The 1,153,433-nt window shown below is 43.0% G+C and overlaps 4 protein-coding genes, 1 long non-coding RNA gene, 2 other non-coding genes and 1 pseudogene across 38 annotated transcripts; 4 read left to right on the top strand and 4 right to left on the bottom strand.

Annotated features, from left to right (window-relative positions):
• Positions 1-3,972: 3,972 nt before the first annotated feature.
• On the top strand, positions 3,973-120,003 carry LRIG1 (leucine rich repeats and immunoglobulin like domains 1). The gene is made up of 19 exons (XM_045493458.1): positions 3,973-4,898; positions 42,958-43,029; positions 52,919-52,993; positions 83,731-83,868; positions 86,225-86,368; positions 88,137-88,280; positions 90,498-90,641; positions 92,576-92,719; positions 94,663-94,743; positions 100,392-100,463; positions 101,299-101,370; positions 105,461-105,624; positions 113,245-113,565; positions 114,874-115,155; positions 115,707-116,126; positions 116,499-116,624; positions 117,234-117,356; positions 117,940-118,224; positions 118,323-120,003. Exons 1-19 carry the CDS (start codon positions 4,678-4,680, stop codon positions 118,580-118,582), a joined length of 3,288 nt encoding a protein of 1,095 aa, XP_045349414.1. The 5' UTR covers positions 3,973-4,677; the 3' UTR covers positions 118,583-120,003.
• Positions 119,874-257,909, bottom strand: SLC25A26 (solute carrier family 25 member 26). 13 transcript variants are annotated; one of them, XR_006715920.1, is made up of 12 exons: positions 257,508-257,853; positions 243,405-243,561; positions 239,094-239,203; positions 219,718-219,822; positions 217,879-217,926; positions 153,941-153,985; positions 132,591-132,629; positions 132,401-132,470; positions 126,374-126,438; positions 125,299-125,372; positions 120,815-121,148; positions 119,874-120,459 (listed from the first exon to the last, which is right to left on the bottom strand). XR_006715920.1 is itself a non-coding variant. In XM_045493460.1 (12 exons), exons 1-12 carry the CDS (start codon positions 257,604-257,606, stop codon positions 121,077-121,079), a joined length of 978 nt encoding a protein of 325 aa, XP_045349416.1. In that variant the 5' UTR covers positions 257,607-257,874; the 3' UTR covers positions 121,014-121,076. The 13 variants fall into 13 exon arrangements, 10 of the variants coding, with proteins under 10 accessions (XP_045349417.1, XP_045349418.1, XP_045349419.1 ...); XR_006715922.1 differs by lacking the exons at positions 119,874-120,459; positions 132,591-132,629 and adding exons at positions 123,714-123,807; positions 151,280-151,391 and having other exon boundaries at positions 121,014-121,148; positions 257,508-257,878; XM_045493460.1 differs by lacking the exon at positions 119,874-120,459 and adding an exon at positions 123,714-123,807 and having other exon boundaries at positions 121,014-121,148; positions 257,508-257,874.
• A 2,702-nt stretch (positions 257,910-260,611) lies between these two features.
• LOC123607205 lies at positions 260,612-305,177 on the bottom strand. Its single transcript, XM_045496369.1, is given in 5 exon segments — positions 260,612-260,748; positions 260,751-261,168; positions 295,868-296,071; positions 299,712-299,894; positions 305,148-305,177. Coding segments are annotated over 5 exon segments (972 nt in total).
• Positions 261,196-261,269, bottom strand: LOC123607782. Its single transcript, XR_006716921.1, has one exon. It is a non-coding gene; the product is annotated as a small nucleolar RNA SNORA64/SNORA10 family (small nucleolar RNA).
• A 13,986-nt stretch (positions 305,178-319,163) lies between the features above and the next one.
• Positions 319,164-319,777, bottom strand: LOC123607204 (annotated as a pseudogene).
• An 18,647-nt stretch (positions 319,778-338,424) lies between these two features.
• Positions 338,425-352,423, top strand: LOC123607592. Its single transcript, XR_006716791.1, has 4 exons — positions 338,425-339,060; positions 339,227-339,315; positions 342,319-342,458; positions 351,836-352,423. It is a non-coding gene; the product is annotated as an uncharacterized LOC123607592 (long non-coding RNA).
• A 65,562-nt stretch (positions 352,424-417,985) lies between these two features.
• MAGI1 (membrane associated guanylate kinase, WW and PDZ domain containing 1) lies at positions 417,986-1,074,481 on the top strand. 20 transcript variants are annotated; one of them, XM_045493456.1, is made up of 25 exons: positions 418,021-418,959; positions 799,501-799,617; positions 925,382-925,501; positions 939,978-940,184; positions 948,601-948,802; positions 957,735-957,817; positions 962,149-962,184; positions 967,590-967,647; positions 969,756-969,856; positions 972,596-972,688; positions 977,885-978,067; positions 978,854-979,474; positions 1,029,787-1,029,818; positions 1,040,301-1,040,517; positions 1,044,201-1,044,284; positions 1,047,148-1,047,239; positions 1,048,700-1,048,892; positions 1,051,251-1,051,544; positions 1,054,523-1,054,723; positions 1,062,634-1,062,727; positions 1,062,873-1,062,933; positions 1,063,850-1,063,993; positions 1,066,680-1,066,818; positions 1,068,885-1,068,973; positions 1,070,869-1,071,037. In XM_045493456.1, the coding sequence occupies exons 1-25, from the start codon at positions 418,647-418,649 to the stop codon at positions 1,070,926-1,070,928; spliced, it is 3,834 nt and encodes a 1,277-aa protein (XP_045349412.1). In that variant the 5' UTR covers positions 418,021-418,646; the 3' UTR covers positions 1,070,929-1,071,037. The 20 variants fall into 20 exon arrangements, with proteins under 20 accessions (XP_045349404.1, XP_045349412.1, XP_045349410.1 ...); XM_045493454.1 differs by having other exon boundaries at positions 1,054,520-1,054,723; XM_045493455.1 differs by having other exon boundaries at positions 962,146-962,184.
• TRNAK-CUU lies at positions 1,055,127-1,055,199 on the top strand. The gene has a single exon. It is a non-coding gene; the product is annotated as a tRNA-Lys (tRNA).
• Positions 1,074,482-1,153,433: the final 78,952 nt, after the last annotated feature.

Below are 1,153,433 nucleotides of genomic sequence, written 5' to 3'. Positions count from 1 at the left end.
TGGGCAGAGAGACAGAGGGAGAGACAGAATCCCAAGCAGGCTCCACATTGTCAGTTCAGAGCCCCATGTGGGGCTCGATCCCATGCACCGTGAGATCATGACCTGAGCTGAAACCAAGAGTCAGGCGCTCAGCCGACTGAGCCATCCAGGTGCCCCAAGTTGAGCATTCTTTTTATAATGAAAGCTTGGCACCATTTGGGCATGAACCAGTATTCCAATAGCCAGAGGTTGCTCAACAGAACATAACCTCTTCCCACCTCTGCCAAAGAAAAATGTTGGAATGGGGGACAGAGGAATCTCAAGATTGACTCTTCTCATATTCCATCCCTGAACTCACTAGCTTCTTCTCTTACCTTCTCTGGCTGATCTACCTCCTTGACAAGATTATTGCCAGGAAGGAGTTAATGAGTATACAGCTTTCTTTTCCTTGGGAGAGAGATACAAAACAGGCTCAGAGCTGGGCTGTCATCACACAGCAAGTCTTCAGGGGTTTTCAAGGTAATTATTAACCCTTTGTGGCATTCCTGGGGTGGGGGGCGGGGAGAACACTCTATGCTGAAAACACCTACTACAAATTTCCGTCTATGATATGTATATGGAATCTCAATTTCTTCAGTGTAAAAATTCAATAACCTTGAAGATCAGCCTTGGATGTAGGTAGCCCTAAGCAGTTTATACAGGCCCTTGTGTCCTCTTTCAAAGCAGACCCTTCCTTAACTGTCTTAGCGCTCAAGTCAGAAGTACCATTATCCTTGTTCTCCATTTGAAAAAACCGAGGTTTAAGGAAAGGCTTCATGGTAATGAGGCCTGGCTAGAGGCCATGTCTTCTGACTGCTGCCCTGTGCTCTTCTGAGGTACTGAACATGATATAAAGCCTCTTCTAACAGTGAGACAGCACTTCTGAATCTCAGCGTTCCATAAAACCGCCAATTATCACCACCTAGAACTGTAACAAACTGCCATGATTCGGTCCTACGGAATTTGTGTTTAAAAAGAAATTCCCATGATTAACCTGCTTTGTTTTGATTTTATCATTTGCTTCTCTCCCCACTTGGTGATTTTAGGCTATTTAGATTTTGGGTTCCTCTTTTTCAATGGGTTGAAAATGATCAATTACTAGGGCTTCTGTATTCAAGAGAGACCTGCGGGGCGCCTGGGTGGCTCAGTCAGCTAAGTATCCGACTTTGGCCCAGGTCATGATCCCGTGCTTTGTGGGTTCGAGCCCCGTGTCAGACTCTGTGCTGCCAGGTCGCAGCCTGAAGCTTCCTTTGGATTCTGTGTCTCCCTCTCTCTCTGCCCCTCCCCTCCTTGTGCTCTCTCTGTCTCCCAAAAATAAATAATAAAAAACAATTAAAAAAAAAAAAGAGACCTGCTGTGATTCTCATGGGGGATTTATGCCTGGAGTTTGCTCTTCGGTGAATTAAAATGAACTAGAAAACCGAAAAGCCTGGATGTCCCCTTCAAGGAATAAATAATTATTTAAACTTGTGAAAAGGGCAGTGGAGGAAAACGAGGACCCAGAGTATCCAAATCAACTGTTGCTCCGTGCTGAGTGCGCCAAGACTTGCTCTTTGAGGAGCAGGGACATGGACTCCCTTAGAAATTTGCCATTGTTGTTGCCATTCAGGTCTCCCAATCCTAGGTTGCGGCCGCAGATGAATTCTCTCCTGAGCCCGACATCGCTGCTCTCCAAGCCCACACTCTCCTTTCAATCACAAGCAGGTTGCTAGTATGTGGGCAAACTTCCATACATGGTATGGGGAGCAGACATGACTTCATGCTCTGCTGTAGACGAGAGGAATTGCCAAGGCTCAGGCGCCCAGTCCCCCCAAGTGTTCCCTGGTGTTGGAATCCTTCTCTCTGGCTGCATGGTAACTAGACCACAGGGGATGCTTTAGATTTGTGGGCACACCCTTCCCTTGTAGATTCTCAAACCCAGCCTTCAGAATTTTGGTGTCCCAAAACAGCATGGCACAGGTACACCCACAAGCATTTGGAAAAAATCTGATAAGAAATATCCATTTTACAGTACTTCTAATGGAACAGCCCTGAAAGATAAGTCTAGGTCAGCAGCTCAAGAGGTTCAATGAGTTCAATTTCTTTTTGCTGTGTATATTGTTTCCTTTTGAGGTGGGGGCCAGGCTAGGAGGATCTGACGGTTTTCCTGAAGGAAGTGTTCATGGGTATTCTGCATTAAATTACTGTTTTGTGTTCCTTGGTCTTGAAAAGTTTAAGAAACATTGACATACAGGACCTCTTATATTTGGGGGTCCTTCAAATTCCATTCCTTGGCTTATTACTATTACTATTACTAAGGCATTATAACAAAGAGATACATTTCTTCTTGTCCAAATGGAAGGTGTGTGTTTATGTGAATTACAAATGAAATATAAAAGCTGGTGAAAGCCCTGGGTAGAAGGGTCAGGTGCAGCATTTTTCTGATAATGTTTCTTGGGAATCATATTTGGATTGATTTACACACATTGCTTTGGGCATCATTGCTGAGATCATGCAAAGAGAGAGACAGAGAGAGAGAGAGAGAGAGAGAGAGAGAAGTGAGCACCATTATCTGATATCATACTTAATCAGATGAAGGGAGAGGAGAAAAAAGGGGGGGGGGGAGGAGGGAATAAGAAGGAAACCAGCAACCATCAGACAACCAAGCCCAAACCCAATATCACTTAAAGAAAAGCTCTTCTGGTTGAGGAAAAGTTTAACATCTCAATTCAAACAACCCCCTTAGAATACATCAAACATGGAACAAAACCCTTTAAAACTGTTTTTGCTTTTTTTCCCTGAGAAATGTCTCCTCTCCTCCGGTTCCATAAAACACAAGTCAGATTTCATTTGCTAGAGCAAATGTTTTTCAACAGACTTGACTTGCTTAATTTTCCTGACAATGTGTGCAGTCAAGTTAGAAACTTGCATACATTTGGCAAGGGACATGAGACACCAGCAAACCAAAACGCCCAGAGGGGCAGCTATATATTACCGGGCTAATCTTTTCCCTTTCTGTGTGTGTGTGTGTGTGTGTGTGTGTGTGCGCGCGCGCGCGCGCACCCGTCCGCTCTTACGTTTTGGATGCGCTGTCGTAACACATGGCTACTATGTTCGGACTTGTAAGGGCTAAAGTTAGAAGATTTGTAACAACTACTATTTTTCTCATTGTCTCCTAGGAGTACTTGAAAACTGGCTTAAAAGGACCTGATTTAAACAAAGGAGCAAACAAAGCAACCCGTTTTTCGAAGGCTGGATCATTTTCAGAAGTACCCTTTAACCAGGGTGGGGTTGGGGGTGGAAGTGTGTGCACCTTTGAGACTTGGTTTCTGCAGCACACATTCATTTTGGTAATCCAGGACATCTTGCTGGGTGTAAGAGGTCAAGAACAAGTCAGGAGCAGAAAGGAGCTTCAAGTTGTGAGATGAGGAAGGCGGCTACCCCCTAATGAAATAACTAAAGATGCCTCAATAGGTAGGAAATTTGCGGAGTTTTAAATCTGTGTCTATGCTCCTAGAGGGCACCTGGAAAATGAGTGTAGATTTGCTCTATATCCTTGGCCCTATTTACAGCCAGGGAAGAAGAGAAGAAACTTTTTGGTCAGACTACTGCAAAGTGGAGGCGTTACCCTCTTTATCAATTTTCTCTCCTCCCCTAGCCCCAGAGGGCATGTCTTTCCTCTTCTCTCCAGTCTGCATCCCGCTTTTCCACTACCAGACTGCAAGTCCCCTTTAAGACTCGGAGGACGCCTCATCCTTTCTCCTCCCAGTCCCCCGCCCTTCACACCTTGGGTGGGAAAAGAGAGTGGGGCGGGGTGGTCGGAGGGGCGGGATCATGGTGAGCGCACCAATGGCTCTCCAGGCTGGTCGTCCTGGTCTCCAGCAGCCAATGAGCAGCAGGCAGGGGGCGTGGCGGGGCGCTGTTGCAAAGCATCCAACGTGGGCCCGAAGAAGGCCGCGGGGCGCGGAGCCCAGGGGGTGTGTGAGGGCGAGCGGCCGTGGGTGGAGCCTCGGGGACCCGTCGGGGCTGGGCCGCGGGGAGGCGAGAGGCAAGCGACTGATTGTTCCGCCGCGAGGTCGGCTGGGCTCTCGCCTCGCTGAGGAGCCGCGCACAGCCCGGAACTGCGCGCGCGCGCTCTGCCTAAGGCGTTAGGACAGCCAGGCGCACGGGGCCCTCGAAGCAGTGCGGGGGTGACCGTGCCGTCCAGCCCGGAGTCGGCTGCCGGGCACTCCGAGCCGAGAGGAAGATGCATTCGGGCTCACAGCTCAGGCTGCGAGGCTGAGCGCTTTCTGTGCAGCAGAGACAGCCGCACTGCCCTCGGCCGGCGGCGGCGGCAGTTGGCGTGCGCGGGGGCTCAAGATCCGGCCAGGAGCGCGGCGGGAGGACGAGGAGAGCCGGCCGAGCAGCTCTTGCCCGGATCCGTGGGCTTCGCAGCGAGCACAGCCGGGTCGGCCCGGATGGGCGCGGGGCTCGCGGCCCCAGCCGGGCGCTGCGGAGCGGTCCGGGCACCGGGGGCCCGCTGAGCGCCGAAGCCGCGGCAGCGGGGGAAACTTGTGCGGGCGGCCATGCCCCGGCGCGGAGCCTAGTGCCGAGCGGAGCCCCAGCGGACCAGCCGGTGCCTGCGGTCGTCCGGGACCTCGCAGCCCCCGCGCCCCGAGTTCGCCGCGCGTTCCAGACAAGATGGCGCGGCCGGTCCGGGGAGCTTTCGGGGCCCCGCGCCGCTCGCCCTGTCCTCTCCTGTGGCTGCTGCTGTTGCTGCTTCGGCTGGGGCCGGCGACGGCTGCGGCCGGCCCGCGACCGCCCTGCGCCGCCGCCTGCACTTGCGCGGGGGACTCGCTGGACTGCGGCGGGCGCGGGCTAGCAGCGATGCCTCCGGACCTGCCCGCCTGGACGCGGAGCCTGTAAGTGCCGCCCTTCCCCTGAGCCCCGGGGCGCTGTCACTTGGGGACGGGGAGGCTGGGGTGCTTACCCGGGAAGGGCGTGCGGATTGAGGGGCGTGCCTGTGTGTGTGTCGCGGTGGTGAGATCGTACATGGGGGTCCGGAGGGGAAGAGTGTGCCTGATGGGGGTGTGGAAGTGAGAACGTGGGTGGTGAGGGTCCCGGGTAGAAAAGTGTGTGCCTCGTGGCGTTTGGAGGTGAGTGAGCATAGGTTTTGGGGTGTAGAGGTGAGAACGTGGGTGATGCGGCTCCATGGGAGAAAAGGCTGTTCCTCGTGGGGTCTGGAGGTGAGCGAGCATAGGTTTTAGGGTGTGGAGGTGATTGCGCCCCGGGGCCTGAGGGCGATCTGGGAGGTAGAGTCTGAAGGTGAGGGAGTGTGAGCGAAGAGTGTGGAGGCGAGGGTGTTTGTGCGTATGTGTGTGGGTGGAGTGGGAAACATCTGGAGGCGAGAGTGTGAGGAAGTCTGTCTGGGGTCTGCGGGTGTGTGTTTCTTTTTTTCCTCTCCTGTAACCCAACTCTTTGGTGTCTGAGCTCCTTGGCCTTCCAGTGGGTAATGAATGAAGGTGACTCTTGGCTCCAGTCTTCCATTTACATTATTTATTAGCGAGAGTGCGCGTGTAGCAGCCTTCTCCTCCCCCAGGACCCCGTGGCCTGACTTGGCTGTGGCCACGGTGGAAGGTTGCCTTCCCCGGAGCAGCCCTGCGTTAGGGGACTTGGAGAGTTCCTGGATCTGTGATTGCTGGGGGTGCTGGTCTCTTTCCACCTGATGGGCATTAGGGAGCTGTGTTTCCAGACCCTTCCTTTTGGGCTTGATGGTTCAGTAGGGTGGAGCCCACACTTGAGCATTTCTCCCCTGTAAAGGGTGCAAATTAGTTTTGGAGTTGTGTTACTTCAGGAGAGGGTGCCAGGGACTTGCTTGATTTAAGCTGTTTGTTTCACCTGAAAGACGTTCTTTTCTGTGTTGTCACAGTTTTGGCCTATCGGGACTTAGTGGGACCCTTCTTGCAGGAGAGTTGGCAGGAAAAAGCTGCATTAGACTTCACTAAATATGGTAGAGTATAATAGCCTTTTTTCTGCTTTTAAGAAACATGGTCCTGAGTCAAATCCTATCGAGTTATAGGTAATTAGCATCTATGCAGAACTATGAGTACCTTCCAGAAAAGGCCTAGCTTGAGTCATCTGCTTTTTAGTTGGATAATTGGACGTCTTTCCTAGAATGTAGAGGGGCACAGGAGTGTCCTCAGACATGACATTCAGTGTTTGAAGAAGGGACAACTGATGACATAACTTTTAACCAACACCTGTGGTTTGAGCTAAGAAAAAGTGGTCTGGGTATCTGGCTGCTGTGAAGGGGAAAGAAGAAAAGTTGGTTCCTTTCTCACGTGAAGAGCCGGTGCCTCTGAAAACGGGGTGCAGATCTTTAACTCGCATCAGGCTACATATTGCCTAAGGATCAAGTTCTTCAGAGTCCTGAAGCTGGACTTTCGTTATGGTTAGGTTTTCCCCTGCAATTTTCTGCTTTTTCTATGTGATTCACTGACTTAGTGAAGACCAGTGGTCATAGTGGGGGGTTTAATAGAGGCAGTGGCTGTTAAGTAGTAGGAGGGAGATAGAGCCCAGCCTTGCCAGTAGGTAGTATTTCATTTACTTGGGGCAGTCTGAGGTATTGTGGTTTTTCCTTTACGTTTTCTTAGGATAGTTTTTCAAATAAAATCACGCGGGCAGAATCAGAATAACTTCTTGAGTGTTCACCTGTTGGAAGAATGACTACCAATGCCATATGTTCATGGCATTGTGGGGAAGACACTTAGCTCAGAAGTAGTGACTTTGCAGACAGCATAGGGTGTCCTGCTATTGGCACTTTCCTGTGGTCACAAGATCCACTGTGCCTTGTCCTTTAATTTTTGGAGCAAAACTACTGGCCATTTTTTTGGCTTCCTGTTGCTTGGGAGTGACGTTTCACATGACATAAATACCTTTTAAATTGCAGTCTTGTCTCTTTTACTCACACATTTGATGACCAGTAAATACCTAAGTGGGTATTTTGAGCCTCAGTCGATGTGATTATACTGATTATGGTGTTAACTGATTAGATTTTGAGATGTGAATAGTGATTTCTGATTAGTATGTGTTAATACCATGTTCACTACAAAATGGGTATCTTTTGGAAAATATTTGTAAAGTCATTTTTCTGGTTATAGAAAAATGAAGTGTGTTGTAGTGTGTGTGTGTGTGTGTGTGTGTGTGTGTGTGTGTGTTTTCTAGACCAGATTTCTCCATTTAAATCATTAGTCTTATTCTGAGTTTTCTATCAGGATAGTCACATGGTTTATATTCCTGGCTGTGATTCAGCAAGACTTTAGGAGAGAAAGTCTCTGTATATAATAAAATAAAATATCTTGTAGTTTCACCAAGTTTATACCCTTAATCCATTGTGTCTAGAAAATTGCTTTGAGCTCATTTATAACCCCATGAACTAGATTTACTGCAGCTAGTTCAAACAATTGCAGGCTGTGGGTTTGAGATAGAAGGGCACCTGTGGTTTTATGGAAGTTTTTGTTGTTTTGTTTTTTGCTTTTGGAAACAGTGCATCTAATTTTGGAGTTGCTCCTAGGCTTAGCGTAGGCAAAGTAAAATTTCTTACTAGTGAACGTAAATGCAGTTTGAATAGAAAAAATGGAATGGCACTGGTAGAAGGGAAAATACATTCATTCCTGGGGCCTCAGGATAACTTATTCAGCACAATAACTTATGGTTGTAGTAGTTGAGCCATAACCGAGTCTGCCATCCCATGACGTAGGTGAGATTGGCATAGCCCGACCAGCACATTCATAAATAGCACCAAGCCCTGCCAAGCCTTATTCCAACTTCCCAGAACTTTAGAAGAAGTTGAACTTCTTAGAACTTAGATGTTTGCTTTCTTTGAAATTATTTTTGAGAGCATGGCTTCAGAAGCTGTTTAAGCAGTATTAAATACAACTTACCTTAGACTCTTACCTGTGCCATGAAGTTGAGCACAGTAGGTTGCTAGTTTCACTGTTCTGGGGGCTGCATGGTGGCTCATGGCATTGGGATAGGAAGGAGGGCAGACCCTGGAGGAACAAATCTGGGTTTTTCGTGGTCTTTTTTGTGGAGGGAAGACAAGACAGAGCTTTTTAAAGTAAGGACTTTCACTCAAGGACTCCGAGTGTGGTTATCCTGAGCCACGTTAAGATGAGTGTATTGATTTGGGTCTCTTTGTGTTAGGTCTCCTTATGCCAGGGCAGGACCAAGCCAGGGGCTTAAATCTAACCTTGTGGGTTTTGGCTCCAAAGTGGTGCTCAGGATTGCATTAGAAAATAAGCACCAGCCCAGGTTGCCATTGTAGTTGTGAAGCAAAGAGGGCCTTTGTCTTTCAAATTTTACAGCTGTGCTGGAAGGGCCAGGTGTGCAGAGTGTTGTGAATTAAGGACTTGGAAAATACTTCCCATCCTGTTTATGCAAATTAGATTTAAAGTAACGATGACCAAATTGTTCCAGAACCTCAGCTAAGATTCGCGTATGTGTGTGTGTATGAGTGTGTGTGTTTTGACAAGTTGATTATTGTCAGGGTTGCCCTGAGGTCTTCCCTTCTGCCCGTTTTCCTTTTTGTGGCTCTATGTAAAACGGAAGAACTCAGCAGACCTTCGCCATCTTGTGATTTATGAAGATGGGCAGCGGTTGTTTGGAATAGGGAACCTCAGAAACACAGGTTAATGGCAGAACATCTGAAAGGTGCAAGTGCTCTCAGAGTTTGAGGAATAACTACTTTGGGCTCAGGGTCCTTGTCTTTGCAACAAGTGTCAGAAGCCTGGCCTGGCCTCACTTCCCCTCCGTGGTGAAGCACTTGTCTGTTACTAGATCTCCGATACCTGTTTTGAGTAAGGGAATCTGGCAAATAAAATTGGGTGCCTTGAGAGAAAGGCACACTATTTAAGTCCCTCTGATGTGGAATTATAAGCATCAAATGTAATTTTTGAATACTGTTAAATTACGAATTGTACAGAGACTCCCACGTCCCCATAGAAGTGAACTGTGTTGGCACACAGTTGCCCCTTGCCTTTAGGATATGTCAGAACTGTTCGTGGCCTCTTTCCCAGGGAGTATTTTAAAAAGAGATGTGCTCCTCTCTTTCCATAATCACATTTGGTCACTAGATTTCACAGGGTTTGGGCTTTGGAATGTGTTGTCAGGAATAATTCATCATCTCCAAAAGAGAAGACGATTCAGTGCAATGTAATAAGAGCTGGTTCCTCCTGGATGTCCTGATGCCCCGGTCCTCTAGCTCCGATCGTTCAGTTAAGGGTTTCTCTCCCTGCAGTGTTCATTTCTTTGCCTGGGTTCCCCACGCAGCCTTCCCTGAGTACGTTGGGATGGCCTCTGGCTGACCTTTTCTCCCTGAGACACCGTGCTCACAATGAAAGGGCCTCTCCCCCATTCTGTAGAAGTGTCTCCTTGGTGCAAAGGCTTTTCAGCATCCTCCCTTTCAGGGCGGACAGGAATGCGAGAGAGCCACTAGGGTTTTTTTGTTTTTTTTTTTTTTTTTTGTCACTTAACAATGCACCTGGCCCAGTTCTGTGCACCTGCTAAAGCCCTGAAGGCCTATGAGCCAAGGACGGGGAAGTTGTTTAACATAGCCTATGGTTATTTTAAAAGTGACATCCAAAGGAGAGAGAAGTCTGGAAAAGGGATTCATTGAATTCAAAGTCTATAAGTAATAATGGATGTTGGTTGTACCAGGGTCTTGTCTTTTCTTTTTTTCTCATTTGTTTAAAACTCAAAAGGATTCTTCTGACTTACCCCATGGGTTGAAGACTGTAAGTTTCATGAGCAAGCCTAATTTTCAACTCCTTTTGAATGAGCTTGGTGACATGTGTTCTCTGGGGACCTTCCCCCTCCTCAGCAACTGCAATTTGAAACCCTGGGGGTCTTTTAAAAGCCAACAGGACTCTGGGCTGTGTTAATATTCAGAGCTGTTTACAATGGATGCAGTTTCAAAGGCTGAAGGCATTGTCTTGAGACAGGAGGGAGGAGGGGGGGAAGAAAAATTCCCAGGCAGAGGAGGGGAAATATCTAAAAATCCCCAATGTTCCTTGGCCTGTGGGAAATTCAGGGACTGTTAGTAGTGTTTGGTGGTTTGTTTTTTGTTTTAATAACTTAAGCATGGCATTGAGTCTATGGGGTCTAGTCCATCTGCCTCATGGTTTCAGTTCATGTTGTGTGTCAGTGATGTGATTGTGTTCTGCTTTTGTATCAAGTTGAAGTGTGAGAATGAACAAGAAGCTCAGATCTGTTTGTATCTCCCCATGCAAAGAAGTAGGACTTTAAAGACCAGAGGTTAAAATTTTCACAACCATTTACCCTCTTGGAACCTGCACTATCTATCTATCTATCTATCTATCTATCTATCTATGTATATCTATCTATCTATCTATTTATAGAGTTTAATAGTACAGACTCACCAGTTGGCCAATTCTGTGACTGTGGCTAAGAAAGTTTCTACTGAAAAACTTTATACGTGACCATTGTTGTCATGAAGCGAAATGAATAGATAAATCAGGATTCTCAAAAAAAAAAAAAAAAAAAAAAAAAGAAAGAACATTGTGATTTGTGTATGGTATAATTGGAAGTTGCCAATTTGTATCCTAGTTTTTGTTTGTTTTTGGAGGGGGGTATGCTTATGAATTTTTCTTATCCAAAGGGTTTTTGCCTTATGTATTTCTATATTATATAATCTAATTTTTAATATGTGGTTCTTATCCAAGTATGTTATGCGTAGTCTTCTGAGACACAAGCCATAAGCCTAACTGCTTACAAAAGTTATTCGGTTTCTTAAAAAGCTGTTCCCCTAGGGGCGCCTGGGGGGGGGCTCAGTCGGTTAAGCGCTAGACTTCGGCTCAGGTCATGATCTCACAGTTCCTGGGTTTGAGCCCTGGGTCAGGCTCTGTGCTGACAGCTCAGAGCCTGGAGCCTGCTCAGATTCTGGGTCTCCGTCTCTCTCTGCCCCTCCCCTGATACTGCTCTCTCTAAAACGTAAATAAATAAACATTAAAAAAAAAAAAAAAAAAGCTGTTGCTCCATTTCCCTGGGTTTCATGCGCATGCTTTCTGTGTCCTGCCTTTAGTTGTTCTCTTTGTCCTCAAAATGAGTGTTCCCCACTCAGCTGGACCCTGGGTCTTGGGGTGGGTTATTGGTGAGGAAGAGATTGGGCGAGGGTGAAGCTTTCTTCTCTTTCGCTCTGTTAGATACGTGGATGCCCTCATCCCTGGTGATCACACCCAGCACATACCCTTCTCTAGGGAATAGCGTTAAGCTTGAAATTATTTGTAGGGGCCATCCCTGGGTCCACCACCCCAGAGCTAACATGTGATTTGGGGCAAAGCCTTGGTAGTAACTCAAATTTTGCATCTTCTCATGGCCAGGCCCTCCACGTCAGATTTCCTGGTGACAGAGGCTTCCTAGGAAAAGTTCCCTTTTCCTCTCTGAAGGGCTTGTTTTGGAGTGGGCAGGTGGCAGGGCTCACATCCCACTTGGCCTTCTCTCATGAAGTTTTTGGTGATTTGTAGAACGTGAAACAAGTAAAACTTCATGTGCCCTTGGGAATCGCGGAGCAACCTGGCGGGAAGCTGTGAACAGTTGCAGCAAATTAACAAATTATGCAATTAGCAAAAATTATTGAGGTGGTTTATAAATGTATTCCAGTTGTGCAAATACTTCTGTCAGTTTAGCATTATCCTTTGGGAGGTGGGTGTGCGAAGGAGAAAGAGAACTGAGAGGCCCTTAAACTAATAATTTTATCCTATTATTTCCCCGGTTTCATTGAAACTGAGCCCTACTGAGACGCAGGTCGCGCCTCTTAGTCAATGGCTCGGAAAAATGCAGGTGCACTCCTCCAGACAGGGGTTAGGTTACAGATTTTGGGGCCAGCTGAATCCTGCGCTGTACCCATTTCTCTTTGGAAATGTCTGAGGGTGGAGGAGGGGCAAGGGGAGGTGATTGTTGGGTTGCCTGCAGAGCGCTGGAGAACACTGACATTTTTCATGTGTTTGGGTTTGTCTGCAGTTGTATTGTACGGGGACATGGGTGGTGAGCACAGGGTCATTTGAGGAATCTGGCAAGGATGCTGTCTGAAAAGACATTTGCTGTTGGTCCTTGTGCACCTGTACCTGCGTCCCTTCCCCAGTGAATGGCCACAATTCACAGCCTTGCCCACATGAACGGCTGCGATTGTTGGCGTCTTTATTACTATTGAATCTAGCATAACCGGTAAAGCCCATTGTGTGAACAACCAATCCGTTCATGTCTGCAAGTCCTAATACATCTTGGTTTCCTTATGAACCAGGATGCAGGTTCCAATCACCGCTTGTTCAGTTTGTTTTGGCAAAAGGTGGCATTCAGAGAGTTTAAAGAAAGCATGGCCTGTCTCTTTTTAAGCATTGATTTTTCTTTCAACTTTTGTGGTGCATAGATCTCCAATCTAAGATCTGCAGGGTTTTGTTTTGTTTTGTTTTGTTTCCTCAAGGTCTCATTACTAGGAAGAAATGAGGGAGGGTCTGTCCAGCAAGCAGAATTATCTAGATGTTGAGAAATGAGGTGGAGATACTGGGGGCAAGTGCTCCCCCTACCCTTCCCACTACCTGTCCTTTGCTCCTTCTACCAATTTATAATCTGTCATTCAAATAACTTGCCTCTTATTTTAGGGCGGTTTTTAAGAAACGTGAATTTGAACAATATTTGAAAGAAATCATTTAAGTGTTCTTCTGAAAGGAATTGTGGTTAAGCTATATTTACAGAATGTTTATTGAGCACATACTGTGTGTGCTCTGTATGTATATGTTCTTGGAATAGAGGTGGGTTTTTTTTTTTTTTTCCTTCTTGTGGGAGGTGCTTAGAAAGTTCTTTTGTCCTAGCGTCCTTTGCCGGAGGTGTGCAATTCTGATGAACTCTGCTCACTCCCCACGTAGCTCTTTATTGGGATGTTTCAACTGTGCTATTAATTGCTGATTGGAAGCCATTAGTGAACAAACATGATTTCAAAAGTGTAATTTAAAAAGTGATATTTCAGATATTGTTGGTTAACAGAGGGGTAATTAACTGTTGGTTGTAGTTAAGTCTTGAGTCAGAATTGAGTTAACTGTTGTTTACTTTGCAAGGCCTGACCCTCCAGCTGTGGCTACTTGAGGCTGCTTTAAATAGAGTTAGAGGCACCCTATAAGAAAATCCTCCAGAAGCGAAGAACTGGGTTCCTGGAACCTCTGTGCTTGATTTCAGCTTCACACAGACTTGAAAATGCTTTTCTTCAAGTAGCTGCAGAATGGTTTTGTTTTGTTTTGTTTTGTTTTGTTTAAGTCCATAGTTTAATTTCTCCTTAGCCTTCGCCGCCGTTTTTATTTGGGAGACCCTTTCAGGTTTTAACGCTGAGCATCACTTACTTAGGAATCTGAATGAGAGTTATGTTGTTCCCCAAGTTCTGTTCGCTTATCGTGGTTTATGGAATTATTTCCATATTTGTGAAAATTGAATTCAATTTCGATTATGGAGTGGTCCGTGGTTTTTAAAGCTGTCCAGTGTGGTCCGGTTAAACTCATGGATATATTAGGCTTAATTAAATTTATATGATATTTGATTAGATACCATCTTACAGCGAATTCTACTTTTAGAAAAGTGGAAGCACATGCCAAAGGGTTTAAGAAACATCTATGGGTGGTGGAAAACTGACAATTGAGAAATTTCGATTATACATTTAATTTCTGTTTTGCAAATTGGAATAATTACATTCTTTCATCCGATTTCAGCAGTGCGGTACCTTGGTCCATGACCATGCGTCTTGCCTAGGTTTTAGTTTGCGTTTTGCTTTTAATTTGGGGGCTGCTCAGTGATTTCTTCTCTCCACCTGGGCTGGTGTGAGTTTCTGGCACACGGGCTCCCAGTGCTTGCAAAACTTATAAACAGCCAGAGGAACTCATTGCTTCCAGGAAGTTGGTTGATGATGCAGAAGCTGCAGCTTGGAGGGGATGGGGTTGCCTTCTGCCTTGGGAGGACAGGAGGTCCAGAAAGCAAACTGAAATGTTCTGTAGCTGTGAAAGCCTGCCTCATCCCAAATTCCTCCGAACATTTCCTCAGAGATGGTGTCTGTGTAGGACTGTTGGCCACGGGCATGTGACCTCACCGAGGGCTGTGCTTTGCCCAGGAGAAAAATCCAGAACCCTTCTGTGGACATTTTTGGGTGCTTTCACAAGTTCCTTTGAAACCGTACTTAGAAACGATTAAATTATATTGAATTCCAGACTGTCCTAAAATAAGACTGGCTGACCTCAAATATTATTTGCTGGGGGGAGGGGTAGGGAAATTCAGTATATGTGAAATCTTGGAATTCAGTACATCTTTCTGGACAGAAAGGAGGCTACATTTTCATGAAGCTTCATAAAGGGGTTCCTTACCAAAGAGGGATACAAATTATTGAACTGAAAGGAAACATTAATTTTCTTAAACTCTGAAGGCAGAAATGTAATAGGCTGAAAAATAGCCCATGGCTGCGTATCAGGAGACCTTGGGGTTTTGTTCCAGCCCTGCCCCTGATTCACAGTGTGACCTTGGGCTAAATAATTAATTTCCTTCCTATAAAGGGATGTACGACTTCTATGACTCCTTATTTTCAGGTTTATGATTCCATCCTAATTGAAGCAAAGAGGGAATAAATAAGCTTACTGTTCATCCGATGGCAAGTATTAGGAAATGGATGTGTGTGTATAACGTACTTACTTACAAGTAATCTTTGCCTGTTTGGGGATTCTGAGTGGAATCCTCAGATGCATACACAGGGCCGCAAAGGCTGTGTGCGTGGAGACACTGCAATGAGTAAGACTTTAGGTTTTATCGAAGCAGAGCAAATATTCCACGGTATTTCTTTCTTTGACCATTGCCTCTTTTTTCCCTTTGGAAAACCCCAAGAAAACTATGGAAGCTAATGCAGACCTATTTTACATCTTTGATTGAGCTTTTTGAGATTTAGATCAAAAAAGGCACAGAAATTAATGGTACGGTTTTCCGAAGAGTTGCTTATCTCTGCTTTTCTTGGGGCCGCAGCATCTCAAGCAGGCCTTCCGTGCATACTTGGGATGAGTGAAGTTGTAAGTGAGGGTAATTGCCTTAAATTTCTAGATGGGCCATCTGTGACAGATTTAAGTAGTAATCGGCAAAGGAAAGGCAGTGAAACACCACCTTGTCTGTCTTTTCTGAGCCGGTTCGTTGTGGTGGGAACATGGTAGATACCAGAGCAGCTTTTAACTCTTACCAAGAGAGATGGTTTGTGTGTATCTTTCAGGGTAGAAACCCAATGGCCTAATATCTAGAGTCCCGTGGCTTGGTTTCCCCAATTTCAAAGTCTGTCTCTCACTCTTTTTTTTGGTTGGGTTAATACCAAAGCCACCCGTCTGCCTGTGTCATCAGTTTCCTCTTGGTCAGATGCTGTTCTTGAAAATTGTGAGCCTGTCACCATTGGACTCCTTAAAAGACTTTATGTATCGTGCAGAATCTAAAAGTTTTTATCTTCTGTCTTGTGACCATCTCCCTTTCTTCCACATGGAGTTTATTACTGCTTTCAGTGAACCGTCTTGGGCTTTTCTCTTCCTTCCACTCATTCTTTGTCATGTAAATTGTCATGAGACGGAACCTTTGGATTTTTTTCTTTTTTTTTTTTTTTTTAGAACAAATCCTTGGAATGTGGAACCTTGTTTGGGGATACAGCTAAAATGCAGTGAAGTTGGGAGGCACAATTAGTGGTTTGGAACTTCTTGACAGGAAGTTTAACAGGAATTAGGGGACTACTTTAGGACTAAAGGAAATAATCCAAAGAACTAGAATTTTTTTTTAAAGCATTCCCCTTTTAAGACTTAAAAATGGCCTTTTTTCATGTGCTTTCTGTGATCAAAATAGACCAAATAATCTTCCCATCCTTCTGAGCCTCTTTTGTTAATGTCAGACATTCTCTGTTTTTCACTTGACCTCATTCACTCATTATTTATATATCTAGTTCTCTCTCAGGATTCTCAGAGTCTCTCAGGTTAGTAAGTTTTCACACATCGCTGTCTTCTTCCTCCAGTTAGATTTGAAAGCCTCGGGGATTGTTGAGTTTCATGTACCAAGGGGCTCCTGGTAATTATTTGTTCATTGACATGTGACTTTCCTTCTTGGGGCTTGGCGCATCTTTTCTGGGCAGAAAGGATCCCATGTTATCATTGTTTGGTAAAGGGCTTCTGATGTTTACCTCCAAAGTTGATTCCTCCTGATTGACCTGTGTGGAGGACTTAACAGAAGTGTTTTTAGATTTTAGATGCAAGGAGTCAAAGGCCATTTTCTTTGTGTTGAGGATCTGTTTTCCTATCCAGCATTAGCTGACGTGTAAAGGGATAGTTTCAGCGGCGAGTGCTCCTTGCAGGCCTTCTGTGAAAAGTCATAGCTTGGGTTTTGTCTGAATTTTTAAAAACTGTTTATTTTGAGAGAGAGCGTGTGAGTGGAGGAGGGGCAGAGAGAGAGGGAGAGAGAGACTCCCAGGCAGGCTCCACGGTGTCAGTGCAGAGCCGGACGTGGGACTCATTCTCAGGAACCCTGAGATCATGACCTGAGCTGAAATCAAGAGTCGGACGCTTCACTGACTGAGCCACCCAGGCACCCCTGGTTTGTCTGATTTTCTGTGGCAGGGTGAACTTTTGGAGAAAATGTTGACCTAGAACAAAAATTATGGATGGTCCTCCCTTCCTTTCCCCTTATTTTCTCCTTTCTGCTTGAGAACCACTTCAAAGCATCAGATGTGTTGGTGCCAGACGCCATGCAGTTATTGTTAAAAGAATTTGGAAATATAATTGAAAACAAACTTTGTTGAGCCGAGTAGATCCAGGCGAGTTCTTATTTTGAGGGAGAAGGGAATTCCAAGTTTTTCCTCTATTTGGAGCTGATGTCTCCGAACACTTGTTCCGCGAGATGAATCATCTGTGAATTCTACATCTGGGAGTTATATATTGGGAAATGGCATTCTTTTTAAATGCAGAAGAAACACAAAAGCTTAAAGTTGCAGTGTAGTTGGAAAATCCTAGTCAGAGTTAAAAAAAAAAAAAAAAAAGAGCATGGAGGTGAAATTGGCAGAATCGCTGGACATGAGCTTGTGATACCTGAAATAGACATGCCCATGTATGGAAAGCAACATGACAGCCACGCTTATTTGTGGGGACCCCTCCTCTTTGTTTTGAGACCCATGAGATTTAAAAAAAAAAAATTGTGTCAACATCAGCTAATTAGAATCCTTAGTTAAGGCAAATGGGACTTGAGTCTGAATTTATTGATGCATTTGTCTTGAACACTTCAAGTAAGCTCGAGCCACGTTCAGCAGCACAAGGCCCAGAACAGTGCAGCGTTCCAGGGTCTGCTGGGGAAGATAACGACGCGTCCTCTTTGTCTACAAAGCCCCCTTTGTTCCACACGCGTGGTTGTAGTGGGGATGAAGCAGCCATGTTGTTAGGGGACACAGTGGTCAGAGGGGTGGCTCTGGAGTCCAAGCTGCCTGGGTGATCTTGGACAGTTAGCTTCCCTCTGACTCGACTTCCTCTTGTGTTAAATGAGGATAATTGTAGCGCTAACCTTGCTCTGAGGGCGAAATTGAAATGACGTATAACTTTCAGAGGAGAGTCTGACACATCGCAAAAGCTTAAGAAAGGAGAGCTGTCACTGTCACAACCACTGCAGTAATTACGGTTCACATTTTTGCAGCAGGAATCGTGTCCTGTAACGTAATTATCATGTTAGGTCTGTGAAATGCGTTCCCCTCTGCATGGTACACGAGGCCGGGAGGGGCTGGGTGACTAGCCCAGGGTCTAGCGATTGCCAAAGCTAGGACTCAAACCTGCCTCTGCGTGCTGGTGTTTCGAAAGAATACGGTAAGGACTGGTACTGTTGGTTTTCTTGTGTTTGCCCTTGCTTCCCTTTCTGTGAATTCTTTGAGGCCAGGGATCGGTCCTGCCACTCTTGGGGCCTACAGCGCCTAGCCCAGTTCCGGCCAGTGCGGCCTAAATGGTGTCTTGACCGTGATCTTGAAGAGCGTGCTTCTTCATTGGCAGACTTGTGTGTCAGAATCCATTTTTGGTGTGCCCCTTTGGTGAAGGGGGTGGTAGCAGGCACATATGTCTCACCATCTGTTGTTTATTGTTTTTGTTAGGTTGTGGTTTGTGTTCCCGTTCCGTGTTTCTTTGGTTTCTGGAGCAACTGCGAATATTATATGCTCGGGGATCAAAAAAGTAAACTATTTATAAACAGTAAAGTATCCTTGGGTTTGGAAAGTGTTTTTCTCAAATGCATGTATATTTGGTGGCTTTATGATAATCTCACTGATGTATCGTGAGACAATTTGTAGACTGAGGCACATGTAAAAGTCGGGCGAGTCATAGGCTGGCCTTGTGTAACCAGCTTACAAACAGCCTTGGTGATAAGGCCCTGGTGTTAACGCTGACCTGAGTGGTGTATTTTTAACTCAAGAACATATAAACAGTTTAGCCTGCCGTTGGAGTTTATACTCCGCCTGAAATCCTTGGCATGCCTTGAGTCCTGCAGCCCTGGGAGATACATATGTGGTCCTGGGAGAGTGTGGTAGCCACCAGTGGTCCACTGGCCCCCACCCTTCACCTTAAAAAAAAAAAAAAAAAAAGACCCAGCAGAGAGCTGGAAAGAAGAAAGGGAGAATTCCTCAGTGGTTTTGTCTGATAAATTTTATATTCAGCTGTTCTTCTCTATTGTTTCATTGAGGCATACGGATTTTAGGGGGCATGGGGGAGGTTTTTCTCCTACCTGTTTTGCCAACCACTCCCCGAACCCCCGCCAGCTACAGGGTCTCTGCAGAACCACAGACTGGAACACATGACTCCTACCGCCTAAAGCTTTGGCTGTCCACCCACATCTCCAACGTTCATTGTTTCTTCCTCCGTGGATCCCTATGCCCCGGCCACCATGTGGGACTTTTTCCATGCCCTTATAATACTGCCTGTGTCACATCCCTCACATCCTCTTCCCTCTGCCTGGAGAAATATTCTTCCCTCCTACTCATCACCCCTTAGCCATCCCTTCTCTTGGAAACCATTCCCAACCTTCCCTGCTGGGTTAGAAGTCTGCCTTGAGAACTCTGCTCGTTGCGGAAGTGATGAGTCGACCGCTCTCTGACTCCCGCATTCGTCTGTAAGCTCCCTGAAAGCAGGGATTGGTTTTGTGTCTAACCATACCATTGTACATCAAGAATCTGGCCCACATTCTATCGATGTCGATGTAGATAGAGCCATTGGTGTTCATTCTGTGTGGTCCTATTAATTCAATAGAAAGACATTTTCTAAGTACTTAGGATAATTTAGGTCTCCCGGGGGCTCATCTGTCTGTACATTTTCTTTTTTTTTTTTTTTTAATTTTTTTTTTTTTTTCAACGTTTATTTATTTTTGGGACAGAGAGAGACAGAGCATGAACGGGGGAGGGGCAGAGAGAGAGGGAGACACAGAATCAGAAACAGGCTCCAGGCTCTGAGCCATCAGCCCAGAGCCCGACGCGGGGCTCGAACTCACGGACCGCGAGATCGTGACCTGGCTGAAGTCGGACGCTTAACCGACTGCGCCACCCAGGCGCCCCGTGTCTGTACATTTTCTAAACGTACCTTGTCTGTTTGATAGTTTCCTCTGTTTCCCACCAAATATTAGTGTTGAGAGACTTAGAAGAATGGAAAGGAATAAGAAACAAATAGTTGGATTTGCAAGAGGATAGGCAATTTCCCAGCCACATAAAGAGCTGACCGTGTTGTTTGTCCCTCTGTTGTGGGAAGGTGGCTCTTAAATCCCATATCCAAGTGTTGTTACTGAAACTCTTGTTCATTGTAAGCACTGTGTGTGACCTGTCTCCCACATGGGGTCCCTCGTGTCGCTTCCCTCGTGGATCTCCGGTGGCTCTCCTTGGCAGCTGGGCCGGACCCGGCTGCTCTCCTTCATGTTGTGTTTGGTGAGGGAGCCCACAGTGCATTTCCCAACTCTCATCTGCTCTGTTGCTGGAGCTGGTGTTCGGAGTCTGTTTTATTGAGGGTTGACCCTGCAGGGAAGAGTTGTTTCTTACCTAGACTGAGGCTGTCTAGACACCTTTCCCCTTGTGGTTATTCTGCTCAGTTTATGCTGAGCCCTGGCCAGGCAGCTGGTCTGGGTTGCTTGGCTCTTCTTTACTTTCCTAAGGCCTCTACTTTCACAAAAAGGATGGTCAGGCCAACGTCGTTTTTCTCCGTCTCTGCTGGCAGAGGAAAAGGCTGCTCTCCTTGACCGGAGCAAGTTGTAAGAACACTAAAGGCAGGTTACCTTGTCCTCAGTGGTTCAGTCCAAACTAGCAACTTAGGTTTATAGAAACTTCCGTGGCAGGAGACTTTGGACAGATAGATTTCTAAATCTGGCCCCTCTCTGCTTGGATCGCAGGTGTGGGCAGTGTCCTAGAGATGGCAACAAGAGGTAGTGGGAGAGCTCTGTTCAGCCCGGTGAGCTCTGCCTCAAATGTTTATCCTGGGGGTATCGAGATCTTAGGCTGTGCATCTGCAGGAAGGCCCTTTTATACCCAGTAAGTTGTGATACGTCAAGGACCATGATTTCATGTTAATGGGGTTCTGTGCTGTTGACCTGTAGTGTAGTTACTGTGCATATATTTTAATTAATTTTAATTTTCTGGTGACACATGGTAGTCATGTTTATTGAATAAAGAGGAAACTACAAAATAAAAAAAAGAGTAATTGATTTCATTATCCAGTGCTAAATATTATTACTGTGGTGTATGAATATGATGTCTGTGGTTGAATACCTACCGTGAGTCCTGTTTTTTAATACAAAATTCAGGCCACTATACATTTGTAACTCTGCTTTTTTTTTTTTTTTTACTCGATACCATATTTTCTCCAACTTAAAACATTTTTATTTTATTTATTTTATTTTTTTTTTCAACGTTTATTTATTTTTGGGACAGAGAGAGACAGAGCATGAACGGGGGAGGGGCAGAGAGAGAGGGAGACACAGAATCGGAAACAGGCTCCAGGCTCTGAGCCATCAGCCCAGAGCCTGACGCGGGGCTCGAACTCACGGAGTGCGAGATCGTGACCTGGCTGAAGTCGGACGCTCAACCGACTGCGCCACCCAGGCGCCCCTAAAACATTTTTAAAAATAGAGTTTAAGGGGTGCCTGGGGGCTCCATTGGTTAAGCATCTGACTCTTGATATCAGCCCAGGTCATGATCTCACTGTTAGTGAGATTGAGCCCTGCCCCAGGCTTTGCACTGACAGCACGAAGCCTGCTTGGGATTCTGTTTCTCCCTCTCTCCCTCTCTGCCCTTCTCTTGCACTCTCTCCCTTTCTCAAAATAAATAAATAAAAATTTAAAAACTACAGTTTAAGTCATAATTCAACCTTCTCTGATATTGGGCATCTAAGTTTTTTCCTAAACTGAAGTAAACATCCTTATAAATATATGTTTATACATTCATGTTTCCTTAGGCTGAGTTATTAAATTCAGATTGCTCTGGATACACAACTTCTTAAGATTTTTGGTGCTGCTACTTCCGAGAGGCCACCAATTTACATACGAAATTTTCCCCACACCCTCACGAACGTTAGATGTTCCTTTTTGTTTTTTCTGTAACCATATACCAGTTTAATACATGGCAATGGCATTGGATTATTTTAATGCATATTTCTTTGGATAATGAGGGTGAAGATCTTTATATGTGTTACTCATAGACGTTTCCTTTTTTAACTTCCTTCTTGTTCTGATGCTTAGTTAGCCAAATAAATTATCTTCATGCCCCCGGCTGTAAACTTTGGGCTTGAACGCAGATACATAGCCCTGATAACTAGAGGTGATGTGATTCTGAGAGTCTGAAAAGCCTCTTTCTCCCAAGTGTTGCTGCATAGAAAACCGAGCTCTGTGCGGGCACGTCACGGATTTTTGACTCTGAACTAGGAAATGTCTTTGTGTTCTTCTTAAGCCAAAGTCCGATTATGTGTTGTCGAGGGGAACTTTGCGTGGCTCTGCTGATGCCCAGAAGCAGCCCTGGACTGCCATAGCCCCCGCACAGCCAGCCTGCCTGGCTGTGCCCAAGCCGCCCTGTCTGTGGCTGGCGTGCCTGGTACCTACAGCTGGTAGGAATCAGAGCAGATTAGCGTGGCGGAGAACCCTTCAGGAACAGCTTCCAGCAAATGGAAATTATTTTAAAACAAATTGATGTGGTTTTTCTGTCAAACCTCCTTGGAGCATAAACAAGGTTGGACTGTAAGCTGCCTCCCCTCTGCAGACGAGGCCGTGTTTAGAATGTGGCTTTCAGCAAAGTAAACACGGTCTTGAAAGTGAGTTGTCATTGCGAGTGTCGGATCTGAAAAGTAAAAGCGCGCTAACCAGTGTTCTCACAGCCTGTCTAATGGGCGTGTGACCCTACGCTTCTCACTCACCGGTCTTTGTTGCCACAGCTATCACTACTTCCTGGGAGGGGTTTAAAGGTAAGAAGCAAGTTGGTGTTGAAAGGACTGAAGGAAAGAAGTGCCAGGTCAATCTCTGTGGTAAGATAAACATTTTATTCTTATCCCTTTGCCATGTGGGAATACCAAAAACATCTTGTGAAATAACCGTGTCTGTGTGTGTGGATATACATGTATATATCTTCCAGTCTGTGCCTCTTTGAATTCTCTGCCCGTTGCAAGGTGGTTCCCCCGTGCTGGGCACAATGTCAGCTTTATTAAATTGGCCATAGACTCCCTAGAAGGTGAAACAATGCTTTTAATGTTCTGATTATATATTAATGAACAACCGGGCCAAGGGGCACTTGCCAAAAAAGCTACAAAGTGAGAAAGCCACCAATATCAGGGTGAACTTTGCACTTTCGAAGTGTGAATGATGTTGGGTGAAAGAAGTTTATTGCACAAGGGGAGCAACTGGAATCTCTTTGATGTTGGTTAGCATCCAGGCCCCATTAGACTTTCGGACTTCCCAGTTAACTGCCTCTTTGCTGGCGAGGACAGCATTTGGAGGGCTAGGGCACACGCTCTTGGCCAAGAACGACCAGCATACCTGTGCAGGGGTGGAGCGTGGGAGGCGTTGGGCATTTATATCTGCTTTCAGTGAACTGAAACGAATTTTAATCTAAAATGGAAATGTGGCTCAGTCAGTTAAGCGTCTGACTTCAGCTCAGGTCATGATCTCACAGTTTGTGGGTTCGAGTCTCTTGTTAGGCTCCGTGCTGACAGCTCAGAGCCTGGAGCCTGTTTCGGATTCTGTGTCTCCCTCTCTCTCTCTGCCCCTCCCTGGCTTGCACCCTGTCTCTCTCTGTCTCTCAAAAATAAATAAACGTAAAAAAAAATTGTAAAATGGAAATGTATAGTCTCTAGCCTTCCAGAAATAGCACATTGATTCTAAAATCTGCCTGGACGTAGATCATAATCAATTAGATCTTCATCTTAATCTGACTAATTTATTTTCTCCCCGCTGTGGTGACATTTCTCCTGCGTTCTGGCATGTTCCTAATTTTTGAATCGCTGGCATTGGGAACCCTGCTTTCCACAGCCTCGTCAAATAATTACTCAAAAGAAGAGAAAAATGCACTTTCGAAATCCCGAGAATTTGTTTTCTGTGGGAAGGTATGCTCCAACTGAGGTTTTCCACTTGCGATGTCTTCACGAGCAGAGCTGTGGCAGTGAGTGTAGGACACAGGAAGGACTGACTGGGAAGAGGGACTTTGGAAGGAGGGGTCATGACTTTGCCACTCAGAATCTGGGTATTTTGCCTGCTCTCCATTTGTTTACTAGCGTTTGGAAAAGTATTCTTGCATGTTTGTGGTACAGAAGTAGATAGTTGGCATTTTCAGTTTAGAATTTTGAGAGCCTGGTAAGGCAGCAGTTTTTTTTTTTTCCCTTAAAAAAAACAAGAGCTTTATTGGGACATAATTCAAATGCCATAAAAAAAAATCATCCTTTTAAAGAAATCCAGGGTTTTCAGTATATTCACAGAGTTGTACAGCCATCGTCACTAATTCCAGAACATGTTCATCACCCCAGAATTAAATCCCGAACCCACTAGCTGCCCTCCCTGCTTTCTCCCTCCCCTCCCTTGGCCACATCGACTTCCTCTTTCTATGGATTTGCCTATTCTGGATATTTCATGTAAATCCTATCATATAATACCAGCCTTTTGGGTCTGGCTTCTTTTACTGAGCAAAATATTTTCACAGTCCTTGCATGTTGTAGCATGTATCAGTGCTTTTCCTTTCTATGGCTGCCTAATATTCCATTGTGTGGATATACCACATTGTGTGTATCTGTTGATGAGTTAGTGAACTTCGGGTTGTTTCCACTTTTGGCTCTTCTGTGTAATGCTGCTGTGATGTTGGTGTGCAAATTTTTCTGCAAATGTATGCTTTCCTTTGTCTTGGGGTATGCATATGCCTAAGGTGGATGTGCTGGGTCATAGGGTAAATGTGTTGAGCTTTTTGAGGAGCTGTTAGACTGTCTTCCAGCAGGCATATGAAGTTTCCTCTCTGTCCCCAGTGTCACCCGTAGTTGTTATTGTCTGTTCTTTTCAGTGGTAACCATCCTAGTGGGATGGAGTGGTATCTCCTTGTGGTTTGGGTTTGTATCTTCCTAATGACTGCTGAGGCAGAGCATTTTTTCATGTGCTTATTGGCCATTTTTAGATCTTCTTTGGAGGAATGTCAGTTCTTTGCCCAGTTTTTACCTGAGTCATTAAAAAAAGAGATAGGTTGGACAGTTTTGAATGGTTTGGGGTTTTCCCCAGGTAGACATGCTTTTGTCTGTTTTACTTAGGGAGAGAAAAACTTCATTTTGAAGGTTTTGGGTATTTTTCTTTTTTTAAAGAAGAGATCTTCAGGTAGAAATAGAATGGGCAGTGCTTACCAGGCTTATTTGGTTTACTTACCACCCCCCGCCCCCCGCCCCCCTACCAGTTTGTAATCCCAGGCAGAGGAGGAAATGTTAGAGAACAGAGCAGTGATTATTCTTGCCACGAATCCAGATTCAAGGGTCTGTGTGGGAGCTCATTACACAGTGTTCTCTACCAGGAGAATGGGGGGATTTGCCCACCTGTAACCTCAGGAAACTTGGTGTGCATATACATTTATAGCCAGGTCTGACTATTTTCTCTGCATTTCCTCTGCTCCAGGGCAAGCCTGCCTTTGCTGACAGAGCTTTGCAGCTATAAATTAGGCAGAAATGCAGTACTGAGGCTGTCCAAAGGCAGGCAGGGTAATTGCTCTGGACGGGTTTACAATAGGGAGGTGTGAAGTGCTTGGTGGCAACCGGAAGCTGGGGGAGGGAAGACAAATTGAACTTGGACGGCTTCGGCCGGTGGGCTGACACAGCTAATTGAAAACGCTGGCCCTGGTGGCTTTTAATGGGAAAGGAAGCTGAGGCCTTGCAACGGTTTCCTTTACAACAAGAAATGAGAGGGAGAGGGGCTCATTGAGTTATTCAGGGGCTGGTGCTGAATCTCTGTAAGCATTTAGAGCCTTAGGCTTGGATGTAGAGGATAGGATTCTCTGTGTTTTTGTTTGGAATTTCCTACTCTTGAGTCCCGTTCTAGATGAGCCGAGTACATAGGTAGAGGTGGGGATTCCAGGTGGTTGAAGGGACCCTGAGAGAAGGCCTACAGGTACAGCTTGTGAACATACAGCCCCACCTTCGGCGATCCACCGATGTAGGTAGACAGGCCCGTGGGCCATCTCTCAACAAGTGAAATAGGGATTATATGGTGGCCCCCTGTTAGTCCTCTAGTTAGCCAATAGGTATTTTCTAACTCCTCCATTGACCTTAGACTCTGAATTTGTGGCACGAGGCCTGGGACTCTGCATTTTAATACTGAAGGGGACTTGGCTTTGGAGTCTTAGTGTGAGAGCCATTAGCCTGGACTGTGGGCTCTTTGAGGCTCAGCTACACGTCCCTTTGACTCCAAGCCCCAGAACCCTTTCCTCCTGCCCACCTCTGGTCACTCGGTACCCGGGGCTTTCTGAGCTCTGGCCCAGATAGGACGAGGTAGTTCCTTCCCCAGCTGAGCCTTTTCCTCCCTGGAAGCCTTTGCCTGTGGTCTCATCCTCCCTGACTCATCTTTCTCTTCCGGTCTGAGGTTAAACATTTCCTCAGAGGGCTTTCCTAGAACACGCAGGCAAGAGTGGCTGCTGTCTTATTCTGGGATAGTCTTGAGAGTACATCTCTGGTTACCTCCTCAGCGTCTGTCTTCCCCTCCTGACTGTGAACTTTTTGTGGGTAGAGGCCAGCTTCTGCAGCATGGTCTTAGAACCCAGAGCCATTCCTGGCATACAGCTGGTGCTTAATAAGCATACGTGTGTTTGTTAATTTCCAGACCAAGTGTGAGTGACCACCGGCTTTTCTGCTGTGTGAATTATCCCAGGCACTGTTCCTCTGTGTCCCTGAAACATCTGTCTACACACACTTGTAGAAATAACCACCGGTTGGCCGTCCTACACGTCTTTTGGGTGTGGTGTTACTTTCTGCCTCCTGGGGGTTCACTTGATGCCTTTGAGGGATCATCTGTACCTGCTGAAAGGAGCCGTTTCTTAAAAACAAAAATTAGAAAATGGACCTGTATGCATTTATTTTAAACTTCGTGGTAGCAATTTCCAGAAAGCCCTTTCAAAGGTGGGATATCACAGGTGTGGAGATGGTGGAGGTGATAGGATCTTCCTTGAGATGTGGGGTAGTTAATGTGTAACCTCTTTTACAAGGTTCATGGGTGTGCGTATGGCTGTGCAGCTATCGTGGATTCATAGACTGCCCTGTGGGTCGTGTGTTTGTAGAGGGTTCACAGCTTTGCCACTCACACCTCCAAGGTTGAACTTCCTGTGGTTGAAAAACTAACATAACCAACAACTGAGAATCCTTCTATCCTGCACAGGATGGAGACACTCAAATAGTGGTTGGCAAAGGCTCCTTAGGTTCCTTCTCCCTGCCCCTATTCTCAACACACATAGGCAGGATTTTAGAGAGAGTGAAACCAAGTGAGATCAAAGAAGAGAGGATTATGTGTCAACTAGTAAAAAAAAAAAAAAAAAAAAAAGAAAAAAAAATTCTCCCTGAAATCGTTGTGCTATATGCTAATTTGGATGTACATTAAAAAAATAATTAAAAAAATTAGAATTAAAAAAAATTCGCAGTATCATATGAAGTAAAAAAAAATCAAGAGTATGGCTACAAGAATGTCTCATTATTACCCAAATAAATAAAATGCATTATTTCATGACTTCTCAAACTGTTAAATTATGTTTAGAACTGTATTTTCCAAAAAGAGGGAAAAAATTGTGCCTAAATTTGTTTCTCTCTTTGTAATGTCAATCTCACTTGGTAATTTTCATGCCTGTAAGAATAAACTGATACTTTCACACACACACACACACACACACACACACAGAAAAAAGAGAAAAGAAAGAGAGGTGGGGAGCATAAGGTCTGAGGGCAGAGGGAATCAGGCCCTCGGTTTTAGAGGGCAGCTGCGGCAGAGAGGCATGCCTTATGTAGAAAAGGTCGTCTGGTCTGAGATCTAGAGCCTTCCTCTAAGATGAGCGGTGTTCCATCCATACCTACTGCTGCAGCATTGTTTTGGCATCTTTGGGGATTGTCCATTAGGAGGGACCAGATTAGAAATGAGGGAGCACGATTGCCATAAAGTGTTACCAGCAAAGTGGGATAACTTTGTGCTCTCTCTTTGCCTTACTATCACTGTCTACCTGTTCCCTCTGAGGGGAAAATGATTACTGGAGTTTAGATACCGTGAAACTCAGAGGCTAAGTGACCTGGGTAGTGTATAACTGCCTTCACAAATAACATTTTGAGGTACTACCTGCCCCTAAGGGCAACAGAAGCCATCAGTTGAATAAACCAGCTGTTAAGTAAGAGCAGGAACATGAGTGTTTGCACAAACCACCCTTAAATTTTCTGATCCTTGATGAATGTCAGTTGGTTTGTGAATTATTAACTTAAGTGTATGTGAGGAAATACTGGCTGCTTAAGTGTCGTGTATATTTTTATGTAAGAAAAAAATAAAACTGACCACACCCTCAGCTGCTACCATTTTGGGCTCAGTGCTTGCCTGCTTTCACTCCACGGGCGTATTTAAAGCAGAGGTAGGAATGTTGGCCCCTCACAGGCCACACGTGGATCATATATCATAGCTCATCACTTGCCATCGTAATTTTGCTTAGGAAGGAACTGAAGTGATTTGCAACCTGTTGGCAGCTATCAGTATGACCATCTTTATTGGGCTACATGGAGTATACAGAGCCCTGGTGAGGGGGTTGGTAGGGATACCTGTCTACTTGGGAAGAATTGTTTATATTGTATCAGAAAAGTAGATTTAGTGCATCACAGGTAGCTGGCTTCAGAAGTCTGTCACTTCCCAGCTGCTTTGCAAGAGAGCTTTCAGGTTCTTTAATTTTTCTCTGGAGAGAGAGCCACCTTTGTCCCGTGCCTCAGTTTCCTTGGCGTGAAAACCTGAAGTTGCCACCCCCCCGTCGCTCCTGCCATGGGAGCACAGCAGTGCATGTCCTTGGAAGAAGCCAGCATAGCTGATGGAGGGAGCTTCAATTAGCATCCATGGCAGAGAGGAGATTTGAGGACTTTGATGGGGGAGAGATTGGAGGAATCCACGTGTGAACCTCGTTTCTACAATGCACAGCTATTTTCAGAGTTCTGAAGGTCACATTAGTAAAACTAGTTATCCCTTCTGACCTTTACCTAGCAAGGGGCATTGTATATAGACCTTTATTTGCAGGTGAAGGGAAGAAGACTCCATAAAGGATTGAAGAGGAGAGAGATTGGAACTGACCAGACAGGGCTGTTGAATAAATAGCACATATCTTCCTTTGAGCATTACATACCTTTGGATATTGGTTGCTGGATTAAGCCTGCAGTGTAAGTCACACTTAGAAATGCCTGGGTGTGGTTCTAGGGGTTTGGTTACTTCAAGGCCTAGGCTTTGCTCATTTGCAGTGCAGAAAACATGCATGCCAAGGGAGGGAAGAGAGCTGGCGCTTTGTTTCCCTTTTCCCTCTCTTTATTGTCCTTAGGTGCAATGACATTTGATACGGGCCGTTCTCAAATACATTGAGAATACTTATTCTCAAACTGCCGGGATTCTGCTGACATAGACCATGGGCCCCCACAGCCAGCCTCCTTGTATGGAAAGGGAAGAAAAGAAATTCAAGCTGTAAATGCATCTCTGTTTTGGGGCTTTGTAGTGGTAAATTACGTGAATGAATAAGTTGAAAAAGTGCCTGGTTTATACCATCATGAATACCTAGGCCTTAGATAAATATTGACACCAGCAGTGTGGCAGGCCGACCATTGGTCTCATGGCCCTAGGAATAAAAGATCTTTTCTGAGGCGCTTGTGACCTTATAAACCACCCTGACAGGTTTGTGCAGGTGCTTTCTGCAGTAGCTCTCTGGGTTTGAGAGTGGGTGGTTTTCTCTTTGTGCTTGTGCAAGCTTAAATCTAACCGAATCCAAACCCGCTCTGGTTTATCGATCCCCATCGAGTGCGCGGCAGGCAAAGTAAGTTGCCAGCACAGTTTTGCAGAGTCATGCTTGTGTGGCCATGTGGGGCAGACCTGGGCCCGGAGGGTCTTTTAGAAGGGGTGCGGGGGGGGGGGGGGGGGGGGGGAGGGGGCCGGGCGGGGGGGGGGAGTGAGGAGAAGGGAGTCGTCTGGAGGAGTCTTAGCTGGAAGACAGGTTGGCCATCGAAGCTCCGTGCCTTACGGAGCCGACTGTGCCACACCTCCAGCCATCCTTTATTTGATCTCCTGTATCTCGTGGCGAGGAACCAGACTGCCCTCTAACCGAAGAGGCATAGCGATGCCAGTTTTGTTAGTGTGCCCTATGCAGGGAGCCTCAACCCCTCCTCTGAGATTCCCCCTCCCCCGTTGAGAAAAGGTAGTGAGCTTATTAGAAGGAGGCCAAGCTGTAGTTATTTGACTAAGGGAAGCTGAACAGATACTTGTAACCAAGTCCGCTTTGATTATATCATCTTTAAAAAGGAGCGATTGTGGAAGCAGGGGTGGGGGGGTGGGGGCTGTGGGTTCATTGGATAACCAGCGTTGTAACTCAAAGATGTCCCAGCTGGTCATAGGGCAGCTGCCTTAGGTGGCTGCTGTCTGGGTTTGGTGGGGCCTGTGGGCCTTGATGTCCTGCTGAGGTGGGAACTGAATGGCTCTTACTTCTCCCTAGCACACGGAGAGGATACAGAGTATCCACACGGAATATCCACACCTGGTGTTACTGAGGTTTCCCCAGCCTGAACCCGGGGCTCCAAAGGGAGTCCCTTATGGTTGGTTACCCGTAGGGCTTTCATCAACTTTGGTGGTGATTTACTTGAAAAACACACTCCCATCCCATAGGTGCCAGTATTTGTTATTTGGTTAATGTATAGCTTAGCAAGCGGAATTTACCGTTAGGACCCACCCTTTAAGACACACCTTTGGGAGTCAGTGACCTGGAACTGCAGACTGGCCTGGGACAGGGAGGAGGGGAGAAGGGCACCTACATGAAGGTCTCTGCGTGTGATGATGCACTGGGCCTCACTGAATGTAACTGGCCCATGTGGAAGAGGTGAGGCATCTTTTTAGAGGCCTTGGTGGATGATTTTAAAAAAAGCAGCAGAAATGGAAGTATATTATGACTCCGTCATTTTCACAGCCAGCTTGCCATTTGCCATAGTAAAACTTTTTATATGTTCAAGGATGGAAGTCCCATGCATCTGATTCTTTGTGCTTGTAATTTCAGTGAAAAGGAAGTGCCGTATTTTATTAGCAGAAAGCAGTCCGTGTAAGATAATGCATGTTGCAATACTGTGTGGTTGTTGCACTTTGACCTTGTGTCTTCTCAGCCATTCAGCAACCAGGGCCAGAGAAATTTTCGCAGCCCCAGGAAAACCGTGTAGATGGGCTTTTAAGTTTACTGCGTTTCATGACATCTTTGTATCGTTGAAAGAGAAACTTTGCCTTTTGGCTTTGGCCAGGCATTTCATGACACACATAAACTTTAAAAAGCCCAACGGAAAAATTGACAGAATGAGAACCCAAGTTGATAAGCTGGCTAATAAAGTCAGCGACTTAACTGTTACTCACGAGGCTGACCTATTAAAACTGCATTTTCTTTAAAATACTTAGCTAGAGACACTCTCATGCCTCCCTGTAATAACAACGGGATGTATTCTTGAAAAGTTGTGGGTAATTTGAGTTTTTGACTTTGGCTGACTTAATACCAGGGATCTGTTCTCTGTATCTAAGGGATCTTCATTTTTAAGTTTTGAGGTAGCTGGGAAAGGAAGGGAGGATAAACCCAGAAGGTAACTTTTGAATATTTGAAATCTAGAAGATGATGTTGAAAGCTTAGAGGATGAAGAAACTTTGCACTTAAGCTGTTGATAATGTTGAGTGTCGTGATAAGTACAAGTACCCCTAGATTTCTTATTTGGTTTATAGATTTTGGATGCTCTGGCTTCACACGGGCCTGAAGAGATGTCAGACGTTAGTGAGTAGTGGGTGTGATTTCAGTTGGAAAAATGAAACATGCACGTCCATCCCAGGGGAAGCTGATTGAGGACTCCAGTGCATACCCTTGGGAATGTCTTGCTTCCCAGAAGGATTTTCTTTATGAGTAGCTCAGCCTGGGAAGGTAGTTACACTCGCTTATGTCATTTGTCCCTTAAGTTTTCTGTGTGTGTGTGGGCAGGGGAGGAAAGAGATGCTGATAACAGTAAGGTAAGCTGTTGTTTGGACAGATGTATTTGCTTAAAACAGAAAGCTTTCATTTCCTTTTTCCTCTGCTTTAAGGGAGACAGTTAGGCAACTTACTATATATTGCTCTTTTGTAACCCCAGAGTATATTTGCCTAAAATCACCCTTCTAAATACGGTTGACCCTTGAACAGTGGAGGAGGGGGTAAGGGGTACCACCTCCCCCACCACGACCGCACAGTTGAAAAATCTGTGTATAATTTTTGACTCCCCCAAAACTTAACTACTAATAGCTGACTGTTGACCAGAACCCTTACCGATCACATAAACAGTTGATGAACACATATTTTGTGTGTCATGTGCATATCACGTGCCCCATTTTTACAATAAAGTCAACTAGAGAAAAAATGTTATGAAGAAAATCATAAGGAAGGGGAAATCTGTGTATAAGATCTGCAAAAAAAATCTGTGTATAAGTGGATCGGCACAGTTCAAATCCATGTTGTTCGGTGATCAGCTGTACTCTCGTTAACAGCAACAAACCCCGGTCATTTCATGTCCAGAGGTGAGTTACTACAGTTTTATTTTTTATTTTTGGCATGTGCTTCTGTAACATGAGGTTTGTGTACTATTATTTTCATCGACTGGCTTCATGTTAGAGAGTACGTCGTCAGAAATGGGGGTTCAGAAAGCCGCCAAATGCCTCGACGCTTTTCTGGTTCTGGGAAACTCCTAAACAAGACGGTTGAGAGGGTGTGTAATGACTCAGATGGAGGGAAGGAGTTTTTTTTTGTTTGTTTTGAATATTTTAATGTGTGTCTGTAGTGCTCGGGAAGTAATATGTTATTGGAGTATTAGAGGTTTCATTTCTGAAGAATCCAGAGTCACTGGTATAGAATTTCCTGATCCCTTTATCCCGGTGAAATCCTCGGCTGTACCTTCTGCCAGAAAGACAGGCTTGGAATTTGACCACCCTGTTCTTGTGACCAAGAGTGCTATTTTATGGGGCTGTGTTAAAACAGTTATTTTCCTCTCCGAGAGCCCTTGAGTGAGGGCACGAAGTGTGTGAAATCACTCAGTGTTAAGTGGAGAATCATTTCAGTGTGTTGGGAAAGGAAATCGATCACAGTGTCACTTAGAGTTGGTGGTTGGGCCAACGTTTACACAATTCTGTTGCAGTGACGCATTCAATCAAAGGAGGGTTTATAGGACATGGCTAGTTTGCATCTTTCGTACGTGAAACCAAAGTCCATGAATTTTAAAGCCGCGTCATGCTTTTAGTAAACACCTTACGTTTTGCAGCGGTGGTTCTACAGGAAGCTAATCTTCCTGCAGATGTGTGTCAGAGCCGAGGGCTTCAGGTGGAGGTGTTAGGAAAGGAAAACCGTAATCCATGACCAGAGGGCACTGGTCGACTTCCCAGAGCGCTTGGTGAAGCAAGGAGTCCCCATTTATCCCCTAGATTCATGTGTCCCTCACTTCCTGTCCCTTTAACTGTACAGAAGCAGAAGTCTCTGTTTCCTGCTTCAGTAGAGCAAGGTTTTCATTGAGGAGAGCCCCCCTCCGTCCTTTCACTGCGTGAGCTCCGGCCCCTAAGTGTGCTGCCAGAGGTGACTACGGCTGTTGCTTCATTTCCTTCTCCTCTAGTTCCTGACTGATGAGCCGACTGCTCGCACTGGACCGCCTGGTGCCTCAGGACCTGAGGGCCACGTTGGACAAGAGATTGATGAGGCAAGGGCGCACCGGTCCTATCGTGGGCGCGATGAGTTTCGTGGAAAGTCCTGTAGAGCTGAAGGACTCTCTGAGAGGGCAAATTTGTGACCCCTTTTCAGAGACAATAAAATATAAAGTAGGTGACCAGACTCTTGACCTCTCTCCTCGCCTCCTCGCCATTTCCAAGTCTCTGCAAAGCCACTTCTGTAATAGCAAAACCAAATGGTGGCTGTAGCCACCTCTTCCCTGCTGGGGTGGTCATGGGTGGCGTTCCCTACGTGACGGGTTTGTGGGAGGGTCAGCCTGTGGCCAGCAGCTATTTCCTGCTCAAATTCCCTTTGTTTGTGAAATACCCACCAACTGCAGAGCTGGTGAGGCCAGAGTACCTCCTCTTAATTAAATTAATTAATCTTTAGGGATTAATGATGCACATACCAAATGTACCAAGAGAGCGTTACGGGCTGTTAGTGGGCTTCCCCTCCAGGACCACCGCCACAACCAAGCATGAGACGAAATACACTCAATTATTTTGTCTCTTCAGCCAAACCAAGATTTGGGTAGGAAAAATAGATCCTCAGATCTGCTGCTTTAAGGGATGTTATAGAAAGCTAATGCTGATTACTTTCAGAGGAGGTGGGGCTCTTGATTCTTTTGATCAAAACTTTTGAGTAGGTGAGCACCTACTCTGGAAATCAACTTTAAATGGCCCTGTAGATTAATGGTCACGAGGGGCCTGGCTCTGGGCTTTGTTTAGGTTTATGTAACCCTTGACATAACTGGTGGGTTGTGATCCGACGACATGGGCTACTTTTCGCTACTTTGCCCTGAAACTGTTCACGTTTTGCCCTTCTCCTTTCTAGGAGGTTCTGACTTTTTGGCCTTTTGTTCATCTAGTTTCATACTTACCACAGCTTATTTTACTTTGCGGGCCTTATTTCCCAGTATTCTTCCTCGAAAACCATGCTCCTTTTCTAGTCTTTTTCCCGGGTTCGCTAAGGCCTTTCATTTCCTGATGAACCTTCCTCCTCACAGCTAATCTTCCCTGCTTTGAGCACCATCTGGACTTGGTGGTGTCCATACCGAAGATCACGTTACTCCCCCGGGAACAGGCAGATAGTGTAAACGAGTCAAGAGGTCTTGGGTGAGACAATAAGAGTGGTGAGGTCTGCGGTCATTTGGAGTACCTGCAAAATAAAGGTAGCTGATAGCTATCAGGCATGCTGGCCCAGGAATTATTTTCAAGAGAAACTGCCATTGTAATTTTTTTGATGAAACTTTTTCTCCAAATACCCTTCAGTCAGAAACCAACAAATTTCCCTGCAGATCTGCCTTGGCCCAAGAGCCACCAATTGGCATCATTCCCAAGATGCTTGTCCTATTAGAGCCTTTGGCCGTAATTATTTGGTTCACAGTCTTATCTGACCCCTCGGCTGTAAATTCCATAAGGTCACGAACTAGATCTTATCCCAGTTGGTATCAGAACTTAGCACAGTGCAGTGTACATTATACACAGACATTCAGTGAATACTTGTTGAACTTGACATCTGTTGGGTGCTACAGGACCAAGACTTAGACCTGTATTCGAATTATCCACGGGTAAGATGTATGGACCTTTAAGATAGAGAAGGTCACATAAGTCCTGTGGGATAACAGAAGCAGGCAGAGGTGACTTCTCTCAGGTAATGTCTTAAGCATTAGAATTCAGAGGTTCACACTGGTTTCTGTTACTGATTTTAAGGAGTAAAAGCAGTCACTCATTGCGGGGTCCTTAGGTGGCTAGAGTGTATTATCTCTTCTTTTCAGTTGCGTGCAAGCCTCATGTGCATAGAGAATTATCAGTGTAACATTTTCAGAAATTGAAGTGATTCATTACTGATTCATTCTTGACCAAAAGCTTACAAAACGAGCGTATGTCGGGGCACCTGGGTGGCTCAGTTGGTTAAATGTCTGGCTTCAGCTCAGGTCATGATCTCATGGTTCATGAGATCAAGCCCCACGTCGGGCTCTGTGCTGACAGCTCAGAGCCTGGAGCCTGCTTCCAATCCTGTGTCTCCCTCTCTCTCTGCCCCTCCCCCACTCATGCTCTGTCTCTCTTAAACATAAACATTAAAAAAAAAAAAAAAAAAAAGAACCAAAAAACCAAAATGAGCATATGTAGTGAGTTGATAGCTGAATGATAGTGCATTTGATTGTGTGCAGAATGTGTTTCTTTTTCCAGACCTCAGTTTAGGGACTGTGGGGCTACTTAGCTTACTGAAGAGAGACAATTCTTGGGTGAGGATGCCAGAGGAAAAAATTCTAATTTGAGATGCAATTTTAATTATTATTCTCAGTATAAGCCTTTAATGCATATAATCAGCCTATTCAGTTGTGGCTTTTGGAAGCATCATAACAGAAAGCATCATAACAGAAAAAAAAGCAGAAGCATCATAACAGAAAAAAAAGATAGAATGAGCATTCAACATTGCAGATTGAAAAAGAAATCACTTAGTCTCATAAAACCTTATAACGTGGGTCTAGGGAACATAATGTGATCTCATTGGAACTTGATGTGTACCACACGGAATTTCTCAGAAGGTAAAAATGCAGCAGACATGGCCTTAAAAGCTTAAGGGATTAAGTAACTTTCACAAGTTGTATGTTCTTCCTCACTCACACCCCTTGAAATTTGAAAGGACCCATCAGTTTTTCCCAGGGAGTTCTAAGTAGGCGACTCTCTCTCTTATTTTTTTTTTAAGTTTATTTTTTTATTTTGAAAGAGAGTGTGAGCACCAGTGGGGGAAGGGCAGAGGGAGGGAGGGCGAGAATCACAAGCAGGCTACGCGCTGTCAGGAAGGAGCCCAACATGGGGCTCGAACCCACGAGCCAGGAGATCATGACCCGAACTGAAATCCAGAGTTGGCTGCTTAACTGAATGAGCCACCCAGGCGCCCCAGGTGACTAATAGGTAGCAAGCAGTGCAGTTTTTGAGGTGAGCAGAGATGTACCACTGGGGCCCAGGTTTCCGGACAAACAAGGGGTTTCCAGGCGAGTCCTGGGCGCCCCCGAGGTGCGCCCTTAGATGGCTCATTGGATCGTTTCACACTTGTCTTCCAGGCTGTGTTATTTGGTTTAGCAAACATCTGAAGGCTCAAAATACGCAAAGTACCGCGACGTTCAGGAGGCCAGACGGGGTTGAGTAATGGCAAATAGGCTGGCCTGACAACCAAACTGAACAGGAAAACCTCACTCCCCAGGGAGTGCTTGTCCCAGACTTAGGACCAGTTCCTTCTACTGTGAGTTACGACTCGCGTTAATGTTGAAGAATACAGCCGTGCGCTGGCTGTGCTGCCCTTCCGAGCTGGAGGTTGTGTGTGTGTGTGTTGTCAGTGGCCGGTGAGCAGCGCCTGTATTTGACCATGAAGTGCTAGCAATGTCGTTGGGCTTAGGTCTCACCATGGCTCCTTCACAAGCAAACGGAACTTTTAATCGCTCAACTTCCAACAAGTCAATGAATTATTGTTCTCCAGCTTTGAATAGGGTTTGCCACGTTTGTAATACGTGGCTCTGGTTGTAATCCAGGAAGATGCTGGCCAGATTATGTAAATACTGATTAAGCCTATAGAATTACACTCAAGGGGCATTTTTATTAAGAGTGTCTTCCTCGTGAATTGAATTTTCAAAGGCCCTGTCCTCTGTTGGGATGGTTAAGAACTTGGTGTGCCCAAAAGGTGTCTGCTAACATCCGTGTCCATCCCCCCACTGCAATTTTTTTTTTTTTAACGTAGGCTTTGTGCCCAACGCGGAACCCTATGCAAAGCCCAACACGAGACTTGAACTCATGACCTTGATCAGGATTAAGACCTGAGCTGAGATCAAGAGTCAGACGCTTAACTGACTGAACCACCCAGGCGCACCGCCCCCTTCCCCGCCCCACCCAAGCTCTTGAATTATTGGGAAATTCAAGTTTGTTTTTGAAATCCAAGTTTCTTCTGTCAGTGCCAGTTCACTTGAAATATGTATTAATTCCTGCCGTGATTTCAGTGCAGCGCAGTTTAACGGAAATCTCAGCCATGATGGAAATGCCCTCTGTGTGCGTTGTGCCTTTCAGTAGCCAGTAGCCACACGTGGTGGTTGCACACTTGGAGTATAGGTAGCGTGACTGAGGAACTGAATTCTTCATTTTGTGTGCTTTTAATCACTTTCAGTGTAAATGTCAGTAGCCGCGTGGCTGGTGGCTCCCGAACTGGACTGCACAGGCTTCCATAATGGTGGGGATTGCTCAGCTGTTTAAAGACTTAGTGCTTCTAAATCAGTGGGGTCGGGGGGGTGGGGGTCCTTTGTCAGGAGAAATGTTCCTCAAGCAGATTGTTGCCGGGCACTGTTAAAACAGTTTGCTTCTCAGACCCAGATAAAACCGGGCTACAACTTGAGCTGTTCTTTGCAGAGGTGCCTCTTGTGTGTTCTCCAGACGGTGGGCTGGACGGTCATCTTTCAGCGGATTAGCTGAAGAATATCTACGGCTCGGCTCGATTGTTGGTAGATCTGCGCACCCTTTGTACCAGAACAGGGAACATTTCTGTTATGACAGTGGCTGACAAAATGTTTAGTGAAAGCTGCAATTGGCAGTAACTAAATTCCCTGAGGTTTCTTTCCAGTCCTCTTTGCTACTGAAAGGTGCAGAAATGCTTTTGACAGCATCTGTCCTGCTGACAGATGAATTGTTTTGACAGGAGAATCTGAAACCTTCAACTGAAGACACATTCACATGCCGGGCCTGGTAAGGGGCGATCGTGTTTGGAGAAATAAGTGAGATGCTTTAGATTTGTGTGCCTGTCAGCTGCCACCTGAAAGAAAGACCTCATGAAAGATCCCCCCCCCCCGCCATTAACCCTTTGATTGTTCTTCTGACCCGAGTTGAGAATTCAGACCCTTCTCTGCACAATCCTTGGGCTGAATAAGTACATTTCTTCAATTGTTGAGAAATGAGTGATGTTAATGAACATAGCAGTCAAAGGGTTAAAAAAACTCTATTTAAATATTATGCTGAGATATCAAATCATTATGTTGTGTACCTGAAACTAATGTAATGGTACATGTCGATGATGTCTCAATAAAAAATTATAGTGGGAGGGGGGAAAAAAAACCAACCCAGTGCCGATAGCAGCATTCTTGATAATAGCCCAAGTAGCCCATCTGAAACAACTCAGATGTCCATTAGCTGTTGAACGGATAAACAAAATACAGGCTATGTGTCTGTAGATACACACAAAATAGAATAATATTCAGCCCTAAAAAGGAAGGAAATTCTGACACATGCTACAACACGGACAAACCTTCAGGACCTTATGCTAAGTGAAGTGAGCCAGACACAAAAGGACAAATACTGTAGAGTTCCACTTACGTGTATCCAGAGTTGTCCGATTCAGAGAGACAGAAAGTAGAAGCGAGGTGCCAGCGTCGGGGGGAGGGGAGCATGGGGAGTCCGTTGTTTACGAGGTGCTGAGTTGCAGTTGGAGATGCCAAGGTTCTGGAGACAGATGCTGGTGATGGTTCTACAACAGTGTGACTACACTTCATGCCCCTGAGCCGCACACTTAAAAGTGGTTAAGATGGTAACATTTTGTGTATTTTACCACAGTCAAAACAAAACAAAACAAAACATGTTGAGAGTTTGTCGGGCTGAGACGAGCAAACCAGAAAATGTCTCTGAAGATTTTGTTGCAGATGATGTTGGTCAAGGAGGCTCCAGTAAACACTTTGCCCGTTTCCTGGTAAAGCAGGTGAAGATCAACAGCCTGTCGCAGGTTTCAGGACCCGTCACTTCTCAGACCTCAGAACTAGGCAGCTCTGTGTCCAAAAGGGGAAGCCGTTCCAGGGGACCTGAGCTTCAACCTGTCTTCTCTTTGTAACTGCTCATAGGCCCTCTGAGAGAATTCCCCTTGAGAACCAGTCTGCTGACTCTCACTTGTTGATAACATGGCTTTTCTAGTTCAGTGAAAGTCAAAAAAGTGGCCTCATCCAGGCTGACCCAAGTGAGAGCTTAAATTTCCACTTACAGGCGTCTTCATCTTCCCTGCTGTTTACCAGAATCTCAACACGAGGTCCCGACACCGTTCAGCTTCTTCACAAGGCTAGCTTACAGAAGACCCTTTTGCAAGTAGCCTTGTCTAAAAAGCAGAATTTACACATTATTGAAGTTTAAATAAGTGTTGTCTGCTCTTTAGAAGAATGATGGACCAAGCGGTGTCATGCTTTAAAAATGGTTTTATTCTGGGGCTCCTGGGTGCCTCAGTCAGTTAAGCGTCTGACCCTTGATTTCGGCTTGGGTTACGATCTCACGGTTTCTGAGGTAGAACCCCACATCGGGCTCTGCACTGACAGTGTGGTGCTTGCGTGGGATTCTCTCCCTCCCCACCTCTCCTTCTCTCTCTGCCCCCTGTGCGCACGCTCTCTCTGTCTCAAAATAAACATTATAAAAATGGCTTTCTTCTAATACCAAGTTGGTGAAGAATGTGGACATAAGGGAAGTAATTTCATTCCAGATAGTTTACCAGTTGATTGCCTGAGACTGGTTTCCCCCCTGGTCATGTATATAAGCCAGAAGCAAGACATTCCTTTTGAACCTAATTGCCTGAAGAGTCAATGGCCCAGATGTGAGGTTAACAACTGTGGTCGTTAGTCCAGATATGGCCTGCAGGTACGTTATGTTTGGCCCATCCCGAGTTAGTTTCTTTTTTCTGTTTTGTAAGAATTAAAAAGATTTCACCTAACAATTCAGAATTTAAGCTTCTCTTGGAAACGGAGAAGACTGGTCTGCATTGCCCTGTGTCTGGAGACCCGGAGCAAATGCCTCCCGTTGATGGGCAAGCTGGCACTGTTGTGTCAAGCTTCTTTGCACACCTGGCAGGGTGGCCGTCCTTGTGACTTACTTGCCTTCCAGGCCTCTGGCCTTTGTGATTTCTGAGTCTTCCCTTGATGTCTCCTCCAGCTCAGATGATACAAACGTTGTGGACATTGTAAACTCACGTTATCTCCAAACCCAGAAAAAGTATTTCCACCCCCCTTGTTGATGATAATGTGCTCAAAATAGAATAAAATTTCAGTCTGTCCCCCTCTGATGGGGGGGGGGGTTCTCTCCATTTGTGGATTTTCTCTTTCAAGTCTAACCTGTTGATTTCTGTGAACCCGATCATAAATACCCCCAAGCACAGACAAGCTCACGCTTGACTTCAATATGTGGTTTAAAAAATTACCACCTTCAGTTTTTATAGTAACGTAATCTCTGGACAAATTGCTTTTAATTCAGGCTGTGCCCTGAACACAGACGTACCATTAATTTCAAGTGTCGTCTGATTTTTATTTAGATGAATGTCTTGAGTTGTCAGAGAAATGGCCATCAGCTCTAGGTTAGCATTGGTTGGAATGTCTCTGGAGGGAGTGAGTTTAAAAGCCAGTTGCCACTTACGTGCCGTGTAGATGATAGACCGGAAACTCATGATTCTCAGTACTGTTAATTGGCAGTGATGCCAGTGGAATTAATAGATGAAAAACGTTGACCTGCTCGGCATACGTGCGACTGGGCGTATTTCGGTGGCAGGGAGCAGGCGTAACGTGCACCAAGTTCCCATTTGGACCACGTCTCTGTGGATCTCTGCTTCTGAAAGATCAGGCTGGTGTGGGCTGAGGGCTGACCCGAGAGCTCTGCTGAGCCAACACAGGTCAGCTTGCTCCGTGTGCACCTCTCAGGGTAGAGCTGGGGGATGAGAGCGGAGAGATGCATTTCCTGAATGATCGTGGCAGATGCCGTCTTCTCCAGAAAGCTGCTCGCGTGCGAGGTTTTCACTGCCTTTTGTTCAAACTGGCCATGAATCTCCTGTGTGACTGTCCCTCGCAGTATTTACTCATTGATGATAGGCATGTCGTGTGTTCATGGATAGTCTTGTGATTAGGGACTTGAAAGGTGTCCACTTTCAAAACAGGTCCTTCAACTTGGAGTATGCATCATAACAATTTTTAGTTGCAAGCTCTTACTTAGACCAGGGGTTTCTCAACCCGTGAATAATTACCATGAACACTTAGAGCTGGATAATTGTTGTCAGGGGCTGCCCTGTCCATCGTAGGATGTTGAGCAGCGTCCTTGGTTTCCACGCACTGGATGTGTGTAGCAAGCCTCCCGCCCCCCTTTTTCCTGCAGTTGTGACAACTAAAAATGTCTCCAGATATTGCCAAACGTCATCCCTGGTTGAGAGCCACTGATTGTAGACAGTAAAGGGTCAGTTCCTGACCCCTCTTTTTTTTTTCTTTACTATTGCTTGATATTTGATGCTTGAGTAAAATATTAATTTATAAAATGCCATTTAGAATAGCCTTGGATCTGATCCAGCCTTGGACTTTAGGATCGGCACACTCTAATGTAGGTAGAGGTCTGGCTTACTTTAGAATTTCTTTAAAAGTTGCCAAACAGAGGGGCGCCTAGGTGGATCAGTTGGTTAAGCGTCAGACTCTTGGTTTTGGCTCAGGTGATGATCTTGCAGTTTGTGAGTTGGGCTTTGTGCTGATGGTGTGGAGCCTATGTGGGATTCATTCTCTCTCTCTCTCTCTCTCTCTCCCCTCCCTACTCCCCCCCCCCCCTTTCTGTCTCTCTGTTTCTCTCTCTCAAATAAATAAACTTAAAAAAAAACAGTTGCCTAGTGGAGGGGTGCTGGGATGGCTCACTTGGTTAAGCATCTGGCTTCGGCTCAGGTCATGATCTCACAGTTGGTGAGTTTGAGCCCCACATTGGGCTTTCTGCTCTCAGCACAGAGCCCACTCTGGATCCTCTGTCCTCTACTCTCTCTACCTCCCCCCCCCCACTTGTTCTCTCTCAAAATAAATAAATAAACTTAAGAAAAAGAGAGTAAGAGGTAAGGTGATCAAAAAAAATTTTTAAAGGGCAAATGTCCAAGTCATTTAAAAAAAATCAAAAAATCATGGGGCACCTTGGTGGCTCAGTCGGTTAAGCGTCCGACTTCGGCTCAGGTCACGATCTCACAGTCCGCGAGTTCGAGCCCCGTGTCAGGCTCTGGGCTGATGGCTCGGAGCCTGGAGCCTGCTTCCAGTTCTGTGTCTCTCTCTCTCTCTGCCCCTCCCCCGTTCATGCTCTGTCTCTCTCTGTCTCAAAAATAAATAAACGTTAAAAAAAATTTTTTTTAAAAAATAAAAAATTAAAAAAATTAAAAAATCAAAAAAGTTGCCAGATGGTGAAATGATATGGATTGAAATTCATTTGGGTTTAGCCAGCCTCATTGATTGAGATTTTCACAGTGACTTGATGGTTGCAAGTGAGGAGAAGCAAGGTCTGTCAGTGTCACTACTGATAAGGTGACTTACAGTCATGTACGGGATAGGAGCAATTCTAAGGGAGAGGGCCTGTGGGCGCGGAGTAGAAAGATTGCTGAATTTGGGGTGTAATGCTGCATGCTGATTTAACTTTCTTTCTTTCTTTCTTTTTTTTTTTTTAATGCTCTTCCTTGACCAGAAACCTGAGTTACAACAGACTTTCTGAGATTGATCCTGCGGGCTTTGAGGACTTGCCGAATCTACAGGAAGTGTGAGTATTTTCTCCTAAACCTGCGGTTGGGGGTGGGGGACTCAGAGCTCCTTGGGAAACCCTCTCCTGTTGCCACGTTGCTCACTTCCTGGGATCAGCGGTCTAACCTTGTTGGAAAGAACGTTTGCGTACCGGCTGTTGGTGACAGATTGTACGGCTTACTGAGCTCCTTGGCTGCAGCCTCTCTCTCTTCCTAGGCAGTCGGCGATGGGTGTGCTACAGTCCATGAGCAATCGCGGAGCATGGTGGGTGTCTAGGAGGGTCCCCTCCCTTGTGGGAAACCTTGTGGCCCAGCTGTGTTGGCACACCTCACTGGTACTTCCCTGCATTTGCCAGGGAGGTAGAGCAGCCCGCTCAGCAGGTGCATACGGGCCAGCCCACCCCTTCTGCATCCCAGGAAACAGGTAGAGAAGAGTGGACAACGGAGGCTTCCTCTTCCCCTCCCATCTCCAAACAGAGCCAGGCATTGCTACTGCCTTTGTAGCTCTCAGCCCCCGGCCTCCGTGCAGTGCCCTTTAAATCAGCCATCACTCTTTCCTTCTTCTCGACTAAAGAATTCTGCTTGTAAAGTAGATGTCAGTGTTATCAGGAATTTCAGTTCCACGGGGACTTTTGAGAAACTTCTACATAAGTCATGCATAACTACTGCAGAAAATTTAGAAACTAGCACAATGTGTAAAGACTTACGCTTACCTTTGTGACTACTTCATCATGTACGTTAAAATATTAAAACTGTCTCATTTTACTTTTTATGTAAAACTACTACGCATGGATAGTCCGTAAATTATTCACCCGGTGCTTTTATTGTCAGGTATTTTCAGTAGATCTTACTAGATAAGTGCTTTACACGCTTTGGTCATTATGTGTGAGTGATAAAAGCCCTTGTTTATTATTCTTTGATTCCATTGCTGGGTGATTTGTCTAGAGGAAATTTAATTTCATTAGCTGGTGCAGCTACCCCCTACCCCCGTGTCCACATTGTCCAAATCGTGTTTATGACTTCTATGTCTCTTTAAAGAAAATGTTTAAACTTCCAAAGTAAAAGAACTTCATAGTTGGAAGGAGCCCTTGGGAATACTCTGTCCAGGACCTTAATTTTCCTATAAGGTCAACAGCCGTTGGAGGGAGCAAAGAAGTCTGAGGTAGGTCACTGCACTAATTTACCGTAATTAAATACAACAGACTACTGTTATATAAGCAACAGAAACTTATTTTCTCCCAGTTGTGGAGGCTGGAGGACCAAGACCAAGATCCTGGCAGGTTGGTTTCCTGCGAGGCTCTTTCCTGGGCTTGTGATGGCCCCCTCCTCGCCGCCTCTCCTTGTGGCATTTCCTTCAGATGGGTGTGTCCCTGGTGCCTCTTTTGTGTGTCCAAATGTCCTCTTCTTAAAAGGACACACAATCGTATTGGGTCAGGGCCCATCCATATGACCTCATTTTACCTTAGCAAGTTCTTTAAAGGCTCCGTCTCCCAATAGAGTCACATTCTGAGGTGTTGAGGGCTAGGACTTCAAAATAGGGATTTTAAGGAGACACACTTGAGCCCATCACAGTCGCCCAGTGTGATTAACCGAGTCCATCAAGGAGCCGGTGCCTTTTCTGGACCTAGGCTGTCTTTACCATTCGTGGTTAGGATATTCGACTCTGTGTGTTAAGTCTCAAAGCGTAGAGATTTTCTTTTAGAATTGGACAAAATTGAAATTGGGGTATTTCTCTTGGCATCATTTAAGCTTTCATTTAACATTGACTTGAGTACTTCCTGTGTGCCAGGCACTTCTCTGGGCACTGGGGATGCAGGAACGAGTAGGGCAGACAGATGGGGGCTCTGTCTAGGGTGAGGCCAGTGAGGTGTTGATGTCAGGTGCTCACGGTTAAGGGGATGCCACAAACTCCGCATCCGAGATGAAGAATGTTTTAATACGGTATTTAAAATACCAATACGTGGTCAGTTAAGCGTCCCACTCTTGATTCCAGCTCAGGTCATGATCTCACAGTGCGAGAGTTTGGGCCTGGAGTTGGGCTCCGTGCCGACAACACAGAGCTTGCTTGGGATTCTCTCTCTCCCTCTCTCTGCCCCTCCCCCACTGACACACAAGCGCTCTCAAAAAGAAACATTCAAAGAAAATAAGCAAATAAATAAAAATTTCAACACAAAGGCAAGACAAAATCTTTGGTGAATAAAACACACGGTTTAAGTAAAGTCGGGATCAGCATTCCAGATCTTTCCTTTGGCTCCAGTCTCTAGCATGAATTGACACAGCACTGTCGATGATATGACCCTGTCTTGATGTGAAAACCTTGATATTTTGTTTGTCGTGGATTTTTTTTTGCATTCATTTTGATGTTTTAAGAACACTGCGTTAAAATATCTTTGATCCTGGCCACTGAGGTTTTGGGCGTGCCCCGCTGTGTGTCCTGCCCCACTTGACCCAGTCCCAGCCCTACTGACAGATGTCTCCTCTCACAGAGCTTACGTTGAGGTGGGGGAAGACATATGCTGGACAAGGAAATAGTAAGATGTACCGGTGGTAAGTGTTAAGGGGGGAATAGGACAGGGTCATAGGAGGCTCTTTTCTTTTAAAATTACGGAGGTGTGGTAATGGAGCGCGGGTGGTCAGGAGGGTCACAACTGAACTGATGTGAATGATGCAGGCTAGAGGAAATATAAATTCAGGGCTCCAGGAAGGAACAGGACCAGAGACTGTGCCTGGCATGCATGACAGGAGGGGCCGTGACCAGGGCTTGGGTCCTGGAGGGCTGTATTGGGTTATAGTTGGAACCATCACTGACCGCCATCAACTGGACTTGTGCCGGATGCTCCGGCGAACATTTTCCATGTTGTTCTCTCTCCAGCTCTCTTGTTACATTTCTTCCTTCCCCACGTGGGCTTTCCGCTTTTGCTTTGGATCCCTTGACCTCTGGCTTTTCATTCCCTTCTGCTTGGTGCTTTTTGGAACTTACACCCCACCCAGATCGGGAACTGAGAGCATCGGACTTCCACCTGTTTTCCTTCACTGGGGGTGCCGGTTATGAGTCTTAAAATAATTTTCTTGCCTGGCAACAGTCCAGCCATTGTAGCAGCGCCTGAGACGAACCCCTGGGTGAGTGCTACCTCACGCAGTCCCTGTACCACCTCTGTGACACAAATTACTTTCTTCACAGTGACTTCCTCCTCTTAATAGAGGAGGAAACAGAAGCTCAGAGAGGCTAAATAAACCTGCACAGTGTTGGAAGGGTGGTGAAGCTGAGAGTTGAACTCCAGTCCGTTTGAGCCCCAGACCTGTGCTTAAGTGGAACGCTGGAGCGTGCTGCCCTAGCTTCCCGCACGCCTCGCTAACCTGCAGCCTTCACCTGAAGTTTTGAAAGACCGAAAATCCAGTGTTTATCTCCTGGTATCACTCTTTCTTTGCCAGTCTTCTCTTCCTAGGTCCAGACTGTTTCCTCTTACTCCTCCGGACCCCTTGTCCCCCGTGCACTGTCCTCCTTGTCCAGCCTCTTCTCCCTCCGGCTGCACTTTTCTCCCTCCTCAGAACGGCTGTCGCCATTTGTGAGCAGCGTGAGGCTCCTACCCGCGTCCTGTGCTGTTTGTCATCTGTGTGACTGTCCTCCTCCGTCCCGCGAATGCGCTCGTGAGGGTAGACCTTTGCTAGCCATCGGCTTAAGCGCTGCTCTGCTCCTTGCTGTCACTGCCACCTTTGCAGGACTTGAGTTGAAGGAACCGAAGTGTGGGGGCTTGGCTGGAATTGCACAGCAAGTGGTAAGCAGGGCCTGCGCTCCCCCAGGTAGACGCCTGTCCCGTGCTTTGTGTGGCAACACTACCTCCTGCGTGTAGTCGCAAAGACAGACCGCATCTCTCGGATACCATGTGACCTAGTGGGAAAGACACACATTTTAGTAGCAGACAGACCTGGGTTTGAGTTCTGGCTTTGCCCCTCACCGGTCTGTGTCCCTCGACAAGTTACCTAGCAGCTCATTGCTGCTTTTCCCTTTCTGCAGCATGGATGTATGTGAGCACGTTATCGATTGGAAGTGAGGTCCAAGGCCTCGCACATGGGGAGGTACTGTGTTGTTTCCCTTCTGCTACTTTGGGAGCCACACAACCCCCAAGCTTGGTGCATTATTAAGAACCAGACCCTGAAGGGCCAGTTGGTTGAGCCTTCTACCACCGTGACCACCTGCTGTCCCTGGTGTCACACTGGGATGGACTAGTAGGCGGGTTCCCTGGAGCCCAGAGCAGTGGAACTTGTCGCTGATAAGGATCCAGGCGTTTGCCGGAGGGAGTTCTAATCCATCCTGGAAGCAGACAGTCAAGGGGCTGTGAGGAGGGGAGGGGTGGGGAGGTGGGAGACGACTTGGAAGTAAAGCAAAAAGCTCTAGTTGGACTACAATTGCTTCTAAACTAACTGGGTTTGAGGCTTTCCCGGGAGCTGTCAGCTCTCCTAACCCCTGCACAGCCCTCTGAGTCTGGAAACCTCAGCGAGAGGGGAACCACAGGCTGGCCAAGCAAGCAGGCGGTGGTTTAGCAGTGGTTTTATTTTGGAGGCCCGGAACCACAGTCCATCGCTGGCCGCTTGGAGCGAGAAAGCAAGCCTGTTGGAGGCCCCTAGAGGCCGCAGGGACACTCGAGCAGCTGCTGCCAAGCCACACAGCCTTCACTGCCCACAGCTCTGAGGAAAACCCACCCGGAGGGCCTCCAGCCAGGGGGCCTGGGCGGCCAGGCTTCTCTATTAATAAGAGGGGCTATTTATACCGTCCTCTTTAAGAACTGCATGCGGGTCACGTGACCGCCGCCTGGCCCGCCAGTGCTCCCCGTGGGCGCTGCTGTGTGCTTTCCAGGGCCGTCGACCTGAAGTGTTCCTCAGGGCGGCCAGGGAGCCTGAGCGTGCCCTGCCTTTGGGTACTTAGGGCTCACCCTCTGATGTGTCACCCCTCAGCGTGTGGGAGGGAGGAGGGAAATAACGAGGGCTAGCTTTTTGAGGCGCTGCTACTTGGCTGTGAATTACCACCACCTGTTAAGCATTCACTCTATTTCTGGCTCTGTCCGAAGCCGCTAGGTTTAATTATTTCAGCCAGGTCCTGCCACAACCCTATGAAGTTGATACTTGTGCTGTTGACATTTTTTCAAAGAGGAAACTAAGGCACAGTTAGGTTAAGGAGCATGCTGGAGGCCATTCAGTTGCTAAAGGGTAGGACTGAGGTTGAATAAACCCAGGGCTGTCCGATTTGAAAATCTGAGCTGTAGGGGCGCCTGGGTGACTCAGTCGGTTAAGGGTCCAACTCTCTTGATTTTGGCTAGGGGTTCATGAGTTCGAGTCCCGCGTCGGGCTCTGCGGGGACAGTGTAGAACTTGCCTGGGATTCTCTCTCCCTCGCTCTCGCTCTCTCTCTCTCTCTCTCTTTCTCTTTCTCTTTCCCTTCCCACTGGAGTGCACACACATGCTCCCTCTCTCTCTAGATAAATGCATAAGTATTAAAAAAGAAAATCTTAGCTGTAAAATTCCCTCCTAATTATCCACACTTGGCTGCTCTGTAACTGTGCCTCAGTTTCATCTTTTAAGGTAGGGTGATCATTTAGTACCTTCCTTAAAGGATTGACATGTTACTCGGTGAGATAGTGCTTGTAAAGCATTCAGCAGAGAGCCCGGTGCACAGAGTTCACCCTTATTGCTTATAATTGTTAACGTACAGTGATTATATCCTCAAGCACTATACAAAAAAAAAAAAAAAAACCGAAAAAAAAATATCTGGCCATCTGAGATAGAAACTCTACATCATAAAGTCTTGGTGGAGTCATAATTTAGTGGACCTAATTCTCAAGTAGCTAAAAGCCCTGATAATAGTTATTGATGAAGTGGTCTGCCTCCAAAGCCTGTACTCCTACCTGCTAGGGAGGACTTCTTCCCTTTGAAGAAGCAAGGCTAACTGAAATTTCAGCCTCCTGCCCAACTTTGTTATTAATTGCAGCTCTCTTTGTGTTTGGAAACAGCCAATAGTGGATTGGCTAAATAAATGATAGTTCGTTGATGCCGACAGAGGAGTTCTCAGCAGGTGGCAAAGAATGATGGAGGTCTGCAAGATACATGACTCAGGAAAAGGGTAGTGCAGACCAGTCCGTATAGTTCACGCGTATCTATGTAAAAGAAAAACACGTGCACGGTCTTTAGGAGCTAGCGGCGGGCGCTTCCTCTTGGAGGCAGACCAGGGGACTGAATTGCAAGGAAGCTTCATTTTTTACGGGATATCCCTGGTGTTTTGTTTGTTTTTTTTTTTTTGAAACAGTTTGAAACTTTCTCTGTGTGTGTATATTAGCGATTCAATAAGTAATACAGCAATACACAAAGGCCAAAAAGCACTGTAATCCACAGTCATCTCTTGGCTTTGTTTTTCATTGTTTGTTGAAGCCTCATTTGAATGAGTTAATAATAATAATTAAAGTACTCTGTAACGAATGCCCTCTTTAACGTTTTGCATCTTTCAGCAAGCCCAGTAACTGGAAGTTTCAGTAAGAGCCCAGAAGGCCTCTTCGGACCTTATGATGGCTGAGGTGGCAAAGGCCCACCTCCAGGTTCTGCCCAGGGTCAGGCAGTCCTTGTAGCCCCATTTACCTTCTTTACACCTGTTCCAACTCCAGGCTTGGGCCACGATTCGTGGTCCAAAAGCACCTGAGTGAGGGACTTCTTGGTCCCTGGATCATCAGGAAAAGGCAGTTCAAGAAGCCAGACTTTTGAGGATTTTTAGGGCCTTGGCTGGGAGCAAATGTGGGGGGAGTGTGCAGGGTAGCGAACTACACAACCCTACATACCCAGAAGACTTCATCAAGCCCTGTCCTAAATTCCTCCAGTTTGCTTATTCGTGGAGACTGTGCTAAACTTTCCATCTGAGCTCTGGCCATGCTATTTTTGACCAGTCTCTATTTCCGTCTGGCAAGTCGGTCGTGTCTCAGAGTGAGTGCAGTCTTCGCTGCCTTCTGAGGATACTGTCGTCATGCCTACAGGGCATGAGCGCACAGAGAGAAAGCCAGCACCGGTGACGCCGATGGGCTTCCATCCAGCTCGCAGTTCTTAGGACTGATGGAGGGGCACACGTGCCATGCCATTCCTCTCCTTGGGCACGTGTAAATGGCACGACCCTGTTGAGAGACAGCCCATGATCTCTGCCTAAATCTGTTCACTCGGGGCTGCCACTCTAGATCTACAGGGCCCCCTTTATCTGTAGCACTGGTCCACTGTCCCTCTGCACTCCACTTTCAGCAGTTGAGTCAATGCTGCCTCTTTTCCTCATTCATTTATTTCTGTGAAATTGGGCGGAGCAGTCTGTCGTGTGCAGTGGGGCTGGCCTAGACGGATCTCGTTGAGCACACGTTCTCCTGCAGAGAGGTCCCTGCTGTTTGTTCCAGCAGAGTGAAGCACAACCACATGTCACCTGAGGGCTTAGGAGCCTCGTGTCGTGTCGGCGTTTCCACTCGTTGCTCTCCTCTGGTTTGTAGTCATTCCTGGGTTCAGCTCTTCTCTGCGCCCCTGTCTATTTGTGTGGCCTTAGCCTCGTGATGGCAACCGGAACCTGACTTACAGCATGTAGCTGTAGGGGAGGGATCAGTCGTGGAACCTGGTACCTAACTCAGAGTTGTAATGATGAAGTTGCATCATACACGGGGAGTTGCTATTGTAATTGCAAAGACGTAAAGGGTAGTGAGTGGTTAAGGACCTAAACTTGACGGCTACACTTCCTGGGCCCCTCCACTTAATGCAGATGACCGTCAAATTATTCGACATTTCAGCATTTCCATTTCCCCTTTGGTGCAACAGGAATGTGCATGGACTTACCCCCTCAGGGTCTAAAGATGAGTTAATACACTGAAGAGCTCTTAGAGCCATGCCTGGCACATAAGAGCCCCTCTGTGGGTTAGCTGCTACCAACATTAGTATTATTATGCCCCATCACCTGGGTTGTAGAACAGACCTCTAGGCACTGAAGAGGTCTTATGCATGCTACCTTATTGGCAGCAGGCCCTGACCTTAGTTTTTCTTGCTCTGTGAAGATCTGAGGGTCTCCTCTAGTAATAAGTGTGTGGATGATACCGTGAAAAGGTATCAGGAGAGATTAAAAGCAATGGAGAGTGTTCATCATCCCTGCATCAAGCTAGGAAATGGATCGCTGCATCCTTGGAGGAGCAAAGAGGTGAAGCAGAAACCATCTGATTCCGGGGGCAGTCAGATAAGAGGCTGTTAAAGTAATTAATTGTCTACTTCAATACACAGACAAGGGCCCTTTAAGTGAAGAAGGGATTTGCCACATGATACGGATCTGCTTTCTCTCTGCCAGATGCTTCAGTCATGAAGCTATTGAAACAGACATTCTGTGTCCCACGGCCCAGTAATTGCCAAGCCTCATCTCTGACCGGCTCTGGCACTGCAGAAAGCAAATGGGATGATTCAAGGCCTTTTCCTTTTTTTTTTTCTTTCCCCCTTCCCATTCATATCTATAGAAGATGGCAGAAAACCAGACTATTCTATTCAAGCAAAGGCTAGCTGTATACTTGTATGAGTGCAGCTGCCGTTTCAGTGGCCTTGTCTTCAAATGGTAACAAGATGGTCCATGTAAGACACACCCTTAAACAAAATAGAAGATAACTCAGCCTTACCCGTTTGATTCTGCATCTCAGATACAGTTTCTTTCCAGCCTGTCACCCGGCAGAAAGCTGGATCACCGTGCTCTGGCTTCCTTAAGGATTTTTGGGCTCACTTTGCAAGTCTGATTTTGGGTCTTCCCAGATTTGGAAATACATGTCCACGTAAGGAGGCTGGATTGCAAAGCCTCTGGTGGGGGGGGGGGGGGGGGGACCGACCCAGCGAACTGTGTTTTGGGTTTGCGGGCTTTGCCGTTCATTAAGAGGTAAGAACTCTGGAAACACAGATTTACCCTTTTGGAGCCGGAAAGGGCCTTGGAGAGCACGTCTGGTCTGTGGAGGATTTTCAAAACGTCTTCGTGAAGCAGTGTGTGTCTGTATGCATTCCTGGAAAACGTGCTTGGAGGCTTCATCAGAGTTCAGGGAGGCTGGAATCACAAGTAGATGAGACTGCACGAGTCCAGCTTCCTTGTTATTTATTGCACAGCCGAGGCACTGGGATAACTGGCCCGCGTGTCCCAGGCTCCTGGGAACTCCAAACATGGGTGAGGAGGCAGCTCTGGGTGCGAGGTGTCTGCCCTTGGCTGAGGGAAGAGCTGAAATTCGCAGAGCTCCATGTCACAGACATGTAAAAACAACCAGGGAGGGATGATCTTTCTCTCCAAGGCCTTTGCCGACTGAGCCCACAAGGAGCATTCTCGTCGACGGTCTCTGTGCTCTTGTCCTGCATCCTTGTTTGCTAGTGCCGATTTCTGCGCTAGATGAGAATATGGAAGACAGGTAACTTCCCCTGAGTGTTTATCGCTAAACCGTGGGTGTGACACGTAGTTAGGTTTTGTGACCTCACGGGACTTCTCTACCTTTCAAAAGTCCTTTTAAAATTCTTTATCTTGTATCGAACATTGCAATATCGTCTCACAGTAGCCAACTTGGCACTGGTTTTTTTTTTTTTTTTTTTTTAATTTCTTTTTTTTTTTTTTCCTCAACGTTTTATTTATTTTTGGGACAGAGAGAGACAGAGCATGAATGGGGGAGGGGCAGAGAGAGAGGGAGACACAGAATCGGAAACAGGCTCCAGGCTCTGAGTCATCAGCCCAGAGCCCGACGCGGGGCTCGAACTCACGGACCGCGAGATCGTGACCTGGCTGAAGTCGGACGCTTAACCGACTGCGCCACCCAGGCGCCCCAGCACTGTTTTTTTATTTACTTTGCATGTAGGAAATTTCCGGCTAATTTAAATGATGAATTTCTTATTGTTTTCACAGGTACCTCAATAACAACGAGCTGACAGCCATACCGTCCCTGGGTGCTGCTTCATCCCACGTCGTCTCTCTCTTTCTGTAAGTGGTGCCACACGGGGAGCCCTGGGCTCGTGAGGCCGTGGTGTTCTCTTGCTGACGTTTGGTGGCAGGAACACTTGGGTCCCCGTGCTCACTGGTGGAGAACAGCCTTTCTTCACATAGCCCTAATGCTCGTGACAAATGCCTTGCATGCTCTTGTGGGGTTTGCAGAAACCTGGAGGATTTGCCTCACCAAATGTGGGGACGGGGGTGGGAAATTGGTCTTACCCATGGCCAGAGGTACCTAGAATTAGGAAATTTCTTGGTCCTGGTGGTTAAACTGTAACTTAGAGTGAACGAACTATGATTAAAGGAAGCCATGTGAATTGCAAGACAGTGAGCTTCTGTTTGTGGCACAAAATCCGGGAACGTGACCCAGTTCACTTGTACCGCTTTCAAAAAGAGAATCCCCCCAGGCGTCTGAAATCAGCCTGGAAGTACGGAAGTAGTCGACGTGGTCAAGCGTTAGACGACACACTGGAACAGAGAAAGGCTGTAAAGGGACTGGAATGGAAGAGAAAGGAGGGATGCTGTGGGGGCGTGTTACCGTGTGAGCCGCTAGGAGCCTTTGCCCGGGAGGTACGCCCACTCTGGCCCTCCGCTACAGGTGCTTGCTTGCTTGACGCCTGACCAGGGGTCTTTCCAGATGAACCCATTGTGAGTCCAGCAATTTTTCCGCCAGATTCTGTGGGCAGCTTCCTCAGCAGAGCACTGCTGTCTTCACACTGAATTTCCTTCTTCTGTTCCAGCCCTGTTTTCCTTTGGTTTTGATTTTGCTGGTATTATATACAACTTGTTCACTCATCTGCAAGTACCTTTTCTCGACACCAAGGTTTGACAGGCGGAGCAGAGGGACTTGGGAAGACATCATCCTTATGATGGCTGTTGGAGCTCACAGGTGTCAGGTTTCTGCTCGCAGCAGGCCCTGTGATCAGGAGGTGCTCTGTCCTCACGAGATGTGGTCTTGGGCTTACCCCTATTCAAGGCCTTGCAGGGTTGGGAGAGCAAGGGGTTAGAATTGTGGCCCCAGCTCCATGTCCTGCCGACCCGCTCTCTCCCTCCAGACCTCATGTTCTTCGTTTGCAGAAAATTTCCTTAACCCATTGTACACATGAGGAAAGTGAGCCAGAGGTTGGGGAGAAGCGCAGTGTAGTATACACGACTCAGGCGTCACGCACAAACATAGCAGGTGTTAGACAGATGGGGGCTGCTGCTTCTGGCTTGTGGCTACTTGTCACATAGCCCCTTGGGTGTTGGCATGATCTTACCTGTAGGGCCACAGGATGTGTGAGTCAGTCCTCATTTCTGTGACGTGATAGAAAGAAGATTGTGGCCTTCTGGCCCAAGACGGACGGGCAAGGGTCTAACTCTGTCTTTGGACCCATTCGCCTGTGTGTCCAGCATCTGGAAAGTGTTCACCTGTGGGCTAAATTCCCTAAGTTACCCATACCTGAGGCGAATTAAGGGTGTGATGCTCGCTTGTATATTCGTAGAGCAAAGCACTAGACGGTGCTTTTAACTTCTTGCTACTTAAAGTGTGGTTCCTGGGCCAGCAATGTGCTATCGGCACTGAGCTCGTTAGAAATGCAGAATCTCACGCCCCATCCTAGCCCTGCCCTGCTGCAATCCTGGCCCTTTGCACACTCATCCAAGTGTGAGACACACTGCCTTCAGGCCCCTTGCTCTTCGCTTGGTGAGGAAACCAGGGACACAGAACATCTTCCTGTCACCGACAGGAGACCGAGGCTCCCTGAGTTCCTGTAAGTTGCACAGTCGAGAGGTGGGACTGAGACTGGACACCGATGCCCGAGCCCGTGCTCTTTTCCTTCATCTGCCCCCGTGCGCTGGGTGCCGGCGTGTGGCAGGTGACTCTGTGCCTCCCTGTGCCAGAGACGGGCAGGGCCCCCAGCGTGCCCCGAGGGCCTGGTGCACTTTGAATCACGCTTTGCTCTGCTGACTAAAAATACATTTCTGTTCCTTGGCCCAAGTGCCTGGAGCCAGTGGGGCCGGTTGGCCTCGTTCCTGCTATTCCAATTAGACAGCGTTAAACTTTGTAAAGCAGGGGAAAAAAATAAAGACTCCCTCCTGGTTTCAATGGAGTTTGGAAAATGCCGGTTAGTATTGGCAGCCGCTTCTTTGGCCTGAAGCTGGTCTCCATCTGACTTGGTCAATGATTTCTCTGGAACTACAGAAACTGAAGGGTCTTTATCTTCCTTTTCTCTGGGGGGGGGCCTGTGTTCCCTGGGTTTAGTGCCTGCAAAGCTAGGTTCACAGCATGCCATCTGTGTAGATAGTTTTGCTTCCGTCCTTCATGCCTTGCTGTTTGTCAAGGGGACCAAGCAAAGGACAGGGGAGAAAGTAAGCAGCGAGCACCTGGCCCGTGAAGCCCTTAGCACCTCTGTTCACATGATAATTCCAGTCTGTCAGGCCTTGAAGAGCCTGTTTTGCTGGTGTGTCTGTGGCTCTTTAGAAACACTGAATTAAAAAGTGTCATACGTTCAGCAAGCGTAGTAGGTACCTTCTGTGCCCCAACATTGGGGCCCAGATGCCATCAGAGAGGGACCTCACAAGGATTCAATGCTGTCCTGTCTGGGAAGCCCCTGACATAGTGTGTGAAAATGGCGCAGGTCACGGAGGTCAGTAAGTTTCTCATTTAATATCCCCGGTCCCCAGATTCTTATTTCCATCTCGCCTTCCCTTTGCGGGCAGGCACAGGATCTGAAAAATAATAAAACTGTACGAAGGGACCAGATGGCCGAGGCCACCCGAGGTAGAGAAGCCAGCACAGCTTTCTTGGGACACACTCATACGTAGGTGCATCAGAGAAAGGACGGACCAGGCATATGCCGAGCTCCGGCTGATGTTGTGACCTGGGACAGGTCGCTTCTGTTGGTGTGTTGAATGAAGGGGCTGAGACAGATGGTACAAGGACCCCTTGCAGCTTCCGTAGTCCGTCTGTGACCCGGAAACTGGGAGCGGGGGCAGTAACGCCACAAGAGAAACGACCAGGACTGGCATCCTATAACCACTCGTGCAGCCCTCTGGCTTTCCGCAGAAGTCTGGGTTTGGGGTTTGCAGCTCCGATGCCTGTGATTACTTTTGCCTCCGGATTTTGTTTGCCTCTGCAAACGAGCTCATCATCTCCATGCTTGGTTTCCAGTGTCTCGCGTCCACGCCCGCAACCCGGCTCCTCGCTCACACGACAGTGCTTGGCGGCCCCCGACTTCGGGGCCTCCTTCCCAGGGGTCACAGTTGGGAGGGCGTCACGGGAAAAGGTTTGTTTTCATCTGGCTTTACTATCGGAGCCTCGAAACAAACTTTTGCGGAGTTTTGGGAACTGAAGTCGCTGAGTATAATTTCAATTGGTTAATACTTTCTGATTCAAGGAATCTAATTCAATTAAAGTATTTGTCAGAGAGCAGATTTATTTGTGTTGCGTTCTGAGGGTAATGCCAAAGCCATTTGTTCTTAATAACAAAAAAGCATGAAACTCAAGAAAAGCTGTTAATAGGATTGGGTTGGGGAGTGAGGGAGCTAATTTGATAAAACAGTTTTCAGAAAAAGAAACAGGGTTTTGTTAGACGGGGGCAAAATCTGCTGGTAGATTTTTATGTGTCTGTTTTTTGGATTTTTTTTTTTTTTAATTTGAGGTCCAGGAAACTCATGTTACGATTCCCACGGCAACAGTAATTTTGTCTGATGCATAAGTGACATTTCTGGTGAAGAAAAATTTCCGCTTTTCCTGTGGTGTTACTGCACTTGTATCATTGAGAAGATTGGTTACAGTCGAAGCAGTTGGACTTTTTTCAGTCCTGGGAGTAAAAAGCTTGCTGTGAAATCGACATTAGCTTTAAAGCAGGGCAGCTCTTTGTCTCATGCGTGTCAGCTGTAACATGTTTCCCATTCAGCCCTGGGCTTTGTCCAGGTGACTTCTTTTCCAGTTGGAGTGTGTGTGTGTGTGTGTGTGTGTGTGTGTGTGTGTGTGTGTAGTTGTTTTTTGTTTGCTTTTTTAACTAGTCTCTCTCCCCAACATGGGGCTCGAGCTCACATGGGGCTCGAACTCACAACCTTGAGACTGAGAGTCGCATCCTCTGCCGACTGAGCCAGCTAAGTGTCCCCCAGTTGATGTATATTTTAGACCTTGTCCCTTAACCATGTGTTTTCATTCATTTTCCTCCACCTTTGGCCTAGGTCAGACCGGAGAGCTAGGTGGAGATTAGTTGCACACGATTGCTTGGGACTCTGTAATAGAACTTTTTTTTTTTTTTTAATGTATATTTATTATCAAGAGAGAGTGTGTAAACGGGCAAGGGGCAGAAAGAGAGGGAGACGCAGAATCCAAAGCAGGCTTCAGGCTCTGAGCTGTCTGCACAGAGCTCAATGACACGGGGCTCGAACTCACGAACCGTGAGATCATGACCTGAGCCAAAGTCACAGGCTCAACCGATTGAGCCACCCAGGCGGCCCTGTAATAGTACTTTTAAAATCCCTTAGGTTTCTGTTGTATTTGAAAACACATCGAAACACCTTTTACTTCTAGTCTTGAAAAAAATTTTTGTGAAAACAATTTTTTTATTGAGATAAAATTATCATAATGTAAAACCCGCTGCTTTAAGCACTTTAGAGCAGCTTTTTAGTACATTCTCAGTGTTAGCTATCACCAGTTTCTTTTTTTTTTTTTTTTAATTTTTAATGCTTATTTTGAGAGAGAGAGAGAGAGAGAGAGAGAGCAGGGGAGGAGCAGAGAGAGAGGGAGACACAGAATCTGAAGCAGGCTCCAGGCTCTGAGCTCTCAGCAGAGCCCTACATGGGGCTTGAACCTAGGAACTGCGAATTCATGACCTGAGCCGAAGTCAGACACTTAACCGGCACCCCAACCAATTTCTAATTCCAGAACATTCTCATTACCTTGAAAACAAACCTCATGCCCTTTAGGCAGTGATTTCCCTCATCTCCTTAGATGGCAGTCACTAATCTAAAAACTAACTTGTTTTTGAGAAAAGTATTTTTCTCTCATGTTAGCAGGTGTATCTGGAAGACTTTGAATGTGAATAAATAAAAATACCGGAGGTGGGTGTAAATCTCCACAGTTACGCGTTTTGTTGCGACCTCTTCTTAGCTAAAGAAGAATTGATTAAATAACAGGGATGGTGTATTTAACATTTCTTTATTGTAACTCACGGAGAATAGAACCTGGCACAGAAGAAACCTGGTGTCCTATCTGTGACCCCACTCAGAGCCAGTTAAGTGGTAGGAGCCCTGGGTGGAGCTGAGTGAGCCCGAGGCTGTGAAGGATGGAGGGCTGGCTCTTCTCTGCTGATTCTTCTGGGGAAGTCAAATCAATAGTAGTACTTAACTCTCCACGTGCCTGCCTGGTAAACCTCTAGGAAAAAAGAGGCCCCAGATCAATCTTCTTTACAGGCTCATTAAAGCAAAGATCAATTCACATTAAAGTGTAATTAAAGAGCAGGCCTCCCTGGGGAGGCGGTGATGAGGATTCGGAGGCCACGGTCGCTCAGGGCGGAGGGGAGGAATTACTCTCTCAGAGGGCTCAGAAGCCATGGAGAAAGGGAATCAGAACTCAGCTTCAGAAGTGAGGCTCCTCTTGGAGATTTGAGCCAGGTTGTTAGTGATCAGGGGTACAGTACAAGTGACATTACGCTGCATAATACATAGCTGGCTGGGGTTCCTAGCAATGTGTGTGTGTGTGTGTGTGTGTGAGAGAGAGAGAGAGAGAGAGAGAGAGCGAGCCTCCATCTAGTGAGTTGGGATGAGGCCTCTTGTCTTTCTCTTCAATTAGCTGCCTTTAAAACTTTCTCTTGGGGTGTGTGGGTGGCTCAGTTGATTAAGTGTCTGACTTCAGCTCAGGTCATGATCTCACCACGGTTCGTGGGTTCAAGCCCCGCGTCGGACTCTGTGCTGACAGCTCGGAGCCTGGAGCCTGCTTCGAATTCTGTGTCTCCCTCTCTCTCCTCCCCTCCCCTGCTCATGCTCTGTCTCTCTCTCTCAAAAATAAATAAACATTAAAAAAAATTTATTAAAAAAAAAAGTGGAAACCCTTGGGCACCTGGGTGGTTCCGTCGGTTGAGCATCCGACTTTGGCTCAGGTCATGATCTCATGGTTCATGAGTTCAGGCCCCTCGTTGGGCTCTGTGCTGACAGCTCAGAGCCTGGAGCCTGTTTCAGATTCTGTGTCTCCCTCTCACTCTCTGCCCCTGCCCCACTCACACTGTCTCTCTCTCTCTCAAAAAGAAACATTAAAAAAATTTTTTTAAACTTTTCCATATTGCCTCATCTTGAGGAAGGTCATCATCATCTGCAGACATAACAGAATTGACGTTAAAAGGTTTTCTTTTTTACGTACCATGTTTATCACCAGAAGTCAGAAATAATAGTTGATCTAGAAATGTTGAGTGGTAATCTAGGACTGTGAAACTCTTTGTGTACTGATCGTAGCTGGACCCATGGGGACGGGGGACTGCAGGTGTGTGTGCGTGAGGTGAGGTGGGGGGTAGCTGTTCTCCTGAAGGGGAGGGATCATCACCCTTCCTGTAGAGGAATTTGCTGAAGTGTCCACAAATCATGAGGTTAGGAGCGGACTTAATCAGGTTTCTTAGAAACTGTAGAATTGGGTCGCTCTTTCCCCATTCTGCTTCAGAGATGCGCCCTCCACCTGAGAATACCCTTCAGCCAGGCTGGTGAAGGAAGGCCAGTCGGTTTTGGTGTAAAAGGATACCCTGTCTGGGTCATTGGCGTCTTTTCATGCATTCTCATCAGGAGTGTGGAGTTGACAGTGACTGAGACACTTTCGGCAAGAACTGAGCAAAGTTGTGTGTAAAAGTCCCAAGTCGACGGGGCATCTGGGTGGCTCAGTCGGTTGAGCATTCGACGCTTGATTTGGGCTCTGGTCATGATCTCACGGTTCGTGAGATTGAGCCCCCTGTTGGGCTCTGTGTTGATAGTGCCGAGCCTGCGGGGGATTCTCTCTCCCGCTCTCTCTGCCCCGCCCCGTTCATGTTCTATCACATGTGCGTGCTCACTCTCTCTCATTCTGTCTCTCAAAAAAAAAAAAAAAAAAAGTCCCAAGTTGAGTTTAAGTGACTGTCCTTGTTCCTTGAGCAGTCTACAGCCTGTTCATTTCCCAGATACTAAAGGGAAGCTATAGCCCTAGTCAGAAAACACATTATGTATAAAAAGGGGGCTGTGCTTCCTCCCCTGTGTCTTCAGAGACATGCTCACTTTCTGCCTTGTTTGCTCCGAGATTGTTGGCGTGAACTGAATCTTTGCTCTGGATGAAACGTCGCAGCCATTCCCCTGGGAGATGGTGGCTTCCCCATCACCTGTGTGATTCTCAAACTGAGCCACCTGTCAGAATCACCTAGAAGGCCTGGGCTCACACAAGGATGGCGCGGGGGGGGGGGGGGGGGGGGGGAGCGGCCCTCCAAGACTCACCTGTGGAGTCGTTACAAAGCTGAACTTTTGGAGGACAGTAGGCTACTTAGACAACTTCCTCATGTTGCAGGTGTGGCAAAGGCATTTGTTTGGAACAGTGGGACTCACAATCCTGGTTAGGCATTTACTTCTGACCACGGTGCTGGGGGCGGTGGACAATGACTGAGCAGCTCTGAACGGCTCTGGCTGTTAGAAGTCTGTCACTTAATTCGCTATGTATTGGTGATGGCTGTGGTCTCCCAGCCAACCTTCCCCAGTTACCACAGAGGCACGCAGTGCTGAGTGAGCAGCCTGGTGGGAGACCTGTTCCTGTGCGCAGGTACGAACGGCTCGGCTCAGCGTAGCACCCCGCCGCCCTGGGCAGGAAGAGCCGGTGCCGGCAGGTGCTCTTAGCACTGACCTTCCTGCCGCTTCAGGCACTGCCTCCAGATGAATCTTGGCCCCCGCCTAAGTCAGGAATGGTTCCAGGTGGAAGTGAGAGGGAGGGTCCGAGAGGTGGGCAGTCGTCCGCTGACCTAGGGGGGGATCAAAACCCAGGACCCACAGCTGCCCCACACCCCACCCCCCTCCCCGGTTACTCACCTCCTGGTTTCCCTGCCTTCTGCTATGGCCAGGCCGTCATCCTGCTCATCACCGAGCAAAAGACATGACTGGGGAGGAGGCTTAGGGGGTTCAGGATGGAGAGAGACCAGAGGCTCACGTGCAGTGCGGCAGGGGCTCCCGTGAGGTGAAGCCCAGTGTGACCACACATGTCTCCCAGGCTGGGGCTTCTGCCCTCGAGGAACCCGCAGGCCAGCTGCAGAGAAAGCTGGGGGCACAGCCATAATGCAAGCGAGGGCTGGGGAGGCCCGTAAGGAGGGCTTTTCCCCGCTGACACAGACACGGTTGGTGTAAGAGGGGGAAGTTTCCCAGACATTTTAGCTGAGGCTCCTCCTTATGTGGATCTCCTTTCTCTCCCCCCACAAGAGAGTGTAAGTTACAGGCGTCAGATGGAGCACCTGGCAAGCTGGACCGACGCCCAACGTGTGGGGTGCTTGGGGGAGGACGAACGGGACATGGCTAGTTCCATTTTAAGGCCAGTCCGCCCCGTTCCCGTGTTTGCCTTTGTCAGCAGGCAGGCTGGTGTGAAGGGCCAGCGCGCTTCTGTTGGAAGGCAGAGCAGGACCCTCGGTTCTTAGAACCGCAGACCCTGCAGCGGCTGGAAACCACCAGTGAGCCTCCGGATAGAAAATTAAACACGCACTTTACAAGGGAGAGCAGCCCTCTGTCCCGGAAACTTCCCAGGGGTTCTGTTGTGCAGGCTGCCTCTTGCCCCCAGTCCAAGGGAGCCTTTCTCTGGGAAAGGAGCTCCGGCTCCCCCCCCTCCCCGCACGCCTGCCAAATTACACACAGTCATGACTTGTCATTTTCCTTCTGTCTTTTCTTCCCTTTTTTTTTTTTTTTTTTGATTTCTTTGTGAGTGGGGGTAGTGAGTCAGCCAGATGAGCGGTCATCTGCAAGTCATTTGCTGAGAAAGTGAAGCGAACACCAGCTGTGGGTCTGGGGAGCCGAGGAAGGGGAGGCCGGTGAAATAGGAGTGTGGCCATGGAGGTCACTTCTTTTTTGGGAACTCAGTAGCGTAGGTTCTGTTGTTCAGAGCTGGCTTTTATTGTGTGTTTGGCTCCGCTCTCCTTTCTCATTTTCTCTCATGACCAGTAAGCTCTCGGTAGGGCGTGAGATCCAGGGAGCACAGGGAAGCTGGGGAGGTGTGCAGGCTCTTGCAGGGAAGTGCCTGTCCTCGCCTCGGTGGGTGCTGAACGCCCTCCAGGGCTCCGTGAGCCCCAGCCTGGAGGCGAGCCGCTTTCCGGGGTTGCACGAGAGTCCCCCCTCTCTCCCGTGTGAAAGGAGCGGGCCGTATCAACAGTCTGTTTCCAACTGGGACCATTTCCTCCTCCTCCTCCTCCTCCCTCTCGCCCACTTCCTGCAGGTGGCTTCTGTAATCCACTTACCGCTGGGGAAGCCTCATGAGCGTGTGCAGTTAATCCGAAAATGACTGGCTTGACTTTGACCCGCGTGGTGACCTTGCAGAGAAGGCAGGGCCTATTGTGTCTGCTCACACCTGGGAGCCATTTTCAGCTTTTATAGCCCAAGTGGAAGAAATGTGTTTGCGTTTACGCTGGGCCTTCCTTTCATAAGGTCTGTCATTGTTGGGCGTTATGGAGGGAATATTAGATTCACCCTGCTTATCCAAAGGCAGGGGTTCTTCAAGGTAGAAGAGTTTTTACTGATTACATGGAGTCCTACAAAATCGCCGTTTCTTTGCCATTCGGAAGTGATCAAAAAACGTCAGCCATCTCTTAGGGTTCCACCTTCCGAGATGAAACTCAGTCCGTGTGGTTCCCTGACGGAGGGCCCTGCTCCAGGTGACTTCACAGGCCTCCTCCCATTATATTGCCTCTGCAGTCCCTGGAGACGGCATAGGGTCTGTTCTAAGCACATTTTACCCACGAGGCACCTGAGGCACAGAGGGGGCAAGAAAGTTGCCTTGAGGTCACACAGTAATTGGCACAGGTGGGTCTTGAGTTCTCTTCTGTCCACCTGTGGGTTTTGCACTCCCTGTATACATGGAAGTATGTGGTCTGGGAGCCCGGTAGGGTGTTGTAATGTCACGTGTCGACCTATCAAATTGTGTCAGGAGGGAGAGGCCTGGGGACTGCAGCCAGGCTGCTCAGCAGTGCAGATGAGATGCTCGACCCAGGGCAGAGGCATCTCTTAAAGCCGAGTGCAGGCCTCTGCCACATTGCTGTCAGGTGATCCGACTCTCAGCAGCCCCTCCCCTGTCGGACGGCGGCCACCTGCCTGGAACACACAGCTTCCAGGCAAATTCCCGCACCGTTTCCTCACTTCCTGGATGCCTTTCAAGCCCAAACAGCTGAGATAAAGGTGCCAATCTGTGGTGCTTTCTCCTCAACTCCTGGTGCTTTCTCCTCAACTCCTTCAACCCGGAGCTCGAACAGCGTGTGTGAGGGCTGGTAGCAGGCAGCTCTATGGCATGCATGAGATGTCCTCCCTCGAGGCCACTGGTCTCTGCCCAGCTGTGTGGGTGGAGAGTCTCTTTGGGGGCTAAGAGACATTTTATTGTTGGGGAAGGACATGGCTGGGCTGCTGTCAGATAAGCTTGTAGAGTCCAAGGCTCCCTCCCCCAAGTAACTGAAGCAAAAGGTAGGTGCAGTGGGTGTCATCAGCTTCCATCAATGACTGCATCATAGGGCATTATGGGGAGGGGCTGCTCTGCACGGTGGTTAAAGAAGCCTCTGGCTCAAAAGGATCTCCGCTTAAGCCTGTCTTCATCCTCGCCTTTGCTGTGTTCTCTGGGCCTCAGTTTACTTCCCCAGACAGAGGTAGTTTCCGATACAGCAGGCTGTGAGGATTCACTGAATACCACGTGCTGGATACAGTGTGTGGTGTATAATGAACGTGTACCAAGTGCTGGATGCTATTTTAAATTTTTAACGTTTATTTATTTCCGAGAGGGACAGAGAGAGGGGGTATGGACACAGAATCGGAAGCAGGCTCCAGGCTCCGAGCTGTCAGCACAGAGCCCGAAGCGGGGCTCAAACTCGCGCACTGAGAGATCATGACTTGGGCTGAAGTTGGACGCTTAACCGACTGAGCCGCCGAGGCGCCCCCTGCTAGATACTTTTTTAGACGGACCCTCTCTACTGAGCTCCCTCCGGTGTAGGTGGAGCTGGCCCGATCTTGCTGCTGTGTTCCGAGGGGGTTGGTGCCAGACTGGCGCAGAGGCTGTTTGCATCCCTAAGAAAGGGACCTCACTTGCAGATACCCATTATGGCTCCCTCTCTTGCGACCTAGTTGAAGTTTATAGATCATCCCCATATTTGTGTGGTGGTGGGGGGGGGGGGTCCTTAGCTTTCTCATAGGTGAATTCCTATTACAAGAGCTCAGTGGTGAATCGGTAGCATTGGTTTTTTTCCTCTTGTTGGCTGTTTCTTTACCTGGGCTGGGTGCAGCAAGCCCGTGAAACACTAAGCAAACACCTAAGCAGTGGCTGTCATCCTTGGCTGAACAGTAGAATGACCAGGGGAGCTTGAAAACCAAAAACAGACAAAAACCCTAGATGCCCAGGCTCCGTCCCAGATGGTGTAAATCAAAACGTTAGACTGGGGGGCTGCGGAGGAAGGGACCCTGGGCACAGGCACTGATAGTTTCTTAAAGCTTTCTAGAGGTCGTTTCGACGCGCTGCCCAAGTTTTGATGAGCCCAAGCTGGGTCATCGCAAGTGAAAGGTATTGTCTTCCCCTTCTGCTTCCCTCTCATACCTGTCCTTGAGAGTAGCCAGGTTCCCCCACCTTCCCGTCCTCTCCTTTTTCTTTTTCTGTTCCAGGCGGAGGGGAAGTAAGTGGTAAGGCTGACCTTCAGATTAGCCCTCAGGATCCTGGGGGCCCCGTCTGAGGTTGTTACTACTGATTTATTTGGAAGACACTGTGAAGTGATCCACTTACTAGGAAACTGCCTTGCCTTTGGGGTGCGCAGGGGCGGGCCTTGGGGTCCGTTGGACATGCCTACCTCATTTTGTGATCACGGAGCTTGACTGTGGGTCGCTGCCTAATCCAGGTCATTTCTTCGCCCTGAGAGCTGGTTTACTATACCATCTCTCAGGTGGATTCCACCTGTAAGTCAGAGAAGAACCTTCCTGAGGATGGGGGGAAAACCCTCTTCGTGGTAAAATGACAGGCAAAACTTAATTCATTCTTTTCAAAAACCTTGTTCTTCATAATTCCAAAAGTAAGACTGTTCTTTTTTTTTTTTTTTTTTTTTTTTTTAAATACTTGTTGGGATACAGCAGGAGTCTAGCGCTAACATTGATTTTTGATGATCACGTGATGTATGTGTTGGGGCTTTGTGAGGGCTGGGTTTGGAATCAGGCCCTTCCGTAGGTTGGAAAGAGTAACTAGAATTTTGGAAATGATGGGAAAAGATTGCCTGAGACTTCTTAGAATATGGTGTTTGTTCCAAATCTGGCGTGTTCTTTTTTATAAGGAGAAAAACAGTGGTTATCGGCACACATAGTGAGGTTTTTCTGCCTCATAATTTTTATTGGGTTCTGGGAGTCAGAGTGAGGACCGGCCGTCCCAGGAGCCCCCGCTCCTCCTGCCCTCGCAGGCAGTAGCGTGATCCCCCCCCTTTAGCCCCTGAGGGCTCCTCACAGACCAGGCTGGCCCTGCCCCCTCCCTCATTCTCCAGTGTGTGTTAACAGTTCTCCAGCCATTGTGCGGTTCCACGTAAGAGTCCAGTGCCTGTCTTCGCTGTGCCCCGATCCCTGAAGAAGAGCTCCAGCTTCTGAGAGACTCAGTAAATCATCCCAGCAGATGGATTCAGAAAGCAGAGTACAGTGCAGTGTGGACGTAATCAGGTCGGTTTCCTGAGTGAGACCAAGGTGCATCCTCTCCCTGCCCTGGTGGCTTCCTGGGTCATCTCCGGGAAGAGAACGCAGGCTGGCGAGGACCCCACCTGCCTCTCTCATCTGGACATCACCCATCAGAGCACATCCTACCTCTGGACCCCAGAATGCAAGCCATCCTGCAGTGAGAGGTGCTTGACTCTGAGGGGCGGGGAGGAAGCATCCTTTCTCCTGGTGCACATGGCCTCCCCCTTGTCAGCACCGGTACCCTTCAGAGAGGAACCAGTGTCCAGCCTCTTGGCTTCCAGCCCTGACTCTGCCCAGAGACCCTGCTGCAAGGTCTTCCACAAGTCACTGCGCCTTTCTTGAGCTGCTGTTCCCTCATCAGTAAGGAAAGGAGCTGGTGCTGTATCAGCCACGTTTGAGCAGTGTCCAGAATGCACATGGCTGCGTCCTCTCCTGTCAGCCTGTGGGACCTGGCTGTGGGACCCTGGGGTCCTCGTAGGGGCTCGGATGGTGCTGAGATCTGTCCGGTGGGCCCGCTGGGCACGGTGTTGAGAAGTCTGGTTAAATGACGCAGGGGGTAGCACCGTAGCCAGTTTTTGCGGTCTGCCCCGTCTCTCCAGGGGCTCCTCCTGGCCTCGGTCCCAAAGGTGCTCGGGCTCAGCTGTTCCCTCCCCATGAGACACCCAGGGAGCCCCAGCCTCAGTCCACTTTCCACGCTTACCACCCAGGGAACTGCCTGCTTTGTGGTTGCCCTGCAGTCTGTATTTGTTGAGGAAAAGAGCGAAGGATCCCTTTGTGGCTTGGCTTCCCCGTTACCTGCGAGATCAGGTCTCAGCTCTTGGCGCGTTTGTCCCGATTCCGTTTCTTTCTCCCTGTCGCCACTTCCTGCCCTGATCTTTGCTCGAAACTGCATGTGGGGAAAGCCGTGTCTTGGATTCTGTGTCTCGTTTGTGGTGTCTCCGTGGTCCGATATGGCTGTTCTCCTCCCAGCCTGCTCCCCCACACCCTCGAGTCCCCATCTGTCAACGCACCTGTCACATGTGTGTTTTCCTCCTCGACTCCACCGTGCATGTTTGGGGCATGAGGGGTGGGGTAAGGAGGACGACGGTGTTGCCGTCAAATATGCCTTTTTTTATTTTTATTTTTTACGGCAGCTGCACATAGTAGGCATGTTCGAAAAATCAAAGCACTAAATCGGTCAGTAGAAAAGTAAGCAATCGTGGAACACGGGGCAGATACTGGGTGGTTCCAGACCTTTATCATCGAGATGACGGGACCACCTCGGGACAAGTGATAGCAGAAATGGTCTGTTGGGACCTCCAGCAGGCATGGCTCTTTCCAGCCCAGAGATAGGACTAGCTTTTCCCCGATGTGTTGGCAGGCTGGGCCGAGGATTACGGGAGAGAAGGATGTAGTGGAAACTACTGCGTGGCAGGCCATGTGGCTTCGAGGGAGGAGTGTGGGCCCTGTAGGCCCTGGTGTAGGTTTGAATCTTTACCTGGCTGCTTTTTAGGTAAGAAATTGCCCTTACCCTGGCTTGCGGGCATCTGCTCACCCGTGAGGGGCCACCAGATGGTTTGGGGAAAGACTTTCTCCAGAGTGAAGCTGGAGAATCACAGCCGGTCCGTGCGTGCGTCCAGCCCGTCCTGACTACTTGTCTAAGAAACTTGAGAAAACCCGAGTTACAGATAAGCGGTTTTCTTGGCTGCGGGATGTGTCAGAGCCTTTACTAATGAGGGGATGGAGCTTGGTGTTTCCCACCTTCAGCGAGCCTGTGTTGTGTGGGATGAGTGGCGCCACGTAAATTTACAAACTGCAGAATCAAGCAGAACGAAAGGTATCTTTATCGGAGTCCTCGTCAGTACCTTCCTGTGGCTGGCCTGCTTTGGGGGGTCAGCAAGGACCCACGGGGCGGATGTGTGCAGACATTCCACAGCCATTTGATGGAACCCCTCCAAAGCTAGTGTTTCAGGAATGGTGCTTTGGGAATCTCCGGTGTGGCTGTCCAAGTCTGACCCGGGTCAAGGTGTGGCCACCTAGCTAGCCCTCCTGCCCGGCCAGGCAGTGCTGGGGCCTCGGCTGAAGTAGAGGGCACAGGACCGGGTGGTCACTCCTGATGCGCCCCCCCCAAGGGCCATGCAGTCTTCTAACAGGCGTTGTCAACATCTCCCTTCTCACCAGGAGACCAGGCCCCCTTGTCCTTTCCTGAACAGTGGGAAATAATTAAACATTTCATGCTTACCCATATGAAATGTTTCAGAAATCCCGCAGTGCCCAGCAGTGTTAGGCTTTCTGAATGGAGTCATAGGAAGTAAGTTTCTGCTGGTTTGTAGGAATAGCTACCCAGTGAGGTAGCAGATTGGCTCTCTGATTCCACCGTGAATTCTGCCGAGGCCTCTATCTGATTCCACAAGGCAGATTGTGACGTGTTTCTTTGGTGTTTTAAACCTTTTACTTTTGAGATAATTACAGATTCACATGCAGTTGTAACAAAAAATAGTGTAGAAAGATCCTCTTATATCCTAACCCAGTTACCCCCAGTGGTAACATTGTAGAAAGCTTTTTATAACTAGGATATTGACCTTGATACAGTCAAGATACAGAACACCTCCATCCCCAGAATGATCCCTCATTTTGCCTTTGGAAGCTTCCCCATTTCCCTTCTGCCCCCACGCCCTTGGCAGTGTCTCATTTGTTCTCTGTATATGACTCTCATTTAAAGAATGGGATACGAGTGGGTTTATACAGCCTGTACCCTTTTGGGACTGACTTCTTGTCTGGAAGCACAGTTCCCTGGAGACCCATCTAGGTTGTCGCATGTATCAATAGGTGACTTCTGTTATCACAGAATAGTACCCCATGATACGGATGCACCGCACTTCGTTGACCCATTCACCTGTCAAGGGACATCTGGGGTGTTTCCACATTTGGGCTGTTCAGAATAAAGCCGGTGTGAGCATTCATGTACAGGTTTTGAGTGCATGTAAATTTTCACTTTCCTGGGACCCATGCTGTAGAGCCTAATTGCTGCGTTGTGTGATATTTGTATGTGTAGTTCTTTAAGAAACCACCACACTTCTCCAGCACGAATGTACCATCTTAAATTCCCATCAGTGAGGAACGAATGATTGGGTTCTCTGCATCGTGGCCAGCATTTGGTGGTGTCGCTTTTTTTTTTTTTTTTTAACTTTTATTTATTTGAGAGAGAGACCGCGTGAGTGGAGCGGGGGCAGAGAGAGAGAAAGAGAGAGAAAATCCTCACTCACAGCGAGGAGCCCAGCACGGGGGCTCGATCCCACGAACCTCGAGATCACCACCTGAGCTGATCAAGAGTCAAATGCTTAACCAATTGAACCACCCAGGCACCCCTACCTAGCTTTAGATCCCAAAGATTTTCTGCTGTGTTTTCTCTAAAAGTTTGTAGTTTACATCTCACATTTGGGTCTGTGATGATAAATTAAAAAAAAACAAAACAAAAAAACAACCTGAAGCAAAGAAGAAACTGGAAGCCTGTGGTTTCAAGAAAGACACAGCAAGCGCAGGCTCCTGCAGGAAGCTGTAACAGGCAAGACGAGGGGATGGCATGGTTGTAGGTGCAGAGCAGGACCACCGGAGAGGGGGCTGCGTGGATGCTGTAGCGGGGCTCACCATCTTCAGGGTAGATGAGGACTGACCTACAAAGGCCAACTCTAATCGCACGCGTACCCGTCCTGAACCCTCCCCAAGTACAGTCGGATCCTACGCTGAAGGCCTGGGGAATTGCGTGGTTAAGAGATACCCTAAGTCATATGACTGGGAGATCAAAAGGCTTCCAGATGGGGCAGGAAGCGGGCCTGGCTTTATTTTTAAAGGCACATCAGTGGTATCACTCCCAGAGGGGAGAGGGACTTGTCTTGGAAAGTGCAGCCAAGTGCAGAAGGCACTTCCTCCTCTTCTGGAACCCCCGAGCCGCCGGGAAGCTGGCATGGGAAGGAAGCGCCTGGGAGGCTCCTTCTGTGCTCCCCACCCTCCCAGGGATTGCAGGACCATCCTGGCACCCACACACCCGTCTTCTGTCCTCTTAACCTCAGGCTGGCTGATAAAACTTGTGTGCTTCTCCTCTTGAGACAGCCACACAGCCTGGAGTCAGAAGAGACCCGTGCTTGCCTGCTGGTGAGCTGGGTGGCCCCAGACCCAGAGCCTGACATCTCGGAACCTGGTTTAACTGGTGCCTTCTGTGGCCTGGTAGAGAGCAGGGGGTGAACAAGTTTCTGCTTCTTGGAGAAGGCCCAGCGTTGTCCTGTCATACTGTCAAGAGCTCGGCTCACCCATTTAGGGACCACTCCAGTCTTCTTGAGTATAAGTAGGAGAGGGCTGGCTAGGCCCGGCAGCGGCCGTGTGCTGACATGTGCCTGTGGAGGGGCAGGGGCGCGAGCCCCCTCTGAGCGCGCAGAGTTGGGTCTGCCTCCGATGGAATCACAGATGTGGGGTTGTAGTGTGCCGAGAGGAGGTGAGTGGCCCGGGGGACTGTCCAGGGAAGCCCTCTTCCACCTGCTTCCATTATGAGGCAGTACCACATAAGGAGGAGGAGTGCGGGACAAGGACTCACGACTGGGCTCCCATCCTAGCTGTGCTGCTTCCTGCCGTCTTCCCATGCCTCAGCGTCCCCGTCTGTGAAATGGGGACCGTAGCAGGATCCATTCTTTGGTTTGTCGTGAGGATTAAATGAGCTAGCCAGAGCCTGCTCCTGGTAAGCTCTCACACGCTGTTACATCTGAGACCCCTCTTCCTGCTGTTTTGGCCCCTGCTACTGCTCCGTTTGCACAAAGAAGTGTGGTGTGCCTTCTTGGTGGGTGAACGGCAGCCCAGTCGAGCGTTGGAACCGTTTCCGGGAGGCTGCAGGGGCCCCAGGGCACCATTCCAGGCTTCAACTACAAAGGCCCTTTGAAGTTTTTACCACCTGGAGCAGGCTCTGTGCCCCGAGACTGTCAGGATTCACGGGGTCCGAGAGGAGACTCTGGAACCCAGCACCATCCCGGCCTGGAGATGAATGGGTGGGGCTCCCGCCCTGCTGGCCTGCAGGGAAGAAAGGCCTCTACCGCTGAGGCCGGCCCCTCCGCGTGTTCACCCCTGAAGGCCCTCTGCCTCGGACAGTCAGGCAGGCCCAGCGTTTCTACACTTAAGGACCAAGTCCCAGAGTCCGGTGTCTAAGGTTGTGTTCACAGCTTTGTCAAATAGCAGTTTAATTTACTTACATAAAAAGCACATGAAAATGATATGCAAAAGAGAGGATGGGAAAAATTCCGTGGTCATCCTGCTATGTCCAAGAGAAACGTTCTAGGGTATTTCCCATCCTTTTTCTGCTGGCTTCTTTGGGAGAGTGGCTGTCATGGGAATCACTTACCAGTGCACCCTGCCTTTTGCTCTAGATTACGGTATGGGCAGAATCCTGAGGGTCCAGGGCTGACGTGGGAGGGCAGCCACGAGAACATTAAGTTTTGTTTGGAAATTCTGAGGACGGTGGGGTTCACAGGTTTCCCCTGCTGTCTGGAAGAAGAGTGTTCCCGTGAAACCTTTTGTAAGCCAAAATGGTATAAAGCAAAAAAGCACTTCTCCTTGCGTTGAAGCAGAAGTCCTCTTTGGGTTTCTGTCAGTTTGCAAAAGCAGGTGCTAAGGTCTGTCCGTCTTTCCTCAAAACGAACCTGTGTTCAAGTCCTGGTTGGTGAGGACTCCCAGGGACAGAAACCGCTGTAGCCGAAGACAAAGGCTGTTGCTGGTTGTAGATTTCCAGGTGACCCCTGTGTCCACACCCCCTTCCCTGCTGCTCCCCGGCATTGAGTGTGGGGAGAGGTGCTTGCTCTGTGTGGTGTAGCAGCTGTACCCTGTCACAGGGCAGGGACTGGGCGATGTTTCCACCCCACCCTCTTGGTGTTGAGACTCAGTTTGAGGAGATTCACCCCTTGCGGCTTCTTTACACCGTCCACGAGGAGCTAGGGGGACTCCCCTTGGCGAGAGTTTCTGGGATCTGAGCCTGGCCTTAGGGGGTTCTCTGACCACGTGCTCCTCACTGCCACCATCTCTCCGCCTTGCCCACCTTTCTTGGCCAGCCCCTCCTTTCTGGAACAGTCTGTGCCAGGAGCCCCTTGTGAGGGGCACTGGTTTCCCTCCCTACTGCCCTTGAGGGACAGAGCCAGGTGCACACAGGCCCAGACACATGGGCCTTGACAGTGGTGATGAGAGTAACTCAGGTGAGCCCAGAACGTTCCTGCGGCCCCCACAGGCTCCCTGCTGTGCCAGGGTGTGTGCTTCCACGGAACAGGGACCCACAGCCTGACGCTCTGTGCACTTGCAGGCAGGGCGCCTCCTCCGTGAGGGCTCCAGGGTGCCGGAGAGGAACACCAGCTACACGTGTACAGGGCGGCAGGCTGCCAAGGCAAGGGGGAAAAGGAGAAGAAATCAAGGGACGTGTGGGTTGGTTTAGGTGAGAAGAAAGCTGAAAGAATTGAGCAGCCATGTTGGCCTTGACCCGGAAAGAACCCCTCCTTGAGTTCCTCATCACCCTTCCCCCTGTGGCCCAGGGACGATGGGGAATGTGGGTAGAGTTGCTCCTCACTGCTGCCGGATGCGGGAAGGACGGACGGATGGACGGACCGTTGGCCGCTGCACCATCAGTAGAGCTGTTCCCCCTTTACCAGCCCTGGCTAATCAGCGAATGTCTGTGCTTGGGGTTAAACCGGGGGAAGTGCACTTAACCCCAAAGTCCATTTTATTAGGCATTTTCTTTTTAAATATGACGGCTTTTCTATCTAATAAAGGTAATTCCGGGTTACACGTTTAATTTCTTGAAAAAATTTTCTTAATTGGATAGTTGGTCTTGCCTCAGTGTTTTTTTCCTAATAACTTTTTTTTTGTTCAGGTCTGTGATGGTGAATGTAGGAGACTGAACTAAAGCTGTAATTCATTTTTTTATTCAATAAGTATTTCTTGAGCACCATTTATGTTCCAAGCATGGGACTGGGTGCAAAGGATATAGCACTAAAGAAGTTGGGCTAAAAATTCTAATTCCTTTCTAATGATGTGTTGACCATGGGACTACTTAATACCTTAGGAAGCTTTGTTTTAATCTGTTTATAATTAGTAGACTCTTAGAACACTTTTAGGTTTATAGAAAAATTGAATCGAGAGTATGGAGACTTCCTATATACCTCCTCCTCTGGTTTCTGCTGCTAACATTCTGCCTTAGTGTGGTAAATTTGTTAGAATGGATGGGCCAGTATTGATACATGATGAAGTAAACCTCTGGTTGACATTAGGGCCCGCTGTTCTACGTTCTGTGGGCTTCCGTAAATGTTTCACGGCCTGTATTCACCATTTACACGTTTATTCAGAGTAGTTTCACTGCCCTGAAAATCCCCTGTGTTTCCACCTGTCCATCCTTCTCTCTCCATAACCTGTGGCAAGTCCTGATCTTTTTATTGGCCCCACAGTTTTGCCTTTTCCAGAATATCCTATACTGGAATCGTAAATTCCAAGATAGCCTTTTTTGATTAGCTCCATCCGCTCAACCATGTCCATTTCCTTAGGAGGTTTTCTTGTGTTTGTTTGCACATGTAAAAATGGAAGGCAGAAGTAGTTGGGATGGGGATCCTCATGACTTATAGTCATTTATGGAGTGGGTCACTCTAGACTCTACAGGACTGTGGTTGCTGACTCTTGGCCGTGCCTAACTTACCTCCTTCCAGATCTTAGACTTCCAGCTTGATGTGTGTCAGGGTGGGGGGACCAAGTGGGGTCTCCTGCATCGAAGTGCCTGGGGCCACCCACTCCCATGGGGATGGGACATCAGGTTTCCTTTGCGAGGAGTTAAAACAGTTCGTTGAAGACCCTAAGGGGACAGTGACCCTAAAGGAAGTGAAGGGGTCAGGAGGATAGTTGACACAGCCTAGTCCTGCCTTCGGAAGGGTTGACCCCGCCTGGCGGAGGCTGTTTATCCCGCCACTGGGCCACTCTTGTTTTTTATCCGATCTCCACCTGAATAAACAGATCGGGAACGTCATCTCCAGCCAGGCTGAGAATCTGCCAGAATTCCCCAGGGAACTGATGATTCACCAGCAGCGGCGGCGGGGGTAGTGAGAAGAAGAGAGAGAGAGAGAGAGGGAGAGAGAGAGGGAGAGAGAGAGAGAGAAAGAAAGAAACCTGCTTATTCTGACTCTCATTTCCTGTCCAGCAAACACCCTAGGCTGGGCCGTTTCTTAGGCGTCGCTCATTTCTTAGAGCAAATGGTCAGTAGATTTATGCAGTAGATTTATTATGCAGATGGTTTGGTTTTCATTCTTAAGGTGAATGTAAAGCAGGCTGGTGAGAGGGCGATGCTTTGGACCGTCATTCCGAGAGGAGAAACTTCTCCACACTGGCCTAGGAAACCTCTTCTGCACCCACTTGTTCTTTTTGGAACCTCCTTACCCTCTTATTTCAAGTGGCTTGTGGTGTTCTTCCCAGTACTTCGCATAACATTACTTCTTGCCAACTTGGGACTTAGAATTATTTTCTCTTCTTTGCTTTTTTGGTGCTCATTAGGTGCCCACTTAAAATCATTCTGACACCTGAACAAGATTCGATTGGGCTTGGCCCTGCTCTGTGGCCCCAGGCTGTATTCTTGAGGCTTTTTGTGGGGGACAGGTGCAGTCAGGGGGGCACGTGAGGGTGGTTGCCTTCTGACAGTGTGGCTGAATGAAGCAGCATGCAACAGGGCATTTGGGTGAAATGACTTTTCGGACACATTTCAACTCTGGAGGATTTGGTTTAAAAGAAAACTACCGAAAAAGGGGGGGAGGGTGGTAAAGAAAAGAAAACTGCCAGTGTTTGATAAGGGGGAACAACGTTTGCATGCCCTGTGACTGTGCCACAGCGCCACTCCTGGACATTGATGCTTGCCAGAAACGCATGCCAGTGTGCACCAAAGATACATGCAAAAGACGTGTGTTCACAGCTGGGACTTTTGCAGTAGCCCACCCTGGAAATCACTCAGTGCCCACCAACGGTAGAAGAAAATATAAATCGCTGTGTACTCTCTCTATAAACATATCACACAGTGACGAAAAGGAATTTCCTACTAAGGCAAGGACGGATCCCATGAACATAATGTTGAGTGAAGGCTGGACACTGAAGAACATATCTGGAATGATTCCATGCGTATAAAGCCCCAAAGTAGGCAAAATTAGTCCCCGGTGGTAGAACAGAGGTGTTCCCTCTGGGAAGAATAGCCACTAGGAGAGTGACAGGAAGGAGGCCGCACACATTCTGTATCTCGATGTGAGTGGTTGGCACACGGGTGAACGCCCTGGTAAAAACGCATCGAGCTCTGCGCTTGGAATTTACGCACTTCTCCGCATGCCCGTGCGGTTGCCATAAAAACGTTTACAAACAAATAGGACAGCTGCCACCACTGGGCCATATGGTCTGTTGGGTAGTGCTGTAGTTTTCAACAAAGGAGAAATTACCATCTTCATCCACGTTCCTGAAATGATTAGCATCTTCTGGTGCTTGCCATAGCGCGGCCAACCCCCACAGGCAGGCATCAGGGCCTCTCTGGCCCGTGCTGGGTTGTACACTAAATTGGTGATGAGGTCACTAACTGTCTCGTCTTCTGTGGGTTCCATGTATGGGCTGTAAAATACTATGGCAGCCCCCCACCCCAGCAGCACCGAGGGTATGTGCCTGTGCGGGGGCCGGAGGTACGGTGGTGCAGAGCCAGAGCATGAGTTCTGTGGCACCACGGGGTGGGCCGGGTGCAGGGTGCTTCTTGTGCTCAGAGCCTGCAGGGTGTGGAGTGGGAGCATCCAGCCGGGATCCTGGTGGCGAGTGCGGGGTGGGGGCAGTGCTGGCAGGTGCGGGACTCTGACCCCCCCCATTTCGGGGCTAGATTGTGTGAAACTATTTCTTAGCCAGAAGTTCAAACGGAGAGAGATCTGGAATTTGAATTTTGCTGATTCTGTTAAGTAAGACGTACGGAGAGTTTGATGACTGAGATAACACGGAAGATGTGTTGTCACCAGTGAGAATTCATACTCTGGGAGTTGTCAGTGTGGATTTCTGGGAGTCACCATCATTCTCTGGAAGAGCAGAAGGGTGTGCCTGCTTAAATGTGAGGACTTTGCATTGGCCAGCTTCAATGTGTCTGCCTAATTGGAAGAGTTAAAGAGAGTAAGGATAAACTGAGGATCGCCGTTCTCTCTCAGATCACCCTTTGCACCTATTTGTCTCCACTGGCTCCAGGCAGGATCCCGGGTTGTCTTTGGAGGAATATAATAGTGATGAAGACTCAGGTCCCACTCAACTTCCTGAAGAGGTAGAAAAGACATCAGTGGGAAAGATTCTAATTAGTGATGTCTGACATGAGCCCTGGAGGAACAATAGGAGGGTTCTTCGCTGTAGGGAGGCATTTACTGCCATTTTGTAGGCAGTTAAACCAGATGCCGACAGCGATTTACCAAAACGAGTTGCTAAGCTGCCTCGGAGCTGGAAATGGAATCTGGGGGACTCCCCACACCGAGGCACAGTAGTTGCTATAGTGTCGACCAGGGGACAGTAAACTATAGGTAGTGGGCCACATGTGGCCCTCAGCTTATTTTTGTAAATAAAGTTTTCCTGGAACAGTCACACTCATTCATTTACCCATTGTCCTATTACACTCTAGCATCAGAGTTGAGCACTTGTGACAGAGCATACATGATGCACAGGCCTAAAATATTTACCATCAGGTCTATTCTAGAAGATGTTTGGTGACCCGTGGTGTAGACAATAGGTGCATAACTTCAGGAACCAGCTGCAATCCATTTGCCCCACCTTGACCCTGCCTCCTTTGATCTCCTTGCCCTTTCTTGTGGCTGTTGTTAGTGACACGAGATCTTTTCCACCACCAAGGGGAATACCTTATAAACCAGGCTTTCACAGAACCATAGTGGAGCAGTCACTTATGATAAAAAGTTTAAATGTTGGTTTCAAATGCCTCTGTCTGTTTTACCGTCCAATTTAACATCAGCTCTGAAAACGTAGCCAAGTGGAGAGGGCTTATCTTGCCTGCTCTCTGCCTTTGAAGACTGATTTTATTTTGAAGCCTTTAACAGGTGTTGGTTTAATAGACTTCTGCTGTATTAAGTTCTCCTCGCCCCAGAGGGCAGCCCGAGGGGTAAACCGCCACAGGGTGGAGGCGAATGTTGGGCCCTTCACCCTTCGCCGGCCGCACAACCTCAGATCCGTCCTAATTTGGTTTAGTGGCAGAGACAGGCTGGGCATCCCTCCCCAGCTCTCCATTCCCTAAGAATAAAGGTAGCCATTCGCACATACAGGTCCCTAAAGACATGGTCTCAAAGCAACTGTTCTCTTCTTTCTTACGCAGAATGTCCTGAGTAAGTGCTTTCCCTTCCTGTGTGTTGTGCGCGGAGATGGGGCCCCCCGCACAAAGCCCTCTGCAGATTTGCTGCTCACGCAGGACTCCGGGAAGCTGGTACAAAAGCTGGGCCTCGCCGCGGCCAGTTAATTACCCAGAGCAGTCTGAGGTGACCAGGAAGTAGCCGGCTAGCATTCAGATCTAGCCAAGCTTTGCCGAAGGTTTATGGATCGAATCCAGGATGAGGTTCTTAAAATTCTGCTGGGAGAGCCTCTCAGATGGCATGCCGGAGGGTCCTCCTCCCCTGAGTTTGCGTTCTGGTTCTCCTTGTCTCTCAGCTGTGTGAGACCTCAGGAGAATCCCAGCAGGATCTCCAAGCCTCAGTTTCTTCCACTGTAATGCACAGAAAATAACAGTACCTTCGTCTTTAGATCGCTGTGTGATTTCCCTGAGGCTTTCGCCCAGGGCCTGCTGCCTATAGGTGTTGAGGTATTGGCCAGCCCTTGCTAAAAGGAACTTGAACAGGGACCCAGAAATGAGATGAGTGTGGACTTACTTGGGAACTGGGCAGTTAGGTAAAGGAGTCACCTGGTGACAGCTTCCATGTTTGCACGTGGCATTAAAAAGCACGGACAGTTGCTTGAAAGTAGACCGCCTGATGGGATCAGGGCAGCAACCACATTTTCCCAACTGTCTACGCTCAAGGAGGTAGGAGGGCTTCCCCTGAATACTGGCTGTTGGCTCGAGCCTTTACGGATGGGTGCGTGGAGGGGGGTGGCTTGGACAGGCCAACTTCCCCCGGGATAGGGGGCGGGCAGGGTAGAGTTTGGTGGGCTGGGGTCAGGGGTGTGCACATAAGCTATGCTTTTGCTGCAGGAGCGAGGAGGGGGTGTGATGCAGCTGGTTGGGGATCCATCGGGGTTCTAGCCATGGAGTCCTGCAGAAGCTTTCGTCTGGGATTTACTTTGAGGCACAGCTCCCCAAGACGGCCCGGTCTCCCTGTGGCTGGGTGTGATGCTCTCCAGCCGGAGCACGCTCGTTTCATGCACACAGCCAAGAGGCAGAGCTCTGAGTCAACGCTTCGCTGCCGAGAGAGGAGTCAGGCCTGCCTCCTCGCACCGAAAGGGCAGAGGAGTAGACAGGATCCAGTCATTCATTCATTTTATTCATTCTCTTGCCAGAGCACCTCCCGCTAACTAGGTCCTGAGCCTGGCTCTGAGGATACAAATATGACTAATAAAAACAAGAACCGGTTTTATTGAGCAACTGCTGTGTGTCAGGTCACATCACCCATGGGGCATAGGAACTTCACACGTTGCTTTATAGATGAGGCTCCTCTTGAAGTTCACGCCTGGAAGTTGTGTAACTGGGGTTTGAACTCAGGCAGGGCAGTGCTCACGGCATGTTCTGTGCTGTGCCAAGTCCCAGCCCAGGAAGAACTCCTGGCCGTGGGTGGAGTTGCCACGGTCCACGGAGACCTCTCACCCGCTGGGATTCTTGTTTTGAGAAGGAGGGGAGGCAGAGTCCACAGGAACGCAGAACTGTGTGGTCAGTTTTGCAGAGTACACGGAGTTCAGGAAGGATGTGATCAGGGCTCTGGGCTAGAGTGTGGAGCAGAGAGGGGCGCCTGGGTGACTCAGTCGGTTGAGCATCCAGCCTTTGGTTTCGGCTCAGGTCATGATCTCACGGTTTGTGAGTTTGAGCCCCACATCGGGCTCTGTGCTGACAGTTCAGAGCCTGGAGCCTGTTTCGGATTCTGTGTCTCCCTCTCTTTCTGCCCCTCCCCCGCTCTCTCTCTCTCTCTCTCAAAATGAGTAAGTGAAAATTAAAAACAAAAAAGAGTGTGGAGCAGAGAGCCTAGTCCAGCCGGGAGAGGGCAGTGCATCTTTGGCAGCTGGGAACAGGGGTGTTTAAGCCCTGAGGACCCCTGGAGCTGCTGCGGGCCACGTCTCTTGTGTTGTCTGGGCCGTGCTCCCACAGGCCAGTTGACACCCTTTCTTTCCTTCATTTTCCCTAACTGAACTCATCATCTGCTTGCAGGCTTTTCTTCTGTTGAAATGCCGGCGAGCCCCAGATCTGTGGGATTCAGAAATTTAACCTGCATTCATTTTTTTTCACCACATATTTATTGAGCACCTGTTATGTGCCTCATGCCATTCCAGTGGTCGGAGACACATTGGTGGACAAAACCGACTGATAGCTCTGCCTTCTTTGAGCCACATCCTGGTGGGAGGGAAGATGTTAAACTGGAAATAAGCATATTGCTGGATATATTAGGTGATAATTAGAGCTTTTGGGAAAAATACCGTAGGAAGTGTAGTGGAAAGTGTGTGTGTGTTTTTGAGAGAGAGATGGGGTGAAGGAGCCTGTGGGTTTAGAGAACATGGCCAAGGACATTTGAATAAGATGGGAAAGGGTTAAGGGGATACCATCTGTGGGGTCTCGGCGGGGGGGGGGGGTGCGGGGAGGAGCATTCTATGCAGCGAGAAGGGCAAGTGCAAAGGTCCTGAGACAGGTGTGTGCCTGCGTGGGAGAGGGTCCATGCGGGGCAGTGTGTGAGCAACAGGGCGCTGTGTGGCAGTCACGTGGGCTTTGGAGTCCGTTGTGAGGACTTAGTCCTAAATGAGATGCAAGAGCCACCTTTTGAGTTGTAGGCAGTGGATTCTTGCGAGCTGACCTTGTTTTTCGGTTTGGTTTTTATATCGTGATAATATTTACCATCGGAATCCTCTTTTAAGCTCAGTAATGCGAAGTACGCTCGTTTTGTGCAACTAGTTTCCAGGGCTTTTTCCCTCTTGCAACACTAAACCCCTGTACCCGTTGAACACCTCCCCTTTCCTGCCTCCTCCAGCCCGGGCAAGAACTACTCTATTTTCTGCTCCAGTGAATCTGACTCCGCCAGGAAACTCACATATGTGGAACCAAACAGCATTTGTCTTTCTGTGATTGGCTTTTTTTGGTTTCACTTGACAGTGCCCTCCGGATTCATCCATGTTGTAGCTCAGGTCAGAATTTCCCTTTTAAGGCTGAAGAGTAGTCCGTGGTCCATGTATGGGGCCCGGTGTTCATCCACTCATCCCTCCAGGCACATTTGGGCTGCTTCCCCTTCTGGGTATTGTGTGTAATGTTGCTCTGAACATGGCTGTGTGTGTAAGTCTTTCATTTTTTTCAATTTTTTTAAATGTTTGTTTACTTTTGAGAGAGAGAACACATGAGCATGGGGGAGGGGCAGAGAGAGAGAGAGGGAGACACAGAATCTGAAACAGGCTCCAGGCTCTGAGCTGTCAGCACAGAGCCCGACGCGGGGCTCGAACCCACGAACCACGAGATCATGACCTGAGCTGAAGTTGGTCGCTTAACCGACTGAGCCCCCCAGGAGCCCCTGCATGTGTCTTTGAGATGTGCTTTCAGTTCTTTGGGATATATAACCAGAAGTAACACTGCTCGATCATGTAATAGTTCTTTAATGTTTTGAGGCTCCACCCTGGCATTTTCTTCAGCACTTTGTTGTGGTTCCTCTTTCCCTACATGCTTGTAGCCATCGTATGGGTGTGAGGTGGTTTCTCATTGCGTTGCCCTAATGATTAGTGCTATTGAGCGTCTTTTCCTGTGCTCAGTGGCCATGCACTCGTCCATCTTCGGAGAAATATCTGTTCAAGTCCTTCGCCCATTTTTTAATCAGGTTGTTGGGATTTTTTGGTTGTTGAATTGTAGGAGTTCTTTGTATATTCTTGATACTAATCCCTTGTCAGATATATGATTTTCAAATGTTTTCCCCCCATTTCTTGGGATGCCTTAAAGGATCTCTGTGGTTACTGGGTTGGGAGTGGTCCATTATGTGGACAAGGATGGAAGGCATAGCCACTAGCCTAACCAGGGTATTTTAATATTTGCAAAACAGAATATTTAGTATCACTGATGCAGCCTCCAGCTGTCATCTCCAGCTCCCGCGGGCCCCTCTCGTCCTCTTCTCTTGCATCTGTGTCTGTGTTGCTGCCCCGTCTCTCCTCGACCATGGGCAGGTGGAGTCCCTGCTCCCCAGGGTGGCCTGGGGGCCCTCGCCTGGTGTGCTCTGTCTGTCCCCAGTGTCCGGTCCTGCCCCCAGAGCTGGACCCCGCATGCTGGTCTGGCAGAATTCAGCACGGCTCCTGGCACACTTCGTCCACCTTGCCTCCGACACCCTCACTCCCACGCTGTGTTGTGTCTCATCCGCATGGCTGCCCCTTGGGCCAACTGGGGAGCTGTCTACAGCGTGTGAAAGAGCCCCATCCTCATTACAGTAGCCTTCCTCCAGAGTGGGGCTGGTGCCCCACAGAACGTGCTGGAGTCGCTAAATAAACAGACTGGCAAGAAAGACAAAGACAGGTGTAAGATGAAAGGCAGAGACTGAGAGACGAGGCGCAGTGAGAGAAATGTCGGGGGGCTCGCAGCTGTCCCCTGGGCCCTTGCTGTGTGCACGGTCCCTTTCTGCCCCACTTCGGGGCCACACTGGGGCTCCTTGCCTGCTTTCACATCATCTCTTCCTGGCTCCTTGGTCCTGCATTCACAGTTTCTGGACGAGGCTCAGCTCTGCTGCCTTTATTTCTTGTTCTTTCTTTCCCATACTTAACATAATAAAGGTTTTCTTTTCTTTTTTTCTTTTTCTTTTGGAGTCAGAAAACTGAAGAGACCATCTCTATTAGACACATTGTAAAGAACTCAAAGGAAATAGCTTCTGGGGGGTGGGGAGGAGACACGAAGGAAAAGCGGCCTTTCATTCTGGGGAGACTTCCCCGTGTCTGGAGTTGTGCCCCTATAAATGGGTGTTGGGTTCAGGGCCTGGGAGAGTTGTGAAAACACAAAGGAGCGGACAAGAAGCCCCAGGGCTTCTGGGAGAGAGAGCCTCGTTTATGCCTGTTGGAACTGATTTGGCCAAGCGTGTGTTTAAAAGAGATGCCACTGGGTACGCGACGCCTGGCTTACTCGTGTTGTGTTCAAGAATGCTTTGATTGGCCGGGGCCCCGGACACTGTTCACTCAGAAACTGGCCCGAGTGAGGGCCTGGAACCCGCACAACCCCAGCAGATTCTGAAGTATCTGAATATTGGGATGAGGGCTGCTGGGGTTTGAATCTGCCCCACGGAGCCAAATCCACGGTGGGGGCCACCCGGGTCCTGCAGCCGTTGTCCGTGTTTCTTGTCTTTCTCCTGATTAACCGGTACTGGCCGGTTGGTTGGACTGTGGGTTTTTCAGGAGGACGACACGTGCGAGTAAATCACGGTGGTAGACTGCCTTCCTTGGGCAGGGGTTAAACACTCCGAACGCTTGGGTTAACGTCTGCTTTACTGGGTCTGCCGTGTGCCTGAAATAAGGGGTGGTGGCCCCATCTTGCATGCGAGGAAACCGAGGAACAAAACCGTCAAGGGGGTCGAGTCGGAAAGATCGGAGGATTCAATTCCAGCTAGACTGAGCACCCAGTTCCTGTTGCCCTTAGGTTGTCAGAATCGTGTCATTAAAAAAAAAGAAAAAATCCCTCGTGTCTGTCTTCACACCTGGCAAAAGGTGTGGGGCATGGCGATGGATTAAGTTAGATGAGATCTGAACTCGGTCCTCGGAGCCCGCAGCCTCCTAAGTGATGGGGCTGGGGAGCTGGCTGGTTCCACCGGGCACATTCCTTATGGGAAGGCACCCTGGTCAGTTCTGAGTTGCGGTCTCGCTGCTCTTTGCATGGCGGCCTTCCACATTACTCCTGCGGGCTTCTCCTTGGGGAGAACCTAGGCTTTGAGTTTGGGTGGACAGACTTGTCATCGACAGAGAATTCAATACCATAGCAGCCAGCCAGCAGGTGGTAAGCTCACAGCAAGAAGAATGGGAGAGCTCATTTTAAGAATGCTACCACCGGGGTGCCTGGGTGGCGTAGTCGGTTAAGCATCCGACTTCAGCCAGGTCACGATCTCGTGGTCCGTGAGTTCGAGCCCCGCGTCGGGCTCTGGGCTGATAGCTCAGAGCCTGGAGCCTGTTTCCGATTCTGTGTCTCCCTCTCTCGCTGCCCCTCCCCCGTTCATGCTCTGTCTCTCTCTGTCCCAAAAATAAATAAACGTTGAAAAAAAAATTAAAAAAAAAAAAAAAAGAAGAATGCTACCACCATTAAAAAAAAAATTTTTTTTTAAAGGAGGGCAGGTGCACCACCTGGGTGGCTCAGTCGGTTAAGCATCCGACTCTGGCTCAGGCCGTGATCTCGCGGTTTGTGGGTCCAAGCCCCACATCGGGCTCTGTGCTGACAGCTCAGAACTTGGAGCCTGCTTCAGATTCTGGATCTCCCTCTCTCCCCCCTTTCCTGCTCATGCTCTTCCTCTCTGTCTCAAAAATAAATAAACGCTAAGAAAACGTGACACCACTTTTATAATTTTCTGGATGAGCAAAGCAGGGAGGAAGACGTGTGAAAAGGGGCGGCGGGGGGGGCGGGTAGGGGGAATAATGGTTCCCTTGCAGAAAGACACGCTCAGGTCCCCTTGTCCGTTTGTGTGTTTTAGGCAACACAATAAGATTCGCAGCGTGGAGGGGAGTCAGCTGAAGGCTTACCTTTCCTTGGAAGTGCTGGACCTGAGCTCGAACAACATCACGGAGATCCGGAGCGCCTGCTTTCCGCAGGGGCTGCACATCAGGGAGCTGTAAGTGCCCGTGCCCCGCCGTCAGCACCCGTGTGCACGCGGGGTGCGCGTGTCCTTCTCCCCCGCGTGGCCTGCCTGAGACTCCGGGCGTGGGCGCACCCCTCTGGCTTCCCTCGGCAGGGCGCCCGGGTTCCTTATCGCCCGTGGGCACAGGTGTAGAGCATTTCCTAAGGAGCGGCGTTTCTCTGACAGCAGGGGTGGAGGTGGGTCCAGGGAGAGCTTGGCAAGGGGCCTCTCACACCCACCAGCTGAGGGGAGGGTCTGGCCCTCAGACACAGGTCTGTCTTGATAGAGGGCCTGTGTTCTTTGTCCTTTCCCGGGCTGCCTCCCCGGAGAGCTTGGGGAGAAGGTTGGGGGGCACTTAGAAAACAGCACTGCGGGGAGACCTCCCTGCCGAGGCTGAAGCAGTGGGTGCTGGCCTCTGCGGCACTGACCCCCGAAGCCTGGCGTGCGGTCTCTTCGAGCAGGCACTGACTCCCTTCTGCGGCTTCCCCGGCCCTGTCCTCTTTGCTGGTCTGTGTCTCGTCCGCCCATCGTCCTAGCCCTTCTCACACCCAGTGGATGGTAGAAGGGAGGAAAAACCGTGAAAGCCTGTTGAGCTTGCTGCTTGTTGGTAGAAAAATGGTGCTTCGGGGAAGAAACGAAAAACCCAGGCTCCGGAGAGGCCTTCAAATGACACGAGTTTTCATTTCCTGTGCTCTTTTACTGATCCTGAGTCGTTTTGGAGATCGTCCATGAGGCTGGTTTAGGGGTCGTTATGACCCCTAAGCTCAGGGAGGCCAGGGCTTGGCACAGGGATTTTCCAAGACCCCCAGGAGGGGGCGTGATTTCTTTCTAAGGCTGCCTCAAGGCACCAGATTTGGAAACGGGGCGGGGGGGGCCTGGCCTCTGTTAAGCCCGTGTGACCGTGCTCAGCCCGCACTCAGGGCTTTGCGAAAATGTCCAGCCACCGCCTGGCATTCCCTCGCTTGGGGCGAAGGAACCAGCAACTGCTCAACTGAATCACATTGACCTCCGTCTGCACAAAAGCAGGAGGGACTATTTTGGTAGCTACTGGCCGGTGTGTATCTTCATCCCACAGACTGTTCTTCTGTAATGGGGAGTGTTAAGAACACACAGTCCAGCCCCATTTGCACAGAATCCTCTTGTGCCATGGCCTGGGCCACGGCCGGGTGGAGAGGCAAGAAATGCCTGCTTCTCTTCCCTTCTCTGGTGGAGCAGACTCTCTCTGGTCTTTTTCCTTGCGCTACCAAAAGCAGCATTTGTCCAGGGAAGGCGGAAGGAGAGGTAGTAACAGTAACTTTAAAAAAAAAAATTTTTTTTTAATTTTTATTTATTTTTGACAGAGAGAGACAGACAGAACATGAGCGGGGGAGGGGCAGAGAAAGACACACACACAGAATCTGAAGCAGTCCAGGCTATCAGCACAGAGCCCGATGCGGGGCTCGAACTCACAAACCGCAAGATCGTGACCTGAGCCGAAGTCAGATGCTTAACCGACTGAGCCACCCTGGTGCCCCAATGGCAGTGACTTCTGATAGGAATAGTGTATCATTCTTTCCCTTTCTGTTTTTTCTTTTTTTTTTTTTTATTGATAGAATTTGTGCACCATGGAAAGCCCAGATGCAACCTAGTATATTGTAGTGTGGTGTGAGGGGAGGTGCCCTTTACATACATAATCCACTAAGTGGACGTCCCGTTGCAGAATTGAAGGGATCCTGTGCAGGTCTCCTTCACTAGTGTTTCTCTGGATACCATTTCAAACGATTAAAATGAATCAGTTAAGACACATTTGTAAGTGTGTGTGCGTGGGTGTGTATATAAACGTATAAATGTATCTGTATACATATCAAGTTGTGTGGTGAGACCCACTTTAACATTTAAGACTATTTGTCTAAATTAGTAAATCCATTCTGCCCTTCGCCTGGAAGTTGACATTCTGATTCCTAGGGCTTTTCTCACTAACCTTGAACCCCAACTCTTGGTTGGGGGGTGTTGAGGGACTCCTGCAGGTAGCTCTGGAGACGGCCGGTGCTCGGCCAGGCTGGGGTGCAAGGGTGCTGGGGTGGAGGTGACTGACGTTGACCCCCCGGCCCTCCAGCGGAAGGCCCTGGCCACAAGCACAGCGCGTTGGGGGGCTGAAATGACACTTCCACCAGGGCCTGAAGTGGAGGGTGCTGACACCCAAGTCTCCTGGCTCCCCCATCCGGGAGTTTAGGTGACCGATGTGTCCCTGGAAACCCACCCCTCTGGGTGTTGCTTTGGCTTCTCCCCACCCCAGGCAACTGCAGTGTCTGTAACGGGGTGAGGGAAGCCCCCTTCTGACCATTTCATTTTCTGTCCTCTGTCCTTCCAGCAACCTGGCAAGCAATCGCATTGGCAGCCTGGAGTCGGGAGCATTTGATGGCCTGTCCCGGTCGCTGGTAATGCTTCGCTTGAGCAAAAACAGGATCACCCAGCTTCCTGTGAAAGCATTCAAGTTACCCAGGCTGACGCAACTGTGAGTATAGAAACCTGCACTTTAATTAAGGTTAGCCAAACTCTGTGGAGGCCAGCGTTCCCCATGGACCTCATTCCAAATGCGACCCCTTCCTCACTCCCTGTCAGGCTTTACATACGCCGTCATTAATGGCCTTGTGGCGACACCTAATAAAAGCAAATTAGAAGCCGGGTCTGGTGCCTGTGGGCTGCCTCAGGTTGCTGAGAAAAAGATCCACTGAGGATATATATGCTTGTCCTCATTGGCACTTTGCAAAATGAAATGAGGAGTCCTGCTGGTGAGCTGATCCTGGCTAATGCTTAGGCTGTGTGGCTTGGGTTATTTATCTTGGGGTTTTCTGTGTTGGTTTTTTTAAAAGTACCCATAAAATCTGTACCGTGGTGGCTCAGTCGGTTGAGTGTCTGACTCCTGATTTCAGATCAGGGCATGATCTCACGGTCTTGGGATCAAGCCCCGCATTGGGTTTCACACTGACTGTGGGGTCTACTTGGGATTCACTCTCTGTCCCCTTCTGTCCCTCTTCCTCGCTTGCACACGTGCGCTCTCTCTCAAATTAAAAAACCTGTACCGTGGACGTTATGGTGTCCCACACTTTTTGAGCAGTCTGAGAGGAAGTTAGTGTAGACGGAGATGGACCGTCTCCATCTGCTACATCTTATGAGGTAGTTGATTTTTTTTTTTTTTTTGGAAGAAAGCATTTATTTAGTTCTTTGATATCTGAGGCCGAATGCTCTCCTAAGATGGCACAGGGTTGGATTCAAGAAAACCTGTTTTCCAGAGCCCGGTGGACCGTTTGTTCCCTGGTTTTTCGTTTTCCTGTATTATCTTTGTATTAGAAGAGACCGTTTCAGGAAAAGAAGCTGATATTGGAGACTGGGTTTAAACAGAACGCACCGATTGTTCGGGGCCAGATTTGGTAGCAAGACGGTGTGCCCACCCCCCCCCCCAAGCTCTCACTGCCTGTGTTGTGCACGCATGTGCACGCACACACACACACACACACACCCCTCATTAGATCCAGGCTCTGACTCTGCTCTCTTCAGCTCTGGAGAAGGTCTCTTGATGCTCGGGAGGTTGTGTGGGGGACAGAGTCATGAGACACTGCAGAAGTATTTGGGGAAAACCAAGGGCTTTCTGGTTAGCTCTGTGTTCTCCCCTCCCCTTCCCCCAGTGTTACTAATGGATCCAGCCCACCCAGATTCCTGAAATCTTTCGGGCAACTGAGGTTTTGTCACACTGGCGTCGGAAGCCGAATGTGTGGGCTTCACTGGTGCCTCAGCCCCCTCCTCGCTCAAGGGCACTGCCTTCTCTCCATCAGTAGGGACCCCGTTCGTGCCTTCAGTGGGAAGCGTCCTTGCCACTTGGCCCCCAGTGGATCGGTTTTTCCCGGGGTGAGGCGTCCGGTACGGATTTCTGTTGCTGAGCTGAGAGACACCTCACCTCAGACGCTCACATCCTGAGTCACACGCACCTCCTCACTACAGAGCCACGGAGAGTCGGGGAGGAAGTGGAGCATTTGCTCACGTGGGGGCGCGGTGGGGCCAGCATCCGGGGAGCCCCGCGCGCTCCTTCCTCCACCAGCTGTGGCCCAGTCAGCGTCCGCGCCTGCGTGGCAGGCAGGAGTGTCCGTGAGACACGTCTTGGCCCCGCTGGTCCATCCTTGCCGCGATTCTCCCGGCTGGGCTTCTGGGCCTGCGTGGGAACGGTGGGAGGCGTCGGCAGGGTGCGTGCCGCGAGGCCTCTGAACCCGTGGTCTTCATCTCCTCAGGGACCTCAACAGGAACCGGATCCGGCTCATCGAGGGCCTGACGTTCCAGGGGCTCGAGAGTTTGGAGGTGCTGAAGCTGCAGCGAAACAACATCAGCAAGCTCACGGACGGGGCCTTCTGGGGCCTGTCCAGGATACACGTGCTGTAAGCGCGACGCCGGGTTCCGGGCGCCGCGGGCCTGTGTGTGTTCCTTCGGCCCCCTGCCCGGAGGGGTCACGTCGGACTTCAGCCGGCCCCGGGCCCCGGCCGTGTGGCCTCTGGCCGGGCACGGCTCCTTGTCTTCGGGGACTCTGCCCCAGCTGAGCGTCGTCTTCTCCCAGGGTTTGGTCAGGGAAGCAGCTTGGTGAAGGTGGGAGAGGGAGCCGTTTTGCTGGGCTCCCCTCCCCCCCCACCCCGCATCCTCCGTGAGCAGCGGGGTGCAGAGTGGGCCCCCACCCCACACCGTCCCCTCTCCCCCATGCTACAGGAAGTTCCCTGTCTCCCTGTTGGGGATTTGACCGTCTGTCTTGATGTGCAGGTGGGCCTAAAATGTATAGTTCATCTGGGAGATTTATTTATGTTTCGTGAGCTAATCAAGTCGCTCGGTGCAGATGTTCCGCTTTTATCCAGGGAGCGCACTCTCCAGACAGATGCGCGGCCCCAGAGCTCGCCTGTGCGCCGAGTCACGTAAAACCACGGCAGGAAGACATATGGAGAAGGGCAGGAAAGGCGGCTCTGATCTTCCATTTTTAAACATTTAAATTAGTTTATTTTCAACGGGAAGTAACATACACTCGTAACCGAGTAAAATGAGGGTAAAAAAGCAGCCGAGGGTCCCCTTCCCCTGTCCTCTTCCCCCCAGTTCTGCTCCCAAGGGGCGGTCACTTACAGTCCTTTCCCGGTTGGTTTTTCTTTTCTCTTTTTTTTATTATTTTACGTTTAACTAATCTCTGCAGACAACATGGGGCTTGAACTTAGAACTGTGAGATTAAGAGTGGCACGCTCCACCGACTGAGCCAGCCAGGGACACCCCTCCTTGTTGGTCTTCCTGTGTGGAGTTTTGTTCGTGGTTATTTCCACGTTCCGGGACGTATCCCACTGTGTCTACGTTTGTCAACGGGAGATTTCTTGGGTTGTGGTCAGCGATGTAATTTGCTCAGGACCCCGCCCCCTGCCCCCTCCTTTCCAGTCTTACCAGTTACATCACTGTGTTCACGTCCTTTGTTATCTTTGCAGCTGAGACAGAGAACAAAAACCCCACATCCGGTTTCATCAGCTCTGCACCCTGCTCGTTTATCCGAAGCGTCTCTGATGAGCGCCTCTTCCCGCCCACCCCCAGACCCACACACTTTGTGGGGTGGGGGCATTCGCATTAGCGGTGCCGTCTTGCTGGTCCCCTTCTTCCCGGTCCTTTGGCCTCAGCTCTGTATCTGTTCAGAAACACTTGCCCTTGACGTGCTTACAACTGTCGTTTTGAACTTGGAATCCCAGGTGCTTATGTGCTGGGTATGCCGACGTTCAAACAGAAGTCTCAGAAGAAAATGGAGTTAGCACATCCCATTTGGTTTTTAGTTTGAGCAGATTCATCCCGTGCAGGGGGACGAGTTGCCCGAGAGGTTATTTATAAACGTGCTCACCTTTTGGGCAGTGGTGGAAAGTGAGATAGACAGGGTGGAACCCGGTTGCCCAAAGACCTTGTGATACTGAACGTGGGGCAACATTGGAATTAGTATGTTTTATGCAAGAGGCCAGTCCAGGACGGTCGTCCTGGGCTAGGGTGTGCAGGGTGGAGAAGCAGGGTAAGAATGTCCTCACCTGACCGACCCGGTGGGGCCTAAGTGCCGGGCACTGTGCTGAAATTGTGACGCGCGTTCTCCTCTGTGCTTCTCGTATCAGCCCTGTGAAGTTGCCACCTCGGGTCTCTTCGTATTATATAGATGTTCCCGCCTCATTCAGCCAGCAAAGTGGCAAAACTAGGATATCGATCCAAGTAGCCTGACCCCAGAGCGAAGGTGTCTCTGGGCACCAGACCTGAGTTCGAATTCTGGCCCCCTCGCTGCCCGCTGAGCTGGGGACTGAATCTTGGAAGTCATACCTCGCTCCTCCCTGCCTCAGTGTCATGTTACCTGTCAGATGGGGATAAGAGGTCCCTCCCCCCCACCATTGTCTTCTTCTCTTCCTTTAATGGGCTCGGCTGCTGCCGGGCGCTGTGTGCCCGCGTGTGCACCTGGGTCCCTTGGAGTCGGCTAACAGGGTCCCCTTGACCTCTGAACCCCGAGTCCACCTGGACGCTGGCGGCTCCCCGTCGGGTTTGCCCGTCGTCTCCCGCGCCCGTGTCTGAGGCCGAGGGGCCGCCCTCACCCCCGTGCCCTGTCATTGCAGGCACCTGGAGTCCAACAGCCTGGTGGAGGTGAACAGCGGCTCGCTCTACGGCCTGTCGGCCCTGCAGCAGCTCCACCTGAGCGGCAACTCCATCGCCCGAATCAGCCGTGACGGCTGGAGCTTCTGCCAGAGGCTGCAGGAGTTGTAAGTGTCCCGCCTTGGCCCTGTGCATGGCGACTCTGGGAGCCCGAGCCTGTGGGCGACCCTCCGGAGCGGGCGGCCCCGGGCCCGAGGCACGGCGGCTTCCAGGGGCCCGGCCGGCGCGGGCTCTCGGAGCCTGGGCCTTGTGCCGCGTCACTGGGTCATTGACCACGACAGTGGCACCGCCGGCCCCCCGCTGGACGTGCCGGTGTCCCCCTGTTTCTCAACATGTGCAGAAGACAGGTGGTCTTAGAGGGAAAAAGTCGATCCTCACCATGTGGGCTCCTTCCCTTTAACACGCTCCAGGTTTCTCAGTTCCAGTTTACTCCACTGTGGGTGTGGGCTTTTTTTTTTTTTAAGAGGATCTGGGTGGATTTTCTTTTTTTCTAGGCTTGACTGTAGGCAAAGAGTCACCCACGGAAATGACCGGCTGTTAAAAGTGCCAAGCTTGTGTCTTGTGTCTGTCTTGACTTCACCCAGCCAGCAAGGGGGTGCTTTAAGTTCAGTGTTGAGTCTTTTGCAGGTGGTGTTTTTGTCTGTCTTTCCCTCTTCTCCCCCTTCCTCCTCCCCACACCCACTGCACACTGACCTGGAGTTTGTATTTCACCGAACCCGTGATTATCTCAGGCAAAAACCCATAGTCCTGTCTCTTTCCTTGAACGTACCCTCCTTGGATTTTGTGAGTGTGTGCGTTAGCGTTAACCCTTGAGATTTAGCTTCCAGACCTTCGGGGCAGTGCGGCTTGCTCTTCTCAAGTGGTATTGAATGAACGGCTTCTGACCGTCTCCTGCCTCAGGCCATGCGCCCGCCCTCCGCAGCCCCCCTACCTCCCCCACCCCCACCAACTCCCAGGACTGATCTCAGCTGGTTGCTGCCCGGGGCCTGAGCCAGGCCAGTGGCTAAGCGAGGAGGCTGTGTGCACCCCAGGTTTTGAGGCATTCGGTGAGGGAGTGTTCCCAGTGCCCCTCTCTGGCAGGTGGCCCATGTGGAGCTGTCTTTCCCCTTCACAAGGGGCAGAGAGGTCATGGAAATGCCTTGCCCAGCCTGTCAGTTTTCCCGACGTCTGGTAACCTCGGAGCCAGATTTAGGATTGATTTCCAGCGTTTCTGGCCCTTCCTTTAAGCTAAATGCTTTAATTGCAGGTGAGGATGTAATTTTGATCACTTGCCAGGTCTTTGCGACTGGTAGACACCAGGACTGACTTCTCCAGGAGGGAAAGAATGTTACTTCCTGCTGCCTTTAAAAACTCATAAATCTTCTCCGAGTTTATTTGGCTTCTTCCTGTCCCAACCCAAACTTCCCATTTTTCAACGGTGGAGGACTACTAAGTAACAACCCAGGGCCGTGTGGTGTCAAGGTGCATGAGGGCGTGCTGGGAGGAAGGTCTGATTCTGATGCTCGGGGAAGATGTGTGATTGGGGTGTGTGTGACTGGGGGGTGTGTTCCCTGTCCTGCTTACAGGATGTCACGCTTATAGGCTGGCCTGGATGGGGGCAAGGGGACCGGAGACTGCCGCCCAGGTCGGGCGCACTGTTGTGGGAGGAAGGCTTGTTCCACGCAGCGGCTGGTGGCGCCCTCTGCTGGCCGATGTCGGGACTCTCGCTGGGCTCCCTTGCTCACCGTCAGAACCTCCTGGGCTCCCCGTCCAGGGTCTCGGGCCACTGTCGAGAGTGGTCTTTGATGGCCTGAGTCAGGACCCCCGCACGGACCCCAGCATGAGAGACTGGAACCCTAGGGTTCTGGTGTTGTATGACCTTGCGTCGTCCTCACAGCCTGATCTGCTGTCCGGTCTCCGTGGCTGGCACGAGTATTCCAGGAGCCTAACTGTGTGGGTGTGGGGCCCTGCTGGGTTTCTGGCTGCACGACCACTCTGGCCCTTGGGCCTCGCATGAGCCTGTGCCGCGTTGGTGACGTTTGCTTCCCCCTCCCTTCCCCAGGGTTTTGTCCTTCAATAATCTCACCCGGCTGGACGAGGAGAGCCTGGCAGACCTGAGTAGCTTGAGCATCCTGCGCCTCAGCCACAACTCCATCAGCCACATCGCAGAAGGCGCCTTCAAGGGACTCAAAAACCTGCGTGTCTTGTACGTCGTCCATCGTGGGGTCGACAGAACGAAGGGGTTCCCTGCTGGGAAGGCGGGATAGAGCAAATATGCCACCTTGCCGAGTTCCCTTCTTGTTGCTGTGCAGTCAGATTTGTGCAGAGGGTCAAGCAAAGAACTAGTGGGGCGGAGAAACGTCTCTCAGTCCCCCCGAGGGTGGTGCCGATAGAGGCGACGACTCAAAACCCTGCCGTTACCAAGCGGTAATTCTGCCATGCCCTTGCTGGGATGCCGGGGTCCCCTTGTTGGGAGCAGCCGTGTGGTCCGTCTGTCTAGTCTCGAATCTTCCCCATGTGCTTTCACAACCCGTGTCCAGGAGGCCCAATTTCAAGAGAGGTATCTAGGGCCTCCTCTGTCTTCCCTTGAACCTCAGTAGGGCCATTGAAAGAATAGAGGCACTCACGTCATTTTCTTTCAAATTCCTTATTAGGTGGGGTTGCCAGAGTTGCTTCAGGATGTTTTCCTGGGAGTTAAGATTTGTCTTTTGTTGGCTCTGGAGAACTTCCAGGCCCCCAGAGAGGGGTGTATGGCTTTCCACGGACAGTCGTAGTAGATCTGAAGCTGCCTTCCCAACGTGCCCCGCTGCCCGGAGGGCCTGTTCCAGTGTGACAGGAGGCCCTGTGCACTTGCACCTGGCGGGGAGGGCAGAGCGGGCTTCAGTGCTGGGCCGTTGTTGGGGAGTGTGAAACAGCCCGGATGCCAGGCTATTGAAGCCGAGGTCAGCCAGCCTTCGCGCTTGCATGGCCTGAATAACGAGGCCGGGGACATTCAGATGGAGCCAGAAAGAAGAGAAAAGCTTTGGCAGCCAGGGTGAGGAGCTGGGAGACAGGCACACAGAGCGGCAGCCCTGGGTCCCGGCTTTCAGTGTGAAGATAATAAGGAGAGACCCGCTGAAAGGAGAGGTCCCTTCCAGCAGCAGAATCTCGAGGCTCCGAGCCTTCTGCTGTAAGATCAAGGTCAGAAGGAGCACTGTGCCTCTCAGCCGGGGGCCCCCCTCCCTCCTGGCAGTGCTCATTCCTTGTGAAGGCTCCCACGGGGCCAAGAGCAGTGTCCCTTTCTCTTCCTGGCCTGCCTCAGCCAGGGTTTGGCAGAGGAAGGGGTAGGAGCCAAGAACCGTTGGCGGGGGGGTGGGGGGGGAAGTTGGAGGGGCTGCTGGTGGGGGCAGAGAGGGGGGCTTGGTCGCCAGGTGGGAGCATCGCCTGGCGCTGTCTTCTGCCCTGGAAGCCGGGGGGAGGGAGCTGAGTCATCCGCCTTGTGATCTGCATTGTTGGAGGAGACTGGGCTGAAAAGTTGGCCTCATCCGCCAACCCTGGCAAGTGGGTCACAAGTCTGACTCAGCGCCCAGATGTCGTCCCTGGCTCCGAGTCCGCGCCTGTGCAGGCCCTGTGAGGAGGGGCGACTCGGGCCTCCGAACCCACTTGCCAGCATGGAGTGGCCCCAGGGAGGACCCCGTGTGGGGACCTCTTCTTCGCTCTTTCCTCCACGTGCCTTCGGCAGTTTCTCAGTCAAGCCTAGGAAAGGGACTCTGGCTGGTGTGAGAGCAGACAGGAGCCTCAAAAAACCTGTCCGGCTCATTCCCAGTGCCAGTGGTCAGATGCCTGCTCTTGGGGGGTTTCCCATGTGCTGTCCGCACCCTGTCCTTACCCCAGGGCCCTGCCCTACCCAACTGGGGAGCAGCCCACGGAGCTGGGGTGACTGTGAGTTTGAGCTGTGCCTTGGCTTTGCAGGAAGGCTGAGAAGGCCAGGCTACACCGCAAGGCGTGCAGAACGGGGTTCCTGTGGCACAGTGGCCACACTCGTGTTGGCCGTACGTTACAGCTGGGCATCGGGTGACAGAGCGGGTGTCTGTCTATTTTCCCGCTTTGTGTTAAAGAGAGTCGAGAACTCAGGCTGGATGGTGAGCCTTCTCTCTGTCTCCTCCCTAGGGATCTGGACCATAACGAGATTTCGGGTACAATAGAGGACACGAGTGGCGCCTTTACCGGGCTTGACAGTCTCAGCAAGCTGTGAGTATCTCGGCGTTGGCTCTTCTGTGGAGGGGGTGCACAGTGCTTCTCAGGCTCCCCCGTGCCGCCTCTTTCGTGGGCTCAGCTGGAGAAGGGCTGGCTCCCATTTATCTTCCTTTGTTTGGGAAGCAAAGTCTGAATAAGAGAGTCAAGACGTCCCAGCTTCTCTGTGGCCAGTGGTCTCATCACTGCCCTGGGCGTTGGTTCCTTTGGGGCCGAAGATCCGGTGTTCAGAGGCCTGTTGGATTTTCTGTCCTGCTGAATTTGTGACTGACCGGGAAACGGCTGAGTTTTTTGTCCTGCTTTGCACAAAGGAGTCTCGCCCTGTTACTCGATTCCTAGAAATTGTGTGAGATGTCTAAAGCCAAGCGCCATCGACGGTTTTGAGTCTTTGGTCAGTACTTCTGTGGTCAGTCATAACGTCACACAGAAACAGTCATTACGACAGGTAATGTAATGACTCGTTTTTTTTTTTGTTTTTTTTTTTTTTAACGTTTATTTATTTTTGGGACAGAGAGAGACAGAGCATGAACGGGGGAGGGACAGAGAGAGAGTGGGAGACACAGAATCGAAAACAGGCTCCAGGCTCTGAGCCATCAGCCCAGAGCCTGACGCGGGGCTCGAACTCACGGACCGCGAGATCGTGACCTGGCTGAAGTCGGACGCTCAACCGACTGCGCCACCCAGGCACCCCTAATGACTCGTTTTTATTCCCGGTTTCTGATGTTTTCATTTTTTTTAGGCTCCTGGAGTTGTCAGTTACTGTGCAAGGCATGTGTGTACATGTGTTGTATCTAACAACCAACAGCCTCGTGAGTTAGGCTCTGTTATGCAACCTTTTTTGTCGTTGAGGAAACGCGGGTGCAGGGCCTTTGCCCAAGACCACACGCTGTGGAGGGTCGGGACCGGCCGGTCTGGCTCTGGAGCCCACACTGTTCCCCCTGAGTCGGCCACCGCAGGAGCCTCTGGGACGGGGCAGGGGAGTCCGAGGGAGGGTCCGGGGCAGACAGAAAGAGGCAGTCACCGCTCAACCTCCCCGGGCCTGCTCGGGTGACCTCGAGCTGAGCACAGTACGAGTGTCAAGCAGATACTCTGAAAGCAGCCGAGGGGCGGAAGGTTCCGGAACAGCCTGTCGGGGGTGGGGTGGATGTCTTTCTGTAGAGGTGGTTTTGAAAAGTGTGGTTTTTCACACCATTTATACTCAGAGTTCAGAGTAAGATGAGCTCTCTTGGCTGTCTCAGGATTCTCACTCTTCTCCAGCATGTCTCTGTCTTCCTTTCTCTTCCCTAAAAAAACGCCCTCTCCTCCCCGCCTCCTAGTCAGTTTGCCCTGCAAGCGCTGGGACAGGACAGCGGCTGTGCCCCTGGGGCGGAGTCCTTGCTCTCCGGGGCCTGCCTGGCCAGGTGTGAGTGCACAGGGCGCTGGGGCGGGGCGGGGGGGGGGGGGAGGGGGGTGGACGTGTCTCCAGAGGCTCTGCCCTGCAGGGGCAGGGGTGCCTGTGCCGGGACTCCTGGTTCTGCAGAGTCCAGCCTGATGCTGCCGCCTGTTCCTCTGTGTTCTCTCGTCCTTTTACCCGCTGGACCAGGGTCAGCAGCTCTGCCTGAGATCCCAAAAGTCCGCGGGCCTCCCTTGCTCTGTGCTGTTTGACACAGGCTCCCGGAAGGCAGCGTGGGTTCCGCACCAACCCGGTCCTGAGACTCCAGGGACCTTGTTGAAATACGATACCTCCAGCCTCCTCCCCCCAGCCTCACTGACCAAAATTGTGGGGCTGGCAGGTTCCAAAATAAAGGGAGGACACACACAGTTGGGGGAACGGGGATAGTAGTTGCTTAATCTGATTAAATATATATAGTTGTTTAGGCGGAACGGTACTGTGGTTACGTCGCAAGAGAAAAAAAGAATCCTCTTCCCAGATGGAAAAACAAATGCTGTGATGCCCATGACTTGGGTTCCCGTTCAGCCCGTGGGGCTGGGGAAGGGGCAGCGGACAGAGGTGAAGTAGTACCAGCACCCCTGGGTGACGAAGCAGGCACCCGTGGGGGTCGCAATGCTCCCCCACCTGCCTGTGGTGTGCGGTGTCCTCCCCAGGAAAGGGGAGGAAAGGAAAGCCCACGCTTCGCCGTGATCGTGGCGCGTAGCTTGGGTAAAAACCACTCCCCGGGTGTATGGAAGGTGTTGAGTAAACGGTTAATGGCAGAGCGAAGGAAGGGACCGGTGCTGCTTGGCTCTCCTCCCCGCCCACCTCCCCCACGCGCTGCCCGGACGCTCTCTTGCGTGGCCGTGGCTGGGAAATGTGGCCCTCACACCTCCCTGCCTTACTGAGCGGCCCGGTGGCAAGCGTGTCGGGATCCATTAGAAAAGGGCAGCATGTGAGCACAGGGAAGGGCTGCCTCTCGAGAGCGGTCACGTCACGTGGACTCATTCACGCGGTGGGGCTGCGGTCGGTGCTGGGCCCCTTGGACCTGGTGGGCCCCGCCTTTGAAGCCCTTGGGGTCAGGTCTTCAGGGACCTGAGAATGGGAAGGGAGAAAGTCTTGCCTTGACCCATTCGAGGACCCGGGGTCCTTCCTGTCACGGAATAGGCCAGACCTAAATTAAAATCTTTTCCGAGAAGGGAACACAGGAGCAGCAGAGCCTTAAAAGGCTTCCCTGGGCAGCTGTGGTGGGTGCTGTCCTGCCCGTAATGTTTCCACCTGCTGAACACGGCCATGTGGACAGCTCTTCAAACCGGAGCTTCCTGGCAGGGCAGGTGTTCCCTGCTCACCTGTGGTCAGTATGCTCACCTCCCACTGGGGCTCCCGTCATCATGTTGGTGGAAGACCTCCTGGGAAGTGTGTACAGCGTCCTAGTATGTGAGCAGGGACGGAGGCTTTCTGGAACACAGATTAGCAGAGAGAGGAGCAGTTAATCACGTGTGTATGAGGGGTGGTGTGAGTGCCTGCCCCGTGGTTCCAGCTCTTTCCATGGCTTTCTTCGGGGCGGGGCCGTGACGTGCGTGAAGGGAAGCGTTAGAGGAAACCTGGAATTGGACCACGAGGCCAAGCCTGTCCCGTGAGGTGGGCCTGGGTGGGTGCTGCCCCCCAGGCTGGGCAAGATCGCCCTCCCCCGTGTGTTCGCAGAGCGATGGCAGGGCCCACGGAGTGCTGTTCAGTGTCTCAGGTGGAGGAGAGGTGGGGAGGTGAACGTGAGCTGGACCAGGCCTCCCCTGGCGTCTGCTGGGCGGTGTTAGCAAGAGCTGAAAGGCCTTGGGGAGCACTAGAGATGCACGAGGGAGTGGACGGCTGACTTCCAGGGTCGCTGTCCACACCGAGGCAGGGGTGTGAGGCACATCAGCCCTGCGGTCCCTTCTCTGGGAGCCCCTGATCTGGGACAGTGGAGTCTCAGCTGCCCGCTGTCGTGTGGACAGAATGAGCACCACCCGGCCCGCGGCCCCAGCCATCCGTTCTGCGCACGGCTGCCTTTATTGAAACTGTCCCAGTCTGCCAGCTTGAGCCCCAGCCCCCAGATGTCCGCCTAGAGAAAGTAAGGGGCTATTTTAATCCCACAGCAGGATGATTAGCCCCTACGTAATTGAGAATTTGTTTTATTGCTATTGTTACCATTAGAAATAACAGTCTGCCCTCATTGTAAAAGAGGTCAGTGTGACTAATACGTAATGCATGAAATAAAGCACAGCTTTTTCCTGGATCTGGTTTACGGGAGATTTCACTAAACAGTTAATACGTTTTACTAGGGCCTGGAGCACAGTGACCCGGCCTGGGGGATCTGAGTAAGTGAGAAGTTGGCAGGCTCTTGCAGATACTTGGGTTTGGTGCCGTGTGCTGGTGTTTGCTGGGCTAGTTGTGTGGTTAGGGGAAGAGAGTTAGTGTGGCCACCAGACTTCTGCGTGTTTGGGCTGTGTGTTTGAGAATCAAAGCTTCAGATGGAGAGAGAGTGGAAATACGCAGATTGCCTCCGAGAGAAGGAGCAGTCAGAGGGGTCTCGGACCGCTCCATCCTCCCCGAGGCAGGAGGTGCTGGCTTTTTCCGAAGGCTGCAGGCTCCGAGAGGAGGGGTCTGTTCATGGTCAAGTGGGGGTACCCGGAAGCTCCTGTGGTTGCCCTGCAGGTTCCCCTCAGGCTTTCAGTGCCTTGGAGGGCAGTGGGGCGGGGTGGGGAGCACCTCCTGTGGTTTGTGGCACTGGCCCGGTCTGTCTGCATGTGACCCCATCTTCCCGAAGGCGGCATCCTAGGGTTTGTGTAGGTGGTGCCGGGAGCCCTATGCAGGGGGGGGTGACGCTCGGGGCCCATGTGGCAGGTGCCGCCTGGGCCACCCTGCCATCTTTGGTTTTCTTCGAGGCTCCTGTTGCTTTCCTGGCCCTTTTCAGGGAGGGGCTGGTACTTGATGTTTTCCCTCGGGGGACCCCATCTTAACACGGGTCTCGGTGGGATCCCAGATGAGACCGCTGCTCTCCGGAGGCTGTCTGCAGTGCCCCCTTACGAAGCCCCCTCCCAGAGCCGGTGAGATGTGGCAGGAGTTGGCTCCCAGCATTCCCCGTTCCTGACTAGCCCTTTAGGTAGTCTGGCTGGACGTCACGTTGAAGAGCCCACGTGTCTGTCAGCATGACTCTCAGGGGCTCACGGCTGCCCACACCTACAGGAGGTAGAGGGAGTGCCCCAGTCGGCTGTTGTCAGAGGAGGGAAAACTGGAACACGGATGCTTTTCATTCCCAGTGTCCAGGCATTCTGGGTGCCCCCCCAACCCCTCATCCCCCAAACAGACTGGAGAGTCCGTTGGCTTATGTAGCCCATTGGAGGAAGCCTTCATTTCTTCCATGTGCACTGCAGGGGACGAGAATTTGGTTTCTGAGAAAACTCTTAGGAGTTGCCGTTGAAGTTGTGATTGCAAGTGTCGGGAAGTAGGAGCCCTTTCTCATGGGTAGGCAGTCCACGGGTCTGGGTATTAAATAACCTCGGAGGTTGACCTTTTAGGACGCGTCTGCGATTTAAAGAACCTTGGGCCCATGGGCATCATTTAAGTTCTGGGGTCTTGCTAAGAGGCCACGGCGCCAGGGCATGCCCTGCACACCTCTAGTGGCCTTCCCAGAGGCGGGGGCGCAGCTCCCTGTGGCCACGTCCTGGCTGCTCGGGTATGTCTCAGTGCAAATCGCTGTGGAGCCGTCTTGATGGAGGCCGGTTTTCCTGCCCGTTTCTTGCCTGCTCGGGGAACCTTCACCCCCACTTTTCAGAAGAGGGTGGCGGATTTTAGTTCCAGTTTTCATTACGTTCCATGACTCTGCTTCCTCTCATGGGAACAGTGATGAGTCCCTTCCTTCTCACGAGGCCCTTGGGTCCTTGGGCACAGCCCAGGCTGGATGAGGGGATTTCCACAAACATCGCAAGGAGCCTTTTCAGGCGAGATGGTGCATCCTGTCATCACGTTAGATTCTAATAAAGATCAAAGCATTTCATTTCAGAAGGGCAAGGCCTGCATACTTCGGACCCGTAGTCTCCACGTAGGTCAGATTTCCACCTGCCCCTCACTGGACAGACTTATCAGATGGCACTGGCCTAACTGTGTGTTCTCTTTCTCCCGTTCCTCCCTTGTCTCTTCCCCTCCGGTTCTGCGTTTTGTTTTTTCCCTGTCTCTGGATGATGTTTGGAAATGGCAGAACTCTGTTTGGAAACAAGATCAAGTCCGTGGCTAAGAGAGCCTTCTCGGGGCTGGAGGGCCTGGAGCACCTGTGAGTATCTCACCAGACCTTCCCTGACCCACAGGCCTGCCAAATGCGGCTGCCGGGGAAGTCTGCTAGCAATTTAATCACATCTTTGTAAACTGAGAAACAGCCTATTTGGAAACGCCAGCTGCTTCCTTCTCGTTATAAGTCAGCTTCAACTTTGGCCTTTATTTTGCCTATGCCAGGAACAGTTAGAGAACACATGGCCGGTCGGTGAGTTCCTAACGAATGCGGCTGCCGACTGGATACCCTCCCCCGTCCTCCAACCCTGTCCCCCCCTGGCGCTGGCTCCTCGACAGGCCCCGGCCTCCCCTTCACCTCTGTGAGAGCGCGTGTTCCTGGCGCAGGCTCCCGGCCCCACTGAAGCAGCTTCACGGGGCCGAGCACACGCTGGGCTCAGCCGGGAGGTGTTCTGGCCTGGTTGTCCCTGAGAGCCCGGGAGGACGAGGGTGATGCCAGCCCAGACACATTTGTGTGGTCACCATCGAGGGCAGATGCCTCTAGTGTGTGATTCTTAGCCTCTTTGGCCTTGGAGTCAAGGTGGACCTGAATTCTGTTGGTAAAGCTTTGCTTGTTGACTTGCTGAGCCGGCCTCACCGTTAGCTTTGATGCTGCCCTTCAGGCTGGCTTGGTTCCAAGGTTGTTGCGTGTGCTTGTGCCAGTGTCTGGGAGGTGACAGCCACTTAAGTGGACTTGGGACACGGGGTCTGGGTGGTACGGCCAGCACACTGGGGAAACCGGGACTCTCCCGGAAGCCACCTGAGCCTCTTGGCTCAAACAGGTGGCTGACCTGAAGGGCGCCCGGAGTGTGTGTCCGTACGTGAAGAGTGTTCTTTTGCAGGAACCTGGGAGAGAATGCAGTCAGATCTGTCCAGTCTGATGCCTTTGTGAAGATGAAGAATCTGAAAGAGCTGTAAGTACCCGGGGTTCCAGGGTCCTGGTTAATATGACTACAGAATTTGGAGTCAGAAACGCCTTGATTCCGTGATGTGTCAATATATGTAACAGATGGGGCTGTTAGCATTTGTGTGTAAGCTGTCTTTTAGAAAAGCAATGCCCCCTGGGGGCTTATTCTGGCTCAGGGTCAGCACACCTTTTCTTCTTTCTTTTTTTTTTTTTACGTTTATTTATTTTTGAGACAGAGAGAGACAGAGCATGAACGGGGGAGGGTTAGAGAGACGGAGACACAGAATCTGAAACGGGCTCCCTCAGAGCCCGATGTAGGGCTCAAACTCACAGACTGCGAGATCATGACCTGAGCCGAAGTCGGCCGCTCAACCGACTGAGCCACCCAGGCGCCCCTCAGCACACCTTTTCTTAAAGGGTCACATGGAATTTTCAACTTTGTGGGCCATAGGGTTTGTGTCATTAGCAAGTAGACTCCCTTGTTGTAGCAGAAAGGGGCCATAAATAATACACAAATAGGCGGGCACGGCTGCGTGCCAGTCAGTTATTTATTAAAAAACAGGCTGGCAGGGCAGGCTGTAGCTTACTGACTGCTGCTCTAGGGGACATGAACTTTCTAGAAAATGGGCGATCATTCCTGAAATGATGTCAGGGCAAGTTTTCATCATTTAGGTCTGCCTAAAATGGAGGACCTATACTGAGAGTGGCTTCTTTGCCGCGTTTGGTGGCCTGTGAGCGAGGCAGAGATATCTGGGGGGTGGTCACAGGCGACTGTGGACTAGTGATGTGGCACCCAGCCCACATCTGTTCCGAGGCCCCCACAGCGGTTCATAGGTGGTGGTGCCGCCACCATAGATGTTCACCACGGGCCCCCGGGTCACGGGGTTGGAAGAGCTCGCCTGTGCCCTAGTCTCTGGCAGAGGAGCTCGTCAGGGTGTGCAGGTAGCAACACCCAAGCTTCCTTTCTTCTTCCTGTGCATTAATCTGATTCTGCTGCCGCAAAGTCTAGCTGTAATACTAGTCCCTGAAAGATGTGGCTTTTGGTTCTCAGAAGTGCTGACGGAGGGTAGACGACAGAGGACAGCCATCTGTGCATCCTGAACTCATCCTCATTCCTGAGGCCACTCTTGGTGGCCTTCGGGAGAAATGGGGGAGTAGGGAGGCGCAGTCCCCATACTTTAAAAGCAAAGCAGGCCCCCTGGTGATAATCCTCTGGGTGAGGAGAGGAGGTCTTTTAGGCACCTGCCTCATGGCATTTACTTAGCTGTGAGATTCAGGCCTGTTGAGTAGAACTGCTTTCTCCAAAGGGTCACGGTCTTAGAATGGTTAAGTGTTCACTGTGCATTTCTTGCAACTTTTCTGTGTTTGCAACTTGTCAAATATAATGTTGGAAGTAATCTCATTAGATGGGAAGAGGGTATAAGAGAAAGAGGGAAGGACAGGGAGAGAAGACTGCTTCTCCTTAACAATTGAGGTTTTCTGAGATACTTTCCTAGTTGGGAAGGACTGGACCCTTCTAGGCAACCGGGACCCTCCACCACACCCCACGCCCAAAATCTGCTTCTGCGTGGTTCTGGAGGCTCAGCCTTGGCCCCTGCCTGGGTTTCCCGTCGCTCGCTGCACTTACCCAGCCGTGGCTGGCCCTGGGCCCAGTCCTCTGCTGGGAGAAACGGTTAATTCCACTTGGTCATTTTCTTCCTCCATCTGATCAAGGCAGGTTGTACCGTGCACTTAGTCATGCTCTGGGTAAATTTCCACAAGCGATGATTAGAAACACACTTTGAGTTGGAATCATGAAAATGCACTGTAAGCCAGCGGAGTGATGGGACGGCCGGAGGCGGGAGTCATGGAGAGCCGCACCCCTGAGCAGCTGACCAGCAGGAAGAGTAGCGGAAATCTGCAAAGCCCCGGGGTTGCTGGCAATTCCTGGTCCAGCCTTTCAACCTCACCTTTGTCCTTAAAGCCATGTGTGCATGTGGAGGGAGGTCAGGGGGTCAGTGTCCTCACTGTCTGTCTTGTTGGTCCTGACTCGCTCTTCAGAAAAGCTATCTCTACACCCTTAGTACCCCTTTCTGAGGTCTGGTCTCCTCTGTGTGAGGTGGGCCTCGTTGTGGGAGAGGTAAGACATCTTTAAGCCAGCCAGGCCTACACTCGTGGTGTAAGGAGTAACCCTTCCCACACACATCTGTGACCAAGGATCACTGTCAACTTGGCCTTCCTTAGTTTGCTCCTGTGACTGTCCTCCACACAAGTGCCTGAAGCCTCACAGCGATAGCCCAGCGTCTTCCTCTAGACTCTACTCAGGCTTTCCTGCTGCCGACCCAGAAAGGGGCAGTCGTGCCCAACACTGGCTTGATGGGGAGCTCGTGACAGCGGTTCTGACAGAATTCCTGTCCCTCTGTCACTGAAGCTCAGTGTGTGGTACCTGGCGGCAGCCGGTCCACCCGCCACCACAGCCTACCCGGAGTAGCCCCCCAGGTACTGGGCCGGAACCAGCCACTTCTCAGGCTCAGCTGGGGGAGCCCTCATGCTACCTGGGTAACTCCACAGTACTACAGCCCTCCGGGAGATAGCTCTAAGCACACAGCTACCTGCCTGTCAAATAAAAATACAAAAATTAAAAAATTAAGAGAAGACAAATGCTGACCTTTAAAGGTCTGATGTGGGCAGACATCCCAGTTAGCATGGCTTTGAGATCAATTATTTCAGTCTTTGAAAAAGCACTTTCCAAAAGTAATTTTAATAAGATGGCTAATCTGGTAACCATGAGGAACAGGAAGGAAGAGCAGATTTCTGAGGGAAATGGTGGGTGGTGGAGGCTATTGCTAGGATCCTGGCCCATGCGATGCTTGTGGAATTTTTTTTTTTAACATATTTTTTTTGAGAGAGAGACAGAGTGTGAGTGGGGGAGGGGCAGAGAGAGAGGGAGACACAATCAGAAGCAGGCTCCAGGCTCTGAGCTGTCAGCACAGAGCCCGACGCGGGGCTCGAACTCACGGACCGTGAGATCATGACCTGAGCCGAAGTCAAACACTTAACCAGCTGAGCCACCCGGGTGCCCCTTGTGGAATATCTAAGTACACTTCAGCATCCCTTCTGTCACCGTGTACTTTGTACCTTGTACCAGAGGCGATTCGTGACAGGGGAGCCCGTGTTCCTTCACCCTTGCCATGCGCTGACCTCTGTTAGCTCACAGCCTTGAGGTCTCTTCCAGGAACAGGGCAGCTAGACTCTTTGGTTGACTTATCTTCGAGTGACTCCTCAGGAAGGAATGTCCGCTGAGATGGTGATTCCGATTTCTGTTTAAAAAGCTGATCCTCAGTTGCTGAGAAATGAAAAAGAAAATATTCTCTGTTTTGGTTGGAGCCTCACAAAACCAGTGTTGCATTCTCATGCTCCCTGGGCAGTGGCAATTAACTAACAAGCACTATTTAGGGAGCGGAGCCGAATTCTGCCGGCCTCCTGAGCGGTGCTGTAGAGATCCACAAACAAGAGGGGGCCGCGTTGGCAGGGCTTACGTCTGGACGTAAGAAAACATGGAGCTTGGCCAAATGAAAACTAACAGCAATATAGAAAAACAGCCCTCCTCAGGACCTGAGAGTCGAGAGCTAAGTTGCAGATGAATCTGGAAGCTCCACGTAGCTTATCAGGAGGGTGGGAAAAAGCAGAGAGGGCACAGTGCTCCTCAGCTCTGTCAGGTGGACAGAGTCTGGAGGAGGTCAGATGGTGCCCCCAGGGTCACACAGGAGCAGTGTGTGCCCGTCTTGGGACGCGTGTGAACTGTGGGCTGTTGGTATGCCGCGGCGTTGTTGAGGCTGGCGGTGTCCACATCACCCGGGAGCTTGTCAGAAGCGCCGCATCTTGGGTTCCACCCCGAGCCTTCTGAGCCAGAGCATCGTTTTATCAAAATCTCCAGGTAGATTATATGTGCTGCTCTGGGTCACTGAAGAGGAATGGAGAAAAATCTCTTCCCTTCCCAGATGGCTGGTGTTGAGGACAGAAGCCGATCAGCGGTGACTGGGGGAGGAGCCTGTGTGCCGAGGGAATATCCCTTTTTGGAGGTCACACCTCACATGTCCCTCTTGTTTCCCTTTCAGCCACATCAGCAGTGATAGCTTCCTGTGCGACTGCCAGCTGAAGTGGCTGCCCCCGTGGTTACTGGGCCGGATGCTGCAGCCCTTCGTGACAGCCACCTGTGCCCACCCGGAATCCCTGAAGGGCCAGAGCATTTTCTCTGTGCCGCCGGAGAGTTTCGTGTGTGGTAAGGCCGTCCCTGTGATTTTCTTTCCTGAAGGGCAGGGAGGCCAGGAGGAAGTCTTCATAATGGGAGTGATTTCTGTGATCAGAGTCAACCCCAATCCGTGGTTCCCAATCAGCTGCTGGATGCAAGTTCTTTCCCGCTGAAACCACACGTAGTACTTACTGTGGAGTCGCCTCATTATGTGGTTCCTGGAGTGCATGCATTTAATGAGAAGGGAGCAGGACTTGGTTCGGTTACAAATCAGGAGAACCGGTTACTGGACGAAAGTTGTGTCATCTCAAGACGGCTCTGGTGCCTGGGTTTAGCTGTGAATTTACTCCGTGTCTGAGGCTGGGGTTTTGATGTGTGTTTCTTTCCAGCCCCAAGAATGGAAGGTTAAACACAGGAAGAACAAGTCTCAGGAGAACAGTTAGTGTCGTAAAAATAATTCCTTGTTGTTGACTTGCACTCTCGCTGTTTCTCCAAACCACTGAAATCTGCACTTGTAGCTATGAGCTCTCTTCTCCTTCTGACTGTTGGAGCGTGGGTCTTGCCATCTTTTGGACCGGGGGTGGTCGCGATCCGGGTTTGGTTGCAAACGGTACAGAAGATGCTGAATGACTGGAGGCTGTGCACACGCTGCGTGCCATACGCCGCACTCACGTGGAAATGCACAGCCTCGTGGTCAGTAAGACGTGGTCAGAGAACGAGACGAATCTTGGAGGGTTTCCGGTCTCTGCTTTAAGCAGGAGCGAGGGTGGGCTTCCCAGGCGTGACTGGAGCTCCTGTGAGTGCCTCCTGCCTTCTGTCCTCCCGGTCTGCCCCTGTGCCCTGAGTGTGACTGATGATCCTCACCAGGAGCACCCGGAGCAGTGCGGGCAACCCTTGGTCCACTTCTCCAGCCTCCTCCTTGGGCACGGCAAGAGCCAGTGTGCCTGCTGACCTCAGGATACAAGTGCCCCCTTCCATCATCCACCCACCACCACCTCTGCCAGCAGGCTCGCCCTCCTTTGTGCTGATCCAGTCCAGCGAGAAGCCTTAAAAGCATCTGGTGTTTTCTTAGTGGTCAGTCTTCTGAGAACGTCCGTGCACAATGTCGGGCTGTGCACGCCCCGTGTTCCAAGTAGCACACGATGACTGTGCCGTCCATTGTTTGTCACGTACCTGGGCCCTGACCATTAATTTGTTAACTAGCTGCCCTGAAGTGGGGCTTCCTGCGCCTTCGTCCCTTTTCCTGTCACAGGGCGTAATCTTGCCCTTTGGATGAGCCAGGGTCGGACTTGTGACCTGCTGTGCCCAGCCTCCGGCCGGTGGCCCTGGCACGTCCCGCGGCAGTTCACACTCGTTAGCCCACCTCCACATGGCAGCGCAGGATGCCAAACCCATCGTCACGTAAGAATGGGCGTCAGGAAAACACCTGGCAGGAGATCAATGTTTTAAGCTGTGTGGGAGTCTCCATCTCCTTTTTTATAAAAGGAAAATATAACCGCTTCGCACCCACCAGCATCGCTAGAATCAAAAAGTCAGGCAACAACAAGTGTCGGTGAGGAGGGTGGAGTCTGAACCCTCCTACAGTGCTGGTGGGAGTGCACTGTGGTGCAGCCCCTTTGGAAAAGTTGGGAACTTTCTCAGACAATTAAACATAGTTAAGCAGTGACCCACTCCCAGCTATATGCTGGGGAGAAACAAAAATATATCTACATCAAACCTGGCCACAAATGCTCGTGGCAGCATTACTCGTAACAGCCAAAGAGTGGAAATAACCCGAATGCTCACCACTCCAGGAGTGGATAAATAAAACGTGGTAGAGCCAGGCGCTGGGATATCATCAGGCCATAAACAGCAACTGTTCACACAACAGACGAAACTTGAAACACTTGAAGTGAAAGAAGCTCGTCACACAGGACCATACACTGTATGATTCCATCCACGTGACATGTCCAGAATGAATGAATGTAATGTCCAGAATAGGATCCCATCTAAGGGCCACTCCAGGGGTGGTAGGAGGGTGAGTGATTGCTGGTGGCTTAGAGTGGAGGGAGAAAGGATGATAGCTGAAAGGTAGGGAGTTTCTTTTTAGGGAGATTAAATTACTTTCAGGGACTGTGATGATGGTTGTATCATTTAGTCACTGTAACATTCACCTGTTTCAGGTGTACCAGTCAGTAGTGTTTAGAGTATTGGGAAGCCGTGTGACCCTCACTACCACCTAATTTTAGAACATTTTCATCATCCGTAAAACAAACTCCATGTTCACAGCAGTCACTGCACTGTCCCCTGTCCCTGAGGACCTTCATATAAATGGAATCCTATAATAATGGTCTTTTGTCACTAGGTTTTTTTTTTAACCTAGCAGAATGTGTTACTACGTATTCATTTTTTTTTTAATGCAATATGACGTTGTATGGATATACATGTATTTAGCTGTTCGTTAGGTGATGGACATTTCGGTTGTTTGGATTTCTTGGTAATTCTAAGTAATTCTGTGAACGTTTGTATATAAGTTTTTGTGAATTCTCTTGCGTGGTTCTTAGGAATGTCATTGTGGGTCATACAGGAACTGTTCAACTTTTTGAACACCTGCCAGGCGGTCTTCATCAGTAGCCGCACCACTGCGTATTCCCAGTAACAGTGAATGAGTGCATCCTGCATCTGTATTGAAATCATTTATTAATTCTAGTAGTTTTTCACTGAATTGCTTAGGATTTTTATATTTGATCGTTATGTTATTTGCAAAAAGACACTTGTACTTCGTCCTTTCCAGTCTCGATAGCTTCTTTGTTTTTTCTTTTTTTCTTGCCTAATTGCCCTGGGTAGAGCCTCCAGTGTTGGCTAGAAGTGGTAAGGGCAGACTTCCTTGTCTTTCCTGATTTGGGCAAAAGCATTCAGTCCTTCACTGTTGGATATGGTATTAGTTGTAAGTTTTCCGTAGATGACCTTTACCTGGTTGAGGAATTTCCCTTCTATTTCTAACTTGTTGTGTATTTCTTTCATGATAGGGTGTTGAATTTTGTCAAATGCTTTTTTCTGCATCTGTTGATGCAGACCTTTATTGATATGGTACATCGATTTTTGGGTGTTAAACCAACCTTGCATTCCTGGGATAAATCCAACTTGGTCGTGGTGTATAATCCTTTTTATACGTTGTGGGATTTGCTTTGCTGGTATATCAGTAGAAGATTTTTGCATCTGTACTCAGGTGTATAGTTGGGTTTCTGTCTGATTTTGTTGTCTGGGAATATTTGACTCCTACAATGGAGTGAGATGTTCACTCATCTGTTTTTTGCAAGAATTTCTGAAGGATTAGTGATAATTATTCTTTAAATTTGGGGGAAAATTTATCAGTGTAGCCATTTGGGTCTGGCTTTTTGTTGGTGGGAAGTTTTTAAATTATTTAAAAAAATTTTTTTTAATGTTTATTTTTGAGAGAGAGAAAGAGAGACAGAGTGCAAACAGGGGAGGGCAGAGAGAGAGGGAGACACAGAATCCGAAGCAGGCTCCAGGCTCTGAGCTGTCAGCATAGAGCCCGATGCAGGACTTGAAATCACAAACCATGAGATCATGACCTGAGCCGAAGTCAGATGCTTAACCAACTGAGCCAGCCAGGCACACCAAAATTATCCTATTTCTTTACTTGTTAACATCTATTCAGATTTTGTTTCTTCTTGAGTCATTGTTGGTAATTTTTCTTTTTTAGAATTTGTGCATCTATCAGCTTATCTGATTTGTTGCCATACAAATTATTCATAGTATTTCCGTTTGCTGCTGTGAGGTTAGTTGGTAAGTTTTGTTCCTAATTTTAGTATTTGGTGTCTTCTCCCCACCTCCCCATTCTGCTAGTCTACAGATTTTTCAATTTCATTAGTATTTTCAAAGAACTAACTTTTCATTGATTTTTCCCCCTTTTTTCTCTTATTTCTGCCCTATAATTATTTCTTCTGCTTGGTTTGGGGATAGCTTGTTTTTCCAATTTCTTAATGAGGAAGGTGAGGTTATTAATTTGAGGTCTTCCTTAATGTAGACAGCTCTCCATCTCTCCTATAAGCACTGTTTTAGCTGCAACATTTAAGTTTTTGTATCTTTGTTTTCATTTTCACTCATTTCAAAGTATTTTCTAATTTCCTTTATGAGTTCTTCTTTGACTTACAGAAGTTCAGTTTGATTTCCACAAATTAGACTCCCAGTGTTCCTTTTGATAGTGATTTCTGGCTTCATTCCATTGTCATTGAAGACACTGGGTAGGATTTCTCTTTTTTCATGTACTGAAATTTGTTTTTCAGCATAACATATGGTCTCTGTTCGAGGGTATTCCATGTGTGCTTGAAATTAATGTTTATTCTGCTCTTGTGGGGGTGGAAAGTTCTATAGATGTCTGCTAGGTCTATTTGGCTTATAGTGTTATTCAAGTCTTGTACTTTTTTGTTGATCATCTGCCTAGTGGTTCTAACCATCATTGAACACGGAGTATTGAATTCTACAAACTTATTGTTGCACTGTCAATTTCTTCAGTTTTGTTAGTTTTTGCTTCATGTTTTGTGGAGCTCTGTTAGGTTCATATATGTTTATGATGTTTATGTCTTCCTGATGGATTGTTTTACATTATAAAAAGCTACTTTGTCTCTAGTAACCGTTTCTTTTTTTTTTTTTTTTTAACACATTTATTTATTTTTGAGACAGAGCACATGAACAGGGGAGGGTCAGAGAAAGAGGGAGACACAGAATCTGAAACAGGCTCCAGGCTCTGAGCCTTCAGCACAGAGCCCAACGCGGGGCTCGAACCCACGGACTGGAAGATCATGACCTGAGCCGAAGTCGGCCGCTTAACCGACTGAGCCACCCAGGCGCCCCACCATTTCTGCCTTAAAGTCTTTTTTATCTGACATCAGTGTGGACACTGTAGCTCTCTTTTGATATATGTGACTTTGAATCTAAAGTGTGTCTCTTAGAGTGAATGGCTGGGCCATGGGTTTTTATCCATTTTGGTGTAATCCCTGCCTTTTTTGATTTTTTTTTTTAATTTTTTTTTTCAACGTTTATTTTTGGGACAGAGAGAGACAGAGCATGAACGGGGGGGGGGGGGGGGGGCAGAGAGAGAGGGAGACACAGAATCGGAAACAGGCTCCAGGCTCTGAGCCATCAGCCCAGAGCCCGACGCGGGGCTCGAACTCACGGACCCCGAGATCGTGACCTGGCTGAAGTCGGACGCTTAACCGACTGCGCCACCCAGGCGCCCCTGATTTTTTTTTTTTAATGGTTGCTGTGGGGATTATAATTAACACCTTAAAACAATCTAGTTCAGATTAATAACTTTAGTAGTATGCAAAATTTTGCTCCTACTAAGCTCCATTTGTGGAACTCCTCCTTTGTGTTACTGTTGTCATATAAATTACATCTTTATGCATCATAAGCCTGATCAACACTTTTTGATTATTGCTCTTTGTAGTTGCCTTCTAAATCAGGAAGAGAAGAATGTTACAAAAATACACTTAGACTGTCCTTGCATACTGACCTGTGTGTTTACTTTTAATGGTGTGTTTTATTTCTTTGTGTGGATTTCAGTTACTGTTGTGTCTTTTCATTTCAGCCTGAAGGATTCCCTTTAGTATTTCTTGTAGGACAGGTCTGATAGCAGTGATTTCCATTGGGTGATTTGTCTGTAAATCTGAGAGTGATTTAATTTCTCCCTCACTTGGGAAGGTTAGTTTTGCTGGATACAGAATTCTTAGTTGACAGTCTGTTTCAGGACTTTGAGTATGCCTTCCTACTGCCTTCCATGGTTTCTGATGACAAATCAGCTGTCATGTCATTGAGGATTCCTTCTGTGCGATGGGTTGCAGCTGTTGTGTTTCTTTCAAGATTCATTTGTCTTTGACTTCTGAAAGTGTGACTGTGAAGCTTCCAGGTGAGGGCTTTGAGTTTATTTGGGTTCTTTGAGCTTCTTGGATGTGTAGATGCCTATTCATCAAGTTTGGGAAGTCCGGGGCTATTATTTCTAGAAATGCCTTGTTTTTGTTTCTTCTCCTTCTTAGATTCCCATTATTTTTACATTGTTACACTTGACTCTGTGAATGTTCATTATCCTTCATTTTTTTTTGTTTGTTTGTTTCTTAGATTGGATAGTGTCAGTTTCACCAATTCTGCCTGCTCACTTGGGCTACTGAGCCCCTCGAGTGCATTTTTCATTTTAGTTATACTTTTAACCTCCAAAATTTAATTTTGTTTACTTCTGTAATTTCTAGTTGTTTATTGGTGTTCTTTGGTGGGAAAGTATTCACATACTGTCCTTTAATTCTTTTCGACATGATTTCCTTTTGTTCTTTGAACATATTTATAAAGCCACTTTAAGGTCTTTAAAAGTCCAAGATCTGGGCTTCCTTCAGTTTCCACTGACTGCTTTTTTTTTCCTGTGTATCTAGTTTTATAGTTTTTTGTTGGAAACTGAGTCTTTAAAATAATGTGGCAACTCTGGGCATCAGATTCCCTCTCTGTCTTCCCCTTGGTTTGTTGTTGTTCTCTGTGTTACTACAATTTCTGGACAAATACTTTAAAGTCTGTTGGATGTCGCCAGTAACCAGTAGTCCTGGTTAGCTACTACCTGGACAGACAGTCCTTAGATCACTTCAGAAAGTCTCCCATCCTTTGTCCAGCATCCACGTTGTGTGCTGGGGGTGTGCCACCACTTCCTGTTTGCGCTGATCCCTAATCACAGGTAAGAAATTAGGATCCTCTCAGGCCTTTCTTGGGCAAGCATACGGTGCTGCACATGCATGTGGCCTTCTACCTCCTCAGGAACACGGTAGACCTTTTCAAAGCCCACCATCAACATTTCACACACTGCTTTTCCTTTTTAGTTTTTCGGCCAGTGTCTTGTTGGCTCCAGCTGAAAGTGCTTCATCGGTGCCTGCTGACTGTTTTCATCAAATGGAAGCCCAGGGGGAGGGCTTCCCTGCTCAGCAAACTACATCAGATCCAATCATGCCAGCCCAGAGGATGGGGCTTTTGGGCGGGGGGTGGAGGGGGCTCCAAACCTACTTTGCCCCTCTCATTGGTTGCTACGCTGCTGGGTTTTAAGGCTAGGGGAGAGAGGGATGGGACTTAAGTTAGAATGCCACAAAGCTCACTTTTCTTCCTGAGATTCAGACGTGTTCTTGAGTCCGTCCTTCATGGGCTGTTACAGCCTTTGGTTATTTTCCAGAATTCTGAAACCATTGATTACAACCATTTTTGCTAGTGTTCTCCCTATATTAAAGAAGTGCAGTTTTGGAAGAGTTCTTCTCACATTCTGGAAGTGCTTTCTCCCCCATTCCTTTGGAGTAAAGTTTATGGTAAGGTCTGTGCAGTCATGGCGGGTGGTTCCTGTCTGTTAGTGTGTTTTGTGTTAAGGTAAGCAAGTGAAGCCAAGTGTAGTATTCTCGTGGAAACTCCTAAAATCGATGCTTTTGGTACATGAGTAATAGCAGATGCGTTGTAATCAAGGAATGTGGTCACAGAAGTGATCACTGCTCATGGGTTTATAACTGGATAAAGCCAGATATCCATGGATTTTCCTGGCCTTTCCAGTGTGGGAGGCTGTGCAGGGACACTGAAAGATGAGGTCCCCGTGTGTCCTGAGAGCCTTAAATTTGGTTCTTCTCTCCCCAGACGACCTACCGAAGCCACAGATCATCACCCAGCCAGAGCCCACCATGGCCGTGGTCGGCAAGGACATCCGCTTCACGTGCTCGGCAGCCAGCAGCAGCAGCTCCCCAATGACCTTTGCCTGGAAGAAGGACAACGAGGTCCTGGCCAATGCCGACATGGAGAACTTTGCCCACGTGCGCGCGCAGGATGGGGTGGTGATGGAGTACACCACGATCCTGCACCTGCGCCGTGTCACTTTTGGGCACGAGGGCCGCTATCAGTGTGTCATCACCAACCACTTCGGCTCCACCTACTCGCACAAGGCCAGGCTCATTGTGAATGGTGAGGAAGTGCTCTTTGCCCGGGTGTAAGAGTCCTGCACATCCACACAGGACGGATGCAGATGGGAGACGCCTAAGCTTCACTGGGATATTACTGTCCAGTCGGCCCCAGAGCATGTTTTCTAGATTGAAGTTATTCTCAGTGAATTGTCTGTTTTGGTTTTGGTGACTTTTTTATCCAGTTGCTAAGTGACACGAAGGGCCCCATCCTTGCATTTTTATACATTTGTTGTCCACCACCCATGATGTTTGGTGTCCAGGTTCCAAGCATGTGCCCTGATTGTGGGCAAGCTCCTGCCCTCTGAGTAGATGGCCACGGAGCCTGTGGACTGCCAGCCCGATAGGATGGCCCTGGGGTGTTTGATGAGTTTTTACTCTGTAACCAGCTTTAGAGCCTATCAAGCTGGCTTTTTTCAGGGCTTATTTCAGGGCTATTGTTGCAGTGAGTTTAGGGCAGAAGAAGAGAAGTTAATAGGTGGAGTAGTTAAGCACTGCCCACCCAAAGTAACCTGGTAAGATTTTCCTGATTATTAAGCCTCCAGTTAAAAAGTGCTGGAACCACTGTCTTTAAGCCCTCACAGACCACAGGAAAACACTTTCTTTACCCCACTGTGGCCTGTTGTCTTGGCTTATTCTGAAGGAGTCTTCTTTATCAAAAACTCAGTGAACTGTTAGACTTTTCCACCAAAGTAACCTCGATGGGAACGGCAGCGATGCCTGGCTTGTGGCTGGATGTTTCCCTGTGTCAGGGAAGTCTTGGCCGAAATAAGCTGGTGTATACTTGAGCTCGCGTGGGTGCAGTACTGTGGCCCCAACACCAAGTCTCCACCACAGGTGTCTTTGGGAGGGACATGCCGTCCCATCGCTCTGCCCAGGGTGAGGGCATGTCACTCTCCCTGCTGTAATCGTGTCTTGCTGGAGCAGATCATTTGTATTTCCCAGGCTCTGTTCTGGTGCTTGATTAAGGCAGTCATGTGTCAGACCCTAGTATTTACTGAGTGTCCCCGCATCGACAGCCATGTGAGAAACAAAAGGCCAATCGCTTCATGAAGTCTTCATTTGAGGGGACGACAGCCAGGCTCAGGTGAACAAGGGCGGCCCAGGGAAGGGAGAGGCGGGCAGTTTGGGGAAGCCTGCTGCTCTTCGCTCAAAGATGGCGCAAGTGGTTCTAAGCAGACGTTGGCACGAAGGGTGCCCAGGGGACATGCGGACACAGAGCAGGAGGTCTTCTTGGCAGAGGGTCGTCCTGGCCTTTGCATCCGGCTTTCCCATGACGCGAGCCTGACCGTACATCATATGTATTTCGCAGTGTTGCCATCATTCACCAAAATACCCCACGACATTGCCATCCGGACGGGCACGATGGCCCGCCTTGAGTGTGCTGCCACCGGCCACCCCAACCCCCAGATCGCTTGGCAGAAGGACGGAGGCACAGATTTCCCCGCTGCTCGCGAACGACGCATGCACGTCATGCCCGATGACGACGTGTTTTTCATCACGGACGTGAAAATAGATGACATGGGGGTTTACAGCTGCACCGCCCAGAACTCGGCCGGCACCGTTTCAGCCAATGCGACTCTGACAGTCTTAGGTCCGACCGCTCATACGCTGAGTACATAAGGGCACGTGGGTGTGGGTGTGGAAGAGGGGCCTCAGGTGCCAGACACCTAGAGGCCAGGTTATCCGAGGGTGGAGCCTACGGTGTGGAGCGGAGTGTGGTGTGCTGGTTCTGTTGGTTTCAAATTTTGAGCTGCTTTCTAGTATTCTCAAGTGGTTTTGTTTTCTTTTTGTTTTTTTTGTTTAAGATCCACAGTGAATTGGAGTATAGGGCTTTGGTATGGAACATTCTAGAACTGCCCTCTGACTTATGCTGGCTGGGTGTGGCCTGCTTTAGAAGCAGAAGTGTGGCACAGGGCAGGTGGGGGACAGTAAGGGCTCCTGTGGCTCAAGGTTACTTCCCCTCCTTGTGGGAGCCACCCCCCACAATGGGAAAGATTTAGTTACTGTGGTAGGTCTTCTGAAAAGCTTGCCAGTCTGATAACGATCTCATAGGGCATTTCATTGACATGCTGGACTGTTCTTTGCCCAGAAGACAAGGCAGGCCCGTAGAATAACCAGAAGGCTTCCTCTAACTTCCTGCAGAAACCCCGTCCTTGGTGGTGCCTCTGGAAGACCGTGTGGTGTCCATGGGAGAAACGGTGGCTCTCCAGTGCAAGGCGACCGGGAGCCCTGCACCCCGCATCACCTGGTTCAAGGGGAACCGCCCTCTGAGCCTCTCTGAACGCCACCACTTCACCCCTGGCAACCAGCTGCTGGTGGTTCAGAACGTGGTGGTGGAGGACGCGGGCCAGTACACCTGCGAGATGTCCAATGCCCTGGGCACGGAGCGCGCCCACAGCCAGCTGAGCATCTTGCCCACTCCTGGCTGCAGGAAGGATGGGACCACCGTGGGCATCTTCACCATCGCTGTGGTGTGCAGTATTGTCCTGACGTCCCTGGTCTGGGTGTGCATCATCTACCAGACCAGGAAGAAGAGTGAGGAATACAGTGTCACCAACACAGGTTAGCCACTGCTGACTGAGTTTATTTTGAGGGCAGGAGAAAAGCAGGGATTGCTGTGGAGGAGGCCGGGTCCAGAGGCACCCCATTGCGTGGTGGCCACGTGGTGGCTTGTTGCTGCAGTGACCTGATGGTGTTGTGGTTCTCTTGGCATCATTGCTCTCTCTGGTGGCCTCAGGCCTCCGACTGCCACACTGTTTTTACACCCAGGTGGAAAGGAAGGCCAAGCTGGGCCCTGCAGACAGTCTCTCTGTACAGCCTGGGCGGCTGCTGGTGGCTATGCTGTGTCTGGGCTTGATACTGAACAAGTGTTTCATTTCTTATCACCACAAAGGATTGGGACACCTAGTATCTGACTGTCCTGTCTCCTCGCAGATGAAACCATTGTGCCACCAGATGTTCCGAGCTACCTGTCTTCTCAGGGGACTCTTTCTGACCGACAGGAAACTGTGATCAGGACTGAGGGTGGCCATCAGGCCAATGGGCACATCGAGAGCAACGGTAAGGGCTCCAAGCCTGATGTGATCTTGTCCTCAGGAGCTGGAGGTGGCCTCTGGCCCCTTCCCGGGGCAGGTGTGTGGCCTTAGGTTGAGCACAGCTGACCTAGAAGCCTGGCAGACTCCAGCCTTCTCTTACATCTTTGTTGGCTCTTCCCTGTACAAGTTTTGCAGGGTTTTAAAAGTCCAGACCGCAGGAGGTTGCTTTATAAGGGGCTCAGGATCTGCTAGTCGGGATAGGGTAGGATTGAAAGAAGAGGTCCAACAGGACATTACAGGGCCTGAAACCAACCCATAGGGGAAGGGCCCAGGTCTGCGCTGTAGTCCGGTCCCTGCTACTAGAATGCTCTGCCAGGAGAGCCTCCTCCACAGGGGAGACTGTTTATTGGGGACAAGTTTATTCTTAGAATTGCTCACCACCATGGCTGTGCACACTGGAAGGCCTGACTGCTGGGAAGCCTGTTACAAAATGTTTCTTGCTGGTCTGCCCAGGCATCTACCTCTGTCAACAACATTGTAAGAAGGACTATTCTGGTAGCCTTGCCCATTATTCTCCTAAAGCTTACTGTGAAAAGGTGAGTCCGGCATTTCTAACTGTGGGAATCTACTACAGGTGTCTGTCCAAGAGACACAAGCCTCTTTTCAGAGGTGGACACTCATGGCATGACGTGCAGGCAGCCCAAGCCCTGGGCCGTGACCGAGAAAGCCCAGCGGAGACCTGGCCCACAGAAGATAGGTAAGAGATGCTTTTATCCGGAATAGTCTTTGCTTCTTAAAATTTGGGTTGACTTGTTCATTAAATGAAAGGGAAAGAGGAATTAATGGTCTCAGAATTTGGTATTCATGTGTAAACAGGAAGCTGTGGTCTGGCTCTCATAATTCTGGAGTAGGAGGTGTCTTACATCAGTCTGTGGTATGGTGATCCTGGGCTTGAAGTTTCCAGATGTATGAGCAATTTAACTAAAGGGCATGGCCCGAACTGAAGAACCTTTTCACCAGGGTATTTCTGATCAAGGTGCCTCCTGCCCCTACATGGTATGTCATTCCATGGGGTTTCTCTGAGCAGAACAGTAGGGCCACTCGCTCTGATACAGAAATTAATCTGAAATGTTGAAACGTGGAGGACCCCACTCTTTGTCAATGGCTTCCTGTTTGCCCAGGCCTTTTTCTGTGACCATAATTGGGAGAGAGGGGACTTCCACAGCGTTGGTCTAAGCAGGGCTGCAGCCTCACAGCAGGGGACTTCAGCTCCCTCTCCTGTGTGGGGATGCACACTTCGGTGGCCATGGCTCTAATCCCGCTCTGGCTTGGCCCTGCAGAGCACAGCAGCCCGGTTGTGTGCGGTGACTACACCACTGACCCGGACAGCAGTTGCAAGGAACAAGCGTCCCGTCCTCAGCCTGTGCCCAGAGACCATACACAGGCAGGTACGCTAAGCGGCCCGGAGCCCAGTCAGAGTGACCGAGAACATTCTCCGCACCATCTGACCGGTGGGACTGTTGATGGGTCCTGCGCCGACTGCAGGGGGTCCCTCTACCCCAGTAACCATGACAGAATGCCAGCCTCCTTGAAGAAAAAGCCCACAGCACCTCTGGATGGAAAAGGTAGATGTTCAGGGTCTTCCAGGGAGTTCCCGGCAGGTGGGTGGGGGCAGGGCAGCAGCCAGACTGGAGGCTCTGACGCGTCCTCGCCTTTCTCACAGGGGCGGCGTCTTGGACTTTAGCAAGGTTGTGTGAGTCAGACTCCGTGGACCTCCAGCCTCCCTTGACATTAACTCCAGGCAGTCCTGAGCTCACAGAAGCCTCCTCGGGCTGTCCCGACATCCCCGGCGAAGGCCAGCACTTGCTTCTTTACAATGGACACCTCCCCAAAGCATGTGACTCCAGTCCCGAGTACCCACCACTGACAGGACAGCCACCCGGGAAACGGGGCGTGCCCCTGCTCTTTGCACCGAAAATCTAGGCTTTGTCTACCTCAGCTCTTGTGTCCGTCTCTACAAGAAAGAGGTAGGAGAGGCTGTGAGGAAGCTTGGGTTCAAGCGTCACTGATGTGTACATAGGTTTTAAACTTCCATGTGGAGTATCCGTAGTGTAAAGGACTTGCAGCCACAGCACAGAACTGCCAGAGGCTGTTGTGTACAAAACAGAAAAGTATTTGATACCATTGTACATAAGAGTTTTCAGAGATTTCATATATATCTTTTGCAGAGGCTATTTTAATCTTTAGTGCATGGTTAACAAAGAAATCATACAATTTTGACAATATTATTTTTCCTATCAGGTTGCTGTTTAATTTGGGGAGGGGGGATGGTTCTGGTGCCTTAATGCATGGATGGAATTTCTAGAAGCTAAAAACCACATTTGCTCCCAGGAGTTTCTGGTGGGTGGGAAGGATGGAAAGTCCTTGGATTCGTATTGCACTTCACAGGACAGACCCCCTAGCCTGCTTTCCCGCCACAGCCGTCGTCTGCGTGGGAATGAGCTTCCTGTCAGTATTGCTCCTATGTGGAGGCTGTTGGAGGCTCACCCCCCCCCCCCCCCGCAGAGTCCCGAGACGCCCGCGTCACGTACCTTTGCCATATGTGACTTTTTTCTTGTAAGTTCCTCGCCAAGCAGAAGGGGGGTGAACCCACCACAAGCGTTTGTTCCAAACAACTGAGCACCGCCTTTCTTCCTTCCGTGAGAAAAGCAAATGTGGTGGTTGTATCACTCGATTGTCATTTGAGGCTTTTTAATAAGATAGAGGCTGCTGGTGTTGGTACCTGTGGATTTTTTCAATAGTGCTGTTTTAGTTCTGCCAATATCCTTAATACTGTGTTGACCGCGGGGGAGGAAAAGGATCGAGTCCTTACTTTCAGGGCTAGCTTCTCTCTACTGAGGATCCGGGGCATGTCTGTCCACACCCTTCCCGCCCATAGCCGACCCAGGCTGGGACTGTACGAGGTTAGGCCCCGCACCTGGGTATACTTGCACTTTTGAGACCCGAAGCTAACCATCTTGTGAGTGCCAATGTGTAGTTCAGGAAAACGGACATTGAAACAAGGTCCTTAAGATCTCGGAAAGCAAGTTCCTTTAGCGAAAAAGCTGAAGGCAGAGATAGACAAAAGGATTGTTAAATTTCACTGTCTGATGTCATCACTGTTGCAAAAGGTAAGCACATTTAGAATTGTGTTCTCAACAGTCAACTGATTCATGTTACTTCCACAAAATATGTGAATTTGCTGCTTCTGAGAGGCAATGTGAAAGAGGAAGTATTACTTTTATGTACAAAGTTATTTATTTATAGAAATTTTGGTACAATGTACATTGAAAAACATGTAAAATATTGAAGTGTCTAACAAACGGTGTTGCAGTGTCTTTAATAAAGGTTCATTTATAAACGTTCATTGGGTGGCTGGGGTCATTTGTCTAGTGACACTGTAAGCAGTATGTTCCATTCCAGAAACTCACAAACCAAATGCACGTATTCTGCCTTTAATTATCTTTTTTTTCCCCCAGAAAGGGGGAAATTTTTTTACGCGAAGCAAAATCCTATACTTTAGCCCCAGGGAGGATACACCACCACTAGATTCCTGAGATTTCTCTCTGAATGTTTCTAACACCTGGAGCTTATTAGTCAAGCTCTGAAATGGTGACCTCCCCTTCTAACTGCAGACAATAAACCTTCCCGATTAGGAACGAAGAAACCCTGCTCTGTTCCCCAGCCAGCCCAGGCCCCTGGCGGGGGGGGGGGCTCAGCACCCTCCTCGGACGCACCGGGCCCACCTCGTCCCTGGAGCTGCAACTACCGGCTTGCTTTCACACACACCACGCCGGCCGGTGGATCCTTCTCTGTAAACTCTGTAAAATAATACAACTGTGTGTTTTCGGGGGAAATCTGAGGGTAATTAAGAGCAGCAGCCCAGTTGCCTAATAGAATGCCGGCTATGCACCTGCAGTTCATGCTTTTTAAACAAAGCCCTAAGCTCTCACAATAGAGAGAAACCCACCCACGTGCACTTCTCCTGAGTCTCCTTCCTGTTCCCGGACTAGCCATCCTTTCTGAAGGAGAACCCTCTCTGCCTTCCGCTGCGTCCACTGGCAGGTGGCAGGAAGCTCAAGATCAGATACAGATCAAATGACGGCTCTGAGCAGCCTGGACTCGGCATCACCAAACTTATTTATTCACGGGTTCTGAGAAAATGGTCGCAAGTACCGCTGTGGACACGGTCCTCTTGGCGATCTGGCAGACAGGCGGCAGTCGACGTTCCAGCCAGCCTGGAGCAGGCAAGACATCCTCAAGGTCCTATCCTCACACACAGGGGCGCGGTGCAGGCGGTTCAGATGGGCGAGCAGCTGCTCGCCGGAAGGGAACCCGTGGCACAGCAGCCCCCTTTCTGGACAGAAGTGCAGAAGTGGGGCCGTCCTGAATTCAGGGGCTCCCTCTGCCAAGTTCCAATAACAAGCTGCGGGTTCGGTCATAAGCACCAAGAAAGATGAAGCCTCCCAGACTGATGGCTGCCGTTCGAGGGAAGACACCTGCAAATAATCTAGGGAAGGGAAAAAGCAGGAAAGATTTTTTTTAAATTGGTGTGTGTTAGAAAGGTTAAATTCCAACACCCACAGCTTGCTCAACTCAACACACCAGGATCATTAAACCCCACACAGCACTTAAAACGTGTGCTTTTTCCTTTCAGAATGGCACTAAATTACATTCCCAAGTAGACTTGTTGAAGTCTGGGCCCAGCTGTTTGCTGGCTAACGTGGCTCAGTACCAAACAGCTTATTTGGGAGCCTCGCAATTAGGTCCAGTAATTAGCCAAGAAACCAGAACTCTGTCCCCACAGCAGTCCTGCGGAAAACTTCCAGACTGGCTCTTTGAGAGACGGAGAAACAGACTTTTGTAAAGGAGTCAAAGGCCTGACTCCTCGGATGGGCATGGCCAGCCACAGGGATGGAAGGCGGGCTCGGGTGTTGGAGGTCTTCCCCACGACTCTGCCCGCCCCCCTCCCAGTGACTCAGTTGCATTTGGTCCTTAGAGGCCCACGGATGTGACACCAGAACAGGGAGGCCAATCTCCATGGAGTCCCTCTTTGTCTTCTCCTCTGAGGAAGGACAAGAAAGGTGAACGGGCTAGGCAGAATGCACGCCCCCCAGGTTCTGTCCCCACGCACACGAGGCCAGTCGGTGGCATGACTTTGGAACTAAGAAAGGCCAAGTCAAAGAATGTTGCTGGGGTAAAGTGGAGCTTCACTCCTTAAGGGCCATCCTGTAGCTGTACCCAGGTAGCCGTTCAGAGGTGTTCATCCTGGCATTGCTGGTACCAAAGAAACTGCAAACCCCCGCTGGTTACACAAATTCTGGTGCCATGTCCACACGGGGGGACACTACGCAGCCGGTAAAAATGAGGTAGGCCCCGGGATCCACGACCAAAAATCCAACAGGTTCTGACAAAAGTCCCAAAGCTGTGTGTGTCATCTGATTCTGCGGCAGGGATGGGCCCTAAACTCTCTCCCGGGGGCAGGATTAGAGGAAACACCCCCTATCTTTCTCGAATGACTGAGTCTTCTTACCAAAAGCATTTACTTTTGTAAGCAGAAAAAATCAGAACTAGCGGACTTCTAGTGAGAAGACTTTGGCTCGGGCCCAGGACAGGGCCCGAACATACAGGTCAGGTTATGTGAAAAGGACATAACCTTTTAAACAGGAAAAAATGTCCGCAATGGTGGACAATGGTGACTGGCCAAGACGGTGGACAGGAGACAAAGCCCCCACCGCCTGGTTTCTGCACACCTGCTGGGAGAGGTCAGCTGGCCTGCCCTCTGAATGGCGTGCTTAGCACTTCTGAGGAAATGGGGCCCTTACTTTTGTTAGCTGAGTTAAGGATTTAAATCATGAAGTAAAATCGCACAGACGAAATGAGAACCTCTTCTCTAGAAGCAACCATGAAAACTATACAAGGAAAAAAGTTGTCTGCCTCAGCATGATGCAGATCGTTCTTGCAGAAGGTGGTAGGTGAAGACAAAACTCCTCCATTACCACACGGAGGAGGCCACTGGGACCTTGTGGCCCCAAACAGGGATTACTCCTGTCGCCCCACCTACAAAGAGAAGGGTGCCGGGAGGGAGGTCAGCAGAAGCTGAGATAGGAGACCACTTAGGCCACGATATCCTCCCTCACGATCTGACTTCTGAAACCCGTGTCTTGGTGCAGCTTTTGCTGCTAATGAACTCAGCTGCTTCTGGCAAGAGGCAGATGGAAGCAGTTTATGGTCTCACCAGATGACAATTGAATCCATTAACATAATTATAGCCTTAAAGCAGAGTAATTTGTACAGTGAGTGCCCCAACCAGACGAGGAGGCAGAGACTTGAGTGGAGCGCGGCTGTGTTCGGGGGACCACAGATCCAACGAGGTAACAAACGTACTGGGCAGAGCACGGGACTCGGAGGGGGTGCACACGGGGCAGCAGTGGTTAAGACATAAAGGGCACAGTCAGGAAACACGAAAAGCCGGCTGCTTAACAGGACGAGTAGGAATGAACGATGCGGCACAAACGGACGTCCCGTCTACTTTCCAGCTGTTGGACTGAATGAGCATGTGGTGTTTTTATTTTGGAGAAACCAGTTTGCCCTAGAGCCTATATTCCAAGTCTCTGCCAGAACACAGCCTTCCCCTGTGTGAACCGACACAGAGATCAAAAAGCGCCCCCACTTCACCCTGAGAGGCCAGCAGGGCCTCACGGCCGCCAGGGAAGCTACCTGCCAGGATCCAGAACACTCAGGAACGCAGCAGGTGTGTTCAGAGGCAGCAGGAAGGGCCCGCAGGGCTGTGTCGGAGCCGGACAGAAGAGGCAGGCCGAGACCCCGTCGGGGCTGAAGATGCCCAGGGCCGCTGGGAGGGCAGCCGCCCACGTGGGCAGGGATTTGCTTTGTTTGCGTTCAGTTAAAATCTTTTGTCTAATTATTCGTTGCCTCCTATCGTCTTACTAGGAAGCTAATAAAACTATCATTGCTTAAATGACGAGCGTGGCTGCTTGAAACAGGCTGCCAAGGACCACAGTGTGTATGCTAATGAGAGCCCAAGGCTTAAGAAGTAAGCAAAATTCCAAATTACCTTTCCAGGGCCCTGGAAAGGAAGGCTCGGGACACCCATCCTCTGCTGGAATTCTGGCGCTGCCGGGTCACATGACAGCAAGTAGACACCAGCACTGGGACAGGGAGGGATTCGTTTCAGTCATCTGCTCAAGGGAGCTCCTGCCTCTCAGGCTCCCGGTGGCCAGGGTTTTGCCGACCACACCACACCCACATGTCACCGCTTTCTCAAGAAAGGCGGACGCACCTGCGGCTAGATACCAACTCCACAGAGCAGAGGTGTGACCAGCGGTTGTCACAGAATCCAGTGTGAGCCACATGGGAAACAAAGCGGGGCAGTGAAATCGAGCACTGTGACTTTAGATTCAACAGAGCCATTGCGAGCACCATCTCTGTGTGGCCCACAACTACCTGGAACCCTGAGAATCCTTCACCCGTTAACTGAAAGGCTGCTCCAGAGCTTTCTCCTCCCACGCCGCTTGGGTGTCTGTGTGAGATGTGTGTCGGGACCGGCGTGTCTGCGCCGCGAGCAATCGCGTTCTCCCCTCCTCACGCCACGTTAGCTGTAAACGGCTGGCCTGTGGCGCACAAGCCACCGCTCTGCCATGCCCTTGGTCGCCCTCAAGCGTTCCTTTCTGGTAAACCCAGTCCTCCTCTCAGAACCCGGAAGTCTGTCAGGCAACCAGCATCGGTCCCTCAGGGCCGCCGCAGCCAAAAAACCACCCAACAGGACCTACTTTTGCAACTAACGGTTGCAAATTTTGAAGAGAATGGGGCCGTTCTCCTGCAAAAACCTTACCTGGGGCCTGACCTATGTGCCCCACGTTCCCCAGCTATCAACTAGCCGAAAGAAAAGCCTGTCGAATGCACACAACACGGCGATCAGATCGAGTCACCCACACGGCACTACGATGAGGAGGTGGCGCTGCCACGGATGGGCTGTCCCCACCGGCCACACCCTGTCAACAGGCTCACTCCTGGCCCTGCAAGAGGCGGCCGCAAGCTGTGCTCTCTCAGGAAAACCCCTCGTAGGTCATTCCAAAGAGAACATGGTAATTTCACAGACTACAGATCCCAACGTTTAGACATGTTTATAGACTACAAAAGCAAGGTGAACGCAAGCTTTGCAAGGGAAGCATCTTAGGACGTGATGCTTGCAGGGTGAGGCGCTGAGGGGAAAAGAGAGAGGGTTGCAAGTGAGGAGCCACACACTGGGGCACTGAAAGTAATTTGTGACTGACGGCAGTTAAAAGTAGCCCCAACCCCAACTGCTTTCTTCTAAATGTTACGCTGGCTCACGTGCATTCCTGCATCGCCTAACTGAGCCCGTCTGCTCAGAGCTGCAGCCCAGAACCGAGAGGGGGCCGAGCCTGCTGAGGCGCTCCAGTATCAAGACAGCCAAGGCCAGCAATCACTTGCTAGATGCCGCATCGACTCAAGGGCGCACTGTCATCTCACACAGGCACCATCAAACGGGTTTTGTGCAATGTGAACAGAGACCCAACCAGGACGGGCAGAAGGACGCAAAGCGGTTCCTGCTCAGGCTAAAGGAGGAAGAGCTGGGAAGAGAGGCAGGAAGGCAGTCGAACATTCCATCTTGCACTTACCCCGCCAGCCCCTGTGTCCGCCAGACCCCGTGCAGGGCAGAGAGCACATTCCCACTAGCGGTGCTGGAACCAACCTGCACGGCAGGACAACAGGCCATTATCGTATGAAATCCCCCAAATGACGTCCTCAGATGCCTGGCCCCCAACCAGTGTCTTCTAGGACAGTTTGAAGTAGACTGGGGAGCTTCTTTGCAATCAGGATCCCAGGACCTCACCAGACCAGAAGCCCCTCCACTCAAGCCCACAGGTAGGCACTGACTGACAGGAAGCTGCATTTCTAGGTTGGAGCCAGGCCTCATCTAGATAACTCACCAACAACTGTTTGACAGGAAAAAGACAGAAAGCAACAGTAACTGATCTGAGAAGAGAGGGGAGTATCAGTATAAGTGGCCCAATTATGAACTTATCGGAGCAGCTAATGACCACATTTAACGAAGAGTACTAGCAAGTTCAATTTAAAACAGGACCGATACTCAGGTTTGGCCTTGTCAACCTCCATACTAGATTTCCGCCCTTATGGCTGCACTTTTCCCTAAGGGTATGTGTGCCTCTTTCTTTTCTATTGTTTGGCCCCAGATAGGTTATGTGCATGGCATTCCATGAACCTCGGTCCAGACTGCTTTCTAACAATGTTTCTTTTCAATGAAAACTTTTCAAACAATTCTGAAGCTGTCCTGATTCAGACGGTTAAGGCCAAGCATCATCTGAGTTCAGAGCCTCTAGCTTACCTGCGGCATTGGCGTGAAGCCAGTCAACTCTGGGAACCTCAGGTCTGTTGCCCGTAAAAATAGAGGTCACTGGAAAGCAGTATTACCAGGCAGAGGCCCAGCTCTGATGCTTCTCACAGAACATCAGTGAGAATGTTTTCCTAAAGGTCAAAAGCTGTGGCGACACCGGTCATAGTGACGACTACGGACACTGTGCCGTCAACGTCAGTCATTCGTGCCTCGGCAGGGCAGCGTAAGGCTGCTGTTCTAGATCAGCATTACCCTGCCCTTGGCCACTTATATACATGTGAGCCCTGGTGCTAATACACACAAACATCTGCTGTGTCTACGTTACATTTTACACTCACCTTTGCCAACATGATCCTTGTTTTTGCCACATCCAGAGGCGTGGTGACCACAGCTGCAAATCCACCTGTGTGTATAAAAATACCCGGCACGCAAAGGAGGTATTGTTAACTGTGTTACGTGGATGGCAGAACTTGTACTTTCTAATCCCTCGAAGCTCTGCCCAAATCACTTCCTTGTCATTGTGTCCACCTGACTGATTCCAGAAGAGGATGCACGCGTGCAAACTGCACACGCTCCACTGCTTTGGCATTGACGCTGAACCACACGTAAGAGAGGTGACAGGAGAACGCTCTACGCGCTCAGGGATAAAAACAAAAACAAGGCCCCGTAATTCACCTTGCTCGTGGGTGCAGCAGCAGACCTACGTGTGCACACGGTTGTGTGCCTGTGTTCACACACCCGCCGTCAGTATGAGAGGCTCGCCGCTCGCTGCGCTTCTCACTGGGCCCCCACCTTCTACGGAACACTCTTGTTTAATGGGACTCCGAAACGCCTCTATCTTTTCTGGTCTCAGACAAAATGGGCAAACAGAGGTATGCAGATTGCCGTAGGGACTCTCGGTATTAATGGCTAAATTCTTGTGAGTTATAAGAGTAAAGCTTTCTGTATCTCCAGGCTTCAGATAACGGGCCAAGCAGAGTAACGACATTTCTAGCCCTTTCTGCATCCTGTCAGTCGGTGCTGATTCAACAGGCAATCCTCCTACGGCTTCCTTCCCACCTTCTCTTCCACGGAATACCATGACTGCCAAACTGATTATTTTAATATCCATATCTGTGGACAGAGGAATTGGAGGATTTTTTTTTAAACAGAAACCACAGTAGATGATATCGATATTTTATTAAGAGAAATACAAAGATGTATTTTAAACCTGAAGAGGCCCTAAGGAGACAGAAGTAATAAACACAAAAGGGTTTTCTAAAGATTCAGCTTGCGTGAGCTAGATGAACAGAGCACATGCATGAAGGATGCTCCAGAAATAGCACCTCCCCCTCTGAATTTTGGGGCATGGGGACAATTGTGAAGGTCATTTGATCTGTGCCAAATATCTTTCCAAACATGTTGCTGAAATAGGATCCTCACGGAACCTCCTCCCTTTGGTAGCATGTATTAGGACAATGACTTTTTCAAAGACGTATCCATTTGTGCTTTTATGTTCCGTATGTGATTATCCACAAAGGACACATATCTGAGGACTGAATATTACCAATTACACGAATATTAGAGTCCCCTTTTGCTGTAGCCACTTCTGTGTTACAAACAGGTGAAACACTTTTTTCCAGAGTGAAAAGCTGCCTGAAATTTAGGTAGTACTTTATTAAACTTCAGGCGACCTGTACTGTCCAAACCCCCCACCCCAAATCGACTTCGTTTCCCTCTCTGGCTGCAAGAGTTAGCAGGGCCCAGTCTGAAAGACTCTTTCAGAGTCAGAAAGACCAAGCCTTAAACTAAATCCCTACTCTACTAGCGGACTGGCCTTAGGGACTGCACTTACTCTCTAGGTCAAGCACCGTAGGAGACAGGTACTTCTGTCACTGCGACCTCCCGCTATGGGTGGGGAAACTGAAGCTCAGAGAGGTTCTAGAACTCACAGAAGGTTTTACTTAGTGTAGAGCTAAGACCTGAACTTTACTGACTCCAGAATGTGAGCTCACAGCCACTGGGGGCGTGGTGGCCTCGGTTTGCTCGTCTCTAAGATGTAGACAGCAGCAGGATCTAGGACTACGTGGGTCTGTGCGAAGTGTCTGGGACAGTGCCTGGTGCACACCAGAGCTCAAAGGAACTGGCTAGGAACTGGGTCTTTTCTGCATGGGAAGAGATAATCTGCGATTTTCCTTCATGTCTCTAGCCCCCCCCACACACACACAGCAGACACTCACAAACGCTTGCTGGGTACCCTGGACAAGGGTCTTATAAACCCAAGATTCCAACCCGTCCTCTGAAAGAGAGGAGGGAGGGGAAGCTCGGAGCGAATATTTGTGCTTACTCTGTACCTGGCATGCTGGGCCTGTACTAGGTATGGCCACTAATTGTTTCATTTGCGTGGGTCTTACTATCCCATTTCACAGACAGCTTGCTCAGGGCCACACAGTAGTATGGAGCTGGGACTCAGAGTCACGTGCATCTCAGCTCCACAAGTAGGGCTCTTTCACTAGTAATCAGTCTCATGTGTGGTAAGACACTAAATCGCATCCGAGTGTTAAAACTCTGAAGTGCATACACCATTATCCTATTTGAAAATGTTCACAAAGTTTCCTAAACCAACTTCAAAGACCTAAAAGTTGGCAAGGACCTCGCCCGCCCCGTCTGACGACTCAAGCTCTCCTGAGTCACTTACGCTGAAAACTCCTTGCCTTCTAGTATATGCAGGTACTGTGTGTTAAGCTTATCTTGGCTGTGAGAAGGTCCCTGCCCCTCGAGTTTGGGTGCTTGGTGACATATTCTCAGAGACTGCTGCTTGATACACGTAATACGAAGAGAAGTCAAAGACAAAAACCGACAATATGCTTAAACGGGTTCTAATTTTACAGCCATGATGGTAGCTATATTTTATGCAAATTATTAAGAAACCAATTTTAATGTCTTCAAATGTCAACGACTGCTGTGATACACAGCCCTCACAATATTTCTTATGAGGCTGCAAAGAAGGCCCTGTGAAGATCGCGTAATGGAATGACGGGTCACAACAGGGAGGGCACTGGGGACCTATGCTTTTAGTTAAAATGTAGTTATTTTCTACATTTTACTTAAGGGAACTGTAAACTGCTGGTAATAAATACAAGGAACACGCTAACGTATTAGACAGGAAATAATTACTTGGTGCAGCACATCACGCATGAAACCATTTTCTACGGGCTCCACTAGAGTTAGACTTTCACAGGATGTCGGGCTAACTGCTTTCAGGCATCAGGTTCGGGGGAAACGGGACGTTTACAGTGAAATGACATGTCATGTGTCCTTGAACAACTGCAGATTCTTTAGCACTCTGGACAAAGGGGCCACCTTCCTCACAACAAGCTGTGAAAGCGGTGGTGGGGACAGGACTGCGCAGGGCCGCCATGCGCTGTCCCTTCCCAGCCGGCCTCCCATCTCCTGATGAGGCTCACAGCAAGAACAGCACGTCCACGCACCTCCTTTGCATATGCTCTCCAAACAAGTGGCCAGACACAGAGGGCTTCGACAACAACAGAAGGGTGTTTCTGTTTAAAGCTGGCGTCATGCCTTCCCATGTCTCACCCAGACAAATCCTTCACCCTATTCTGGGATTTCAAGCCATGGGAAGCTCTCTCTTTCCTTCCCTCCGACCCTGTCTTTCAGTCTCACTCCTTCTCTCTTAGAAAATGTAAGTAGATGTTAATTATGAGAAACTGACCAAAGAACACTAGATTATCAAAGCACGTATCACTAGAGTAGCAAATGTCATAATTAGTTAGACTGAATTATGGCTGTATGTTTAGAAGTTAACTTGAAGGGAGGAAGTTGGCAAAGTCCTTTTTTTTCCCCTCGTTTAACCCCTGACCACAAGCCAAGGGAATTTCTGGCATGACAAGCCATCAACACCTCCAATCTCAAGGGACATTTTTGGATATTTGTGCCAAGTAGTTTATACAGCAAGCACGGGCACAGAGGAGCGCCAAACATGGGCCAGAGTGGTTCATCCGTGATGATTTAACCAGTTTAAAACCAGAAACGTGCCCAAGGAGGAGTAATCTAATTTCTGACTTACGGGCAAGTCTCACATCACTGCCTTTGTGGCCGCGTGAGGCTGGGGAGGCTGGGGAGTCTGAGCGCGCAGGCCTGCAAGGGGCGGCCCCGGGCGACCAGGCGTTATTCATTCCTCTGTGGTGTGCAATGCACCCTGTCACAACAGACTCCTACGGGGGATCGCTTCTTCGCAAGTTACGGTACTTTTTAAATGATGTTTATCTTTCACAAAGTTTTTAAAATAGTAACTGTATCTGTCACAGCACACCAACTGAAATTTCAAAACAAAAGAGATATAAACAAAAATACACTCATTTTACCTTCTGGGAAGAAACGCACGTGGATCTACCCTCGGTGGATTTTTGCAGAACCTGACAAACTCCTTCACTTACAGAACCTCAGCAGAAGAAATAAGGCAACTGAATTGGAGGAGTTTTTAAATCCACATGCTATTAGAGATAATTATGTATAGAAACTCTATCAACATATTATTCTCTCAATGCAGTGGTGAATAGGAATCGATGTGATGACAGCTTTTCATTTTCTGGGTATTGGGTGTTTCTACTGCAGTAGAAATAATACCTCTCATCCATCAGCTCGGTGTCATAGATCACAAGTACTAATACCCACGTGATCTCACCTAGCCCTGCCGTAATCCCCCCGCTAAGGCCGGGAGGGGCGCGTCTGTAACAGGAAGGGAACAGGGGGCAGAGCTGAGACCTGACAATTCTCTTAAGTCCAGCAAGCTGGCCCACACAGGTGTGTTGCTCCGGCCAAGTCCCTTCCCTGCTTCACAATGAAGCGTCCATCAGTCACCGGAGCACAGGACTGCTGGACCACACTCCGCCGGGGAGCCCCCAGACTGAAAGGGCCCGGCCGAAAGGATCCTACCGCACAGCGGATGGCTGATAACTAGTTCTTCCCTCCCCGCTTCTGACTAATCTAACTGCTTAGCACTCATTACAAAGCATTATTTGGAAAAAGGCATTGTAGTGAATGTAAATTTCCTTACTAGAAACAGTGCATTTGTAAGCAAATCTTTGAATGAGCTACTTCGGAAATGGGACCGGAGAATATACCCTTCTTACTTCAACACGTGGAGGTTTTATAAGAAGTGCCCTTCCTTATCCAGGATGACCAAAGTTCCGTAATGCTTACTTTGTCCCCTGGAGGGAGTAAAAAAAAAAAAACCCACACATTTCACTTAAGGACTGGGGAGTAAAGACTCTTGACCTCCGGAAAGTGAATCAAGACCACCTAGTCATTTAACACAGCTAATGACGAAGGGTCATGTGGAAACAATTACCCATCATAATCCATTTGAGGCGGTTTCATGTCTAGAGGTAAGATTCTTATTTTTGATTATCAATTCTACACGTCAAATGGGTCCAATTATTAATAAAGAATCCTATGAAATACATGCTTTCTGTTTTCCTAATCACCACAACCAAAACCCAATCCAACAACCATTACACAAATGGCAAAAGAATCATTTCCTAATAAAGCTGACATCCTAAAACTACTTATCTCTTTACTGGCTACACATCAAAACTAGCAGTTTACGTTTTCTGGTGCATCTCACTTTGCTTTATTTCAACCGTAATTCTAATTCACCTTTATATGCAACAGCAAGATGCACTTCTCTCTTAAGACTGCTAAGCCTATCACTTCTTCAATTTTGTAAAGCACCCGAGTCCTCATTACACCCTCACTGGAAAATGCACATGACTTAGTGATGGATAACACACTATTATTGCACACTGTCACTTTGCTCTTGGTTTAATGCCTGGAAAATGGCCAGATGTTTAGATCTCCGTATTTTCTCCACAGAGCAGTTGAGCCTTCGGTAAGTTTGCTGAGCAGCCTCGGCCCTCCTGACACTAGTTAATCTGTGGTGCTGTCAAACATGTCACACGAACCGTGAATCATTGCCTTCTGCAGGAATCACTGAAACCCCCAAAGCACTGCTCAAGGCAGACAGCTGCACACTTAGCCCTGCACCCACGGCAAGTCTCTTCCCAGAGAGGACTTTATAAATCATCTTTGAGATAATCCAAGGGCCTGAGTGAAGGCTTTAATAAAGATAAAAAGAGAAAGAAAAATTTGTCAAAAACAAATTGGTTGTCTTTCAAGCAGACACCTTTTTAGCAGGGTTTGTTTCCACCCCACCCCCGAAGTCACTCTCTTTTCTCAAACAACTAGTGGAACTCTCTTCATCTAAACAATCTGGAATTTCTAAAGAATGTTGTTTTTGCATAGTTAATATTTTCACATTTTTCTCCCCCCTTTGGTCTTTCCCAGTATAATATAATCCCTTGCACCTGCAAAAGCTCCACAGACTGCTGACTGCCAACAATCCACCACGTGATCCTGCCTCCAGGACCAGAGGGCCTGTGTTTAAGGAGAAAGAAAAAGACAAGTTATTAAATATTTGAATTTATCGGACCCTCCCGTGGGTTAGCTCTGGGGATGGGAACTTAAGTGAGAAGCTATTTTGGTGACATTCCTTACTGATGACATAAGCGATTTTCCCAAGGACTTAACTGCATTCTAAAAAAAAAAAAGTCAAAGAAAAAGGGTGACAGCTACACTTGAGTGCTCAAAGGAAACAATTTTCAGGAAATGTGCATGATCTACACACATTTGTGTATACGAGTACAAATAAAAATAAAGCTAGATCTCTAAGACAAGGTAACATTTTAAATATTTCCCCTCTGATTCTAAACATATAAATAACATAATTCACAAATGAGTCCACAGCAGTGTCTGTCTGCCATATTCCTCCGGGTTTTTTTCTCAGTCTTTATCCATATTGCCCATGTCTGAAGGATGTGAATTCTGTTACTTATGCAGGGATTTTAAATTCATCAAAACATTTTTTGCACTTTTCATGAAATAAATTGAAGATTATACAAATAAACACTCATTCCAAGTTTCAAACTAGGCCAAATGATGGCAGAGACATGGTGCCTTGCTCACCAAGAGCTGATGATCCAGTAGAGACAAGATGCAGTCACATCGGATGGAGAACACACATCGGATGAATCAGGCACTGGTCTCGTCTCTGAACATGTGTTAATACTCCTCACAACAACCTTAACAGTTGGGCCCTGTTACTTACTACCCGCCTTTTACTTAGGCTTTCTAACAGCACAGCCTGCATTCTGTTCTTTCTTTTGGCTTTTGTTTTACTTTACTGAGTTTTAAGTAGGTATCCAACAAGCTACACATATTTACAGTATGCAACTTGTTTTCTTTCTCTGACACGCACGTGCGCGCACACACACACTGCCATAGATAGTATGTCCATCACCCCCAAAAGCTTTCTCTGCCATTCCTCTTTCCTGACTTTCCTCGCCACCCCCCTACACAATGTGATGTCGTTCTAGATTAGTTTGCTTTTTCTAGAATTTTATGTAAAGGTAATTGGACATTCATTTTTTTTTTTAACCTGGATTCTTATCTTCAGAATTTTTGTAAGATTCATCCATGTTATTGTGTACGTCAATACTTCGTTCCCGTTTAACTCCTAAATAATATTGCATTATATAGCTACAATAGGTTTCTGCTTACTGAAGCACATTTGGGATTTTTGCAACTGTTACCTATTATAAAGACAGCCATTATGATGGCTAAAATAAAAGCCATACCTTTATATGTATGGCTCTATACAGACACATGCCTTCATTTCTCCTGGGGAAATACTTAGGGGTACAATAGCTGGATCTCATTCTAAGAGTACGTTTAACATGCTAAGAAACTACAAAATCACTTTCCAAGTTGCTTGTACCATTTTACATTCTGACCAGTTCCAATTTCTCCACATCCTTACCCACAGTATTACTGGTACTTTAAAATTTTAACCATTCTAATAGGTGTGTAGAAGTATGTCACTGTAGTCTTAATTCATATTTTCCCAATGACTAATGATGTTGAGCTTCTTTTCATGTACATTTATGCCACCCCTCAATCTCCTTCCGTGAAGTGTCTGTTCAAATGTTTTGCACATTTTCAGTGAATTGTCTGGGTTTTTTAATTACTGAGTTTTGAGAGTTCTTTATACATTCCAGATAAAAGTCATTTGCAAATATTTTCTCCTAGACCTAGATCACGCTTTGGTGACACATATAAGAAATCTTTGTCTAACTCAGGCCACAAAGATACTTCACCTATGTTTTCTCCTAGAAACGTTTGGTCTTTAGGTTTTACGTTTAGATCTACCATTCATTTTGAGTTAGTTTTTATGTATGCTGCAAGGTAAGGATTGAGGTTCCTTTGTTATGTTTTTAACCTATGAGTATTTAATTGTTCCATAAGAAGACTATCCTTTCTCCAATTAACTAATTTCCCACTTTTTTCAAAAATCTGTTGTCCATTTATGTGTGAGTCTACTTCTAGACTGTATTCTGCTCCAATCTATAGATCTATTTTAACACCAACTGGATACTACCTTTACTACTACAGGTGTTCAGTAAATCTTGAGATCATGGAATACTCTCCAGTATTGTTCTTATTATTCCAGGTTCTTTACATTTCCATATGAATTTGAGAATCAGCTTACCAATTTCTACAAAACAGTCTGCTGAGATTTGGACCTGAATTGCATTAAATATACAGATCATTTTGGAGAATGGAGGTATTGGTAAAAGTGAGTTTCTGACCCATAAATATTTATGGTATATCTCTCCATTTACTTAGGTCTCCATTATTTTCTCTCAAAAGTGTTTTTATAATTTTCAGTATATATGTTTTGGACTTATATTTTGAGGTTTATCCCCAAGTATCCATAAGTATTTCATATTTTGACACTCTTATAAATGGTACTGCCTTAGGAACTTCAGCTTCTGATTGCTAACATGTAGAAATATAATTGATTTTTATGTAGTGATTTTGTTTGTATACTGCCACCTTGCTAAATTTATCCATTCTAATAGCTTCTCTCTAGATTTCCTCAAATTTTCTATATCCATTATTATATCATCTATGAATAAACATAATTTCACTTCTTCTTCCCAGTATGGATTAGTGCCTTCTATTTCTTTTTCTTGCCTTGTCTCACTGGGTAGGACCTCTAACCTACTGGTATGCAATTCAGTAATGATGACAAATATTAGAAAAAAGATTTCTTGAATATATTTATTAAAATAATTAGAATAATATAAATGACCAAGTGATGGTGGCATGACATTTTTAGAGACAATCAAATATATCACAATTGAAAGAAAAACACCAAAGTTGGTACTAATTTCCTACTCTCCATATTTCCACAGTGATGTTATATCTAGAATATTGAGAAGGCTGCTACAGAAATGGGGAAGATGCCAAATAAATAAATAAAGACATATATAGCCCTATTTGGTCAATTTCAACAATTTTTATGTGTGATTTATGCTCTTTTTCTTTTATGCTCTGGATCCCTTTCATTCAGTAATCCCCCACCCCTACCAACCATCCAGCCGTTCACTGTACCTATGAATATATATATATGTTTTTTGGACTCCACATGAAAGAGATCATACATACAAGGATGCCTGGGTGGCTCAGTCACTTATGCATCTGACTTTGGCTGAGGTCATGATCTTGCAGTTCGTGAATTCAAGCCCCACGTTGGGGTCTCTGTGGACAGCTCAGGGCCTGGAGCCTGCTTCAGATTCTGTCTCTCCCTCTCTCTCTGCCCCTCCCCTGCTCGCTCGCTCTCTCTCTCTCTCTCTCTCTCTCTCAAAAATAAACATTAAAAAGAGAGAGACAGATCATGCAGTATTTGTCTTTCTCGTATTTATTTCACTTAGCATACTTCCCTGAAGGTCCATACATGTTGTCACAAATGGCAAGATTTCATACTTCTGGATGGCTGAGTGATACTCCCTTGTGTGTATGTATATCCTAATTTCTTTATCCATTCACCTGTCAATGGATGCTTAGAGTGTTTCCTATCTTTACTACAATACACAATGCTGCACTGAACACAGGGATGTAGATATCTTTTCAAGTTGGTGTTTTTACTTCCTTAACGTAAGTACCCAGAAGTGGGATTGCTGGATGACATGGCAGTTCTATTTTTAATTTTTTGAGACCTCTCCATACAGTTTTCTACAGGAGCTGCACCAATTTACGTTCCCAGCAACAGTGCACAAGGGCTCCCTTTTTTCCACATCCTTGCCAACACTTGTTATTTCTTATCTTTTTGATGACAGCCACTCTGACAGGTGTAAGGTGATATCTCATTGTGGTTCTTTCATTTGCATGAAGATTAGTATTAGTGATGCTGAACACCTTTTCATGTACCTGTTGGTCATGTATGTCTTCTTTGGAAAAATGTCTATTCAGATCTTTCACCCATTTTTAAATCAAATGGTTTGTTTGCTGTTGAGCTTTATGAATTATTTATGTATTTTGATACTAGCCCCTTAACAGATATGATTTGCAAATAATTTCTCCTATTCAGTAGGTTGCCTATGTCCTCTGCTTGCAGAATCTTTTTAGTTTGATGTAATCCCGCTTGTTTACATTTGCCTTTATTGCTTTTGCTTTTGGGGTCAGATTCAAAAAACCACTGCTAAGATCTATGTTAAAGGAGCTTACATTTTCTTCTAGGAGTCTTATGGTTTCAGGCCTTATGTTCAAGTCCTTAATCCATTTTGAGTTCATTTTTGTGTATGATTTAAGAAAGTGGTCCAGTTTCATTCTTGTGCATGTGGCTAACCAGTTTTCCCAGCACCATTTATTGAAGACACTGTCCTTGCCCCATTGTATATTCTTGCCTTCTTTGTCATAAATTACACACACACACACACACAGGTTTTATACCAATACCTTGCTGTTTTAATTATTATAGCTTTGTAATATAGTCTGAAATCAGGTAACAACTTTTCTTAAGTCACATGCTCAAGTATGCATATTACTTAATTAAATATATAACAATGTGTGGTATCGGAGGGCTCCCAACATTTCCTTCCGCTTAATGAGAATGATTACTTAAAAAGTGTATTTATTAAATTCACTAGCCTAAGGGCACAGCTGCCAAAGAGATTTTTGTAAACTTCTCATGGAAACAGAGACGCTAAAAAATATTTTATCACACGTAGCTTTCTGAAGATAGCCTTGCCACTGAGTGTAATACTTGGTACTTTTCCAGTAAATGCTTTAATGTTTGTGAATATCTGTGCTTCTGTGGAAAGCATTATTTTCTCCATAATTCATACAAGCACTGGTGGCAGCAGAAGAAACAAAAAAAGATTATATTTTTTTTTTTTTAATTTTTAATGTTTACTTATTTTTGAGACAGAGACAGACCGTGAGCAGGGGAGGGGCAGAGAGAGAGAGAGACAACAGAATCCAAAGCAGGCTCCAGGCTCTGAGCTGTCAGAGCACAGCCCGACACAGGAGTCGACCTCACGAACTGCGAGATCATGACCTGAGCCGAAGTCAGACGCTTAACCGAATGAGCCAGCCAGGCGCCCCTATTATCTTTTTACTTTATTTTTTTTTTCAACGCTTATTTATTTTTTTTGGGACAGAGAGAGACAGAGCATGAACGGGGGAGGGGCAGAGAGAGAGGGAGACACAGAATCAGAAACAGGCTCCAGGCTCTGAGCCATCAGCCCAGAGCCCGACGCGGGGCTCGAACTCACGGACAGCGAGATCGTGACCTGGCTGAAGTCGGACGCTTAACCGACTACGCCACCCAGGCACCCCTCTTTTTACTTTAGAGGTGGAAGAATGAGCATTTTATCAGGCAAAAGCCAGTTTTAACACCATGATTTAATTTGCTGACTTTTTAGAACAGGAAAATTAAACATAAACTGGACTTTAGTGATGACTGAAGGTCATCCTCAATTAATCTACTGGTATCTTCAAGAGCTCCAAAGAGCAGAAGTTTACTCAAAACAAACCGAAAATACACAAATAATGCTGACTTTATAACCAATAATAAAGGACAAATAATAAGATGTGAATTACAGGTCATACAGAAGAAGGAAAAAAACCAAAAATGTTATGTAATTCATAAATTCAACATTTACGGAGTAGCAACTGGCTATCAGGCACTTTTTTCAAAGGAAAACAGAAGAGCGGTCCCTAGGTCTAATATTTGACAGGGGCACAGTGTGGGCAGAAAAGGGTTGTAAGAGAGAGAAGGCAGGTGATGGAGAAGGCTTCACAGAATTGTCTGCTCTAATCTAGGAGGAAAAAAATTGTGTTGGGGCAGCAGCGGGGGGGGGGGGGGGGGGGCACTTGCCCAAAATAGACTCAGATGGCTGAAGACACAATTTAAAAATAGAATCTCCACAGATAAGCATAACTTTCCATTATCACCTGGCCAGAATAATTTAGTCTAAGAACATATAAAGAAATCATTTTGTATTTGAAAAAAAAAAAAAAAAAATCTCTAGAACCAGAGGGTTTAGAATCCAGTGAGAAGTTTCAGTGGCAGACACGGAACAGGACAGAAAGAACAATTACAAACACTTGCATGGAACTTGTTTACGCTCCACGCACTGAGAACTTTACATACATGAACTCTCGTTACCTCTAACTCTTCTGAGGGATGTGCCTTTTTATCCTCATTTTACAGACAAGGAAGTTGAGGCTCAGAGAAGTTAAGTAACTAGCCAACGTTCAAACAGACAACAGCAGAACTGGAACGGGTGAGACATTCTGGTACAGAATAGAAAGAAGAGGCCTTGAACCTGCAAGTTAGAGCTGTCTGGACAACAGAAGGGTATTTGTAAGACACCTTACTTCCACATACAGACCATAATTTTTTCCGGAATGCTATTCAAATACCCAAGCGAATGAACAAACTCTGTCACTGCCCAAAACAACTTGCTTTACATAAGAGGAGTGCATTTTTTTTTTCATGAGGAATTGTCTCAAAAGAAAAAAAAAACAACAACAAAACTTTGGAAAATATTGAGACCAAGCTAAAAAGATCAATTTATGTACAAATGTTTCACTTGGGAACTCCTTTAAAATTCCTAAGCACCACCACCACTAGTAACAACAAAAACCTGACTGGTAGAAAGTACTGCATATGAGTTACCAAAGTACTGTGAAATGACAAATTTGTTCATCAATGTGCAGGGACGACAAGGTTGAGATCCACAAAAAACTGGCTGGGAAGACGGGAAAGGTTAGTCAGTGGAAACGTAAATATTATTGCTAGTGACTTCTCAGTAATTTGAGTAGACTGGAAAATGGAATAAAAACACAGTGCAGGCAACAGTAGGAATGATTACTGGTGACAAGAGTAGTTGCCACTTGCTGAGCACCTAGCTTGTTCCAGGAGCTATGCTAAAGATTTTATATTTCTTATTTAGTTTTAGAAAATGTTATGATCTGCAAACACAGGTACGGGGGCGGTGCTAAATCACTGTAAGGAATTGGCCAAAGGTCAGAGAGACAGTAAGCAAGACAGCTGAAGCTGGTTGGTGGCTCCCCGCAAAGCCATGTGTCTTGTAGACAAGATAATATATATGCATCATTGTAAGATTCCTCACTACCATACACAGCTCACCTTCTAATACAGCTACATTACAATATGTAAGTTATTAAAATATTGTGATGTCTGTACAAGTTGTTCAAATAACGTGGGTTTGTAATGGAGGATTTTTTTTAAGGACGTATCTGAACACCAAAACATTTAAATTGCCATAATTTTTCAACCTAAGTACTTCCACCTCCGTGGAGGTCTAATGGTTACTGTGCAGGCAGATAAATGACTAGTGAGTGTAGGGATGAGGGCAGAAAGTGAGCCCAAATGTGAAAAACCATAGTATTGGGAATCTCAACTCCTATGATAGAGGATGCGAACGAAAATAAGTAAAACTAAAAAAGCAGACGGCATCCTTTACCTAATATTGGTTCATTTATCCCAATTCAATGTCCTGTTTCTTTTTCAAATAAAAACTGAAATTTTCAGAAGAACCCATGCATATTTGTTACCATTTCAGGTCAATGAGAAATTTCAAGTGGAAGTAATGAGACAGGCAGAAATTACTCTTCATGTTGCTTACATGGTTGTTTCCTGATTAGGAAGGTAAGTGACAACAAGTAGGCATGTTCATGGCAGAACTACAAGATTCTACATAAGAGCAAAACATCTCCTTTGCTCACTATTATCCTCACAGCTGCCTGGAGTCTGGTTCACAGCTTAGTGTCTATAACTTTTATTAAGTTTCCATAACATAGCTTGATTACAAAATATTTCCAAGAGCTTAGATACTTCACTTCGAAGAAATTTTACGCTTACAGAAAAGTTGCAAAAATAATATGGTTCCCATATACCGTTCACCCAGCTTCCCCTAATGTTGACATCTTAAATGACTATAGTACAACGAAATACAGGAGATTAAAGTAGGTACAATACTACTCACATACAGACTTCGAATTTCATCATTCATACTGTTTATAAAGATATGCAATTTTTAACATGAGCTTTTTTATTTTTTATTATTTTATTTTTTTATTTTTGAAGGGGAGAGAGAGAGAGAGAGAGAGGGAGAGAAAGAAAGAGAGAGAGAGTGAGCACGAGCAGAGGAGGAGCAGAGAGAGAGGGAGACAGAATCCGAAGCAGGATCCAGGCTCTGAGCTGTCACCACAGAGCCTGATGCAGGGCTCGAACTCACTAACTGTGAAATCATGACCTGAGCTGAAATCAGAGGCTTAACCGACTGAGCCACCCAGGCGCCCCTAACATGAGCTTTTTTAAAATTAACATTATTTCTATCATCCATTAGGATATCACGAGGAATCCTGAATACCTATTGGTAGCACAAGAAAACAAGTAGGTCGTCTTACTTTCCCAAGCAATTCTTCACTCACGGCTGAAGGCCTATGAGAGGAAGAGCAGCATGACGTAATTTGGCTTTCCCAAGCATTCCCCACCCCCCACCCTCCCACCCCCGCCCGCCACTAACCCCAGAGTAACAGCTACTAGCCTGAGTATTCATTCAAAGGATAGAAAGCAAACACCAAGTTCAGTGCTATTAAACGGCTAGGAGGGCAGGCCTGGGTCAGGGGTTTTCTATTAGAGCATAATAGTATGAAACATGAAGAGAAGGCTTTGTTTTTCACTTCAAAAGACCCACCCGAATGTACACTATTGTCCTATAAATGAGTAACAAATCGAAAAAAAGTGTTCTGGCTTTAGTGCAGGAAAACTCCCAGTTTGGGACCTCAGCTATCATACTCAAAAGTAGTTACGCAGCTTCCAGTACTGCAGGCGTATGAAACTTTACCAATGCTTTTGGGGGTACAAGGATAGGCACGCGTACAGGAGCATCTCCTTGAGTCCACATTAATAACCTCAGGTGACAATTTATTTAGACGAAACAAAAGACAATCCTCTGTGCAGGCCTTAGTGTTGTGAGTCCACCACCAGAATGTTGTGGAGACAGTAGAGATGCGCTAACGCTCTCCAGACTGTAGCTGATAGGGCCACTGTGGAACATACACTTTATTTTTTTTTTTTTCCAACGTTTATTTATTTTTTTTTTGGGACAGAGAGAGACAGAGCATGAACGGGGGAGGGGCAGAGAGAGAGGGAGACACAGAATCGGAAACAGGCTCCAGGCTCTGAGCCATCAGCCCAGAGCCCGACGCGGGGCTCGAACTCACGGACCGCGAGATCGTGACCTGGCTGAAGTCGGACGCTTAACCGACTGCGCCACCCAGGCGCCCCGGAACATACACTTTAAAAAACAAAGCAACAGCTGCTCAAAATGTTATTATCCAATTAAAATTTTTTTAACATTTATTTATTTTTGAGAGACAGAGCATGAGCGGGGGAGGGTCAGAGAGAGAGAAGGAGACACAGAATTTGAAGCAGGCTCCAGGCTCTGAGCTGTCAGCACAGAGCCTGATGCGGGGCTCAAACCCACAAACTGGGAGATCATGACCTGAGCCGAAGTCGGATGCTCAACCGACTGAGCCACCCAGGCACCCTGTTATTATCCAATTAAATGAATCATCTCTCTGTAAGTAGTCATATACCAACATGTCTTCAAAAGAGATCTCCAAAGCAAAGTTTTAAACCGAAAACATTACTAAATACAATTGAGACCACAGTCAAGCTCTCACTTCTGCCATACTATGGCTCTGGCAACATCATCAAATGGCTACAGTAGTTTTCCTAACTGAAGGTGGATGTACCTAACTGATGATTAGGAATCATTTATAATACACAGGCTAATTATAGCTATAATGGCGGCTGCATGGAAACCATTCACAGATGTGTCAAAGCACCAACTTTGTGTGGGCTGGTATGTAAACTCGTTTTTGGTGAAACTGTATTTGGTTCGTTGGGATACTGAGATACTTGACTTCTAGACAAGTTAAGGTGGTGAAGATACAAAGAATTTGTAACGAAGTCTTTAATGAATGACTGTGGTGGTAACTAAAGGTAATAAATAACTCATTTATTATTCTTGAGCAAAATCAAGATGGGCTCAAATGCTGAGTTGCTTATTAATATTGAGGTTTTATAGTTAAAAAGTATTAATTTGGGGTAAATGTGGCTAAGTTTTACTAGAGAGGTATTTCTTCTGATTGGGTGCTCTCGGAGTTTTCTGGCTCTGGATGTCTTGTCAGTTTTGGGTAGGGAAAAGGGGTCCTGTTCTGTTAACAGTATCTAGACATATCACTGAGTAACAGTTAAAATAAAACAAATTATGGTAACTCATGCTCGTGATATTGACTGGGAGTCAACAAAAACAGGTATGATTATTTTTAATAATTCTGCCTGCAAACGCACACCTGGCTTACTATATTTAAGGAACAATATTTTTGAAAGATTTTTATGGGTGAAATGAAAGAACGGAGGGACTGCACTGCTAAGCCCTATGTAGCTGGAAACAAATATACTGGCAAGCCTCCTTCCTCAACAGCACCAGAAAAATATACACAGTAAGGAGTCACTGTTTTCACTGACCTTCATGAGCAGTCTCATCTCACCCCTAACTCTCTAGGAGAGAGACCTCACTGCCTTCCCCACAGGCCCTGCCCTGTTCCTTACAGAAGGCTGGCAAATGCCTGCTCCCTAGATGAAGAGCGACAACCTAGTGTTTGGTAACTTCACCTCTGTGTAAAGAGCAGGGGAAGACAAGAACTGGCCAAACATCACAATCCCAAGTTTTCATTCTCGGCCCAGCAGAGAACCACATTGACCGGGCGGGAATGGCGAACAGTTTCCACCTCCAGGACTCCCAAGTGACGGAGGTGGATGAGGCTTTCCGGCGCGCTGTTATGTGGGTCAAAGGTTCTGTTTAGGGTCAGCTGGACGCAGGGCTCTGATCAACGGGGCACAGCCACCGAGAGAGACACCAGAGCAGCAGCAACGCCATCCCAGTGCGTACTGAAGCCAGACAGACTAAACAAGCACCAAAAATGCTCACAAATAACCAGAGAGCAAATTTAAAAAACAAAAACAAAGCTCCCTCCTTTTTTCTCATTTTTCAAAGGAGGCTTCATGTGAACCTAGACATGGGTCCTCTGAAGTCAACTACTGGCAAGGTATATAAACTCCCAAGAAACTGGAATCATTATAGGCATTTAAAAAAAAAATTTTTTTTTTAATGTTTATTTATGAGAGACAGAGACAGCTCATGAGCAGGGAGAGAGGGCAGGTAGAGAGAGAGAGGGAGACACAGAATCTGAAGCAGGCTCCAGGCTCCAAGCTGTCAGCACAAAGCTCCATGTGGGGCTCGGGCTCACAGAACTGCAAGATCAGGACCTTAACAGAAGCCGGATGCATGACCCTAGGCATTTTTAAAGTACTATGTTTGATAATCTGATGAAACTAAAGCATGGTCAACTCGCCTCTTTTCTCACACTTTGTCTCAGCAAAAAAGGCAACGTGACTCAACATAGTCATCTTCTAAGGGACTGGTTCTCTTTATCTCCTTACAGTCACTAACTTGCCCAGGGAGGAGATAAATGTAAAAAAGAAAGAAGACAAAGGAAGAATCCTGCCGTGGTTTTTACTGTTTTTGACCAAGGACCCTAACCCCCTACCCTCTAAGATGTTGCACTGATGAGGCAGGTTTAAATCTGACCTTCAGGAACGGAACTGCGTGGTGTCGTCATCACTGTGGCCTCTCGCTGTAGCTACCATGGATGGGCAGCTGGGTGCCCAGGTCACAGGAGGGCTGGGGGAGGAAGTCAGAGCTCCAGAAGCCACGACCTTGCCAGCTACCGTCTCAGGGCCCCTGCTAAAGAGGCCAGTCCTCCACCCTACTTAGTGTTCCTGGACATCTCTTTTTCACTCTCTGCCTTGCCCAAACCACACAAAACAACAACTTACAAAACATTTTGCTTACAAACGGAATCCCACCTGAAAGTAGGAGGAAGTTTTTATTTTCCTAACTCCCATATTACGGGATCTCTCTCTCTCTCTCTCTACCTGAGTGGCCCTAGAAACAAGAAAATGTCACCTATTACTTTCATAAATTGAATGAAAGGGCACTAAGATTTTTTTTTTTTTTGCACAAAGTGTCTCTTATCTTCCAGGATGCGAATTAAGAATTCAGATGTTCTTGTAGTTTTTGAATTGTTCAAAGATGCCTGCTTCATTCTGCGATTTTGCTAAAATCCTTATCAGCTGCTTACATTCTGACTCAACTGGTGGTCTGGACATACAACAAATACTTTGGTCTTATTTTCAGGTGTTTTCTTCCACACTGATATATTTAATTTAATATAAATCTCTCTCTCTCTCTCTCTCACACACACACACACACACACGTAAAACAGAGCAAAATCTGTTATCCTTCCCTTCTCAATCTTTAGCATGCCTTTATTAGCAATCTATGTTTTGACCAAACATGTCCATTACGACACTAGAAATTAAAGTGTGTACATGAGGACAATGAGCACTGAGCATCTTCTAAACTACTATTTTTTAAAATTTTTTAAATGTTTATTTTTGAGAGAGAGAGAGAGAGACAGAGACAGAGACAGAGCCCGAGCGGGGTAGGGGCACAGAGAGAGGGAAACACAGAATCTGAAGCAGGCTCCAGGCTCTGAGCTGTCAGCACAGAACCTGACATGGGGCTCGAACTCACGAACTGTGAGATCATGACCTCAGCCAAAGTTGTACACTTAACCGAATGAGCCACCCAGGCTCCCCTAAACCATTACTCAGATTGTTAAAAGGTGTAGAATTTTGTCGTGGGTTGGAATATGGTGATAGACATTTTAAGTGTTATCAAAATAAGAATCAAGAATAAACAAGCTATTTACTCTTCCATTTGAATAAAACCAGGTTTTTCTAAAGTACTAACTTCTAAAAACAAAGTATACAACAAAAATCTAAGTGACGACTTTATACATTGTACTTATAACTCAAAGAATAATCCCCTGACCTGATTTCTAATACAAAGCTAAGATTTCAGCTTCCAAAATCATCAGCATGGTGTCACAGTCTTACATAACCAAAATTATTTTATTTTCATTTTACTTCAACAGTTGCATCTGAACTTAAAGCTTGCATTTCTTCTAGTTAGTGCTTTGCAACTTTGTAACACCTTGTGGCTAGAAGCTTGTTTAGACCAGACCACATTCTTAAACAATCCTCTAAACTACACTGCTACTTCTGTTAAATACTCAGTTAATACAAAAAATGTGACATTCTTACAGGGAATTTTATCATATCCTTCCAAAATATGCTTATTGTTGACCTAAAGCTCAGTAAGAGTAAACCCGTATGCTATAGTGGTGGACATACTTCTAAAAGAAACTCATTATAAATGAAACAGTTAATATATATTATCCAAGTCTGCACTGAATTTGAAAAAGAAAGAATGCCAAACTTCAATTAGTAAATCGTTACAGACACCTGCTGTGTAAAAGAACTATTAACAACATAAACATATATATAAACAATCAGAAGACAAAATTCCTTCCTCCAATAAGCGAAGAACTACAAGAAATTAAACACAAACACACAGAAAAATGTGGTCTGGCTTTTCTCATTACCATAAACTACCTGTGCTCACCCTTGGCCGGTCACAGGGCTGACTCCTGAAGCGAACACTGTTGAATCCCTGCCCAAGGACAGGAGAACCACAGATGCTTGGGAGAGTCGATCTAAGAAATATGCCAGCCAGTGTTTTTAATCTTTATACTATCAAGTTAAGGAATCAATGCAATTTGAATAGGAGATAATCCGTGAAAAGTGGTTATCATGGCTCCTGGTGCACTGTAACTTAGAGAAATGTTGGGTATTATGGTGTTACTACAGTTACTATCATTAACAATGTTAACACAGTAAAAGGGTGCTGGACAGGAAACTGAGACTTGGATTAGAGATGAAGACAACCTCTCTGAGCCCCTTTCCTTGTCTTAATGCAGACGACAAGGCCTCCCACCCCAGGTTGTGGGTGATGTGAATCAGATGCTAATGAACGTGTAGTGCTTACTTAGCCTAGTGCCTGGCACTTAGTATCTGCTCAACACACAACAGATATGTTTTTTAAGTATTCAGGTGATACAAGGTCCTAACTGAACAAATTTTATTAAAGTGCTAGGAAGGGAATGAAGAGGGGCTATGGTTCCTGAGGAGGGAAGATGAGAAGGTCTTCCTCCAAAGAGGGGTGGAAAGGGAAGTCCTCTCTCTGGTGACATATGGCCTAAGGCCTGGGGAAGGAGAAGGAGCTGGCCAGGAGAAAAGCCTAAGGAAAGACCTAGAATGGAAGTTCAGTTAGGAAAAGGGACTGTCATCTGTCCTCTTTACCATGCTATCCCCAAGCCGAGAAGTTCCTGACATGCAGCAGGCTCACTACTACTGAGTAGTGCTCAGTGACGATGTTAGAAGAGCGTTTATGGCAGAGGGCACAACAAATGTAAGGGTCCTGGGTTAAGCAACACCCCAGTTGAGCAGCCCACAAAGAACCGAAGGAAGGCCAGCAGTAAGTGGAGACACTGTGGCTGCAGTGTGGTTAGTGGGTGGGTGGCAGGAGGTGGGTGACACAGGAGGGGGCCAGAGGACACAGGAACAGTGTCAGCCATAGCTTCAACTCTAGATCTTATTCTTCTTTCAAAGAGATGCCACCGATGGGTTTAAGGGACAGTGGTATGACTTGATTGATTTCTTTAAAAGATCACCCTGGCTGCTGTGAAAAGAACACATTTTAGAGAAGCAAGAATGGAATCAGGGGGACCTTCTGAGGAGCCAAAGTGCCAAATGAGACAAAAGGCGAGTCCGAGGCCTCAATGAGAGCAGTGGACTTGTTGACGGGCTGGGTTATCGGGATGGGAGGAACGGAGAACTAAGGAGTAACTTCCAGCTTTTTACTTTAGCTAGCAGCAGATACTTGTGCCATTTACTGAGAGGGGGTCAACACAGGAAGACCGGCTAGAGACAAGCAGAATGAAAGCCAAAAGTTCTGTTCTAAACTGGTTCGCCTGAGAGGATCCTGGGAAGATGGCGGCGTAGGAGGACGCTGGGCTCACCACGCGTCCTGCTGATCACTTAGAATCCACCTACACCTGCCTAACTAACCCAGAAAACCGCAAGACTAGCAGAACGGAGTCTCCGGAGCCAAGCGCAGAGGAGAGGCCCATGGAAGAGGGTAGGAAGGGCAGAGAGGCGGTGCGCGCTCCACGGACAGGCGGGAGGGAGCTGGGGCGGAGGGGCGGCCCGCCGGTCAAACAGAGCCCCCGAGTCTGGCTGGCAAAAGCCGAGGGGCCGGATGGAGTGTGTTCCGACAGCAAGCGGGACTTGACATCTGGAAGGTTATAAGCTAACAGCTCTGCTCGGAGAACGGGAGGACAACGGGAGGGAGAGTTGTTGAGCCCCGGACGACAGAGCTCAGCTTGGTGGGGAACAAAGGTGCTCGCCAGCGCCATCTCCCTCGCCCATCCCCCAGCCAAAATCCCAAAGGGAGCCGGTTCCTGCCAGGGAACTTGCTTGCACCACGCAAACACCCAAAGCTGTGCTTGTGCGGATCCATCCCTCCGGCGGGTCTGACTCCCTCCCGGTGCTGCAGGGCCCCTCCCGAAGCAGATCTCTGAAGGAAAAGCAAGCTGAGCCTGCCCCTCCCACCCCTGTGCACCTTGCCGATCCACCCCGGCTAATACACCAGACCCCCAGCACCACAAGCCTGGCAGTGTGCAAGTAGCCCAGACGGCCACGCCACCCCACAGTGAGTCCCGCCCCTAGGAAAGGGGAAGAGAAGGCACACACCAGTCTGACTGTGGCCCTGGCGGTGGGCTGGGGGCAGACATCAGGTCTGACTGCGACCCCGCCCACCAACGCGAGTTATTCAAGACAGAACAGGGGAAGTGCCCCGCAGTCCCGCACCACTCCAGAGACTAGCCAAAATGATGAAACGGAAGAATTCCCCTCAGAAAAATGTCCAGGAAATAACAACAGCTAACGAACTGATCAAAAATGATTTAAATATAACAGAAAGTGAATTTAGAATAATGGTCATAAAATGAATCGCTGGGCTTGAAAACAGTATAAAGGACAGCAGAGAATCTCTTGCTACAGAGATCAAGGGACTAAGGAACAGCCAGGAGGAGCTAAAAAATGCTATCAACGAGTTGCAAAATAAAATGGAGACAACCACGGCTCGGATTGAAGAGGCAGAGGAGAGAATAGGTGAACTAGAAGATAAAATTATGGAAAAAGAAGCTGAGAAACAGAGAGATTAAAAAACACAGGAGTATGAGGGGAAAATTAGAGAACTAAGTGATGCACTAAAGAGAAATAATATATGCATAATTGGTATTCCAGAGGAGGAAGAGAGAGGGAAAGGTGCTGAAGGTGTACTTGAAGAAATAATAGCTGAGAACTTCCCTGATCTGGGGAAGGAAAAAGGCATTGAAGTCCAAGAGGCACAGAGAACTCCCTTCAGATGTAACTCGAATCGATCTTCTGCATGACGTATCATAGTGAAACTGGCAAAATACAAGGATAAAGAGAAAATTCTGAAAGCAGCTAGAGATAAACGTGCTCTAACATATAAAGGGAGACCTATAAGACTCGTGACCGATCTCTCTACTGAAACTTGGCAGACCAGAAAGGAATGGCAGGAGATCTTCAATGTGATGAACAGAAAAAATATGCAGCCGAGAATCCTTTATCCAGCAAGTCTGTCATTTAGAATAGAAGGAGAGATTGGGGCGCCTGGGTGGCGCAGTCGGTTGAGCGTCCGATTTCAGCCAGGTCACGATCTCGCGGTCCGTGAGTTCGAGCCCCGCGTCGGGCTCTGGGCTGATGGCTCAGAGCCTGGAGCCTGTTTCTGATTCTGTGTCTCCCTCTCTTTCTGCCCCTCCCCTGTTCATGCTCTGCCTCTCTCTGTCCCAAAAATAAATAAACATTGAAAAAAAAAAAAAAAAAGAAGGCGAGATAAAGGTCTTCCCAAACAAACAAAAACTGAAGGAATTCATCACCACTAAACCAGCCCTACAAGAGATCCTAAGGGGGATCCTGTGAGACAAAGTACCAGAGACATCACTACAAGCATGAAACCTAGAGACATCACAATGACTCTAAACCCGTATCTTTCTATAATAACACTGAATGTGAATGGATTAAATGCGCCAACCAAAAGACAAAGGGTATCAGAATGGATAAAAAAACAAGACCCATCTATTTGCTGTCTACAAGAGACTCATTTTAGACCTGAGGACACCTTTAGATTGAGAGTGAGGGGATGGAGAACTATTTATCACGCTACTGGAAGCCAAAAGAAAGCTGGAGTAGCCATACTTATATCAGACAAACTAGACTTTAAGGGCTGTAACAAGAGATGAAGAAGGGCATTATATAATAATCACAGGGTCTATTCATCAGGAAGAGCTAACAATTATAAATGTCTATGCGCCGAACACAGGAGCCCCCAAATATATGAACTGGTTCGCCTGAGACATCTTGAGTGAGGACGTCAACTAGGAATCTGGTCACAAGAGGCCGTACATGAGAGGAGGTGGTCCATGACAGAGCTGTAAGGACAGCAGTCAAAGCCAAGGGACAAGGTGAAATAATAAGGGATGGGTCTTTGTCAGGTAATAACAACCACATCATCTATCATGTTTCACTTCTGGTTGGGTTGCCAGAAAGTTCCAAACACAACATAAATCTTAAAGGAAAATTTTCTTCTTAGGAATTCTGGACATGATAATCTACCCCTTTTACTTTTCCTCTTCTTTACGGTGTCAGTCTTCTTTCTTGCAAACATAAACAAAATTTATTTATTTACAAAATTGTAAAAATTTTATTTTATGTACAATGAGAAAGGGAAAACAGAAGAAATGAGGCAGCGTAGTGACATCCCTGGGGGAGTCAGGAGGACTGGCCCCCACATCTCCTTGCAGAGTGTACAATTACAGACACATCAGCTGAACGTTATGTGGGGGTGTTGTGCTTCTCCGATCGACCCCAAGCTCCTCAAAGGCATTAACCCTCTTATTCATCTTTGCATTGCTGTGAAATGGGCCAACGTCCAGCTCAGAGCACACAGACAATACATGTACCCTCACACCATCTGTCACCCATTTGTAAATGCAAGGGACTGAGGCCTTGCTCCAGTACTCTAAAGCTCAGTTCTCAGTTGTTTTAAACAAAGGACAGTGTGTGATTAAATACCAGTAAGGAATGCACACAAACGTGAGGTAAGTTTGGATGAATCTTCAAGGCCTGGGTTGGAAGACTTCAAGGAGGGGAAAAAACAAAACTCAACTGGTCTTGGAAGATGCACAGTGTCTGGAGATGTGGAAGCATATTTCAGAAAGCAGCCAAAAACCAGAAGCAGGAAGGAGTCTATTCTGGCTGGAGGGAAAGGATTTTGAACAACGAAGTACAGGGAGAAGGGAGCTGGAAAAAACTGTGAAGACACAGAGCGGACATCCACGAGTGCCAACAACTTTAGGTTTTAGAGTTTCAGAAAGTTACAAACCGCTGAGAACTTCAAAGAGAAGTTGAATGAAGATCACATAAATTCAATGTGTAGAATGGATAAGAGAGAAGACAAAGTGTCACGACTGCGTCTTTTAAGTTAATAAGAATCTGAGAAGAAGGAGGCCACAGGGTCCACAAAGTCAGAGTCCACCCAGACTTGCTGAGTGATGTGCTACAGACAGAGAAAGAGACCATGAAATTATAACCCAGGGTTTGAGACCAATGGGTCAGGAGACGAGCAGTATGCTCAAGAGAAATGAAGGCAGCAGGAGGAAGTGATTCGACAAAAAGGTGGTACCTTTAACTGCAGGCAGAAGAGGCTTCAGATGACAGTGGCCACTCTCTGTTTCCAGACCGCTCCCCCACCGCCCCGCCCTTGCAGCATAACACATACGAGGTCTGCTCAAGTCCTTGTGGGGAAGAATTTTCCTTAGTATTCTCACATGAACACCATAAAAAAGTTCTTGCACATATTTTAATCTATGGGTACAAAAGCAAATGTGAATGGATTTGCTTTTACAAAATAAAATTTATTTACAAAATTTAAAAATTTTAAATTTATTTACAAAATTGTAAAAATTTTATTTACAAAAATAAAAGAAGTGGCCAAAACGGTCTCCTACGAAGCACTGTGAGTTCACATTTGGACATTTAAACAAAATAATATTGTTACGGAAAAAGATATTCTATATTGTCTAGCCACGAGAGAAGTGCAAATTAAAACCACAAGGAGATACCAACATACTATGAGAATAGCTAAAAAAACATGTTTTTAATCTATCTAATGATTTAACAAGAAGTGACACAGGTGCAGAGCAACCGGGACTCTCATTACACACTGCTGCAAAATGGGGCAACCTCTACCTTGGACAGTGTCTTACCAAATTAAACTTGTATTTTCCTTATGACCTCACTCCTAGGGACCTACCCAAGAGAAACAAAAACGTATGTCCCCATACAAGTACCTGCATGCAAATTCATAGCAGCTTTACTCGTAATCACAAACCTGGAAACGGAAATGTGTATCACCCAGTGCACAGGTAAACAAACCCTACTGCAGACCTCCATACAACGGGATACTACTCAGTGACGCAAAGGAAGTAACTTCTGGTACAGCAAAAATATGAACGCGCCTCAAAAGCATATCCAGTGAAATAAGACAAGGCACAAAAGGCTACATAGTACGACTGTATTTATAAAATATTCTGGAAAAGGGAAAACTACAAATATTCTGAATTTGGGTTACGGTGGTAGTCACAAGTCATTTGTCAAAATGCATAAAAATGTACATTCACAATGGGTGAATTTTCCGGTATCAAAATTACTCAGTAAACCAAACTTTAAAAGAAAAAAGAAAAAGATAGCATTTTAACATTTGCTCAAAGACAACTGTTAAGGTGTAACTTTATTATCTATGATTACTCTGAAAAATTCTAGACATTTCTTAACTAGCTAGAATACTACAAATGTCCTTAATACTGAAAAGAAATAAACCTCATGCTTTTTCCCCTCTTTGGGCCTCAAAACATTCCTATGCAAAGATAGGGCTGTATGAGTGTGAGTGTGCTGTGTGAATGCTGGTTATTGAGGCGCTAATAAAGTGAGTCTTGTTTCCCGGACAGCTGTCGGCTCCACTGCTCTACTGCTCTTCCGTCAGAAACAGAAGAGGAGAGCTCTTATGCTCATGGAATGTGGCCTTCTAATTGGACAGCTGTTACGTCATGCCCAGAAACACTGCCCAAGAACCCATTCTCAGCACGCACCACGCAGAAAACGGTAAAAACAAAAATGACAACAAAAGACCCAAGAAACGATTATACAAAGTACATAGACATAAACTAAGCTGTGCTATTTAAAAGCAGATCACTCCTAAGAAATATTTCTCAATATTTAATATTCCAGATTGTCTTTTTTACGAGTCATGTTTTACCTCATCTTATTATCCTTAGCATACAACCTCAGAGTTCAAATATATCTATTTTTTACTTTTCAAAACACATTTTGTATGAGCATGCTTTGATTACTAATTCCATACAATTATGACAGTAATGATTTTACCCTTTGTATTATCAAATGCCCACCTAGAGAGTTTGCCATTTTACAGTTTGGTCTGCTATAAGCCATTTTCAGTTGAACAAGGGCTTTCAAATTCTTTTGACCGTTATGCACATTTTCCGTCGCAACCCGAGAGAGAGAGGTGTGTGTGCGTGTGCAAGCAACACTGAGGTTGTACGAAATAAGACTTACGCTTACCACGAGATGTTCTCTAATATTTCCTTTCACATTAGAGTCCTTAAAATGCTGTCAAATAGCCACACAATCCATATCATGACACACAATTTTCAAAATCATCGCCCCAGAAGATGAGGGAAAAAAACCCTCATTAACATTTTTGCCTGTTTTAAACACAGGCTTTTAAAAATTCACCTATTTGTCTTTAAACACATGAGTGACCTTCCCTGAAGCTGACTCACAACTCACCACACTCTGTTCTCCCTCGGGGTCCCCAGCTGGCTGGGGTGAACGGCAGAGTTGGAACGGACCTTCAGAATCCAGGCCTCTGCTGCTCCCGGCCTGCAAATACTCGGGACCTTTATTTCTGTCCATTTACCCACCTTGTTATTCCTCGGCCTCGACACACATGCACACACACACGGAATGAAACAGAATTCCACCAGGTAGAAAAAGGGTTGCAGTAGAGAAGGAAGTAAAGCCAAGTCTTTTCTTAACATCCATGCATTTCAGTCATGCCTGCTGTGCTGATTTTCCAGTATCACAGAGAGAACAAGTTTAAAAGGCTGAACTGGCATATAAATCACACGCAAAAAGTATTTTCAACTATCAACAATTTTGAGTTTTTAAACTGCCAGTCAATATTCTATTCTACTATTCCACACTGAAAATGGTGGGCATGTGTGTGAATCAGGCAGAAATTTTATACGAAGATTGGAAAACTTACTTTTAAGGACTCCCACAAGGGAAACTGGACCAATGAGAAAGGAATCTGAAGAGAAAAAAAAAAAAAAATCAAATAAATTAGGTGGGAAAGATCAGAGTTTGCCTAGCCCTACTATATGAACCTATAATTATTATTTATAAGCCTTAGTTCATTTTAACTTTATGTGTATAACAAAACTAACATTAAATTTATAGGTGCAATATATACAGTTTTCAGAAAAAGAGTTAAGCTGTAACTGCCTGTAGAGTTCTACTAACTTTTTGAACCCAAGGGACATAAAATGATGGTGTGAAACCCTTTTGAAACAAAAAGAGAAACACAGTACAGAGATCTGGCTACTGAACTGACAAAGCAAATATTTCCTATCACAAGCAATAAGGACTTTAAAGACTTGACATTTTTCTGAAGAACCAGAGCTGTCTACTCCTTAGCAGGCCAAATGTTGGGGTTTAAAATAGAAACAGGGAGGTGCGCCTGGGTGGCTCAGTCAGTTGAGTGTCCGATCAGGTCACGATCTCACAGTTCATAAGTTCAAGCCCCACGCTGGGCTCTAGGCTGACAGCTGGGAGCCTGGAGCCTGCTTCAGATTCCCTCTCTCTCTACCCCTCCCCCCCACCACCTCTCTCACTCTGTCAAAATTAAATAAAAACATTTAAAAACTTAAAAAAACAGACAAACAGGGAGAGGGAGCAAGACTGGGGGAGGAGGAGACGGGGGGGGGGGGCGCAGAGCAGGATGGGAGAGAAAAGGAAGGGAAGGGAAGAAAAGAAGGGAAGAGGAGAAGAGAGGTGAAAAGGGAGAGAAGGAGAGGCCCAGAGGGAGAGGAGAAGAAAGGAAGAGAGGGAGAGGGAAGGGGAGGAGGAGCAGGAGAGTACAAAGGGGTAGAGAGGGGAGGCAGGCGGAGGGAAAGAGCAGGCAGGAAACCAGAGAGGAGGCCACAGAGCCACTTACAGGAGGAAGTAGAGAAACAGGGAAGGAGGAACAGGCCAGTGTGGCAGTGGGAAAGCACAGCATGTCAGCAGTGCAGGGGCCCAAGAGCACAACTGGGCCTGAGGACCGGCCAGTCCCCACGGGAGGCAGGGAGAGGAGTCATCTGCAGTAGCCAAGCGTGACACTGAAGACAACCAGCGCACTCACAGTGAGTGTTTGCAGTCATGTGGACAGCAATACGCGCTAGAATGACCAAGCACTTCTCATGTATCAGGCACTGTGCTAATAAGCACTTCCTAAGCTTTATTTCACACATCACAACAACCCTGTGAGACGGGTAGGTATTATTACTCTCCCCATGTTACAGGTGAAGAGGACGTTCGGGGATGCTGTATAACTTGACTGAAGACACCCTAAGAAGCCAAGACAATCTGACTCCACAGCCCTGTCTGCTACTCTGCCTGAAACACCTCTCAGGGCATTTACTGCACATAAATTCACCCACAGCACAACCTGTTTGCTTTCAATGACATTTTCTAAAATTGGAAAACAGAACCACACCTCCCTATTTCCTAAGACAAAAATACCTCAATTCCAGTGAACACCACCCACTAGTCTTGATGACATCCCATCACTGGCCAAAAAGGCATGGCCCCAGTACTGTTTTCTGTACTCACTTGAAAGGAGAGAGTAAAATGTGGACTTTGGACAGTGTCAATATGCATATGGGCGTGTAAGTCCGTGAAGGGTGTGTGTGGTAGAGACCACGATTTTGAAGGCATTAACGGACAGTTACCTTCACACGAATCGAGGGCATTAAATTACTTCTGAAGTATTTCCATTTAATCACAAATTACAAGTCTAGTATCATTTGCCTTTACTCTGCTGGAGTAAATGATGGCCCTGAGTTTCAGAGTGGACACAGAAAAAAAGATCTATCTTCTGCTCAGGCAGGAAATGGCAGTAAGAAAAAAAAAAAAAAAATGACGGCAACAGTCTAGTTTAGGCTGACAGAGTAGAATCTCAGAGAAGTTGGCTGTCTTCAGAGTAAGCAGCACCCCACCCTGGATGTCAAAATTCCACAACAGGGGTGACATTTAGTTTAGTTTTTGTTGTCACCAAAATGTGAAAGCACCTGACAAAATGTCCATTCTGAAACTAAAGTGCTGTATTTTCAATTAACTATCAAGCCCCCCACCCAAACTGACTACATATTAGTTTTCTAAAAGGTTTTCTAAATTTCAAAAAAATTTATAGTGCGTAATAAAACACGCAAGAGGGCTGTAACAGGTACTAGGATGATAATGACTTTAATTTTCTTCTTTGTACTCCCCCCTCCCTAATGTAAATATTTCACATTTTAATAAGAATGTAAATATTCCACATTAATAAGAAGAAAAAAAGGCCTTACAACTTATTGTAATGGTCCATGGTAGCATTCTTTACTTCTTGATTAAAATAACCTGTAAAACTTCATTGTATGTTACCGGCACTTTTTTGGTACTTAAAAAAATAATAATAGATTTTGAATCCTGTTGATGTACATTTTGCCCATTTTCCTCTATTAAATGTTATTCATTAAATTGTTCCTTCAAATTTAAAGAAGTAATGTAAAAGTCATACAGTTGGAATGGCCAAACTATTCCACTGGGTATTTACCTTAAAAAGTGAGCTGACAGTAAACCCCAATTTACTCTCTAAAACAAGATTAACTGACAGCCTAAGGTGATTAAATGTGCTGTAAACGCTTAAATAATTAAATTTATTTCTGGTTTCTGGTAGTGAAATATCCTTTGTAAGATCAACTCCTGACGTGTAAAAATTTTTCAAATATTCTTCAAGTCAAGATCCTATCGAATGCTTTCGGTCGTTTACGAGAGGAACAAACAACAATGAAAATGTGCTGCATGCATGCGGAAGGAGGGCCGCCAGCAAACAGTGCTCCACGGCTAAAACAAACACTTCTCCAGGCTGCCCGAGAACACGGGCCTGTCAAAGAGCTCACTCCCTCCCCGAATCTGGTTTGGAGTTACATAACAGTGATGTTTCTTCAAAACGTGGAATTTTAAACCCCAAACAGATGTAAGCTGTTATTCCGAAACGTTTTATAGATGTAGAAAATGAATAGCTGCACTCAGAGGTCTTATATTCCAAAACACAACATACTCATTTTATTGCTCTGAAAGTTACAAAATGCCTCACTGTTGTGACCTTTTTAATGCCTCCATTTAAGATGTTTTGTTTGAATAAGGTTGTTACGACCCAGGGCACTAATAAGTGAGCGCAGTAAACTCAGCTCCCATCAAAGAGGCAGATGCAGAGAGAGAGAAACCTGCTAAAATTCGACATGGACTCCACTCAGTAATAAACATAGTAATAATTCTATACAAGAGAGCATGTGAGGATTCCAGGTGAAGTAGACAAAATCAAATACAGGTGTGGTGAGCAGGGGAAGAAGTGTTGGCCATTACTAATGAAATAGAGAATGTACAAAATTACATTACGAACACGCTTCACCTCTGATTAAGTAGTGGACTAGAATCATCACTGAAGCCAATCAATGCTTTGAGCCTTGTGATCTTAAAACAAGTGTCCCTCATCTTATGGTCCTTAAAAAGTAATGAAGTGATTTATAACAAACCAAGGTGATACAAAGATAATGATATCTAAGGTATTATTTACCACCAAAATTCTATTTTTCCGTGGAAAAGTCGTATCAGCATAACACTTTCTTAAAAATAAGACTTGATTATAAGCTACAATGAATACACTACTATTATGAATGATCTAGGAATCATAAGAATAAAAAAGTATGTTTTAAAAGCTGTGAAAACTATTGTACCTTGGCAGAAATAATCCCAAATTCTCTAGCAATAAAACAAACAAAAAAATTAAACTTTTTGCTAAGATCTCAAATTAGAAAGATTCATACAGCATGGGATTGGTAGGCCTGCTATGGATATCACAATGGGTCCAAGAACTGGCCCATTCCGATTTTCAAGGGACCCTCCAAGTGACCCAAACAGATTCTCCTTTTGGCTGTGTGACAACGTCCAAATTTTTGTGATTGATTTAGGGTTTTCCACTTCAGTGTTGCATTGCTAACGAAGCCATTCTCCTCTTAAATAGGCTGTGCCTTTTACCATTCATCCCAAGGGTAACAAAGGACAAATCAAGCTGAAGAAACCTTGTGCCTCAAAGTAACTATTGTTCCAAATTTTTAAATTAAAAAAAGTGACAGACATTTAAAGCTGGTCTAGTGCTAGCTAGCATTTGACAGCAACGAATTCTAACAGTAAACACACATTGATTTTTCAACTGAACAGCCATTATCCACTTATGTGCACTGTATATAGAGAATAGAACATCTACCTAATAAAGGAAATTAACCTAAAATTAGGAAAAATCTTAAGTGAATTATTCCCGAGGTTTATAAGAGATCCTAGAAGTCCTAAAACATCTTTCCAAAAAAGCACAAAGTGGACAAAAGGGCATCAAAATCTAATAAAGAAAAGGAGATGCATGTGAGCAGTTTGATTCTTAAGTAAATCTTTTAGAACTCAGCCAGGAGCTTTGAGGATATCACCAATCATTAACTCCATGTGCTAGGCACAGCATATCCTTAGTGAATTTTGGCACTAAAGGTAGTGATTATGTGTTCTTTCTCTGCTTTTTACAGAATCCTCCTATACATATATATATATACACACATATGTATATATACACGTGTATATATACATACATATATATACATATGTATGTATACACATATATATACATATATATGTATATATACACGTGTATATATATATGTATACATACACACACAAACACCGTTCTTTGTGGTGAAAGACTGAATGCTTTCCTCTTAAGATCATGAACACAACAAAGATGTCTGTTCTCACTTCTGTTCAACACTACACTGGAGGTTCTAGTCAGTATAACTGGCAAGAAAAAGAAAAAAAAGCAGAAAATTTGGAAGGAAGCTGTCACTATCAAAATGACATGATTAGGCATGCTGAAATTTCTGAAGAATCTTAAGGAATCAATATACAAAAAAAAAAAAAAAAAAAGAAGAAGAAGAAGAAGAAGAAGAAAGAAAATAAAGCAACAAAATCCCTAAATGCTAGCAGCAAATTAGTGAAAAACAAATGTTAAAAAAAAAAAAAATCTGTTTAAAGGTGAATTAAAATTCAACTGGGGAAAAAAGTTAACACAAGACTTGTAGGACCTATGTATTTAAGTGACCAAATATTTTTATGAGAAATTAAAGAAAAATAAAAAAATACAGAATACATTGTCAATGGACTAGGGGACTCGATATTGCTAAAATATCTATCATCTGCCAAATAATCTATAATTTCAATGAAATCCCAAATATAATCCCAGCAGGTTTTCTTTAAAAAAACAACAACAATAACAACAACACACAAGCTGATTCTAAAAGTTACCTGACAATGCCAAAGACCAAGAATAGCTAAAATAATATTGAAAAATCACACCAAATCCTAGGAGACCAACACAATTTGATTTCAAGAAGTACTATAAAGACAAAGTTATCAGGATAATCTTCAGGACAACAGGCTTAAGCACAGACCAAACAAAAGAAAACAGTTCAAAAACAGTATTTTCAGTAAATAATTCTGGAACAGCTAGATATCTGTATGCATAAAAATGAAACGTGACCCCCAACCTCATAACCATATACACAAATTAATGCAGGATGAACCAGTGACTTAAAAATAAAAGCTAAACCTATAAAACTTTTAAAAGAAAACAGACCAGAATATCTTGACGACCTGGAAGTTAGAGGAGATTTCTTAGAACATAAGAAGCAATAATCATAAAATTTCTCAAAACTGAAAAATCAGATTACATCAAATTTTAAAACTTTTGCTTATCAAAAGGTGCTACTAAGAAAAATCCCAATGACATCTGTAGCATCAATAAAATTCATCCTAAAATTCATATGAATTGTCAAGAGACTCCAAGTAGCCAAAAGTCATTGTCTTTAAAAAAGAAGGAAGTTAAAGTCTCATATTTCATGATTTCATAGTACAAAGCCACAGTAAGCAAAACGATGTGGCAGTGGCATCAAGACATACAAATCAATGGAACAGAGAGCCAAGAAATGACCCCTAGCATATAGATAATCAAATGGTCTTTGACGAGGGTGCCAGGACAGTGGGAGGGTATTCTCTTCAACAAATAGTGCTGGAGCACCTGGGTGGCTCAGTCAGTTAAGCGTCCGACTTCAGCTCAGGTCATGATCTCACACTTGGTGAGTCTGAGCCCTGTATGGGGCTCTGTGCTGAGAGCTCAGAGCCTGGAGCCTGCTTCGGATTTTGTGTCTCCCTCTCTCCGCCATCCCTGCCCTCGCTCTCTCTCTCTCTCAAAAACAAACATTAAAAAAAAATTATCTTTAAAACATAGTGCTAAGAAAACTAGATATACACATGCAAAAGAATAAAGTTGGACCGTTACATTACACCATATAAAAAATTAACTCAAAATGGATCAAACATCCAAATGCAAGACATAAAACTATAAAACTGGTTAAAGAAAACATAGGGGAGAACTTTCGTGACAGTGTATTTGGCAGTGCTTTCTGGGATAGGACACTAAAAGTACAGGCAACAAAAGTAAAACTAGACAAACGCGACTACGCCAAAATTTAAAACTTTTGTACATCAGAGTACACAAACACTAGATTAAAAGGCAACCTACGGAATGACAAAAAAAGATCTGTATATCAGGTATTTGATAAGAGATTAAGATTCAGAATATAAGGTTAAGATTGAGGAGTTAAAAAACTCCTACAGCTCAACAACAACAAAAACCTAATTTCTAAATGGGCAAAGATTTCAATAGACATTTCTCTTGAAAAGTTTTACAAACAGCCCAAAATCGTGTGAAAAGATGTTCAACAGTACTAATCATTACAGAAATGCAAATCAAAACCACAGTGAAATATCACCTCACACCCATTAGGAAACTACCATCAAAGAAAAAAAAAGAAAAAGAAAAGAAAGGAACAAGTATGGGCAAGGATATGGAGAAACTGAGCCCTCTGCACACGGTTGGTGGGAATGTACAATGACAGAGCCATTTGGAAAACAATAGGGCAAAATAGAATTTCATATGATCCAGCAATTCCATTTCTGGGTATACACCCAAAAGGACTGAAAGCAAGGTCTCAGAGAGGTATTTGAACACTTATGTTCAAAGCAGCCTATGTGATTCCACCACAACCCAAAGGTGGAAGCAACCTAAGTGTCCACCTGTCCATCAATAAATAAACAAAATATGGTATGTGTGTACACACGCACACAATGGAATATGAGCCTTAAAAAGAAGGAAATTCTAACAAATACTACAGAATGGATGAATCCCGGGCACCTTATAACCAGTAAAATAAGCCAGTAACAAAAAGACAAATACTGCATAGGGGCGTGTGGGTGGCTCAGTCGGCTAAGCATCCAACTCTTGCTTTTGCCCCAAGTCATCATCTCATGGTTCGTGGGTTTGTCATGTCAGGCTCCCTTGCTGAGAGTGCATAACCTGCTTGAGATTCCCTCTGCCTCTTAGGGGCACACGTACCCCAATGTTTATACCGCTGCTTTCAACAATAGTCAAGTTATGGAAAGAGCCCAAATGTCCATCAACTGATGAATGGATAAAGATGTGGTTTATATATACAATGGAATACTGCTTGGCAATGAGAAGGAATGAAATCCTGCCATTTACAGCAACGTGGATGGAAGTGGAGGGTATTATGCTAAGTGAAATAAGGCAGTCAGAGAGAAAGACAGATACTGTAAGTTTTCACTCATATGTGGAACTTGAGAAACTTAACAGAAGACCATGGGGGAAGGGAAGGGGGAAAAATAGTTACAAACACAGAAGGAGGGAAGCAAACCATAAGAGACTCTTTTTTTTTTTTTTAATGTTTATTTATTTTTGAAGGAGAGAGAGACAGAGTGTGAATGGGGGAGGGGCAGAGAGAGAGGGAGACACAGAATCGGAAGCAGGCTCCCGGCTCTGAGCTGTCAGCACAGAGCCGGACGCGGGGCTCGCACCCATGAATTGTGAGATCATGACCTGAGCCGAAGTCGGATGCTCAACCGACTGAGCCACCCAGACGCCCCAATAAGAGACTCTTAAATACAGAGAACAAACAGAGGGTTGATGGGGTGGGGGGGGGGGGATGGGTGATGGGCAGTGAGGAGGGCACCTGTTGGGATGAGCAATGGATGTGGTATGTAAGCAATGAATCATGGGAATCTACCCCCAAAGCCAAGAGCACACTGTATACACTGTATGTTAGCCCACTTGACAATAAATTACATTAAAAAAAATATTCAGGTCTATCAAAATGCAAAGAAATCATCTTTTAGGTATCAAGTTTAATTTACCATATCATTCAAAATGAAAAAAAATCACAAAATCACACCGGCTTTTACGCCACAAGTAACTGATTCTAACACACCATTCAACACTAACTCCTAGCAAATGTTCAACACTTGCATTAAGATTTAATCCTGCTTCCAGGGCTCTGCACACAGTACTTACATGGGGTAATTATGGTATCGAGGATAACCAATGCATGTATGACTGAGCAGAATATAACTGTGAGGTCCCAAGTAGATAGAAGTTGTGCCCTACCTAAAATGATGAACTATTTTTGTCAGTTGGGATTCTTAAAAAATAAAGTTGCAAATACTTTTAAAAGTTTGCATTTTGTGTAATAAAGTTTAAGAAAATCTATCTTTATATAAAGACACACACATATGCGCGCGCACACACACACACATACATACTGATGCATTTATTTTCATTGGCTTCTTTAATGAACTGTGGATCACCCCAAAATTCCTACAATAGTCACTCAGCAATGAGTGTGATACTTGTTAACAAAACCTGAGATTTTCTTCCGCTGTGTAAGAAGCAAATGAAGAAGTTCATTTTCAGTTCTTCAGTGTCGTTTCCAATATGTTAGGTTGTGTTGACTTAAGCCTTCTAAGAAAACAGCCAGAGAGTATGTATATAGCTGAGGGAGGTGCTTGAGAAATTTCACAACCAGAATTCCTGTCAAGATGTTAGAACTCTGGCACAGGGTCAGGAAACAGATGTTTTCAGTTGGAATCTCAAGCAACGGGAATCCCTTACAAAACATAACCAGGTTGTTCTTCAGATTTTTGTGTACGAGCGAGAGCGGGCGTTTGCACGTAGAGTCACTCGGCTTTCTCACCTAGGATTACATTCAGCCCATTCAGCCAGCACGCTTAGCACTTTCCTCAGCAAGCGTAAGAGAGGGGAAGGAAAAAGGAGTAACCAACCCCTCAAGAAGTCCTACAAGAGAAAGTAGATGATTTTTCTTATTATTCTACCAAATGTCCTTGTTCACGGAGGTACACGCTTATCTACCCAGGTTCTCCCCATTTCTGAAGCAATCCATTTTTCGGTAATAAAGATGTTCTAATTAATGGTCTCCCAAACTCTAAGGAATACAAATAAAATAAATAAAATTTAAAAGACCAGCCAGGAGCAATAATCTCACCAAATATCCAAATCATCTGTATAGCTACATTCTTTGGGCATTAATGCAGAATTACAACTTGAAAAGAATCATAAAAAAAATAAAAATAGGTCTGGATAGGGGTTGGGCCACATGGGTGGCTCACTTGCTCCCTGACCGCCTCCCCCACTCACCTACCTTCCTCTCTCAGGACTGCTCCCCCCAACCCCAGCCTCAGCGGAATGATGCAGTGGGACTAAAAGCATAAGCGAAGATGCCCCACGAACATAAAATGACAAGGAGGCTGAGCAGCAGTGTGGCGCTGACCAGTTCACAGCACGGTCAGAAGAAAGAAGAAGGGGCTGAGGAGCCAAAGACAAAAGAGCAGCGGCTTGCTAAGGGCACGAAGAGAGAGGGGTCTGGCTTACTCCTCACTGCACCCCAGGGCTTGGCAGCACAGAGGGCTCACTAACGATCACACAAGTGAATGAGGCAAAGCGAAGGAACGGAGGAAGGGAAGGCAGGTACTAGGGCGGGTGGCAGAATTAGAGGAGAATCCAGGTCTTTTGGCTCAGAGCTCATTGAATGCTCTTTCCGTTTATGAACTAGTGATTTACAAATATTTCTTAGAACGATGTTCTGAGAGCTGATTAATAAGGGGGAAAATATCAATCATATGCAAAGGGAATAAAATACAAAAACATATCCCATTCATTTCATTTGTTAGTTAAGTCAAAAGTCAGATGAAAATGCACATACCGTCTCCACATCCCAGGAAATAAAAGCTTTGGACAGCCACGTTATAAATATTATCTCCAATGAACGCTTATTTACTTCTAACAGAAAACAGCTTTAAAACCCAGGTGGCAAGAACCATAAACAACCTACTTTGTACCATCAAAGAGAAGCCATGCTTTCAGAAGAGTAACCTGTATGGAGTTTAGGGCATTAGATAAATGAGTGTAATCAACTGCCACGAGACAGCACCCGCAGTTTTCTGGTTTCTTTATCCTCAGTTGTGCTGCATGGGTTGGGTCCTATTATTTAATTGTGAACACTCTCCACAGCTGACGTTTGACCACAACCATGATACTACTGTATGCATGTGAGCCAGTAAGAGAATAGCTGGAGAGACAGGAAATAAACTTTAGGATCTGATACAGATTTTTTTTTAATGATGTGTAAAAATAAATATTATCTAATAAAAGGAGGAACAAGAAATTAAGCCAGATTTTATCAGTTAGCTTTGATGCATGACCAAAAAACCCTCAAATCTTAGGGGCATCAACAAACTTGTTCTTCCCATTCACACTGCAGGTCAGCTGTAGGCTGGCCATGGCTGCCTTGAGCCAGTGGCTTTTGTTCCAGGTGTTCTCTGATTCCAAGGCCCAATCAGAAGCAACAGACCGTGTCTGAGACATACCATTCTCCAGGGAAAAGGTAGAACCTGAGAGTAAGCTGCTATACCTCTTAGGGCTCTTTCCAGAAGTAGAGAGAACACTCTGGTTTCCACATACCTTCCACAGACCAAAACAAATCATAGTGCCAAGGCTGACTACAGGACAGGGAGACAGTGCGAATCACTTAACCACAGGCAGGGAAGTATAATTGATCCTCTTACAAGGAAAGAAGCAAAGAAAGGAGAATTATAATATAATTTTCCCACAGATCTTCCAACTTCCGTGTCCGATACTTTTCTCCTCACCGTTGGTTAACTCTAGGCCAAATTACATCCACAACCATTAGGAGAAAGATAAAATGAAATATCCAGGGCCAAAGAAGATTCCAGGAAGATGATGACAAGAGCCTAACACCTCCACCTCCCTCATGTGACCCCTACTACTATTTTCAATCCATCTGCTGCAACAGATAAACAGGCCTGATGTCTGTAGAATAGTAAATGGCATTGAAGGCTTAGGCCCTTTGGACTGCAGAACAGAAGACTGGGATGTGTACTTCTAATTTTTTTCTAGGAGCTGGACAAGTGCTCAGAGACTAGCCTCTTGGAACCCAGAAACAATGACTGTAAACTAAGGATTCTAGAAAAAGCATGGACTGTGGAGATCTGAAGACCCTTGGGGAGGGGGGCAGATCTCCCTAAATCATTCGAGGCCAAGGTGGGAACTGGACCCTTATGAGCTGACAAGGAAAATACGACAACACATAACAAGGTTGAGCATCTAGAAAGACAGTTACCAGTCAGGGCAAAGGAAGCAAACCCACAAGTGAAGAGAGCTATTTGAAGAGTAAGAGGCCCTTATGGATCAGAAAAATAATAAGCAAACTTAGTGAGATTTAACTACAGCAGAGAGAAATCTTCCTGCATCTAAAAACACAATTTTCCAAATAAGCCATACAGCAGATTAAAAGGAAGGAAGGAATGGATCATGGCAAAGGTCCAAATTTGTGGTCTGAAAGATCAAATGGAAAAAATGGCTCAAAGCAGCAAAAGAGAAATCACGATAGAAGAGATAAGAGACTTGGAGGACAGAACTAATGAGATGAACAGCAGTTCCAGCAGAAGAAAGATGAACAGATAGTAGTGAGGCAATAACAAAACACATAACAGAAGAGAATTTACTTGGGCCAAAGAAGGACTTCAATCTGTAGACTAACAGAGCTTACTTTATTCTAGACACAGACCTAGGCATAACCTAGTAAATGCCTCAATTCTGTAAGAAAAAAACTTACAAGCGTGCAGGTGGAAAGAACATATTCCTTACAGAGGGGAAAGCTCAGAGGGCTACCAGACTTCTCACTTGCAATGTCAGAAGCTAGAGCAATGGTCCTAACAACTACTGGGAGAAAAGCAGATGCTCAAACTCTACACCTGGCACATAGAGGGGAAAGGTGTATGGATACTCAAATATACAGAGAAATGGAGAAAGGGAAAGAAAAGGTAATAATTAATGGAATGGAAAGGCACGGTAAAAACTCCAAAGTAACAAAAGTTAAAAAAAAAAACAAAAATAACCTAAACCAGCAAAATTAAGAAAAGGGACAAGAAACCACAAGTTAAAACATGTAACAGAGGTGCCTGGGTGGCTCAGTTGGTTGAGCTTCTGACTCTTGATTTTGGTTCAGATCATGATCCCAGGGTCATGGGATCGAGCCCCACGTTGGGCTCCATGCTAAGCATGGAGTCTGCTTAAGATTCTCTCCTTGTCTCTCTCTCCCTCGACCCCTCTCCCCTGCTTGTGTGTGCCTGAAAGAAATTAAGTTATAGTTTCTCTCTTTCTCTTTCTATGTAAAAAAGAAAGAATGTTATCATCTAGAAACCTCTATCTTACAAACATTATCTTTAGATACAGAAAACCCACTCTAAGGAATTTATAGTGGCTGATGCCTAGAGACAAAATATATGGGTGTCATTAATACAGAAATCATTGGGTACATTAAAACAACGTCTACCATAGATAAGTCATTTATACAAATGAATCAGAACTGTAACAGGTGACATGAAGAGACCTCTATAGGTACTAAGACAGAAAAACAAAATGCAGAAAACTATGTATCAAATCAGCCATGTTTTACAAAGCATAAAACGAAAATTATTTGGATATGATTATCATACTGTGAAATCAACAGCAAAATGATATGCAAACACAATATTTATTGTTATTGATATGCGTTATGGAGGGCAAAAAGGGGGAGGGGGAGCAGAGAAAAAGGCAAAACAAAAAAAATTTTTTTAACACAACACAGAGCAGGGAGGACATAATCATTCTTAGGCACTGTTATTTATTTATATGAATATGTGAAAAAAAGAAACATTATAAAATTTAAAAAGAAAACAGAAAGCTAGAAAGATACACCAGGACAGAATTTTAGAAAGTCTGAGATGTCAGAAAAACAGTATGGAATTTATCCTCTGTCACCCTAGAGCCACAATGCCTACCACCAGTGGCAAGCATATAATGTACATTCAAAATGTCCTCATACAGAATGAGAGGGGCAAAAAAGCAGAGGGAAGGAGAACCTGTGCTTCTTGTACAAAGGGCTGATTCTAGAAAGAGGGCAGGCAATTTAGAAGATGAGCCTCTTGTACAGCCAATAATTAAGGCAACACTCAAAATCAAACAAACAGAAACAAAACCAACACTCACATCGATGGGGGTTATGTCCAAGGGACACAAGAGCCAACTGAAAGATATCCAATGACCCAAATGGAACAATTCAAGCAACCAAATAAAGTAGTACTGAATGATAATCCAAAGTATAAAATAAATATCCATGAATCACACTAATTTAATGATTGAATAAATGATTAAATCAGGGAGAAGTGACAAAGCTCTACAAAAGAATTCCAAATAATTCATGCAGATAAGATAAAGCACACCTGTCCACTCCTTAAATGTGGGCTGCACACAGTGATTTCCTTGCAAATAGGAGAGTATGGAAAGGGGGAAAGAGTAACTCTATGGTATAGACACCTGACAAGCACTACCTCAGCCAGGTGATCAAGACCGATATTAATAGTGATAACTAGTATTGATAGTATGAACCCTAATATCAGTCTATTCATGAGATAGACACCAGATACATTCCAACAAAAAAACATTCTACAACCAGAGGTGATGACCGGAACTCCCAACCTGTCAAGGTCATCAAAAACAAAGTCTGGGAAACAATCTAGAAGAGCCTACGGACGCATGATAACCAAGTATGTGATATCCTAGATGGGATCCCAGAAAAGAAAAAAGACATTAAAACCAAGGAAATCTGAGTAAACTAAAGACTTTGGTTTATTACAATGTATCAATATTGGCTCCTTAATTGTAAAAGATGTATCATACTGAGTAAGATATTAATAACGGGGGAATAGGGTATAGAGAATATGGTAACTCTGTATTATCTTGTATTATAATACTCTAAACTGAAAACAGTTCTAAAAAACAAAGTTTATTAAAAAACAAAGAAGCACTCAAGTTTTTAAAGATATTTTACAAGTTTAACAAGAGAATTTATATGAAATTATTACAATATATAATATAAATTGTACATAAATATTTCGTGTTTTTTACTTTGCTTATAATTTAAAAGAAGAAAAAAATGAAACCCAAACTAGAAGTTGGGTGGTATGTTTGAAAAGCTGAAAAAATATGTATACCTTTGCTCCAGATTTTTATACTTTAAAAAGATACTCTGAAAATATACTTGAAATTTCTTAACAAGGAGGATTAGCTACAAGATTAAAATGCTAATTAAAATAATTTAACAATTTAAATAGTTAAAAATTAAAATAATTTAATTAATTTAAATTAAATTAAATTTTAAATTAAAATTAATTAAGGGGCCCCTGGGTGGCTCAGTTGATTAAGACCTCCAACTACTGGTTTCAGCTCAGGTCATGATCTCATGGTTTTTGAGTTTGAGCCCCACATCAGGCTCTGTGCTGATAGTGCAGAGCCTGTTTGGGATTGCCTCTCTCCCTCTCTCTCTCTGCCCCACCCCTGCTTGCTTGCTCTCGCTCTCTCTCTCTCAAAACTAAACATAAAAAAATAAATTACAATATTAATTGAAATATTCATAATAAAGAAATAACAAATTTTTAATAATTTAGAATATGTTAAACAAGAACTTACATATTTAGCCATTAAACTATGTGCTAAATGGACACCTTTTTTGGAGGGGGGGAGAATTTGTAGTTTGTGTTTTTTTTAATGGTTTCAAAAGTAGAACTTAGTGATTCATCCTTTACATATAACAGCCAGTGCTCATCCCAACAAGTGCCCTCCTTACTACCCATCACCTATTTAGCCCGTCCACCTACCCAACACCCCTCCAGCAGCCCTCAGTTTGTTCTTGTATTTAAGAGTCTCTTATGGTTTGCTTCCCTCTGTTTTTATCTTATTTTTCCTTCCCTTCCCCTATGTTCACCTGTTGTTTCTTAAATTTCCCATGAGTGAAATTATATGATATTTATCTTTCTCTGACTGACTGAATTTGCTTAGCCTGATACACTCTAGTTCCACCCATGTTGTTGCAAATGGCAAGATTTCATGCTTTCTGATCACTGAGTAGTATTCTACTGTGTGTGTGTGTGTGTGTATACACACACACACACACACACACACACACCACATCTTCTTTATCCATTCATCAGTCAATGGACATTTGGGCTCTTTGCATAATTTGGCTGTTGTTGATAGCGCTGCTATAAACATCGAGATGCATGCGCACCTTCAAATAAGCATTTTTAGATCCTTTGGATAATTTCCTAGTAGTGCAATCGCCGGGTTGTAGGGTAGCTCTATTTTTAATTTCTTGAAGAACTTTCATACTGTTTTCCAGAGTGGTTGCACCAACTTGCATTCCCACCAGCATTGCAAAAGTGTTCCCCCTTCTCCACATCCTTGCCAACATCTGTTGTTTCCTGAGTGAATTTTAGCTACTGAAGCTGGTGTGAGATGGTATCCCACTGTGGTTATGATTTGTATTTCCCTGATGATGAGTGATGTTGAGCATCTTTTCATGTGTCAGCCATTTGGATTTCTTCTTTCAAAAAGGGTTCATGCCTTTTGCCCATTTCTTCAATGGATTGTTTGTTTTTTGGGTGTTCAGTTTGATAAGTTCTTTTTAGATTTTGGATACTAACCTTTTATCCGATATGTCATTTGCAAGTATCTTCTCCCATTCCATCAGTTGCCTTTTAGTTTTGTGGACTGCTTCCTTCGCTGTGCAGAAGCTATTTATCTTGATGAGATCCCAATAGTTCATTTTTGCTTTTGTTTCCCTTACCTCCGGAGACGTATCGAGTAAGACGTTGCTACGGCCAAAGTCAAAAAGGCTGTTGCCTGTTTTCTCCTCTAAGATTTTCACGGTTTCCTGTCTTACATTTAGGTCTTTCATCCATTTTGCGTTTATTTTCGTGTATGGTGTAAGAAAGTGGTCCAGGTTCATTCTTCTGCGTGTCACTGTCCAGTTTTCCCAACACCATTTGCTGAAGAGACTTTTTTCCATTGGATATTCTTTTCTGCTTTGCGCAAGATTAGTGGGCCATACGTTGGTGGGTCCATTTCTGGGTTCTCTATTCTGTTCGATTGATCTATGGGTCTGTTTTTATGTCAGCACCATACTGTCTTGATGATTACAGCTTTGTAAATTATCACTTGAAATCTGGAAATGTAATACCTCCAGCTTCGCTTTTCTTTGTCAATATTACTTTGGCTATTTGAGGTCTTTTCTGGTTCTATACAAATTTTAGAATTACTTGTTCTAGCTCTGTGAAGAAGGCTGGTGTTATTTTGATAGGGATTGCACTGAATATGTACATTGCTTTGGGTATGCAGATTTGCATTTTAACAGTATTTGTTCTTCTAATCCAAGAGCATGGAAGTTTTTCCATTTCTTTGGGTCTTCTTCAATTTCTTTCATAAGCTTTCTACAGTTTTCAGCATACAGATCTTTTACGTCTTTGGTTAGGTGTATGCCTAGGTATTTTATGGGTTTTGGTGCAATTGTAAATGGGATCTATTCCTCGGTTTCTCCTTCTGCTGCTTCATTTCTACACACCAAACACTTGTGTGTAGAAATGCAACTAAACGCGTTGATTTTATATCCTGCGACTTTACCTAATTCATGTATCAGTTCTAGCGGTTTTTTGGTGGAGTCTTTTGGGTTTACCACATACAGTATCATGTCATTTGCGAAGAGTCAAAGTTCGACTTCTTCCTTGCTGATTTGGATGCCTTTTATTTCTTTATGCTGTCTGACTGCTGAGGCTAGGAATTCCAAGACTTTGGAAGAAATAACAGTGATGAGGGTGGGACATCCCTGTCATGGTTCCTGACCTTAAGGGTAAAGTTCTCACTTTTTCCCCACTGAGGATGACATTAGCTACGAGTCTTTCATATATGCCTTTATGATCTTGAGGTATGCCGCCTCTATCCCTACTTTCTTTTAAAATACGTGTTTTGTTTTGTTTTTTTAATAAGTAAATAAATCAAATTGGGGCACCTGGGTGGATCACTTGGTTAAACGTCTGACTTCAGCTCAGGTCATGATCTCACGGCTCCACATCAGGTTCTGTGCTGACAGCTCAGAGCCTGGAGCCTGCTTCAGATTCTGTGTCTCCCTCTCTCTCTCTCTCTCTCTCTCTCTCTCTCTCTCTCTCTCTCTACGCCCTCCCCAGCTCGTACACACACACACACACTCTCTCTCTCTCTCAAAAATAAATAAACATTTTTTACCCTCCCCTGTTCATGCTCTGTCTCTCTCTGTCCCAAAAATAAATAAACGTTGAAAAAAAAAAAATAAAAATAAAAAATAAAAAAAAAAAAAAAAAGAGGGGCGCCTGGGTGGCGCAGTCGGTTAAGCGTCCGACTTCAGCCAGGTCACGGTCTCGCGGTCCGTGCGTTCGAGCCCCGCGTCGGGCTCTGGGCTGATGGCTCAGAGCCTGGAGCCTGTTTCCGATTCTGTGTCTCCCTCTCTCTCTGCCCCTCCCCTGTTCATGCTCTGTCTCTCTCTGTCCCAAAAATAAATAAACGTTGAAAAAAAAAAAAAAACAAAAAAAAACAAAAAAAAACAAAAATAAATAAACATTTTTTAAAAATTAAAAAAAAAATTATCCCAGGAGAGCACCATAAATGCACATAATTTGGGAGTGACAAGAATTAGATTGTTTTATAAATTACAACTCTGTAATTACACTAAAAATCATTGCTTTGTATACTTAAAATGAGGAGTCATAATGGTATACAAATTATACTTTGAAAAATATCCTTGCATAAAAAGAGAAAGGTTGAAGATTATGAATATATAAAGGTTGTTACAATTTTATTTGCTTTCTGGAGAACAATCATAACCAGAGGGGGGGAAAAATCTACATTTTCTCTTCTCAAATAATAAAGATGAAGCCCCTCAAACATATGCTAAAAGCTATAAGTCTAGGAGTCATCATTTTATTGCCCCCTGTGGAAAACATCCCTAAATGAGAAGTATATTATTTGATAATTCTATTTCATATTGTAATTATGATAACATTTTTATCAAGTAGTTTCCTATATAAAATAGGGACATATGTTGAACCTACACAGCTACAAAATGAGTGAAAAAAATGACTAACAGTTAAACATGTAAAAGCTGCTTCTAATAGTGCTCAAAATGAAAACCCTTATGACAATAAAGTTACAGAATAGTAAAATACCACTGAATTATCTATAAGTACAAAAACTGAAACAATAAAAGCATATTAAAGGAGACTTTTCCCCTTAATATGTTCCATATACTGAAACTCTAGATTATAATACAGTAAATTTAAAATATTGACTGAGATACAAACATTCTCACAAAAACTCTCAGAAAATTGGACTACTCCTTCTTCCCTAACAAACCACATCCTGTCTTTCAGGCCAACCTACTGGAAACTCCTCAAGTCTGGAGTGGAGAAGACTGGGAGACGGGTGGGTTGGGGTGGGGTACACTGTCTTAATGAATCAAAGCTCCTAGATCATTTGGCATATAACGGGTTCTTATTAAATATTTCTTAAATAAGTTAGTACATCTCAGAAAAAAACATATGAAACAGAAGAATAAAATGTCTTATTCTAGAAGCTATTAATTCTAGGAGCTGACTTATCACCATCTAAATCAATATTAAAGTGGAGAAAAAAGATGAACAACCTGCCACAAAATATTAAAACTGACTGTCTTTTAGTGGTTTTCTTCTTTCATTTCACTTATATTTCAAAACGTAAATATCCAATTTTTAAAATGAAAAATTCCTTCAAAAGCCTTAATGGAAACTCACTTCAATTTTGCCTAACATTTACATTCATCCTTAGGAGTAGGGGTAAATGGAAAAAACAGGGAGATTTTTTTTTTAAAGCAAATTTACTGTGAAGTTCTGCCTTATTAGAACAGCATACAAAATGGCTTGTTCCTACAGAAAACAATCCTTTGCTTTGCAGTCACTACCACTGAGATTCACAGAATTTGAATGCTTTCAAAATGGTTTGGTTAACAGAAGCATGCAGAATTTTTTAAAAATGAAGAGGTTCTTAAATATGATATGTATTTTTAAAAACTACAGAAAAACTGGGGCACCTGCGTGACTCAGTCACATGAGCACCTGACTCTGGATGTGGGCTCAAGTCATGATCTCATGGTTCCATTAGTTCCAGCCCCATTTCAGACTCTGAGCTGGCAGCGTGGAGCCTGCTTGGGATTCTCCCCCTCTCTATCTGTCCCTCCTATGCTCACACTCTCTCCTTCAAAATAAAATAAACTTAAAAAAAAAAAAAAAAACTATAGAAAAACTCCAAAGGAGGAAATGTGTACAAACAAATTAAATACAAATTAAATTTGAAGATAGAAAATCTTTGACAACTTGCATATACTATAAATTTATCAGAATGAACTATGGCAATATGGAATTTCAATGCAAAATCAAAAAAAGGCATTTCACTTCTTTTTCATCTTTAAAATCAAGAATAATAAGGCAAACTCTTAGTGCTCTCACTATGTGCCAGGCACCGTTTGAAGCACTTTACATTACAAACAGGTTATAATATGTAACTAATTCTAATTCAACTCAAAAATAACCAGCATATATTCTGGATTTCAACAGAAATTAGCCAAAACTACTACTGTAAATCACCTGTTTACAGGGTAATTTTTCCTTAAAGATAGTCTTTTCTCATAATCTAATAAGGAAATGATAATGTTTTCTTAAAACATTTTAAAATGGTGCCATTTAGACAAAAGGAAAATTAAGGATACAAATATAAATGCAAACAATTACAAAAGAATACCTTGAAAGGAGAAACCTAAAGAAAACATAATTGTGTGTGTTTTACTGACACACAATTTTTACTTATTAAGAGAATGTGTCATACTCTTAATAAAATACACTTTAAGCTATTTCTTGAACACCAAGCTTTCTTTCAAGTAAAACTTTTATAATACAGTAGATGACTTTAGGAGGTCTAGAAGAATGAAGGATTGTTAAACAGGAGACAGACGTGGGTCAGATGGCAAAGTTTTAAGAATGCCATTGTTAATGGTAACAGGGTAACAACCAAACATCTGAAAATATGGGAGCTCTTCAGAAATACATAAGCCACAGCTGAACTCCTACTTCTTGGCAGGTAATGCCTTAGACCACACGCACCAAGTTTAAGACCATGAGGGCCTAACACTGATTCACACAAGGAGTGCCTCACAGAAGCAGTTTTTCCTATCAAATAAAATTTCAGAGGAAAAGGCATTGAGGTCCAACTAAAAAGAAATACTTTTTTAATGAAGTAATCCATTTTTTTGAATTTGCATCTCAATAGGACTTTTCATTCTATTCTATTAATTGTGTGGAAAGAATACAAAATCATCACAATACTAAGAAAGATCAGCATAATTAAAAGAAACAGTGAAATCATATGTCTTAGTTTAATTCAGTCTCGACTGAAGGCCCATTAAGCATCCAGAACGAATACAGACCCTGGGAATACAAGGATGATCAATAAAAGGTCTTTGGCCTCAAGGAGACGACAATCTACCGGTCTTAAAAATGTTTTAAGAACTAACTATACCAGGGGTGCCTGGGTGGCTCAGCTGCTTGAGGCTCCGACTCTTGGTTTCGGTTCAGGTTAAGAACATGGTTCGTGGGTTCAAGCCCCGTGTCAGGCTCTGTGATGACTGTGTGGAGCCTGCTTGAGATTCTGTCTCTCCCTTTCTCTTCACCCCCTCCCTGATGCTTCTCTGTATCTGTCTCTCTCTCTCTCCATATATATATATGTATATATATTTATTTTAAAAAAAGAAAGAGCTAACTATACCAAATGTTACTCTCCTGAATATAAGTGACAGGCTCCACATCCCACGAATATCACAGGGCCTGACCACTAAGGCAGTTGAACTGAATTAGAGCCTAGATGGAAGTGGCAAGAAAAGGCACAAAGCATACAGGTGGGGGCCAGCTGACTTTCCTTCTTACAAGCTGACCCTTCTCAAATTCCAGGGCTGAAAAAAACAGGAAGATGGATAGATACTGAAGTTCTGTGGATACCCGCCCCCAGACACAGCTGCAGAAGCAACTCCTTATTTCAAGAAGGTTCTTCTCGGGGGACCAGTTCTGTGGTACCCCTTGATAAGAAGAGTCATAATCTGAATCAGAGGAAGGATAACCAGCCTCTTTCAGCTACTAGCTAATAACAAGGAGGAGAACTGGTTTGGCCTGCACATCTGCAATTACCTCTGTACTAGGTAAAAAAGAAATTGGGTCATTAGCACTGAAGGGTTTAGTAACTCCATTCAACCTTGATCCAAAAAATATGAGAATTCACAAACAAGTAACATTGAAAACAGTTTACAGAAAGAGGAAAAGGGGACAGGTAGGGACAAGAGATATACATATTAGCTGGTGTGTGTATATATACCCTTATGTATATACCATATACATATATACCAAAGTCATAATTACTTATGTGAGAATAATACTGTCAATTGCCAAAAATTCAAAACCCTTTAAGACATATTGCTGTGATACAGACAGGATGCAATATCCATTTTTTACTTGTATAAGCTACAAAGCTGGGCTGAACATGCAAAACTAACCAAGAATTTGTTTTGTTTTGAATGTTTATTTTGAAAGACAGAGAGAGAGAAGGCACATGCATGAGCAGAGGGTGAGGGATGCAGACAGACAGAAGAAAGAATCCCAAGCAGGCTCAGTGCTGTCATCAGTCAGTGAGGAGCCTGCATGGGACTTGATCCCAGCAACTGTGAGATCGTGACCTGAGCCGAAATCAAGAGTAGGACACTCAACCAATTGAGCCACCCAGGTGCCCCTGTATTATTTTTTTAATGAGGAAAATATTTAGTGGAACCCTATTTCAAATGATCTTTTCAGTGTAAATGATTTTTAAAAATCAGTGATAGTGTAATAAATGCACAGCTATATAACATGTCAATCAATGTAAAAATTCATTCCCAACTAAGAGAAAAATAAACCCAAAAAAGAGGGACATAAACACAGTGGTGCTTGAGACAAAGACCAGTTAGGAGGTTCCTGCGACAGGGTGGAAGTAAACAGGGCATGGGGGACTAAACCAGGCTAGAAGGAGTAGAAATTAGGAGATAGAAGCAAGGATGAGCAGTGTTGAAGAAGAACAGATGATGAAGCTTTGGCAATTGAATGTGAGGGCTGACAGAAGTCAAAGAGAACAGCAGGGTCTGCTAGTGAAGAGGGAACACAGAGTGTGATGTCTGTGCTATAGTCTGCCTTTCCCATTAACAGGATTTGTGACCCAGACGTCTATGTTTCCTGACCTATAAAGCAAGCCTATTAGATTCTAAGATCTCTCAAGTCCCTGCCCATATTACAGTTTTAGCACCCTAAGGTTCCAAGATATTAAGTTTGGATGGCTGAGAGAGCTCTACTACAAGAGACAAACAGGGAAGTTAAGAGGATGCTATGCAAATAGAAGGCATTCCACCTATCAGTGGGACCACAGATGCTTCAAAAAATGAGTTTAAAATTGACTGAAGATTATTTTAATTGTGTTCTGGGTTGCAACAAGGTTAGTGTAAAGAGAAAAAGCTATAAAGTCAAACAGTCTTGTTTGAATCCAGATCTGCCAAATGACCTTGAGCAAGTCACTCAGTGTCTCTCGACCTCAATACTGAAGCCATCAAAGAGAAGCACTAACTGGGAAGATGAGAGATGGAAGAGCTGGGTATCACATTTGGCTGCCAGTGGGTATTCAATGAATGGTAGCTTCCCTACAGGTGGTTCTACAGTCAACCTAATTTCAAGGTTTTTTAATCTCGCTACTTTACCTCACTGCTGCTGTCTTTAAGATATTTTTTTAAGGAGAAAAGATTTTATTAAAATAATCTGTGGCATTTGCTAATTTCTGTAATAGTGGACATTCCAATAACACTTACGGGACTCACAAAGTTGTTGGTCAACAAACATGTTTTCTTCAAAAACCCATCTGAAATTTCTCTCGCTGGCCCAGACAGGTCCTCTAGCTCCTGATCCATATGTTCAGCTACCCTCTCAGCATCTCCACTTGACTATCACACAGGCAACTCACTTAAACTCAGTAACTCTTGTGATCTAGTGTTTCAACCTTCAAAGCCCATCCTCCCGAGTTCCCTATCTTGGTGAACATGGACACTATATATCCAGGTGACTGTGTTAGGGACCCATGGGTTGCACTTGGCACCATCACTGCATTCACAAGCTAGGAGCCAATCCTATCCTGTCAATTTGCTCTCCTAAATATCTCCCCAACCTGCCTATCTCCTTCCATTGCAACCCTAGTCCAAACTACCATTACCTTTCACCTGAACAAGGTGCTCTCTCTCTCTCAAAAATAAACATTAAAAAACAAACAAACAAACAAACAGAAGAGAACAAGCAAAGTTTGGATTCATGGTAAGGAACCAGGGACAGCTACAGCATCTGTGTTATGGGCCAGTGGATGTGCAGGCACTGTGAAGCAGGAACAGTTTGCTCCTTCTTGCTATTCTTGCCACCTCACTTGGTAAGGAGTCAGTGCCAGCATGTCCAAGAGTGAGAAAGGGGAACATGAGAAATTCCCACACAGAATGTCTTTATGAATAGAGGGACAAATGCACAGAAACCACTGAGCAAAATGGAGGCCTGGGGAAGGAGACCCCTGGTGGGGCTAACTTGTCTACGGAGTCTGAACCAGCATGATAACAATCCCAAGTGAGTAAGTACTAGAGACAGTGGTCCCATCTTTGGAGAATCCTAGGCTCCATGTGATATCTGAATGTTTTCTAAGGACTTCAACCATTCTGTAAGTGATAACAGCCAAACCTCTTTCCCTGTGACACAGATTTTCTAATCATACCATTTCACTTATCAAGCCAAGTACACATGATGTGAACATAGGAAGAGCTTTCTTTTTACAGGAGGTCAGTAGAAAACTCAAACAGCCTTGAGGGTCTCAAATACATTAAGAATGAGATTTCCAGATTTCCAAGCCAAAGAGGAACTTAGGGACAAGAGACTCTCCTACATCCTTAAAGAAAGAATAAACCATTTTTGTTTGTTTTCATTTAAATATAATCAATTAAATAACATTCACAAAAAGTCTCCTCTACACCAGGACACTTAAATAAAACCACAACAAAATTTTGCCAAACACCGTCTATCCCACCTAAAGAATTTACGTGAGCTAACACAATGTTGTTCAAGGTATGTATTGACTTTGAAAAGGAGTAAGTGCTTTTCCTAAACAACGGTTTTTTATGAATACTTAGATATGCTAGGGGTCCTAGGCCTGACCTATTGTCATGTTTCACAGAGCTGTTTTTTGTCACTCAATTATATAAACAGTATTTCTCACAGTGCATGTTACAGTTTGAAGAGGAACTAAAAATAGAATTTTCACTAGAAACATGTAAAATAAAAAGAATCTTTCCAACAAGAGAAGAATAATGGCTAAATTACTTTTCTGGGAGTTGCAAAATGGTTGAACCACTTTGGCTAAGAGTTTGGCAGCATCCATGAAGCTAAATCTATATTTTACCCTGTGACACAGCAGTTCTCCCCCTATGTATATACCCAAGAGAAATGAGTACCTAAACTCACAAGAGTCACGTTCTAGAGTGTTCGTGACAGCTCTATTCATGATACCAAAACCTGCTGACAACCCAAATATCTATCAACAGAACAAGTGGCATACAAATGGTGGTATATACTGTAAAAAATAAAATAAAAATAAAAATAAAAATTATTATACATAGAACATGCCTGAATCTCAACAAAGGAAGGCTGACACAAAACACACAGCATGTGATTCTATTCACACGAAGGCCAGGAACAGATAAAACATCTTTAATGAGGAAAGTCGCAACAGTGGTTAACTCTAGGGGAGAGAGGATGTAAACACGAAATGGGAAGACCCCAAGAGCTTCTGGGTGAGGAATAAGTTTTTTATCTTCACCTGGGTGGTGGTTATGGAGACACATACTATGCACAACACACTGAGCTATACATTGAAGACCTATCCACTTGAAAATATATGAATTATGCCTCGGGAAAATAAACCAATACAGGCCTTTTCCTAAAAGCAAAGGAAGAAATAATGATGGAAGGGGATACAAAGTGTCTACATAATAATATAAAACTTCCATATGGAACACAAAAGATAAAAGCCTTGGAGAAAAATAAAAGACAACCGACATAGCTGGGCATATATTTACAATGTACGTGACCAAAGATTGATATCCCAAATATGCACCTCACAATTTTTTTATTTATTTATTTATTTATTTATTTATTTATTTATTTATTTTTGAGACAGAGAGAGACAGAACATGAACGGGGGAGGGTCAGAGAGAGGGAGACACAGAATCTGAAGCAGACACCAGGCTCTGAGCTGTCAGCACAAGAGCCCGACACGGGGCTCGAACTCATGGACTGTGAGATCATGACCTGAGCCGAAGTCGGACGCTCAACCGACTGAGCCACCCAGGCACCCCTGTACTTCACAGTTTAAGTACATCTAAGTACATCTGAGTACACAGAAGATTAAGTACATCTCAAACATGAAATTATCAAAGGATGTCGACCAGAAATTCTCAAAAGAAACACCAGCAGTAATCTCAAGCTGAGTAAGTGCGCCAGGGAGACACGTCCTGCAACGAGGCCCCCCATCAGTCAGTCAGAAGCCCACCAGCTATTCTACATGCATTCAGTCACTTCCTCAAAACAAGGTGCAGAAATACGATACTTCCGCTTTATTTTCCACACTCTCCTAGTGGCAGATGGCACTTTCGTGGTATAATTACCAAACCGAGAAAGGATTTCTATCTTTCCTCCACTAGCCACAGCCAACCTTGGCCTGGAATACAGGTGAGCTTTGTGCCTGTTCTCCTGATCAACACCTCGTACTCACGTAGGGTCCAAAGCACAGACAGGCTTTTCTGGGTACTCCTGCTCCATCCTGGGATTCTACACCCCAAGGGGACTCTGTCAGGTCTTCGACCCCACCCCCAAAATCCTTCTTGCAGAGTAACGTAAGAAATGAGCTAAATGGGTGCAGATACTCCTGGTCCCTGAGACTTGAAGGAATTTTAAGCTCTCACAACAGACCACACTGAGCCTTCCAAAGGATGTTAGCATTTCAGCTATGTCCTTGTTACACCCTCTTTGGCTACACCTCTTCCCATCTACCAAAGGTGAAAACAGTTGTGTGCCCTGTCTCTTCTTGGAGACAAGGGCTTGTGACCCTCCGTAATTCAGTTTCCTTGGGTGCCTTGCAATCTCAGCTCTACGATGGGCTCAAGAAAAATACTGTTATTTTATATATTATCTCCTTGTGACACTATACATCCCGAGGAAAATACTGTCACTTCTATTCAGAAAATATTGTGAAATAAACAAACACAGAAAGAGACTCATAAAAACAGAGAGCAAACTGATGGATGCCAGATGGTAGGGGTGGGGGGGGGGAGGTACAGAAATAGGTGAAAGGGATTAAGAGGTACAAACTTCCCCGTAAGTCACTGGGATGGACAGTACAGCAAAAAGGAAAGGTAATCAATAATACTGTAATGACTCTATGTGCTGTATGCTAACAGTAACTACACTTATCACAGTAAGCATAGCATAAGGTACAGAATTGTTGAATCACTGTTGTACCCCTGGAATTAATTTAACACTGGATGTCATCAACTACACTTTAATTTTTAAAAAAGAAAGAAAACATTACGCTATGAATGGAAATGAAAACACAACATATCCTAATTTGGGAGATTCAGCTAATCTGGCACTTAGAGGAAAATTTATAAATTTAAATGTTTACATGAGGAAAAAAAAACACCTAAGCTTCTAACTTATAAAACTGGAAAGAGAAGAGCAAAATAAACCAAAGTAATCGGAGAAAGAAAATAATAAAAATAAAAGCAGAAAGCAGGGACATAGAAATAACAAAATTGAATCAAATCAATTTTAAAAAATTGATTTCTTTGAGGGTGCCTAGGTGGCTCAGTTGGTTGAGTGTCCAACTCTTGGTTTCAGCTCAGGTCATGATCTCACGGTTCGTGGGTTCAAGCCCCACATCGGGCTTCCCGCTAATAAGAGCCTGCTTGGGATTCTCTCTCTCTCTGCCCCTCCCCTGCTTGCTTGCTCTCTCAAAATAAATAAACTTAAAAAAATTTTTTAATGGCTCTTTGAATAGGATCAATAAATTTACAAATCTCCAGTTATACTGACCAAGAAGAAAAAAGACACAAATTACCAATACTGGGAATGAAGGAGGTGACATCACAGTAAAAGGACAAGACAAACTTAGATGAAATGGACAAATTCCTTGAAAAGCTGGCACAAAAATAAAGCTGACACAAAATAGAATACCTTAACAGCTCTGTATCTGTCCAACATAGTACATTTATTAAAAGCCTTCTCACAAAGAAAACCTCGTAGGCCCAGATGGTTTCACTGTTCAGTTCTACCAAACAATAAGGGGGAATACCAATGTTACATCCACACTTTTAGAAAGTAAAAGAGAGTATTTCCTAACACATTTTAAGAGGCTTGAATTACCTTGACACCAAAACCAAAGATATTTCAAGACAAATCTACAGATCAATATTCCTCATGAAGGAATCCTTAACAAAGTATTAGTAAGGTGAATCCAGAAATACATAAAAATGATAATAATGCAACATAAGTGAGCTCTATTTCAGGAATACAAGGTTGTTTTACCATTCTAAAATCAATATAATTTGCTACTTTAATAGAATAAAGAAGAAAACTCATGATCATCTCAAGGGATTCAGGAAAAACTTTTGAAAAATTAAACACCAGTTATAAAACAAAAACAAAAACAAACTAGCAACAGGAGGCAACTTTTCCAACCTGTGGCAGAGCAGCTATAAACAGCGTAGAGCCGACACCCTACTCACTGGCAAAAGACAGCATGCTTCCCCCTGCCTGAGGCTGGGAAAACAGCAAGGGGGTCCACAGCTGCCACTTCTATCTAACATTTTATTCCAAGGTCTATCCAGTACGAAAGGTAAGGAAACAAGAAGAATGCATATTGGAACAGGTGAGTAAAAAAGTAAGACGACTGACAGTACCAAGTGTTGGCAAGGAGACAGAGCAAATGTGACTCTCAGAGATGGGAGAAATGTAACACGGTACAAGCCCTCTGGAAAACGATTTGGCAGTTTCTTTAAAAGTTAAAATACATATCATATGGCCCGTCTATTCCACTTGCAGGTATCTGCCCAAAATAAGTTAAAACAAATACCCCCACAAAGACATGCATAAGAATGCTCCAGGTGATCGTTTTTTAATAGTCCCAAACTGACAAACCACATGTCGATCTACAGGAGAACAGATAAACTCATCATGATGTATTTACACAACTGAATACCACGCAACAACAAAAAAGAACGAACCCTGATACATGCTGCAACATGGATGAACTTCAAAAACATTCTGTGAAGCAAAGGAAGCTAGACGCCAGAGTCCATACTGCATGGTTTCATTTATTTTAAGATCTTTAAAACATACACTGGCTCTAAAGTGCTGGGGAGCTGATTAGCAGCAGTTGCACAGGGCTGAGGCTGAGGACGGAGATTTGACTGAAAAGGACACAAAGGCACTTTTCTGGGGTGAGGAAAGCGTTCTACATCAGGGACGGGCTAACTACAATGTGCAGGCTGGCTGCCTCTTTTGGTAAATCAAGTTTTACTGGAACACAGCCGTGCCCATTAATTATGTGTTGTCTCTGACTGCTTTTACGCTATAAGGGCAGAGTTGAGTAGTTGCAACACAGATTTTATGGCCCACAAAGTCTAAGATATTTACTATCTAACGCTTTACACAAAAAATTTGCTGCCACCTGCTCCTTATCTCTACCTTACTTGGGATGATAGGTTACAAGGTTATAGGAGTATGTCAAAACATACTCAACTGTGTGCTTAAAAATGGACATATTATAGGCAAATGGTGGCTCTATAAAAGTGACCTGAAAGGAACAACTGCTTTGAAGAGACTGAGTCATTAGGTAAAAATAAAGTATTAGTCCCAGAATTTACCAAAAAAAGATACAAAATGTAAAGCAAAAGAAACAAAACTGAGCTATAAACGAACTTTAAAAACTGAAAACATCTTTTTAAATATAATGCATTATTTATTTTGAGACCAGAATATCATTTTCATTACAGTAAAGCAGATTGGAAAATTAGTTGTAGATATGCCAAAAACTTGTTAAAGGCAAGAGACTCAATTCCGTGTGCCTTGTGTTAATTCTCTTTGTCCTGCCACCCTTCTGTGCCCCTCACTCCCAGCTCATGGCCCAGCTAAAGGAACAGACACGCTTACACGGACTCTACTTCATGCTGTTCCACCAGAGGGGGGAGAAAGAAGGAACCTCCACTCACACCTGATCCTGATGCTTAAAGCAGCTACTAGTGTAAATGCCTACTTAGAAAGCTTCATTTATCAAAAGGAACTTTTGTAAAGAAGTGCGTTTTATAATATGAAATTGTATCTGAAATGGTCATTTTTATGCAATATAAACCACAATAATTAACAATCAAGAAGGTAAAAAAAGAGCTCAGGAGGAAATTTATCCCATCCCATGTAACCATAAAACTTGACTAGAAATATACTATGAAAAACTTGCAGAAAATTTCTTACTAAAAAATGTGTAATTTTCTATCATCAACAGACAGTCCAAACAATTGATGCATGGGATGAAAAATTTCAAATACTAACTGATAAATTACTTCACACTAAGAACTGGGCTGTAAACTGACTTAGAAGTTAAAGTCATGGTATACATATAAAACTTCCAATTCTAATGCAACATTCATTTGCCCGTGCTTTTTTGTTATTAAAACCACATGTTGGCACTGAACCATTTTATGGTTCATTTGAGACAAACATGCAGAAAATTGTGGGAAACAAACAGAGCCCTACAAGTCTGTTAAAGGCAAGACACTCAACTTCAACGCAAGATCAGTTAGGAGGCTTTGTGAAGCCTAAGCTAAAAAGCCCATCCATGAGTGAAAACAGGTTTGTCTTAATAAGGAAACTCTACTGCAGCTGTAGTGAAAGCGAGGCTGAAGCCACTGTCCAAGTTAATCATTTTTAACCCAGAAGGCGGAAAACACAGATCCCAGTATTTAGTGAGAGAATGCATGCCAGAAATTTGAATGATGTCTTCACCTAGTCGTGTATTCAAATTCTGCCGGGTAAAAACGTCCTTTAAAAAACAAACAAACAAAAAATCTAAAGGATGTTATCGAACTAGTAAAATAATACTAATAAAAAGAACTTCCTTAAAAGACACTTTGCCGTATACTAAAGACAAAAACAGGGGTGCCTGGGTGGCTCAGTCGGTTAAGCGTCTGATTTTTTATTTCAGCTCAGGTCATGATCCCAGGGTCGTGGGATCGAGCCCCGTGTCAGTGCAGAGCCTGCCTGGGATTCTCTCTATCCCCGCCTCTGCCTCTCTCCACCACTCATGCTCTAAAATAAAAATTAAAAAAAAAAACAAAAAAAAACACACAATCATCTCAGGATCCGCTTCCTCATATAACTCCTTTCAAAACTCATTTCAGACAGCCACGTGTATTTTAACGCAAGTTCCTCCTGATAATTCTAAACTCTAAACAGCGTACCGCTGCTAAAAGAAGGCAAAGTTGGTTGAGCGTCCAACTTCGGCTCAGGTCATGATCTCACAATTCATGCGTTGGAGCCTCACGTCAAGGCTTTGTGCTGACAGCTCAGAGACTTCTTCAGATGTTCTGTCTCCCTCTCTCTCTGCCTCTCCCCCACTTGTTCTGTCCCAAAAGTAAATAAACATTCAAAAAACTTTTTTTAAATAAGGCAAAAGGCAATGAGGTAAAGGAATCTAAGAAAGCTAAGCAACAAGGAAGTATAATAAAACCCCACAAGGAATAATTTAAAAAAAACTTAAATCCATATTTTGTCATGCTTTCCACTACCCCCTCAGTCAAATATTCCCGGTAATCCCTACAGACCTGTGTTGGGCACACAATTCAAATGAAGAAAGCTTTAAAGAGCCTCGACAATTTGCTAGGCATTATAATAGGTAAACAACTCAAAGAGATACAAATCCTTACAGTAAAGGGCTTCCTAAACTGGAAGGGATACCCCACAAACTATGAGAATTCACAGCAGAGCACTCTGGAAACCCAGAGCCAGCAGTGGCTGGGTTGAGAAGCAAAGTCTTCGCAGGAGATGCACAGACTCTTTACATGCTATAAAGGACAGGGGGAGTGACACAATGTAGCATGCATCATAATCATCTGCAGGCCTTGTTAAAAGCACATTCTCTGAGCCCTATTGCCAGGTTTCTGATTTAGGCAGGGCCTGAGAATTTGCATTTATATCCAATTCCCAAGAGATGCTGATCGTCAGTGGACCACACTTTGAGAACCACTGGTATAAGCAGATGTACCTGGTCGGTTTACCGACTCCCAACTAGTTCCCTGTGGTTGGAATACAGTTTGCATTAATGTGTAATGAATTCCTTTTTCTCCACAAAGAATGTTTACATTTCATTAGTTTCCTTTTCTTTTCCTTTTTAGTTAGGCTAAAAACACTTTAAAGATCTTGACAACTGGAATAAAAATGAGATCTAACAAATTTTTTGATTATGTAAAATATTTTAGAATACAATTTCTTTAAAATATTTAAATTTAGGGTATTTTTTTTAATGTTTATTTTTGAGAGAGAGAGACAGAGCATGAGTGGGGGAGGGGCAGAGAGAGAGGAAGACACAGGATCCAAAGCAGGTTCCAGGCTCTGAGCTGTCAGCACAGAGCCCGACATAGGGCTCAAACTCACAAGCCACAAGATCATGACCTGAGCTGAAGTCTATGCTCAACCGACTGAGCCACCCAGGCGCCCCTCAAGGTATTTTTAAACAAAGTTTCAAACTGTCGTAAATAAATTATCATAAATTTACTTCAAAACACTCAAGTGGCTTAAACCACTTCATACTTACCAGGATGCGTATAATCAAAAATGGAAAATAGTAAGTGTTGCAGAGAAATAGAAGCCCTCATATGTTGAGAATATAAAATGATGCACCCACTGTGGAAAGCTGGCAGTTGATCAAAAAGCTAAACAGAATTACTAACATCACCCAATAATTCCACTCTTAGGTATAAACCCAAAAGAAGAGAAAGCAGGGACTCAGAAACTTGTACACCAATGTTCACTGCATGTTCCATTTACATGTTTGTGTTCCCTCAAGATTCCTATGTTGGAATCCTAATGCCCAACGTGATGGGTGTTAGAAGGTGGGGCCTATGGAAGGTGATGAGGTAGTGAGAATGGGGCCCTCATGAATGGGATTAGTGCTCTTATAAGAGTCAGTCCACAGTACTCCCTACCCCTTCTTCCAGGTGAGGATAAGAAGTCTGCTACCCAGAAGGAAGCTCTCACCTGACCAGGCTGGTACTCTGCTCTTGGATTTCCAGCCTCCAGAGCTGCGAGCAATACATTTCTGCTGCTGACGAGCCACCAGTCTGTGATATTTGTTACGACAGCCCTAATGGACTAAGACACAGCAGCATTGTTCGCACCAGCCAAAAGGTGGAAGCAACCTACATGTTCATTAACAGGGAAAGGGATGAACAAAATATGCTAATCCATAAAATGGAATATTATTCAGCCTCAAAAAGAAGTTTTGAGGGGCGCTTGGGCAGCTCAGTTGGTTGAGCATCCAACTTCGGCTCAGGTCACGATCTTGCGGTTTGTGAGTTTGAGCCCTGCGTTGAGGTCTGTGCTGACAGCTCGGAGCCTGGAGCCTGCTTCGGATTCTGTGTTTCCCTCTCTCTCTGCCCCTTCCCCACTCACACTCTGTCTCTCTCTGTCTCTCAAAAATGAATAAACGTTAAAAAAAAATTTTTTTTTAAAGTTTTGATATACAAACCACATCTGAATAAAGCTTGAAAACACTGTGTTAAGTGAAATAAATCAAACACATAAGACAAATATTTTATAATGCACTTATGTGAGATATCTAAGATAAGCAAATACATAGACACAAAAAGTAGACTAGAGCTTACTAAAGATTAGGGGTGGGCGGGGGGCACCTAAGTGGCTCAGTTGGTTGAGCATCTGACTTCAGCTCAGGTCATGATCTCCCTGTCTGTGAGTTCAAGCCCCACGGCCGGGCTCTGTGCTGACAGCTCGGAGCCTGGAGCCTGTTCAGATTCTGTGTCTCCCTCTGTCTCTACCACTCTCCCACTCATGCTCTCTCTGTCAAAAATAAATAAACATTAAAAAAAAAATTTAAAGATTGGGGGAGGGAATGAGGAGTTATTGCTTAATGGTCATAGAGTTCATGTTTGGGATGATGACAAAGTTTTGGAAATAGACAGGAGTAACAGTTGCATAACACTATGAAAGTAATTTATGCTACTGAATTGTACACTTAAAAATGGTTACAATGGCCAAGTTTGTTACATATACTTTTTACTACCAAAAAAAAGTTCAAAGGTCAAGTACTGTCCTAAAAACCCAATGGAAATTAAATTGCTGGCATCAGTACTTTGATTTCGGTTTAGCTGAGCACTTAAGTTATAAAGACATGCCATTACTGGCTTCATTTTGTCTACAGTACTTACATGCTAAGAAAACTTACTTATGGAAAACCAGACACCAGTTTTAATGAAATTTAGTCAAGTAAGCTGTGAAAGACAGTAACAGTTACTAAGAACTAGCTCACAAATCGGAGGCCAGGAAGGTACAAGAATGCCGTTGACTCTCATTTCATATAAAAATTACCTAATTTCAGGGACTGAGCCTTGGGTGGCTCAGTCGGTTAACTGTCTGACTTTGGCTCAGGTCATGATCTCATGGTTCGTGAGTTCAAGATGCCTGTCATGCTCTGTGCTGACAGCTCAGAGCCTGGAGCCTGCTTTGGATTCTGTGTTTCCCTCTCTCTGCCCCTCCCCCATTCATTCTCTCTCTCTCTCCCTCTCTCTCTAATAAATCAGAAAACATTTTTAAAAAATTATCTAATTTCGTTTTCCCAAAATCCTATGAAAAATGAACTGCCTAGTGAAAACACATAAAGTGTTTCGATAAATATGCAGCAGGATGCATTATGTATCAGAATGTTATCTGTGACCGTAATTTTTACTTGCTTAGCCATAAGACAAATTTGCAGTTGTATATAGTCTCACTTGCTTCTGGCATCCCTCACTTATTTCTTTCACTACTTTTGGTACTTAAAAAAAAAAAGATAAATAATTTCATTAGATTCAAACTGATGTAATATGGCTTCTGCTATATAGGAAATTTCTAATAAGCTGTATACTTAATACACGCTCGTACTTCACTAACTTTGATTCTACAACTTCTGTTTAAATTTTTTTTTTTTTCAACGTTTATTTATTTTTGGGACAGAGAGAGACAGAGCATGAACGGGGGAGGGGCAGAGAGAGAGGGAGACACAGAATCGGAAACAGGCTCCAGGCTCTGAGCCATCAGGCCAGAGCCTGATGCGGGGCTCGAACTCACGGACCGTGAGATCGTGACCTGGCTGAAGTCGGACGCTTAACCGACTGCGCCACCCAGGCGCCCCTGTTTAAATGATATTCTGTGAGCTCCTTGAGCATGGCTGTGACTCTGCCTTCTTATATTCACAGCCTTTGGCGTAAGATAATATATCTGTATTGTGTGAAAGTTTATAAGCACGTAGAGTGTGCATCACAACGGGTGGGGAATGGTGAGGATCACTCGAATTTATGAATCTAAACATCCTAACCTTAAGCTATAAACTTGGTGTCTGTTAACATCATCTTAAAATCCTAACCAGGACTCCCTGTTGTTATACCACTGGCTAAATTATTCAGTCACGTTACTCTCAGAGAACCATCCGAGGAGAAAAATACTCAGATCTACCTGAGAAAAAAGCTATGTTCTCCTCTGTCTGTAAATTACAGCAATACAGTTAATAATGGAAAAGAACTCCATCCCCCATATCTAGACACTGCTTCTCCAAACTTCTCACATTCGTGAGAACCCAAGAAACTTAACAAGCTTGTGAATTATTATTCTGGGGGAAGGGGATAAAGATCATTTGGGAATAGCTTTGGCTTTTGACAGCTGCAAGTGTAAAATTTACGTCCCAGAATATTGTTAGTTGCTTAATAAAAAATTCCAGGATTCTAACAACTGACACCACTGTTAACAAAAACAAGATGTACTTTATAGGGTTGCCTGGGTGGCTCAGCCAGTTAGGTGTCCAACTTCAACTCAGGTCATGAGCTTGCAGTTCCTGAGTTCGAGTCTCATGCTCGGCTCTGTGCCGACAGCTCAGGGCCTGGAGCCTGCTTCACATTCCGTGTCTCCCTCTCTCTCTGCCCGTCCTCTGCTCTCTCCCCTCTCTCTCTGCGTGTCCTCTGCTCACACTCTCTCTCTCTCTCTCTGTCAAAAATAAACATTTTCTAAAAATTTAAAAACAAAAACAAGATACACTTTTTAGTGACAAAACTTCTCAAGTTTAACATTATGGAGTAAAATGTTGGTGAGTCTACCAGGTCTTTTTAACTCTAAAAAATCCTAATACATGTCATGATCAACTTTCTGATCCTAATGTATCAAGAGAGCCAGGAGGAAAGAAATCTGCCAATGGCCATGTGAGCTTGGGAGACGCCCCACGGCGTCAGATGAGATCACAGCCCTAGCTGACACCTTGGCTGCTGCTCTGTGAGATCCTAAGCAGAGAACCCAGCCACACTGCCAGGATGCTCTAAGGAATGGTTAAGTGTGTGTTGTTTTAAGCCACTAAGTTTGAGCTGATTTATTACAGCTATAGAAAACCAACACAGTCCTCTAAAGCACCTCCAATGTTCCCCCAAGTCATTTTGATGGGACATGACCTCTTACTGAAGACCTTTATTTTAACAGAGTCAAACCTGGGGGATATTCTGGCTCAATGATCTTGACTATTAATGTCTGACCTCAGATGAGGGAATAGCTAAAATATATACATACACACATATACACTTCAGGTGTCAGAAATCTTATAGTTTTTTCTGACTTGCAGTCTAAATTTTATCCAGAAGGCATCTTGATCACTATCTGATACAACCACCTCATTTACAGACTAGCTACATAAAGCGAGGGCATGGACTTCCCCAGGCTCACTGAGCTCCTGGGCAGGGGAGAAGGGCGAGAGCCCCAATCTTCAACACACAAAGGTATTCCCTCAGAAGTCTACCAGGTGGCCTCCTGTTTAAGATTAGTCGTGGGCCTGACTGTAGAGGGTGGAGAGACCAAGAATTATCTCCTCTCTCTATTACATTTAAATGCCTGCAGAATAAACACTGCATGCTTTAGAAAGATTTTAAAGCAGATACTAGAAGATTCAAAGACTAAAAGCAGCACCAGAGATGTCAAAGGTAACCAGAGAACAGTAACTACTGGGTTATAATGTCTCCTGTAACTTTAAAGCAGTGGTTCTCAAACACAAACAATTCTGCCCCCAGGGGACATATGGTTGTCACTACTAGGGGATGAGTGGAGGTGCTTCTGGTATCTAGTGGGTGGAGGCCAGGGATGCTGCTAAACCTCCTGTACTGCACAGAACAGCCCCTGCAGCAAATAATTTATGAGGCTCAAAATGTCAACTGTGCACAGGCTGAGAAGGCCTGCTTTAAGGCATCACAGTTGTTCCTTTTACTCCTGTTGACCCCGTGGCACTGTGACTTATATCAACTGTGCCCCCTTACACACTCAGGGCAAAATTCTTCCATATCTCGATTTTCTGTGGCTTGGCCCTCAGTCACTTTTTCTTTGGCTTGAGCTTAACACATGCTGTATTTCTCATCTCTTTTTTTCAGCAAGTTGTACCCTGTTCAAGCACAGACCCACGTGCACAGCACAACGTTCCTTCCATCTGACAGACAAAATCAAAATACTATCGCGTACACCTGATTTTAACAAATTCATGTTTTACACACTGATCAAAATTTGGCAACCTATACCAGTGAAGGGTCAGTGAAACTGAGGGTGTCTATACTACCGGCAGCAAATAAATATTACGTAGCCCAAGCAAATGATACAAATGGCTGCAGTGAGGAAAAGTGTCAGAGATACCAGGGAGGGGTAAAGGTTCTGGTGACCTGGGGGCACAGCTTCTGTCTAAGGACGCGGCTGCTACTGAGCTCAAGCCAAGTGCTGCCACTGTGTAGGTATGTAGACTAGATGCTGCCAGATATTCTGATTTTTCCAAGAAAAGTTGGATATCTAGAATTGTGTTTAAAACCAATTTTAAGATGTTGGCTTATAGTTTAAAAAAAAAACTTCATGGCTCCAACATTTTGGACCACCTCTTTGAAATTTATGGTCTAGAAATTATAATGAGGGCAACTGAAGGGGCTCCAAAAAGATCAAATCCAGGGTATACTCAGTACCTCACATGGACTACTAGCCACACTCAGGATGAAGCTCAATGATAATGAGCTGGGAAGAGGCCCGTAAGTTTCAGGACGGCCCTAATAATGATGACAACATCACGAGGACAGCAGTAACAAAAACATCGCAGCTCTATAGGGTGTGTTTCAGACACTCTCCTAAGCACCTTAAAGGTACAAACACATAATCTCAACAATCAATGAGGAGGTATTATTATTACCCTCATCTTGGCAGATGGAGAAAATGAGGTGAGATTAAATAAAGTGCCGAAGGACACAGAAGTGGTAGGCACTGGAGCTGAGAGCTGAACCCAGACAGGCGACCTGCAGAGGCGACGCTCTCACCGATCTCCTCTATCGGGATTCCCGTGTTTATGTCTGTAGGCACTAAACACTGTATCTGTCACCATCTGTACCTGTAGATAAATAGATTTCATCAATCTAAGTGCTTAATGGCAACACTTAGATAAGGCCAAAACAATGCGCAGTGTACTGTCTAAACACGTATAGAAGGAGAAACACTTTTTCTAAAAATGAAAATGTTAAACCCCTACTCTCTAGAGATTACGTAGGTCTAGCAAGACTGAGTCCTTGTTAGTTGGAAGCTGTACTTTCCTAATGACAGTGTGGGCTTCCGTTTACATAAGAATACGGACAAACACATGTACATGTCCCACTCTCCGGCACTCAAATCAAAAGGCGTGCGAGAAGTGGCCATGCTCTCTGACCAGACTGAGAACTATGGCAGACAACTCTAAAACCCACCAAAGATTTATGCAGTGAACTTGTCCTACACACGGCAACTGCACAGATGCCACAAATGACAGCATCATTACTAAAATTCCTGTAAATTTAAGTATCGGAAATCCGTAACAACTTAGGAAGCAAAATTATACTTCAAAGCAGTTAGGATGCAAATTAACCTCACATTTCACTTCATTAAAAAACACTAGCACTTGTGATAACAAAGTCTGGGAAACTGGTAATTCTGAGATGAATTTTAAAACAGAAAATTCCATCTTCATCTTTAACAGGAGGAATTCTACAATTTGCTCTTCTTGATGAACCCAATTTCCCATTTCGGAATCAAAAGCTTGCAAGAGTGAGTTCTGTCATTTTACTCTTACAGATCATAAACTGGTCCAACATTATAAAAATGTATAGATTTTATTTCGAGACGAAAAGGGACTTAAAGGATCTTCAATGTCATTACTCCCAAATCTGCTTGCAAATCCAAATAAAATCTAATTTAAAAATAGAAATTTAAACTGTAGAGAAAAAGAACTCTGCACATTCAGCAGTGTGTAAATACAAAGTAACAAGTGAATTTAACAAGATGCTAAAATACAATAGGCATGTGTTAGCAATCATTGTGAAGAAGGCACTAAAGAAATCATTACTAGTCTACCTCCCTTGAATATATACTTCAGTCTCACTCATACGAGTCTTCACTCATTCATATTTCCTACTTGCTCTCTAGTAAATAATACTGCTCAAACTTTTCTAATGAAACAAAAAAAAAATAAAAAAAAAACAATCTCTGGGGAACACCAGGCAAATATGTAGAAATCATGGCCGGGGGTGGGGGGCGGGGAGGGGGCGGGAGGATAACTCCCAGGAGGATATAATTAAATCCTCAGTCATGGATATTTGAAACAAACAAAAAACAAGCATCAGCAACAACAAAACGGCAGAATCTTTAAGAAAGCAGTTTTTAGATTACAATTGCTTGAACTGTTAAAGACCAACAAGAAGAGATCACCGGAAATACACACAAAGCAAGAGAAATTTTTCTTGAGACTAATTCACTATTTCCTTTAGAAAATAATAAAGCTCAAATCCTATCACCAATGTCAACAGAACAAAATTCTCGGCTTTACAAAAGGTGGCCCAAACTACAGTCAACAGCCCATTCCAAGTGATGCTGGTAATGGCCAACTACAGTGTGACAAACAAACAAAAAATTTAACCTAAGCTAAGAGTCTACTGGAGTTCACTGTAACAGGATTTGAGCTATAATTAAATTTGATTAGTTTGGTTGAAACTTCAAGTTCAAAAGAATTATCAGCATGAATGGATGAAAAGCCCTTTTACACGGGCATTTTGAAAATATGAAAAGGGCTGACACAGCAAGCATCAAAGACTTTAAAAGCAATTGACCCTTCCCAGAGCAAAGGAGAAATGCTAACAGCTGAAACTCAGATGCTGCGTGCAAAGAAAATAAAGTTCCAGATGGTTCGAAAAGCCTGGTAGTTTATTAAATATTAAATGCTATTATTTTTTAACTAGATTTTGCCCAGGGACAGCCAAATGTGTCATCTATAAAACGTGAAAAAGAAGTCTGATTCCACCCCCTTGAAAAACTGAAGCAAATAAATATTCCCCTCATCAAAAACTGCTACCAAGAGAAAGGCGCTCAAGGAGTTATAAGACATTCAAACAAGGACAATTTTAATAAAAGAACAAAAACAAAAAACACCTGTAACCTAACAAACCAAATCTTTATGTGAAGAAAAGAAGATTTCACAGAATTTACCATTTTACAATTTGGAGATATTTTACTCTATTAACAAAGGATGGCTGAATATGTACGTACACACACACACACACACCCCTTCTGTCCATCCCAATTACTTCGTATTTTTGGTGCACTTAAAAAGGAGAAAAGTAAAAGTAACCAGCACAGTAAATTCAGCCTATATAAGTGTATCAGTGTCCAAGGGTTGAGAGATTTTAGAAGTTAAAAAATAATATTAAAGGATTATATATGTGAAATCTGTCGTATGCATGGTTTTAAATATATATACATAACAAATGTGTTTCTATGTAATTACACACATACCAAATAAATTGTCTATAAGTGTATAAATATATATAGCATGCATGTCTGTATGTTGCACACGTGCATACACACACATACACACACACAGAAGACCACAGGTCTCTTTTCAACAAAATGAAGTTAGTTTAGACGAAGTTCAGCTATATTCCCTGAAATTTTAGATAGGACCTTTAAGTGAGTTTTTACATTAAAAGTTGTGTCTTTTACCATGCTTTATCTAAGTACTTTGGGATTGGGGGCAGGGGGAGGAAAAAGGCTGTTTTTCATGAGACGGAACATTCTGTGCCAAATGAGGCAGGTGTGAGATATCTCAAAGATGAAAGCCATTCTCCAAATAACAGCGTCATCCTGTAATGCTTTCTTGACATGTGCAATTTTGCTACTCCTCTCTTTGAGATTTAATACAAAGCACTATGTTTGTGATCTTTCCTAACGTAGATGAGTATCTGATTGGTGCTCATTTTTAGTGCTTTTTCTCAATGAGGAAAAAGTCAATTTAACAATGATCTCACTTAAAATGAGTAAGAAAGGCAGCCAGAGCAGACAGGCTACTATACCCCCTAGATCCGCTTTTTTTGAAGTGTTAACTTACAAACAAAACAACTGTTGATGGATTTCTTTTATTCTGCAAACTGTTTATTTCAAAACATTACTTTTAAAATACCTCAATCCCCCACCTAAAAGAGAAAATCCCATAAAGAAATCAATGACATTGTTTACTTTATCATGTCAAAAAATCATGCTGAACGTGACCTATTATGACCTATCTTTAATACATTTTTCATTATATTAAAAATTTCTACACAATTTATGACAAAAGGTTTTACTGGAGGAAAATAAATATTAGCCATTGGTTTCTGTAGTAATATCCAACATTTCATTCTTCTCCTGACTTACCAATCAGCTACAGAATTTAAGTTTTTCTTCACTTCAAAACAGATCAAGAAAATCTTTTAAGCCAAGTTGGTATCACCCAGTCCAGTGTTCTCACACCTCAGTGAGCATCCGAATCACCTAGAGGCCCAAACGCCTGAAATTCAGTTCTTAGAATTTGTATTTCATTTTTTATTTTTTTTATTTTTGAAAGAGAGGGAGAGGAGGGAAGGGGCAGAGAGAGAGGGGGACAAAGATCCAAAGCAGGCTCCATGCTGACAGCAGAGAGCCTGATGCAGGGCTGGAACTCACAAACCGTGAGATCATGACCTGAGCCGAAGCTGACTCAACTGAACAGTGAGCCAAAGACACTCAACCGACTGAGCTTCCCAGGCACCCCTAGAATTTGCATTTCTAAACATCTCCCAGGTAATGTTGTTGCTGCTGCCAGGACAGGAATCCCTACTCTGAGAACCAAGGATACAGCCAGTATTTTCTACCTTGAGAATTAGCTAAGTGGGTGAAGGGGAAAAACATCCTGGAAAATGGTATATAGTATACTGTATCTTTAATAGAAAAGACTTTCAGGGGCAGCTGGGTGGCTCAGTCGGTTGGGCACCTGATTTGGGCTCAGGTCATGGTCTCGTGGTTCATGGGTTCGAGCCCCACGTCGAGCTCTGTGCTGACAGTTCAGAGCCTGGAGGTGCTTTGGATTCTGTGTCTCCCTCTCTCTCCGCCCCTCTCCCACTTGTGCTCTCTCTCTCTCAAAAATAAACATTTAAAAAATTAAAAAAAAAAAAAGACAAGACTGTTAGTCCTTAGGATCAAAAAGAAGTTGGCATAAAGAAAATGTAAGCCAGGCAGATTACAGATGATCCAGTTCAAGATCCTGTGAAGAGCCAGATAATTAATACCTTAGGCTTTGTGGACCATACAAACTCTGTCAGAATACTCAACCCTGCCATTATAGTGTGAAAGCAGCCGCAGATGCGACATACATGAACGAGAATGGCTGTGTGCCAATGAAACGTTATTACAAAAACAGGCTGTGGTCCAGACTTGGCCTACAACTTTCCCAACCATTTTAAAAATGAGAAAACCAAAGCCCAGGGAGGTTACACAACTTCAAAAGGCACAAGATGGTAAGTGGCACAACCACAACCAGAACTTGGGTATCCTAATGCTTGATACAGTAAAGAAGCCGTTATGGTATTATTTTGGCAAAAGCCACAAATAAAATGTCTTGTAAAACTTTATGCTGTTTAATGACCAAAAAGGAAAACAAAAATGACTTTACTAAACAAAAGAATGTATTTAATACTATCTGATTAATACAAGACATTATCATTTACTATTTCTAATACCTTTTCTAAACAAGAGGCTTACACAGTGGAGGGCACTCCCTGGACCGGTCACATCGCGCCCCTGCGTCTTACACCGGGCAACAGCGGGGCCTGCGAGCCAGCCCTCCGGTCAGGGACTGTGGGAAATGGGGACACCAGGCTCTCTCAAGTCTCACCATCTCAGTCTTTCACATTTCTCATCCCATCCTCCATTCAGTGAATGCCATTATACCTCTCAAAAACTGTCCCCAATGATATTAAAATTTTCTCATATAAAAGCCAAAAAAGAAGGAGTAAGTTATGAAACCTAAGTTAAAAACGATGTTTTGCGCAGACTATTAGGCTTGCTCAATTCTAGTTGTTAGTTATTAAGGTTAAACAGAATTATTTAGCTAACAAAATAGAGCAAACATGCTTATCTTTACCAAAGATGACTCAGCATATCTCATTATGTGTATATACATATATACACAAATAAGCAATATACTTTACCGTAAGCACACGCTTTATTGTGTATGCACACACACATATACATACTTTTTATGCTTTCGTAACTGTCAAGCTTTTACTCCTAAAAGTGACATCTGAGTAAGGGAATCTATGTTAGCAACAACGTAAGTTTTATGCATTGTCTTATTACTACTTACGCCAGTTTAAAAAAAACAGTAAAGTCTGTGCATACGTATTATGAAAAATAAAATATTTTAGCTTTAACTATCAAACACAAAGTCAAAAAAAGCTTTTCTAAAGTTGCCGTACACTTACAAGTATGTATATCCAATTCAGGATAAGAACGATGAGTCTTAAATCTGAGACAAAGTTTCAGACATGTTTGATGTATCCTGAACCATGCGTGAAAAAGCATCTGTTATTTACAGATCAAAGCAACCCTGAGTATCCTAAAACAACTAGAGTGAAAAATGCCCAAATCTAATTTCATCCCTGTCCACATGCTTCTTTGAACTAATAATTCAGAAAAATTGGTCAGTATGTTGAACTAATTAGCATGCTTAATGCTTGCCAACTTTGATGCCTCCAATTCTTTAAGAACCAGAATATTAAAACTAGTTTTAAAAAAAACGCACAACAAGCAGATTTGGGAAAATGCAAAGCCTAGTCCAAGCTAACAAAGTCACATAAGGTTGAATAATGCCTCAAAAAGTCCCAAATATGAGTGACACTTATTTAATTCTAAGCTATCAAATGGGCTGTAAATGATTTTTGGGTTTTGATTTGCATGAAATGAATTCCACAACATTTTTTTCTGTATCCAGTCATGTTTTAAGAGATTCAGCATACATCTAACTTTACTTCCACATAAGGAATCATAGTGAAGTGTTCCTGGTAAGAGATTAGCGTTCTATTTTTTTTTAACCACAATGAGAGATGTATTCAAGATCTTTCCAGTGAAATCCCACACCTAACAGCCAAGAGCAAAGCATATGTCTTTACTATTCACACACTTGAGCCTCGTGGAGACATTTGCTACCACAATTTGCCACCCATTTTCCTAACATTTACTTCGGATAATCAATGAAAAACCCATAGTAAATAGGGTACTAAGTATTAAATGGAGACGGTTAATTAGCTAATACCTCCATGGTTGTTTTCTTTTCTTTTCCTTTTTTTTTTTTTTTTTTGGTCTACCACCAGACTGATATTTTTTAATTCTTCTATTCAACAATGTTGATGCTCCAAGAAGATCCATTCCTGGAATTTACATGAGAACGGTACACAGAGCCTTTCGTGTGAATTCCACCTTGGCTTGCACTTTTATTTTTTGCCTTCTAACTTAAGCAAGAGTTAGGCACGAAGGAAAAAAAAGGGGGGGGGAGGGGGAAAATGAACAAAGATCCCAACCCCAAACAGGGTTCACCACATGTGATTACAAGTCCAAACTCACTGTTTTTATACCACTTGGGTAAAAGATAAAAAAGTATTCTTTACAAGGCAGTTAGCACACTTTTTATTAAAATGCTTCCCCATACTGACCTATCAATTCCATTACTCTCCTCTTCCTTTTCCTAAGTTTTATAAAAGGATTATCCAAAACTGAACTCATCCAGAGAGAGGGATCCACTCCCTGACTATTCATTTATTTCTACACTTGTTAGTACTTAAGCAATTTCAGTAATTTTCAACTACTCATGAACTGCTTCACAAATACATATACATGCCCTTGTATAATAACCGGAGTTCTCTGAGGGCACAATCTTTGATCTCCTCTGTCTTATCCACACACTGCTACCTCCATAGCTCTGTACCTCACACTCACTCTATAAATGTTTTCAGGTGAGCTAAAAAACACTGGGTCACCACCTCAGTCACAGTATTTTTCTCACAACACAATGAACTTCTTTTGAGCTAAAGGGTACAAAGAAAATTTACATGATGTCTTTTGCACTAAAAGTTTCACATTAGGGGAGTTTGAGGTGGCGTGGTCAGTTAAGCATCAGACTCTTGATTTTGGCTCATCATGATCTCACAGTTCATGAGTTCGAGCCTTGCATCAGGCTCCTCGCTGACAGTGTAGAGCCTGCTTGGGATTCTCTCTCCCTCTCTCTTTCTCTGTACCTCCCCATGCTTACTCTCTTTCTTTCTCTTTCTCTCTCAAAATAAATAAACATTAAAAAAAAAAAAAAGTTTCACATTAACTCTGAAGTTTGCAGACCTGCCATTCCAGGAAGGCACTGCTAGATTAAGAGTCACATAATCCAATTCTGGGTTTTATCTTCAAATGAGCAGAATGATCTTAGTAAGTCATTTGAGGTCTTGCATTTTACAGGACATTGTGAAAAGAGCAACTCTCTCTTTTTTTTAATATTTATTTTGAGGGGCGCCTGGGTGGCTCAGTCGGTTGAGCGTCCGACTTCGGCTCAGGTCACGATCTCACGGTTCGTGAGTTCGAGCCCCGCGTCAGGCTCTGGGCTGATGGCTCAGAGCCTGGATCCTGCTTCCAATTCTGTGTCTCCCTCTCTCTCTGCCTCTCCCCCATTCATGCTGTGTTTCTCTCTGTCTCAAAAATAAATAAACATTTAAAAAAAAATTTATTTTGAGAGAGAGAGAGAGCGAGCACGCACAAGAGCACTACTCATGAGCAGGGGAAGGGCAGAGAGACAGGGAGAGAAAGAATCCCAAGCAGGCCCCGGGCTGCCAGGGCAGAGCCCAATACGGGGCTAGAGATCATGACCCAAGCTGAAATCAAAAGTCGGACAGTTAATTGACTGAGCCACCCAGGTGCCCCAAGAGGACAGCTCTCAAAGAAAGATGCTTCATGCTGGGATAAAATAAATACACAACACCTCTGCCTTCTTCAAGTCATAAATGTCATGATTATTTATACTACCTGGCAATGTAACAGCAATTAACAACAACAACAAAAAAAACAAAAACAAGTGACCCAATCTATAAAAGGAAGTGACATGAACTTCACGCTGAGTCAAAGTTAAAGAAACTTCCATTCCACTGATGCGTACATATTAAAGGTAGAGTAATTCCACAGAAAGTAGGTCGTTCTTAGAAAAACGGAAGAAAAAGGTAAAAGACTCCTACGCTTGAGAATGTTCTTAGACCTTCTGAACAGTTCTTTTTTCTTTTTTAAGAGATGTTTTAGGAAGAAAAAAAACACAGTGGAAAGCAAGTCATGTAGTTTTGGGGGGGTTTTCTTAGCTCTTCCTCTCAGTTAAAGAAAGAAACAGAGAGAAATCAAAACACCATCTTTTAAGACTGATGGTCAAAAATATGAACACAAATCCCTGAGTAGGGAAAGAAAACCAAACAGTTTGCTGACACATCGCAAGGAACAAATACAAATTTGTCCCACATACAGACCCACACAAATATGGCCAATGGATTTTTCACAAAGGTGCAAAAGCATTCAGTGGAGAAAAGGATAATATTTTCAACACGTGCTGCCAGAACAGGACATCCATATGCAGAATAACAAACACTGCCCTAAACCTCACCCCTTAAAAATCGCCTCAAAATGGATCATAGATGTCAATGTCAAATATAAAACTACAAAACTTGTAAAAGAAAACACAAGGAGAAACCTTCATGACTTGGAGTTTGGGGAAAGTTCCCAGACCTGACATCCAAAGTACAATTCGTGAAAGAAAAGTTAATAAATTGGACTTTGCCAAAACGTAAAGCTTTTATTTTATGAATAATACTGCTCAGGGAAGGAAAATTCAAGCTACAAATAACCTAAGTGACAAACGACAAGCATCCCAAACATAAAGTACTTTCAAACACTACATTAAGAAACAACCCAATTTAAAAAATGGGCAAAACACCTGAAAAGGTACTTCACCAAAGAATGCACAAGGACAGGGGCGTCTGGGTGCCTCAGGCAGTTAAGCGTCCCACTCTTGGTTTCAGCTCAGGTCATGATCTCACGGTTCCTGAGTTCGAGCCCCGCACTGAGCTCTGCACTGGCAGCAGGGTCCACTTTGTTCGGATCCTCTGTACCCACCTCTCTCTGCCCCTCCCCTGTTCAAGCCGTCACCGCCTCTTTCAAAATGAATAAACTTAAAAAAAAAAATACGTAAGGACAGCAAATATGCACATGAAAAGATGTTTGTCATGACTACCCAGTAGGGAAAGGAAAATTAAAACCATCATATGAGATACCATTGCACACCTAATGGAATGGCTCAAATCGTGCCCGGAACAAGGGCAGGTGATGCAGAGCATGTATGACTAGTGGGAATGCAAAATCATACAGCCACTAAAGAGTTGGGCAGTTTCTTATAAAGTTACCCCCCAAAATACCATACATTGCATTCCCATCTGCCCTAGAGAAAGGAAACTTATGTACAAACAAAAACCTACACAAGAATACTTGCAATACTTCTTTTCATAATGACTCCAAACTGGAAACAATTCAAGCGTCCTTGGATGGGTCAATGGAAAAACTGTGGTAGAGCCAAACAATGAAATAATTAAAATGAACAAACGATCGATACATGCGATGACTGGGTTGAACCTCAAGCCCATCATGCTGAGTGACAGAAACTAGTCTCAAATGTTGTATATCGTATGATTCCATTTAAATAACATTCTCACCAAGAAAAAACTACAGTGATGGAAAAGAGGTCATTGACAGCAGTCACAAGCAGGGACATGGATAGAACCACCAAAAAGGAATAAGATAAGGGACTTTTAGGGATTATGGAAATGCTCTGCACCCTGATTGTGCTGGTGGTTATACAAATGGACAAATGTTTTCAAATTCATAGCTCTGTACACCAAAAAAAGCCAATTTTAACAATATGGTAATTTTAAAAATAAAATAAACAGTAACTATTTGTCGTTCTTGCCTGAAATAAATAAATATAAGGCAGTGGGAATGAAGTATAAAAACAATGTATTTCAGAGAGTCTGGGTGGCTCGGTCAGTTAAGAGTCCAGCTCTTGATTTAGGCTCAGGTCATGATCTCACAGTTCATGAGAATGAGCCCCACATGGGGCTCTGTACTGCCAGCTTGGAATTCTCTCTCTCTCCCTCTTTCTCTGCCCCTCCCTCACGCTCTCTCGCCCCCCCTCTCTCTAAATAAACATTAATAAAAACATATTTCATTAAAAAAAAAACTTTCACAAAAAATTAAAAAAAAAAAAAAGGGCGCCCGGGTGGCTCAGCCGGTTGAGTGTCTGACTTCAGCTCAGGTCATGATCTCACGGTTTGTGAGTTCAAGCCCCGCGTTGGGCTCTGCGCTGACAGCTCAGAGCCTGGAGCCTGCTTCAGATTCTGTCTCTCTCCCCCTCTCTGCCCCTTCCATGCTCATGCTGTTTCTCTGTCTCTCAATAATAAATAAATGTTAAAAAAAAAAATTAAAAAAAAAAAAACTTTCAGTACAATCAATGAGCCTAGAGACAGTGATATACCTCAAGTCAACATCTCCGTTTCTAAATATCACTCTCTACCAAAAACAATCAAGGGCTCCTTGGAGAAGGGCTGATTACAGGACCAGGATATCCTGTTAAAACAATAAGGAAGTTCTTCAAGATTAATGGGGAAAATGTCCTGCAAATAGAGCAGTAGGCTCAAAGAGGCTCCCCGTGGCCAAATTTGAGACAGTTTGAGCATCAGGAAGAATAATGCTAATGGCTTCTAGTTATTGAATAAGAAAGAACCCACGACTGTAATGATGGTTTGTTTCACTTTAAATGAGTGACTTAAATGGTACACGTAACATCTCAATCAAACTGTTTAAAAAAAAACAAAACCAAAAAAAATGACTCCATGAGTCCATATGGCTATTTTAAACAGGTGATGGAGCTGGAGTGGGAGGTAACAGAGTAGAAGAGGAAAGCTTCATTACAGAAGACCGCCAGTTAACAAATTCAGAGAGAAATGACAGTATGAGGAAAATCATCATTTTGCAATCACCAATGTAATGAATGCTTCAGGCAAGAAGCATCTACAGATGTTCCAACTATTGGGTAAAAGATTACTGGGCAACAGGATAATCACATAGTCTCAAAATATCACCCCAGAGATTACTTCTTAGTAACAAAAGAGAACTGATGGGGTGCCTGGGTGGCTCAAGCGCTCGACTTCAGCTCGGGTTGGTTAAGCGCTCGACTTCAGCTCGGGTCATGATCTCACAGCTCCCTGAGTTCGAACCCCGCATCTGGCTTTGTGCTGACAGCTCAGAGCCTGGAGCCTCCTTCGGTTTGTGTGTCCTCCTCTCCCTCTCTGCCCCCCGCCCCCCATTCATGCTCTGTCTCTCAAAAAGAAATAAACATTAAAAAAAAGAGAGAGAGAAAGAGAGAATTGAGTAAAGAAATATGGAAAACACCAACTTCATCAAATGACTAAACTTAGGCTTTGTCAACAGGGGGACATTGTATGTCTTTTCGTGTAATGCAAGATGAAGTACCCAATGTCACCCATGTAGTATCCATGTACATACGTACACATCTTCAACCAGAGTCTCATCACGAGGAAATAAGACACTGCAAATTATGGGACTGTTTTTAAGCAAATACAAGAACATCAAGGTCAGGCGGGGGGGGGGGGGGGGGGGAAGGTTGGGGAAACCTAACAACCAAATCAGTGTATGATTCTTTATAGGATACTGGAGAGAGGAAAAAAAGTTATAAAGCTTTTATTATTGGGATAATAGCGAAAATTACAAAAATGACCATACATTAGGTAACAAATTAGATAATAACTAACATATTAACGTTAAATGTCTTGGGTATGATAAGGTATGGTAATTACGAAAAGCATGACTCCATTATTAGAGGAGACATATAAATATTTAATATTAAGTATCAAATATCTGCTACCTAGTTAAAATGTTTCAGGAAAAAATAGAGAAAAAGAAGGATAAAGCAGACAAGGCAAAATGTTCATCACTGAATCTTGGGAAAATAATACATATTTTATCTTTTCTGTAAAATTAGTTTTTCAAAGGAAAAAGTGGGAGACAAAGAAGAAAAAGAAGGTGCTACTATTCACTTCAAAACCTACTCACTCATAGCCCCCAGAAAGCAAAAAATGTATGTACATTGTTATGAAAAGAACATAAGAGTTCGAAGAATTCAGAGTCCAACTCTGCCCTCTATGAACTGTATTGTTTTATAGAAATCAAGTTACTTACACCACAGTCAGTTTTCTCAGTGGTTTTAAATAGGAAAATATCTGTTATTTCATAAAATGGTTTACAAGATAGTGCAACTTACCACACACCAAGAGCTTACTATATATATGCCAGGCCCTGCGATGTTTTTACTTGATCAAAACTAGCTCAAAACTTAATGGTTGAGATGTATCATGTACGTAACAATTTTTTTTTAAATTCATATTAAATTTATTTAAGGATGAAGAAAAGAACTTTTGTAAACAATTGTGTAAACCAACAGATAAATGGCACAGAGTGTAACTTTCATAAGATCTTGGTTGCTCAACAGAAGACATACCAGTCTCCTCGAAGCACAGGCATTATTGATATCTTCTACCAGGCCAAAGATATACTTAGTTTAGCCTCTAAAGAACAATAAACTTCATTCCCAAGTGATTTTTAACTTGGTCATCACTCTATTCTCCCAAAGAGAGGTGGGGAATAATTCATGGATAAACAACAGAGAAGACTCATAACATGTGGACCAAGGTCAAAGGGAGCTTTATCAGAAAACTTGGTTATCAGTTTAAAAGACTCCTGCACACAAATGTAATCATTTATTTCTCAAATACAATTAGGAGGCACACTAAACTGATAAGATCAAAACGCTTCTCTAAGAATCATAATTCATTGATATAATTCCTGCTTACCTAAAAAATCAAGGAAACACACTTGAGGTCGAAGAATCCTTATGAACAGTTATCATCAAATGCTGTTAGTAAGAACCTTTATAAAATTTCATTATGCACTAGACACAGACTGTCACATGACAAAAAAAAAAAAAATCAGGATACAAAAAAAGCCTTAAATAAATGAGCTATATCCTTAATTTATTGTGCCTAAAAACGTTTTCACTAGATGAGGACAGTATGGCATCAGAGATGTAACCGTGTCAAAGGCAGAGCTGTGATAAAAACAGAAGAACAGAATCCATGCAGTCTGGCTGCAAAGCCCAAGCCCCAAACCACTATGCTCTAAGACCTCCAGGAAGCAGCAAATCCAACCCAAAGAAGGCAGTGCAACATCCAGACACAGCGAGTGACCACACCAGATGAGAACAGAATGATGGAAGATTCCAAGATTGCCAAGGGAAAAACACAGTACAAAAAAACAAAAAGGTTCTGAGGTTGTCACGCTCAAATATGTGAAAAAAGGTAAATAATGCACCCCCCCCCAAAGAGCAATTAGAAACTTGAAGAAGAAAAATAACAAAGTTCATGCCTCAAATGTTCAGCAAATTAAAATATGAGATCAGCTTTAGCAACTAATGGAATGCAAGAAGAAAGTCTATTTGAAACCCCTCTTTCAGGGTGACAGAGGGCGCATACAAAAGGAAATGCAGCTGACCCTGGAACACAGGTCTAAAGTGCGTCATTGGGGGGGGGGCGCCTGGGTGGGTCAGTCGGTTAGGCTTCCGACTTCGGCTCAGGTCACCATCTCATGGCTCGTGAGTTCGAGCCCTGCGTCGGGCTCTGTGCTGACAGCTCGGAGCCTGGAGCCTACTTCGGATTCTGTGTTTCCCTCTCTCTCTGTCCCTCCCCTGCTCATGTTCTGTTTCTCTGTGTCTCTCATAAATAAACATTAAAAAAAATTTTTTAAGTGCATCATTGGTCCCACTTATGCGCAGATTTTTTTTCAATATGGTACTTTAAATGTATCTGCTCACTCTTAAAATTTTCTTAATAACATTTTCTTTTCTCTAGCTTACTTTATCATAAAAATATAGTGTATAAAACACATAAAATATATGTGTTAATCGGCTGTTTATGTCATCAGTAAGGCTCCTGGTCAACTACAGGCTACTAGTAGTTGAACTTGGAGGGGAGACAAAATGCATTTTCCATTGCACAGTGCAACAGCACTCTTAACACCCACGTACATCTGAAGGTCAACTGTAAAACCCTAGCACACTACTTGTCCGGCTGATCATTTGTGAAGACTCAATACAAACACTAGTTCACAGTTCTCAACTTTTAAAATCAATCCAGAAAAAGACATGCAAGAAGTGACTGTGGATGATGGACAGGGTGAAACTGACAGGCAACTAGACAAACTGGAGTGACGTGCACCTGAGAGTCACTCCAGACAGTGGGATTTGAAAGTCAAAGAGTGTAAGGTGGCAAAAAGAAGTAACAGCCTCAACTCATGAAGAGAAAGTTACAAGATGCAAGTTTGTAGGATAAAAAACCAAGACACAAATACATGACTTAAAATTTCCAGAATAACCAAAGGAATAAAATTTATGTAACTGGAATGCTAGGGTGAGGTATGCTTGGGAGGAGCATAAAGTGAGCTAAACCACTTATTTCATTCCAAAGCTTCAGCAGATTGTATCTAAGGTTGACAAATTAAGAAACAGATGTTAAAATATATTATCCAGAAATATGGACGTAATAAGATGAACTAAATGCAGAAACAGTTAGAAGACATTATCTCCAGAGAGTGAGAATGGAATGGAGAAAGAACACAGGACACTGTTGCTTCTCATCATATGTTCTATACCATATGACATGTCGACAGATCCATGAAGCTTTACTTTGATAAAATTAAAAATAAAGTAATAAGTTTTAAGTTTAACTTATCATTATTTTAGATGGTCATTTAAAAATAAAGTATTTCATCCAAAGGCTTCTAGCATTCTTGGTTTTTCAGCTTTCTATTTTTTAAATAATTTATAGACTTTCATAAAAGTTACTAACATGGTACACCTGTTATATACCTGCTACACCCAGCTTTCCCTCATGTTAACAACTTAAATAACCAGACTCATCATCAAAACCAGCTACTAAGTATTAGCAGCAACACGAGTAGGTAACCTACACACCTTCCTTGAATTTCACCGGTTCTTCTCCCTAATACCCTTTCTCCTCCAGAATCCAGTTCACCATTTCACATTGCACTTGCTTGTTGGGTCTCCTCAGTCTCCTGCTGGATGTGACAGTTCTTTCACCTTTCTTTCTGTTTCATGATCTTGACAATTGTGTACAAAGTCTCTCAATTTCAGTTTGTCTGGTGTTTTCTCATGATCAGACTGAGATGATGCATTTTTTGGCAAGAAGACCAAAAAAGTGATATTGTGTTCTTCTTGGTGCATCCCATTGGGGGTACAGGGTGTCAACACATCTTATTACTGGTGATGTGAACCTTGGTCACTTGAATAAGGTAGCATCTGTCAGTTTTTCCAACTGTGAAGTTATTATTTTTTCCTTTGCAGCTGGTAGATACCTTGGGAGAAACACTTTGAGACAGACTTTAATTTTTGCTAAGTTAAATGTACCTACCAGTCTACCAGTACTTTTTTTTTTTTCTTTTTTTTTGAGATGCACAATGAGGTATTTTGGGATCAAGTAAGATAATGTGTAACATTCGCTTCAAAATAATTTAAGCAAGGGGTGCCAGTCTGAGTACAGATCAAATAATATTGGCCAAGAGTTGATAACTGTTGAAGCTGAGTGATGGGCTCAAAGAGATTCATTTTACTAACTTATTTTTGTGTATCTTTAAATGTTTCCATGATAGAAATTTTAAAAATTAGAACCCAAGTAAAACCTGTGCATACGTAGATCAAAAGATAAAACAACTGTATTTATTTAGGAATTTCGGATTGGAAAACAGTACTTATGCTTATATTTTCATTTATTGATTTGAATCATTTCAAAGGTATCAAAGCAATCACCTCAAGAGCTCCCAGGTTAATGTGACTAAGTTACTGCCATCAATATTTAAAACACAGGCATTGTGCGCCCTCTAGTGGACTATTCTATGACAAGACTTCTGTATCGACAAACTGAATTTAAAAAGCAGAGTATTTTCACAAAAGAAAAGTAACAGCCAGATTCTCCCTCACCTCTTTCTGCTTCTCTACTAGTCAATATAATATCTGTTAATTACTTAGCTAAATACAAAAACATTTCAATGCCAAAAACACTCAATTTTTTCCTACTATTGTGTTGTCTCTCCGAACACATGTTGAAGCCCAGAGAAGAAAAGAGGACAAAGTCCAAAGTCAGTCAAAACATTTTCCAGCCATCTTAACAGAGGCTGGACAGAGGATGTTGAAATCAAATTAATGTCTAATTTAAAAGCACCTGGTTGTGTTCTGCCTGTATATACGGTCCCAATTCTACCTTTCAGAATGCTAATCCTCAGAAATTGTGCTCTGCTTCAAGTCAACAGATTTGATCTGATTTACTGAAAAATTCCAAGAAGAATGAACAGTGAATTCCACTGCAAGACAGGAGCAGGAAGCAAAGTGTAACAAACACAGGCTTTGGATCACACAGGCCCAGCCTGGGCTTCTAGTCCTGCCACATACTACCCGTGCTGCTTACCTTTCCCAAGCCTCAGCCTGATGATCTGTAAGACAAGGTTAACATCTTACAGTTTTATCTGAAGCTTAGAAAAATACATGTGAATGATCAAAATTCAAACTGTCACTAGTACCATTATATGATCCCAAGATAAGAGACAACCAGGTAGCCCAATGCCCATTTTCAAGAGGTTCTTTAAACGATTCCCTTCAACCACAATACTTGAATTACACGTAAAAATTCCAGATTTTCTTTAAACCTGGGTTTCTATATTAATTCTACATTAACAATAATTATTATTAATTCTAATACTAATAATTAGTAATAATAACTAATAATATTAATACTAATAATTCTATATTAAACTATATTAATAGTTTCTTAATACTCCTTACAAGATAATGTTTGTTCCGGCAGTAAGATATTGTACAGTACTCAGAATCTCAAGAGTAATTTTTGACCCCTTGTGTTCAGGATATATTATTTGCCTGTAACTAATGGAAGGATTTTCTTCATGAATAAGTCATTTACTGTTTTCTTATGTCATTTCGAAAAGTGTTTTAAATACATGACAGATTCGTAGCAAGAGCCCTTAACTAGAAATGACAAAATTAAAATAAAGGCTATTTGTGGAAGGCACAGGAATACCAGGAAATATGGTAAAAGACAAGGAGAAAACCTCATTTTCAGTGCATAAAGTTTCTATGGCACAAAACCACTACCCTCCCTGGGAATTAAGTGAGGATTCCATCATTCTTGCCAAATGCGTCTTAGCTAAGCACCTGCTGGAGATTACAAATATCTAAGTACTTTAAAACTGGTCTAAGAAGCAAGTACGATGAAGTCACTGATTTGTCCATTAAACATTTTCTGAGTCTGCTACCTGTGAAGCCCTCTTCTAGGTACAGAGTAAACAGAGGGAACAAAACAACCAACAGGAACTTGCCCTCACAGTGCATATATTTTTGTTGGGAGAGGGTGGCAGGTAATAAGTTTATAAACAAGAAGATTATTTCAGATAATGGTGCAAACTAGGGTAACAACTGAGTGCTCGGGGCTGGGGTAGGTGTATTTTAGGTAGAGTGGTCACAGTAGGCCCCTCGGAGAAGGGACATGACAACTAACACCTGCTAGGTAAGAGCAAGTCACACGGACATACAGGATTATATGTATAATCCAGACTTGCAAACCACCAACCCTCACGAACATCCCTATCAAAGCAAATGCTCTAGGCTTAAGTCCTCTAACTGTTCTTTTAAAGTCAGTTGCTGAGAACATATTTTCCCCAAACTCCTAGCACTAGAGCCTACTTAAAGGTGTACGAATCAAAGAATGTACTATTAATTTGAAATCTTTATTTTCCTTCCTAGAAAAATGTATCTGCCTATAAAATGCAAAATATACAGCTGACCACAAGGTTAAGATCATGGGTTCTGAAGTCCACAGTTGTCTCCCCTACTGGATCAAAGACTCTTGAGTGAACCACAACCTTACAAAAGCTCAGTTTCTATAAAGCAGGGGTGTTTCAGGTTACTGGGAAGATTATACGAAACACTGCACATAAAAAACTTAGTACTGCAAATGGAACAGCGTTGAGTACTTAGCAAGCATTAGCTAGTATTTCAATTGTGATTTATATACATTTTTAAGGAAAGTTGTCTACATATGAATGTACCAACAGGGGTATTCTGAGATCTTAATTTTCAAATCAAAACTGTATAAAAAATAAGTAACTTCGAAGTCAACTCTTGTTTTCAGAATAATTACAATTCAGAATTAAAAGAGAGTGCCAAATGATTTTTAAAGAAAGGCTTCCCAACTGATGCCCAAAAAACCAAAGGTAACAAAGAAAGATTAAGAACAGACATCCCAGTTTACAGAGTAGAACTAAATGTCCAAAACTGTGGTCCAGATAAGTGCTCTGGATGCTCTTAACATCCCAAGTACCCACGTATGGGATGAAGTGAGAGATGGATGAAATGGGGTTTCCTTTCTGCAGAAATGGAACTTGAGCTAGAAAAACATGAAGAGACAGAACACAGCAGACACTGTAGGGCAACTCAGTAACATCAGATCCAACCCCCTCTTTGCCTGGCTTCACCTCCTACACTGAAAAGCTACATACTCAACTCCCCACTCCCCATTCAACTCAAGAAGGCACTAAGATACCTGGTCCAAAAAAGCTCTGTTTTCTGTACACAGAGTGACGGGCTCGTACTGCCTCTGGCCCTCCCCATTCGTCATGCTTAGAAGGGGGCTGTGAGGCCTAAAATGGTGAAGCCATTTTGTGACCATGAGTAAATCATGCCGAGTATTAAGTAAGGTTAACCACGTAGAATTAAAGTGCCTAGATCCTGTATGCTTTCATTTAGCTAGAACACCAGCCTCAGACTGTCTATCTATAGGCTTCTTGTTACTGGGTGGGGGTGGGGGGCGGTGAGTGACCCTTATCTGCTACAGCCGATATAGTCAGATTTTCTGTTATGTGCCGCCTAAACGCAGTCTACCCTGACACACAAAGATGAAGGAAGACAATACTTCGCATGGGATGAAAAGCACAAACAACAAAGAGAAAGGTACTTCAACCTGACGGTTTCTGATGTTAACTGAAATGAAGAATTAAGAGACCTTTTCCACCTTCAACCAGCAGCTTTCTGGTGTGTGTGCATGGCAGAGCCAGGACACTGCACTTACATGCCGCTCAACTCTGTGCACAGGAACTGGTGTCCCTTCAGGAAAGCCTGGCCACCATGCGACAATGGAAACAGGCAGCATTTTCAAAACTGCAGAGAGCAAATGAAACGTGTCCAGAGAATGAGAAAAGTAAATAGCAGCTGGTTTCTTGTAAACAAAACATGAGGGAATGTGCACTGGAGGGCTAAAGTAATTTTTCTATATGAAGATTATTTTACTAAATCTTTCTTTCTAAAAACGCTTGTTTATTTAAGAGATGATGAAAAACTGCAGGCTAAAATCTGTATTTGAGGAGTAATAATTTTAGGTTCTCCAATTAAAGGATGAACTATCACTCATTTTTCATAGAACATCTCTACAGTATGAAGTTATCATAATGTAAATGCAATTAAGTGACTCATTTTATAAACCTCTGTGATTAAAGGGGATAGTTCATTTTCATTTGTTTAATACTCCCATTAATAAGAATGTCCCGTTACACATTTACTGAAAGCCTGGACAATAAAACAATGGAAAAATTCCAAAAGCAAACACATTTTTTTTTCTTTTCCCATGAAGCTAACATTATGGAATTTTAACAGATGTTCTATTTGGTCACAGTTAATAAAATGAATTATGGAGGATTAAAACAGGGTTCAATATGTTTGCATTGGGAGTTTAAGCGAGAAATAGTTTCACATTAAAAGTTTGGAAAGGTTTATAATCACCTTTTTCCTTTTCAGTGGAATTACTAGGAGGGGGAAAATAAGGGAATTATTACAGCAATTAGCACTTTTCTGATGAAACCAGGCTTACAGAAACTATCTTTTCAAGGTTTAAGAATGAAATCTTAGAAAATCATATACTCCTTGGTGCTTCATCAGCTGTCTAAAATGCAAAGGTCTTGGAGTGGAGTGGAGCCCAAGGCTGAGCCACCCCCCGGCCTAATTCCCAGTCCCGCTCAAGCTCCCTCAGCATTCTGAAGGGGACGCTGTGTCTAGCAGCATCTGAACAAAAATTAATCAGACTTAAAGGAATAAAAAAACCGATAAATATTTTGTGAGTGCTAACTCTGGGGAAGGCATTATGCTAGAGTCTGCACATGCTATGGAGAGGGAAAAATCCAAGAGCTGTTTTGAAGGCAAATCATATGGTGTCTGACTCTTTAGTCAGCATCATTACATGTAGCTGAATAGAACTGAAAGGTAAGGACAAACCACAAGAGAAAGAAGCAAATCGAAGAAAATCATTTCATAGAACATAAAGATATACAGCAGTGACACCAGGAGAAAAAAATCCTTTCTCATCAGCACAGTTTTTTCTCTTTCTACTCTCACAAATGCAGGAGAGATGGCAAACAAGTAACAGAGGTTCTAGCTACAGTTGCTCTAAAATATCTGTCAAAGAAAAACATTCAAGGGTCGCAATCTCAGTAAGAAAAGCCTTCCTCTAAATGGGTAATCTTACTTGGGAAATAAATTCCAGTAAACTATCAATGGGACCCAAAAGAAAATCATCAAAAATTTTTTCTAACATATTTACATTACGATTTTTGACCAACTCAACCAGCAATTATTGGGGCAAGTCTGACATCTTTACCACCAGTATGTGGTTTCTCCTACAGAAGTAGCCAGTGAATACAAAATCAGTTGCAGGTGGCAGTATGTTAAGCGGATACAAAATTCCTCTCTACAAGACATTCAGATAACACACCCTCCAATTGTAGCTGAGACACTTTATAAGTAATACCAACAGCTGGCCTGTAATTCAAACACAATTGTTACTCATCATCATGAAATGGCATTCAGATGCTTAAACACAGACCAATCAAGGTTGTACGGCAGTTCAAGGACCCCAACCTAGAGGGAGGCTTCTTCATTTCTGAGTCCCCTGGCAGACCACACTGCTCTAATCCTTCTCTCTTAAGACTGCCGTGAGATTTCAAGGACAACGGTCTATGCAAAGTTCCTAGCACAGATGGGCCAATGTGGGCTCAGAGAGGTTAAGTAACTTGCCAAGAGCAGACAGCTGGTACGGGGCAGAGTTGCGATTCACACTTAGGTGTTATTTCCTGTCAAAACCTTTGCAGTTCTGCGCATACTAAACACATCCCACATGGCGGGCTCAGCCCTTCACACGATCTCCCCATGCCATTCTCACAAGAACTTTAACACAGCACAAAGTTTAACACAGCACAGTTCACAGCAAAGGGAATCAAAGAGTTCTGAGATGTATGTTCTTATGCCCAGTGTCAGAATGAAAACGACAGTGAGATCACCGCTGGTAAAGTCGGTGAGGCAGAGGAAAAGAAGGCCTGCAATGCTGGCACAGGGGTCGACTGGTATTTCCACGAAGGGCACTTTGGCCGGATGTACCAAATTACAAATGCTAGGGCGCCTGGGGGCTCAATCTGGTAAGCGACTTCAGCTAAGGTCATGATCTCACGATTCATGGGTTCGAGCCCCGCGTGGGGCTCTGTGCTGACAGCTGACAGCCTGGAGCCTGCTTCGGATTCTGTCTCCCTCTCTCTCTGCCCTTCCCCCACTCTCCCTCAAAAAGAAACATTAAAAAAAAATCAAAATGATAAATGCCATACTCCTTTAGCCAAGCAATCTCACTTTTGTTATTAACCCTACAAACATCCTCAACCATGTACAAAAGGACCTAAGAGCAGTAATATCCACTGCAGCACGTTTGTAATGTCCACCAACAAGGAACTGGTTAAATAATGAATGGGTCGTGTCTACCATGGAGTACTATGCCATCATAAAAATGAAAGGAAGATCTTTATGAAGAGATAAAAAAAAAATTGGGGCTGAAGAAACAAACAAGAGGCCAAACACCTAAGACAGGGTATCTCTGGAAAAACACACAAGAGAGTTATACAACCTAAGGAGTTGCAGGGGCACAGGAACTGAGGGGACAGACAACAGAGCTGAAGGACATCCCTAAGGCTTGATTCCTAAAAGGTCTCACCTGCAGCCACTGCATCGGCGGGGGGGGGGGGGGGGGGGGGGGGGGTGTCTCTATGGTCTAAAACAGACAATAAGGGGAACTAAGTTTGAAAGGCTGCCATGCCTACCTGCGAGTGAACTTTTCAATCAGTGAGGATTTGGGGCCCTAAAAGGAGAGATCCAAGGCTTCGATGAACTTACAGACAGGCTGAGGGACTTGTCTGCCCTGCTTGACTTTGACAGCATGTGTGACAGAATTTGGTGGGAGGACTGCTTTCGGTGAACTGGTGGCAGAGCTGTGGAGACAGGGAGACATCATCCTCACCCATCTCACATCTCTCATCAACCAAAAAGAAGCCGGAGTTATCCCTGACCACAATGGCAACGTCCGTCCACTGAGGCAGAGCCAACCACCATCTTGCCATCAGATTTATGCAGAGAAGAGTCAGATGCCAGTCATCTATCCTCCAAATACCAGGGAACGCATGCCTGGCTCTTCAAAGGCCTTCTCCCATGTGCTGTCCCCCAGTCTCCTGGCAAGCACCCAGCCGGGGGGGGGAGGTTCAACGTCTCCTCCTGGCAAACACTCCACTTGACTGAACACCTGCCTGCAGCATCCCCACTTGGCCTGACAGAGAGGGAAATCACTCTTGCCTCTTCTCTACGCATAAAAATTCCAATTCTGCTGAGCTAATAAGTGAGGTACACGCGTGCTTTTACAGCCTTGTGCCTTTGCTCCTGATGTTACAACTCCTGTCTCCTTGGTTATTTCTAACTACCACTCCTTCGAGAATTAAGTCAACATTTCATGTTTTTTAATGCAACAAATGCTAATTGAGTACCACCCAAGCACTGCTTCCCCTACCATCTCAGCCGCATCTAGTACCTACATATCGTTACAGCACTGTGAAATGCCTACTCCCGCCTGTTTTCCTGTAAGAACACGAATCCTTGAGAATCTGTGCAGAAACGTTTCACGTGGTGCCCAACACACAGGAGGCACTCTTAAAATGACTGTGAAGAAGAATCTGTGGATAAAGCCTGTTTGCTGAGCTTAACTTATTCTTACTTCTTTTGCAACAAAATGCCTTTCTCAGCTTTCGTCCTCTTTAGAAGTCCTTCTAACCTACGTAGAAGATCATGAGGCTGCTCTCCACAGAACTTTCAGGACAATGGACGCTGGGAAATTGGCCTGGCTGGGAGGGCAGCTGTGAACTCGCTCCCCATTTCCATCTTACAATAACAGCACTGCACCACAATGTTTGGTCCAGAGCAAAAGAAAAATGAATATGGAAGGGGTGAGGCATACAGTATAATCTGTTGACCCTGCTTACACTCAGTCTAAAGTTGAGAGCAACTAAAATAATTGCAGAGAACATAAGGGATAAGACACAATCTCCACAAACATCAAACGCAGCGGAAAACACGGGATGGCATTCACCAAATCTAAAGAACACACATAATCTCCTATACTGCATGGATTCAAACTCCAATCTCATTCTAATGGGCCAGGGAGATAAAACTTGTTTTAAAGAAAAAATTGTACACAGAATAAACATGTAAGTTTCCTGGTGATTCTCACTAAGGCTTCAATGTATTTTCTTATTGAAATAAACAAGCTCTTGGCAAAAAGATTCGATATTGGTGTCAGAATAATGTAAGAACTTGAAACTATTTATAATGCAAAAATTTTGTTTAAAGCAGACATATCACTACTTATTTTTCTCATTTTGAAAAGAAGCGGTTTCATTCAGCAGTAATTCTTCTCTCGTTCTCTCAGAGAATCTGTACAAAAGCAATATTTCAACTAAAATCAGATCTGAAGGATCTTTTATGAAAACGTATAATGCAGAAGACCCCAATTAAATTTCCAACAAAGCACTGCCATTTTGAGTAAACAAAGTCATCTCAGTAGGGTCACATGATGTGCAAAAACTGCAGCCCAGAAATTAATTACTAGTGTGACATATGTCAAAACAAATTTTTACAAGAATAGAAAGCAGGTGTAACCATGTGTTTTCTCTGTTTGTATGCAAAACCAGTATTGTCGGGCATGTAAATATATTCATTTATTCAGCATCTCTCAGAAAAATAAAGGAGGTTCACTGCCCCCACCCCTCCCCACCGACCCTGGGTTTGCTGCACCCAGGTGAAAGCTGACTAAATCACACGTGTTTAGTGAGTCAGAAAATAAGTAAGAACCAAGAGACAGCGTGGGTGATATTTTTGAAAGACAGAAGTCATCATCACACAAACAAACTCACTTTACAACATTCAGTTTTCCTTCAAAAGAAGTTTTTTCAAAGATCTACATCAACTACACCACACTACATTAAGGTTGTTATCTTGCAGAAATCAAAGCTTTATAAAACATGTGACGGTGCTTGTATTTCATAAAGAAGATTGTAATCTATAGTAAAAACAAAACATAATCAAAAACTACCTGGAAATAAAATTAGAGATTTCAAATCATTTCAAAGTTTTGCTAGTTAATGACAACATTTATTAAATTAAAAACATTTTTGTAAATGCAAACATGTTACTGACCAAGGAACTTCAAATAGAAAAAAGGATAGAGAGCACAGGTATGCATGCAGATTCTCCTGTTTTCTTTAATAGAAAATTATGTCCCAACCCCTTTCACAAGGGATATATAGACCAAATTATCACAACGTACACTTTAAATACCTTACAATTGTACCTGTCAACAATATCTCAATACAGCTGAAAAAAATCCTAGGAATTAAACTCTTAAAAAGAAAAAAAAAAAGGAAGAAAGAAAATTATGATTACGTCCCAAACCAAAGACTGGTCTTAAATCTTATGTAAATCACCCTTTGAACTTCAAAATATTGTCCTCTATGTGAGGCAAAAATTGGAAACATACTTCCTACAAGCAATATACTGAAATCACTTTGCTTTTTCAACCAAAAGAAGAAGAAAAATACTGAATCCCAGAATTTTCGAGTCAGAAGTCTCAGAAGGCAAAGCGGCTGCCTGGGGGCCACTGCACAGCCAGCCACCCGCAGGGCCAGCGGTCCGGGGCTCACCGTACCTTGCGATCGCCATCAGGAAGACAACAGCGCACCGCATGATACAGACTTTGGAGACACTTGTCTCTTAGCACGTTGCTTTCATTACCAATTTCTCATTAACTCTGTGTCTTCTGGTAATTAACTTGGTATCTTAACCTCAGTGGTTGCTTCTTACGATTTCAGCCAAAACGGACATTTAAACAACCTAGCACCAGTGAAGCCAAAGCGTGGGTGCCATTCTGACCAGTGGGATTGCTCTTTTAGCGAACCTATTTGGCCATTCGTTAGCTATAAGAACCAGGATAAGACTAAACGGTGTTTCAAAGGTGATAAAAGTATCCCTTTTTAATTTTTTCAACCAGTTTCTCTGAGTGAATTTGCTGAACAAAGCACATCATTCTTTTGCACTTCAGTACTGGGAATTAAGTGAGTTACCTCTCTTAAAACTGTGCTTGTGTAGCCTCGATACAATCCTCGGATGCCCTGAAACAAACAAAAGGCCGAGAGCTCAGTAAGTTAGAACAGCACAGAGATCTGAATGATACTGAGTAAGGCAGAGTCGCTGAAGTCTGAGTTTTAAAGCTTGCCCAATGACCACACTCTATAAGAGGTTAAAGGTTATAAACTGGCCTAAAATATATATAGCTCGGGTCAGCTCTCTTTAAAATGGGAACATGTCGGGGCGCCTGGGTGGCGCAGTTGGTTAAGCGTCCGACTTCAGCCAGGTCACGATCTCGCGGTCCGTGAGTTCGAGCCCCGCGTCGGGCTCTGGGCTGATGGCTCAGAGCCTGGAGCCTGTTTCCGATTCTGTGTCTCCCTCTCTCTGCCCCTCCCCCGTTCATGCTCTGTCTCTCTCTGTCCCAAAAATAAATAAACGTTGAAAAAAAATAAATAAATAAAATAAAATAAAATGGGAACATGTCTAAAATAATCAAACTGACTACTTCAGTCGCTTTCAAAATTTCTGCTCCTGAAAACAATACTTGAGATGATTTCAGTATGTATTTCCAAATTCAAAGGCACACAAAACGCCAACCATCCTTTCCTATAAAAACAGAATTATATTTCATAGTTTCAAACAGAAGATAACAGAAATTCATTAATAATCCTCCAAGGTGATAAATATCTCTGGACAAGCCTTGATTTATTCAACTGTCCACATGATTCACAATAGGGTCTCTTTACTGGATTGATCTCATGATCCTGTGATCAAATACTCAGTTATTTCCTCACCTAAGTGACAAAAAAACTATTAAGAGTAACTTTTCTAAAACCTAGACCCATTGAAATTTCCATGTGACTGAATACTGTTTTTAAAACACGGGAGGAGGGGGCTTCTGCAAAAAAATACAAAGAAAAGCAGCTTGATGGTCCCTAGTGACTTGGCCAGCAAGAATGACCTCTGATCCACAGTGGAACATTAACAAGTAAAAAAGAAATTAATTTTTTTTAACATTTATTTCTTTTTGATAGAGAGAGCATGTGGTTGGGGGAGGGACAGAGAGAGACAGAGACAGGATCCGAAGCAGGTGAACAGCCCAATGTGGGGCTCGAATTCATGAACCATAAGATCATGACCTGAGCCAAAGGTGAACACTTAACTGACTGAGCCACCCAGGCGCCCCCGGAATTAATTTTAATATAAACATAATGATGCTGGTCACTATGCCCATTACTGTACTCCTCTTCCATGGGTCCCCAAATTCTATGGTAACAATTTAACATGGTATCTTTATTCACTTCACATTTTTATGGTTTATTCCATGTCTGATTCTGAAACTACTACAGGACAATGACAATGTAGGACATGTACACAGTGGGGGCACTCAGTACGTGTTGTTTAGAAATTTGGAGAAAAAATATTAAAATTAAAATTTGAAAACAAATAAAAAAGCAAAGATAATCTTGGCATAAAAAGCTGCTGTGATTGAGCATTAAATTTATCTTCATGGTCTCTTCTAAGGCCCCTGGGATGAGAACCACAGTGTTCATATTAGCTATTATAAAATCTCTCTCGGGGCACCTGGGTGGCTCAGTCAGTTGGCATCCAACTTCAGCTCAGGTCACGATCTCGCGGTTCATGAGTTCGAGCCCCATGTCAGGCTCTGTGCTGACAGCTCTGAGCCTGAAGACAGCTTCAGATTCTGTGTCTCCCTCTCTCTGCTCCTCCCCTGCTCACACTCTGTCTCTGTCTCTCTCAAAAAGAAACATTAAAACAAAAATTTTTAAATAAAATCTTTCTCAATAAAGAAAGAGTTTAGAAACATATCTCACCTCTTGATATAAGACGTTAGAGAAAATCTGAAATGTTCTTGAAGAGGAAGACACTTGTGCCCTCTGCTTAACCACTTCCGAAGGAACACGAATCAGACAGGCAACCTAAAATATATAATTTAATTAATTACATCTTAAAAAAGAAGTAACTGCTATGAAAATTGAAATTATTCTCATAATCAAAAAAATACAGTCAAAAAGGAATAATATAAAGGGTCACTGCAACATGTCCAAAGGCATTCTTTCAACCTAAAAGCCTCAGACCCTTAATGGACATGCATTGTTTTGTCAGCCCAGAAACTTATCTCCCTTGTGCTTATAGATATCCTCACATCTCCTGCCATCTTGTTCCAGACCCATCTGTCTAGAAGTCCCTCAATGGCAAGAAACACACTGACTTATTCTGAACCCCCAGCAACTAGAACAGCATCACCTAGTGTTCACATGCCAGTCATTTCAAACAGGCTGAAAGAATGAACCAAAAGGGCTTTTGCTCTCCTGTAAATAATGCATACATCAACAGAAGCAAGACTGATCAGCAGCTGGCTACACCTAGTCATCTGTCCCACTCCCCACCCCAGCCTCAACTAGCTCCCAATCCCAGCACCCTAGACCCTATCACCACACCACCATGCAACAACGGAGGAGAAACTCCAGGTACTCTTGGGTCCTGCTCCAGCATTCAAGTTGACACAGGTCCTAAACAGACCGTAATCACATCTGACAGGTCAACAACCAATACTCCAGAATTTTTAAGATATTTTTTTTCTTTGTACTTAACATTAGATTACCTATATTAAAGATTTGAAAAAACAAAGTGGGATTACAAGTAATGTTTCTCCTTTTCTGCCTACCAGCATGTCTAAATTCTCTATCAAGAACAGGTATTATTACTTGGTAAGTTTCATTAACATAATATCAAAGAGCACAAATATGTTATGGACCAAAGATTTTAATTGAGGGAGAAAATAAAATGAAAGGGCCAATTTAAAATGTGCTTTTTTGGGGCACCTGGATGGCTCAGTCGGTTAGGCGTCCGACTTCAGCTCAGGTCATGATCTCGTGGTCCATGAGTTCAAGCCCTGCGTCGGGCTCTGTGCTGACGGCTCACAGCCTGGAGCCTGCTTCGGATTCTGTGTCTCCCTCTCTCTGCCCTCCCCTGCTCACGCTCTGTCTCTCTCAAAAATAAACAAACATTAAAAACAAATTTTTTTTAATGTGCTTTTCAATGCAACCCTACTTATTATTAACGTTGACAAATACCAATTTTTACAGATAAGGACACACACACAAAACAGATTAAACACCTGATAATCACTAAGGCCTAAAATTGGGTATAAATCGTGTTACTCTTCATAAGTGTGCAAACTTTTAAATCCATACTTATAAGCCAGGACAGAAAACAAGGTCCGCTGAAACTTACATGCACCTAAAAGGATAGCCCCCAGCCTCTAAAACTCATTAAAGAAATGAAAATAAATAAATAAGGAAAGAGAAAAGAAAGAAAAGGTTCACTAACTCCTTGTATTTTTCAATTCAAGAGGTCAAGAGTGAAATATGACCTCAATATGTCAAGAAAATAGGAATGGTCTACTTTTGCGACTTGGCATAAATATTTATGGAACTTCATGCTTCATAACCCTTCATGTTCTTACATTATGTTTTTATTTCTTAAAAATACGGAAGCAAAACAAAAACTTTGAAAAGGTCCTTAGATGAAAAACAATCTCACTAACGGAAGAGGTACAAAGCGCCCAGCAAGGCTTCTTGACTTCCGTGGCGTGGCAATTTTGGCATGAGAGAGAGGCCACAAAGGAACGCCTCTATTTCCTCCAGTAACTCCAATGCCTTCAATTTGGTTTTCTATTAACTCTGATCTTTCTTAGATTTGAATCTGAGCTACAACAGAGTATTTCACTGCACAAGAACAAAAACACGTTACAGTATTGTGATTCCATGAAAGGGGATCAAGATAATGTCATCCATGGTCTCTTGGTAAATCCGTTCTCTAGAGAATTCCTTCCTCATAAATCTGGGGTTCAGTATGAATCCATGACACAGAAATGGTGGCATTTTCATCATATCCAAGAGCGTCTTATATGTTGAGGGTCTACCAAAAAAACTGATAAAAATAAAACATAAAGATAATATACGTCCCCATCTTTAAGCCACATTAAAATACAATACTGGCTTCATTAGAATTAAACATGCCAAAAATAAAAGTTTAGATTAAAAATTGATAATAATAATAAAGCTGCTGCCAAGATTTTTCTTTAACATTAAAAAAAACAACCTACCCTGATATGTTTTTTTAAATTTATTTTTGCAATGGAAACTGAGATGTCTCCTTTTAGTATTTATTAAACACCAAGACACAAACACTACAAGTTCTAAGACCAAGTGTGTAAAAGGGAGAAAACTACTGTCAACTTCAACCTCCCATTTGGTAAATGAGTGAAGGCAGAGAAGTGGAACCTCTGGTCCTTTCACTGCCACAGCCACGTCCCACACCTCCACACCTCGCTGCCAGCCTGTTATGGCCTCACCTCTGTCCTGTCACTCTTGAAATGCTCTTTGGGGCCACTGGGCACCACCGAAAGTACCTTCCATTAACATTACATTATTTCCCCAATTGTTTTAACACAGCTCACGATCATTTACCTGATTTTCATTTTTCTAAAGGAAACTTCATCAATGACCCATAAATGTGCCTCTGATATCAGAAGCCAATTGTCAGCACGTTAAATACATACCACCCTGAGACAGAAGCTACTGAAGGTCAGAGCACTACCTGGCTTAGGAAGTTAGGATGAAATCCACATCTTTTGATTACTGTCTCCAGAATTATTTCCCATCAAAGATATATCAACACGCATCTAATGAACTTAAAGTTTCAAAGTTTAGTTCGGCTGATTCTTCATGTTTAGACAAGTAAATCTTTGTCAGTTCAACAGAAACCTAAATAAACTGAATACAGCCAAAGTTTAATCATATTCAGAGCAAGGGCTGCTTTGGACTTTGCAGAGTAAACTCCAGTGTGGCAAATTAGTAAGAGGGAGAAAAACCTTATGACACTCTGAAAAATTTTGCAACATGCAAGTTACTTACTTGTATTTTATTTCACATTCTTTGTGTAATTCTCAAAATTCTTTCTGGAACACAGGTTTCCAAATCTAACATATCTTTCTGAACCATCGTTTAAAATCAAAAACTTTTTAACTGTAAGTTCATCTGTGTGTCAATTCTGCCATCTTCTGGTTACAAATGGAATCACAGCTATTGATAAAACCATCCTAGCAGCAATTTCTAACTCCTAATTTATCATCCTTGGGATTTAAATTTTATCCACTGATATAGGGACACAAGTTCGTCATACCTTTCTTACTTATTAGATTCCTTCCACCTACATAAACAGTTGAAAGTCATTAGAAGAAAATATTTAATTTTTGTAGATATTAGTCTTCTCCTGCCTGACAAAATTCCTGTTCTTGATAATTCAGACTCCAACAGAAACTTAATAGTCCTCTCAACAAAAATTGTATCATTTTTTAGGCTTTGTTTCTAAAGGCTGTTCACAGAATGTTACATAAGACTTAAGCTGTAAATGGCTTTTTCACTTTTGTTCCTTTCTGTAACAGAAAGGGGCCATGATTTCCCAGGAGGTGACAAAGCCCTGTGGACAGATGCATACATACCAACTCATAGAAAATCTGAAAGTGGAGGAGACTGTAATGTCAAGGTAACTGTATCAGTTTCTTATGGCTGCTCTAACAAAGTACCACATACTCAGTGGCTTAAACTAACACAAATTAATCTCTCAGAATTCTGGATGTCAGAATTCCACACTAAGTCTTACTGAGTTGTCAGCCTGTTGGTATTCCTTCTGGAGTTTCTAAAGGAGCATCTATTTCCTTGTTTTTATAGCCCACTGCATTCTGTGGTTTGTGGTCCCTTCTTCTCTCTTCAAGACGGAGCACAGCATCATAAAACCTCTGACACTCCTGCATTCCACTTATAAGGACCTTGTGCTCACCTAGATAATCCCAGAAAATCTTGTCCTCAAGATCCTTAACTTTACCTTATCTGCAAAGCCCCTTTTGCCATGTTAGGTAACACAGTCACAGGTTTTAGGGACTAGGAAATCTTTAAAGGGCCATTATTCTGCCTACCATTGTAACCAACAGCATATTTTAGAACTCCAACCTTTTCTTATTTTAAGAAACGCACAGCAATCAGAGTTCATAATATTACCCAAGTAATACACCTCTCATCTCCACTTTTGCACCACTTCTGCCATTTTTAAAATATTACATCAAAAGTAAAAACTACACAGAGAAATGTTCGTCTTAACTATTCATTCTCCAATGGTGTTTTAACTGTCCACAGCAGCTGTGGAACCTTGAACAAGTCACTGAAACTCTGTCAATTTCAATGTCTTCTTCTGAAATGATTTTCTCCAAAAAATATGTAATTCTGAAAATGTGCTACATAAAGCACTTTGTGTGACATGCACTGGAAAATTGGACTTTACAGATCAGATGCTAGGCTGAGCACTTTTTAAGTGATGTACTACTTCTTTTTAAAAATTTTTTTAAATGTTTTTATTTATTTTTGAGACAGAGAGAGACAGAGCATGAGCAGGAGAGGGGCAGAGAGAGGGAGACACAGAATCCGAAGCAGGCTCCAGGCTCTGAGCTGTCAGCACAGAGCCCGACGCGGGACTCGAACTCACGAACTGTGAGATCATGACCTGAGCTGAAGTTGGACGTTTAACCGACTAAGCCACCCAGGCGCCCCTACTTAATTCTTACAAGAACTGTGAGTTGGGTAGCATTAACCCTGTTTTTCAAGATGAGGAAAATAGCAGCTCAGTGAAGTTAGGTATATGGCCTACGGACACACATAGCAAACAGGGTGCGTAACAAGTCAGAGTTCCAAGCCTGATCTATGTTACTGGACAGGTATGACCCTTATGCTGTCTCCTTACAGAGGCAGTCAATATATTCTCCAGCTACTTAATAAATTTATCCAATTTATTATTCATACACTCCTCAAGGACAGGGATAAAAATGTGTTACTCTATGTTTTTTAGCATCAATCACAGTGTTAGAGAATAGGCATTCAAATGTTGAAAAGTATACAATTACAAATTAGAGCAATTCTATGACAGTGGGATTTAATTCATTATGCTAGTAAGAACCCTAATCTTAACCAAAGAGCATGTGAGAAAGTAAAGGTTTATCACTGACAAGGTGCAGACTTACGGAGAAGTGGCTAATCTGACCTTCAGTAGTTTGGTCCTTGGAGACAAGTGTTTGGCTTTTCCATTTAAAATGTAATGGCACTAACTGACCAAATATGCCTGTGGCTTGAAACGATTTCAACTTCAACATCTTACATGAAAATCTTGTTCACCGTTTCTATAAAATTGAACTTAACTGTGTTCCAAAACCTGATAGTGCTCTTAAATAAAAAGCCAACACAGAGCTTCCCTTCCCTCTTGTCCAGTAAGTAAACAAGATAGTCAATGAAACGCACTGTCCTAGATCAAGAATCAATACGGTCTGAATTAATGCTGCATACTACACTAGGGAGAGACAAGCAAATCCATAAAACAGAAAATAATCTGAAATGTGTTAAAGGAGGAAATCATCAAGAAATTGGAGGGGTGGTGGGGCAAACTGGTCCTTTACAAAAAGCCTCCCTGAAAAACCTCTCTGCATATCCATGCTTGTACTCAAAGTGGGGTCATCAGCAGACATCGGTCGTGCCAAGCCCAGAGGGTCTCCCTGGCCCTTCTGCACATTCGCTCAGGCTCAGGTGGCTGGGACAACTGCGAAACAGGACGTGCTTGCTGACTTAGCTCAAAAGACTCCACTGCACAGTTTAAGCTTATGCACCCCCTCACCCCCACCCCCACCCCATACTAACAAAGGTATCCATGAAGCAATATGCATTGGAGGAATGCTGTTGGAAGTGCTTTTGAAAGAACGACCATCTTGGGGTGCCTGGGTGACTCAGTCGGTTAAGTGTCCAATTCATGGTTTTGACTCAGGTTACGATTCCACAGTTTTGTCAGTTCAAGTCCTGCATCTGGCTCTGTGCTAGCAGCACAGAGCCTGCTTGGGATTCTCTCTCTCTCTCTGTGTCCCTCCCCAACTCATGCTGTCTCTGTCTCTCTCAAAATGAATAAACTTTTTTTAAAAATGAAAGAATTACCATCCTTATGCCAATTCTCTTATCACTCAAATTCACCTTCTCCCTCTGAACCCCATGCCTCTGCCTTAGTTGAGGCTCTGCTCATCTCTCTCTCTCTCTGGGGGGTTCTGGAGTAGTCTCCTGTGTTCCGTTCAAACACCACATCCACCCCCACACAGCTATGAGGGCAGGTTCCTAAAACCCCACCACTGGTGCCCTCCTACACAGCCGTTCAAAAGATAACAGCCAAAGTCCTTCCCACAGCAGGCAAGGCCCTCCAGCACTCCCTGCCCCGCTGCATTTCATGATGGCCCAGTCATGCCTATGCTCCATCTAGAACTTGAAAATGTCTAATAAGGACTTTCCACAAACTCAATACCCGTGCTGGCACCCTCCCACCTAAAAATCATACCCTAAAATGTGGCTCAAGGGTTAGTTGTTCTATCAGGCCTTTCCTGAATCAACACCATCGAGACAAAACCATTCCTTTTCTTATCAGGCTCTCAGTGTACCTTGTACTCACTTTACTTAAAATACCTGTAACCCTTCAGTGTACTTACACCTTAAACATCCACCTTAGATGGCAAGACTTTCCAAGGCAGTGTATCATCTTGTCGTTTTATCCCCAATGCCTAGAACCTAGTAACGACTTTCCATCTAAATCTGCACCAGCAGGGTAAATGGAGGAGCTGAAGGAAAGCAGCCTACGTACCAGGAATCAAAGATGCCCAAGTGAGGAACGGACACGAAAAGGACAGGGTTTAAAGGATGACGGTGGAAAGCAAGTTATTTCTACATTCTTGAGATAATTTTTTGTGTAATTCTTATACTTTAGGATTCTTGGGAAGCTATTAAAAAGTCTGGGTTCCGGGGCACCTGGGTGGCTCAGTCAGTTGAGCGTCCGACTTCGGCTCAGGTCATGATCTCACGGTTCGTGAGTTCGAGCCCCGCGTCAGGCTCTGGGCTGATGGCTCAGAGCCTGGAGCCTGCTTCCGATTCTGTGTCTCCCTCTCTCTCTGCCCCTCCCCCATTCATGCTCTGTCTCTCTCTGTCTCAAAAATAAATAAACATTAAAAAATTTAAAAAAAAAAATTAAAAAAAAAAAAGTCTGGGTTCCTTGGGGTGCCTGGGTGGCTCAGTGGGTCGAGCACCTGACTCTTTGCTTTTGGCTCAGGTCATGATCCCAGAGTCATGGGATGGAGCCCCTGGATCAGGGCTCTACTCACTGTGGAGCCTGCTTGGGATTCTCTCTCCTTCTGCCCCTCCCCCTGCTTGTGCATGCCTCTCTCTCTCTCTTAAATGAAAAAAAGAAAAAAGAAAAAAAGTCTGTTCCTCATGTACTTAAGGCCCTAAAGTGAAAAAAGGTTCCCAGGGATACCTGACTGGCTCACTTGGTAGAACATGTGACTCCTGATCGTGGGGTCCTGAGTGTGAACCCCACGCTGGGCGTAGAGATTACTTAAAAATGTAAAATTTTTAGGGGCACCTGGGTGGCTCAGTTGGTTCAGCATCTGACTCTTGATTTAGGCTCCGGTCATGACCTCACAGTTTGTGGGCTCGAGCCCCACATCAGGCTCCACATGCACAGCCTGTTTGGGATTCTCTCTCTCTCTCTCTCTCTCTCTCTCTCTGCCCCTCCTCCACTCATACGTGAGCGCAGGCACTCACACTCACTCTCTCTCAAAAACAAACACTCAAAAAAAGGAAAAAGAAAAGGTTCCCAGAAACACTACCTAATAAACAGAATAGGGTAAAAGGCTGCCTTAGCACATCCCCATGATGCGGGTGCTTAAAAGCATCAAAAACAGAAGCCCTTGTTTGAGAGTAGCGAAGCATGTGACAGTCGAGTTTCAGCTTCTAATTGTCCAACAAATCTCCAAGCAACACCTGTACATGCCAGGCGCCCCTAAACAGACATTTTAAAAGCTACTCACAACACCATCAAAAATAGCTTAAATCTCCCCCAGGGAAAACACAATGGTGACCAACACGCGTGCTGTGCTTTGCTCCTGACAGACGCTAGACTGCTTCAAGGTCTGTGAATCCTCCAAGGAGCCAATTCAGTGGGGAAGCCGAAGAAAGAGGATGTACTAACAACTCGCCTAATCCATATGCTGCTAACCCATAAGCCCCGAATGGACGACAGCACAACAAAGATGTGGTAGATGAGCTACACAACAGCATAAACTGTCTTCGTTTTCAAGGGTCTGGGATGGCACAGGCCTTGAAGAAAATGTCAGATGTAGCTGCAAACCTCACTCTATCTTCCAAATCTGAATCAACATGTCCAAGTAAGCTGCCACCCTCAGAACCAGTCAGTTGTCACTAAACGAGATCCCTCAGTGGGTCTGCGAATTTGCAATTCTGAGGCAGACGAAAGGGATGGCACTTCTGGTCAGCATGTGGCACTCCTCGTGTTCAGCACCCACTGACATATTCGTAAGGATGGGACTGCTGAACCAATACAGTATAAAAATTGAGTAGTGGGATAGACATTTAAATTTTTTTAATATTTATTTTTCAGAAAGTGCAAGCAGGGGAACGACAGAGAGAAGGGGACAGAGGATCTCAAGTGAGCTCTGTGCCGACAGACTGACAGCAGCAAGTCTGACACAGGGCTCAAACTCACCAACCTCAAGATCATGCCCTGAGCTGAAGTCAGACACTCAACTGACTGAGCCGCCAAGGTGCCCCTTAAATTTTTGATAACTCTAAATCAGTGGTGTTTAAATATCACTGAGCACCAGAACCACCCAGGAATTGTGTTTAAAAAGCAGGGCTCCTGGTGCCATGTCCAAAAATCTTCATCTGTAACCAGCGGCCCGGGCAACGGAGTCTAGGTGCCCTTTGGACTACGCCTGGAGAATTACTGTTAGAGGTTCTCAGAAAAGCAACTACAAAATATGATAAAATTTATTTCCTAGCTTTCTCAATTCCAAATTAGAATGGGACCAAAAGGATAATCAACCAGCACCTACGTGTATAAGGACACCCACACATCACCCATGCATACATTAAATTCAGAGTGGCTGCCTTAGGCTACAAAGAAATTTCAAGGATCTTTCGTTTCTGAAAACAACATGAATCTAAGCCAACAGTAGAATAAGACCCAGGAAAAGTTAAATCTTAAACACTAAAAACAAACCACTATTACTGTGATGTTACAGCATCTGTTGTATTAAAGTAAACCTGCCCAACCCTTGTGATCTAATTACAGATTCTACTTCTCACAGGACTTCTTCTGTGACTGATCAAAGCTGAGCTGTAAAATAATTGAGGTAGGGATTTAGAGATTTGGTACAGCCACCTTCCTAATAAAAGTGGCACAAACAAGACTCTAACTGTTGTTACATATTAAATCTTATTTGATCGATTTTACTGTATTCCAAATTACAAACATAAGGTAGAAGGTGGTAATTATGGTTCTATTGATTCATCATTAAGTTTTAATCAAGGCGCAGCTACAGGGAATGGTTATTATGGCAGCATGCTTCTGTCTCTTTCATACACTTATAGTTGCTACGATAAAGTAATTGTGGACACACTGGATACCAACAAAATATGTTATTGTTTCTAAGGAATCTGTCTGCAACCTAACAATCTTCTATCAAAATAAACGTTACAGAAAATCACCAAACTATTTCTTATTTTCTCTAGATCTCTATTCCTTTCTGACCAATGACAGCTATAACTGTTTTTGTTTTCCATTTCTTTTTACCTTACCAATGAAAATTTGCTTCTCCTACATTCACCCCTTTCTTTCTGTCACTTTTGGAAACCACAGCTGTATGAATCTGAAACCAAAAGTTTATGCTCTATGAAACTGATATAAGTTACTAAAAAAAAAAGGCGGGATGGGGCGCCTGGGTGGCTCAGCCGGTTAAGCGGCCGACTTCGGCTCAGGTCATGATCTCACGGTCCGTGAGTTCGAGCCCCGAGTCGGGCTCTGGGCTGACAGCTCAGAGCCTGGAGCCTGTTTCAGATACTGTGTCTCCCTCTCTCTGACCCTCCCCCGTTCACGCTCTGTCTCTCTCTGTCTCAAAAATAAATAAACGTTAAAAAAAAAAAAAAAGGCGGTATATACATTTCTCAGGCATTTATTGAGAAAATGGATACTGAATGGCTTTGGAAAGCTGGTTTAATAAAGTGCCAAGATAGCAATCTCTATCAAAATAACACCAGCATTCTTCACAGAGCTGGAACAAACAATCCTCAAATTTCTATGGAACCAGAAAAGACCCCGAACAGCCAAAGCAATCCTGAAAAAGAAAACCAAAGCTGTAGGCATCACAATCCCAGACTTCAAGATGTATTACAAAGCTGTAATCATCAAGACAGAATGGTCCTGGCACAAAAACAGACACTCAGATCAATGGAACAGAATAGAAAACCCAGAAATGGACCCACAAACGCATGGCCAACTAATCTTTGACAAAGCAGGAAAGAATATTCAATGAACTAAAGACAGTCTCTTCAGCAAATGGTGCTGGGAAAACTGGACAGCGACATGCAGAAAAATGAACCTAGACCACTTTCTTTCACCATACACAAAAGAAACTCAAAATAGATGGAAGACCTACACGTAAGACAGGAAGGCATCAAAATCCTAAAGGAGAAAGCAGGCAAAAAACCTCTTTGACCTCAGTCACAGCAACTTCTTATTCAACATGTCTCCAGAGGCAAGGGAAACAAAAGCAAAAATGAACTATTGGGACCTCATCAAAATCAAAAAGGAAACAATCAGCAAAACTAAAAGGCAACCGACAGAATGGGACAAGATATTTGCAAAAGACATATCAGATAAAGGGTTAGTATCCAAAATCTATAAAGAACTTATCAAACTCAACACCCAAAACAAAATAATCCAGTGAAGAAATGGGCAAAAGACAGGAATAGACACTTCTCCAAAGAAGACATCCAGAGGGCCAACCGACACATGAAAAGATGCTCAACATCACTCATCATCAGGGAAATACAAATCAAAACCACAATGGGATACCACCTCACACCTGTCAGAATGGCAAACATGAACAACTCAGGCAACAACAGATGGTGAGGATGTGGAGAAAGAGGATGGCCCTCTTTTGCTTTGCTGGTGGGAATGCAAAGTGGTGCAGCCACTCTGGAGAACAGTATGGAGGTTCCTCAACAAATGAAAGATAGAACTACCCTACAATTGTACTACTAAGTATTTATCAAAGGGATACAGATGTGCTGTTTCAAAGGGGCACGTGCACCCCAATGTTTATAGCAGTGGTATCGATAAAAGCCAAAGTGTGGAAAGAGCCCACATGTCCATCGACAGATGAATGGATAAAGATGGATACAACGGAATACTACTCAGCAATCAAAAAGAATGAAATCTTACCATGTGCAACTATGTGGACAGAACTAGAGGGTATTATGCTAAGTGAAATTAGTCAGAGAAAGACGACTATCATATGACTTCACTCATATGAGGAATTTAAGATACAAAACAGATGAACATAAGGAAAGGGAAGCAAAAATAATATAAAAACAGGGAGAGGGACAACACATAAGAGACTATTAAATATGGAGAACAAACAGAGGGTTACTGGAGGGTTGTGGGAGGGGTGATGTGCTAAATGGGTAAGAGGCATTAAGGAACCTACCCCTGAAATCAGTATTGCACTATATGCTAACTTGGATGTAAATTTAGAAATTAATTAAAAATAAAATAAAAAAGTCCTAGCTAAAAAAAATTAAAAAAATACATGAACAAGATTTCCATAACTGTAACAAATTTAACATTATTTCTTTGTCTCCTTGAAGTTGGTCCATTTTCCTACATATTAATTTTTATGCTTAAAAATCTTGTGATGTTCACTCTTTCATCAATGTTTGCAATAAAAATATGTACGCAAACTTTTAAAAAAAAAAAAAAAAAAGAAAAGAAAAGAAAGAAAGTGCCAAGATATCTGGAGTGTCAAAACCAGCATTTCCACACACCCTAAAAATCTCTTCAACATATGAAACTGTAACCAAATTTAAAACCAATCAAAGATCAACATCAAGCTATGTTTCACCTGTGAGGTCAATCTCTATACCCACTACTGATCAATTCTCCTTCCAAAGTTCTCCAAGCATCACAAGAAATATAAAAAGACACCTGACACTTAAGGGACCATGGAAATCCTAAGAGACACAATAAAGGTATGACTGTCCCAGAATTGTTTATCTCCTGTGTTATGGACACTTGTTTCCTAACTAACATCCACCTATACCACCTCCCACGTGCAAGAGTTCACATGGGATACAACAACAAAGGCTCCAATATTTTTTAAATGTCAGTTACAGAGTGTATTAAAATATGAAGTATTTTTTAGATATGAAAAGATAGGCCATTAACATGATTAATCTAGCAACTATCATTTGCCCTAATTACGTCTTACTTTACATATGCCTGCTAAGTTTAAGAGACAGAAAATTCTTAAATTGAAGAAAACCTGTCCTTCAACATGGCAAATTAGCTTTCAGGCAAGAGATCCCTGTGTGGCCAAGTTCTTTTTGCTGCTTGTTCTCAACAACATACTATAAAATATAAAATATAAACCAAATACTGAGTTTATGAGAATATTTAAGGTTAAAGCAATACACAATTCTAAAATAGTGTGAGGCAAGGGCTGTCATAAGAACAAACTCTCACAACCTGAGACAACAGAACTCTCACACACAACTTGTTATTCTTTAGTATATATATTCAAAAATTACTGCATGTAAAGAGGTTCTAAAGCCAGAACATAATCACAAAAAACAATCTGAACCTTGGGTAACAGCTTAAATTTTTTTTGTTTTTAAATGAAGTATAAATTGGTTTTAAATTGCAGTTTAAACTAATTTTCCAGTACAATTCAAGCACCGGAATTCTTACTTTGGGTAACAGCAGAGGGAACAAAAATGCCCAGAAATTCTATGCAAAATGTCCTCATGTTCATTTCCTGGAGAGACGTTCACAGGTTTCATTAGAGCCCTAAAGGGGTCTGCAGCTCATAAAGGAGTTACTACTTTGTGTTGCTTCCTACTGAGAAAATAATACACTGCTAGTCTCATCACTTTTCTAACTTCGGTAAATCATGAAGGCCATTTTTCTTTTAAAAAATTCCAGAGTTAACTTGGGACTTGGGTCCTGCAAAATCATTTTTAAAACAATACCAAAGCAAGTTTTATAAAATCAACTTTAGTGAATTTAGTGTTTCTTAGGCTAATTTCAACATTCTCTTCAAGGAACCATACAACAGATTTCTCACATCAAGAAATTCATTGATGTCAGATCTTGCCATTTGCAACAACCTGGATGGTTAAGCCAGTCAGAGAAAGACAAATACCATACGATTTTATTCACATGTAAAATTTAAGAAACAACAGACATGAACAAAGTTAAAAAAAGAAAAATAAGCAAACAAACAAAAACCACAGAGAGACAAACCAAAAAATAGACTCCTAACTACAGAGTACAAATGGACGGTTACCAGAGGGCAGCTGGGTGGGGGTGGGGGTGGGATAGGTGACATGGATGATGAGCACAGAGTAATATATACAATTGTTGAATCACTATACTGTACACCTGAAACTAATATGACACTGTATGTTAACTATACTAAAATAAAATTTTTTTAAAGAAATTCATTTTATAGAAATGGAAAAGTATAGTTTCATATATCCCAGATATACAAAATAAATTTTCAAGATGCAAAAATACCAAAGAAGACCAAAGATCATCTTTGTCCCTATCAAATATCATAACCTCAACAATTCAAATTATCACACAGAGTGACACTTGCTTTTCTATAAAATAGACTATCTCCTCCATAATTCCTTTTCTCTTGGATTTCCCAGATATAATCTGGTATGTGTTCATCAACTAAAATGATGTAATTAATTTGACTACATTCCCTTAAAAATAACTTTCTTTCAAATTGTCCTAATACTTCCCAACTCGTTCTATGAGACCAGTTTTATCTTGATACCAAAACCAGAAAGGCACAAAAAAAGTTAACTACAGAGTTGTATCTCTTATGAACAGAGTCCTCAACAAAATACTAGTAAACAAACCTAGCACTAAATAAAAAATACTATATACCATGATCAAATGAGGTTTGTCCCAGTAATGCAAGAGTGATCTGAAAATGTCTCAAAACCAGTTAATGTAATACAACATATCAGCAAAATAAAAAACAAAAACCTTACGATTATCTCAATGGATGAACAGAATGACGGACAAAATTTAGCCCTTCAAAAATTAAAAAAATAGGAATAGAAGGCAACTTCTTCAACTTGATCAAGAACATTTATGAAAACCTCACAGTTAACATCATAGTTAATAGTGGCACACTAACTTTCTTCCTGAGTTCAGAAAAAAGGTAAGGATGTCCACTCTTGTCACTCCTATTCTACACTGTACTAAAGCTTCAAGCGAGGTCAATTAACGCAAGAAAATGAAATAGAAAAGAAAGACATAGAACAACCTCTATTTGCACATACAAATAGGGTGTACAGATTTTATGTACAGAAAATCCTAAGGGATCCACTAAACCACTTTAGAACTGATTGAGTTCCATAAAGTTGCACAATACAAGATCAATATATGAAAATGAATGTATTTCTATAATTAGCAATGAACTAACTGAAAATGAAATTTTTAAAAATTTCCATTTAGAATAGCATCAAAAAGAATAAATTACTTAAGAAAAAACGGGGTGCCTGGGTGGCTCAGTCAGTTAAGCATCCAACTCCGGCTCAGGTCACAATCTTGTGGTTCACGAGTTCAAGCCCCATGTCAGGCTCTGTGCTGATAGCTCAGAGCCTGGAACCCGCTTCAGATTTTCTGTCTCCCTCTCTCTCTGCTCCTCCCCAACTTGTTCTTTCTCTCTCTCTCTCTTTCTCTATCTCTCCCTCCCTCCAAAATAAATAAAACAAAAAAAAAAATTTTTTTTAAAGAATTACCGAGACAGGCGCAAAACTTATACTCTGAAACTGTAAGACACTGTTGAAAGAAAATAAGACCTAAATAAATGGAAAGACATCACATATTTATAGATCACAAAGTTTAATATTTTTAAGATAGCAACAGTCTCCAAATTGATTTGCAGAGTTGGTGCAATCCCTATCAAAATCTAAGTTGCCTTCTTCCAGAAGTTGAGCAGCTGATTCTAAACTTCATGTGAAAATGCAAGAGACGCAGAATAGGCAAAACAATCTTGACAGAGAAGAACTAAGTTGGAGGACTTGTAGTTACTGATTTCAAAACTTACCACAAAGCTACACTTAATCAAGTCTGTGTGATACCAGCACAAGGACAGATACAGAGATCAACAGAACAGAACTGAGAATCTACAAACAAACCCTCACATTTACAATCTATTATGTTTTGACAAGGGTGCCAAAGCCCTTTAATGGATGGAGAATAGTCTTTTAACAAATGGGGCTGGGTCAACTGGATATCCACATGAGAAATTCTGAAGTTTGACTACCTCACAGCAGATACAAAATTACTCAAAATGGATCAAAGACCTAAAAGTAAGAGTTAAAACTACAATTCTGGAAAGAAAGCACAGGTATAAATCTTCATGATCTCAAATCAGGCAATGGTTTCAAAGATGTAACACCAAACCATAAGCATTAAGTAAAATAAAACAGGTAAAATAAAAAATTTTAAATTTATGCTTCAAAGTGAAGAAAATGGCAAGTTACTAAGAAAGTGGAAAGACAAAGCAGAATATAGTAAAAAATTTTACAAATCATAGGCCTCATAATGGACTTGTATCTAGAATATATAAAGAATTTCCACAACTCAGTAACAAGACAACCCAATTAAAAAACAAAGGATGTGAATAGATATGTCTCCAAAGAAGATAAGCAAATAACTCCTAAGTACATGAAAAGATGCTCAAAATCATTAGTTATCAGAGAAATATAAATCAAAATCACAGTTAGATGCCACCAAACATCTATTTGTGGACTATAATTTATAAGACTGATATCAAGTCGTGGTAAGAATGTGCAGAAACTAGAACCCTTATGCACTGCTACTGGGAATGTAAAATTGCACAGCCACTTTGACCAATAATTCCACTCCTACGTGTACATCCAAGAGAAATGAACACATACATCAACAAAAAGACTTGCACAAAAATGTTCATGAAAGGAACATTAGCATAACAGACCCAAAGTGCAAACAACCTAAATGTCCATAAAATAACGCAAATATTCAAGCCACATGGAATATTACTTGGCAATTAAAGGAATGAAGCCCTGACAATGCTACAACATGGATAAAACCTTGAAAATATCATGCTAAGCCAAAGAAGCCAGTCATAAAAGATCACATGTTGAGGCTTCCATTTATACAAAATGTCCAGCATAGGAAAATCTATAAAGACAAAAAGTAGATTCGTGGTGGGAAGGTTGAGGGAACGTGGAGTAACTGCTAACAGGTATGATCTCTCTTTCTGAAGAGATGACAATGTCCTAAAATTGCCCATGGTGATGGTTGCACAACTCTGAACATACTAAAAAAAAAAAAAACCTTTGATTATACCTCCAAATGAGTTATATAGGTTGTGAATTACATTACAATAAATCTGTTATTTTTAATTGTCTTCTTAAAGTTAATCTGTACTTTTACTTTTCTATCATGATCTCTGCTTTCCCCATTCGCTGTATTTTCAAGTAAAAAATTAGATTACAAAATAGTTTATAGATTCTCATCCAACTTTTCTAAAAAAAAAAAAAAATACTGCATAGAATAGAAAACCACAATGTATCACATATTTAATGTAAATCTTATGAAGCCTGATTCACTTTTCAAATTTCCTCATGTAAACATATACCACTACTTTTCTAAACAGAAAAATCATATAAATGGATGAAATGATAACAGGCTTATATACTAAGACCCTCCTCTTCACTTTGTCGTCCATTCTTGTTAATGTGCCCTGCCCATAACAAGGTTCTGGGTTTAGTAAGACTGCATAAACACCAGACCATGCAATTTGAAAATAACAACAGTAAAGAACAGACAACTTCTGGATGGATACACGAAAATATTTTATTACAGGATGTCTGTTAGTACTGAGTAGGAGGGGTTAGAAGAAAGCTGAGTGGGTGAGGGCAGTGGGGAACTTTTATTGGTATTGTAACTTTCTCTGTGTTAGTTTGGGTGGAAAAAATATCTGTATTATTTTTTAATTACAAATAGTTTATCACCTACATCATGATTTCACTTTGGTAATGAATTATTTACAGGAGACAAATAATTGTTTAAAACACATGGTAGAGATGGACTGCCTATCTTGTCACTGCTTTCCAATTTTACTCCATCAGATACCAAATGATCTGTATGACACTGCCTCTTTACTACTTGTTGAAATTTGCATTGTTGTACTACTGGGTCATACATTTTTATTAGTGTTTCAAGTATGTTTAAAAAAAAAAAAAAAACCTGAATAGGGGCGCCTGGGTGGCTCAATAGGTTGGGCATCTGATTTCGGCTCAGGTCATGATCTCACGGTTCATGGGTTCAAGCCCCACGTCAGGCTCTGTGCTGACAGCTCAGAGCCTGAAGCCTGCTTCGGATTCTGTGCCTCCCTATCTCTCTGCCCCTTCCCTGCTCATGCTCTGTCTCTCCCTCTCTCTCAGAAATAAAAAACATTAAAAAAGTTAAAAAAAAAAAAAAAAAAAGACCTGAATCATCTTTAAGTCTCAGTTGCAGAGCTCAATATATATCCATTAGCCCAATCTTGCCATTTTCATTTTTAAATCTTCTATGGTCTCAATAAACGGTCATGTCTGCCTAGTCTTAAGACTTTTACAAATAGAAGTTAGTATCTTCAACAAAGATTATATGTCTGGTGGGTAGGGGGAATGAGTGAAAGAGGTGATGGGGATTAGAGAGTACACTTACGAAAAAAAAAGTTAAATTTTTAAAGATTACGGTTCTATTCATTTCTCCTTATAATTCTGCCCATCTCTGCTTTATTTTGACACTGTATTATTTACGCCAGGTCCAGGTTTATTACATCTCCCAAGATAACTGTTCACTGTATCACTGTACAACGGTCTCTTTTTTTACTTTCAGTCTTTTTTGCCTGATATTGACATTATTCTATCAGCTCTTTTTCAGTTTGTATTTCTGTATCAGAGTTGATCAGAGAAGTAGAACCACTATAAACGATAAAAATGAAGTGTTATTGGGGTGCCTAGGTGGCTTAGTTAAGTATTCAACTCTTTATTTTGGGTCAGGTCACGATCTCACAGTTAGTGGGATCAAGCCCCACGTTGGGCTCTGTGCCAATAGCACAAAACTTGCTTCAGATTCTCTTTCCCTCTCTCTCTGCCATTCCCCAGCTTGCACTCTCACTCTCTCAAAATAAATAAACTTAAAAAAAAAAAAGAATAAAGAGTTATTAAAGGTGTGAACAGTATTTACGGGAGTTGATTAAGCAGGTTACATAGAATTGTTGCTTCCACATCCAGCATTCAATGGGGTGGATGAAATGGTGTGAAATGGGGAAGAGCAAGGATAAACCGCCACAATGGTTTCTCATCAACCTTCATGATACAGGTTACCTGCAGTATAAGCTGGCATCCTTCACTGCAGAGACAACACATTTGACTCAGAATCTAGAGAAGCTGACAGAGAAGATCCAGTAGGAACTGGAGAGGCTGGAGACCAGAGAGGAGGTTCATAAACTGCAACAGTGCCTGACTCTAACACCAACCTTCTGAGCACCGACACAAATGTTGCTTCACGTCCACCTTATGACTGTTGTACAAGTTTCTCTCGTAGCCAGCCTAACCTGGACCCATCCTGGAAAGGGAGTTCTAAGAAATGGAGTTCCAGCTCATTTATGTTGACACAACACAAAGCCACCACAATTCCATGGATATCTTCTTCCATCTCTTTAATTTTATTCTTTGTGCAATTACATTTTAGGCATGTCTTTTGAAAACAGCACATCACTGGATTTTTCTTTCCTCCGACCTAGACTCTATGTTTTAACTATCGTGTTTAATCCATTTACATTTATTGGAGTTTATGACTTTCATAACTTAAAAATGAACTGTCTTTTAAAAATGAAATGAAGTATTATCTGTATCAAAGATATAAGCACGGTTTGCATTCCTTAAGTATTTTATACGCATAACTTGTTACTTACCACTTCTCCAGCAGAGGCAGCCAACATATGCTTCACGGGCATCAAATATGAAGATGAATCAGTATGTAAAAACCATTTCACATATTCATAGGTGATAAAAAAAGCAGCAGCTGAAATTTAAAACAAGCCAGTCTTTCACAAAGTTTAAATATATATTCAAACTGTTAAGAAATAAGTTTCTCAAAAAAAATTAAACTCTAATTATTAAATTACGAGGTAACAGATAAAGGTAATAATTTAACATGTATTCTTCCTTCCTGCCCCACTCTTGCAGAATCTACTGAGCCCATGTTATAAAGCCAATCCCGGACTTAGGAAAATGTACAAGACATGATCCCAGCCCTGAGGGAGCCTGACAGCTAACCCAGCATTCACCATTCTGTATCAAGTCACTTGACATTTTTTAGTAAGCTTTCTAGAATGAGATACGAATTTCTGTGATCCAAAATATCTTTACTTATAGTAATAAAATAATGAGCTACATTGATTTATAGACAGGTTAAGATTGGAAACATACACATTAAATAAAACATCTATTTGGTAAGTTTTATTTCTGTTCACTCAAAATAACCATGGCTACCTTTTACTACATCAACTTACCTTTACATCAAGGAAACAATCAACTATTTAATTCCAACTGTAAATCAAAATCTCAAAAAAGCTACCTATCACCAGGAACTAATCTTAGCTATGTAAGAGGGCTTTAAAACCTGCCATGTACTGTTAATCAAAAGATGTCTATCACTTCCATAAAAGATAAGGCCTGAAAGATAAATGAATGACAAATTCATCTTCTGAAGGACATCTGAACACAATCACATTCAAGTCTAAAACACTCAAAAAAGAGCTTGATAATGAAAACCAGTTCTCCACAGTTAAAATCAACAGGCTTTTAAACTCTCCTCAGGCTGCTAACAAATAAACACGAGGCCAAATGAGGAGGCACACTGTCCCAATGCAAACAGTTCTATATAAATAACCTAGGTCCCTATTCCCACAGTGGTTCTCAATAAGGCTTTTTCTACTTTAGCACACTACACATACAGCTAGAATATCTGCAACCGCATTCACCTGTAAGTTGCACCTGCTACACATTTCACCCTCCACCCCCCTTCTGCTTTCACCTCCAGGCAAAGGAGAAAGTGCCACAGTTTCTAAGTTTACCTGGTTAACCACCTCAACCTAGTCAGACTGTATCGCTACTTTTGTGATAGACAAAATTCTTTAGAAATGTAAATCCAAAAAAGAAATATAAATCCCAAAACTCTCCTGTGTGACACCCAAGAAAGCCCCACTAATTGCAAATGATGTCACAAGGTTCCAAGTGAGGCTATGGACAAGTTACAACAAAGAACAGAGGTTGGGCTAATACCTACAGAGTCTGCTAGCCCTTTAAAAACAAAAACCGGGACACCTGGGTGGCTTGGTCAGTTAAGCGTCCGACTTTGGCTCAGGTCATGATCTCTAGGTCGGTGAGTTCGGCCCGCGTTGGGCTCTTTGCTGACAGCTCAGAGCCTGGAGCCTATTTCAGATTCTGTGTCTCCCTCTCTCTCTGCTCCTCCCCTGTTCATGCTCTGTCTCTCTCTGTCTCAAAAATAAATAAACGTTAAAAAAAAAAATTAAAAACAAAAACCTATGGTTTTGTGTTCCCTTTTAATTTTTTTTTTTTTTTTTTGAAAGAGAGAGAGAGAGAGAAAATGAGAACGAACAAGGGGGAGAGGGGCAGAAGGAGGCTCCAGGCCCAGCACAGAGCCCAACTCAAAGCTCCAACTCACGAACCATGAGATCATGGCCGGAGCCAAAATCAAGAGTTGGACGCTTAACCGACTGAGCCACCCAGGCGTGTCCCCTAAGTTCCCCTCTAAATAAGAGTAAGGATCCTGAAGAGGGGTCTTCTGCCTCTTCTTTCAACCCTCAGTTCTCTTCATCCCTAACTCCTGACCCCTGCAGAATATTACGGTCCTCCCTTATCCACAGGGAATTTCTTCCAAGCCCCACAGTGTGTGCCTGAAATGATGGATAGTACCAGACCCTATATATATTTTTTTCCTGTACATACCTATCTGTGCTAAGGTGTAACCTATTAATTAGGCACAGTAAGCGATGATAATAATAAACAATAATACAATAGACAATACAACAATAATAAAATAGAACTGTAACAATACGCTGTAATAAAAGTTATGTGAATGTGGGCTCTCTCTCAAAAATACCTATACTGGGGGCATTTGGGTGGCTCAGTCGGTTGAGTGGCTGACTCTTGATTTTGGCTCAGGTCATGATCTCGCGGTTTGTGGGTCTGAGCCCCACTTTGGGCACTGGGCTCGTGGCATGGAGCCTGCTTGGGATTCTCGCTCTCTGTCCCTCGCCTGCGTGTGCTCCCTCTTAAAATAAATAAACTTTAAAAAAAATACCTATATTGTACTCACCTCTCTTCTTGTCATAATGTAACATGATAAAAATGCCTACACGATGAGATCAAGTAAGATGAATGGCGTACACCCTGTGACATAGCATTACACTACTAATGACCTTCTGATGATGCATCAGGAGGAGGATCATCTCCTTCTGGAGCACGGTTCACTACAGGTAAATGAACCACTGAAAGCAAAACTACGGATAAGGAGGACCACTGTATGTTCTCAGAAAAGTCTACAAACACTGACTATTACATTGGTGAATGGTACTCAGATTACAACCTAAACTATAACCTTAACTTAAATAGTACAAGAAAAAAAAAAAAAAAAAGATGCCAGATAGAAAACTTCAAGTCACCAAAAACTCCCAGAAGAACAAAAAGGCCATTTCTGAAACACAGGCACTATCTACCCAGCATCACTCATCCACTGCTGTTCAGTAGATGGTGAAAAAACAAAAAAAGTACGGCAAGAAAAACATTTTCTCACACGTGCAAAAGTTCAAAACCACATGTAGCTAAAGTCCTGCCGGCAAGAATTTAAAATAAGTCCCATGAGCCTAAAACACCATGGACTCCTTGGACTACTGGTAATACTACCAATACTAATTCCTTGGTGCAATATGTATGAGAAAAAAAAACTTTAGAACAATGAATACTATAAAAACAGACGTTAAGCATCAATGCCAAGGCCACACCTGAGCCCAATGCAATCGCATCTCTGGAAGTGAGACACCAGTGTCCGTACTTTTTTAATGTCTTCAGGTGATTGTACTGTGGTCACATTTAGGAACCACTGTCTCTCTTCCACATATAGAACTGGACTTGGCAGGGAGTGGGTGCTAATGACTTGCTACAGTCAATTACTAAAAGTAGTAAGACAAATAAAATTCAAGGATAACCTCAAAAACAGTTGGCTGTTCTAAGGGCTGCTGGGGGAAGAAACCAAAGGACCAAAACAGTAATTGCTCTCTGCACTACCAATCTTTATGTGAATACCGTGCTCCAGATGAACACAGATGGACATTTAAATGCCAGGTTACCAGGAAAGAACTGCTCATGAATTATCCTGAGAAAAAAGAAACCAGACTCCAGAGGTTAGGAATCTCCTAGAGCTGAGGTTCTATAACCAGGGATTGGGGGATGGGGGAGGGTTTTGTTTGCTTGGTTTGCTTGAGTACCACTGAAACCATCAGTAAACAATTAAAATAGTAAGTATACTAACAAGTGGATTAAATAAAACAGATTATATTGATTACAAAATAAGGCCATAAATCACATAATGTGACTCCAAAGCTACAACAAAAGCAAAGACATTTGAAGGGGAGTATCCAGGAGAAGGTTAGTGGGAAATGGTTGCATCATACAAGCGGAATTTAGTTAAGACAGAAAAGGTTTAAGGCCTCTTAGGTTCACCTGCTCCAAAAGAATCTCCAAGGCAGTAGTTATTAAACTCAGCTTCACATTGGAATCACCTAGGAAGCTACTAAACCTCCTGATACCCAGGCAAAACCCAGACCAATTAAATTTACCGGGGTGACATAGGCATCAGTATTTTTTAAAGCTTCCCAAGAGATTCCAATATGCAGGCAAGGTTGAGAACCACTACTCTACGGTATGACAACCAATATTAGAGTAACATTTTCAAGCTTCTAACTGGGGATTTTAACAGGAAAAACCATTTAAAAACCATTGTACTTCTATTACAAGTAGAGTGGAACAAGATCTCACACTAGCGATTCAAAAGCAATGGGTTAATGAATAGAAAACAAATTCAGAAGATAAGCTACAACACATGAGCGATTCTACACGGGGTGACACCACATACCATCCGGAAAATAAATCTCATTATGTTGGCTTTCTAGCAGGGACAAGAATATCAACATAAATTTTACCATTAGGAAAAGATCCAATAGCAGCAGAGGGAACGCCAGCATATATTCCACGAAAACCACCAGCCTTATTAAATCCTTGTGGACTCTGCAGCCTGGTTTTAATGGTATCCAGAGGGTATAATATCAAGTCAACAGAGACACCTGCTACCCCACCAGCCTTTAAAAAAAGAGAGAGAGAGAGAAAGGAAAATAAGGTTACAATCAAAGGTTACCCTGCCATTTGGGGGGTAGGGATAAGAAAAAGGTAATCTTTAAAGCACATTTTTCATACCTATTGATCCACAACTTATTTGGTATAGTCAAACAAAAGACCTTCTACCTGAATTTATAAATTTTCCTGGGGAAATAATGATTATTGTGCTATATTCTTAACTTGGAATTTTTCAATAATTTTTTATTTTTAAAATCAAATTTAAATTCATTTTTAATACTCTCACACGGTTCAAAAAGTAAACAAGCAAACAATCTCAGAAAGGTTAAGAGTCCAAAGCCTCCTTCCCTTGTCTAATAACTCAGATACCCACTTCTGCTGTTTGCTTATTGGATCCTTCTGAAGTTACTTTAGGTATATACAAGCAAACACGAATATGTATTTTCCTTTTTTTTGAAAAAGGTATATACAATATGCAATGCACCACACCTTACTTTTATCACTTAATTTATCCTGCTGATCTTTCCATATCAGACCAAATTTATATTTTTGCCTTTTTAATAAATGAGCAGTAAACCCGAAGTAAGACTTTTGGGGGGAGACTGTCATTTTAAAATAGGTAATGGGGAGGTGCCTGGGTGGCTCAGTCGGTTGAGCATTGGACTCTTGATTTAGGCTCAGGATGGGATCGAGCCCTGCATCGGGCTATGCACCAAGCGTGGAGAGCCTGCTTTTCTTTTTCTCTCCCTGTCTGCCCCTCTGCCCTGCTCGCTCGCTCTCGCTGTCTAATAAATAAATAAATAGGTAATGGTCCTTGGGAATCTAGATCTGTTATTTTAAGATTCATACATCTAAGGATTCCCGTAGTATTCTCTCTCCTTTATATTTAAAAATTCCTTGATAATTTTTTAATTAAGTAAATAAAAGCAGGGAAGGGGGAGCTAAATTCCTAGAAAATATTAAAACCAGGTCCCAACTAGTCATCTCCCAAGAGACATCATGTTGCTTTAGAATGGTGCACTTTAAAAACTAAGTTTTCACCTAATGATTACAGTGGAGTATATGTAGAATTTTTTTTTTTAAACTGGTTACAACTTAGTCAAAGCAAAAAGAAATTCAGGAAAACAATTTTAGGTAAAAATACCAATTCAAGGACAGAGTCAAAGGTCAATACACAAAGTCTTAGGGCATCATTTAAAAATGTGAATCAGGGGCATCTGGGTGGCTCAGTTGGTGAAGCGCCCGACTCTTGATTTTGGCTCAGGTCCTGATCCCAGGGTGATTGGGTCAAGCCCTACATCGAGCTATGCACTGACAGTACAGAGCCTGTTTAGGATTCTCTCTCTCCTCCCCCTCCCCCCCCCATCCCTGCCCCACTCACACTCTTTGTCTCAAAATAAACAAACATTTTTTTTAAATGTGAATCGAAACCTGTTTCCCATGGGCAGACAGAAGAATTACAAGGAGGAAAAAAAGACTTTCAATATGGTTGCTACATAGTAATTTTTAAAACGAATCATTAACTTTTCTTATCCTCCAGATTTTGAACCACATGGATATATTACCTATCAGAAGGTAGAAATATACTTTTAAAAAAACTATATATTAAAAACTAAGATGCAGAAAAAGAAAAATTAGTATTATTCAAACATACAGGCAAAATTCAAAATGATGAGTTTTTCCATCCTTTGGGTATACGAAATGCTCAGATGGTACAAACCTCAGTACATAATAAACACTGTCTGCTCTACTTACCAGTCACCATAAAACCAATAAAGAGTTCACTGCAAAAATGAAATTACTCTCATGAGAAATCCAGTCATTAACTAGCATAGGTAAATTATTAAAAATTATTTTAAGAGAAATAGATAAGCTCATTACCATAAACATTAATACTGTACTATATGATCAGCCTGAGAAACATGACTGAATCTCGTAGATCATGAAGGTCTACTCTGCAAATGACCTACAATGAGGTCACTAAAACATTACAGAGATGTGCCAGAAGAAAACCACAAGAGGCAGTAAAAGAATGACAAAAAGCTGGGCTTTCTTTCTGGAAATAAAAGTGGCCTTTTCTAAGTCATAGGAGTATGTTCATAAGTAATGTAGGCCAGTAAAAAAAGGAGCCAGTCTCTTCCAACATTCTTCTCAATTATTTTTAAAGGGTTTTTTAAGATTCAGTACATAAATAAAATATTTTGCATGTTCTTCATTTTCTTAAAACACAAGGAAAACGAAAATCCTGGTGGAAATGTCTGCTCAGACTAGATTCTTTAAAAACATTCTCTACTTCATTCTGATTTTCTCTTTAATCCTAGGAGAGGGTTCAGAGAGATGCTTGCCATCTACTGCTAAGTTTTAATCAGTAAGTTAATTAGTCTTTCAATCTATTTGGCTACTTTGCATGCATTGATTCTCTAATGCTTCTTTCATCAGAATTCTTATCTTCAGAGAATAAAATAACCAGATTCAATCTGTTTAGCTAGTAAAACATGAATCAAAAGTTACTAATTGCTTCTGGAGATTTCAAACTTCTATAAGTCAAATGTCATTTAAATTCATGAGACTGAAAAAAAACAAAATAGCTAACAGAGAATAGAAAAAAAGAATAAAAATACCTATGTATTTAGCCACACAGCAACAGATTTAAAATTTAAATAAAAACTTTAGGGAGTGCTTATAACTTTACATTAATACTGTTTTGTACATAATTATGTACAAGGGGTGCCTGGGTGAATCAGCTGGTTAGGCATCCAAATCTTGGTTTCAGCTCAGGTCATGATCTCATGGTTTCACAAGTTCAAGTCTCCTATCACAAGTTCAAGCCTCTGATAGCACAGAGCCTGTTTGGGATTCTTCCTCTCTCCCCCTCCTCCACTCACACTGTCTCTCTCTCAAAAATAAATAAAACTAAAAAAAAAAAAAAATTATGTACAAAATGCCCATGCCAATATCAGTTGAATATAAAGAACTCTATTAAATTCTGTCATTCTTTAGTCAGAGACATTGTTTTATTTATGATCATTTATCAAAAAGGTTATCAGGCAAACGATTAGTTTCAAGATCTGTGGTAGCTGACACTGAAAACTTCAAGTTAAGAACTAGACAAAATTCGGGGCACCTGTGTGGTTCACTCATGATGTCACAGTTCATGGCATCAAGCCCTGTGTCGGGCTTTGTGCTGACAGAGCAGAGCCTGCTTGGGATTCTCTCTGCCCCTCCCCTGCTTACGCTCATGTGTGCACACTCTATCAAATAAATAAAAACACTGAAAGAAAAAAGAACCTGACAAAATCCAAATAGACACAACATAACCCAGGTAACCAGTAAGCCTCACTACAACATACCAATGTATTGAGAACTTAACATAAAATAGGCCTCTAACTTAATAAAGTGTGACAGCCTGTAGAGAAGAAGTATCTAATGAGCACTTGGAAATTACACTGAGAGTTGAAAAAAATTCAAGATCACGTGCTATAAAACCTTTATTTCTCACAATTTCTGGCACAATACCAGAAAAATGTCACTGCTGCTCAACTACGGGACAAAACCAAACCACCTGTCTAATTTAAGCAGAATCATCACTGGCCGCAGGACTATACCACAGCTAGGAGGAACCAATCACACCATGTACATGGCTCTCCTAGAGAACACTCCTCCTCAGGTTTCTCCACAACAAAGGAGCCACTGCCGACTTCACCCTCCTGGGATACCAGTTCTCTTCCCCACCACCACTCCTCCTCCCTGCTGAGCTCCTGGGCTGTCTACACTCATGGCAGCAGCATCTCTGTGAAATGCAAATTTCAATCTCATCTTGCCACTCTTCAGCCTGTAAGTCTCCCAACCTTTCCAAGAGCCCTTAGGATGAAGAACAAAATCACCACACGGCCTACAACTCTGGAAGTTCTGGTCCCCAACTCCCCCTTGGCTCCACCACCACTGCCCACTGCTGCCCATTGCTTGGCACCTTCCTGCCCCCTTGCTCTCTCTTTTCCTCCATGTCATCTGATTCTCTTTTCCTCCATGTCACCTGACCCTCACGTCTAGGACTGTGTACACATGCTCCCCAATCTCCAGTCTAGGTTTAGACCCTCTTGTTTGCACATGCTGATCACAGTTTTAGTTCTATAGTTGAGCATCTGACCTTTGATGTGATGTCTGTGTATCCCACCAGACTGTAAGGTCCAGACCTGTTCCATTTACCAGTAAGTTCCCAGCACCAGCACATGAGGCACTCAATAACCATCTGAAGAATGAATGAATCAATGGCCCTAATAAAAAGTTACCACCCATATGTTAGAAGGTACTACAAATCAACCTTAAAAAGGTACACTGATTTAAAAACAAACTACAAAAAAATAAATAAAAATAAAAACAAACTACAAAACAAAGGACCATGCAATGTCCAAAAGAAAAATATAAACAGCCAACCAAAATATGAATGTGTGCTTCCCTATCATTAATAGATCAAATAAAACAAATCAAAACAATTTCCCCATTAATTAAAAAGGTTAAAAATATTTAGAATGATTATGGGCACTACTAGGGGAAACAAATTATTATAATCTTGTGAAGGACAATTTGGCAAAATGAAAATTTTCATTTATAAAGCCCTTGACTGTGATTTTATTTCCAAACATTTCTTCCACAGAAATAAGTGCATAAATATACAAGACGGTTTACTACAGCAATTATTTATAACAGTAAAAAACTGGCAGTAGTCTAAAGGTCCATCCTTGGGATCTTGTTAAATAAATTCTATCTGAGTAACAGACTGCTACACAGCTTTTAAAAGAAGTCAATCTGAACTCACTGGCACAGAAATATATTATATTCATAAATTAATTAAATAAGCTATAGAAGCATATATGCCATATAATCTCACCTTACAAAGAAATGTGTATGGATCTATACATATGCCTAACTTGAACTTTGGAAGCATACACACTGAATTCCTCCAAGTTATTACCTCTGTCACAAGAGATTGGGAATGAGTAGTATTTTTACCATCTTGCTAATTTTTGTATTGTTCCAGTTTTATAATGAGCATTATAAACTTATAAAAGTAAAGATTTCAAATAATACTGCTCCACCAAAAAAAAAAAATCCTAATTCACTGATTGCATGTGGTATTGAGTTGGCACTTAGTAAGAGGTAACTAAGAACCCTGACCCATGTTCATACCTACCCAGCTTCATTTTGCATACTCTTATGGTCGGTGAGTCTCAGGAACCTGTTTCCCGAACATGACCTACAACTTCTCACTTCTGCCCTCCTGCTTTAGTTTTCAGTGTGGAATGTCCTCTCTTTGCCCTCTGTCTCCCGTTTACAGAAGGCTACCTACTCCCCTGCCACCATACATACATACATACACACACACACACACACACACACACACACACACACACACACCCCTGCCAAAATCCTATCCACTGTTAAGGCTGTGACCAAATGCCATGAGCTTCCTAAAGTCCTTCCCAAGCTCCCGGTGAGAATTAAATGCTACTTCCTTGACTCCCCGACATAACCCCATTTAGATTTCACTTTCAGTACTAAGAAATCATTACATCTGACCTGACATTATGATCCTTCAGAACAGAAGCCAGGTCAGTCACCTTTGCTCTCCTAAGTATCTAACCCAGAGCCTCATATGTAGCAGGGCTTCAGCACTAGTTTGCTGGTCTGAATCAAACGGATATGGGAGATGATGAGAAAACACTTTATAAAAAGATTAAATGTTCGGAATAAAAAAAGTCACTCTTTGTCCCAATTGTGGTTTGCCAGAGGACTTGTGATAGCTGAAAGCCAGTGCCATCTGTCTGCTACTATACTTCTTAGCATTCCATTTAAACAGATAGCTTTGTGATCTATTTAGGGTGACTTCTCCAGAAATTCTGCTGATCATCACTTCCCAAAGGAAAAGGCCACATAGGTTGTTTTGTTTAGTGAGGCTATTCTCAAGAACACAGTAATGTTCTTGAGTACCCTTCGACTTCTCCAGAAATTCTTTCAGATTAACTATCGCCTAAGAACACAGCTTTGACATCAGACAGACAGACCTGGCTTCAATCTCAACTGGGTCTCCTTAGGAAAGCTATTTAACCCTCTCTAAGCTTCTATTTCTTCATACATGAAATGGGGAAAATAATAGTACCTTACTTCACGGAGTTTTTCAAAATTGAGATTATATTTTTTAACAGTTAATTGTCAAGTTAGCTAACGTATGCACAGTGTAGTCTTGGCTTCGGGGTAGATTCCCGTGATTCATCATTTACATACAACAGCCAGTGCTCATCCCAACAAGTGCCCTCCTCAATGCCCATCACTCATTTTCCCCCGCACCCAACCCCATTGGTTCTCTCATTTTTTCTCAGTATTTGAGTCTCTTATGCTTTCCCTCCCTCTGTTTTTATCTTACCTTTCCTTCCCTTTCCCTATGGTCTTCTGCTAAGTTTCTCAAATTCCACATGAGTGAAAATATATCTATGTCTTTTTCTGACTCACTTATTTCACTTAGCATAATACTCTCCAGTTCCATCCACATTGTTGTACATGGCAAGATTTCATTGTTTTTTCATTGCCAAGTAGTATTTCATTGTATATACAGACCACATCTTCTTTATCCATTCATTAGGTGATGGACATTTGATCTCTCTCCATAGTTTGGCTATTGTCAACAGTGCTGCTATAAACATTGGGGTACATGCGCCCCTACAAATCAGCACTCCTGTTTCCTTGGGATAAATTCCTAGTTGTTCTATTGCTAGGTCATAGGGTAATTCTATTTTTAATTTTTGAGAAACGTCCACATTGTTTTCCAGAGCGGCTGCACCAGTGTGCATTCCCACCAACAGTGCAAAAGTGTTCCCCTTTCTCCACACCATCTCCAATAGAAGTTGTTTCCTGAGTTGCTAATTTTAGCCACTCTGACCACTGTGAAGTGATATCTCAACATGGTTTTGATTTGTATTTCCCTGATGATGAGCAATGTGGAGCATTTTTTCATCTGTCTGTTAGCCATCTGGATGTCTTCTCTGGGAAAGTGTCTATTCATGTCTTCTGCCCATTTCTACACTGGATTATTTGTTTTTCAGGTGTTGAGTTTGGTAAATTCTTCACAGATTTTGGATACTAACCCTGTCATGTCTGACATGTCATTTGCAAATATCTTCTCACATTCTGTTGGTTACCTTTTGGTTTTACTGAGTGCTCCCTTTGCTGTGCAGAAGCTTTTTATCTTAATGAGGTCCCAATAGTTCATTTTTGCTTTTATTTTCCTTGCCTTCAGAGACATGTCAAGTAAGAAGTCACTGCAGCCGAGGAGAATGGAGATTAAATGAGAATTAAATACAATTACGTGAGCCTGTTACACGCTTGTATATAATAAAAAGCTGGAAACGCCAGTAAAAAACTGCAAAATGCCAGCCTTTATCACTTATCAATAAATAAAAATTATTATTTTTAGTATGTTACTATAAATATCCTTCAAAGTTTCTTGGATGCAGTATTTCTGACATGACTATTAAAGGCCATGAAAAGACTTAGGTGATAAAGATTGAAGATTACATTCATATATTAAATTTAATAAATTCATATATAAAATACATAAATTCAAATCTTTTATTAGTAATAATGAATTTAAATTTCTCCTCAAATTCTGCCTCCTGGACAAGAATCACCTATGGACACACTCCACACAAAGCCAAATCATGTGATGCATGGCAGGAACAATTCAGCATCAACTAAAAAACTTGAGAAATACATACGTTCAAATTTCTTTATAACCGTTAGATTTGAATTTAGGGGTTAATTTTTTAGAAGCAGAATACAAAGGGCACCTGGGTGGCTCAGTTAAGGGTCCAACTCTCATTTTTTGGCTCAGGTCATGATCTCACGGTTAGTGAGTTTGAGCCCACATCAGGCTCCATGTTGGCAATAGGAAGCCTGCTTAGATTCTCTCTCCCTCTCTCTCTGCCCCTTCCCTGCTCACTCGCTCTCTCTCTCAAAATAAATAAACTTAAAAAAAATAGAAAACTGTAACTATAAGACTTGCTGTGAAAAATGTGCACAGGCACGTGTTAAAGTGCTCAGTAAATGGCTACTTTTCATCACTATTTGCTACTGCATGGCTAATTTTTGTTTCATTTTCTTTTTAACATCTGTCTCCTACTGGACTATAAAGCACGAGGGCAGGCGCCTTACGTTTGAAGCACTCTTATCCACTACCAGAGCAAAGGCTAACATATATGTCTCGTTGAACAGGTAAAAGATGCCTGATTTGTGGAGGTGAAAAAGGCCTGGGTGCAGTTTTTTCCTTTTCTCTATTTGACATTTCATTAGTGCTACTCAAATTCTGTATCATATAAATTTTCACTACTAAATTTTTATTTCAACAGGTAGCATTTCTTTCAGAAGTGGTAACAAAACATCACATTAACAAGTCTTTTGCAATTATCAAATACTAAAACATTCCTCCAACCCCCTCTTATGCCTAAAGAAAAATGAGAAAGGAAAAGCGGTCCCATCTCCCAGTACGTGAGACACAGAAAAAAGGCGTCCACCAACACTGGTTCTCAACTGTGGTCCTAGATGACCGAGGGTCTCTGAGGGGACCTTGCAGGCTCCAGTGACTGATCAAAATTCAGAATACACTTGTGTCCAGGGTACAGCTCAACATCAAAACAAGCAAAAACGATCTGCTCACTCTGACTTAAAATGCCAAAAGAGAAAAAGTCACACGAAGCAACCTAGAGAATGTGGAAGCATCATTCCCAACTCCTTATAGATCTGGAGATAGTATTTCATCCTAAGATACTAACATCCCTTTACACCAGATTGAAAACTAGGAGGCAACCTTCGAGGAAAGAAAAATACATGGCAAAGAACATGGAAAACTTCCCTTCAATGTCCAGTACTTCATCCTCTCTTTTCACTCTGTTTGCTCACCCACCGAAGAAGCCATAGCAACACAACCCCTGTCATTCCCCTCAAGTCACATTCTGCCAGTGGTTCTCAGCCAAAGGTCAGGCCCAGGGAGAAGACACCAGTATTATGAAAGAACTTTTTCAGAACCACCTAAGAAACAGTTTAAAAATAAAAGAACAGTCAAGGAAACAGCCTGTGCCTTACACAGGAAGAGGAGGCATGAATTCCAAGTACAAGTAACACAAGACATCCAACACCATGGTTCATATTACAGTAAACAGAGTGACATTTTCCAAAAGTAGAAAATCAATAGAGGGAGCTGGCCAACAAAGATCAAACTGCAGCAAATAACTGAAAAGTGGGAACACTGAAATCTAAATATGCAGACAGGCAATTAGCAAAGGCCAACTTATCAACCTAAGTGAGGAAAGCGGCTATCACCAAAAGGATGAAGTGTCCCAGAGGAAAGGATGCCAGCAAAAGTCTTCCCATCAAAGAATTCTGACATACTTTCTAACACGGAAAGCACAGGATAAAACGCTGGAAGTTGACCCGAAGCTGTGTGACACTTTGCCGAGGCATAACAAAGATGCTAGTTCTATGTAAGTTATGTGACTAGAAGATAAGCACTGTTTGGGGCACCTGCGGGGCTCAGTGCATTAAGTCTCCAACTTCCGCCTAGGTCACAATCTCGCCGTTCCCAGTTGGAGCCCTGTATCCGGCTCTGTCTGTGCTGACAGCCCAGAGCCTGGAGCCTGCTTCAGATTCTGTGTCTCCTCCCCCCACTCACACTGTCTCTCTCAAAGATAAATAAATGCTAAAAAAAATTTAAAAGAAGATAAGCACTGTTCAAATTCCTTCTGACACACTTTCACAAAGAAACTGTGTCTCTCATGTTGTAAATTACAGTTAAATATCAGCCTTACTATTTTTTTCATTTCCTTACACATTTACATCAACAGCAAGAGTCTGTCATTTAACACTGACAAGAGTTTTTAGAGGTCATTAATCATACCTTTTCTCATCAGTTCTCAAGGCTACTTTGATAACCCAGGCAACCACCCAAAGGACCGCCTTTACTTCACACTGCACAGTGCCCACACTTGTCAAGCTTCTTTTCCCTGAACCCAGGACTGGTTCACAGTAATGACAGCAGGATGTTTTGGGTGTCTCATACAAGTAACAAGCCAGATGAATTCATGAACTACAAGGACCGTGAAATCGTTAAGTACTTAAGGGGAGAGAAGAGGCAGGCAGGAAAAGAGACGTAATACAGGGTGCGGTATTTATTTAAAAAAAAAAAAAAAAAAAAAAGTACTTTTGTATCTTAAAAAAAACCTAGAGAAAAAGTAATGCTATTATCAAAATTATTTTGTATTATCTTGGGAAATTTCAATAGTCCTTTTTTCATGAACAGATCATATTTTTATAGTTTTAATCAGGCATGAGCAGATATATCTACGTGCAGTCTTGTATTTTTTTTCTTTTACAGGTATTTTCCATGTTATAGCATACACTCTTCACCAGCACTGTTGTTAATGGCCCATGAATTGCTCATGAAATGCATCTATTACCGTTTACCTAACCACTTCTCTCTTGTGTCATGTTTAAGTGGCTTTCTATTGTCTTCACTGAATTAAATGTTATGAACATCTTTAGGTTGCTAACACTTGGTTCCAACTGCTTTCCTAAAAGTATGAATCGGTCACTGTGCTCTCAGGTTTTTTTCCTTCTCAACAGCCTACTCTGCTCCAAATGAACACTAACATCCCAGGGGCTCTTCCCTTGTACTCTACGACCCTTCAATCCTCCTCATGAAGCTTTAGGAAGCAAGTATTTAAATGACTGCTACATGTCAGGCTCTGTACTGTGTATCTAACATTCTCTCATTCAATACTTAGAACCTGAGCTTCAAGACCGGCAATCATTTAGACCTATCTCTCATTCATTCTTTCAGTAAGTAAGACTGAGTACCTACAAAATGCCAGGCCCTGGCAGCACAGCGACAAGCAAAACACAACTCCCCCAGGAGCACCTAGCCTACCTCAAAGATACTCCCAACCTGAGCGGGGGTGGGGGGTGGGGGGAGGCCATTCCATTGCTGAACTACTTTGATAATAGAACTTTCTAATGACTTCCATTATGCTTCAAATGAAATCCAAAGTCCTGGGGCACCTGGGTGGCTCAGACAGTTAAGCATCTGACTCTTGATTTGAGCTCATGGTTCCAGAGTTTGAGCCCCACAGTGGACTCCCAGCCCATGACTCAGAGCCAGCATGGGATCCTCTCTCTCCCTCTCTTTCTGCCTCTCTCATGCTCGTGCTCTTTCTCTCAAAATAAATAAATAAACATTTAAAAAAAGAAAAGAAAAATCCAAATTCCTTTCCATGGCCCACAAAGACTCACCTCTGATACACGACCCCCTGCCACACTACCCTTACCCACTAGGCCTTAGCCACCACTTTACCATCCTCAATACCTTCCACCTGAGGGTTTTCGTTCACACTGCTCCCTTTCAATTTTCTCCTCTGCTCCTGGAAATGTCTTTCCCTTTCCTACCTTTCATGTCTTAGCTTGATGTTACCTTCTCGGGGGCTTTCTTGGTCATTCCAAGAATCTCAAGAAGGTTCTCCAATATTGTTCTATCTCCAGCCCACCTCAGTTCATTTTTTAAACGGTACTTATGAGTTTGGTTGGTTCACCACCATACCTCCAAGGGCTATCAGAGTGCCTGGTGGACAGAACACATGGCCAATAAACTGTGTGTGCTTAACAAATAAAATCATTCCTCTTTAGCTGGAATGAAATCTAACCTCCTCGAAACTTCTACTTACTGATCCTAATTATGCCTTCTGTAACTGCGGTGAAAAAAAAAGTATCTTTTGGCCTTTGTATCCTATTTTAATAAATTTTAAAACTACCATTCATTTGTTAACTCTGGCACTCACCTGTTTTTAGCAATGGCTAGCTACTGCTGCTGACTTCAGGGAGAGTATCAAGGAGCGTTTATGAGCATGAAATCCCATGTTACGCTGCCTGGTTGGAATCTGAGCTCTGACACTTACACACATGAAACAGATATCACTTGTGTGACTCTGGAGAAGTTACCTAACCCCTACTGTACCTCAGTTCCTCATTTGCAAAACTAAGATGAGACTTAACTGATTGTCATGGGAATGCAACCTGAAGCAGGCACTCTGGAAAACAGTATGGAGGTTCCTCAAAAAGCTAAAAATAGAACTACCCTACAACCCAGCAATCGCACTACTAGGTATTATCCAAGGGATACAGGTGTGCTGTTTCGAAGGGACACGTGCACCCCAATGTTTATAGCAGTGTTACCAACAATAGCCAAAGTATGGAAAGAGCCCACGTGTCCATCAATGGATGAATGGATAAAGAAGATGTGGTATATATAGACAATGGAGTATTACTTGGCAATCAAAAAGAATGAAACCTTGCCATTTGCAACTAAGTGGATGGAACTGGAGAGTATTATGCTAACTGAAATTAGTCACTCAGAGAAAGACAAATATCATATGACTTCACTCATATGAGGACTTTAAGAGACAAAAGAGATGAACATGAGGGAAGGGAAACAAAAATAATATAAAAACAGGGAGGGGGACAAAACATAAGAGACTCATAAATATGGAGAACAAACTGAGGGTTACTGGAGGGGGTGTGGGAGGGGGATGGGCTAAATGGGTAAGGGGCACTAAGGAATCTACTCCTGAAATCATTGTTGCACTATATGCTAATTTGGGTGTAAATTAAAAAAAATTAAAAATAATTTTTAAAAATAAAAATAAATAAATAAATAAAAAAGACTTAACTGATTGTCAGAACTTGAAAAAAAAAATGTATGTAAAGAGCTTACCCCAGTTCCCAGCAAAGGAATCTTAATTGTCAAAGCTACTACTTCTGTCTCACTGGAGTGGAAAACTTCAAAATGGTGTATTTCTTTGTATCCTTAAAACCTAGTTTACACAATCTCAATAGACCTAGATTTAAAACATGATCCCACAAGCGAGGCTAAGGCACTCCCTTGCACATCCTCCGTAACACTATGAAACCAGCCCTCAGATCATTGCCGTTTTTCCTAACAGTCATTTTACTATTCTGTCTCCACCACCTGACCCACGTGAGGTCTGTCTTGTTCATCATATTATCCCTAACACCTGCAACAACAAACAATAATTAAATGAAATTCTACTGAGCCTCCATTACCCCAGTGGAAGCTTTTTCAAATGTTGTGTTTTGTGTTTGTTTTTTGTTTTTTACTGTTTCTTCCTACTCTTCCACAATGAAAACACACACAAGCAGCCAATCTGTCTTGTTCACTGCTGTATCCGGTATCCCTACTGGACCTGCCGTAACAGAGACTTCAAAATATTACAGACGTTTTGGTTCTTGGGTTGTTTTTGATGCTCAAACCTGTTAATTCTGGTAGGTTTCTGCACACTACTATCTTATTGGCTCCGTAATTATTTACACTTATCAATATACCCAAAGCCTACAAGAACATTTTAAATAAACAGATTAATTATATATTGAATGAACAGGTCATTTTATGAGAGTGAAAACAATACAGCTAAATAAAAAACATAGTCCTGGACAGGAAGAATCTGAGCGAGGCAAGCGTTTTTGTTTCGTTGTGGGTTTTTTTGGCAGGGGGGCGGCGGGGAGGGGGGAGTTGTTGTTACATATACTTAATTCCCAAGTTCTCCAGAATGTGGTCACACTATATAATTGCAACTTTTTTTTTCTTTCCATTTTGAGGAAAACTGTCAAGCACCCCACCCCCGTGTCCTTCTGTTCTCCAGGTAGGAAAGGCACAGCCTTGACACGAGGCCCGGCGGTGGCCCAGGAAACCGGCGTTCCCTCCGGGACCTGCCAGGTGACCACTGACCTGAAGACGGGTCAACGCGCGAAACCGGAAGTGCCAGGGGACAGAAACTACTACGGGCTCCACTGCGCGACTCTGGCACCCCGAGCGCCCCACCCTACCGTCCAGCACTCACCACCAGCGAAGCCATGAACCCAGGCCACTCCATGGCCCCGCAGACACCGCAAAGGCTATACTTCGAGACTAAGCAGAAGCGGATCGCGACCCCATTCATTGGGTGCCGCCATCTTGGGGGCGGACTTGTAGCGCCGGCACTTCCGCGGCCACGTGAGATTGAGCCAAAACAACTACACGTGCAACCGAGAAAACTGGGCCAGAAGGTGCGCCGGGAGGGAGGGGAGGGGTCTGGGGAGGCAAGCGGTCTAGCCAAGTCTCGCGACTCTTCTCTGCTTCCGTTTCCTGCAGCAGCCTTGTGATTCGGCTAGATGAAGAAACTCTCGCGAGCAAATGAAGCTGGGCGGGATCCTGGAACTGAGAGTCACCGGGTGAAGGCTGGGGAAAGCTACTGTTAGCTCCAGAGAGGCGCGACTTGGTGGAAGGCGGGGCAGTGAAGGGGCGGGACTAGTTTAAGGGACGAGGCTTTTGGTTTCCAGTTCTTTTTAATTTTTGTCTTAGCTCAGTTTGAACCAATTTTGTCTGAGTTTCTATAAAACAGACTCAACATCAGACGATTATTAAAGATATAGAAAAAGGCTTTAAAAGGTTCCTTACTCCAGGTAAAAATTAGCATCCTCCACCTCTTAAAGTTACTGCATCTAATAGTATTTACTTTTTAAATTATCTATTTGCAGAATTGCTCATCTTGTTCGCTGTGGTACGAGTGCGCACATCCAGAAGTCCCAACCAAAAGCTACAGGGAACATAGCAGAGCCAGGCTTGAAATTTTTCTTAGTGCGCATCTTCCCTCAAAACCTTTGCAGTAGCCTTAGCACGCTCCTTGTCTGCCTTTCTTTAATCGATGTTCATACCATTCTTTATTCTCATCTAGATGTGTGATCTAGAAATAATTAGCCAGCATACCTTTAAGGTTTCACATTCCAAGCTTTGCCTACTAGGTTTGCGCATAACTTCTCCAAGATGGAGTTTCCTCCCTTGTGAACTTGGGATACTGAGAGTAACTTCTTTTGGTACTCTTACAGATTCAGTGAGGTAACGCATGCACGTTTTCAAATTAGTTCTTGGTGCACGGGAAGTATTCTCTATAGATGATGGTTACATCACTTTCCTGATTTAAATTACTCTCTTTTGCTGCGCATGTGAAATAGTCCAGCTCCTTATCATGGTACTCACCTCCCAGATGGTGTCTTCTGTCACTCTTCCCACTGGCTAGACTACTCACAGACTATACACTTTCAAGCTCTCCCATCTTACCCGTGTTGTTCCCTCTACCAATACCTTTCCCTATGCTGCCTGCAGAACATTGGTCCTCTCCTGTTTGCCACATGTCACAATCCATAGGCCATCTCAAAATATGCTGGTTCACTACCCGCCGCCCCATCCCCACCCCGGGGCCAGCAGGAGGACCTCTTATGCTGTTGTTTGTCTCTTTTAAGGGCTTATACGATGAGGTCAGCCCTACCCACCCCTACCCTCCATAATCTCTCTTTTGATTAATTCAAATGATTAGGGACCTTAATTACATATGCAAAATCTTTTTTTGCAACATAATCATGGAAGTTATATTTCATCACGCTAGCAGGTTCTAATCACACTCAAGGGATGTGATTGTACAAAACGTATGATTTAACAGGGCAGGAATGTTTAGAACCATCTTAGAATTATGCCAACCACATTTACCCATAAGCCCTTGCTGGCAGACTCCTCCAAGGCCATCAAGGTTTGATCAGTAGGCTTCCACTAATGCTGTCCTCAAAGTCCTTCCATTTTTTAATCTACTGCCTGGTGACAAAGCCACTCCTAGAGTTTGAATGTTTGATACAGCAGCAGCCCATTTTTAAGTAGCAAAACCTCATTTAAAAAAAAAATTTTTTTTTTAAAGGGGCGCCTGGGTGGCTCAATCGGTTAAGCTTCTGACTTCGGCTCAGGTCATGATCTGGAGGTTCATGAGTGCGATTCCCGTGTCAGGCTCTGTGCTGGCAGCTCAGAGCCTGGAGCCTGCTTCAGATTCTGTGTCTCCTCCTCTCTCTGCCCCTCCCATGCTCATGTTCTGTCTCTCTCTGTCTCTTAATAATAAATAAACGTTTAAAAAAAATTTTTTTTAGGTACCAAAATCTGTACTGGTTGTCTATTGGTGAGTAACAAACTATCCCAAAACTTAGAACAGTAAACCTTTATTACCTCACACAATTTCTGTAGGACAGGTATCCAAGAATGCCTCAGCTGAGGGGTTTGGTCTCAGGGTGTCCCTCATAGGTCTACAGTCAAGTTATCAGCTAGGGATATAGCTGAAGCTTTGGCTGGAACTGGAGGATCCACTTACAAAATGGCTCACTCCCATGACTGGCAAATTAGTGCCAGCTCTTGGCAAGTGGCCCAGTTCCTTGTGACAGAAACTTCTCCATAGGGTTGCTTGAGTGTCGTGATAATATGGCAGCTGGTTTTCCCCAGAGTGAGTGATCTAAGGGAGAACAACAAAGAAACTAAAATGTTTTCCATGATCAGAGAAGTCACTCAGTGGTCATACCTGCAATAGCCTATTTGTGTGTGTGTGTGTGTGTGTGTGTGTGTGTGTGTGTGTGTTTTAATGTTTATTTATTTTTGAGAGAGAGAGAGAGACAGAGAGTGGGAGACACAGAAACCAAAGCAGGCTCCAGGCTCAAGTTGTCAGCACAGAGAACAAAGCAGGGCTCGAACTCACAACCTGCAAGATCACGACCTGAGCTGAAGTCAGACACTTAACCGACTGAGCCACCCAGACGCCCCTGCAATAGCTATTTGTTACCACAGGCCATCCCTACTTTTTATGGGATTGTACTAAACAGAGACATGAATGAATACCAGCAGGTGAGAATCATGGAGTGTCACGATGGAAGCTGAATACCGCATCAGAGACATGCAAGTGAAGATTCTACTGAGATCCAGGGACCTACTCACTACAGTGACAACAATCAGAAAGCCCCAAAAGGCCAAGTATTGTGGCAAGAATGAAGAGCATCTCATACATGCTAGGAATGTAATATGGTACAACCACTACAGAAACCAATGCCCCTCTTATTGTTTTGTATATGTTTTTGTTGCATTTTTTTTTCCCCACAAGCTCTAATTCACTTCATTTTTCTTGTATAAAACTAGGTGGTGGCCGTACCCCTGCCTGGAGACCGGGGTGTGGATCTTTACAAGACGGTCGGTGGATTCCTGATAGAGAGACTTGGTGAACTTAGTCTCTTTCCAGAGGTGGGAGGGAGATAGATGTAGGTCTTGGGAATGGCACCAAAAGTGACTGTGGTGAAGTTGCCCAGCGTGGCAATGCTGCTCCTGGCTGAGGTGTAGCAGTCTTCAGTGCCAGCCATCAGCATCAGCTTCTTGGGCATAGGGGCTGAGATAATGCCAGGGCCTCTGGGGATGAGGATGAGGGGAACTAGCACAGAGCCACAGCGGCCGGTCACCTTGCATGGGACAGTGTGGGGCTTGCCAGTCTTGTTCCCCCAGGAGCCTCGCCACACGGGGACAACAGAAAACATGGCCAGGATGATGGCCCCATGGATGGCAGTGGCTACCTCCTTAGAGCAGTTAACATCCAGACTGATACGTTCATTGTAATCTCCGATGGCAGCAAATGCCTGCGAACAGCCCGAGAAGGTTGGTGGTCCCCTGACCTACACGGTAGCAGTAACCCACCCAGGACCTGTTGCATGACTCCAGGAAAGAGTGGCTTCTGTGAGGCCAGTCTGAGGTCCTGAGGAGATCCTTTCTCTCTCTTCCCATTTTTTTTTTTTTAATTTCCACCTATAATTTTCTACCTCCCCAAATGCTTTTGTCCCCCACCCCCTAGCTTTCCAATGTGCCTCTTAGGTATTTACACAAGAGAAATGAAAACATGTGTCCATCACAGAAATTCCAGAAGAGACAAAATTATAGCAACAAAACAGACTAGAGGTTTCAAGGCCCTGGAGTGGAGGCAAGGAACGGGTTCCAAAGGAGACACCAAAGAGTACTTTTTGGTGATAAAGATATTCTGTATCATTATTGTGGTGGCCACTGCTTGGGTATATGTTTTATATATGCAATACATTTACAAAAATGCATTGAATTGCACAATTTATTGTTTTTAATTACATGAGTTAAATGGATGCGTTTTACTGTATGTAGGTTATACCTCAATAACATTGACTAAAATAACATATTTGTCTACCTGGATGGAGATTTTTTAATAATATATTCGTGGAAAGGACTGAGTCCACTGCCTGGCTTGTAGAAAAAATTAAATTTATTCAGTATTTTCCCATTAATGTGATAGAGTCTGAATGTTATGAATGAGAGATGGATAAATTGTTGAGGTGCACATGCACTTTGTGATACACGCTATCATCCCTCCCTAAGAGAAAACAGATGTTCTTTCCAGTTACTAATGATTTTGGAAGTCTTAGATGCAACTGTTCCCCTAAGAAAGAATTTAACCCAGACTGTTGATTTTAATTTTGAGACAGTACTTCTTTGGTTCTAAAATTGAGGAGAAACTCTTTTCCTCTTCAATGTGATGACTGTCTTCAACTATGTAGGAAGAAATTATGTTGATGCCATTTTCTGGTAACTTGGAAGGTAATACAATTCATTGGATGTCTTCTAGAATCAAGAAGAAATGTGACATTCTCTCCTTTCGTACAAAGGTAAAAGCTTCGCCAAGTATTTCATGATGCCACTAGAAGCCCTCTTGGAGACACGGATCTTACAACACGACCCGGGACCTCCTTTTCATAAAATGCTAGCAGAAAAATATGTCACCAGAGTGCCCAGGTAGCTCAGTTGATAGAACATCTGACCCTTGATTTTATCTTAGGTCATGATCCCAGGGTCATGGGCCCTGCACTGGGCATGGAGCCCGCTTGAAATTATTCTCCCTCTCCTTCTGCCCCTACCTGCTCACATGCAAGCACATGGGTGCTCTCTCTCTAAAAATAAAATTAAAAAAAAAGAAAGAAATATCTGTCACCCCTTGAACATACCTTTTTTTTTTTCAACTTTTATTTATTTTTGGGACAGAGAGAGACAGAGCATGAACAGGGGAGGGGCAGAGAGAGAGGGAGACACAGAATCGGAAACAGGCTCCAGGCTCTGAGCCATCAGCCCAGAGCCCGACGCGGGGCTCGAACTCACGAGGACCGCGAGATCGTGACCTGGCTGAAGTCGGACACCCAACCGACTGCGCCACCCAGGCACCCCTTGAACATACCTTTTAAATGGAGTATTTCAATGCATCATCATTGTCACCACACTGCAGGTATGATATGTCCTCAAATCTTCAGTGTGAAGAGACACTGGAAATTAGGTAAGCGCTGATTTGCATTAAGCATGAGAAATTACATGATAACACTGTCTTCTTTAATTAAATCTACCACCGTAAGCCAAGTTTACTTTTAAACAACTTCTCAAATCTCAATAGCATTTATAAGAATTTGCAGTAAGTCAAAAAACATACCTCAAAAAACACATTAGGCCTAACTTGGGAGACGAAGGACATAATGTTCAGGCAGCACTAGGCCCAATCTCCAGGCCACTGTTGCGGATCTTTATTAAAAAATGAGGTCAGGGGCGCCTGGGTAGCTCAGTCAGTTAAGTGGCCGACTTCGGCTCAGGTCATGATCTCGCGGTCCATGAGTTCGAGCCCCGCGTTGGGCTCTGTGCTCACAGCTCAGATCCTGGAGCCTGTTTCAGATTCTGTGTCTCCCTCTCTCCGACCCTCCCCCGTTCATGCTCTGTCTCTCTGTCTCAAAAATAAATAAACATTAAAAATACAATTTTTTTTTAAATGAGGTCATAGAATCACGTTCAGTAAAAGTATCCATGGAGGTATTTTAACCCATCTGCAAAGGATAGCAAATATATGTAATGGAAAGGAAGTCCAATGAAAAATGCAAAAAGGCTCATTTTAAAAGCCTGTTTTCCTTTAAGTAGTAGAATCAAGAGTATACTACTGGGTGCTGTATGTAAACCGATTTGACAATAAATTTAATATATTGAAAAAAAAAAAGAGTATACTTGCCATGTGGCTTTGTCTTTCCATTTCAAATCAGTGAGAAAAAAAAAAAAGATGGTCCTCTCAATAAACGGTGTGGGGACAGTCAAGCACGCATTTAGAAGAAAATAATTTTTCATCCTTGCTTCATGCTTTACCTCCAAATACTGTTCCAAATGGCTTAAAACTTTTACTTGACATAATTAAACTATTGAAATAGGTTTTAAAAAGGTAAACATTTTAATATTATTAAATTAAATATTTAATATTATTTAGGTAAAGAAATAGGTTCTATGCATGACTTTGTTTTATACTAAGGAAAATATTTACAGTATATATGACAACAATGAATCCTTAACATTAAATACCTCCTATAAATCAATAAGAGAAAGACTAATACAAATGGAAAAAATGGGCAAAGTTCATAAAGAAAGAAATACAAGTAGCTGATGAACATGAGGAAAGTATTTTAAATTTACTAGTAGAGCCAAAATGAAAATTAAAAAACAATAAAGCATTTTTTGGGTAAAGATTTATTTTTATTCTTTTAATGTTTATTTATTTATTTTGAGAGAGAGAGAGAGAGCACAAGCAGGGGAGGAGGAGAGAGAGAGAGAGGGAGAGAGAGACTCCCAAGCAGGCTCCATGCCATCAGCGCAGAGCCTGACTCAGAGCTCGATCCCATGAACCATGAGATCATGACCTGAGCCAAAATCAAGAATTCGAAGTTTAGTCGACTGAGCCACCCAGGTGCCCCAAGATTTTTTTTTTTATAAGTAATCTTTACACCCAACGTGGGGCTTGAACTTACAACCCTGAGATCAAGAGTCACATGTTCTACCTACTAAAACAACCAGACTGCCCAATAAAGCCTATTTTTAAAATCTTATCAAATAGGCAAAGATTTTTTTCCCAGAGGGAGAGTATAATAGATTTTATGGTGAGTAATATGGCAAGATGTATCAAAATCCTTTTAAAAGTTCTTTGTCCTTAATTATTTCTACTTCTTGCATTGTGCTCGAAGGAACTTTTTTTTAAATCCATAGAAATAGAACTATAAGGATATTCACTTCGCTGCTTACCATAGCAAAAGGAGAATTTTTTTATACATCTAAAAATGTTCATCCGTATGTGGCTGAGATAATTTGTAATAGGTCCCATGTGTAGCTATTTAAAAGCATGACGTAGGGGCACCAGGGTGGCTCAGTGGGTTGGGCGTCTGACTTCAGCTCGGGTCATGATCTCATAGTTTGTGAGTTCAAGCCCCATGTCAGGCTCTGTGCTGACAGCTCAGAGCCTGGAGCCTGCTTCGGATTCTGTGTCTCCCTCTCTCTGTGCTCCTCCCCTGCTTGTGCTCTGTCTCTCTCTCTCTCTCAAAAATAAATAAACATTAAAAAGAAAAAAAATTTAAAAAAATAAAACCATAATGGAGACGAATCGTTAATGATACAGAAAGATGATAAACATAAAAATAATTGCACAAGAGCATGGGCATATGCTGGTTTTTCTCTTTATGCCTCAGCAGACCTATTCTCTGCCTTCTCTGCCTTGTTTTCTGTCCTAGGGCGCTGACCCCTAGGAACTGCCCTCTGGTTTCCAGCTGGGTTTGGCCAGTAACAGTCATGGGCAATCTGAGGATGGCAAAAGAACGATGCCAGGGTATTTCTTCTCTGCTTGCTCCCTGCCTTGACCCAACTCTGACAGGTGGTGTGTCCCTGGACAAATCTCCTGTAAGACAACTTTCCCTCTGTGGCTCCCCTTTTTTTGGCCTCTTCTAACACGGTTTCTTTCCCTTCCTTCTTCAGGTCTATGGATGATAATGGATTTTTCATAATGTTATAAGCCCTGGCTGCTTCTTTCATACCTAACTGATATTCTTAACATGGTGCACAGTTCTGTTCAAAAATCCCAACTGGGTGCCCTCTTTTTGCTGATAAAACTCTGGCTGATGAAAGACAATGTGATCCAATTTTTTTTCCTGCTTATTTTTGAGAGAGAGAGAAGGAGAGAGAGAGAACATGTGTCCACACTCGCACACACATATGTGGGAGAGGAGCAGAGGGAAGGGATGGCAGAGGGTCCAAAGCAGACTCTGTGTTGGCAGCAGAGAGCCTAATGTGGGGCTCAAACTCTCAAACCATGAGATCATGACCTGAGCCAAAAGCAAGAATCAGATGCTTAATCAACTGAGCCACCCAGGTGCCCCAATCCAATTTTTGTAAACTTACATGTATTAATTATCTATTGCTACATAACAAACTACCCCAACCCTTGGCAGCTTAAAACAACAAACATTTACGATCTCAGAATTTCTTTGGGTCCAATATCTGAATATTACCCAGCTACACATAGGCTGGTTCAAAGTCTCTCATGAGACTGCTGTCATTCTGCCACCAGGGCTGCAATTCCATCCCATGGCTCAAGTGGGGGAAGCTCACTCACATGGGTGTTGGCAGGAGCCAGTTCCCTGCAGGATATGGGATTGAAGGGCTCAAGTCTTCACTGTCTACCGGCTGGAGGCCTTCCTTAGTTCCTTGCCACATTTGTGTTTCCATATAGGAGCTTGCAACATGGCCCCTGGCTCTCATCAGAGGGAGCAAGCAAGCAAGACTGAAAGAGAACACCCAGGCTAGAAGCCGCAAACTTGGTCATCTGACCTCTGAGTTGACATCCCATAAACTTTACCAGCCCACACTCAGGGGGAGGGGATTACACAAGGAAATGAACAGAGGCAGGAGGAATCATTGGCGGCAATCTTAGAGGCAAAATATAATTTGCAAATGCACATGAAAAAATCTGCATGATCGTTGATTATCTTTGGGTACATTAAAAATGATCTTTCTGTTTTCTCTTTGCATTACTGTTCATGTTTAATGAATAATTACTACTGCTGTGACTACTATCATCATTTGAATCTCTTGTTGCTAACCTATCTCTAACTGTGACAGCCCCTCACTTGACAGTGCTTAATTTCTTTACCTTTTTCCATGAGCAAGTTGATATAAACCTGTCTAGACTTTAGAAAGAGTGAATAGGGGCGCCTGGGTGGCGCAGGCGGTTAAGCGTCCGACTTCAGCCAGGTCACGATCTCGCGGTCCGTGAGTTTGAGCCCCGCGTCAGGCTCTGGACTGATGGCTCAGAGCCTGGAGCCTGTTTCCGATTCTGTGTCTCCCTCTCTCTCTGCCCCTCCCCCGTTCATGCTCTGTCTCTCTCTGTCCCCAAAAAAATAAATAAACGTTGAAAAAAAAAAAAAAAGAAAGAGTGAATAAATTATCTGCCATAATTGGATTTTGTTCCATATTTGACCCAACGGGAAGCTATAGCTAGGTTTCCAAGATATGTACAAAAATAATCAGGATGAAATTTGTTCAGCTAATTTTTGCATTCTCTGACAAAGAGCTCCACCCTATCAGACGTGGAAATTATCTTCAAACCTTATGCCTTGTGCATTTACTGCCCATCAGTTTGGCAAGCCTGTCACACTGAAATATAATACAGAAGTGCCCTTGGTGTAATCACTCCCCTCTGTTGAAGTGGCAACAAATAGTTACAGGTCACCCTTGTGACACAGATGGGGACAGCAAATGATTTTTCTCAGTCACTCACTATTGTTATATTCAAGGGCAAATTGAGCTGTTTTTTCTTTACAGTAGAGGATAATGGGAAAACATAAATGGGGTTCATGATCTTCCCATTATAGGAAACTTAAAGAGAAATGTCACCATTAAACCACATAATAAGCACAACTTTATTATTCCTCAAATTAATTCAATCAGCAAGTGCTAAATAAGCACCTACTGGGTGTCCATAATCCCCTTTTTCTCATATAAATATCTTACCCTACCAGTTTCATTTTTTTTATCAAGGTTCCATGATTCTTACAATATGCTAGTTTAAGAAGCTTGCCTCTTAATTTCTCATTTATCTTTGAAGCAAACCATTACCTTCAAAACACCCCTCCTCTCCCTTCCTCTCCTTTATCTCTGCAAAACATCTTCAAAATTATATCTTGGCTAATGAATGGCTGAACCAGTCATATAAACCTCCTGCTGACTCCATAACCCCCTGTCCAGTTCACCCCCAGCTCTGCATGAGTAAAAGAAATTGCAATCGCTTTATATCAGGCCCTATGAGATGACTGGCCGTTTCCCCACTTACTTTCCCACTTAATCCAAACTGTCACCTGTGATGTAGGTATTATAATTGAGCCTGGACTCCTGGTTTCTTAAAGAAAAACAACAAAACCCAAAAGGAATTCATGGCCACCTCAGAAAACAGTTTGGCCGTCTCTTACAAAGCTAAACATAGTGTTAACATTTGATCTGGTAATTACACTGCTTCATATTTACTGAAATTAGTTGAAAACTCGTGTTCACACAAAAACCTGCACATGAATGTTTACATCAGCTTTATTCACAAGTGCCAAAACTTGGAAAAACCAAGATGTCCTTTAGTAGGTGAACGGATAAATAACCTGTGGTCTATCCAGACAATGGAATACTATTCAGCAGTAAAAATAAATGAGTTGTTAAGCCATGAAAAGACATGCAGAAACCTTAAATGACTATTAAGTGAGTGAAGTCAATCCAAGAAGGCTACATACTATATGATTCCAACTACTATACAAAATTCTGCAAAAGGCAAAACTATAGAGCAGTAAAAGATCGGTGGTTACCAGAGGTTAGGAAGAGGGAGGAATGAATGGGCTGAGTGCAGAGGATTTTTAGGGCCGTGAAATAAATTAGTATGATAATGTAATGATGGATGCAAATCATAATACATTTTTTCAAACCCAGAGAATATACAATGACAAGAGGGATTGACCCTATATAGACTATGGATTTGGGATGATCGTAATGTTTCAGTGAAGGTTCATCAATTTTAGCAATTTTACCACTCCAGTGGGGATGGGCTGGGGAGAGGTATGGGGAATATATGGGAACTCTGTACTTTTTGCTCAATTTTCCTACGAACCTAAACTCGTCTAAAAAAAAGTCTACTATAGGGGCACCTGAGTGGCTCAGTCGGTTAAGCGGCCGACTTCGGCTCAGGTCATGATCTCGCGGTCTGTGAGTTCGAGCCCCGCATCAGGCTCTGTGCTGACAGCTCAGAGCCTGGAGCATGTTTCAGATTCTGTGTCTCCCTCTCTCTGACCCTCCCCTGTTCATGCTCTGTCTCTCTCTGTCTCAAAAATAAATAAACGTTAAAAAAATTAAAAAATAAAATAAAAAAAGTCTACTATAATAATAATTTTTTTAAAAAGGTGGCTCAGTCAGTTAAGCATCTGTCTCTTGATTTCAGTTGAGGTCATGGTCTCATGGTTCATGAGATTGAGCCCTACATTGGGCTCTGGGCTGACAGCATGGAGCCTGCTTGGGATTCTCTCTCTCTCCCTTTCTCTGCCCCTCCCCTGCTCTCTGTTTCTAAAAATAAATAAATAAACTTAAAAAATAAAATAAAAAAGGAATTCACTGTACTAGTCTTTGAGATTCCCGATGATAATAACCTTTAGTCACATTCTATCTTCCTTATAGCCAAGGAGAGAGACAGGGAGGAAAGGAAAGGAAAAAGGAAGGGAAGGGAAGGCAAGAGAAGGCAAGGGAAAGGTCAGAGAAAGGAAAAGAAGAAAAGTGAGATAATGTAAGAAAAAAAATCATGTTGATATTAAGACACTTTTTCTCCAACCCAAATGTCGACAATTGTGGATAAACAATATGTGGTGTAAACATACAATGATATTTTATTTAGCCTTAAACAGGAAGGAAATTCTGACACATGGCACAGCATAGATGGCCTTGAAGATGTTATGTTAAATGAAATAAGCCAGTTACAAAAGGACAAATACTATATTCTTCTGCTTACAAGAGGTGCCTAGAATAGTCAAATTGATAGACCGAAAGTAGAATGTTGGTTGCCAAGAGCCAGGAGGGGGCAGAGGGCGATGGTTAGTTAGTGTTTAATGGGAACATAATTTCAGTTGGGGAAGATGAAAAAGTTCTAGAGATGGATGGCAGTGATGGTTGCACAACTGTGTGGATGTACTTACTGCCAGTGGAAGTATTCACTTAAAATGGTTAAAAGGGTCATTTTTATGTTACGTATATATAACCACCATAAGCAAGACACCTTTTCTTCATAGGAGATAGAATATCTTTAATATATTCCATTTCAAAGGTAAAATGCATCTCAGTCTCACAAAAAAAAACCTGAGGCACCACTTTTTTTAATCAACCAATCACCAAAGTTCTCCCTATCCCTTCAATGCCATTTTGGCTCATAGGTCAGAGTTGCTAGAAGGAAGGAGACAGGGAGACAGCCATGAGGGGATCCCTCCATTACACAACACAGAGCCCCTGAGCATTCACTGGGAAATTTTTAAAGAATACTATTGGGGCACCACTCACCTGGGTGGGTCAGTAGGTTAAGTGTCCGACTTCCACTCAGGTCATGAAATCACGATTTGTGAGTTTGAGCCCCCTGTCGGGCTCTGTGCTGACAGCTCAGAGCCTGGAGCCTGCTTTGAATTCTGTGGCTCCCTCTCTCTCTGCCCCTCCCCCACTCGCTCTTTCTCTCTCTCTCTCTCTCTCTCTCTCTCAAGAACAAATAAACATTAAAAAAATTTTAAAGAATATTTATTGTTTCAAATTTCCATTCACCAACTCTCTCCTCACATACCTATCTTGACTCAGTTTACCATTTTATACCTTCCTCATTGCAAGCTTTCCAAACAGCTCTGTGGCACCGTGGTCTTTTTCTTTGTTACCTTCTGCCAAACAAACAACAGTCCTGTGTTCAAAAGGGCACAACCTTTTATTCTTTGGAGCTAGCAGCATGTGTCCTAAAGGAACATTCTAGGCTTAATGCTACAGGCCAAACAGCAATCTTTTTGATCTTTCTCAGGTGAACCTGCTTAGAGTTCAAAGGATCTTGAAAAAAGGGAGCTTATACCTTTGTCATTCATTTCTCAAGTTCAATGCTGCTAACATTGCAAAACGGCCACAGTTCCCCTAAATAATTACAAAAGAACACAGTACTACCTGCAGAGTAATGTGTCGCTCAAATGAAGTCCCACATCCTTTGTTAATGTTTACTTTTTTCCTCTTCCAAGTTGTATTTCTCGGCATTTTCTATTTTTCCCTTTAACCTGTATGATCTGGCCTCTAGCTACTGCTTCAACTTCATGGCCTGCCAGTCCATTTTCTTTGCTAATGAAGCTTTAGCAACACTGAGGGCTTTTGGTGCCTCAGATGAGTTGATCCTGTTTGTATCTTCAGTCTCAGGGCCTTCGCACATGCCTAACCCCCATGCCTACATTTCTCCTTCTCATGTGACCTTCAATGAGGGCTCAGTTAATGAGGTTTCCTTAGAGGCTATCTTCTCTTCACGTCACCCAGCTCCCACCAGTTTTCTCCCAGAGTGTCATACTTTTTCCCCAGCACTTGTCATAACTTGTAATCCTATATTTGTGTGCTCACTTAACACCTTTCTCCCACACGAGATTATAAAATCCATTAACATGAGGACAATGTTTATCAAGTTCACAACTGTGTACTCAGTGCCAGATACACAGTTGAGCTCAAACGTTGGAATGAAGGGAAGAAAGGAGAGAGAAATGAGGGAAGGGAATTAAGGAAATGTCTGACACAAGTGCATCTTCAGTTCTGTAACAAGGCTAATGTGCATTAAGACGGGGCAGTAGGCACCAAACGGTCCTGGAGACCAATACTAGAGGGTTAGTAACTCTATTGAAATCTTCAGGATCCCCTTCTCCTCTTGCCCTGCCCCCGAGAACTATTCTTCGTGGAAGATAGTAGGAAAATGAAGGATGTCAATTTGGAGTATGTGTTCCTGGCAAGAAGAGAGCATGTAGAACCCACGGAGCAATCTTTATCCTGATTTCCCTGATCCCTGCTTCTCCCAGAGTTCACTACCAATGGCCTGCCATGATTTCTTTTCAAGAAATGAGTTCACTCAAAAACACAGGTGAATCCAATCAGGGGGATGAGAAACTAGTTCTGTAGTGTCATTGTGGACAATAGATTGGCCATTTCACAACAGCAGACGAGCACCTCTCTTTTAAAAGCCATGACGGTCAGGATGCCTCAGGGGCTTAGTTGGTTAAGTGCCCAACTCTTGATTTTTGCTCAGGTCATGATCTCCGTTTGTTGAGTTCAAGCTCCCTATTTCTGCCCCTCCTCTACTCATTTCCCGCCCCCCTCAAAATAAATAAAATAAACATTAAAAAAAAACTTTAAAAGACATGATGGTCAGGGGCGCCTGGGTGGCGCAGTCGGTTAAGCGTCCGACTTCAGCCAGGTCACGATCTCGCGGTCCGGGAGTTCGAGCCCCGCGTCGGGCTCTGGGCTGATGGCTCAGAGCCTGGAGCCTGTTTCCGATTCTGTGTCTCCCTCTCTCTCTGCCCCTCCCCCGTTCATGCTCTGTCTCTCTCTGTCCCAAAAATAAATAAACGTTGAAAAAAAAAAAAAAAGACATGATGGTCATCCATGACATCATATGTTGCTTGCAGAAATGAGAAGATCAAAGAAAAACCTAGGTTTTTGTCATAGTAAATCTGGGGAAAGAGTGATTTAAAACAATTTTTTTAATGTTTATTTATTCTGAGAGAGAGGCAGACAGAGCATGAGTGGGGGAGGGGCAGAGAGAGAGGGAGACACAGAATCTGAAGCAGGTTCCAGGCTCTGAGATGTCAGCACAGAGCCGGACTCGGGGCATGAATGCACGAACCAAGAAATCATGACCTGAGCTGAAGTTGGATGCTCAACCAGCTGAGCCACCCAGGCGCCCCTGGGGAAAGAATGATTTAAAATAACTCTCAAAAATGTAAGAATACCATTAACTAATCCCTTAGAAGTAATGTTTCCATAGTGTTTCAATTATAGTCTTTTCCCATTCGATATGTAAGTTATCCTCAGTAAGTGCTCAGAGAATCCTGTGCTACCAAACACCCATAGTATGCTTACTTCACGCCTACAAAGAATGAATTTTTAGTTCATGAAAACCAGGTAGAACTACTTCTGTCGTGGAACAACTGATCAATGGCAGTAGTAGGTGATCTATTGTGCCCTTCTTTTCTGCCTCTGTTCCTACTCAACTTCTAAAATAGTCCTCTAGGGGCGCCTGGGTGACTCAGTAGGTTAAACATCTGACTCTTGGTTTCGACTCAGGTCATGACCTCATGTTTCAGGGGTGTAGGGCTCTGCACTGGCATCTCAGAGCCTGCTTGGGATTCTCTCTCTCCCTCTTCTGCCTCTCACCCACTCATGCTGTCTCTGTCTCTCTCAAAATAAATAAATACACCTTTTTTAAATAAAATAAAATAAAATAAAATAAAATAAAATAGTCCAAAAGACAGCTTAGGTGGACAAGAAAATTGGGACAGGACTTGTGATCAAGATTTAAGATTAAGTTGAGAAATATATTTCTAAAATCCATATTGTGTGTTTATCTTCTTTCCGAATACTCTATAATTAACAATGAGACTTGTTTGTAATTTTTTTTACAACTTGGTCTTAACTATGGATTTATTTACATGGAAATTCACAACATATGCCAATTGCTTTGGGCAAGAATTTAGAGATGAGAGGAATTGTTGTGTATGCACTGTGTTCTCATTCATCAAAGAATCATGGAGAGTATTTCGAGTGAAATGTCAACATCAGGCCCTGGGCTGAACCCAGATGTGCCTTTAAAACAAATTCAGAGACTATTTTCCGATAGAACTGTCTCATTACAAACGACAAATTAAGAGACAATAGGGAAGGTTATATCTGCCTCGTTTACAGTAAAACCTCTAACTGTGGGGACCACAGTGCGAATGGAAGAGCCTTGAACTAGACTAGCGTGGTCTCAGGGAGTGGTGGGAAACTGAGGCTGCAGCCCCTCTGTGCTAAGGGGACACACTCATATCTTGTACGTGTGGCAGCTGTACATGTCCTGTGTAGGTGAGGAAGGTCACAGCTGCTCTGCATGTGGTCCTATATCCGTCCACCTAAACAACTAGGCAAACGGTGTTAATTTAAAGCCTACGGGGTCTCTGGAGCCTAACTGCCATTTAGAACCTGTAACTACTGCTGGGCTGCTGCAAATATGTTAACTGAAGTCTATTTTATTCAGAAATGCTTAAAACAAACAAATAAACAAACAAAAAACAGAAATGCTTTATACTAATTTTTTTTTAATTTTTTTTAACATTTATTTATTTTTGAGAGAGAGAGAGAGAGACAGAGCATGAACGGGGGAGGGGCAGAGAGAGAGGGAGACAGAGAATCGGAAGCAGGCTCCAGGCTCTGAGCCATCAGCCCAGAGCCCGACACGGGGCTCGAACTCACGGACGTGAGATCGTGACCTGAGCTGAAGTCGGACGCTCAACCGACTGAGCCACCCAGGCGCCCCTCTACTAATTTTTTCGATCTCAAAAATAATATCTACCCTTCACAGGAAGATGTTCTTATAAGAGAAACCGCGTGCACGGCTTTCCAGATTGTGCACTACAGGTTCCAAGGGATACCAGTTACACTGTAATTCATGTGAATGTCTTACAGAGTTTTTTCATTGCCCAGCTCTGGGGGACAAAAGTTACGCTGCATTCTATATGAGTGACAACCCCTGGAGTTGTACAGTGCACATCCTACACAACCACATATGGTGGCACTGACCTATACCGCAGTCTTAAGTTTGTTAGTTCCAAAATGAACCTAGTAGAGAAGGCAAGGATTCGGTAGTCAGTGCTAGTGATGCACTGCCCCATATGTCCTTGGCTCCTCTAAGTTCGACAGTGCCTGACAATACACCAACTCAGGAATCACAGTCTCTTATCCCCTCCCCGAGTCTTCTCTTTGGCACCACAGGAGATTTGCAGGCACGATCAAGATAAATGGATAAAGAAATGCCCCAGCCTTCGCTCGGATGTTTCCCGGAGGTTCCCCAGGAGAATTCGGCCCCACTGCCTACAGCTATTTTATGTCAACCTTGTAACTTTTTGTCCTTTCCTGTCTCACTTTTTCCTCTTCTTTGTGTTTCCAGGAAGTGTCTCTCCCAAAAACCTACCTGAACCCAAGTCTCTGGGTCAGGGTCTATTTTACAAGAAACCCAGACTGAGACAGATGCTTTTAGAAACAAATGCCATTAGCTGATTTTGTAACTTGAGTGCTGACCCAGGGCTAAATATTTGTTGAGTGAATGAACGAATGATTCTTGCATGAGGCCGTGGGCTGCCTCCATTGATCAGGAAGGTGGGAAGGAAGAACAAGTGAAGCACTGAGTTCTCGTACCTCAGACGGCACGTGTGGCAATGTGACAAAAAACTGCCCTTCACGAATGCAACAAAGCATACCCCATTCCAGATGCAAATTCGTGGGGTTTTAGACAGCAGTGATAACATTCGTATTGTAACTTTGAGTGAGGAGAAGTATAAGAACCTTTGTGTTTATGCCATACAATGTCTCCTCTACCCCTCAAATTCTCTTCAAGCTCTTAATTAAAAAAAAAAAAAACCCTGCAAATATCCCCATTCTGATTTTGTACACAAAGCGTTGAGATAATCTGGCTTTAGAAAAATTATGACAGCACCTGCTTCCTAACCAGAGAAAGATATGAGGTTCTGAGGACAGGGAATTATAAATCCGTTTCTTTGTTCTTTAACATCACTCCTTTATCTCTGAGCCTCGACAAGGCATTTTCTGTCTCTCTCTAATGCAAGGAGGAATATATTCACAAAGAGTGTGAAATTAACACAGGGCATGCACAATCTCAGTAAATAAATGTGAAGACCTTGTGGTTGTGCATCACTGCCTTCATTCAATTACTAAAATGTTAAAACACTATTTGCATTGTACAACCTACCCTTCTAATTTGTGGGAGAACTAAAACAAACAAACAAAAAACTGGCAAATAAGAAAAGCTTGAAATTCTCCCTTTCCACCAAGGTAGTCAGCCAATATAGAAGCTGCAGAATCTGTTCTCCAGGATTCTCGTTTCCATCTCAGAGCCCTTTTAGTCCTGCTCGTCAATACACTTTCCCACCTTCTAGTACCATAGTCTTCCTCTTTGCTGCCAACTGTCTAAAGTGTTAGCTGACAGCTAAGGTAGGAAGAAAATGTTACAAAAGCCCTGACTTTGCCTGACTGTGCAGGTGGTCACTGCTAATCTAGTGCTGAAACACCATCAGGCCCTTTAAAGCAACAGCCAGCAGAGACCAGAGCTGGTACAAGAAAGTCATTTCTTCAACGCAACTATCCTGAACTCCTACTGCATTCTAAGCACTGGTCTGACCAGGAATATAAAATGAAAAGCAATGTCTTTGATGACATGGTACGATGATGAACACAACAGACAATATCCTAGGTCGTCCTGGGCTATCGGCATTTTAGTAAGTTCTCGTAAAAACAGAAAACTCTGGAAATCCAAAAAGATGAACCTTCAGGAAAAAACAGTATGGGTATTTTTGGCCGCAAGCACCATCAAATAACTCTTCTTGATATTTTCATGTAAGCTTCCAGCTGTAAGGCCAGGAATTCTAGCATTGCATCATTAGGTCAACTTTTTTTTTTTTTTTTTCAGAGAGAGAGTGAGAATTGGGGAGAGGCAGAGACATGTGGCTCTGTGTTGACAGTGGTGAGCCTGATACAGGGCTCAAACTCATGAACCCATGAGCTCATGACCTGAGCCAAAGTCAGACGTTCAATGAACTGAGCCACCCGGGTGCCCCCAAATTATCTCATTTTTGATAAAAATTCAGAGAGAGGGGAACAAGGGAAATAAACTAGGTAGAGTGTTCCTTTCTCCTCTTCTTTCCAACATGCTGCATGATTATTTTGTGCTAGGTTCTAAATTAGATATGGGGATACACGTATGATTGGGTTTCATTCTCTGCCATTGTAATGCTCCTGGCACAACGAGGGGTACAGAAACATATATAGATGAACTCAGAGTAGTGCTGTGAACCACCAGGGCCCGAGCTCACTATATTAGCAAACCAAGCCCACCCTTGAGTGTAATTGATCCACTGTGGAACTGTTGCACCAAATGCTCTCAAAATAGTCAACTACTTGTATCAACACCACCACACACCAAACAATGCCATCTTTAAAGTAATTGACATTTTCTTTTCTCTAGATCTAAGAAACACCCAGAAGACAGAAAGTTAAAACCTGTCCTGGTCCCTGAATTCAAACTAAATTACAAAGCTATAGTAACAAAAACAATGTGAGATTGGCATCAAAACATGTAGATCAATGGAACAGAATAGAGGGCCCAGAAATAAATCCATGCTTACATGGGTCAGTTAATTTACAACAAGGGAATCAAGAATATACAATGAGGGAAAGAAGGACAGCCTCTGCAACAAATAGTGTTGTGAAAACTGGATAGCCACATGCAAAAAAAAAAAAAAAAGAAACTGGACCCCTCCTTTACACCATACCCCAAAATTAACTCAAAATGGATTAAAGACTTAAATGGAAATCCTGAAACCATGAAACTCCTAGAAGAAAACACAGGTGGTAAGCTCCTTGACATAGGTCTTGGCAATGATTTTTTAAAATCTGATCCCAAAAGCAAAAATAAGTAAGTAGAACTACCTCAAACTAAAAGCCTTCTTCATAGCAAAGAAAACCATCAACAAAATGGAAAAACAATCTACTGAATCAAAATATGTGATAAGGGACTGGTATCCAAAATATATAAAGACCTCATATAACTCAATAGAAAAAAAAAAAAAAACCTGGTTAAACAATGGGCAGAAGATCTGAACAAACTTTTTTTTAAAGGGACTACCCATGGGGCGCCTGGGTGGCTCAGTTGGGTGAACATCCAACTTTGGCTCAGGTCATGATCTTACAGTTCATGAGTTTGAGCCCCCCATCAGGATCTCTGCTCTCAGCACAGAGCCCACTTCAGATCCTCTGTCTCCCTCGCTCTGCCCCTCCTCTACTTGCGCTCTCTCTAAAATAAATAAAACATTAAAAAAGAAGAAGACTACAGATATCCAACAGGTATGTGAAAAGATGCTCTAAATCATTAATCATCAGCAAAAATGGATTTCAAAACCAAATGAGGTATCACCTCACACCTATCAGAATGGCTAGTATCAAAAAGACTAAAACTGTGGGGCGCCTGGGTGGCTCAGTTGGTTGAACGTCCGACTTTGGCTCTGGTCATGATCTCACGGTTTGTGAGTTCGAGTTCCGCATCAAGCTCTGTGCTGACAGCTCAGAGCCTGGAGCCTGCTTCAGATTCTGTGTCTCCCTCTCTCTGCTCTTCCCCCAATCACTCTCTGCCTCTCTCTCCTTAAAAAATAAATAAACATTTAAAAAATGTTAAAAATAAAAAAGACTAAAAATAAGTGTTGGTGAGGATATGGAGAAAAGGGTACCCTCATACATTGTTGGTGGGAATATAAATTGGTGCACCCACTATGGACAACAGTATGGAGTTTCCTCAAAAAAATTCAAAATAGAACCACTCTATGATCAAGGAATTCTGCTTCTGGGTACTTATCTGAAGAAAATAAAACACTAATATGAAAAGATATATGCACCCACAGGAGGAGGGAGGAAGAAAAAGATATATGCACTCCCATATTCATGGCAGCATTATTTATAATAGCCAAGATATCTGAACAACATAAATTTCCACTGATGGATGAATGGATAAAGAATTTATAGTATATATATATATATATATATATATATATATATATACACACATATACACACACTTATAGTATATATATATATATATACATATATATATATATATACACATATACACATAAAGGAATATTATAGTATATTATAGTATACTATACTATAATATACTATATTATAGTATAATATAATATATAATATAATAATATAGTATACTATATAATATAATAATATAGTATATTATATAATATAATACTATAGTATAGTATAGTATATATTAGTATACTAATATAATATATATTATACTAATTATATATATATATATTAGTATATATATATATTACTATAATATATATACACTAATATATATTATATAGTATTATATATATATACTAATATATAATATACTAATATATATAGTATAGTATATATTATAGTATACTATATAATATAATAATATAGTATACTATATAATATAATAATATAGTATACTATATAATATAATAATATAGTATACTATATAATATAATAATATAGTATACTATATAATATTATAGTATACTATATAATATAATAATATAGTATACTATATAATATAATAATATAGTATACTATATAATATAATAATATAGTATACTATAGTGTAGTATAGTATAGTATACTATAGTATAGTATATATAGTATATATATACTATAAATGGAATTTATAGTATATGTATATATATACACATATACACACGCATATAGTGTGTATATATATATATATATATATATTTACATATACATATACACATAATGGAATATTATTTAGCCATAAAAAATGAAATCTTGCCATTTGTGACAATAAGGATGGACCTTGAGGGCATTATGCTAAGTGAAATAAGTCAAACAAAGAAAGACAAATACAGTATGACCTTTCTTATATATGGGATCTTAATATATATAAAAATAGAAATAAATACATAATCTCATGTATATAGAGAACAAGTCAGTTGTTGCCAGAGGTGGGGGATTGGGGTGATGGAAGAAATAGATGGATTGTTTTTGTTTTCTTTCTTTTTTTTTAATGTTTATTTTATTTTTGAGAGAGAGAGAGAGAGAGAGATTGGGGGGTGGGTGGAAGGGAAGGGGCAGAGAGAGGGAGATAGAGAAACCGAGGCAGGCTCCAGGCTCCAAGCTGTCAGCACAGAGCCTGATGTGGGACTCAAACCCACAAACCATGAGATCATGACCTGAGCCAAAGTCAGACACTTAACCAACTAAGCCACCTAGGCACCCATTGTTTTCTTTAGTTTAAATACACTGAATTTTAAAAATCCTGGTAACTTTGTATGAGCACTTATCTCCTACTATTTAAAAATTTTAAAAAGGCAAAACCAATTATATGTATTATCATCTAAAAGCATTTTCATATTTTATTAATCTAGTGACATTTTAAGAAATAAAGGGAAATTAAAATTCTATTTAGTTAGCAGTTTTTGCATTTCTCCTTTAGAAATTACATGCATTTAGGGGCGCCTGGGTGGCGCAGTCGGTTAAGTGTCCGACTTCAGCCAGGTCACGATCTCGCGGTCTGTGAGTTCGAGCCCCGCGTCAGGCTCTGGGCTGATGGCTCAGAGCCTGGAGCCTGTTTCCGATTCTGTGTCTCCCTCTCTCTCTGCCCCTCCCCCGTTCATGCTCTGTCTCTCTCTGTCCCAAAAATAAATAATAAAAAACGTTGAAAAAAAAAAAAGAAATTACATGCATTTAAAAATTAATTAAATATTATCAAATTACTTATTTATTAATTAAGCTTTTAAAGTTAGTTAAGAATCAGAAATCACAGTTGAGTTGACATATTGTATTTTTATGAGTTGCACTATAAAAATTTTATAAAACTAAATCATTTAAGGAAACATCCACTATTACGTTAGCTAAATACAATTTAATATAGATATTATTTTTTTAATTTTTTAAAACTTTATTTATTTATTTTGTGACAGAGAGTATGCACGAGTTGGATAGGGGCAGAAGGAGAGGGAGAGAGAATTCCAAGAAGGCTCTGTGCTGCCAGCGTGGGGCTAGAACTTGCACACCGTGAGATCATGACCTGAGCCAAGATCATGAGTTGGTTGTTGAGCTGATTGAACCACCCAAGTGCCCCAATATATATATATTTTTAATTGTCAATTTAACCTTGGTCTTGAGCAAAGCAAAATATCACACTAACGTTTTGTGTTTTTTTATGGGCAACAAACTGTTAGAAACTGAACGATGTAGAAGTTTCAGGATTGCCACTCAAATACTTACCAATAAAATTATTTAAATAGGAAAGCCCGCTAATTTAGCAGAATTCTGTCTTTCGTTTGTGCCTTTTCTCTTCTCAAGATAATGGTTTTTCTGAAGCCTGGTGATACGTACAATCCCATGGGCTGAAATTAGAACTTTAGGAGGAAGGAGCATAGGAGTCCTAACTGGTGAAGATGCTTCTGGGGTCATTCTCAGGGTGCCACAAGTTTGGGACACTCCAGTACCTTTACTAAAGTAAACTTGGCCACTAATTTTTTTTCTTCCTTAAATAAGCTTTTATAGGAAGGTAATAGCTTTAGAGCAGTTACTTTTACTCTCCTGCAGTGTAAAATATGGGCTGTGTTTCTTAAGTTTTGATTGTTTAATAGCATAGCCATCTGCCTTGTCCATTCAGGGAGATGGTGTCTGTGGTTATATAAGAAATATTCATCATGATGTTGATGATGCGGCTTACAAACCAAGTTAGAAGTGACATGACAAGATCAGTTCTTCATCTGCAACATGGAGGTACTGGGTTTATAGTGAAGGATTAAAAACAATGAACTGCTTGGCAAGTTGAAAAAAGATTCTGTTTGATCAAGAAAATGCTCTATTTTTTAAAGTAAGCCGTGGCCATTTTTCCCTTTTCTCCCTAATATCTGGACTTTTGCTTTACTTCTCTAATTTTCTTCTGGTAAGAAAGAAGAGTGTAGTCAGAAAAATATTCAGTTGTCATTCTTCTGCCTGGACTGGTGGCTGCTCCAGTGAACTGCCAGGTTATTGGCTACAAAGTAGTAATATCAGAGTCTTTTTAAATTAATGATTATACTAGACTAACCCCTTTGTGGTCATAGCACCCTGGGCTATGTCCGGCACATAGGAAGTATTCTGTACTGTTTTTTTTGTATAAAATTTTTTAATGTTTATTTTTGAAAGAGAGAGAGAGAGAGAGAAGGGGAGGGGCAGAGAGAGAGGAAGACAGAGGATCCGAAGTGAGCTCTGTCCTGACAGCAGAGAGCCCGATGCAGGACTTGAACCCATGAACCATGAGATCATGACTTGAGCCCAGAAGGCTGATGCTTAACCAGCTGAGCCACCCAGACATCCCAGAAGTATTCTGTAGTCTTAAGATATTTTCTCCCACACTATGTTCACTGACATTTTCTTACTGGAAAGTTCTCAATGGAAACTTTATCCAATAGGAACTCTCAAAGGTTTGTGCACCTCTAAAAGTAATCTCTGGCTGTATTTTATAAGATACATAGTTCTGTAACCTATAAAGGCAATTAACTTTGATAAAAATAGCTCCTAAAAACATAAGCATAGGTTGATTTGTCTTTTCCCTTGGAAAAGGTTATGAAAGTACACTGATCATTGATCTCCTTGGTCTTGTTAGGCATGACTGATGTGTGTATTATCATTCTCTATGGAAGTGTGTTTGCAGAGTGTAATAAATAGGATCCTAAAAGATCCATTGCAATGGTCATAGCATTTAGGTTCATAGATGCTAACTGTGACCCAGAAACTAAGTTCTTTTTTTTTAAGTTTATTTATTTATTTTGACAGAGAGAGCAGGAGAGGGGCAGAGATAGAAGGAGGAGAGAGAGAATCCAAAGCAGGCTCCATGCTGACAGCTCAGAGCCTGGAGCCTGCTTCGTATTCAGTGTCTCCCTTTCTCTCTGCCCCTCCCCCATTCACACTCTGTCTCTCTCAAAATAAATAAACATTTAAAAAAATTTTTTTAAAGGATACAGGTAAGGGTTGGAATCAGTACCAAGATGAACATCAGGGGGAGAGTCATTCTCACATGAGAATGAAATTCAGATGATGGTGAACGTCAGAGTTGAGTGCAGGGTAAAGGCAATGGTCTGGTTGAAGGATGAGAGCCATGGGGAGAGTGAGGGTCAATATCAGGTTCCTGGTGACAGATAAGGTGAGTATGAGGTTGAAGTTCAGAGTTAAGTGTCCAATGAATAGTCATTTTGAGATGGGGGCCAGTTCTGGGTCAGTGTAGATGTGTGGGTAAAGATCAAGTTTGTAAAAAAAAAAAAAAAAAAAAAAAAGATAAAGGTTGTAAACACGGTGAGAGTAGAGGGTAAGGATGGGGATGAAGTTCAGAAGGTCAAGGTCAAATTCAGCTTGAGTGTCACGGTAAGTGTGATGGACAGAGTCAGAATCTGAGAGAAATGATGGTCAGTATCAGGGTAAGTGTGGGTGTACATTTCAAGGAAAGGGTTAAGTTGATGGTCAGGCTGATTGTCAGGTTGCAAGGTAAGAGTCAGGGTCATGCCGAAGGTGAGGGGGAAGTTTAGATTTGGGTAAGTTTCAGTGTCAAGTTCAAGATCAGAATCAATGTAATGGTAGTCTACAGTGTAAATCACATTCAGAGCAGGGTGGCTGCTGGGTACAGGCCAGGTTTAGGGTGAGGATAAGAATCAGGGTTAGGGTAAAGGTCTGGTTCAGGGTGAAAGTCAAGGAGATTCAACCTGAGGTGAAGATCAGGGTTACATTCAGATGAGGGTCAGGGTGAATTTCAGATTCAGATTCAGCGTAAGGTTTAGGGTGAGAGATCAGATTAAGGGAAAGGGTGAGGATCCAGGTGCAGGTCAGCATTGTTTGAGGGTAAAGACTAGGTGAAGATTAGGATGAAGCTCTGTGCAGGGTAAGTTTCAGGACAGGGTCAAAGACAAAGAAGTATAAAGGTTAAGAACACTTCAAAGCCAAGTTTAGGATGTCAACCAGGGATTAAATCAGGGCCAGTACTGGGATTAGGTTGAAGGTCAATTTCAGGGTAACTTCTCATGGGTGGGGAGATCAGAGAGTGTCAGGATGACAGAGGCATTTTGAAGGGTGGGGTCTTTTAAAGGGTGAATAAGAGGGTCACAGACAAGGTAAGGTCAGTTTCAGAATCTGATTCAGGCCAGGATCAGAATGATAGTGAGGGTCAGAGTCAGTTTGAGAGTAGGGGCAGGGTCAAGTTCGGCATCAGGTTCAAAGCCAGAGTCATCACAAAGGTCTGCACGAATGCCAGGGTAAGTGTAAAGATCATAGGTAGGACCATTGTGAGGAAAGAAGTGAGGATTAGGACCTAGTGAGATTCAGGGTCAATGTCATAGCTAAGGTGAAGGTCGGAGTGAGGACATGTTCAGGGTAAGGACCATGATAAGGATAAAGTTGAGTGTCAAGTTCAGTGTCAGGGTGAAAGTAAGGTCAGGTGGAGTTCTAGATCTATTTCATGAAATGGGTCAGTGTGAGAGGAAGAATCAGAGTCAAGATAAATGTGAGCATTAGGGACAGTCAGAGTGTCAGGATCAGAGTCAGGGTCAAGGTAGGGGAAGAGTAACATTCAGGCTCTGTATTGTGTGAATGTGAGGATGAAGGTCTAACGCGCACTTAGTATCGTGGTCAGTTGAATGTTGGAGTCAGGTTTACAGTCAGTGTGAATGTATCCGTTAGTTGGGGATCAGGATAAGGGTCAGGGTCATGGTGAGAGTCAGCATGATGATCATCATGGAGTGAAGGTAAGGGTTAGAGAGAGGGTGAGGTGTAGAGTAACAAGTCAGAGAAAGTGTGAGAGTGAGCGTCAGATTCAAGGTCGGGTCAGGATAAGTGTTGGAGAGTAGGTGAGGGTGATAGTGTCTGGTGAAGGTCAAAGTCAGGTTAAGGGTCAGGTTGAGGTTAAACTTCAGATGTGGGGTCAGGATGAGGGTTAAGGCAAGGTCAGGGTAAAAGTCACATCAGGATTAGTTTCAGGATGAGGGTCATATCAGGGTGAGAGTAAGATCAAAGGGGAGTCTAAAAGTTCATGGTCAAGGTAAGAGTAAATGTGAATTTGAGAGTCGGTGTGAATTTACAGTGCCTTGATAAGGATGAGAGTCACAATCAGGTGAGAATCTTATTCATAGACATGGTAAAGGTCAGACTGAGTGTTGGGTTCAGTGTGAAGATTAGCCTGACCCTGACCATGCCCTAAGTTTGATTATCACCCTATGCTGAAAACACCCTGATGTTGACCCTGATCCTAAACTTGACTCTAAACCTTACTTGACCCTAACTCTCACTCTGACTTTCACTGTAACATTAGCTCTGACCTTGACCCTCAACCACATACTGACCATGACTCTCAAGCTCTTTTCCTGAAATATATACTCACCCTTATCCTGACACTGACGATCACCCTCTATCTGAACGTAACCCTATCCATGTCCATCACCTGACCTTGACCTTTATTCTGACCCTCATGCTTAGACCTGACCTTCATCATGAATCTGACTCTGATCTCCCTGAATTTCAGTCTCAAACTCACCATTTCTATAACCTTAACCCTTACCCTCACAGAAACACTAATGCAGAATCCCCCCTTTATCTCACAATAACCCCATCCTGTACTTGACACTGACCCTGATCTTCAACCTCACACTGACCTTATCTCTGAATAATGAAATGACATTGACACTCACCCTGACTCTGGCCTTCCTTTCCCTAACTCAGACACTTACCTTCACCCTACATCTGACTTTGGCCCTCATCCAAGTCTGAAACCTACCCTCACGTTGACCTTGATTATATTGCTCATTCTGACAATGATTTCAGCTATTCTCCTTAACCTGAAACTAACCCTAACCCTGATCCTCCCTGATACTGCACCTGGTATTGATCTGACCCTGAAGCTAACCCTGAGACTTATCCTAATCCTGACCCCTTTATACTGACCCTTACAATGACTCACAATGACCCTGACTGTTACAATATCTCAGCTTGATGGTGACCATTATACTAAACCTGACCCTGAAATTCACCAAGGCCTAACCATAACATCCTCACCTTTATCCTGACCTTATTCCTCACTGTGTCCCTGATGCCTACCCTTACACTAACCTTTACTCTGAATCTGAATCTGATACGCGCTGTGTACCAGACCTTCCCAGTGCTCCTCACAATTATCTCAATTACCTCACATGACCTTGATCCTAACCTAGAACTTTACTATCGCGTTCATTCTGGCCTGACACTTGGCCTTAAAACTCACTTGACCCTCACTCTCACGTTGATTCTATTCCTTTCCATTTTCCTGACACTGACCACCGCATACACCCTCAACTTCATTCTTACCCTTATTAGTCCCTGACTCTGCATTTGACCCTGAACCTCAAACTCAACTTGATCCTTTACTTATTCTAGTCCTTTTCCTTGAACTTCATCTTAATCATGACCCTCACTTTTGCCCAGTTGCTAATCCTGAAGCTGAAACTGACTCTCACCCTTACCCTGATGCTAACACTCTTGTTTTTACAACAGCACATTTTGACACTGACCCTTGCCTTCATTCTCCCTTCACTCTGACCCTCATTGAACCTCTTCCTGATTGTGATTCCTACTTTGACCGTCATCTGAACCTGATTGTCACCCTAACCTTGACACTCATCCTGAACTAACTTGACACTGACTCTCAACGTAACCCTTTGCATGACCTGACCATGACCCTGCATCAGACCCTCACCCTGACCCTCACCTTTACCCTCTCCAATACCTCAGGCTCAGTCTGACTCTGATCCTGACACTGCCCTGACACTGTCTCTGACCTCTTCATCCCTTGGACCTTACTTGACTGATATTCAACCTGACCCTGACCCTAACCAACACCAGATCTTGGTCCTGATTTTGATGCTTACTCTGCATCTGACCCTCACCTTACCTTGACTCTGACCCTGACTCTGATTATACCTTGACCCTTATCTCACATTGATACTGAGAAGGACTGTGACTCTCACCTTGACTCTCTCCTAAACATTGACTCTACATTTTCACCTTGATCTTAATACTCACCTTGATACTGAAAATGACTGTGACTCTCATCTTGACTCTCCTAGCCACTGACTCCATATTTTCACCTTGATCTTAATACTCCCCTTGTTTCTGAAACCGAAGTCATCTTTACCCATAATTTGGCCCTCACTTGGCCCTCACTCTGACCCCAACTCTTACAATGACACTAAGAATAACCTTGATTCTTAATGTGACTCTATCACTTGGACACCTGCCATAACAGTATACACACCCTTACCCTGCCTCTGACATTACCTTCACTCTAATACTAACTCTGACATTGTACCTGACTATCCCTTGACCCTCACTCTGACAATATACCCTTCACTGACTGTGACCCTTATTTTGATCCTGACACACACTTTTACCCTGATTCTGACCCTTACTGTGACCATGAAGCTCATGTTCAACATGACACCGACCCTTGATGATCATCCTCCACCTGTCCATTACTTTCTCCCTGACACAAAGCTTGGCTCTTACCTTCACCAACATCCTCACCCTGACTTGAACCCTACCCTATCCAGTTTGACACTCCCTATCGTCACAGAATACTGGATCAATATCCTGACCCTGACCACAGCCTAACACAGACCCTGATACTGACCCTGACCTCTGGCTCTGACATGAGCCTCGCCATCACCAAGATGAGTCTGAATATGAAATCTCATACCCTTATACTCTAGTTTCATCTAGATTCTTTAGTAACTCGTGATAGGAAAGTACTGCTGAGAACTGTGAATACTTCTGAACTTACACTTGTCCTGTATGTTTTTAAATATGCTGCTCTGATTTGTGTTCATGTGGTCCACCTCAAAGTCCGAAAGTACAGTTGAGACAAACGTGTGGTTCCCATTGATTTGCCTCAGGTAAAGCATAGGTTCAACACTAACAGTTAATTTTAACTACCTGGGTGGCTCAGTCAGTTAAGCATCCAACTTTGGCTCAGGTCATGATCTCACGGTTCATGGGTTTGGTCCCCGTTTCAGGCTCTGTGTTGACAGCTCAGAGCCTGGAGCCGGCTTTGGATTCTGTCTCTCCCTTTCTCTCTTTCCCTTTCCCACTCGTGTTCTTTCTCTCTCTTTCTCTCAAAAATAAACATTAAGAAAAAAAGAATTCTCCTTAGGAGTGACTGGCTGGCTCAGTCAGTAGAGCATGCAACTCTTGATTTTGAGGTTCGAATGTTCAGTTCTGAGCTTGGTTTCTTCTTTACTGCTTGTCTGTAACACATACATACAATTTTTCAACTGTTTTGGCTTTAATTGGCAATGAGTAAGAAAAACGTGTAACTATGAGCACATTTTCATATACACAGAGTAGATTACCCTCACCTTGTTGAAACTCCTAGGAAGACAGAGAACTTGAGAGGAAGTGTGTTTGTGAGTTTGGGGGTTTTTCTCCTCACAGAAATCATGCATATGTCTCAGTTTACACAAACAAGAAGTAGCATTGCAAACAATTCACATTCGTCCAAACTGGCTCAGCTTCTGACATCCCTTTCGTAAGAAAGTCTTTATTGATCCTTAAACTGAAATAAGCCTAAAGACAGCAAAACACGTTCATTTCAAAGGCACATTCTTGCTTGCAGAAAAAAAGAGGACATAAAACTCTGTTTACCAACTGTAATTTTAATTGACCCCCTTCTTTCTTAAAATATCAGTGAATTAAAATCTGCAAATGTCTCTGGATGACACTACATATATGTTTGTACTTACCTCCTCAAAACGTTTAATTAATATGAGATAGTGCTCACAAAAAAATTACCTGGATGGTTTTTAGCTTTCTGTCCTCTAGGTGTCACTTATGTCTACAGAAAAAGAAAGAATGATTTCTTCAATTAAAGATAATTAACACAGACAGTTGATTATAGTGGGTACAAAAATTAGGGAGAGCTTCTCCTTGATTTTCTGCTTCTTTATTTTAGAAAGTTGCTGGAGTGTGTTCACATTGTAAATTTAAAATGATATATATTGTTTTATTTAATATACTCACAAACTATACTTTAAAGCTTTATACTTAAAAACTATTTATTTTATTAATTTTAGAGAAAGAGAGGGAGAGTGTGTGAGCAGGGGAGAGGGACAGAGGGAAAGAGAATCTTAAGCAGGCTCCACGCTGAGCGTGGGGCCCAACCCGGGGTTCGATCCCAAGATCCTGAGATCATGACCCGAGTCAAAAGGAAGAGTCAGATGCTCAACTGACTGAGTCACCCAGATGCCCCCAAAACTTTAAATTATTAGGTATGTGTTGGTGTATACACAAAGTACTCCATCACAGAATTGGCCTCACTTTCTAACAACTCTCAGTCTAGAGCAAACACTCATTTCCTTAGGCCTTCTTAAAGTTACCCAATTAAAGACCAAATTTTATAATAAGTACTTTCTAACACCCTCTTGATGTGACACCCTTTGGTTCCCAGTGGGTGCATTCTCCCCCAATGCAACCAGTCACAAGCCCAATGTATTCAATCACAGGTATGTTCCCAGAGTCTGGCTCAAAGGCACTGACAAGTCAAATGCACACATGGGCACAGAACCTGTGGAGTCAGCTTGGCCAGGCTTAGAATACCTTGTTTTTACCTTTTCAAAATTTTAAAGTAATAAAACATTGGATGGTTTTAAAAATTTCTCTTCTCTAGGTGGCTTTTATGTCTATAGGGGGAACAAAAGGAGGGTTGATTAATTAAAGGTCCTAATTAATATAAATGTTATTCATAGTAGCTATAAGGATTGCAGAGATACACAGGCCTATGTATAGGATTATTGTATTTTAATTTTATTTAATGTTAATTTATTTTTGAGAGAGAGAGAGAGAGAGAGAGAGAGAGAGCCTGAGCGGGGAAGGGGCAGAGAGAGGAGACACAAAATTTGAAGCTGGCTCCAGGCTCCCAGCACAGAGCCTGATGCGGGGCTCAAACTCACCAACTGTGAGATCATGACCTAAGCCAAAGTCAGAAGCCCAACTGAGTGAGCCACCCAGGCACCTGAGGATAATTGTATTTTTTAAATTAATAAATCAATTTATTTTTTAATTTACATCCAAGTTAGTTAGCATATAGTGCAATAATGATTTCAGGAGTAGATTCCTTAATGCCCCTTACCCATTTAGCCCATCCCCCACTCCCACAACCCCTCCAGCAACCCTATGTTTGTTCTCTGCATTTAAGAATCTTTTATATTTTGTCCTCCTTCCTGTTTTTACATTATTTTTGCTTCCCTTATGTTCATCTGTTTTGTATCTTAAATTCCTCATATGAGTGAAGTCATGTGATATTTGTCTTTCTCTGACTAATTTCACATAGCATAACACCCTCTAGTTCCATCCATGTAGTTGCACATGGCAAGATTTCATTCTTTTTGATTGCCAAGTAATACTCCATTGTGTGTGTGTATGTGTGTGTGTGTGTGTGTGTGTGTGTGTGTGTGTGTGTATACACCACATCTTCTTCTTTATCCATTCATCCATCAATAGACATTTGGGCTTTTTCCATACTTTGGCTATTGTAGATAGCACTGCTATGAACATGGGGTTGCCTGTGCCCCTCCGAAACAGCACACCTATATCCCTTGGATAAATACCTAGTAGTGCAATTGCTGGGTCGTAGGGTAGGTCTATCTTTAATTTGTTGAGGAACCTCCATACTGTTCTCCAGAGTGGCTGCACCACTTTGCATTCCCACCAGCAACGCAAAAGAGGGCTGTCCTCTTTCTCCACATCCTCACCATCTGTTGTTGCCTGAGTTGTTCATGTTTGCCATTCTGACAGGTGTGAGGTGGTATCCCATTGTGGTTTTGATTTGTATTTCCCTGATGATGAGTGATGTTGAGCATCTTTTCATGTGTCGGTTGGCCCTCTGGATGTCTTCTTTGGAGAAGTGTCTATTCCTGTCTTTTGCCCATTTCTTCACTGGATTATTTGTTTCTGGGTGCTGAATTTGATAAGTTCTTCACAGATTTTGGATACTAACCCATTATCTGATATGTCTTTTGCAAATATCTTGTCCCATTCTGTCAGTTGCCTTTTAGTTTTGCTGATTGTTTCCTTCACTGTGCAGAAGCTTTTTCTTTTGATGAGGTCCCAATAGTTCATTTTCGCTTTTGTTTCCCTTGCCTCTGGAGACACGTTGAATAAGAAGTTGCTGCGATTGAGGTCAAAGAGGTTTTTTGCCTGCTTTCTCCTCTAGGATTTTGATGGCTTCCTGTCTTACGTGCAGGTCTTTCATCCATTTTGAGTTTATTTTTGTGTATGGTATAGGAAAGTGGTCCAGGTTCATTTTTCTGCATGTTGCTGTCCAGTTTTCCCAGCACCATTTGCTGAAGAGACTGTCTTTAGTCCATTGAATATTCTTTCCTACTTTGTCAAAGATTAGTTGGCCATACGTTTGTGGGTCCATTTCTGGGTTTTCTATTCTGTTCCATTGATCTGAGTGTCTGTTTTTTGTGTCAGGACCATTCTGTCTTGATGATTACAGCTTTGTAATACATCTTGAAGTCCGGGATTGTGATGTCTCCAGCTTTGGTTTTCTTTTTCAAGACTGCTTTGGCTATTCGGGGTCTTTTCTGGTTCCATAGAAATTTGAGGATTGTCTGTTCCAGCTCCGTGAAGAATGCTGGTGTTATTTTGATAGAGATTTCAGGATAAATGTATTTTAAAGTCAAAATAAGAAACTAAATTATCACCTATTTATGTTTGTATATGAATGAATTCCTAAATTCATACAAACAAATGCATATCAATAGATCATCTCCTAAAATTTGTTACATAAATAATGTGCCAAAAGAATAAATTAGGATTTAGGTTTTTCATGTAAAAATTACTGAGTTATTTTATGCCCAGATCAATAGAAGTTCCTTTTGTCACCGATTGATCATGCTGTTTACATACCTTTTAACTATTCTTTTACGACTCCCTGGGATAGCCCTGACCTAGTTTTATTTGTTCCTAACCTAAAATGCCATCAGAGACATCAGTTCACCCTGAAATACGGACCACATCACCAGCAGGTGGAGACTCCGAGCCGGCGCTCCGGGCCCGCTGCCCTTGGTTTCAGCGTGTGCCTAGGGGCCTGCCCAGCGCAAGCGCACTTTCTTGAAGGAGCAAGTGGAATCCGATGTTTATCTGAGTCCCGCCACTGCCTCCTGTGTCGTTCTTCCTTTTGAGGAAAGAGGGGGATGCAACAGACCTCCCCACTAACCCCTGTGCTCCCCCCCCCCCCGCCCCCGGCCGACGCAGCAGGCGTTCCTGGCGGGTGCTGACGGCTCTCCCTAGCTCTCCCTCTTCCAGAACAGCAATCTGGCAGCCAAAGCACCCGGAGTAGTCGGAGCATACTTGATAGTCAGCCAGGCGGCTTTTCCCCAAAGGTCAGTAATTGGCAGGGTCAAGGGGATTGCCGCGCGCGTTCCCTAGCAACAGTGAGTGCTGACCGCCCGGGGTTCTGGGGAGCGTGCAGGGGCTGCTGCTCCTCTCTGCAAACTTTGCCAACAGTGGTACTTCCTGCCAGCGAGCATGCGCGGAGGCCCACAAAAATTAAACTGCAAAAGGACGTTGGATGGTGTAAAACTTGCAATCTGTCACTGGGCCACAGGTAAAGAAGTGGGAAAGAAGCAAGCAGAGATCTGTTGCTGCTTGCTCCCTTCCACCCAAGAGAGGAATGGGCCCAACCACTTGACCCTTTGAGGAAGTTTCGCCCCTGCAGAATAAGGAGAAAATGTGTGGGTCCTGGAAGGGGTTGATCTCACAGATTGGAACGCTCATGGGAGTTGGGGTGGTGGGATTTTGAGGATTTCTGAGAGCTTTGTTGATTTTACTTTAAAATTCTGTTCTCTCTATAATTCTTGAGAACTTGGAGATACCAGGGACAGTGAAGTTTCTATGTAAAAAGTACTTAATCAGGGCACCTGGGTGGCTCAGTCGGTTAAGCGTCAGATTTCGGCTTAGGTCATGATCTCATGGTTTGTGAGTTTGAGCCCGGCACCGGGCTTTGTGCTGACAACTCAGAGCCTGGAGCCTGCTTCGGAATCTGTGTCTCCCTCTCTCTCTGCCCCTCCCCTGTGAGTGAGAATTTGCCAGGTGAGAAAGCAAAAGCAAGCCATCCCCTACACCCCTCACCCCATGTATGGGTGTAGCTTTCCAGCAAGGTAAAACTTCATTGCGCGCTGAGAATAAATACACAATAAATGGAACAATTTCTAATACACTGCAAAAAGTATTTGTATGAAGTCCATTTGGAAGTGTTCATAAGACCATAGGGCCCTTGGTTCCTGTCCATGACCCACCCTGACTATTTTATCAGGACTGTGCAGTTGCCAGGTAAGACTTGCTTTGGAAACATCTTTGGCATCTACACCTAAAACGAGGCCACCAGTGTTAGCTGAATATTGTTGCTGATTTACCTTTGTTTTAGGAGTAACATCATGAAGAATTTTTGTTAAACTCCATTTTCAAGTGTCTTGGTATAATCAGCCACCCTGAGATGCAATGAGTACCTGAAACTGAGTTGGAGACTTCTTTCTGACAGTTAGTAACAGCCTCTTTGAATTTCTCCAAGACTTGTCTTGTCCATTTGTTTATAAGGTATCTATCTGGGTTAACGCTATTTAACGTAGTGGTCAGACAAAGAATTACTGTGAGAATATTGGTCTTTAGCTTTGACCTTTTATTTTTATTACAGCTCTTTTCTTAGGTCATAGCAAATTTTCTAAAAGTTCTTTAATGCCCAATTTATATCGGATTTCTGAATTTGTGGACTACCTCAAAAGCACATTTTCAATCAGTATAAATATTTGTACTTTTATTTTTTGTAACCTGGCAACCCCCAGTAAGGGGATTTGTGCTAGTCACCTGAAGTGACTTAATTTCTGGAATTTGTCTATGTCCAAAGGATGAACTTAACTATGGGATAACATTTTCAACTTTAAAAACATAAAATTAGGGATGCCTGGGTCACTCAATCAGTTAAGTGTCAGACGTCAGCTCAGGTCATGATCTCATGGTTTGTGGGTTTGAGCCCTGCCCTGGGCTCTGTGTTGACAGCTCAGGAGCCTGGAGCCTGCTTCCGATTCTGTGTCTCCCTCTCTCTCTCTGCCCCTCCACCCCTCGTGCTCTGTCTCTGTCTCTCAAAAATAATAAATATTAAAAAAAATCTTTTTAATAAATAAAATTTGATTAAGAGTATCTGAATCACTAAGAAAATGATTAAAGAGTATGCAAAAAGCACGAGCATTAATATTAACCAATAATTAATAGCTGGTGACAAAAAGGAACTTCTGATCTGGGCATAAAATAAGTCATTTTACACAAAAGCCTCAAATCCTAATTTTACTCTTTTGGTACATTACTTATGTAACAAATTGTCTGCCTCCAGACATATATAGATATGTGGGGTACTTGGCTGGTTCAGTCAGTAGAGCATGCAGTGCTTGACCTTGAGGTTGTGAGTTTAAGCCCCACAGTGGGTAAAGAGCTTACCTAAAAAAAGACATATATAGATATAAGACATATAGATAATTTAAACTATAGCTTTATTTTTTTTAAGATTTAATTGTTTTTTAAATTTTTTTTAATGTTTATTTATTTTTGAGACAGAGAGAGACAGAGCATGAACGGGGGAGGATCAGAGAGAGGGAGACACAGAATCTGAAATAGGATCCAGGCTCTGAGCTGTCAGCACAGAGCCCGACACGGGGCTCGAACACACGGACCGCTAGATCGTGACCTGAGCCGAAGTTGGCCGCTCAACCGACTGAGCCACCCAGGCGCCCCTAAGATTTTATTTTTAAGCAACCTCCACACCCAACATGGGGCTCAAACCCACAACCCCAAGATCAAGAGTTGCATGCCCATGGACTGAGCCAGCCAGGTGCCCCTTAAACTATAGCTTTAAAATACAGTTGTCAGTCTCATAAATAAAGCAGTATATCATCTGAAATTTATTATGTGGGTGAACTGCATAACTGTTAAAAAGAAACAGAAAATCAAATCCTGTACTTAGACCTGTATCTCTCTGTAGTGTTTGTACCCAGAATAATCAACCACATACAGCAAACACGTTTTTTAACCATTTTTTTCTCTAGACACAAGAGACACCTAGAGTACAAAAAGTTAAAAACCACCAGGTAATTTTTATGAGCATTTATTTCACATTAATCACAAGCTTTGAAGGGCTGGCTTAGTCGGCAGAGTGTTTAACTCTTGATCTTGGCGTTGTGAGTTCAAGCCCCACATTGGGTGTAAAGATTATTTAAATAAATAATAAAGCTTTGAGAAGGCAAATACAACTTCATATGTATTACTACCCAAAGTCATTTGCATATTTTGCCAATCCACAGATATTTTAAGAACAAAGAGTCAATTAAAACTATGTTTTTATCTATTTTTCTCTTTTTAAGAATAATGTGTTTTGAAATGTGTTTTCTGTCCTTGTGTTTATCTTGCTTTACTCCGAGATGCAATAAGGGTTTATTTTTGAGAGGAAAGTCTGACACTGAGGTTGTCTATATCAGTACAGATTCTTTTCACTACCACTCCTGGACTCTTCCTTGCTTGCTGTAACCTCACAGTAAGAATGTGCCTTGGAGATGAAAGGCACACATTCATCTATGCCTGTGTTCATCTCCATGTACTCTAAGAAGCACTAAGGACTTTATTTTGAGAGAAATATCTTGAGATGAAGGCTCTTTGCTCTAACACACATTTTTTTCAGTTCCACTTCTGTTTGCCTACACAGAGATGTGTGTATGGCACGACCCGAGAAACCTCAGACACTCACATTTATCTGCATTCATCTGCACATTCACTGCATTTTCTTCCTGTGAGTTAGAACAAGAGGAACTCAAGCCATATATGTGAAAAGGAGGCCAGATTTACACGTTATTCTTCATACAGTAACTTCTAATTGTGAGTTAAAGCAAATATCATTGAAAATCATATTTGCATGAACAGACTAACAGTAAAGAAGAAATCAGACATTAGTCTCTCCAGAAACTTTTTATTGATGGCTAAAATTAACCCATGCTTTATCTGAGGCAGATCAATGAGGCAGATCAATGAGAACCACATGTTCTCAGACACTTTCTTACTTTGAGGTAGACCATATGAAGACCAGTCAACACAGCATGTTTAAAAACATGCTGTACAAGTATAAACAAGTTCAGAATTATACATAGATTTCAAAAGTATAGCAATACACTAGTTGTAAGAAATCTAGTTGAAACCAGCATGTAAATGTACAAAATTTCATGTTCAAACTCAATGTGGTAATGCTTAGGTCATTTTTAATGTCAGAACCATGATAAGAACCATTATGAGGGTCAGAATCATATTGAAGGTCAGAGAGATAGTCATAGGGTGAGATTGAGGGTCAGGGTTATGACGATAGTTGAGTTCTAGGATCATGGAGGGGTCAGGATCAGTGTTAGAATCAAGATCTGGGTCAGAGTGAGGGGCACCTGTCTGGCTCAGTTAGTGGAGCATGCGACTTTCAATCTTCGGGTTGTGGATTTCAGCTCCATGTTGGGTGTAGAGATTACTTAAAAATAAAATCTTAAAAAAAAGATCTGGGTCAGATTGTATGTTGGGACCAACTTGAGGGTCATGGTCAGGGAAGGGATTAGTGTTAGGATGAGGGAGAAGAGAAGGTCTGATATAGGGCCAAGTGACGGCGAGTGTAGATTTAAGGATCAGTGTCAAGGTGATGGTCAGGGTGAGGGTCAGGTTGAGGATCAAGGTCACTGTCAGAGTCAGGGTGAGATTCCATGTATGAGTCATGTCAAGAGTGAGGACAAACATCTGAAAGAAGTTCCGGGTCCGGTGAAAGTTAGGATCAGGGTCAAGGTGAAAGTAAAGATGAGGCTCAGGGTAATAGTCATTGTTTAGGGGAGTGATGGCATGGGGATCTCGGTCAGGGTGAGGATTCTAATCAGATTCGCTCTCAGGGTAAAAGTAATGTAAGGGCCAAAGTCAGGGTGTTGGTTAGTTTCAGAATGATGAACAGACTCAGGGTCAGGTTGATCATTGAGGACAGTGTAATATTCAAGGAATAAGGAAGTCAGATACAGTGTCAGGGTAACATCAAAGTTAATGTCACATTGAGGATAAGTGTTGTGAAGAAGGTAAATAATGAGCAGAAGGATCAGAGTGAGGGTCAGATTCAAAGTCTGATGCAGAGTCATAGTCACAGTTAAAGACAGCCATGGTGAAGGTCAGCATCATGTCAGCTTCATAGGGTCAAGAACAAGATGACAGTCTGTGTCAAGGTATGGATCAAAGTAGAAGTCAGAGTCAGAGTGTCATGGTATTAACGGTCATGGTCAACCTCAGGGACAGGGCAGAAGTGAAGGTCACTATCTGGGAAGTGTCAAGGTAGGAGTAAGAATCAGATTTCGTGTCAAGGTGAGCATCAAAATCAGAATAAGGATGATGGTCATGTTGAGACCGAGGTTCAAGTTCCCAGTGAAAATCAAGGTCAAGTGCAGGATCAGGGACACGGTGAGGATCAGAATAAGGTTTAAGGGAGCAGGTGAGAGTCACATCAAGATTACGGTGAAGGATAGGATCAGGCTAATACTGAAAGTTGGGGTCATATGAGTTTCAGGCTCAAATTCAGTCATGAAAGTAAAGTTCTAGGTCAAGGTCAAAGTCATGGTAATAGTGAGGGTCAGAGACAGCATAAGGGTCTGGGTCATTGTTAGGGCCACAGCATCAGGCATATGGTGAGGGATAGGTTCAGGATGAAGGTGAGAGTTGGGTCATGGTGATGTTCACAGTCAGGTTCAGCTAAAGTCCAGTCAGTGTCAAGATGACAGTCACATTTAGGGTGAGGGTCAATGTAAGGGTCATGGGCAGGATAAGTCTCAGGGACAGGTTAACATAATCAAGGTGACAGTCAAGGAAAGAGTCAATTTCAGGGTCAAGGTCAATCAGGGTTGGTTAGCATTATGTGAGGGTCAGGATAATGATCAGTGTCGAGGTGACAGTCATGGTCAGGTTAATCTTCAGAATTAGAGTGAGGTTTAATCAAGGATTAAAGTGAGATTGAAAAAAAAAAGATAAAAGTGAGGTTGGAATCAATGTCAGGCAAGGTGTTAGGGTCAGAGTCAGGTGATTGTATGGATGAGATTCACTCTTAAGTGAGGGTCAAAGTCAAGTGCATGCTTAGAGTGAGGGTCTGGAACAGGGTAAATGTCAATATTAGGGTCAGAGTCAGGGTCAGATCAGAATGAGGGAAGGTCAGGGTCAAGTAGACATTTAGTGTCTGTTTAATGAAGGGAAGGTTCTGTGTACATGTGTGGGTAAAGGACAAGGATATAAACATGGTGAGAATAAGAATTCAGGGAGAGGGTCAGGGTTAAGTGTTAAGTCAGAGTAAGGGCTAAGGGCAAATTACAGAAGTAACTGGTCAGAGTAAGGGCGAGTTTGATGGTCATAATCACTGTCAGATTGAAAACATAGTGAAAATCAGGGTAAAGTTTAGAATAAGGTAAGGCTTAGGGTCAAGTTCAGGATCTGAGTCAGTGTGAGAGTAGTGTCTTGGTCAGGGTCTGCTTCAGGATTATTGGTTCAGGGCTTTCAATGTAGGGTGATAATTGGGGTCATATTAAAGGTAGAAGCCAGTTGAAAATCAAGTTCAAGTAAAGGTCAGGGGTGAGAAAGTCAAAACCAGTGTTAGGGTGACATCAGAGTCAGTTTGGGGAGATGATCATGGAGAGTTTGAGATGAGGTTCACGGTGATGGTCAGGTTGAGGGTCATTGTCAGGTAAGCTTTTGGGACAAGGTAATTGTGAGACTTAGGATTAAGATCAGGGTAAGGATAATGTTTAGTATAAGTTCATAAAAGTATAAAGGTGACCAGTCAGGGTACCAAGAATAGGAAGTAAGGACCACAGTAAAGGTCAGGTTCAGAATGTGTATGAGTGTGAGGGTTATGGTCAGAGTCAAGTTATATGAAAGAATGAAGGTCAGTGACATTGCCATTGTTATAATTAGGGTCACAGCAATTGCACTACTAGGTATTTATCCAAGGGATACAGGTATGCTGTTTTGAAGGGGGCACATGCACCCCATTGTTTATAGCAGCACTATCAACAATAGCCAAAGTATGGAAAGAGCCCAAATGTCCATCGACAGATGAATGCTGTAAAGAAGATGTGGTATATATATACAATAGAGTGTTACTTGGCAATGAAAAAGAATGAAATCTTGCCATTTGCAACTACGTAGATGGAACTAGAGAGTATTTGCTAAGCAAAATTAGTCAGAGAAAGACAAAAATCATACGACTTCACTCATATGGGGAATTTAAGATACAAAGTAGATGAACATAAGGGAAGGGAAGCAAAAATAATATAAAAACAGGGAGAGGGACAAAACATAAGAGACTCTTAAACATGGAGAACAAACAGAGGGTTATTGGAGGAGTGGTGGGAGGGGGGATGGGCTAAATGAGTAAGGGGCATTAAGGAATCTACTCCTGAAATCATTGTTGCACTATATGCTAAGTAACTTGGATGTAAATTTAAATAAATAAATAAATAAATAAATAAATAAATAGGGTCAAAGGTTAGAGAGAGATTCAGAATTTTTCGGAGTAAAGATTAGGGTGATGGTCAGAGTTAGGATCAATATTAGGGTGAAAATGAGGGTAAGATTCAGGGTCAAGTTCAAGATCACTGTGAAATGTAGAGTAAGGATCATGGTAAGGGTATAGGTCAAAATCAGGGTCAAAGTGAAAATGAAGGTCAGTGTCAGAGTTAGAGTGAGTTTAAGGATATGAATCAAGATAAGAGTCTTAATAGGGTGTAGGTAAGAGTCACGGTCAAAATGAAGCCTGTGATCAAGGTTAGATCAGTGTCAGGTTCAAAGTAAGGTTCAAAGACAGGGTGAGGATGAAGGTCAAGATGAAAGTAGGGTCAGGGTGAGAGCCGGGTTTAAGGTCAGGAGCTTATTCAGAATCAGGTGCAGGGGTCAGACTTGGAGTTATGATAAGAGTCAATGTGACATTCAAGTTAAGGGTCAGAGTTCAGTCATGAAAAGAGTTTGGTTGAGTATCTGGGAGTATCAAGGTTAGGGTTAGGATCTTGGTGAGGATCAGGTTCAGAATCTGAGTCTTTGTGAGCATCAGAGTGAAGATTAGGATAAGATTCAGAGGGAATATGAGGAAATATTTAGAATCATCACCAGGTTAAGGATCAGTGTCAGTGTGAGGGCTATAGTCAGGTGCAGAAATATGGTGAGGGTCAGGGAGAAAGTTGGGGGTCAGGTCATTTGTGGGATCAAGATTAGGCTCAGCCTCAGTATCAGAGTCAGTATAGAGGACAATTTTAATATGAGGGTAAAGATGAGAGTCAGTCCATGTCAATGTCAGTTAGAGCCAAAGTCTGGGCAAGCATCAGGCTAAGACGCAAGGTAGTGTCAGGACAGGGTGAAGGACCGGGTCATGTTCTGTCAGAGTGAAAACCAGAGTCAAAGTCAGGTTGAGGATCTCATTCAATGTGAGGCTCATAATCAGGGTCATGTTCTCGATGAGGGTCAGCGTGTCAGGCTCAGAGACATGGTAAAGATCAGAGGCAGGTTTAGGGTCAGGGCCAAAGAAAGGATGAGGTTCAGCTTCAGGCTAAAGGTCAGGGTGTGGGTCAGAGATGACAGAAGTGTGAGAATGAAGGTTACCATCACTGTTGGTGTGTTTTATTGTGTAGGATCGATAAAAACTCTATTCCCTAGAGGGGGGTTGTTTTATTTGCACGGAAGCCAACAGCTGCTTTGGGATTCCCCACATCCCTTCCTGTCTAACCCACTACTTCAGGTCTTTGGAAGGACCTACTTGAGGAACCACACAGAAGCCACAAAGAACAGCAGGAGGAATCTGCTTTTGTGTTCCTTGTAGCCTTCCCTGTCTCTTCCTTCAAGCCTGTTGAGCCAGCACCCTGGGGTTGGTCCCAGCCTCCTAAAGGCAAGTTTTAGTTCTCTATTAGAATTAGAAGATGATTTCTCGGAGAGTGCCTGATCTTTCGTTATATCCCCCCACCTTCAAGGCAAAGCAAGTGCTGGGTATGGCACTATTAGCCCTCATGCCAGTGACTTCTCTCTGTGCCTCAGCTGCCTTGTCTGTAAAACAGAAGGGTTGGATTTGATGGTCTTTTTAAACTCTATGGGAACCTTTTGGGCACTGACTCCTTCCAACTGCCTGGCCCTACTTCTCTTCTGAAGACTCTGCATTAAAGCATTTCTCTGCTTTTAGAATTCATGTCTCAAATGGCCAAAACTGCAGGGTAATGATCTCACCTCAGAATTCAGAGCCCACCTCCTGTCCCACTGGGACCTGCTACAACTCTACACAGCTCCAGAGGTCAAGATTCTGCAGAGTTGCAATTTCAGTCATTTGTACTGTGAGAATAAGAGATTTTGCCCCCCCGCCCCCCGCCAAATATAAGAATTGTAATATGGGGAGCACCCTTCTGTTTGTTAGATGGGATGCCGCCCAATTCATGAATCACTGAATAAAACCAATTAGATTTTTTAATTAAAAAAAATGTAACATGGAGTCTGCTGTTGGAAACAATGCCTGCCCCCGCCCCCTCCCTGGGAGAGCCCAGCAGGCTTTCTCAGGCTGTCATTTTCAGGTCTCTCCCCACCTCCCCTTTGGGAATCTCTGCTCTCATATCACTTAAAGATATTGATTATCTGCTCCACCACTGACCCTGTTGCCTTTCTTTTTGTCCTGGTTGCCTGTGCTTGGTGTCAGTTTTCAGATAAGGAAGGAGAGTTGGCTGTTAAGGCTCTATTTATAATATGCCCTTGAAGGCTGAGTGCTGACTTCTTTGAGCTGAAAAAACTGGCAGGTAAGGAGAAGAGACACAAGGCAGAGGGTCATCCCCAGTGAGAATGACAGCCCAGGACGCAGGATTGTGGGCACGCAGGCGCACTCCCGCACACAGCCATGCAGGGACACACACACATAGCATCCAGGTCGAAATGAATAAAGAGAAAAGCAACACAGGAATCCTGGGGAAGAAGGGGAAATGCCTAGAACATGCTAGAAACTTGATGAGTGTTTGGTAAAGGGAAAAGAAGATAAGAAGAAAGGGAACTGGGGGGAAGGGAGGAGTTGAGAGAGACAGGAAATTGAGTGAGGAAAGCACTGAATGGAGAGTCAGGGGACCTTCATTTGAAGGCTAGCTCTCCTTGACTTATTAGATTTATTAGGAACTTGAGCTTGGGCAAGTTTCTTGGCCTCTCTGAATTTGGGTTTCCTCTTCCCTCAAGTGGGTGTAATGTTTCCTTCCCAACGAATCTCCTAAGATTGCTGTAAAAATCAAATGTAATGATGGTGATGTAAGTACTTTGCAAGTGGAACATACTATGCACAAGTGAGGCCCCCAGCACCAGGGTGAGAGCTAGCATTCTGCAGAGTGCTGGCTGCCAGCCGCTATGGCACGCTCTACGTGCATGGAAGGACTTAACCTCACGACAATCTTGCAGTGGAAGATATTATTCCTCTTCTACACGTGAAGAAACCTACTGAGGGCCAGTCATTTGCTAGAGGTCACACACCTAGTAATGGGATTTGAACAAGGCCTGCTGGAGTACAACAGCCAATTCTCTCTCTCTCCTCTCTCCTCTTTCTCTCTCTCTTAATTTAAGTAGGCTTCACGCCCAGTGCAGGGCTCAACACGGAGCTTGAACTCACGACCCTGAGATCATGACCTGAGCTGAGATCAAACGTCAGACTCTTCACCCTCTGAGCCACCCAAGCCCCCCAACAGCCAATTCTCTTAAGCACTCTGCTCCCGCTCAGACCTTGATATGTATCCAGTGACTTTCATAGATGGAAACGAAATGAAATCTGCCTCCCCGTGTTAAGCAACATTGTCTGCCATGACTGAAAACCACAGACTGGATGGCTTAAATAGCAGAAATGTCTTTTCTCACAGTTCTGAGGCTAGAAGTCCCAGATTAAGGTCCTGGTAGGGTTAGTGTCTGGGGCGGCCTCCCTTCCCACTGCCTTCTTGCTGTGTCTTCACATGGCCTTTTCCCTGTGCTTGAGGTAAGAGAGCGCGATCTCTGCTGTCTCTTCTTCTTATAAGAACCTCACCCTTAGAAGCTCTTTTAACACTAATTCACCTCCTTTAAAGCCCTATCTCACATTGCTGGGGGGGTGGCGCGGGGAATAGAGTATCAATATATGAACTGGGGGAGGGGCATAATTCAGTCACTAACACGCATGTCATTGACAAATACTCCCCAAAATAAAAAAAGTTGTTTACTTTTTCTCCCTCAAAGAAGGGTTTTTAAAAATCCCATCAGGTCAACAGCAGCCACTGCAGCAAAATTTCTCTGCTCTGAATCCTGCTCAGACGATTCCTCTCCCATAAGGCCAAGCAGCTCTCCCATAAAGGAATGAGGTGGGTTTTGTACAAAATATTTAAAATGTTCCCACTCTCTCCCTCCTGCTCGAGAGCATTCTGAAGAAATGAAAGTTCTGTCCCTTCTTCCCCTCTTGCCAAGCATTCCTATTTATAGTTTCTGGCCCTGGAGGGTCTGAAAGAGTCAAGAGTTTTCAAATCACTTCCCTACCCTTGCCGGGTGCTCCCCACCATCTCCGCTCAGGCATTAGAAACTATTATTCCTGGTTCCCTGGTCAGGGTCTGGGGAGAGGAGAAACAAAGAGAAAGATTTGCAGCACGCAAAGGCGTAAGTCTCCTTAAAAAGCCTCAGAGGAAAATGAATTGTGGTTTGATTCCTCTGCTGTTTTGTGTTTAGGGCTGTTCATAACCGAGTCCTTGGTCTGTTCCTGAAAACTTAGAGGAAAAGTTTCATACTGACTTCATCCCTGAATCCTCCTACACAGAGATACTGATGAGTCTGAGGGCACAGACGGAAAGGCCAGAAAGGTTTGTGGCCTGGATGCCAGAAGCCATTAAAGGGTTTTACAATTCATCCCTCTGCTTCTAACAGTACATGATAAATTACCAGCATCAATCTCTCTAACAGTATCAGGCGTCAGAACTTGTGAGCCATATGTTCACATTATTGCTTTGTGCAAATAGATGGTCTAAATATGCATCGATCTGGCACATTTCATGAGTATTTATCAAAATGTTCTCTTGTCTCCCAACACATGTATTAATAAAAATAATACTAAATAATACCAAGTGGCAGCCATGCACGAGATTCTGTAGGTTTGGTTTGCAAATTTAGTGGAGGCTATTTGTAATCATAAAAAGACAAAAAAACCAGCCCAGGAACCGGAAGTTCTTCTGGAAGACAGAATAAAGCTTGTATGGAATTGTTTTTATAGATGGGTGGCAGAGGAAAGATAGAAATAGGGATGAACTTGATTTATTCCTGATAAAAATTCTGGATTGGTATTCAGCCATGTGGGGCAAAAACAAACATTCTTTACACTGGGAACCTTCTCTGTGTGACCGTGAAATGTCACATCCCATAGGGCTGTGACATTTAATCTCATAGGGCTAATCTCATATTTTTTGGGAAAGAAATTAATAAATTTTTAAAATTCCTCTGTTATCAATGCTTTCTCCCTGGTCACCATAGTCAGCAATAGAAGGTCTGAGCTTCTGAGGACAACAAGACTAAAAGTTGCATTTTAAGTCAATGATATTAACTTAGGAAAAAAAATAAAACACCTGGAGGAATATATTTCAAATTGGCAATACCTGTTATGGTTTGGGATCGAGTTTGTATGGTCATCTTTGTTCTTTTCCAAGGGTTTGCATTCACTGAATTTCATTAGAAAATTTAAAACTGCCTTAACTTTTGAATTTGGGAAAAATTTTAAATGTGCGATAGAGAAAAATATAACAAACGCTTGTGTACTTTCCAACCCAAGTGAACAAATATTAACATTTTGTAAACTTCTCTTCAACTATTTTCTTTAAAATATATGACAGGGGCGCCTGGCCTGCTCGGTCGGATGAGCACGTGACTCTTGATCTCGGGGTTGTGATTTCGAGCCCCACGTTGGGTGTAGAGATTACTTTTAAAAAAATCTTCAAAAATAAGTAAATAAAAAAATAAAACATATGACAAAAGTAACAGAGTTGAAATCCTCTGTGTACTCCTTGGAAGCCCCATTCTCTGGTTAACTTCCTACCACCAGAAATTGGAATGTGTCCTTCAGCCACAAATATAAGTAGCCATCAATTACATAAGATAGTACTTTGTATGACTTTAAACAGTTATGTAAGAATCTTAACGAATCATTCTTCAACTTAATTTTTCATCTCATCATGCTTTCTTGAAGGCTTTCCTCCTGTGTTACTTGCTGGCATTTAAAAAATATTTATTGCTTCTTTAAAAATTTACATTTTTGACTTTAATCAGCAGGATAAGACATATCATAACCCTAATTACGTTCAAGTATTTGAGGGATATCTACAGTCCCAACACTGCACAGAATATTATTAGAAAATGCCACTCCCCTGATTTCTTTCTTGGGGAACCCCTAAGACAAGGACTTGAGTGTAATTAATCTATTGGGAGAAAACCAGGAAGCAAAGAGTAACGAAGTGTGGGGGTCGGAAAGCCAGCATAACTGTGCATTAGAGAAACTGCCGTTGGTGGGGAGGAAGCAACAGGGGCTCTGTTCCACCAGGATGTCTTGAAAAGCACAGGAAATGCTGCCCAGAACTGTCTACCTAAAAGGAAGGCAGGCTGGAAGATTCATCTATAAGCTCCACTGCCCCATTGGATGGAGATGGCCCCCAGGGCATTAGTCTCACCCACAATTTTGGGCTATACCATCCGCGGGCCATGAGGGCATCAGAAAAGGATCCGAAGCAGAAAAGAAGGGTCCACAGTGTGCACTTGAGTGGGACGTGGCCAGCTGGGGTGGATCTGAGCTTACCCGGACCTGTTGGCCTCCAGCTGGGGCCATATTGGCTACACAAGAGCTATTGGCAGGCCTCTTTCTTTCTTACAAATGAATCCAATCTGACTACACAGAATGGGTTTGGCCTGCTTCCTCAAATTCAGCAAATGACAGGAAAGGCAGGTTTGCCAGTCCTCAAGAGTTGTCTCCGTCAGAAAATTCCACAGGAGCAGTCACCATCACTGAAGTCACCCATGTCCTATAGCCTAAAGGCAACCCGAAACATCAACTGTCTACACCACCCGTCTTCACCACTTTCCTCCCCATGCTTAGAATGAGAAAATGCTGCCCTGTAGTGTGACAAAGTCAACCACAGTTTCCTCACTGGCCTGTACCAGACTACAGTGAAAAAGAATGGGCCACCACTATCTGTGAAACTCCAGCACACAGCAGATACTCAGTAAATGACTGGGAACTGTGGACCTCACCTTGTGCCTAAAATTCCAGCTTTCCTTAGCATTACTCTTCAAGGGATGAGTCCATAATCTGAGGGGCTTTTAGACACCATCCAGTTCTCCAAGTGACCCTACTCATTCATGTCCCCTGGGCAGTCCTAGGAGAGAGGTTGGACACATCTGAGAAAGAAGGGGCCATAGTATAGGTTCCTCATAGAGCAAAAGGCAAGAGTAGGGATTCAGGGTGAGTTGGAGGGAAGAAGAGATGCTTGCAAGGGAAGAGAGTAGCTCAAAAGGAAAGAGGGTGAAACTAAGAAAGTTGTAAATTGTGGCTGGACAGAATTTTCTGTGTCTTCACAATTTTGCTAGGCACCCACTATGTTTCTCCTTACGTGCAAAGGAAATGTATTCCAGTGGCTTTTGGAATAACTTCTTTCTTCAGAACCTTCTTGTTACTTTCCATTATCATTAAGATTGCCCAAACCTCTAAGACTCTCTACTGTGTTCAGTCCAGCTACATGAGCACTTTGCAAATTCTGCGGGGCAGAGACCATATCAGCTAACATTTGCTGTGGTACCCAGGGTATCTGCAGTTCTCAGTGAGCCCAACTAACCATCCAGTTGGTCACTCAAGAGGGCCTGGCTTGGCTTTGCTTGCCCTTCCTTCCTTCCTTCCTTCCTTCCTTCCTTCCTTCCTTCCTTCCTTCCTTCCTTCCTTCCTTTCTTTTCTTCTCATTTATTTACTATTTTGAGAGGGAGAGAGAGAGACAATCCCAAGCAGATTCGGCACTATCAGCACAGAGCCCGATGTAGGACTCAAACTCACAAAATGTGAGATCCCGACCTGAGCTGAAACCAAGAGTCAGACGCTCCACGGCTGAGCCCCCCAGGCACCCGAGGGCCTTTCTTTCAATTAAACATACCAGGCTGCCAATGACAAAAGGAAGCAGAGGATTATGATAAGTATCTGGATCACTCTGGCCATAATCTCACTTTTGCCTGAGTGTCACGCTTACCTTAATTGCCTTGATAGCTAAAGAGAGACTTTATTCTTGGAATTACAAAATTAGAGGGCTAGAAAGAAATCTCGGGTCATTAATCATAAGAATGAGAGGGGCAAGTGTGTGGTATAAAAAGAGACCAGACACCTCTTCCCTCTCATACTTCGTGGGTAAGGGGGATAGATCTCTTACCATCTTCCCTTTCAGCCCATCTCATCACCTTTTACTCCTCCCCAATTAAGGCAACCAAAAATGAAATGCTCGTCAGATCCTCCAAAACTATGAGGGGTCCTTAAGAAAAAGGACAGTGTCAGGTATCCTTTGATTCCTGTCCCCCCAGTGATAACACTTACTTTGTTGGTTAGGTTAATGTGATGTTAGACTTTGAAAAGGTGAGTCAAGTAAATACAAAAGTCTACTACTTTCTAAATTCTAACACCGTGTTTTTAGTTGGCATTTTTTCCCTCAGTGGCCTCAAAATTCAGGTAATAGCCTGTAACTGCAAATAGGTTTCAGGAGAAGACTGATTTGATTTTTTTATTTAATCAATAAGGTTCAAATGTACTTTTGATTTACTAGGCTCCGAGACGTCCTCTGAATTTATATTACAGCGGCATAGTGTAGGAAACCAGGACTGTCACTTGTAAAGGACGCCACCATCCACAAACTCCCTCTGTTTTTCCCCTTCTGGCTGTAACAGCGTCCATCATCCTTAGTCCTTTATGCTTATATAACACCTCAACACTTCTCTCAGTTTCCATGGAAGATGCCAGAATATTTGCTCCAGTTTTTTTCTTAAAGAACTCTGCACTGTATGTATACGTAGACGGATTTCAAAACAGTTACTTAGAGGCATAACTTACTCTTCTACTGCAGACTAAATATACAACGAAACACTCCTTTTGCAGCATGATAGGGTATGTCTTTCAAGATTAAAAACAATTCAGGGCACCTGGGTGGCTCAGTCGGTGAAGGGTCCGACTACGGCTCAAGTCATGATATCACAGTTCGTGGGTTTGAGCCTCGCGTCGGGCTCTCTGCTGACGGCACGGAGCCTGGAGCCTGCTTCGGACTCTGTGTCTCCCTCTCTGTCTACCCCTCCCTCACTCACAGTTTCTCTCTCTCTCTCTCTCTCTCAAAAATAAATAAATATTAAAAAAAATAAAAATAAAATAAAATTAACCCACATGCAATTCTAGCCACTTTCTGGATTAACTAAAGTGTGTTTCTAGGTAGACTGGAATGTACTGACTCTATCTTTTTTTTTTTTTAATGTTTATTTATTTTCAGCGAGAGAGTGCACAAGTGGGGGGAGGGGCAGAGAGAGGGGAGAGAGAATTCTCATCAGGCTCCTTGCTGTCAGCGCAGATGGGTGAGATCATGATCTGAGCTGAAATCAAGAGTCGGACACTTTACCAACTGAGCCACGCTGGCACCCCAGTGCTGAGTATATCTTTAAAGCTTTAGGCGGCGTCCTCTGCATAGCAATATTTGGTGACTTTTCATAATGCATTTTTATAAGCCTGACAACATCATCTCATTTTGGTCTTCATTTAGAAATAATGATGAATATTAATAAGCGCTCAAGGCACAGTGTCTTTTCTTGTGAGAGCCTTGTCACATGAGTGAGTGAGTTTCCAGAAAGTTTGGTTCAAAATGGAAATGTGGATATAAATGCTAGAGTGGGGAGGCGTGAGTGCTCTGGGCTCCGTAACTTAGGTGCATCTTCGGGAACTATTGCTTATTTCTAATGAGGAGACTAAGGAGACCCTGTTTTCTGAGGAGAGCCGTTCATCAGCCAGGAACCTTCTATCATGCAAGAATTAAATAAGTCTCATTTTGTGGAATACTGAATGGGGGCATACTGTCTGTTTTCTGCTACTTAATATTTTAAGCAGGTTCATTTCAAGGAATGCCAAAGATGGCCAGCAAACCACCAGAAGCTAGGAGAGAGGCATGGAACACATTCTCTCTCACCGACTCAGAGGGCAACAACCCAACCCTGCCCACACCTTCATCCAGAACTTCTAGCCTCCAAAACACAGACAATATCAGTACAGAGTCACTGACCAGCCTGAACTTAATTCACCCTGGAATTTTCAGTTTCCTGAACCAATGTGTGTGTGTGTGTGTGTGTGTGTGTGTGTGTGTGTGTGTGTGTATTTTTTTTTTTCCTTAATCCAATTTGATTGAGTTTCTGGCACTTGCTACGGAAGGTTCCTCACAAATACTCCGTCAACTTACAGAGCATGAGGGATGGGGACCAGGATGGTGATAGAACTAAAACTTGTTACCTAGGAAAGATTGAAGGAGGGTGGGGCTATTTTACCAGCAGAATGACCACTTGCAGAAAGGAAGGAAAGGAGGAGTAAGGCTATTTTCACAGAAGCTCCTAGAGAGCAGGAAAGTTTCTATGTGCTTCTCGCTGTGCCCAGTGCCTGTCAGATAGTAGTAGCTCTATAAATGTTTGATGAACAGGGGCGCCTGGGTGGCTCAGTCAGTTAAGCGTCCAACTTCAGCTCAGGTCACGATCTCGCGGTCCGTGAGTTCAAGCCCCGCATCGGGCTCTGGGCTGATGGCTCAGAGCCTGGAGCCTGCTTCCGATTCTGTGTCTCCCTCTCTTTCTGCCCCTCCCCCATTCATGCTCTGTCTCTCTCTCTGTCTCAAAAATAAATAAACGTTAAAAAAAAATTTTTTTAAATGTTTGATGAACAAATGCAATGAAAATCTCAAGCATCCTGAGTGATAAGCAATAGAACACGGTTGACAAAAATAAGTTGGTGCAAAGGTTATTCCAAGAATATTACATAAACCAAGTGATTGCAGGGCTTCCCAGAGAACCTGACTGAAACAAGCAGCCAGACCATAATCGAAACCCTGCGCACAACCAGATGTGAGAGGATTCTGCAGCCACTGCCCTGAATACTGCGCATCACACTCTGGGCTACAGGTGTCACTTGTCACCAAGGACAGAGAAGTGTTCTACAGACACTTCGCAACTCACGCTGGGTTTGCCCATACACTGTGGTCCACAAAAGCAAATATTCACAATGTCTTCAGGGACTGGGCTACATGTGGGGTACTTCTGCTGCCAGTGATTCCAACAAGGAGGATGGCTTTCAAGGAAACAGTAACATCGATTACATGCTTGCTTTGTGCTGGGCTCCATGTAAGACATTCCTCTTCCCATTTAGTCATTCCAGCAACTCCAGAGACGCTATGATATGCGCACAATGTGTCAGGCACTGTGGGATCGTATGTGTATGGGACGTTTAATAGCTGTGTGTCTTTGGTCAAGTTCCTTACCTCCTCTGTGCCTCAGTCTCCCAGTCTATAAAGTGGCAATGATTTTTAAATGACCTACTTTACAGATTCTTAGGAGGATTTCTTATCTTATCTTGCGGAATTAATGTATATAAAGTAGCTAGAAAGATGCTAGGCATATAATACCCCCATCCCAATTCTACAAGGCTGATGTGCCATTTTGTGATGCGGAAACCAAAGTGTAACCTGTGCGTGATGACACACAGTGGTTGAGTCCGCATTGGAACAGAAGTACATCTGACTCCAGAGCCTGAAATCCTAGACATTCACAAGATTGACAGTAGAAGCAAACTATGTTGAAGTGCTTCAGTTATACCTATGGTATAAAAGCACAGAGAGTTGGGGGCAACAAAGAAATTATCAGAGTTTTCAAAACATATTTTCTGCTTGGTTTTGCACATCTGTTCACCAAGTTCTTAGGAGCTTCAGTAGTATTTTTAAATTTTTTTTTAAAGTTCATTTATTTATTTTGAGAAAGAGAGAAAGAGAGTCAGAGAGGGAGATAGAGAATCCCAAGCAGGTTCAGTGGAATCAGTTCGGAGTCCAGTGGAGGGCTAGACTCATGAACCGTGGAATCATGATCCCAGCCGAAATCAAGAGTGGGACACTTGACCGACTGAGTCACTCAGGTACCCCTGGAACTTCAGTAGTTTTAAGTATTTCTTTCATATACCATCAATTTTTAAAAGCCCATAAAGGCAGGGGCACCTGAGTGGTTCAGTCCGTTAAGCATCTGATTCTTCGTTTTAGCTCAGGTCATGATATCGTGGTTTCCTGAGTTCCAGCCCCCCTCACTCCACCCTCTGACTTGGGCTCGAACTGGCGACACAGAGCCTGCTTGGGATTCTCTCTCTTCTCCCTCTCTCTCTGCCCCTCCCCCGCTCTGCTGTCTCTGTCTCTCTCTAAATAAATAAACTCAAAATTGTTTTAGGGGCACGTGGGTGGCTCAGTTAAGCCTCCAACTTCGGCCCAGGTCATGATCTCATGGTTTGTGGGTTCGGGCCCCGCATCGGGCTCTGTGCTGACAGCTCAGAACCTGGAACCTGCTTTGGATTCTGTGTCTCCCTCTCTCTCTGCCCCTCCTGTCCCAATCAAAAATAAATAAACCTTTAAAAATTTTAAAAAGTTTTAAAGCTCATAAAGGTCAATAAAAGTAATCAATTTGCAAGTTCCTTGGAGGCTGAACGCAGAATGTCTGAGCTGGAGAGGCAGAAATGCTCTTCACACAGGTATGTGCTTTGGTGCAGCAGAATCGCGTTGGACCCTGTCTAGATTAGTGACGAGTCAGCTTCGGCCAGTGCTGCCCATCCCACTGGGAACATGAAGAACATTATTGCCTTTCTTCCCAGAAAAAATGCGTATAAAATTTCAGAGGGTTCATAGGCCACTAGACCCCATTTCTGAATTCCAGGTGAAGAACCCTTCTTGATCAGTGGCGCCAAACCTTTTAAAAAGCCTGCAGTCGGGGTGCCTGGCTGGCCTTAGTCAGTGGAGCATGATCTTGGGGTTGTGAATTCAAGCCCCACCTTGGGTGTAGAAATTAAATAAATAGTCTGCTGTCATTTTTTTAGTAAAAAAACACCATAATCCATCCGTACCACCTCCCAGTGGTCCAGAAGGAATCGAATATCTGCTTGCTACTATGCAAACTTGCGTGGACACCACATTGTTTCATTCAGCAAATACTTATGGAGTGTCCACCACGCATTTGGGCATCGTTTCTAGAAGCTGGTGATATAGATGTGAACAAGAAGAGCAAGGCCCTTGTTCTCAGGGAGATTCCAGGGATGAGACTGACAATGAACATAAAAGGCAAGGTATGATACGAAATAGGATAAGGTGACCAGGAGTGACTGGTGGGTGGCTATTTTAATCAGGTGAGCAGGGAAGATATCCCTGAGGAGTCATTGGGGCTGATACCTGAGGGCCCACACAGAGCCAACTGTGTGGAAAATTAAGAAGCTGCATTCCAAGGCAGAGGAAATAACAAGTGCAAAGGCCCAAAGTAGGTCATGAAGTTGGTCTTACTGGAATAAGGAGGAATAGAGACAGGATGGGAGTAGCTGGCACATAGTCAGTTAACACTGAATTTGAGGCCTCAGTAACTGTGACAGTGCACTAAGTCTAGATTCTGGGTGTCAAATGTGAATAAGCATCAATAATTACTTAGTAACTAAGGGGTTTTTAGGAAGAGACTCTCTGTGTAATCATGAAAATCTAGAAAACCAGCACTTTTTTTTTTCAGTTATTAAATACCGTAACAGGAAGACCTATGGGCTACAGATCAAGTTTTAGGAATTGCTGAGCTAGATGGCTTCTGGTGGGCTCAAAACCACCCCTGTTGGGGGGAAGCTCAGACCCGTCAACCCCTGAGACCCCCCACTTCAATGCCTACTTTTACTTCAACCCTCAAATATTCAACATGTCTGAATGATTTCCAAATATGTACCTACCTACTTTGGGAGAAAAGGCCAAGTCCCATGTGTCCAGCAGAGATCATTCCAGTTTGGGAGCAAAAATAAAAGTAATTACAGTTCTGACTATAAGTCAAAGCTCCAAAAGGACTTCCTACAAGTACTTTAGAAAGGTGAAGGTTTTTCTTTTCTTCTTTTTAATTTTTTTTAATGTTTATTTATTTTTGAGAGGCAGAGCATGAGCAGGGGAGGGGCAGAGAGACACACACACACACACACACAGAATCTGAAGCAGGCTCCAGGCTCTGAGCTGTTAGCACAGAATCTGACATGAGGCTTGAACTCATGAACCATAAGATCATGACCTGAGCCGAGGTTGGACGGTTAACTGGCTAAACCACCCAGGTGTCCCAAGGTTAAGGTTTTTCTAAAGAGATTGTGCCCCCCACAGGAGAGAGAGAGAGAGAGAGAGAGAGAGAGAGAGAGAGAGAGATAGGAACTTAACTGGAGAAAACATCTGCCGAAGTTTTTGCCCTGCCTCAGAATTTCAGGAATGTCACTGTGATGGATTCCTCTTAGCACAGACGAAATCAAGGGCAGTGGATGGTGGAGAATTCTATCACCCAGAGCAGCAGCCATTTCACTGCAATTTAAGCAAAACATCAAGGGAGCAGTGAGTCCCTGAAGATTCTTGTTATAAAGTAATACCAAAAGCTGGTTGCACTTAACTTTGAGTAGCTCTGCATTTTTAACCTGTATTGAAAGAACACAGAGATCTTTTCAGGTTATTATTTAGTTCATGGAGAAATTTAATAAATGAAACACATTAGCTTGATATCAAAAGAAGAAGAATTGAAGATCTGCCCCATCGTCACTGCATCAAGGCTGCAGGACGGAACTGAATGGAATAGTATCTATTATGCATTTGGAAACATATGGCGAGATTAAAGGGTTAGCTCCAGAGAACGTTACTGCAGTTTTTATATTTTGTGTTTGACAAAGGGCTTTCAAACATTTTACTTGATCCTCATAATAATGCTTATAATCAGCATGTTAGGATTCTTGTAGGCTATAAATGAAAGACACATATCTTAAATACGCATAAGCATGAAAGAGAATGTATTGGCTTATGTAAAATGTGCTACGTTCAGGCCTGTCTAGGTCCAGAGACCAAACAACCTCTCTCTACCTCTCTCATTAGTCTCTTTCATTCTCTCTTGCCCCTTCCCTCTCTGTATCTTGGCTTCATTTTTCCAACATGTCAGCAGCATCTTCTCTTATTGTAGATGGCTTCATACAAACAGCTAAAGCTTACATCATCCTTGTAGGTTGCAATTCCAGATGAAGCAGAAATCAGACCATGTGTAGAGATTTTTAGTGGCCCTGCTTAGGCCATGTACCCATCCCTTGAACCAATCTCTATGAAGAATGGAGCTAAGGCTACTCCAGTGGCCAGCCAGTGGTTTTGATTGAAAGCCCAGCCACAGCCACATGGAATCAGGGTTGGGGCTCCTATCTCAGCAGTGGAATGAAGAGGAGTGCTAAGCTGAAAAAAGATGCAAATAGTCAGTGTCAATATTGTTAGCTCCATTTTGCAGATTAAGGAATTTTAACCGTGGACTTGACCAAATTAAAAAAGTCTGCCAATGATGGCCTCAAATTTCTTTACCAGAAGATTAAATCTTCCATTCCATGAGATAGATGAGGTTTAAAGTGCACAGTAACACAGTGAGTTAAACCCACATGAAAGCAAAAATGTTATAAGATCGTTCTCTGAGAGTCGGTCTTATTTAAGGAGATGAGCACAGTGTATATATAAAGGAGGAAGGAGAAATGCAGAAAGGAGAGTTATTTGAGTCCTTGTCATTTCCCCTCTAGACTGCAGACTTCTTGAAGAAAGAATCTGTGACTTCCCTCCTTTATCCCCTGCAGGGCTTGGCAAATGATAGCAAATAGCAGTAAATGTGAGCTGAATAAAGAGAAATAAATTAACACCCTTTGCTTGTCCTCATTTCCTCGGTAAATTGATGTGAGTTCAATATATCACCTTTAATGCTATGTCCATCTGAGAGACAAGACTGACCTTCTGCATTGGCAGCAACTGAGCAGAGGATTTGACAGGGATTTGAAAGCAGTGCACATAACCTGGAATCATGAATTTACAGATTAGAGCTGAGTTTTAAATAGCATATGATTCAACTCTTCTAATTTTATATATCAAAGAATGGATGCCATAAAATGCATAGCAAGCCCTAAGTGTTCTGTGGGGGGAAGCAGTAGAGCTATGTAGGCTACTGTCCTTGGTTCTGAACCACTACTCCCCGCAGAGTCTCTTTTCGTGATGTTGGACACTTGCAATCCTGCCCACTCTCTCCTGCTGCAGTGGGTTTTCCTGTATGTTTATTTTCAAGATGGATGGGGGAAAAGATATGTTATTTACTACCTCAGAGAAAACAGAAGTGAGCCTTGCATCAAAAACTTTTGATCGTTCTCTCATATGTCTGACATTTACCCTTTCCTCCCCAGGATTTGCTTATGCTGTCCAAAGAAGTGAATCGATTTGCCCCGAGTTCCCAAATGAACCAGAGGTCCCAGGTTTCCTAAATCCTCGTCTGGTGCATCCTTCCCTCCTCTGCCCTCCCTCACACACCTTACTGTGTCACCGATATTTGAAAATTCCATTCTAAGAGTCTTAAGGCCAAGGCATGGCCACCCCTCTTAGATGCCTGTGTATTTGTTGTCTGCATCTGCATAATAAATCAGCCCCAAACTAAGGGACCTAAAACCAATATGTACTATTTAACAGTTCCTGTGAGTTGGGAATTCAGAAGGAGATGAGCTGAGAAGTTCTGGCTCAGCCTCTCTCATGCGGTTGCAGTAAAGGTATCAGCCCAAGCTTCAGTCAACTGGAGGATTGTTTGGGGCCAGGACCGTTGGCAAGGTGGTTCATCACATGGCAGGCGAGCTGGTGCTGCTGGTGGGTGGAAAGCCTCAGCTCACTATGTAGGCCTCTCAACAGTCGAGTATCTTAAAATGTAGCAGCTGACTTCCCCCGGAATGGCCACTCCAAGAGACTAAGGTTAGAAATGACAATGTCTTTTATGACTTAGCCTCTAAAGTCATACACTATCACTTGCATCAGCCCAGCAAACTAAGCTGGCACAAGAGTGTGAATACCAGGAGGCACGGACCATTGAGAGCCATCTTTGAGGCTGGCTCCCATAGCCTCTTGTGTGCATTCTCACAGCACTTGAACCACTGTATTCTAATTACATTTTAGGGGCGCCTGGGTGGCTCAGTCGATTAAGCGTCCGACTTTGGCTCAGGTCACAATCTCATGATTCGTGGGTTCAAGCCCTGCATCTGGCTCTGTACTGATAGCTCAGAGCCTGGCGCCTGCTTCAGATTCTGTGTCTCCCTCTTTCTCTGCTCCTCCCCTGCTCTCATACTCTCTCTCTCTCAAAAAATAAACATTTAGGGAAATTACATTTTATTCGCACTATGCTGTGGCAGATACAGTTATCTGCCTACCAACAGCCATTATCCCCATTCTCCTTGCTAATAGAATCCTGATTTTGTGCAGGTATTGGAAAGCACTTTTTCCAGGCATCAGCAAACTGTGGTCCATGGCCTGTTTTGTGCAACCCTGAGCTCAGAATAGTTTTAACATTTTTAAAGGTTATAAAAATTAAAAGAAGAATGTACAACATAGATCATATTGTACACAAAGCCTAAAATACTTGCTACATGGTACTTTACCAAAAATGTATGCTAAGCCCTGGTCTAAGTTACCCATGGTAACCCCATTCCCAACGTTCTCTGCAGAGTTTAAATCAGGCAGGTCCCAATTTTGACATGAAGGGTACAAAAAAAAGGTACTGGACATTGGGGGGCTTCTGGAAAGAATTTTGCTCCCTCATAAGAATGGATACATGAGAGGAGATATCCCTTACACCTTTCATCCATCCTGCCTTGAGGGCTATCTGGTGAGAATGGCTGTGTGACAGCCATTTTGCCCCCATGAGGAGTAAGCCAAAAGTGTTCTGGAGAAGCTGACCCAGACACCTGACATTGTTGAACTGTTCACTTGACTAATCCCAAAACAGTCTACTCCCAGAGTTTTGTTACATGAGAAACGTGCAACTATCTTTAAGGCCTTCTTTGGGAATTTTGTCACTTGTAACTGAGAACATTCTAAATTATATATACCCCCCTCTAGACTGAGGTGTTTTTTTAATGTTAATTTTTGAGAGAGAGAGAGAGAGAGAGAGAGAGAGAGAGAGAGAGAGAGAATGAGCAGGGAGAAGCAGAGAGAGAGGGAGACACAATCTTTAGCAGGCTCCAGGCTGTGAGCTCTCAGCACAGAGGCCCAATGCGGGGATTGAACCCATGAGCCGTGAGATTATGACCTGAGCTGAAGTCAGCTGCTTAACTGACTGAGCCACCCAGGTGCCCCTCTAGACTGAGTTTTGAGGGGTCAAAAATCTATGATTCTCACAGAATCCCTATTTCTACTCTCAGATCTGCCACAGAATAAAGCCTTAAGTATTGGTGGTTGTCTATGTCATAGTTTCTCTACTCCAGCACTATTGACATTTGGGGCCAGATAACTTCTTGTCTTAGGGGGCCTGTCCTGTGCATTGTAGGGGGATGTTCAGCAGCATCCCTTGCCTTCACCCACTAGATGTTGCTTACACGCCTTCCTCCACGTTGCGATAAACAAAAATGTTCCCAAACATTTTCAAATGTTCCCTGAGGGACAAAAATCACTTCTGGGTTAAGAACCACTAGTCTAATTCTTATATCCTGATTCTTAGGATATTAATTTCTAGTGCAGATTACTTATTATGCAAAACTTCAGGTTCATCATGGGGTCCAGTCAAACTGTAGTCAAGGCAGAGAGGCCTTGAGGACAGTGAGACCCTGAGAAGGCTACATGGGATCCCAAGGACAAAGGAAGAGGAGGAAGGTGGCCACCCTAGAAATCTCAGCTGGGTCTGAAGCTGGCAGGGATAAACATGACCACCCTCCTCTTCTGGTCCTTTTTGGTATGGAGAAGTTATTGGAGCATAATGAGAAAAGTCTCTTTGACTGTGTCTTAGGCAAAGCATTCCTGGGGACCACAGAGAGCCAGATGACAATGAAGAAAAGAAAGAAATGTGATCTTGCCAGTGGTACCCAGAGAGCTCAGGGAGGCTGTAGCTTTTTGGGGCAAAGAGTTTGATAAAGGATAGGGTGGGATGAGAAGATAGCACATAAAGGTTGGAAACCCACAACCCAATGCTGAGAAAACTGTATGAATGTATCAGGGTGGTTCTCTGTACCGTGCCTGTCTCTTTTGAAAATACAACAGAAAAGTTTCCATCAAACTGTTTTCTGTCAAATGCTGGCCCCTGACAGATTGTGGCATATGGTGGTTTGCCTTTTAAGTCACTGGGGTTTTCTCGCTCAACTTCACCAAACGGTGGCTGTAATTATGGCAGTAAATGCCTCTCAAATGACAGCTTTTTTCCCTCCTTAGAAGAGTGAGCGTTTTAACAAGGATGTCAAGTAGACCACAAAGAACTATGTGCTGCAGGGCTTTTCTTGGAAGAGAGGCTAGAGAATGCCGTTCATCACTCAGAAAGGACGCTGATTTCCTCAAAAGGGCTGCAGCAAAGACGTGAAAGGCTGGAGCTCCGATCCAGACTCGCCCCGTGCTAAGCTCTGTGACCTTCCTCAGGCAGCGCCCTTCGCCTCTCTGAGCCCTCATTTTCCCAGCTTGGAGTTGGCAGGATCACAAAAGGTCATCTACAAGAAAGAACTTCCTTAACTGCACCAGGATCCGCAAGGATGGTTATCCTCATGACCTCCACAACTCCCGTCTCTCTGTGAGGGGTCAACAGTCTACTTCTGGCTTATGGAGGGCTTGTGCTATGTGTTCATGCGCCCATCAGGGGCCTTTAGGTATTGGGTTAATGCACATCCGATCCTCAATCTCTTGCTTAAAGTTCTTCCAAGAGCCCCCTTGTCCCAGCCATAACTTGGATGGCAGGGACCGCGACAATCCAGCCCTCCTCATACTCAGCCTCCAATCATGGTGCTTTGCATGTTCCGTCTAGGCTGGGGCCATCCCACAGTGCCTGCCGTGTGCTGCATACGTGACTTACTCTGGCTTCCAAGACCTGAGGCATGAGCACCTTTGGCGCAGAAAATTCTCCCTCTTCCCCAGCTCCTGAGTTGACTAAATCCTACTTTTTCTTCAAGTCCCAGTTTGAAATTCACTTCCCTTGTGTTGTGGGCTAAATTGTGTCCCCTTTCAGATCCGTACATATAAGCCCTAACCCCCAGTACCTCAGAATGTGTTTGGAGACAGGGCTTTGAAATGGATAATTCAAGGGGCGCCTGGGCGGCTCAGTCGGTTAAGTGCGTCTAACTTCGGCTCAGGTCATGATCTCACAGTTTGTGAGTTCGAGCCCCGCATCAGGCTCTGTGCTGACAGCTCAGAGCCTGGAGCCCGCTGCAGATTTTGTGTCTCCCTCTCTTCCTGCCCCTCCCACGCTCGTCCTCTGTCTCTCTGTCAAAAAATAAATCGACATTTGAAAAAAACACTTATCATATGGACTTATCTCCTTTTTACATTCTAGCTCCCCCCCCCCTTTTTTGTGTGTGAGGGGAGAGAAACAAGAACGTTACTTTAATTCAACATCAACAATGACCTTGTGTAACAGCACAGGAAAGAGGTAGTGGAGACAAGACACTCAGGCTTCCTGTTCCCTAACCAGCCTTGACTTGAACGGCAGGGCCCCAGCAACCTGGTGGCACCGCACCTAGCCTCTCGATGGAGGGGGAAGGGGCAGGGAAGTGGAAATCTGAGGCTCAAAACTTAGAGAAGGGCTGATGGTAAGCCTGAGGAGAGGCTGCATGGCTGTGGGCAGGGCCCTCACACAGGTCTTTGGCCGTGAACATGCCCGTGGCCCTGCAGAGCATGGAGTCCTTGGCAGTGTCATAGGGGTGCCCCTCGGACAGGATGCCCAGAACAGCTGGAATGATGCACTGGCAGGCGTCCAGCACGTTACCACACCATCTCTGGGAGGTACTGGTGGATGAACATGAGGCCATGTTGTCATCCCAGTTAGAAACTGCTGGCAAGCGTCTTTGATCTCACTGATGCTTGTGTCCTTCTCCACCACCAGGGAGTTAGGATGAGGGCTCTTGTTAAGCTCCTCTGTGCCGCCCAGCAGGAGGCCAATCACCATGTCCTCCCCGCCACTCACTGCAATTAGCTTCCTCCTACTTGCCACACTCGCAGGTGGGTAGAGCTCAGCTGCTACAGCCTCTATGTTCTGTCGTCCTTTTAAGGTGGGTGGGTTTCTGTTGGTTGATGAAATGTCTTGAGGAGTAGATAGATGACTGAAGGTCTTGAGGTCAGGGATCACGTGTCTCTGCATCATCAAGACCGACCGAATTGCCCAGATGCATATAGGAGACATGGAGTATGTTTTCCATAGGTGGATGGAAATGAATGAAAAAATATCCTGTCAGTTTTCCAGATGATTTAGACAAATGAAAATGCTCATTGAAGACTAGGCACGGATTTAGAGCTGCGTTTTTCTTGGCGGTTTACCTAAATTCCCTAACTTCTAATCAAAGTATCTACACCTCACTGGACCTATGACGTCATAGTCCTAGAACTGTTAGTAGTGAAAGGAAATTTTCTGGCGGGTTTTCCATTACGTATCTTGGTTCTGTGTCTCACCATTTCTGTATCACACTCCCCACAGGAGTCAGGATGGGGAAGATAGAAGAGATAAGAAAGATTCTTTGAGTAATTAGGAATCCAAAATTAGGAAACTGTCAAGTAACTAAAGTTGGTACCTCCTACAAGCTCAATCCATTTATACTAATTCCATAGGAAAGCAGCTCGTCACCATTTTCCATGTAACCATCAATCATAGCGCACATTGACAGAGTTTAAAGGCATAAGTCCGAGATTAGAGAAGTTCTTTTAAAAGGTGGAATACCAGGGGCGCCTGGATGGCTCAGTCGGCTCAGCATCCGATTTCAGCTCAGGTCATGATCTCACGGCGCGCGCATTTGAGCCCCGCGTCAGGCTCTGTGCTGACAGCTCAGAGCCAGGATCCTGCTTCAGATTCTGCCTCTCTCTTTGCCCCTCCCCTGTTTGCACTCTGTCTCTCTCAAAAATAAGTTAAAAAAAAATTTTTTCCAGTGGAATACCAATTCGTGTTTTTAGTAATTGAAATTACCCAGTAATACCCAGGCTAGCTCAGTTTTTTTTTGGTATTTGGATAGCAAACAACTGAAAGCCATGACAGCTAGAGGGAACAATTAAAGGGGAAAAGAAAATTAAGAGCTCACAAATACATTCAGTTTTCTCAACTTTGTCAGCTAAGTGTTTCCTTTAATTACTATTGATTTTCATAATAGTTTATTAACCCAATATGCCAATTCAAGTTTGTCACAGATTATTGTGCATGTAGGAGAATCCATTGTATGGCACTGGAGGGGAGGAGAGGCCAAGTGTTTTGGGAAATAAACGCATCTCCTTAAACATTTGTATCTGATTTTTAAAATTGTTTTGCTGGGGCAGAACTTTATTTTATTTTAACTGAATACATCAGTCATCCTGACAGCGTTTTAGCTCCAAGCATTAACTTCTGAAGTATTATACCCAGAGAAATGGAAGACAGAACTGATTTGATAAATCAAGTCAATAAAACCAGCTTATAAGTTTCATTATTAAAACTTTATAAATGCAGCACAGGACTTGTATAGAGCTGAGAGAATCAAGATTCTTTTTTTGCCATTTAGGACCATTCTCAAACCTCAGTTTCCTCATGCATTAAAATGGGGCTTTGTGATCTCTACCTCATTCTACCGTCCAGAATTGGCATGGGGCCCAAGTGAGATCGTAGAAGGGCTTCTTAAAGTTTAATGTACACCACAAGTTAAGGCATTACAGGCTTCTGTGTGTACCAGAAAGTATCTGTGAAGAACATAGAAGCCTCTTAGAGTAAATGCCTGGAACCAGAGCTTCCCAAGATTTACCAATCCTGGTTAATAAAATAGAAATTAAACACCAATTACCATGGGAGGGAAAGTGGATTCATGTGGCGGCACTTTACCTGAATATTAATTATGAGTTGGGAGATTCCATTACCAGGCTCAGGCAGGTCATGCTTTATTGGTTCGTCAATAAGAAGCTCACGCTAATGGGCTGGCATAAAACATCCTCTGAGGAATCAACCCTGGCTTTCCAGCCAGAGACCATAAACTCAAAATAATTTACATGGCACAAAATCTATTTCCTTCCAGTCTGTAAAATGGTAATGAGAAACACCAGGCTGGGCAGAAAAATGAGGATTTAAAAGGTCATGGATGTTTCTGTCTTCCTTTTCTTTGTTAGGGTCAAAGCTACTGATACCTGTCAGGCCTAGAATTCCCTAGAAGGCAAAAAAGTAAAAAGGTGTGGGTTTGCATAGGGCCTTTGAGGCAGGGCAGTAGGTACATGGTACCCGAGTTTGCCAGCCTGTGACTCAGTTTCACTCCCAGGTCATGTTGACTCTGACCTTCTAAGGCAGGACTTGACTCACCATGTCACGGTATGTTTTTGTACCCTGGCCTCCTCATGGAAGCCACTGCCATCAGCTGTGTGAGGATGGCTTTCAGGCCCTGCTTCCTCCTCAGCGCCCTTAGTGAACATTGACCACTGTGCCAACAATGGGCTCGTGTCCCTCAGCACCCCCGCCCCTGTGCTGTCCCACATTCCAGCATCAGTCAATGGGGAAAAGTCCCTACACTCACGAACCTGGTCCCTGGGTCCCAAAATATCCTGCTGGTGCGCAGAGTCTTAGAAGCTCTTTCAGGAACTTCTTGGGCTCTGAGTTGTCTCCTCTCTTCCCTGAGTCTCAAGATAAATTCACTAGACAAGGTTGGGTGACAAAACTCTCTATTGTGCATGTCTCCCCATTTTCCCCTGCCTCTCCACACACAAATACATAAATAAATCCTCACTTTCCTTCAGCCAGTACAACCAAAGCCACCTGGGGGTGCCTGGGTGGCTCAGCTGATTAAGCCCCTGACTCTTGATTTTGGCCCAGGTCATGATCTCCTGGTCGTGAGATCGAGCCTTGTTTTGGGCTCCAGGCTGGATGTTGAGCCTGCTTAAGACTCTCTCTCCCTCCCCCCTTCCCCACTGTCTCTTTCCCTCTCTCAATAAATAAATAAATAAATAAATAAATAAATAAATAAATAAAAATTTAAAAAACAAAAAGCAAAAAAACAAAGTCACCTAATAGAACCATTTATGAACCAAATATCTACAAGAATCTCCAGACTATAACCAAAAAGAGGGATGGCCACAAGTGTTGGTGAGGTTGTGGGGAAACTGGAACCCTCACACACTACTGTAAATGTAAAATGGTACAGCCACTTTGGGAAAGAGTTTGGCATTTCCTAAAATATTAAACACGGAGTTACCACATGACCCAGCAATTCCATCCTAGGTATGTACTTGAGAGAATTAAATAACTAAATTAAAATAATAATAAAAATAATTAAAAATCCACACAAAACCTAGTACAGTCATGTTGATAGCAACATTATTCATAATACTCAAGTAATAAAAGCAACCCAAATGCCCATCAAATGATGAATGGATACATAAAATAAGGTATAGCTATACAAGAGAATTTTATTAACCTATAAAAAGCAATGAAGTACATACAGAAACACGCTACAACATGGATGAACCATAAACATACTGTGTTCAGTGAGAGAAGCACAAAGACACATATTGTCTGATTCCATTCACTTGAAATGTCCAGAATAGGTAAGTTCATAGAGCCAGAAAGTAGATTGGTAGTCACCAGGGATTAAGGGAAGGGGGAATAGGGAGTGACTGATAGGTATGGGTATCTTTCTGGGGTGAAGAGAATGTTCTGGAATTAGAGAGTGGTGATGGTTGGTAAAACGTTGTGAATACTCTATGCTCTGAAACGTTCATTTTATAGTATGTGAGTGACATCTCAATTTGAAAAGATTTTTTAAAGCTGAGGAATCGGAAAAAAGAGTCACCAGCTCCCCAATTCCTTCTAGCAAAATCGGACCTGGGCTGAGCTGATACATTCCACTATCCTTACTGAGGACTGCAGTTAAAAGCTTCAAAAAGCTGGCCTGCCCCCACATACTTCCCCCACCTGCTTGCTGATGCCTGAAACAATTCCGTGGAGCTTCTTTTCATCTGAGTATCTTAATACTTTCCTGCTCTCCACATTTGTGAAGCCATCTGTGGGACCAATCTTGTCTCTAAACGAAGATAAGCAGAAAACAGTACTTACCCCCTCACTGGGTATCCAACGATAATGGTTTGATGGAAAGGTTGCAAAAACAAAACCAAAGAAAACACGCCTACACAAATCATTCTACGTTTGACCTAAAATCCCAGATTTTTCGCTCTCCTATTGTACATTTGAATAGGAGCTTTGAAAGATCTCAGATATGCATGTGGCTCTTATTTAGTAGAAAATTCGCTGAAAATAGTGAGCATGACGTAGTCACTTAGTTGATTTAATACTTACTTTGAGAGAAGCCAGAGACAAGGATCTGAGTTGGCTAGGACCACGCATTGTTCATAAAAACCATGAATTTGGGGAGCCAGAATGCCACGACTTGAAGTCTAGTTCTACCACGTGACTTGAAGCAAGTTCTATAAACTTTCTGGCCTTGATGTCCTCACCTGGAATATAGGGATACTAGCAGTACCTACCTCACAGGATCACTGTAGAAATTCAGTAAGTGAACACCCATAGAGCTTTTAGAACATGTCTAGCATATGCTACGTGTTCAATAAGCCTCAGCTTGTTGTTATTTCTAAAACTGGGTAGAGAACAGCCCTACCTTTTGCTGTATCCTTTCTGTGGAAGACTATTGGGGAAAGTCCAAGAGGCTTGACATTGAGGTAATGAGGTGACTTTGCTCTCCCACTACATTCCCTGTACTCCCCCTGAAGCCTGTTTTGGGCAAGCCCCCAACTCAAGCAGAGGCAGGTGGCTCTTGGAATGTGGCATGTCCTGAGCCTCTCAGGGCTGCATTAGTAAGTTCCAAAAGAGGGTTAGAGAGGGTGACTCCAGGGCCTGGCTGTCCCTAATCCAGCCCAAGCTAGATGCCGTGTCCCCATTCGTCCCCCACAACATGACAAGCAGAGAGAGAACTGCAAAGAACATCCTGAACTCTATTTCACTTCCTCCTTTACAAACAGAACAACTAGATCTGGGCACTATTTTTGGTATTTTTGGCCAGTATGACAGAATAGGACACTCTAAATGGCAATTGAAAATAACTTTCCCGCCATTTGACCCATCCCCGTGTATCGAATTGCCAATTTCTCTGCGCACTTACCACTATCTGAAGTTCTCTTGCTCGTGTTCTTGTTTGCTGGGACATAGAATTTTTGTATGTAGAACGAGGCTTCCAGGAGGGCATGGTTCTTGTCCTTCTTGTCACTGCTGTATCCTCAGCACCTGGAACAGTGCCTGGCACAAAAAAATAGGCATCCAGTGAATAGTTCTGGAATAAGTAAACGGTGTTCACCCTAGCACTCGGCACAGTGCCTCTGTACTCGACAGGCCTCTACCGGTGATAATCTCAGTCTCCATTCTCCCCTTCTGGGGGAACCTGTCCATGCCCCTGCCATCAGCACCTGCTTCTGAGGCCCCTGCACAATGCGGGACGAGCTGGAAGGTCTCTCTCTCTGACACCACCTCACGATATCGTAGCTGACCGCAACTGGAGTAGACTCCGTCCCTAACTAAGACACTCATCATTTCTTTCTTGGAAATTTGGGTTTGGCACTCAGAGACTCTTTTTAATAAGAGTTGGTGCTTACAATGAGAGGCTGGAGTGTTCTGGTCTCAAGTCTGATCAAAGCAGAAGGAGCCGGTATGCAGCAAAGAGGATAAAACTACCCGCAGAGAGGAAGTGAGGAGATGAGAGAGGATGGCAGTAGAGACAGAAAGAGACAGAGTCCGGGCAGGTGGACTGGCTGATCCGAATGTGCTGACTTTTCAGTGTTCACCTAGTCCCTGGAGACCTGGCTGTACTTCCTCAGTTACAGCCTTGGTTATTTCTTTCAGTTCACAGCTAGTTTGGCTGGGGTTCTATTTCTTGCACACAAACCATTCCTGACTGCAAAGTCCTAGCATATAGGAGGCATCCTCAAACCCTCCGTTGACATAAATTCATTTTCCACTTATTCATTTACTCACTTACTCGACACGTATTTATTGAGCCAGGTACTGGGCTAGAAGACAGAGGCAAACAGGTGTGCAAAAAGTAGACACCGCCCCTGCCCTTGTGGGATTCTGGCAAGGAGACAGCAATTAATAGAATTAAGACAAGGAGAGGAACAGTGAGTTCAACTTGGCATCAGACCCTGCCTGGTATATATCAGGAATGGCGCTGGGTTATGCAGACACCTAAGTCATCGTTGATATTAAGGGGACCACAGTCCACTCAGAAGGAAGAACCCTCATATTGTCCTTTAGCAAAAAGGGACACATACTCTATCTGATTGGACCCTCAGGCTGCTTCCATGAGATTCGTCTTAGAAGATGCCTGTCTTACAGGCAAGTCTCTACAACTGAGCCCCAAAAGGGTTAAGTGACTTAAAGTCAGGGAGACTAGTCAGAGGCAGAGGCAGATTATTAACTGCTGTCTTCTGTCCCCACAACTCTGTGTTTTTCCTTTTTGCCCTCCTACAAAATGTTGCCTCTTCTGTGAGACGGCAAGTGTGCAAGAACCAAACACACTGTATAGCCCTGCAGAAACTCAGGGCACAAGGCCTCCGGGCGGGGCTCAGCGGTGCTATTTTTAGGATAAACTCTGCCAAAACAATGCAAGCAGCAAAGAGAAGAGGCAAAGAGAGAAGTCAGCTCTCTCTGCTGAAGCTGCTACAATGGGGATCTTAGTGGGTCTGCTTGCAGCGCCAGACCCGATAGAGCCCCGGGGGGCCCCCTAGGCTCAAGTTTTTGAGGCAGTCCCTTCCCCAAACCTCTCAGGGTCTGGGAGCCCGGCTGCGTGTTTAGGCACCACAGGGAGACGACGATACGCACTGAAACTCCAACAAGGCTCATCACAATTACATTCAAGGACTCAACTAAACTGTCCCCCCCCACCCCACCGTGAGGGTCTCATTTTCCTCCCTTCTTACCTCACATTACTCACAGGTCACAGCCTTTCATGAGGCTGTTTCTACACTCAGCCTGGGCTCCCGGCTGAGAGCACAACATTAAGTGTGCATTCTGTGACTGTGTTTCTCAAAGCATGGTCTGTGAAACACCTGCATTCAAATCAACTTTATCAAAATAATTGTTAAGACGACTAGGCCCCACTCCAAACCGGATGAATCAATATTTCAGGTAGACTACCGGGTGTTTACCCAAGGGATACGAAAACACTAATTCAAGGGGATACATGCACTCCTATGTTTATTGCAGCATTATTTACAATAGCAAAGATATGGAAGCTGCCCGAGTGTCCAACAAATGATGAATGGATAAAGAAGATGTGGTATAGGGTCGCCTGGTTGGCTCATTCAGTTAAGCATCCGACTCCTGGTTTTGGCTCAGGTCATGATCTCACAGTTTGTGAATTCAAGCCCTGCATGGAGCTCTGCACTGGCAGCAGGGGACCTGCTTGGGATTCCCTCTCTCTCTCTCTCTCTCTCTCTCTCTGCCCTTCCCCACTTGCACTGTCTCTGTCTCTCTCAAAATAAATAAACTTAAGAAAAAAGATGTAGTATACACACACACACACAGACACACACACACACACACACACACACACACACACACACACACTGGAATATTATTCAGCCACAAAAAAGAATGAAATCTTGCCATGTGAAACGACATCATGAAGTTAGAGTATATTATGCTAAGTAAAACAAATCAGTCAGAGAAAGACAAATACCACAGGATTTCACTCATGTGTGGAATTTAAGAAACCAAACAAATGAGCAAAGGAAAAAAAAAAAAGAGAGACAATCCAAGAAAAAGATTCTTAAGCAGGGTGCTTGCATGGCTTAGTCAATTAAGTGTCTGACTCTCATTTTCAGCTCAGGTCATGATCTCACGGTTCGTGGGATCGAGCCCCACATCAGGCTCTACGCTAAGGGTGGAGCCTGCTTGGAACTCTCTCTCTCTCCTTCTCTCTTTGATCCTACCCCAGCCTTTCATGCTCTCAATCTCTCTCTCAAAATAAAATAAAATAAAATAAAATAAAAATAAATAAATAAATCACTGGCTTAGATAACTGATCTCCAAAGCACTGGGCAAGGTGATAGACAATGAAAAGCAAAAAACAAGCAAGGTTACTGGGCTTCTCAGAGTAGGTTAGATGCCCTGTTTTATACTACTCAACACCTCAACTTCATTGATTCATTCATCCTTTTATCCAATCAACAAATATTTATTTAGCACCATGTCTAGAAATTTAGCAAAAATATAAAAAAGTGAGCAAAGAAGAGAGAGGAGGCAGTCTCTGCCCTTAAGCAACTCATCTATTTGAGAACACAGATATTACCTAATCATACAAAAGATGATAAGGTGCCAGTTATGTAAGTACTACCCTGGAGAGGTACATGGGGGAGATTTGATCTGATCATGTGATGTGGCAAGGATGCCCTAAAGACATCTGAAGAGTGAGTTGAGAAGGAGGGACGGGTAAAGCGAATACCCAAAACAAAAGGAAAGGACGATGCATAAGCCAGTCCATGTGGGAAGAAGCAGGGTGAACTCAATGAGCTGCCAGAGGATAGAAATCCCAGGAAAGAGAGCTGCTGCGAACAGAGAGGTTCATAGTGAGCATGGAGAGGTGGCCAATGGCCAGGCCATATAACAGTTTAAAACCCATGTTGGGGAGTTTTCCCCCTCAATCCTCAAGTAACAGAAAGCCACTAATACATTTTACTTTATTTTAAATTGTGTTTTATCTTAGTGAATAAATTTTTTTAGTGTACAATTTGTTATCGTTGACTGTATGTTGACGATATTATACAGCAGATCTCTAGAGTGTATTCATCTTCTTTAACTGACACTTTATGCCCCTTGATTAGTACCTCCCCTTTTCCCTCTCCCTCTAGCTCCTGGCAGCCGCTATTCCACTCTTTATTTGATTTGAATCTGACTATTTTAGATACCTCATATAAGCAGAATCATGTAGTATTTGTCTTCCTGTGACGGGCTTATTTCACTACAGTAATGTCCTCAAGCTCCATCCACATCGTGGCATGTTGCAGGATTTAGTTCTTGCGTAAGGTTGTTTAGTATTCCATTGTGTACATCTACCACATTTTCTTTATTCGTTCATCTGTCAGCGGACATTCAGATTGTTGTCACAACTTGGCTATAGTGAATAATCCCACAATGAACATGGGAACACTAATATCTCTTCCACATCCTCACTGCAATTCTTTTGGATACGTACCCAGAAGCGGGACTGCTGGATCACAGGGCAGCTTTATTTTTAATCTTTTGAGGAACCTCCACACCATTTTCCATTAACAATGCACAAAGGTTCCAATGTTTCCACGTCTTCACTTCCCCTTGTTGTCTTTTCTGATACCAGCCATCTTGACAAGCGTGAGGTAGTATCTTATTGCGGTCTTGATTAGCATGTTGCTAATAAATAGTAAGGCTGAGCATTTTTCATACAGTTCTCGGCCCTTTGTCTGTCCTCTTTGAAGAAAGGTCTTTTTAAGACCTTTATGCATTTAATCAGGTTATTAGTTGGTTTTTTTTTGTTTTTTTTTTTTTTTTGTTTTTTGCCATTGAGTTCTAGGAGTTCCCTATATATTTAGAGATTAAACTCTCAATGGATATATGGTTTGCAATACTTTTTCCCATTCCATAGAATACTTTTTCGATCTGTTGGTGGTTTCCTTGCTCCGCAGATGGTCACTGACACTTCTTCAATATAGCACTTTCCAGCATGGCACAGCTCATTGGTTGAGAATGATCTACAATCTTCTCCCAACACCTTTTGCTCATCTTTTTTTCTCTTTCCTCATAGCCCAGCAGAGTAGACCACCACAGCGCGGCATGTTCACACCACGCTTATTAAGTGGGACTGACAGGCAGAAAGGAGCAATGGGTCGGCTGGCTTGGATTAAACCAGTTTCCACATCTTCTTGGCTTTGCGTGCCACAATGGCAGTGACCACGCTGTCATCAGGACTCCAGCACTCTACTGGACACCCTGGCCCAGAGAAGGGAGTAATAAATACCTGTTGGATGAATGGCCCCGCTCAGGTAAAATGGGATGATAAAAACAGCTTCCAAGGGATTTGTGAGAGAGGTGACCCTGTAAGTACAGTGCAAAACACATGCCAGGTTTCCCCCACCTGGCCCACACGCATGCACGTGCACACATACGTCTCTCCCACACACACACACAAACATACACACACACCCAAAAGGGATTCGACAGTGTGAGCTGCTGGTTCCCACCACCGGCTATCACAATTTAAAACAAAGGGTCTGGGGACACCAGGCTGGCTCAGCCAGAAGACTATGAGACTCTTGACCTTGGGGTCTTGAGTTCGAACCCCATGTTGGGTGTAGAGATTACTTAAAATAAATAAAGAAATGAACTTTTAAAATAAATAAATAAATAAATAAATAAATAAATAAACAAACAAACAAAACAAGGGGTCTATTAAATATTAAATAACTACTGAACAATCCAGGTGGTGTTGTAAGTGATGGAGAAAAGGAGATGTCCTTATTTACTACTATCTCAAAGTTTCTGAGACAGTCTCAAATTCAACCTGTTAATTGTTACTCTTCTAGGTGCCATATCATATATTTTTTAAAGTTCATACCTTTGGTGTTCAAGCAACTCAGTACCTACTATTTAAACAAATTCACCTTTGTACTTCAAGTTCCTCTGCTTTAGAGACACGCCTTGGTCAAAGGCTGAACTTTGGTCTCCTGTCCCTTTGTACTGATGTGTGAATGAGGTGGCTATGGACCTTGGAAAGCCTCGTGGTGGGGGAGAGGGGTCACAGCCTAGTCACAGTTGTGGCTGATTGTCACCTTCCCTAATCCTTCTCCTCCCCACCCCAGAGCTCTAACATGTGCTAGTATGTGACCTTGGATAAATTACTTAACCAGTCTACATGTCAGTTTCCTCAGCGGTCCAGCAGGGATCAGAAGAGTCATGGTAGAAAGGTAAGGAAGTAGGTGCCCCGGTTTGCCTGGGACAGTCCTCGTTTTCTGTTGATTATTCTAGTGTCACTATAAAAATGCCCTGACACAGCTAATAAATTACATAGTTGTTTCATTAAGAACATGGGTTTTGCAGGATGCCTGGCTGGCTCAATCCATACAGCATGAGACTCGTGATCTCAGGTTTGTGAGTTCGAGCCCTGTGTTGGGTAAAGAAATTACTTAAAAAAAATAAATCTTAAACAAACAAACAAACAAACATGGGTTTTGCGGTTAAACCAACTAGGATTTGAATGACAATTTAGTCCCTGAGTGTTGTTAGCAAGTTACTCAACCTCTCTGTACCTCTGTTTAAGCAGAAAATGGCAATGATAATATTTTCCTCAAAGAGTCATTATAGGAATAAATGAAAATATAGGCAAGAACACAATGAACAGGAGCTGTTATCCACCCCCCCCCCCATCTTCGTCATTGGAGACTATTTTCCAGGCTATGTTTGAGTTTCAAGTGTGGGAAATACACCTCAAAGTAAAATAAGCTGAAAAGAAAAGCTAAACATAAAGCTGAGCTGTCTGGGGGGTTCCTAGCTTCAGGTGCTGCAGGGGTTCAGGTACTTTTGTGTGTGTGTGTGTAATATTTATTTATTTTCAAGAGAGAGAGAAAGACAGAGAATGAGGGAGGGAGGGACAGACAGAGAGGGAGACAGAGAATCCAAAGCAGGCTCTAGGCTCCAAGCTGTCATCACAGAACCTGATGCAAGGCTCGAACTCACGAACCATGATATCATGACCTGAGCTGAAGTCGGACACTTAACTGACTGAGCCACCCAGGCACCCCTGGAGTTTTTGATTTGAGAAGGAGAAAGATCTTCTGTCTCCCCGTGTTCACACCAGTCTTTGGAAAAGGAATCTGAGCGGCCCCAACAGGGGGCCCACTTATCCCCACGTCCAGGGACAGGGAGCATGCCTAATGGCCTGCCCGGGGTCACATGTCCACCACACAGCAAGGGAAACAGGTGCCCTTGATTCATGGCTCCATCATGGCCTCTGACAGAGACACACAAAATTTATTTCCATTCCATGAAGAGCCAAGGAGAAGAAAATAATGGCTAAAAAGAAAAATAACTTTTTTTCCACCATGGTGGAAACCTCCAGGAGCTACAGCCGCTTCCCCCCTTTGCTGCAGCACACCCATTATCCTCTGCTCTGAGAGCTGCTCTGGGTCTTGAGACCCATCTCTTAGGAGTGCCTCACCTGGGCTCCACTGGGCTCAGACTGAGTGGGGGAAGAAAGCAAGGTTAAGGTAACTGTCTCCCCTACAGTCTGCCTTGCCAAAGTCCTGTGAGTCTCAAGCTCTCTCCAGGCTCCGGAATCATGTTCACATCCCTTTGGCCTTTTGTAAGACTGCTAACAGCTTCCCACTGTGCTAGTGTGTGCGTGCTTCCCAGGCCCTGTTGGTTCAGTAACCCCGCCCAACTCCTCTCCACAAAGTGACTCAACTTGATTCAACTCTTGGGCATGCCATCTGTTTACAGCCAAGAGTCTCATAGTTTGCCTTCATTTGTCCTCTCTCACCCCTCCCATATTATTATACAAATATAGGGGCGTCTGGGTGGCTCAGTCGGTTAAGCGTCCGACTTCGGCTCAGGTCACGATCTCGTGGTCCGTGAGTTCGAGCCCCGCGTCGGGCTCTGGGCTGATGGCCCAGAGCCTGGAGTCTGCTTCCTATTCTGTGTCTCCCTCTCTCTCGGCCCCTCCCCCATTCATGCTCTGTCTCTCTCTGTCTCAAAAATAAAATAAAACGTTAAAAAAAAAAAAGGAAACAAATATATGTCATTGCAGAATATGAAAATACAAAAAAGAAAAGAAAATTTATACCTAATCTTACCCCTAGATGTGACAATTACATTTTGGGATGTACCCTTTCATATTTTATTCTTTGCATCTTAAATACAGATTTTTTTTTTTAACAGAAGTGCAGTGATGGTTAGATGTTTAAATGAAAAAAATCTCAAAAGCAAAAAAGAGTGTAAAATAGCTTCCTTTCCTGTTAAAACAGGTAATTAGGAAGGTAATGTTTTCAGATTCAACTTCAATCATTTAAAAATTAACTTAATGGCTGTAGAATTTTATGGTGATGATTATAATTTCACCTTTTTCAAAACAACTGTATTTTGAGAGTTCTCTCTCATAAAGAAGTGCCTGAACTTTCAAATTTTACTCAGGCCGGGAAAATTCAATGTGGGGAATATTTTTTGACTTGACTAGCTTTCTGTGAATTTCTCATGCTATCATAGTAGAGAAAAAAAAGGAAGAATTGAAAGGAAATGGGACATTTTCTAATTTCTATTTCCATCCGTAGTTGTTATATTTAGCTTTAAATAGAGTATAACATTCTCCCTAGATATTTCACTTTGAAAGAATAAAAAAATTTTCCCAGTAATGATGAGTATTTATTTTATTTTATTTTATTTTATTTGATTTTATTTTATTTCATTTTAAGAGAGAGAGAGCAGGGGAAGGGCAGAGAGAGAGAGAGAGAGAGAGAGAGGGAGAAAAAGAATTCAAAGCAGGCTCCATGCTGTCAGCACAGAGCCCGGTGTGGGGCTTGAACCCACAAACAGTGAGATCACGAGCCAAAATCAAGAGTTGAACACTTAACCAACTGAGCCACCCAGGCACCCCATGATGATGAGTAATTTTAAAAACACAAAAGTTACATACTGCACGATCTGAATGGAATGCTGATTCGGCAATGCCTATTAAACAGGAAGGATTTCGGCTTCTGTACCCTGCCAAAATCTGTCCTATAGCTGGCCCCCAGGCATGGCTGATACCACTCACAAATGTCCTCACCAACTGGTAGTTCCTCAAATGCAATGAAGAGGAAGGCCACATCAGAACCCGACACGGGCTGCAGTGGAATGGATGTTTGCGACCCCCAAGATGCATATGTTGAAATCCTAACCCTCAACGTGATGGTATTAGGTGGGGGGCTTTGAGAGGTAATTGGTTCAAGAGAGTGGAGCCCTGGGGAAGGGGATTCATGCCCTTATAAAAGGGACCCCTGAGATCTCTCTTGCTGTCTCTTTGCCATGTGAGGGTACAATGAGAAGCTGGTTGTCTGCAGCCTGGAAAAGGGTCTGCACCAGAACCAACCATGCTGGTACCCTGGTCGAGAACTCCAGAACTGTGAGAAATAAATATTCGTCATTTAAGCTGCCCCATCTGTGGCAGTTCATTACAGCAGCCCCAAATGACTAAGATAATGTCCTTTAAAAGGAATATGACCACATTTGTGGGAAACATTTATTCATACAAACCTTCTGGAGCATTCAAATTCACACTCAACCATTTCCATGATCTGGTATCTTCACCTTCTTCTTTAAGGTGAAATGGATTGCCCATCTCTCATAGTTTCTAATACTGCTTAGGGAAGACATGGAAAATATAGATTTTTCTCCCTTGCTAAGAGGCAGTTGTCTCCATGCTCATTAATTCAGTTTTCTAAATCGTTGACTTTATAGTAATTCCTAGGGGATTCCTTCCAGACTGCATCATCCCTGTCAGTCACCTCATGGCTCCAGACAAGTTGTTGGCATGTTGTAAACCCTCCTTCTTGGCGTTGGCCTTTCCCGGCTGCAAACAGAACTGCTAGGTCAGCCAGATGTCTGACTCTTGAATCTCCACAGTCTTTGTGAACGCTGGCTGGAGCAGGGTCGTCCACAGTTTTTCCGGTTGCCAGAACTTGCAGGATATTAGAGCTCTTGAAGACTTTCTTAAAGTGATGAAAAGATGCTGGAACAGTTAGCAGTGAGGACAGCGCAGAGTCCACTCCAGTTGGACACTCTCTGGTGGTATCCATGAGAGTGTGCACAAAAATCCTTCTATCCTCCTGGCCTCACGTCAGCCCCCTTTACTTCCGGGACTTTGCTCTCAGAAACCCACATTCTCCGCAGATCCCAGAAGACAGCCTTTGGCACTGTGTTGACATGATGGTATGCTTCTTATCATTTGTTAGCATCGAACTGCCCTCCACAGACACCACATCCGGCCATCCTGCAGCTCAGCATTGCTACAGATACTCTTCATATTCCTATTTCTACTACACTGTTCCCACGGGTATGTTCTCCATCGAAGCAGAATAAATTGTACATGTTAGGCATATCTGGGGCCCACCTGAGAAGTACCTGGAGAACCCCAGCATGCCATGTCCTGCTCGCTGAGAACCATGGGTCCAGAGCCTGAAGTTACCAAGACAGTTTTACCAGCTTCATTCCAAAGAACACACCGAAATTCATACTGATTAGCGGTGTAAAAACTTGGTGCCTTCTGTTAGAACGTTAGAATGGATAACTAGGCTCCCGCCACACTAGCTTGGTTTCACTGTTTTTGTTTCTCAACCACACCAAGTGCGTTCACGTCTCAGAGGCTTTGCTCAAACTGTCCATGCTACTTGGATACCCTCCCTATAGATCTTGATATCGCTGTTTCTCTTGTATCATCCAGGTCTGAGTTTGAACATGACCTTCCCAACCACCTATCCGAAGTACCTCATGCATTTCCAGTTGCTCTCTGGCATGTTGCCCCATTTTGTGTATTTGTGGGTGCTTGACAAGTTACCATATTTATATGCTTACTGTTAAGGTTGGTTTCAGGGTGAGTAACATGTGTAGTCTCTCACAGCTCCACACTTTGAAGCACACTCCATGGGGTTTAATGCTCTCCTGTTGCCATCATGAAATTTTTAATGGTTTTTATCTTACCCCGGAGACCTGCATTTTCATTTTGCATCTTAGGTACAAAATGCTTTTTTTTCCCCACTGTTTCTTTGCTAATAGAGTATACGCCCTAGGAGAACAGGGATCTTCTCTCTTTGCTTCCATATTGTGTTACCAGCACTGTAGGGAATATTACAGGTGCCCAATAAATATGTGTTAAAAAGTTAACCATGCGATTATCATATGACCCAGCTATTTTATTCCCAGGCATATAACCAAGAGAATTGAAAACAGGTGCTCAAACACTTGTACACAAGTCTTATAGTGGCACTATTTACCATAACCCAAAGGTAGAAACAACATGAATGTCCATCAACTGATGAGGGGACAAACAAAATGTGGTATGTCCATATAATGGAATATTATTCAGCCATGAAAAGGAATGAAGTGCTGATACATGCTACAACACAGATGAACATTTGCCTTAGTTAAAATATTACGTTAAATAAGTCAGACACAAAAGGTGACATGTTATATATAATTCTGCTTTTATGAAATAACCAGCACAGGCAAAATTCCTAAAGATAGGAATCAAACTGGTTGCTGCCACAGGCTGGGAGGGGCAAAAGAAGAAGAAGAGGCTGCTTAATGTATATGGAATTTTATTTTGGGGTGCTACTGCTGCTTGGAACTGGATAGCGATGGTGGTTGCACAATAGTGGGAATATATTAAATGCTGCTGAATCATTCACTCTAAAATGGTTAATTATGGAGCGCCTAGCTGGCTCAGTCGGGGGAACAAGTGACTCTTGATCTTGGGGTTATGAGTTCGAGTCCCATGTTGGATGTAGAGATTACTTAAATAAATAAAACTTTGAAAAATAAAATAAAATGGCTCATTATGTGTTTAAAAATGATTAATTTTATGTTGTATAAATTTTACCTCAATTTAAAAAAAGAAGACTGAAAAAGAAAGTTACAAAACTACAAAACCTGTTTCAGAACTCTTTCCATGACTAAGCCCAGAGTATTCTTAACCTAGTCTGGGGCTTCAACAATTTCAGTTCAAAGCTTTGAGTCTGTATGAAGATAAGAACACATTTACACCATTATTTGGAAAAACATTTGAAACATTTGCTTCCCACAAGGTGACACAGGACATTATCATCATAACGCTAACCCTATGACTACTTCTTTGGGTATTGTTTTCGTTTGTTGGTCTCATGCTATTTTTATTAAAAAAAATATTTTTGAGATAGTTGTAGATGCATGTGCCATTGTAAAAAAGTATACAGAGAGATCCCGTGTTCCTTTCTCCCCAGTTTCCTCCAATGGTACCATCTTGCAAAGCTAGAGGATAGCATCACAACCAGGAAACTGACATTGAAAATAATCCATCTAACTCCATCAGATTTCAGTGGTTTTACATGGACTCATTTGTGTGTGTGTGTGTGTGTGTGTGTGTGTGTGTGTGTGTGTCCTGCTTTCATATTGAAGTAGAACAATAGTTCCTTTTAGTACTGTAGTCTGTTATCTAGTAAGAAATTCCAGAGAGATTGTGGCACCACCAGAGTAACCACAAGTAAATGGTTCCAAATACAAGTTAAAAGAAAGAAGTATTTCTAAAGTAGTGGCAGGGGCTTAGCAGTCTGGAACCTGTTAGTTCAACCATGCCTTTTATATACACTTGACCCTTTCAGCACCATGGTTCTTAGGAGGGCTGCAGTACATTCTGTTCAGTTCAACAATCTGAGGGACGCGGTACAGTAAGACTTTATTCTGTCATTTGGGAAAACGGGCAACATAAAAGTTGACAAACATTGAGTGGTAGCCTAAAAAAGATGCCAGTTAGTTTTCAGTTACGAATAACACTTGTTAGTTCAGCCTGCTAATATGTCATTGGAACTAGAACCTCAGGAGAATTAATAGACATAAAGACACTTTCAGTGCTTACTGTAGGGTCTTTTGTGTGTTAATTATGAGTTCATTTGAAGATTCTAGTGAATACTCTTTTCTAAATGGTATTGGTTGAAGGATTAGACATCTCATTTTTGCCTACTTGGCATCCATCCCACCATCTTCTACTATTGGCATGTACATTTCCCTTTGGGGGGCTGCTCATCTCCTCTCCTGATCTAGTTGCTTTGGTGGCGCTATCCACAAGCCCCCCACCTCCCCCCAACCCAACACACACTCATGGCTCACAGGATGAGCCCATGACTCAATCAACACATTCCATCCCTGTGGACAAAACAATTAGTTCAGAAAATACACACACTCAAAACTGGTCACAGAGATGTAATCCCTGATCTCTTGCCAGAATGATTAGGACAAAGAGTACTTTTCCAATGGACTTGAAAGTACTCATCTGAAGACAGAGAGCACCAGTGAACACCAGCAGGGCAAGCATGCTGTATATGAAGCCAACATGGAAGAGAGAAGACCTGACAGTTCTACATGAGCATCTTGAACCAGCTATACCTGAAGCTCTGAACTTACCAATCACATGAACTAATGAGAGGATAAACTACTTTTTGTGTGTACCTAAATGAACCTGAGTTTGTTTATTTATTTATGCATGGCTTGTCACTTGGACCTCAGTGAGAAGGATCAGTGGCAAATAACATTTACTAGGTTACACGTGGGGCCATAAATCCTTAAGCGAATTTATTATTTGTCCTCTCATCATTCAGCAATTTTCTTATCTTCTCGTTCATCTGAATTACCGCCTGCAATAATTTGCCTGACCCACGGCTCTGATGCTTAGCATAAAAGAAGTATCTCAAGTAGAGTAAATGAACGGCACTGCGAGTACATTAATGCCTCTGACCCTGTAACGTGCTCTTTTCAAGAGGTTATGCATGTGCCGTGCTGCAGCTGACGGTCTGTACTGCTTATTTAAGTTCCGTAATAAAAAGGCGGGGGCCCTCATTGTTTATTTATATGATGCAGGCAGCCTCTCTCTAAATCCTAATTCAATCTTCAGTCACTGTTTTGTAGGCTAGGAGCTCTAATGACTGCACGAGAAATGTTTGCTGCCTCAGATGGTGCTATTAAAAGAAAACTGTTCCCAAAGAAATTCTTACCTCCTGATGGGGGGTGGGGGGGGAGCTAAATCACTATAAATTATGGAAGAGGAAATTGCCAATGCGTCTTGCTTTCTCTTTATTGGAGGCATTGTTTTATCACAACCGTCAAGCAGAGCATACACCTATTTTGAAAAGCTTTTTACAGCTTTGAATTAAGCACAAATGAAGAAGTAAGAGGCTGCATAATCAGTGGCGCTAACAGAGCACTGCTCTGCAAGGCAAAGGCAGGGTTTTACCATTATGCTTTCATTCATGAACGGCACCAGCAAGGCACAGACTGTGAGCAAGGAGAGAAAGCCACCGCAAGATACAGTTCAGGGAAACAACCAAGGAGATCACCAGAGACCTGGAAGGAGAATAAGAAGGATCTTGCAAAGAACAGCTGAGACCTTTAGAATTTCATTCTCCTGGAGCAAGAAAAACAACGCGACAGGGGCGGGGAAGGCTGATTTGTTTCAACTGAGTAAGCATGACCAACCAATCACTCTGGCAATGTTGATGTAAACTTTGGTCTTCTAAAAATCGCAGAAAGGGTGCTGCGTCTCTTTTCTGTCCGTCTCAGGTGATGTCAATGGGCTCGGCTCCTCTGTAGCCACTGTCCACGTTAATCATGCCGTGGATGTGTTTCCGGCAAAGCCAGCAGAGGGAGTTCGAGATTAATGGGTGGGTTCCAGGATCTACCAAGAGAACCATCCTCCGTGTTCAGGACCTCCCAATCCGGTGCGTGAAGGTGACTATCCCCATTGCCTCTCTCCCTACCCACCTCCCTTCATCTGCTTCTCTTTTCCTATCTGCCCCTGCACAGCCCTGCTCCTCCTACCCAAATTGTCTGGTCATTTGGAAACATTTTACTGGAGAGTTTACAGGCTGACATTCTTGTTGGCAGATTCCATGAGGGAAGAGGCATGCCCCAAAGTGGGTCAAACATTAAAAACCATGCTGAATGAAAGAATTTTGAATGCTTCAGATCTAATGGTAAGTGAAAACACCAAGTTACACAACTGCACATGTAGTCGTATCTGGGGTATATAAAGCTTATTTTTCCAGACTTTATTTTTTCTGAAGTTTATTTTATTTATTTTGAGAGAGAGAGAGAGTGAGTGAGTGGGGAGAAGCAGAGAGAAAAGGAGAGAGAGAGAGAATCCCAACCAGGCTCCTGGCTGTCAGTGCAGAGCCGGACGTGGGACTCATTCTCAGGAACCATGAGATCATGACCTGAGCCAAAACCAAGAGTCAGACGCTTAACAGACTAAGCCACCAAGGGGCCACCCCCGAGTTTTCTGTTTTGTTTTGTTTTTTGACATTTTTTTTTTACATTTATTTCTTTTTGAGACACAGAGAGACACAGAACACAAGCGGGGGAGGTGCAAAGAGAGGGAGACACAGAACCCTAAGCAGACTTCAGGCTCTGAGCTGTCAGCACAGAGCCTAACGCGGGGCTCGAATTCACAAACCGCGAGATCATGACCTGAGCCGAAGTTGGACGCTTGACCGACTGAGCCACCCAGGCGCCGCGTTTTTTTTTATTTTTAAATAAACTGTATCCCTGAAAATGGGATTGCATGCTCTAGTGACTTAGCCAGCCAGGTGCCCCAGAGCTTTTTTTTTTTTTTTTTTTAATCATAGGAAAAAAAGAAGCTGTTAAAATTAACAATGGTTGAACTTGAGGTGTGATGTGTGTGCCTGGGGATGTGGGATGTGAGGGATGATTTTGTTTCTTGCCATTTTTTTTTTAAGTAAGCTGTACACCCAACATGGGTCTTGAACTCACCACCCCAAAGCCAAGAGTCACCTGACCTACCGACCGCCATGTTTTATGCTTTATCATATATTTCTATATTTCAAATGTAATATGCTGTATGCAGTATATAATTGAATATATACAGCTTTATAGTCACAGTGAAAAATAAAAGGTTGTAAATGCTTATGTATACTTTCTGTGCTTGTGTAGAATACTCTCTTCTTTATAATCCCATGGGAAATGTTCATGTGACCACACTAAGTAGCACCCCAGAAGGAAAGAAGAAAGTGAGTTCTTATTGAATCCTATGTGCTAAGGACTATGTGAGAAGCTGAAAGAGAAGAGAGAAGCTATATGGCTAGCTATTATTCCATGACCTCAGGAAGCTTATAGTCACTTATACCATCTTATTTCTTTATTGTCTGTCCAATGACTTGTATTGTTCATATGACCCTGAGACAGACAGTATTCTCTTGAGTTTGACAGGTAAGTTCCCATAGGTAAGTGACCCCAGGCCACTTAACTATTACATAGCTGACTGGAATTGCCCTGGATTTTCACTTCCAAAGATTCTCCTCCTTCCCAAATTTGAGTCATCAATAAGAGTCATAATTTTTGCCATCTGCTAGCTCATAACTATTATGTGAGTTATTTAATCTTTTCTTTATATCAACATATCTTAAACTGAAATTTATCTTTCTTTTAAGTTTATTATTATTTTTTTTTTTCGTAATCTCTATACCCAACATGGGGCTCGAACTCATGACCCCAAGGTCAAGAGTTGCATACTCTTCCAACTAAGCCAGCCAGGAATCCCAACTGAAATTTATCTTAAAAGAAGCTTTATACCACTAATGTAAATGCAAATTGGAATTATTATCCATAAATAAAAGATAAGCACAGTAAAAACAAAAATTATTTGCTGACTTTGCTGGGAAGGCTCTGAAGCTCTCTCTTTGTTATAAAAAGCAGAGCAGCAAGTATGAGAGATATGTTAAAGACACACTAGCACCTCACTGAGGTCCTCTGCACGTAATCAGAAGGTCTGCACCAGGACTCAAAGGAAAGGAGGACCTATGTATGCAATTTAATGAATACCTTACATGACACCAATCAGGGCTTTCAGAAATATGATTACATGATTCAAAACAAGAAGAATACTCCAGCCAAAGTAGAACAGAGAAACCTAGCAGTTAGAAGACAAGACCAAGGTCAAAGATGATATAAATCTAATTTTGCAAACATGAATCTCAAGATTATGGGAATATGTTTTTTTATTTTTGTTTTTGTTTTTTGGATAACAAATCATTACTTTGCAACATCAGTAACAACTGCAACATGAAGAAGAAATTTTTTTTTTTGAGAGAGAGAGTGTGCGAGCAGGGGAGGGGCAGAGGAGAGAGAGAGAGAGAGAGAGAGAGAGAGAGAGAATCTTAAGCAGGCTGCACACTTAGCACAGAGCCTGATGTGGGACTTGGTCTCATGACTGTGAGTTCATGACCTGAGCTGAAATCAAGAGTCAGCCATTTAATCCACTGAGCCACACAGATGCCCCCAAAGAGAAAACTTTTAGGGGCTCCTGGGTGACTCAGTCGGTTAAGCATCTGACTCTTGATTTTGGCTCAGGTCATGATTTCACTGTTTGTGAGCTCGAGCTCTACATCGGGCTCCACAAAGATAGAGCAGAGCCTGCTTGGGATTTTCTCTCTGCCTTTCTTTCTGCCCCTCCCCCTCTCACTCTCTCTGTCAAAATAGGTAAATAAACTTTAAAATGTAAGTAAATAAAAATAAAAAAATAAAATAAATTATCACCAGCGTTCCAGTAATGATCTCATTCATGGCAAAGACGGAACAGAGAAGGTCGTAAGTCTTTTGACATTTCCCTGCTGCCCCCAAATTAGTTGGTTCTTACTGTCAGTAGAGGGGCAGTTCTCAGCGACAGCTCAACAACTGAGTGTTTGTCTCTTCGCTATTTAAACCACCCAAACCCTCAAATAAATTTAGTGAACAAAGCAAAGGAATCCCAACGACATTTCCTTCTATTCACAAAAACTTCAACTTTTATGTTCAGTAATTAATGGCACTGGTTAACCAGAATGACATTACAAAACGGGGCAGTTGTTATTTACCATAGCCATGTAATAAGTGTCAAAGGTTATCACAACAGGATATCTGTGTTTAAATGGAAAGAGATAAAGAGACAAAGTCAAGCCAGCTATCCCTGTTTTGTTTTCCAGCTGGAGGGAAGTCTGCTGAAATAGACTTCTAAATGTCTAAAGCTGCAATCTCAGCACAGACAGTCCATTTAATGTCCGGATTCCTTCTTTCCTTCCATTTCTGAGGGACAGAGGCCAACACGAGAGCGTAACTATTTTATGTGAGTACCTGCAATGTGTAATATTTTACTGGCATCTTCTCCTGATCCATCTTTGGCACGCATTTTCACTCCCAACTTAGAGAAAGAGGGTACTGAGGCTCTAGAAGCTCCTGGAAACAGGGCTGATGAGCCTGTGTTGATGGCTGTTTGGGGAACATGTCTGTCAGCAAGGCTTCACTTTGACCATCTCTACGCCTCTCATCTCATGATCTGCTTTCTCACAGATTCCCCCATTGTCTATGGTGATTCCAATTACCATCATTTCTTTTAAAAAAAAAAAAAAAAGATTTTATTTTTAAGTAATCTCTACACCCAACATGGGGCTTGAACCCACAACCCTGAGATCAAGAGTTGCATGCTGTACTGACTGAGCCAGCCAGGTGCCCCTAACAACGCTTCAGCTATATTTTGAAAGTGGCATGTCTTTGGAGAACCACGCATCCCTCTCTGTCTCTTTCACTTACAGATGAAAGACACTGGACCTTAGAGAGGTTTAGGCTGCATATGTAATAAACGGTCAGTTGGATTGGAACCCACATCGATTCTGTTCCTAAGCTGATGTTCTTTCTCCCTTGTGCCTTGCCTTCTAACTGAAAAATAATTTTGTATTCCTTTTAAGATTGATTTTACAGGTTCATTCTCAAAATTATTCAAACTATATGGTAAAATGCAAAATAAGAAAGTAAAAATTATTCAAATGCCCACCATATAGCAGTTAATTTTTAGATACAGTGTTTTACAGTTTTTTTTAATGCAATTTAACAAAGTTGGAATCATCCAGGAATTACATGTTTCTGTATCTTTCTTATTTTTATTCAACATATTAATGTCATTTCTTTTTTTTTTTTTTAATTATTTATTTATTTTTGAGAGACACAGAGTGCGAGTAGGGAAGGGCAGAGAGAGAGAGAGAATCCCAAGTAGGCTCTACCTGCATTGTCAACGCACAGAGCCCAAGGCAGGGCTTGGACTCAAGAAACTGCGAGATCGTGACCTGAGCCAAAGTCTGATGCTTAACTGACTGAGCTACCCAGGCACCCCGATGACAATTTCTTATTAACCGTTTTAAGAATATGGCTGCTGACACCTGGATGGCTCCGTCTGTTAAGTGTCTGACTTGGGCTCAGGTCATGGCCTCACGGTTCGTGATTCCGAGCCCAGCTTCGGGCTCTGGGGACAGCTCAGAACCTGGAGCCTGCTTCAGATTCTGTGGCCCTCTCTCTCTGCCTTTGCCCCGCTCATACTCTGTCTCTCTCAAAAATAAATAAACATTAAAAAAAAATTTAACAACATGGCTGCTGATCATTGCAAATGAGTCCTTTATATTGATGTACCAGTTAATTTAAACTCTTCGAGTAACATTTTAATACAATTTTGGTTATCAAAATCTTTCATCTTAGATGCTTATTCCATAAGTGGAATTATTACAGAAACAAGTGATAGAATTCAAAAATTAAGAACATAGGTTTTTTTTACCAGCAGTTGCAAGGGCAACAGAGTAGGCAGCAGGGACTACCTACATAGAGAAGATCATTACCAAAAAATGTATGTGTAATGAAGACAGTCAGTGTCGGGCTCGAACTCAAGAACTGTAAGATCATGACCTGGCCCAAAGTCAGTTGCTTATGGGGGTATAGCTCAGTGGTAGAGCATCTGACTGCAAAGTTGGATGCTTATCTGACTAAGCCACCCAGGCATCCTTAGAGTACTCTCTTTTTTTTTTTTTTTTTTAATGTTTATTTATTTTTGAGACAGAGAGAGACAGACCATGAATGGGGGAGGGTCAAAGAGAGAGGAAGACACAGAATCTGAAACAGATTCCAGCTGAGCTGTCAGCACAGAGCCCAATGTGGGGCTTGAACTCACGGACCGCGAGATCATGACCTGAGCCGAAGTCAGAGGCTTAACTGACTGAGCCACCCAGGCGCCCCTGAGTACTCTATCTTTAAAATAAAAGGAGGAAAACCATAAAACAACACAACCTAAAAATGACATGTGCCAGAAGATGTTTTAACCATTTCTACCTGGAACATGAAAAGTTACTTGTAAATGGAACGTAAGATAGTACGTTATATCCAGGTTGTATCCACAATGTTCACTGACATTTTCCCAACCTCCTCCCTTGATTTTCTTGAAAGTGGACTTGAATACAGCTGCTGTATGAGTCTAGCCAGGATTTTTTGGAGCCTGTAGTTGTCAACTTGTATCAATGTCTTTCCTCTGTAGCACATAGTAGATAAAGTAGATAAAGTAGATAATTTTAGCATAAAGGTACTGGGGGGAAAAAAACTGGCAGCAAGAGACCATGTACCAGCAGAGTCTCAAGAAAAAACAAATCCAATGACATCTGAATCCCTTACTGAGACAAGCAAACCTCCTAGATGTAAAAAAATCACATTTGTACTTAATAACCGACTTACAACATGGGAGCAGATGGGAACCCTTCTAAGGTTGTGTGTGAAGTAGAATGTAATGTACAGAGTTTGGCCCAACACCACAGTTGGCTTCTTAAAGACAAAGCATGGAACTCTCAAAATGCATCTTCTTTGGGGTGCCTGGGTGGCTCAGCTGGTTAAGCAGCCGACTGGTGAGTTCAAGCCCCTCATCAGGCTTTGTGCTCAGAGCCTGGAGCCAGCTTCAGAATCTGTGTCTCCCTCTCTCTCTCCGCCCCTCCCCTGCTAGTGTTCTCTCTCTCTCTCTCTCTCTCTCTCTCTCTCTCTCTCTCAAAATAAATAAATAAATTAATTAATTAATTAAGAAAACACATTTAAAAAATGCATCTTCTTTAATAACACCGACATTCAACAGACTGGCTTATGGGTTGGAGAGAATTTCTCTAGAATTATTTCCCCTCTCATAAATTGCCCACATCTGGCTTATTTTGCTGAAAAAACTTTTTTCTGCCATTCAGCTTTGCCAGGCTTAAAAAAAAACCCAAACTCCCTCCCACCGCTCCATCCCATGATCATTTACCCTTAAAGCCAAGGAACCATGTCAACTTTTGCCATGCGTGAGGGAGAGGAGAGGACAGAAGGAGAAAAAAAAAAACAACAAAAACAAAAACAAACAAACAAACAAAAAAAACCCAGAAGTCTCAGAAGAAGGAAAGGCCCTCATCACAGCTTGGAGAGAATGTTTAGGAAAAATAAGATTTATCCCACATCTTGAAAACTGGATGTTATAGAACTGGGTAGACATGATTATACTGCTTTCTTGTCCTGGATTAAATTATAACCAACAAAGGATCAGTAAAATTTCAATTGATCTTGACAAGACTGCTTCTGTTTTGTCATTCAGAGTTTAGCTTCTCAGGAGAGTTGCTTCCCTGACTTCTAGGTATAATACAGAATCTGCATCACTAACTCGTCCTCTTCTTTTTTTTAACTTTTTTTTTTTTTTTTTTTTTTTTTGAGAGACAGAGACCGAGCATGAGTGGGGGAGGAGCAGAGAGAGGGGGAGACACAGAATCCAAAGCAGGCTCCGGGCTCCGAGCTGTCAGCACAGAGCCCCACGCGGGGCTCAAACCCATGAAACCGTGAGATGGTGACATGAGCCAAAGTCGGAGCTTAACCGACTGAACCACCCAGGTGCCCCTAACTCCTCCCCTTCTTTTGCTACTTTGCACAGCACTCTTGGTTATTTGTCATTTTTTGCAAGTGGGGATGTGCGCATAGTGAGTGGGTGTGCGTTTGCTTTCTATTTGCACAGACAACAGTGACACTCCGAGAGCACAGTCCTTTTGAGTCTCAGGGCAGCAGGTATCCTGCGTTGCTTACTCAAGGGATGCATTTCATTGTGCCCTTCTTCCTAATTTTGTTTTACGGAAGCAAGAGGCACACCCAAGAAAACAAATAAACAAAAACCGTTCCATTTCTTAGCTCCCTTGCTGCTAGGCAGCCAAGACACCGTGGGGACAGAGAGACAGGAATTGCTGAGTGGAGCTTTTCAGCAAAGCATGGTCATCGGGTGAGGAGTCCTCTGGAACACACATTTTTCCTTTTGTCATTCCCCCCTTCCTGCCTGGAATGCAGACACTGCTTGAGAGGGAGCAGCAAGCTTGGGACCACAAAGGTAGAAGCAGACAGGGTCCCTGATGGCCTCTTGGAGCCACTGTATGAGCAATGCACTGCCTATGTCTAGACTTCTAATTATGTGAGAAAAATAAAACCCTTACTTGGTGTAAGCCATCGCGTTTGATGTTTCGGTCACTTCCTGCCAAAAGTCATTCCTAGTGATATACAATAGTGCTCCCAGTATACTTTGAACAGTGCCTGGCACATGGTAGACGTTCAAGCTTTATGAAAGGAAGAGAAGGTGGGCCATTTAAAGCCATTCCTCTCAGGTCCTAACACGACTGTGTTTGCCTTTGTAGATGCCAATTAATCGTATTTTTCAACCCTGAGGATTGTTAAGTCAATTGACAAACAGACACAGAAGATAGAGACTTTTTTTTTTAATGACCCTTCATGAAGCAAAAATAATATAAAAACTGGGAGAGGGACAAAACATAAGAGACTCTTAAATATGGAGAATAAACAGAGGGTTGCTGGAGGAGTTGTGGGGAGGGGGGATGGGCTAAATGGGTAAGGAGCATTAAGGAATCTACTCCTGAAATCATTGTTGCACTATATGCTAACTAACTTGGATGTAGATTTAAAAATAAATAAATTTTAAAAAGGAAATAAAATAAAATGACCCTTCATGTATTCACTCAGTATTTCTTGAGCTCCTACTATGTGCTAGACATCATGCTGGGAATTGGGGATAAAGCAACAAACAGAACCAAATCCCTGCCCTTCTGGTGCCTCTATTTGGTCAGGGAAGAAAGGCAATAAACAAGATAGGTATCCATGTTAGAAGTTGGGGAGCAATTTAAAGAAAGTGATCAGAGGGGCTCCTGGGTGGCTCAGTCAGTTAAGTATCCGACTTCGACTCAGCTCACCATTTCATGGTTTGTGAGTTCAAGCCCCGCATGGACTGTCTGCTGTCAGTGTAGAGCCTCATTCAGGTTCTCTGTCTCCCTCTCTGTCTGCCCCTCCCCTGCGCGCTCTCTCGCGCTCTCTCAAAAATAAATAAACATCTTTTTAAAAACGTAAAAAAAAAAAATAAAAATAATAAAGAAGGTGATCAGAAAAGGCCTCCCTGAGGCGTCATCTGAGCATAGACCTAAAAGAGTCACACGCGAATATCAGAGGGAGTCGAGTCCCAGGCAGGGGAACCGGCAAATGCACGGGCCTGGAGTGGACACGTACGTGCGCCTCGGGCTTCACCATCTCAGTGCCAGCCTGACGTCAGATGTCAATTACCAGCATCCACATCTTTTTTGCCAGAGGGTTTTCTCTGGGCACTGAAGCCTGCTCTGCCTACGCATACAGCTGGCTGGTAGTGTTAAGATTAACGCTGAGTGGAGACAGGAGTTGCTGGTGTATCAACACCCCAGGCCCCGGGCCTCTCTGGAGGGCGAACGCCGAGGTGCACGTTGTCCACTGGCTCCCCGAGTTTGGCTCCCAGAATTGGTCTCAGGGGCCCAGAGTGGTAGCTGGTGTGATAGCACACCTTTATTAGGAGCCTCCCCCTTCCTGTTTCCCTTCCCAATGACCCAGGGGTATTTCCTTCACTTTCCAGACAAATGATTGACATTCAAAATCCTCTTCTCCAAGTCTATTCCTGGGGGGGGGGGGGGGGGAGGGGGACACGAACTGAGAGGGGCGTGTCAAGAGGCCAGCATTGCTGTAGCTGAGGGCGGGAAAGAGGGGGAGGGGAGTGGGAAGGCAGGAAGTCACAGAGTGACATGAGGTCACGGAGCAAAAAGCCCGTGGGATGCTGGAGATTTCATCTCTCACCCCAAGTGAGATGTGCCGCCAACGGAGGGGAGGGTTTGCGGTGGAGTGACGCGCTCTGACTTACGTTTTGAATGCTCGCTCCAGCTGCTGTGTTGAGAACAGATTGTAGGGGGATAATGTTGAAGCAGGAAGACTTAGGAAATTCTTCCAACGGATGCAGGTAATAGATGATGAGAGCTTGCATCGGAACAGTAGCTTTTGTCAAAGCTGGAGCGAAGAACACTGCCTAGACACAGTGCCAAAATTATCTTCTTGTCCCTGTTCACCTCGAATGAATTTATCCTCCTAGTAGAGAGCTGGAAAACCTCACAGCGCCCAGCCCTGGGCAGACTCAGCACTCAGGAAGTTACCCACACCTGGGTCTGAGTCCCAGCTCCCCCTGCTTACTGCTAATGTAGCTTTGCACAAGGTGCCTCATTTCTCCAGGGCTAAAAATATTACCTCCCGGGTAGAGCTGCCATGAAGACCAAATTAAATGAAAGAATGTTTGTAAATTGCCGAGTGCAATGCTTGGACCAATAAATTACAGCTGTAATATTATCATTCTAATTACCATATTTCATCAAATGGAAGACTCTTGTGTTAGTAATCCATTGTTATTTATCTCCCTCCAAGGAAAAATTTTAAAAAAATGCAATTGAAGTAGGACACTAGGCCTTAATGACAGTCCTGCATGACGCATGAATAAGACATATCAGTGTCTCGCTTTTCTGAAATCTCTTTCATCTGTTTCAAGGCATTTGGCTATTTCTCCCTCCTTCAGCTGCATGGCTTGATGTTGTGATCAGAAGTACTTTTGTGCATATCTGAGAAACAGTGTGAAGTCAAGAATAATTGGCAGCTTCATTTCCTTGAGGATGCCTCGTCTTCTGAGGTTCCCTCCACAAACGTTTAGAATTGATGTGTTCCTCCCTCGACGAATATCTGTTTCAATAATATCATTTGCACCCTGCTACTCTGTTTCTGCATCCACAAAAAGTGTGGATATAATGACTTTTCAGTTTAATGCTGAATCATTGTGTACTCTTTCATAAAGTATATTAAATGTCACTTAAATCCCACACGTATAACTCCAACAAAGTGCAAAATGTTCTGGAAACAACAATGTTGAACAGGTATGACCAAGTTAACAGATTCACGGGTGAGAACAGCTCATGACCTAACAGAAAGGAATACACGTGTGCACCAACACTCATGTGCTAGAATGTTCATAGTTGAGAGGCACCTGGTTGACCCAGTCCGTTGAGTATCTGACTTCAGCTTAGGTCACGATCTCACTGTTTGTGAGTTCGAGCCCCACATCGGGCTCATTGCTGTCAGCACAGAGCCCACTTTGGATCCTCTGTCTCCCTCTCTCTCTGTCTGCCTCTCTCTCTCTCTCAAAGATGAACATTAAAAAAAACAAACACACAATGTTAATAGTTTTAAAAAAAAAGAATAAAGGAGTGTCTGGGTGGCTCAGGTGGGTAGGGTCCGACTCTTGATCTCAGCTCAGGTCTCGATCTCAGGGTTGTGAGTTCAAGCCCTGTGTTGGGCTCCACACTGACCATGAAGCCTACTTAAAAAAAAAAAAAAAAAAAAAAAAAGAATAGAACGTGCATAGTAACCCTATCCCCAAGAGCCTCAAACTGGAAACTTCCCAAATACCCATCAATAGTAGAATGGATACATTTTGGCAGGCACATACCATGGAGTACACAGCAATGAAAATGAATAAGCCAGCACAAGCAACAACATATATAAATCTCACTGACACATCATGGAGAAAAAGAAGCCACAATCAAAATATAATTCTCTTTATAGGAAGTTCAAGAATAAGCAAAACCCATCTATGCTGTTAGAAGTCAGGAGAGTTACGACTTGGGGAAGGGATGGATAATAACTGGGTCTGGGCAAGAGAAGAACATCCAGGTGTCGGCAATGTTCTGTTTCTGGAGCTAGGTGCTGAGCACCTGGGTGTGAGCATTTATGAAAATGACGATTTATCGAACAGCCCACTTCTGAGTTGTGCACTTTTCTGTAAGGATATTATAGATCAAAAAATTTCAAATACTGGGGCGCCTGGATAGCTCAGTCAGTTGAGTCTCTGACTCTTGATTTCAGCAGAGGTCTTGATCCCAGGGTTGGGGATTGAGCCCTGCTTTGGGCTCCATGCTGTCAGTTTGGGATTCTCTCTCACCCTCTCTCTCTGCTCTTTCCCCCACTCATGCTGTCTCTCTCAAAATAAATAAATAAACATTAAAAAAAGTTTTAAATACTAGGGCACCTGGTTGGCTCAGTCGGTTAAGTGTCCGGCTTCACCTCAGGTCATGATCTCATAGTTCGTGAGTTCAAGCCCTGCACAGGGCTCCGTACATCCTGCTTGGGGTTCTCTCTCTCTCTCTCTCTCTCTCTCTCTCTCTCGCTCTCTCTCATTCTGTCCCTTCCCCACTTGTGTGCGTGTGCTCTCTCTCTCTCTCTAAAAATAAATAAACTTAAAAGAGTTTTAAATACTGAAAGAATATTTTACATGCTGAAGCTTCAGAACATTATACATACATACACACAACAGGTATGTATATATAAATGAAAAAAACAGATCTTTTTTAAAAAGTTTATTTAGGGGCGCCTGGGTGGCGCAGTCGGTTAAGCGTCCGACTTCAGCCAGGTCACGATCTCGCCGTCCGTGAGTTCGAGCCCCGCGTCAGGCTCTGGGCTGATGGCTCAGAGCCTGGAGCCTGTTTCCGATTCTGTGTCTCCCTCTCTCTCTGCGCCTCCCCCGTTCATGCTCTGTCTCTCTCTGTCCCAAAAATAAATAAACGTTGAAAAAAAAATTTAAAAAAAAAGTTTATTTATTTATTTTGACAGAGAGAGAGAGAGAGAGAGAGAGCGTGAGCATGAGTGGAGGAGGGGCAGAGAAGAGGGAGAGAGAGAGAGAGAGAGAGAGAGAGAGAGAGAGAGAGAGAATCTCAAGCAGGCTCCACATTCAGCACAGAGCCCAATGCAGGGCTCAACCCCATGAACCATGAGCTCATGACCTGAGCCAAAAACAAGAGTTGGATGCCCAACTGACTAAGCCACCCAAGCACCCCAGATCTTTTTTCATTAGGCCAAAGAAGTGATGCCTGAGTAAAACGATTCCTTCTCATGCTGTTTATCATAAAGTTTTGTTTATTTATTAAGCTTTATGCCAAACCAAACAATAAACACTTGGTTCATTCCTTGCCTCTTGCGTGTAGTTGCAATAGTAACATTCTCTTGAATAAGAAATGATTTCTTTTTATGATTTTTTTTTTTTTAAAAAAATTTTTTTTCAACGTTTACTTATTTTTGGGACAGAGAGAGACAGACCATGAACAAGGGAGGGGCAGAGAGAGAGGGAGACACAGAATCAGAAACAGGCTCTAGGCTCTGAGCCATCAGCCCAGAGCCCGACGCGGGGCTCGAACTCACGGACCGGGAGATCACGACCTGGCTGAAGTCGGACGCTTAACCGACTGCGCCACCCAGGCACCCCTTTTTTATGATTTTATAATGTTTTCATTTTCTGCCAAGGTCATTTCTTGCTCCAAACACACATCCACCCTATGCACCGAGGTTGCTCCTTGTTTCCGGCCTTTATCCAGTGCCAGTTTTCCTCAGATGGTGAGGACCTCCCGCGGGTGCAAACCACGGCAAGAACACAGCCGACGACACGAGCATTTGTGCCTGGAGAAGTCTGGAAAGCATTCCCGGAGACGTGTGTAGAACAGCAGCTTCCAGCACAAAGATCCGTCACTCATGAGGTCAAGGCTCAAGTCTTAGATGAAATGAGAGCCATGAGCTAGAGGAAAGCTCACGCTCTGATGGGATTCTGTTTTCTCTGTACACTAGTAAAGTTGTCGCTTCTTATTTACTCTGCAATTTACCAAACTCCTCGCCTCTTCCCCTCAACTTATGCAATAGCCTGGGGGGCTGAGAAGGCTGAAGGCTGCTCCCCAGGAATACCCAACCCTCTCTTCCTGTGCAACACAGTGTAACTTCTCCCACCTGCTCTTAGACCCTTGGCTACAAGATTCAGTTCACATCTCTCCTCACTGAATATACAGTTAACCCTAGAACAACCCGGGTTTGCATTACACGGGTCCACCTACACATGGGTTATTTTCAATAAATACACTGCAGTAATATGTGTATTTTCCTTACGATTTCCTTAACATGTTCTTTTCTCTGCCTTACTTTATCGTAACAATACAGTGTATATAATACATGTAAAAAACAAAATATGTGTTAATCGACTGTTTCTGTGTCAGTAAGGATTCTGGTCAACAGCAAGCAATTAATGGGTAAGTTTCAGGGGAGACAAAAATTTATACATGGATTTTTGACTAACTCCTAACCCCCATGTTGTTCAAGAAGCAACTGTATTAGTACATCCAGCAGCTGAATACCACTGCTAAACTTCCAGTTATTCCAAATGGGTCTGAAGGATCACACAGCCCAGCCCACACTCTGTACCCACAAATCAGGAGATATCATATAATGTTGGTATTTTATGGCATGGTGTTTCAGTGAAGTTTGTTATGCAAATGGAGAAGTGGAACAGTAACAATTTGATTCAAATGATGAATAATTAAAAGGAAATCCACTGAATTTGTAGGTTTGGGGAAAGACCGGGAAACTTATTACCCCCCGAGGATCACAGAATTAGGCAATGTAAATGAATCTTAAAAAACCATTAGACCAGCTTTTTGCTTTCAAGTTTGGTGGTTCTAGGGCTCAGTCCTTGGTCCTCTGCTCTCCGCTAAATGCTCTCTGCCCTGGTAATTATTATTATTATTATTATTATTATTATTTTTTAGGTAAGCCGTACACCCAACATGGGACTTGAACTCATTACCCTGAGATCAAGAGTTGCACGTTCTACTGACTGAGTCAGCCAGGCACCCCTCCCTCCCCCGGCAATTACTTCGGTTCCATGTCCTTAAAAATCGTCCATACACCGATCACTCCCAAATGCTCTCTCTAGCCCAGACTTTTGTCTACTCATTCAACCACTTACTCAATTTGGGGACATCTGGGGGAAATGTTGGCATTAATGTGGCTACACTTCACTCGTGTCCTTCCACGCCTGCACGGCTTGTTCTATAGGCAGTCTCCTGTAGCCCACCAAGTGTCAACTCCCTCCGTTCAGTTGCTCTCGCCAAAAACCCTAGATTCATCCTCGCCTTCTCTCTTTGTTTCACTTTCCATACCCTATCCACCAGGAAATCCTGTTGGCTGTACCATCAGAATGTATCCATGATCTGTGTTCTTTTATGTGATGGGCAGTCAGGGGTGGCCGCCAGAAGAGACACAGGAAAAGCTCAGAAAAACAAGGTTTATTATACTCAGAGATCCTAGAAGCAGGAAGTGTGACAGGCCACACAGGGCCATATGAGGAACACCAGGTTTTGGTCAGGGGAAGGAGACAGGAAGATGGGGGGAAACCTAGGCCAGAGCTTTTACACTGCTTTCTGCAGGGAAAGCAGGGCAGGGCAGGGTAAATAGTTTAGGATTGCCAAATTTGAATAATTTCTTAGGGTTTGAGCTATAAGGGTGGTCCCTAGTTGTATATTTGTGTGTGTGTGGTTTTAATTGCATTTATTTATTTTTTTAAGTAATCTTCATGCCCAATATGGGACTTGAACTCGAGATCAAGAGTTACATGCCTTTACTGACTGAGCCAGCCAGGCGCCCCGGCCCCAGTTGTACATTTGTATATGTGTGTGTGTGTGTGTGTGTGTGTGTGTGTGTGCGCGCGCGTAACATTTCTTCCTTTTCTGTCTTTCTCTAAATGGTGAAGGGACTGGCCTAGACAACCGTCTTTTCTTCTTTTTTCATTTACCTATTTCTCCAGCTGATCTCACCTTGTCCCATGGCTTTAAAATCTACCTCTTTATGGACAACTCTTGGAAAAAGCAAAAGAAAAAAACAGCAAGGGAATTGCTTAGTACTGTGCAATGGCAGTGAAGGAGGGTACTAGTTCAGACTTCACTTGGGGGCACAATCTTTACAGCACTCTTTGGTGAACTTAGAGCAGAAATTAAACAGCCTTTATCCAAAGTAAAGACTCTACGTAGAATAAGTGGCCCAGAGTGTGAAATTGATTATCCTATCTTTTTCTACTACGTAGAGATATTTCCCACTGGAAGAATTTTAGAATGCAAATGTGCTCTGCTGGCCCACATGTAAGAGCAGGCTGTCCAGCCCAGCTGGATTTCTGGGAAGTAACAGAACCTCTAAAGAAGGTTAGGGCCATTGTTCTCAGCTAGGGCTCTTTTGTCTCCAGGGACATTTGGCAATGTCTGGACACATTCTTGATTGTCACAACTCGGGGTGGGGGGTGCGAGCAGTGTTTAGTGGGTAGAGGCCAGGGACGCTGCTAAACATGCTATAATACAAAGAACGGCCCCCACGACAAAGAATCATCTGGCCCCAAATGTCAAGGGTGCTGAGAGTGAAAAATCCTGGGCCAGGGGTAAGTACCTTCTTTCCCTATCTCCACCCCTCAACCGCATCCCATGTGGATCTCTCTTCGCTGCAATGATCTGAATTAAATAGTTACGGCTCTAGCAACTTAGACAACTAGCTTTCACAGTCCGGGTGTGGGTTTCTGAAGCAGCTAATCTGCGAAGATTGCCACCCATGAGGCACACCTCCTGGTATTCACACCCTCATGCAGTCCTCCACTCTCGAATCTCAACGGCGCTGTGACTCACTCTAACCCGTGGAATGTCACCAACGTGACGCTCTGCCTGAGGAGAGCCTGGGGGCTTCTGCTTGGGTGCGTTGGACAGCTCTGAGGTGCCGTGTAAGACAAGAAGTCAACTACCTGGCTAAGGAGACCAAATAGAGAGGCTACGTGGAAAGGACATATGGACAAGGAGAGGCTCTGAAATTACAGAGAGACAGACAGACAATCAGAGAGACAGGGCGGTAGGGAGAGACAGAGATGGAGAGAGGGACAGAAAGAGAGAGAGAGAGAGAGAGAGAGAGAGAGAGAGAGAGAGAGAAAGGCCAAGTATGCCAGCCCAGCCCAGCCTTCCAGCTGTTCCTTCCAGGCATTAGGCAAGAGAACCTGTTGAGCCTGCAGATACCTGCAGCACCAGGGGAGACCACAGGGGACAGAAGTCCTGCCCGTCTGAGCCCAGGCCACTCACAGAACTGGAAGAGATAACAAAAAGGCTATTGTTTTAAGCCACTGTGTTTTGAGGTAGTTATTTACACAGCAATAGACAATTACAACTGCTTCTATTTTCGGGCACCTGGGTGTCTCCGTCAGCGACGTATCCCTGGATTTCAGGTCAGGTCATGATCTCAGGGTTCGGTAGATCAAGCCCCACGTCAGACTCTGTGCTGACAGCACGGAGCCTGCTTGGGATTCTGTCTCTCCCGCTCTCTCTGCCCCTCCCCCATTTGCACATACGCATGCTCACCCTCTCTCTCAAAATAAATAAGTATTTTTTAAAACCTTTTTATTTTCTTGAAAATGAGATGATGGGACAAGATCATGATATCACAAATTCTTTTTATTTATTTATTTTTGTTTTTTTATGCTTATTTATTGATTTTGAGAGAGAGTCCATGTGCGTACTTGTGCGCACACAAGTGAGGGAGGGGCAGAGAGAGAGAGAGACGGACAGCATCCCGAGCAGGATCCACGCCCTTGGTCCAGAGCCCCAAACAGGGCTCAATCTCACAAACTGTGAGATGATGACCTGAGCCAATATCAAGAGTCAGACACCTAACTGACTGAGCCACTCAGGTGCCCCTCACAAATTCTTCTTAGCCTCAAAATCCTCGATCTAAACAAAATCTTATCTAGAAGCATAATATGTACGTATCTGCTAAGAATGCTTTTTTTTGGATGCAAGTGACAAAAACCCAATTGAAGTAGTTTAAGCAATAGTAGTTTCCTTTCCATATGTGGCAAGAATTCTGGGGCTCGATGGTTGCTAGATTTGGTTCAGTGGCTCCTCGAGGTCTGATCCAATGTTTCCAATGATTTCAGACATTCCCATCATGCTCATGGTCGCAAGGTTACTGACATGACACCGGCATTGAAGGGAGGAAGAAAGGGAAGGTCAGTACCAGCCACGTAAGCGTGTTTTTAATAAGGGAATCAAAGTTTCACAAAACTTTGAGCATCAGGGACTTCTCATGTGTCATGGGACAACAATGGGTCATATGCCAAGCCACAACTGCCAACAAGACTGGGAAATTGAGGGACAGGGTTGTCGTGAATGACTTTGATCATAGGCCACAGCTTGGAGTGGGGCCCGTTGCCACTGCACACAAAATCAGGATGCAGGAAGGAAGAAATGGGATGACTACGGAGCAACAGATAACTAGCTTCTGAAACAATATGGAAAGCACAAGATGGAGATGATCTGACTAATTTAGAGGAGGAGGGTCTTGATTCCTGTCAATTCAGCCTCGCTTTCCTCGCTATTGTCCTCTACCACCGTGAAATTCCAAGGGGGCCTCCAAGAAAACCCCGGGACTCCAGAAAGCCAAGACAAAAAATCAAAAAAACCCCAAAAACCCCACTTGACTCTATCTTACATTTCTTTCTGCTCTGACCTTCTAGAATCTTGGAAGAACTTGCATATTGGAGGAATCGTTAAGATCAGCGTGGATGGACTGGAAGGGGGCGGGGCGGGGTGGGGGGAGGAACTGCATGAGCCAAGAGAAGCAAAAGCATGTTCATTTGTCCGTAGCTGCCTCCTTCTCTGACCTCATCTTCCCCAGGATCCTTTTCAAGGACTCGCTCTGGTTTCACTTTTGTTTTCTTTGAGGGTTGAGAGCTAGAAAGGCCAGATCCAAAGGCTTGTTGAAGAGATGATAAGAGAGAGTTTATGGATGAATCTTCCTAATGCTCTTTCTTTTCTTCCTTCTCATTTGGAGGTTGGCATTGACCAGATGAAGTACTTTCTTTGCAGCTAAGAATTGCTGAGCCAAGAAAATATGACACTTTGCGTTATGGGACATACACTCCACCGGTAATACATCTATTGTGGAATGGAGGGGTTGCGGAGCCACCGTGCTGATATATGCTCTAAAATATGAAGGGAGAACCCTAATGTTCTTAGTTCCACAGCTGCCGGATTTTTGGGATAAGCTCTTGGTTTCTATTAGAAACCAATGAATAGACTTTATAAGTGCCAAATCACAGTAAGCCAAGTGTAAACGAATTGATTAACGATGCTTGCTAGCAATTAGAAAGTCCACAGGATTATTACCCTAACAAACTCTGTTAACGTGAGGTAGGAGTTTTTTGTTTTATTTGTTTTTTTCGGTACGACAAAGGATGGAATTTGAATGATACATGTGATCCTTTAGAACCAGAGCATCAGAAACCTTCCATCAAGGGCCACCTGGCGGGCTTCGTGGGTGGAGCATGTGACTCTTGACCTCGGGGTCATGAGCACAAGCCCCACGATGGGGGTAGAGATTATTTTTAAAAATTAAAAAAAAATTTTAAAGAGCTTCCATCGACAAGGAAAACCTTTCCATGTGCAGGTGAGATGGGGACTCTCCACAGGGTTTTCAACTATCCCAAGCACTATTTGTAAGGCTTCCTATGAAGACAATGGGAGATAAATGAGGTAGATACACTTGCCCTTTAATGTGAGAGTTAAAACGACTTTAAAAGGAAGTTTAACACGATGGCTGTATAATCTGTAACAAACCAACAATTCAAGGAGAGACACTCAAGCACCACCCTTACTTGGCTTCATGCCTTATGACAACTGTCATTAACCCTTTACTGAAATGGAGGGTCACTAAAAACCCTTATATGTCGGGGCACCTGGGTGGCTCAGTCAGTTAAGCGTCCGACTTCAACTCAGGTCACGATCTCGCGGTCCGTGAGTTTGAGCCCTGCGTCGGGCTCTGGGCTGATGGCTCAGAGCCTGGAGCCTGCTTCCGATTCTGTGTCTCCCTCTCTCTCTGCCCCTCCCCCGTTCATGCTCTGTCTCTGTCTCAAAAATAAATAAACGTTAAAAAAATTTTTTAAATAAAAAAAATTTAAAAACCCTTATATGTCATCAATATAGGACAATTTGTCAACAAATGGAGCATCATCATACAATACAATGATGATGATGATGATGATGAAGATGCCAGTGATGACGTGACAGCTTCTGCCACTTATTGAGAGCACATTATGTGCCAGGAGCTTGACAGGTTTTATCTCATTTGGTTATGATGATATCCCTGTGAGGTAGATAGTAGTATACGAATAGACACTGTTAGGATACTAGATGATCCCCATTGTACAGAAAATAAAACTAAGAGTCTAAGAATTCTAAGTATGTCCGAGGTCACCAAGATACTTAATTATAAATCTTCTGATTCTAGAGGAAGTGAACGTAAGCACTATGTCTGTTAAAGAGCATTTGTGCCAATAGGATCAGACTCCTGGTTTTAAAGATCCTCTAAAGACAAGAGTTAGGTGTTTCAAAATCCACCGAGCCTGCTTCTTACTGGAGAAGGGGTTCTTTCAATTATGTTTCGATTAGGTTGTATTTCTAAATTCACAGATTCACAGTAAACAAACATGTCAAGCTCAAAGACAACCTAAAGTATATACTAATTTGGCTGGCTAATTGTTCATGTTTCATGCCATTTGAATTTTACTGTTTGGTTTGTTTTTTTTTTTTTTTTTTTTCAGGAGAAAAGCCAGGATGGAATTTAAACTTCTTAACAAAACAAAGATAATCATAATAAATCTCCCTTCTGGAAGGAAGGAAAGAAGAAAGGAAGGAGGGAAGGCCGGAAGGGGGGAAGGGAGGAAAGAAGAAAGGAAGGAAAGAAGGAAGGAAGAGGGAAGGGAGGAGCGAGGGAAGGAAGGAAGGGAGAGGAAAGGAAGGGAAAGACTCTCACAGTGTCCTAATCAACATCCCTGGGGTGGGGGGAAGCATCGAGAGGAAATCCTCCATCAGGTTTCTGAGATGCCTGTGAAAAACATCGTTATATTAGAATTCTGGTCAAAGATGAAGAGAAACTCCCTTCTCCCTACCAGTCTCTGACCAATGAGCTCATTTTGTAAGGTACTGACCAACAGGCTCAGAACTTCAAGAGAGTTCAGTTAGAGCTAAATTTTCAAAAAAGCCCCTATTACTTTCCACTCAAAATCCCAGTAAGTAATGTGTTGGGACACAGATCTTGTACACGCTGTCAGATTCTCCTGACTGAGACTTCCTCTCTGGTCAGCGCCTCACTCCCATGGGGTCAGCCTTCTACTTCTGGGGCAGGGGATCTGCTTCTTGTGCAAATGCCAAGGGGTTGGATTATATAACATAAAGAGAAGAGAATTATGCCACCCTCAGCCCTGGCAGGGTAAGCTTTCACCAATGGGAACAGGAGCTGGGAGGGAGCGGGAAAGACAAATTTCCCTTCCTTTCCCTCTTCCATGGGCTACTTCTAGGGACACTTCTTCCTTGCAATCCTAGCGGAAAAGTACCGCGTACAAAGCAAACAAGCCTGGTGTGCAGTCCACATGTCTCTTTCTGACCGGCACAAAAGATAAAGCATCGCATGATTTCCCATCTTTCTTTGCCTGGCTTCCTTTTCCCTCACCATCACCTCCCTGGGTTTGAACCTCCCAAATCAGAGTTTCAGTGCCTTACACATGGGTGTACAGCTAAAGACCAAACCCTTGGAGCTGGGTGTGGCCATCTGTTTTTCCCAACGGAATGTGAGTGGAAGTGGTATATACCCGAAATACCATACTTGCCCTTAAAACAACTGAGTACATACTTCCCTTCCTCCCCTCTTCCTCTCTCTGTTTCCCATCATCCTTCCTCCCTCCCCCCACATTGGGTGGGAAGTAGCAATAATTGGGGTAATTTTGGAGGCTACAAATCAATGACCTACCATGTCAGTATAGAACCATCTATCACTGAATTTTCAAGGGAGAGAGGAATAAACTTCTACATAAAGTTAAAATGCATTAGATGCTTCCATCTTTGCCTCAAGCTTTACTTTCTCAACGTTTATTTATTTTTGGGACAGAGAGAGACAGAGCATGAACGGGGGAGGGGCAGAGAGAGAGGGAGACACAGAATCGGAAACAGGCTCCAGGCTCTGAGCCATCAGCCCAGAGCCCGACGCGGGGCTCGAACTCACGGACCGCGAGATCATGACCTGGCTGAAGTCAGACGCTCAACCGACTGCGCCACCCAGGCACCCCATCAAGCTTTACTTTCTAAAGAACTTAAGCTGAGACCAATAATAATCAGGTATTATCTGCATTTAGTTTGCCAGGTATGTTCTGGCCTTGCCTTGAATTATATTAAATGTCCTGGCTGAACTGTAAAGGTGCTACTCAGACTTAGCAAGGCATTTACATCTGAAATTAAATGCTTCCACGGCCATCACAGCCAAAACTTGGAGCCGGGTTTTCCCCTTGCAGGGTGACCATCTTTTATGTTCTAAGATGATTGACAGATGACATCCAAATGCAGGCATCGATCTTTGGAGCAGTGAGCGCTGGTTTCCTTTATTCTCAAATAAAGATACGACAAAGATAAAAAGCATGCTCAAATTATCAGGGTATAGAGAAAGACAAAAAGGCTTAAGAAGCTCTCAGGCTTCCACTCACTTCCCCTAGGAAAAATTAGTAAATTAACCCTTAGGGATGTAATAGCCTGTGCCAGGCATTGCCATGGCCTTTTCTGTTCAAAGCCCTTTAACATGAAAGACAGAGCACTACAAGGCAAATGGCTAAGGTCTTGCCCTGCTGAGGCAGGATCAACCCAAAGTCCTCCGGCAAAATACCTAAACCTAAGGACAATGTGTCTGGAAGTAAAGATTAGAAGGATTGTGAACATGTTATGAGAAGGGAAAAAATCCAGACATCTCCCTTTGATCAGCAATTGTACTTCTAGGAATTTACCTTGAGGACATTACTAAATGGTTAGTCAGGCTTACCATAAAGTGCTGTTTATGGCAGGATTGTTTGTGTTAATGTGATATTACAAAACCCCCAAATACCCGATGGTTAGTAATGTGGCTTTGCAAATCCTGGTGTATATTTGTGATACAATACTAGGTAGTCACTTGAAATGATGAAAAAAGATTTGCATTTCTTTTTAAAATTTTTTTTTTTCAACGTTTATTTCTTTTTGGGACAGAGAGAGACAGAGCATGAACGGGGGAGGGACAGAGAGAGAGGGAGACACAGAATTGGAAACAGGCTCCAGGCTCTGAGCCATCAGCCCAGAGCCTGACGCGGGGCTCGAACTCCCGGACCGCGAGATCGTGACCTGGCTGAAGTCGGACGCTTAACCGACAGACGCTTAACCGACTGCGCCACCCAGGCGCCCCAAGATTTGCATTTCTTAACATGAGAAAGGAGTCCCTGAAAGATGTAAGCTTTTTATTTTTATTTTATGTTAGAGAGAGAGAGAGAGGGAGGGAAAGGGGCAGATAGAGACAGAGAGAATCTTAAGCAGGCTCCATGCCCAATGCACAGTCTGATGTGGGGCTTGATCTCACGACTGTGAGATCATGACCTGAGCCGAGATGAAGCGTCAGACTCTCAACCAACTGAGCCCCCAGGCTCCCCAAGATGTGAGCTTTTTATTTTTATTTTTTTAAAGCAAGGATTTTTTTTTTTAATTTTTAATGTTTATTTCTTTTTGAGAGAAAGGGGAGGAGGGGCAGAGAGAGACACACACAGAATCCAAAGCAGGCTCCAGACTCTGAGCTGTCAGCACAGAGTCCAACGTAGACCTCAAACTCACAAACCGTGAGATCATGACCTGAGCCGAAGTCAGACACTTAACCGACTGAGCCACCCAGGCGCCCCAAGATGTGAACTTTTTATTTAAAAAAAAATTGTTTAAAAATTTTTTTTTAACATTTATTTATTTTTGAGACAGAGAGAGACAGAGCATGAACGGGGGAGGGTCAGAGAGAGGGAGACACAGAATCTGAAACAGGCTCCAGGCTCCGAGCTGTCAGCACAGAGCCCGACGCGGGGCTCAAACTCACGGACCACGAGATCATGACCTGAGGTGAAGTCGGCCGCCCAACCGACTGAGCCACCCAGGCGCCCCATGTGAGCTTTTTAAAAGTGTGTTTCTGGAGACACTAAGATGGTACCTATATTCTAGGACAGTGGTGTTCTCAAAGTGGCCAGCAACATCAGCATCACTTGGGAAAATGGAGATTCCTGACTCCACCCCAAGGCTGCTGAATCAGACACTTTTTTAGTGGATCCCAGCAGCCCATTTTAATGAGTCCTCCAGGTGATCCTAATGTACTCTAAAGACTGAGAACCACTGGTCTAGAAAAAAAGAGGAGGTTGTTATACATAAGGGATGAATAACAGCTCGGTTTCCCCTTTGTTACCTGAACACAGTCCAATATCAGGATTATTAGTTACAGTGGTCAGTAACCGAAAAACCCAGCCCAAATGGTCTTAAGCAATAAATGAATTAAAAAAAATTTTTTTTAATGTGTATTTATTTTTGAGACACAGAGAGACAGAGCATGAATGGGGGAGGGGCAGAGAGAGAGGGAGACACAGAATCCGAAGCAGGCTCCAGGCTCTGAGCTGTCAGCACAGAGCCTGATGCGGGGCTCGAACCCATGGACCGTGAGATCACGACCTGAGCTGAGGTCGGACGCTCAACCGACTGAGCCACCCAGGTGCCCCAACAATCAATGAAAGTATGGCTTTACATAAACTTAGAGCAGGTTCCAGAATACAGACTCCATCTCCATTTTCTGTAATTCTTTCGTGTGAATGCTTCATCTTCAGCCTGGCAGTCAGGGAGCTAGCTGGTACAGTTCCATATCCATCCAGATATACCACATCCAAAAGCAAAAAGGGACCATTTCTTCTGGAATCTCCTTGACAGTAAGAAAACCTGTCCTAAGAGCTGTCCTCTTACCAATGTCTCATTGGCTAGACCCGGCTCACATGTCCAGTCTTTAGCTAATTACTCGATGAGAGGTATAGAGAAACCGTGATTAGCTTAGACTGATCAATCAGAATTCCCTCTTGAGCTGGAAATAGGTTCACCTTCCCTGAAGGATGGGTGCTGAGCAACACTGAAGCCCTGTTGGTGTGGAGGAAGAGAGAACATGCTCATTTATTTATTTAGGGAGAGAAAGCAAGAGAGAGCATGTGAGCGGGGTGGGGAGGGGTGGGCAGAGAGAGAGAGAGGGAGGGAGAGAGAATCCCAACTCCGTGCAGTTAGTGCAGAGCCCCACATGGTGCTTGATCTCATGAGCCCTTGAGATCATGTCCTGAGCTGAAATCAAGAGCTGAACTCTTGGGGCGCCTGGGTGGCTCAGTGGGTTAAGTGTCCAACTCTTGATTTCCCCTGAGGTCATGATTACAGCGTCATGGGATGGAGCCCCAGCTGACAGCACAGAGCCTGCTTGGGATTCTCTTTCTCTCTCTCTCTGCCCCTCCCCTGCTCATGTGCACACACGTGCGCTCTTTCTCTCGAAGTAAACGTAAAAAAAAAAAAAGAGTTGGACACTTAACTGACTGAGCCACTCAGGTGCCCCGGAACATGGCTTTTGAGTAGGCAACTGTCAGCTACACTGAATCTAGACTAGTAATTGCTTTTTTAGATGTTTCTATCCAAATGAATCATTCATCACCGCTATGAATAAGTTGTTAGGTATGTTGGAAAATGGAACTTCTTTTTTCCTTCTTTCTTTTCCTTCTTTTCTTCTTCCTTTCTTTATTCTCCCTATTCTTTTGTTTTCTTTTTTTTCCTTTTCCTTTGCCTTTCCCTTCCTTTGGAAGTTGCTCCTGAGACTCAAGAAGAAGAACTTATGTCATGCCAGGTTTTTCTTTTTTCCTTTCTTTACTTTTAAGGCAGCTTAAAAGACAGACAGGATCAAATGCTGTCAGGCTGTGGAACGACTGGCAGTCTCATACATGACTGGTAGGAGTGTAAACGGGTACAAACACTTGGAGACTCTGATAGGCTCTACGGAAGCAAAACTTCTCCTGTGACCTCAGAGTTTTGCTCCTGGGAATTCCAAGAGAGATGTGTGCATGCACATGCAAGAGAAGGACCAACGCAACCTTCCTCACAACCAGCCCAAACTGGAAAACCAGGTAGAAACTGCAATGCCAGCATTTCAAAGCCATGTGTGTCTACTACTGAGCCCAGGACCGCCTCAAATAGGACGATTTGGACTTGTAGTTTTAAAAAAATGAATTCTAAGTCATTTTGTAGTTATCGTTGTTAAAGCCTGTAGGTGGTCACGATTTTTAGCTGTATTCAATCAAATTAAAAAAAAAAAAGCCTAATTAAAGAAAAGTTTGGCCTCTTAACTGTTCATGAAGAAATGTGACTTCAGAGGTTTGGAAGAGATCCTTTGAGTTGAGCTTTTTATCCGTTGATTCGTTTTTCTCCTTTTGCTAACTTTTGGACTTCATTAACTTTCCCTTGAATTTAAGTTGAATGCCTTTCACTAATCATAATAAAATAATAGAACAAGTTCAGACAGACTCACGGTCAAGGCAACGGACAATGACTAATTAATTCCTTCGTGAAGTGCTTTTTTTGTATCTCTCTGCCACACGTATTAGAGATGGGTCTACGGCACCTCAGACTTGTCTTATTCCAATTAGTCCCGGAAGCCTGAGATCATCTCAAAATATACACGGGGTTAGCTCACTCCTCTGTGACCAATAGGATCTGGTGCTTAAGGCTACAAACCTTCAAATCTGATACACCAGGGTCGGATCCTGGCTCTGTCATTTTCAGTGACATGACCTTGGGCAACTTATTTAACTTCCTTGAAATCTGGTTTCCTTATCATTAAAATGAGACGACTACCACCATCATACCACCACCTAATACCTTGGGTTTTAAGGAGGTAAATGGGGTAAAGCCTGAAAAACATTTTGCATATTCTTCAGCATGCAACCATAGTTAATGCTTATTATTGTCTGGCACACATCCAAGCTGACTGATATTCTATTTATTGTTCAAGTGTTCACTCCAGGTATTTCTGCAGAGGACCTGCTATGCACAAAGCACTCTGAGGGATACAAAGATTAATCCTTTCGGCGTGTCCAGATGAAACCATTTTACTCTGGAATTCATTCTAAAGATACTCGATGTACATCTACAACGTGCCAGCCATTGTATCAGGTGTGGGGGAAACAGTGGCAAATAAAACTAAGTCCCCAAACTCCTGAGGTTTATATTCTATTGGGAGGAAACAGACAATAAACAACCATGACACAAAGACACAAGATGTTTAGAGTTAGTGGAGAAAGGAAAGGAGGTTTATGTGATCCAGAGGACCTGAGGAAGCCGCGATTGATTTTGCAAAGCCTCCTGCTCCTTGCCCTTTCTGCCCTGACCTTTCTGACTGCTGAACTCCTGACAGGGCCAGAGTAGCCACATTGGATAATAGCACAGAAGCCAGGGGCACAAGCTGGAAGGGGCCTGGATCGTAGGGGCTACTCAGCACCAGCTGGTCCCGCATAAGCCACTGTTATTTTGTGTTTTTGTGCCACTGATAGCCAATTTTCTTTTTATTTTTTTTTAACGTTTTTTTTTTTTTTTTTTTTTTTTTTTTTGAGACAGAGAGAGACAGAGCGTGAACGGGGGAGGGGCAGAGACAGAGGGAGACACAGAATCGGAAGCAGGCTCCAGGCTCTGAGCCATCAGCCCAGAGCCCGACGCGGGGCTCAAACTCACGGACTGCGAGATCGTGACCTGAGCTTAAGTCGGACGCTTAACCGACTGAGCCACCCAGGCGCCCCTAGCCAATTTTCATAGGAACCAACACCATTACTTACTCTCTTGTGACAACATTTCTGCTTTCAGCCTTATTAACATGGAAGTCTGGAAGAAATTCAGGATTTGATTCATGAAAGAGAGAACGAATAGAGACTACAGACAAAATGGCAGAGACGACAAACCTGTAAAAATGTGTGTATTTTATATATTTTTTATTTAATTTTTTAAAATGTTTGTTTTTGAGAGAGAGAGACAGACAGACAGACAGAGTGCGACTGGGGAGGGGCAGAGAGAGACACACAGAATCCGAAGGATGCTCCAGGCTCTGAGCTGTCAGCACAGAGCCCATCACAGGGCTCAAACCCACGAACCGCGAGATCATGACCTGAGCCAAAATTGGATACTTGACTGAGCCACCCAGGCGCCCCTATAAATATTTTTTAAAAGTACTTATTGTGGGGCGCCTGGGTGGCTCAGTCGGTTGAGCTTCCGACTTCGGCTCAGGTCATGATCTCATGGTCTGTGAGTTCAAGCCCCGCATCGGGCTCTGGGCTGACGGCTCAGAGCCTGGAGCCTGCTTCTGATCCTGTGTCTCCTGCTCTCTCTGACCCTCCCCCGTTCATGCTCTGTCTCTCTCTGTCTCAAAAATAAATAAACACTAAAAAAAAAAAAAATTAAAAAAAAAAGTACTTATTGTGTTCTAATTTGTGAAGCTTCCTTTATACTCATTTATAAACATTACAGTAACTTTATGGATTATCTACTTCAACTCTCATTCAAAAGACAAACAAACAAACCCAGTAGTCAAGTACCTGCTCAAAAACATGATAGCCAAGATTTAAACCCAGCTATGAGCAAGCCACTAGCCCAAATCCTCAACCCCTTCCTCAAACTGTCTTTAAGGTCAGTGGGAAAGTAGGGAAAGTAAACAGAAAAGACAGAGACACATATGACAGGAAGCCCTGTTAAGTAAATGGTTTATGAATAAATAGAGACAAGAACAAGAAGAATGATGAAAATAAAGAATTGGTAGAAGATCCATCTCCATGGCCCTCTTGGTAGTGTCTATTTCTATTCTGGGGGCTGGAGGCAATCATATTTACACATTTTTATAACCTGAAAGCACTGCCCAGAGTGGGATTCCCTAGTTAGGGAAGAAAGCACTAATGCTTTGCTCTATGGCAAACTTAGGTATGGCTCTAGGGCCAAGTCCTGCCCACTGTCTGCTTTTTTTTTTTTAATAAAGTTTTATTGGCACACAGCCACTCCTTTCATTTATGTGTTACTATGGCTGCTTCTGCACTTCAATGGCAAAGGTGAGTAGCCTTAAGTATTTGGGGCACCTTGGGTGGCTTAGTCACTTGAGTGTTTGACTCTTGATTTCAGTTCAGGTCATGATCCTAGGGTTGTGGGATCAAGCCCTGCATAGGTGTCCACCCTGAGCCTGCTTGAGATTCTCTCTTTCTCTGTCTGCCCCTCTCACCTGCTCATGCTGTCTCTTTCTCTAAAATAAAATTCTAGGGGCACCTGAGTGGCTCAGTCGGTTAAATGTCCAACTTCTGCTCAGGTCATGATCTCACGGTTCATGGATTCAGGCACCGGGTTGGGCTCTGTGCTGACAGCTCAGAGCCTGGAGCCTGCTTCGGATTCTGTGTCTCCTTCCCTCTCTGCCCCTCCCCCACTTGCGCTCTGTCTCTCAACAATAAATAAATGCTAAAAACAAAATTTTTTAAATAAAATAAAATTCTAAAAACTTAAAAAAAATTCCTTAAGGGGCGCCTGGGTGGCGCAGTCGGTTAAGCGTCCGACTTCAGCCAGGTCACGATCTCGCAGTCCGGGAGTTCGAGCCCCGCGTCGGGCTCTGGGCTGATGGCTCAGAGCCTGGAGCCTGTTTCCGATTCTGTGTCTCCCTCTCTCTCTGCCCCTCCCCCGTTCATGCTCTGTCTCTCTCTGTCCCAAAAATAAATAAACGTTGAAAAAAAAATTAAAAAAAAAATGCCTTAAGTATTTACTACCTGGTTCTCTATGGAAAAGTTGGCCAAACTCTGCTCTATGGTGTAGCTACCATTCACAGATCTCCTAGTTACATGGTACCAGCTCTCCTACGACAGTAAAGCCAGTGATTACCTGGCTTGAAAACATCAGTAAGAACACACAAAAAATCCATTTCCAGGATTTTTTTTCTACTTGTGAACATACACATTCAAGGCAAATGCTAGACCTCTGTATCCTAATGAAAACTTGAATCAAATACTCAGCAAAACCACATAATGTACAAACCTGTTGAATCGCTACGTTTTACACCTGAAACGAACGTAACATTGTGTGCCAAGTATACTCAAATTTAAAACAGAAGAAAAAAAAAATGCTTAGCACAAACAAAGCCACTTGGACCCCCTGCCGTGCACGAATGAGCAGTCTATGTACCAGGAGGCACCTCCTGAGCCATGTTAGTGCCCGCCCTCCCCTCGTGCATGCCTGCTACTTGGCTTAAAAACATGACTGTAGCTTTAATTAAGTTTAAATTCACTGGATTCACGTTCTATCAAGTCACAATAAACTAAAGTGAACGAGCATGGGGAAACTTGCCGTGAGGAAGATGGTTTTTAGAATGCAATTGGTAAATAGAGTGAAAAAGAGCATCTTGGCTATATTCTTGAACTGGCAGGAAACTGCAGTGATTACATTATTCAACGAGTAATGTGATGTCCTCACACACATATTCTCCGAGGGGAGAGCCCAGGGTTTTAATCATTTGGTAATGTGCTTTCAGTGAATCTTGCAGATTTGTCAAATGCCATAAATGAACCACAGTTTTATCTTTTTTTTTTTTTTTTCTTCTCTTGGGGCCAGCTCTATTGTTCGTCCATAGTCCCAGCAACTTTAAACAGAGAGGACAGGTGGGAAGGGAAATTGTCTTTCTCGAGAAGTCCTGAGCTCCCGGCTCTGGCCCAGCTGTTTGAGAAAGAACTAGGCAAGGGGCTTCAGACACAGCCTATAACCCAAGATTCCCTGAAGCCTCTCTCTCTCTAGCCCTCCCCCACTTGTGCTCACTCTCTCTCCCTCTCTCTCTCAAAAATAAATAAATAAACATTAAAAAAATTTTTTTTCTGGATTCCTAATGGAAAGCCATTCTTGGTAAAGTTAGTTTTGCATTCGTGGGTCACAGTGGCCACACATACTCTTTGATGTCTAACTCAGTGCAATCCTTTTCCTGGGTAATTTCAGCCACTTTTTCCTGGTTCCTCTTGGCTTCAGACGCATCATGGCAAGGCTTTGTGGGAAGGCGGGGAGGGTGGCGTACAATCAATCTCCCTGCGGATTATTCACTGGGGGGATTGATACAGGGCATGTATCTAATCCCAGCTGGGCTTTCACATCCCACCCAGGATGATCTCAGCAAAACCCTCCTCTGTCATCTTGTGTTCCTGGGAAATGAAAGTCCATTTAAATTGACTGACTGGTCTCTGCCTAAGAAAAATAGTCATACTGTGTAATGAAGAGGAAAGACTTGAGCAGTAAGACAAACTTGGATCTCAACATCACTTTGCTTCTTACTGGCTGTACAGCCTGCAGTCAGTTACTTAACAATTCTGAACCTCAGTTTCCTCATTTTGAAAATGAGGTGGCAACACCCAGCTCCCAGGCTTGCTGTAAGGATTAAATAAGTGTGTCTATAAAGAAGACTTAGCTCAGATCATTAGAATACATGTTCGTGAATAGAAATAAAGTTTCCACCCGGAAATTGTGGGGAAAAATATCAACAGTGCAATAGAAATGTGAACAAGAAACATTAACAGATAGGTCACAGAAAAATAAATGTAAATGGTTCTTACCCATATGAAAAGAAGTTTGACCTCACTTGTAATAAGAAAAATGCAAGTCAAAACTGCACAAGGACGTCATTTTTCACCTATCAAGTTGGCAAAGGTCCAATTCAAAAATTTTACAACGTGCTCTGTAATAAATAGTGGAATTAGGCACTCTCCTACATTGCTGGCAAGAGCACAAAATGGTACAACCCTTTGGGGAGCTCATTGGCAATCCCTATCAAAATTATAAATGCATTTACTTTTTTACTCGGCAATTTCACTCCTGAGAATTATTTTTACAGCTACACTTAAGCCAGCGTGAAGTAAAGTGACAGATAAACTCCATTATTGATTGCAGCGCTCTGCGCATGCATGAGCAAGAGGCTGGAAATACCCAAGTGTCCGTCTTGAGAGGAACGGATAAATAAACCATGGCACTTCCACACAATATTACACAGCTGTGAAAAAGAGAATGGCGTTCTCCATGCGCTGTGGAAAAACCTCAGGGAATCTCTTAAGTGAAAAAGTTAGAATGCAAAATCATCTATATAGTATCCCAATTTCTCTGTAAGAATGGGGGAAATAAGATTATATTTATTGTTGTTTATATTTGCCTGAAAGTAAACAACAGTGGGTGATATAAGAAATTAACAATAAACTACACATAGAAGGGTAAAGGTACGAGAGTGGGTAGGTGGGGTTAGGAATGAGAACAAGACTTTTTTAAATTTTATTTTTATTTTTGAGCCATGTGAACCAATGACCAATTCAAATAATACACTCAGAATAAAGAAAATAATTAACATCTTTTAAAACGAATAAGCACTTCCAAAATCGGTTAGAACCCATACTTGGATTCTCTGTCATCTTGAATATATTTATGGCCCCATGCTGGGTTGTGAACCTTGAGGACAGGACACGTCTTAGGCAGCACTGTAACCTACGTGGCTGTGTATCATACCTCAGACAGGGAGTTAAATGCATGATTTTTAACTGAACCCATCAATAAATGAATGAGCTTGCTGCTTTCAAGTATGGAAAGAATGATCATTAGCTGACTCCACCAAAAACTATCCAAGAACCAAGGGATGACAGGAAAACAATGAAATTTTCATTGTAAGAATAGGAAACAGAGAGACCACTGAAATAAGAGCTCAGTGACCTAAAAAAGGGGGGGAGGCGGGGAAGAGAACTATAAATGTATTTCTTCTCTGAACTCCATGGAATACTTTGATCCAGCTTCCTTTGGGGGATTTACATTTGAAACTGAAAGCCAAATACAACACCAAAGTTTGCTCAACAGGCTGGGAAAGAGGCAGTTAGCTACCCCAACATGTCAAACCTGTTAGCTCAAAGAACACGTTTCTCCCCAGAACTTTGAACCCTTTCCTTCGCCAACTCCCTAGGCAGAATGGGGGTGGGGGTTGATCACCCCAGACAGATGACTGATAAAATGACTTGTATGCCAAGAAACCAATAAAAATTTGTTCATCCACACTTTTTACTTCCTGGATCCACAATAATTTATACAAAAATGCCATCTCCCTACTCCAGGGTGCCTGATTTATAGATTGGGCATCTGTTTCATATAAAGGACCCTGTATGAAACAACAATCCATATTCTAACAAAACAGAGGACTCATTTCATAAATCACTTCCAACCTATCATATATCTCACACTGAATGTCTTTTAAATCCAGCCCTACTTTTCTTTTCCTCAGAGGTTGACCCGCATGTTGTTGTCAAGACCAAAAACACACACATACACTTCGAGCTCTTAAAAGACTCCAAGACAGCAATAGCAAACCTAGTAATCATTCGATTTCTCTTTTGTTTTCTTATAATAAGATCTTTTTAGAAATGTTTTCAGGAGGAAATATTTAAAATTGTCAATATCCTCAGAGAGCCACTAGCTAAGGAATTTGCAGACAAAGGGAACTTACTCGGCCTCTGCCTGATCCCTCACCCATAGCAGACATGACCAATTGACCAACTCTTTCCCACTGAGCTTGCTTGAGGTCTTGCTGTACTTTTCAGCCCAAAGTTCTAGGCAACTTCTAGTAAGGAGCAGCAATGAACGTGTGGGATAGAATAGTTCCATCCAGTCACTTTTCAGAGAACAGGACTGAATCACAGAAGGGGAAGGAGATTGCCATGGTCCCACAGTGAAGGGGCTATGGACCTCAAACACATTCCTAAGTCCTGAACCCCAGGACTGACCTCTATCTAGAGCCACGTGACTTGCACTCAGAAAGTCAAGTACGAGCTTGTTTTGTGTGTGTGCGTGTGCATATGTGGTTCTGTTCTGTTTCTCACCAGAGTCGTTCTTCTTTTCTTCAAAAGAAACCCGTACACACCAAAATGATCCTAATTAGCTCTGTTTTTCAAATAAAGAATTTACTAATCATTCCAATACAAATGATTCAGAAGCTCCTGGCAGCCTGCCACTCTAAATATCATTTTGTTTTAGCAAGAATCTTCTTTTCCCATCAAATATGCTTCCTCTTCAGTGAAGAAGGGATAATTGTTATTAAACAGGAAATTACTTTTCGTGTGGGCTAGCACAAAGGACTGTGTGACAAGCTTAGATGCATGGACGATACCCTCCATCACTGTTACACAACAACATGGAAAGGCAGCAGTGGCTCTTTAATCAACGTATTACAACGTTTATTACATTTCAACGGGGTTTTATTTTTTTTCTTTGGCTTCAACTGAAAATTCTCGGAATTACAGACTGTCAGAGCCAGATGGGACCTTACAATACATCTGATCAAACAACTATGAGAAAGCAGGAGAGTGCTAGAAATGATATGCCCAGGGTAAAGGAGCTAGGGCCCGGTCTCATAATTCTAAGCTCCTTCTAACTCATTATCCCACAACCCTGAGATCAAAATGAGCAATTCCCTGTCTAGCAGATAATCCAAAACATACTGAGCCCTCTAATCAATGCTTCTCAAACTGTAAATGTGCATATGAATCACCTGGGGATCTTGTTAAAGACAGATTCCTATTACCTGTGTCTGAGATGGAGCCTGCATTTCTGCATTTCTAACTGCTCCCAGGTGGCATTAATGCTGCTGATCCGTGGATCAGTCCTCTGTTTAGTCAAAAGAGAACCATCTGGTTCCAGTGGAGAATCTTCACCGGAGCCCCTACTAACAAGTCACATATGACCCTTGTGTCAATCAGGTTATCTCGGGTTGTTAAAAACTGAGACACAGTTCATACAGGAGTGAAGATTTAGGGGGAAAACCATCTAAGGAAATAAATTGGATTTGGTAAGATACAGAGGGAAGCAAATTCATTTCTCCCACTGCTATCTTCCCGTTTTCTCCATCTTTTTTTTTTTTTCTTTCTCCCCTACTTCAAGGCATTACCTAGGGCAGATTCCATGGCTTGTTTAGGAATCTTCAGGTATGAACAATCTCATTTTTACGTATTAAATGTCCAATGTAGTTTTAATATCAAAACTTCAGTTTCTCATCCAGTTCAAACTTTTCTCACCAGCAGCTCAGACCTCACTTCAGGTGGGACAGCAGAATGGTTTCTTGTTTCTCTGTGCTGCCTCCCATTGTCACTCCTTTGGGCTACTTCTGAACCCCATAGGGCTGGGGCAGGGACAGAGAGAAGAACTTAGGGAAGGAAACAATATGGTCTTATAGAACTGGTGACATAAAATCCCAAACACCGGCTTCTTCTCTTATGGGGCTGTTTTATGTTCTTTAGAGACTCCCTTCCTCCTTTCCTGCCCCAAAACTAGGGACTTGTGACAGTATCCTATTTCCTTGGTCCGCCCACAGCTTATGTGATTCCCCCTCCCCCCCACACACCCCCCACGACCTGTTATGGTGGTACAGCCCATACTGCCACTCGCCCACACTCTTCTTCAGAATGGGATCCTTTAAAGAGATTCAAACAGGGGCGCCTGGGTGGCTCAGTGGGCTAAGTGTCTGACTCGATCTCAGCTCAGGTCATGATCTTGTGGTTTGTGAAACTGAGCCCTGTATCGGGCTCTACACTGACTGTGCGGAGCCTGCTTGGGACTCTTTCTCTCCCTCTCTCTCTCTGCCCCTCCCCTGCTCACTTACTCTTTCTCTCTCTCTGTCAAAATAATAAACTTAAAAAAATTTTAAATAAAAATAGTTAACACCCTAAAACTGCTATGAATTAATAATAAAAGTACTATTAGAGTTCTAGTAGATGATGCTAATTTTTTTCCCATAAAAAAATGTATCATATTGAACATTAATCTTGTGGTACATTCACAGGGCGAAATATCTACCTATATATTATTATGTAAAGAAGTCCATCATAGAGTAAGTGAAAAAATGTTTACAGAACAGACTAAATACAGTTTGTAAGGGTATAAGATATAATGTTAACAAAAATGATGATTCAGACTAATTCTTTTCTGTATATCTGACTCTCTTAAAAACTATATTATTCTGTATATATGCATATTCTGTATATCTGATTCTCTTAAAAACTGTATTATGACCCCAATGTTCATAGCAGCACTCTCAACAATAGCCAAATTATGGAAAGAGCCTAAATGTCCATCAACTGATGAATGGATAAAGAAATTGTGGTTTATATACACAATGGAATACTACGTGGCAATGAGAAAAAATGAAATATGGCCTTTTGTAGCAACGTGGATGGAACTGGAGAGTGTGATGCTAAGTGAAATAAGCCATACAGAGAAAGACAGATACCATATGGTTTCACTCTTATGTGGATCCTGAGAAACTTAACAGGAATCCATGGGGGAGGGGGAGGAAAAAAGAAAAAAAAAAAAAAAAAGAGGTTAGAGTGGGAGAGAGCCAAAGCATAAGAGACTGTTAAAAACTGAGAACAAACTGAGGGTGATGGGGGGTGGGAGGGAGGAGAGGGTGGGTGATGGGTATTGAGGAGGGCACCTTTTGGGATGAGCACTGGGTGTTTTATGGAAACCAATTTGACAATAAATTTCATATATTATAAAAATAAATAAATAAATAAATAAAAATAAAAATAAAAAAAATAATAAACATTAAAAAAAATTTTTTTAAAGGAAACAAAACAGATGAACATAGAGAAAGGAAAAGAAAAATAAGATAAAAACAGAGAGGGAAGCAAACTATAAGAGTCTCTTAAATACAGAAAACAAACTGAGGGTTGCTAGAGGGGAAGTGTGGGGGGGGATGTGTTAAAAGGGTGATGGGCATTCAGGAGGGTACTTGTTGGGATGAGCACTCAGTGTTATATGTAAGTGCTGAATCACTAAATTCTACTCCTGAAAATATTATTGTACTATATATTTACTAACTTGGATTGAAATAAATAAATAATTTTTTAAAGAAAAAAAAAACTGTATTATGGTGCCTTTATACTCAGAAAAAAAAGATTATTAGGAAACAAATGGGGGCACCTTGGCTGGCATGTGACTCTTGATCTCGGGGTCATGAGTTTGGGCTCCAAGTTCGGTACAGAGATTACTTACAAATAAATAAACTTAAAAAAATAAAAAGAAACAAATACTGATGCCATGGGATTAAATCTGCAGTCTTTTCCTTTATAGGTAAATTTGTGAGAAGCTATAATGTGCTAGATTAGCCTATCCAAAGGAATAGAATATGAACCAAAGATAAAATTTTATTCTAGTGTTTTACCGTACTCAAACAAAATAAGGGAAAAATTATTCTAGTAAAAATACATTTTACTTAACCCAATATATCCAAAAGATTCTAATTTTAACATATAATCAATATAATACCGCTGTGATATTTACATTCACTTTTTTTTTCTCTTTGAAATCCTCTGTATATTTTACATAGCACATTTCAATATGGCTTGTGACTAACTGTATTGGACAGCATGGTTTCAGATACCCATGTGCATCTTTCTGCATAATAATAGGGTAGCCAATTCTGTTTTGGGGTAACTTTCCACTTACTTTAAAAAAAATTTTTTTTTTCAACGTTTATTTATTTTGGGGACAGAGAGAGACAGAGCATGAACGGGGAAGGGGCAGCGAGAGAGGGAGACACAGAATTGGAAACAGGCTCCAGGCTCTGAGCCATCAACCCAGAGCCTGACGCGGGGCTCGAACTCACAGACCGCGAGATCGTGACCTGGCTGAAGTCGGACGCTTAACCGACTGCGCCACCCAGGCGCCCCTCCACTTACTTTTTTAGTTCAGACAGATCCTTAAATCATTTAACAGCAAGCAGCAACAAAAAACAAAAAGCAAAGGAAAGACATGGCCGAAAGTTAACAGTGGTTATTTTTAGGAAGAGAGTGTTTAATTTACAGGTTTTTAATTTCGAAAGTTGTTTCATTCTCTTACAATGATTGTGTATTCTATCAGTAATCTTTAAAAGACTGTTGTTGTTGGGGGTTTTGTTTCAAGAAATCACTGCTCTAAGGGATGCCTTTTTGGGGTGCCTGGTTAGCTAAGTCAATAGAGCATATGATTCTTGATCTCAGGGTCATGAGTTCAAGCCCCACATTGGGCATGGAGCCTACTTAGAAAATAAAATAAAAAATCAAATAAAATACTATTAAAAAAGATGCCTTTTTCTGAACAAGCACACCTTGAGTGAACCCTTATCTCTCGTCCTTATGTCTTTCATTCTCCACGGTTGACAGAAGAGGTCAAGAGTCAGAACCTCCAATAGTTCTGACTTTTGCTCGTCCCTGGAAGAAGGACTGGCAGTGAGATGGCCTTAAAAGCACACACTTGTCAGAGACCAGTGACTGGAATTATCATCAAGCTTCTCTGAATAATCAACATGACACATCTCAAAGGTGTGACTGATTCTAAAGAATTACTTCTCCTCTCCCCACCCCCCTTTTGTGGCAGTGCCAACAAGGGGATATTTTCATTGCCTGCTCGTCAACGAGGACAGGCTGCAGTGTAGACATCGTAGCACAGGGTAATCAGGTGGGCCTGGATATGTGTGTCTCTGGGCTTCCATTTCCTCACCCGTAAAGTAGAAATCATAATATACAACTTACTTCATAAGACTGTATTATAATCTCGTGAATATTTCATAATACTGAGTTGATAATTTTGTATCAAGCATCCTATACAAGAGAAAAAGTGCAGGAGCATCTGGGTTGCTCAGTCAGTTAAGCATCCGACTTCGGCTCAGGTCACGATCTCGTGGTCTGTGAGTTTGAGCCCCGGGTCGGGCTCTGTGCTGACAGCTCAGAGCCTGGAGCCTGTTTCGGATTCTGTGTCTCCCTCTTTCTCTCTCCTCCCCCACTAATGCTCTGTCTCTCTCTTCTCAAAAATAAATAAACTTAAAAAAATTTTTCTTTTTAAAAAGAGAAAAAGTGCATATATCCTAAGTGTAAAGGACAGTGAATCTTTACAAATTAAAAATATAGCATCGCCGGGATGTTTGGGTGGCTCAGTTGGTTAGGTGTCTTGACTCTTGGGCTCTGGTCATGATCTCATGGTTCATGGGATTGAGCCTTTCATCAGGCTCTGCGCTGACAGCATGGTGCCTGCTTGGGATTCTCTGTGTCCCTCTCTGTCCTCCCCTCCTGCTTCCTCTCTATAGATAGATAGATAGATAGATAGATAGATAGATAGATAGATAGATAGATAGATAAGATATAGAGATAGAGATGATAGAGATAGAGATAGAGATAGAGATAGAGATAGAGATAGAGATAGAGATAGAGATAGAGATAGAGATAGAGATATAAATGTAGCATCACCTAGATCAGGTGTCTCAGTAGTTTCCTTGTAGTCCCTACTGATGGGGTTCTTGAGCAAAAGGCTAAGAAAGAATTCTTGAAACATCTTTGGTGCAAAGGTTGATTTTATTAAAGCACAGGGACAGGACCTGTGGGCAGAGAGAGCTGCACTGGGGTCATAAGGAGTGACTGATTATATACTTGTAAGTTAGTGGGGGGGTTAGGGATAGCATAAGTCTCTAAGGAATTTGAAAGCAAGGCTTGTAGGACCTTGAGGGGCTAGCTGCTGTTAAGATAAAGTTACTTTAAGTCTTTAATAAAATAAAAAATGAAGGAAGTAAGGCAGCCATGAGTTCCTTGAACAAGGTCACGCTCTTTTTGTTTCAGGCGTCTAGCAGTGGGCTGCAAGCTGTAAGGATATTTAATTTCCGTTACATTTCTCTTGCCTTTGTTTCCCTCATCACCTACCATCTGCATGCCTCACACAAACTTAGTGGATTAAAACAATACAGATTTATTGTCTCGGCTTCCATAGGTCGGGAGTCTGAGCATAGCTCGGCTAGATTCTCTGCTCAGATCTCACAAGGTGGCCATCAAGGTGTCAGCTAAGACTCAGGTCTCATCCGAGGCTTAAGCTCATTCAGTTCCTTATGGCCGTGCAGCTGAGGTCCCCAGTTTTTGCTACTTGTCGGCCAGACCCCACTCTCAGCTCCTATAGGCTCCCCATGGTTCTGGCCACATGGCCTCCATGGGCAGTTCACACTACTGCGTCCTTCTAGCCCAGCCATAGCTTGGGCTCTCTGACTTCTGTCTCTTGACCTCTAAATGCTCTTTCAAGAGCTCATCTGATGAGGTCAGGCACATCCAGCACAATCTAAGTGATCAGAGCCCCTAATTACAGGAGTAATATTCCATCCAGTCACAGGCTCCACTTGTATTCAGGGGGCAGCAATCATACGAGGGAGAGACACCACTGGCAGAAATGACGTGGCTACCTTAGGATTCTGCCCACCATACCCTCCTCTGCAGGAAACCACTGTCTGACGTCCATCAGAGGAGTTTTCCCTAAGTTTGAACTTTATAAAAATAGAATCACACAGTATGTCTCTTGTGTCTGCCTTCTTTGGCTCAACTTTGTTCGTAAAATACACTCATTCTTCTGCATGTAGTTGCAGATGGTTCATTTGCACGGTGTCAGGTGTGAATACAGCACAATTAATTTACTCAGTGAGAAGTTGATGGGCATTTGGGTAGTTCCTACCTCGGGACTATTATTAACAGTGCCACTGTGAACATTCTAGGTAAGCACACGTACACACTTGTGTTGGGTACACACTGAGAAGCACAATCGTTGGGTCATAGGGTTTACACATGTGCAGCTTGGGAGATACTGCCAGAGAGCTTTCCAAAGTGGCTTTACCAAGCTGTATACCCACCAGCAGCGTTAGAATATTCCATCAGACTGTTTTGAGGGTAAAATACAGTCATGATAAAGAACATAGGACAGGGCCTGGGACACAGTAATGATAAAATACAAGTCAGTATTCTCCATAGAAATTAATGTTGAGTGTTATTTCCTGTTTACACTAGTGAAGTGTTTTTTTTTTTAATTTTTAATGTTTTTATTTATTTTTGAGACAGAGAGCGCAAGCAGGAGAAGGGCAGAGAGAGACAGACAGACACAGAATCTAAAGCAGGCTCCAGGCTCTGAGTTGTTAGCACAGAGCCTGATGCGGGGCGTAAAGCCATGATCGCAAGGTCATGACCTGAGCCGAAGCTGGATGCCCAACCGAGTCACCCAGACGCTCCCCCTAGTGAAGTCTTTAAGGTACATGTGTTCCAGCTTATTGATATTCCCCTAGTGCCCAGCCCAATTGTGGTAAATAGCCCAGGATACGCATCGCTATTGAGTAGTTTCCCGATCAAGAACCAATTCCTCAGACTTGCACTTTACTTTCCTTTTCCCTGGCTCCTACACCAAGGCACAGAATCAGAGGATACGGAGGGGTCTGTCCATTGCTCAGAACTGAGATTAGCGGGATAGGCCTCCCTGAGCAGGTAGCTTCTTTGAACAGCAAGCCAGGTAGCAAGATTTAAACAAAGCACTACGATGTTCTTGCACACCAGCAGCTTTCCTTAGAACAAGGAACACTCAGGTTGCATCTTCCTGAGACAAGATTTAAAGAAAGGTAGTTGAGTTGGTGAGATCATCAAACCACAAGAAATCTTGGTTTAAAACCTTGCCTAGGGAAAGATTTTGTTTCCTTTTGCAGGGGATTAAGAGAGGGAAACTCAGACCATTCACCAGCCAGGAAATGCTAATCTTCTGCACTTGGCTTTTTTTTTTTTTTTTTTTTTAATCCAAGGGCTCAGGCAAACTCATCAACACTTCCTAATTGTTTGTTTGTCATTACTCCTAATAGGAGCGATGAGTCACCAAGTTCAGCTCCTTGCCACAAGGCCTTAGAAGGCCAGATGATATCAAAGGGAGTAGTAATGTGGAGCTTTGCAAAACTATCTGTAAAGTCAAAGCTCTCGCCTAGCCCAAAAGCTCTTCACAAAGTGGCCTGACTTTAATCGATGATCATTGAGCTCCTCTAAACTTTCAGTCCCTCATTTGTAAAATAAGGCAAGCAAAGGCGTCTATTTTATAGGGACTCAATCGTTTACTGATTCAACAGACATATAATTTTAATTATATGCCAGGCAACTAGTAAGCATTTATTAAAAGCCAATCATGTGTTGGCTATTGTTATAATCCACGCTTAATGATTTGCATACCAACTATCCATCTTGTGGGAAGTGTCTGAAAAGTTTGGAGTTTTAGGCTGGCTTATACTCCCCTCTCAAACCCACACCCACCCACACGCACCACCATAAGCCCGCTACCACTGGTGGGAATCCAACTCCTCAAGCCTGTATCCTTAATTACTGTGGTTGGAAAATGCAAACTAATTTCATTATCAGCCTAAGTGCTTCATAATTAAAAAGGCAATATGCCACATTTCAAAGTCACCCAGGAAACTTTTAGGGATTGGCCGTTATTTTGATTATCTGCCCACATTTCCCCTTCCATTAGCTAAGAACATCAGGGGGCAGATCACTAGATATGTCTGAAAGTGGACAGATTTTTTTTCTTCTTGATGTTTATTTCTTTTTAGAGAGAGAAAGAGAGAGAGCAAATGGGGGAGAGACAGAGAGGGAGACAGAATCCAAAGGGGGCTCCAGGCTCTGAGCTGTCCACTCAGAGCCTGATGTGGGGCTCCAACTCATGAACTGCAAGATCATGATCTGAGCTGAAGCCAGATGCTTAACTGACCCAGCCAGGTGCCTCTGGACAGATTCATTTTTACAGCAGATTCTCATTCCCTCTTATTCTCCTGCACCTCCCCCTTCTGTCTCTGCCCACCTTTATTCGCCACCCCCATCCCCTCCGTTCCTAGGACTCTAGCAAAACTACCAGAAAAATAACATTTCTAGAATGCTGTTATTTGTTAGAGAAGTCTTCGAATTTATTATCATTATTATCATAGCCTTATTCATATGGCTAAGGAGAAAAAAATGAACACTGGCAGAGTAACAGCAGAAAGTCACAGAAGCAGGAGATTGGCATGAATAGAATACTCCTCTCTGGAGCCAGAGGAGTTGGGTTCAAATCCTGACTGCTCCATTTTAGGGTGGCCAGATAAAACACAGGACACCTAGTTACATTTAAATTTCAGATGCATCACAAATACATTTTGAGCAAAAATATGTTCCAAATCTGCGTATTGGATATATTTATTCTAAAAACTATGTGTATGTCTGAAATTCAAATTTAACTGAGCATCCTGTATTTTTCTTTGCTAAACATGGCATCCCTACTCCATTGACTAGTTTTGTGACATAGGGCAATTTATGTAACCTCTCTGTGTTTTGGTTTTCTCACCCATAAAATAGGAATTGTAAACGCACATTCTTCAGAGGACAGTTGCAACTGTCATTTTAAACAAGCATTTATTTATTTTTCAATTTTTACTTATTGACTTTTTTTAAATGCTTATTTATTTTTGAGAGGCGGGGGGGGAGGGCGGAGAGAGAGAGAGAGAGCAGGGGTGGGGCAGAAAGACAGGGAGACAGAAGATCCAAGGCTGACTCCACGCTGACAGCAGAGAGCCCGATGTGGGACTTGAACTCATGAACTGTGAGATCATGAGTTGAACTCAAGTCAAGAGTTGAACACTTAAGTGACTGAGCCACCCCGGTGCCCCTATTTATTTACTTTTTAAGTAGGCTCCATGACCAACATGGGGCTTGAACTCACAGTCCTGAGATCAAGAATCGCACGCTTCACTGACTGAGCCAGCCCGGTGGCCTGCAGTAGCCATTTTGTTGTTGTTGTTCAAGAACTAAGTCTGCTTCTCTTCCTTCCAGAAACGTGAAAGGATAACAGGATAACACTTCTTTGTCCTCAAGCTAGGTGAGGCCTACCCTTGATGTAGCCACCGAAAAGTGAGCAGAAGGAATGTACCGCTTCCAAGTAGAAGTCTTTAAGAACTGGTGCCTAATACTAAAATTGAGACGATCGGGGACATTTTACAAATTACAAAACAAAAACGGATGAGTTGCGCCTAGTTTGCTGACCTCCGTTCCCCTGCCGCAGTGGCTTGCTATTTTCGAGGTGTGGTCACGGCTCCTGAGAGCGGACTACGGGGAGCAGAGCCCTCAGGACAGACACACACCCACCCAAGGAAGACCTAAGTGTGAGGGAGAAATAAACACCTGCAGTTGTAAATGCTGAGATCTGAGAGCTGTTTATTACTGCGGCATAACTTAGCTTGCCCTGATCCACAGTTGTAACAAAGTTTCATGAGTTAACAACTGTTAAGCATGGAGGACATACATGCCTGGCACACAGGAGGCACTACATCAGTATTTATTAGGTGAAGGAGATGGGCACTGCACTCTTCTAGTGCTAAAAAGGGATTGACATGGGCTTCGCTTGCTGGCCAAGTTTTGGTAATAAACATTTATTGCTCAGTTTTCTTTCTCTAAGCCTAAGGAATCAAATCTACCCCTTCTCTACAGTCTTTGGTCATAAATTCTGTAAAGTCAGCAGCATTCAGCTCAGGGAGTTTCTTTAATCATTAGACTGAATTTTTATGTCTATGAGACTCCTGATATGGGTCCACTCAAATTGCAGTGTGGGTTGTAACAGAGCAGCGGACTCGATTGCAGATGACCGGGGCCGAGCAATCTGCAGAAGCCAGCCATGTGCGCAGTCATTCAGAGAGGGCAGGGCGGCCAGATCCAGGGGGGAAATCACGGGCAGTTAATGAGAATCAGATGCAGTGTAATTCCAACTGCAGTGCTCGTCCTGATCTCTGGGCACAGGGAATTACATCCATAAACAGACCAGACTTGATTTTATGCAGCACTTTCATCCCCTAAAGAATTCCGAAAGCATGCTCTTGTTACTGGTAGCTCAGTAATGTGGAAGACAAACAGGGAAAATGTATTTGTAACTCAGGCTCAGAACCATCATTAGAATCTATGCCATCCAGAAGGGATGCCAGGTGACCCTCTGCCGTTATGAAAATACACACACACACACACACACACACACACACACTTTCACATGTAAATGGGCTCATAAAAGAAATCTAAGGGGGAGCCTGGGTGGCTCAGTCAGTTAGGCGATGACTTCAGCTCAGGGCATGATCTCACTGTTTGTGAGTTCGAGTCCCACGTCGGGCTCTGCGCTGACAGCTCAGAGCCTGGAGCCTGCTTTGGATTCTGTCTCCCTCTCTCTCTGACCCTCCCCCATTCATGCTTTGTTTCTGTCTCAAAAATAAACAAACATTAAAAAAATAGAGAAAGGAAGAAAAAATAAAAAGAAATCTAAGCATGCAGTAAAGAGGCTTTCAAACTGACCAAGAACCACGCAGTAAACGTACACAGTTCATGTCAGACTCTCTACCCTGATTTTATGTATATGTGGATATATATTTATTGCTATATGCAACTGAGATAGAACTTCACAAAGTATTATCTGTCCTTCTTATATGTGACATGTTCTGATGTTATTATTCTATTTCATTTATTTTAAAAAGCTGACCTCGGGATGCCTGGGTGGCTCAGTCGGTTAAGTGTCTGACTTCAGCTCATGTCCTCATGGGTTCCAGCTCTGTGTCAGGCTCTCTGCTGACAGCTCAGAGCCTGGAGCCTGCTTCAGATTCTGTGTCTCCCTCTCTCCCTGCCCTTCCTTCTCATGCTCTCTCTCTCTCTCTCTCAAAACTGAATAAACATTAAAAAAAAATTTTTTTAAATAGCTGACGCTTGGGGCGCCTGGGTGGCGCAGTCGGTTAAGCGTCCGACTTCAGCCAGGTCACGATCTCGCGGTCCGTGAGTTCGAGCCCCGCGTCAGGCTCTGGGCTGATGGCTCAGAGCCTGGAGCCTGTTTCCGATTCTGTGTCTCCCACTCTCTCTCTGTCCCTCCCCCGTTCATGCTCTGTCTCTCTCTGTCCCAAAAATAAATAAACGTTAAAAAAAAATTTTTTTAAATAGCTGACCCTTACCCAGTAAACTGATATTATTACATCCACTTATGTGTAAGATCTTATATTTTGCGATTCATTTCACTAAAAGGTAACGAAAGAGACTGAAAGACTCAGACACCATGGCACTTCAACTGTACTACAACATATGGCCTGGGATGGTCACTTCACCTCCTTTAGGTCACAAACATTCCAGGTTTCTTCCAGTCTTAACTTGCTGAGATTTTCATGGACGGCACCTGTATAAAGATAAAGCAATATATGCCCAAACCATCATGTGCTGAGACTATTTTCAAATTTCTATGTTGATTCAGAGTTGGGTTAAAGGGAGAAAAATCCACAGCCTTGGGTGGCCCCTAAATCAATCAGAACAATTCTTTTGATCGCATGCAGCAAAATCCTCCTTCCACCCAGAGACACACAAAAGAAACTAATGGTTCAAGTGAGTGGATTCAGCTGGGGTCCGTATAGCTTGCAGGGTAGCCAGCTCTGGGTGCTGAGACGATGCTATGATAACTTGTCTTCCTCCATTTCTGGGTTCAACTTTCCTCTCTGTTGACTTCATTCTCTTCTGTTGTAGACAGGAACCCTCTTTGCAGCCAGAGAAGAGATTAATTCAGCAGCACCTGTAGACCCAAATTCTCCTAGCCTAACAACCCAGAGGAAAGAGGGCACCTCTTTCCTGATCGTTTCAGCAAAAGTACCAGGCTTCTCATTATCCCTGCTTGGGTCACATGCCCATTCCTGAGCCAATCACTGTGACCAGGGGTAAGCACTGCTCCACTGGGCAAGTTTGGATCATGTGCCTACCCCCCTGGAAAAGAGACATAGATGGTGTCAGATCAACCAAACTACATGAACCTGAGAATGACATTATTTCACAAAGGAAAATATAGGGGTCATTTCCAAAAGTTAGGGGCAAGAATGTTGAGTAGACAAGGGGAAAAATGGCCACTTATGACCTCTGTCCAGATATACCATCAATCCCTATTTTCTACTCAATCTCTCTTTTAAAAAAAAATTTTTTTTAAGTGTTTGTTTATTTTTGAGAGAGAGAATGAGACAGAGCAAGAGCAGGGGAGGGTCAGAGAGAGAGGGAGACACAGAACCCGAAGCAGGCTCCAGGCTCTGAGCTGTCAGCACAGAGCCTGACGTGGGGCTCGAACTCACGAACTGTGAGATCATGACCTGAGCTGAAGTCGGATGTTCAACCGACTGAGCCATCCAGGTGCCCCACCTCCTACTCAGACTTAAGGTACAGAGAGAGAGCTGGTGTTCTATCACACTTGGAGAATACTTTCATCAGGAGAAATCCTGACATTTTCTCCCTCTGATCGCTTTTAGAAGTTAGAAGCTGTGGCAAGGGATTTTCTTAGCTTTCAAATGGAAAACTTAATGTGCCATGAACTTCTGGTCATAAGCCTAAGAAGTAAAAACTCTCTTTGGGCCTTTTAGAAATCATCTCTCCAACTTTTTTGTAATGTCATAATTGCCTCCCTGGTTCTACGGCAGCTGCCTTTGCAAACAAAGTTGAAACCAGCAGGTCACCTTGGATTAACCGATGTGTCCTGTGTTCTGATTGGCCGAACTGCTGGAGTCATGAATACTGGCTCTGTCTTGCACCGAAAAGCACACAGCCCGGGAAAACACACACTCACTCAAAAACAACTTTGACTAAATCTGACAAAAAAGGAAGAAAGAATATTGGAGAAATATGGCTCGGGTATGATTATTTTCCTGCATTTTGCTGAACACCATTTGTCTTCTGGGAAGCGGTGCAAACAGAGCCGTGACTTTCAGGCTTTGCAAATATTAGTGCTGTGCATGTGAAGAGATTAAGTAGCTGAAACATCGAAAAGGACAGAATGTAAGGAATAGCAAAAATACATTGTTTTGGCATATGCCCTTCTCATATTACCAGATTATCAGAGCCAGAGTTTGGCTCTTTGCATTTTTGCTTGCTTTGTTTTGTTTTTAGTTAGGGTGTTTTCTTTGTTTGGTGCATGTATATGTAAGAGAGAGAGAGAGAGAGAGAGACAGAGACAGAGACAGAGGGAGAAAGAGAGAGAGAAAGAGAGAGAGGGGGAGAGAGAGAGGGAGAGAGAGAGGGAGGGAGATAGTTTTCTTATAGTTCAATTCAAACTAAGAAAGGATTAGGGCACCTGGCTGTCTTGGTTGATAGAGCATGTGACTCTTGATCTTGGGGTTGAGAGTTCGAGCCCCACATTGGTGCGGCAGAGGGGGGGCAGACTGTACCAGATTGTACTTAAAATAAATGTCTAAAATCTTAAAAAAAAAAACTGAGAAAAGGCAACTTTGCCATGATGCAGGCACATTTATTACCTTCAAGAAACTGACAGTTTCCCCCTTGGGTTTAAGATACAAAGAACAATAATTGTTACCTTATAGGTACCACATATTGAACAAAGAAATTAGTGCTTTTCCCCACTGCCTATAACACTGTCCCTTCCCTCTCCTTTGGCTCTTTCTTTTTTCAGCCATCTGAGCTTGGCTTAAACGTCAGGCCATAGTTTCTTGAAAATTAAGCATAAGCAAAATTAAATAAACTTACCATACAACGGAGCAATTACATTTCCAGGCATGTGACCAAGGCAAATGAAAACATATGTCTACACAAAACCTTGTACATGAATGTTCATACCAACGTTATTCATAAGAGCAAAAAAGCAGAAAACAGCCAAAGATTTATCAACTGGTAAGTGGATAAACGCAATGTAGTATAGACCTATAGTGGAATATTATTCAGCTGTAAAAAGGCAAGACGTACTGATGAATGCTGCACCGTGGATAAAGCTAAAGAAACATTATGCTACAAGAAAGCCAACACAAAAGATGATATGTTGTGTGATTCCATTTATGTGAAATTTCCAGAAAAAAGCAAACCTATAAAGACAGAAGGTAGACTAGTGGTTGTCCATGGCTGAGGGCAGAAATGGAAATTAACCGTAAATGGGAATGGGAGATCTTAGCGGGGTGACGAGAATGTTCTAGATTGCATTTTGGTGCTAATTATACAACTTAGTAAATTTAATAAAAATTATTAAATTTTATAATAAAAAATAATAATAGCAGGCTTTTCTCAGCCTGAGATTTAATAAAATGTCCTTGCGATACCTTGTCTTGACATTTACTTTAGAAAGCCTCATCACAATTCCAACTACTTGGATTTAGTCTCAGACACACATGGATTCCAGTCTGAACTGCCATTTATTAGTATGACCTTAAACAAGTCACTTGCTCTCCTTAAGTTCTTTAGACTTCAGGGGACAAGTGAATTTGTATTGAATTCTTTGTCACAGTCTCAAGAGGTTGCCTGTGCCTTTTCTACCCAACTAGAACATGAATTCAGGGCCTATTCTTTCATCCCTCTAGTATCTTGCCCAGTGACGTGGGCCAGATCCTGGACAGTCAGGAATTTTGCTATTTTCATTGATGTGTGATTGGGAGTCAATGAAAAGCATCAGCTTATTGTGCAAACACATGCTCAGAGAATTGCCTCAGGGCCTCACTGCCCCAAACCAACTCCTACCCTGAGTTCCCCCAGCTTAGAAAATTTGGAGCTGTCATCAAAACATCCATCTTTGCTCATTGACTTATTTAAGTCACTACAGTAGTGCATTTATAAAATACAGATCCACTAGTTGTCCTGAATCTCTCTGAATCAGAATCTCCAAGGATAGAGCCCAGGCATCTCTATGTTTAACAACTTTCCTGAGACTCAGATTACCCGCTTTTGAGAACCAGTGCACTAAGTCCTGGGTGGCAGGGAGGGGGGATGGGTTAAACTAAAGGTGAAAAGATCAGCTCGATGCTAAGAGATGAGGACACAGATGAGGTAGGAGGGTGTGATGGACTGAAAGCTTCCTAAGATTTGCATGTTCTAATCCCTGAACCTTTGAGTGTTACCCAAAGTGGTCGAAAGGACTCTGCAGGTGTGATTAAGGATGTTGACGGGGGCGGGGGGGGGGGGGGGGGGGGGGATGAACTTGGTTTATCTGGTTTATCTGGGTGTGTCCTAAATGTAATCACAGTATACCTTCACTAGGGAAGGGGAAGGAGATTTAACTTTAGAACAGGGAGGAAGACAACATGACTATGGAGGTCGGAGGAGAAAGGTAATGGCCTTGGAGGAAGCAGCCATAAGCCAAGTAATGCAGGGGTCTTCCTGAAACTAGACAAGACAGGGAATGGATTCTATCCTAGAACCTCCCAAAGCAACCACTGGCAACTTGATTTTATTTTTTAATTTTGTTTAAAAGATTTTATTTTTGGGGCGCCTGGGTGGCGCAGTCGGTTAAGCGACCGACTTCAGCCAGGTCACGATCTCGCCGTCCGTGAGTTCGAGCCCCGCGTCAGGCTCTGGGCTGATGGCTCAGAGCCTGGAGCCTGTTTCCGATTCTGTGTCTCCCTCTCTCTCTGCCCCTCCCCCGTTCATGCTCTGTCTCTCTCTGTCCCAAAAATAAACAAAACGTTGAAAAAAAAAATTTAAAAAAAAAATTAAAAAAATAAAAGATTTTATTTTTAAGTAATCTCTACACCCAACGTGAGACTTGAACTCAACCCCAAGATCAAGAGTCACATGCTCCACCAAATGAGCTGGCACCCTGGCACCTTGATTTTAGACCTAGAAGCCTCATTTCAGATTTCTGATCTCCAGAATGATAAGAGAATACTTTTGTGTTGTTTTAAGCCACTAATTTTTTTATTTGTTGTTATCTGCTACAGCAGGTAAGAAACTAATACAGAGGTGCCTGGCTGGCTCAGCCAGTAGAGCATGTAACTCTTGATTGAGGGGTTGTAAGTTTGAGCCCCTCTTGGGGTATAGAGCTACTTAAAAATAATAAAAAGAAAATCTTATTAAAAAAACGAATACAGAAATATGTAGATGTGAAAACATTAGGATTTGGTAAGTGACAGGATATACAAGGTAAAATAAAAAAAGGGAGAGAGAAGGAGGAATCAAGATGAGTCCAAATTTCTTTTAAAAAAAATTTTTTTTTAGGGGCGCCTGGGTGGCTAGTTGGTTAAGTGCTCCAACTTTGGCTCAGGTCATGATCTCACAGTTCATGAGTTTGAGCCCCACATCTGGCTCTGTGCTGACAGCTCAGAGCCAGGAGCCTGCTTTGGATTCTCTGTCTGTCTGTCTGTCTCTCTCTCAAAAATAAATGTTAACAAAAAATAAATAAATAAAAATAGCAAAAAAAAATTTTTTAAGTTTATTTATTTTTGAGGGACAGAGCATGAGCAGGGGAGGGGCAGAGAGAGAGGGAGACACAGAATCCCAAGCAGGTTCCAGGCTCTGAGCTGTCAGCACAGAGCCCAACACGGGGCTCAAGCCCAGAAACCATGAGATCATGACCTTGAGCTGAAGTCGGATGCTTAACCGACTGAGCCACCCAGGCACCCCAAGATGAGTCTAGATTTCTAATCATAGATGGATAGCATTGATACCAATTACAATTTTTTTTAATGTTTATTTATTTTTGAGAGAGAGAGAGACAGCATGAGTCAGGGAGGGGCAGAGAAAGAGGTAGACAGGAATTTGAAGCAGGCTCCAGCTCTGAGCTGTCAGCACAGCACCCCAGGCAGGGCTCCAAAGCTCTAGTCCTGAGATCCTGACCTGAGCGGAAGTCGGTTGCTCAACCGACTGAGCCACCCAGGTGCCCCCTATCGATACCAATAAAAGGAGCAGGTGGGGAAAAGAATGAGTTGTTTGGGTAGTTACTCCTGGGATATATGGATATCCCAGGATGTGGATATATGGATATATGGCCGCAGGCTGTTGGATGTAAAGTTTTGGTTCTGTCATTTGCGAAATGGACAGAATAAAATATTCCATGTCTGGTAGTTGTGAGGACTAAAGAAGACGGTGTATGTAGAAGCCTGGCATGCGTAGGTATTCAAAAGAGATTAGAGAAAAAGCGTTCCACCACTACCTAGTTCCATGATCTGGCATTTGGTTCCCAGGCAAGTCCTGCTAGGAGACCCTGCACCTTATCCCCCACCTCAGCCCTTATCGGTCAGTTTGGCAGAATGCAAAATGCTAACTGAAGCAGTCGTTAAAATAATCTCTAACACCAGCCAGCTAAGGCTTAAGCGCTTCGTGTAAAGTGCCTCTAATGACCACAGAGGAAGACACAGGCTAATGCAGCAGGTCAATATTTCCTAATTGAGTAAAGCATCATTAATTGGGACAGAGGCTCAAGAGAAGTTTGTGTTTTCCTCTTTTTAAACAGAAAGAGTTTGGAAAGCAAATGAAGAGTTTAACAAGATTTCCAGAGGGAATATTTAAACTACTTAGAAAAACAAACTGCTTTTAATCACCTTCAAACACTTGAGCAGCACCACTTGCAGCCCAACCAATTTGTGAATCACAAACTATTTCTATTTATTTATTAAACAAGTGCTTGCAGCGGACAAGGGAAAAATTCTAAAGCCTCGTTCTACTTCCTGAAAACACTGAATCTGTTTCCTTTAAAATATTTCATCATTCTGACCTTCCACTAATTCTGACTGGCTTTCCTCTGACAAGGAGTCAGATGACTAGGGTTTGATGGATCTTTTCCTCCAGAGTTGCTCCTAGACCACCTATAATTGCCATGTATTTTTGACTTCCTGGACCAATTCCAATGTATGGGTGTGTGTTTAGAGAGGAGGGTCCCCCATACTACCAAGCATTTCCTGGACACCAGCTGGGTGCCTTAAAATTCAACCCAATTCTGGGGCACCTGGGTGGCTCAGTCAGTTGAGCTTCCGGCTTCCACTCAGGTCATGATCTTGCCTTTCGTGGGTTTGAGCCCCGTGTCAGGCTCCGTGCAGACAGCTCAGAGCCTGGAGCCTGCTTCAGATTCTGTGTCTCTGCCTCTCTCTCCCCTTCCCTGCTCATGCTCTCTCTCTCTCTCTCAAAAAATAAACATTAAACAAATTTTTTTAAAAACTGCAACTCAATTCTGACAGTATCTATCAGGAGATAGCATTGGTTCCACAAGGTAAGGGTTCAGTCCCCCAGGACTGCCCACCTCTCCTCCACTTCAGATGCCAGACACAAACCTGTGCTTCTTACTGGCCAGAATGGAGGTTCTAATGATGCCCTCCAGTTCAGGATGCCAAAGTCCAGGTTGTTACCTGTACTATGGACCAACTGGCCTAAGTCAGAGATTCCCATGATCTCTTCCTTGAATTAGATTAATTTGCTAGAGATGGCCACAGAACCCAGAGAAACATTTTACTTACGAGAATACAGGCTTATTTTAACAGGATATAACTCAGGAACAGCCAGATGGAAGATATGCACAGGGCAAGGCCTGGGGAAAGCATGGGGAGTTTCCAGGCCTTCTCTAGGCACACCACTTTCTCAGCACCTCCCATGTGTTCACTAATCCAGAAGCTTTCTGAACACCATCCTTTTGGGGTGTCATGATAGTCATGATCGACTAAAATCACTGGCCATTGGCAATGGATTCAGCCTCTTCCATCCCTAGAGGTCAGGGGATGGGACTAAAAGTTCCAACTCTCTAATCACATGGTTGGCTCCCCTAGCAACTAGACCTCATCCTTAGGTGGGTCCAAAAATCATCTCTTAAATATAAACAAGACACCTTTGTTTGTTCTCATCACTTAGGAAATACTGAAAGTTTTAGAAGCTCTGAGCCAGAAACAGGGGAAAAGTCCAAATATATAGTTCACACCATGCCAGGGAAAAATTCAGGGTTTATTTTCAATACTGCCCTCTCCTGCATGTACCTAACAAATCCACTAAGACCTGACCATCTCCATCCACCTTCTTCTATTTTCACCCTCAAAATTCTAGTCCCTAACATCCACTTATGATAAAAACCTTCCACAAAGTGCATACAGAAGGAACATAATTCAACATAATAAAGGCCTCATATGAATGACAAACCCACATCTAACATCAAACTCAATGGTGACAAAAATGAAAGCTTTTCCTCTAAGATCCAGAACAAGACAACAATGCCTACTCTCACTTTTATTCAATTTAGTGTTGGGAGTCTTAGCCAGAGCAATTGGGCAAGAAAAAGAAATAAAAAGCATCCAAATTGGAAAGAAAAAAGTAAAACCATCACTATTTGCAGATGACGTCACTATGTATAGAAAACTGTAAAGATTCCATTAAAAAAAAAACCTGTTAGAATAAATGAATTCAGTAAAGTTGCAGGATACAAAACCAATATGCAAAATCAGTTGTGTTTCTATACCCTAATAATGAACTATCAGAAAGAGAAGTTAAGAAAACAATCCCATTTAAAATTGCATCATGAATAGGAATAGGAATAAATTTAACAAAGGAGGTAAAAATCTATATATTGAAAACTATAAGACATTCATGAAAGAAATTTAAGAAGACACAAATTAATAAAAAGATATTCTGTGCTCACTGGTTGAAAGAATATTGCTAAAATCTCCATACTGCCCAAAGCAATCTCCAGATTCATTGTAATCCCTATCAAAAATCCAATGGCATTTGTCAAAGAAATAGAACAAATAATCCTAAAATTCCTGTGGAGCCACAAAAGACCCCAAATAGCCAAAGCAATCTTGAAAAAAGAACAAAACATGGTCTTGTGATCCTTGAGTTCGAGGCCTGCATCAGGCTCTATGCTGACAGCTGGTAACCTGGAGCTTGTTTCGGATTCTGTGTCTCCCTCTCTCTCTCTCTGGCCCTCTGCTGCTCACACTCTGTGTCTCTCTCAAAAATAAATAAACATTAAAAAAATTAAAAATAATGGCTAGTATCAAAGAGGCAAGAAATAACAAGTGTTGGTGAGGATGTGGAGAAAAGGCAACCCCTGCTCGCTGTTGGTGGGAATGCAAAAAACTTTTGCAGCCACTCTGGAAACCAGTATGGAGGTTCCCCTCAAAATTAAAAATAGAACTACCATATGATCCAGCAATTTCACTTCTGGGTATTAATCTGAAGAAATCAAAAACACTAAAAAAAATATGCATCCCCCTGTTCATTGCAGGATTATGATATAAAACATTCCTATCTCGTTGCAGTGTCAAGATATAGAAACAGCCTAAGTGTCCATTGTAGGATGAATGAATAGAGAAGACATGGTATATTTATACAATGGAATATTATGCATCCATAAAGAAGAATGAAGCCTTGACATTTGCAATGACATGCATGGACCTCGAGGGCATCATGGCAAGTGAAATAAGTCTGGCAGAGAAAGACAAATACCATATTATCTCTTTTATATATGGAGTCTAACACACACACACACACACACACACACACACACACACACACACACCAGGCTCATAAATACAAAGAACAAAATGGTGGTTGTGAGAGGTAAGGGGCGGAGGGTGGGAAAAATGGATTAAGAAAAAGAAAAAAGAAACTTAAAAATTCTAGTTCCATTAAGCATCCGACTTCAGCTCAGGTCATGATCTCATAGTTCGTGAGTTTGAGTCCTGCATCGGACTCCCTGTTGCCAGCACGGAGCCCGCTTCAGATGTTCTGTATCCCCCCTCTCTATGCCCCTTCCCCACTCATGCTCTCAATCTCTCTCAAAAATAAATAAACATTCAAAAAAACTAAAAAAAAAAAAGTCTAGCACCAACTACCGTTACCTCTTACCTGGACCATTCCTTCTCTAGTTTGCTGAATCCATTCTATGCCCTTCCACTTCCCCCTGCTGACAACTGCCAGTGAGATCTGTCCACAGCCAAGTGCGGCCTCTAGAGTCACATTGAAGGGGATCATTAGCTGTGGAGCTTTCAATCATTCTCAGCCTTTCTGAGGCTCACTGTCTTCGTCTATAAAACTGATCACAGCAGGGATGCCTGGCTGGCTCGCTCAGTAGAGCATGTGACTCCTGATCTCAGGGTCGTACATTTACGCCCCATACTGGGCAAAGACTTTACTCAAAAAGAGTAAATAAAATATTTTTTAAAAACCTGATCATAATAGTCACTGCCTGGGAGGTTTCAGGTGAGGATTAAGTGAAAGTGAATTGCTTCCCTCTGTGCCCACAAATAGCAACCGTGCAGTACATATTAGCTGTACTTACTAATACCACTTGCCCCGTCCACCAGGCAGCCACTTAGCACAACTTCATGCCAGTTATTGCAAACACGCACGTTTGTTATACCACACTCATCCGTTTATATAAAGCGCAAAAGGAGTTTGACGTCTTCTTTTCTTTTCTTTCCCATAAGTTTTGAGTCCAGGACAATTGGGTGAAAATGCATGTAACTTAAATGAAACCAGTTGTACTTATGAACACTTAAATCACACATGTGAAAGGAATATTTAAAATACGAGCGGCTTGGTGCCTGGGTGGCTCAGTCACTTAAGCGTCGGACTTCAGCTCAGGTCATGATATCCCAGTCCGTGAGTTCAAGCCCCGCATCGGGCTCCGTGGTGACAGCCCAGAGCCTGGAGCCTGCTTCGGATTCTGTGTCTCCCTCTCTCTCTGACCCTCCCCCCACTCATGCTCTGTTTCCCTCTCTCTCTCAAAAATAAACAAACACTTTTTAAAGATTTAAAAAAAAATAAAATATGAGTGGCTGGACAATTTCATGATTCTTCCTTGAAGCAAGTTAATACAATTCCTTTCATACTCTTAACAGACCCTTCCCAAAACTATCATCCCTCTATGGACCCCAATATAAAACAAAACATAAAAAAGTATTTAAGGAAATAAAAATCAACTGTAAGTAGAGTGGGCTATTAAGTGTTCAGATGGGCACTTTATCAGGATATGAAGAAAGAATTTAATCCTTAGCTGACCAAAGAAAAACAATGACACATCAGAAAGGGATGCTACCCTACAATCTCCATTGTAACTTTCTCATAACAGAAACGTGTGTATTTTCTATTAGGCAATTCCTTTTATCTTAGGAATGTACATACATTCAGTATGTGCTCTGAGTTGGGTAATTCTAAAGCAAATTCTCTCACAACTGTATTTTGCAGGAAAAGTTCATTAACTCAGCATGAGGGAAGTTTTCTCTAAAAGAATAAAAAGTGGGGTGAGCTGAGTGTCTAACTTCAGCACAGGTCAGGATCTCACTGTTCGTGGGTTTGAGCCCCGCATCTGGCTCTGCCCTGACAGTACAGATCCGGCTGGGCATTCTCTCTCTCGCTCACTCTCTTTCTGCCCTTCCCCAATTGTGCTTTCTCTCTCAAAATAAACAAACTTTTAAAAAGTTTAAAATAATAAAAAGAATACTTTTAAATGAAATGATGTTTTCTTACCTTTAAAGGACTCAGGGCTGGATTTAGAATTTTAAGAGGCTTCGAGGATAGGAAAGATTATGAAGGCTCCATCCCACACCCCATCTAGTATTTCAAAATAAAAACAACCTTAAAAGGCAAGTGAAAAGAAGTCCAAAGTTCTACTTTCCCCACAAATATTGCATTGCTGATTTCCTTGAAATAGCATTTTTTTTAATCATAAAGATTTTTTTTAGAGAAGTTGATTTGCTTGGGTCTGACTACGTTTATTTTGCCTACCAGAAATTCAGCACTGTAAGGACGCATACCATGCAAACCGGTCTGGCACACGGTAGCCTAGTCAAGGTGAAACTTAGAGACAGATTCAAATCCCTGCTGCGCCACTTAATAAGCTGTGTGACTGGGGGCTAATTCCTTCTCCATGAGCATCAGTCATCTTGTCTGCAGCTGAAACGTGATTGTGTGGGGATAACAACAAGTAAACAGAAACACAATCCCCTACATTTAACTAAATAACTAAATAGTATGCAGCTATTTGCAATGAACCCATCCCTTGTATATAAATAGTGCGTAAGCAAGGTACTATTGATTTCCTTAAGTAAGGTAAATGGGCACCCTTACAACTATCTAGTTTTTAAAAATTTGCTTAGTGCATTGAGATGACAGAGAACATTTCAAAAACGTCACAAATTTCAATTTAGCAGAATTTAAGTTAATGAGTTTTCAGTATCCTATATTGTGGAGAGAAGGAATGAACGAAGAAAATAGTAAGAACTGCAAAAGCTACATTGCTCAAAAAACTTTTTCTATGTAATATATTTTAAAATGGACCTGTGTTGGGGTGCCTGGGTGGCTCAGTCGGTTAAGTGTCCAACTTCGGCTCAGGTCATGATCTCGCTGTTTGTGGGTTCGAGCCCTGAATCTGGCTCTGTGCTGACAGCTCAGAGCGTGGAGCCTACTTCAGATTGTGTGTCTCCCTCTCTCTCTGCCCCTCCCCAGCTCACACTCTATTTCTCAAAGATAAATAAACATTAATAAAAAATGGACCTGTGTTCTTCAAAAATGTCATTGTCACGAAAGACAAGAAAGGCCGAAGAACTGATCAAAATTAAACGAGACATAATAACAAAATGTAATATGCAATTTTGGTCTGAATACTGCACTGGAGGAAAAAAAATGCAATAAAGATTCGTATATTGGACCAGTCAACAAAATATAGACAGTGGATTAAATAAAAGTATTGATCAATATTTAATTACATGAAGTACATAGCTGTAGTGGGTTATGTAAGAGAATGTCCTTGTTCTAGAAAACACATACTGAAGAATTTAAGGGTAAGAGAACATGATGAATGCAACTTACTTGCAAATGGCGAGGGAGAAAATTATAGAAATGAAAATGACCAAATGGTCAAAACATGAACAATTAGTGAATCTAGGGAAGGGATGTGTGAAGTTTTTAGTATATCCTTAAGACTTTTTCTTGACAGTTGTATTTCTTTGCAAATAAAATTTAAAATTTTACAAATCTAAATCGTAGGGTCTGTCACAGCACAAAGGTAAGGATGAAAATTCCAAGCACATACTCTCGGCAGCTGGGTATCATTAAGAATGATGTCCTGTTGTGACCAGATATTAAAAGTTTGATCCGCCATGGTGAATTTCTCTGGATTTGGGCAAGAAAATGGCACATTCTCCCAGTCTAGGATTTTATTATCATTCCTTTGAGAATGTATACTTGGTCAGATATTCTTTATGTTGGCTCCAGGTCACCCACAATTTCAGAATGTGTTTTGAAGTCCATTCATCTCTTAGGCCATCCAAATATTGAAAACGTCATTAAAATATGAAGAACTAAAACGATTTTTGCCTTGAAATTCTGCCAGTCCATTCCCATTTCCACTAAGCACTGGGAATTTTTACTTGAAATCTAAAATCCCTAATGAGCTTAGTCTCTTGATAGTGCAAACATTAGCTTTGCCCTGATTTAAAGTTTTCTTTAACAATGTGATTTATGGGCTAACTTACACATATCTCAGGAGGTAAAGGATTCAAAGAACCGTCATGACTTGGGCGTCTGGGAGAAATAATTTTATGTAGCTCAGTTATAAATGGGGAAAATAACTCTTACCTCAGAGGGGATGATGTAAGAGATAATTATCATTTGCAAAATACCTCAAGGTCTTTAGATGAAAGGAGCCATTTTGGTGTATCAGACTGTCATTTTTATTACGGGCTCTCTTAGATTTCTTTTATACGATGTAGAACACAATCATTTTAAATGTATTGTTTCCACAGAAGTCTGTGAAGGTGGCTGCCTTACTTCAACTGATTAAACAAACCAAATAATTTGCCCTTGACCACAGGTAGTATTCCTATCAACAGAATGAATAAAGAAATTCCTCGGGGTGCCTGGGTGGCTCAGTCGGTTAAGCAGCTGACTTAAGCTCAGGTCATGATCTCGTGGTCCGTGAGTTTGAGCCCTGCATCGGGCTCTGTGCTGACAGCTCAGAGCCTGGAGCCTGTTTCAGATTCTGTGTCTCCCTCTCTCTGACCCTCCCCCGTTCATGCTCTGTCTCTCTCTGTCTGAAAAATGAATAAACATTAAAAAAAAAAAATTAAAAAAAAAAAAGAAATTCCTTGCCATGTTGCTTCTCCTTCGTTTTCATTGGATTACTAAATCCAATCATTACTAAATGATCTTTTTAATTTTCTTAAAAAAATTTTTTTAATATTTATTTTGGGGGGTGGGGGTGGGGGAGGGGGCAGAGAGGGGGACACAGAATCCAAAGCAGGCTCCAGGCTCTGAGCTGTCAGCACAGAGTCTGACACAGAGCTTGAACTCACAAACTGTGAGATTGTGACCTGAGCTGAAGTTGGACGCTTAACCGACTGAGCCACCCAGGAGCCTCTAATTTTCAATTTATTAATTTAGTTTAATTATTTTCATGTCATTGTTTTACTACTTTGCTATTCCTGCCTTAGTACATTTTCATAATAGATATATGGCTGGATGAATTCAATTCCAGTCTTAGTCTTGCTTGGGCTGCTGAAAAGAAAGTACCATAACCGGGTGGCTTATAAACAACAGAAATTTATTTCTCAGAGTCTTGGAAGCTGGCGTCCAAGCCCAGAGTGCCAGCAAGGTTGGGTTCTGGTGAGTGCCCCCTTCTAGGTTATAGACTGCTCTCTTCTCACGGTATTTTCACATGGTAAAAAGTAGGCATGGGAGCAATCTGGCCTCTTATAAGGACACTAATTCCACTCATGGGGGCTCTACCACATGACCTAATTACCTCCCAAAGTTTTCACCTCTGAATTCCATGACATTGGGAGTTAGGATTTTGAGAGAACACAAACACTGAGTCCATAACATCTACCAATATTTATTGTATACCTGTCATGTGTTTGAGGCACTGAGAAAAAAACCTGACAGACAAATGGACCTTTTTGCTGATCTCATGAAGTTCCAAGCCCAGGGGAGGGAAAAATACAAGAAATAATCATAAAATAAGTATTTCCTTTCATTTAAAAAAATTTTTTTTTGACTTCATTTATTTGAGAGAGACAGAGACAGCATAAGTGGAGGAGGGGCAGAGAGAGAGGGAGAGAGAGAATCCCCAGCAGGCTCCATACTCTCAGCACAGAGCCCAATGTGGGGCTCGAACCCACAAAGCTGTGAGATCATGACCTGAGCCAAAACCAAGAGTCAGATGCCTAACCAACTGAGCCATCCCAGTGCCCCTAAATATTCCCCTTTCAAGTTTGACAAAAAATATACACAGAAAGTAAATGATGATACCTGGGATCATAAGGATGAGGCCTGATATCAACTAACTTCTGATAAATCTTCCTCCTACTGTTTGTAATAAATGTGATCTCAGATTTCCTCATAGGTAAGATATTTTAATAACATACTTATTGTCAGAAACAGTGTATCTAGGTCTCATTTTGAATTCATTTTGAAGAATTCAGAGTCATTTTGTTATCATTGCTTCTTATTTTCTCCGAGTTTTAATATTTTCTGAGGATATGATGGAATGGAACATTGCACGTGTAGAGAAAATTGCAAATGGTGAGACAAAATTGCTTCTTATGTACTTGATGGTAAGAATCAAGAGGAAATTAAACATTTTTAAAAAGAAAAGTACAAAATAAATAACAGTGCAATAATGAATTTAGAGGCAAAATATAGGACTCATTGCGATTCCTGAGAGAACATTTAGTTATCATTTATGGAATGATTTCTATGTGTACAGCGTTAGGACTCAATAAATGATAACTGTTACTATATTCTAGGTGTTCAGCTCATATCGTGGTAAGGATTCACTCATATTAGCTCAGATAATGTGGAGATGTTTTAAGGACCTGCAAAAAAAATAAGGCAATCAGGAGTTTCAGCTCTGTGGGACAATGATATAACAGAAATCCAGAGCATGGAATGCTCTGGCCTAGCGGTAAGAACAGGACCCATATACTTTACAGAGACTTAAACGGATGGAAGTTTTTCTATGGAGCAGTGGTTCTCAGAGTGTGGTCCTTGGATCACCAGCATCAGCACCAACCAGGAATTTGGTGGAAATGTAAATTCTCGGCATCAACCCCTAGATCCACTGAATGAGAAATTTCGGTGGTGGAACTATCATGTGTTTTAACAGGCCCTCAGGCGAGGACAGAAAATTGTTTCTGGATTTCCATCAACCTTACCACACTGGATGATTTGGCTACCAGCCACAAGTTTCCATTGAAACAATAAACAGAATACACGGGCTTACTTAATGGAATAGTCCGGACTCAAGGCTGACCTGCTCAAGTGTGAGAACTATTGCCCTAGAATTAAGGCAGACACCTGCTCTGGCTAGTTTTGGGCAACGACTGGGTTTGAAAACCTTGACTACAGGACCTCAACAGTTACCTGATCGGTCACTACTCTCTTCGGGGTTTTGCTTCCTTAGCTAAACATTTATTCTGTTTTCTCCGTAGCTCAACTCAAAAGAGAGAATCTTATTGGTGCAATGTTGTTACCACCATTCCTATTGGACAAAGCTCTAGAGCCGGGCCGGCTCAAGGGCCACCAGCCAACCTATAAAGTGGCTGTCCTTAGGTCCTGTGCTTTCCCCTGATCCAATCAGCCTTGGCCAGAGAGCTAGAGCTACAGAGAAGCCTCAAGGGCATTCAAGCTTAATGAATGGCCTGGAGCTGTTTTTTGCAGGGAGGGATCACGTGGAAGGCTCTGTTTAGAAAGGCACTGCTGCTTCTTTGCCTTTTTTCTTAGAAATACTGAATAATCTAGCACAGAAATGACGCCTTCTGATGCAGGTCCAAGAATGAGTTGGTTTGTACTGAAGTAAGTGTGAAGCCGTTAACGACCCAAATCCCTTAGATATTATTATGTCTCAATAACCACAGAGGATTGTATATTCATTGCTCCTTCCACCTTCTTCTCAAATGAACATGTTATGTTAGGGCTTTGAGGTGAGGACCCAAAATATTCCCGGGCAAATAGCGAGTGCTTACTAAGTATTTGTTGAATAAACGAACGGATGAGCCAATGAATGAGAAAGAGGAGGTCATCTATGGGGGGCGGGGGGAGGGTTAAATGCCAAAAATAAAAGAAAGAAAGAGGGAAAAAAGCCCACGACAACCAGATTTTGAATTCTTTTGCTCAGGGTCCCAAATTTAAAACTTTTGGTTCAACAGCCTAGATTTATGTAGCCTGTCGTTGAGAACATTTTACACAGCTTTCAAACAAAGGAGCATACATAGCAAAATTTGTTGCAGCTTTGTGTAAGACAGCTAAAGGTCACAGCCTAAATAACTCTCTGTAGGAGCTTGGTTAAATAAATTAGAGAACCAAAAACATGGAATAGTTTGGAGCTGTTTAGTAATTGTAAATGGTTTTCCTCAGAAGCCTGTGAAGGTTTGCTGCTGTCGCTTTACGACACTGACTAAACAAACCTAATTACTCCCCCGTTTGCAGGTAGCAATGAAATGAAAAAAAAAAAAAAAAAAAAAAAAAAATCCTAGCCATGTTGCCATATTTAAGAAGCAGCTGAAATATTTTCCTGATATGGAACAAACCCTGAGATATATTTCCAAGCAAGAGTATGACAGCACGCAACAGCATTTTGTACACAAAAAGGGAGATCTATGTACAGAATCTCTAAGGAAATATACACAATAAGTTAAAGTGTGTAGTTAAAATGTTGCCTTGGGGCGCCTGGGTGGTTCAGCCAATGGGGGTCGGACTCTTTTTTTTTTTTTTAATGTTTATTTATTGGGGGGGAGGGGCAGAGAGAGAGGAGGACAGAGGACTCGTAGAGAGTTCTGTGCTGACAGTAGAGAGCCCCTCGCAGGGCTGAAACTCGCAAACTGCAAGATCATGACTTGAGCCTAAGTCAGACACGCCGAGGGTCAGACTCTTGATTTCGGCTCAGGTCCCGATCCCAAGGTGCAAGGGATCGAATTCTGCCTTGGGCTCTCTACTAACACAATGTGGAGCTTGTTTGGGATTTCCCCCCAACCTCCGGCCTCCCGCACCAACCCCCCCATGCTCTCTCTGTCTCAAAATAAAGTTAATAAAATAAAATAAAATAAAATAAAATATTGCCTTTGGGGAGGGGAGCTGAGAAGAGGGGATGGAGACTTCCTTTCCTGTATACCCTTCATACTGTTGGCATTTTTAAGACACGCGCATTTTTACTTATTCAGAATTACACATATTTAAGGCATTAACTTCTGGAAGATTTCACTTAAAAAAATTAAGAGAAGATGGGTCTTGTAGAAGTTCCATCACATTCTGATTTGCGACATGCAGCTGTACATTTAGAGGACAGAAAATTGTTTCTGGATTTTCATCACCCTTATTATCTACGGCGGTGCCGCCAACGGTTACAGAAGTCTCAGTTGAAACAAGAAATGGCACGTATGGACTTACTTAATGGAAGAGTCCAGAAACAGGGTAGCATTCAGGTAAGATTTGATTCTGAGAGCCACAGTGTTTGGGGGGCTCCACTGCTCTTTCCTCAACTCCGGCCTCCTCTGCATTGGCGCTGGCCCCAGGGTGCTGTGACCTTTTGGTGGCCAAAATGGCCATCGCTGTTCCGGCCTCTGTATCTGCAACACCAGCGCACAGCCCAGAAGGAAGGGAGCGTCTTTCCCAGCATTCCATGTGCGAGGCCTGCGGTCACGTGCGCAGCCCTGCACCTGCGACTGCGGCCAGGTGAACCGAGTGGGGCTATCTCCCAGCACTGGGGAGGGTGGCGTTCACTTCCCCTGAACCACAGCTCTCCCCAAATGGAACATGAGGGCTGCTGGGAAGGGGGAGAAAGGCAAGTGGAGGCTGAGGACGCAAGTATGAGGAAGGGTCTCCGAAAGGTTAATCTGCAGGCTTACACCATGAAGACTGGCTAAATCTTTGCACTTTGTCCCAGAGTTTTTATTCTCTCCCCCCACCCCCCCACCCCCCACAGTGAAGACGCCCTGGCAGTCAGTCTGCTGGGTGGGCTCCGGGGGTCTTAAGTAATACCACGCACGTTCCCGAAATAAAAAAATAAGATTGCCTTCGTATCTGACGGCTCTACTCTGTAATGCTGTGCAAGGGAGCATACGTCCCAAGAAGGGCAGGATGGCCAGGTCGAGCTGAGAGCCCTGCCCATCTCAGTATGGCTAAGGCAGAAAAGTGGCACTTCTCAGGGGGAGGAGTTCTCCACTGTCCTGGTCAGCTTTTATCCATAATTTTGAAACAGAAATCACAGCTTTGAATGCTGCCGAGTCTGTTTGGTTTTTTCTAAACCCCGAATCTGGCTGAGCCAACTGTGCACAAAACATAAGCAGCAGTTTCACTATTGAGGCTTTCAGATGGTTGTTAGATGGCTGGAGATGTCGGCCAGCCAGGCAGCCGGCCAGCCAGTCGGTAAGGACAAACTGTGCCCCTGCTGCGGCCGCAACCTAGGGCCCCGGGGGAGCTGGGGACGTGGGAGTGAACAAGACAGGGTCCTAGCCCCCTGGAACTTGCTGCACAGAGAAGGCAGACAGTAAGTGTATTTACTTCAACAGTTGAGTGATTACAAACTGTAGAGACCCTGGTTGATTTGTCCCCTGCTCAGATCTTCCAGCTTATCAGGGATTCTTTCCTCTTCATTCTCTGCAAGGCAGATGCCTGGATTTTTTTTGTTTCTCAGAATAAGCCCTGTTCCCTTCCACCCCTTTGAACACACTCTGCTCCCTGTGCGGGAAATATCCCCCTAATACCCCACAGTCTTAGTCCTCTTCACCAAGCTACCCTCTCCTTCTTGTGTTGATTTCAGTTTAAAGGACAGTCCCCACAAGAATCCTTCCCTCAGGGGCGCCTGGGTGGCGCAGTCGGTTAAGCGTCCGACTTCAGCCAGGTCATGATCTCGCGGTCCGTGAGTTCGAGCCCCGCATCGGGCTCTGGGCTGATGGCTCAGAGCCTGGAGCCTGTTTCCGATTCTGTGTCTCCCTCTCTCTAACCCCTCCCCCGTTCAGACTCTGTCTCTCTCTGTCCCAAAACTAAATAAACGTTGAAAAAAAAAATTTAAAAAAAAAAAAAAAAAAAAGAATCCTTCCCTCAGATTTGATCAGGTGTCTTTATAGGAACTTCCAGCCCCATCTGTGTTTCCCTCTTGGCATATAGGCCCTTCGGATTTAGACATCCATCTGGGAGGTATTTGATTGCTGTCTCCATAACCATGGAACGCTATATTCCATGAGGGTAAAAACACTCTGTATTGTTTTCGCCTTTGTATTTCCCAGTCACACCAAGCACACTCCCACCTTGCGGCCTTTTTCCCTGCTGTCCCCTCTGCCTGGAACGCTGTCTCCAAGACAGCCACTTAGTCTGCTCTCTCACTTCCATCAGGTTTCTGCCTATATATGAACTTAGCCAAGAGGTCTCCCTGACCTCATTGTGCCTAACAGCAATCCCAAATCTGAGCCTGACGATTGCCTTTGCCCCCAGTGCCTAGCACCTAGGCTATTCAAAGACTCTATATTCTCATTTTTGTATCGCCCCGCTAAAATGTAAGCTCCATAAGAATGGAGACTTTGTCGGGGCGCCTGGGTGGCACAGTCGGTTGGGCGTCCGACTTCAGCCAGGTCACGATCTCGCTGTCCGTGGGTTCGAGCCCCGCATCAGGCTCTGGGCTGATGGCTCAGAGCCTGGAGCCTGTTTCCGATTCTGTGTCTCCCTCTCTCTCTGCCCCTCCCCCGTTCATGCTCTGTCTCTCTCTGTCCCCCCAAAAATAAATAAAAAACGTTAAAAAAAAAAAAAAAAGAATGGAGACTTTGTCTACTTCCTTGCCTCCTTTTTCCTCAGTAGCACAAATCCCTGACATGTATTAAGTGCTCATTAAATATATTTATTGAAATGTAAGGCTGAATCAGTACCCAGTGATTAGCAAGCTGTTGGTACATAGTAGGCACTCTGTAAATATTTTGGGATGAGTTAATGCCTGAATGAAGAAGCATAGGTGCCACTAAAACAAATACGGGGCATTTAACCTAGCTGGAGGAGTCAAGTAATAAGGGGTTTTCAGCCATTTTGATTGTTTTAATCCAATAGGGCAGTCGAACTTGCTTGCTGTTGTTGGTAAGACTAGAGTGTACGAACGGGGCTGGGAAATTTGTTCAATCCTTCCCTCCTCAGATATCCATCTGACTCCCTCCTCCTCTACCAACCTTGGACCAGTGTTGAGTCAGCTGGCAAGTTTTGTTGTGCTGTAGTTTCACGCCAAGAATGGAAATCGAAAATGTCCCGTAGAGAAACGAGCACCAGGGTTGACCAACCGAAAGCCAAGCCCCGAGGCTATTTCCCAGCATTCCTCAACTCCCTGGAGAGCCAGAGAGGAAAAGGAGCAGAGGCTAGAGGGCAGGGTTCTAGAAGTGTCACTGTCTTTTTTTTTTTTTTTTTTTAATTTTTTTTTTAAACGTTTATTTATTTTTGAGACAGAGAGAGACAGAACATGAACGGGGGAGGGTCAGAGAGAGAGAAGGAGACACAGAATCGGAAACAGGCTCCAGGCTCTGAGCTGTCAGCACAGAGCCTGACGCAGGGCTTGAACTCACGAACCACAAGATCATGACCTGAGCCGAAGTTGGACGCCTTAACCGACTGAGCCACCCAGGCGCCCCTGGAAGTGTCACTGTCTTACTTAGGGAGGCTGAGTTGTGTGGGTGGAAGACTTAGGTATGGTATAAAGGCAGAGAGTCTTGTGTTTGAACCGTCTGAGAGATGAATTCCCTCTGCCTCGTTAAATGTTTTGGCCTTTCTGTTACTAATGACAGTAGAGGAGTTATATGCTTACTTCAGGAGCTTTGTCAGGATTTGCTCCATAAATTACCTGGGAGGACGCCATATGCAAATATAAGAAGAAATAGCAGTCTTGATATTCATAGTGACAGCTTAGTTATCCTTAAAAGGGAAGGAAAAGAGAAGCAGACATCTTTTTTCTTAATAAAGTCTTTTCTATCCACTCCTAGATTACATGGTTATTCTTACTTAATAATAGGTTGGGACCATCCTAGAAATTTTAGTAATAGCAATTTAGCCTAATTTCAACATAATCCCACATAATAGTTATAGAGGATTGCTAATTCTCCTTTGGAAACCACTTTAAAGACCTGTTCACAGGACATTTATCCTAGAATGTAGAAAGCCGCATATGGATATAAAAATATGATTGTTATCTCCCCCAACCAAATCATTTTGCGTTTAATATAATGATCACTAGGTACTTGGGCAACCCTCAGTTCCAATACAAAGGAAAAAGTGAAGGAAGTATATGTTAATCATCAACATCAATTTAAGGCTAAGTGACAACTTCTATAAAAATCATTTCACCATAAGTAACAGTAATAATACACAGTTTATGAATGAGGACAGTGAATCTCAGCTTATAAAACACGCCTAAGGATTTCTAACCATTATGCGACAGCACAGGCTTTGGTTCTACAGTTGCCCGTTATGAAAGTCCAGGCTCCACAGCAAGATGCTGTACTCAACACTGGTTTTTATGTAATATTTACATTTTTTATTTTGTACATTATATTGTCTACTCCGGCACATTCTATATAATTTTAGTATATCACAGCTTTGTAATGCTATCAGAGTATTTTTTTTTAACTTGGGTAAAATTCACCATTTCAATAATTTTATTTATTTACTTATTCACTTATTTTTTATTAAAAATTTTTTTCAGTGTTTATTTTTGAGACAGAGAGAGAGAGAGAGAGAGAGAGAGTGGGGGAGGGGCCGAGAGAGAGGGAGACACAGAATCTGAAGCGGGCCCTAAGCCGTCAGCACAGAGCCGAACATGAAGCTTGAACCCAGGAACTGTGAGACCACGACCCAAGCTGAAGTTGGGTGTTCAACCAACTGAGCCACCCAGGCGCCCCCACCATTTTAATATTTCTCAAGTATGTAACTTGGTGGCATTTAGTACATTCACAATGTTGTACAACTATCCCCACTATTTAGCTCTAGACCATTTTCAGCACCCCCAAAGGAAATCCCATAACCACTACACAGCCCTTTTCCTCCCGCTCCCCTCACCTCCTTGCCTCCTGATAACCACTAATTCATATCCTCTTTCTATGGGTCTGCCTCTTCTGGACACTTCATGTACACGGAATCATACAATATGTGGTCTTTTGTCTTCGGCCTCTCTCATCTGACACCATGTTTTCAAGTTTCTTCCATGGCATGGCATGGACCAGTACTTCGTTTCTTTTTATAGCTGAATAATATTCCATTGTATGGATATCCATATTATGTTCTGCATCCCTCAGTAGATGGACATTTGGGTTGTTTTGACCTTTGGCTATTGTGAGTGTTGCTATGAATATTCACGTACAAGTTTTTGTTTATACTCATTTTCAGTTCTTTTGGGTTATGTACACAAACCCAGGAGTGGGATTGTTGGGTCATATATCATTCTGTGTTTAGCTTATGGAGGGACTGCTAACCTGTTTTGCACAGTGTCTACACCATTTATAGTCCTACCAGCAACGCGTAAGTACTTCAATTTCTGCACATCTTCACCATTTGTTATTTTCCGTTACAAAAAATATCATACCCATCCTAGTGGGTGTAGAGTAGCTCCTTATTGTGGTTTTGGTTTGCATTTGCCTAATGGCCAATTAAACATTGCTCATGCGCTTCAGTGTCTTTTTAAATAAACTGTTAATTTTAGACTAGTTTTAGGGGTGCTTGGGTGGCTCAGTAGGCTGAGCATCTGACATCGGTTCAGGTCATGATCTCACGGTTCATGAGTTCAAGCCCTGCGTTGGGCTCTGTGCTGACAGCTTGGAGCCTGCTTCAGATTCTGTGTCTCCCTCTCTTGTGGCACCTCCCCTGCTCATGCTCTGTCTCTCTCAAAAATAAATAAACATTAAAATATTTAGAATAGTTTTAGATTTGCGGAAAATTGGCAAAGGTTAGACGACAACATGTTAATAATAGTCTTCATACCAAATATACTGCAAGACACTTCTATACTTCATCTATGTCTTCCACCTTAGGTTTTGAACTTCTTCATAGAGAAATAGGGTTTTTTTTTAATGTTTGTTTATTTATTTTGAAAGAGAGAGAGAGTGTATGTGCAGGAGCAAGACAGGGGCAGAGAGGGAGAGAGAGAATCCCAAGCAGGCTTCATGCCCAGGGTACAGCTTGAAGTGGACCTCGATCTTATAACTGGACATCATGACCTGAGCTAAAATCAAGACTTGGAGGTTTAACTGAGTGACCCAGGTACTCCAATAAGTAGATTTTTTAAAAAAAGAAGTTAATATGGGGCGCCTGGGTGGCTCAGTCGGTTGAGTGTCCGACTTCGGCTCAGGTCACGATGTCGCAGTCGGTGAGTTTGAGCCCCGCGTCGGGCTCTGTGCTGACAGCTCAGAGCCTGGAGCCTGCTTCGGATTCTGTGTCTCCCTCTCTCTCTGACCCTCCCCCATTCATGCTCTGTCTCTCTCTGTCTCAAAAATAAATAAACATTAAAAGAAAATTAAAAAAAAAGAAGTTAATAAATGGAGGTACATGGCATAGTGATTAAATATATGATGTTAGTGGGGTGCTTGGGTGACTCACTTGGTTAAGCATCTGACGCTCGATTTTGGCTTCGGTCGTGATCTCACGGTTCGTAAGATGGAGCCCTGTGATAGGCTCTGGGCTGACAGTGTGGAGCCTGATTGGGATTCTCCCTCTCCTTCTCTCTTTGCCCCTACTGTGCTCGTGTCGTCTCTCTCTCTGAGTAAATAAATACACTTAAAAAAATATGACGTTATTCATACCAGGTCTGAATATCAGTTGTGTCATCCTAGGCAAGGTACTTAACCTCTCTGAACCTCAGTCTCTTCTTCTGTAAAATAGGGATAGCATCTGCCTCATTGTGTCCTTATGAGGGTCAAATGAGAAAAAGTATTGAAGGCACTTACATGCAGTTTTGGGCACTCAATAAATGAGACATTTACTTTGCTTGCTTTTGAAAGCACAGAGCAATCACCTAATTTGTCTGTGTTCCCATAGTTGGTCAAAATCATAAGAGACCACCATTGTACTCTGTATCCTTCCTTCATTCATGCATGTATTCATTCATTTTGCAAATATGCACTGGCCCATGCTATGTGTCCAGTTGTGGTCAAGAAGCTGCAAACACCAATGGCAGTAAAAATCACAGATCTGGAAGCAGAGAAGCCTAAGATCAAATCCCAACTGACACTTCCTAGGTGTGTGTTCCTGTGCAAGTTACCTAACCTTGTTAAGCCTCTGTTTTTTCATCTGTAAAGTGGGAATACTAATACTTCCTGCCTCATCGAGTAGAGAGGATTAAATAAATGCATCATCTAAAGTATTTACCAAAATGCCCAGCACACTCAAGAATGGTTACCCAATTTCTATTATGTTAACCACTTCTGTTATGGTCATGAATTTGATTAAGAGAAAGACAAATAGTGTAAAGATTTAATGAGATAATAAATGCAAACATTTAGAGGCATACACAACGTTTTGTAAATATGTCTCAATATAAATGTTACTCTCCTTTTGATGTGTTTTTCAATCATTATTTTAAATGTTTATTTATTTTGAGAGAGACAGTGCCAGTGGGGGGAGGGACAGAGAGAGGGAGAGAGAAAGAATCCCAAACCAGGCTCTGGGCTGATGAGCCAAACATGGGGCTTGATCCCATGAAATGTGAGATCGTGACCTGAGCTGAAACCAAGAGTCAGATGCTTAACCAACTGAACCACCCGGGCGCCCCTCAATCATTTAAAAATATAAAACCTTTTTTAGCTCATTGGTTACACAGAGAAAGGTTAAGGAGTAGATTTGACTGTGGGCCATATTCCCTGACATAGTGCATTCTATGCAGAAAGGATAAATATGTTTTCATGAGACTTTGTCTCATATATATGTGTACATGTGTTGGGTAGTGAAACAAAATGCATTTATTATTCTGAACAGCATTGAAAAAAGTTTGGAAACACAAGCCTAGAGAAAGTTCTCAGCTATCTGGAAAGCAGCTTTAGGAAATAAATGCCAACTTGCCTTAGCAAGTGGATCATATAGCTTTAATAGTTTTGGGCTTCAGTGGTGTCAATTAAAAAATAAAGTCAGATCGAGATGATGTGTTAAAATAAAATTAATACAGAAGGGGAAGTTGGGTCTACTGTGGAACAGGATAATGGAGGATGTAAGTGAAAAGAAAAAAAAAAAGAAAAAAAAAGAATTTCTGTCTAGTTTCTGCTCCCATCACTCAGCTGTGAGTGTTCCCAGAACTCTCAGGATTCTGGAGGAAAGGTCACAAGATCAAGGTCAAACATCTGAAAAATGCAGATGCTGTGAGTTTGGAAGGAGAAACATTCCCAAGCATATGCCAGCTTGTGCATTCACTAAAGCAGAGGGCTAACTTAATAATTAAAACGGCAGTGTCTTCCAACACTTAGCTTAATTCAGCAGTTCCCTGCTGCATGTAAAATCCTTGGGGTACCAAACTCAGGCATGCTGAATTTCTCAGCCAGTTAGAGCCAAGAATGTTCTGGATACACGGACTCCAAATTTGGGCACTGACTCCCTTTGGAGGGGGCGGGGCAGGGGGGAGAGTGTTGCTTATAACCACTCTGGGTTTGGCTAAGGCTCCCCTCACCTGGGCAACAGTCCATAAAAATGAGTTTAAAATTCTAGGAATGTGCTAAATTTGGAAAGCGAATAATACATTTTTTGGGTCCTCATTCATCTGGCTACAAGATTTTCTGGGGAACAATTTTCCAAAGATGGCACAGTTCAAGGAGCAAGGTTGTCCAGATTCCAGATTGCTTCATTATCCTGAGTCATCTTCTAAAACCCCACCTAGCATTTGCTGGATCAGCTTTGTGGCAAGACAGAGTTGTGCTTTATGGAACTATATATTCGCATTGTGGGCGACTGAAACCATCTGAGAACTCTATGAATGGCTCCATAAAACACGTCTTCAAGGACCATAATGTGATCATAAAACTGGACTTTGTCTCTCAGTTCTTAAAATACCATTAAAATAAATTAAAGGGGAGGAGGCAAGTTCTCCTAACAACGGCACCTTTAATTTCTGCAGCCAGGTTTACAAATTACAATCCTCCCTTCTAACATGTCCTTCGGGACCACCCTGGGCTCCCTGTCACTCAATTTACCAAACACTATTGAACTGGTCTTTGTGGTTTTTTTTTTTTTTTTAATTTTTTTCCTTCCTTCCTTCCCTCCTTCCTTCCTTCCTTCCTTCCTTTCTTTTTTCTTTTTTTTAAGTAAACTCTATGCCCGACATGGGGCTTAAACTCACAACCCCTGAGGTCAAGAGGTACATGATCTACCTACTGAGCCAGAGGGTGCCTCTGGTCTGTTTTCTTGTTCCACTATCCAGTTAGGTGGCAAGGTTCATCCAGGAAAACAACAACAACAACAACAGTGTGTCACTTAGTTCTGTACCATCAGTGCCTAGAAGGATTGATGAAATAAGGATTTAATCAACATTTGTTGAATGAATGAACGAATGGAAACAATCTACCGACTGTCATGGCCATCTTGGAGTATTTAATTCTCTTTTTCAGCTTTGCCCCAGAAAAACTCATTTCAGAACATTTGAAATTGATGTTAGGTAGTTTAACAACCCATCTGTATTAAACAAGTCTAACATCTGACTGACTTCCTTTGTAAAGGGTTCAACCCTGCACTGTTGCCAGCTTCAGGATATCTTCAAACTACCCAAATGTGTGCCAACCATTGCAGCTTTGGTTGGAATCAAATTCCTACAACTATTTGAGTTCTTGGAACTCTGAGGTCACCGTAGAAAAGGGGATCGTGATAAGAGCCTGCAGAGGAATCTACCTTCATGAGGTTTCTGTAGTCCCAAGTTCACACGCACCTTGTCAGTCTTCATCAGGTAGCTAATGGTGTTTGTGACTCACTTGTGTTTATTGTCAAAGCCGCTGAAAGGTAGGCAGACTCTACCTCTACTCTGAACAATTGAAACTGAAAGCTTTCATAAAGACTGAAATTTCTTGGGTTGCTTTTTCCATGTGTTAGTAAAAATCTCCTTTCTTCTGGGATCGCTAAACCTGGATGGTGTAAGCTGCTTCCTGGCTGTCTGGAGAAGGCCAATCTGTGTGTCGTAGGAGAGGACGAGGGCAACGGGGGAAGCAAAGCCAAGAGACAGAGAAGGAGAAATCCAAGAGCCTTGCTTTGAGCCTCTTCATCTAGCTGTGCTGAAAATTCGCTTCACCTCTGTCTTTCCAGTTATATGGGCTAATCCATTTCCTTTTTTTTTAAGTTTTAAAATTCATTTTGAGAGAGAGAGAGAGAGAACATGAACAGGGGAGGGAGGGAGGGAGAGAGAGAGAGAGAGAGAGAGAGAGAGAGAGAGAGAGAGAGAGAGAGAGAGAGAATCCCACAGACTCCTTGCTGTCAGCACAGAGCCTGATGCAGGGCTTGATCTCACAAAACCCAAGGTCATGACCTGAGGTGAAATCAAGAGTCAGACACTCAACCAACTGAGCGACCCAGGTGCCCCCATTTACTTTTTTGCTTAAGCTAGTTCAGCTGGGTTTCTATCACTGGCAACCAAAACATCCTAATACAAATGATTAGTTTAGTTCCATTCAGAATCTTAAAGGATCATTAACAGGGCATCGGTTAGATACCTCTTGGAACATTGAAAGATTCAACATTGTTGGAGAAATAAACTACAGTTGAGCTACTGAAAGTGATAAATAAATATAGGTTTATGTTTACAAATAGGAAATTGATAGAATGTTAGCAAGTGAAAAAGCACTAAGAGTATTATTTTATTCCATAAATTAACTATAACTCCCAAATGGACACAGAAAGAACTTTAAAGAGGGTAGACTCTATATGTGTGTGTTCATGTGTGTGTTTGTATTGGCCAAAGTTCAGGAGAACATACACTCAAATGTAAAAAGTTATCTCTTGGTAATGGAATTTTAAATAATTTAATGCTGCCTTTTTATTATCTATTTTTTAAAATTATTCTGCCAAAATGAGTATTACTAGGGTATTTTTAAAAATTTGGGCATCCCACCCTTGGCTTCAAAGTGTATTTTCCTCTTCTCTCATTCAGTTCTGTTTCAGTGCAGTAAATTGTTAATGATCTAAAAGAAAGAAGGAGGGGCACCTGGGTGGCTCAGTCGGTTAAGCGTCCAGCTTCTGCTCAGGTCATGATCTTTCGGTTTGTGAGTTCGAGTCCTGAGATGGTCTCTGTGCTGACAGCTCAGAGCCTGGAGCCTGCTTTAGATTCTGTGTTTCCTTCTCTCTCTGCACGCTCTCTCTCTCTCTCTCTCTCAAAAATAAATAAACATTAAAAAAATAAAACAAAGAAGTAATACAGAGCATGAACTTCAATAATAAAATCCTGTATTTTTTAAGCATCTACCATATTCAAATGACTGTGTTTTCAGAGTTGATGGGAAATGGAAAAGAAATAAAATGTTATCAAACAATGCAAATATCCTATTCTCAAGGAAATTAACAATATCATCAGGTGTATTTCCAGTGGAATTATCCAGGATGATATTTAGTGTTTTATATACCTGAACCATTCGCCAAATTTTAGGAGAGATTCCCATGATAAATTCTTGGGTTTCTCTTGGTTCCTCAAACCCAAAATCAAGTTTCAAATCCTGCAGTTATCAATATTTATTTTTCACATGGAAGTGAACCACAACATTATCCAGGATTAAACCCTTTTCCTGGAGTTACTCTTCTGGGTATGAAAAGAATAGCTCACTTGTGATGTTTTGAAAGACACCCTAAGAATTAACTTTTTATTTATACTTGCCTATCTAGAAGTACTGAAGGGAGGGATACTGTGGTTAGAGAAACCCCCCCATCTGCCTCCCTGTTTAAGAAAGAACAAGTTATCAAGTAAATCATAAAAGTGCCTCCCACAGATGACTAGGAGAATGGCCCTCGTGGACGTTTTCCTTCTTTCTCAACTAAAGGCTTCAATCTCCTCTGCTGGTCTTCTGCTTCAAATCACCTGTATGGAGTCAGTTACCTTATTAAATACAGAGTACTTATCCTGATACCTATAATTCATGTGCTTTGAAGGCATTCTCCAGGAATTAAAAGGTAATCAATTTATATGTCTTCCTCTGCCGCACAGCTGACCAACTCATTTTCTCTCCTCACGTTTTCAGAAAAATGAAGTGAAATGCCACTTTACACTGCAGTGATACATTTCTTTAATCACAACCGGGAAACTTTGGGAAGAAATGCATTTGGGAGAGAGAAAAGAAATGCACATTTTATATTTGTGGGATTTTTTTGTTCTCTTCCCTTTAGTGGAATTGGTTATATGAAAATAAGACCTTAATTTGGATAGAGTTTATTGTGTTACAGTTTACTTCTCATCCGAATGCACCATGTTTATTAACAGTTCATTGTTGAAACGCTTATGCAATAACAGTAAAAGTATGTTTGGCACATCACCTGTACCACAGCCCACAGACCTCCAAACAATTTAGAAATGCTTGCAAATTACTCCTGTGTACATTCCAGTATGGTATTCACGTTGAGTCAATGGATGGGGGGGACAGGAGATTGGATTCCAAAGAGGAACACCGTATTCCATCAGATTAAAGGGAAGAGAGAGCAGGGTGACTTAATTAGCGTGCACACACTTTGTGACAGATTGAGGAACCCCCAAAATGCTATTATCCGAATAGGCTAAATGACAGATGACCACATCCTACATTCTCACAGCGCCGTGGTTCTGAGCATGGACTTTGGGTCACGCCTCTGGGTTCATATCCTAGCTTTGTCACTGCCATGCCTGGGAGCAAGTTTCTTTACTTGCTTCACGTTCCTCACTTGAAAATCAAGGTCATTCATGTAAAATCAAGGTCATGTTCCTCAGTTGTGAAATCGAGCTCACTCTTGTAAAATCGAAGTCATACCTGCCTCACACCATTGTTATGATGATTAAATAAAGTGATGCACATAATGATCCTGGCACATTTAGTAAGTCTCAAAGTTAGATATTTTGTGGTCTTATTTTCTCCATTGGAATGTATTGCCAAAGTCAAAGTCCATAGCATAAATGAAAGAAGCCAAAACACTAGGCTCTCACTTTACATCTATCCAAGAAAAATCTACCTCAAGATGAGCTAACTTTGAGTTCTTTCAAGAAAACGATCTATGAATACCTTAATTCTAGCCACCAAATCTAAATGGGTTTTGTGTTAGAAATCACATACAGTTTAATGTCTCAATTTTTTTTTTTTTTTTTTTTTTTTTTTTTAGTAATCTCTACACCAGTGTGGGGCTTGACCTCACAACCCTGAGATCAAGAGTCACATGGTCTACTGACTGAGCGAGGCAGGTACCCCAGTTTAATGTCACATTTTATCCATGCATTCATGTACTCATTCAGCAAGTAGGTATGGTACACAATCCAAGCAAGGCATGGATTTAGGTGCTGAGGACTCAAAAGTTTGGATAGGATATAGATATGATTTCTGCCCCGAATTTACTTCCGCACAGGGACACAGGAACTGGACTGGGTGTAACAGAGTAGATAGGGTCAGACGAGGCACATAAAGCTTGGGAACATCAGAAACTTAGTACCTGGAAACTGGTGGTTTTAGCTGCTTTGGAGGTTTGAATTATTTCTTTTATGCTGCTGCATTTATAATGTGTCTCTCTCTTCCTCTCTCCATTCTGCCCTCTGTAGCCTCAGGTATCCCTTCTTTTCCTGGGGGTATTCCACATCTGAAATCTGAATTGTGCCAAATTTCCAGTCCTTTTTCTTCTCAACTGCAGGGACACCTGGAATCCTCGAGAGGGAAGATGGTACCACTGCAGGGACAGGACCTGTAGGACACTTGGTCTCACCCTTCCTGTAGACTGCTCCAGATGCCAGTGAGAGTTGCATGGGGTGGTAGGGAACTAGGCAGGTGGGGAAATTCTTGGCAAGCAAGCAGACTACTAGAAGATGGAGAGGGGAACAGGGGAAACACACAAGGTCCGGCTTACTAGTGATTTGTAGGGGCATCTGTGACTCCACTTTCTGGTGGTATGCAAAAATGTGCATTTTTGTGGGGAGATTCATTCAACAAATACTTGAGCATTAATTAGGTACAAGGCATTGTTCTGGGAACTGAAGGCATTGGGAACTACAAGGCATTGTTCTGGGACAGATCAGTAAACCAAACTGCCGAAGTTCCCTGTCCTCCTGGAGCTTACACTCTAGAGGAAGATGTGGACCTTAGGTTGTTCTCCAAAAGGTTCTGTGCTGTAAAAAATGCTCAGGAAATCAAGGTGCTGGACCTGTGGCCCTCACTGTTGTATACCAACACCACTTAACCTTACAAGTTCAGAGGACACAGCTCATCCTCTGAGATTCTGATTGGATGGATCTGTGTTTGGGCTTGGGAATAAAGTTTTGAAGCTCCCACTCATTTTGATCCCGTTAAGTTTAAGACAAACAGATTGCTTCTTTGAAAAGAGGCTGGAGATGAAGTTTCCCTCACCAAGAAGAGCCAAGAAAAATTGGCTGCTTCCCTCTTTCACAAATGCTAGGCAATGGGATTTTCAGTTCTGGATGTCTCAGGAAAGAAGCATCAACATTCTTCTCTTATTTTTATTAGCTTAGAATAGCACTCTACAAACTACTTTAAAAATATTTAAATGTGTGCCCATATATCTTAAGCTTTAGAGGAAAGAGAAGGAATTATCATCAACATCTAACTGGAGACCCCAAATGATTTCCTAATTGTTTTTCCAAATACAACTACTACTAATATAAGTTTTTATTATAAGCCTCTTTACAAGTATTCAGTTTACAAGCTAGGCACTTAACAAGTGTTCTCTCATGTAATACTCCCAAGAACCTTGTAAGTTATTGTTATACTTACGTGACAGGGGAGAAAGGAAGGCTCTGAGGGGTCAGGGAGCTTGCTCAAAGTCACACAGAGATTGGATGGGTGGGAATCTAAACACCATAGGCTGGTTCTCAACCCCAACCACTGCGGCATCCCAGCCTTTCTGTGTCTCATCTACTCCCCTCCCTTGTTTAACACTTGGTATCTCTTCTGTGACCAAAGACGAACATGTATGTCCTAAATCAGCGAGGAAAAGAGATGGCTTGGGAGACTCTCCGTGGGGGGGTGGGGGTGGGGTGGGGGTGGTATTTGGGGAGGGCAGCGTTCCCGGTGCAGGGTATTCTGTCTGCAGCCTCCGAGATCATTCCGAAACCTAGCGGAGGCAAGGCACTCGCTCTGTCCCCACCCCAGGGCGGCACCGATCCCCGGGTTGTGAATTCCGAGAGACGGCTGTGCAGCCCCCGCCCCCGCAGGCGTCTGGGCGCGGGTGCAGATCGCAGATCCGGGGGTGATCCTAATCTCCTGGCCCCAGGGCGGGTCCGAAGGATTCTCGGCTCAGCCAGGAACCTGAGCCTGGAACAGATGACTGGCTCCAGAAGTCTTTGCTGAAAAGGCAGTTAAAAAGCTAGACCCCTTTTAGGTTGAAGACCTGAAGCCCCTCCAGCCAGTTGGCTCCATTCCCTTGCCTATAGTTTTCCCCGTGGCTTAAAAAGTTGGCTCCAAAGTTTAAGGGGATCCTAAAGTTCACAGGGATCCCAGGTGGGCGGCCAGGGGACCCAGGGCCGCAGACACACTGGCAGTCCCAGCTCCAGGACCCGAACCGGCGGGCGCAGGCAGGCAGGGAGCAGACGCGCGACTCCGGGTCTCGTCGGGCTCTGGGGTACTGAACTGCCTCGGGGCGGTGGGGAGGGGCGGGGGTGGACGAGCCCGGCGGGGTGACCGACAGCGTGGCCAGCCACTGGCCGAGGGCGGCGAGGAGGCTTAGGCAGGCGTGAGTGCGTGCGTGTGTGCGTGAGTGTGAGCGCGAGGGTGAGTGTGTGAGCCTCCCCAACCCCCACCTGTTTGAAATGGGTTTAGAATGCCAAAGCCAGGTTGCCCGTACTTGAAAAGTTGCAAACAGTCGGAGTAAAACACGTGCGCGTCCCCCTAGCCCCAAGTGATTGGCTGACTCTAGGGCAAGGCAAGGAAAGGAGGAATAAGAAGGGTGCGTGGAGGGGGGTGAGTTGCCGTGTGCAAGATCGGTTTTAGGACCCAACGGGAAGCACACTGGAATCTCTCCCTTCGGGAAGGAGAGGTGGGGCGGGCCGGCCGGCAGGCGGCCGCGGGGCGCATGCGCGCGCGTCTCCTCTCGCCGGCCGCTGCGCTCGGCGGCGCGGAATAGAATGAACTGTAACAAAACAAGCCGAGCCTTTGTATCTGCTTAAAGGGGCCGCAGGCACTTCCCTCCTGTCCCCCCCAACCCCCGCTCGGCTACCGCGTCTCCAGGGCTCCCAGCAACTGTCTGGAAGGGCTTCCCTCACCCTCAGGAACAGCCCGCCAGCGAGGGAAGGCGAGCCAGGCGGGAGGAGAAGAGAAGACACCGCGTTTCTAAGAGGCAAGAAAGGAAGGAAGGAAGGAAAAAAAATAACCCGAGCGGCGCAGAGTGGACTCTGGTCCCGGAGAGAACGGTCGGGCGCCGGAACGTGGACCGAGAAGCACCGGAATGCAAACAAAGCTCGCGGGCGCCTGTGCAGGGCTCGCGGGGAAGACCAGAAAGTTTGTTTTATGATGGCTTGAGTGAGCGAGTGTGTGCAGGGGAGCAAGGCTGCCAAGTTTCTCCCTCCCGTTGCGTTATTTGGGGGGAGATGTCCCTCCCATGAACCAGCGGGGGGGCCTGGGGGCTTGTGCTGTGGGGGGCACCTGTCTCTCATTTATTATTTTTTTGTGGGGGGGAGGAGGGGTGTAACAGCCCATCATGTCGAGAGTGATCCAGAAGAAGAACCACTGGACTAGCAAGGTTCACGAATGCACCGTGAGACGGGGACCCCAGGGCGAGCTGGGGGTGACGGTGCTGGGGGGCGCGGAGAACGGGGAGTTTCCGTATGTCGGAGCGGTGGCCGCGGCCGAGGCGGCGGGGCTTCCCGGCGGCGGCGAGGGCCCTTGGCTGGGCGAGGGGGAGCTGCTTCTGGAGGTGCAGGGGATCCGGGTGTCCGGCTTGCCCCGCTATGACGTGCTGGGAGTCATCGACAGCTGCAAGGAGGCCGTCACCTTCAAAGCCGTCAGACAAGGTAAGACGGGACGCGCCTCCCGGAGGCGCCCGCAAAACGGGGAGCGGCCTGCGGAGAGCCCCCCGCCGCATCTCGATTTCCCGCGTTCCTCCTCCGAGCGCAGCTTAGAGGGGAAGTTGGGGTCGTGCGCCCTGTCGTGGTGAAATGAGCAAAGTTGTTGAGAGGTTGTGGATTGTTTGCCCACCTGCGTTGGAAAGAGGGGGCTGGGTTTCCTCCGGGCAGCGGAGAGACTTTTCCCAGGCCCGGTTTGCCAACCTGTTATCTCAGCCACCGAGTACAGCGCGGCTTGTTTGCGCGAGGAGGCTTGGGAAACCGAGTCAGGGGCAAAGTGGACGGTCTCCAGGCTTCTCGGAGGAGTGATGCAGCAGGCGCTGCCGCTGCGTTCTTTTGCTACTTATCTGTTGCCAGACCCGGAGAATGGGTACGAACGAGAAGAGGGGTCTGTGGTTACTGACCTCCTCCGTCGGGAAATCTTCCCCAGGGCATCCCTCCAGGTGGGCTGGGGCGTGACCGCCCTGCGGTTCCTATGCCCGCCTCCTGAAGATCCTGCATTCACCCCAGAGCTGGATGACGCATGTGTCTCCACCGTGTGGCCCAGCCCCAGGCGTGGGGGGTGGAGGGGGGGGGGGAAGAAGGAGTATTTCTGTCTGCGCGAATCTGGCCCAAGTTTATGCTGCCTTCTCCGCCACCACCATCATCGTTGATGATGATAATGGTGGCTACTATTCACTGTTAGCTTACTACGTGCCAGGCTCTGTGTTGAATGCTTTCCTTGGGCTATTTTGCTCTGACTGACAATTCTGTGATCGGGTTGTTTTTATAAACCCCATGTTACAGATAAGGAAACTGGGACTGATACTGCATAAGTTATTTGCCCAAGGTCACACAGATACCAGAAGTGAGGGTTTCAGTCAATGAAAGCCTTAAGCACTAGGAGAAAGAGGTGGGGTCGCGGGGTGGGGGGTGGATATGACCCTCCTGGACTGGGGGGCTTGTTTTCTGGGGAGGGAATGAAGGCAGATTCCTCTCTCAGAAGCCAACTTTTTTGATGGTTGCTGGTGGTGGGGAATCCCTCCTGCCTGAGTTTAGTGCTGGCAAGGGGTTATCCTTGCATCAGTCCAACAGAGAAGGACTTGATTCCCTTAAAGTATCCCTTGCACCACCGAGTGCCATGACATAGGTTCTCCCGCATGAGAGCACCAGAGGAGGTGGCAAAGTTGAGCGTGGTGAAAAGTTCCCATATGTGCTGCGGGCCTGGAAGGGCACGTGGCAGCTGGAGGAATGTGTTAAAGGAAAGGAAGGCTGGGCTGGGCTGAGCTGAGCAGATCCTTGGAAGCAGGCCCGTTCCAGATGAAACAGAGGAGGGGGACAGAAGGAATTGTCAGGCCTTTTGGTAGTTTGGGGAGCGATAGACTGACATTTATAGAAAGCTCCCTCCATTTATGTCTTCATCTTCCACTTGGACACCTCCTCCAAGAAGCCCTCCAGCATCCTGCCAAGCTGAACAAACCCTTCTTCCTGTGGACTCCTCTAAATGTGTACTTCGTAGTTTTTTACTTACTCTGATCTATGAGTTAGGCCCCTCCTCATTTCCATACTAGGTGGCAAGCTTACTGGAGAGAGACTGTGTCTTATTCATTGTGCATCTCCCCAGGCTTTGCTTGAGGTCTAACACCTCCTTCCCCTGAGAGTGTGTCCTCATCTGTAAACTGGCGTTTGTTTGGGTATTACATAAGATGATAAGTGGAAAGTGTGCAGAGCAGTGCCTGGCACATAGTAAGTGCCCAATAAAGAAGATATATTATGTTTAATTCACTTTGACCAGTTATTTCTCAGTTTAGCTTTTAGCGCTAGGAACCTGGATTATGAACTTAACGCCTGTACCTGGATTGTTAGGACTTGATAGAACTATAGAGAAAACACTGTGTCAAAGCAGTTGGTGGGAACAGCTACAGGTGTCAGCATTTTGGAGAAAGGGTTGGAGGAAAGGCAGGGGTACCTACCCATCTATTATCTGCCTAGTGGGTCCTATGTAGGGCCTTGTTTTTAATGTGCAAGATGATGCATGTGGCTGACCCTCCGTCCACCAGTCATCAAAGATCAAGAGACATAATGCCAGGCTGTCTCACCATGGAACTAAGGAAGGATTGGTCAGATAATCAATTGTGTTTGAAATCAGACACCTCTGGATTGAAAGGAAACTGGACTGTCACCAAATATTATTTCCCTTCATCTAGAACCATTCTATGTGCTGCACAGTACTGTTCATAGCAGGTGTGTGTGTGTGTGTGTGTGTGTGTGTGTGTGTGTGTAAATCTACTTGTTCTACTCAAGATAGCATTAAGATGTGGATGGAATCCATTGCAGTGTGAAAGCTAGTTTATGTAATAATTACATGGGTACAGTTCTTTCAACATCTTCATTACAGAAACATGGCACTGGAGAACATTTCACTAATCTTCTGTTCCCCTTCATGGCGAGAATATGATTTAAATTCTGCGACAGAATTGCTCTTACTATGTCTTCATTACTGTGTTTGAATCATATTAGGTAGGCTCATCCTTGGTACGTGGTAAAGGAAAATGTTACTTTTTTCCACACCCTGAGCTAGCCACTCCCAGGGACACAGGGCACTTTGGGTGCCATCTGTATGGAAATGTCACGGTCTTCCTGTGGGAGAAAATTCTGTTTCTATTTCATGGCAGCTCCCTGGAAAGATGCACAGACTAAAATAGTCTGTAGCAAATGGTATTTTATGAAGCAGGACTGAATTGTGAAGGAACCAAGCTCCATGGGTCTACCAGCTTGGACTTGGTTCATTTTAGATGGAGGAGATAGTCTTTTGTTACAAGGTGCTTAAAAAAATGTATGGATACCTGTCTGTTATATACAGTGTGTTATTTTGTATCTATAATATAGCATGTATATACTTGTTATGCTTTGTAAGTATATATTATGTTCATCTGTAGTGAAATGCACAGATCTTCACTATGTAGTTCGGTGAGTTTTGACAAATGTATATGTTTATTTTATGTTCACTCAAATCAAGATCTAGAATATTCCCATTACCTCACAAATTTCCCTCTTGCCCCTTTCCAGTCCATTCCCCACACTTCCTCCAGAGGCAAAGGCTGTCCTATTTCTTTTACCATGGATAAGTTTTTTTTATTATTATTGAAGTTCCTATCAATGAACTAAAGCTCTACACACTCTTTGGTGTTGGGCTTTTTTTTTTTTTTTTTTTTTTTTTGCTGAACAAAATATTTTGCAGATTTCATATTGTATCATTCTTCTTTTCCTCCTCCTCCTCCTTCTTCCTCTTTTTAAAGATTTTAAGTAATCTCTTCACCTAATGTGGGGCTCGAACTCACAACCCCAGATCAAGAGTTAAATGTTCTACTGACTGAGCCAGTCCAGTGCCCCTCATTGTTCTTTTTTTATTGTTGAGTAGTATTCCATTGTAGGTATGTGTATATACAGGTTTTTTTTTCATATATATACATATATATATATATATATATATATATACACACACACACACACACATACACATATGTATATACACACACACACATATGTATATATATACATATACATATATATGTGTGTGTGTGTGTGTATATATATATATATATATATATATATATATATATATATATATATAATCTCAATCAGGTTCTGCACTTTCAGTGTGGGAGCCTGACACGGGGCTTGAACCCACAAAGTGTGAAATCATGACCTGAGCTGAAATGAAGAGTCGGACACTTAACTCACTGAGCCACCCAGGAGTTCCTGTACATACCTGTTTTTAAAATATTTTTGCTTGTCAGTAAACATTTGGGCTATTGATCCCTTTTGGCTATTATGAATTGAGATGCCAGAAATATTCCAGTTGCTCCACATTTTTGCCAGTCTTTAATCATCCCTGTCTTTTGAATTCTAGTGTATGTGGAAAAAGAAAATAAGGTAATTAAGGATACTTTGCTATCGGATACAAGCTAAGCACTTGCTTTAGAGTGTGCCTGGTCCTTGGCTAAGCTAGTACTCTGTGGACATTTTGTCTTTTATTCCTCACAACTGGAATCAGATGTCAGAAACTGAGGTCCAGAGTTTGGGTAGCCTTTCCGAGGGTCATACAAGTAGCCGAAGTAGAGCTGGAACTCAACCGTGTTGGATTCCAAAAGCCCATGCTTCTAACTGCTCCATTGGTGGGCCAGTAGGGCCTCCAGACCAGTGGCCGTGGCATCACTTGGGAACTGGTTAGATGTGCTAATTTCCTACTGATTCTGAACCTCAGGAGGCGGGGCCAATGGGGCAGTTGTTAACAAGCCCTCAGGTGATTCTGAGGCTCACTTTTGGGACTCAATGCCCTAAGGTACAGACTAACCCTGAGCATATGGTGCAGGACACAGGTGTCCTGGGCTCCCAGAACAGGCTCTGCCAGCTTGTGTTACCCTCTCTGGCAAATCACCTTCTTTGGGTATAAGTTTCTTCATGTTTTCTTTTCCTTTTTTTTTTTTTTTTTTTTGTAAGTCTGTTTATTTTGAGAGAGAGAGAGAGAGAGGAGCAGAAAGAGAGGAGAGAGAAAGAATCCCAAGCAGGCTCTGCACTGTCATTGTGGAGCCCTGTGAGTGCGGAGCCCGATGTGGGGCTCGAACTCACAAACCATGAGATCATGACCTGGGCTGAAACCAAGAGTCAGATGCTTAACGGACTGAGCCACCCGGGTGCCCCTCTTCATTTCTTTTGTGCCCAAAATAAACGGGTGAACCGTGGATGTCCTTTGCACTCATAAAATGCTGCAGTCCCATGAATAACCCAGACTCCAAAAGTTGAAAATGGTGTGATTGTAGTTTCCCAAACTGGTCACATTATAGGTCATGCTTACATATTTTCGTAGGTGAAGTTTGTGGCTTTGCAAATTACCCAGAAGCCGAAACTGTCCACAATTTAGACAGAATGGAGACAATAAATAAGACACAACTTAAAAACCACACCACCGCCACCGGCCCCTTTCCCTCACTGTCATGAGGGAATTATGACCACATGGCGATTGAAAATAGTTCTTTGTGCCTTTTTGTGTTTTGTTTTGATGTTGTGTGTTTATTTTGACCAATTGGGATATACTACAACAGCTCGGTAACGAAATGATTCTCATTTTGAGACAGTGGCCTGCCTGTCTTGGTGTCCTGTGAATTCTGCTCCAGGGTCCCTGGGTTTGCTTTTTCTTCCCCCCCAGATGGTCACAAGATTGATTCTTTTCCTTTGTGTCAGGTCGTGTGCTGCTAAATGTTTAATAACCGGCTGCTGTGGAGACAAGCCCCAGATCTGTGGCCTGAGTTCGGAAGAGGTGCATGTAATTGGTTCTCCAGGGTCGGTGTGAGCTGGTCCTAGCACATCACTGACCCTGTATAAGATGGCTCTGGAGTCTCATGCCATCCCCTCATCCTGTTTTGTGACTTCATGGCCTTGTCACAGGTTCGCATTATCTTCTGTTTCTTCTTTTGTTAACATTTTTATTTATGTTAAAGTGATCTCTGTGCCCAGCAGGCGGTTGGTTGAGCTCCTGATCCCGAGATCAAGAGTCACAGATATTACCAGCTGAGCCAGCCAGGCTCCCCTTGTGTCTTTTTTATTGTCTGCCTCGCCTCCCCTTAGGATGTAAAACACGGTTGCCTCACTTGTTCACCCTGCTGTTTCTCAGGGCCTAAAATAGTACCTGGGCAAATCCTAGGTGCTCACTAAAATTTGTTGGACGCATGAATGGATTTTCCTTTGTTGCTTGTTATTTGTATGGCAAGACTAGGTGGTCTTTTATGTAGACTAGGCCATCTACATCTTTCCCCTTTTATTCTCTATTCATCTTTTATTTCTTCTGATTTAAGACCCTGATACGTTTTTTTTCCCCCCATTACCAGATCTTCCAATCAGCTGATTCCCTGTGTCTCATAATTTGTATTGACCCACAAGTTTAATGAATTACCCTGAAGTGTTCCTGCCTATTGACTTTCACTGGAGTTTAAGAAGTGAAATTTCAGATACTGAGCAGACAGGATGATGGGGGGCTTTTCAGTTTTCTGTTGATGTGGGATCTGTTGTGTGTCAGCATCCATAAGAATGACACCTTACTTCTGTTTTCTTGTTGCATTGTCCCTGTGTACAATTTTTCCAGCCAACAGCAAATCAGATCATTGCTGCAGAAAACAGTCTGATTTTTGTCCTCTCTTGCTCTTAAATTGTGCTTTGTGTTTATATGTCTTTTTTTTTTTTAACTTAAACTTTCAAAATCAATCTTTTTATTCTCCGTGCTAAAAGACCACTCTCTGAAGGATATTTTTAGGTTACACTGTGGAACATTCCACAGCTTTTATGAAAAAATAAGGCAAGGACAGGCGACCCAACTCGTCCATTGTTTCCAGTGGCCATCCTTTGCCAATGGCTATGTTATTTAAAAATAGATTAACTTGACCTTATGAGGCAATGGCATACAGTTGGCTCACTGCATTTGTTGGCCTTCATTACCCAGCTGGTTTCAGATGGCAGAATTGATGATATCCACCAAGGGGAATTAAGTGGTTTATAAGAGAAAACATTCTGACATCTCCTTACCACAAGGGTTTACATGAAGGATGTTGCTTTATAAACGATGGTTATTTAATGCAAAACACCGGTCTCTGATGTTAGTGGTCCCTTCCTTGAGTTTGTATATATGTGTAACAGGATATACTGATTTTTGTATACACTGAGAATAAAGGCTGTCAAATTGGTTAAGGGCTGACATTCATATCCTAAAAAAGTGGGTTATGGCATTTTTGCCTATCTTTATGCAGCTTCTGTGTGAGATCAATAACCTTGAAAAATCCCTCGCAAGCACTGGAGCTTTGCTATACTGCACCCCTATGGATGTCTGCATTGATATCGTATTTCTTGTGAATTTGTTTTGGTGTTTCCACAAACAAACCCCCGTGATATCAAGGACATGCCTATCATATTGATGTCTGCTTTATCATCAAGTGTCCTGTGTTGAGTCTATCGTGTTCTGGATGCTAACCTTTCTGAAGGCATGTAGCAACATTAGGAGATGGAATTTGAACATTTTATGATTAAATAATCATCTTCTCTTTTTATGGCTGAGTAATTGAAGAACGGAGTAATCCATTACTTATAATCATTTCTGCCATCCTTATCTCAGAGTGAGAACCGACGTCCTCACAGTGACTCACAAGGTCCCCCGTGATCTGGCCTATGCCATTTCTTGTCTCTCCCCATCCATGGCCTCCTAGTCCCCACCTTGACATCTAGAAGGCTTGCTCCCTCATGAATTTCAAGTTTTTACCACATATCACCTTCTCAGTGACACCTCCTTTGCCCACATTATTGAAAGCCTTAACTCCATGCTACTTGTCACTCCCCATAACCTTTTTCTGCTTTATTCCACTCCATTTTACATAGATCATTTCAAGATAAGTAAAATCCTGATTTTGTCTCTCCTAGAATAGAAGTTCTCAGAGGGCAGGGATGTTCTCAATTTGTTCACTGCTATATTCCTAGTACCGAAAATAGTGCCTGGTACGTAGTAGGTGCTCAAGTATTTGTTGAACATCCACTGGCAAATTGAGAACTAGAATCAATCTCTCCTGAGCTCGGTTGCGTCTGAAAATTCCCATATTTGATAGTCTCTGACCATGTGGGTAATTCGTGATGGGTCACATCAACCTTGATCAAGGTTTGTCATTTGCAGTCTGTGGATGTGGCCAAGTAGAGCTTAGATGATTGATCCAGGATTCTTTTTAAAAATTTTTTATCTATCTGTCTATCTATGTATCCACCTATCTATCATCTATCTACTTATTTTTTTTTTTCAATGTTTATTTATTTTTGGGACAGAGAGAGACAGAGCATGAACAGGGGAGGGGCAGAGAGAGAGGGAGACACAGAATCGGAAACAGGCTCCAGGCTCTGAGCCATCAGCCCAGAGCCCGACGCGGGGCTCGAACTCATGGACCGCGAGATCGTGACCTGGCTGAAGTCGGACGCTTAACCGACTGCGCCACCCAGGCGCCCTCTATCTACTTATTTTTTGAGAGAGAGAGTGCATGTGCACAAGCAGGGGACGGGCAGAGAGAGAGGGAGAGAGAGAATCCCGAGCAGGCTCCATGCTGTCAGCACAGTGCCCAATGTGAGGCTCTGTCTCCTGAGCTGTGAGATCATGACCTGAGTTGAAATCAAGAGTTGGATACTTAACTAAGCCACCCAGGTGCCACCAGGAATATTCTTGAAGATGGCATTGATGACCATTTTCAGTTGGTCTTCATGTCAAGGGTTTCCGGCAGCACCATATTGAGTATGTCTGGGAACTTTGCAAACTCTCTCATCCTCAAATGGACTGTGAGAGGTTCTTCCCGGCACGGTTAGCTATGTGTTACCACGTCCATTGTCAAGAGAAAGAAGTACATGGGAGAATTATTTTCTCCATGCTAAGGTGTCAGCCCTACCATTATTGCCATCCGAGGCCTTTGTGTGCTCTTTAATGGGGCACAGTTATGTTTTCCACAATAAGGCCAATCTTTCAGCCTATCGTGAGACAAGACTTGAAGCCCTCTTTATGGACGGTGGCGTGATGGTGCAACTAAAAGGCAATTATGCGCTGGTTATAAGCCACGTTTCATAATTATTGCTAGATACAGTGGTAACAGGACACCAATGCTGCTTGTAATAAAACCCAGGCATATCAATTTATTGACGTATTGTAGCTGTGTAGATTTTGGATTTAAGCTGGCCTGGATTAGAAGCCACATTATTAAATTTACTAGCTAGGTGAATCAGGGCAAGGTGTTTCATCTCTTTGCGCCAGGATTTTCCCATCTGAAAATGGGGACCATAATGATACCTACTTCCTAGAGTTGATGGAAGAATAAAATGAGGAGGTTTAAGGAATCCACATGGCATAGGCCCTGGCACATAGTGTGTGCTCTGTAAATGTTGGCTTCTGTTACTGTTTGAATATTCCTCCTTTGAAAACAGTCCAGAGAGAAGAAAGAATCTCTTGAGAGATAGTTGTGGTATAGTTTCCTGGAGAGCTTTTTAAAGTCTAGAAAAAAAACCCTTATTTTTTCTGCATGATTCAGATGCCACTTTTTGGAAAGGGCTGTGGTTGGATTAGTTCAGACAAGTAAGAAGGAAACCCTGGACCTCACCAGTGACAAGTTGATTTAATTACTGTCATTAGGTCCCTGGTTGCGTATAGGTATAGAGGAAGAAGTCCTTTCTCTATTTCCTGGGGGTCCCAGGGAGAATGGTCTTTGAGAACTTGACCCTGAGGTCCTCTGATCTTCCTGGCACTGTATCTGGGTTCTCACATCAGGAATGCGAGGGCAGCAGTGGGACTTGGGGTTATAAGGGTTTAGAGTCAGACTGGTTGGGTTCAAATCCAGGTTCTGCCACTTCCCAGCTGAGCAACCTTGGGCATGTTAACCTCCCAGAACCTCAGTACTCCCAGTCGAAAAATGAGAATAATAGCTGCCTTATCGGCTGTTTTTGAGGATTAAATGGGTAGACGTACGCAGAACACTTAGTCCTCTGCTTGGCATACAGGCAGTGTTTACCAGAATTATCTACAAAATAGCAACCATGATGCTTTTCAGTTGAGAAATGGACACCCTTCAGTGAGTTCCTCTAAAGCAGTGGTTTAAAACTGGGGGTGGTTTTGCTTCTCAGGGGACATTTGGCAATGCCTGGAAACATACTTGGTTGTTATAACTCGAGATGTGGGATTGCTGCTGGCAGTTAGGGAGGAGAGGCCAGGGAGCCTGCTGAACATCCCACAGTGTGCAATTCAGCCCTCCTCCCACTCTCCCCAAGAGAGAATTATCCAGCCCCAAATGGCCATAAGGCTGAAGTTGAGAAACGCTGCTCTAATGTATGACTTCAGGGTTGAGTCTGGGAATCGGAATTGTGAGCAGTAAACTAATCATAACTATTAATTTATTGACCTTCTGATAGGTTGCTGAGACCCAGGTAAGGGTTTTGCTGAGGGAGATGATGCCATTCTCATTTTAGCCTCGAGGAAATGAGCTGGAGAGGTCAAGTAACTTATCTCGCCCCCCCCCCCCCCCCCCCCCAACGCCACTGACACAGCTAAGATTCAAGCTCAGATCTACCCGTTTCCAAAATTCTCATCCTGGGTTTACACACTAGGAATGTGTTGACTTCGTAGCCAGGAGCCCTTGTGTCTTTCTACTGTGGGGGTCATTGTGTATGCGCCTCTTTCGGGTTGTGCCCTTGCCACCTGAGGGCGTTACAGCACATCTGTTGACCCCACCGAGGATAGTCCTAGAAATGAAAATGGATTCCCAAAGTGTTTGTGGGCCGGGACACCGAGTGTGCCGCTCCATATGGTCAAGTTCTTCTACTTGCCTGCCTGTTCTCCCTCACCAACACTGCTGATTCCTTCCTCCTCTGAGCTCTCTTTTTCTCCCTCCACATACATCTTGATTTCAAGACCATAGTGTCTTGTTAATTGCAGATTTGCCTGTCGGTCTGCCATGCTGGATTGTGTTTCTTGAATTCCTGAAGGCAGCATCCCTGTTTTCTGTCTGTTTGTAATCTCTGCCCTCTGTAGGTGGGTGAAATATCTGTTCAGTTGCATTCTTTTGAGGGTAACGAGTGGGCATAACTTTTAAATAAATAAAGATTCTTGCCTGAGATCTTGTTGGCTAGAAAATCCGTGGCTTATTTTTAAGGCATATTAAATATACTTAGCCATATGTCTGACTTTTCCATGATGATTTAAGATGGTTCCCTGCCAGTTGTTGTAGCATTTTGAACTGTAGAGAAAATATTGAATTAATTGTGTTGAAGGTCTTAGAGGGCCTTGATTCTGACCAGATGTGTGCAGTGATGGAGCCTGTGGCTTATGTAATGTGGCCACGGAAGGCATCGCTTTGGCTTGATTTAAATAGAGTCAGGATTTTACCACCTGGATTCTTGGCTGAGCGTTAGAATTTACATCTGATAGGGAGCGCAGGCTCCTTTCCTCCTCCAACTATCAGCCTGTTTAAGTCTGTGTGGCTTGGTTAAGAATTCAAAACTCCGGATCAGGTTGTTAAAAAAGAACTTTCCTTGGTGTTAGAGCGTGTGGATTTTTTCTCAACCCAAGCATAGGCATCCAGGTTTTGGTTTCTAATCTTATAAATACTCAAATATTATTGTGACCTAGTATGACTGTCAATCACTGTTCATAGTTGGTTTGTGCTTCCACAGCTTATGTTTCTTTTCTCTGTGAAATTTATTTTTTTCCTCACTTAAACAGTGTGTACAATACAGAAAGATGTGAATATGAAAGGAAAACATATCTACATTGTCTGTAATTACACTCAGAAATATGTGTTAATACTCTATTTTTATACACACACACACACACACACACACACACACTTTTTTCTGGTATTTTTTTTGAGAGGTTCTTTTTCTTATGAAAATCGGATAATACAACACATGCTGTGTTATGAATTTTTTTTTTTTGGTGCCTAAATATCATAGATGTTTTTTCTATATACTACACGTATATGTATTTTGTCATTTCAGTGGCTGTAGAACCATTTCAGGCTGTGCTATATTAAACCATGCTTGGAGGATGAACATTGAAATTTAGGTAGTTTTCTCTTTGTATTTTACACAGCACATTGGTGAATATCGTTATACTTACATTAAAAAATGTAAAAAATGTAGACTTCAGATTTTTTCTTGGTACAGATGTTTAGAACTCTTGGCTCACATGAATTTTATCTTACTACTTTTAAACTCTTTTTAAGATGTTTATTTTTGAGAGAGAGAGAGAGAGAGCGAGCGAGCATACACAGGGGAGGGGCAGAGAGAGAGGGAGACACAGGAATCTGACACGGATTCCAGGCTCTGGGCTGTCAGCACAGAGCCCGACGTGGGGCTTGAACCCACAGACTGTGAGATCTTGACCTGAGCGGAAGTGGTACGTTTACCGCACCCACCTGGTGCCCCTATCTTCTTATGACTTAATACCCACCATCTTGTTGCTCTTGAGACAGCATATCAACTTCTGTCCTTGGTGCCTGTATGGGAAAGTCCTGTATTTCCTCGCTTACCTCAGTTATGACACATACTGCCTAGTTCTAGATTTTTTTCTATTTAATACTAGTCATCACAGACGCAAATGCTGAGTAGGTATTTCAAAGGGCTTTCGGGACTGGTGGGGACCTGGGGTAAACTGGAAGGACACGCTTGGTTCCGAGGGAGCAGTTACTACTTAGCTTCAGCCTGTTGCTGACAATGTGGCATTGTTGGCCCAGCGTTGCCAGATTTTTCATTTTCAAGAGCATCTAAAAGCTTGAATTGTTAAAAAAAGAACTTTGACAATTTAAAAACGTTGGTCCAAAAGCATGGATGAAGCAAACAAAACACATCTGGGAACCATATTTGGTCCTGGTGACAAGTTTGCAGCCCCTTGGTTGTGTATTTGTGTCTCTTTCACTTGAAGAGCCATCATCTCATTTCTTGTTCCTGTCTGTATTTTCAGGGCCCCAGATAGTGACCAAATCACAGTGAGGGTCAATAAATGTGTGTTGAAGTGAGTACTAAGTTCCAGAAGTGGTCCAGTTTGTCACTCTAGTCTGCTTATGTTTATTGGAGGCCCAGCTGGGGACAGCTCCCCCGTTCTAGTTATGACGAGCTGGGGAGAGGGTATATTTTGACAGCTGATCATAATTGGTGGCATATTTTGTCTTAGAGTCCTGGTCTACCACGCCTTTGAACGGGGTGCAAAATGGCATCTCGACGATGACATTTATATGGATGTATACTGGGAATGGGATACGCTCTCTGCTCTGAGGGGATTTTACTGTGATATGTGTGGCCTTACAAATAAAAAGAAATAAATGAATTTTATGTGTACCGCATAGGTTTTAAAGATAGCAGGATCGTCCCCAATGACACACTTCTCTTGGACATTCTGCAGAGAAATCAGGACCCTGACCTTTACCCCAAGGGTAGATGCTTTCAGAACATGATTAAGCTCTAAGACCAGCGGGCATCTGTTCTGCAGGGCCAGGGCTATATGGTAGAATTTTGGGTTTTGAAAATGAAGGCAGCCTTTCAGTTGCTTTTCTGCCGGCGCAGTGGATTGTCCTGCATTGCATAATTCATGTCACATCAGGCTTGCTGTGTGAGGATGGGGAAAGGGACTTAGGTAATTCAGATTGCAAGTTTAGTCAATGCGGTTTTTCTGTCAAGGAGCCAAGGAAGAAAAGACCTCTATGAAACGAAAACTGAAGTGGGCAGCAAAAGCCCAACATGGAATTCACATTTTGCTAGGTTCCGACTTGGAGTATTGTTTCTTTTCTCTCCTTCCCTCATCCCCTTCCCTCTCTTCATACCTGATTCAGAATAAGAACATTCTAATAGACTGTGTAGGAATTCAAATCTTAGGTAGGAGATTGTCTGTGTAATCCAGGGCTTGAGAGGCGAGACGGAACTAGGAGAGGGGCTGGGTGGCTTAGCCGGTTAAGTGTCTCTTTTTTTTTTTTTTTTTTAATTTTTAAAAAATGTTTATTTTTGAGACAGAGGTGAGTGGGGGAGGGCAGAGAGAGGGAGACACAGAATCGGAAGCAGGCTCCAGGCTCTGAGCTGTCAGCACACAGCCCATTTCCGGGCTGAAACCCACGAACCATGGGATCACGACCTGAGCTGAAGGCAGACACTTAACCGACCAAGCAACCAGGCCCCCCAGTGTCTGTCTGACTCTTGATTTTGGCTCAGGTCATGATTGCATGGCTCAAGTCTTGAGTTAGGCTGTGCTGATAGAACAGAGCCTGCTTGGGATTCTCTCTCTCCCTCCCTCTGCCCCTCCCCGCCTCCAAACTAAATAAATACACTTAAAAAAAAAAAAAAAAAAAGTAAGGAGAATTTTCGTCTTGAGGCTGCTATATGCCCTGATCCAATTCCTTGGTTATGATAACAGCTTTTGGGGCACCCAGAATTCCCCCAAGTTGGCATGAAATTTGGATTCCTTTCTACTTTAAAATGCTCAAATTAGGGCTGCCTGGGTCGCTCAGCTGGTTAAGTGTGTGCTTCAGCTCAGTCATGATCTCACAGCTCTTGAGTTCGAGCCCTGCGTCAGGCTCTGTGCTGACAGCTCTGAGCCTGGAGCCTGCTTCGGATTCTGTGTCTCCCTCTCTGTCTGCCTCTCCCCTGCTTGTGCTCTGTCTTTCTCTCTCTCTCTTTGAAAATAATAAATAAACATTAAAAAAAATTTTTTTAAAAGCTCAAGATTAAGATGTAGCTGGAAAAGCTTATATTCCATGGTGTTTTAGGCCAGGTGATCCTTGATACAATTCCTGAGCTTTGGTCTTTGGTAAAGGGAAGAAGAGTCTCTAGCCATGCTGAATGAGACCATAGTGCACAGACATAGTTAGGCACCTCCACAGTGTATATGAAAAGTACAGAGTGTTATCTCAACATCTATGTGTTATCTATGTTTATATCGTTATTTATAAGAGTATTCTCTCAGAGAGATCGGATGCCCAGCAAAGGAAATATTCATATAGGTATTGCCTATTTCTGTCTCTCTGAAGTGTGGGAGAATACTGCCCTAAGGAAGAAAGGCCTAGCTTTCTTAAGCAATGTGAATGAGTTTCTGATACATTTTACCAAAAAATGTAAGCTCAAGGGGCGCCTGGCCGGCTCGTTCAGTAGAGCATGCAACTCTGTCTTGGGTCATGAGTTTGAGCCCCACGTTGCGGGTAGAGGTTACTTAAGAAAAAATAAATAACATAAGCTCAAACTATTCTATGTGAAATAATTATCTCTAAGGAAGATGATTGTGGGAAGAAGGCATTAATGGGAATGATAGTTGTTTTTTACTATTGGAGTCTTTTTTGGTGGAAGGAGCCTATCGTGGGGGTTTAATAAAATCTGGTGAGTCACCCTTTTGCCTGAATTCCTGAGGAACAGAGGCATCCAGAAAAGCCTGTGGGGGGTGGGGGTGGAGTTTATAGCCCTGTGCACCTGTTACCAGGCACTTATATTCACCTGATGGCTGCTAACAGCTTGTGGGCAGAGCTGCTTGGAGAAAATGATCAGCTTTGGAAACAGCGGCCCACAAATTGGGTTTGGGTGAATAGAAGATGCATCAGAATTACCTGGGAGAGTTTTCAGGCTTTGAGCATCTGGGGTTGACTTCCTGAGTGGTTCAGAGTCATGTCTTCCTGCCTAGTAGAGTTTGGATGCCCCAACTCTGAAGAATGGTCCACAGAACTGCCAACTGATTTCGAATCACCCAGGGTGCTTATTCAATGTGGGGATTACTAGGCCTCAGTCCAGACCTATGCAGTCAGAGTTCTGGGGGGTGGGCCCTGTGAGTCCACAGTGTTTAAGAAAGTTCTGGCTGGTTGTGGGAAGTCCAAAGTCTGAGGCTCCTGGCTCTTTATAAAACGCCAGGCTTTTCAATTCCAGTTACCTAATAAATGACGGTCACGGACCCCATTCTGCATTCGAATGCGCATTGGTTGGGGAAGGGAGTCAAGAATACAAGGCCTAATGGAGTTATTTGAGCTCAAAGTTCTTCTAGGGGCAGACCCTGGGTGTGTGTGTATGTATTGGGCAAAGGTCGTTTTCTTGCTTTGGGAATCCCGCATTAGCCTGATAATTTAGAGAGACCTCTTCCGCAGCACTGTACTTGCTGTTTCATTTTTAAATTTTGTTTATTAAAAAAGTTTTTTAATGTTTATTTTTTTTTGGGGGGGGGAGAGAGAGAGAGAGAGAGAATGAGAGAATGAGTAGGGGAGGAGCAGAGAGAAAGGGAGACACAAACTCCAAAGCAGGCTCTAGGCTCCAAGCTGTCAGCCCAGAACCTGAGCCCGAGGTGGGGCTCGAACTCATGAACCGTGAGATCATGGCCGGAACCGAAGTCGGACGCTTAACCGACTGAGCCAGCCAGGCGCCCCTACACGTGCTATAATTAATTTAAATCTACCTCTCAGCAGCCTCATATGGCTAGTGTCTACCAGACTGAACAGCACGGGAGACAGTGCCATTACAAATGCTGAGGACAGTCATCGTTCTTTGGTGTCACAACCAGCTGCTCCTAGAGGAAGAGGCTGGAGTGTCACTTTGGGTGGATGCTTGTTAAATGTGGAAGTTCGGGATAAGTAGTTTTTTAAGTGCTTTTTGACCATTTTTGTCCATGTGTTTACTGATCACATTTCTCTTAAAGAACCTCAGTGTATGGAGACGTGCTGATTCTCCCAAAGTACTTTATGTGGAACAGCTATGTTCCATGAGCTGGGATGATGCTTTTTCCGTGGACTGCTCTGTCTCCAGCACCTTACGTGTTAGATGGTGGAATCAATCATTTCAGGCTGAGTATTTTATCCAGAGAGGGAGACTTTGGGTGACCTTGGGGTGACAGAAACCTTTTTATCACCTTATTGCATTTGGGTACAAGTAATAAAAAGTAACTCAAGTGGCTTTAACAACAAAGAGGATTAGCCGATGCATGTAACAAACAGTTGCAGAAGAAGGAAGGTGCCTCATGAAGGGTTTGATCAGCATCAGACCCTTTTCCCAGGGCACGTGGGTCATGTTTCCCTCATTTGCTTCAGAGTTGCCCCTACCCCGTCTGGTGACTCTGTTCAAATTAGAAAATGTGTCTCTCCTGGGGAAACACCATCCCAGCAAGGCCTGGAGAGCTGTTAGGGGACAGCCTTGATCCCTTCAGGGCTGCTCTCTTTGTTGTGCTGGCTCTGACCTCAGGACGACTTGTGTCGTTTGCAGATGGGTGACTGTGGCAAAAGGGGGTGGTGTGCCTGCATATTTATAGCCGAGCACAGAGAGGCCCAGAGGAATGCCTCATGCTGTGTGCTGAGTGGCTGAGGTCTGCGATCCCTAAGCCAATCACTGACGCTTGAGCCCTCACCTCCTCACCTGTTCATGTGCTCTGCCTGTGGGGCTTCAAGTATGGGAGTGGAACCCAGGGGAAGAAGACTAAAACCCACGATGCCAACAACAGCAGAATAGTGCTTGACCCTCTTTGCTCTGAAGGCCGCCTGTGCCTGATCTTTAATCCTCAGCCAGAGCTCTGAAGTGTGTTACCATCTTCCCATTTTTTGGGTGAGGACACCGATGCTTGAGAAGCTGTTGCTGGTGCCGGGTCACCCGGCTGATGAAGCGACAGTGATGGGCTTCCTCCGGCTTGGAAAGGTTCCAGGCCCTCACTAGGGTGCTGGGGTTGTGTCTTGTGATGGGATTCCCTTCAGACTGCACTGCATCATTGTGTGAATTTGCAGTATGGAACCTTCTGGAGCATGGTCTGGGGAAGGCTGGAAGCTGGGTGCTCTTCCTGGCACTCTGGCAGGCCCCAGTCTTTGTGCCCTGGGGGAGGGGGCTTGCGGCAGTCCTGGCCTATTGCAGCTCAGAGTTCCTCTGTTTGTCCTTCTGTGTCCTCCAGACCTAAGCGTCTGTACCTTCCAGCACTGACGAACACAACGTGCTCCTCACACGTGGTTCGGGGTGATACGACTCGCACCGGGGACCTGGCAAGGTTCTAGTCAACTTTCGAAGAATTGTGGTAAAATACATAACATAAAAGTTATCGTTTTAGCCTTTAAGTGTGTGTTCAGTGGCGTCAGATACTCACCATGTTGTGCAGTCACCATCCGTGTCCAGAACTTCTTCGCCCTCTGCAACTGGAGCTTTGTTCCCATTGAATAGTACCTGCCTGCCCACTCCGCTCTCTCCCAGCCCCTGGCAGCCGCCATTCTGCTTTCTGTCTTGATAAATCTGGCCCCGTGTGGGTGGAACAATTTAGTATTTGTCCTTTTGTGGCAGGCTTATTTCGCTCAACACTGAGCCCTCAAGCTTCATCCATGTTGTAGTGTGTGTGCCAGAACCTCCTTCCTCTTAAAAGCTGCGTAATATCCCACTGTGTGGCTAGGCCACGTTGATCCCTTCTTCTGTCCGCGAATGCTTCGAGGTGGTTTCCACCCTTTTCTATTGGGCTTTTGTCTTCCTACTGCCCTCAGAAGCAGGTGCAGTTAGGTTTTCTTGGTGTCTTTGCCCTCCTCCCTCTGCATTCTTCTTTTCTCATAGCTTAGCTTGACACTTCCCAGGGCTTTCAAGACTGCCACCTGCCCAGTGTCTCCTCCAGCTCTGAAGATGGGGACTAGATTGCCCAGGGGGATCGTTGCCACAGTGTCTCCTCCTCACCTCTGTGGCACTTAGAGCAGTTTGCAAAGGGTATGCGTGTTGGTCATCTGGTCTTGAGGGCTTCAATCCCCCCATCAGCTCTGCTCCGGCCAGCCTTCTGCCTTTCTGGGTTGGAGGCCATACGCTACAGGCTCACAGGCTTTGCATTTCAGAAGGGCCGGTTCAAATCCAGTCTCTCTGCTTACTTGCCAGGTGACCTTGGGTACACGATTTCACCTCTGTGACTTAGTGATTGTAAGCACACACATCTCGTGTGGTTGTTGCAGAGATCGTGGGCAATGTCGCGGTGAAGCTCCCAGCATAAGCATGGAGCAAAGGCAGCGTTGAACAAACGGTAGTTATTATTACATTAAGTTTGTCAGTTTTCCTCTTTTGAATCTGATAACTTTTGATTTTAGGTTCGTGGAGGCGCCGAATTGACTGCGTAATTGACTCAAAACACTTCTGTTTAACACTCTGGGTTTTAATCTTCTTTCTTGGCACTGCCACCTCCTGTTAGATGTTATGGAGCTGAATTTGTTGGACCAAATTATGTAGAGCAGCTTTGATGGAAACACATTCTATACTATCTTTATGTCTTCATGTCATTTCCCTTAAATTTCTTGCTGGAAGTAGAAGTTAGTCACCACCCTGTAGGAAGCTACAAACTATTACCGAGCAATGAAATGATTCCTGGATCTTTAGAATTGTGGAATGATTGGTATAAAGATAGAAGGAGAGCAAATGCATACGGGCATTTTCCAATAAACTTCATGCCGGGGTAACTGTCTGGTTTGGTTAAGTTTTCTTTTCTGGTGATTATTCCAGCTGTGAATGGTATCAAAGTAGAGCCCCTAGACACTTAATTGCTTATAGAAATTTTGGTGGGGGCAGCTGGGTGGCCCCGTCGGTTAAGCGTCGGACTCTTGTTTTTGGCTCAGGTCATGATCTTGTGGTTTGTGGGATCGAGCCCCGTGTTGGGGTCTGTGCTTAACAGCACAGAGCCTGCCTGGGATTCATTCATTCATTCATTCATTCATTCATTCATTCATTCTCTCTCTCTCCCTCTCTCTCCCTCCCTCTCCCCCTCCCCCTCTCTCTCTGCCCTCACCCTCTCTCCCCCTCTCTGCCCTCACCCACTCGTGCACACACACACACACACACACACACACACTCTCTCTCTCTCATAATAAATAAAATAAAACTTAAAAAAAATTTTTTTTTGTATACTTTTATCTCAGTCCATAAAAGCCCTTATTGTGTGCTTTGCTGTAAGTGCTGTATGTTAGGTCATTTACTCCTCAACCAACTCTAGGAAACGTAGGTAGGGAATTATAATCATTCCCATTTTACAGAAGAAGAAACTGAGGTTCAGAGAAGTTGAGATGTTCTCTGCCACTGCTGTTAATGGCAGCGCCAGGATATATACCAGGTCCTCACGTCCAGGAATGATGGATGCTCTTATCAGCTCTGGGAGGTGCATTTATTAATGAGGAGAGGGAAGCTTTACAGGGTTTAAGGTCAGCTGAGTCAGTGCTTTATAAAAAAAGTTTTTTAATGTTTATTTGTTTGAGAGAGAGAGAGAGAGAAAGAGCACTAGCAGGGAAGGGGTAGAGAGAGAGAGAGGGAAAACCAGAATTCGAAATGGGTTCTAGGCTCTGTGCTGTCAGCACAGAGCCGGCCGGATGCGGGGCTCGAACTCACGAACTGTGAGATCATGCCCTGAGCCGAAGCGGATGCTCAACCGACTGAGCCACCCAGGCGCCCCTGAGCCAGTGCTTTATGTCTAGGTTTTTTTTTTTTTTTTAATTTTTTTTTTTCAACGTTTATTTATTTTTGGGACAGAGAGAGACACAGCATGAACGGGGGAAGGGCAGAGAGAGAGGGAGACACAGAATTGGAAACAGGCTCCAGGCTCTGAGCCATCAGCCCAGAGCCCGACGCGGGGCTCGAACTCCCGGACCGCGAGATCGTGACCTGGCTGAAGTCGGACGCTTAACCGACTGCGCCACCCAGGCGCCCCTATGTCTAGGTTTTTGATGCTCCATCCTGAGCTGATTTTGATTGAGCACAGCTCTCCCCATTTATCAGTTAGTACACATACATTATGTCTTTCCATTTACATTTTTCCAAATCAAGAAAGACTGTGGTCGCCTGACGGGGCCACGGAGGGGAAGCCCAGCGAATGATGCAACAAATCAGTGTGGCTCTGTGGGAAAACCTGGTACTTCCTGGCTGTCTCACTTTATTTCTTCTTTCAGGCGATCCGGGACTCTGCTACTTTATAATGCTTGTGCCTCAGTATCTTTGTCTGTAGAAAGAGTAGAGTGCTGTATTTATACGCATGAAGGCAAACTCCTAGAATTCAGTGAACATTTAGTAGTTGTCTGTCCACCAAGCCCACGCAGGCTGTCGCGAAGACGTGGTCTTTCTGCTCCTTGGGTACCAGCAGTGGCCCTGCGGGCCGGGGACTTGCGGTAATCCCCTGTGAGGTACGCAGTTCCTGACCTGGTGCTTGGGTACAAGGCCCACTTGTGAATTATTTCCCAAACTGCCACGTTGCCTGGTCATGTTTCCTGTTCGGGGCAGCACACTGCAGTAGGACTGTATGAATATGTGCTTGGATCTGAAGGTTTCCGTGTGGGTCAGGTCTAGGATCCACGGGACTAGAAGAAACCTTCACTGGGCCTTGCCTTGGAGACGTGGCATTTCTCCTCCGTTAGACTCTTTTATCTGTTTCTGCCCTCTGTACTCATTTTATTATTTTTTTTAATTTCTTTTTTTTATTTTGAGAGAGAGAGAAAAAGGAGGAGGGGCAGAGAGAGGGACAGAGAGAATCCCAAGCAGGCTCCACACTGTCAGCACAGAGCCCGACATGGGGCTTTAGCTCACGAACCATGAGATCATGACCTGAGCTGAAATCAAGAGTCAGATGCTTAACTGACTGAATCACACAGGCGGCTCAGTGCTCTTTTAATTTTTAAAGTAAAGATTTAATTTTATTGGAGGAGACATCTGGGGGGGGGGGCTGGATGAGTCAAGGATAGGGATACCCTGGTAGTGATTGTACTAAGTGGCAGTTTTTCCCCTTTGAAAATCCAGGCCCACCGCTATCAAGGCATTTATATTCTATGAAAGAATTTGTACGTGAGACTGGGAGATCTTGGGAGTCTGTAACTACTTCTCTAGTTAACACGATATTTGATCATTGTGGGGTACAGCCAAAGGGCACAGATTCTGGAGCGGGTTAAGGGCTGTTGGTCTGAATCTCCTATCCCCTCTGGCCTAATATTATAAAAAATATTATAAAAATGGAGGTATGTGGGGGAGGTACTATTTTATTTCTGTGTTTTCAATGTGTATTTGTTTTTCAGAGAGGGGAGGAGCAGAGAGAAAGATGCGGGGTGGGGGGAATAGAGGATCCAAAGTGAGCTCTATGCTGACAGCAGACTGCCTGATGTAGGGCTTGAGTTCACCAATTGCAAGGTCATGACCTCAGCTGAAGTCAGTCGCCTGACTGAGCCCCCCAGGCACCCCTGGGGTAGGTACTATTTTTAAATCTCCGTTTTACAGTTAAGGAAACTGAGGCCTGGAAATTGGGGCAGGTTTTGTCTGTGTGACTTTGTGTCTGTGCATGCCTGTAACCACTTGTGTCTGAGTCCTCATGATTTGTCCTCATGATTTAGGGGTGACTGTGGACTCTGATTCAGATTACGGGGTGGGTGTGCAGCAAGGGGAATAAACAGTGTTGTGGGCATCCCCAGGAGAAAGAGATGATGTGAAGACAGTTTGTAGCCAGTCAGGCTTGGGACAGGCCTGTGGAGGAGGTTGTATTTGTCATTAGTAGGATATTTATAGCGATGGCGTGGAATGTTATTGTAAGTGGAGGGAACGGCAGGAGCAAAGGCCTAAAGCAGGAAAATTCCAAGTACGCCCACGGCCCAGACTGTCTGGAGTTAGGACAACATGGAAGGCAGGAATGGAATGAGCTAGCATCCTCCCTTTATCAGACTTGGCAGGAATTCAAAAGTGCTCATTAACTGTTGGTCTTGATGTGACTCGATTAAGCCTTTGCGGAGAGTGTTTGGGAAGAACCCATCAAATATGGCAACATTTGGGGGCGCGTGGGTGGCTCAGTCAGTGAAGTGTCCGACTCTTGATTTTGGCTCAGGTCACGATCTCACGGTTCTTGAGTTTGATCCCCACATCGGGCTCCGTCCTGACAGTGCCTGATAATGCAGAGCTTGCTGGTATTCTCTCTCTCTCCCTCTCTGACTGCCCCTCTCCCACTCATGCTCGAATTCTCTCTCTCTCTCTTTCTCTCAAAAGTAAATAAATAAATTAAAAAAAAAAAAAAGGCAACATTTGACCTAGCATTCCCACCACTAGAAGCCCATTCTCTGGAAATACTCAAACCCATAGAAGTTATATGCCTTCTTTGACGCTGCTCATAATGACAAAAATCTGACATTCACTTTTAAGTGTTGTGGGTGATTGAGAAATTATGGCACCACCCTAAAGTGGTGTATCCTGTAGTTGACTGGAAAAAATGGGGGGCGCCCGTCTGGCTTAGTCAGTAGAGCATGTGGCTCTTGATCTCCGGGTTGGGAGTTTGAACCCCACGCTTGGTGTAGAGATTGCTTAAATGAATAAACTTAAAAAAAAAGAAAAGAAAAAAATGAAGTGGCTGTCTGTGCCTTGACATGTAAACATATCATAATCTATTAAATAAAAAATGCAAGAGATAGGACAACGTCTGTAGGATCACCCCATTTGTAAAACTTGTTTATAGCCCACCTAGGTGGGTGTGTGGGTGTGAGCCTTAAAAATAAAAATGTCTATGGGCACCTGGGTGGCTCAGTCGGTTAAGTGTCCGACTTCGGCTCAGGTCATGATCTCGCGGTCTGTGGGTTCGAGCCCCGCGTCGGGCTCTGTGCTGACCGCTCAGAGCCTGGAGCCTGTTTCGGATTCTGTGTCTCCCTCTCTCTCCGACCCTCCCCTGTTCATGCTCTCTCTCTGTCTCAAAAATAAATAAATGTTAAAAAAAATTAAAAAAAAAAATAAATAAAAATGTCTGGCACAACATGGAACTGTTGCCCCTGGCTAGGTACCTGAGTGGTGGTCATACGTCCCAGCGTGCTTGACAAATACCTGGTTTGCACCTGTTGTCCTTGTGTAATTATTCAGTGGTGCCGCCTTTCAATCTTCAGTATCCTGGCGTGCGCCATGAATTATAGGGTTACCCTACCCTTCCTCTGAGGATTTGGAAGAGCAATGAGAAGCCGGCTGTTACACAGGTGACTTGGCATAGTTTACAGCAGGCTGGTATTATTTTTACAAGGTAAATGCAGGATTATGGCCCTAATACATTAGCTCGTGGTTTACAGCTGAGCCACCAAACGTGGTCCTTACTAAGGAAGACGTTATCTTTTTTTCTTTTTGTCAGATCCCTGAGCATTTACTTTGGTTTACTTAAATAGGTCTTCAGTTAACTCAGTGAAGATATTCATTGTCTGAGAACAGTGCTTTTTACCATGTGCCACTACCAAGTGTTTCAAAGACCTAGGGGGGATTTTCGCGTTTCCTTCTTTCATTTGGCTCCTAGGCCATGAATTGAAATTCTCCTTTGGAAAAACAACACACCTTTAAAAAAAAAATGTAAAAAGTGTGGCCTTCCCCACCCCCAGGTTCCTCAAACATAAATTTAGACACAATAGAAGTCACAATTATTAAAGGAACTACATGTAAACTATTGACCTAGAGTGGGCTTTCGAGTTGGCCGGACTCCTCTTTTCTTTGCTTCCCAGTAAAATCCTAGAGGAAATGGGGGTGGGTGGGAAATAACTACAGTTGAAAAATAGCTATGATTCACATTTACCAGACATCACAGTTACCTTTGATGTGCCAGGCACTGTGCTAGGTCATTTCAAAACTGTCATCTCATTTGCTTGTTACCTAAGCTCTTAAAGAATATTATCAGCCCATTTTAGACAGCTGGAAACCAACGCTGAGAAAAGGTAGTAAGTTAAGTACCTGACCAAGGTACTCGGGATTCACAGTGGGATTCCAACCTTTGTTTTGCAATGTTCCTGCACACGCCGCTCCATGGGAGATTCTTAACCCTGGCACTGTTGACATCTTGCGCTGGATAATTCTTTGCCATTGGGTGCTGTGGTGGGCGTTGTTAAGATGTTTAGCCTCGTCCTTGGCCTCTCTCCTCATTTACATGATAGTAACCCCCGACCCCCTATTGTAATAACCAAAGAATGTCTTTTAGACATTGCTAAAATCCGTTGGGGGCAGAATAGATCCAGGTTGAGAATGAGTGCACTACACCCAAATTGAAGAACATCGATAGATTCCCAACCGATCAAAAGTTAAGAAGTAGCAAGCAAAGGTAGAGGTTCTTACCCGTGGCAGATTGTATACCCTTCCAGTTGGCACTTTCTTTGCCTGCCATTTTTGTTTATTACTTGGGGAACCGGGAAGAGGTAGTAGAAAATCATACTAGTTAACAATACCTCTAGTCAAAATGCTGAAAACTTGGAAAATATTGAACTAGAAGACCTTTCTTAGTTTATTACTCTCATGCATCCTCTGTTCCTTTTTGCCTGCTCAATCAGGGATGTGCTCAGACCATGAAGGTGCTTATTCACGGATTCTGTATGACTCCATTCTGAGTTAGAGTAAGAGGTTTTTACAAAGTGCTACTTAGAGCGTTCCGTGAAATTATTCGGGGACATTTGGCTTTTATGCCATGCATTTCTCCTTAAAGACTGTACAAGTCCATTGCTCAGCCTGTTAATGGCTCATTCTTGGGAAATCCCCTTAAAGTGAGTTAACAGGGTCCCACCATGACTGTTATTTCTTATCCATTTACACCTCTGCTTTTTGTAATTATCTGCCTATCGCCGGACCTCAGGATCTCTGCTTTGTGTTTCCAGGCAAGGCTGGCGATGGGGACCTTTTTTTTTTTCCAAAAAATTTTTTTTAATGTTTATTTATTTTTGACAGAGAGAGACAGCATGGATGGGGGAGGGGCAGAGAGAGAGGGAGACACAGAATCTGAAACAGGCTCCAGGCTCTGAGCTGTCGTCACAGAGCCTGATGCGGGGCTCAAACTCACAGGCGGCGAGATCGTGACCTGAGCCAAAGTTGGACACTCAACCGACTGAGCCACTCAGGCGCCCCTGATGGGGAACCTTTAATAACTGTCTTTTCTCATATTTATATTCATAAGAAAAACTTGGAATGAATGCTTGCTAGATGAAGTGTAGTTTGTATTATTTAACTTTAAGGGATCATGGCATAATTTCTTCTGTTTTGCCCTCTGCTAAAAAAAATAATTTCTAAGCTATTACTTGATTACTTGTCCATGAGAAGTTTTGACAGATTAAAGCCTGTATACATTTTAAGGGTTACCATTTCAGGTTAGCTGACTATAGATTGTGTCAGTACCTGTCACTTGTTTTTAATCGAAAGGGTATAACTTTCTAATACCCACTTTGCTGTTCATCCTAATGAAAACAAGGGCAAATCTGATGTAGACCAGTTCGTGTGATACAGGAGTTGTTAGGATGAAGGCAAAAGGAAACGTTGCTTGCCTGTTGGTTATCATATCAGCCTTTTCGAAACATTACCTTTAGAAAAGTCTTTTTTCAGATATGCATTTCACTTAACCTTGTCAAGATGACAAATCAAATAGCATAGTATTGTGAACTGGTCATAGCTCGCTGTCTGTCCTTCTAGTTGGATGGAAATTACCACATAGGACTTGTGTTGGATGGCCTTGGGGTCCACCTCTCTGTTGGGATGGGCCGGAAGAGAAGTTAGGTTGTGAGTCGTTCTCATTGAACACCCCAGCTGACCCACAGGAAACTCTTGGTGGAGACAATCCATAGCATTGTCCTGAATCAGAGGAAGAGGTTTAGGCTCTTCTCTCTACCTACCACCCCCATGTCAAGTAGCCTTTGGGAGCAGCTCTTCTGGAAAGGGGATGTGACTTTGGGGAAGGTGGCTCTCTGTAGTCAAGACAAGAACTGTAGGGGGGCGGGGTGCCTGGGTGGCTCAGTCGTTGAGCCTCCAACTTCAGCTCAGGTCATGATGTCTCAGTTGGTAAGTTAGAGCCCCACGTCGGGCTCTGTGCTGACTGCTCGGAGCCTGGAGCCTGCTTCAGATTCTGTCTCTCCCTCTCTCTCTGCCCCTCCCCCATTTGTGTTCTCTCTCTCTCTCTCTCTCTTTCTTTCGCTCTCTCTCAAAAATGTATAAACTTAAGAAAAAAAGAGAACTGCTGGGGGATTCTGCAGGGAGGCTTAGAACAGCGTGCACTTCATTTGAGGACGGAATGCAGGCGAGTGTGTGAGTGTGTATGAGTTTAGTAAGTGCCACTTTATTCAGTAACTTGACCAACGGCACACATCTGGAAAGTGGATGTGTTTGGATTTGAACTCAGGTTTGACGAGTTCCCAAACCTATATGACAGTTACAATGTTAGTTGCCACAGAGAAGAATACCTTTGGCAGTCCCTTTCATTTTCTGTGTGGCTTTACGTCTGCTGCAGTGTGGGGACACCCTTGAAGTCTGCTGAATTGGCTTTCTCCAGCATACCTTTTGTCACAGGGGGTTGAAAGGAAAGGTAGAATCATTTGTCCTAAATGAATCATCAGCCAGAACAGAAGCCTGAACTCTAGCCCTCTATTATGTTCCCAGTCAGGGGTGAATTTGAGCAAATTGGTGTCTCTCCAATTCCCCTGGGGAAGCATTTGACTCAACAGGCCCCTTACCATTTAAATACCACAGGTAACACTTGGCTTCCCCTGAGAAAGCTTTCAAGCCCTGGACCTTTGCTTACAGCTGGCTGGCATTCCGCACACCCCCTGCAGCACTAGAATAGGACCAGCCATAAAATATTTCCTCTGTGCTTTTATCACTGCCTGGAAATCCTGAGGGCAAAGGTGCTTTGTAAATACCAAGCTGGTAGTGACTGTGGTGTGCAAAAATTGGAAAATAAAGGCAGTTCACTTCACGGTTGAAATAAAGCAGGGATTATGCAATTCCTCCAAATATCCCAAACAGGAAATTCCGAAGAGGAAGTTACATTTTAAGGCAAAGCTTCGTCCTTAGGGATTTTCAGGTAGTTGTTCTACTAAGGACATTGGAGTCCAGCCAAGCCCGATGGAAGCCTCTCTTTACCAGAAAGGTGTAACTCCTAGGAAGTACACCTGTTTCAGCCTTTCTTACCATTCACCTGAGTCCGAGGGCCAGATTCTTTTAGGGGACGGCTTCCTTCACTCACGCTTTTATTTGGCAAGAATGTGAGTGCTACCGGCTTTGCTGAGCATCCGTAAGTACCATGCTAGGAGTCCCATGCTTCAAAGCAGCTTCACAGTGAGTGGCAGAGCCCTTTGCGAATTGAATTGCACGTGGGGTTATTCCCAGTTGGGAGCCCTGAGGAGTCGTGAGGCCTGCCTCGAACCTGGACTCACCCTTAATGCCTGATAAGCTGTGTATCCTCTCTGCACTTTACTGTAAAATGGGGTTGGTAGCAGCACCCACTCCATGGAGTTATTGTGATGACCTAAAGAAATACTAAATGTGAAATGAGGACTTAGTATTGTATCTTAAGCAATTGCTACATGTCAATGATTATTATTATTATTACTATTATTTTTTTAAATCAAAGAAACCCTTCCTTTAGCTTTAAGAGTTAAAGTGCACATAAGGGCAGGTGGAGAACCACAGTGGTGTATACAAAGAATATATCTTTCATTGAACACCTATGCATTCAGTGCCACACTTGGGGCTTTGCAGAGTCTGCTTTGTTTAATCCAATCAGTATCCTTGTGATGTAGGCATCATTATGCTCTTTGAGTAGAAGACTCAGAGGGGTTACCTTGTCTAGGTACTGGTAGAACCAGGTCTGAATTCAGATATTCCTAACTTCTAACAGCCTTTTTTTTTTTTTTTTTAAAGAACATGTTTTTTTTTTTTTTTTAATATGAAATTTATTGTCACATTGGTTTCCATACGACACCCAGTGCTCATCCCAACAGGTGCCCTCCTCAATGTTAATAAAATGTTTTAAACGTTCGTTTACTTTTTGAGAGGCAGAGGGAGAGCGTGAGAGGGGGAGGGCCAGAGAGAGACGGAGACACAGAATCCAAAGCAGGCTCCGAGCTCCGAGCTGTCAGCACAGACCCCGACGCGGGGCTTGAACCCACAAACTGTGAGATCGTGACCTGAGCCCAAGTCAGACGCTTGATCGACTGAGCCACCCAGGCGCCCCTAACAGTCTTTTGTAAAAAAATATTTTATTTATTTTTGAGAGATAGCGTATAAGCAGGGAAGGGACGGAGGGAGGACCTGAAGCAGACTCCTTGCTTCCAGCAGTGAGCCAGATGTGGGGCTTGAATTCACGAACTGTGAGATCATGACCTGAGCCGAAGTTGGATGCTCAACCAACTGAGCTACCTAGGCACCCTCCCCCCACAACTTCTAAGACTCTTAAGTGTGGCTCAACGCTGTCAATATCCTTGGGCAGTCATCCATGCTTCTTCTCTAGCTGTGTGCCTATGTTCTTTTGCTTTAATTTTGGGGTACTTATTGCCTATTTCTTTGGTAAAAGAGGGGCTTAGTTTGCCTTGTGGTTTGGCGAGAGGCAAGATGTAGTCTAGGGTCACAAGTGAGGGAAGTTGCATTGTATAAACATGGTTGTCTGGGGTCTGATTCTTGCTTCCTTAGTAAAATCCCTGAATCTGTCCACTTCTCTTCCGATCCCCTCTCCCCATTTTTTCCCCTAACCTTATGTGACTGGCTTAAAACCTGTCAAGGTGCTTCCCTCTGTTCTTAGAATCAAATCCTTCATGGAACTACAAGAGCCTGCGTAGCCTGGCCACTGCCTCCCTTGCCAGTCCCGTTTTGCACATGCCATTCCCTATGTCCTTGAATGTGTGGGGCTCTTTGTTGCCACAGGGCCTTTGTATATACCTTTCCTCTCTGCCTGGATACTATTCCTTTCCCTTCATACCTTGTCTGCTAATAGGATGTCTCCTCATCCTGCAGACTCAATTCTGTCATCACTTTGTCTGACTCCCTTGTTTTATGCTCTCTTAAGACCAGAAGTTTCCCTTTTGCCTCAGTCATCACATGGTGATACTTTCATGTGTATTTGTGCTGATATGGATCTTGTCTGTCCCCTCAGTGCTCAAGTGTAAGCCCCGTGAGGGCCAGCAGGATCACTGTTCCCCCCTCTGTATCCCTAGTGCTTGCTGGGACGGTGCCTGCACATAGTGGGTGCTCACATTTTGGAGACAAACTGAAGGAAGAGACGAAGACGAGGCAGAGTCATCTGGGTTCACCAGGCAGTGAAAAGACCAGCACGCAAATCCCAATCCATGGCTTGAAGGGACCCGGGAGCTGGCTGGGGATGAAGATTCTGCTTTGGGAAGGCCTGGCCGGGCATCCTAAACAAGTTCCTGGGTGGTGCTGACGCTGGGACCGCACTCTGAATAGTCAGAGTCTCAGGGGCCAGAGAACAAGTATGGCTGCCTTGACCGGCCTCCCACCGCCATTTTGTATCTTTTATTCTCTGCTCCTGAGGAAAGGGCAGCAGACACAGCACTTCCCGCCACACCGTGGCTTGTCGCATTTGGTCCTTCACTCTTTTCCTTCCAGTCTTTCCTTCTGCAGTTTGCTTTCTCTTTTGTATGGAGCTCATCCATATCAGCATCCCAGCACCCTTGCTAAATGGTCCCGAAATGGTCTCTTTGAAACACAGCACCAGCAGACCTTCCTGACAACAGCTTCTTTGGGTGCAGTTACGAATTTCTCCTTAGGGCGTGCCTGGTGGCTCAGTTAAGTGTCCGACTCTTCATTTCAACTCAGGTCATGATCTCAGGGTTCTGGACTGACAGCGTGGAGCCTGCTTGGGATTTTCTCTCTCTGCTCCTCCCCTCCTGTGCGCACGGGGATTCCCCCCCGCCCCCCGTCAAAATTAATAACTAAACTTAAAAAAAAAAAACAGAATTTCTCCTCAGGATTTGCACTGTTGTTCTTACCCCTGCACATTTCTGCACTTGAATTGCTCCTGCTTTCCTCCTCCCCTTCAGAGTTGGACTGTGTTGGTGACGTGCTCTGTCACCTTGTGATTTCTCAGGCACTGGTCAGTCCTCACCAGCAATTGATGATAAGGGACTAAATGCATCTATAGATTTCTGTGTACCTGGCAGCGTGATGTAGTGGTCAGTCACAAGCTTTGGTGACAGGCAGAATTGAGTTGTTGCTTTACCAATTACTGACCTCTCTGAGCCTCATTTTTCTCAGCTGCATGGAACCCAAGGAAATCCAGGTATCCTAAGTGATGGAGTCTTGGAGCTCATTCGAGGAAAAGGAGTCCAGGAGCCAACAGTAGAATTGATTCCCATCTTTTGTCTCTTGAGGAACATTTAGAGGAAGTCAGGGGATTCTCTTCTGCCACACTTACATTCTTGCCTTTTTTTTTTATCTGGAATCTAGTTCTAGGTACCTGGGAGACGCCTTGAAGATGTCGTCATCACGTGCTTCTTGTTCTTTACCAGATCTCTCCCTGACAGCACACTAACCTTCCTCTTGCCCTCTTGTTTATCTTTTAGTTAATATTTTCTTGTCTCCTCTGCTGTCCTGCCTTCCGCTCATGGACACAGATTGTCTCACTATGCCTAGTAAGACACAAGGGGATGGGGTAGAAGATTTAGGGATGGGCTTAGCACTTGAGGGGTTAGCACAATGGGCTTAGCATTGAGTGGAGAAATGCCAAAGATTTTCTTAGCAGGTGAGGAGAGAAGAGAGGCTGTGAGTAGTGATTACTGAACAGCTGAGGCCGGACTGTTACAGAATAAGAATGTTATTAGCTTAATACCTGAGAGCGACGGCGGTCCCAGCGAGTGATGGAACTAGAAACCCAGAAGGTGGGCCTCTTACGTCCTGAAAACAGAAGAAGAGGGGGGAGTATGGTTTGCAGGTTTAAGAATGGGAAGTAAAAGATACTGAAAGTGAAGGTATGTGATATTCACTGCCAGTCATCTCCTCTGCCCCCATCCCCTGCTGTCCCAGGGAACAGGACTGCTCTGAGATGCTTCATTAGGGAAGGCTGAGGTCTCCCTTGCAACATGTCCAAAGATCCATAGGTCACATCGGCTCTGAATTAAACCCATCCCACGGCTTTGCATATGTGGCCGCTTTATAAACAGCTGCTCTTTGCATTCCATTAAAAATAAAAAAAACCTGTTTAACATGGTGAATTCATAGTTTCATGGATTTCATCTCAATGTCATCTGAACTTTGGAATTATGATTCAGCAGATGTTTTAATACTTTTGAACATTTAAATCAAATGTCAATGGGGTACAGAAGGGACCAAGCTGTAATGAGACAGCAAAGGTATATAATATGCCTTGAGGAAACTTCTAATTGTTATCCGGACAAGTGTTTGTAGCCCTGGCTTTAAAGGTAGCTTGGGGGGCTTCTGTGGCTAAAATCCCATTCCTCTAGCTCTTGGCTATGCTTCTTTGACTATCAAAGTGTTTGCTTTAAAATCTCCAATGGTCGGGGTGCTTGGGTGGCTCAGTTGGTTGAGCGTCTGACTTTTGATTTCAGCTCAGGTCATGAGCTCACGGTCCATAGGTTTGAGCCCTGCTTGGGGTTCTGTGCTAACAGCGTGGAGCCTGCTTGGGATTCTCTCTCTTTCTGCCCCTCCCCTGCTCGCTGGCTCTCTCTCTCTCTCTCAAAATGAATAAATAAATAAACATTAAAAAAAAAAAGTAAAGCTGCAAATGGTCAAAGATGCCTGAGGCCCAGCTTTTTGCACTTACCTTGTTTGTGGGATTTTTTCTGTCAGCCTGGCAGATTGTGCTGTCCACAGATGGCTGCAAATCTCTCTCCCACCCCATATATTCATTTTATATGACCCTGACTGTCTTCTCCACAGGGTGGGGAAGATGTGTCTGTATCCCCTCCTCTTGAACCTGGGTAGACCCTTGTGACTCAACCAACAGAGCATGCCAGAAGCCACACTGTGTGACTTTTGAGGCAAAACCATAAAAATGTGCCTCTGCCTTGCTCTCTTGGGATGTTTGCTCTTGGAACCCAGCCAGCATACTGTGAGGAACCCCAAACTAGCCTATGCAGAGAGACTACAGGAGAGGCCTTGTGTAGGTGTTCCTGCTAAAAGCCAGGGCCAGCCTTCAACGTGTGAGTGAAGATGCCTCCAGATATCCAGCCCCAGCCGGCCGGTCACCTCCAGCTGAGGCCCCAGACATTGCAGAGCCCAGCCAGTCCTACTGTGTCGCATCCAAATTCCTGCACCTCCGAATCTGTGGGCATAATAAAATGGCTGTTTTATACCTCAAAGTTCAGGAGCATTAGTAACCAGAGAGAGGAGCCTGGGAAAAGGCATTCCCTTCAAATGGTCTGTGGGCGGGATTTTTTTCCTCCCCTACATTTATTTTTTTGGGAGCATAAAGCATTGCCTTATAAATTGTTTTAGCTTGCCTCCCAATTAAAAAGCCCGGTCAGATTTCACAGAAGGTTGAGGTAGAGAAATGTGATGCACTCACCTTCTCTTGATACGGTTCTATTATTAGAAACAAACAAAAAAGTGAGAATTTGCTCCAGGCAGTTGCCAGGTTAGCCTTAAAAACAGTCGAGTCTTCTCCCTAACTTGTAGCTTGAAAGCATTTGGTTTCCTGACATCCCATAGGACATGTTGTGTTCCTGGATTTGAGTTACTATCTTCCTTTGTATCTTCCTATGAAAACAGGTTTTCTTTCTTTTTTTAAAAGTTTTTTTTTTTTTATTTTTGAGAGAGAGAGAGAGAGAGAGAGAGACAGTGCAAGTGGGGAAGGAGCAGAGAGAGAGGGAGCTAGAGAATCCCAAGCAGGCTCTGTACTGTCAGCACAGAGCCCGATGTGGGGCTCGAACTCACAAAACCGTGAGATCATGACCTGAGCCGAAACCAAGAGTCAGATGCTTAACTGACTGAGCCCACCAGGTGCCAATGAAAACAATTTTTCTAACTCAGATTTGACAAATATTTGGTAGAAGACCATTTTCTGGTAAATAGTCTTGGGGCTACGAGGGACCTAAGTGCTCACCTCATCTGTCACTTTTCTGTGACAGAAGGAAACCCATGCATCCAGATAAGTGACTTACCGGAGGTCGCATAGCTAAGATGCCTTAGAGCTAAGATTCTCTTTCAGGTGGGAGTGGCCTTAGCTGGGCTTTGGGCCAATGAAGCCTCTTTACATTCACAGGAGATGCATGGAAATGAATACCTTCCTTTCCTAGTACCTGAATGAATAAACACGTGTAGAAAATTGTGTCCGTCTGTAAGCAAGAGTAACAAATATGACCGTTGATTTCCCTCCTTTTCTAATGTAGTAGTTTTCTTTCCTGTCTATCCCCTTTCATCCTTAGGAATGGACAGGCAAGTCTACACTTTCCATTACACTGGGGCTGATTGCCCTTGCCGCTTCTGTCCTTGTCTTTATGCACAGTGTGAATGGCTAGTGAGAAAAGAGAGAAAGGGAGGACGGGAAGAGTTCAGATTAGTCCTTCTGGCCCTTGTGTGATGCTGCTGTTCAAGGGGAAAAGGGCTTTACAGTTTGCCACCGACTGTCTTGTTCGTCTTTACGGTTTTGCACATGTCAGAGTTACCCCGTCTTCTGCCCTATGTTTATGGTGGAGAGCTCAAAGGAGCTCAAGGGGACGTTTTGCCTGATACACGAATATAGATCCAGTAAGTACCGTCTGTGTGTGTGTTTCCTGTTAATTCCAGCCCTGTACTAATTCTCCTGTTAGTGTCAGTCATTAGATGTAATTTACCTTCCTTGGCAAGTGTGCCTTCCCATGCCTGCTGTACCTGAAAATATGAGAGGCTGACTTTGAAGTGTGGTGAATGAGAAACACTACTTTTGAAAAGTAGTCCACATGGGATAGGTGAGTTGTCAGTAGCACTGACCTACTTAGGAGAAGACACACATCTTCCTTCCTCCAGAATGTCTTCAGCACAGGCTCTTATTCTTGCCTACAACCTGTGTCCTTACAAAAAACAAAAAAAATTGGAGATATAGTGTTGTCTCATGTAAGCTCGCATTAAGAGGAAACAAAATGTCAAGTGTTGAAAATGGGTAGCTTAGGGAATTCTTTATTAGAGACATAGAACGTCGTGAGTTCTTACTTCCTCATCCAGACATATTTGTTCTCTTCTGCAGATTTGCCTGTCTCCAAAAATGCTAATTAAGAATGCTTTATTTCTCAGCTACGTATTGAAGTTCATGGTTTGTGTGAGGAGAACTAATGTGAGTCCCTTCCCTGGCAAGAGACTTCTGTGCCAGCCATTTGTTTTTGTTTAGGAGACACGCTCTACAAAGCAGAGCAGCAGTGGCTTCGGAGGCTCTGACACAGTGGGGCCTGTAAGACTTGAGGCAGGAGACGGTTGATCAAACCTGAGCTTTCTTTTGGGAACGAGTTCAGAGGCCAGGGGAGGATTCAGACCTTGACAGTCATCAGACAGGCAGCCTTTTGTACATGAAAGCTTTCAATGTCCAGCTTTCTCTAAGGGCTTCCACAGTTTGGCCTGTGGGCAAGCAATTATTTTATTAAAATTGGCACAGATGTCCAGAATTTTCCATTTTTCTCCAGACTGTTTTTGATTAGGCAGATGCATTTTTATGAACTGGATGGGAAGTAAATTCTGAGGGGCAGGTAGGATCAATCTTTAAGAGTCCTGATTATGTAAGTTTCTATATTCTATACAAAATGAGGTCTAATTGCTGACTTGCCATGTTATTCTGAGCCTCCATTTCCCTCTCTGTAAAGTAGGAAAAATTAGAGGACCTATGTCCTTCCATTGTGGGGATTAAAACAGATTGTACCTGTCAAGCACTTACGACAATGTCTGGCACGTAACAATCACAACAATATTTAGATGTTATGTATCTTTTTTGAATATTTAAAGTTTATTTCAAAATTTGCTTTTTGAAAGCCCCATTGAGGTGATTTCTTTCTTCCTGGAAGGTCTTTATCCACCCTTGCCCCACATCCCAATCAAACCAACCCCTTCATTGTCCTTCAAGGCTGAGCTCAAATACTGAGCCTTAGGAACCTCTACCTCCAATGCCAGCCTAGGGACCTCCTCTGGATGTGCTGGACTTGATTTTCAGGCCTTACAACATTCATTTGTTGTCTCAAAACTTTTCTGTGTCCTCTGTATGATAGGACCTTGAAGAAAATGATCCTGTTTTCTTCCTTCTGTCATCTCTGGCATCAGGACAAGGCATCTTTATAATGTTTCACTATGTGCTGACTGCAACTCTTGGACACTCAATTTCTTTCTTGCTCACTGGATCTTTGGGATGGTTGAATTAAATAATGGGTGTGAAGTATTTTAGATAGGGCTTAGCATACATTGGATTCTTCTTAAGGTTGGTAAATAGTTGCTGTCTTAAAAAATTTTTTTTAATTAGTTTATTTATTTATTTTGAGAGAGAGGGAAAGAGAGAGCAGAAGAGGGCAGAGAGATAGAAGGAGAGAGAGAATCGCAAGCAGGCTTCATGCTATCAGCACAGAGCCCAACGCAGGGCTCGAACTCATCAACCGTGAGATCATGACCTGAGCTGAAATCAAGAGTCAGCTGCTTAACTGACTGAGCCACCCAGGCGCCCCAATAGTTGCTGTCTTTTTATAAAAACCTGCTGTAGAAGATGTAGCCTATGATGCAGGACATTGCCCTGCTGCTGACAGGGAGTAAACCTTCATTAAGGGCCTGCTTTGGGCTCAGTTTCTTGGTGAAGTCCTGCTTCTCCAGAGGAGGCATGAGGGTTAAGACATGTTCTCAGCCCACCTGCATCATTATTGAAATACTCTAGTTTGGAACACTTTTCATCTTGTCTGGTGCTTTAAAACAGTTTTCTTTTTATGTTTATTTATTTATTTTTTTGAGAGGGAGCACAAGCCAGGGAAGTGCAGAGAGAGAGGGAGACAGAGAATCCGAAGCAGGCTCCTAGCTCTCCGTGCAGAGCCCAACACGGGGCTCAAACCCATGAGGCATGAGATCATAACCTGAGTCGAAGTCTGATGCTCAGGTGGCTGAGCATCCCCTCCCACCCCACCCCAACCCCCACCTCGACGCCCCTTGTCTCGTGCTTTTAAATTTTTTTTTTTTCAACGTTTTATTTATTTTTGGGACAGAGAGAGACAGAGCATGAACAGGGAGGGGCAGAGAGAGAGGGAGACACAGAATCGGAAGCAGGCTCCAGGCTCTGAGCCATCAGCCCAAAGCCTGCGCGGGGCTCGAACTCACGGGCCGCGAGATCGTGACCTGGCTGAAGTCGGACGCTCAACCGACTGCGCCACCCAGGCGCCCCATGTCTCGTGCTTTTAGATGGTCTTAGGTTACATCCCCACAAGGCCCATCCTGTGCCATTATTGACTCTTGGTGAATAACTAGGTTAGAAGCATCGCAATATGTGTACTGGGAGTATTTTTGCCTCAGTCTTACTGTTTTTTCTCTAAACCTACTTTTGCTTCAATAAGGAAATTTAATTGGGATTGGAAGAAAGAGAAGGGGAAATAAGGATTAAAACTCAACATTGAATCCCAACCTGGTATCTTAAGTCCCTTTGAAGTCCTTAAAAGGCCTTTGAGGAGAGAATCTCGAGTTTTTTTGATTATGATAAGAGAACAAAACCTACTGGACAAGAGTACATTTTCTAAAGATATGGTTACCCAGAGTAACTAAAATGTCAAAGTGTCTTTGCTTTTAGATGGAATTATCTCAACTCTGTTGGTTATACTGGCTATTTTGGGGGCAGGTAAGTTACTCATTAGTTCATATGTGCAGTAGGGGAGGAAAGACTTCTTATAATTGGGCTGTATTTGTGAAACATGATGCATGTAGGTTTTGACAGCAAAAGGATTGTGGACCACTGGTATATCCTATCATCGCTTAAATAAGCAAATTAGAAAGTTGATCATACAGAAGGGAGTAAACCAACTATTAACCACCATGTATCAAAAAGTGATTTGAGCTTTCTGACCTAGAAACAATGGTGGACTTCCCAAAGGGGCTTGGGATGTGCTTTGAATTTATCTGAATTTTAGGTCATTAAAATATGTTAAAAATAGACTTGTTTTTTTCACTGAATATTTCACCATATATTCACCATAAGGCCTGGATACTCTGTTAGGTACTTCTCCCATATTTTTTTCGCACTTGGAGGGGGGGGTGGAAGGCATTGATAGATTATAACCATCTGCACATATGAAATTTTGTCATTTCATATGCTTGGCACATACAGATTAAGCATATCAATACCATAGATGGGAAACATATTGGTTTCAGATTTTATTGGTCCTATCTCTTGTCTTTCTATTCTCTACCCCTTTAAAATTGTAATTTCATTAAAAAGGGATTCTTTTATAGCCATTGCCTTGAGTGGTAAAGGGTCAGAATGAAAAGGTACTTACAAAATGTAACATGATTTTACCCTCATCTAGATGTGATTCTTTTCTCTGTTAAGAAATGAAGTAATTGTAGATACAATATTTAAGTGAATTGTAAAACTACTTACATTAAACGTTGAAAGTAGTGGAAATACATCAGTAGTAATCCGATGAAGCTATATGCCTTAAAAGTGCATAGCCTCGATTTTATGAGCTTCAAGGCTTTTTGCGCTAGATGAAAGGAGTACTGCCCTATAAAAATTGGTGTCTTATGAGCTTGAAGCTTTCACCACCATCTCTGGACAGGAGAGGGTAAAAAAATCCCATCGGTGGTTTCAGAGTACAATCTACAAATGGAAACTTCATTATCTTTTGACTCTACTTAAATAAGGATGGCCTAACACATCAGTCTTGGTCTCTTAAGCCCCAGTATCTGAAAATGTACTCTTTTATTACATAGAGGAGTATAGTTCGAAGGAAAAACCAGGCTTCAAACCTGATGTCTTGCAGAATTGTCACAATTCATGGATTTTTGGAAGCACCAAGTATAGTGAAACTTTTTCATTTGATGATTTAACAAAAATATATCGATAGCCTTGCTGTATCAGTCATCTCTTGGCCCAAGAATGCTGCATAACAAATCACCTAAAACTTCGGCTTTCAACGTGAAGTATTTATTCTCACACTCTCAGGTCTGTAGATTGGCGGGGGAGCTCTGTTCTATATGTCTCATGCTGGGGCCCAGGCTGAAATGGGCTGTGGTGATCTGGGGGCAGGTTCCTTTATGGCAAAAATCAAAGTTCCTAGGGGGGCAAGCAGGAACAGGCGTAGACGAGCCTGGTTTTGGAACAGACGAGACGCTCTCATTTCAGCACATACCCAAAGCACGTTAATGATGCACCTTCCTCCCACATAGGTTGGAGGAGAAGAAGGGAGATAATATTTGCCAAAAAATAATCGAATCCACCACACTACTCTTTGCTATGCTTTGTGAGACTAGAGTTTACTATAGTGAACAAGATTGATGAAGCCCTGGCTCTCATGGGTCTTACATTCTTGTTTTGGGAGTGCGCTAGAGGGAAAGATTGTAAACACAGAGAGCTGGATACGCTAATTTCAGATAGCGGGCAGGGTGATGTGGTAGAACATGACTCTTTGAAATGTGGCATATGTATTATATTTGGTCATTTTTACTGAGTTCTTTAGGGCCGATACTCTTTTCTTGCTAGTATGACATTGCTATAGTTTTGCAAATCTTGGCACATCTGAACTTTGGTCTGTGGATAAGTTGGTGGAGGTTTTAGTGGTTTGGACCTTGAATGAAGTTTCACATATGCTGGTGAGTGTAAGTGAGGAAGTCTGCTGGCAGACCGTGTCCATCAACGCAGAGGTGCGTACAAATACACGCTTCTAAGTACTCCTTAGATCAGAAACTATTCTAGGGAGTGGAAAGTGCTGGTGGCAATATAACCTGAAGAAGAAAATCTAAAGGACCGTATCTGTCGCAATTAAATTTCCGCTTCCACTAACCAAATGGACTCAGCGGGGTAGTTCCTTTTCAGGTGCGAGAAATTGGGAGCAGAACACCTAAACAAGGTGTGTTTTGGAGAAGATGTTATTTGATCCTGTGCGTAGCAAAACAGGAGTTGCCTAAGACGCACGCGTACTAATCATTTGGTGGTTGAACCTCTTACCCTGTCTGGCTGGGGCCCTCTCCCAGTTCAGGGCGCTGATATCATCAGAAAAACGGAGAAGGAATGGTAGGAAGCCGTCTGAGTTCCCAGCGCTATGACTGTCCCAGCTGTCCAGCATGAGCCGGAGTGTCTCTTTACCTGGCAGAGAGTTCCTGGCTCAGAACAGGAAATGTTGGACTTTCCACCCAACTCTGATGACAGGCGGGAGTGGGAAGGAGCAAAGCTACAGGAAGTTGAACTTCGTTTTTGGTTTTCAGACTGTCAGACTGGGAGGGTGATGTGAATTTGGGATTTTTTTTTTTCTTAGTTTTTCATTTATAGTTATCACTAAATATATTCCAATGATGGAAAATTACGGCTTTTTACTTGCCATTTGGCAGCTGTGTCTGTATCTCTTTTTTAGTTTTTGGTGTATATTTTAAATTCAGTTAGACTTGAATGGGGTGGAATTATGGGACTTAAAAAAAATCAAGTGTCTCACTGTTAATTTAGGGTTAGGTGCGGTATAAAAAGACAAGCTATAATAGTAGCCATCAATTATTGAGAGCTGATGAGGTGTGACGTCCAGGGCAAAGTGCTTGGCTGACATGATAACATTTTTCTTTTTAATTCTTAAAAGAATTAAAGAATACCAGATGGCTGGTATTATTGTTCCCATATTATAGGTGAAGAAACTGAGGCTCAGAGAGTGCAATAGTTTCCCAAGGTACCTAGCTGATGAGTGGTGGGTCCTGGATTCCCATCCATGCTTGCATGCTCTGGGGCCCAGATTCTTTATTTGGGCTGTTTTATTTTTGTTTTTTGTTTTTTAAGAAAGCGGAAAGAGAGCCTTTGGAACCGATGCACAAACTTTTGTCGGAAAGAATCTCTTCCCAGGACTCCGAGAGCGTGCATTCAGAAAGACATTGAGTACTATGGAAACAACCGCACCTGAATAATTACAAGTGGGAATAAAGGTCAGCAGAGCTGTGCGCTCTCAGCTGGAAGAGATTATGGGAGGTTGTTAAATTGGCCGTTTTAGGAATGTGCTTGCTGGTTCCTTCATTTCCCTTCCTCCCCTGACTGTAGCTGGAGTAGGATTTGAATTCATTGTTTGGAGCCCGGCGACTCGTTTTGGATCTGACCCCTACCTGGAATAAACCTTTAAGGGAGCTGTGAATCTCTACAGGGAAAACGGGTGCAAAGAAAGCATGTGTCCTCTTGCTTCTATCGGCGGGACTGTTTAAAAAACATTTTCAATTTCTAATTAACTTGAGCTTGCAGCGGGGCCAAATCTGTCTTTTATTATTTCTGGGCTCCCCTGTGTTGGGACAACACGAGCCACTTACTTCCTAACGACTTGGCGTAATTATTGGCTGTGGCTGAACCCCTCTGGACAGGCACCGCCTGTCCGGTAGCAAATCCATCCCGAGACGGTATTGCATTTGTTATTTATGTCGCTGCTTATCTCATTGCCTTTATGGAAATGTGTTTCTTGTTGTCTGTCTGCACCAGAGAGACGTCCAAACTAAGTGACTCATCAGAGGGTCACGATTCCTTCCGTGTTTGTCTGGGGACTGCAGTGTGTGAGCTTGGGCGGGGGGGAGTCACTGAGGAACGAGATGATCTTCTTGCCCCCAAGACACTTATACGTTGGTGAAGGAGCTTCTCATCTAGGGACTCTTGGGCCCTCACATTTACCACCGGAGTACTTAACCCTTTGTAAGCATGTCGACCCAGCCTCAGGGGTTTCCGCCATTTAAGCTGGGACCCCAGACAGGTGAGTGTAGGAGGCATTTTGGTTACTGCAGCCTCGGCAGATAACACAGGGAGCCGTGATCCTGCTGTTTGTTGTCTCAATTCTGAGTTGACAGACTGGTGAGAAGTAATGAAACGGTTGTTTCTTTTTTAAACATTTTAATGTTTATTTTTGAGAGAGAAAGAGAGGGAGAGAAAGGCAGAGAGAGGGAGACAGAGGATCCTAAGCTGATAGCGCAGACCCCAGTGCGGAGCTTGAACTTGGGAACCCTGAGATCATGGCCTGAGCTGAAGTTGGACGCTTAGCCCACTGAGCCACCCAGGTACCCCTTTTGTTTCTCCTAAGCCACTAAGCTTTGGGTAGCTTGGTATGAAAGAGGTAATTGAAACAAACGCATTCGGGAGATACTTAGCGCCAACTGTGAGTCCATCACTGGGATGGTCAATGTCAAGGAGCTTAGTCTATGGGTTGGAAGAAAGATACTTAGTACATTTTTCCAAGTGAAAAATTTGGAATGGGCAGTGAGCTTCACTGCATGCTGAGTTGTAGAGCGTTTACTTACGCTTACCACTGACCCTTTTATGTTTGTTTAACTGCCTCCCAGCTGTGGGTTGTTTTCTCTTTTTTAAGAGATGATAAACTTGAGGGCAGGCAGGGAGTTGCTTTTCTCTTATGAGGAAGGAACACAGGCTAAAGATTAAGAGCGTGGATTTTGTGGAGTGCCTGGGTGGCTCAGTCGGTTGAGTGTCTGACTTCGGCTAACAGTCACGATTTCACTGTTGATGGATTCGAGCCCCGCGTCGGGCTCTGTGCTGACAGCTCAGAGCCTGGAGCCTGCTTCGGATTCTGTGTCTCCTTCTCTCTCAGCCCCTCTGCCACCTGTGCTCTGTCTCTCAAAAATAGATAAATAAATACAATTTAAAAAGAGCGTGGATCTTGCAATCAGGTAGGATTTTGTTCCATTTCCAAAGTATTGGCATTTACTAGTTGTGTTACTTGGGAGAAGTTTACTTAACTACCAGAGGAGATGTGTGTGTGTGTGTGTGTGTGTGTGTGTGTGTGTGTGTGTGTGATTGAGAGAGAGAGAGAGAGAGAGAGATCTTAACTACACACGTTTACCTCATGGAGTGTGACAATTATCTAAGATGATGTCGCACAGGATCTGATGAGATAATATTTCAACTGCTTAAGTCACAGTCTTGTTGCGATCAAATTTCATTCCATTCGATTGAAAAGAAATGATGTCTCTCAAGAGTGTAAAGGCTGCCGTGGTGTACAAGTTTTTGGGTTCAGTCCATGGAATCTAGAACAGTGCTTGGCAGATACTGCCTCGCAAACATTTGTTGAATGATGAAGTGTGAAGTCTATTTGGATGTAAGGTACTCTTGGTCTTTAGGTGTTCAGTAAGGGCTTGTGGGTTCCCCTCACTGCCTGTGGATTCCGACAGCTAGTCACTAGCCTCCAGCCACGTGGGTTCTTGTTCTGCCCAGGAAGGGCCACACCTTGCAGGTTAATGGCAGAACTGACAGTTTGAAGCGTCAGTGGAGCAACTGACATCAGAGGGGTTGCCGGTAAAATCAGGCGAAGTAAGCGAATTAGTCATGTGTCATTATAACCAAATCTGTAAAGCCTGTCGCCGTGGTTCCCTCTTAAATGAGGTGTTCTGTTAGACATTTCATTCCCTGCCTGGAACATCGGGAACTAAAGCTGAAATGATGGCCGGACTCTTGGAGAGAGAATGGAATTTGTGAAACCCAGATACAGTCTATGCCCTTCCTTCCCTCGTTCTCCTCGCTGGGTCCGGAAGGTGTTGGAGTTGTGTAGGGTTTTGCCACTTGAAATGTGGTCCGTGGACCAAACAGCAGCTTCGGCATCTCCTGAGAGCTTATTAAGTACAGAGTCTCAGTTCCTTTCCCAGACCTATTAGATGAGAATCTGCATTTTTAACAGGATCCCCAGGTGGTGTCTGGGCTCATTAATCCTGTACTTGGGGCGGGGGGTGGTAATTGGAAAGTTTTGGTTAGGTGGTCCCCGTCTTAAAGGGAAGGCAAAGCCGGGAGCCTGTTAGGGAAAGGACCTTCTTTGGACAGGAAGACACAACTACTGTTGTACGATGAACTTGGATCACTCACAAAGGCGTTCCCTGTTTCTGCTCAGGTTTTCTTCAGTACAAACTAGACTCAGCCCATGTTACTTGACTACAGAGGATGAAGGATAGTACTCAGGACCCAGGGAAGGAGAGCAAATGCTTGTCCTAAGTTATTAATGGAATGAATGTCTTTGTCACGATATTGGTGAGGTACTGTGTCCTTATCTGTGTCACTGGCTGTGCTCTTCAAGAGAGGGAATGAGAGCCGACATTATGAAGTGCCTATTTACCATCAGTTAGAGTACAAGGCGCCTTCTGCACATGACTCCATTTACTCCTCTTAGAACTTTTTGAGGCATCGGAGGTTTTGTGAGGTTAATTAACTTGCCCATGATCAAACTCCACATTCTCTGGCATCTAAAGCCTTGTAATGCCTTCTTCCTGCCCTGTGCTTTCTCATGGCATTGGGATCTGTTTTTCAAACTGATACCAAACTACCGTTTAGGGAAGAATCTGAGCAAGAAAGAGTCTATTTCAAGACTCATGTTGGGTCCCTCAGGACGATGTCTTAAATGCAGTCATGGTTGGTAAACTTTTGAATTTCATTGCATCACAAGCAGGCCAGGAGGCCATCGGCTAGGATTGGCTCATCCAAGTTACCTCTTTATTTTCCTGGGGACAAGGAAAAGTGCTGTCTAGTTCTGTATTTCTGGCACCTACATTTGGTAAATACATGGACGCTATAAACACTTCTTATAATACCATTGAAGAAGAACCCTGAAACACAGCATCTAAGGCAGAAGGTCCTCAGACATGCGTCACTTGAAAACTGTCTTCATGCTTTTTGCCATACACATGTGTTAGTACTGTACTACTGACCTATTCTCCAGTAATGATTTCACTTTTAGACAATTAAGTGTATTTTAAGAGCAAACTTCCTATCACAATAAATGGAAACCTGAACTGTTTGCCATAAATAGTAAATATAAGCTTCTGAACCTGAGTCCTGTTGTCTCTTCATTAACAGTGCAATGAACTGTTAGGGAAAACCCCCCCCAACAGTTTGATACTGAGATCCAGAATCTGAAGAGTTGAAAGAGAATAAGAAAGGAAATCATTTTCTCAAAATGTGACTCACTATTATTTCTGTTTCTGTGTACCTTCTAAATTCTTCTTTCTCACCTTGGTAAATATGACTGAAGATAAATATGTTTTTTTTTTTAACGTTTAACAGAGCATGAGTAGGGAAGGGGCGTAGAGAGAGGGAGACACAGAATCTGAAGCAGGCTCCAGGCACCAAGCCATCAACACAGAGCCCGATGTGGGGCTCGAACTCACGGCCAGTGAGATCATGACCGGAGCCGAAATTGGACGCTCAACCGACTGAGCCCCCCAGGCGCCCCAAGAGAAATAGGTTTTTATAGTTGGAATTCTCTTTTTAGAGCAAGTATAGTGCAGTTTACCACACTTGGGCTTCAGGTTTATATTGAGTTCATGTTAATTGGTTAGGAAGCAAACTGGCCCAAAGAACATAGGGCCATGGCAGGAACTGAATTTGAAGAATAAAATTTGAAGCTTGTGCTGGAGAATGGCCTGACAGCTACGTTCCTATGGTTTTCGAAGCACTGGCTTAAGGATCGTTTCCCTTACCGCGGGGCTACTGCTTGGCAGGCAGCCATGGTAGGTGCTACCCTCCTTGAGGAACTCGTAGAACTTTCTAAGGGAAGAAGTTGGAGCTCTTGATTTAAATGCTAGTCTTCCATTAATAACTTCCTTGTCTTGACCTTGTTCCGTTTCTGACCATGGTGGAATGTTTACTCAACACCTGTCAGGTGTTTATGGTGCTTGGAGCAAGATAGAGAACTTGACTTGATTCTCTTACACTTTGTCATGGTTGACTCCTGTTAACGCTTGTCTTCTTCCTGCCTCAGATCACCTGCCAGTTCTTCCTCCTGTGTCTACCCCTTCCTCCCCACTCCCCTGTCAAGAACCACCCCCTGCAGCTTTCATCATCAGACACTTAGACTTTATAATATCTTCCTATATGTCTACCACCTGTGCTGTGTTTTATTTATATGTTTTTTTTGAATCAAATGCTTTAATAAAAATATGTAAAATCATCAAGTTTATATGACGGCTAAGTTTTTCCAAATACTCATTTAAATGAACATACAACTGGGGGGCGCCTGGGTGGCTTTGTTGGTTGAGCATCTGACTTTGGCTCAGGTCATGATCTCATGGTGCATGGGTTCAAGCCCCGTGTCGGGCTGTGTGCAGACAGCTCGGAGCCTGGAACCTGCTTCAGATTCTGTGTCTCCCTCTTTCTCTGCCCCTCCCACCCCCTCAAAAATAAAGAAACATTAAATAAATTTTTAAAAATGAACATAGAACTGTTAACTTAAAAACATTGTGTATGTCATCATGGTGTCATTTCACATACCATTCCTTGCCTGTGTATTATCAATACCTTTGACCTATAGTAGTGGTTCTTAGCTGAAGCATTACATTAGATTCATGTAGGAAGGCCATTTTAAAAAAGCAGTGTTCCAAGATTCACCAATTAGGCCAAAATGTTTAGGGATGGAAGGACAGGTATAGAGAGTTTTTCTGAAAAGTTTTTCAGGTGTGTCTAATGTGTAGTCCAAACTGGAAAACACAGAGCCTAGAATATAGTAAAAAAAATTTGCTATCTTTAGTTTCTACTTGTTTTAACCAATGCTTTACATTATTTCTGCATTAATCCTCTTAAAAATGCCCTTTTTGGGACTTATCGGTTATACAGAAATAATTACGATGCTCTGAATAGTGTCAGCGTAAGGAACATTTTATTTTATTTATTTTAAAATGTTTGTTTATTTATTTTGAGAGAAAGAGAGCAGGCAAGTGGAGGAGGGGCAGAGAGAGAGAGATGGGGAGAGAGAATCCCAAGCAGGCTTCATGCCGTCAGCCTAGAGCCTGACATGAGGCTCGATCTCGTGAACTGTGAGATCATGACCTGAGCCGAAGTCGGACACAACTGACTGAGCCACCCAGGTCCCAGCATAACGAACACTCTAAATTTATGGTTTTGTGGTACAGCTTTGGAATGAAGGTGAGTTCAGGTTCTAGGTTCTATTCTGTTGCCCGTTCAGTTGGAGACTGTAGGCAATTGATGACGTTTTTCTGAGACTCAGTTAAGTCAGCTGTCAAGTGGAGAGACTAATCCCTGCCATGCATATATCCCCGAGTTATGTGAGAATCCCACTAGAAAATGTGTTTTTCAAATCCCCTATCAACTTTCTTAAGAGTAGCATTCATATAACTATTATCAATTAGTAAGTTGTAGGGGGAGATGAATAGTAGGGTAGGAAGAATTTGAGGAAAATGTATTTTCACATTACTGGAGGCGATTAAAAAATGACTTCTTGGTAATTACAATTATAGAATCTATTCCATATTTTCAGTCTTGGACTGCTCATAATTCTCAGAATGGGACAGCTGGGCTCGTCTTAATGCTTGAACTGAACAATGGTTGCTAATTAAAGCTAAAACACAAAACACAAGCTGGTTCGATTGTGTCTAGAGGTTAGACTCCTTTTCGCTGTGTCTCAGTGTGTTTGTTTTGTTTTGTCCAGAGTGGGTTTGCTCTGGATTTGCCCTCATTTATGGGTGGAGTCCTTGGAAGTTGTACATTTCCACATTATTGGTAGAAATCTTGCTTTGTGGTAGATGGTGATGGTTCACATGGAGTTAGGTGGCTAAAGAGAGACTTCCACCCTCCCCATCTCCCACTGGATTTAGGGGTGCTCTCTGGATTTCTCTGTTACTGCAATTATCAGCTGGCGTTGGCAAGAACACAATTACGCCTGATAGAAACTTCAACTCAAAAATAGCTGGCCATTCTCGCTTCTGGGAACTCTGGGCTGAAAAAAGGGATCTCCTAGATGTAAGTAAATACCTTGAATTTGAGGACAAGTGTAGATTTGAGTGATTTGGAGAGTTTCCTGAATGTTTCCATTACTGACTTAGGTTTCTTGTTTGACCGGAATGTCCTAAGTCCCCACTAATAAGCTGAAAAGTTGAGAGGTTTTTGGTTTTGGTTTTCAAACGTGAAACAATGCAGATAATAAGTTACACCTGTCTTATATCTTCAGTGCATTTTCAGATCCATGATCTCATTTTATCCTTCTAACACTGTGAGGTAAATGGGAAAGGAATTTTCTTTCTTTGACACAAGTAAATGGTGCTGGCAAGTGAAGGTCCAGCTTTAAAGAACGGAGTCAGAAGGTGAGGGTTGAGAATCCTGGCTCCACTTATTAACTGTGTCACATGGGCAAATGACTTCGCCTCTCTGAGCCACGTTTTCCTGGATTATAATAATGGAAGACATGGGTAAATGAAGATTAGTAGGGTAACATGTGGAAAACTTTGTGAATTAGCACAGAGTTGCTAATTTGTAGCTGAGGTTCAGACTGGTTAAATGATGGGTTGTGGGTCAGAAAACTAGTTAGTCCACAGGACTCCTCATGTTTGATCATGTGGAAAAAGCTCCGACCTAGGTGGCACTGAGTGCTCATTTATTAGTGCCAGACCTGCTATGGACCATCCATGGTCTCTAGAGCTTACCCTGCCCGTGTTTATGCTATTTAAATGTAACTAATTACAATGAAATGAATTAGAATAAAATAAAAATACCATTTAACTTCCATAGTCACAGTAGCCACATTTGAAGAGCTCAGGGGGCACCTGGGTGGCTCAGTCAGTTAAGCATCCGACTTTGGCTCAGGTTATGATCTCGCGGTTTGTGAGTTTGAGCCCTGCTTCGGGCTCTGTGCTGACACTTGCTCAGAGCCTGGAGCCTGCTTCTGATTCTCTGTCTCCCCCTCTCTCTGCTCCTCCCATGCTCATGCTCTTTCTCTTTCTCTGTGTCTCAGTAATAAAAAAATGTTAAAAAAAGAAAAAGAGCTCAGTAGCCACATGTGGCTGCTGGCTACCATATTGGATAGCTTGGCCATGGAACATTTCAGTCATGCCTGAAAGTACTAGTGGACAGCGTTGCTCCAGCAGGTGGGTGAACCTTAAAGCCCACAGTTTACCTTTTGGGGGTTGGTAAAATTAGGGCCATTCAGAGGATGATCTTAGACTTACTCTAACTTCCTCTTCTAATACTGGCTTCTCTAATTTTCTGACTGACCTTTGACAAACTACTTAGCCTCTTTGAGCTTTGTTTTGATCATCTGTCAAATCAGTATCATGAAAGCCTCTTTACATACTTGCAAATATTACATGAGATATGGTATGTACTATGTTACTCCAAAGAGGGTCTATATGTGTTTTACGAATAACTTAACCCTTGCCCCTGGACCCATAAGTGGGGGCCACTGTCTGTCTTCAGAGCCCCAGGTCTTCAGGCACCACTGCAGTGTGGGCCTGCCTGTCCTTGGACGAGTGGCGACCTTAATTATGAAATTAAAATATGCCAATACAGGGATATTTTTCCTGTAATACAGTTTTGGCTTGAGGTGGATTTAATCTGAAGACAAGTGCCTGCATCTCTTGGCCCCGTCCCCTGGACATTTGGCCCTTTCTCTAGAGGATTTGGGAAAAGGCCTTGACTTAGGGAGAGGGTTTCCATGACCACTTCAGCTTTGGATAGGCCTGGGGTCAAATTCTCACCATCTACTTTTGTCTAGGGCTAAGTGTGGGTGAGCTTCTGCCTCCTTGTCTTTTACTAGCTCTTCATATGCACAGTGTGTCTTCAAAGAGAACTTCCCTGTTGCGTTAACCTTTCTCCTTCCCACCAATGACATGCTCCATGCCTAGTCCCGCGCAGAAGCGAAGAGACACTTGGGCAGCTTCCATGGTCCATTCATAAAGGGAAGAAATGCCAAAACATGGCTATAAAAATGATGGTATATTTTAAATATTTATGCCTAATCAATTAGTGCCTTTAATGCGTATGTAATATGCTGTATAGAGTGACCACCATTATTACATAATTATGGTTTCCAAAAAAATATTATCAGTGTCCTGGAGGATGTGTGGTCTGGTAATGGGGCTCATGTGTAAAGTTGTAATGATTGCACAGTAATTTCAATCCAATCATTAGATCATAGTTACTGTATATCTAAGCTCAGTAAGAGCCAATGTCGGAAATCTCCATCGGCAGTCCTCTGTGCCTCAGAGGCCCCAGGACTGAAGGCTCTCAGAAGTCCTCATGATAGGCCTGAGAGTTCAAGTTTGATCTCAGAAGAACTAAAAAAAAAATTTTAACAGCAAGGAACTTGGTTATTATTTTCACGCATGTCTCTTAGAAAAAGCAAAAAAATCCGGGTTAAATCCTAAAGAAAACCTCATTTGCTTTCTGGCATAAATATTTGCTCTTTTCTTTATTATGTGGACTTATTTCCCCCATCTTGCTTTCTGCTTCAGTAGTTACTGATTTATGAATGATGTTTACTTGTACTCCCCTTTGAAGTTGTGAAAATTACACAGAGTCCTGGTCTCCAAATAATGTTGAGGGCAAGTGCGGCTCTCTGAGGTCTCTGTGAAATGCCTTCAAAACCACTGGTGAGCGTTGCTGTTCTGGATTTTCTGTCTTTTAAAATCGGTTCACAGGGGCGCCTGGGTGGCGCAGTCGGTTAAGCGTCCGACTTCAGCCAGGTCACGATCTCGCGGTCCGTGAGTTCGAGCCCCGCGTCGGGCTCTGGGCTGATGGCTCAGAGCCTGGAGCCTGTTTCCGATTCTGTGTCTCCCTCTCTCTCTGCCCCTCCCCCGTTCATGCTCTGTCTCTCTCTGTCCCAAAAATAAATAAACGTTGAAAAAAAATTAAAAAAAAAAAAAATAAAATCGGTTCACATCATTGGGATTAAAAGAGTTTGAACGGACCACAAGATTGAGACAGAGTGATTCCAGATTTGAATGCTTTTCTGTAAATATCTTTTCTTTTTAGATTAAATGTGTATTAAATAAAATTGAAGGGTTTGGCGACCAGTGTTTTAAATGAATCCTTTCTCTGTCCCTCCTTCTTCTCCTCTTCCCCTGGACTATCTTCTTCTTCACTTATGCCTGTACGCATATCCTCGCTCCCACTCCTAGAGTGGATGAAACCTTAGTTGGGAGCATTTCCTATATAGGTAACTTTGCCAGATCACGTAACCTCTATCTGTCTTGGTTTTCTGGGTTGGTAAAAGGGGAGTCGTGATGGTTCTCTAGCCCCAGAAGGTAAGTGCCATAGGTACCATTTGTAAGTTGGTGGGAGGGTTAAATAAGATAATACATAAAAGTGCTTTGAGTAGCACCTGGCACCCAGGGTGTGCTCCATACATTGTCATTATTGTTTTCTTATTAGTTTTATCATCCTTTTATTTATCAAATACTCATTGAATGCCTTAAAAAATTTTTTTTAATGTATATTTATTTTTGAGAGACAGAGAGCATGAGTGGAGGAGGGTCAGAAAGAGGGAGACACAGAATCGGAAGCAGGCTACAGGCTTTGAGCTTTCAGCACAGAGCTCGATGTGGGGCTCTAACACCCGAACTGTGAGATCATAACCTGAGCTGAAGTCAGATGCTTAACTGACTAACCCACACACGCACCCCGTTGAATGCCTTTTTAAAAAGTTTATTTATTTTGACAGAGAGAGAGAGAGAGAGAGAGAGAGAGAGAGAATATGAATCCCAAGTAGGTTCCATGCCTAGCATGGAGCCCAGTGTGGGGCTTGATCCCATGAACTGTGAGATGATGACCTGAGCCAAAATCAGTAGTCAGATGCTTAACTGACTGAGCCATCCAGGCGCCCCTATTTGCAAAGTTACTCTTTTTTAAAAAAATTTTTAAAAATTATTTTTATTTCTTTCTGAGAGAGAGAGAGAGAGAGAGAAAGAGAGAGAACACAAGAGGGGGAGGAGCAGAAGAGAGGGAGACACGGAATCCAAAGCAGGCTCCAGGCTCTGAGCTGTCAGCACAGAGCCTGATGCAAGGCTCAAACTCACGAACTGCGAAATTATGACCTGAGCCGAAGTCGGACGCTTAACCACCTGAGCCACCCAGGCACCCCAAAGTTATTCTTAATGTATTGGAATTGGCACATGAAATGAAACCTGTATACTATTCATCTTACAGGACGTTGTTTTTTTTTTTTTTTCCTATTGATGTGTTCCAGATTCTACCCATATTTAATTAACTTAAAAACAAATGATTGCCTTATCTTAGTAGAAGAGTTCATATTTGCAGAGATCCTTAGGTTCAGCTGAAGAAATAGATTATATAAATACATTTACAACTTACACTATTTTTATCCATAGATGAGTTGGGGGCGTGCACCTGAAGTTGTCACTTGCATCTGAATCAGGGCCATACTTAGCAGAAGTATGTAATTAAGGTAAAAGGATTGGAACAGGCCAGCCATTCCTAAAATTAGCACTTGCTTTGATGTTCCCCAGGTGCAAGTGCACACATCCCTGGTCCTTTCACCTTTACTGCACTTGATTTCTTTTTCTAGGCTGTCTGTGCGCTTTACCGGGATTGCAACAATCCTGGCTCAGATTGGGGAACTGAGATTGTTTTCTCCTGTGGCTCATTAATCACATTTGAAACTTCATTTGGAACCTTAGAAGCTTGTTAAAATACGCTTTTAAGGATAAGCGTTACGTTACTTATGTTTAACTATGAGAGTCCAAAAAGCTATTTCTTCTTTTAAGCTGTTTTTGGGTGGATGCTTGGAGAATTATGTTGTATTCGTTGGCTGCCCTTTCTTTTACGTGAAGGTAGGCAGTGCCATCCAGGAAGGGCTTTTAAGCTGACCTGTCAAGAAGTACCAGCACAGCTACCGATTCCACCGTGGCTACCTAAAACTTAAAAACAAGCGATTGCGTTATCTTAGTGGGAGAGTTAATACTTACAGAGATCCTTAGGTTCAACTGAAGAAATAGGTTCTATAAGTACGTTTACAACCTATGCTAATTTTATCCGCTTTGGGGGGTGAAGTCCTTGGTCTTTCTGCTCTTACTGGTGTGCACCTTGGGCAAGTTTGACAAGGTGTCTTGTGCTTTAGTATCCTGAGTAAAATGGAGACCAGAGCACTGCTTCTCTCATAAGGTTGTTATGAGGATTAAATTGAATGACACAGCAGAGATGAGTAAGTCAATTGGCACAGGAAGCTTCAGATGTAAGCAATTATTCCCCAGAGAAGGGATTTCAGGGCAGGGAGTAGACACTTGCCTTGGGTGCAAAATTTAAGGGGCACCAATGACCTCAATATTTTTTCAAAATACCCACTTTTTCATTAGCTCAGGAGCCAACCCCGCACGTATACGGCCCCAGCTCAGTCCTATCACGCTGTTCCTAGTCCTGGCTGTCACTCAGGTCACCCAGGGCCACGGGCTTGGTGGCTTTTTCAGGAATGGCCATCAGTTTGTGCTGACCGGTTCCTCTCGAGTCACCAACACATACTTTCAGAATGACTCTCTGGGGCCAAGGGTGCAGCTGAATGCTGGAATATTGCTGAGCTCACAGTCTGTAAGGAGACTAATTGTGCATCCTTGGTCTTATGGCCTGGTGCTAGAACCATCTGAGCTATGCAGCTCCAGGCTGTGGAGTAAGTGTCCTAGTAACACGTAAGGTATTCACTTATTAAGAACTCCTTTGGACCTGATATCAAATTTATCAAAGTAGCTATTTAGACAGGTGAGGTTATGGTTCCCAATTCCTAATGTTGACTTGCTTTCTGAAAACACAACAAAACGAGGAATAGGGAAAGAGAAAGAGTGTTCCAGAAGAGCCCTCACTTGGGTGTTTTAAGGCTGTAGTGAAACAGAGGTGTGCCATTACAGTTCCCTGAGGTGAAGAAAGCCATGACTTGTACCAGCACATCCTCACAGAAGTTAATCAGGTTTCCTTTGGGTTGCTGGGCTACTTTGCTTTGAGGAAAAATAACGCTACCCTGAAGAGTAAAAATAGCTGAAACCACATGTCCCAGGGAGCTTTCAGCCAATTGCTCCTGAAGGAAAGTGAATCTGACCGCTGGAAAGGTTTTTGTTGGATGGTGTTTTGATTAAGCAACATACTTCCCAGACCTAGGAATGTGATCTCTTAGAGATAGAAATACTGTGGCCTGAATAGAAGCTGGAGTAGCAGGAAGGGCTTGTAGGCTGAGGTTTGCCTTGTTGGAAAGATTAGTTTAGAAAATTGGATTAGGCTTACTGTTCAATTTTTACTCTTCCACAGATCTTGAGATCTCTGAGTGTTGCTGTGGCAAAAAACTGATGTTCTCTCTAACTTGAGTTCTTCTTCTGGAGTTAAAAAAGGCGGGGGTGGGGTGGGGATTGAGTGAGTCAAGTGGATATTTGGGTTCTGTGAATGAAGAAGGAGATGTTTTCTGGATCCTTAAAACCATTGCCATGTGAATGAAGGAATGTAGAGTGAGTCACCTGTGGTGTTGGATTTTACATTACACTTGAAGAAGTTGAGTACACTGGTGGGGTGGAGGGTGGGATCCCTAAGTTGGAAGGATTTGGGGGTGAGTAGAGAAGGCAGGCGACCTGGGGTTGTGGATGAGTGAGCTTCCTTCCTGTTGTAGCCCTCTCTTTTAAGCATTCTAGGCTCTGGGAGATTGAGCCCTGGCTGGAACACAGAGGGTCCCTGATCTGATGGGAAGGCAGCAGGATGTGATGATTAAGAGCATGGATTCTGGAGCCACACACTTAGAGGTTTGAATCCTAGTTTTACCATTGAGTAGTTCTGTGTCTTGGGTGGATTACTTAACCTCTTTGTGCTTCATTCATTTGCACGCTGAGGATAACTGTTACCTGCCAAGTTGGGTTATTGTGAGAAGTAAGATACTTAGATGTATACTTGGCCCCTAGTAAGTCTAATATACAATATAAACCCTAGCTTTTGTGAACTATTACTGTAGACCTTATACGCTTATGTGTACCTGTATGTCTGGTGATAGGCATGTTAATGAATGAATGCAGACAAAAATAACCAGATGTGCAACAGGGGATAATGGGATGCAATATCAGATAGGCTGGTCAGGAAGGCCTCCTGGGGAATGTGATCTTTGAGATGGGACCTGGATTCCTAGGAGTCTACCTCATGATGATCTCTGGGAGCAGAGGGAGCCAACAAAGCCACTGAGGGGAAAAGACCTCTAGTGAGTTTGAGGAAGAGCTAGGAGACCATGGTGGCTCCAGTGGCACACTCAGGGACAATGGCTTGAACACAAGGCAGCAGCCAGATTGAGTAGGGTTTTGTAGACCTTGGAGGTGAACTTGGATTTTATAGTAAGGATAGTGGGACTTCAACTGAACAGTGACATGGTCTGGTTTTTGAAAAAGCTACTCTGGAACCCCTCTGCCTGAGTGTGCCCTCAGGATGAAGTCACGTGGAGTGCCCGCACATTGAGGGTGACTGTGACCCTGGAACTAATATTGACAGCCTTCTAAGTATGCCATTTGTGGGGGTGGCATTTGGGGGGGTCACAGGGTTAGACTCTATGAAGAACCTCTGGTCTATCTCTTCCCCTGCTGAGATGCACAAATTAAATGGAAGGAAACCCTATAATGCCACCATCACTGATAAATAGGGATTGAACATCACTATGAGGCCCAAGGTTAAGTGCTTTAATTGACATATTGGTTTCCTGGAATTAGAGAATTTGAAAGGTTGCCTCCTGGAGTGGTTTCCCTTTCTTGTTACCTTAAAATAGTCAAAGCATTTCTGTTTCAAAATACCTGTGAGAGATACCACTGAGAATGAAGGTGGTGTTTGAGGATGCCTCCTGCCTTGGTTTCTTTCGAACAAAGCAAGTGCAAAGTGCATGATTTGAATTAGGGCAGGGAATAAAGCTTCTACTAATTTAGGATCTCGCTGCACAACTTGTAATGCATCTTCATGGTTTACGTATCCTCTAAGCTAAGTATGTTTTGATCCATTTTTATATGTAATTGAGTTTGGTTCAAAAAAGTAGCAAAGTCAAATGCAAGAATAATTAACTCTAGAATGCGATCAAAAAAAAATTTTTTTTTTTACCAGCAATAAACTCACTGATGAGAAAGGTCTTCTACATAAATTTTGCACGACCTGCATTTTAACACCCCTCCTCCCCGCCCCGACTCTTGAAAAAGTCTTGTACAATAAATTGCATCATTTGAAGGTGTTGGCGATGATTTAATTGTGAGTATCTTATGACTGGACAGCTCTTAGAATATCACCTAGTGTCCCATATGGGCTGGCCAGGGAGGGGCAGCTAGGGGTGACAGCCCACACAGAGAGACACTGTTGAGTTTACCAGATGCTTCTGGCTTCATAGCAATGGGAGTAGAGCTATGATGAAGTGCTTGCCAAGGGCAATGTTGAAGGCACCAGGATCGGAAGCAGCCATGAATACAGACGCTCCTCAGGATAGAGACCCTCTCCATCACTGCAATTTGTTTCTCCTTAGTTCCAGCTTAAAAATACGATTTGAAGTTCTTTGTATTAGTATATGCTGGCCACTGCCACTATCCACCGGAAACATTTAAAACAAGGGTACCAACTAAGGGTATCCAGGGGCTAGATTGAGTCACGGAAATGCTCAGACTAAGGAGCGTCAACATCTGTCAGTTATGACTTCGTTTTAATTCAGGTCTGAGTGACATCTGATGACAGATGCAGAAACACAGAGAAATCAATGCAGAGCTTTTGGTGATGTAAAAAACCATCTTCCAATTCAGACTTGGGTAATAAGGCATGCTAGGGAAGTGTTTGATTCTATTTGATGCTGTGTGTGAAATGTAATGTGTTTATATGAGGGCTGGAGACAAGAGGCCATTTTGTGGTCTGCGCTCCTTTTTCGTTTACCACCAGCCTCTGCTACAGACGGAGATGTGACTTTGGAAATTTGCCTTTTGGGCACCGATGTGTTTGCTGAGTCAAGTACTGAATTTTTAGAATGAAAATCATGAGTGCCGTGAGTTGAAAGTTAGGCAGCGGGAGCATTTCAATCATTTTTGGATAAAGAAGAAAATCAACTTTGACATTTCTCATAGTTACCTTTTCTTGTTTATAGATACATCCATTTTTACCTTAGCAACATAACACAAATGATTTGTAGAAGGTTTTGCAACTATGCAAAAATCACTGCCTATGATGCTGTGTTAATTTGTCACTGTCCGAGCATGGCTTTAGGCCTGGGAAGATTTGGTGATTTCAAAGTTTACAGTCTCCATGAATGAATGATTCCCAGTGATTCCTGGCATCTATACAGTTATCTTCTTCCACACTGTCGGGGTTCATCTTTGTGGCCAGTAGCATAGTAGAGGTGATGGTATGTCACTTCCAAGATGATGTTATAAAAGTTTGCCTTCTATCCTGGGCATTCTTTATCTTTCCCTCTCTCGTGGATCCCTCATTCTGGGGAAATCCACTTGTGAGTAGACCTATGGAGAGGCCCATGTGGTAAGGAACTGAAGTCTCCTACCAGTAGCCATGTGTGTGGGCTTGGAAGAATATCCTACAGACCTAGTCATGCTGTGCTTGACTGCAGTCATCTAGCTAACTAACCCATAGTTAGTGGGTCACTAACCGTGAGATAATAAGTGTTGTTTGAAGTCAACAAGTTTGGGGCAATTAGTTATATAATAGTAGGTAACTAATACAAATTGATAACATTAAATTGGGTAGCTTATGTACCATTCATCCATCCATCCATGTGTCCACCCACCCAAGGCCTATCTACCCACTCCATCCATCCATCCATCCATCCATCCATCCATCCATCTTACTCTTCATGCTTTCAACAAATGTTTGAGGACCTACTCTGTCCTAAGCACTTTGCTGGTTATGAGGATGCTAAAGTGAATGCCATGTTTTTATTTTTGAAGGCGAGAGAGAGAGAGAGAGAGAGAGAGAGACAGAGTGTGAGTGGGGGAGGGAGGGAGGGAGGGAGGGAGAGAGAGAGAGAGAGAGAGAGAGAGAGACAGAATCCGAAGTAGGCTCCAGGCTCTGAGCTGTCAGCACAGAGCCCCACGCGAGGCTTGAACTCACGAACCGTGAGATCATGGCCTGAGCTGAAGTGGGATGCTTAACCAACTGAGCCAGCCAGGCACCCCTTTAATCCATGTTTTCAAGGAGCAAAATACCTACTTTTCTCTAACAAAACTGTAGTTGAATGCTACCTTGCCACTTTCCTAGGATTAAATTTGAATTTTAAAAGTAAGTAAACATACAAAGTTTTTATTTTTCTGTATCTCTCCTGTTTTAGTGTTCTTTATGGCTAATTCAGAGCAGAGAACAATGCATAATAATTGAAATCACATGTGGTATACACTATGAAAATGGATTTTTAGGTGAGCTTAATGCAAGATGTATTTTTTGTCTCTAAGCAATCTGAGAAAGAAAAACTGATTTGAGCCAAATCAATACATAATAGTAAATATTAATATTGATAGAGTACCTTCTCTATGCAGCTTCCGTAATAAGCAGTTTATGTATTTCTTCCGTTAATCTTCACAAGGAATTATAATTATTATCCCTACTTTATTGGTAATGAAACTAAGGTTTAGAACAGTTAATTAGCCCAAAATCCAAAAGTCAATAAGAGTGGCAGGTGAGTTTCAAAGCCTTATCTTAAGATCGGTCTCTGCCATACATAAATATATCTATGTTTGTGTGCTGATAGAAAATACCTTGCTACATGTTTGAGGAGTTGATAGTTTTTCCAGGATACACCCAGTTGTAATGTTTGCTCTGTGTCATTGGAACCCTTTAAAGCATGGTTTGGCCAAATTTGCATCAAAATATGGGGACTGCAACAGTCAGAACTGTCTGTGTATCCATCTATATTTATTTGCTTTCTTATTTACTTTGAGTCAGAACTTTAAATGGGGTATCTTATCACATCCTGCGCAACCCAAAAGAACTTTCTGGCACTGCCTTTATAAAGGTGCTGAAATACTGGCTTGACTTTATCTCATTAAATTTCCATCACTCTTAGGAGGAGGAGCAGAGAGGAGTGGGCTAAGGTTTCTCCAGGTAGAGGAAAAGCCCTCTTACCTTCTTTCTTCAGGAAGCTGTATTCACATACTTAATAAATGCTGATTGTCAATAGTTGAGTGTAGGGTCACTTTTCTTCCTTTTGTTTTTCCTTCCTCTTCATTATCACTGTCATCAGCTGCAGCCTGTCTCAACCAATCCTAACCTTTCAGAGGAGGTCATAATGATTTTAACAGGACAACAAGAGATTTCAGGCTGAACAGAAACTTCAAATAAAATTTAGGGAACAAAATGGTTCTAGCCAAGTGAAGGTCACATGGTGCTGACTGCCCGGGAAGTTACATAATAGAAACTGAGTTAAAAGGAATACCTACTTTACTAATTCATTTACAAGTGAAATAGAAGAAGCAACAAATGTGTGTATCAAGTGCATGTGACCTATACATAGGCTAGTGGAATGTTAGTGCGTCAGAAAATGTTTAAAATTGCCAGCAAGATTTCAGCTTTTGGTGACTATCTTTCTAAGGTATTTATATTCCCTGCTTCTTCTTGCGATAGTTAACAATTTGAATTTAAACCAATGGCATTGTGTCATAAATCTTTTACTGATCGCTCTTACACTTCTTTCTCTGCTGCTGGTGTGTGTGCTCTTTGTATCTGCTACCTTATGTCCCTGTCAGTTTCCCAAATGAGGGACAGGAACTGCTTTGCCGTGTGATGTGGCAGAATTAGGGAGTGATTTAACTGCATGGGTAGAGCACATGAGCCTTAGAAAGTCTGAAATACCTTCCCTTTCTTCCTCTAGAATCGGCCTTTTCCTGGCTCTTATCCTGCTCATCTCCTGGTTAGAGTCTTTTCCCATTTGCCCTTGGATTTCCTTCTCCTTCTTGCTGGGTGTAGCACGATAATTGAATGTGCCTAGAGAAAACTTTATTGAGCTGGGAGCATAGCTGGGTAAGAAACCATTCCTTGTCCTTGGTCATTTGGTCATTTGGTATAAGGATGAAAGGAAGCTAGAGTAGGGCATACAGCTGCTCAAAGCCCAAGGAAACATATCCGGCAAGAAGCTGGGATGGTTTCCTTCCAGGAGGATGCACGAAGGCATTTGTGTCTCATAGAAGAGACTGTATGCCTGAGACTCTCGTTCATGAATCTTTGTGGATGATGACAGGGCTTCGGTGAGTGGTCTGATTGTTCGTGGTTTGGTTTCTTTGAATTGCATAAAAACATGTGCTTAACTTGGATACACGTTTTATTTTCTCCCTGGGTAAAGGGTGTCAGATAGTGACTTGGTTGGCTGCTAGCTCAGAATGACTGCCCGGGACTACCGAAAGAAATTTTAGAAGGAGAATGCTGAGTGAGGCCCCAAGTGCCTCAGGGAACATTTCAAGTTGGATCCTTTTGAAATGAGATGGTCTCCTGAAATGATGATGAGTTAGGAGAAGTGCTAAGATCTGTATTCCTCAGGTTCTACATCATTTAAAAGCATAAGCCACAGACAGGCCTTTAAGGAATGAAGCACAATTCTACATTGGACTCCACCTTCTTCGAGGCTCTGAGGCCTAGTGGGCCTTCTAAATAATGCTTCATAACAGTTCATAGTTGAGGGCATTATATTTAACAGAACTGATATCTGTAATTCTAGAATGCAACTGATCTTGAAGCACTTTTGTGGCAGGTATTCATTATATTTTGATGATTCTCTTGGTGGCAAAGCCATGACCATTGGAACTCATTGTGTCTGGTAGCTCTTGTTATCAATATGCTGTGTAACAAATTGCCCCCCAAAACTCACGGCCTACAAGGATGTCCTTCCCTCAGTCACAAGTTTGCTGGGTGGCTTTATGTCAGCCGTGGGTTGTTTGGTCTTGACTCCAGAGTATGAGGTTAGAGTGGGGTTGAGGTTGAGTTTGTTCTATTTCCTCTTTCTTCTCTGAGTAGCGGCTCCTCTGACGTACTCTTCTCATGGTGCATCACCAGAGCATAAGAGGCCAAGCCACACTGCAGAAGTCTCTGCTTGTGTCGTGTTATGCCTGGTAACATTCTATTGGCCAAAGCAGATTGCGTGGCAAAAACTGACATTAATGGTGCAGGCAAGTGTACTCTGTCTATATTGGAAAAAAACTGCAGAGTTCCATGACAAAGAGCACGGGCATATAATTTTAAAACAGAGACAACATGGATCAGGAGCCGTGGTTTGGTCTACCATACTGTATGAAGCTTTCCTGGTTCTTCCCTCCTCCCCTCTTCCTTCCTCCCTCTGTTTTCTTTCCTTCTCTTCTCTCTTCTCTCCTCTCTCCTCTTCTCTTCTTCCCTTTCCTTCCCATCCCTCCCCTTCCCTTCCCTTCCCATCCCTCCTCATCCCATCCCATCCCATCCCATCCCATCCCATCCCATCCCATCCCATCCCATCCCATCCCATCCCTCCTCATCCCGTCCCATCCCATCCCATCCCATCCCATCCCATCCCATCCCATCCCATCCCATCCCATCCACATAATGTAAAAAATGCCATTTCTACCATTTCTAAATGTACAGCTCCTTCTTTGGCACTAACTACATGCTCATGGTGGTGCAACCATCACCATTGTCCATCCCCAGAACTTTTTCAGCTTTCTAAACTGAAACTCTGTACTCACTAAACACTAACTCCCTATTCCCCCTCCCCGAGCCCCTGGTAACCCTCATTGTAATCAGTGTGTCTATGAACTTGACTATCCTAGGTACCTCTTTGAGTAGAATTGTACAATAGTTATCCTCTTGTAACTGGTTAATTTCACTTAGCATGTCTTCAGGATTCATCCTTGTTGTAGCATGGGTCAATTGCTTTCATTTTAAGGTTTATATATATATTCCGTTATATGTATATACTACATTTCATTTATCTGTTCATCCATTGATGGATACTTGGGTTATTTCTACTGTCCTGATTTTTCACCTTCCCTATTGGCTGGGACAATCTGACTTTTAATAATCTTTTCCATCCCTGCTCCTGGGTCTAACCTTGTCCATTTATTTATTCATTAATTTAACAAGTACTTGTTAAGCATCTACTGTGTGCCAGCAGCTGTTGTAAAGGACCCTGAAGTCACTCAGTACTTGGAATTGTGCTGTCCTATTTGTAGCCAATGGTTACATGTGGCTATTGAAATAGAACTTAATTAAAGTGAAATAAAAATTAAAAATGCAGTTCCTCAATCGCAGTGGCTGTATTTCAGGTGATGAATAGTGACATGTGGCTGCTGGCTATTGTATTAGTGCTGACTTAGTATAGGGAAAGCCACGTAGCTGTGATTCAGTGAAAACCCTTTCTGGAAAATCCTCTTAAACCACAAGACTATGAAGGGGTCACCTTGCGAGTGCAAGCTTGCCATAGTTAATTTGACCAGGTTTGAACAAGCCAGCCAATGAGAGCTATTTCTCAACACTTAGGGAGGGTAAATCGAACAAGTGACTGAGCTTTTCTAGGTCATTGACAATTTGACCCTCCAGGAGGCATTTGGCACTGCCTGGAGGTAGTTCTGATTGTCACAGCTTGGGCGACAGGGAGGTGTTACTGGCATCTCGACTGGGTAGAGGCCAGGGGTGCTACTAAACACTCTGCATTGCACAGCATCGTCCTTCTGACCCCAAATAAAGACCCGTATGGTCCCAAATGCTAATTATTTGAAGCTTGCGATTCTTCCTGCTCCTGGTAAAGTGATGATAGATAAGGGCTGGGAACGGAGAGCTGTGGCCTCCAGTATTCAGAAGAAGCCAGTGGACAGTGAGAGAAAATAAGGTACAGAGATGGAGAGATTCCTGGTGGGCTTCCAGTCTCCAGTTCCCTTGTCCCAGAGACCTGCCTCTTTGCTTCCCGGGGGTTTTAAGAAGGACCTCAGTATTGGAAAACTTTACTCTTTCGCTTGCAATATTTTGAATTGGGATTAGCCTTTTGCTAAATATTCCTAGTACAACAAGGTATTTAGCAATTCCTTCTTTTAGTTAGGGGCTGTGTCGAGTGGGTATTACATTCAAGGCAGTCCTATGACATGTCTGACACATGTGAGTCATGTTTTGGCAGCAAGCTCACTGAGATGTTAGGACTGAAATCCAAATAAACCATTACATTCCCTGTGAATCAAACACACGAGCATTGGGGCCTCATCATATTTTACTGGTGGCCTCTTGGCTGGTGCTGATCTTAGTCCTACATGGTTTTAGTGGAAACCAAAGGGCTTCAGTAAAATGCCTTTTCAAAATCTTACCACAGCATGCAGAGGCAGCATGTGAGGGCTCTCTGTACTACATCACCGGTATGGGCGGATAGCCCTAAATTTATGTGCTGTCACTCTTAAAGAAGAGTGAATTTTAATCAGTTGGAAACTGTATGAATTACATGGGATTCTCTCTCTCTCAAAACTAAATAAACATTAAAAAAAAAAAAAGGAAGAAAGCTCTTGAAATTCTTTCTAGACATCTCATAAAAAAAAGAAAGAAAACGTTTTTCTTCAAACGAGGATAACCATATTTATTTATTTTTATTTGAAGTGAAAAAGGAATAGAGATGAGTAAAAAAAAATCAAACAGTTGAAAGGGGATAGAGTGAAAAGCCTCTGATGCCCTGACTTCTCCCGTTTTCCCAGCTGCAACCATGGTTGCATGGCTTCTTATTCTAGAAATTGTTTATACTCTATAAGCATATTCCTTTTCCTCTTCCATTGTCCTCCCTCCTTTAAAAAATATGTACAAGAAAATACATAGAACAGAATGTGTACATGTTATATTGTATATTTGTATATTGTATATTTACATATACACACTGCATGTATTTTTTGATGGTATGTGTGTGTCAGTTTCTGCTCCTTATGATTTACAACTAATAGCTGCAACCCTATTTTGGAGTTCTTTTTATATTAGTGCTGAGATTGGCTTCATGATTCTCAGCGACTTGGAGCTTGCCTTCTTGTCAGTGTTCCATACATAATTTATTTAACTGGTCCCCTGCTGATGAACATTAAGGTTTTTTCCAGCCTTTTGTTTTTACAAATCATGCTGCAGTGAGTAAGATATCCTTGTACCTTGATCTTTATGTGCCTATAATTGTATTTATAAAATAAAATCCCAATAGTTTTCTGGTTCAGAAGGTAGACACCTTTTACGTTTTTGTTCTATATTGCCAGATTGCCCTTCTGAAAAGATGTGCCATTTTCTACTTTGACCAACTGCGTATGGACATCCCTAAAATATTATCCCTTTATTTCCTTCCCAGTTCTCTCTCCAACTTCCCTTCCTTCCCCCAGACCCAGACTAGCAGTTGGGACCCCTTCAAAACTTTTTTTTTTAACGTTTATTTATTTTTTGGGGGGACAGAGAGAGACAGAGCATGAACGGGGGAGGGGCAGAGAGAGAGGGAGACACAGAATCGGAAACAGGCTCCAGGCTCTGAGCCATCAGCCCAGAGCCTGACGCGGGGCTCGAACTCACGGACCGCGAGATCGTGACCTGGCTGAAGTCGGACGTTTAACCGACTGCGCCACCCAGGTGCCCCAGTTGGGACCCCTTCAGATGAAGGGTTTACATTGAGTGAAGTATGTAGAATACATATTGCGGTAGCATTCTTGAAGGACACAAACCTGTCCCCTGTGTGAGCACTGAGAATTTCCTCCCGGGTATGGGTTTGGTCCCCCTTTAGGTGGTGTCGCAGCCTCATCCCTGTGAATTCCCCTTCGTCATCCTTTTTCCTCCCTTCATTCCCTGGGAGGCTTTTAAGAGCTGGTCCTCAATATCTGTTCACTTGTCTTGGGTGCTTGCCAGCACTTAAAGATAGGCAAGGTTGGACCCCTGCATTCTTGCCATTTCAGAAGAAGTGGTATCTGTTTGCATGTCAAGCGATGGTTTCCAGATGACTGCTTCAGTCTGGCATTTCCATTAACGCTTTCAATCGGGAGATGGTTTCTCTAGCTAAACTGGCAGGGGACCCAGGTTTCCATCCCATGTGCTCCTGTAACTTTCCCAGCCTTTGACCCCAATTGGGGTAACCTGTAACTTGATTCCGTGTTCTGTGGAGTTTAACTGGGATGCTTAAAGAAAAAGCTTTCGCCATGACATTGCTGGCAAACCCTGTCTCGTCCCCTTCTATTTTTGAGCAGGAAATGATCTTCTGGGCCCTTCCTTGCTCTCTCTTCCCAACACTTTATAATAATCTTAAACCCACAGCACAGTTGAAAGAATTTTATCATGAACACCCGTATGCCCGCTGATAGGTTCTGCCATAAACATTTTACTCTACTTGATTTCTTGTGTAGCTGCCCCTCTGTTCATCATATGGGGCTCTTTTAGTGATTCCTTTCTAGTACTTGAGAGGCATCGCAGAAAGGCTTTTTTAGGAGTGGGAGTTACAGGGCCGACTGCTTGGGTTGCAATCCTGGCCTTGCTTTTTCCTAACCCTGAGACAGACCTTGGGCAAGCTACTAAACCTCTCTGTGCCTCAGTGTACTCCACCATGAGATGGAAATAATATAGTAATGCTGACTTCACGAATTTTTGTTGAGATTAATTGAATCCGTACATGTACAGCATTTAGGACAGAGGCTACAGCATATTAAGCCCTTACTACCTGCCATAAAGTGCCAAATCCGTTTCAATGTCACGGATCTTTAAAAATACTTTTAAAAGTAACAGATTGCATGGATTTTAGGGAGAAGCAACTGTGTGTCTGGTATGTGCCAGTTGATGTATATTGCCTCATTTAATACTCAAAACAACCTAAGCTGATTATCCCCATTTGCCGAAGAGTAAACGGAGGCCGCGTGTGTGCCAACAGTGGGACTTCATCACAGATCTCTCCTAGCTCGGTGGTCATAACCTCCTGCCTTGCCCTTTCTCTTTTAACCACAAGACGGAGAAATTCCAGGGTTGTGTCAGGTGGTAGAGATTTCTGTGGTTGGCAGAAAACCTTCATCGGAACTCTGGGAAACAGGTGTCAGCACCCAGCCTTTTATCCCTTTGGTGTGACCTTGAGCTGTTGAAGGTCAGTCTTGCAGAAGAAAGAACACTCTATTTTTTTTTTTTTTTTTTAATATCTTGTTAAAATACTTTCCTTGACATAGGCGTTGCCAATTCCGGGTCCTCTTGCTGTCTGGAGTTTTGGCTGACCTCAGTGCACGGGAATCACCTTGGGGTTTTCTGGCATTGCCGTCATATGTCAACTCTTAAACATCTCCGATGCTAGAAATTTCTCCTAGTCTGCTGTCCAGAATCGTTTGTGGAAATCAACATGACTACCGACTTTCTCACAGGCCTGGGTGTTTTGAGGAGAAGCCTTGTCCCAGTTGGTCACTTTCGCTTGGAAGTTGTGGCCGTGATAGCATCTGTGTCTCTGAGAAATAGTCCTCAGTGAGCTGTGTTTTGCACATACCTCAGAAATCAAATAAGAGGTTGAAATAAATCCCTCAGCTTTTCTTTTCTCCCTGGAGCTCCTGCCTCAACTCAGATTCAGCCCTTTCCCCTTTTGCATGAATTCCGGGGTGCCTATGTGTCTTTAACTGCCCTGCACATTTGCTAATTTGCCTTTCCAATTGAGAGGCGGTAGTTTTTAATGACATCATTTTGCTTTATTGTATTTGCTTTTGGAGTTACCTTATTCTTCTGTCAGCTGATTCTATACGTCTATTTACAGAGGTGATGTAAAGTTTCCATTGAAAAGACATTTGATTACATACAGAAAAACTGCTTTTTAATTTTTTTTAATGTTTATTTTTGAAAGAGAGCAATAGCACATGAGTGGGGGAGGGGCAGAGAGAGAAAGAGAGAGAGAGAGAGAGAGACAGAGAGACAGAATCCGAAGCAGGTTCCAGGCTCTGAGGTGTCAGCACAGAGACCGACTTGGGGCTCGAACTCAGACCACGAGATCATGACCGCAGCAGAAGTCAGACGCTTAACTGACTGAGCCAATCAGGCACCCCTGCCTTTTTTTTTTTTTTTAAAGCTAAAATGGAATTGTAGAACGAATGGTTCTCCGATGTGGCAAAAGTCACATGCGATGGAAATAATCAAGCCTTTTTTAAAACACTAAAGGATCCTTGGGGCTTTCTGTCAAGTTTCTACTGACAGTGGATGGTCTGGGCAGAGGGAACGTTTTCAGGTAGTTGCTTCTGTGTTGAAGAGGCTTGAAAAGTCATTTACACCCTGCATCTGTTTCTCAGCTAAGAAAAATGGATGCAGTAGGTTCTGGCCTCTTTGCAAGGTTTTAGAGCAAGGCTAATTATACCTTGGGGCTTTGGCCAAACATGTTTGCTTTCATGAAACTGTCCTTGGTATGTATCATCAGTACCCCGAAGAGGTGAGTCAAATGCACACGTTTCCAACTTCTCATTGAAAGTCTTTGCTTTTTTTTTTTTTTTTTTTTTAATGTGGCTGCACATTCAAGAAATGGTACTGTATGTCTTTTAGACTTTGTGGGGGTGCCTTCAGAAGTCAGGATCGTCAAAAAGGGGCATTCTTAGGGAGTGCCTCCAGGATAAGCCTGAGGATCTGCATGATTCTAAGGGGTTCTGTCTAGGGAGATACAGGTGTGTGTCTGCTCAAAAAACTCTGAGCTGAGTTAGTACTACATAGCTTCAAGTTTGGAAAGGAGGGAAGGTAAGGGCAAGATCCTTACCTTGGAAGGAGAGCCAGTTACATACACATTGGTAAGTAGTTGGCAATTCATGGAGCCCTGAGAATGGATGGGAGCAAATGATTGAGTGGGGTGGGGGAGACCGAGAGATTTGTAGAAGTCTAAAAAGCAACTCCTTTCCTTGTGTCTCTTGGTAAGAAAGGAGCCAGTGATTCCTGCTCCTCTGAGGAGTTCTCTTTGATTCACTCCCCGACACAGGGATATGAGGCCCTTTTGGCCTCATGTCAAGATGAGCCTCTCCTCTCTTCCCTTTTCCTTTCCTTTGTTCCTGCTTCTAACATCTGATTCTGATAACAGTTATGGAAGTGACTTCCCTCAACAGGGGCTGAGGTATCAGCAAGTGAATGGTGTGTCTTCTCCCAAGTCCTGATGGTTTTTAGGTTTCCCTGTGGGTTTGTGACCCTAAGGTGATGACTGAGGGCAGAGATAACCCTGTAGTGAAAGCCCACCCACACGGGCGGGGTGGTTATTGGGTTAATGGGGAAGATGGCATTTGTTTCTCAGTCTGCAGGATGGTATGTCATGGCTGCCTTGCAGAGATGTGATGTGCTAAGGTCCTTCTCTTAGAAGGACCAGACTCAAGGAGTGCTCATGTGTCAGCATTCAGGAATCTCACTGCCTTTTACTGGAAGCCTGGCTTAGCCACTTTACCAGCCTGTGGTCTCAGACCAGGTGCTTAAGTTTTATGGGCTACGTTTATCTAATATATAAAAAAATCTTGACCTTTGTCAAGAGATTTTCCTAAATACTTACCGTATGCCTGGTGCTGTGCCCGATCTTGAGATAAACAGGTGAAAAAAGCAGGCAGAGCTCTCTGCCTTTAAGGAATATTTCCCCTCTCTCTTTTAGGATGGTTGTGAGATTTAAATAAAGTCGTACATGCAAGAAGGCTTGGTGCAGGCTCTTCTCACAAGATAATAATTATGGAAAAGTTAGGAAATGCCCATTCATTGGGCATACATTGGATTGTCATTATTTAACTCTCAGAACAAACTACTTCATTGTTTCATACATAGTATTTTCAAAAAATAACCATAATAGTCTTTTAAAACTGTTTTTAAGCCTGCTCATGAGATGAAACCTGATTTCTCTGCTCATTGTGGTATGACTTTTTAATCGACATTTTGATGTAACAGAGCTCATCTTCCTCAACAACTGAGCTGGAAAGTATATTTGGGGTGTGTGTGTGTGTGTGTGTGTGTGTGTGTGTGTGTGTGTATTTGTAAAGCTCCTGGAAGAACTTGAAGATACTTGACTGATAGAGTTCACTGTCCATGAGAACAAACAAGCTAAAAATGCTTACTTCTTATACTGAAACTACTGATAGGAGAAAGTTAATAGAAGAAAAACAACCTCTTGATGAGTATCATGCCAAGGCAAATCATGGAAACCATCCCAGTTGGAAAAATAATCTTTTCCAAATAATTCAGCTGATGGCTCAGGTGGTTCCCAAGCTTTTAGCTCCAACCCACTAATTTGATGTAAGCTTCTTTCTTCTCAGCACAATAGAACATTCATGGTGTTTATCAGGCAGAAACTTTATTAAGGGAAGCCTGACAGGAAGGTCTGGAGCAGGAGGAACGGAGTCTGTCTTTATAGGAAAGCGTGTTTTTTGAAACAACGTTAAATGATACGAATGGATATAGTTCTGTACTATCGGTTTCATTCCTCGCTGTATTGGAAATGAGGATACCTGTTCTCCAGAGTGCCTTTTGAGACACTGTCTGTACATGAGTCCTTCCTTATCTCGTTGGTATCTACAAAAGGGTTGGTTCCATCTTAATACTATTTCCCAAGATAGCTAGGATCGCTTGTATGCGGAGGTATTTCTGCCGTGTTAGCCAGACGTGTAGAATGCACAAATTATTTTCACAGGGCTCTTTTTGTCTTACATATATATATTTTGTTAATTGACAGAAGGAATCTTCAAGATCCAAGTCATCCACTCAGTGCTGACAGTTCACTTATGCATGTTCACTGTTGCTTAAGGAACGTGAGGTAAAATTAACAATAGCAGAATGGATGCGGTGGGATGAATACCTGAATGAATTCAAAGAGGAGAGGGTAGATATGCGCTGGGTAAGCAGTACCGAGCTCAAGATGACTTTTATTTCTATAGGTTTGTGTGGAATATTTTTTTTTTGACTGTACAGAGACCAGTTTCCTGTTTGTTTGTCCTACTTCTGATTCATCTCAGCAAGTGGAAATAGCCTGATGCAGGGATGTACCGGAGAGAAACAGAGATATCCCCACCCCTCCTTGTCTCAAAGCATGGTGTCATGGAGTTTCAAAAGGTTATTCTGGGGTTTCATTTATTTCAAAGCATAAGAGGAACCTGATTCACCTATTCATCCATGTAGCTTATCATTACTTGTGTGCGTGCAGTGTCAGACTGGCCTATGCTCTGTGGTTCCTTTAGCATGGAAAGCACCGATGAATCCCTGCCTGCCCAGAGCTTATAGCTAAGAGACAAGGTAGGGAAAGTCAGTAAAAGCGGTGGGTTATTCATAGACAAGGAAAGAATGCATGTAACTGGCAGATTTGAACTTCTCAGAATATTTTTCCTTGCAGCCACATAGGAGGAAGGATGGAAAATGAAATGGAAACCAAGGTGGCAAAATTGTATTGAGAAGTGGGAGAATGGAAATGGGCGAAGCTACCAAAAATCCATCTCTGCACCTTTCTCCTCAAGGGCAATCTTGTGTATATTTGTGTGGACCATGGAGACCCATAATTCTGGCTTCAGACCTGGGTGATTTTCTCCTCTGTGATTTCAGCGTAAAATATTGTAATCGAATCATGGTTAGGTACTTTTTCGTTCCTTTGGAGTCATTCCATAGGGCAGACCTCCTTTGTGTTTGGTGACCACAGGGACCAGCAACATCCTCATCTTCGTAGAATTGTTTGTACTTACCGGTTTGTTAGAAACCACTGGAAAGACAGATGTCTGCCCACCCTACCCCCTAGCTCTCCTCTCCAAAGATATCAGAACCCTCATGAGGAATCTGGGAAATGCGAACTATGGCTTGGTTAGATGAAGTTCAGTGAAAAAGCTGGAGGTTTTCCCAGCAGAAGGCTGAAGCAGAATTGTGTAGACATCACTTTGTCTGTATCTAGGCAAGCCTCTCTGGGAGCTTTTCCACATGGGGAGTCCGGGCTAAAAGAAAAACTAGCTTGCCTGTCTAAAAACTCATCAGGGGTGAATTTAGATCACTCCTAAAACGTACCAGGTTGATGTTGATGGTTTGAGAAGAACACAAAGATATTTGCCTATGTTGTTATTGGTATTTATACGTTGGTCTATTAAGACTTTATTAAGCATCTACTATGCACAGATGTTGTAGTTTGCCCTGGGGAATTGAAGATGGGCAGAAAAATGATATTCTTTGTGGTGAATGAAATAATTGTGCAGATAAAGGGTATAATGACAGTTTGAATAAACTGTTAGCGGAAAAGAAATAGCATTGTATATTTTTTAAGTTGATTTATAATGTATTTTTGAGAGAGAGAGAGAGAGAGGGAGAGAATGTGTGCAGGGGACGGGCAGAGGGAGCAGGAGAGAGAGAATTTTAAGCAGCTCTGCGCTGTCATCACAGAGCTCGATGCACGGCTCAAACCCACAAGCTGTGAGATCATGGCCAGGCCTGAAACCATGAGTTGGACACCTAACTGGCTGAGCCACCCAAGTGTCCCAAGAAATAGCATTCTAAGGGCAGAAGATGAAGGGACCCAACACAGGGGCAGTAGATGTCAGGGGAAGCTTAGAAGTTGTGCGCTGGACGTGAGTCTGAAATATTTTTTAAGAATTAACCCAAAAGAAGGATCTGGTTGTGTGTCTCACTAGCTCCTGTACCCTCAGAGGCTTCTGGAGAGTTTGAACCTTATCTGTGCTTTGGCAGATGTGAGAAGCACCAGCATTCTTTGTATGCTGGCCAAGAGAGAAAAATGGGTATTTTTGCTCGGTAGGGCCGTGGGCCTTGGCTTTTTACGTCACATGTAAGCATCATATTATGTAGAGCCCTGTTGTCTTCTGCAGGATTGTCAGAAGTCAGTCTTCCCCACGCTGAGGAAGATGTTTGAGATGAGGGTAGCCCTTGTGTCCCTTAGTAGCCGCTGCAGAGAATACTTAGTTTTTGCCCTGCTCAGAGTAGTTTGTGCCAAAATACTGAATGACCTCATCGTTGCCACAAGAGCGTTCTACTCTCAAACCCTAAGCAGTGTACATCTATGCCTCTTCTTGAAATGGGATGCACATGAATCTCTGTGATGCCACAATGAGCACTTCTTCATCGAATGTAAACATAGTTTAAAATATTGCTGAGGTGATTTCCCTGCAGTGTTGTTCCTGCATGGGTAAGAATATTGAGTTCGGTTTAGAATGTCTTCTATTGTACCTGTTTGTTTGTTTGTTTGTTTCTTGTGCATGTCTTAAAAACCTGGTTTAGATTTCAGGGTTTTATGAATTTTTTTGTGTTTTGGAGGGAAGGGAGAGGGAGCTAATCTGAAAGAATTACGTAAATTAGAAGTGTACAATAAATGAGATATCAAAAAGTCAACCCGTTTCAGTAACAACAGCCCAGTTTGGATCTAGAACATGTTGGCAACCGAGGTGCCCCCTTTTAGGCTCACTCTCTCCTCCCCAAAGGGAACTTCAGTATTGTGACCTCTGTCCCCACTGATGAGTTTTGCTTGTTTGGGGACTTTGTATAAATAGGTTTGTTCAGCATTTATTCTTTGCACCTGGCCTCTTCTCCTCCAAGTTATGCTTGAGCTTCATTCGTTGTGCATATAGTGGTAGTTCATTCATTTGCATTTTTTGTATAGCATTATAGCATGAAGAACATGTACCCATGTGTTCTACTTTTTTTTTTTAAGTTTATTTATTTTCAGAGAGTGAAAAGAGAGCTCATGTGCAGGAGGGGCAGAGAGAGAGAGAGAGAGAGAGAGAGCGAGAAAGAGAATCTTAAGCAGACTCAGCACTGTCAGCACAGAGCCCACCATGGGGCTTGAGCTTACGAACTGTGAGATCATGACCTGAGCCAAAATCAAGAGTGAGATGCTTAAGCGACTGAGCCACCCAGGTGCCCCCTCGTGTGTTCCTCTTTTGATGACAGTTGTGTTGATTTTAGTTTGTGATTATTATTAATAGTATTACTCTCATTACGGCCATACATGTCTTTTGGTACACATGGAATGTCCTTGGATTTCTTTGGGGTGTAGCCAGAGTGGAAATGCAGGTTTGGGTCATAGAGTATGTATTTATGTAGTTCCACTCGATAATGCCAAGTAGCATTCCAAGGTGCTTGCTCTAGTATATAAATTTCTGTTGCTTAACGTTCTCAGCAGCGCTTGATATTGGCAATCTTTTAATTTCAGCCATTTACAGTATGCCTACTTTAAAGGTTTTAAGTTGATCATTATGGTGTCTGGGTGTTTTTTTGAAACGCCACATGAGCTTAGCTTAAACCGTGTGAATGAAAGGCTATTGGGCGACTGTGTGAAGCCTCAACGGAATGTGGGGCTGTCCTCTTAGATCTCGGCCTCCAGATCCTGACAGACCAAGGTCCCAAAGCCAGTGGCAAACTATGTGAACTTACACAGTTATTCAACCTCTGTGAGTCTCAGTCCCCTCATCTGCAAAATGGGAATGAGTTTAAATTCCTCACAGAACTGCTATAAACAGTACGTGAGTCAGTTCACCAAAAAGCACATAGTTCCTGGCCCATCGTTACCATAAAAAAAGAAGTTATGAGGTCGCTGTGAGTCATAGGAAGAAGTGGCTGGCTACACTGCTTTGGAACACACCTATATTTATTTTAGTTTATCTTTTTTTAGGGGAAACAAAGTTATTTCACTCGGAGCGCTAGACGTCAAAACCCAGTATATCCTTTCTGGAACTACCTTGTTGGTTTGATGGTCAGGTGGCTCTGGGTGTTGTTTTGAAGGATGGGTCAGCAGGACCATAAACACTCTGCCAGCCCAGGGATGCTCTGGATTTGTGAGCAGTTGACATGAGGGCAGTGGAGAAGGAAATCATCCTCAGCTTGTGTTTTGACACAGAGGAGTTTTGGTTTTCCTTTGTCAGCTCCCTGCATCCTCCACCGAAAACAAACAAAACACTCTAGCAATGGTAAACACTGTGAAGGCAGCCAGAGATGTTTCCTTTTCTGCCACGCAGGGTGACTGAGGGTGGCATTTTAAAAGACAAGCGGTTGTCATTCTGATATTTGAAGGAGCACCGTAGCAGTCCCCAAAATGAAAAAGCGATGTGCAGAAAATGAAGAACCACAACACCAGTGTTTCTTTTGAGGGAAATTGGGAGGTGTTTCAAGGAGGAAGAAATGGAGGAGAGTGACGGGGGCTGTTTGCATTTCCTCCCCTTGGGCACCCACGTTTCTCATGCAGCCTCTCCTGAGCCTTGGGACAGACCCCTAAAGACTGTGGAGCTTCATTTCAGGTGGCTTCAGTGGCATCTTCGCTCTGAGCATGGCTGGCTCTGCCTCATGTGCTCTGGCCTGGCCAGACGACTCTAGAACTGGGGGACAAGCCAGGCCAGGAGGTTAGGAGAGGAAGAGGCCCTCAGCTCGCGGCTTCCTGGAGTTTGACTTAAATTTTATTGGTCATTAGTCAAGGTTACATCCATTCATTTAAAGAAGTGCATACATGTTTTCTTTATTTTCCCTGCCTCTTTTCTTTTGAAAGAAAGAAGAGACAGACCAGAGAGGGAGGGCAGGTTAATGTGGCTGAGCTCTGAGTTCACAGACAGGTGTGCATCCCTCAACGTGGTTTCTTCTTATTTTTTTTCCTTTTTATCTACTTATTTTAAAATCTTTTTATTTGGGGCCACCAGGGTGGCTAATCGGTTAAGTATCTCACTTTGGCTCAGGTCATGATCTCACGGTTTGTGGGTTCAAGTCCCATATTGGGCTCCCTGCTGTCAGCACAGAGCCTGCTTTGGGATCCTCTGTTCCCTTCTCTCTCTGCTCTCTGTCTCTCAAAGATAAACAGACATTAAAAAACATATATTATTATTATTTTTTTTAAAGTAATCTCTCTGTCCAGCATGGGGCTCGAACTCATGACCCTGAGATCAAGAGTCACACACTCCGCCAACTGAGCCAGCCAGCCACCTCCATGATTTCTTTTTAGTTGTACAGTTTGGGGCAAGTTTCTTAATTTCTCCAGGACTCCATTCTTTCATCTCACCATGGAGACAGGAATCCTACCATCGATTACGAGAGAGTTATGTCAATAGTGACAAATGTCATGAAATAAAACGTGAGAATTACGCTCACCTTTTAATTACGCTTGGCACATGCCCATCTTTAGTCCTTACAGCAGCAGCCTGTGGGCCGTGTGCTCTAATTTACAGATGAGGAAACCGAGGCAGAGAGTGTCTGAGTAACTTCGCTAATGTAGGTGACCTCGGTAATAAGTGGCAGAGCTGGGGTTTGGATGGGAGACTGTTGAGTTCCAGAATGTGTGTCCTTAAGTGACAGCATTGCCATTTTCCCACTGTTCCTCCAAAGAGTTATCCTGCCCCTCCTTCTTCTCTCTGTGGATAACTAATAACCATTTCCCAGTTTGGTATATAACTTGCCCTATGTGATTTGAAGCAACAGAACTGGGATCCTGCAACCCACTCTCTGCGTGTGTCCTGCTTGTCACAGGATAGGTTGTGTCATAAACATTTCCCCCTGTCCATACCCATGGCTCCACTTAGGTAAAAAGTTAACCACCTCGTCGAGAGCTGGCCCTTCAGCCCAGCCTTGGGGGGGGCTGGCTTTCTTTCAGAGCAACCCGGTTTGAGCTGGCTTCCTGCCTAGGAACTGGCTTTCTTTCCCACAAAGTAGCTTCTGAGAAAAACTGTGGGAAACAAATGACTTCAGAAGTTTTTAGAAACAAAAGTGCAAACTCTAACAAATTTCAGCTGGCCCAAAAATGTTACTACCCCAGATCTTGAAAATATTTTCTTATAGGATTATTCCCCCAAGGTTGTTAATCTGAGAACGATCCAGGCCTATTAGGCCTGACTTTTTGCCCCCTGATATTGGAGTCCTGTGTATTTGAGCGCCAGAGTGTGGGGGCTGAGGTAAAAATATTTCTCTGGAGGAAATGAAGTCATTTTATTTCATATTATAGCGACCACTGGGACTCTATCATTTCAAAAAGGGGATGGTGGTTCACACAGCCAAGATGAAGCTTTCCGAATCAGTCCAAGAGACCTTTTCAAAAGGTAGCAGTAGGTTTCTGTAGCCACAAATATTTATTGATGGTATCTGCCCTAGCGATTCTTGCTGTAGCGAAGTTTCACCAAACAAGCATTGTTTTTCCAGATAAAACGTTACTGTAATGTTAGCTGCCTCTTTCTTTAACTGGTTGGCTTTCAGAGCCATTTTATTTTAGGTGTTCCAGAGCGGCAGCTAGCTGACAAGTTTCTGTGTGGAGATGATTGTGTGAGGGAGGCTTATCTGGCCCTGTGAGCCTAGCACAGCGTGGAGACAATCCTTCGTTTGTTCAGGGAAGGAAAGAATGCGGCAGTGTAAACCCGCCTCCCTGGATACACCTGTAAGGCTGGTTTCGCTGCCCAGCTCCTGACACAGGCAGGGAGTTTACTCAGCTCTGGCAACAGTGACTGGACCCTGAGGAGCCTAGGTTTCTGTGGCCTTCTGTTGCGGTGAGGGCTCCAGTATGGGTGGAATCGCTCTTCAGCCGGTGTGGTAAAGTCGAAACTTGGCTTATCGCTAGGCCTAGATTCTCCCGGAACATAAGTTTAGATAAGAGCAGAAAAAAACGCCCAGCCTGGTAGCATTTGCTTCCCCAAGATACTGAGGACCTTTATTTTATCTCACAAAAAACACCGTTGGGTTTAATTTTGAAAACTGCTTGTGAATAGGCCAGAAGATACAAAACAGTCTTCCTTACATCCTCTGGCTTTAGTGTTTCAGGGAGCGATTTAGAAGCAGGGAGCACAGGTGGTAAGGCGATAATCTTCGCTCACTTGTAATGACTAGAGTCTTGAGGTTCCATTGCTTTGTCCTTGAAAACAGTATAGGTAGTCTCTGTTGGAAACTCAGCTGTGTGACCTTGGGTGAGTTACTTAACTTCTCCCTGAGGGCTCAGTTTTCTTGCCTATAGAAAGGTTATAATACTAATAGCACTCAACTCACAGGCTTGTCTTAAGGACTAAGGAGTTAATATTTGTAGTCTTTCAAATGGTGCCTAGGACACAGTGTTTTAGAAGTGTCTGTAAATGAAAATAGGCTGGGAGATGGGAAGTACATTTGTCTGAAGTGCCCCTGACATTTAATGTGGTTCTTCTGGTTGCTGAACATTGTGACACACAGAAATTAATCATTAAACCTAAAGAATTGATTTTCTTGGTGCATAGTTAAGATTCCCGCCCCACCCCCACCCCCTTTATATATTCCTTTAATGCTTTTCCTGTTCCCTTTGGAGAGCAAAAGTATCAGGAAAAAACCAGTGCAGGCGCTTCCTTATAATATTGGTTTGGTTGTCGTCAAAACAGGAATTGTGAGTCATGAGCTTCAAATTAACAGGAATGAGCCAAGGTGAACCGACATCCTAAGGATGGGGGTCATCTTTGGCAAACAGACTCTGGAATTTATGAGGTGTTAAAACAGTGTTCTTAACCTGGAGTCTCTGGATAGAGATCACGGGGTGTGTACCTTTGGGTGAACTAAAAATGACGTCTACATTTTTCCCCTCGCTGCTAACAGAAAGTGAGCCTTTCCTTCAGTTATCAACGTGGGCAACAACACACGGCAGCGTCACAACACCCATGACTTTGTCATCAGTAGGAATCCCAGATGTGTTTTGTCATTACGGTTTTATTTATGTGTATCGTTACTGAGAAATTACAGTAGTTATTAGACTCACCACTCTTTATTTGGTATTCAGTGCCTTAACTAAGAAAAACAATCATGATTATAAACGTGTTTTTAAATTATCGTGTTAAATATATTTCAGTAGAATTGGTTTTCGCCATACCCTTTACACATTTTATTTTACTTGTTTGTAAGCAACATTCCATCATTCTGAGAAGGGCTTGTAGATTACATCTGTCGGCCAGAGGAGGCCAGGCACAAAAAAGACGAAGAAGGAGGTTTAGAGCTGAATGTATAGGGGCCCCTGGTGGCTCAGTGGGTTAAGCGTCTGCTTCTTGATTTCTGCTCAGGTCATCATCTCACAGTTTGTGAGTTCGAGCCCCATGTCGGGCTCTGTGCTGGCAGTGCTGAGTCTGCTTGGGATTCATTATCTCTCTCTCTCTTCCTCTTTCTCGGCCCCTCTCCCCTTGCACTGTCTCTGTCTCTCAAGTTAATAAAAACTTAAAAAAAATATTTGTGTATATATATATAAATAAAGCTGAATGTATAAACTGATTTGAATCTCCAGAGCTGTTGAGTATAAATGTAATGTGAACCACACGTGATTAAAAATTTTTAACTATGAAAGGAATAAAATGGGACAGGCTTAATGCATATCAATAACGCCATCTTAGGGGCACCTGGGTGGCTCAGTTGGTTGGACACCTGACTTTGGCTCAGGTCATGATCTTAAGAAAGATTCGTGGGTTTGAACCCCGTGTCAGGCTCTGTGCTGATAGCTTGGAGCTTGGAGCTTGCTTCGGATTCTGTCTCCGTCTCTCTCTGCCCCTACCCTGATCTTACTCTATTTCTCTCTTTCAAAAATAAACATAAAAAAAATTTTTAAAATACCATCTTATTTTAATAAATAAAAATTAATTTGTTAATTCATTTACAACTAACTGAACTAATTTTAGTCTATTTAATGAAATTGATTCAAAATGTTATCATTTTAACAGGTAGTCAATATTGAGTTACTAAGGAGATATTTTACAGTTTTTTCTTCATACCACGTCTTTGAAATTAGGTGTGTATTTTGCCCTTAGAGTAGCTTCTCGCTTTGGATGCTACAGTCTCATTGGAAACACTTGGTCTGTATATACATTTAACAGAATTTATTGCAAAGTAGATGCAGGCCCAAATGCAGTGATACTCTTTGCACGAACTACAATGCCATTTACATCTAAGTCAGTGAAGGAGAGACAAAATGTCAAATTCTGTTCTCAGTCACACTGCCACCACCTTGTCCGACAGCCCAGCTCCAGTCTGTGTGGACACAGAACCTTTGGAATGAGATGCATGGGCAGGGCACTGGGGGAAGTTTCTTGAAGGTAGCACATGCTCTTCTGTTACTCTATTGAGTGAATAAGATCCTGGTTGAGACCCTCTTTCCTTGGGCTTCCCCTCAGCCCTCTGCTTGTCCCTGTGTAGACCATCACTGTAGTAGTGACAACCCAGAACACTGAGCTCCGGCTGGGGCTGTGTGTGACTTCAAGGAGGCATTTCCTTTTAAGTGGTGACCTGCAAGTCCCTCGGGGTGGAATGTGGTAATTTCCATTCCAGCCCATTGAGGAGGGATTTACAAATTCTTGGAGAGGAAAGATTCTAATTTTTCCCCCCTCGAGCAATTCTTTGGCATAACAATGGAATTTAATTTACATCTGAATTTTCATAGTCGTTTGTATTTTTCCCCCCCTCCGTGTGTCTTGCAAGGCTCGATTTAATCTTTTATCCTAGCCCCGACTTCCTGGATCCACCTGGTGTCTTCTCAGGCTGTCGTCCCCTGCTAGGCCAGGTGCAACCCTATTTTAGTCTTTGGGGACCTCGGAGAAGGTGGGTACCCTTGTGTAGCCCTTACCACTTCAGCGAGGCTGGATGTTTCCCGCTGCTGGCTACAGTTGTTAGAAAAGTCTTTTCCCTTCCAGGAGTGGATCTCTGCAGTTAAACTAGGTCGTTTCAGCCCACACTGAGCTACCTACTTGGGCGGTCTCACTGTCTTTCATATCCTAACTTGTGTGTCTAAATTTATTTATTTATTTATTTTGAGTGAGACAGCATGAGAAGGGTAGAGGTAGAGAGAGAGAAAGAGAGAGAGAGAAGTGGGGCTCGAACCCACGAACCGTGAGATCATGACCTGAGCCGAAACCAAGTGTCGGATGCTTAACGTGCCTGAGCCACCCAGGTGCCCATGTGTCTAGTTTTTGATACTGGATGTGGCCTTTTCATTTCTTTTGCTGGAAATTGGTAAGTTCTGACAAAAATCGTGAACCAATGCAGTGACCAGGCCCAATTCAGTTTCCTGTTTTCTAGAGCAATGTTGAAATACTCTGGGGCTTAGATATGGAAGGGCCATAAGATACTGTCAGTAAGTGAATTCTGCAAATGAGGGACTCATGTGTTTGACACTTGGGATAGAAGGTTAAACTGTTTTGGGTCTTAGAAACCTGACCCCTGGGCCTGATGTTGAATATTACACTGTACTCATCCTTCTGAAGGAGCGTAAAAGGCACATTTCCTGCTCTTGAGGAGTTATAGTCTTGGTAAAATGAAGCCATAAACTTGGACAGATCTCAAGGGTGATTGGGACAGAAAGTACATTTGTCAGTGGATTCTGTTTTGTTTTTTAAAATTCTATACCTAACAGACATGTAGCACCTTCCTGCCAAGTCATAGCCACAACAACAGAAATAGCAGTTGGCATTTATTGATTCATTCAGCAGACGTTTAGTGGGTGCTTACTATGGGTCAAGCACTCTGCTAAAATACAGCAAGCAACACAACGGGCACCAAGTCTGCTTGGGTTTAGTATGCAGCCATGGAGAATGTATCTGATATGACCCGTGCACGCTTGCCTTTTAATGAGTGTAGTGAATAAATTGTAGTGAATCAACATTTACAGCCACATTGTCATCATGGCTGCAGTGGAAGTGTCCACATGCAGGCTGTGAAGAATACCGAATGATGGGTCTGGTGAGAACCCAGTGGAAGGAGTGACAGTTGCTTCCTTGCATATCCTTTCTGTGCTTCTTTCAGCCCTTGTCATCTTCTTAGGTTGTTCGTGGGCAGTTGGAGGAATCTGAATGGTTCAGTGCAGTCATTTTGCTTGGAGCCACGGGATCATGGACCCTGTAGCTGTAGTATTATCCTCATCCTGTGTAGGATACGTTTTCTCAGTGACTACTAAGAGAGTCTCTGATGCTAAAGTCAAAACAGAGAGCAAAGGGTTAAAGCACAATTTCAAGCCGTTTACGTTTTTTTTTTTTTTTTTAATTTTTTTCTTCAACGTTTATTTATTTTTGGGACAGAGAGAGACAGAGCATGAACGGGGGAGGGGCAGAGAGAGAGGGAGACACAGAATCGGAAACAGGCTCCAGGCTCTGAGCCATCAGCCCAGAGCCTGATGCGGGGCTCGAACTCACGGACCGCGAGATCGTGACCTGGCTGAAGTCGGACGCTTAACCGACTGCGCCACCCAGGCGCCCCTGAAGCCGTTTACGTTTTAAGTAATTTAAACCATTGCTTTAATGTTAGTTCTTGCCATCTATGGCTCTTTAAATGTGTGGGTTGAAGATTGATGTCTTCGAGGTGACACAGTGATTTGCTTTACAAATACACTGAATACATTACAAATCCACGTAAATACAAACACACTGAATAAACTGAGCCGCTTTGAATTGGGCCCTTATCGTTTACAGGAAAGTTTTCTAAAATTTGAATGTGGATTTTGGTGTTTTTGAGTTTGCCCTACTAAACCTGGCAAGAATTTTCAGGCTGTTGGGTCTAACACAAACTAGAGTTTAGGGAGGCTGACCAGATGACTTTGAATCTCATCTCAACGTTTCTGTGAACTCCACTTGAGCAGGTTGGACTGTGTTAAAATGAAAGAGCCAATGCATCTGGCATTTTATTCAGACTTGAAATAAGAAGAACTTGCATAATGAGGAAAGTCTTAAAGTAGAGAGAGAAAACCGGGTTTTATAAAACAAGGGATTCATTGAGGAAAATGGGAGGTGAGTGAGTCTTATTCTAGAATATTCCAGGACAGAGTGGTCCTTTGCATGGAGTCCTTTCTCTGAGCCCTAAAGGGTCACAAAAAGGAGGGGGCATGTCTCGAACAGGGTTCTTTCCCTAGAGCACAGGGCTCAGATCAAGTTCAACATTGTTAAGGGCACACATTGGGAAGTATTTTTAAAAGGGTATTGCTGATTAAAGCTTTCACTTGAAAGCTTCAGCAGTTAATCAGAAATGTGCAATTTATAATTAGTGTAATTTGAGCATCGTGATTTCATGATAACTATCTTAGTGTAGTCATTTCATTTTAAGATAGAAACATGGGGTTTTAATCCTCACAAGTTATTTTTTGCCAGAATTAAGAGAAATGCTGTTGTTGATCTCCCCAGTCCCCTTCTTAGGCTGATGATTTTTCTGAATTCTTAATTATTGTGGGGGATATTTATGCCTTGGTGGGTTCTGTTTGGGGTTTTACAGATTTGAATCCCAGAGTTAGTACAAAGGAAGTGAGAAATATAAAAGGACATAGGCCTGTTATCTTAGCATTTTGTTGGTCTCCTTTCAGGAACTGTTTGCTAGGGCTCCTAGATCTAATTCTCTTGCAACATTAGGATGCAGGTTTCTTTAGGGAATGCAGGAAGCATAAACAGGGGGAAGTATTTTACATAACAATCAGGATAAAATGTTATTTATTTATAAGTTACTGAGGGCCAAAAGCCCTTAGGGCACCAAACAGTAACACAATATAGAAAACAAACCTATTTTCCTTGACATTTAGCTGTAAATTGAAATTAATTCATATAGAATACCTGAGATGAAACACTTCAGCAGTGGAATTTTGGGCACTGCTTAGCTCTCATGGTTTTGTCCTTTTAGATTTAACTTCACAAGTGTGTCGTATAAACTCATTTGCTAGATAAAATTCCCTGGCTATCCACTTTTTATTGTACTTTCTTAGTCTGTAGGTAAACAAATATTTTAATATTTAAAATTCTTACATGTTTTTTTTTTTTCCTATATGGATTGTATCTTTTCTGTTTTTCATTGCTTTGTACATGGCCCTACTTATTCTGCAGCCAGAGCTGGCTGGGGTGTGCAGTGCCCTGCTGAGTGTGTGTGTGTGTGTGTGTGTGGTCAGGATAGCATTTTTGGGAAATGGATGACCGTAGAACAGCAAGGCCTGCCCACTTGTGGGCAAATGACATAACCAACAGCTTACTGAATGCCTTGCCAAGACAAATAGGATTGGCTTGCCCCCATTGGTGGCTGTCCCCACCCATGCTGAATTTCATTCCACCCTTGGCTCTGCCTTCCTGTAACCTGGAGAAACTTGCTGAAATTTGTACCCAGTGTGGGGTGGAAGGGGGGGTGGTGGGAAAAAGACCAAAACAGGGTGTACTGAAGTTTAAGTATTCGAAATGAGGAAATAAATGATAAAATGCAGAAAAGGCAGAGAGCGCATTCTATCTGACACAGAGTTCAGAGGTCAGACGTCGAAATCCAGAAGGAGGCAGAGAAGGACTTGCAAGTTATGAAAGTTCCTGAATTTGTGTTGCTTGTGAAATGAGGTGACATATTCTTTGGTTCCCTCCTAGCACCATTTCTGCTTTCCAGTCGTCACCCTTAATCCCCTGGGAAGGGCCTACAGGAATGGCAGGAAATGCTGGGGCCTCGTTTGCAGAGCCCTCCCCAGGTGGCTGCTAGCCTTGTGTGGCCGCCTAATACCACTCCCTTCCACTGTCCATGCTGTAGGCTGACCCACAGGCCAGAGCTGTCTCATGTAAAAAATAAATTAGATGGGGAGGTTTTGGCTGTTGAACTGTTTTTTCAAATCCATTTGAGAAATAGTATTTTAAATTGAAAGAATTACCAAAAAATTACTACCACTCCAATGGTTGTTTCTCAAGTGTGGCTTTCTTTACTGCTCTGATTCAGCACCTAGAGCAGGACTTGGCATGTACTAGGTAGCCAGTAAATTTTCATTGAACGAACAGGCGGTCTGTAGACCACAGACCTCTCTTGGGTGTTCGGTCATTACAAATACAAGCTCTCAGGCACCCCCTAAGCCTTCAGAATCAAAATGTCTAGGAGACAGGCAGGAGAATCTGCCTTAAAAAAAAAATTTTTTTTTTACATTTATTTTATTTTTGAGAGGCAGAGAGAGTCAGAGCACAAGTTGGGGAGGGGCAGAGAGCAGGGGAGACACAGAATCCGAAACAGGCTCCAGGCTCTGAGCTGTCAGCACAGAGCCCGATGCGGGGCTCGAACTCACGGACCGTGTGATCATGACCTGAGCCGAAGTCGGCCACTCAACCGACTGAGCCACCCAGGTGCCCTGAGAATCTGCATTTTAAAGTAGGCTTCTCCAGGGGTGCCTGGGTGGCTCAGTCCCTTAAGCCTCAGCTCAGGTCATGATCTTGTGGTTTGTGAGCTCAAGGCCTGTATTGTGCTCTGCACGGACAGCATGGAGTCTTCTTGGGATTCTCTGTCTCCCGCTCTCTCTCTGCCCCTGTCCTGCTCACTGTCTATCTCTCTCCCTCAAAAATAAATAAATACACATTAAAAAAATTGCTTTTTATTTGTAATACTTTATTAAAAAATTTGTAACTATGGCATTGGATGTTAACTTATTGTAGTGATCATTTCACGATATGTACATACATGAAATCATTATGTTGTACATCTTAAACTAATACAATTTTATGTCAATGATATTTAAAAAAATTTTTCTAACGTTTATTATTATTATTATTATTATTATTTTTTTTTTTAAATTTTCTTTTTTTCCAACGTTTATTTATTTTTGGGACAGAGAGAGACAGAGTATGAACGGGGGAGGGGCAGAGAGAGAGGGAGACACAGAATCGGAAACAGGCTCCAGGCTCTGAGCCATCAGCCCAGAGCCTGATGCGGGGCTCGAACTCACGGACCGCGAGATCGTGACCTGGCTGAAGTCGGACACTTAACCGACTGCGCCACCCAGGCGCCCCTATTTTTTTTTTTTTTGAGAGAGAGACCGAGCATGAGGCGGGGAGGGGTAGAGAGAGAGGGAGACACAGAATCTGAAGCAGGCTCCAGGCTCTGAGCTGTTAGCATAGAGCCGGATGTGGGGCTCCAACTCACAGACTGTGAGATCATGACCTGAGTCAAAGTTGGATGCTTAACTGACTGAGCCACCCAGGCATCCCTGTCAATGATATTTTAATAAAACGGGAGAAAATGCCATCCCCCCCAAATATTTCTGGACTCTTAGTGCAGTGTCTGGCATGAAGTAGATGGTCAATAAATATTTAATGGGTGACTGAATAAGTGGGTGACTAAGTCAAAAAATAAAAAGACTTTTGGAAGCTATTAGCATTTCTATAGTACTTTCAATCTCTGCTGTGTTGCTTGCTTACATAATACATTCCTTTTTAAGGGAAAAATCATTCCAGGTCACATTTCATTAAGTATTGCTAAGAAATTGCAAAACTACTTACTGGTGATGACCACTGATTCCTAGCTACTTCCCTTGAGTATGGCACGAGGGCCAGGTAATGTTTCTCCCTGGGACCTTTTCCCCCCGTTCTTTTGAGAAATATAAAAATTAGCTGTGATTCCTCAAGCCCGTGTGATACTAATCTTTTACAAGGGAAGAATGTTTTAATGTTGATATACTTTTGAGAGAGAGAAACAGAGAGAGAGAGAGAATATGTGAGTGGGGGAGGGGCAGAGAGAGAGGGAGACACAGAATCCGAAGCAGGCTCCAGGCTCCAAGCTGTCAGCACAGAGCCTGACACGGGGCTCAAACTCATGAACTGTGAGATCGTGACGTGAGTTGAAGTCGGACGTTTAACCGATGGAGCCACCCAGGCGCCCCTGGAAGTAACACCTGTTACGAACTGGGCTGTGTACATTGAGACATGCTGAGTGGTCATGCTCCCAGCCACAGGTGAGGAAGGTGATGGCGTTCAGGACACATTACCCCAAAATATCACACCTTTAAGGAGTTTGAAAAATGGCAGGTGTAGGCGGGACTTTGTGACCTTCCCCCAACCCAGTTGATAAGACCTTCATGTGACTTATGGCCCTCGTACACCCGGAAGAAAGGAGGACCCTTATCTTCTAAGACTGAGGGACATTAGGAGGAATTCACCTGAACAGGTTTTGCCAAGTTTCCACGTTTACCACCCTTAGCTCATATCCTGTCATGTTTGCCCACAACTTTCCTCTCTTCATCAAACCTAGCTTAAGTAATGCTCAGGCTTAGCTGCTTCTTGGGTCTTATTTCCTTATGAAGACTTCTGGGTCATGCAAAACTTGTAATAAGTAAGTTTGACTGTGTTTCTCTTGTTTATCTTTTGTTACAGAGCCCCAGCCAAGAACCAAGAGGGGCAGAAGGAAAAATTTCTTTCTGCTCCCCTGTAAAGTGGCATTTTCTAGGAAAGTTAATGGTCTCCTTTTAATTCCCCCAAGCCATTGGGAAGCACTTTTTACTTCTGAAGAGGTTTATTTTATTCACTTCTGAGAGAAGCCACACCCAAGGGTTTGACTTGAGAGCTATGGTTCTCATTTCGGTGGTATTAGCGTGAGCAGTGGTTCTCACTGGGGTCAGTGTTGTCCCCAGGGGACATCTGGCAATGTCTGGGCACATTTTTGGTTGTCACAACTGGGAGGGTGCCATTCACCCTCTAGAGGAGAGGGGCCAGGGATGCTGCTTAAACATCCTACAATATACAGCACACTTGCCCTCTGCCAAGAATTACCGTGCCACAAATGTAAACCATGCCAAGGTTGAAAAACTCTGCATGGGAGTGATCGGGTGCAGTTCTCTGTTGGTGAGCCATCTTGGTTTGAGCTAAGGGCAGTAAGCACCCCAATTCTTTGTTCCTTGATTCCATTAAAATTATTTCTCTTGGATCTCTTCTTGTGACCAGCTGCAAATGTTTCGTGTTTTGTGGTGGACAGAAGAGGCAGAAGATGGTGTTGGTTGCCAGAAAAATTGTGGTACTTCAGTTTTTTCTGATCATTAAATTTGGAGTAAGTGGCCGGGGCGGGGGATGGGGGGGGCTAAATCATGGTTACTGTGTCTCAGGTTGTGTCTGGGTTGGGCAGCGTGATACGTGGTTTGCGTGTATTGTGTTTATTCATGACACCCAGTAAAATGCAAAATGTCACTGATTTGAAGATGTGGAAACAATCTCAGAAGCACTGTAATTGTGTACTTCTTTAATTGCTTGTTGAAGCATGGCATAAATAGTAAATTCTTTGAGTGGCCGTTCCTAGGGTTGCTTTCTTTCTTTTTTTTTTTTTTAACGTTTATTTATTTTTGAGACAGAGAGAGACAGAGCATGAACGGGGGAGGGTCAGAGAGAGGGAGACACAGAATCTGAAACAGGCTCCAGGCTCTGAGCTGTCAGCAGAGAGCCCGACGCGGGGCTCGAACTCACGGAACGTGAGATCATGACCTGAGCCGAAGTCGGCCACTCAACCGACTGAGCCACCCAGGCGCCCCTAGGGTTGTTTTCTTTGTGAGCTCTGTTTGCTTGGGATAAAGAGAAGTTTGGAGACCTTCTCGAATGTACTCTGGTGTTTTAAGACATCCTGTCGCTGCTGGCCGCCTCTCCTGCGTCCTGGCATCAGTTTGCCAGTGATGTGGAAGGTTTGTTACTCAGGGACACAGGGGTGGGATACACAGCAGACACTTGGTGCCTCGTCCATCCTGATACTTGAAGATTCTCCTTTGATCTTTTCCTTTTAGTCACTTCTGTCTCATCTTACTCTTCCTTTCCCTCCAGAGACTGTAAAATGATCCAGAAACTTACGAATACTATATACTATGGACGACCATTTATCAAGCGGCCACAATGTGCTTACTAATGTTCAAGGAATATGAGACATGCCAGTTTTGTTTACAAATCCTCATCATCCCCAAACCGCTTGATATCATGACTGCTTAAGTCTTTTTACTCCCTGAATCAATCACCCTTTTTATTTCTTGTAGGGTGTTAGGTGCAGAGGACACATTTCAGGGAAGATCGGACACTGGTTTGAGTGATGGGGATGTAGGAGATGGTATTTTATGTAGCTCGTGTCTCCCCTACTGAATAATTCAGATGGGGTCATAATTTAACATTCATCATTGAAATACTTTCTATGAAGTTCGAAAGTGAACCATCTTTATGACCATTTGACAATGTTTTCTTGGGATACTTTTTTGTTACCAGTCTGTCTGTGGGTTAATTTAAGATCATTTGTAGCTGTCTACATTCAGCAATTTGTAGTTTGTCCAGAATTAGCGCTGGTGATCTGTCTGATTATTGATACCTTTCCCCCAACAGTATAAACATGAAAGAGTATGAAATAAGGATCTTGGCGGTAAATGCAGTTTGTGTGTTTTTTAATAATAAAGAACGTACATTTTGCTATTAGATTGTTCCTCCTGCCCATAATAATAGACATACGGAAATCTGCAGGACTTGACTTACAAAACGCCATTAAAAAAAAGGAAATAAATAAAAAGACTCTTCTTGTCCTGCTGTGGTCTACAGGTTCAAAAGAGTGTATGTCATTGATGATCTGAGTATGCCCCTGGATGTGGGATCTGTGTTAGTTTAAAGTATTAGCAGACTGGTTTATGTTTTCCTCTTTAGCTACGTAGCCATCATGAAATGATTTGAAGGGCAATCACAAAAGAGTTACTAATGCTAATGTTTACTCTAGTGGCTTAGGGTCTCTTAAATTAATGAGTCGAACAGGACAGGATATAACATCAGAAGAGAGTTCTTGCTGTTTACCTACATGATTGCATCCTCAGTGAAAAACATGCTCTGCCCTCTGCTGCAAAGACAACAGGCAAAACCTTGTTCTTGCCTTTGAAGACTGGTTCCGCCCCCTGCCCCCCTGCCCATGCCCGCCCTCCCTTCCTACCATGGTAAAATGATTTCAGTGACGTGGTCTCATTTCAGGAAATGTTTAACGAGTCTCAGGAAAACCATAAATAAATCTATGTCACTGTTACCATCAAGGAACAAATACATCTTCAGGCCCTAGATCATTAGGATGGGCACCTACGTTCATTAGTAGCCATCTGCACTTAAAGGGATACATGCTTGTGATGTGCATTTCTTTCTTTCTGGGCTCTGAATTGTCCTGTCTGAATTCCGAAAAGGAAAAAGTCTCACTGAATGTGACAGGCAGAGAGATTGTCATTTGAACAGTGTCATCAAAAGACCGAAGGGGACTTTCAGAGCCTGATCATCCTGTCTCTTCCCAGCCTCTGTGTAGTTAGTACCTGAGTCATTGAGAACAGAGCCTTTGTTAAAGAAGCATGTTTCAGAATTTCCCCTCTGAGTCACTGTTAGGTTAACTAAGCTAAATTGAAATAAATGGTTCATTTCCACTGATCAAGTTCTTTATTTCTCATGGTAACTCCAGTTTTATTTGTAACTTGCATAATTGAAAAAATTCTCAATAGCCTGAAGTTGGTTTTCTTTGTATGCATTTGAACTTGAGAAGAAGGATGATGATACTGACATTTAGAAGAATATACTATATTCTACTAGAATACTAGAATTCTATTACTAGAAGTATAGAATATACTTCTTTTTATTATTATGGGATATACTTAAGTCAGTGTGTGTGGTTAAATATTTCATTCTTAGAAGAATATTATTTTGTCCATATTCTTTAGCTTCTGACAACTGGTCTTTTTATAAAAAACAAAACGAAACAACCAAAACATTGAATATGTTAAATAAAATTAAATAAAACATAGAAGAATTGCAATATTTTGTGTTTCACTGAATTGCCTGATAGCCTGACTGTACCCATATATAACTCTTGGGGCTAAAGTAATCAGAAGAATGTCCTTTAGGTAAAAATATTATTTAATTTTGATATAGTTTAATTATCTGCCTCTTCTTCCTTCCTTTTTTTTTATTAGTTTATTTTAAGAGGGAGAGAGAGGGAGAACTGTTGAGCAGAGGAAGGGCAGAGAGAGAAGGAGAGAGAGAGAGAATCCCAAGGAGCCTCTGTACTGTCAGCGCTGAGCCCAAGGTGGGACTTGAACTCATGAAACGTGAGATCATGACCGGGGCTGAAGTTGAACGCTTAACTGACTGAGTCACCCAGGTGCCCCTCTTCCCCCTTCTTTGAATAAAATACCACCCTTTGCAGTAGTCCTCCCATTTGTCAGAAGTTATGTTTAGAAGTAAATAATCAAATAAATAATCAAGTAAATAATCAAAAAGTGTGGCCTAAAAATACTGTTTAGCAGGCGAGGGAGAGCGAGCTGTGGCTTGTGTTTGTCCAAAGCAAGCCACATCGCCAGCGCACGATGTATGCAGGTGCCCGTCGCTACAAAGGCTGCCTGTGGCCATGTGGTCAGACCACATGAGTTCCACGTGAATTGGCATGAATTGGGCGGCCAGGGGAGTGTTCTCAGTGGCAGAGACTCCCTCTGTCTCTCCCTGTGGGCAGTGGCTACCTCCAGGAAAAAGCTGACTTCCAAACAATTTCCTGGTGAGCCAGCTGGGGAAAGAGGGGATTTCCTTAGCTGAACACTGTGCCCTGCCATTGAAAACAGATAAAGGCAGCGAGTCTTGGAACTTTGAGGGAAAAGGACGAGGGAGATGTGACAAGGAGGAGCAGGCTAGGGTCTACAAATTGGTTGGAAGCATTTTCAGGGTATTTGTCTGGCTTGCCATTCTTTTGGCAGCTCTTGGGTATCTCGAACAGTAATAACTGCCTATTGGAATTTAGATTCCAGAATACGAGTCTTCCTCTCCTTTGCTAGTTTACTTTCCTGATGAGATTCTCTTGCTCCTAAAGCCACGCTGGTATAGGCTTTGAGTTTTGGAAAGCTGTATAAACTTGCTCATCATCAGGATGAAAGACACTCTCTAGAGACAATTAGGTAGAGACCCTTTTTAAAAAAAAAAAGGTAGTGTGACTCAAGTTTTGCTGGATTTTCTTTATTTTTGGCTTGCAAGGAAAATATAAGTTCTTGGCTGCATTGACGAATCAGTGCATTGGTGCGGTGAGACTTTTTGTCTGTTTTCTTGCTACTCCTTTTTTTGTTGTTTTTTTAATAGCAGTTTTTAAAAGTGTCTTTCTCTTTTTAGTGAGCTTTTTTTTTTTTTTTAATTTGAATCCAAGTTAGTGGGGCATCTGGGTGGTTCAGGCAGTTAAGCTTCCAACTTCGGCTCAGGTCATGATCTCTTGGTTTATGAGTTTGAGCCCCACATTGGGCTCTCCGCTGGCAGTGTAGATCCGGTTCAGATCCTCTGTCTCCCTCTCTCTCTGCCCCTTCTCCCCCCAAATAAACAAACATTTAAATTAAAAAAAAATTAAAGTTAACATAAAGTGTAATAATGATTTTAGGAATAGAATTTAGTGATTCATCACTTACGTACCACATCTAGTGCTCATTACAAGTGCCCTCCTTAATGCCCATCAGCCATTTAACCCATCCTCCCACCCACTTCCCTCCTACCAGTCCTGTTTTTCTCTGTATTTAAGTGTCTTTCATGGTTTGCCTTCATCTTTGTTTTTATCTTATTTTATTTTTCTTCCCTTCCCCCATATTCATCTGTTATGTTTCTTAAATTCCACATATGAGTGAGATGATAGGATATTTGTCTTTCTCTGGCTTATTTCACTGAGCATAATACACTCTAGTTCCATCCATTTGCAAGTGGCAAGATTTCATTCTTTTTGCTTGCCGAGTAATATTCCATTTTATACATGCGTGCACACACACACACACACACACACAATCTTCTTTATCCATTCATCATTCGATGGACATTTGGGCTCTTTTCATACGTTGGCTGTTGTTGATGGTGCTGCAATAAACATTGGGGTGCATGTGCCAGTTCGAATCTGTTTCTTGCTGGTCACTTCTGAGCTCTTCTCTCTGTTTCCATCTTTGCCTTTTAAGTATGTTTGTTTGTTTATTTTTAACATTTATTCTGAGAGACCCTGCGTGCATGTGGGGGAGGGGCAGAGGGAGTGAGAGCAGGTTCCCCTTGCAGTGTGGAGCCTGACGTGGGGCTCAATCCTATGATCCTGGAATCATGACTTGAGCCAAAATCAAGAATCGGAGGCTCAACTGACTGAGCTACCCAGGCGCCCCGTCTCCAGTGTCTTTTAATCCGGGTGTCCTTCTTTGCCCATATTCCAGATTTCAGGAAATACCATTTCTCCTCTGTGATCTAATAGTTCTATTTGCTTTCCTTGCCATGGGAGCATTCATCATTCCTCTCTTGGAATTATTCTCCCCACCCCGCCCCTTTCTGATACACTGAAAAACCGTAGGCAGCAGGACTGGTAACTGTCTTGTTCTCACTGTGTGTCTAGTACCCAGCCCAGTAACTACCCTTTAATAGCCGAGGTTCAATAAATACTTGCAGAACGCAGATCAATTTGGTGAGTCTCCTTTTTGGTGTTTGCTCACAAGATGATTTTGGTGTTCTCCTCTGGAATGCCGCCTGACTTCCTTTTTAAAAAAATCTTTCCTATCAGTCCAACAATCCAACATTAATAAGACAGTAGCCCCCAAAAAGAGACACCTGGTTGTACAATTAGGTTGCAAACCTTTTTCTTAGACTTACTGAGACAGAAGACCCAGTAAATGATTTAACATCAAGTGAATGTTTGGAAGAAGTCCTACCTGTAGTATATAAAATAGGTGGTTAAGATGCTAACTTAAGCTAAGCCTTTGCTTGTAAAGAGTGGAGAAGGACATTCTCCTAACTCATCCACCGTACTACTTCTTCTTTTTCTGAACCTGAATTGCATTTAGAATCAGATTGTCACCCTAATTGCTTTCTAATTATTCCATGTGCATGTCTTAGCTTCTTGGCTAGACTCAGCTCTTGGGAGGAATAGGATCATATTTTATACCCCATTGATTTTCTTCACCAACATAAATAACTAATAAACATTGGCTCATCCAAGATGTCTTCCTTCTTTCTTCTTTTATTCCAAGCACAATATTTGGTGTTAATTTAAGAGCTTCAGAGTGTATATTCTGATCTAGCCTGTTACTGTAGCCCGCCTCCAGGACACCCTTCCTACTTCAACCATTATCACCTCCTTGTATTCAAACCCTTGTAATAGTGCCCTCTCACAGCAAGTAGGACAGACATTTGAGCCAGTACATTTTGTCTAAGTGACAGTGAGTCACTACCAGAGGTAGGTCTTAAAAGACATGGAGCTTCTGCATTGCTTTTTTTTTTTTTTTTTTTCCTGATTACTTGCTTTGGGGTAAGCCAGCTGCCATACTGGGATATGCAAGCAGCCTTCTGGAATGGTCCATATGGTGGGGAACGTAGGTCTCTTGCCAACAGCCACAGGAGGAAGCGTCTTAGAAATCTATAAGCCATTTTGCTTTCTCTTTGGACTCCAAGAAATGAACATGACCTTTGTCTGCAACTACATTGACTGAGTTTAGCCCGGGAAGACACCCTCCTGGCCGTACATATTTACACAATATAACTAGTATTGAAAGACGTGTGACGATAACCTTTTCTGCATGTCCAGTTTTTAGTGGACTTTTTGGTGAGGTGCTACTTAGAGGCAGATGGAATTTTATCATCTTTTGTGTCATTCATATCTCATAAGGTTAAAATTTTGAAAAGATAGAAATGTTAAGGGGTGCTGGGGTGACTCAGTTGGTTAAGCCTCTGACTCTTGATTTCCAGCTCGGGTCATGATCCCATGGTTGGAGAGTTGGAGCCCCGTGCAGGGCTCCAAGCTGACAGTGCGGGGCCTGTTTGGGATTCTCTCTCTTTCCCTCTCTTCTCTGCTCCTTTCCTGCTCTCTCTCTCTCTCTCTCTCTCTCTCTCAAAAATAATAAACTTAAAAAGAAATGTTAAGGAAATGATGTCTGGCATAGAATAATATAATCCAGTGCTTATGTAAAATTAATTTTGGATCGGGTTACTTGGTTGCAAGTAACAGGTAGCATAGCAGGAAGGAGAATTTATTCTATAGAAAAAGGAATGTCTCCTGGAACCTCGGGATAGGGAGGGAATAGGACCTCAGGAAGGGTCTCCAAATGGAATAGAAGGTTGTGAGGACTGGCACTTGATCTCTTCTTTGCTCTGAGTGTCTTTATCTCCAGATAATCTTTCTCTGATTTTCAACTGACAAGGTAGAATTTGGAAGCCTTGCAGCTCCCTAATAGATCACGCACAGTTTTAGTCACACAGAGGCTCTGTGTTGTAGTTTCTCCCAAAGAGAGAATTTAATTGGTAGAGCTTCACTCAGATGTCCATTCCTGAGCCAATCAGCCATTGCCATTGGGTGGGGGTCAGGGGGACTATAGGGCTTCCAGGAGCACATTCCAAATAGTTTAAAGACTTCTGTTACCACAGAAGAGAACCAGTTTTAGAAAACATAATGTATTATCGAAACTTTATGAGGCAGCAAATTCTCAAAGCAGCATTTGATGATAAAACCATGAATATAATTTTCCTGCTCTCCCTTATTCCCGCTCAGATCCTGGGTTATCAGTTTTACTATCAAGAGGTTTAGTATTTTAGAGTAAAACAGTACCTTATTACATATCCTGGAAGTCAAAATGACATGCTATATTGGTAATGTACTGTCAGAGGGCAAGAATAATTTTGTCCCCTTGTGGTCCTTGTAGCTGGACTAAGAATCAAATTGACATGAGACAGTTGAACAGGAGAAAATAAAGTTTAATAGTGTGTGTGTGTGTGTATGGGGAACCTGCACAGACTTGGAAACTCCAAAGGTTTCCAAAGGCACAGTGAGGTATAAATGCCATCCTGACATAAGGAGAAAGGGGTAGTGGTCTGGGACTGAAAGGGAAGGAATGCAAGCAAGTCACCGGAAGATGAAAACAAGTAAATGTTTGGTAAATAAATGTTTGCTGAGTCACTCAGAAACAATGGGACCTGGAGAACTTTGATCAGACAGGTCTCCCTGTCTACCATACCTAGTTCATAGTAAACTGTAGTTATCTATGGTGATAGCTCTCATCCTGGAGAAGATTCTCTACCTAAATTCTTCTTAGGCAGTTGGAGGAGGAGGTAAAGAGCTTTTCCTGAATCTGCTGGGTTTTGATTGCTTTTTAACTCAAAATAATCTTCATGCCAAAGGGGCCCATCTTGGGGCAGCCTGCCCTTGGCCCCGACAGTATTTTTATGGCATCTATAAAGAGAGTCATTGTTCATGGCTATTACAAGTCATCACCTGTAAATATGCATTTGAAAGACCGAGGGAGTAAATAAATGTCCTTCTTCTGGTCAGTTTAAACTCCAGCACTGTATTGGGATTTGGGCTGAATACAAGTGGCAATTCTGATGTCCTTATTTGACACATACTTAGGGTCAGGATGTCTGAAATACTTCCTCCTTGAACAATATAATGAAGTAATTTGAATAGAGCATAATCCACAGGTATCCAACAAGACTTGCATTGTTTTAAGAAAAAAGGCAGAGAATACGAGCAAAAAAAAAAAAAAAAAAATGATGTACCAATCAGATTAAAAAGTGCAAGTTTGAGGCATTCTTTGCTACAAAAAGTTTAGTGAAATCTTTTGAGAAGTTTATAAGCGTTTGTGTCAACAAAAAGATAAATTTAATGAGGTTTCTTTTTATTCCAAAATGCTTGGCTTCTCAATCTCTTGATTTATCTCTGGTTTATTTTCTGGAATATTCGGCCACTTCAAGTGTTAATGAAGTATTTTTACATGTGATGGTCTTCCAATGAGAATGCGGTATTTTCTTTTTTTTTTTTTTTTTTAAAGTTTATTTATTTTGAGAGAGAGAAAGACCAAGCACAAGTGGGGGAGGGAGGGAGAGAGGGAGAGAACATCCCAAGCAGATGCCAAGCTGTCAGCACACAGCCATTGCCAGGCCCAAACTCACAAACTGTGAGATCATGACCTGAGCTGAAATCAAGAGTTGGAAGCTTAACCTATTGAGCCACACAGATGCCCCGAGAGTGGGCTGTTTTAAAATATAGTTTAATTACTGTCATAAGGCTTTTCCATGAGTATACGTACATACTTAAGTTAAAGTGCAATAAAAAGTCAATTGTAAGAAGATGTAAGTAGGGGGGACGCCTGGGTGGTTCAGTTGGTTGAACGTGGTGCTCTTGACTTCAGCTCGGGTCCTGATCTCTCCATCCTTGGACTGAGCCCGCAGTCGGACCCTGTGCTGTACATGAAGAGATTCTCTTCATTTGAGAGAGAGACATTCTGTCTCTCCCTCTTTCTCTGCCCCTCCTGCTTGCTCACATGTGCGTGCATGCAAGTGCCAAAGTGTGTATGTGTGTGAAAGCATGTGCGTGCACCCTCTCTCACTCTCAAATGAAAAAAAAATTGGGGGGCACCTGGGTGGCTCAGTTAGTTAAGCGTCCGACTTTGGCTCAGATCATGATCTCACAGCTCTTGAGTTCGAGCAGCTCGGAGCCTGGAGCCTGTTTTGGATTCTGTGTTTCCCTCTCTCTGCCCCTCCCCTGCTCAGGCTCTTGTCTCTCTCTCTCTCTCTCTCAAAAATAAATAAACATTAAAATTAAAAAAAAAATGTAGGTAGGGATTTTCACTGTGTCATAGGCAGAACTCGGTTCAAATCCACACTTAATGGCAGATTTTTGTGTGCCCTGGGGAAAAATGCAGAACCTGGCTTTGACCCTGTAATATAACTTGAAAAGAAGTTGAAGAGAACACGAGAACACAAGCGGTCTCTGATAAATAATTGGAGTCCGCATGACTTCACAGTGACTAACAGTGATGACCAAAATGCAGTTGGAAGAGCCTGATGTTTGTTTTAGATACAAGTACTGTATACGCTTTTGTTATTCAGCGTTTGTTTTAGAGAACTTACATTGTCATATTTTAAGTGATTTACTCTTCTAGGATAGGTGTGAAATACACAAGGGAAGTGTGTTTCCCTTTTGTTGAATGAAAGAAACTACAACTTGTCTCATTGCCTGCCCAAAGTTACGAGCTATTAATTAGTTTGTCAAGAACAGACGAGAACCCAGGATTTCTGACCCAGCCGTCTTCCCCTTCTGCAGCCTTTTGGTGTGTTCAACTTCTCACCCTGCATTCTTATCCTGAGGTGGTTTGCCCTGAGGGCCCCCCTGGTTTGTGGTTTGTGGTTTGTGGTTTGTGCTACGTTGTTTGTGGGGATTTGTTTTAGTTTTTCACCTTCATGGCTTTTGCAGCGTGGAAGGGCCTCAGTTACTAGATGTGGAATTATGCAGTACCCTCTGTGGATTACCTTGAATTCTTGATATAAATATTATGATTCCATCCATGTTTCTCTGTGTGATGGCTGGGTTTTTGTCAGTTTGGGAGAGGATTCTGTATGAAATGAATTGTTGGTTAGATTGAGGAGAAAGAATGAACAAAGTATTGATAGTCTGGAGGATGATGCCCTACAAACAGGTTCACTGTCAGAGCCTTTTTTTCCTTGAATACCTTGAAAGGCATCAATGATAACCCGTGTCCCACCCACCCGTTATCTTGGTATCTCCAAAAACTCATGCTAATTACATCATTAATTAGAGCTGTTTCAGTCATTTTGAGGATCCCTTTGAAGAAGAAAATGATTTCATTGTTTTGCCTGGAGGCTGGAATGATACAAACACACTGCAAAGCATGGTTTCCCTTATGTTATAGCTCCCATTGTTGCATTTTTATCTGAAAGGTAGATTTTAAAAAAAAAAATTTTTTTTAATGTTTATTTATTTTTGAGACAGAGAGAGACAGAGCATGAGCAGGGGAGGGGCAGAGAGAGAGGGAGAAACAGAATCTGAAACAGGCTTCAGGCTCTGAGCGGTCAGCACAGAGCCCGACGCGGGGCTCGAACTCACGGACTGAGAGATCATGACCTGAGCCGAAGTCGGACGCTTAACTGACCGAGCCACCCAGGCGCCCCTGAAAGGTAGATTTTAGAAAGAGAAACTACACCTTTCATATTTGAAAGAAGGCATTGACCCATATTCTCTTGAGATGAGAATTAGGAAATTAGGCCTAATGTAGTTTGGTGCGTGTTATAGAGTTTAAGAGTCTTGAGGTGGAGGAGAACAATTCAGTACAGTCACATACGAAGCATGCTTGCTACCATGGCTGGTTGGGGGATGGGAGATGCGGGTAGTTCAGATTCCTGCTCCCACAGCTGAGTCCAGTGAGGAAAAAAAGTGCATTGACTACATGTCATGGGCTCCGGACCGATAATGTTGCTTGGTTTCTCTTTAAACATGTTTTGGTTCCATTGCGAAGAGCTGTCTCACCTGTAAGTTTGGCCTTGTCGTGCTGTGGCCCCTAATTTTGTTCTCAAGTGTCATCTGAGTTTCGCTGGTTAATGGTTAATGTGCTCTGGGCAGGGAACCTTAATTTGTAGCTTGCCAGTTTCCCGTGTGCAAATACTCCCGCCAAGGCCAGTGATAAGTGACTGGTGTAACGCACTGACCACAGATTTGGGAGACGTCGCACACAGGTGGCTCTTTGGCGTTCCTTCCTACCGGTGGCTCCTGCCATCTCTGAGTTCCATAGGCAGTACAGTGTCAAGACTGATAATATAATTACCATAAGTGAGGATGGATAATGGTTCATTGACATCAGGAGTTTTAACAGCTCTTTTGTACACATTATCTTACTTCAGCACTACAGTAATCCTGGGAAATAAGTGTTGTTACTCGCCCCTTTTAATATAATGTCTTTTCTGAAATGACTGGGTTCCCAGTCTCTTTAGGCATCTCTTTGAACACTGAGGCCGTCCACGTGCTCAGAGCGTAGCTGCTTAGAAGTGGCGGGTCTGAGATTCAAACCTGTGTCTTTCTTTCCAGAGTCTGCACTTGCCGTCACTTGTAAGATATAAATAATTATTCGAGTGGTTAAAAAGTGTGTTGCACGTCATCTAAGCTTTTTCCTTTCCGGCTGTGAGCATCCACTGTTCCTTTGAAATAATTCAGTAATTTGTTCAGCTTACTTAGCATCTGTCACGTGTTAGGCACTGTTCTATGCAGCTGGGCTGCATCAGTGATCAAAGTAGTCAAACATCGGGGCGCCTGGGTGGCCCAGTTGGTTGAGTGTCCGACTCTTGATTTCGGCTCCGGTCGCGATCTCGCCAGTTCGTGGGTTCAGGACACACATCCGGAGCCTGCTTGGGATTTTCTCACCCCCGTGCCTCCTCTGCTTACTCGCATACTCTCTCTCCCTTCCTCAAAATAAATAAATAAAATTAAAAAAGGAACATAATTCTAAATAAAAAAAAAAGTAAAATGTCTTCATTCTTATAGAGATAGACGATGAATTCATGTAAAAGCAATGAGTGTTGCATGTTAGGAGGTGAAAATGCTATGAATAAAAGGTAGAACAGAAGAGAGGGTGTTATGTGTACTGGAGAGACTTGGTTACAGTTTTAGGTAGGGTAATAATTTGAGGGTATTCCTCAAATGGCTTAATTTTCAGACTTCCCACCATTGCCTACTGTGGAAAGGACATGCTGTGTTAAGTAGTCGTGTTTCCTGAGCACCAGGTGTGGTCTTGCAGGCTCATGGTGTAGACAGGGCTCCCTTTCTTCTCTTGATTTGGTCCCTCATAAGTCAGAATTGGAGCCTAGGGCCCGTCCCTCTTCTTGGACCCATGTCACATTCTTGGCGAGGGCTGATCTTGTGGTCATGCCTAAACCACAAGTCACTTTCAGAGGAACACCTGCCAGCCAAGCCAGGTTTCCCTCAGCATATCATTTTACCATTGATTGATTGAATCTAGAAGCAGTATTTAACCTTTATCTCTGTGGTTTTTCATTATGTAGAAAACTTAACAGGGGCAACCTGATTTATTGGCAAATAAATCTGTATTTGTGACACCTCTTATTCGTAATGCTTTTTGAAGCAGTGTTTTCCAAAGCTTGGGAACACCCATGATGCAAGAAGGGATCAGCAGGAACTGGCCTTGAACATCGAGGTAAGATGGTCACTCCCCCTTGCAGTTCCCTCTCAGCGGGTGTGATTATGTTGAGAGGCAGGCTCACTTTGGTGCCAGTGAGTCTTTACTGTCTTTTAGCAGATGCTGATCTATCTTTTCAGAAAAGAGAAAGAGAGAACTTAAGTCTTGGACCCTCTGCACATGACATTGTTTAGCTGGAAATTGGTAACATTCTTTTATTGACATTATATTTACCTTTTTTTAAAAATCTTTATTTTTAAGAGAGAGAGAGAGAGAGACAGAAACTGAAGCAGGCTCCAGTCTCTGCACTATCAGCACAGAGTCTTGATGTGGGGCTCGAACTCAAGAACTGCAAGATCATCACCTGAGCCACAGTCAGACTCCTCACTGACTGAGCTACCCAGGTGCCCCGACATTATATTTATCTTTAGGGCTCCCTTCTACTTAGGGTAGATGATACTGCTTTTCCTCTTAAAATAATGAAACAAAATTGACTTTCACATTAAATCTATTCATGTTAAAAAATGTGTTCGTTTAGGGGCACCTGGGTGGCTCAGTTAGTGAAGCATCTGACTTTGGCTCCGGTCTTGATCTCAAAGTTCGTGAATTTGAGCCCCGCATCAGGCTCTGTGCTGACAGCTCAGAGTCTGGAGCCTGCTTGGGATTCTGTGTCTCCCTCTCTCTCTGCCCCTCCCCTACTCATTCTCTCTCTCTCTCTCTCTCAAAAATAAATAAACATTAAAAAAATTTTTTTCAAAGATAATGTTCTTTTAAAGAACCATGAAATAAACAGCGGGTGGTTTTCAAGTATGACACATTAGGTAGCTCTTTAGTGTCTGGAGTTTGGCTAATATTTATCTAAATAATTTTGCAGCATCAGAAGTAGACCTAAATCCTTTTAAGAATCCAGGTCATAGGGGCGCCTGGGTGGCGCAGTCGGTTAAGCATCCGACTTCAGCCAGGTCACGATCTCGCGGTCCGTGAGTTCGAGCCCCGCGTCAGGCTCTGGGCTGATGGCTCAGAGCCTGGAGCCTGTTTCCGATTCTGTGTCTCCCTCTCTCTCTGCCCCTCCCCCGTTCATGCTCTGTCTCTCTCTGTCCCAAAAATAAATAAACGTTGAAAAAAAAAAATTAAAGAATCCAGGTCATAAAATAATTTTAAAACATATAAATACCTCATCATAGTTATGTTTGTGAATTAAGAGCGTGGCCTCTGGAGCCACACTCTTGATTTGAATCCCTCTGTCTGTGATCCTGGGTAAGGTACTCCATGCATGGTGTCTCAGTGTTCTCATCTAAAAAACAGGTGTGAGAGTACTTACCTTGGGGCGCCTGGCTGGCTCAGACTGTAGAGCATGCGACTCTGAATCTCCAGGTTGTGAGTTTGAGCCCCGTGTTGGGTGTAGAGATAACTTGAAAAAGAACAAAAACAGAAACAAACATTTCCCTCAAAGGGTAACAGTAAAGATTAATGAGTTAATGCATGAAGGATAGTTATGACTCTACGGGTGTGAGTTCGTATTTTTTTAAGATGCCGAGTTTCTTCATTCCTGTCAGCCTCACCAACATGTTCTAGTTGGGAAAGGAGTGTTTCTTAATGTTCTGGGTTATGTCACCAGAAAAAGGACTAAGCCGTACTGTGGTAATTTTATGAACAAAGTTCCTGCTGTTTTTCTCCCAGCTCTGCATTGAGACATTCTGTTTTCACTGCCTGTGCTGTTTATAATTGTCCTTGTCTGGTCAAGGTGGGCTTTTTGGCCCCGAGTCCGGGCAAGGTGCCCTTTATTGTCATCTCACTTGACCTTTCGGCCAATTTCTTATGTGTCAACAACACACGAAAACACCACCTGGACTGAGGCCTTTTATGAACTTTGGAATTCAATTCCAAAGGAAGTATCAGGGACAATTCCGTAGTTGAGAAACCAGAAATTTAAAGGTAGCTTCCACATAGCTCTGCCTTTACTACTTCTGCCATCTCATGGTTAAAGTGTAAATAAAGTCTCCTTCTGGATTACTGGATAAGCGGTGAAAGTAAACAAGGCAGAGACACATGGCTCAGAGCACGATGTCCCCTGGCGAACCCTGTAGGACTTGGGTTCTCCTAGTGATAGAAAATGCTTTAGGGGGAGATAAAGCCAGTGGCCAGACAAATTTGGGAAAGATCTAATACATAGAGCTCAACAGATTTATCTACCTGCATGTCTTAGTGGGTCTTATGTACGGAAATCTATTACGATGCTCTAAGAATGAAAATAATACTAACAGGAAACTTTGATGTAGCTCTTACTCTGTGCCTGGCATGGTTCTGCGGGCTTTACATGTACTAACTTATAAATCCTCGCGTTGGCCCCCATTCTCTTCTGTTCATTCTCATTTGATATGGGAGGAAATCGAAGCTTGGAGTGTAGTTTGTGGAGTTTCATAAACTCCTCTGACCAGAGACCGGTTTTGAGCTGCGCCTTGCGTGGGTCCGGTTGGAGGAAGCCTGTTCTGTGCTCTGAGCAAACGGACCCTTGTGGGTCATTTGGATGTAGGATGGCCTCGCTCTGGTTTCTCTTCGGGAAACGATGGCTTCTCGGAGTATAGATTTGCCTCCCCGTGATATTCTTGCTTGATTTGATACCAGAAATTCTTGAAGCGGGACGCGTATCTCTTAAAGTGACAGGCTTAATTTTCCAACTCCACAGTGTCCTGGATGGGGAGAACAGAGCCCCTTTCTGTAGACAGATCCTTCTTCACGTGAGCATTGTACTAGCTTCTCTTGAAGGCAGGAACTTGGTGTGCGGAATGGGAAGACGGCCTCGAATAGGGCCTGGGATCCTGCTTTAGTCCAGTGAAAGAGCATCTGATTAATAAACCAGTGAAATCCTCCTCAAGTTAAAAGAATGAAAAGAGCTGCATTTTTCATCAAGGTCTTAAATGCACATCAGTTGGGAAGGAGCCAAAATGGCATTTTTACAGATGGTCTTAGCTTCAATTATTTATACATTTCTTTGAATTATTTCCGTATTACACAAGTGATGAAATCATGTTGGGTAAATTACTGCCTCTGCTTCCCTAGACAGCTGATTCTACTACTTGAAAAATTCTACAATTATTTCCCATTCCCCTTAATATAAAATACAAATTCACTAATACCGCCTCCAAGATCTGGCCCTTGTCCTTTATAGCTTCAGGGCAATGCTAGTTCAGATGGCCTTTTTGTGCTAATAAGATAACAACAGTCTTCTGGTTAGGCTATACAAATGGAGAAGGCTGTATTTTTAGCTCCTGCATATTCCTTGGCCAGGTACCCTTGGGTAGTGCACAACCTGTACAGCTGCACATGACTGACCAGCCTCATCTCCTATTCGCTGTAACATCCTTCATGTCTTCTTGGTCGTTGTCATCACACTTAAGATGACTTATGGAATGTTTCCCATTCTTGCTAAAGGATAAACTCCCTAAGGGATGGGCCTCCATTTGCCATATTTACTACAGTATGTCTAAGAATGAACAAAATGCCAAGTTACCTAGTAGGCTCTTTATCATGTTTGTTGGTCGTGATGTTTATTGAATGCAGACTTGACGATTGGCGTGCATGGGTATGTGGATGACTACAAATGGAAGGAAAAGCAAGCTTAGATCTTACATGGAAGAGTTAGAAATCCTTTGCCTAGGGTACATCACCCTGGGATCTTAGAATCAAACATAGAGGTTCGTGTGGAATAATCAAGTTTTGTATAAGCAATTCTCAGCCCTTAGGGAGGCGATATTTTGCAGATCTCTTCTGTTGTGAATCTCTTATGTTCAGATAACCAGATGTTCATGCTATCAAGAAAAAATGTTATGTTTTCCCATTATGTGCAGTGCTCTCAGAGCTCACCAGAGACATAGCTGCAAGCTGAGGCTTCCAATGACTGTTGGGAGGGGCGAGGAATACACCAGCAGTTGCTATTTGATACTAACCTCATGGTCTTCTGACATGCTGGTTCCCATTACTGTCTCTCTGTTCACAGAATTTCTTTGGGATGCGATACTACATTGAATCGTCACATTCTCTTCCCAGCTGTATTGGTTTCCAAGGGCTACCATAACAAAGTACCACAAAGTGGGAGGCTTAAAACAAGAGGCATGCGTTGTCTCAGAATGCCAGAAGCTAGAAGTCTCAGATCCGTCTGCGGAGCCCTGCTTCCTTTGCAGGCTCTGGGGAGGAACCCTCTTCCTCACTTGTGGTTGCTGGCATTCCTTGGCGTTCCTTGGTTTGTACCCATACCATCCACTTTCTGCCTCCCTCTTCATAGGGTTGTCTTCACTCTGTATATCTGAGTTTCCCCTGGCTTCTTGGTGGCTCAGTCAGTTAAGTGTCGACTTCGGCTCAGGTCAGGATCTCAAGGTCCGTGAGTTCGAGCCCCACGTCGGACTCTGGGCTGCCAGCTCAGAGCCTGCAGCCTGCTTCGGATTCTGTGTCTCCCTCCCTCTCTGCCCTCCCTTGCTCATGCTCTGTCTCTCTCTCAAAAATAAATCTAAAAATTAAAACAATGAATAATAGTACTTGCTAATATTGTATCTCTAAATGAGGTCACCTGAGGCTCAGGTAGATGTGAATTTTGGGGGAATGGGGACACACCAGAGTTCAACTCTTTTCGGCTGCCGGTCTGTGAGTTAGGTCTATGCTCCACTGTTTTTTGTGTGACCTTGTTCATGTCATGTCATCTCGTAGAGTCTCATTCTCTGTAAGGAGGAGGTTTTCAGGATTAAATGAGTTGGTACAGATAAACCACATAAAACAGAGCCTGCACATGGTAAAAGCATTTAATACCCTCCTTATTATAATAATTTCTTTCCTTCATACCTAACCTGGGCCTAAGGATGTTTTCTAAATTTCTTTTCACTGATATTCCAAATCAATTCAGATTTTCTTTGGTGCTTTATTTTTTTTTGGTATTTCTTTGATTTTCAAAAAAATTTTTTAAAAATGTTTATTTTATTTTTGAGAGAGAAGGACAAAGTGTGGCCTGGGGAGGGGCAGAGAGAGAGCGGGAGACACAGAATCTGAAGCAGGCTCCAGGCTCTGAGCTGTCAGCAGAGAGCCCAATGCGGGGCTCAAATTTGTGAACCGTGAGATCATGACCTGAGCCAAAGTCGGATGCTTAACCCCCTGAGCCACCCAGGCGCCCCTGTACTTCTTTAATTTTTATTAGTAATCTGCAGCCAATGAGCAATCATTTTGATTGATTCTTCTTTGGGTAGGGTGGTCACTCCTTGAGAAGGAATGGATTATAGGAGAGGTAAGAGCTTTTGCACTAGCTTGTGATTACTCCAATATAGTGGTAAAGTTCTCAAGAAACATGTAAGAGAATGCTAAAACAGAATGAATTCAAAAAATTCTTTTCAAATCAGATTATTATTATTTCTTTGGTTGTACATTGGCTTGAACAAATACTATGTGGTAGGGTTCTTCCAATTTGGCAAAACCATGTTAAATTTCTGTAGTGGGATGAAATGGTAATAAAAGTCAAAATCATATGTTTACATCTTCTATGCAAGTATAATTTGAGCTGAACTTAGTTTGGCAGTGGGGTAGATTATAAGTATAAAATTGCAGCCTAGTCCCATTTTGCACTTAGCAAATGTAAATGGTGTAATATAAATTAAAACCCATGTATAAATAATCATGAGGGATAATTCAATTTAGTTAATTTTCATTTTCTTTGGAAATGTAGAACTGAATTAATGTTAAGAATCTCTTGGAGAAGGGACAAAATGGGCTAAATTTAATTATACTGTAATTGTTTAAAAAAAATACTTTTTAAGTCCCAGGAAAGAATGAAGTTTATAAATACGGAATACCTTGAGGTGATTGATTGTAGAAGAGGGAGATCAGGTTTTACCCTATCTTTACCATGTGTTGTAGCCTTAAAAAGACATGGTTTAGGATTAGAAATTCATACAGTGTTTGTATGTGACAGAATTTGATTGAAGATCCAATATGTTTTGTTCCACACTACTTAAAACCAAAAGGAAGGTAATTTAAAAGCCACTTGTTCTTGGGGCGCCTGGGTGGCGCAGTCGGTTAAGCGTCCGACTTCAGCCAGGTCACGATCTCACGGTCCGGGAGTTCGAGCCCCGCGTCGGGCTCTGGGCTGATGGCTCAGAGCCTGGAGCCTGTTTCCGATTCTGTGTCTCCCTCTCTCTCTGCCCCTGCCCCGTTCATGCTCTGTCTCTCTCTGTCCCAAAAATAAATAAACATTGAAAAAAAAAATTAAAAAAAAAAAGCCACTTGTTCTTGAATACCATTGTCTCTTTAATGACAGTCGCAGAGGTCTCAGAGAAGAAGGTACAGTCTGGGGGATTTAGTTGGAATAAAACAGCAGGATGGATGTGGAGACCAACACTTTAAATGGGTGGAGGGCTCATGTGTGGAGATGAAGTTCCCTTTGTTCTCTGTGGCTCTGAGAGATGAGCAGAACTATGGGAGTTAACTGGTGACTTGTGCCAGTCCCTAAAATTAGCTGTGGCCACCTAGAAAGGTGTTCCATCCATTGACATCTGTGTTCTCTCTAAGCCCAGGGTTGGCTGTTCTAAGCAGAAGCTGTGAGTTGACTCATGTTGGATGAGAGGTTGGACCTTAGATCTCGTTCATTGTTGAGTCTGCAGGATTTTTGAGTTGATGACCAATAGGCTATGATTGAAAAAAGTTCGATGGGCAGGGTGATGGAGGGTCTGGGATATTTGCATAAAAAGTAGAGTTTCGATATACAAAGTAGTAGCTGGATATCAGGGAGAGGCTAAGAGTGTGTGTGTGTGAGGAAAAGGAGTAGTACTTGGTGGTCATTGTTAAGGAAGCCTCAGATGGAAGATGAAGGCCATTTTCTAATTTGGCATAATGACAGAGAGGGTTGGGGAACTGAGTCTGAAAGGAGACTGAGATGCCAGGGAAGAGAGAGTATGAATGAGAATATATCCAGGTTCCCTCCTGGATGCCTTCTCTTGTGTAAGCATTCTGAGGGTTAAGAAATGGAAAATCAAGTTTTTCTTTTCTTTTAAAAAAATTTTTTTTAATGTTTATTTTATTTATTTTTGAGCGACAGAGAGAGACAACATGAGCGGGAGAGGGCAGAGAGAGAGAGAGTGGGAGACCCAGAATATGAAGATTCCAGGCTCCGAGCTGTCAGCACAGAGCCCGATGCGGGGCTCAAACTCACGAGCCGTGAGATCATGACCTGAGCCGAAGTCGGATGCTCAACCGACTGAGCCACCCAGGCGCCCCAAGTTTTTCTTACATACATAATTTCAGATTGAGAAGTCAGCATTTTGTCTCCTGAGTGGAAAAGAAAATCTCAGATTCAGTGACGTTAATCCACTCTTCTCCAAAGGAAGAGTTGACAACATTCTGTGAGCAGTGGTCATGAAAGCTGATAGTCTCCTTAAATCAGTGTGTACCATATTCCCTGATTTCGGGTGTAGTGTGTGCCCCAGTAGGCCCCCTACTGTTGTCTGCCAGAATAACAAGGGACTCAAAGTTTATACCTGTAGCTAGTTTTCATTCTGTTTTGGTTGTTTTATTTGTTTATTTATTTTTAAAGAAAATGAAGATCATTACCCTCCTTGAATAAAAATAGTTCTCTCTGGGATACGGTTTAACTCTTAGACACTTTTTATAAGTATTCTCCTTATCTTGCATTTGTTTGTCAGTGGGACAATTTGAAAAGAAGACTAATATTTTAAACATTCTGATTTTAAGCTAACATTAAATTTTTTTAAAGTTTATTTATTTATTTTTGAGAGAGACAGAGACAGCATGAACAGGGGAAGGGAAGAGAGAGAGCGAGCCAGAAAGAATCCCAAGCAGGCTCCATGCTGTCAGCACAGAGCCCGATGCAGGGCTCGAACCCACGAAACCATGAGATGGTGACCCGAGCTGAAACAAAGAGTCAGACACTTAATTAGTCGAGCCACACAGGCACCCCTAAGCTAACATTAATTTTAAGCTGATGTGTTTAGCCCCTAAGCCATAGGATGAAAACAACTCATTTGCTACTAAAAGAGATCCTTTGAAGAATGTTGTGGAGCTAGATTTTTCTATAGATCCTGAAAAGAGTGCAGGGTGCAGGTGAACATTTTCAACCCCAGATTTTTTTTAAAAAGATTTTATTTTTAAGTAATCTGTGCCCCCAGCCTGGGGTTTGAACTCACAACTCCAAGGTCACAAGTCATGTGCTCCACCAACTGAGCCAGCCAGGTGCTACTCCGTTCCAAATTTTTAATCAAGATAAACAAAGCTAAAGAGTGCACATGGGACGCCTGGGTAACTTGGTCCATTAAGCCTCTGACTCTTGATTTCTGCTCAGGTCACGATCTCACAGTTCATGGAATCGAGCCTTGCGTTGAGCTCAATGCTCTCAGCTTGGGATTCTCTCCTTCTCTCTCTCTCCCTCTTCCTCTGGCCTCCCTGCTCATGCTTGGTCTCTGCCTCTCAAAATTAATAAACATTAAAAAAAAAAATAATGTGCCGAAATAAAAGCACAGAAAGTTAACTAGATACAATTATTTAAGTTCTTTTAAAAATTATAAGTGCCCTTATGGGCATTTAATAAAAACCCTTAATAAGTGCCCTTAAGGGTGGGCATTTATTTGAAATGATTCTGACCCTGCCTCTGTAGGCAGCCATTCTCTTTGTCACCATAAAAATAATTTAGTCTCATTCTGACATTTTTCTGTGTAGCTTTTTTTTTTGAAGTAGATTTTTTTTTTTAATTTTTTTTTTCAACGTTTATTTATTTTTGGGACAGAGAGAGACAGAGCATGAACGGGGGAGGGGCAGAGAGAGAGGGAGACACAGAATCGGAAACAGGCTCCAGGCTCTGAGCCATCAGCCCAGAGCCTGACGCGGGGCTGGAACTCACGGACCGCGAGATCGTGACCTGGCTGAAGTCGGATGCTTAACCGACTGTGCCACCCAGGCGCCCCGAAGTAGATTTTTTTTTAAAGCAGTTTTAGGTTCACAGCAAAACCGTGAGTAAGTATAGAGGTTTCTTTCATAGCCCTTGGCCCCAGTGCATACACAGCCTCCTCACTTATCAATATCCCCCACCAGGGTGGTGCACTGGTTACAATTGATGAGCCTACATTGACACGTCATTATCACCCAGAGTCTATGGTTTACGTTAGGGGTCACTCTTGATATTGTACATTCTATGGGTTTGGATGCATGTGTGACACGAATCCATCATTACAGTATCATGCAGAGTATTTTCACTAACCTAAACATTCCTTGTTCTTCCTATTCATCCCTCCCACTCCCCAGCCCCTGGCAACCACAGATCTTTTTACTTTCTTCATAGTTTCTCCTTTTCCAGAATGTTTCAAAGTTGGAATGATATAGTATGTAGTCTTTTCAGATTGGCTTCTTTTATTTAGTCCTGTGCATTTAAGGTTCCTCCATGGTTTTTCATGGCTTGATAGCTCATTCCTTTTTAGTGCTGAATAATACTCCCTTGTCTGAATGTGCCACAGTTAATCCATTTTCGTACTGGTCACTTCTCAGTTTTTGCAGTTGTGAATAAAGCACTCTAAACATCCGTGTGCAGGTTTTTGTGTGGTTGTTAAGTTTTTCAACTCTTTTGGGAAATACCAGGGAGTGTGATTGTATGGTAAGACTATGTTTAATTTTGTACGGAACTTGTCAACTGTCTTCCAAAGTGGTTGTATGTTTTCCTTTCCTCCCAGAAGGAGTGAGAGCTCCCTTTGTTCCCCATCCTTGCGGGCTTTTGGTGTTGTCAGTGTTCTGGATTTTGACCATTCTTACTAATAAGCGGTACTATCTCCGTGTTGTCTTTGTAGCTTTTTATTTTATTTTTTAATTTGAAAAGCAGTAGTATTACAGAAGTTTAGAGAAAAAAGCAGAACCTCTAGCCCTGGGTAACTCATCCTTAGAGTTAATGGTCTGTTGTAGATTTTTTTTTCAGTTTATATATAAAAAAACAAAACATGGGGCACTTGGGTGGCTCAGTCGGTTAAGCGTCCGACTTCGACTCAGGTCCTGAGCCCCGCATCAGGCTCTGTGCTGACAGCCCAGCCCAGCTCTCTCTGTCAAGAATAAATAAACATTAAAAAAAAAAATGAAATATCCCTGGATAAGCTTAAGAAATAAAAACAGATTAACTTAAACACTTGGGACATCAGTAATTTGAAATATAAGAAAACACCTTGCAGTCCAGATAAATTTAAAAAGCCAGAGATAAATTTTTAGGACCATTAATGTACTCATCAGGTGCATAATTTTCCCAAGATAAAAAGGGTAGACAATGAAGGGCTGCCTTCCCTTTACCTCCATCTGTGTCCTTTCCTAGAGGCTGACAGGCGCGCGCGCGCGCGTGTGTGTGTGTGTGTATCTGTGTGTGTCTGTGAAATAGATATATGTACACAGAGGACACAAATGGTAACATATTGGACACAGTTATGCCTGTAGCTTTTTTTTTTTTCTACTGACAGTATGCTTTGATTCAGTATAAATTCAAGCTTGATTTACTAAGCTTTGAGCCTCTTGCTTCAAGGTTGCTTAATTATTTTTAGAATTAAGGAAACACAAATGGACTGGGATGTCCATAGGGAGGAAAAGCCAGGAAACAGAAAATACCATTAGTTACCTGATAGTCATCATTTTACCAAGCTAAAAGCAGGCAGTTTTCAGGAAAGCATATGGAATATGGCTCTTGATGGAGTTACGTGCCACTTGAAGGATACACGTGGATAACCCACAGGGATGATTCACTACCAGTGCAGCTATAAACTTCTCTTTTAATTAGGTAGGAAGCACCTGCATGTTATTACTTCATCATTTTCCCCCTTCCCGGTCCAATTTCTTCAGGGATTACAAAAAAAAAAAAAAAAAAAAAAAAAAAAGTGAACCAACAAGTTGGAATTTTAAGTTTTTTTGTGGGGGAGAGCATTCAGTGCCTAAAAAAGGGCAAGTATGAAGATCATCTGCTGGAAGAGGAGGTGAAAATAGTAACATTAATGGGTGTGAATTATGGAGAGCAAACGACCGTGTGCAAGGTGTTTGGCAGGCAGCTGTCAGCATCCTGTGTGTTTGGATTTGCTCTTTTGAGTGTTTAAAAATATTGAACAGAATTAATGCTAAATGTGTACAAGCTGTTGTTCAAATTTGAATGATATCAGTATTTGTAAAATTTTGTGTGCGTGCGTGTCCTCTGGGCTCTGAGCATTTTCATGAGATGGCACCACGATCTTTTTCTGGCTTCTGGAAAGTGGCTGAGATTGGTTACACAATTAGGAGTGTCTTCCAAGGCTTGATCAGCATCATTTACCTATTGACTGTTACAAAAATTCACTTTGTGAAATCGTTCGAAATACCGCTTACGATCGTAACCAAAATATGCACCGTAATAACAGTTAACTACCATTTAATCGAGCATCTACTATATGCTAAGAGTGTTATGAATGTATTCCTGTAGAAGCTTTACTCCTACTCAAAGGGGCTGGTATTCCCATCTTCCTTTTACAGATGAGGGAAACTGAGGCCCAGAGAGGTGGCATATTTTGCCCAACTTTACGCAACAGGTTACTTACTGGAAGATCTTCACCTCAGTTGTACTGTGTTGGAAGCATATTACATTTGTACATACACCTGCGAATATTCATCCACTGTAAGCACATTTATTTGATGCATCTGGGTTGACATTATTCGTAACTTGGTGATTTATAAATTTAATGTGCTCATCAGGCATTTGTAGAGGACTAGGTTCAGATCTTCTTACGGATGGTAGCTTTCCCAGAGGTCTCAAACTGGCAGCCTGGGAGCTGAATTTGGACTGCACCTGTTTTGTTTTGTTTTGTTGGGGGGAGGGGAGAGGGGAAGTCAGCACGGTGTCTTAATTGAACTGATCACGAATGCCTGGAGGTTTGGTCGTACTCTCAGATTTCCCCCTAGTCTCCACAATTCCCTAGTTTCTTAGGCCCTGCATGCTTCACTCGTTCAAGTTATCTGCACGGCCCGTGGTGGCGTTTGAATTTGTGCTTCCAGAAACCATTAAACCAGGAAGTATTCCAGTTAGGTTATGTTCTTTGGGGGGTTCAGATTAGTTAGCATTAATGAATCGATTTCTGCCCTGAAGTAAACATTGTTGGTATTTCCATTGCTCAATATAAAACAGTGAGTTGACTTGATTACCAGTTCGCTTTTAACGTTTTTCACAAAAGGGCCTTTGTTGGTAGAATTCTGTCTGCTGACCTGTGGATAGAGTCATAGGGTGCATCTTTTGAAGACTGATGTTTGTTTGCGTTTAAGAATATACCCTGAGGCGATCTCATATCATAAGGTGAAATCTATTGAAGAAAAAAAAATGAAAGCAAGTTAGTTGTTCCTCAGCCTTAATTGAAAAGGGAGACATCAGTGATTCTTTCCCTGTTCTTCTCTTCTTCCCTGCCCTCCTTCCTCCTCCCGTACTTGATCCTCCAGCTTTAGACAAATAACATTCTGTTCCCTGCTGAGTGTCCTCTGGATTATCAAGAACGTTCAAGAGTCTTAGGACTCCTTGTCTAGAATGCAGAGACCCTGAGGCATTGGGTCCACAGTGTAATTCCCGCGTGCAACTATCGGTGTGCATTGCTTTCTCAAAGTACATGACGTTCGGAAGGAATTCCTAGGACCTGTGTTTCTGTCTCTTTATGGCTTCGTCCACATTTTCAGTGTGTTTCCCGTGGAACACTTGCCTACAGGGTACTCTGTACAAATAAGCTTGGGAAATGCTTTGTGTTCTAATACCCATGTGTAGAGCTCTGAAACACACAACCTGTTAAAGGTTCTGAGCAGTACTGTATTCAAGGAATATATTTTGTGTCGCCTCACACAGCGTTTCCCAAACTTAGTTGACTTCAGAACCCCCTCTCGAACCTGCCATTTCTGTACACCGCCTGTGGATCCTCCAAAACCCTTTAGCTATCTACCGAGCCCACTCTGAATTTGCTAGGCTGTAGAAATTGCATCAAAGTGTGGAAACTTGTTTTTGATGATTTGTGTTATTTGTGTTGGGGGGCAGGTAATCCCAGTTCCGCGGAAAGGGCTCTATTTTGTGAAATGCAAGTTTGTCAGATATGAAACAATGGTTAATGGAGAATTGAATTTCATGGCTTGGTAGTGTTTAAAATGAGCAGAAGAAGTAAAAGTTGACATCATTCTTCATGTCTTGTGGGTTGCTTGAAAATAGTCATTCTTCATGATGTCTGGTGGATTGCTTAAAGATTACAGGCACCATGTTTCTTTCTATTTGGTGACTTGTAGCTGATGCTAAAATTAATACCTGGTTGGACAGACGTGTCTAACTTTAGACCCAGATGGGCCCGCTCTGCCTCCTCTGGGCATATTTGTTACTCTCCTGTCATGGTGGCAACCCTTTCCCACATAAATGCTCTTTTCTGGCTCTCCTAATGATCTTGTGAGCTAAATACAAAAAAAAATGTACTTCCCTGTTTTATTAAGGAGTAAGTCCTTTAATAGCTTAAAACAACCCCACAGTTTGAGGACTTGTTGCCTATGATTTAGGCAGCAGAACTCTTTTTTTCAGAGGACGAGGTTGTGTTTATTCTGTGTCACTGAAGTAATGGATTGTTCCGTTCAACTCTAAATAGTTTTCAAGACTGGGTTCATGGGTGTTTAAAAGGGCAGAATTTGATGCACAAACCCACGAGAAGGTACGGGTTTGGTGTTCAGTAGCCAGTTAACTAAAGTTTCCAAGATGTAATTATTTTCATACCCATCTGTAACCACTCTGTGGCACCCCACCCCCCCAAGTATTATCTTCCTCAGTGGTTGGGAATTTAGGTTTTTGTGGGTACACTTGGATTTAAATCCAAGTTTGGTGATTTAATAGGTGTATATGTACACCTCTTGGCAAGTTAATCTCTTTTAATCTTAGTGTGCTTGTCTGTGAAACGGGATAACACCATCCAGTATTCCCCCTTATAGGCAGGGAATGCATTCCAGGACCCCAGGTGGATGTCTGGAACCATGGGTGGTACCAAGCCCTATGTTTTTACTATACATATGTAACTACGATAAAGTTTAATTTATAAATTAGGCCCCGTAAGAGATTAACAACAATAAGTAATAATAAAATAGAGCAATTATGATTATATACTGTAATAAAAGTTGTATGATGTGGTCTCTTTTTTTTTATGTTTATTTTTGAGAGAGAGAGAGAGATACAGAGCACAGGCAGGGAGGGGCAGAGAGAGAGGCAGACACAGAATCTGAAGCAGGCTCCAGGCTCTGAGCTGTGAGCACAGAGCCTGATGTGGGGATCCAACCCACTAACTGCGAGATCATGAACTGAACCGAAGTCGGGAGCTCAACCGACTGAGCCACCCAGGTGCCCCCCCCTTTCAACTTCTCTGTATTGTACTTACCCTTCATGTGACAATGTGAGAAGATAAAATGATTTGATGAAGTGAGATTAATGGTGTAGGCATTGTGATGTAGCAGGAAACTCCTATTGAACTTGTCACGATTCAACAGGGGGAGGAGAATCATCTACTTTTGGACCTTGGTTGACTACAGGCAACGGAAACTGTGGGAAGTGAAGCCACAGATAAGGGGAACTGCTGTATTTTGTGGGGACTAAATGCAATGATGGACGGGAGGCCACTTAGCACAGTGCCATACACATAGTGAGCACTTAGTAATGGTAGGTAACAACTGTATCACCTTTCAGGTGGCACATTTGATGCTGGAAAATCACAAGCAGTGGGGCTATAACATTATGCTTTTGTATTTTATTAAGAGAAGCATAGTACCTGAAAAATAAGAGTATATGACAGGACTTAGAAAATATTGAGAAGACAGCATCGTAGTGTTGGGAGGGATGGTTTGGAGGGGCTTGAAAATAATCACTGAGTGGTTTTGCTGCCAGGGTACAAGCAGAAAATCTACCCTGAATCCACCTTAAGTAGAAAGTACATTTATGAAAAACGATGGATAGAGATGCGGAGTAGCTTATAGAATCTGAGGGACACCTGAAAAACGGGGTCAGGGAGGAGGACCATGGACAGCCCGAGGACTGTTGGATAGAGGGTACTGATGAACTATCTATGTGGGGTGCCCCATGGAGGAGGAATCACCCATGTTCAGTCTTGTTCTTCTTGAATCTTCTTGAATCATTGAATCTTGATTCAGATGTCCAGATGGCCCAGTTTTGGGGTGCCTGGCTGGTTTAGTTGGTAGAGCAGGCAGCTCTTGATCTCAGGGTTGTGAGTTCAATCTCTACGTTGGGTGTAGAGATTACTTAAGAAACAAAAACGAAAACCCTCAACAAACAAATGACCCAGTTTGAATAAAATGCCCACACAGAGTGCCTTGACTGGTGGTACCGATAAATCATAGCCAGTGGAGAATGAATACTTTTCTTCAACACAATTGGATTGCTTCTTCCAGGAGCAATAGATGCTGGGTGGCAGAAGTCCACCATGTATGAGGAACCTGGATGTAGAAATCCATCCTCTATATTTTTAGACCATAAACTTACCAGCACATCCAGAGTGTTGGATAGATGATAAGCAGAGATTTGGCTAGATCAAGACCTATGTGTCAGGAGGATGTTGGGAAGTTAAATTGGGGAGAATAGCTTGAGATTATGTCCTAAGGGTACTGGGAAGCAGTTGTAGGACTGTGATGGAGGTTGAGGGTTATTTCTTGTTTTTACGGCAAGATATTCTAAATATTTATTTATTTGTTTGTTTGTTTATGAGAGAGACAGAGTGTGAGTGGGGAGGGGCAGAGACAGATGGAGACACAGAATTTGAAACAGGCTCCAGGCTCTGACCTGTCAGCACAGAGCCTGACACGGGGCTTGAACTCAAAAGCGGTGAGATCATGACCTGAGCCGAAGTCAGACGCTTAGGCGACTGAGCCACCCAGGCGCCCCAACAGTATTGTTTTATATTGAGTTACTCAGTGCCATTGTATCCAAACACAGACATGGTTAAGAGCCAGCATTATGTAGAGACCCTCTGGGTTTGCTTATCTTGCTTGGGATCCCCACATCTCTGAAATAAAGCTGACAGCAGCTACCCTGACAAGAGGTGGGCTGTTGGAAATAATTTTGACACCAGCCCTTCATTGATGGGGTTGGTGCAGGAAGAGAGATTTTACACATGTGAATACAATTTGAAAGTATGCTCAGGGGGAGAGGCACCCGTAATAAGAATTGATACACTCTCCTTGGAAATAGTAACACTTTAACTTGATTCCCAGTTGTGCTTGCTGTTGGCATTATAAAAGGCTTAGAAAATGGGCTATTTTATCATAGCTGGAAGTCATCCTCTGTATTTTTAGCTCACAAACTTACCACTTTTATTAAAAAAGTGTTCCGCATCAGCATAACATGCTGGGAATGAGCCGACTTCCGAGTTCCAGCCGCACTGGGTTGCAGAGGGAAATGAAGGACTCGTGATTGTTTTTATGGTTAATGACCAAGAGGATCCTGCCGTGGCAAGGCCCCTGGAGAGTGGCCCAGACGGATCTGTTGCAAAGACTGATCCCAGCTTTCCAGAGGGGGAAGTTGGCCAGGGAGTCCTAATATATTTTCTGTTGGACAGCTTAGCTATCAGTTTTTCCTTAGGTGATTTTTATAAACTAACTGATTCCGAGAGGGAAGAGTACAGGTGATAATTTGTAGCCACAGTTAAAAAAAATTGTTCATCGTAGAAACATGAAGGATCATTGTGGACAGTATTGGCCGAGGGAGGAGTGTTAAATAGCAGGAAGAAGAGGTTGATGTTTTGTTGTTTGCTGGACATTTTCTGTGTATATCATGTTTGAGTGTTTGTTACTGCGTGCTATACGTGAACTAGCAAAACAGTCAATATTTAGTCTTGTTATTTTGAATGTGTTTACACGGCATTTTCCCTCAGGGTGTGTTTGTTTATGATATGTGTGGCAACTGGTTTATTTTTGCTGTGTTAACTTTGTTTTTCTCTTTTTTGAGCTGTGCTCATGTAGAGTTTGCATCTCCAGTGAATCAGGATCTCAGGTAGTGAAGAGTGCTAGCAAGAATGGGAAACCAGGAGCCCATAGAGAGAGATAGGGTAATAATATGTGACAGTCCTCTTGGAGGAGGTGGTCTTTGAGTTGAGACCCAAATACAGGGTCAAGCGGGCGTAAGGATGTTGGAGAACGAGTATTCCCTACGGAAAGAATGGCAGGTGTCAAGGCCCTGAGGCAGGAACAAGCTTGAAAAGGCCATGGAGGTTTGAGGAAGGTAATTGGGGTGGATAAGGAATAGCTTTAAAGAGGCTCAAAAGACATTAAAGTGACCCAGAAGGATTAATTAATTAATTAATACCCAGAAGGATGAATGGTGATTCTCAATGAGGCTCCAGGGCTGGGCAATGTGAAATACCAGGTACGCTGAAGTCTCCAACCTGAAAAATGTCAAAACTTTTGACTGGCCCCTTCCAAAGAGCAGAATATTCTAGATTTTAAAATAATAGATGCTTGTGCTTTTCATGTGTCCTCTTTGCTTTCAAATTTGCGTAGATTTTGCTAGCCAAAGCTTGTCTGGCTGAGCTCTTACAGAATCTAGAAAGGCAGCAGGAGTGAAAGCACTTTGCAAGTGGTGAGCTGCAAAGGGCTTGGCACCAGAGATGTGAGTTTGGGCCTTGGTTTTGTTACTGACAACCTGTAGGACTTTGGACAAGACATGTCACCTCATTAGGCCTCAGTCTGTCACAAAATGGTGATACCCACCCACTAGCCTCATCTGGAGGATCAATGAGAATAACCTATCTAGAGTGTTTATTGTTAATAATATTACATATCGAGTCATATTTGCAACTAGAGGGAGCTAAGAAGTTACATTCTTATCAACTTGAAAAATCTAATTAAGGACTCTCATTAGGCAGCAGAGGAGCCCTAATTTTATTTTTGTAATTGAGGGATTTCTTTTTAAAAAATCCTTAACTTTTCACCAAGAGAAGCGTCTTTTAGTGTGTGTGTGTGTGTGTGTGTGTGTGTGTGTGTGTGTGTGTGTGGTTGTTAAAGTAAACGAGGCAAGATTATTCTGAGTTTGTGCATCAGTGCTAGAGGCAGTAAGGAAATGTCATCTTTTTCACCATGCTTCAGGTACAGAAGTGCATTATCAAGTTGTTGGTAACTTTTTAAAAGTATATATTTTGGAGAGAGGGTGTATGGTGGAGAGAGAGAGAGGGAGAGAGGGAGGGAGAGAGACTGTCAAGCAGGTGCCACACTCAGAGTGGAGCCTGATGTGGGGCTCTATCCCACAATGCTGGGATCATGACCTGCACCAAAATCAAGAGTCACTCTACCAACTGAGCCCCCCAGGCGCTCCTGTCAAGTTCTTTTTAAAAACTTACTAGAAAGACTGTGGACTGTGGTTTAGAACCTATTGAAGCTTGTTCTTTGTCTTTGGTATTTCCCTTGAGAATTTTGTGGAAGCATTGACCCCGAGGAGGATGGGAATGGACCTTATGCTACACCTGGCCATCTTCGTGCTGAAATCCCTCCTTGCCCCAGTCTCCCTGTCTGACCCTCAAGCCCCTTAAGTTCCACCCTTAGGCCTCTTTCCATCTGAAGTGTTCGTTAGCTCTTCTGACCCACCTGGGTCTCGCCCCTCCTTCAATTACTTGTAGGAAGGAATCTCCCCTTCCTAGTTGAGTCTTCCTCCTAGTAATATATTCTGTTTATTGTTAGATGCTCTCATTTTCAACATGTGCCCCCATCATAACGGTATGTCTGCAAAGAGAAGAACGACATATCTTTACATTATCAGGTAGTGTAAAACACATGTTCAAATATAGAAAATTAAAAATAAACAAACAAGTGGCCAAAAGCAAGGTTATAGTTTTAAAAGGGGGATGTTTTAATTGTGTGTAATACATCCCAGAAAGTCCACTATTGCAGCATTCTGTCAACACCGAGGGGACTCCTTTCCTTGTGCCCGGAAGCAGCCCAAAAATCTGTCTGATGGGAGCTTTACCCTGACCTTTATGGCTGCTCCCTTGTTTGGATATGTAATTGTTTACTGCTGTGTAGTATAATTTCAGTGCTGTGCAATCCTCAACTAAGTTCTTAGACTACATTTTGTCCTTTGTGTGTACCCTCCGGGCATCGCTACCCTAAACGTCCTCTGCAGACCCATGCTGGGGTGCAAACTGTTTTTGTTACCAGTGCATGTCGGTATAAATACAGAAATTGAGAGTCAGCATTTAGAAAGTGAATAATAATTTCACAGAGTAGTTGTGCATCTGTTGAGTTTAATAACGAAACGAAATTTGAGGCGCATGTCTTGTATGCATTTTCTCTTTATATTTTTCTGGTAATTTATTTTTATTGTATTTTGATACTTTTGGAAGTAACAAACTTTTGGAAACAACTGGTGCTTCCCGGCGAAGAGTCTGAGGAGCAGTGCTCCAACGAAGTGGTTTTCAACCCTGGTTGCACAAGAGACTGACCTGGAGAAGTTTTTGTTTTTGTTTTTGTTTTTGTTTTTTAACATTTATTTATTTTTAAGAGACAGAGAGTGTGTGAGCAGGGCAGGGGCAGAGAGAGAGGGAGACACAGAATTCGGAGCAGGCTCCAGGCTCTGAGCTGTCAGCACAGAGCCTGATGGAGGGCTCGAACTCACGAATCGTGAGATCATGACCTGAGCCGAAGTTGGATGCTTAACCGACTGAGCCACCCAGGCACCCCTGACCTGGAGGAGTTTTTAAAAGAGAGGCCCATGTCAGGGATCCGACCGCATGGCTGTTACGTCAGAATTGTGGGTATATGACCCAGGCATCAGTATTTTCTTTTCTCTTTTAAAAGTATTTTTTAGAGTTCCTATGCTTATAGTAATGAGTGGTTAAGGTTGGGAATCCCCCGCGTGGAGTACCTGACATTTTGTTGAGATGTTTGTGAATGCTTGATTTCCAAGGAAGTTGAGAAGCATCCAAGATGAGGCCGTTGAGTCTCCTTTTATCTGCTCAAGTTTGGTCTCAAAATGCTGTTGGTAGAGGAGGTGGTCACCACCTTACTGCTTTCTCTAGAAAGGCAGGTGCTTTTTCACCCAGGTGTTTTCTCTAGGTGGGGTCCAGCACATGGCCCTGTCCTCACTGAGCTTCCGGTCTAGTAAGGGTGGGGTGACCGGCTGTAAAACAGGCTGTGAACTGAATGGGCAGGTGGTCTAAGCCTGGGAGACTGAGAAGGAGCTAGAGATGGGAATCACAGAGAAAGGACATTCTGGGCTTGAGGAATGGTGGAAATGAACTCCTAGAAGTGGAGAGGACTTGGAGGGTCGGATGGGAGTGGGCCCCCCGGAGAGTGGTAGGAAGTGGTTTGGGAGACCCATCTGGGGCCAGGCCACAGGGCCCAGAAGGCCATGCTAAGGGGTTTGGGTTTGGTACGGAGGCCAGCCGTTGTGGGGTTTTAAGCAGGCAGTGAGCTCCCCATCACCCACTTTGACATTTCAGAGGCTGCATAACCCTTGGGAGATGTGGCAGGTGAGAAGGGCCTTGAGATTGGATGGCCTTATCCCCCCTTCTAGTCCTGAGAATCTGATTTTGGGTCAAGCAGGCAAAATAGAAAATAAAGCAGAGTTGGTCAGTGCCGGCCACTCTGGCCCGTGTCAGCTCTCTTTTGTGTCGGCTGCCTGTTTTGCAACACTATCAGCCATCAGTGTGGTGGTGTTGCTGTACTGTCTGGGATTAGTTGGAAAGGTAAGACTTGAATCAGAAAGTTGTAATGACTTCCCAAAAGACTACGTGTTCAGTGCTCCTTTCTAGTTCAGGAAATTTACATGGTTTCAAGGAACTGAAAATGGGTTTTCTTTGCTTGATTTTAGGCAAATTGAAAATTGGGCCATCTATAAAAAGCACTTAGCAACTTTGATTAAAGCAAACCAACTGGCAAGAAATAAAAACAAAAACTTTGCAGGAAAGACCTTCTTTCCTCTCTCTTAAGGAAACTGACCTCTGGGGAAAGGGTGTATATTTGCCTGTGTAGACTGTCTTGATGATGACATTTCATACGCGCTTGCTGTGTTCTAGGAAGTTAGTGCGTACTCCGCCCTATAGTAGGGGCACTACTCTGATCCCTGGTACGTAGATGAGGAAACTGCTCCCTAGAGAGGAGAAATGACTTGCCCGTGGTCACACCCAACTAGGAAATGGCATAGTTGATGTGCAAACCCACGTCCCATCGCTTAGCTCTCGTTCACTGCCTCTGCACCATCTTAAGACTTCAAGCTAAGGACCCCTTGCTAAATGTGGATAAACTTAATTAACTTTTTTTTTTTTTAAACCCACTTGGCCCCGTGGCCTTGTTCCAGCCATTTAGTAACAACCACGGCCCTTTTGTTCTCTTCCTTTGATCTTTAATTTCTGATTCTGTTGTTGAAGCTCCTTGGGGCAATGTTAATTTTCTCTCCTGCTTCCTGAGGTTAATAGTAATGTTGGAAGGTCATTGCTGCTGGTCTGGTCTTACTCTGTAGCCCAGCGCTTCTCCCTGGTGGGGAGCATGCGCACTTTCCTGCTCTCAGGTGCCAGCAGAAACTCGGGCAGCCCCGCCCCATTTGCAGAGTTGCTGGAGGAACCCTGGCTATCTCTCCCAAATTGGAATAAGGGGGAGGGAGCCGCAGGCTGGTACAGGTAAGAGAGCCCAAGCTGTGTTTCTTCACAGCTAAAACTCAGCCTTTCTGCTTGTGACTTCAGCAGGAACGTGGGTGCTTCCTGCAAGAGTGAATGCCTCCACTTGGGAGTTACCTTGCACATATATAGGGGGCCAGAGCTCTCCCTGCTCTCTGAAGCCTCTGTGGGCTGCTCTCTCCTTGTGTTGCTTGGAATTTCATTGTAAGGGAGCCATCTTGACTCTCTTCCTTTTATCCACTCTTTGAAGCTGGGCTTCCATTTAGACGTGTGGCAGCCTAGGGCTTCTCTCCTTCCCGGAGACTGGAGGTAGCAGTGGTGTTCCAGAGTCTCTACGAAGACAGGGCTCAGAGATGGGGGGAGAGTTCTTTCTGCTTCAGCTTTGCTTGTGTGCCTGCCTTCTGTTTGTACAGTACTAATGTACCAACCTGCAAAATTGTTCAACAAGCAGAAGTGAATCCAGATACTTACTGTCTGTCGTGTGATATTAAAACTCATCATTAATTCATATCGGAGAACTCTCACAAAGAGATTTTATTGTCGTATTCTTTAGTGTTTCAGTATCATGAGGCAAAATGAAGACGTGTGTTGTCCTTTTGGGGAGAATAGTCTTGGCAGTTCTTTTTGTATGGTGAAAGTGGTGTTTTTTAATAATCATGAATTTTGAGACCTGGTGGGTATCTTCTGAAGCAGAATGAGAATGTACTAGTAGAAGTGATAATTATTGGAACTCTGTGGGATAGCAGGCATTGGTGGGAATTTTTAGGCATTCTTGGAGATACAAATGCAAATTCGTGGAGGTCGCTTAGGAAATGAGAACAGTAGAATTAGTCTATACGAAATTTGCTGTTTTCCCAGAAACTAGGGATTGGACCAGAGCCCTGGTATAGCTTGAACAGAAGTTATTTGTGTCTGTCGATAAACGATTTGCACCATTCTGAAGCTTAACAGAAATATTTTTCAATAGGAAAAAACCTCTTGCCTTTGCAGCTCTTTATTTTCCACGGCGGTGACAAGCAGCGAGAGAATGTTTTTAATTGAAATCCCAGAACTTGATCTCAGCCAACTTTCAGTTGCTTCCCCTGTGCAGCATTTTGCCAGAGTTTCAAACAAGCCTGTACAAGAAAGGAAAAGAATGTGGTATGCACAGATACTAAAACACTGTGGAAACAACGCTGATATGTCTAGCTAATTTAGTCACTGTGTTTCTCTCCCCATTCCACAGAGGCTGAACAGAAGTGTAATTCAGGCGCTTTCCGTCCGCTCCCACATCTCCGATCTGGCCCTGTGCTGTGGGTTCTTCATCTGTGCAAGGGCCGCCCTGGCTCACTTGCGCTACTCTGTCTGTGGCCTCAACTTTTTCTTTCTTGTCTTGCTGATTGTTTTTGTTAGAGAGTCTTTTGTGTACGACTCTTGAGTTGCAAGTAGTACAATGCTCATGAACCAAAAAAAAAAAAAAAAAAAAAAAGGAAGAAAGAAAGAAAGAAAGAAAAGGTGTCTATCTAAGGGCATAAGGGTACCTGAGAGGTACCCAAGGTAAGGTATTTTGTCAAGCCTCAGAAACACCCTGGGACTCATGACTTGGAACTTCATCAGGTTTCTCTGTAGGTGTCTCCTTTACCCCTTAATATACTCTTGCTTCATTTTTCTGTTCTTCTCTTCAATTAGACTGATCTACCTTCCTGAGCAGAGACTGGCTATCTACAACGGTCAGCATACATTTCTTCCTCTCCCAGGCTCAGCCAGGCAGAGGCTGGAATCTGTTAGTCCTTGTTGTGAATTGCAGGGAGAAGGACTGTGATTGGTTCCTAAGGGTCTGGGCCAGTAAACTGTGGCCACTGCAATGGGGTCCCATGCAGATATGGTGGCTGGAGGTGTGTCTTTTTTAATCAATTGATGGGAGTGAGACAATGTCTAGATAAGCGGAGGGGTTGCGGTATTTGCCAGGCAACCGAGTGGTGTTCTCCACAGTTGGATTTTTTTTTTTTTTTTATTGATTTTTTTTTTTTTTTTAAAGAGCCGGGGACGCGCGGCCCGGCCCTCGATGGGGAGGGCGGGCTTCGTCCCGGAGGCCCCTCTCACAGTTGGATTTTATGCTTGTTTATTGAACTTCTTATTAATTGTCCCCCCCCCCCGCCCCGCCCGCATCACAACTACGGCTCCATCAGAACCAGAACTGAGTCAAAATGTGGTGAATATTTATATGCATGGTGTTGGACAGCCAAATATGGCCAAGCATTTGTGTCCAGTATACTTGTAGTGAATATTTGAGTGCCTACCGTATGCTAAGCCCTATTTCCAGTCCAATAGGAGACAACTAATACATGCCCCATTTTCATCCACACTTTCATTACCTCTTCCCAATTATAACCCCCCCCCCTTTTTTTTGTCTCACACTCACCCATTGTGTTCATTATAGTTGAGTGAGAAGTTATTTTGGAAGTCGGTTAGTGATGTTTGATTTATGCCTATCGTGTCCTGTGGGGTGTGATTTAAAGAGTTAATGAGTTCAAAGAAACCTGACATAGGAAAGATTAGAGTAAGAAATGGCAAGCGTCTTTGCAGTAATATCCAAGGCATAATGCCTGGGTATAAACTGCCCATCACTTGTCCCAAAGGCATGCAGAGCAAAATTTCCCTGTAAGATGGAAAGCCTAGTATAGTTTTGGACCAGGTGATTGTAATCATGGGGCACATGATAATGTGCATGCAAGCTGATCTGAAATTCTTCTTGGAACTTTAATTACTCTTTTTGATCTAGGTGTACTAGTGATCAACTCCCAAGATATGTGATAAACATTCCTTGGCTTTTTGCTTTGGAAAACATGATGTGGATTTCCATGGATATAAGACCATTTTTATACTTTCATTTTGGACTTGACGAAGACTTCTATGGTATCTGGAAAAATTAATGCATCTGGGAGGGTTTGTTTTAATTTGCATTCCTAATCCATTTTTAACTTTAATCCCCCTTTTCAAGTCTAATTCAAAATGTAAGCATGTTAGCTGAAGTCTATTAGAAATCGTATTAAAAATCTCTATGGGGTCTTTGGTGTATGTATGCTGAATTAACATTGATGCCAAGGTCCTTGCTATAAATTAATTTCCCAGCACAAAAAATGAGGACAGCTTGTAATTGTTCCTTCTGTTTCCAGCCCTCTTCATGTTATTCCTCTAGTATTGTTGACTGTAAGGGGTTTTTAACCCAGTCCTGTCAAAAGGGATTGTAGCTTTGGACGTGGGTGGTATTTCCACTATCCATTGGCGCTCCTGAAAGGATCTTGTTTTTTCCTGAGGTTGACATTCGTCTGTGTTGCTGTGATCTGTTTTCTTTCTTTTTTTTTTTTTTTTTAAGATTTTTTTTTTTAATGTTTTATTTATCTTTAAGACAGAAAGTGACAGAGCATGAGTGGGGATGGGGCAGAGAGAGAGGGAGACATAGAATCAGAAGTAGGCTCCAGGCTCCGAGCCGTCAGCACAGAGCCCGACGCAGGGCTCGAACCCACAAACCGTGAGATCGTGACCTGAGCTGAAGTCGGACGCTCAACCGACTGAGCCACCCAGGCGCCCCTGTGTGATCTGTTTTCATTTCATGGTAAGCCTGATTTCTTCAGATGACTGACCATAAAGGTACATGTTACCAGTAGGAATTAGAGAAAAATGGGACTCCCTAATTATGGACTTCCTACCTCTCATGGCTATTTTTGTGGAGCCGGATCCCCTTGGTGTGGATTTCACACAGTCAGTATACTTTCTGTTTCTGAAAAAGGCACCATCTTACCTCAAGCATTTATTCTTAAGTATTCTACAGAGAGAAAGAACTATTTATGGCGACATCTTGAGTTAACTATTTGGATTTAGGCTAAAAGTTAATTTAAGGAGCAAATATTTGTCTTTTCTGAAAACAGCATGCCTTTACAGTGTGGTAGAATGTTGGGGAAATACTTCAGTGCTCTTCATTAATTTTCTAATGCAAGGAGAATACATGTTTATCACAGAAATCTTAGAATGAATAGACCCTCTCAAATTGCCTGCAATCCCACCAGTCAAATGTAACCCGTCTTATTCTTTTGGGATATGTTATTCTAGATATACATGTGTGCGTAAAGTTAAAATTTATATTGAAGTGTATACAATTTGCTCCTAGAATTTTCACTTCCTAATAAATCATGCATGTTGCCTTGTCTTGAAAACAAAAACCCCACTTGATTTTACACTGTCATTTTAAAGGTTTGCTTAGTATTTCGTTATAGGACATTATTTATGTAACTGTTTCCTTATTTGTGGTTATCTTGGGTGTTTCCAGTTTTTCACGTTTCAAACAACTCTGTGATGAACATCCTTATAGCTAACTCTTTGCCCACATGATTAATGATTTTTCTAGAAGTGCTTCCTAGATTTGAAATTGCTGAATCCAAGGTTTTTCTTGTTTTAAGTCACATTTAACCAAATTTTCCTCTGTTAAGAACTTGCCATCAGCTCTGGGCATGGTTGTGCTTTTACTCTTGTGACTACAGCTGCTGCTGTTATTATTATGATTATTATTTAACATTCTGGTGGTTTCAGTTTTGACCGTGACTCTGTTTTCTTTCCTACCCACTTCTGTTGCGCCTGATTTGGGCCTTTGGCCATTGCCTTTAGGGAAAAAAAAAATAACACAGCTGGTAGATATGTCATCTATCTGAGTCTTCCTCAGCTGGGCCCCTGGGTGTGACTGATCTGATCCTCTTTGAGTATCCCTTCTGAGTGTTGTAAGTGTGCAGTGGTAATGAGTCATAGTGCCTCTCCGCACAGGAGGAGTGCTAAGTAAGTGTTTCCCTTGCAGACCAACCAGGCATCTCTGGGCTTCTAAGGCAGCTAGGCAATGCTGAATAATTAATTGGTGTCCAGGGAGATATTAATTGCTATGGTTGTATATTTTTTTGGGCTCAATGCCAATTACAGTTTGATTATTGAGAAATCCTTACCAAGGATAAAAATGTTTAGAAGTAAATGTATTGATGGCATAGATAGGCATTGGTTCTCAATATTAATATGGAGGGTAATTTGGCTTAATTTTGGGTGAGGCTTCACCATCTAGATGACTTTAATTTTAGGCATTAACCATGCACTTGTTGGCACTGCAAACTGTAATTAATTTAGCTTAAGTTATTCCTTTTGATATAAAAAGCTGCAGGATAGATGGTCATTAATCACATCAAGATTCCTTGTAGGGGTTTGGAAAGAACATTTGATTACTGTGTGTAGACAGAAGAAGTAACTGCTGTGCCTTGCCTTCTGGAATGAATGATACTAATTTTTAGAATTCTGGCCTCTGACTCTGAGGTGGCAGCTTGATTCTGAACCCTCAAGATGCCATTTACACAAACCTAGACCAGCAAAATGCTTTGTGTATATCACATGGTTTTTTTTTCTTTTTTGTTTGTTTTGTTTTGTTTTTAAAGTAAGCTCTTTGCCCAACATGAGGCTTGAACTCATGACCCAGAGATCAAGAGTCCCATGCTGTCCTGATTGAGTCAGCCCCCTGCCTTCCCCTTTTAAAAGTAAACTCCCCCTTTTAAAAGTAAACTCTACCCCTAACCTGGGGCTTGGGGTTTGGGGCTCGGGGCTCAAACTCATGACCCCGAGATCAAGAGTTGCGTGCTCTACCGACCGAGCCAGCCAGGCACTCCAACATGTCGTGTTCTTTAATGTCTCAGTCACAGCATTGGGTGAAGAAAAAAGGGATTGACAAAAAGGTGCTGAACTTTAAAATAAGGCATTCTGTCTATTGTACCAGCTAGGAACCCATCTGGAGCAGGTGCTGGCACTGCCCACTTATACTGGTCACGCTTATGCCTGGTATTTTCCTCCACCTCCTCGTGAAATGAAGGACTCATGGATTTATTGCCAGGTTTTGTAAGATACTGCTAAGCCTCCCATGATGATACATGTATCTGAAAGAGAGCTGTCTTGATTTGTTCCAATTAATAACATTATTAAGTATCACCATTTCGGATGCGTGTTACTGTTCATTCCTATTTGGAAATGTCACAATGATGGGTGTGTGTTATTTTGACCTCATGTGAAGGTTCCATGACAACAGTAAACATTCGCATTGCAGGTTTTCATACGGCAGTAAATCTGGATGATGCAAGCAGCCTCAGCCTGCAAATAAAGATGTGTTGTGAAACGTCTCATGCCAGAAGAGACACTCATAGCTGGGATTGGCACGTTCAAGGCCACTGATGGTGATGACAGAACTCTCCTTTTAGACTTGACATCAGATGGAGTTTGTGGCTCACTGGGTTCTTTGTGTTGCTTGGGTATGTCTTATTTCGGCCTCATTAGATTGGTTTGTACCACTGGTCCTAGGTGGTTCCTCTTCTTTTCAAGGAATGTTTTTGCAGAATACTCTTGTTTTTGTTTTTTTTTTCTTTTCCCCTCTTACACTAATCCTCAGTTGAAAAACAGAGAACAAATGCTGGCATTCAACATCATTGGTAAGGCTGAAAATACTTTATAATATGATTTCCAGTCAAGGTTGTTACCTTTTCAAAATCTGATAATTCTATTTAGATACTTTTTTGCCCTAATTTTCATGGGATGATTTACTTTTCTTTCTTTCTTTTTTAAAATGTTAATTTATTTATTTTTGAGAGAGATAGTGTGGGGAAAGGCAGAGAGAGAATCCCAAGCAGGCTCCCAGCTGTCAGCACAGAGCCCCACTTGGGGCTCGATCACATGAACCTTGAGATCATGAGACATCATGACCTGAGCCAAAATCAAGAGTCAGAGGCTTAACTGACTGAACCACCTAGGCACCCCTCTTTATTTCTTAAAAAAAAATACATGGGGTCACTTGGCTGGCTCCGTTGGAAGAACATGCGATCTTGGTCTCTGTGTCCTAAGCTCAGACACTTAACTGACTGAACCACCTAGGCGCCCCTCTATTTCTTAAAAAAAATACGTGGGGTCACCTGGCTGGCTCAGTTGGAAGAATATGCGATCTTGGTCTCAGCGTCCTAAGCTCAAATTTCATGTTGGGTGTAGAGATTACTAAAAAATAATAAACAAACAAACAAACTTAAAATGGGTCTCAGCTTTCACCAAAGTACAGCACAGTGTCAATGGCATGCTTTACGGGTATGGTGTCATGGAAATCATACATGATTTGGAGCCACCTGGGCCTGTTTAACATCTTAGTATCATTGTTTATTAATTGACCTTGGGCTGTTCTCATCACCTCTGTAAATCTCCACTTTTTTCACTGTTAGAAATCGTAAATTTTTTTCTAATGTTTACTTATTTTTTAGCAAGAGAGACAGAATGCCAGAGAGGGAGGGGCATAGAGAAAGTGAAACAGAATCCAAAGCAGGCTCCAGGCTCTGAGCTGTCAGCACAGACCTGGATGCTGGTCTTGAACTCCTGAGCTGCGGGATCATGACCGCAGCCTAAGTTGGATGCTTAACCGATTGAGCCACTCAGGCTCCCTCCCGTTCACTGTTAGAAATCTTTTATTCATCTGTATTAGGGATTGTGGCAGAAATTGCAGTGTTATTCCCATTCTCCTCCCATTTCCTTAACTCCAAATGGGACCAAACTCACCTCCCTCTAGACTTCTTATGAGAAATAGTGATTTAATACTTGTGAGATACTCAGTAAATGTTAGTTATCATCATTTTCTGTTAACCTCTATAGTTGGAAATTAAGACTGTATGGAGAGATTTATGTTAGTTATATTAGGCTTTTTAAATGAATAAATGAAATAAATTTTGAAGTGTATTTCTCTAGGCAAGAAACTGGTAGGATTTTTGGATATCAAAGTGTGAATGTAATTTTCATGAAATGAATAAAACAAAAGAAAAAATTTAAGTAAATCTGTTATCTACTAACTGCCAGACATTTATTTTATATATTTTACTAATATTATATATGTCCAGGAAACTTTGGCTTCAGTTGATAGAAGGAGGCACAAATGCTCCAATATAAGACCTCAATGGGAGAAGGGTTGAAGAATGGGAGGTAGGAAGGAAGTCTTACTTTATTCATATTATGTACCAGGAGCTGCACTATAGGTGTTTACCAGTGTCTTCTACTTAGGATACTCTAAGGCTGACATTAAGAAACGAATGGTGTGTTACTCTTTCCTGTCCCTGAAATGGGTTTTGTGAGTATCCTTCTCTTTGCAGAAGGAGGGAGGAGGAACTTGGCTAAGGCAGTTTTACTTCCAAGCTGCAAGGGACTGGTCTGAGCTCACACAGTGGTGTTTGTTTCTGCCTCTGACCCTTAAGTAGCTTTGTGACCTCTCTAAGCCTTGGTTTCTTCACTTGTCCGTGGGTGGTTCCTTCTTCCTCCGGTCCTTAGGATTTCCTGGGATAACCCACTATTTCCCAAACTTGCCTGATCGAAAGAGTCACCCTAATGTATTTATTAAAATACTGGGCCCCATTCCAGAGTGACAGAATCAGAATTTCCAGGGATTCTGTGATTTTCTTTTATGGGGGGGGGGGGAGTCGGGGGGGGGCAAAAGGGAGAGAGAGAGAATTTTTTTTGGTCAAATTCACTAACATGCAGTGTATACAGGGTGCTCTTGTCTTTAGGAGTAGATTCCCGTCATTCATCACTTAAATACAACAGCCAGTGCTCATCCCAACAAGTGTCCTCCTCAATGCCCTTCACCCATTTTTCCCACTCACCACCCCCCCCCCCCCCCCCGGCCTGAATCCCTCACCCTTATCAACCCTCAGTTTGTTCTTTGTATTTAAGAGTCTTACGGCTTGCTTCTCTCTCTCTGTATCTTATTTTTTCCTTCCCTTTCCTTATGGTGGTCATCTGTTAAGTTTTTCATATTCCACATAATGAGTGAAATCATACGATATCTGTCTTTTTCTGATTTATTTCACTTAGCATAATGCCCTCCAGTTGCATTCATGTCATTGTAAATGTCAGGATTTCATTCGTTTTCATTGCCAAGTAGTTTGCCATTGTGTATATATACCCCATCTTCTTTATCCATTCATCCGTTGATGGACATTTGGGCTCTTTCCATAATTTGGCTATTGTTGATAGTGCTGTATAAACATTAGGGTGCATGTGCCCCTTTGAATCAGTATTCTGTATCCTTTGGGATAAATTCCTTGTAGTATAATTGCTGGGTTGCGGGGTAATTCTATTTTTAATTTTTTGAGGAACCTCCATACTATTTTCCAGGGTGGCTGCTGCACCAGTGTGCATTTCCACCAGCAGTGCAAAAGAGATCCTCTTTCTCTTCATCCTCATCAACATCTGTTGTTGCCTGAGTAGTTAATGTTAGCCATTCTGACAGGTGTGTGGTGTTATCTCATTGAGGCTTTGATTTGTATTTCCCTGATAAGCGATGTTGAGCATGTTTTCATGTGTCTGTTGGCCATCTGGATGTCTTCTTTGGAGAAGTGTCTATTCATGTCTTTTGCCCATTTTTTCACTGGATTATGTGTTTTTCGGGTGCTGAGTTTGGTAAGCTCTTTATAGATTTTTGATGCCTAACCCTTTATCTGATATGTCATTTGCAAATATCATGTCCCATTCCATCAGTTTCCTTTTAGCTTTGTTGATTGCTTCCTTTGCAGTGCAGAAGCTTTTTATCTTGATGAGGTCCCAATAGTTCATTTTTGCTTTTAATTCCCTTGCCTTTGGAGACGTGTTGAGTAAGAAGTTGCTGTGTTCGAGGTCAAAGAGGTAGCTGCTTGTGTTCTCCTGTAGGATTTTGATGGTTTTCTGTGTAACATTTAGGTCTTTCATCCATTTTGAATTTATTTTTGTCTATGGTATAAGAAAGGTCCAGTTTCATTCTTAGGCATGTTGCCATCCAGTTCTCCCAGCACCATTTGCTAAAGAGACTGTCTTTTTTCCGTTGGATACTCTTTCCTGCTTTGTTGAGAGACAGAGAGTTTTAAGCAGGCTCCACGCTCCGTGCTGACCCCGATGCAGGGCCCGATCCCGTGACCCTGGGGTGATGATCCGAGCCAAAATCAAGACTTGGACGCTCAACCAACTGAGCCACCCAGTTGCCCCAGGGGATCTTGTGATTATTAAGTACGCCGGGTATGTCTTGTGATTATTCTTCCTGGGAGACAACAAGAAAAGAGACATGTAAACCCCATTAGTTAAGACTTACAAAAAAAGTTAGCTGGTATAGTCATTATATTTATTGTAATGTTTTAGGTATGTTCTTTTAAGTTATGTTCTGTAAATTGTGTCTGTAGTCCTTGACCAACTCCTGAAAAAGAAACTAGAGAATGTGTCCAAATGTTGATAAACCAGTGAACTAAAATCTCTTACTGCTATTATTTTATTCTTGTTACTTTTCATTAAAAAGGTATGCTTTTTCCTTGCTTTTCTGGAGTATGGGCTATAATAACCAAGTTAATGAGTTTCTTCTCAACTACCCAAGCCTTTTGAGGTTTGAGAGCACCATGGATCGAGACTTTTTTTCCTGTAAGATAATTAAAGAAAAATAGCTTTGTAGTTAGGGTCACTGAATCCGGAGGGAGTTTACCCACTGGCTGCCCATCTGGCTGTGGCTGCAAATCTTCCTGTTATATGTTACATGATAATTAGATTGAGAATAACTATGTTAGTGACTCTAATTAAAGACAGTGTTTTCTATATAATGAGTAACTGTAATGAGTTTTCTATATAAAGAGTCTGTTTAGAATAGTGTGTGTGTGTGTGTGTATCTTGTTGTCTGTCATAATCTTGTTATAACTGGTTACTGGTTACTGCTCACAAATTGAAACTGGAACAACATGGGTTTATATCAAAGTCTCAGCCTCCTGGGACTGTGCACATGGTTGCTGAATACTTTGAAGTTTGGTTGCCTTTGTCATCATTGGTTATGTTGTGTGTCGTGCGTCACATCTTCTGCTACATACTGGGAAAAAGTAACTCTGATGTTAAATATGTCGTATATACACGTATATGTCTGTAGAAAGCAAGGAGTACTTCCTGTCTCTTTACTTAACATTTTAATTTACTGGTTTTCAATGCTCTAGTGGTCTCGGCTTGTCTTATGTTTATTTTACTTCATCTTTATATCGTTTTAAAATTTGTTTTAATGATGCTATTGATTGTTCTTCCCTAAGGCCTAGTTCAATGCTTGGCTGATGGTGGATGCTAGGGCCTGTCATATTGCCAGACTTAGAGCAGGAACTCAATAAATTATTTTTTGTCATGAAAATTGTTTGCCTTACTTTTTAAAGAACAAATCACTGTTTAAAAAATTTAAATGCCGGGGTGCCTGGCTGGCTCAGTCAACTAGGGTTTGGGTTGGAAATAGTGTTAAGGTTGGAATGTTCCAGCAAGTGCTTTGGTCTTTTGGGAAGTTGGTTCTCAAATATTGGTCCTTGGATATGTGTTGGGTCTTATTCAGATGTCATTTTGTTGAAGTCGAGAGGCACAGGCTGTACTTCTGGTGTGAGTGCGTGTGTGTGTGTGTGTGTGTCCATGTTTGTGTGTCTCAGAGGGCATATAGTGAGTTTTAAATGTCATTGGGAGCTGGGGACTGACCTAACATTGCCAACATTGCCAACTTTTATTTTTTTATGTTTCCATGAACAGCACGAGATGGGTATTGGGATTATAACCTGTTGAAGACTAGAAAACTGTGTAAGGAACACTGCAGTGAACATCCGTATACACATATGAACATCCTCGTACATACCCCTTGCGGACATACATCCTGCTCGTGCCTGTGGCGTCAGGTCAGCTGGTACCTCCTCTAGGAAGCCTTACCCGGCAGCTTGTTCCACATCCCCCTGCATCCCCTCCCCCCAGGTTAGGGGCCTGTTTTGTGCTTCATTATGCACGACACATATCTTTATTAAAGTGTATCTGCTTCCTCTTCTCCCACCCCCCTGGCCTAAGCCCATGAGCCCTATCAGAGTAGACATGGCTTCCCTCATACTTAATCCCCTATGACACATCATAGATGGATGGATTTAAGGAATGTTAACTAAAAGCTAATCTCCACCTCTGACTTTCCTTCTATTCCTTCACTTACATATTTTGGAATCTATTCATCACATGGGTATTTCATCTTGAGGTTACCATTTTTCTGGTTTTTCTTTTTCTCAGCTTGTTGTTTGAAATTCAGGGAGGTATTTCTCATACTGTTCCACTGAGTTAAGAAATGCAAATGGGATCGTTTGAATTATTCAGAATGGTATTGTTTTATTGACAGTGTTTTACTAGGAAAGTGGGTAATAAAAGATTCTTTCATGCCAATGTGAGTTTATTAACTCTTCACACATTTTTGTTCTTTCTTCTCATAAAGTTTTATTGCAAGTTAGACATTAATCAGTCTGTTTTGTATGATGATTCAGAAGTTTTTGTAGTCAGTAAAAAATAATATGTCTTATTTTTCTTATTACAAAAGTGATACAAGCTGATTGACAAAACTATAGTTATCTCATATGTTACTACCCAGTAAGGATCAGTGTGGACACATTGTTTCAGCATTTAAGAAAGTATACTCTTTATTATTATCCTATCAAGATGTTCCTCAGAAGAATTCCGTTGGTAAACAGTTTTTGAAAAAAGCTGCATATGTTCTAGATAGCCTAAATACGCATTAGCTAGCGTCTGACTGGGGAACTTGAAGTCCTGTCTCTCTTGTCCACCTTAGCCTTTATTAAAGTGCCAGGGAACCTAGTATTCCCTGGAGTCGACTTTGGGAAACGCTGGTGTGGCAGTCTATTTCTTTTGAGTGTGTTTTAAACTATATGTAACGAGTACCCATAAGCATACTGTTACTTACTTTTAAGCAAAAATGGGTTTATTCCTCAGGTACTGTTACCCAGCTTGCTTTTTTATTTTGTAATTCATCACCTCCTTTCTTGTCAGTATATAATCTCCTACAATATAGTTTTTCATAGTGATGTAGGACTTTATTCTCTGGATTATTTCGTATGTTACTCAAACTGCCCTCCATTGTTGAAAATACAGGTTTTCAAAAATGTGTGTGGACAACTCTGTAGCACAAATCTTTATTGTTTTCTTATTTCCAGCAATTGAAGTTGTCCCCTTGTTTTACATGGATGCTAGCATGGATAGCTTGTTCTTCTTTCGTCCCTAAAGATAGATTTCTCGGTTTCATATTTTAAATCCTAACTCACTGGTAATTTTGTTACTGATACTTGGCTCACCCCTTTGTTAGATTATTCGTAACAGTGTTGCAGTTCCAGCCTGACTTTTCTGGGCATTCAGTGTTCCGTTTAGCCGTTTCTGACCTTGTTTTGGTATGCACACAAGGATTGTAAATTCAGTATAATTAAAAAAAATTTTTTTTTAATGTGTCTTTATTTCTGAGAGAGAGAGAGAGAGAGAGAGAGAGAGAGAGGGAGAGGGAGAGGGAGAGACAGAGCACAGGCTGGGGAGGAGCAGAGAGAAGGGGAGACAGAGAATCCGAAGCCGGCTCCAGGCTCTGAGCTGTCAGCAGAGTGTCCTATGTGGGGCTCGAACTCATGAACTGAGAGATTGTGACCTGAGTCGAAGTTGGATGCTTGACCGACTGAGCCACCCAGGCGCCCGAAGGGACTCTTAGTTCATTTTAATACTACCTTCATATGCAAGATGAAATTCAGACAAATGGTATTCCAGTATTTGCCGTGGAGTGACTTTGGTATACTACATACCTTTGTTGTATGGGAGATAGCGTTTGCCTATTCTGTCAATTCCGGGGCAAGCATTAACAAAATGGAGAGTCCGTCGGTGGTTTTTCTTGGCCCATGGTGCTACTCCTCTGTATCACGTGTGTTTGAAAGTTGTTTGGCATTAGTTTAGAATTTGTTGAAAGTCACTAGTGGTGTGCAAAAGTAGTTATCACTACAGCTCTTGGGGTAGCTGAATAGCCAAGGAGACCGAGAATTGTGGCCCTTGCCTGAAAGTATTGAGTATATTGCCAAGGCCAGAAGTGGAGGGTCTGTGCTGATCCCAAACCCCCAGCACCAACTGGACCTCTAAAAACACTAGCAACAAAGAGAGTTTTTGCCTTTTTGAACGGATGGGTCTTTCTCTTCTCCTTTCACACGTTTTCTGGTAGGTATTAGATGATGTCATTTCTTAGTTAATTCTGCCAACTTACTCTGACCTAGTGCTAATTTAATCACTGCCTTGTATTATGTAGGTCAGGTGATAAGGGTGGTGGTTCCCAGTCTTTAAGAGTCTGTATTTCACAAAAATTTTAGACACTCAGTATTAGCTAATACTACCTGTATTTTCCTGATCTGTTAGTTTTGGGAAACTACTATGAATCTAGTAATGCCTTTTCTGTGTTACATATGGGTATGTGTATGTAAATGTGTATATCTATATATAATACTTACATTTTAATTACACTATTTAGTATACGAATAATTCTTGGTGTGCAAATAGAATGTCACACCCCTTGGAATAACTCTTTTCTATCAGATTTGGTGACCCACAGTTTATGGAAGCGTTGGGTTAGCATATCTCAAGCACTTTGGACAATCTTTATGCTTTCATGTTTCTTTTAGAATGGGGTGATTAAAGGCTTTTAGTTCTTTATAACTAGTATTTAATTTTTGAGGTTTTTAAATCATCAAGAATATTATTTTAGCATTTTAAACTTTATTATCTGCATGTGTGTGTATGGGTTGAAGACTGTTGTGAATCAGTTTTCTGGTTTGTGGGTTCTAAAACTGATTTCGTTGATTTTAGAAAGTTCGTTTTCCCATTGCTACTTGAAAAACTTTATTTTCTTAACTTCTGTTTGTGGTAACTTACAGTATACACCCCATTTTTTTTCTTCTCAACTTAGCCACGTAGGGGTTCATTTGGACCTTAAGGGTGATGGTGGATCTGTTGAATACTTTCATTGCCTGCCTTAGACATTTGCTTAGTTCCCGCTGCTTGCTCAACACTTCCTTGGTTCGAGCTCTGGAGATGAAGAACACTGTTTTTCCTTTCTTCCCCCTCTATTTGAATACCTGGGGCTTTTGTAAAATTGTGGAGATGGCTTCTAGATGCTTAATATAGCTCCTTAGACTGTAAGTCCCTTAAAGATTAGGAGCACTTTTTCCTAAGAAAACTGAAAGTTGACTCTTTCACATACAGTCAGGTGGCTGTCCTTTTTACCTTGAGCCTGGGTAGTGGGACTTGTTTTCACAGTAATGAGAATGTGACTTCTCTAATCAACTGGGCACCTTTTATAAAAATTGGATGTTGCTGATCTTAACAAGTGCTAGTCTGATGGCATGTTCTTCAAAAGATACAACATGTTATATTGGCCTGAATGGTATAGTCCGTTGTTGGTAGTGTATTATACAGGCTCTAATAATACATGCTAATGTTCAGTGTATGTGATGTTAATGTGTGATGTGCATTATCTTGTATTCAGTGTAGCGTAGCTATGCTTTTCTTAGGTAGGAGTAGGTACTTGGCAGTGAATAATGTATCATTGCCTGAGTTTCATAACAGGCTACCCACCACCACGTCCTTTGGAGGTCTCGATAGCCTTCAGACATTAGATGGAAGCTCAAGAATGAACTCACTTAACATCCATTTGGAAAATGTTGTGTCTTCGATGCCAGTGGTAGCCTGTGGTTAGGAGTTTTTAAATATCTTAACCAGACATAGAATGTTTATTTTTCTATCTTTTAAATTTTTCTTAAATTTCCTTTTTTTTTTCTGTTTACTGTTTCTCGGAGAAATTGTGTGATCCTTTAAAGGCAAGGAAGTTAAAGAAATAGATTTAAGTTTCATGGTGTGCTGTAGTTTTTTATATGTAGGAGAAGTTAAAAGTTTATGCATTTATTTCATTGAATTCAGAAGGCTGCGGTTTTATTTGTAGATGGTGATTTCATTGCCTCCCCCTGGCCCTGCCTCTGCCTTTTTTTTTTTCCTGATGTAACCTACAGAGTTCTAATATATGCTTTATTTTTATAATATTTTATGTTATTAAAGTAATACATGTTTTTTTTTTGCAAAACCTCTTAATAAATCATAGGTATATAAAGAAGAAAACTGCATTTGATCTGTTATCTTCCTTTGTCCTTAACCTAAAATTCTGATTCCCCAGAGATAACCAATTTGACATGTTTTTTTTCCATTTTTTCTACAAAAATTTTGCATTAAAATTTTGCATTAATTTTGCATTAAAATTTTTCTACATAAATAAAATATGCATACGATCTTTGGAGTTTTTTTGTTGTTGTTAATCTAGATGGCAGATACGCTTATTTTATTCTTGTCTGAAAATCTTGCATCCAACTTAGACTGTCCTTAATCAATATTTTGTCGTAAGTACACCTAGTATTTTATGTGTTTATACAGAAGCCTTTGACATTAACTAGTTACTCTGTTTTCTCCAATGATTAAGAAGTGACAAGTGGCATATTTCCCATTCTGAAATGTTTTGGGAGGAAGGGATGCAGAAGATCAGGTTGGAAACATTAAATAGCTGACTGGTTCCAGTGTGTTCAAGTTTTCTGTGTATCATCCAAAATATAGTTGGGTGCCGCCAAATCACAGTGGCATCACTATCATACAAGTTCATTTCTGTCTTATATAACGATCCGGCCCTAGAATAGTCCAGGGCTACTGTGGTTCTGTGGGAATGGGAACTTGGGTTCCACCCTATTTATTGCTTGGCCATTATGCTATTTTTCTTGGCATTCCTGTTAGTGGGGAAGGGATGAGGGGAGGGCAGGTCTCTTGTCTTCACACACACGTCTTGGAAATTACACCCTTCACTTCTGCTCACATCTCATTCGCCAGACCTCGTTCATGTGGCCATAACCAGATGCAGTGCTTTTATCAGGGCCACCAGATGCTCAGCTGAGAACTTGGAGATAGGGGAGGATGCATTTTAGAAGGCACTTGAGGCTTTGCTGAAGAGTATGACTATCATTTTGCCTAAAAGGAAGCTTGAGACATAAACGCTTGTTTGAGATGAAGTGAAAATCCTATTGATGTACCAAATTCAAGTTGGAATAGTTTTCCATTTAAATATTTTCCTTGGTTTTGTTGATTTATGTAGTTTGGCAAAAAAAAAAAAAAAAAGTGACATGTGATTTCGCTAATAATGGGATCTTTGCATATGAATATTAGCTGCAGAATAGGGGTGAAGCAAGATTTTCTTAGGTAATGGAACTTCATAATATAGGGAGATTTGGAGTATAATAGTTCATTTCTCAGTCTAATGAAAGGTGGGCCCATTACAGTTCTAACCTTTATGTAAGTATAGCACATTATCCTTATTAAGTTATTTTTGCATTAATTTATAGTTAGAAAATCTAAACAAACTATATTACCATACATTTGATTTTAGATAGTATTATATATGAATGCACATATATATTCATTTACATACACACATCTACATTTACCACCTGTAGTTGTGTGAACGTTTGTCCCATAGATTTAAACTATTTCATAGCCTGAATTTGCTTCCGACATGATCTATATTTGTTATAGAATGATGTTTCCAATACCTGTGAAATACATAAGTTAATGAGATCTGTTGTTGAATATTTAGGTTGTGTCTGAACTTCTGCTTTTACAAAGAATACTATAATAAGTATCTTTGTGTGTATATAACATTACCTATTTGAATATTTCCTGAGACAGTACTGTTGCATGCAGAATTGCTTGGCGAAGGGATTCACACTTTTTTAAGGTTTTTGTTACACTGCATGTTAATACAAATTTCCTTATATTCTGCCTCCCCAATGGAGTTTTATCTTTTACTTAAGTATTTGTTAATTGAATAGCAAGACTACTTGCTTGATAGTTCAGTATTTTATCAGTCAGGAGATTGATTCAAATTGTCTTCAGTTTTTCTGTTTTTAAATTTTATCCCTTGGGGCGCCTGGGTGGCTCAGTCTGAGTGTCTGACTCTTTGATTTTGGCTCAGGTCATGATCCCAGGGTCATAGGATTGAGCCCCATGTTGGGCTCCACACTGTGCATGGAGCCTGCTTAAGAATTCTTTATCTCCGTCTCCCACTTTCCCCCACGGGCGTGCTCACTTGGTTTCTCTCTAAAGTAAACAAGATCTATAGTAAAAAAATTTTTATCCCGAACTTTGGAGCTATGTCCTTTCGTATTTGAAGGAAGTACTTTTTACTGTTCACCCATTTTGTGTGTTATTATGTGATGGTATAGACAGATTCTCTCTTTATTCTTCCACTCCAAGTGGTACAACTTACTTGTTCATATTGGTAATGAGTTTGCACTTACATACCTCGTACTCTGTGTTCTTGCATTAGCTCCCTGTTATATCTAGGGATAGGCAGCAGATGGCCCGGCGGTGGGGAGAGGTGGATGGTAGGCTTTACTTGGGCCTGTATTCCTTTCTGTCATATTGTGACTTCAGGGTGTTAGTTGACCATCACCTTTAGATCCCTTTAATTTTTTTTTAAAGTTTATTTATTTTTGAGAGAGAAAGAGAGAGCACGAGCAGGGGAGGGGCAGAGAGAAGGAGACACAGAATCTGAAGCAGGCTCCAGGCTCTGAGCTGTCAGCACAGAGGCTGATGCGGAGCTTGAACCCACGGACCGTGAGATCATGACCTGAGCCAAAGTCGGATGCTTAATCCACTGAGCCACCCAGGCTCCCCTAGATCGCTTTAATGTAATGTTTGGTTGGTGTCTTTTCTTTGTTTATCCTCCTCTTTTCATTCTTGTTCTTTTCCATATCTTTTCTACTAGAATCTCTCCCTCTCCCTCTCTCTCTCTCCCCCTTTCTCTTTTCTCTCACTCTTTTCCAGATTAGGAAACAATTCTGAAAGAATTCTTTTCTTCTTTCTTTCCGTAGACTGGGGAATTAAGACTGAAAAGCTTATTTCTTCCTGCTGAACAGGAAATATACTGGCCCCACTGGTTTATTTGGGGAGTCACATTTTACCAGATGCCCGTGGGCAATTCATGTATACACACAACCCAACATAAACCTTTGTTATTGTTGTGGGCGTCCTTTCCGCTTCTGTCTGAGGGTGCGAGACAGGGAGAGGGTTAGAAGAGTCCTGGAATGTATCATTTGTCTCACAACTGGATATTCTGGTGCTAGTGGTTAAAGCAACAACTCTCAAAGAAGATCTTTTGAAAAGTGTGAATACTAGTAGTTCCGTAATTGACACATTCTGCTTAAATGGGGTGGTCTTTCAGCAATAGAATCTTAGAGCAAATTTGCCAGCTTCCGTGGAATTCCAAATTTAAGTCTTTGTTATAATTGTTGCCAAGAATTACTTGTCTAGCAAGTGTTAAGTTCTTCCTTGCTATGACCCAACCCACTGGTAAAAGAGATACTCTGCATTCTTGAAGACCATGTTTCACAATTCCTGGATTTTACCTCTTTTAGGCGAGAGGTTGCTAGTGCATCTCCTGCAGGAGTGGGTTTTTGGAAACACCATCTACTACTTGTTTAGGCAACACAAAATCCAAGTACAATAAAGATGATTTAATGAAATCCTTGAAATCTTTTTTTTTAATGGCTTTTGTGGACTTTTGGGCTTATTAAAAAAAAACAGTTTTATTTGTTTAAGTAATTCTACACCCCATGGGGGGCTCGGACTCACGACCCTGAGATCAGGAGTCCTTGGCTCTTCAGAATGAGCCAGCCAGCCGTCCAATGAGCTCATTTTTTTTTTTAATTTTTTTTTCATGTTTTTATATTTGAAGGAGAGAAAGACACAGAGTGTGAGTGGGGGAGGGGCAGAGAGAGAGAGGGAGACACAGAATCGGAAGCAGGCTCCGGGCTCTGAGCTGTCAGCACAGATCCCGATGCGGGACTCGAACCCACGAACTGTGAGATCATGACCTGAGCCGAAGTTGGACGCTCAACCAACTGAGCCACCCAGGCGCCCCTAATCAGCTCATTTTTAATGGCTGCATTTTAACTATGCTCTTCTCATGAGTGTCCACTTCTAGACCTGGACTTCAACCTTTTTAGTGGAGCTCGAGCCACCAGATGCCTGGGTAGGGGTTCCTGAAGGATGAACGGTGTCGGCGAAAAAGTGAAAATAAAACAAAACAAAAATAAAAATGGACACAGACAACAGCAGTGTGTTGAACTGGCCGACTTGTTGTAGCAAGCGTGGCATTATATTTGCTAGTGATTTCCTTGTAACGTACGTCATCTATGTTTTTCTAACATTACCCAATTCTAAAATTGTTCCTTTGTATCGTCACTCAATAAGGAATAACATGATTGTTTTCTCATAACATTCCCTCCTGCCCTTTGCTTATTGATGAATTTCTTTTATTGTTTTTATTATGTATCTATGTTTATCTATAATTTATAAAGTATTTGCTTTGTTGTTTTCACGAAAGGTCATTTATCTCTCAACGCCTCAAGTGGAACAGTTACAGGGACACGACCTCTTAGTTGTTTCCCTGAACAATTCGTGGTTTTGAAGAACAAAAGTGTTCGCCTGGGTCCGAGGTGCCAGGAAGGGGGCCAAGAGGGCCTTAGAAACCCACGCCTTATACATTCTCAGAGAGACCATGCACCTAGGAACCAACGAACCATTCTGTACTTTAACCGACTAGGTTCAATCATCATCTGGAATGCCTCCGGGGGGCCAGGTGGGCCTAGGGATCAGAGTGACCTGTGTCCATAGCTACCCTCCTTAGTTACCGGAGTGGGGCTTTCGGATCCATATGTCTCTCCTTCGTTGGCCGCCTTTGCTGGCAAATGCATGAGGCTGTCCTTCCTGCAAGTAGAGGAGTCTCCATGGGGAATGGCAAGGGCTAAACGTAAGGCCGCACAATTTCTTGCGGAACCTTATTTCCTTCCCTAATGGTTCCTTTCCCAGGGGGCCTGCTGAGGGCCATTCCCCAACAGACAATATCCCAGGTACTTTTAAGGCCAAATTGCCTAAAAGAGGAAGTCCAAGAAGCTTCACTGTCGGGTGGCCGCCTTGCCGTCACCAATCCGTCCACAGCCCGGGCTTTGCCACTCAGGCTGGGTAGCTCGGCTTCCAGCAACTGGGATGTCAAATTGGGAAGAGAAACAGTTCTGTAATTTGCTGTCGTGGACAAGCAGATTGCTTGTGAGATGCACTTGTATGTTATCTGCCTGGAGTGGCTCAGTGCACATTTTTCTTTTCTTGTTTTTTCTGTCACTTTTTTTCCCTCCCTTCTTTGCCTCATCCCCAGTTTTTTTTCCCCAATTGGGGAAAATCTCTCAGTCTTTTTTTTTTTTTAATTTTTTTTTTTAACGTTTTATTTATTTTTGAGACAGGGAGAGACAGAGCATGAATGGGGGAGGGTCAGAGAGAGGGAGACACAGAATCTGAAACAGGCTCCAGGCTCTGAGCTGTCAGCACAGAGCCCGATGCGGGGCTGGAACTCACGGACCGTGAGATCATGACCTGAGCCGAAGTTGGATGCTCAACTGACTGAGCCACCCAGGCGCCCCTCAGTCTTTTTTTTTAAATTGAGATATAATTGTTTCACAATACTCTATTAGTTTCAGGTATATATCATAGTGATTTGATATATTTCTACATTTCAAAATGATCCCCATAAAAGTCTAGTTACCATCTGTCACCACACAAAATTATTACAATATTTTTGGCTATATTTCCTGTGCTGTACATTATATCTCTATAACTTATTTTATTTTATTTTTTCAAAAAAACTTTTTTTACATTTATTTATTTTTGATAGGCAGAGAGAGAGCACAAGTGGGGGAGGGGCAGAGAGAGAAGGAGACACAGAATCCAAAGCAGGCTCCAGGCTCTGAGCTGTCAGCACAGAGCCCAACGTGGGGCCGGAACTCACAAACTGCCAGATCACGACCTGAGCCGAAGTCGGATGCTCAACCGACTGAGCCACCCAGGTGCCCCAATAACTTATTTATCTTAAAGCTGTAAGTATGTATCTCTCCATCGTCTACCATTTTTGCTCAACCCAAACCCCTCCCCTCTGTTCTCTGTATTTATGAGTTTTGTTTGTTCATTTTTAGATTCCACATATAAGTGAAATCATATGGCATTTATCTTTCTCTGACATATTTCACAAAGCATAATACCATCTGGGTCCATCCACATTGTCACAAATGGCAAGATTTCATTCCTTTTTATGGCTGAGTAATACTCCATTGCATATATATTCCATATCTTCTTTATCCATTCATCTATTGTTGGACTTCGGCTGCTTCCATATCTTGGCTATTATAAATAATATTGCAATGAGCTAAACAAATGGGACTGCAATAAACTGGAAAGCTTTTGTGTGGTGAAGGAAATCATCAACAAATCAAAAAGGCAACCCTACTGAGGGGGAGAAGATGTTTGTAAAGCTTACATCCATGAAGGAGTTAATATCCAAAATATATAATGAACTTACACAGTTTAATATCTTTCAATGTTTTTAAAAATTTTTAGACTTTTTTATAACATCACCTGTAAAAAATGTTTTATTTATTTTTGAGAGAGAGAGAGAGAGGGAGGGAGAGGGAGGGAGAGGGAGAGAGACAGGCTGCACTAGCAGGGGAGAGACAGAGAGAGAGGCAGACAGAGGACCCAAAGCGGGTTCTGTGCTGACAGCAGGGGGCCCTATGTGACGCTCGAACTCATAAACTGTGAAATCATGTTCTGAGCAGGAGTTGGATGCTCCACTGACTGAGCCAGCAAGGTGCCTCAGTATCATTCAGTCTTAATGGGATGGTCAACCAGGGTTCTGTGTCTAGCAAAAGAACATGAAATTTAAGCCAATCAGACAAACTCTTCCTGAAGTTGAATATGGAACTGAGTATTGTCAAAACTATTCACCAACACGTAAGAAAAAACGACTAGCTCCTGGTACCTTGATCTTTTTGTTTTTGTTTCTGTTTTTTTATTTATTTTTGAGAGAGAGTGTGAACAGGGGAGGGACAGAGAGAGGGAGACAGAGGATCTGAAGCAGGCTCTGTGCTGATAGCAACCAGCCCACTGAGGGGCTCAAGCTCATGAACCACAAAATCATGACCTGAGCTGAAGTCTGATGCTCATTCGAGCCACCTAGGTGTCCGTCGTGCATTGATCTTTAAGGTTATTTTGGTTCCCATCCTTTCTAAGGCTGTTTCTTCAGCTTTTTCTTTTATTTGTGGGCACATAATAAACATCTTTTTCTGTTTTAAGTTAGCTGGAATTGGTTTCTGTTGCTAACAAAAAGCCTATCTGAAATGTTCGTGGTGGTTCAAGAGAAGCTTGTACCCAAGGGTATTTTCTCCAAGGACCAGGATCAAGCTCACATTAATTCACCTCACAGAGAATGACACACAAATTAGAATGATCATCTATGGATTTATTAAAAAAAAAACAAACAAACAAACCCTCAACCATCAGGATAGAATGCCTGTTGTAGCATTTTAATGTGTTCATTTTTTGTTGGCAAGCCAGCGTAGGCAGTCAGGATTTTCTCAAACAGAAGATGAGTTGGTGAGTTAGTTGTATGATCCATGAGTGAAACAGGATCTTCTCTTGACAGTGCTTGGCTGGGTGCTGCTAACCTATGGTACTTTGTTTTGCTTGGTTTCCATAGGTCCTCATGACTTTGTGACCACTATCTACTTAGGTGAGGGCAAGAATTTTGAGTTTCCTCTGTCACCTAGGTCACTTACTAGAAAAAGTACTCAGATAAATTCGGACACCAGGAGGTGAGGTCCTCTGCCGTAAGTTTGAGAAAGTGTTCTCTTGCATACATAGACTTAAGGCTAAATACAGTCATTTAATGAGTTTACAACACATGTGAAATGGGCTACTTATATGCTGGTCCTAACTTCCTGGGGTTGCAACCAGACCACCTGGATTAGAATTTAGGTGCTTCTGAATTTTTCAGTACACATTAGAGACAACCTCATGTTCATACTGTAAAATGGCCTATCACAGCCATTGACCAAGAGGAACAGCTTTATTCCTTGTCTCCTTTCCCCACTTCTCCTTAGTTCTTGGAGGAAGCCTGATAATAGAACACTCTAGATTACAGGTTGGTCAGAGGACCCAGCTTTCCCAGAAAATAGCTAGTCTTGGATTTCCCCAGATGTTTTATATTATGTGTCTGAATCTGTTGGGTCTAAGGAAAAGTTGATACTACTCATGTTTATTTTCTTTGCTGTTACCTTCCCTTTCCTGTGGATTTCTCTATTGGGTTTACCTGGTTTGTCTGATTTTAGTCTCCCCTTTCAAGTAGTTTTGTTAATAGGATCCGAATAGTTTCCCCAAGGAGTTACTTTGATTATAGTTGTCCCACGCCCAAGAATACAGAGTGACTTACTTTTTCTACAGAGGGGCATCATACCATAGTGGTTAAGAGCACAGGCTCTGGACCTTGACTACCTGAGTTGACCAGATGTTCCTTCAGGGAACTGACCCTCTCAGTAACTTTTTCATCTATGAAATGAGAAATAATAACCGGCTATTGAAAGAATTCAGTGAGGGTTTTGAATCTTATTCTTCGTCTTGACTCCTGTTCCTGGATGGCGTAATGAGATCTATGCATATGGTCGGTGTTCAATCGGTAGTCATAGGTTCTCAAGGTAGCCAGCTTCCTTTCATCTCTAAGGTTATGTCAGTTACCACTTGTTGACCATCTGGGATGTACCATGTACTGTGGTAAGTTTTGTTACCGTATCAAGAAATTGTCTGCAACCGCTATCAGCTGTGGCACTGTTAGGCTCCATTTTCTCCATGGGGAAGATGTGTCTTCAAAGGTTAAGGCCCAAAGTCAAACTGGTTAGCGGGTAAAGTAGTAGAGAACAGATCCCCAGTGTGACCTGCCATTTCCAAGACAGAGCTCTCTGCTTCTCTTGTTACTCCTGGACTCTGAAGTTCTGAAGCATAAGGTTGTGATCGTTGGGCTAGTAGTGTGTCTTTTTTTGAGTTTTCAGTTTTTGGTTGGCTTGTTGCATGCATGTGTTATTTTTCCAATTAATGTAAATGCTTTCGCAGAGATTTCCAGCTACTTAGGAAAAAAAAAAAGACATGATCTCATGGAATAACTTCTTCTCCATTAACAGCACAAACAACTTTTAAGTACTTTTAAATAATTTTTTAAATTGACTATTATTACTGAATCATTTTCAAGCAGCATCACTGGTACATCCTGGCAGATCTCATAACATTCCAGTGTCTTTAAAAAAACAGGATCATTCTGGATAATCGTTTTGTAGATAGAGAAGTGAAGACAGAAGGTTGTTTATCGGCTTGCCAAAGGCCACCTGGTAAATTAACAACAAAACTGGAATTAAAACCCAACCTCCCCAAATCCTTCTGTGCAGTTTCCGCGCTGAGATCATCTTGTCCTTTAAGACAAGAAAGTGATTTCAAATTTATGTGTGTTGCTTCCCGGGGGACTGTTGGGAATGGTATTTGGGAGGAATGGACACATCTGCCAGGCAGTATCAGACTGTTGTATGTGGAGGGTAGTGGTGGAAAAAAGAAGGTTGAAGGAAACGAAAAATTGGTTTCTTCCACAACTACTAGATACTTGGGTGTGCTTGGTATTTGTAATCTTGACTTAAGGTTTGAGAGGAACCTGCTGTTCTTTTCTGCTGCTGTACCTTTCCTGGCTCACATCTGCCTGAACCTTCCTGCCTGAGTCCTAGCCATAGTTGTGATCTCAGTGTGTCAGACTCTTCCTTGGGGAATGCGTAGTCACTACTCTGATCCTTGGTCATTTGACTTCGATTATGTTCTTTAGAAATTTCCTCCAAAATCTCATTCCAGTTTCTCCCTCCCTGTTTTGGTCACCAAAAGGTCAAAGGTTGACTTTTAATCTTTGCTGTTGACTCGGCTGCCTCAGACATACTTTCCTTGTTGGTGGAGTCTCGGTCATCAAAATCTTTGGATTGAATACATTCTAGTGCAGGTACACAACATTTGAAATGTTCCCAAAAGTTCATGTCCACATGGAGAACCTCTTAGGAGGGGGGTTTCCCTTACATCTTGCTTCCTACCTACATAAATACCATACATTTTAGACCTGATGATTCTATACCACCCATTGGCATTTGAATAATTAATTCTTTAATGTGATTTTCCCCTTTTAAGAGTGGAGAGTGCCTGGGGGCAAGTTCCTGAAGTAGGAGCTTACTAAATCTTTGTTGGGTAAATTAATATTTTAATGACCACACGCCAGTGTGCAAGGTGTGGGAGGCTTTGAGTGAAAGGGAGAGAATGAGAGAGTAGGAAGATGAACCTAGCTCTCAGGGAGCTTCCAGTTCAGAGAAAGAGAAAAGTGGTGAATGATAAAATTTATTACAGGATTGAGTGACCTGAGGGTATTTTCAGGTCAAGGAAATGGCTGAGTCGTTGACATAGAATAAGGAGTGATTGATCTCATCTGGGCAGGAGGAAGATGAGGTAGACCTCACAGAGGAGGTGACATTTAATTTGGCCTTGAAAGACAAACTGGTTTAGTGTGGCAGGGAATGTGCCAAGACAAGGCAAATTACAGTTGTGTTCAGGTAGCCCTGGAACACTCATATGCCATCTCTCCAGTCAGGGTGGTAGGAACATTACAGGATTGCGAACTGGGTGATCTGAGTTTGCTCCTGCGCATCTGTGGGACCTTGCTCCCTGCTCTGGACTTTAGTTGGTATGTCACAGAAAAGTGTTGCACATGACCTTGAGTGACTCTTTCCTCCCTAAAATTCTCAAATTTTAAAATTCTGTGGATGCCACTTTGACCTTGATCACTCGCTCACATGAGCAGTGTGCTTTTGTGTCGTTACCTTTCTCTCTGGGAACCACAGGAGATGTCATTGTCTTCTCTGTGGCCTGTTGACTGGGGGCACGGTGTAGGGTCTTTCTGGCTTTAGTTTAATAGGTAAGGGGCTCCTCTCCTGGCTGTCTCAGTTGGTAGAGGATGCGATTCTTGATCTCAGGGCCATGAGTTCAAGTCCCACGTCAGGCGTGAAGCCTACTTTAAAAGAAGAAATCAGTGAGCTGTGTGCTCCTGTCACAGAGTACGTGGTGGATCATTTGAGCTCTGGTTGGATCACTCCAGTCACAGAGGCCGGGACTTTGTCAGGTTGGGTTGGGCCCACTTGATTTGGGGGAATACTGATGGCAAGCAACCACATTTGTAAAAGCTTTGGTCTTTACCACTTCCTACATGTGGATTTGAGAACCCTGGGCCTCTTGATCTGCACGTGTTGAAAGACCTTCTTGTACATGAATTCCTAAGAGAGATGTCAAGTTACGGGGAAAGTGGAAGCTGGGATATGAAAAAAGGATAAGGCAGAAATTGAGGCAAAAATGCAAATTGGATTTGCGAAGGGTATTAGTGGCCTTTGCAGATTTAAAGTCAGTTTGTGTTAATTATATTATGTTCTGAGAACAGTCGATGTCCTGGGTGTAATTTTGTTTTCTCATGAAATAGCCACACCTCTGCTTTTTCTCCACTGGTAAAATGAGAAGTTTGGTCATTCGGTGATTCTGATATTGCTTAGAGTTATAAAATCCTATGAATTTCTTTTAGTGAAGATAGGAGCAGGGGTGAGTAACTAACAGAAAAATTGGTATGGGAGAAACATTTCCTTTTTGCTAAAATATTTTTAGCCATCCCCTCAAAAGAAGTAATGCAGTTTAACATTAAAATCTCCCCCTTAGCATTCATCTGTTTTTCTGGCCAACTAGAAGTAGCAATCTTGGGTTTATCTCTTCTCCAGTTTTGGCCCTCAAGGAGTTTGCTCTTGAGGTGGAAAAGAGGAATAACAGTGATGAGCTTTTAGGTTGTTAAAAAAAAAAAAAAAGAAGGTCACTGGTTACTTACCTTTACTACTATGTGGCTTCTTTTGTCTGCTCTAGGAAGGAAATGTTCAATATATACAAAAGTAAATTGCAGGGTTTGTGTGCGTGTCTGATTTTAGTGTGATTTAAGCCCTCATTTATGATGGCAGGCATCTGTTTGTGATATAGTGGCAGGTACTTTTTTTGTTTATTCATGAAGTACTTACTGACTGTGAACTTTGCATTTGAGGTTTGCAAATTGTGGGAATCCAAAGAAATAGATTGATCTTTATGTAGAGGAAAAATAGGAATAATGATAATCAGGCACCATTTATTTACTGAGTCCTTAATGTTTGCCCGTTAAGAGATTTAGATAAATGATTTATGCATTCAGCAAATATTTATTATCTACCTATTATGTGCCAGGCATTGTTGTACATACTGAGTGTATAGCGGTGAACAAGACTCAATCTCCGCTCTTTTAGAGATTAGGATACAGAAGAAGAGCTAAAATCAGACCCAGAGTCATTTTACTTCCCATAAAAATGCAGAAGATGAAAGTTAAGTTTGTTAAGATGTGTCCCTGGACACAAGTACTGTCTTAAACTTTTTTTTTTTTCTTTTAAGTTTGGGAGGTTCCAACTCTTCCTTTGAATTTTACCCTCAGTGCAGTGGCTTTGCACTCCATTAGAGAAAAATCACGGCCGTTTCTTCCCTACCTTTATGGCTGTGATGGGTTAGCAAAGGACCATCTCTCTGTGATCTGTGGTTGTCAACCATTCTTCAGCTTCTCAAAAGTGGGGTGTGTGATACTTGCTTTTTATGACACGGGCATTTGATATGCTGGTCCTTCCACCCCATCTGTTTTTAAAGACCCTTGTTTTGGGACCACTCAACAATATTTCTTTTTCATGATTGCCTTGCCAACACATAGCTCTCTTTCTGTGTTACCACTTCCCAGTCTCTGATGTTTTCACTAAATTGTGCCAAGGGGAGGCTCTCCTAAGAGGGGAGGGGTGAAGTTGAATGTATACACCTTAGCCCACAATGGCACACCATAGGGCACTGACTACTTACTACTAGGGTGATAACAATAGCAATAAAAACAACCATTTCTACTACAATAATTACTACAATCTGGGTTTTTAAGGGAATTTTAATTTTTTTTTTTACAAGATTTTTTTATTGCCCAGACAAGCCAGTGGCTGATCTCACATTGGAGAGATCCTTAGGAATGATCAGGGGGAAAGTTGAAGGGAGAGGAGAGACGGTAATAAGAGGTCTGGAGTCCATCAGACCCAGTTATGTTATTTGTTAGCGATGTAACTTCACACAGATTTGTGATGTCTTCAAAGGCTGGTTTCATCATATGTAAAATGGGAATAATAGTAATAATAACAACCATAAAATGATGTTGACTTTTGTATGTGCCGGTGCTAGGCATTTTATGTAAATTATCTTCTTCCAAGATGTTAACTCCCCTTTGAGTTGTAGGAGTCATGATTATTTCCTTTTTTTAGTTTTATTTTTTTTAACTTTACATCCAAATTAGTTAGCATATAGTGCAACAATGATTTCAGGAGTAGATTCCTTAGTGCCCCTCACCCATTTAGCCCATCCCCCCTCCCACACCCCCTCCAGTAACCCTCTGTTTGTTCTCCATATTTATGAGTCCCTTCTGCTTTATCACCCTCCCTGTTTTTATATTATTTTTGTTTCCCTTCCCTTATGTTCATCTGTCTTGTCTCTTAAAGTCCTCATATGAGTGAAGTCATATGATTTTTGTCTTTCTCTGACTAATTTCACTTAGCATACTACCCTTCAGTTCCATCCATGTAGTTGCAAATGGCAAGATTTCATTCTTTTTGATTGCCGAGTAATACTCCATTGTATATGTATACACCACATTTTCTGTATCGATTCATCCATCGATGGACACTTGGGCTCTTTCCATACTTTGGCTATTGTTGACAGTGCTGCTATAAACATGGGGGTGCATGTGTCCCTTCGAAACAGCACACCTGTATCCTGTGGATAAATGCCTAGTAGTGCAATTACTGGGTCATAGGGTAGTTCTGTTTTTAGTTTTTTGAGGAATCTCCATACTGTTTTTCAGAGTGGCTGCACCAGCTTACATTCCCAATGATTATTTCCAATTCACAGATGACTCTGAGCACAGAGAGGTTAAGCACTTTGCCTGTAGACACACAGCTGGCATGGAGAGGAACTGGGATGGGGACAATAGGCAGTCTAGTTGCCCACGGTTATTAGAACATGTGAAGCTTTGAGTACGATGCCCCTTAGTGCCTTGTAATATTTATTCATACTCCGATAACATGATCACAAGCTGGGTTTTACTCACCAAGGAGACCTGCTTCTTCCCTCACGGAGGTGGTTGTGACTTCTGTTTGCACAGCATCTTGATTCCTGTCTCAAAATTCTGTCTGCTGCAGTTGGAGGTGGTTCTGCTAGTCCCTAGTCCTTAAAGCAAATGCAGAATGATTGCTTTTTGGGGGTGTAGCTGTCAAGTCTGGGACTCCCAGTGAACTTAAATTGCTTCTATTCTTTCTCTGCTTCCTTCTTGATTTCTGGCTTAACATCAGCAAGTTGAGAAATTTTCAGCAAGGTTTCAGCCAAATCTCCAGTGCATTGGTGAGCTGACTCACCCCCAGTTAGGCTGTGGGTCTGCCTGGTGGGGATACTTTTGTTTACTAAGGAGGTGGTTTTTTGTTTTGTTTTGTTTTTTATTTTTTGGTTTTTTTTTTTTTTTTTAGTTTTATTGAGGTGGTTTGATGGCCTGGAAGTCATTCTAAAGCGAGATCTGTATAGACCTTGATCATGCCAACCTCCAGCGGGGGGCAGGTGAAAGCTACCCAGATAGGGTGAATGATGAACGTTGGAGGAGGGACCTAACCAGTAGGAAAAACAGTTCCCACCCCTTGCTTCTCCCTCCACTGCCCACCTATTACATAGATACATTGGAGGCAGGTTCTGGTCAGAGATGGTCATTAAATCAATGCAGGCAGTCTTCGGGCTGTGATGAGGGGCATGGCTCTGAGCTGTTTGGAAACAGGATGACAGCCTTGAAGCAAAGTGCAATATTTAAAATGTCACAAAAGTAATGTGCAATCATGGGAGGAAACCTGTCCATTTTGTCTCTGGTCTGATTTGTCCTTTACTTTTATTCCTTCCTTTTAATCTTGGGGTATAATAAACCCTTACTTGAGAACCAGAAAGAATGATAATTTATTGTTTTCTTTATTTGAGCAACTGAAGAATGGACCTACGTTCTTGCATCCAAACTATTGACATGAAGCCTGAAGGTTCTGTTAGGTAAAGATTTCATCCAGAGCCAGAGCGGTTTTGTGATGTTCCATGGACTTACTTTGTTAGGGGCTGTGATATTCTTAGAAGTTATCAGGTTGTTTTTGATGACAATAAAGCTTCTGAACATTAGTTAACTGAGAAATCCAGGTGACTCTTTTGGTGGGAAAGTATTTCTCGACCTTACTGATTCCATGCCTGGGAGCTAAGGCACTTTCTCCAAGGATGAGGCATGCTCTCTGCAGCTAGATGCAAGCTGGGTTGGTCTCTGGGGAACCTGTCCCCATAGGTAGACATTGAGAAAAACACATTAAAACATCTGCAGGCTGTTGAGAGCTGCTCATACTTAGAGGGACGCTGCCAGTGTTTGTGTCTCTGCTTTAATTTCTAGTGTTACTCATCTCAGTTAAGTGTTGGTAGGAGCTGTTGAACTGTGAAGGGTTCCATTTCTTTTGTGGAATAAATTAATTCATATCAGTGACTGTGTCAAAGGTGACTTAATATATATATGAAAGGTGTTTTCAAAGACCTCTCCAAGAGCATTTTATATAGATTCCGTGGGGGCAAATGTCCCATAGGTGAGATCACAAAGTGTGTCGATCATGGCTTCGAGTTTGGACTTTGACCAATGTTTGATTCCCAGGTCAATCTTGGATAAGATATTTTGTGTGGGTTTAACTTTATTTTTATTAAAGAGTCAAAGTAATACATGCAGATCATTTTAAGAAGCTCAAAAAGTACTTTGATTTATAAAAAAACATATGAGTTCCCAGCATCACCCTTCCCACCTTTTGATAGGACCCCTTAGAGGGGGACTGTATTTAACCCTATAAGCTGTTTCTTCTCACACTTCTCTCCAGAGTTAGAAATCATGTTTGTGTTTCTATTTCTTGCAGTTTGAAATGTGGACATTATCTATCATTACCTATTATTTTCCCTAGTAAGGAAGGTGAGTCTTTAATATTCTTATTCCACCTAAAACTCATTTTCATTCCTCTGCCCTCTTAAGATCTGCGTATCAGCATTTTTGGATAAACATTCACAGCTGAGCCACATAGTATACTATAATTGTATTGCTTTTTATGACCTTAATGATATTAGCCTTTCCTTTTTCCACTGCTTAATTTTTTGTGTGCCCAACTCCAAAGTGTCCCCAAACTTTCAGCAGAACTGAAAAATGCTCCCACCAGACCCAAACCAAAGAATCCATCCGTTCCTTTTTTTTTTTTTTAAATTAAAGTTTAAGTATTTATTTTGAAGAGAGAGAACAAGCAGGGGGGCAGAGAGAGAGGGAGACACAGAATCCAAAGCAGGTTCCAGGCTCCGAGCTGTCAGCACAGAGCCTGACGGGGGCTTGAACTCACAAACTATGAGATCATGACCTGAGCTGAAGTCAGATGCTCAACCTACTGAGCCACCCAGGAGCCCCCATCAATTCCTTTTTTAAACACAGCCCTCTCTCAGGTTGTTTTCCATCCTGCTTTAAGCTGGACCGGGTTCTTTCTGTGTCCATTCCACAGTTGACATTCTGGAATTTCCCTTCATAATATCCTTGCAAGGGAAAATGTTTTATCCCTTCCCTAAGACACTTCATCTGTGGAGTGGGCATAGTGTTATGTATCTCAAGGGGTTAGTGGGAGAATTGAATAGGCTAATACTGTAAGACAGTGGCATGAAGGAAGATTTCAGTGAATTTTAGTTACTGTTACTCTTTATCTTTTTTCCTCTTCCTTGTCATGTTATATTATGATCACGAATCTGTAATGCATTTTTAAGAATCAGGAAGTAGTAGAGCTGGAGAAGTGAGACATAATCCTTCATTTCACAGTGAGACGCAGAGGAGATGTGCCTTTCCCAAGGTCACAGGGCCAGTCTGAACAGATTGGGATAAGGATGCCTGGGTGGCTCAGTCCGTCAACTGTCAGATTCTTGATTTTGGTTCGGGCCATGATCTCATGGTTCATGAGTTCCAGCCCCGTATTGGGCTCTACACTGCTGGTGGGGAGCCTGCTTGCCATTCTTTTTCTCCCTCTCTCTGCCCCTTCTCTACTTTCTATCTCTCTGTCAAAACAAACAAACAAAAAAAAAAAGACAAGAAAAAAAAGAACAGAGGAAGGAGAGGGAGAGCCAGCTCTGGGTCCTTGCACAATTAACTGAAATCATAGTCTTTTGGTGATACAGCCTCAGGAGCCCATAGGGTTTTTTGTTTTGTTTTTTATTAGTTAACATCAGTCATTTCTTCTCCCCTTTCCCAATTTCTTTCTTTAACACACACACACACACACACACACACACACACACACACACACAACAGCTTTATGGAGATATAATTCAAATAAATATACCATTTACCCACTTAAAATTTATATTTCATTAGTTCTAATGTATTCAGAGAACTGTATAACCATCAGCAAAATCTAACTTAACATTTTCATCACCTCACAAAGAAAGCCTTTACCTGTTGATGATTACTTCCCTAACCACCAGTCCTAGGCAACTACAGATCAACTTTCTGTCTGTGTAGATTTGCTTGTTCCAGAGATTTCATATCATTGGGACCTACAGTATGAGCTTCTTTGCGAATAGCTTCTTTTACTTGGCATAATGTTAGGAGATTCATCCGTGTTACAGTATGTATGAATACTCCATTCCTTTTGATGGCTAACTAATATTCCATAGTAGAGATACACATTTGGTTTATACATTCATCAGGTGGTGGACATTGGGTTGTTTCCACTTTAGGACCATTATGAGTGTGGTAGCGATGAATACTTTCAGGTTTTTGTGGGGACATATGTTTTCGTTTTTTTGGTAGGGAGAATATACCTTGGAGTGGACTTGCTGACTTATATAGAAATTCTTTTTAACTTTTTGAGGAATTGTCAGACCATTTTGCAAAGCAGCTGCACTATTTTACATTCTCACCAGCAATGTATGAACGATCCAATTTCTTCACATCACCACCAACACGTATTATTATTTCAAGTGTATAAAGTCCACCAATGTCAAGTGTATGAATTCGTATCTCACCGTGGTTTTGGTTGGTATTTCCCTGCAGGTTAATGATCTTAAGCATCTTCTCCTGTGCTTATTGGCCATTTGTGTATCTTTGGAGAAATATCTATGCAGATCTTTCCCCATGTTTATTTTTTTTTTGTTTTATTTTAAAGTTTATTTATTTTGAGAGGGACAAAGAAAGTGTGGTTGGGGGGGAAGCAGAGAGAGCGGGCAGGGTGGGAGGGGTGGGGGAGAGAATCCCAAGCAGGCTTCATGCTGCCTGACGTGTGGCTCATACTCCTGAAACTGCGAGATCGTGACCCTGAGCCAAAACCAAGGGTTGGATGCTTAACCGACTGAGCCATCCAGGCACCCCCCCCCCATTTTTAAATTGTGTTATTTCTGCTATTGAGTCAGTTCTTTAGGTGTTATGGACACAAGCCCCTTCTTGATTTTTTTTTTTTTTTTTTGCAATTACCTTCTCCAATTCTGTGGGGCATATTTTAACTGTCGTGATGGTCTCATGATCATCTTGTGACCTAAGCCGAAATCAAGAGTCTGACACTTACCTGAGTGAGCCACCCAGGTGCCCCTTCTCTTTTTTTATTTTTTTTAAGTTGATTTTTTTTATCTTAGAGCGGTGGAGGGGCAGAGAGGGAGAGAAATAAACCCAAGCAGGTTTCATGCTCAACAAAGAGTCACGTGCTCTTCTGACTGAGCCAGCCAGGCACCTCAAGACTTACAGTTTTAAGTCTTACACTTACATCTATGATATGTTTTGAGTGAACTTTCGTGTACAGTGTCTGGAAAGGTTCCAACTTCATGTAGATATGAATTTGTCCCAGCAGCGGACTGTCATGCTTTCCTTATCTCCTACAGAATGTGCGTGACTTATGTAATACTGTGCCTGATTAAAAAAAATGAATGGGTTCCGACAACCCCCTTTGTCTGAAACTTTTGTGGCCAAGGGGAACCAGCATCTTGAAAGAATGCATTCCAGGTCAGATAAGGGGAACACAGAGAACCAGAGGATCATAATATACCTAATAAAACCCATTGACTGTGCCAGGAAATAGGAAGTAGGAATTAAATTTGAGGGCTACGAAAAGTGCATGATGCAGAATAAGCACAAACAGGCCAGCTGTGGATGAGCTGTGCTTTAGCTTTTGCTGCAGACCTCTCTGCAGGCCTGAAAGCTTGCTTTGGGGCCAAGAGATGCAGAGAGCAGCAGCAGATGCACTTGGCTGTGACCCCACTGGATGTGCCCTGATCTACACTAGTCCCATTTCTGCAAACAGGGTTGTCTCAGGTCTCAGCTCAGAGGCAAGTCAGCACTTTTCCTTGGATAACGCCAAAGCCCGCCATCTTGGCTACTGCCCCAAACCCTGGAGACCTCTGCAGTGAAATGAATTTAGATATTTTTATTACCTTTTGTTCTTTTTTCAATTGAATCTTAGAATACATAAAATGCATGAAGCGCACTAATATTAAATACAGCTTTGTGACCTTTTTGACCTTTAAACCTAAATATTCTTGAGTAGCCATCACCCAAATCAAGATCTAGAAGCATTCTTACAAGTTCCCTTGTGCCTCCTCCCACTCAGTACTGTCTTTCTGAAGAAGTCACTGTTGTGCTGGCTTCTTTAACCATACATTTTTTGCCTGCTCTTGAATTTCAAATAAAAGCTCTAGTATGTACACTTCTCTGCCTGGTTTAACTTGGTCAACATAGTTATTTGTGAGATATATCTATTTTGTTGTTGTCTCAGTCATTTATTATTGCTTGTGTAATATTGCATTATATGAATATACAATAATCAATTTATTCATTCTTTTATTCAGGAGCATCTGGGTCATTTGTAGTTGGGGTTATTTTTAACGGAAATTCTGTATTTATTCTTGTTGGGGTGTTTTGGTAGACAGAAACACTCATTTCTTGTGTGTATTTACATAGGTGTGAAAGAACTGGGTTGGATGGTAGGCATGCATTTGGCTTTAGAAAACAGCGAAATGGGATCTGATTTTTGATCATCATCTTTTTACATGCTTCTCTGAGCTCTTTGGCTCAGAGTATGTGTTCAATAAAAAAAAATGGATGTGTGTGTAGGTCAGAAACAGGAGAGAGGAAGAGAAATTGATGGAGGCGTAAAAGAATAGATGGGTGGGTAGAATATGTTAAAAGCATGTTAGTGAAGGAAGTGGATGAGCAGGAGAGAGTATAATTATGAGTTGGGAACGTGAGTTTTCAATCTGGATTCAAACTCTGACTGCCATTTACTAGCTGTTTAGCTTTGGGAATCTTACTTCACCCTGAGGCACATTTTTCTCATCTGGAAAATGGAACTAATAATAAGCACTTGTAGCACAGGGTGATTGTGAATAGTATATGAAGCATGTCCTAAAAGTTACCAAGAGCTTCCTGTGTGCTAATCACTGTGCTACTGGAATTAGCTAATTTAATGTCTTCAGTAACCCCGTGAGCTCTGTACTATTACTTTCCCAATTTTCCCAGTTAGGAAGCTGGAGGTCTGAGAAGACCAGTCACTTCCCCCAGGTCCCCAGCTTGTAAGTTGGTAGAGTTAAGAATTTTGATTGCAGAGACTCTGGGAGGCCGACCTGACATAAACAGTGTCCTTGCTTATAGACATGAATATGTGGGAACTACTATGGATATTGGCGGGATCACATAAGGCAAGAGTGATTCTTCCAGGATTTTCTGGAATAGTCCAAGAAGGGTCCCTGACTCTATGGGACAAAGGAGAAAGGAAAGGTGGCAAATTGCTTTCCATATTTAGCCTCATCTCCAGGGCAAGGCTTTGAGTTTCTTTTCCAGCATTCACTAGAAAACTTTACATCGAGATGGTGCTGAGGAGCCCAGATTCCCGACTTCTGCCTGCAGTCCTTTGTGCTGCTCTTTCTGATGTCTGATCCCTGAGTTTGGTCCAAGGTGAAAGTGCCTTCCTTGTTCCTTTTTCTGCATCTCACTCCATCTGCCATGTTTTGGGCTGTTCTGGTCTGGCTGCTGACTGCTCTCCCCCTGAGATCTAGTACTTGCCTCCTGGGAAGTACCCAGGATCCCCTAATTACTCTGTCCCTTTTCTCCTCTGCAGTTGCCATGTTCTTTTCTCTCAGTGCTGTGGTCTCAGAGGGACAGCTCTGCCGTGTTACTCAGTCCCTATAGCAGAGCAAGTCAGGCATGGCAGAAGTGCATGAAGAATCACTTTTGGCATTCTCCTCTCCAGTCTTAAACCTTGTGAGTCCCACCCCAGTGTTACCAGGTTGATTATCTCTTGACACCTATGGGAAGGCATAAAAAAAGCATGAAGATCATGTTTGTTTTCATTTCTTTAAAATTTTTTTTTTTTTTACTAAAACGGTCGTCTTCCTATGTGCACAATCCTGTTCTATTCTCCCTTCCTTTCCTCTTCTCTTCCTTCCTGTCTCCTTTCCACCCTCTTTCCCACCTGTCCTTCCCAGACATCCTTACCTCCTCCCTTTCTGGTTCCCTCCCTGTTTCCACCCCCCGCCCCCATCTCAGTGAGTGTTGCTTTGGTCCATCATCGTGCTGGGGCCAGGGGATTTAAAGATTCCCTGAGACACTGCCCTTACCCTCTGGGAAATCAAGGTCTTGTGGGAGATCAGAATGTGAATACAGACGTATATTAGCTATATCCTGTGTTCGGTTTCAGATCACTGCAATAAAGTGAATATCACAATAGAGGAAGTCAAATGAATGTTTTTTGGTTCCCAGTGCATATAAAGCTTAGGTGGATACTATATTATAGTTTATTAAGTGTGCAGTAGCATTATGTCTAAGAAGCCATACATATACCTTAATGAAAAATATACTTTATTGGTAAGAAATGCTAACCATCTGAGTTTTCAGTCAGTGATATCACTGATAGCTGATCACCATAACAAATATAATAATAATGAAACAGCTTGAAATATTACAAGGATTACCAAACTACGACACAAGGGATATGAATGAGCAAGTGATTGTTGGCAAAATGACGCTGATAGGCTTGCTCCACGCAGGTTGCTGCAAACTTTCATTCTGGAAAAGCAGTATCTGCAAAGCAGATATCTGCAAAGCAGTATCTGCAAAGCCCCATGAAAGGAATATGCCTGCACTTCATTGCTGCAGAGCTTTTCTCTATCACTTGGACAGTTCTCCTCATTCACTTGCATTGAGCCTGAAGGATCACTGGAGGCCCATGCCTGCTATTCCAGTATTGAATTGACCTTGGGTCTTGGGAATTAAAAAATGTGTATATCAAGTCCCTCCCCTTCCCATATTTGTTTACTGATCATTACAGATATTTGTCAACATTATAGGCTTCTGTCTACAGATGAAATAAATGCTCAGCGTCCTTGGTAGAATAAACAGCTCTTTCTAAAAGAGGAATTGCATTTAATGAAGAATGCCTTTTCCAACCTCAGACGTTGCTTGGTCCGTGGTAAGGGTAAGTCATCAGCGGCTCAATCTGGGAAGCCAGATACACAATACAACACAGATTTCATGTTCTGGGTAAAGAATAGGGAGGAGGTAGTGAATGTACACCCTGTGCCAGGCCTTATACCACATGCTCCACATGTGTCTCTTGTCCTTGCTTTCCAGTAGGCAGCATGAGAGCCCTAGAATTTTAGGAACCCAGCGGCAAGAAGCTTCGTTTGAGTCTATCATGGTTACAAGTATTTATTGAGTGCCTCCTGTGCCAGGCTGTCTTGCAGGCGCTGGGAATATACTGGTTAAAACAGACAGAGTCTTGCCTTTGAGTGGTGTAGTCTAGCACGGATAAGCAGGTAGGGTAAGGCACATGATGAGCCATCAATTAGTAAATTATGAAGTATATTAGTTGATGAGGGTTCTGGAAAAAGAGTAGGGCATTGAAAATGTCTGAGGTTTAGCGGATGATAATATTAAACGGAGTAGTCAGGGTGGGCTCACAGACAGGGCTCAAGGACTTGATAAAACATGCAAAATATTAAAGAAGACCATTCTGTCCTATAATCTAGCTAAAAGGGTTTAAGAACTCATTTAATGAGGCTTTGTCAAGCTGGGTGATGCTGGAATGGTTCATCCTGTCACCCAGGCTCCCTGATGGCTTGTAGTTTTTGCTTTTTTTTTTTTTTTTTTTTTTTAATGTTTTATTTATTTTTGAGAGAGAGTGTGAGCGGGTGAGGGGCAGTGAGCCCGATGCAGGGCTCGATCTCAAGAACTGTGAGATTACAACTTGAGCTGAAGTTGGACTCTCAACTGACTGAGCCACCCAGGCTTGTAGTTTTTGATTACAAGATGAATGACTTGTAGTCAAAACTACAAATGAATGACTGCTCAAGGGAATAGTGCCAACAGATTTCCAATGGCATTCGGAGGAGGAAAGATTGGATGTCTGTAAGCACTGTCCCAGAGATAGATGATAAGCGCATGGTTGGTGGGAGGCCTTGGGACTGACACATGGAAATACTGAGATGTTTCCCCCAGCCCTGAGAATCTCTCTGGGAAGTGAAATGACCAAGTGATTAAGGACTTTGTCTTTCAGGTCAAATTCCCTTTTGAATCTGAGTTCTACCATTAGATGTTTGGCGTGTTCCTTCACTTCGTTGAGATTTGCTTACTTCCTCTGTAGAGTGGCAATATTAATACCTAGCTGAAAGGGTTCTTGTCAGGTTGGTGTAAGGATTGTTGACAGTGTGGAGTGTGGGGTTGGCCACACGTTGTTACAATAACAATTGTTATTCTATGTCCTTGTCTGCAGAGTGATTTGAGGTTTTGCCTCAAGGCAGGACTCACAGGTAAGATGGCTGAGGTAACATTTGGTCTCACAAAGGCTCCCAAGCCTGGGGCAGGCGAGATGCCCATGGTAGAGAGCCACGGACATTTCTCACTTATTCCTTCTGACATGGCTCCAACTTTCCAGAGCAGCATATGGACCAAAAGATTTTTCTCAGCAGGGAGACGCGTAAACAAATGACAGGGCAGGGGGGAGTGGCTTCTAGACTCCTGATAGATCAGCAGTTACAAGGAGTCCCCCCTGGGACTGCCATCTGTTTCCATCATCCCTACACCTCTCATATCCCTAGTCTCCAACCAGAGCGGAATTCTAAAAGTGCAAGTAAAAGGTAGAGGCTCTAGAGGCCAGTGTGAGGGGCAGCCTTACCAGGAGGCTGCTTACGAGGCAGCCCAGTCATGCTCTTCGAGATAAGGTTTGTCTGAGCTGGTGATGCAAGAGGTGCTTCATGTATCCTAACTGCTTGGGAATTATTCCATGATTGATTCATGCATCCAGAAAACACTGCTGCCTGCAGGGTGCCCGCTAGGGTGCCTGCTGTCATGCCTGTGGTCAGGAGAACACAGCTAGCAGAGGCCCTGGCCCTGTCCTCAGAGCGCTGAACCATCAGGCATGGTTGTTCAGAGTGGCCTGTGGGAGGTGGTGGTTGGATAATGATAAACACTCAGGGCTCACCTTGGGCTAGGTAACTTTCAGAGTACTTTGTATGGATTAAATCATTTAAATATCACAACCGCCCTGTGAAGCAGATATTGTTGTTATCTCCAATGTATAGATAGGGAAACTAAGCCAGAGGGTTAAGTAACTCACCTAATGGGCATCTGGTGGTAGAGCATGTGACTTTTGATCTCAGGGTCCTCAGTTCAAGCTCCACGTTGGGCGGTGTGGAACCTACTTAGAAAAAAAAAAAAAAAAAAAAAAAAAAGAAGCAGCAGCAGCAACTCACTCGAAGGTGAACCCATTTAGTAATGGTTACTGAAAATATCAGGAGATTTCCCAGACCTACCTCTGAGTTTTCAGTTTCTCCTTAAAAAGATATGAAGATGGGTGGACACAGCTGGTCTTGCGTCCTGCCTGGTGACAGTCAGGAGTAGTTGAGTGGCTGCTCATCCTGGTGATTGACCCTAGTCCCCACCATGAACTGCTCCACAGTCTCCCCCTCTTGTCTCTTGTGCTAACTACCTGGCTTGGTGAGCAGCCCTGAGTTAGGTGATTTTTTAGTTTATTTGATGAACATGGCAGCACCCCAGCCTTAGAAAACAGCCAACCTTAGCAGTAAAGTTTGGATACCTGGAGGGAGGGGAGAGATGGGGAGGGGCGCTGTGGGAAGGTTTAGTGGGCGGGTGATACCCGGGGTGCAAACACTCTCTTGACTCTGTATCCGTATAAATGATACCCAGTGTCTCTTCAAGTTCTTTGGGTCCCTAACCCAGCTTACAGATTCTTCCTTTTTTTTTTTTAATGTTTTTTTTTCTTTTTTTTTAAATGTTCATTTATTTTTGAGAGACAAAGAAACAGAGCATGAGCAGGGGAGGGACAGAGAGAGAGAGAGAGACATACACAGAATCTGAAGCAGGCTCCCGGCTCTAAGCTGTCAGTACAGAGCCCAACATGGGGCTCCAACCTACGAACCATGAGTTCATGACCTGAGTCAAAGTCGGCTGCTTAACTGACTGAGCCACCCAGGCACCCCCGCCTCCCTTTTTAATGTTTATTTGTTTTTGAGAGAGAGAGAGGGGGGGGGGGGAGAAAGAAAGCGATGGGGAGAGAGGGAGAGAGGCAGAGTGTGAGTGGGGCAGGGGCAGAGAGGGAGACACAGATTCCAAAGCAGGTTCCAGGCTCTGAGCTGTCAGCCCAGAGCTTGACAAGGGGCTTGATCCCATGGACCGTGAGATCATGGCCTGAGCTGAAGTTGAATGCTTAACCTACTGAGCCACCGAGGCACCCCAGCTTATGCAGGTTATTCTGATGGGACCTAGTTTCTCAGCTGGCTCTTCTCAATGTCTCTTCCTTTTTCCTTTAGAGTTTTCTTTATTGGTTCCAACCTTTTTTAAAATTAAAAAAATTGTTCATCTCATTTTTAAAGAAAACAATAGAAAATAAAAGAAAAAATACAAGACAGCCACATCAGTAACCCCTCCCAGCCAGGATTATTATTTTCCGTTTGTATTATACCTTCATTTGATGTTCATATATTTCTCTATTCTATATTTTAATATATTCATTCTCCTATATATATATATACACACACATATATATAAAGTATATGTGTTTTAAAAGTTGAATCAAATAATTTGTATAGTGTTTCAAGACTTGTTTTTCTCTTAATATTGTATCACTAACATCTTTCTACATGAGCAGCTGCATTTGTGGTCTTAAAAGTTCACAACGTACTCCCCTTTTTGGTATAGCATTTTTTAGTGATAGTTTAGGATATTTCCAGATTTTCATATAGACACACATCCTAAATGATTTATTTGATAGATTTCTAGGAGAAAGTGGTTCCATCAAACAGCAAAGAATATAAGCCTATGCTGGCTTAATTTCTCCTATTTTTGATTTTTTATAAACTTTACTGTATATAAAATATGCAGTATGTGTTTGTGTGCATGTGTATATGGCAAAATAATAGGTGTACTTACCTAGAGTATCGAAGGGAAGGGTTTATATATATCATTGTGATATGATGAACATGTGCATATATTCCTTTGTCCATGCCAGCCTTGCAAATAAAAATCTCGATTGTTCTAATTTTTGTAGCTTTGGCAAAATCTCCATTTGGAGCCCGTAGTTTGAATTTGAACAGTGACAGAGTGGGTAGATGGGACTTTCACATTAGTCCACTGTTTCCAGTAAATCGCCATGGAAAGCCACCTGGTTCCCCCCCAAACAGCCTGGAGGAAAGAGGAAGGGTAAGGACACAGAGCACTTTTGCTCCATTCATTCTTCGTCTCCTCCTCTCCATGGTGAACCGGCTCAGGCTGGGAAACTAGAATAAAAGACCTGTTTTTCTCCATTCTGATATGCAGCTCGCTGCCCACTGCCAGATGTGGCTGGTCTGGCCACTCGGCTCCCATCCTGGGCTCTGCCATCTCACTGCGTTGACGGATGGCTGGAATGGCCAGTGTACACTTTCCCATAACAGCTGCTGGTTTCCTAATTGGAGAGCAAGGCAGAAAGCCGGGCCTCTCCTCCACCTGCTCACGGAAGTTGTCCATTTCAACCTTCACTCAAGGGGATACTACCCTGAACTGGACCAAGGAGGAGGAAGAGCCTGGATTCTTCTGAATGGGGTCAGCATTACCTCACACAGATCTTTCAATCTTTGCTAGAAAAATCCACCGTTCACATTTTGGCGAAGAACCTTCCAGAGGTTCCTGTGTGTGTGTGTGTGTGTGTGTGTGTGTGTGTGTGTGTGTGTGCATGCTGGCAGTTGGGTATAGCATTTTTCCCTCACAAAATAGGATTATGCCGAACAAGCAACACGTAATCAATTTTTTTCATCCACAAGTACATTATTTTTTCCTGTCAGTATTTGTTGAATGTTCATTCATTTATTCTTTCATCCATTCATTTGCTATCCTATTTAAAAATTGAAAAACAGACATTTTTTCCACTGTCATTCACTTAGTATTTGTGGGAGAGACAGACTATAATCAAATAATCATACGTGGGCATGTGAAGGAATGCAGAAGGAAAGTTATTTGGTGGGTGTATGGCAGAGGGGTCTCGATGCCCGAGGAACTGTCACCACAGTGCCATTCTGAGGACCAAGATGTAGAGGATGAATTGGGATGAGAAAAGTGGGTCTCTATCAGTTTTTATAGTTGAGTAAAATTCCACTTACGGATATGTCATTACGTAACAAATTATTTTGAGGCTTATTTAATTTATTTCTAGTTTTATTGAGGCAAATGGGGGCATTTAGGTTATTGCCGATTTTTTTATCCATTTCATCCATTTTGATGGTTGGATTAGAGGCTTTGAGCTCTCGGTCTAGCAGTGGAGTAGATTTGCCTCAATTTACCGACATTCTCATCTGGCTCCCTGGAATTCAGTGTCTAAATCTACAGACTTTAGACTGGGCTCTGGACAGATGTCACTGACCTGCCAAGGAACTGCACTGAGGAAGTAGCCTCACTTTTGGGCTACTGAGGCCAAATAGATATTACCTAATGGTGCCTGGAATATGCCCCTATTCTTTTTTGCATTTACGTATTTACTCATATAACATTTACCCAGTCCTTCCTTATGCCAGCTAGTGTGTTAAGGCTTGAGAACGTGAAGTTGAAGAGTTCTTAGCCTCTACCTTCCAGAAGCACACACAAGGTGTGACAATACAAAGGCAATTTATTACATAATGAGTAGTACTCCTATACTAAAGGAGTGAATCTAGTCTGTTCTATTTATTCTGGGAGCCAGAGGGCATGGTGACCAGGCACACATGAGTTTCTCAGAGGAGTGGTGAATGAAGTGATCCTTGAAGGCTAATCAAAATTTTGTCACATATTAAGGATTTGGGCTCTTCTGATAGAAGGGCCTCTAAAAGTAAGGATTTCAAGGATGGAGGCGATCTGGTGATGTCTGGTACTTAAGTACTAGGCACATTAGTGGCTTCTTGGTGGGAAGTGGGCTTGGGACAGTAGTTTGGGGTTGGACTGGGGAGACCTTCCTGCCATGCTGGTAAAGTCCGTTTTCGTTCTGTAGGTAATGGGGAGCGAGTAATCTTACCAGATTTGATGATGTCAGGGTAATGCTAGCTGCCTTAACAGATCAGTTCCAGAACGTCTGTGACTCCACATAACAGCAATTAATTTCTTTACATAATGTCTAGAAGGGATGTTTCTGATTGCCAGGCGACACTCCTTCAAGTGGTGATTCAGGGTCCCGGGCCTCTCCAATTTTTTTGCTGTGCCACCTTCACCATGGGACTGCTGTATCCCTTGGCACGTCTGTAAAAAGCTGGTGGAGGAGCAAAGAACTTGGGAGTATCATGAAGTTCCTTGTACGTCAAGTCTAGAAATAGCCTCATGTCACTCTGTGCACATATCCTTTGGCTAGAATTTGGTTTCCTGACCCCACCAAGCTGCACAGGGACCTGGGGAATGGGGTCTAGGTGTGGTACATGGGATGCAGAAGAATTGAATAGCTGACCCTGCCATGTTGCTATTGTTGACAAGTTTGCTGTGGTGGTGATGCTATTAAGAATGATCTAGAGGGGCGCCTGGGTGGCGCAGTCGGTTAAGCGTCCGACTTCAGCCAGGTCACGATCTTGCGGTCCGTGAGTTCGAGCCCCGCGTCGGGCTCTGGGCTGATGGCTCGGAGCCTGGAGCCTGTTTCCGATTCTGTGTCTCCCTCTCTCTCTGCCCCTCCCCCGTTCATGCTCTGTCTCTCTCTGTCCCAAAAATAAATAAACGTTGAAAAAAAAATTAAAAAAAAAAAAAAGAATGATCTAGAGATGGGGAAGTTGAGAGACAGGAAAGGAATAGGGCTCCAATTGAAGGAATTAGCAATTCAGGCTATCACTGAGTACTCCCCCTGTGGCAGAACCTGTTACGTTCATAAGCATCAGCCCTAGCAGATAGGTGCCGCTGTTGCCCCGTTTTATAGGAGGAAAACCTGAGCCCAGATGTAACTTGCTGAGGACAGGACGAACCAGGATTCACACCCAGGACCTGAGCTCTTAACCCCTATGGGCTGCCTCTTGCGAGGCATACTCTTTGTGGAAATATGTGATGTTTGTGCAGCAGACTTTACCCTTTGCTCCAGATCGACCATCTCCCGGTGCCTGACCCTCTTTCAGCACATGGACTGCATATGCATGTTAACATCGTGAAAAATGCTTTATAAGCGTTTTTATTGGTTGTTCTATATTGGTCGTTAAAGGAAAGTTGGATGCACATTTCAGGTGGGTATGGTCGGAGGGGCGCCTGGGTGGCTTAGTTGGTTAAGCGTCCAACTTCAGCTCAGGTCATGATCGCACGGTTTGTGAGTTCAAGCCCCGTGTTGGGATCTATGCTGACAGCTCAGAGCCTGGAGCCTGCTTCGGATTCTGTGTCTCCCTCTCTCTGTATGCCCCTCCCTTGCTCATGCTCTGTCTCCCTCTTCTCTCGAAAATGAATAAACATTAAGAAAAAATAAAAAAAAATACTAAAAATCATTGTGTTGGCAAATGATACATTTACAAGGGATGTGTTCGGTCTCCATGTTTCTACTTTGTGATCTTTGATAAGGAATATGGCTCGTTGGAGAAATCTTTGCAAACAAGAAGCAGCAGTGAGAAAGCAAAGCCCGGTCCTGTCTTTCTCTGTAGCTGAAAAACTGCAGTGAGGAGAGTGTGCTTTCTGTCACTCTGAAAGTGAGGGTGACCCTCGCCCCATGGTCACAGGGCATACGTACCGTGACCCTCTCACATCCTCTGAAATGCCGCTAAGATAAAGGACCTTCATTAAAAGGACAACCTGTGTCCCACTTACTTGAAATTGTTGTGTTACTTTATAAGAAGTGAGAAATGAAGGGAAAATAATGATTGTTCGCTCCTTAAATGGAATGGCCCTTAAAATGTATTTGTCCTGTCAATCCCAGTGTAAACCTAGAAAGGATGGTCTCTCTTCTCAGAGGCTGATGGAAATGGAAGAAGAGGGAACAATTTTCACTGTCAGCCCATCCTGCTTTTCGCCCCGGAGGATTTCCCTTCAGTGGTACAGTAGGTGCCTTTAGGGAGGGCACGCTGGTGACTCGATCCTAGAGGGACCTTCCCCGTGGCACCTGGCTGAGGTTGCCATTACCATGGAGAACAATCACAGCGCCTGTTGAAAATGGATCCGGAGATCCCTGTGGCCTCCCCCTCGTTTGAGTTAGTGTGGAGGGAGAAGAAGCTTGTGGACTGCAAAGCCAGATACACCAGCACTCACACTGCCCTCTCTGCTTGCTCCCCCCACCAATCCCCTGCGGGTCTCCATCTGTAAAGGCTCCCTCCGTATCTGGTCTAGGATTCTGGTATAAGTGATGAGGTTTTGGATTCTGGTATAAGTGATGAGGTTTTGGATTCTGGTATAAGTGATGAGGTTTTGGGGTGATGGTGGGGCGGTCCAGAGCCGACGGCTAAGAAAAAAAAATTCTGGAAGAGGTGTTCGGTGCAAAAAGGTGATTTTAGTAAAGCATGGCGACAGGACCCACGGACAGGAAAGAGCTGCACTGGAGTCTTGACTGATAACTCATTATTATATACCCTCAGGTTGGGAGGAGGTCAGGGATAGAGTAAGTCTCTATGGAATTTTGGAAGCAAGGTTTCCAGGGCCTTGAGGGGCTAGCTGTTGCTAGGGGAATACCATTTATTATCATTCGATAAGACCTCAGTCATGAGACCTTTCAGCTATATTTATGGGGGGTAAAAAGCTTGGAGTATGATTGCCAGCATATATCTTGAGGCAGTTGAGATAAAGGAAGTAGACTTACAGGATCCTCAAGGCTGGGATAATGTTAAGGTTCTCTTTGGCCCCTAGCAAAGTGTCATCCAGGCAGCTGAGTTCCTAGAGGGAGGTCACTCTGCTGGTGTCAGGGACTTGTCCATGGGCTGTAGGCAGTAAAGGAATTCAGTTTTTCATTTGCCGTAGTTTCCCACATTACCTCGGCAAGCACTTAAACCCCCTTCCTTTGTTCTTGGGTAGCCAGGAGTGTCCGAGGAATATCACACATATTCTACCGGGGGGGGGGGGGGCGGGGGCAGTGCCAGTCAGTGTTTTGCCCTCACCGTGCCCCACACTCCCTTATCATAAGGACTAACTGAAGTGCCGTAAAGCACAGAGCACAACACTTGGCACATAGCCAGCATCCAGCCTATAATTGATCCCTTCTTGCCCATGGTAAGAATTTCTTGCTCTGTAAGTTTGGAAGGCTCCAGTTGTATTCATGGGGGATGCAGAGAAATTTGGTGTCCGCTCAGTCAGAAGTGAAGATGAATGAACTCTGAAATCGTCATATAAGTCAATGAGAAAATAGGATTTATTACTCTTAATTTATATGCAGACGGAGGTGATCTATTTGCATAAAATAATTCTTGAAAATTGCAGTGTTGTCTCCTGCCACGTTATCGCAGATGAGGAGTTTCTTGCAGAGATAAGAAGAGCAGGCCCTTGGTGGTTTTACAAAGCAGAGGTTCAGGGTCACGGTGCTGTTCTCCTCCCCCTTTCCTCTTCCCAGAGGACAGAGATTGGTACAATTACATCCCAAGAAGAAATAATGAGTACAATTGAATTGAAGGTAAAGGAATTTTCAGTTCCTTCTGGGAAGAAGCAATGGTTTGGTTTTCTCTTATTAGAACTTTGTAAATCCTGGTTCTCGTCTTTTCGCAATTTTTAATAGCAATACCCAGCCAAGCATTCTCACAAATGTACAGGTTTAAAAATTAGTTGAATGCCTCAGAGACCCACCGATGTATTGGCTCTGTAACAGCTGGCTTGTGTCGTACTTGTGAGGCACGGCACTTTTTCCTAATCATGCTGTTGAGCTCTGTAAATTATAACATCACTTCGTATTATGGAGCAACACGGAGCAGTGAGTTCTTTCTGAAGTTGTCTCGAAGCTTCTGTCGGTCATGAATTTCTGTTCTATGGTGAGGATCACATTTATGCCTAAGCCATTATTAAAATACCGTGCTTGTTATGACCATTTTAGAATTAGTACTATTGAAACTAGGGTTTCATGAATTTAAAAAAATTTTTTTTTTTTTTTTTTTTTTTGCACCCAGTGTGGGGCTGAAACTCACGACCCTGAGATCAAGAGTCCTGGGCTCTGTGGACTTGAGGGGGCCAGGCACCCCATGTGAATCGTTAGTAATCACTGAAATGCGTAGTGAGGCCAATTTGTTCCCTCCCGCCTTCCCTTCTTTTTTCCTTTTAAATGCCTAAGGGATGTTTTCTGTGTCCCCCCCCCCTGAAAAGAATAGAACATAGGTTGAAGCTGGAGGCTCTGAATCCACCCCATCTCTGTGGGTGGCAGACTATAGCACCACCTAACTAGCTTCCTAGTGTAGAGCAATGTTCAGGATTTCACGAACGGGAGCATCTCAGATTTATACCTGTTTAGGTTTGTAGGGGAGGAAAAATAACTTTCCCTTTACCCTTCGAGGGTCTTGGCCGAAATCTCCTGTAATAAAAGGCAGACTGACACGAGAAAACAAACAATAACATGTATGTGTTTTGTTTACAAGGGAGATACCCAGGAACACTAACCCCCCAGAATGCAAGCTTCCACCTTGAATACCTTCTTCACCTGGAGACAAAAGCATGTGGTTGGGGGAAGCGGAAGCCAGTTGTGGGAGGTACCAGGAAGAGCTCAGTAAACAAGGGTAAGGGTGTTATGCAGATTGAAGTCCACACCTTCTTTATTGAGAAGTCTTTCTGGTGATTTAGTCCTTCCCCGCTTCCTGGCCGGAGAGGGAGACACGTCTACAAATAGATTTTCCTTATAAATGTAAACGTCTCTTACAAAAGGGTTGCTTCTGCTCAGTTTTCAGAACTTCTTTGTTTCTTGAAAATAATCAGGTCAGGGTAATCCTACACCAGAGGCTTATTTGGGGGTGTTCAATCCTGCTCCGCTTCGGATTCTTTTCTGGGAGATAAACTGACTGTAGAGCCAAAAACCACGGTCTTGCTGACCAACTCCCTTAGTGTGATGTAGCAAATATCCCTGGTGGGGAAGAGCCACTGGGCTCTGAACTGCAGGCCTGGCCATGGCCCTCGGTTCTTGTTTTTCTCTGGTATGGGCTGGGGATGGTGATATCTGCTGTGTGCAGAGCAATGCAAGGATTAACAGGTGTAAATTGAAGATAGTCGGAAAGGGTATTGATTTGCCAACAAACATACGGTGATAATTACACAATTTCATTCATTTTTAAGTTGTTAAAATGTGACAAATAGGACATATCCCAAACCATAGAGTATGTGGCTTTGTGTTTTGTGTTTTGATGGTTCATAAAATCGAAAACAGCCTTAAAAAAAATGTTTTTTTTTTTTCAATGTAAGCTCTGTGTCCAAGTGGGGCTTGAACTCACGACCTGCAGGTAAGAGTTGCATGCTTTACCGACTGAGCCAGCCAGGTGCCCCAAATCTAAAACAGCCTTAGATTTTGTGAGTGTTAGTGCTTCCTCCTTGCAGGAAACTGCTCCGAAAGACTAGCTCTGTCTTTCTATTCTATTCCGAATGCATTCTATTCCGAATGCTGCTGACCATGACTTTACAAACTGACCCTGTGAACAAAGGCCAGCTCCCATTGAGAAATAAGGCTGCCTTTTTGCCAGGTGTATTTGTGTGCGTGCAGTGGCCATGAGCCCCGCTAAGCCCCATTGCCTCTGTTTGGTCTGGCTGATTCCTGCCTAGAGAACAGGGCGCTTGGGTTATACTGGTTTACATGTGATTGCTGACTTTCTGGTGGCTGGCTGACACTTTCTAATGTGTCACTCAGTTGAGAGAACAGGAAGTGTGGCCTCAGGGGTGATTTGAGTTCCCCTCCATTAGATAGATGTCTTGTGGGCTTGAGATGGCCCCAAAACTCCCATGGAAAAAGAAGGTACTGTTCCTTCCTGCCGCTGACTACAATGCGAGCCAGTCCAGCTTTGCGGAAGGCAGGGGGAGGGAGACTATGGGCTCCCAACTTCTGTGCCCCAGGTGTCACCTACTGGGGACAGTATGACCTCTTAAAAAAGTACTATTGACATGAAGTCTTAGGACATGGCATCCGTACTCCCCTGAAATAGGTCAGAATGGAGAGGAGCAAAGCCTGGTGTGTTCTCTTAGATTCCTTGTTTTCTTCAGTGCTGCCACATTCTGTCACCTGATGTGAAGGTGACCGTGTAATTCTCTGTGCAGGGATGTGTGGGAAGGAAGCAGTACCAGGCAGCATGCAGTTTGGACGAAATTGGTTTGGGTAACTGAGTTCATTGACTCAGTGCTCTGATGGACACTTGAATGAAGGACGTCAAGCGTTCATCGCCATCTGCCATTCGTTTTTAACTTCTGACACCTGAGAAGGCATGTCACAGAGACGGGTGGGGAGAGGGTAGGAACGGAAAAGGTGAACACGTGAGCTGTTTAATTGGCACACAGAATTATGAGCGTGCAGGGGTGCTGTTGAGCTAAGTCCTGCAGTCTGTCCCTCTGGAGTCTGTCATTTTCCTTGCTTGTTCTTCTTCCCACCGTGAGGGCTGCATCTCAGACATGCCTACACCTGCACTATCCACTGTGGTAGCCGTTAGCCACATATGGCTACTTAATGTGAAATATAAACTAATGAAAATGAAATAGAATTTAAAAAAACAATAACAATAGCCTTCTGTTGCTAGGGCCATGTTGGAAACATGTAACTATGTAACTCTGTAACTGTGGCTGCATTCTAGGACAGTGCAGATGTAAATTATTTCCCTTATCACAGAGAATTGTTGGACAGCGCTCCAGACAGGAAGCTGTGGAAGAACAAAGGGGTATGTGCACGCTCACTGTCAGGTCTTCACTGGTGAACCAGGGGTCCCTCACCCATGAGAAGCTCCCAGGGACTGTGGCTTGCATGAACAAGGGCAAGAATGAGTGACTGGATGTACTTGAGTAAATGGAGGAAGGGGTGTGACTGCCCATCTGCTAGGTTTAGCGTGCCCTTTTCCTCACCTACACTGGGGGTAATGACTATCCAGACTTGGTTTTTAAAAGTTACCGTGTGCCATCTGCCCCCTTCTGGTGTCACTTATTTAATTAAGTTTCCTTCCACTTCTTTAGTGCTGTTGCTCTTGTACCTGCAGGTCTCAAACCAAACATTTTACAAAGCTATTTTCCATCTTGGGACTCAAAGGGGTTCCTCCTCCTAATACTCCTTTTCCTGAGCACATCCTGTCTGCTGGCTAGGGTGCTAAGTGCTTCAGGTAAACAGGTGAGTGTGATCCTTGTGTTCCTCCAGGGAGTTGTGTTTTCCTAGAGCCTAGAACCTCTGTGGCACAGCCGAGGACTGTTAAGAACCTTGCCCAAGGTGAGCCAGTTCCCTAGAACATGGCATAGCCAGCAGTCACATCTGTACCTATGATTCCAAAGCCACTAGGTCTCCCTTTTCTTTTTTTAAAATTTTATTTATTTATTTATTAAAAAATTTGTTTTTAATGTTTGTTTATTTTTGAGAGAGAGAGGCAGAGCGTGAGCGGGGGCGGGGCAGAGAGAGAAGGAGACACAGAATCCGGAGCAGGCTCCAGTCTCTGAGCTGTCAGCACAGAGCCTGACGCGGGACTCAAACTCAGGAGCCATGAGATCATGACCTGAGCCAAAGTCGGACGCTTCACTGACTGGGCCACCCAGGTGCCCCTAGGTCTTCCCTTTGACTGTGCCCTCATTGCTTTCATTTAGATACTGCATTGGGATGACGATGCAGAGACTATAAGATGGTAGCCTAAGCAACATTGGTTTTCTCCCAGGAGATGACCAGTCTGGGAGAAGATAGTCCAGCACATCTAAAGCCCATTGCAGCGTCACAGTTTTTGTTCTCTGTTCTGCCATCCCTAGGTCAGGCTCTTGTCCTCCCCTTGAGTAAGTCTCCTAGACCAAGTTCAAGGCCGGAAGAAGTGAGAAGGCTAGAAGGGGTTAAGATCAAATGACAGCTGTCTTTCCTCTTGTAAGAAGCTTTTCTGGAAGTTACCTGCACGAGCTCTACGGGTACCTCACTGGCTACCCCACACTGTGAGGGAGGCTAAGACATGTGGCTTTCACCTGGACACGTTGCCCCGCAGTGAAATTAGGGTGCCGCCTTTATTAGCCCAGAACCTAACTGTTAATTTTTATCCTTGAGGTCTGGCATACCCTCTCCAGCTGCAGTGAGTGCTGTCCCCCCTAGTATCATGCCCAGCAGGTGTGTTTATTTAGGTTACTTTCCTGGTCCCAGCAGACATTTGTATCTCCAGCCCCTGATCAGAGGATGCTGTTCACATCTCCAAGGTGCCAATACTTCTCCCTCACTTGGGGACCCTTAGTAGGGATTTCCTTTTTCAGTGGTGTGACTTAATCTGTCACGGCTTGTCACCATGGGAGGTGTGTGGTAACTGTGGGTTACGGTGGGACCAGATGAGCCTGGGGACCTAGCAGCCCACGTAGCTGGCAGGCACTACAGCCAGTGTGTGTCTCCTTTGTAAAACCCACATGGCTGAGCTCTACTGGTAGGACATTTTGTGTGCCCTTCCTTCTAAACGAGGCTTCCTGGAGTGGTTTTTGTAAGACCAGCTCTGGGTGTTTTTGTGACTATATTTGAAAGTTACCCATTTTGCAGAAAGGATGTTTCTTCTAACTCAGACCTTAGAAACCACTTTTCTTTATCTGGTGGGCTCTTCATATAAAATATACGGGCATGGCGATCGTGAAAATTTTGCCATTGGAATTCCTGACGTTTTGAGAGAAGACAGATGGATGCACATTATTCACTCATTCACTGAACCATTCATTCATTCATTCATTCATTCATTCATTCATTCATTCATGCAAGGATCGGATGTTTTGTATATACAAAGTACTGTTCAAGTTACTGGGATGGCCAAACCCTAAAGTGAAAAAGGGAAGGTATGTTGCATTTCTTTATGTTCCTTTCTGTCTGCTTTAAAAATTATTATTAAAAAAGTTTTTTTAAGTTTATTTATTTTTGAGAGTGGCAGAGAGAGAGAGGGGGACAGAGGACCTGAAGCGGGCTCTGCGCTGATAACAGAGAGCCTGATGTGGGGCTCAAACCCACAAACCGTGAAATCATGACCTGAGTCATAGACACCCAACCGATCCAGCCACCCAGGGATCCCCCAAAACTATTTTTGATAAAAGGTTAGAATTTTCACACGACCAACCTATGTTGTTGTCTGTTTCTGAGGGTTCTTGGTCCAGAAGACGATTTTCTCCCAGAAAGTTAGCCACTTTTTGTGTTAGCTACAAAATGTATCAGGTAAAGCTTTTTGAAATGAGTGAATAAAACATGGTCTTGTGTGGATAGAGACTGCTTTTGTTTCCTTGTCATCTAGTTGCCCTTTTTGGAAACATCTTAAGGTTCATTATTGATCCAGAAGTTCACCGTAGGTGTCTGTAATATTATGTTGGTGAGTAGAGCAGACAAATGAGTGTTTGATCTATCAGAACTTCCGAGCAGTGGAGAAGAGTGTGGTGTGTGTTTCTGACTTTTGATACAGCGGCATTTGAGGGATGGAACTTGTATTAAAAATTTTATCAGCACAGAGTATGCACTGGAGAGCGAGGGAAGATCTTGACCCTGCCGGGAACTCACTTACCAATGCGTTAAACATGCGCCTGTAGAACTATTCATATCACATAAGCAAGGCAGTATTTACAGTTTCCACTGATCTTTTTGCTACATCTGTGTTGGGTTGGACTATCTAGTGATTGTCCTAAGTTGCGCAAGACTTCTTTTTAAATTTTGAATTATGAACCCACAAAGGGTACTGGTGGTGGGTGTCAGAGTAGTAACCACAAATACTTTCTAATACTTTGCCAGTTACTTAAAATATGGGTGTCAGACATATCTTCTAACATTTTTTATGGGAATGGATATATGTGTATACATGCATGTCTAGTATTTTTTGTTTTTTGTTTTACTTATTTGGTAGAATTTTACATTTTTAATTAAAAAATTATTTTTAATGTTTTTATTTATTTTTGAGACAGAGAGAGACAGAGCATGAGCAGGGGAGGGGCAGAGAGAGAGGGTGACACAGAATCCGAAGCAGGCTCCAGGCTCTGAGCTGTCAGCACAGAGCCCGATGTGGGGCTTGAAGTCGCGGACAGTGAGATCATGACCTGAGCTGAAGTCGGACGCTCAACTGACTGAGCCACCCAGGCACCCCGTACATTTTGATTTAAAAAAAAAAAAATTTTTTTTTTAACGTTTATTTTACTTTTTGAGACAGAGACAGAGCATGAACGGGGGAGGGTCAGAGAGAGAGGGAGAGACAGAATCGGAAACAGGCTCCAGGCTCTGAGCCATCAGCCCAGAGCCCTACGCGGGGCTCGAACTCATGGACCGTGAGATCGTGACCTGGGCTGAAGTCGGACGCTTAACCGACTGAGCCACCCAGGCGCCCCTTGATTTTTTTTTTAATGTTTATTTTTGAGAGAGACAGAGACAGAGCATGAGTGGGGGAGGGGCAGAGAGAGAAGGTGACACAGAATCGGAAGCAGGCTCCAGGCTCTGAGCCGTCATCACAGAGTCCGACATGGGCCTCAAACTCACAAATCATGAGATCGTGACTGGAGCTGAAGTTAGACGCCTAATTGACTGAGCCACCCAGGCGCCCTGATAATTTTACCTTTTGATCCATCATCCTAAACGCAAAGTTGAGGCAGAGGTAAAAAAATAAAATAGGTTTCTTTGTTATTGTTCTCTTCCCTTTCTGGGTAGGTGCAAATTTTCTGCTGGCCAGGGCAGGGAGCTCCTCTTAGACAGCATGCTGTTCCCATTACTAGATGCTTTATCATCTTGTGGAAGCCACCAGAATAAGCTTGGCCAGGATTTCTTCCTTAGGGTAAGGCTAAAAGGAGGCAGATACAGGTCGTGTTCATTCAGGAACACTTGGCGTTTAGACCAGTCATAGCGCCGCCAGGTGGAAGAATTGCCGGTTCGTCTTGAGCCCAACTGCTGTTGACCCCCACCCCAGCTCAGTGTGTCCTTTATTATCCCCGCTTCAAGACCTTCCTCGTATAATCTCAGCTTTCGACTTTCCTCCACCTTCCTCTCACTCTCTTCCCCTGCTCCTCTTGTACATCAAAACTGTGCAGTCTTTTCCCTTCATGATGCTCATATATTCAAACTTTTTTTTTAATGTTTATTTATTTTTGAGACAGAGAGAGACAGAGCATGAATGGGGGAGGGTCAGAGGAGAGGGAGACACAGAATCGGAAGCAGGTTCCAGGCTCTGAGCCATCAGCCCAGAGCCCGACGTGGGGCTTGAACTCACGGACCGTGAGATCGTGACCTGAGCCGAAGTCTGATGCTTAACCTACTGAGCCACCCAGGTGCCCCTATTCAAACTTTTTTGATTGAACTTTGTTTTGCATTAGTAAGTACAAATATTTGATTTCTGTCCACATAATATCTTTTAGAACATATTCCCACTCATACATGACCGTGTGTGTATGTGTGTATGTCCAAACATACACATATACCCTGATTTATAAAATTCAGCCTAAAAGATTTTCCCCAATTTAAGTTTACAAGTGTACACCCATCATCACTACCCATCAAAACCCAAATAAGGCAATAGCATAGTATTCATAACTCACTGAATGGGAGAAAATAAAGCATGAAGAGCTCTGTAGGGGTGGCTGGCTGGCTCAGACAATGGGGTGTGCTACTCTTGATCTCGGGGCTGTGATTTCTGTCCCCGTGTTGGGTGTAGAGATCACTTGAAACTAAAATCTTAAAAAAAATGTTTTAGGGGCGCCTGGGTGGCTCAGTCGGTTAAGCATCAGAAGCATCTGAAGATTCTGTGTCTCCCTCTCTCTCTGTCCCTCCCCCATTCATGCTCTGTCTCTCTCTGTCTCAAAAATAAATAAACGTTAAAAAAAATATTTTAAAAAGAGCTTTGCCCTTATTAATTTGCCAACACTTCCACTTGTGTGATCGTTGACAGTTTCTCTGGTGCTCACATGGCTTAGAGATTTACTCCTTTAGTAAAGCAGTGTGGAGTGAGCATGTCTCTGTGCCAGGCGTGGTTCTGGGTACAGTGTGCATGGTAGTGAACAAAGTCCCTGCCTTTTAGTGGGGAGTGTTTAAAATAAAAAAAAAATTTTTTTTTGTTTATGTATTTATTTTGAAAGAGACAGAGACAGGATTAGTGGGGGAGAGGCAGAGAGAGAAGGACAGAGAGAATTCCAAGCAGGCTCTGTGCTGCCAGGGCAGAGCCCAGTGTGGGGCTTGAACTCACAAAACCGTGAGATTAAGACCTGAGCTGAAACCAAGAGTCACAAGCTTAACCGACTGAGCCACCCAGGTGCCCCTGGTAGGGACTGTTATAAAATAAAGAAAATGTGAGTGAGGCCCAGAGGAGTTCAATGACTAGTCTAAGCTTGTAGCAATTTAGGGGGGGTAGACTGGGAAGTGAACTTTGCCCCCTAGGTGTTTTTAGGTCAGTGGCTTTTCTTCCCCACTTGCTTATCAATCCTTTGCACCTGTGTACTTCTGTAAAAGCAGAACAAAAAGCTCAACAAAACTTGAATTGCTTGAATATTTTCCCGAATGTTCATCCACAGTTTATATAGTACTCTATTACCTAGCTTTGTTTTAATATCAGACTCTTTTCGATGATGTAAAGTCCCTACCTGTATTTTAACACTCCAGGAAGAGGTGTCTTGCTTATTTGACACTTGAAGGATGTCTTTGCAGTAGGGTGACCAACCACCCTGGTTTGTCCTGGATCAAGAGTGCTCCTGGGGCTGTGGAACATTCTTAGAACTACGGCAGTCTTAGACTGTCCTAGGTGACCTGGGACCGAGTGCTTTCCTGGGTGTGCAGGACTTTAGGTGCTAAAACTGGGAAAATGTCAGGCAAGATGGGACTGGTTAGTCATCCTATATTATATACTGGGAATTTACCAAAATGTAGAGCCCAACACAAACACACTGGTTCAATTCTTAGAACGTTTCCCGAGTAGTTCTCTTAAAATTTTTTTTTAATGTTTATTTTTGAGAGAGTGAGAGAGACAGAGTGTGAGCGGGGGAGGGGCAGAGAGAGAGGGAGACACAGAATCTGAAGCAGGCTCCAGGCTCTGAGCTGTCAGCACAGAGCCTGACTCGGGGCTTGAATCCACAAATCATGAGAGCATGACCTGAGCTGAAGTTGGACGCTTAACCGACTGAGCCACACAGACGCCCTCCAAGTAGTTCTCTTTAAATTAGCATTATTTTTATACAGAAATAGGGTATCGAAATGGATTTGGCTGGTGATATTTTATTTCACTTCTGGTATCAGTTATGTAGAAGAAAACTATGTGACTCTGAACCATAGTAGTGCATAAATGATAAATTGCTTTATATTCACGCTTTGTACCTTACTATAAAGTAACCTATGTATCTGCATTGCAGAGAAATTTTCTAGTGTGAAGCTGAATCTGGAAAGGGAGAGCTGGTTTCTTTGGCGTTGAATTTCTTGAGGTTCCTAAGCACCAACCTCAAATCTTCAGTGGAAGCTAGGAAGAAAGGAAAATATTTTTTATTGATTTATATTTTAGTTCAGTTAAGTTCCTTCCTTATTAGATGTGAAGAAAATAATTTATCTCCAGAGTACCCTGAAGTACCATTTCATCATTTTGTACCTGTCTGGGAGAAATGCTTGTTTCTTCCAAAAAAAATCATTCACTGAATACTTAGGGGCATCTTTTTTTTTTTTTTTTAATGTTTATTTTTGAGAGAGAGTGAGAGAGAACAGGGGAGGGACAGAGAGAGAGGTAGACAGAGGATTTTTGAAGTGGGCTCTGTGCTGACAGCACAGAGCCTGATGTGGGGCTCAAACTCATGAAATCATGACCTGAGCCACAGTCAGATGCTTAACTGAGCCACGCAGGTGCCCTATACTTAGGGCATCTTAACAGCAGTGTTTCATTTACTTCTTGCAACCTGTTTATGAAGTAGCCAGTTAGTCCTTATTGTCTGAAGTAAGAGACATAATCAATTCCCAAATACCTGTATTGTTAAAAAAGAAAAGAGGTTTGTTTTTGGATCAGGATTCTTGCGCCTCAAATGCATCAGTGTGTGGGGAAGTGGCCTGCCCATCACAGCCATTCAGATCCGCAAAGAGGCCACACTCCCAGCATCACTGGTTGCTGTCCAAAAGGGACAAGAAGGCTCTCGATGGTCTTGGTCCTGTAGTAAAGTGTTTGGACTGAGCATGATACACCTCACGTCTCGCACGGCTCATGGACCAGAGCTAATCATATGCTCCCATCCTTTCCAGAAGGAAGAGGCCGGGAGAGGTGTGACTTTCCCATATTCCCGGTTACAGAGGGCTAGAAATATTTGGTGAAGTGCTCGCTCTGAGGGCTACCAAAGCAGGAAGTCTGTTACATTTGAAGAGGAGAAGTGTGAGAAGCTCAGAGAGTTTAAGTACCTTGACCAGGAGCGTTCCCCCTGCGGGTGGCTGGGCTCAGACTCAGGACGACCTGTGTCGAGCGTCCAGGCTTTTAACTACTAAGCTCACACTGCTGCTCACTACACTGCTCCTTCTCTCCTCACTACAGGTTTTCATCTCTTAATAATTATAAGGTTATTTTCTTCCCCTCAATGAAAACTCTCCCTCTAGAAGGAAAAGACATACACACAAAGCAAAGTGGATGCAATATAAGTTGGGTAAGTCTACCCAAAATCCAGTTAGGTTCTGTGTCCAAACTGTGCCTCAAGTTACTTTGAATTCATTCTAATTAAAGATTGTCAGCCCTTTGTCGGTGTTGAATTATCAAGAGCTGAGAAATCATGGGTCCGTGGGGCTAGGAGTGAATGTATTTCAGCATTGGTGTCGATTCCCTGTCCACAGGATACCATCCTGGGCATCTTATTAAAATTTTCCAGAGCCAACCTGGGGCATGGAATATTCCGGGTCACTTGGCTTCATTTTGCTCACCTTTTTAACTCTCCCAAATGGTTCCCATTTGATTTTCTCTACCTGAAATTTCATTCGAGATTGTTGTTTGCACCGTCATGATACATGCTTCTGGGAGCCTAGAGACACAAGGTTGGACAAGTGGATTTCTTCTGACTTGTTTCTTCTTGATCCTGGCTTTAAGTTTGACAAATGCCCTTCCCATCTTTGGGGTAGTTCTTAGCCTCTGGTTATCTCTGTAAAAGTTTCTTTTGGAAAAAGGAGTTTAGTGTTTCAGAGCTACCCAAGGTCAACTGAACTTTGAAACTAATTAGCAGTTGTTTGAGCTTTTGTTCTGTGTCTAGTACAACTGCCTCTTGACTTCGATTTCCAGCAACAGAAAGTTTCAGCATAACTGCCATTAGTTAATAAGGTTTCAAAGTGGAACTTTTCCATTTTCATGCAGATATGTTAGGACTAATCAGCATCATCTTGTCACGACAAAACAAATGAAAGCAGAGCAGTGAGGACTATGAGAACAGGTAAAACTGTATTTTACACGAAATCCCACCCCTGGGGTGCCTGGGTGGCTCAGTCAGTTGAGTGTCCAACGATCTCATGGTTCGATTCCAGAGTTTGAGCCCCGCATTGGGCTCGCTGCTGTCAGCGCAGAACCCGTTTCAGATCCTCTGTCCCTCTCTGTCTCTGCCTCTCCCCGACCTACGCTCTCTCAAAAATTAAAAAAGAAAGAAAGAAACAAAGAAAAGAAAAGAAATCTCACCTCTGTAACTTGCTAGTTCTGGGACAAGTTCCTAATTTAGTCTGAGCCTCAGTGTCTTCACCTGTAAAATGGTGAAGAGCCCAGGATGTATTGGAGTTACTTCATCAAAGGCACAGTTAGCTTATTAACAATTACACTATCATTTCTGCCTCCTCAGCACGAATCAGTGAATGGTATGGGTAGTTCCCTATGCTGTGTAAGGTCAGGGGTGCTCATGTGGGCTGGGAGTGAGTCTTGGGGATTTGGAACTCATATGTTTTGTTATAAGTTCTATATTTAAGAGAAAGCTCTAGAGATGAGAATATCTCCATATGGAGAAAAACTAAATTTGTTCAGCATTTAATGAGAATTATATGAATAAGATATAAATTAAAGCTTGCTTGCTTCAAAAAAAAATGTTTATTTATTTATTTTTGAGAGAGAAAGAGCACAAACAGGGGAGGATCAGAGACACACACACACACACACACACACACACACACACAGAATCCGAGAAAGCAGGCTGTGGGGCTTGAACTCAGAAACTGTGAGATCATGACCTGCGCTGAAGTTGAACCCTTATCTGACTGAGCCACCCAGGCGCCCCAGGATTGTCTGCTTTTGTACTTGGATGGCTTGGACAGTAAGAATGTCATCCAGATCTGGGGCGCCTGGGTGGCGCAGTCGGTTAAGCGTCCGACTTTGGCCAGGTCACGATCTCGCGGTCCGTGAGTTCGAGCCCCACGTCGGGCACTGGGCTGAGCCTGTTTCCGATTCTGTGTCTCCCTCTCTCTCTGCCCCTCCCCTGTTCATGCTCTGTCTCTCTCTGTCCCAAATATAAAATAAAACGTTGAAAAAAAAATACTTATAAAAGAATATCATCCAGATCTTAGTTTTATGGTTCAGGGGGAGTTATGAGGAAAAAAGAACCATCAGGTGGTGCCAGCCATTTTCTGATCTAGAGAAAAGCAATACAAACCCAGCTACGGAATTTCCATCCAGATACCCCTAACAGTTTGGGATTTCTTAAGGCATTCAGCCATCTGCCTCAGATTTAACGTTATTAAGTACATTGAAATTCTTGAGCTTCAAATCCTCATGTAGAAGACTCTGTGATTTGTGATTTGTCAGGCTACACATTTTTGGCCTATCGGATTTTTGTATTTACAAAGAAAAAAAGTGCCTGTAGCGAAGAGCTGTTGCTTCTTGCACGGTGATGTCATTATGTGGTAGTGTGTAAGTACCTACCCTCAGGGTAGCAAAAATGTGGTTCAGGAAATAATTGTCTTAAAATCAGTATAAACACATGAGCTTGCTTTTTTAGCAAGATGCCACTCTTCTTGGAATCTGCGGGGAGAACACATCAGTGTTTTTCCTTTTGATTCGGAAGGAAAAAAAAAAGTCCCAGAGGGTGGAAAAGGCAAGATAATTGTGTTTGTCAACCCATCCATCCTTTCACAAATATGTATTAAATGCTTCCTCAGGGAGGCAGTGTGGTATAATGGCTAGAGCCTGAGGCCCCGCCGTCAGACGGCCTGGATTTGAATCCCAGCACCAGCATTTCCTGGCTGTCTTGCTTAGTCTCTCAGGCCTACAGTTATCCCATCTGTCGTTGGGATAATAACAGAACCTATGTTGGGGTTGTTTTGAGGCTAAAAACACGCAACACATTTCTTACAGACTAAATGCTGAAAACACACTGGTGACCATGAGTGTTGGTCCTTTGAGCCAGTTGCTGCTTGGGATTTTTTTCTTTATTATTTAAAAAAATTTTTTTTCATATTATTTATTTTTGAGAGAGAGAGACAGAGCGTGAGCGGGGGAGGAGTAGAGAGAGAGGGAGTCACAGAATCTAAAGCAGGGTCCAGGCCCTGAGCTGTCAGCACAGAGCCCAATGTGGGACTCGAACCCACTCGAACTGTGAGATCATGATCTGAGCTGAAGTCAGACGCTTAACTGAGCCACCCAGGCACCCCCACTTGCCGCTTAGGATTAACAGAAGGCCTCCGAGGGAGCTGAAGGACCCAGCGCAGGTTCACTGCCCTGCTGTGCCCTTAAATGGGCAAAGCATCATTTAACTCTTAACAACCTAGAAGATCCAGATCACGATCCCATTTTGCAAACGAGGAAATGTTGCCTAGAGAGGTTAAGCACCTTGTTAAGGTCACTCAAAGGCCCAGGTGCATCCCATGTTTAACGTTGCTCTGGAGTTGCAAGGTAAGAGAGTCTGGGGTGACATTTCCCTTTTCAGCTATTATTCCCGTGAGATTACATGACATCAGGGCTTGTATCCTGGAATGACACTAGTTTTCAAGCAGTCTGTAGTCAACTTTAGAGATTCTAGGGAGCATCTTGAAAAATTAGCACTTTTGCATAACCGCTGTCTTCTGTGCGAGTTAGGATTGGGCTGGCGGATGCTGCATTTGTGGCTGCCCGGTCGCCCAGTCCCTTGCTCTGTGTCCCTGCCCGGGCACCAAGTCAGTTCCTTTGGGTTCTGAACTGACCATATCAAAGTGCTGCATGTGGCCGTGTTACTACTGGCCTGTAGCTCTCATTCCCAAATTTTATGAAAAGAAGATTGAAGCCTTTTTATTAGCCTGGCCGTCTGTCTACTTTTCATCTTTGGACTAGGTAAGGACCCAAGGAGCTGATGGGTTTTGCAGGTTAATGTGTCTCTTAAACCATTGATTGGGCCAGTGGTAGAATCTTGAGGGGCGTCTTGAATCGTATTGGAAACAAAACAGCAGCGCTTACCTTTGGCAAGAGATGGCGACACTTCTGAAATTGAGGTGGTGGTGATGACACCATCTGCAGTTTGGAACCCGAGACGGTTGAGACAGATGTGGTTGGAACAGGTGTGGGTGAAGAGCTAAGAGCCGTCCCTTGAGAGTGGAGTGAAAACATCTGGTTCTTTAGCCTGGCAGTGCAAAGGCATAACAAGGCCATGAAATCTGTGCAGTTGTGACTGATGTGGTTGAAACGTGTTGAGGTGTTGGCAGTCTGTTAGAAGCTCACCGTGGTTATTTTAAGATCTGATGCATTGGACGATGATCACAGTAGCAGTAGGTGGCATTTATTGAGTGCCTACTCTGTGCCAGAAATTGTGCCAAAACTAAACATAAATTCTCTCCTGTCATCCAATGAGCTAGGTATTTTTAGCCCTGTGTTACAGATAAAGATGGTGAAGCTGAGCAAGGTTAATTGACATGTGTTGTAAGTAATGAGCCAGAAATCAAGTTCAGAGTTACTCTGGGACTCATCATCTTGAATACCACACTGTATATTCTCCCCAATTCCACTTGGCAGGAAAAAAAAAAAAAAAAAAAGAGGTTGAGCAGATTTATACATGGCCGCATAGAGAATGCTGAGGTCTCCCTAACCTTTAAATCTGAAATGGTCGTGGGCTCTTGGTGCTCTGGCCTGTCCTTTAGAGGAAGACTGGTAAATGATTATCAGTATCACTTTATTAGAAATTTGATTTTTGTGCTTTTATTTTATTTTTTTAAGTTTACTTAGTTATTCTGAGAGAGAGAGTGAGTGTGAATGTGTGCACCAGTGGGGTAGGTACAGAGAGAGAGAGAGGGAGAGAGAGGACCCCAAGCCTGAGGCAGGGCTTGATCTTACGGAACCATGAAATCATGACCTGAGCTGAAATCAAGAGTCTGAAGCTCAACCAACTGAGCCACCCAGGTGCCCCTCATTTTCATGCTTTTAGAATAGGATCTGTTTTGCATTGGGAAATACACTATAAAATAAGACCCAAGACTGGTGTCACTTGGATTTTCACTTCCTTTTCAAGCTACACTTTGAGAATTGCTCTCTGGACCCCTGTCCTACAAAGAATGCCATTCAGAATGTTACTTCAGTAGGATCTTCATAAGAGATTGATTGTATGCAGAGTTTTGTTGTCAGATTTCTCAGAGCTTTTACTAGTCTAAGAAACCTTAGGGTTCTCCAAGAAAAGGGTATAGCTTGTGTTCCCCCAACATTTTTTACCCTGAAAATCTCTTTTCTCAGAGCTTTTCTGAGATGACTGTTGAAAACTGACCCCAAATCCAAACTTCACTGTCTCTTACTTCCGCTGCAGTTTGGTTGCTTCAACGTGAAAAAACATTCCACACAGCTGAAGTCATGGTGATGACTTATTTCCTCTCACCAGGAGCCTAATGAGGGGAGCTGGAGTAGAGAGGTCCTCTGGAATCAGAGGCTCTTTGGACATGAGTTAGTTAAATGACCATTTACTAACTCTTATCATGGCTATAGATGTCTCCAGCTAGGAAGGCATATTAGCTATCTACTGCTGTGTAACAAATTATCCCTAACTTTTTCAGCTTACACCAGTAAACATTTCGTATTTCTGGTCCTCTGGGTCAGTAGTCAGAGCATGGCTTACTTTGGGAACTTGGGCTCAAGTTTTCTGATGAGGTTGTAGTCAGAGTGTCAGCCGGGGCAGCAGTGTCCTCTGAGGCTTGACTGGGATGGGGGGGGGGGTGGTCCTCTTCCAAGATCCCTCTCATGGTTGGCAAGCCTTGGTCCCTCACCACAGAGACCTTTCTCCACAGTGGCTGCACAATATGGCACCTCGCTTCTCCCCGAGCGAAAGATTGTGGAGAAGGTGAGAGAGAGAGAACCTATGATAGAAGACATAGTCATTTTATAACCTGATCTGGGAAATAATGTCACTTCTTCCCATTTCTTTTAGTTAGAAATGACTTACTACATTTGTCCCACATTCCTAGGGAGAGGATTATGCAAGGACAGGAGCCCCAGGAGGAGGTGATGATCACTGAGGGCCATCACTGGAGGGTAAGGCTATTTACCACAGAAGTGTAAAGAGGGGCGGATAGGGTTTTCTTGATAGAGAAGACCTGTTTTGATTTTCACTTATGGTGAGGAGACAGGACAATTTCACAAAGAAGCTGGCACCTCTCACTGTGAATATATTTCATAATAGAAGAGTAAGCAGAGAAGAGTTAGGCACATAAGAAAGTAAATCAGGAACAGTTGGTCACCATGATTTTGCCTCCCAGATCCCTGTGGGCTCTCACGCTCGCTAGAAGAAAGGAAGGAGGGAAGGAATTACAGAGAGGCAGTTTTCTGTAGTTCAAATATTTCTTTCAGCAGGAAACAATATTGCGTTAAAACTACACCTTCATAAAATTCTAGAGAAACAGAGAGAGAGAGAGAGAGAGAGAGAACAGGTGTGAATTTGTTTATTTGGTTAAATAACCTTTTATATTTCCTCCCTTACTGGAGTGTAAACTGTGTTACAAAAAGGTGGTATTGTTTATTTGCTATCTCTTAAGACACCCAGGAGGGAGAAATCAACTGCTTCCTGCTCTAAAGAAAATAGCTCTGTAACTCAGTGCTGTGACATCTGTTTTGATGTTAGAGAAATGGCAATAAAAATTTGATTGAGGTGAAACCCTACTATGGGGGGAGGTTTGGAACAGGAAATGGAAAGGTGGAATGATAAAAATGCTCACACTGTTTAGCTATTGAAATATTTCGTTACTGGGACTGGCTTTTTTGTGTGTGTATATTCTCAAACTTGATAATGAGCCTGTTTTTGAGATGAACGTCTTATGTCCCTCAGGCGCTTTGAGTTGGCTCATTTCAGGCCAGTTGTAATATGGGCCATTTGCTCCCCAAATGTGAACCACTTCCCCTACCCCCCCCCCCATTCGGGGGGAGCGTGTATTTTGTAAAGTCTGGAGAAACTTACAAAGTCTGTATTTTGATCGCTACAACTGACGGTACTGGAGGGGAATACCACAGAGGCTAAACATACTATAGTGCACAGCACAGCCACCACAATAAAGAATTATCCGGCCCGAAAGGTCAGTGGTCTGAGTTTGGGAAACCCTAAGAAAGCGTGAGATTTGGGGGAGGGGGTGTTGTTTTTTTTTTTTTTTTTTTTACAGAAACAGATTATACTGTCAGCCTGGACATAATAGGTAAGCATAGAGGATCAACAAAGAGGACAGTGTTGACAAAAACCATTCCTGTGAATCTAAAGAACAAAAAGTATGACATAAGGGAAAGAAAATGACAAATCGGAGTTCCTTTGTGCTTTACATCCCTGTGTGGTTTTTATATCAGAGGTAAAATGCTCACTGTTACCAAGCAGCAGGAGCTTGGCTGGACCCTGGATGAACAGCTGGTTGCCGCGGCTGCATATTTTATATAAGCAAAGGACAGAGGCATACCCTAGTTGTGGTATTCTCTTGCGGCGAGCTGGAGAGATAGATACAATGATGGTCTGACTTTGCAGGTGTGCGGGCATTGGAGAACGTGGCTGGGAGACATCTAGGAGCCCTGTCCTACCTCTGCGAGGTTGTTGTATTTTACCTCCCTTTCTGTTTCATTATTGTGTCCTATCTTCCCTTAGCACGCATGGTAGCTACAGCTGGTGTTGACCCGAGGGGCTGTTCAGCCAGCTGCTGCAGAGACTACAGACAGGGCTCAGGATGGAGGCGGCCGGTCTAGGGAGGCACACATCTGCCTTGGAAACTACCTTTTGCCTGGGATTATTTCTAGCCGGAGTTGGCTCTCGTATCCCACTTACCTCTGTGGACCTAAAATATCCTAGTGCTTCACAAGCAAACCTGCCTGATTCCATCTTCAACTTGAACTTCCTTATCTTTGTCCTTTTCTTCTATCCCTGACGCTAAGCCAGTGGTCGTCAACCTCTGCGTTTAAGAGATCTTTTACGAAACTAGAAAATCTACAGGAACATTACCCTGTGCCTATAGAATTAGATGACTTGGTTAGCATTCAGTTTATCAGTGGATGGAGCTGTTTACTTCCCTGATTTAATCTCTCATTTATTAATGGAGCAGAGTTTTCAGAATATCCAACGAAGAGATTGTCGTTCCTTGACTTTGTGATGTCATATATGGTGCCTTTTGCCTCTTACTTGGGACCAGGTATGGCTCACCTTTTTTCTGGTTGGTGCCACTTGCTTAAGGCAGTGTTGAGCTAGTAAACCACAGCCATATGTGTCTGAGGGAATGTGGGTAACATGGAAAAAGCTAGCAAACTAGAGTGTTCTGATACTGGGTCCTCAGATTGTCCAGGCAGCACCCAGATTGTTTGCAGTGACGTGGCCTTCAGTTGTACTCCCATCTAGATGAGAATCCAGTCTTCTAATGAGAGCAGGAAAACAAGAAGCCTCATGTCATCTGTAATGGAGAAACAGTGTGGTTGAATCGAAGGGCTGCATTCTGATTTCAAGCATAGGGCAGGAGAGTCTATATATGGTGCAGTGGGTGCTAAAATTAAAAGTCATTAAATCTGCCAGATTATGGCCTATAAATACTTAGTGTAAAATAAGAACGTTCTTATTTACATTTAAATAGTTCAGGTTTCTTAGATTTCACTACAAAAAATGTAATGTTAATGCAAATATTGTTTGGTAGTGACAGTAAATACACCAGACAGAGTCACTGATTTCTTATACACAGTCATCTATTTTCAAACACTGGCTTACCATGAATGGCCTTTATCATCCTTATGAGTTCTTTTTGTTAAAGTGGTAAGAATCAGAAACTCAGGAAGTGCAGATTCATGGAATTAGATAATGCATTGACTTTGGGCTGAAAGTGAGTCTTTTCTCCAGTTGCTTGATGTAATGATATAAATTAACTTGCCGGTACATTTGTCATCGCTATTCAGAGTCCCTTCTGACACTGTTTTCTTTTCCTGCCAGACACATCAGAACCAATGAAATTTTAAATATTTTTATGATATAACTGTAGCCTCTTGTTTCCTTGATGTCTTTATATAGTATTTAGCACATGAGTCCCTGGAAAAAAATAAAATAAATGTACCAAAGACATATACCCCAAAGTAATAGAGACAAATTAAAATGGAATTTTTAAATAGTGTTCAAGTAAACCACAGGAAGACAAGAAAAAGAAAAGGTAGAATAGGAAGTAGAACAAACAGAAGACACAAAAAGAAAATGCTAGACTTGAACGGTAGCATATCAATAATTTCATTAAATGCCGACGGTCTAAGTTCACCAGTTTAAAGTCTGGCATAGTGGACTGAAAACGTGACCCAACTATTTGCTGCCTTCAAGAAACTCACTTTAAATCACATGTTGTAGGCAGGTTCAATGTGAAAGGGTGGACCAAGGTATATCATGGAAAGATTAACCAAAAGAAAGCAGAAGTGGCTATATTAATATCCGATCCAGTAGACTTAAGAACAAATAAATAACTGGTGTGTGTGTGTGTGTGTGTGTGTGTGTGTGTGTGAGAGAGAGAGAGAGAGACAAATTTTATAATGATGAAAGGGTCATTCCACCAAATCTACAGTTCTAGGTGTCTATGAACCACACAGCAGGGCTGCATACTGTATGGAACAAACTGGTAGTGAGAATAGGAGGAATAGACAGACCTGAAGTTGAAGTTCAACACCCCTGTATCAACAGTTGAGAGAACAACTAGAGAGCAGAGCAGCAAAGATAGGAAGGAATTCAGCAAGACCATCAACCATCATGATCTAGTTGACATTTATAGAATATTCTACCCAACAAAAGTAGAATGCCCCTTCTTTTCAAGTGCCCATAGATCATATACCACAGATGCCCATATCCTGACCCATAAAACAAGCCTCACTGAATTGAAAGATTTGATTCATACAGAGTGTGTTCTTCAGCCACAGTGGAATCAAACAGAGGTCGTTAAGAGAAAGATTACTCCATTCACTTGGTCTTCCTAGATTGTTGCTTAAATGTATTAAGTCCATTCAGACTATTTGTGGTTCCTGTCTAGAATGGTCTTCCATCAGATTTTTTCCTGGTTTATTCCTTCTGACCTCTAAATTCAACAGCATCGCAACAACTTCTGTAATTACCTATCTAAAGTAACCTCCACATAGTCCCCTTTTGTTTCCATCTTCCTGTTTTCACACGATTATTCTCTTCTAAGCACTTACTATCTAAAGTTGCTTTTGTTTGTTGAATCATCAGTCAGTGTTACACACAAGAATATTAGTTCCAGGAAAGCAGGAATGATATATATTGAGTTCACCATGGTACCCCCAACCCTTAGGACATTAGGTGCTAACTAAGAATTTGTTTTAGGGAGGGGAGCCTGGGTGGCTCAATTGCTTAAGTGTCCGGCTCTTGATTTTGACTCAGGTCTTGATCTCATGGTTGGTGGGATAGAGCCCCGTGTTGGCCTCTGTGCTAATAGCCCAGAAGCTGCTTAGGATCCTCTGCCTCCGCCTCCGCCTCCGCCTCCCCCCCCCCCGCCCCCCCCTTCCCTCTCTCTCTCTTCCCCAACCCCCCCAAATAATTAAATAATAATAATAAAAAGAATTTGTCATGTCACCTAGTAGCCACATGTACTGGTTATATAAGGATATTCTCAATGCTGCCCAAAGCCACCAGGGAGCTTGTGCAAGTTAGTAAACAGGCTCTTTCTTGCATGGCAGTGACACAGAGAGAACTAGCCTTTCTCTGTTTAGCTAACCTTTGGTTTCATGTATTTGTTCACTCAAGTGGGGGAGCGCTTGTGGGAGCTTGGATTGAAATAGGTTGGACGTGCTTAGGGGCTTTCAGAAACCTGACTTAACCTGTGGAGAAAGGCTTGTAGGTCCCTAAAGATCATTGAGCTAATGAAGTAAGAAAATCGCACTTAAGTCCAGAATTCAAGAATGAATATTCTTTATATAGCCTAGGAAACCTTGCAAACAGGTAAATGGTTACCAGTAGTGGCTGTGCTCTTAAGTAGACATTTGAACATACATGGGCGCATTAGGTGAACAGCCTTCCTCAAATTGTTTGGTCTTTCTGTTTTCTGTTGGAGATGTGCATACACTTGGGTAACTTGGACAGGTCGGAAAGCAGGAGTGTTGGCAGTTGGGTAGACCTGGGATCCAGTCCTTGCTCTGGTGCTGATTTTCTTGTTGGGAGATGTTAGAACCCCAACCCACCCAGGGCCCTAATTAAACCCACTCAGGCCCTAATTACCTCCTCCATAAGAATGGACGTGATAATGACACTGCTGTAGCATTGTTGAGAGGATTTTAACATTAACAACGATAATAATGCATATGTAAGCTGTTTCCTTGACTCAGTCATATACTGGGTAAAAGCAGTGAGGAGGGTTTAAGCCTCCTCCACAGGGCTTAGAAAGAATCAGACTTACATACTCAACAGTGTCCATAGTGGGGTGCCATTTTCACTAAAGTGGATAGAGAGACCCTGATGGCTACATGTAAGGCAGATGCCTTGCTTGATTGATAGTGATAGTCATGGAAGTGAATAGTAAGTATCTGTTGTGCACCTGGGGTGGGATGAGGCTCAGAAGGTAGAGGAATGAGCAGGTCTTCTGAGAGAGATGGCCAGAAAAAGGAACAACTACAAAACACATAATAATTGCTGGAACAAAAGATGTGGGCTGGGTGCTTTTGTGGCAGAGAGAAAGGAGCGTCACCCGGGAGTCACGACGAATGGGCGGCTCTTCACCTGATAACGGCGGAGGAATCTGGCAGAGGGTTCCTGCAAAGGTGTTGAGCGTGGAACACCACTCAGAGAGTTGCTAGCAGTTCAGTTATGAAGAATCACCTGTAAGCTTTTTATTTTGGTGATTTCCCAGTTCATGAGTCTTACTTTCAGTGTGTCTAGTTTTATTGTATGTGCTAACAGCACACTGAAAGTCTTTCACTATTGTTTTGAAGATTCTTTCTGAGCTCCTCCCTTGGCCTAATTTTTATTTTTATTTATTTTTAAATTGTAATTAATTTATTTTTGAGAGACAGCGTAGAAGGGGCGGGGGTGGGTGGGCGGGTGGGGACAGAGGATCCCAAGTGACCTCTGCACCATCAGTGCAGAGCCCGACATGGGGCTCGAACTCTGGAACCGTGAGATCATGACCTGAGCCAAAATCAAGGGTCAGACGTTTAACTGACTGAGCCCCAGGTGCCCCACACTGGCCTAATTTTTAAGGGGCTTAACTAAATTATAAGGCACAAAGATGCTACCGAATCAGCTGCTTTTGCAGGCGCTGGCTTGGGAGACATCAATTCTGGCATCTTGTCTGGACAGACAAGAAAGAGGTGCTCTCGCAAAGAAGGATGGTTGGGAACATCAGAGACCAAAAGGCCCTTGGGAGTGATGACAGCCAAAGGTTAAAGACCTATTGATAAATGACAGAATGAAGTCTCACAAGGGAGTATTGACACCATATTAAAAGCGAGGCCTCCACAATTATTACTCACCATGCAGTAAGTTTAGGAGTGGATAAAGTACCCACATTAGAATTCTGGCTGTTTCTAGTCACTGTAACCTTGTGTCTCATGTATGTGGGGCAAGTTTCAAATTTACCTTTTTCAATTTCATATCAGAAGTCAAGACTTTGAATACCTGCCACCCTTCCTTCCTGCCTCCCTCTTTCTTTCTTTCTTTCTTTCTTTCTTTCTTTCTTTCTTTCTTTCTTTCTTTCTTTCTTTCTTTCTCTCTCTCTCTCTCTCTCTCTCTCTTTCTTTCTGTATACTTCAGTGTGGCATATTTTCTGATACTTCCATTCATGTGAGTAGGTTTTCGCCAGTAGGTGCTTTTCAAATTCTCGCTTGCCAAAAATCGTTGTGGAATTTTGTTTTGTTTTGTTTTGTTTTGTTTTGGCGTTCCTGCCTGGGTCTGAAGACCAGGAGTCATTTAGTTCTTTGCTTTTTTTTTCTGTTCAGAAACTTGGCATTCTTTATTGTGGTTCCATGCCATCTGTCAAAGGTCAGAAGCCATTCTTCAAATCTATTTTATGGATTAAGTGTTCTATTTTGTGTACTTTGGAAGAAGAATGTCAAGTTCAACAGTGTACTTGGTTACAATGAGATGCTTTATCTTGATATTTCTTTCCTCCACACACTATAAAACTATAAAGGAAATGAACTCACTAGTTTTGAGTTTTAGTTTGTGCTTATTTTAGTTTTTGTAAACAGTAATGCTACTTGTGTTATGTAGAAATCTCCCCCCAAGTGATTTTATTTTTCCTCAGATTTAGAATAGGAAGCTGACAGAAAAGGAAAAGCTGAGGGTTGCTGGGGACCACACTTGAGGTTGTTCATTAAATCAGGAGCCTGGTTCAAAGCAGTGGGTTGACTTCGAGCTCAGTGTTACGAGTAAGGAACCAAAGGTCATGGTTAGGGACAGTGTTAGTCCACACAGCATTTATGAATTTAGAATTTACAGAGTTAAATGCAGACCAGTGCCCTCATTTCACAAATGAGTGGGGGAATCACTTCAGCTTGCAGTGGTCCAATTACTTACCTAAAGGCACATAGCTGATTACTGGCCGAGTCTAAATGCCAGGCTAGTGTTTAGTTTTTAAAGATACTGCATAACCTTTCTAAAACCATCAAATGACATCCCTCTCTCCAGTTTTACATGCTTTTTTGCTTCAGTTTAATAATATAAGCCTTTTGTTTATCATCATCAGATGTCGGCAAGTAGGATTCATGATGAACAATGGAGATATTGTCATGTCTTTTTTTTACTTACCCCTAATATTGAAGTAAGATTATTGCAACCTCAATAAGCTTTTGGTAAGTGTTCCAGTGTTTAGTCACATGGACATGTGATTATTTTCAATGGGTTGCGTAGTGTAATACTGTTAACCATAAACCATATTGGAAATTGATTGCCAGTGTAGGTCATCCTTGAATCATTTGGCAGTGCTTTCAGGAGCCTGAACTGGTAAGGAGTCTGATACACAGCCTAGTCTGGGAGTCTGGGGGAAGTCACATCTACTGAGAGAAAACGTGATGGGCAGCATATTCTCTAAGTATTGGTTTTCTATGGTTTAACAGGTAGAAGAATTATTCAATCCATTTATTTGCTATTTTTTTAAAATGTTGATTCATTTATTTTGAGAGAGAGAGTGAGCGAGCATGAGCGGTGGAGGGGCAGAGAGAGAGGGGAAGAGAGAATCCCAAGCAGGCTCTGTGCTGTCAGCATGGTGCCCCACATGGGGCTTGATCCCATGAACCGTGAGATCATGCCCAGAGTTGAAATCAAGAGTTGGACACTTAACCAACTGAGCCATGCAGGTGCCCCGAATTCATTTATTTTTTAAAACTTATTTTGTATTTTCCTTGTAAACTTCCACGGAAATCATGGTTGACATATCATGGGTTGGTGATAATCTAAACCATGGTAGGGGCGCCTGGGTGGCTCAGTCGGTTGAGTGTCCGACTTCGGCTCAGGTCATGATCTCATGGTTCATGAGTTTGAGCCCCGCATCGGGATCTGTGCTAAAAACTCAGAGTGAGAGCCTAGAGCCTACTTGGGATGCTATGTCTCCCACTCTCTCTGCGCTTCCCCCACTCGCACTCTGTCTTTCTCTGCCTCTCAAAAATAAAGAAACGTAATAAAAAATTTTTAAAAAAGAGAAAAAAACCATGATAACTGTAGCTACCCTGGGTTCTTTTGGGGAAGCACCTCTTTTTTTGATAGTCATTCTTTTACAATATTTTTTCTAAGTGTGGTTTTAGCAGTACATAAGTAACCTTTGGTGGACTGTGGTTATTAAAAAATCCCTAAAATATTGGGAGGATTAAAAATCTTGAAGATATTAAAAATATGTTCACACTCATCCTTAAGACAGAAAGTAGAAAAACTGATGTCCCAAACAGAAGTACTCTCTGACCTGGTATGTGCCAAGACCTTAATGGTTTCCATAGTATGACACTGGTTTTCACATTATGGGTTTGGCCAGTGCTGGTGATCAGGATCCAGAAGGATGTTTGAATCCATATATGTATCAGGCTTTATTTGCATATATAATTGTCTCATTTTTGTCTGGAATACAGTTTTTCACCTGTATGTAGATGCTTTTGTGATTAATAAGATGCCAATTCATTTATAAGCATTGGTGAATCTAGAGTAGATTCGGGGATTATATATTTTATCATTCCACACTTACTGAAAGCACAAGTGTTCATGTAGGGGTCATTGTAATTTTTTTTTTTTTTGCCATTTTAAAAGCTCCTTATACTTGAAAAAAACTTGGAATCACTGATCAAAATTAATTATCTTTGCCTTTTAGAGTAGACTGGAATGATTTAATACCTTTGGTAATAATGTCTTGGAGACTGCGCAATACCACCAGCTGTCTTCGGTTTTGCAAATGTGGTCCTGCAACAACAATTTGTAAACGATATATACTGTGTAACTGGTTCCTTTTGATTTTAAAGACTGAGAGCCTAAGAAGACGTTCAGAAATGGGGTGCATTTTGCCTGAGCCTAAATAGTAGTTTTCCTTGCTGCCGTAACAAATTATCACAAACTTAGTGTCTTAAAACAACACAAATGTGGGCGCCTGGGTGGCTCAGTCGGTTAAGCATCCGACTTCGGCTCAGGTCACGATCTCACGGTCCGTGAGTTCGAGCCCCGCATCGGGCTCTGTGCTGACAGCTCAGAGCCTGGAGCCTGCTTCGGATTCTGTGTCTCCCTCTCTCTCTCTGCTCCTCCCCCGTTCATGCTCTGTCTCTCTCTGTCTCAAAAATAAATAAACATTTAAAAAAAATGCATTAAAACAACACAAATGTATTTTGTTTCTGAAGGTCACAAGTCTGACACAGGTCTTATGGGGTGAAAATTGAGGCACTGGCAGGGCTTTGTTCCTTTCTGGAACCTCAAGGGGAAGATCTGTTTCCTTGCTCATTTGGGTTGCTGGCAAAATTCAGTTTGTTGTGATTGTAACAGTGGGATACCCTTTTCCTCACTGGCTGTCAACTGAGAGCTGTTCTCAGCTTGTAGAAGCCACACATTCCTTAGCTAGTGGCCATCATTTTCCATCTTTGTTTGTTTGTTGTTGTTTTTTTTAGTTAAAAAAATTTTTTTTAATGTTTATCTTATTTAAAAAATTTTTAATGTTTTATTTATTTTTGAGACCAAGAGAGACAGAGCATGAGCAGGGCAGGAGCAGAGAGAGAGGGAGACACAGAATCCGAAGCAGACTCCAGGCTCTGAGCTGTCAGCACAGAGCCTGATGTGGGGCTTGAACTCACAAACTGTGAGATCATGACCTGAGCGGAAGTGGGAGGCTTAACTGACTGAGCCACCCAGGTGCCCATCCACTGTTTGATTTTAAAGTTGAAAACCACTTTAATATGCTGATTCCTGCGCTTGGAGTTTGGAGAGCACAGCAATTAATCATTAACCAGATAGCCACATAGGTGGTACTTGCCTTGTTTCTTCTAGGACCCCATTTTATACTTACTCTTTCAAGGAGAGCCATGTAAAGAGATTTAGCCAAGGATTTGAGAGTGTACTATCCCAAAGAACAACTACAATGCGTAAGCTGGGCTGAGCTGCAGAGAAGCGTTTCTGTTAAGATTTAATGGTGAAAAACTCTGTTGTGAGATGGGTCTTTCCGTTCTTGCGGAGGTTGGGCTCCAGAGTTAGACGGTGATGCTAGTTGCTTGCTGTTCCCCCCGTTTGTGACGGAACTTGATGAATAAACAGATTTCTGTTGAAGAAATCTGTTAAAATGTCCTGAGTTAACAGTGAAAGGTAGGGGTGGTGAAGAGCTTGCCAGATTAACGTGCACATAGAAACCTTCCACGCTCAGGTCTCCCCAACGCTGACTTGCAACCCATCTCTTCTTTGGCGCCAAGAAAGCAGATGGGCTCTTGTCACTGCACAACGAAGCTATGTAAATTGACATATTACGAAGCCAACTCTAGTTGAACGTGCATTTTGTATAAGTGGGTGGTGTTATTGGTTTATCTGGAAGGGAATGCTCAGGGCCTTTTTTGGATCACCATTGTCATGGTAGATGAAGAGATGCTGTTTATTTTTACATGCGACTCTCTTTTTTTTAATGGTACTGCAGGCAATCAGAAGGATTTGGTGATAAAATAACTTATACATTGGCATCAGTGTAAGCATATAACTGTACTTCTGGGTACTGAAATGAGACAGCAGAAAACTTACCCTCCCTTTAAGAATTATGTCAGCAATCTTACATAACCTCCTGCATGCCAAGAGCACATAGCTTGGGAAGTAGAAATGTAGCATGTGGCACGGGGAGTGCCCATGAATAGGGCTTGAAGGTGAAGCTGCAACTGACAAGCCTGTGTGGGACCCTCTGGACTCAGCCATCCTAGGTCAAAGGCATTTTAAGGTTGAGATCTGGAGCTGCTTGGAAGCTGAAGAGTCTAGTGCAGAAGAGAAAGGGCTTTGGAACAGGGTGATTTGAGTCTGTAGCTAGCTAGACTAGCTCTGTGTGACTTGGGCATTATCTCATTTTGTTGAGTAAACGCCGTTGGCTAATATTGTCTCCTAGAGGGACTTTGGATCTTTGAGAGACTTAAGAAATGAATATTCTTTGCACTGTGCCTGACATGTGGTCAAGTGATCAGTAAATGGAAGTGGTTGTCTTCTTCTTCCATTGTCTTCCCCACTTTCTGTCTTATCTCCCAATTTAGCACCAGCTTTCTAATGTTTGTGTATTTTGAGAGAGAGAGCACACGTGTAGATGTGCACACAATTGGAGAAGGGGCAGAGAGAGAAGGACAGAGGATCCATAATAGACTCTGCCCTGACAGCAGTGAACTAATGTGGAGCTTGAACCCATGAACCCTGAGATCATGACCTGAGCTGAAGTCTGTTGCTCAACTATCTGAGCCACCTAAGCACCCAGCACTAACCAATAAATCTCTTAGGTTCTTGGTCATGAATACTGCTGTCTTACCCTTGTATCAGGGAGAGGAATGGAATACAGGAACGGTAAAAAAAAAACAAGAGCTACCCCATAGTTAGTGGTGAATAGTGAGGTTTATAATCAGCACCAGGTTTCTTGGGACTGGATGAAAGAAGTCCTTCGTTTTTTTTAAAAATACTGTTTTGTGATTACCAGCCCCTAGGGCTATGCAGTGTGGTGACCCTGGAAATGCATACATTTGGATAGCAAATTTTAGAGTCCTACAGCCATGGGGCAACCATCGAAGCTGGGCAAATATAAATTTAACATAAATGAACTATTTCTATTTAACATAGTGGCTGGCACATTCCCCCCCCCCCCTTTTTTTAATGTTTTTATTTATTTTTGAGACAGAGAGAGACAGAGCATGAGCAGGGGAGGAGCAGAGAGAGAGGGAGACACAGAATCCGAAGCAGGCTCCAGGCTCTGAGCTGTCAGCACAGAGCCCGACGCGGGGCTCGAACTCACGGATTGTGAGATCATGACCTGAGCTAAAGTCGGATGCCCAACCGCCTGAGCCACCCAGGAGCCCCGTTGCACTTTCAATGCCTGAGAAAATCCTAGATCTTAATTTCTCATATTTCAGTGTAGACTGAAAATAGAAATAGCGACCAAGTAAGTAATAGTTTTGGATTAAGGCTCACAGAAGACAATGAGTATCTGTGAGTTCGAAGTGATAATAATAAATGATGGAATAGATAAGAAAATGGGGAAGAAGAGTCCAATCTTCTTCCGGAATTCCAAATACTATATATTGATACTTTTCACCTTTGCAAGGGGGAGCTTAATTTGCTTCCTCTGAAGAAGGAACATGGAGTTGGTGACTCCCTTCCAAAGATGGGGAATGGAAAACAGCAACTTCATAGTGGATAACTCTGGCATATATGACCTTAAGCAAGTGATTCAAGGTCACCATCACCAGTATTAAGTTGACATCACATACTCCTAATATGAGGTGATCAGAAGGGCGTCTCACCCTTCGGTATTTTGAAAAACTTAGTAAAAATCTTAATAAAATCATGAGAAAAACATCAGACAAACCCAAATTGAGGGTCTTTTTACAAAATACCTGACCTGTACTCTTCAGAACTATCATAGTCCTGAAAAACAAGGCAAATCTGAAAAACTTGATTAAGCAAAACCTTCTTTTAAAGCCTTTTAATCAGGTAGTCCCCCCAGAATAGTGCAGGGGAACCCCCACGGGAGATGGCGAATCTCCTTGAGAAGGAAGAGAGAAGCCTTGTTACGATGTAAGGCGCAGAGAGTGGTGGCACAGATTCATGTTACATTAGAGCAAGTCGGGTAATGTCCGGAGAAATTAAAGAAAGTTGCTAAGGGCAGTGCTGATGCAATGGATCCATTTCCTCTTACTCCCTTTTAAAGACTTTGTTATTGCTCTCACTGATGTTATTGTTGACAATACGTTGGAAAGGCATGGGGAAAGACCTCACAATTTGAAATGGGAAGTTGGTCCCGTGTTCTATCTTCAAAACCTACTGCGCACGAATTGTGGAGGATGTGACATTGTTAGAGCTTCCTCATGGCAAAAGTGTTGATGTCTCAATACAATGCCTTTAGTATAATTAGAGAATTTAAAAAAAAAAAAATCCATGCGGATAAATGTCAGGTTGGTCTGGTCTTCTGCATTAGGCACAAAATGTAGCAAGTGTTGAGTGATGCAGACCAGTGTGTGTCATGATCTGAAAGGTCACTAAGAAATACAGTCTTCTCAATTATATAGTAATTTATTTTTCAAAGTTTTATCAAACTGGATGGATGGCTATACTTAATTAGCCCAGAAGCAGACCAAGGCTCATTTAGGCAAAACAACTTCTGAGAATTTACACAGAACTGTAGTATCTAATTCATTGCAGTCTGTGTTAAAAATAATATTCCATTTTATTTCTTACCCTAATCATTGTCACTTTAAAGTAGCTCATAATGCTAGCTTTGAAATGCATGTGCTTACATTAGTATATAATATTATTTCTTTTTATTAATTTCTTTTAAGTTTTATTGCGATCCTCTGTCCATTATGAAATCATACTTGTTTATTCTAAAAATGTTGGAAAATTCAAAACAATGAGATTAAGAAGCTAGAACTTACAATCTTACCATCCATTGATAATGTTTGATGTATGTATTTCCAGAATTTTTCCTTTACGTGTGCGTGTAAATGTACATATATATATCTTTTGGAAATGGCATGATACATATAAAAATACATGTGTTTGTGTATATGTACATAGCGTTTAAGTTGTATACAATTTTAACTTAAGGTACCATGGAAATCCTTCCTCTTTAATAACCATATAGTTCTGTACCTTCCACGGTGTTTAGGACGGCCATCGTACAATTGTGCAGTAATTCATTTAACCATTCCCTTTTGGATGGACATTTAGCTTTAGCATTGTGCTGACAAGTGTCATTTTAACAGCTGACTCTGGGGAAAAATAGCCAGATTTGTAGCGCTTCCTGATTCCTGTGGTGTCATTATACCCACCATGGCAAACCCCAGCTACCAAACTGAGGTCACTGAGCAAGGATTTGGGAAGAGATGCCCTTGTGAGCCACTACTAGTCAGCTCTAGCCCTTCTCTGCTAAGGTTAAAGTTTTGAACAATTGACTTTCAGGCTACCTTTTTTGTTGTTTATTTAAATACTAAACAGATTCTAAACATGGTAAGAGCCTCCCTTAGTTTGGGGATAAAAAAAGAACGTGCATGCTGGGACGCCCGGTGGCTCAGTTGTCCCACTTCGGTTCAAGTCATGATCTCACGGTTCGTGGGTTCGAGCCCCGTGTCGGGCTCTGTGCTCACAGCTCGGAGCCTGGAGCCTGCTTCAGATTCTGTGTCTCTCTCTCTCTGCCCCTCCCCTGCTCATGCTCTGTGTCTCTCAGTCTCTTAAAAAATAAATAAACGTTAAGAAAACTTTAAAAAAAAAAAAAAAAAGAACATGCCATTGGCCAAAATGTTTAATTGACAAGCTGTAAGCTCTTTTCTATTCATTGCTTCTCTTAGTTTTCCCAAAACTAACCTTAGGCTTAGAGATTTCAAAGATTATCTTTTAAAAGATCTTAAACCAGGGGCACCTGGGTGGCTCAGTCGGTTGAGCGTCCAACTTCAGCTCAGGTCATGATCTCACACTCCGTGGGTTCAAGCCCCGCGTCGGGCTCTGCGCTGACAGCTCGGAGCCTGGAGTACTTCAGATTCTGTGTCTCCCCCTCTCTCTGCCCCTCCCCTGCTCATGCTCTGTCTCTCTCTGTCTCAAAAATAAATAAAAACATTAAAAAAATTAAAAAAAAAAGAAACTGCCAAACTGTTTTAAAAAAAAAACGAAGATCTTGAACCAGTATGCTCTTTAAAAGCGGTTCATGCATCTTAGTGCTTTTTGAAGACAGTACGGTCTCTTCTTTGTCTTCGGCTGTTTGCGTGTGTATGTGTGGTGGCTTGGGCACAGGGAGTGCCGATCTTGCTGCTCTCTCGGGGCATCTGTAAATACTTAGTATCCATTTAAGCCTAAAATATTTGTGAATATTCCCACAGATTTGTTGGTGTCTAGGAGCAAAAGATATCTAGAAGGAGAGAAACATGGCAGTTTTCAGCAAGCAGATCTTGCCCATAACTTACTAAGAGTTTAAATTATTGATAGGCAAGAGAAAAACCATGGCTTCTAGCATTACTGCCTTCCTGAATAACAACGCAAGCCCTAAATGCTGCATTAGATGTGAAAGGTATTTAGGTGGCCACTTTCAGGAGGAAATGGAGCGCTCTTGTGTCCTGTGTCCGTTTCTTTGTTCACGAATCCATTGATGGTGGAAAGAGGATGGGTCAGCTCAGAGCAAAGGACTGATTTATTTTTGGAGATGATGAGCCTTACGCAAAACCCTTTCAGCAACCCATTTGGCTTTTACGTGCAGCTTTCTTAAGGTCTCCATCACCCGTCGTATGTGTTTTTAACAGTGTGACGTTCGAGAACTTAGCTAGGGGCCTCTAGGCCCCTTGTTTTCTTCCATCCAGCCAGCGGGACTCATTTCCCTTGTGCAGCAGGGGCACAGATAAGCCAGACTGCTTTGGAACTTGTCAAGAGTTCTTGGCCACCAAGGAGTTGGAAAGGTTTCCAGATGTGATGGGCAAACAAGTACCACTGTTTGCGCATCTGCAGCTCTGGCAGGTAGTTAACTTGTCTCCTCCAAGATCCCACAAGGACTGGGGAAAGGCAGGACAGGTATATTCCCCAAATTACGTCAGCTTCTACATTTGCAAGGGTAGTGAGTAGACATTGTGACCCGGTGACCCAAATATCCTCTAATCCTCTTTGAATTAAAACAAATTAGAACTTATAATTTTCCTAGAGAAAAACATTGGTGCCATAATCAGTAATTTGAATGACGGTTTTTTCCTGGGCATTGTGGTAAGCACTTTGATTCTGAGAGCAACTCTGGGAAGTAGGTTTTTCAGTGTTTCCAGTTTATCTGTGATGGCACTGAGGTGAAGAGAGTTGAAATATCCCATTATCTGGTAAGTGGTAAAACCCCAGGATTCACACCCGGTTTCTTAACTTCTAGAGCTCACTGTGCCCCGCTGTCTCTCTCATGTGGTGCAATTGGAGAAGGGGAGTGCTAGGCATGTGTCGTTCTTAAAAATATCAGTGCAGGGGGCTCCTGGGGGCTCTGTCAGTTAAGTGTCTGACTTCGGCTCAGGTCATGATCTCACGGCTCGTGAGTTCGAGCCCCACATTGGGCCCTCTGCTGTCAGCACAGAGCACACTTCACATCCTCTGCATCTTCCCCACTCGGATGCTCTTTCTCTCAAAAATAAATAAACGTTAAAAAAAAATGTGAGTGTGTGAAGCGCTCAGTACTTAGATCAATTCTGGCACATAGCACAGGCTCAGTAAGTATTCATTGTTTTAAAAATAAATAGGTTACTTTGGGTAAGGTTTTTTTTTTTTTTTCTCTCTCCCATCACTTTCACTGCATTCCCATAAAAATGGCACTTATGTGCATACTGAGCTGTCAGTCCTGCAGGAGATGTCACCTCGAGGTGTAACAATAGTGACAGTGAGGAGGAGAATTAGAAGCCACTGTTGACCACAGCCACGTATGTGATGTGTGTGTCTGCAGAAGCAGCCTGGGGAAGGAAGGTTCTAGTTAGCTTTAGATGGCACTCCACATGCGGCCACTACCTTTGGGCTTGTGAAATGAGAAATAGGACAGTGTGGACTAGTGGGAATGTCCTCTCCTTCCTTCAACAAATATGTATGGAGCCCTTCTTATTTTTTTCCTTCTCCAGTGCACTTTTCCTTTACTGATTGAGCTGCTTGTTTTTCAGCAACTGCGCCAGGGACTGGGCATAGGAGACAAGGTGGCGAAGGCCCTTGCTTTTGTGAAATCTGTTTTCCCTCTTGTCTCCAGAGAATGAGATAGAACACAGAAGGAGCAGACAGCATGATAGAAGGCACCCCAGCGTGCCGCCATCCACCCTCGGTCCTTTCCTCCTTCCTATTTTATTTTGAAGCAGTTCGTAGATGTTATATCACTTCGCATGTATTTCAGTATGTGCTGTGAGAGGGATTTTTAAAAAGTCATTTAGGGGCGCCTGGGTGGCTCAGTTGGTTGGGCGTCCGACTTCGGTTCAGGTCATGATCTCGCGGTCTGTGATTTTGAGCCCCGCATCAGGCTCTGTGCTGACGGCTCAGAGCCTGGAGCCTGCTTCGGATTCTGTATCTCCCTTTCTCTCTTCCCCTCCCCTGCTCATGCCCTGTCTCTCTCTCTGTCAAAAATAAACATTTTTTTAAAAAAAAAATCATTTAAAATTTTTAAGTTTAAACAATTAATTCTAACACCTTAGTCATCAAATATCCAGTCAGTGTTCACGTTACTAATGATCAAATGCCATAAAATAGTTTTTTCTCTTTGAATAATGATCAAATTAAGGTTCATGTATTGAGATATTTTGAGTGGTTGATTCATTTTGTTTTAAATAGTCTCCATGCCCAAAATGGGGCTTGAACTCATGATGCCAAGATCAAGAGTCCCTTGTTCTACCAACTGAGCCAGCCAGATGTCCCATCTGGTGTGTTTCTTTTTATCTGTTACATTTCTTCTCTAGCTTCACTCCCTACCTATCCCCCCACTGTTTCTTTTCCCATTCTCTTTATCTCTCTCTCTCTCTCTGCAATTAATTAATTCATGTATTTATTTTTGTTGCAAGACATTTTTTTTAACATTTATTTATTTTTGAGGGACAGAGAGAGAGTGCGAGCGGGGGAAGAACAGAGAAAGGGGGAGACACGGAATCCAAAGCAGGTTCCAGGCTCTGAGCTGTCAGCACAGAGCCCCACACGGGGCTCATACCCGTGAATTGTGAGATCATGACCTGAGCCAAAGTCGGATGCTTAACTGACTGAGCCACCCAGGCGCCCCTCTCTGCAATTTATTTATTTTGTTTTTATTAAAAATTTTTTTTACAGTTATTTATTTTTGAGAAACAGAGTGAGACAAAGCGTGAGCAGGGGAGGAGCAGAGAGAGAAGGAGACACAGAAACTGAAGCAGCCTCCAGGCTCTGAGCAAGCAGTCAGCACAGAGCCTGATGCGGGGCTCAAACCCACTAACTGTGAGATCATGACCTGAGCCGAAGTCAGACGCTCAACTGACTGAGCCACCCAGGTGTCCCTCTGCAATTTATTTTTGAAAAAAACCTGAATTGTTCTATGGTTTCCCAGTGTGGATTAGCTGATCCCATTCTTATGATGTCAATTTATGGTTTTACATGTTCCTCTGCTTTCTGTATTTCTGTTCAGTTGGTAGGTGCCTATAGACACTTGGTGTCTTTCTTCTTTATGTGAATGAAGATTGTGATTTGGTCAGGTGGAGACGGTTGGTTTTAAATACAAAAAAGCAATTCTACAAAAGAATATTTTCTCAGCGTTTATTAATTTACATACGCCATTTTCCCCTGGCAACATGCCTTAATAGGGGCTGAGTTTCCTCACTGTTATGTAGCATCTAACTTTGTCCTCTGATGATTCTTGGGTGTTTGTTTTAAACTGTGCCCCAATCTGAATATGTTAACTCACAGGGGCACTGAGAAAGCCTTTTCCCAAGTAAATCATGACAGATTGTAGTGTGGTTATGTTGCTTGTTTTGGTTTGGCATTTACTGTAGGTTGTGGATAATTTTTATTCATTGTTATAATATCTGTTTGTGCTCCATGTGGATAAGAATCACGCCTCTTACTATATAACATCTTTGCTGAGAATGTGGGATTGAGAATTTTTTTAGTGGTTCACTCGATAAGAAAGAGCATTTGTAGGTAAAGATCCAAGAAAGTATTCAGGTGTTCTAGTTGTGTTGTTATTTATTCAGTTTCTCATTCAAGAAACACTTGTTGACTTCCAGGCAGTATGCCAGATGTGGGGCTTACTGTGGAGAGTGGTACCAGTGTGGGTGTTGTGTTTGTGGAGCTCACAGCCTTGGGCAGGGCACTAGTCATGTAAACATCTACGCTGTCGCTAAGTACAGGAACCCTCAGTACCTGAACAGTGCAGGAGAATGACCCAGTTCTGGCACATCCAGAGAAGGTCTCAGGATCCCCCAGGGCTCCGTGTCCACACGTTGAGAATTATTGGTTTAGATCACTGTGTTTGTTTGCTTGAGTTCTGAGATACAGTGCTTCTTTGATTCTAATGCAAAAGATTAGTCTACTTAAATTCAGTAGATCAAGAGTTTGTAACCAGCACCTACTTCCCTATCTTTCAGCAGAAACCTTTTAGATTTTCTTTGAGTCAACACCACTATCACAGCGCCCCCCCCCCCACCACCCTTTCCTCTGCCACTTTGACCCCCAGTTCCTGGAGTAGGCATGTGGCATAAGATTGACCAAAGAGAGAATCACGTCTCCTTGGCTATGGTGGTTGATTCAAAGATGGGCATGTGATCTACTCAGAAATCATTACAGCTAATACTATAAGTATTGGTGCAGTAGGAAAAAGAATACCATCGCCTTTCGTTCACCCTTGAACTGGCCGTGTCGTTGGCCTATAGCTGTTGGCTGCTCATGTTACTATCACATGGATCCTAAGAATGAAGCTTGCAGAGATGAAAGAGAGACGGTCTTAATGATGCAGACCGTACCTCTTGATTCAAGTTGTACTGTGTTATTCGGTAACATGTTAAGCATGTTATGTCTGTAAGATCATAGAGTCCTGGAAGGTGGGCAACTTGAGTTCGTGTGACTTAGATTTCCTGTTTCTTGGAACCCAAGGAATCCCGTCTGATCTAGAGGTATTTGGAGGCCCGTGAATGAGCTTCAGAAGTTACATTCAAGATTCTGTGATTTGAGGGAGTCATGACTGTACAGACTCTTGACCCTCAAAGGGTAAGGCTCCCTGATGAAGGTGTTTCTAAATTAGAGTGCAAGTTACTCTCCTTCACTTAAATGGAAGAGATCTGTATCCCATTACTTTCCTTCCATACATGGGCTCTTCGACGTGGAGGGTAACACCACTGTTGTAACTGGGACAGGAAGTGATCACAGATTGGCTGTAAATAGCAAGAAGATGCGGAGAGATCTCAACAGCTACGGGCATGTTTTTCAGTGTGAATTAAGTTGAATCAGCGTTATTGATCTTACATTGAGTCCCTACACTGCATTCTGGGAAGCCATCTGCTAGGGGCTTCCTTCAAACTCCAATCTCCTCTCTCCACAGCTGCCAGAACAGTTGTTCTATAACAGTGAGACCTGGCTCCATAATGCTGTCAGGATCAAAGTTGAAACTCCTTAACAAGAGGTACCAAGCCCTTCGGTGGTTACCTCCAGCTCATTCTCTGACCTCATCTTGAACGCGTTCCCTTCCCCGTGAGTTTACTAAAGATGGGCTTCTCCTTCATGCAGTGCTCTGCCTACCACTGAGCTGTTGCACATGTCATTTCTTGGAGCAACGATGCACTTAACTTTCCTTACCCCTCCTTTGCTGCTGTTTCTTTTGGCCAACACGGATTCACTCTTTGAGTCCTATCTTCTGGAAAGCCTTCCCTCATTCCCACATCTGGACTGGATCCTCCTTCTCTATGTTCTGACAGCACCCTGTACTGACTACCCTTTATAGAACTTAGCGACACTTTTTCAGCTCTGAGTCTGTATATTGTTCCATCAGACCACTAAACTTAACCATGTTCGTTGTCAGATCTCCGCCGTCTGGTATGGTGCCCAGCAATAGAATCTCAGTCAATACTTGTTGAATGAAATGTGGAGATAGGGGCGCCTGGGTGGCTCAGTAGGTTAAGCATCTGACTTCAGCTCGCTGTGGTCATGATTTCGCTGTTCCCAGGTTGGAGCCCCATATTGGGTTGCCTGCTGTCAGCACAGAGCCTGCTTTGGATCCTCTGTTCCCCTGTCTCTCTGCTCCTCCCCCCTTCTCCCTCTAAAAAGTAAATAAACATTAAAAAAACAAAAGAAGCGTGGAGATAGATGTACAAACTAAATGCAGAATAGTGCAATGAGGGGTGCCTGGGTGACTAAGCCAGTTAAGTATCTGATTTTGGATCAGGTCTCGATCTCACAGTTCGTGAGTTGGAGCCCTGTGTTGGGCTCTGTGCTGACAGCTCAGAGTCTGGAGCCTGCTTCGGATTCTGTGTCTCCTTCTTGTCTCTCTGCCCCTTCCCCATACTCCATCTCTCCCTCTCTCAAAAATAAATAAACATTAAAAAAATTTTTTAAAAAAGTTGCAGTGAGTGCTTTCATAGAAAAAAGTGTAAGATAACCCATGGAGGATTAATTAACCAACATTTTCAAGACCAAGGCAGTGTTTGAATAATATAGAATCTTGTGTTAAAAAAATAAAAGACTGTAAGTCTTTTAAATTCTATTTAAGAAAGAAAAGAGAGAGAGAGACAGACGGAGTCTCCTAATTTCACTTAGTTATTCTTTGCAGTTAATGTGTTACATCTTTTGGCTTTTACTATATAACTAGAAAGGAACAATTAGGAGATAACATGGTGTCTTGCATTGAAAATGATTATTTGAGGCCATTATCATAGTCCAAATTTCTTTCAGGATTTGCTTTTCTTTTTTATTAGACCATTGTGTCTTGTCCTATTACATTTGCTATGTCATTAGCTTAAAAACACGGGCAGACTGTTCCTTTTCATTACTGTCATAAAAATGGTATTTACTAAGGCCAGAGCAATAGTTGTTACTCAGATCATCCACAGTAGAATAGGAATGGTCCAGAAGAGTTGTGTCCTCACAACTGAGCACATTTGACACATTTTCAGTGTCGTTGATCACTTGTTCTCTCTCTTTTCTATTAGCTACTTGGGTGTTAACCTGGCTTCGTTTTGGAAAATAGGAGAAGTTCACATATAGTATTGGGTTAGTGAGAAGTCTATCAGTCAGTGTTTTACTTTTTATCTGCAGACAGTTAATTTCGCAGAGAAAGCTTTTGTTTTCTTTTTAACTGGTACTATGCCCGAGCTTTACTACTGTGGCATGGGACAGGTAAATGTGGGGGTGCCTGGGTGGCTCAGCTGGTTAGGTGTCCGACTTTGGCTCAGGTCGTGATCATAGTTCATGAACTGGAGCCCCTCGTCGGGTCCTGTGCTGACAGTTTGGAGCCTGGAACCTGCTTCGGATTCTGTGTCTTCCTCTCTCTCTGCTCCTCCCCTGCTTGTGCTCTGTCTCTCTCTCTCTCTCTCTCAAAAATAAACATTAAAGAAAAGGTAAATGTGGAACCACAGATGATGTTTCCTTTTTTGCATGTGCCATTCAGAACTTAATAAATCATTTCAAACCATGGAGGCATTCACACGTGCAGTTAGCTAATTACAATTTACGGCAAAGCATTTCTTAAATTAAATTAAATTCTGATATAAAATATGTCAACATCTGATATGCAAAACTCAAATAATATGAGGCTTTTAAAAAAGCATATCATTTTCTGGCAAAATTTGGGGAAATGCACACAAATGGCTTAAGCAGGATTGAATTTGAGTGGTTTAGCAGGTGTTGTGTCTTGAGAAAAGGACAGAGCTGGTGGTAACTCCCTTTTTTAGAGCAATCAGCAGCCAGTGGTTAGCCATGGTGTCCAGACCACCTCATTCTGAGACCACCGAGCCCAGTCTTATCAGACTTTGAGGAGGGAGACTCTGTCCAGTTCCTTGAGTCATGGAGACCACCGTGAGACTGGAAGGGGAGGTTGTGAGTGAGGGGCAGATACCAAGTTTGCTGTTTGCTGCTGGCTCCTGGAACCCTTGAGACAATGGGCTCTCCTGGCAGCAGGTGGCTGGGGACTGTATTTGGTAGGACTTCACAGTATGTCAGTGGATCTGTAGGTTGAGTTTCCCAAGTGGATGATCTTGCAGTTTTCCCAAATCAAAACTAAAATGCAGTTAAACTTTATGAGCCTCATCCATCCTTTTCCTCTCTGTAGACACTAGTATTTTCTTTCGAAAGGTATGTTTTCATAAGCCACCTATTAAAATGCCAAGGCTCTTAGCAACTGGTTATATAAATGAGCCATTTTATGTCTGTGTTTTAAAATGATCAAATCAAATCACTGCAGAAATGAGATCGGAATTAGCACCATTTCTCAAAGACATAAAAACACGACAGCCATCCTCTTCTCCATAAAAGCTTTTGGTAACACTGTGTGATGCTCTGAGTGTTCTCTGAGTAGCCGTGTGGTTGTGGGAGAGGTGAGTGTCCTGTTGGGGTTGTTTGCAAGGTTTCGCAGTTGCTTAAGAAATGAAGTACTTACTTCCTCAGCTGCCAAACAAACAAACAAACAAAAAAACAAACAAAAAACCAAAAACGAAACAACCCACAAAAATGTACATTTCAAAGGTGTACCTTTCAAAGACTGGAGTCCTTTGCGTGAGAGCAGTAATTTTTGATCATCTAAAAGACTTGGTTTTATGGGTGCCTTCTAGGAGGTCTGTTGTGATGATGCTTTCAAGTACTGCATGAATGAGAACTATCAAATACTGGCTGAATGTGAACTTCTCGGCTTAGGCAGATGTATATCAAAAGGGCTTCCATTATGGAGTATTGTGTACTGGACAAGGAGGCAAAACACTTTTGCATGCATCCTCCATTAAATTTCATCACCATCTGAAGAATGAGATTTTATCATTACTGCCTCATGCAGATGTAATTAAAAGGTTACACCATTATTAAGAATTTATTAGGGACGAGAGCCCTGGTGTATGGCAGGACAATCTGTGCCTTTAATTAGTGGGTATTAAAGACCCAACCTTCACTGGAACGTACTAGATACTTGGGAGCTAATTATCCTTTTTAGTTTGTATCTATTTTTATATAACCTGATTTATAACAGTTGCATAATAGTCCTTATTATCCAACCATTTTTTTTTTAATTTCTTAAGCAGTAGAATCATTTTATGACACATAGTTTTAGGAGGATGGTAATGCAGGTAATGTTTGGGATGAACTGGGAAGAAACCCACCCATTGAAATTCCCTGGTTGCTTCTGCAGGGGAACTTTAGACGTGTTGGCCACTCCTGTAGCTTTTCAGAATGAAGTTTGAAGAACCCTGGACTTAAATATATATGCTGAATTTCAGGGAACCACTCCACTAGCATGGGACCTTTGGATTGATGACATTTTTTTCTCTCTTGTAAGACCAGTTTTCGGTCTTCATTGTTCCGAACACCTGTGTGCCCTATGCACTCTGCATCTTCCTGATTTTTTCTGTAGGGTAAATTTCTAGTAGTGGGTTTGCTGGGTCAGAGACGATGTGTATGTGAAAGAATTGCCAAGACTCCCTCCAGAAAGGCTGGAACAAGGTGCCCTCTTACCAGTTAAGTATGGGTTGGTTCTTTTTCTACATCTCTACCATCACTATGTAGTATTTATTTTTCCTGAATAACTGCCCACCCGATAGGCCTCAAATAGGATCTCATTGTTACCGTTTGGTTTGTTTGATTGTTAGTGAAGGTGATCGCAAAATCTTACCACTTTGCCGTTTCCCTTTGTTCCCCCACATTGCCTTCCTTCTGCTTTTGTTTGAGGATAGTCATGCTTTGCTCTAAGATTTCTTGGAGCAGGTGGCTAGTGACCAATAAAAGGACCGTCAGCTGTTAGAAGTTTCCACCCAGCCCATGCTAGATCCATGAAGGAGCTGGAAGGAATGGGGGTGTGAGACTTAGGAAGATACAGAGGAGGCAGCTTGGAAAGTGATCCCGACACGTGCACAAATGCCGTGTTGACGTCTTGCTCCTTCTGGATTTTTGCCAAAGAGTGAAGATGCTTTCATTGTTTCGAATGCCAATGTGACTATGCATTTTTTGTATTGCTTCTCTTTAATAGGTATAAATTTACATAGTTTTCTTTTCAGAAATGTAAATCAGTATTAGCCAGTCATTTTATGTCATTAATTTTATGTCATCTAGAATTCCTTTGGAACACAGAGTGCCGAGTTTCTTTGCCAATTCGTATAGTTATCCTGTAGTTTTAATCAATCCTTGCTCAGAGAAGGTGTTTTTAGAGTCACAGCACTGTGTGCCCCCACCTTGCCAGCCCCACTGAGACTACTGGGTTAGGAGCAGGTGATATGAATAGCAACTTAGCAGCAGTGATCATTTCCGGAACACCCACTTTGTGCCAACTTTTTCATTGCACTTACGTTGAGTCAGAAATGCGATAAGAATGGCCAGCTTGGGTCACATTATTATTTTTCCCCTCCGCTTAAAAAAAAATTATCATTTGTCTAGAAAAATATGTTTCCTGAAAGCTCTTTAGATAGCTTGGCTTTGAGTCGTAGAGATACACAGATCATTTTCAGGCTGGATTAATTCAGAGATCATGAGATGACCTCCCCTCTCCCAGAGTTTCTGTGGGAGAAATAGTTTTGTGTTTATAGCTGAGTATGTGCCTGCACACACACGTGTGTATGTAAGTACACAAAAGACTTTGATGTTCTCAGGAAATTAAAACATTAGTTGACAATACATGAACTAGCTAGCAGTGAAGCTGACTGAAGCAGAAGAAGAAAATGAGGGAGTCTTGAGGATACAGGGATCTCTTGCTTTCAGGGTCCGGAATGAGCTGGTACTTGGGAATGGACCTGGAAAGCTATCAGCACTTTATTTTTCCCTCGTGTTTCTGCTTTCTTGTTTTTGCAGCATTCTCTTTCTTTGCAGAGCAGCTTTCTTTCATGGAAGAAAACATGAATAACCCCTTGCTCCTTGTACAGCCACCCACGGAGACTGGCTAGCTGACTCTCAGTCACAATTCCACATTCCCTGGAAAGAGATTCTGCTTTGCCAAGCTTGGGTCACATGACTGCTCTTGGCCAATGAGTGGAGCTTGGACTCCCAGCCTAATCATGGCTGCCTAGGGCCCCCCCATGGAGATCTGGCAGGAAGCTTCCCAAGAAGAGGGTTGGCTTCTGGGCTTGGCAGACAATCCAAAAGATGTCCGATGTAATAAGAAAAAAGCAACCGAGGATTTAGACATTAATCTCCTAGACTCTAACCAGAAAATGTTAGCAAATGTAGATTTAATCATTTGGTCATGTCAGTAGCGGCTGAATAAGACCAAGAAAAATGTTCCCATAACAATAAATGCTCAACAAATATTATGAGTTATGATTATTTTGTGAAATTACATGGAGATAAGTAATGAAAAAATGTGTGGTAGTGTTTTGCCTTCCCATATGCATACATATTTTCTACAGTTAGTTTCCAGTAGCTAAAAATCAGTTCTCCATTGAGAAGAAAAGCTTTCTTTCCTTTGTCTCTATGTGTTATGGACTGCGTGTTTCTGCTCCCTCCTAATTCATGTGTTGGAGCCCTAACCCCTGATGTGATGGTATTTGGAGGTGGGGCCTTTGGGATGTAATTTGGCTTAGATGAGATCATGAGCATGGGGTCCCTTTAGTGGGATTAGTGTGTTCATAAGAAGAGAAAGAGAGACCAAAGCTTTCTGTCTCTCTTTATCATGTAAGGACCCAGTGAAAAGATGGCCATCTGAAAGCTAGAAAGAGAGCTCTCTAGTCACTAGGAAATGAATTAGTTGATACCTTGATTTTGGACTTCCCAACCTTTAGAACCCTGAGAAATTCCTGTTGATGAAGTCACCCAGTCTATGGTATTTTGTTATGACAGCTACAGCTGACTGAGACTATATGTAGCTCTTCATTAAATTATTCATCAATCTTTTGTTAAAAATCAATAGATTAGGGGCATCTGGGTGGCTCAGTTGAGAGTCTGACTGCTGATATCAGCTCAGGTCATGATCTCATGGTGCATGGGATTGAGCCCTTTGTTGGGCTCTGCACTGATAGAGTGGAACCTGCTTTGGATTCTCTCTCTCTCTCTCTCTCTCTCTCTCTCTCTCTCCCCCTCCCTCCTTCCCTCCTTCTCTCTCTCTCTCCCTCCCTCTCTGCTCCTTTCCTGTGCACACATGCATGCTCTCTCTCTCTCAAAATAAATAAATTAACTAAAAAACCAAAAAGGCAAAAAAACCCAGTAGATTAATTACCCAAACAATTGCTTACTCTATGCCAGGTATTTGCAAGGTGATGAGGGTATTGCCTGGTTCCATCCTGAAACATACAGTTTCATGGAAGAAGAAGAGTGAGAGACCAAATACATACACAGATAACAAAGCAGACACAATTAAAAGGCATATAGGTGCCACAAAGGACATAAATGACTTGTTAGAGTTGACAGTCATTGGAACTCTGGAGGGAATAGGGCTATTTTCCATAGCTCTCTTTCCAGGCCGTGAAAAAAATTCTCTGACAAGGTAACCCTTGAAGCTGAGATGAGAAGAATGGCAAGAACCGGGTAAAGACCTTTCCAGGTAGAGGGGAAGGCAGTGTCGCGTTGTCGGGTTACGATGAGCGAGGCATATTGTGGTGCAAGTGAGCCTGTGTCATGACGGCCCTGTAGATGGTGAGTTTTTATTTTTTCCCGAGTGCATCAATAGTCTATTTTGGAATGTAAAACAGTGCATCTGGGAATGAGAGGTCCAGGGGTCTGTGGGGTCACAGCAGAGGCAGCATCTGTATTTTTCTGGAGGGAGGAAGCCACACAGGGGGAATTTCTGACCATCCCAGTTTGGCTGAGGTGTGTCAGCGGGAAGTCTCGAGTCCAGAGGTTTTCATCTAAAGCATCTGGGCACATGGGGTGTCTGGTCACCACATTTAGAGGTGCGGGTTGAGGAAGTCACTGCACAGGGGATACCACTGAAACTGGAAGACACATGTCATGGCTAACATTAAAAGTAAATCCGTATGCCAGAAGCAAATAACGTGAACAAATGTTTAGTGAAATGACTCAGAAGGCCAATATACCTTTGCAGTGGCAGCTTTCTTTGTGAGTTCTTCTGCAGTTTGACCAAACACATATTTGTATGTTATTGAACTTGTGGGTGTATGTTTACGTGTCGTGTAAGTAGCAGAGTAGCAGGGTTTGAACGTGTATCGCCTGTAGTTTGTCGAAGTGGAGAGATCTACTCCTTTCCTTATGTGGAGACTGGGGTGTCCCCTCTTTGTCTGATGGAGGAATGCCAGAACTCCAGCACAGGGCTGCCTTCATCTTCCCCCAAGACCAGCTCTTTAATATCACTGACAGAGATGCAACCTTTGCTGGGTCCTCGGAAATTAGAGAAGGAAAACACCCGTCACTTCATTTGATTCTCTCCGGGGAGCCGAGTTGGAGTTCATTTTCCATTTGTTGTTGTCGTTACTAGTTTCTTGTCTGGAGCAGTTTCTGACTTGTGTTCCTAATGAACACTCTAATGGACTTACTCATGTTTCATTTAACAGTCTGTCTTGAAATAACCTTTTGGAAGTATTACTTTTCCAAGCAGAGGCGTAACTGGCACACCAATTGGCCTTTTAGGTGTATGGGCTAGAGATTAGATAGAAGAGGGAGTCCTCAGAGGCATTCTGTCTCTCCCTAGGACGATTTCAAGGCGTGAGGAGGAAAGGTCCTCTTGGTCTCCCCCAAGGTGCCACAAAGTCTGAAGCTTTACGAGCGGCACGCATGCCTTCAGGTTATAATGATTGTACCTAACATGTGACGTTACTGGCAAGGATAATGCTGATAGCACCTTTTGATGAATGAATTTGTATCCTGGCTCATGTTTTGGCCCTGGATGAGATCATGAGATGCTTTGGGAAAGAGGAGATCCTGAAATGAAGGAAAATGAGAAAATAGAGAGGGATGTGTGTTGGCTGCAGGGGAACTTCAAAAAGTGGGTGTGCAGTAGGGCTGTACAGAAGAAAGGACCCTGGGTGGATTGTGAAGCCCGACTGAAGAAGGAGGAGCCGGGCGGTGTTCCCCGTTAAATGTGCACAAGAGAGACCTGAATGCGCGGTGTATCTGTTCTTGCCTGCGTCGCATCCGTTCTCCGTTTCTGTGGTCACTGGGTACCATTTTTCCTCGGGGCAACCAATCCTCTCCTCCTTTTCTATTGTTTTATTTTTTTTATATAATTTTTTTTAATGTTTCATTTTGATAGAGCGGGCGTGAGCGCATGCTCGGGAGAGCGGGGGAGGGGCAGAGAGAGGGAGACAGAGGATCTGAAGTGGGCTTTGTGCTGACAGCGTGGAGCCTGACGTGGGGCTTGAACTCACGAGCCATGAGATCATGACCCGAGCCAAAGTCGGATGCTTACCTGACTGAGCCACCCAGGTGCCCCCTCTTCACCTCTTCTGGCCTATTCCTTGGCTTCCAGGCCCCAGGGCTTGGGTGTACGACTAGGTAAGAAAAGGAGAGTGTCCCTTCCTTAGCTTGAGTTGGCTTTTCCATCGTAAGTAAAAGGGCTTCTGGATTGGGAACCCTTTGTGGGTTTCTGTAGGGCGATGGGACTGGGTAGAACCAAGGTGAACAGCCCATTGGACAGTGTTTCTGAAAGACCCCTGGGTTTAAATCGTTCTTTAATTTAGTGATGTCTCCTCAATGTCCACCGATGTCTCTCTCTGCTGCCTTTATTGCCCTCAGTTGTCTCAGTAGCATGAGCTCTATTATTTTCATATTGCAAGGGAACATAAAATGTATGCCGTTGGAGAACTGTATTTCTGTGATCCTGGTAAACGCTTGTACAAAATTCTCTCACCTACTTACTTAACCTCCCCTTGGAAACCGTGACACTTGTTACTGTGTCCTAATGGCCTTAAATTTAAATTTATCTTCCGCATCGGAGCTGCTGAAGTGTCCGGAAACAAGCTCAGGGTCCCAGCGTGGTCAATTATCCCAGCTATTAGAGCAGATCATTGCTGTCTGTGATGAGAGTGCTTTGGAAGACCACAAATAGTATTTTTACACCGCTCTGGTGTGCGTATGTGTGTATGTAGCATTGTATTTCAATGTAAATGCACTTCCTAATAATAGCCCATGGGTCCTTCTAGACCATAATCATGGGCTCAGTTCTCCTTTGGAATTCCCAGTATCCAAATATTTCTCTCAGATTAAATATCTGTACTTTAAGATTATTCCCACTCTGGGTATTGCTCTCATTTTCCCACCATAAATCTCCTTTTGTTTCTTTCCTTTCTCCTTTGGATTTTCCATGAGACACATTGTTCGTATACCTCACATTCCCAGCTGAGCTTCAGCTGTGAACTTAATATTTTTGTGAAGGGAGAATTCACTTAACCAAAAAAAAAAAAAAAGAAAGAAAAAAATCTGGATCTACTTAAAATGTGATCTAAAAAGCCAAGAGCCAAGATCCTCTAGGTAGGTCCAGAGTGACAGAAAACCGGAAGAGTTCCCAGCTTGTGAGGCAATTGGAGCCTGAGGCTAGGGTTCAGTTGGTCTTATGAAAGCCTCCCTATGCAATGGGACCCAAGAGACTTTTCCCCCTTGTCAGTTACTGCTAATAGTGTGTTGGCATGTTCGTTCTTTATTATTGTTGCTCAACGCATAAAATCACTGTGTTCCAAGCCCTTGAGGTTCAGCTGTGAGACCGATCTTATTTTAAATCTTCGCTCCATCCGGGAAGCCAGCTAGGTGAGTTGGGATAATTTACTCAATCTCTTGCTACTCAGTTTTCTTACCTGTAGCATGGGAATATTGATACCTGTCTTGAAAGGTTGCTCCGAGGAATGTTGAGCTCATAGGTGATGCATATGTTTTTAAAAGAAGTCACCTGAGAGTTCCCTGTCCATTGGTGGCCTGCTTGCCCTGACACTAGATATGGTCTGTTAGATCCTTTGGGTACCATGTTCCATATTTATCTGTTGGGAGTAACCTGGTGCTTTGTTCAAAGAGCACTCTCATTGTGTGGAGCTGGCAATAGAGAGTATGCTAGTTATACAATTATAAATTAAAAAAAATTTTTTTTAATGTTTATTTATTTTTGAGACAGAGAGAGACAGAGCATGAACGGGGGAGGGTCAGAGAGAGAGGGAGACACAGAATCTGAAGCATGCTCCAGGCTCTGAGCACAGGCTCTGAGCCTCAGCACAGAGCCCGACTCAGGGCTCGAACTCACGGACCGTGAGATCATGACCTGAGCTGAAGTCGGACGCTTAACCGACTGAGCCACCTGGGTGCCCCAATAAAATTATAAATTTAAAAGTTAGGCTTCGTTAGTCCTTGGGTCATCCTCTTCCTCACTGTGTGACCTTTAAGAGGACAGTTTACTTTTCTGAACCTCATTTCTGTTGTTATCTGTTAATTGTGGAAAATTATATGGTACTTATCTCTCGGTTGCTTTATAGGATGAAACATATATAAAGTTCTCAGTGCAACAGGTGATGTAGAATGCTGACTAGGTGGAGGTTGTTTTGTCTTATTATTATTATTATTATTATTATTGCTGTCATTATTACCACCACCACCACCACCACCACTATCATCGTCATCGTCGTCATCAGTGTCATTTCTTTTAAAGTTTATTTATTTTGAGAGAGCATGCGAGTGGTATAGGGGCAGAAAGAGAGGGAGAGAGAATTCCAAGCAAGCTCTGCACTATCAGTGCAAAGCCCAATGCAGACCTCTAACTCATGAATGGTGAGATCATGACCTGAGCTGGGAACAAAAGTCGGATGGTTAACCTAGGTGCTTCTCTTGGGTGTCCTTGTTATAAATCAGTGGTTCTCACCCAGAGGTTATTTTACCTCCCAAGAGGCTTTGGCAACATCTGGAGTTAGTTATTCCTTTGGTTGTGACTACATAGGGGGCATGCTACTGGCATGTCGTAGGCAGAGATCAGGGATGCCATTCCATATCCTGCAATGCACGGGGCAGCCGCTCCCAAACAAAGAGATAGCTGGTTCCAAGTGTTAATGGTGTCAAGGTTGAGAAACCCTGATAGAAATAAATTGTCTACACCAGTCAGTGATGTCTTCTGGAAATCTTTCCTCGGTTTTGATGTTCTGGCATTAACGTGTCCCTTTTACTAAGCCATCTGAAAAATTCTCTGTTGTGCAAAATGATGGATTCTTTGGAACTTTCTGATTTTCTAACTTGTGTGCTGTGCTGAGCAGAGTCCGTGCCAGACTGTGTTGAGAAGCTAATGGTGTGATACTTCTCTGGGCTTCTACATTGATAAGACAATTTTTTTTTTTCAGAGTTCTTGACTGTTATGAATGGGACGTGATGGTTCTTGGACTTGTCGCAGGGAGAAATACAGAGTGGATTTTAGAGATGCCCCAAATCGTTTGTGCTAGATTCTTGTTAATTTATCATTATTACTACCTTTAAGGTGTAAGTAGCCTCTGTGGGGCTTAGTTAAAAAAAGTTTTTTTGGAAGCTCTCACGTTTCCTGTGTAAGAGATGGTCTGAGGCATTTTGTCCTTTACAAAATTTTTTTAACAAGGTGTGTTGCCTCCTGACATTCTCAAATTATGGATGGAACAAAGTTTCTCAAAGGCAACAGTTATGAGAATTGTGAGGGGCACAGTGTGTCACATGTGACTATTTCTTGAGTGAATCTTTTTTTTTGTAGTAAGTAAACATGTAAATCATAATTATTTAAACAATGACTATTGAGAATAAAGATATTTCATTTAGAAACTGTAATTTCATTGAGAAAATTTCATTTAGAAAATGTAATACATTTTCATATCTACAATACCCTTTACAATAAATGTCACCTGCGTAATTTTAGCCCAGTGTTAAATTTTCATCTCCTTATAGAATAGTGCTAGGTTCTTGGTACTATTTTTAGTCTATATCTCTTTATTAAAGATTTTTGGTTTCTGCAATTAAAAAGTATGAGCTTCCTTGCCAGTGTCTTATTCAGAATCTCTTTCATTTTGCACATGGTAGAAAAACAAAGAAACAAAACCAAAAGTTGGTGAAGATGTTGTTGAAAGGGTAAAAGGAGGCCCCAGCGAAGGAGTCTTTTGGGGTACTGGAAACGTCTCTGCCTTCATCTGCCTGATGGTTACATGGCTGTACCATCAGCATACAACATCCTGGTGTAGAGTTGAAGTTTGTGTTCTTCACTATGGGTAAGTTAGAGGTCAGTGAAACACACACACACACACACACACGCGCGCTCGCGCGCGCACACGGTGTTTCTTTTAAAAGGAGTCTTGGAGACCATGTTGGAGTCACCACAGAAGAAAAAATGGCCTTTCAGTCAGCCTTTGAAAAATTACTCATTTGAGTGTTGGTTAAAAGCCAGGTATTGTGTGCTTGATGGAGGTTATAGGGATGGACGAGAGAAAGATGGTCTTTGCCTGCGCTTTGACATCATTTTATTAATTCTCATTGTTCTCAACAGTTGGATAGAGCCACTGGTTCCTCATCCCAGTGTGCAGTGTGGGGTTGGGTAGTACCTTGTTTTCTTAGGGGGTCTTGAAGTAATTGCAACACACTTTTAGATTTTTCTAGACATCTCTTACACACATGCTTCACTCTTTTCCCACTATTTTTAGTTATATGAGTAATTCATGAATGCATTTATAAGGTCAAAAGTTAAAGCCCCAAAGACAAAGGAAAAATTGCCTCCATCTCCTTCTCTTTCCTCCCTCCCTCGACCAAACAGTATTTAGAAATTCCGTATCATGAGTAACCATTTTGTTCAGACCTCCTCTGAGAGGGAGGAAGAGAGAGAAGGAGAAGAGATGCTTTGGGAGTTAATAAAATAGGAACTCTTTTAGTGACTTTCTTGACAGTTTTGGTTTGTATGTATTTCCTTTCTTATTTTTTTTAATATAACAACTATCACATTAGGTTCCCGTACACTTTAAAACTTATCTGTGTATGGGGTGCCTGGGAGGCTCAGTTGGTTAAGCATCTGACTTAGGCTCACGTCATGATCTCATGGTTCGTGCGTTTGAGCCCCACATTGGGCTCTGTGTTGACAGCTCAGAGCCTGGAACCTGCTTGGGATTCTTTGTCTCCCTCCCTCCCTGCCCCTTCCATGCTCATGCTCTTTCAAAAATAAATAAATGGTTAAAAAAAATAAATTACAACCTATATGTGTATTTAGAAAAGTTGGGAGTCATTAGACTGAAGCAAGGATGAGTGGTGAGTGGGAGAGTTGTTTGAAAGTGAGGTGGGCTGCTAGGAAGACGGATGCCCGGATGTGTAGAGATCTTCCTCAGACTTTGATAATGTCAAGCTTTCTCCAGCCAAGTTTGCCTAAGATACTACATCACCTCAGTGATCTAAGTGAAAAGATTGTTTCCCCCAAATTTGGTAGTCATCTTGATGGATTCTAAGATTTAAGCATCCTGGCATTTTTCTTTTCTTTTTTTTTTAAATTTATTTATTTACTTTTGAGACAGAGAGACAGAGAGAGAGAATCCCAAGCTGCCTCTGCGTTGTCAGCATAGAGACTGATGTGGGGCTTGATTTCACTAACCGTGAGATCATGACCTGAGCCAAAATCACGAGTTGGACCTTAATGGACTGAGTCACCAGGTGCCCCCATCCTGGCATTGTTCTAGAACGTTATGACCTTGTATCTGATCTCAAGACCTAGCCGCTTTTATCAGTTTAAAGCTTGAGATATTTGTTGTTCTTGTTTTTAACCAGTTCTTTGAATGTCCACTTACTAGACCTGGAAATATTCCGGCCATTGCCTTTGACTGCATCAGTGTTTTGTATAACTGGATTCTAAATGCCACTGTTTTTGAAATGAAAAATTCCCCTTGAATTTCTGTGGTTGTTTCTTGCCATTTCAAAACAATATTCTACTGGAAACTCCAGACCCATAGTGTTAGCCTAGAAGAGATTTTCCTCGGAGTTGTTCTTTATCTCTCATTTTCATAAACCTCTAAAGTATAAACCAGTGTTACTTGGCATTTTGTACATAAACGTAGGGTAACTAATGAGAAGAACTAAGTAAGAACTTCTAGAGAAATGTGCCTGGGGTTGCCTAATTTATCCAACCCTCTTACATCCTGGAAAAGACAAAGAACTTTGTAACAAATAGATCCGTTCTAACACAAAGGAAGTAAATACAAGAATAAAATGCCAAGGAGTTCCTGGTAGAATCTAAGAACATCAAATACTTGGAAACCATAGGAGTGGATATATTTTTATTTTTTAAAAAAATTGTGTTTATTTATTTATTAATAATTTTGGGGGGGAAGGGAGAGGGAGGGAGGGAGATAGCACAAATAGGGGGAGAGGGCAGAGAGTGAGTGCGAGAGCGAGAGCGAGAGAGAGAGAGAGAGAGAGAGAGAATGTCCCAAGCAGGGTTCATGCTTACCAGTGTAGAGTCTGATGCAGAGCTTGAACCCACGAACTGTGAGATCATGACCTGAGCTGAAATCCAAGAATCGGATGCTTAACTGACTGGGCCACCCAGGAGCCCTTTTATTATTTTTTTATTTTAAGGTTTTTATTATTGCTCCTTCCCAGTGATGATAATTTTCCCAGTTTCCTGTATGGCCTTTTTTCTCTGTAATTAAAGAACACTTCCCATTATGGGAGTACCTATCACACTGGATGCATTTTACGTGTTTTGAGACTGTTCTGGTTTGTCTCATTGAATCATATCATTCTGCCCGCTGAATGATAAGGAGAAGACTGTGATAAGTTTGATTTGGACTAGTTCACACCCAGGTATGGTCTTTTATAAGATTTCCCTCTATCTCCTTCTAGGGATAAGAAATACAAAATTACCAAAGAATGCTCTTCAGTTTTTAATAAAAGAGTGGTAGTGAAGGGTTGATTACATTTGATACATAACACTTTACCCCCCAGTTTTTACCTACTCTGACACTGAACCGCTACGGTACCTTTCAATGTGAAGAGTGATAATGAATGATGAAAAAAGGGATGATGGTGATTGGCACGTAATAAGGGCTTCCAGTGTGCTGGGCATGATTCTCCATGCTCTGCATGTATGAAGTCATCTGTTTTTCCCTACAACCCTATTTGGGACAGATATTATTGGCATCTCTATTTACAGATGAGGAAACGGAAGCATTGAAAGATCAAGTAACACATCTAAGATCACTCAGTTAAGTAAGGGTTAGACCTGGAATTAACAATCACGAATCTTTGTTCAGAATGTCAAAAAACTGGGAAAGGTGATGATAAAATTATTTTTGAACAGTATGTTAATTGTGTGTCCAGATAATATGCTTACTTTTTTTTTTTTAACTACCAGACAGCTTTTCAAGTGAAGAACGTTTAAACGTAAAACATTGGATACTATTCTTAACCTGGGGGAAAATGTGTAATACGCTATTGCATTTTCAAAGATTCTTGAAACACAGGCCTAAAGAATATACTTTTAAACCAAATGTAAGTATGGGTGTTAATATCCATTGAAAACTATAGTCCACTGACTTATGAACCGCCCTTTTAATGTGGCTCTAGCATTATTGGAAATTGTTTTCATTAAAGGAAACCTCAGTTCGCAATGAGGTTAGATCCTGGGAATATTCATTTTGAGTGCAATCAGCATCTATCTGTAGAGTTGATAGAAACCCGAGGCATTCTCCTGAAGCCTTGATAGAGAGGCGAGAACTGCAGGGCTATACGCCCATCTTGATAGGAGTCCTATCGCTGAAGTCTTTCTTCGGAACTTCAGAGTAGCATCTTTGATGTATGTTTCAGAATGATATGGGCCCTGTGGGTTCTCATGACTTCTGTTTCCTGTGAGGTAGAAGGGCAGGAGAGGTCATTGTTCAAAGCTTCTGTGGCCCTGTTTATGAGGCAAGGAATTGAAGATGGGTTCTACAAATTCAGTCATGTTTTATCCCTTTCGAGAGCTGTAGCTGAGGAGGTACGTATAGTGTCCACAAACTATTATGGGTTCTTCCCATCCAAGGATGCACTGCACAATTTCCCAACATACTGAATAAGTTCCAGGAGACACTTATTATTTTTCCCTGTCTCTCTTTTGGTTAAAATGTGAAACCAGATGTTTCACTGTTTGAAATGTTAAAAATATCAGTTAAAATATTAATATTTACCGAAACCGGGGTTCTGTTTTCTTTGTCTTTATTTTAAATCTGTTGAATCAGAAGCAGCAATTGCCAGGCATATATCAGAGTAATTAAAAAGCTTTTCTAGAATAATGCTGTTAATCCTAGATTCTCTCAAGGCACCTCGTCCCCGTTAAATCTTTTCTGGGGGATTTTTTCTTAGTGTCGTCTGTGCTAAGGTCTTTATCTGTTTCCATTCTTTCTTTTGAAAACTTGAGAGGCCATTGAAGCTGGGTAATGGTTTGTATTGTCTGCACTAATTAGGCTTGGTGTGTATGTCAGAGACGGAGGGTTTACATTTTTTTCCCTGAAGTTCAAAAATTACCAGCAAATAATCACTTCAGCTTCTGTGTATAATGAATAATCAAACTGATGAGGCATAGCCAGGGTTTTCTTTTTGCATCTACTTTATTTTTCTAACTCTTGCAAACCAGCCTTCTCTATTATGACATACATGGAAGAGTGGCCGTTGCAGGCTGGCTTTATGGGACATTTCAGCAGCAGGGCCATAACCAAATACCTAGAATTTGTGTCTGAATTCTTAATAGTGGGGGAGTGTCTGAGGGTTAGCTCATTCAGCTTTGGTGGGGGAGAGCCTGTGTTTCTCACATGGAGACGGGGTCAGTCTTCAGGGGCTTGGTGTGAGGAGAAGTTGACAGTAGTAGAGGAATGAATGGCCAACCCTTGAGGCATGCCTTTGCAAGAGGATTGTATGTTAGCATGTGGATTCGAACGTTGTTTTCCTATACCTCTTAACCACCATAGAATTGAAAGACTCTTCAGTGCTTCCCAAGGAGGCCGAGGTTTTTAGGTTGAAGTATCTTGATTCTTTCAGTCCAGGCTACCATTTTCCTCCTGTATTAGTTTAGCCTCAACATTTTTTATCCTGCAGTCCATTTAATAAGATGAGTCTATCGGGATCCAACTCTCTGTGTTTTGGGAAAAATAGGCTATGGTTTTGTCTGATGTTCCTATGCTTAGCCATTAGAATGGCTACCCATTTTGGCTTTTAGTCAAAAGAAGGACCATTATTAGACTTCAAAGGGGTTGGATTAGAAACTTTCTGAGCCTGGGTTAATAAAAGAGTGATTTAGTAAGAGCAGTGCTGGGCAAATATTTTGCAAGGAGGCCTCAATCGGCTTCCTTGTCCTTGTCCTTGATTCCTCCCCAGTTATTTGAACTGTTGTAATTAAGAAGGCAATAAGATCAAAAGGTCAAACAAGACCTGTTCTGTTTTTCTTTTTCCTTATTGTGGTCTAGTGGCCTTGTAGTTGTTCTTATTTTTGAATATTACATCTCAATTTTTATTTTTTTTTTTAAGTTTTTAATTTTAATTGCAGTATAACATGCAGTGTCCTGTTAACATACACAGTCCTATTAGCTTCAGTTGTACAGTATAGTGATTCAACAATTCTGTACATTATTCAGTGCTCATCATGATAAGTCATCTTGATTTTTAAGTCCTGAAGATTTATTTTGGTGGTGGGGGGGGGGGATTGGGGCAGAGAGAGAAAAAGGGAGCGAGAGAGAATCCCAAGTAGGCTGCATACTCAATGTGGAGCCTGATGGAGAGTTTGATCACATGACCGTGAGATCATGATCTGAGCCAAAATCGAGAGTCAGATGCTTAACCAACTGAGCCACCCAAGGTGCTTTGGGGTCTTGATTTCTAAGTGTTGGGTTTGTAGGGGCACCTGGGTAGCTCAGTTGGGTGAGCAGCTGACTTCTGCTCGGGTCATGATCTCACAGTTTGTGAGTTCAAGTCCCCCATCAGGCTCACTGCTTCAGTGCAGAGCTTGCTTCAGATCCTCTGTCCCCCATTCTCTCTGCTGCTCCCCCACTTGTGCTCGCTCGCTCTCGCTCTCTCTCTCTCTCTCTCAAAACAAATAAAACGTTAAAAAAAGTGTTTGGTGACATTGGGGTAAATGGAAATTTGCTTTGGCTCTTAGGAAAGTTAGAACTAGTTTGCTTCCTAAAGACTTATTTGCTTTTTAAAAAGAGTAATCTTTTTGTTCATCTTGATGCTACAAGTTCTGAAATGAAAGGTATGCAGTATGTTTATTTTATTAATAATGACCGCATATGATTATGCTTATAATAATAATGTTTTTGTTCAGTGCGATCTGGGAAAGAACATCATCTTGAGGACTTAAGGATTTTCCTTTGGGGGCACCTGGGTGGCTCAGTCGGTTAAGCGTCCGACTTCGGCTCAGGTCGTGATCTCATGGTCCGTGAGTTCGAGCCCCGCGTCGGGCTCTATGCTGACAGCTCAGAGCCTGGAGCCTGTTTCAGATTCTGTGTCTCCCTCTGTCTCTGACCCTCCCCCATTCATGCTGCCTCTCCCTGTCTCAAAAATAAATAAATATTAAAAAAAAAAAAAAGATTTTCCTTTGTGTGTAAGATGCTGCCTTTTTGTGGAAAACAGAATAAAGACAGGAAAATTTGATGACATTATTGAGGCTGTATGTTATTCAAAGACTTTTTCAAAGCAAGATTTGGGATTTTTTTCACCCCCATTTGGAAAGTACTTCATAAGTCTTACTGAGTCCTCACCAGTTTTGGGTCTATACAGCAGTGGGACCCTGAGAGAGTAGAACCTTGGCAAAACCAACCTCCTGAGGTATTTCTATTTAATCATTTAATATTTAATGGGCCCAGAAGGTACTTTATGGAATCTTATATGAAATGGGTTTTCTATAGTGGCCTGAGAGATTGAAGTGTGGAGGTACCTTCTATGAACAATGACAGAAGTGACTCCATAAGGTAGGACTCAGAGACTTGGGTTTGATATCTGAATTTTCTTCAGACTGGCTAGTTGATTTTATTTATTTATTTATTTATTTTAAATTTTTTTTTTTTTTTCAACGTTTATTTATTTTTTGGGACAGAGAGAGACAGAGCATGAACGGGGGAGGGGCAGAGAGAGAGGGAGACACAGAATCGGAAACAGGCTCCAGGCTCTGAGCCATCAGCCCAGAGCCCGACGCGGGGCTCGAACTCCCGGACTGCAAGATCGTGACCTGGCTAAAGTCGGACGCTTAACCGACTGCGCCACCCAGGCGCCCCATAGTTGATTTTATTTAAAAAAAAATTTTTTTTTGTTTATTTATTTTTGAGAGAGAGAGAGAGAGAGAGAGAGACAGGTAGAGGGCAAGCTGGCAAGGGGCCGAGAGAGAAGGACACTCAGAATCCGAAGCAGGCTCCAGGCTTTGAGCTGTCAGCCCAGAGCCTGACGTGGGGCTTGAACCCATGAACTGTGAGAACGTGACCTGAGCTGAAGTCAGACCCTTAACCGACTGAGCCATTCAGGTGCTCCCTGGCTAGTTGATTTTAAAAAGTCAACCTGTCTTTTCCGATTTTCAAATGTCTCAGAGGTAAAGCGGGAATCACTTAATTCAGCCTGTCAGGACCGGTTGAAGGATTAAATATTGAGTATTTTGTGGAACTGAGAGGTCTTTCAGCTCATAAGTAAAATGTCCTATGACTTGTGACTATGGATTATAGAAGGGTATTTGTAGCATCTGGTGCCACTTGCTTGACTGCAGTCTGACTTCCCAGGGCTTTGGTTAGTCTGCAGGAGCTCAGGATTGAGGAGGATGAAGCATCCTTCCAGAATGTGGCAGAGGGAAGATTATGCCATGGGACTGGCACAGCTTCCCTGGTCCGCCCGCCATTCTGCTTTTCTTCCTTGCCCACCGACAGGAAGTGGTTTGGTCCTTGTTTTATTGTGTTTATTTTTTAAAATTTTTGGTCAGTTTGGTTCTTGGGGAATAAAATAACCTTTAAAAATGTTCCTTTTACTCTCACTGAGCACCGCCCCCCCATCATTGTAGAAGACATCTGAGACTAATGTTATTTCCCTTGGAGGATGCCCCATTTCTCTAAATATTGATTTACTTTCGGAGATGCTTCAGTTTGGTGAGAGGAGCAATACGAAGAAAAATGCAAAGTAGAACTCATTTAGCAAAAGCTCCTGTAGAATTGATTTCATTACAACAGAGGGTCTTGAATGCAAGCCAGACTTGGAACTCTGTCTTAGTGGCCCATAGCCCTCTGCATGTAGCTGGCCATAGGGCCTACTAGGAGTGAATTCAGGTAGCAACTCCCTGAAATAGCTTAGAAATGAATCGTCTGGGATGCATAGGGAAGAGCGGTCATAACTTATGTACATTCTGGCAATTTGTTTCCAGGGAGAAGGAGCTGTTCCCGTAGCAAATAAACAACCAATAAGAGAGTCCAGGGTTGGAGTCCAAGGCTTGTTACGGAGTTCATAGCCCTGGCTAGTCCATTCTTCTTTTTAAACCTCAGTAATGTTATTTGTTTATAATATTATTTAAGATTGGGGTGCAAACACCTAGCCTCTGAAAACTCTTTGTAAAACTTCGATGTGCTTTTACCATACATGTGAGTTGTGAGTCCTGTTCAAATGAACTTTTGGAGAAGGTCTCCCATTCGTTTCCTTGAACTTACTTAGGCACAGTTGAGTGATGATGTGTGTTAATTACTTTTTATGGTTTCTGGTTTGACCTCTAGGAAGTTTCAGAGAGTCTAGAAGGTGTAGCGGGGAGGAAAGAAGCAGCTTCCAGACTTGCAGGCCATTGCAGGGATGGTTTGCTAACAAGTTAGCTTAAATGAACATTTTTCATGATTGGCCTGCCCTTACCTCCTTAACTCCTGTCAGTCTCTGTGCCATACTGTGTTTCAGCCATAGTGAACTCTCTGATTACTTTAACTTGCTCAGCTCTCCTTCTAGACCTTTGGCACAGGCATTTCCTTCTGTCCAGGGTACTGTTTTTCACTTACTTCATTGGCTAGCTTCTACTCATAAGTTGCAGTTATATTATCATATCCATTTATAGCTACTGCTTACCACCCAAGGTTAAATTAGGTGTTTAGCCTCTGTGTTCTCATAGCATCACGTACTTAATTCTGACAATCTTTATTGCTGGTGCCCATTTGAATCTGTCCATCTGGTCTACCAGGACGCGAGCTCCTAGAAGGCAGGGAATGTGCCCTGTTGGCTGTCGTATCTCCATGCACCTAATACAGTCCCTAGTTAGTTACGTGGAATACTTTTTAGGTATATAAATGAATGATGTGTGAGAGTTAATTCCCTTGTCGCTCAAGTACAACGTGTTTTGGCATTCTATTTAAAGTTTCTGGGCTGCCTAGAACTGGCTAAGCATAACATCTTTGTTTTGACAGTAGGCTGTTCGCTAAAAAAAATGGCAGAGGAGGACTTTTCAAGTTGAGCTTATCACTTGGTGATCTGGTTTCTGGTAGAGTGTGTTGCTATGAAAATGCTCCAGTGCCTGATCAGTTCAAGGTGCCTTAAAGATGATTATGGCCCGTGTGTGCAGTGGCTCATCCTTCACTCATTTCTTAATCCCAAATGCAAAATCTGTCTACAAATCATGCATAATTTTTCTTGTGACTAAGAGTGCAATAGAATGTTTGCAACTGAATGTGGCTTCTGGGGAGGAAATACAGCTAGTGTTATTACAGTTACAGACACTATTCCGATGTCAGATCAGTTGAAATGTGACCTGGTTGGAGAGGAATGTGGTTTCTTCTAATGAAATGTTCTGTGCCTGTGGTTTATTCAGAGGTGCCTTGATTGAAGATCTTTAAATAGGAAGACCAAAGATAATGCATTGAGAGGGGTGTGTCCATCAGTATTAAAGGATCGCTTGGCCAAAGGAATGATACTTAACACCACAGAATGTCTCTATGAACTTGTTTGAGAGATATTTATTCAGTGACATGACTGTAATGTTTTATTCATTTGTGGTATGGATCAGGGGAAATATTTTGATTCTGTTTCCAAAGCAGAGTAGATAAACATTTTTTCCCTGAAATTTAAGGAATGTGGATTTCAGTCATTTTTTTCATGTTCTGATTCATTTAATAAATATTTATTGAGTGCCATTTATACTAGGCTGTGTTCCAGGGGCTGGACCTGGAGAGCAAAGAACTAGAGACTAAGTATTTATAACACGTTTTGTTTCTTGTTATGATTTCTCTTATCTGGATGAATTTTATGCTAAATAAATAACTGTGTAGAATCCATTGTGTGACAAGAAGGGAAAGGGTGAGTGCAATGCAGTGTCATCCACGGCTCCTCTATTACTGAAGGGTAAACATTTACTTTTTATCCGTGTTTGTCATGATTTTCTCAACCTGTCATCAATTTTGGTCACATTGTTGGCTTAAATGTAGTAGACAAAACCTAACACCCCGCCCCCTTCCCCAACAAAAAGAGAGGCATGAAATCAGACTGATGAAATACTACCCAGATAATAGTCTTCTGATTCTGTTGCTATGAACATGGCGCCCTCTTGCGGTTAACCGTGGTTGTTTCACAATTATTTCTCCACTCTATGCTGCCTTATATAAAAACTGTGTACTCATCCATGAATACATCTGGAATGTAAAAGTTCAATCACATTGGAAGCAGCTTTATGGAAATACAGTTAAATGCCATACCATTCCTCCATGTACCATGTAGAATACACTGTTTTTGAGAGATTCACAGTGTTGTACGATCCGTGAACCACGGTTTAGTTTTAGAAACTTTCTGTCCCTTCCAAAAGGTATCTATACTCCACAGTAGTCATTCCCTGCTCCCTCCTTCCCTGTGACCCCACGTCCTAGGAAACCATTCATCTACTTTCTCTCTGTAACAATTTGCCTATTTGGGACATTTCGTATAAATGGAATCTTAAAACACGGGGTCTTTTGTGACTGGCTACTGTCACTTTTCTTGATTTCAGGTTCATCATGTTTTTAACATTATCCATACTTCATTTCTCTCCATTTCTAAATAATGTCCCATTGTATGGATATGCTACATTTTATTTATCCATTCATCTGTTGATGGACGTTTGAGTTATTAATACTTTCTCACTGTCAGGAATAAGGCTGCTATGAACATTTGTGTATAACTTTCTGTTTGCACATGTTTTTATTTCCCTTGTGTAAATATTTAGGAGTGGAATTGCTGGTAGTTTTTGGCAATTTTTAGCAATTTTATGGTAATTTTTTGATTAGCTTTTTGAAGAATTGTCAGACAATTTTTCACGAAGGTTCCCATTTCTCCACATCCCTACCCAAATGTGTTAATTGTGCTATTTTATTTAAGCAGTCCTAGTGGGTGGTTTTGATTCACATTTTCCTAAAGGGTAATAATGTTGAGCATCTCCTTATGTGCTTATTGACCTCTTGTCTATCTTCTTTGAAGAAATATCTTTGTTTTTTAATTTTTAAAAGTTTATTTATTTATTTTGAGAGAGAGAGAGAGAGAGTGTGTGTGTGTGTGTGTGTGTGTGTGTGTGCGCGCGCGCGTGCATACATGCACAAGCACGAGAGAGAGCGAGGGAGAGGGAGCAATCCAAAGCAGGCTCCATGTCCTTAGTGCAGACCTTGATGCAGGGTTCCATCCCACAAACCATGAGGTCAGGACCTGAGCTGAAATCAAGAGTTGGATGCTGAAGAAATACCTTTTAAAATTCTTCACCTGATTTTAATTGGGCGGACTTTCTATTGTTGAACTGTAAGAGGTTTTTGTTTTTTTTCAGTATGTATTCCAATTAATAGATCCTCATCAGATACATGACTTGCAAATATCACCCCCTTCCTGTGGTTTGTCTTTTCATTTTCTTTATAGTATCCTTTATAGCCAAAAGTTTTAAATTTTGATGTAGTCCAGTTTACCTGTCATGTATCAGTGAAAATGAACCTTTCATCTAAGTAGTGATTTTAAAAAATCCACATAATTATTTTTTAATTAGTTTCTATTCTTCCTTGTTCCAAGAGGTTTACAAAATACTCAGTAGTTCCTCCCTGGATCCGTCTTCTTTTTAACTGCTGTAGAAAATTCCCATGAACTGTCTTAACACATACAAATTTCTTGTTTATTACACTTCTGTGGGTTAGAAGTCTGGTGGATCTCACTGGACTAACATCAAGTTGTTGGCTGTGCTGTGTTCTTTTCTGGAGGCTTTTCGGGAAAACTCGCTTCCTTGATGCTTCCAGCTTCTAGACGCTCCTTCCGTCTATCTTTAGAGCCAGCAGCCTTGCATCTTTGTGTGCCTTTCTTCCATAGTCACACCTCCCTCTGCTTCTTCTTGTGTGCTTCCCTCTTGCAGTTTTAAGGTCCCTTGTGGTATAGATTTGGCCCACATGGATAGCTCAGGATAACTTTAAAAAAAATTTTTTTTAATGTTTTTATTTATTTTTGAGACAGAGAGAGACAGAGCATGAGCAGGGGAGGGGCAGAGAGAGAGGGAGACCCAGAATTTGAAGCAGGCTCCAGGCTCTGAGCTGTCACCACAGAGCCTGACGTGGGGCTTGAACTCACAGACTGTGAGATCATGACCTGAGCTGAAGTCGGACGCTCAACTGACTGAGCCACCCAGGTGCCCCAACCTCACTATTTTAATGTGTCTGTAATTAGCAACCTTCATTCTCCCTTGCCATGTAACGTTTTCATAGAGTTCTGCGGGATAGGATGTGGACATCTTTCAGGGCCATTGTTTTGCCTACTATGTTTCCTAAGTAGAATTTCTGCCAACTAGGACTGTAGGGTATCTCCCTTGGATAGCCGTGGGTTCTAGACTTGGAACATGTGATGACCTGGTGAGAGCTACCTCCCATCCCAAACTCTCTGGGACAGTGAAACCTACCAGTCTGCCTAGGAGAATGTTCTTGTTGCATGTGTCGCTTTTTACAGAACAGTCTTATGTTTGCCTTGAGGGGGCCCTTCAGCCAGATGGTTCGCCTCCCCCTGACCCTGTGTCTTTAGGAGAGCCAGCTAAACTGTGTTTTTGTAGCCTTGGAGGGAGGGGCAGGGTGAAAGGGATTAATCAGAATTGAGTTAGCAGCATTAGCAAGTCCCTTTGGTATTAGTTGCTCTTATTACGAATATTGCCAACATTGGCCCCCCGGAGCTGTTAGGATTCTGTAACAGCCTCTCAGTCATGAGATGCAACTGAATTATCTAGAATACGAGTTTCATGTCAAGTCAGTTTCATTATATCCTTGGTCTTTGAAAAGCTGCAATTGCTATATAATTTATATAATAATTCTTTTAATGAACTTACTTCTGTGAAACAAACTATTCAGTTAAAAAAACAACCCACACACTAGTCTATTCCCTGATCAGGGTAGATAAGGCAGTCGGGAACATGAAACCCTTAAATGCCCAGATGATTAAATGAAGTCCTTATCCCAGTGCCTGGCACCCCAGCCAAAATCAAGAGTCAGATGCTTAACCAACTGAGCCCCCCCTCCCCCAGGTACCCCTTTCCTTCTAAACTTTAAGAGAATAAAATATGGAAGCACTGAAACCTAAAAACTGAAAAATACTAAGAAAACTACAAATCATCCATGGTCACAGCTTTTAAAAAGTACAAGCAGTGCTAAGCCCTCCTTCTGCCCCAGGTGGGCTAGATTCTTTTCCTCTCTCATCAGCCCCCTTCTGTGAACCCCCGTTAATAGTTTGGTTTCCATCCTTCCTGAATTTTTTTAAAGTTCTTACAAACCCACACATGTTCTTAAAATATGCAGTAGGTTTATTCATCCAATTGATCAACTTAACAACCTATTTTAAATGTTAGAATCTTAAAAAGAAAACACAAAAACCGGATTCTTCCCTCAAAGAGGAAACTGTAATTCAGCTGTTAACAATTTCTGACCATGTGTGCTCTTGAGTATGAGCATTAAAAGTTTCCGTGAATAAATGCACAAATTAGCCCTCCAAGACTCTTCGGTAGGTTCAGATCTGGTTGTTCACCCTTTCAATCTCCTTGGTATTGTGGTTATGGGATGTTTACTTTAAATCTTCACTTTTGCAAGTCTTTAGGGCAAGTTTGTAATTTGAGACTTAAGTACAGATTTATTTATTTTTTTAAAGGTTTATTCATTTGTTTTTGAGAGCACAAGCAGGGGAAGGGCAGAGACAGGGAGAGAGAGAATGCCAAGCAGGGTCCACACTCTCAGTGTGCAGAACCTGACACGGGGCTCAAACTCACAAACTATGAGATCATGACCTGAGCCGAAATCAAGAGTTGGATGCTTAACTGACTGAGCCACACAGACACCCCTGATATAAGTATTGATTTAAAATAGATACATCATTATGTTTGGAGGGGCAATATTATTGCCCTCCTGCTTTTGCATATTTGGTGATGATATCATTGAGCAAACCGCCTTTCTTTCTTTCTGCCTCTTCTCCTGACACATTACGATGGCAGCTTGGTCTCAAACAGCATCTCCCCCTTTTCAGATTTGTGAAATGTGTCACCCTTGTCATTTTTTTTTTTTCTCTCCTTAACTGCTGTCGTTTGCTTGACAGTCCAAGACTCCTTCACAGGTAATCAGTAACAGATCTAGCTAGTAAGAAAAAGGTTACAGTTGCTACTGCCTTGGCTTAACAACATACTTGTCATTTCAAAAGGAGATAGCTCTTTTTTGGAGATCTTAAGGAATCAGGACCTTTCCCTCCATGGTGGGAGTAAAATTTTCTACACTAGGACTTTAAGAAAAGGCTTCACTTCCCATAGGAGAACCATTCATCCAAGTAGATACATACATTTAAGTTGAATACTTTTGAGAAGGGGCAGAGGGTATCACATTAGGGGATAAACATATCAAGTGACTGTCCAGTCCCTGTTCTTAGAAAGCACAGTCAGCTTCACCTTTCCAGAGTTTAATTTTAAATGGTTTCCTTGTTGCTTATGTCAGAAAACACAGGCAAAAGAGAGCACATTGCTGGGTTGAAGATGTGTTAGTTACATCAGGGAAGGTGTTGAGTGTGGTGATGCTGTATGACATCTCCAAGAGCCCCGTCTGGACCCTACTTACCTGGGGCCGACCCCTTCCAGAAGCTGAGGGGAGCTTCTTTGTCAGCTGGAAACCGGCATGGGTCCATGTGTTCACACCTCCACGGAGAAGAGGGCCACCGACATGGATATTGGCTGAGGCCAGGCTGTGATGGAGGGGTCATAGAGGCAGTGAGGCACACGGAGGCATACATGTCACAGTGGAGGAAAAATGAGCATGCTAAGTGGTTATTCCTGTGGAATTCTAGGATGCGACCGAGTACAGTAAAGTTCCCAAGGAAACTTGGGAAGATTTTCATTTCATGGGTAAATACAGGTTTGTTTGTTTTTTGTTTTTTGTTTTAACCTTGGCACTTTAGATGTTTTGGACTGGCTGATCTGTTTTTGTGGAGGGCTCTTCTTGGCTTTGTAGGATATTTAACTGCATCCCTGGCCTCTACCCTTAGACACAGTAGCAGCTCCCTAGTTGTGACAACCATTGATGTCTCTGGACATTGACGCTATTCCCTAGGGGCGTAAATACCACCAACAGAGAACCTTTTGGATATACTGGAATCTTGGGGGGACTTTTCTTTTCTTTTTTTTTTTTTTTTAAATTTTTTTTTTCAACGTTTATTTATTTTTGGAACAGAGAGAGACAGAGCATGAACGGGGGAGGGGCAGAGAGAGAGGGAGACACAGAATCGGAAACAGGCTCCAGGCTCTGAGCCATCAGCCCAGAGCCCGACGCGGGGCTCGAACTCACAGACGGTGAGATCGTGACCTGGCTGAAGTCGGACGCTTAACCGACTGCGCCACCCAGGCGCCCCTTGGGGGGACTTTTCTTAAAGCTGCCTGAGCTGAGCTGAGAGTTGTCTTTTTAAACATTGCTAAAAATGGGGGGCGCCTGGGTGGCTCAGTTGGTTGGGTGTCCGACTTCAGCTCAGGTCATGATCTCACAGTTCATGATTTTGAGCCCTGCGTCGGGCTCTGTGCTGACAGCTCGGAGCCTGGAGCCTGCTTCGGATTCTGTGTCTCCCTCTCTCTCCTCCCCTCCCCTGCTCATGCTCTGTCTGTCTCTCTCTTTCTCTCAAAAAAATAAAATAAAAAGTTTTTTTTTTAATTAAAAAAATAAAAATTGCTAAAATTAAGATAAATTTTGACTGGCTTTATTCGTTTTTGTCTTTATCTGTTCAGCACAGTTTAGAGAGATAAGCACAAGGTCTGGTAGATGAGGGTTTGAATTCTGGCTCTGTAACTTGTGTGGTTTCGGCAGGGAGTTTAACTGCTGTGTTTCCTCACCTGTGCAGGTAAAGTGACGTATTAACCTTGGTGTATAGTGGGACCAAATTAGAATGTATATGTAAAGGGCTCTAAATGAGGTGTGAAATATACTGAATATTCAACAAATGTTGCCTTTCTTTTATTCCCTTTCACACCTTTCGAAAGCTTTTCTTCTTAAATTAATTTTTTTTTTCAACGTTTATTTATTTTTGGGACAGAGAGAGACAGAGCATGAACGGGGGAGGGGCAGAGAGAGAGGGAGACACAGAATCGGAAACAGGCTCCAGGCTCTGAGCCATCAGCCCAGAGCCCGACGCGGGGCTCGAACTCACGGACCACGAGATCGTGACCTGGCTGAAGTTGGACGCTTAACTGACTGCGCCACCCAGGCGCCCCTAATTTTTCTTTTTTAAAAAATTTTCATTTTTGAAAGAGAGAGAGAGAGATCGTGAGTGGAAGAGGGGCAGAGAGAGAGAGGGAGACACAGAATCTGAAGCAGGCTTCAGGCTCTGAGCTGTCAGCACAGAGCCTGATGCGGGGCTCAAACCCACAAACTGGGAGATCATGACCTGAGCTGAAATTAAGAGTCGGACGCTTAACTGACTGAGCCACTCAGGCACCCCAAGACTAACATGTATTTTTAAACATTTTTTAAATGTTTATTTATTATTGAGAGACAGAGAGAGCATGAGCAGGGGAAGGGCAGAGAGGAGGGGAGACACAGAATCTGAAGCAGGCTCCAGGCCCTGAGCTCTCAGCACAGAGCCCAACGCAGGGCTCAAACTCACAAACCATGAGATCATGACCTGAGCCGAAGTCGGATGCTTAACTGACTGAGCCACCCAGGCTCCCCAAGACTAACTAACATATTTTTAAGTACACTTGGTATTGTTAAGTGCGATCCCTTTGTTTTAATAAAATAGTAATAATGCTTATTTGCTTTTACTTACTCTCTTACTTTGACTTGTAGCGTTTATTCTGTTTCATTTACTCTGCTAAATACAAGCAGTAACAATTTAACCCTCAGGACACCCCCTGCCCTAAGGCATGTGCTATAACTTTCTCCAATTTACAGATGAGGAAATGAATCATCGAGGCGAAGGAATTTTCCTAAGGTTATACAGCTATCTGTTTGCTAGCTTCTAAAAGATAGAATATAGAGATCCTCAGAAACTTGAAAATACAACTACCATGGGATCTAGTATTTTCTGGGAGTATAGTCAAAGGAAACGAAAATACTAACTCGAAAATGTATCTGCAACCCCGTGTTCATGGCAGCATTGTTTATAATAATGGAAACAACTCAAGTGTCCATCAATGAATGAATGGATAAAGATGTGATACACACACACACGCGTGCGCACACACACACACACACACACACACACAGGCTGAATATTACTCAGCTCTTAAAAAGAAAGCAATCTTGCCATTTGCAACAACATGGATGGACCAAGAGTATATTATGCTAAGTGAAATAAGTCAGATAAGAGAAATACTAAATGATCTTATATATGTAATCTTAAAAAAAAAGAAAAGCCACTTGTGGAAAAAGAGATCAGATTTGTGGTTACCAGAGTTGGTGGGTGGAGGGAAGGGGGTTGATGATGGTGGTCACAGCATACAAACTTGCAGTTATAAGTAACTACTAGGGATGGAACGTACTACATGATGACTGTAGTTAACACGATGTAGCATGTATATGAAAGTTAAGAGAGTAAATCCTGAGAGTTATCATCACAAGGAAAAGAAGATTTTTTCTTTTTCTCTTGGTTGTGTGTATATGAGATGATGGGTGCTGACTAAGCTTATTGCAGCCATCGTTTTCTGATCTATGTAAGGCAGACCGTTACACGATAAACCTCAATCTTACACAGTGCTGGGTGTCAATTGTATCTCAGTAACGCTGGGGGAAAAAAAAAGGAAAAAAAGGAGAATATTTGCTGTTATACATGAAGTAATTTTAGCATCTGAGAAGTCTTAGTTTCTGACATTTGCTTTTTTGCTTCTGTGCTCTGGCTCCATTCACACTCATTGCCGTCCACCCTGTCTACCCATACGTAGCCTTTTGCTGAACATCTGCTGTGTTCCAGGCACTATGCTAGGCTCAGTATGTCCTTTGGGCACCTTCGGGAAATTAAAAGCAAGGAGAAGGTAAAGGTCTCGTTAGAACCAGTGGTGGAAGTCAGGAGCACTGGTAGGCACAGATATAAGCAGGGTATGAATGAAACAGCCCCTAATGGGCATAAAAGTAGCTGAAACACAGAAGAGGTCTAAAGGAGGAGTTTGAATGATTCTTTGTTCATGAGTCACACAAATGTCGTTCAGCTGGTCTAGGCGAAGGCGCGGTGGATTCATGTTTTACATTAAATCCCTGGTTACATTTTGGGGGAGGGGTAGTTATTTTTGTTGTTGTTGTTGCTGCTGTCATGAATTTTTTTTTCATTATGATGCTTGCAAGCTGGCATTAATTATTACAGTGGTGTGTCTGCCCAGAGATTGCCTGCAGCTGCCAACAAAACCAAATATTTGTGGAGAGTCAAAAATCACCCCAGATGTGTTCTATTATAATTTAAAATTAAGTCTTTACAAAACTGACGTCCGGTTTATAATTTAGTAGGTTTGACAAAGAGATCTTGTATGTGTGTGTGTTTAAATAGTATTACAATTAAAAAAAAAATTTTTTTTAAGTGTTTATTTTTGAGAGAGAGAGACAGGGTGTGAGTGGGCGAGGGTCAGAGAGAGAGGGAGACACAGAATCCCAAGCAGGCTCCAGGCTCTGAACTGTCAGCGCAGAGCTCGATGCGGGGCTCGAACCCATGAACCGTGAGATCATGACCTGAGCCAAAGTCGGACGCTTAACCACGTGAGCCACCCAGGTGCCCCTGAGTATTACCATTTTAAAAATTGTGTTTTCTGGGACTCAGGGACCTTGAAAAAAAAGTTGGGAAATACATCTTCCCTTTTTCCGCTTCATCAATTTTGTTGACATTGATGTTTGTGTGGCTTGAAAAAACAAAAATTGAGAGTAGGATTTAATTAATGGAAGGTCAAACATTCAGAAGCCATGAAAACCTCAGCTGTCTACTGCCAGTAGAGTTTCCTGCAGCAGATAGTAAGGAATGCTCTATTGATTTCTTTGGTTCTTTCTGCAGCACCTGTGGAGAAGACAGGCCACTGAGTGCTTGTATTTCAAGGAACTGGTAAAAATTGCAAAATGTGGTTGGTTGTAAGGGTGAGCAAACCAAAAAGCATTCGTGTCACCCTAGATTTTGGACACGCTGTAAATTGGTGATTTAGGTTTTATTTCTTTTCCGGCAACAAAGTTTGTTGAATTTCCTTTTTTCCGAGGTAACGTACGTTCACTAAACAACAATTAGAACATGCTGTTAAAAGATCCATAGTCTTACCACTGCTTATAACCACAGTTAAAACTCTAGTGTAGATTCTTGTGGATGTTTTCCGTGTGTAGCCATTTGCTTACAGTGTTTTTTTCTTTTTCTTTTTTTAAAATAAGAAGTTATCTATTGTAATGTTCATCACTGTTCATTCACCAAAGTGAGCAGCAGTATTTTTGTAGGATGGGTGGGGGGGGGGACAAGGAGAAATTTCATTATATCACAGGATTTCAGAAAATGGAAAAAAAATGCATTTAAGGTGAATAAATCTATGTGTTATATTAATGTGGCTCTTTTGGATGATAGTAAGAATGATAATGGTAATAAAATTATAGCTACTAGTATTGAGCTCTTTCTATATGCTAGGCGCTCTTAACTTCATAGAACTGTCTCATTATGTCTTTACCACTATCTTGTGATATTGGTGATATTATTATCTGAACTTTATAGATGGGGAAACAGAAGCTTGGAAAGGCTAAGTAATTGTTTCATGTAGCGAATCGGTGTCACAGACGGAAATCAAACCCTGGTCTTTCTGGTTCCAAAGGCTGACTTCTCGATATTGGCTCCCTGCTGCCCACATTGAGTGGCATGTATTGGGACCCTTGTTGGGACCCAGTTGGCCCTTGGGTTGAATTTCTTGACCGTCTCTTACATAACATCCCCTGTGTTGCTTATGTTCCGTGTAGCTGTTCATGACCGAAGGAGGAAGATACTTTGCACGTGCTGTTTCATGTAGTGTTTGCGGATGGCATGTCGAGGTAAGGAATGGGCGTACATCCATAGAGTCTGAAGAACAGCGCAATGGACTCTGAGTCTGTAGGAACATGTGCCAGGACGGTTGTGAGGAAGTTAGGTGAGTGCCAGTTAGGAATCATGTTCCATCAAAACCTGGGTGTTCCAAATAAGAAGGAACTCTGCCCCGTGAAAATTTTAAATGTAGGACAAATTCACACTTCGGAAACCAGTTATCCCGGAAGCGTTGAGGGACAAAGACTGTGCTCATTTTAAACACATTTTCAATAAATTCATGGGTGAGAAAAGTGATAGGGTGGTAATACACGCAACATTGATACTGAGATAAATATCTTCTGTGCCTTTGAAAGCAATGTCAAAGATGATTACCACCATTTCACCCTGCTCAGAACTCCTGTTTTTTCAAAACCAGAATTTTAGGCTGGAATTCTGTGTTGTAAATAGAAATTCGTAACAGTGAAAAGTTTCATCTAACATTAGAAAAAAGTGTTATTACATACAGATTTTTTACTTTTGTTTATTAGCTAGAGAATTTGAGGCTGTGAAAACAAATGTCCATTTACCACTTAATTATTGGGCTGGTTACATTGTCGGATTCTGTAGTGTGTAATTTCTGCATAGAAGCTATTTATCCTTTGGAATTTTCTCTCTTCTTGTGAATTCTTCCTCCTCTTTGTTCTTTGGAAGAAACTATTCTAATTTATAACTTGTTCAGCAACCACAAGTAATTCCTATTGAAAGGAATATAAAAATTCTAATCTTTGTATCTAATTATAAAACTGTCGTTAAAACTAATGACTTAAGTGTAATTAAGGCACACGCAGCCTCGTGAAGGCAATCTGAGACCTGAGTATGGCAAATTAGAATATGGTTATATTTTCCTTCTGAATTCACCATATTCTCCACAAGGCAGTGAACCTCTAGATCATAGAGCAAATTCAAAGGTGTTTGTAAGTTAGAATTCCAAGGATTTTGTACCAGCACCGTAGCTCGTGGAACTTTCCAAGCCAGTGGTTGACTTTACACAATCAGAATGATGTTGCTTGAACCTGGTGCCAGGATATTCTGAGTTTATCTGCCAGTGTTCCTCCTTCCACCCCTTGAGGTGATTAATCTTTTGGAGGTTTTGGTTATTGTTTTAATATATTGTTCCTTGGTCACAGTGATTCAGGGTCGGTGAGAGCTTGGGAGTTCATATTTTTCCCTTAACTTTACATTTTATGGGGGTAAAGTAATAATAGCTAACATTTATGGGGAACTACTCTGTGCCAGATGCTTTTCTGAACACTTTATACATATGATTTCATTTATTTCTTACAACCTCCCTGCCAGGCAGGTAGACTTTGCCCTTTTAACATAAGAGGTCCTAAAGGATCCAGTACCATTTTTTTTTTTTAAGTTAGGAGGCAGTGGCTGGCATGAGGCACTTTGGATCTTAACCCAGTTCTGCAGGCCTCATCATCTTGTACTTCCCACCGTCCCACCTTCTTCTTCCTAAATTCTCATGTTGTTTACTGCTCTCTGTACATCCTTTCGGTTATATTTGAAGGCAGGGAATCCTCACCATCCTGTCCATTAAACAGGAAGTGGGTCGTAAAATCAGGCCCTAGAAAACGTGTCTTGTCCCAAACAGACTGATTTCCAAATGCCACCCCTAGTTACTCTGAGGCTTGCCAGCTGCCTTGTTTGTGAGGTGTGGTTCAGGACTCATCAGGGTTCTTTTCTCTGCTTCTGTGTGCTTGTGTGTTTGTTTCTACCCCAGGAACGTGTTCTCCTGTGACAGCTCCTGGCTTACTTCATTCTCACACCTGATGATCACAAGGAAGGAGGTATCCCTCCCTGCCAGCACCTTTCTCTCTTACTGAGTACACCTCAGTTGGCTTAGTTAGGTGTCACGCTCAGATCACGGTCGACTAGTCACCCTGGGTCCCGTGTTCAGTTCCGTGGCAGCAATAGCAACATCCCGAGATGGACAGCCCTACCAGAGTCCCGTGGAGTCTGGGCGGAAGAACCTAAGAGGGAATGAGCTTTCCCCACAGTCTGTCAATGCGAATCGGTAGACCTTCGAGGATAGAATCATAAAACCTATTTTGATGAGGAAAGAAATTGACCCCTGCAGGGAAGGAGTCAGGCCTAGTGAGTTAGATTCTTTTAAAATGTTCACAACCGTAAATTAAGATCTTATTTGATACGGAATCATAAAATGGACTTCAGATGCCATCTGGCTCCTGGTTCTCTTACGTGCCCTGGAGACCCGTGACTTAGGCTGAAGTAGTAGAGTAGAATAGTGACGGTCTTACTGAATAAAAATTTGATCCGTTCAACTTCCCCTTTTATCAAAGTAAATGATAATATTTTGGGGTTTACTCTCACGTACTTCCTCTTGAATGTTAGCAGCAAATGAAACGTTACAAGCTAATCGCAAATCATTATTAACACATTTGAAGAAGGCTAGTTCTGTCTTCTTTTGATACCCATTTTTTTTTCTAATTGCAGATATGGAATCTGATCGTTGTGATGTTACACTAAATAGTACACTAAATAAAATTTTCCTTGTGTTTATGATGAAATAGAATTTCTCAATATTTCTTCCTGTTCTTTGAATACATGGTCATCTCTAGGGGCTCTGCCACCTGAAAAGTTTGAAAAGCACCTTTAGCATTTCTTTTCCCATATTCACCTATCGTGAACTGATATGTGGTTAATAATAGTCATTAAAAAAATTTTTTTTAATATTTATTTTTGAGAGAGAGAGTGAGAGGGTGCGGGCGGGGGAGGTGCAGAGAGAGAGGGAGACTCAGAATCCGAAGCAGGCTCCAGGTTCTGAGCTGTCAGCACAGAGCCCAGCGCGGGGCTTGAACTCAGGAATGGTGAGATCGTGCGCCGAAGTTGGTTGCTTAACCGACTGAGCCGCCCTGGCACCCCTTAATAATAGCCTTTAGATTAACTTTCTTAAGAAGTAAACAGTTCATTAAAAAATGAAAGCAAACCTCTGTACAAACCAGCGATGTTCTTCTGATGCCCGTTACCTATTACAAGCCTCTCTCATACCCCTTTCCCGAACCCTCCGTGAGAAGTGTATCGCACTTTGACAAGCAGTTGAGGAGTCTGTATCTCTTACCTGAGTGAACTGAGGCACGTGGGCTGACCTGTCCAGGGCTACTGGACATGATCAGAGCAAGGGCTGACCAGGAGGCTCTCTCTCAGTGGTTTCTTTTTTGTACCTGGCCAGATGGATGGGCGATTCGATTTACCAAGTGGTGTCCCTTGGTGATGGAAAGGGCAGAGATGCATGTTAGCATTTTACCTGCTTTACTGGTGTTTGAGCACATTCCATATAAGGATTGGGAAACTGATTCTCATTTCTTGGAGGTACTCTTCTTGAGAACTGGCAGCGGGTATGGAATCCCCGGAAGAGTTGAATGGCTTCCGAGGTCTTGTCTGCGGGCTTGCGTTTCTGTAGGCAGGACGTTAGAACAAACCCACGGAAAGGAGAGGGAGCAGTTTGCCCAGTGATGTATTTTCTTTGGCTTCCATCCGTCTTCCTGCATCCTCAGTAATAGGATACACAAAAGCTATAAACAGTGTCAAGGGCCCAAGGTAGCAGTCTTCCAGGTGGTGCATAAATCTGCAGATTGAGACTGTGAGGGCAAATTTTGGACGTGAACATCTTTGCCCAAGGTCCCTGTTGGATACGGTGACTTTCATTAGAGTTTGTGACGAGAAGAGGCCATCTCTTTGGAGATGTCCGGGCTGCTTTCTTGGATAAGGAATGCAACATGCAAGGCTTTTCCTCAGCATCCCTTACTCTTCTGGAAGGCGGCTTTTCACCTCCCTCTGCTTTCGTTTGCTCACAGGTCAAACAGGGATATGGAATTTATTGCACCAAGGTTAAATGAGATGGATGATGAAATGGAATAAGTGATTACCATGGTTTGGCACTCAGTTGTTAACTGTGCTTTTGTTTTCAGCACAATTTAGAGATAAACAAGACAGGTTGTCATCTGTGGCTATACTCCTAAAAAAGCATAGCATGCTATTTTTTAAGACAATGCTATATAGAAACTTGACACATTTATTTTTATTTATTTTTTAAAGTTTATTTATTTTGAGAGAGACTGAGAGATCACGAACGGGGGAGGAGCAGGGAGAGAGGAGGAGAGGGAGAGCCCCAAGAGAACCCCAAGCAGGTTCCATGCTGTCAGTGTAGAGCCTGATGTGGGGCTTGAACTCGCAAAACCACGAGATCATGACCTGAGCCGAGGCTTAACCGACTGTGCCAGCCAGGTACCCCAAATTTAACTATACTTAAAACCAGGCACTTAGGTGGTTTTTTTTTTTTTTTTTTTTTTTTTTTTGGTGTCCAGAGCTGTGAGTTACCAGCTTCTGGATCTGTATCTTCTGATCAAAGAAGAATAGAGAATAGTATAACCATTTTATAGCATAGGGCTTCTTCGACTTTCAATTGCATATAAATCCCCTCACAATGTCCTTTTTAAAATGCTGCTTGTTCCTCTAGGGTTTGGGGGTGGGGGGAGGGGTTCGTGGTGGCTGAGGTTGTATATATATTTTTAAAGTTTTTAATGTTTCTTTTTGAGAGAGAGAGAGAATGAATGAATGAGCAGGGAGGAGCAGAGAGAGAGGGAGACACAGAATCTGAAGCAGGCTCCAGGCTCTGAGCCATCAGCCCAGAGCCCGACGCGGGGCTCGAACTCCTGAACTGTGAGATCATGACCTGAGCGAAAGTCAGGTGCCTAACCGACTGAACCGCCCAGGCGCCCCGAGATTGTGTATTTTTACTAAACTCCCAGTGATGCTGATGCACTTTCAGCAGCAAAATCAAGGGCATCTCCATTGTGAGCCCATTTTTGTAAGCAGACTGCAAGAAAACAAAGTCATCTATATACACACATATTTAGGATTAGGTACACGTAAGTACTCATTTGACCTTTTGTCATCAGAAAAAGAGATTGACAACCTTTTTTTTTTTTTAATAAAGATTTTATTTATTTATTTAAATGTTTATTTGTTTTTGAGAGAGAAAGTGTGAATAGGGGAGGGGCAGAGAGAGAGGGAGACACAGAATCCAAAGCAGGCTCCAGGCTCCGACCTGTCAGCACAGAGCCCAATGCGGGGCTTGAACTCGGGTGTGGCAAGATCATGACCTGAGCCGAAGTCGGATGCTTCACCAACTGAGCCACCCAGGCACCTCTAACAAGATGTTATTTTTAAGGAAACCCTACACCCACTGTGGGGCTCGAAATCACAAGCAGATCAAGGGTCACATGTTTTACCTGCTCAGCCAGCTAGGTGACCCAGATTGACAACTTTTAAAGAGTGTTTTTCCCGTTTCTCTTCTTAAACAATAAAGCCAATTTTGAGTTCATGATTTGCAAGTTTATTTTCAAGGCACTGCTTCTTGTTAAGGAGTTGTTGGCTCTAAACCTTGAAATGTATCGATTTAAGTCACCAAGAGGTTGTGTGCTGGTTTTAAGTTTCAAGGAGTTCTTAGCACTGAATTTGGATAGATCTTCCTTTTCATACTCCCAGTAGGCTACAGTAAGATGGCGATGGAAAATTCGCCTTGTCCCCAGAGTTGAAAGGGGACAGTATTATTCTCTGTATGGTACAATTTTTATCTTTTTAAAACATGTTTCTCACATTTTCCAAAAGATAATGATTTCTTTAAAGTGATGCCACTGTAGAGTTGTCTAAAGCAGAGATGTTAAAAATTAAACTCTAGGAAGGTTCAAACCCACACTCCTGTGTGCTCTACCTTAACTGGAAAAAATGGGCCTCCTTTGCTGCATTTCATCTTTGTCATTTAGTGAATAGATATGAGTAAAGTCATTCTACCCCACAGCTGGCTTTATTATGTGAGCCCTGCAGGAGTGATTAGTTTTTCCGAAAGTATTCTAACTTTATGCTGTTTGATTTCAGTAGTTTTTTTCAGTAGCTGTGTGTGTGTGTGTGAGTGTGTGCATGCTTTATTAAAGAAAAAAAAAGATTGGAAAACTTGATTATTGAGTTAAGTGACCTTTGTTTAACCAGTTCTTGAGTGTGGTACCGTGGAACCGGTGTCCTTGAGTAATTTTTTTCTGCAGTTTGTTTAAAGGATTTCCAGCGGGAAGAGGACAATTGCCTAAATCTGTCGTCAAAGTTTCATTTAGGGGTGTCCTCCTCCTTGGAGGAAGTGGATGGCTTTGTAATGCTATAAAAATATTCTCCAGGTCAGGATAATGAGAGTTTTGAAAGTGGTTTGAGAAAAGTATTTAAAAAAACCAAAATGGTAGGTGACTCAGAAAGAGAAAGCGTGATTATTTTTGGATCTAGAAGAAATATTCTACAACTTTGGGATCACACGAGGGTCAGGCAGGAATGTTAAGTGTGTGAATAGGTGATTATTTGATACAATGGAGGGGTCGCAGCTGTGGGGATCTGGTGTTCATACTAGCTAAACAAAATATTTGTGTTTAAAATTTTAAGTTTATTTATTTATTTTGAGAGAGAGAAATAAAGCATGTGTGGACCCATGTGGTAGAGGGGCAGAGAGAGAGGGGAGGAGAGAATCCCAAGCAAGCCCTGCACTGTCAACGTGGAGCCTGACTCAGGGCTCCATCTCACCAACTGTGAGATCATGACCCGAGTCGAAACCAAGAGTCAGATGCTTAACCCACGGAGCCACCCAGGCATTCTAAAAAAATGTTTGAATTTGCATACCATGATTCTGCCCACCTTGCTAGATAATCTAGGGCAAACAGTCATGGATGAGAAAAGAGAGAACCAAAACTCAAAGAGGAAGATACGACTTACCCGAGATGGTGGTCTGTTCCTAACTGGGTTAGGACTAGAACCTAGGCATCTTTGCCCCCAGGCTGGTGTGCTTTCTGTCTCTCTATCGGTATAGTGGCTGTGATGGATTCTTTTACATCAGCAGGCCACATTCCCCATACTTTCCATTTTACGGAGAGATCTCTAGTATGTTCTTTTCTTCTATCACGAAGGTCTGGCTGGTGATGGGTAGTTGCCAACCTTGGTGTAACTGGGATTAGATCATAGCTGTCTAGGCCATGTAAAAAAACTTTAGCACCTGTTCCCTAAACATATTCATTAGAATGTGAATATTTTTTTTAACTCAAAGAGGAAAATACTTGTAACATATCAGTTCCAACTATTTGACTCTTAAGACCTACTCCTGCCATGTCTTTTCCTTTTGGTGTATCCCTTTAAACTCATATTTTGAGTTAGGGGCACCCGGGTGTCTCAGTCGGCTAAGCATCTGACTTTGGCTCAGGTCATGATCTTGTGGTTCATGAGTTCAGGCCCCGCAGCAGGCTCTGTTTGATAGCTCATAGCCTGGAGCCTGCTTCAGATTCTGTGTCTCCCTCTCTCTCTGCCCCTTCCCTGCTCACACTGTCTGTCTGTCTCTCTCTCTCTCTCTCTCTCTCTCTCTGTCTCTCTCTCTCAAAAATAAGTGAACATTAAAAAAATGTTTAAAAACTCATATTTTGAGCTAATTTAAGGAATATTGTTTTAGTGTGTGTGTGTGTGTGTGTGTGTGTGTGTGTGTGTGTGTGTATGTGCGCGTGCTGCTTGAGGCAATCATAGACTCCCTTTCAACATGATTTCAAATCTCTTTCATCCATATCTCCTCTGGACACAATTCAGTTTGTGTCCCTCTTAACATGGGACACCCAAGATGGATTGTGGTGGGTTGGATATATTTCAACTATTGCCCAGCAGAGAGGACTCCTCTTCCCTTCTTGTAGATAATCTACTACGTTGAATGCAACCAAAGCTTATTCAAGTCTCTGCTTATGCGTTGGAGCAGGTACCCCCCCATTACCCGAAGGAAGTTTTCCGAAGATTAATTTGTTAACTTGTGCTCTGCCTTGTAGAAAAAGCTGTGCTAAATCTGTGAGGTTTAATTAGTACTAAATATGTTAGGAGGGCAAATGCAAATATCCATAGCTGTTAATTAAACAAGCAGGAAAATGTTAGGCATAGTTCAGCCCTCCCTATTCATCTCAACTTAATAAGTAGCAAGAATAAAGCCACAGATGGGACTGAGGGTTGAGATGGTCACATTAAACTGTTTACTTAAGGGCCACACATATTTTGGTTATATGACCCGGGTCATGTACATATTAACCATTTAGGCACGTTTTGCAGAAATGTGAATGTTGTATAAGAAGAATCATTGCTTTGCTTAGAAACGAGATTGAGGGGGCGCCTGGGTGGCGCAGTCGGTTAAGCATCCGACTTCAGCCAGGTCACGATCTTGCGGTCCGTGAGTTCGAGCCCCGCGTCAGGCTCTGGGCTGATGGCTCGGAGCCTGGAGCCTGTTTCCGATTCTGTGTCTCCCTCTCTCTCTGCCCCTCCCCCGTTCATGCTCTGTCTCTCTCTGTCCCAAAAATAAATAAACGTTGAAAAAAAAAAAAAAGAAACGAGATTGAGAAGGACAGAAAATCTGAATAAGTCCACCCATGTAGAAGATTATCCATTGACTTGCAGATGGAAAACATGAATTGATTTCACAGGGAAAGAATCACTGGCATTCCCCAGGTAGTAATTAGATTCTCTTCACAAGGCTATCCAGCCTCCAGTTGAGTATTTCTAAAGACCACCTCAAAACTTTTCCAGACAGCTTTTCAAGGCAACTCCAAGATGGAGGAAAGGGACAATAACCTGATGGATTCGATGTTAGGCTGCCTTGGCCTTGAATTCTGACTCTTCCAACTTCGGGTAGATTACCTAAGTTACCTCAATATTTTCCTTGTTATATAAAATAGGGTTAGTAATACACAGTCTCTAAGTTTGTTAAAAGCATTAATGAGACTCGTGCTTAATGAGTACTCAGATATTTTAGATTTATACTTTTACCACCACCAGCAATTGTTGAGATACTAGCACTGTGTCAAATAAAAATCAAGCCCCCTAATATGCATTCCTGTTATGGGTTGGGTAGCGTTCCTCCTTGGTATCAGTCCATTCTCTAACACCAGAACTATAAATGGGATCCGTTGTATTTGCCAAAGATATTCGTTCCACTGGTGTTGATCTCATATATAATAATTTTTGAAGGTAACAGAGATAATTCTCTTGTTAGTTGCTAAATACGTAGGACTAAGGACACCAAGTTGAGGGCTGTCTGTTGACTGCCATGATGGAACGTATGCATTTCGTGCTTAAGGTCGTAACCCTTTTATGAAAACTATCCTCACTGTTTGGTTGACTTAATTTAGTCCCTATAATGCCTTTGAAAAATAAGTGTTCATTTCTCTGTATATTCTTGGCTCCGTGGTGAAACTCTAGGGAAATGGTACAGAGTCAGTTGCTGTGTCACTTTGTGAGCCACATAAAAAAGATGGGAAAATGGACAAAGCAAGAGGTGCTGTTTTTAACTGTCAGGAAGAAATCAGCAGGCCTAGGCATATACTGAATCTGTGTGTGCACACGTATGCTTATACCAGAAACAAATTAGTTTCCAAAATTCCTTTCAAAAGTCATGTTAAATGACACATTTTTCTTACCATATCCTAAAGAGGATGCATTTCTTTCTTTCCTTCTTTCCTTCTTTCCTTCTTCCTTCCTTCCTTCCTTCCTTCCTTCCTTCCTTCCTTCCTTCCTTCCTTCCTTAAAGGAAGCTGATTTATGGTAGATGTCTGCTGTCTGCAAAATGATGGGCTTTGATGAATTTTTCCTCTAAGCTCTCTGTTGAGTTAGGTGATCTTTCCAAAACACCTCAGTTGTCAGGCTTTCTTCAAAACTTTAGGGCAAATTGAATTTTGATTTAGAATAAAAAGTGAAAAACCACGTTAAGTAAAACTGACATTTCCCTTCTTCTTTTAAAAGGTTTGTTGTTTTGGAAACAGCAAATGTAGTAAAATAGAACATCAGCAACCCTTGTAATGTCAAAGCTTAGACATTCAAATTTTCCTTTCCTTTGTGATGAGTGAGGGAGGGAGCAGCGGAGATGGGGAGGAGCAGAAGGAGAATGAATCATAATAATAAGTAATGTCATACTGGCTTGTATTAAATGTTTACCTGAGAATCTTTTGAAAATTCAGTACTATTTTGACATCTACATCCTTTTTAAGGGGCAGGAACTGGAAATTCTGCTAGTTCATGTTCATTATAAAAAGGAAGAGAAAGATCTCAGTACCCAACTATAACCACTGTTAATAATCAGGAGGGGTTTTTTTTCCTTACAAAATATGTATTTTATTTTATTCAATTGGTTTTTAAATGTCTGTTTACTATTTTTGAGAAAGAGAACGAGCATGAGTGGGGGAGGGCAAAGAGAGAGGGAGAGAGATGGTCTGAAGCAGGCTCTGTGCTGACAGCAATGAGCTGACAGGGGGGCTTGAACTCACAAACCGTGAGATCGTGACCTGAGCCGAAGTCAGGGGCTTAACCTTAACCTTAACACTGGAGACTGTGCTGTTTTGTTACCATTAATATAGACTAATGCTTAGGAGCACGGACTGGAAGCCAGACAGGCCTGGATGGGAATCCCAGCCAGCTTTTGCACTTAGTAGCTCTGTGTTTGGGCAGGTGACTTTGTTTCTCTGCCCCCGCAGTTTTCTGAGTTTGTGAGGATCAAATGAGCCAATAATATATAACAAGTGCCTGAGGAGTAGTGAGCACTATACAGATACTGTCACTGTCACCTCGCTTAGCTCCGCATTTTCCTTCCTAATGACTGCATATATTCCATTGTGTGGCTCTTGCATCATTTATTGAACCACGCCTACTTTGGGAGATAGATGGTGTTCCCATTTTTCCCTTCCAAATTGTGCTGCAGTGAATCTCTTTGTATGTACATTTATGCCTCCATTTAGACCACATTTTGGAGATGGTAGAGTGATACATACATTAATACCCTACAGAGAATGCTGCTGTATTTCTTTTTCTAAATTGAGGCAAGAGTGACTGATAACATCCTCGCTTCCCCGGAGCCCTGCTCATGGTCTCCACTGATGGAATAAAGGTGCAACGAGTGATTCACCCTTTTCTTAGGACTATTGCAAAGTAAAATAATGGCATCCTTCTGAGAGCTGTGCATTTTTGCTTCCTGTGTTTTTTTCCTCCTCCCTCTCTCTGTACCTTGCTCTCTTCCATCTCCTGTGCTGTAATGAGATTCCTAAGAGGGGCTAGTTTTGGGGGAAAGACTAGGTGCCCCCGAGTCAGCTCTGCTGTATGTGTCTCTTTTCCTTCTTCAGAGGTCTGCACCCCCTGTACAGCATTTCTGATTTGGAGAAGAGAGAAATAGAAGGTCAGGGAGCTGCCAGTGGACAACCCCTCTCAGGACGCAGTCGTGGGTCTTGTTGGAGAGGGATAGAGGGAAACTGTGATTGTTCACAGACTGCCTGCCTGAAAGGACCTGGTTAGTTGAAGTGGTTTTTACCTGTTGACGTGCAAACATTCTGGGGTGTTAGGAGCAGTGGATAAAGGACAGTTTATGTAAAGAAAACGGGGACATTTCCCACCACTGCCCTGGTGACCTCCCGAAACCTCCTGGGCTCGTATCCCAGTCTGCTCCATTTTGGTGTGGACCCTGAAGGGTTAAACAGCCTTCATTTTGTGTCTGTCTAGGCCCCTTTAGAAACAAGATGGAAAACGCAGCTCTTTATCACATCACGACCATTTTTTGTTTCTTGTAGTACAGTTCCCCCACCCCGGACTTCTTTTCACAAACCCTTGGAGGACCAGCAGCCCTTGGAGGAACAAGTTGAGTTGAGACAGATCACATTCCCACCAAGTGGTTCCGAGAGGCGAAAACAATCAGTTTTACCTGCAGCCATCGTGGGCATCTGTTTTCCGTGATTACCACGAAATTGTGCATTCCGGGCTCGTTCTTGCCTGCTTAATGAGGAGCAGGCTGGCTGAGAGAAGAAAGACTTCTTTTGTGGCCTTGTGTATGCGCTTTGTGGCTTGTTTAAAACAAAATGGCTTCTCTCCTCTTAACCTCTCTGCCTTTGCCACTAGAAACGAGACCAACATAAAAGCGTTTTGAGTGGCTAGAAATGAAACCTCATGTAATCACTCTAGGAAATGGCTTAACAAGGTTGGGATTGGATATTTTGCTGTACTTCTGTAGAGTCCTCACGACAAGATGACTCCTGGGTCTATTGCAAATGCGATTTATTCTTTGTAAAAATGTCTGACATTGTTCTTAACGTGACTCCATTTGCCTCCTCTAGCTGTCTAGGAGTCTCCTGTTAAGGTTTTGCATCAGATAATTATTTCTCCGAATTTAGTTTGTGATCAGTTGGTGAAATTGTATGGCTGTGAAGTTATGATGTCTGAAAGCTGTCTCCCCTCCCCAAACATAGCATCTTTTTCCTCTGGAATTTGGACTTGCCCAGTGAGAATCCATATGAGTTGAAGGTTTCGAGTCGCACATGTTTTATGGAAACACTCTGCCCTTTCGTTCTTAAATATCTGTCTCTTTCAGCACCTGGGATCCCTGATAATAAGCAATCTCTCAACCTCACTTGCTTTTACTCTTCCACTGTTAGAAACTCGTTTTGTTTGGTAGCTGAGGATGTAAGCTCTGAGGCTCACTTTCTGGGCTCAGATCGCAGCTCTGCTCCTTGCTAGCTGTGTGACCTTGGGCAAGTTTCTTAGCCTCTCTGGTGTCCAATTTTTTCCTTCTTTAAAGGGGAAGATAATAGTAACTACCTGATAGAACATTGTCTGGCAAAGAGTAAACAGTTATTAAATGTCAGCAGTTATTAATCAGACGTTTATTTTGAGACTTCTATGAGCGAGGTGTAGAGCTGGGCATCAGGGATGCTGCTGCTGATACTGATAACAACAGGAACAATAACCGTGCTGATTAACATTTATTCTACATATGTAGTATGCCGGATCCTCTGTTAAGAGTTTGACATGCAGTATATCACTTGAATTCCAAAACAGTTCTATGAAGGGAAGTACTCTTGTGATCTTCAGTTTTGCCAAGGACGTGGAAGGTTAGCAATGTTAAGTAATGTTTTCCTGGCCAGAGCTACTCACTGGAAGAGGCAAGATTTGAATCCATGCTGTCTGTTTCTAGGACCTTTTTTATTTTATTATTTTTTATTTTTTTAATGTTTTATTTTTGAGAGAGAGAGTGAGCGGGAGAGAACCGGAGAGAAAGGGGGACAGAGGATCCAAAGAGGGCTCTGCATTGATAGCATTGAGCCTGATGTGGGGATCACACTCACGAACTATGAGATCATGACGTGAGCCAAAGTCAGATGCTCAACCGACTGAGCCACCCAGGTGCTCAGGTGCCCCTGGGACCTGAGTTTTGATTTCAGTGCCATATCACTCACAAAAACGAGCTCCATTTTGAGCCTCTGTCACCTACTTACTTTCCCTTTAAATGAGGAGTTTTGAACTCAATTGTACTAGAACAGAGATCTCCACACATACATTAGCCATAACTTTGCCCCATGGCTTTGTGTCTTTGAAGGCAGAAAAGGAGGTACCGATGAATGCCAAAGACTTTTGTTTGACCTTGTGCCCACTGTAACTTGAAAGCAGTGTTTCTCCTCCTTGCTTTCCCCTGCTTGCTTGGATAGCGTTTTGTAATACATATTTCTTGTGTTCGCTGTCCTCTCCCAACATTTTGGTTGCCTGCGCAAATATCATCTCACTGTAATTACACACATTGGCCTGGGGTTTCACTAACAAGAATACCCACAGCACCTGCTTGTTCCTGGGGGCTCCTTTGGTGCTAAGTGTGGACCTAAGGAGCCTTACCTGATTTATTCCTCACAACATATCCCCAGTTTTTAGGTAAGGAAACTGGTTAAGTAACATCTGTGAATGTTTGGCATTGACGAGGATGGTTACCAACTTAGCAGCTCAGTTCCATATTTACACAACTATCCTGGAAGGAGGTATCATTGTAGTAGGAGAAAAAATGCCAAGGTCACAGATGCGATTGAACTCTGCTCTCATGCATGTGCCCTGGAAAAATCCAGACAAATGTCTTCACTTCCATCATGCTCAGTTTCCTTTTCTTCATAGTGGGCACAGCACTTCTCCTTTGTGGGGCTGTGCTAACATTTCTGTGGGTAAGGGACGGGGGAATGTGTAAGGAAACTTGTGCATGTTAGATTTAAAATGTGAATGCTGCTAACATTCACATGCATATGTGTTCACTGAGTGTTTTAGTCTTTAAATGCGGGAAATAAGTAAAACTTTGCCTACTTTTTCAGACTTCTTGTTGGGATATGTTAGAATCATTGATGAATTTTGAGTCAGAAAGTATACCCTTTTGAGAAACGTGGCTCTCAGCACGTAAAGGCATCACAAATGCGGTCATTGATTTCTCCAGTAGAGAGTTTCTCAGCCTTGACACTGTGGACATTTTAGGTCAGGGACTTCTTGTCACAGTAGGTTCGTGCATTGTAGGATGTTTAGCAATATTCTTGGGCACTACCCATTAGATGCCAGCAACATCCCCCAAGTTGTGACAGCAAAAAATGTCTCCAGGCATGGCCAAATGTCCCCTGGGGAGCCATACCAACCAGTTGAGAAGCATTATTCTGGGATTATATGTTAGCGACTAATTCATTTAAAAATAAATAGACTGCAGGGTGGATAAAATGTCATCATGGGCCCATGTGGGCAGTTTGCAAAATCTGGCTCACTGTAGACAGAAGGGATGTGTGTGTGTGTGTGTGTGTGTGTGTGTGTGTGTGTGTGTGTGTGTGTAGCCATTTCAAGAGTGCCTTTCTTGGGAATGAGCTTTACATGGTCAGAAGAAAAAAAGTGAAAGTATGATGGACTGGCTGTCTCCTAGTTGGAAAGTTTTGAAGAAAACCAATAGCACGAAGCCTCTCTGGAAAGGATAAAAAGCTTTCTTTCTCCCCCTTCTCTGAACTTTGTAAGTCTTTTTCTGTCCCCACCCCTTCGTGCTCCACATTGTTTTCTTAACAAGAAATGTGAGTGGTTCAGCTTCCATTCTGGTGGTCCTTTCTAGCCCTTTGTAAGAGACTCAGCCAGAATGGGGAGATTGATCTCCTAGAGCGTAATATACTCTTAAGGTCATTAAGTGTCCCTTTCTTTTGGTCAGAACCCACTTGATCAGGCTCTAGGATTTTAGGTGCCTCCCAGCTCTGGGTTTGTAAGGTGCCGAGACATCGCGAGACAGGCCTCTCAGGCCAGCTCCTCCTGAGAGTTTCTGGCAAGAGTAGAAATGCTCTGAAGTATCTCCCTGGAACATAATGTCTACCGCTGTTTTTCAAAAGAAATTAGGTGATTCATTTAGTTAAAATTCAAGTGGGTTTTGCTTTCTGTTTCAAAGATGAAAATCACAGTTTCTAAACCAGAGGAAGTAGAAATGAGTATTCCCCCCGCCCCTACTCAATGATTTCGGAAATAATTCATTCTAGAGTTCCTTTTTATGGATCGGGTGGCAGAGAAACCAAATACGGAAGTACTTAGTTGTCCCTGCATAATGATAAGATGGTTTAAGTCACTAGGAGGGTATGGTTCTATTTATGGAAATTTAATTTACACTACATTAAAAAAATTCCAATGATTATATAGCCAGAGTGGAGTCTCTCTCTCTCTCTCTCTCTCTCTCTCTCTTTTATGTTTCATAAAATCTCTTTTCTTTAGGGGCGCCTGGGTGGCGCAGTCGGTTGAGCGTCCGACTTCAGCCAGGTCACGATCTCGCGGTCCGTGAGTTCGAGCCCCGCGTTGGGCTCTGGGCTGATGGCTCAGAGTCTGGAGCCTGTTTCCGATTCTGTGTCTCCCTCTCTCTCTGCCCCTCCCCCGTTCATGCTCTGTCTCTCTCTGTCCCAAAAATAAATAAATGTTGAAAAAAAAAAAATCTCTTTTCTTTAATCTCCTCTCTCCCTCACCCCCAGCTTCGGTCCTTCAGAATGGTTCTAAATCAGTGCTTGTTGTGAGCCCAGATTCGGTGGAGATTAAAAGAGACATAGATAATCAAATATGTTTTTTCTCCAAGTTACTGTTAAAAAATACATGGAAAGCTACATAATTTGAAAAGGGGTTTTAAATGATTATATAAAACTTTGCATTCAACGAGGTGTATCAAAGCTATGATACCTTACGAGAGTCTGAAGTATATCTTTTTCATTTTCTTTTGAGAGAGAGAGAGCGCGCCCATGAGCACGAGTGGGGGAGGGGCAGAGAGGGAGAGAGAGAATCCCAAGCAGGTTCTGTGCTAATAGCATGGAGCCCAAGGCAGGGCTCCATTTCCCGACCATGAGATCATGACCTGAGCCGAAATCAGGAGTCAGACACTCAACCAACTGAGCCACACGGAGGTCCCTGAAGTGAAATGCCTTTACATTTGGCCTTCTGTGTACAGATTCAGATGTAAGTTCCTTATGAGAAAAGAAATTCTATTTCTCATCAAGGGTTGGTAGTAGAGTTATGTATCCTATTTGTATGACGGTGTGTTTGTGTACATTATTTTTAGTGAGGACGAGAACGGAGACTCTGCATAGCTTTCATTATACCTCTGTTCTCTGAGTACTCTGTCGTGAAGATGAGAATATCCCCCAGTCACCTCAGACTGTGTCATTTGGGAATATGACCATAATTTTTCATAAATGTAGTTTACAGAGAGAGACTATGCCACCATAATTCACCTCAGAGTATGTGCAGTGGGCAAAGGACATATCTCAAGATGAATACAGATATTTATGAAAGGCTCGACAGCAGGTGCCGGAGGCCGGGACAGACATGAAATGTTCATAAGGCCATGCTCTTGCTGTCCAGTCCTCTGGCAGTATTGTATTTAAAGAAGCAGAGTCCCAACAAGTATTGTGTTTTTTAAAGCTTTTATTTATTTATTTGTTTGTTGTTTGTTTCTTTATTGTTTCTTCATTTAATTTTGAGAATATGAAAGAGAGACGGAGAATGAGCAGGGGAGGGGCAGAGAGAGAGGGAGAGAGAGAGAATCCCAAGCAGCCTTCACACTGTCCATGCAGAGCCCGATGCTGGGCTCGAACTCACCAACCGTATGATCGTTGACCTGAACCAAAACCAAGAGAAGGACACTCAACCAACCGAGCCAGCCAGGTGCCCCTTAAAGATTTTATTTTTAAGCAATCTCTACATCCAACGTGGGGCTCAGACCTACAACCCTGAGATCAAAAGCTGTATGCCCTATCGCCTGAGCCAGCTAGGAGTCCCCCATAGCAGGAATTTTGACCTCTACTTATGTTTTTATGAGATATTACAGGTAATCCAAAATTGCTACCTCCATGATGCTCTTACTGAACTTTCTGGCTTCTACTTGCTCCTCAGCACTTGGGGACTTTGCTGTCATTCACACCATCACGCGCCTTGCTCTCAGTTCCTAAGCTGTGCTGCACAAACCTGTGTGTGATTTCTTCCCAACGGGTCATATTCCCCCAGTGGAATGCAGCCTCCATTCTAACTGTTTTCCCTCCAGGATCCGACAGTGGAAAACTACAGATTGTCATTTTCCTTTTCAGCAAGTGGGGGTGGAGAGGAAACTCAGCTGGAACAGACAGAGGAAGAAGTCCTTGAGCCCCACCTCCCCCTCCCATGTTCATGTTTTCCCCGCATGAATAGTGTGTAGATGTTCCCAGATTTAGAATATCTTTGGAATCTTTTATTGTGAAAGTTGAAAGTATTTTAAAGATTTAAGGGGAGAGCTTATTCACAAGTGGAAAAGTGATAGTGGTAACACTATACGAATTTAAAATGTAAGAGATCAAGGTGCTCGGTCCAGTGAGCGTCCCACTCTTGATTTCGGCTCAGGTCATGATCTCAGGGTCATGGGATTGAGCTCTGCATCGGTGTCTGTGCTGAACGTGGAGCCTGCTTGGGATTTCCTCTCTCCCCCTCTGCCTTTCTTCCCCATTCCTGCACTCGCTCTCCAAAATTTAAAAAAAAAAATTAAGAGATCACAAATGACAGATTTTGAATTATCCAGGTTCAGATTATTCATTACTTGTATAATAGCATAATAATGCATGAAGTTGCCTCTGGGGTAACAGTTTTCTCGAATTCGTGCTATCTGAAATAAGTTGGCAGAAGATTAATGAGATTTTATTTTAATAATTATGGTAACTATACAGAATAGCTGTTGCCTTAATTTTTTTTAGAGTTACTTGATTGTGGGAAGTTAATTTCATTATTCACATGAGAAAATAGTAAAGCATTACATTAACATTCCTGTAGGCCATAAATATATATACTTGTATCCTTTGGCCTCATTTACATTTTCTTAGAAGACATTCATTTTATATGCCTGTATGTAAATACCTACCACCTCGTGCTGGATCCCAGCACAGACTATCTGGAAGAAATTCATTCTCCTACCACCCATACTCTTTCTCTGTCTCTATGACTACACAAAATGGTGATTTTTATTTAGAATAAACTGCCACATGCTTGTGCAAATAGGCCAGTATCAGAGACCACAGATACAGGGAAAAGAATGGGGCTGGACCTGGGCAGAAATGACTGTGAACCCAGCCAAATTACTTTTCAAAGCTCTTTTTCTTTAATTGTGGAAATGGGATAATGACCTCCTTGGGTGAATTGTTATAACATTAATTGAGTTAATGTGTAGATTGGTGAAGCCACTATGGAAAATAGTGTGGGGATTCTTTAAACACACACACACACAACACACACACACACACACCCCAACTAAAAACTACTGTATTATCCACCAATCTCACTTCTGGGTATTTATCCAAAGAGAAAGAAACCACTGTCTCAAAAAGATATCTGCACCCCCATGTTCATTGCATCATTATTTCCAAAGCCAAGATATGGAGGCAACCTAAGTGTTCGTGGACACTTATGATGAATGGGTAACAAAATGTGGTGTGTATATACCCTGAAATACTATTCAGCCATAAAAACAAGGAAATCCTGCCATCTGTGACAGCATGGGTGGAGTTTGAGGGCATTATGCTATGTGAAATACGTCAGACAGAGAAAGACAGATAGAAATGATCATACTTCTCTGTGGAATCTCACAAGAGCCGAACTCCTAGAAACAGAGTACAAATTGGTGGTTGCCCGGTGTGGGGGTGAGGGGAGGGGAAATGGGTGAAAAAATTGAGATAATGTGAATGCATTGTGTCTTGGGGGCGTAATAGGTGTTGAAGCGGTCTCTTTCCCCCCTCTCTTTACGTGGAAAGTACTCTCTTCTAAACATGCAAAACAGCAGTCAGGTTGAGCTTCCAAGATACCATCCAAATTGGTTGACTTGTAATTTGCCAGGTGTTTATCTGTAACTAGGCAAATTTGGTTTCAAATACTGAGAAAAAAGAATTTGAAGCCCAGTGGGGCTTCTTGAACCCTTTGGATTTTTCACCTGCCTGGAATTAACGCTGCCTTTGAGGGGGAGAAACTGGTTTACACAAAACTGTTTTCCTTAACGTACTGCCTTTCACAATGGCCCTGATAGAAAGGTAGACTCAACATTATCAACAAGTACATCATGAGGTACAGCTAACAAAGTGCTTGCTTTGGGAGCCTGTGAAATAACTTTCTCTTGAAAAATGATGATGAGGGTAAAAACCTGAGGTCGAGAACTAGTGAGTGAACATAAAATGGGGTGAATATGTTTTTGTCTACCCTGAATATTAATAAGTCTTTGAGAGATGTTTTAAATACTTAATTTTTTCATTTTGTCACTAATTAGCTCTTTATTTTTTCCCCTCCTGCAACCGTCACTTGAATGGGGATAAGAATTAATTTTTTATGTGTCATTGTTTTTACATTAGATCCTGGCATATTTGCTTGGCTTAGGCTTTGTGGTGGTGATCAGGAGTCTGTCTCTCAGTGATATGTAGGAAATGTGAATTTTGCTTTGAGGCTTTAGAATAATTGGTAAAAAGTTGCTCTTATTATAGCAGTAGACATTACGTGATAGACTGAACAGTCAGTGGGGTGGGGAGGAGAAAAAGATTCTTCTGGGAAAATATTCAAAGAACAATGAGAAAGATTTGTGATTATAACTAAGGTGAAGTGCAAACTAATTCATTCTATTAGAGATTCAGTGTCTATTCAAAAATTGACGCTGGGCACCTGGGTGGCTCAGTTGGTTAAGTGGCCGACTTTGGCTCAGGTCGTGATCTCACAGTCTGTGAGTTTGAGCCCTGATTCAAGCACTGTACTCATGGCTCAGAGTCTGGAACCTGCTTTAGATTCTGTGTCTCCCTGTCTCTCTGCCTCTCCCCTGCTCGCTCGTTCTCTCTCTCTCTCTCTCTCTCTCTCTCTCACACACACACACACACACACACACACACACAAAAAAAAAAAAAACAAACATGAGAATATTTTTAAAACATTGCCTGCGTTCATGTGGTCAGTTCTCATACTCTTGCTGTTGGGCTGGGGTCATTCTCTGGTGCTGGCCCCCCCCCTTGCTTTTCCTGGAATTGCAGATTTCCTTTTCTTCCTTTCTCCTGGATATTACTCCCAGGAAGTCATTTTTGTGTAGTACTGACAAAAATGGGCTTGGAAATCAACCTGCCTGGGTTCGATTCCAGGCTCTGCCAAATTTCGAACTCTAGAACTTGGTACAAATTACTTTCCTAATTATTAATTATTTCACAAATAAAAGCGGGATAATGATCATACCTCTGTTAAAAGATAAATTGGAGCAAACGTTAAAAATTTTAAGAGTTTATCTGAGCAAAAGTCAGTTTGATTCGGGCATAGCCAATCTGGAAGTGCTTAGGAGCACTCTACCAACAGGAGCTACGGAGAGACTTTTATAAACAAGAAGCAGGAGGAAGACAAGGAAATTGTTCGATTGGCTGTAATGTAAGCACTTGTCTTACTTAGGAAAGGCTGGTGGGCTCTTTGTGGTCAGTTGTCCTTCAGTTTCAATTTCTGAACTTTGAGGCATTGCAGACGTAGGTGTTATTTATTTATTTTTAAAATTTTTTTTAAATGTTTTTATTTATTTTTGAGACAGAGAGAGACAGAGCATGAGCAGGGGAGAGGCAGAGAGAGAGGGAGACACAGAATCCGAAGCAGGATCCAGGCTCTGAGCTGTCAGCACAGAGCCCGACACGGGGCTCGAACCCACAGACCGTGAGATCATGACCTGAGCCGAAGTCAGATGCTTAACCGACTGAGCCACCCAGGCGCCCCCAGACGTAGGTTTTAGGTACCTTACCTAGGTTAAGACTTGACAGCCACCTCTGGCTTCCTTATTTAACGTGACACCGAGTTCTTAGATGAGGACTTAGTGACATAATCCCGTAAGAATGCTTCATGTTAGTGTTTTCCCTTGGTTTCTCCCCTGGCTGATGATGGCGGTGTATCTTGGCCAATGAGCCTGGACACTTTAGACCTCATGACTCCACTGAGTGAGTGGTGTGTGTGTGTGCGCGCGCGCTTGAAGACGCTCCCCTGTAGGTCTTGGGCACTCATTTCCGTTCAGGATATAGTGGCTTTTCCTGCTGTCCTTGCATCTTGTCACTGCCCTGTGGCATAAGCTGATGCTTTCTCTCCTTATTTCCCTTTTTATACACTGTTAAAGAAACAAAAAATATGCTGATACTTGTTAAAAGCTTGAGGAAGACTTTATTCAGGACTATTGGAATAAGAGTTTACAGTACAGGGACGAGAGATGGGGCTCATCTCTAATATGGGAAGAGCAAGTGGAGATTTAGATAGCCAATGAGCAGAGTGAGCGGGGTCAGTGGATGGAAAATTACTAATAGGGAACATCAAGCGTAGGGGGATTCTTGCTGAACCAACTTAATAGGATTCTGGTTGAAGGCAGGTCAAGGTGATCAGATATCAAGGGTGGTGGGGTGAGTTAGGAATTCTTTGCTAAAAGGGCGCTAGACCCACCAAAGATAAGACAGGACCCAAGATGGAGGCCTAGTCCAAAAGTGGGCTCAAGGAGCCTACCTGAAGTTGGCTGAAGGAGAGAGGCTTTGTCAACACACAGGAATACATCCAGGCCTTGTTCCCAACCAAAAATCAATGCCTGCGGGATACCATCCCTACAGGAGTGTGCTTCTCTATGCTTAAGAATCTTCCTCTAGCGTTGCACTTGTAACTTGCAAGATCATTTCTAACATTTTGTGGAGAGTAACTGTTTTGGATTGATTATTTGATTAAGTTTGACTTCAAGTTATATTTATGTGATTGCCATTTGTAAAGCATTTTTCTATACATTATTTCATTTATTCTTCACAAGAAACCTAAGTAGGCAGTTTCCATCTTAGAGGAGAAAATTTAATGGAAGAGGCTAAGCCACTTGCCTAACAACTTATGAAAGTAAATGGCAAAACCTGAGTTTTGAATCCAGGTCTTAAAAATTATCTATGGGGTGCCTGGGTGGCTCAGTCGGTTAAGTGTCCGACTGGCTTTCAGCTAGGGTTGTGATCTCGTGATTCTTGGGATCGAGCTCCACGCGGGATTCTGTGTTGGCCGCGTGGAGCCTGCTTGGAATGCTCTCTCTCCTCTCTGCCCCTCCCCCGACTTGCGTGTGCTCTCTCTGAAAATAAACTTAAAAAAAATTACCTTTAAGTGTCTTTAAAGATAAATCATTAAAAAATATTGTATACAAGAATTTGTAAAGTATCTGTCAAAGACTGAACAAAGAAGGAAATTAAAAAAAAACTGGTAAGTGATCGAGTCTTTTGAGTCTAAGTATTATATGTCTTCTTGTAAACTACAAAAGGGTTGCCTGAGCTTAACAGAATTTCAATGTATTTCAGTTTGGGAGGAAACTGTCTGATAGGCGCCTGCACATATAAATTCACGCACACTTCCTTGCACACACACCGTCCACATTTGACTCGGTGATACTTGCGAAGACCATCTTCAGTGACATTTGGAAACTGTCATCTATGTCTCTTCCATACGGCCACTATTCAATGACACGGTCATGGTCTTGTCTTTGTGAGAAGCACTGCTAGGCTCTAGAATGAGTTTTTAGGAGGGAGCTTATCAGAGCTATGTAGAACACTGCCCTTTTCTCTGGAGGTCAGTGCGACATCATAATCTTAGATTGAAAAGAGATAGCACACTAGACAAAGAGAGATAACGTTTGCTCTTTGGAGCCTGACCCTGCCACACAGTACACGTGCTCCAGCCCGCCCTATTGCTAGAAACGTCTGTCTCCCTGCGTGAATAGTCATTGCCCAGCAGGGGGCGGGACAGTTTGTTTGTTTCGTCTTGTGGTGCCGCCAGTGGAAGGATCCTGGCTTTGACTCCAGTCTCTGAGCCAGTTCGGGCAAAATTAAGGGCAGAAAGGGAATGGATGCGCTTCCCCTCTTGTGAATGCAGGACTATTTTCCACCATCGGAATAGGCTGTTGTAATAAAATAATTAAACCTTATACTCTTGAGGCACTTTCTCTGTGCCTGTTTTAAGAACGCAAAAACTGAGGCTCACAGAGATTAAGTAACAAGCCCACTGCATCTTATGTAAGGGAAGTTTCAGAGATTTTTATAGGATGCTTGGAAACTCATTTCAGTGCTCTGTAGCTTACAAAAATTCCAAGTTGTCCTGCATTTTATTTTTTGTATTGACTGAGAACAGTTGAGTATGTAAGAGTCCTTCTTTCTAGGTCTCCTTGCTTCCCTGCACCCCTCTCCGTGGCTTAAAAATTTCGTTATATATAAAATACCTTGGGGAGGCTTGTGAAAAATCCACATTCCTGTGACCCAAAGATTCTAATGGGCTGGATCTGAATTTGGGCCTTAATATTTGCACTTCTCACAAATACTTCAAGTGAGAGAGTTAGAGGCCATATTTGGAGAAATTCTGACCTGCATAGCAAATTTTGAACTAATTCGGATTCTGAAAGTCACTGACTGCGTTGCACAGGTTTTTAGGATGTGTATAAACCAGCAATTGTTAAATAAATCATAATTTAGAGGACCCATGCTGTGAGGTCTTTTATAAACTCTCTGACTCATTGTGCCATTCATCTAGTTTGTTAATTGATTTTTAATTTTTTTAATGTTTAATTATTTTTGAGAGTCAGACATGGCATGAGGAGGGGAGGGACAGAGATAGAGAGGGAGACACAGAATCCAAAGCAGGCTCCAGGCTCTGAGCTGTCAGCACAGAGCAAGACACGGGGCTCCAACTCATGAACCATGAGATCGTGACCTGGGCCGAAGTCAGACACTTAACCGCCTGAGCCACCCAGACGCCCGATTGATTGTTAATTGATTGTTAATGTCTGATTTTGTGCGGGAGGGAGATAGATGCATCTCTACCTGAGAAGCAATAGTAAAGATCTCTTTCTCACCTTAGTAGCCACAAATCCATTTTTTGAAAAGCCTGTTTTCCAGGGTGCCGGGCTGGTGGAGCGTGCAACTCTTGATCTTGAGGTTTTGAGTTCGAGCCCAACCAGGATGGCTTCAGAGATTACTTAAAAGTAAAATCTACATCACAAAAAAAAGAAAGAAAAGTAAAGCCTGTTTTCCCAGCCTCTTTGTTACATGTGTACCTCCCTTCTGAACTCTTTGTAGGTTCTTCAGATTTCTGTTCCTGCCTCCACCGGCATTGCAGAATTACAGGATGTTGATTTCCTGTCCTGAGTCATCATTTTTCAGCTTGCCTCATCATTTGGTGTTTGTCTACAAGCTTCAGCCTTATGATTGGAATCTGTGGCATATGTCCCACTGTGTCAGCAACCCCTGGACCCCTTCTTGTTCTTCCTGCCCTACCAGAGCCTTGGCCTCCAGGAGGCTGGATTTTCCTCATTTTTCGCTACAGTCTCCCTCACCCCGTCTCCCACTGCATCACTGTCTTGACTTTAAAAGCTCTCCCTGGGGGCGCCTGGGTGGCGCAGTTGGTTAAGCGTCCGACTTCAGCCAGGTCACGATCTCGCGGTCCGTGAGTTCGAGCCCCGCGTCGGGCTCTGGGCTGATGGCTCAGAGCCTGGAGCCTGTTTCCGATTCTGTGTCTCCCTCTCTCTCTGCCCCTCCCCCGTTCATGCTGTGTCTCTCTCTGTCCCAAAAATAAATAAAAAACGTTGAAAAAAGAAAAAAAAAATTAAAATATAAAAGCTCTCCCTGCCCCAAGGTTATGGACCAGATAGAAAGAGTATGCTCTGTCTGTATCACCTGAACTTTGCCTGAGGACAAAGTTTTGTAAAAGTTTTGTAAGCAAAATCAAAGATTGCGGAAAAGAACTTAAGGCCTCTCCTTGGGCCACCGTTTGGTTCAGTAAATACCTCTTCCTGGTTCCTGTCAGCCTCACTCACGTAGTAGGTGATTGGCCGACAGCACAGTTTGACAGCTGATTTTGGTCGTGTTTTAGGTAGAACAGAATCAAGTTCAGCTATTACGAGTTGTATTTATCAGACACTTACAGGCACGGAATGTTCTTTTATTTAATCACCACCATGAGGGTTTGCTGGCTGCACCGAGCACTTTCCCCTCTTAGGTGACGAGGTCTTAGAAGCCTTTCAGTTCTTCCACGTGGAGCACGGGTTGTTCATGCTGAGTTCTTCTCTTCCATTCCATGTATCCACTTATCCCCAGAGCCCCAAAGGTGCAGTTCCAAAGTATCTGTGAACCAGTCTCCTCTCACTCTGCTGCTGGCCTGGTCGGGGATGCTGTCTGGACTGCCATCGTCACTCCTGACCACTCTCCTGCCTCCGGTTTTGTCCCCTTCCCAGGGCTGCCTTGGGTTCCTGTGTTTCTTCTGCTCTTTGGCACCTGTGATCCCCCGTCTCTACAATGTTGTGCATTCTGTCCTCTAATCCTAATTTGCCCAAACAATATTTGTCAGCCAGGCCTCAGTTTTGACAACATCCTCCCCCACCCCCCACCCCCCCTGCCAAAGACGTTTTCCTCATGTCCTTCTTCATCTCTCTCATAACATATATAAAACTCTATTATTGTGGCCTTTTTTTGCATTGGTTCCTCCCACTTGATCGCCAAGCCCTTGATGTCAGGTCTGGGATGCAGGAGCTGTTTAGTAAAATATCAACTGTAAGAATAAATGGACCCCTGAACCTAGCTCCGCCTATGCTGTGAACCAGTAGGAAGCAGCAGCTATAAATAAGTATCATCCTGTGTCTGCAATGATACATAATTGCATTTCCCTTGCATCTTGCACTCTCTGGCCTGTTACTGCTTAGTTTTTAAAAGCCTTAACCTAGGGGCACTTGGGTGGCTCCATCGGTTAAGCCTCTGACTTGATTGCAGCTCAGGTCATGATCTTGCAGTTTGTGGTTTTGAGCCCCTCCCCACTGACAGTGTGAAGCCTGCTTGGGATCTTCTCTCTCTCCCTCTCTCTCTGACCCTCCCCTGCTTGCTCGCTTTCTCTCTCTCTCTCTCAATAAACAAACTAACTAACTTAAAAAACAAACAAACAAAAAAGAAACAAACAAACCTTAACCCAGAAGAGAACCAGAAGTTCCAAAGGCTCATACCCTGATCTGGGCCTTTCATTAATCACCTCCAGAAGACTTGAACTTGAGAATCAAATGTCTCTGCACCCGTAACTGTAGTTCCCTTCCTTTGCCGCAGGAGAAAGTGGCTTTAGTGGACGTGGACTGACTCAGTGCCACTCCTCTCAGTGATTCTTCGAGGACACTTTTTGAGCTACCTGGTATATGTGAGAACCACAGCAAAATCTTCATCTTGTTAAGAGCAAACCTGAAAAGCCCTTCATGTCTAAATTCAGCTGCTAAGGTGCATGCAGCCCTTAGTTGTAGCTTGCTCGTCTCTGAGACTTTTATGGCTTCTGTGTCCCTCTGGCTGTCATTCTAGGAGAGAAGAGAGTTCTGCTTCTGGCAGCAATGCTGCGAGCCTTATCTTGGCGACAGGTTTCTTTAGAGCTCCACCTCTGTTCCAGTTACCGTCACCTGTCTCACCTTGCTTACCTACACTGTGTTCACCGGTTTCTCTGCCCACCTCCCTGACTAGCTGCTGTTATGCTTTTCTCTAAGTCAGTAGTTCTCAACCTTTTTGACCCCAGGCCTCTTTTTTTTTTTTTAATTTTTTTTTTTTTCAACGTTTATTTATTTTTGGGACAGAGAGAGACAGAGTATGAACGGGGGAGGGGCAGAGAGAGAGGGAGACACAGAATCGGAAACAGGCTCCAGGCTCTGAGCCATCAGCCCAGAGCCCGACGCGGGGCTCGAACTCACGGACCGCGAGATCGTGACCTGGCTGAAGTCGGACGCTTAACCGACTGCGCCACCCAGGCACCCCTTTTTTTTTTTTTTTAATACTTTTTCTAGTGCACTTTAGTTTTTAGAGAAGTTTTAAGTTTAGAGGAAAAATGCACAGAGAGCACACAGGCTTCCCCTCCTCCCACAGTGATCTTGTGTTAGTATGTACAACTGATAAACTACCATCAACGTATTATTTAAAGTTCTAAGTTTACTCCATGACACTTAGATTTGAGGACACAGAAGGGCTCTTGTTTCTCGGCTATTAACCTTTCTAGAAATTAAAACTGAGAAATTTTTTCTACCAGTGACATTCCTTCACATTTTTGCCGGTCTCATCGACAGCTGGAGTTTCATAATTGTCTCTGCCCTCGGTCTGTTGTGGTGCCACTGGTCACATAGTCTCTGGAAAATACCCCTGTACACTGGGAAGAAAATGCACATGGAAAGGCACATAGGCGCTGGTGTTATTGGAAAATGGTTTGAGCCTGTGGGTTCTCTGAATGGGGCTCAGGAACCTCGGGGGAGTTCCCTGGCCACACTTTGAAAATCATTTCCATATACGTAGGCAACATTTCCAACACCTGCTCATTCTTTAGGTTTTCCAACACCTGCTCATTCTTTCACCCTCCCGGAGGGTGGGAGTGGGGTCTGTTCTCTGTTGTATTGCATATTCTTGCACAAGTGTTCTGAACACACTTCCTGAATCAACGATTGACTAAGCAGAGGTAGCAACTGATGGAATTATTTTCCAGGAACTGACTAGTACGGAGAGAAGAGCCTTGGACGTAGTTTATTTCTACAGCAGGCTTTACGGGTTTTGATGCCTGGAATCGCGCCTTTCTGTGCGTCTCATCAACAGGCAGAGTTTGTGTTCGGTAGATGTTGTGCTGACTGAATGGATGCATGTTCAGCTAACAAATACACGGATGTGGGGCTGGATGGGGTTGCAAGTGGGAGTTGAGGGTCCATTCGACGATGTGATCATTGTGTCCTGGAAATGCCTAATTGTACTGCTGATAATCGCTGTCAACTCTGGGTTATGTTTGATACGGCGATTTCATACATTTGCGTTCGGAGCAATACCAAAAATACGTCTGAGATGGGAATGTTTACATCAGAACAGCCTTGAATCAGGGAAAAAATGTGCATTGAATCAAGAATTCACTATCCACTTGCTATTGTCAGTCTGCCATGAGAAGAATGAATAATTGATTAAACATGTGGCTTAAAGTACTAAGAAAGATATAAAATTATGCCGGTTGAATTTTAATATGTGTTACATGTTTATGTTTTTCAGGTAAGGAATTACATTTGGTTCTGCCTGGTTTCCTAAGGAACTTGACAGATGCTGTCTTCTTGTGTTCATTTGTAACCTGACAAATCACGCAAAATATGCTTGCCTGCAGTATTAGGGCTTCAATTGTAAGTAATATGCTCTGTGCCTTTGTCAGTGGAGCGGATCTTGTGGTAAGATGTATCTTGTGCCAAGAGTATCTTGTGCAAGATACTCTGGGTTTTATACGTATTCTCCGTTAGGCCGATTGCTCAGGGGCAGTCAGATTTACTGACCGGCGATCGTTAGCACCGTCCCTGTGAAGACTGCACCATGTACCTTCTGCCCTCTGCACCTTTGTCGACCCTGTTAGAAACGGGAAGCCTTCCCAAGTGGGACTGCTTCAGTTTATCTCCTTCGTTATCGACTTATTTTTATTTTTTTAAGTTTTTTAAAAATTTATTTTGAGAGAGAGAACAAGTGTGCAAGCAAGTACGGGAGGGGGAGAGAGAGAGAGAGGAGAGAGAGAGAGAGAGAGAGATATTCCCAAGTGGGCTCAATCTCATGACCCTTGAGCTCATGACTTGAGCTGAAATCAAGAGCTGGATGCTTAACCGACTGAGCCACCAAATGCACCCCTCTCTCATTATTTAAAACTGCTACTGATTTCCTATATAGAACATTTCCACTGTAAAAAAAAAAAAACCAGATATACAGAAATGTATTTTAAAAATCAATTGTTAATGAACCTTGAAAATATGATGCTATTTGAAATAAGCCAGATACAAAGGGACCAATATGACATTCCGTTTATATGAAATCTCTAAAATGTACACATTTATAGATGCAGAAAGTAGTGTAGAGGTCACCAGGGTTTGGAGGAGGGAGTGAATGTGGAACTCTTGCTGAATAATTACAGAATCTCTGTTTGAAGTGATGATAAAGTCCCCCCTCCCCCGCTCAGTTTGAGATATAATTGAAAGAGTTTTGGAAACAGGTATTGATGATGGTTGTACAACTTAAGTACCTCCCAATTACACACATAAACATGTCTAAAATGGTGTATGGATGTATGTATGTGTATATATGTGTGTGTGTGTCTATATATATACACATATCTCCACAATTAAAAAAATAGAGAAATCAGCCATAATCCTACTCTTCAGAGATTTCATTTTGTTTTCTAAATTTTTCTTTCTTTCTTTCTTTCTTTCTTTCTTTCTTTCTTTCTTTCTTCTTTCTTTCTTTCTTTCTTTTTTTCTTTCTTTTTTTTTTTCTTTCTTTCTTTCTTTCTTTCTTTCTTTCTTTCTTTCTTTCTCTCTCTCTCTCTCTCTCTCTTTCTCTCTCTCTTTCTTTCTTTCTTTCTTTCTTTCTTTCTTTCTTTCTTTCTTTCTTTCTTTCTTTGTAATCTCTACATCCAACATGGTGCTCAAACTCACGAGGTTAAGAACCCTATGCTCTTCCAACTAAGCCAGCTGGGCACCCCTGGAGATTTCACCCTTAATATGTGGGCACATTTCCCTTACTTAAAAAAAATTTTTTTTAGCATATTTCTTGATAGTCTTTCTGATTATGAAGTTAAGATGATACAGTGTAATAAATTCTACATCTTACAGTTCTTTAAAAATTTTTGTAAAGTTTACTTTTGAGAGGGAGAACACACGCAAGAACAGGGGAGGGGCAGAGAGAGAGGAAGAGAGAGGATTCCGAGCAGGCTCTGCACTGCCAGCGCAGAGCCCAGTGTGGAGCTTGAACCCACAAACTGCGAGATCATGACCTGAGCCGAAATCAGGAGTCAGATGCTTAACCAAGTGAGCCACCCAGGTGCCCCAGTATCTTAGAATTTTTAATCAACCTTCTTTCTTATGTCCTTTTCCCATACCATTGGAACCTTTGCATCAGTACCATCAGCTACATTAAGATTGCTTTCTGATCAGGTACATTCATTAAAGACCAAGAACCTTCATGGTCATGATCTTTCTCAGCCTGCTCCTGTCTGCACTGAGCTCTCCATCTCATTCATGTAGCAGGTAGTTCTTGAGCACCCACTATGTACCAGTCACTCTTCTGGGCCCTCTGGGGGAGGGGAAGCCAGTCATGGGGCTTGGGCAATGGAATCAAATCACCTGACCTGCGCAAGGTAGTTCTGGAAGGTGTGTTTTGGGAAACACTGGGCTTTATGATCTGTGGTTCCATACCATTCCTTGAGTCCCAACATTCTCTGATATAGCGCATTCAGTTTTGATTCATGAAAACAATCCGAATGTAACCTGGCCATGCACGAAATACCATTAAGCCTTTTCATAGTCCGTCTTCGCTCATCTCTGTGTCATTGAATTCTCAAGATGTTTTTGACCTCTCCTAAAAACTGATTTGCAATCCAGTTGACCCTTGCACAATGTGTGTACTAGAGGTGCAGACCCTCCCCTCCACCTCCAGTGAAAAATCTGAGTCTAACTTCTGATTCCCCCGAACTTACCTACTGCTGTTGACCAGATAACATAAAGGTTACAGATAGCATAAATGGTTGATTAACACTTTTTTGTATGTTACATGTATTATATACTATATTCTTAAAGTAAGTTAGAGAAAAGAAAATGTTATTAGAAGATCCTAAGAAAGAGAAATACATGTCTGGTATTGTACTCTAGAAAAAAATTTGTGTATAAGTGGACCTGCTCAGTTCGAACCTGTGTTGTTCAAGGATCAACTGGATAATGAACAATTTGAAAGAGTTGGTAAAAAAACAAACAAACAAACAACCAAGCCCAAGTGCATCCCCTTAACAGAATTCTAATGAAGGAGCATACGGTCTTATTTTTTAAGAAGTAGCAAGACAAAAACCACTCACAATAATGGTGTCTTGGTGAATATGTACCTTTCTTATGTGTAAATTTAATTCTCCCCAGGCTTTCTTTTCTTATATTAAAATGTATCCTACTCAAGATTTGAGAACAAAACATAAAAAAATGTACATATACTAAATAGATCCTAGATTCAGAAAACCTTATTGTAACAAATGAGACTAGTGGAAATGTTTTTTAGACTTTATGAATACTGGCAGAGACTAGGACTGCTTCAGAAACATTTTTCTTGCTTGACTTAGAAGGGGGCTGATAGAAAATGAAGACCTGGATGGACAAACTCTAGGAATCTTCTAGACAGGCTCCTCCTTGTATACCGCACACATAGTAGACATTTGATTTGCAGTTGAGTAAATGAATGGATTTTGCAAAGATAGAACTTTGTGCTAGGATATGAATATTTTCACCACAGGAACAAAGACATATTTTTTTTTGTTTTGTTTTAACACATGATCTGAAGAAAATTGGAGCCTTTGTAATGGGATGGTGTAAATCATGCTTGTATGCCTGTATATATGGAGCAGCCAAGAATATGTACAGATAACCTTTGTATATAGAAAGGATATAGGATATCCTTGTATATAGAAAGGATAAAATAGGGCCTCTTTTATCATACCTCCCATTTACCCCCTTTCTTTAACGTTTATTCACTTTTGAGAAATAGAAAGAAACAGAGCATGGGCAGGGGAAGGGCAGAGAGAGAGGGAGACACAGGATCCCAAGCAGGCTCCAGGCTCTGAGCTGTCAGCACGGAGCCCAATGTGGGGCTTGAACTCACAAGCCTTGAGATCATGACCTGAACTGAAGTTGGCTGCCCGACTGACTGAGCCATCCAGGAGCCCCTACCCCCTTTCTGTAAAAGCTATTTTTCCTATCTATTTTGAGTCTCTTCTGTGGGAAGATGTTTCACAGTGTAAGTGTATTTGCAAACATCATCCAGACATATTGTCAATCAGCAGGTTTCATCAATTAACAGCAGCTACTCAAGCCTGTTTTCTGTATTTTCATTGGAGGGCAAATGCTATAGGTTTTGGTAGATGCGGAGACGGATAAGTTTATCAGCTCAGCAGAATCCCTAGGACATCAGGTGATGGGTCTTAGGACATTTTGTACAGAATGGATTCATTAAAAGGGTGAGAACACCTGGTACAGTTTGGTTGTAGTCTTGTCTTGAATAAGATAATGGTTAGCTGTTGTGGACCTGTAAGGCCAGGTCCTGGGCAATGCACGCACACATTCACTCACACACGGCATCTTACACAATCTTCTGAAGAGTTCTGGGAATCGGCATTTCATGGATGACGACAGAGAGGCTCAGAGATCATAGAACTTGCCAATATTGGCTTGACAAATTCTAGTGCAGCTGTAAACCACACCTTGATGGGACAGGTTCCAAAGCCCCTACTTGCTGTATAGGAGAAAAAAAAAAAAAAAAGATTTATTGACTGAGAAGCATATTCTGGAGTGTATTGGATTTTTGTAATAGGGAAAAAATGCATTGTCTTGAAACATGGGCACAGGGGTTCTGAGAATCCTGTCTTAAAATTACTTGCGATGATGTAAAATATTTGGTGTGATACCTGATGGATCCTAAGTGCTCGGTAAGTAACGCCTGCCGTTGTTACTATTTTGTTAGTGATACATAATGAGAGACACCTTTGAAGGACAGCCTTTGTTGTTCTTGCACTTGATGCAGTGGGTGTGGTGTTTAGAAAGACAGGGGTTGGAGTCCGTCTCTCCAGGTTCATATCTCAGCATTTTAATTTACTGGGTGTGTGACCTTTGGCAAGCACATTTACCTCTCCAAGCACCGCTCTCTGTACCTGTACAATGGGGATCGTAATCGTACTTACTTTGCTAGCATTCGTGCAAGGACCAAATTGAATATTAGGATAATGCATGTAATATGCTTTGCACAATGTCTGGCACTCAGAAAATATTATTAGTGCCATTATCAGTCATTAGAGTCATTATCAGTCCGTCATTATAAAAGCCTAAGAGGCACCCTTCCTGGAAGCTGATCCATGTTGCTTCCTGGCATAAATAGGAATCTGGGTTGCTGGTGTTCTGTGTGTGTGTGTGTGTGTGTGTGTGTGTGTGTGTGTGTGGTTGTGTGCATTTGCTGGTGGGAATCCTTGTGTGTGCGGAGTGTAAACTCCTATCAGGTTTTGGATAAATGAACACACAAAACCATTTCACTTCTTCTGGAGGATGTCGGTAGGGTGAGTGCTAGTTCCAGGGTAAATGTTTGATTCGAACACTTGAGTATTATAGTGAGAAGGTTATTGTACACTGGCACAAAGAGGAAAGAAAACTGGAGAGCTTTTGAAGACATTATTGCTTACATCGAGTTTTTCTTTTTAAGTTAGAAAATTGTGAGGGAATGCAGAATCTAAATTCAGGAGGCCCAGTGAGGCTGGTTTCATGGGCTAAGGGTACACGTGTGGGGGTATGTTTTTTCAGTTACTGGTTAAGTGACAGTTCAGATTTCTACCTTCACCCTCTTTTAACCTCTTTGCCAAGGGAGCTAGAGTGATATTGATGCAGTGGAATCTGATGACCTCACTTCCTTGTTTGAAACCTCTCATTGGTTCTAATTTTTATGACTTATCTGAGCCTTTGTGATGTGACTCCAGCTACCTACCCATCTAGGATCTTCCCTTCCTGCCTTTTGGAAGTGTTGGAAGGGCTGGCAGCATGTAGCAGAAGTTGGTTGTGAGTGAGGAGTGGCTGAAGCCCTTAGCCCGGGCATGAAGTCTCACAGTTCCTTGATGTGACTTACCTGGCTCTGTAGACATTGGCCACCTATGAAAGAAGGTGTCCTTTGGTGTCTTTAGGACGGGGCTGTAGCTCCCCCTGGCTCTGCTCCCACAACACTCTGCTTACTTCTACTGGAGCAATTAATGCAGTCAAAGCAGTGTTATACACTTGGCCTATGGCCTGTTGGATCCCCAGTGGCTAGCATGTTTCTGCAGTATAATTCAAGTCATGTTTGGTGACTAAATGAAATAGTTCCAAGGACGCACTTGTCCTTTACCTGAAGAAGTTGCTTTTATGATTAATATTGGGATGATCTGTCCGTCCATCCATCCATCCATCCATCCATTCATCCATCCATTTTAAAAGACCTGAAGTAAAGAGTATTTAACCATCAGTTCTGGTGGGGTGGGAACACAGGTGTTTATACTGTGTGGTGAGTCAAGTTGTCTTTGAAATTGACAGTATTCTATTAAATTGGACCTCTGTTCTTGTCACCTGGAGCTCTTTTGGTTAAAAATCACCCAGCAAATCCCAGATAGATGAGGCTACTGCTGTTTCCGGGATTTTTTTCTTAAGAGTTTGAGATAGAATGATAGAAATGAAGTCCTCTTGTGGTAAGACCCGTGTAAAACCATAGGAGTGTCGAAAGATAGGAAGAGACAATGAAGGGTGGATGACCAATCGTTTCCTCTCTGAATTCACTTTAAAATATGTCCGCGTGATTCTTGAGAATTCATTATCTCGGAGTTTTAATTGACGGAGAATCTTAGGTAAGAGTAATGACATTGGAGGTAAAAATGTGGGGTTTGCTTGTAGCTGGGGTCTTCACGGTGGTTTGACCTTGCTTGGTCCATCTTATGTCTATGGGCTTTGTGAAATCTGACTACGGGGTTAAGAGCAGCAGCCTCCGCAAAGACATCCTGAGGGCATCATCCCTGTAAAGTGCTTGACACAATGCCTCACACATTCTAAACATTGAATGGATGTTGGCAATTATCAATGTGGAACTATTTGTGTTAAAATGTCTAGTTTCTTTTTTTGAAGTGAGAATTAGCAAGATCTTTAACTGTGGAGCTTCTGTGGTCATCACCTGTTGCTTTTTGCGGGGGTGGGTGGGTTAGGAGGCTGTTGATAATAATCATCATTGATTTGCTCCTCTGGGGCTTAGGGGTTGTGTTTTTATACCAGCTCAGGGAGTTTCCCTGGGTTGGAATGATCCTTAACAAGAGCTGTGGAAACCACATTGTGTGCTGTCTGAACATCAGTTGAGTCTTCAGATTGCCCTTGACCTTTTGGCAACATTACTGATGACTCTCATTCATAATGTGCACACAGTATAGCAAGTTCATGGAACCCCACTGACCTTGTACTTCTTCTGGGCCTTTGTGCTGCTTCCCATGGTCTTACATAACCTTAGGCACCACTTCCAATATTTATATTTCCTATGGACCTCCTGTCCTTAAAAAAAATTTCTTTAATGGGTTTTATCCACTTTTAAAACGAGGGACCGAAACAATACATAAATTCTCCTTCTGTTTGGCTATTATTAGAACACTTGCAGACAGCAATCAATAGAAAATTTTAAACAAAGCAGTCTGCATGGCTGTCATTCATTCATTTTCAGGGGAAAAATATTAAATGGTAGGAATATAACACAATGCCACAGGGATCTGAGGAAATCTTTGGAGGTTAAATGACATCTGTGGGTCTTTAAATTTAACTTTCTTTCTCCTTCCAGAATAATTTATTATTAAATAATCTATAAAGATTTGGGCAGATTTTCAAGTAAATTATATGCACAGGCACTTACAATCTTTGAAATATAGAGATGAACTCTCATGTGAATTGCAACAATAAGTACGATGATTTCAGGATTTGTTCTCTATCACTCTCTTGCTCTCTCGGTCTCTCTCTTTTCCAGAGCTGTAAATCCAGATATGATACTCAGTTTAGCCCCTGGGAGTTTCTAATAAATGCATAAAGATATTCAAAGGGATTGGGTCCCTTTATTAAATCTTAGGAACTTTGCTTCCTTCAAGAATTTCCAAAGGTCATATATTTGAGTTGGGAATAGTCACTAAGGAGTTTTTAATGCTGCTGAAATAGAGATTTGACTAATGATAGCAAAGGTTATATAGATAAGACAATGTATTTAACCTACGAATGAAAACGAGTTGGCATCTTGCCAGCTCATCCTCATTTACTGAATCTATTCTACATCCTTTGGTCTGTCAGCTATGAAGAAAATGGACCGAGAACATGTTCTTATTTTTGAAAAAGGTAAATAGATATAAGGAAGAAAGGCCATGATGCCAATAGGAAGAGATTTTAAAGAATTTAAGTTAGACCCACGATGGGGAAAAGTAGCATTAGAAATTAAGGCTGGAACTTCTGTGTTTAACTAGACCTGTGTGGCTCTTTCCTGGGAGAGGATGCGTAACAGCAGTAGCGACATGGCTTCCTGCAATCGTGAAGGCTGTTGCATTGTCTCCATTTCCTCCTTGGGAGTGTCCGTCTGATGGTCTCTTGAGTGTTCGGACTGAGCCAGCAGGGGAAGAAATGGCCCAGACTTTTGGAGTGATTTATTTATACTTTAATATGCCATATAAAGCCACTTTGTTTCAAAATTAAGATGAAACAACCAAGGAAGGGACTGGCTAAAGATTTAAGCAGACTTCAAATTACCACATCTGCTGCATCTGTCCCTATTAACCAGATGGTTTTTTGATAGGATGAATCTCATTGTAGGAGAGATGGATGAATTTTCCTTCTCTGTTTTTTCCCCCACCCTTGGTTTGCAGTTGCCATTGACGGATGATCTCATAGCAGAGATGTCTGCTGTGTTGGGTTAAATCCAAATCTATTGCCGTGATTGCCTTTTCCCAGTAAAGTGTTTTGAAGTAACTTAAACATCTGAAATAGGGAGATTTTACATAAAATTATTTTAGGGCTTTTCCTTTTTTAAAAAGAAATCATTTAATTTTGTTTGCAACCTTGGTCCCATATAATCACCAAGAACTTAGTAGATCCTCACTCCTTTAATGGGCGTGAGATCTCCAGTTTGCCACACTCCACTAAAGCTTTATACCTACCTTGTTTCTTCTCATTTGAGTTTCTAATCAGTGAATTTGAAAATCATAGAGTTGTCGTTTTTTTTTTTTAACTTGAAGACACTTTTTAGAGAGCATATCTTTTAACACCTTCAGTCAATGGACATGTAAACTCTAGAAAGTAGACCAGAGCTGGGGGGATAGGTAATGGGTTAAGTATGCTTGATTGCGATGTGTAGTTTGTGGCAAGATTTTTGCCTGGTTTCCTTACAATAGGAAAGGCCATGTAGAAACCTAAGTCTTTTTTTTCATTTTTTAAAAAATGTTTTATTTATTCTTGAGAGAAAGAGAGACAGAGCATGAGTGAGGGAGGGGCACAGCGAGAGAGGGACACAGAATCCGAAGCAGACTCCAGGCTCTGAGCTGTCAGCACAGAGCCCGATGTGGGGCTCGAACTCATGAGCCATGAGATCATGACCTAGGCCGAAGTCAGACGCTCAACCGGCTGAGCCACCCAGGCACCCCGAAACCTAAGTGTTTAAAGAGTTCTGAATGTTCCATGCCAGAAATCCTCATTTTATTTTATTACTATTTTTTTAATTTTTTAGAGAAAGAGGGCGCATGAGCAGGGGAAAGGGGAAGAGGGAGAAAGAGAGAATCTTAAGTTGGCTCCTTGCTGAGTGTGGAGGGGGTGGGGTCCTCTTGGTGCAGCCCATCCCACCACCCTGGGATCATGACCAGAGCCGAAATCAAGAGTTGGAGGCTTAGCCATATGAACCACCCAGGTGCCCTGAAAATTTTCATTTTAAATCAATTTCACATCCTTGTTATCTAAGTCATCAGAAATAAGTGAGGAAGTGTGCGATGATATGGAAGTTTAGTAGCCGGAATTTTTCTTTTTCTGCTGTAAGATTGAGATCCTTTAGAGGGCAATAGAGAGAAGCTTGATGTTAAGTGTCTGGGACAGGGATACTGGTTTGGAAAAAATTTTTAACCTTTTCTTCTCCCTGATTTCTCTCATGGCATATCCGTTGAGTATAGGGAGTTCTTTAGAGAGGAAAGTTGTATTCTCAGCTGAGCATTGTTTATTAGTCCCCCTAGGAATCCATCAAGTAAAAAGTGTGTGTGTACAAAGTATTGGCAATTTTTGTGTCTTTTAAAGCATAGTAGCCAGATAGGGCTTGCATGTATGTTTTGTTGGCTACCAAACCCACAGGTCTGTAATCCTAACATAGAAATCCTGAAAAGAGAGGAAGGGGCTTCTCCTCTCTAGATTCTGTTGTTTCTCATAGCTTTGGGACCTCTTCTTTTGGCTGAGAACTCATTTGTTTAATTGATTTGCATGGTTATTTCCTGCCAGGAAGCCATGTAATTTAAGGGGAAAGATTTTTCACAAGACTTGCAATAGAATTGTTGAATTGTGACATTTTATTATCATCTTAATATTATATTGGAAACCCAAATAATCCCTGCCGACGATATTACATGTGGCACTTTCTAAAATCCAGACACTCATTCTGCACTGTGTTTGTACACTTAGCAAGAGTGGAGCTTACACCTTACGTGACAATTTTGCCATTGTCAACATTTAGCGTTCATCTTAGTGTCAGTCCTTGGTTCCTGGGTATAAATATGCACAGTTTGCTTATTGGCTAAGCTTTATGAAGTTCCATTTACTATTTAAAGCACTAAAAATTGCTAATTTATGTGTGATAATGTAAATTTCTTTATATGCTGCTATATAAAGAAATATATGCTAGACTGCAGCCAAATGTTAAAGTTGGCTCTGTGATGGTGTTTTTAGCTATAACATGGAAATCACTTGTATGTGTGTCTGACTCGGCAAACAGATAGCCTCCGATTTTCTTTGAAGAAGTGACACTCTGAGGACAAGTTTCTTTCCTGAGAATATTTGTAAGTTTTACCTTTTCTTTATATACCACTCATTATATCATTGGGGTATGTGTTATACATTTAAAATGAACATGTAAATCACCTTCCGGGGAAACTGGATGAAATACCCTGTTTCACTCTGGTTACTTTTTGAGTTATCTAATCCCTGACTTTTGGAGCTGTAAAATATTTCCAGAGGTGACTTAATTTATCCTGCTTCCTTTTGGTGGATATGGTAAAGCTTGATATGGTGATGACCACCTTTCTTGTTAGAAACAAAGACCAGGGGCACCTGGGGGGCTCAGTCGATCGGGCAGCTGACTCTTGATTTCAGCTCAGGTCATGATCTCATGGTTTGTGAGATCAAGCCTGGCATTGGACTCTGCCCTGGCAGCGTGGAGCCTGCTTGGGATTCATTCTCTCTTGTCTCTCTTTCAAAATTATAAATAAACTAAAAAAAAAAAAAATACCAAGCAATCCAAGGAGGATAGTTAGATAATCACCATTCTTTCCTATAGCTCTGACAACACTTCAACTTCCCACAATATTCAGACTTTAGAGGAAACAGAAGATATGCTATTACTTTTCTTTTTCTTTGCTTGTTTATTCATAGATACTTCTATTCCGCAAAACATTGGTGTGATACGCAACTATCCTTGCCTTCCAGTAGCTGTTTTCCCTTGTTCTTATGAACAGAACCCTGATTTTGCGTTTACTCCATACAGTTACTTGATCTTGGGCAAAGCAGGCCTGTCCAGAGTCATGCTTTATGAATCATGCTTGGTCTCAGCCGGTCCCATCAGCCCTTTCTGCTTCAGCAGTCTAGAGTTGTGCATGTAATCCAACTCCGGCCAATGAAGCATTATTGAAAGTGGGAGAGATTCCCTTTCTGAATAAAAATGACAATACATCCATGAAGGTAAATCCTTTTGCCTCTCCTTCTTGCTTCCTGCTTTTGTTGGGGATATGTTGCCTGGAAATACAGCAGGCATCTTATAACAATGGGGTGATAGTTTGTTTTTTTTTTTTATTTTAATTTTATTTTTTTAATTTACACTCAAGTTAGTTAGCATGTAGTGCAACAGTGATTTCAGGAGCAGATTCCTTAATGCCTGTTACCCATTTAGCTCATCGCCCCTCCTACAACCCCTCTAATAACCCTCTGTTTGTTCTCCATATTTAAGAGTCTCTTACATTTTTCCCCCTCCCTGTCTTTATATTATTTTTGCTTCCCTTCCCTTATGTTCATCTGCTTTGTATCTTAAATTCCTCATATGAGTGAAGTCATATGATACTTGTCTTTTTCTGACTAATTTCGCTTCGTGTAATACCCTCTAGTTCTATCCACGTAGTTGCAAATGGCAAGGTTTCATTCTTTCTGATCGCCGAATAATACTCCATTGTATGTATATACCACATGTTCTTTATCCATTCATCCATTGATGGACATTTAGGCTCTTTCCATACTTTGGCTATTGTTTATGGTGCTGCTATAAACATTGGCGTGCATGTGCCCCTTCGAAACAGCACACCTGTATCCCATGGATAAATACCTAGTAGTGCAATTGCTGGGTCATAGGGTAGTTCTATTTTTAATGTTTTGAGGAACCTCCGTACTGTTTTCCAGAGTGGCTGCCCCAGTTTGCATTCCCACCAGCAGTGCAAAAGAGGTCTGTCCTCTTTTCTCTGCATCCTCGCCAACATCTGTTGTTGCCTGAGATGTTAATGTTAGCCATTCTGACAGATGTGAGGTGGTACCTCATTGTGGTTTTGATTTGTATTTCCCTGATGATGAGTGATGTGAAGCATCTTTTCATGTGTCAGTTGGCCATCTGGATGTCTTCTTTGGAAAAGTGTCTGTTCATGTCTTTTGCCCATTTCTTCACTGGATGATTTGTTATTTGGGTGTTGAGTTTGATAAGTTCTTTATAGATTTTGCATACTAACCCTTTATCTGACATGTCATTTGCAAATATTTTCTCCCATTCTGTCGGTTGCCTTTTAGTTTTGCTGATTGTTTCTTTTGCTGTGCAGAAGCTTTTCATTTTGATGAGGTCCCAGTTGTTCATTTTTGCTTTGGTTTCCCTTGCCTCTGGAGACATGTTGAGTAAGAAGTTGCTGCGGCCAGTGGGGTGACAGTTTTGAAAACCTGTTGAGAATGGTGGAGCTGAGAACGGGAGAGCTGTGTCTTTGACAGCATTGTCGAATGACTGTATGAGCCCCAGGGACCACCTCCCTCCAGACTTCTATGAGCAAAATAAACCAGTAATTAAACCATGGTTACTCCAGGATTCTCTTATTTGCAGCCAAAAGCATTCCTAACTGATATACCACGTAAAAGGCTAATTATGTAATGGAGATGTTCATCAATTCATCCAGTTGAAAAGGCAGCAGTGTATTTTGTCTCAATCTCCTCTTCTGTAAATATTATTGCCTTTTGGCCTTGAATGAAAGACAGATGTTGAGAAATGTAATTAGACTCTTGGTATACGTGGCCAAGTTTTAATTTTTAATTGAACACAAGGCCCCAACGTGTTTGGCAACAGAAAGAAAATAATCCAGCATTTCTTATTTAATTAAGTCATACTGTACTACTGTATAACCGGAGATCACAGCTCGCAGGATTGCATTACATGGTGATTTTAGTGTTGCTGTCTTTTGTTGCTAACCGCTCGTTTTAAAATCTAGTCCCGTCTACCGCTTCCGAGATTCTCCCAGGAGACAGTGGTTATGGCTGGATTCCCAGAGCAGTCGAAAAGGTCAGGAGGTAGAGTTCCCTTTCGCTGGTGACGGAAGCCTCAGAGACGAATTCCAGGGAGGGCGAACACAGGTTTGCTCAAGGAATTTGGGCCTTGCTGTCCTGTTGCTGTGTTTAAATAGAGCAGGGTTAGCGATAGCTCCTCTGTGAGTTGGATCCAAAGAAGGTCATTCAGAATAGTGGTTCCTTCAACAAAATAATATTGAAGCAAATGAGTTTTTTCTTTGCATCAGTTCTTTGGGATGACTGTAATTCCTTGGAGGGTTCTGTTTGAAAGGTAAGCATGTATCTGTGCAACAGAACATCTGTTCCTTGCTTCACTGGGTGAATGTCAGGTCAGGTTTGACTCATTCCTTCAGCATTTTGAATTTTGGGCCCTGAGGTTTGAGGAGGTAACTACCAAGTTTCGGTGTGAGTTACTCCACTCCATCTCTTTGGTCTTTTCTTTAGTCTTCAATGTTGTCCACCCAGCAGCACCCCTTGTTAACAGCAGAAACCATGCCATGTCATTGTCCTGCTAAAAGCTGCCTAGTAGCTTCCTTTGGACGAACACCTGTATTCCTTACCAGGGGCTCAGTGGTCCCCAGGATCTGTTTCCTCCTGGATCTGCAGACTCCTCTCTCTCCACTGTTTCTCCCTCAAATGGCACCATAGCTGCTTTGTCGTGTGCGTGCCCCCCCCCCCCCGCCCCACCCCAACTCAGTGCTGTCTCGAAGCATCTGCACCTGCCATTTGCCTGCTAAGGAAATCTCTTTTCCCAGGTCTTTGCTTGGCGGACTTCTTCTCATTGTCCCTGACTCGGCTCCTTTGACACCTCCTGAGAGTAGCTATGCCCATTCTTTCTCTGTCACATTACCCAGGTTGACATACTACACATAACAACGTAACAGAATTTCATTTCTGGATTTATTTTTTCTTTCGATATTGCTTTTGTCTGTCTCCCTTTAAGAAGGTGGAAGTTTGATGTTGTCTCCCTTGTTCATCTGTCTTGTCTGTCTCTATGAGGGGAACTAGACTCCTCAGAGCCTAGAGCACGTGGTAGGCACCCATAAATACTCCTTGAATAAAATGAAACAAAAGGCAATACACAAACAGGGTAGAAATACAGCTGGAAAATTTTAGAAGTCAAATGGCAGGGGACGCCTGGGTAGCTCAGTTGGTTGAGTGTCTGACTCTTGGTTTTGGCTCAGTTTGTGATCTCATGGGTGTGGGATCCAGCCCTGCATTGCACTCTGTGCTGAGTACAACGGAGTGTGGAGTCTGCTTGGGGTTTGTTTCTCTCTCTCTCTCTCTCTCTCTCTCTCTCTCTCTCTCTTTCTTTCCCCTCCTCCCCCTTTCTCCCTCCCTCTGCCCCTTGTCCCCACTTGCGTGCACTCTTTCTTTTTAAATAAAAAAGTTCAGGGGCACGTGGGTGGCTCAGTCAGTTAAAATTTTTTTTTTAATTTTAAAAAAAAGGACAAATGACAGAATTAATTTAGGTCATCCAAATATATTATTATTCTCTTTTCCTAGATGACATTCAGTCCTTTTTATCCTGAAGCACCTATTTATTTTTTATTAAAAAATGTTTATTTTTGAGAGAGAGAGAGCGCGCGATAGGCAGACAGAGTGCAATGAGGGAGGGGCAGTGAGAGAGGGAGGCACAGAATCCGAAGCCGGATCCAGGGTCTGAACTGTCAGCACAGAGGCTGACGTGGGGCCCGATTCCATGAACTGTGAGATCATGACCTGAGCCAAGGTCAGATGCTTAACCGACTGAGCCACCCAGGTGCCCCTGTTGTGCACATTCTCAGTCCTGATGAAACTCCATTAAAATGAGTGTGCTATCAAATAAGTTGAAATATAGCATTATCATATTCCACTAGCATATGAAATCATTTTTAAGGTTCTTCTGTGGAGAAATCTCTTATTTCTCTTGTTATTGACTATACTTAGAGGCCACACACTGTCCTCCGTCCCCACGTGTTGTGCTTTCTTACCAACTCCTCTTAACATTGTGTAGAGCTCTGTCCTCTCCACGTGTCTCCCACCTTTTCCAAGTCACGACCGAAGCAGACCCTGCTGATATTTGCATGGTCCTTTGGAGGGAATTTAGAGCCCTCGCAGGATGTCCATAGGGTGAGACCGTCCTGGGTAACAGCTGCCCAGTCCCCACCCAAAGCCCTGAGAGCCAAGGGCATCAGTCTAGCTAGGAACCCTGGTGGAGAAGCTGTGCTTTATGGCCCATTTATGGATGAGGGCGTAGAGAATTATGGCGTCCTTTCAGATCATTGTATATAGAAGACTTCTCTCTATTTTCAACGTAGCATCTGAGAACAGAAAAGAGATTATTCAGAGATTTCTGGGCTTTTTGAATGTGGCAGAAACTTGGTGCTCTGGCAAGAACACATGGCAGTATCTGCCTGCTTTGTGGTATGAATATCAAAGATGGGTAGAGTTTCTTAATCCACTTCCCACCTATAGGAAGATTTACATTGCAACAGTTAACCAGTGTCAGAGACTCAGCGTTTTTTCCAGATTGAGTGGTTAAGCACCGCAGACACTCAGTATTCTATTCTCCTAGACTCCCATTTTGGTGTAATTTAGTTCAAGAGCAAGGTTTCTCATTGTGAAATATTAAGCCGGGGTGTTTTATATAAAAAGCATTGAATTATTTTATTCTCCAGGTGGCACAGTTTAAATATGATGGAAGTGCAAATCTAATCAGCCACGAGCCTCTGTGTTACACTGTGTAGCTTCTTTAAAAGAGACTGATTCATATGCAGCAGTAATTCATTTAATCTCAACAAGTTTTTGCATAACTTTATGTTCCTCCGCTCTACTTTCTTTGCCAAGAATTTGTTCCTGTAAATCACTTTTCCCCCGCTAAAATGGCTTCAGAAGGCATTTGAAAAGCAATGAGACTATTAACCCTTTGAATCATAGTTTCTCTTTTCCTTTTCTTTCCTTTATTTTTATTGCTAATTAAATTACCTGGAGTCAAGTTTTCTGAAAGGTTGAGGGTTTTTTGTTTTTTTGTTTTTTTGTTTTTTCCCATGGTGCACAGACTTTTCTCACATCAGAGCATCCAGCTTGGAGAGCCTTGGGACCCACCCTTCCAGATCTTTTTGTCTGTGATCATTGGCTGAGGCTGTACTGCTTCCATTTTTTCAGTTGGCTGGAATGGAGCGTGCTGCTCCTCATTCTGGGATCTGGGCAGAGCATGAAAGAGGAGATTCACGAATTCCTGGCTTTAAGCCCCTGTAGCTTGGTCTCGCTGAAGTCTTTAGCGTTTCTTCTTTTCTGGGGTGTGCCAGAGAGGATCAAAATCTAGCCCACGTGGTTGCTTTCCAGCCTTAGTTTCCGAAAAGCTGATGAAAGTGTAAATCTATTTATTATGGTGTGAGCCGCAAAGACTTGGTAGGGTTTCTGAATCCACTTCCTAACTGTAGGAAGACGTATACCAGCTTTTCTGTTGGGAAAACTTGGGCGTGTAACAAGATACATAATGTCATGTGGGCGGTGCAGTAATAAGAACTTGGTTCTGTTCACCCTTTTATCTATAGGATGCCCTCAATTACAGCAGCTAACGTTTGAGGTGGGTGCTTTTACTCAACTTTTCAGATGGCGACACGGGAGCACACAGAGAGGTTAAGTGGTTCCTTTAAATTCACGCCGTGGTCGAGTCAGGATGCAAACCCAGGCATTTGTTTTCAGAGTCCGCACTCTTAACCATTGCACTCTCCGGACTCAGTTGAATGACCTAATGATAACCAGAAGGGGTAAAGAATCAAACTCCGTTGCGTAGGGATCTTATTTGGAGTTACTCAAAGCAGGTTGAAAGTGTTGAGTTTTTCTGACCCAGGTCCTCAGCATCGTGACCTTAAAGTATGGAGGGGCACCTGGCTGGCTTAGTGGGTAGAGCATGTGATTGTTGGTCTTGAGGTCTTGAGTTCAAGCCCCACACTGGGCATAGAGCTTACCTCAAAAAATAAATTAAGTAAAATAAAATAAAGTGAGCCCTTAAAAAAAATAAAGTATGGAGATTTGAGCTGTGTTTCATAAGTGCTGTGTGTTTTACAGCAACCGTTCACTTATTTAACAGATGTTTGTTGAGCATCCAGTGTGTGCCAGGCATTATCCTAGATAATAGAGATTCGGCAAAGAACAAAACAGGGAAAAAGCCCCTCTTCTCTGGTAGCTTACATTCTAGTGGACCATCCTGACTGATCTTCTGAGCCAGATATGTAGCAAAAGCTGTTACACAAAGACTTGGCAGTTATGGCCATCCTCGGGTGATTCAGAACAACTGGGGTCCTGTGCCTGAAGGACTCTGCTCTGGATGGCTGTTGGATAACTTGAGCAAGTCATTCTGGCAAGAGCCTGAGAGAGGAGATGGAATCACTCAGACGTCTCCAGTGGGGTGGCGATCTTTTGTTGCCATGGTAACCACTTCTCTCAGCATCCCTCTCCTCCACTACATCATAGTTTTGACAGGACAGTGTGAGTTTATGTACACACACATGTGCTTTTATAAAGCCTGATTGGGGCCGAAGAAAGCTCTCACACACATAATTGTCTTTTCAAAGATACACAGCATTCAGGCTAATCAAACCTGTGCGCGCGGGCTTCTAATTGTCATTGCTTCACTTGGAGTATCAAAGTGCTGTGTTTGAAATGATGGTGTGCCTGCAAACGATGGGGTTTTTACAGTGTATATGTTCACAGATGCATCTAGCAAATTCTCACATTTTCTAATCTGAAAACATGCTAATTTTCCACACAAAGTTCGCTGAAATTCACGGTGCCTCACAGTGAAGAGGAAATCGACGAGGCTCTAATAGGCCCTCCTCTGTGATTAAGATTTCATTACTCTCACGTTAGTGTAAGTTCTTCACCAAAACTGTGATTATGATGTGCATGTCACATGTCAGAATTACTAATTTTGTCATTCTGTTGTTACTGGTAGCTCCCCAACACTAATGAGAAGGCACAGCTTAAAGAGTGGCTATGTGTGGGGCGCCTGGGTGGCACAGTCGGTTAAGCGTCCGACTTCAGCCAGGTCACGATCTCGCGGTCCGTGAGTTCGAGCCCCGCGTCGGGCTCTGGGCTGATGGCTCAGAGCCTGGAGCCTGTTTCCGATTCTGTGTCTCCCTCTCTCTCTGCCCCTGCCCCGTTCATGCTCTGTCTCTCTCTGTCCCAAAAATAAATAAACGTTGAAAAAAAAAAAAAAAAAATAAAGAGTGGCTATGTGTTGAAGAGGTACAGATCCCAGGATTTATTACCTCTGATGACTGAAGTTACAGGTACGTTACAAATGTAGCACCTGCAGAACCCCGTCCCCTTCATGACAAACACTGTGAGCAGAGAAAATGGCTTGCGAGATTAATTTTGAAGAGTGTAAAGGGGTCCTGAAACTTTGAGGACGGCCCGGATGTGCCAGCATATGGCCCCTGTTGTTTCTGCCCTCTGGATATTCTGAGCTTTCTTTTGAAGTCACCTTGGGGTGGGGGCGCATCAGATGTTGGCCATTGTGCACGAGACGTCCAGTATCAAAGCTTTTGGTGATGTAGCTTCTTTTCTCACACATACCCACCCACACCCACACAGTTTCACTTTTTGTTGTATCTGTGGTGCTGCGAGGCAGTTCACTACTAATCAGACTGTGTCCTGAATTGTCCCTCCTCTCAGTTCATCTGGGTTTTGCTGAGGAGTGGTCACTAGTGTAGACTCTTAAGTGGTTTCTCCCTTGGTCCAACCTCACGTTGTCTTCTGACCAGTGACCACATTCCAGACAACATCATGTCATCAGGGATGTTCTATCATTATGGCTGCTTAGCGATCTTTGGGTTTCCAACTCTCCTTTACAAGCTTCCTTTAAGACAGCAGATACCTGCTTCCTACATCTATAAAGTCAAGGATACCATTCACGTGTCAACCCACCCCCTCCCTCCACCCCACAACCAGTATCCAAATCTAGAAACAGAAGTGGCTTGGAAACTCACGTGGTGATGTTCCTGTTCCTTTCCAGAAATGTGACCATATGGAGGGCTGATGTGTTTGCTCATGTGAAACTTCTGCCAACATTTAGTGAGAATTTCTTGAGACTTTTCATGTCATGCTAACCTTTTGCAATTTAGATAAAATCTAGTCTTTATTATCAAAGAGTTTAGCAGCCAGGTAGAAGGAAGATGGGTCCAAAGTAGTTTGTTGAGTTCATCCAGCTCCACAATTGTTTGCAAGAGCTGTCATATTCAATAGGTCATTTAACCCTTAAAAATAACAAACAGACGAGGACAACAGAAAAGACCAGGTAGGGTGGACACCGGTGAGTATACTGGGGTTAGAATACATGTGCCACAGCTTACTAAATTCAATTTCATAATCTGCAAAATGGGGTACTCTACTTACGTCTCAAGATCATTGCACACACTGGTTGACTTGGTTCTCAATCTGTGGAAAGGACTTTCATTATGCATTCACATGGAGAGTCCTATGGAGGGAGCACCTAAATGAGAGTGGCCAGGGGAGGGCCATCAACAAAGGCTTCACAGGGGAAGGCAAGAGCTTTAAAGGCTGACTGAGTTGATAGGAGGACATTTGGGGAAAAAGAAACAGCATGAGCACAAGCCCAGATTTGAGAAACCCTGTGGCCAGTAGGAAATTACAAGTTGCTTAGGGTTCTTCCAGTATGGGCTTCATTTTACCTCAAGCCTCTTGAGCAATTTTCAAGTCTTCTGTAAGTCCACTTCCTTTAAATGCAACAACAAAAAACAACCCCAAAAACATAAGGCATTCACTGAGCAAGTGTCCATGGATGTTCCTTGCTACATTGTTTAGAAGAGCATAAATAAGACGGTGAATCATTTTGGGTTCATTAATATGCTTTTCTCTTTTATATTTGTGCCTCTGTGTCCACCTTTCCCGTCGTCACCCAGGGGCAACCCTTTGCCTCAGAAGATTAGGATTCTTGAAGCAGGAAGGCAGGAAAAAAATCAGTGTTCAACTTTTTGTCTACCAAATAAGATTTTCTAAATCCCTTAAGCCTCTATTAGCATATCAAGAACTAGGTCCGTTGGGCTTGAGTGTTGGGTTTAATGTAACTAGGGTGACCACACTTATCAGCTTGCCTGGGACGTGTCGAGTCCGTGTCCATTGTCCTGGCCTAATGATTCACTCTCACATGCATTCTGGTTTGGATGATAAATTATCGGGAAGGTCAATCCCTGCCACAGAGGAGGTGGAGGGAGATGAGCCCAGCCCTTCAGGCCTAGTGGAGTGTGGGAAAGAAGAAGGAAGACCGGGGGGGGGGGGGGGGGGGGGGGAGGGCGGTCAGTGTGTCTTTGTGTGTTATCCTTTCTCGGAGTCAGGATTCCAATGCTTCTGTGTTTCGGGTGCTGGTGGCCATCTTAGCTCAAAGCAGCGGGGTTTTTTGCGCCACAATCCAAGGAGCCCTGGCAAGGCTGCAATACAGGGCTGCCCCTTGCAAGGCAGGTTGGCAGTGTCATAATAAGAAAAGCACTACTCTGGGCTCAGGCAGAGAGAGGGGCCCAGAGATTTTATCAATTCTGAGCTTCCTGGGCTCCCACACACGTAAAAGTGTGAAAGAAAGGTGTGACATGTTCCTGGGGAGGATGAATAAGGTCATGAGGAGAGAACCAGCCAACATGCTTTGGGGGTGCCTTCGTGTGAGGTACATCCAGGGAGCTACGGGCCAAATAGGCCAAGAGAGGGGTTGGTTGGAGGATAGGACCGAGGCCCAGATTGTATGTCAGGATTTGAAAGAGTTCAGGCAGGAAGGACTTGAGGGGATGCAGAGCTCAGTCTGAGCCTAGAGAGCAGAGCACAGTCACCCAGGGCCGGCGTCAGTGTCCAGGGCCCCTGGAACGCTGAGTAACCTGGTGGATAGGGTGCTTGGCAGCAAGGAGCCTGTGACCTGGGCAGGACCTCACTCCCCAGGGCCACATGGTGGCGTAAGCCTCCTGCACATCTGTCTGTCACCTCGCGGAGTAGCAGGGATGGGAGGAAATGGGAGGGGCGGAGCTTACATCCTCTTGAGGGAGATGGATTCCTTCATCGAAGACGTATTGATTGGGCACTTACATGTGCCAGGTACTGCTCTACATCCTGGGGACACAGCGCTAAGTAAAACGGACGAAAATCCCTGCCTTCATGGAGTTCACTTTCTGCTGGCTTTACCCAAGGACTACATTTATTTATTAAAAAAAATTTTTTTTTCCCCAGGGTGCCTGGGGGGCCTCAGTCAGTTAAGCTTCGGACTTCAGCTCAGGTCATGATCTCACACTTTGTGGGTTCGAGCCCCACGTCGGGCTCTGTGTGACAGCTCAGAGCCTGGAGCCTGCTTCGGATTCTGTGTCTCCCTCTGTCTCTGCCCCTCCCCTGCTCGTGCTTTGTCCCTCTTTCAAAAATAAATAAACGTTAAAAGAAATAAATTTCCCGTGTTTATTTATTTTGAGACGGAGTGCACATGTACATGCAAGCAGGGGAGGGGCACAGAGCGCGGGAGAGAGAATCCCAAGCAGGCTCCATGCTATCAGCATGGATCCTGACGCAGGGCTCGATCTCAGGAACCATGAGATTGACCTGAGCCAAAATCAAGAGACAGACGGTTAACTGACTGAGCCACCCAGATGCCCTTTCCAAATACTATATTTAGATTGAAAAAATTGCAATACTGTTACCAGCACATTAATACTACTCAGCCACAGGTGGGGAGGAGAGCTCTTAAGGTAGGCTAAGTAAACGATAGAAAGTTAGGAAGCTGTCATTTAGTTTTGTCCATCTGAATAGTAGCATTTTAAAATTTGACACTATAGGGGCCCCTTGCTGGCTCAGTCTGTGGAACATGAGATTTTTAATCTCAGGGTCTTGAGTTCAAGCCCCACATTGGGTAAAGAGGTTGCTTAAAAATAAAAGCTTAAAAAAATAAAAAATAATATTTGATACTGCAGTTATGAAATTAGCAAAAACCTAAATATTTAAGAATAAGGGATTGAGTAGGTAAGTTATGGTACATCTTTAATAAAATATTGTATATTAATAGTGATGTCACAGAAGAATATTAATAGGTGTAGAACAGTGTTCATGATGTATAGTGTAAGTTGTGAGAAGCAAGTTACAAACAGCACATAATATTCTATTGTTTCCTAAAAATATTCAATGTGTGGGACACGTGGGTAACTCAGTTGGTTAAGTGTCCAGGCTCTTGATTTCAGTTCAGGTCATGATCTTGTGGTTTGTGAGTTTGAGCCCTGTTTCGGGCTCTGCACTGAGCTTGGGATTCTCTTTCTCCCTCCCTCCCTCCCTCTCTCTCTCTCTCTCTGTCTGTCTCTCAAAATAAATAAACTTCAAAAAATTTAATGTGTTCATGAAATGTGTAGTGTATCATCTCTGTTTTAGGAAAATAGAATTAGTCCATATATATGTATATGTACGTATTGAATATATTTTATATATGTTTATGCATACATGTATGGATGCACAGAACTAATCTATTTAGCGTATATACTTATATGTTTAACATATAAACATAATCTTTGTTTATACTGATTATTTGGATTTCTTTGTATTTATGTGTGTCTTCTGGTGTTTTTCTTATGAATATATAATATTCTGGTTTAAAAGTTATTTTTCAAATGATTTTTGAAAAATCATTTTTAGTATCTCGCAATTTAGTGCATATGCTCTATGGCCTTTCCTTTGTAGGGTCTTGTGCTACTTGGTGGATATTCTGAACGGCAGTGTGTAGGGTGGAGTGAAGAGCAGAGAAAGGGCAAGGAGAAGGAGTTACACTATCTCTCACTGGTTTTTAGAAGAAGGAAGGAAAGGAGGAGAAACAAACAAAGGAAGGAAAAATACTGTGTCCCACTTTTTAAGAAGAGTGCAAATCTGTAAACGATGCCTGGTAGTACCTGACTTGGGAAACTTGAATACAAACATGACAAATATATGGGTTCTGGGAGACTGATCTGAAAAAAAGAGGATTTTATTCATCTCATTTTTTATATTGCCCTTCTTAGTGTTATTTTAATTCTTAGAATCATCTATCATGTTTGTATGTGAAGCCTGTAGTAATTCAGCTTCAGTATGTGCTTAGAAACTTACATCATCCTTGATCATAGGCCACTTTGTTTATATCACAGTTTTGAAAATGTGAAGAAATTTGAAGGCATGGCACATTACTAGTGCTTAACTAAAGTGAACTGCCTCTGCTTTGCAGAGAAAGGGTGTTAGGGGAAGTAGATTTGAAAAGATAAAGCACAGACTCAGTGTTTCAGGGCTTGGATTGGAGCACTGAGGTCATTTTTCTTTTCTTCTGCCTGTTGATATGACCGATTAAAGGTGGGCTCTGAAAACATGTGTAGTGAAGAGAATTGCATCAGCTTCTCACAAAACAATCCTTTTTTCATCATATTAGGAAACTTGCTTATGGATCCAGCCACAGGCTTCTGGTAATTCTCTAATTAGTATAGGAATCAGGGAGTGACCCTAGCTGGGCCGTTCAGAATTAAGGGATTTCTGACGTTGAAAGTTGTAGGCTTGAAGCTATTGTAGCCGTGTTGCCACTATGTGGGGAAATCTTACCTGAGAATAAAGCCAAGCCAAGCCAAGATATAAAGAAAAAAGGTGTTCGAGTCAGAGCACTATTAACATTTTGGGCTGAACACTAATTTTTTAAAAATTAAAAAAAAATTTTTTTTGATAGAACGAGCATGAGTGGAGGAGGGGCAGAGAGAGGGAACTAGAAGATGTGAAGCAGGCTCTGCACTGTAAGCGGGGCTCAAACTCATGAACCATGAGATCATGACCTGGGCTGAAATCAAGAGTCAGCTGCTTCATCGAATAAGCCACCTAGGCCCCCGTAGGCTGAATAATTCTTTGTTGTAGGGGACTATCTTATGTGTCGTACAATGTTTAGCAGCCCCTACTTAGTGGATGCACATCCCCATCTCCCCAGTTGGGATAACCAGACAGGTTTCCAGGCATTACCAATGTCCTCTGAGGGAAAACACTTTTTCCAGCTGAGAACTAGCGGTTAGCAACTAAGTCTCACTGGATCTGAAGTCAATTCTTTGACTTTTTATTTATTTGTGCTCTGTTAGTTTTCTTTCGCTGCTATCCGTGTGACTCTGCTTCTGTTGTCATGTCTTCATGAAAGGAAAAGATTTCCTTTTTTAAGGATTCACGTGAGTACCTCAAGCAACAGTACATCAAAAGGACCATTCGCCATGGTCAAGTGGGATTTATTCCCCAGATGCAAGGATGGTTCAGTAGTTGCCAATCAATCACTGTGATACATCACGTCAATAAAATGAAGGATAAAATTCATATGATTATCTCAATAGGTGCAGAACAGGCATTTGGCAAAATTCAACGTGATTCATGAGAAGAACTCTCAACAAAGTAGGTTTAGAGGGAACATGCCTCCACCTACTAAAGGCATCTTCCCTTTGATGTGAAAAAGTCCCAGCCTAACATCAGCCTCAGTGGTGAAGAATTGAGAGCTTTCCCTCAAGATCACAAACAAGATGAGGATGTCCATGCTCCAACTTTTATTCAACATAGTACTGGAATTCGTAGCCAGAGCAATCAGACAAGAAAAGGAAGTAAGAGACATCCATATTGGTAAGGTAGAAATTAAACTGTCGCTATTTGCAGATGACATAGAAAACCAGGAAGACTCCATCATACAACCATTAGAAATAATACATGAATTCAGTAAAGTTGCAGGATACAAAATAAATACTCAGAAATTGATAGCATTTTTATACTAATAATGAATCAACAGATGGAAAAATTAAGAAAACAACACCCACTTACAACTGCACCAAAAAGAATAAAATACCTGGGAATAAACTTAATTAAGGAAGTGAAAGACATGTACTCTGAAAACTATAAAACATTGATGAAAGAAATGGAAGATGCCACAAACAAATGGAAAGATACTGCATGCTCATGGATTGGGAGAACTAACATGGTCAAAATGTCCATAGTACCCAAAAGCAATCTTAAGATTCAGTACAACCCCTACCAATATACTAACAGCATTTTTGCAGTTCAAAAATTTGTATGGAACCACAAAAGACCCTACAGAGCCAAGGCTATTTGAAAAAGAACAAAGCTAGAGGTACCACAATTCTAGATTTCAAGATATACTACAGGACTGTAATAATAAAAACAGTATGGTATTGACACAAAAATAGACACATAGATGAATGGAGCAGAATAGAGAGCCCAGAAATAAATCCCTGCTTCTTTGGCTGATCAATCTATGACAAAGGAGGCAAAAAATGCAATGGGGTAAAGAGTATGTCTTTAACAACTGGTGTTGTTGGTGACATTGAGCCCCACATTGGGCTCTGTGATGAGAGCATGGAGCCTCCTTGAGACTCTCTGTCTCCCTCACTCTCTACCCCTATCCCACTTGTGTGTGTGCTTGCCCTCTGTCTCTCAAAATTAATAAACACTTAAAAATTTTTTCAAAAGGGGGGCGCGTTGGTGACTCTGTCACTTGAGCCTCGGATCCTCTGTCCCTCCTCTGTCCCTCTCCTGTGCATGTGCATTTTCTCTGTTTCTCAAAAATAAACATTTAAAAAATAGTAAAAATTAAAATTAAAAAAAAAAGAGCGAGAAGAAAAGAACTTAAAAAGAATCAGATATTTAATTACAGAGCACAAAGTGGGTTGCCAGAGGGGAGGGAAGTGTGAGGATGGACAACATGGGTGAAGGGGAGAGGGAAATACAGGCTTCAATTTAGGGAATGAATAAGTCATCAGAATAAAGAGCACAGCATAGGAAATATGGTCAGTGATACCGTAATAGTCTTGTATGGTGATAGATGATAGCTACGCTTGTATTGAGCACAGCATAGCATACAGAGAAGTTCAATCACTGTTGTATACCTGAAATGCATATAATATTGTGTGTGCTTGGAGTATCGGTGTATACTCAAAAAAAATCACAGGATTAGATTGGCCCCTCAAGATAATCCAGAATAGCCTCTCCACCTCAAGGTCCTTCACTTAACCACATCTGTAAAGTCCCTTTTGCCGTCTGAGGTGACATTTTCACAAGTTTGGAGAGTAGGACATGGACATCTTTGGTGGGGGGGGCGTTAGTCTCCCTGCTCCATGCACTGATCAATTTCTGTTTTGTTTGAACTAGTGTGACTTGACTTTCAGTTATTGCAACCAAGAGTTGTGAGTAAAATGTTTGAGATCCAGTATGCCACAACCTCTTTCTGAATCATGCTGTGGTTAATAGAATCATGTTTTTCTTTAAACTCCCATCCCCCAACACAAAGCCCGATACACGGTGGGCCATCCATGTGGACTCACTGCATGCGGGTTTATCCTTTGCGTTTGTCTTGGGTCCCATGAAGAAGAGTTACTAGAAACTCTACCACATGAATTGTTAAGCAGGGCTCTGGGAAAGAGAGTGCAGAAGAGAAGTAAACATTTCCTGCAAAGATAAGCAATTAAGTGACTTTAAAGAGCTGGGGATTTGGGAGTCAGGTAGCAAGGAAGCCATTGCAGCTCCCCACTGTTCCTACCACTCTGTGAAATGAGATAGTCTGTCTGTGTTGGCCTAATTGCTGTGCTCTCCCTTCCTGTGTGTGTGTGTGTGTGTGTGTGTGTGTGTGTGTGCATTGCACATCTAGGTAAGTGACTGATAAATCAATCCTAGGCAGCGAACAATGTGTTATTTTTTATTTCCCTTCTCAGAGCAGTTTCTATAGATACAATATATTATGTTCTTAGCCGTGTGTATTCTGGAGTCTGCGGATTTTCTAAATGGGAGATTACACAAATCTCTTTGGGATTACAATCCACTGGCCCGTAGCAGATCTGGTGGTGCCTGTGATGGCTTCTGTGTCCTAAGAGACTTTGCCATGTTGGCAGGCTGGTCCTGCCCCTGATGTAGTGCGTCACTCCTGGGAAATTGGTGTCTGATATCAGCCCCAAAGATGAGGACCAGGGGATGCTTTTAATTCCAAACAACCCAGAGGAGCCTTGAGTGGTTTCGTTTAGGAAATTCTCTCTTGGACTCCATTTTTCATTTTGTTTTGTTTTCAAAGGCCTTAGAGAAGAGAGAGACCTCAGTCTCACATACCTTTAACTTGTAACCCAGAACTTGTGAACATCCTAACAAACTGCTTCCGGCACCTCTGGCTCCCTGAAGGACATCTCGGCTGATATGGGAACGGTCCTGGCTTTAGATTCCTAAATGGAGAAATCCAGACCACAATGAATTCTCCAGCGTAAACTCTTCCTGCTTTTTTACTTAAGCAGCGCAATATCTTGGTTACAAAACAGTGTGCTTTCCTATAACGAGCGCACATAAATATTTCATTGATGCAATTATCTTTGACGTGAAATAATTCCACAGCATGGCTAGTGCCTGGGTAAAGTGATAAATCTGCCTCCTTTCCCCAAGTGATTTCTTGCTTTAAACAAACAAAATGTGTGCCTGAAACTGTGGTTTGTATGTGTATGCATGTCTTTGTACCTGCTGTTTCATTCCCTGGAATGTGCACGTGACTCCTAGGAGTAAGCGGTAATGAGGAAGGAAGGCCATGTTGCTTTTTTGCAGTTAATAGGAAATAGACAAATGCTGGTTCAGTTGGAATTTCCAAACTCCCAGCAGGGTGCTTAATTAAAAATGCATTTCAAATCCTGAGCTTTTGCCATATATAACAAGACTTAACAAATTCAACTTATCTTGGCTCTCAAAAAATTTGGCCTGGAGAGAAGGAAGAAAATGCTATAAGGGGACCAAGAAAACCTTTATGACCCTGCAGAAATTTTAACTGCTACCTATGCATTTTTTACTTTTTCTTGGGATACAGAAGATTGTTATACAAGATTTTTACCATCTGATAAAAGTGATAAGCCCTTGACAAAATGCCGTTTTACACAGCGTTGCTGATTAAGACTTACAGGAGATCATTTTTCTTCCTATAAGTCTACATTTTGAGAACATATCTGTAGAGTATGCAATACTTGCAAATTGCCCGCCTTCTTTGCTTTTATAATTGTTTGGCTCTTTCTCTGTTTCTATTTTTCATCTTCCATTTTGTCACCATCCCGTGTGCTGATTCTAAAGCTTTGTTTGTTGCCCCAACTCTTGCTGACTTTCTGGGAGAACAAATACCTATAACAGTTCTCCAGTGATGAGGAACACAAGAAACTGCCAGGCTCATTGGTAGTGGTATACAGGAACTTGGAATGGTTTAGATCGGTGTTGTGTTGTGTTGTGTGTTGTGTATGTGTGTGTGTTTAACGATGGTACCTAAGAACTGTCATTGACAGAAACTAATGTCAAGGATTAAGTGACGGAAGAATCGACTTATGAATATTAAACTAAGTTAGAGGTCACTGGTGATTCTTGAGGGATACTGTCAGGATTTGGGATATTACCCTTCTTACAAGCTAAGATGTTTGCTTATTACCATTTTGTGCATGCTGGCAAAAACCTTGTGGCTCTTGGGTGGGGGATAAAGGACTTTATCACTCACAGCACAGCAAACAGCATAAGCGTTATGTTTGTGTCAGTTCTCTAAGCCCCCCAAATCCCAATGGGCCAGTTTCAAGGGGCTTACATGGATACTGTGTATATGGGGTTTCCATCGAAGTCAAGGAACCGTGAGCCTGGGAAATCCATCTGTTTTATGGCAAACCTTCTCTTCGCCCTGGAGGGAGACATGATCTTGTCCCTCAAGATTGCTTACTCCAAACACCACCCCGAGTGATGGTTGGGGGAAAGAGCAGTCAGGGCTTAGCATTCTTTATAGGGACAAGCAGGGCTCAGGGCCCATGGTGGATCGCGACTCCCAAGAATCACCCAGTATACTTTCCTAAACGATATTAATAATAACGCTAGCTGCCAGCCACCGAACATCCATGTGTGCCAAGCATGATATCCATGCTTTACATGGGTGAACTGGCAAATAGCCAGTGTGGTAATACACCTGTTTGCAGATAGGGAACCTAAGACTTAAAGAATTTAAACAACATTGCTTGCTCGGACCACTACCCTAAAGTAAGACTATTTTTTCTTGCTCTTCTTAAAAAAGTTTTTATTTAAATTCCAGTTGGTTAACATACAGCGTAATATTAGTTTCAGATGTACAGTATAGTGATTTAACATTTCCATACATCACATGGTGCTCATCACAACAAGTGCATCCCTTAATCCCAATCACCTATTTAACCCATCACCCCACCCGCCTCCCCTCTGGTAACCATCAGTTCCCTATTATTAAGAGTCTGCTTCTTGGTTTGCCTCTCTTTGTCTCTCTCTCTCTCTCTCTCTCTTTTATTGAGACTTTTTTTTTCTGTTTCAACTTCTATGTGTCTCTATCCTGGCTCTTAAAGCAATATGTCATTCTATTACATTTTTTTTCCCTCTCTCTCCGCCACTAGAATGAAAGCTCCTTAAAGGCAAGGACTTGATTTGGTTCACCTCTGTTTTCCCAGCAGCTAGATTAGTGCCTAGTGGTATATGGTAGGCATGAGGTAAATATGCTGGGTCTATGTATGTTGCCTTTAAAGGTTTCTCAGTATTTAGCAAAGGATCCATGACCAAATTGGTACACAAAATATTTGTTGAGTGAATATATAAATGAGTGAATGGAGTTGCTCAGCTGCTGAGTATGGGATCAGGGCTTGAAGCCAGGTCTGTATGGCTCTGAAGCCTTGTATTTAACTATGATTAGTTACCATTCTTCTTCATCGGTGGTGGAATTGGCCCAATGCTCAAAAATCCTTGGGACTTAGGATTCTCTCTGGCTTGTTTCAGTAGTTCCCACAAGGTAGGTCCTCAGTATTACTTTGGAAGTCAGTTAGAAATGAAAACTTAATTTTCTTTCTTGCTTTCTCTCTTTCTTGCTTGCTTTCTTTCTTTCATCCCAATAGGGAGAAAACAATGGGAGAAAGCAATGGGTGTCTCTCAGAATCAGAAATAAACATGTTTACTTAAATACAAGCCTCTCCCTCCAGAGCTCCCCGTGGGTGACAGCATATACAGAGGGTTTGACCACGAATGTTGGAGTTTCTTCCCAGGCTGGTTTCCATGGTGATGGTTGCATCTTTGATAGGGTTGAGGTGACAGGGAGAGGAAGCAGAAGACAGGGTGATGTTGCATCACAACATTATCCAAATCCTTGTGACCACATACAATAGGGTCTGTAGCCAGTGACAGTGGACAGAAACTTGCTCATGAGCAGAAGAAATGGGTCCTGACCAGCTGTTTTTGTCTGTGAAGCTTCTCTCATTCTTGCATTTTTGAGCAATCTGCCCAGATTAGGGGTCAAGAGTCAGTAAGGTTATTTGCCTCTGATTTGGCTGAATGCAGGTTTAGGTGGAGAGTTTACCAGTACGAGAATATAGGTAGAATGATGCTTACCTGCAAAGGGTCCCAGAGACATCCTAAAGCACTCTGGACAACATTTTGGAAATATCCCAGAAAGAATTTCGTTGGGCACATATCTGTAGAGTGATGTTCGCGTTATCTATGACCACATAACAAGCCATCCCAAAACTTCGTGTTTTAAAATGATAATTTTATTATTATCCTATTCAGGGGCTGATCAGGCTAGTGGGCTCTCATGTGGTTGCAGTTCCGATCGTAGCTGTCACTGAATCTGTCCTGCTGGATCCCTAACTCACAGGGCTGGCTCTCGATGCTGGTAGTGAACTCGACCCTCAGCTGGGACTGTCAGAACACATGCTCATGCCTCTTCATGTGGCCTGGTTTCCTCACAGCGTGGTGTCTAGGGTCCAAGAGTGGGTATCCAGGAAACAGGAACCAGAAGTCTCTTAAGCTCTCAACCTGAACACCTGCACAGCATAGCTTCTGCCGTATTCTGGTGGTCGTGTTGTCCAAAAGCCCATACTAAAGGGGAGGGGACTTGGACCCTACCTTTGAGAGGAAGGAGTGCAGTTGAATTTTTAGGTTGTGATTTCAAACCACCACAACTGCCAATTCTCCCCTCTTTCTGTCCTCAGGGACCTTATGGCCCAGGCGGTAGATTTCAGTCTACAATCACAGTGTTAAATGTAAACTGCAGTATGACAAGGGCCATGAGGGAGACATGATCTGAGAGTCTAAATTTGGGGTTGTGTTAGTTTGCTCTGGCTGCCGTAACAAAATACAACAGCCTGGGTGGCTTAACCAACACAGATTTATTTTCTCACAGTTTTGGAGGCTAGTCGTCCCAAGATCAAGGTATTGGCAGATTTGGTTTCTTTTGAGACCTCTCCTTGGCTTGTAGATGACTGCTTTGTCACCGTGTCCTCACCTGGGCTGTTCTCTGTACATACATTTCTGTATCCTAATCCTTTCTTTTTATAAGGACATAGGTCATGTTGGATTATGGGCCACCCATACGATCCCATTTTACTTTAGTTACTTTCTTTTTTAAAAAAAAATGTGTTATCATCATTATTTTATTAAAATTTTTTTTAATGTTTATTTATTTTTGAGAGAGAGACAGAGCATGAGCAGGGGAGGGACAGAGAGAGAGGGAGACACAGAATCTGAAGCAGGTGCCAGTCTCCAAGCTGTCAGCACAGAGCCTGATGTGGGGCTTGAATCCATGAACTGTGAGGTCATGACCTGAGCCGAAGTCAGACGCTTAACCGACTGAGCCCCCCAGGTGCCCCTTATTTATTTTTGAGAGGGGACACAGAGAGAGAATCCACAGTTATCCACTGTGAGATAATGACCTGAGCCAAAATCAAGATTCGGATGCTTAACCAAATGAGCCACCCAGGTGCCCTTACCTTAGTTACCTCTTCAAAGGTCCTTTCTCCCAATACAGTCACTTCTGAGGTTCTGGGGGTTAGGACTTCAACATAAAAATTTTGGAGGAACACAAACTCATACGAGGGATAGGAATATTTAACGTGATCTTTTTGTCTGTAGAAATAATCTTGCTATAGATATAAACTCGTTACCAAGTTTTAATTTACTTGGGATAGTCTCTAGTTTTAGGGGTTGCCTTTTAATTCAACTTTGTTTTACGTTTAAATAAAATGTTTACATGGTCTCAAAGTCAAACCTTCAAAGTAAAGTAAATTCACAGAATCTTAGCTTCTCACCTCATTTCCTCTGGAAGTCATGTTTAGATTGATCCTGGCCACACACTCATAGAGAATCTGTTCTGTCCCATGAGTATGACCTGACAGCGCTTATAGTAATTGTTTCTCCCCTGCATGACTGCAAGTTCCATGAGGGCAGGTTCTCGTCTTCTCTGATTTCTAGTATCATCCCTAAACCTAATACTGTGGCAAGAACGTAGTTGGCATTTGGTGAATATCTGTTGAATGAATGTGGTGCTGGAGTTTGGGATATAGGTTGGAGTCATTCGCTTGAAAGTCATCTGCATGGAGGTCATGAAAATGGACATTTGTTACAGGAATTGTCTCACGTGGCTATGAAAGCTGAGAACTCCCGTGATCTGTTGTCTACAAGTTGGAAAGCCTGGAAGCTGGTGGTATAATGCAGTTCGGGTCCAGAGGGCTCAGAACTAGGGGACTCATAGGTGTAAGTCCTGGACTCCTAAGGCTCAAGAACCAAGAGTGTAGAGGAGGCCTGAACACAAGAGAAGATGGACATCCCAGTTTTGGAAGAGAGAAAAGGAATTTGTCCTTCCTCTGCCTTTTTTCTTCTATTTAGGGCCTCAACAGACTAGATATCACACCATGTGTAGGGGGTAAGTAAGGAGAGTGAGCAAAGAGAACAACCAACAATTAGAGAGATGGTGGGGAGATAGGGCTCCAGGAAGGTCTGTGTCTGTGGACATCCAGGAAGAACATAATCATGATGGAGCCATGAGTCAGGAAGTGTGTGGTTGAAAGAGCCGCATGATTGGAAATTAGAAGACATTGGTTCGAGTTTTGCTTCTATACTTGATTCACTATGTGACCTTGGGTAAGCTAGGTTCTCTAAAAAACGGATGCTTCTTACGTGAAACGAGAGCCATTGTATCTATCTGCATTGTCTGCCTCATAGGGTGAGGGGGCTTCAGAAGAGGGCAGTAGTGTTCAGACAATTGGGAAACTACCAGGTGCTTCAGTAATGTAAGGGGGAAATGATGCTCAAAATAAAGGATCTTCTGAACTTACCTGCTTTAAGCCTTTATCTTTTCAGTTATGCCTTCCATGTCTCCTGCCTGTAGTATTCTAAAACCAGGGCTTATGAAGGCTTGGGGAATGACCCGTTACCATACTTCCTTTAATGACAACGTGATTTGCAAAGGAGAACTTGCAAAAGGCAACACCTAGGCTTTTCTGTGGAACAGTTTACTATTTTCTCATCAAGCAGGCGTTTTGGAATAGCTTTGATCATGAGGTCACTGGTTTGGGACACAGTTATTCCTCATAGCTTCTAGAGAAGAGTGTATCAAGCGTGTCTTGATTTATACCAGTTACAATTAGTATTTCAATTCATAGGGAAGCTAATGCTGTAAGTAGAGCTATTCATATTCTTTTCATATTGCTTGTCAAAAACCATCTGGTGAATTCTTAACCTGTTACATGCAACACCTAAAATGAGCACTGCTCTTACATCCTGATTGAAGTGGCAAGTTGGGCATCAGGTTACTTGAACACATCTCTGATGGATATGGTACCGAAAGGAAGGTATTCTATGCGTCCGGTCTTGCTAGCAGCTGATATTGGCAAAGTGTGGTGAGAGTGTGGTTTTTCCTTGGTAATTCTGGATCTTCATTTTCCCAAAACTCATCCATGGTGTTTCTAAAATAGGGTTAAATATTTTGTCCTCCAGTCTGTTTTTTTTCAGGAGCTCTTCAAGATGGAAAGAACCCTCAGAAGTAGGAATAGAGGTGGATGAATCCACTCCCCTTTAAAGACAGAGACTTGGCAAAAGACATAGCTTCAAGGATGGGTTTTCTTAAAACTTGTGAGGACTCTAATCCAGTGTGCTAAGCATTGGACTGGAAACAAAGAGATAGAAGGTTTTCATTTTTGGCATGTCACTAACTGCCTCTGCCTCAGAGATTGGTTTAAGAAATGTGTCAGGCTGCATATTCTTTATCTCATCACTTTTCATACTTGGAAAAAACTGAGAAATAGTGATGTGAATGCAGAACACATTTCTTTCACACAAGAAGGACAGAGATGTTTTATGTATAATATGTGTGTGTGTGTGTGTGTGTGTGTATGTATATGTGTGTGTGTATATATATATATATGTGTGTGTATATATATATATATATATATATATATATATATATATATATTCATCTTTATTTAAAAGACTGGTTTTAAACTTAATTTCTGTGCCAAAGCTGAGGTGTGTGCGTCTGTCTTTCATCTGCTGGGGTCTAGTTAAATTAAAACAATTTGTTAACTCTGATGAAAGTAAAGATTTTCCTCTCTAAGGCCACAGATCTTGTGGAGCTTTGACAGGGTGAGCAGGTTCGAAATCATTCTCCCCTGTTGTGCGGGATTTACTAACCTCCTTCCTTACCCCTCATATTCTTCAGATACTTTGGCGTTTGGTGGGGAAGAAGAGAAAATACCAGAAGGTTAATTGAGATGAATGGCAGGGTCTCTTTGGAAGCTGCCAGAAGGAATGGCTTTTCTCTTCTTCGTTTTCTCTTTCTCTCTTTTCTCTTGTTTTTTCTCTTCCTTCTTCCCTACTCCCATCCTTCTCCTCTTTTTCCCTCCCTTCCTCTTCTCTCAGTTTATCTTCCTTCTTTTTTCCCCTCTTTTCTCCACTCTACCAATAACCCTCTTGCCATCCTCACTGTTTCCTTAAGTCCTAATGAGAGGAAATAATTGATTGAATGCTTTTACACAAATTTATTTTTAAGAAGATAAAGTCTTTCTGGATTAATGAGAAACTGGCATTTCTTAGCCGGTTTCCTTTCACTCCATGTCTGAGAGGATTCTTTCCTCTGTCAGTGAGCAATCATGGCTATTCCCCTGAACACATTATCTCTTTCCACAGGAATGGTAGGGCTCTGCCCAGATTCCTCACTTTGACCTGCAAGTGGCCAGGTGTGACCCTCCTCTTCTGACTCTCACTATCTTCATCTGTTTTGTTTTTAATTTTCATATTTACATGGGATTGATTTTTTTTTTTAAGGGAAGTAAAGCCAGGATGGGTCTCGTCTGTCGATCTTGAACGATCTAGAACAATCTTGAACCTCAGGTTGGAGAAAGTTTAGTCATGGGAGCAGTATTGGTTTTGCCAGACTGGTTCTAAAGACATTTTCCAATGTATAGAAAGTGGATTACGTTTATAGGGTTGACATTTTGGTAAATAGGCCATATGTAAAACATGTCTAGTTCCATACTCTTTGATGATGAAATACTTGTTTATATGTGTCTATTGATGCTTTGTGAAATGATACTTAAATCTTTGTACCTGTTGGTTTCTATGTAGTTTTCACACAGTCCCAAGCCTCAGGTTGGATTGGCATGGCCACACTTTGGGTTTTTACAGGCCTCTTAATTGTCAATATTTTATTGACTTGATCTCTAGTTCAGCTACTGATGTAGCTTTAGATACTTCACTGAGAAGGAAACTTGAGAGGGAAATCTGAAATCCATGGCTAGCGAAATATCTTTTATCTTTGTGGCTTTAATAAGTCTCTGTTCTCCAGGGATGCCTTTGCCATCTCGATTGCATATTTTGATTATTTACAGAGTGCTTCCCTGTGGCACAGCATCAACCCCGAAGCATACGAGTAATGAAATATTTAGTTTGGAAGTGTGAAATGGAAGGTTCAGTTTGAAAGTTATGCCTTAGGAGCCTTGCCAGTCAGCAGTGAAGAAAAGTTTCCTATGACTCCGGTTTGGTCATACTTTGGGGATAGACATCCCTACACCATCTATAGAAACTACAGCAAACACATTTCATGTTTGATCAATGAGCTGTCACCCTCTCAAATCCTTTGCCAAGTCTTTAGTTTAGCCTGCTGCCATGCTGAGACAGTGGTTCACTTGAAATGATGGATGAAATCCACAGGTGGTTTTGGTATGGAAATTTTTTGTTTATGCCTCATGAAGGAGGAGTTATAGGATTGGATTTAGAGCAAATGGAGCATCCTGGATGAGAGCCTTCAGTGTCTTCCTGTTTAAATGAAAAGAAAATGCAGAAACTCATCGTCCTGGTCACCATCCCCATGATACTTGGCCCCTTCCTGCTTTTTCATTTCCATCCAGTGCAACTCTCCACCCACTCAGCCGTTATACTGTAATCAACAGAAAGGCAATGGTGCTGTCTGACCTACTTTGTCTTGGGATCTTCGCCTTTCCATTTCCCCCTTCCAGAATCTCTCCCTTCTCCTCCCCTGCCGGGATCCTCCTCATCTTTCACTCCATGCAAGGCTATACCAGGTTTCTTCCTAAAACCCCGAGCTTCCATTGGCAGATGCTACTGGAATGTCCCTTTCCCAGCTCATGGCAAAGGGGACCTTGTCTCATACTTGACAATTTCTCCATTTGTAGCACTAGGCATGGCACCTAGGAGGTACTCAGTACCCAAGTTTTTAATCAGTGAATGGAGCCTGGATAATTACATGGACGACAGAGGCTTTGCTCTGGCTCCTTGTTCTGTCTGGAATCGTTGCTATATAGTCCGGTGAAGTTTTAAAAAATGCTGCTCGTATTTTGCTCATTCGTGTCAACAGTTGCCATGGCTGGCTATTTCATAGCATTAAAAACAATAACATGAATTTTGGTTCTTTCAGACAGAGCCATCAATTTGATAAAGATTATATTGTTTTAAATCCTATCTGCAAAGCAAGGTGGAATGTAAGCTTGCCTGTGTACCATCTACTAATGGTTTGCTCAACAGAATGTAGCAAAAGTGCTCATATTTTCAGTATATCTATTGGAAAAAAATTGATTGGAGAACTCACTTCGGACTTCTTGAATGATTAAATAGAAAATCCTGAAAGGCATGTTGTTACAAACACATTTAGAATTTGTATTTTTATTTTTTGTGTGTTTTTTTCTTTCTTTTTAAAATGTTTATTGATTTTGAGAGGGAAGGAGGCAGAGAGAGTGTGTGTGTGCGTGTGAGTAGGGAAGAAGCAGAAAGAGAGAGAGAGAGAGAGAGAGAGAATCACAAGCAGGCCCTCACTATCAGCGTGGAGCCCAATGTGGGGCTCAAACCCAGAACCGTGAGATCATGACCTAAGCCAAAATCAGGAGTTGGATGCTCAACTGACTAAGCCACCCAGGAACCCAGGATTTTGTGTTTTTAGAGAAGAATTTGTGAACTCATGGATTCAGGATAAGGTTTTATGCTAAAACAACAGTTCATCCATAGAAATACACTGCAATAAGGAAATAATTTCTCCACCAAAAGAATTTTCCTTTGTTCATCAGTAAGAACATCAGTGCTAACTTCCCATTACATCTTGTATTGAGAGGACACATCGTCCCAAATCTATATGTTAGCCCTGTCTGAACGAGAAACTGAAGGTTCATTCTACATTAGTGAGCTCAAAGCTCGGCAGTCATTTGATTTCGAAATCCGCTTTCCACATCCAAGTGATATTTAGAATGGGACGAGTTAAGATTTAATCATCTAGGGGCATCTGGGTGGCTCTGGTCATGATCCCAGGGTCACGGGATCCCAGGATCCTGCATAGAGCCCGCTTAAGATTCTCCCAGTCTCTCTCTACTGCTCTTGCCTGCTCTAAATCAATAGATAGATAGATAGATAGATAGATAGATAGATAGATAGATAATTAAATAGATAAGTAAGTAAGCAAGTAAATAAAAATTTTAAATGTCATTCTTTTGTTTAAAAAAGATGTAATCACCCAGGGAGTGTGAGGATGCTTCAGATCTATTATGATTTAGTTTGGGAGCATTATTCAAAGCCATGAGTTGAAGGTTCTGTGAAGATTGTGACAGGCCTATGCCGATCCCCACATGAATGAAGAAGCATCATCACCAGACCTTGTTTGGACTGACTTTGTACATTGTACAGTTGTGTTTTTTTTTTTTTTTTTTAAACTGAGCTGAAAATCACATAACATGAAGTTCATCATTTTAGTCCAATTCCGCGTATCCACACAATTGCTCTTTAAGGGATTAGGTGTCATTAGCATTACTCCTTTTAGGAGTTTACCAAGACCCCTCTCTCTTCAGTTAGAATGTGGATAAATTCCAGAGGCACCTCCTAGCTGGCCTTGGCATGCCACCGAATGCTGGCCACCATGTGAAACTTCACAGGGGAAAAAAAAAGTTCGGTTAACAGACTGTAAAGACAAAACAAAACAAAACAAAACAAAACCCCAACCAAATTACTTAAAATAATGCCTTATTATCCTAATGTAAGCCTAGAAATCATCTTCTGTTACTGCACATAGGCCTTGATAAGGACATAGCTTGGCTTAACACCATCAGAATGAGAGTTTTTATAAAATCCCCTGAAATTCTCTGCACCAGTGTCCTACCCAGTATTTGTGTGCAAGTAATAGGAGATGGATTGTGACTGATCCATAACCTCAGCAAAGGTGTCCGAAAGTTCAGCCAGACAGAGCCATTTTTAATTGACTGGGGACTTGGGAAAGCCACTACAGAGTTTGTGCAGCATTAGAAGGCCGTGTTTTGAGTCTAGAAGGAAAAGAGGGAGGATTGGGAAAGGCAGGTAAATAGGAGAGAGAGCCCACGTTGCGCGTGTGGAGAAGGGGAATGACATGGGATCTAGTGCACGACTCACATGAAGGAGAAATACTTAGCTCATCATATTGCCTCATTTCTACAAAGTGTTAACACTCATGCTACTTGCACCATTAAAAAATGGACCTTAACGGGGGCGCCTGGGTAGCTCAGTTGGTTAAGCATCAGGACGTGATCTCACGGTTCGTGGGTTTAAGCCCCGTGTCGGGCTCTGTGCTGACAGCTCAGAGTCTGGAACCTCCTTCGGATTCTGTGTTTCCCTCTCTCTCTCTCTGCCCCTCCTCCACTCATGCTCTGTCTCTCTCTCAAAAATAAATAAACATTAAAAAAATGGACCTCTACATAGTAATGCATTGCAATGCACAGCAATTTCCAAGAACGGATTAAAATGACTGCTGAAAACAAGAAAATGACCTATAATGGCATTCCTAAATTGAAAAACCACATAAACCCCATTGACTCTTTTGTCAAATGTGCACATTCTTGGTGCCAAGTTCAGTAAGGAAAAAATATCCAATTCAAAGTACTCTGTCTGGACAAAGATAATTAGAACCAGAGAAGATCAAGGGCAGGAGAAACTTGACAAGTGGTGAGATCCAAAACATCCTGAGGAAGCATGTGGAAATGAGGTAGTCTAGGACGGTCCGTCTGGTTGGAGCCTCCCACTGAGAGTGATGGATGGACATCCCTGGCTAAGGGGGGCTGAGTTGACACCCGGGGCTGGCACTTGTTTGCTAACAACTGTAATTAAGAAATGGGGAAAAGTTAAAGCTTGCAAGCAAACTGTGTCTCCTAAGGACAACAGAGCTCTTTTTAGGGTTGGGGCTAACTAAGCCTATTTGTGTTGGTGAACTAGAACATAAAGGAAATGAGGCAGAACCCACAGCCAGCAGGACTTGTGCAGCATTGCTTGAGAAGTGGTATTTGCCCATGAGGATGATTCAAAGAAAGCAGTGGATTGGTGACCCCCTTCCTCCTTCTACCCCTCCTCACCTTCTGTGATCCTTCATCAATGGAGGCTCTTACAAAGCAAAGCGAGTAATAGAGGGCTGTTCAAAATGTACCACCTTCCCAAAAATATCACTGAATTCTAGTTAATTGAATATTCTGAAACACCTTTAAGCTTCTCATTGTCTAAGAAGTCCCCAGCTATAAGAAGTCCCCAGCTAACAGTGAATTAACAACTCCCAGGTCGATGGGAGGTTGGGTAGCATTTTATCGACAGTCTTGACGACCATGTATGCTCTAGAACTCATTTTCCTGAGGTCCATTTACCCAAGCGAATGAGTATAGTCACACCCTCCCTTCCACCCTCCCACAGGCATCCCCATCATTGAGAGAGAAAGACTGTGTATATTCTTTGGTGTCATCGAAACCTGAAATCAACTTGTCACTTTCTGTCAGTATGACCTTAGGCAAGTTTTGCTCGTTTTGAGTTTGAGAGGCCTGCAAGATATCCAAGTAGCAGTGTTCAAGGGGCATTTGGCTGTATGGTGGAAGGGAGCCCAGGAAAGAAGTCCAGCCTGGAAAACTCATCAATATGGAGATATTAATTGAAGCCTTGGGTTTGGATAGAATCGCCTAAGGGCATTGCATCTAATGAAATAAGAAAGGGCATCTGGAGTGTATTTAAATTTTCCTAGACAAGTTTTTATTGGGTCTTTATTCTAATGAGTGAGAAATGTTGTCCAGGGCAGTCTTGTTGGCATTTGGATAATCGACTTACCAGTCATGGGTCCTCACTTATACCCACTCCTGGGTTCAGTGAATGCCCTCCTGGTCTTGCTCGAATTAAGCTCACTTACCACTGGTGCAGCTGTCAGATTTGCTCATTTTCTGGTTTCTTAGTCATAGAGCATGTACCGCAGCAAAGATTGAACACTAGCCTCCCTCTGCCCCAAACTGTAGGGAGAAGCACGTCCTGTCCTGAGGCTTGGATGAGGCAGGCTGGCAAGAGTGGTGTGGAGCTCCTGAACTTGGAGGGTAGGTTGCCTCTCCTAGGGCTCTCCTCTCAGGGTCTTTGCTCCAGATTCTGCTTGGAAGTATTTTAGGAAGGCAAATGCCTTCCATCATTGTCAAAAATGGCCAAGCCCTGCAGTTCAGGGCTCTAAGGAAGAAAGTTTCTCCACCATATGTGGAGCCCAAGCTTTTAGGAATGGAAATAGAAAACGGAGGTCCTTATTTATTCATTGATTTGGTGTGCATGCATTAAAGACCAAGGCTTCAGAGATATCCTCAGTGACGTCACAGACAAGGTCCCTGCTTTTAAGGAGTTGAGATTCTGGAAGAGATGTATAGAGAAGATAAATAAAATAATGATACATGGTTGAAGTACTCTGCAAGCAAATAATTGGGTGATCTGTAGCTAGGGAAGGCTTCTCCGAGGAGGCAACTTTGAAGCTGAATCTGGAAGAACGCAAAAGGGATAGATGTTGGAGGACCAGCCCCAATTACAGGATACGAGGAGAGGCCTTGGTAATTCTGAGGAGTATCATGGGTGAGATGTCTCCTGGGTAGGGGTGCAAATTGCTCTGTGACAAATTACAGCAATGACCCAGACAGTACAGTGGCATTACGCTTTCCTTGGATTCCATTATAGTCCTCGTTTAAAAGGCGCTGAGTTCAACTGTGAAGTCCCTTTCTGGTCTAATGACTGCATCCAAGAGGGGGTTTGTCTTGTGTGTGTGTGTGTGTGTGTGTGTGTGTGTGTGTGTGTGTGTTTTCAAAGAAGCAAGGTGGCAAGGGTCTGCCTTGAACTGGGCTGAGGGCTTTTAAACTGACACTTAAAAAATATTTGTATACAGGGGCGCCTGGGTGGCGCAGTCGGTTAAGCGTCCGACTTCAGCCAGGTCACGATCTCACGGTCCGTGAGTTCGAGCCCCGCGTCAGGCTCTGGGCTGGTGGCTCAGAGCCTGGAGCCTGTTTCCGATTCTGTGTCTCCCTCTCTCTGGCCCTCCCCCGTTCATGCTCTGTCTCTCTCTGTCCCAAAAATAAATAAACGTTGAAAAAAAAAATTAAAAAAAAAAAATTTGTATACAAATTCTTCTTGATGTCCCGATTTAATGCTGCCATCGTAAGAGACCAGGGGGCTCGCTTGTTGAACATATGTACCGAATACTGACCAGAAACTTCCTTCAAATGTGTCATCCCCACTACAGTAAATGTTCCATCCACAGCACTGAGCCAAGAGGGCAATCACAGCTCCGTTGTTTCTACTTGGATTTCCCAAGGGTCATATCCCAGGGAGAGGGGGGAAAAATGACAGGCCTGGGGAACATATGCAGGCAGTGTGGGGACTCTGCATATGATTTGCATAGTGCTTGATGAGCTGAAATCTGGTCTTAGAAAATATTCAAATTAAAATTTTATCATGGCTACCAGTGCAGGCATTTCTGAATATCCCCCCCCCCCCACCTTTGGAATTCTTTTGCTCATAGGGACTGTCTGTGATTCATAGATCTTTTTGTTAGAAAGTTACAGCTGTGATTCAGAACATCGGTGAAGGAAAACGGGAAAAATCTGGGTCCAACAGAGACCATTTCTTGGTAAAGGAAGTTTGTATTCAAGCCCTTCCTAGGCATATCTTTCCCAGTCTTATAGTAAAAGTGCCTTTATTTGAGGTCTTAGAGGCTCAAGGGAGCCTTATGTGTGCGATAGGGAAAAAAACTAAGTCTTGCATTTGAGAGCTACGTGGATTCAGTTCAGGCTTTATTCTTACCAACTGTGCAATGTTAGGTAAGTTACTTTCTCTGTCGGGACCTCAGTTTCTTGTAACTAGGGATGGATGTAAACTTCCTAGGGCTTTTGGTGAGCCTAAAACAATGTGTCTGTAACACTTAGCCAAAGACTAGCAATTAATATTGCTACCTTGTTTATATCAACCATCCTAGAGCTGTGGTATTGTGAGCATAATTTTTGTCTCCAAAACTGGGTAATGAGTGCCTGGGTGCATTAAGAAGGAGCTGTTTGTTGCCTTAGTGATTTGGGGACCCCAGCCCTCTGTCTTCTCTAGACTTGGGGAATGATTGAGCGCTGTGGTGGCTCTCAAGAGCTGTGATGCATCTTAAAAGTTCTCACGTTTGCACTTAATAGTTAATTAACACATGCATTGACTTCATTAGAAGCAATTAAAGAAACAGCTTCAGGTAAAGACATTTTGTGAAATTTCTGGATGCAGAGCTATTACGCATTCACATTTTCTGTCCTTTGAGGCTTTCTTCGAGGACATTTTACTGTCATTTTTTAATTTGTGGATTCCTGCTGATTATCAGAATGTTCCTGAAACAATTACATTAGGATGAAATTAGATGTGGTTGTTCAGTTTTATTTGTAAGTAGTCCAGCATAGCCCTGAAATACAAAGCTTGATTTAAAAAAATATATTTAAAATGTTAGATTCATTAGTGTACCACTGCTAGCCAAAATGACAATTTATTACGATGATAGGGTAAGATTTGCTGTTTATTATTTAAGGGCTTTCTCACTAACCACAAAGAACTGTGTTTTTCATTTCTAAGCCAAAAGAGTAAAATTGTGCCTGGTCAAAATAATTTTCTAAAATTGTATGTCTTCAGGGAGCCTGGGTGGTTCAGTTGGTTGAGCATCCGACTTGGTATTGGCTCAGGTCATGATCTGACAGTTGATGAGATCGAGCCCTGCATTGGGCTTAGCGCTGCCAGCATGAAGCCTGCTTGGGATATTCTCTCTCTCTCTCTCTCTGTTTCTCTCTGAAAATAAATAAATAAACTTAAAATAATGAAAAAATAAAACTGCATGTCTTCATTCAGGAGAGTAGTCCTTTGGAGGGCTCATAATGAACATCAGTCCTTTGGAGGGCTCATAAAAGCACAGATGTGTGGGTCCCCACCTTCAAAGTTTTTGACTGGGGGGTTCTAGAGTAGGGCCCAAGGATTTGCATTTCCAGCAAGTGCCTTTGGGGTTTTGATGCTGAGTCCGTGGACTTCACTATGAGAACCACTGCTTTAGGGAAAATTTATGAAGGGCTATGCAGGAAAGCTTTTCTTCTGTCTTGTTTCTTTATTACGTGTGTTTCATGGTGAGATATATTGCTTTTTTGCTGAGAATTCAGTTGTGTATTTCTAATTGGCTTTTTACCACAGTTGTTTCAAATTGGGGAATTGGGTTTATGTTACCTGGCAGGAGGGTAGCGGGATAGGAGTCACATATAGACATGTTTTAATGGGTGGTTAAGTTTTTCTGGAGATGAAAATAAGCCTCATTTAAATTATTCCTGGAAATTCATTGAGTCATTCATTCTACACTTTCTTTATTGGAAACTCCTTACGTAGTGAGCATTGCTCTAAGCGGATGCTCCATAAATACAGAGGATGAAATTCCTTCCCTTATAGGATTGTAGGGACCTAAAACAGGCCACCCCAAGATGGACTACTTTAGCCTGAAGATGATTTTGAGCTAAAAAGTCCTCAGCCCAGCAGATCCAGGAAAATCTTTTTACTTCCTCCATCAACTACCGAAAAACATTTTGGATAGAGAACCTGCTTCAGGAAAAGAGCTATCATCATAGATAACGATATTATGATATAAACTAGGTATGGGGGACAGGGAGGAACCTAGCAAGGCCTGATTAATCAACGTCCTTTCTTTGTCCCGTTTCTGAATGGCCCAGTCGACATGTGTTTATGAAACATTTACCCGTTTTCATCTGTAAATTGCATTCATTCCCTTTGAAGTTCCAGACCCCAGCACCCCTGTCCTTAGTTCAGAATGACATGTATAACTCATTTTGCTTTACTGTTTTTAGAATTTCCGTGTCTGTGCGGATTCTCATAGGTACGCTGTTAAATCTGATTTTCTCCTTTTAATCTGTCTCATGTCAATTTGATTCTTAGTTCAGCTAGAAGGACCTTAAGGGGACAAGATATCCATGTTTCTTGACAGGGTTTAGGTATAAGATGGGACGTGGTAAGGCGTGGAGGGTGGGAATGGACAATAAATAAATAAAGCTGGTCCTTGAACAACACATGTTTGAGCTGCGTGGGTCCACTTATACCTGGATGTTTTTCATTAAGTATAGTACAATATTGTGAATGTATTTTCTCTTCCTTATGAATCTTTAATAACATTTTCTTTTCTCTAGCTTGCTTTATGGTAAGAATACAGTATATACTACATACACCATATATGTGTTAATCGACTGTGTTATTGGTAAGGCTCCCAGTCAACAGTAGGCAGTTAGTAAAGTTTTGGGGGAGTCCAGGTTAATACATGGATTTTTGACTGCATAGGTGGGTCAGTGCTTCTAATTCTCATGGTGTTCAAGGGTCCATTGTACATGACAAGTAGAAAATGTTATGAAGGGGCACCTGGGTGGCTCAGTCAGTTAAGTGTCTGACTCTTGATTTCAGCTCAAGTCATGATCTCATGCTTTAGGAGATCAAGCCCTGAGTCCATCCCTGCGCTGACAGCGTGGAGCTTGCTTGAGATTCTCTCTCTGCCCCTACACTGCTCATGTTTTCTCTTTAAATAAACATTAAAAAAATGTTATTAAGAAGAATAAAGTTGGAAGAAATTACAGACAGTGATGGGGAGGGCTATTTTACATAGGGTGAGCAAGGGAGCAAGGCTGGATAAAGTGAAAGTTGAGCCTGCAGGAAGTAAGGGATCTGTGCTCAAGGATATTGGAGGAAAATACTTCCATCCCAGGGAAGCTGGAGAGTCCTTGCTGTATTTGACAAACAGCAAGGAGACCAGTGCAGTTGGAACCCATTGGGTAAAAGAGGAGGTGGATGATGAAAGGCCATTTGATTTTATTCTCAGTGAGAAGGGGTGTCACTATAGGGTTTTGAGAAGTGCAGTGAGGGGACTCGGCTTGCCTTTAGAAGTAGGAACGTTCTGGCTGTCTGAATAGAGTGGAAATAGGGAAAGCATCCTAGGTAATAGACGACGAGTCAAGGGTGAGTAAAACACGCATATCTATCTGTTGCCACACTCATGGCAGACATCACAAATCGATTGCAGAGCCCTTTCCCAGTGATCTGAATATTGACTGGGATGACTTCCCAACACAGCGTGTAGCCAGAACTGAGCTCTTGGATGCTGCACATGAAATGAGATCTCTTTCTGTCCATCCCAACAGTTCATATGTCATCTGGCTTCCAGTGCCTTATCCGTCCTCGTAAGAGGTCTGGGCATTTGCTCCCGATTCACTCACTCATCCACAGTGTACATTGTGCAGTGTGAGGCAACGAGTGAAAGGTCCACAAGTAAGCGAACTTGATAGTTTCGGATCATATGGACTGTGAAGAAAAGATGATGTGATTGACACCTGAAAAATGAGGCGTCGGCCTTTTCACTAACAGGGGCAGAGCATTCCAAGCAGAGGAACAGCAGGTACAGGGTCTCTGTGGGAAGACGGACTGCAGGGAGTGTGTCGAGGACACATTTCCTGTCTTGTCACCTGTGTCTTTGCAGCCCGTGTAAACTGTGAGCTCTGCAGTGCTCTCCCTGTGACAAGGTTGGCAAGTCTCTGCATTGCTTGATGGGCGTGATGCCAGAATTCATTCTGGGCTTTCTCTTAACACTCTCCCATCCTAAATACTTCTCTTCTCCTGCACTCACTCTACCTTGTCTTCCTTTGTCTAAGCCAACTATCTCCTATCCATCCCTTTTCATTTCACCAGTTATCTTTGTTGAAGGGGATTACCTAGAGGAATACATGAAAATGGATTTCACATGGCATTTTATATGTTAATAACCTTATTAGTTTGGGAACTTTCCTCCTTCCCTCCAAAATTATTTGTTTTTGTAATGCCCATCTAACTTACTGAATAAGTTTTGTGATAAATGCCCATCTAACTTACTCTTTGAAAGCAGGCAAAGTTACATACAAGAGAAATTTCTCATTTGGAACCCTGATACGGTACTTGCTAAAATACACCCACAGAAAAAAAATCGCTCAGTAGGAAAAATAAAACATAAAGGAAAACAATTAATTTTATCTGTTTGAGAGAGCCATCCGGCCACAGTGGTGAGTAGTAATTGCAGTATTTTGTCATGGAAGTCTTTGGTTGTAAATAATAGATCTCTGCCTTTGCCTACATTTCTTTTATTGCCCATTAGAGGGGCCTTGTGCAGCTGAGGGTAGTCGCAGGAGCTGGAGTTTGGGTGACAAGTCAGGGCGGCTGTGTTTGCAATGGCAGAGTTTCCCGGTGTGGGTGGGCAAGAATAGAAGGCTCAGCCAGAGGCACCTGTCAATGTTGTCAGCATCTGTGTTGACCAAGGGACTTGACAGCGAGTCCTTTTCGCTCTGCAATCCCTGAGGATGGCTCAGCGAGCTTTGGCTTACGTGTCTGTAAAGTGGAGTTGATCGAAGCGACCTTTTGCTTGGAGGATGAAGCCAGGGTAGTGGTGATGAGAACAGTTCACACTTGAGGCACTTACTACCTGCCAGGCGTTTTCTGAAGCGCTGGCTGCACATCCTTTCAGTTAATTCTCACGATAGCTGGTGAGGTAGATACTGCTTTCCTCTTTTCCTGCCTGTTGAGAAACCATGACATGGAAAGGTGGCCTGCTCAAGAACATGCCACTTAGGGCAGTGCTGGACACACTTGAAGTGTTTATATCAAGGGAATGACTGCGGCTGCTACTGTTTAATTAAAAAATAAATAAAAACATAGTTTGAATATCTTTCAGAGTGTAGGAGATCAGATTCTTAATGCCTCTTGTTTTCCGTTTGCTTTGTTATTTGGCTCCATTTCACGGGATGAATTTATGTCTCTGTTGTTTTTCTACTGATAAAAAAATTCTGTCAGAAAACGTTTAACCCATTTTCCCCTCCTCTAAATGCTTAGAGTATGGACATCCTGTCAAAGCATGATATCGGTTCGTCTTTTTGGATTAGGTCTTCTTTGGGCTCTCCAGAAGGACTCACGTTGATTCCCCTTTGATGGTAGGGGAGTCAGCATTTCAAATAACTCAGTAAATCGTTCAGAAATTATGATTATGGGCATCCCCCCACCCTTCTTCGAATTTTCACTGTCTTCAGAATGTTACTTGGCTTTCTTGAAAACACGGCCAATTTTTGTATGCTGTTACTCATGTTCCAGGTGCCTTGGAACCCAGTGGTCAAAGGTCTGTATCTCAGCTCTGTGTTTAAAGCTTGCCTGATCTTAGGCAAGTCTCAACGTTTTAGAGTCTCAGCCCCTATATCTCCATAATGAACACGATGATGATGATGATGATGATGATGATGATGATGATGATACTCATCTCATAAGGTTATGTGGATTATATAAACTATGTTGATGAGGTCAAGACCACCGTAGACTTTTATTGTTTTCTCTCAAGTAATATACTTCATTTTCTGTGTGTTCTACTTTTCCCTCAATATCTAGTTTTCTTCATAGTGTTCCTCCCCTCACCCCAGTCTCCATTCTTTCCATACTTCCATCTGTCCCACCAGTCCATCTAACCACCGATCTATCAACCTTTCCTTCCTTCCTTCTTCCCTCCCTCCTTTCCTTTCCTTTCCTTTCCTTTCCTTTCCTTTCCTTTCCTTCCTTCCTTCTTTGCATCCATCGTCTATCACTCTACCCATCCTTCTTTCCACCTACCTAATTTCCCTTAATCTACCTAATTTCCCTTAATCTCTCCACCTATCCAAGCACCCTTTATCTCTCCCTCCTTCCCACCTTCCTTCCCTCTCTCCCTTTAACCAAATTCCCGTTTGAAGTCTGGGCTCCAAATGGTGAACAAAACAGATACAGCCTTTACCTTCGTAGGGCTTACTGTCTTTTCCACTTGATCCCCTTGTACCTAGTATTTAAATAAAAATTTCATCCTATAGGTCAGGGATCAGGATCTGAGGATGCTGACCCATCTGATGCTTTTCCTAACAGCTGAATTGAAGATGGAGCTATTTGCCAGGACTCCTTAACCAGAAGTGCTGAGCTGGTTGCTTCATTAGGAAGTTGAAGAGCAAGGGGAATGTTATTCAAAGAATAACAAGCACACAAAAAAACATTAGGAGAAGAGAGAAAATAGAGACAACAGGCATGCCTACTGACAGAAGCCACTGAAAATAAAGATGGGATAGGCAAATAGCGATGTACTTGGATGAAATAAAAAGCAGTGAAGGTTATGATAAAAATGAAGATCTTTAGGTGCAAGAAACTCCGGGAGCTGGTTTAGAATGTTATCAACCTGGGGCGCCTGGATGGCTCAGTCGGTTGGGCGTCCGACTTCAGCTCAGGTCATGATCTCGTGGTTCATGAGTTCAAGCCCCGCGTCGGGCCCTGTGCTGACAGCTCAGAGCCTGGAGCCTGCTTTGGATTCTGTGTCTCCCTTCCTCTGTGCCCCTTGCCTGCTCATGCTCTGTCTCTCTCACTCTCAAAAATGAATAAATGTTAACAACAACAACCAAAAAGAATGTTTTCAACCTTAGGCCGTGATGCCAAGATGTGAGATACGCTTGTCATCAGTTACAAGGTGCTGGCCATATAGATGTTAATCTATATCATGATCATCTCTAAGTACATTTCTGTTATTTTATGTTGTTTATTTTCTGTCTCCTGCCCACACCCTCAAGTTTTCACTTAATGCTGTACGTGCAGCCGTGTTCCTGGTGCCTAGAACAGTGGTTGGCACGCACAGAGCACCGAACACAGACTTTAGAATACATGCACTGAAACTTAACATGCAAGCAAACTGAGAAATGCATGATCCTACAGTGTGTAAGAACCTGGTGTTATTTAATGGTTTGGGCAGCACAGAATCACTGAATTGTCCTATGAGAAGATAACTGAACAGTTTTCAAATTAGGGTGTCCGTAGATGCAGGAGTTTCTTGTAAGTGTGTCCAAATGGACCGGGGGGAGAGAGCAACGCTGAGCTGCTGGTACTTGGGGCCTCTACACCTCGCTTCATTCAGAGTGGCTCTGCTTCTGTCTGGTTTACCTAGCTTCTACTTAGGATCTGATTTAAAATGTGGTTTCCTCTACTAAAAAGTTTCACATTAGATTAGGAAATATTCCTCATATGTGGCACTGCCATGGCAGTCCCCTCTTTTGGTCACCACTCTGACCCCTTGCAGACGTTCTCTGTTTTAGAGCCAGAATGATCTTTACAGTATAAACTTGGCCACCATGTTGCTCCTCTACTGAAAACACCACAATGCATTCTCATCAGTAATAAAATGGTACCTACCATTTATTAAGCATGACTAAGTCCCAGCACCATTCTAAGCATTTTGTGCGTGTTAACTCATTTGATCCCCTATATCAGATAGAGAATATCATCAATCCTCATTTCACTGATGAGAGAACCAAGGCTTAGAGGCATTAAAAACTTACCCAAATGACATGCTAGTAATTCTTCTTCAGATGAAAACAAAACTGGATTGGGATACCTGGGTGGCTCATTCAGTTGAGTGTTGGATTCCTGATTTTGGCTCAGGTCATGATCTCACAGTTTGTGGGATTGAGCCCTGCATTGGGCTCCATGCTGACAATGTAGAGGCTGCTTGGGATAATCTCTCTCCCACTCTCTCTGCCCCTCCCCACTTGTGTGTGGGTATGCACACGCTTTCTGTTTCTCTCTCTCAAAATAAATAAACTTTAAAACAAACAAACAAACAAACAAACAAAAACACCAGGCATCTTAAGAGATCCTAAACTTTTGTGCCTGGACCTTTTCTGACAGTCTGGTAAAATCTTCTCAGAATACTATTTTTAACTGCATAAAATGACATAACAAAGAAAACACTTGTTTAAATACAGTTAGCAAAATGTTTTTAATGTATGTGCTACATGGATCATAGAAGTGATATATGAATTTCTTTAAATCCATTAAGAAGGCATTATAACTTTATGATTTCAAAGCAATAATGAACATAGATAAATTTCAAGGTGTCTGCAAAAACCCTAACATGATTTGAAAATACTTCTAATTTCTATTGGTAAGAAAGTTGCAGGTACTGCTATAATACTGTTGACATTTGTTGCTAAGATTCATGATAGATGGAAATGTTGAGTTTTCATTAAAGGTTAGTGAAAATCAGAATGTAATTTTTTCCATCCAGATCTCAATCAGAGCCTTGGAATATGATTGTAATAATAACTCCTTCCTTATCTTGAACAGTGTAACTTGGCCTCTTACTATCTGTCAGCCACATGTCTCCTGCACCTCCTTGATTTCTGCTCCCCAGACACACTGGTCCCTTTGGTCCCTCATATTCTCCACAGGGCCTTTGCACATCCTGGTTCTTCTGCCTAAAATGTATGTCCCATCCCTTCTCGCTTGGTGAACTCCTCTCCTTCCCATCTAAGTTCAGGTGTCACTTTCCCAGGGAAGGAAGACCTTTTGGGTCTTCTCTACCAGGTCCCTCTCCTCCGTTATTGCCCCTTTTGTTAGGTCACACTGCACCAAGTCAGAGCTCCAGGTCTGGGTTTATTTGTATAGTTAGTTGATCAAGGTCTGGATCTTCAAATAGAGCTTAAACTTTCTAACTGTATTAGTTTGTTAGGGCTGTCCTAACAAAGTATCACAGATGAGGTGGCTTAACCAACAGAAATTTATCTTCTTATACAATTCTGGAGGCTAGAAGTCCAAGATCAAGGTATGAGCAGGGTTGGTTCCTTCTCAGCCTTCATTCCTGGCTGTCTTCTGTCTCTGTCTCCATATGGTCTTGTCTCTGTGAATGTCTGTGCTCTAATTTTCTCTTCTTACAAGGATACCAGGCATATTGGAATAGGGCTCAATATTATGACCCCATTTTAATTTAATTACTTCTTTAAAGACCCTATCTCCAAATACAGTCACATTCTGACATACTGGGGTTTAGGACTCCAACATAGGAATTTGCAGGGGTAGGGGTGGGGGCACAATTCAGCCAGGGACCTGAGAGAAAGGGTGAGTCCGATTTTGCTCACCACTCTGTCCCCATCACCTCACATAGCATGTAGCTCAGGGTAGGCCATCAATAAATATCTATTAAATGAATTAATATGCATATAAGTATAATGAATGCTATCATGCTTTGTTGACTGTTGAAACATTTAAAAACCATGCAATCGTATCGAACCTGCTGACACTGAGCTTACCCTCTGAGCTCTGTTGTTTGCTGCTTCTCAGTTGGTGTATCTAATCTAGGAATGCCAGCTCACATTAAAAAAATTTCTTTCTCTGCCTATATCTGTCTACTGGATTCAGCTCAAGAAGTGTTACAGTCATGTGATTCAATCACAAGTACAGAAGATTTAAATTTCGACTCTGGAGTAATTAGCTGCAAACTGAATTTTATTCTGTTCGGAAAGGTCGTGAGGGATGTTGTAGAGATGTGTATAACTAGGTTGCCTTGAGTTTTTTTGTTTTTGTTTTTTTTAATAGGGAGGGGACCCTACCTTGAGAAATACTCTCTGTCTTGAGAAATACTCTCTGAGAGTGGTCTCCCCAGACAGTCTAAAGTTAGTTCACACATGTTGCTGGTTTGGTAAGGGGGTATGGTTCTCAGAATTTCATCTCTTACCATACAGAAGATCACAGTATTAGATCTTGGGATTTTACAGTCCTTACAAAGATCCGTTTTTAACATAGACCATTATAGTGGTTAGAGTTTTATAGATCTGGCTGGAAGTCTGTCTGTCTGTCTGTCTGTCTATTTAAACTCAGCAATTAAAAGAAAACAAAACATCTGCATTTTATGTTGCAAGTGTCAGAAAACCAACTCCAACGGCCTTTGGCAAAAAAGGTGTGAAAGTGCCTGGAGACGGATTTACTAAGAACGTGTCATCAGGATTCAGCCCCACTCTTGTCAGCTGGATTCTCTTTCCTCCCCAGTCATTTGATTTTCAAGGAAGATCTTACCCTGCGTGAGCATATGGACTCCAGTAGGTCTGCTCGGCATGAGCGGTGGAAATTGAACTGGTCTTTGCCATTCTTCCACCAAAGTTCCACATTTAAATCTCTTTGGCTTGAATCCTATGACTCCCTTCATCCCACCCCCTCTTAGTCCTGTGGTAGGCAAAGCTAGACAGTGTGCCTCTCCTATGCCAAGGGTTAGGGTCAACTCAATGGAAACCACACGAACTGAGCCAGAGAAGGTGGTATGCATCCGCAGGAGAAAACAGAAGTGCTGTGACCCCAAGAAGCAGAAATGTATGCCCGGCATGTGAAAATAATGGGTATCTCGTTTGCCGGCCTTTAGCTTGGTGGCTTGTGAAAACCTCTTTTCCTGTAAGTAGAATGAAAACGATTTCAGTTAATTGAGCTTCTAGTTAGTGAAGCTGCAGCTAATTCAGTTCGTTACATAACTAGGTGCTGATGGAGTAAGCAAGTGGTCATTCCCCGAGGTAACAGAGCAAAAGGGAAAATTCGGTTTAGGAGAAGATAACTTAGTGTGAATTGAAATTAAAATGTTCATTGGAGTTGCTGGTGGGACAGTTGGGCAATTGGGAACGTGGAACCGAGGTCCCTTGGACAGTATCCTGTAGACATATTTTCCTATGAGAGCCCGAGGTGTGGACTCCTTTTTCATGTGATAAGACTGTTCCAAGGAAGAGTTTATAGAGTAGGTGTTTCCCTTAAAGACACTGGTGTCTGAGTCTCAGAGCCATTATGTGTTCCCAACTGTTTACATTTGTGAGTGGCAGATTGCACTCGATGCCACATTTTAGTGACATAATATCACATGGCCTCGACAAGGACAGTTGGGGGCACATAAATCAGTCGAGGAAAATTCGCATTGGTTTCTTTTGTAGTGAGCTGCATTTCAACTATTTTTCTAGGGTTAGGGTTAATGTAGAAAAACCCGACTACAAACAGTTGGCAGTGTGTAACTGATCTCTTCCTCAATACTTCTCAACTCAGTGACTCCCTGTTTTACAATAAATATTTTTAGTGTTCCCTTTGTTATCTTAAAATGAAGTTAAATGGATAATATATCCTTGAATATAGCCAATTCTTTAAATCCTATAGTGACCTAACTATAGAAAATAAAAATCAAAGGAAAGCATGTATAGCAAATGAGGCTTATTGAAATATGTGCTTTGGCTCAAGGTCACGAGAACAGTGCTTCTCTTATGAGTCTTGTTAAAATGCAGAGTCTGATCCAGCAGCTCTGGTCAGAGACCTCCGAGTCTGTGTTTCTAGCCAACGCCCACGTGAGGCCAGGGCCACTGGTCTCAGACCGCCCTTTGAATCGCAAGGCTCTAGTGGACCTACTGAAATAGCAGCTGCTTGCCCTTCCACTCAGAATCCCCCTGAGGGCTTCAGCCATAAAACCCACTGCTACCAATGCATTGCAGGGGCTGCTGAAAACAGGAAGCATCATCGCTGTTGGTGATGCTGTTTCCTGAAACGGCAAACAGTCCTTAGTAAAGTTCCCAACAAAACAAAGCAGCACTTTCTCCTCATTCTGCACAATTTTGTGTGCAGTGCGTGTTAAAACTATAAACACGTCACAAGAAAGCATGCTTTGCATTTACGCGAGCTGAAGCAAGGTTCGAGGCTTGGATTCTTGGCAATCCACTTGCCGACCGCTGGGGCAGTTTGCCGTAACACAAACCTTGGGGACGCCCTGCCCACCAAACCCCAGTTTTGCCTTTCAGTTGCTGTGGTAGCTTCCATTCTCTCTGTGTTCAGAAAACACCGCCACAAATATCCAGGGTGCCCCACAGGAGGAGGTATCCTCTGTTGAAAACTTCTGAACCCGGAGACCAACCCATGGGAGTAGGTCACGGGGAGGTTCGTAGGTGTGATACGGCCCGTCCACGGTTTATTTAGGCAAGCTGTCCCACAAGCCAGTGCTCGAAGGAAATAAGAGAGTCTCAGTGATCGCACAGCACATGACAGCATTGCGGTACAGTCTTTTTGGAGGTGTTTTCTCTGCTGTTCACTTTGTTGCCCTAGTAATTGGGGAAAAAGTTGCTATGGCCATATTTGCAGCTGACAGATTTGTTTTGCACTGTGTTGCGAGAGGGTGTTAAATGCAGGCCTGGGAAGAATCTGAAGCAAATGGAGATAATTTTGGGGGGAAAAAATACATGAGTCTAACTTCCTAGTGTTAAAAAAAAAAACCCACAAAAATCCAACTGAATAAATTTAAAGATCAAGTTGGCTTTATTCTGTGATTCATGAATCAGGCAGCATCCCATGTACCATAGAAAGGAGCTCCCACGAGTCCCAGGAAAGGGAAGGTTTTTAAAGGCAGAGAAGGGGTGGAAAAAGTTTATTAGCAAAGAGTGGATTGTTTCAGGCTTAGGTAACCTACCTCTGGGGGAAAGACGGGGTCCTATCAAGGATTACCTCACTGTGCTGGCTAGGTAAGTCCAGGTTGACTAGTTCAAGGCCACATTCCTGGGAGAGGTTGAAACTGTGGAAAGGTTGGGTATGAAGTCTTGGTTGGCTGACTCGAGGCTTTGCACACGACACTCCACTGGGTCCCTTGTTTCTTTTTAACACTAGTAACCACAGGCTGAATTGTTTTACCAGCTGTCGTTACCTCCCCCAGTGGTCCTGGATTTCCAGTGTCAGCCAGTTGGCATTCTCCTGACACCAGAAAGTTGAGAGCTGTTATTTTTATTTATCTCTTTTAGAGAATGTGATTTGAAGTTTATTTATTTATTTTGAGACAGAGAGAACATGCGGGGAGAGGGGGGGCGGGGGGGCAGGGCAGAAAGAATCCCAATCTGCACTCACAGCACAGAGCCGGATACAGAGCTCAGACTCACGAACCGAACCGGTGAGATCATGATCTGAGCCGAAACCAACAGTCAGATGCTTAACCGACTGAGCCACCCAGGCGCCCGGGCACTGGTATTCAGGACTCCATAATCGGTCTGCAGTCACATCTTAGAGTTCTACTGGAAGTCTTATTTCTAAAACAGAAAAGATGGGATTAGCTGAGTGAAAATACAAATATGTACAATGTGTTTCATTAATTGTATCACAAGAGGTATTTCCATTTCAAGGGATTACCATTTCTAAATTCAGCATTACCACCTAAAATAGCTTAACGGAAAATACTTTAACCTTCAGAGAAGCTGCGTTCTTCTGATATTGTGCTTGGTAAGAAATATACATGATCTGGATGATTTTTTTTTCCCCGTTGAACATCAAGTATTTTTAATACTCCTGGAGCATAAAAACTATGTTTGTTATATACTGTTTGGAAAATACATTAAAATTTTGAGAAAAAATTAAAAAGTACACAACAGGATGCATAAAACCAACACTTGGAAATGACAGCCACTAACAAGTATTTCTTTCCTTTTTTTTTTTTAAGTTCATCTATTTATTTTGAGAGAGAGAGAGAGAACACAAGCAGGAAAGGGGAAGAGAGAGAGAAAGAGAGAGAAAGAGAGAGAGAAAGAATCCCAAGCAGGCTCTGTGCCGAGCCTGATGCAGGTCTCAATCTCATGACCGTGAGATCATGCATGACCTGAGCCGAAATCAAGCGTCCAACCCTCAACTGATTGAGCCACCCAGACGCCCCAACAAGTATTTCCTTCTAAACTTTTTTTTTAATGTAGACGTAAGCTCATGTTTAAATTTTTAACAAAACCAGAATAGTTCCTCTAGCTTTGTGGTAGTGTTTTCACTTACTATTATAAAGTATACATCTTAATGATGCTTCATAGTTTAACCCTTTTTTATTAATAGAAAATTTCTAGTTAATGTATATTCACACTCAGTTTCACAAAACAGTACAGCAAGATCTTTTGTACACTTTTCCTAGTTTCCTCCCTTGGTAACATTTTGCAAAACTCTCGTATAGTATTGCACCCAGGATATTGACCTTGATGCTGTTGACCAGTCTCATTCAGACGACTCTACTCTTACTGGTACTCGTTTGTGTGGGTGTATGCATTTGTTCTGTGCAGTTTCGTCACCTCCGTAAGTTTGCGTGTCTGTCTCCACAGTACAGGTACTGAGCAGTTTCACATCACAAAGTATCACTGTGGCTGCCCTTTTACGGCCACACTCACCTCCTTCCTGCCTCCCTGGCAGTCTGTTCTCAACTTGTAAAGTTTTGTCATTTCAGAAAGTTATGTTGATGGGGCAATAATACATGTGCACCTATTGGGATTGACTCTGGAGATTTATCCACGTTGTCGACAGTATCATTGGTGTGCCCCTTTGTCATTGCTGAGTAGTGGATGTCATCACACACATGCGCACCCCAGTTTGCTTAACCACTCACCGGTTGAAGGGCATCTTGGCTGAATTCAGTTTTTGGCTATTACAGATAAAGCTGCTGTTGGGACGGCTGGGTGGCTCAGTGGGTTGAACTTCTGGCTCTTGGCTTTGGCTCAGGTCATGATCTCATGGTTCATGGGTCTGAGCCCTGTGTCAGTCTCCATTCTGATAAAACAGAGCCTGCTTGGTATTCTCTGTCTCCCTCTCTGTCTGCCCCTTCCCCTCCTCTCTTAAAATAAATAAATAAACAAACTTAAAAAAAAAAAAAAAAAGCTGCTGTGAACATTCCAGAACAGGTTTTGGGTGTTTTGGGTTTTTTTTTTTTCCCCCTTTTGTGAGTAAAAATTTCCCTTTTTTTTTTTTTTCCTGGGATCAATTTACACAAGTGTAATTGCTGGTCAAATGTTTAGTTTCATAAGAAATTGACAAACTGTTTTTTAGAGTGACTGTACCATTTTACATTCTCACCAGAAATATGTGAGTGTAATCCAGTTTTATCACATCCTCACCAGCATATGGTGTTGTCACTATTTTCATTTTATCCGTTCTGATAGGTGTGAAGTGATCTCACTGTAGTTTAAATTTGCTTGTTCTGAATGCAATAATGTTGATACAAAATAATACGTGCCTACAAAATAATAATGTCGAGCTTCTTTTCATGTGCTTGCTGTCTGCACATCCTCACTAGTCAGGTGTCTACCCATTTCCTAATTGGATTTTTTGTAATCTTGAGGTTCAAGAGTTCTTATGTTCTAGGTAGTAGTCCCGGGTCACATAATGTGATTTGCAACTATGTGCTTCCAGTCTGTAGCTTGTCTTTGACATTCTCCCTACATGCGCTTTCATGGAGTAGACATTTTTTGGATAAGGTTCAGATAATCAAGTTTTCCTTCTGTGTATTCATGCCTTGGGTGTCAGACATGGTGACGCTGATCCACTAGCCCTAGATCCTAAAGATTTTTCCTGTTTCTTTGTTCCCCCCTAAAGTTTTATAGTTTTACATTTTATGTTTAAGTTCATGATCTGTTGCGGATAGATTTTTGTAAGAGGTGTGATGTTTAGGTCGATACTCTTTTTTTTTTTTTGCCTATGAATGTCCACTTGTTCTAGCACCTCATTTGACGAAAAGACTGTCCTTCCTGCATGGAGTACTTTTTGCACCTTTGTCAAAAATCAGGCATATTCGTGAGGTCTGTTCCTGCGTTCTATATTTTGTCCCATTGATTTATGTGTCTGTCCCTCTGTCTTGATTATTGTAACTATGTAGTAAACCTTAATACTGGGTAGAGTAATCCCTCCCATTTTATTCTTCTTTGTCCGCGGTGTTTTTGCCAGTCTAGGGCCAGACTGCTCGCTGTGGTTGGGTCTTTTCTAGTTTTGCATGGCTGTCCCTGATATTCATTTTCAATCCTGGACTCATTTTCCAAGTGTTCCCCCTGAAAATACTTTGGTTTAATCTTAAGAAAAATTTTTTTAATATTTATTTTTTGAGAGAGAGAAGAGAGAGGGAGAGCACATGTGAGCAGGAGAGGGGCAGAGAGAGAGGGAGATACAAAATCTGAAGCAGGCTCCAGGCTCCCAACTGTCAATCCAGAGCCTGACACAGGGCTCAAACCCACGAACCGTGAGATCATAACCTGCACCGGAGTCTGATGCCTAACCCACTGAACCACCCAGGCGCCCCTGGTTTCACTCTTAAAAAACACAATTTGAGTAAATTTGAAGATCTGATTGGCTTTGTTGAATGATTCATGAATTGGGCAACATCCCAGCTAGCAAGTAAAGGAGAGCTCTGAGGAGTTGTACAAAGTGGAAGATTTTTATAGGAAAGAGGGTGGGGCAAGAGAGTTGTTAGCAAAAGAAAACGATTGGTCCAGGCAAGGTGGCTTTCCCTTAGGGGAAGGAGCAAGAGGCCTTATCATATAGATGAGTTCATCTTCCTTGGGGGATGGAGAGGGCCCATGGGGCAAATTCATCGGTGCTGATCTGAAAATTGCTGACTGAGCTGTTGAGGCTACATTCTGAGGGGAGGTTGAGAGTGCAATTAGATTAGGCATCAAGCCCCGATGTGTGGACTCAGCCTAGGTGACGCCATTTTAATGGGGCCTCTGATTTTCTTTTTAACATTTACTGAGGAAACTTTTTCCCTTGCCCAAGGGATTTGATACTTCTTTTTTTATTCCCTCTCAGTTCCCTAAAAATTAAAATTGTGGATATGAATGATTGTATTTATGCCCACCTAAACCTGCCAGATTTACATCTTGCCACAGATGCGTTCTGCTTTCACGTCATGTACTCACATGGGCATCTAATTTTTAAATTCTTTTCCATTTGTTCAGGTTTATCTATGGGATTGTGAATGGGGAGGAAGGATAGGGATTACTCACTGGCCATCCACCAGTGTTCAGTTCAAGAGCAAGATGGCTTTGCGTTGGAGTCTCAGTGAACTTGAGCATTAATATAAGTGCACAGGGTCTGCCAGTGTTTGTTTAAACAGAAAGTTTTTTGGAGTTAGCTTCTTTGGAAAATGTTTCCAAACAATGTGACAGCAGAATGATAGTATAAACTGTAATGTCTGTTGCAGTTGGGTATATAAACATATGAAGAGTCTTTTTCTTAAAAAATGTTTGGGTTGTTCATGTACAGTGAAAACTCTGTAACTCACATTCAGGAATAATGGCAAGATAAAACAATGTTTTTATCTTTCAGAGTCATATAGGCCCTTTGTTACTTTTCAGGGCCTCTGAGGGAATAGCTTGTTTGGGACAGATGTTTCTAGATTGTGGGCTTAAGTATGCCCAAAGCTTTTGGAACAGAGAAGGAATAAATTCAGAGACAGTGATTTAGAATTATTTTCAGTATCATAAATAATGAAATGGGTGCTTTTAAGTGTCTCTCATGTTGTTTTAGCTAAGGAGTACCTAAATTCTGTTCTCATAGTTCCTGAGACACTTAGGCGGAATGATGAATCAAAGTACAGGAACAGAGATGCTTTGTCCCCAAGCTGCACTACAGATTTTGATTAAGCACATCTGGACCTACACACGTATGGAGAACACCTTTCTTGAGCCCTTTGAGCGAGCCACAATTGCTTAAAAAACCAATGTAGGCCAAAACTAATCCTTTATCCTTCCCAAAGTTCAAACTTGAATATCCAGTCTTTCTAATCTATTACGAGAAAACTCATACCATAATTTCCAGGTTTGCCTGGGACAGTTCTAGTATATATCCTTGGTTGTCCCAGTATAATTATTAAAATACCCTCTTGGACCCTTAAGAGTTTACGTGTTTGGATGCTAAATTATATGGCAACTGTAGTCTCAGCACACTCAGAGACCATCCAAAAGAAGGAAAGAGTGACAGCACAAGGCTTTGCGTTAATGGTTGAGGGAGTGCTACTCAGGGCTGCTGTCCACTGGTCTGTGTCACCACGGGGATTTTGGGGTAGGACATGGGAATCTAGGAGAGATACTTGCAGAACTATTCTGCCTCATTTCATGAGGGAATAGAAAGCATACAAAGAAAAAAGATGTAAGATGTAAGACCTTTTTCTATAGGATTCCGTTCCAACTCTCTTACCCATATTTAGAGGGGAAAAAGCTTTCAGATCAGGATGGGAAGTAGACTTTGTCGGCCTTTCATCCCACTTTATCAGGAGAAGAAAGAAGGCCAGAATATCTCAGCCATCTGTGCCTGCTCTTGTCCTATAACAGCCTTAAAGCTGCTATTGCCCAAGAACCTTGTGGCAACTAGGGAGATAGGAAAGATTCCACAGCCCCATGGACTCAGACAAGGAGAATGAAACACCACCTGGGTTGGAGACCACATGCTGTTCACCCTGTCCAACCATTACAGTACTCTTCTTTCTGGAAGGTACAGGGAAGGTGGGTTAAAATTTTAATAGTACTTTTTAAGCACATAAGTAATGACACCAGCAATTTGTGTATCTCAAAAAATTTCATTTTAGAAGAAAATCAAATTGAATGAAAATGAAAATGAATTGAAATTTTCATTAGGAAGTGTTTGTTACTATGGATTCCAGCATAACTAAGGACTCTGGAACATTGGACAATTTAGTTATAAAGTCACGCATTTCTCACTTAAGAAGACCTCTCAAAATGCAGAGCTGAGCATACCTTTTTAATAAAAATGCCCCCAATTCATTCTACTTTATAGGAAAAATTGAAAAGAATTTGCAAACCTCAGCACTTGATGACCAAGTTGACTGTGACATTCTTTCCACCCTTGTGAGTAGTCAACGGGGTTTGAGAACTACTGGCCAGAAATAGAGACGTGACCCAGCTGTGGGCCGTGAGTCACCTGTACACGTAGGTACCATGCAGAGCCATCTGAAGGAAGCTCCCTCTGGTCCTATGCTTTTGATTTTTTCTCTCTTCTTTTTGATGTGTTTTATAAAATTGGTCCAGGGCAGCCTTTCGTTAGGCTGTGGAATGCTCCTTAAGGAAATTGTAAGATTTATCAAAGATTTATCTCCAGGGAGACATCATCTACAGTTCTTACCCCCATGGATGCCTGTACAGGGATGGTCCTCAGATGAAGTCACCGCCACACGTTAGATTTCAAGACCTGGCTCATATGTGTCAAACTGCACAATGCAAATGCAGAATATTTGAGACATCTGAGTCTACCATATTCATGTTTTTCAGCTAAAGGATGTTGGCAGGTAAATGGAAAACCTTCACCGTAGAAATGACACACTGTAGGGAAAAATCTCTTTTTCCGTCCACAGATCTGCTTAGCTGATGAGAAATTAAACAACGTGATCAAGGAGGAAAACCTGAGCAAGTGAACATGGCGATAAAAAAGAGTTCTATCACCAAATAGGCCATCATTCGCATTGGGAGATTGGATGGCTCTTAATTATTCATTTGGCTATCAGTGAGGATCGAAAGTTACTATCTTAGAAGTAAAAGACAAGGTGAAGCGATTCTCAGAAATCACAGAATAAGTGTGGATTTTCAGAAGCCTGTTGACTTTCAGGGTAGAAAAGAGATATTAGCCCAGTTGATAGTCTTCTAGTTCACTGGTACCACAATGAAAATCTGGTAAACAAAACAGCACTGATGAGCAAAAGAAGGAAAAAACAAGATGGTACTAAGCATCCTCCATTAGCAAGGCACGGCCTGGGTGAGTGACAGCAGAACCAGATGTGACTGGGCTTCCCAGAGTCTTTATAGAGCGGACATGAGGATGTGTCGATTATCCTTTCTCTCTACTTAGGACCGAAGGACTTCTGTATGTTTCCCTTAATCCCATTATATTACCTAATCTCATGTAACACTCACTTTTATTTTGTTACCAAGGAAGAGTTTGATTTAATTTCTTGGTCCACAAAGTGGGTACTTAAAATGCTGTGTGAGTATCTAAGGTTTTTTTAATAGGAATGAAACGCATAATAAGAGTATTGACTTGTTGTCCTAATTGACATGTTCCCTCATGTTTTATTCTTTCTTTCATGCCTTTGCAGATTTGGATTAGGCAGAGTTGGGTCACTTGGCATTTGAAGGGTTGTACCTTTTGATGTGGGTACAAAGCATAGGAGATCTGAAAGAGGAAGAGGAAGTGGAGAGGTGGTCCCCACGCTTTGACACTAACTGCAGAAAGCCATGAGGTGTAGGAAGGGAAGAGACAACACAAAATGGTGATACCCTCTCCTCAATGATAAATTTGGTTCCCATTTGACTGTTGTTTTTTTTTTTTTTTTTTTCAAGTAAGCTCTACGCCCAACATGGGGCTTGAACTCGTGACTCCAAGGTCGAGAGTCACATGCTCTACTGGCTCAGAGCCAGCCAGGCACCCCCAAGTTTGACTTTTTAAACTGCCTTCCTGTGACCGTGTCCTGACATGGTTTTTTCTACATGACCTTAAGCATCCTTCTCCAATCTAACATTTTCCTTCCCTGTTCTTGCCCATTGCGGAAACATCCCCTTTTGTTGTTGAGGCCCAAACCTTGCTAGTCTGTCATCATACCGGCTCTTCCTTGATACCTCTGGACCACTGCCCCCAACCCAGCTATCCCCACAAGATGCCTCAGTGACTCTAGAAGCTTCTTCTCAGTCTTCCTGTGTCCGCCTTGCTGTTTGCCCTGGCCCCACCTTCCGGGCTCTCCTTTCCAAAGCTCCTTGCACCTTGTTGGCTGATAGGAAATATCAAAATAGTTTTAAAAATGAAGGCAAAACAAAGTAGTTAATTTTTTTAAAAGTCATGAAGTTTCTCTCTCCTCACCGTGTTTAATCTAAGTCTCAGCTCTAAAGATCTTGTTCATGGTTCAATAATAAATAATAATAATAATAGTAAGTGAGTGCACTTCTCTAGTTTCTCTTGAAGTACCCTGAAATGTTTACCTCCTTGTTACCATATTCTCCCTCCCCACCATGAAATTTTATATTTCTAAGGGGCCCTCCACAGCTCATAATAAAATACCAAGTGCATGGGAGACACTGAACTAATACTTGTTTTTATTAAATTAAGTGCATCTGGTAGAACCCCTTTGAATAGCTCATTAGTAATGAAGTCTGGTAAGTTTGCATGTGAAGAGCAAACTGGGATATGTCGTTTTGTATCGTCAAGCACAATATCGTCCCTCCAGAAAAATGCTGTTGGTTTTGTGTGGTTCATTGACAAATTCAAAGGATGATGTGACCATCTGTTTTCCATCGCTCCTGAGGAAAGTAGAGAAGGATTGAGCCCTGAGCTGACAATGAGGAGAAGGGAGTAGAAGAAAGTCACGTTCACTGATGAAGTTGTATTGCAATGGACTGGATTATCCAGGAAGTCTGCCATTTTGTTCCCCAAAGCCTTCCTGAAAAGGAGCATTAGGGCACCTGGGTGGCTCCGTCTGTTAAGAACTTGATTTCACAGTTCGTGAGATCATGACCTGAGTTGGGCTCTGCTCTGACAACATAGAGCCTCCTTGCGATTCTTTCTCTCCCTCTCTCTCTGCCCCTCCCCTTTTGGGCCTCCGTGTGCACACACACGCACTCTCTCTCTCTCTCTCCCTCTCTCTCTCTCTCTCTCTCTAGGTAAATAAACTTAAAAAAAAAAAAAGGAGCATGGTTTTTGATGGAATTGGTGGGTTTAACCTTCCTGAGGTGACCTCTGTGGGCTGGTTCTCATTCTGTTTTTAATTCAAGGTTTTTTTCTCCTTATTCTCCACATTTATATTTAATTATAAAAGAAATACGTTCATTAAAAATACCTGGTATTTCAGAAATTTATAGAGTAAAAAGAGGAAATCTTTGCCTCACTGTCTTTCCCAGAGCTAGCAACTAGTAATTGTTCATTGTATGTCTTTTCATGCTTCTTACTTTAAATATAGACACATATACATGTACATGTCATGGATTTTATAAAAATGTGACTGTAGTTTCCATCCTGTCCTTTAGGGTCTATTTTCTTCTCATTATTGTATGTAAGTCTTGTTTTTTCTTTTAAAAAAAATTTTTTTAATGGTTTTTTTTTTTTTTTTTTTTTGAGAGAGAGCACGAGCAGGGAGGGTCAGAGAGAGGGGGACACAGAATCTGAAGGAGGCTCCAGGCTCTGAGCTGTCAGCACAGAGCCTGATGTGGGGTTCCAACTCACAGACTGTGACATCGTGAGCTGAGCCGAAGTTGGACGCTTAACTGACTGAGCCACCCAGGTGCCCCAAGTGTCGTTTTTTCTAACAGTCCTATAGAATTTCACTGCTTAGACATGTCCTCGTTTTGTAACTGCTCTCATGTAGATGTATATTGGTGTTGTTTCCAAGATTCAGTATTAAAAATAATGCCATAAGTGTCCTCGTGATGTACTGAAAGTGTGTCAGGAATATGTGTCTTTCAGACCTCGGTGGATATTTTTGGTGCACTTTTCTTCACTTTTTGGATTAAGTACTGCTTTTTTAAAAAAAATTTTTTAACATTTATTCATTTTTGAAAGGCAGAGAGAGACAGAGCGCGAATGGGGGAGGGGCAGCGAGAGGGAGACACAGAATCGGAAGCAGGCTCCAGCCTCCGAGCCATCAGCACAGAGCCCGATGCGGGGCTCGAACTCACAGACAGCGAGATCATGACCTGAGCCGAAGTCGGCCGCTTAACCGACTGAGTCACCCAGGCGCCCCAAGTATTACTTGATCCGTGATGGGCTTGATTTTCGTTTGTTTTGTTTGTAATATAGCATTGAATTCACTGTGCTGCAATTTTGTGTGTGTTCATTCACTTGAGTGTATCTCTGAATATTTATATGTATTCTGTAATTTGTAACTTTTAAACATTGAAGTATAATTGATGTACGATATCCTATTATTAGGTTCAGACATACAGTATGTAACTAATATGTGTGCTATAATGTGCTATTAATAAACTTTCAAGTAGTATCTTTCTGGCCCCTGTTTTTAAACTGCCATTCATGCTTTGGCAGAAGTTACTTTGAAACCGATGACGGCAGTTTTCTGAATTGATTTATTCTAACCAAGCATCTTCCATTATCCTTGAAGTTTGGAGGCCACAGGAGTTCCGTTTTTAAGGCCCATGTGTTGCTGTTTTAAATTATACCACAAACTCCAAACATATGGCATTTTTCATTTACCCTTCCATCGCACATGTCCCTGAATATCGTAATTTTATTTTTATTTGGCTTCATGAATCTCAGTGCCCACACGATGTGATTGAAGCTGACGGTGCGGTTGAAGATTCGTTAGAGAGATCAGAGAGCATCGGGTCAGAATGTTTCACTCCCTCTAATTTTGATTCTTTTATCTTATAAGTTACAGCAGAGCCTGCAGCTTGAATACTTGGGTAGTGCAGCCTTAGAATATCAATCGAGCTCTCCTCCTCCTTCTTATTAGGAACCAGGAGCAAAAAGCAAATTGGGAATGCATTTTACAGGGTCTGCAGGAAGTTTGAAATTTATTTATTAACACTAAATGCATCTGTCAGGCTGCAGTGATGAGATTAATCCTCATTTTTAATATTTGATTTGCAACTGATTAATCGCTTGAAGCTTTTGCTGCGGTACAAATTTAGACTACTGATCTGACTGGGAAGTATACCAGATTCTGAATTATACAGCAAGGTGTGTGGTGGGCAGCCTTCAAACTGGAGAACTCCTGAAACAGGGCTGGAGTGGGAGGGGAGGAGTACTCAACAAGTGAAATGCACACTGGAATTGTGTGTGAGTGTGTGTGTGTGTGTGTTAACTCCAGGGGAAAGGCTGTGTTGAAGCTTGTCTGGAAATAGCTGCTATCGAAACTGGGGAAGCTGGGGGTGCCTGGGTGGCTCAGTCGGTTAAGCGTCTGACTTCGGCTCTGGTCATGACCTCAAGGTCGGTGGGTTTGAGCCCCATATCAGGCTCCGCGCTGACAGCTTGGAGACTGGATCCTGCTTCGGATTCTGTATCTCACTCTCGCTCTCGCTGTCTGACTCTCCCCAGCTTATGCGCTCTCTCTCTCTCTCTCTCTCTCTCTCTCTCTCAGTAATAAAAAAATAAACTTAAAGAATTATTAAAAAAAAAAAGAAAATACATTTGAAGACTTGCATCCTTCAGCGTTTGCAAGAATCTTAACTGAAGCCCTCGTGCCAATCAAGCTATGATTGTCTTCTCTGTACTGGTACATTATCTTGTTGGGGTTGTCAGAGTCTGAAAAATTCACAGGTCACCGAGTGTGGAAATCTGAGCTACTTAACATCTTTTATTTATATATATTTGTGTACACACACACACACACACACACATTTTGAAGAGTTTCTTTTTTAGATCAGTTTCAGGTTCACGGCAAAATGGACAGGCAGACACAGTGATTCTGTACTCCCTGCCCCCACACATGTATAGCCTCCCCTCTCATCACTGTTCCCACCAGAGCGGGGAATTTTTACAGTTGATGAACCAATATGGATACGTCATTATCACCTGGAGTTCATAGTTTACATTAGGGTTCACACTTGATGTTGTACATTCTGTGGGTTTGGACAAATGTGTAATGGCCTGTATGCATCATTGTAGTGGCATTTAGAATGTTTTCACGGCCCTGAAAATGCTGTGTGCTCTGCCTGTTCATATTCCGCCCCCTTCTCCGACCCCTGGCAACCACTGATCCTTCTGTCTCTGGAGTTTTGCCTTTTCCAGAAAGTCGTATTGTTGGAATCATACAGGATGTACTTTTCAGATTGATTTCTCCCACTTCGTCCTATGCATTTGAGGTTCTCGCTGTTTCCTCATGGCTTGATAGCTCATTCCTGTTTCGCACTGAATAACACTCCATTGTCTGGATGTACCACAGTCTGTTTGTCCATTTACCTACTGAAGGGCATCTTGGTTGCTTCCATGACTTGGCGGTTATAAATAAGGCCACTGTAAACATCTGTGCACAGGGTTTCATGTGGACATAATTTTTCAACTCCTTTGGGTAAATACCAAGGAGTGTGGTTGCTGGATAGTATTGTAACAATATGTTTAGTTTTGTAAGAAACCTGCAAGAGTTCCTGTTGGTCCACATCCTGGCCAGCGTTTGATATTGTCGGTGGTTTTGATTTTGACGATTCTCACAGGAGTGTAGTGCTGTCTCCTTGTGTTAGGTTGCATTTCCATGACAACACACGATGGGGAGCATCGTTTCATATGCTTTTTTGCCGTCTCTGCGTCTCTTTTTGCTGATGTGTCTGTTAAGGTCCTTGGCCCATTTTTCGTCGGATTGTTTTTTTTATTGTCGAGTTTTTAGAGTTCTTTCTTTGAGGCCTCTTTACCGTGGTCATTGCTTGAGTCGTCAGCGTCAACTTTGTCCCCACCCTTGAGCTCTAAGTCTATCCTTACTGAGTTACAGTGTGTGCTTAAATATGAGGTGACCCCACGTGTAAGGTTTTTTCCATTTTGCTAATGAGAAGAATGGGGGGGGGTTTATTTTGCCAACTTGAATATAAAAGCTTTTAGGAATGTATGTGAAATAGGGAATTCGTATTTACAGTATTTGATAATTTTATATTCTGTAAAAGAATAGAATTATTACATTTTTCTGCCGCTCATTTTATAACAGTGTGCGCCTAGGACTCACTAGTAAAGAGAGAGAAGTAAACCTTGTGTCTGCACGTCTGATGGCCATTGTTGCAGAGGCTACAAAAGCTGGAAGTATCCTTAGAGAGATCCTGTCCACAGACCTTCCATTACGCATAAGGAACACGAGCCTCACTGTAGGCGCCCAGCAGACTGTGACAGATTAGGGGTGGAGTTCATGCTTACCCTTCTCAAATTGGGGCAAGAGTATTTCCAGAGGTTTTAAGTATCCAGGATTACCTGAAACCAGAGGCTAATACATATGATAACTCTCTAATGAGTCGTCAATTTAACCTCAATATTTGGTGGTCAAACCTAGGCACTCAAACTGTAAATATTCTTAAATATCTTCACATAGAACCAGACATGGGTTATTCCAGTGTATGGCACAAAACTCATGTGAAATTTCAAGATAAAATATGAGACATCAGGAAATTTGAGGGAATGGTTTTTTAGGCTTCACCTCCAGATCATTTCAGGGAATTAATTCATTGGTCACATAAGGGGTAAAAATTTTAGTAGAAATATTTAAGAATTTCTGTGGTACACCATTCAGGATAGTATAAAGATGATCTACAACGTGTGCAACTTGAAATGAGGGACTTTGAGCCAATGTGAAGTAAGCAGCCTACAAGCCTGAGTAAAAGTGCAATCCCGCCTATCACCGACAGATGGCGGTAGAAGTCATTTAGGTGATGTCCTGTTGGACTTGGGAACGAGTGTTCTTTTTTTTTTTTTTTTTGATGTTTATTTATTTTTGAAAGAGAGAGACACACAGAGTGTGAATGGGGGAGGGACAGAGAGAGAGAGAGAGAGAGAGAGGGAAACACAGAATCCAAAGCAAGCTCCAGGCTCTGAGCTGTCAGCACAGAGCCCAACACAGGGCTTGAACTCGCGAAGCTCACGATCATGATCTGAGCAAAAGTCAGCCACTTAATCAACTGAGCCAGGCAGGTGCCCTGGGAACACTCCCCTTCTCAGAACATATCTAACATACTACATGAGAAGCTGGGATAGAAGAAAGGAATTTTTCATTCTTGATCATGGCCTAGTGGCATCTCACTTAAGATCAACAGATTCCCTTCTTCTATAATTCTACACTCACCCAGAAAGTTGGAATAATTTAACACCTTAATATTGAGTAGCCCTGCCTTTGATAGAATGTACTAGTAGTACACATACGATCGGTTTCTAGTAAATTGATTTAGCTTTATCTGATCATGTCTTAATTGATAACGTGCAATTTCTGGGCAGAAGGCTATGTCATGGTCTTCTAATCCAGGAAGTTTCCCCCTTCCTTTCTACCCTCTCAAATACCTTTCTCTTCATTCTTGCAGGGTTTTTTTTCCCTCTTTCCTTCTTGAAGAATAGCTATTCTCAGTTTTGCTTTAACAACTCCAGACACTTTCAAATGTAACCATTTTCATTTCATTTTTACAAGCAGGCATATAAAATAGAAGTGACCCGAACTGACGTAACCTGCAGATTATTCACAAATTGGTAGAAGGAAAGGAAAATGTCTTCTTTGAAGCTACTGGTTTGGGCCATCAGCAGTTTTCTCATTTTGGGCTTAACACTAGCATATACAGGTATTGCAATGATGCAAAGTATTTACTTGTCATGGAATGAATTTTGTCTGATTGGGAACAGGATCTTAGATTTTCAGACTTAAGTCTGCACATCTAGGGTGTAGATAATTCCCACCTGTTTCTTTTGCATTTTCTTTTCTTTTTAAGTTTTATTTTTATTTAAGTAATCTCTATACCCAACATGGGGCTCGAACTCATGACCCCAAGATCAAGAGTTGCATGCTCTCCTGACTGAGCCAGCCAGGTGCCCCTCTTTTGCATTTCATTACATAAATAACATGAACACAGTTCATGAATCTAAAAGCGTAACCACATTTTAGTGTCACTTCAAGTCAGATTTCTAGGGAATACACATTGTGATCCTGGTTTCATTGGTTTTTCGTTTGTTTTTTTTTTCCCTCATGGATGCAGCAAACATTTTGCATAATGGGGAGATGCATTTCAAATTTTGGATTACATTTTTACTCCCTCAGCCTTTTTCTAGCAATGATTCTGTACTGGTTTTGTGTCTTCAATGAAGAGATTATATTTCTGTCCAAGAATCGGTTCTTGGCCAGATTGTCTCATAGTTATATAAAGATTAGAGTTGTATACGCTTTTCCTTTTAAGGATTTGACCCACTGTGTACAGTGTGGAGTGGTGGAAACTTCTCAAGGAGCAAAGCAAAGGATATCAGGTGTTTTCACAGAACGGGTTGTTAGCTGTGGGAAACGTCTTACCTTCAGTCTAGGTTTATGCATTCAATTTATAGATACGGGATTTGAGGCACAGAACAGGCAGGTAATTTCCGAAGATGATGTGACTCATTGATGTCAGATGTCTCTCCTAATAGTTTTTCCTGACTATCCTGCTGGGCCCTCAAAATTGTGATTTCCTGAATCAGTGGTAGGGCCTGGCATCTGCATTTTTAATCTCATTTTTAAATGTATCCCCTAGGCATTTCCAATATATAGCCAGATTTAGGAATTCCTGGGCTCTGTTTCCCTTAATTTTTACAGAAGTGGCTCTTAGTCACGGTTGATTTTGTTCGGACTGAGTTTGCTTCCTGCTGAAGACGTTTAATTGTTACAAATGGGAATTGCTCCTGATATCTAGTCGGTAGAGACCAGAGATGCCGGTCAACATCTGTAATGCACAGCATTCCATAGCAAGGATTTACCCAGCCAACAGCGGGGAGAAGCAGCGGATTTACAGCTCTGGAATCCCTCCAACTCCAGATCAATTTTTAGTTCTCCCCAGCTCTCTGACTTAGGCAAGTTGCATAACCTCTCAAAGCTCAGTCTTCTCATCTGGAAAATGGGGATATCAACAGGATAGGTCACAGGGTTGTGAGACGTAATGGAAAGTACTTAGAAGAATGCATGGCCGATGGTCAATTCTCAGTAAACATTAGGTGTTACAATTAATTCTCATTACAGTTGATGACTTTTACACCTCAGAAGGCATGGCTAAAGACAGTGGATGAATAGCTTCCAAAGGTCGAAAGTTACAAAAAGCACTTGGACACATTCTCGGGGCTTGTTGATTTTTATTAAATTGAAAAATGCAAATGTGGGTGAGGCTGGGGTTTTTTGTGTGTATCCAGTAAGAGAGACGAGGAGTACGCCCAGTTCCAGGGCAGTGGCCGTATTTGTCCTCATGAGCTTTGGAGATGGTGGAGACTCCTGGGGGCGGGGAGTAAAATCAGACAAGCTCTGGTGGTGTTGACTCGGATCCCAAGGAAAGCAGGGCTCGCCAGCTGCTTGGCTGCAGACTCCTGCTTGCTCTTCCTTTAATCCTGTGGGAGGTGAAAAAGGGGTAATGGGGCAGGCGAGAGGGAGTGAGTTTGGGGCTTACGTCTGCTAACATTGTTGCAAAAAATCCTAGCCAGGTTGTACCTCCCCGAGGGGGCAAAGCCCTTTGCTATGCTTTTTCCATAGCCCCTGATGATGGCATCTGTGGCCCGTTGTCGCTGTGTCTCCCTGAACATTTGCTGTTGGTTACAATTTGGAGCAACCTCAAAATTTTTGTGTAATCTGTTTCAAAGCTGGGAATTCAAAAGATTCAGTCTCTTTTGCAGAGCCCAGCTGGCTCAGTTAGGCGGGCAGGCAGCTCTTGATCTCGGAGTTGTGAGTTTGAGCCCCACGTTGGGCGTAGAGTTGACTTAAAAGATTCAGTCTCTGCTTGAATCACATTTTAAGAAGTCGTAGTAATGATAATAATGATGACAAACACATTTGTTTGTATGTGTGCCCGTGTATGCACATGTATATACCTATAAGTGTGTGTGTGTGTGTGTGTGTGTGTGTGCACGCACGTGCGTTGGTAAACATTTCACAACTGACTCAGGCTTTGGTGGGCATTGGCAGATAGCAATGGCTATGGAATTGGGAAGGATTCGGCTCTCAGGAGGCATTAGGAGCCAGCTCTGGCACACAGCTGTTTCATAGCACTTGCGTGTGCCAGGTGCTGTAATGAGTGCTTTAAGTGCTCATTTAAACTTTGCGTCCGTCTTTTTGATGTAGAGGTACTACCGACGTCCCCATTTTGCACACGTGTAAACTGAGGCACAGAGAATTTAAGCAACCAGCCCCAGGCCACACAGCTGAGTGAATGGCAGAATTGCAATGGGGATCAAGGCACCCTGGGTTCAGAGTTCACGTTCTGCACTTCAACATTATACTATTATTGGCTTAAACACTCTGTTATCGGGGCGCCTGGTGGCTCCAGTAGGTTGAGCGTCCAACTTCGGCTCGGGTCACGATTTTGCAGCTTGTGAGTCCAAGCCCCGCATTGGGGTCTCTGCTGTTAGCACAGAGCCCACCTCGGATCTTCTGTCCACCCCGTCTCTTTGCCCATCGTGTGTGTGCATCTCTCTCTCTCTCTCTCTCTCTCTCTCTCTCTCTCCCTCTCTCCCTCCCTCCCTCCCTCCCTCCCTCCCTCCCTCCAAATAATTAAAGAAAACTTTTAAAACCGCTGTCATCAATTTAAATTTTCCACAAGAGTCCGAACTTAGATCTGAAAAGACTCTCCTTCCTCCTGGCTCTCTCTTTTCTCCCATACACGCAGCCCTTCCTTCCCCAGCCGGCACCGAGCACACGTCACATTCCTCACTCGAGAATGTTTCCGTTGGCCTCAGAAAGTATAATTAAGTTTTATCTTCTGGCTGCTTTTCTCACAGAAATCAGCCACCATGGAATTCTGATGGATCACACCCTTGTCCGTCTTAACGTTTGATCATTCTGTTCAAACTCCATCAAGGCCTGCACCTCCTTTTAGCCCACCCATCATATATACACATGTACCCCGGTCTCATTTGTCCACTTTTGAATTGGCACTCAAAGCCTAGCCCCGTGCTCCCTTCTTCCTGGAGCGCCCCCCACCCCCGCCACCAATATCATCAAATAATTGAGATAAAGTCCTTTTGAAAAGGAGAATGCCACAATTTGAAGACTTCTCCCCATTCTTCTTTAAATATTTTTTTTGACATTTATTCATTTTTGAGAGACAGAAAGAGACAGAGTGCGAGCGGGGGAGGAGCGGAGAGAGAGGGAGACACAGAATCCGAAGCAGGCTCCAGGCTCTGAGCTGTCCGCACAGAGCTCGACATGGGGCTCGAACCCACGATCCGTGAGATCATGACCTGAGCCGAAGTCGGACGCTTGACCGACGGAGCCATTCAGGCGCCCCTCCTCCCTTCTTCTAGCAGGGAGAAGGAAGCCATTTCGTTCACTGTCAACAAACAGGACACAGCCAGCTATTTTTATTGTGTGAGAACATTCTTTTCTCATGCGTGTCTCTCTCCGAGGGATCACCGTAGGTGTTTGTCAAAAGCTCTTGTCCAGTTGGGGATGGATACTGTCAGGCACAAACACTTGGTGAAGCCAGAGCACATCTCCTCCTAGTGATGGCCCTTCATTATAGACATGCAGCACAAGGTGCAGTTCTGGAATTTCTGGGGGAGCCAGAGCTGTGTGGTGATTGGTCTGTGAAGCACCCTCACACTGAAGAAACCAGAGGATCCGTCAGCGCGCTGAAGGGGCCATTAGTGGTGAATGGTTATATCTTTCTCTGTGGCCTCTGCCCTCACGGTATTCAAACACCATTTCTTAACGTTGTTCCCCGGCACTTAGAGGTGTTTGAAAGAAACCCACCGCCAACTCAGTCAGGGAACTTTCCCTGAAATGTATTTTAGACGTGTTTCATTCCTTTCTTCCCTTCAGGGCTTCTCAGAGCTTTTATTACAGTACTAGGTGATTGAGTGTCTACAGGGTTTTATCCAGCATTATCCAGACTCACCTGCCATAGAAATCTTTTTTTTTTTTAAGCATTTTATGTGACTCGTGTTCAGCAGAGCAGCCCCTGGGGACTTCTCTGTTGGAGATACACATTGTTGGACATTTGGGGATGACCCTAAGATCCAGCCTGGAGTCGGGTGTTCTCTTAAGAGATTCCATTTCCAACTCACCATTCGTAGTCATGTGAATCTCTCTGATTATCTTTCAATGCTAAAAATTGTTCCAGTTACTTAATGTTAAAACATCACTCCGGTTACTGATGGAGTAGTCTGTGGTTAACACACATACACTGATGGCAAGTTTTAAGGAGTTGGGAAATTAAAATTGGCCGACAGTGACAGAGTGTCAGTGACAAACTCCTGCTCTGTATTGACCACACGAGTCACGGTCACTATAGTTAGTATAGAATGGCTTGTGCCTCAGCAGGTAGACTTCTGGCTAGAATTTGGTAAGGTTACTTTTTTTTTTTTTTCTTAAGTAGGCTCTATACCCAGCGTGGAGCCCAGTGCGGGCTTGAACTCACCACCCTGAGATCAAGACCTGAGCTGAGATGAAGAGCTGGACGCTTAACCGATTGAGCCACCCATGCACCCCTGAGGTTACTTTTTGAATCACCATATGAAAGGTGCTTGAGAAATTTTCTTCCTAGCGGCTTAGGAAAATTGTTGTCTGTAAGCAAAAATATAAGCCAAATCAATTGTGCCCTGTGTGACCGTGGGCCCCTCTCCGTGCCATACCAATCAAATTTGAGGTGTGACTTTTAGCACTTTATGGAATGGCCACATGTACAGCTGGATGAATTTCCCTTTCGTGTTTCTGGATGTACCTTCCTGTTGGTTTATTTACATGGATGTGTTGGCCAATAGCACTTTTTTTTTTTTTTTTTTTTACATTTTTGTTTAAATGTTTAGTTAGTTATTTTTGAGAGAGAGAGCAGGGAAAGAGGCAGAGAGAGAGGAGAGAGAATCCCACGCAGGCTCTATATAGTCAACACCAGGCCTGATGAAGGGCTCAGCCTCACGAACCATGAGATCATGATCTGAACCAAAATCAAGAGTTGGTCACTCAACTGACTGAGCCACCCAGATGCCCAGCCAACAGCATGCCTGAATGAAGCTTCTCTTTCATGTGTTTTCTCTGAAAGGGAAACACAACCTTCTTTTTCTTTCTTTCTTTCTTTCTTTCTTTCTTTCTTTCTTTCTTCCTTCCTTCCTTTCTTTCTTTCTTTCTTTCTTTCTTTCTTTCTTTCTTTCTTTCTTTCTTTTTCTTGCTTTCTTTTTCTTTTATTTATTTGAGAGAGAGAGAGAGAGAGAGAGAGATTGAGTGCACAAGTGGGGAAGAAGCAGAGAGAATCCCAAGCAGGCTCTGCACGAACCTGATATGGGGTTTGATCCCACATTTCCTGAGATCATGACCTGAGCTGGATCAAGAGTTGGACCGTCAGTTGACTGAGCCACCCAGGCACCCTGAAACGCAGCCTTCTTGCACTGAAGAATGATAACACGTTAGCACTTGATAACCATTTAAAATAGAGACATCGCTTGGGGCGCCTGAGTAACTCAGTCAGTTGAGCGTCAGACTCTTGATTTTGGGTCAGGTCAGGATGCCAGGGTTGTGGGGTCAAGCCCCGTGTTGGGCTCTGCACTGAGCTTGGAGCCTGCTTAAGATTCTCTCTCTCCCTCTCTCTCTGTCTCTCTCTCTGCCCCCTCCCTTGCTTGTGTGTGCTCTCTCTTTCTCTAAATCAAATAAATTAAAAAAAATAAAATAAAATAGAAAAATCACGCCCAAACACAAAAATGCGAAAACATGTCATTAAATAGATCGTGAAAAGGACATTGCCTATATACCTCGAGAGTGAAGCAAGGGCAGAGCATCACCGTATTTGATCCTAGTTGGTAACATGCATGTTGGGCGACCACAATATCTCATCAATCTATGCATGTCTGCAAATGACAGCAGAAGTGTGACAAGTGTTGATTTGGGGGTGACAAGTACATTTGGGGGGGTGAGTTCACAAATGCTTACTCCATGAATAATTGTGATCGACTGTATTTTCACATGTGAATACTAGATTGGGGAACCACTGTGGTGTGGTCAAATTGAAATCCCTCTTCCCGTTAAGAATAGCGTGACCTTGGACAAGTTATTTACTATCTCTTAGTCTCAATTTTTTGTATCTGTAAAATGTGGCAATATTAGGTATTACCTCATAGGACTGTAATAGGCATTAAATGACATAACCATCTTAGAATAATAATTTCCGTACTCAGTAAATGTTACCTTTTATGTTCTTGGTAGTGGTAATGATATGAGGCTTGGAGACACTGATCCTGAGGACAAGTGTCTACTAGGGCTACTTTATCCAAATGGCTTAATTTTTCTGGATCTCTCTTTTCTCTTCCATGCCTTGCAAAATGTAATAATTCCTTGGCAGAGCTATTGTGAACTGACATCCCATAGGACACGATTTGGTCAGTTCTGATGGGACAGTTCTGATGGGAACCATTGCAATGTCATGGAGAAGGATGATTGCGGCTTACCATTTTCCTATCAATCATCAGTATCACTTAGTTGGAATTTATGTTTTGTCAGGGACATTATTTTTCTATGAGGGTTTAACACTTTTGGTGTAAAGCCCCTTCTGCAGCCCTTGGCATATTATAGTTCTTGTTCACTGTAATTCTCATGCTTCACTTTGGGCCTGTGGTTCACAGTGGAAGGGATTTTGCTCCTCAAGGGGCATCTGGCAATGTCAGGAGGGCTGTTTTGGTTTGCACAACTGGGGAGGCTCTTACTTGGGTCAAGTGGACAGAAGCCAGGAATGCTGCTGAATGTACTACCCAGCATAGAACAGGACGACCGCCTGTGACCAAGAACTGTCCAGATCAAAATGGCAGCCGTGCCAGAGTGAAAAACCCTGCACTGAACTGAAAGCTCCCTAAGGACCAGCACCCTGGCTTATTCTCCTGAGCCCTGGCAGAGGAATGGATACCTGCTCGGCCCACGGTAGATACCTCCTGAACGAAAGAATCTCCACATGTGTCCAGCCTTTTGCTTGGCATGTCAGCACATGGGCTTCGTGTTCTCAACATCTTCAGACTTCGTCTTTATCTCTTCCCTTCTGATTGTGTTTCGAAAATTTCAGTTTTGCTATATTTCAGACATAAGGAGAAAGAAATTGCCAGAAAATCGTACACACAGTGTTCAAAGTAGGGTCTAAGGACTGGTGCCAGTCTCCAAACTTTTAGGAGTCTGGAAGGAGGCCAGGAGAGAAAGTGGGAGTAAGAGTTGAGACATTTTGGTAGCAAATGCCCGATGCTGCGGTCTTTCTGTTGTCTCTATGAAAGTGTCCGTGTGTAGCACTGTGGAAATTGAAGAGCCTCGTCCTTCACGTCCAGTATTTTGAGAAGCACAGATAATGGGCGCTCAGACTCTCACTTCTGGATTTCACAGATGTTGACGTGGTGCTAACTTAAATTCATATTCGTACCTCTGTCTCCATCTCATTCTGTCCCCTTTGGTTCTTTTTTAAAGAAACACAACATCTTAGATACGTGCTTGGCACAGGTAGGTGCCCCTTGGAACAGGTTCTTCAGGAACTCTGCCCTGCACCCCACGTCACTGCTCTGCTGTACATCCTCTGCCCTCAGCTGACAGGGAATTTCAGGAAGTGGACAGAAGCAACTGCTAGAAAAAACAGCAAACAAAACATACCTACCATCGGGGCGCCTGGCTGGCTCAGTTGGCAGAGCATGTGACTCTTGATTTCGGGGTTGTGAGTTTGAGCCTCACGTTGGGCATGGAGTTTACTTAAAAAAAAAAAAAACCTGGTGCGCCTGGGTGGCTCGGTCAGTTAAGCATCCAACTACGGCTCAGGTCACGATCTCACGGTCCGTGAGTTCGAGCCCCGCGTCGGGCTCTGTGCTGACAGCTCAGAGCCTGGAGCCTGTTTCAGATTCTGTGTCTCCCTCTCTCTCTGCCCCTCCCCTGTTCATGCTCTGTCTCTCTCTGTCTCAAAAATAAATAAATGTTAAAAAAAAAAAACTTACCATACTGACTTCTCAAACTCCTGCTTAGATCAGGAATTGGTACACTACCTGTTTAAGTAAAGTTTTACTGGAATACATCCATGCCTGTTCATCTACACATTGCCCGTGACCGCTTTCATGCTGAACCCCTGAATTGACTAGTTGCTACAGAGTCCGTGTGGTCTGCAAAGCCTGAAATAATTACAGTCCGGCCTTTTACAGAAAGTGTTTGTTGATCCTTAATTTAGATGAGTACTTTTTCATGAAAAACCAGGCCGGGCTGCCCATTTTCATGTCAGATGTATACAATTTGGCTTCTTCATGGATTGGTAGAGAGGGAGTGGATTGATTTTTTTTTTTTTCTCTCTCTCTCGTTTAATTCACCTTTTGGTTTGTTCTGATTGAGATTGTATCCTGACTTTGTAGAGTTCTTGGTAGTTTCTGTTTTTTCAGGTTGTCAGTGGCCTGCTTTCTTGGTGACAGCGATAAAGAAATACCAAGATGATTGTTGGAATAGTGATAACAGGTTAACAATTTCTGGTGCCAAGTGCCAGACTATAAACTTTATACACTTCGTGTCACAGTGAACCTGTGATTCCCCATTTTCAGATGAGGAAACTGAGGCCCACGGATGAGAATCAGCTTGCCTAAAATCTCCCAGATGAGAGCGAGCAGGGGAGGGATTCCAACTCAAATGCCTTCTGGTTTTTTTTTTTTTTTTTGGAAAAAAAATTTTTAAGGTTTATTTATTTTGAGAGAGACAGAGATAACGCAAGTGGGGGAGAGGCAGAGAGCAAGGGAGAGAGAATCCCAAGCAGGCTCTGCACTGCGTGCACAGACCTGTTGCGGGGCTCCAACTCACGAATCTGCAAGATCATGACCTGAGCTGAAACCAAGAGTCGGACGCCCATCCGACTGAGCCCTTCAGCCCAGGTGCCCTTCACCTCAAATGCCTTGTCCTGGGCCCAGTTGTAAACCTCATGGAACAGGGCCTATTGGTTATTGATGTCTTGTTGTGGTTTGCGTTGTGCCGCATATTTTAGGATGTTAATTTTCAAGCTTTTTCCTGGAAAAAAACCATGATGTCATTTTAAATGGCTGTTTTCCATGGAATTTGTCCTTGCTTAAAAATGAAAAGGACTTGTGTGTTTAATAAGATGCCACTTCTACAACAACATACAGAATTCATTTCGTTGACAGGAAATCACTTATTCTGTAATTTACATATGATAATGGAGGTGTTGTTTGACATTTGCTTTGCTTTCCCACTCGTTCTAGATTCCAGACTGGGGTTGGGGAAGGCGGGATTTACCCCCTGGGGGGAGATATATACCCACAATCAATCTGGTTACAAACCATCCTGTGAGCAAATGTGCACGAGGGCATGCATTTGGGCTTTTCAATTTGTTTTGGGTTTTTTTTTGTTTTTTTTGTTTTTTTTTACTTTCTAGAGCTCTAAAATACTGTCAGGAAAGATGATTCTGTGTCCTGAAGGGTGCCTAATTTACTTCAGAAAATGAGTATTCATGCTGGAATCCTGGGGTGTAGTTTAGTGTTCTGTTTGAAGTGCCTACGAGGTGCCAGTTTGATGAGTGTATTTTTGTTTGAACTTGGTGCTTTTCTCCCTCCCAATCTTATTCCCAGAATTAAATTCTAGTAATAATTGGTCCTTTGGCATCGTACGGATGATTCCACCGTGTGGTAATAGCTTATTATGGAAGACGAGACATTGTGGCCTCCCACGGAGATGATGTTCCCTGTTCATCTTGTTTCATTATAGCAAAATTTGTTTAATCTGAAAGTGAAAAGGATCATTAGAAGCCAGATGTCAGAAAACTTTCTGACACTCCAGCTTTCTGTGAGTTTAAGCATGGCTGGAAGTAATCATAGGATAAGAGTAGAAATCTGGCCCCTTTTCCCCTAATGAGATCTAGAAACTTTTCCAAAAGACAATAATGGTCTTTGTTCCCAGTGAATGTGTTGAGATCCGAACTGTCAGGGGACAGTCACTTTGTATAGCCAACCCCTCCCCAAAAGGTTAGTAAATATGGGTGTTTGAGTATTTATCCTAACCTTGTCTAAGTTTTCTAGGGACTTTCCTGTGCGCCTAGACTAAGCCAAGTCTCCCCGAGTATCTTGTACTTGTGTTATACCCATCACAGTTTTGAATATTTGTATAATTGTACATTTAATGTCTGTTCCCACTGCTTGCCTGTGAACTCGGAGCGAGCAAAGCCCTTATTCCACGTCTTCCCCTTCATGGCATTAGTATTCTACAGAGTGGGTATCATGGGGCGGTCACTTAGTGACTGTTTGTGGAATGAATGAATAAAATCAATGATGTCTTACATCACCAAAAATACTGATTTCCCTTGGAGGTTGAAACTATGCCTTGTCATCCTTGTGTTTACCCCACAACATAGCATAGAGGAGTCATTTTGTAAGTACCAGTTACATTGGAGAGCTGAGTGATTTCTGCGTGGCCAGCTTATAATTTGTGTCTTTTCAGTACTGTTGTGGCAGGCTATTCACCTCAGGCGGCATCCCGCATGCGGAGAGAGAGCAGCCAGACTCTGGGAACCCGCTTCCTTCACCATCTACTCATTTGTAGATTTGGGGATGAGGAATGTGGAACTTGGGGCTGGCGTCTCTTATGACACAGGGAGTGGTTCGGTGCCATTTTTCTCCAGAAGCTGAATGGAAGGCTCTGGGATAATTAATTGTACATCATAGCATTGTGGTCATAAGCATGGCCTTGGGAGTCCGACGGACTCTGTAATTCCTATCTGGGTAACGTCGGGCAAGTTATTGAATCTGGCTGAGCCTCCTTTTCCTGTTCTACAAAATAAGGATAAAAATAGGACCTACCTGTGGTTATTGGGATTAGGTGAATACAAAAGGCTGGCATGAAACACATAGAAAGGGAACAGCTATCATTAATCCTTAAAGAAGGAGGTGTGATTGTAAGTTCTGGTTGATTCCTAGTATTTATTTTATCTTCATCCTGATGGAGTTCTATCAAAGCACGGGGCAAGAAAACCCTCAGATTCAGACCCAGCACATTTTTATGCTTTGTAGGTATTTTATTTGGTTTTGGCTTTGGACAGAAACTTTTCCTCTGAAGCAGGCAGGCACAAAGTAGCTTGTGAGCTGATTAAAAATAAATCTAAGTTGGGTTTTTAAAGAACAGAGAGAGACACTGTTAGAGGACTTGTGTCCTATAACTTTTCTACTTAAAGTGTAGTCCATGGACCACTACCATTGGCATCACTTGGGAGCTTGTTAGAAATGCAGAATTTTAGGGGCACCTGGGTGGCTCAGTCGGTTAAGTGTCCGACTTCAGCTCAGGTCACGATCTCGCGGTCCGTGAGTTCGAGCCCCGTGTCGGGCTCTGGGCTGATGGCTCAGAGCCTGGAGCCTGCTTCCGATTCTGTGTCTCCCTCTCTCTCTGACCCTCCCCGGTTCATGCTCTGTCTCTCTCTGTCTCAAAAATAAATAAACTTAAAAAAATTTTTTTAAAAATAAAGAAATAAAGAAATGCAGACTTTTAGCCCGTCTTAGGGAACTAGAATCAGCATTTTCACCAAATCCTTAGGCGACTGAGAGGCACATTAATATTTGAGAAGAGTTGCCCCCACAGAATTCATTTATTTAGGGCTTTGATTTGGTTTCTAGCAACGTGGAATCTTGCTGCATATAGGCGCTATTAGAGGAGAGAGCAGGTAAACATCTTTTAAAAATTCAGCCTGAGGCCAAACCATCATCAAATACAGAACAATGTACATCTTTTAAGCAATTTCCAGTCCCAAATCTTATGCATATAAAATGTTATGAAATCTAAAAGAGGCTAATAGAGTTAAGGTCACCACCAAAGGTCAAAAGACACTGGAACCTTCTAGTACCAACTTCTTCCAGGGGGAGAAAATGAAGAGGGGCTATCTAACAGAAGATGGGAATAAGTGAAAGAATATGTATTGTGTTTACTACTCCAGACACCGTACGCGTCTGGAAGTACCAAACACAAGGCACAATAAGAAGTATGATGACCGTGGAGCCAAGGATAATGATACCAATAGGTTGTATTTATGGAATACCGGCTGAGTATTGGGCTACGAACTTGATAAGCATCCCTGCCTTCAAACCCCACAGCATCCCTAGGAGATAAATACTGTTGGTATCACCAATTTTAAGAGAAGGAAACCAAGGCAGAGACAGGCTAAGTGTCTTGCCCAAGGTGTACCGTTTAAGTATGCAGCTGGATTCACACACTAAAGCCTGTGTGGATACTGCCTCCCAGAGAGAACGCAAAGAAACGACGCCTTCGGATTAAGAACAGTGAGGGAAAATGCCCTCGGTTGTGTGTATCCACAAGCTGGCAATGTGGAAAGCTGCATGCAACTAATTATGGAAAGGGTGAGTTGCATTTATTCCCCAAAGCAACAACTTTGTTAAAGGGAACACTAAGTGGAATCCCTAGCAATTGGAGAATGACAGTGCAGTGAAATCTACCCTGTTCAACAGCCTGGCCGAACTTTGGTTTCTCTGAAAAATCTCTCTTTTAGCTACGTGCTGAAAAGATGTGTATTGTTCTGTATGTAATGATGGCTTGGCTTATAGAATTGACTCCGTTGGATCTGAGATACACTTTTCGTACTGACACCAGGATTTCACCTAATTTCCCATATGAAGCCTCTGGGAGGCCAATTGGAAGACACAAACAGGACAGACCCTTGCCCTTTCAGTATCACATGCAGGTGTAAGGGACCATAAATGCATCAAGGCCAATGGGCTTTGAGATGGATGCAGCTTCCTAATTTTTGATTAAGAAATTTTGTCAATGTATGGCCTGGAGTTTCCTTGCTGATATTGACTTTTTTTTTTTTTTTAATTTAGTACTCCTGAAACTTCATTTCTCTTTCCCTGATGCGTTCTTGATGACATGAGAGGATTGTGTTTTTATTACAGAACTGATATCTGGAAAGAAAACAAGGGACTACACTTACTGTGGTGAGCACAACGTAATGTATAGAACAGTCTGGAATGGTTTGAGAGGAGACCCACACCGTTAGGCCTAGACAGCTTTCATGTCTTTGACACAAGAGCGTTCTGGGTTGAACTCAAGGTAGAACCAAGCTTTGAGAAGAAACTCAGAAACAAAATCAAAAACAAAAATACAAAGTAGGAAGATTATTTCTTCGTTAAACGAGAGGGCTTTTCTCAGAGAATGCCGAAGAGCCAGACCCTGGAATTCAGCTGCCTGTGTTCCAGTCCCATATCTGCCTCCTACTAAGCTGTGTGAACTCGGACAAATTTTTCAACTTGTCTTGCATCGTTTTCTCATTGCTAGGCCAGAGATAATGATAGTTCTCGTTTGAAAGAGTGGTGAGGATTGAAGTAAATAATGTGTGCCAACGCTTAGCACAGTCCCATAATACATTATGGTCATTGTGTGATGGATGACGACAAGCCAGACTTCTCCTCCACATGTCCGAGTGAGCAAAGTGGAAAAACTCTTTGAATTAATAAATGTGCGTGAATTCCATTGTGCCCTCAGTGGAAGGAGGAACAGAAAAGCTCTGTTTCCTTACCTGTTTTTCTGGAGTTTGACCCGGTTCTGTTTGAGAAGTCACAGTTGATAGTGTATGGAATAATCTGTATCACACTTCATGTGGCTGAATGTAGATTTTGTGTCCTTTTAACCAGTGCGTTGGTTTTTGTGTTTTTTAAGACTTTCTCGGTTCTCAGTGAAGTGTCTTCTGGTGCTGTCTGGGACTGCAGGTGGTGAGATACTGTCTTCCCCTCTCTCCTCCCAGTCACCCTGCTAGACTGCCAGGGCATTGACTGAGACCGCCTGCCCCCTCCCCCCCCACCAATTTACCTTCACACTGGTGGAAATGCATTGTGGGTAATGGGGGGGTGCTTACAAAGGCCACTGTGATGATTGCATCTGGACTTGCTTTTCTTTTTTTTTTTTTAATTTTTTTTTTCAACATTTATTTATTATTTTTTTTTGGGACAGAGAGAGACAGAGCATGAACCGGGGAGGGGCAGAGAGAGAGGGAGACACAGAATCCGAAACAGGCTCCAGGCTCTGAGCCGCCAGCCCAGAGCCGACGCGGGGCTCGAACTCATGGACCGCGAGATCGTGACCTGGCTGAAGTCGGACGCTTAACCGACTGCGCCACCCAGGCGCCCCATCTGGACTTGCTTTTCTAAAGCAGCAGACGATTTTCGTCTTAGGAAATTGATACGGAAGAAATAGCAAGAGGCATTATCATGTTTAATTTTAAATTATTTGACAATCGTAAACTGCATGCCATTGCTGCATGTGCAATCTATGCTTAGGATTTTACGTTTCTGAAACAACCGTGCATTGAAGTCAGTGTAGCTTTTATTCTTATACTTGAGGCCCAACGTTCAGCAATTTGGGAATAGAAATGCAAAAGGCAGGAGACAGAGTGGTCCACGTTCCCCACATAGATGTTTATCTCATGCCCTGACCAAGATTCGTACTGTGGCTTTTGGGTAAGTAGAGGTAAGAGTAGATAAAATTTGACAATTTGGTATCCCACCGTGCCTGTAATGAAAAAGACATTCTTCAGTGCATGAAATAGACAGTCACGACTCATGTTTTACTAGTACACCAAAATGAATTCAATAGCGTGTGTTGAATTAAGCTGTGAATTTGAAGCTTTTAATATTCATGGCACCTTTGATTTGAAAGTGGCAGGGAAATCTTTTCACTGAATATTATATGCTGGCCATGCTTCAGAATTGTTCTTCTCCCTTTGTTTACATTCAAGATGGGTCAACACTCGACAGAGCTCTCTATGCCTTTACTACATATGCTAACATTCTACTGCAACTATTTAGGGATTTTACTGGAAATTTCTGTGCCCTCAGTTTTGTGTTACAAACCTTAGAGATGATTGATTTGGGGCGCTAACTTGTGAAAGGACCAAATGACAACAGTTTCTATTCTGTGCTCCGTTATCTGTGCACAAAGATCTGTAGCTTTAGAGAAATAAGGGCAAGTGATAAATAAATCTTTCCATTCTAAAACAATTTAATACTACCTTTGCCATCTGTTCTATATCTAGGGAGATATATATATATATATATATATATATATATATATATATAAAATTTTTAAGGAAGTACCTTTTTAGAGTTTTTATTTATCTTTCTTCTTCCATTATTGGTAGCAGAAACCACAGGAAAGTATTGAGAACCAAAGTAATCGTTTCTAATCTCGCCATGCAGACATGTTCCTGTTAATATGTGGCTATATTTCTTTCTAGTTCATCTGCCTTGCCTATAATTACGGGTAACAACCCCTCCCCACCCCTGCCACCCCCATGGAAATATAATGCATATGTGTATGTATATTTTGAACCTAGCTGGAGTTACGTTTTACATACTGGAGTCACGCTGTAAATAAAGTAACTTCCCCAGTCTCTACTCCTGCCAAATTTAATTTTTATTTTCTATTTTTAAAATTCTTTTTAATGTGTATTTATTTTTGAGAGAGCATGAGTAGGGGAGGGCAGAAAGAAAGGGAGACACAGAATCTGAAGCAAGCTCCAGGCTCTGAACTGTCAGAACTGAGGAACCATGAGATCATGACCTGAGCCCAAGTTGGAAGCTTAACAAATTGAGCCACCCAGGCACCCCTACTCCTGCCAGATTTAAACTAGCCTTGGCCTAGCTCCCTCTCACTGTTTGGAAGAGTGGAAAGGCACATAGAAATTCAAAGAGAAACTAGAGAGGTTGATACTTGACCTTTGGACTTGCAAAGTCCTGGCCGTTTAGAGGGATTTTTAGATACAATTTGGAGTATCAATGGTTTGGGCCCCTTAAACTGTTTTAGTACTAAACCTTGTATCAGGTATGTTTCCATTGCACACAACGTCTTTTTATGTGTCCCTCGCTTTTCCCTCACCTAATGTTAGATCATGGTCCAGATAACACTGAGACTTGAAAGTGTTTGGATTTCATTTGAACACATCAGGAAACCCATGAAGGAATACAAGCTAGAGAAGGGCAATTAGACTTGTGGTTTTGAATGATTGCTTCATGTCCCATGGAAGAGGCCAAAACTAGAAGCTAGGTGGCTGGCTAGAAGGCTTTTGCAATAGTCCAGCAGGGAGAGGTGTGGTGGGGAAAAGCAGGCCTGTTTCAGAGACACATGCAGGAGGTGGAATTGATTGGTGTGATGGGGGGGGGGGTGGAAGACAGGGAGGGTCAAAGATGACTTTGAGGTACAAGAAGGTGCTCTGTGTTCGTCTCCAAGTTGTGACTTTAATGCAGATTTCCATTGGGAAAAGAAATGAATAAAGTAAAATAATGACATCTAGGGTTGTTGACCCCCATGGAGGTACAATGAAAACCCTGGGACTTTTGGATGCTCGCTGGATCATTTAGCTCCCCCGGTAGAATTGTACACCCATTTCCTCAACTCCAGCAATTTAGATCAATAACGGCTCATATTTTTTATGGTAACTCAGGCCCAGGCTACAGTCTGCTTGCCGCATTTGTGGGCATAGTTATGCTTAGTTATGCTTCCTAGTCATTCTGGTCATTGGCTTCAGGCTTCACAATTATGCCTTCAGTCTCTAAAACGCTAGTGACCAGTTGCCACTATTATTTCATTCCCTCTAAAGCTGAGGACTCTTCATGCATAGCCTTGTATGGAATATACTAATGCGTCGATGATTCCTAAAATGGAGTCACAAGAAGCAGAATGGTGACAGTCGTTGTCTTGGGCTGGCAAGCCACAGAGCTGGAAGGAGAGTTCAGCCACTGTCAGGACTCAACTTGGCTGCTGATTACTTAAGTTAAAGCCAAAGGGTTTCTCAGCTGAGGACACTTTATTCCCCAGGTGATGTGTGACAATGGAGATGTTTTTAGTTTTCACAACTTGTATGAAAGGAGTATTGACATCTGGCTTCTAGTGGATAGAGATTAGGGATTCAGCTAAACAACCTACAGTGCACAGCAAAGCCCCCTCCCCCCCAACAGATAAGGTATCAGCTCCATAGGTCAATCTTGATAAGTAAGGTTGAGAGCCCTGAATTAAAGTAAAATTTTACTTTTCCCCAGTGTTATGGTATTACCTCTCTCCTGTAGTACTCCCTTTGAATGACCATGGATCCTACTTTCTTCTTGAAATCTTTAAATAGTGGCAAGTGACTCTATTTAGAGGTAACACAGTTTTTCTCAGAAGAGTTTAAATATTTATCTAGCCTTTGATAATTAGAAGTTTAAAATATTTCTATGATGACTTCATAGCATGAGTTGACTAATATAGAACCAATAATAAGACTCACTTAGTTTTCACTTTGGATGGCATGTATATAAATAATTGTTGAAGTTTGGAATTAGATATTGTTCAGCCAACTTAGCATTATCTCTTTAATTAAAGTGTTTGTTTTCCCTCACTACTGCTGTAGTAGTTAAAGAAGATAGGTTTTTAGATGTTTATATATAAATATTCCCAGAACACGTTCGAACTGGAGTAATAAATTCTCTAAAGATAAACTGGAAACACATCTAAAATGCCATCGTTTGGGGGGGGGGGTGGGCATTGGCTTTTAGTACAAATCTTCTGAAAAATTAACTTGGGGATTGAATGAATCATTTTGTTGCTTTCACATATGTGAAAAAGATTGTCTCTTGGATTCTTGAAAATCTGGTAGTGTTTTCTTGGTGCCATTTACAAGGATGGCATGCCTGGGATGTCTGCCTACAGAGAGAAAAAGAAGCAAATAATTTAAAAGTTGAATCACTCCAAACTCAACACCCAAAAAACAAATAACCCAGTGAAAAAATGGGAAGAAGACATGAATAGATAGTTTTCCAAAGAAGACATCCAGGTGGCCAACAGACACATGAGACGATGCTCAACGTCACTCCTCATCAGGGAAATACAAATCAAAATCACACTGAGATACCACCTCACACTGGTCAGAGTGGCTAAAATTAACAACTCAGGAAACGACAGATGCTGGCGAGGATGTGGAGAAACAGGAACCTTCTTGCACTGTTGGTGGGAATGCAAACTGGTGCAGCCACTCTGGAAAACAGTGTGGAGGTTCCTCAAAAAATTAAAACTAGAACTACCCTATGACCCAGCAATAACACTATTAGGAATTTATCCAAAGGATACAGGAGTGCTGATTTATAGGGACACATGTACCCCAATGTTTACAGCAGCTTTTTCAACAATAGCCAAATTATGGAAAGAGCCTAAATGTCCATCAACTGATGAATGGATAAAAGAAGATGTGGTTTATATATACAATGGAATACTACTTGGCAATGAGAAAGAATGAAATCCTGCCATTTGCAGAAATGTAGATGGAACTGGAGGGTATTATGCAAGTCAGAGAAAGATATCATATGTTTTCACTCATATGTGGAACTTGAGAAACTTAGTAGAAGACCATGAAGGAAAGGAAGGGGGAAAAAACCCAGATACAAATTGAGAGGAAGGGAGGCAAACCATAAGACACTCTTAAATACAGAGAACAAACAGAGTTGATGGGGTGTGGGGTAGAGGGGGAAATGAGTGATGGGCATTGAGGAGGGCACTTGTTGGGATGAGCACTGGGTGTTGTATGTAAGCGATGAATCACAGGAATCTACCCCCAAAACCAAGAGTACATTGTACACTATGATAGCCAATTTGACAATAAATTATATTTTAAAAACAGTTGAATTATTGATGAGCAGTCAATTGATTTCATTGTCTGGGATTGCTTATTCTTTGTGGCTAAAAAAATAGGCTTAATGTGCAAGTAAGTATATAGGCTGCAGAGTCCAGGCAACACATCTAATCACCATGACAACCAGGGCCCTGAGTACTCACTTGGACACTGGCACTCACTTCCAGATCTGTGTCCTAGAGCAAGTGAGGACCCATAGATTTGGTCATAAAGGGAGACTGACTGTCCTGGCTACCCAAGTAGCCTTACCTCCAGAGTGTGATTGAGCTGCTTTGGGTGCTCTTCAAATGAGACCCTCTGAACCAGTATTTTGTTTTGTTCATGAGAGACATTGGTCTTTCTTTGTCAGTACGTTGCCTTTGTTGTGTTTTCGTACCAGGATAATACTAGCTTCATAAAATAAATTAGGAAATGTTTCTTTTCTATTTTCTGGAAGAGACTGTAGAATTTATATTAATTCTTTGAACATTTGATAGGATTCTCCAGCAGAATAATGTGGGCTAGGAGATTTCCATTGGGGGTTTTTAATTTGAAAATTCAATTTCCTTAATGGTTCTAGGATTATCCAAATGATGTATTTCATATTGGGTGAATTGTGGTAGTTTTCGTTTTTCAAGATATTTGTCCATGTAATCTAAGTTGCCATTTATACTTCTGTAAAGTTGTTCATAATATTCTCGTATCCTCTAGATGTATGAAAGGTCATTAAAAGTATCCTCTATTTATTTCTTATTACTGGCAGTTTGTGCCATTTTTTGTATGTGGTGGGGATGAATCTTGCTAGAGATGGGCCGGTTGCTTGATCTTTTCAAAGAAGTGCCTTTTTGTTTCATTGTTTTTTTTTTTTTTTTTTTTCCTGTTCTTAATTTCATTGATTTCTGTTCTTTATCTTTTCCTTCTCTTGGACTTATTTTTGCTTTTCATTTTGTAGATTCTTGAGGTAATAACAGATTTTGATTTGAAGCTTTTTTCTAATATAATCCTTTCATGCTATGAATTTTCATTTCGGCACTGCTTTAGCTGTGTCCCACAAATTTTGATATATTGGATTTTTATTTATATTGTTTAATGTATTTTATTTCCCTTGAGATACTCTCTTTGACCCATGGGTGGGTTATTTGTTTTTTGTTAAAAAATGTGTTAGTAGTTTCCAGTGTTTAGAGATTTTCCTCAATCTTTCTTTTATTGATTTCAAGTTTGATTCCATTGTGGTTAGAGAATACACTCTGTTGATTTCAGTTATTTAAAATGAGCCTGCTTTGGATTCTGTGTCTCCTTCTCTCTCTGCGCCCTCCTCTACTCACACCCTGTCTCTCAAAATAAATAATAAATATTTAAAAAAAATTTTTTTATGCGTTGAGGTCTGTTTTATCATCCACAGTATGGCCTGTCATGTTATATGTTCTGTGGACATTTGAAAAGAATGTGCATCCTGCTGTTACAAGATGTTCTATAAATGCCCATTCATCCTGTGTTACCCCCTGAAGGTACATTTTTCCGCATTTTGCTGTCTAATTCTATCAATTGTTGAGAGAGAAATGTTGAAGTCTCTGACTATAATTGTGCTTTAATTCTTTATCCTTTTGGTTCTATCAATTTTTTCTCAAAAGTTTATTTATTTATTTTGAGAGAGAGAGGGAGAGAGAGGAAGGAGAGACAGGGAGACAGAGAATCCCAAGCAGGCTTTGTACTGTCAGCACAGAGCCTGATGCGGGGCTCGAACTCACAAAGTGTGGGATCATGACCTGAGCCGAAATCAAGATGCTTAATTGCCTAAGCCACCCAGGCACCCCTTGTTCTATCAACTTTTGCTTTATGTATCCTACAACTCTTGTTTAGTACGTATACAATTAGGATTGTTTGGTGTTTTGACCCTTTTATCACAACATGTTTCTCTCTGTGTTAACTCACTTTGCTCTGAATTCTACTTTATCTGATATTAATATATCATCCCTGCTTTCTTTTGATTAATGTTTGCATGAAACCCCTTTTTTCCATCCGTTAACATCCTTTTTACATGCCTATACTACTATATTTGAAGTGAGTTCCGTATAGACAGAAAAAGGCAGGTTATGTCTGTTAATCTACTCTGCTAATCTCTGTCTTTTAATTGATGTATTTGGACCATTTACATTTAATATAATTGCTAACATTTTAGAGCTTAAGTCTGACTTTAAAAAATTTTGTTTGGTCTGTTTCTTACTTGTTTTCTTTTCCTTGCCTTCCTGAGAGTCATTTGAACATTTTTTAGCATTTTATTATAGTTTATCTCTAATGTTTTTGAGTGTATCTCTTTTTATAGGCTTTGGTTGCTTTATATATATGTATGTATGTGTGTATATATATATATATATATTTATATATATGTATTATCATACATATGTAAATATAGAATTTTAATTAGGTTATTTTATATTATATATAAGTAAGTATAAAATAACTCATCACAGTCCACTATTCTTGTCATTTTACCATTCAAGTGAGTGAATTGTTGACACTTTACCTCTGTTGACATTCTTTTAAATATTGTTGTCTTAAATGTTTCCTCCATGTACACTCAGACCAACATCAGACAGTGTTAAATATTTTATTAGAAAATTTGAGGGGACTAGGAAAATATGTTTTATTTATCTATAGTTTTGCACTTTCCATTGTCTTTTCTTCTTTACTCTTATTCTAAAATTTCTCCATTTATAACTTTTTTTCTGTTTAGAAACTTCTATAGCTGCCTTTTTAGGGTGAGTCTTTTCCTTTATCTGAGAATGTCTTGATATCTGCTTTGTTTCTTTTTTTCTTAAAGTTTGTATTTTGTTTGTTTGTTTGTTTGTTTAGAGAGCATGCACGTACTTGTGAGTGAGGGTGGTGCAGAGAGAGAGGGAGAGAATCCCAAACAAGCTCTCCACTTTCAATGCAGAGCTCAACACAGGACTCAGTCTCATGAACTGTAAGATCATGACATGAACTGAAATCAAAAGTTGGACACGTAACTGACTGAGCCACTCGGGTGCTCCTCTACTTCATTTCTGAAGCATATTTTACCTGATACAAAATTCTGAGTTCTTTTTTTCCTCAGCCCTTGAAAAATGTTGTACCTCTTTCTGGTTTCCATAGTTTCTAATGAAAAACCCACATCGTTCTAATTATTTTAATCCTGTAGGTAGAGTGTTATTTCATTAACTTCTTTTTAATATTTTGCTTTTCTTTTAGTTTTCAGAAATTTCATTATGAATGATGTGTTTTGGAGTGGATTTTTCAGACTTTATTCTGTGTTAGGTTCGCTTACTTTCTTGAATCTATGCTTTGCTATGTTGGGGAGGTTTTCATTCATTATTTCTTAAGTTTTTATCCCTGCCCTCTTTCTCCTTTCCTTTCGGACTCCAGTGACATACATGTTAGATTTCTTGTTCGAGTCTCACAAGTCCCCAAGGCCCTGTTTCTCTTTTTCTAGTCATTTTCTCTCTTCCTCAGGTTGCATAATTTTTAATGTTTTACCTTCAAGTTGATTGATTCTTTCCTCTGTCCACTCTTTATGATCCTATTCATTGATGGTAATTTATACCTCTAAAATTTTTAGTTGTTTTACCTTTATATCTTTTATTGTTTTGTTGAGACTTTATAGTTTTTCATTTGTCTCAAGTATGTTTATGATTGCTTTTTGAATGATTTTGATAATGAATGCCTTAAATCTTTGTCAGATAATTCTGAAATCTCTTTCATCTCAGTGCTGGTGTCTATTTATTATCTTTTTCATTCTTACTGAGATTTTTTTGGGTTCTCATCATGATGAGTGATGTTCAGTTAAAATCTGGACATTTGGGATATTTTGTTATCAGAATCAGAATTGTATTTAAACTTTAGCTTTCACATAGTTTGGTTTGACACTGCTTTGGCAGAGGAAGTAGGGGTGACACCTTGTGACTGCCAGTGCTGCGGAGAAGTCAAGGGTCTTCACTCTTCTTCCATTGACATTTGGGGAGTGGCTTTTTATTCCCGCTGTGTGGGACAGGAGTTGTGGCTTCCCATAGACTCCCCACACATGTGGGAGGGAAGTAGTAGGAAGGAGAAAGGGTTTATTGTAGCCCAGTCGGATTGAAAATTCATTTCCCTACTCATTGTTATCTGGTATCATCCTGACATAGGGAGGAAAGATTGGGGTATACCACTGTAGACTAGAGAAGGTAGACATCTAGGCTTTCAACTTGGTCGTTTCTGGACTGGGTGTTGGTGAGACCATAGTTTTTTGTTGTTTTGTTTTCCTTTTGTGTTTGGCTGGGGTATAGCAGTTATCGTCTGAAAGTTTTCTGTCTTGCTAGTCTACCTCTTTCCTGGTTCTTCAGGACTTTTTCTGTTTGTACCTATTATCACTTACTGGTTGTTGGCTTCTTCGGCTCCAATTCTGGGTTATGTGAGGAATAAAGAAAACCCATGGAACTCATGACCTTGTTGAGGTCTGTCCTGAGGTTCCTAGCTGGTCTGCCTTCCTCTGTTTACACTTCAGAGACTTCTTCTTCTTCTTCTTCTTCTTCTTTTTTAATAGATGACATCCAAGGTCTGTTGTTGTACTTAGTGGGAGGAATAGGGAAACATACATCTGCCCCAACTTTCCAGAAGAAAAAGTGTTACCCCTTTACTTTTTATAGACAGCAGGTGAGACACCAACTTAGCTCTGTGATCCAGAACATTTAATAATGAGAGCTGTTGAATTGGCATAAGATGTTTGCCATCAGAATGGTTTTAAAGGAGAGAGTAATTACTAAGAAAACTGGTTATATGCCTTTACCCAGTTCTTTTCTTTCCAGCCCTTCCAGGGGACCCTGAACTGTGAAGTAACTAATGGATGGGCAAAGAGGGTAAGGAGCTGAGAAATGAATAATCTGCCCTACCATCTGGCCTGCTGTAGTTCAGAATGTCACATGGCACCACCAAATCAGTTGTTCTCTGTGTTTGTTTGAGGTGCCAAGTGCTATATTTAAGCCAAGAACGGATTTTGAAAATATTTTTCTGCTTCTGTTTTGTCAAACGTGTTCCTTGGCATATTATGTCAGGGATTGTTCTGCTAAAGCTTAGCTGTGCCTTCTGTTTTTTCAAGCTGATTTGGCTTGCACAATTCAAACATTAGACCCTCATTTTGGAACAGAAGGTCTTCTCTAGAGATAGCACAAAGTGGGTTTTAATTTCCAGGCAGGTAATACCTATCAAATGAGCGATGGAGCTTTTATTCATTATTATTCTTTTATATATATATATATATATATATATATATATATATATATATATGACTTCTTTTTAAGCCACTTTTTGCTCAAGCCTGTTTGACTATATTCTTCTCTTTCCAGAATCTTTCTAATTATGGGGAGAAAAGCACATGTTAAGCTAGTCATCTTTTACCACGAAAAAGGAAGGAAAGTGTAACTGCTTTACTTTTGTAATTTGATTTTGCTGGAACTTTTAAGATAACAGTGTGATTTCGGTATATATAAATAAAACCTACATGTCAAGGTGGTGGATGGATGGGGTAGATGTTCAGTTAAGCCTCTATAGAAACACTTTATGGAATATTCTGGTATCTGAATGAAGGCAAGGTTTTCTGCCACCTTAAATATTTTTAGTTTGGTGGTGGAACATTTCCGAAGCCTTTTCACTTATTCCCTCGGAGTCTTTTGGAGAGAAGGCATGATCGTAGTACCTCCTATATCTTTGACCAGTGGCGGAATAATACCTCGTTAAATGAAATCAAATTGTTCCTGGGAGCACGGAAGAGCTTGATCAGGATGTGGGACTGGCTGAAAGCAACAGTTGGTGCTGGCGCTTGAAGAAAGCTTTTAAGGGAACAAGCACATGGTTCAGTGTTAGTGTGGAAGCCATCAACAGAAGAATTACTCGATTCACGACAGTCACATTCGCGTAGTGTTTAATTTGGGGGAGCCTTCTGTTTGTTCTTTCATCTTCTCTAGCTCTTTCTAAATGTGGCGCTCTATTCCACCTCAGGAGTCAGCCTGTGGCACTGTGAAAACATCAGTGTTTTTATTTCAGTGTGGGAAAGCCCTGCATTTGTGCTGTGACTCCGCCCTTTCTCACCTTGTTCTTTGTCCTCCCTTACAGCCAGGCGGAAACCTTCATGCCCCTAGCCCCTAGCCCACCATTGCTATTTGATGTAGGTCCTTCAGACTAAACATAAGTCACTTAGGACTTCTCTCAAGAATTGGTGTGAAAGCAAGAAATGTGCTGAGCTGCAGTGAGAGACATCAAAGTACACGTCGCCCAGAGTCCCCTGATCCTTTGAGATGAATCTTCTACCCAGCTAATTTGAGTTTGCTTCCCCAGTCAGAGCAGGCAGAAACCCAATTTAAATTCCCAGGGCTGTGACTTTAAGAGGGTGTTAGAGCTTTTTTTTTAACCTCCTCTCCGCCTTGATGTTCTTCCCTCCCGCCCATCCCACCCTGCTGCTGGTTCACAGTCTTACATTTCTACTTTGAAGCTCAAGGCACTTCATCTTAGGAGATCCTCTAGGATGCTCTATAAACACAAGGTGATGCCTAGAGATGTTCTGCAATTAGTGAGTCCACTGAGAATTCAGGATCAGAGAAGTGGGTTAGGCTTAGCACCCCAGCTACACATTGGGATCACTAGGGGAGACAAAAAAACAAACAGCAATGCCTAGTCCTTCCCATAGACGCTTATTTAACTTGTCTGATGTGCGGGCCGAGGCCCCAGGATTATTTTAGATGTGCCTCCAGATGATTCTGACATTCACCAAGGTTCAGGCCCTTCCTTTTGAGGAAATGTCCAGCTACCACTTAAATTCTGAGTAATCCTAAATTCTGGCTGGTTGCTTGATATTAAAAAACATTCAGTGACCCAAGGAGAGCACAGCTGTTCATTTTTGCTGTTAAAGCCTTGTGAGGGAAGCCCCGTGAACTGAATTCCTTCAGGCTCTCCCTGTAGCTGCCGGGTCACCATTACCTAATTTTAATATAGGGTCACTAAAAGGCAGGAATTCTCAGTTTTGGCTTGGGATCTCTCTAGGGTGTAGGTTAAGTTTCCAAAAGCCATTGCAAAATTAAAGTCACTTTAATTTCTAAAGGTAAATTTCCCTTTCCTACGAACTGGTCTGAAATCAAGCCATGAAAAAGAGGGTGTCACAGGTTCCCAGAGCCCGAGGTGTTTGATAGGTTTCACTTTGTTCCTCTAACAAATGTTGCATCCTCTGCCATGTTTTGGTTGCTGTGGAGCTCAAGAATTGGCTTGCCTGGTAGTGGCAGTCAGTAATTGGGTTTATTGGCACATTTGGCATCTCTGTTACAGTTTTTAAAATGTTTATTTTAGAAGTGGCCTGAGCATCTCTGTGAAACTGATAGAACCCAGCTGCTAAAACCCCTATTGTGCGGTCAGCTTTGAACTGTTTCAACTCTTGTAGCCATGCGTCCACACAGTGGAGACAAAGAAGCCAGAATAGGTTTGTATGTAGCAGGGGCCTGTTAGAATTACTGCTGACTTGATTAGCCAGGAGGGTGTTAGGTCCCTGTTACTGGGAGGCTCAGCCAAATCAATTTTGGAGGAAGAACCCCAAGGGAGAAGATGTTGCCTGATTAGGAAGGTGAGGCTAAGATAAGTATCAGATTTTTAGAATGGGAGAGATCTTTGGTTTTGGGGAATCCAGCCTCTGCGTTTATGGATATGTGAACTAGGGCAATTGGTTAGAGATTTTAGCAACAGTCACAAAGCATCTGTCAGAATGCTATGTGCCCTTTTGGAGCTAGAAGAAGTAGATGGTGTATAATCAGGGTCCGTCAGAGAAACAGAGCCAACAGGGTGTGTGTATGTGTGCGTGTAAAGAGGGATTAATTTATTCTAGGAAATTGGCTTATGCAATTATGGTGGCTGGCAAGTTCCAAGGCCTGCTGTTGGCAAGCTAGAGACCCAGGAGGGCTGATGGTATAGTTCTAGTCACAGTCTGAAGGGCTGACAACCAAGGGAGCTGATGGTGTTTGGTTATAGTCCAGAGGCTAGCCGGCTTCAGATCCGGGAAAAGTCAGTGTTTCCATTAGAGTCCAAAGGCAAGAAAGAGCTGATGTTCTAGCTCCAAGGCTCAGGCAGGAGAAATTCCCATTTACTTGTGGAAGTATCAGTCTTTTTGTTTTATTCAGGCCTTCTACTGATTGGGTGAGGCCCACCCACACAGGGGAGAGCAGTCTGCTTTATTCACTGTATCAATTTAAATGTTAATCTCATCCAAAAGCGTTTGCACAGAAACATGCAGAATACTATTTGATCAAATACTTGGGCACCCCGAGACCCAGTTGACAGGTAAAATTAACTCTCACAAATGACTTTGCCAAACACAAATAGCACACAGATTTAGGGCTCAAATCCAGGTCTCCTGACCCTTGCCCAGGGTTCTTCTACTTCATTATGCTGTTTTCTGACTCATCTGTAACAAATGAATAACACAGAAGAGAAACTGCATAAAAATTGATATATTAGACTCCATCAACAATCAAAACTTCCATTCATCAAAAGACATCATCAAGAAAGTGAATGGATATGTCACAGACCGGGAGAAGATATTCGCAACATGTTTTCATGACAAAAGACTGGTATCCAGGATGTATCAAGAAGTCTTACAAGTCAATGTCAAGAAGACAAACCTAGTTAAAAAAAAAAATTGGCAAACAAGTTGAACAGAAACTTCACAAATGAATAGATGTGCCATTAACATCTGACATGATGATTAACATCGTTAGTTATCACAGTAATCCACATTAAAGTAATGAATAAACAGTGTGCTGCTGTATAGGTGAAAAGCGTATAAATAAATGGCAAAATAAAAAAAAAAATGAACACTGGATTCCCTGACGTCTGGTACTGTGCACGGCTGCCATTCAAACCAACCTCGAATTCCTCACTCTTTCCCCACACACCTCTGGCCACACAGTGTGATCTGTACAGAAGTGGGAGCGTGCAGGCAATCTGGGGATAACACACAGGTTTTAATTAGTTTGCAGTCTAGCAAATATGGGAAGGCTGGCTTGTTTCACTTGTTTGTTGTATGCATGTAATCGTAATTATGAATCCTAAAAAAAAATGCTCTCCTCGAGAACAAACACAATTCCACGCAAGGTGTTTTGGAAATACATTTGCTTCAAGTCAGATGCTGAGGGGGAGGGTGGCGAACGTTTACTGAGCATTATGTTGCATCTACTTGTGTGTTCCTCATGACAGCCCTGTTTGGGTAGGTACTCTCATTATCCCCACTTTCTTGATGAGGAAACTGAGACCCTGGGTGATTAAGGGATTTGCCCAAGAACGAAGAGGTCACTAATGGCAAAGTCAGGATGGCAGCATCTGCCTGCCTGCTTCTGCTTTAGCTACTGCTTATGTTATTTTCATTCATGTTATCCTTCATCTTTTTTTAATGCATATTTATTTTTGAGAGAGAGAGAGTGAGCATGCGAGCAGGGGAGGGGCAGGGAGAGAGGGAAAGAGAATTCCGGGTAGACCCCGCACTGTCACCATGGAGCCTGATGCGGGGTTCAGCCCCATGAGCTGTGAGATCACAACCTGAGCCGAAATCAAGAGTCACATGCTTAACCAGCTGAGCCCCTGGGTACCCCCTCGTCTCATAATTGAGTTCATCACTGCGTCCCCAAAGGTGCTAGTTGTATCACAACCCCTACTCTACGCTGAGACGGGCTCAGCTCTCATAGGAGACTCATGCTGAGGGAGGCGACAGCTAAGAAAGAAAAAGGAAAAAACAATAATTTCAAAGAATGATAATGCCTATGAACCCGATAAAGCAATGGGAGAGACATTGATGGAGGACCCCCTACGGAGACATTTGTCAGAGAAGACCTCTGCAGACCCCACGTCATGATTAGCTCAAACGTTTGATTTCAGAACTGAGCTCTGCCGCCTCTCGGTCAGCAGCCCTATTCTAGAAGACATGGAAGTTCCTGTAAGCCTGTGCATGTAGAGCCTAGAATCTTAGCAGTTTGGAACCCTCCCCACCAGGGGCGCTTTTGCAATATTCTTTTCTAATATGCTCTTGGATCTCAGTGAAAAAAAATTCATCAGTTAAGCACAACTTTTCCCTGACTGATACTCATTTAGCTATCTCCCTGTGGTAGGACTGTCCTACCCAGGTGATTCAGTGACTGGGGAGACCTTCAGGTGGTCATCTGGGAGCTGCTGAGAACAGGGAGGCTGATGTCCAGGGAGGTATGTACCATCAACAACACCTTGTCTTGCCCAAGATGCCAGTGGTAGTCCTGTTGAGAACCATTTGATGAATATTAAATAGTTTTAAGCTCGTGTGCTATATTGAAGTCTTAGGCGTTGAGTGGATGAGGTGTGGTTGGTTAGGTCTTTTGTCTTTAGATTTCATTTAGGTCTTTCCCATTCTATGACAGTGGCCAAGACTTTGACCTGATCTAGTTTATGTCCTGTGCTTCCCCCCCCCCCCCCCCCCGTTCTCCGGATATGTGAAATAGCAAGGCAAAAAATGGTTTATTGTTTTCTTTCCTTGCAAATAAAATTGAAAAAGCTCTAAAACTGGCTTATTGGTCTCTTTTCTAATCAAGAAAAAATGGCTGTTAAGAGCAATTTTAATGTGCAACCCGAGAACCCCCGTCAGAGGCTGGCAGATGTGATGGGGTTGCCTAACATAAATCACCTTCCATTGTTGAGGTGGGCATGTGGCCAGTTAGTGTCCTAATTATTGAATGGCTTTTTATAGCCCCATTATTTATAATTACTTTTCAATAACAGCCTAAAGACTACAGTGAGATGGAATGAAAATAGTCAAGTGTGAAAGTGATAATCGTTTATGGAATTATGGAGACTGAAAACGTCTGATGACCAGCCCATGAACTAGAACTCAATTCTAATGTTAAAATAAATTTTGTAAAGTTTATCTCTTTATCCCGAGGAAGACAGAGACAGCATGAGTGGGAGAGAGGCAGAGAGAGGGAGACAGAGCATCTCAAGCAGGGGCCGTGCTGCCAGCACAGAGCCTGACACAGGGCTCGAACTCATGAAACTGAGATCATGGCCTGAGCCAAAATCAAGAGTTGGACAGTTAACCGACTGAGCCACCCAGGTACCCCCAAATATTTTTTAACAGCTATACTACGTACCACATTCTGGAAGTGGGAGCTGTGGTTAACCCAGAGAGGGAAATCTCTGTAAGAATTCTTACCTTGGTGGATTTGCAACATATAAAATGGCCAAGAGCCCTGCACACAGCCACATGCACATAATACACTGTATCCATTTTTAACAAATGAATTTTATTTTGAAATATTTTAGATGCAAAGTGTGCAAAAAGACAATACAGAAGTTCCCAAATCTCATGGAATTTCCCCTAATACTAACATCTTGTATAATGGTTGTTCATTTGTCAAAAATAAGTTAAGATAGTACATTACTATTAACTCCAGTCTTTTAAAAAATTTTTTTTAAGTTTGTTTATTTAAGGAGAGAGAGAGAGAGCATGCACAAATGGAGGAGAGGCAGAGAGAAGGAGAGACAGAACCCCAAGCAGGCTCTGTGCCATGAGCGCAAAGCCTAGTGCAGGGCTCGAACTCACACACTGTGAGATCGTGATCTGAGGTGAGATCACGAGTTGGATGCTTAACCGACTGTCCCACCCAGGAGGCCCTATTAACTAACTCCAGTCTTAACTCAGATTTCACTAGGGTGTTTTTCCCCCACTAGCGTCCTTTATGTCCCTAAATCCATGCAGGATACGTTACATTTAGTTGCCACGTCTTAGACTCCTCTAATCTGTATCAGGTTCTTAATCTTCCCTTGTTTTTCCATGAGCTTGACAGTTTTGAAGAATGTCAGTCTGTAGTTCTAAGTTTCACTCTTTGGATGTGGATGAACACCTTGTTCGAAGTCCAACGGTGGAGACAGGAAAGCCAAGACTTTGGAACTAGAACGTGTGATTCTAATCCTGCACCGAGAGTCTTTCTTCATGTGGTTTAAAGTGGGAATGATACCACCTTTCTCACTGGGTTTTACAAGGACTGAATGAGATAATGTTCAGAAAAGTAATTTATGATAAAGCACAAAATTTGTAATCATCAAAGGGAAATCTGTGTTTATGATGTATGCATTTTTCTATTCTGTATATTCGTATAAACTGGAGATTGATGCCAGTAACAGAGTTTATTTCAGGAGTCATTTGATAAATTTCTCTGAAAGCTATCCAGGTCTTTAAATATGTGAAATTTTTCTACTTTATAGAGGATGTGGGAATGGATATTTTTCACCTGTTGAATATCGTTGTGAAAGCCCATCAGCGTGGACCCACACCTCCCCTTCCTACTCCTTTTCTAAGGGAATGGTTTACACGCCAGGTGCTACTTGCACACGTCCCGATGCATGAACCCCCACACCTCTGGCAGTTTTCAGAAAGTGTAACATAAACGTTTTCTGAGAGAGACGTAACCCTCTACAACAGGGAGTGGCCAGCTCCAGCTTATGGGCCCAATCTAGCCTGCTGCTTGTTTTTGTAATGAAGTTTTTATTTAGAACACAGCTATGCACTCATTTACTTATTGTCTAGTGTTGGTTTTCTTCTTTAAAAAAAAAAAAAAAGCAGAGTGGTTGGAGCCTAGGCCTTTCATCCTGCAAAGGATAAAGTATGTACTATGGGACCTTACAGATAAATTTTGCCTCCGTCTACTCTAGAATCCTCCTGGTGCCTGAGATGTTTTCTTTTCCATTCTCACCTGCTTGGACCATATACTTACGATTCTGTCTTTGGTCCCCAGCTTTGAAAAATCTTTTAAAGAGAGGTACTGTGCAAAGAATACTCACGGAGATGCTTTGCTTGTGGGAAAGGGTCTCAGCTTTTTCAGGCCCATGAAATGATGGGATGTTGCTCGTGGCCTCTGTTCTATGATCCAGCAGAAGCTGGTGTGGCATGTTCAATTGTAACCCTGTATAGTGAGATTTCTCACTATATAGGTCAGAGCCCCTGGATCTCTGGCCCCAACCTACTGTGTGAATGATATCAGACTATATTAGAATATAGTTTGTGACCCATTTTATCCATTCCTGGCTGAAACTGAATTGGGGTAAGGCTCACAGGGGTCAGAGAACAGCTGTGTTAATTACTATGGAAGTTCTGGGCTGTGAGATGCCTGTGGGATCTCCGTTTGCATTTGCATAGAAGCATTTAAAATACCTTCCTTATCAACAGTGTCCTGAAAGCCAAGGGGACAGGTGCTGGTTCCTGGGAAGGAACTTCACTTGGGCTCCTTGGCTGAATGTTCTTTGGAAGTCATCGCTGTTGACATGTCACTTTCTTGGTTTCTACCTATGTTGAACATCGAGAGGGTATTGGGGCAACTGTACTCTGACTGTTTAAAGGGAAGTCAGTCTTCAGTTTTTATGTTGAGATTCACATAAAATGTTTTCTAGTGGCATGGTGAATGTAACTGCTTCAGAAAAACCATTCTTTTCTTTTACTCTTTCTTGTTTTAGAAAATATCAAACCCATAAACCGCATAACGTATTGAATCAACAGCGTAGTATATGCCATGAGTGACTCTAACTGATCAGCTGTTAACATCTTGCATTCTGATTTCATCTGTCTAGATTTACATATATTTCCTTTTTGCCTAATTACCTGGGCGATGGGGCAGCCCGTTAACCTCAGTTTTTTTGTTCTGTAAAATGGGACTGGAAATAGAACCAACCTCACTGATGTGAGGTGAGGATTGCAAAGTTAGGACTCAGCACTGTGTCTGCCTTTTATTTTTTTTTTTAATTTTTTTTCCACGTTTTTATTTATTTTTGGGACAGAGAGAGACAGAGCATGAACGGGGGAGGGGCAGAGAGAGAGGGAGACACAGAATCGGAAACAGGCTCCAGGCTCTGAGCCATCAGCCCAGAGCCCGACGCGGGGCTCGAACTCACGGACCGCGAGATCGTGACCTGGCTGAAGTCGGACGCTTAACCGACTGCGCCACTCAGGCGCCCCAGTGTGTCTGCCTTTTAAAAGTGCTCAGTAAATGCTCACTGGCATCACTCCAGCAGGTCACCGAGCAGAGCTCCATTAGATCCCGATGCAGTGTCTTCTTAAGAATTTTGTGTCTTCTTGAAGGGCACACACATGTCTACAGATTGCACTCAAGGACCTGAGTGTAGAGACCTATGACTTCAGCCGTGTTGTTGATTATTGCCGGTCATAAACTCACATCAGATAGGTTACTTTGCCTACAGAGCAACATTGTCTTTTGCCTTTCCCTTTTGTAAATCTTTCATTTTTTTTTTTTTTTTCTGAACAGATGTTATTTGACTATACCAGTTTAACTGAAATAAATACAAGAAGCACAAAAGGCTGGAAATAATGGAAAAATAGAGATGATGGAATTTAAACCGTGCCTTTCTTTCCATGCTTAATTCAGGTTTCTTCTCGCTGTGGGATGAAATTTGGTATGAAAAGATTCACCAGGAGAAAAAGAAGAGAGGAGACAGGCAGGAAATAATAATAATGTGGATGTCCTGAAGTGCTAGCAGAATGTTTTGTGCTCGTCCATGTAGGGAGTTACATGTAAATAGTAGTTTCTAGAGCTTCATCAGCAGACATAAATCTTTCCTGCAGTCTCTTTTTTTCTTTTCTTTTCTTTTCTTTTTTTAATTTTTTTAACGTTTATTCATTTTAGAGACAGAGAGAGACAGAGCATGATTGTGGGAAGGTCAGAGAGAGAGGGAGACACAGAATCTGAAACAGGCTCCAGGCTCTGAGCTGTCAGCACAGAGCCCGACGCGGGGCTCGAACTCACGGACCACGAGATCATGACCTGAGCCGAAGTCGGTCGCCCAACCGACTGAGCCACCCAGGTGCCCCACTTTTTTTTTTAAGTTCTACAGAAACATGACTGAAAGAACAACTGTTTTTGTGCCACTAGGGGAATGGATTCAATCTCTGCATGTCTGATGATGCCCCACCTGCCTGGTGTCATTTGCACTGTGCTTGTTATTATAAGGTGTTATTATTAGCCCAGGAGGACTGGCATCTCTTGAGGTGTGCAGAGAGATGGGGACCATTGGTGACAGATAAGGAAATGGGTTTGTTTTCTGAGCCTAGCTCTCCACATTTTGTTAGGGGGACTTTGCTTTGGCATAGTGATCATTGGTCACAAATATCAGCGTGTCTTAGAACCACCTGGACGGTCTGTTAAAACATAGACTGCTGAACCGGACCCGCAGAGTTTCTAATTCAGTAAGTTTTGGGTGAAGCCTGGTAATTTGCAACTCAGCAGGTTTCTGGGTAACGCTGCTAAGACTAGCCTTGGAGACGCTGAATACCCTGTACCCTAAGAACGCTCAAAGGAGAATTGCTCACCTGGAGATTCGGAGCCAGCATCTCCAGTGACGACTTAGCAGGTTCTGGTCAGCGGACTAAGTCTGCTGCCCTTTTTTGTAAATAAAGTTTTATTGGGAAAAAACCTTGGTTACATATAATCTGTGGCTGCTTTTGGACTATAAAGGCAAACTTTAGTAGTTGGACGGGGTCCAGATGGGCTCCCAAAGGCGGAGAATGTGTACTGCCTGACCCTTGGCACTCTGTAGAAAAATTGTGCTGACCCCTGATTGTGACCAATGCTTACATGCCATCTGGGGGAGGCAGGCTTGGAAGCAAATCTGTCAGAACTGGCATACTGAGTGTTCTCAATCTCTGTGTGTTTAAAAGCAAAGGGTTTTGTTTGTTTCTTCATTTTACTTAAATACATAATGATAATGGAATTCATCCATTATTTCGCCACAGGCCGTTCTCCACAAAAATTTTCTCATTGCAACCAACAGTTTCTCAGATTGAAGAGAAACGTATTTTAACCGTCCATGTTGCTTGTATAATATAGTGTTGGCATCTGTTTGAATTATTGATGGAAAACTTTTAAAAACGCATACTTAGGGATGCCAGGCCGTGCATGCAGCTCTTGATCTCAGGGTCGTGAGTTCCAGCCCCATGGAGGGCATAGAGATTACTTAAAAAAAAAAAAAAGCATACTTAAAAAGGGAAAAACAATCCTCATTTTGGCACTGTAATTAGATTAGTGATATTGTACTTCTTCTAGAGTTGAGTGGAAACCTTTCTGGAAAGCAGTTTGTCAGTATGTATGAAGAATCTTTAACGATTGTGCTCATTGTTCTAGTAATTCCACTTCTAGAGGATTTTAGCAAACATACATACTCAAGATTTTTCATTGCAACATTGTTTATGATCATTTAAAAATAATTTTTTGTTTATGTTGAGAGAGTCACAGCATGAGTGGGGGAGGGGCAGATAGAGAAAGACAGAGAGAGAGAAAAAGAAAGAATCCCAAGCAGGCTCCGTGATGTCAGCACAGAGCCTCGCACAGGGCTCGAACCCCCAAAACCATGAGATCATGACCTGAGCTGAAACCAAGAATTGGAGGCTTAACCCACTGAGCCATCCAGGTACCCCTATGACCTGGATCATTTTTTTTCAGAGGAAAGACATCTAAATGTCTGATAACATGAAACTGATAATATGATGATGCATCCACATAGCTACTTTGGAGGCATTTAGAATCAAGGTGAATAAAGGGAAGCTGATACAGTCTTTTGGGAGAGAATTTGTATCATTTTATGCTTTTTGTCCCACTATTTCCACTTCAAGGATTGTGAGGAGATAATCAGAAATACAGTTAGATTTGAGGCGCCTGTGTGGCTCAGTCACTTAAGCATCCAACTCTTGATGTTGGCTCAGGTCATGATTTCATGGTTCATGGGATCAAGCTCCTAGTGGGGCTCTGCACTCACAGCATGGAGCCTGCCTGGGATTCTCTCTACCCCACTCACTGCCCCTCCTCTTCTTGCTCTTTCTTTTTCTATTTCTCTCTCTCAGAATAAACAAATAAACTTAAAAAAAAAAAAAGAAATACAGCTAGGTTTTAGCCAAGGAGGATAATCACAGTAGAACTCATTCATATGCTTACTGATGGGTAATAGTTAAATAGGTTGTGATGGAATGAGACATGACATATATGTGCTATTAAAACTAAATTTTCGAGCACTGCTAGGGTATTGGAAATGCGTATGAATTATTTGTTAGACCATGTGGATGTAAATCCTCATGCCGGGCATGATCCTCCCTATCCCCTATTTAATAGGTATCTAATGGAACTCCTGTGTTCTCCTCCCCTGTGGGCATCAGCACTTAAGCCCAGACGTGGGAATCACTTTTGACTCCTCTCTTGCATTTGGCATCTTCCTCCATCACGCGGGCACACCCTGTTGCTTCTAGCTTTAAGTTACATCTTCTCTCTGCACTCCTGCCCTTCTTTTCATGTTTCCTTATTCCAGGCCACTTCCGGTCTTGTGTGATCAGCCACACTGGCCGCACGCTGTCACCTCCCTCTACTCTTTTTAAAAAAAATTTTTTTTTTAATGTTTTATTTATTTTTGAGACAGAGAGAGAGCTTGAGCAGGGGAGGGGCAGAGAGAGAGAGAGAGAGACACATACAGAATCTGAAGCAGGCTCCGGGCTCTGAGCTGTCTGCACAGAGCCCGACGCGGGGCTCGAACTCACGAACCGTGAGATCATGACCTGAGCCGAAGTCGGACGCTCAACCGACTGAGCCACCCAGGCGCCCCCACCTCCCTCTACTCTTGACCCACTGCACAGCTGCGGGAGGAATCTCAACACGGAGACGAGGCCTTCCTTATGTCCCTGACTGCCCTCCCTTCACTGCATTCCTCCGGAGCTTAGAGTAAAATGCAAACTCCTTATCTTGGCCTGCAAGGCACAGCATGATCCGCCCCAGCTTCTCTGTTCCACCTCTGCATGTGCTGCCCCTGTCCGAGCTCCACGCTTTTTCTCTAACACGCCAGCCTCCTTTCTATTTCCGTTCATTTGCACATGCGGCATTCTCTGTCTAGAATGCTGTTTTCACCACACTTTGCAGAATTAACTTGGTTCTTGTCTCACTTGCTTTCTCATCTTAACAATGACCTCTGCTCAGAGGCCAGCCTGGTTCATGTTTGCTAAAACTTGTGTGTTAGTTCCTGTTCAGGAGTTCTGTGTTGTCGTGGTGTGTCCCCAGGGCCCACCGATTGTCTGGCTGTCGGGACTTAATAAATATCTGGTTGAATGAGTGAATGAATCCCCCATGTGTGTGAGGGTACAGTAAGGGCATCTGTCTGTATGCGTAGGTAGGCATACACGGGGCATTCAGTACCAACACGTTAATGGTGATTCACATGAGGTTACAGTTGATCTTTAACCTTCATCGTTGTACTTTTGTGTATTTTTCAAATCTTGGAATTCATATGTGTTACCTTTTTATTGTGGTAAAATATGTATCACATAAGATCATGTTAAGTATTTTAAGGGTACAGTTCAGTGGCGTTGAGTACCTTCACACTGTTGTGCAGCCATCCGTTCAGTCGGTCCATCCAATTAGTAGTAAATCCTAACTCCCCACTATTTTTTGGGACTTTTACAGTCAGAAAAATGTCAGGAAAAATGTGTTAGAAAGAAACAAATGGCAAAATCTTTTAAAGACAAAACTCACTAATTGTATTTCAGGTTGTAAGTTTTAGCGACGATAAAACTAGCTAATTTGTATTTCGATTTATAATTTTGCACTTAAAAAAACCCTATCCTTTACAAACGTAAACTGCTGAACTGATATAGACTTTTGTTTTTTGCTGTAATAGCTCCCTGCACTACAAACCATTTGTGTTAATAAATACATCTTTCCTACAACTACAATCATTCCGTGAAGAAATTGTGTGCTAATGGTAAATCACTTGGAAGTGTGATTAGTTTAGTATCCTTATGCACGTTTTCCTTAGCATTGAAAATCTGAAATATATTAAAGTCTAAATTCTAGTTGTAAGGAAACACTATTCTTTGACCTTCTATGTTCTGGAGCTTATACGACACAGAGAGAGTTATGTTTTGTCTCCTTGGTTAGAAATGGATGAATCGAGAAGACTCAAAAGTAATATCTCTCGAAACCTAGTTTCTGGGCCGTCAAGATTATTTCTATTGACTAGTGTTCTCCCTTAGGATCTATACTTTAGGAGATAGAGTTCAGACCAAGCAGAGTCCCCTCATAATCCATCACTTTGAAAATGATGCTTCTAGTTGAGATGGCAGAAAACTTTGTAGCATGTAGAGGAAAAGTTTGGAGGAACTACACAATGATGTTAAGGGATCATTTCATGTTTAAATAGTAACAAGCAAAATTTGTGACTTAAGTAACTGATAAAGGAATCATATCCAGAGTATATAAAGAACATCTTATCAAAAATAACAAGACAGCCTATTAGAAAAATGCACAAGGAATATGAACAGGCAAGTTACTGAAGAGGAAGCATAAAAGACAAAAAATGTATATATGAGATATATATTCTATCATATATATATACACACACACATATATGTGTGTATATTGTATGTGTGTGTATATATATATGTATATAATTTACATATATCACTACATATATGTATATATGATAGAATGTACAAGTCACCAGAAATGTAGTCACCCCCTTATCTGTGGGGGAGATGTTCCAAGACACCTAGTGATGCCTGGAACTGTTGATAGTACTGAACCCTGTATTACTATGTTTTTTCCTGCACATACACATATTTGAAAAGAAGAATATTACAGTGACGTTTATTATTGCATTGTTGCATTGGCAACAACATTGGAAATAGCCTAATTTTTTATGAAGGACAAATACATTGTATATTTTTTAAATGGAATATTACACAACATTTAAAGTAATTAGCAAAGGTTACGTGAATTGACATGGTTAAATTTCTCTAAACCAGTGTGAATTTAAAAAAAGCAGAGATACATTGTTTTAAATTTAAAAGATACACAATTTCTGATACATTGATATGAAATATAAAGTAATGGCAAATACAGGACAGAGAGTAAGCTTCATTTTTGTCACTGAAATTATACAATTGTCTTAAAATCAGCTCTGAATCCCTTTCTTGGAAAAAGTTGCCTGTATTTCTGACCTCTGTTCTCTTTTCCACTTGCAAAACAAATCTTGAATTTCAAAGAAAGTGAAGATGCTCTGACTCTCTCTGTCTCTCTCTCTCTAGCAATTTATTATTTCATTGGCTCACTGCCTTGACAATTAGGAGAAGATTTATAGACATATCCCCTGAATAATTGGCAATTAATTTGAGATTAGATGCCAAAAAGTACAGTATTCTTAATATAATGGGAAGGTTGAGGCTTTTCGCTTACAAATGTCACGGAACACAGAGTAAATGTTAACCGGCAGCATAGTTAACCCTGCCCTTTTGCACATCTGCAGTAAAGCGGAGTTTTAGTTCGATGATCGCAAACTTTAGCTAGCTTGGCTAGTTTTAATGTAAATCTCAAGTGTAGACCAAGAGTGTCTGTGGCTTAAGATTGAACGCCTTCCCATCTATAAGCCCATGTTTTATCTTGATAAGTAACCTGCATATGATCCATAAGGGTGTGTGTACCTGGGTTCTGTATAGGAGAAACAGATACTGTATCCCGAATCTTCTTTAGGATTTTGCTTTTGACTCAAGCAGTAACTTGGATCCCATAACATCTTTTCTACTCATGGCTCAGTGTCTTTCTACCGCCTGCAACTGTGGTCTCCTATGGAGAATATAAACTCTAGGTCTTAAACAACGCAGATTTGGCTGGTAAACATTCGTATCCTTTTGGTCGAACTCCAGAGTACCTTCTACCTAGAGGTAGAGTTGGCCGATGTGACTCCTAAATATCTGTGATTTACCAGTTGGTTTCATTTCAACTCCAGCACAGCGCCAACAATGTATTAAGTATGCACTAAATACTAACCCATTTACATATGGCCGGACAATTTTAGCACCAGTAGAGTTTTATTCCCTTCCAGAAACTCTAGAAATATCCTTTAGTCTGAATTTCCCTGTGCCTGTATTTTGTTCATAGCTATTTCTAAGTAATGGAATGGGCTTTATGCTTATGGGCATTTTGAAAAGGAGTAACAGCCCATCTTTGAACAGGTCTCAGCTCTTTCCCCTCCCTTGCCTCAGTGATTGTCCACTCTACATTATCATGGCACCTTCTCTTTGCTAAGCAGTGTTGGCATCTCATTTAATCCTTATACCAATTTCATGACAGGGCTTCTGTTTTATCAGAGCTCTGTTTCACAGATAAGGTTCAGAGGTGAAACAGTGTGCTTGGGTTCACCAGCCAGTAAACAGTGGAGCCGGGATTTAAACCCAAGCCTTGTTGTCTTAACTATCAAGATTTAATCTGTTTTCCTTTCACTTCATCTCTCTGCTGCAAAATTGAGAATTAAGCATTTAGAATAGCCTATCACATACTCATTGGGTAATCATGTCTATTTTTTAAACTTTTGAAATCAATTTCGTAATAGTGTCACATACATACTATAAATTGTATCCAGTACACACACACACACACACACACACACACACACAGAGTTCCTTAAGTTTCGATAAATATATAAACCCATATTATCACTGCCACGATCAAGATTTTCTGTACTGGCATCTACTTCAAACACTTCCTTGTGCTCCCCCCTTCAAAAACTTTTCATCTTGGGGCACCTGGGTGGCTCTGTCGGTTAAGTGTCCGACTCCTGATTTCTGCTCAGGTCATGATCTCATGGTTTGTGAGTTCGAGCCCCATGTTGGGCTCTGTGCTGACAGTGCTGAGGCTTCTTGAGATTCTCTCTCCCTCTCTGTCTTCCCTCCCCAACTCACGCACTCTCTATCTCTCAAAATAAACGAATAAACTTAAAAAAATTTTTTTAAATCTTTTTGTCTTAATGTCATTCTAGACTCTCAGGAAATTGTAAACAGTAGTACAGAGATCCCCTGTACCCTGCATCCAGGTTCCCCCCAGGGAGAACTGGTTACATAAGTATAGTACAATTGCAAAGCCAAGAAACTGACATTGGGACACTCCATAGATCTTACTCCCTTGTCTCCCTTTGCAGTCAGCCTCTGCCTACCCTCAGCCCCAGGTAACCACTCAACTCCTTTTTGTCACTAAAGTTTAGATTATTCTAAAACTTTATATGTAAGTGGAATCGTATACAATATTGCCTTTTGTGTCTAGCTGCCTTTGCTCAGCATTATGTGTTTTCGGTGTGTGAATGGTACTCTACATTGTTAGTGGTCTCTTCCCGTTAACTGTTGTGTAGCACCCTATTTGAATAGAGGGCAGCTTGCTTATCCTTTCTCCTGTTGATGGATATTTTGGTTGTTTCCAGTTTTGGACTATTACATAGTAATGAAAGTTGTTGTGGAGATTCATCCGGAAGTCGTATGTGTGGGGGAGTGTGCTTGTTTTCATTTCTCTTGCATAAATGCGAGTGAAAGTGCTGGGTCGTTCGGTTAGTGAAGGTTTAGCTTTATAAGATTCTTTTCCCAAGAGAATGAACCATTTTCTGTGCCCACCGACAGTGCCCGCAAGTTCCTCTTGTTCTCCAGTCTTGCTAACACTTGATACTGACTTTTAAATTTTTGCCATTCTTTGGGCGCCTGGGTAGCTTAGTCAGTTGAGACCTGACTTTGGCTCAGGTCATCGTTCCTTGGTTCGAGCCCCATGTCAGGCTCTGTGCTGACAGCTCAGATTCTGGAGGCTGCTTCAGATTTTGTGTCTCCCTCTGTCTCTGCCCCTCCCCTGCTCCTACTCTATCTCTGTCTGTCTGTCTGTCTCACAAGTAAACATTAAAAAAAATTAAAAAATAAAAAAATAAATTTTCCCATTCTAGTAGGTATGTAGTGGAATTTCACTGTGGTTTTGATTTGCCTTTTTCTGATAATGGTATTAAATATCTTTTCATGTAGTTAGATGGCTAGTCATATATATTCCTCTGTAAATTGTTCAAACCTTATGACCATTTTGAGGGGCAGGATGGGGAGTGGATAGGTGGATGTGTGTCCTTTTTATTCAGCAAATATTTGATGAGTTGTTGAATATTTATTAAATGACCCAGGATTGACTCGAATATATCTATTTTGATTTTGGCCACTTGAAACCTTAGGTATAATACATCTCAAATAAAATAGTTCAAATTAGGTTTTGTTAGTCTATAAAGCAATCATCTGTAATAAGGAATCTGTTAACCATGATACTAAAATAAAGATCAGTCATTTCCTGTCTAGGTAGGACATAACATCATCTTAACTATCAATGTCATCCTCATGATACACATTTTTGACCATGGGGAAGTTACCATCTGAAGACATGAATTTTGTAGTTCACATAGATACTGCATTGCTATTTTGTTTCTTTAAGGCTAGAAATGTTCTTACCTAATTTTTATCTTGTCTAAAAATGGAAAGACGATTTTAGCCTGGTTATTTTTAGCTGTCACTGAACCAGTCTTTCTCCATTAAGTATAAATATTAGCTAACTTGATCTACAAGCCTTCTGTTGGTCCTGTAGAGTATAATTTGTGTCTATAATTTAAAAAGAACATTTGGTTACCTTTTTTGTTTCTATGACATATTTTTATAGCCGTAATTTAGCTATTGTTTTATTTTGTTAATGTAGAGAATTACAAAGAAATACACAGGCTCACTCACGCAGCTATTGCTTATACAACAATAGTGAAAAAGCACTCTGTGTCTAGTGTTTGTGCAATCAATGCAGGATAATAAGGTCTGTATATCTCTGTCTGTAGACTAAAGAGTGACATCTGTATATCTGTCTATACAATGAAGACATCTTCTCCCTTACTTCCCAAGCTCATGTCCTTCTACCTAAAGGAAACTGTTGTTAAAAACTTTGTGATGATGGCTCACATCAATATAGAGCGCCTCCTTTTCTTTGTTCCTTTTTACGCAAAAGGGGTCAGACAGTATGCACCACCCCACATATTTTCCTTTGACACTAACACTAAGCAGATATACCTTTCTTGGAGTAGTTACCGTATGAATCAACTATGCTTTACTTAGTTGATCCCTGGTGGTCTTTTTCAGATCTTTTGCTTTGATTTTCATTTATTTGCTATCATAAAAATACCGCAATAAGCAATACTGGAGATGTTGCAGACTTTTGCAAGTATATTCATAGGGTCAGTTTCTACCAGTTGGACCCGTGGTCAAAGAACATTGTATAATTTGTCAGCTGTTGCTCCATTGTTCTCTTTAAGTTCTCAGCCATTTGCCGTCTCTTTAATCGTGTCTTCAAGGGTCTCTGGCACATATTTTAAATGTAATAGCCTAGTTTAAATTCTTTGTTATTTGAGCCTTCTAGTATTATGTGAAATGATCCCCCCAAGTTAATGCTCTGTCAATGCTGTTTTATGTTTATTACATCCTTGCTTGCTTTTCTCCTGCAGAGGGAATCCTGAAGCAGGTCCTCCTAATGACCGAGAGTGGCTGGGTAGAATGGCTTCTGGTGGCATTTCTGCTGTCAACCTGCTTCATCTCTGGGAAGCCCCGTGGTTGATGTGTTTTGTCTATTTTATATATTTCTCACAGGAGGAAAACTGAACAAGGACCTGCGACATTTTCTCAATCAGCGCTTCCAAAAAGGCTCTCCTGACCATGAGCTCCAGCAGACCATAAGGGATAACCTTTACCGCCATGCTGTGCCTTGTAAGTAGCCCTTTTGGGGCATCTGACTGCTGGGTGTATGTGTGTGTGGAAAGCTAGTGGAGACAGAAGAGTTCAGCAGTTGGTTCTGGAACACTGGGCAGCTTGCTCACTTAGTGCCTCCCTAAGTCCAGGGCACCCTAAGTGACCCTGCGACATACAGCACAGCACAAGGTGAATTCCTTGGCCTTCAGGTTTCTTGCCCTCCCGCTTTCTTGCTTATATGTCAAGTAAATTAGTTATCCTTTGTAGGGGCCTGTTTTCACATCAGTGGAAACGACATCTGAGTCATACGAATTCCATGAGACCGTAACGAGGAGTACCTGGGATGAAGGGTTTTGCAAAGTCCTGGCGTGGCGTAAGCCTCCATGAATGCTAATCATCATTGTTATTACTGTGGTGGACCAGGCCAGAGGCCTTCAGATTGATCTCTGTGGAGATCAGGGAGCCCTCGTGGCCCCACAGCGGAGAGAATGCCTCAGTGGACTCTCTCTGCTTCCCCACCATGACCAGATTCATTGATCTTGATTTCACGCATAATTGCATTTGAAGAAATGGCTTCCACCAATTAATAACTCCAGTCCCCCCAACCCATTAGATTAGACCAAATCTGAGGAAGCAAGACAGAGAGCATAGGGACTATGAAAGCGAGGTTTTTGTTTTGAGGGAAGGAAGGAAGAAAAGGCAGGAGAAGAAGGAGAGAGGGAGGGAGGAAGTCAGTCCATGGGGCAGATGCTTGGGCACCTGAGTTGTAGTGAAGTATTACCGTGCACTACCCACCTGCATTCCTATATAGCTAATCATGAGGTGGCAATCCTGGGGACGCTTAGAATTGCATGATTTTATTTAAAATTGAGAAGAAAGAATGATTTTGGCTTTAGTACTTGGAGTTTTTCCCTTCTGTTATTGCCAGGTCCTTCAAAGCTTGAATTTTTTTTTGTTTTTTTTAATACCATTTTTTAGGGGCACTTAGGCGGCTCAGTCAGTTGAGCGTCCATCTTTGGCTCAGATCGTGATCTCATGGTTTGTGAGTTCGAGCCCCATGTCAGTCTCTGTGCTGGCAGCTCAGAGCCTGGAGCCTGCTTCAGTTTCTGTCTCCGGTTCTCTCTGTCCCTCCCCCGCTTGTGCTCTGTCTCTCTGTCTCTAAAATAAATAAACATTAAAAAATAGAAAGGAAATATTATTTTTTAACCAGCAAAAAAAAATTAGGAATAATTTGAAATTGAGGGTACCCAGCTTACTGCTGTGATTTGTTTGCTATAATGGTTTTCTTTAAGAAAAAAAAAAATAGTTTGCAAATCGTGCCAGAGTGCTAATGTTTCCCGATACCACTGCAAAATGGTAAACAGAACTAATGTGAGGCACCATAGACCCGCAGGGACATAGGTTAGAAGTCTACACTGGGACCTTTAAAGATCAGGTTCTAGAACAGCCCTCCCTGCTCCTCATTTTACTTATTAATAAAACCAAGGCTCCACAGGGAAAAGAGGTTGAGTGCAAGGAACTTGGGTCAGTGCCCCAAGGTTGTCTCTTTCTGCTGAGTAGCAGAGTTGCCTTGACAGAGAAACTGTTGTGATAATGTGTTAATGTATCTGGGCCTCCCTTCTTGTAGTCTTTCAGCGTTGGAATGGAATGCTATCATCTTGTATCCTACCAACAATTTTTTACACTTGGATTAATGATAATTTCTAATGTTAATTGTATGGGTTATAAAGGGATCATAAATTGTTTTATGGCTCAAGAAACCAAGGCACTAAGGTAAGCCAATAGAAACAAGGCTAAAGGCAGGGGTGGGGGGACCTGGGTGGCTCCATCGGTTGAGTGCCCGACTTGGTTCAGGTCATGGTCTCATGGTTTGTGAGTTCAAGCCCCGCGTCTGGCTTTGTGCTCACATCTCAGAGCCTGGAGCCTGCTGCAGATTCTGAGTCTCCCTCTCTCTCTCTCTGCCCCTTGCCTGCTCATACTCTGTCTCTCTCTGTCTCTATCTCTGTCTCTCTCTCTCTCAAAAATAAATAAACATTAAAAAATTAAAAACAAACAAGGCTAAAGGTGATCAGAACTTCTGGTCTCTTGAGTCCACCAGTCCAAAGTCCTGACTTTGATATGCTAACTAGTATTAACCCTCAAATAACTCTTGGAGGTTGGGATTTTTTTTTTTAATTTTGTAATGTGTATTTATTTTTTAGAGAGAGACAGAGACAGAGCATGAGCGGGAGAGGGAGTCAGAGAGAGGGAGACACAGAATCTGAAGCAGGCTCCAGGTCCCGAGCTGTCAGCACAGAGCCCGACGCGGGGCTCGAACTCATGGACCTCGAGATCATGACCTGAGCCGAAGTCCGGTGCTTAACCAACTGACCCACCCAGGGGCCCCTGGAGGTTGGGATTTTTAATTCTCAGTTTACAGATGAGGAAACAGAGGCGTGGGGAGATCAAGTCACTGCTAAGTGTCCAATTGGGGTCTTTTCGACTCTCACCACCCAGGGCTATTTCTGTAGCTGTACCATAGCTGCCTCTGAAATTCTAGGACAGCAGGTTGAATGCCGTTTTGCAGAATTCAGTAATTGCAGAATCATGATTGTTCTCTGTGTAATTTTTCCCTTACTTAGATTCCAATTTAAGAAATGGGGAATGAAGCAAATGAACACACCATTTCTTGACGCATCTGTGGTGTTACTATGGTTACGTTTTGGCTTGCTTTCCCATTTATTTTTTCCCCTGATTTATAGGACCTGACTGTGAGCTAAATGGCTTGATTTTAAAGCTTACCACTATATAGGAATTGGGGCAAAAATGACCTCAGCCTTTTAAAAACAGTGAAAAATCCTGTTTTGTCTTTGCTCGCATAAAGCCCTTGGTACTAATGTTTCATTTCTATGAAACCCACAAATCGGGAACTGGGAAGGAAGAAATGGTCTTTCTCCTGAAAGGGAAAACAAGTAGCATTTCATTTTACATTTCCTTCATAAAATGGGAAGGAAATTCAGAAGAGGTCTGTTTCTGAGTCTGGCACAGCATGTGTACCTTTGAACATGGGTAGACCACAGGTCACCAGGGATTTGGTTACAGGCTTGGAGAACTCAAGCCACGTTTTTGTTTATTTTGATTCCTTGGCCCCTGTGACTGGTAAAGCAGAACTCTCTACCAAACCTGTCGTGCCAACGGAGTAGGAAGCCCTTCCTTTGGAGAACACAACCTCCTGATTATGTTGTAACTGTCCCATGAGGAGACAAGCTCTCGTAATCTGCATTTTCCAGAACTTCCTGCTGCTGCTATTTTAGTGACTTCACCATTTTGAGAAGTGATGACCTCATGAACAGGTGCTTGCGAGTTGGGGTAGACGTCTTGTCTTACACACGTTAGGAGGTCCACGTGTCACTAGAAAGGAATAAATAAAGCCCCTTCATTCTCAGGTTCTTTTTAGTGTCATCATATCACCACGATGGGTTTTACCACTTAAGATTCCATTTTCTCCTAATTCCTTGGCAAAGACAGTGCAGGTAATAGTATCCCTATTTTACAGATAAGGAAATGGAACAACCAGTAGAACTTCCTCAAAATCATACCACTTCTAAATGCCACATAACTCATTGCCCTTCCGGTGCTGTTTTAATGTTTCTTATTTTTTTTTTTTTTTTAATTTTTTTTTCAACGTTTTTTATTTATTTTTGGGACAGAGAGAGACAGAGCATGAACGGGGTCGGGGCAGAGAGAGAGGGAGACACAGAATCGGAAACAGGCTCCAGGCTCTGAGCCATCAGCCCAGAGCCCGACGCGGGGCTCGAACTCACGGACCGCGAGATCGTGACCTGGCTGAAGTCGGACGCTTAACCGACTGCGCCACCCAGGCGCCCCCTAATGTTTCTTATTTTTAACAGCTTTATTGAGGTATAATTCACGCACCATACAGTCCACTCATTTCAAGTGTTCCTCCAATGCTATTTTTTTTTTTGCCACAGTCCTTATTTTACTCCACTCCCCTTTTATTTTGTCTTTATTCAAAAACTTTGATTACTTCCACAGTATGAAAAAAGTCATCCGAGTTGAAGTCTAGTTATGTTTACCATTGACAATTGCCACCAAAAAACCTTCACAACAACCAGAATTATGTCAGCAAAGAGGACTAGATTACAGAGTGAGTCAGAAGCCCTGGTGTGAAGTCTGAGGGCTTTTCTATAGCTGTGTGGCCTGGTGTAAGTCATGTAACCTCTCTGCGTCTCGTTGACTCTTTAATAAAATGGAAAGAGAAATACTTCCTTCAAGCACTGCCTAAATTCAATTGTTCAAGCATTTGGTGATGCCCCCGGCGTCCCTAAGAGATGGGTCCTTTAGAGGAAACAGAGGCTCAGAGAAGTTAATAGCTTGTTTAGGGTCACACGGGTCACAGGTAGCATAGTCAGAGTTAAACCGGTTCTAATTTCTGTACCGGGCATCATTAATAGAAGTGTGATTGAGGCAGTATAACAGGGACCATGGAGAGTGAAAGAAACAGAGAGGAAGCTTCTCATTGCTGAACTTTATTGTTTTACTCATTTATTTTATTCTTGTATTAGTCGTTTTAATGTTTATTTTTTAAGAGAGAGAGGGAGAGAGCGAGCATAAGGGAGAGGCCGAGAGAGAGAGGGGCGGAGGATCTGAAGCAGGCTCTGTGCTTACAGCAGAGACCCCAACGCGGGGCTTGAACTCCTGACCTGAAACCAAGAGTCAGACGCCTAAGTGACTGAGCCATCCAGGTAGCCCTATTTTATTTAAATGTTTATTCATTTTTGAGAGGGAGAGCATGAGTGGGGGAGGGGCACAGAGCGAGGGCGACAGAGGATAGTAGGTGGGCCCTGTGCTGACAACAGAAAGGCCGACGCAGGGCTCGAAGTCAAAAACCGCGGAAGATCTTGACCTGAGCTAAAGTTGGAACACTCAACGGACTGAGCCACCGAGGTGCCCCTCATTGCTGAATTTTATAGATTTAGTTGTTTAAAATCATGGGGTCTTATGGGAGTTGGAGCTATGCAAGGCACAGTGCCTTAAAAATAAGTATCTTATCTCTGATTTTCAAGTAACTCGCTGATATGTGCGATAGAATTTTAATAATTCTTTAATGGTGATTCAGCTTTTAAGAAATCATTACGCGATTCTCTTGGGATATCTCGGTCTATCTTCTTTTTCATTGAATCTCTTCTTTAGTATACCTGTGAAAAACCACCTCGAAATGAATTTGAAATCCCTATAAACATCATCTGGGTTGCTCACTTCTCCATTCCTTAGAACCACCTGAATGATACTCTTGTCCCCTGCCCCTCAAATTCTCTTACGTGCTCAGTTCCCCCTTCCTAGTCACACAGACTTCATCCATTCCCCGGACACACCTGCTGCCTTCCTGTAACTGGGTGCGTGCTCTTTTTTCCTCTTTCCGTACCTTTCCATCTGACCAGCACACCATCTTCTTTTAAACTTTTGCCTACATGCCACAAAGACCTCCACAGTTTGGGCCTGTTGCCCTCTTCCCTGCTGCCAGAGCTACCCTCTCTGACCCTCCCTTCCAGCTCACGTGCCTGAGTGCATTGCCCGCTGAGTGTCTGTCTGTCCTATTAGAATCTGACCGGAAGTCAGGGACTATGTCTTCCTCAGCGACCAGCCCACACCTAACTCAGTGCCTGGACCAGAGAATAGATATTTGTTGAGTGAACGAACCAACGGAGAAATGGATGAAGTTGCTTTTTGTTTCTCGCGTCTTATTTTTTTTGTCTCGGTTGCTAGACGTTTTGGAGACACAGCAGAAAAGCTTTGCCATCACACTCTCAGAAGGTAAAAGGCAGCTCAGAAGCTGGAGCCCCTAGATGGCTGGTAAGGACTCCGATGATTACTCTGCCAGTAATCCAGACCCAGAGGAAAAAGTCAGGGCCCTTGTGTGCCTGGAACTGGAGTGCCCATCCTCTGCTCCCCCTAATTACAGTCTAGATAACAGTGTGCCTCCTGCATCGACAGCCTTCTGCATTATGGCTTCTGGTCCTCGCTGATGTGACAACATCTGAGATTTGTGCTTTGGAATGGCCGCCTTTCCTGTGCAGATAAATGTGTTACCTGACAGTGCTTGTCAGTTACTATACCACTGCTGTCAAAACGAGATACAACTCACCCAGTCGGATGGGTTCTCTGGAATGCTGAACACCACCTCTCCCATTCTGTCTCCCTTTTCTGAGCTCCACGCTGAAGGACTCATCTTTCTTTTCAAGCAAAGGTCATCTCAAAGAGGAAAGGATAAGTCCATTTTGTTCTGTACCTCAACACTTTGTTGATCCAAGCTCTCACTGATACTGAAACCATTGTATCTGCTGTAAGAGGCATTGATCAGTGACTTAAAGGGGTTTACAAAGGGATTAAAAGTGTTTGATCTACAAGACACTTTAACTTTCATGTGATAAACATAGGTGGCCCTGGTTTTTCTTTGTAGAGGTGCCATATTCAAATAGGCCCCTTAGCATCTGCTAACAGACGGTGTCGTTGTTACCTCGAATTGGGCTGTGACATCATGGGCGCAAATCACCTTTGGTATTGTTTGAACCTCTGAGTTTCTTTGAAACACAGCCATCTTCAGTACTGCTTGCCTGGACTCAGCCCATTCTGCGCTATAAGCTGATGACACGAACTAGACCAATTTATCAGGAAGGGGCGAGGACAGAGATCTGGGTGTTGGAAAATGGCTTCTCTCTTGGACTGTTCACTTCTGTTTTCAGGTTGTGTTTGACACAAGTGGAATGCTTCAAGTCATAATTCATGAGCCAGACAGTTCTGGAAGCATCCCCAGGACTGATCCGATAAGAGTCCCTGGAAACTTTCTCACTGTGGTTATTGCCCTTGTCCTGTAACCAAAGTAAGTGCTGTCTCAAATGGAAAAGGATTGTTGCAGCCTTTACAGAGCCTGGCCTCTTGCAGAAAACTGGCTAGTGTCGCTCACAGAAGCGCTCCAGTTTGTGGATTCCTGCTGTGTGCAAGGTTCCCTGCCAAGAGGCTTGGGTGTGTGTGGTCTCTCACCCTGGCCTCACTGAGGACACACAGAATGTTATGGATCTGATAAGGCTTCCCTCTTTTCTATTCATTTGCAAAGATTTGTTGCCTGTAGTAAGACTAGTGTCTGTCCTCACATCTTCTCCAGGAGTTTTCCACTTTTTCCCTCCCCTCGCTGTTTACCCATTGGTACTATATTTTCCCATGTGTCCCCAGCTGGTCTGCAGTCTGGGGACTTCCCCTACTCAAGGACCACCCCCTTACTGCCTACACCTGACCTTTCCTTCCTTCTTCATCAAAACTCATTTGTTCAGGGCTCCTGGCTGGCTCAGTTGGTGAAGCGTATGACTCTTGGTCTCAGGGTCATGCGTTCAAGCCCCACGTTGGGTATAGAGCTTACTTGAAAAAACTGGGGCTCCTGAGTGGCTCAGTCGGTTGAGCATCTGACTCTTGATTTCAGCTCAGGTCAAGAACTCACAGTGGTGAGATGGAACCCCACGTCGGGCCCCACATTGGGCATGGAGCCTGCTTAAGAGTCTCTCTCTGCCTGCCACTGCTCACGCTTTCTCTCTCTCTCTTTCAAAAAAAAAAAAAATCAACTGCGTTTAATAAAACTTAAAAAAAAAAACCAACCTTATTTGTTCTACATTGATTAACTATTGGGTTGTCCTCAAAGAAGCCAAGAATTAGAAGGAAGAAGTGAATGGTTTATATTGTGCCATACAGTTCTCCATTCTCCACAATATGTATCCTTAAGCAGGTGACTTCAATGTGATGTTCCTAGAGGGGTACCTGCGTGGCTTAGTCAGTTAAGCATCTGAGTCTTGATCTCAGCTCAGCTCTTGATCACGGTTGTGAGTTCGAGCCCTGCATAGGGCTCCATGCTGGGCGTAAAGCCTAGTTAAAAAATAAATAAATAAATGTGGTGCTGCTCGAAATAGCTTATATGATGGGATGTCTGGTAGCAAAGCAGATTCATGGGTAGGGATGGATTCTTCTGCTTTTGATATGTTTTTGTACTTTTTATAGTGCTTAACACACTGTTTTATGCGCAGAAAACACTTTAAACACAAGATCGCATCAAGGGAATTTTTCCCCTCTGCTTGGTGTATCACGTCTCATATACAGTTCCCTATTCCACCAAGTGCAAGCTGAGATAGGATTTGTGTTTCACAAAGTAGTGCTGTAGTCTGGGCAAGGAATACTGTGCCAAATTAAAAAAAAAAAAAAAAAACGGGATTTGGAAAAAAGTACTTTTGTTTAGATGGAATTCGAAGTTAGAGTCTGGGCTCGATAACTATAAATAAATTTTCATAGACACAAAGGTCTGGTGGGGTGTGGAAGGTGTGTGAGGGAAGTGGGGAGGTTCTCTGTTCCTCTGATCACACCCGCCTGATCAATGCCATGAGCATACCATACGGCATGTTTGTGACCATGCAAAACCCAACCCCATTGCTTCTTTCTGGAGTGCCCCTCCAGGAGCCCTGAAGCCACTCGTGTGGCATCCCTTCTTGCCACAGGAGAAGAGAGTTACCCCATCAGGGGGTTCATGAGAAGGACATGGGTGCATCGGATAGCCGCTCTTCTCGGGGCCTTCACGTTCAGGTGTGTGGGGCTCTGGAGCACCGGAGACCCTGGCGGACTCTGGGACTTCCTTGCTTTTACCTGGCCAGGTTACCCAGGCTTTCTGGAGTGCCATTTTCTCACTACCTTTCCTGATGTTTATGAGAAGTACCTAAGTACCCAGTGCTTGGTGAGTATGGCACTTCATAGGTCTTCCAGAGGTCCCCTACTTCAGACAGTCTTCTTTCTTCCATACCCCTCTCCTTCTCATTTCTAACATGACTTGACCAGTCCAGTATTCTCCCTTGTCTCTTTGCAGGTTCCCTTCAGGCTCTGAGCCTTATTTTTATGATTATCTTTTTAAATGAGTTTGATAATTTATATGATCCCCCTAGAAGGGGGACAAGGTAGGTTTTAAAAAATGATTTTCCAGGTGCACCTGGCTGGCTCAGTTGGGAGAGCAGGCAACTCTTGATCCAGGGGGGTTCTAGGTTCGGGACCCACGTTGGGTGTAGAGGTAACTTAAAAATAAAATCTATAAAAAAGAAAAAAGCTTTTCTCACATTTGTCGAGGAACAACCCAGCACTGGATGCTAGGCAAAAACATAGTGAAGATTAATAATTGGATGGTTTAACCAATAATAGGCATGCTTGAAACAGCACATTCTCTGTATATTCCCAGCATCAGCTAATTCCCCAGTGTTCTTGTTCTTTGTATTTCTTATTAGATGTTGTTAACCCTAATTGCCATTGTATATTTGCTGAATGGATGGAGTCATTTTGGAGGAAAAAAGGAAAGAAAAACTACAAACTTAAAAGCTCCTCACGCTGGACTTGATTTATAAGTGTCTGTTAATAGCCTCATATAAACATGGTTTGGCTTGTGTTCTTTATTGTGAAGTGCTCAGGGGTGTTAAAAAAAAAAAAAAGGAAAGTCATAGGAGTTTAGATTTAAGTTTAATTAGAGTTGATATAATTGATAATCTTCTTATCAAAACATGTTAGATCAGCCTCATTGCTTCATAATAACCTCCATCATTAATCAAGGGCTTACTTTATGTACCAGGCACTGTGCTCAATGATTTACAAGTGTTGTCTCTTTTAACCCTTTGCAAGCCCTTAGAGGTATGGTATTATCATCTCTGTATTATGAGAATGGCACTTGAGAGGGGGAGAACTTAGCTAAGTGACTCACAGTAGTGTTATGCACTATTTAATAATGATGGAACCCAGAATCCTTTGTTCCCAGGAGTCCAAGCTCTTGGTTTATTTCTTTGGGTGCATCACCTCAAAGACCATGCTTTAAATTAACCTACTGAATTTGAAAATGAGTCTTCTCTTAATACCATATGGATTAGTCCTTGGCTGGGTGTCGGATACTAACATATATCCATTTGGCAGACATGTTAATTTATTTAATTGCTTTATAATTCTGGCTGAGATTCTTCATCAAGATGTGTTGCAATTATAAAACAATTTCCACAGCAATTTATGTAGGGACAGGGAGGTTTTCATACTCTCTTTACCATCTATTATTTTAAGGGAAGGTTTTTATCAAATTTTGGCGTCCCAAGAATCATGAGTCAAGAGAATGAAGTACAACATATTTTTAAAGAAACCTCCTTGTGTCAAATGTGTTCCCTAAAACTATCTACAAATATATTTTCTTGCTTCTGTAATGGATTATGTGCATTTATGCCAAGGTCTAAGTAAGGATACTTAACTAGTGATGCTCTGATGGGCTTACCTAAAGTTCATATGAAATGAGCTACCTCAGATAACGACCTTAAACTTACTTTTTTAAATTAAATGTTTTTATTTATTTGTTTTGGGGGGTGTTGGTGGACAAGTGGGGGAGGAGCACTGAGAGAGATAGAGAATCCCAAGCAGGCTCTGGGCTGTCAGTGAAGGGCCCGGCCGTAGGGCTGGATCCCACGAGCCCTGAGATCCTGACCTGAGCCGAAATCAAAAGTCGGATGCTTAACTGACTGAGCCACCCAGGCACCCCAATGACCTTAAACTTAAGCAAGGAAATGTCACTTATATTATTTCAACCACAGTATGAATGAACTAGACTTATTACCTGCTCGATGACATATTCTCCTCTTGGTTTAAAATTAATCATTTACACATTCCTATTTTTAGGCAGTACACTATGATGTGTTTAGGGGTAAAAGGCCGTGGCGAATGCCCCTTGATCTTGAATGGCTACAAAACATTGAAAATGGTTAAAAATATATTATGTGTGGGGAGAGAGGGAGATAAAGAACAGATGACAGGCCAGTAGGTTAAAATATTCATAATATTTGAGTCTTCATAAAGCGTATACAGTGTTGTTTGTACCATTCTTATTCTTGCAACTTTCTTTACATTTGAAATAATTTTAAAATAAAGTATTTTATTAGACCCATGCCAAAACAACAACAACAACAACAACAACAACAAAACAGTAAAAAAGTGACCAATATAGTTTTGGGAAAAGGGTACTGATTATTATATGTGAGTGTTAATGTGTTTGGGTTTTCCCCCTTATAAATGTCAGTATTTTTACCCTAGAGTTGAGATTTTGTTAATACATTGTTAGATCTTGTGTATTAGAGTGTAGAGAGACTAACCTGGAAGACATTGTGCATATATTAAAAGAAAAATCTAACTCTCGTGAAATACCAAGTATATGCTACTTGCTTTTATTATAATTCCTCATTTAATCCATGTGGAAATCCTATGAAGGTATTCTCGTGTATAGATGAGAAAGCTGAGGCTTAGTAAGATTAAGTGTCTTGCCTTCCATTTGTGAAGAGACTGGAACCCAGGCTATCAAAATGGATACTAGAGCTCCCACTAGTCACCACTACGTTTTCTTTGCTCAGACTATGTGTGTGTACACGTAGATGTACACGTATATATACACATACTGAATATATTTAGAAAACTAGCTAGGAAAATTATTTTCATTGGATTCTAAGTATCTGCTGATGGGATTCTAGATCAGTATAAAAGCAGAATAAAATTTGTATTATGAATACGTATTGAGTACTTGCCTTGTGCTAGATGTTATTCTTTCCTCAAAATTAAATAACGTGCTCAGATGTCACAACTAGTAAGCGGTAGAGCTGTCTGTGTTTTTCCAGAAGTTTCACTCCTAACCAGTGGCTCATATTGCCTATACTTTATAGCTCTACAGAACATTTTTTAAAAAGGAGGAGAAAGAATCCAGAGTAAACATATTCCTTTCCTTGTTATTCCTTGCAAGATTATCACTTCCTAGTTGTAGATCCCATCAAAACGCCATGGTATGCAACTCTAGGGGGTCACTGTTCAGTTTCTGGTCTGTGTTCATGGGGTTCTTAGTGGTAGGCAGCACCCTGATTTCATGGTTTCATGATTTCACTGGCTGAGTACTAGGAGTACAGCTAGACCTAAAGCCTGAAAGGTAGATCAAATTTGCCTTTCATCTGGGAGGTGCATGTCTCAGCCATGCTTGCCAAATAGGGTGAAGTGGTACCTTAGTCCAGTTTGGATAATATCCGCAGGATACTTTACTTATTTATTTGTTTGCTCGCTTGTTTATTTAAGATTTTATTTGTAAGTAATCTCTATGCCTAACATGGGGCTCAAACTCGCAACCCCAAGATCAAGAGTTGCGTGCTGTATGGACTGAGTCACACAGGTGCCCCTCCCCTGGAGAGTTTAATGCCAGAAGCCTAATCCAATCCAGTTATACCATCTCTTCGTTCCGAATGCAGCTAATTAAAGGGGTGGAGACAATATTAGAATTGGATCTTGTTAGGTAGTAACTATTATTTCTTTCATTTTCCCCTTCATCAATCACTTGATCCATCTACTCATCCAGCGACCTCCATTTATTCCATTTATCTGTCCATTCAGCAAACATGTCATTGAATGCCATTATGAGCAGGTCACATTGTTAGGTGCCAGCATTTAGGGGTAAACTGGTTATATTTCCTACTCTTAGAGAGTTTATAGCATAGTGGGGAGGACAAACAAGAGGCAGTTGTAATAAAACAAGGTAGATTTCCTTTTTTTAGTGTTTATTTATTTTTGAGAGGGAGAGAGAGAGGCAGAGAAGAAGGAGCGAGAGAGAGAATCCCAAGCAGGTCCGTGGTGTGTGCACAGACCTCACTAGACATGGGGCTTGAACTCAGTAAACCGTGAGGTCATGACTTGAGCCAAAATCAAGAATCAGATGCCCAAATGACTGAGCCACCCAGGCGCCCCACCTAAGGTAAATTTCCCGATAGGGTAAGCTCAGAATGATAGGACTTACAAGGATGGACACAAGTGCAGTCTTGAGACCAATGAATCAGTGTGACGAGACAGTGAAACAAATCCCAAAGAAGAGGCAGAAGAAAAAGCAGAGCATCTTCTTTCCCGGGGACATTTGGGAAACATCCACCCATGTGACGATGGGCAAGTGACTCTACTTAACATCCACAGGATTTACTCCTCATTTACAAAGGAATCGGTTTATTAGAGACGTACTGGACACATTAACCTTTCTAATCTCCCAGGCGTAGTCCCCAAATAATGTGGTCTTGTGGACATTACTTGCTCCTTAGGGCCTCTTAAGGATTTAGAGACGACTCATATTTTTGAGTCTCCTAAAATATTTAAAAACAACGATAACAACAGCAACAAAAACCAGTCCTGCAGCAAAAGTTAGGATGTAGGAGGGCGTCAGGGTGTCTCATCAGTTGAGCATCTGACTTTGACTCAGGTCATGTTCTTGTGGTTGGTGGGTTCAAGGCCCACTTTGGGCTCTGCTCTGACAATGCAGAGTCTGCTTTGGACTCTCTCTCTCTCTTCTCTCTGCCTCCTCCACCCGTGCTTTCTCTCTCTCAAAAATAAATACATAATTTTTTTAAGAGTTAGGACATGGCTTTTAAAAAATATTTATTTTTGAGAGAGAGGGGGAGACAGAGAGAGAGAGAGAGAGAGAGAGAGAAGAGAGAGAGCACAAGCAGGGGAGGGGCAGAGAGAGGGAGACACAGAATCCAAAGCAGACTCTAGATTCTGAGCTGTCATTGCAGAGCCCTACCTGACGCTCAAACTCACTAACTGTGAGATCACGACACGAACCGAAGTTGGACGCTTAACCAACTGAGCCACCCAGGCACCCCAGGACATGGCTTTAATATGTGCATTTAATTAATGCTTTTTAATATACACACAGGTATGTGGTATAATTGTACTATTCAAGATGTATGAAATTGCAAGATGTATAAAACATTAACTCGAGTTACACTAAAGGCAGTATAATTTGATAATAGATCCCAAGTTTAAATGTCTCTTATCCTTTTTAGTATAGCTTTATGACCACAGATATAACTTTATTTGAAGAGAACAAAAGTCTAGATTTGAAGCCCTTTGAGGAGACTTAGGTCAGAGGATTTGGCCTCTCCAGTTCCTTGGCAAGTTCAACAGGTATGAAATGCTGTGGGATAACTCCTTTGGATGAAGGCTTGGCTATTTCAGATACAGCTTCCATTGCTTGTTAATAGAATAAATCTAAGAGTACATGACAGTTATTCAAGGACTATCTAAGTTCCTACTGGAACCCCAGTTTTATCAGGGCACGGCTTTCTCATATTTCTCCTCTACTTCAGTCACTTGAAGGAAAACTGGTTATTCTTTGGACCATTTCTTCTGAGGTTGCCATATTTCTATTCGAGTCTTCTCTACTCTTATGAGCTGTCTCCTAGAAGTGGGGCCATGCTATTGTCTTAAGTGTTTTGCTTTGAAAACTGAGATAAGTGGTGCCTGGGTGGCTCAGTCGGTTAAGTGTCCAACTTCGGCTCGGGTCATGATCTCGTGGTTCGTGGGTTCAAGTCCCGTGTCGGGCTCTGTGCCGACATCTCAGAGCCTGGAGTCTGATTCGGATTGTGTGTCTCCCTCTCTGTCTGTCCCTCCCCTGCTCGTGCTCTGTCTCTCTCTTTAAAATAAATAAACATTTAAAAAAAATTAAAGGAAAAAGAATAGTGAGATAAAATTTGGTTATGCTAGAAATTGTGTAGTTGTTATACTTAAACGAAGTTGACATTTTTCTCATTTCCCATCTCACAAGATCTTTACAAATAGTTGTTACAGGATTGTTTGTAGTTACAATTTCTGTCTTCTTAATTTGCACCATCAATTGTGTTGAGGGACGCACATTTCTTGTTTTCATCTCTAAATGGTTTTTCACAGTCTCAACTTCACTTAACTAGTGATTTGGGAAAAAAAACAAACCACGTTTTTGTCGTCAGTGGAATTTTGAAGAAAAAATTGTCTGAGTTTTAGATACAATATTCTTTAAATGTATAACATGACCTAAAAATGAGACATCATATAAAACGACCAGGTGGAGTGAAATTCAGCCTACATTATGGTGTTTGCCTGGGTGAATATAGCTGATTCTGGGAATCTACATTTTTTCCTCCCAGTGGATAGAAGTTTGTGGCTAATGTCGGTTCAATTGAATTTCATGTTTGCTGCCCAGTCTAGTCCCCCATGGGCCACCTGTGGATAGGTAGTGAGCCTCCTTCATCGTGGCAGATTTAGGCACCCCCATGGAAACCCACTGCAGTTTGAAGCCCTGTGGAGGGATTTCCTACCTTCCAAGGTCACTGTGAATGTGGATCATTTACAAATTGAGAAACAAACTGTTAGATACAACTAAAAAATATGGCGTCTGTAAGGAACATTGAGTAGGTGAAAACCATTGCCCTCGCTTCTCTCTTTTCTTTCCTTCCTCCACAAACAGATCCATTTCTTCCTCTCTTTCCAGACCCCAGTATCATAGCATCACAGTTTTGACCGTTACTGGAGGCAGGCATATTTGGGTTCTAACAGAGACCTTCTCTATAAAAAAAATTAAAAAGTAAGGGGGGGCGCCTGTATGGCTCTTGGTTAAGCACCCCACTTCGGCTCAGGTGATGATCTTGCAGTCCATGGTTCAAGCCCTACATGGGTCTCTGTGCTGACAGCTGGGAGCCTAGAGCCTGCCTCAGATTCCGTGCCTCCCTCTCTGTGCCCCTCCCCCACTCGTGCTCTGTCTCTCTCAAAAATAAACATTAAAAAAATTTTTACACAAGGTATAAAATACATATAATGTTATATAAACCTTAAGTGCATGGCTTGGTGTTTATTGACAGGAATACACATGCACATGCACATGTACACACATACATGCATCCAATTAATTGTTACCCCAAACAATATATAGAGCACACCGACCATCCTGCCAGGCTGCCTCCTGATGACTCCCGTTGAATACTTGTCCTTCCTCCCAGAGGTGACTGTGATTCTGACTGATCGCCCTAGATTCATTTCACCTGTTTTTAAATATCGTGCAAATGGAATCATACACTACGTATTCTTTCGTTCTTACTCTTTTTGCTAACATTACTTCCGTAATTCATCCATATTGTCTGCGTGTTGCAGCATTTTTATTATCTATCTGTCTATCTATCTATCTATCTATCTATCTATCTATTTATTTATTTTTATTGCTCTGTAGCTTTGCATTGTGGGAATGTTCTGTGATCTGTGTATCCATTCTTCTGCTGTTTTGAATTGTCTCCAGTTTTCAGCTGCTGCTGGGAACATTCTTATACAAGTGGACATATGTACTCAGTTCCCACCTAGGTGTAGGATTGCTGGATGCAGTTGGAGGCATACGTTGAGCTGAGACAGATATTGCCAAATAGTTTCCAAAGTGTTTGTATCAGTTTGCATACCACATGTGCGAGAGTCCCAATTGTTCCTCGTCCTCACCAAGCCAATGTTTGCTAATGTTAGTCTCCCCGATGTTTAGTCATCGTGGTGGCTGTGCATCAGTATCTCCTGATTCTGATTTGCATTTTCTTGATAGAAAATGCTATTGAGCACCTTTTCAAATGCTTGTTGCCTGTTTGGATATCCTCTTTTATGAAGTTCCTACTCAAGTCTTTCCCCATTTTTCTTTTTAATTGGGTTGTTTGTCTCTTTCTTGCTGCTTTGTAGAAAGAGCTGGGTTTTAAATTCTGACTCTGCTGCTTATTAGCTATGCTTGCACAGGTCGCCTAACCTTTCTGAGCTTCGTGTATAGGATGGAACCAGTAATGCCTGCTTTATAGGTTGTGCTGAGCATGACAAGAGCAAGAGTGTTAATCACTAAGCATGTTTCCAAGCATAAAGAAGGCATGAGTGACTAATATCCGAACTGGGTGTGTGTGTCTGGGGATCAGTTCTCATTATCACATGAAGAGCCTATTAAGGTATAATATAATATTTTTTCTTCCTTCTCTTTCCCTATGTCCTCCTCTGTTTTTTATACTTGTAGTACAAAAGGAAAGACAGTGGCCTTGTGCATAACACACAACAGGCCAAAGTGACTGGTCTCTTACAGAGGAACACTAGAGGTCATACCTCTTCTCGTAAGAAGTTTGTCTTTGCATCTAGGACCAATGAGAACCAGAAGGGAGTTTCTGACAAGGAGAGAATAAGATAAGGTGTAGAGATAGGACCCAATGAAAGAAATCTACCTGCCCTGCATGGCAGTGGGGAACATGTGTTTTCTTTCTTCTTCCTCTTTTGTTCTTTAGCGTCTCAGAGACTTGTTTTCCTCATTCGCAAAGTAGAGATCTCGAACCTCCCTTGAAAGGTCGTCGTGAAGCCTAACACAGTCTTGGTCTTGTGTAAGCACTTCACCTATGGAGGATGCTGGAATGCATCGTGGTCGTAGTACTAGTGTTGGCAGATGGCAGTGCTGACGAGGACACTAAATATACCATTTCTGTTCAGAGACACGTCGCCAGCCCCAGTGACAACCTTGCTTCAGGGACAGAGGCAGGAACAGTTTCAGGGAGTAGAGTGACCCATAGCAGGAAGGGGGAAGTCGGAGAGGGGCGACGAATCCTCTGCTCTGGGAGAGCCCGGGTAGGATGTCCACTTGGACACTAGATTCCTGAATGTTGAGGATGAGCTGGACATCCCAAGCCATATTACATTACTGTGATTGGATAGATCTCTGAAATACACGGAAATTGGAATGGAGAATAAATCACAGCAGCATAGGCAGTTACTAAAACTTTCCCTAAGCACCTCTAATGGCATTGTCTAGAACCTGTGTTTCAAGGGAACTGTTGGGAGAAGCAGCCTTCTTCAGCTTTCAGGGCACTGAGAGGCACAGTGTTTTGGCCGTCGTATAAACACAGGCTTGGAGTATGGGCGGAACTGGGCTTGACTCTTACCCCTTGCATTCTGTGGCTTTATGATCTCGGATAAGTCACTTCCCTGGGGTTTCTTGATTTATAAAATCGGAATAGTGATACCATCCCCATGGAACCGTGGTGAGAGTACGTGACGTAATACACAAGCAATGCCAAGGGAGGCCCCGCACATAGTAGGTGCTCATCTGTGTGTCTGATAAGTAGAGATGCACACTCTGTGTCTCTTTCCTTGACAGCTATGTAGTGAGCAGAATAGCCTGATGCAGAGGAGGAGAAAGGGTTCTGTTCGGTGTAACCACCCTGCCAGGCCGTAGGACTTGCTAAAGCTTATCGCTGTGTTGTGGGTAAAAATGGACTTTGTTGCAGTTTGGTCTCTGTGATTCTGCCACCAAAATGCTTGGTATTTATTAGAGCAATTACAGTTCGGATATGTCTGCTGGATAACCCACCATCCAGGCTGTGTTGGACAGTTTGTAATTTACAAACATCAGGCACGCTGATGGGCACATTCAACTGGTAAGCGTAGACTTCTTGGGCTTTCCTCCTCATGAACCGTGATCTGCTGAAAGCCCTTCAGCATGCTCTGAAGATGGGACAGGCACCCTAGAAAAGGTAGAGTCGGTATGCAAGGTTTTTTTGTTGTTGTTTTTATTGCCAGTTTTGGGGCTATCCATCACCGAGTCTTGATACACCTGCAAGAAGAGAAGCACTCCTTATGGTAGTACGTGGCCCCCAAGAAGGACCATTGCCTTTCACATCACATTCCCTGGCAAGGATCCAATCTGTATTTCATGCCTCCTTTTATTTATTCGTTGTGACAGATTTACTTGGCAGCTTATTTTGCTGGTATCTATGAGTGGAGTGAAGGGTTCTAACACACACACGGTAAATATCCTGTTGGGAGTCCTAATTTGTGTCCTCAAGCCAGTGAAAGTCAAAGACAAAAAGATAATACTGTAGGGTCAATGTAGGTTGCACGGTTTTAAAGAGAGGGATGTGGTCTTATAAAACAGGTCATTTGTAGAGAGATCGAGTCATACAAATTTGAAGAGTCCACTTTGACGCCATCTCTTGTGCAATAAAAGTTTGAAGTTCCTGGAACTTTCATCTTTGATGGCACCATTGCAGACCATTCTTCTCTCATTAGCCATCTCAGATTGAGTATTTGCATTGCATGAGCCATTTTCAGGCTTAACTGGTGGAAGCTTGCCTTTTTTCTTTTCTTTTTTTTTTCATTTTCCTGGAAAACCTGTTAGAAAGCTCATTTGGGTACACTCCAAGAAGATGGTCGGTCTTTCACACCTTGAAGAGAAGTAATGCTAGCATAGTGACCCTGTAAGAATGTTCCATATGTGCTCTATTTCCATTTCTTGTTGAAATTTTATACTCAGAAGAATTCTGTTTATTCCCCATTTGCTTTTTGGCTCCCCAGCTGATTACAAAAGCTAGAAAACTGCGAGTGGAGTTGTTTCTTCATAAAGGGGAGACTTCCATATATTGTCATGGCAATTCAAATGAAAATCCAGCTGGAAAATAGCATCGCGGGCTGGTTGGTTTCTTGGTTTTTTGTTTTTGTTTTCATGGTTGAAGTCACAGGTCATTATGAGGAAAATACCTATCTATGGGTATTCACATACACAGAGAGAAGTCATTTATCATTTGTCTTTGACATATCAAAGTCATCATATTCCATAAGCTGCAAAAAAAAATCAACAGTAGGAACTTCAATTTCACTCTTCTGTTACATGTTGATCTTATATTCAGGCCCCTTGGTTAATTTAAAAAGCATCAGATATATTGAGGCACTTTTGTTTTCCTTCCTAACCAAAAATATTTTCTTTAATAATCAAAATATATTTTTTTATTTCTTAAATAATCTTTATAAACTAGCATCACTGTTACTAAACATCATTCTTCAGGGAGAACATTGCTGCAGGGTCTAAACAATGCACCTTAAAATATTATCATTTGCAGAGTGGTTTTCATTTTTTTTTTTAACATTTATTCATTTTTGAGAGATGGGAGAAGCAGAGAGAGAGGGAGACACAGAATCGGAAGCAGGCTCCAGGCTCTGAACTGTCAGCACAGTCCCGACACAGGTCTCAGACCAATGAACTGCAAGATCATGACCTGAGCTGAAGTCGGATGCTTAACCAGCTGAGCCACCCAGGCGCCCCTGGTTTTTTTTGGATTTTTTTTAATGTTTATTTATTTTGAGAGAGAGAGTACATGAACAGGAGAGGGGCAGAGGGAGAAGAGAGAATCCCAAGCAGGCTCTGCATGGTCAGCACAGACCCCTATGCGGGGCTCAACCTCACAGACGGCAAGATCATGACCCGAGCTGAAGTTGGACACTTAAGCGACTGAGCCACCCAGGCGCCCCAAGAGTGTTTTTCATTTTTGCCACCGTCTCCCTTGGTCATACAATACCTTTATTTCTTGATCCTTAGGTACAAATACGAATCTAAATATTTACCTGCATTTGGATGTTGTTGAACATAGATGCACGTATTTAACATGGTAGTTTTCTTTTTTCTAGAAAAGCTGTTAATTCAAAGACATACCTTATAATTAATAATATCTTAGAACTAAGACGTTTTGCTATTGCAAGGCTTCTACAAAGCTATTTCTATTTGTTACTTCTGCTTTAACTTTGCATTTAGGCTTGCATTTAGGCTTGCATTCAGGAGACTAGAGCTCTGTAAGGGTTTAGCCTACGACTTAGAATAAGCTGCTGTGAGCTGGTAGTGCTGTCTCCCCCTTACCCACCCTCCATGCTTCAGTGAACCAGACAGAAAATGTAATACAAGTCTCCAGTGCATAGCCCAATGTTTTTCATTCCAAGTAACTGTCAAATTAATGTTTCTCATAAGGTAAGCAGTACATATAAATCCTTTTTTTTTTTAATTTTATTCTTTATTTTTTAAAATTTACATCCAAATTAGTTAGCAGATAGTGAAGCAGTGATTTCAGGAGGAGATTCCTTAGTGCCCCTTACCCGTTTAGCCCATCCCCCCTCCCACTACCCCGCCAGTAACCCTCAGTTTGTTCTCCATATTTATGAGTCTCTTCTGCTTTGTCCCCCTCCCTGTTTTTATATTATTTTTGTTCCCCTACCCTTATGTTCATCTGTTTTGTCTCATAAAGTCCTCATATGAGTGAAGTCATATGATTTTTGTCTTTCTCTGACTGACTAATTTCACTGAGCATAATACCCTCCAGTTCCATCCACGTAGTTGCAAATGGCAAGATTTCATTCTTTTTGATTGCCGAGTAATACTCCATTGTATATGTATACCACATCTTCTTTATCCATTCATCCATCGATGGCCATTTGGGCTCTTTCCATACTTTGGCTATTGTTGACAGTGCTGCAGTAAACATGGGGGTGCATGTGTCCCCTCGAAACAGCACACCTGTGTCCCGTGGATAAATGCCTAGTAGTGCAATTGCTGGGTCATAGGGTAGTTCTATTTTTAGTTTTTTGAGCAACCTCCATACTGTTTTCCAGAGTGGCTGCACCAGCTTGCATTCCCACATATAAATCCTTTCTTAAAATAAAAGCATCACAACGAATTTCAGTGTCCTCTTCGACCATCCCACCCTCATGTTCTTCTTCTAGGGAAGAAGGTAACCATAGATCATCATTTAAAAATATTCCTCTGAGATCTTTTTCTAATCCTTCATAAATATGTATGAGCCCATAGAAAATCGATAATATGTAGTAGCCTCATTTTTTGTTCTAAAGTTGATTATCTGTGATTTCTCCTCCACCTGGTCATATTTGCCAAAGGCTTTTCAATTTTAATAGTCCTTACATTGAAGGAGTCTTTTCTCTTGATTTTTTTTTTTCTTTATTGCCTACAGGTACCTATCTATATTTCTACCTTAATTTCATTATTCCCTCCTTCTACATTTTTAAAACAACTTCATGGAAATATAATTCACATGCTATTACCCCATTTTTAACAGTTTACAGTTTTTTGGTATATTCACAAGGTTGTACCACTGTCACCACAACCTAATTTTAGAATGTCATCCTCACTCCAAAAAAAAATTCTGTGCTTTCGAAGAGTCATGCCTCATTTTGCATCAACTCCCATAGCTCTAGGCAGCCAGTAGTTTACTTTCTGTCTATAAGTTTGCCCGTCCTGGTCGTTTCACGTCAGTAGAATACTGCAGTATGTAGCATTTTGTGTCTGGCTTCTTTAACATCATGCTTTCAAGGTACGTTTATATTGTAGGAGCTATCAATGCTTCCTTCCTTTTTATTGCCAAATAGTATTCCATTGTGTGACTCCACCACATTTGTTGGTTCATTTGTTAGTTGATGGACATTTGGGTTGTTTCTACCTTTTGCCTATTACGAATAGTGCCTGAGGGCATATCCACATACAAGGTTTTGTGCAGACGTATCTTTTCAGTTCTCTTGGCTGCGGACCTAGCAGTAGAATCTCTGAGTCCACACCAATACTTGGCTTTTTAACGATAGCTTGTCCTAGTGAATATTTATGTTTTTTTTTTTGTTTCGATGGGGATCTCATGAATGAGTAATGATGGCATAGTTCTTCTCAAATGCTTATTGTCCACCTGTCTTTGGAGACATGTCTGTTCAAATCTTTTGCCCATTTTTAATCGGGTTATTTGTGTTTTTAATTGTGAGTTGTAGGGTTTCTCTTTATATTTATCTGGTCTTCTGTTGCTTGTGCTTTCATGTTACTGTGTAGCCCACGGTCACTTCTGTGGGCATTTTCTTCGAAGAACGTCATGGTTTTAGATGTTAAGTTTTGGTCTGTGATCGATTTGGAGTTAATTTTTGTGCATGGTATCACATAGGTGTCCAACCTAATTTGTTTTTTATGTGGATAATTGTCCCAGCACTGTTTGTTGAATTTTCTTCCTTTTTCTTTTTTTTTTTTTTTTTTGGTTTGATCTTACTTCATTTCTTTTCCTCCAGGTCCATGAGTAGAAAGCATAATTCACTTATTTTCTGTCTCTCTTATTCCCTAATAAATGCATCGAAGGCTGTAATTTTCTTCTGTGTAGGAATTTGGATACATCCCACAGGTTTTTATTTTATTATTATTATTGCTAATTTTTGCATTCTTTTTCCTGCTAATTTCCTATTTTTATTGCATTTTACTCAATGAGTGTGGCCTATTATGCCCGTTCAATATAATTTTATCCAAAGGGCACTTCTATTAAAAAGTAACTATAAAAACCTTTCTTTTCCAACCCTGTAGATGTATTGTTATGCCTCTTTATTACATCCAACAGTGCTCTATACTTGGTATGTGCTCAATAGATATTTGTGCAAAGATACAGGCAGAGCAGGCTTTTCGAGCAAATCCACACCTAAGTGTTAGAAGTAGTTGATGTGACAGCAACATCCAGCACTTACTGAGCACTTTCCTCTGTGCCTTGCCTCCTATGTATTCACATAGCCTTCATCACAATCCTCTAAGGCAGGAACTCTCTATTCCCATTTTACAGTGAGATAGTGGAGGTATTGCAAGGCGTATTGCAATGACTCCCATCACGAGAAAGCCAGAGGTGGGGTTTGAACCCTGCTAGTCTGGCCCCAGATCCCATTCTCCTAACCACTACCTTCCACGGCCTCCTAAATGGTCACATTTTCATGACTGATTGATCTGATTCCTAATCATTTGTTCAGCGAAGGGAATTCTTGGCCCTTTTCTCACAGTTGCTTGTTAAAAAGTGCTAGTAAAGAAGTGTCTGTACCTCACTGCCACTCTAAACTGCCCTCCAGACCCTGTGAGTAGCTTGCCCTGAAAGTTTAGAAGTCAGGCACCCATGACGGAAGGCTAGCCAGGAACTGCCAGCTTTCATTTTTGTGTGTGTGTGTGACAAAAGAGAATTCAGAAGAAATGCAGTTAAACGTCTCTCCTGGCTTATGCTAGAGACCACACAAGCTCAGAGGGCTTCCGGTTTTTTAGATCAAATGTGTAGTCAGATAAAAAAAAAACCAAGTAGATTTTCATGGAATCTTCTTTTACCTCATTTATACATAGAGAAACCTGCTCTTTGGAGCTCTGATTGAAAATTATTTGTTATTGTAAGGGATATTTCCAAACCAAATGAGGGCTATTTTTCTCCCCCTATTGAAGACTGGAAAGCTACATCCTTGAATACTTACTGAATAAAAGTTCTCTTCTTTCTTTCATAAAGAGAATGCCTTTTGTATTTCTGGTCCCTTTGGTGCAGTCTGGGTGCAGCTTCCTTGTAAAAGAGTGGTTTAATTTGTGCTGTAAAATCATTTTCCTGTGGAAAACTAATAAAATACAAATTCCATCTTTCACATTAGGTTGTGGCTACAGGCTTTTGAAAGTTTTCTGTAGGATCTGCTTTTCTTTTCCCCTGTTCTTTTTGGATGATGACTGAGAGGGGAAATGATGGAACGTTCACATGTATTATGTTCATGGTTGGTAAAGAAACTATTCTCTAAAGTTTATTGTTTCTCTCAAACAAAAAACGTAAGTTAATATTTCACAGCTAGCTCTCCAGGCCTTTTTACCTTCATAAAAGTAGATGTGAAACAAGAATGAGGCCAACAAATCCGTTTTTCTTCCGAGGCATCTCAGTCACCTTCCTGCCCGGTCAAGTGATGTCTGGGTACTTGAATCTGCATTCTGCTTATTAAAGCCCTGGGTGCTGTTCCATTTTGCAGGTCCTCCCTGAAGTAGAGGATGGGGGCTTTCATTTCATGGAGACACTTCACACGGAGACCAAGTATAATAACAACGGTAGTAGTAATAGGTGACTTTTAGTAATAGGTCCGTCTTTTTACACATGGAGAATCTGGCACAGACTCGACAAGTAACTTACCCATAGTCACACACCAGAGAAGTGGAAAGATAGTGTTCGAACTGAGTGAGAACTGTTCGTGAGTCTGACTTCACAGTTGAGGCTTTGGACCATCGTGCGTGACCAGAAGGACAAGGAACACTGGAAATCCTGTCCTTCTACGGCTGGGATTGTTCAAGGAACAGTCAGACATCCTTGCACACAATGACTGTTGACGGAGTCGTGTTTGTGAAGGAACAAATTTTGTTTTCTCATCTGCTCTGAAATCTGGCTGATAAGGATTTGAGGGAAAGATCCATTTTGCCTTGTTATTTGAATGACTCTGCTGCTTTATCATGTTTCCTCCTCTTTCCTTAAGACTGCCTTGCCGTCCCCTGAAATTTGGTCCTCCACCCATTTGCAAGCTAAGTTCCGCATGACCCTTCTCCATACCTGCTCAGGAAGAGAAATGACCCTTGCTTCCTTCCTCCAACTCCCTTTTCCTATTTTCTTGTCATTCTTCACCTTCGTGCATGCTGCAGCCCCTCTGTCTCCTGCTGCCCAGATAGCAATAATGAATTCTTAGAGGAAGCACGGGATTCTGTAACACGTTGGTGAGGGAAAGGCAGGCAGGGGTCCCACTCATTCCTTCGACAGTTCGTGCGCAGAAATCCTTAGGACAAGGAGTGGGTTCAGCAGTTGCCAAGAACTGACCGTTCCAGAATAGAGTTTACCTCTCCAAAGCCAAAGGTCTCTCAAAAGTTTTCTCACTAAGGAGGGTGGGAGAGCAGGGAGGAGGGATGCGTTATCAGAAACAGAGCGGAGGTAATGGCATGGGGCTCTTACAGAGTCCTTTGAAGAGTGCGTTTGAATGACACAGAGATGAGCTGCAAGGAAATAGCTTGACTGGGTACCAGACTCTACCCTTAATTCTTGAAGCGTCTGTTCTTGAAAGTGGATTCTTCAAGTTAATATTCTCAGCCTGTCCTTCCAAGGAAAAGGATGATTTTAAACATGAGAATTATTGTCTTAGAAATCTCCTCCACCCTTAGGGAAGAGGCAGAAGGGCAGAAACGGGTCCCCCTCCCCGCAGAAGGCACATGGAAGTCTTCTGCCCTTTGCTCCTGGGAAGGCAGGGTTGCAGCCCTAACCAAGAGAGTCACCACCTTCCCCCGCCCCGCCTTCACCCACCCATCCACGAAGCCTCCTGCTACTCGCGCGCGGATCAGCCCCATTTCCCGCCTTTCCTTGGCCGGGGGCTCCCCCCAGGACCTCGCGGGCTGTGGGGACCTGACGTGCCGGGTAGGACAGGCAGTGCCCGCCTCTGCTCCCGCCCGCTCCGCAGGTGCGGCCCTAATCCTCCTGGCCTAGTTATCCGGCAGCCTCTAGGAACCAGGGCTCTGTGATGTAATGCTCTTTTTTCACACTCCGGCTTAAATACAGATGGAAATTGTTGTCATGTGTTAGAAATGTCGCCAGTAATATAAAAGGCGCAAGCTTGGGCATCGTCTCTGCTCGCACCGTCAGCTGCTCCTGCCGCCAGCTCCTTCTTCCCTCGCAAAATCGCTCTGTGGTCAGGTGGCCGAGGCGCCCCCAGCTCGCCTAGGAAGGGGTTTGGATCCCACACACCCCCCACCCCCGCCTCTCTTTCCAGCCGCTGCAGAGCCGAGGACCAGCGTGGCGGGAGCCTCTTTCTGGCTCACAAAGGGAAGGATTAATCTTGGCGACTGGGCTGGGGTCTGCAGGCAAGTACAAGTGGTCCACGATCGCCCCCTCGCCGCCCCCCGCCGCCCTCTGCCCACCTCTGGATTCGAACGCCCGGCTGCTGGAGGAAGCCTGGGGACAGGCAGGCGGCGGCAGAGGCGCCCCGCCGCCCGAGGTTTGCGCTTGGGTTGTGGGAACATCCATGGAGGTGAAGATGCCGTGTGTGGTGTGTGGACCAGGGAGGAGGGGCGGGGAGAAACCCGGCCAGCTTGGGAGGGCCAGATGGCTGCGGCGGCGTTTTAATTCACCGGGCAGGCCCGTTTGGCCGGGCAGGGTGGGAGGAGGAGGGGAGAGAAAAAAAAAAAAAAAAAAAAAAATCAGGGGTCAGTGGGTAGGGAGAGGCCGGGCTCTGGAGCAGATGCCTGGCGAACAATGGGGCTTTTGAAGGGGATGCTGGAGGAAGTGTGGCGCGCGCTTTGTATTGCCTCCTCCGCATTGCAGGTTGGAATCGGGCAGCTAAATTTTAATGAAGTGCATTCCAAAGTGTGCTCGTCAGCCTGGGCTTTCGGAGCGAGGGGCTCGGCTGAATGGGGACTGGGGGAGGGAGGGGGAGGGGACTGGCGAAATGAGTTCCTGATGGATGGTAAAGGAGGAGATGAAAGCCTGCTCAGTGTGCAGGGCAGGGGAAGGGAGGGGGGGAAAAATCAATACGTCCCCGTGCATATTAATAGGCTCCAGCAGGTGTTGGTAAATGTATGTTGCTGCATTGTTCCGGCGCCCTGGCGGAGGAAGGCGGGGGAGACAGCGAGCTGCTTCTCCCCAGCGCGGTGGGCACATGCCTTTGCACTTTGGAGGGTTTGGCAAGCTCACGGGGAAAATAAAGAAGGAAAGAGCTGCGGTTCTCCCCCTCCCCTTTCCCCCATTTTTAAAAGAAAGAATGTACCTGCAGAAGGCTTTTTAAGTTTGCTTCCTGGAAATTAACATGTGTGTATCAGAGCACTGTCTTATCTAGGTAAGATATGCATGTGTGTGGGCATCCAGAAAATAGAAGGCGGAATCTAGAGTCAGGCGTGCTGAGTGCTTGGGAGCGGAAAGGCTAGTCTCACTCTCTGGTTCTTGTCAGTGAATGGGCCAAGCCAGGAAGGCTGGGGATTTTTAAAGGGGCAGGAAGCCTGTCCCTCCCTTCTCAAGTCCTGAATCTGACTGACCTGGGTTTCTGGATGCAGGGCAGCTGGGTGTCCATGGTGTTGGTACATAGACTTTGTCTCACACACAAAGGGAGTGGACCTGTGCCTAAGCCAAATTATCCCAGGGTATTTGCAGCGTATTTATGAGGTTTAGGTATGCAATGCCCCTTTCTCTTTCCTGGAGTTTACCCCGCTCAGGGCTCTGTCCGTCGAGAATCATTCAGGAGACTACTATAACCCTTGCTGGGTTTTGTTGTTTTCTGTTGGCTTTACTACTTCTCTTGAACAAGTATTCAGTGCTTTCAAAAGGTTCAGACATGTTCATTGGGGGCTCAGATGAAACTGGAAGCTTTTGCATGAGGTCATTATGACTTCTTTGTATTACAAGTATTTACGTGTGTGTTTGTATACAGTGTACCTAAACCCATGTATATGTACTTGGTAACCCACAGAATAACATACTGTCTTTCTGGTTTAGGGAAATAAATGCATTTCTTAGCTGAGAAGAGCTTGTCTTTTGTCATCTGTAAGGCTGTTTCCTTCTGAAATTGGTGTTTTATGGTAACTTTGGAAGCCCTCAAGTATTGATTGGATATGCTCTTAGGTTCTTTTTGTGATTTAACTTGCACTGTATCTCGTCAACAAGACGCTGCTCATCACTTGCCAATGAATTTTAGTGCTGTTGAAAGCTTTAGCAGATTAATGGCATCAACAGGGACTTGATTCTTCCATTTCTCAACTGAGCAAACAGAAGCCGACTGACTTGGCTCTTGACTCCCCGAGCCTTTCCTCTTTTGGTTTTAGGAAAAGGGGCTGGGCCAGGAAGAAAGGATTCCTGCTGAGGACACCCCTCTCTAATCCCCAACACCCACCCTACCCCACCCCACCTAGTTAAATACTGAAGGTTACTCATTTGCATTCCTATGTAGTTTCTTTTTAAGGCTGCATATTTCAATTTGTACTTCTGTGGCAGCATTTGAAAAAAATGTTCCAATTTTGGTGTTTGGATTTTGCTGTGCTTATAATAAATAGATGTGGGATCCATCTGTTGTTCTTGCTACTTAATTTTGGCTCTCGGATGGGTCTCTTATTACGTTTAGACTTGAGGCTTACCTGCCGGTCCTTGATGAGCAAAAGCATGGGCAGTTGTGTTTATTATAGGACCTGCCCCAGGGGAGACCAGAGCCTCACTGCCTCTTAAGTTAACTGGCCAGAAGAGGGAATATGTGATGTGGTCCATGGTGTGTCTGTTAGAGCTACCAACCCATCTAACGTAGGTTCTCAAAAAACTTGCAGGCAACAGTGTCATTAACAGACAGAACCTCTTTGAACCACTGTATTTTTTCTGCTACCTAGGACTGTTTTGAGACGGCTGTAGGTCTTCGACGTTCTTACGTGTAAGAGCAGAAACTATACCCATGCGCTAAAGGCAGTGTAAAACCAATGACTATAGCTAATATTATTAAGACACATCTGTTAGAGGCTTCTGATGAGACACTCCTTCTCTCTTCCTGTTTTCTACTTACTCTTGGCATATGGATGTGGGTAGAGGAGAGGAAAAGAGGAGAGAATGAGATCTCCATATTCACAAAGGAGCCAACCATAGCCATTAATTGATACTTGCATTGTGATTTCTGTTTGACCCTACTCCGTGCAGATAAAGCAGACGGTGTGATGCCAACTGAGATTGCTCATTTCATGATCCCAATAAATAAATAGACTTATGTGTTTTGCTAATGTTGACTTATTAAAGTTGCTGTAGGACAAAGGATGTGGGAGATACCTATAACTAAAGGGAAAAGGATTTGTAGAGTTAAAAGTAAAAACAGAAATGATGGTATTAGTAAAAGCTAAATCAAAAGACTCCCCCCAACTTCAAAATAGTACAAATGTCTATTTTTTTAATTGTAAGTAATCTCTCCACCTACATGGGGCTTGAACTCAGCACCCCAAGATCAAAGAGTCACACACCCTACGACTGAGCCAGCCAGGCTCCCCTCTCCAAATTCTTTTTTCTTTGCCACTGTATTCTCAGGTATAATCCAGAGAGTTTGGTAAGCACCATTTTCCAAGCATGTTTGTTTTTTCTTTTCTTTTTTTTTTAGATGTCTCATGTTGATTATCAGACCCCAAATATTTGAATGTAAGCACATCCCTTGCAGTCATACTGACACCCTCTGGCACCAGAAAAACTGTCATAGCAATTTTGAGAAATCTAGTGGGAAGAAAAGGCAGCAATGCCAACCATTAATCCAGTAACTCTGCTGATGGTCGTGTCTGTGAGCAGGCCTGCTCTGGATGACTTTTAGGCTTTTAAAGTGTTACAGGCAGGAAGTACAAAGATCTTGCTGGCTTTCCCTTGCTTACCAGCTGTTGACAAGTTTCTGCCATTGTTGGCCTCTGGCACATCTCCATGATTAATTTAGGATGCCCACGGCCAGGAAAATTATGTCCAAATGGTGCCTTTGTAATTTTTTTTTTTTCAACGTTTATTTATTTTTGGGACAGAGAGAGACAGAGCATGAACGGGGGAGGGGCAGAGAGAGAGGGAGACACAGAATCGGAAACAGGCTCCAGGCTCTGAGCCATCAGTCCAGAGCCCGACGCCGGGCTCAAACTCACGGACCGCGAGATCGTGACCTGGCTGAAGTCCGACGCTTAACCAACTGCGCCACCCAGGCGCCCCCAAATGGTGCCTTTGAATCCAGTGATGTGCCACTTTGCATTGGTAAATCTATTTGACATACACTTCCCTGTTGGTGACAGTGGCACCGAAAACTGGGGCTCCTGGCTGGCTCAGTCTGTGGTGCCTGCGACTCTTGATCTCACTTTGGGCATAGATCTCACTTAAAAAGCAAAACAAACAGCAACAACAACAACAAAACAATGGCACTGAATCCATTCACTCCCCTGAGTCTACTGAGTTGATGACTGAATGCTATCCAGATACCTTTGTGTTTTGTTTTCTCCTGATACCGTCCTTGAACTGTCTTTGCTGATTTTTATTCCTTCTTCCAATGAGTTTTCTATCACTTTAAGTTTCAAAAGGTTGTTGGACGCAAGTGAAGAAGCAGAATTGGGGAAAACATTACCTAACTTTTGCTAAGATGTTTGAGAGGATCTTAAGCATTAGAGCAAAGCGGGGGGTCTTGGGCTTGAAAATGAGTCACTGGGCTAAACATCCTTAAATGAAAAGATTTTTAAAGTTTTGACATTTGAGGTTATCTGACCTGAAAGGGCAGCCGAAAAAGCATGGCACGTTTAACTGCTTGTCGTGAAGCTTCATTCTTTTGTTTGTGAGGGTTTTTGCTGTTTCTCTTTTTGCATCCTGGTTCCAAGGACAGTGCTTATTAGCACAGAATATGTGTTCAGTACATACTTAAATGCATGGATGCCTCATAAACTTTGACCATTAGTCTTAAAAAAAATCGAGCTATTTCACTACAGCGAAGTGGCCGTTATCAAAACAGAGCAAGTACGACTCCATGGAAAATTACTTTAAAAATGAGAAGAAGGAACAGAGTTTTCCCTTGTATTTAGAAACCCATATTCCTTTTCAGGAACCAGATAGTGTATCCTGTAGTTCTAGTTCTAAGGGACATAAACAAGCATTTAGGTTTTTACTCGCAGTTTAATTGATCTTAAAAGTTGGACGCCGTTCTCCTGATTAAAGAATCTCCTCTCTCCACTACCTTTCCCCCTCCAGAGGGTCGTGGGTCTGAAGTGTTGCGCTGGGTATGTATTTTTGGCTGCAATGAAGATTAGATCAGTGGGAATCTACAAATTTGACAACAGTTATATGAAATAACTTGCCTATAAGACAGTAAGTGCCATAATTTTCTAATTAATTGTGGAGCAGTGCCAAAGAGAGCTGCTTTAGAAATACATAATGATTGTAGATAGAGACCTAAATGGAAGGAAACACGTCTAAAATGTTGTACTCCTTTTAATAAAGCTTTAGTATGCCTGTTTATGGAGGCCTTTGCTATTTCTTTTTGTAGCTTTTTGGACCATCTGATTCACCACTTATATTTTTACCTGGAGGTGACCTCCAGTTAGTGTAGCTTAAATATTTTGAGTGCCTACTATGTGCCAGGAACTTTTTGTGCATTAGGGCTACTCAGCGAACAGTGCAAACACACCTTACCCTCCATGGAGATTGTATTCACATCCACGCTAATTGAGTCCTAGTAAGATCAGCAATTAAGGAATCCGGCTGAAATGATGAGTTAAAATGAAACCTTTCAGGGGCGCCCGGGTGGCTCCGTCGGTGAAGCGCCCAACTCTCGATTTCAGCTCAGGTCACGAACTCGCAGATTCTGAGATCGAGGCCTGTGTTGGACTCTGTGCTGAGAGTGCGCAGCCTGCTTGGGATTCTCCCTTTCTCTTCCTCTCTCTGCCCCTCCCCTTCTCGTGCTCTCTCTCTCAAGATAAATAAATAATCTTAAAAAATTTTTTAATGAAATCTATCATCCGCGAGATATTTGTTCATAAAAATTGCTGTGGTGGGCAAAATTGAAGCTTGCTTGATGGCTTGTATAAGAGTCCTGCACAGATAATACAGTGGAGATTTACACACCAGCCCTTGCTCACCCCAGATCTGGGGTGTATAGATCTGTATTCTGTATAGATTTGATTTGGTTTCCTCCACACCTTTCTACGTTAATATATACACGCACACAGTCCGGCTGTCTTTATATAGTAAGTAGTCCAGCTTGGTTCTTGCCTATAAGATAGTTGGCAGTTTGCCACATCAGTATGTGTAAACCTACTTCATTTTTTTGTGATAATAACTAGAACCTATTGATTAGGTGGCTGTTTGCTAAGGCTTGCTCGTTTTGTTCTCACAAAACCCCAGGACCTATTTATTCATTGAGCAAATATTTATTTAGCAAACTTTGTATGCTAGGAACTGTTCCAGGTGCTGGGGGTAGTATTGACCCGAACAGGTAAAGATCCCTCATGGGGTTTATGTTCTAGTCAGGGAGACCATAAATGGTAGGTATACTAAATAATCGTATTATTTTGTATATTAGAACATGGTAGACAGTATGGAGGGGAGCCAAGCAGAGAAATGCAGTCAAGACTGGGGAGATAGGGGGTGTGTTGCAATGTTAAATGGGTTTATCAGAGTAGCTCTCCCTGCGAAAGTAGCGTTTAAGCAGAAACTTGAATGAGTGTGTATCTGAGTAAAGCACAATTACCCTATGGTGTTATTACAAAGGACCTTTGCAAAGGCCCTGTGGCAGAAGTGGTACCTGGTTGGTCTGGGGAATAGCGTGGATGCCAGAGTGGCTGAAATCTAGAAAGCAACGGCTAGAACTCTGGAAGAGAGTAAGGGAGAGTGTAAGAGCCTTAAGGGGTGCAGACAGATCGCAGCAAACATTTTAGACCATTTTAGCCATTTTATTCATAGCGAAATGGGAGTCTTTGCAGGGCGTGGATTGGGATGATAACATGCCTCAGCATTTGAAAAGTCTCACTTTAGGTAATGTGTTAAGGACAAACGGAGGGGTAGACGCAGAGAGCACAGTTAGGGGGCTGGTATTAGAAATCTTGGTGCAAATTGATGGTGGCCGGACCAGGTGTGCTTGGTTGTATTGTGAAAGCTTACCCAGCAGAATTGCCTGATGGATTCGATGAGGGATGTGAGAAACAAAGGAGTTGAGAATGACTCCCAAGGTTTTTAAAAACCTGAACAAGTGGGAGGACGGAGCTGCCTTTTGCTGGACGAGGGAAGCTGGGGCTGTGACCTCTTAGGGTTTAAGATCTGGAGTTTCATTCTTGATTTGGTCGGAGTTGTCTCTCAGACACGGAAATGGGCTGTCAGGAGGGCAGTGGGCATAGATTGTGAAGTTCACAGAGGACGTGGCTGTAGCATGAATTGGGTCATTCTTTCCCAGTTTGGGAACGCTAGGGACAATGTTGAAGGAGCGTCCTTGCCCAACTGCGTGTCCAGTTGTGAGTCTTTCCATGAGTTAAACTTCTGAAGGTGACCTCACTGAGTTTTAAAAGCATGTGCATTTTAGGATTCAAAAATACTTTACATTACCCTACCGAAAAAAATCGCATAATTTACATTCCCATCTACGTGTACAAGAGTATCTCCTTCCTTTCATCCTTGCAAAAACGGAAAATAGTCTTTGAAAGTTTTTCCACTTGGATAGATGATAGACTTTTCCTACCTTTACTTGAAGCTCGTATGTCCTCTGGAAGTATGGCCACCTTCTGGAAGACGTAAGGAATTTTCCCTGTTGTGTGAAGTTTTGGCCATTGTGGCTACAGTGGTGATGCAGGTCATATTTGGTAAGACAGACTAATTGCTTGAGGAAGTAGCTCTCTGCAAGAGGATAGAGCATATTTGGCATTGTTCAAGCAGCTAATTAAAGACTAATGGGGAGACAGCTAAGTAGCACTTTTAAAGTACGTCTCCTTTAAAAGGGGAAATTTTGAATTATATCATCCTGAGAAAGAACAATTCCTCCTGACATTTGGACACCTTTTAATAGCAGGTGTTGAATTAAAATCATTGGCATGACCGAGGTACTTAGAGCCCTGAGTGGATTCCAGTTTCTTTAAAGTTATACAAAGTCAGATGAGCACTGAATTGGAATTTCTTTTTTCTTTTTTTTACTAATAATCAAATAGTTGCTATGGGCCAGCTATATACTCCATACCATGCTTTGCTAGGTCCAGGGGATGCACAACACAGCCTCTACTCTCCCAGAGGGTCCATTGTAGTTGGTAGCAATGGGAACCACAGATGGCCAGTGACAGCCCAATGTCTCGTGGACTAAAAAAATACGTAAAGCGTGGGGAACAGAGACACGGGCCTGACTTTGTCTAGAATTTAGGTCAGGGAAGAGTTGTAAGGGACAGCGAGGGGGAGAGACACAGAGGCCCCTGCCTGTCCTGCCACATGGTCTGGACCTCGTCTTGAGGGCACTGGGTTTTGGAAGAGTTTAGGCAGGATATTTTTTTTTTCAACGTTTATTTATTTTTGGGACAGAGAGAGACAGAGCATGAACAGGGGAGGGGCAGAGAGAGAGGGAGACACAGAATCGGAAACAGGCTCCAGGCTCTGAGCCATCAGCCCAGAGCCTGACGCGGGGCTCGAACTCCCGGACCGCGAGATCGTGACCTGGCTGAAGTCGGACGCTTAACCGACTGCACCACCCAGGCGCCCCTAGGCAGGATAATAACATTTTGTATTTTTTGAAAAGCACTCAGGTAGCAATCTAAGGCGGCGGTCATTAAACTCTGGTCCCCAGGCCACTCTGGCTGTTTTTGTTAAAAAAGTGTTATTGCGGCACACTCATTTGTTTACGTATTGATCACAGCTGCTTTTCTGCAACAGTGGCAGTGTTGGGTAGCTGAGACAGAGACTGTATGGCCTTCCAAAGCCTAAACTATTTACTGTCTGTCCCTTTAGCGAATAAGTTTGTTAACCCTTGATTTCGGAGTTGAAATTAACGCAGAGGGGCCAAGAGGGAAGCTATGATGAAAGGAAAAGACTAAGTTAAGGCAAAGGAGGACGGGAGGGACCACAAGGGGTATTCAGGACAGACTACCACATGAGTGATGAAACAAGAGATGGGAAGGAGAGGCTGGAGTCCACGGTGGCGTGTGGGGTCCTACGAAGAGTGACCGGGTAGACTGGAAGGTCATAAGGGACGTGTCAGTGAGGACGTCCGGGACAGTGCAGGATAAATGAGCCTGGAGCGGCTTGAATGTGTGTTCAACGCGGCAAGTTCGGACCTGTTTTCATAGTTACCTTTGTTAGTCCGTACAAGCCCGGAAGCCCCTGACCCTCTGCCCCATCTACTATCCTGTTCCGGAAATGGGTGCCCATCTCCGCTATTTTTAATCTCTCTGGACCAGTCTAGGTTTGGCTGCGTGTGCACGTACTTCAAAGTAACGCTCCCTGCAGACTGCAAGCTGTGCACCGTGACCTTTCCCTGCTCTGAACCCTTCCTTGTATAGTGTCTGTGGAAACTCTTCACTACACACATGGTTCTCTGCTCAAGTAAACATTTGTGTTTCAAAAACATCTTTTTAAACTTTTTTTTTAGTTTATTTATTTATTTACATTGAGAGAGTAAGACCAAGCAGGGGAGGGGCAGAGAGAGAGAGAGGGAGAGCGAGAGAGAGAGAGAGAGAGAGAGAGAGAGAGACTCCCAAGCAGGCTCCACACTGTCAGCACGGAGCCCGAAGCCGGGTGCCCCCTCACGAACTGTGAGATCGTGGCCTGAGCTGAAACCAAGAGTCAGACGCTCCACCGACTGAACCACCCAGGCGCCCCAACATTTATTTCTTTATGTGGAACGTAAGTTCACAGATAAGTCCAGTGTCTCAGCCGTTTTCGTGTGCGTGCCGAGTCCATAGTGAAATCACAAATTGGGTGTATAAATACTGTTTTCATAGTTACAGAACCTGATAGTCACATGATAGAGCAAAGCAAACTCATCCCGCCTCTAATGTCATTCATTCCATCACTCCCCAGACATTTACTGAGCACGTTGTATATGCCAGGCGCTCTGTTAGGTACCAGTGATGGCCCTCATGGAACTTACATTTTGATAGAGCGAGACAGACAAGGAGCTGCCCTCTGTGCCTTTCTAATTCCTGCATTAGAAAGTGGTGCATTTATTAGAAAGTACTGCATTAGTGGTGCATACTATTGCAGGACAACTCTAGGATTTTATTCCTGCTCAATTCTCTTACTTTATGGATGTCTAAACTGCACGGAGATAGAACTTGAACTGCCCGTCTCACCAGTAGAGTGGAGAGGCTTTCATCTGTGTTGTCCTGGTTGAAAATGTGGTGTGATTCCCATTCAAGCGCATAGTAATTCATTGTTCTAGTGCACTTAAAAAAAATTTTTTTAACATACATTCATTTTTGAAAGAGGGCAGGGGGAGAGGCAGAGAGAGATGGAGACACAGAATCCCAAGCAGGTGCCAGGTGGTCAGCACCGAGCCCGACATGGGGCTCGAACTCACCAATGGTGAGACCATGACCTGAGCTGAAGTCGGACGCTCAACCGACTGAGCCACCCAGGCGCCCCTGATCCTAATGCACTTTTAAATGCAGGGAGCTGCTTGTCATCTTTACTTTGAGCCTCGGTTCTGAAGTTTTTTCTTTTCATCATTAATGTAACCTTACCAGAGTTGTCCTTTACTGCAAAAGCTCTGCCTTAATGGGGTCAGATTTAGGGAGGAATGCTTCGCCACGGTCCACATTCTTTTTCTCATAACTGCTATCTGTATTCCTGAAAACTGACAGGGAAAATGAAGGAACACAGAGTCTTTGGCAGCTCTCCATTTTCATAGTTACAGGAGTTGAAAGCATCAATTTTCATTTCATGCTTTGAATTGCTTGTAATAGGGGTTTTTAGCAAGTCTTTGGTAGGCAGATGAGGAAGAGTCTGGGGGCTGTTCACAAAAGGAGCATTAAGGCAAACAAGAGAATGAGCCCCAGGAGTAAAACCAACTGTGTGCGGGCGAATTGGGATCCAGACTTACACCGCCAAGGTGAGCTTCTCTCTGGCTCGCTAGACGCTTGGTAAAATTGCTCACTGATCGAGTGCTTCTGTTTGGTTACTTTGTGTTATACATGGCACGCAAAGGAGTGGAATCAGAGCCTGATGAACATTCCATTGACAGTAAAAAAGCAGCAAGGTACAGCGAGGTTTGGGGCTCCAGGATATCTTCTTGAGGAATGACAAAGGATGTCTGAGGACTTACAACCATGATTTTTTGAGAGTAAAGCACTTACCCAGCAGTAGATTAGGATGGAAACACCCAGGGCAATTGACCAGGTTATTCTTACGGTATGTCTTCCTTAACGGGAAACCAGCAAGCCTTTGGAAAATTACAGCTTCTCGAAAGTTTGTCCTCTGTAAAGACACACATTAGCTACAGTGGACTTTGTGACTTATTTATTACAGGCTGGGGAGAAACCTGTATCCTCCCTCCCAGTAGCTTCCCTGCACCATTTTCCAGCATGCAGACTGAAGGTGTTGGAGTGAAATGTTCTGCTTGCCAACCCGAGAGAAGGTGTTAAAAAAAAAAAAAAAGTCTGTTACTTGCCAGTTTGAAAATATGTATGTTCCCACATGTTGTCATTAAGAAAACTTCTTGTAGATTGAGATGGCTTTAATCTAGATGAATTCTAAGTATTTTAATGTATCTGTGAGAGGTATTTCATTTCACGTGTTAGAATCACAACTTTTTTGAGGTGAATATTATTCACATTTTGAACTTACCATAAAATTCACCCTTTTTGCTATACATCCCTCTGAATTTTAACAAATACATACAATCATGTAACCCACCACTTTGTTCGAGCCTGGTTCTGTCCCCGCTGCCAAAGTCTTTCCTATAGCCACTCTGTTTTCAGCCCCTTTCAAAACCCTCAGGCAATCACATCTCTTTCCTCTTCCTAATAATCCTGACTTTCTTCCAAATGTTGTCTAAATGGAATCATGCAGTATGAATCCTTTGGATTTAGCTTCTTTCACTTAAAGAAATGGATTTCAGATTCACCTAGGTCGTTGCTTGTATCATTAGTTCGTTCCTTTGTATTGCTGCATAGTATTCCATGGTATGAATGTACCACAGTATATTTACTCAGTCATTAGTTGTAGGGCGGTTGAATTGTTTCCAACTTGGGGGGATTATGAGTACAGTTACTAAAGCAGCTTCTAAGGAAAGGAAGACAATAGGCTTAGAGAGCTCCAGGGAAAGAATTAGATATGTACTGGAGAGGTTTTGGGTAAACATAGATTTCCATTTTGCTTGAGTAAATACCTGAGAGGGGAGATCTCTGGGTTATGTGAAGACTGTGTTTAACTTTATAAGAAACTATCAAACTCTTTCCCAAAAGCTGTACCATTTTGTGTCCTCCCTTGGCGTTGCGTAAGAGTTACAGCCGTTCCGCATTTTCACTGGTATTTGGTATTGTCCAAGTAAAAAAGAATTTTTTAGACTCTAGACTTTCTAATAGTGCAGTAATATTCCATGTGATTTTGGTTTGTTTTCCAAATGATTAAAATGTTGAACACTTTTTCGTGTGCTATTTTGTCATCTGTAGGTGGTCTTTGGTGAACTGTCCTCCCTCTGTTTTTCAAACAGGAGATTTTCTTTGTTAATCACAAATCTTAATGAAATGTACAAACTATCACTCATTAGTGCTCACCATTGGATTGCCTGATTTTAAAAAAGTATCCCAAGATGATATTTTCAAACATTATTTATAAACATCTTATTTTAAACATCTAGCTTATGGCTGGGACATCTTGGCTCTTGTCATTGACTGACTGGACGATCTTGGCAAGTCATTTGACCTCTTAAGACTGGCTTAACGTCGTCTGTAACATGGTCTTAACACCTAATTGTTGATGGTTGCTCGGAAAAATGAGTGCCTTGCATAGAACCCAATACATAGTAGGGATTTACTAAATGATCACTCTTATTGCAAATATTGTCAGCACTACTGACTCAGGTGAATTTATGTAGGCATGTCCTTCTCGCATTAATTTACCATTTTAGCATGAGTGTCTAGCATCGTATCCAATGCACGAAAGGCTTGAATGAACTGGTTGCATGAATAAATGCATGAAAGAAAGCATGTGTGCCATTTATGGTTGACCTGCCAAGAATATTGCAGATACAGTTTTGTGATGCACTGCCCTGAATCTAGGAGTATTTGTTGAGCTGTACCTTAGTTATATTTTCCATTTATTTTCGTGCCATAGTTATTGATACCTTTTTATCTACACACTTCAAATTTATGTTTAGGGAGCCCTGAGGGCAGAAGGATTTGGGATGCCGTGTACTTGGCTTCTTCTTTCTGCCTTTCTATATTCTTTTTCAAAGGCCAAAAGGGCTGTGAATCATGATTCATTTTTAGGTTTCTCTTCCGCTCGAGTGTGATATCTGCTAGTAATTGCAAAGTAAATCATTGGCTTCCCAGCTCTGCCAAACAAACTCCGTTCTTCTGGAGGTGGCTGCCAATTATTTCTTGGCTGTTTTTAGGATAGTGGATATGTCTGGTCTTCCCTTTCTCCAAGAAAGAGGGCCTAGAGATGGAGCCTTTGGGTTCCTATGGCCTGACCCCAATTTGAAGAAATCGCTGACTTCGGCAGGGTGCTTTCAGAACCTCATCAATTTCAGGTATGGTTTCCTGAAACCACTGTTCCAAACCATAATAGCTGGTCTCTGCTGAGTCAGCCGTTAGCACTGGGTCAGAACCTCTCTTTCTGTAGGCTGAGCAATACTTAAAACCAACTTTCCACGGAAAGGGAGAAAGTTAACTTGAAACCAGTTTGCTTTCTTTTGCAAAAGTAGCTTTTTGAGGCCAGGAGAAATGGAAATAGGTGTTCAGGATGTCAGAGTCTAGCTGCTCTGTGATGTGTTAATTATTTCACGTTCCATCTAGCTACGAACTTTGCACCACTGTCGCTATGGAAAGTTCTCCACGGTGAACTACCTTTCATATTCTGATAATCCGTTTCACCTTGGAGAGGCTAGTAGAAGCAATAATTTCACCTTCAAGGAGAAAATGACAAAGCTCTTCTTGGTACAGATTTTCAAAGCAACTCTCTCGCCTGGTGAATTACCACCTCACCTGAATGTGTTTTTAGTTCCTCTTCATTAAAAACTCCGTTAGAACATTCCTTTGAGTCCTTACAGAGTCCTGTTCTTAAACATCATCTTGGTTGTACCTATTAGAACGCTAAGAGCTGGTCTATGGGGTGCACTTATAATGAGAAGGTAAATGCACTTCAACTTTCTCCTGCTTCCAGCCTCCTTTCTGTTTCTGTTCAGTTTGTAATTTTGTTGTAGTTGTTGTCGGCATAGCTGTTTCAAAAAAACATTGCAGTCAGCACACACGCTTGCCCTATCATCAATAAGGAACAGCGCTGTAACACTTAAGGAAGTCAGTAGAATTCAGCAAAAATGGGCTCTTGTGAGAGGTCATGCATGTATTATTTCCATATAACAGAGGCAAGCTAGCTCTATCATACTTAGCAGCCCATTCGCACTATGGCATTGCCTCATTGAACTGCTTTGCAAGAATCATGTTTGGAAACCGAGAATAATGAAAGTGATGCCATGACAGATTAGAAGGCATTTTAAAATCAGTTACAAGATCTTTAAGTGGTATTGGTCTGAGAGCAGTGATAGCATCCTGAAAGAAACGGGGCTTAAGTGTGAGATTTTCCCTGTCCCATATGGTAGTTACCAGCCACCAGTGGCTACTAGAGAGCATGTCTAATGTGGCCAGTCTGAATGAAGATATGCTGTTGATGTAAATAGACACCATATTTTGAAGGCTTAGTACCAAAAAAAGAAGGTAAGGTATCTTATTAATAACTTTATTGATTGCATGTTGAAATTACAGTAATCTGATACGTTCAGTTAGAGTAAACACCTTACAAAATTAATTTCTCATTTCTTTTTGCTTTTTCCAATGTCAACCTACGTGATTTAAAATTACATATGTGGTTCACATTATGTCTTTATTGGTGCAGCCAAAGGTTGTAGAAGCTAAAGTCCTATCTCATGGCAGGGGTCACTTGCTAAAGGGGTGTATCCGTGTTTGGAAAATTCTCATTCCTGCAACAAAGCCTGGGAGAGTTGGGGGAAGATCAGAAGGGCCTGGGGTAAGTGATGGCTAAAGTTTCTCCCCTGGATAATTGGGATCGTGGTGGCCTTGGTGGGAAGTTCACGATGGAGAAATGGGGGAACAAGGTCACAAAGCAAGGCAAAGCCCAGCAATTTTTCTGGAGAAGCTTGCTTTCCACAGGAGTCCTATTTGACCTCATTTTCATGCCTAGAACCCTCATGTATGTCAACATTGGTGAGTCTCTCTCTGATGTGATGCACCTAATAGGAATTCTAAAAGCCTGCCACCTGAACTTGTGTGCTTCTGTGCTATGTTTAAAATCATCCATTTTGCTAATCTTCCCAAGAATATTGAGGGGGGGGGGGGCTATGTGTAATGCTGTCAACTATGATTTTTTTCTTTTTGACCCGACCATTAGGAGAGCAGGCTGAACACTGTGCCTCGTGTTCCTTCTATGTGCTGGGTGCAATCAGAAACTCAGAATAAACAAAACCTGCATTTCTTGTCCACAGACAGCTTCTTCATTCCCCAGATATTGAGTGCTTATTATGAGCCACACACTGTTCCATGGCCAAGGATACAAGCAAGAAAACAGTCTAAAATCCCTGCCTTTGGGGTGTTTACATCCTCTTAGAACCTGTATGATGTAGTTTAAAACATTGATCTGGAAGGAATTTGCGAGCCACAGGGAAACTTGGGATTTTGTAGCCCAATCTATTTATTTAACAGAGTAACTGTCCCGTTACATGGTCCTGTTACCTAGGGGCTAGTGCAAAGCCTCACACATGGTAGGCATCGATTGTGTGTCATTCACTCAAGAGATATTTTTTAAATACCTTCTGTATTCTAGGCCCTTTTTCTAAGTGTTGGGGATATATTGGTGAACAGAGGAAAGATTGCTGTTCTCAGGGAGCTTAGATTCCGTCTGGGGGTGGTCTTGGTGGGTTAGACAATGGCTGTGAAATACAAGTTGGTGATACAGTATGTCTGAAATTGATAAGCACTAAGAAAGGAGAAGGACAAGTAAAGCCAGGTAAGAGATACTAGAAATATTGCATATATGTGGGGTGAGATGATTGAGGGGAATACGTTCTAGGTTAAGGGACCAGCCAGTGCAAAGTCACAAAAGCCGGAGCATGTCTAACTTGTTTCAGCAGCAGCGAGGGGTGGCCGTGTGGCTGGACTAAAGTGTATAAAGAGGAAGAAAGACTGATATCAGAAGATTAAGTCAAAGAGGTATTAGGGAATCAGATTTATAATACAGGGTTTTATAATACAGGGTTTAGGTCAGAGAACTTCTGTGGTCTGACTTGTATTTTTCATTGAACTTTTTAAACACATAGTAAAAATCTCCCTTAAAAACCTCCCTTATTGGCAGACAGTTCTCTGAGCTTTAACAAAGGCACACAGTCTCGTAACCATGATTACAGTCCAGATACAGAGTCAGTCACTCCCACAAGCACCCTCATACTGCCCCTTTGTTGACTTAACATTTCAAAGGACAATTCTGGATGCTTTGTGGATGTTAGACTACAGGGAGGTAAGCTTGGATGCAGAAGACTAGTTGGCAGGAAGATTCATGCAGCTATCAAGGTGAGCAGTGACGGAAGCTTGCCCAGGGTATGCAGGAAATGGTCAGATTCTGGGTCTCTTCTGAAGGCTGAGGTTTCATAGGAGGCATGAGAGAAAGAGAAGAGAAAAGGATGACATCATGAATTTTGCTCTGAGCCACAAGGAAAGCTGGAGTCCTCATTTCCCAAGATGAGGCAGGTTGCAAGTTTCAAGGGGGTTACAGTTCAAATTTGGACATTCTGGGGCTCACTGATTACTAGCTATCCAAGCAGAGATACCGACGGGGGAGGGTGAATGTTTAGAAACCAGCCTGCACATCTTGAAAGCAGTTGGAAACAAATCTATGATTCTTTCAGGAACCTCTTGTCGGCCTTTAGGATTCAGAGGTACTTGAGTAATCTGATACCCAAGATTGTTGTCTGCCGCATCTTATTGTTGTTCAGTTCATTTCTTTATGCATTCTTTAGTAGAAGGATAAATAGCCTCTCTGTGCAGAGAATACCACAAAGTTCATTATTCCTATAATGGCGCTGCTCTTTGCTTCATTTGTTAATTTAAACAAATGACCTGTATTAAGAGTAAGGATGAACTGGTTTAGAAGGACTCTTTTTATTCCCCCAAAATTGTTAAATTCCAGGAAGCACTTTTGGTGTTTGACTTGGGTCACTGTGTATTATTTTACTCACTTCTGCTGTCTTTAGCTGCCAATGCACTTGAGTTGGAGAAGAGAGAACGGAAGGGAAGAAGGCTAAAATTAACAAGATATGATGTTAGTTGGCAAAAAACTAGGATACGGAATTCCATATATAGTCTAAATCTCAAATTAGATTGAAAACTTGTATGTATACGTATGGAATATATTCTGAACGGAATATCCCAAAATGTAACAACCACTATCTCTGTATTGTGAAGTGATGGGAGAGTTCTGCTTCATTGAAATCATTTTACCGTGTTTTGGGAATTTCCTAAATGAACAAATACATTTTTCTTCGTTTTTTGTTGTTGTTGTTGTTTGTTTCATTTATTCAGAAAACGTTTATTCAGTGTTAGGTTTGGACCTGAACTGGGAATAGACTAGTGAACAAGACAGAAAAAGGCTTTACAGCTTCAAGGAGCTAATAGCCTTGTGAGATCATTATCGAGTTATAATTAGAAAAAAGGATACGTTAATTAATAAAGAAAGAATGCAAGTGAACTTGTCTAGTTTCATTGGCTTTTTTAGGCCCTAGTCCTGAGTGAGGTTTTCATGAATCCCTGTCCATCCCCATTTCTCCCTGTTACAGGCTCCGAGGAGTGGGCCTCTGTGACCGTGGAGTCCTTGCTGTGTTTCGGAAGTCATTTGTGTAATGTGCCATTTCTTGTAGTATATCCTACCATGGGGAGGGATCGCATAAGGCCCAAACATGTGCCAGCCTTGGGCTTAAATTGTCCTAGCAGCGGGCAGCAGAAAACATCATGGTTCCTTGGCAGAAGCTTTGGTGAAGGGTCACACCTGCTGTCACTATGACCTACGACAAGTCACCTGGTTTTGCCAGGCCTCTTTTACGTCATCTGGAAAGTACCTGGGATGTACTGGTAGAACGTAAAACCCTCTGACTCCAGAATTGACGCAGACTTCGGTGGGGTTAAATGCTGCCTGATTCGAATTTCACGTACCTTCACCTCGTGGATATTTTCCTGCACATAATTCCCCATCCTCCCTTCTGCCATGAGAGGCCAGGTGCCAAATCCTTATTTCGTATCGGTGACCCAAAAAACAGAGCTGATTTCAGAGAGCTTGCAGGGAATATCTGTTCTCACTGAGAGAGTTGGCCCAGGGAGATTTCATTTCCCCCCATGACTGTTTCTCCTTTTAGGCTTAAATGTGTTTAATGGAATTGGCATCCAGCTCTCCTATTAGTTGGTGACTGGCTAGACGCCACAAGTGGGAACAAAGAAGAATAGGAGAGGGTATTTTGCACCTCAAGATTCGGACCCTGCCAGAAACTTCTTTTTGTCTCTTATCTCTACTGGATCTCATAGCTGGTTGAATTTTACTTTCCTCTTTTTTTTTTTTTTTTTTCCCTCCTTTCTTCTTGTGTGAAAATGTTGATATGGTGACTTCCTTCTAATTTTATCAAATACAGTATGTCCAGAAACAAAACAGAAGCATGTTTCTGCGTGCGATTCCTGGCAGAAACAGTGCGATTTCATCTCAGGATAAAACTGTGAATTTGTGGAAAGCAACATGGTATGGGTACTTAGGGAAAGCAAAAGGAATACATAGCCTGGCTGCCAGAGTCGCCTTTGTCTTGGCGGCTAGAGGAAATCGCTACTGATCTTTGGGAGCAGAGGCTCCTGAGGAGAGTCCGTTAGGCAACAGGCAGGCATGCTGGGGACAGCCATGGGGCAGGTGTTTCCATAAGAGTCACATTTATGCGTTCAAATTGCACTAGTCAGATGTGTGTGTAAGAGAGAGAGCCAGGGAGAGGGAGAGAAGAACACAAACGAGAGCTAAGGTTAGCTGAGATGCAGTTAGGTCCATTGTACTTGGAGGCTGTGCCTGAAGTCAGGGTGACATGGGACATGTAGTTGCACCCTTCTCAGTTCCCCGGAGCCCTCCCACAGCCTCAGCACCTCCCTGAGCTGAGTGATGGCTGCTTGAAGACTCATTACGCCGTGTGGCTCCCATGACTTCTTCATCCATGGTTCACCTGGAGAAACAGGGAGCTGTTCCGACAAACAGACGGAGTTAAAGTTATTGAGGGGACAGTGTTATATTTTGTAGACAGCCCACGAGATTGTTCAAGGGCAGGTTTAAGTGTCATGCAGGGCTGGGATTAGGTGAAGCAAGTGAGGTACTCACTTGGGGCACAGATTTTAAGGAGATGCTAAAAAATTCAGTAATCAAGAGAAATAATATTGTATCTTCTAAATACCAAATTATTTTATTTATTTTTTAAAGATTTATTTAGTTTTTGAAGAACTTTTTTTTCCGCTTTTTTAATGTTTTTTATTTTTGAGAGAGAGACAGAGCATGAGTGGGAAAGGGGCAGAGAGAGAGGGAGACACAGAATCCGAAGCAGGCTCCAGGCTCTGAGCTGTCAGCACAGAGCCCGACGTGGGGCTCGAACCCGCAAACCGTGAGATCATGACCTGAGCTGAAGCTGGACACTTAACTGACTGAGCCACCCAGGTGCCCCATTGAAGACTTAAAAAAAATTTTTTTTTTTAATTTATTTTGAGAGGGAGAGAGGGAGGGACGGAGGGAGAGAAGGAAGGGGCAGAAAGAAGCGGGGGGAGGGGGAGAGAGAGAGAATCCCAAGCAGGCTCTGCCCTGTCAGTGCAGAACCCAGCATGGGGCTCGATCTCAGGAACTTTGAGATCATGACCTGAGGCGAAATCAAGAGTCAGCCACTTAACTAACTACACCTCCCAGGCACCCCGAAAATCAAAATTATTTTAAATAAAGATAGGATTGGTGTTACTAATTTTTTTTTTATATTTTGCCTCAAGCTTTAATATGGCTTAGTATGGCACCATTAACTGATCTTGTTTTTATTTAAAACTGGTGTTTTATTCTTCATGGATTTTTTGAGGGGGGGCATTAATTTTGACTTATAAAAATATTATGTGAAAATACTGTTTTTCTTGATTACTGAGGTTTTTTGTCACTTCCTTAAAATTGGCACCCCAGGATTGTGCCTTATTTGCTTCATGCATAACTCGGCTCTGGTTTTGATATTTCCTTTAATTTCTAACTCCGGAAACCCTAAGTGAAATATGATTCCAGGAGACCAAAGAGCACTCAGGGTGACTGCCTTCGAGAAGCTCAGTTCTTGGGGCACCTGGGCGGCTCAGTCCGTTGAGCATCCGACTTCGGCTCAGGTCAGGATCTCACAGCTTGTGAGTTCAAGCCCCGCGTCAGGCTCTGTGCTGACCGCTCGGAGCCTGGAGCCTGCTTCAGATTCTGTGCCTCCCTCTCTCTCTGCCCCAACCCACTCGCATTCTGTCTCTGTCTCTCTCAAAAATAAATAAACATTAAAGTAAAAAAAAAAGAGGGGCGCCTGGGTGGCGCAGTTGGTTAAGCGTCCGACTTCAGCCAGGTCACGATCTCGCGGCCTGTGAGTTCGAGCCCCGCATCGGGCTCTGGGCTGATGGCTCAGAGCCTGGGCCTGTTTCCGATTCTGTGTCTCCCTCTCTCTCTGCCCCTCCCCCGTTCATGCTCTGTCTCTCTCTGTCCCAAAAATAAATAAACGTTGAAAAAAAAAAAAAAAAAGAAGCTCAGGTCTTATATTAACTATGTGCATGCATTGAACTCCTTTTTGTGCTCCATGTTCTGTGAAAGGCTGTTTACATTTTCATTTAATAGCTGTTTATTGAACACTTACTGTGTGCTTGGCAGATTTCTAGGTGCAGGGTTACAGCGACGCACAGATGACACGACATCCCAGTATGTGCAGAGCTTATATCCCAGGGGTAACAAGACCATTTCTAGCCCTCACAGCAGCACTGCAATACCTGCAGTACCGATGGCGGTCTTACCATTTTACTGGTGAGCAAAGTGAGGCTCAGAGAATAACCCTGGCAGCAGGTAGCTACATTCAACATTGTCTGGCTCAGGTGCCCCAGTCCTATATTGGTTCTTTTTTTTATTTTTAAAGGATGTTGACAGATCCTGGAAACAAACATGGCAAACTGCAGTGATTTTTATTTTATTTTTTTTTTCCACGTTTATTTATTTTTGGGACAGAGAGAGACAGAGCATGAACGGGGGAGGGGCAGAGAGAGAGGGAGACACAGAATCAGGCTCCAGGCTCTGAGCCATCAGCCCAGAGCCTGACGCGGGGCTCGAACTCACGGACCGCGAGATCGTGACCTGGCTGAAGTCGGATGCCTAACCGACTGCGCCACCCAGGCGCCCCTATATTGGTTCTTAAAGGAGAACATTATGTAAACATATTTAAGGGCAAGACTAAGGGTGGGCAACAAGATAAAACACATTTTCCATGATTTTGGCAAAGCGGTAAAATGGCACAGAGCAAGCCAGGCAAAAAGAGGAAGATAGAAAAGTATCTACCTGCCTCAATCAGCAGCATCCAGTAGACCTCCAAAATGGCGAAGAGTGTTGACTTTTCCTGCTAGCCAGGCTGCTAGAACTGGGATGCCTTTATCCACACTCAGAGAGGAAGAATACAGCGATGGATTAGTAATGTCTATGTGGAATTTCGATAGATCATGATCTTGGTGTTGCCGTGTTGATTATCCTAGTGCCCTGAGTTCAATTTCCAGATACCACTGTTAGGATACGTAAAAAGTATTGTTTAATAGGTCGTTAGTAATTGTTGCTTTTTTGGTAAGAGACGCAGTCCATTTCCACAAAAAAGTCTGGTGAGATCGCAAGTGTGACTGCATTGAATACAGAGATATAGATTAATTTGGAAACAATTGATACCCATAAAGTATTGACTGTGAACAAGTATTGACCACGAATCTTTCTAAATTCCTCACAGCAAATGTTTATAGTTTTTTTGCAGGTCATTCACATCTTCTAGTTAGATGCATCCCTGAGTATTTCCTATTTTTTGGTGCTATTAAAAATGGTATTTTAGGGGCACCTGGTGGCTCAGTCCTTTGAGCGTCCGACTTTTGGTTTTGGCTCAGGTCATGATTTCATACTTCATGGGTTTGAGCCCCATGTTGGGCTCTGTGCTGACAGTGCGGGGCCTGCTTGGGATTCTCTTTCTCCTTCTCTGTCTGCCTCTCCCTTGCTCTCTTTCTCTCAACAATAAAGATTAAAAAAAAGTTTTTTAAATAGTATTGTAAAATTTAACTTTGGTTATAAATTGCCAGTATATAGAAATATAGTTGATTTTGCGTATTCTTGTATTCTGCAACGTCTCTAAACTTGCCTGTTAGTTCTCATAGTTTTATTGTAGAGTTTATTAGACTTTCTACATAGATCAGGAGTCAACAAGCTTTTTCTTAAAATGCCAGATAATACATATCTTAGGCTTCTGAGTCATATCGTTCTTTGGCAACTTCTCAACTTTTCCCTATGGTAGGGAAAAACAGCCGTAGGCAACACATAAGTGAACGGGTGTAACTGTGTTCCAGTAAAGCCTAATTGACAAAAACTGTTGCAGTCATTTCCTGATATAAATAATCATGCCATCTGAGAAAGAAACTAGTTTTACATTATTCTTTTCCAGTCTGTATACCTTTTAGAACACCTAGAATACCTGTATACTGTGTACCTAGAATAATTTTCCATCTACTTGGAGAATAATCTTTAGTATATTCATACTGCTGTTCTACTGATGATGAATTATGTCTGTTTTTGTCTGAGAATACATTTTATTCCTGAAGGATATTTTCACTGAGTATAGATGTGTGGGTTGCTAGATATTTTTCTGCATTTTAAATATGTTATTCTATTATCTTCCAATTTATTTTCCTATTGAGAACTCAGTTGCCAGTTGAAGAGTTATTCCTTTAAATGCAATGTTTCTTGTTCCCCTCCTCTGGCTGAGGTGTGAGTTTTCTTAGGGTGATTTTCTTCTTGGTTATTCTGCACGGAGTTTATAAGGCTTATTGAATTTGCATCATGATCCTTTATCCTTTTTCAGCTGTGTCTTATCCACCATATAACTAAAATATGATATGCTATTAAAATCACATATGAAAACTTTGTAGAGCTTTTATTTGAATTGTTACACTTCCCAGCTCTCTAACAAAATTCTCAATTATCTTTTATCTCTTTAAAATAATCATTGTCACTTTTATTTTATTTTATTTTATTTTATTTTATTTTATTTTATTTTATTTTTTTATTTTATTTTATTTTATTTTTAGACAGCACAAGTGGGGTAGAGGGGCAAAGGGAAAGGGAGAGCGTATCCAAGCAGGCTCCATGACCAGCGTGGCCAACGTGTCTAGTTAAAATGTTGAATGGACATGAGGAGGGCACCTTTTCTTGTCTTGAATGTTCCTTCACCATTAAGTATGATGTTAGTTGTAGATTTCTCAGAGATTCCCTTTATCAGGTTTAAGAAGTTCCTTCTTATTCACAGTTAGCCAAGGAATCGATGTTGGAGGTTCTCAAATGCTTTCTCTGTGTCTGTTGAGCTGATTGCGTAGATTTTAAGTTTATTAACTATGGCAAGTTATTTTTATTTTCTGATGTTAGACAAATCTTGAATTGTAAGGATAAACCCCACTTAGTCATGATTTATTATACTTTTTGTTGTTTGATTTGATTTATTAATATTTTATTTAGGATTTTCATATCAATGTTCATATGAGATATTCTATAATAGGTACAGTATGATTGTATTTTGATTAAAAGAAATACACCCTTTATATATGTGCATATCATACATTTATCTAGTTTTGTATGAAAGGATTGAATATAAACACTGGAGTCTTTACATTGGTTATTTTAGGCATGGCTTGGAAAATAGCGATAGAATAGTTAACTTTGCCTTCATATATGTACAACATGTTTGCTTTTTTTTTTTTTTAACTGTGTAAAAAATGTGTAAGCCTACACTGAAATTCTTGGGTAGCTATACCTCTAGGAACTGTGTAAGTTGGAATGAAACAATCTGTTTTTTTGGCCAGAGTTTGAGACTTCCTAAAACCTATTGAACCAATCAGACGTTCCTATGGTCTGGTTGCCCCATTGGGAAGGAAAGTAGTGGAGTGGGTATAGGTTTTTGTTATTAGACAAATCTGACTTTGAATCTTGGTCCTGTTACTGGCTTACTATGGGCTTTTAACTTGTCTGTGTGTAAAATGGACATGATTAGACCTACTGGACATATTGTTATAAGGATAAAGGATAACATAAGGAAACTAGCATATAGAACATTTTCAGTAAATGGTAATCTGCTACCACTCCTTCTACTGATACTATTTCTAGGACCAAAGAAACTTGAAGTGTCTGATTTACTTGACACTCAATGCCTAAGTCTTGTCTTGATCTTTGGCAGGCGATCTCTTGACTCTGCTTAGGCACTTTGAAGGATGGGTGTTCAAGTCCTCGTAGTGTTCCATTCTTCCTCCGGAGCGGTCAGCAAAAACTCCCCAGCTGGTTGTCTAGCTACTCTTTGTTTTGTGCCATCCAACACACTAGCTACACTGGCTCTCTTTTGGTCCCTCTAACACGTGAGCTATGTTTGTGTTACCTGTTCTCTTAGTATATGTGCTGCCGAAGCGAGCACAGTATTACCTGTTCTCTTAACCTGGGATGCAAGTCTCGCTGTGCTCACTTAAAGTGTCACGTGGACCATCCTTGAGCCACTTTGAGCCTTAAGTTTCGTATCCACCAAAATGAGATAATAATGGTGCCCTCTTTGTAGAACTGCATTGACAAGTTATTACTTGTAAAATGTTGAGAATGATGCCTGGCATCTAATAAGTGCTCAGTGTTATAAACCAGTTGGATCTGCCTCATTATTGTTAATGAAAACTAAATAAGATTAATTTGTTCCATGTTTTTCCCATTAATTCTCTGTTAAAGGCTCATTCCTTCCTGTCTCTTTCTTTGAAATGTTTTACCCCCATTTGTGCATATGTGCTGTTTTTGTGTTTTTCTTCTTACCTACCCAAAGAATAGGTCTTTTATTTTTTTAATCTTTTCTTGTGAGGTTGGGCATAACTGTCCAAATAACAAAATGATTCTAAATCTTCATTTTATGCATCAAATTATCAGCACTGTCTTAGAGCTGTTTTTGATCAGCATGCCATTTGTGTTTTCACTTAAGCAATGCAAACATCACTGAATGGAACAGAGGCAAATATGGAGATACAGGACACTTCTTACAGTCGATTCATCAGTTATTACCCTTTGGGCATCATTGTTCAGTCACCCACGGGCCCTCTTTTTTCCAGGGTATCTTGGGAAAATGCTACCAAATACTTTTTGAAATCCAGGTGCCATTTGCTATTTGAAAAAAAAAATTTTTAACGTTTATTTATTTTTGACAGCAGAGAGCCTGATGTGGGGCTCGAACTCAGGAACTGTGAGATCATGACCTGAGTCGACGTCAGACGCTTAACTGACTGAACCACCCAGGGTCCCCTACTATATTTTTTTGACCTATGGTCTGTAATAAAAAGCCCTAAGAGTAAGGTAAAGAAGTTGGTTGGTTTTGTTTTTTTCTTGACAAATCCATGGTATATCCTAGTAACCAGTAGGTGGTTTAACATCTAATGAGCGTATTAAGTAGAAAGTCTGTTTAATGAAGTCTTGTGAAAAATGGAAGGGGCAGAGAAGGAGGGAGACAGAATCCGAAGCAGGCTCCATGCTGTCAGTGCAGAGCCCAATGCAGGGCTTGAACTCACAAACCATAAGATCATGACCTGAGCTAAAGTCAGATGCTTCACCGACTGAACCACTCAGGTGCTCCTGAAGATTTTATTTTTAAGTAATCTCTATACCTGACATGGGGCTTGAACTCACAACCCCAAGATCAAGAGTCACATGTTCCACCTACTGAGCCAGCCTGGCGCCCCATGTCTTTTGAAATTTTAGCTAGAGATTCAAGTGAAGATCATCTGGATGCTTTTATAAGTAGCACTATATACTTTTCTTGGAATGATAGGTCTTTATTATATTCACTCATGATTTTCAAAACCATTTAAAGAACTCTTATTTTCTCCTACATTTTCCAAAATACAAATTTGAGGGAAAGTTCCTATTGTATACTTATATTGCCTTGGTAGAAAATTATATTAAATAATTTGCGTACAGTTGAATAAAGGGGAAGAAATCCTCCTTAGTTACAACCATGGTGATTTTTACAATGGAATTTTCCAAGCAATTAATCCCTGATGTGGGCAGGTGCATTTGGGTTTTTCATTTGTCAGAACTTATTTCATGTTTAAAATTTTAATGCAAAACAATAAAAAGCAAACTGGTTTATAGTTCTCTGGAAAAAGAGATGACCTTTCTGTCTGTTCTCTTTGAGGTAACAAAATTAATAAACGCATCTGCGTTTTAAGGACACTTAAATCCACTTTTCTACAGACATCGTTGGCAAAATTGAACTTGTTATTCAGTAGTTGACAGTTGGGTTTGCTTGCTTTTTTAAGTAGTTCTTTTGAACCATAGAGCTTAAAAGAAACCCAGAACAACTAGACAGCTAGAAATAGAGTTGGGTAATGGGAAAAATAGGTGTTTAGTCTCTTTTCTTTTCTTGTAGTGTTTTTTACTTTCTCCCCAAAGATTTTATTTCTAAGTAAACTCTACACCCAACCTGGGGCTCAGACTCACAACCTGAGATCAAGAGTTGCATGCTTTTCTGACTGAGCCAGCCAGGCACCCCGCTGTTTTCTGTTTTTAAGTTGATCTGTTTGTTCCCCCTACAGAAGTAGAAAGAATGATGTAATAAATTCTGATATATCCAACAGCTGAGTTTTTTTTTTAATTTTTTTTTTTTTTACGGTTATTTATTTTTGATAGAAACAGAGCACAAGTGGGGGAGGGGCAGAGAGAGAGGGAGACACAGAATCCGAAGCAGGCTCCTGGCTCCAAGCTGTCAGCACATAGCCCGTCGCGGGCCTCGAACCCGCAAACCTCGAGATCATGACCTGAGCCGAGGTCGGACGCTTAACCGACTGAGCCACCCAGGCGCCCCTCCCATTAGCCAGTTTTAACACTATCAACACTTGGCCTATCATGTCTCGTCCGTACATCCATTCCAGTCGACTCCCTGCCACGGGATTATTTTGAAGTACATCTCGGACTTCACATAATGTTATTTGTAACCATTCTATGGTGTTTGATCCGTTTATGGGTCTTACAGATAAAGTATATTTTTTTGATGTTTGGTATTCTTTACTTTTTAATGCAATTTAAAATTTCTAACCAGTTGGTATTTTTTCTTTCATCATTATATTTTTAATCTGATCTGCTAAAACATGTATTCCTTAAGAATTACAGAAATGAAAAGTGCTCTCCTAGGTATTGAGGGAGACTAAAACCGATTACTACTTTTCACCTTCCTTCTGCTGCTGCCAGTTCTTCCTTGCCTTATCCCATCTGAGTGTTTTATAAAAATAGCGTTGAGTCAACATTCGCCAGATAATGTTTCCTTGAACATTTTTAATCTCAAAAGAAAATATCCTGGGAAGATATAAACCAAAAATAATAAGTGCGGTTATTTCTGTATTATGGAAGGATTTATGTTTTCTTTTACTTATCCGTATTTTGTGTTTTTTCACATTTTTTAAAATGCTTATTTATTTTTGAGAGAGAGAGTGACAGAGCATGAGTGGGGGAGGGGCAAACAGAGAGGGAGACACAGAATTTGAAGCAGGCTCCAGGATCTGAGCGGTCAGCGCAGAGCCCGACGCGGGGCTCGAACTTGTGAACTGCGAGATCGTGACCTGAGCTGAAAGTTGGTCGCTTAGCTGACTGAACCACCCAGGCGACCCTGCTTATCTGTGTTTTCTGATTTCCACAGTCACATATTCATTTTTATAAGGGAGGAAGGTTGTTTTTTATGTTGGTAAAATATACGTAACAAAATTTATCTCTTTAAGCATTTTTAAGTGTACAATTTAGTTGCATGAAGTGCACTCACACTGTTGTGCAACCACTATCGCCATAACCTTCTCATCTTCCCAGATGGGTACTGTTACATTTAGTAGACGGCAGTTTCCTGTTTCCTTCGCTTCGGGTGCAGGTAACCACATATTTTCTTTCTGTCTCTGTGATTTTGACTATGCAAGGTACCTCACGTAAGGGGAATTCTATATTTGTCCCTTGAATTTGGCTTATTTCCCTTAGCAAGATGCTTTCAAGTTTTATTTTTTTGCAGCATATGTCAGCATTTCCTAACTTTTAAAGGCTGAATAATATTCTCATTATATACAAAATCTCACTTGCGTTATTTTCAGTTTTTTTTAAGTAACGCTTTAAATGTGTCCTTTGCTTCATAGCTAAAAAAAAAGCAAAACTCATTGGTATCCATGTTTTATATGAATCTCCAGAAATTTTAAAAGTGGACAGGGGTTACTGGCCTCATTTTACAGATGTGGAAACGGAGAATCAGAAAAGAGGCTTGCATGTGAATGCAAGGTGGTAATCTTTGCAGCCAGGCCTTGGGGTTCCAGCTCTGGTATCGGGACATCAGTGCACAAGTTCGGTATCCTGGGTCACATGCTGAGTGGCCTGCAGGTGCCAGGTAGCTCACATAAGTCAGTGTGTTTTTTCTTTAAATTGAGGACCTTATTGGCCATTTGAGTCAGATGCGTCCATTGTGGGACATCATCTCAAGTATCAGAGATCATTTAACATCTCTGCCTTTGCACATTAAATTCTGGTAGCATCCAGCCCTCATTATGTGACATTGAAAATCATATCCACACATTTTCTACGTGCTTCCTGGCTGGGGTGGAAGTTAGGCATCACCCTTGTGTCCTTGTAAAGTGTCTAAGACACCTTACCTTCAGTCTCCACCATTAGACTTTAAATAATATGGAAACTGCCCAGAAGTCATCTTTTCATGTGACCTCAACTGTTATAGAATTATTCAGCACAACAAAAGTTGCTGCAACGTAAAATGAATCTACCTAAACTAAAGCATCATGTTGGGGGGGATAGCAGACTCGGGGACATTATCTCTAGGTGCGTGTCTGCAATGGCCCATTAGTCACCACGGAGAAGGAGAAGTATCTTCATGTCGCCTGTGGCTACCAAGGCCTTCTCTGTGAGTTCACTATGATATGAGGGCTCTGGACAGCGCTAGGTCCGGAACGTCTATTCAGAGATTGGCCGTTCCAGTGTTGGGAGAGTGTAGGGTTGCATTCCCCCCCGGCAGTGAGATCAAATGTCTTTGAGCTGTGACAGCTGATGGTTTTTCATCACTAGTGAGTCCCAATATACTGGGCTTAGCTGTTGCACATTGTGGCTGTCTTACTTCCATCCATCTAGTTTTAGGCTTCGTGTATTCAAAAATCAGGCAACCCTAATATACTGGTTGTGATAAGATGCAGTGTCCTTCTCTGGGCACACCCAGCCCTCCTGGCATAAGGTGCTCTGGCCAGGACTGGGACTAAAAGTCATAATTCATACCATGAATACTCTACCCACCCCCATTGGGAACTTTGGACATAAATAAATGAAACGTTCTTTGCAGATTGACGACAGGGATGGCAGAGCCTTGGGAGAGCTGGAGCCCAGAACGGGACTATCACTGCTCTGTTCTAGCCGTCCATGCTCTAGGCAGCAGGGCAGGCCACGTGTTACCAGCTCTTCTCCATTTTCTATGATAAGCTGGAATTCTGGATTGGTTTTCCGTGAATTATCCCAAGTTTTACATCATGGTAGTTACTTATTTTCAATTGTCCTAAAACCCATGGAACACCGAATTTGCCATCTTAATCATTTTTTAAAGCCATTTATTGATTGATTGATTGATTGAGAGAGACAGAGAGAGAGAGAAAGAGAGAGAGTAAGTTTATGCAAGCAAGTGAAGGGCTGAGAGAAGAAAGGAGAGACAGAATCCCAAGCAGGCTCTGTGTCTTGAGCCAAGAGCCCTCTGTGGGGCTCGAACTCACGAACTGTGAGATCATAATCTGAGCCGATATATCAAGAGTCAGGCACTTAACCGGCTAAGCCTCCCAGGTGCTGCCCCCCACCATCTCAATCATTTTTAAGTGTACAGTTGGATCACATCACGTTGGCACTAATTGTACAGTATTGTGACGTACATCCACATGGTTGTAGAGCCAATCTCCAGAACTCTTTTCACCTTGCAAAACCAAAACTCTCCACCCCATTAAACAATCAACTCTCTTCCCATTCCCCCGTTGTCGCCCCAGCCCCCGGCAGCCACTAATTCTCCTTTGTATCCCTATGACTTGGAGTACTTTAAGTGCCCCAGGTACATAGAATCATGCAATATTCATCTTTTTGTAATGTTGTCAGGGTTCAAACATATAGCACGTGTCACAATCTGCCTCCTTTTTAAGGCTAAGTAATGTTCCGTTGTATGTATATTCAACATTTTGTTTATCCATTCATCCATTGATGGATAATTGGGTTGCTTGGCAACTAATTTTTTTAAAAGAATTGAAAGCAGCGTGTGAGCTGGACAAAAAATTTCTCCGCTGGCTGGATTTAGCACACGGGCTGCCATTTTGTGTCAGTGGACTATATGGATAATATATGGATTATCCACTATACAGATAATAAAATTACACACCGACATTATTATTGACTCGTTGCTCTAGGTCGTAGAAACCTTCAAGTGCAGAGGATGAAGTAACCCTGGAAATCACACTAATGGGACAGGCCTCTTTCTACTTAAAGGCTTGGCTAATTCTGACATTTCACATAAGTGAAATCTATGGAGCATTATCAGAAACTTTTCAAGACACCTTGCATTTGTATTTCAAACTAATGTGGTTCAATTCTTAAAGCCAACTTGGCAGCGATCCTCCTCTCTGGAGATCCAACATATAGCACAGAGCTTTGCCCGGAGAGGGAACCAAACAGGTGTAGAATGTAAGAACACGTTTCAGACCTGAGTTGTGCGTTCCTTTTTACCCACTACGCTGCTGTAGAAATGAAATCTCATGGCCAGCCAGCCAACCTGAGTGGAGCGCGGGTGTAATCAAGTCAGAGCTCTCTGCTCCTCTGCAGTGGCTCCCTGACTCTGTGGTTCACAGAGAAGGCTCCATTCTGTGCCCTGATTTGATTACAGTAAAGTGTTTACCTGGCACACCATAACAGGGCATCACATGGATTGCTTGAATGACTGTCACAAGGCCTCCCTCAGCTCCTGTGAACAACCAAAAAGGGGGAAAATGTATGTTTTCCCAGTCAAAAATTATATTATTTTTATTGCGACAGAGCTTGGGATGTGAACCAGGGAAGGGATGGGCTACAGATGGGGGAACAGTTCCTGCTTCACAAGCCACAGATACACTGTCTGTTCTTGTCTCCGGTGTGTAAAGAATTTCTACAGTCAGCCTTCCGGTGGATGTGTGACCCTTCAACAGTCTTTCACATTAATTGCCCCTCCAGTGTCCCCTTTCCCAGGTAAATAGGTTCCCTTAGGATGGCGCTTTTAAATGTCTCTCTGTTGGTGTTGACGTGGCTGTTGATACCTGGGTTTATATCCTGGCTGGCATGTCTTTGAGGGAAACATTCAGTTGCTAAAGAGATTTGCTAGAGTCCTGTTCTAAATTAAATGTAAATATACCATGCCAGTGGGATATATTACAGCAGTGTATGAAGAGTGCTTCTTGCCTCCTTCTCGTCCTTCTTTTCTTCTTTAATTAGTCAGCTAGATTTGTTGAAATGGTACAGGACAGTTACAGGGCTTTCCACCTAATGCTTTTAGGAGTAGGACATTTTAAAGGTTTTTAAAATTTTTAAAAATTTTAGTAGCTGTCCTGTAGAGGGATTTTCTTGTTGAGAGGGGCATGTCAATCTATGACACATTTCCACAGCATTGGGGTGGTTGTGGGGCAAAAAAATGGCCTTAAATTTAGACCTTTGGTATTATCTACAAATGAAGGGTGACGTAGAACCACATAGGTATCTTTACAAGGTTTTAATGAATATATCTGAAGATAAACTGCGATTTTTGTAACTATTCCTGGACGTTTTATACCTAGATGCCTCAAAAACTGTAAGCATCCGGGACTTCTTTCGACATCTCAGAAACCCTGTCCATTTCACATGCTTTTGGCGAAGCGCTGCTAATGAGAACTGTCTGTATCGTACCCCGGGTTACTTTTCGCCAAATGCCTAAACTCTTGAGCACAAGTGTATGCTCCGCAAGCAAAGATCTACCCAGTGATTGACTTGGGAAAACTGACCTCCAAGTTAACATGCCAAATTAGCTAAAGCCTTAAGTAACTTTGGAAACCATTTTCCCCAGTTTCTCAGGATATGAAGTGTGTACTTTTTGCTTTTGCTCCCATTTGCAGTTAATGTAACTACCCCAGAGATCATTTGTGTTAATTGTGGGGAAAAATACAGATATGCTACATGTAGAGGAGCGGAAATCACCTTGAGACCCCTACTCAGTCTCTGTTAATGATTTGATGTTGATGTCCTTTCTGTCTTTTTTTCTGTGAGTATATGGATGATATCTGTAGATATGTAACTTGCATACCTATATTCACCAAAATTGCGTTTTATCCTTTTATTCTGCTTAAAATGTCGTGACATTTCTCTCTCCCAGTTACTGTAACAGCCACATAATTGCTAAGGGCTCCCTCTGAATCTGTTGTGTGATAGGTTTTCACTTAACTTCTGTATGCCCCACTTACGGGCATATAGTCTGTTCCATAAATGTTTCTTAATGAGAATGGTGGTGTCCAAACTGAACCACGTTGTCAAGCTGAACAAGGTGAAGATCTGAGATGTTAAATCAACCTAGACACTTTGACCTAACAACCATCAATGCAAATGGCCACTACATGATTTTCTTTTTTAAACTATTCCTAAAGCTTTGTGAAATAGTTTCTAATTGACACTGCATGCTAGATTTGGCCGCGTATTATGGATTAACAGCAAAGAATATGATAGGCTTTTGATAAAAATATTTATTTTCTGTTAGAGTTAACGTGCATCTGTTATAGGCCACAGCATGTGTTAATGAGAAGAAAGGGAAAAAGTATCTTAAATTATGCACATTTATTTCTTACTCGTTTGTTACTGGAGCTGTGCTTAAGTCTTTACTGAATTACTTGTGCACACAAGTGTGTGTATGTACATGCATATGTGTACGTGTGCATGTGGGTTGTTGTTGGTGCCTGTGGATAAACATCCAGGTTTGGGAAGAATACAGTCTCCATAGTATCTTGGCAGTTGAGCTGGCCATCACTCCGTTGTTTTTATGTTTTCTGGGGAATCAGTATTCTGCATATGTAGCCTGCTGGCTCATCTCTGTCTTTAAGTTGTTGTCCCACATGGTCTGGAACCTTTGGAGACACATGTGCTTCTGCCATGGATGAGGGGGGTGGCAGTGAGGGATCGGCAAACTTACTTTCATAGGCACTGAATGCCCAGAAAACATTAGTGATGTGATGGAAGAGCATTTTTGGCAAGTAGTCCCTTTGCTCAAGACCCCGGCTTCAGGTTAGAATACTGTTAAGTCATCCAAATGCTAAATAGATAAATCTTTAGGTTGTTATTGAACATGAGACTGAGACTGTGCCTGTTTTTGAATTTCCCAGGGGATTCCAGGATAGCCATTACATGACCCACAATTTGTCTCTTTTTTTTTTTTTTTTTTTTTTTGAGTTGGGGGCAGTCTTCACGTTGTTAGTTTTGTAAATAGGATGACACTTCTCGTCCACAGTTATTTCAAGATTTTTGCAGGGAGTTATTCATAAGGAATCTTTTTTTAAAAGTCTCATTTCGGGGCGCCTGGGTGGCGCAGTCGGTTAAGCGTCCGACTTCAGCCAGGTCACGATCTCGCGGTCCGTGAGTTCGAGCCCCGCGTCGGGCTCTGGGCTGATGGCTCAGAGCCTGGAGCCTGTTTCCGATTCTGTGTCTCCCTCTCTCTCTGCCCCTCCCCCGTTCATGCTCTGTCTCTCTCTGTCCCAAAAATAAATAAACGTTGAAAAAAAAAATTAAAAAAAAAAAAAACCTTTAAAAGTCTCATTTCATTCTTATGCCATCTAATTGTCTCTTCGCCTTGGCTAGATCTATTCAGCGAATAAGAAAAATCAGAATTAGATATGGAAGGCAGCCAGATGCAGGGGCAGACGATGGCGGTGGAAATACCAAAATCAGGGCACTTATAAAGCACATTGTGATTGTAAGAGGAAGGAAAGAGTCTTTAAAATAGATTTGTTCTGCCTTTTTTTTTTTTTTTTTTTTTTTTTTTTTTTGTCCCCTGAAAAGATTTGTTATCTATTTTTGTAGTCTTGTCTACAGGCAAGGAAGCTGGCCCAGGCTTCACGAGGTCACTTGCCAGCCCTGAGTTCCATTTCAGTTGTTTTTCAATAGCCTAGTCAGGAGGGTAGCTTTGATAGGAGGGAAGGAATGGCAGAGGGTAAATGCAGGAGGTTGGGTCGTCCACTTGGCCATTGGGGCCAGGGTCTTGTTCCCCAGGAGCCCTGCCTCTGGTTGTAGGACTGCTTGCTTTATATGTACTGTTCCTGGAAGCTGCATTTAAGTACTTCTCGAGTGCCATGCACTAGTACCTACCTTAGTAGGTGAGAAGGTAAGGACTAGGAAGGCTTATCACCATGATAATATGAATATCAAGGCTCGGCATAATGGTCTGATACAAGTAAGCATTCAGCAACCTTTAGTTAGCAATATTTGCATTGAATCCACAACAGCTCCTCATGACAGCTCAGTGAGTTGGCACCATTGAGTCTTAGGAAAGTGTGGCACACCCAAGGTTTCACCCAGCTAGTAAGTGGCTGAGGCTGTGTTCAAACCCAAGTTGGAATGATTGTAAACTTAGGCATGTAAGCACCAAGTATTAGTGATCAGTACCTTTTGGGTAATGGGTGCTTGTTGTTTGCAACTACCTTCTAGACCTTCTCACTTAATATTTGTGACAGTCTGGTGATGTTGGTCTTATTTGACTTACACAAGATCACACAGCTTGTAGGAGGTGGGTTTGAGTTTTGCATTCCTGGTATTACCTTCTTTGTTGTCCTAGTGATCTCGGTCTTGGAGGGTGAGGGACCGAAGGGTATATAATCTGTGTTTTTACCAAAATTCGGCTCCTACTCTAGAGCTGGAGTTTAGCTCTGATTTCCCTCTTCCGTTCTCCCTGCAGCCTCTCTACCCTCCCCATAACCAGTGAAGTTGGTGGACAGTCAGAGGGAACCTAACCATCCCATAGAATGAACAGCTTGAAATCCCCTGCTTTGACCAGTGCCAAAGAGAAAAAAGGCAGAGAGAAGCATCCATGCATCAGCTGCCCCTTCTTAGTGTATAGTAGGAAAAAAAGGATGCCCCCAAGGCAGACTGGCTATGCGATTTTGTGTAATCTTTGTGACCTGTTTACTTATTTGTAAAATAAGATATTTTACATAGGAGGATATTGCCTGTACATGGTAAGAAATTGCTTATTTAGGTAAGAAATCAAGTATGTTCAGGACACATAAGAACCATGGCTTATGTTTTTGTTATTGCCAGACAGAACTCAGCCTTGCCCTTGTATGAATTTTGAGGTCTTAAAAGCCTGCTTCACCTTAATAACATGCTCACAAAATACATTAGCCTATTTGTTATATTTCACAAAATGGATTTATTTAGCTAAGTCTTGACCATGGGATTTAAATAGAATGTCACTGGTTTCTGCTAATTGATTTTTTTTTTTTAACATTTGAAGGTGGACTGGATTGAATATTTTGCAAGGTAGGTACTTTCTAGATCATTTTTTCCATGTCTCTTCTGCCCCCAGTTTTGTTCGGTTCTGAAACAGATTTGATGTGGGCTTCTGAGACCCACTGTTTTGAGCCTGACAATTCCTAAGCCTGACCACTCCTTGATGTAGATCTTTGAAGATGTGATACAGTACAAGAAAACAGGAAAGCAGATGGAACTGGGGTTCTTTTTTTTTTTAAGTTTATTCATTTATTTTGAGAGAGAGAGCGCGCACACGCGCGCACACACGCATGCCGTCAGCACAGAGCCTGACATGGGGCTCAGTCTCGCGAACCAGGAGATCATGACCTAAGTTGAAATAAAAAATCGGCTGCCCAGCCACCTGAGCCGCCCAGGCGCCCCGGGACTGAGGTTCTTGGCTGGAATCCACAGCAGGTGTTGAGGTGGGATGTCTGGCTCTAGGCACTGGTTTGCCCTCATGAAGGCCGCATGTACAAGGGTATGTTTGGTTTTTCCCATGTCCTTTTTTCTTCCCACTTTCCATTTGTATATGGAGCTTATTCATCTTCAACCCAACCCTGTTGCTTGCCGGTGCCATGAACTCATTCTCAATTTGTTACTCATCTTTGGTTTAGTACCTAACTGGGGAATTAGGCATAGAGACAGGAGCCTCACATATAAAGGGATATTTGGAACCTCCAGTAGTGCAGAAATCCAGATAACCTCTATGAAGGAACCTCCACTTAACCAACTTGTTCATTCTGAGGGGTACCCTCAGCCTGCTGACTGCCCACATTGGCTAGTAGGCCGCTGTATTTGAATGTGGGACAACCTATCCCAAACTCATAAGCATGTGTTACCTCATACAGTTTCTGCAGATCAGGAATCTGGGAGTGTCCTTAGTTAGGTGGTTCTGGGCCAGGGTTTCCCTTGAGATTGCAGGAGAGATGTCAGCCTAGGTTGCTGTAGGCTTCTATAGGCTTCTAAAGGCTTGCCTGGGGCTGGACGAGCCACTTCCCAGGTGGCTCGCTCATATGCCTGGTTATTTCATGCTGGTTGTTGGCACGAGGCCACGTGGACCCCTCCATAGGGTTGCTTGAGTGAACTCATGACATGGCACTGGCTTCCCATGACTAAGAAACCAAGGAGAGAACAAGTTGGAAGCTGGAGTGTCTTTTTTCACCTAGCCTCAGAAATCATTGCTGTGCTATCACGTCAGCTCTCTTCCATGTGGGAGGGAACTACCCAGGAGCTTACCTGGAGGCAAGAATCAGTGGGTGCCGCCTTGAAACCTGCTGTGTATTTGCGCGTTTCACTTACCACTATGAGACGCATACGTTCCAACAGTCTGTTGTTTGTTTCCAAACCTGCTTCTGCCTATTCTGTTATCACTATGACAATATAATTTAATTAAACATTACTTAACCCAGTGAAATGTAAGTGTGGAAAAAGAGCGTTGCTATTACCTTGAGAACTTACCTGAATCCTTTAGAAAGACTTGATCAAGTTTGGCTGCTTAAAAAGTGCTGTGAAATTAGGTGTAGGTAAGGACCATAAAATTTAAAGAGAAGTCATAAAAAAATCTCAAGCATTCAAATTGCCTTGCAAGTATCTTTACATTATCACTCCATTTCAAATGAACCTGAATTGAAAATCATAGATTCTAAATTATAAGTATAGTTTATAGCAAGAAGGATCCTATAGGATCCTAAACCGGAAACATAGGTTTTAAAAAAAGCTTCTCAATCAACTTTAAAAGATAGATGAAGAAATGAACACTGTGTGTGTTAGGATATTTCAAGGATGTATGAATAATTTTGCATGATTTCTTCTTTTGGGCAACTCTTGATTAACTCATCATATGCTGGTTTCAGATGCGTTGGAAAGAGGGTTTTTTAATGTATGAGATGTTCCACAGGCTTGTTCTTACCTAGTAACTATTACAAAAGGAAGTTCACTGCTTTCTGTTCTTTCAAGAGCTATATAAATCAAGGCCTTCCTTTTTGGCAGTATCATCTTTTCATCATTCTAAAGTGCTCAATTTTCCACATTTTATTAACATGGTATGTTTTACGATTTGATTTTCTAAGAAATATGTTAATAACATAAACGAAAAACAAAATTGAATGTTAATAATGTTGAATAACAGAAATACGTTAAGTGCATGTGATTGCTTGTTAGAGCTGAGGTAGATATGTCTGTTCAGCTGTGGTTTGGCCAAGGGAATCTGCCTAAATGTATTAATAAAATTTCATAAAGCAGTGGCTTGATTTAGAAAGTGAAAAACTCATGTTAGCTTCTTTTTGTTTGAAGTTTATTTCGAGAGAGATTAAGAAGGAGAGAGAGCGAGCCAGCATGTGAGTGCATGAGTGGGTGAGGGGCAGAGGGAGAGGGACAGAGAGAATCCCAAGTAGGTTCCGTGCTCTTAGCACAGAGCCTGACAGGGGACTCGATCTCATGATCAATGAGATCATGACCTGAGACAAAACTAAGAGTTGGATGCTCAACCCACTGAGCCACCCAGGTGCCCCTCAGGTTAGCTTGTTTAAATGAAGGTAGTAAACATCACATCTGTGTGTCTCAGTTTCCTCATGTATAAAATGAGACTCTTGACATAAATTACATATAAAGGCCCTGTCAGCTTGAACATCCTAAGGTTCTGAGTCTTTTCTAGAGGAAACCAGAACTTCATTCTTATTTCGTTGGGGAATGTCAGATGTCTTTTCTAGTAGGATGAAATCCATCAACCCTCTCCAACCAACAGTGCCCAGGAGGGAATATTCCCACAGTTTGCCTCTGATTTTACGGGGTTAATGAATCCTTCAGAACCAGGTCCTAAACACTCGACATTCCTTTGGCCTCAAGCTAAGCTAAGCACACCCTTGAATGTTGCTTTTTGAGTCTGGATTTTTCTGCATGGTGTTTTTTTTTTTCTTTTTTTTTTTTTTCTTTGTAAAAATATGTAAAGTTGAACTTTTTAAATTTTTGAGTTTATAGATTCTCCCTTAAGTCTCAAACCTTTGCTAGTGTCCTCCACTTTGGCCTGGCTGGGGTCCCTTTTCATTTGCCCCAGCCATAGCTAATCTGAGTGCCCTGGTGTTGAAGATAAGAGAGTTGAATACAGATATGGAGGTGGGGAAGAAAGCTCTCAAAATACTTTAATGAAATGATCTCTGTAACTCAAAGCTCTGCCAAATAGGGGTGAGTTGTTGATAGAAAAAAAAAAAATCATTGTTATACTTTCTAAGTTTTCTTAATAGCCTTTGAAGATTTATAAAAGCTTTTTCTACCTGGAGGTATAAAGTCTTGATAAAACCCTCAGATACCAGAGTCCATTAAAGAAATAGGGAAAGCACAGGTCTAACACTGAAGTGCCCTCAACAGCTTGTTTTTATCTTTTCTCTACGTATCTGCCGTCCGTGATGTGCTGTGTCAATAAGAATTACCACAGGAAGGATGTGCTGGCTTGAGCATTTCCAAAACGTGGGCTTCATTTGTCCTGATGGAAAAATTTCTCTCACTGGGTCACCTCACACACTTTGACATTTAAATCAGTGACTTAAACAGTTTCTATCTGGATTAATCGCCAAAGCGGTCTTCATCCCAGACTTCCCAAGCACTTGGAGATTTGCTACATGCCTCTCCAGGTCTTTAGGGGGCACCATAGTAGGAATGGTGGCTACGTGTGGCTTTGTACGCGATAGGTTTCATTTGGTGGCTTTGACTTTATCTTCATGGTAGTGTTGGTTACAGGGGTCCATCTTTCTGGGTCTGGCAGTGTAGGTGTAGGACACAGTTCACATTTCCTTTAATCCCATTAAATTAATTGCAGGTTGCTGGCTCCTTTAGAATCCAAAATGGTCTTTAGAACTTGGTCTAGCAGTTGTAGTCTCTCCTTATTAAAGGATGGAATAAGTGATAGGAGTATATTTTTTATTGCACCATCCTTGCGAACCAACTTGTAATTAAAGAGAGACTGATTTAGTGGCAGTGATGTGTCACTCTCTCTGAAGTAATAGAAAATCACCTTAGGTGGCTCAGTCAGTTGAGTGTCCAACTCTTGATTTTGGCTCACGTCATGATCCCGGGGTCATGGGATCAAGCCCCACATTGGGCTCTGAGCTGATGACAGCCTGGAGCCTACTTGATATTCTTTCCCTCCCTCTCCTTCTGCCCCTCACCCACTTGTGCACGTGGTGGGAATCCCTCCCTCCCTCCCTCTCTCTCCCCCCCCCACCTCAAAAATAAACAACCGTTTTTAAATAACTGAAAATCAACCTTGAGGGGCACCTGGGTGGCTCAGTCAGTTAAGCATCCAACTCTTGATTTTGGCTTAGGTCATGATCTCAGGGTCGCTGGATCAAGCCCCATGTCGGGGTCCACATTGGACGTGGAGCCTGCTTACGATTCTCTCCCTCTGTCTCTCCCTCTGCCCCTCCCATGCTTGCACACGTGTGCACACGTGCTCTCTTTCAAAAACCATCAATATTGTTATGTGTTACAGGGAATTCTTTATGTTTTCATCGCAAAGCCCTATTTTTAATGTTATATATGTATGTGTATTTTGTCCAAAAAAATGGGCTTTGAAGTCATATTTGTCTTCTTTTTTCTTCAGCTTTGCTGAGGTATAACTGACGAATAAAAATCGTATAGATTTAAGGTATACAAGGTGACGCTTGAATATACATTGAGAAATGACTGCCCCAATCAATTTAATTAATACATTCATGACCTCACACAGTTACTTTTGTTGTGTGGGGAGAATATTCTAAAACAGCTGCTCTTTAAGCAAATTTCAAGTATACAATACAGTATTGTTAATTATAGTTGCCATGCTGTACATTAGATTCCCCAGAACTTACTCATTTTATTACGGAAGTTTGTACCCTTTGATCAGGATCTCCCATCACTCAGCCCTGTCCTGCTCTCTGGTTCTATGTGGGTGACTCTTTTAGATTCTGTCATATGGAGGAGATCACACAACATTTGTCTTTCTGTATCTGGCTTATTTCATGTAGCATCATGTTCTCCAGGGTCGTCTGTGTTGTCACATATGGAAAGCGGAGGATCCTATTAGGGAATATTATTCAGCCATAAAAAGAAGGAAATCCTGCTGTATAACTGTATACACACGTGCCACATTTTCTTTGTCAACTCATCTATCTTGGGCACTTGAGTTGTTTCCATATCCTGACTATTGTGAATAAAACTGCAGGGAACATGGGAGTGCAGATATCTTTTTGAGATAATGATTTCATTTCCTTTGGGTATATACCCAGGAATTGGATTGCTGGAACATTCAGATTTGATTTAAATCTTGGTTCATCACCCATGAGCCCTGTGAACTTAGACAAGAGTTGTAAACTCTCTGAGCCTCCATTTTCTGATCTATAAAAAGGGAAAAGCAATATCTCTCTTTTGTGGGGTTTTGGGGCAGGTTAAAAGAAATATTGAATTAAATCACAGCACCAGACCTATACTAAGCAAGAACCATAGGAATATTAGAGATAAATATATTCCAACAGAGACAAAAGGGAAAAAAATTAAAAGTACATTGAAGTGACATGTAGGTGAATATTTTCCTGTAGATAATTGGTATTTTGAACAGTGAATGTACTAGAGAATCAGACAGTCACATAGAAATGTCCCTCGAATTTTCAGGTAGGTTTGTTTAAAGTAGGCTGGAAGTTGGCATCAAAAACACTTCTTCATCATGACCCTTGATGATACAAGAAATAGTGGCAAAGAAATGTGTAAAGAATATGTACTCCTGGGGCGCTTGGGGGGCTCAGTTGGTTAAGCATCCCCACTATTTCGGCTCAGGTCATGATCTTACTGCCCCTGAGATTGAGCCCCGTGTGGGGCTCAGAGCTGACAGGGCAGAGCCTGCTTAGGATTCTCTCTGTCCCCCTCCCTCTCTGCTCTGCTCCTCCTCCCCTTCTCTCCCCCTCTCTCCCAAAATAAATAAACATTTGAAAAAAAGAATATGCAATCCTCTACTTTGGAGTAGTAGAGGGTTTTTTTTTAATGTTTATTATTTTGAGAGAGACAGAGACAGAGCACAAGCAGGGGAGGGGTGGACAGAGAGGGAGACACGGAATCCGAAGCAGGCTCCAGTCTCTGAACTGTCAGCACAGAGCCTGAGGTGGGGCTTGAACTCACAGACTGCCGGATCATGACTTGAGCCAAAGTCTGGCGCTCAACTGACTGAGCCACCCAGACGCCCCAAGGAATACAATTTTTTATAATGATAAGTGACGTAAAAAATATTCCTGGAGGGGCTCCTGGGTGGCTCAGTTGGTTAAATGTCCCACTTCAGCTCAGGTCATGATCTCATGGTCTGTGAGTTTGAGCCCCGCATTGGGCTCTCTGCTGTCTGTGTGGAGCCCACTTTGGATCCTCTGTCCCTCTGTCTCTCTGCACCTCCCCGGCTCATGCTCTCTCTCTCTCAAAAATAAATAAACATTAAAAAAAAAAAAAAAAAAAACCCTTCCTGGTAATTGCCTCAAATGCTCACCTTCGGAAGGAGATATTCTCAAGGAGATATTAAAGTTGGTTCCTTATTTGTGAGTTCACTAAGGAAAGTAAACTCTAGAAAGAGTACTGTTATTTTTATTGTTATATGAATTTTCTTTTAACCCTCATCTATTATGAAAAGCATTTGAGCTATCTGGTATGTGGTATGTGTATCGTCTGTTCCTTTCAGTTCTTTGAGGAGCGTAAGTAGGACTTGGGACTGAAGTTCCCACTGTTCTTTGCTTCCAAAATTTCACTGTTGTCAGTTTTCTGTCCCTTGTATTAGAGCAAATGTGTGCATTTGGGAGATCGTAGCTCATTACAGTGGAAGGGATTTCAGGTCACATGCAAACCCGGTAACGCAGTCCTCTTCAGGAATTACTGGTTAATATGCATATTCCTAGGCTCCTCCACTGGAAAGCCTATCTGAATATTATCAGGATGGGATGCTAAATTTGATTTTGTTTAAAGCAAGCACTCCGTTGAAAACGTATATTGAAGCAAGACCGAACAACCGTTGCCTTTGCAATCAACCCTGTGGAAGCAATGGCTAAACCTTTGTGTTTCTTGAAGTGAAATGTGGGCTTTCTTGACCACAAGACCTGAATTTGGGGAACTGGCTGAGAGGGAATGGTGGAAGGAGAAAATACAATCTATCACCAGCTTTGGGTGAACAGTGTGTGTTAATTCGGTCATGTATCCTTGTGTTATGATTGGCTGTATTTTACTTACCGAATGATTCCACTTGTGACCAGTAGTCTGAATGTTAAAGAGGGGAGGCCAGCAAAATGGTTGTCATCTGTGTGGAATGAAAATCAACCAAATAAAAATAAAAACTTTTAGGTACAGGGGCCCTTAGTCCCCCGGTGGGGCTTTGATAGCATCTACGTCTAGTGTTTAGGAAGACATTGTACCCAACATGGGGAATGGTGATAGTTATCCTTCAAGGGTGAGAAAGCCTTTTAGTGCCCTGGACTTCCATGGATCCGCAAGACAGTGACAGAAGAGACACTGCAGTCTGGCCAGATCTGGATCAGATGCTCTTTTATGGTTACTAATAGTCTCTTGGGTGGACAGCAGTTTGGCACCAGGTGTGCCCCATTGAAGGTATGCTGTAGAGTGACATTAATGGTGGATGAGGTTGTGGTTGGGGGACTTGTCTACATGGAGAGCTCACATTAATTACTGGCTAATTTTAGGGCTCACATTATGTGTGGTGACTCCCTACCAAAAGGTAACTTAGCAAGGTGATTATGCTATTGAAGGAAAGCCTTCTAGATGTTGGACGATGACAAGAAAATTACCTCATGTTTTGATGGCCCGCTTTTGCCTGGTGTAAAGTTCTAGAAATGCTGTAGTGAGATGGAGAGACGATACCGAAAAAGAGACCGATATTAATCGATTTACTTCAGTAAATATATCATTACCAAATGGAATATGCCCAAGGAAGGGGAGGGATAAGGCTCTGTAAGAGGGTATCACAGCAGCATCTAGCCAAGTATCTCATTATCTACTGTGTAAGAAATTACCCTCAAAATCACCCCCAAAACTTAGCGACTTAAAACAACAAAGCTGTGTAATCTCACACACTTTCAGAGGGTCAGGAAGCCAGGAATGGTATGACTGGGTGGTCGTGGCTCAAGAATTCTCATGAGGATGCAGCCAAGCTATGGGGTGGGGCTACGGTCATCTGAAAACTTGACTGGGGCTGAAGGATGTTCTTTGAAGATCACTTACATGGCTCTGGGCAGGAGGCTTCAGTTCTGGGCTGTTCGCGACATAAGAGCTGACTTCCCCCGGAGCAAAGAATAGAAAAGGAAGACAGTATATACACAGCCAAGATGGAGTGATAGTGTCTTATAACCAAACCTTGAAAGTGACACATTCCATCATGTCTCCTACATTCTGGTGGCCGCACACAGAATGTGTGGGTATGCTGCGGGTAAATACTTAAGAGTCTCAAAACCAGAAAATAGATAGTAAGCGTTCTCTCGGAGGTTACCCAGTTTGCGGAGTCTGGGAATTGTTGGCACGCTTTTCTGAGAAGGTGCTGCTCAAGCTGAAATACAAGGATGAATAAGTAGGTGGAGTGCAGGTGATCTGGTAGTGAGCCTTTCCTGGGTAATCAGAGCATGGTGTGTTTTGAAACCGTGAATGATGGTCAGCTTGGATAGAGCAGAAAGAGCTGGGAATCATTTGCTAAGAGATGGTGCTGAAGAGGTTGGCAGGGACCAGATCATACATGTCCTTTTAGGTCAAAGTAAGGATTTTGTTCTTTGGAGACGTAAGCTGGTGAAAGACATAATCAGATTTCCTTTTTTTTTTTTTTTTTTTTTCCTCCTTTGAAGATCTCTCCGCCTGCTGTGAGCAGAATGGATTATAGGTAGGGAAGCCAGTTCAGAAGCTATTATAGTTGTCCAGGCTAAAGATCATGGTGAATGAGAACATTGGCAGTGTAGTTCATAGTGGATGGACATGAAATATATTTAGGAGGGAGATTTGTCAGAATTTAGAGATGTATTGAAGGAGCTATTCAAGATGATTGCTGAGGTTCTGGCTTCTAGAATGGGATGGAAGGAGGTGACATTCACTAATAGAGTGATCCCTGGAAGAGGACCAGGTGTATAGAATGCATGACAGAAATGACCTTGAACTTAGAGATATCATTGCATGCAGTCAGGAAGTGTGTCAGGTGGTTCAGGTACCGGGACGAGCAGGGAGGTCTTTGCCAAGAAAAATACATTTCCACTCAGACTCCCAAAAGCATGCTGCATTTTTAGAACCATACGACAGGGTTTGTTTTTTGTTTTAATTTACGTGTGAATAGCTAAAGTCTGGCAAAACATGACAGGAAATTCTTGGGGTTTCTCTTTTGATTATCATTCTTGTCTTCTAGAGCAAGTTGTTGAAATCTTTTAAATCCCAGCTTAATTAGTTTTTGAAGCGTGAGGATGTATTGGTTCAGATCTCTATTTCTCCTTCCCACTACCTCAGAAACTAATTCATTAACAGACTCCCACACAATCTCTTTAACACACATACAAACACACATATACTCTTACTTGTCAAAGAATTAAGCACTACATGCCATAAAGCAGTTGAGAGTCTAAGGGGACCAACAGCTGATCACTCTTGTATTCCAGACAATAAATATGTTAACTGAACACCTCCTTTGTTCTAGGCTCTGTGCCAAGGCTGCCATATTTTTTAAAATGGCACCTACTCTCGCCTGTCAAAGATCTACTGCGTACCCAGCCCTGTAGGCATGGTTTATAAGCCAGGCAAAGACGTAAGAGCTCTCATTCCGTATCTAGTCCCTTGGGTGAAAGGCAAAGGATAGGAGCTATACCCTGCCCCTGAACAGTTTGCACTCCCACTATGGAGACATGAATGCCACGTCAATAGTAAACAAGATAAGGCCCATAGGTATTCTGAGGAGGATAGAAATACCTAGAGCATAATGTTATCTGTGATGCTGGGGGCTTTTATCTTGTTTAGTTCATCGCTAATAACCAAGCCATTGGAAGAGCCAACCAGGGGGGCAGGCCCTCAGGACACACGTTGCAAAAATAAATGAGCACATCACCTCTTTTTTGTTTTTTTTAACTTTTTGTTTGGAAATAATTTAGACTTGGAGAAGAGTTGCAAAAAACAGGATGGGGAATGTTTCCATACATCGCCCATCCAGTTTCCACTAATGATAGGCCATCTTACGTAACCATGGTACAATGATCCAACCAAGAAATGAACACTGGCACACTACTAAGTAAACTCAGGGCTATTTGGATTTCACCATCTTTTCCCCACTGATGCCTTTCTGTGTTGCAGGATCCAATGTAGGATCCCAAGTTGTACTCAGTTGCCATGTCATGTCATGTCATCTCCAGTTTGGGATGGTTCCTAAGTTTCCCTATCTTTTATGAACTTGACACTTTTGAAGAACTGTGGTCAGTTATTTTGTAGAAGGTCCTTCACTTTAGGTTTGTCTGATGACTGACGGCTCCTAAAGACGTCGTGAAACAAAAGCAACTTTTGGTGGGCTTGGTGGAGTGGTGACCCCTGGAGGAACAGAAGTGAAGAGTTTTCACGCAAGGAGACCTGTGTGCAAACACGTCAGTCCTGAAGCACTTGGGTGTGGTCCTGGTTCTTTGCATGTGCAAGTGATGAATAGCCATAGCTGACTGCTAAGAGTTGTCATCATTCCTTGTCAGCTGCCCTGCTGCTTTGGGTCTTGCCTTTTTCCCATTAGCAAGATGGTCTTCTTGTTTTGGGTCCAACCCCAGCCTCCATATGCTTGGTCTTCAGCTTCCTGGGTATCAGACTTGATATGCCCCATGGCGTCCTTTTACCGGACTATACGTCCTTCTCTAGTTTGGAGACATAGGGTCTTATATTTATTTTAATTTGCTTACTGCAGCTTTTCTATTTGCTAATATTTAACCAGAACTACATGTCAGACTCTAGACCATGCTTTTTCAATGGGAAGGGATATCATCCCAAAGGGGCAAACAGTGCTTCTTGGCGGAGGGTGGATCTTAACTCTTTATAGGTATTGCAGGCATACCCCTCCTTTATACATAAACAGACATACAGCATACCAGTGGTATTTAAATTTTAATGGAAGAGGGAGTTGACTGAGGGAGAAAAAAATCTAAAAAAAAAAAAAAAAAGCTCATTGGTGGGAGTAGCAATGAAAAAAAGTTGAGAAACACTGATCTAGGCCAAATGATTTTCCTATATTATCTCATTTAATTTATTTCCCCTATCTTATTGTCCCCATGAAAGAATACAAATGAGTTAACCACGAAATTAGTGGGACTGAGTAACTTGCCCAAAGTCACAGCGAGGACTAGGGATATCCACCCAAGATGGGTAAATTCCAAAGTCCCAGACCCAGTGAACATCCCTGTCACTGTGTAGCCTTATATTAAAAACCAATTAGAAAGTCAATAGAAAAAAATACATAGCCTATCCTAAAACCAAGGAAAACTTTTCTAGGCTTATTCATTCATTGGAATGTCTTGATTTGGTATCCCATTATTAGGGTTAATAATTGTGGATCAGCTCCAAACACATTTGTAATACTGAACGTTAGGATCCTAGTCATGGGTATATATCCATGTATGGGTATATAATATACCCATATAATACCCATACTATGGGTATTAATACCCATAGTATGGGTATATAATCACATGAACACAGGGCCTTTTGTCTGTTTACCTTTGCATCTCCAGGGCCCAGAATACTGAACACAACACATAGGGAGCACTCTAAATGTATGTGTTGAATGAATAAAAGAGAAAAGGATGTTATATTTTAAGAAAAAGATTTCAAAGCCCAAATGAATTAATTCTGTTTGATGTTAGAGCCATGATGTTTGCACTTAAAACAAACAAACAAACAAACAAACAAAACACCGACCACATACAACGTAGGACAAGGCTCATACCTACCACAGAGAAAATGAGTTCTGGGTGGCCAGTTGAGTTTGATGTAGAAATAGCCTCTAGCAACTCAAACCCCAAACGTATGACTTAATATTGTTATAGGAGGCAGAGCTGATAGATTAAATCAGGCTTATTTTTTCCATGCATTTTGAGGGGCATGGGGAAAAAAAAACAGCTAGTATTATTGTTTGAGATGTAATGGTGATAATGCAATTGAGTGAAAGATGATGTAGGTGCCTCTTTTTTCTTTTCTTTTCCAATAGAGGAGCAAGAACCGCTGTTTTATGTCTGAGGTGGGGGCTAAGCCTACCTGAGACGTATTACTGTACCGTGTGGATAAGCAAAAACCCCAAGTTGTACAAAGATGTAGTTTCCTGTCCCTAGGAAATTTCACATTTGCCATGTGTGAACAGGAATTGGTCAGCATATTACACAAAATCTCTTAATTCATCTCCTAATCCTTACCAATCCCTAACAGGTACATCTGGTTGAGATACGTTGAAAGTTTAAGAGTGGCTACAGAATTAGTTAAGATTTGCCAAACTACCTCTACAGGCAAATGCAAACTTCGGTTTTCACAGGACCTTTCCAAAGTAAGCAATTCAGAGGATCAGGGCCCAAGAAAGGCTAGAAAGAAGCCCATTTTCATATATACGAGTGGAGATAGACAAAAGAATGGTGACATCACCAACCATGTCCTCATTTTCTTGTTCCCAGTGGCATTTACTGGCAGCATTGAGAGGGCTTCTAAGAAAATCCACCACGGGTGCACAGGAAATGAGAAGTTGTGTGTGTAGCTCAGAGTCGGAGCATGGTTAGGAATTTTGCTGGCTGCTTCAAAGGATAAGCCACTTTTCCACCCCCATGTTAGAGGCAAGCTTCTTTTGGATGTGGGTTCAAATATTTCTTTCTGTAAATCACATTTTTTAGAGTCCTATAAAGTGGGGTTTTTGTTTTTTTTTGTTTGTTTCCCTTTGCTTTTAATTCTTCTTTTCCCATCCCCTTGGAAGCTTATAAAACTTGGCATAGTTAAATGGTAATGTTGGGAAATAGGGACACACACACACACACACACACACACACTCCAAGCCCTATTACCTGTGCAAGCGCTACTCCAGCCTTCTTCATGGAGAGCTGGGTGCTTCATGGCTCTTCGTGACAGACTTTCTGCCTTCTAACACTCAGCCTTTGAGAACTCTCTCAGCAGGAACACTGTGTACTACAGACATTCCATTCCACACACTGAATGACCTAATATAATTATTCAGAATTGAAAATCACTTTCACTTCAACAGGAGTATTTCAGCCACCCCCGCCACTCCCACCTTTTTGGAGTTACTAATTTAGACATTCCTTTTCAGCATCTTATCAGAATCAGGCTTATCTAGTCCTCAGATGAGCTCCGCATAAGGAAATTGTACCAGTTTAGCTTTGGGGAAGCCCTCATGTCAAATACTCCCCACCCCGCCCCGTGGCTGCTTTGAAAAGAGGGGGGAAAAGACACTCATGTAAATGTGATGTTACTTGCTCATTTGGTTAATGCATTTCCACACCCTTGAGGTCTGCTTCAGACCTACCTTGTGGATTTTATTGTCCCCTGCTTCTACGATTCATATAGAAAAATCCTTTTGATATTATGTAAAGTATATCATATAATTGCTTTTTGGCTTCTTCTCTGGAGGATGATTTGCTGTCCCAGGCAGTGATGTGAGCCTGTTGGGGGCCAATCCCAATGTAGTACAATTGATTACTTTTCATGAATGCCCCACTCACTCATTATTGCCATGATCCACCTGAAATTAGAAATAAAATTCTATATGAACTAAAAGCAAGTGCTGGCCTGAGGTGACAGGTTCAAAGGAGGCGCTACAGGATGTTTTGTTTCTTTTTGGACAAGGGAGTCCCAATTTTTTTTAGGTTTCATCCTTGCCAGATAAAAGGTGAAATAACTTCTAAAATTCAAAAAGCATGCCCTCTTGGCTTTAAAAGTTTACAAAAGGCAGTATGGGGAGACCAAGATCTAGGACTTTGACCTTGGACTGACTTGGGACATTGCCCCAGGCACTTCTTAGCTGAGTGATTGTCGCTGTTGCTTAACGTGTCTGCGCTGGGTCTTTCTTATCTTTCAAAGGGAAGACAGAGTTACCCCTTTCTAGGGTTGCATGAGGGTGCCATGCATCGGCTTTGGGGCTGGAGGGTAGGGTCAGGATAGATTTGTGAAGGCGCCTTGAAGGCTAAGCTAAGGTGGTTAGCTTTTATTCCATGGATTGGCGCCCACGTAGGTTTCCAAAGGAGTGCGGATGTGATTGGATTTGTATTAATGCAAGTGGAGATGGTGGACTGAATACCGGCACAGCGCTTTTGAAAGGATGTACACCTGTAGAGCATATTTTGGCGCCTAATAATCACTTAGTAGAGTGGCAGGCGCTATTTTATAACTTACGGTGAGTAATAGAATTCTGATGGTGATGGGCATGATGATAGAAGGTGCCGCTTTACTCCTGCTATAGATTTTAATGTAAATCCGACGCCCCCTCTCGGACCTGCGTCCCCCCCATCCTTTGCCAAGGTTGCAGCAACTCCTGGTGGGTCCCTATGGCCCTGGCTACCCTGGGCCTGGACCACGTGACCCCTCCCCCCCACCTCCCCCCCGCTGGGTGCCCTGAAAGCCGCGTTTATCACCCCACCCCACACCCCGCCTAAGCCCCGGCGGACCCAGCCGCGGCCCCCGAGAGTGAATAGCGCGCGCTGACGCCGCCGCCGCCCCAGGGAGCGGGCTGGGGACGCTGAGCAGCGCCTCCGCTGCCGGCCCCATAAAAGGAGCAGCTGCCGCCGGGCGGCTCAGACGCGCGCGGGGATGAGGCGGGCGGCGGCCGAGCGCGCGCCTGGGCGCCGCCAGTGACCGAGGCGGACCTCGGGGCCGCTCGGGGCCCGCAGGTAACCGCGCGCCGGCCGGCCGGCGGGCGGGTTTCGTCCTTGGGCTTGGAAGTGACAGCGGCAGCAGGGGAGGGGCGGGGGTCAGGGAGGAAGGAAGGAGGCAGGGCGGCGGTGGGGAAGGGGGAAGCGGGGACGACGGAGAAAAAGGAGGAGAGGGAAGGGGAGGGAGGGAGGAGCCGCGCCGGGGAGCGGCTGGAACGCGCTGCACTTGCCGCCAGCCCTAGCGTTCAAGTTCCCCACCTCCGACCTCTCCCTGCGGGCGCCGGCCGCGGCCCCCCGGAAGGGCTCCCGCGCCGCGCGCCCGCGGATGCTCCAGCCAGCCATGTTTTCCGGGCCAGCATCTCGGCCCGCACGGCTGGGCTGCGAGGCCGGCGCGCGGGGACCGTGTCGGCCGGCGCGCGGGGGCAGGTGGCGGCCGACCCGGCGGCCGGGCTCCACCTGGCTCGCGCCGCTGGAGGGCGGGGGTCCGCGGGAGGATGCCGCGCTTAGCCTCCAGGGGCTTCGGAGCCAGGGTCCCTTCCCCCTCGCTGCCTCCATTCCCGCCGTCCCCACTCCACTGGCCTGCTGCCACTTAATGAACTGTTGGCTGCCCCCCGGCACCCCCAGCCCTGCCGTAGCCTGGGCTTTGAGCTGCTTGAACGGTGTTGTTTGCGTAAAACTGGGCTCAGCTGGAGAACGTGGAGAAGGAGGGAAGAGGAGGAGGCCCTTTTGTGTAGAGGCCCATTGGAGAGCCGTCTTTCTCCCCCCACCCTCCGGCCTGTGGAGGTCCCCAACCCAGAGAACAGGATGGTAGGGCACCCCACATCTCCTGGGCTCGCAGTCTGTCAGCCCTCGCCGCCCCTCCCCTACTGGGGTTCCTCATCTCTGAGCAAAAGGTTGCTTGGAGGCCAGGAGGGCTCCGTTTCACCTGGGATGCCCCCCAAATACCCCGTGCTCTGGTTTTCATGGCTTCCCTGCCCGCTCACAGGAAATGCAACTCTTGGCAGTCATGCCTTTCTGCCACGAGCAGTGTCTTAAGACAGGCCCCAGCGGACCTACATCACTGGGCCGTGCGGGTTGCAGTCTGGGTTGGGGGGTTGTTTGAGACTTTGCCTGAGAAGCTCTTGAATAAGAGTTTGGAAATGCCTCGGTTACCGCACTTACTCCTCCGTTGAGCGTTGCCCTTAATTTTTTCCTGATAATGAAGCTCCACAGTTGGCTTTTTCTACACTCTGTGGTGTGTTTCAACCTGAGGCTCTGCCCTGAGTTGGTCTTGTCGATGGAATAGAATGTTAGGTGAAGACAGCCCTATTATAGAATGAGGATAGCAGTGAGCTGTAAGGGTGCCTAAGCATGACCAGATGCCCATCCGCGGCTCCCAGAGAGTGTGTTCTTCAGTAGGTACAGCCACCAAGAGTCCCCATTTAACAAATAAACTGAAGCATGGGGAGACGAACTTGTCCAGTGTCCACAGCACCCCCCACGCTCTGCTGGGGTGTGATTCTCAGCAGTCTCCCTCTAGAGCCGCTCTTAACACCACCTCTTGGCAGAAGGTGGGCAGTAAAACTTCTCCATGACATCATTCTGGAGCACCATGCGGTAGATTAAAACAAACAAAACAAAACAAAACAAAACACCACTAACTGTGGAGTCAGATTTAGGTCGAATCTTGGATCCAGCAGGTAGAGCTGTGAGTTAGCCTGTATAAATCCTATATGGTATGTTGCATAGGAATGAAGATAATATGCCTAGCGCATAATTTGTAAACAGCTCTTAGTAGACGTATTTTGGAGTTGTGAGAGCACAGTGTCACAGCCAGTCACAGATGTTAAAACGGAGGCTGCCTGCATTCTTTTTTTTTTTTTTTTAATTTTTTTTTTCAACCTTTATTTATTTTTGGGACAGAGAGAGACAGAGCATGAACGGGGGAGGGGCAGAGAGAGAGGGAGACACAGAATCGGAAACAGGCTCCAGGCTCTGAGCCATCAGCCCAGAGCCCGACACGGGGCTCGAACTCACGGACTGCGAGATCGTGACCTGAGCTGAAGTCGGACGCTTAACCGACTGCGCCACCCAGGCGCCCCAGGCTGCCTGCATTCTTGTTCAACTGTAGCCCTGCAGGGTTGCATGAAGTTGACAAAATACTTGAACCTCTACAAGCCTCAGTTTTCACATCTGTTAAGTGGGTTCTGAAACCAAATGAGAAGATGTACTTAAAATAGCACGCAGCCTGGCACACATTAGTGTTCACGAAATGTTGCTCTGGAGGTTAGTTCTTTGTAATTCGATATAGGCTCCTGTATTAGGTCCTCTTTATTTTGTATTATCTGTATTAGTATGGTTCAGCATAATTCCTTGGGCTGCAGTGCATCATAGGTCGACGAATATTAGCTTCAAGAATTTGCTTAGACACCTGCAGTCATGTTCATGTGTGTATGTGGGTGCTTATGTGACTCCCCCCACGCACACACACACACAGCACATACCATCTACATTTGAAATAAGAATTCAGTGGATTCTTGTTTGTTCAGTAAGATTTCTGTTTCTCTTGGCAGAGCAATCACTCTGACTTTTAAGGGCTAGGGAAACTTCAAATTTAATTTTGAAGCTGTCTGAAAACCAGCTGGAAGAATTAGCACTACCCCTAACAGTTGCAACAGGAATAAAATGAATTGACTGTGACATTTACTTTCTTCGTAGGCTCTCGAGAACTGTAGCATATTTTGCTAAACTGTTATGAACAATCGGCTGGAGTCTTAACTTAGTTAAACAAGTACAAAATGAATATCTTCTCCAGTGTGGTTTTATAGATGTTGGTAAGTGGAAAGAAATCATTGGATGAAACATTTTTCAAAATACAGTGTTGACATGGAATTAACATGTTTCAAACAGCTGTTTAGAGTTGGGCCAAAATACTGGTTTACAAATGAAAAGGATTCTGTAAGACCAATGTTTGTAAAAAAAAAAAAAAAGAATGTGTTAACTGGAGAACTACCTGAATGGCCAGTTAAAGAAATTGTAGCACATATTTACAATAGGGTGGAAGTACGGTTCCTGAAATAATAAGAGGGTGTTTATATGCCGATATGCATGGAGATATCAACTCCAAGAAGGCAAGAACTTTTTTAAAAATTAATTTATTTATTTAGAGAGAGAGAACGCAAGCCAGGGAGGGGCAAAGAGAGAGGGAGAGAGAATTCCAAGCAGGGTCTGTGCTCTCAGTGCAGAGTCCACCGTGGGACTCGAACCCACGAACCGTGAGATCATGATCTCTAAGCCAGAATCAAGAGTGGGATGCTTAATTTAGCCACTCAGGTGCCCCAGAGCTTTGTTTTAATCGTCTCTTTAGCACTTCCTAGAACAGTCCTTGCTACATATTAGTTGCTCAAATAATTGCACGAACGAGTGAATATTGTTTAGTAAGACAAATGTATTGAACAGTATCTATAATTCATTGCCATGCATGTTTTTAAATGAGTACGTGTATGTGCATGTGTGTAGAAGACAGCAGCTATCTTGGAGAGGAATTGTAGCGTGGGGGGGTAGGAGGGGATTTGGGGTTGGTTGGTTGGTTGGTTGGTTGGTTGATTTTTTTTTGTACCATAACCCATTATGTGCATATACTAATTAAAAGCAAAAAGGTTTAGGGGCGCCTGGGTGGCTCAGTCAGTTAAGCGTCCGACTTCGGCTCAGGTCATGATCTCACGGTCCGTGAGTTTGAGCCCCGTGTCGGGCTCTGTGCTGACGGCTCAGAGCCTGGAGCCTGCTTCAGATTCTGTGTCTCCCTCTTTCTCTGACCCTCCCCCGTCCATGCTCTGTCTCTCTCTGTCTCAAAAATAAATAAACATTAAAAAAAAAACAATAAAATAAAAGCAAAAAGTTTTAGAAAACCTGATTCCCCTGAAATTGGATTGGATTTTTATGATATTTAGCCTCCCCATCACCCTTTATTACAGGCTGTTGAATTTGTCGTGTTAAATTAAAATGCCTGCAACGCTTTGGTAGGGTGATGAGCATAGATTTGTTTTGGAGGGGAGGAGATGTCAAGAGGTGGAATTGGTGGGTGATAAGTGGTGCACGGACCTGCCTTCAGGAAGGACTGCCTTTAGGAAGACCCTATTCTTGTCCATTGGAGCAGGCTTCACGGACCTCCCACACCTCCTACAGAGTATGGTCCCTCTCAGGAACTCCATACGTATTTTGAAATGAACCGATGGCTAGAGTATGAGTCATCCAAGAATTTATAACTTTGTAGCAATAAGGGCATATCTCAAAGTAAGCAGTTTTTGCTTTGAGATGCGTACTTCCTAATCTTTGAGAAGCATTTTACCTGCCCTTGCAGAATTCTGACCTCCTGTGTAGGTAGGTCCACCTCCTGTGTAGGTAGGTAGGGAGGTGGTCTCCAAAGTGCAAGACGGTATATGAGAATACAGGAAGAAGCTGCCAGGAATTCTCTGTTGCTGCATTTTGAAAATGTTACCTTTTTAATATCATATATGCTCCAAATGTTCATAGTACATGGTATTTGCTTTGTCTTTTGTTTGTTTGTGTTTGTTTATTTTGGCCGAACCGCTGAAAGTTAGTTAACCACTTTATGCCACTTTAACTTTGCCCACGTTTTCCTTTAAGTTGTAAGTTTCTTGCAAGTTAACTATATTCTGGGGGTAGTTGTTACACTTTTTTTTTTTTTTGGTGGATTTTTAAAGAGTAATAGAGTTTGTAAGAACTATGGATTTAAATTTTGCGTCTAGAATTTTTAGTGTGTGTCCATTTCTAAGATCTGGGTCTCATTTTCCATCATTCTTGACCATCTTTGGGAATTGAAATTAATGCACAAGTTCCTGCTGCAGCCCTCCAAGGGACACACCAACTCTTAGGTCCTGGAAGAGATTGATATAGAAGACAGAGATAGTGAAGACGTTCACCACATGTTCACACGTGTGTGGCAGTTTATAACTTTGAAGTCACACTTACATGTGCTACATAACTCACAAAATAACCTCATCAGGTTTGCATTATGATTGTTATCAGAGGTAACACTAATCACACTTTTTTTCCTTGGTGTTTCTGACACCATATATATTGCTTGACATTCTGGAGCTGGCCTGCTGCTGTCAGTTTGGCCTTGGTGATGGATCAGGACAAGACCACTTGTAATCATGTCTCAGTGCAGACAAAAGCATGAACATTGTCCAGACCACAGAAATGACCCAGTACCCTCCCCTCCTAACATGACCGACTGGTGTCGCTTTATTCCTTCCATTATAGTTGTAGCATTGCCTTGTACCTCCTGCGTTCGAATTAAGAATTATTAGGATCTGCAGGGCTGCCTGGGTGGCTCAGTTGGTTAAGCGTCCGACTTCAGCTCAGGTCATGATCTCACAGTTTATGGGTTCAAACCTTGCGTTGGGCTCTGTGCTGACAGCACAGAGCCTGGAACCTGGTTCAGGTTCTGTCTCTGTGTCTCTCTCTGCCCCTCTCCTGCTCACACTGTGCCTCCCTCTCTCTCTCAAAAATAATAAGTGTTAAAAAAATCTTTAAAAAGAATTATTAAGATATGCAAGCATAGAACTACAACCACTTCCTAAGAGCATCCAGTCCAGAAGGAAGCCCTGCTGTCTTGAACCCTCCCTTAAATCACCCTAAGTCACCTGACAGATGCCCAACTCCTGTAACAGCTCTTTGCAATACCCTCTTACTGAGCCACTCCAGAGTTACCCATGGCGTACCTTCTCCCGTTGTGATGATTAATACCCCAGCTCGTTCATTACAAGTATGTTCCTGGTGGTTTCTGAAGCATTTTATATTTAGTTGCTTACAAACAGAAGAACATTTCAGCAGTCTTTGAGTAATATTTTAAAGCATATGCAGCATTTTGTCTTTAAAAAAGAGATTACTTGGGGCGCCTGGGTGGCTCAGTTGGTTAAGCGTCTGACTTCTGCTCAGGTCATTATCTCACAGTTCATGGGTTCGAGTCTCACATTGGGCTCTGTGCTCACGGCTCACAGCCTGGAGCCTGCTTTGGATTCTGTATCTTTCTCTCTCTCTCTGTCCCTTCCCTGCTGATACCCTATCTCTCCTTCTCTCTCTCTCTCTCTCTCTGTGTCTCTCAAAATAAATAGACATTACAAAAATTTTAAAATAGATACTAGTCATTATAGAGAATCTGAAAAGTACAAAAAAGGCATGAAGAATAAAAGAATAAAACAGGAGAAGGTATGCCATGGGGAACTCTGGAGTGGCTCAGTAAGAGGGTATTGCAAGGAGCTGTTACAGGAGTTGGGCACGTGTCAGGTGACTTCAGGTGATTTGAGGGAGGGTTCAAGAAAGTGGGGCTTCCTTCTGGACTGGATGCTGTTATTAATTCAGTAGTCCAGAAATCATCACTGTGAGCGTTCTATATTTTCTTTATATATCTATATGTACATCCACTTCTGTAGCCTTCTTTCCGTGTGCCTACATACATTCTCTCTCTTATACAGACACACGCATGTCAAAGATAATTGGGGCAATCTTGTTTAGCTAGTTTTGTATCCTGCTTTTTTCATTTACCATATCATCATGAACATGTCGATATATAAATGTGATTTTCCACAAATACATATTTTTACTGTTACATAATACCTTGTTACATGAGAGTAGAAAGTTGCTTGTGAATCATCCTGTGTAAAAGGATCCGTTTTTCCTTTTTTAGGGAGCTTTGATAAACATCTTCATTCATGTTTTAATGTGTGTTCAGACTTCTGTTTATTTCTTTAGTTTTCCCTAGAAAAGTACATACTTTAAAAAAGTTCTTTATATGTTTGGCCTAATTATTTCTCCGAAACACTGTTGGTACTAATGCGGAGATTGGGTAACAGTTGGGCACCAGGGCATGCCGCCCTGTAGGGAGCCCTGACATCCACCCCACGCTGCTTTGCCCTGCACATCTTTCCTCCTTCCCTTTCATGGCAGCCTGCTGGTTACATTTCACCAGCGTGGCCACATTTGCTGTCCCCGTGTGGAAGAAGGGAGAGGGGAAGTCCCCAGTGAAGCAGCAATTACAGTGCATTGATGCCCCCCATTCTTCTAAAGCCTCTTCCTCAGCATGGGCAGAGTCTTGACCTTTTCCTCAGCCCCTAACAGGCAGCTTTGTAAAATGTGCTGTCCTGTAAATATGCATTGCCTAAGTAGATGCTAATCCTGTTTCAGACCTAAAGCAACTTGCCCGTTTAAAACCTGCTTTAAATCAAATACAGCTCTCTCCCCAAAACAAATATAAAAAATGTACAACCCTTATTAGTTTTTGTTTTTGTTTTTACTTATTTTCATCCTGTCATCCTGCAAATAGTTCTCGAGGGCCTCCCTTTTGCCAGGGACTCTTATGGGCACTGAGCTTGTAGCAGTGACCTGCACCAGCCTTACATTATGGATTGTGGGTATGAGGAAAAATAAGTAAGATGCCAGAGAATGATACCTGCTTTGATGGGAAATACTAAAGCAGGGTGAGGAGACAGAGAGTAAAGGGAACGGTTCGTGGTTATTTTGGATAGAATGGTTCAGGGAGGCAAATAAAGTTAGGGAGAAGTCTCTCTCCTGTTTATTGGTTGTGATTGTTGATCCAGTACATTCATCATAGCGTCGATGTTCCTGAACATCTAACTACCTGTTGTCACTATGTGTGGTTTGAGATGCTTCCTTTGAGCCTGTCTTGGTGACAAGCATTTTCCCTGTGTTACTTACCCTATTATTCCCACCGCTCCTGGGAGAGAGCTGTTACGCCTTTGCTGTGGAAGTAAGCGTATGGGAGGTGAGAGAGGTTAAGTTACTGGACTAAGTTCACACAGATCCTCAGTAGCAGAGCTGATCCCCAACTGCAGACTTTGTCTAAAGCCCCTCGGCACCCATCATTGGCCAAGACTAAGAAGTCTAGAGTTAGGCCTTCCTTAGGTTCCTTAGGTTAAGAAGGTGAAGGCACTTGTGGTCAAAACCACTGGTGAAAGGTTAATTAGAAACCATTGTTATGTCAACTATTTATATTGATGACAGACTGCTTTTGTTTCCAGAAAGTGGGTGCAGGCACGGGGTGGGGAGGGGGTGCTCTCTTCATATGCTAACTAGTTGCACACAGTCGCCAAAGTGCAAAGGAAGCCAGCTCCCTTTGTGTCTAGGAATAGCATGGAAAGGTTTGCCCTGCTTTTGATCTGAGTGGTGCTGTAGTGAGTTATTTAACATATGTTTCCTGACACCCCCGCTATTGAGCACATATGCTTTGGCCCAGGATCACAAGTGTGGATACAGGTTAAAAGGACACAGGCGTCTTTTTGTTGGTGGTGTTCTTGTTCCCTAGAGAATAGGGGTATCCATTTCAGCTGCCCCCCCCTGGCAATATTGTGGGAAGAAAGTTTTCTGTCTGACGGTAGTTAGTATGTGTGTCTTGTTTCGTAAAAGAAAAATATCGAGGAGCAAATGGAGAGAAAGTGGCTGCTCTGGGTCTGACTACTGCCCTTCACATCCATCTGGTTCCGCCATGAATCTTGCTTTACGAGCCTTAGATGATCATGCAGCATCTAGCAGATCTTACCAATTGAAAGGAATTACCAGGAGGCTGTTGTTAATTTTTCAGCTCAATTACGTGCTTCTTTTGATAGCTCTAATACTTTATTTTCCGGATTTCTAAGAGCTATGGTGGTATCACAGTTAAACCCAGCCTAACTTGTGTGTACTGAGTCTGCCTTCAGAGGATTTCTGGATGTGTGTGTTTCTTTCAGAAAACATAACACACTAGACAAATATTTTTAGTGGAGAGAGACAAAAAGATAGGGGTGTTTTACCGCTACACTGAAAGTGTGGCGGGTACTTTGAGTCTGGCCAAGGAATTTCACATTGAGTCTGTCCTAGTTAAAGCGGTATTCTTAGCTGAGGCAGTCTGTTGGCTATACTGAGAACGTGGAGGTCTTGAGGCTGTTGCTTTCTTGATTTCCATAATTCTGACTTCTGATTTCATCCTTGGAACTACAGTTCCAACCTGTAGGTTAGGGAAGATGGCAGAGGGAGAGAAGAGTTGTGATCGCATTTGAAAGAGAAGTAACTTCATTCTTTCTTGAAATGTTTACTTTTCAAGAGTTTTGGGGAGCACGTGGAATCCTAATTTGAGTGTTAGTTTAACAGGGATTGTTTCTTTTGCATTCACTTAATAATAGAGTGATGCTCCGATGCAAGGTGAAATGTTGGAAGGTTATTTTGGAAATACTTAAATCCGATAGTGTCCTCTTGATTTTTGCTTTTATTAACAAGGTACATTCAGGTCCTGGAAACTTTGATTCAGAAAACATCTCTCTTCTCTATACCTCTTTTATTCCTTTCTCTTTCCCGTAATTGAATGTTAAGCTATGAGGAGGAGGCAGATAAAGTTAGAAAGGCAGATAAGTTACAGTTCTTGAGTAAGGACTTTGGAGCAAGGGGGAAAGAAGTGAACTAATAATAGTAATCTAATGTGGCAAGTGCCATGAGATACCATAAATCATGGGGTAAATGCAGGGGGAACACTGTGAAGGGTGAGGTTGTTTCTGCCTGTGAGTGTTTGGAATGGCTACCGCGAGGAAATGGGCCTTGCGGTATCGATAGGAGTTTGCCAGGCAGAGAAAGGAGGCAGGATCTCCTAGGCACACGTAATATGAGCAAAGGCACGGTGACATAAATGCACGTGGTCTATTCGTAGACAGTATATAGTGGAGTACATCTCGGATATCATGGAACGAATAGGAGATGATGGCAGATGAGGTTAGAGAAAGGTTGGCATATACTGTGAAGGGTCTGAGTGTGGCAAACTTGTGCTGATTGGCAGTAACACCGTGTTTGACTTAGAGCTCTTTCCATTACCATAGTCAGAGTCTGAACTCGAAACTGCCTCCAACAGAAAAGAGAATTTACTGGTTTACCACATGAAGAAGTCCAAAGATCGCCTGGCATGGCTGGATCCAGGTACCCAACGGTTGTTGTGAATCTATCCCTGCATCTCTTCTCTGCCCTCTACACTGTTGGTTTTATCCGCTCGCTCAACTCTGGTGGGCATGGGATTCTTCCTAGCAGCCGTAGACCCCCATCATCGCAGGTCAGCAACCTCCATGAAAAGTGATCTTTTTTTCCTTCCTTTTCTTAAAAAAATTTTTTTAATGTTTGTTTATTTTTGAGAGACAGAGTACAAGTGGGGGGAGGGGCACAGAGAGAGAAGGAGACAGAGAGTCTGAAGCAGGCTCCAGGCTCTGAGCTGTCAGCACAGAGCCTGATGTGGGTCCCAGACTCATGAACCGTGAGATCATGACCTGAGCCAAAGTCAGACACTTAACCAACCGAGCCACCCAGGCGCTCCTGATCTTTTTTTTTTTCTTAATGGTAATAACCACAGTCCTGAGATGGAGTCCAGTTTGGATGAACCTAGGGCATATGACCATCCCGGAACACTTTGGCTAAAGAGTAACCAGACCATGCTAATGAGCTAGGTCAGGGTCACAGGCTGACACATGTTGCCACAAAATGAGGAATGGAGACTAGACCAACCAAAACAGCATATTTCCAGTATAAATTCCACCCGGGGGCGCCTGGGTGGCTCAGTCGGTTAAGCTTCCGACTTCGGCTCAGGTCACGATCTCACGGTGAGTTCGAGCCCCGCATCAGGCTCTGGGCTGATGGCTCAGAGCCTGGAGCCTGTTTCCGATTCTGTGTCTCCTTCTCTCTCTGCCCCTCTCCCGTTCATGCTCTGTCTCTCTCTGTCTCTAAAATAAATAAACGTTAAAAAAAAAAATTCAAAAAAAAAATAAATTCCACCCTATGCTATTAAAAGGAGTAACACTTTCATTTTACATTCATAACTGTGGTTAAGGGGGCTGGCCAGTAGGCTCATCAGCAGTTTTGTAAATACTCCTAGGAAGGGTAAGTTGTAGTAGTATTTTCAGGGCTTTTATTTGTTTTGTTAGTTTGTTTGTTTTAAGTTTATTTATTTTGAGAGAGAGCGAGTATGGGGGAGGGGCAGAGAGAGAGGGAAGAGAGAATCCCAACATGGTGCTCGATCTCATGACCTGTGAGATATGATCTGAACCAAAATCAAGGGTCAGATGCTTAACCGATTGCACCACCCAGGCGCCCCTTAAAAAATATTTTAATAGCATAAGACTCTTTCCCACTTCTGTAGTATACAAGGTTCCTGAGAACATCTTATGGAGAAAGCACTAGAAACTGAAAACCTACACTGTGCCCACAGTTACTATACAAAGATGAATCCTGGCTTCACGGGACTTAGAACTTGGTAGGGGAGATGAGAGGAGAACAAAAATAATGATATCTAACAAAGAAAGGAGGATGTATCCACACCAGATCAACAATATATATGGAAAAACCTGGAAAGAATACAGTCCGTTCATCCATCACAGTTGTGTGAGATCTTGGACTTAGGAGGAGCTGGGGCGTGAATCGGCTGTCTTCATTTGGTTCCAGTTTCCACGTGCCCCTCTTGGTGTGAGCATCTCACCACGTGGGTGTGATTCCAGTGCTCGTTATGTATTTTTTAAAAATTCAACATGGTCCTTGAATCCAAGCCAGCTTCCTCAGCTGCTGTTTAACCAGAGAAGCAGCAATCAAGGGCGATTTTGACTACAAGCTGTCAAGAAAAAAATACCGAGGTGTCATAATGAAGATAGAGATTACCTAACTGATCTCTATTTTAAGAAATATTAATTTGCACTTTGCCAAATACAGGCCTCAGCCGTTTTTCTTTGAATCATCCCTTGCCGGCAAGTGTATGAAATCGCATTCGGCTGAATGAATGATGGTATTTGAACGTCATTGATTGTTTCACTCCATTGAAAGAGAAAGAAACCCAACATTTGGCTTACCTTCTGGATTGAAGAGATTACCATGTTCATTGTTTTCCTGGTGTGAAGCATACCTGCGTATGATAGAAATACAGTTGAGGTGTTAATACATCCTTCTGGTGTTGCAGTGTTGTCTGCCTTTTTCCTTTGGATATCAGCTTCAGGATAGGTAGTGGTAGCATGACTCCGTATAGCTTCCTTCCTGCTCTCCCTGTTGCTGCCTACAGCACACAGACTGCGCTCAGAAGCTTATTTCAGAGCCACAAGAGCCACTGCATCTCACCTAGTTCACCTGCCTTCCTTCACAGGCGAGGAGAGGGAGTTGTTAAGCTTCCTCAAAGTGAACAATGATCTTCTCTGGAATCAGGTCTTCCTTTTGAACAGTTGTTCATGCATCAGGCTTTTAGGAAAGGGCAAAATTGTTTTAATGACCTGGCCTTAGAAATACCCACTATCATCAGACTTCCTTTTCATCTTTGAAATCCTTTTCAAATTCCTGGTAAGGAATGACAGTAAAACCTCTTGGGGAACAAGAATAACACCGAGAAGGAACTGACCTGGGCTGACATCTCCTACCAGCCACGTTGGATTTTGCCAGGGTTATTTTTGCCCTTGGCAGTCTTCTTCCTCCCTAATTGCAGGGCCATATGGTGCCTTGTCCCCCACGTAGGGAGTTGGCACTTCCCCTCCATTCAGTCTCTGTTCTTTCTGCTGCACCAATTACCTGCCAGGGTGATGGGGTTGAACAAGCTCACCCCCCAGAGACTCTGCAGCTTGTATGCCTTAAAAATCACAGCTGAAGCGTCCCGTAGATGCTCAAGTTGGTGATCAAGAATGAGAAAACTGAGCAAGAAATCGTGAAATGAGATTGAGTTTGGGAGGTAGCCAAGGTGTGTGTTCAAATCCCGGCTCACTCTTGCCATCATTGTCCTTGTTTTCACTGGCACTTATGCCCGCCATCGTGATCTCCTTCCTGATGTCATTTACTTGTCACATCAGCTCTCAGGGAACTTAGGCTCGGAATGGTCGCTTACCTGCCCAAGTCACGTGGCCTGGGCCAGTCTCGTACTCTGGACTTTCTCTTTCCAAATCCCATCCTCTTAACAGTAGTGCCTGTGAACTCTAAAATGTCACCTGATAGTAAATTGTGCTTTTAAACTATATTCCACGTAATAGTCGACAAACAGGCCTATTTGTGACCATGCTTTTTATAAAACATTCCAAGTCTGGAATTCCCACAAATGGCAGCACACTTTTGCATGAGATCTTGGAGAGCAGTGGAGAGTTTTGGATTGGATAAATGTAATATTTGGGGTGGATTCACAGCACTTTGCGGTTTTAATCTTCAAGGCTTCCACCTTAAATAGAATTAGACCCAGAAACCATCTTAACCACGTGGGAAAGTCGTATTCAAGGGCACAGAAAATGTTTTGATGGAAGAGATCTGTCAGGAGTGGCCTCCTCTGGGAATATTTGGTCTTGCTACGAGTACTTGGTAGAATCCTACCTGTTACTGTTTTCAGACTTCCGTCAAAGTATCTGAATGCTAGAAAGTGGTTTTGAAGGTAAGATGGTACAATTGACAGAACTGTCAATAACCGGGTGTTTATTAGTGACATTTTGAAGCCCTTTTGCAAGATGTGCATATTTTGTGACAGCCGAAACACTAAAGTAATGACTGCAGCGTGTTTCAAAACTGTATCCAAAAAATGAAAATAATGGATAAAGTCTAAGCTTCTAAATATACACAGAGCAGAAGTTGCCCTCAACTTCCTATTTATTTCTTGAATATTTAATGGTATGCTAAGGAGTTATTGTCACAATGTGAAGCCCCTGGGGGCAGTGACAGTGCCTAGTTCATTTTCGTTTCTCCAATATCTCCCATAGTGTCTCCAGCCAGTAGGTGCTTGATAAATGTGCAACTGAATTCGCTAATTTGAGATGAGAAAGAAAATCGCAGTATTTGGAAGGAATGCAAAACCAAGTCATTCACACACTCATAAGTCAGTCATTGAAAAGATACTTCATTCCTTTTGGGGCCAGGAGCTGTTCTAAATGCTGGGGTGTAAAGAGGGAACCCCCCCCCCCCCGCCAAAAACTTACCATTGGTGGAAGGAGATGGACATTAAGGAAGTAAATAAATCCTTGTGCTATCAGGGGCTACAAAGAAGAAAGCAAAGAACAGTGTGGTGGAAGGCACTGGGAGAGAGAGAAGGGTCCTGTTGAACCAGGGTGGTGAGGGAAGACTTCCTAGGCTGGTGCCATTTGAGGGGGGCACTGGACTGATGAGAAAGAGACAGCCGTGTCGTCTGTGGGGAAAATGAGTCTGCCAAAAAATGGGGAGAGAATTCATTAAAGTAGCTTAAACAAGGTAGGAGTGTATGATCTGTTTTCCTCTCACATTAGCCATATAGAAATTAGTAACCTAGAGCTGATAATGCAGCTTGATGATCAACCTGGACCCAGATTGCTTCTATGTTTTTGCTTTGCCCTCTACAGCTTTTGGCTCCTTCTTTCTTGTTGCTTTTCCAACCTCGTGCTTCAAAATGGCTCTCTAAGCCTGAGCCGCCATATTTGCTTTGCCGCCAGTCTGACCAAGGAACCGCTTAAGAGAGATAGGCTTTCTCATTTTCAGGTCTTTTCCTGAATTTTGCCTGTGATATTTCGGCTTAGATTCTGTTAGCTAGAACATAGTCCCCTAGCTACATCTCCCTCCCAAGGCGGGCTGGAAATGTGGTCTCTGTGTTAGGACATCACATAGTCTTGAGAAATTGGGAGTTCTATCACTAAAGAAGAATTGATATGAGGGGTCAAGAGCAATCCCTGCCGCAAACAGCAAGTGCAAAAGCTCTGACATGTTCAAAGCCACTGTGGCTGGCAGCTAATAGAGAGAGATTAGAGGCAGATGAGGTCAGAGAAGAAAGCAGGAATGAGATCATATAGGACATTTTAGGTCATTGTGAGGATTTTGTCTTTTAAACTTTGCTCTCAATGAGAAACCATTGCAGCTCTGAATGGAAACCATTGGAGGAGAAGAGAAAATGACTTGATTTAGGTTTTAGAGAATTCACTCCGACTACGATGGAAAATGAACTGTCAAAGGCAAGAGTGTGAACAGACAAGTTATAGGAAGATGTGCAGATTTATGGGAATTGATGGTGGTGAGTTATATTAGAGTTGTTGGCAGTGGAGGGAGCAAGAGGAGGCCAGGCTTAGGATACATGTCAGGTGTGGGTGTAAGGCAAAGGGAAAATAATGACAGCTCATGATTTACTGGAGGCTTGTAATGTTCAGTGCACCGCTTGATGCACAGTGCATTGACTGACCCGTTTGACCCTCACCGTAATCCTATGCCAGATAAGGAAGCTGAAATATGGGAAGGTCAAGTGACTTGCCCGAGGTCAGCGGAGTGGAAACTGGAGGAGCCATGATCTAAAGTTGGCACTCTGGCCCAAGGGCATATGCTCCTGGTGCTGCTCTCTACCCCTGGAGGGGGATGCAAGAGTGCTTCCCCTGCACCTGAGCGTCTGGGTACGTTGCGGTTCATTGGCACAGATGGTTACGTGAATTAGGGCTGGAGTGTGAATCTGCAGTTCATTTTGAGCCATGCTGACTTTAGAGCCGTGACTGGTCACTTCAAATTACGAAATAGTTTAAGGCTCACCTAAAGTTGCCAACATCGTAAACAGAGCTCCTGTATCCCCTTCTCCCACTGATAATATCTTAAGCATGTACAGTATTAATTCCAAGCTGTCTCTGAGAGATCTAACTGGAGGTTTCACATAGGCAGTTGGACAGTAGGCATGTGTGTCGCTCAGACTGCAATTCTAACTATAAATTTGAGGTTCATCAGTACGTACATGTAAAGCCGTGGGTCTGGATTGGAGCACGTGGGGTTGGTTTTCCCAGAAACTTGGGTATGCTCAGAGAGTTTAGTGTAAGAACAGATATTTAGTTCCTATTTGGAACCCACTTAATTAATGGTAAGAGAGACCCTTGATTGCACTGTCTTAAATGACAATTCCTTTAAAGTGCCAGGCACCATAAGTACTGTACAAGGATTATGTCATTCAGTTCTCTTAGCAACTTGAAGCCATAGGGATTATTGTCCTTGTTTTTTAGAGAGACACATAGAAGCGTGTGAGAACTGCTCATAGAGACATCACTGGCAGAGATTCCTACACTGGGCTGTCTGTCTCCAAACCTGTACATTTTTAAAAACTTTTTTAATGTTTCTTTATTTTGAGAGAGAGTGAGAGAGTGTGAGAAGGGGAAGGGCAGAAAGAGAGAGAGAGAGAGAGAGAGAGAGAGAATCCCAAGCAGGCTTCCCACTGTCAGCCCAGAGCCCAACGTGGGGCTCAGTTTCACAAGCCGTGAAATCATGACTTAAACCAAAATCAAGAGTTGGAAGCTGAGCCAACTGAGCCACCGAGGCGCCCCTCCACACTTAGATTTTTAACTACCGTACTATATCATTGTGGAAGAGTTTAGTGATGAAGAGATGAAGAACAAAATCATGTTCATTCCTACCTCTTGCCTAATTCAACAACATGAACGACACTGGTGGCATATATTCACTCTGAATAGGTAGCACCCTGCACATTTAAGGTTCACTCTGAGCGCAAAGTATGCCCTTCTTTGTTTTAACCATTGTGGAACAGACGTTTCCTCAGGTACTCACTGTATCTTCGCTATGTGCAAGGTATGGCTTCATTCACTCATTTATTCAGCAAACACTTAACCAACACCTAATAGGAGCTAGGCACTCTCATGGATATATGGGTAATAATAAGTGGGTGGGGTATGGAGAGGATGTAAAGTCGCTTAAGAGACTACAAATGTGAAGATAGGAGGGGTTAAGATAGGCTAATGATGGAGAAAGGAACAGGAAAGATCTCAACCAAACAGGTATACTAACGGCTTTCTACAGAAATTAGCTGCTGTGTGTCTTTAGTGTAGCTATCTATGGAACATATCTGTGTATTACGTATATATTGTATGTGTTTTATGTATCTATAACATATACATGTGTACCTGTGTTCAAATACTCAAAACCCGTTCCACTCTCAGAGATAGATATATATGTGTGTGTGTGTGTGTGTGTGTGTGTGTGTGTGTGTGTATGTATATATACACACACATATATATACATATATATACACATATATATACACACACACACACACATATATATATATATAATATATATATATATATATATATATATATATATATATACTCAAAATAATTGAAAACAATGCTCAAACAAAAATTAGTACATGAATGTTATGGCAGCATACTAGTAACAACAGCCGCAAGGTGGAAACAGCCCAGGTGTCCATCAACTGACAAATGGATAGACAAAATGGTATACCCTCATAATTGGAATATTGTTTGATATGAGAAAGAATGAAGTATTGATACCTACATGAATGAACCTTAAAAACACCCTGCTAAGTGAAAGAAGCCAGACACAAAGGGCTGCGTTTTGTACGGTTCTTTTTATATGAAATATCCAGAAAAGGCAAACCCATCAGTTGCCAATAGCTAGGGGGATAGGGGAAAAGGGAGCGAATGCTTAATGGATATGGGGTTTGTTTAGGGTGATGGAAATGTTTTGAAGCTAGGTGGGAGTGATGGTCATAACATTGTGAATATACTAAACACCCCTGAATTGCACAGTTTAAAATGGTTCAGATGGTCAATTCTATGTTATCTCTATTTTGCCACTATAAAATATGGCTCTATGAAATATGTGCACACACACATACACGTATTTAAAAACTTTTACTTTTAAAATGGGAGCAGGGGCGCCTGGGTGACTCCGTCTGTTAAGTGTCCAACTTCGGTCATGATCTTATGGTTCGTGAGTTCAAGCCCTGCGTTGGGCCCTCTGCTGTCAGCACGGAGCCTGTTTCGTATTTCGTATCCTCTGTCTTCCTCTCTCTCTCAACCTCTCTCTCTGCCCCTCCCCTGCTCAGTCTCCCTCTCAAAAATAAACATTTAAAAAAAGAGTAGTAAAACGGGAGCAGAAATTCCAGGATTTCTTAAAAGAAAACGATGCATTCTAATTAGACATTAAGGAATGACAATGTTTTGAGTAGCTCAGAGTAACGTATTGGCACAGTGGTACATTTATACCTTGGAAAGTGGGAAAGGAACTGTGAGTTGACATTTTCTGAGCATTTGCTGTCTTCTAGGCCCTGGGTGAAGTGCTGAACTCATTACCAGATTTCAGTAATGGCAACAGCCCCTTGTCATGGGGGGCGTTTTCTCCATGTTGCAGATTCAGACATTGGTTGTGTGACCCGTCCAGTGCCTCAGAGAGGTGCACTGTCTCTGAGAGCTAGGTTCCTTGGATTTTCCTCTCCTATGGGGACAGGTACCCATTCTCCTTGTCCACTCGTGTGGACCCCCAGGCCCTTGCCCCACCACAGTGTTTGTCCTGCATCTGGTCGATGCAGGGCTTCCGCTGTGGAAAAGCCACACAGGGTGCGATGCCAATAGCACCGCTTTGAAGTAAGCATTTGGAAGAGTTGAGTGAATTTTGTGCAGCTAGATGAATCTGTGTCCACTGACACGGAGTAAAAGTGAGGTGAAATTAGCCATCTGCGTTTTGAAAAACGCACGTTCTCAAGGTGTTTCGGTTTTTCCTTGTTGTAAATGGTAGAAGCGGAGCAAGGAGGCATTAACGAGCAATTTTGAAATAACTTGTGGTCCCCCTAAAGTCCATGCATCCTTTCCATCAACCAAAAAAGGCAGCCTACGAAAATTGTCTTATGTGAAGATCACTCATCCCCAGTTTTGATAAAATTTTCGCTGATACTTAGAATCTATTTGAAATACAATTAACTTTGAAAACAACATTGCAAACACCTCGCATTGCATTCCACTGCTCAGTGTCTCTATGGCAACAACCCAAGCTCAGCAAGCCAGGGAGCGACCGCTGGCTGGGACTAGCCTTCCCTGAAAGGTTGCTAATGGTGGGACCAGGGAGTGGTTCCTTTTCCTCTGTGGCTTCAGCGTCAGAGCAGTGATTTTGGATGGCTCTTTGTGAAATCTAGAAAATCACCAGAGGAGGAAGAGAACATGCATGAATACTAGTCTTCCTGAAATATAATGACCATCCTAAATGGTTTCAAGCCTACATTCTTGGCTTTCTGGCGTGTGTTTTAGGCCTGGAATCAAGGGCTTGATACTCTTTTTTCCTTTTGCACTGCTGCCCGCTGGTAGCCTTTGAAAGTCCCAGGACTTACTGTTCATGATCGATGGCAAAGCTAGGAGCCAAGAGCTGTGGCTTTGATGGCCGTTTAATTTTTTAACCTTTAGAGCATTGTGGGAAGATTTAATCACCCAATTACCCATATTGTCAGTTGAGTGAGCTGTCCTCTCTCAGCCCTGAAAGCGTTGGGTCCATACAAGGTAGTCCCCTCACGGCTCCTCTGGTATTTATTTAAAGCACTGTGGAGGTGGGTTGGTGCAGGGTCCCAGATTAGGTCTCAATTAGGCTCTTCGGTTGGTGAGCGATTGCAGGTACACGAAGTGTGTTATTAGAGTAATTGAACCGCATTTCCATGAGGAGGATAGTTCCATTATCAGATTCTTGTTTTAATACTCTCATCATAGCAGCTGTACCACAGACGAACTCATTTGCATGCAGATAAAGAATTCTGGACAGCTTGGTAGCATAATTACTGCATGACGTACGTTGCCAGGAAGACCTGGAGCTTTTACTCGGGGTATTCTCCTGGGACCCATCTCCCTGGCTTTGTTAAGTTTCAGATGATATATAAGCAAGTAGTAGCCATTTCAGTGATGCCCCATTTGTTTTACAGGCAATAACTTCCCAAGTTCCTTTAATTTGAGCAGCTATTTTGGCAAAATACGGCAGTGATGTCAACAACACCTTCACAGGAAACTGAACATCAGGAAGGGCAAGGGAAAAAAAAAAAAAAAAAAAAAGAAAAGAAGCAATCACATCTTCCATTCGGTCACTGGAGTCGAAAAGCACAGTAGATATTACTAACTTGCAGGTGTAATTAATTAGGATAATATAAATTATGAAGAAAATAGAGAAGGGAAGTTTAGTTTTTTGGAAAACTGTATGCAATAAAAGAGTCTTTGTTGTTTTTGCCAAGATTAGGAAGCCTTTATTCTACACAGGTTTTTAAAAAATGGGCCTCTCCTCCCCCCCCTCCCCCCCGCCCCCCTCCGAGGTGCCCAGGGGAGTGAGCATGCAGAGGACAGGACTATGTTTTCATCCTTTACCCTGGGCGTGGTGTTTGAACATAGTAGGTGCCCAGGGAATATTTGTATAATGAGGAACTGGATTCTGAGCATTGAACCTGAGGGTGTGAAGAAGTAGGCACGTTCTGCCCTTTTAGTGACAAGGTGATTGTTTTGATCTCCTTTAGCTGTTTCATACATTTTTGTACATCAGAGGTTCTTTGTACCTGTGATTGGAATCCTCCATGATACTAATGTCAAAAGGTAATACAGTGGAACACATAGGCTTATTTTGGTTTTTTTTTTAAGTTTATTTCTTTACTTTTAGAGAGAGAGTTCAAGTCGGGGAGGGCAGAGAGAGAGGGAGAATCCCAAGCATTATCTGCTCAGTCATTGTGCCGAGGCGGACGTGGGGCTCAGACTCATGAAACCGCGAGATCATGACCTGAGAGTCACACACTTAACCTAAGGCTGAGCCACTCAGGCACCCCATACATAGGCTTATTTTAAACAGTCACGAAAGTTGCAAGTTAAGATGTTTTATTCACCTCCTTACTAGCTATTTTAATGGACTCAAAGACTCAGTATTCTAAACTTAGTATTTTTATGTTTATCAGATTACTGCTGATCCTTTAGTAGAAAAGAAATCTTTGAGTCTCATAAATTTCGCTTGGTTCTACAGATTTTTACAACATAGCCCGTTGTTTCTCTGCAGATTACTTTAGTACGGCAGGGACTATTGTTGGTCCTAAATACTCTAAGGAAACAGTAGGGGAAAGCCCTACTGAGAGTTTAGATAGAGTTTGTGAGGACAGTGATTGGAGCTGCCGATTTGAGGAAGATGTTCCATTCTGCACATGTTGGAATTTTCCCAGGAAGGTGTTCACAAATGAGGCAGCTTTGACGTCAGGGCAGAGGGAGGGCCGCATCAGGGGAACTTGCTGATTGGCGGTCATGAGCTGGAAAGGGACCATGGATTCCTTGTAGGGAGATGGGAATGTTTAAATTTGATTCTAGAGATACAGCTCCAAGTAGGTGTTTAAAATTATGGCTGAGAGACGTGAGGCTGGGGGGAGAGGAGAACCGTTTCTCGCAAACGGCACGAATGAGCCTCTTTTTTAAAGTAATTGTTTCTGGAAGACATATGTGAGGCTGTACCTCCCTGACCTGTGGTCTTGAGTGCTTGATCTGAAGGGCACAGTTTGTAGATTATTGATGGGCTGGGCTGGGAGCTTTGCCAGTTTTCCTATTACATTTTTCTAGACCACAGCCAAAAGCTTGTGGATGAGCTCCGACCTCCAGAGAGAGCCCCATGTTGCTGCAAGGGTTAGGATGCCGGTGGCCGCAAGGAATTCTGCATGGCCTGACTTCCCAAACATCCACTTCCCATGAGCTGCTGTTGGGCTCAACCAGGTTCTACAGTAAGGCTTGTCCACTTTGACTGTGTTCTCTAGCTCTCACCCTCCTGGGACTCCAGGCCGGGAGAGCAGGATTTGTGGAGCGCCCAGCATTTGCTCACTTTTCCTATGACCCTGTTTGACCTGACAGCATTCCATTCTAGCCAGGCCAGCTGTGGAATGAACGATGCTCTGAAGCACCTCAGTATTTACTCTGGAAACTTGACAAAATACAGCTACATGCCTATCACTTTTCTATAAGCAGAAACAAAATAACGGAGCCAGAGGATAATGTTCGTTAAGTCCTGTGAAATGCCACGCCCTTTGCACAAGAAGCTTGCTGTTTGTCGTCTCTTAGAATTTTCCGAACAATTTTATGAAGTGCCGATTAGAAAATGAGCCCATCTGCCTTACCTGCGGCACCTTGGTTTTCTTCTTAGGGAATCTGTAAGAGACTCCAGTGTTTCCACATAGAATCTGTCAGGTATTTTCTATACAGCAGTGTTATTGGTTTCCATTTGTATATCAAGTTTTACAGTTCGAGAGTATAGGTTACAATTTTAGTTGCACAGGTTGCTCTGGAATAACAGAACTATCCCAAAGACCGAAATCAACTTTCCTCTCTTCTTTCTCTCTCAATCTGTCTCTTTTCCTTTTCTTTTTTTTCCCCCTTCCCTTTTTCCTTTCTTCTCCCTTCTTTCCTTTCTCGTTTCCTTCCTTTCTCAGGGTTCCACTGAGTATTTGCTTTTTAAAAATTTTATTTATTTATTTTGTGAGAGGGGAAGAGCGAGAGTGTGTGTAAGCTGAGAAGGGGCAGAGAGGGAGAGGGGGGGGGGGAGAGAGAGAATCCCAAGCAAGCCCCACCCTGACAGGGCTCAATTGAAAGGCAGGATTGACAGGGCTCAATCCCACGAACCATGAGATCATGACCTGAGCCAAAATCAAGTCAGATATTAAACTGACTGAGCCACCTTGATGTCCCGAGTATTTGCTTTTTAACAGCCACTGTAGTAACTTGAGGGCTGTTTTTTTTACAGGATCTTTAAGTTCGAACTTCTGTTGGTATTGGAAGTAAGAAAATATATATCATCAGTTCTTCGGTAGTGGGGTCTCCTCAGACATTCACCCTGGAAATACTTAGGCTTGTTATCATGAATGACATATGATTACGGAAGGAATATTTTAGCCCCTGTGGCTCATTTGTGTTTGCATTTTAGTGTTATTAGCCACTGTTTCCAGGTCTTGCCAGCACTGAGAGAATTCTTTCTTAGCATCCTCATGCGCTTGAGTCCTAAGTTTCACACGCATCCATTTTCAAGCACATAAAGCAAAACACAGTTGCTTAAGATCAAGGTTTCCCATGAAATCCTCTTAAATGTGTGCAGTGTCTTAACACTCCATGGGGTAAGGTGCTTACTTTGTGATACACGTGGAGCAAAGGCCACTGGGAGAGCAGCTCCTCAACCCCTCACTCAGACCACAAGTTCATCTAAATGGAGAAACAGCAGCACTCTTTGTCTTCCTATGTTCTTTTCTTTTCCCTCCACATTTGCCCTTGTTCAGTGGTGTTTATCATGATTATCCTCTAACTCTCTTGGTTGTCCACAGTGGTGTAAACCAAAGCATTGTCTCATTAAACATCCCTAGCATCTGGAGTACAACTTTTCACTCTTGAAATAGAGTGGTGCACATGCATTTGTTGCTCAGCAATTTGTTTGTAACAGTTGTGGACTGTCATACATTCTCAGTGACTCCATATACTTTATTGATTGATTGTGGTATAAAAGATTCTTTACTAGACATGATAAGTGTGCCCAGACCCTGTAGTTAGTCCTCAGGGAACAAATGTGCTGGTTGAGGAAGCAAGTCGACAGGACATTTTAAAGGAGACTGCTAAGTCCTGTGTTATGGGGAAGGAGTGGATGCTCTGAGAACCCATAATAATGATACCCAGCCCAGCCTCTGTGTATCAGGCAAGGTTTCCCAGAAGTGATGTCTCAGCTGAGCCTACAGTCAAGAGAACATATGGGAGTCTAGCAGGGATTGGTGGCATATGTGTTTTCTGGTAGAGGAATAACAGGTGTAAGGTCTCCAAGTATAGACAGTCATGGTAGGTGCCACATTCCTCTATATTAGCCAAGAGGTCCCTGCCTTCAGAGCATTTATTGGGAGGAGGTTTCGGGGAACTAGGAATACCAAAACTGAGATCCTGATTGGTGACAGATAAGACCAGGGAGAAAAGCAGGAGTAGATCATGGAAAAACCACCAACAGCTCTATAAAAATTGGATATTATCTTGTAGACTTTGGGAAGCCATTGGAGGACTTCAAACAGGTGATTGATGTAACTAGATGCTGTTCTTGTTTCCGGGGTCCAGAAGCTGTACCCTATCTCGTAAGTCACTTGGAGATTTCATCCTAAACTTTGTTTTATGTAGAGGAGCTAAAAAGAACAGGGATCTTTTCTTGATACTGAGTTCCCCTAAAACCGTGAGTAAGCTGCCTGTGGGCTTAAGGAAAGTGGTACTCAAACTTCACCAGTCTGTGTTAGTGTTTTTCAAACAGTTCATCGAGGAACACTAGTCCTGTGAAATGCCCAATGAGGAAAGAGTTCGGTAAACACAGCATAGTTTATCATTTTTTGGGGAACTCACAATGAATATGAGCATATTGAAGACTTTAAAGGAGTCTTGCGGTAAAGAACTGTTTTTAATTGGGTTAAACCTAGTGACTTCCAAGCTTATTTGGCTTAGATTTCTTTTTTGCTGTTGTATGAGCATTTGGAGGCCATGCTGGGGGAGAAGGCATTGTTCTTGATAAAGACCATTTGACAGTGAAAGGGGCATCAGGCTCTGGACCTTCTCTTCCTTTGTGATAGAATGCCTCTTTATTGCTACCTGTCTGTACCCATTGTTGCCATAAGTTTATGTCGCTATAAAAAAAGAACAATGGAAATGATAGAGTAACACATCCCAGAGACATTCAATCTGATTGAAATAAGCAATAATATTAATAGCCATTACCATTTAAAGAAAAAAAAAACCCTTTGGTTTATGCTTCTGCAGATAAATGGTGGCTGCTTGATAAAAATGATGTTTATGACTGTTTGGCTGTAATGACTTTCTAATGCATTTCCACATTTTGCAGTTTGAAATGAGAACTTGACTCTTCATAAAAGCTCTTGTGCCTTAAATTACTCATTAACATATGGTAAGGGGTATAACATTTATCATAATTCAGCAACCACCAAATAGGAAGCTAATCACTCAGGGACTCAGGTATGCATATTTACATTAAAACAGTGAATTTTCAGTGTTCATGAATATTCATTGTACTTTGTATTTACTCAGTAAGTAATACAGGCCTCAAGTCAATATTTTCCGAAGCCTATATTTCACAAACTGATGGCATGTCGGCATGCACATTTAAATATTTATTAAACTAATTCTAAACATCTGTTGTACTTACTCCTAGAGTGTGGGCTATTGATACTTTTTAAGCAACATTCCTTTCCAATGTCCATTCAGTGATGTATCTTGCAGGCTGCTTATTTAATATAGAGATATATGGCAGTAGGTTTCTCTGTTGTGCTATAGTTGTTAGGTCAGAATTTTATTGTTTCTGGCTCAATGCCACAGAAAGACTTTTACCGTTAAAATCAGCTCTCCATTCAGTGTAATCTCTATAATAAAATGGAAATGGGATGTGAGTATCTCACTTAGCGATCTGTTATCAAGCACAGATTAATAAAGTGGTAAAGTGGGGGCGCCTGGGTGGCGCAGTCGGTTGAGCGTCCGACTTCAGCCAGGTCACGATCTCGCGGTCCGTGAGTTCGAGCCCCGCGTCGGGCTCTGGGCTGATGGCTCGGAGCCTGGAGCCTGTTTCCGATTCTGTGTCTCCCTCTCTCTCTGCCCCTCCCCCGTTCATGCTCTGTCTCTCTCTGTCCCAAAAATAAAATTAAAAAAAAAAAAAAAAAGTGGTAAAGTGATCCCTATGTTTAAAGTCTCTTCCACTCTGTGGTAGACCTTACATCTCCTGTCTAAGGTTTTATCCCAGAGTTTGCACTAATTATCAGCAGCAAGATTTTGGATGGAATGTTAAAATCATACTCTTTCTTTAATGACTTTACAGATTCTCATAAATTGGCGTCATAATGGTTTGTTATACATTGAGTTGGCTGAAATTTTTGCCCAAATAGATGTGATGGTCTTAACATTTGGGAAAGGTCTTATGCGGAAAGCCTGTCCTATTTAGTAAGGTCCTTCTGTTACTGCCATGCTTCACCAGGCACGAGGGGCCCCTGAAAGGCAACTTGGCAGATAATCCTATGACGTCTTCATAAACACTGTTCATTCTTAGAAGATGGGTATTCAACTGTTGTTGTTTATTCTCCTGGGACTAATTCTCTTTGCATCTGTGCTCGTAATGTAATGGAAATCAGGGAGTCATGCCACAGAAGTTTCCATTTTCAGAATGTTCACTGGTATACTGCCATTTTTAAAAAGGTGACAAATCAATCCTTTTGCTAGCTTACTTCTTTCTTTTTAAAGAGTACGTGTTATGTGGCAAGTACTAGTCAGTTATTTTACATATATTATCTCAGTATCTAACAATATTTCAAGGAATTAGACCCTGTTATTAATCTCATTTATAGATTAGAGGATTGAGGTTCAGAAAAAATCAAGTGATTTGCCCAGGGGCCCCTGTCAAGTGGCATAGCTGGGTTCCAATACAAGTCTTTCTGATTGCCAAGCTCAGGTTCTTAACCATATTATTATAATGTCTCCCAAATACATGCTTAGGAACTTACCTATTCCATCATGGCTCGCCCAAGCCCCCATGGATTCTGTTTTGGGTATCGATGTGCTGTGTCACAGACCACTCGAAAACATAGTGACTTAAAAACAAAAAAGGCATGTATTTTGTTCATGAATCGGCAGCTAGGCTCGGCTTCAGTGGGGTGGCCTGTGTCTGTTCCACTTTAGAGTAGACCAAGAAACCATTGTAACCATGTGGTTAAGTCTGTATTCAAGCACAGTTGCCTGTCGGGAATTGCCTCCTGTGGGAATGTTTGGTCTGGTCACAGAGACTTGGTAGAATCCTCCTTGTTACTGTTCTCAGGGGTGGCCAGAGTCTTGGAATGCTAGAATGTGATGTTGAACAGCTGGGATTTTGGCTGGGGACTCCAGTCCCTCTTCACATGGGACTCTGCGGCTTTCTGCTAGCATAGCTATAGTATTCTAAGACCCTATATTCTAAGAAACCAAATCAGAACCTGCAAGAATTCTTCTGAGTAGCCTTGGGCAAAGTACAGCATTACTTCCTCTGTATTCTCTTGGCCAAGCAAGTGGCTAAGCAGATTCACATTCAAGGGGAGAATTGAATTTCATGTTTGAATGGGAGGGATTAGTGGCTTTTTCACCCCATGACAATCTATTACTTCAGTTACTATAATAGCCTCTTAACCATTGTTCCTCTTTCTCTTCCAGTGCATCATGGAGTTTATTCTCCACTCAGTAGACAGAGTGATCTCTTTAAAATCAAAATCTGTAAGGGGCACCCAGGGTGGCTGTCAGATAAGCATCCGACCCTTGATATCAGTTCAGGTCATCATCTCATGAGGTGGAATCAAGCCCCACCTCGGGCTCTGCGCTGATATCACGGAACCTGCTGGAGATTCTCTGTCTCCCCCTCTCTCTGCCCCTCTCCCCGCTCATGCATGCACACTCTCCCTCTATCTCAGATAAATACACATTTTTTAAAGAATCAAAGTCTGTAAAATCTCATGGCACTCCTCTGGTGAAAACCCTCCCATGGTATCCCGTCTTATTCGGAGTAAGAGCTGAAGTCCTGAGGGTGACCTACATCTGCCTGTGTTACCACGTCTTCATCATCTCTCCGATCTCATGTTTGACTCTCTCTGCTCCATACTGTAATTCAGGAAGCTAGTGCATTCCTGCCTCAGGGCATTTGCATTTAGTGTTCTGTGCTGGGTGTCTAGAATACTCTTCCAGGTTTTCTGTATCGCCCCTGCCCTCCCTTCCTTTAGACCTCTGCACATATTTTCCCTTCTCAGCGAGATATTCCCTGATCATATAAAGTGCTGACTTTACCTCCACCAGCCGGGATCTCCTGCCATTCTTACTTTTTCGCCCTTACACTGAGTGACATTCTTCATATTTATCAGCTTATGTATTGTGTATCTCCACCCATTGGAGTATAAACTCCAAGGGGACAGAGACTGGTTTGTGTTTTGGCCATATCCCAGTACCTTGAACACCACTCGGCACATAGTAGGTGTCTAGTAAATATCTGTTGAACACACCGAGGAACCTGATTTCAACCCAGGTTTAAGTTTTCATGAGTTTTGTATCCATGCTTATGAAGTATTTTAATTTATAAATATAACGTAATACTTCGTAATGCTATGAGATTAAATCTGGTTTACCAGACAACTGTTGGGGACTCCCAAGTCACATTGAGGAGCTCCAGGGTACAGGATTTCACTGCGATCACTAATGCCCAGCTCCTCTCCCTTTCCTTTTTCAGAGACATTCAAAGGACTTCCTGTCATGTGGTGTTACCTGAGCCCCACTGTACCCTTCTTTCAACCAATAACTGCTACTACATGTCCAGTCTGTGCTAGGCCCTGAGGATATAGTGGCACAGATGTAACCCTAGTCCTCAGGGCGTTAATGCTGTGGTCAAAGAGAAAGACAACAAATCAGTGTACAGATAATAGAAGTCGTTACAGATGGTGGAAAGTGCCATGAAGGAAATATGCAGTGGTCTATGAAGGAGAATTAGAATCTACCTTATTTTTTTTTTTTAATGTTTATTTGTTTCTGAGAGAGAGCCCACACACAAGCTGGGGAGGGGCAGAGAGAGAGAGGGGGTCAGAGGATCGGAAGCAGTCTCTGTGCTGACAGCACAGAACCTGATGGGGGACTCGAAGTCCCGAACTATGAGATCATGACCCAAGCCAAAGTCCAACGCTCAACTGACTGAGCCACCCAGGCACCCCAAGAGAGAATCTCCTTTAGAGCCAGGGAAGGCTTTGGTCACAGAGAGCTTTGGGTTGAAATTTGGGGCAGGGGGATGTGAGAGACAGGGAAAAACCTAAGGGAGAGGGTGGGAGGGAGAATTTGAGAGGGGGCTGTGTGAGCATTCTTGCTGGTGTCTTTTAAAGGCAGTAATATCACGAAGGCTCCACAGTCATTAAACCTTATTGCTTCCTAGAATTCCCACCTGAAAATACCATCAATGGGGATTAGGGTTTCACCATACGGATCTGGGGGTGATATATAGTTCAAGGCAGTGTCATTTTTAAAAATTTCTTAAATGTTTACTATTTTGAGAGAGAGTCGCGCGCACACACACACATACACACACAAACACACACAGAGTGCGAGTTGGGGAGGGTCAGAGAGAGAAGGAGTCACAGAATCTGAAGCAAGCTCCAGGCTCCGAGCTGTCAGCACAGAGCCCGACGTGCGGCTCGAACCCACGTACCCCGAGATCATGACCTGAGCCGAAGCCGGGCACTTAACCAACTGAGCCACCCAGATGCCCCTTTAGAGCAGCGTCATTTGAGCAAATGCTTGAAGGAGGTTTGGGAGCAGCCATGAGGGTATCTTGTGAAAGAGTGGCCACCTAGGGCGAAAGTGTGGTATGCCTAGAGATGAGTTATGTGTAACAAGTGCAAAGGCCCGGAGGCAGGATCTTGCCTGGAGTTTTCTAAGAACAAGGAGATGCGTGGTGAGACATGAGGACATCAAACTTGAGAGATTAGGCTCCAGAGTCAGGAAATCTTAGGGTTTAAGCCTAGAATTAAGAGAGTTAAAGCCCACTTTTTAACTGTGTGATGCTCTTAGGCAAGTAATATGTCCTTTCCAATCCTGTTTCTTCTTTTGAGAACTGGGAATATTAATACTATGCTCATGATTATGATGAGATTTGAGGGGCCAAGGAATGTAAAGTTTTTGGGCAGTGCCTGACATAATTAAGTGCTGAATAAATATTTGGTTGTGGTAGTGATAGTTGTAGACCTGTGTTGTTGTTATTATTATTATTATTATTATTATTATTATTAGTGTTTATTTTTGAGACAGAGAGTGTGAGTGGGAGAGGGGCAGAGAGAGAGGGAGACACAGAATTTGAAGCAGGCTCTGAGCTGTCAGTGCAGAGCTTGACGTGGGGCTTGAACTCACGAAGCGTGAGATCATAACCTTGGCTGAAGTCGGATGCTCAACCGACTGAGCCACCTGGGTGCCCCTAGGCCTGTATTATTAATACACATACTATTACTGGTTCTGCTGCTTCTCCTTCCTTTCCTTCTCTTTTGATAAATTTTAGAATTTTTATAGTTCCGATACCTTGGCTCTGTGTAAAGATGTTTGAATTTTGCATCCATCAGTACTCCTCTCTCCAGTAAGCTTTGGGATGTATCATCACTCTTGTTTTCGGGATTTGCATGACCTGAAGCATGTGAGTGTCAGGTACACAAATATGGTTGTGGAAAAATAGCAGTGCCTTTTCCTGGTAAAGTCCCGGCCCGTGGCTGTTGAGCAGAGATTGTAACGGAGCCTCTAAGTGGTGAAGGACAGCTGTGACGGCTATGAATTTCCCTCGAGATTCCAGGACTGCATCCCTGGGTCTGGTGTGGTGACTGGGGACTTGGGGTCCTTCACTGTTGATAGTGTTCCTGTCTGGATGGTGGGGACATTTGTCTTCTTTGTGCTCTTTTCTGGGTTCTAAAGTTTTTACAGCAGGTACTCAATTACATCTGAAGAGAGAAATAAGGCCTTGACGGTTGTTCATTTTAAAGTTAGCCACTTCTCAAAATTTGATCAGGCCCTATTTTCTTGAATCTTCTGTCTTCCATTTTCCATTTATCTTGGTGTAAACATCATCAATGGCCCTTGGTTGGTATTCACTGCAAGGTTTAGAACAGTACCCGTTCCTCTGAAGGGTGTCATTTCCTGTTCTACCTACAGAAAACAAAACTTTTCTTGTACCAAATTCTGTCAAGTCGCTTTTGAAATGAACAGCTTTAATCTTTCATTACTCTTTTCAGATATAACATGGATTACACGTTGAGGGTGGAAGCAGCTTTCTGTATTTCCCAGCTGGCTCAATTAATACCCTTCTTTAAAAAATTTTTGGATTTGTTTTGGGAAACCAAGGCCGTGGCGGTAGCTTCTGGATTTATTAAAGACTTGTTCCCTCTGGGCAAAAACGTGAGTCTCCCACAAGATGAGAAAGTTAACTTCTGGGTAAATAGGGTAAAAGGCAGGCGTCTGCCGAAAACTCCTTGTAAGATCTCCGGGATCATCCATCACATCACCAGGTCTCCCCTGCTGACAGGAAGCTAATGGCAGTCATACCCTGCTGCCAGATCAAGGAAATAAAGATTGCCTCTACCCTCTCTTTGCCCTTGATCAGCAGGCGCTGTTGACAGGGATGACGAATTAGATGAAACCCCAGGGTGAGGACCAGTAAGCATTGTGTGATATGACAGTTAATTAATACGTGTAAAATAAAACACAAACGAGTGAAACAATTTCATGTTTTGCTTTTCTAAGAAGACATCTTTCCTGTGTCACAGCCAAGATGTTACTAACTTTTAACGAATTGGTTTAAAAATTTTGGTCTCTCAAGTCACTGATTTGATCCTTGATTTGATTTTATCGATTCACGGTGGGTTCTGTTGTGTAGCTGACAAGGGCATGATTTGCATTCTTGGGTTAAGGAGAATCCTGTAGGCTTCAAATGCTACAGCCATCTCAGAAGGCAGCCCACTCAGGCCCTGGACATCTCTGAAGTAAGGATGTTTGAAAAGAGCCAATTTCTATTAGAAAGCATAGAACAATTTATTGCTTTATGTGATAATTATTCCAAGTCACTTCTAGTAATGAAGATTTCTATTTGATTTTACTTTTTAAAAACTGACCACTAATTTTCTAATGATACCACTGATACATCACAGAGTATTCTTAATGAAATAATTGTCGTAAAGGTCAGTATGGCTAAAGGACAGGATTTTCAGTAGGTCACATCAGCACAGACATCTATTCATCACTGTCTACATTTTCCCAACAATGTTTAGAAGTATTAATAATTGTCTTTAATTCCACCTCTAAAAGCTACCTAATTTGGTTTAAGAGAGTGAAGAATAATTTATATGACTCACCTCTCTAGAAGGTGTAGTCTGTAACATAAAATGAGCCATGTTTGTGGTGAGAGAGGTCCACCATAATGTGAGAATATAATTGCTCATTGAGAAGTGAACTAATCGAAATGAGGGCAATAACAGTTAATCAGCTGGGTCGAGATCATCCATATTTTTTTGGACTGTGACTTATATTTATGGACATAATTGGCAAGCGTTAGATAAAGTAATGGATGGTCCCAAGCTGGTGTGGGGCGGGGATGCCAATAAAGCCTTTACAAGGTAAATGTTTGTATTAAACAAAGGGCCGGGGGTGGGGGGAGCACATGTTAAAAACCAGAAAGAGGGGCACCTAGGTGGCTCAGTCGGTTGAGCGTCTGACTTCGGCTCAGGTCATGATCTCACAGTTGGTGAGTTCGAGCCCTGTGTCAGGCTCTGTGCTGATAGCTCCGAGCCTGGAGCCTGCTTCACATTCTGTGTCTCCCTGTCTCTCAGCCCCTCCCCTGCTCATACTCCGTCTGTCTCTCAATAATAAATAAACGTTAAAAAAAATTTTTTTTTTTAGCTGAAAAAAATGTGGCACCTAGGTTGCTTGGTCAGTTAAGCATCCATCTGTGGATTTCAGCTCAGGTCATGATGGTCTCACAGTTTGTGAGTTCAAGCCCTGCATCAGGCTCTGCGCTGATAGCCAGGAGCCTACTTGGGATTAGGATTCTCTCTCTCCCTCTCTCCGCTCCTCCCCAGCTTGTGTTCTCTCTCTCTCTCTCTCTCTCTCTTTCTCTTTTCCTCAAAATAAATAAGTAAACTTAAAAAAATAGGAATATTCAATGTTTAAGTTTTCCACTCCATAACCCTTTACTACTATGCTGAAATACGATCTTAGAAATCGTACTGTACCCACTCTGTTTTCCTTTACCCTGTAAAGGAAACACGTGTGTGTTTTGGTAAGGAAAAACATAACTATGGCAGTAGAATATCTTTGGTGCAGGCTTAATGTGGTAACTAACTCCTACTTATTCTTTAACATGTCCTCGTCTACGTGACACGATATTCCCTTTGTTTGGACATAGCAGTATGTATACTTGATGGAAGCCAAAATACAATGTACGTGGCAGTGACTCTGGCTGACAACTTGGGAAGGCTTTAAGAGCTCTTATGCCGATGTCAGCTGAGAACCAATGTAATTATTAAATCAGTACAAACTCCTTTTTCCCCCTGTATCCATCTTGAATTGTTCTTACAATCACTCTGTTTTTTTTTTGTTTTTTTTTTTTAATTTTTTTTTTCCAACGTTTATTCATTTTTGGGACAGAGAGAGACAGAGCATGAACGGGGGAGGGGCAGAGAGAGAGGGAGACACAGAACCGGAAACAGGCTCCAGGCTCTGAGCCATCAGCCCAGAGCCAGACGCGGGGCTCGAACTCCCGGACCGCGAGATCGTGACCTGGCTGAAGTCGGACGCCCAACCGACTACGCCACCCAGGCGCCCCACAATCACACTGTTTTGGTATTCAGGATAAATTGATTTCTCTCTTTATATCCAGCCGTATAGCATTTGTCCCATAAGCAAATATTACATCCTTTCAATTAGAAGGAGTTAATCATAGAAAGAATAGCATGATAACATGGAATTAGGGAGCTTGAGGTCCTCCAATTTCATCGTCTTCCAGCAAACAGGCATTTTCTTATAGATGCGGATGATTAATGACAAATACTAACTTACATGATGGTATTTACAAATGTGTTGATTTTGTGATTTCTTACCACAAGACAATCCAGTGAGTTGTGTTTGGAAGTTATTATGTACATTCCTGGGAGAGGATTTGAAAGATGATGATTAAGGACAGCAAGTTTTGTGAAGATAAGGGGGGAAATACCTGTCTGGGGAGAACTGAATTAGGCATTACTCATAGGTACAGAAAACCTAAGTTCCATGTTAGCAGTGTAATAAATGATCAATAGCTAGTTTCTTTTCTTTCTTTCACAGCTGTTTCCCTTTAAAATTAGAGTGTGTTGGGACGCCTGGGTGGCTCAGTCGGTTAAGTGGCTGACTTCAGCTCAGGTCATGATCTCGAGGTCCATGAGTTCGAGCCCCACGTCGGGCGGGCTCTGTGCTGATAGCTCAGAGCCTGGAGCCTGCTTCAGATTCTGTGTCTCCCTCTGTCTCTGACCCTCCCCCGTTCATGCTCTCTCTCTCTCTCTGTCTCAAAAATCAATAAAGGTTAAAACAAATTAAAAAAAAATAAATAAAATTAGAGCGTGTTATGGCATTGACGGTAACGATGCGTCTCTCGTGATGGCCATTGTTTGTTGAATTCCTATTATGACCAGGCTAAGCATTCTATGTGTGTCGTCTTATACAATCCTCGCACAACCTTATGGGGCAGGTGTTGTTATTACTCCCATTTTAGAGATGAGGAAAACAAGGCCTAAAACATTTAACTTGGCTATAGTTGCACAGTTTGTAAATATTACAGCTGTAATTAGAACTCACCAAGTCTGATTTCAGATTTTATAACAATGTTTTTCTCTTGTCATTCAGGGAGTCTAGAGGCCCACAGTTTTTTAGGAAAGTGATATAAGGTAATTTTCTGATCTCATCCTTCTCTTTGTTCATATATTGGGAGGCCTCATGGAAGCAGCTGTTACATTGTTACAGAATGAATTATACCTTGCACATCTTGTTCCTGGAAAAATAACAACTCCTGTACTAAATTGTAATATCCTTGAAGACAGAGACTACTTTTTATTTATCTCTGCATCTCTTTCGGGTAATATTAGCAGCTTTATTGATACACCGTGCAGTTTCCATAAAATTTACCCCTTTAAAATGCACAATTCAGCATTTTAATCGTATTCCTAAAACTGCAACCATTGTCACTGTCTGATTTTAGAATATTGTCATTACCTCCAAAAGAAACCACTGCCCATTAGCAGTCACTCTTGATTTTTTTCTTTTTTAAGCTAAAGAAAGGAAGCTTCCACTTATTCGAAACATTCAGCATCAGACTTACAAAGTCACCTAATTTCTGGAAACTCGATATTCTTAATTCATTGTAGCTTTTCACCAAAATAATCATTTTCAGATTTCCTTTTGAAATTATCTGGTGGAGATCATTGGAATTCATTCATTTCTTCTTATTCAGACAATTGCTGTCATTAATTCAGAGAACATAAAAAGTATTGGCTGTCATAACGGAGAAGGTCTATCTGACATCGTCCTCTTTTATCGTAAACAGCCTTTAGTGCTAGGATATGGGTTTAGTGACTTCTGGAATTCCATTTTGAACAAAAATGCCTCAGGATAATCCTCAAAAGTTGATTTTTGATAAGCGTGCATCTAGGGTAGAGATTCTTATCCTTTATTTCCCGATTGCTGGATGTTTGAAATGAATCAATGAGAGCTTGAGAATTTTCACTTTGCTTTTTTTTTTTTATGTTTATTACTTTTGAGAGAGACAGAGCACAAGTGGGGGAGGGGCAGAGAGAGGGAGGGAGACACAGAATCTGAAGCAGGCTCCAGGCTCTGAGCTGCCAGCACAGAACCTGACGCGGGGATCGCACTCGTGAACCTCCAGATCGTGACCTGAGCCGAAGTCAGGCACTTAACTGACTGAGCCACCCAGGTGCCCCTCACTTTACTGTTTTTAATGAATGCAGGGTTTCCACGAGGTTAGAGTGCCAGCGTTCCCTTCCTCACGTAAAAGAGGAAGAGTGGTTAATATTTAGTTTCAAGTTCCTACCTGACCTTCCTGTTCACTGGCTTGTGGCCTAATTTTTTTTTCACATTTATTTATTTTTGAGAGACAGAACGAGACAGAGTGTGAGCAGGGGAGGGGCAGAGAGAGAGGGGGAGGACACAGAATGTGAAGCAGGCTCCAGGCTCTAAGCTGTCAGCACAGAGCCTGACTTGGGGGCTCGAACTCACTGACCATGAGATCCTGACCTGAGCTGAAGGCAGAAGTTTTTTTTTTTTTCAACGTTTATTTATTTTTTTTGGGACAGAGAGAGACAGAGCATGAACGGGGGAGGGGCAGAGAGAGAGGGAGACACAGAATCGGAAACAGGCTCCAGGCTCTGAGCCATCAGCCCAGAGCCTGGCGCGGGGCTCGAACTCAGGGACCGCGAGATCGTGACCTGGCTGAAGTCGGACACTTAACCGACTGTGCCACCCAGGTGCCCCTGAAGGCAGAAGTTTAACCGACTCAGCCGCCCAAGGGCCCCACCTCCGGCCCAATTTACCTCATTAATCTGGCTAAGAGTAGTAAGACATAGTTCTTAAGAGCTTGGGTGTGGGATCAAAAAAGTCGTGAGGGGGAAGCATTCTCCCCTGCTGCTCAACTTCATCAGCCCCCTGACCTTTCTATATTGAGGACAGGTGATGATTTATTCACCCTCAGGCAGAGAGCTGTGGAGGGTCACCTGCTCCCTCCCCAGCAGTCCGTTCCTCCACCCCAGTGTTTCTTTACATCCAGGAGCTGTTGCTGTTCTGTGGCTGTGAGGTCATGTGTTCAAATCTTGCCTCTGCCGCAGCACTGCCAGCTGTGTCATTTTTGGCAAGTCTCCGCATCTCTCTGCATACATGTTCTTCTTCATGCAGTAGGGATGGTAATGGTACCGACCATCTAGGGTTATTACAAAGATTAAGTGAGGCAGTGCGTATAAAGTGTACCTATCAGCCTAAATACAGATGTTTATTACGAACATAATTTAAGAACTCTTGTTTATTTTGTGCAATGGTTGGTTTTGTTTGTTTGTTTGTTTGTTTGTTGAGAGAGAGAGAGAACATGTACATGCACAACTGGGGCAAGGGCAGAGAGAAGGGGAGAGAGAGAATCCCACATAGGCTCTGTGCTGTCAGTATAAAGCCCAAGGCGGGGCTTGATCCCATGAATGCTGAATTCGTGAGCCTGAGCCGAAATCAAGAGTTGGACGTTTGACTGAATCACCCAGGTGCCCTGAACATAATTTTTTTCTAATGCTTATTTATTTTTGAGAGAGAGTGTGTGTGTGCGCATGCGATGGGGGGAAGGGCAGAGAAGGAGACAGAGGATCCACAGCAGGTTCTGCCCTGACGGCAGAGAGCCTGACGCAGGGCTTGAACACATGAACCGTGAAATCATGACCTGAGCCAAAGTCAGACGCTTTAATACTTAACTGAGTGAGCCACCCAGGCACCCCTCCCTGAGCATAATTTTTAAATGCCTTAAATTTGCTAAGGATTTTGTATCCTTGCATAGGAATTGATTTGTTATAAGGATTCTGTGATATATAGTCTGCCGATGGTTACCCTTCCTGTTTTACAGGCAAAGACATTAACTGCATAAAAAGGGATTTTCTAAGGTCAGTGACATAATTTTAGTGGCCAAGCTGAAACTAGAACCTGATTCTTCTTATACGAGTTGCTTCCTTTTGAAAAATCGCCGCCTTTATTCATTGTCAGGAGCTAGTCGCTTGCCAAAGGCTTCCGTATATATATATATACATCCTCTCTCTGTATCATAATGTGATGGATGCCCTCAGCAGTCTGCAAGGTCCACATTCATCCTTGGAATTGTGTACATCTCCTTGAAAGGGGACATGTTCAAACTTCTAATAACAAAGGACACCTGGCCTTCAGGAAAAGGATGTATGGACAATTGGAACAGTTCCTGTTGAACTGTCTTCCTCTTGGTGGCTCCCTTGGATGAGGCACTGAAAACCTATTTCTCTTCAGCCTCAGTCACAGTTGTAGACAGTCGAGCTAGAAGTAAGATCACAAAAACCAGATCAGATGCTCCCCATCTCTGGTATCTAGGCCACTTTTTAAATCATCAGCACAGCGGGACAAGTGCCAAGCCTTTATTTATTCCCAGTGTCTTAGGTGTGATTCTTTAATGAGATTCCTGTGCCTCTATCACGTGTTGTTCCTCTATGCAAGACGGAACTCGAAAAGATCTTGTGGTAACCATCATGTGAGTTGTTGATGGCTTGACAACATTTGTCTTGATAAACTTGCTGTTGAGCAGCTTGGCAATATTCCATTTGAGACATGATTACTGAGTATTCTTTGTCATGGTCAGGATTTGAAAGATGAGGGTGCTACTTATGACCTTTGTTAAGATGGTTGGAAGGTTTAGACGGAGGGAATGTCCAATTAGTAAAAGTGGTGCTTCCCACAGGATCCATTTGTGGTGACCCGTGTATTAAGGTTCTCCAGAGAAGGAGAATGGGTTGGGGGGTGAGGGGAGGAAGACAGTATGTGTAGAGAGAGAGTGGGAGGGGTAGAATGATATTTACGGTACAAATTGGCTCATGCAGGCAGTTGTAGATACTTAAAAATTCTACACTCTGGTCTTTGCATATTGAGAACCAGGAAAATCTGTGGTGTGATTGAGCCTGAGTCCAAAGTTCTGAGAACCAGAGTAGCCAAAAGTATAAGTCCTTGTCTGACTCTGAAGGGCCCAAAATGAGAACCTCCACTGCCCCATAGTCTGAGGGCAGGAGAAGAAGGATGTCTCAGCACAAGCAGAGAGTAAATTTGCCCTTCATCTGCCTTCTTGTTCTATTCAGACTCCCAGTAGATTGGCTGATACCCACCTACACTTGACCAGGGTAGTCGTCTTCCTGCGAAGCTCTTCAGGAAATAACTCCCACAAACACAGGCAGAAATGACGTTTTACCAAGTAACCAGGCATTTTCTAACCGAGTCAGGTTGACGCAGGGAAACAACCATCATACCACGTGAGACCTTCCCTCCTCAATAAGGCTTCCTTTGAAATGAAGGAGGGAGTGGAGATTTGTAGAACATTAAATAACAGGTCAACAGCTTAAAAACTTTGATCCCTGTCCTCGTAGGAGTAGGTTGCCCTTCTTTGGTTCTCATTTTGTGGTGTTCCCTAGGGACGATATCTGTCGAGTCCCTTTTAGTTTTTTATAAGGAGGCATCTATTTGGATTGGACCCAGGCCCAATCAGATTCTAGGCTCTCTGAAAACAACTTAGTTCCGCTGAAAACATAGCACAGCTTGTGTGTGTGTGTGTGTGTGTGTGTGTGTGTGTGTGTGTGTGTGTGTGGTGGTGCTCACTGACACTAACTGGCAGTTTGAGACCCATTCATTCCTATGACCATTCCGAGTCCACTGAGCTCTCACGTCTGAGACCACCAGTATCTTGAGTCTTTACCCCCTCCTTCCCTGTATGTTTTCCCATCTCTCCATCCAACACACACACACGCTCACACACCAAATAAGAGCCACAGAATACTTGCAGCCCTTCCCAAGGCTCCATGACTACCTTGTACATCTCTCTCCTCTTGTCACACTGCAACTTTTTCCTGCTCTTTAGCACACTTTTCCCTCACCTCTGGTTTTTCTGTGAGGTCCCTGTGATCAGAGAACCCGGAGCCTTCTCTGGTTTCTCCGTCCTCTCGCCTATTATTCTTTCCTCACAAGCTTTAAGCTTTCTCGGGGTCTTGCTCATTCCCATCACCTGACAGAGTGTACAACACTTTAGATATGGTTGTAACGAGAATGATAGAGATGCCATCATGTATTGGTTGGAGGGGCAGTTCTAACACCCTCTGCTCCCTGACGAGCATCCGGGTTCTGGCATCTGTGGAGTACATACCTAGCAATTCCCTGGCACATAGTAAGTGCTCAATAAATAGTAACTGTTAATGTTTTTATTTTTAATTCCCTAATCAAGAGTCTTTCTTGACTTTCAGTAGTCGTATCTATGTGGCCTAGCTTCATGCTCCCTCTACCCCTTTCCCAAAGGATAGAGATTTGGAAGGATGCAAGGATGAGACCAGGTGGACTTGTTTTAAACATATGTATGTTCTCTTATGAGAAAAGATCTGTTGGACTTCTGTTGGATACTTCATGTTAAGTAGCAGTGTTGGCAATACAAAAGCTTTGGTAAAAGAGAGTGGTTTTATTTAAAAATCCAGGAAGATAACATCCAGTACACATTCTGATAGCGCCACAGTTGGGTGCCTGTTGCCACCTTTAAGGCACCAGAGAAAAATTGTTTGTGTTTCAAATCTTTAAGGCTCTGGTCTGCATTTGTGGCTATGTCGTTTCTAAATCTGTCTGGGGCATGAAGAGATTTACATACTTCTTGCTGGGCACCTGGGTGACTCCGTCAGTTGAGTGTCCAACTTTGGCTCAGGTCATGATCTTGCGGTTCGTGAGTTCGAGCTCTGCTTCGGGCTCATGCCAGCAGCTCACAGCCTGGAGCCTGCTTCAGATTCTGTCTGTCTGTCTGTCTGTCTCTCAAAAATAAATATTTTTTAAAAAGCAAAAAAAAAATTACATTCTTCTTGTGATTGGCCTGTCTCCCTAAGAAAAAGGCGTCTCCTCATAGAAGAATGTTTGCAGTGGCAAATGCAATGAGATTTGTATTTCTGGGCTGGTGAGAAAAGGAAGAAGGTCATTTATAAATCAGAGCCAGGGAGGCAGGAACTTTTTGTACAGGGTGAAACCATAAAGACTGCTTAGTTGTGGAACCTGTGTTCACTCCGTTTTTAATTTGAAACCAAGGACTGAAATAGCTAATAGGCCTACGAGCTCCTACACACAGTAAAGCAGGCTGCATTAACGGAGGGTCGGCATCCAAAGAATGATGTAGGTTTGAATTTGAAGATATTTTGCATTGACACAAAATGATTTTATTGTATCTAAATCATAAGCACAGAGATTGTTCTCCATGAGATCTGCAAGCCTGTTGTTGAAATTCACATCCTGGGACCCAAATCAACGTCTGCGGAAATCAACTCCTGCGGAAATCAACTCCTTGCTTTGTTTCGGACGCTTCCTGCAGCTAGACGCTGTGATGAGATAGGTCCACACAGGCATTGTGTCATCGGAGGGTCACCCAGAGCCCTGAGTACAGCCATTTGTTTTACTTCCATGTAAAAATTTTTATTGTTTACAATTTTTATTTAATTTCTATCATTCCCATCCTTACCTATCTATATGTGAGGAAAGGAAGGCCGGCAAAGTTCAGCAATCTAAATTCTTTAGAGGGTAAGGTGGTGGACACAACACAGACTTGGGCCCTCAAGCCTCTAACCTCTCCCAGTGTTTCCTCAGGGGTTGGAGGCCTGGTTACAGTGGTTCTCAATGACTGTAAGTGATGGGAGATGAGTTAGGCATCTATTTGGTGCCTAAAACTTGTTTTCGGCTTCTTGCTGCTGCTCGAACATTGAGCAGCCGCTTTTCTTTGTAATTTTTGAACAATCGTCATAGTTCTGTGAAGTAGAAAGTCTCAAATTGGTGCTAATGGGCCTCTAACAGCTTTCTGATGTTTGTCAATCTCCCCCTTGTAATAAGAGGACGCAGACCTCAGGCTCAGAGCATTAGGCTCTAGTAAAATGGAATGGCTTTATTTTGTTTTTGCTGTATTTATTTTTAGTCACTTATTGTTTATGGCAGAATGAAACCCATTCTTCACTTGAGGTAATGCTAAATGTGTTTTTATAAAATAAATTATAAGTAGTCAAATCAACCTTCATGGTATATATATGTATACGTATATATACATATAGTTCTGTAGGTGCTGAGAAACACGGAGAAACTACAGTCGAGGTACAGAACAGTTCTCTCCCCTGCCCCCTGTGCTCTTGCTTTGTGGTCAATTCTATCTGCACCTTGTCCATTCGCTGATGACTCCTTCTCCATCCTGCAGCCTTGCCTTTTAGAGAGAATCAAATAAATGGGAGCACACAGGAGGCAGCCTTTTGAGTCTGGCTTTTCTTTCACTTGGCACGATGTATTTGAGGTTCATCCATGCTTTACCCGTCTGCAGTCTGCAGGGACTGAATACAGTCTGTCCTTTCACCCGTTGAAGAGCATTAAGTTTGTTTTCATTTAGTTTGGAGTGATTCTGCAGAAGGCCGCTGTAAACCTTTGCGTATCAGTTTTTGTGTGGACAGAAGTTTTCATTTCTCTAGGATAAATCCCTAGGAGTGTGACTCTTGGGTCACATGGTGAATTTATGTTTAGTGTCATATCAAAATGACAAAACTCTTTTCCCACTGGCTGTGCCATTTTGCAGCCTTCCCAACGATGTATGAGAGTTTCAGTTGCTTCATACTTTTGCCAGCTTTTGGTATTGTAAGGTTTTTAAAACTATTTTAGTCAGGGGGCGCCTGGGTGGCTCTGTCGGTTGTCATCTGACTCTTGATTTCAGCTGGGGTCATGATCTCACAGCTTGTGAGAGAGATCAAGCCCTCTGTTGGGCTCTGGCCTGACAGCATGGAGCTTTCTTGGGATCCTCCCTCTCCCTTTCTCTCTGCCCCTCCCCTGCTTTTTCTCTCTCAAAGATAAATAAATAAACTTAAAAAAAAGAAAAACCTAATAGGTATGTAGCAGTTAAGCATTTCTTTTTTACATGAGTATAGTTCCATTTTTCAAAAAGTAGTTTGATTTGAAGGGCAAATATTGAGTAAATCTTACTGCCTGTCCTGTAATAGGGCAAAAATTGTGTGAGTGGTAGGTGACTGAATGAATTTGTAGGAACAGTACCTTCAACTGTGCTTCATCTCCATTAGCTAAAAGAAATGAACAGCATGAGGCTGTCCTAGATAGCCAACGAATTTCAAGCAACGCGAGTAATTGCTTTATTGTATGGAATGATCTTGCCTTAACATCGACGGTAGTTGAAGGGACTATAATTTTTTGAAGTCTCATTGTTGGATTTTGATAAGCAGGACCCAGATTAATTTAACAGCAGGTGAAATCACTGACTATTAACAGTTTAGTCTTAGTAGGGTAATGATTCTTCTATTAGCATTCTGGCCTTGAGACCTTTTGGACACGTACTGAGTGACAGCTTGCCTAAACCCTGATGATACTGGGAATATGAGGCAGGAGGAAACAGCATGGTGCGTGCCATCCCTAAGATTTCGTTTGCTGCCTCCATTGGATATTTCACGAGAATGTTCAGATTCAAAGGAGAGATCTAATGAGCGCTGGATCCATCTTCCTTTCTATAGCCACGGTTTGTGGAGTTTGATAAGGAAGCTCACTTTGTGATTTCCTCAGGAAGGGTCACTCAAGCCAAGTATACCAAAAGTTTATGAACCATAAAATGTGCGTAAGAAGCAAGCAGCCACTCAGGCTTTAAAAGGTGGACTTTTGGGGGCATTGCTAATTCATACTGAAACATTCAGCAGGGCGTAGCTCCAATTCAGTTGTTCAGTTATGATCAGGTGGTGGGAAAGTTTGATGGCATTGACTACCCAGTGAAATTTTGTAAGCATTTTAACACTTAAAAAAGGCTCTCTTTAAGTGACTAATGGATTGAGGTTTAAAAAATAAAATCAGGCAGGGGCACCTGGGTGGCTCGGTCGGTTGAGCGTCCGGCTTCAGCTCAGGTCATGATCTCGCCGTTTGTGAGTTCGAGCCCCGCATCGGGCTCTGTGCTGACAGCTCAGAGCCTGGAGCCTGTTTCAGATTCTGTGTCTCCGTCTCTCTCTGACCCTCCCCCGTTCATGCTCTGTCTCTCTCTGTCTCAAAAATAAATAAACCTTAAGAGAAAAATAAAATTTTTTAATTAAAAATTTTTTAAATAAAATAAAATCAGGCAGAAAATGAACAGCACCATCTTCTCGACTTTATATGTAGTATATTTTTATTCATTAACTAAAGGTAAGTGTTGTTGACATGGATGCCAGCTTTCTGTGCCACGGGAAACCTTGGAACATAACTGTTTGTTTGATTCACTTGGAGCCTGTATTCTGTTGCACAGTTTTGCAAGGACTAAGTGACTATGGAAGATAGTTGAGTAGGGTACCCAAGAATCAAGTTGTTCAAGATTCCTGAAATAATCATTCAATTTATAAAACGCCAGAACAGCTACATACCCATTCGTACAATTCAGAGTATGAGAGGTATTTAAAGGAATAATCATGTTGTCTCTGTTCGTTTCTGAACCCACATTCCTGAGGTTACCTCTGCTAAGGATTTAGGATTATTCTGCCCACTTAATGATTTCTTAACTCAAAAAACATGCAGCATCCATAGGGCTTCACTAAAATGCAGTGATAGTTTACATAGTATTCTGTAACTTGTTTGTGTCATTCGGCTGAACGGCATTCCTTCCTTCTGGTGACTGTGTGTAGATCTCACTGCTGTTTACATAGTGAAAACATTTTCCTGAGGGTGAATCTACCGTATTCCATGCAATCATTCCCATATTTATGGGCACTCAGGTTTTCATTTTGGAGGACTGCTTTTGCTTCGGTCTTTTTGTTTTGTTTTTGCTACAAACCCTGCTGCCACAAATATCTAAAGAGATTTGTTTTCCTAAGAGACCATACCTCTTCCTGGCTGCCTTGTTACATGACCTTGGGCAGTTAATTTTCCTTTCTCTCTCAGCTTCCTCATCAATAATATGAGTATAATAACAGTCTTTCCTTTTACCTTTCTTGTAACAAATCCAGGAATATTGACGGAGTGCTTAACATTGCCTGTGACCTTAAGTAAGCATCCAGTTAATGGATGCTATCCTTTCCTACTCTACGGTTTGATCTTCTCTCTCACTCCTGTTTTCTGTTTGTTTGTTTTTTTGCAGGCAAGGAGGTGAACACTGTGCTTATTTGCTTAAATCTAATAACTGTAAGACACTGGCCCGATTTCTGGCTAGACAAGCAGAAGGCAGTGTTGTAGGACGTGGAAAACCCCACTTTGTCAGCCTGGTGATTATTATTTTTTTTTTTTAATACGCTGTCCCTGAGGAACATGATAGAATTTGTTTTACTTCTCATCTGCCAGGAAGTAACCCTTCTGGCTTTGTTAGAAGTGTGGTTTGTAATAATTGTACCCACCCCAGATGGCTCCTGAAAACCCTTTGAAATGCCATCTGCCAGGCGTGTGTCCAGCCGGCAGCCTGTCATTCTGCTAGAAGAAAAGAGGAGGCGGGGTCCCCTCCCCTGCCCTTTTCTCCCTAGCGTCACTGAATGGAGCCTGGTCATGTTGGCCCAGACCCAGGGCGGGTTACTCGGAGGATAACTGGGAGTAAACCTCCTGCTAGCCTGCAGAGTAGAAAGGTTTTGTCTGGGTAATAAACCCTGAAGGTTCCGTGGGTGGAGACTAACCCGCCCCCCACCTCCTTCCCCTGCAGCTCAAAGGCCACCAAACATATTTATTTACACGGGAGAAGAGTATCTACTAGTTTTATTATTCCTCTAAATGTAGCATTTTTGAAGTTCTTCTGTAATTTTGAATCCTTTCAGGAAATTAAGACCCAGGGGTGACTGTTGCTTTGAAAGGAAATCTGGCAAACTGGTCAATGGCAAAGAGAAGGCGGCTACTGAAGGAGAGGGGAAAACCCATCGTTGTCTGGTTTTGGAAGACTGCAAAAACCCAACAGATCTTTCATTTGGTTTTATTTATCCTCATCTTTTTTTTTTGGGGGGGGGGGTGGGGTTGGGGGATAGATTAGGTTAATGGATTTATGGTATGGTGCCTGAGTAGAAAGTTGCCATACAGAACACATTTAGGACAGACCCCTTCACGGCAAGTTTCAGAGAGTTTCTGTTCTTGACCCACACTGGGATTTCCCAATATGGTGGAGACTGTGTTTTCTGAGCAGCCGGATAAACAGCTTTTTCACCTGGCTCCAAGACAACACGCCGTCTTCCTTTGCTTCTTCCTGCCTTGCTGACCACTACGTCTTAGTTTTCTTTGAGGGTCTTTCTCAGTTTCTAAAAATTACAAGGTTTTAGTGTTCAACCCAAACCTCTTGCCTTCCTTTTCCACACGCCACACACTCTCCCTGGATGATCTCTGTCTCTTACCTTCAAATGCCAGTGGTTTGCTGATCAGTCCCGATTTTGTGTCCCCGTCTCCACTCTGATCTCCAGACTTACCTGGTCAGCTGTCCATAGCCCTCCGCATCTACGTGTGTAATCAGCATCTCAAACTTGACCTGCCCACGAGTGAACTCTCAATGTTTTTCCCCTAGGAACCACTGCCTCCCCTGTCTTCTTGATCTCTGTAAAGGGCACCAGGCCATTTGCCTATTTTGCCCAGGTCAAAGAATGGGATGTCAGTCTTTATCCTTCTCTTTTTCTTACACACTCCTTCCACTCCATCAACAAGTTCTGTCTTCGAAATACAGACCTAGTGTGGCTTGGTGAGTTTAATCTGTCTATCCTGTGGACTGTATCACAGCTATTTGTAATATTCACCATGGATGATAGAAATCTGATTGCTTTGCACTACTCCCCACCCTGCGATTCTTGTCTATGCCCTGATTTTCTCTCACATGGACCCTGTAATAGCCCCCTCACTGGTTTCATTGCTTCTGTTCTTGCCCACCTCCTCCTACTCCTCTGCCCAAAGCCTGTTCTCAGACAAGCTTCATGATCTTCTTAAAATGAATCAGAGCACCACCCTGCTGAAAACCTTCCAGTGGCTTCCCATCTTCCTTAGGATAAAATATGAAGTGTCTGCTGTGGCTTCCCTAAGGTGTCCCCTTGCTTTTATTTCTAACCTCCTTTCCATTATTCTGTCATAATTACTCTGCCCTTCCCCCAACATACGGAGCCTATTCCTGCATCAAAATTCTTGGCCTCCCCACCACTCCCCTACTTTCCAATCACTTTGTCATGGCTCTCATTTTAGGTGGCCGCTCCTTAGCCTGCTTTTTCCTAATCCCCACCTAAAATAACTTCCCCGCCCCCTACCCCGCTTCCTTCTTCCAAGATACTTTAAAAATTTTTTTTCTTAATGTTTATTCTTTTTGGGGAGAGAGAAAGAGAGAGACAGCATGAGCGAGGGATGGGGAGAGAGAGAGGGAGACACAGAATCTGAAGCAGGCTCCAGGCTCTGAGCTGTCAGCACAGAGCCCTGAGGCAGGGCCTGAACTCATGAACCGCAAGATCATGACCTGAGCCAAAGTCAGCCGCTTAACCGTCTGAACCACCCAGGCACTCCTCTTCCAAGATACTTGTAAATCCTTTATCAAAAAAAAAAAAAAAAAAATCCTTTACCTTACATTGCTCTGAGACATGTTAATCTATGTTTCCTATGGACGAATTGTTTCCACCTGTAATTATATGCTATATTCACGTATGCATTTTTTCTTCTTTCATAGTAAAATGTAAATTCCATTAGGTCAGGGGCTTTGTCTTATTCACCAGTGTTTCCTCAGTGCCTGAACTGGTGCTTGCTTTAATTGGGACCTCTGTAAATATTTGAACTATAGCATTCTGTCAACTCATTTCATTCTGACAATGCTATAAACTATAATATGTGCTGACAATTATTGAGCTAAGCCTTCTGAAAGGTTTACTTCATTCAGTGCACACTGCAAAGCTATAGCGTAGGTACCACTGTTATCCCTAGTTCACAGATGAGGAAACGAATAACAGAAGCTAAGGAACATGCCCAGGACCACAGGTTGTTGGGAGGAGTGGCAAGCCTTGAACTTGTCATTCCCACCGCAGACACCTACTCATCAACAGTATATGGTATTCTTTATGGTTCTGGAGTACCTGCTCTGTGCCTGATATTGGAGATTGCAATTTAAAGCTTGTAGTCTACCTAAAGGGACTTGTATCATTTGCCAGGTGAGCCAGAAATGGGAAGTTAGGAGATGGTACAAGAGTAGACTTCTGGGGGCGCCTGGATGGCTCAGTCGGTTAAGCGTCCGACTTTGGCTCAGGTCATGATCTCAAAGTGTAGAGTTCGAGTCCCACGTCGGGCTGTGTGCTGACAGATCAGAGCCTGGAGTCTGCTTCATATTCTGTATCTCCCTCTCTCTCTGCCGCCCCCCGCCACCCCACACTCTGTCTCTCTCTCTCCTTCAAAAAATAAGTAAACATTAAAAAAAAAATCGAGTAGACTTCTGGACACAAGAAGGCTTCTTTACCAGAAAGCTTTAGTATGTGGGACCTGATAAGCAAACGTGTGCAATAAAACCATACTGTGGACACTGTGCAACTCTTTAAAACATTCAGATTTCAGATATTGGAAAAATCAGGCTCATTTAAAATGTACTTACCCCGAGTTAAATACGCAGCAAGTGTTGAGGTGTGTGGGGGTTTTTTTGTTTTTTGTTTTGTTTCGTTTTTGACTTGAAAGCATTCTGGATAGCCACCGTAGGTGAATGGACATGATCATTCACCTAGGCAAGTGATCATAGAACATTAGAGCCAGAAGGTACAAACAGTTGGTTATTTAATTGTTTTAAAGTTTCCAGGATTAGGGGGAAATCCTTGCGTACTAAGTTCCTAGGAATCAAGAAGAATCCCTGCTCGTTACATAGGAAACATTGACCTTAAAGCATCACAGCTAATGGTGCCTTGCAAAATAAGCTATGTAGATGCTTCACCTAACTTGAATGTAAGAGCAGAAATCATGTGTTTGGCTCTCTTTTGGTCTTTCCTAATATTTAACATTAGCTCCTAGTACACACTATGTAATGGCTTCTTGGTTGGTTTTCTTCTTTGGTTTGTATGTAAACCACATTCCTTCCTCATTCCTTCCACACTTTTTGTTGAGATTAGGCTAAAATGATAGGTCTGGAGCCTAGCACCTGAGCTGGGTGACTTAAATACTCCAGAGGCCCCGTATGACTCATTAGAAGAATTGTTATGTTCATTAGTCACTGAGCGAATGACCATATTAATTCAAGAGGAGGATTTCCTAGTAAATTCAGTGTCCCTTCTTTCCAGTCAGAACTTAGGGGTGGCCTCTTTTCGTCAAACATATTAATTACACAGAGAGCAGCAGCATTTTAAACCCTGGGAGATCTCCATCTACCGATCTTGGGTAATTGCGTTTCTCTAGTGATATGTTGATGCAGTGGGTGTCATTTTCTTCAAAGGGCTTATTACATTGGAACTTGCTGGATGTACCTCGGAACACAAGAATTGTGAGGCCTGTGATAAACACATAAACCTCTTAGGCTCTGAGCTTAAGGTGGATAACTTTTTAGTATTTACTGGAGTCCTAAAAGCTGCTGGTTGTGAATATTGTCCGTGTAAAATCCAGTCTGCCTTTTTCATTCAGTGCATTTTAAGAAATGATAAAACTCACCCCAGGCTACCCAGCTGTGCTTGGTTTGCTCTTTCTCCCACCTGAAGGTCGCCAGCACTAGAGGGTGGAAGTGGTGATGCTGTGCTGTTAGAACGAAGGTGCCTTGACCAGGTCCCGGTCCGGGCAGATAGGTGGACCGTCGCAGGTCCTCCAGCCTACGGAACAGGTTATGTTAATTACACCTAAATGGGGAACTTCCTGTTTGCATTGACTGATGGTGTCCCTTGCATTTATGCAGGCACAACCCGGTCTCCGAGAGAAGGAGAAGTGCCTGGCGTGGACTATAACTTTCTGACTGTGAAGGAGTTCTTGGACCTCGAGCAGAGCGGGACCCTTCTGGAAGTCGGCACCTATGAAGGTGAGCATGTCTACGCAACAGTGGTGAGGATGCCTCTGCCCTGGGCGCTTTGGAGGATCGGGGCCACACAGGCATAAGTGCTTTGTGAATAGAGGAGTCTCATCAGCTACAGGAGATTGCAGCTCACCTTAATGTGATTGATGAAATAAGGTGTATGGAGTAAGGCTTTGTGGAGCTCTTCAAAAATAGTTCTGGGGACTTTTCTTCTCCAAGAGTTTTCTCGTTTATTAATTTATTAATTTAAATGTGTGTATCTGTGTGCGTGCACGCACACGCCTTGTTTTTCAGTATGAGCATGCATGGTATTAGAAGGGCGCCTGGGTGGCTCAGGCGGTTAAGCATCTGACTTTGGCTCAGGTCATGATCTCACAGTTTGTGGGTTCAAGCCCCATTTCATGCCCTGTGCTGACAGCTCAGAGCCTGGAGCCTGCTTCGGATTCCGTGTCTCACTCTCTGCCCTTCCCCTGCTCACGCTCTGTCTCTCAAAAATAAGTAAAAATATTTTAAAAACATTTTTTTTAAAAAAAGAAGAGGGCAAAGAGTCATGGTCAGTCACAAAATGTGACCTTATAGGTACTGTTTTAAACTTGAAAATGGAGTGTCATGTTTTACCACTAATTGATTTTTAATGCATTTTTTGAATAGATAATACATGTATATGGTTCATGAAACAAAATATTTCAAAGTATTAAATAAGTAATCTCTCTTCTAAACCTATCTTTATTTGCCTAATTTTACATTCTTCTTTGTCAATATTACATGCAATGCCATTAGTTTTTGATCACCCTTCTGAAACTTCTTTATGTAAATACAAGGATACATGTGCATGTGTGTATATAAACATATGTGTTTTGTGCATGTGTTTTTATGTCTCCCCTATTTTACACAAAAGGTAGTGTGCAATACATGCTGTTTGGTACCTTGGTCTTTTATTTAATAGGATGTCCGATACGTTTTTGCAATGCAGTAAGAAAGCATTAGTTTTATATTTTAAATGGCTGTATAATCTCATTGTGTCAGCATGGCCATGATTTATTTAACTAGTTCCCTATGGATAAATACTTTTAATGTTTCAAAACACTACCTGCTTAAATAACATGGATATAAATCATTTCACACAAGTGCAAATATGTCTATAGGATGAGATCCCACAAATGGTGTAGCAAGGTCAAAGCCAAATGTGGGGAAAAAATTCAATGTATGTTTTCTGGAAACATTATTGTAGCTTGATTGTTCTTTTGAGTGTAACTATTTGAGACTGAAGACCATAATATGATACAATTAACTAGGTCAGATTATTAACTTGGTCAAATTATTATGGTAGGTCTTAATAATCATTTTAAAATTTGGATTTATTGGGCGATCACAGGGGCATTTTCAAGAGTAGACTTAAAAACAAAGGGTACAAACAAAGACTGTTATTTTATTAGGGATATTGTAGCTTTGATGTGATAATAACCCCTGTTCCAGGCAGTGGGTAACAATTAAGTAAGGGTCACAGATCTTATATATGCTGATTATGGTTTGATATTCTTTGGAGGGGGGAAGGGCAGAGCATTATCTCTGTACCTACTGCCCATTTCCAAATTGTGAATATACATTAGGCTGTGTTTAGATGTTAATCAATTCCTGATTGTGAATTCAGAAATATTTCCCTTGAGTATTGGTAGTTATCAATTGTCTTAGTTTCCTGGAAGTGTTGGGATATGATTGGTGGTTAGGAGACTGGAAGGGAATCTGAGAAAGGGTGATTCACTAAGGCCTAGGAGTGAGGTGAGGGAAGAGGGGGGCGGTACTAAGTGGATGTACCAGGAGCCTCTTCAAGATTGTCTTGCAAATGTGAATGTAGTTGAAAATTCCAGTGGCCCAGACCAGAACAAGTGTGAATCCCCTTTCATTAGCAGAAAGTGAATTGTCCTTATTTGAAATCAGTTATTATGCCCGTCTGGGGAGCTTGAATCCCCTCATCTAAAAAATACCCATTTGCATTTTTGGAAAGGTTAAGGGTGGGAATCATGCAATCCCAAAGAGTATGTGTTGGGTTGAAAAAGAAAAGCACGTGGCATAGACAACCACCTGTCTGGGAAACAAGGAAGCTAACCTCTTTTTATGGAGTTGTTTATATTACAAGTGATATACAGGTGGAGTCCGTTGGTTTTCTCATTTCATTTTTATCACTTTGACAGAGTAGCTGTTATCACCGAATATTTAGATGGGAATGCTAAGACCAAGTAGCAGTTAGGAACATTTTCAAGGTTCAGAGCTGATGTTAGAATACTGGAGCCCGGAACCAAACCCAGCTCAGTTTGATTTTCAGATCTCACACTCTCTTTCCTGAAAACGCTAAGAAAAGAATATCCTGGCTATAACTAAAAAATCGTAGAAATAACTCATCCATACCTTAACCTAACTTCATGCTGGGTAGCAATAGGGAAGCATTTTTCAGAGAGCATCTGATCATCTCATATAAAACCATCTTTCTGTGAATGTTGGTTGCTCTGTTGTTTTGGAGTTGAAATTTCTTATGCCCAGCATTAATCCATTCCATTTTTCAGCCTTTTGACTGTTCGGTGTATGTCAGCCTTTGACCTTTTAGCTGTATAATTTTCCTACCATATGAGACAGCTCATACTTTTTTGGAACCAACTGAAGTGTATTATGTTGACTCTTATAAGCTAGAAGCAAAGTGGAATTTTTATTAAATGCCAAATACTGTCAAAGGCATAGAGCTGGCCAGATCTTTGGAGAACTTCCTCTGTCTTTACCTCCCTTGGACCAGCCCGATGGCAGCTGTCTATTGGTCACTAACAAGCACTCAGGCTGGGCTGCAGCCCCGCCTGAGATTGAATCTCAGCCCCTCCGCTGTGGAGCTGTGTGCCCTCCGGCAAGTTGCTTAATGCTCCGTGTCTCCATTTTCCCTTCGGTAAAATGAGGATAATAATAGTGCTTCCTCATAGGTAGGATTAAATGAGACAATAATTGGAAAGGGCTGAGCACAGTGTCTGACACATGTAAGCTCTCAATCAGCGTTAGCTCTTATATTTACACACACGACTGGTCCGAAATTGCCACCCTGGTGGATTCCCTCCCCCTTCTGCTAGTCAGTAAACCAGCGCATTTGCCAGTAAAACATCTTTATTTACTTCCCAGGTATTCACCGTCTTTTTGTCTTCTCAGATTGTTTTCCTCTTGGCATGTCCTGGTTCCAGAGAGAAAAGTCTAGCATAACAACACAAAATACTCCTTTTTTAAGAAAGCTTATTTGTTTTTTTAAGTGAACGCTACACCCAACATGGGGCTCAGACTCAGGACCCTGAGACAAAGAGTTGCATGCTCCTACAACTGACCCAGCCAGGTGCCCCCATAAAACACTCTTCAGGGCAACACACTTTGATCATTTTAAGTAAAAGTAATTCATGTACATGATGGAATACTTCATATAGTGAAGAACATAAACATACTCCAGTCCAAGTTGCTTCTCTTCCTCCCCATGGAGATCCACTGTTAAACAATCTAGTGTAGAGATTTAGAAAAGGTAGACACAAAAAGCTCGTAGGTAGTACCCTTGTTTATTTCTCTCTTCTTGCCCTTCCCAGTCCACAGTTCTTGGGAATCTTTCTACATTACCCGAAAGAGTTCTGCCTCCTTCTTTTAAAATGCTACACAGTATCCCAGTGTATGCTGACCAGTCCCCTGCAGGTGGACATTTAGGATGTTACCCCCACTCCCCATTATGGTTTGGAAGCATGGTTGCCATGAGCTCTCCTGAACAAGTATCTCAATACACCGTTCTGAGCGTAACTCTACCGTAAGTTTCTGGCCACGCAATTTTGAAGCAAGTCCTTCTAGGCATGCTCAGTGCACTTCACCAAGTATTTATTGAGCATTTGCTTTGCATCAGATGTTGTTCCATGGCATCAGGTGTGATATGCAGGATGGAAAACCACAGCAGCTGTGCCTTTGAAGATGCTTATGCTTTTTAGTGATTTATTTTTGCCAGTACTTGTCCAGCAGGTACTGTGTGCTGAGTACTCGTAAGTGGGTTTTATGCACCAACTCACTTCATTACCCACCAATCATAAGAGGTAGGTACCATCGATTCCCCATTTTACAGAAGAGGAGTATGAGACCCAGAAAGGCCAGTTATCACATGGTCAGCCAGGAATAGAGCTGGGATCCAAACCCAGGCGGCCTGGCTCCAGGGTCCATACTCTGCCCCTTAGTCTTAAGAGGCAAATTAAACAATTTCGAGAGAAGTGGTGCATGTTCTGAGAAGGGAACTCTAGGGTTCTCCAGAAACATACAGCAGGGTACTGCATCTAATTTCATATCAGAGTAGACCCCCTTGAGGAAGTGGCAGTTGGCCAGGGGACCTCATCGGTTCAAGTGAGAGACTCGGGGACATTGTTTCAGTTTGGGAATTAGCCCCGGCTTCAAGGCCTGAATCCAGAGAGAGCAAGCAGGACAAACCGAGAGAATGTCAGAAAGTTGGTCCTGGAGAAGGAGGGGCAAGGAACCATCTCCTGCTTCCTTTAGAACCAATGCAATCCAACAAATATTCCTTCAGTGATGGAAATGTTCAGTATTCTCAGCTGTCCAACATGGCAGCCACTAACTGCATGTGGTTATTGTGACTGAAAAACTGAATTTTAAATTGAGTTTAGTTTCAAGTAAGTAGTCACGTGTATCTGGTGTCTGCCATGTTATACAGCACAGTTCTAGAACAAAAGCTTCTTCAGGGAAGGACGAGGACCTATTCCAGAAGACCCTTCCCTTCTTATTCAGCTGATTTCATTTTGTTTATTTTTTGTTCTTGTTATATCTATTTTTTAACATGTATTCACTTTTGAGAGACCAAGATTGAGCAGGGGAGGGGCAGAGAGAGAGGGAGATACAGAATCCGAAGCAGGCTCCAGGTTCTGAGCTCTCAGCCCAGAGCTCGACGTGGGGCTTGAATTCACAAACTATGAGATCATGACTTGAGCCCAAGTCGGATGCTCACCTACTGAGCCACCCAGGCGCCCCTCATTCAGCTGACTTCAGAGAGCTAAGCACATGTTTCAAAGTTAAGCTCCCTTAAAAAAAGGATAATTTTGAATCCTCCCAAAGAGGATGTTACTACAGAGCAGTGGTGATCTTCTTTTGTGGATATATTCAGTGACGTGTGAAATGGCAGACAAGTAGAGTGAAGCACTAAAACCTCAGAGCCTGATAACTGTCAGCACAGTCCTTGATGGCCAGTATTTCTTTGGGACTTGGAGTTGCAGGGTTGTAGGATTTTAAAGCTGGAAATGCAGTAGAGTCATTTTTTCAGAAGATAGAACTGAGATCTAGAGAGAGACCCGTCTAAGACACTAAAGGGCGTTGGGACAAAGCCTGGACAAAGCCTATCCCCCAGGTCATGTCACAGGCAGGACTGGGATGCCAGTATTTCCTATGTCTGCTCCCTGGAAATAGATTCCTCTTTTGTAGACTGTATTGCTAATTTGTTTATTCAGTTGTTTACTCGTTAAAAATAAAATGCTGAACAAAAGCGGATATGATCATTGTCCTCATAGGTCTCAGAGTGCACAAGGCACATTATTTATATAATCAAGGGAAGAAATCTACGGTTGTGAGTGTTCTAGGGTCAATAAAGAAGGCTATAGGTTGGGGAGACTTGATCTCTATGGAGTTGGGAAAAGTTTCGCCTGTAGAAGTAATCATTGAAGTAAGTTCTAAGGGTTGAGCTGGAGTTAGGTTGCTAGATTTAACCAAAAAAAAATATAGAACATCCAGTCTCGCATTGCATCTGGCAACCCTAGTTGGAGTTAGGTTTGGACTATGTTGGTGTCGGTAGTGGTGGTAATGATGACTTGACTGAATCTTGAGAGTTTTATGTGATTAAAAAGCTGGCCTTGGTAGTGCATCAGTTATCATAAGAAGGAGGCAGAAGGTGCAGGTGACAATAGTCCTCCTGGCATGACTCCTAGTTGCTGCCTTGTATGACTGGATAGATGCTGGTACGTCTGCCGAGATAAGAAGCTTTGGAAAAGGCCAGGTTTGGTGATGGGGCTAGGGGCCGCATGATGAAACTTTCCATGTCCCACCAGCTCTAATGCTGAGAATAGCATTTACACCAACAGAGTGGAGGCCCCTCCTGCCTCTATAAGGAACCTAACCATTGTCCCTCACAAAGCACAGAAGTTCTTAGTGGAGCTCGTGAATTGATCTCTGCTTTGCAATTTGAGCCAACTCCTTATTCTGTCATGAGATAGATGCGACATCAAGACAAAGAACACAGGAATAAATGTGTCTCTCCTCTTTGGCTCATCTTCCTAATTGTAGCACCGAAGTAATGTATTTGATATGGTGCTGGAAATAAATCAGCTGCACCATCTCCCTTTGCCTGGCTTTTCTTGCTTGTTATTTTTTCTTGTTGACATTTTCACTCAGCAAGACAGGTTGCTGCCTCAGCGAGCCCTTGGGACTTCTCTAGGAGAGAGTTTACAAGGGATGAACTATTCAGTGGGGTGGTTCCAAACATGCCTGTTTTACAAATGCCTCTGGGTAGAAGAGGCTGATTATACACTTTGAGCCTTGCAGAGGTTCTCCCTCAGCATGGAGGTGCAGTGCCAGAGTGACATTTCAAATTGGAGTTATGGGTTGCATATTTCTGCATGTTAATTAGGAAGAGGGATGTCAGCATTCAGTCATGTGATTGTTTTGCTTCCTAGAAGGTCTACAAAAAAGCAGCTGCCAAGGGTATACTTTTTGGGGACACAGAGATAAAGCAGGGGTGAAGAGAGTTCTTGTTTGTCATTGAGGAGAACGAGACCGTCTGGAGTCCTGTTCTTTGGCAGGCCTTGGAAGCCGTCTGTTAGGATAAGCTCTGTTGGCAGACTCCAGCGTGGAATGTTCTCTGTTGATAATGAAAGTAACCAAAGGGAATCTGTGCTGCAATTGGCTGTTCCTCTGCATGTGGAGATGAAGAGGCTCGTGCCAGGGTGGTTTTGCTGAATTCCCTGCTTAGAGATCCCCAGAGATTCCCAGAGTTGGGAGCATAGACGCTGAGGACAGACAAATGTGTGTGTAAATGCCACTCATCATTTACACACTGTGTGAATCTCATCTTCAACTGAAAATGGGAATATTGATGGCATTTTTTCCCACAGGATTATTAATAAAGATGAGAGTAAGTAAATGTATGGGTGGTGATAAGATAGGTGCACAATAAAGGTAAATTTTGGTTAGTGTTCTTTAAACATACGTTTTGGTAAGAGTCTACCCTCTTCTACACTTTAGGGCTTCTATCAACTCACAACATTGGGTGCAATTTAAGACTGCTAGGGTTCATTACATGCTAACATTGTTCCAGGCACAATGGTGAGTACTTGGTACACGTTACCTAATTTGATCTTCACAAAAAAACCTGTTAGAACTGTTGTTATCTTTCTACCATGAGAACTGAGGCTGGAAAGAGAGAGGTCCCTTACGTTGCTCAGGGTCACAAAGCTATTAGATTACCCTCTCTGGTCTTACAGTCAAAGCCAAATGACAGTGGCAAGAACAAACATCTAATTATAAGACATTGGCTTATCGTTCGGTGCGTGCAAATCCTAGTTTTGTAGGGTGGAGCGGGTAGGAAAGGGAAGAGTAAAAAGAAAGTGATGGGCGTTTTATGAATGATACCATCCCGTGCTGAGCAAGCAAATGGAAGGTGCAGCGGTGGGGATCTGAGGTCACTGAGGTGTATCTGATGGACCAGGAAGAAACTGCCGTGAGTCATGCTATTAAAAACCAGATCCACAACAGAGGTATGGAGGCCCGTCCCGGGCTGGAATTCGAGTGTGCTGTCTCTACTTGTTGATTTACTCACTCTCAAAGAATTCCTGATGACCGTATGTGCCTGGTACTGCATTCGGCCTGGTGATGCATTGGTGCATGAAAGTAGATGTGGTTCCTGCTCTCATGGCACTTTTGGTGTAGAGGTGAGGACACAGAGTGAGGGGCACATGGGGTGGGGGGCTCAGTCAGTGGGGCATCCGACTTCAGCTCAGGTCATGATCTCGCTGCTCATGAGTTCAAGCCCCGCATCGGGCTCTGTGCTGACAGCTTGGAGCCTGGAGCCTGCTTCAGATTCTCTGTCTCCCTCTCTCTCGTTCCTCCTGTCCCACTCACGCTCTGTCTCTCTCACTCTCAAAAACAAATAAACATTAAAAATAGTTTTAAATAATAATAAAAAAAGATTATAGCGGGGACACCTTGGTGCCACAGTCACTTAGGCGTCCAAATCTTGATTTCAGCTCAGATCGTGATCTCGGGGTTCATGAGTTCGAGCCCTGCATTGGGCTCCATGCTGACAGTGCAGAGCCTGCTTCAGATCCTCTGTCCCCCTCTCTCTCTTCACTTCCCTTGCTCGCTCTTTGTCTCTCATAAATAAATACAAATTAAAAAAAAAACATGTATCGATTAATTAAAACATCTGATAATTACAACCAAGGCCATTGGGAAGGACAGGTGCATGGTTCCCTGAGGACACTTAAGGGTAGCTTTGATCTAGTTGGTGGGGTCAGAGATACAGCCTCTGAGGACAAGTGGGTGGTAATGGCATGACCTTGAGGCCAGACAAAAACAGATACGCTGAATGTCTATGGCCTTATGTGCTATTTGTACATCTATGCTTTATACATAAAAGAATAAGGCTTTTTACCTTGCTGTACCCCAAAGAATTAAGCCTGTTTTATCCCCATGGGTGTGATATTGCCCCATGAAAATGTGTACTATAGATTCCCAGCCATTGGTAGTCACTACTATCCCGTTCTGCTTATGTTCAAAAGTGTGTCCTGTAGGAAGAGGACAGACAAGTGTCTTCCTGCCCCCACCCCACCCCCATATGGAATTTTAAACTGGGGGCCAAAAACTTAAATGCTATTTACCCTGGACCAGCCAGTGACTCTAAGGCAAGCATTTCTGCTACTCTTGGCCTCTGCATTCCTCATCTACTGAAGAGGAATGCTATTCTCTGATCTGGTTACCTCTGCTCTCTATGCAAAGGGAGGTTCGGTGTCCCCTGAGTACTTGTTAGAAATTTAGAATCTCGGGCCCCACCCTGATCCATTCAATCAGAAAGAATCTCCACGCAATAGAGCTTCGTTTTTTGCACGGTGTTTAAGGAAACTGATGTACACCATACACAACATTTGTGAAGATCATGTTTTAGTTCCGTTTTTACATCTTATTTCTAGTGTCTACCACAGTGCCTGGCCAAAAACAAACAAACAAAGCAACAGGTTCCCGGTCAGGAAATGAATGAATGAATACTAAATTCGTACAAAGCGAGAGGCGGTATAGACTTGATTCATTCTGGCTTAAAACTCAGGGTTACGGTCCTCTTTAAATATTTTATCCAGCTCTAAAAATTGATTTTCAGTTCCCATGAATTTTTAAATGCATGTCAGAAAATATTTTTCTTTGACGTGGTCATGGCCAAAGAGTGTGTCTGTTAATTAAGGCCAGCAGTGGCTTCCTCTCCTGTCTTCCCTTGCCCTCTCCTCCCTCCCCAGTCACCGTCTCTGTTAAGTTTATTGTAAAGGCAGTTCCGAAAATAGCAGCAGAGACACATGTGTTCCCACTCGGGAGGGAGCCTGGCCACCTCAGGAAGCACATGTTGGTGTTGGCTAACGTGGAGACTGCAGGAGAGTCAGGCTCCTGTCTCCTGGAAACTGTGAAGTCTGCCAAGTAATAACCCAAATTAATTTTTTAATCATTTATAATTCTTGAGATGATTTTTATTTAATACCGTTAAGTGATCCATGTATCCCTCAGCGAGTCTCTTGTGCATACTCTCTGTAAGTTGGTGCTTCTAGCATGGCCAGGTCGGGCCTGATGATGACTGCCATGGCAACTTGATAAGGCAGGGAGTTTGCCAGAAGGGGAAAGTTGTAGGGGAAGTGCCCAGGGACTAGGCAGCTAGATTTGGAGAATGAAGAGGGTGGGTGGAGGCAGTGGAGCTGGTGGTGACTAGCCAGTGGCAAGTGCCCCACCTGCCTTGCCTGTCCTTCTGTGGTAAACGCACATGAATTACGGCATCACCCCACCCACCAGAAGTCCAGGTACTGAAACCACATTCATCCAGGGATCACTAACACCCATCCGAGTTATTAAGGCTGTTTTTTTTTTTTTTAATTTTTATTTATTTCTTTTGAGAGGGAGAGAGGGAGAGAATCCCAAGCAGGCTTCACAGCAGAGCCTGATGCAGGCCTTGAACCCATGAACTGTGAGATCACGAACCCCAGAGTCAGATGCTTAACCGACTGAGCCACCCAAGTGCCCCAAGGCTGTTTTGAAGTTTTAGGTTTTCTTCCTTCCCTCCTGAGTCCAGGCTACTTTGTGCGACCATACCTTCACATGGCATCAGCCTGGATTGGGGCCAAGATATTTGTCCAGCAAGAGCAGGGACACACAAGGGTAGAACAACTTCTCTCCAAAAATCCTTAATGCAACAAGTGTACTCCAGGTGACTTGGCTTTGGTCACGTACTTGTCATCAACATTACCTGGAAGAGATGGAATCCGAGGAACCAGAGTTTATATTTGCCAAGCAGCACTTCTCAGTATATCCAGATTTGAATCAGAAACATTCCATTTTTTGCAGGACCTGGCTGGCTCAGTCAGTTGAGCGTGTGACTCTTTATCTCAGGGTTGTAAGTTCAAGCCCCACGTTGGGTGTAGAAATTTCTTAAAAATGACGAAATCTTTAAAAAAAAGAAAAGAAAAGAAATATTCCATTTTTATATTAGTGACTAATTCAAATTATTTTTTTAATCTATGGGAAAAAACATATCTGTGAAGGAAAGTTGAACCTTATGTAATTAGAAAACCACCAAATATAAGCTTTTCTATAAAATTCGTAGTCAACAAGGAAAATAAATGCTGGAGATACCTGACTAATTACACCATCTCCCATTTATAACCCCTTATAGTTTATAGGGTACCTTCCAGCAAGTTAAATAATTTGACCTTCATGATCATCCTATGAGGTTGCTAGGCCTGGGGGTGTCATTTATGTCTTAGAGAGGAAGTATTAAACTGAGTGTAAAAAACTTGCCAAGGTTGTTTGGTCTCTGGCACATTTTGCCTGAGTAAAGGAATAGTACCCAGTTGTCATGTCCCAAGCACTCCAGATACACTGTCTCATTAACCCTTCCAACATGGTGGAATGAGCTCATTTTTTTAAAAAAAAAAATTTGTTTTTACATTTATTTATTTTTGAGAGACAGAGAAACAGAGCACACGTGGGGAGGGGCAGAGAGAGAAGGAGACAGAATCCAAAGCAGGCTCCAGGCTCCGAACTGTCAGCACAGAGCCCGACACAGGGTTCGAACCCACAAACCATGAGATCATGACCTGAGCCAAAGTCGGATGCCCAACCAACTGAGCCACCCAGGCGCCCCAGGAATGAGCTCATTTTAATGATTAGAAACAAACTATCAACATTTAAGTAGTGTTTGTCAGTGTCAGTGTAGTAGCAGACTTTCATGTGGGTTAAAGACTTTTAATGGACCATCTTATTTTATCCTCGAAACAGGTGCTCTAGATACAAACGAGGTATTTTTAGAACCCTAATTTTACAGAAGGGGACGATGAGGGTTTTTTTTTGGTTTTTGTTTTTGTTTTTTAATGGCTAAACGCCTAGGGTCACAGAGTCAGTTAGTGGTGAAGCAAGGATTTGAAGGCAAAACTCTCTTTACCACTTTGGTGGGCCGCGTGATGGGCCGCATACTTTTCACGCCTATACCTCAGATAAACCTGAATGAGATGACTGACCCGAGACACTTTTGTCTTCTATGACGGTAACTGCATGTGGTTCAGCATAATAATATGTACTTTTTTTGTGTCCAGTATTAATTTTCAGAAACAGGAAACAACTGTGAATAAATGGATTATTTGGGGAGTTTATCGTTGCTTTGAAATCTTCTATTCACTTAATTTAAGAAAGACTCTGCACTTGAAAACTTGGGAAAATCCACACCTATTTGTCAAATTTAGGTAGAACTTTTCTTTTCCCAACATTTATTTTTGTCATTAACTGAAGATGTCTAAGTTTTCATTGATTTTTTTTTTTTTTAATGACAACAGCTTCCTGAATGTTGATTTGGTTTCATGACACTGGAAATGAATGATCATGTTTGTAAAATTATAATTATAAAATTATGAATAAAGGGACCCATCCCTTGGTCACATCTTTGAGTGGAAGAGTCTTATATAGACTTTGGTCTTTAACTTCTAACTCAAACATGAACATGATGCTTGGTGTAATAGTGATCAGAAGGAATTAGAATTAAATTCAGTAGACCTTTGTCTCTATTTTTTGTTCCCTGTGAAGATAATCTTTTAAATCGTGAGCTGTTTTACTTACCTGCCTCATTAATAGTCTTCAGATTGTGAAAAAGTCAGCACTGTGGTCTCCTTTCAACTTCAGCAAAAGGGTGGGAGGTCCTTAGATGTAACCTCTGTAGAAATGCAGAAGAGGCCTTGGTTCATACATGTGCTTCACCCTTGCCCACGTGTTAGTGGTTATATTCAGTTTCTGTACCTTTCACTTGGACACCTGACAAGTTTTTTTGAAGAAATTGATAGTATCATCTTCCGTGAAAGAACTATAATGATTCAGTTGAGTACAAGCCTCCAGAATGTGCTTTTTAGGTTTCTCTCTAGAAGGATACCAGAGAGATGCCCAGTAGTCTCCTGCACCTTTTAACTTGTGTGTTGAGAGTTCCCCGCTGACACCCAGTCTTACACCACTGTCAAAGAAAGTGGGTGTGTATACTCGTAAGTGTCGTGGTTCAAAAAGGATTTTAAAGAAATAATGTTAATAAACAAGAAATTTTAATTATAAAATAAGGTTCAATGGAAGCCACTTCTTGACCATCTGTGTGTGTCTCATGCAGAAGAGCATATTACTGTCTCCTTTTGCTTTTGTGCGTTTGTAGTAAAATGTGTATTTTATGTAATTATGTATGGAAGTTAGGCAGCGGGCTGAGTCCTTGGGAAGAAACAGTGTATACAGGGTTTGTTATTATTTATAAATTCTACATTATGAAGCATGGAATTACAAACATTGCTTAGGATTTATTGAAAGACTCAGTATAATTTATCTTCCTGGCCTTCCTGTAAAAGACGTGAGATGGTGAATGGATTAGTGGCATTCTCATGCTAACGTTTTTTTTATCATGTAGTCACTGCGTATTATTGATTAGAAGCTGCATTTTTCAAACTTCGGCTATTCGTGAATCACCTTTATGATTTTGTCTACATCTGAACATAATATCTATTACTTGTTTGAAATATTCTTTAAAATAACTTATTTTTTACTTAAGTTTTCAAAAGGAATCATTGCCACTACTATTATTTATTCGGTTAATTAATTTTTATTAGATATAGCTATCTTTTTTTTTTTTTTTTGAGTTTATGTATTTTGAGAGAGGGAGAGAGAAAGAATCCAAAGCAGGCTCCACATTGTTAGTGCAGAGCCTGATGTGGGGCTTGAACCCACAAACCGTGAAATCATGACCTGAGCTGAAACTAAGTGTGAGATGCTTAACCAGCTGAGCCACCCAGGCACCCCTATAGCTAGCTGCCTTTTTAAAATTAAAGTCAGTTTTAAAAAGTATTGCTTTTTCGCTTAATTTTAAAAGTCACCTTTATATTACTACCTTAACTTAGGAGCTAGACTTTTTTTTTAGTCCACATTAAAAATATACACACGTATTAAAATTAAAAAATGTAAAAATCCATCCAGATACTGCTCAAAATCACTGAGCGAAACATTGGGGAAAAGTGGCTAAACGCGAAATGGACAGTTACTAAGAGTGGCCATCGTGCCTTCATTGACACAGTTTTCTCTTAGAACTTGGCAAGGGTTCACTCCCACCCCACATGACCCTGAGAGTCAAGTCTGCCATTCAGTTAAAGAGGTGCCACGTGGTATTCACTGTCCTCCTTTTTAAATAATGCCCTGGTTCCCTCTTAAGGAGTCTCCTTATTAAGGGAAAGTGACCTTGACTTGGTAGGCCTGTAAGGGTGCTGGCAATAATGAATTTTTCATTTTCTGTGAGGCTAGGTCTAAATCGGATTCAGCATAACGCTGGCGCATGTATGTAAAAAGGTGACCCACTGAATTTCAAATGCACTGAGGATGAAGTTCTGCTATTCAGTACAGCCGCCTTTGTTTTTAGCCCTAGTAGTAGCTACTTTGCAACTAAACAATGCAGCTTTCCTCCTGGCTTCTGAAATCACCATGTCTAGCTGGGGAGGAACGACTTCTTTCGCAACCTATTCCAGAAATGAAATACAGTTTGTTCTGGCTTTCTATTTAAAAAAAAAAAAAAAAAAAAAAATGTTTTTTTTAATGTGCTGAGAGATTTGGATGTGAAGTCTTGAAAAAAACAAAGTATTCTTTCTAAAACATGCAAATGTGTCTCTCCATCACCTAGGAAACTATTATGGGACACCCAAACCTCCTAGCCAGCCAGTCAGTGGGAAAGTGATCACGACGGATGCCTTGCAAAGCCTTCAGTCTGGCTCCAAGCAGTCGACCCCAAAGCGAACCAAGTCCTACAATGATATGCAAAATGCTGGCATAGTCCACACGGAGAATGAGGAGGAGGATGACGTTCCTGAAATGAACAGTAGCTTTACAGGTAAAGACCAGACGACCTTCCCCCTCGATGGACTCGGGGGAAGAGGCGGTGGGAGGCGTTTGTAGACAGTGATGAGAAGGTGTCTGTTCTCAGGAAGAATTCAGAAGGGCTGACAAAATTCTGTCTCTGACCATGCGAGATTTGGAGAAGAGGTGACTTTTCCTTGGTCTATTTTTCATGCTTCTTTGCAAGACCATTTTAACATCACCCAAATATCTTAAAGGGGCTAGAATGAAATGTCTGTAGAAGGGAATCTAGAATATTCAGCATTATTTCCTTCTCTTCAAAACGATAGGTCTTAAGAATATTTGTATTTTGTTCATTTATTTCTTGGCCTTGACAGTATTCCATAATTACGACTGATTGCTTATAAAGACAAATAAGATAATTTGTTTACCGGTTTAATATTCATTGATGCTGATAGAAGGCTAATAGCAACCTTTTCTCTCATACCTTTGCAAGTACAGATTCCAGTGGAACTCTATAATGTATTCAATTAGCTTATGCCAATTTTTCTGTCCGCCCCCAAATGGAGAAACATGGAAAGATAATAAACACTCGTTTCTGTCTTGCATATGCATTCTATATTATATAACATATATTACTCATTGCGTTGTACATTTATATGTACATTCAAGGCTATGTACCCCCAAGCTTAGATACGTTGTATTTTATGAGGCGATCTTCAAGGACAAGGCCCCTAGGTAAGACTAGACTGGTTGGGTAGCACCCACTTCCTGGGGGCACCATTCACAGAGGCTATGGTGTTTATTTCTTGGGTTAGTGTAGTGACCAAGAATGGATCACAAATGTTTTTCACTTTATGGAGGTTTGACTTTATACAGTAACTCGGGATGGAGCAACTGCACAAGGCGTGAGTCACTCCCGTTTATAATATTGTGACTTTGAAGAACACCTTGTTTCTTCTGTTCTTTCTGTACTTAAAAAGTAATTTCTTCAATACTTTAGAGTATAGCTATGGAGCAGTTATCTATCTGCAGCATATGAGGTGTTTCTCTCTCTTGGTGACCTTTCTTGACATCATCACACTACAGTCCTTACTTGAGTAGACTCCTTCCCAATAATGGGGAAATTAGTTAAACTCCATATTTTCCTTCTCGTGTTTGCAAATCTAATAGAATATTTAAGAAAATGTGTTTGTTCAATACTTTCTACAGCCTATATAGGCCTCTTTGACGTTTTCTTTTTTTTTATTAATTTGTTTTCTTTTTTATTTTTTTTTAATTTACATCCAAATTAGTTAGCATCTAGTGCAACAATGATTTCCCAGGAATAGATTCCTTAGTGCCCCTTACCCATTTAGCCCATCCCCTTTCCACAACCCCTCCAGTAACCCTCTGTTTGTTCTCCATATTTGTGAGTCTCTTCTGCTTTGTCCCCCTCCCTGTTTTTATATTATTTTTGTTTCCCTTCCCTTATGTTCATCTGTCTTGTCTCTTAAAGTTCTCATATGAGTGAAGTCATAGGAATTTTGTCTTTCTGTGACTAATTTCACTTAGCGTAGTACCCTCCAGTTCCATCCATGTAGGTGCAAATGGCAAGATTTCATTCTTTTTGATTGCCGAGTAATACTCCACTGTATATATATACCACATTTTATTTATTGATTCATCCATCGATGGACATTTGGTCTCTTTCCATACTTTGGCTATTGTTGATAGTGCTGCTATAAACATGGGGGTGCGTGTGTCCCTTCGAAACAGCACACCTGTATCCCTTGAATAAATACCTAGTAGTGCCATTGCTGGGTCGTAGGGTAGTTCTATTTTTAGTTTTTTGAGGAACCTCCATACTGTTTTCTAAAGAGTGGCTGTACCCGCTTGCATTCCTATGACTTTTTCTCATTATGCTCAGAAGCCTGAAATTCTTCAAGATGACAATTAAAACAATTTTTGATGGCTTTATTGTCACACCAGTAACCCAATCCTTCCGCAAGAAGCATTAGATAAAGAAGAGACCTAATTTGTTATCCTGGTTTCTTGGTTCTCAGTAGTTGTCTTACAATGAACGTAATTTCTAACTTTCCTCATCTGTAAAATGGTTAAGGTTAAATCATGTCTAAGTTCCCCCTTCTAGCTCTAAGATTTTGAGTCCACAAAAATTTTCATTTTCCAATTAGAATGGATTAGGCCAGGGGCTGACCTACTATTGTTCCAGCTAGGAGAAATTTGCCCCATCTTTTATTACATAGGCATTTATTTAAATCAGTTCCTTTCATTCACGTAGAAATATCTGATTCATATTTAGTAGTCCTTGCTGATATGAAAGCCAGTTTTGGAAAAAAGTTAAAATATTTCTTTTTAAAAGTAGCTAACATTATAATGTCTTGATCTTTCAACAAATAAGGATAGCACATCATGACGTAACCCAAAACATATTTCCGGGCACAGAAAGAAGACCTGGGCAGTGATATGCAGCGAAACACTCCTGCCATGTCTCCCCAGGAGAAATGAGTGTCCTTGTCTCTCCTCTATTTATTAAGTAATTTCTTGGTATAAAGCAAGAACAAAGTAGGAATTGTTGACAGTTGGTTTTAATGCACTTCCTATGTCTAACTACTAGGAACCTTTGTCTCTTAGAAAACATGACTCAGAAATTCTGACTCCATTCAATCTTCGCTTGAAATCCTGGCATCAAAGAAAAACTTTTGGGCCCAGGTCATCATTGCTGTATTCAGTCTGATCATTCATTCCGTGCGCGCACACACACAAAAGCCAAGTGACACTTGAACGTCTTCTGCAGCTTCCTGTCCTAACCCCCAGAAAGCTGGTAGGATGCATAGAGGAGTGATGTTCAGATGTACATGTGATGGGTATCCTCAGTGTGTTGAGTAAATGCCTCCTCACTTACCGAGCTGTGACTGTGACAGCTGACAGCCTGTCATACCCTAACTCATATAAATTCTTTCAAATAATTGACACTGTGTGTATCTCTGTGTCTATGATATGTGTATCAAACTAGCTATGTCAAAGCATTTTGCTCTCTGAACCACTTTAAGTAGCAATCCACCAGCCACTTGGAGCACAGAGTGACAGTAACATAATGAGGTCTTGGCTCTGGGTTGCGAGAGTTGTGATAAAGGAATGAGTGTCATATCCAAATATGGAAACGCTATGGAGCTATTAAAAATATTGACCAGGATATTTTTAATTCACATGCTGTTGTTATTATCTTAGCAGATTTCTGCTCTGTGGCTTTGGAAAGAGGCACACGATGTCTAAATAGCATGCCTAAGTGATATTGGGAATGTCTGCAGGCAAAGGCAGGAAATACATGGTCAGAAGCATCCTGGGGAGGTGGCCACAATCCCTGCCACCGTCTGTGACGGAGGCAGGAGCTGAGCAGTGAACAGTCACCCCAGATACTCCCCACAGTGCTGACTGTTGAACACAAAGCATTCTTCTACAAACTGCGCCCAAACTATGTACCTGAAGGAGCCCTTGAAAATGAACGCTACGCGTGCTTCATGAAGGTAGAGTTATGAGCCAAGCACACACATTTATACAAATAAAAAAATTTTTAAAGCGCATTTGTGTAAGTACTTTGTTTCGTACAGCTTGGAAAATATGTAACAAGCCACCACAACTAAAAAGTAGCTAGGTCATCCATTAACCTCCTCTAGGAGACATCAAGATATTTAATTGTGTTTTGAAGGCTTTTTTTTTCTCCCAACAGCCCCCCTGTTATTGAACATGAGGTTGCAGATGCTTCTTTTCCATTAGTAGGCAATGATAAAACATTGCTTTGGACTGTCAAGAGATAATATTACTCTAAGAGCTAATGTTTCTCCATTGCTATGTGGCAGGCATTTTGCTAAGCTCTTTACCCATATGCTAGAGAGGTCTAATAGCTTGTCCAAGTTCACAAAACCAGTGAGTGTCAAAGCTGTCATTTCAAGCTGACTCCAGAGCCTACATGCTCATCCAGTGTGCTATTTGTGTTTGAATCAGGTTTATTAGTTATGTACCCAGGCAAGGATGCACATAATCTCAAAGTACATAATGCAATATAGGCTCCGGAAGTGTATTTTTGACATGAGTTTATATTCTCAAAGTTACCCTCAAAAGCCCCCAAGTATGTGTATGTGTATGTTAAATGCTTGGAAGCTTCCTATTTACTACGAATGAAAAAGTTATCGATGTTATTTATGGTTTACAAGTCCTTTTCACATGTATCCTATAAACCACCTGGAAATCTTTAGAGATAAGCAACACAGGTATTACCTCCCCCATTTTCCAGATGAGATCACCAAGGAAAAGTGCATGTTCCCTCACTCTAGACAGTGGGAGAACCGGGCTTCCTCGTTGCCCATCCGGTCTGTGTTCCAACAGTCCCTTCTACCTATCCCGTTGGGATCCATTGGCAACCTTTCATAAGAGAGTGACAGCAATGCTCCTAAATGTTCGGTGAATCCATTGAAAGATGTTCTGAAATCAGAGCACATGTCAAGGTCAGAGCCATGATTAGGACTATTAATTTTTAAGTCTGTACTTTTTTCCAGCCTCTCATTTTTGGGCTTTGCATTTTGAGAGAATGCGATTGTTTGAGGTTCTGTTCAACTGGAAAGAAGACACAGAAAGCCAAACACGTCAAGTTGCTCACACTAAACATCTGTAGCTTTGTTTTTGTTCATCAATTAGATGGGAGGAATCCTTTGACAGTATGAAGTCATCATCATGTGCACTTTAAATATCTTACAATTTTGTCACTATACCTCGGTGAAGCTGAAATATTTTTAATAAAAAATATCGATGGCTTTTTGTATGTCAGTCATACGTCAATCAAGCATGTGTTTAAAGAAGACATGTGCAATATACAAAATGAAAAATATTTGGATACTTTACAATAAGGTCTGGTTGCTAGAGGAATTTTAATTTTTCTTTAGGAAATTATAGTTGCTTAGATATTTTGCCAGTGAGCTAACATTCCCTTCCCATAGTCAAGGTTTTGGAACGCTGGTAGGACTTTTCTTTTTACATAAATTACATTGAGAGTTTAACCGAATCCTTTAATGTTTATGTCCGGCCTGTTGCCACTACCCCCTTTTTTTTGTTACATCCAGCTTCTATTAAAATGGGTTGATTAAAATTCTTACATAAAATTATTGAATGTCATCCATTGTCCTAGGACTTCTCTAGCCCTTAAATACCATGTTAAAAGATGATCACTGACTTTGGACATTTACGTTTCTAGTAGCTGGTCCCAGTCCCTGAGGACCCGTCAGGCCCACACTGAGTGCCAGGCCCTTTGGCAGGCATTTTACGGTGTCCTCAGTCCTTCAGTTCTTCTGGCATGTGCATTTTGTTTTCACTTTACAGTTGAGGAATCAGTTGCTCAGGAAGGTAGTCCGTCCGTTCTGAAGTCACACAGCTAGAAATGGGCAAACTCTGTGATCTGGACTGTGGTCTGATGTCACATCCATCCTGAGGGCCCAAGCTGACCTGAAGGCAAAGGTTAATCATAATAACTTTGATGAAGAAACTGAGGATGATAGCAGCTAACAAATACTGTTAGCTGTATCCTACACACTGTACTGACTGCTTTACTAAATTCATGCATTCCTCCCCACAACCCAGTGAGGTTGGTACCATATCCCCATTTTATAGATGAGGAAACCAGGGCTTTCAGAGGTTAAGTGTGTTGCCCAAATTAGCAACAGGTGAGGCCAGGATTCAAAGTTAGGCAGTCTGGCTTCTAAGTCAGAGCTTGTAATCGGTATTTGTTCTCTTCTCTTTCTGTTTTGTTTTTGTTTTTGTTTTTGTTTTTTTTTGCTTGTGCCATATTGCTTTTTTAAAGGAATTGTGATTGAAGTATTGGGAACGTTTTGCATAAAAATACAGATTCCCACCTTCTCTTTAAAAAACAGATCTGGAGGGGCCACCTGGGTAGCTCATCTGACTTCTGCTCTGGTCATGATCTTGTGAGTTCAAGCCCCGTGTCGGGCTCTGTGCTGACAGCTCAGAGCCTGGAGCCTGTTTCAGATTCTATGTCTCCCTCTCTCTCTGCCCCTCCACCACTCATGCTCTGTCTCTGTCTCTGTCTCTCTCTCAAAAATAAATAAACATTAAAAAGAAATCTGGAAATACTGAGTCCACTCTTCCTCAGGATGCTGACATGGCACACAGAATTCCTTGCCCCCATCAGAAAGGCTGCACCCTCTGCAATGCTCCATCTAGACATATTATTTGTGCCTCAGCTGGCACTGCAGACATAGGAGTTTGGACTCTGGCCCGTCGGCAGCAAGACAGAACCCCTCCCAGAAGGTGAAAGTTCTAGTGAGTCTTTTGAGAGCTCTTTATCTCTGTCCTCCAAGTATGATTCTTGTCTCTGAATCTCCATCACTGGGTGGTTTAAAAATGCACATTTTGGAACGATCCCCCAAGTCTATTCTCTATAGTAGGGAGTCAGAATCTGCACTTTCACCATCTTTCTGGGTGATTGCTATGTACATGTCCATGTAGGAAGTGTACATTCTAAAAATACCAGAAAAGGGGCGCCTGGGTGGCTCAGTCGGTTGGGAGTCCGACTTCGGCTCAGGTCATGATCTCGCGGTCCGTGAGTTCGAGCCCCGCGTCGGGCTCTGTGCTGACAGCTCGGAGCCTGGAGTTGCTTCAGATTCTGTCTCCCTCTCTCTCTACCCCTCCCCTGCTCGCATTCTGTCTCCCTCTCTCGAAAATAAAAACATAAAAATACCAAAAATGAATATACGTTGGCTCCTAGAGACTTAAGGGCGACTCTTTTAAATCCTGCCAAGTTTCGAATTTATTTTCTGTCGATTTGTAATTTCAAATTGTTTCTTCCCTGTTGGCTTCATTTCCTTTTTTCTCCTTAAAAATTCTAGTTCTTTTATTAACCTGCACTCATGGATACAAATTGTGAAACCAACTCAAATTGGCTCAAGCAAGAATTTAGAGGATCAAGCAACTGAAGAGGCCAGCAGTACATGGCATCAGTGGCTCAGGCAGGAATATTAGGCAGCTTTCTCTTTCATTTCTGCTGTCCGCTTTGTAGACTTAATTCTAAGTCAGGTCTTGCCAACCTGTGTCAAGATGGCCACGAGCACCTGCAGCATGAGAATCCGTCAGCTTAATAATTTCAGCATCCAAATTTAATTTGCTGGAATTAAACGCTTGTATGCCTGACATTCATTTGCTTTGGATCAGGCACCTGACCCAATAAGAAAGGCAAGAGTGATAGCCCTGTGACTTGGGCATACCACGTGAGCTAGGTGTGGGTTTAAGTCAGTCCCCACCTGGACCACAAGGACTTTGATGGGTTGGATTTCCAAAGGGAAGTCTGAGAGCTGGTTCTAGAGAAAGAGGGTAGAGATGAATTGCAGGGAAAGACCACAGGCGTCCTCCTCAGTGGTGGCAGATTTTTGGTGGAAGTCGTTGTTTAATAGGCTCCATGTGCCCCCCATCCAACTTCTGAATTAGCTTCATTCTCTTGTGCATCGTTGGGAGCGAGTCATGAGAGAAAGATTTGAAAACGGCCTTTCATTATTCCTCAGTCTGCTTTCAGAAATCATGTCTACAGGAGAATTCCTGTGGGAGGTGGAAAATAACCACAACTCCTGATTCTTATGTTTTTAAAGCCCCGTGGAGACTGACGTTTAACATCCTCATAAAAATTCAGCCAGAATGTCAGCAGCGCCATTTGTAGATACGTTGATGACATCATCTCTTGATGTTTCCAGTTAATAAGAACGCAAGGAGATTCATGTACTTCGAGTCTTCTTTTAAAACCCAAGTCAAATTAGTCCACCCACATGATACTGTTCTGGGGGTAACTGTCTTGTTTTTTGCAAGAACATTCCCTTACTTTTCCAAAAGAAGCTAGAATCTGACTCACTGGAATAGCTGTGTCTACACTCTAAAGTTTTATATACTTACCAGCTTGGTGTGTCGGTGTTTGATCTTTGCCCCTGTCTACCAAAAATGTTCTAAATGTTACAAAAATGGAGAATGATGCCACCCTATCTGTTTTCTTCTTGCTGTCCAAGGCCTGCTGAGTCATGAAACCAAATGACACCTAGGAGTGAGAGTGTGGCTCAGTCTGTGTTTTGATGCCCCTATTGGTATAAGAGACGTTAGGGTTTTAGTTCTGAATTTGTTTCTTCTTTGGCATTTCCAAGATTTTGAGCAGTGTTATTTGAGCATGTCTTTCTCATCTTTCTTTTTAAGTGCGATAAATGTGGTCTGTCATTTTGATGTTTTCTATTAAGAGAACTTCCGTCTAAATAAAACAATAGAGTTGATGGCCAGCAGTTGGGAAAGAGCGAGGGCTTTTAAGAATATAGATGCAGACAGTAGTGAACACCTTGCTTTGAGGTATGATTGATGAATTTTTCTCTCTCTGTCTCTCTCTCTCTCCTCCTCTCTCTGCAATTTGACAGCCGATTCCGGTGCCCAGGAAGAGCACACTCTCCAAGAAACAGCGTTACCACCTGTGAATAGTAGCATCGTCGCTGCTCCCATCACGGACGCTTCTCAGAAGTTCCCTCAATACCTACCTCTTTGTGCAGAGGATAATTTAGGTCCTCTACCCGAGAACTGGGAGATGGCATACACCGAAAATGGAGAAGTCTATTTTATAGAGTAAAGTATACCTTTCGTCCTCTCTGAAGCTGTCCCTTAATGTCGTCACTCTTCCTTCTCGCCCCCTAGTGGCTACGGTTGTAAATTACATCTGAAAGGACTGATTTTGCGCTGATGGTTTTCTTTCATATAGTTTCACAGGCTTTGTGCCAAAAAGAAATCAGCACAGCCTCCCAATCATTGAGTCTGAGGATCTTGAAGAAGCTTAAGTTAATAATTTCCCTCAAGAGTGAAACAACCATATTCTGGTGTATATATAAATTAGGGCATAATATATAAAGAACATATGGAGCCATTCAGTAAATTCTTTGGTTACTTTTTTTTAATTGGGTTGCAAGGGCTTTAGGGTTTTTTGTTGTTGTTTTTTTTTTCAGTTGCGTTTTAAGAGTTCTTCATACATTCTGAATACAATTCCTTTAACATCTTTGTGGTTTGTGAACATTTTTTCCAAGTCTGACTTTTCATTGTCTTGACTGTGTCTTTTGAAGAGCCCCAAGTTCTTAATTTTGAGGAAGTCTGATTTATCAATGTTTTTCTTTTGTGGGCTGTGCTTTTAGTGTGCTGGCTGAGAAGTTTTTGCCTAAATCAAAGTTATAAAGCTGTCGTTGTCTGCCATCTTTGTTTTAGAAGTTTTATTGCTTACATTTTCCATTTAGGTGTATGATCCATTCTAAGTTGATTTTTTTTTTTTTTACACGGTGCAATTACATGGATTGAAATTTGAGAATATGGTAGCCTCCCTCCCCCAGTCCCTACCCTGTAGTCTCACGTGGCACAGTTTTTTTTTAAGTGGTTTTTTTTTTTTCAACGTTTATTTATTTTTGGGACAGAGAGAGACAGAGCATGAACGGGGGAGGGCAGAGAGAGAGGGAGACACAGAATCGGAAACAGGCTCCAGGCTCTGAGCCATCAGCCCAGAGCCTGACGCGGGGCTCGAACTCACGGACCGCGAGATCGTGACCTGGCTGAAGTCGGACGCTTAACCGACTGCGCCACCTAGGCGCCCCACACGTGGCACAGTTTTAGTCACTCATGGTCAACTGTGTTCTGGAAACAGATGATCCTCCTGACACATTGTCAGAAGGTCACTAGTGGCCTCATGCTACGTCACAGTGCTTATGTCATTCTCCTCATTTCATCTCATCACATAGGCATTTTATCATCTCACGTCATCACAAGAAGAAGGGTGAGTACAGTACAATAATATACTTAGAGAGAGGCCACATTCACATAAATTTTATTATAAGATATTGTTATAAGTGTTCTTTTTTATTAGCTATTGTTAATTTCTTACTGTGCCTAATTTAATAAATTAAACCTCACCATAGGTATGTATGTATAGGAGAAAACATAGTATATTTAGGATTTGGTACTATATATAAATCTACAGTTTCAATCATCCGCTGGAGATCTTACAACTTAGCTTCTGTGAATAAAGGGTGGATTACACTATACAGATGTGAAAAATCTTTTAAAATTATAAAACTTACATATATCTATGTGTGTATACATATGCATATACATATATACGTATATATGTATATACAAGATATTACTAAAAGTTAAACATTTAAGGGGAGCCTGGGTGGCTCAGTCAGTTAAGCGTCCAACTTTGGCTCAGGTCATGATCTCGCACTTTGTGGGTTCAAGCCCCGTGTTGGGCTCTGTGCTAACAGCTCAAAGCCTAGAGCCCGCTTGGATTCTGTGTCTCCTACTCTCTCTGCTCCTCCCCTGCTCATACTCTGTCTCTCTTTGTCTCTCAATAATAAATCAACTTTTAAAAAAATGTTTTTAAAATTAAGCATTTAATAAGTGGTTTACTAAAAATGGAAAAATATACAAACAATTGAAATTATTCTAAGAATCTCAGGTAATAGCATTTTTTCTCCAATAATAGTCAACTTTTTAAAATTTGTTTTAAATTTTTTTTTAATGTGTTTTTATTTTTGAGAGAGAGAGAGAGACAGACTGTGAATGGAGGAGGGGCAAAGAAAGAGTGAGACACAGAATACAGAGTAGTCTCCAGGCTCTGAGTGAGCTGTTAGCACAGAGTCTGACGTGGGTCTCGAACTCACAAACCGTGAGGTCCTGACCTGAGCCAAAATCAGACGCTTAACTAACTGAGCTGCTCAGGTGCCCCACTAAATTTGTTTTTTAATGTTTATTTAATGCGATCAGCACAGAGCCTGACACGGAGCTTGATGTCATGAATCATGAGATCATGACCTGAGTTGAAATCAAGAGTGAGACACTTAACCAAATGAGCCATCTGTGTGCCACAATAATAGTCAGTTTTTAAAATGCTACACTTTGGCTCTATTATTAAGATTCTCTGTTAAGATTCACCATGGTTTATATACCGCTAAAAAAAAAAAAAAAAACCTAAGACAAAAAAAAAAAAAAAACAACCACAAAATGGCCAATTAAGCTATAAAATAAATAAAAATATAAGTAAATCTGTTATATTCAAATTGAAGTTGAAGGTCTACTGTTCAGTGAACAATAGCCAAGTGAAAGTGACAAAGAAAAAGATTAGAGAAGACACAGATTACCAGCATTAGGAATCAAACAGGGATCACCGCAGACCCTGAAGACATTAAAAGGTAATCAGAGAATGTTGCCAACAAACCTACACACAGAAAGTTGACAACTTAGATAAAATGGGCCAATTTCATGAGAAGCACGAACTACCACAACTCATCTGTATGAAATAGATAATTTAAATAGCTCCATAATGACTAAGGAAAATGAATTTGTCATTTAAAAACTCATGAAAAAGAAATCTCCAGGCCCAGATGGTTTCACTGGAGAACCACTCCAAGAATTAAATTTCTATACAGTCTCTTCCTGAAAACAGAATTAGAGGAACACTTACCAATTATGTTTATGAGACTGTTGTTACCTTGTTACCAAAAACAAACAAGGAGAGTCTAAGAAAAAAAGAAAACTACAGAGCAAGAGCTCATGATTATAGACTTAAAAATCTGTACCAAAATGTCAGCAAATAATACTCCATAACAGAGAAAGAATTTTATACCATGACCAAGTAGAAATTATCCCAAGGATATAAGACTGGTTCAATATTTGGAAAATTCATAAATACAATCTACCATATTAAGATACTAAAGAAAAAACCCGACATCATATTTATCAATGCAAAATCTTTGACAAAATTCAGCACTCATTCATGATAAAAGTTCTCAGAAAAACAAGAACAAGGGGAATTTTCTTGGCTTGATAAAGAATATCTACAGAAAACCTACAGCTAACATGACACTTAGTGGTAAAAGACAAAAAAAAAATACTTCCCCTGCATGATTGGGAACAAGCAATGATATTAGCTCTCACCACTCTTTTTTTTTTTTTAATGTTTACTTATTTTTGAAGGAGAGAGACAGAGTGTGAGTGGGGGGGCAGGGGCAGAGAGAGAGGGAGACACACAATCTGAAGCAGGCTCCAGGCTCTGAGCTGTCAGCGCAGAGCCCGACACGGGGCTCGAACCCACAAGCCGTGAGATCACGACCTGAGCCGAAGTCAAATGCTCAACCGACTGAGCCACCCAGGCGCCCCAGGTCTCACCACTCTTAATCAACCTGGTTTTGTAAGTTCTAGCCAGGAGAGTAAGTCAGGAAAAGGAAATAAAAGGCCTATAGTTTGAAAAAGAAGGAAGAAAACTGTCCCTCTATGCAGATCACATGACCATACCCAAGAAATGTGTAAGAAAGTACAAAATCACAAGAAATGTAAAAAAATGTCCTAGAATCAGTAAGTTCAGCCAGATCACAAGATAAAAGATAAGCATACAAATATCATTGTATTTATGACCACATGGACATCAAAATTCAAGAAAAAATATAATTCACATTTTCTTCCCAAAAAACTCCACTTCAGCATAAATCTAACAAGATATGTATAGGATGTTATATACTGCAGACTACAAAATGTTGTTGAAAGAAATCAAAGAAAGTCTAAATGGAGAGATGTCTTCCATAGATTGAAAGACTCAATTATATAGTAAAGATGTCCACTCTCCCAAAATGGATATGCACGTTTAGCGAAAATTCTGTCAAAATCTCAGTGAAGGCTTTTGTTAGTATAGACAAGTTTATTTTAAAATTTTTATAGGGGGACACCTGGGTGGCTCGGTTGGTCAAGTGTCCGACTTTGACCCAGGTCATGATCTCACGGTTCTGAGTTGGACCCCAACATCGGGCTCTCTGCTGTCAGCACAGAGCCTCCTTCTGATCCTCTGTGTCCCCCTTTCTCTCTGCACCTGCCCCCCTCTCAAAAATAAAAATACAACACTAGACATGAATAAACAAAGTTTATATAGAAAGGCCAAGGAGCCAAAATAGCTGGAATAGTTTTAAAAGAGAAGAATAAGCTTAATCAGTTTGTCCATTATCAAGACGTATTATATAGCCGTAGTAACAGAGGCTGTGTGGCGTTGGCGACGAAATGGGCACGTGGAACAATGAAACCCAGAAACAGACCCACAAGTATGTCTAAGTGATTTTCAACAAAGATGCCAAAGCCATTCACTGCAGGGAAGAAGATAGCCTTTTCAAAGAAGTGCTATTGGAGCGAATGTTTAGCCAGAGGTAAATAAATGAGGCTCAACCTCAGCCTCATAATTTATACAAAGAAATTAATTCACAGTAGCTCATCACAGACTTAAGTGTAAAACACAAGGCAATGAAAGTTTTTAGGAAAAAAAAATTTTTTTTGAGCTCTAGGTCCAGACAAGGAGTTTTTAAGACTTGACATCAAAAACATTGAACCCTAAAAGGAATTACTGATAAATACAGCATCATCAAAATAAAAAAAAATAAAAAAACATTTGCTTCACAAAAGACCCGAATAAGAGGATGTTTTAAAAAGCAAACTACAGAGTGGGAGAAAACGTTTGCAAACCCCATATCTGAAAATGGACTGTTATCTAGAGTATATAAAGATCTCTCCAAACTCAATAGTGACATTAAAAAAAAAAAAAAGATCAGTGAGAAAATGAGCTGCAGACGTTTCACTGAAAGGATATACAGATGGCAAGGAAGCACGTGAAAAAATGTTCACCATCATTACCATGAGGGAGATGCAAATTAAACCCAGAAAGATATCATTACATACCTGTTAGGATGGCTAAAATAAAAAATAGTAAGAAGGTAAATGACGGCACAGATGCAGAGAAACTAGATCATTGCTGGTGGCCATGTAAAATTGTATGGCGTTCTAGAAAGCCGTTGGGTGGTTTCTTTTTTTAAAATCGTCAATAAGTTTTTATTTTATTTTTGTAAGTATTTAAATTCTAGTTAGTTCCCATGTAGTGTAATACTGGTTTTAGGAGTAGAATTAATGATTCATCACTTAGTATAACACCCAGTACTCATCACAACAAGTGCCCTCCTTAATGCTCATCACCCATTTAGCACATGACCTGCCGACCTCCCCTCCAGCAACCCTCAGTTTGTTCTCTATAGTTAGAAGTCTTTTATGGCCGCCCTCTCTTTTTTTTCCCCCCTTCCCTTATCTGTTTTGTTTCTTAAATTCCACATAGAAGTGAAATCATATGGTATTTGACTTTCTCTAACTGACTTATTTTGCTTAGCATAATACCCTCTAGTTCCATCCACAGCATTGCATATGGCAAGATTTCATTCCCTTTGATGGCTGAGTAATATTCCATTTTATATATTTATATATAAATATATTTTATATATTATATATATATTTATATATATATTATATATATAAATATATTTTATATATTTTATAATAAATATATAATAAGAAATATATAAATATTTAAATATTTATTTAAAAATAATAAATACATAAATAATATATTTATATATAAATATATTTTATATATATAAATATATTTTATATATTATACATTATATATACACACACACACACACACACACACACACACACACACACCCCACTTCTTTATCCATTCATCATTCGATGGGCTTTTGGGCTCTTTCCATACTATGGCTGTTTTTGATAATGCTGCTATAAATATTGAGGTACATGTGCTCCTTTGAATGAGTATTTTTGTATTCTTTGGCTCAGCATCTAGTAGTGCAGTCTTAGTGGTGCTTTTTAACTTTCTGAGGAACCTCCACACTGATTTCCACAGTGGCTGCAGTTTCTTATAAAACTAAACATGCAACTACCCATATGACCCAGCAATTGCACATTTGGCCAAAGAAGTGAACACTTATATTTACCAAAAAACCTGGACATGTATGTTTATAGTAGATTTCTCCTAAATAACCAACAACTGGAAATAACCTAGATGTCCTTCAGTGATTAAACTCTGGTACATTCATGCCATGGAATACTATTCAGCATTAAAAATAATTTATTGATATATACAACAACCTTGATGAGAATGAATGAAAAATAGCAATCCTCAAAGATTACATACTGTCTGATTCCATTTTTAGAGCATTTTTGCAATGACAGCACTATACATGTGGACAACATGAGATTAGCAGTTGCCAAGGACTTAAAAAGGGTTTTCGGGGCAGAGATTAGGAGGGAACCAGATATGGCTATAAAAGAGTAACATGAGAGGGGTGCCTGGGTGGCTGAGTCCATTAAGCATCTGACTTGTGATCTCAGTTCAGGTCATGATCTCATGGTTCAGTTCATGGGATCGAGCTTCACATCGGGCTCAGCACTGGCAGCTCAGAGCCTGCTTGGGATTCTCTGTCTCCCTCTCTCTCTGCCCCTCCTCGGCTCATTTTCTCTCTCTCTCTCTCTCTCTCTCTCTCTCTGTCTCTCTCTCTCAAAATAAGTAAATACACATTTTTAAAAGAAAAGAGTAACATGAGAGATCCTTGTGATGTTGGAATTGTTTTGTGTCTTGACTTGTGGCTATCAGTCGGTATTCCACAGTGACATTGTACTATAGTTTTATAAGATGTTACCATTGGGGGAATCTGGGTAAAGGGCATGTAGGATCCCTCTTTGTTCTTTCTTATAACTACAGGTTAATCTATAATTATCTCATAATACAGAATTGCTTTTAAAAAATCATACATAATCTTCCATCGCCGCAGTGACCATTATCGCTATATTACTGGTGTAGGAACAGTACAGACCATGAGTTGTAGTGTTGGACTCCCTGGGTTTGATTGCCAGTGTTTCTCGGTACCAACAGACTATCTTTGTACAAATGTCCTCATTTTTCTGTCCTCAATTTTCTTATCTGTAAAATGCGTCAATACTTCATAAGGTTATCATAACGATGAAATAAATTGTAACAAATAGGTAAAAAGATTAGATTCTGGTCATTGTAAGCGGATCAATCCTATTAGTGGCAGTAGTTGTTGCTATATTATATTAACTTTCTTTTTTTTTTCCTTTTTAATACGGTTGAGATGATTTGTATATACATTTGCGCATTCTGTTTTTCACTTAAGCCCTAAGTTTTTGCAGCAGTTAATAAGATTTGAATCATTTAAAATGACTATGGTAGTGTTTTTCAGCATTTACAACCCAAACTTCAGACTTCCAAAAACGATTTAGGTTACTACCTAAATTAAAAAAAAATTGTTTTTTTTCATTTCTGGTTTGCAGTTTGAACTACTGGCCTTGTAGTTCTTTGCCTCTCCCATTTAGCTTGCATAGACTGGCCTGGGAGCTCACGCAGAACCTCATCCCAGGGTCCTGAGCTGCTTCGGGGCACTTCCTCCAGACATTCTCGTGCCAGTTTTAACGTGGTTGAAGGCCAATATCTATCTCTTGCACTGGTCCCGCACACCTTCAGACGTTCAAGGCCTCACTCAGTGTCTCTTGAAACTTCCCCTGGAGTCAGACGATGCCCTCCGGGAGGCAGACACATTTAGCTTCTCCAAGCTTTTGTTGCGGGGGGGGGGGGGGGGGGGTTTGGCTCAGATTTTGTTTATGATAGGTAATTTTGGGTTGTCTTCACTATTGTGTACAACATAATTCAGGATGCTGCGATTAATGATAGGTATTAGCAGCTTTGAGCCAATTGTGTGAATTGAGGTAGTTTCGTGCTATCAGGGGGAATTCTTATGTAATGTAATGAGTGAAATAGCAGCATTCTTGGTGAATTCCAGCATCCAAGGTTTAAGTCACAGACAAATTGAAAGCAAATTGGAGTTTGCTCTTCTGTAAAGGTGAAGACTAAAATCAGTCTAGATAAGGGGAGACAGCATAGACAAGGGGTATCATTTGGAACCCATTTTTCAAAAATAAAACTGACATCACATTTTAAGCTTTCCATAACAGAATGATTGTACCTTAAATAAGTAAAAAGCCTACTGAAGGCTCTTCCTAAGCCTTTTATTTTCTTTTTTTAATTTACATCCATTTTAGTTAGCATATAGCGCAACAATGATTTCAGGAGTAGATTCCTTAATGCCCCTGACCCATTTAGCCCATACCCCCTCCCACCTGGAGTCCCTCCAGCAACCCTCAGTTTGTTCTCTGTATTTAAGAGTCTCTTATGTTTTGTCCCCCTCCCTGTTTCTATATTATTTTTGCTTCTCTTCTCCTATGTTCATCTGTTTTGTATCTTAAAGTCCTCATACGAGTGAAGTCCTATGATATTTGTCTTTCTCTCACTGAGTAATTTCGCTTAGCATAATACCCTATAATTCCATCCAGGCAGTTGTGAATGGCAAGATTTCATTCTTTTTGATTGCCCAGTAATACTGCATTGTATGTATATACCACATCTTCTTTACCCATTCATCCATTGATGGACATTTCCCAAGCTTTTTGTAATTCCAAACTCGGGCTCTCTTCTGGGATGAGTTTGTTGTTGGGAAGTAGCTTTGCTCTGGTTGAGGGAAAATGTTCAAGAACATGTAATTCTGTTGTCATTGAGCTTTTTGCTTTTTCTCTCTCTCTCTTTTCAAATGTTTTTCTTGTTTTTGTTTCTGGATTTCAGCCATAACACGAAAACAACATCTTGGTTAGACCCTCGGTGCCTGAACAAGCAGCAGAAGCCTCTGGAAGAGTGTGAAGATGATGGTAAGGGGCTAGCAAGGTCTTGGTTCAAGTGTGCTTGAGGCTGTTCACATGTGCAAATTTTAAGGAGTTACAGCAAGGTCAACCAGGATTTAACAAATGAGTTTTTAAAAAGTCATCTCATTTCTAGTAAATAAACTGTAGGGCAATCAGAATTGGAGGGCAATCAGAATTGTTTTTAAAGAACAGTTTGTTTACACATGAAGGCAGATGTATACTAGTATCTCCATTTTAAACAGAATTTTAACACAAACTATTTCAATGAAAATATAACCTCTGGCTTCAGGACCTTGGAGAACACTCTAGAAAATCTCTAGGAATATAAAAACCAAAGGTGCTCTGGTTACTCATCTATGGGGTCCTAATCCTGTATTAGGAAAGTCTTAGAGGAAAAAAAAATCAAGAAATTTTCTTGAATTCTACATATTTCATAACTTGGCATAGGAAAAGCGGATCGTGACTTCTTGGGAATCTCTGTGTAACTTAGAATATATCCTGATTATCTAAAAAGTAGATTCTTCCAAGAAAGAGCCCGAGGTGTTACCCTTAGCTCTACTCTGCCTGTTAATCTTGAAAAAGAATCAATTGGCTAAGAGAGTTACTATTTTAAAACGTTTATTTCACGGCTTTGGGATTTCTAATTATTTTTCCAAAATGAAAAAAATTAGAACAAATGTTTCCTTTTCAGTACTCTGAAGTCGGTCCCAAGTTGTACCAAAATTACTTTTTGACATGGACGAATTAAAAGGGAAATGGTTTGTTTATCTGCTCATTATTCATTTCTGGCATTTGAGTTAGTAGTATAATTATGGAATACATATTTTACTGAAAGATAGTGAAACTTTATTAATTTGTCCTATGGGGCAGAATTATATAAACTTGAGGTTTGCCTGCAAATACAAGCCAGTGAACTATAATACTGCCAAAAACCTTGTACTTCTAGATCTTTCCGTTCTACATGGATTGCAGATACCATGAAATGAGCATAAAATTGTGTGTTCATATTTATGGGAGTGACTCCAAGTGGAAATACAAATCCTCCTGACTAAGGAGACCTGAGTGAGATGCTTCCCTGATTTTGGTTGCTGAAGAAGGAATGGAACACGTGTAGTCAGCCTCATTATTTTACATGCTTAAGGGATAATGAACTGTCCTGATTATCCAAGTATTATGTTTAATGTGTAATACGAAAGTGACCGATATTCAAACATCAGAACATAAAATGCATTCAACCATAAAATTTCGAAGAACAAAATTTAATCTTTATTTGATGCTGGATGATTTTGAAGGCATTTTGGACTTCTTTTACCATAGGCTCTTCAGTGCGGTCTCCATTATAATTATACTGGGAACATATAAAAATGCCTGTTATTATAATTTCATAGATGATAGAAGACTCCAGTAGCTTTTACCAGGAGAAACTTAATGGAGTAAAACTGTTGAGTAGAATTACTGAATGATTTTGTTACCGAATCTATTGCAGTTCAGCCTTGAACAACACAGGATTGAACTGCAGTGGTCCACTTTTATGCAGATTTTTTCAATATATTAGAAAAATTTTTAGAGATCTCGGACAATTTGAACACCTTGCAGATGATGTATAGCCTTGAAATACCAAAAACATTAAGAAAAGATTAAGTACTATTGTAAGAATACAGTATAAAATACTTCTACAAAATAAGTGCTTATCGACTATATTATTGGTAAGGTTTTCAGTCAACAGTAGACTATTTGTAGTTAAGTTTTGGGGAATTCACAAGTTATATACAGACTTTTGCACTGTGGAGAGTCAGTACCCGCAACCCCTGTGCTATTGAATGGTCAACTGTTATTTTTAATTCTTAGAATTCTTGTCATTGGTGTTAATGTTATTACCTTTGGAACAAGTATGTATTCATACCAAATACCATTAGGTTATCCATTTATCCTTTCAACTTAGGATTCATATATGCTTTTTCCAGTAGAAATTATATGTATGTCTGTATACACAGTGTGAATATATAACCAGATGTTACCACTCTAACATTTATCAGTCCCCACACCTTCATTTGCTGTTGCCACGTAACACAAATCTGCCTTGTGTTGTTGTTTATGTCGTGACACCAAGAAGAATAGTGTTTTTGCTCACAGTATTGTTCCTGTATTCAATTTCTGTTCTCTGGAGGCCATATGCACATGGTCTGTAACAATATCGCTTCATAGTTATTGTAAAATTTTTCATATACTCTGTTTTCTGGCTCCAAAAAAGTAAGAAAGTGGCTTGGGACTTTGATCTTTAGTATATAACTCCATTTGTTGTTTCTGTATATCTAGTTCAATTAGAAGCCTTCCACCTTGCCTTTGAGCTCCAGGCCAATATTTAAAAATGCTTGGTTGATAATGCTTTTTGTCTGAAAGAGATTTCAAACACAGTCTGAATAAAACCCAACTAAGGATCTCTACCCCCCAAAATCTGGTCCTCTGTAAGTGTTTCCTATCTCGGTTGAGGGTAAAATTCATGTATACCTGTGAGTCCCCCTTGACCTACTACTTGACCTTGATTTCAACCCATCTACCCTCTGAATTTACTTTGCCTCTCAGGTATCTCTGGAATCCATGCACGATTTTCTTTGTTGCCTGTGGCATCCTAGTCCAGGTCACATGCCTCTGTCACCCACACTCTTGCCTACTCTCCTTACACTAGACCCAGAGCACTCTTTTAAAACGTCAGTGTGATTGTGTTATCTGTGACCACCTTCTCGAGCCCTGTTCAGTGGCTCTCTGTCTGCGCAATATTCAGCCCTCCCCACAGCTGGTTTCTAAGTTCTAAGTGCTTTGGCCTCTGGTTTTTCTCACCCTTGCTCCTCTCCACTCTGCCCTTCATGCCCACTAGCACTTTCTTAGAATACTCTTACATTTTACAGACAGATACTGAATGCCTTCTATATGTCCATTGTGTCCTAGGAACTTCAGATGTATCAATGGGCACAACCATCAAAATGCCCTGCTGTCATAGAGCTTAAATTTCAGTCATTCTTCACTTTAAGTCTTTCTGTTCCATCGGGCATATCCTTCAGGTTACAGGTCAGGGACTCTTCCTGTGACCTTGCCCCCAGATATGATTGGGTCATTCTGTGATGTGTGTTACTTTAGACACATTATCACAGGTTTTAGATATGGAAGTTTTATTTATGGAAGGTTGGGATTTGTCTCCTCTTCCAAAAGAATGTATGATTTGTCACTTTGCCCAGTGACTGGCCCATGGTAGGTCTCTCATTAAATACTCACTGGAGAAATGAATTGGATGCTAGCATCAAAACTTACTGTTGACAGCGGAATCACTTTTAAATCAAGAGTTCACAAGGTATATAGTACCATGTTGGGAACTAAAGTCAGCAATTGAGTCATCCATGCATCCATCCGTCCGTCCATCCATCCATCCATTTAGAAGTATTTAGTACCTACCATGTACCAAAACACTGTACTGGGCACTGAGCATTTCACATTGGTGAAAATAAGTCTTCCTCCCTGTGTTGGTGGAGCATACAGTGGAGGGGACAACCACCTGTTCTGTAGCTGGAGAGACTTTCTGCGTAAAATGGTTTGTTGTGTGCTGTCCCCTGCTCTCTTCTCGGTTACAGTGCAGTGTCTTACTCATAGCAGGAGGGGATCAAGAATGGAGAAGATCCTGACCGGTTTTGCTTCCTGACTTACTGTGACCATTGTCACTGCAATACTTCTGGGCTGTTTGACTTCGAAATCTCATACCAAGTAAACAGTGCTTTCCCATCCTCGTTTCAGGGTGGCCTTCAAGCCCGCTTTCGTCACGTGCAGCATCCTGACATAACTCATCTCTAACTCCCTGCATTCTCAAATTGACCCCACCTTCCACTTTTCAGGCAGCATTATTACCTCTAAGCTCAGTAGTGCTTTAACTGTGAATATAATTGCCTCAATGATGAGAGCATTACTGCAGGATTAGAAGGACTAATATTGGAAGGGGTAACAGCTTTGTTTGCCCGAAATGAGGTGTGTAATAAGTGACTTCCCACTTAAGAACATTGAAACCGCAAAGGTATTTGTCATCTTTTACAACCAATCAAACCCTGTTTCGACATGCAAGGAAATGAGCCATATAATTATGTTACCAATATCAGCTCTTACCATTTTGTGATTTACACTGAAGTCTCCAGTTTACTAGCTGAGGCAGTGAAATAGGCCACAATGCAGGTAAGGACAAAACCAAGTGACATGTTTGCTGCTGTTTTTCTGAGGGAAGTTTTCTTTCTTGGTGTTGGTGTCTGAATTTTTCTTTCTCTCTTTTCTGTCTCATTCCTGTTATTCCTTTGGAGAAGAAGGGGTCCACACCGAGGAGCTGGACAGTGAACTAGGTAAACCCTCCCAGCTGCATGACCTACCCTGCATGGTTTTGTCTCCAGTGAATTGCTTAATCCTTCCGTTTCCTTAGTCTGCCCTTCTTCAATTATGATTTTCATTCCAGCTTACCCGTGAAAGGTCAGTCTTACAACCCTCGAGTCTGACTCGCAGGCATCACGCAGAGTTGTAATAAGTTGTGTCTACAAAGAGAAAGTCTGAGTGAATTGAGACTGGAACGAGAGTCAGCACATTGGTCCTAGGAAGTCTTCCAACTTGAGGGTTAGGAAAAGACTAAGGGATAGATGCTTGCCGTGTGCCTTGAACTCTCCTATAACCCTACACCAGCCTCGTTTCCTTCATTGTTTGCTGTGGGCGGTTATCTACAAGGGTCACACAAAAAAAGCAAAGCAAAACAAAAATAAAAACCCACCAACTAATGAAAAGGGACTTTGTAGGAGTAATAGCAATACAGTAATTCTCATCATTAACCAAATAGTTAATAATAGTCTTAGTCTTGTGTTAGTAAGTCGCCAGCCACTTGTTGGCTTTGTTACTGGAGTGAATGGCTGGAAAACCAGATGCTGAGCTTATATGTGACATATAAGCTTCGAGTGTGTGTATCAGTGTATAAACCAAGTCTTGACTTGTCTAGCTGTTGCAGTCTAGAAATAATTTACATTAGCAGATAATGCCAAACTTTTTTATCTTTGCTGTTGGAATATATTGAATTATATCCCATGCTGTTTTATGTTCAGCTTTGAACAATATTAAAGTTAGTTTGCCTTCTGTCTGATGCATCTACTGAAGGATAGGGTGGAAAGCGCACGTTTCAGCTAAAGTGCACATAAAAGCCTTGGTTTATTGAACATTCGTGTATTTTTTAAATAGATGATTAACATCAGTATGAACAGAACTCTCCTTAGATTGTTGCATCAGCCTGAGATTTTTGAGATTGCCTTAGGAACTGAAAATGTAAATACTTAATAACAGCAGATTATTGTTTTCATTTGATTTTGTTTGTATTTGTTATATAATAATCAATTGTGGTTGACTGGAGTTGTAATCCAATGGAATTTAGCTCTGTTTTTCTTCCTGTTTGGAACGTTGCTGTTGTAACTGATGGACATGCCAGCATTGGTCGATAACTACTGAATGGAACTTATCTTTCAAGACGTTTAATAAGTTGTCCTTGTTGTGACTGTGGTAGGAAGGGCTGGAGGCTCATCCTGTGTGATAGAACAATTTAAAACTTACTTTATCAGAAAAAATTGATCGGTAATATGAAAGTAATTAAAGAAGACCGAACTAGGTTTTTGAGACACAGAATGAGTGCCTTAATCATTTGCTGAGCCACTTTAAATCACTCTTGCTGGTGATTGATATGTGTGAGTGACCCCTGCTGTTCATGGGTGCCAGGTGGAGATAACAGAACTGCGCACAGGGGCACGATCTTTTGTGCTTCCATGGAAGTTCGAATATTGACACTTTTAGGGAAGAAGTTTCTATACTTTTTCTCTTGTAACTATAATATTGTGGGAACTTGCCTGTGCTGTTGAAGATTGAAAACATAAGTGTTAATGCCTGCATAGTATCATCTCTCATGGTCATAGGCATTATTTGGGGAGATGGTTTGGTAACATGGTGGGACAGTCTGTGGGGGCAGATCAGACTGCCTGGCTTCTTATCCAAGCTCCCCTGTTTACTGGCTGTGTGGCCTTGGGCAAGCTACTCTACTCACCTTCTCTTAGCTTTGCTTTCCTTTTCTGTAAAGAGAGGCTGAAGGAGGAGCTCCCATGGTGTTTATAGGAAACCTAATGATAAAGTCTTAATATCTGTCCCTGTGATCAGCACATATTGTTAGGTTTACTAGTGTCATTATTTATTAACTAATTCTCACCTGTTGGACTTTTTAATCCTCCTATGGCATTTTTTTTACCTTTAGTACGGGTCAGGGGAGGAATGTATAGACTGTAGAAATGACCCAAATATGTCTTTCTAGGTGGAGATAGGACTCTGGATTTTTGCCTGCACATATCCACTGTGTAAAGATTAGTGTTAGTGGGTGTACACACACACACACACACACTTCTCTTGCATTCATTCCATATTCTGTTGACAAGCTCACTGCCCATTTTCTTAACAAGAGGGTCCTAATTTCAAATAGTAGCATCTGTCAGGTTTTCAGTGAACATTGGGATTCCACATGTGGCAAGGAAACCCTCTCTGTGATCTGCCTCTGAGAGGTAGGGGACAGTTGGCTTGGGTGTGGAACACAGATCACGTGATTATAGAGTTGTCATTTCTGATCTCTGTTGGGTGAGCTGGGTCAGTAGCTACATTATGCACTTCTGGTCTGCAGAATTTATCACAGCCTCTGCAGACAACTTCCCAGAATTGAAAAGTACTTGCAGAACCTCCTTTTGGAATTTTAGGGTATTTATGTGCTGAAACCAACTAGGAGAGGTAGAGACAAGGAAATGAGGTTCCTTCCCCACCCAGGCTAGGTCACAGTTTTGAAATCTGTCTGTGACTGTGAGCACGACTTTTCAATCTGTGTGTTGACGAATCTCTTGAAAGGAACTTAGAATGTTTGCTTCCTATTTGCTTCTGTGGTGACAATTAATACCGTATGAGATTTTTCAAGGCAGGGCTAGGAAACAAGCAGGCTGTATAAATCTGTTCTGTTCCTTTTCTGCTTTCCTAGAACGTTGCCATTTGTTGAGCCTACGTGCCAGGTGCTGTGTGAAATGTTTTTTAGGCATCCTTGTTTAATCCGTAGTTGACCTTGAAGTAAATCCCAGTGAAAGATGTGGTTCTAAGGCATTAAGTAACTAGCCCAGTGCCAGATCTATGAAGGGGTAGAGATAAGGTTCAGCCCCCCACCTGGGCAAGCCCAAAGGGTCTTAGCTGCTTAAAGTACATGTGACAGGTTGTATATTCTGGTTTGATGTCCAACAGTTTTGAGACATAGGGGCTGACTCTTCGGGCAACATCAGAGTGTTTAGTAAAAAAAAAAAAATGGAATGTCATTATTTTGGGGGCTTTGGCATTTTCTGCCATTCTTAGTTTTTTAGAACCAAAAGACAAATTTGAGGACAAACATCTTCCGTTTTTAAATCGATGACCCATTTCTATTTTAAGCATTAGGAAACTAATTCCTATTATTAAGTTAATTACCACATTGGAAGTGAGAAATCTATCTTTTCAACTGAAAATGAGCTTTTAGCTTAGAAAACTAGAAAATTTCTGGAATTTGCTAATCTGTTCCAGGAGATGTGTTTAAATTTACAAATGTTCAGGAATATCACTTGATTTGCCACATTTCTCACCTCTAGAGTAGAAGTTGTTGACTAGACAACAGGACAAAGGTCAGAGGTGGCTTCTTTTTTTCGTACCCTCTTTAGACCTCTATCAGAGCACGAACAGTATGGTGTTTGAATTATCTGCATAATTGTGCACTTATAATTACATATGTGTCCCTGGTGCCTACCACACCCTCGAGCAGAAGTGGACACTCTCCACATGTTTGACAAATTAATAACTGAATGAGTTAACATACAGCATACTATTAGTTCCAATGTACATTATAGTGATTCAGTAATTCTATACATTACTCAGTGCTCATCCTGATAAGTGTACCAACGAGTTGAATTCTTAGCATTTCCTATTTTATCTGAAGATAATCAGGCCGAATATTCAAGGGTGCAAATTGCGAAAAGGATTTGGTTCAGTGAAACCTCAAATTTCACACTTACTCCCTCCTCTGCCCCCATTCCAGAGCAAACATGAGGCTGTGCCCCAATCTGCATTTTTTTTAATCTTCGATTTCTCAACTCCTTGGAAAGATTTTCCTGGTTCATTTTCATTTAAATGGTAATTTCCAGCTTTGTAAGGGGAAACCATTTCCCAGGCATTTGATTTGCATCAGTTCGTAAGACTGGGCGTACAAAAATGCCAAGTTGCATCAACATCTGCAAATTGGACCTGTCTTGCATTTTAGTAGCTTGTGTCTCCTGGAATTCAAAGACTTCTTTAAAACCTGCTAAGCGTTTAAAAAATTTTTTTGAGAAGAAAAAGGGGGAAAACCTGTCTTTTTGTTTGCAAATAGATAACATGTGGAGCAAAACCCATGAAATTAATGTCTCTTGATATGCAGCCAGATCTTAGCAAAACATAAACTTTGAGTAATTAGCGTGTGTGTTCGGGTGCACGCGCGTGACTCTGTTTCAGCGCAGGACTGTTGATGGCACATGTCAGCCCTTTGCCCGGATGAAAGAATCCTTCTTTGAGAAGAGTGGTGACCACGTGACTCCTCGAATTAAAAAAAGAAAAAGAATTTAGTGTTTCCAAATAGGTGACGTTCCAAGCGTTTGTAATATTCCATTCAAGTTGGTCTTCATAGCTGACTTCCAGGAATAATGATTCACGTTGGAGTGTGGTGTTAACCCAAGCTTGCCTTAACTGTGTGTGTGTGAGAGTGGCTTTGAAATGAAGTTGAGTAATTGCTGCTCTGCTTGAAAGAATTGTTTAATGACACAAAACACAACCTGGTTACTTCTTTCACCAAGTCTAATTATCTGGTGCAATGGGGTTTTTCACAGTAGATTCTTGTTGTGGCAGAACTCACTGCTAGGAAGCTAATAAAGTTCCAGCTTTTGATATGAAACCTGATGGAGAGAAGTCCAGTAGAGCACAGTTGCGTTTTCAGAAAGGCACGTAAATCTGCCAGTGCCATTTTACAGCACCACAATAAAGGACTAAAATCTTCTCCCTCAAGTAGTGTGTTCTCAGAGGGCAGGACCTGTGTTTCTGCTCTCGTAGGCGAAAGGTAGGCCCGTCTGAATGCAGCAGTTGAATGATAGATGCAGGCAATTAGAAAACCCAACTCCACGTGGGCAGTTTTACTTACTCAGTAGCATTTTAATTAGGAACAAGGAGGAAATAAGATGCAAATTTTATTTTATTCCAGGGAGAGCAAAAGCAGCTCTATTATATTGAAAATGAAAAGAAACGTTAATTTTCATCCATTTTTGTTTGTGTGGTAAGGTAGTCTGGAAATAAAATGAGAAAATTATAAATATTTAAGATACAAACTAGGCATTCAAGGCAAATTTTAACCATATCTCCATTAAAATCTAATTTAATAGTTGATTTAGAACAAAAGCATCTGGGACTACATTTTATTAACTTGTAGTAGCTTGTGCAAAATATCAGTAAAGAATTGTTCCTCATGTAGAAAAATACACTAATAGGTACATATAATGCTCGCTTTTTGTTGTTGTTAGAATGCACAGTTTTAACTGGATTTAATAAGGCACTTTTAAGAGTCTCCCTCTTTTTCCCCTCACTTAGTTGTTAAGAATCCTTGGGTTCTTCAAGAATATGGTCTTCTTGCTCTAAATCTTCTTTTACTTTTCAGAACTACCTGCTGGTTGGGAAAAGATTGAAGACCCTGTCTATGGTATCTACTATGTAGAGTAAGTGGCTGTTAACCCATATTTTGGTTTGTACTCCTCTATAATAATTATGTACGTTTATGCTGAACAGAGTTGGCCATCATTGTAAGGTACAAACTTTTAGCAACAACAACATAATTTGTAATGAAAATATATATGCATATTTTAATGAATGAGAAAATATTCAGTGAATCTGAAGACAGTAAATGCTAAAAGGACAGGATCAATGCCTTTTGTTTACCAGTATTTTACCAGGACCCAACACAGGCCTGGCATATGCCGCCTTCTTGATAAGCATTAGTTGAATGAATGAATGAATGAGAAAAGCTAAGACTCACTGGAGCAGGTGAGTAGGGGTTATCTTCTGGAGGAGAACATGTTTGCCTACTTTTTGCCCTGCTCAGGCCTGAACTTTTCAGTAATTACTTATTTATTCATGCAGACTTTCCAGAAGGGTTAGACATGTCTTAGTAATGTATGAAATGCCACCAGAATTGAGAAGATAATTGAGAACTGGCCCAAGCTGTAAGACCTTGTATGCTTCTTTGCCTCTCCTCTGCCTGAGGACCATAGACATAGCTCCTATTTTCCAACTTTAAGACTCTCAAACCCTCCTCATGTCCTGTGTGGTATATATCTTGTTCTGGCATTGGGCACATACTCCGTCTTGTTAGGATAATCCTGAAAGAAAAGAAACCCAAGAGATGAAACATTATAGCAAATGTGCTGTGTATCATTTCCTGAGAAAGTGGAGAAATCACTAATAAAAGAGGCTTCGAGAGAAACAAATGACATAGAAATATTCCATCGTCATAATCCCGCCTGGTGCCCTAAAGACAGCTGGCAAGCTTTCTGTCTCTCATGCTCCTGGCAATGAAAATTCATCTGTATAATGGCCTGGTGATAAGAGTATATGATACAAATTGTCAGACTGTAAAATGCTCCGCATCTTATCATAAAAAAGTACGAGTTCAATATAGCAAGTGTCATTGGCCAGTCCTCACATGGCCAACTCTATGTAACAAAGGATTTGGTGATTTGGGCCATTAGAAGGGCATTGTTGTTTCTCTGACCCTCACAAAATAAAGCTCCTCTGTGTGCCCTGCGGATCACCTAAAGGTGGTTAGTCTATCCACCCTGTTTGACCAGCCCGCCTTTAAGAAATATTTTGAGTTCTGAATACTGTAATTACATAATAGGTCCGTTCCCAAACTTCTGATCAAGTATGATTTTGGATAAGACAAAACAAAACAAAAACAAAACACCAAGTGTATGTATGCTTGTGTGTATGTATGTTTGTGTAAAATATGTGTATATACACTAAGGCCATGGCAAAAAAAAACCCATGCATGTACACGTATGTATGTATTTTTGTTCCATGGCCTTATGAGTTTTGGAACCGTCTGGCATATCTAGGTCTTTGTCACTTTGAACGCATCACATTTGCTTAGGTTAGCTGCATTTGGAGTTTTTTTGCCTGAGGCTCAAACTTTTAATCCTGACTCCGTGTCCACTGATGAAAATAGTTGGCAGATGTTGGGAGAGCCCTTCTTTTAACTTTGAGTGCTGAAGCTTCTCTGAACTGTCATAGGAAGCCACAAGCAGTTCTGGCATTGCATGTCATAGACTGCGTCCTGTCTGTACTTTAATCTCATTTTTAATAATTCCACAATCCACTTTTCCTTGAATTGAAGCACTTCCCTGAGTCAGGTGCTTCCTTGGACATTTGGAAGAGTCAGTGGTTAAAATCCTGCGATTTGAAAGCAGACAGACCTGAGCTTCCTTGCCTCTTTACTGTTTACTAGCCACGTTCTGTTAGGTGAGTTAGTAATTGCTCAGAAATTTACTTTCCCTCTCCATAAAATGTGAATATCAATAGGACCTGCCTCTTATCATTTATTGAAGATTTTAAAATAAAATGCGGGAAAAGCTGGTAGCCTCTATAGGCAGTCACTATATGGAAAGCATTCGTTTCTTTTTCCTCTTCCTCATTGCCCATTTTGACATGTGCTGGGCAGCATCTCAGACCACCTGCTTTGCTCAGTGCTAAGCAAGGGACTTGGCAGACTGGCATTTTGCTTGTGGGATGAACTGTTTTCTAACCAAATATTGTCTGCCTCCTGCTCCAGCCACATCAACAGGAAGACACAATATGAGAACCCGGTTCTAGAAGCCAAACGGAAGAAGCAGCTGGAGCAGCCGCAGCCGCAGCCGCAGCCGCAGCCAGAAGGTTGGCTTTCCCTTGATGTGTTGGGCAGAGGAGCTTGGGGCAAAGCCTGGGCGCTGACACCCCCGTGTGGTCAGAACTGGCCTTGATGTTCCTGTCCTTCTGCCGTGCCGTGGACTTGGTGTCCGGCGGGGGGGGGGGGGGGGGGGGGGGGGAGATGACAGTGCTTCTCTTCCACCCGGAACCCAGACAGCTCGAGTGGGGGCCCTAGCCCACGGCCCCCCAATCTCCACTTTAGTTTAGAAAGAAGCTGTCATCATCCTGGAGAACTTGCTGTTGCCCCAGCATGTTTACATACCAGCTGGTGTCTAAATTCATACTGCTTTGAGCCCTTAGGAGGAGTTACTATATATGAAGCTAACTTCTAATTTTAGGAACATGACATGTAAGAATCAGAAAAAGCTGGTAATTTTTAATGCTTTTCCAAAACTATAAGTTAATTCATGATCTTTATAAAAAATATGGACAGTTCAAGAATGGAGAATATTAAATTCTCCTCTGCTTGCTCCTATCTCATTCTCAATGATAGACACTGTGCTGAAATTTTAAGTTTATTTATTTGTTTTGAGAGAGCCTGAGACAGCACGAGTCGGGGAATGACAGCTAGAGAGGGAGAGAGAGAATCCCAAGCAGGCTCTGTGATGCCAGCACAGAGCCCAATGTGGGGCTTGTACCCACGAAGCCGTGAGATCATGACCTGAGCCGAAACCAAGAGTCGGATGCTTAACTGACTGAGCCACCCAGGTGCCCCTGTACATAGATGCATATTTTAATAAAAATCAGATTGTAACTTATAGGTGTGTGTGTGTGTGTGTGTGTGTATAACTTATATGTATGTGTATATATATATATATATACATATATATATATTGTATATATTATATATATGCATATATATGTATATGTATTAGTTTTGTGACCTGATGATCTCATTTAAATGTATTTCTTGCACATATTTCAAAGCTGGTTAATAAAGATTTGCCCTGTAATTTTTAAGGGCTGCATAATTTTCCATTTTATGAACTTACTTCATTCAGCTATTTATTAATACATCTGTTCATTAATAGCCATCTAGTTATTAGTAGGGTTTTTTAGTTTTTCATTGCACCCTTTTAAAATGATATACTCAGGGGCACCTGGGTGGCTCAGTTGGTTAAGTGTTCAACTCTTGGTTTCATCTCAGATCATGACCTCACACTTTTGTGAGTTTGAGCCCCACGTCGGGCTCTGTGCTGGCAGTGAGGAGTATGCTTGGGATTCTCCCTTTCTCTCTGCTTCTCCCCCACTTGTGCCCTCTCTGGCTCTCTTACAATAAATAAACTTAAAAAAATAAAATGCAATGACTGCTCAATACCCTCTCAATGTAATATGCAAATATCCAATATATGAAGATCAAATATGACACTTTTATTATAATATTGATCATAGTAAGTGTAGGTCATAGGGGGAAAGTTGGCAGACTTTTTCTGTGAATGGCCAGCTAGAGGACATTTTAGCCTTTGCCATTCATCCGGTCTCTATCACAACTGTTCATCTCAGCCCTTGAAGTATGAAAAGACCCGTACACAATGTGTAAATGAATACATATGACTGTGTTCCAATAAAACATCATGTATGAAGATGGCTATTTGAGCTTGATTTAATTTTCATGTGTTACAAAGTATTTCTCATTTTAATTTTTTCAACCATGTAAAGATGGAAAAACCATCCTTGGCTTGAAAGTTGTATCAAAATGGACAGTAGGGTCCCTTTGGCTTATAACCACAGGTGGCCAAACACTGCCATAGATTGTATTTTACTGTCTTTTGTTTCTGTTTTTGTTTTTTTAAGTAAGCTCTACGTCCAACATGGGCCTAGAACTTGTGATTCCGAGATCAAGAGTCTCATGCTCTACAAGCTAGCCAGCCAGGCACCACTACGCTGTATTTTAGAGTATTGTGTGTGTGTGTGTGTGTGTGTCTGTGTGTCTGTGTGTCTATGTGTAAGCACCTATCAAAAAGTTCTCCTTTCTTCCTTCATGTCTTTTCTAGTTAAAAAAAAAAAGGTTTTAAATATTTTTCTCAACTGGTGAAACTTTGTAGTGCGAGAAAGTGCTGTTTGAAGTCTGGGGTATACGGTTGAATATATTAGCTGGAAGGTGACTGTGTAAATCTCAAGGGTCACTCACAGCGCGTTGTTTCTGGGCCTCCAAGGTGAGGAGGACTACAGTCAGGATGCAGGCATGTTGGTGATGAGTCCCATTCGGGTTTGGGAGATGGGAGGGGATAGCACTTTAGCATACTGCTGAAATCACCTTTATTGTCATCCAAGATGAGCAGACCTCAGCAGCTCAGCTCATGTCTCAAGTGTGTTAGAGACGGTTTTCCCTCATCGGGCTGGTGGCATCAGTTGATTGTATATCTTTCCTGATATTTTTTGCTTGGTCTCACTTCGGACCCTCCGGTCACAGAGAACTGAAGTTTTTATTGTTTGTATCACAATATGATATGAGCTTTCCTCAAAACTCTGATGGGAGAGGGACACACACAGACACACACACACACAGAGAGAGAGAGAGAGAGAGAATCTTATCCTTAACAAAGAGTGGGGTCCAATACCAGTTTGTTTTCCATCTAAGCTCTCTGTGTCTAGTTTCATTAGTTTGGATAGTTGGATGCTTAAGAAGGTGCATCTTCTTTTAAGAGAATGTTAATGTGACTCCCATTTGAAGGAAACACAATGTACTCTTTCTTTTCCTCACAGAATGGACAGAACATCACCCATGTCTTGTGCCTCCTGTTACTCCAAACCACCCCCCGAGCAATCCGGAGCCAGCCAGAGAAGCTCCACTTCAGGGTAAAGCGTCTTTAAGATGATGAAGTGCTTAGATCAAAAATTTAATTTTTTAAAGGAAGTTTAAAAAGTAGAATCTCACAATTGCCAATTCATTCCTTTGATGGTGAAAACTGTGATGTTAGAAATTCTAAACATATTGTTAATCAAACTTGCCAAGAAAACTAGAACTTTTTGTGTGGGTAAATTTGCTCAGCTAATTGCAATGCTCTGAAAATAATGACCACTTGCCATTAGGTTGCCACAGCCTCAGCACCTTTGACGCTTGGGGCCAGATAATTCTTTGTTGTGCGTGGGTCCTGTCCTGTGCATTGGACCAAGTTTAGGGGCGTCCATGGTCTCTACCCTCTTGTGACAACTAAAAATGCCCCAGTCATTGCCAGATGCACCTGGGGAGAAATCCCACGGTTGTAAATCACTGATTTAGAGACTACAGAAATTTATTATTGGTATTTAGTAAGATAACTTGAAGAGTCAGCTTGAGGATATTCCAAGATCCTCGTCAACATATTTGCTTTTGACTAAGATTTTCTTGTAAATGTGAAACCATTTGATATTATTATATACTAAATGTGAATCTCCTATTCTTGCTGTAGTTTGGCATTTACACACATTTTACAATGTTTCATTGGGTCTCACTTATTTATGCTCACAGATAGTAGGAGCCCCTAGACACGTTCATTGTTAAAAATTGGTATCTCCAGAATCTTACTCCTTTCAGGCCTGATTGCTCTTAAATGATAGAGAAGAATTGGGTTTTTTGTTTGTTTTTGTTTTTTAAATGTCTTTAAATAAGAAAAATAGAACAGGCACTATATTTGATAGAGTTGGGGAATGTTTGTGGTACAGACCCATTAAAAAGACTAAGGTTTGTCTTCGTTCTCTGTACATTTTTAAAGAGGTATCGTTGCGTTAGATTTAAAAAGACAAGTAGAAAAACTCTTTTCTCTGATTTTCTTTCCTCCATTATAATTTTCATGAGCAAGAAGTTGCTTCCCTGGAAAGCTGATAGCATCATGAGATTGGTAATAATACCAGTTTATGTAAAATAATTTCTCCTGGCGTGGGTGTACATTTTTATGGTCCTAATGGTTTTAATAAAGATAGAACATAGCAGATAATAACATTAATATCAATGCGATTGTGGCTTCCTCTGTATTTTTTAAATAGAAAATTCCTTCTGCAACCTCATGTGGCCTTATTTCCCTGCCTGCTGGTTAAGTGTCCTGTTCTAACATCCTGCTAGGAGTCTCAGGAAGAATGTGTAGCTACCTTGGTTAGACTGGTATTGGTGTTGCTTTGCCAAGTTCACTGCCCAACGAAACTTTCCTCTGATCAAGGGTACACTTCTAATTCCAGCAGATGATAACGTTGAAGAGAGTTGCTCTTAGGAAAATTCTCCAATTCCAGTTGAGGCTTCGAGAGAGATTTCTGCAGCCATCCCTCCACTCTACCCACCCCACCACCACCGCTTTCAAAATTACAACTCACCTTTAGTGGGCTGTTTTTATTTACCGGGTACCTCCCTACATATCTTCTGTCTGCTATGGTTTTTCCTTACGACTCTCATGAATAAGGAGGTTGGTACTGTCATTACCTCCATTTGCACCTGTAACACTTAGGCAGAGAGAGCATTGGTGACTTGGCCCACGCCACGGCCAGTAAGTACTAGAGCACCCGATTTGAATCCTAAGTGTCATTAGGAACAGTTAAATTTCTGGCTAAAACCTTTTTTGTTCATTTGTTTCTTGTCTTGTATGTGCGGGGACACCACTGTGTAGTCTAAATGTGGCCAACCGATACAGATGCCAATGGCTACGTGTTGACATTTAAATTGATTACAATTAAAAAACAATAAAGAGGTGCCGGGTGGCTCAGTCATTTGGGCGTATGACTTCGGCTCAGGTGATGAACTCATGATTCGTGGGTTTGAGCCCCGTGTCAGGCTCTGTGCTGACAGCTCAGAGCCTTTAGCCTGCTTCACATTCTGTGTCTCCCTTTCTCTCTGCCCGTCCCCCACTAATGCTCTGTCTCTCTCTGTCTCTCAGAAGTGAATAAACGTTAAAAAAAATTTTTTAAGTAAATAAAATAAAAGTTTAGTCCCTCAGTTCCCCTAGCTGCATATCAAGGGCTCAAGAGCTATGTGTGATTAGTGACTGCCATATTGGACAGTGCAGATATAAAGCATTGTCTTGTCATAGAAATTGCTATTGGACATCACTGGCCTAGGGTGTTCAAACACATGCTAAAAAATTGTGCCATCCTGTCAGAAAAGCAACCTCCTAAGGGCTATTGAAGAGCAGAATTTGGGGACAAGACTCAAAAGATCCTGATTAAATAGGTCTAGCATAAGCCCTAGACAGGAGTACCTTTATTTATTTATTTATTTTTAATTTATGTATTTATTTTGAGAGAGAGAGAGAACATAAGTAGGGAAAGGACAGAGAGAGGGAGAGACAGAATCCCAAGCAGGCTCTGTGCTGTCAGCGCAGAAAAGCCCAACATGGGGCTTGAACTCACAAACTGTGAGGTCACGACCTGAGCCAAGATCAAGAGTTGGGAGCTTAACCAACTGAGCCACTCAGGCAACTCTAAAATGAGTACCTTTAAAAAAAAAAAAAGGAGCTACCCGGGTGATTCTCATACATAACAAGATCGTGCAGCTGTATAGTCAGCAGACTAGGATCTCTTGGAAAATTACATTTACCACAGGGCTGCAGCAGAGAGCTCCAGTCCCACTGCTTGTGGGTAGAAAGTGCTTCTTTTCCAAAGCTACGTAAGCTCATGACCCAACCATTCATAAAACATAATCAAATGTCCATGAATGTGAAGCCCTGTGATCTTCCCTAGTTAAGCGCTAAAAAAAGGAAGTCATCGGTGTAATTTCAAAGCTCTGTTCCTGTCTCCATTAAGTTGAAAACATTCTAAGTTCAAAATATGCTAATGGCTTTTTAAAAAATTCATTCAGTTAAACTGCCAGGCACATTTTCACATTTTCTAACTTTGCCTATAATGAGGGTGAGAAAGCTTAAACACCCAACCACGTCTTCCCACCTTCTCAAAGACACGTTGAATCTCATTTCTTTGTGCTGTTGTTCAGTCATTCGTTTATTCAGCACAAACTTTTGGAGCACATGAAGTGAAGGGGTGGGCGAGAATCAGACAGATCACCAAACCTATACATACCTAAGACGCATACTTTGTTGGATGGTGATAAATACCAGGGACAGAAAAACAAGCAGGAAAGGGGGATTGGCAATGGTGAAGGAGGTGTTACAGTTTTTAAGAAGATGACCAGACAGAGCCTCACTGAGAAGGGGACGGCCACTGCTGTCTCTGCATAACTGAAATGTGTTTTCCTTCACGCCATCCCAACTCCCTAGCTGCCTCTGCCTTAAGGATGTAGGCTATTCACACACACCCCTGGCCTCGGTTTTCCATCTGATAATTGCCGTGGTAGCTGTCTCCCCACAAGCCCCGAGTGCACTTGAAACCACCTTTCTGATACCGTGGCGGAAGACTGTGCATGGCGAATGCTTCAGCCTTGCCTTTCGTTAGCCGCCGTGACGAGTCTGTAGTTTATGAAGCTTCCAACCAGCCTTGCAAAGGGGGAGCTTCACGAGCAGGACGATGACTCTAGTAATTTAAAAGAGTCCTTTTTAAGAGCCGGGAACTTTTGAAATATGCAATTAAAAATTGTATGTGTGCCCAGAGACTTTTTGAAAAAGGCCTTTTAGCTATAGCTAACCAAAAATAACTTCCTTTCTGGGTGCCACACTTGGGTGTAGGGGCCTATGGAGACTTCTTCTCGTGGGTGTTTTGTTTTTGTTTTGATAACACTTTGGATAGAAGATGAGGAAGCTGTGGCAAGCAGGAGAGAAGGGGGTATGAATTATAATTAGGAGAGGGGTTTTTTTGTTTGTAAGATTTTGTTTTTAAGTAATCTCTACACCTAACGTGGGGCACGAACTTACAACCCCGACATCAAGAGCCGCACGCTCTACTGAGCTCGATTAGGAGCCCCTAATCAGGAGAGTTTAAAAAGTCTAAACCTGAAATGATGTCCACTGTTTGGGATAAGTAGAGAAATTCTGGGAAGTTTCTCAATTGTGGAAATTCCTAACAATACTGACTTTAAAATTTTTGGTTTGTGTACAAACTGTTACTGTGAATATTAACAAGAAAACCATAGGGAGCATGTTTGGTAGTTCTTTAGCTATATAGCTGTTAATTTATTTTATTTCAGTTTTTTTTTTAACTTATGTATTTATTTTGAGAGAGGTCATGGGGGAGAGGCAGAGAGAGAGGGGAGAGAGAGAATCCCAAGCAGGCTCCACACTGTCAGTGCAGAGCCCAGCATGGGGCTTGATCCTGCTAAATGTGAGATTGTGACCTGAGCTGAAATAGGTGCCCCTATTAATTGATTTTAAACAGGACAAGTGAATTTGGAGCGGTGTGGCTTTTGTTAGTAACTATTTCGTTTAGATGTTTTGTATTTTAAAAAAATATTCTAAGCCACACGTCCTAAACTTTTTTAAACAATAAATTTTATTAAGGGGCATGTCCAGGCTATTTTACAAATTGTTAAAAGGCAAAAACATACAGGAAAAATGACACATTTGAAACTCAATTCAAGGTGAAGTTATGACTCTTCTAATTTTGAAAGTAGCGAATTACATTTTTATCATTATTCTTTGTGACCGTATGTTTCCTGGCATCCTTTATATATTTTCAGAATGTGTTTTCTGTTTGATTAGAAACTAAAGTTTTCGCTGAATTGGTTTCACAAGTAGAAGCCAAGCCTGAGGCAACACGTTGGAAGTTGTATTGCAAATTAGAAACCGTAACAACACAGACAACACAAAACACAGACCCATTTTATCTTCTGTGAAGGACCTCATGGCAGCTCAATTGCTGTGAAACTACATGAACTGAAACCAAGAAGTGTTTCAGATGATGGTCATTTTTCTCTTGTATTTTCTTTGAGAACTTCATGCTGACATACTGTAGGTACCATAACCCCCTTCTTAAACAGAGGGGCCTGGGAACACCACCTTATTACTGCAGTCAAGAGAGGAATTTCCTAAGACCCCTCAGGCACAGGAGCTTGGAGAGCCATCCATAAGTTGTGTCATTTCTTACTTAATTCACCTTTTCATGCATAGTGACGTTCCTTATACTTTTCTTATTTTCATCCAGGCAAACCCTTTTTTACACGAAACCCTTCTGAGTTGAAAGGCAAGTTTATTCACACGAAGCTGCGGAAAAGCAGTCGTGGCTTTGGCTTCACAGTTGTTGGAGGTGATGAACCTGACGAGTTTCTGCAGATCAAGAGCTTGGTCCTGGATGGTCCTGCGGCATTGGATGGCAAGATGGAAACAGGTAGAGAGGCACCACAGGGCCCTAGCATTCCCTGTGTGGTGTGACTGCCACCCGGCACCTGAACCGGGGCCAACGACATCATGATTTCGTGACTTTATAAATGTTTTTTATTTTTGTATTTTTTAAGTTTGTTTGTTTATTTTGAGAGAGAGAGAGAGAGAGAGCCCACGAGCTGGGGAGGGGCATGGAGAGGGAGAGGGAATCCCAAGCAAGCTCTGGCACTGTGAGCACAGAGCCCGATATGGGGCTTGATCCCGTGGACCATGAGATCATGACCTGAACTGAAACCAAGAGATGCTTAACTGACTGAGCCACCCAAGTGGCCCCAGTAAATGTTTTTTTTAAAACACTGCTAAGTAAGCAAGATTCCTCCACTACATAAATGCATTCCCTGGTATAGATGCAAACCTTTGAAGCCATTTTAACTTTGGGGTACCGTTAGGGTGCTATTAAATACAGTAAGGTGGTAATTTACTAAAAATTTAGATCTGTATGAATAGAAGAAGTCTAAACTTGGATTTCTGCAATGAGAATTTTTTTTAGAAGAAATCCCACTGTTCTTTCAATGATCATTATATTCTCATTAGCAGGGCAGACAGGAGATGCTAAAAGAATGCCTTGTTAGCAGTTACAATAAGTAATAGAAGCATTCCCTTTGTGCCCTATGATACCACCCCCAAATCCAGTTTCCGTTCAGCTTCCTTTTGGTAGAATTTCATAGTATAATGTTGATAAAACTTGTTTTGGCTACTTTCTTTTTAACCCCCAAACTCTTACCTTTTGCAGGAGATGTCATTGTCAGCGTGAATGACACCTGTGTTTTGGGACACACACATGCGCAAGTTGTGAAAATCTTCCAGTCCATTCCCATTGGTGCCAGCGTGGACCTTGAACTCTGCCGAGGTTACCCGTTGCCTTTTGACCCAGATGACCCCAATACAAGTTTAGTGACTTCGGTAGCCATTTTGGATAAAGAACCAATTATTGTGAATGGGCAAGAGACCTATGATTCGCCGGCCAGTCACAGCAGTAAAACAGGCAAAGTCAATGGCATGAAGGATGCCAGGCCAAGCAGCCCTGCTGATGTGGCTTCAAACGGTTCCCATGGTTACCCCAATGACACTGTCTCTTTGGCTTCCTCCATAGCCACTCAGCCAGAGCTCATAACTGTTCATATAGTCAAAGGCCCAATGGGCTTTGGTTTTACTATCGCGGACAGTCCTGGTGGCGGTGGCCAAAGAGTGAAACAGATCGTGGACAGTCCAAGGTGCCGTGGCCTGAAAGAAGGGGATCTTATAGTGGAAGTTAATAAGAAGAACGTGCAGGCTCTGACCCATAATCAAGTTGTGGATATGCTGATTGAATGTCCAAAGGGAAGTGAAGTCACACTGTTGGTGCAACGAGGAGGTATGTAGGTTTCTTTTGTTCTGTGATTTTTTTTTCTCTTAACCCAGAATCCATTGTTTCACTTACTAGTCTCCAGGTGGCTTTGGGGGCTTTTTAAATGTCTAGTCTTTAAGATCGTTTTTATTTACCCGTTTGGAAACGTATTCAAATTGCCTTCTGTTTTTTCCAAATGGTAGCCTCTATAGAATAAAGGTTGTGTTTATATATTATGTTATACCTGTGTAGCCAAAATGATACTTTTAAATGTAACTTGCATTGTGCTTTTAAAAAAACATTAATATTGTAGAATCTCTATCCTTCAAGTGTCCTGAACCTGGCCTGCACAGCCTGCATGCAAAACGTGGCTCTCGCCCACTGTTCCAACCTCATTTCATACTCCTCTCCCCTTGTCACTAGAGTCTAGCCACCTGGCTTCTTTTCGGAAGAGGCTCTAGTACTACAAGCCTTTGCTGTCACAGGGCCTTTGCACTTCCTGTTCCCACTGCTTGGAAAGCTCTGGCCCCAGCTATTCACTTGGCTAGCTCAGTCTCACTCAAGTCTCCTCCTAGACAAATGTTTCTCAGGTTACTTTTTTAAAGTAGCTTCTCGGTTCCTTGTAATCTTCACTACAGCGTCCCATTTCTTCCTAGCCTTTATTACATCATTATTATTATGGCACAAGTCATTGTTTTGTGTATGTATTTAATTTTTCTTTGTTGCTCTCTTTTTCACTAGAATATAAGACCCATAAAGCAGGGCCCATGTCTGCATGTTGACAGTTGTATGCTTTCATAAATGAAAAAAATATTAAATGAGTGAATGGGTATGTGATTACTTACACTTGACAGGAACAATAGCTCCAGGATCACAATGAAAAACATACCTCAACATACCCACATCTTCATGAAGTGGTAGGATCTCAGAGAAGTGGGGTACTCTAAATCTTGAGACCTAGATTTCCTCTCCCCTGCCTGCACCCCTTAATCCTGCCCCACCAGAACTCTCAGGAACTCGCACTGAGAAGTATTTTTTACATGGCTGAAATGTATTGTCCCTGGGTATGCGTATGTGACTAGTGTTGATTGATCACTTCACACAGTAGGCCTGAGAATGGTTGTTCTTTCAATCTTTGCCAACATGATCTGTTTGATGTACAGCATATTTTGATTGTCTGAAAAGAGATCAGGAGCTAGACATTTATTTCCTTTTGGTTCCATTGAAGCAGAGGAACTCCTTTGTGTCACGGCGACTGTGTTCTCATCTCATGACGTTGTATGTTCTGTGGTCAGAATGACTGGGGTCACTGGAAAGAAATCCAAAATTCAGAGCAATTGTCTGTGTGAACTGAAATGCTCAGCTAACACGTCTTAAACAGCGATAATAGCCATTGTGCAGATTTAACTTTTAACCAGTTATCTTCAGCAACATCCTTTTGAAGTCTCTTCTTGTACCTTGATCACTTGACTGCACAGATCAGTTTTTTCAACAGTGACCGAGATGTAGGAGAAAGTGACTCGAGATTAAGAATGATCATGATGGTGGTGGTGGTGATATTGATGGTGATGGTGATGGTGGTGATGGTTGATGGTTGTTGTTGGTGGTGGTAGTGATGGTGTTGATGATGATACCTGACACTTGTGGATAAGCTGGCAATTTACAAAGCACTTTTAATATTGGCCCCTGTCAGGGGCGCCTGGGTGGCGCAGTCGGTTAAGCGTCCGACTTCAGCCAGGTCACGATCTCGCAGTCCGTGAGTTCGAGCCCCGCGTCAGGCTCTGGGCTGATGGCTCAGAGCCTGGAGCCTGTTTCCGATTCTGTGTCTCCCTCTCTCTCTGCCCCTCCCCCATTCATGCTCTGTCTCTCTCTGTCCCAAAAATAAATAAACGTTGAAAAAAAAAAAAAAATATTGGCCCCTGTCTCTCATCTCACTTGTGTCATGTCCCTGAAAGGTAGGCAAGTGCCATGCTCTACTATGACTGAGGGGTTCACCTCAAATCTGGGGTTTCCAGTTCAACACTCTGCCCTGCTTAACTCCGAATAACATGGGTTTTTCCATAATTGCTGATTTTTGTGGCCAGCAGCTTGAAAACTTAAATAGTTCTTGGTCCATCTGGGCCATATTTGACTTAGCCACTGCTCATTTGATGGCCGCAAACCACCCTGCTCTCCTGCCTAATTTATTTGCTCCTTTGTGTCATTTTTCAGTGTGTTCAGTTTTTCTTTTTTATTAGATTCACTTGAAGGAAACCAAAAAATAGTGTCTCATTACACCCTCTAACTTACTACATTCACCGGAACCATACTGTAATGAATATGCCCAAACTAGCAAACAACTGATGATAGAAACATACCCCTGGATTTCACATATGCTTACATTTTCTCTTCTTAATTTCTAAGACCTTCTTTTTGTTAATGCCATTACATCATATAAACTTAAATTAATGTGGAAAGATCCAGAATATATTGCCACATTAGTGAACATCTCCATAGTTTATTCCGGAATCTGAGTAATTTAAAATCAGTCTCACATCAGCAGTCTTTAAAATACACCATATGCCTTGTGTTTGATTTATGTTTTGGATAGAAAGTCTGTACATCTGCATTTGGCAGGCTAGCACTAGCTACTATTAATCTTTCTAGAAAGCATATAAATATATTTGTTTCTGCCATACGTTAGTTATTTGAACAGGGGCCAACATTTTAGTCATCACTCCTGTATGGTGAGGGTGTCAACGAGAAGGTTTGGTGAAGCCACAAAGGCAGCTTCTAGGTTAAATGAGAAAGTTAATGGCCACTTCACTGATTCTTTCTAATGAGTCTCATTTCTGCCAAACTCCTAGTAAAGCAGATTGATAAACTCATGATTCTTGTGAGTCTTAGGAATTGAAAGCTTGAGAATGAGGCTTTCTGTGCTTTAAACAACTGGCCTTTTCTACTTTGGGACAGAAGTAGCTACATCTGTATTTGTTTTCATTCCTAATCTCCTGAGCTCATTTTTGAGGTCTCTTCTTGTCAAGATCGTGTACCTTTTGATTTTGGTATTTTTTTTGTCTTCCCTCCTCCACCCTAAGCTGGAAATCAAGCAGAGGTTGGAATATCACTTGTGAATTTCTGGGACTGGACAGTTTCCTGGATCTGGCGTGGAATTGCTGGGGGTGTTCATCCACATGGCCTGGCAGCTGGGACCCTTACCAATTTGTTTACAAGTATCTTCTCTGTAAATAGGTCCTTGTCTCCTGGTCCATCAGTCACACTCTTCATGGGCACAGCCTTCTTCCCAGGCCTGGCTCCCCATCTTCCTAAGGCACTTACCTTCCTCCTTCGCCCTCTGCTGTGCAGTCAGGAGAATGCTCTTTACTTATCTTACCTTTATGTAGTATTTGCATTCAGATAGCCTGTTGCCTGACACCAGTGTGAATCTAGAGACTTTTTTTTTTTCAACGTTTATTTATTTTTGGGACAGAGAGAGACAGAGCATGAATGGGGGAGGGGCAGAGAGAGAGGGAGACACAGAATCGGAAACAGGCTCCAGGCTCTGAGCCATCAGCCCAGAGCCCGACGCGGGGCTCGAACTCACGGACCGCGAGATCGTGACCTGGCTGAAGTCAGACGCTTAACCGACTGCGCCACCCAGGCGCCCCTCTAGAGACTTTTTTGAGGTGTGTGGAAAATTATGCTAGAAGGAGATTGCTGGTTTTTTTTTTTTTTAAGAATATCGTGGGTTTTGGGGCACCTGGTTGGCTCAATTGGTAGAGGATCTGACTCGATCTCAGGGTCCTGAGTTCCAGCCCCATGTTGGGAGTGGAGCCTACTTTGAAAAAAAGTAGTGTTTTTTTTTTTTTTTTAAGTTTATTTATTTATTTATTTAGAGGGAGAGTGTGTGTGTGCGCGCGCACGTGCACAGGGGACAGGAGAGAAGGGGAAAGAGAGAGAGAATCCCAAGCAGGCTCCATGCTGTCAGCACAGAGCTCACCGGTGGGGCTCGAACTCATGAACCATGAGATCATGACCTGAACTGAAACCAAGAGTTGGAGGCTTAACCATCTGAGCCACCTAGGTGCCCTTAGTGGGTTTTTTAAGTTACAAGAGATCGTTTGTCTTGTAAAAGTTGGTTTTTGGTTTCTTTTCTTTTCTTTTCTTTCTTTTTTTTTTTTTTTTTTTTTTTTTTGCTTTTTTAAAAAAAAGGGTATTGTACATAACATGGCTACCTGTGCACCTTTGTGTATTTTGTATATTTGGCTAATTCACAGCGATTAGCAAGTGGGACATTCTTTAAGATGTAATATTGGTTTGAGTCGGAATACTCTGTTTCACGAGATTTGGCAATACTTTATGGAAGTGGAGAATGCGTGTCTTGCTTTTGAGAGAAAGTGTGTACCGAAAGGACAGCTGACCTGGGCGTCAGGAGCCCCTCTCTGCCTCCACCTGCCCTCTTACTTCTCTACACCTCTGACCACGTTACCGCTCCTGCCCTGAGACTCAGCGCTCAGTTCAACAAAATGGATGTTTTGAACCAGACCTCTTCCGAGTGACCCTTTTTGGCCTACTACCTTAATGCACAGAATGATGTCCTTGATGTGTTAAAAGCCAAAATTCAACTGAGTAAATTTTAAAGATCGTAACTGGCTTTTCTCAATGATTCCTGAGAGCACCCCATCGAGCAAAGGAAAGGAGCTCTGGGAAGCTCTACAGGATAGAAGGCTTTTACATGCAGAAAAGAGTAGGATGCGGTGTTCAACTAGCACAAAGCAGATGGTTGTGGTAGGATCACCTTCCCTTAGGGGAAGGCCAGCCTCTACCAGGCAGGTGACCTCACCAGTGCTAACCAGGTAATTCCAAATGGTATGGTCTAAGATTTTATTCCTGGGAGAGGCTGAAACTGTAAGCAAATATTAAGTCTCAGTTTGGTGATCCAGGACTTACTTAGCATAAGTGACTCAATTTGGGGCCTATTGTGTCATTTTTTTAACAATTCCCCCCTTTTGATCAGACTCTCAGCCTGAGAGACGTGACTGAAGTTTTAAGGAATTACCACCACTCCTAGCTGCTGCTCTAGAGTTCTCAGATTTTGTTAATCTTCTGTGATGGTACTCACAGGTCATGACATCTTTTTGCCAAATCTCTGTGTGGTATTCACAGCTCACAACTCCAGATTCACAATTTTAAAAAAATGTTTATTTATTTTTTTGGGGAGGCAGGTGCAGGGAAGGGGCAGCGAGGGGGAGGGAGAGAATCCCAACCAGGCTCCACACTGTCCCTGCAGAGCTTAATGCGGGGATCCATCTCCAGAAGTGTGAGATCGTGACCTGAGCCAAAATCAAGAGTTGGACGCTTAACCAACTGAGCCACCAGGTGCCCCCAGGTTCACATTTTTTAAGTTGGTCATTCTCTTTGTTTGTCTTCTGGCCTTCTGTTCTTGGGGGATCATGGGCTTGCTGGTGAGCAGCTGCAAACGTGCATTTAAAGCTTTTGAGAGAATATAATTCACCAGGGAGACTATTATGATTATTATAGACAGTATAATTAGCAATGTCTGGAATGTATTTCACAATCCTGGTCCCCAAGACCCACAGCAGTCAGAATCAAGTAAGTCAAAGAAAGACACCTTTTTTAGGCCAACTGGCTGGTTCGGTGATCTTCCGTAGCTGAATTTCAGCTAACCCAGAAGTGTTCCTCCAGTCACAGAAAGGGATGTCGGCCACAGCACAGACACCTCCTTGCTCAGCTAAAAGCTAATCAGAGGCTGTTCTCTTACCAAGAACAGCTTTGGCCAGAGTCTGGGAATTTTTGCTAGGCAGTTGTTGCTTTAGCAGCAGGTTCTGAAATTATCTTCAAGAGTTACGGAGAGGTTCCTGCTCATAGCCTCAGGGCATTTACTTCTACCTGGGGGAGCCTGGTCTTCCAAAGGAGGCTGATTCTGAATCATGAATGCCTAACTGGTAATTCCTATATTCTTGCTTTTCACAAGCTGTTTGTTATATACATAGAGGAAAGATCCCAAGACTCTACAGCCAGATGATGCAGGTTTAAAGCCCAGCTCCCACCTCTGTATGCTTTGTGACCTTACACAAATCATCTGAGAAAATGGGAGTAATGAGACTTATTTTGCATGTGCATGTGCTTGATAAAGATAAAATAAGATACCACGTGTGCTCATTGCTTGCTGGCACACAAGTAATCACAGTAAATCAGTGGTGTTTTACTGATATTACCTAGTATCAGAAGCAACTGGGTAGTGCTGTTTTTTTGTTTTTTTTTTAAACAGGGTGTGGGGGCACCTGGGTGGCTGAGTGGTTTAAGCATCTGGCTTTGGCTCAGGTCCTGATCTCATGGTTCATGAGTTCGAGCCCCACATCGGGTTGTCTGTTGTCCACGCAGAACTCGCTTCGGATCCTCTGTCCTCCTCTCCCTCTACCCCTCACCCGCATGCGCTCTCTCTTTCTCTCTCATAAATAAATAAACAAACAAACACTAAAAAAAAAAAGGCCCTACCCAGACATACAGTATATTAATCACAGTGCATGACCTCTAGGCATCTTGTATTTTTGTAGAAGTTCCACAGGCAATTCTCATGTACAACCAGAACTGCAACCATGGACCTTTCCAGGTTTTTTTTTTTTTTTAATATTTATTTATTTGGGGGAGAGCATAAGCAGGGGAGGGGCAGAGAGAATGGGACAGAGGATCTGAAGCAGAAGCTCTGTTCTGAAAGCAGTGAGCTTGATGCGGGGCTCGAACTCAGAAACTATGATATCACGACCTGAGGTGAAGTCAGATGCTCAACCGACTGAGCCACCCAGGTGCCCCTGGACCCAGTTTTAATTCTCTGACATTTAATTTGGAGGAAAATCAGGTTATAACACTAAACAGTTACTTTCATTTCTTTTTTTGTTGTTGTTTTAATAAAGTTTATTTATTTTGAGAGAGAGAGATCATGAGCAGGAGAGGGTCAGACAGAGAGAAAGAGAATATCCCAAGCAGGCTCCATACTGTTAGCATGGAGCCCGACATGGGGCTGCACTCACAAACCCTGAGATCATGACCTGAGCCGAAACCAAGAATCAGACACTTCACCGACTGAGCCACCCAGGTGCCCCACAGATACTTTCATTTCTGAATAATATTCTTCTTCTAAAGTCTATAAGCAACAGATTGTTTGGTCTTCCCGAAGGTCCGTCTCCTACAGCCTCATAATCGCACCTCATACCTTTAGAAGCATGATAAAGAGACCTTAAAAGCCAGAAATTGGCTATGGAAATGGTGGTGGTTATGGTACTGATCATGTTCCTGCTCTCACTGATTGAGCACTTACGTGTGCCCGACCTGTTACCATGGTACAGGCAGTTCATAGATACACCCGTAAATAAAACCTCGTGCACCCCATTGCTGCGACTGCCCTGGAACTGCCATCACTTTGCATTGTGATTCTGAGTTAGGGTTCTCTGGGAAAGGAAGGCAGGGATTGTTAACGCCTACACTAGGGAAAAAAATGAAAAAATTACTTTTGTTTTCAGCGTTGAAACTCCACAGCTAAATTTGCTTCCTGTAAAGCAAAGGGGAAATTTCTGGTTTGGTTGGAAAAGTATGTATAAGACTCCTCCTTGCTTAAATGACTTGTAATAAAACAGTAAATACTTCCAACGTGTGCCAGGCATAGTTGGCTCTAAACATTTTATATAGCATAATTTAAAAGAGCTCCATGAGTTAAGTAAAATCTTGGCTCCGTTTAAGAGAAGATGCTGAGGCTCAGGACAGGGATTTACCAAGAATCACACAGCTGGTTAATGGCAAAGCCAGGATTTAAACCTGCAAGTTTTGGTCCTAAAGACTGGGCTCTTAACCACTAGGCTAAGCAGCATCTTGGCTTATAGATGCATAACTTCAATACCATAAGTATTGAGGGGAATATCTTACGTATAAAGTAATGAATAAGGTCTGAAGTCCATGGGCAAATTGATGCCACTTAATTTTGATCAAAATTTACAGATGATCTTCAGTTCGTTAAATCATTGATCCATATAGGAAAAGCATTATCTAATCTCATCATCTAAGCACATCATCAACATTGTGTGTGTGTTTTTTTTCCTTCTGAAGCGATGCGCAACCATCATAATTAGAACCGCAGTGAGCTGTGCACCAGAGTTAAACCCGGGTGATCAGGTGTCTCTCTTCTCTTTGCCCTCTCTGGTCCTGGGCCTGAGAATGAATTGCAAATTGCACCGCTTCAGTGTTTGACTGCCAGAATCTCTCACATTGAGCTGCAGGACCTCCAAAAGAGGAACTTGGGTTGGTTGCAGAGTGATATCCTAATAGTGCTAGAGTTCTGTGTGTTCACATCAGCAAATTCGGTCATTCTCATCCCTCCCAGGATGCCCAGCTCCATCTACCTCCTGCTTCTTCCCTGGCCTCTGCCACCCATCATACGGCACCTGGCCTTGCAGAGGCCTTGCAGCCCATCCCAGGGCTTCCTACGGCCTATGCTCCTACTAGAGAAATGTAAAGTCAACTGAATCACGTCACTCCTCTTGTCAAAATGACTTCTCATCATCCAGGTTCAGCTCCAAGGTCCTGTGCCAAAGCTGTAGCCCTTACCTATCCCTCTGTCTGACTGTTTCTTCTCCAAGGGAGCTACAGGGCTCTCTCACTCAGGTCCTTCAGGCTTCTGCTCTGAGGTTCTTTCCTCCAAGAAGCCTGCTCTGACCTCCCCATGGAAAATTACAGCACACCCCCAGCAGCACTTTTCTGCTCGGTGCTGCTCCCTCACGGAACTCACGCTTACTTATGACCTCCATGAGAGCAGGGACTTGGACTTGGTCACTACTTCGTCCCTGCCAGCTGAGATCATGCCTGGCACATTGTGGGTGTTCAGAAAGTGATATATGTTAAGTGAAAAGTGTGAATTAACATCAGGCCCTTTGGTTTTATAAACACTAATCCTCAAGAGAACTCTGTGAGGTGAGCACTGTATTTTTTTAATTTTATAAGAATTTTTAAAAAAACTTTTAATGTTTATTTATTTTTGAGAGAGAGAGAGACAGAGTACAAGCAGGGGAGGGGCAGAGAGAAAAGGAGACACAGAATCCGAAGCAGGCTCCAGGCTCTAAGCTGTCAGCACAGATCCCGATGGGAAACTCGAACTCACAAACCACAAGATAATGACCTGAGCTGAGGTCAGACACTTAATGACTAAGCCACACAGGCACCGCATAATTTTATAAGAATCTTTAAAGTTTTTTATTTTAATTCCAGTTAATATATAGTGTTATATTAGTTTTAGATGTATAATAATTCCCATCGCCCATTTCACCTGTGCCCCCATCAAACATCAGTTTGTTCTAATTGTTTGTCTCTTAATTTGTCTTTCATTTCTTTCTTTTTCCCTTTGTTCATCTTAAATTCTACCTGTGAGTGAAATCATATGGTATTTGTCTTTCTCTGACTCTATTGTCTCAGCATTATACTCTTTAGTTCCATCCACATCATTGCAAATGGCAAGATTTCATTCTTTTTTGTGACTGAATAATATTCCTGTGTGTGTGTGCGTGTGTGTGTGTGTGTGTGTGTGTGTGTGTGTGTGTGTGTATCACTTCTTTATCCATTCATCAATCAGTGGACCCTTGGGTACTTCCATATCTTGCCTATTGTAAATATTGCTGCTATAAACATATGGGTCCCTATATTTCTTTGAATTCGTGTTTTTATATTCTTTGGGTAAATACTCAGTAGTGTGATTGTTGTATCAAAAGGTAGATCAATTTTTACCTTTTTGAGGAACCTCCATACTGTGTTTGATGGGGGCTGCACCAGTTTGCTTTCCTACCAATGGTGTAAGAGGGTTCCTTTTTTTCCACATCTTTGTCAACACTTGTTGTTTTTTTTGTGTTGTTGATTTTAGCCATTCTGACAGGTGTGAGATGATATCTCTTTCCAGTTTTAATTTGCATTTCCTTGATGATGAATGATGTTAAAGATCTTTTCACGTGTATGTTAGCCATCTGTACGTCTTCTTTGGTGAAATGCCTGTTCATGTCTTCTGCCCATTTTTAATTTGATTATTTGTTTCTTGAGTGTCGAGTTTATAAGTTCTTTATGGATTTTGGATACTAACCCTTTATCACATATGTCATTTGCAGATATCTTTTCCATTCTCTAGCTCGCCTTTTAGTTTTTTTTATTATTTCCTTTGCTGTACAGAAGCTTTTTATTTTGATGTAGTCCCAGTAGTTTTTGTTTTTGATTCCATTGCCTCAGGAGACATGTCTAGAAAAAAACTTGCTATGGCTGATGTCAAAGAAGTTACTGCCTATGCTCTTTTATAGGATTTTTTTTATGGTTGCAGGTCTCACACTTAGGTCTTTCATCTACTTTCAATTTATTTTTGTGTATGGTGTGAGAAAGTGGTCTAGTTTCATTCTTTTGCATGATGCTGTCCAGTCTTCCCAACACAATTTGTTGAAGAGACTGTCTTTTCCCCACTGGATATTCCTTCCTGCTTTGTCAAAGATTACTTGACCACCTGGTGGTAGGTTCATTTCTAGGTTTTCTATTCTGTTCCTTTGATTTATATGTCTGTTTTTGTGCCAGTGCCATACTGTCTTAATCACTGTAACTTTGCAGTTTGGCTTGAATTCCAGAATTGTGATGCCTCCAGCCTTACTTATCTTCTTCAGTATTGCTTTGACTATTTGGGGTCTTCTGTGGTTCCATACAAGTTTTAGAATTGTTCTAGTTTTGTGAAAAATGCTGTTGGTATTTTGATAGGGATTACAATAAACGTGTAAATTGCTCTGGATAGTATAGATATTTTCACACTATTTGTTCTCCTAATCCATGAACATGGAATATCTTACCATGTCTTTGTGTCATCTTTGATTTCTTTCATCATTGTTTTATAAGTTTTCAGAGTTCAAGTCTTTAGCCTCTTTGTTAGGTTTATTCCTGGGAATCTTAATATTTTTGGTGCTATTGTAAATGACATTATTAATTTCTCTTTCTGCTGCCTCATTATTAGTGCATAGAAATGCAACAGATTTTTGTTGATTGGTTTTGTATCCTATAACTTTACTGAATTCATTTGTCAGTTCTAGCTGTTTTTACGTGGAGTATTTTGGATTTTGTATATATAGCATAATGTTATCAGCAAATAGTGAAAGTTTTACTTCTTCATTACCGATTTGGATGTCTTTTATTTCTTTTTGTTGCCTTGAACACTGTATTATTACAGGTAAGATGACAGGCAGTGGGAAATTGACCAGCTCAAAACCACACAGCAAAAAGGCAACCGGGCCTGAGGCCCAACCCAGGTCTGTTTGCCTACAAAGCTCTCTGTCACAGGTTGCTCTAGATCACAAGGAAATGCATTGATGGGCATGTCCCTAGGCCAAGATACTGGAAAACCATGTCACTGAGTCATAGGGGTCCAGTTAAGCATATTCTTCAGCATCCAGTACTGTAGTTACTAGCCACATGTGGCTGTTTAATTAAAAGTAAATACAGTGTCAAATTCAGTTCTTCAGTCCAGGTGGCCACATTTCAAGAGCTCAGCCACATGTGTAGTTACCGAACATTTTTATCTTCACATTTTTATCCTCACAAAACGTGTAATGGTGACACTCTAGAGGCTTTGACTATTTTACCCTCCAAAGGGGATGTTCGATAGGCTTTATTTTACCCCTTGTCTTATTGTTACCCTGTGAGTGGAAGGAAAAACTATGGAATTGAAGGAAACTTCATGGGGGATGGATATCTTTTGTACTGATAATAACAGGTCGTATTTATTAAATCCTTCCCATGGGTAGGTACCTGTCTAAGCTCTTTGCATGTGTTAGCTGGATGTTAAGGAATCATCTGGAATTGGGATTCAGAGAACAAGTATTAGCACTTGGGGCTGTCTGCTCTGTCCCACTGAGACAGCCTCATCAAGATTTAATAGGAATTACAGAGCCTCCACCTAGCCAACAAGTGTCTCCTCTTTGAATACTGGCCTGACATTGTCGAAGGAGTTTAATTTAAATTATTTTATTATGCAAAGTATCCTTAATCCAAAAAGGGGAAGAAACTGTAAAACACAGGAAAATTCACCTGACACTCTTACTCTATGTTAAAAAAAATATATAACCTGCCACATAGCTATCAGCAACTTAAGAGTTTGTCAGAACTGTTTAAAAAGGGAAGATGTTGGGGCGCCTGGGTGGCTCAGTCAGCTAAGTGTCCAAGTCTTGGTTTTGGCTCAGGTCATGATCTCAGGGTTCATGGGTTGGAGCCCCTCTGCATTGGTAGTTCAGAGCCTGCTGGGGTTCCCCCTCTCCCTCTCCCTCTGTCGCTTCCCCACTTGAGCTGTCTCTGTCTCTGTTTCTGTCAAAATAAATAAATAAACTTTAAAAAAATCTATAAACAAATAAATAAAAGGGAAGGCATTGACATCTCCTTTGCGTAGTTGATTCGGTAACTCAAAGTAATTGATGGTCCCCCCTTACCTACCTTGCTTAGTTTTTTCTCATAGTTTTGGAAGCCGAGTCCTCTTGTCAGATCTAGCATGCTGCCTCATATCTTCCTAGCTGTTAAACGTTGTTCATGTTAAAATTAGCAAACTTCCTAGCGCTTCCACAGTGCAAAACAGGAGGACATTCGCATTTGCTAGCAAGGAGCCTTCTGGTCTTTATTACTAAAGCAGTTTTAAGTTGCTATTTTGGTTTATTGCCATGGTTTAAAGTTATCAAGGATTTTAGTTGAGACTTCTTTATGGAACATTAGGTCACATTCATATTCGAGGTGACATAGCAAGAGATGAGAAAAATATAAAAGTAGAACGGAGGCCGGCGTGCCTGGTTGGCTTAGCTGGTTAGGCATCCAACTTTGGCTTGGGTCATGATCTCACAGTTCGTGACTTCAAGCCCCATGTTGGGCTCTGTGCTGATAGCTCAGAGCCTGGAGCCTGCTTCGGCTTCTGTGTCTCCCTCTCTCTCTCTGCCTCTCCCCTGCTCGTGCTTTGTCTCTGTCTCTAAAAAATGAATAAATGTTAAAAAATTAAAAAAAAAAAAAAAAGTAGAACAGAGGCCAGGGTGGCTGATGGAAGGTGAACGAGGGGCGTGGGGATGGCCTTTGGACTGCAGACCGGGACGAGGAGTTCAAATTTCATTTTCAGTGTGAGGACCAGTGTCAATGAAGCAGGGAAGGGACGAGATCTCACAGAAGGTTTTTGACAGTCCCTTTGTGTACGTGTAAAGAAAGTATTCTAGAAGCACGGGTGGGGAGAGGGAGACCTCTCAGGACCAGTGCACTGGTTTGATAAGGGTATTGGCAGCTTGGACCAGAGTGTGACACCAGTGATGACAGAGGGAGCAGAGGATTTAGGAGGATTCAGGAGCACCAACAGGACTTGATGGGGAGCCGCGGCATAGAGTTCCGCAGACTTCTTCTATAAAGGGCCATATGGTAAATATTGTAGCTTCATGGCCCATACGGTCCTGCCACTCTATTCTGTCCTTTTGTAGCAGATGACATGTAAGCAAATGGATTGTGTGTGTTCCAAGAAAACAGTATTTGGTCCACTAGGCTATCATCTGCCGACCTCTCCTGAAGAAGGCGGGGAAAGGGGAGGAGCCAAAAATGTCCCCTGCGTTTTGGCCTGGGTACTTGGATAGATGGCGGGGCCATTTGCTAGGATTTGGCTTCTGAAGTAAGAGTGGGTAGGCCTTGAACTCTGGAATCCAGGGCTCCTTCTCAGTCATATTAAGCGTGAAGTACCCATGTGACATCCAAGTGAGCAGAAGCATAGGCAGTTTTCTGGGATCTGCGGTTCAGTAGGGGCAGAGTCAGGGCAGAAGAGATCCATTTATGAGCCATTTGTCATATCCACGAGTGCGCCGCAGAGTGTGAGCTGCGTGCGGCTGCTTTTCTTTTCTGTGGAATTTCATAGTTCTAATCGTATTGTGACAAGCTGCTTCCGAGCTGAATCATTCCTGCTCTTAAGCAAGAATTGAGCACATCCTTTGTGTACAGCTCTAAGATAAGGAGAGAGAACACAGGGACCTCGCAACATAAGTACGAAGACAAGACTCACACTTGAATTTTACCAGCAGTGATATGTAGTCTGAATCTGTCACAGATGTGGGTAACAGGTGACCCAGGCAGGAGGAGGGTTGACAACAGAGCCTTTTTGCATGACCTGAGTCTAGAGCAGTGTCTCTACCTCAGCATTTTTAACCTTTTGGGCCAGATAATTATTCATTGCCAGGGTCCATCCTGGGCCTTGCAGGATGTGTGACATCTCTGGTCTCCACCCAGTAAGGTGCCAATCACATACCTGCCTCCACACCCCACCCCACCCCACCCCTGAATTGTGACAACAACATATGTCTCTAGATGTTGACAAATGACCCCTTGGGGGCAAATTTGCCCTGTATGAGAGCTATCAGACTAGAGCTTGGAAGTATGAAAAGCATTTGGAGTTGCAGACTGGGAGTCCACGGGCAGTATTCGGCCTGACCCACTCATGTATTTTTCAGTAGTCTCTTAAAATTTTTAAAACTTTGAATGCATTTAGTTGGTACCACCAATTCCAGCTTGCCAGAGTCCTCCCAGTTTCCTCTCGCCTTCCATCTGGCCTGGCACACTCTTGCCCGAGCCTGCCCGTTGCCCCACAGGCAGCTGAGTTTGAGACCCAAACACAACGTGTGGAAGGGCACGCTTGGAGGCGCACAGACTTGCTGTGGACACATTTCCTAGGAAATTTCCTAGGAATTTCCTTTTTCATCACCATCTCAAAATTCTAGGAACCGGTTACCTTTCTTTCCTTTTTATTTATACTTTTTGTGCCAACAAAAGAAATAAGGTATCTTCAGACATTTTTACCTTTGGCGTTAATTCTCCTACTATCTTACTTTGGTTCCATGTGAAAATTAACTTATTAGTTACCACTTCCTTGGGACAGTCTCTCCCATATGAAAAGTCTCAGCTGTGAGAGATGTTATTATAGCTTCTCCCTTCTCTGATAATAGCTTTGCGACCTTACTGCATCGAGTTTCTCTTTATTGCAAAAGGTGTCTTCCTAGCCTCTGCGCTAAGCATTTTTCAGTTCTGAACATTTCCAAAACTGTTATCTGAGGCAGAGAGTTTACTCTGTGTAATATTTTCTTCACCTTCCTTCATTTCCCTCAAATTAAATCACACATTCTTTACCACCATCTGGAGTTAAGTAGTTGACATGGTTTTTATTGAATCTGTCTTTGCATTGCCACCTGCAGTTTTGAAAACATACCCCAACATATCCTTTGCCTGGTATTTCCCCCGTTTGTATTCCTGCTCCGATATTAATCACGTCCCCTGTTTGTGAACATAATCCTGTTTGGTTCAGACATCTCAGTAGAATCTTAATGTAATGTCTTTGAAAATAGCATTGGGTCCTTAGGAATATTGTGTTTCCACTGGCAACTTGGAACATGCCTTTGTTTGTGCCAAGGTGTTACCTGGGTTTATTTCATACTTCTGTTCTTTTTTTTTTTTTTTTTTTTTTAATTTTTATTTTTGAGAAAGAGCATGAGCAACGTTGGGGGGCGGGTTCAGAGAAAGAGAGGGAGACCCAGAATCCGAAGCAGGCTCCAGGCTCTGAGCACAGAACCCCATGCGGGGCTTGAACCCATGAACTGGGAGATCATGACCTGACTGAAGTCGGACGCTTAGCCGACTGAGCCCCCCAGGCGCCCCGTATACTCTTGTTCTTATTGTGTCTCTAATGTTCTCAACGTGTTTTGTTTCTCGCCATATGCAGTACATGCTCCTCGTTCTCGCTCGTCCAGGGGACTTGAGCTGTGTGCTAATCTCTCATTACAGATTAATGACGTGCAAGTACACGTTTAAAATAAAAGTGGTTCATCACAACCTCCCCATTTTCTCACAGTTAATTCTTTTTCTGCAAATCTCATTTCTTATATTACCTTTGCCATGAAGAATTCTAAAATACTGTCTTTACGATTTTAACACTTGAGGCAACGGTATTTGAAAGATCCTTTGGCACTGTGTCATAGAGTAGCAGTTACAATAGCCGCATCACCCACCAGTTGTAAGACTCCCTCATCGAGGGAATCCGTCTCTGTCCCTTGTGTCGGCTACCACCTCACCTCATTCGGCAACCTGAGGTGGTTTGTTTTTTGTTTTTTGTTTTTTGTTTTTTTTTGGCAGTTGGTTATGTTCAAGGGCTCTGGCATGCTGCCTTTATCTAAAAAGCTACGTTTTAAAAAGCTTTTGCATCATTGCATAAACACTAATCAGGTTTTTTTTTTAATCATTTGGAGATAATTGGAATTAGGTCAGTGCTCCCTTAGATAGATATGAGTGTTGTTTCTAATTTTAAAAATGTTCTCTGTGATTACTTTTGCTATAGACACCATGTACCCAAGTGGGGAATGATTGCATTAAAAAATCACAGAACTGCCCATTGATTAATAGGATTCTTTGTAGGTTTCCCCCCTGCTGAGCAACTTCCACTTAGACTTGGCTGTTGAAGAAGGAAGAAATAGTTTTACAATCACAGAATTTCTCCAGCTGTGCACTGTTGACATCATGGAGTGGATCATTCTTTCCTGTACATCATAGGCATCTTGGCAGCATCCTGAGTCTGTACCCACTCGGATGCCAGAAGCACCTTTTCCTCCTCCTCCATGGTAACTTCCAACAGTGTCTTCAGAATTGGTCCGTGTCCCTTGAGGAGCAGCATCAACTTTTTCGGGGGCACCCATCTTGCTTTTGCTATTGGAAATGCTCTGCTCTATTTTTTTTTTTTCCAAGTGCAGGTGAAATCAGTTTATGGATTACTTGTGGTTGAACTTAGATGGAAAAAATTTCAACACAAGAATTCCCCATTTCCTCTCCATCATTGCTTCTACTCAGCAAAGGAAGTAGCAGCTTGGCCAGTTGTCACAGTGGCCTTCTGTCCTCCTCTCTGCCACCAGCTAGCAGTGTACCCCAGGCCAGCCATGGGCACTGTCCCTGGGCCTCTGCACTGTCATCCAAAATATGGGTGCAGCTGGACCCTCCTCAGTACTGTAGTGAGGGTGGAAGAAGAGGAGGGCTTCTGGTGTTTGCAGTGTGGCCCTGTCCTGATGGAGGGTTTGCTTGTCCTTCACATTAGACAGGACCTACGAGAAAGGAGGTAGAGGAGATGCTCAGGTGGTCCTGCTTCTCAGCACTTGTGGCCTAATTTTCTGGGACTGAGAAAAAATAAAGGAAGGCAAAACAGAGGAGCCTCAAGGGAAAAAGTAGCCGGGGCTATGTTCCTTCCGATCCGTGATGACATGGTTCTCAGTAAACGGTGAGACGAGACAGAAACAGTGGAATCAGGACAGAACAGTAATAGTCACGAAGTTTTTCCAAGATCTCCCCTTTAGAGATCATATCCTTCCTGGGTTTTTTCCTGCTGAAATACACCTGCTAAACTACCTGCTGAAACTACCTGCTAAATGGTAGTTTATCGTTCCTTGTCCTCCTTGTTAACGATCTTAGTTTGCAAAATGAGGAATGGGCACATTGTGGTCATTTGCTCAAATCCGCTTTATGAAAATTCGGTGGTTCGTGAAATCTCAAATCTAGGCATCACTGATGCGGAGAAGGAGGCCTTCAGAAGTTTGGGAAGACAGGAAAGGAGGGAGGAGGCTCTGAAGTAATGTGTGTGTGTGTGTGTGTGTGTGTGTGGGCGGGGCGGGAGGGGTCCAGAATCCAAACCAGAGGAAAGGCAGTGGGAACGTTCCCCTTCTCTGACCATGACTTTTGCGGCCTCTTACTTTAGGGAAAGGCTCACTTTGGGTTCAAGGCCAGCGATAGGTTCACCACTCTCCTATAGGTTACCTCTCACAAAACGACCTTTATCAGTCAGACTCTTTAATGAATTCTTTTGTCCTGAGAATGTTAACTCCAACAGCAAGAGAAATCTTGGGTGAGCTGTGCACACGGCACCCCACAATATCCATGGCTGGTTTCTTGTATGTAGAAAGCACTCTCAGAAGCTCCAGGACCGCTTTAAAAAATCCATTTCCATTGTGTTTGCTTGCGTTAAGTTGTTCATCTGACTTGACTCTAAGCCTGATTAGAACCTCGTTTACCGAGAAAAAAGCAGCAGGAACCAGCCAAAATCAGACAGGAGAGGAAGCAAAGAATCCTGGTATTTGATCCTCCACAGTGAGAAATCTGTTAAGCGTCTTCCTCTCTGAAAATACTTGCTGGGTGAGCATGTGTTTCATTTCCAGTATGAATTTCTCTTACCCTTCCCTGCCTTAAATGCAAAGTACTCCTTCAAGGAAGTGCCCTGGGATACATCTCGTTCTCAGATAAAATATTTCATTAAATAGCCTTGCAATTCTTGAATTTTCCCTGCATCTTAAATGTACTTGACCTATAAAAATTATTTCTAATTGAGATTCCTCCTGAGTGGGACCGTGTGCGTGTTGGGCGGTGGGGGTGTGTGGGGTCTGCTTCTGTCTTGAAGCCAATGCAGTTGGCGAAATGACTTTTGACTCACTGAAACCTGAAATCTGAGAGTTGAAGAACGCCTCAGTTTCCGCTGCATCCACTAGCTATATGGGGCAGCCAGTCCTTAGAAAATGACAAAGTCAAGCAAACAGCTTTTCTTCTTGGTAGTTCACATAATCACGGAGTCCAGTTCAGATATTGTTTCAGCAAGAGGATTTTAAAGACATCTAATATCTCCATGGGAGATGAATGGGGCTGCTCCTCACATGTCCTCTGCTCTTTGGAAGAACCTGACCCTTCAGTAAATGGCTCTTTAGGTCTGACTTCCAGACGCTTTGAATAATGTAGTGCTGCAGGACTCCCAAGTCGGATCACCTTGCCGTTGTTAACTAGGACCTGTGTTTTCTAAAGCTGATATGGTTTCCTAAATTTAAGAGATTGAAATAAAGTTTGATACGGTGCCGGGTGGCTTCAGTCACAATTAAGCAGTTCGATGATAAAGTTAATTGAAATGACCAAATGAAAAGACACCCTTACAGAGCAAATGGGAAAATTTGCCTCCAATTTTGCAAAAGTACCTTGTGGCTGAAAAGCGATTGTCACACCAGTGAGGCTGTTAAAACCGCTCTAGAGATTCATACATTTAAGCTGGAAGAGACCTGAAATATTCTTTTTCATCAGTGTTTGTTTGCCTTTTGTGACGAAGGCTAAGTCATTGGGAATCTTTGAACTCAGTGTCGGCATAAAAGTTGCTTTTCTAAGGAAAGGTGTGAAGGGTATCCTTCACTTAAGAATTACTTCGACTCTGAAAGAGTCCCTGAGAACATATCCATTTGCTGGAGCCGAGAGGTGCGGGGTTTGGGGTTTCTTTGCGAGTCTTCGTTAAATCTGAGACCCGAGCCATCCGTTGTGATGGGAATTTAGAACACAAGGTGGCACAGCAGACAGAACCTTGCTCTCCGCGCGTAGGGAGGCAGCCTGGAGCTGAGCTGAGCTGAGTCGGCAGCGCACGAATAAATCAAGAAACAGCCCAAGGATCAAGAGCTGTTAAGCAGTCACAGCAGCGATGATGATGATCAAAAGACCACGCTGCCCCTCCCCTCTGCCTCCCCGGCCCTTCCTGCAGCCCTCAAGATACAAATGCATTTCATAAATGCTACACATTCACACATGCATTCAAAAGGCAGTTGCTGAACTGGGGGCCAGATACTGCTTTAGGGCTGGAGACTAGCCCTAGGATCAGAGAGACCAGGTCCCTGAAAGGGAGAGAATAAGCCAGTAAATGATAACAATCAACAATGGAAACAATAAACAGGTAAACAAATAGTATGAGCTTAGAGAATCACAGGGTCTCTGGAAACAAAAGAAACAGGACTGCGTGAAGAAAGTGTCCTAAGAAGGGTCACCTTCGGATCTGCTGACGGCCAGGATCCCTGGATGGCTTCTCAGAAGTAGCAACATTTGAGGAGAGCCCCAAGTGATGAGAAGCCACACATGTAGGTCTACGGGCATAATGTTCCAGGTGGAGGGAACAGCCAGTGCAAAGGCCCAGCAGAGTAAAAGGAATTAGTCTGGAAGTGGAGAGTGCCATTCTGGCTGGAGCATGGGTAGGAGTAAGGGTAGTAGGAGATGAAATCACAGAGGCAGGCAGGGTCAGACGAAGGAAGGCTTTGTGGGACACGGAAAAGAGCTTGTACCTCGTTGAAACTGTGTTGGGAAGCCATAGAAACATGTAGTCTGCAGACCATATAATCTGATTTATGCTGTGGAAAGATGTTTCTGGCCTCTGTGTGGATAATGGATTAAAAGGAATGAAGAATAAAGCAGAGACTGATTCTTAGGTTCTTACAGTCATCTAGGCTAGAAAAGCTGGTGGTTGTGGAGATGGACTGACGGATGGGTTCAGGATAGATTTTGGAGACCTGTGTTATAGGAAAGATAAAGAATCTCAAAAAGGGCCTTAAATTTCAGGGGTTTAGTGTCCTGTAAGGTTAAAACAATGCAGGATGCTCTCCTGGATCTCTTTCTTGGTCCTGTGCCTAACTTTACATTGCTAAAAATAAAGCAACCAGGATAGAAGTCACCCTAAAAGTCAGTAACCCTGAAGAAAAGGATCCTGGCATGTACTTTTTTAACCCAGAAGCTTCTCAGCACCAATTACAGTGATAGGTTTCCTTTCAGGGCCAGTGGCCTTAAAATAAGGGCCCACACAGTATCCTGTTTTTCCAACCCAGAAAAGGAATCCTTATTGGTTTTTTCTTTCAATGAGCTATTTTGAACTATTCTTTCTTTCATCCCCCCCTTACACATTATAAGCAGCTAAAAGTCAAACTTTCAGCGTTAGAGGAACTGCTTTGGAGCTTCCAGGCTACAAGTAGGGGTCTCCTCTTGCAGGGAGGCCTCGACAAGCATGGGGAATAAGAGGAGTGGGGGACACGGGGCGCCTGGGTGGCGCAGTCGGTTAAGCGTCCGACTTCAGCCAGGTCACGATCTCGCGGTCCGGGAGTTCGAGCCCCGCGTCAGGCTCTGGGCTGATGGCTCAGAGCCTGGAGCCTGTTTCCGATTCTGTGTCTCCCTCTCTCTCTGCCCCTCCCCCATTCATGCTCTGTCTCTCTCTGTCCCAAAAATAAATAAACGTTGAAAAAAAAAAAATATTGGCCCCTGTCTCTCATCTCACTTGTGTCATGTCCCTGAAAGGTAGGCAAGTGCCATGCTCTACTATGACTGAGGGGTTCACCTCAAATCTGGGGTTTCCAGTTCAACACTCTGCCCTGCTTAACTCCGAATAACATGGGTTTTTCCATAATTGCTGATTTTTGTGGCCAGCAGCTTGAAAACTTAAATAGTTCTTGGTCCATCTGGGCCATATTTGACTTAGCCACTGCTCATTTGATGGCCACAAACCACCCTGCTCTCCTGCCTAATTTATTTGCTCCTTTGTGTCATTTTTCAGTGTGTTCAGTTTTTCTTTTTTATTAGATTCACTTGAAGGAAACCAAAAAATAGTGCCTCATTACACCCTCTAACTTACTACATTCACCGGAACCATACTGTAATGAATATGCCCAAACTAGCAAACAACTGATGATAGAAACATACCCCTGGATTTCACATATGCTTACATTTTCTCTTCTTAATTTCTAAGACCTTCTTTTTGTTAATGCCATTACATCATATAAACTTAAATTAATGTGGAAAGATCCAGAATATATTGCCACATTAGTGAACATCTCCATAGTTTATTCCGGAATCTGAGTAATTTAAAATCAGTCTCACATCAGCAGTCTTTAAAATACACCATATGCCTTGTGTTTGATTTATGTTTTGGATAGAAAGTCTGTACATCTGCATTTGGCAGGCTAGCACTAGCTACTATTAATCTTTCTAGAAAGCATATAAATATATTTGTTTCTGCCATACGTTAGTTATTTGAACAGGGGCCAACATTTTAGTCATCACTCCTGTATGGTGAGGGTGTCAACGAGAAGGTTTGGTGAAGCCACAAAGGCAGCTTCTAGGTTAAATGAGAAAGTTAATGGCCACTTCACTGATTCTTTCTAATGAGTCTCATTTCTGCCAAACTCCTAGTAAAGCAGATTGATAAACTCATGATTCTTGTGAGTCTTAGGAATTGAAAGCTTGAGAATGAGGCTTTCTGTGCTTTAAACAACTGGCCTTTTCTACTTTGGGACAGAAGTAGCTACATCTGTATTTGTTTTCATTCCTAATCTCCTGAGCTCATTTTTGAGGTCTCTTCTTGTCAAGATCGTGTACCTTTTGATTTTGGTATTTTTTTGTCTTCCCTCCTCCACCCTAAGCTGGAAATCAAGCAGAGGTTGGAATATCACTTGTGAATTTCTGGGACTGGACAGTTTCCTGGATCTGGCGTGGAATTGCTGGGGGTGTTCATCCACATGGCCTGGCAGCTGGGACCCTTACCAATTTGTTTACAAGTATCTTCTCTGTAAATAGGTCCTTGTCTCCTGGTCCATCAGTCACACTCTTCATGGGCACAGCCTTCTTCCTAGGCCTGGCTCGCCATCTTCCTAAGGCACTTACCTTCCTCCTTCGCCCTCTGCTGTGCAGTCAGGAGAATGCTCTTTACTTATCTTACCTTTATGTAGTATTTGCATTCAGATAGCCTGTTGCCTGACACCAGTGTGAATTTAGAGACTTTTGTTTTTTTTTTTCAACGTTTATTTATTTTGGGGACAGAGAGAGACAGAGCATGAATGGGGGAGGGGCAGAGAGAGAGGGAGACACAGAATCGGAAACAGGCTCCAGGCTCTGAGCCATCAGCCCAGAGCCCGACGCGGGGCTCGAACTCACGGACCGCGAGATCGTGACCTGGCTGAAGTCAGACGCTTAACCGACTGCGCCACCCAGGCGCCCCTCTAGAGACTTTTTTGAGGTGTGTGGAAAATTATGCTAGAAGGAGATTGCTGGTTTTTTTTTTTTAAGAATATCGTGGGTTTTGGGGCACCTGGTTGGCTCAGTTGGTAGAGGATCTGACTCGATCTCAGGGTCCTGAGTTCCAGCCCCATGTTGGGAGTGGAGCCTACTTTGAAAAAAAGTAGTGTTTTTTTTTTTTTTTTTAAGTTTATTTATTTATTTATTTAGAGGGAGAGTGTGTGTGTGCGCGCGCACGTGCACAGGGGACAGGAGAGAAGGGGAAAGAGAGAGAGAATCCCAAGCAGGCTCCATGCTGTCAGCACAGAGCTCACCGGTGGGGCTCGAACTCATGAACCATGAGATCATGACCTGAACTGAAACCAAGAGTTGGAGGCTTAACCATCTGAGCCACCTAGGTGCCCTTAGTGGGTTTTTTAAGTTACAAGAGATCGTTTGTCTTGTAAAAGTTGGTTTTTGGTTTCTTTTCTTTTCTTTCTTTCTTTTTTTTTTTTTTTTTTTTTTGCTTTTTTAAAAAAAAGGGTATTGTACATAACATGGCTACCTGTGCACCTTTGTGTATTTTGTATATTTGGCTAATTCACAGCGATTAGCAAGTGGGACATTCTTTAAGATGTAGTATTGGTTTGAGTCGGAATACTCTGTTTCACGAGATTTGGCAATACTTTATGGAAGTGGAGAATGCGTGTCTTGCTTTTGAGAGAAAGTGTGTACCGAAAGGACAGCTGACCTGGGCGTCAGGAGCCCCTCTCTGCCTCCACCTGCCCTCTTACTTCTCTACACCTCTGACCACGTTACCGCTCCTGCCCTGAGACTCAGCGCTCAGTTCAACAAAATGGATGTTTTGAACCAGACCTCTTCCGAGTGACCCTTTTTGGCCTACTACCTTAATGCACAGAATGATGTCCTTGATGTGTTAAAAGCCAAAATTCAACTGAGTAAATTTTAAAGATCGTAACTGGCTTTTCTCAATGATTCCTGAGAGCACCCCATCGAGCAAAGGAAAGGAGCTCTGGGAAGCTCTACAGGATAGAAGGCTTTTACATGCAGAAAAGAGTAGGATGCGGTGTTCAACTAGCACAAAGCAGATGGTTGTGGTAGGATCACCTTCCCTTAGGGGAAGGCCAGCCTCTACCAGGCAGGTGACCTCACCAGTGCTAACCAGGTAATTCCAAATGGTATGGTCTAAGATTTTATTCCTGGGAGAGGCTGAAACTGTAAGCAAATATTAAGTCTCAGTTTGGTGATCCAGGACTTACTTAGCATAAGTGACTCAATTTGGGGCCTATTGTGTCATTTTTTTAACAATTCCCCCCTTTTGATCAGACTCTCAGCCTGAGAGACGTGACTGAAGTTTTAAGGAATTACCACCACTCCTAGCTGCTGCTCTAGAGTTCTCAGATTTTGTTAATCTTCTGTGATGGTACTCACAGGTCATGACATCTTTTTGCCAAATCTCTGTGTGGTATTCACAGCTCACAACTCCAGATTCACAATTTTAAAAAAATGTTTATTTATTTTTTTGGGGAGGCAGGTGCAGGGAAGGGGCAGCGAGGGGGAGGGAGAGAATCCCAACCAGGCTCCACACTGTCCCTGCAGAGCTTAATGCGGGGATCCATCTCCAGAAGTGTGAGATCGTGACCTGAGCCAAAATCAAGAGTTGGACGCTTAACCAACTGAGCCACCAGGTGCCCCCAGGTTCACATTTTTTAAGTTGGTCATTCTCTTTGTTTGTCTTCTGGCCTTCTGTTCTTGGGGGATCATGGGCTTGCTGGTGAGCAGCTGCAAACGTGCATTTAAAGCTTTTGAGAGAATATAATTCACCAGGGAGACTATTATGATTATTATAGACAGTATAATTAGCAATGTCTGGAATGTATTTCACAATCCTGGTCCCCAAGACCCACAGCAGTCAGAATCAAGTAAGTCAAAGAAAGACACCTTTTTTAGGCCAACTGGCTGGTTCGGTGATCTTCCGTAGCTGAATTTCAGCTAACCCAGAAGTGTTCCTCCAGTCACAGAAAGGGATGTCGGCCACAGCACAGACACCTCCTTGCTCAGCTAAAAGCTAATCAGAGGCTGTTCTCTTACCAAGAACAGCTTTGGCCAGAGTCTGGGAATTTTTGCTAGGCAGTTGTTGCTTTAGCAGCAGGTTCTGAAATTATCTTCAAGAGTTACGGAGAGGTTCCTGCTCATAGCCTCAGGGCATTTACTTCTACCTGGGGGAGCCTGGTCTTCCAAAGGAGGCTGATTCTGAATCATGAATGCCTAACTGGTAATTCCTATATTCTTGCTTTTCACAAGCTGTTTGTTATATACATAGAGGAAAGATCCCAAGACTCTACAGCCAGATGATGCAGGTTTAAAGCCCAGCTCCCACCTCTGTATGCTTTGTGACCTTACACAAATCATCTGAGAAAATGGGAGTAATGAGACTTATTTTGCATGTGCATGTGCTTGATAAAGATAAAATAAGATACCACGTGTGCTCATTGCTTGCTGGCACACAAGTAATCACAGTAAATCAGTGGTGTTTTACTGATATTACCTAGTATCAGAAGCAACTGGGTAGTGCTGTTTTTTTGTTTTTTTTTTAAACAGGGTGTGGGGGCACCTGGGTGGCTGAGTGGTTTAAGCATCTGGCTTTGGCTCAGGTCCTGATCTCATGGTTCATGAGTTCGAGCCCCACATCGGGTTGTCTGTTGTCCACGCAGAACTCGCTTCGGATCCTCTGTCCTCCTCTCCCTCTACCCCTCACCCGCATGCGCTCTCTCTTTCTCTCTCATAAATAAATAAACAAACAAACACTAAAAAAAAAAAGGCCCTACCCAGACATACAGTATATTAATCACAGTGCATGACCTCTAGGCATCTTGTATTTTTGTAGAAGTTCCACAGGCAATTCTCATGTACAACCAGAACTGCAACCATGGACCTTTCCAGGTTTTTTTTTTTTTTAATATTTATTTATTTGGGGGAGAGCATAAGCAGGGGAGGGGCAGAGAGAATGGGACAGAGGATCTGAAGCAGAAGCTCTGTTCTGAAAGCAGTGAGCTTGATGCGGGGCTCGAACTCAGAAACTATGATATCACGACCTGAGGTGAAGTCAGATGCTCAACCGACTGAGCCACCCAGGTGCCCCTGGACCCAGTTTTAATTCTCTGACATTTAATTTGGAGGAAAATCAGGTTATAACACTAAACAGTTACTTTCATTTCTTTTTTTGTTGTTGTTTTAATAAAGTTTATTTATTTTGAGAGAGAGAGATCATGAGCAGGAGAGGGTCAGACAGAGAGAAAGAGAATATCCCAAGCAGGCTCCATACTGTTAGCATGGAGCCCGACATGGGGCTGCACTCACAAACCCTGAGATCATGACCTGAGCCGAAACCAAGAATCAGACACTTCACCGACTGAGCCACCCAGGTGCCCCACAGATACTTTCATTTCTGAATAATATTCTTCTTCTAAAGTCTATAAGCAACAGATTGTTTGGTCTTCCCGAAGGTCCGTCTCCTACAGCCTCATAATCGCACCTCATACCTTTAGAAGCATGATAAAGAGACCTTAAAAGCCAGAAATTGGCTATGGAAATGGTGGTGGTTATGGTACTGATCATGTTCCTGCTCTCACTGATTGAGCACTTACGTGTGCCCGACCTGTTACCATGGTACAGGCAGTTCATAGATACACCCGTGAATAAAACCTCGTGCACCCCATTGCTGCGACTGCCCTGGAACTGCCATCACTTTGCATTGTGATTCTGAGTTAGGGTTCTCTGGGAAAGGAAGGCAGGGATTGTTAACGCCTACACTAGGGAAAAAAATGAAAAAATTACTTTTGTTTTCAGCGTTGAAACTCCACAGCTAAATTTGCTTCCTGTAAAGCAAAGGGGAAATTTCTGGTTTGGTTGGAAAAGTATGTATAAGACTCCTCCTTGCTTAAATGACTTGTAATAAAACAGTAAATACTTCCAACGTGTGCCAGGCATAGTTGGCTCTAAACATTTTATATAGCATAATTTAAAAGAGCTCCATGAGTTAAGTAAAATCTTGGCTCCGTTTAAGAGAAGATGCTGAGGCTCAGGACAGGGATTTACCAAGAATCACACAGCTGGTTAATGGCAAAGCCAGGATTTAAACCTGCAAGTTTTGGTCCTAAAGACTGGGCTCTTAACCACTAGGCTAAGCAGCATCTTGGCTTATAGATGCATAACTTCAATACCATAAGTATTGAGGGGAATATCTTACGTATAAAGTAATGAATAAGGTCTGAAGTCCATGGGCAAATTGATGCCACTTAATTTTGATCAAAATTTACAGATGATCTTCAGTTCGTTAAATCATTGATCCATATAGGAAAAGCATTATCTAATCTCATCATCTAAGCACATCATCAACATTGTGTGTGTGTTTTTTTTCCTTCTGAAGCGATGCGCAACCATCATAATTAGAACCGCAGTGAGCTGTGCACCAGAGTTAAACCCGGGTGATCAGGTGTCTCTCTTCTCTTTGCCCTCTCTGGTCCTGGGCCTGAGAATGAATTGCAAATTGCACCGCTTCAGTGTTTGACTGCCAGAATCTCTCACATTGAGCTGCAGGACCTCCAAAAGAGGAACTTGGGTTGGTTGCAGAGTGATATCCTAATAGTGCTAGAGTTCTGTGTGTTCACATCAGCAAATTCGGTCATTCTCATCCCTCCCAGGATGCCCAGCTCCATCTACCTCCTGCTTCTTCCCTGGCCTCTGCCACCCATCATACGGCACCTGGCCTTGCAGAGGCCTTGCAGCCCATCCCAGGGCTTCCTACGGCCTATGCTCCTACTAGAGAAATGTAAAGTCAACTGAATCACGTCACTCCTCTTGTCAAAATGACTTCTCATCATCCAGGTTCAGCTCCAAGGTCCTGTGCCAAAGCTGTAGCCCTTACCTATCCCTCTGTCTGACTGTTTCTTCTCCAAGGGAGCTACAGGGCTCTCTCACTCAGGTCCTTCAGGCTTCTGCTCTGAGGTTCTTTCCTCCAAGAAGCCTGCTCTGACCTCCCCATGGAAAATTACAGCACACCCCCAGCAGCACTTTTCTGCTCGGTGCTGCTCCCTCACGGAACTCACGCTTACTTATGACCTCCATGAGAGCAGGGACTTGGACTTGGTCACTACTTCGTCCCTGCCAGCTGAGATCATGCCTGGCACATTGTGGGTGTTCAGAAAGTGATATATGTTAAGTGAAAAGTGTGAATTAACATCAGGCCCTTTGGTTTTATAAACACTAATCCTCAAGAGAACTCTGTGAGGTGAGCACTGTATTTTTTTAATTTTATAAGAATTTTTAAAAAAACTTTTAATGTTTATTTATTTTTGAGAGAGAGAGAGACAGAGTACAAGCAGGGGAGGGGCAGAGAGAAAAGGAGACACAGAATCCGAAGCAGGCTCCAGGCTCTAAGCTGTCAGCACAGATCCCGATGGGAAACTCGAACTCACAAACCACAAGATAATGACCTGAGCTGAGGTCAGACACTTAATGACTAAGCCACACAGGCACCGCATAATTTTATAAGAATCTTTAAAGTTTTTTATTTTAATTCCAGTTAATATATAGTGTTATATTAGTTTTAGATGTATAATAATTCCCATCGCCCATTTCACCTGTGCCCCCATCAAACATCAGTTTGTTCTAATTGTTTGTCTCTTAATTTGTCTTTCATTTCTTTCTTTTTCCCTTTGTTCATCTTAAATTCTACCTGTGAGTGAAATCATATGGTATTTGTCTTTCTCTGACTCTATTGTCTCAGCATTATACTCTTTAGTTCCATCCACATCATTGCAAATGGCAAGATTTCATTCTTTTTTGTGACTGAATAATATTCCTGTGTGTGTGTGCGTGTGTGTGTGTGTGTGTGTGTGTGTGTGTGTGTGTGTGTGTGTATCACTTCTTTATCCATTCATCAATCAGTGGACCCTTGGGTACTTCCATATCTTGCCTATTGTAAATATTGCTGCTATAAACATATGGGTCCCTATATTTCTTTGAATTCGTGTTTTTATATTCTTTGGGTAAATACTCAGTAGTGTGATTGTTGTATCAAAAGGTAGATCAATTTTTACCTTTTTGAGGAACCTCCATACTGTGTTTGATGGGGGCTGCACCAGTTTGCTTTCCTACCAATGGTGTAAGAGGGTTCCTTTTTTTCCACATCTTTGTCAACACTTGTTGTTTTTTTTGTGTTGTTGATTTTAGCCATTCTGACAGGTGTGAGATGATATCTCTTTCCAGTTTTAATTTGCATTTCCTTGATGATGAATGATGTTAAAGATCTTTTCACGTGTATGTTAGCCATCTGTACGTCTTCTTTGGTGAAATGCCTGTTCATGTCTTCTGCCCATTTTTAATTTGATTATTTGTTTCTTGAGTGTCGAGTTTATAAGTTCTTTATGGATTTTGGATACTAACCCTTTATCACATATGTCATTTGCAGATATCTTTTCCATTCTCTAGCTCGCCTTTTAGTTTTTTTTATTATTTCCTTTGCTGTACAGAAGCTTTTTATTTTGATGTAGTCCCAGTAGTTTTTGTTTTTGATTCCATTGCCTCAGGAGACATGTCTAGAAAAAAACTTGCTATGGCTGATGTCAAAGAAGTTACTGCCTATGCTCTTTTATAGGATTTTTTTTATGGTTGCAGGTCTCACACTTAGGTCTTTCATCTACTTTCAATTTATTTTTGTGTATGGTGTGAGAAAGTGGTCTAGTTTCATTCTTTTGCATGATGCTGTCCAGTCTTCCCAACACAATTTGTTGAAGAGACTGTCTTTTCCCCACTGGATATTCCTTCCTGCTTTGTCAAAGATTACTTGACCACCTGGTGGTAGGTTCATTTCTAGGTTTTCTATTCTGTTCCTTTGATTTATATGTCTGTTTTTGTGCCAGTGCCATACTGTCTTAATCACTGTAACTTTGCAGTTTGGCTTGAATTCCAGAATTGTGATGCCTCCAGCCTTACTTATCTTCTTCAGTATTGCTTTGACTATTTGGGGTCTTCTGTGGTTCCATACAAGTTTTAGAATTGTTCTAGTTTTGTGAAAAATGCTGTTGGTATTTTGATAGGGATTACAATAAACGTGTAAATTGCTCTGGATAGTATAGATATTTTCACACTATTTGTTCTCCTAATCCATGAACATGGAATATCTTACCATGTCTTTGTGTCATCTTTGATTTCTTTCATCATTGTTTTATAAGTTTTCAGAGTTCAAGTCTTTAGCCTCTTTGTTAGGTTTATTCCTGGGAATCTTAATATTTTTGGTGCTATTGTAAATGACATTATTAATTTCTCTTTCTGCTGCCTCATTATTAGTGCATAGAAATGCAACAGATTTTTGTTGATTGGTTTTGTATCCTATAACTTTACTGAATTCATTTGTCAGTTCTAGCTGTTTTTACGTGGAGTATTTTGGATTTTGTATATATAGCATAATGTTATCAGCAAATAGTGAAAGTTTTACTTCTTCATTACCGATTTGGATGTCTTTTATTTCTTTTTGTTGCCTTGAACACTGTATTATTACAGGTAAGATGACAGGCAGTGGGAAATTGACCAGCTCAAAACCACACAGCAAAAAGGCAACCGGGCCTGAGGCCCAACCCAGGTCTGTTTGCCTACAAAGCTCTCTGTCACAGGTTGCTCTAGATCACAAGGAAATGCATTGATGGGCATGTCCCTAGGCCAAGATACTGGAAAACCATGTCACTGAGTCATAGGGGTCCAGTTAAGCATATTCTTCAGCATCCAGTACTGTAGTTACTAGCCACATGTGGCTGTTTAATTAAAAGTAAATACAGTGTCAAATTCAGTTCTTCAGTCCAGGTGGCCACATTTCAAGAGCTCAGCCACATGTGTAGTTACCGAACATTTTTATCTTCACATTTTTATCCTCACAAAACGTGTAATGGTGACACTCTAGAGGCTTTGACTATTTTACCCTCCAAAGGGGATGTTCGATAGGCTTTATTTTACCCCTTGTCTTATTGTTACCCTGTGAGTGGAAGGAAAAACTATGGAATTGAAGGAAACTTCATGGGGGATGGATATCTTTTGTACTGATAATAACAGGTCGTATTTATTAAATCCTTCCCATGGGTAGGTACCTGTCTAAGCTCTTTGCATGTGTTAGCTGGATGTTAAGGAATCATCTGGAATTGGGATTCAGAGAACAAGTATTAGCACTTGGGGCTGTCTGCTCTGTCCCACTGAGACAGCCTCATCAAGATTTAATAGGAATTACAGAGCCTCCACCTAGCCAACAAGTGTCTCCTCTTTGAATACTGGCCTGACATTGTCGAAGGAGTTTAATTTAAATTATTTTATTATGCAAAGTATCCTTAATCCAAAAAGGGGAAGAAACTGTAAAACACAGGAAAATTCACCTGACACTCTTACTCTATGTTAAAAAAAATATATAACCTGCCACATAGCTATCAGCAACTTAAGAGTTTGTCAGAACTGTTTAAAAAGGGAAGATGTTGGGGCGCCTGGGTGGCTCAGTCAGCTAAGTGTCCAAGTCTTGGTTTTGGCTCAGGTCATGATCTCAGGGTTCATGGGTTGGAGCCCCTCTGCATTGGTAGTTCAGAGCCTGCTGGGGTTCCCCCTCTCCCTCTCCCTCTGTCGCTTCCCCACTTGAGCTGTCTCTGTCTCTGTTTCTGTCAAAATAAATAAATAAACTTTAAAAAAATCTATAAACAAATAAATAAAAGGGAAGGCATTGACATCTCCTTTGCGTAGTTGATTCGGTAACTCAAAGTAATTGATGGTCCCCCCTTACCTACCTTGCTTAGTTTTTTCTCATAGTTTTGGAAGCCGAGTCCTCTTGTCAGATCTAGCATGCTGCCTCATATCTTCCTAGCTGTTAAACGTTGTTCATGTTAAAATTAGCAAACTTCCTAGCGCTTCCACAGTGCAAAACAGGAGGACATTCGCATTTGCTAGCAAGGAGCCTTCTGGTCTTTATTACTAAAGCAGTTTTAAGTTGCTATTTTGGTTTATTGCCATGGTTTAAAGTTATCAAGGATTTTAGTTGAGACTTCTTTATGGAACATTAGGTCACATTCATATTCGAGGTGACATAGCAAGAGATGAGAAAAATATAAAAGTAGAACGGAGGCCGGCGTGCCTGGTTGGCTTAGCTGGTTAGGCATCCAACTTTGGCTTGGGTCATGATCTCACAGTTCGTGACTTCAAGCCCCATGTTGGGCTCTGTGCTGATAGCTCAGAGCCTGGAGCCTGCTTCGGCTTCTGTGTCTCCCTCTCTCTCTCTGCCTCTCCCCTGCTCGTGCTTTGTCTCTGTCTCTAAAAAATGAATAAATGTTAAAAAATTAAAAAAAAAAAAAAAAGTAGAACAGAGGCCAGGGTGGCTGATGGAAGGTGAACGAGGGGCGTGGGGATGGCCTTTGGACTGCAGACCGGGACGAGGAGTTCAAATTTCATTTTCAGTGTGAGGACCAGTGTCAATGAAGCAGGGAAGGGACGAGATCTCACAGAAGGTTTTTGACAGTCCCTTTGTGTACGTGTAAAGAAAGTATTCTAGAAGCACGGGTGGGGAGAGGGAGACCTCTCAGGACCAGTGCACTGGTTTGATAAGGGTATTGGCAGCTTGGACCAGAGTGTGACACCAGTGATGACAGAGGGAGCAGAGGATTTAGGAGGATTCAGGAGCACCAACAGGACTTGATGGGGAGCCGCGGCATAGAGTTCCGCAGACTTCTTCTATAAAGGGCCATATGGTAAATATTGTAGCTTCATGGCCCATACGGTCCTGCCACTCTATTCTGTCCTTTTGTAGCAGATGACATGTAAGCAAATGGATTGTGTGTGTTCCAAGAAAACAGTATTTGGTCCACTAGGCTATCATCTGCCGACCTCTCCTGAAGAAGGCGGGGAAAGGGGAGGAGCCAAAAATGTCCCCTGCGTTTTGGCCTGGGTACTTGGATAGATGGCGGGGCCATTTGCTAGGATTTGGCTTCTGAAGTAAGAGTGGGTAGGCCTTGAACTCTGGAATCCAGGGCTCCTTCTCAGTCATATTAAGCGTGAAGTACCCATGTGACATCCAAGTGAGCAGAAGCATAGGCAGTTTTCTGGGATCTGCGGTTCAGTAGGGGCAGAGTCAGGGCAGAAGAGATCCATTTATGAGCCATTTGTCATATCCACGAGTGCGCCGCAGAGTGTGAGCTGCGTGCGGCTGCTTTTCTTTTCTGTGGAATTTCATAGTTCTAATCGTATTGTGACAAGCTGCTTCCGAGCTGAATCATTCCTGCTCTTAAGCAAGAATTGAGCACATCCTTTGTGTACAGCTCTAAGATAAGGAGAGAGAACACAGGGACCTCGCAACATAAGTACGAAGACAAGACTCACACTTGAATTTTACCAGCAGTGATATGTAGTCTGAATCTGTCACAGATGTGGGTAACAGGTGACCCAGGCAGGAGGAGGGTTGACAACAGAGCCTTTTTGCATGACCTGAGTCTAGAGCAGTGTCTCTACCTCAGCATTTTTAACCTTTTGGGCCAGATAATTATTCATTGCCAGGGTCCATCCTGGGCCTTGCAGGATGTGTGACATCTCTGGTCTCCACCCAGTAAGGTGCCAATCACATACCTGCCTCCACACCCCACCCCACCCCACCCCTGAATTGTGACAACAACATATGTCTCTAGATGTTGACAAATGACCCCTTGGGGGCAAATTTGCCCTGTATGAGAGCTATCAGACTAGAGCTTGGAAGTATGAAAAGCATTTGGAGTTGCAGACTGGGAGTCCACGGGCAGTATTCGGCCTGACCCACTCATGTATTTTTCAGTAGTCTCTTAAAATTTTTAAAACTTTGAATGCATTTAGTTGGTACCACCAATTCCAGCTTGCCAGAGTCCTCCCAGTTTCCTCTCGCCTTCCATCTGGCCTGGCACACTCTTGCCCGAGCCTGCCCGTTGCCCCACAGGCAGCTGAGTTTGAGACCCAAACACAACGTGTGGAAGGGCACGCTTGGAGGCGCACAGACTTGCTGTGGACACATTTCCTAGGAAATTTCCTAGGAATTTCCTTTTTCATCACCATCTCAAAATTCTAGGAACCGGTTACCTTTCTTTCCTTTTTATTTATACTTTTTGTGCCAACAAAAGAAATAAGGTATCTTCAGACATTTTTACCTTTGGCGTTAATTCTCCTACTATCTTACTTTGGTTCCATGTGAAAATTAACTTATTAGTTACCACTTCCTTGGGACAGTCTCTCCCATATGAAAAGTCTCAGCTGTGAGAGATGTTATTATAGCTTCTCCCTTCTCTGATAATAGCTTTGCGACCTTACTGCATCGAGTTTCTCTTTATTGCAAAAGGTGTCTTCCTAGCCTCTGCGCTAAGCATTTTTCAGTTCTGAACATTTCCAAAACTGTTATCTGAGGCAGAGAGTTTACTCTGTGTAATATTTTCTTCACCTTCCTTCATTTCCCTCAAATTAAATCACACATTCTTTACCACCATCTGGAGTTAAGTAGTTGACATGGTTTTTATTGAATCTGTCTTTGCATTGCCACCTGCAGTTTTGAAAACATACCCCAACATATCCTTTGCCTGGTATTTCCCCCGTTTGTATTCCTGCTCCGATATTAATCACGTCCCCTGTTTGTGAACATAATCCTGTTTGGTTCAGACATCTCAGTAGAATCTTAATGTAATGTCTTTGAAAATAGCATTGGGTCCTTAGGAATATTGTGTTTCCACTGGCAACTTGGAACATGCCTTTGTTTGTGCCAAGGTGTTACCTGGGTTTATTTCATACTTCTGTTCTTTTTTTTTTTTTTTTTTTTTAATTTTTATTTTTGAGAAAGAGCATGAGCAACGTTGGGGGGCGGGTTCAGAGAAAGAGAGGGAGACCCAGAATCCGAAGCAGGCTCCAGGCTCTGAGCACAGAACCCCATGCGGGGCTTGAACCCATGAACTGGGAGATCATGACCTGACTGAAGTCGGACGCTTAGCCGACTGAGCCCCCCAGGCGCCCCGTATACTCTTGTTCTTATTGTGTCTCTAATGTTCTCAACGTGTTTTGTTTCTCGCCATATGCAGTACATGCTCCTCGTTCTCGCTCGTCCAGGGGACTTGAGCTGTGTGCTAATCTCTCATTACAGATTAATGACGTGCAAGTACACGTTTAAAATAAAAGTGGTTCATCACAACCTCCCCATTTTCTCACAGTTAATTCTTTTTCTGCAAATCTCATTTCTTATATTACCTTTGCCATGAAGAATTCTAAAATACTGTCTTTACGATTTTAACACTTGAGGCAACGGTATTTGAAAGATCCTTTGGCACTGTGTCATAGAGTAGCAGTTACAATAGCCGCATCACCCACCAGTTGTAAGACTCCCTCATCGAGGGAATCCGTCTCTGTCCCTTGTGTCGGCTACCACCTCACCTCATTCGGCAACCTGAGGTGGTTTGTTTTTTGTTTTTTGTTTTTTTTTTTTTTTTGGCAGTTGGTTATGTTCAAGGGCTCTGGCATGCTGCCTTTATCTAAAAAGCTACGTTTTAAAAAGCTTTTGCATCATTGCATAAACACTAATCAGGTTTTTTTTTTAATCATTTGGAGATAATTGGAATTAGGTCAGTGCTCCCTTAGATAGATATGAGTGTTGTTTCTAATTTTAAAAATGTTCTCTGTGATTACTTTTGCTATAGACACCATGTACCCAAGTGGGGAATGATTGCATTAAAAAATCACAGAACTGCCCATTGATTAATAGGATTCTTTGTAGGTTTCCCCCCTGCTGAGCAACTTCCACTTAGACTTGGCTGTTGAAGAAGGAAGAAATAGTTTTACAATCACAGAATTTCTCCAGCTGTGCACTGTTGACATCATGGAGTGGATCATTCTTTCCTGTACATCATAGGCATCTTGGCAGCATCCTGAGTCTGTACCCACTCGGATGCCAGAAGCACCTTTTCCTCCTCCTCCATGGTAACTTCCAACAGTGTCTTCAGAATTGGTCCGTGTCCCTTGAGGAGCAGCATCAACTTTTTCGGGGGCACCCATCTTGCTTTTGCTATTGGAAATGCTCTGCTCTATTTTTTTTTTTTCCAAGTGCAGGTGAAATCAGTTTATGGATTACTTGTGGTTGAACTTAGATGGAAAAAATTTCAACACAAGAATTCCCCATTTCCTCTCCATCATTGCTTCTACTCAGCAAAGGAAGTAGCAGCTTGGCCAGTTGTCACAGTGGCCTTCTGTCCTCCTCTCTGCCACCAGCTAGCAGTGTACCCCAGGCCAGCCATGGGCACTGTCCCTGGGCCTCTGCACTGTCATCCAAAATATGGGTGCAGCTGGACCCTCCTCAGTACTGTAGTGAGGGTGGAAGAAGAGGAGGGCTTCTGGTGTTTGCAGTGTGGCCCTGTCCTGATGGAGGGTTTGCTTGTCCTTCACATTAGACAGGACCTACGAGAAAGGAGGTAGAGGAGATGCTCAGGTGGTCCTGCTTCTCAGCACTTGTGGCCTAATTTTCTGGGACTGAGAAAAAATAAAGGAAGGCAAAACAGAGGAGCCTCAAGGGAAAAAGTAGCCGGGGCTATGTTCCTTCCGATCCGTGATGACATGGTTCTCAGTAAACGGTGAGACGAGACAGAAACAGTGGAATCAGGACAGAACAGTAATAGTCACGAAGTTTTTCCAAGATCTCCCCTTTAGAGATCATATCCTTCCTGGGTTTTTTCCTGCTGAAATACACCTGCTAAACTACCTGCTGAAACTACCTGCTAAATGGTAGTTTATCGTTCCTTGTCCTCCTTGTTAACGATCTTAGTTTGCAAAATGAGGAATGGGCACATTGTGGTCATTTGCTCAAATCCGCTTTATGAAAATTCGGTGGTTCGTGAAATCTCAAATCTAGGCATCACTGATGCGGAGAAGGAGGCCTTCAGAAGTTTGGGAAGACAGGAAAGGAGGGAGGAGGCTCTGAAGTAATGTGTGTGTGTGTGTGTGTGTGTGTGGGCGGGGCGGGAGGGGTCCAGAATCCAAACCAGAGGAAAGGCAGTGGGAACGTTCCCCTTCTCTGACCATGACTTTTGCGGCCTCTTACTTTAGGGAAAGGCTCACTTTGGGTTCAAGGCCAGCGATAGGTTCACCACTCTCCTATAGGTTACCTCTCACAAAACGACCTTTATCAGTCAGACTCTTTAATGAATTCTTTTGTCCTGAGAATGTTAACTCCAACAGCAAGAGAAATCTTGGGTGAGCTGTGCACACGGCACCCCACAATATCCATGGCTGGTTTCTTGTATGTAGAAAGCACTCTCAGAAGCTCCAGGACCGCTTTAAAAAATCCATTTCCATTGTGTTTGCTTGCGTTAAGTTGTTCATCTGACTTGACTCTAAGCCTGATTAGAACCTCGTTTACCGAGAAAAAAGCAGCAGGAACCAGCCAAAATCAGACAGGAGAGGAAGCAAAGAATCCTGGTATTTGATCCTCCACAGTGAGAAATCTGTTAAGCGTCTTCCTCTCTGAAAATACTTGCTGGGTGAGCATGTGTTTCATTTCCAGTATGAATTTCTCTTACCCTTCCCTGCCTTAAATGCAAAGTACTCCTTCAAGGAAGTGCCCTGGGATACATCTCGTTCCCAGATAAAATATTTCATTAAATAGCCTTGCAATTCTTGAATTTTCCCTGCATCTTAAATGTACTTGACCTATAAAAATTATTTCTAATTGAGATTCCTCCTGAGTGGGACCGTGTGCGTGTTGGGCGGTGGGGGTGTGTGGGGTCTGCTTCTGTCTTGAAGCCAATGCAGTTGGCGAAATGACTTTTGACTCACTGAAACCTGAAATCTGAGAGTTGAAGAACGCCTCAGTTTCCGCTGCATCCACTAGCTATATGGGGCAGCCAGTCCTTAGAAAATGACAAAGTCAAGCAAACAGCTTTTCTTCTTGGTAGTTCACATAATCACGGAGTCCAGTTCAGATATTGTTTCAGCAAGAGGATTTTAAAGACATCTAATATCTCCATGGGAGATGAATGGAGCTGCTCCTCACATGTCCTCTGCTCTTTGGAAGAACCTGACCCTTCAGTAAATGGCTCTTTAGGTCTGACTTCCAGACGCTTTGAATAATGTAGTGCTGCAGGACTCCCAAGTCGGATCACCTTGCCGTTGTTAACTAGGACCTGTGTTTTCTAAAGCTGATATGGTTTCCTAAATTTAAGAGATTGAAATAAAGTTTGATACGGTGCCGGGTGGCTTCAGTCACAATTAAGCAGTTCGATGATAAAGTTAATTGAAATGACCAAATGAAAAGACACCCTTACAGAGCAAATGGGAAAATTTGCCTCCAATTTTGCAAAAGTACCTTGTGGCTGAAAAGCGATTGTCACACCAGTGAGGCTGTTAAAACCGCTCTAGAGATTCATACATTTAAGCTGGAAGAGACCTGAAATATTCTTTTTCATCAGTGTTTGTTTGCCTTTTGTGACGAAGGCTAAGTCATTGGGAATCTTTGAACTCAGTGTCGGCATAAAAGTTGCTTTTCTAAGGAAAGGTGTGAAGGGTATCCTTCACTTAAGAATTACTTCGACTCTGAAAGAGTCCCTGAGAACATATCCATTTGCTGGAGCCGAGAGGTGCGGGGTTTGGGGTTTCTTTGCGAGTCTTCGTTAAATCTGAGACCCGAGCCATCCGTTGTGATGGGAATTTAGAACACAAGGTGGCACAGCAGACAGAACCTTGCTCTCCGCGCGTAGGGAGGCAGCCTGGAGCTGAGCTGAGCTGAGTCGGCAGCGCACGAATAAATCAAGAAACAGCCCAAGGATCAAGAGCTGTTAAGCAGTCACAGCAGCGATGATGATGATCAAAAGACCACGCTGCCCCTCCCCTCTGCCTCCCCGGCCCTTCCTGCAGCCCTCAAGATACAAATGCATTTCATAAATGCTACACATTCACACATGCATTCAAAAGGCAGTTGCTGAACTGGGGGCCAGATACTGCTTTAGGGCTGGAGACTAGCCCTAGGATCAGAGAGACCAGGTCCCTGAAAGGGAGAGAATAAGCCAGTAAATGATAACAATCAACAATGGAAACAATAAACAGGTAAACAAATAGTATGAGCTTAGAGAATCACAGGGTCTCTGGAAACAAAAGAAACAGGACTGCGTGAAGAAAGTGTCCTAAGAAGGGTCACCTTCGGATCTGCTGACGGCCAGGATCCCTGGATGGCTTCTCAGAAGTAGCAACATTTGAGGAGAGCCCCAAGTGATGAGAAGCCACACATGTAGGTCTACGGGCATAATGTTCCAGGTGGAGGGAACAGCCAGTGCAAAGGCCCAGCAGAGTAAAAGGAATTAGTCTGGAAGTGGAGAGTGCCATTCTGGCTGGAGCATGGGTAGGAGTAAGGGTAGTAGGAGATGAAATCACAGAGGCAGGCAGGGTCAGACGAAGGAAGGCTTTGTGGGACACGGAAAAGAGCTTGTACCTCGTTGAAACTGTGTTGGGAAGCCATAGAAACATGTAGTCTGCAGACCATATAATCTGATTTATGCTGTGGAAAGATGTTTCTGGCCTCTGTGTGGATAATGGATTAAAAGGAATGAAGAATAAAGCAGAGACTGATTCTTAGGTTCTTACAGTCATCTAGGCTAGAAAAGCTGGTGGTTGTGGAGATGGACTGACGGATGGGTTCAGGATAGATTTTGGAGACCTGTGTTATAGGAAAGATAAAGAATCTCAAAAAGGGCCTTAAATTTCAGGGGTTTAGTGTCCTGTAAGGTTAAAACAATGCAGGATGCTCTCCTGGATCTCTTTCTTGGTCCTGTGCCTAACTTTACATTGCTAAAAATAAAGCAACCAGGATAGAAGTCACCCTAAAAGTCAGTAACCCTGAAGAAAAGGATCCTGGCATGTACTTTTTTAACCCAGAAGCTTCTCAGCACCAATTACAGTGATAGGTTTCCTTTCAGGGCCAGTGGCCTTAAAATAAGGGCCCACACAGTATCCTGTTTTTCCAACCCAGAAAAGGAATCCTTATTGGTTTTTTCTTTCAATGAGCTATTTTGAACTATTCTTTCTTTCATCCCCCCCTTACACATTATAAGCAGCTAAAAGTCAAACTTTCAGCGTTAGAGGAACTGCTTTGGAGCTTCCAGGCTACAAGTAGGGGTCTCCTCTTGCAGGGAGGCCTCGACAAGCATGGGGAATAAGAGGAGTGGGGGACACGGGGCGCCTGGGTGGCGCAGTCGGTTAAGCGTCCGACTTCAGCCAGGTCACGATCTCGCGGTCCGGGAGTTCGAGCCCCGCGTCAGGCTCTGGGCTGATGGCTCAGAGCCTGGAGCCTGTTTCCGATTCTGTGTCTCCCTCTCTCTCTGCCCCTCCCCCGTTCATGCTCTGTCTCTCTCTGTCCCAAAAAATAAATAAACGTTGAAAAAAAAAAATTAAAAAAAAAAAAAAAAGGAGTGGGGGACAGGGCTAACCCTTAAGAATTTCCACAAAAACCCGTTCACATTTGAAATACAGATGTTAGCGGGGGGCACCTGGGTGGCTCAGTCGGTTGAGCGTCTGATTTTGGCTCAGGTCATGATCTCATGGTTCGTGAGTTCGAGCTGTGTGCTCACCGCTCAGAGCCTGGAGCCTGCTTCAGATTCTGGGTCTCCCCCTCTCTCTTTCCCTTCCCCATTCACACACTGTCTCTCAAAAAAATAAAGTTTAAAAAAATATCAAAGAAATAACAGGTGTTAGGAAAGCCAAGTTCTCAGCATGACAGGTAGGGAGTCTTCCTCAGAGTTAGAAGCATTTATAGACTAAGACAAGACCCTAGGCCTAAATACCCGAATTACAAATGTTTCTAACCAACATAGAGTTAGAGAGCTCTCTTGGAACCATTTGAGGAAGGGGCGTAATTCCACCCTTAAAGAGTAGATCTTGATTGAAATATTCTCTGGAGAAGAAAGATGGGCCTCGTGGTACATCATGACCAATTAGTGGTCTTTTTCAGTTGACAGTTGTTTTTTTTTCCCCTTCTAGAAAGAATATGCCATAACTCACTCCTTTTCCTGCACCTATTTTTTTTTTTAATTACGTTATTAGGTGGTGTCAGGATACATTTGCAGGCTAGGAAGAGCTCCTACCCACTTTGGAAACTGTACTTTATAGGACTTGGGTGTCAGCCAAGCTGTTAGCTCTAAAGAGTTGCTTCATTGCCCGCAACTCAGAGACCAGTCTTGTTATATTTTTAGTATGTGTAGCCCTGAATGGCCCATGATTTAGGTACTGTGACTTGGGGTAAAATATCAGAGAACCTGATTGGCTATGCCTAGACTCCCATGCTATCTCTACAAAGGGAACTCTTCCTAAATCCACATCATGATTATGGGTTCAAGATACCTTGACCTGTTGACCAACAGGATGATATCCATGAAGCTGTAGGCAAAAATTTTTATGAATGCATTTTTTTATGGGTAAACACCCCTTCGTAGTGAGCTGTGATCCAGAATGGATTAAGCACCTTCGAATGAGACCGTATAGTTCAGTGTTCAAAAGCACAGTCTTGGCATTAGACCAAGTCTGCCTTCAGCTGCTCACCTGAGTGTGTGACCGTGGCCGTGTTACTTAATCATCAATGTCCCGGTTTTCTCATCTGTAAAATAGGGATGATGTTAGTACTGAACTCAGCAGTTGAGAAGAATAAGTGTATGTCAAAAGGCAAGCTCTCAGCTCTTTTAGTTAATTTTACTCTCAGCTCTGAAGTTAGAAGACTTCTTTTTTTACAAACATGGACAAACGAGAGGCCAAGTTGTTGACCCTTTATGGTGTATTCCACGTGTTTTGGGGGGTCAACCACAGTAGCACTAGTTATTCCATTGACCATTCTGAAGTGACCATTCATCTCTCAGGAATTGCACGGTGACAGTCCTTTTGAGCGGCTCCAAGTATTAATGACTTTGGGCCTCTCCTCACCTGCGCCAGTTCAAGGCTTATGACTTTGAGGTGAAAGGCTCTGTAAACTATTAGCAGCCACCAGACTTGCAAGCCATTTATTTCTCTGTGGGACATATTTATTAGGCTGTATGTACTGTGTAATTGAAGCCGACTTCTCTGTCACTATAAAGCCAGGCAACCATGTTCTTCTTACCAAATGCCAAATGACACGCATTGGGAGCTACTTATTCCAGAGATCTGAGACCCCGTCATCTCTTTAAATTATGATGTCCGTAATATTTTGTAATGACCATTATTAGGTCCCCAAAGGAAAGAATGTCTTCCCCTTTTTGGAGACACTGGGGCTGGCGCTCTTGTTCTTGGCAGCCAGTATCATATTTGCATTGAAACATTACACCGCAGGGTTGGCCATAGGATTTGATTGGAGGAAGGGGGAGAAAAAGCAAACATGTCTAAACTGCAACCCTTTTTTAATTTTGTTTTATGGATGCAATTTTGAGATATATAGCACTTGTAAGGTCCTTCAGTGAAAATGTACTCTAGTTCAAACTTGGCCTTGAGTTTATATTGGCACACTGATTTTGCTTTAAACAAACAAACAAAAAAAACCTTTTAGGGGCGCCTGAGTGGCTGTCGGTTAAGCGTCCGGCTTCGGCTAAGGTCATGATCTCGTGGTTTGTGAGTCCAAGGCCCACGTTGGGCTCTATGCTGAGAGCTCAGAGCCTGGAGCCTCCCTTGGATTCTCTGTCTCCCTCTCTCTCTGCCCCTTCGCCACTCATGCTCTGTCTCTCTCTCTCAAAAATAAATAAACATTAAGAACTAATAATAATAAAATAAAAATCGCAAACCTTTAAAAAGCTTGTTATTTTCCAGTCAAGCATCAGTCATTACATGTTGCTTCCAACCTCCTGACCCCACAATTAAATACCAGCCTCCTTCATTGTTCAGCTCCTCCCCTCTGCCTTCTTCTTCATATCAGATTAGCTCTCTTCTCTCGTACTCCCAAGAGCAATAGTGCTCCTTTCCATCATGGCCCTTAGCACTGACCACACTCAATTTTGTCTAGTGTGTGTGTGTGTGTCTTTTTTTTTTTTTTTTTTAAGACAGACTATGAACTCGTCCAGGTCAGAGCCATGTCTGATTTACCTTTATCTCTCCCGTAATGCTTCGGTAGGCATATGGCAGAGCTCAGTAAATCTTGCATGGGTGAACAGTCACATGGACGGTTCCTTCCAAGCTCAGGTATTGGCTCTTCCATCATCGTGCTTCTTTTTCATCACCAAAACTATCCCTCTGGAATTATTTGCTAGGTTATGTGTATTCTCCCTTCCCCCACGTAACGTGAGCCCTATGAAAACAGGACCTTGTAAAAGATATTCGTTGCTTTAATTCATCTCCAGCTCTTGGCCAAAGCAGGCCCTTAGCACAGTTTGGTTACATGAGGGAGTGAATTCCTTTCCTACCTCCAGTGGAAAAAGTTAAGCTGAGTGTACCTACCTTTTGCAGTTTTCTTCCCTCAGCATTTTATCGGTAGGGTGAGTGCAGTTTAAATGTAATCCTGGTTTATACCTTTTTTTTTTTTAATGTCTATTTGTTTTGAGAGAGAGCATAAGCAGGGGGGTGGGTGGCAGAAAGAGAAGGAGAGAGAGAATCCCAAGCAGGCTCCACGCTGTCAGCGCAGAGCCCAATGTGGGGCTTGATATCACAAACCATGAGATCATGACCTGAGCCGAAATCAAGAGTCGGATGCTTAACTGACTGAGCCACCCAGGTGCCCCCTGGTTTATGTGTTTTGTATTAAGCAAACCAACCAAACAAAAAAAAACTAGTTGGTCGAGATGATGCAGATGGCTCTCTAAACATGGGTTACTAGCCATTAATGTTAGTTATTTAAAGTCTGTGATTTGCTGCGAAGTAATGATCAATTCTGCCTAGCTGAGGAAATCACAGATTTTCTCACTCTTTCCTTCCTGCACGCCTGCATCTTGGTACTTCATGCAACTCTGAGTGTTTTGATCTGTCCTCGTACTGCCTTCCCCCCCCAATAAAAGCATTACCCTACCAGGTTCTTTGTTCTCTCATGTAGCAGCAATTTTGCTGATAAATATTAGTGCTCTGCAAAGTCCTTTAATGGAGTTTCTCTCCTGAGAAAATTTTTCCATGTGCCCTTTAGCTCTTCCCGAGAAAGAAGAAGAAACATGCACTGAAACTTTTCTCTTCCTGCTTGATCCTTCCTTCTCATTATCCTTTCTATTTGCAGATAAAGTATTTTATATACACTGTCCTTATTAGAGGCACAAACTTAGCAGAAGTCATCCTCACTCCAGGAGTTGCATCTAACACCATAGACATGTGCTTGGACAAGGTGGCTTAACCTGGGGTTCAAAGAACCCAGGAGAATTGGCTTATCAGGATTACTGGTCAAGATTTCAGAGACTACTGGAAATGATAAGCAAAATTATTTGCTTCTATGCAGCTTTGCTTCAGAGAGGCTCTAACAGCTTTTTTATCCTATTTTCAGTCAAGGCCATGGCCCAGTAATTTGTAACACAGCCACTTGAGTAGAAATGGTAGTCCTTGAGCCAATAGAGAACTAGAAGAAACTCCAGGTAATTTTTAACCTAGCGGTGCACTAAAGTGAATAAACACATATCATTGTCCAAACTCACTGAATAACGCTTCTCTGTTTATACTTGTCGTTGTGTGTAAGATCTGGAAAACTTGGGAAAGACTCAAAGCAATATGAATAACTTACTAATTCTAGAATTCAGAAACAGTATTTTAATACATGTTCTTGTGGTCTTTGGATGTGTGATGTGTGTGTGATACATGCATATACCTATTTTTACAATGAGTTTATATTCTGTGTACAGTTTTATCCTGCTTTTAACATCTTGTATCATTACTACTTTTCCACATCACTAAATGTTCTTCACTGGACCCATTTTTAATGGATTCATAATCTTGTTGATAAAACAATGTGTTTGCTCAGTCCCCTGTTCTTAGGAGTCATTTCCAATTTTTATCTTCTTTAAATAATACTGTGTTGAACATCCTTTTAGATACACATAAATCTTTGTGAGCCTCTCTGATTATTTCCTTAATGCACACTCTTAATGATGAGTTTATTGGGGGTAAAGTCAGCTATAATTTACAAGTTTGGCATTTAGGAATACATGTTGATGTCTTTTAATTTTTTTTAATGCTTTCTTTATTTGAGAGAGAGAGAGAGAGAGAGAGAAAGCAGGTGAGGGGCAGAGAGAGGGAGACTCAAAATCCGAAGCAGGCTCCAGGTTCTGAGTTGTCAGCACAAAGCCTGACGCGGGGCTCAAACTCACAAACTGTGAGACCATAACCTGAAGTTGGATGCTTAACCAACTAAGCCACCCAGGCACCCCAATTGATGTGTTTTAGAATAAAAAAGATAGTGGGGTCTGACATGAAAATGTGCTCAGGAGTAGTCTATTCTGTTTTTGGAATATAAGAGTAGCTCCAGACCAAATTCTCACAGTCGTCTTTTCCGTGGCTTTCAGTGGTCTCCATGAACTAACCACCTGATTGCCTCAATCAATCAATCAGTCTCTCTCCCGCTCTCTTTCTCTCTCTTTTTCACTATATGTAACAGTCCCCCTGCTCCTTGAACATTGCATTCGTTACCTGATTCAACACCAGTGCTGTTTTCAGTCACCCATTTTGCGATGCAAAACTTTGAAGAATCCCCTATGTTCTAGGACATGTTCTAGCACATTAGTATGTGCTAGAATGCAAAGGAGGAAACCAAAATGTTTCCATTAAAACGCTCACATCTAGAGACCAAGTGCACACTGGATTGGCTATCACAATAAAAACAATATAAATTAATGGCATAGTACATTTTTGTCACTTGTAGATCCACTTTGCTTATGACAGTGACTTTCCGATTCACGCTTTCAAAGCCTCTTGCATGATTTTTTCTTTGTTCTTTCAGTCAGTGAGGTTGGTTGACATTGTCACTTCCTTTAGCCTGGAGGAAGTTAGGTCCAAGAAAGTCTGATTTCTTTGCCACAATTCAGGCTTGATCATCTCGGTGCCAAAACGGCAGTGAATGACTAATGTTTGGCTTCCCGTGGAAGAGTAGCTGAGCTATCGACATCTTCCCTATGTCCATTTAGTCCACAGGATAAACACAAGTCTTAATCTCAACAGGGTGCCTAAAGAAACTGTGTACGTATATATTAATTTGGGGGAAAGTAAGCAATTCTTGAAGGCTCTAGAGGTGAATGATGGCTCTTGAGATTTAAGAGTGCAGTAAAATGTTCTGAAATTTGGTATATTCATCTTACTTAAAAAGGCAGTATAGGCTTTTGTTTATTGTGGTATTCATCTGCGTGTACGTGTGTGTTCATAAATAAGTAAAGCTTTGCTTGTAGAAGATCCTAAAATAGGTAATAAAACCATGAGCCAAAGAACACACAGTTTTGGCATGTAACCTTCTAGGCTTTGTTTCCAAATGCATATGTATTCTGTTATGTTTTTACTTTTTGCTATCAATTTTTGCATACAACCATTATAAAATTTCACCAAGAATAACATTTGCCATTTAGTTGTATGCGAACGTGTTCAGTAACGTGCTTTATGGTCTTGGTATTTAAAAGGAAAGCGTTCTCTTCATGTTATTTGGTCAGATTCCAGTCACTAACAGAGAATTTGCCATTTGGTTTCTCCAAAAGGACATTTCCTTTTTCATAGGGAACTTTGGAAATTCAGGTCCCACTTTTTCACTTGTATAAATCACACTTAGTCTCACACTTTGAATGTATGCTTCCCCGTAAAAGTTTTCTGGGACCCCTTTGAAATAGCATTTGCCACCTTCTCGGCTCTAAGAGCAGATGGTGCCATTGGTAGACTCTTCCTTCTGCCTCTTCTCCAAATCTCCCTTCTTTTCCCTGAAGGGAGCAGGTGAGCCCATTAAGACAGGTGCTGTTTCTTCCCATACCTCACATGTAGTAGGTGACACGATTGCCCCTGGGAACACAAAGTGCGATTTGTCCTGGGAGAACCACCGTTGGGCTGTGAAGCGTGGGATCACGCTGCTTTCTGTCGCCCATCCAGTGTGGGATGGCCTGCACTCAGCTCTCACTTGGTAAGAACCACATCGTGTGCTTTCTAGGTCTTGGAAAATTCTGCCAAAGGGTGACCTTTTTTGAGTATTTTCTGATGAGGTCTCCCAGCTGTTTTCAAACCATCTGAGTAGTTTTGGCTAAAATATATTATAAATTGTAATCAGGAGCTTTGTTCCCGCATTCATATTCATTAGATTTTAAGATTTAATGACTATGTGGACTTAAAGCAAATCCTTGATTTCTTTTTTAAAAAGCACTCAAGTGAGTCTCTCGATTTTTGACTTTCTGAATACTAATTTAGGGCCAACTTTGGCTCCTGTAAAAGGTGTAGCTTTTGAAAAACAAGGTAGCAAAGAGGAACAAATTCCTCTCTAAATTAATACTTTTTCTTCTTTGTGGTTAAATACAACTTGTAGGGTCAGTTGAGCTGGGATATTTTGGGATGTTGCACGGAGGGCTTCCTCAGAGGAAACAGGACTATAACTCTTACCCCAGTTTGCTTCAGACTGGATGGTTTTGTACACTTAATGGAAGGGCCATTAATTAATTAATGTTCATGTTTAAGTAAATGTTTTATTGCCTCAGCAAGATTATGAATATGGTATTCTTGATGAAGGTTCTTGATGAAGAATTCTAGATGAAGGCTAGGTTGGCCTCACCTAGCCCCTCCGATCCCAGCCCCTCCTTGCCCACCAGAAATACGCCAGTGATGAGTCTTGTGTGGACAGTTGTGGAATGCGGACACCGTGCCTTTGTTAGGGTGTATTTGACACCGGCCTCCTCCTGTACCCGCCGTTCTGCAGCATGCTGCTTGCATTCAGCACCATGTTTTGGAGCCCATCCATGCTACTCAGAGAAAAAGCTCACTGCTTTTAACCTCTGCAGACTGCCTTATAGGTGCGCTGTTCCACAGTTTCTGTAGAACCTCCGGTCCTTTCCAGGTTTCTTTTATGCCACCCCTGCTGCAGTGAGCATCCTTGTATATACCTGCACTTTCAGCGTGTGTTTCTGTATGATAGGGAAGGAAAAGTACCCTTTATTTTATACACGAACTCTTCAGAGACCAGGAATTTAAGATGGTCGGTTTTATAAATGATTAGCAGAGTATGGATCAAAGCCACTTTCCCTGACTCCTCCTACCTCGTTGGAGATTCTTGACACATTTTTATAGAGAGTCACTGGGATCTTGTGTGAAGACAAGTCTGGTGAAAGCTAACTACAGTGAAATGTTGCATCTTGCAGTTAACGAAGAAGGTCAGTCAGAATTAGGGAAAAAAATCTGAGTGCAAAGATGCAATATTATATACTTTTGAAGTGTGTGCAATGACCAACACTAATATAACTGAATAAAATTCCTTAAGGGAATCACATTAATGAACAAATAAAAGCACTTCATAATTTTTTAAAGAATAGCGACCCAACCAGATTACCCAGCACAGTTATTCTCATCCACAGGTAAAATAGTTCCCCTGCAATATTTTTTAGACTTTAACAGGTTAGGCAGATGACCTTTCCTAGGGGGGAGGAAGATAACCATAAGCACGTCCTTCCTGAACGGTGTAAATTCTCAAAGGCCGGTGAAGGGGTTGACATTTGAGAGGCCTCCTCTACGCCAGGTGTGAGGCTTTAAAATGTTTTGTCTCTTTAAGTATCATCATCCTGTGAAGTGAACCTTACTATCTCCATTTCGTAAACTGAGACGCTGAAGCACGGACAGCTCTAAAGCCAGCTTCACGAAGGTCTGCCTGTGCGATCTCGCCGGACCGGAAAGGGTCCTCCTCTTTCCACCGTCTCCCAGTCTTCTTAAATGCGGTGCTCAGACCTCCTGCATCGGAATCTCCTGGAAGATTTGTTTACAGTGCAGATTCCCCGGCCCTTGGGGATGGGGCCCAGGGTTCTGCATTTGTAAAAGTCTGTACGTTCTCCTTATGTACTTGGAAGTCTGAGAGCTACTCGGCCGGGCCGTGATGACCTCGTTTTGGTGATGACGTGATGAGCCTTGCCAGAAGCGTCCCCAATGCCTTTGGGGACAAGTAATCCATGAGAAGCCATGCCTCACTTGCAGTGGGCACACGAGCAGTGCTCCTCTGCTGGCTTCCTCCTACTCATCCACTTCTGTTGCCTCGTGTTACTTGTGCTGAACTTAGCACAGCTCATGGTTTGACAAGTCACTTCCCAAAGCATTGAAATCATCACACTACACGGGGATCATTTTCTAAAAAAGGTTGAAGTTTCCAGTGCAAAATCATCAGATCAGAAGTCTATCTTTTGTGCCCAGTACAGATGGAATCTGCATTTTGCATTCTAACCCTTGCTCAAACCAAAAATGAAAAATAGATAAAAAATGAGAGGACAGCTTGCAGAAATGATTACCTTTGAAACACCGTTCTACGCTTTTCTTTTTCATTCTAGCCCTCCTTTGCTTCACTCTCCTGTTGGCAGGTTTCCCATATGTCTGCCCCTAATCGCTGCTGACTTTTCTAGAAGTGTGCAGCAATCACTAGCCTCTTCCAGCTCTCACCCTCCCGTGAAAGACGGGGTTCTGGAAGAGCCAGCTAGGATCAGTGAATACCTTTTTCTCTTCTGCCTTTTTTCTTTATCCATTATCATCTTCTCTCAGCTCCATGAAATTTTCTCATTCACTCCCCCAACAATCTGCTTTCCTCTTGAGGGTCTGGCCCCAGCTAGTGTCCTTTCCAACAAGCTAAATAGGAGTGTGCTTGGTTGACTGACATGCATGGAGAGGTGTGCCCATGGTCTGGAGGGGGTCCTACAGCAAGTTAAATTTGTGTTCTCTGCTGGCAAAAGAACATCCATCCGTCTTTGTTTTGGTGTTCAGCTCATCCAAATAAAGAAGGCATTTCCTCTCCTGAAAGGCGGTGGGGGGCGGGGGAGGGAGGGAGGAAAGCAAAGAAACGACCCAAAAAAAAGAAAGAAAGAAAAATTTAATTTTAACCATGTACTCCTCTGCAACTAAATATATACCCCTTCCTCTGTCCTGATTGGTCCGCTTCAATTGACAAGTGGATCGTGGGGAAAGGAAATATCCTGGACTTAATTGTAAGTTAAGTCTCTCTTAATCCAGAAGAGCATTTGAGATTCTGTCCAAGTGTTCAATTTCCCAGGCCGCTGAGGTCTGTGAATTTCTTTTCCCAGCCTCCAGGCTGCTGCAGTACAAGCCAGCATAGCTAATGCAGATAGATCTCCTGCCTCTCGCTCTCCTCCTCCCTCTGCTTTGATTCGATATGAACAGCCTGGTAACTCCGATGCTGGGGAGAAATCTGACATAACTCTGCAGATGGCTAGGTTGCCATGAAACACCTGGGGATTGTTCTTTAAGGAAAAGGTAACATTTATATGCTAATGATTTTTTCCCCTCTTCCCTCCTTGTTGCATTTTTTCCAGGGTTGCCAGTTCCCAAGAAGAGCCCAAAGTCGGTAAGGACTTGTCAGTTACTTGATTCTTGTTTGCCGGGGGGTGGGGGGTGGACGCTGTCTGGTTTGACTTCACGTAATGTGTTTTAGAGTAGATGGGGGAGACGGTAGCTCCGGCTCATTTGATTAAGTTCTGAGGGTCTGTTTGGTATAGAAGGTGTTTGGGTTTGTCTTTAACTGTCTAGTGATTTGTGGGCAGGCTGCAGGAGCCAGGTTAAAGAATGCATGTTTGGAATCTTCTCTATAAATGCATCACGACTCGCATTCAAATGGATGACTTTCTTAGGTGTTTTAACTTGATACAAATGCTATTGTTTCCTTTGGGAGGGGGGTGGGGGAGAGCTCCACCTGCTTTCTGGGTAAGGTTGCTCTTAACTGGTGTTTCCATCCGTTCACATGGGCAGATTCTCTCCTTGAGCTTTCTTATGCATTGGCTGATGAATTATTTACAAAATTAAAAAGCCTGCAGGTTTGAAGAATTGCTTTGCCCTGTATATATATCCACGCTCACATGCAACCCTGTTCGCTGCCCCAGCATTGAGAATAAGACATTTCCTTGCTGTCGAAATGTCCTTTGTTGTTTTGCTAGCTTTAGCAGCATTATGCTGCAGGTATAGGATTCTTTAAAAAAAAAAAAAAAATCAATGTTTTGCTGTCCTTTGTAATCTGGTTTCCCTGAAGATGCATTACCTAGTTGACATGTTAGCTAATAGCTTAGTGGCTATGGTGTTGTGCTTGGTGGTGTCAGCTTCTGTTCCCAGGGCACTGACAACAAATTAAAATGCTACTTAAAAACTCAAAATCTGGACTTAGGATGCCTATGAAATTGATCCAGGAGAAGGAAGCTTCCCGATTCATTAACATTTGGGTAAAGAGGGGTACTTCCATGTGGCTTAGAGTATTCAGGGGAGGGAAGATTTACGGCTTTCTGCCATCCGGGAAAGGAGAGCCTTTAAAACTTTGCAGCGTACGGGGCTGCAGTGGAATTCTTTCCACCTGTCTCCAAGCCTGGCGGTGAGAGGCAGAAGTTTATTAAGGAGATGAGCAAAGAAGCTTCTTGCATTCTTAAGCTCCACTCCTAAGTTGTCCAAAGAGAAAAGCCTGCAATAATTGATGTGCTTCCAGTGGCACGGTGCTGTGGTGTCTACAACATGTGACTTCGGGCTGCCTCCCTTGTCAGTCTGTGTTAATGTTGAAGCTGAAAAGCGCTGGTAGGTGTGCACATCGGAACCACAGAGATGCCAATGCTCAGGAGCGCGCGCGCGCGCGTGTGTGTGTGTGTGTGCACGTGCATGCACATGGCACATGTGTGTCCTGATCCCCAGGTCATAGTCAGAAACCTATTCAGCCTTCAGAAAAATAGAAGTAAATCCGAAAGATGTGTCTCATGAGCTTGATTTAGCCATCCTTTTTTCTCCCCCACCCGCAAGCGTTTTCCGTGATGCACGGAATTAATTTGCACACCCACATGGAATGGAGTCTTAACGAGGAGCATACTGGGGGGAGATATAGCAGGTCTGCCCAGGGAGCATGACATCAAGGAGTAAGGTGTTCTTTTTGGTTTTGCATCCCATTTAAACTTACTTTGCAAAAGGATGTTGTGGATTTCATTTGCATCGTTTCTTCCCCAAAGTGTTTTGGAATTCACTGCCGAACTCAAAGGATATCAAACAGGTATAGAGCCTGTTTTCACCAAGTCAGTTAAGAGAATTCCCTATGACAGTTTATTTTTGTAGAAGCCGTGTCATTAGCAAGCAGCAAGCCAATTACTCCGGCTTCATTCCTAGGAAAAAAGCGTTCTTAACTGCTTTGCCCACAGTCTGCTGGCTCTTAATTACCACAAGCTAAGAGCCTGGTGTGTTGCCGGGTTAGAAAAGAACAAGCCCCCGGCCTGGGGCTTGTCCTTACCTGATTTCTGTGCCAGGACAGGGATGATGGTTTTCACAGCATTGCTGGCACACTCTGGCAGCTGCTGTACAAAATTTGGGAACAATCAGCCAAGGTCTGCCATTGCCAGTAGAGCATTGCTAACATCTGTGATCCGTGGGAGCTCTGTACAGGTGGGTTGAGAGCTGTTTCCCTTCCCCAGTTAGAATTTTGATGATGTCCTGCCACAGAGACAGATGATGATGGGATTTTTCTGGTGGGGTCGAAGGGAATCCATGGGGAAGCTGGATGTCATGGTTCCAGAAAGCCAGGCACATAATAGCAGACAGGGTCAGTTGTGCAAGATAAGTAATGAATGCACGCGGATTGTGCCAGGTTATAACATGCTGAGATGTACCATTAGCTCTGTGAATATACAGTCTTAACCCGGGACCATGTTTTTTCTCTGTTCTAGAGTCTTCTGACATTGTTGGCTCGCTCATGTGACTGACAGCTTCCTTTTGCCCTCATACCTTTTTTTTTTTTTTAATGTTTTCAATAATTAATTAGTTGGGTTTTTATCAGAACAAAAGGACTTTTTGATCTTGTTTTCCCTCCTGGGCAGTGTCTCTAGCTTACTCTTCATAAGCAGTTTCACCTACTAGATTTAGTTTAAATGTTAAGCTTATGGGTTCTGTACACTGGGAACAATGGCAGTGCCTTAATAAATTGTTATTCATTTAATACCTGGATGTTAATACCATAACATCAGGAATTTCTTTGCCACATGGCAGAGAAAAAAATAAGACATATTTGCTGTCAGGTTTAGACCTCACTGGAGAACTGATTCTGAGACCCAATTTAATCATCCTGACTGGAAACCTACTTAACTGAGACTCTTGTTCTGAATCATGCTCAAGGATTTTGTAAGAATTTAAAACTCTAGGGGTGCCTCGCTGGCTCAGTCGGTATGTAGAGCTCATGACTCTTGATCTCGGCATCGTGAGTTCGAGCCCCACATTGGGTGTACAGATTACTAAAAAAATAAATAGGTAAAGTTAAAAAAATTAATTTAAAACTCTAAATACCACATCAAACCCTGAATTTTAAGTCAGTATTCACTTTTGTTTTCTCACTAGTTCGTTTCCCAGCTGTGACTTACCTTTCTCCCTTCCTTCATCTGTCCATCTGTTCGTGTAACCCATCCATGCATCTGTCCATGCGTTTATCTTTTATGCGCTCATCCCCCAACTATCCGTCCATCTATCCATTCATTTAGCAATTAGTATCAAGAACCTAGTAAGTGTCAGGTTTGGTGTGAGGCACTGGAAATACTATGGTAAATAGGTTGGTCCTGTGCCTTTCTTGGCGGGGCTTGCAAACACATAATGTTTTGATTGCTCCTTTCAGAAAAAAGATTCATTGTCACAAATCACCAAAAATTGTATGCATTTGTTGCCTCAGCCTGTGTTTATTGAGATTCTTCTGTATGCCAGACCCCGTGCCAGCATACAACAGGATCTAAACCAGAAAACACTCCTGCCCTCAGGCAACTAGGGAGAGAGAAACGATATTCACATAAACAGGCAGATCTTCATGAATCCTCCTCATGTGGGGCATAAAGGCAAAAACCTTCCCAAGTTAAAAAAAAAAAGCAGAAAGATAATCTAGAACCAAGTACACACATAATGAAAACCACTCAGCTCTTAATTGCAACCTCCTAAGTTAAATAGTCCTTACAAAGCCCCAGCAAGGACCCAGGGCTGAGAGGCTGTGATTGAGCTGTGGAATTTTTCTGAGTTCCCCAGCAGCCTGAGCAATACGGGAAGCCTTATTTACGTAGCTGTTATTGTCAGATCAAAGAAAGCATACCATATTCATAAAGAAGACAAAACTTCCCCAGTTACTAAAAAGCTTCTCATCAAGTGTTCATACAGGGAACACGAAATGTCAGAGAGACCAAGGAAGTCTGTTCGACAAACTGCAGCAAAGGCAGCAAGCTGAAAGGAAGCAGTAGTGACAGGTTTCTGGTCCATTGTCCTCAGCTCGTTTCCCTTGGAAGAGACCCTAGGGATACTGCTGACGACCAGTTGTTAAGAGATGTGAGAGAGAGAGAGAGAGATCTCTCAGGTAATAAACCCAGTGAGTGACCCCAGCCAGAATCACCCAGTTTTATGTATCCTGCCTGGTTTTCAAACTCTCCTGGTTGTCTTAATTCCCCAGAGCCACAAAGCAGTGAGTAGTAGAAGGAAGAAGGATTAGGGTTGCTCATGTAAGTCTCCTTGTCCCTCACCTTCTCTCAGCGACGCACTCCCTCAACCCCTCGGAGCCTAGAAGACAGACTTTGCTTTTGTATCTTTCAAACATTCCATGTGAACCAAAATTCATTTTCATATCCGATCGATACTTTCCTTTTCTTCTCCATTAACTCCTCTCATCTGCCTTTTTGGAAGAGATTATTTGACTCAGACTTGTAAATGATAAAAGAAAGAGACAAAGAGAAAGACCATCCTCTGCTTTGGCTTATATTTGCGTCTCTGATTTTTGCACAACCTTTAACGACATTGGCCTAATATCTCATCAGCACTTGGAGTTTTTCCTGTTGTCCATGTAAATCACTGCAGTGGCCTTCAGTCTTGGCAGATAAGTGAACTGTAAATAATTTTGCTTTAAAATGGATCGATTTGTCATCTTTAAGCCACATGAATTCTTTTCATCATTTAAGCTCCTAAGTGCTGTCTGTATTCATTTACTCTTCTGGGCAAATATTTTTCAGCTCACTTTATAAGTACCTTCGTTTTGAAATCATTTTGTGAAATACTGATGAGTTGATTTTTTTTTTCCTACTTCCATTTATAAAAACCATTGCATCTTCCCAATTGCCCTGGCCTGTCAATAGTTAGGAAATCATTTGTTCTAGGGAGGTTGGTACAATTTTATTTTAAAAGACCTTATGACACAAGTGTGTGTGGGTAGTGTGTGGCCAAGGACTTTTGTGGAGCTTTGAAAATTGAGCCCATTTCTTTCTTCCTAGTCAACTGACACGAGATTTAAAGATAAAAATCTTGGGGCGCCTGGGTGGCGCAGTCGGTTAAGCGTCCGACTTCAGCCAGGTCACGATCTCGCGGTCCGTGAGTTCGAGCCCCGCGTCAGGCTCTGGACTGATGGCTCAGAGCCTGGAGCCTGTTTCTGATTCTGTGTCTCCCTCTCTCTCTGCCCCTCCCCCGTTCATGCTCTGTCTCTCTCTGTCCCAAAAATAAATAAACGTTGAAAAAAAAAAATTTAAAGATAAAAATCTTCCTTCCCAAATAATCAGAGTAGTGACAAGAGCTGGCTTTGGAAACACCCATCCCTACCATGAGCAAGTGGTACATCTTTCCAACCAATTGCTCAACCCGGAGACCTGGGAGGTGAATATCCGTGGTTCCAAGATGTCCTCCCCTCCTTTTCCTCTTCCCTGCCCTCCATTCAGCCACGCCTGTTGAATCTGGCACCAAAATGTCTTTGACTTCACTTTTTCCCCCCTCCTCTTCATTACTGCTATTCTGTAGTGTAAACCACCTTGGATCTCTCACATAGAATACACGATAGCCTCTCCTCTCTGCTTTTACTCCTGTCCACACCAACCTAGTCACCCCCTCAGTAGCCAGACCAAACTCTCTATAAGTCATTTGGGTCCTGGCACATCCCTGCTTTAAATTCCTGATTAGATTTCTTCTCCTCTGAGCTAAGAATGAAACCCAAATTCTTTAAAGCACCCCTCAGAGTCCTTGCAGTATCTGGTCTCCAAGCATATCTGAGGCCATCCCACTCCCTTGTTGTGTCCCACTACATTCTCTCTCTTCTTCAGACAGCCCAAGCTCATTTTTGCTTTGAAGACTTAGCACATACTGTTCCCATTAATGGGCTGTTTTTCCAGAAGTCTCTCCCTACCACCTACCCACAGGACATTGCAGTTTGTTGGTATCAAACTGTTAGGTTTACGTGATTAATGTCCATCAACACACACACACACACATACACACACACACACACACACACACACACACACACACCTAGATACGAGCATCAATTCTAAGAGTTTAGGTACTATCTCCCTTTGCACATTTATGCCTGAGAATCTGGCTCACAGCAAGTGTCCTGTGTGTACTTATTGGATGAGTGAACTGTAATGCATGTCAATATGCATTGTGGGTAGCTACGTACAAGGGCTTGGTCTGGACGTTCTGGCATTTGTGTGCTAGGTCGTCACGTGGCGCTGGTATGCATCGAAGAACAGACTTGAAATGTCTCTTGAGCTACAGATAGATCTCTTGGGGCCAGTTTCTCACCTAGAAAAACGAGGAGAAAGACAATCCCACCAGATGCAAATCTGATCCTGTGCTATAGCTAGTTCAGAAGTGAATTTGTTCTCATGCCCCGGGTCTTTGCTGAGAGGTAATTCCGGGTGGCTGTAGAGGTACAAGTTGACTTTAATTTGAGAGATACATAAACATGGCTTTTCTCCTGGACGGTTCTGGGCTCTAATCAGATAAAAGGCAACATGAAAGCTAATTAGCATGCCCACAGAAGGGAAGAAGGCATATTTTGAACTCTAGCACATACACACAGAGCATATAGCTTCAAACAACTTAGACTACCAAGATACTGAATACAGAATATATCTTCAAATCAAGTGGTTTGCATAATTGAACTTGAAAAGAAACATAAGGCGAGGTTAAATCTTATCCGAGGAAAATCTAAACAGCTTCCAGAATGTTGTGCATTAGCCCATTAGCGTGGGTTAGAAAATGTCATCTAGTGATAGCTTTAAGTGGTGACATAGTTTTTTTTGAGCGTATTCTCAGAATGATGCTTTATTTACTTCTGTTTGCCAAATTTAGGGACAGGGTTTAGGTGGCATTTAAAAGGGATGCAGAGATGCAGTTTCAGAGATAGTTTTATTATTAAAAAAAATTTTTTTTAACGTTTATTTATTTTTGAGACAGAGAGAGACAGAGCATGAACGGGGGAGGGTCAGAGAGAGAGGGAGACACAGAATCCGAAGCAGGCTCCAGGCTCTGAGCTGTCAGCACAGAGCCCGACGCGGGGCTCGAACCCACGGACCGCGAGATCATGACCTGACAGAAGTCGGACACCCAACCGACTGAGCCACCCAGGCGCCCCCAGAGACAGTTTTACAAACTCATTCCACATTCTGTCATTTTGTATTAAATTGGACCGGAGTCAGACATTTGTTGGGAGGTGAGAAAGGGTGTTAAAATTTGAAAAATGGCCGAAGCCATTTCTGGTAGACTTATGTTTGCACACCGTGGTAATGGCAAAGCCGTTCTTCAGTCAAACCTGAGATTTCCAGGTCTTCTGTGTCAGAGATTTGTTACATCCATCTGAGGGTCTCAGGAAGCCACAAGATGGCAGACACAACCTGTGCACATGATCTTGTGGGCATGTGTGTAAAAACACATGTGCGTTCTCTGCAGGAGAAAAGGCCAGCCCGTTAGCAGATTCTGTCAGTGGGGCAAGGTTGCCAGAAAGAAATTTTTCTCCAGTTCAGAAGGAGGGGGTGAGTGGCAGAGGTTACACTGGGGTTCCAGGGACTACAAAGGAACCCTGGGAAAGAAGACTGTGACCTTTCCCTCAGGTAACCCTGCAGGGCAGCTCACTTTAGGTCCCAGTGAGGCTTTGTGAAGCATCGTCTTGACCCAAAGGATCCTGAAGATTCGGGGATCAGAGACTGACGTTAAATGTGAAATGAATTTAGTGTCAATAGACCAGTCCCACATTCTGGCATTTGCTACTATTTGAGGAACCCAGAGACGGTGGGCATTTGAACGAGGGGATGCGGTTCTTAGGGTGAACTCCAGAGGTCCTTAATGTGTGGAATTACTTCCTTTTATATTTAAAATACTCTTTTCCTCCTTTCCTGAGAACAAAAATAAAACACTACCAAAATATAAAAAGTAACAGCTGCATTAATTCTCCTTACCAAGGTTTACTTCAAGATGAAAATAGCTTTAAATTTTGTCTTGATTATAACAAGCATTATCTATACCTTATAAAAAGCAGATGGGGCGTCTGGGTGGCTCAGTCGGTTAAGCATCCAACTTCGGCTCGGGTCACAATCTTGTGGTCTGCGGGTTCAAGTCCCACGTCAGGCTCTGTGCTGACAGCTCAGAGCCTGAAGCCTGCCTGATTCTCGTCTCCTTCTCCCTCTGCCCCTCCCCCGCTTGCACTCTGGCTCTCTGTCTCTCAAAAATAAATAAACGTGAAAGGGTGTGTTGGCCGTTAACATTTTCTGACTTGAAGTCTTCAAGCACGTCTCCCCAGGGAGGCAAGAAGGCAGCCACTGAGGTTCTTGGAGGGCAGAAATCAGATAGCTGGCCCCAGGAGCCGGAGGTGCTGTCGGGAAGGACTGTTAGAAGCCGGAAAACCAGGTTTTATTCCACATCTCTGGAATGCGGATCCATGTAGGTCTGAGCTGAACACTTCATCCTCACAAGGGAACGGTGTCGATATGGGGGGACGGCGGTAGTTGTCCCTGCCCAGATCTCAGTGTGCTCTCGTGTCGCCTTCACCAGAGTATGTACGTTGTCCCCCGGAGTCTGAGTGAACTGAGCCTCTCAGGGTTTTATTTACCAAGACCTCTTTGCTAGTGTAGAATGTGGGCCTCAAATTTCTCCCACAGGCACACCAGATATAATTTTAAGTGCTCTGTCTTGCCTTCATCAAATACATGCCCATCTCCTCACCTTTGAATCCTTGCCAAAATCCATATTGAGACCTGTAATCTGTATTAGTCAAGGGTAGATGAAGTTTCTGCCTTTCTGGGACTTTCTTCAGATACCGATATCGAAGCAAAGACTCAAAGGGGAGGGCGTAAAGGGACCTGAGACTGAGATGAAAGGGAACTTGAACATTTCCATGAAGATGGGGAATAAAAGGTGATGGATACCTGGGGAGAGAGGGAGGAAGGTTTTGATAGGGTTGATTGTAAGACCAAGGGGAAGATTGTGATGCTCCATGGAACTTTAGGGAACTGAAATGCTCTGGGTCAAAAGATCTTAGGAAACCAATTAACTAGCACAAGCTATACAGGTCCCATAAGAGAGGACAGAGATTCCCCTTCCTGCCCTCTGCCCCTTTACGGTGCTTTTAAGCAGGTAAGTATAGGGACATAGCATCTATTAAGTGAGAGGCAGGATTCCAGAATTTGTATTTTGGATGGGGGAAACTGAACACCGGGGCTTACCACCATCTTTTATTCAAGGAAATAAGAACTGAAGTGATTTCATTTCCTGCCGGGTATTTTTCTTCCCACTAGGTTTTGCTCTCTATTCAATCCCCATTCAAACAAAGAGCATTTCATAAAATGGGAAGGGTCTTTTGCTGAGCAGGTTTCAAAGCACAGAAACCTGCTTATTCTATTGAAATTTAATGAAACTCTTTCCTTTTGAATGCTGCTTGGACTTTGGACAGGTTGCAGATCTAACAAGGCTGACCTCCTGAGGTCAACCCATATAGAAAGTCTGATCTTGGTTTTTTAAGCAACAGCAGTGTCAGGAGGTAAAGAGGTGAAAGGTGACTCCTACAAAATTGAGTAGCTAAGAATTATGGAAGCTCTTCATATGATAACTACTTATATGCTTATAAGTACCAGTGCACATATAATGCTAGGCATGATTTTTTAAAAGGTCTGATCTCTTCCTTACAGTGTTGAAGAACTAATGGCAAAAGGTAAAAGTGGGGCATTTTATTATTGAAAGATGCAAAATGGGAAGTCCCCAGGAACATTTTTAGCCCTGATTGTATTTACTCTGGCTGTTATAGCCTTACATTTAAATCCCTCATGGTATTTTGTGTCACATGTTTTGTCCAAAAATTGCTGATGTTGAAGTGATACATCTCGTATCTCTCCCCTGAATTTCAAAGTCATGGATCCAGTCGCTTATACGACACGTCCAGATGGATGTCTCATAGCTCAAATTTACAAGCCCAGAACTGAACTCTTACTTCTAACTGCACAGACCCAAATAACCTTCCCCCTTATCGCCACCATATCAGTAAGAGGCTACTTGAGTCTTGCAGTTGGATCAGACCCTCAACTTTGGAGTCGTCCTTGATTCCCTTCTCTCACACCTTGCATACAACCTACTCGTCCCCATCTCTGCCACATTACCCTGGTCCAAGCCATCATCCTCCCTCACCTAGATAGTTACCACAATATCCTAAGGTCTCCCCCCTTCACGGCTTGCCCTGGGACCTTCTAAAACAGCAGCCACAAAAATGAGGATGCTAAACTGATACATCTTGTAAAACATGCACCCAGGGTCTTAGCTGGGAACCTATGATGGAAATTGGATTTGTTTTCTGCTCCAGCCCAGAGAGCAATATGGTTTGTGATTATGTCTTCCCATCTGGCCCGCCCCTCTCTCTGTCTGCCAATCACCTGGGGATTTATCTGCATGCAGCACTCGCTGGAGAAAGATGGAAACCCAAATGTTGTTGACGTATTTACATATGTGTGCGCAGACGTGCTGAACAAAAACAAGCTGATGGAAACACCCACTCAGAGAGCCAATAACAATTCTCTTCTTGCTTCTCTCACTCGCTTGCTTTCAGCAACCACTGGAAAGAAAAGACAGCCAGAATAGTTCTCAGCACAGTGTTTCCAGCCACCGGAGCCTGCACACGGCCTCCCCAAGCCACAGCACACAGGTGCTCCCCGAGTACCCACCTACAGAGGCCCCAACTCCAGATCAAACCGACAGCTCTGGGCAGAAAAAACCAGATCCTTTTAAAATCTGGGCCCAGTCCAGGAGCATGTATGAAAACCGACGTGAGTAGCACCCTGGCCCCTGTCTTCCCGAGCCCCCTCCCCAAGGCTTCAACCGTCTCCTGAGGCTTCTTGAAAATAGATTTTCAGTGTGTACACAGAGGAGAGGTATATCAAGGTGAGAGGCGGAAGCTTCTCGGAGTAGTGATAGAATCTGCTGGGTGTTCATGGAGGATCCATTATGTGTGCAGTTTGGGGAGGGCTTGATATGGATGGTGGTCAAATAAAGGGCTTGGATAAAAATGGATTTGTTTTTCCCTTCACTTAGAAGAAGTGGCAGGTAAGAGCGGCTGTCTCCTTAACTCTTGCCTGTGTAGAGACCGTGGCCTTGTTCTTGAGAAACAGCTCTGATGTACCATAGAACGTAAATACGATTGGTTTGGATTGCACGAGTAATGAGAAGAAATTAAATGCTTTCTTAGCGGTCTCCTAGTTTTTTTAAGAATACTGGTAATTTTTTTTTTTTTTTTTTTTTTTTTTTACCATTACCAGCCTTTTTAAACATTCCCCTTAAAAAAGGAAGGAAAAAAAACCCACAGTGAGTGGTTTGTGCTTTAATTATTTATACTGTGGTCAAGTGTGTTCCTTTGGCTTCACCTTTTCGATAAATGTGAACTGGTGACAGCATCCATCCGTCACTTTTTGGCTCTTAATGCCCTTAATAGTGCCTTTGTGTTTTATTTCTTTTCATTATGAAATGATTCCAAATACTGTTCACGAAACATAATAATCATTGATCCTGCCATTATCAGTGAAAGCCCCTAAGGCTCCCTAATCTTAGAGGGTACAGGCTGACCCCCTGTTTTGGAAGTTGCTCTTAGTGACATTTTCTCGTGAGGACGACTGGTCAGGATGCAGCAGCCCGGAAGGAGTCGACAGGAGCGTTTTCCCATCGGGCTGTGGGGTGGGCGAGAATGTTTAATGAGAGAGGAGGCGTAGTCTGGGGAAGGGTCTGATTAAAATTGGAGGAGAGGAGAGACTCATTCTGTCCATCCTCTTTGTGACTGACACCCACCCCCCCCACCCCCTCCAGCCCCAGACAAGTTTTGTGGATAGCCACAGCTGTGGTTGCTTCTCGGGCAAAGCCCCCAAGGCTCCAGCCTCTTGCCCACCCACTCAGACTTGGCTCTGAAGCCTTTCCTCTGCTGGCTGGAGTGATTCCTCTGTGACCCAAACAAAACAGGGCGGGGGAGGCCAGCATCCCCATCTGAGAAGGATAGTTGGCCACCCTCCTGGGTGAAATTCAGCAGTTAGGGGGCACAAGGCAAGTCTGGAGTCTTGACGATTACCAAATTTTGGAAGTCCCTCAGGGTCACTCTAGTCTTTCCTTCGTCAAGGGAGAAATAGCATTGCGTTCTTACTCCAATAGTGTGGGACACGAAATAAGCTGTTTTGGCCAAGGGTTCCCTATGCTGACAAAAGCCAGATAATCTGAGAAGGAATTTATTTAGTCCCTGGTCTAGAAAGACCCCCTAGAGTATCCCTGAGGCCAGGCCAGAGGAAATGAAGTTCCATTTGGAACATCTCTTGTAAGCATTAGTTGGTACGTATGAACCCGGGGTCTGTCCTCACTCTGTCTTCTCACTCGTTGTAGTGATTTCATCGAACAAATGTTTTCCAAAGAGGAATACTTTCACATTCTCTTCACACTTCCCTCTAACCATGTGGCTCCTCCAATCAATGGCCCACCTTCGGCTGATGTTGAGATATTGCTTTATTGACCAAGCACCTGCTTTTCTCCATACAGTACACATTTATGACTGAATTTCTCATGGACGAATCTTTTGGTGATAAAAGAAGTCGTGTTCTGCAGTGCTGCTGGGGCATGGCAGATTGACAGACGACTAATGTACCCATTTAATAGGAGACACCAGCTCAAATTCCATGTTCACCTTGGGGGAAGCAAAATTTCTTATGAATTTAGTGTCTCATCAAATTTCCCAGAAAGTTTTTACCAGGAAAAAAAAAAAAAATACGTACTCTTACCAGACAGCCAGCTAGCTTACTTAAGCATCGAAATTATTCAGGCGGCTGTCAGACCGAAATATTTGGAATGGTGCCAGTTTTGTCTCTACTTTCTATAACATCTAAGGAATAGGATCTAGCAGCATAAATGAGAATCCATTTCTTTTTGGGTGATTGGAGGCTCCATAATTGAGTGATCGTAACAACTTAATTGATGTTAAGATTCACATGGATTTCTTCCTCACCACTCAATGAGAGTAATGATGAGACTCCCCACCCCCCATGGTAATTATTCAGTGTCTGTCACAGATTTTCTTCTTTTCACAGTACCTGCAAATGAACCTACATCAATCTTGTCTTTTAATCAGTGTTTTGCTTTATCCCAGATCCATTTCTCCCATTACCTTAGATTGTTTTTTATCTTGTCTTTCAGAGGGAAAAAAAAAAATACAGCATGTAGCCTTGTTAGATGTGATTCCCTGCCCCTCCCCCCAAAACATATTAAAATGAACAAAATTCTCCAAGAAAAACGGGGAACTTGAAGTCAGGAATAACACTTTCATTGGACCCCATGTTATCCTTTTTATTTGGAAGATAAATTTTTCTTCTGTTTCATTTTATTCTGAAGGACAGGGTGAAGATTTACACAGTCTCTGATCAGATTCCTTCACGTGGTCTAAATGCTGTACAAAGTAGTGTATTCCTGATAGGGCCATCTGTCAAAACACCAGTGTCAAAACGAATCAATCTGAGTTGCGGATGTGTTAATAAATCCCTTTGAAGGGCTTAAATGTTTAATTAAAAACAAAGTCAAGTATGGAAGTCCTTTTAAAAGCCACGTGGCCTGCTTTGTATTTTCTCTAGTAACATGTCCATTGCTCACATGGCTTTAAAAATGATACTGATACAGTGTTACTAGCGAATGTTCAGGAAGACAAGCTAGTATCTCGTGTGTACGAAAGGAAGTCTAAAGCTTGCAAGTGCAACAGTCTCTGTTCATAAAATAGTTTGGAAAGAAAAAAGTCAGAGCTGTTGTACCAATGTTGTAAACCTGTCCTATTCAGGGGAAACATGCTCGCAGGTTGGAATTGGTCACAGGGATCCTTTACTGTAGTGAGTTTAAGGAGCTTGGTTGTATTTCCAGATTTTAAGAGCTGTTATGACAGCTCTTATTTGTGTTTTGTTCCGATCCATGCCAGATCTGATGATTTTTGACTCTAAATAAAAGGCTACTCTGGTTGAACTGCCTAGAATTCATCTGAACAGGTATTACTACAAGAATGAATTCCATTGGGAATCTGATACTTTTCAAAATAAATGCTGTGGTGTGGCAGTAACAAAAGTAAATTAATTTTTTTTTTTTTCAAAAGGAAATCAGGGTTTAGACAAACCTGAAGTTCATGACATGATTAAAACAAAGTCATACGAGAATGTGTACTTTAAGGTATAATTAAATGTGAACCGTCGGGGATGGTAATGCTATTTCTGTGAAATTCTCCATGGAACAACTGTAAATACCAGCTTTTGACAGGAAAAGCACCATGAAAAAAAAGAAGAAAAAACCCACAGAATCAAATTGTAGTCTTTTAAAATCCATAACAGCCATGACCTTTACTGTGAAAGCTTAACTGCACGTTCCTTATCAATCACAACTAAATTAAAATGAACTAAGAGAAAGCACATACATTAAGCTTTGCAAAATTGTGAAATTAATATTCCAGCTATGTCACCTTCGCCTGCATCGGGATTGAGCAAGGGTGAAAGAGAAAGAGAAATCAGTTCCACGAGTTTTGGAGAATGTCAGAGTAAGGATCCACTGAAACCTTTGATTTCTCCATTATTATTCATACTGTTTGATGTTGCCATTGGTCTCGGGGGCTGGGGGAAACCTCAGAGAAGGGAGGGAAGAAAGAGAACTGCCATGAATAGAAGTGTTATGGCACTCTTGTTGACCAAGCACAGACCAAAGACAAGATGAAATAAAAAGTGATGGGCACATTTTATCCAAGTCTGGAAATGTGTGTCTGTAGTAATGGAGACACCAGGAGGTTTCTCTGCAAACCTAGTGACTCCATTCTTTGTAATTATCAAAGGAAGTCTTTTGACTGCTTTATTGAGTTGTCGCTGGCATCACCAAAGGAGGTAACTGCTGACATTGTCCCCCGTGCAAGGGTTTAAAAAGGAGAAAAACCGGACAAAGTTTTCTTAGTTCTTTTTTGATTCAGCCTTTCTCAAAAAAAAAAAAAAAAAAAAAAAAAAAGGGAGGGGTGATGTCAATATCAGAAAGATAATTCCTCCCTGCTGCCTCCTAAAAACTTAATTCTTCTAAAATCTGCCTGAAATAAAGAGGAGAGCAAACCATTTTGGGGCAGGGATTAGAAACCTCAGTGCCCCTGGGCAGAAGTGGCAGCCGAGAACACAAAAGAGAAATTCTGTAATTCTGTAACACAGTTCATGACTGATTTATCACCAAAGTCAAATATTTGGGTACATGGAATGTGGTTGATGGGAGAGTGTAATGGTCAAAATGCCAAAGTCAAAGTGCCAAAAGACTTTCTCTGTAACATGTCTGTGTTGATGTATCGTGTTGGTGTCTGTGTTTTCCTAGCTCATCACTGGCATCTTCAACGTCTTTGGTGTCTTTGGGCATCTTCCTTTTCAACAGGAAGCTCTTGCAACAAATTTGCCACTTTACCACTCATTCTCAGAGAGACACAAATGCTTTTTTTCCTATGGACTAAACTGTATGATAAGCCTAAGTCTTTTGGCCACAACCACCCATACCATAGTAACAAACCTGAATGAGTCAATGAAGGCAGAAACTTGCTACATTTGGTGCTAGTGGAGGAGGGGCAAGTGTTCTTGTGTTCAGTGATGCTGAGAAAAATGGGCGTAGGCTGAAGTCTCTGCAGAGATCCTTCCCTTGTTGACAAAGGGCTCAGCAGACTTAAGGCAGACTCTGCCAGCAACCGTGTGCTGGCTACAAAGCACCCATGGTCTATTTTGGAAATAATCCTCCTGCTTGAGTGAACCCAAGACGGAGACCCAACCTGATTTAATTTGTTGTTTCAATGAGGCTATTAGAACAAATACCCTTTCGACAGCTACTCGAACAGAAAGAAAATACTGTTACCTTAGCGTGCTCAAGAAAATATCATTCTCAAAGTGTGTTTATGGGAGTCCTATGATGTAGCTTAACTGCATATTCCATGGAGGCTTGTAGCTTAGCCTCCACAATTATAATAAAAAAGCATTGGGCATAAAGCACCAACGAAAGCCCATCGTATTAAGATAGCTCAGGCAAAAATATTGGATTCAAACTTCTCTGACTGGTACTTACCTGTCCATTTAGTTTCTTCTCTCTCGGCGTATTCATTGAGTGTACGTTCAAAGCGATTGGGTGAGTCACTAAAAAGGGACATCTCTTGCCAACTTGAAGGGACATCTCTTGCCAACTTGAATTCTCCCCTCCCCACTGTACAAAACTGAAGATGAGAATTAAACCCTCAGGCCTACGCACTCCTTCAACCCAAAACCCTACTTCTTAAACAAGCCAGAAAGTATGTAGAACAGTATTTGAAAGTTTCCTTTAGGATTCACTGCCACCAAACCATTTTTTTTTCCTTAAATAAAAGGTATGTCATTTAAAGATCACAAAATACACTTGTATACATTAAAATACTAACAATTAAATAGAAATAATTTTTTATTACGTTCGTTAAGTAACACAGTGGTATATAGAACACTTTCACATACAGTGGGTATTGTCTTACAGAAGTTATTTTTCTTTTAATAAATGAGATTTTTTATTTGAAAGCCTGGACCATTAATCACTTTTAAGAGTAAAATGTCAAGTTATTGGATAATAAGTTAATACTTATAATTTTAAAATATTATAGGCAAATTCTGGAGTAAAGCAGTCATTCTAGTGAGAAAACATGAAAAATTGATACGGAACACTTTTGTAGTCATCATTCATGTTGAGAATATCAAAGGCCAGCTACTTTTGGGTAGTACTACTGAAATCATAGCAAACTTTGCAAAACTGGACATATTAGGACGTTCAAGAGTAACTTTTGGCAAAAATGATCTAACAAATCAGATGATTGGATTGCAGATCTTGATAAAGGGAGAAAGAAGTGATTTTTTTTTTTAAGTGAAAACTCTTTGACTCAAGCTGTTTTCTTTCATCCTCTACTTGGTATGACATCAGATGACTTACTAGGACTTCTAAATTCTCAGAGCGAGCTTCGGTTTCACTGGTCACTGTGGCTTGGCATGAGCTCTCGTCTCAGACACAGGCACCCACTTTGTGGTCCCACACATAATGATTTTAATTTACTTAATTTTTCTGACAACAATACCAAGGGCAGTGGTCAACACTGACTTCTGGCTTAGTCCAGGATAATGGCTTGGGCTTGATTAGGAATTATCAAACAGTGATTAGTCCTTTGAAAAAACGAAGGGCCCAGTGACCTGTCCCCCTACTGATTTCTGCCCAGTGTCCTCCATTATTTCATCCATCCAGATTATTTTGCTTCCTACTCTTGTGTCGGAAAGCTGTCATCTGCTCAAGCACCATCAGGATTGGTCCTCTATGTTCACCTTTAGAGCAGGATTCCTTTTATCATAGAAATAACCTCCCTCTTCTTTCTTTCTTCTCTGCAGTTCCAGATTACCAGGAACAGGACATCTTTCTCTGGAGAAAAGAGACTGGATTTGGATTTAGGATTCTGGGTGGAAATGAACCAGGAGAACCTGTGAGTCTCTTGTCTACCTCTTCCCCCCAGTGCTGTCTTCTAAGATACCAGAGCCAACCAGCAGCCGTGGCAGATCACCAAGATTTGAGCCCAGCTGCGTGCAGCACAGATCTGCCTTATCTCTGACAGTATGGCTCATCCACTGGATTCAAAGAGACTAGTTCCCTACTTAAAAGTTTGTATTTGTGATGATAACAAGTGGCAGCAGCAGCATCTGGAGCTCCCCATGAAGGAAAGTGAAAACAAAAAGCAAAATAATAGGCATCAACTAATAAAAACTAATAAAAATAACCCTGAACAAAGGTCAGGAGACATTTAACCTTCTTGATCCTCAGGTCCCTCATCTTTAAAACAAATTTGGTATCTTATCACAGGACTATTTTGAAAGGAGAAAAGAGAACTAAAGATAAATATTGTTAACTTCTTCATGATAATAATTAATAATAATAATAATAATAATAATAATAATAGCTGTCACTTATTGAGTACTTACTATGTGCCAGGGCCTGTGCTAATGGCTTTTAATATACATTCTCTCATTTCTCCATCAAACTCATGAATGTATCCCCATTTTTCAAATTATCAAATAAAGACAAAGAAGGGTTAATTCATTTGCCCAAGATCATAGCATTAGTAAGTGGAGGGACTGGAATGGGTCTGACTTCAGGGTCCATATTCTTAATCACTCTTTTGTCAAAATTCTTTGTAAACTTTAAGTACTAGGTAAAGGTAGTCACAAGCATTATTGTCTACAGAAGGCAAGGAAACAAATATTTTAGCTAAGGTTTAATGAATGGTAAATACAACCAGACCCCAAATATAAAGGCTTCTCTGCATGTGGGTGCTAAAAAAGTACAGCGATGGGACATCAAACCAGGCTTTGCTGGATTCATTTCTTCATTGAACAGTATTTACTGAGCATTCCCTATTGCTAGGCATAGTGCTGGACCTTTAAAGAAAAGTAGTATTACTATTATAATTTCCAGAGTTTCTAGAAGGAGAGTTCTTAGGTAAACAGAAAAGGAGAAAAGATTTTGCAAATGACAGGGTAAAGTGATTTATTTCTGCAAAGAGGACAAAGAGTGAGTCATCACCAGACCACAAGTAAATGGAAGGAACCAAACAAGAAATAGTTACTCTTGGGACACCTGGATGGCTGAGTCAGAAGAGCATGCGACTCTTGACTCTTGTGAGTTCGAGCCCCATGTTGGGTATGGAGATTACTAAAAATAAGTATATAAACAAACTTTAAAAAAAGGAAATAAGTTACTTTTCCACCGTTTAAGAATTGTTATAGCACCTTCACAACGGCCTGGTACCCACTGGGTGTTCAATAAACGGTTATGGCAAGGATGCAGCCATGAATGAACACATTGAATTGTTCTCAACAATGTGAAGGCCATCAGTATAATAGTAAATCAAAAGGTTAATGTTTCACCCGTCATCCACTTATTCAACAGATTTACATTGGTCACATCGTACCACTGGGTGCTGCTGATACAGACGGCCGCCTGCGGTCTGGGGATGAATTAATCTGTGTGGATGGGACACCGGTCATTGGAAAATCACACCAGCTTGTGGTCCAGCTTATGCAACAAGCTGCCAAGCAAGGCCACGTCAATCTCACTGTGCGGCGCAAAGTGGTGTTTACAGGTATGTTTTTCATTCATTCCTTTAGACAGCGCATTGTCACTTGATGCACAGGAAAGGCTTCCTTCCTGTGTCTGCCTCCTCGAGCATCTATTTTAGCAAATCTTTGCAAATGTGATTAAGCTCAGAATTTCCAGATGGTCTGCCTCTCTCAAACCCAGCAGAACTTCTGTCACTCAAAAGTACTTTAATGTGCCATTCGTGCATGTTCAGCAAAAGCTTCTAGAAGAAGACTAGTCAGATATACACTACCTCTGCTCATCCCCCTTGCCCACCAGAAGTTAGTCACCTTCTTCATTTAATGTTAATTCTCAACAAAAGAGGTCATTCTAAAAGTCAGGAGAGTTGTAGCCTCAAATTAAAAGAACAAAAATTAGTTCTGTGCTGCCAGATAAGCTCATAAAAAGTGAATGATCCTTTAGTCTGTTGTTGCCTGCATATGTAATCAGGCAAGATCTGTTTTCTCCATCAGAAAGGTGTAGAGGTGGCCAGTGTTAGGCCATCTTTGACCCCTTCCTCCTGCCTGCAGGCTTTCAGGTACTGTCCGTGAGTTCTCCAAACATACAAACCCTTTCTGGCCCAGCTCAAATAAAACCTTCTCTGTGAAACCCTCAGAAATTCCCCCTTCTTCCAACTGCCTTCCAATTTTGGCATTCCTTCCTTGCCATTCTTGTGAATCATGGTTTACCTCTGTATCAGACTCTGCCATATTGAGACAGTTCATTGTCTCCTTCCATTCACTCACCAGCCTCTTGAAAGCACACTTGGTGGTAGTTCCCCTGGGTGTGTCTACAGCCCCCACCTTGAAATAGTGAAGACGGAATGCAGAAAAAAGCAGATTAAGCGTTCTATCACTTGAATTACTGAAGAAGTAGGACATGAAATCCTATCATTTCTTCGTAGCTTTAATATTAATGAAACAAATACTTGCCAAATAAAATTAACTGGCACCTTGTTAAAATTTTTTTGTATAGCTCATTTAAATGGCATGTCATTAATTATAGAATTAAGATATCAGATTCCAGTGTGAGAGTCCTACCTTAGTGAAACCAGGGAAAACAGTGTTAATCAGTCATGGATTATGCTCCAAGAGCTCATCTGCGGCCTCGGAGAATTTCTTAAAATGGTATTCCATGCAGCCAGAGGCTGTCAGTTAAAAATGGCTTTGGAGATGGCGATGAAAACTTTCTGATTTCACTGACCCAAATAAAAGTAATAGAAGCAATGTGATTTTTGTTTGTTTCAGATTTGTTTTTAAATATTAAATATTTGGGCTTTTTAGCTTTGGGTCAATGCCATGTTAAATCTCTTAAGACACAGGAGACTAAGTACAATAAGCCAGTCACAAACATCGTATGAATTCACTTATATTCAAATTCACAGGGTAGTCAAATTCATAGAGACAGAAAGTCGCATGGTCATTGCCAGGGGTTGGTGGAGGGAAAAATGGCTAATTAGCGTTTAATGGGTACAGAGTTTTAATTGTGGCAAATGAAAAGTTTCTGTAGCCGGATAGTGGTGACGGTTGCACAACATTGTGACTGTACTTAATGCTTCATGCCCCTGAGCTTTACACTTAAAACTGGCTAAGATGATAAATTTTATGTTATGGATATTTTCCCACAATAAAAAGAAATCTATGAAGGGAGAAGCTTCAAAAATAAATGCCTTACCCAAAACTCGAACACACATTTCGTTGGGAGCATCAAACCTAAGTGGCTCCTACCTATTACTGTGACTTATTTAGGTGTGCTTTACCCTGTCACCTGATAAAGCAGTAAAACTGGAATCCTAACGGAGGCTAATGTACCCAGCAGTGTGATCAGAGTAGACAATGACAGGTGGAAACCAGGGAGAGAGACTAAGTATACCTCTGACAGGTGTTGTCAGGAATCCCACAATATGGCAACCTTAATGGCAAGGCCAACGTACAGGGTCCTGCCTGATGGAAAAATAAAAAGCAAAGCTGCTTGGAAGGCGGAGCAGAAATGTGACTTTTGTGGGCAGTGACAAGGTGAACATGCACCAAGGTCTCCGAAGCGAAGGTGGCGGTCGTCCCTGGTGCAGGCCACCCCTGCACCGGTGTTCGTGTTCCTGTGATTCGTGCCCCTGGCAGTAGCTCCGAGTGGGCCCCTCTTGGAGCCAAGTTGAGCCTGAGAGTGGGTACTGATAGGCAGGGTGCTGTCAGTGACACGAGCTGGGCATCCCCTGGGGTGTTTTCATGTGGCGGTGGATACCGTGCAAGAGCCGTGTACACGGCTGCAGCGGCCCCGGCGTCCGGAGCCTGCCGGGCCGCGGCCTCCTTCCGGGCCGCAGTGCTGCCGTGCCCGCAGTGCTGAGCTGGGCCTCTCTGTCGCGCAGCCCCCAAAGCCGAGAACGAGGTGCCCTCGCCGGCCTCCTCCCACCACAGCAGCAACCAGCCGGCGTCCCTGACGGAGGAGAAGCGCACCCCGCAGGGCAGCCAGAACTCCCTGAACACGGTGAGCTCGGGCAGCGGCAGCACCAGCGGCATCGGCAGCGGCGGCGGCGGCGGCAGTGGCGTGGTGAGCGCGGCCGTGCAGCCCTACGACGTGGAGATCCGGCGCGGCGAGAACGAGGGCTTCGGCTTCGTCATCGTGTCCTCGGTGAGCAGGCCCGAGGCCGGCACGACTTTCGGTGAGTGTCCCCGTCCGCCCTCCGGACCTTCCCGGGATGCCGGCGAGTGCGTTGCGTTGCAAGTGAAAGATGGCCAAAATCTCATTAACGGAAATGCCTTCATGCTTTTCGCTTCAGGTAATTGAAGTCTTAATTGGGGGTGGAGAGTGTTTTGTAGCTTTTCCCCTCCTGAAGGTGGGACTTTTGGGGTTTTTTTGTTTTGTTTTGTTTTTTAACCTTTCATTGGCATGCAGAATGCGTGTCCACACGCGCACAAACAACTTGAAGCATAAATGATATTTACCTGAAACTTGGAGAGCAACCTCAACAGTGTAGAGTGGGCAGTCTTTGTCCAAGAAAGCCTTTTGTGAGGTCCTGAGTAGGAGGTCGTTAACAGCAGAAGCCTCAGCAGGTGTAAGGGTTTTTAGCCTAAGCTTATGGTTTTACAGAAATGCCTAGGGAGCAATACAGGTGTAAGGAGTAAACATAATTACATGCAGTGCCCGTTCCACCTTACCTGTGTCCTTTCTCTACTCTTTCCCCATCTGAAATTTTTAAATGTTAAATATTTTTAACCTGTCTGGTTAAGGATCTGGTTAAGATCTGAGTTCAGAGCCATTTGTCTTCACTGCCCTTGAATTCTAGCAGGGCCGATTTACCTGTCTCATCCGGATATTGGGGGTTTCAGCAGAGTATGGAGAAATGCACTTGTCACCCTCTGAGAAGGTTAACTGATGGGTGTACTAGCAAAGACAGGACCCACATAAGTCCAGGAACCTAGTAACTTATGAATCTATTTCCTATTAGAATGGATGATAAAAATGTACTCCAGAAATGATCCATCATCTTCATTAGATAAAGAGTCATGTGTTTATCTCCCAGGCACATTTGTTCATTAATAAGGAATAGGATGAGAGATGGGGCAGGGCTGTGTGGGCTTTGAAATGGACTCTGCTCTTATCTGCAAAGGAATTGTCCCCAAGAGTCCGATGACCAGTGACCCAGGTTACTGCTGGCCGAGATCAGGCCAGGTGCTCTGTCCCTTCAGCTTTCAGATCCAGTAGCACTCCCTTTATCTTCATTTAGCCTTTGTACGTTGCTTCCTGCAAAAGCCATTTCCCTAAAGTCTGTTCATTAGGAGTCCGTGAGTCAGTCAGGTCTATGCATGTGTGGCTTCAGTAACAAACGCCCGTTACTAACTGCTTCTGTGAGCTACATTAATAAAGTTATCACAGCATGTCACGAAGGGATGACCGGACACCAAGGCAAGGTTTTTGGGGGCTTTGTTTGTAAATTAATCTGGGGGGCTTTTCTGTGTAATTTAAAAATATTCAAACAAGGCAGAGAGGGGTAAGAAATCCCATTGTTTGATCCTCCCCATGCACCCCTTGATCTTCTCAGGATTTTAGAATTCTTGGTTTTACTTTTCTCCATCGAAATAGATGTGTCAGGTGGGAGGTTATGTGTTATTTAATGAATGTTGAATGTCTTCTCACAATTTGGTCTTTGATTGTTTCCCTCTGGCTCTGACAATAAACAAGTTCAACTTTCCCTAATACCTTGCATGAGACTCCTGTTTCCCACTCTACGGAGCTGTCCTCCTACCTGTTGTTTGATACCTTTCTCCTGTGAGTTGTTTGTGGAGATGCACTAAACTTAATGAGGACCTTGAATTTGAGTACGGAGGCTTTCCATACCTGCCTGTTGGATTCCAAAAAACCATTTGCTTCCCTATTAAAAGCTCTGTGGCCTTGACCTTAACGTGGCCGTGATACAGACGCGGGCAGATTTGCTGAAATTCAAAGAAATTGGGATGCATTTCCCCCCACATGGTATCCCCAAGGTCCAAATTATGGCAGAAGAGCCTAGCCCACTTCAGTGTCTTCCGTGCCCATTTTATCGTCCTTTCCAAAAGGTGACGCAGCTGCGTAGCTTGCTTCACAGTCCTCAGAAAGACGAATTCTCGAAATCGGGAACTATGCATTTAGCTGGAGACCCTGTGCCAGGCCTCAAAGTCAGGTTCCCACCCCTCGCTGGAAGTTAGCAGTGCACGTGGTTATGACCTGGGGTGCCTCACAGTGCACTAGAAACCTTCCTCTTCGAATGCACTTTTCCTGGTTTTCATGTTGTCGATGTGCAATAAGTAATAATGAGAAAGGGAATGATCAAAGGACAGGGTTGAGGAAGGATCTGAATCCAGCTTCGGATCACTGTCCTTAGCCTGAGTAGGTACCAGGTTTTCACTGTCCTTTGAGGGGATTTTTGTGAGGAAGGTGGAGGATTTCAGCGCTAATGAGCCTTTCGGGCCCTTAGGCCGAAAGCGCACGCGACAGGCTGATTGAGCAAAGGTCATAAAAGGTTGGGTGTTTTTGTTGGCTCATCTCTTGTAATTATGCCTTTTTTCTAAAGCTTTCATCATTCCGGATAGAAGGCAGAAGGACTAAGTGTTTGTCCATTAGGTGTTTTCAGATGGAATTTCTGGTGGTAGCTGACTCTTAGGCCTCCCCAGACACCTAGGGATTATTTTTTCTAAATGGAGAAAGAACAAAACATTGGCAGAAGCTTAACAGCTGGCAAAAGTGAAGTGACGCGAGCACACAGTGTGTAAAGCATCCATCCCAGCTCTGGGTCTCACATTTGCAGACCCAAAATAAGCCAATGGCGAGTTATTTTGGGGCGCTCGAGAGTCTTTGAAGTTGCTAACTATCACAAATTTTGTAACCGATTGAAGGAGGAGGGAAGCTGGGGGTTCCCCCTCATTTGGAATGGGGCAAGGAGCTAGGAGCCATCACTCCTGGGCGGCAGCTCCTTCCACAGATGCACTGAGTACTGCCAATGTTTTGACCATCGGCACAGAGCTCTCCTTTAATAACATTTGCTTAATGCTTTAATTAATTAACACTTAACCTTCTCTTTCCCTTTTCAACCCTTTTTCTCCTCCCTTCACTATATTCCCACGTAACTTAAAAAAAAAAAATAAAAACTCAATATCAAAGCAGGCAATGCATGTGTGGCTATGCCTCACAAAATAGGTCGGATTATTGAGGGGAGTCCCGCTGACCGATGTGGCAAGCTGAAAGTGGGAGACCGGATCCTGGCAGTGAATGGATGTTCCATCACCAACAAGTCCCATTCAGACATTGTCAACCTAATCAAGGAAGCAGGAAACACAGTTACCCTCCGCATCATTCCCGGGGATGGTAAAGTATACCTATTGTGTCTCTCTTTCTCTCTCTAGCTCTTTCTGTACCTCTCCTTTTCTCTCTCTTTCTTTCTCTCGTTAGTATTCACGTAATTGAATAGTGTCGATTTCGAAGCAGCCTTATCCATCCCTAACTGAACATACCCATCATGAGCCATTGTTACTAAACCTTACCCGCCCCTCCACTCCCTTTACTTAATCCTCTTTCACTGGGGCCCTGCCTTGCTGCAAGTATAAACATTGCAGAAAATCTCAACTTTCCCCATTTTATTTTGGTTTTGGTACCCTTGTCCTTAAAATGATAGAGTAGTTTGAATACAGTGGTAAAGATCCCCTGATGTTCTATCTGGAAATGAATAAAGAGTTTCAAAAAATCACTAAAATGTAACTGTGTGAGGGGTGCCTGGCTGGCTCAGTTGGTAGAGCATGTGACTCTTGATCTCAGGGTGGTGAGTTCAAGCCCCACGTTGGGTATGAAGCCTATGTAAAATTAACAAGTGAATAAAATTTTTAAAAATGTAAATTTAACTGTGATACGGTGACATAAAACCTACATAATGACACTTCAGAGCCAATACTATTCTTTTCTCTCAGGATAAGTGAACATATAAAAGGTTTTTTAAAATATTTTTTAATGTTTATTTTATTTTGAGAGAGAAAGCATGTGCATGCGAGTGCTCAAGGGAGGAGGGGCAGAGAGAGAGGGAGGGAGAGAATCCCAAGCACGATCCACACTGAGCACCAAGCCCAACACAGGGGTTGATCCCATGGCCTTGAGATCATAATCTGAGCCAAAATCAAGAGTTGGACCCTTAACCGACTAAGCCATCCAGGTGCCCCGGAAGTGTTTTATTAAATGAGAGATTCTTAGGGTTTGTGCCTACTTGATTTGTCTCTAATTTTTACATGTGGATAAAAAAAGAATAAAGCCTCTATTTTTGATAGGTTATATCTGCATTAAAGTAGGCCTGTTCTTATTTGTTAGTTTGTTTGGTTATTAATTCAAATCTGGTTTATTTTACACCACTGGTGATTCTGCCCCCCAGGGGACATGGGGCACACTGTCTGGAGTGGGTGCTAAGGTCATTTAGTGGGGAAAGACCAGGAATGCTTCTAAACATCCTACAGTATATAGGACAGCCCCCTACAAAATAAAGCTATATAGCAGGAAATATCAATATTCATTATTCTCAATAAAAATGAAGTTGATACACTGATGTCACTATGTATAGATTCTTCAGGGAATTTAGTCCTGAATATTGACTTCATTCTCAGCAGACTTTGCTTTTGGGAGGAGAGTGATACTTGTCTCCGGTGTTTCAATGTCTTTTGGTGGTGGTGGTGGTGTTACTATACATGTGTTATAAAATAAAATCTATATTCTAAAGTCAGTGTTTCTCAAGAGGAGAATGTGGTTTATGGAGATAAAGTGATAAAAATTCCCTGTCACTGATCTGTAAAATAAGAAAATCAGAGATTTTATTGGAAGTAATTCACCAAATGAATCTTTTTTAAGATCTTATTTTTAAGTAATCTCCGCACCCAGTGTGGGACTCAGAGTTGCATGCTCTGCCAACTGAGCCAGCCACGTGCCCCCCCAAAGGAGTATTTTGTAATTGTTAGAAGGTGATCCTTTTTAGTTTAAAATTCAAGTGGTGTAAATTGTGCCTTTGAGAAAAAAAAAAAAAATCCCAAACCAAACAATAAATATTTGAAAATTGTTGGTTCTAAGAGCAGAGAATTTCCTCTGAACCAAAAATACCCAAGTCAAATGTGGAGGAAAAAATAGCTTCTTGATTGCTCATCTCCTTTACCCGGCCTCAGATGCATGGTTAGTAATTTACCGTGTGGTCAGGAGTCCATTCTGCCAGTTCACCGCTCTGGAAGGCAATTACAGTTTAGGAATGTGATCACAAGTTGATAGAACATAGGTTTCTAATGGAAAGAATGAAGGAAGCCAGAAAAATTTAGTGAGAGAGCCAAATGTAGTATATAAATTTAGATATATTGATGTACATGCCCTACAGAGATTTCAGAAAACTAATTTCAAAAAACAGGACACAGGCATTGACTTGCTATGTCTATATTGGTCGGTCTTAGTGTGGGAATGATAATGTCCAAAAAAGGAAGGAAGGAAGGAAGGAGAGTACTCCTTGAAGGAAGGGCCTAGAAAAAGACTTTGAAGTCAGGAAAGATATAAATATGCAGAAACACTTTATCCTACTGTACACATACTAGATGTTGACTTAATGCAGTGGAGAATAGTTTCGGAAAACTTGAACCCAAAAAAATGCAGTTCAAGATGAATTATCCAGTAGCAATTGCCAATAAAAAGACATTTTTTTTAACTTCAGTGCTTAATACAAAATTCAGAGAGACACCTCCCACACTCTCTTGGTAGGAAGAAAGTAAACATTAAAACTCATACAGTGTACTTGAGGACTGATTTGTGCTGCCCAGGGTGTGATTTCATCCCAAAATATCGCAGGAATTCAGTGCCATGATAGTAAAACCCTTCGTCCATTACTTTGTAAATTTCAGAGACCAGGTAAAGGAAATCAGGTCTAACAGAGGATAGATTTGTGATGTTCATCTTTTTAATGGAGTCAAAAATGGCCATCTTACAAATTAAAATTGAAGCAGGGGAGTTGGGTTTCTGGAGAGATGTCAGAGCAATCCAACATCCAGGAGATGCAAATCCAGGAGAAGTCTGCCAACACCTGGAAGACACAGTGACCTTTACGGCTTGATCATGGGAAAGAAACACATGGCAGATCCACTTCCTGTCTGGGAAGGTGTGTTGGATGTGCTAGACTGTAGGGTAAAAGGGATTGGTGTGTTAGGGACTTCTTCTCCTTCACACCTTTCACATTAATGCTTAATGCATCAAATAGCCCAAAGACAGTTTGTGCTATGGTCCTCAGGAGGAGACTGAAGTTCTTAGAGACCCGTCTTCTCCAGAGTGCTATTGTCAGAAACCCTAGGAGGCACTTTAAGAAGATGGGAAGATGTCTTTTAGACAGTGCTTGGAACCCACTCAGAATCCACTTCTTTCCCTCCCTCCTGCTGCCTGATTGTTTTCTCTTGTCATCGTTCACCTAGTACTTTCTCCAACTCACATATGTCAGTCTGCACTTTTCCTCACTCTCCTTCTCATGTTTCTCTGTCCTCTCCCTTCCCCCACCGGCTCCCTTCAACAAAAGCTCAGAAACATGACTCTCCTTTATTTAGTTTATCATGTTCCTAGAAGGCCTGCCTTCACAGATCTTGGACAGGCCTAGATTGGGGGGTCCTCACCATCTCTGCTTTTACTATCTTTGGGACCAGCGTGGGAGGTGCAGTGGGGGCAGAATTTCTTCTCCTATGAAATACGGGAAGTGATAGTAAATATATAAGGACAGCGCAGAAAGGCCCAGAGAATAGCTGAACATACTGAATCTGAACTTAAATTTGACAAGTCAAACCACACATGCTTCCTACCACTTGCCTTCTATAGAAATACTCTGTGAAATCTGTGGGGAATGAGACTTTAATCGGGGCAGACCCTGGCTGAGTCAGACTAACGCAGAGCCATCAGTTTGAATCAAGTTCAAGGGAATGAATATTTAGAAGCTTAAAAATATATTACTTATATTAAGGTCTTAGGTTTGTACTTCAGATCCCTCTGATTCAAAGTATTTGTTGATATTGGAGGTAAAGTGTGGCAGCCCAGACATTTCTATTTCCTTGGCAAAGGCATAGAATAGTATAAATATCTTAATAGAGGGCTCTGTGGATATGATAGCTAGCAAGACAGTAGGGCAAAAGGAACAGGTTTCGACCATACACATTTTTTAGGTCTCCCCGAACTTCAAATATTTATGGGATTCAAATTTTCGAATCCTTCCTTTCGGTATTTATTACATCTGTTTTCGTGCATTAAAATATTTATGAAATATTTTAAGGGAACGATTATACCCTTTGTTGATCTGTTTGACTTTGTAATGTGGATTCTGTAACGGAGGCTAAAGGTATTACACGTGGGGACTAGGCTGGAATTGTAATCACTTGTCATAGAGATATACTGAAACCCAAGATAGAAGATCCTGTCAGAAGTTAGTGCCCTGATTTAGCACAACACCGTGACAGTGCCTTGAGAGCTAGGATATGCTTTGCTTGAGACATGATTGCTATGGAAAGTGTAGTAATATCCATTTTCATTCCTCCGGGAGAGCTGAAGTAGGTGTAAACACTGCTTAATAAAGGATGTAGGATACTTGCCGGAATTTGTCATAAAAATAGCCAATCTGTCCATCTGTCTTTGAGTTTTAGAAGTCAAATGCATTGACATCCCTTCATAATACTGTGCTGGCATATGCTCTTTTATCAGGCCCTCATTATATGGCGCACATATTGCTTTGGGATGGAGCTATAGATTTGCGATAACGGGCCTCAACTCGAATTTAAAAAGCTAGAGAGAATTTCAACGCAAAGTCTTGGTTTAATTCTAGGTGAAGAGTTAAAAGTTTAATAAAATGAGTATAACTATTTTTTTTAGTTTATTATTTTTGAGAGAGAGACAGAAGGTGAATGGCGAAGGGGCAGAGAAAGAGGGAGATAAGAGGATCCAAAGTGAGCTCTTTGCTGACAGAAGAGGACCCAATGGGGGGTTTGAAGTCACAAACAGTGAGGTCATGACCTGGGCTGAAGACGGACGCTTGACCGACTGAGCCACCCAGACGTCCCCCGAGTATAACTCTTGATACTCAAAATGCATCCTGTAAATCCGGAGCATGTTAAAAATTATTTCAGTGCTCAGAAGATGGCCCATAAAATGTAGAATCAAAGCAGGGTATTTTGTATTTTGTATAGTTTTGTGATAGTTGGTGGTGCTTATGCAATAAAATGAAGGCACTTGCCAATTAAGTATGATTTCCCTGACACCAACACATAATTCTGTTACACGTGGAAGTGAGACTCTCCAGATGACTTTGGACGTGTTACCTACCTTGCCTAAGCCTCAGTGTCTCCATCTGTAAAGTGGGGTCATAACTGAACCTATTTCATTGAGTTGTAAGAATTAAATGGGGTAGTTCAAGTGGAAGTGGACTTAGCACAGTCTTTGGCGCATCATAAATGATGAAGAAACGGTGGCGGTTCAAAAATTTAAGAAAGACAGCAGTTGGAGGAAATTCAGCTAGCTCAAAAAAGCATTTGCATATAAATGTTAATTTTTTTAATGCTTAAAGTTAATGTTCAATCCAAATCATGAAGGCAGCAGGAAAAAAAGAGAGAGAGAGAGAACACTGTTTCAGAATGGGATCCCACCTGCCTAGAAAAACCCTGGGTACCACAAACACACAAGGACTCAAAAGGGAAACTCCTGCACAATTCAGTAATTATAATCACTTTAATTACAACGAAACGTTCTTTTTGGTATCCTGATTATGATTTCCCCGTGGCCCGAACAATCTTGTGATTTCCCAGAGAGTCTCCATAAAATTAATTACAGTGAGCAATATGAATTTTTTTAAAGGACCAATACATGGGTTGATGAAACTTCTGGGGAATCGTATTGACAGGCAGTGCAGTCTCTTAGTCCATTGTTCTGACAGTGCGTGTACTTGATGGCATATCACATAGATTAATCACCTTGGTTGTGCTCGTTAACTGCAGTCATAAAAATGTACCAGTAATAGGCTTTTAATATTGCGATCCCAGAAATCCATGTTCCCGATAAAAAATCTGGTGATCATCTTTTGTATGGTTCTCATGTGCCAGGCCCTATCCCAAACACTGTCTTCTCCTTAATCTTTGCACGGATTTTCTGAGATACTTCTGATATAATGTGTGTACAGAAGAGAAAACTGAGGCAAAGGAAGTTGAAGTGACTTGGCGTGAGTACCAGCCAGTAAATTGCCGAGCTGGGGGTACACACGGCCAGATAGTCAGAGTCTGGAATCTGACGTCCTAACCATTCTGCTAAGCTGCCTCCCATTAAGCCTGAGAAACACCACCTCCCCAGCTCGGGGTTGCCAGGCATATTGGCATAGTAAAGAACCTGAGGCTGCTCAGAGGAAAATCAAAGCACAGACACACAAAACTTTTTCCCTCTGTTTCAGCCACTATTTCTGACCCTTAATTGACCACAGGTTCCTTTCCCTCAGAATCTGTAGAAACAGTGGTGAAAACAGACTATGGGAAACTTGGCCTAAAACATGAATTGGATTACATTACAATTTACTTGATCTGTTATATTTTCTTAGTAATTCTGTGCCTCAACTGTGAGAACCACAGGCTCTGTGGCTGAAATACAAACTTAAAATCATAATTCAACTTTCTCGTTTTAGAGTTTAACTTAAGTTCCCACGGTCATAAAATAAAAACTAGAAGTGGTAGCTAGGGCCATAAGTCCAGTTAATGTATTGAGTGCTTACTATATGTCAGGTACTATACTAAGCTTTTCAAATATTTTTATCAAAGGGAAGGGAATTATGTCATCATCCCCTTCTTTCAGATGAGTAAAATAAGACATATGGCTAATGAGTGGGGAAAGGGGGATTGGATCTCAAGCCCGTGACTTTAACAACGTGTGCAATGAAATAAAATAATAGGAAGCCAGACCCAAGCTGCGTAATATCCTTAGGAAATTAAAATGGAGGACAGACCACATGTAATTGGGATTTCTGGGAGGTATTGTCACTCAGGACTGCAGTGGAGAGATATCGTCCAGGTGTCCCAGGTGGGAATACTTAACACATTTTCCCATAGAAACTTTGTTACACATTATGGGCAGGTATATGTATTCTGAAAGCATTAAGATGCCTACTATGAGCTGTAGGACTCCTAGAAACCTGTAGGCTGTATTGCCCACTAGGAATTAAATAGGCACTCATAGCCTAATCTTAGAACCTAACCACCACATGTAGTATTTTCTTGATGAGAAGATTGATGCCAGGTTCCAAATAGTCAACCTAAAATTAAATACTAAAGTGCAGCTTGCTCATAACTGCTTGCTATCTGCTTTGATCGTAATGGAGAAATAATTAGTAAAAAAATATATAACCATCATTATATAAGTGGTTAAATTTTAATACATGCATGTTGGTGTGCAGTCTGTAGGGCATGCTCTTGAGTGTTTTCAAATTCTGGATCTCCATACTTCTAGAGATTAATGAAGTTGCTTATGAATGTGGTTAGCGGAGAAGAAAGTCAATTTACCTAAGAATATAATTATATTCATTCCATTAGGGTGGCTTCATGATTTATACAACTTCTATTTACAAACTCTGCCTCTAACTAATGCAGGTTTTAAAATTAATTTTTCATCAGTGATTCTAGACGAGATCTGTGTAGAAGTCTACATTTTCAGTTGTGCTTCATTAAAAGCACTGGGGAAGAAGGTAGATGTGTGTGTGTGTGTGTGTGTGTGTAGTTATCAACATGTTAGCACACTTCTGATTGTAATATTCACATGAGGAAATCAAGCGGACTCTGCTCAATATTGCTGATAAATTGCAGGGAACAGTAATAGAGACATTTGTTATTAGTCCGTCCAATCCTGGGGCAGTAATGCCAGTGTGGTGCCGTGTTTTGAAGGGGCTGCCATTTTTAAGTGTCAGGGAGGGAGAGACACTTCCCTCGGTTACAATTTTAGGGAAGCATCTTCGGGGGCAAACTTCTCTGTTCATTTGCGGGGATGTCGGTTGGGAGGAGGGTGATGGGGGCGTACGTGGCTCCCATCGTAGAGTGTCTTAGAATGGTTCTGTGAACTCTTGCTTAGAAATTCCAGTCAGGACGGTTTCAAACAGTGATAGGGAAACCAGACGTGTCACTCAGATGTGGGACTTCTGCAGACCTCCTGCTTTGATGATCTCTCCTCTGGGGCCCTCATTCTGCTGCGCTCTCTCTCTCTCCCTCTCCCTGCAGAGTCCTCAAATGCCACTTTGTTGACCAACGCAGAGAAGATTGCCACCATCACCACCACACACGCCCCTTCTCAGCAAGGGGCCCAGGAGACCAGGTCAGACATAACTTTGGTTGCTTTTGTTAGTTTTAAGGGGAAACAACTAACTCCTGGTCTGATGATACTCACCCTTGACTTTGTTTTCTTCCCTTCAGTTTCATGGTTTGCTTTGCTTTTACGCTTCTCTCTCTCGCTTTGGCAGGAATACCACCAAACCAAAGCCGGAATCTCAGTTTGAGTTCAAAGCACCCCAGGCAACACAGGTGAGGGCCATTCTTCTTTTTTTCTGTTTGCTTAGTACATTTCCTTCCAACTTTCTGAAGCTATTTTTACGAGCTATCTTTTATAAGCTACCCCCAATTTAAATAAATAACCTTTTGTGAGAGGTTGTACTAAATATGAGCTCACATTTAGCTGGCTAGGAAATGACATTTTCTGTTACTACCTTTGTAAAATATTCCTAGATATCCTCTTCTAGGTGGGAAAAATAAATAAATAGAGAAAGAAAGAACCGCACTTATCTCAAGGACTGGCCATCAGAGAAAGAGCAAAAGTGCTAATCGCTACTCGGGGTATTCATGCCTGTATTTATGCCAAGAGATGTCTTTTTTTGTTAAGGTGTTTCCCAGACGTGGGAATTTCAGGTGAGACCTGGAGAGCCAGCTACCTGTCTGGCAGGGTGGTAGGAGAGAATGCACTAATATGCAGGTGAAGGAAACTTGGGAGTAATCCGTTCATGGATTCACTAACCCCCTCGAGCTCCTCCTCATCCTGGGTGGGAACCATTCCTCAGATGGGAGGCGGTCGCTCTTGGCATCCTGGTCATAGACACTGCTGCTGTTTTCCAGGCACGTGGCAGGGAGGCCTGTGCAGAATGGCATCACGTAATGAGTTTTCCCGCCACAAATAACGATGTGTGGCCTCACTGATTAAATTTTAACACACGTCTGTTGGTGTGCGGTCGGCAGGCACACTCATGAAATGTCTTCAGATTCTGCATCTGCGAATATGTCAGATGAATGAATGTTAATAAACAGTTGAGAATCACCAAAAGAGGGATAGAGACGGTGCCTTTGTGTCAGATCACCATTTCGGAGAATATTTGGGAAGCGGTGGGAAGAAGAAATATGTGTGGGTATGCGTTCTCCCCTGAATGACTGCATTTCATTTTTTAAATAGGAGCAAGATTTTTACACTGTGGAACTAGAGAGAGGAGCCAAGGGATTTGGCTTTAGTCTTCGAGGGGGCCGAGAATATAACATGGACCTCTATGTTCTGCGCTTAGCAGAGGATGGTCCAGCAGAAAGGTGTGGAAAGATGAGGGTAAGTAGGAAGAGGAGTCTGGAAAAATAAGTCATCTCCAGTGGCTTTTTGACATGAAGTGGCTAGAACCTTCTTGTTCCTGAGAACTACATTTCATACTGCTTTCAGAACACTCTAAAATGCGTGACTCCCGCCTAGGGTGTATTTCTCCCTAAAGCATAGTTGATGGTAACTGCTAAAGTTAGGTGAGCCCTTCTGATTGTTCAGGGATGAGTGAAGAATTGGAATTACATGCAAACTTACTGAAGTAAAAATCAGTCCTGTGTCCGTAGTTCTTCTACTTAATCTCCTATGGTAGGCGCATCATTTCACAGCAAATCTTAGGATTTACCAGGATGCTTAGAGAGTAGGAAGTCCCTCTAGTCTTGTAGGTTCTGGGTGGTGAGCTCCATTCATTGTCCTGCTAGTCACCAGGTCTTACTTTAGCCTCAGGAGCAGGTCGACTCTGCCTCAGGAAAGGCCCCACATCTCCAAGCGGGAACATTCACAGTTTGTCTGCAGTAGTCAGAGTTGCAAATTTTAAATCTACACGTGCCAAAAGATCACTCTCTTCTTTTTAGGAATCTGGTATCTGTTACTGTGTATGCATGTGTCACTTTTCTGGGGGGGATTAAATGGCTTAAAAAAAAAAATGGATAGGTCACGTAGATTGAAGCATATGCATAGGGAGCAGTTTGCTACGAATGAAGAGGAATCAAGACGGTCAGGTCAGGAAAGGAAAAAAGTACACGAAGCTGGTCCAGAGCAGAAAGAGGGAAAAAAGTGACCAAAGGTAGGGAACTTAATATTTGTATATGAGGCATAGTCTCTTGCTTGTTAAATTTCTACAGATTGAATTTTAATGAACATTTTTAAAATATTTATTCTTGAGAGAGAGACAGAATGCGAATCTCAAGCAGGCTCTGCTCTGTCGTCGTGGAGCCCAAGACGGGGCTCAAACTCCCCAACTGTGATATCATGACCTGAGCTGAAAGCAAGAATCAGACGCTTAACCGACTGAGCCACTGAGGTGCCCCTTTGAGCGTTTTTTTTTTTTTTAATTGAGAAAGTAGACCATGCATATGGGTATAAAAAATTAGTGAAAAATAGTGCATAGTAAAAATATAGTTTCCAAAGTCAGACTATGTTACCAGTTTCTTGTGTATTCTTTTTTTTTTTTTTTTCAACGTTTATTTATTTTTGGGACAGAGAGAGACAGAGCATGAACAGGGGAGGGGCAGAGAGAGAGGGAGACACAGAATCGGAAACAGGCTCCAGGCTCTGAGCCATCAGCCCAGAGCCTGACGCGGGGCTCGAACTCACGGACCGCGAGATCGTGACCTGGCTAAAGTTGGACGCTTAACCGACTGCGCCACCCAGGCGCCCCTTGTGTATTCTTTTTTAATGCATATACATGTACAATTTGTACATACACAAAGAAATATATAAACTCTATTTTCCTTTTGTTTAAGTTTCACACACATTGGTTATGCTTTTCCATGTCTTAGCCTACTTCAAAAAAGTTTCTGATGGAGTGAAATCTTACCATGGTATTTTGTGTAATGCTATATAGTTCTCAAGACACATTTACAGTAGTGACCAGTTTCGTCCTCACAGCTTGGTAGGAATGAGTTGTTAACATCCCCTTCTACAGATAAGAAATTGAGTTCCAGGAAGTTAAAGGATTTGAACAAGATCTGGTAGCTAACAAGTGATAGGACTCAAATTCAAGACCTTAATCTCCAAAGCCAGTGCTTTTCCTCTTCTGCCTTCTGGAAGATAAGCTCCTTGAGAGCAGGGATCTTGCCTGTCTTGTTCACTTCTTTATCTCCGGTGCCTAGAATAGTAGCTGACACATCGTAAGTGCAGCATCATCGTATAGGCATGGTCGTGTTCTTATCAGAAAGCTCTCCGCGGGCAGCAGTTACTTCTAAGCTCACTCACAGCTCAGCTGGCAGGATTCAGTGTCCCTTGGGCTATTGGCCCTACCTCTCCTTCATGTCCTCATCACAGACTCTGTAGGGTAGTTCAGCACATGCGTCAGAGTGAACAAGTGAGAGGACAAAAAAAAGGGGGGCACATAAGACAGAAGCCAAAAGTATTTTGTAACCTTAGCTTTGAACTGATATCACATCACATTTGCCATATTCTTTTTGTTAGGAGCAAGTGACTAATTCCAGCCCACATTCAAAGGGAAGGAGGGGCGCCTGTGTGGCTCACTTGGTTGGGCGTCCGACTTTGGCTCAGGTCATGATCTCACAGACTGTGAGTTCGAGCCCCGCGTCGGGCTCTGTGCTGGCAGCTCGGAGCCTGGAGCCTGCTTCAGATTCTGTGTCTCCCTCTCTCTCTCTGCCCTCCCTCCCTTGCTCGCACTCTCTCTCTCTCTCTCTCAAAAATAAAAGTTAAAAAAAAATTTTAATTAACATTTCCTGTACTGGTTTATTTTTTTCTCTTAACACTTGCACTTTCTAACCTACACATTTTTCTCTAATTTTCTTGTTAATTGTCTTTCTCCCATTAGAATTTCATCTCCCTGAGGGCAAAGGCTTTTGTTTCTTTCACTGCTGGACTATGCAACAGAAGATTTTCTGGACTAGACTCCATAAATACTTAGTAAATCAATAAATGGAAGAACTTTACATCCTAGAGCACCTCAGCGGCCGGTGAAGCCCTTTGCGATCTTCTCATTTTGTCCTCTCTTTGGCAGATTGGTGATGAAATCTTAGAGATCAATGGCGAGACCACCAAAAACATGAAGCATTCTCGGGCTATAGAACTGATTAAGAATGGTGGCCGCAGGGTGCGTCTGTTTCTGAAGCGGGGAGACGGCTCCGTACCAGAATATGGTGGGTCAAACTATGAAAACATCCCTTCCTTCCCTGGCATGACTCCATGAATTTGTCTCCAGAACTACAGCAGGAAAGTCTTTTTGTTTCCCCCTGTTCACCAGTGTCTTACCAGCCTTTCGCACCATGTGATTATTTGCCTCGCTTGTTCTGAAATCTCTACACATTTCATCCTCTTGCTTGCTTACGTGGACTGGGACGTGGCCTAAGACAAGATCTTTATAGTCCCTTTCTGATAATCAGAGAGAACATTCTGTCTAGTCCCACCAAGAGTGAAGGAATGTTTGTTTGAACTGTGCCAAACTGTTTCTCAGATCCAATTGTTAGCACAAAAATGACTATACTCCTTTTCAGAAGCAGGAAAGCAGGTTTCCTGAGTGATATGTTGAGGCACAATTCTCTCTCTCTCTCTCTCTTTTTTTTTTTTTTTGTTTTTTTTTGTTTTCTTTTTTGGTTTCTTGATGTTTTTACTGAAGAGGTGTGAAATTTTGAGATGATTTGGGGGCCTTGCTCACCTCCTTTATGCTCTGTATACGACACTTCCGCATTCCCCTCCCCCCTTGCTGGTCCCTACCCCCAATCAGACCACCTGAGCCCACTACTCTAAAACAAACGAAACTGTTGATATATTAGCCATATGTTTTTAGATGAAAAAGGATGAAATAGATTCCCAGTGCTCATCATGAGGGAAACATGTTACTATACCTTTCCTATGGGGAAAGCCAGGTTATACATAGAGTTCCTTTGTCATATGTGTAGACATGATTTGAGTAAACAGCAATGATCTTTACCTAGCTTAGTGTTCTGATGGCAAAATGCTGTATTTTATAATAATTATGTCCTATTTATTTGAGAGTCTTGTTTAAAATAAAAAAAAAAAAATCTATGCCCTAGATGTAGGGCTTCTCTTCCCAACCAAAGGTCTACAAAAGTTTCTATAGAAACTGTGATTGAATGGCCCCCATATACGTTGGTCCCCTTTATTAGGGATTGATCTGTTATCACCCTCTTTTCTGAAAGTCATTCTGCACAATTCCCAGTCGCATTTTGGACTTGATCAGATCCTTAATTCAGAGGCAGCTCAAAGAAAAGGAGAACTCCTTTGAAGGACAGTCTTCCCAGGTGTTGGACACTCATACAGGTGTAGACTACAAGGGGCCCAAGGTGGGAGGAGGGAGGAAATCCGATGAGGCCCCTTTAGACAAGGCCAACCACAGGGGAAGGTATTTTGACAACATTAAGACGTCACAGCTGTGCACTGCGCTAAACCTCTGACCGCAGGTGTATCGATGCCACTGAAACTGTGTAACATTGTCTCCCTTTCTGTCTTCCCTATGCTTCTGTTGGATGTGATATTTCATTTGAGAATCATCGTCAATAACCTGTGTACCTTCTCAAAACCTATGTCTGTTGCACTGAGGATGAAAATCCAACACTAACAAATGTTCTTTGGGCTAAAAATAAAGATCCTTTAAATACTCATTTTTCCAAGAAGGGTTGAACATGCCAGAGTTGTGCTGCTGTAATGTCTCATGCGTCATTTGGACTAAATCTCTCTAATTCTATTGATTAGAGTCACAAATGGGTTATAATATGTTAAGTTCCAATATTTTTCTGACTTGATTGGAACCTGCTTCTCTGTGAGGCTATTTTTGTAATGAGTTTTTTGTACTTAATTTAACTGCCGCGGTCTTCGGGTGGGGGGAGGGAGGGACCTCTGGTCTTCTGTTGTTTATTGTTAATGCACTCCTCTATGCCAGCTTGTCATTGTTCCAGTTGTTTGAAAAAAAAAAAAGAAAAAAGGATGCATCCATTGTCTGGGTTTTTGAGTCACCTTATATGGCTGTCTGAAAAATGTCACTGTTCGATTGCGGTCTCTGCAGCCTTATTTGAGTGTTGCCTTAGACTGTCTGACTGGACAAATAAACTCTCTTTGCCCCATGTTAACAAATGCAGATTTTTTTTCTTTCCTCTGTGTTATAGGGAATCTAAATGTTCAACTTTTTCTCTTTCTCTCTTTCTCTTTCTGTCTGACTGTTCTTGGTGCTGGGCCCTCCCTTCTACAGCGATGATACCTCCTAATATCGCTGCATGTATGAGAAATGAAAAGCTCGGGGAGGCTTGCTTCTACCTTATGGGCCATAATCAAACTACGGTTTGTAGCTCAATCAATACTAGGTGTTTCTGTGCTGTGGCCTAATTTCCTCATTGCTTCTGCTTAGCTCTATTTTGATATGTTTGGCAATTCATTCTGAGCACCCTGCGTTCTTTGAATTGTAAGTACACCGCTGACCCCTATTGAAGTCTTGCTCTCCCTTACCTTAAAAGTAGGTGTAAGGAAGCCCAAGGTTAGATTTATGAGAGTGAGCATAGAGCACCTACCCACACCCAAATCTTACAATGTTTCCATAAGCTCCTGTTTGTGTTAATTCTAACAGAAAAAACAAGCCTCGCGTCACAGGGCCCTCCCCTAGGTCAGCAAGGCTTTGTTAGACAGAGGGATGACATTTTCTGCTCAGTTAGCTCGTGGGAAACTACGGCCCAGAGTCCAAATCCTGTCCAGAGCCTGTTTTTCTAAGTAAAGTTTTATGGGCTCCTAGCCACGCCCATTTCTTTTATGTGTTGGCTACCACTGCTTTTACACCGGAGTTGCACTTAAGTAGTTACGCAAACTGTGCAGCCGGCAAAGCCTGAACAGAAAATTTACAAACCCTGCTGTAGGCTATATTCCCGTTACTACCAAAACCCACCCTAGGTTTTGGGACATCTTTCATGAAACAGACTGTTTCGTGTTGACCTTGTTGCCTCACGAAATCCTTAAAAGAGGTCCTGCGATTCCTGCATCACCCTGGTTTGCCCTCCACACGGCAGCACGTTGTTTCCGGTGTTTCCAGTGTCTTGCCTGGAATCCTACGATGTGTGTTAACCGTGTTAGTTGCAACAGAGCATCCCTGCTTTGAAAAGAGCTTTCATAATTTCCGGATGCAACCTAAAACATCTGCTGTGTCATTTCAAATTGTTTAATAATAAATAGGAGCCCCCATGGGCTGTTCTGCTTTAAAATATAGATGCCTTGATGTTGTAAGGAGCAGTCCAGTGACTCCACAGCCCCCCGGATGCAATTATGGCTGCCTTGTGTAGTCTAATACGAAGGAAAGTACCTCTAAAAGATGTCATCTGCACCCCCTCTAATGTCAACCTCTATTCCACTCCCTTTCATTTGTCAGGAAACTCCACATTTTAAAAATAATTTCTTAAACATAACCCAAAATTAGAGAGAAGTATTGAATAAAATTCACAAAGGTAGAATGTTTAATGGACCCTCACATTACCCGTCACCTGTCCCAGTCATCAACATCCGGCTGTGTTGCCTCTATAATCCCCTTTGCCTGACACCCTGGATTTTTTTTTTTTTTTTTTAAGAGAAGTGTTTTAAAATAGTATACTTTGCATGCAGTACAACGCATAAAGCTTGAGCGTACCGCACAGGCTTTTTTTTTTTAACCTCTCTATACACCCATTTAATGACCCTGATCAAAACATAGACTCCCCAAAATTCCCTCATGCCCTTCCAGACCAATAACCTAGAGTATCTTTAAGCAAGATAAAATAAGTATTCTTTATAGAAAAGAATGTTTTCTATTGTGGGGGCTGGGAGGGGGGCAAGAAGGGTGGGCAGGGGGCAAGGGTTAGTGGGTGGGCAAGGCAGAGCAAGAGATAGTTAGGGTGGGATGTTCTCCTACTTTTGGATTACGCTGTTTGGGTTGTGCCTTGCAAGACTGGAGTCCCCACTGACGGCTGTGAGCTCCTTAACGATCTCTGCCCTGAGCACAGCCAACAGTAGCCAGAGGCCGAAAGCCACAAGAACTAAGTCCGTAACCCTCGTGGTTGCAGTCATTCTTCACCGAGATTCAGTTGGCTTTGGGTCTACCTGCTTTAACAGCTAGCTATTTGTTTGTTGTGACTAATGAGAGCTCAGGCGTGGGAGTGGGGACAGGGGCTGAAGGCCCTGCCGTACCAAACTGTGGCTGTCCTGTATTTTCCCGGCAGACCCCAGCAGCGACCGCCTCGGCCCCGCCGCCGCCGGGGCACAAGGTGTTCCGGAAGTGAGGGCCGCGCCCCCCGACCGCCGACCGCATCCGTCATTGGAGTCCAGTTACCCACCCGATCTTCACAAATCATCACCGCATGGGGAAAAGCGGGCACACGTGAGAGACCCAAAAGGCAGCAGAGAGTATATCAGACACCCCACTGAGCATCACACATGGAACGGAACTTCTAGAAAACCCGACAGCGGGGCTTGCCGACCCAAGGACCGGGCAGCGGAGGGACGCAGAGAGGCACCCCCGGAGCGGCCGGTGCCCAATGGCCCCAAGAGGAGGTCCCCGGAGAAGCGCAGAGAAGGCACCCGCAGCGCGGACACCACTCTGGAGAGGAGGGAGAAGCACGAGAAGAGACGAGACGTGTCTCCGGAGCGGAGGCGCGAGCGCTCGCCCACCCGCAGGAGGGACGGCTCGCCCAGCCATCGGAGGCGCTCCCTCGAAAGACTCTTGGATCACACGCGGTCCCCGGAGCGGAGGAGAGGGAGCTCGCCGGAGCGCAGGGCCAAGTCCACCGAGCGCAGGCGCGAGCGCTCCCTGGAGAAGAGGGGCAGGGAGGACAGGGTCGGCCACCGAGAGAGGGAAGAGCCCAGTCTGAGACAGGACGCGGGCAGAAGCTCCAGACACGCCCCCGAGCAGAGAAGGCGACCTTACAAAGAATGTAGCACCGACCTCAGTATCTGAGACTCCGAGGCACATTCCAACCTTTACCGTGTCAAAGGTTCTAAGAGGAAGGTCACAAACGTGAAATAATTTAGTTTCTTACCTTGAGGAAGCGTCCGACCCCCGATGATCCTATAATAGCAACAAACATTTTATGCATTTGAAATCTTATAAGAAAAAAGAAAAAATATATATATATATATGAAAAGTGTTGTGCCTGATGTATAATATTAAAGAAAGTATTTTTAAATGCATACTTTTTTTGGAAATTATTTGCCAAATGCTGCCCCGAAGGGATATAAATTTTGTTTCTACGTGACCTGTAGAATTGTCAAGAATCGTTCCCTTATGGGGGGCAGTCTTTTTCTCTCCTGGTTAAATAGGACTGTTGATCATTTTCTCTAAGGGAAATAATTGATTACGTTTAATTAATTTGATGTAGATTGTTAGGTAGTGATGTAGTGCTATCCTGTAGTTTAGGAGTTTTTCTTTAAAAAAAAAGAGCAAAAAGGCAAAAGTTATATTTGTAGAAGCTGAGGACTCTTTGGGACAGATTAGGATTGTCAATGATCCTAAAATTAAACTGTATGAAGAGACTACTACTGCAAATGAAGGATATTTATAGCTAAACTACACAGCACAAAGAAATGTTGCCTTCTCGAGTCATAGTTGGTTCAGAAAACAGTTTGTACTCTCCCTGGCCATAGAAAGGCACAGAGAGGAGAAGGTTGGCCGCCATTGCCCAGACATAGCCCAAGCACAGATAGATGATCAGGTTCATTAGTATCACCAATATCTGATAAGATCTCATTAAGGCAGCACCATCACAGCTTTGCTCAACTACCGGAAGGAACCGACAGTGAACACCTGTGTTGTCTTGTCTGATTTGAGGCCAAATAGTGGATCGAATGGGGAACCATGTGCCCAGTGGGAGGGAACCATGAGAATCCTCCACACAGAAAGTGTGTTGTTCCCCCCTGTGTAGCATAAGCCCAACTGGGGGCAAGGGAATGAGCGCTGGTGGAAGTTACCTCTCTGTTGATATTTAAAGAAGTGAGGGTTCGGGGTGCTTCTTCTTAGAAATGCCCATTTCCCTTTGAAACCATAATAAAAGTCTCCAGGATGACTGAAAGGGAAAGCAAGACACAGTCCCAGTGGCTCTAGATCGAGTTGGCAAACCTCTGCCCTCATGACCCTGTCCTTTGAGTCTTTGGACAGCAGAACAAAGCGTAACAATTTTTTTCTTTTTAGAATGACCCATTCTTTTGCAATCCCGCAGGAGGTGCGGTTGGGTCGGCTCATAGCCCCAGGATGTGGTTGAAATGGATTACTGCCTAGCTGAGCCAAAACGTTTGCTTGTACCTGTTGGACCACTACAGCAAACCGCTGCTTAGGATGCATTGTGTATTTCTGTAGTACTGTTTTGCATTTCCCATACAGACACACAACTTTGCAAGTCAATCACTGTTGTTCTCATGGTACTGTTTAAGGAAACAATGAAAAAGGAAAAAAAAAAAATGGAGAAAACCAGTCAGTCCTTGTGTGTACAGAGTTAAAAATTGTAATTAATAGAGCCTGTTTAAAAAAAAAAAAAAAACAAAAACAGCTGTTGCCTTTTTTTCTTGTATAAAAGAGAATTTATGACAAAAAATTTAGCTGTGAGGAATGTGATACGTGTTTATATTTCTGAATATGGAACAAATTGATTCATTGGGATATATTTTAATGTAATCTAAATCAGGTATGTAAAGCTGTTTTAAAATGGGAGACAATATAAGTAATTCTCTAAAGCTTTAGTCGTTTTGGATACCATCATTTCCTCCATGGGGAGCCTGCTTGTGAATTATTAAGCTCTGTTTGCATACTCTGTTCTGTTCTTCACTCATTTCTTGCTGTGTGCTATGGACTTAATGCTCTTTCTGTATTGATGAAAAGCAGTATGTGGGCCAATCTTTTTATAAAACACTATGCATATATAAATATCACATTGTTCATAGCTTTATTTGACTTATGGGTTTATACATAACATAGAATGAGTACCTATAGCTGTGTGGACATGTACAAAACTAGTTCCTTTCCTGGAACAGAGACCGTGTACATTCTGTAGCTGCAAAGGAGGAAAAGGGTCTGTGACCGCGATCTTTATTATCAGTTTTCCACGCGAAGCAAGCAGTGAGCTGTGGTAGGGAGGCCGAGGGAGAACACGACTGAATAATGGCATTCTTTTTCATCAGGTTCCTAGGAGCCCACATGGGGTTTTTATTCCTAAGGCTCCACTGCTAGGAATTTTCTCGCTGTTTCTAGCAAAATCTGTGATGTTAAATGATCGATGCTCTCGCTTGTGGTCCAGAGTTTTAAATAAATGAAATCAAGGTGGATTTGGGGGAGTACGTCGTGAAATTAACAACTTAATGTCTTTCTTATCGTCAGAGGTGATATTTGACATTTTAAAATCTGTGTGCTACCCACCTGGGCTTAGTCTTCACCAGTCCGTGAAGACTTGATGTGACAGTTTCCTCTGACTGCCACACATCAGATTTGCTTTGGGAATACTGTACTGTACAGGGACTATGCATTAAGCAGAAAGATCTAGTTTTCTCTGAACTACTGTAACCTTAGATTGGAGACGGATTCTTGTGAGCCTACTTTCCCTAATCCCCCACTTCATGTAAATGTCTTGATGAGAGATGATGGATGAGTATTTTGTATGATTAAATCAAACCATTGAAGAATCCCCCACCCACCCATTACACAGTTGATGCCTGAAAGAATGTTGGTTGGGGGGGGGGGTGGGGGAGAACTCAACACCCTACTTGTATTTTTTAAGTTTCTTTTGTGAAAGATTTTTTAATGCATTTTTACTGTAAAAATACATGGAAATGTATGCATTCCATAACCACTATTGCTTCTGGATTGATATCTTTCTTGTCTCTGCGTTGTCTCAAGTGTATCACGGTCAAGTAATCAAATGAGGGTGTCTGGCTCCAACTCAGTGCAATGACCCAATGCATGTCGTTCTTTTGAAAGGGAAGGAATTATGCCTTTGCAACAGTAGTCCAGTGCCTTGCTACTCAAAGTGTGGTCCGTGGACCACCTGCCTCATCATCACTGGACTGTGTATTAAAAATGCAGAATCTCAGGCCCACCCTAGAACTCCTGAGTCGGGCTGTGCCTTTAACAAGACCCCCAGCTAATTCGAATGCACCTGAAGCTTGAACAGCACAATATATCTCGAAACCCCGGTAAAAGGCAAGACCTGCCAAGCCATGTGCTTCTCACTTCCTAACGGTGATCTTGAACAAGTTCCTTAACCCCTTCTTAAGCCTCACTTTCCTCTTCAAACAGGCATATCTCAGAGTTGGTAAGAATGAAATGCAAAGTGTTTAGCACACCTCTGTCAATCAGAACGATCTTCAGTAGATGATCCTAAAAAAACTTTGCGGGGGAGCCACTGGGTGACTCAGACAGTTAAGGGTCTGACTTCGGCTCAGGTCATGATCTCACTGCTCGTGGATTTGAGCCCCATGTCTGGCTCTGTGCTGACAGCTCAGAGCCTGGAGCCTGCTTCGGATTCTGTCTCTGTCTCTCTGTCTCTCTCTGCCCCTTCCCTGCTCACACTCTCACTCTGTCTCTCTCTTTCAAAAACAAACATTTTAAAAAACTTTTTTTTTTTTTCTTTTGTGGAGGAGGAGGATTTCGGCCTGGTAGTGGCTGTTCTCTTTCCATTGTCCTGGTTTATTTTCCAATGAAGAAATGTATTCTCACTTTAGTAAAATGAGGAAGAAGCCCTTCTGTTTTAATTCCAAAGGTGATGAAGAGTGTGGCCCATGCTACTTCACAAGCATAACTGTGAAGCCTAAAATCTAAAACCGAAATGCTGTGCTATGAAGATTAAGATGAAAATAATCTCAAAGCATACCTTTTAGAGCTAGAGATATATGTGGAGTTAGACATGAGCCTAACTAGTCCTATCAGATGAAAAGCTTTGACGTGTGTCCTCACTGATCATGTCATTTCTAATGACCTTCCAATTTCCTTCACGCATACACATTGTTCCTTTGGTATGCCTTTGAAGTTAGGGCTTTCCTATAGAACCTAGGTTCCTGGGCATTCAGAAAGGTATTGTGTTTAATAATAGGCCTTCCTACAGTCCATCTCTTTTGCTGTATTTTGCTTTATTTTGTCACCAGCATGGTAATTACGGACACTGTTCACTTCCCTCGTATCTCTTTTGTTAAAGATGGCACCTATAAATGGGCCCTGGCTTACCTGATCATTGAAGCTATTTGTAAAGCCCTTACATCCCACAAGTTCCTTGCCTGCCATAAATAGTCACACTAAAAAGGATGTGCTGGGACTCCATTAGAGCTGGATAATACAGCTGGACTTTTCCTGCTGATGGCCAATCCAAGACCACCTGTGATGGTCTGCATTAATCGTCAAAGGAAGTTCCTCAAGGTGATTTGTCTTATAATCAGACAACATCCTCAGCATTGTGGGTGTTCAGCACGGTAAGATTCTCCTGCTTTTGAAATCTGCATCATTACAAGCTCCTAAGAAAGGAAATGACAAAACTCAGGCCTTTCCAATGCAATTATTTGGGGTGTTTTCTCAGGAACAGGGCTTTTGTGAACATTTTGTTGACGAGTACAACTCAACAATATATTGATGCATGGTGTTCTTCATTAGGAGCTGGAGTAGGGTGGTTTTTCTTCTCTAGCCTCGGTGTTAGAGGAATGCTGGGTCCAAAACACAAGATCCTTTTGAAAGCACATGCATTGAAGCAAGGTGTTATGCACAGTAAATACTCAAGTGTCACATGTGACAGCTGCCGTCTACTCTATCACTGTTTTACCTAACTGGAAAGCCTCCATTGTCACATCTCTTGAGGAAATAAGGACTTGATCTGCCCAGCCTGGAACTCTATACACCTACAAGCACTGTCCTTTTAAGTATATTTGTATCTCAGGGAATAAAGTCTGATCTCAATGGATCATAGCCTTGAAGAGAAAATAGCTCAGAAAGGTTGCTAATTCTTACCTGTGTAATAGGCAAGGCTTATTACTCTTTTCATTCTTGGAACACATGATAAGAGTTAACTCTGTGCCATTGCATGGCAGGGCTGGAAATCCCTCCTTCCTGGTCCCAGGAATTCATAGCCGGGTGGGAAAAGCAAACAAACACATCCAAATGAACCACACATCAAGCAGAAGCCCAGGATACATGAGAGTCATTAATAGGGGATGTAGACAAATTGAGAAAGCCTAGAATTCCGGAAGGAAGAGAAGGAGGTAACTGGGGAAAGAAGGAGAGAAGGGCGAGTGACCCAGCTCAGGTTTGAGCTGCAGGACGATGACCTTGAGCAGTAGGGACAGTGGTCTGAGGAGGGTGGGAGCTCTAGCACAGTCCAGGAAGGAACTCGGAGCCTGAAAAACCATTCTAGATAAAGCAGGATTTCTCAGAACTGAAAAGTCCCCAGGCCCGTGTTTATCATCCTATTGCAAGAATTCATTTTCTTTCCAGCCTAAATCCTTCTACCTCCTCTTGTCTATACCTTTGTAAATACCTGCAGAACACCCTGTACCTGATTTCTCCTGTTAAAGCCAATCATTACTATTCTACCCGGTTTTCTGAATTTACAAATTCCCACCTCACCACCATTTTTTTTTTCTTCAGACCCTGGTTTCAAACCTTGTAATCTTATTTTCATTTTTTTCTTTTCCTTCCTTCCTTCCTTCCTTCCTTCCTTCCTTCCTTCCTTCCTTCCTTCTTTCCTTCCTTCCTTCCTTCCTTCCTTCCTTCCTTCCTTCCTTCTTTCCTTCCTTCCTTCCTTCCTTCCTTCCTTCCTTCCTTCTTTCTTTCTTTCCTTCTTTCTTTCCTTCTTTCTTTCTTTCTTTCTTTCTCTTTCTTTCTTTCTTTCTTTCTTTCTTTTTTTTGAGATTAGCCACATTTTTCTCAAGCTATAGAGTCCACCAAGTATTACATAGTCTTTGTCAGACATTCCCTGTGTTTGAGTGTGGAAAACAGAACCATTCCTATAATAGCCTGCTTTGAAAAGCGGTAGTTTTATTTTTTAATTTACAAAATGAATTCACACTTTATTAAATATTCAAGTATGTCAGGAGAGTATAAAATAAAAGACGACGTCATTCCTTACCATCTGTCAATCCCCGTTCAGAGAAGAAACCGTTACTAACAGCTTGTTTCATGACATTTATGATCTTTTTCTATTCATATATAAATGTATGTAGGTATATGCCATTTGGGGTTTTATTTTTATAAAAAATTTTTATAAAAAATGGACCATGCCAAAAAAAAAGGTACACACAATTTTAGGCACTGTACCTTTATCTTTTATATTGTAGACAGTTCTCCATGTTATATGTGTGTGTCTAAACATGTAGAATATGTATATACATATATATTTACATACAACATCTCAAATACCTCATTTATTCTATTTCTCTATCCATCCTCTTTCCCTTTCCTCCTGGATTATTCCGATAGACTTCTGACTTTTCCCCCTCCCTTTACCCTTGCCAACCTGCAGCCTCTTTTCCACACAGCAGCCAGAGTGATTCTTCGAAAACGTCAAGTAAAAGGTCAAAGTCCTGACAACAGGCTATTAGGCCTCTGAGCTCCAGCTTCTTTCTTTCTGACCCTTCCTCACCAGTTCCCTTCCAGCCATGCTCCAGGCGCACCTCCCAAGCTTCTTAGGGCCTTTGCTCTAACTGGTTCACAAGCCTCTGCCTGGAAAGCTCTTTCCCCAAATATTCATGGCTGACCACCTGTTGAAAATGGCAACTGAATTTCTCTTCTACCCTTTTCTCCTCCGCAGCACTTCAGCTTCTGACAGCCTGTATCATTTATGTACTTACTTACTGTCTCTATGGTTTATCACCCTCTTCCTGCCTCTAGCGTCTGGGCTGGCTTTGTGATCACGGCACCTATAGGGCCCTGCACTTAGGAAGGCTCCGTGTTTGGTTTAATGCTCCGTCGTCCCCATCTTAAATTTGTAGTAATTTTTGAACAAGGAGAGCCACATCTTCAGTTTGACCGGGTCTCACAAATGTACATAGCTGGCCTTGTCTTGAATGTAAGCTTCATGAGGACAAGGGTATATGTTCTGAACTCTGATGAATTCCAACTTCCTGGAACAGGACCCTATTTATAGTAGGGGCACATAGTAGGTGCTCAGAAAATAGAAGTATTCTGCTTTCCCTTGGTAGTTTCATGCTCTGAAGTTGACTGCCATCTGTTTACCTAGTCTCTATGGATTACAAAAAAAATTGGCCACAGTGAACAACCTTATATGAAAAACTTGGTACCCTTGACTGGTTCCGTTTAAATGCTTTTGAAGGAATACATTGTGACTCCTAGTTCTTTTTTATTTCTGGTGACGCTCGTATTATCGTATTATCGAGACTCCGCATGCTTTCATTGGGAACAGCTGCTTTTGCAAAATGCTTGCAGGCTGCAGACTTCCGTCTCACCAGATGAGAGTCACCCCGCACAGTGTAGCCACCAAGCCAACTTGCACAGCCTTGACTGCGCAGAGAAGTCATCGGGGAGCTTTAAACCTGCTGATGCCTGGGCCCACCCCCAGTCTGAGGTAATGCCTGACTATTTGAAGTTCTCAGGTGTTCCCAACAGTCACCCATTACATTCCTTATCTGCTTTGACCCACAGACTGTGTGGGATTGAATGGGTCTGCTTTGCTTCTGTCTTCTTCGTAATGTCCACTGGTTGCCTTTTTTTAATTGCCTTTTATAACAGCAGCTGGAAGGAAGGATGGCTAGAGAATATTTTCCCAAAGGAAACTAAGAAGCTTTTCAAATTTCAGGCAGTTATTAGCCAGACATCTAGACAACGGACATATGTGTATTGACTGTGAATTCTATTTAATATTACTATCACCATTAAACATGTCCATTAATAAAGACAATTGAGATACTTCTACATTCTCAATGAGATCAGAGCATCATCCTGCAAACTAAGATATAGGCAGAGTCCTTTCACTTAAATTCATCTCAGAATGAGTTTCATGCTCTTATTAAATGGGACATGTGATACGTAAAAATCTAACAAGAACGAGAGAGAATACTGGATAACTAGTGATCAGCACTCAGAAGGATAAAAGATTGCTTTCTAACAAATTCTTCCCAAGTATTTACGATGCACCGCCCCCCCCCAATACACACACACACACACACACACACACACACACACACGTACTTTGGGACTGAAAAGTAATTGTGTCATTACCAAATAAGTGAAATCTGACATTTCTATGACCCAAACAATATACATACCTTAAAATTTAAGGGGAACAGCATTCTTGGGAAAATACTATTAGAAATTATTGCAACTTACCTTGAAGCTCTGGTATTAACATAAGAGACTCTAACAGTGACCCAGGCCAGTGGTACAGGACCCACCATCGATATGACTAGCCCTCACTTGGAACCAGAGGGACACTCAACGACACATTTGAAACAGTCTTGAAATCTAGAACTAGGTAATATCCTTCTGTCATTGGCTGTGGAATGTGTCAAGGCCAGTAAAAATGTCATCTGTCTGTCCAACCCATCAATTAAACAGTCCTCCCTTTAACCACTTCTTCTAGAAGGAATTTTATGAGGCAGATTCTCACCTTATGCTTGGAGGTTATAACTCAGTTGACTTGGTGGACTCCTTCCATTATCTCCTGAAAATGTAATTTAGTTCAAAGCAGTCTGTTAACACATGTGTACTGAGGACTGTTTTCCAGGCAAGGTGCTGGGCACGCAGAGTCAAGCAAGTGTAACAAAACCCCTAACTTTCTGAAGTTTAGACCTCGCAGGAGAGACGTCAAATAATTACGTTAAATTGTCGTAAAAGCTGTGGAGGTGGAGGTGGTGCCCATGAGTGTGTGTAAAGAAGAGGACTGGTCTCAATGGTGCACAGAAGGCCACGGAGTGAAAGGCTCTCCCGGACTGGGCAAAGGCCTCTTGGTGAAGGGACGGTAGCTTATTCCAGAAGCAGGACTGAGACCCAACTGGACTAACGATCTAGGAAAGCAAGGGGGGAAGAGCTAGAAGCAAGACCTGGATGGTGTCTGTGAGCCTTAGAGACCAAGACCCCTGCCTATTCCCAAGGAGAGAGAAAAGGGAGACCAAAGGCACAATTTACAGGGGACCGAGTGACATCTCCCCCATTGCTATATTATTCCCCGCAATAAAAAGCAGTGAAAATGGCCCACATTCCACATTTCTACAGTCCTTAAACCCACTAGAATAACCACAGATACAAAAAGGGAGAGATCGCATATTGGTCTCATTTTCACAAAGGAGCAGATACTCTATTTATTCTTCCTTCAAGAGCCAGCATTTGGGTTTTAGAAAGCGTACTTAGGCTGGGAATACTTCTGCTGTCAGTCACTTTCAGTTAATGGGCAGGTGTTATTGGAAACTTGTAACACAGGGACACATTTCCTGTAGATGGATGGACAAAAGTATTGAGCAGTGTCATGAACCCCGTGAAATCACCAGTCTGGCTTCTACTGTCTTTTCCCCTCAACCAATTTCAGTTTTATTTTAGCAATCTATTTCATGGGGGTTTGTTTTTATTTCTTTGGTGTATTTTGTCTGGATTGTTTCTGTTTCAGTCTTCATTTTTATTAAGCATTTGTTTCCTCTCTCTTTGTGCATTCCATCGAAATGAATTGAATGAGAAATCCCAAAGGTGCATACCTCGGGAATGAAAATGTCTTTGTTGTCCTTCCTGTGAGTGAACTTTAATTTGGATTTTGAGGAAGATGGTGTTCCTTGGTGCCCTTCCCCCATGACATCATGGAAGGTTATATTCATTCAAATGTTCGGAAATGGTCTGGGACGTTTATAGAAGGTAATCCAGGAAGAATTCCATACTCTGTACCATTTTATGCTCCTTTCAGAAGGGCCTGGAATTGGGCATCACTGAGAATATGACTCAGACTTTGAAAACTCTAGAAAAGCAGATGAGACAAAAGCTCTTAAGTTTTTAATTTGTTTCGTGATACAAGTAATACATACTACATTAGTTTTGTTTAAAAGATCCAAACAGTATAAGATGCAAGTCCCTGCTGACCACACCCCTCCCTAATCCTTATCTTCTCTCAGACCTAGCCACTTTCACGGGCTTCTTCTTCCCGATGCATCACCATATGTGTGCAAATGCCCGAAAGCACATGCATATAAATTGGTTTCCTCTGTGGGGTTCTAGAATAACAAGTGCCTGATAATGTACATATCGTTTGACACCGTTGTTTTGTCTCACTTAATACATAATACATCTTATAGATCTTATCGCCAGATTAGTGAGAATTCTTGTGACTTTTTTTTAACTACAGAAAAGTATTCTATTGTATCTTAGTTTGCGCAGGTTGCCATAACAGCATACCACAGACCTTGGGCCTAAACCCCAGCAATTTATTTTCCCATCGTTGTGGAGGCTGGAAGACCAGGATCCAGGTGTCAGGATAGGCATCCGGTGAGAGCTCTCTTCCTGACTTGCAGACAACCGCCTTCTCACGGTGTCCTCACGTGGTCTTCCCCTGGCACGTGCATCCTCATGGTGTCTCTTCCTCTTCTTACAAAGACAGCGGCCCTACTGGTCGAGGGTTCCATTTTTATGACCTCACTCAACCTTACCTCCCTAATGGCCCTAACTCCGAAAACAGTCCCATGGGGTTAGGGCTTCAACATATGAACTGTGGGGCACACAATTTGTTCCATAACATCTAATGTGGAGGTACTACACTTTATTTAATCTCTTTACCTGCCATAGGATAAATTCCTTTATATTTTACGTGTAACTACAGCATGATTTTGTCCCCTTGGTCTAAAAGAGACCAAGATTTCCTTCGCCTCTGGGGTGTGTGGGAAGGCAGGAGAGAGGGCATGGAGATGGGGAAGGGTAGGGAAGTGAGAGATTGGTTTCTACACGGCTGATATCCAATTACTCATTCTCACTCACCCACGGAGTTTTCAGCTTCTTCTTTCTCCGCTAAGAAAGTGGGAGAATCTGGCATTTGAGGGTGCAAAGTTGGAGGAGGCAGGCAAGGCCAGAAATGTCCTGTGTGGGCGGCAAGACTTCCCTGAAACTTGACTTTGCCAGCGAGAAACCTGGGGAACCAAAAATGCTCCAGGCTCAGGTAGACACCCCCAACTCAGTTTGCAGTCACCCCCCAGAGTTCTCCAGGGGACTTGGCATCCAGTTACCAAAACACAACCATTTTGTGCATCATGTAGGAACCCTCTGTGCACATGTACACGCAAGTCCCCTTACACTGGGGGAAAATCTGGAGTTCTTTGTCCATTTAGATCAAATTATTTTTCTGGGTGAACCTACAAATGCCTTCTGGTTGTGTGCCACACTGGATGGAAATACTTTGACCTCTTTTCTAAGCCACTGGTTCTCACCCAGGGGCGATTCTGAACCCCCCACCCCCCAGGGCACAGTTACCAATGTCTGGAGACATTTTGATTGTCACAAATGGAGGAGGGGGAGGGGGAGGGTGCTGCTGGCATCTAGTGGGTGGAGGCCAGGGATGCTGCTGAACATTCTACAATGCACAAGACGGAGCCCACAGCAAAGAAGCATCTACCCCAGGGTTTCCTGGCTGGCTCAGTCAGTAGAGCAATTAACTCTTGATCTTGGGGTTGGGCATTCAAGCCCCATGTTGGGTGTAGAGTTTACTTTTAAAAAGTTAGTTAATTTAGGGGCGTCTGGGTGGCTCATTTGGTTGGGCGGCCGACCTCAGCTCAGGTCATGATCTCGCAGTTTAGGAGTTCAAGCCCCGTGTGGGGGCTCTGTGCTGACAGCTCAGAGTCTGGAGCCTGCTTTGGATTCTGTATCTCCCTCTCTCTCTATCCCTACCCCGTTCATGCTATGTCTCTCTCTCTCTCTCTCTCTCTCTCTCTCTCTCTGTCTCAAAAATAAATAAACATTTTTTTGAAAATTTCATTCATTTAAAAAAAAAACACATTGAAAAAATATCTAGCCCAAAGCATCAATAGCGCCAAACTTGGGAAAAGCTGCTGTAAGCCAAATGGTAAAATTCTCTGGGGTCTTGCAGCTGGGGAAATAATTTCAGAGGATTGACATCTTTGTTTTGCAGAAGATATAATTCTTAGGTAAGCCTACACTCCTCCAAAATTGCTGATTTGAGTGTTTCTTTGAAATGGTGGCTATATTGGTAAACAATTTCCTTTGATTGTTTGCAGATGACTATTGAAGCAGACTGTTAAATTCCTTATGTGGAACACTCAGGATTCTTGGAGGATGGTTTAGGACATCGACAGCCAACCTGAGGTTCGTTGCAGATTCAGTTGGATTACTTCTCATTATCAAGTGGCCCTGATTTAAATTTCAGCCCCCCACCGAAGCTTCACCTTGAGTTAAATAATAATACATGCTTCGAAAGGCATGATGAGAACTAATTAGTTAACTTCTGTAAGGTGCTTTAGACCTTAAAAAAAAAAAAAAACTGCTTTGAGTTCTAACTTTTACAAGTAGGCAAATTAGGCACTTTTTAGCCATTACTGGTGGCTTTGATCCTGCCTGCCTTCTCTCTCGCCCCGGCGGTTAGTGCTCTAGGAGGAAGAATGTTGGAACAAGCGGTGGTGGTCCACAGTGGGAGGAGGCAAAGCTCATTTGTGATGGCTATTTTCAGATTCTCTTTTCGTGGTTAAGAGGAGGAGAGAAACATCCCCAAGGGAAATTAAAATTCCTAGGTAGTGATGGAAGCCTTGGAGGTATTACTCTGAAACACCAATAAGTAAATTAGAGAGATGGTTTGTTTCCTCATTCATAGTCATCCATTCTGTGTGTTCCCGTCTCCTCCCTACACCAGCCCCCGCCCTGGGCCAGGAGGAGAGTGTGCTTACCAGACGCTACTAAACATCGCCCAGGTAAACCACAACCTATGTTAGGTAATCTGCTTGTTCTCTGTAGACTCTGTCTTTTAACCCCTTCGGAGTTGGCTTCCTTTTCCCCTTGTAACAACTGTCCTTGTCACCTTCATCTTGTATTTGCATGACCTTTGTAGTGTGGAAAAATACCGAAGCTAAAATGGGCCAGGAACTCTCCTGGAGCCTTCATACCCCAGCTAATGGTCACGACACCTATTGAGATACAGGTGCGATTATCCCCAATTTACAGATACCGTAACTGAGGCTCACAGAGGCTGGTCTCTCTACTGTGGACACAGAGCTGGGAAACAATGATGCTAGGACCGATTGTTTCAAAGTCAACGTTGTATTCTTTCTAGAACCTCAAGTTGAAAGAAATTTCCCTGCATTTTTTTTCCATCAGCTTTTGTCCTCCTGGGAGTCTAGAAGGAAAGGCAGCATCGTCTCTGTTCTCTGGATAAACAGAAAAGAGGGATGCGTGGGTGGTTCAGTCGGTTGAGCGTTGGACTCTTGGTTTTCACTCATGTCATGATCCCAGGGTCATAGGATCGAGCCCTGTGTCAGGCCCCATGCTGAGAGTGGGATCGGCTTAAGATTCTCATTCCCTCTCTCTCTGTCTCTCTCTGTCTCTCTCTCTCTCTCTTTCTCTCTCAGAGCACCTGGGGGGCTCAGTCGGTTAACCATCTGACTCTTGATTTCAGCTCAGGTCACGATCTCACAGTTCATGAGTTCAAGCTCCACATCAGGGTCTGTGCTGACAGAGCAGAGACTGGTTGGGATTCTTTCTCTCCCTCTCTTTCTGCCCCTTTCTTGCATATTCTCCCTCTCTCTCTCAAAATAAATAAAACTTAAAAAAAAAAAGATTCTCTCTGTCCCTCTGCCCCTCCCCTCCACTCTCATTTTCTCTAAAAAAAAAATTTTTTTTTAAGAGACAAGAGATAACGGTTTGCCTACAAATACCAAGTCTTTTGGTGAATTCACCTTGGTGACCTCTCACACGCTCGTTAGCCTCTGCGATTTGGCTTTGACATTGACCCTGAGCCCACAAAGGCCATCTGTCCTAATAGACAAGTCTAGTGTCCCTATCCTGCTTTGCAGCTCTTCCCTTTCTGGGGCCCTGAACACAGCTGACCACTCTCTCCTTTGTTATCTACCTTTGCCTTGGGTGGTGTTTCCTTCTTCCCTCCCCACTGTGCTCTCCAACCCCCCCTTTGTTGTCTCCTTGTCCCTGTGTAACTGTTAGACCCTGAACGCTCCCCAGGGCACCATCTTCCACATTCTTTTCTACTGAGGTGATTTCATCTGTTTCCATGGCTTAGATCAGTGGCTCCTCAACTTTGCTGCATATCAGAATCACCTGGGGAGCTTTAAAACATCCCAGAGCCCAGATTGCACCATAGACTAATTAGATCAGAATCTCTGATCATCAGTGGTTGTTTAATTTTTTTTAAAGCCCTCTGGGTGATTTCAAAATGCAGCCAAGTGTGAGAAGTAGAGATGTGAATCATCCTCTCTAGGTGATTCTCAGGCGTCCATTTCTAGCTGCCATCTCTTCCCTCACGATGAGATGTATGTCTCCACCTGCACCCTCTGTCCCGTGGACACCTTCAACGAGGCAGGTGCAAAGAGCAGGGTCATCAAAGTAGGAAGTAGAAATACAGAAGGCTCTGTTACGTGTGTATTTCAGGTAAACGATGAATAATGTGTTAGTAGGAACAGGTTCCAAGTATTACACGGGACATACTTATCCCCCAGATGATTCGTTGTTTATCTGAAATTCCAACATAATCAGGGCTCTTGCATTCTTTCTGGCAGTTGTATGGAAGAGAAAGTGATCTCTCTTTGAATTGCCTCTCTGGCTGCATCCCCAGAACCTTCTTTGACCGGTTCTTTCTCATTCGGCCGCCCATCCGGTCACGGCTTTTTGGACTCTGCTCTGCCATCCTGAAATGCTTCTCAGACCTTTCCTTCTCACTTCTATACTGATGCTTCTGACTTAGGTCTGCCCTCATCCTCCTCTGCCTTCGGGATTGTGTTCACTTTGTAACCTGACCCCTTTACCTCTATACTCTTTGATCATCTCATTTCCGTGATTTCCAACGTTTATTTATTTTTGGGACAGAGAGAGACAGAGCATGAATGGGGGAGGGGCAGAGAGAGAGGGAGACACAGAATCGGAAACAGGCTCCAGGCTCTGAGCCATCAGCCCAGAGCCTGACGCGGGGCTCGAACTCACGGACTGCGAGATCATGACCTGGCTGAAGTCGGACGCTCAACCGACTGCGCCACCCAGGCGCCCCACATTTCCGTGATTTCCAAAATGACCTTATAAAACACAGATCTGCTCATGTCACTCTTTGCTGTGAAAGCATCTGGGGGCTACTCATTGCCAAAGACTTTCTCACACCCACTTCCCTTGCTGGTTATGGCAGGCACCTGCTTCAGGGCATGGCCGCTGGACTACCAATGACCAGAGCCTAAACTTTGGTGCCTGTGATTTTCTTTGGCCCGTGGAGCCAGTTCTGACTATGAGCAACAGAGTGGCAATGCCAGGAAGTTAAAGGTTCCCAGCCCTGGGGACCTTCCACCAATGCTTCACAAGCTTTGGCGAATGACCTACGCTGTTTCTTGAGTTCCCAGTAGGATTGAGTGTCAATGGCTTATAGTGGTAATTTGCTTGTTAAGTCACTATTCATTGGTTCTTTCCTGTCTCCATCTCGTCTTCTCACTCCTGTATTGGCTTTTCCTGAGATCACCTCCCAAATAAGCTATTTGTCTTGGAATCCTTGACTCAGGGTCTGCTGCTGGGGATTGCCCAACTAAGACTGTAGGGAACTCTTAGTATAATCTTTCCTCCGTGTGTTAGATCGCTAACAGCCATTAGTGCCTGATGAGTAAGAGAACATAAAAATTGAAGGACTGCACAGAATCAAGAGAGTTTGCATGAATGCCTTTTTAAGACATCACAAGATGAACCTGTTTTCTCTTTCATAGGGCGCTTGGGTGGCTCATGTCAGTTGAGCTTCTAACTTCAGCTCAGGTCATGATCTCACAGTTCCCAAGTTCGAATCCCTCACCAGGCGAGCTTGAGCCCTACATCAGGTGAGCCCCGCTTCTCTCTTTCTGTCTCTCTCTCTTGCCCTCTCTCTCTCCTTCCTTTCCTCCCTCCCTCCCTCTCTCTCTTTGCCCCTCGCTCACTTGTGTCCTCTCTCTCAGAGATAACAAAAAACTCATTGAAAGCTGGGAAAATTTTTTGTTGTTGTTGTTAAGCAATCTCTATGCCCAACGTGGGGCTCAAACTCATGACCCTGATACCAAGAGTTGGATGCTCTACTAACTGAGTCAGCCAAGTGCCCCTGGAAAGAATTTCCATCATAAGTATTTTGGGGTGCACCTGTGCAACTCCCTGCAACCTCTTAAGTGCCCCCTTTACCCACCAAATTAAGGCTTCTGAGATCCATGGTTATAGTCTCTATCCCTGGTCACAGAATCCTGGACCACAGTGACCCTCTGACTCATGTTGTACCAATGAAATCCACTCTCTTAGGAATGTGGGCTTAGGACTTGCACATTCTAGTTCAGTCTGAATTAAGAAAACTAAAACATAGCAATAATGGGACAGCCATTTTCCACTCCATATTTCCTGCCACGAGAGCTAAGTAACAGAAAATGCTAGTCTGGGGAGAGAGAGTAACAAAGTAGGCAGAGATGAAAGAGAGAGAAAACTGTCTTGGTTCCTGGCTGTTTTCTAGTCCCCTTCTGAAGCTCAGTTGTCCCTGGGTTCTAAGAGACGCCCTGCAACCCTTTGATGCTGGGCTGCTGTTTGCATTCCCTTAGCCCAAGTTGGTTTCCGTTACTTGCAACCAAGGAGTTAGAATGAAAACAGTTTCCATGGAGCTTGCTAACAAAAGTGAAACACCTTTGATGTACTTCCTAGGTGGAAGATTCTTGTCTAGGTCGCTCAGGTGGCCAAGTAAAAGTCATCCTATATCCATAGAGGGAATGTCTGGATGACCATGAGGAATACGATGCTTTGTGTTTCTGTTTCCTGACAGCTTTTTTGTTTTTTTATTTCTTTTCCTCTTTTATTTGGCTCTCCAATGGTGTGTTTTGGTGCCATTTTCTTTCTTAGTTTTTTAATGTTTATTTACTTTTGAGAGAGACAGAGACAGAATGCAAGTGGGTTAAGGGCAGACACAGAGTGAGACACAGAATCCGAAACAGGCTCCAGGCTCTGAGCTGTCAGCACAGAGCCTGACGCGGGGCTCGAACTCACGAGCCACGAGATCATGACCTGAGCTGAAGTCGGCCGCTGAACCGACTGAACTACCCAGGCACCCCGATGCCATTTTATTTCTTAAGACTTCTTGTCTCTGGTTAAATCTTAACTTTGGGAAAAAAGTGTATCCTATGGCGATCACCCTTGAAATTAGAAATTACTTCTCATAAGCATGGTTGAATAGAGGAAAGAAGCAATGCCATCCTTCGGCTCTCCCAAAAATTTGATACATTGGGGAGGCCTGGCCGACTCAGCCAGTGGAGCATGTGAGTCTTGATCTCACGGTGGTGAGTTCGAGTCCCCGGTTGGGCTTACAGATAACTTAAAAAAAAAAATGGAAAAAATATCTTTAGGCAAAAACAAAAAATGAAAAGCTGATATATTGGAACACAGGTTTTCAAAGAATCAGAATCAATCAACCGGTTTCTCCTACTCTTCCCCTGCCTCACACCATGAGGTGTTTCAGTCCTGAGAAAGTGGGTCAGTAGTAACACGGTATTGGAGTGGCCACGGTGGCAGACAGGCTCACTGTATTCATCTATTCATCCCTTTTGGTCTGAAAGCTTATAGTTCCATTTCAGTATGATTCTGGGCCAGCTCAGCGGCTTGCCTCAGCCAAAAGAATGCAGTGGACATGATGGCACAACAGTTAAGAGCCTCAGGTTCAAGAGGCTTTGCATGCATCGCTTGTTTTCTTGCATAATTGGTCTTCCTGACTTTTGGACGCCAGCCATGCCAAGAGAACCCACCCTGGCTGGTGTTCTGAAGGATGAGACACCGCGTGGAGCAGAACCAAGTCGTTCTCATCAAGACTATGGGAGACCAGCCAGCCCCAGCCAACCTACCATCTGACCTCAGACACCTAAGTAGCCCCGGCTAGATCAGCAAACCAGGCCCAATGAGCAGCACCATCCAGGTGATCCATAGCCTTTGGAGAAATGATGTATGGTTGTTATTTTAAGCTAGTAAAGTTTTTTTTCAAGCTTATTGATTTATTTTGAGAGAGAGAGCATGTGAGTAGGAGACGGATAGAGAGAGAGAGAGGGAGAAAGGGGAGAGAGACAATCCCAAGCAGGGCTCGAATCCACGAACCATGAGATCATGCCCTGAGCTGAAACCAAGAGTCAGACTTAACCGACTGAGCCCTCCAGGTGCCCCTATGCCACCAAAGTTTTGGGGAGATTTGTTCTACAGTCTCATCGTAGTAATAGATACGGCTGATATGCTCCTAAATGTTTCTTGTTTGGAATTACAAATGCTTAAGCCTCTGATCTAAAACTTGAAAGGAAAAGATATTACAGTTCTGTCTCTGTGTTACTATAAATTTTCAACAGATTTGGAGGCTCTCTTCTAAACGATTGCCTTAATATGGGCTATAGTCTATACATAAATGTCACTCTGCAGACGACTTGGTGGCATCTGAGAAAGATGAATTCTGCAGAGCAGAGCTTGACAAACTGAAGCCTATGGGGCCAAATCCCACGCATGGCCAGTCTCTGTCAATAAAATTTGAGTGGGGGGGGGGGGACACAGTCATACTCATTTGTTTACATGTTATCCGGGGTTGCTTTTGTTCCACGGTGGTGGGGTTGTATAATTTCAACAGAGACTGTACAGCCTGCGAAGTCCAAAATATATACCATGAGTCCCTTTAAGGGAAAAGTTTCCCAGCCCCTGCTCCAGAGAATCTAATACTAAGGTTCCATGTGCTCATAACTGGAAGAACTGGGCCGTATGCACTAAGACCGCAAAGGCAGGGAAAAAAATTTCAAATAAGAGGCAAAACCCTGAAGGTGCAGTGGCATATGCTCCAAAGAGCAGCCACCCACTTGGGTGGAGGTGCTTTGCAGAGGGACACATGCTTCCCGGAGGGAAACAGCAGGGGTTTATTTAATTAATGGCCAAGAGCAAGCTCTCTTCTCAACAACAGGGAGCCCAGCTTGTTCTAAACATAAGCATCTTCCTTACACTCCTTGAAAACCACTTTTCTCTGTAGTCAACATCTCAGAATCTGTGATCCTTCTCTCTGGAGTGCAGATTTTTTTTTATTTTGAATATAAGAAACAATAGAGAAAAATATTGTCAAGAGATTGATTCCAGTGAACCCTGCCACTGATTTACTGTCTAATAAATAAATACAGGGAGAGCTATGAAGATCAGCCCAGCTTCTCCCAAGTGATGGATCCCAGATACTCCAGTAATTTCTCCTCTTAACTCTCCCATTTTAGCAGGAAAATGTCGGGAACAAAAAGGTGTGGGTAGATGACACGGATAAAATTTTCTTCCCCAACTTGTCCTAATGGAGATGTGTGAGGGAAATACATCATCTAAAGGAGCGGTTCCTAAGCCTTTGTAAATAATTCTATGCTGTGATTGCCCAAGTGCATCTTCTTTTCCCCTCTTCTTTTTGCCCCATGGATCGAACTCTTTCCATATGCCAAGGATTGTGCAACCCCCCAACCTGAATGCTGGAGAAGCATGTCAAAGTCAACATGTCGAAGTTGGCCCTATTGATTCCTTCCCCCGAACCTGTTCTGCCCAGTCCTCCCCAGCCCAGTATAATGGCGGTAGCCACACTCGGTTGTTTACACCCCAAAGTAAGCACTTCTTTGGTTTCTGTTCCCCTTATGTCTCCCATCCAACACATCAAATTCTGGAGCTCTTCAATTGAAATATAACCCATATCTGACAACTTCTTAGGCATATCCCTATTGCCATCATCCTGGTCTCCAGCATCAGCATCACTCCTAGTTGCCTGAGCATCTCTGTGTGGTTCCATTGCTTCCATTCTACCCTCTAGGATCAGTCCTCCCCACAGAAGCCAGAGTGATCTTCCCAAGATTTAAATCAAGGCAGATCCTTTCAATGGTCTCTCTTGCTACTTCCATTCCAAACCGTTAACGCCATCTCTAAGACCCTGCATGATGTAGCCCCTCACCATTTCACTCACTTCACCTTCAACCTTCAGCCATCTAGCCCTCTGGACTTTCTGCTTTCCACACCACTGGCTCAGCCCACGTCTTTGGTGACTTTGAGCTTGCTTTTCCTTTGGCCTGGAAGACACTCTGCCCGTGAACAACCTCATTGCTCTCTCCTTACTCTGCTCCGGTATTCTCACCTGGGGGCAATTTTGCCCCACAGATGACATTTGGCAAATGTCCAGAGACATATTTCGTTGTCACAGTAGAGGAGGTGGCTACTGGCACCCAGTGGGTAGAAGTCAGGGACGTTGCTAAACACCCTGCATGCCCAGGACAGCCCCATGACGTGAGGTTACCTGGCCCCCAATGTCAGCGGTGCCGAGGAAGAGAAACCCTGTCCTATTCAATACTCAATTGTTTCCTCCTCGAAGAAAACTTTTTGGATGCATTCCTTCCAAAACGGTGTTTTCCTTCTCCTTTCCCCATCACTCCTTATCCAGCTGAACACTACCTGTTGTTTTGTGTGTGTGTGTGTTTGTGTGTGTGTGTGTGTGTGTGTGTGTGTGTGTGTGTGTGCATGTGTGTCTCATCCCCACTTGAATGTAAGCATTGTCTGTTTCGCCACTGGGTCTTCAGTGTCTAGGACAATGCCTGGCACATAGTAGTTCTTCAATAAATGTTGATAGATTTCCAAAGTTTGGAGAAGTTAGCCAACTTGTCCACTGTCACGGATGGCTAGTGAGGAGCAAAGGCGCCCATGTGTCCGTCAGTCCCTTTAAGTCACTGCACACATGCATACCGTCCAAGGACAGCTTTGTGCTTTTTATGCAAACAGAGCTCTAAGACAGTTTTCTCAGCTTTCCCCTTCCAATTTCCATACTCTTCCCAAGCCCTGTTGTAATCCCCCCATATGTAGGAATTCTAGGTCAGTTAAAAACCCAGGTCCTCTGACCCCTTGACAAATGCTGGTTGCTTGTATCTTTCTGACTTTTCCTCCTAGTGTGAAAATGGCTGACCCAAGTTAGGTGGAAATGCTAGGCAGTCGGAATCCAGATTACACACGACCTGTCAGTCTGTCAGCAAACCCCATTGTCAATATTGGATTAATTGTTTGCTTAACCTCCAGTTCCCTGCAGCATTTCCCTCCCAGACAAAATTACCAGTCTCCTTAGGCACCAAATTGGTAAAAGCAGAGGAAGACTTGAAATGATTATCCTAATTTAAAGACAGCATGAATTCCTGGCTCTTTTTTATGAACATGAAATGGTGTCCTTTGTTTCTGCAAAAGCAATGAGCTTAAAAAAAAAAAGTCATTTATTTTCCCTTCTGGACTTTTCGGGACCTTATAATCACTTGAAATTTTATTTTTCAAAGTCTTGGCATTTCTGTATTTTAACACTGGACATTTTCACTTTGGCCTTTGCCCATTTCTCTGGGTTTTCCTTGATTCCACCTGTGCCCCTCTGTCCATGCACACGCGCACGCACACACACACACTGTCTACTCATTTGTGATGCTGAGTGAATAGCCGTTGTTACCATGGAACGGATCTCGACCAGAGACAGCTGTTTGTGAAAGCGAGCCCCCAGCTGGACACTACCAGGGGTAGTGACATGGATGCCACTTCCTTTTTGGAAGGAGGATCCCAGGCTTTTGGCCGTGGGCTTGCCTTCCTGCCCTTATCAAACGCTGTGTGCTTTTCGTGGCCCTGAAGCCTATTCCTTAATGAATTAATTTCTTGGTAACCCTCTTTGTGTGCAGCTGAGCACTTCGGCCTCTCTTTGGGGATTTCCTGTCAACCTTGACCTCCCATGGCTCCGGCTGGGTAAGTAGCCTGCAGACTAGCCTGATTCTAGCCTCGCTTAGTCTGAATTACCTCTTTCTTAGGAGACAGGCTTCATTTGTTCCTCCTCCATAATCCTTGTGAGGTCTTCAACTTGAGAGAAGGCCTGAAGCTCTTTGAATCACATTCAAGCAGCTGTTGTATTGGCTGCAAAATTTAAATTAGCCAAGCCCAGGAGAAAGCGACTAAGGCAATTAATGTTTCAAGGAGGTAGTATATATTGAACACGAGGGAGGATGTCATAGAGTGGAAGGTGTTCAAGCTTCGGAGGAAGACCTTGGTTTAAATTTTGTTCTACTTAGTGTACGAGCTATGTGACTCTGGCTAAATCACTGAACCTCTCTGGGCTTCAATTTCACCCACAGAATGGCATTTATAACACCTACCACTGTTGAGTTTGGGGAAGCATTAGGAATAAAGTATGTAGAATGCCTAATGAAGTGACTGACACCGAGTAGGGGCTATTTGTATTTTTACTTAAAATCCTTTTTTTTTTAATGTTTATTTTTGAGAGAGAGAGAGAGAGAGAGAGCATGAATGGAGGAGGGGCAGAGAGAGAGGGAGACACAGAATCCGAAGCGGGCTCCAGGCTCTGAGCTGTCAGCACAGAGCCAGATGCGGGGCTTGAATTCACAAGCTGCGCGATCATGACCTGAGCTGAAGTCGGACACTCAACCGACTGAGCCACCCAGGCGCCCCTTTACTTAAAATCTTAACTACGGAATATTTGTTTTCTGTGAAAACCTCAGTACCTGTGTTTCCATCTAGAGATGGTTCATGATGGGGTTCTATTGGGTTTCTTCTAATACCTACCTTGTGACCATCAGTCCTAAGTGTCCCCTCCCTGAGCTCTGAAATACCACTCTTTAAGGAATCTCAGGTGCCTTTTCAGTGTGTGCACTCACATAGATCCCATCAGCCTGTGACCTTGTGTGTGCTAAGGTCTTTGAGTGGTAGACCAAGTTTCTAGCCTGACTCTTTGAGTCGTCTGCTCCTGCGTGTGGTTGAGTTGCCTCAGCCCAGCCAGTTCTGCTGGAAACCCGATGAAGAGCAGTTACAACCAACTTTGAGAAAACACTGGTTCCCACCTTTGGGTGGAGCTTTAAAGCTCAAAGTAATAGGACAGGAAAAGGTCTCATTTATACTTTCCCATAGCCTTGAGAGGTGTGTGCGATCATTTTGAGCTTATACGTGAGGACGCTGAGGCCTAGAAGCAGTTTGCCCAAGGTTGGCTGGGTAAAGGATTAAAGCCAGACTTCCCATCTCCATGGGCTGCCCCACCACGGTAAGAGGGGTGCCCTGTTGTCCGGAGCCTCAGAATGGTTTGACATTCTGCTCACTTTCAGCTTCATTAATGCACTGCCCGCGTGGCTTATATTGGGTAGTGTCACCAGGCCACATCCCTTCAGATCTGTGTCGCTTTTTCTGGCTCTCTTCCAACTTACAGTTAGTAATGGCTTTTCAACAGAGGGCCCGAATGAATGAATGGCAGAGTATGAATGGATAATTATGGTGACAATGGTGAGAATCCTAGCAGCTAATATTTATCCAGGGCTTGCAAAGGCACCGGGGTAAGCGCTTAACGGAGGTAACCTGATTGAAACTCTCACTTAATGGGCTTTATAACAATCCTGTGCAGAACTTGGTGTGCCTGTCCCCATGTACAAAAATGAGGAAAGTGACGGAGACAGGCAGGGGGACTTGTCCGGTATCACGCAGCAGGCATGTGGAACGGCCATATTGGAACCTGGCTCTTTTGATTCCGGAGTCTGTATGGTTGCCAGTTTTATGCTGCCCTTTCAATAACAGCCTCAACTTTCAGTGGGCAAATCCATTCAGCAAAATTTTTCTGTGCATGTGCTACGTGCTACTCTATTCTGTGTTGAGAAGATGCCACCACCGCTTGGAGAAGCTATGAATCTGTGGGGGAAAGAAAAGGATAAGCAGGTTCAGTCCAACTCTGCAAATGAGGTATTAAAGTAGACGGATCACAAAGCGTTACGAGAATGCAGATAAGGGAACCAGTAATTTCCCAGAGTATCAGGGACAGCGTCCCAGAGACATTAGAGGAAGAGAAGTTTATTTGGAGGAGAAGTGAAGTATGTCCCCAGGAAGAACAATAGTAGTTATAAAGGCATGGCAAAAGTGTAGCACATGTTTTTAAATATCAGTTCTTTGGGGGTGTCTGAAACACAAGGGATAAAGAAACGAGAGGAAAGGAAATAAAATGGAGGAAAAGAATCTGAGGGATGGCAGATGATTTACCAATCTAGAAAGCCGGACTGACCAATTCAAGACACAGAAGCACACGGCGTCTTGAGTACGGAAGTGTCAGGACAAGGGCCAATTTTGGGAGATCATTCTGTTGACTGGAAGACAGCAAAGGGGAGCAATGGCAGAGAGCCCAGCGAGCAGGTGGTTATCAAAGTCCAGAAATGATGTGGGCCAGATGTAAGACTGGGCAAATTAGCATGCAAGCAGAAGAGAATTTTGAGAGACACTGGGTAGAGTTTGTGGATTATGGAAGTCAGGTAGGCGAGAGGAAGAAGCTGACGTGAGACTTACGCTCTGGCTTGGGGAGAATGGGCAGATGGTTTTAGTCTTCATCAAGAGAAAAAGCAGACTCGAAAGTTGTTTTTTAAGTGAGCTCTGCGCCCACCGTGGGGCTTGAAGTCACAAACCCGAGATCGAGAGTTACGTGCTCTACCCGCTGAGCCAGCCAGATGCCTCTGAGAGTAAGAATTGGAAGTTCAAGGGAGAAATCTTTTTAGACACAAACTAGGATGGCTGCCCAGGTCTCCCCGAATTTCCCAGTGCACGTTCGTTACCTGCTCCTGGTCCTAGCTTGTCACTGTAAGGCAGTAATTCTCAGGCAGAGAGATTTTGCTCTACAGGGGATGTTGGGCTATGTCTGGAGCAGGAGCTACTGGCATTTAGTGCGTGGAGTCTGGGATGCTGCTAAATACGCTGCCACGCACAGGACCGGCCCCTGTAGCAAAGAAGTAACAATACCAAATATCAACAATGCCAAGGTTGAGAAATGCTTGTTCAGGGGTGATTTCTTCCTCAAATAGGGCCCAGAAGATTTTTCTGCAGGCATTTGAAGACTCAAATAGTGGTACTTACAGATGGAAGGCAGCTGGACCCGAGCATTCTGACGGGATCCCAGAAAGAAGGGGAATGAGCACCTGGTGATGATGTCTTTAAGCTTCTCCAGGTGTTTTGTTCTTCGTTTGCTTTCGTGTTTTACTCCAAGATACTTCCAGTAAATTTATTTTATGTTCAAGCTGTGCTTTTGTAAGCCCTAGTTTATTTAGAATCGAAGGACTTGTGTTCATTGGTATTCTTGGTTGCTGATGCAGAAATCCAATTCAAGATAGTACAAGTTAACCCAAAAAACAAACTCAGTGGCTCACGATACTGGGTAATCTGGATATTTGCTGCCTTTGGTAACATTTGAATCCAGGATTTCAAATATGTCTCTCCCTACCTCGGTTCTCTTTGTATTCAGTGTGGGTTTCAGACCAGAGATTCTGGTCTGTTCCGTGACCAGAAGAGAGAAGGAGCTGGACAAGCACAAACTATAGCGTCTGCTCTCCTCTACAGCAACCGATGTCTTGGAGAAATTAACTGCCACATTGTTTTTGTTTGCATGCGTAGTAATTGCCGGACGAGCTGAAAGCAACCTTAGGGACCTGCTATTGCCAGATTATTTTCGCCTCCACAGCCTAAGATGCCACACACTGCCATTGGTGCCGGGAGCCCAAATCCAGTGATTCTCAACCCGGGACACACTCCTGTGCAGCCATGTTGAAATCTTACTTGGTGGGGAGGGCCGAGAAGCCATAGTGAAATCTCACCATGTGGTTTGAAAAATGCATTCAGGACACTTTCATGGACTCTCCATCCGTGTTGTAAAAACAGTTCAAGTGTCTCATTTTGACTCAGAGGCGTTGAGTTACTTTTTCACAGCTACTTGCTAGGTATTAAAGTCACAGCTCTTGAATCAAAATCTGGAATTCTATAGAAAAAAACTGTTGACTAGGCACCTACATCCATATATTCTTCTTCTTTTCAAGGACCATAAGACCATGAAATCAAGTTCTAGTCAATGGGCTTGTAGGTAGAAGCCATGCCATCACTCCAGCACTGGCCCATAAGCCTCCCTCGGGAGGCACACATCCCTTGGGACTCTTTTCCCTGCCAGCTGGATCAACTGGAGACAACTCCCAGGCATCCTTGGAAAACATGTACTGAAGTTAGATCCTCTACAAGCCTGGATCCCCAAATGACTGAATGGGAAGGACCTCCTGTGACTCCGTTTACCTACCCAGAATTGTTAAACCAGCAAGAATTAAACCTCTGTTGTATTCTGCTACTATAGGTTTTAGGTCTGTTAGTTACAGCATTAGCCTACCCCCAGAAGGAAGTTATTTATTTGTTTTGCTATTACATGCTCATTCTATTAGACAGGCTTTTGTAGGGTTACAAATAATACTTCCTTCTCTCATTGCGCAATAGAGGAATTCCAACTCCATAGTCGTTAGATTTTGAAACAGGTATCATGCTGTTCGTCTCCCTGTTGAATTTCCTGTGTGAGTTTGACTTGTCCTGACTACAAAGACAACTAAGGAGAAATGACATCATTTCTTCAAGATCTTCAGTAAGCTACATCGAAACTTAATTTAGAAGCAGAGGACCATGCAGCATTTTTGCAGGAAGCTTTAAACTTTGTCGCAATAGCTTTTTTCTTGGGTCTTCCATGGCTCTTGGTTCTGTTTCCAAGGACTCTTCCCTGCAGGTTTGTTAGCATGCTGTTTCTATTTTTAGAGGGCTCTGTTTCCCTCCTCCCTCAGTAGCTCAAAAAAAAAAAAAAAAAAACAACACAAAAAACAAAACACAAAAACAAACCACAAGACCCTAAATGAGTCTTTCATGATGAAAGGGGAGGAAGTCTTGTTTCTGTAAACTACTCAGGTAAGAGTCTTGAGAGGGCATGACTATGAGGATGAGTGAAGTCATTACATAGCAACAACAGCAGCAACACAAACATCACTCCCACCAGCACCAAGAACACCACCGCCCTCCACCATCGATAATAACCACAGTAGCAACGACAGCAACAGCACAGAGATAGCTTTGTTATTGCTGCTGCTTGTTGAGGATTATCTGTATGCTAGAACATGTTTTATGGACATCGTCTTTTTTTTTTGAGGCAAATGTCAACACCCCATTTCACAGGTGAGAAAACCTAAGTTCATAGTGGTGAAATAGCTTATCTTGTTTTATAGTGGCACTGAAGCCTGGAGCTGAACCAGCTCGCCTGGCCCTAAAACTTCCAATAAGCAACAGCCTAGGGGCCCCTGGGTGGCTCAGTTGGTAGAACATTCATTTGACTCTTGACCCTTGGGTTGTAAGTTTGAGCCCCACGTTGGTTATAGAGATTACCAAAAAAAATGAAACGGTCTGAAAAACCCTCACCACTCGTGTGTTGGGAAGATAAGTAGGAGATTGAGTTTCCTGAGATTAGGGATTTATATTTAAGAATACACGGAGGGAGGAGGGGAAGTCTTTAGAGAAGGAAAACAGGATATTTTGAGTTGCCAGATGTAGAGGCACTTGCTGATGGAGAGAGGTGCTGCTGTGAGGTGCTGCGGGACTGTCCATGTGAGGGGTACGGTGCTTTGACATTGACTGATGGGCTGACCCAGAGACATGCCGGCACACTTGAACTTGAGGTTCTCTAGTCTGTGTAGCTCCCAGTGGCCAGTTTGCCCTGTCTGATTCTAGTCTTTGTGATACTTGGATAGTGTTCGTATACTCTCCAAGTGTTTTTTTTTTTTACCTTTTTCCTATCATTTCATTTCTCCGTTTTCCCCCTCTTAAAACAGTCGTCCTGTTTGTGAGTGTTCTAGATTGTGCTCCTCCAGAAGCCAACCGCCAGGGGAGCCATGGGATGCAAGTAGTTTATTGGCAAGCTAACCCCAGGAAACACTGGGAAGGTGATGAGGACGTGAGACAGGGAAAAGAAGAAAGTTGATACGAGGTACATTGGTGAGTAGAATACCTGTAGGGGCTGTTGGGGCTCAGTCCTTGGGGAATCCCTGCGGCACAGTTTATGAGATACCTCAACAGATGTCCCATCAGAAGTGAAGCCATCTCTGAGCAATAAATGGTGGAGAGTGGGGACAATGAGAGCATCTGCTACGGTGAGATGCAGTGAGGAAAACAGTGTCTGAGGATGAGGAGGGCTGTATTCACGTGGGGGATCAGTTCAGGTGTTGCCAGTAGAGCCCTCGACCAGGAAATACGGAGAACTACTTTCTAGCCCCAGTTCTGCCTCTCCCAGATGAGTAAGCTTGGGAAGGGACTTGCTCTCCCTCCGCCTCAGATTTTCTCATCTGTAGGAAAAGGAGCGTGGGTAAATGATTCTGGAGGCCTCTTCCAGCTCAGAAAAGTTGACAACTCTCTGAATCAAAGTCCTACGATAGAGTCACAGAAGCAGGTTGATGTTTCTGTCAGTGCCTTAGCCAGGAGGACGCACGACGATGGCTACCTTCTACCGAACGCTTTTTCTGCACCAAAGACTAAAATGCTGACGCGGGGTATTTTATTTCATCTGCCCCACAGTACTAGAAAAACAGGCACTGCTTTTATTTCTGTTTTGTAGGAGAGGAAACAGTGTGAAGTTGACTAATTTGTCCACACCGCATGGGTAATAACGGATAGAGCTGGGATTTGAGCTCATGCCAATCTGACTCATACGCACTATATTCTGCTGCCTCCCACTTTCATGGTGATGGCCCAGAACATCTGTGCTATAGAATCATTTCCCACGTGGATGCCCGAGTGGAAGTACAGTGGAACCCCTTGATCTGTAGTGTGTAATAGGACGTGTGCACACAACCCGCTCCATCCGTAGGACCGGCTGTGTCCTACAGTAAGAATCTATAACAAGAGCACCCTGTCCCCCACATCACCTTTGTTGTCATTGGCATCACACCGTCAATCACCTTCTGATGGCTTGCAACTTGCCTGGCACTATTCCCAGCGCTTTCCATTGGTCAGCTCGTTCAGTGCAGACAGCAACCCCCCGTGGGATAGGTGCTATTCTTATCCCCATTTGCCTATGGGAAAATGGAGGCACAGAACATGTGGAGGGCCTTGGCTGGGTGCACCGCCGTGTCTGCCCCAGGCAGTGGCAGAGCAAGAGGTCTGGCTTCAGAAACCCTACTGGTTCCCCTGCTGCTATTCGACCTTTGCAGAGTCTCCAATACTTAGCCACTTTGGTGTTTGCGTTTGCCTGGTGGCTTGCTGACGTAGAGTGCATTTCAGACTGCATTTCTACTGCGCTACCTAGAAACTGCAAGAGGAGTGACTGAAAGCCATTTCAGTCAACGTTATCTGGGGGCTAATACGTGTCTTCAAAGAGAATATTCCCAGGTTGTCTTTGTTGCCTGGTACATTGGACTAATTGCAAATCCTTTTCGCCTGAAAGAAGTGGGTGAAGTCCAAAAGTCCACACTTTCTAATGTTAGTATTCTTTTTTGTCCATTCAGGGACATGGCATCTGTCTGGGTCCTTACTATTGTTTGAAAGCTGTGTTGCAGCCCAGTGTTCTCATAGTATCTGTCCTTTATCTGCTCCCAAATATCCTTGAGCTGGGGCAAGCCAGGTTCTCCTACACACTTAGCAAGTCCCATTGGGAAGTGGGTTTCCAGCTGCCAGATCTGAGCACATTCTTGAAGTGAAGACACAGAGGTCAAGACCGCCATTCAACGGGCCCTTATGATCACTCTTCACCTAGTTACTCTGCAGTCATTCCTTCACTCATACGTTCATTCAAGAATTGCACACTAATTCACAATCAGACTCTCTATGAGGCAAACACAAAAGGTGTGCAAGACTTATTCAGAATCCTCAAAGATACACTGGCCAGCTTCCTAAGATATGGAACTGAGGCATAGATAAGGGAAGAACCAATTAATCATGAATGAGATTAGGACACAGTTGTATTGTTCATGAAACAACCATTAAATAGCGAAAAGTCACCGTGTTAAACATCTGGCCTTCAGAAAGCAATAGGAATATTTTGGCTGTGAAATATCCAAGCTATTCTTCAGACTAGAAAAAGAAGATGTATAAACCTGGCGTGTTTTCAAAATACGTAACTTTTAATTGTAAATTAAAAGACATCCTGAGTACTTTTTTTAGAAGTTTGCTTAAGTTCTTCCCTACAGTTATTTTTTTAGCAAGGTTAAAATTAGGTCAGGTTGTACTGGTAGTGCATTCAAACTCAACCTCTGATCTTAGCCTTGAGGGATCTCAAGGCTCGTTGTCCATCCGGGATAGGTTCAGTTCCTTAGAGGGATCTGAAAGCAGTTTGTAATTGAGCAAGAAGTGTGAGAGAGACTGAGGTTGTTCCTGAAGGTGACATTACAAGTGTTGGAGTGCAGACTTCCCTCAGCCGTGACAGCTCTGTTTGTCCTCTGGAGAGGAGATAGCTGAAAGCAGGCAGGGGGGGAAATAGTTCCTTTCAGGGAGGTTGGCCCACCCTGACACCTGGAGGTGGCTTGCTGGGTTATTTAAAGAGCCCAAGATGGGGCGCCTGGGTGGCGCAGTCGGTTAAGCGTCCGACTTCAGCCAGGTCATGATCTCGCGGTCTGTGAGTTTGAGCCCCGCGTCGGGCTCTGGGCTGATGGCTCAGAGCCTGGAGCCTGTTTCCGATTCTGTGTCTCCCTCTCTCTCTGCCCCTCCCCCGTTCATGCTCTGTCTCTCTCTGTCCCCAAAATAAATAAACGTTGAAAAAAAAAATTAAAAAAAAAAATAAAGAGCCCAAGAGCTGTCAAAGATGAAGCAGTTCATGGGTTTCTGACCCACTGAGATAAAAACTGATGATGGACATTCACATTCGCATGCCTCTCCTCCTTGAGACCAGGTTTCCCTTGTTTATCCCGCACTGTCTATATCATCTGCCACTGAAGTTCTGTCCACCTATCTTCCTAATTGGTGCACTTTCTTCCTGCCCACTTACCCCTCTTCCAATCCCAGCCACAAAGAGACTCTTATGCCACTTCTATCTTTACTTCTGATAGTTGTGTCCTGTGTCCTTTATCTTCAAAGACTGGCGAAACAGAAGTCTGAGTTAAGGAGGCAATTTTTATGTGGTAGGGGTGATACTACAGCAACTCACTTTCTTGCAGGCTGTTTACCTGGAAAACTCATTGCCTTGAAACAACAATGAAAAGCCAAGATGAAGGAAGAAAAAGTCCTGAGGGGCAAAGTATAGGTCAGAAAGCCCGGGCGTCTGGTCTCATTGGAGAATTCTTCAGACCTTGATTGACATTTAGTTTGCCCTTGTGTAGTTTTAACAAGCTGATTTAGTTGGCCTCTCAAATCAGCAGATTAATAATTAGAGTAATTCCTTTTGGGTAGTCAGAGTGGATGTTCCAGACTAGCATTAAGTTACTAGAACTTTTGGCAATGTTGGGAAGGTCTGTATCTTTGCTATTCAATATGGTGGCTGTCAGCCGCATGTGGCTATTGAACCTTGAAATATGGCTAATGTGACTGCGGAACTATATTTTTCATTTAATTTTGATTAGTGTAAATTTAAATCACATGTGGCCGATAAGCAGTATTAGCAGTACAGCTCTGAACAGACAACAGTGAAGTAGACCAAAGCATTATAGCATAGGGTCATTTAGTGTAGAGATAAAGTGGCTCTTAAAGTACCAACAATCACTAGGTATCACTGAATTATAGCCCTGATCATGTATTTGTTTATTCACTCTTCATCTGATAAATATTTACCAGCGGTTACCATGTACTTGCATTGTTCTCGTTGCTGGGGATATAACAACAGAATGTAGAGAAATATTTGTCTTCATGCAGCGTATACTTCAGTGGAGGGATGTATCCACTAAATACATAAGTAATAAAAATATATAGGATGTGGGATGCCTGGGTGTCTCAGTCGGTTGAGTGTCCAACTCTTGACTCTTGATTTTGGCTCATGATTCCAGGTTCATGGGACTGAGCCCCACACTGGGCTCCATGCCGAGCGTGGAACATGCTTAAGCCTCTGCCCCTCTCCTCTACCTGTACACTCTCTCTTGTATACACACATACACACACACATACACACATATATATGTATATATAGTCAATTGTAAGACATGTGTATATGTATAGTTAATTGACTGTATATATGTAGTCAATTGATGATGAGTGATATGTACAAGTCAGGGAAAAGGGATCAGGAGAAGAAGAAGATGTGAGAGTTGCAATTATAAATGGGAAGACAAAGAGAGGCCTCATTGAGAAGGTGAAGAAGGTGAGGAGTAAAGTCAAGGTTACCTGGTAAAAGACCATGCCAGCTTCGGGAAACTAGAAGCTCAAATGTCCTGAGTTGGGAGGGTTTCTGGGAGATTCACAGAACAGCAGTTGGGTAAGTATCCTTTCAAGAGACTGGAAACAGGTGCTGATGACTCACCCTAGGAGAAAGCCATGAAGGTGGATGTATGTTGCTGGTAGAGTCATTTGTATTTGCTGACAATTTGGATGCGGCCTGTGAACATAAATGAGGAGTCCAGGATGATTCCAAGGATTTGGCTCAAGCAATTGAAATGATGGAGTATTGTTTACTGAGATGGTGGGTCATATTTACAATGTAATCTTGACTTACAAGAAGAGTTTGAGTCGACGTGGTCAGACACCATTTCTTTAGGCTGGGTCCATGGAACACGCTGAGCATGGGCTTGAATGTGGCCTCAGAATCGTTCTGAACATAGTTCTCCTGGAAGTCAACACATGTGTTGACACTCAGCATCTTGGCACTCAACACAAAAGCATCACTGGATTCAATTACTCGTATGATTCGGTTAGGAAGGTGGGGAAATATATGATCCATCTCACGAAGGGTTCTAACCGAGAAATGAGTTAGTTCCTATAGAGTCACAAAGGACCTAATTTAAAAAAAAATTTTTTTTAACGTTTATTTATCTTTGAGACAGAGAGAGACAGAGCATGAATGGGGGAGGGGCAGAGAGAGAGGGAGACACAGAATCGGAAGCAGGCTCCAGGCTCTGAGCCATCAGCCCAGAGCCCGACGTGGGGCTCGAACTCACGGACCGCGAGATCGCGAGATCGTGACCTGAGCTGAAGTCGGACGCTTAACCGACTGAGCCACCCAGGCGCCCCACAAAGTACCTAATTTTAAAGTGACCTCACTTCATGACATAACACCATTAAGCATTGACGGAGTACTTACCGTGTGCTGCATACAAGCGGTCTAGTTGTGTCAGACGTGAGAAGAACAAATTGGGTAATACGTAATCATCGTTAGGCCAATATTTATTGAGAACCTACTCCGTGTCATACACTGGGCTAGACATAATAGGTACAAAGAGTTGTGTAAGATCCATCTGGCCCCCAAGTAGCTCAGAGTTCCACAGAGATGCTCTCAATCTAATGCAATGGTTACATTAAGCATCATAGATTCACGTAAGCATGGACCTTGGGCAGATAGCGCAGGGAATCCTATTGTCTGACTTCCTCTCCTAAGGTGTGTAGGATACCATTCCCACTGTCTACATAAACAACTGAGGGCCAAAGAGTGTTAGTAGTTTCCCCAAGGACACATACCCGAGCGTTTGTGGAAAACGTTCACAACCAAGGCAGTTTTGCCCTCCCGGGGACATTTGGCAATGTCTGGAGACACTTTTGGCTGTCACACTGGGAAGGTGCTACCGGCAGCTAGTGAGTAGGGACCAGGATGCTATTAAACATCCAGGCACGGGTCAGCTCCCCTCTGCCCCAAAGAATTGTAGAGGCCAAAATGTTGCCAGTGCCGCAGCTGAGAAACCCATCTTTATACTTACAGTGTGGAGCAACAGAGCTGTGGATGTATTACTCACTTCAGATCTGAAGGAGAGGATAAAGCCAGAGCACGGCTTTAGCAAGACGCGTGTGACACAAAACCTCTTTAAACTCTAAGGACTCCCTGGGGTGGGAGCGTTTGCTTACACAGGTGCTCAGATGGCGTTGTTTTCATCTTGACTGAGGTTTGGACTTCATTTTGGCCCGTGTTTGTGTGTTCTTAGTCAAACTTGGGGGTGTCGGTTCACAGAAAAATCAGGACGTTTGCTTAGAAAAAGATTGAGGAAAAAAATACCCCTTTTCTGTTCTGTTGGCAACTTCTGTTGACCTCCCAGATGAAGCCAAGAAGAGAAAGTGGGCAGAGGCTTCAATGCAAAGAGACTAGGTTCACGATGGTGAACCCTGCCGTGTGAGTGTGTCATGTGCTGGTGATTTAGAAATTCTTCCTTTGAAACAGGTGAAAATAAAATCTGTCGAAGTTAGGACAGTGGTGAGGGTCAGAAAGTGGCTCAGAAGTACTTTGGTCTTCTATTATATGACTGGATCTTAAAAAGAAGTCTTTTAATATTCCGATGGCTTCCTGACACACCAAAGTTCTTGCCATGGTCTGCAAGGCCTTGTCAACCTCTCTGACCCTCTCTCCCTTTTCTTCGCTTCCATGACACCAACCTGGCCTCCCTTCCGTTCCTTGAGCATGCCAGGCAGAGTCCCACCTCAGGGCCTTTGCACTTGCTGTTCTCTCTGCTTGGAACTCTCTTCCCCTCTATCCCCACATGGATTACTCCCTCACTTCCTCATGTCTGTACTCAGGTCTCCTTTGACCATTCCCTCCCTCGACATCTCTCTTTATTCTCATACCTTGTCATCCAATATAATTTATGCTTTTCAGTTTTGTGTTCTCTGCTGTTCCTCAGCCACCCAGGACAATGTCTGGCATATCATAGGCTTCTAATACATATTTATTAAAAGGATGCATATGGCAAGACAGAGAATGCCAGCCATGTACATAGGTGATAAAGTATGCTATATATATATATATATATATATATATATATATATATATATCAGTGTAGAAATACTGGAAATGTTATGCATATCTGTGTTCTGTGCCTTGTCAGCTATGTACTCTTGTGTATAGGCAGTTTCTAGAAGGGAAGGAATGGGATACCTCCCCCCCACCAAAGGCAATGATGGTGTGGTGTTAATGCCCTTCAGTTCTCTCCCTTGAGAGAGGGTTGGACTTAGCGACTCACTTTAATGAATAAAATGTGGTAAAAGTGATAGCATAGCACTTCCAACATTAGATTTTGAAAGATTAGCTTCCTCTCTTGCTTGTGCTTTATCCCCCTGACTACTCTCACTTCCTCCCTCTGAGGCAGCAAGCTGCCATGTTGTGAACTGCCCTATGGAGAGTGACACATGGCAAGTAATAGATGAAACAGTTAGTGAAGAATGGAGGCCCTCTGTCCACAGCCTGAAGGAACCTTGTTCTGCCAACAACACGTGTAAGCTTGGAAGTGGACCCTTCCCCAGTCAAGCCTTAAGATGAGACTGCAGCCCTGGTGGTCCTTTTTTATAGCCTTGAAAGAAGTGAGCTGGAGATCCAGTGGTGCCCAGATTTCTGACCCATAGACATTGTGAACAGTAACTATTATTGTTTTAAGCTGCTAACTTTTGAGGTAGTTTTTTTTTTTTTTTTTAATGGGGCAATAGGTAACTTATACATCTCCAATGAGTTCTAAATCCGGGTTTCCTTACCTGGAAAATGTAGATGATAAGTGAAACTCTCACGTAGTGGAACTCTGAGCACTAAGAAAAAGATGACTAAGAAACGACCCTCCCCATCAAGGAGATTACAGTCTAGTAGGAGGTTTTATGTCCACTGTGGAGCGTCAGTATGGAAATGACATGCAAAAGGCGCTCTCAGAGTAGAAAACAGCGTGGACAAAGGGGCAGCGGCGTGACCGTTCATGGCAAGCAGTCCGAGGCAGAGGAGTTGGTGGGATGAGAGACTGGCATTGGAGCTGGGACCAGACCAGAACCAAACTCCTGACGGGACTTTCTGTCCTGAGAAGGGGACTGGCAGAGTTTCCTGGGGGTAAAGGCATCCTGATGTACTCTGAGCACCGGAACCTATTGGAAGGGGCTTTGGCCATAAAAGATTTTAAATTCTAAGGCAACAGGATATGGCCTTCAATTGTTTTTATTTTGTATTTTTCAAATGCACGAGCGCTGTGTACATTCTCAATGTCAACAGTTAATACAAAGTAAAAATCACCCTTTTTTGTTTTTTTAACCCTCATTTCCCCCTTCCCAAGGGCATCACAGTTTTGATTTGCTGTATCACACACAGGGACGTGATGGTGATGTGCTCAAGCTGGATCCTAACAAACCTTATCTTTAGGAACATCACATTAGTAGCTTTCAGTTGGACACATTTGTGCCACGGAAATTGGCAAGGGCTACAAATCAGAGCCAGTATCACTGTCCCCCTCCCCCAAGCCTGTCCCATAAAGCTTGCTTACAAGGTCACCGCAGGTCATGTGTATCTATTAAGACCCTTTTGTGTTTATCTACATATAGAAATCCATTTCAGGTCAATAGCTAGAAACATGCAGTAAGTGGTATAGAAGCATCGGGGCACCTGGGAGGCTCAGTCGGTTGAGCGTCCGACTTTGGCTCAGGTCATGATCTCGCGGTTTGTGGCTTTGAGCCCCGCGTCGGGCTCTGTGCTGACAGCTCAGAGCCTGGAGCCTGCTTCGGATTCTGTGTCTCCCTCTCTCTCTCTCTCTCTCTCTCTCTCTCTCTCTGCCCCCCCCCCGACATGCTCAGTCTCTCTCTGTCTCAAAAATAAATAAAATTAATAAAAAAAAATTAAAAAGTGGTATAGAAGCATGAACCCAGGAGTCAGGTGGCTTAGGGTCCAATCTTGATTTTATTCTATGATAAATGACCTTGGGTGGACTATCTAACTTCTCTGAGGCTCAGCTTCCTTCTTTGCAGAATGTCGATAATAGTAGGGCCTACCTCATAAACTTAGAGTGAGGATTGAGTGAGTAAATGTCAGTGACGGGCTTGGAACAGTGCCTGCCGCCCAGTGCATCTCTGTAAAGGTTAACTCGTGTTGTTGATAGAAATGGAGTCATATCGCAGGTGATGTTTCCCATCTTATATTTTTGAACCATACATATTGGAGATCTTAGAGACAGTGTTCTCTCTTTTACAAAAAGAAACTTTTCATTTCAAGATATTACAGATTCACACGCAACATAATTCACATGCAGAGATCTTGGGTGCCCTTCACTCGGGTCATCCTATGGTAACAGTTTATGACATAGAAGTGTAACAAAAGTCAAAACGTTGACATGGATGCAGTCAAGCTACAGACGCTTCCACTGCCACACGGACCGCTCATGTTGCCCTTTCATGGCCGTACCTGCTTCCCTCCCGCCCCCCGCTCCTCCTTAAAGCTTGCAACTACTTATCTGCTCTCTATTTCTATAATTTTATGGCGTTAAGAGTGTTATATAAACGGGATATTGCAGTATGTAACCTTTCTGGAATGACTCATTTCACTCGGCAGGTGTCTCTGGATATTCATTCAGCTGTGTGCAGGAACAGTTCCTTTTCATTGCTGAGTAGTATTCCTCTGTGCGGATATATCATAGTTTAACTTTTTCACCCGTTGAAGGACATCTTGGTTGTTTCCAGTCTGGGGCCACCAGAAATGGTATAAACATTCATGTATGAGTTGGGTGTTGACTTCTTCAGCTCCAGTTTGTGGATATATAAGGTAAAAGGTAAACCCAGGACATTTACCACCATGCCATTCCTTTGTAGATTTCTGGCTGGTCTGCCCTCTTCATTCCCGTGACTATTTCCTTATGTTTTTGTAAATTTATTTTTGAGAGGGGCGCCTGGGTGGCGCAGTCGGTTAAGCGTCCGACTTCAGCCAGGTCACAATCTCGCGGTCCGTGAGTTCGAGCCCCGCGTCAGGCTCTGGGCTGATGGCTCAGAGCCTGGAGCCTGTTTCCGATTCTGTGTCTCCCTCTCTCTCTGCCCCTCCCCCGTTCATGCTCTGTCTCTCTCTGTCCCAAAAATAAAAAAAAATAAAAATAAAAATAAAAATTTATTTTTGAGAGAGAGCGAGAGAGACAGAGTGCGAGCAGGGGAAGGGGAGAGAGAGAGGGAGACACAGAATCCGAAGCAGGCTCCAGGCTCTGAGCTGACAGCACAGAGCCCGACGCGGGGCTTGAACCCATGAACTGCGAGATCATGACCTGAGCCAAAGTCGATGCTCAACCGACTGAGCCACCCACGTGCCCCTCCTTATGTTTGTTTTATATATGATGTCCAGCACTCCTTTTAACCCTATAGTGTGAATGTATGGAAAAATCATGAAGTATTTTGTCCATCTTTAACATTTTTCCAAATTTTTGCTCTAAACACCATGCTCTATTGAATGGCCTTGTATGTATATTTTTGCATCTGCAAGGATATTTTTCTATGGCATTAATTAGAGTGGAAATGCTTGGTCAAAGGGTATAAACTCTTATATTTTGATGGACTCCCAAATTTCCCTGAAAAAAGGCTCTCCAGTTTATACTCCCATCCATCCTTATATGTACTGGATAATATCGTGTGGGCCCAGGAGGACAACTGTATACCCACCTGATGTTTCGTGGGTACAGGTGGAATAAAGTGAAGTAGATCTGTGACCCAGATGTGGACTCAAACGTGGGCCCATCTTTCCCTGCATTTGAGTATCGAGTGTTTAAAAAGGTGGCCAGGTCCCTGATGAGTGGCTGGTCTGAGAGCTGTTTGCTCAGTGTACCAGAGGGGAGGGCCTTGTTGAGTTGATTACCGAGCTGTGCCTGCTGAAGGGAGAATCTATAACCAAGCGTGCACGCTTTCTTCCAAGCTTGTGAGAGAGTGTTTGGTGAGCTGGGGCTATCAGCTTGGGTTCAGAGCGGAGAAGAAACCAAGCCACAAATCTAACACTGGGGTGTCACTGAAGTTCAGAGAGGTGCTACAGATTACCTTTCTTGGGGAAAGAGGAAGAGAATTTGGTGGTGGTGGTGGTGGAAGGCACCAAGGAAGCCAGACCACAAAAGCCATGAAGAATTTATCAGGCAGAGGGAGGAGGTTAAGTAGATGCTCGTGAAAAGTCATAGCGATCTACATGGAGACAGAGAAATCCCTGCAAGACGAGACCAGTCATCCACCTGGGAAGGGGGCCCTAGGAAGAGACTGAAAATCAAACTGCTGAGCAGGCCTGGGAGAAATTGTCAGCTTTTAGGTAAGGAAGGGATGAAGAAGATGCTTTGGATCTGATTCTTTTTTTTTTTTTTTTTTTTTTTAAGTAGGCTCCACGCTCCATGCCCAGTGTGGGGCTTGAACTCACAATCCCAAGATGGAGTGTCACACGCTCTACCGACTGAGCCGGCCAGGTGCCCCATTTTGGATCTGATTCTTGACAAAGGGACAGGGTTTAAAGAATGGGAGAGAACATTCCAGAGAGAGCGCACAGTACTACCTGCACTAGTTTTCTCTGCTGTGTAACAAACTTAGAAGCTTCCAACAACACACATTTATCATCTCATAGTTTCTGTCGGTCAGGAATTTGGGCGTAGCTTGTCTGGGTTCTCTGCTCAGGATCTCATAAGACTGCAGTCAAGGTTTGAACAGAGTTGGGTTCCCATCAGAGGCTCAACTGCGGAACAGCGCACTTCCAAGTTTTATGAAGTTGTTGGCAGAATTGGGGCTCGAGGGTTCATGGCAGCTTGACTTTTAAGTCAACAATGGAGACAGCACCAGAGAGAGAGAGAGAGAGAGAGAGAAAGAAAGAAGTATTCCAGAACGAATCTGCCAGCAATATGGAGTCTTATATAACTTAACAAATCATGGGAGGAACATCTCATCTCTTTGTCATATTCTCTTGGTTGGGAGCACACACTCGAAGGGCGAGAATGATACAAAGATGTGAACACCAGGCACCTTGGGATCATCATGGCCACCTTGTCTCTTTGTCACAGTGGCGAAGACAGGGACTGTTATTAAAATAATAGGTTAAAGAGAGAAAGAGAGAGATAAACTGGCTGTTGATGAATTTTGGAGGTAAGGATGGATCTGAAGTTTGTGCCACGTTGTAGGGGGCCTTGAAGGCCAGCGTGAGAGATTGGCCCTTTTGGCATTGCAAAACATACTAAAGGACGTTTCCTTCTATAACCTCCCATTGCTTCCTGGAGCCAGCATCCTTGCTAAGAACCCCATTTGTGGCTTCAGTTCTCTGCTCAGACATTCATTTCCCAGGCAGTCGTTTCTCCTTAGAAGTGTTTTAGAAATGAAATGACAATTGCATTTAAAGTGGAAGCATCTACATTGAATTAACCTTGGCCATTTTCTGTAGTTTCATTGTTTGGGGAGTTGAAGCCAAACACACAAACTCATCCTGCATTGAGAAGCAAGACAATAGATAACCTTTTGAATGTTTTCTCCAATACAACTCCTCTGTGGGACTAATTGTAGAGAATAAAATGTACTACTTGCTAAATGCATCGTGTCTTTAACCTCGCCTGTGAGTGTCTGTTTAAGGAGCTGTGGTAGAAAAGAAAAGAGTCTTCTGGAAATATTCAGGAAGGTAAAAATTTGTGGAGATGAAGCTCATTTGGATTGTCATAAATAGTTCTCAAGTATTATAGAAAAGATTGAAAAAATAACAGCAGTACCAAATGAAAAAGTTCCCCGTGGGCAGAATTTACGAGCCTCTAAAAGAGCTATTTGCACTGTTTTAATTGCCAAAATGTTTTGTGAACTTCCATAGGATGGTGGGTGTGCCTATCAACATCTCTTGGTTAACAAGGTATATATTGACCAGAAGTAAAATCTTTACAAAAAATTTATAATTTTTTTTTTTGAAAATGACGAGCGACCACTTGGATGATTCATTTCTTTCCTTCTTTCTATGAGGAAGTCTCCTGTGGAAATCTTGGGGAAAGCAATGGACTTTTCTCCTGAAAAATGCTTAGCAGCAGAAAACTACCTACAGTTTCAGGAGGTTCATTAATTAAATATGTTTGAATTATGTGTTTTTGAAACAAATAGTAAATTCAAACATAAAACTTGTTCAGTTTCGTGATAGATGTACCGATGGATTTGAAGGGTTCTCTGGGGACAGTTTGGATTATTAAGTGACAAGAAGGAGGATTCATTGATCAAACCCTGGATGCAGAGGATAAGGAGGAGCTGCCTGTTGCTTGTGTTGGAATTTTGTTTTCTAACGTATGACATTTCTCTGCATAGAAGCTTGTTTTTCATTGTAATAGTCTGGGAGACACATAGTACTCTATTGGGGTCAATAATAAAGAGAAGACAGTAATGCCATTGGCTGTTTGTGTATGCATGCACATGCATGAGAGAGAAAGAGACGGAGAGAGAGAGAGAGAGAGAAAGACAGATACACATAGAGAGCGACAGAAAGACAGCAAGACACACGTGAACAGGAAGAGGCAGAGACAGAGACACAGACAGTGGTAAAGAAATTAAGTTAAGAGGAAGGAAGAGTGAGCGATAGAGAGACACAGAGACAGAGTCGATCAGGCAGATTGTTGCAGACACGGACAGATGAGCATGAGACAGGCAGAGTGAGAGGCAGACAATTCCCAAGCCCGTGAGCACCCAGGGGCCCCCCCTACCTGCTGGCCCGCAACGGGGCACCAGCATTGTGCTCCATCATCACGACTGGGCTGTGAAGGGGCTGGTGGATGATTAAACAAAGAGGCAAGTCCCCGCCGGGTGAGTTACTTCCTGGGTATAAATTAGACGATTCAGAAAGGACATCAATATAGGACTGTGCCACTATTTGTTAAACAGTTGTCTGGGACGCTGCTGCTGGCCTGGAAGGAATCAATACTTCTCAGCTTTCCAAGAGTTCTGTGCAACTTCTGAAAAAGTTTTGCTGAGCTTTTGCAAATGTGTTTGTCTCCTCTCTCCGTGAACGAGAGGATGAACGTCTAAAACAAAACATGCTTTCAACTCTTCCCAGAAATTTGCTAAGGTTTTTTTTTTTCTGAATACCTGGTCTGTGAATGTTCCATAAGGCACAAAAGGTCATTTAAAAAGACATTAGACTAGTCTTTCATGGGGGATCAGTGAAGGCCGGCATTAACGTCGAGAGAGAGAGATGGAAAACTTGGTGGCAACATCTTTGATGTACAGAGAATTACTTACCCACTGGTTCCCCACGCAGCAAACGGCTGTAATTCATGCAGTGAATGTTCAGAGCCTTTAATGTCCTGTAACATGAAAGTACTCGGAGTTTAAAATCTTGCTTGGAAAAATGATAGCTCACATCTTAGTGCATATGTCCCTGATAAACATATGCTTTGAGCAGATATTCAAGCTCTCCTACCTGCTGAGTTGATGAAAATTCTAAAGAATTTACCGGAAAGCCTCCTTTTCATGTGTCATCAACACATTGCATTAGGACCTCATTTGTGTCAGAGGAATGACTTATCATTCAATGAAACTTTGAAACGAACAGTTTTCCAGCCACCAAAATTAAGCATCCGTCCTTCTGTCCATCCTGGGACCCACTAACTTGAAAGACTGTGGATTAGAGAATGGAAGTGGAAATCAAAAAAATCTTGAGGAATTGTAATCTGTAAATAAAGATGGGAGTTTAGTGGATACTCACGCTATGGATGAGACTTTAACATTGGCTAGGAAAGTGCACGACATGAGGATGTCTAGAAGACATTGCGGACCATGGGCGGAAGGACGCCTTGACCAAGGCACCTGGGATTAGGAACCATGTGTATCTTGGTGATATTACTAAACAGGCTTAATTCAGACTACTGCTTGGCTCTTAGTGGGTGCTCGAGCCACATATTTTTGAATGGGTGGACAAATGAATGAAAGCAACGAGATGTTAAACTGAAATACGAATCCATTAAAAGAAAGACCTAGAAAGTAATGGGTAGCAATACAGAATTTTTTAAATTTTTTTTTTTTTTAAATTGAAGTATAGTTGACATACAATGTCATGTAGTGCCCGGACAAATCTATATGTTTTTCTATGCTTCCCACAAGTGTGGCTACCACCTGTCACCATACAAGGCTATTACAATACCATCAACTATATTGACCAGGATTGTTTATTTTCTTCTATTCTATTCTATTCTATTCTATTCTATTCTATTCTATTCTATTTTAGAGCATTAAAACTTTCTCTTAAGGGCATTTTTGGTTGTGCTGAAGAATTTCATTTTTTTGAAGAATTTTAAATAGGGGAGTGACAGTCACATTTCAGATCACTATTAGCTTTTGGTGCAGAAAAGATTAGGGAGTGGGATGTTGCATGTAATTGTATTTGAAGAATTCTATGCAAATATAGCTGACCCTTGAACAAGTGGATATGAATCCACTTATCTGTGGATTTTTTGGGGATCAATACTGTAACTGTATTTTCTCTTCCTTACGATTTTCTTAGTAACATTTTATTTAGAGTGGCTTATCTTAAAAGGGAAGGCGAAGTGAATACAGGCTTTCAGACTAGCAGTTGATAACACAAAACAGATATAACCAGTATAATGATTGGCAAAACAATTGAAAGAATACTTAATTTTTTTTCTATACCATACTATTTGCTTAAATACAACATTTTGCCTTGGTGAGAAGTGAGTCATTAGGGACAATTTAGGGACCCTGACTCTGTTAGGAGAAAGATATATCTGTGAAATTCAAATATACATGCTGTATGCAGACCCTTTATTTTTCTTTTGAGATTGACCTTGTTCAGGCAATTGTCATAATTGTCGAAGCAGCTGTGAACAGCATTTTCCACTTACTCCGTGCTGGGCACTGCGTTATATGTTTTAAAAGCTGTTATTTATTCATTGAAGAATCTGCGTTGTTAGATATTATCTTTGTTTTTCTCCAGGAGAAAGGCTCACAGAGGCTCTGCAACTTGCCTATGGTCGCTTTGCTATACTGGGACTGGTAGTTTATGCCGAAGAAACTCATTTCATTACATTTCCAATTACTCTTATTTGCAAACGTTAACTTCAATGCTAAGCTCATTTGTCTGTGACATAAATACTTCCCTGTCCAAGAGTATCCTGGATTAATTCTTTTATCCTGTGCCATGAACTATTTGCATGTTTATCAGTGTTAGTAGGGGACTACTAACTCTTAGAAGACCAAGCTGGCTCTTTAAATGTCTTTCCAAAGGCCCTGCTGTGCGTCCCCAAAGCTTACCACTTAGAATGCACAATAATATACCCAACAAGTAAATAAACGAGTGAGCAAGTGTCAGATGTAAATTGGGACCTTTCATTTGGGAACGTGAAACCATTTCTAATATACAAATAAGTTTGTGCTTTACATGCTCAGTACACACAAAATCAAAAGTTATCAGCGAAAATGATCAAAAAGAATGTAATTTCACATCATAAAAGCTTTTGTAGTGCCGATGAAGCACACAGCTCTGTCTCTCTTGAGGCCAGTGCTGGAATCTGTGGCTCATGGCTCATTTTCCCGGTTAAGCACTGGAGATTTCAAAGTTGTTTTGGGAGCAATTATGGAGGATTCCTTTGGGAGGGACTTGCGGTGTTTTCTCTACTTACTCCAAGAATCTTGCTATAGCTATCCTTTGAGAGTCAGTTAACATTTCAAGGCAGAGTAGCCAATTTTCTTCACGATTCTTCTCCTTTTTTAAAAAAAAATGTTTATTTTGGGGGTGCCTGGGTAGTTCAGTCGGTTTGGTGTCTGACTTCAGCTCAGGTCATGGTGTCACGGTTCATGGGTTCGAGCCCCCGCGTCGGGCTCTGTGCTGACAGCTCAGAGCCTAGAACCCACTTCGGATTCTGGGCCTCCCTCTCTCTCTGCCCCTCCCTACTCACGTTCTCTCTCTATCAAAAATAAATAAACATTAAAAAAATTCTTTTAAAGTTTACTTATTTATTTTGCAACAGAGAGAGGATGCATGAGTGGGGAGGGGCAGATGGAGAGGGAGAGAGAATCCCAAGCAGGCTCCGTGCTCAATTAGGAGTCTGACATGGGAGTTGATCCCACGACTGTGAGATCATGACTTGAGCCGAAATCAAAGAGTCAGATGCTTAACTGACCGAGCCACCCAGGCACCCCTCTTCACTATTCTAAATGTAAAATTATAAAAGGTAGGAACACCTCACGAAAGAGCTTAATCTTAATTGAAGGCTTGAATTTTATTTATAGGTGCCTGTGAGGTGGGCCAGACAGTATGAGGATTGTCTCTGACTGCTTGTGTGATGGTTAATTTTATGCTTCAACTGGACTGGGCCATAGGGTGCCCAGATATTTGGTCAGACATTATTCTGGGTATGTCTTTAAGTGTGTTTGGCGTAAGATGATTATTTGAATCAGTGAACTAAACAAAGCAGATTGCTCTCCCTGATGTGGGTGATCCTCATCCAATCAATTGAAGACCTGAATAGAACAAAAGGTTGACCTTCCCGTGATTAAGGGGAAGACCTCCTACCTGACTGGTTGAGCTGGGACAGGTCTTTTCCTGCTGCAGACTTGATGTGAAATACTGGCTCATCTTGGGTCTCAAGACTGCCAGCTTTTTTTTTTTTTTTCTTTTCAAAATTTTATTTAAATTCTAGTTAGGTAACGTACAGTGCAATATTAGTTTCAGAAGTAGAATTCAGTGATTCATCACTTATGTGTAACACCTAGTGCGCATCGCAAAACTGTCCTCCTTAATACCCATCACCCTCTAGCCCACCCTCTACCCATCTCCCTCCATCAACCCTCAGTTTGTTCTCTGTCTTTTTTTTTTTAATTTTTTTTTTAACGTTTATTTATTTTTGAGACAGAGAGAGACAGAGCATGAACGGGGGAGGGTCGGAGAGAGAGGGAGACACAGAATCCGAAACAGGCTCCAGGCTCTGAGCGGTCAGCACAGAGCCCGACGCGGGGCTCGAACTCACTGACCGTGAGATTGTGACCTGAGCCAAAGTCGGCCGCTTAACCGACTGAGCCACCCAGACGCCCCTGTTCTCTGTCTTTTTTTTTTTTTTTTTTTTTCAACGTTTATTTATTTTTGGGACAGAGAGAGACACAGCATGAACGGGGGAGGGGCAGAGAGAGAGGGAGACACAGAATCGGAAACAGGCTCCAGGCTCTGAGCCATCAGCCCAGAGCCCCGCGTCGGGCTCGAACTCACGGACTGCGAGATCGTGACCTGGCTGAAGTCGGACGCTTAACCGACTGCGCCACCCAGGCGCCCCTGTTCTCTGTCTTTAAGAGGCCCTTATGGTTTGTTTTCTTCTCTCCCCACCCCATACGTTCATCTGTTTTGTTTCTGAAATTCCACATATGAGTGAAATCATATGGTATTCGTCTTTCTTTGACTTATTTCGCTTAGTAGAATACACTCTGGCTTCATCCGTGCCGTTGCAAATGGCAAGATTTCATTCTTTTTGATGACTAAATAGTATTTATTCCGTTGTGCGTGTATACCACATCTTCTTAACCGTCCATCAATCAATGAACATTTGGGCTGTCTCCATACTTTGGCTATTGTTCATGGCGCTGCTATAAACATCGGGGCACACGTGTCCCTTCGAGTCAGTATTTTTGTATCCATTGGGTAAATACCTAGTAGTGTGATTGCTGGATCACAGGGTAGTTCTCTTTTTAACTTTATGAGGATCTCCTACCCTGTTTTCCAGAGTAAGACTGCCAGATTTTGGACTTAGGTTTATACCACTGACTCTGCTGGTTCTTGGGCATTTGGAGTTGGATTGGGCTTGCCCTCTCAGTTTCCCGTTGACTGCCTGCTCATCTTGTACCTTCTCAGCCTCTGTAATCATGCAAGGCAATTCATTATAACAAATCCCTCTCATTTTCTCTCTCCCTATGTGTTGGTTCTTTTTCTCTGGAGAATCCTGACTAATACAGCTTGTGAGGAAAAAATCTTTAACGCTTAAATTAGTGAGAGGTGTATTTGTCTCACGGTAGAAGTGGTCTGGGTATGGGTAGTACTAAGTTAACATGGCAGCCCAGTACCAAAGACACAGGCTCCCTCTTTGCTCCTTTTTTTGCCTTTTTGTGTGGCTTTGCTTCCATGCTTGCCGGGAGGCTGTTGCACATCTGGGCGTGGTATCTGCATTCCAGAAATGAAGGAGATACAGGGGCAAAAGGTCAAGGGGACTGTGAGGACCTTCATGTGGCAACACAGCTAATACCTCACTGGCCAGATTTCTGCCACGTGCACACCTCTGGCTTCCAAGATTCTGAGAGACGAAGCATTCGCTCAGCCTATTATTGCCACAGATACAGTTTGGGTTCTGTGACGAAGAAGAAGCGACGGCTATTGGGCAGGACACTGGCTATATTGTCTCCAAACTGCCAGGCAACCATGTCAAGACCAAAGGTAGATGTGAGTACTTCATTGGCTTTGGAGATTAGGTGGGTTCACAATGAACTTGAGATGAAATATTATGTATAAGTTTCTCCAACACCAGTGCATCACAAAGGATTTCACCTAACGGGGCAAAGCAGAGTTACATTTACTGAGCACCCCGCTTTCTGCACCTTGTCTTTTTTGACCGTGTTGTCTCCATTTTGCAAATAGAGAAAATGAGCCTCAGAGAGACTGTGCATAAGTTGTCTAAAATCACCCAGCAAGCCGTAGAAGAATCAGATTACAACTCAGGTCCATCTTGGCCTGGCAAAACCCTTAGAACACTGTGTTCTTACAAGAAAAAAATATGCAGCCTTTTTGTGATGACGTATGTATTTATAGATTGATGCTTAACAGTGTTTTGCGATTAGTCAGTTCTCAGTCAGTGTCTGTTGAGCAGATCAAATTTTCCGCTTGCCGCCCTTGAAATTGATACTCCCTTTACAGGACCCTCTTCAGTCTCAGGCTAGAAGAGCCAGCTCACATTCAAAGCCAGAAAATAATCTGACCAGTAAAATGAGAGTGTCTTCAGTTTTTTTTTTTTAATGTTTATTTTTGAGAAAGAGAGAGACAGAGCAAGTGAGGCAGAGGTGGAGAGTGAAGGAGACGCAGAATCTGAAGCAGGCTCCAGGCTCTGAGCTGTCTGTCAGCACAGAGCCTGACGTGGGACTCAAACCCACGAACCATGAGATCGTGACCTGAGCGGAAGTCGGATGCTCAACCAACTGAGCCCCCCAGGCGCCCTTAGAGTGTCTTCACTTTTAACGATTTCCAACAAATGTTTGTGGAACACCCATTCTGAACGAGGCCTTTCCTACTCTCTTTCTTTCACATTATGTGCTCCGTGTGCTGCTTTCAGGATGAGTGTCTTCTGCCCTCTCTTCCCGTCCACGTTCTCTTTCTATGTGATCCGCTGCCCTCTGTACACATTAGGTGTCAAATTGTTATAGCAATTTTCACTTACTCAAGTTCAGTTTGTTTCTTTTTCCAATCTGTCATAACACTTTTAATAATTTCCTGTACCCTTCATTTATTTTCAAATTTATCTTTTATTTCACTAAACCAAGAACAGGTTTTTGTTTTTGTTTTTGTTTTTGTTTTTGTTTTTGTTTTTTATAATTTGTGTCTCAGAATTGCTGTATCTGAAATATTTAGGTGCCTGTTATTTCTGTGGATTCTCACTCATGGTATGTTATATCCTATGTCCTTGTTATTCTTAAATAACTATGTGTGTGTGTGTGTGTGTGTGTGTGTGTGTGTAGGGAGGGTGTTCCTGAGGACTGAAAAACTATTTTAAGTTAAAATCCTTTATATATTTTTGTATCTAAGGTACTGTAAAATTGGGCTATAATCCTTGAGAAATGATTTACCTATTCTCACGGACAATCATTTTTGTTTACTGCTTCCTTTCTTTTCTCCTGTTCTGCTCGGTGCCAGCATACATCTCCTTCAGAAGTGCTGGGGGGTGGGGGGACCAAGGGGGGTGGACAGAACTGCTTGATTATTCTTCCCCTGATGCCTGGCCTTTTGAGATCTCAGCTTCCTGCTCATGCGAGGTGATTCCCCAGACACACAAGCTAGAACATGCCCCGCATGTTAGCATTGGTTTCCTCCATCCCACAAGGCCAGCAAAACCACAGGCTGGCAAATGGCTTCAGAGCTAACACGACTGTGAAGTTTTCCATTTACCTTTCTTACTTGAGCACTAATTTGGGGTTTTCTTTCTGTTTTGTTAGCTCCTTGATGCTGTTAAAATAATTAAAAATGTTCAGGGAAGCCATTTCAGCTGTTTTCGGTGGGAGAATGGGTCCAAATTACCTAGGCTGTCATTGTCACCTCACAACCCTTTTATTTTATTTTTTTATTAAGAAAAAATTTTTTAACGTGTATTCATTTTTGAGAGACATAGAAAGGTAGAGTGCAAGTCTGGGAGGAGCAGAGAGAGAGGGAGACACAGAATCTGAAGCAGGCTCCAGACTCTGAGCTGTCAGTACAGAGCCCCACCTGGGGCTTGAACTCACATACTAGGAGATCATGACCTGAGTCAAAGTCAGATGCTTAACCGAATAAGCCACCCAGGTGCCCCACCTCATCACCCTTTTAAAGAATCATCTTTAATTACTTTTTCCTTTTATAATCAGGAAAAAAAAAAACCCTAAGAAATTCGGGAATTTTTCTCTCCTTTATTTGACTTAGGCCCTCTTCTTTTTCTTTCTTTTTAAAAATGTTGAGATTACTTCTAACTTCTTGGGATTCATTTTTTTTTCTCCTAATGGTATCATCAACTTGAGAGTGCTAAGGGGAAATGAGGAGAGCATGTGGCAGCCCGACAGTGACACTTGGACTTTTACTCTTGTCTATACCCGAGGTGGGATTGTATACAGAATTATTGCTTCTCTATAAAATCGACCACATTGGCTAATCGACTTAACTTATATAACATGCTTCCATAAAGACAGTGATCTGAGCTGGATCAATCCAGTAGAGAAAACAGAGAGATCACAGAGAAGTAGATGAAGAAGGGAAGTATGAGCCGCCCACTTCCTTAATATGAATACACTTCCAGATCACATCGATTTTGCAGGCCTCCCAATGAACTTTCTTCACCTTGGCTTTTCATTAACCTTTAGCTGTCTTTTTCCATGCTTCATGAAATGCACTTAGGAACTCTGTTTTGTTATTATCGGAATGTTACAGAAGATGCGTTCTCCTCTGTCTAATAAGTTTTTTAGGACTACGACTTCCTCTCTGTTACAAATGTCTTTTTGTTCTTTTAAAAACATTCTCTGTAGTCCCACTTAGACTTTTTATGTTTATTACTCATCTGACACATGGTCAATTTACTTTTTTTTTCTAAATGGAGATATTTTTGCTTTTATTTTCTCATTATTTGAGGAATACATCTCTGTAAAAATGTGGAAAAACAAAGCCCTTTGTAATGTCACCTTTCAGAGATGACTTCTATTACCCTTCATTAAGAGTTTTGGTAACTGTCATTCCAAATTTTTCACTCTCTTTATAGGTGCGTGCATGCAAGTTTGTGTGTGTAATATACATACTTATACACACGCATATACATATGAAGTATGTGTATGTGCACACACACATATATATCCGTAAACCACGCTATACAACTATATAAAGATAGGAGAAAAATACAATTTTTTTCCTAATCAAATATGTGCGGTAGTATCTTTCTCTTTAAGGGGTGGTAACATTTATTTGTAGATCAGTTAACCTTTTGCTTAGCAAAACATGGGAATAGGCCATTTATCAATAAAATGGTGGTCCCTGTACAGCTTTTTAAGGTAGGAAATTGAAGCAAAGAGAAGTAACTTCTGCTCATGATACAGTATGAATCTGAGAGCTGTCAGGAGTCACCACGGAAAGAGGGGAGAGAGAACTAGCTAGAGAGAGCTAGGCCAGTGGCTGTGAGAGAGGGTTTATTTTATTTTTTTCAAGATGTTTACTTTTGAGAGAGAGGGAGAGAGAACACCAGTTGGGGAGGAGCAGAGAGAGAGGGAGAGAGAGGATCTGAAGCAGGCTCTACGCTGACAGCAGAGAGCCTGATGCAGGGCTCAAAGTCATGAACCATGAGATCATGACCTGAGCCGAAGTCAACGTGCCACTGAGCCACTGAGGTGCCCTGAGAGAGGGTTTAAAACAAGCAACGAAAAAACCCTCCAAAGCTGTGGCCCAAGTCCAATCTAGTTACTCTCTGAAAGTGCCATGAGGACCACTTCCCCACCGCTGCCTGGTCACTCTTTTCTAAACCGTCTACAGTGGAGCTCATGTATTATCTTCTTTCCAAGGTACTTTGTGATGTGGCGGCACTGGGGTTGTATCTAATGTGACCGCACATTCTCCAGGAAATCACAAGCAAGGGAGAGATTCCAAGCAACCATGTGAGATAGCAATGGAGTCAGAGTTGGCGGGAAGACAAAGAAGCTGGGACTCAAACACAGATCTGTGTCGTTAACCGCTGGAGTCCTGAGCGTGGCTGCCTTGGTCCTTCCCACAGGCCGTCTCCATTGCCCTGAGCTTATCTGTGCTCTAGCGTCAGCATTTTTTCCCAACCAGCATTCCATCCCCGGCCATGTAGGGGTTCCTCAACTCCAATTATTACCGCGTCTTCTCCCCCTACCTGTTCTAGAATTCTCCGGCACAGCTTTGACAGACACAAATGCTGTCTTTTCCTTTTCACATCATGTAAGGTAGGACATTTTGAGTCATTCTTATCATTAATCCAAAGCAGTAGTTGAGGGTAACATTTGCTCGGTGGCGGCCTCAGATGGTAGAAATAGAAGCTAGGTTGGCTGATGTGCTGGATCCACACTGAACCCTAAAAAATAATAGCTACTGGTTTTTGGTTTTTGTGTTTTTTTACTTTGTGTTCACTCAACAAACTGTTTCCAAGTTCAGGGGTGAGGAATGGGGTTGAATAAAAGGAGAGATTTGTTGAAAAAAATTCTCTGATGCTACGAGTGGCCAGATTCCCTGTTCCACCCTGTGCTACTGGCTACCCACCCTGACAAGAGCAGAGGTTGGATGTGAGAAGTGGCTTGTTGATCGTCACCCTGCAGGGCAGCTCCCCCATCACCAACCCCCTCCATACAAGCAATGACTTCAGTTTGCTTTCATAGTATCTCGATTTTTTTTTTAAGTAAAGACAGCAGAAGGTCGCTAACATTTGCAGGAAAGCTTCAACTTGCCCAAGGGACGTTTTCATCTTCGTGGAAGAAAAAGAGACAAAGCAGCAACCAAGGAACGTTTAAAAACCTTAGCAGTAGCAGCAGCGACAACAGCCAGTAGTTAATATCCTCAGAGACTTTAGAAGATATTGTGTCCAGGGCCTGAGAACAAGAGGCCATCAAAAAAGGGGAACATCTCAGGAAGAGAAGGGATGTTTGGAAATTCACTGCTGAAATGAAATGGAAACAAGAGCTGGAATTAAGATTTCACAGGCGGGCATAACAAAAGAGAAAATTGCCAGCGGAGAAAAGATGAGAAATTAGAGGATAATTGCAAGATGCCTAGGGTACAAATAACAAAAATTTCAGAAAGCAAAACTGGAGAAAAGAGAGGGAAGGAAGGCATTAATTAAGAAAAATATCTCGAAGTGAAAGAGGTGAGCTCCAGAGTAAAAGGGACCCCTGAACCACTGTTGGCGTTGACTAGCACACCCTCCAAGTTTATGTTCACCTGGAACCCTAGGATGTGACCTTACTTGGAAACAAAGTCATTGAAGATGGAAGTAGTTAAGCTAAAATGTAGTCAAACTGGTTTAAAGTGGGTCCTAAATCCAATGACTGGTGTTCTTTGCAAGAAGGTCATGAAGAGACATGGAGAAGAAGGCCATGGGGCCACAGAGACATAAATTGGAGCCATCCAATTATAAGCCAAGGAATAGCAAAGATTTACAGAAGCCACTGGCAGCTAGAAGAGAGGCATGGAGCAGATTCTCCCTCAGAATCTCCAGAAAGAACCAAGCTTCTTGACACTTCAATTTCAAACTTCTAACCTCTAGAACTGTAAGAGGTGCAACTTCTGTTGCTTTGAGCCACCCACCGTGCAGTATTTGATTATGGCAGCCCTGGGGAACCGATACAAGTCCCCAGCCTGGTGGATGAGATCCGAGCCATATAAAAGCACATGATCGCTATGTTTCAGAACCCAAAGATTGAAGAGTGAGTGCGGAAAGCTTCAAGAGGAAAAAATAAGTCACGTGTAGGGCATGAGGAGTGACGATGGCATCAGATTTCTCATCATTAGCAACACTGAAAACTAGAAGCAATGGAATAACAAAATTCTGCATGAAAATGATTTTTGAGCTAAAGTTCTATTCACTCCCTCAAAGAAGAGACAGACGACACTATCATATGTTCAAGGACTCAAAATACAGTAAAACCTTGGATTGCGAGTAACTTGTTCTGTGCGCATTCTGCAAGATGAACAAACGTTTCCCGTCATTTTTAACTGGATAGACGAGCAGTGTCTTGCAATACGAGTAGTACGTGATGCCGAAGGTCACATGATCACAGCTGAGGCAATGGTTCTGGAAATTCACTTGGGTATATACAAGCGCTTTGGATTACGAGCATGTTTCCAGAACAAATTATGCTCGCAAACCAAGGTTTTACTGTATTTACGTTTAGGGCAGCCTTCCCCAGGAAGATTCTGGAGGGCGTGCTCTTGTAAACAACTGAGAGAACAACAACAAAAACAAACATGGAATTCAGAAGCAGGCACAGCAGAATAGGAGAATTGGAAAAGAAAAGACCAAGAACGTCAGCTGAATGGCGGGAGGTCCCGAATGGGGCACAGAGCGTAAGCTCTGGGAGAGAGGTGTTTGAGGAAGAAAGAAAATGGAACTGATGCCTTTGAGTACATGGAAAATAGTATTCTTCAGAATGTGGAAGAGATGTTGAAGCATTTGGGAAATATTAACGCCTTGTACTCAGAGAACTTTTCAACACGGAGGGAAAACGGTATGTTTTCGAATCAATGAGAGATGGTGCCATGATATAAGATCCAGTATTTCTGACTTTGGGTGACTTAATAGATGTTGCATAATAGTATTTAGGGTAGACTTGTTTTTCCTTACACTTAACAATTAAGAAACTAACCCCACTTGAGATGAGCCTCTACACTAGCGGAGAGTAAGGTTACCAGATTTAGCAACAACAAACAAGCAAATAAGCAAAAACCAAACGCATGAGGATAACCAGTTACATTTAAATTTCAGGGGAACACTGTTTTTGTTTTTTGGGTTCTTTTACTCTATGTCTCAAATACTGCCTGGGACATTCTTACATTAAAATATTGTTCATTCTTTATCCAAAATTCAAATTTAATTGGATGTTCTGTATTTTATGTGGCAACCCTAACAGAGGTTTGGTAGATAATTGTTAGACCTCTTTTTTTTTTTTTTTAAATAACCCATTATGATCTGTCATCCAAGAATTATCAAAACCTGCTTGCAATCTATCTCTATTTTCGAGCTCTATCAACTTTGGGGATTAATGAGTTCCATAAGGTGACTAACCACCTATAACTGCAGAAGACTAAGTCTATCTGTGCTGCTTCGTCATAAATGTGTCTGTAACTTAACAACGGCTAAACTAATAACTTGGATGCAAAACCTTAAGGACAAATCTAGGTGTGTGTTGTGGTCAAGAAATCTGGTAGCATTTGCAAAACTTTTGTGGTTGAAGAAAGGATCTATGAGATGGAATATCATGTCTGAATAAGTTGGTATGCCCTTGGTAGAGGGTGATGACCTTGTCTAAAGATTGTCAAACATAAAGTTGCTCTTGTCCTCCCTTTGAACTCAGGCTCAACATCTTAATAGTCATGGCTGTCACTGATCAAGCTTTTATCCTATGTCAGTCCATTTTTTTGGTTTGAATTGTTCCCTGGGACCTCTTTCACCTTTAATATAATTGCAGAGTCATTCATTCTTCTTCATTGGCAATTAGCTGGTCGGGGTTGGTATGCACAGTTTTCAAATCCTTTCCAGAATTCAGCTCTTCAAACAGCCTGGAGAAATCAAAGAAGCCATAAAGTGGTCAATTGCACGACTCTGTTTTTCAATTATTTCCAGCATGGGAAAGATTCTATCTGAAATGGACTTAGAAGTATTAAATCTCTCACTTTATAGTGGTGTTTTCTGGTTATCAAAGAACTTTTCCTGGAACTCAATGTGTCCTAGTATAATTACTTCCGTAGCTGATGTTCTTTTCCCTCCTTCGTCTCCCTTTTAAAAGGCAGAATCATTTTCTCATCAAATTTCCCACTTCTTTGATTTTCCACATCTATCCAAAACATCAGTAAACTTCTCTGTCCCAAGATTATTGGCTTCTAAAAGTTTTGTAAGCTTCAGCAATTTTGTCTTTTCATTTTTCCAATGTATTCTCTTTTAGTTAGTTTGTTCATCTTCTGTTAAATCACCCCAAACAATTAGATCCAAAATGGCCTGCATTTGTGTCTGTATGTGTGCATGTAAGCATGTGTGTTTCTAAAATAAGGAATTTGGGGGGGGGTGGGGGGAGACAGAGATACTGGAGTAAGTCGTTGAGTTTCGTTTAAAAGTTCTAAAATACTGGGACTACCCAATATTCTAAAACACTGACTGGCTCAGTCGGTAGGGCGTGTGACTCTTCTTTTGCTGTTTATTTATTTTTGAGAGAGAGAGAGTACGAGTGGGGCCAGGGGCAGAGAGAAAGGAGAGAGAGAATCCCAAGCAGGCTCCTTGCTGTTAGCATGGAGCCTGATGCAGGGACTGATCCCACGAATCATAAAGATCATGACCGAGCCGAAATGAAGAGTCCAATGCTTAACCAACTGAGCCACCCGGGCACCCCGAAAGGCTATGACTCTTGATCTCGGGGTTGTGAGTTTCAGCCCCACATTGGGTGTAGAGGCTACTTAAAAAAATAAAATCTTAAAAAAATAAAAGTAAAAAAGTTACATTGGGCAGATCTGGAGGACAGTGAGATATTTTGAAAGGTGGACCAGCTAGAGAATATAAATAAAGGCACTGCAATTGCACATGTTGTGTGTGTGTGTGATTCTGAACTGAAAACAATAATCCTATGGTGGAAAGAGCCATACAGACCCGAATCGGAATGCTTTTCTGTCTACATAATCAACACTAAGTCCCTGTAGTTTTTCTAATCCCCAAATTCTCCAGCTGTAAAATAGTGGCATCAGTATTTGCTACGCAGATTGGCCTCAAATGAGATGAGAGTCAAGTGTACATTGTAGCATCTTTGCAACCTTGTCACGTGATACAACGTAGCTACTTAGAAAACACCTCCCCCCACTCGGTCCACTACCCAGATGAACCCTGTTGGCAGAAAATATCTCAGCCTTAGCATAGATACATTGTTTCAAGCCTCAGGGTTTCTAGCTAGGCAAACGTGGCTTAGAAGTCAGGAATTCTGATTCTCTCTGTTCTTTCCAACGTGCCACATCACTTCATGACTTCAACCGTAAGGAGATTTTTTTTTTTTTTTGAAAGATCATCTGCTTTCTCTGAACTAATTTAAAAAGTCTTCTGCACTGTGCTTTCATTTCACCAGCTGAGAAGGCTCTTCTTCTTGTCAAGTCTGCACTTTCATTAGCTTTTGAGAATCCCCCCCCCTCCCCTCCCTCCTCCCTAGAATGCATCTAGGGTCTCTGGGGCCCCACAAAATATGGAACATAGTTACAAAAAACGTCAGACTCATAAAGTCATCAAAAAAGTGATTCATTCTATGCTAGATGGTGATGTGTGTGGTATCTGTGGTTGGGAATTGTGAGAACATTTGTTGCCACCTGCTGAGGGCGGTAAGCGGTGATCCTGAATTAGCAGGGAAGGAAAGAGTGGCAGTGAGGTCATGCAGGAAGGCAAGTTAGGTCTGAAGTATGTGGGGCAGAGTATATTCCGGTTGTGTGGGAGGTGGTTTTATTGCTTGGTGCCCTTTAAGAGCTTTTTATCAAGATGAAGCCAGATTTCTCTCCTCTGTCTCTGAGAGACCACACAAACAAGGTTAAGTGCGTCCCATGTTCAGGTGGGCATTTGCCCAGGCATACATCTGCATTATCCATATCTCCGACATAGTTGCAGGCGAACTCTGGTAACTCTCCTCAGTTATCCTGGAAGTGTTTTACTTGGGATGGATTTAACCTGGTAAGTGTGAAACAAATGAGCGCGCCTTAAGGGCACTTCTCTGTGGGGGAATCCGCTAGGCAGAACCTAAGCAAGACAAAGACATTTGTTCTTTCTAAAAATGGCACCCAGATTCTATCTGGGCGGGAAGTAATGTGTCTATGTCTGGGAGTGAATTATGATTCGTTTTCGCCCCGCCTTTACCACCCGCCCTTGTATCACATAGCTGTTGACAGGGTTTTAGACAATTAGGTGTAAATGAAAGTCGGCCGAGGAATCTTGGGAAGCAGAGCTTGTGGAACCCCCTTCTCCCTTCCTGAACTGTGGATGTGATGGCAGAAGCTACAGCAGTCACCTTGTCACTATGAGGCAACAAGCACAAAGACAAAAAACCTAAAGGTAACTGTCCTAATCAAAGCTAACAAGTATCTACCTTCATCCTTCTTGTTTAAGCCGCAGAGAACTGGGTTTTCTATTTCAGCTAAAAACACTCCTGATGGTGCCATTTGGTTATTGCCAGGGGGGTAGGTTTTGAGTCTTTTTTTTTTTTTTTTTTTTTTTTTTGCCTTTCTTTCCTCACATAATTCTAATTTTCTAATTCCTGCTTCCGATTAATCTTCAAAACTCTTGTTCTCCCTTCCGGGGTATCGATGAGGCATCTCAGCGAAGAAAAGAGGCTCCTGGATTTGGAAAGCTTAAATGCGATGCTCATCTGTTTCAGGGGCATGAGCATCAGTGCGTATTTAAATCTTAAAGCCTCCGACAGTTTCTTTATCTCTAGAATGAGGACGATAATGATAATCACTTTAATAATAATGATGAGGGTAATAACAGCTAACATGTATTGCCCATTTGTGGCGTGCCAGGCCCTGAGCTAAAGAAATTTACTTGTATCATGTTAGTCTTCACGTATGAGCCCTGGCTTTCATTCTGGGTTCTCGCTCTCTTCCCGACCTTGCTCTGGGGGAAGCCAAGTGGCAATGTCGTGAGGCATGAGAGTGGCATGAAAGTCGGCCGAGGCATCTTGGGAAGCGGAGCTTCTGGAACCCCCTTCTCCCTTCCTGAACTGGGGATGTGTTGGCAGAAGCTCTCAGAAGCACGTCGAGGATCCCGTGTAGCAAGGAACCGAGCCCGGCGAACAAGGGAGGAGGCAGGCCCCTCAGTGCCGGCGAGGCTCGGAGACGTGCAGCCCCAGTCAACAGCCTGACTGCGGCCTCTTGACAGACCCTGAGTCAGAACCACCAAAGTAAGCTGCTCTCGAATGCCTGAGCCGCCGAAACTAACTTTGTTGCTTTAAAGTGTGAAGTTTGGGGGCAATTTTCTGTGGAGTTATAGACCACCAACACAGTCACCTGCTCAGAGACTCTTTCCCTGACTCTCTTCCTCTGCTATCACAGAACTCCCCAGTCCCCTTCCGTGGTGGTTTTCTTCTTAGCCCTAAGCCCCACCTAAGGGCTTTGAGGACAGGGGTTTCTTCTCTGTTTTATTTAATGCCATTCCCTCGGCAGCCAGAGCGGCTCACGGCACGTAGTAGGAGACATCAGTGTGGTGGAATGAATGAATGAGCGTCCTGCTCCTTAATCTCTACTCGTAATAGCCTTGCTTCATCCGTTACGTGTCTCATATGCAAAATAATTTGTGAAAATATTTACTGGAATGTCTAGCTTTTGTTGTTGAATCTGAATGACCTTTTGCGGGAGGGGAATACTAATTGTAAGGCATATTTCTGTCAGGGCTTACCCCTGGTATATATGTCTTCTCAGTCTGGAAATCAATAAAATGGAAGGAATCTGGGGTGGAATGTCTATTCCAGCAAGTAGATCTGAATTCTAATGCCAACTCTGCCTCCAATTTACTTGTGACTGTGAAGAACACAATCTCTTCCATGTTTATTTTTTCGCAACACTTACATTTCCTTTTTATTCAAACATGTCGTCTCATTACACGACATGGAGTTATCTTCTAGAAAGACAAACTCCTTACTTAGTTTTCTAAAAATTACACCTATTTTTTACGTTTATTTATTTATTTTTGAGAGAGACAGAGAGAGAGACAGAGGGAGAGAGAAAGAAAGAATGAGCAGGGGAGGGGCAGAGAGAGGGAGAGAGAGAATCCCAAGCAGGCTCCACACTGTCAGCGCGGAGCCTGACGTGAAACTCAATCCCATGAACCATGAAATCATGACCTGAGCTGAAATCAAGAGTCAGACACTTAACCAACAGCCTATTTCATTTTCATTTACATCATTTAGTTTTGCTTCATAACTTGTTGATGATGATATGAGGGGAAAACAGAGGCCAAAAAGGTCCTAATTGCTTGGTCTTGTCAGCAGGGCCGAAAGTTAAAGGAGCCTGAAAGTAGGTCCTTGGAAGTTTATCGTTAGTTTTTGAGGTCTCACGTTGACCACCACAGTAGAATTTATGGAAGAATCAAGACCAGGGGCATCTACCCAAGGCTTCAACCTAGAATAGCTACGAAGCTAGTAAGGTTTTTATATTCAAGGTATGATCTCACCCAACAGTCTTTTCCTTGCAAGGGAGGCGAGTCGAGTGTGGTAGAAAGGTCGGGTTCTATCCACGTGAGCAGTTCGGGAGAGAATGATTCAAAACGTACTTCTTGGCTTCTCAGTACTAGCTATTCTGTTGTCTGTCCCCAATTCTTCGTTCTGAGAAGTTTTCCTAACATTTGGGTCCTTGCCTGCTTTTGCAAATATTCAGTGCCTCTGTTTGAGAAGTTTCGCTCATCATGTCTTTGAAAGTGATTTCTGTCCAGATGTTTTGTCCGTGGCCATCTGGCATCTCCCACTATTTACCTTACAGTCTTTATCCCCTCTCTTTCTGTGTCCCCTTCTCACTCTGTACCTTAGGGTGTTTTGATGGCAAATAACAACGTCTCAATTCAAGGTTTTTCAGAAAATGTGGGGAATTTATTGGCTACGTAAGTGAAAATCCGGAGACACAGCTTCAGACATGGTTTGATCCAGCATTTTCTGATGTGACTAGGTACCTGAATACTCTTCTCTGGCATTTGTTTGATCCTTGTCTCTTCTGTGTGTCAGCTTTGTCCTAATATCGGTTTCCTTACAGTTGCAAAATTTGCTACTGTCATTCATGCATCCAGAAGGAGTATACACATTGGTTTTCCTGGGTTCCAACCCAAAACCTGAGGGTCTGGAATAGTTTAGTCACATGCCAGGAAGAGGCTACTGGTTGACCTCTAATATCCATCCTCCCGTTCTTTCCTGCTAATAGAAGTTTAGCCGGTCACGTAAATACCTGGAAAAGCACTGTATTTTCCACCTCCTGATGCTGCTAGTGTGGCCCTGTGACGGAGTTGTAGCCAACGAAATGTAAGCGAAAGCCCTGTGTGCGAGTCTGGCATTTTGTCTAAAGTAAAGAGGAGGAAATGTGGGTGCTCCCATTGTAAACAGTCTTGGGAACATGCAGACAAGAGCAGAACTCTAGAAACGGAAGAGCGACCAGACGGGAGGAACTCAGGCCCCCCTGATGCCTGCATAGAGCAGATTCAGTACACCAGTCTGAATTTTATGTGGTAGAGAAATAAACTTGGATCTTATCGAGGTCACTGTTAACTTTGGGTCTCTGTCCCATTCATAGTCATCCTTTTGTAGACACCGACTTACTCCTGAACCAATCATAGACGAGGAGGATGTGGGGGGGGGCTCAGCCGAGGTCGCAAGCAACCCCGCTAGATAGGGGGTGCACTCAGTTTCCCAGAGCCACGTGGGTCTCCAAAGGCAAGTGGAAGGCTGTTGAGAAAGAAGAGGAAGGAAGTAGGGCAGGTTTCAACTAAACGTTCGTTAAGCTTTCTTTTCCTGTCTCTCTTATTCTTCTGCTCTTAGATCCCATGGCCGACCTTGCTTCCCAAACAGGGGCTGTTGTTGGCTTTAGGTAGCTCAAACCGAGAAACATCAAAGACGAGGAGGTTGCCACTCATCTTAGAAAATGATGGTCCTCCAATGATGCTTTGGTGACTGTTGCGAAGGGTTTGCTGCTCCTTTGGAAGGATGAGGGCGGGTGGAGTTGCAATGCTTTTTGTTAATTTTAGATTTATATGAAGAGAGGCTGTGTCTTTCTCACAAAGGGTAAGCTCAACACGTTTGTCAGGGAATGTGTTTCACTGCCGCAGTACTGAGAATTAGACTCTGCACGGTGAATCCTGCCTGAATATACAATTAACAACAACAACAACAACAAAACAAACCCAAAAAAGAAACAAACAAACAACAAATAGGAGCAAGGAATAGACTATAAAAATCTGGAAATAACTCGTACTAAAAGAGAATACATTTCCTCAGTGGCCCAAAAGTGTTCAGTTTCAGGACACGCGAATAAGAGCACACAGTTATATTTAACACATTTATGGGGAGAAATCAGAAATCAGGATAGAAAAATCTTAGACATTCCCCAAATTCACCCTTTTCCATTTACTTACATGATTTGCCTGTTCATTCAGGGATGGCGTATTTAGTATGCTGAGAATTTGTTTTAAATATTTATTCTAGGGGCGCCTGGGTGGCGCAGTCGGTTAAGCGTCCGACTTCAGCCAGGTCACGATCTCGCGGTCCGTGAGTTCGAGCCCCGCGTCGGGCTCTGGGCTGATGGCTCAGAACCTGGAGCCTGTTTCTGATTCTGTGTGTCTCTCTCTCTCTGCCCCTCCCCCGTTCATGCTCTGTCTCTCTCTGTCTCAAAAATAAATAAACGTTGAAAAAAAAATTAAAAAAAAATTTATTCTAGGGCAAGGGGTGCGAGTGTGGTGGGCTGGAAGGCAGCTCACTTTTCCGCTTGTCCGTATGTATCCTGGAAAAGATGAAGTCAACCGCCACCAAATAGCCCTGCTTACCCTCACGCCTTCACCTGGGCAAAAAATAAGGTGTTCTTGTATTTCAAAGGCCAGTGCTTCTAGATTTAGAGTTTGGAATCTGTCTTTAATAGAGTTAAAAAAATCCGTGCTGAAAAGACACGAACGGCAGTGGAGAAGTCCCCAAAAGTACGCTATCACGAAGGACAGAGTAAAACCAATATTGCAGAAAAACCACCAGCGGAGAAGGAGGAAATTGGTATGAAGGGGCTGTATTTATATTTACATAAGAGATCCAGCTATGTGCATTGTTTCAACTAAATATTTTATAATATGTCACTTTAGGCTGTATCACGCATCAGTCAAAGCTTGGAGCTTTTGCTCAGTGTCTCTCTTTCCATTGTTGTGTGAACAATGTGCTTCAAACACTTGTCTAAACAAGGTTTATTGCTGCTGCAGGTGGCACCAATGACTGCCGGGATATCATACCAGCCTGGGGAAAAGAGTTAAGCAGATGAATGGTTCCACTGCATATAAATGCCTGGCCTGGATTCAACATTTATTGGGCTGGCATTGACATTGGGTGCTGTTGAGTATGGTTGCCTGAGTTATTCATCTGTGGTTATGGGCACCACACTTCTTTCATGACTTGCTGAGGTCACGCGGTGGAAATGATAGCTTTGTTTGGACTGAGCTGACAGCCACATGTATACAGCCCCCAGCTCTGGTGTTTTTCACAGGATATAGGGAACAACTTCCCGTCTTGGTTAGATGGCCCACTGGGAGGGAAGTTCACTCTCAGTGTTCCCAGAAAATCAAATAGAGCTTTTACGTGTTGGAGTGAGTCTGTGCCGAGCACATAACAAGACCACTTAAGCACTTAACTCCCCTGCTCCAAGCCTGCACAGTCACGGTGGGAAATTTTGGCTCTGAACCACATGGGGAATGTTCACTATCTCCTTGGCAGTGATTAGGAGGCTGGTGCCCAGCCATGATCTGGGGGAGAAGAGAAGGGGTGGTCATTCAGGGATAGCGTAACATTTTAGGAGGGATTGGGGTAAATTGAGGGAGAGCTGGGTCGCCGAGTTCAGTCTAGGAAGCTCAAAATATTTTAAAGGACTGTGGGCATGAGCTACAACCTGTGATTTATAATGGAACGGAAATTAATATTTGAGCCACCCTTAAGTCTGGGCAAAGTAAGGTCTTGACTTTGATGCGGGGAACTGGCACCTGGAATAGTCCCCGTTGCTGAGTTATACCAGGTCCCAAATGAGTTATCACTGCAGGAAAACAATTCTCGGAAATCGGTGAAGACGCGGCACCATTTGGTCTATTCCGAAGACCCTGGTGGGGGAGGGGGCACAGCTCCCTCTGCCAGGGTAGGGTCATCGGGGTCATGGTCCTCTAAAGCTATGGTTTCTAGGTTCCTTTGATCTTCAGAACCCTCCCAGAGAGCTTTAAGGATACTGGCTCCCAGGCCCCCCACAGGTCACTGCATGGGAGACTTGGGCGAGGGCTCTGACATAAAGGCTTTGAGAAAAATCTCCGCAGGAGGTTGTGAGGATTGGGTAGGCTCAAGAACCCACATTGAGCCCCATTACGTAGTGGTAACGGGTGGGGACTTTAGGTCCGCGTGTAGAGGGTTAAACACTGCTTGGCGACTTCTCAGCCGTTTGAGCCTAGACCTGTAACTTAACTTGTCTCTACTGCAGTGCTGTTGTCTGTTAGAGAGTGGTCCCGGTAGTACCTTCCCCATTCTGCTGTGAATGAGTGTTAATGTGGGAAGAGCTCAGCATCATGTCTGGCATGCAGTCAATACTCTACATACATTAACTATTATTATTACCTGTTAGGACAATGTTAGTCTTTAAGAGTCAAGTCTTTCCGCACCTTCCCCATCCATTGAAGCCCAGAACGATGATAGTATTGATCATAGTTAAGAATTATTGAGTATTTCCCACAAAGTTCTTTCCGGTAATTATCCCATCTTGTTATTACAACTATTCCCTGAAGTAGGTAGTACTATTATCTCTTTTGTTTAAAGGAGGTGTCTGATACACAGAAAAGTGGAGTCCTATGGCCAGGGTCCCATTTCTTACAGCTAGGGAATGGCAGTGCTGGGACTGGAACACTGGATCATCTAACCTGCAAGCTCTCATACCTAACAAGTGCCACCTTCCATCTCTCCTATGGCTGCCCTGAGACTCTCCTTTAGAAGAAGAATTTCTAGAACTTTTAATTTTTGTAAATATTTATTCATTTTTGAGAGAGAGAGAGAGTGCTCATGTGGGAGAGGGACAGAGGATCTGAAGAGGGCTCTGTGCTGACAGCAGGCAGCCCGATGCGAGGCTCGAAATCATGAACCATGAGATCATGACCTGAGCTGAAGTCAGATGCTTAGTCGACTGAGCCACCCAGGCGCCCCAAATTTCTAGAACTTTTAAAATGGCATGTTCCCTTAGTACTTTCACCATCTTCTGTGTATCTGTACCAGCCAAAAACTTTTGAACAAGCCTTATGTTTGTGGGGTGTTGAATGCTTTTTCATATATCCAACATCTTCTTCCTCCCTGCTAAGAATCACTGTCCTTGAACATGTGCCTACAACCAAGCCCTTGGGAAAAGTGAGTACTCTTATCCTTTCTTCTGTACAAACATTGTGTGAGCATTTGAAGGACGAGGGTGTCTTACGGTTCTCCTTTGGCCTCCCTCAGGGTGTAGCCCAAAGCTGGTGAAATTAGATAGCCTGGACAGGGGCGCCTGGGTGACTCAGGTGGTAAAGGGTCCAACTCTTGCTTTCAGCCTCTTAGATCATGATCTCACAGTTCACGGGTTTGAGTCCCGCTCGGTGATTGAAAGTGCAGAGCCCGCTTGGGATTCTCTCTCCCTCCTTCACTCTCTGCCCCTCCCCAACTTGCACTTTCTCTCTCTCAAAATAAATCAACTTTAAAACATTTTCAGAGCTCTGACGTTAAGTGTTCTTACCACAATAAAAAAAAAAAAAAAAGGGATGCTCACATACAATTGGTTAGAAACTCCTTTCCCTTACTCACTTCATCTTCCTCTCACTTCCCTTGGCCTCTCCTGAAGAGACCCTCTTTAGGTCTCTGACATCAGCATCCTCTTTCACCTGTTGACATTTCTTTTTTATTTTTTTATTTTTTTAAAATTTTTTTTTTCAACGTTTATTTATTTTTGGGACAGAGAGAGACAGAGCATGAACGGGGGAGGGGCAGAGAGAGAGGGAGACACAGAATCGGAAACAGGCTCCAGGCTCTGAGCCATCAGCCCAGAGCCTGACGCGGGGCTCGAACTCACGGACCGCGAGATCGTGACCTGGCTGAAGTCGGACGCTTAACCGACTGCGCCACCCAGGCGTCCCACCTGTTGACATTTCTGATCCCCGTGGTGTCCAGGAAGCAGGCAGATCAGCCGCCTTAACAATCTCAAAGCACTCTGTATTTTCCTTCTTAGCAGTCATCAGTTTTCCAAAGCATGTTTGTCTGTGCGTTTACTTGACCAATGTGTCTCCCCACTGCCAGACTGTCTATGTCGCACATTACGGTATCCCTGGTACCTATCAGAGCGCCCGGCACTCAAACAATATTTGCTGAAGGAAGGGATGGCCTTATTGTTCTTGCATTTGTGGAGGACAAGCATGGAGGGAAATACGACTCCAAAGGACTCCGGCACCAAGAGGGAATTAGTGACTCACAAAATTGAAAATCCAGGTGTAGCTTCTGAAATGGATGCAGGAACGACTGTGTCCAGATCTCAAACAGTGTGAATCAAGATCTGTTTTCTTCTTGTATAGGCCATCTTTTACCTTATGGGGAGCACACTGCCACGAGCTGTGGATGGTACCCTCACAGCTGAGTCATCTCCGTGGAGAAAAGGGACTTTTTCTGGATTCTTCCATCAGAAGTCCCAGACTTGAATGTTATGGGGCCAACGTGGTTAACATGCCAATGTCCTGAACCAGTCACTGCTGCCAGGAGGGAGGAGTGTTGGAGTGGTTCGGGCTTTGGTCATGCCCATCCCAGGGTCCGGGGAGAGTGTGGGCAGCCTCACTAGCACCCTGTGGCCCGAGAGTGGAGGAGGTGTTGCGCCCCCTGCCGGAACCGAGGTGCTGCTCTGGAGAAAAGATGGAAGTGTGCCGGACAGGCAGAAGTAACATTTTTTCACCATGGTGCCAGCATACCTCTAAGTCAGATAGTTGTGAGCTGTGATTTGTATTGGTGAAGGAGAGCGTTCTTCACTGGGAGGACTTTAGGAAAGATAGTACAGCGTAGAGCAGGGCTTCACCAAGGCCAGACATCGTAGCAGCTTGCTTTGTTAAGCAGGACTTAATTTGGCTCCTTCCATGATGCCCGCACGGCTCACACCGCAGGATTCTCTGTGTGTTACTAGCTGTGATTTTGCTATGTTATCTTAATGATGGGAGGTGGCCCAGCTTTCTACGTTCAGGACTTAACTTCCTGGTAAAATTCTCTCGGATAATATCCGTAACCTGGAATCGGAAGCACTTGACTTCTTGACTTCCATTTTGATGCAGTATTCATTTCTCTTCCTAATACCGTTGGCTTTTTTTTTTTTCTTCTGGAGAATTATCCTTCCTCTGTTGGTTGTGGGCTTCTATGCCCCAATGTCCTGCTAGAGAAACTGGGGAGGGGGCTTGGGGAAGGAAAGAATATTCTTCCTCTACCTGCTGTCTCCAAGAGCCGGGAGTTGGACGTGTATCTTGAGCTCAGCTAATCAGACACTCCTCCTGGGACTTTATTCTTGAAGTAGTGATATAAGCATAAAGAACATTTTTCAAGGGATTTCCATGGCCGTTGGTCTCAGGGGCAGCCTTAAGAGTTGTGTGACCTGCAGTGTTCTGACCAGACTATTTCTTTTTTTTTTTTTTAATTATATTTTTTATTTAATTTTTTTAAAGTTTATTTATTTATTTTGAGAGAGAGGGAGACAGAGAGAATCCCAAGCAGGTTCTGCATGGTCAGCGCAGAGCCCGACACAGGGCTCGAACCCCTGAACCGTGAGATCATCATCAGACTATTTCTGAAGAGGGCTGCTGTGCTGCTTTCTGCTTCTAGCACATTAGCTCTCAGAATGCTTGCCATTCGCAAACCTCACTCTCCAGCCACCCCTTGGTCCTGGGCCATTTACATCTTTGCAATGAACCCTTCTCGCTGAAGGTAGTCGCGGTTGGTGTATGTTGCCTGAAGGTAAGAATCCTAACTGATGCCTTCGTTTAACAGCAGTTTTCTTTGTGGCTTGAACTGTATTTTATAGGTGGGGAGTTCCAGTTCCAAATTCATCCACTTTGTAGAAAAGCTTCCAGCCTCGGGTGAAGCCTTGGGGCCTGGAGTTGGGGGAACTAAATTTACTCCCCACTTCTGCAACCATTTAGCTCTATGACTTCCGCCAAGTTGTTTAATATCCATCTCAGTTTCTTTGCCTGTAAAATGGGGATAGGAACGCTTTCTGCTCAGAGTGAGAGTGTGTGGCAGAACACCGAGAGGCAAAACTGCCACATAAATGATACATGTGCAATAGAATGATGTGGATCATCCCTGAGTAGAAGACGTTGATTTAATCCTTCAGTGTTGCCACTTTATTCTCCCTCCACTCAGCACATGCTCATTACTGACAGTGGGATTCATGTATTCATTCTGGAGATATTTATTAAGTGCCCACTATGTGCCTGGCACCGGTTTCTAATTAGCATTTTTATAAGGAATTTATCATTTGTGGTGCGTCTGTCATCTTCTTCCAATTCTACTGAACACGCTACTCAGATCTCTATGCCTCCAGGGGGAAATCATTGACTAGTTTCCAGGTGTCTTGCCTTCTGTGCCAAGAGTCATTTTTTTCCCTCCTCTTGAGTGAAAGAATTGATGAAAACAAGGGCAAAAAGGAAGCAGCCTTTCTTTCTTGCAATGCCCTTCCTTTTCCCCAAAGACAAAATTTCAACTATGTAAGTGGCTTTCGTGGTGCCATACTATCCCCAGCATCTTTTCAAGGAGTCCATGCCGGTAGCGGGGGAGGCCGTGATTAGCAAGCAGTAAGACCTTGATGTCGGTAAGAATTGGCAGAACCAGCGAAGGGGCAGATGAGCATTTCAAACATCAGCCCCTGCCGATCCTCCTTTTTGGGAAAAAGGGAAAGAAAAACCAAATCACAATACCGTGAACACTTTGGCAGATAGAAAAAGGCACAGTACAGTAGGAACTAACTTCACCTAATGAAATACTCCTTCCGACCATCAACAAGTAAGGAAAAAAGGTGAGGTCTTCAGTTTAGTAAGTGAACACAATGCCTATGGCCTAAAATCAAATTTATGTGATGCGCATTGAAACATTGCATGATGAGCAGTGCATAATTTCAGATGATGGCTGCAATTAACAATAATGACTTGGAAAGCTTGGCAAGTGGGGTTTATCTGGAATGTGCCAAGGATCCCTGATTCTGGTAGGAGCCTGAGTAGACCTTTCATTCCCCAAAAGTAAAATCAGTTTTGCCGGGATATTTATTTGCCTGCCTTAACAGAGCTATGAAATTATACTATCTCCCAGGGCTAATACCCAGCTAATTCCTCTGAATTGGGGGTGAGAACTGAGGCGAAGAGCCATTTTTAATGTCAGCTATTTATAATTCTTAATGTTTATTTATTTCTGAGAGAGAGAGAGAGAGAGAGAGAGAGAGAGAACGAGCAGGGGAGGGGCAGAGAGAGAGAAACACAGAATCTGAAGCAGGCTCCAGGCTCCGAGGTGTCAACACAGAGCCCCATGCAGGGCTTGAACTCACGAACTGCAAGATCATGACCTGAGCCGAAGTCGGACGCCCAACCGACTGAGCCACCCAGGCACCCCAACTATTTATAATTCTTAAGAGAACACAAAAGAGGGGAAGGTTTCCTTGCTGCATAATTATTCATGGTGATTCAACATTTCTGGAGTGCCCGCTCTAGCCCACACACATAGGGATGAACACAAGGCTAATATCGAGAGGGGCCTTGTGCCTCTGCTCCGCAAAGCTGATTGTTTTATGAGAGGTGGATGAGCCTTCCTCTGCTCCAGTAGCTTCAGTTTACTACTTGAAAGCAAGCTTCTGGAAAATGTGATGCACAGACGTGTGAACTCACAAATCTGAGAACCAAAAGGGACCTTGGAAATCATCAAATTCAGCCTCTCCTGTCTTCTCCCCCCATCCCCCACTCCACTTTTTTTTCCCTAAAACTACAAAGCTAGAGGACCTAAATGAGTACAGAGATCATGACAAATGTTACACTGGAAATGAAGAGTGAGAATTTCAAAATTCTCTCCCCTCTGCTATATTGTCTCTCCATTACAGAACAGACAAACAAACAAAGAACCATTTAAAGATATAGCACTGTTTATATACCAAATCACGGTGGCTCTATCAATCTAGGAGGTAAGGTCTTTACATCTCCTTTATTATGAAGTATCTTGTTTATTTACATAGATTGCTGTCTAAAGTACTGTGGAGGGGAGGAAGGGACAAACAAATGCCAGTTTCCAGAAAACATCTCTTGTGAGAACAAGCAGAGAAGACAAGCCTGGAGAGAGTGAGAGAGGCAGCCTCCTGAGAGAGGCTCAGTGGGCTTGATGACCTTGATGTTCATGCTATAGTTGTTATGGCAACAGGCAAGTGAAATGATGGTTGCTAAGGGACACTGAACTGAAGCAATCTCCTTCACTTACTGGTCACTCCACTGTGGAGCTCAGAAATTCACCCGGAGCCAGGATGAGTCAGCAAAACAAATTTGAAAGATTGAGCTAAAATCGGGCTATATTTGGTAGTATTTGTTCTTGAAGAAAGTCCCAAGATTTTGGAAAGGTTGGGGTGATTGTTTTAAAAGCCTTAAATGACTTAGATGTAGTAAAATCTTCAAACAGAAGGACGGCTCATGTCGCCACGCCTGCCAACCTCCCCACACGCCAACGCACTGTTTCATTTATACACGGATGATTTTTGAAACAGGTAATATATTCATAGGGTAAACCTTTGTTTCCAGAAAGGTCCGCATAATTGGCAACGAGAGAGCTTAGGCTATACCTGAAAATAGTTGATGGGTCATTAAGTAGAATGTTTCCCTTTATCACCTGGGAGAACGGTCGGTGACTTCCGTGTCCATTTTCCTGAGTGGTGACCCCACCCTTCCTCACATCTGTCAGAATCCAGGGTGCACAAGATGTTTGGTTGACCAAAGCAGAGCTGGGGAAAACAGGATACCAAGTGACAACAGGAGAATCACATGGCCCTGTGTTTCAATGCTCAGCACAGAGACCACGTGCCTAAGTCATGTGGAGACCTTCTCTATCTAGCACACAGTAGGCACTCTATATATTTGTTAACTGCCGGGTGGATGACAGAAAGGGGCAGACTACTGTATACATACAGCCTGTGCATGAGCGTTTTTGAACAGCAGCCGTGTGCTGAGATACCCCAGGAACGGTTCCTGTCCTTTACCCCTTCTTCTAGGACTGTCCCCTCATGCCTCTTCTTTGCTTCCTCAAGCATTTCCCGAGCATGTCCTATGTGCCAGGCACCCTGATAGGCGCTGTGGACACTGAAATAACTTAACATATGCCTGTAACCTTCAAGGAGCATATTCATAGTGGGATCCTGGACTTGTGAACGACCGTGACAGTGTGCTAAGTGCGTAATGGAGGCATGAAAGATGCCATGGAAACGGACAAGAGCTGGCCGGGGGGTCTCGGGTTAGCTTTCCGAGGGGCTTCCTCATCTAGTGCCCTTAACAACGGGTATGCATGGACGTGCACACTCTTTTCTCTCACGGGTTTGTGAAAGAACACGTAGATGTGAAGTTTTAGGCATCTGTGACAGGCAGCTCCCTTGGGAAGCAGATGGTAAGGTAGAGGTAGGCACGTAAGAGATTTATTGGATATAATACCAATGAAAGATAAGAGAAAGGAGGGAAGAGTAGTCAGGGAAAGCCTTCAGACCATGAAGTAGGGCTGACATCTATGCAAGGTGAGGGCGAAGGAAAGAGAAGGAGCGTGAGAATGTAGGACAGGAGTCCTGGCCAACCAAAAGGGAGCACTTAATACCGGGATTACCTATAGAGGCATCCAATTTTGGTGAGCCCTGTGCTATTGCTATGCTCTGTCATTGACTAGGGTGTATCTGAGAAGTGGGTGGCCTCAGCTGAAAACTGAAGCAGAATCTGAAGACACCCACAGGTGGAGACTTACAGTTAGCTGCCCTCCCTGTGCCCTGTTCTCTCTATTGCAATCAAAAACACATAACATGACGTTACTATCTTCACCATTTTGAAGTTCACAGTAATGTTAACTCTGTGTGCATCGTTACACAGTGGATCTCTAGAACTGTTTTATCTTGCAAAATAGAAACTCAATATCCGTTGAACAACTCCCTTTTTCCCCCTTCCTCCTAGCCCATGGCAACCACCATTCATTCCATTTTTTGTTTCTAAGTGTTTGACTATTGTCATATGAGTGGAATGATGCAATATTTTTCTTTTTATGACAGACTTGTTTTACATAGCGTATTGTCCTCAAGGTTCATCCATGTTGTAGCCTGTGTCAGAATTTCATAATTTTTCAGGCTGAATGATATTTCATTATATGTATATATATATACATTAAAAATTTTTTTAACCTTTATTTATTATTGAGAGAGACAGAGAGAGACAGAGACAGAGCATGAGCAGGGAAGGGGCAGAGAGAGGGGGAGACACAGAATCTGAAGCAGGCTCCAGGCTCTGAGCTGTCAGCACAGAACCCGATGCGGGGCTCAAACTCACAAACCGTGAGATCATGACCCGAGCCGAAGTCGGTCGCTCAACCAACTGAGACACCCAGGTGCCCCTATATATACCACAATTTTAATTCATCTGTTGATAGATTTTTTAAAATTTTTAATGTTTATTTATTTTTGAGAGAGAGAGAGCACGTTCATGAGCAGGGGAGGGGCAGAGGGAGAAGGGGACATAGAATCCAAAGCAGGCTCCTGACTCCAAGCTGTCAGCACAGAGCCCTATGCGGGGCTTGAACCCATGAACTGTGAGATCATGACCTGAGCCAAAGTTGGATGTTTAATTGACTGAGCCACCCAGGCACCCTAATCTGTTGGTGGATATTTAGGTGGATTCCACCTCTTGGCTCTTGTGAATAATGTTGTGATGAACACAGGTGTGCAAATCTCTTTGCGATGCCAGTGTTTCTCTTGAAAGGAGATTTGAGTGGTACAGCCCCATGAGTGCAACACTATTTGAGTTCACATCTCTATTTGGATGATGGTCATAATGCATAAAAGGAGATGCCCATGATTGAAATGTTTGGGAAAAGCCAGATGATTAATATAAGGCTATCATTTTAATATCTAAGGGTTTTCTCATAGCTACTTTTGGGCTGTTCCTTCTCTTGGAAATTGTCCCTGTCTACATACAAAGAACATGACACCTTACAATTCATGATTGTGTTACATAATTATGCTCCTTCATGAGGAGATTGGATGAGGATATCCACCTGAGTGAAGTGAGTCCTTCCGTTGGTTGGGCTCAGCCAATCATGTATTTCGGAATTGGAATTGGGACAAGGGAATTTGGGATTGGGACAAGGATGATAGTGAGCTAGTTAGTGGCACCGGAAGTGGGAGGCAATAAAGGAGTTCAGGTAGTCATGTTTCAGTCTTCAGTTTTGAAGAAGCAGAGAAAGCAGACTTTGAGAAGAATGTGCAGACATAGGGAGAGAATCAGAAGTGAGAGACCAGGAGGCGATATGGTGGTAAAGACTGGAGAAGAGCAAACAGAGAACATGGCTTCCTCGGTTTGAGCTAGCTTTTCTAGTTCTCCATTTCTCAGCAGCCTTGAAATTCCATAAGATACTCTTGGTTCTTAAACCAACCAACCAATGAAACTTCCAAAACCCCAACTCCTTTTATTCAAGGGAGTCTGAATAGGTTTCCATGTCTGGCAACCAAATGACTTTGAATGTTGGCTAAGATAAAATTAACATTAATTGTGTATATTTTTTGGTTCACAGCACAGAGCTTTCACCATGGATCTGAGAGAAAGGTGAGCTGGTTATGAACTGCCACCATTCATTTGTGGATTAGAGGAAAAGATACTGGTTCTGGACTCACAAAATCTGAATTTTAGTTCCTCTTCTGCTACTTTTTGTCTGTGTGACTTTGGACAATCTCTTTTTCTCGGGGCTGAAGTTAACACATCCTCACGAGGAGACTTGCTCCTGGTTTATATTTATTTTATTTTATTTTAATTTTTTTCAATGTTGGTTTATTTTTGAGAGAGAGAGACAGAGCGTGAGTGGGGGAGGAGCAGAGAGAGAGGGAGACACAGAATCCAAAGCAGGGTCCAGGCTCTGAGCCGTCAGCCCAGAGCCCAACGTGGGCTCAAACTCATGTACTGTTGAGATCATGACCTGAGCTGAAGTCGGATGCTCAACCGACTGAGCCACCCGGGCTCCCCGCTTCTGGTTTATAAAATACTATGTTTTGGTAGTATGCACACTGCAGTATGTGTTAATGGGGTGCGATAATCTGCACAATAAAGACATGCAAGAGTGCCATTTTTCGGACGCATGGCTGGTGGGAAGGCATAGGGATTCACTGGTGCTTCATGAAAGACGACCAGACTGAAATCTATATTTAGGCTTGCATGCAGTAAATACTATACACATCTTTCACTCTGTTCAAGACCATTGCCATTTCCTTACATACCTTGTCTTCCTATTATGATTATGTCCTTAATTTATGTTAATCGTATGTTAATAAATATTCACAAAAATGTCCCAAGTATGCGGCGCCTCGGTGGCTCATTCGGTTAAGTGCCTGACTCTTGATCTGGGCTCCGGTCATGATCTCACAGTTTGTGAGATCAAGCTCCATGTCGGGCTCTGCATTGACAGTGTGGTGCCTGCGTGGGAGTCTTTCTCTCTCTGTCTCTCTCTGCCCCTCCCCAGTTTGTGTTCTCTCTCTCTCTCTCTCTCTCAAAATAGATAAACTTAAAAAAATGAGCCTAGTGATACTAGTGTGCCTAGCACTGTGCACATGAAAATGAAGGACAAATGATCCCTTACTAAATGGCCACTGTGTGATTAATGATAGAAGTTATTTCAAATGCTTCATTTAATCTCACAGTAATTTTATAAGGCAGGCGCTTGTCCTTTTATAGATAGGGAATCTAGGGCTCATAAGAGTTAGACAACTTGTCCAAGGTCAGCCAGCAAAGAAGTGACAAAACAAGGACTGAGCCCTATGTGTCTAGCCTTTCAACTTCCTGGGTGCTGGTAGAAATCCAGATGAAGCCCTGACCCTCTGGAAGCGTATCTGGAGCCTGGGGCAAAGTAGGGTGGGTTGGAGAATGGAAATGCCAGGAACAAAACACATCCATGCAAGGAATTCCAGGAGATGGATACCTGACGCTCTGAATCATGTTTGGTGGGCAAACTGTAGTCTTGAGTAGCTCAGAGAAGGGTCAACGGGGGTTGGAAGATTGTCAAAGGACATGATGGAGGGATGAATCTGGAAGAGTTATCTCTCATCGCCAAGACAGTCTCCCCATTGGTAAAGTGGGAGTAACAGTATCTGTTCTGCTTTCTTTATGGTAGTTAAAAAATGTTATTTATTGATTTTTTATTTTTTGAGAGGGAGACTGAGAGAGAGTGAGAGCACATGCAGGCACAAGAGGGGCAAGGGCAGAGACAGAGGGAGGGAGAGAATCCCAAGCTGGTCTCTGCTCAGCCTAGAGCCTGAGTTGGGGCTCAACATCACAACTGTGAGATCATGACCTGGGCTGAAATCAAGAGTCGGACGCTTCATTGACTGAGGGAGCCACCCAGGCGCCCCTCTTTGTGGTGATTTTGTGAGATCCAATCAGTTAAGGCACTTTGAACTACACAAGTGCCTGTAAATGTGAGGGACTGGTTTTAGAAATAAGAATTTGTAGAAGTGATGCTGGTAGAGATAGAAAGGAATTCCAGGGAGGGAGAAGAGCATGAGGATACAGAGAAGATCACTTCTTCTATCTCTCCCTCCCTCCCTGCTTCCCTCCCTCCTTCTCCATGTCCCTTCCTCCCTGTATCCCTCTCTATGTATCTCCAGCTCTAGCATTTCTAGAGATATATACACAGAGAGAGATACAGAAATATATACCTATAGATACAGGAAGGAGTGCGATATACAAGGGAGAAAGGGCAAGTGAAGGGCTGAGTGAGGGTAAGGAAACTCACCTGCCTTCACAGGCATTCTCTGGCATTTAAAAAATAGAACTATAGATTGTAAACTATTTGCTAATGGCAGTATCTGATCTAATGGGGAAAAGTACTTGGATGATTAGTGAACATATGTCATTTGCTTTGATGACTGAGTATCCAAGCCCTGTCTTATTTATGACAGACTCCCCTGTTAAGGAGAGGAAAACTTCAACATAGGTTGAAGACAGACCCCTGAGACAGACATTTGTCTGTAGGAGCCCTCTTGGGAACAACACCTCTAAGGGAGTGAGGAAAGCAGGACCAGGAGACGATGAACTTGAACTCTGATATAAGTTTACACAAAATGTCAGCCAACGCCATGCAGAGCTCTGAGTCTGGGATGGCCCTTCAGGAATGTCCCAAAATGAGGCACAGGGGCCTGGCCTTTGTGTTCCTGTATCCACCAGGCATTGAATAGAGGATGCTCCCTGTAGAGGATGTGCCATGGGTGAGGTAGCTCCTCCCAGTGGGAGATGATTACTTAAGAGGGATTCTTCTGTGGGGCATCTTCAGGCAACAACCCCAGAAGCTTGGGGATGAGGGCCTGGGTCCTGAAGGGAGGAGCTTGCACTGTACCATAACATTCGTTCCTGGGGCCAGTTTTCCTGTCTCCATGTTACCTGGTTCCATGTTGCCTGTGCACATGAGCTAGCTCAACCCATCATATTCTGTCGCCAAGGACTTTAAATCTTGAGAGAAGATGCCAAGAAGGTTCCATTAGCATTCATAGGTGGCAGCAGCAGCAGTAAGCATGGCTATCTTTTGAGGTTTGTGGCAGTAGTAACTGCCCAAAACACTTCCCAAACCCAGCTTCCCAGTGTCTCATGGCTCCTTAACATTTTCTAATCCTTGTCCTTTGGATCTCTGGTTATTTCTGTGAGTTTCCAATTTCTGTCCAAGAAATTCCATTCTACCTCTAGACACTGAGAGTTGGTTTTGGCTTCTTGGAACTATGAATTCTGATTGTTACAGAGGGTAAGTGACAAAAGAGAAAGAGGAAAGAAGGAAAGCTGAATTCTAGAATAATGCTTATTACCTATACTAGTATTAGTATGAAGAAATACCTTTTTAATAGGATATGGCAGTAGTAATAATGAGTCGATTTTAATTTTCCCCCAGACTTCACTTTTTTAACCCCAAATATCAAAAATGTAAACCTATTTAAACACACACACACACACACACACACACACACACACACACTTAAAAGAAACTATGGGGCACCTGTCAATTGAGTGTCTGACTCTTGATTTCAGCTCAGGTCATGATCTCCAGGGTCATGGGATCGAGTTCCATATCAGGCTCTGCTCTGAGCATGAAGCCTACTTAGGATTCTCTCTCTCTCTCCCTCTGCCCCTCTCCCCTGCTCATGCTCTCTCTCTCTCAAAATAATTTTAAAATGTTTAAAAGCAACTATAGAAATGAACAATTAGATGGATCATGTTTGGCAGAGAGGTGGCATCCATTATACATACACCTCTTTTGCATCCTCAAGCATATTTGCAAAAATGAATGAGTTTGCAGGGGATGAGTCTGATCAAGTCTCCTAATTAGTTGAGAAAAATGGGAAGCTGCTACAGGGCACATTAAAAGCTCTGACTGGACCAAGATGGGTAACATCAGATAAAGCCTAGAAGTTGGTTAAGGCTATAGTGCCGATTATGTCAAGGACTCTGGGGGAAAAATTCACAGTTCAAAGCTGGCGAGTGCATCCCAAACATGAGGTGAGATGGGGATACCCGTGGTCCTTGGGGCAGATATCTGGAGGCAGCAACTCCCAGAAGCCATTCCAAGATGTGGAACGCAAGGGTGAAACACAGGAGGGTAGCTTAAGTATTAGTGACAGCATGTTTGGGGTGTTGAAATCTTTGACTAATGGCTTAATAAATCATGAATTAATAGTGAAATCTCCAGTGGGGAAATCAAAGTTCTCAACCAATCAACTTATATGTAGATAGAGTGCTCCCTGGGTTAGGTCATTAAAACTGTTAGAATGTACTTAGCAACGCAAGTGGTACTAAATGTGAGACTAAATTGCCTTGCCTTGTTGACTGGATTGAAGGCAAATCAGCTCAAGTGGGTCCCCCGCCATCCAAATGCTATTCCTTTTGGAGTGTGCCTGTTGATAGAGGAAATGGATCCCAGCAGGAGCAGATCTCCATGTATTTAATCTCTCACTGCCTCTGTAGCAGCATCTACAGCCTTGAGACAGTCAGGGTAAAAATTGGGGTTTTTGTTTTCCCAGTTTCCTGAAACAGGGTAAAGGGGATAATGTGGACAACCTCGAAGAGGGTGTCAAACTTTCTTTTGGGGGAGGTGGTATTGCATGGCATTGGGCTTGGAGTAGGACAACAATGCTCTTTGGGTAAGGTGGTCAGAGAAGAGCTGATGGAGGATGCCATATTTAGGGTGAGACCAGGAAGACCAGAAGGAGCCAGCCCTACAAAGAGGTTGTGGATGAGACTGGGGGGAGTAGGAAACAGTGTTCCAGGCTAACTGAGCAACTGAAAGGTGGCCATCATGGCTATAATGAGTGAGTGGGGGAGGATTGTGGAGGGGCAGCAGGGAGATTGGCCATCCAGACACAGTTAGAGCGTTGCAGGAAGGGGCCTATTATGCTTCACCATCTGGACCATGATGCAAAATTTGGATTTTACTCAAAATACAACAGGAAGTCATTGAATGGTTTTAAAGAAAGGAGTAAAGGAATCAGATTCCTATTTATACAAGTCTCTATGGCCTCTACAAGAAGATATTGGAGTCAGGCAAACCAGTGAGAGGGCAATTACAAAAGTCTAGGAGAGGCAAAACAAACGAACAAACAAAAAGTCTAGGAGAGGAATGGTCATGGCTTGTTCTAGGGTGGTGGTGACAGCGGAGGTCCAGAGAGGCTGATGGTTTAAGGGTATAATTAGAAGACAGGAACAAGAGAATCTAGTGATGGGTTGGCTCGTGGAAAGGGATAGTTAAATTGGGAGGAGTCCAGAATAACACCCAGGTTTCTGTCTTGAGCCATGAGGAGTGTGCATGTATAGAGTCATTTTCTGCCTTCACTTCTAGCTACGGGTCTGGTTTTATTCTGAAATTTCATTACCTTGAGTTCTTGCTTACCCACAGTCTCAGTCATTGCTTTTCTTCACCTCATGACTGCTCAGTGTCCAGAGGGGGGAAGAATAACTCCTCACCTGAGCAAGTTGTGGCTTTTGCCAATAGAATTGAAAATGGAGCTCCTTTTTGGTTATCAGCACCATGTGACTAGCCTCTCTCACATGCAGTGTGGAATTCTTGAATGATTTAGAATCGGCTCTTCCTACTCAGCCCTAATATGAATGCAGTGCCTGTTGATTATCTCAGACACAACTTATTACCCTGAATTTAAGACTCCCTCCTTCAGCGCCGTTTCAATTAATGTGGCGATGAGTGTGCGCATTAGAATGGCCAAGCACGGCCAGGATTTAATTGATTTAATTTGCATATCTCATTCTGAAAGAATTATATGTTGTAAATTCACCCACAGGCAGAACCTGACCACTGCTGCCTCCTTTGTGAATGCGAAATGAGCTTTCCGGAAGGTTTTCCCAGACCTGGTCACCTTTGGATCGCTTAAGACTCCTAATGTTTGCTCCATGTTTTCAGAGGAGAGTTTTCAGCTCTCTTGGGAAATGAATGCGAGTTTGGTGGGGGGAAGGCTATGAGTATGACTAGGTTGCTTATGAGAAGAGCAGGTGCCAATGAGACTGGCATCATATCTGAGCCATCTCCGAGGGATCTTTTGGGGCCTGCTGCTTTGGGAGCTGAAATCAGAGCAGATGCTTCTTTGATGGAAAGTATGACGGGAAAGAGAATTATAGTGTTTTTCCAGGTGAAGGTATATTTCTCAGAAATCCTGATACCTGCTTTAATACCCCTGGAAGTTTTAGGATATGAGAAAGTATAAAGCACAAACTGAGGGAGGTCTTTTATTTCATACAAACACATGCATATGAGTTGTACATATAGATACACATAAATACATGTACAGCTTGTAATTACCAAATATGCACCACCATATCAGCTGATGTAGTATTGAAATATTTCCATCGCACTTGGTAAATAGCTGATACCCTCGAGGGCCCCTCTTGCCACGCTCTGGGACTCTTAGTCTCCCCATGATCCAGTAGCTGAAGTGCTAATACCTGGCTCTTGGAGGGTGCATCCAGTACACGTCCCCAGCCCCACTGCCAGCATCCTTTCTGATTGGTTTGCGAATGTATAGGTTGTTAGTTATTTTGAAAAACCATCTGTGTGTTTTGTGTTCATGTATGTGTGTGTATAATTATTTGGCATCTGATCTTATGTTGAAATTTCTTTCATTGATTTATTCACTCAACATATCCCACTACATGTGGGATACTGTGCTAAATTCAGGGGCTATGAGAGTGAGTTAGATAGCCTCTGTGTTCAAGAAGTCAATGGGTGGAGACTGGCACATATGTGTATAAGTATCGTGATAGAAGCAAAGCGAATTATGTGATCACTGGGGTGCCTAATCCAGCCTGGAGTTACGGTGAAGCGAATAGTCAGGGAAGACTTCTTAATGGAAATGATAATTGAGCAGAGTCCTGTAGGATGAGTGAGGATTACCTTTATGAAGGATGGAGATGAGAAAGGGTATCCACTAGGCTTCCCTGGCAGGGAGCGTTCAGAGGAGTGGGAGAAGAGAGTGGGTCCAAACCTGGTGCTAGGTGCTAGCAATGATTGTTATTCTATAGGCACAGCGTTCCTCCTGCTAACAGGACAAATCTCTTTCTTTTGCGTTGCTGTCCCACAGTCAGATTGGTAGTCTGAATGAAGTCTGGCTAAATATATATATATATATATTTTTTTCCCTCTTGGCTCAGTGATTGATTCAGTCATGGGCTTGGGACCCAAGTGAATCCATTAAGAGTTAGCCCCAAGATATATGATGGACATATTAGGAAAAGGAGCTTTCTCTCTTTCTGCTGCTCTTGCTAAGTAGATCAGCATCTGGTGGTCAACTTGCTAATGTGAATAGAGCCAGCCACTATCTTGGAAAGCAGAGTTCGAACATGACAAAAACTGATTCATAATGGATGTCGTCTGAGCATCTGAATTCCACTGTGCGCCCATAGACCTCTTGGCTTTGTTAGTTACACAGATAATAATACCCCTTCCAGTTTTTCTCAAATCAAGGAGAGATCATGCCATGTGCATGTGAACAGACCCAAATATTACATCTTATCTGGCAGAGTAAGCCACCAGGATTCTTGGGAACAATACAGATTAATAGGCAGGTGGGTGTTGACTTTGCCAACAATATGAAGATGGAAATGTCAGAGAAATGGATGGAGAACATACACAGTTGCTTGCGCAAAGAGCTCTCTGCCAAGGCAACGTGTTGTTTATTCTCTTAATAAAGTCTGAGAGCAGAGTCACCTTTGCATAAGTGACCAGGCACACAGACTTCTGTTTTGCTTGAAGTTAGTCGTATTCAGTCGATGTAGTCTGCTTTCCATTATTTCATTTGATTAAAAACACTTCTGTGAAATCAGCAGTTCAAAAGGAAATGTTAGTGAGGCATTTTCCTTAATACTATTGGGTCTGAAGTCATGGGTTTTGACTTAAAAATGTTTCACTGTAAAGCCTTAAAACACTGTACTTTCTTCCTCCTTGGCTGATATCAGTTTGACGGGGAACACATCATTTTGTCATCTGTCCTTTGGATTTCATGGCAAGCTAACTGAATAATAATGGGGTCGTGTCATCAATAACAATATTGGTCGCTTACTCCATGCCAAAGACTATTCAAAGCTTTTCATATGCAACTGGCCTATGAGGATGGCAACCATCATTAACCCATTTTATCTTATATATACAATTTCAGTTTTGTCTTTTCTTTAAATTTTAGAGAGAGAGAGAGAGAGAGAGAAATCAAGTGAAGGGGAGAGGGAGAGAGACAGACAGACGGACTCTCAAGCAGGCTGCACGTCCAGTGTGGAGCCCAATGTGGGGCTCAATCCCACAACCCTGGGATCATGACCTGAGCTGAAAGCAAGATTCAGATGCTCAACCAGCTGAGCCACCCTAGCGTCCCAAACCCATTTTAGACATGGGCAAACTCAGGTGTAGAAAGACCTAAATGTGTCCCAACTCATCAAACTAGTTAGTGACAAAGCTGGGCACTGAGCTCATGTTTACTCCACTTTTGTGGGGGAAAAAAATCTTTTTTTATTATATGCATTCATATGGAAAAAACAACTTTCAAAGGCCTAGATATTTATGTTCTCTAACTTTGACTTTATATGGCTTTTAATTTCTTAATCCTTGGACTGTTCCATTGCTCTGTACGTTACTTTCACGTCAACAATTCACAAGGTCTCTCATTAACAACAAATAATAACTGTCTTTTTTCTTGGCAACTCTGATGACCAGTCTCTCTCACCTTCCCCCTAACCTGTTCAAAGTGATTGCCTTCTACGGATCATTTTGTGTGATTTCTCATACATTGCAACCAATATTTTATTCTTGACTGTTTAATAAATACAATCAACACCACAGCCCTTAGTATTTCGTGGGAGCCCCTGTCTGACTTCTCAGCAGTGATGAATGTGTTTGCCAGAGGAACAGCCTGAAGGGACTCTATTTCTTGTAGAATGGAATGAAATGTCCCTCCCCCACCCCCCGCCCCCATAACGCCAAACCGGAAAAATCTGGGACTTCTCTTGGTGCTATTTCATGATTTTTCACTGCTCAAATGGCTTTAAGCTCTGTGATTGGATTATTGCCCCC

Source organism: Leopardus geoffroyi, chromosome A2 (assembly GCF_018350155.1).
Source record: "Leopardus geoffroyi isolate Oge1 chromosome A2, O.geoffroyi_Oge1_pat1.0, whole genome shotgun sequence".
Classification (NCBI taxonomy): Eukaryota; Metazoa; Chordata; class Mammalia; order Carnivora; family Felidae; genus Leopardus; species Leopardus geoffroyi.
Note: the sequence above shows the minus strand (reverse complement) of the source record. Positions and strands in the feature narration are given on the sequence as shown.

Bases quoted from the DNA above. Each gene is read 5' to 3' on its own strand.
- MAGI1 (XM_045493436.1), top strand. From the start codon at position 418,647: ATGTCGAGAGTGATCCAGAAGAAGAACCACTGGACTAGCAAGGTTCAC. The intron at 1,062,934-1,063,849 runs GTGAGGGCCATT...TTTTTTAAATAG, and splicing joins AAGCACCCCAGGCAACACAG to GAGCAAGATTTTTACACTGT. The intron at 1,063,994-1,066,679 runs GTAAGTAGGAAG...TCTCTTTGGCAG, and splicing joins AAAGGTGTGGAAAGATGAGG to ATTGGTGATGAAATCTTAGA.
- SLC25A26 (XM_045493460.1), bottom strand. From the start codon at position 257,606: ATGAATGGGGTCGCGATCCGCTTCTGCTTAGTCTCGAAGTATAGCCTT. The intron at 239,204-243,404 runs GTAAAATTTATG...TTTAAATTTCAG, and splicing joins TATTGGATCTTTTCCTAATG to CTGCTGCTTTTTTTATCACC. The intron at 132,630-153,940 runs GTAAGTTTTCCA...TTTTTTTTTTAG, and splicing joins CCTTGTGGGAGTCCTTAAAA to AATGCAGTTAAGTCCTTGGG.
- LRIG1 (XM_045493458.1), top strand. From the start codon at position 4,678: ATGGCGCGGCCGGTCCGGGGAGCTTTCGGGGCCCCGCGCCGCTCGCCC. The intron at 83,869-86,224 runs GTAAGTGCCCGT...CTGTCCTTCCAG, and splicing joins GGGCTGCACATCAGGGAGCT to CAACCTGGCAAGCAATCGCA. The intron at 100,464-101,298 runs GTGAGTATCTCA...GTTCTTTTGCAG, and splicing joins CTGGAGGGCCTGGAGCACCT to GAACCTGGGAGAGAATGCAG.